The 1131931-nt window shown below is 42.0% G+C and overlaps 107 protein-coding genes, 6 long non-coding RNA genes and 4 other non-coding genes across 188 annotated transcripts; 57 read left to right on the plus strand and 60 right to left on the minus strand.

Moving 5' to 3' along the window:
* The first annotated feature begins 21872 nt into the window (after window positions 1-21872).
* Window positions 21873-70408, plus strand: LOC125764929 (calcium-activated chloride channel regulator 1-like). Its single transcript, XM_049429658.1, has 3 exons — window positions 21873-22162; window positions 64676-66710; window positions 66801-70408. The coding sequence occupies exons 1-3, from the start codon at window positions 21974-21976 to the stop codon at window positions 68534-68536; spliced, it is 3960 nt and encodes a 1319-aa protein (XP_049285615.1). The 5' UTR covers window positions 21873-21973; the 3' UTR covers window positions 68537-70408.
* A 126-nt stretch (window positions 70409-70534) lies between these two features.
* On the minus strand, window positions 70535-72954 carry LOC125765008 (zinc finger protein 557-like). 2 transcript variants are annotated; one of them, XM_049429840.1, is made up of 3 exons: window positions 72848-72951; window positions 72535-72713; window positions 70535-72471 (listed from the first exon to the last, which is right to left on the minus strand). In XM_049429840.1, exons 2-3 carry the CDS (start codon window positions 72550-72552, stop codon window positions 70648-70650), a joined length of 1842 nt encoding a protein of 613 aa, XP_049285797.1. In that variant the 5' UTR covers window positions 72553-72713; window positions 72848-72951; the 3' UTR covers window positions 70535-70647. The 2 variants fall into 2 exon arrangements, with proteins under 2 accessions (XP_049285797.1, XP_049285796.1); XM_049429839.1 differs by having other exon boundaries at window positions 72535-72954.
* A 47-nt stretch (window positions 72955-73001) lies between these two features.
* Window positions 73002-76661, plus strand: LOC125764942 (uncharacterized). The gene is made up of 2 exons (XM_049429692.1): window positions 73002-73149; window positions 73236-76661. The coding sequence occupies exons 1-2, from the start codon at window positions 73136-73138 to the stop codon at window positions 76267-76269; spliced, it is 3048 nt and encodes a 1015-aa protein (XP_049285649.1). The 5' UTR covers window positions 73002-73135; the 3' UTR covers window positions 76270-76661.
* Window positions 76662-76731: 70 nt separating this feature from the next.
* On the minus strand, window positions 76732-81648 carry LOC125764936 (uncharacterized). The gene is made up of 6 exons (XM_049429676.1): window positions 81425-81648; window positions 80868-81325; window positions 80666-80776; window positions 78449-80577; window positions 78137-78375; window positions 76732-78069 (listed from the first exon to the last, which is right to left on the minus strand). Exons 2-6 carry the CDS (start codon window positions 81125-81127, stop codon window positions 77485-77487), a joined length of 3324 nt encoding a protein of 1107 aa, XP_049285633.1. The 5' UTR covers window positions 81128-81325; window positions 81425-81648; the 3' UTR covers window positions 76732-77484.
* A 99-nt stretch (window positions 81649-81747) lies between these two features.
* Window positions 81748-83168, minus strand: LOC125765126 (mediator of RNA polymerase II transcription subunit 4). Its single transcript, XM_049430017.1, has 2 exons — window positions 82980-83168; window positions 81748-82892 (listed from the first exon to the last, which is right to left on the minus strand). Exons 1-2 carry the CDS (start codon window positions 83048-83050, stop codon window positions 82163-82165), a joined length of 801 nt encoding a protein of 266 aa, XP_049285974.1. The 5' UTR covers window positions 83051-83168; the 3' UTR covers window positions 81748-82162.
* A 433-nt stretch (window positions 83169-83601) lies between these two features.
* On the plus strand, window positions 83602-85323 carry LOC125765066 (RNA-binding protein NOB1). Its single transcript, XM_049429924.1, has 2 exons — window positions 83602-83760; window positions 83823-85323. The coding sequence occupies exons 1-2, from the start codon at window positions 83698-83700 to the stop codon at window positions 85086-85088; spliced, it is 1329 nt and encodes a 442-aa protein (XP_049285881.1). The 5' UTR covers window positions 83602-83697; the 3' UTR covers window positions 85089-85323.
* A 356-nt stretch (window positions 85324-85679) lies between these two features.
* Window positions 85680-88766, plus strand: LOC125765017 (adipocyte plasma membrane-associated protein Hemomucin-like). Its single transcript, XM_049429853.1, has 4 exons — window positions 85680-85810; window positions 85896-86081; window positions 86174-86379; window positions 86462-88766. The coding sequence occupies exons 2-4, from the start codon at window positions 85966-85968 to the stop codon at window positions 87910-87912; spliced, it is 1773 nt and encodes a 590-aa protein (XP_049285810.1). The 5' UTR covers window positions 85680-85810; window positions 85896-85965; the 3' UTR covers window positions 87913-88766.
* Window positions 88767-88881: 115 nt separating this feature from the next.
* Window positions 88882-89790, plus strand: LOC125765162 (zinc finger CCHC-type and RNA-binding motif-containing protein 1-like). The gene is made up of 2 exons (XM_049430068.1): window positions 88882-89170; window positions 89256-89790. The coding sequence occupies exons 1-2, from the start codon at window positions 89049-89051 to the stop codon at window positions 89728-89730; spliced, it is 597 nt and encodes a 198-aa protein (XP_049286025.1). The 5' UTR covers window positions 88882-89048; the 3' UTR covers window positions 89731-89790.
* A 2995-nt stretch (window positions 89791-92785) lies between these two features.
* LOC125765198 (neurexin-1) lies at window positions 92786-189062 on the minus strand. The gene is made up of 22 exons (XM_049430115.1): window positions 188535-189062; window positions 184964-186384; window positions 178777-178910; window positions 163185-163329; window positions 160588-160641; window positions 142580-142715; window positions 136089-136238; window positions 128969-129129; window positions 128692-128718; window positions 124653-124811; window positions 124395-124547; window positions 115891-115998; window positions 115430-115814; window positions 114974-115350; window positions 114716-114836; window positions 104672-104819; window positions 103836-104593; window positions 103590-103768; window positions 103348-103519; window positions 103034-103266; window positions 100653-100971; window positions 92786-99958 (listed from the first exon to the last, which is right to left on the minus strand). Exons 2-22 carry the CDS (start codon window positions 185903-185905, stop codon window positions 98721-98723), a joined length of 6099 nt encoding a protein of 2032 aa, XP_049286072.1. The 5' UTR covers window positions 185906-186384; window positions 188535-189062; the 3' UTR covers window positions 92786-98720.
* Window positions 174863-176458, plus strand: LOC125765133 (uncharacterized). The gene is made up of 2 exons (XM_049430026.1): window positions 174863-175609; window positions 175679-176458. The coding sequence occupies exons 1-2, from the start codon at window positions 175141-175143 to the stop codon at window positions 175951-175953; spliced, it is 744 nt and encodes a 247-aa protein (XP_049285983.1). The 5' UTR covers window positions 174863-175140; the 3' UTR covers window positions 175954-176458.
* Window positions 189063-194340: 5278 nt separating the features above from the next.
* LOC125765112 (uncharacterized) lies at window positions 194341-236862 on the plus strand. 2 transcript variants are annotated; one of them, XM_049429992.1, is made up of 10 exons: window positions 194341-195385; window positions 205632-205652; window positions 209439-209486; window positions 216288-216361; window positions 219489-219691; window positions 224758-224785; window positions 226887-226971; window positions 227080-227286; window positions 232319-232699; window positions 232877-236862. In XM_049429992.1, the coding sequence occupies exons 1-9, from the start codon at window positions 195322-195324 to the stop codon at window positions 232513-232515; spliced, it is 927 nt and encodes a 308-aa protein (XP_049285949.1). In that variant the 5' UTR covers window positions 194341-195321; the 3' UTR covers window positions 232516-232699; window positions 232877-236862. The 2 variants fall into 2 exon arrangements, with proteins under 2 accessions (XP_049285949.1, XP_049285950.1); XM_049429993.1 differs by having other exon boundaries at window positions 232319-232693.
* Window positions 219698-223843, plus strand: LOC125765074 (uncharacterized). Its single transcript, XM_049429933.1, has one exon. The coding sequence runs from the start codon at window positions 222532-222534 to the stop codon at window positions 223822-223824; it is 1293 nt and encodes a 430-aa protein (XP_049285890.1). The 5' UTR covers window positions 219698-222531; the 3' UTR covers window positions 223825-223843.
* A 1454-nt stretch (window positions 236863-238316) lies between the features above and the next one.
* LOC125765016 (zinc finger C2HC domain-containing protein 1C) lies at window positions 238317-250997 on the plus strand. 4 transcript variants are annotated; one of them, XM_049429852.1, is made up of 6 exons: window positions 238317-238328; window positions 240470-240627; window positions 247720-248274; window positions 248783-248882; window positions 249394-249602; window positions 249687-250997. In XM_049429852.1, the coding sequence occupies exons 2-6, from the start codon at window positions 240544-240546 to the stop codon at window positions 250362-250364; spliced, it is 1626 nt and encodes a 541-aa protein (XP_049285809.1). In that variant the 5' UTR covers window positions 238317-238328; window positions 240470-240543; the 3' UTR covers window positions 250365-250997. The 4 variants fall into 4 exon arrangements, with proteins under 4 accessions (XP_049285809.1, XP_049285808.1, XP_049285807.1 ...); XM_049429851.1 differs by lacking the exon at window positions 238317-238328 and having other exon boundaries at window positions 240127-240627; XM_049429850.1 differs by lacking the exons at window positions 238317-238328; window positions 240470-240627 and adding an exon at window positions 246182-246395.
* On the minus strand, window positions 250971-253546 carry LOC125765065 (dipeptidase 2). The gene is made up of 2 exons (XM_049429923.1): window positions 252325-253546; window positions 250971-252249 (listed from the first exon to the last, which is right to left on the minus strand). The coding sequence occupies exons 1-2, from the start codon at window positions 253132-253134 to the stop codon at window positions 251728-251730; spliced, it is 1332 nt and encodes a 443-aa protein (XP_049285880.1). The 5' UTR covers window positions 253135-253546; the 3' UTR covers window positions 250971-251727.
* Window positions 253547-253909: 363 nt separating this feature from the next.
* On the minus strand, window positions 253910-256260 carry LOC125764982 (THO complex subunit 1). The gene is made up of 2 exons (XM_049429783.1): window positions 256131-256260; window positions 253910-256037 (listed from the first exon to the last, which is right to left on the minus strand). Exons 1-2 carry the CDS (start codon window positions 256176-256178, stop codon window positions 253986-253988), a joined length of 2100 nt encoding a protein of 699 aa, XP_049285740.1. The 5' UTR covers window positions 256179-256260; the 3' UTR covers window positions 253910-253985.
* A 302-nt stretch (window positions 256261-256562) lies between these two features.
* Window positions 256563-282342, plus strand: LOC125764976 (plastin-1). Of its 8 annotated transcripts, none has more exons than XM_049429768.1 (6): window positions 256563-256662; window positions 257395-257737; window positions 278088-278987; window positions 279063-279273; window positions 279344-279622; window positions 279696-282342. In XM_049429768.1, the coding sequence occupies exons 2-6, from the start codon at window positions 257657-257659 to the stop codon at window positions 280394-280396; spliced, it is 2172 nt and encodes a 723-aa protein (XP_049285725.1). In that variant the 5' UTR covers window positions 256563-256662; window positions 257395-257656; the 3' UTR covers window positions 280397-282342. The 8 variants fall into 8 exon arrangements, with proteins under 8 accessions (XP_049285725.1, XP_049285720.1, XP_049285721.1 ...); XM_049429763.1 differs by having other exon boundaries at window positions 256570-256704; window positions 257392-257737; XM_049429764.1 differs by having other exon boundaries at window positions 256571-256704.
* Window positions 270347-270466, minus strand: Trnal-caa (transfer RNA leucine (anticodon CAA)). Its single transcript has 2 exons — window positions 270429-270466; window positions 270347-270391 (listed from the first exon to the last, which is right to left on the minus strand). It is a non-coding gene; the product is annotated as a tRNA-Leu (tRNA).
* On the plus strand, window positions 270872-270944 carry Trnak-uuu (transfer RNA lysine (anticodon UUU)). The gene has a single exon. It is a non-coding gene; the product is annotated as a tRNA-Lys (tRNA).
* Window positions 271596-271668, plus strand: Trnak-uuu (transfer RNA lysine (anticodon UUU)). Its single transcript has one exon. It is a non-coding gene; the product is annotated as a tRNA-Lys (tRNA).
* Window positions 272101-272218, minus strand: Trnal-caa (transfer RNA leucine (anticodon CAA)). The gene is made up of 2 exons: window positions 272181-272218; window positions 272101-272145 (listed from the first exon to the last, which is right to left on the minus strand). It is a non-coding gene; the product is annotated as a tRNA-Leu (tRNA).
* Window positions 281590-283697, minus strand: LOC125765188 (uncharacterized). The gene is made up of 2 exons (XM_049430103.1): window positions 283305-283697; window positions 281590-283241 (listed from the first exon to the last, which is right to left on the minus strand). The coding sequence occupies exons 1-2, from the start codon at window positions 283397-283399 to the stop codon at window positions 282980-282982; spliced, it is 357 nt and encodes a 118-aa protein (XP_049286060.1). The 5' UTR covers window positions 283400-283697; the 3' UTR covers window positions 281590-282979.
* A 758-nt stretch (window positions 283698-284455) lies between these two features.
* On the minus strand, window positions 284456-288113 carry LOC125765210 (uncharacterized). The gene is made up of 2 exons (XR_007418517.1): window positions 287833-288113; window positions 284456-285139 (listed from the first exon to the last, which is right to left on the minus strand). It is a non-coding gene; the product is annotated as an uncharacterized LOC125765210 (long non-coding RNA).
* Window positions 288114-289880: 1767 nt separating this feature from the next.
* On the plus strand, window positions 289881-292914 carry LOC125765027 (uncharacterized). Its single transcript, XM_049429870.1, has one exon. It carries the CDS (start codon window positions 290271-290273, stop codon window positions 291984-291986), a length of 1716 nt encoding a protein of 571 aa, XP_049285827.1. The 5' UTR covers window positions 289881-290270; the 3' UTR covers window positions 291987-292914.
* An 8-nt stretch (window positions 292915-292922) lies between these two features.
* LOC125764841 (uncharacterized) lies at window positions 292923-307815 on the minus strand. Its single transcript, XM_049429464.1, has 13 exons — window positions 305374-307815; window positions 305218-305315; window positions 304943-305143; window positions 304248-304297; window positions 303457-303894; window positions 302819-303000; window positions 299885-300150; window positions 298576-299788; window positions 298277-298377; window positions 296465-297594; window positions 296142-296392; window positions 295884-296065; window positions 292923-295806 (listed from the first exon to the last, which is right to left on the minus strand). Exons 1-13 carry the CDS (start codon window positions 307270-307272, stop codon window positions 295704-295706), a joined length of 6114 nt encoding a protein of 2037 aa, XP_049285421.1. The 5' UTR covers window positions 307273-307815; the 3' UTR covers window positions 292923-295703.
* LOC125765172 (low molecular weight phosphotyrosine protein phosphatase 1-like) lies at window positions 303318-304358 on the minus strand. Its single transcript, XM_049430085.1, has 2 exons — window positions 304248-304358; window positions 303318-303894 (listed from the first exon to the last, which is right to left on the minus strand). The coding sequence occupies exons 1-2, from the start codon at window positions 304282-304284 to the stop codon at window positions 303446-303448; spliced, it is 486 nt and encodes a 161-aa protein (XP_049286042.1). The 5' UTR covers window positions 304285-304358; the 3' UTR covers window positions 303318-303445.
* A 121-nt stretch (window positions 307816-307936) lies between the features above and the next one.
* LOC125764842 (zinc finger protein 729-like) lies at window positions 307937-315060 on the minus strand. Its single transcript, XM_049429465.1, has 5 exons — window positions 314901-315060; window positions 314658-314836; window positions 313168-314591; window positions 308402-309788; window positions 307937-308331 (listed from the first exon to the last, which is right to left on the minus strand). Exons 1-5 carry the CDS (start codon window positions 315021-315023, stop codon window positions 308208-308210), a joined length of 3237 nt encoding a protein of 1078 aa, XP_049285422.1. The 5' UTR covers window positions 315024-315060; the 3' UTR covers window positions 307937-308207.
* LOC125765185 (FAU ubiquitin-like and ribosomal protein S30) lies at window positions 310048-310911 on the plus strand. Its single transcript, XM_049430100.1, has 2 exons — window positions 310048-310173; window positions 310242-310911. The coding sequence occupies exon 2, from the start codon at window positions 310249-310251 to the stop codon at window positions 310642-310644; it is 396 nt and encodes a 131-aa protein (XP_049286057.1). The 5' UTR covers window positions 310048-310173; window positions 310242-310248; the 3' UTR covers window positions 310645-310911.
* Window positions 310983-313145, plus strand: LOC125764989 (DNA-dependent metalloprotease SPRTN-like). Its single transcript, XM_049429797.1, has 2 exons — window positions 310983-311384; window positions 311447-313145. Exons 1-2 carry the CDS (start codon window positions 310983-310985, stop codon window positions 313067-313069), a joined length of 2025 nt encoding a protein of 674 aa, XP_049285754.1. The 3' UTR covers window positions 313070-313145.
* Window positions 315061-315469: 409 nt separating the features above from the next.
* Window positions 315470-320069, minus strand: LOC125764937 (uncharacterized). 2 transcript variants are annotated; one of them, XR_007418497.1, is made up of 5 exons: window positions 316946-320069; window positions 316765-316867; window positions 316422-316702; window positions 316089-316331; window positions 315470-316040 (listed from the first exon to the last, which is right to left on the minus strand). XR_007418497.1 is itself a non-coding variant. In XM_049429677.1 (4 exons), exons 1-4 carry the CDS (start codon window positions 319675-319677, stop codon window positions 316229-316231), a joined length of 3219 nt encoding a protein of 1072 aa, XP_049285634.1. In that variant the 5' UTR covers window positions 319678-320069; the 3' UTR covers window positions 315470-316228. The 2 variants fall into 2 exon arrangements, 1 of the variants encoding a protein (XP_049285634.1); XM_049429677.1 differs by having other exon boundaries at window positions 315470-316331.
* A 37-nt stretch (window positions 320070-320106) lies between these two features.
* Window positions 320107-322602, plus strand: LOC125765069 (prostatic acid phosphatase). The gene is made up of 3 exons (XM_049429929.1): window positions 320107-321014; window positions 321144-321242; window positions 321334-322602. Exons 1-3 carry the CDS (start codon window positions 320868-320870, stop codon window positions 322402-322404), a joined length of 1317 nt encoding a protein of 438 aa, XP_049285886.1. The 5' UTR covers window positions 320107-320867; the 3' UTR covers window positions 322405-322602.
* Window positions 322586-325316, minus strand: LOC125765058 (endonuclease III-like protein 1). Its single transcript, XM_049429915.1, has 3 exons — window positions 324936-325316; window positions 323984-324871; window positions 322586-323172 (listed from the first exon to the last, which is right to left on the minus strand). The coding sequence occupies exons 1-3, from the start codon at window positions 324978-324980 to the stop codon at window positions 322729-322731; spliced, it is 1377 nt and encodes a 458-aa protein (XP_049285872.1). The 5' UTR covers window positions 324981-325316; the 3' UTR covers window positions 322586-322728.
* Window positions 323242-323967, plus strand: LOC125765184 (ubiquitin-like protein 4A-B). The gene is made up of 2 exons (XM_049430098.1): window positions 323242-323413; window positions 323487-323967. Exons 1-2 carry the CDS (start codon window positions 323366-323368, stop codon window positions 323856-323858), a joined length of 420 nt encoding a protein of 139 aa, XP_049286055.1. The 5' UTR covers window positions 323242-323365; the 3' UTR covers window positions 323859-323967.
* A 155-nt stretch (window positions 325317-325471) lies between the features above and the next one.
* Window positions 325472-328303, plus strand: LOC125765115 (RNA-binding protein 14). 2 transcript variants are annotated; one of them, XM_049429998.1, is made up of 5 exons: window positions 325472-325741; window positions 325952-326370; window positions 326492-326767; window positions 326869-326979; window positions 327048-328303. In XM_049429998.1, the coding sequence occupies exons 1-5, from the start codon at window positions 325733-325735 to the stop codon at window positions 327127-327129; spliced, it is 897 nt and encodes a 298-aa protein (XP_049285955.1). In that variant the 5' UTR covers window positions 325472-325732; the 3' UTR covers window positions 327130-328303. The 2 variants fall into 2 exon arrangements, with proteins under 2 accessions (XP_049285955.1, XP_049285954.1); XM_049429997.1 differs by having other exon boundaries at window positions 325474-325741; window positions 326486-326767.
* Window positions 328304-329021: 718 nt separating this feature from the next.
* LOC125764998 (juvenile hormone esterase) lies at window positions 329022-339809 on the plus strand. The gene is made up of 6 exons (XM_049429810.1): window positions 329022-329373; window positions 330280-330541; window positions 332993-334124; window positions 334192-334370; window positions 334457-334740; window positions 339136-339809. Exons 2-6 carry the CDS (start codon window positions 330416-330418, stop codon window positions 339323-339325), a joined length of 1911 nt encoding a protein of 636 aa, XP_049285767.1. The 5' UTR covers window positions 329022-329373; window positions 330280-330415; the 3' UTR covers window positions 339326-339809.
* A 393-nt stretch (window positions 339810-340202) lies between these two features.
* LOC125765116 (TBC1 domain family member 7) lies at window positions 340203-341624 on the plus strand. Its single transcript, XM_049429999.1, has 4 exons — window positions 340203-340541; window positions 340620-340804; window positions 340881-341285; window positions 341357-341624. The coding sequence occupies exons 1-4, from the start codon at window positions 340355-340357 to the stop codon at window positions 341468-341470; spliced, it is 891 nt and encodes a 296-aa protein (XP_049285956.1). The 5' UTR covers window positions 340203-340354; the 3' UTR covers window positions 341471-341624.
* Window positions 341513-342809, minus strand: LOC125765105 (GDP-fucose transporter 1). Its single transcript, XM_049429984.1, has 2 exons — window positions 342617-342809; window positions 341513-342549 (listed from the first exon to the last, which is right to left on the minus strand). Exons 1-2 carry the CDS (start codon window positions 342688-342690, stop codon window positions 341622-341624), a joined length of 1002 nt encoding a protein of 333 aa, XP_049285941.1. The 5' UTR covers window positions 342691-342809; the 3' UTR covers window positions 341513-341621.
* A 10-nt stretch (window positions 342810-342819) lies between these two features.
* Window positions 342820-344600, plus strand: LOC125765043 (DNA-directed RNA polymerase III subunit RPC3). Its single transcript, XM_049429900.1, has 2 exons — window positions 342820-343122; window positions 343189-344600. The coding sequence occupies exons 1-2, from the start codon at window positions 342976-342978 to the stop codon at window positions 344560-344562; spliced, it is 1521 nt and encodes a 506-aa protein (XP_049285857.1). The 5' UTR covers window positions 342820-342975; the 3' UTR covers window positions 344563-344600.
* LOC125765151 (60S ribosomal protein L10-like) lies at window positions 344572-345593 on the minus strand. Its single transcript, XM_049430052.1, has 2 exons — window positions 345215-345593; window positions 344572-344974 (listed from the first exon to the last, which is right to left on the minus strand). The coding sequence occupies exons 1-2, from the start codon at window positions 345541-345543 to the stop codon at window positions 344644-344646; spliced, it is 660 nt and encodes a 219-aa protein (XP_049286009.1). The 5' UTR covers window positions 345544-345593; the 3' UTR covers window positions 344572-344643.
* Window positions 345594-346472: 879 nt separating this feature from the next.
* LOC125764970 (dolichyl-diphosphooligosaccharide--protein glycosyltransferase subunit STT3B) lies at window positions 346473-350457 on the plus strand. Its single transcript, XM_049429754.1, has 4 exons — window positions 346473-346668; window positions 346906-348345; window positions 348416-348886; window positions 348981-350457. The coding sequence occupies exons 1-4, from the start codon at window positions 346511-346513 to the stop codon at window positions 349246-349248; spliced, it is 2337 nt and encodes a 778-aa protein (XP_049285711.1). The 5' UTR covers window positions 346473-346510; the 3' UTR covers window positions 349249-350457.
* Window positions 350458-350868: 411 nt separating this feature from the next.
* Window positions 350869-355512, plus strand: LOC125764984 (L-asparaginase). 4 transcript variants are annotated; one of them, XM_049429789.1, is made up of 5 exons: window positions 350869-351124; window positions 352739-353110; window positions 353187-354172; window positions 354254-354439; window positions 354526-355512. In XM_049429789.1, exons 2-5 carry the CDS (start codon window positions 352810-352812, stop codon window positions 355111-355113), a joined length of 2061 nt encoding a protein of 686 aa, XP_049285746.1. In that variant the 5' UTR covers window positions 350869-351124; window positions 352739-352809; the 3' UTR covers window positions 355114-355512. The 4 variants fall into 4 exon arrangements, with proteins under 4 accessions (XP_049285746.1, XP_049285745.1, XP_049285748.1 ...); XM_049429788.1 differs by having other exon boundaries at window positions 350870-351257; XM_049429791.1 differs by lacking the exon at window positions 350869-351124 and adding an exon at window positions 351310-351786.
* Window positions 355513-355903: 391 nt separating this feature from the next.
* Window positions 355904-359817, plus strand: LOC125764947 (uncharacterized). The gene is made up of 4 exons (XM_049429710.1): window positions 355904-356386; window positions 356465-357178; window positions 357261-358823; window positions 359338-359817. Exons 1-4 carry the CDS (start codon window positions 356151-356153, stop codon window positions 359639-359641), a joined length of 2817 nt encoding a protein of 938 aa, XP_049285667.1. The 5' UTR covers window positions 355904-356150; the 3' UTR covers window positions 359642-359817.
* Window positions 359818-363972: 4155 nt separating this feature from the next.
* Window positions 363973-482389, minus strand: LOC125765207 (uncharacterized). The gene is made up of 5 exons (XR_007418514.1): window positions 481270-482389; window positions 480369-480889; window positions 477535-478238; window positions 364406-365821; window positions 363973-364215 (listed from the first exon to the last, which is right to left on the minus strand). It is a non-coding gene; the product is annotated as an uncharacterized LOC125765207 (long non-coding RNA).
* LOC125765145 (uncharacterized) lies at window positions 367561-372208 on the plus strand. The gene is made up of 3 exons (XM_049430045.1): window positions 367561-369681; window positions 370043-370489; window positions 370568-372208. Exons 1-3 carry the CDS (start codon window positions 369602-369604, stop codon window positions 370731-370733), a joined length of 693 nt encoding a protein of 230 aa, XP_049286002.1. The 5' UTR covers window positions 367561-369601; the 3' UTR covers window positions 370734-372208.
* LOC125765013 (uncharacterized protein CG45076) lies at window positions 377007-396538 on the plus strand. The gene is made up of 8 exons (XM_049429845.1): window positions 377007-377319; window positions 383664-383693; window positions 384590-384961; window positions 385747-385862; window positions 385950-386101; window positions 394178-394376; window positions 394457-394673; window positions 394746-396538. The coding sequence occupies exons 1-8, from the start codon at window positions 377236-377238 to the stop codon at window positions 395379-395381; spliced, it is 1806 nt and encodes a 601-aa protein (XP_049285802.1). The 5' UTR covers window positions 377007-377235; the 3' UTR covers window positions 395382-396538.
* Window positions 396775-397306, plus strand: LOC125765174 (uncharacterized). The gene has a single exon (XM_049430089.1). The coding sequence runs from the start codon at window positions 396818-396820 to the stop codon at window positions 397286-397288; it is 471 nt and encodes a 156-aa protein (XP_049286046.1). The 5' UTR covers window positions 396775-396817; the 3' UTR covers window positions 397289-397306.
* Window positions 397313-399057, minus strand: LOC125765062 (uncharacterized). The gene is given in 5 exon segments (XM_049429920.1): window positions 397313-397885; window positions 397887-398236; window positions 398300-398454; window positions 398606-398770; window positions 398840-399057. Coding segments are annotated over 5 exon segments (1347 nt in total). The 5' UTR covers window positions 398944-399057.
* On the minus strand, window positions 399571-401111 carry LOC125765082 (39S ribosomal protein L37, mitochondrial). Its single transcript, XM_049429948.1, has 3 exons — window positions 400444-401111; window positions 400090-400382; window positions 399571-400027 (listed from the first exon to the last, which is right to left on the minus strand). Exons 1-3 carry the CDS (start codon window positions 400965-400967, stop codon window positions 399612-399614), a joined length of 1233 nt encoding a protein of 410 aa, XP_049285905.1. The 5' UTR covers window positions 400968-401111; the 3' UTR covers window positions 399571-399611.
* On the plus strand, window positions 401377-405754 carry LOC125765148 (V-type proton ATPase subunit E). Its single transcript, XM_049430049.1, has 5 exons — window positions 401377-401509; window positions 401661-401726; window positions 402523-402867; window positions 402941-403135; window positions 403198-405754. Exons 2-5 carry the CDS (start codon window positions 401694-401696, stop codon window positions 403303-403305), a joined length of 681 nt encoding a protein of 226 aa, XP_049286006.1. The 5' UTR covers window positions 401377-401509; window positions 401661-401693; the 3' UTR covers window positions 403306-405754.
* Window positions 405838-406853, minus strand: LOC125765127 (copper homeostasis protein cutC homolog). The gene is made up of 2 exons (XM_049430019.1): window positions 406161-406853; window positions 405838-406096 (listed from the first exon to the last, which is right to left on the minus strand). Exons 1-2 carry the CDS (start codon window positions 406716-406718, stop codon window positions 405854-405856), a joined length of 801 nt encoding a protein of 266 aa, XP_049285976.1. The 5' UTR covers window positions 406719-406853; the 3' UTR covers window positions 405838-405853.
* LOC125765103 (8-oxo-dGDP phosphatase NUDT18) lies at window positions 407077-413116 on the plus strand. The gene is made up of 2 exons (XM_049429982.1): window positions 407077-407459; window positions 410651-413116. Exon 2 carries the CDS (start codon window positions 411732-411734, stop codon window positions 412740-412742), a length of 1011 nt encoding a protein of 336 aa, XP_049285939.1. The 5' UTR covers window positions 407077-407459; window positions 410651-411731; the 3' UTR covers window positions 412743-413116.
* Window positions 413438-417531, plus strand: LOC125764959 (cullin-5). Its single transcript, XM_049429723.1, has 5 exons — window positions 413438-414233; window positions 414356-415839; window positions 415925-416045; window positions 416138-416821; window positions 416915-417531. The coding sequence occupies exons 1-5, from the start codon at window positions 414222-414224 to the stop codon at window positions 417050-417052; spliced, it is 2439 nt and encodes an 812-aa protein (XP_049285680.1). The 5' UTR covers window positions 413438-414221; the 3' UTR covers window positions 417053-417531.
* On the minus strand, window positions 417572-418501 carry LOC125765136 (proteasome assembly chaperone 1). Its single transcript, XM_049430029.1, has 2 exons — window positions 418346-418501; window positions 417572-418273 (listed from the first exon to the last, which is right to left on the minus strand). Exons 1-2 carry the CDS (start codon window positions 418441-418443, stop codon window positions 417637-417639), a joined length of 735 nt encoding a protein of 244 aa, XP_049285986.1. The 5' UTR covers window positions 418444-418501; the 3' UTR covers window positions 417572-417636.
* On the plus strand, window positions 418763-419704 carry LOC125765146 (COMM domain-containing protein 2). Its single transcript, XM_049430046.1, has 3 exons — window positions 418763-418889; window positions 418959-419036; window positions 419096-419704. The coding sequence occupies exons 1-3, from the start codon at window positions 418823-418825 to the stop codon at window positions 419635-419637; spliced, it is 687 nt and encodes a 228-aa protein (XP_049286003.1). The 5' UTR covers window positions 418763-418822; the 3' UTR covers window positions 419638-419704.
* LOC125765134 (28S ribosomal protein S18a, mitochondrial) lies at window positions 419661-420461 on the minus strand. The gene is made up of 2 exons (XM_049430027.1): window positions 420172-420461; window positions 419661-420103 (listed from the first exon to the last, which is right to left on the minus strand). The coding sequence occupies exons 1-2, from the start codon at window positions 420269-420271 to the stop codon at window positions 419718-419720; spliced, it is 486 nt and encodes a 161-aa protein (XP_049285984.1). The 5' UTR covers window positions 420272-420461; the 3' UTR covers window positions 419661-419717.
* LOC125765084 (MYG1 exonuclease) lies at window positions 420561-421866 on the plus strand. Its single transcript, XM_049429950.1, has one exon. It carries the CDS (start codon window positions 420593-420595, stop codon window positions 421811-421813), a length of 1221 nt encoding a protein of 406 aa, XP_049285907.1. The 5' UTR covers window positions 420561-420592; the 3' UTR covers window positions 421814-421866.
* On the minus strand, window positions 421872-423436 carry LOC125765061 (pseudouridylate synthase 1 homolog). The gene is made up of 2 exons (XM_049429919.1): window positions 422791-423436; window positions 421872-422716 (listed from the first exon to the last, which is right to left on the minus strand). Exons 1-2 carry the CDS (start codon window positions 423344-423346, stop codon window positions 421917-421919), a joined length of 1356 nt encoding a protein of 451 aa, XP_049285876.1. The 5' UTR covers window positions 423347-423436; the 3' UTR covers window positions 421872-421916.
* On the plus strand, window positions 423608-463639 carry LOC125764895 (regulator of G-protein signaling loco). 5 transcript variants are annotated; one of them, XR_007418493.1, is made up of 8 exons: window positions 423608-427588; window positions 443970-444035; window positions 458195-458569; window positions 458635-459320; window positions 459394-460571; window positions 460637-461131; window positions 461366-461531; window positions 462351-462486. XR_007418493.1 is itself a non-coding variant. In XM_049429557.1 (7 exons), exons 1-7 carry the CDS (start codon window positions 424532-424534, stop codon window positions 461401-461403), a joined length of 5895 nt encoding a protein of 1964 aa, XP_049285514.1. In that variant the 5' UTR covers window positions 423608-424531; the 3' UTR covers window positions 461404-462468. The 5 variants fall into 5 exon arrangements, 4 of the variants coding, with proteins under 4 accessions (XP_049285514.1, XP_049285512.1, XP_049285513.1 ...); XM_049429557.1 differs by having other exon boundaries at window positions 461366-462468; XM_049429555.1 differs by lacking the exon at window positions 461366-461531 and having other exon boundaries at window positions 423671-427588; window positions 462351-463639.
* Window positions 463813-465042, minus strand: LOC125765104 (probable 39S ribosomal protein L45, mitochondrial). Its single transcript, XM_049429983.1, has 2 exons — window positions 464922-465042; window positions 463813-464859 (listed from the first exon to the last, which is right to left on the minus strand). Exons 1-2 carry the CDS (start codon window positions 464967-464969, stop codon window positions 463900-463902), a joined length of 1008 nt encoding a protein of 335 aa, XP_049285940.1. The 5' UTR covers window positions 464970-465042; the 3' UTR covers window positions 463813-463899.
* Window positions 465498-473265, plus strand: LOC125765079 (protein krasavietz). 5 transcript variants are annotated; one of them, XM_049429942.1, is made up of 11 exons: window positions 465507-465624; window positions 467390-467432; window positions 468741-468812; window positions 469596-469769; window positions 469857-469957; window positions 470359-470497; window positions 470842-471146; window positions 471920-472027; window positions 472185-472404; window positions 472503-472625; window positions 472953-473265. In XM_049429942.1, the coding sequence occupies exons 3-11, from the start codon at window positions 468752-468754 to the stop codon at window positions 472973-472975; spliced, it is 1254 nt and encodes a 417-aa protein (XP_049285899.1). In that variant the 5' UTR covers window positions 465507-465624; window positions 467390-467432; window positions 468741-468751; the 3' UTR covers window positions 472976-473265. The 5 variants fall into 5 exon arrangements, with proteins under 5 accessions (XP_049285901.1, XP_049285899.1, XP_049285898.1 ...); XM_049429941.1 differs by having other exon boundaries at window positions 465509-465624; window positions 467080-467432; XM_049429943.1 differs by having other exon boundaries at window positions 465546-465624; window positions 467083-467432.
* A 3762-nt stretch (window positions 482390-486151) lies between the features above and the next one.
* On the minus strand, window positions 486152-497790 carry LOC125764912 (carboxypeptidase D). Its single transcript, XM_049429622.1, has 13 exons — window positions 496982-497790; window positions 493165-493400; window positions 492761-493088; window positions 492526-492674; window positions 492349-492440; window positions 490312-490417; window positions 489607-490237; window positions 488867-489550; window positions 488417-488793; window positions 487662-488344; window positions 487405-487591; window positions 486982-487265; window positions 486152-486907 (listed from the first exon to the last, which is right to left on the minus strand). Exons 1-13 carry the CDS (start codon window positions 497465-497467, stop codon window positions 486792-486794), a joined length of 4359 nt encoding a protein of 1452 aa, XP_049285579.1. The 5' UTR covers window positions 497468-497790; the 3' UTR covers window positions 486152-486791.
* Window positions 497791-499240: 1450 nt separating this feature from the next.
* Window positions 499241-503014, plus strand: LOC125765200 (cytochrome P450 4d2-like). The gene is made up of 11 exons (XM_049430117.1): window positions 499241-499526; window positions 499620-499656; window positions 499715-500012; window positions 500088-500411; window positions 500489-500582; window positions 500649-500766; window positions 501179-501356; window positions 501444-501550; window positions 501613-502287; window positions 502354-502484; window positions 502550-503014. The coding sequence occupies exons 1-11, from the start codon at window positions 499435-499437 to the stop codon at window positions 503001-503003; spliced, it is 2508 nt and encodes an 835-aa protein (XP_049286074.1). The 5' UTR covers window positions 499241-499434; the 3' UTR covers window positions 503004-503014.
* Window positions 503015-503016: 2 nt separating this feature from the next.
* Window positions 503017-505470, minus strand: LOC125765045 (cytochrome P450 4d2-like). Its single transcript, XM_049429902.1, has 6 exons — window positions 504971-505470; window positions 504779-504885; window positions 504354-504694; window positions 503987-504287; window positions 503508-503919; window positions 503017-503438 (listed from the first exon to the last, which is right to left on the minus strand). Exons 1-6 carry the CDS (start codon window positions 505125-505127, stop codon window positions 503266-503268), a joined length of 1491 nt encoding a protein of 496 aa, XP_049285859.1. The 5' UTR covers window positions 505128-505470; the 3' UTR covers window positions 503017-503265.
* A 1819-nt stretch (window positions 505471-507289) lies between these two features.
* On the plus strand, window positions 507290-513532 carry LOC125765199 (cytochrome P450 4d1-like). Its single transcript, XM_049430116.1, is given in 11 exon segments — window positions 507290-507599; window positions 507703-507809; window positions 508512-508791; window positions 508862-508931; window positions 509015-509571; window positions 509647-509958; window positions 511241-511407; window positions 511971-512250; window positions 512313-512382; window positions 512444-513000; window positions 513073-513532. Coding segments are annotated over 11 exon segments (2913 nt in total). The 5' UTR covers window positions 507290-507433; the 3' UTR covers window positions 513420-513532.
* A 97-nt stretch (window positions 513533-513629) lies between these two features.
* Window positions 513630-520097, plus strand: LOC125764849 (uncharacterized). Its single transcript, XM_049429472.1, has 11 exons — window positions 513630-514034; window positions 514199-514305; window positions 514372-514651; window positions 514729-514798; window positions 514874-515424; window positions 515490-515833; window positions 517877-517912; window positions 517957-518155; window positions 518416-519435; window positions 519498-519680; window positions 519760-520097. The coding sequence occupies exons 1-11, from the start codon at window positions 513869-513871 to the stop codon at window positions 519915-519917; spliced, it is 3114 nt and encodes a 1037-aa protein (XP_049285429.1). The 5' UTR covers window positions 513630-513868; the 3' UTR covers window positions 519918-520097.
* Window positions 520098-520314: 217 nt separating this feature from the next.
* Window positions 520315-522746, plus strand: LOC125765070 (putative Dol-P-Glc:Glc(2)Man(9)GlcNAc(2)-PP-Dol alpha-1,2-glucosyltransferase). The gene is made up of 3 exons (XM_049429930.1): window positions 520315-520774; window positions 520837-521433; window positions 521510-522746. Exons 1-3 carry the CDS (start codon window positions 520619-520621, stop codon window positions 522059-522061), a joined length of 1305 nt encoding a protein of 434 aa, XP_049285887.1. The 5' UTR covers window positions 520315-520618; the 3' UTR covers window positions 522062-522746.
* LOC125765088 (inactive ubiquitin carboxyl-terminal hydrolase MINDY-4B) lies at window positions 522568-526919 on the minus strand. Of its 7 annotated transcripts, none has more exons than XM_049429963.1 (7): window positions 526555-526919; window positions 525539-525578; window positions 525349-525439; window positions 524190-524279; window positions 523766-524125; window positions 523428-523649; window positions 522568-523361 (listed from the first exon to the last, which is right to left on the minus strand). In XM_049429963.1, the coding sequence occupies exons 3-7, from the start codon at window positions 525400-525402 to the stop codon at window positions 522933-522935; spliced, it is 1155 nt and encodes a 384-aa protein (XP_049285920.1). In that variant the 5' UTR covers window positions 525403-525439; window positions 525539-525578; window positions 526555-526919; the 3' UTR covers window positions 522568-522932. The 7 variants fall into 7 exon arrangements, with proteins under 7 accessions (XP_049285920.1, XP_049285916.1, XP_049285915.1 ...); XM_049429959.1 differs by having other exon boundaries at window positions 525349-525483; window positions 526555-526918; XM_049429958.1 differs by having other exon boundaries at window positions 525349-525483; window positions 526416-526918.
* Window positions 526920-530746: 3827 nt separating this feature from the next.
* On the minus strand, window positions 530747-532336 carry LOC125765071 (venom protease-like). Its single transcript, XM_049429931.1, has 2 exons — window positions 531979-532336; window positions 530747-531915 (listed from the first exon to the last, which is right to left on the minus strand). Exons 1-2 carry the CDS (start codon window positions 532252-532254, stop codon window positions 530890-530892), a joined length of 1302 nt encoding a protein of 433 aa, XP_049285888.1. The 5' UTR covers window positions 532255-532336; the 3' UTR covers window positions 530747-530889.
* Window positions 532337-533442: 1106 nt separating this feature from the next.
* Window positions 533443-535029, plus strand: LOC125765150 (uncharacterized). Its single transcript, XM_049430051.1, has 2 exons — window positions 533443-534748; window positions 534828-535029. The coding sequence occupies exons 1-2, from the start codon at window positions 534243-534245 to the stop codon at window positions 534982-534984; spliced, it is 663 nt and encodes a 220-aa protein (XP_049286008.1). The 5' UTR covers window positions 533443-534242; the 3' UTR covers window positions 534985-535029.
* A 103-nt stretch (window positions 535030-535132) lies between these two features.
* Window positions 535133-536420, plus strand: LOC125765204 (uncharacterized). The gene is made up of 2 exons (XM_049430122.1): window positions 535133-535924; window positions 535999-536420. The coding sequence occupies exons 1-2, from the start codon at window positions 535434-535436 to the stop codon at window positions 536138-536140; spliced, it is 633 nt and encodes a 210-aa protein (XP_049286079.1). The 5' UTR covers window positions 535133-535433; the 3' UTR covers window positions 536141-536420.
* Window positions 536421-537378: 958 nt separating this feature from the next.
* Window positions 537379-657440, plus strand: LOC125764930 (semaphorin-5A). 3 transcript variants are annotated; one of them, XM_049429661.1, is made up of 10 exons: window positions 537379-538176; window positions 543889-544716; window positions 570537-570631; window positions 582464-582563; window positions 652869-653585; window positions 653646-655276; window positions 655347-655514; window positions 655581-655748; window positions 655837-656045; window positions 656204-657440. In XM_049429661.1, exons 2-10 carry the CDS (start codon window positions 544643-544645, stop codon window positions 656465-656467), a joined length of 3426 nt encoding a protein of 1141 aa, XP_049285618.1. In that variant the 5' UTR covers window positions 537379-538176; window positions 543889-544642; the 3' UTR covers window positions 656468-657440. The 3 variants fall into 3 exon arrangements, with proteins under 3 accessions (XP_049285618.1, XP_049285617.1, XP_049285619.1); XM_049429660.1 differs by having other exon boundaries at window positions 537380-538176; window positions 655837-656063; XM_049429662.1 differs by lacking the exons at window positions 537379-538176; window positions 543889-544716 and adding an exon at window positions 569229-569808 and having other exon boundaries at window positions 655837-656063.
* LOC125765211 (uncharacterized) lies at window positions 643706-651468 on the plus strand. 7 transcript variants are annotated; one of them, XR_007418518.1, is made up of 5 exons: window positions 643856-643922; window positions 645602-645791; window positions 649096-649617; window positions 650330-650519; window positions 651231-651468. It is a non-coding gene; the product is annotated as an uncharacterized LOC125765211 (long non-coding RNA). The 7 variants fall into 7 exon arrangements; XR_007418519.1 differs by lacking the exons at window positions 643856-643922; window positions 645602-645791 and adding an exon at window positions 648777-648905; XR_007418522.1 differs by lacking the exons at window positions 645602-645791; window positions 649096-649617 and having other exon boundaries at window positions 643706-643922.
* Window positions 643893-649854, minus strand: LOC125765205 (uncharacterized). 4 transcript variants are annotated; one of them, XR_007418508.1, is made up of 4 exons: window positions 649527-649854; window positions 646869-649004; window positions 645701-645890; window positions 643893-644021 (listed from the first exon to the last, which is right to left on the minus strand). It is a non-coding gene; the product is annotated as an uncharacterized LOC125765205 (long non-coding RNA). The 4 variants fall into 4 exon arrangements; XR_007418509.1 differs by lacking the exon at window positions 643893-644021 and having other exon boundaries at window positions 645742-645890; window positions 646869-647469; window positions 647991-649004; window positions 649527-649847; XR_007418506.1 differs by lacking the exon at window positions 645701-645890 and having other exon boundaries at window positions 643915-644099; window positions 647991-649004; window positions 649527-649833.
* An 825-nt stretch (window positions 657441-658265) lies between the features above and the next one.
* Window positions 658266-660691, plus strand: LOC125765035 (cysteine sulfinic acid decarboxylase). Its single transcript, XM_049429886.1, has 4 exons — window positions 658266-658644; window positions 659109-659296; window positions 659376-659601; window positions 659672-660691. Exons 1-4 carry the CDS (start codon window positions 658432-658434, stop codon window positions 660638-660640), a joined length of 1596 nt encoding a protein of 531 aa, XP_049285843.1. The 5' UTR covers window positions 658266-658431; the 3' UTR covers window positions 660641-660691.
* LOC125765159 (protein OPI10 homolog) lies at window positions 660669-661892 on the minus strand. The gene is made up of 4 exons (XM_049430065.1): window positions 661696-661892; window positions 661491-661620; window positions 661165-661403; window positions 660669-661088 (listed from the first exon to the last, which is right to left on the minus strand). Exons 1-4 carry the CDS (start codon window positions 661732-661734, stop codon window positions 660891-660893), a joined length of 606 nt encoding a protein of 201 aa, XP_049286022.1. The 5' UTR covers window positions 661735-661892; the 3' UTR covers window positions 660669-660890.
* An 87-nt stretch (window positions 661893-661979) lies between these two features.
* On the plus strand, window positions 661980-679005 carry LOC125764986 (kinesin-like protein KIF3A). The gene is made up of 5 exons (XM_049429792.1): window positions 661980-662155; window positions 662255-662470; window positions 675667-676826; window positions 676895-677312; window positions 677400-679005. The coding sequence occupies exons 1-5, from the start codon at window positions 662150-662152 to the stop codon at window positions 677655-677657; spliced, it is 2058 nt and encodes a 685-aa protein (XP_049285749.1). The 5' UTR covers window positions 661980-662149; the 3' UTR covers window positions 677658-679005.
* On the minus strand, window positions 663375-674177 carry LOC125765152 (uncharacterized). 3 transcript variants are annotated; one of them, XM_049430056.1, is made up of 5 exons: window positions 673919-674177; window positions 665785-665915; window positions 664687-664847; window positions 664490-664618; window positions 663375-664422 (listed from the first exon to the last, which is right to left on the minus strand). In XM_049430056.1, the coding sequence occupies exons 2-5, from the start codon at window positions 665896-665898 to the stop codon at window positions 664314-664316; spliced, it is 513 nt and encodes a 170-aa protein (XP_049286013.1). In that variant the 5' UTR covers window positions 665899-665915; window positions 673919-674177; the 3' UTR covers window positions 663375-664313. The 3 variants fall into 3 exon arrangements, with proteins under 3 accessions (XP_049286013.1, XP_049286011.1, XP_049286010.1); XM_049430054.1 differs by lacking the exon at window positions 673919-674177 and adding an exon at window positions 666802-667216; XM_049430053.1 differs by lacking the exon at window positions 673919-674177 and adding an exon at window positions 666597-666779.
* Window positions 679006-679141: 136 nt separating the features above from the next.
* LOC125765021 (ecdysone 20-monooxygenase) lies at window positions 679142-706388 on the minus strand. 6 transcript variants are annotated; one of them, XM_049429861.1, is made up of 8 exons: window positions 705965-706388; window positions 681330-681873; window positions 681052-681242; window positions 680788-680986; window positions 680552-680714; window positions 680241-680477; window positions 679925-680152; window positions 679142-679862 (listed from the first exon to the last, which is right to left on the minus strand). In XM_049429861.1, exons 2-8 carry the CDS (start codon window positions 681845-681847, stop codon window positions 679755-679757), a joined length of 1644 nt encoding a protein of 547 aa, XP_049285818.1. In that variant the 5' UTR covers window positions 681848-681873; window positions 705965-706388; the 3' UTR covers window positions 679142-679754. The 6 variants fall into 6 exon arrangements, with proteins under 6 accessions (XP_049285818.1, XP_049285816.1, XP_049285815.1 ...); XM_049429859.1 differs by lacking the exon at window positions 705965-706388 and adding an exon at window positions 684176-684418; XM_049429858.1 differs by lacking the exon at window positions 705965-706388 and adding an exon at window positions 683380-683928.
* Window positions 693125-861357, minus strand: LOC125764971 (tyrosine-protein phosphatase corkscrew-like). Of its 3 annotated transcripts, XR_007418500.1 has the most exons (11): window positions 859810-861357; window positions 854174-854336; window positions 851713-852040; window positions 848639-848949; window positions 848089-848565; window positions 847918-848008; window positions 847654-847843; window positions 846081-846200; window positions 845669-845733; window positions 845496-845596; window positions 693125-693136 (listed from the first exon to the last, which is right to left on the minus strand). XR_007418500.1 is itself a non-coding variant. In XM_049429755.1 (10 exons), exons 1-10 carry the CDS (start codon window positions 860325-860327, stop codon window positions 845547-845549), a joined length of 2313 nt encoding a protein of 770 aa, XP_049285712.1. In that variant the 5' UTR covers window positions 860328-861357; the 3' UTR covers window positions 842895-845546. The 3 variants fall into 3 exon arrangements, 2 of the variants coding, with proteins under 2 accessions (XP_049285712.1, XP_049285713.1); XM_049429755.1 differs by lacking the exon at window positions 693125-693136 and having other exon boundaries at window positions 842895-845596; XM_049429756.1 differs by lacking the exons at window positions 693125-693136; window positions 846081-846200 and having other exon boundaries at window positions 842895-845596; window positions 859810-861354.
* On the plus strand, window positions 712753-714557 carry LOC125765190 (adipokinetic hormone/corazonin-related peptide-like). The gene is made up of 3 exons (XM_049430105.1): window positions 712753-713129; window positions 713213-713414; window positions 713998-714557. The coding sequence occupies exons 1-3, from the start codon at window positions 713116-713118 to the stop codon at window positions 714121-714123; spliced, it is 342 nt and encodes a 113-aa protein (XP_049286062.1). The 5' UTR covers window positions 712753-713115; the 3' UTR covers window positions 714124-714557.
* On the minus strand, window positions 736539-781896 carry LOC125764850 (uncharacterized). The gene is made up of 5 exons (XM_049429473.1): window positions 781809-781896; window positions 775630-776964; window positions 775320-775508; window positions 762822-763009; window positions 736539-738095 (listed from the first exon to the last, which is right to left on the minus strand). The coding sequence occupies exons 1-5, from the start codon at window positions 781894-781896 to the stop codon at window positions 737892-737894; spliced, it is 2004 nt and encodes a 667-aa protein (XP_049285430.1). The 3' UTR covers window positions 736539-737891.
* On the plus strand, window positions 801187-802313 carry LOC125765147 (general odorant-binding protein 69-like). The gene has a single exon (XM_049430048.1). It carries the CDS (start codon window positions 801577-801579, stop codon window positions 802258-802260), a length of 684 nt encoding a protein of 227 aa, XP_049286005.1. The 5' UTR covers window positions 801187-801576; the 3' UTR covers window positions 802261-802313.
* LOC125764991 (zinc finger protein 3 homolog) lies at window positions 806849-809467 on the minus strand. Its single transcript, XM_049429802.1, has 3 exons — window positions 809215-809467; window positions 809035-809153; window positions 806849-808965 (listed from the first exon to the last, which is right to left on the minus strand). Exons 1-3 carry the CDS (start codon window positions 809359-809361, stop codon window positions 807249-807251), a joined length of 1983 nt encoding a protein of 660 aa, XP_049285759.1. The 5' UTR covers window positions 809362-809467; the 3' UTR covers window positions 806849-807248.
* On the plus strand, window positions 810866-836039 carry LOC125764921 (centrosomin). 6 transcript variants are annotated; one of them, XM_049429644.1, is made up of 9 exons: window positions 813302-813378; window positions 825718-826341; window positions 828390-828430; window positions 829994-830262; window positions 830449-831036; window positions 831851-832042; window positions 832359-832394; window positions 832966-835150; window positions 835222-836039. In XM_049429644.1, the coding sequence occupies exons 2-9, from the start codon at window positions 826259-826261 to the stop codon at window positions 835509-835511; spliced, it is 3684 nt and encodes a 1227-aa protein (XP_049285601.1). In that variant the 5' UTR covers window positions 813302-813378; window positions 825718-826258; the 3' UTR covers window positions 835512-836039. The 6 variants fall into 6 exon arrangements, with proteins under 6 accessions (XP_049285599.1, XP_049285601.1, XP_049285600.1 ...); XM_049429643.1 differs by lacking the exon at window positions 813302-813378 and adding an exon at window positions 813402-813516; XM_049429642.1 differs by lacking the exons at window positions 813302-813378; window positions 825718-826341 and adding an exon at window positions 810866-811258.
* Window positions 836426-840004, minus strand: LOC125765024 (ubiquitin-associated domain-containing protein 1). 2 transcript variants are annotated; one of them, XM_049429866.1, is made up of 8 exons: window positions 839520-840004; window positions 838845-839137; window positions 838613-838773; window positions 838333-838538; window positions 837944-838259; window positions 837701-837865; window positions 837472-837610; window positions 836426-837376 (listed from the first exon to the last, which is right to left on the minus strand). In XM_049429866.1, the coding sequence occupies exons 1-8, from the start codon at window positions 839813-839815 to the stop codon at window positions 837210-837212; spliced, it is 1743 nt and encodes a 580-aa protein (XP_049285823.1). In that variant the 5' UTR covers window positions 839816-840004; the 3' UTR covers window positions 836426-837209. The 2 variants fall into 2 exon arrangements, with proteins under 2 accessions (XP_049285823.1, XP_049285824.1); XM_049429867.1 differs by having other exon boundaries at window positions 839432-839536.
* On the minus strand, window positions 840755-842421 carry LOC125765154 (40S ribosomal protein S8). The gene is made up of 4 exons (XM_049430058.1): window positions 842312-842421; window positions 841894-842000; window positions 841425-841824; window positions 840755-841116 (listed from the first exon to the last, which is right to left on the minus strand). Exons 1-4 carry the CDS (start codon window positions 842313-842315, stop codon window positions 841007-841009), a joined length of 621 nt encoding a protein of 206 aa, XP_049286015.1. The 5' UTR covers window positions 842316-842421; the 3' UTR covers window positions 840755-841006.
* A 4202-nt stretch (window positions 861358-865559) lies between the features above and the next one.
* On the plus strand, window positions 865560-866767 carry LOC125765189 (uncharacterized). The gene is made up of 2 exons (XM_049430104.1): window positions 865560-866221; window positions 866308-866767. Exons 1-2 carry the CDS (start codon window positions 866145-866147, stop codon window positions 866582-866584), a joined length of 354 nt encoding a protein of 117 aa, XP_049286061.1. The 5' UTR covers window positions 865560-866144; the 3' UTR covers window positions 866585-866767.
* A 62-nt stretch (window positions 866768-866829) lies between these two features.
* Window positions 866830-875492, minus strand: LOC125765187 (tyrosine-protein phosphatase corkscrew-like). Its single transcript, XM_049430102.1, has 4 exons — window positions 874955-875492; window positions 869172-869359; window positions 868953-869082; window positions 866830-868649 (listed from the first exon to the last, which is right to left on the minus strand). The coding sequence occupies exons 1-4, from the start codon at window positions 874975-874977 to the stop codon at window positions 868634-868636; spliced, it is 357 nt and encodes a 118-aa protein (XP_049286059.1). The 5' UTR covers window positions 874978-875492; the 3' UTR covers window positions 866830-868633.
* A 386-nt stretch (window positions 875493-875878) lies between these two features.
* LOC125765505 (uncharacterized) lies at window positions 875879-876388 on the plus strand. Its single transcript, XM_049430719.1, has 2 exons — window positions 875879-875964; window positions 876039-876388. Exon 2 carries the CDS (start codon window positions 876054-876056, stop codon window positions 876276-876278), a length of 225 nt encoding a protein of 74 aa, XP_049286676.1. The 5' UTR covers window positions 875879-875964; window positions 876039-876053; the 3' UTR covers window positions 876279-876388.
* A 2624-nt stretch (window positions 876389-879012) lies between these two features.
* Window positions 879013-883846, minus strand: LOC125765507 (cdc42 homolog). Of its 5 annotated transcripts, XM_049430723.1 has the most exons (6): window positions 883759-883791; window positions 883487-883562; window positions 880118-880419; window positions 879927-880036; window positions 879659-879856; window positions 879013-879568 (listed from the first exon to the last, which is right to left on the minus strand). In XM_049430723.1, the coding sequence occupies exons 3-6, from the start codon at window positions 880293-880295 to the stop codon at window positions 879479-879481; spliced, it is 576 nt and encodes a 191-aa protein (XP_049286680.1). In that variant the 5' UTR covers window positions 880296-880419; window positions 883487-883562; window positions 883759-883791; the 3' UTR covers window positions 879013-879478. The 5 variants fall into 5 exon arrangements, with proteins under 5 accessions (XP_049286680.1, XP_049286682.1, XP_049286679.1 ...); XM_049430725.1 differs by lacking the exon at window positions 883487-883562 and having other exon boundaries at window positions 883759-883846; XM_049430722.1 differs by lacking the exon at window positions 883759-883791 and having other exon boundaries at window positions 883487-883747.
* Window positions 883847-884101: 255 nt separating this feature from the next.
* LOC125765506 (endothelin-converting enzyme 2) lies at window positions 884102-892813 on the minus strand. 3 transcript variants are annotated; one of them, XR_007418562.1, is made up of 12 exons: window positions 890601-892813; window positions 888237-888321; window positions 888002-888096; window positions 887362-887926; window positions 887042-887303; window positions 886302-886982; window positions 886015-886174; window positions 885703-885751; window positions 885033-885100; window positions 884828-884958; window positions 884355-884754; window positions 884102-884280 (listed from the first exon to the last, which is right to left on the minus strand). XR_007418562.1 is itself a non-coding variant. In XM_049430721.1 (12 exons), the coding sequence occupies exons 2-12, from the start codon at window positions 890650-890652 to the stop codon at window positions 884413-884415; spliced, it is 2490 nt and encodes an 829-aa protein (XP_049286678.1). In that variant the 5' UTR covers window positions 890653-890760; window positions 892084-892813; the 3' UTR covers window positions 884102-884412. The 3 variants fall into 3 exon arrangements, 2 of the variants coding, with proteins under 2 accessions (XP_049286678.1, XP_049286677.1); XM_049430721.1 differs by having other exon boundaries at window positions 884102-884754; window positions 890601-890760; window positions 892084-892813; XM_049430720.1 differs by having other exon boundaries at window positions 884102-884754.
* A 3801-nt stretch (window positions 892814-896614) lies between these two features.
* Window positions 896615-897389, minus strand: LOC125765251 (cuticle protein 16.5-like). The gene is made up of 2 exons (XM_049430179.1): window positions 897272-897389; window positions 896615-897201 (listed from the first exon to the last, which is right to left on the minus strand). Exons 1-2 carry the CDS (start codon window positions 897281-897283, stop codon window positions 896830-896832), a joined length of 384 nt encoding a protein of 127 aa, XP_049286136.1. The 5' UTR covers window positions 897284-897389; the 3' UTR covers window positions 896615-896829.
* Window positions 897390-907444: 10055 nt separating this feature from the next.
* On the minus strand, window positions 907445-919114 carry LOC125774893 (vertebrate ancient opsin-like). Its single transcript, XM_049445260.1, has 6 exons — window positions 918795-919114; window positions 916940-917324; window positions 915715-915874; window positions 911465-911660; window positions 908982-909114; window positions 907445-908847 (listed from the first exon to the last, which is right to left on the minus strand). The coding sequence occupies exons 2-6, from the start codon at window positions 917096-917098 to the stop codon at window positions 908158-908160; spliced, it is 1338 nt and encodes a 445-aa protein (XP_049301217.1). The 5' UTR covers window positions 917099-917324; window positions 918795-919114; the 3' UTR covers window positions 907445-908157.
* A 5180-nt stretch (window positions 919115-924294) lies between these two features.
* On the plus strand, window positions 924295-932127 carry LOC125775044 (vertebrate ancient opsin-like). Its single transcript, XM_049445479.1, has 5 exons — window positions 924295-924940; window positions 925386-925545; window positions 928132-928327; window positions 930433-930565; window positions 930653-932127. Exons 1-5 carry the CDS (start codon window positions 924779-924781, stop codon window positions 931283-931285), a joined length of 1284 nt encoding a protein of 427 aa, XP_049301436.1. The 5' UTR covers window positions 924295-924778; the 3' UTR covers window positions 931286-932127.
* Window positions 932128-937207: 5080 nt separating this feature from the next.
* LOC125765738 (UDP-glucosyltransferase 2) lies at window positions 937208-967431 on the plus strand. Of its 5 annotated transcripts, none has more exons than XM_049431174.1 (8): window positions 937208-937780; window positions 938848-939217; window positions 958458-958631; window positions 960128-960311; window positions 963959-964255; window positions 965819-966483; window positions 966574-966696; window positions 966806-967431. In XM_049431174.1, exons 3-8 carry the CDS (start codon window positions 958492-958494, stop codon window positions 966930-966932), a joined length of 1536 nt encoding a protein of 511 aa, XP_049287131.1. In that variant the 5' UTR covers window positions 937208-937780; window positions 938848-939217; window positions 958458-958491; the 3' UTR covers window positions 966933-967431. The 5 variants fall into 5 exon arrangements, with proteins under 5 accessions (XP_049287131.1, XP_049287130.1, XP_049287132.1 ...); XM_049431173.1 differs by having other exon boundaries at window positions 938856-939217; XM_049431175.1 differs by having other exon boundaries at window positions 938969-939217.
* On the minus strand, window positions 948022-956214 carry LOC125764854 (zonadhesin-like). The gene is made up of 4 exons (XM_049429482.1): window positions 956077-956214; window positions 955784-955986; window positions 949177-949312; window positions 948022-949086 (listed from the first exon to the last, which is right to left on the minus strand). Exons 1-4 carry the CDS (start codon window positions 956144-956146, stop codon window positions 948893-948895), a joined length of 603 nt encoding a protein of 200 aa, XP_049285439.1. The 5' UTR covers window positions 956147-956214; the 3' UTR covers window positions 948022-948892.
* LOC125765744 (venom serine protease inhibitor-like) lies at window positions 951653-953554 on the minus strand. Its single transcript, XM_049431182.1, has 3 exons — window positions 953424-953554; window positions 953134-953333; window positions 951653-951734 (listed from the first exon to the last, which is right to left on the minus strand). Exons 1-3 carry the CDS (start codon window positions 953491-953493, stop codon window positions 951726-951728), a joined length of 279 nt encoding a protein of 92 aa, XP_049287139.1. The 5' UTR covers window positions 953494-953554; the 3' UTR covers window positions 951653-951725.
* Window positions 960931-961507, minus strand: LOC125765742 (chymotrypsin inhibitor Ani s 6-like). The gene is made up of 2 exons (XM_049431179.1): window positions 961290-961507; window positions 960931-961222 (listed from the first exon to the last, which is right to left on the minus strand). Exons 1-2 carry the CDS (start codon window positions 961402-961404, stop codon window positions 961014-961016), a joined length of 324 nt encoding a protein of 107 aa, XP_049287136.1. The 5' UTR covers window positions 961405-961507; the 3' UTR covers window positions 960931-961013.
* LOC125765739 (cysteine-rich venom protein 1-like) lies at window positions 961610-963887 on the minus strand. Its single transcript, XM_049431177.1, has 2 exons — window positions 962130-963887; window positions 961610-961979 (listed from the first exon to the last, which is right to left on the minus strand). Exons 1-2 carry the CDS (start codon window positions 962275-962277, stop codon window positions 961765-961767), a joined length of 363 nt encoding a protein of 120 aa, XP_049287134.1. The 5' UTR covers window positions 962278-963887; the 3' UTR covers window positions 961610-961764.
* Window positions 967432-968954: 1523 nt separating the features above from the next.
* On the minus strand, window positions 968955-979121 carry LOC125765737 (sensory neuron membrane protein 1). The gene is made up of 7 exons (XM_049431171.1): window positions 978305-979121; window positions 978037-978194; window positions 970451-970847; window positions 970085-970381; window positions 969809-970012; window positions 969558-969736; window positions 968955-969474 (listed from the first exon to the last, which is right to left on the minus strand). Exons 1-7 carry the CDS (start codon window positions 978440-978442, stop codon window positions 969207-969209), a joined length of 1641 nt encoding a protein of 546 aa, XP_049287128.1. The 5' UTR covers window positions 978443-979121; the 3' UTR covers window positions 968955-969206.
* LOC125765741 (cysteine-rich venom protein 6-like) lies at window positions 971987-973599 on the plus strand. The gene is made up of 2 exons (XM_049431178.1): window positions 971987-972666; window positions 972736-973599. The coding sequence occupies exons 1-2, from the start codon at window positions 972534-972536 to the stop codon at window positions 972936-972938; spliced, it is 336 nt and encodes a 111-aa protein (XP_049287135.1). The 5' UTR covers window positions 971987-972533; the 3' UTR covers window positions 972939-973599.
* A 1801-nt stretch (window positions 979122-980922) lies between the features above and the next one.
* LOC125765743 (venom peptide SjAPI-2-like) lies at window positions 980923-981680 on the minus strand. The gene is made up of 2 exons (XM_049431180.1): window positions 981352-981680; window positions 980923-981277 (listed from the first exon to the last, which is right to left on the minus strand). The coding sequence occupies exons 1-2, from the start codon at window positions 981455-981457 to the stop codon at window positions 981078-981080; spliced, it is 306 nt and encodes a 101-aa protein (XP_049287137.1). The 5' UTR covers window positions 981458-981680; the 3' UTR covers window positions 980923-981077.
* A 2600-nt stretch (window positions 981681-984280) lies between these two features.
* LOC125765745 (uncharacterized) lies at window positions 984281-986005 on the minus strand. The gene is made up of 3 exons (XR_007418621.1): window positions 985891-986005; window positions 984756-985819; window positions 984281-984684 (listed from the first exon to the last, which is right to left on the minus strand). It is a non-coding gene; the product is annotated as an uncharacterized LOC125765745 (long non-coding RNA).
* Window positions 986006-994159: 8154 nt separating this feature from the next.
* Window positions 994160-994849, plus strand: LOC125766050 (larval/pupal cuticle protein H1C). Its single transcript, XM_049431631.1, has 2 exons — window positions 994160-994271; window positions 994417-994849. The coding sequence occupies exons 1-2, from the start codon at window positions 994260-994262 to the stop codon at window positions 994744-994746; spliced, it is 342 nt and encodes a 113-aa protein (XP_049287588.1). The 5' UTR covers window positions 994160-994259; the 3' UTR covers window positions 994747-994849.
* Window positions 994850-996715: 1866 nt separating this feature from the next.
* LOC125764863 (tetra-peptide repeat homeobox protein 1-like) lies at window positions 996716-1003586 on the minus strand. The gene is made up of 6 exons (XM_049429491.1): window positions 1003565-1003586; window positions 1003409-1003498; window positions 1001504-1001598; window positions 998093-998323; window positions 997342-997997; window positions 996716-997251 (listed from the first exon to the last, which is right to left on the minus strand). Exons 1-6 carry the CDS (start codon window positions 1003584-1003586, stop codon window positions 996939-996941), a joined length of 1407 nt encoding a protein of 468 aa, XP_049285448.1. The 3' UTR covers window positions 996716-996938.
* A 318-nt stretch (window positions 1003587-1003904) lies between these two features.
* On the minus strand, window positions 1003905-1005231 carry LOC125762249 (Golgi SNAP receptor complex member 1). Its single transcript, XM_049424131.1, has 4 exons — window positions 1005003-1005231; window positions 1004661-1004932; window positions 1004276-1004568; window positions 1003905-1004194 (listed from the first exon to the last, which is right to left on the minus strand). Exons 1-4 carry the CDS (start codon window positions 1005019-1005021, stop codon window positions 1004092-1004094), a joined length of 687 nt encoding a protein of 228 aa, XP_049280088.1. The 5' UTR covers window positions 1005022-1005231; the 3' UTR covers window positions 1003905-1004091.
* Window positions 1005232-1005462: 231 nt separating this feature from the next.
* LOC125762254 (COX assembly mitochondrial protein 2 homolog) lies at window positions 1005463-1005900 on the plus strand. The gene is made up of 2 exons (XM_049424136.1): window positions 1005463-1005679; window positions 1005742-1005900. The coding sequence occupies exons 1-2, from the start codon at window positions 1005599-1005601 to the stop codon at window positions 1005898-1005900; spliced, it is 240 nt and encodes a 79-aa protein (XP_049280093.1). The 5' UTR covers window positions 1005463-1005598.
* On the plus strand, window positions 1005897-1006487 carry LOC125762253 (protein Abitram). Its single transcript, XM_049424135.1, has one exon. It carries the CDS (start codon window positions 1005897-1005899, stop codon window positions 1006458-1006460), a length of 564 nt encoding a protein of 187 aa, XP_049280092.1. The 3' UTR covers window positions 1006461-1006487.
* Window positions 1006488-1006691: 204 nt separating this feature from the next.
* Window positions 1006692-1014656, minus strand: LOC125762237 (sarcalumenin). 4 transcript variants are annotated; one of them, XM_049424103.1, is made up of 13 exons: window positions 1014511-1014641; window positions 1013860-1013966; window positions 1011877-1011963; window positions 1011176-1011816; window positions 1010670-1010894; window positions 1010451-1010582; window positions 1010167-1010391; window positions 1009610-1010035; window positions 1009142-1009463; window positions 1008873-1009045; window positions 1008310-1008501; window positions 1007972-1008235; window positions 1006692-1007901 (listed from the first exon to the last, which is right to left on the minus strand). In XM_049424103.1, the coding sequence occupies exons 2-13, from the start codon at window positions 1013918-1013920 to the stop codon at window positions 1007491-1007493; spliced, it is 3159 nt and encodes a 1052-aa protein (XP_049280060.1). In that variant the 5' UTR covers window positions 1013921-1013966; window positions 1014511-1014641; the 3' UTR covers window positions 1006692-1007490. The 4 variants fall into 4 exon arrangements, with proteins under 4 accessions (XP_049280060.1, XP_049280059.1, XP_049280058.1 ...); XM_049424102.1 differs by having other exon boundaries at window positions 1010451-1010894; window positions 1014530-1014656; XM_049424101.1 differs by having other exon boundaries at window positions 1010451-1010894.
* A 694-nt stretch (window positions 1014657-1015350) lies between these two features.
* On the minus strand, window positions 1015351-1019621 carry LOC125764866 (probable chitinase 10). Its single transcript, XM_049429500.1, has 5 exons — window positions 1019378-1019621; window positions 1018584-1019214; window positions 1017891-1018512; window positions 1016935-1016965; window positions 1015351-1016633 (listed from the first exon to the last, which is right to left on the minus strand). Exons 1-5 carry the CDS (start codon window positions 1019445-1019447, stop codon window positions 1015438-1015440), a joined length of 2550 nt encoding a protein of 849 aa, XP_049285457.1. The 5' UTR covers window positions 1019448-1019621; the 3' UTR covers window positions 1015351-1015437.
* A 164-nt stretch (window positions 1019622-1019785) lies between these two features.
* Window positions 1019786-1021371, minus strand: LOC125762241 (endochitinase-like). The gene is made up of 3 exons (XM_049424110.1): window positions 1021241-1021371; window positions 1020522-1021128; window positions 1019786-1020455 (listed from the first exon to the last, which is right to left on the minus strand). The coding sequence occupies exons 1-3, from the start codon at window positions 1021251-1021253 to the stop codon at window positions 1019858-1019860; spliced, it is 1218 nt and encodes a 405-aa protein (XP_049280067.1). The 5' UTR covers window positions 1021254-1021371; the 3' UTR covers window positions 1019786-1019857.
* A 441-nt stretch (window positions 1021372-1021812) lies between these two features.
* Window positions 1021813-1026858, minus strand: LOC125764871 (uncharacterized). The gene is made up of 10 exons (XM_049429504.1): window positions 1026709-1026858; window positions 1025731-1025802; window positions 1024929-1025608; window positions 1024664-1024861; window positions 1024308-1024601; window positions 1023784-1024241; window positions 1023534-1023639; window positions 1023360-1023474; window positions 1022643-1023243; window positions 1021813-1022574 (listed from the first exon to the last, which is right to left on the minus strand). The coding sequence occupies exons 1-10, from the start codon at window positions 1026782-1026784 to the stop codon at window positions 1021965-1021967; spliced, it is 3210 nt and encodes a 1069-aa protein (XP_049285461.1). The 5' UTR covers window positions 1026785-1026858; the 3' UTR covers window positions 1021813-1021964.
* Window positions 1026859-1029696: 2838 nt separating this feature from the next.
* Window positions 1029697-1030356, plus strand: LOC125762255 (uncharacterized). Its single transcript, XR_007418191.1, has 2 exons — window positions 1029697-1030121; window positions 1030195-1030356. It is a non-coding gene; the product is annotated as an uncharacterized LOC125762255 (long non-coding RNA).
* A 123-nt stretch (window positions 1030357-1030479) lies between these two features.
* On the minus strand, window positions 1030480-1034936 carry LOC125764878 (rho GTPase-activating protein gacK-like). Its single transcript, XM_049429522.1, has 2 exons — window positions 1034841-1034936; window positions 1030480-1034712 (listed from the first exon to the last, which is right to left on the minus strand). Exons 1-2 carry the CDS (start codon window positions 1034934-1034936, stop codon window positions 1032568-1032570), a joined length of 2241 nt encoding a protein of 746 aa, XP_049285479.1. The 3' UTR covers window positions 1030480-1032567.
* Window positions 1034701-1037783, minus strand: LOC125762245 (alpha/beta hydrolase domain-containing protein 17B). The gene is made up of 4 exons (XM_049424120.1): window positions 1036669-1037783; window positions 1035319-1035954; window positions 1035106-1035238; window positions 1034701-1035030 (listed from the first exon to the last, which is right to left on the minus strand). The coding sequence occupies exons 1-4, from the start codon at window positions 1036680-1036682 to the stop codon at window positions 1034947-1034949; spliced, it is 867 nt and encodes a 288-aa protein (XP_049280077.1). The 5' UTR covers window positions 1036683-1037783; the 3' UTR covers window positions 1034701-1034946.
* A 769-nt stretch (window positions 1037784-1038552) lies between these two features.
* LOC125762250 (uncharacterized) lies at window positions 1038553-1041477 on the minus strand. Of its 2 annotated transcripts, none has more exons than XM_049424133.1 (4): window positions 1040913-1041477; window positions 1039744-1039928; window positions 1039397-1039601; window positions 1038553-1039106 (listed from the first exon to the last, which is right to left on the minus strand). In XM_049424133.1, exons 1-3 carry the CDS (start codon window positions 1041190-1041192, stop codon window positions 1039437-1039439), a joined length of 630 nt encoding a protein of 209 aa, XP_049280090.1. In that variant the 5' UTR covers window positions 1041193-1041477; the 3' UTR covers window positions 1038553-1039106; window positions 1039397-1039436. The 2 variants fall into 2 exon arrangements, with proteins under 2 accessions (XP_049280090.1, XP_049280089.1); XM_049424132.1 differs by having other exon boundaries at window positions 1039500-1039601; window positions 1040913-1041476.
* A 24803-nt stretch (window positions 1041478-1066280) lies between these two features.
* Window positions 1066281-1069225, minus strand: LOC125762240 (fork head domain-containing protein FD4-like). Its single transcript, XM_049424109.1, has one exon. The coding sequence runs from the start codon at window positions 1068141-1068143 to the stop codon at window positions 1066869-1066871; it is 1275 nt and encodes a 424-aa protein (XP_049280066.1). The 5' UTR covers window positions 1068144-1069225; the 3' UTR covers window positions 1066281-1066868.
* A 35679-nt stretch (window positions 1069226-1104904) lies between these two features.
* On the plus strand, window positions 1104905-1107541 carry LOC125762242 (fork head domain-containing protein FD4-like). Its single transcript, XM_049424112.1, has one exon. The coding sequence runs from the start codon at window positions 1105983-1105985 to the stop codon at window positions 1107162-1107164; it is 1182 nt and encodes a 393-aa protein (XP_049280069.1). The 5' UTR covers window positions 1104905-1105982; the 3' UTR covers window positions 1107165-1107541.
* The last annotated feature ends 24390 nt before the right edge of the window (window positions 1107542-1131931 follow it).

Genomic DNA, 1131931 nt, shown 5'->3' on the forward strand with positions numbered 1-1131931 from the left:
TTCTTTTGTTTTTTGTACAATCAGTTTTTCAGCTGTTGGAAAAATTTATTTGTCGGAAAATGTTTCGACCTCGATTGACAGTAGAAAGAGAGGTGGCGGATTGGTGAGCGCACCGGGTTTGCCAGTATCATCACCCGAGCGGTATAAGTGCCGTCCGGCGCTGACTCGTAATCATTTGCATTGCCACCGTTTGCAGTTCGGGAAGAAAGGAAAAAACAGAGGAAATTGACAAACACTGCCAGCCGAAAGAGAGGTAGCGTTGTTTGCCGAGGGTTTTGCCGCTCTGCGCAGTGCAGGCTGAAATCAATACGCAATTATCACTTTATGTACATTAAATTAATTTATTGCGTGAACACTTCATCACCGATGGGGCCGGCAAGCTGGGCAACAAACATTAAAAAAAAAACCAAAGCACTTCAAAGCAATTCCGGCTTTTGGGCTGGTGGGCTGGGTAAAGTGAAGCAGAAATAGGCATTCAAATCAAAACATATGACGCGCATCTCCTGCCGAAGATTGGATTGGTGGAGTTGATAACTATAGGAAGAAAAAAACGGATACATTACGTAGCAGTGCGTTGGTATCGATGGCATTTCAACCCCATCAATCTGTGTCGGACAGGATGATAGTTCACGTTGATTATGAACTTTGTTTTAAGCATTGTTTTGAATAATATTATTCAAGTGGAACAAAAAGTATCAATTGAAATTCTACCGACACACAGTTTACATTCTTTAAAGTTCATTTTTTTACATATTATGCATACCGGTCAAGTGGTCAATTGAACAATACTGATCTAATACGACTTTTTTTCCCTACAACTCTTAACATTATGCAACGGCAGCCCAAATAGTTATGATCCGTGTAGCTCAACAGCATTAATGGCGCATTTGTGGTCGCGAATCGTAAAAAAAACCCGAAATAGGAAACCTTGCCGTACCAAACAACCGCATGGAAGGGAAGGGTTTTCTGGCCGGGAAGGGTTGTAAGGCAGGGGGTTGCCACACACTACCCCCGGGTCCTCGTAAATTTAGCTGATCACCACTGTTACGATTCTGTTCGCCATCGTTTTGTGTCTGGGGAACGATGGGAAATTAAGCGATGGATGTGCTAAATTGCAACGATTTTGTAAAACGAGCTGACCTTTTGGGTGGGAAATTGGGGAGACTCGCGCAAAAGAAAGGGAAGGTGATGTGAGGAAGAAGAGGTTTTTAGTGGTTTTTTTGCTTTTATTTTGTTTTTGGGTTACTTTTTTTCCTCTCTCTGTGGTCGTTTATGCACCAAGTATCATAATTCGCATCGGTTGTGTGAAATTGTTAGTTTTTGTCGAGCCTGCACCTTTGATGAGGTGTGTGCAAACGTTCGGTAAACGCTTAGGAATTTATAAATATGAGTACGTTTAGTTACATTTATAAATACTTCTAGTATTAAAATGGAGAATTTAGAATCGTTTTCTATCGTATTTTATATGAAATATTTATGAATGACCGAAAAATTTCATCATAAAACAATATTGATTAATTATCAAAAATCTCGCTAAAGTCTTCAAAGAGCATAAACCGAACAATTTCAGTACTATGTATGCGCATAATGTTTAATGCCACGAATGGCATCCTCCCTCTCTCCCTCGGCGGATATTCGCTTCTGGCAATGCAATGCAAATACATTAACGTTGTACATCGATCGGACTTAAGCACATTCAACAATTCTTAATTATGAATACATTCTTCGGTTCTACAAAAACAATCCCTAAACTGCGTTCCTGCACAAGTGACTTCTCCGAATGATGGCCTGTCAACCTGCCGGAAGCTATATACGCCGAACCGTTTCGCAATCAGCATCAAAAATTCCATTTGAATATGGATCGTAAAGGTGCATTCGTCATTCGGCTCTGCGGGCAGATACGGCGGGAAAATACTCCTGAACGCACCAGAGCAACATGCCACCGCGTGTTCTCCACTGGCGTGCGTGTGTGGCCGCACATGGTTCAATTATTCACGATTACCAATGCGCCGACGAAAGAGCATCGTGGTTTTATGTTGCACGCGTTTGTGCTGTCCACCAGATCTCCCGGAATGGTTTATTAATTTTCGCTTTTCCATTTCGCAAAAATTTCCCTCTCCGTATGTTGGAGGTTTTGATAGCTTTAGAATGTGGTATTACCATGAGGTAAGTGACTCAACATTGAGCAAGGCTCAAAATGCTTTTGCCGCGATTTTTATTACCGAAAGCGTATGTTTTGTACCATCGGGGATCATTGTAAGCATCATTGGAAAGAGGCTGTAAAATACGATACGATTGATTGAGCGGTAATCCTCCTAAAGTGAAAAGTAAATAAAAACAATATTTAGTCCGTACAAAATCTTTGATGCCGTTGATCGCAACTGGATGGCAAAAATATTTCCAATTACTAAAATCCAGTACAGATCGAATGCAAGAATCGTACACCGAATTGAACCCGTTTACATTGCAAACGATGACCCATTCACTGAATCATCACACCCCACCACTCCCAAGAACCATCAACAATTGCTGCAAAAACTTACCACCAGATAATCCCCACCCAAAAAAAAGTTGCTCAATTCGACATCGGTTTATCTATGCCCATCGCTATTCAGATTACATCATGAATAATAAGTGTTCGTGTGGCAGGGTTTATCAAAACGTTCGCAAAACACGGTTTGAGTTAAGTAAATAAATGTGTTGAAATAGTAAATAACAATTTTTCTATTTCTATTTTTTAGCAAGTTTTTCTTCTAATTATATTTTTCAGAAAAATGTTTCGAAACATTTACATTTTTTTACATTTTTTCCACTTTTTGTGTGTGTGTCTTTTTGTGCAACATTATTTACTAACCTTCGCTTGTTTAGTTACCACTTCTACGAAATCGGTTTTCATACAAAACGCTCCCATTTTGGCTTTTGAAGAACGTAAATGTTTGCCAACGTTCGTCGCACGTTGGCCCGTCCCTTCCAACCGGTGTGCGGGGCATGGTGAAGGTAATGTGCGTTTCCAGCAAAAACCATCGACCATCGAAGCGGAAGACAATTTTGCGTTGCTATGTTCCACACCCTTCCGAACTGGCAATCGAACGCAAGTCGTTCAGAGCACCGTACACAATCTGGCAATCGTTTGCATTTCCTTTGAACTGTTTCACACTTTTCTGCATGTAGCTGGCTGACCAGCAACAACCAAAAAAACTGGGCGGCCCAGTGAGGAGTCATTTGCGACAGAGTTTCTAACCACCGCTCCAACACGGGTCCTACAATCCGATGACCGTCTTCTGCTAAATTCACCCCGTAGCACGTAAAACCCGAAAGAATGTATTGAACTTACTTTGCACCAACGCAGCAGCACCATACGAGTGGCCCCTTTTTGGACTTGTGCATTACGATGCAGCACGGGGCATCAACTATTACAACAACAACAGCACCGAGATACGCACAAAATCGAGTCAAGTGCAAAATGGTTGCTTCATACGACGAATTCCGGGGCCACCAGCAATGACGAAATTGATTTTGCCCAGTAATGGCAAACATTTTGCCGTTGCAACTATTTGAGGTAAACATATTTTGTCAGAATGGAGGGTGTTTTTTTTCTGTCTGTTTGTTGCTTTTCTTTTTTTTTTTTTTGTTGTCGTTTACCTTCCTATCTCGTTCCCCAAAAAACATACCCCGGTTACCCACTGCGCCACGAGGTTTCCGGTCGTTTGACGAGCTTTGGCTTTGGTTCATCAATACAATCGCACAGGTGCAGCAAACGATAGCACATTGCCCCGGTGAACGAAGATCGAAGCTTTGCGTTTCCGGAACATGCGAACGGATGTGCGGGAAAGATAAGCAACCATTGGCAAAGCCCTCCGTCCCGGTTTTCGTCAACATGAGCGATGGTTTACTGGTGCGGGTACTACGTGTTTCCTTAGCAACACGATTCGTTTGGAATATGTAGGTATCTATCATTGGCGTTTTTAGAAGCGTTTGTCAAACATTCATAGAACCAGCGGAATTGACTAGCGGAAAGTGCTTGCTAATGAATTTTGAATGCTTTACAATCCATTTCGTGTATAACATTGGACAAAGGAAAACAGTGGATGCTAACATCCGAATTCGTCCAAGTTTTTTTTTGTTACCTTATTTTAACTCAGTTATCATTCATATTTCAAATATTTTTTATTGTAAACTTATTGGGATGAAAGGAAGAAATGAGCAATACGTTATAAATAAATTTAAAAATCAACAAAAACGGCAACGAATTTATATTGATTTATCAAATTCAATATGTAGCCTTATGTACACACGCAATTGGTTCAAGATACTGCAACCCATTTAGTATACTGTGAAATTCATTGTTTGCCTAATTTAAATTTAATTGATCACAATGGAGTATTCTCGAGCACTCGACAAGATTTTTGTTAAATAGAAATCTCACGCTACAAAAATACTGAAGAATTCATAAATGAATCAAAACGCCAGCTTTGATCTCGGAGTATCCAGTAGCGACCTCAACGTTTAGATTCAGTGCAGGTCTTGAAGAGGAATCTCTTTAAGCTTCCAATACATGTCAGGTGGAAGTGGCAAATGAGGTAGAGGGGTAGTCCTGATAGTCAACTCTTATGACTATATGACTATAAGATATCTTGAGCTTGTAGTGCCACACAAGAAGAAGAAATTCCGATACAGCTAATGTTTTGATTAAAGATGTGAGCTGTGGAGGATAGGCAGGTCAATTCTTTAGGCATTTTTCTATTGGAGACTCCAAGAATGCCTCAATGTCTGGAAATGTATTAAGGAGACATGGTGAAAAGAAAATGGGTGTGATGGAGAACATATCCAACTATTCTATTGCTAGTATTGAAAGGTTATTTAGGAATACATTTAGAAGTAACTTCCTCCAGTGTTATAGAATTTGTATTGATTATTTCTAAATCAAACTAGAATTGCCTCAGACTAGCTTTGAAGAAATAGTATTGAACGATTAGAAAATTACAAGCGATTTTATTTAGGAACCTTTGCACACAAACAACTGTTAAACTTATTTAACGAACTGCGAATAATTTCCTTATTCAAATGAGAACCACCAAAAACGCATTATAATCATTCGTTGATTTTGGATAACGATGTAATCTAAATTAGAGATAGCTAGTTAACGGTTCCGAACGTATGTTGATCCATCATCTTTTCCTCTCAGATCGATTCTCATAATCCCGCCAGGAGAAGCTGGATTAATCATCCACCTTCTACAGCACATGCACACCATTCTCGCGTACCATTTAAATTGCCTTCGAGAATCCCACGATTAACGCACAACTGTTGCCCGGGTGCGGTAGAACCATGCGCCGGCACTTCGCAAACGAACGTGGGTAAACAGTATGTTTTTGGCGCCTTTTGCTACTTTCCCGCAGAATCTACAATTACGAAACAAAGAAGCGGAGGAGAATGTTTGAACAAAACAAAAAAAAAATGAGGAACTGCGAAGGAGCGAACGAGCGAAAATGGCGAAAATATCGTTAAAAACCAATCATGAAATGCTAAGCGATTAGCAGCCACTATATTAAGCGCAACCTTCGCATATGGGGCGAAACCCCCGTACGATAAGCGAGGTAACGCATAACAGTAGCATTTACACAAATCGTAGTTCATCTTTGCCGAGCGGTCCATCATCAACGTCCGGCCCCCGATGGTGGACCTGTCGGGGTTGATACCAGCAGCTCCCGGAGCACTCGCGGAACAAAGGGAAGCGACAAACGGCGAACGGGACACTGGGGAGTTTCAGAACTGCGATTCCTCTCGGCAATCGAGTAATCAGCCGCCGGAGTTTCAGTAGCGGCACTACAAGGCTAAACGCCTGCTGTGACACCATCTGTGACTGTGGAGCCGAACACCGTGATCTTCGATATTTTTACTACCATCTTTTTCCACCGCGATTCCCGCGCATCCCGGGTATCGGATCGGGTACGCTTTGTTTGAGCCCACATTTAGCTGGGAATGAAAAATGACCACTTTTCTCCGATTTATACTATTGGTTTTGCGTGGTAACCTTCCAACGCGCTTCATATCTGAAAACGCGATCGTGAAGATCACAATTTCAACAGGGACATCTGGTTCGGATACAGATAGAGAGAGAGAAAGGAACGCACTTGGCCAAACCGTCATTTGTTTCATCAGTAAACCGCCACAAAGCAAAACTTGCACCGAGACCTGAACTCACTTCATCATTTTCTGAACGTACCGGTCTGTGTTTTCATCCCCGTTCACTGGCCGGGCGGTTCGACTGGGTAAAGAAAAAAGTTGCAAGAAATGTTGACTTCATTCGGAAGATATTTTGTTTTCATTTCATCTTTTCCATTTTTCCCATCCTCTTCTCGACCTACCCAACGATGGTTCCACATTCTACTTACTCCGGTGATGAATCGGCTATCGGTTATCGGTTATGTTATGTTTGCGGCAGTTGATTGAATTAACCGGTTGTGGTTGACCATTTGCTTTTGTTTTGTTTTTTTTCCCCACCATACATTTGGCCGCTTCGATCGGTTTTTGTTTTGGGGAGGTTTATTTGTCCTTTTTTTTGCCTTCCTTCCTTCCCTCGATGTGGATCAAGTTTGGCGATCGGATATCTTTGATGGCGATCGTTTGCCGCCGGTGTCGCAGAAAACCGGTAGCGACAGGCGAGAAAATTGCACTCTCTTCAAAGGGTAACGATCGGCATTTAATCGATCGAAGTGATTGTCAATAATTGCTGTCAGCCTGTTCCAGTCGCTAACAAATCCACCGGAGAGCGATTGTGATCTGTTTGTTTGTCTTAAATGATTTTTATTTTAAACAAATCCATTACAAATAAACAGAGCAATTTGCTTTTTTGTTTCTTTTCCCTTTTTAGGTGGATGGAAAATTATTTATTATTAAAAGACACAATTAATTTTCCCCAAAAAATCCTTTTGCTTTTCATTCCTCAAATCAATACGACAGAAGAAATCCTTTCAGTACCGTAAATGATATTTATTTTCATTTACCCCCTTTTTGAAGGTAAGCATCATTTCATTCGCACCGTTGGCGGCCTAGAATTATGTTTAAAAAATGCGACGCTTTCCGGCATCAACCGATTGATCGATTGTCGATCACTCGGCTGGAAAGTGGAAGTCAATAATGCAAGATATGCTACCGCGCAACTGGAACTCCACATGAAACCCCTACAGGCACGGCAATACACTAGGAAGATGGAAGACTCTGCGTGCTTTTTTCACTCCCCGTCACTTTTTTCTCCACTGTTCAATCCAATGATTGTTTTCCTAGAAAAGTTAATTAGCGAATGATTTATCGCTTCGCGGATGGGCCAACCGATTACGAAGCATATGTTTCCCGGCAACCATCGACGCCCAACCGATCCACCTCGGGGCCCCGGTTTTTGGGAATGCTACGAGAATCAGCATCATCCATAGCCATCCAAGCTTCCACACATTGCACCCGGTTTTCGTTGGTGACGTTGACTACGCTTCGAATCTTTACATTTTCGCTCCGTTCGTCCAAGAACGGTGAAACACACCGCTGACAACGGGAATGGAACAACTTCCGTACTTCAGGGTAACAAAAGTAAAGTAAAATAAAAAAAGAAAATCTTCTTCCCTAAAGCTTGTAGCAACGAAAAACCGATTTGGTAACCGAATGATAAATGATGGAAACTTTCAACCCGAGCAAGAGCGAAAGACCAAAACTCGAACCCAAAACGCTGGATAGCAAAATATGAACCAACGAGCGTTTTTCTTCGCACGTTTCACCGCTAAACGATCCATCGTTTGTTTAAAGTAGAAAAGTTTTCATTACCCAGCACGGATTTTCCCGCTAAGCAGAGGACACCATTACCAGCAGGAGCCACCCCTCCTCTCCTTTTCCCAAAACGACGGCACGTAAAGGGAAAATTTTGCGGTACGAAATCCGGTACTCCATCGGTAAAAATGTCAGTTGGTCGAACGATTTTGGTGCGACGTTAAGCAGAAACGCATTTTCCATCCAAAAAAAAAAAAAGAAAAGAAAACCCCCACCCAAAAGCACACCATACGGTGTTGCACCTGTCGTCGTATTTCAATTTCCTAGCTTGAAACTGGAATAGGAAATGGACAGGAAAAACACCCCGAAAAAAGAAATCAGTGAGAAAACTCTCCTTTGCTTAATCGTGAAAATCGAGAAGCAAAACGGGAAAGGAATTATCTTTCAGCGTTTGGGAAAACGATCACCGTTCAGTGCTCGGCGCGAAAAACGTTCACAAACCAATCGACATTCTTGCTATAGGGTAAGAACACGGGTGGGAAAAACACAGCGAATAAACATGAAATAAAACAAAAAAAAATCCCTATTCATCCGGAGAAAAATGAAGGAAAAAGGTATAGCACGCACCGAAATTCGTAGTTCACTCCACTGACTGGTATCGACAGAAGTTGCCCATCATTCCAGAGGAATGAGATGTGAACCGGCAAGAATCGATTTATGCAGACCGGGTCCCCCCCCGGATTCCGTGGGAGTGCCCCCCTTAACATGATCGAGCGGGCGTGCGCCACTCGTCGCAAGCATAATGGACTATCAGAGCCTTTGTGCAGCAGCAGTTTGTGCGTAAAGAATGTAATCCATGATGCGATTATCCATCGTTAGGACACCTACTACCGCGATGGTGTTCTCGTACGGCCACCACACTGTGATTCAGCCACCTTTTTCCCGGTAAGGCTGAATGATTGCGTTAATTAGATTTTAATCGGTTAATGTAAATTAATTCCCATCGCGTTTCCTTCTTTTTCCCCCTTTTTTGTCTATACAGCCTGTGTTCTGTTTTTGGACCGGGACTCAATCGGGGCCCAGTTTTTCCACTGCCCGCATCAACATTTTCATCGCCGCCAGGCGTCGATAATCTTCGCGTGTGGGAAAAGACAAGGTAAAACAGTAAAACTGCAACATCAACAGCATTTTCATCCTTTTCCCCATCCACCCACCCAGAACCCCAGGGTTGGCCATTAATTGGGCGCTTTGTTTCGCACATTTTGTGATCAATTTTCTGCCATTCGTTTGCTTTCGATTTCGTCAATCACTTTAGCAACAAATCTTTCCTACTTTCCTTGCGCTCATGTTTGTGGCATTTGTAAGCCGTTTAAGAAATTTGACACGCTTTTACCTCAGTTACAGACCAACGCCTACGACGACGCAAGTGAGTAGACCTTGAGAATACCCGTGAATACCCAGAGACATTAACAGCAGAGACATCGTACAAAACGCAACATGCTGGTGGCACTTTGCATGATGAAACGAATCGTAATCGTTACGGTTTGGTACTGATTTTGCTACGCTACAGTGTTGGATACAATTAATTGATTCTCGTTTTTTCTGTGTTTTCATTTTTGCTATGCCATTTGGTTTTTTTCTTCTGTTATTTTCCGATTCACTAATTAATTTACTGTTGTTTAGATACGGGTGCGCGCGCGCTCCAAACGAAAGCAAACCAAAAACGCATAATGCAAATGTTTCGTTTGAACGCATTCTAATTAATGTCTTTCATATGCATGAGTGTAATGATGATGATACGCCCATTATCCAATGGTATTTGATAAATGATGAGTCTTTTTTTTGTTTGCACTGGCAACACATGAACCCAATTACTGTAATCTCTATTATTACTATTGATTAATGGAACTATTTTTCAAACAATGAGATTTAAAAACAGGTAAAAAATCGTTAATTTAAACCAGCGAATGTCATGTGAAGTGGATGAAAACACTGCGTAACAGTTTCAATGTAACATTGAAATAAATTATTTGTTACATTGTGATGGATTGACATTGGTTGAAATCAATAACATATTTAAATGCACCACAAAAAAGATTCCATTTTTTTTTTTTTTTTTATATTTCGACATATTTCGATTTAAAACTGCTGCATGATGGCTGATTTATTTTCAGTCATCAAATGAAGGAGTTTTTGGTAATAAGTTTTGTTTTGTTTCAGAATTCTAGGATTTAATATTAATCCGAGCCTTGATAACTGATGACTAGTACGAGCCATAATAGCCTTTGGAAGTTTGCTTAAGAGTTCCAGATGAGATTTCAGTTCAATCGTTTTTTTAGCTCATTCAACTCATCTCCACCGTTTTACAAAATACATGGTTAAATTCTTTGGTGTGAAGAGCCATAGAACTATTTCACAAATATCTTTTGAGGCAAAGTTGTTCATAGATGTCTCGGGGGTTTTGTAGAAAGTATTGAGAAGTAGGTAGTGCTCTGGACTCAGTGTTTTTTGGAATATTTGTCACTTGAAGTAAGATGCATAAATGATGATCAAATAAAATCAAATTGTTATCGTTATACGTTTTCGGTAACAAGGAGAAACATTTGGAAAAAAGTTGGTATTTTTGGCGATTTTTAAAATTGTAAGATTCGAAATTTTGAAGACCTCAACTATTCCCATATACTGTGCAACTTGATCAATATTTCGCTGCTCTGTTAGGTATTCCATTTCATTTATGTACTGTTACTACAACTTTGAATCGTAGAAGTTTTCCAATCTGAAGATGTTGTGGAAATCTGGACCTAATCTGGATTTTACAAAATGACGCCATTTGTAATGAACAAAAAAATCATCCATCAGGAGTCCATAAATACTCCGAATGTAGTGGCCATAAAATAGATAGCTGCAATAAATACTCTCGATTTAGGTTTTCCCTCGTGTGGTTAATTTGGCTCATTTTCCACTCACAGTCCGCCCCCTCCAGATGCTGTTCAATACCGATTCTGCTTGATTTTGCTTCCATCACAGCAAAACATATATTCCACGTGAAACATTCATCTTTTGCTGGCACATCTCCGCCATAGTTCCAAAGGCAAAGCGCGATGCCACACGGATATTCTCTCGCTTCCTTTGCCACGAGTGAAACATGTCAGATTTACTCGTGATTTGTGCAAACAAAAACTGCCATCTGTCAAACAGCGGAACGGAAGCGAAACTCACTACATCCAACCGACGTTCGATGTCATGCCTTACCCGCACCCGGGGAAAAGGTCCGTTGACTTAGAATACGATTCGGCGATATATTAATTCAACTGAAAATATCTCATCCTTCGGATCGAGTTTTTTTTCTCCAGAGGGGTAATATCAGAACTCAGCAACAGGAGGAAGCAGATCAGGTCACACATATCTCCACAAAGAGACAGATAAATATATGTGTACATGCTTATTCCGTCATACTCATCGCGTACCAATAAGGATCCGCATTCGTTCTGCGTGGTTGAGCCAGGTTGACTTCCCTCTGTTTCATTGAATTCCTTCCACTGTTTCCACTGTAATCCGTCCGTGAACCAAACACGAAGACACGGGAAGACACATCACATACCCTAACAACTTGTGACTAGTTTCATTTAATCTTCTGCACTGTCATCGGTCCCTTGATGAACAGCATCACTGCATGTGTGCTTGTGTGTGAGTATGAGTGAAAAATTAGCCTCGATCTTTGCCTTCTCTTATTTTGTGATGTGACAGTTTTCAATATCACCTTCATCTTCCGGGGGGAGGACCTGTCACCAGCGATGCAGTCACCGTACAACCGGGCAAAGGTTTTTCGTCGGGAAAACCACGGGGCTTGAGAAAAACTATCCATCCGTAACCGTCACCGAACCGACTTTCCAAACGAGACCGGTTCGTCATCGTTCGTTCCTTTTTTTCCTCCCCCGTCCCCATTTCCTCCGGTTTTCGCTCCGGGGACAGATTTTTCCACAGTAACCGATACAACCGAATGCCGATGCTTGAACCAAAGGATCGGTCCTGCAGTGTTTCTCTGTTTCGTATGTGAGCATATATCAATGTGCTGTGCGGAAAGCGAAAAGGCAGTCTCGTGCTCTTCATGTACCGCTGGAAGGAATTTCAAATAGGGAAAGGAAAAACGCTCGGAAAAACGATACACCATTTCCTTGCAGCGGGCGGTAGAATGATGAAAAATAAATGATACAGTTTTCCTGCATGCAGGCACGGTCGATTCATACATTCTAGCGTAAAAGGAAGAACTAAGGTAACTCACCGGATTGCACCGTACAGCCCGATCGTTGATCCGTCCGCTTGAGGGTTAGTTAGGCGAAGCACACACATGTCTGCAAAAAAATGGGGACGAAGGAAACGTAGAATAGGCAAAAACGGTACGACCGATATGACGAGGGCGATATGTTAGTCATTAATATTAGCAAAAGCCGCGTTCGCGTTCATGCGCGACTGTCAATTGCTTTTCGTCGTTCAAATGGTGGGTTCACTGTGGCTGTACCGGAACTGTGGACCGAATTCGACGTGGTAAGGTTTTTTTTGGCTTTAGACAACACGTGTACATCGTACGATTGGAAGGCGATGAGCCGTGTTGTGTGCTGGCATCATTTTCTAAGGTAAGTTTGTACAATAATGACCGTGAAAGTGATGAGAGAATGTATTGTTGAATTTTATTCGTGAAAAATGTTTTTTCATTAAATATGAAAATTTTATGTTTTTTTTTATTATTTCATAAAGAAATTTTGACCTGAAAATGCGATATTGTGATTTTTTTATTATGATTGTCTGCCCTTACATTTTTTTTCCTAAAAAGACATCCTTCTGCCCTTAAAAGATATTTTGTTAACAATAAAAAACATCTAGTCACCCTTGCAAGAAAATTTTTCTATTGTAAAGTAAGCAAGACTTATTCTAGATCATTCTATTCTATTTAAAAGATGATTTAAAAAAAATTTAAATAAAAATTAAAAGTTTAGCTGATTTATTATCAATACTTTTTCTTAATTTCTTGCGTTTCAAAACTGTCCAATTCAAATATCAAAACTGTCACCTTTTTTAGTATTTTTAAAAATACTTTGAAATTTAACCATTTTCTTAGCTCTTTTCTGGAAACTTTGTTCTTTTTTTAACAATTTTATTTTAAATTGAAAAAGAAGCACTTCGATATACTTTTTTAACTTTTCAATATCTATTAGATAAATCTAATCAACGTTATCTCGAAAGGCGTACATTTGATTCCAGTGAGGCAAACATTCGAAAAACAATAATGTATGAACATAAATACACCGCCTAAAACTTGTCTCGTTAAGGCAAATTTAAATAAACTATACGATATACAACATATTAGCCAACTTTACAACCGTATAAGCCTTTTGAACCGAAGTAAACGTATCATATAAGCCTGCAAGCCACCCACCACCATGCAGCTCGACACTGACTGTTATTTCCGTTTTAGGCACAAAACAACAAATCCTACACTGTACAAACACTAAACCAGAACAAGCGAAACGGTGCGTTACCGATACGTATCATTCCTTCCTGTCCCGTGTTCCACGACTTTTCCTTTCGCCAGTGCTAAAAGGCCAGACCAGGCGCGCAAATCGATACTTTATTATAATTCCGCGGGCCATCGATAAAATATGTTTTCGATTATCATCCATCCCACGGTGGCGGGAATAGCGCGCCCTATTATTGTTGTTACAGCATGTTACAACAAATCCTCGTGTCCCCGTGGCGACGCGAGCTAGTGCGTCGATTGCATGGTGGTGTTGGGACGATGGTGGGTAGAATGGAGGATATTCTCCTGCCAGGCACCGGCAAATCGTCAGCTCATGATCGTCATCATTATCGTCGGCAGCAGGAAGGGGGAAACATTAACGAAAATCGGTTGCACCGTTGTTACGATGGCGTTGTCGCAATCCACACAAGCGGGAAGGGCGTTTTCGCGTAACCTAACAACAACCCCTCTTCGGACCGGTTTGCCCGATGATAGAGAGGGTGCACTTTCCGATTGTAATTTGTATCACACGCATACGTGAATTTACGGTCGATTTTTGGCCATCAACCCCTGTCGGTTTTGTGTAACCCTAAGTAGCTCAAATACACTATTCCCTACGCAAGCGGTGCTCCTGTTCTTTTGGTGATTTTTGTTTGTAACAAAAAAAGTGATCTATAGTAGCGAAGAGCGAAACAACAGCAAAATAAAAATTTCACCCAAGGGTTTTTTTTTGTCGATCAAAAGAAGGACAACGGCACAGGTTATGTCCGGAACCACATCACATAATGCCACATGTTCGCACCGCATATTTCGCCCGTGCTGTAATATCTTCGCATTCCAAATAACAGCTGGTCAAATGACGCTTGTAAAGTGCACCGGGGGCAGCCATTCGGTCACTTCAATCCCAGTGACCGAAAGCCAAAATTTATGCTTCTTTTGGTACCTTCAGCCAGGCCCCATTGCATCATCATCGTCAACTTTCCATTTTTTTCGTTTGTGTTTGTATTTGGGAATTGATCAAGTACTTCTGATGGTAATGCCGACAATCGGAGAAAAGGGTTGGGCCTGTTGGCCTGGAAGTTCCGATGTTGACTTTCCGAGTGAAAACGCTTAATGTTTCGAGCCTGCTACGGGGTGCTACTGATACTCGAGGACCTTCCGAGCATCATTATCCGACCCGGTGGTCACACAAGCTCAAGCCCTCTTCTTCCTACGCTAATGAGTCAGGGCCCGGAAAATTCGATTTTAATTTTTAATGCAAACGGATTTTCGATTCCCACATAACGCACACACACACACACCTACAGGGCCTCAGGGAGCATTTTTTTTTTTGGTTTTATTCCTGCTCTTCAAGCACCGGCCACTATCGGTGTGGTCTCTCAGTAGTGGGTGTCGTATTTTTTATTTGGTGTATCTTCTCTTGATTGGAAGCATTTTTTTTTGTTATACTGTTTCTGTTCGTTTGTTTTGCGATCGACCTTACAACGAGCCCGGAGGGAGTTAAAAATATGGTAAAATTGTGCAACATCCATTTGCAAAGCGTCTGGAAAATGTTGTCAACCGAAGCGATGGCCTTTGGGTGGGTTGGGAAATTATTCCAACTTTCCAAACCACCTCCCACTCCCGGCAGAGGAAGGGTTTCATGAAAAGTCATTTAATCTTTCGTGAGGGTTTTGCCAACAAATCATAGCGCTTAATGAGCAGTGAAGATACATTTTATGATGCGATCAAAGAGAATTCCAAACAGACGAAACTGTCTTCGTTTAACAATAAAGTGTACCGGTGGTTCGTTACGGTGAAACTGATTGAAGTAATTGCATAACATTTGAAATGTTTTATCCATTTCAAACAACTATCTGATGGATATTTAATTTTTTTTATTTTTCTTACAACTGTAGCAAAACTTTTTGATGTTCTATACAAATGGAGATGAAAAACTAAATTATACAAGAAGGATTAATCGTCAAACCGTAACCAGGTACGTACCGGAGGTCAAATTCTTAATTATCCGTATTTATTTTAAGGAATTTTTATTGAGTTCTTATCCTTGATAATTTTAACCGCTCAAATAATGGATTTTTTCAAATTATTTGCTTTGACATCAGTAGAAACCTTTGAAAATATTTATAGAACTCCATACAGAAAAATTAAACTTTTATGAGATATATTTTTTATTAAATTTTACATTAATTCATGTAACCAACAAACACATTATCATTCAAATACTTCTCTACCTTGAGCATTCTTGTATTCTAATTAATATTCTAATGTAACGGCCAATCTACACATGATCATCAATTTACCCTTACTGAGTGTTGATTTTATAAAGAGATTTATTCAACCACCTTAAGTGCATCGTAATCACGAGGCGATGCAATCTATTGATTGCACTTACGAACCCTCGTTTGCCATACCTTTTGCCATTCAGCAACATCGATCATCAACGACCAACATTCCGGTCAGCAGAACAGCTTTTTATTCATTTATATTCGCTCACTCTCAAACATTCCGCATCCACTCCAACAGCCTAACAATATGTGGTCATAATTGAAATGTGTATGCATGGCTAATGAAAGGCCAATTAGAGTTAAATATATCACGATCGCCAGTGCCCCCCCGGGTTGGTAGCCCCCGTCCAACACACCTTTTAGTTTCATGCTTTGGCTTCGAAGGAACCGGAGAGAAACGGCCCAGATACACAGCACACGTCTAGACGACCTTCAGCATCGTCGGTTGGTGTTGGAAAAGCGGTAAAATAATATCATAATCACTATCACACACCGGCCATCGTCCGGTCTGTTCGAACCGGATGGACTCGGTGCAGCTCAACACCAACAGGCACAGTTGGCGAGAAGAGTTCTCGCCAGCATCCTTTCGCTTTCGGTTCCATCTCTAGTCGGACGCTTAGACCGGTTGCATTTGCACTCCGGCCAGCTTCTAAGCCAACCGGGGAAACTAACGTTCTACACCAACAGTCCCAACAAAACATTGATGCACTAAGGCGTACAGTGTGACGGAGCGAGAAAGTCGACCTGAACGAAAGAACGAGAGAAACTGAACGAAAGAAAACATTAGACGACCGCATTACAATTAGCAAACATCAAGTGAATGGATGCAATTGAATGTGATATATGCCAGGGGCCGCCCAAATGGAACGACAACCAGCGGGTGTGCAGATACGGGAAAAGGCATCATCTCCCCCCGAAAAAGGTACAAAAGGCCCTTGCTGCCACCGTGTTCTTCAACAACTGTGGCAATATTCTATTTCATGTGCAGTTGAACGTTTGAATGTTTATGGTGCTGCTTTCCTCCTTTTCGGCTATCCGGGCACCACCGCACCGACAAGGGCTGGCGACCACATTTGCATCCAAAGCACCGGATTCCGCGACCGGCGAAGAATCGTTCGGTGGTTTCATGTTTCGCACAAAACGCCAAGATCTGGGTGGAAGAGAGCATTCCTTTCGCTCAGGAATGCAAACACACGGGCCGGTCTGGTATACGGTACACGGTGATGCGCCATTACGTGGCCGATGGTACAGGATGGACGTTGCCCATTCAAGCATCCGGTTGCATCCGGTCGCTTCTTCACCCTCTCTCGCTCTGAACCGGTGCCGAATACTGGAACGGCGCGAATGCAAACGGATGCCCTGTGCCACAATCGTCGACCGCAGTCCACCAACAGTAACAAAATGGCAATGGGTATGGATGAAGGGATGGATGAAGGGTGTAGCATTTTATTTTGCAAAACACCGCATCTTCATTCAAAAAAGGGTTCAAGAAAAAGGGCCCCCAATACACCCACCGAACGACGAGTACGAGTACGAGTTCAAGTGTAACCGTTTATGAAATGTGGGCTGCTTATGGTTCATCTTCTTCAGACACACAGACACAGGCCAGTTGCCAGGGATGGGATGCAAAAATGTTATCCGCTCTTCACTCGGTTACGTTGCGTTTCATAGCTCTTCGAAAGCGGTGTTGATGCTGGTTTTTGTTCCTTTTTCTATGTTTTGCTCCGAAAAGAGAATTTGTTTGCCTGGTACGGGGACTGAAATCGCATCTGCACCAAAATGAAACCGCGACGCCGGAACGGCAGAACAGAAGAGCAGAAGCCCCGAAGTTCGAGTTCGCTCCGACGGCTCACGTTGAATCGTAAAATGTGTAACTTACAGCACACTTTACCCGTACCCGGCACAAAGGCCGAAAAAGAAACGGGTTGGGTTGCGCGTTGATTGTTCTACTTTTCCGTACGTTACGTGCGTGCTCGGCTAGATGCGTTTTTGGGGTGGAATCACATTATCGGTGGGGTGGAGGGAGAGAAAAAGCGTTCTTGCGGTTACGTTCCATGGGTGGCGGGCGGGAGATAAGGGAGTCACGGGAGGGTGTTTTTATGTTTAACAAACATGTTCATAATCGAGTTAGATTATTTACCTTGTCACCAGTTCATTGCAGTGTTTTATTTCCGCTCTTTTTTTTTCTTTCTTTAAAACAACTTTCAACAATTGCCGTGTTATTATCGCACGTTCTTCGTTTCACTTTTTGGGGGCGAATATTTTCTTTTACAGAACTTTTGGAAAAAATGTTAAGTCTATAAAAAAGGTAAAAGAAAAGTTTTATTTGAAAAAAGGCATTCTTTTCTTGTTGCTTTGAAGAAAAAGACCAATAGCGAAATATATACATTGAAATGTTTGCATTTTGCAATGTTAGCAGCGTTGTTAACATTGTTTTATTCAAATAATTAACCCTTTTTCAAAATGTAGCAAATGAGCCCAAGCATTCTTGTCAACTCCACAAATTGGGGGTGCAGTTTTTCTCATTTTTGAAACAATTTTTAAAAACAACTTTTGTGCTAATAAACATTTACCCAAAGAAAAAAAGGAAACCAGCTCCAATTGCGACAACAGAAAACATGCCGTACCTTTATGTTTATAAGCTGCGAAATGTTACAAAATACACAAAATATGAGTTAAAAGGTGTGATAAAATTTAAAAAAGAAATCCATCTCCCAACCATTCTTAACGTCACATATACCAGCTGATGTAAAATTATTGAACATTTATTACATTGAGATTAGATTCTCATTACGATACATCATTAAATCGCATGTATAAAGTGCCGATTAAAGATGATAAAACAATCCCACACAGTTTGTTACATAGGATCGTCTCGGGAAAAACACCCCGAGCATCGTGGAAAGAAAGGGAAATTAACTGCTGCACCATTGCGCGCATTGATCGTTCGCGTGGGATGCCACCGTTTCTTAAAGCATCATTTATGTTTCACTGCATCCGCCCACAAGGAAGGCAGCTGGGGGACAGATGTTTGCTCCAGCACGGTGCATAACGATGAGGCCGTTCCGTTGCACACATATACGCAAACATCCCCTTCCCCTTTGCTGTTCTTTGTAATGGAGTAAGCTGCTTGCTTAAGAGGAAACAATCTTGCCAAGTGGTAACAAAATTTCCTAGAATTTCTATCATAAAATACTCATCGAAATCTGCCAAGTCTTCAGACGAACCAGCGGGCATGAAATATTTAAGCTTACCCAGGTCGTCTAACACACGGCCAGAACGATGTCTGGAACTGGAACTGAAGATTTCCGTTGACAGGTAGGAGGATGGCGTTGTTTTTTTTTTTATTATTGCAAATTCAAGCGGCTTGTGCGACTGACGGCTGCTTGAGACCTGCACCGGTGTAGAAGCAGTTCCACCGAACACCGATTGCCACCCTCACGCGATGGCAGATGGCTATCAGATAGGGAAATTTTATGGTACATCAGAGATTGAGTGTGCTGAAACGAACTGCTACCGGGACTAGGGAGAGTGTTTATTTTATGAACAATTTTTCCACACCCAGTTTCCATTCTCCCCACACGGGCCCCGGTGCATTATGAGCCCCTCCACACCGGGCCATAAACGCCAAGGGCTCAGCAAAAGCATATTAAACCTGTTCCCAACAAACAAATCCCGAAGCTGCCCTTCTAGTTCTAGTCAAGTATTTAAAATGCGTAAACCAGAGAGAGGAAAAAAAACGATTCCAATTTTAAATTTATTCACATTGTAGCATCCAAAACGTTTGCTTCCCTCGATTGAGCAAATGAGCAACAAAATGGGGAAACAATTCGATCCATTCATTACTATTCCACCCGTTACCTGTTTAGTCATTGTTGCCGACGCTGCTGCTGCTGACGGGGAACATCATAAAACATGGGTCGGCCCGAAAAATGGTGACAATGAGGGAGAATAATAATAACGCCGTGTTAACGGGCAGGCAGGCACGGTGGTGTCCGGGACCCGACACGGACAGAAGAACATGAAGGAAAGGGGCACAAGCGAACGCACGGTTCTGGTGCTGGAGTGTTGGTCACCGCCGTTGTTGGCGGTGCCTTCCATTCCACTGGTGTACCAGCAGCCCTTGAAATAATCATAAGCACCTGTGCGAGCATTATGCTGCCGACCGAGCGAGCATAAACACAACCGAACGCATCCGAAGACCGGCCGAACATTGGGCGATTGCACACTAACCGGTTCAATCGCAAGCAGCGTTCGTTCGCTCTCTTCATGTTTAACATGTTGGGAGTAATATACGAGAATTTTTACTCTTAAAAACGTTTTAAAAGTTTTTTTACTTCTAATTGATTTAAGAGCGATATGACGTTAGAAACCAAAGCTTAGGATATTATTCGAGGTTATAAAAAATTATATTATTAATAATAATTAATACAACTGAGTGTTCCCAAGAAAATTATATGAATTTATCTCCCATTCCAATATTTTAAATGCTCCCAATACGAATGAGACAGGTGCACATTAAGCACAAACGATCTCGTTCGCAAACACAAATTGCTTCCATCCCTCTGCAGACGACTTAAACGCCCGAACATAGCCGAACGCAGACACGACACGCTAGCCGAACCGAAGCATGTTTACTTCCCCTTCATGTTTGAGAGGAAAACGCAACGATGAGCCGCGAGACTTCTCAATGATTTTTTCGTCAGTTTGAAAACGAACGTTGTACGGAAAGGAGGGTGAACCGTGCGTGCGCAAAACACATCCACAAAACAACGTTCCACGAGATTTTCGTACGACGTGAAAACGTGTTGTCAACCTGTACGCAGCCTGACCGCATGCAGCAGAACGTGGAAAACTTGTGTGTAAAGTAAAATTGATCAAATTGAAACAAAAGTAGCAAAAGTGAGTGAGTGAGTGAGATATTTTGATTATAAACAACGAAAAAGAACCAGAAGTGATTGTTCTAAAGATTCACAAAAAATTCCCTCGAAACAGCTTGAAATCAGTGCTTCTTTTATCGGCACACCCTCACCAACCAGAACAGGCTTGTGCTTGCTTGCTTGCTTGCTGCCACCACCGAGCCATAGTGTTCTGAAGCGTTAAAGGCGGAAGTTTGATCGTTGAAGCGTTACCGGAACCCCACCACAGTGCGCCACAACGCACGGCAACAGTTTAAACAGCGAGCCAAAACATCAACCTAAAGGTTCGTCGCTAGGCCGTTGGTGTCTCGAATCGGTACGGTGTGTGTGTCGTTCTACTACTCCCGTAAAACCAAGGTTTCCCTACGTGCGGCACAAAGGTGTGCGGTGTTTGTGGTAAAAAATTTAATACTCATGCGACACAGAATCGAACACGTAGGCTTGTGTGTAAAATTGTGTTACTTTTTAGTGGCTTCCTCTTGTTTCAATGCGCGGCGCGGTCCCATAATATTGGTGCGTGAGTTCCTTCTACTGTAAAACAGGTGCGGTGAAACAATTACACCACTTGCGCGTAGTTTTCTGCGCTACACAAGCCGTTTGCTGTGGTGAAAGAAAGAGCAAAAAAGGAGGTGCAGCTCACCTGCCACAAAAGTGTGTAACTCGGTGTAAGCATTTGTTCGCGACGAATACGGCAAAATTCGCCAAGGGAAGGAAAATATGTGCCAAAAAGTGTTGCGGTGCCGGATTGGTCTTTGAGGTCGTTCGTCGTCCAGTCGACGGCAAACCAAAAAAATAAAATAAAAGTCGACCAAAGCGTCTGCGAACATCGATCAATGTGGTAAAAAGCTCGCGAGTGCTCGATAAAGTGTAGCCGATTGGTTTGTTTGGCTGGTACAAGTGTACCATTGTTTCCATGACTACCGGCGCCTCCTGGTACGCTGCAGGAGCAGGTTCGCCACTAGTTTGTATTGTCGTGTGCGTCGCCAACGACACCGACACTCGTTCGGTTCACGGTTCATTACAACGGTGATTATATAAGTGAAAGTGTAATGCTCCCTAGCATTCCTGGCTGAATTTCTTTAACTCATCTCTGCCCACCTTGACGGAGCCAACAAACCCGCTTGGCGAACGTTCTTATCGATCGGTGGTGGTGGTGGTGTAACTTCGACACAACCAAAAGCAACCGAAATTATGGCTAACCGCTGACTAGAAAACAGCCCTGTGTAGTAGGCCACTTTAGTGTACAAGTTTCCCAATTGCAAAAAGGGTGGGCAATTGGTTTGGAGTGTTGTCCGTTTCCGCAAGAGCCTCGCGTGCGTAGTGTGTGTGTGTGTGTTGGTACTCTCAGCGGCCAGAACCCAGCAGAACCCAGCAGTGAAACTTTCTGACCCACAAAACCATCACCGCAAAAGCCCCATTTCAGTGGAGTCGTATCTAACCCGGGTCATATCGATTTCCCTTTGTGGAAGAAATTCCTAGACATCGGCCATACGATGGCTAGAACATTAGCGCTTCCGTTGCTGGTAGCGGTAGCGTCGGTGGTGATTTTAGGCACCGGCGTACCGTACGCCAGTGGCGCATCATCGATCACGGTCGAGAAGTCCGCGTACAAAAACGTCGTCATCGAGATCCGGGATAACGTCCCGGTGGACAACTGCCAAACGATACTGCAGAATCTAGAGGTTAGTAAACACCGACCAAAATGTCCATCATCGTTTCATGCAGTAAACGGTGCTTCCGGAGACGCCGAAATACCGGTCCCGGCCGGAAGTGTCCTTCGGCGCACTCGTTTTTTTCTACTATTCTTCCTTGTTTTCAATGTCGTATTCTTCCGTCCCAATGCACACCAAAACAAAAAAAAAAACGAGCGGCGCATCGACGCTGCATTTCGTGAAAGGAGACACATTCCGAATGAGGGACGGAGTCCCGGGTCGGGAGTGCACTAAAAATGTAAACAGTCATTTATCTTACACTTTAGATTTATGTCCCAAAACGCCAAACGGCGAGGCCTTTCTTTCTCATACGCCACTGTGTGTGTGTGTGTCTGTGTTGTCGAGGGCTTCCCTTAGGGTCGTACAGACCCAGAACCTGTCAAACTACAAAAGGCCACTTCGTGCGAGCGCATTGTATGGGATGGGTGTGACTTTGCCCGTCATGTGCTGCTTGCCGCGGGAAAGGTGGGGCGCTCAGTCAAACGGAAATATGATACCGGTAAGCACCGGGACGCAGGTTGGCCATTAACAACGGACCAGCTACGCTCTTTTGGGGCGGAAGGTTTGAAACCAATCCGTGGAGCCATGCAGCCTCCAGCGATGCTTCTGATGCCGATCCGTGTGCCGATCGCAGCATCCTTCCTTCATCATTCTCACTGGGACAGCCCTGCTGCTGACCTTTTGTTTTACGACCCAGTTTAATATTTAACGACAGTTTCACTGTACCATTCCGAGATATCCGCACGCGGCACTGCTTGTGGGACAAAGCTTATTTTTATGACCATTTTGATTACATCGATGCAAATGTTTCATTTTGGAATTTAAAAAAAAAATGGTATCTTTACGAAATGTGGTACAGAAAAAGGCAAATAAATCATTTTTCCTCACATAGTATGGCGTTGATGGCGATAGGCTTCTGATATTGAAATTTTATTCAAATTAAACAAACCACACGATTAGTTACGAAGCGTGCAAATTACGAAACGCTCAAAACCGTGGTGCAACGAGAATTGTTGATGGCTTCTTCGTTTTTTTGCACATCTCGATCATCCAATCAACGTCACTGTCAAAGTGACCTCACACTAGTGCGTCCAGGGATTAGAACACGCGCTAGAAAACAAGCGCCAACAAAAAAATGGGGAGCGAAAATCCAATCTCACTACACGGTACGCACCAAAAACACTAATGGGTCGGTCGGCAATGCACAGGTGCCGAACGTTATAAAGCACCAGTAATGGACCGTGGAGGTGGAGGAAAATCCATTGCATCAACCCTGCATCAAGTGCACACACCACGGTTCAGTGCATCAGGCATTTGTAATTACTTGACCATGCGTATAGATGGACACAGACGACACTACAAAATACCAACCTTTTTTTTTTTTGGAGGGGTGTTGGCTTATGTTTCGTTGGTATGCTTTTTCCCGATCTGTAGGTGCAACTAAATAGTTGGGCCTCTGTTTTGTCTACCCATCCCCTGGTTTTTTCGATTTTATTCCATATTTTAAGGGTAGGTTGTGGCATGATTTATAGGACTTACAACAAAATTGAACATCAAACAGCCGCTAGAACGTACGGTCACTTTACGGCCGTGGGCTGATCAATATAGCATCAAAAAAACATGGGATCCCGGGGGGAAAAGCTCCTCCAAAAAAAGAGAACTCTGTTGTGCCTCCTATCCATTACAATCTGTGCTCATATCTCCAATCAGCGCGCGGTCCGATAGGTGATCACGCCGAACCGCACATCCATCACCTGGATGTGAGCTGTACAGGAAAAACCACGTTCCGATCAACAACAAAAAAAAGCTCTCTTTCACGCACAACAACACGGTTCGGTGGGTGTCAGAAGTTTTGGGCCATTCCATCATCATCGTTCGCGGTGGTTGATAAAGAATGGGATGGTAGAATGATGAACCAAAAAAAAAAGAACACAGACAAAATACTCCCAACATGACCTGATTGATTTCAGCTTTGAAGTATCACATGTGTAATTGATTTGTGTGTGTCTAGTGTAGGAATTTTTTTTATAGTTTGTCCGTACTTCTATTTAGCAGCCCTTTTTTTTTCGGCCGTTTCATTGATCCCGGGTTTTCGCCGCATCTGCTGCGAGAAATGGCTAAACCGGTGTAAGTAGTAGTAGAACGATCGGAAATAAATCACCAACGCCAATTTAAATGCCTTGCCCTTAAACGGTGGATACAAAAGCACCGAGCCATTTACCATTTACTTTCGCCGTTAGGTTTTGCGGGTTAGAGGGAAAATGCCACATTTAAGTCTTATATGTCTGTCTGGGAGACTGTATGGCGAACAGATTTTTTTTTCTTTTTTCGTGGTAGAGACTAGCTTAAGTTGGCCCATTTCCAGGCCCGATCGTTAGTGTAAGTATAGACGAATGGGTTTGCTTCGGGAGCAAAAAGAGAAAAAAACGACACCCGGTTCTCATGGATTTTTTGGCCAGATTTTTAAGTACCACGCTCCCGCCACGTACAAGATCCGCAATTATGGACCCATATGGTCCATACCCATCGCGAGGCTCATCCGGTGCCGGTGCCGTTGCTCATCAACCAAACGCGACTGGCGCGGGAGGGGAGCCCAGATGTGCATATGGCTAACATACGTACGGAACCGTATGTACGTATGTATATTAAATCGATTATGGGCAAGAAACGCGAAGAAACGGTGCAGCATCATCGCAACCGCCACAGAACATAATGAAAACACATTTTCGGGGTTAATGACGGAATCGGGCCTTGCTTGCTACTGCTCCTGCTGCTGCGAGCCAGCTATTCCAGCGCAACCATCGTTTTGCATTCGGCGCGTAACTAGCAGCAGGTAATTTTACACGCTTTAATCGTGGGGTATTCGATGAACCACCACGCTAACTATTGCTCGAATTTTGTACCCCACCATGCTGGGAAGATCCACCCATTATCCATCATCAGCCCAAGGTGCAAAGACAACTTTCGGGATTCCATAAAGCGGTGTCTTCGGTGATTGCCACAAGATCAACCACGAAAAGGAGGTTACCATACCGGGGTTTATCATGCCGCCCGTAAATGTGTCGAAAGCTACGGGAGCGGAAAAAGGAACAAATTATCACTCCCTTCCCGCCTGCAGACACGATAGTCACCGGTACCATCGGCAATCGATACCGGTGGACGACTTTTATGGACTGGTGCCCTTTTTTTTTTGGCAATTATCACCTCACCCCAAAAAAGACTTCATGCCACATACAGCACACAGCGCTCACCTCCTGATAGTGCTGTCGGCACACACTATTCCAACAGACCACAAAACCCCCGGGTGAGAGTGAACTGGTGCAGCACGAGTTCGTCCCCGGGGTTGTCCATTAGCAGGAGTGGCCCACTAGTAAAGGCACACCATTTGCCGGAACTGCTTGCCACTCTGGTGACTGGCACGATAAATCACGTGGCTGCTAGCTTGCCTGCCTTTGCCCCGGCACTTTCTTCGAACTGAGTCGAATTGCTGACTCGGCTGCTGCTTAAGATCCTCCAGTTTCTTGCCCGCCCCAAAAAAGCTCTACCAAACCGTCCCAAAAGAAAAGACGTTTACATGGAGCACCACCGTGTGCTAAGTGCACCCAGAGTGTCCCAACATCGCACAACCGAAACCGAATACCAACGAAACCCAGGAACCCAACAGTCGTACGCTGGCTGCAGTGATAATTGGTTGTACAATGTCGTCTTAAATTCAGCTTTTTCATTCGGTGCACCCGGGATACCCGGGTACGGTTGCTACAAAACCGGGTGACCTACTTAGACCTACGCCGGTCGTTACCATCTTCTCCATTGGTGAGAAGATTTGACTTCTTCTTTCTTAAGAATGGTGAAGCAATTTTTTGGCGGTCTAATTTATGAGTAAGCTTTAAGAATACCATTTTTGGGGCGGGTGTGGAAATATCCTACAGACATTCGGTGCGGTACGGTGAGCTGCTTACTAAAGGACCAAGCAAATACAGCAAAAGCTTTCCCAAGGACTTGTGCTTTTTGGAATTGTACGCCCTTTTTCGCTTACCGCTCCTAAGGAGTCCTACGCGTACTCATGCTGTCGGACACAAGCAGCAGGTTCTTATGTAGACAAACGGTACGCTTTGCCTTTACCCGCTAACCACGGTGTACACAGGCTCGGAATGGGTGTTAGGAAAATTAATCGACATTCGTGTGATGTTTGGCCACGTTTTCGTTGGAACTCCTTTCCTTTCCCGACCAGTCTCCGGAGACACGCAACCTCTTGCTCGACAAACTCTGCACAACTAACCGGGATCGGAAATGGACTGAGAACGGTCTAATAAATCAGACTTGCAAGAATCACTTTTGCGACGGATCTAGCCTTTCATCGGAACGCGTACCACAAACCGCTTGACTAATGGGCAACGGTGTAATTTAGCGTGAGAAATTATTACCGAACCCCATACCACGTTTCTCGGTTTTGCACGGAAAAAGGATTTCTTCCAAAAAGGAACCGAAAGCGTCTTGAACTCCCCAAGCACCAAGCATCTCAAGCTCTCCAAAATTGCGGTCGTATGAATAATGTTTTGCACTGTAAGCGACCATCTCTGCACGGAATCTTGCTCCATCGTCCCCCCCGGCGGGGGGTTTTGCCCTAATTAGTTGGGGGGAAGTAAACAAATTAACAAAGCAACGCTAACCTTATCAATGGTAAGGAATAGCCGACGTCATCACAGAATTAAGGATCAACTTCCAATGCAACAGTCTCATTCACCGAATGTATCGCCCCTCTTGGCAACTCATAAAACAGTAATAAAACTCTGCTCTGCCTATTCGCCATTCGGTGGACAAAGTACGCGTTTTATTGATATTGTGTCGTCTACCGTCTGGTCCCTTTGCAGGCATCTCCCATTCACTTATCGCTATCGAGAAATCGCATGGCAAATATAAAATAATAATTGCAACAAAGCTTTACGATTGCCTCACACTCGTGCTCGGAAGCACTTTCACCGTTTGGATGTGATTCCATTTTCAGTTCCGTTTTTTTTTTTCCTTTTGCTTCTCCTCCTGCTCCATCGTTGGAAAGATGGCCATGGATCAAATTGATCGCTGTACGATGCCTTTTTTTATTATTATCGTCTCAATGTCTCCGTCTCCATGTCACCATCCGCGGGGTGGATATTTTATTCGCCGCATTGGACATGATATTATGCCAGATTTGCAAAGCCTCCATAGCTCCCGGTAGCAATTTGGTCGCGAAACGCGGGGGGAAAATATATATATATATTGGCCAATCATACTGTAGGTTTGGGATTTGAGGAAAACACTACGCTGCCTACCGGATTACCGAAGCGTCGGAGAAACGAACTTGAGCCGGGCGGATGGAAATAACAAGAAAAAAAAAGCGCTTCAACAGCAACCATACCCAACTACGGCCCACAACTGTGTGGAGCATAAACATAGATTGAATTTCATTTATCCGATTTCATTGCCCTGCTCGAAGCTTAGGCCCCACCCTGGGCAACCTTCCTGCGGGCATCACTCCCTTAGGGATTCGAGTTGTCTCTGCTGATGCGGGCGCATCTTGAAAGCTTACGCCGATCGCCGGGAAGAAAGTATGCGAAATCAATCGTTCATGGTGGCAAAAGGGATGACGAAAACAGCGTACCACCCTGCCAACCGGTGCCAATGATGGCCCTCCTCTTCGGAGCGCATATTGTGATGTTTGATTAATTTTTTTTTTATCATTCGTCTCCACCTGGTGACCTGCTCGGAGCGTACTGGACGGGTTCAAAGAAACAGTTTCACCCAAGAACTGAAACATAGCCAGGGATTGTTGTCGAAAGCGAGACGGATTGGTTTTCCCTGCTGCTGCTGCTGTTGCTACTATCGCATTCCCTGCGTTATTTGAATCTTTGCATTCAGATTGCGGTAGCATTGCTCGCCAACGATTGCATTTGAATGAAGGATATCTTTCGCCAACCGAGATCTTATTGGCTATCTCGGGAACTTAATCTGCCCCCCGAAAAAAAAGGAAGGAACTCGGAGTGAGAACAAAAACGAACACTTGCATCCAAAAATATTCACCGTAATTTAATCAAACATGAACACACACACGCCGGTGCTGCTCGGAAAGGGTTTTCCTGAATAGGTGCTCCACCACCACAAAGGAAACTCCAACCCCAGGGGTAAAGATAGACGGGGTGCGGTATCCCTCTCTTAACCTTCAGTGGATTTGGTTTTTCCAATTTTCCTATCTTCTATCTTCCTGCAGGCGTTCGGAGGAGTTTTTTTTTATTCGGGTGTGCGTTTTTCCTAACTTTAGCCACAACAACAGAACTTGGGTTTTTGCAGGGGATGAAGTAAACAAAAATAGTCCACCAATAGTCCTACCCGTGCCGAACAATAGCCCCATTTCAACCCCTCAGGACATACGTTACGCCCTACCTAACGGGCAATCCGCATTTGTTGCGCTTCAGCGAGTGATAGCAGTGCAGGCAAGAGGAAAAAAGCTCTCCCTCACACACACACACAAAAGCAATGGAAAATCAATCCTTTCAACTTCAAATACCCAAAAGGGAATTGATGGTCTTATGTGTGTATGTGTAGTGATTGAGCATTCAGCGAAGTAGTACACTTCCATCAGAATCGAACCAACAACATCAAAAAAGGGCAAATGAAAAGGTAGATGTGAAAGCAAAAAAAAAACCCACCTTCCTCCCACTCGTTTTAAGATGGGAGAACAACAAACACGCACACACATACATCACAAAAAAAACTCCCAACATTCCACCAACCCTTTCACCTCTGTTCTGCCACGCTGCTGTTGAATCTGATCAAGCGATTAATTCCCATCTTCTCGACATCAAACTTTGATGATACAGCTCGAAAACGTACGCTGGCGCATGGGAGCATTGCAATTGCCGCTATCAGTCAGCTTGACTGCTCGATTGAGATCGGTAAGCCAAAACTCAAAGCAAATCGATCCCGATATGGATGCTAACACGATTATGGATAGCAAAGCGGGCAAAGGCAAAAAGCAAGCAAACCGGGAAGGGAATCCGATGCAACTCGGGAAGCGAAACACAAGAGCCGGCTGAAATAGCAGAAAATCGGTTCCATCCCATACACTTCTGTGACGGTTGGTGAAGCCTGAGCACCTTTTATGGTGGAGCGGTGATGCATGAACGATCTCGAGAACGAAGATCTATCTGATCGCCGGTTTTGTACAACATTTTGCATCGCTTTTACGAATCATAGGCGAATAAATCTGTCAAAATGGAAACTTGCTGACGCTCGTGCTGCCCATTTGTGGATGCGGTCCATACCAGCAGGTTCTTGCGTCTTAACGGTTCCGCGTACATACGTGTACCTACTTGGCACATGGTTGATGCGGAGTACGGCAGGAACTTCGAAACGTCACGCTGTCTAGCGTGGTTAGTATCCCGTTACGTCTTCGACGACTCTAACCAGTAATGTAACTAACTATTTGACATAGCGTGCGACTTCGACCCAAATGCCTGGTTGTGTCTCCAAATGGAAAAATATAATTATCAGATCTCGTATCCCATTTCTCTTATAGTTGGCAAATGGAACAGTTTGTTTGTGTTTTTTTCCGAAAACGCAACATCGACATTTCAATTGCGCTTTGTAGTGGCTTACTGAGTACTGACTAATCATTCTTAAACTTCACCACGGGAGTTCCCTCCCCCGAGCTACGTGGAAAAGATACTGATCAAGCTTAACTATCGCGTCGCAAGATCTTTATCAACCATCTTCAGCTACAGAATCATTCGCATTCTGGGCGATTTCTGGAGCACAACAATAAACGTAACCCGACACCGAAACGAGACACTCCTCGAGTTCCGCGCACCAGAGTAAATACCACGCGTTTGCTGAAACAATACGTCACATAGTTGAATTATTGCGTTTACATGCTCCAATTACTCGGTTCGGTTTCATCATCTGTGCCCCAGTGCAACGCTCGTCATCATAAACCTCGCCTCGCCAAAGTGGTGTGAGAAGTGCAACTTTTGAGATGCATCCAGTCGTGCACATTTGTGCCATATTCGCTTTCATCCGGGAGAAAGAAATCCGAAGCAAGCTTTCCAACGGGGAAAGCTCATAAATCCACCATCCTTGGTTCTGTTTTGCCTTGAAAGGTCCTCCACGAAAGATGGTCCCATGCACGGTCACTCGGTGAGTGTTCATCTTTCTTTTCAGCTCGCCTGTACACGGTTCCGTGCGAAACTTGCCGGACCGATGGGCGATGATTAACGATTGAGCTGGGACGCCCGTCAGCGAGAGTAAGAACGATTGCTCCATCGGGGTCCGCCGATTCAACACCAACCAGCCCGGGATCAGACGGCCAGTCCCGATTGGATTATGTGCGAAGGTGGACGTTATGAATGGTTGATGGATTTATAATCACACGAAGCTCACGTGTAAAGCTTTTGGGATAATAAATTTCCTATCGATTCCACGCTAGGGGTGTTGGGAAAGAAACACACATCGATCGTGCTGCCCAAAAACAGTAGGTCTCCCAGCATCACCACCAGTGTGGGCACATAATACGTGATGATATGGTTCATAATTGGCAACACTTCAAACCTTTCGTTGATCGATATAATCGCGTTCGTTGCCGCTCTTAAGCATCCGCTTTTGATTACATCTCGCACCGCACTAAGTTCGATATTTTATCAAATTTCGTCCAACGAACACTTCCTGGTTCCTAGTGTTAGCCCATTTAAAGTTCAGTCTTGTCCGTATGTCTCTCTTTCTTTCTCTCTCCCACGAGTGTGCATCCGTAATCACTAACATCTGCAACTTTGGCAAGTGCAATTCTTCGATTTTTAGGGGTGAAAATGAACCAATTTCTGGCGCGTCTAATTTTCCGAACACGCGGCTTATTCAACACCGCACGCTACGCTTTGCTTGCGAAACAGTGGAAATTCCTTTTTGGCATTTCGTTAAGTGGAAAATAATCATTGCACCGACGCTTCCCGCCAGTTATTCGGCTATGTCCGCATCATCATCATCATCATTTAACCAATCGTAGTTTAATTCGTATTAATTATGATTTTGAAATCGATTTTTTTTCTTTTTGCTTCGAACTATCTTCCTCTTGGCTGTTCGAGGAGTTTGGTTTGGGCATGATTAAGCGTCTCATGGCATAACGTACGCTGGGCGATATGCAATGTTTGCTGCTGCACGATGCACCACATCAGCTACTAACCGGTGGAAAATTAGATCACGTTCACACAACGTTATAGGCTAGGCCGCTAGAGGGAATGATGATGGAAACGGTATATACTCGGTCTCGGCCGGTATGCATTTTACCCTTCCGTGCACGAGATTCCACCTGTGGAGATTCCCTTCGCTTGCCGTACCGAGACTTGGTGCGGCTCTACGGTTTCTTCCCCGATGGCCTCGACGAGACAATCGATTTTTGATTGAATCGACTTACGGGGCACGCCAGATGCGATCGAGTCGGGAAATCACTCTCCCAAGCTTACGTGGGATGGACCTTATTTGGTGGAAAGTTGATCAACCATCAGTTTGGAAACGATCGATCAGGCTGGCTGTGTGGTACAGGCTTGGCCCGTTAGACGTTACACCGAAACCGACCGAAGAAGATGTTAATCGGATCGATGATACGCGCAAACGATGACGAAGCCAACGTAGTTACAGTGTAGTCCGTGGGTTGAAGAAGTAGGAAAAGAAGCAGGGCAACTGATGAGGGAGATTTTTTCAATTAACCGTAGGAGGAAGTCCCCGAAAGCTTGAGATCGAGCTCAGGAGGCCAACGCAGCTTCTTGATGGATCTAACGCCATACTTTTCTTCTACCCACATCTGGATGATGTTGAGAGATGTTTACGTTTTTTTTGTGTTACAGTAAAGTGTTGTATTTTTAACACTACAACAGTGTATAGGTACATTACACCAACGAAGAAGATATTCTTGTTCCAATTTTTTTTTCGGAATTCCATTTTGTTGTTCCGTAAAAGAGAAAATAATTATTTAAGATAATCCAACATTTGGAATTTATCATATTGCTCCAGCCAAAAAACACGAAAGACAAACAAACAAACACTGACCGTACCGTCTTGCTAGAAGCGAACGCAAATAGCGAATCCAGCAAGAAACGGCAATGCCCAAGCTTTTCAGCATTGCTTAACGATTATCTTCCGTCCGATTCCAGCTACACTAAAGGGAGCCCGTTAAGACCACGCTGCAATTGCGCTTCAATCAACCATTTCCCTTCCGTGGCTACGTTTGGATGATCGCAAAACTGAATGTTGAATGTAAAGTTTTTACGACTCTCTAAGTACACGAGTACCCCCGGCAAAGGCAAAACGCTCGTTCGTCCGCCCATCATTTGGATCCATTTAACTGCATTTAGTTAACAAACTTTTAACTCACATCGATACTCAACACCAGGGAGACAGTGTCGGGAAAAGTTTTCCGCTTCTTTTTCCCTGGTTCTTTATGGCCAGTGCGGCGTAAGCGGGAGGGTGATGTGCTCGTTAGCTATAAAATGTGAAAGAGAACAACGAAACATCTAAATCTTCCCATCAACGGCAAAAGCAGCAGCCACAACTACGGCACCCAAAGTACAATGCAATCGATTGTAGCAAGTGCTCCAGACTTTTTGAGGCGCAGAAAGAAAGATCCCCCGGGCCCTTTTGGCGTTCCAGCATTCATTCCAAATGCCAACGGCTTGCGGGAGATCGGTAAAGCAAATGAATGATGCTTCCTTTTGAACCTTTGACAGCGCCACAGCTTCACCGACGAGCTGTGAGCGGGCAGACGCAACACAATATCAAAGGTTGCGTTCACTAGAGGCAGCATTAGCCCCGAGGAGGGTCGGTGGAGTTACGCAGCAAAAATTGAAGACAAGCGGAAAAAAACCCACACTACGAACCCTTCAAATGTCAGCCACATTGCTACTATTGCACGCGAAAATACTACAAAACCGGACGAACCTCATCTTCGGTAGCAGATTGAAAGGTACCGTAATGAAATGTCAGAAGTCGTGACAATATTGTTTGCCGTGACATATATTTTTTTTCGGGCTATTCGGAGTTTCCTTTACCGGAGATGCTGTTTGTTTGACTCCCCCCCTACCTTGTGAAAGATGAAGACGAAAGGAATTTGTCACTTAAATAACAGTGAAGGAAAATAGTAAAACAAGCACCAAAAGTCACGATCCGATGGGACACAATCTTGTTTGTTGCGAAACGAACCTTCTTCCCCATTTCGCCATTTGTCTCTTTTGGCTACTGTAGATTGTCTAATCGTTTTTTTCTTCTTTGTGGTGGTCACACTACGGAAAAAGAGTTGCGTTGTCATTTGCAGAAGCTTAACGGAGCCTTCGTTTGAAGATGTTGGAATTGAAGAAGGGACGAACTGGGACGCCAAAGCGATCATGAGCTCCACCGAACGGTCACGGTAGTGTTGGTGTAGATTGATTGAGACTGATGAAGGAAGGATCTGCAAGTCACCACGTCAGTCGTTACCGGACGGTAGAACTACCCGGCTAGCACCATTCTTCTGGCCATTTAATTGATGATGAATTGATTGCGGATGAATATTTATGTGTGAAGATGACGTGCGAAACACAGTAGCGCAGTTTCCGCAAAGAAGTGAAGGACACACACATAAGATTGAGATACAGTTGTGTCAATGTTTTCTTTGCTTCCCCACCAACTTACCGGTATTCCGATGAGATTGGTTTAATTTGTACCACGCTGCAAAGTAGGTCAATAGATGAAAAATATAACCACCTGGCATCTGGGGAAAAGAAATCTCACCACTCAAGTGGATATGTCCTCTTGGCAAGATAAACATTGTACAATCATAACTTTCCGTACTCCGTATATCGTTCTGTGTCCGTAGTACGTAGTCCGTAGATTCTGGCCACATCGAGTGAATTATCGATAAACTCTTTCACTCGCCACACGGTGGTTCCAAATCCGTGGCATCATTTCCACACTTTATGACGGTACACCTGTCTAGCCGGTCGGTTTTATGATCGGTGGGTTAATCTTCTTAACCGGAAGCGAGAGAAACGCCAAACTCCACATCCGTATATAGCGCCCTATCCACTTGAAAAAAAAAAAAACATCCCCAGCCACTCAAGCAAAACGATAATCCCACCGTGTATGTTAACACCTGTTCATCCAATTCCTCAAATTGCATAAATCACAAACTGATGGTACACAAAACCCCGTCCAACAACAACACCTCTGGTAAGGGGTTCCGTGCGTAAGCTTTATAATATACCATTTGCACTGCACCAATAATTCAGTGGCCAAGGTGTGGCGTGATGTTATTCACTTCGCCCGCACCGTATCGTCAACGAGTTGATTATAATAATGATGATGCTCTACACCGCTGCTGCCATTCCTTGGCGATGCGCTTTTGATAGAGATGCGCAACCAACTCGTAAGATGGTTGGCGGAACGATGTAAGAAGAAAAAAAAACCCCATCCAACTCACGCAAACAAACGAACAAACTTCTTCGGCAAAAGTTCTACACGTACACACGCTCCAATGGTGGCGAAATTGGCTTTACAGTTTTCTGCACATCTTCTGCGAGCTGAAGCGCGCACCGAACTCACATCCAATCAACAAAACGCCCGGCCACGTTCAAACACGGCACGGGGTGCCATTTGTCGTGCTGCTGTCGTTAGCGTAATTAGATTTTCTAACCTTCCGAACCGTGCAACACATATACGCAGCCCATATCAGTATGCACCGTGTGCATTAAGCTTAATTCCAGTTGCACAAGCTTTATCCCTCTCAGCACGGGATCCGCACTATGTATGCATTTTTCAATAACTTTATAAGACTATCAAACATTCATCCGGCAACGCGCAACCTGTACTGTCTGTTGTAATAATGCGGGCGCGCGGTATGCAATGTAATTAAAGACCCGTAAGCGGGGAAGCGCTTTGCGAAAGCTCTGTGCTACAACTGTTCTTTTCTCTACATCGAACTCACCATAAAATCATCTTTCGCTTTTGGTCGCATCACAGTCGCATTGCATAATCTGTCTCACCAAGTACACTTGGCTATCTTGGGCCTTTACATTATGCACCAACCGGACTGGGTCTTGCTTGCATTCAATTAGGATTTTCCGTTCACTTTAATTCGAAACCTCTCCCGAGAGGCCATTCCGCAACTATTACAACACTAGATAGAGAGGGGGGTTTTGGAGGGATGGGAGAGAGGTCAAGCCAAAGGGCAGACTGAAGACAGCCAGCACCCAGTTGGACGCGGTTCCTCGTGATGGTCGAAAAAAAACCGCGAGGCAACCGGGGCTTTTGGGGTCGTTGACGTGGCGCTCCAAAAGAACGACCAACACGAACCCCAGTACTCTCACTCTACTCAGATGGGTGACCGAAAAACGTTGGGCACTTACCGGCAAGACTCATTAAATGTAAAGCAAAGTGTTTACGCTAGCGGAAAGCCGCCGAGGACGTACCCGGGCCGGCTCTGCCGATGCGGGTGTGTGATGGTAGCGAGCGAGTGCGCAAATAGTTGAACAAATTCTTTAATTGTATGCTAAGGAAGAAGTAACCGAAGCGGCAACTACGCGGTACCGGCCGACTACGCGAGTACAATGCCGCCCTACACACGAATGGGAAGCCCTTCCAAGCGGGATGGTGCAAATCCGAGAATGCATCGGTCGGTTCTGTCGGTGCAAAAACCGGCCGGTTTGGACGGACCGTATGCCGTGGGAGGTATAATTGAGTGAAAATTGAAGTATTCCTCTGTGAGAAAGCGAACCTAGGCAATGTGATAGGGACAGGTGAAGAAAGCTAGGAAGAGCAGCTTGAAACCATTTATGGTGGATCTGCAGCACTGACACAAGGAACTAGGCAGAGAGAGACGGTACAGCAACGCCTTTGCTGTACGGTTGGTGTAAAGTTGTTTGGTTTGTACACAGTTTCCACAGTGATTATGGCACCCGTTCCTATTAGTACCGGCATTGCTAGTGCGGAGGGAAAACCCGGACCTCGGCGCAACCGTGGCTTGTACCGGTCTGTGTCCGAAACCCCTTAACCACGAATCAAACGGTAAGCCGCTAGATGCAATGCGGAGCTCAGTCGACATGCAGTTTGCTGTAGTTCATCTTAATACTACCATTTGCAAGATCGTCCATACCCCCCCCAAGTGTCCCCGTACATTCCGCTCCATCAACACTTTCGGGTTCTGTTGCGAAAGTTGTTGAAGCGGTGCATCATTTTCGTTCTTAATGACATATCCGAAAAGATACCATTTACCAACCCGCCACAAAACACATCCTGCCGCAAGCACCCTTTGGCGTCGATTTACTAGCAAAGTTTCGGTACTTTTGCTGCTCCATCACGGCCGTAATCCATCCATCCAACGTCCGTATGAAGCCAGCGCTAGGACGCAAGCGAACTACGGAACTATGGAGCCTTAGGAAAGAACTCCGTTCGTAGCATTGCCCAAAAACTTGGACAAGTTTTATGGCAAAACGGTTGCGGGGAATGGATGGGCTGGAAAAGGGCCAAATCTACCTTTGCCTACCTTAGCTCAGTTGGGAACCAAACAACAGATACGACGAAAAGAAAACCGAACACTCACGGTGTGATGCGCAGATGGTCGGGAAAACGGCCGTCTATAGTCGGCATCCCGGGTACGGAAACTATTTCCCAAAAACCCAAACTTTGCCTCAACCGCGTCCGTAAGCGAATCGTTGCGAATCCGTGATCCGTTTTCGGGGTGGAAAAGTAAAATCCTTGTAACCGCACACGTACATCCCGTAAAAAGTTAGCTTATCGTTGAGCCTGCTGCTGCTCTGCTCGTTTCTAATGCCATACCGGTACTTTTCTACGATGGACGGATGGTGATGGCGTTTGATATTTGAAACCAATGTTCGGGAAGTCGTTTAAAGTGAAGTTTATCATAGCCATAGGTGAAAAACATGAGATTTTGGACAGAAAGAGATAGGCGCCACCAAAGGTTCATTTCATTTGTGATCTGTCACTGGGGTTTGCGGCCTCAAAACTCACCTTCCAACTGCAATAACTATGTGCAAGTTTGGTGCTATTTCAAATACAACACTTGCAATAAAAAGGTACCAAACTGTACTGCTGTACACAATAAAAGCTAAACATCCAATTTAAAATTGTATCCATTTCGAAGAATAAATCCCATGGTGCAGGCGTGTGCCATCCTAAAACCAAAATTCCAATATCCCTTCCAGCGATGAAGGTCTTTACTTGGTAAGCCGAGCATTTACCGGTTATTTCATGAATCGTAAAATAGATCATGCTCTGGAGGTATTTCACTGGCCCTTCCCCTTCGTAAGGGGTTTGAAAACTGGATGGGACGAAAGAAAACTTCAACATACACCTTTCTACTGATTAGCGAACCGTACGGAAAGTCTAGAAGGAAACGACTTCCCTTTGGACGGCATTTAGTAAGATATACGGCAATCGCTTTGCTCTCCCCGGACGGACATTATACGGAGCTATTTGCTGATCAATAGAAAATCTTTCAATTCCAGAACACGAAGTCAAAATCATGAATCAACCCGAGAATTCCAAAGCTTGAGCAAAATCGCAATCTTCCTCGAAAGCAGATGCCTTCCTCAAAATAAAATAAAAAACCGACTGTACCATTTCGGCTCCAAACAGTTTGGTACGGTTTGGTTTCCGTGTTTTGTAGTTCGGATTTGATTACAAGTCAATAAAAGATAATTAAAGATGCTAGCGATAGCATCCTTCGTTGCTTGCACTTTGTTGATCACTTACCGGGAGACGTACGGGACGGCACACAAATTGACACAAGCTTTTGGCGCTTTCACCTCCCGCCCGTCAGGGAAGTTAGCTTTTGGAGAAGAGATTGAAATTTAGTGCGCCATCTCAAGCGCTTGGTCCGGGTTGAAATTTAACCGTACCAGGGATGGAATCCAAAACCCTGACAACTTTACATCAGTGACGGAAAATGATGTTTTTACGGGGATGAGAATAAAACCACAAGCTACGAGTTTTACCATCGTCGGGTGGAAGGATGCACTTCTCCAATTTTCGCCGACAGGTGTTTGTCGTCCAGAGGTTTGGATCATCAACGGAGCACAAGGATATTGGATGTTTTTGGGGCAAGGCAAGGAACCCGGGTTTTATAAGCACTGCTCCCTGCAAATGCAGTAAAATTTTACAACAGACCCAAAATGCCGAATAGATTACCGAACGATGATTATCGCTGTTGTGAGCGGTGTGACCGGTCATCGTTGTTTCAAACTGTGCTTGGCATCGTACGGTGCTCGGTCGAAAGTTTGTCACTGCTGGATAAAGCTATTGTAAAACCTTGCTTGCTTGTGTTCGATCTGACCATCCTGCCAGCTGATCCGAGTTGGACAGTAGCCCGGGAGGGTTTCTTTTTTACAATTCTTGACCAAAATTCTTTTGTGGCTAGCAAAAGAGCATGGAAACGTTTGGTAGGTTGAATTGCAGGATATCATTCCACCATCATCTGTGTGATCTTCAAGCTCCCTAGAGTGAGGGTAACTGGTTAAGCTGTTTATATGTATGGCCAATAGGAGCCACCAGAGGACATCGTTATAAAACATGTGCGATGGTTATTACAAGGACTTAAGACTCTAGCACACCGTACGACAAGATTGTTCGGTTATGACATGTAGTACATCTTCCTCTTCGAATGGCAACAAATGTCCGGGGGCGTCTCTTGTACTTGTCTCTAATGGACATTGAAACGGGGTTTTTCTTTGATATCACTTCAAGTTTTACTTTTTCTTAGCAAACAAATATCTAATCTCAAGTTTTTTTTTTATTTCTCTTTACAGGTATGTTTCGTGTTTGAAGACTCATTAAATCAAGGCATAACGCTTAGACTAAGCTCAGCCCCGGTGACTGAATGCACTGTTTTCATGGACATGGCAAGACAACAAGTGTACAGATTGCAGCCTTCAACCACAACCGATTACCCATCTAGCAACCGTTTTGACTAATATTCGCTTTAACAAGCACGGATTGAGCAACTGACAACAGCAAAAAAAAAACGAAATCTTTTTTACTCGAAAATTCACTGCAGTCGGGCACACAAATCCAGTGCCAGCTGACGATGTCCAGTGAGACAGTAGTGTGGCCAGTGCAAAAGCCTCACTTCCGACCTGACAGGATGATGGTAATCTAATACTTCTTGATCCTTCCTTCTCCCGTCCCAGCAATGCGAGGGTTTCACACTTGCGCTTCCAGGGAAGGCACCTCGATTGCACCGGAAGATTGCTCGTGACATCCATCAGGTTTTTCTCCCTCCTTACTAGCCATCGTCGCAATGCAGGCATATGGTCAGAGATGCACCTACAAATCTTGTGCTCGTTTTTCTTTTTTTGGGATGTTCTCGCATTTCGTTCACTTAGTTTCGTAATGCTCTTGTATTTCCTTCTTGCCATTTCTGTGTGTATGTTGTGCTTTTTCGGTTAGATCCGTTGCTGTCGCAATGTACTCCGCAACACATTTGCCACCTTCTGCCTTCTTCCTGCGAGCGCCGCACAGTTTATGGCCACACTTAAAAAGCCATACGCAACACCGCAAAAGGGCCAACTTCTAAAACAACCATTCTTTGTACTTCTACGGTACTGGATGGTGCTGGTGAGGATGCTGCTGCTGCTACAAAACCATTTGCTCGTTCCAACTGCTCGGCGATTCTTGAGACAAACAGTTCCCTGTGTTCGTAGCGTACCCGAAACCATAGCGTACCCGAAACAGAAGTAGAAACGGTGCGGTGCCTGATCTTGCTCCTTGGTCCTCCTTGGTCGCCAGACCCAAAAGCTTGCCATTAGCCCACTCGACTGGTGCCTTTCGCTCAAGTGGAACCAGAAATAAAACAAAACAACAACCAAAAAAAAAACAACATCATCTTATGTTCACTATTTGAACAGCATACACACGACAGTAAACTCGCTCTTCTGCACCTACAAGCGAGTAAAATAAATCTACCATGACGAGAATAACCTACTCCCATGGCAACATGATCAAGAAAAGGAACAACACCATCTCCGCCTTTTTTTTTTGTTTTAGCTTTGTTTTTTTTTTTTATTTACCATGTGTGAGGGTGCCTTGCTACACGGGAACCTTAAATTTCCTGACTCCAGTACGTCCATCCAAGCTCCACACGATCCCATTTTCGCCGCGCGGGGAGAAAAGGACGCCGAGGTCGCAAGTGTTTGTTCATTTACATATTTTTCTGTCACCCATGGCACACTTGGCACAAAACATGCTCGACGTTACCCTCGGGGGTCATACCCGGGCTAAGCCGGTTGTTCTCTGGATTGCTGTGGATGGCTTGTTTAGGGGAATGGAACCGTGATTTCTAAATATGCTGCTCTTATTGCCCTGTATATGATGGCAGACCAAAAAACCAAAAAAAAAAAGGCACACACACACCCAGGAACAATACTGGATCAAACTTTTTTCCAACGGTGGCACATTGTTGCACAGTTTCGGTACAGTGTTGTGTACCATTCACATGGAGTTCACACCCATCTCAATGGTTTGCTGCGTCCAAAAAGGACGCTTCTTCCGGGTATTGGGAGGAAAAAGTTTCCAACTGCATCCTGTCTGCATCCTGAGTTCTTCCATGTGAAAAACCCAATTTCCCATGCACTTTAGCAGTGAAGAAACAAGCCAGCTCAAATGTTCAACTTTAAACCGAGGGTGCATAAAATTAACCATCGTGCTACGGGAGGTTGGGAGTCTCACCTTCACGGTACCGCTACTCCCACCGTTTGTGGGCTCGGTGGTGGAAATTGATAATTTTAATTGCTTCTGTGTCGATCGATACAGTTTTTCCCCCAAACCGCCTCTGTTGTTGTGGTTTGCGTTATGAGGGGTGAACTGAAACTTGCTCGACAAATGGATCAAATTATGATCAATCGCTTTTTAATTCGATCATTTCAACTCGGTTGGTGGGCAACTCTCGCGAAGGGTATGGCGAACCACTTGGGCGGAGGATGAGAGAAAATGCTGGCGTTTCAAATCATTCCGGATGGCTTCCCGTTTGGGGTATTTATCATTCGAAAAAAAACACACACCGCCGGGTAGTCACTCAATCCATTCCAGTATCGCATCTGTTGCTGATCGTGATGTGTTGCGTACGCGTGTGGGCTGTGTGCAGGGAAAATTGCAAGCAAAGCACCGATAATCGATATGTCGAGCCCATTTGCTGCGCATTGCTAGCAAAACAACGCAATCGAACAAAAAAAACCGTTTTATGTTGGTTATTTTTATTTGATTTTCTTTCACTTTTTATTTTCCGTACATCAGTACAGCTGCCCCTTGCTAACTATGCCCACGGGACGGACGCATTTGTTGGCGACCGGAGTCGTAACTCGTGCCCAGCTTTATCAGCTCTTCGCTCTGCTCGGTTAAGTAAACCAATCAAAAACCTTCAAACCATTACGGACTGGGGTGCCACAAGTAATGGGTCCCAAAACGGTTACCCGACTGTTCTTCTCCAAACCCATGTCCCGATAGTTGTGGCCGGGCATCAATGGGGAGAAAATGTATGATTTAAGAGCTTCCCAAGTTTTTTTTATTTTTCGCTGAATGTAATCGATTGACTTCGAGTTCTGAAATGGTGGAGGATTGAGAATGGGGGGAGTAAAGACTCCCTCACCCCCTCACACATATATCGTCGATATCGTTTCCGGTTTGGTGCGTTTTATATTATTCCATTGGATTGTATGTTTGTTGTATGCTCTTTTGCTCTGTTTTGTCACCGTGTACGGGACCCTCCACCGTTTCACGATTCTCACCAAACAGACACACTATTTTGCCTGCATATCTTCGCGTGCTTCTGTTCCCGGTGGCGCATTACACCCTGCTCCTTCCCCTAACGGCCCATCCATCGCACCCACGCCCACCCCGCCCCGTTACCGTTTTACGTGCCGATGGCAACAACATTGGTGGATGCGAGGGTGAATCGAATGGATGTAGTTTGTCGTTTTATTAGCATCACAATAAACACAAACGCTCACTCGTCATTCACCGTTGCCAACGAAGCGACCTGAAACCCGATGGGAACGAAGAAGAAAAAAAAAACAACAACCGCCGCCAGAATCGAAAGCGAATGGCTACCGAGTGGCATTGCGTTCTGTGAGGTGAAACCAAAAGCGTGAACGGAATATTAATGCTGACCGGTCAATTGTTACCTGCCGTGGGGGTGCTGATCCGACTACAACAGCCAAGTGCTAAATGGCGTACTCTCTTCTCTCTGTAAAAAGCTCGTTTTCAATATAACCACCATTTTTTTTTATTTTGATTTCGCTGTTATTCAGTTAAGAAGGGTCGTGATGTAGGCTTTCGCTTATTGAAATAAAAAATGTGAATATTACCCCGCCAAAGAACATTTGGTTCAACCCATTCCGCTTTGCAAACCGTTCAGCGAGACCTTCGCGAAACAATTGAATGACATTTGTTTTTTTTTTTTCACTGTAAAATACCGAGGCAATCATCATAAAAATTACTACACCACCAGCAGCGTGTCGGGAACTGGAACTGGATGCGTCGTGGATGGTCACCTAAATAGTAACAGCGCGTAAACCATCTTGCTATTTGTCAAACGGCTTTTAGTAAAACTACTGCAACCCGCATCGAACCCCGTCCGATGTACGATGTAAACGTTGGTATCATGTTGGCAACAAAGCAAGGAACGGGAAAAAGCTTCCCATTCGCCGCTTTTCACTGCGCGGATACAAGCTCGATACCATTTACAGCCAATTTTGCAGCTTTTACAACCACTCCGGTGGCTCGTTATCACGGTGTAATCACCCCCGTTACTTATCCCCTTGGTCCCCCTTGTATTTCACCATCAAACCATGGTGGTTTGCGTAAATTTCCAAGGCGATAATTTATGTATCATCAAACGATTCCAACCCAGCCTGCGCTTGTTTTTGACTTTCCCGTTGTTGTTTTTTTTTTGGTTACAATTTTAAAGTGCTACTAACACACTCATAACACTTCACAAGCCCACAGAGCCCACATGACGGAATGGCGAGCATCAGCCGCATGATGACATTGACCACACATTTCCGTACGATCTGAACCATTTGTGTGGAAATGTGTACGCGAATCGGGATTTGCATAGCAATAGACCATCGCAAAAACCCTTCCTCCTGCGCATCAAAACGATCGCCATTGGTATGGTTTGCACACCGTTTGCATTAGCAGCTAATCTTCTAGCTCGGTTCAACAATTAGCCAATCAATCAGTGCATCTGGTGGTGACCTAGTTAAACGTGACCGGGGCCACGAACAAACTCACCAATAAATCCAATGCAAATCAACCCGTTGCAGGTAGCACCAGCACCGATGGTAATGATGATGCACTTACGGTTACGGTGGTGAGATTGTATATATGATTGCGGATCCCCGCTTCTACCAGGTACGCCGCATACAAAGGGGCCGAGGCAAACAGCAAGATATGCGATACTCACGAAGCACATCAAATGATGTCGCGTCAAGGTGCACTCACTGTTTAGCTTGCATTATTGCTATTAGCTCGTTGGTTGCGATGATGACTTTGCGCTGTTAGAAGCATTCCTACTGGAGTTTAGTCATTGCAGAACTTCTAGAACTCCACCAGTAGAAGAACTCTCCAGAGCAGCAAATCAAATACATTAAAGCAAGCTTCTAGCCAACGTTTTTCGTGACGTTGCAAGAATTGTTGTGCATATTTAAACAATGCTTTAACATCTCTCGAAACGTGTGCGAGTTCTAAGTCGTCGACCCTGAACCACCTTATATCGTTCGGTACATTCAGAAATAAAATTCCACTCGAAAGGAACCACAACGAAAAGCATAAGAAAAAAACACATCTTCATAATTCATATTCCATAATACACCACTAATGTTTAGGCAGCTTCATTCAAATCGTTTCCTGTCCAACGATGATCGAAGATATATCGATCATTTCACTTGTACCATCTCACCTTTATATGGAGGAAGCTTTTGTAATAAGCTTCACCAGCTTCATTTTATATCTTCCTGCTCTCTTCTACCTCTTCTACAGACAGTGCAGTAAAATTGCTCCAATTTTAAGCATCCGCAAAACCAATTCAACGAAGTTGAAGATCTTTAACCGAAACCATGCCCTGGTAACTTATGAGGCGAAAAAGCGCCCACGATTACATCACTTTCATTCGAAACACATACATCATCGCCAGCACGCGAACGATCTGATCCGGTCGCGATGGAGACTGAGGTCGGGAAAGGAGGGAAGAAACCCTTCGGAATTGACGAGCCGAATGTTAGCCGGATTGAGCGTTACCTTCTTCCCTAAAGTGGCTCAACCAAAAGGGAAATACAACGAAAAAGCCCATCCAAACAACACGTTTTCGTCTGTCCAAAGAATGTGGCCAGGGCGGAAGATGCTGGTTGCTGCTGCTGGTGGTGGTTCATAAGAAGCGTAGAAACTAATTTATATTTTCGATTTAGTTTAACGTCCGAACGAAATTGGGCACTTGCACACATGCCACACCACGCCACCATCCATGCGGATCATGCTCCCGGTGGATTTTTGGGGTCGATATGCTAGCCCTCATACCTCAGGACCATCATCACTATCACGCATTCGGGGTTCCTCCTGCTCTTCCAATGTGCAAAGGTGAAGAGAGATCGTAGATTTTTGTTTCTGCGTTTCGGATGACCTCTACGTCACTAGGATGATCTCAGGCGCTAGAACGAGCGAACCACACGTAATGGCGATAATTTAACACGCGCTTTGCCCAACCAGCCATCGCAGAACATATGTTGCCGATAATTGCCAAACAGCCATCAAAAGCCTGGGGCCCATACAATAGATGGAATAGAAAATCCGGAACCAAACTGAAAACAAAACCGAAAAAAAACCATATTGCTTGTTGGAGCTTTCGAAGCCATATTTTTTTGCTTCCTTTATAAGTTCACGTTTGCAGCTTTCGTCTCACTGTTTCGGTTAGATACACGAAATCAAAGAACCTGTGCGAGCTAAATCTAGAATCATAAATCCCTCAGCGGCTCGATCCCAACCGTACCGGGGTTGCGGTACGGTTCATACTTTAGCCCTAGCAACCGGCTAGGCGCATGAAATAGTATCATCCACAGTATTTCTCCTTCACTGACTTCTGGCGAGTTTTTGGCACCGAACCGAAACGCACAGACGGTTCTGTTGCCATTCTTACGCCATCGCCATCCAAATGGTTGTGTGAAGTTGGACGATTTCATCATGGACCGGGGCCGGGAGGGGGGAGAAGAATAAAAAATCTTCCTCCTCAGTCAGAACTTGGACACAATTCTAGACCGGAATACAAAAGTAAATAATCGAGTAGAAGAAGCATTAATAGAGAAAGAGAAAAAAAACACGCACTAACAGCTTTGCTACTGACAGGCGAAAGTTACAGAGATACTACCATGGGGGGGGGGGGACTACTAAAGTGAGGTGAGTGGGAAGTCGGTGGTCTGTGAGCTCCTGTTTTCGACAAGGGAAAGAGTTATACCATTAATGGACCAATACCCGGTGCCCCGGTGCCAAATACCGGCTACCAGTCGGATGTCTGTGTGTTGGCAGGTCGACTGGTCTATCATAGACCATGGCTTTTCGTCGAAGAAATGGAAAACGGTTGTATATGAATATTTATACCGCTGGAGAGAAAATACACATTTGCCTGCACGTACGTGCAGTGCCTTCAACCCGCTACAGTAAAAACGGTGCGAAACGATTCTACCGAGTCGATGGCAACGGCAGAGTCCGGGGCAAACGTTTCGAGCCGAAACCTTAGTAGAGCACAGCCAGTTTCCTTTTTGCGGAAACACTATCTCTCCCGTTGCTTTCTTTCCTGCCCGTCTGAAGGTCCTGATACGTGTACGTTTGGAACTTTTAAGCCGACACAATGCCGAAGTCTTCGACGAGAATGAACCCACTCGAAACTCTTTTCCACTGATTCTCTTCGGCAGGCTTCTTCGCTGGTTCGATTTGGTGCTGTAATCGAAACATTCATATTGATTTTTTTTTCGGGCTTCTTCCACGTCAAGGAACCTTAAGAATGGACGTGTTTACCAGGCGTGCCATCAAACAAAAAAAATAGACGACGCAACCAGGAAGGAAACCAATAAACAATGCGAACGTTCATAAAAGACGTCTCCAGTAGACGACGGCTGGCGCAGGTGTAATAAATTACGCTTACGTGTGTGTGTGTGTGTGTACACATAACCTTCCCCCAGCCTCCTCCCTTCACTCCTTCCGGCTTTCTTCCCAAAAATAAAACATATCCACCTTCGTACGGAAGCACTTTTTCATCGAAAATTTGTAACGCGTCCTTGCGTTACCATTCTGGGAGTTTTTATTTTCTTCTTCAAGCTTTTTTAAAGACTCACGCCCTTCAGGTTTGATACAAAGGTGCTACACCCGTTCTCCAAAACGTGGGCACGTGACGAGCTGGGTGTCATTTTTTTTTCTTCTTGCTTTCACTCCTCCTTCAAGGTTCCGATTCTGGTACATCATAAATTTGCCAAACCGAGTACCGCCGAGATTGGATTCACTCTTGGGAAATTCTTTGTGCCCAAACTTTCACTTGTGCCCGGAATTGTTCGCATCCGGTAGCTCACCCACCAAGGAAGGAGAAAAAAAGACGCCACCCAACCTCACCCAGGGACTGCTTCAAAGTCAAACACAGCCCCAAAAACCCGGAACGCAACGTTTCACGGTGTGCAAGCGTATCTTCGGAAGGGAAATATAAATGAAGGGTTTTCGTGTTGTTTTTCTTTCACTTTCACGGGCACTTGTGTGATGAGCGCGTTGATGCGTTCTGGGTGGGTGGAAATTTCGCGTGAAAAGCGATGAAAATTACATTACCCAAGGCTTGGGTCATGCCGGGTGCGCCACTATAGCCCTATATGCCCCGCCTTCACAAATTGAGACAGCTTGAGGGTAAGAAATAATTAGGAAGCGAGCGAAAAACGAACCTTAAGCATCCTTAAGCCCAACATAGTAATAATGGTTCTTATACATTTTAGAATCGTTCCCACGGTTTTTCTTTTGGTTCGTAGACATTCAGCAAACAAATCCCAAACTAATGGCGCGAATGTTCAGTTCGGTTTTCAAATATAGGCTCAACCCAAAACAGCTTTGCACAAAAAAAGGAAAAGCATTGTGCAAAGTTTTTTTTTTATCTTCTAATCCTCTATAAAAAAAATCATAGCTTTTCCTTTTCTTTTTACCATCGATAGGATTCTATGCATTTGAGCCTGCCTATCTATGTTTTTCTGACTATACTCAAAGCATCCCAATTCTATGCATTGTTACGCCAAAATGAGCTAATCCGTACGGTGAGCTCTACCTGTTTGGCTCTTCGCACAACATGACAAGCGTTTCAAAACTGCATACACCTTACTGCCATCAATCATACCGTACAGGGCCGAAGGACATTGCCGGGGGTTTTGTCGATTTAAATCGGATCGAAAGCAGGGAGAGAGAAAAAAGGGAACGAAAAAACTAAACTAAAATCCCATCCTCTCGTCCATAACGGACGACTTAGTAACGATGCGTATCAGTTCCCAACAACGCCAAGCGAATCTTGTCCCGCCATGATGCAACATCAACAGAAAATCCTTTCTTATCACCGGCGCCCATTTAAAGGAAGCCCGCAAAACGAACTACTTTCTTGTGCTTCGTGATCATCCGGCCTCCCCCACCACAAGAAAGAAGGTGATGGTTTTCGGCTTCGATAAAAGGTGAACCTTTCACGTTCGACACAACATCCATTGGTGTCTACGGCGAGTGCACGCAAAGGAAGAATTGGGAAGCTGCCTTTACGATGGCTTCCATCGTCCATGGAACGATACCGGGGTACTGATGGATGGATAGATGGTTATAGAGAATGCTTATCGCAGCGCAACAACAGCGAAAGAAAAGCCGACCGAAAAGTAATACGCCGCTCTGCTCCAAAACCGGCAGAAGAAGCAAGTAAAAATCCCCCCGCAAACAAAAAAGCTTTTCAACCCCGCATGCACAAGGAAGGAAGTTCTTTACGACTGTGGGCTGAACCTTAATTTAACCTGCACCGTGTACCTGTTCGCGTTTGCTGCGTGGGGCGCACACGCACACACACACACACACCAAAAACATAAATATTAGATTAGCCGCGTGTAAATATGAGAAATTAAATTGAACTTCCTGTGTGAAGCGAACTCCCCCGAAACATCGAAACTAAGGCGTCCACATTTCACTGCTCCAGCCCCCCAAAAATGGAGGTGACCCTGCAACCCTGGACCCTGCCACTGGATGCTAAGGTGTCGTCAGCAAACTGTTGGACCGTGGTGGGGTGAATGAGGACGGATGGCTTCACGGTGGAATGCTTCGCTTCTACGAACAACTCAACGAACAAGCCAAAGATTAGCCGCCGGGCAGCTAGGCAAATAGCCTAGGCTTAGCCAACTTGCGTTTTTGGAAGACGAACACACCGAGTTAAGGTGAAGCCTTGCAGCACACTGTTTGCCACCAACGCGAAAAGTGCTGCTTTTGCAAAAAGGTCCAAAGCATGGTGGGCGGTAAGGCGCAAGCACAACGACAAGCCCATTAACCTTTGGCCGGGGTCTCGTTTTTGGCACGGGATTCTACCGATCCTTCGCCGCTACTCAGCAGCTGCAGCAAAAGGGATTCGGCTGCTCATCGAGTCGCGCAATTCACGATGGTGTAACATTTTAATTACGCAGTCATTTTACAAGGCACCAAAACTGACCCCGCATCTTGTGCTGTATGTGTTGACATAAATCAACGAGCGTCCGAGTCGAATGGGTTTTCGAGCCCAATTTGTCATAACACGAAAGGGTTACTAATGTTCGCCCCTTTTTGTCAGTGCCTTTATCCGGCACGGGGTCAAATTGGGGTGCCCGGGTTGTTCCGGAATCTTGCCAACAAAATTGTTTCTATTAATGGTGAAGAATTGAGCAGTTTTGTTGGGCCGGGTTGTAATCTCACTGCTGTGCACCAATTTGTTCGCTATTGTGGAGAGATCTAGCGCCCGAATACTCGCAATTTCGCAAAGCTCCAAGAGTAAACTCCTACGACGACCATGGCTTTGCTTACCCAGCTTTTGTTGGCCGGAATGGCTTGTTTTTTTTTCTCACGCCACCAACACCAAGACCAAGGCTTCCAGAAGCTGGCTTCCGTTACGGAGCATAATTCACAGGATCTTATTAGCCGGCATCGGTTTCCGTTCCAGGCCACGATGCCTGAGATTCTCACCGTCGAGAGTGGATTTTTTATTCTTCCTCTGGATGTTGTTTTATTAAAAACGATAATTCATTAAAAGTCCTCCGCTTCCTAGCGGGTAATATGAGATTTTTCTTTCCTTTGTGCTACGGTCGGCCCGATTCTGTTTGTTCGGGAATTTCATCACCGAGCGACCCTGGAGCGATGGTTTAGGCTGGCCTACCTTAACCTGCCCTTCGCGCTACTCATGTGCTGCATCATGTGTGTGCGTGTGTGTGAGATGAAAAGGTACACCAGCCAGTTGTGCTGCATCTCCTTACACGGTTGTTTAGTCTTGGGAAGAATAAAGTAAAGAACGCAACAACAAAACCCATCCAAAAGGTTGAAATCGACCGTTTACCGTTCGGAACTGGAACCTGATCGTTTCGTGTGCTTCAAATCGTACGGTGCAGGATAGGTTAGCTGCCGTTGGAAGGAATCAAACATGTCTTCCAACTGCTGTTGGGTTGGTCAAATTTCTTCAAGAAATGAAACGCTTTTTTTCTTAGTGTGGCTTCCCTCCGAGCTCACTGGCCACCAGCGGCATATGGTTCTCGCACTTGACATCGACCATACCTGCACTACCCTCGGTCGCAAGGTGTCGAGTTTATGAATATGAGAAACGAAGCATCAGTACGGCAATTCTGGACGATTTGATGAAATTGGGCTTCTATGTTTTCATCGACAGTTGGTCGCGTTCCGAGATCCGTTGAGTTAGTGTCCGTGCCTGCCGTGGTTAGAATTTCTTGAGGTTAAACCGTTTAACCATCGTCCACGATCTTACCAACCGTCACGTGGGATATCGGAGTAAGCGAGTACTGCAATCATGAAATCTGAGACTGGCAGTTTTTTTTTCGGTTTAGTTCTCTTACTGTACAAACTTAAGAAGAAGTTAAAAAAAAAAACGTTCCGTAGAAAGAGCTCCATCCGGGTCCAGACGGACACTCCACCATCTGCCAACTGTTACGTCCAAGAAATCATAGCACTTGGCAGCATAATCATGACACGCGATCTTCTTCCAAATGCAGGCTTACACACACGCACACACGAAAAAAAAGAAGAATCACGCGTGTGGACACTGCACAGTTGTGCCGTGAAACCACTAATTAGAATACATGTCCCATGGGTTGGCGATGAAGAGAATGTTTACTTTTATGATTAGACTTTACTTTTTATGATCTTTGCTGATGTGTTTTCACTCACTTGCCAACAGCCCAAAAACTACAATTCCCTACCCCGTACAGGACACCCTTGTGCAAACTACAATAAAATGAGAAAAAACGGGTTGAATACAAAACGAAACAAAAAAAAAATTGGAACTCGTCTCCCAAACAGTACGCTCGAACCCGATGGTGCTAATGGTCAAATAAAAAAGCTCACTTAACGATTCAACCCGCCGGGATTTCTGGCCCCCAAGAGTGGACCGTGATAACACATCTTTCCTACCTTCCCGGTTCCTTCCTCGGGAATCGGGCATGCATGTACCAATTCAGCTTCATAATAAAAACATATTCACTGCTCAACACGACAACAAACATTTCAGCTCCCAACACCCTCCAAGAACCTGGCCCCAAAAAAGAAACCGGGCGACAGACAAACGCAAAGACAAACATGGTCATAAAATGGGATTAAAAGAAGAGAATCATGATGTCCGTCCCAGCTGGAAGATGGAAGCTGTGGCAGTAGAACCAAATAGGAAAGCACCAAATGTTTCAGTGCAACAACCATCATAACGAATCGTGGCACCGGAGCAAATGTTCTTCTGCTTCGTTTCACAATTCTAGGCTTTTGGGAAGCCAAAAACTGGGGGGAAACGATGGTGTAGTACAGTACAAAGTCGCAAGTACCCGAGGACGAGGACTGACAAAGAATTCATAGCAATGCCTTTAATTGAATTAATTAACATTAAAATGTTATATTTACTCACACATAGACTCCGCACAAGGTGCTGAGCGCAGTACAGTGCGCTTGGAGTTCCCTAAGTTTGGACGAGTTGGGCGAAACGCTTTAACTTCTACGAACAGAGATCCGCACCGGATCGTGTGTCCTCCGGCGTTCGTATCCGTATCCACAAAAAAAGCCCCAACAGTTTAACGAAGCACAATGGAGTGGCCTTCCCCGATCCAAAGTTGGAGAACTGATGGAAAATGAAAACTTTTCCACACCGTCACCTTTAAATGACAGACCACCTTCCGGCCATCCTGCAGATATCCGGGATGCAACGGGTACAAACTGCACGATCGATTTGGTCATCGGTCGGCGAAGCTGTTTACCCACCCAGAATACCAATCAATTTCCCTGAACACTTCGGGGCTCCCCCACACTCAACGTCAGACATCGACACGGTGGTACGGTGGTGGAATTTTAAAACTGAAAGAACCCCCAAAAACCCTCCCTCTCGTGGGGGTTGTACCAAGTGAGACATTTCTAATGCATCTCTTGCAAACACGAATCCGGCACAGTGCCGGTGCATCGAAGGAAAGGAGTTTGGGAAGGTTGGCGTTTGCTCTTTTCTTCTCCAATGTCGTGCTACCACTGTCGTTAGAGGGAAGACGAGCTTTGGGCTTTCGTGAGGGAAATGGTCGAAAAACAGCACACTCGACGTGACCGGACTTGCTTACGATTTGCAATTGAAGGCTTCATGCTGTGTGGTTCTCACTAGCGGGCAGGAAGTTTATTGCGATTGTTCAGTGGGAGTTCTAGCGTTTCGGCGCTGTCGGCATCGAATCGGTTTGTGAATGCAAAAAGAATGGGAGTGAAAAAAGTTTGCGACTCCACTCAAACCATTCCCAGCCACTGCAGGCGAACCTGTGCTATCGATGAAAAACGCCGTTAACAGTCGGGCATTATCCATGCAGCGGGTGTAAAATATCCCAATAAACCCATAAACGAATATTGCAATCTGTTTTCTCACGATCATCTCGAGCAACTAAAGTTTGGTAAGTGGTAAGATCAAAGTCAGCATACATATCATAGCGAATGCGGATATGCGTTCCAATATTGATAGGACACACATCAATAATCCACCACTCATCTCTACCGAGGACACTTGGAATTGCATCGATCGAAACAGGCACCGAAAGCAAAAACAAATCCAATTTGAACCAATTTTGGGCTCAACTTGGGCTCACCCTGCAAATGAATTAAGCTAGTAGTGATTGAATGAAAATATTTCTACAATCTCCACGCCACCCCCCACAACAAATACATTATAACGCCATCATCGCCCGTGACAGACTTCAGCTCGGGGGGGAAAATATTTGCTCTCATTGATTCGATTGCGCTCGAGAGCATAAATCACCGACGGGCGCGCACTGATGGAGGACTCTTTTCTCCGCCACTATTTGCACCGTGGACTTCCATTGCCGCCCTGACCAAACCCTCAAGTTCGATGGTGTTGATCGCCGTGTGGCTGATTTATCGTGCCGTTATGCCAATCGGAACGACGAAACCAACCGTTGGGCATTTATTTTAGTGGATCAATTTCGATAAAAGCCGCAGAAATGGAAGCGATATAGCGTGTCCTGTTTCTTTACCGCACAACGGCGCTCACTGTCAATCACAGACCACAAACCATAGGACCGTCCCCGGTTGCATGCGAATGAGTTTGCGTTGCTGACGCGCTGATGTGGCTGTGAATGGAGGACGAAAGGAAGAAAAAAACAACACAAACCGAAACAATAAATAGGAAACAATCGCTCGCGCCCTGATGCTTGCCAAGACGGCATCCGATTTACAAGTGACACTAGACTAACTAGCTGCGGTAATTTACCGGCATCGATAATGGTATTGCATTGCACCGTACCAGCGAGAGCGGGCGTGTAAAATATGGGAAAAAGCACGCGGATGGCGCGCGAAAGTTGATGACAAGTTCTCCCGCTTTTCGCCCATTTCCCACCGAACCGACCATGTCCGATGCCGTGCGAAAACAGTGTAGTTGTGATTTGTTGTCGTTATTTTTTGCCTCGCATTTGCAGGCGCATCATCCGAGTGCAGCACCGTCATTGTGCAGTGTGCAGTGTGTCGACTGCACCAAAAACACACCGCTTTGCTTCGGAACTCTCCGGGACACACCGTGGTGAATTGGAAATGATGATGCAAATTTTCTTTGCTCTCGTTCGTACCTCACAGCGCTAACGTGCTGCAACACACCGCGTGCTGCAATCAGTGCCGTGGCGTCGTCCAACAAGGATGCCAATGTTCGTTTGCCTTGGTGAGCATCCACCAAGGGCGAGCGATAATGATTTTGGGTTTTGCTGCTTTCTTGGGAAATTGATTTTGCTGCACCAATGTTTCGTTTTCCCTCTCCCCGGTTTTGCTGCGTTTTTCTTCTCGTTCCGGAACAGTGAAAGATGGTACGATAGTGGGCAGAAACGTCCTACCGAACGGGTTTTGCCTCAGGTGACGACGATTATCGCTCGCCTGGTCTAGGATTAGTTCCTCTCGATGTCGTACCGTTCGCTAGTTTTAAGCATCGAGTCAACACGGTAAAGATCCCGGTACGAAATCTTGGCTAGTGTACGGTTTACTTCCCGCGGATTTGCTCAAGGTTTCCACTTACAAGCGGCAGCACTTGCAACCAGGCAAGAGTGACCTTTCGCAAACATTCGCTCGGCACATACACCGGATTGTAATAAGCATTCTTGCGACGAAACAAACGGCTTCCACACTGAAAGGCAATCAACCAATTCGTTGGGTCACCCATTACCGTTTGCACCGGCATCGGCTATGCAAACGGCTTGGTACCTCCTCCCGTCCAAGAATCCTCATCCCCCGCAGGCACTAATGTCTCTGGAACGAACCAGTAACTACAACAACAGCAGCAGCAAAAAAAGAAAGAAGAATCACATCTCAAGTGCAATCCAAGCTAAGGAATGGAGGATGATCCATCCAGCACGCTGGGGCCCAGTTCTCGGTGATTCCCCGATTGAAAGTTCGTGCCGCCCCAAAGGCACACGGTCACAGCCACGCACGGCCAATGGTGGAAAGCGTCTAAAATCACGGTGGGATATCTTTTAAAATTCAGAAAGCATGTTTAACCCGGGGCCAAATCGAGATTGCGATTTTACCCGTCGAGGCCTTCCGATTTCCCTAACCGGTTCACCCTCACCCCATCATCCTGAGGTGTATGCGAATGTGTGTGAGAGAGAGAGTGAGTGCAGCCAGTACACACTTGTTTCAATACTTGCAGCTTCATTTCAATATCATCCATACGCTCCATACGACAATTTCTTCCTTCTGCAGCACCGGAGGAAATGGAAGAAATGTACATTTTGCTGACATTGCTTCGCCAACGGATGATACTCTGCTGCGTGGAAAAGCGATGCTGGTGGAAAAATGTTTGCTCATCCTTCGGGACGTTCCCACCGAACGGTTGTTTCCCTGATTTTTGCCCGATTCCCCCGTTTTTTTTTGTTCTTCTACAAATCTCTAACGGAAACTTTGCCATTGCCGGTTTGCGGTTGCGGTATGGAAAATGCTATCGCTCCTAAAAAGAACGTCGATTGTGGTTTTTTGGAGGGCAGCATCGAAGCTTTGTGACGATGTGACCTATCCACATGATTCGTTTGGTGTTTTTTGTTTTGTTTTGTTGCCTATCTTCCTATTCACATACCTCGGTTTTCCACAAGCCCATGTGTTTACATGTGTGTGATTATTGGGTTTTGTTTTTCTTTGGTGCAAGCAATGCTAATAAAATTTGTCTTCTTTTGTTTTCTTTGCAGGTGAGAGCAAATCGAGCATCGAATCAAAATGTGGCAAAGTCGGAAAACAACAACTCCGGCAACAGGTTTGAGCATAACCCAAATCCCAAACGTCCTTATTGTGGCGTAGATGCAGATGGATAAGATGAGATTTGAATGGGAATTCATCCACTTATGGTATCCTTTTTTTTTGGGAGGGATGAAGGAGTATCATTTGGCTTGTCACCGACCTTGCAAACCAAATAACACCAATTTATTGACACTGTCGAGTGGTTCTCGCTGATCCGATCGCAACTCCACCATCGCAGGGGGGTGTGGTAAGCTTTTTTAATGGCGCGCACATTTACGCAGAGCGCACGAAACGAGATCAATTCCCGGCAAACGAAAAGCATATGGAGTTTATTATCTGCCCTGCCCTGAAGCTTATAACGCGAACGGTCGCAGTATATTATGGGCAACTGTCCACTTTCCGGGCGGCAATAACATAAAAGCTAACATACGACCTAATTTAACGAGCGTTTTTCTTTATTTTTCTTTTCCTTCACTTCACAAAACACACATCCACACACACGTGCTGTGGTGAGTGCAAGCGCGAAAAATGAACAAATTTATCTACCAAAAGCGCAATAACAAAAAAAATCGCCATCGAAAACATGCCCGCAAAACTTGCACTATAATGCCTGCGGAAAGATTATAACTCATAATCCACAGCCCCATTCGCGGGATGGCCAAACAGAACGAAACAGTGTCGCACCACATTCGCAGCATAAAAGGGGCAGCGACGGTAACGTACATCCGTGGGGCAGGCAATTGCTTATGGGTGCCGTTTGTGCCGCTTATGGCCAAACGCCAGAATAAATAAAACAAACCCCGAGCGCACACTGCAAATGCTCATCCGGGGCGACATTATTTGGCCAGCGAGCAGCAGCCAGGAATGAAGTTTTGTTTCGGGGGTTTTTTTTTTTGAGGGGAAACTTTATGGCCAATATATGTATGTAGAAGCGCATTCCGGATGGTGAAGCTATCGGTAAGAAGTCACCAGGAAGTATATGTGTAGGACGTCCTCTTCGGGCTGCAACAAAAAAAGCTCTCGACCGTTAGGATGTTTGTGGTTTACTTCACGACTTCGGGACTTTATTTCTTCCTGTGGATAAGACATCCTTTTTTATTTGTTCTTTCCATGTTCCAACCATACTTGCTTAAGCTGGTCACGCAGAAGACGTTCCCTCGGTTGCAAGATGAATAGTATCGCACTAATTGCATTGCCACGGTAAAAATGCTAAACTCAGCAACAGCAGCAGCAGCATCACCGTGCTTGGTCGAATGGTCGAAGCTGCCACACAAAGGTGAAATTCTTGTCGTCGTCGTTTGGACCCGTGCTACAGTTCCGCGACTTCTAGCCCGCGAACGTAAGTCCGCGACCGCGACAGCTAACGAAAATTGAGCGCTTCTGCTTCTGTCAGCCAACGTGCCCGGTCCCGGAGTGCTCACGTCGCCGGCTCGTGATGATGCTGATGGCCCCGGGAAGATGTCGAAGTACGCCAAGAAGCAAAACCACCGGCATCAACACACACTGAAGAAGCAGTCGGTGAAGACGATCTCTGCTCTGCGGGCGCAATAAACAACTGAAATAATAATAATTGTCGTGATTTGAAGTCACGTTCTGCAGTACATTAGCATGTTTCGTTTCGAGCGATCTCGTCTCGCGATTCCCCTTCGGACAGCTTCCTCTACTGCACCCACCTTTTGATGGGGAAGATGAATTCTCGTTTCCTCGTGACCTCGTGCGGGTCTTTCCAGGAGTTTTTTTTTTGCTTCTCAAACTGGACAGTCTATAAATGGCCTCTCCAGTGGGGAAAGAGAGAGAGAGCGAGGGTACAGTTTTAATTAAATTTAAAAGAAAACTAAACGAATCGACCCGACCCCGAGCACTTAACGCTTTCATGTACACTAGCCATTCGTCCAAAGTCCCCGGGTATCTCCGAAATATTCCCGCTGCTGAATCGTTTAGCTCAACGCCTCCCGGTAAGAACGCACGAAAACTGGCCGCCGTATAAGATAGAGGCGCGTTTTTTAGATTTATTTCTTTCGCACCCGGCCATTGGGGTCCAACCTTCCCGTCACGACATATCGGGAAAACTTCAAAAACTGACCGTTCGCCTGTCAAGTCAACGCTAATGGACGTCGTTCGTGGTGGGGCGCAACAGTGAAGCTGTGTTTTTAAAAACAGATATTGTGCGTGATCTGTTTCTTCCCCGAAGGGAAGAAAAACCGTCCAAACCTTTACCCATTGCGATAAGGTCCCCTTGCCGGGGGCGGGGGGAGAAGCTTGAGAAAAAACGAGAGAAACGAAGAAAGACAGGGGATGAAATCACAACCCTCAACTGAACCACCGCTAAAGCTCGGATGGGATCGGGCAAGAACCGCCAAGATTACCGACAATATTGCGCTTTAATGGTTCGTAATCTAACTTTAAATGCTGTCGGGGCGTACCGCGGTGTACGTTTCATGAGCGAGAAACATTCCAATTCTAGCTCGGGATTCCGCACGGGATCTTTCCACTTTTGTAGCTGTTTCATTTCCAAGGGTCAAAAGCTTTACTGACTGTACCCTCTGTCCCGTAGGCGGATTTGGAGCTTGATGGAATTTGTTTTTTCTTCTACTTGTGGGAGGCAAAACCCCCCCCCTCCAAAGCGATTGATTCGCTGAAATGCCGGATACGTAAACACAAATCTTACGTATCAATCCCAAGCACGTGCCAGGGCACGTCCCGCGAGGATACCCTGTCACCCCGAAAAACGTTGGAAGAAATTGGTCACAAAAGCGCGAACTTAATGTATCAATTCTGTCGTACCAGCACGGTCCACCGAAAAGCCCATCGTCAAACGTCACCGCGTCTTGGCGCCGATAAAAACTGTCAATTACACGTGATTTTATACCCTCCACCTGATTTGGGGCCCCAATGTCCCGGGCTGTCTCATCCGATCGAAGATGATGATTTTATGGGCTCGAACCGTGAATGCTCCCCAGAAGGGGAGAGCTAAGGGTGGATGGGTGGGGGAGAAACCATCCGAAGGAAAGTGGCAACAAGCGACGAATTGTGTTTTAACGATCGTTCGGCCGAAATTAGTGGTTGTTCGAAACGAAAATCACCCTCAAAAAGCTTGCCTTAAGGGATAGGAAACAACAGCTATCTTCATGCTAAGACAACACAAAATTAAAGTTTGTTAATGTGCGACCATGGGAGAAGCTTTGCGCTCCGCTCACGGCATTGACATTTCGATTCGATTTAGGGCGAAATTTCCACGCCGGTAGGTTAATGTGTTACCGAAACAAAACCATAAAAACGAGCAAGGAATGTTTCATCAAAAGCTAAAACACAACAACCATGCCGTTTTTACGCGAAGAGAACAATACTTCTTGAACTTTGTGCTAATCAGGTGCAAAAGTGCATAACCCTTGTGCGACTTGTGTGAAAACAAATACACAAACTTGTTCACGCTCCTGATGCCATCGGCACTGTTTGGCGTAGATTCTACAGTACCGGAATTTGCATGTTTTTTTGTTGGTTCTTACTCTTATGTGAAAGCTCACACGCACATGAAAACCCGGTCGAGGACGAATTTCTTTGCGAGAGCATTTTGCCGATCGGCGGTAGAAAGTTTGACGCTTCCTCGAACTCAAATCACTGACGCTGTTAAAACAAAGGCCACACCGAAGAAAAAAACCTCACATTCTGCCGCACCTTCGGTACACAACCATATAATTTAGCGTGTGAAGTTTTTAACGAGTTTTTAAGAGCCACTCAACGCTCAACGTGAGCACCGTCGTTCCACTCACCACTATCGGGAGGGGTTGGCTGACGGACGTGAACCGCAAAATCCCGTCGGGGGCCATGGGCATGGAATGTTTAAAAATTGGCAGCAAGCTAACTCAAACACACTTGCTTGCAAATCGGCTAGAATTGCCATTAGAGTGGGTTTAATGTTCACGAATTTTTGGTACAGAGAAATGCTTATTCCACTTCAGAGTTTGAAAATCTTGGGTTACCGAATGCAAAAATTCCAACAACTTTGGACAGTCCCGAAATGACCAAACTCTTCACCCCCCCAAAAAAAAGGAATAACCATGAATCAGACAAATGAATCGAACCATTAATCGTACGGAATTGAATGCAGCTCGGTGTTGGCACCCCACGTTCACGGTATTGGAATGTCCTTGAAATTCCGCCTAATTAGAATTGTTTCCAAAATCAATAACAAATAGTTTTCCGAAGAAATCCGTTTATCTTTGCCGATTGGTAGACGACTTTGTACCCAATTAGTGTTCGGTGATTGGTGACTGTGCTTACTGAATTTTTACAATTTTCAATCGGATCGATTCCGTTCGGGCCTGAAGCGGAGAATCCTCGTAGCGTAAGGATTCGCACCGAAATGGAAAGTTTTGCACACAAACCTCCCGAATGCTCACCGCACATATCGCAGGATCATTATGTTGTATCATCCGACAGGAATCCCCGAAAGGTTCCGCTGATTGTTGTTTTCAACAACAAAAAGGGCGGCAACAAACACACACACGAGGGATAGAAGGGGTAGGGGTTGGGGCGGAGGGTTTTTGCGCACGAAACGTGTTGCTAATTGACTGAGCTTTCGTTTTAGCACGGACTTTCGTCGACGCAGTTGCATTCCAATTTGCAGTGTGCTAACTGTGTGTGTGTGGGTATGTTCTTGGAAAACTTAAATCAGAAGTTGTGCGGTACCTAGATTGTGCTAACTGGGCTAATGCAGACCGCTGGGATGAGTTCATCCTTTTATTTTGCAAAGTGAGATTTCTGATACAAAACAAAAACTTTTCTCTAAAACATAAAAAATAGGAGAACTCTCGCTTTAGCCCACAAATCCATTTCCTTGTGAAAAATAAGCAAAAGATTATTAAATTTGTCTACCTTTTTTTGCATGAATAACATGAGCGATGGTTCGTTTCAATCAAAACCCCCTGAAAAAGGAGCTCCCTTCATTTCTTTTATGAAAAATTGTAATCCATAAAATCCGTCAACACAACGGCCGCTATTTGCCGATGGGAAAATCAACCAAAAAAAATAAATTTAAAAAAGATAAATATTTGTAAACAGCTGTTTCCTTTACGATTGCGTCAAACGAAAAGGTCAACAGTTCCTTTTGTCGGTGAAGCCGTACAGGAACCTTTCCCATCTCTATATACTGGTCGACCTTTCTTCGCTCATCCCGGCCGATGCATGTCGTCTACCTGTTCCCTTACGCTTTGCTGCAGGTTAACCAACAACAAACAACGAACCAAACGAACAAAAAAAACCATCCGTAAAATCGATCAACCGACCGAAGCAAAAGCATAAAACGATCGACTCCTAATCGTTGTGCCATTAGGCAAAGGGACAAACCCGTGGTCTAAAACATGGGAAAAAAGACTCAAAATAGAAAAAAACACACAAAAAACAAATCATCAAACAATCAATCGAAAGAAATTTTCCCTTTTCTTCACTTTTACCGAATACCGATTGACCATCGGTTGTGGGTGAGATTGTTTGTGAGACTATGGCATCATCCCTTTCATTCACACTCTTTACATAGCATCAGCTTACAGCACGAACAATTGGACGAAAATTTTAAAAGCATCAAATAAGAAAATCCGAACCGAAATCCGATAACACTTCGAAGGATCGAAGAAGCGTGTAACCGTAGCGAAACGAAAGAAATGTCACCGTAAAAGCACTTTTACAGTGCGCCAAACTTCCACAGCTTAGCACTGACGTCCCGAGCGGAATCGATTCGCGGCAACGAAAGCGTGAGAAAATTCAGTTCCTCCACCAGTGCGCAGCATCTTAAGTCGGGCGCGCAAAACAAACACGTTCTCGGTGGTTTTCGAGTGTAAAACCGTAGTAGCCAGTCAAGAGCATCGTGTAGAGCTTACACAGCGCAGTGTACAGTTCTTCTCGTTTGCACATTTAGCTTCGTTTTTTTTGTTCCGTTCAAAACTACGTTACCATCTCCAAGTGAATCGCGCAAGTTGCACAATCGTTGTACACGATCGGTCGATCGTCGATCGTTGCTGTGCGGGTATTGCTAGATGTTTTGTTTCATATTTTATTTCTCGCACGGTGGAATTATGTTTAAATAGTTTTGCTACCACACCGTGGTGGCACCATAGTGGCCGTGGTACCATTCTCCAATATATATCCACCGTCTCCACCAGCCGCGTGTAAAGTGGCTTCCCGGGTGCAAGTTTTTTTTCTGCCGTTTCATTCGCGTTCATCTTCGATTCTCCCATTCGATGACCATCTGGCGATGTTTGGAATTCCGCCCCACAATCATAACCGCTTGCCATACCATACCGTGGCTGTGGTTCCATCTTTCACGTACCCCCGTCTGCCTAATCATTCATTGATTGAATCTCGGTTCGTTCGCCTTCACTCCCATCTGTTCGTACGCCGCGTTCTTCGCCGCGGCGCATTTACATCGCATCGTATCCCATACCACGGGTTTTGTAATCATGCAACCAGCGACTAGTAGCGACGGTGGCAGCGCATTCACGGGTGAGCAGCGCTTGATTGAATTTTGCTCAATTTGCATCGTGTCCCTTTGGCCCAACCTGTTCGTCACCGTTGCCTAGAGCATGCCGTTGGCATTTGTTTTCGTGCACCGTCCGATGGTACACACTCCAAAACCCCATTACAATTCGAATTGGTTTTTGATCATTTTTTTGTTCTTCTCTAGTTCCCTTCCATTCTCTTTCCACGGGACAAAGTATACACAAATACAAGAAGGTTAAAACAAAACAAAAGCAAAAGAAAAAACCATCATAAACCACATAAACGCACTCGCTTTCCACGCCACCGCCATTCCACCATTGGACTGCTTCTGATTCCGTGTCCTAACAAACGCATTTCGTTTGTTTGCTACCTTTGCGGTGTGCTGCTGCGTTTATTAATTTTGTTTTTGTTTTTCCTGCGTGTGTTTGCCCTTTTTTTCGGTGGTGGACACTCGAAAGTTCAAGCAGTTCAGCGGCCGGGATCAGACGGGATTCTGTGCGTTAGAATACGTGCCCGTACGCAAACAGACCATTCATGTGCGCGCGCGCGCTCCCGCGCATCCACACAAAAAAACATCAACAGGTGGTCAAGAGACGAACCCACCATATATTTTTTTTTGGAAAAAAGGGAATTGAACGTTTGTTATTTTTTCCGTGTTTCTTCCCATGTATTTTTGGGTTTTGTTTTTGTCTTCTGTTGAATTTATCGCGATGGATTCAGATAAGGAGAAAACAAAAACATAGAAGCGTAAGTCAATCTGGATCCTAAACGCTTTACATTTTCAAGGGTCACATTTCGTCGGCACCGTTGTCATCTTCGATGAGGCATACACAGCGGGACACAAACGGGAGATTCACTTTCCCCACCGAGTGTCATTCTGCTCCTTCTCTCTGTCTCTCTCTTCCTTGCCCTTTCTCCACTTGAGCCTAAAAGGCTCAGCCACTGAAGGATTGTCTATTTTGTCTTCCCATTTGAAAAAAAAATCTCCAACTTGCTTCGAGCAAGTTAAACCACTAGCTGGCCCATTCCAAATCGGGTTAAATGTAATAAATTTTGCCCTTTTCTTCCATCGCGCCCGTACGGTTCGTTTTCCGTTTTCTCTCTCCCCTGTTTTGTGCGCAAAATGTTTAGCAGCAGAAGAAGTGACAGCGCTAGACGCTTTGCAGCCTCAACCGGGTCGACAGTGCTGGGAAACTGTCTCGTTTGCGACGTTTGCCAGCTTACAACTGCAATCTCACCCAGCCGCGTTCGTAGCGCGCGCTAGTTGAATTTATCTTCGCCTGACAGCGACTTCGTGAGTGCGGGCTTTAGTACGGCGGATCGAAAACAAGTTTTGCACCATTCAGCGCTTCTTCGCTGCCGTGCCAGCATCGAATGATGAATGCCCTTTTCAATTTAAAAGCCAATCCAACACGGAGCCGAACCTCGGAAGAAGATGATCGCTGGGCTGGGGGATACCGGTCGAGCGGTATGCGAGCGGCCCGAGGGTACGAAGATAGGAATACGATGGATATTGTCGATGGTAACGATCGCGGCACCAAAATCAGGACTTAGAAAGGTCGCATACCATTAGACAGAAGGATGCCTTTTACCCGGGCAGCGTTCAGCCTGCGCGGCAGATGCTGCTGCTGCTGCACGGCTGTCAATTTGTCTCTCCCGAGGCACAAAAGTCCCAAGCGATCGTTGGTGGAGAAAACTTGGTATTTGTTGCAATCGCTAGCCAGCAGCTGCATCCGTTTCGTTTGCAGATGCACAACTCGTTCACCGGGTGAATTGCAACCGTATCAGCGATCCCATAATCACGGACCCGTGGATCCAAAAATTGGAAACAAAACAAACGGAGCGAAAGAGAAACAAAAGTAAATTTAATGCACATTAAGGCCGCGTGCCACCTGGACGGGGCGTAACGAAAGATTCATGCAAACATGATCGTACTGCCAACCAACTTGCCCATCGAGCAATGTGAAGAAGTAAACCAAAAATTTAACCAAATAAAACACAGTGTTTCCCTAAAAGCGGCAGATGAGTCTAAGGCACATGTTGAGAAAGTGCGAAACTGCCAGCAACAAAAGAACGTACGCACGTAAGGCAAAAACCGTCGCGAAGGTAAAACGCTCAACAACAACAACAAAAAAACAGGCCACCTGTCGCTCTTAGGTTTTGTTTCTCCGTGTGTGGACCGCATGAATAATTAAGATTTAAGATACCCTTACGCAAGACGCAGCATCACGGCGTGGGTCGACCGAACGTATCCAATTCTGACCCCTTGCGTGCGTGATTTGCGTGGTTTAGACGAGGATGATCCTCGTTCGATCGAAAGGCGTAAGTCAAAAAGAAAGCCTAAACCCCATTGCATGTGTGCGACCTCACTTTCCATTCCGGCAACAGGCGGTGCGTCGGTAAAGATGTGTCATCGGCTAATGGAGCGACCATTAGCGTAGACCATTCCGTCCGCTCCCGGTATGCAGGGGTTTTGTGATGTTGCCATCCAATCGATCAGGGGTGTTGTTGGTGGATTTTGTTTTTTTTTTCATTCTCATAGAAACCTCCAAAAATGATGATGATGATCTGCACGAACGAAAGTGAAAAAGGCGATGAATTTGAATCCATTTTGGTGTGGGTAAGGTCATTATGAAATGTTCGCACAATTACCATTGCTCAACTCGTCTTGCTTATAGCGCGAGAATGCATGGGAGACCTAGTCGGGGCTGGTCAAATGTCGGTCATCGAACATGGTACGATCGTTTCACGTTTGGCCTCGAGCACTGAGGCTTAGGTAAAAAACGTTCAATAGGAAGGGATTGAAGATGGTCGCATGATTCGTCTACTCTGTAAAATGTACGGATGGCACTTCGCCATAAAAATGTTCGCTCGTTCACCATGTTGAATGTTTGAAACGAGTCACAGTTAGAAAAACATTTTTAAATAACCTTTTACCTTCGTTTGGTATCATTGCAGATTATGCTAACGTCCGCCTCGCAGTATCTCTTCAATGCACTCGACAGCCGCGTTTACTTCGGTGAAGTGTCGGTGATCCTGCCGAACCATTGGCCCCAGTCGTGCATACCCTACAACCAAACACGCACATCGGCGAGCGGTGAAACGGCGGACGTAACTATCCGGCCCCACACCAAGGCCGAACCATCGATCTGGACGCAACAGTACGCCGGATGCGGTGAGTCGGGCGAACAGATCTACGTCGATCCGGAGATACTGGGCCGTGAGACTATCTGGCGGGAGTTTATCCGCGAGTGGGCCAAGTACCGGTACGGTGTGTTCGATGAAATTGGGTACGATCGCGACCCGGTCTATCCGCGCTGCTACATCAACGACGAGCACAAGGTCAAGCTGACGGGGTGCTCGGACGCCCCTGTCAACGATGAGGGTCTGTGCGGCAGTCCGTCCTCTCCCGTTCCGGTCCCGTACAACATTAGCCGTGTGTTGGATCCGAACGCTCGCACCAGCATTATGTTTGCGGCAGAATCGAAGAGTGTCACCATGTTCTGCGACGAAGGCACACACAATCGATACGCACCGACGAAGCACAATCAGATGTGCGATCGCCGTAGTACGTACGACGTGATACTGAAGCACTCGGACTTTGCGCCGCAAAATCAGATGGAGTTTAACCCTTCGGTGATCATTAACACCGTGCCCAAGTTTAGCTACAAGTCGCGCAAACTTACGCGCTACGTCATCGTGATCGGACAGACATTCGTTATGCGGGAACGGGAAACTTGGAGCTTCCTGCGACGTGCCATACGAAAGTGGATTGTGTATGATCTTCCGGCAACCAAGACGGAGATCGGTATTGCACTGGCTAACGATACGGCAACGTACGATATGCTCCCGATCACGTCGCTGCAGATCGAGAAGAACAAGGACCGCATCGCATCATTCATCCCGTACACATCGAGCGATCTGAACAGACCGACCTGTCTGAGCTGCGGCATTTCCGACGCCATCCACATGCTGAACGAGCAGACGCGCCATCATGGTCCGGCAAATTCGATCATTTTGGTAATTGCTCCCGGCATGGACATCGAGCACGAATCGTTAGCACGTTCGGCTCGTGCCTCCAAAATTCGTATCGCTACAATCAACTACCCGATAGTGGAACCACGGCGACCATTGGACCCGCTGGCACACGAAACTGGCGGTAGCGCGTACTCCGTGTTCGAGTGTCGTGACAATTCAGAAAAATCGCTCGTCACCACGTACTTTGAGCTATCGAACGCACTGTACAATATTGGAAAGCTATACCACGAGGGCAATCGTAACGAATTCCCGGTAGAAATCTTCCGTCGTGTGCTGATCGATTCGGTGGGCGAAACAAATTCGCAGCGCAGTAGCCGCACTGTGACCGGAAACTTCATGCTCGATCCTTTCATGGGCCCACCGGCCGAGTTCTTCATTTATGTACACAACTCGGAAAATCCGCTCGTCTCGAACGTGCGTTTGACGAACCCCAACGGTATCGTGTACTCATCGATGAGTGACGCGCGCGCCTCGGTGCGACAACTGTCTCTCTTGTCCACGATCAACGAAACTGGCATTTGGAACTATTCGATCGAACGGTTCCAGGGCAATCCGCAGCCACATTACGTGCAGGTGATCGCCACACCTCGCTCCAAGTACGCACCAGTTATAACGGCACGGTCCTGGGTTCATCGCAGTAAGGCCGGTGGTCCGATCGTGCTGTTCGCTGAAGTTAAGAAGGGAGATCTGCCGGTAGTGTCAGCACAGGTTGAAGTTACCGTTACCAAGCTGGAACGCATCTGTGAACGCTTCCGTGAAACAACGGTACAGAGTGATGAGCGGTTCGTACTGCTGGACACTGGAGCTGGTGATCCGGACATTACCAAGGGTGACGGAGTTTACTCGCGCTACTTCAATGCGGATGAATTCGGTGGTCCGGGCACATACCAGCTAGAGGTCACGGTCAGCGATCGCGGCAACACGGCCTATACGTTAGCGGATGGTGCTAGTTACAGTAAGTGTCCTATATTACTAGGTTTTAGTAAATTATCTGATCTTTAGTTCCATTTCTAAACTATATCATTTGTCCTTATTCTCTCTACAGCCGCTACGTCCAGCTCGCAACCGGGACGTTGCTGCGGTAGTTCGGTGCCAATTCCCCAGAAACAATCGCTGGACTCGTTCGAACGTATTCTTCCGCCAATGACGGTGTTCGTTAGCCAGGCGGATCTGATCAACGCCGCTAAGGTGCCGGTCGGTCGCATCAGTGATCTTAGTGCTGACGTGGAAGGTATGAAGGTACGTCTCAGCTGGACCTCACCGGACATGGGTGGCAAGAATGTGGCCCGGTACGAGGTGAAGTATGCCACCACGATCAAGGACATTGTGGACAACTTTGATACGGCTGCCGTACTATGGCATCACGACACACCGTTTACGTTTTCCATCGGTGAAGGTAGCGAGTTCACGATGAATATTACGCACGAACCGCATCTGTTCGGGCAGATCCTCTACTTTGCCGTGCGTCCGTATGCAACCCTCACCAAGGACGCAGAACCCGGACCGATCTCGAACTATGTGCGAGCGTTTGTGACGAAGCCGAAGCCCACGACACTATTCCCACCATCCAGTACGGGCGGTACGGAAAGCTACGACTCCATCTGGTCGTCTTACGATGGCATTGCTAAGAATGGAGATGACAGAATGGACATTATTCCACGCATTGCCAAAAGCATGGACCTTGGTCCAGAGCTGCTACTGCCCATCATTGCCGGTATCATACTGCTGTTCGCGCTCATCTTCATCTACTGCTGGTTCTGTGTGATCAAGAAGCGACACGACACGCACGATGACGAGCAGAAGAAGCCGATCAAATCGTTCAAAAGTGACACGAAACTAACCACAAGCCATAGCGTGATCGTCACGGCAGCTGGGAATGGTTCGTCGCCTTCCTCCAACTCAACGACATCGTCATCATCTTCGCCGAACCATCAAGGTGCGAATCATGGTGGACAAACAACGCTTCCACAGTCTAATTCTTACGATATGGGGTTGGGTGATCATCAAACCGTCGGTATCCCGACCATCTACAACATCGACGACGATGTACTGTTGGCCAAGAAGCGTTACAGTGCCGTCATTAATATGGGGCCACCGACACACCCGATGGAGCAGCAGCTGATCGAGGAGCTAAAGCAGCAGCAGCACATCATCGACACGCAGTCCTTTATCATGCCCAACCACGGAGGTCCCACGGCCAATGGTACGATCGGGCCTAACAACAACAATAATAATTGCAGCGTGAGCATCATTTCGACAACCTCCAACAATACCACGCTGACGCGCACGTACAATCCGAATGCGGGGACGATCATGGTCGGAGGCCGTACCCTCAGTCCTTACGAATCCTGGTCGGCTTCGCAACTACTGCAGGAGCACGAACAGCAACACCAGCGACGCCATAGCCCAACACTTATTGACGATCTTATCGACAATAACGTTCAGCAGACGTTCTACAATCCGGGCCAACAGGTACAGCAGCTACATCCACAGCACGCCCACATGCTAGGTCAGCCGGGTACGGACCAAATGTCGTTGCTGAACAACAACCATTTGAATGAGAATGGTTCGCCACCGGTTCCACCTCTGCCGATCTACACCACCAGCCCGAGCGTTGGTGCTACGGCACCGGGTGTCGGTAATACGACCTCGTACGTTTACGGCCAGAGCCATGGTTCCTCGGTGAGTTCGGTAAACAGTGGACTGGGCCCAATACCAAATGGTGGTTCCACGATAAGCGGTACAGACACGAAGAAACGACGCAATGTCACCATGGTCTAAGGTCATGGACGCGAAAGACACGGCTGCCGCAGCAAACAGAGACTCTATTTTTCCAAAGAATACTAATATCCCAATGTGTCCTGCTGCGTGTCTCCCTTGAACAAACCCACCAATAGTTTGTGGCTGCGTCCCTAGCTGTGGCGGCGGCCCCGTTCTAGATCCGAACACCCGAAACCGATGATGAGCCCCGGATGCGATTCGTAGTACAGTGCGAACTAGTCAACCAGATCAAGGAGGATTTCGTTTTTTTGATTTTACACACTTCGTTTCAGTTTTAGCACTTTAGGTTTGTACACAAGTTAGATATTCAGCCAGTGCCGAAGCCGACACTGGTTGGTTTTTGGGATAAGTTTTAGCATGGATAGGGTATAGGCTTCGATGGTTGATGTTAGTATATTGGAGAAAGATTTACCACAACTTTCGACACTGATTGAAACGATCGATGATACTGGAAATAGTTTGGTGGTGTGCAACTCTATAATCTCGAATCTTGTGAGACAAATTGTAGATAATTCAATACAGTGGCATTAGCGAAACTTTACTAGCCATAGCGCGCATAAGTACATCAAAGATCAAAACCGAACAAAACGATCGCCAGTGGTAGTAGGCCAACCAAAAGAAGCAAATACTGCGATCGACGACTATTATATAGACTTCAAACAAAGGGCCAGAAACGACATTTACGGCGAGCGGTAGTAGGAGCCATTGTGAGGCCATCGCTTCTTCGTGTAGGAAGTACACTAGGAGCTTTCCTCCGGTGTACGCGTCCTTAGTGACCGTGTAAACTACAGTGTGGCATTAATGAGAACAGAAATCTTAAGTCTGATGTGATGTGTTGTACTGTGGGTGATATAGCCAGCAGTATTCAAAATGGCCAGTACGTTGTGCGCTTATACAGCGTGGAATGCATGTGAATGTATGCTTTCGATGCGATGTGGTACTTTCAATTGTTTGCATCTAAGATACGGAATAAGAGATAGATTTATAAAGTAGCAATGAAGAGGGGATGGCTGGGTGGTAATACCGGCTGCCAGATTCAACCTAGCGAGGCATTGTACATAGACGAATGAAAGGGATAAAACGTTCAGGAATAACGTTGTCATATGCTGTGTAAATGGATCGACTTTTGGGGACTAAGGAAAGCAACCGCTAGTAAAGGCGAAGGAGCGATTGATAGAGCTCGTGAAGGGATAAACTTAACCTAATCGCTAAGAAAGTAAAGGGCAAGAAAAAAACTAACCATAAGTACACGAAACTGTTCTCGGTGTGTATGTGTGTGCGTGTTGTTTGTTTCTGATAGGTATCAATGATAACAAGCAAAAAACAAAACCGAAAAGTAAAGCTTTTGAGCAGCGGGTCGCGCTGAAATTCGTCGACCAGCTGCCCTTAAATAACTCCTTAACAACAGAACAAAACTAATGAAAAACAACCAATGTTAAACTATAACAAAAAAGAATCTCTAGCAACAGAATCTATCGACGTATAATAAATGTTTAACTTTCAGTTACAAATCCAACAAAAAAAAACTCACATAAAACACGGTGCACTTGGCACAGATTTGTTCACCACACAACTAATTCACAGAGCTAACGTACATATTAGGGGACGAAGGGCAATCTTTGCCGAGGTTGCAGGGAAGGCAAAAAAAGAATGTAGGTAACGAACAATACACTTTGAAACAAACAAATCTCATTAGGCTTAAGTTCCTTGGAGTGTTTACTGAGTTTGTAACATTTGCGAAACGGAAGATCATTGGGTGTTTTGTTTCAATTTGTTTTACAATTGTATAAGTTAACTTTATTTTGTACATAAATTTTAGCAACTGTTTTAAAAGAAACTAATAAAAACTGAAGAAATGTATCATTTTAAAAAGTGCAATGTGTTATTCTCTTAGTTGTATAGAAGGAAAGATGCAGACTTACCTGAATTCTTCGGGGATGCTATTTGCATCGGTGTTACGGGGCTTTTCTCAACATTTATCGATGTATTCCACGCTGCTTCTTTTTTATCGTTTTATTCACAATACAATTTCGTTAAAAATGCTATCAAACGAGTCCGGGGTAGAAAATTATTTCTCCCGTTAAAAATCACGTAAAATCCGGCAAACACTGTCATCGATTAATTACCGCCACAGAAGTACCGAGAAATGTTGATTCGTAACAGTAATAAAACCCATCGTCATCACGGTCACTACCATCGGGAAAACCTTGTACGGCAAACTGTGGTGAACCTTGATCGAGTATCGGATCCGTACCGAAGCTATCAAATATCTCGGGCAAACCCGTATCGCAGACAGGATCGACCCGGTGCAACATTTCTTCCGACACGGTTTCATCTAACGTTTCGCACGGAACTACCTCCGGTTGGTACTCTATCAGATCGTCCCAGCTGTTAAGCGCGGTCTGTTCAATAACGTTCATATTGCTAGTCGGCAATGTGTGCCCTTTCTGTATGTGGCGCTTAAAGCGTCCCAACGTGCGGAACACTGCTTTGCAAATTTCACACACATAAGGGTACTCGTTCGTGTGGATTACCATGTGCTTCTGTAGCTGGTGCGCATGGACAAACTGCCGTGCGCATACGGTACACTCGTGCTTGAGGTAACTGTCACGATGCGTTTTAGCATGGTTACGTAGTGTCGCTTTGGTTAAAAACTTTTTACCACATGCATCACATTCGTGCTTCCGGCCGGAATGTACATCGAGGTGGTTGCGCAGATCCCGCCTACGCTTGAACCGTTTACCACAAATCGGGCACTCCACGTTCTTATCACTGCTATGAGTAATTAGATGCAATCGTAGTGCTCGCCGCGATTTGCTAGTGTGGCCACACACGTGACACACGGTTAGTTCCAGTTTTACAGCCGAAGCCGACTTTATCGTCGGTCCATTTGTTTTTGCCTCATGTTTACGCCTGTGCATGGTAAGAGCTGATTCGGTGGACATGGTTTCGCCACAAATATCACAGACTAATGTTGCGATTCGTTTTGATGTTTTGCTTCCCACCAACTCGCAGCTTCGTCGATGTTTCTTTAGCTGAAAACAGCTACCAAACACTTGCTCGCAGTCTAGACACACCCACTGCAACCGTCCGTCCACAACGCGTCTTCGGGCTTCCGGCTTTTTGGAGTCTTTCACTTCCGCTTCATCCACTTGAGATAAAGCTTTGTTCTCTGAAGGTGATTCTACAACATCATTGGCATGTTTCATATTTTCTATGAAGCTTTTAAAGCTTTGCTGTTCGTATTGTGGAATAAAATTACACTCTTCCAACGAGTGCGTCACATATTGGCAGGTGTCTGATTGGCTTGAATCAAATACAATCTTCTGTTCCATTAAATGCGTTTCCTCTGCCGGTTGAGAACTGTTTTGGGGTTGTACAGCAGGTGAAATTGGTGCTAGAATTAAAATATTTTCCGTATAATTGGGACATTCACGTTCCGCCAACTCCATCAACCCAGGCTCAACAGTTTGTATAGAGTTCAGCATCTTTGCAGTAGCCGGTTCATCCATCACAGTTGCTGGAAGTAAGTCTTTTCTCGCTACAGTGAAATCCAGCTTGACATCCACAAAACTCGCCATACCGTGCTGCCGTTCTGCCAGCAGAGTTGCAATGCGCTTTTGTCCTTCTTCACAAACGGAGCGAAACTTGCAAAATTCCTCCAGGAAACCATTGCAACTGCTACAAATGTTGGTGCATACGTTTGTACCGTGCGCTTCCGGTATTCGCAAATCATTTATTATCTGCAGGTGAACATCCGATATGTGTACCATTTGGGCATTTTCACGGGCACAGAAACGGCACAGTGGTAGGAGCAGGCTAGCAAGCGCATTGTAGTCGTACTGGTGTACATCGGTGTTATCTTTTAGCATCAAATCATCCACCGCCGATCCGATAATGTTATCGATGATGTTAAATTCGACTAAATTCAGCTCCTTCGAAAATTATAATGAAAGTCAGTCAATCGAAATGCGACGACTCTAGTACAGAACACTTACTTCAGGGGATCCATCCATTTTCGTTCATCAACAAAATGCACTATACAAAGCTTCACAACTTAAACATCACAAACTTAACGGAAACCTTACTTAACTTGCTTATTGTGGTATTTCACGCCCACTGCTCGCTGATTTAGAATTAGAATCGAAATTATTCTGACCCAGTGCATTTCTCACAACTGTAGAGCAAACATAAACAATGATGTTTTTTCTATGAACCGTCAATACTATAGTCTTTTAGCTTGTTTTCAATCATTCTTACAACACTTTTAAGTGTCATTGAAGTGAAAAAGTAAAGTTTAAACTCAAATACATTTCAAAACAACTAAAACTATCTAAATAAACTAAACAAACTGTTTTATAGGCACAAAACCGAAACACAAAAAAGGCAGTGTTGCCAGTACGTGTTCGATTTTACCCGCGTCAAACTAGCTGTCAACACATTTGTCAAACGTAACGACTGTTGTCAAAAGTTTGAGCTAAACAATTTTATCAATACAGCGAACGACGCTTCTGCGATCTGCAATTCCGCCCCAGGAAAACATACGTACGCTTCATTGTCTGATGCTCAACTGTACAAGTAGTGCAACGTTGCGGTACTATGGCCGAGTTGTGGTGGGTAAAACAAACGTTCGAAGTGGTTGGAAAAGTGCTAGCATAACATATACTTACGGTACGGTTTTGTTTCTATGTTTCCATAGTAATCTCTTGGCATGCCGGCTGTGCTTGCAGAAGCAGTTTCAGCTACTACCAATGTTCCCGGCCAACGAACCCGTGAATGATGAGCTGCTGCGGAAAATATACGAATGTGCTGCGGTGCGAATATCCTACGAGTACGATCAAAGTTCCGTCATCTGCATCAAGTGTATCGTGGACGTCGAACAGTTCTACGCCTTCAAGCAGCGGTGCGTGGAAAATGATTTGCTGTTTCAGAAAGTGCGCCTAGACTGTAGCGAGAAAGGTGTGGACGAGTGCGAATTTGACAATGTCGGCTTACCGGAGGCCGAATTTATGGAACCAATCACTAATCTGGAAAGTCCACATCAGTATGATGCCACCAAACCGATAGAAAGTTTCATTGGGCCATCGAAGATAGTGCAAGTCGGTTACAATTACCGTGTCGTACGTGTAAACGACGAGGCAGACGTGCTAGTTTATCACAAGCACAGGTATTATCAACCAACCAAAGCCACCGAATGGAACCGGTGGGTTTGTGTGGCAAATGGTTCCAACAGCTGCACGGCTAGACTGACCATCTCTTCTAACGAGGGCTTTCCAGTAGCTCTGTTCACTAAACCCATCAGACATAATCATCCCGATACGATCGTACAAGCGATAGGTTCGGCCGAATCTGCTCAAGAGGAAACAGTGCAAATATTACCCCAATGTACCCTTGCCCTGGACCGTAATCAACGACTGCAGCTGTTTGCCGAAGGGTACCGTTACCGATTGCGGCAAGCTATGTATGGCGTGGGGAAAAGTTTATGGACCTGCGTTCGATCCGATTGTTCAGCCTGCATTGAGCTGTCGTACGAAGATAGTCATACATGTGCGACAAGCGATCGAACACATTGCCATGAAGCGGAAGAAGAAAATGTTCCACCCGCTTCGAATCCAAACACGGAACTTATGGCTCAAAAGCAACCAAAGCATACGCGTGGGAATAACGGTCTTAACTATCATATAACCGATGGTGTACTAGTGTACAGTGGCAACTATTACAAGCCACATAAACATGCTTCAAAAAACAAAAAAGGAGATTCCGCGAACAAGGTGTGGAAATGTATCGTAACTAATTGTGCCGCCAAAGTAGAGTTGTGTGTAAAATATGTAGCAAAGATTACCAGCGATCATAATCACGAAAAGCAGATTACGAAAAACACTAATGCGATATCGAAACACACCATACAGCAGGGTGTTAACTATCGTCTAATTGTAGAGGAACATGGACATATTCGCTTGCAGCATCGTAAGGAAAAGTACACCTTCCAACAACTACTCCCAAATGGCATCTCGGAATGGGCTTGCATCTGGAAGAGTTTAGGTTGTGGGACGACGCTAAGAATGCTTGCCGACGAACAGATTGTCTATAGCACGAGTTCCGGGAGCAGCATCAAACACAATCATCGGGTAGGGAACGTAGTTGAACAATACTTCCCCACCCATGCTCAATCGCAACCGAATGACATTAATTTATGGAGCACACCGACGTATGAACTTCTGTGGAACTGCAACAGTAAACCGATCATCCACCGACAGCATGATCGATACTATGGACGAACAGCGTTCACAAATGGAACGATCGAATGGCACTGTGTTCGGGGTATCAGCACCCACTGTGAAGCGACCATCACGATCGATAAGTCTGGTAATATTATCGCTGACCACTCGACTCACGATCACGCGAAAAGCCGAAAAAATGGCCTAAAAGTACGATCGTTCGCACAAAATCATACTACGCGCGATATTTTTAATAGTCCCGGTCCGGTACGCTTATTGGCGGGAGGCTTCAACTACCGCCGTATGCACGACGATCAGCTCAACATCGATATCGTGGTGCACGTTGCCCATAAGTACTTATCCGATGGTACGGAAACGAAAGCCTACCATTGTATATTGCGGGATGAACCGCAAGCCTGTCCCGGTAAGATCGTGCTCACCAACAATGCGCTCTGTGCTGAGATATTGGCGGCACATAACCATCTGGCTCGCACAGTGCCAAAGACGGTAGAACCGGAACGGTCCGCTCAGGTAATCGTGGAAGGACCGAACTATGAACTGATGTATGCGATGATCGGACGCAACTGTTTGCTGCTACACGAAGGGCACGTGTTCAGGTTGTACAAGCTGCTGGAACCGTCACAAACATCCCGGTGGCGTTGCATACACGCCGAAGTCGGATGCAAAGCATTTTTGAGTGTGCCACTATCGCTGACCAAGCCGGCAACCATGGATTCGCAGTCGCACGATCATTCGAGGGTAAAGCATGACACTGCTGCCGGTTCGGTGGTAAAGGTGAAACAGGAAATCATCGAAGAGCCCGATGAGGTACCGCAGCGGAATAGCTACGAAGAATCGCCTCGATTACGGCCGCGTGTACGGGAAGCGATAGATGCGGAAGATGTGAAACGGTCCCTAGCGCTGATCAATCCAACCACATCAGACTCCAATCCGCTGGCTATTTTGCACGACATTCGCGGCACACTGATAAAGGAGGAGATGAAGCGCGAAATGTTGCAAATTAAGCCCGATCCCGATGCGATGATCAGTTTCCTGAATGGTCATCTTTACGTGCGCCAGTTTGAGGATCTGGAAACGCTCGATTCACCCGAATGGATGTGTGCATTCCGCTGGACGTTGAGCTGCAGCGCCCGGTTAAGTGATCTCTCTGTCCACACGCACGAGCGGTTTGCCTCGGTGCGTACGAACGATCGGTTCAACATGCTAAAAAAGCTGATCTCACAAGGGTTGATTGCTCAGCGAGGTGTAATCACACAGATGCCCGAACGTCAGAAGGTATCCGAGTACGAGCTGCTACCAAGCAACGGGAACCTTTCGTTAACAATCGACGAGAACCGGTATTACTTTTACAAGGCAAAGAACAACGGTGAATGGTTGTGGCGTTGCGTGCGGTATCGCTGGCAAGGGTGTAAGATCGGTGTGGCCGTTTCGCATTGCTTCGGGAAGTATTACTACCAACCGTACGGCAAAACCGAACACGTACATTCCTCCTAAAGCGCAACCGAACTCTTCGCCATCGGACCATTATCATTAGCTAAACGTTTTGCTAGTTTATGATGTCCTTTCCAAAACGTAAAACTTTGAATGATTTCTTAGACTTCTGTTGGTTTTTAAACATGATAGCTTGTTTCTTAGCTGCTATTACCGTTTCGTTTTAAGCTACGGCCAACTAATAGAGTAATGAGCTTATGCTGGTAAGAAGACGATAGTCCTGTGGCGCAGTGCGATCAGTCTGCAAATAGAGAGTCAGTCACGTGACATGTAACAAGTCTAGTAAGCCTAGTAAGTCGAGTCAGCCCGGGCATTAAGTGATTGTATGGATAAATTATACAACATTAGTGCAAATTGCGTTACAAAATAAATGTGCGATAAATTTAGTTTAAAAACGGTGTTTTCATTTCCTGTTAATCACTCCGAATTTTCTATTAGACGCAAAATATAAACACCAGTTCGATATAATTTTTGTAATTTTGGGTTTATTTAGATTCCTGTTTTAGATAAAAAGAGACAAATGAAAAGTAGCTCAATCACAACCTCCGGGAGCGCCGACGGTACACTAACAGTGTTACCCGTTCCATTTAGAGCTAGTGCGCTGACACTTCCAACACATTCCATGCTACCTGCTAGTATATATGTATAGTTATCATCATCCTCCGGTTTGTAATGCTTTGTCGTGTTTTCCGTTTTCTTAATCATTACGCGGTTGTTGTGTCAATAATGGCAAACAGTCAATGCTGCAGTTCCGTGGAAAGCATGATGCATTAAAGATAAGTTGAAAAGAAAAGACCGAAATCGAATTCGAATGTAGAGGAAACATTACGTGAATTATTTACAAAGAGCAACAAAAAAAATGAGGGAAAAATTGAATTCAAGGTCGGCTATTCATAAGAATATTTGATTCTTTTCATGAAAGATCAAACATATTAACCAGTCTGTGTTACTTAACCGAATCTAGCATGAAGTTGATACACTAAAAACACGTCACACGGTTCGCAATATACACACACGGTACGGATCGGTTAATTTCCAAAAACGAAACTAACCGAAAGAAAATGTACGAAGATCTACATTGCTCGTTGACTCGATGGTGGTCCGCTTGATACGACACGGAGAGGAGCGCAAAACAAGCGAAACAACTGCCGTGTTCGATCTGATCGATCGTGTGTGCCCACCTGCACCTATCAGAGTTCAAAGCATTCGACCTGTATCCTACCAGTCATCAGAGGAGCTGTCCATATTTTCATCCTCCTCGTCTTCTTCCTCTTCCTCCTCCTCTTCTTCTTCTTCCTCCTCCTCTTCTTCTTCGTCGTCTTCCTCACCATAGCTATCGGAGTCCGTTCCGCTGTAATCGTCGCCCCGGCGCGGGCGCCTCAAATACAGCTCAATCATATTATCGAGATCGGTTAGGCGGCGTTTTGCCTTCTTCGTATCAGAATCAAGCACCCGAAGATGATGCAGATACTCGTACGTTCGATTAGATTCGTTTTGACCTTCGCTGGTGAACAGCTTTGTCGTGAACGAACGCAGCTTTTTCAGCAAATAGTTATAGTTGGAGGCGAGCTTCTTCACCTCCAAGTACGGCCCGGACGTTAAATGCCCGTAGTCCAGTATCATCCATTCGCCCGTGGTAATGCACCAGGTAAACAGCGAACGGCACTGATAAATCTTCCGGTGTGTTTGGCAGTCGATGGTGGCGGAACAGTTCTGGCATGGTTTTGGTTTACTGTTGCCGATATCGTTGGCCGTAAACTGTAGCACCGTCGTGCAGGTTATCGTTTCCGTTAGCGGACATACCTAAAACGGGAAACGGGCAGTTCTTCCAATTGTCCTAATTCTGCCCTGATTGTGATTGTGTACTTACGTGCGTTAGTTCGTACGCTGAATCCAACAAAATTCCATACTTCTTGCTTTCCTGTGCGCAGATATAATTGGCCACGTGGAACGAAAACACTTCCATGTCGAACGAATTTTGCGTTACGACAACAGCCGGACAATTGAGCTTGTTGAATGATGCCTGCGAAATGATCTGCATCTTCGAGTAACAGGAGCCGTGCACTTCCATTGGCAGTGAGGCATGGTATCCGGGCGAAATGCAATCATCTGCAAACAAAGATAACGCAAAAGCCATGTGAGAGCATGTTTCAAGCGTAAAGTACAAGCGTGTGTTACTTACCATCCTCCATCGTTACTACGGAATTGGCATCGTCCTCTTCGACGAAGATTTTTACTATCCTTTTCGTGCAAGTCGGCATGTCGCTGGCCGTTTTCGACGATTCGGACGATGTATCGACGCTGCCTGACCGCTTGGTCGGAAGCTGATTATCACCATTGATGTTATTTTCGTTGTTTGAGTCGTCCAACAGCAGCAATTCGTTTGCCATCCTTTTGGCACTAACCTTCTGGACCGCATCCAGGAAAAACTTCGGAATGTCTGGAGTGCCTGTCTCGCTTGATCCACCTGCTGGAATGCCATTACCGGGCGAAAGTATCTGTATGTAGTCTCGCGGATCGACCGAGACGTTTCGTTTCATTTGTTTCATCGGAGCACCAGCTGGTGGGGCTGTCGAAGCGCCTGGTGCAATGCCACCACCCGTGCCACCAACCATCACTACCGAGCCACAACCGTGCTGACCTTGGGACGAAGGTGAGCGATGCCGATAGTACGATGGGGAACGAATACCGGGCGGCGAGCGTAGATATCTGTTACCAACCGGCGAACCGCACGGTGACCGGAATCCATGGTTTGGTGAGGCTCGATGCAGATGGTGGGTTGTTGAGATTAAATCTGCATAGCTGGCATGATGATGTGACGCACTGTAGCCGGGCGCTGTTACACGGGCCCGGATTTGGTTTCGCAACCGGTTGAACGGTTCGATGTTTTCCTCGCTGGTTGGCTCTTCGGAAAATTCATACTTCTTATCGGCCAGACGGCGCTTCCGAAAGGCGCTTATCTTCTCACAGCGCTCATTGTCCTCCGAAAACTCGTAGGCTTTCGCAGCCGAATCGGCGTCCGGCTCGAGGCCCGACGCTTCGGAAGCGACCTGGAAGTTTGCACCATTGGCACCGTTTACAACGCACTGCTGTAAGGGCAATTTTGACTGTTGGTGAGCAATTTGAGCGTTAGGAACATAGGACGAGTCGGACAGATCGAATCGTCTTCGCAGTGGCGACCGCGAGATTGACGGAGCCAGTGCAGTGGTTGAGGAACTAGCCGTAAATGACATATCACACATGGGTACGGAGGATGGGTTCATTGCGCGCACGCTACCAAACCCTTCCTGGCATGGCGAACTACCGCCACACTGCAGATCGACGCGTGTCACGAACGATTTTCGTGGCGGAACGATCGTTACCGCGGTTTTCACCGACGGGCCCGCCAGGGACGCAACGGACGATGACGAACTGGACGCACCACCGGATGCGCCATCAAGTCTTAGCTCTATGTTTGTGTTATTACGATGGTTCATCAGTCGCACTTGCGCCATGCCTGGTTCGGTGGTCGACTCCTGCGCCGCAGCAGAAGCAATCGGCGAGGTAATGATCAGCTCGTCAAAGTTATCCGGATAGCTTCGAATGGAACACTTCGTTTCATACATATCAGTCTCGTATTCTGCGAAATCCGCAATGATTTGTTCGGCAATGCTCAGTTCCGGATTGAGCAGCGTAGCAGCGCCCGGCCCGTCACCGATTTTCACCGCGTCGAGTTCACATTTCTTTGCAGCACCGTTGCTTTCGTGCTGCTTTGCGCTGACGGATGCATCCGCGCCTTTACATGGCGTCAGCTTTTTACACTCCTCCACCAGCACATCCTTCTGCGGGATGACGTTTCCCAAATACTTGGAGCTCAGTGTTGCCGAGTGCCCTACACACTCTTGGCTTCTTCTCGTGTCCAGCTTAACGTTGATGGTATGAATGATGCTATTCTCACTCATAATCACATACCCAGGACAGTTGAGATTGAAGTTCGGATTAAACCGTGGCCCAGAATCGGTACCTCGGTACTTCATGTGGATCGTCATGTTACAGCCAATGCACAGAATATCCTGCCGCTGTTCGTCGCCCTCGTGCGCATCGCGCACCTGCTTGCAGTCCAGACAGCCCAGCTTCGGTACGCGCACCATCGTCACGTACGATTCGGAATCTTCGTTCAAATTACCACCGTGCACGATCAGCAGCTGACTGTCCGTTTTCCACTGCGTGATCGAGACGGACTTGATTTCGCCCACCCCGTGGTCGTCGAAAAGGCAAACGTGAAAATATTTACTCAGCAACACATGCGGCCTGTAAATCCAAAAGTAAAGCCTGGTGGTGGGGAAAAAAGGAAAAGGCGTCTAGTAAGCTTGCATAGATTGCATCACGCCGGTTGTACGGTCAAATCGCTAGTACGTACTCATATTTGTGGATGGAGCAGAAATCATTCGCAAACGCTTCATCATAGTCGTACGATAGTTTGTAACTGAGCAGAAACTGTCCACAGCTAGTCAAGCCCATGAAGATGTGCCTGGAGGGAGTGTAGAAAAAGGGAAACAAATGCAATAAAGCTATCCACCATCCCGCAGCACCACCTTACAACACACCACAATTTGACTTACCCACTCAGAAAACAGTATGGTACGATACTTTTCAGGCAGAACTGCAGCTGTTCTGGCACCTCCTGGAATGGTTGCTGATGCGAACGTTTGTTCAATCCCGTGGACAGATAGCCCGAATGCTCCCGGTTCAGCACCTTCAGGAGAACATTCTGCGTACCGTTGCTGCTGTTCGACCGGGTAAAGAACCGATGGCCGTCCAACGGACGGATCTGGCTAATCCGATCCACTTCTTCGTCGAAGAGTGATCGGTTTGGATCCATGCTGCTACAATTTTCTACTTACTGTGCAACGCTCTATTTCATTCTATATTACTGTTTCATCTTTACACCGGAACTGTACCAACACCGTTGTATAAAAATTCGCCGAAGCCTGCTTTGATGTGTCCTTCGCGACACTGTGTTTCACACGGAAAATGCAATTCTGTCTCGATGAATGATGATGATGGTGATGATGATGATCTACCGAGCAGAACAGAAGGCGGTGTATGTGGGCAGTTTCGTGCGTACAGAAACGGACCTTCTTTGCGCCGTGGGAGTACCGTAACACCCACAACTCACCGTGCAATATGCATATCTTGCGCTGTTGCACTATCGGTGAAATTTTCCACACTTCTCACAGTGTTTTTCACGAACCTTCCTGCCCAGTCGATACAGCAGAGTGTTGTTCGTGTTGTTTTCTGCTTCGCTTACCTCCGACACCCGTCGTAACTTCTCTTCATCCATACACCACGCACACACACACACATTGACAATCGTTAACGTCAAGCAGTGTTCTTGTCAAAAACAACAACAAAATTGTCAAAACGCTTTTCGCACAATTCGGAAGCTGATCCTGATGGATGGCAAAGATGGAACAATTATTTAGAAGTAAATACGGCTAGTTTCCTTCATTATCGAGCTTTATTTCTTTTCTTTTTTGGCTCATTCAATACCGTGCGTAAATGTTGCTAATCGATTGATTCTGGATGCATTTAGAGGAAAGCTGATAACGCTTCCTTGAAAACTAAAGTCCATCAAACTTAGTCAAATCATATCGCGTTGTAAAAATCGTTTGAAAAGGGTAGCCACAACAGCTGACGATTGTTTACTCTTGTAGAATGTTGCTTGTTTACTATTAACTTTTAGATCATTTCGCTCATGTTTCACATTGCCTACTGAAGTCGGTTCATAAATAAATAGAAGCTTCATGGGTAGAAATCAGTAGAGGGTTTCGTTTCATTTTCCAGTCACGACATGCGACATGCTAATATTACACGGCAAATACTTAATCCTAAACAATCACCACTGTGCCAGCGCTCATTGGGAATCGCTAGAGCTAGAGCTGGAACTTTCCGTGGACATGACTTCCACATCATCCTGCGATGCATCCTTGTGCGCCCGTGTGTCCAGCGAAACCGATCCACCACCGGAACCCATCGACATATGAAGCTCCCCGGAAGGATGCCATGCAAACTGATTCTGTGCGGAGGCCGGAATTTCACCGCCAGCACCAGCACCACCCGCTGCCCCTGACACGGACGTGTTTCGGTGCATTTCGTTCAAACTGTTGGGATGCTGCAGATTGTGTCCATTGATATTAAGATCCGACTTTCCCAGAAAACCTAGCCGCATTTCAATGTCTGTTGGGTATGGCCGGCGCAAGTCTCCCTGCTGCCAGGTTAGCGGTGCACAAATCGCGTGTGACGCACTGATGCGATGGGCAAACTTGATAAGCTCCTCCGAAGAAACTGGCCTTTTGTTAGCCTTCGTAATACTGGCCAGCTTTTGTCGTGCTTGGAATATTGACGTAGCAAGAATTTGTTCCGCTTCCTTCAGCTGCTTCTGAAGCTGATTTATCTCTTCATCCTGTTTCCGCACCTGCTCCCGTAACGCATCCATGTTCTTCTCAATGCCAGCCTGTTCGGCCGCTAGCTGGAGGGTTGATTTCAATTCCTTATCTTTCAACACGAGCAGCTCCACCAGCTGAGCGTGATCGGTACTGGACATTTTCTGTGCCTTCGGAGCGATGGTGTTTTCAATCAGTTCCCTGCAGACATGAGGTAAGCATTGTATTTCAGGGCAAGCTGAGGAAAACCCCCGATTCGGATTATTGCCTCCCAAAGGCTGCACTTACTTGGCAACGATTTCTATATCGTTTATGATGGCCAGTAGCCGTTCTCGTGTGCTGAGATGATATGAGGACATGATGATATCGCACGGCACAGATTGTTTCCCGACGAAATTGCCGACCAAACAAAACAGGAGTTCGCAATCCGGGAACTATGTTTTGCTGTCAGCGCATAGCCATGTTTACCCGATGGCATTGAATACTTCCGTAGGAGCATCTGGAGAGAAAAGGGCAAGATAATTTTTAATAAAATATTGCTTATTATTTGACGCACGAAATAAAATTATAATAGAATAATGCAAAAGAAATTACAATGCAATTATCTGAAAACGTTCCAGTTCAACGGAATCCACAGAATCTTAAAAACAATCGTCCAACGACTGTTGTAAGGTTCTTCAATTTGAAAAACGCAAAATTATTTCTTTCATTTCATGTTTTATTTTATTAATTTAAACATTATACAGGTCCAAGATACCATTTACCAAGGTACCATTTTAAACTGTGATTTGTACAGTAGAAATTGTTGAAAAACACAAAATTATCATTTTATCAGCAGATTACATACATACAAGAGCTTGTTGAAAAGGAAATGTCAGAAAAATCGTATTGGAAATATGATCGTACCTCTCTCATATGTATTCCTGCCATTTGTCGCGTGCGTGCAATGTGTTTCTGAACCAAAACATTGAAACAAAAATCTATTTCTTCTGTTATCACCCACAAAATGCCGAAATTTCAACATTTAGTAGTAGATACCGCAGCATTTGTAAAAAATGTGCAGCTTCAGGTGAGTACCTGTTTGCATGTTGTGTAGCAGCGCCAGCTAACCGTATTTCCTTTCGCTACTAGTACTATGCCGAAGACTGCTATACCACACCGGGTGTTATGGCTGAAATCCGCAATAATCGACAGCTTAAGAGATTGGCAGTGCTTCCGTACAATCTGCAAGTAAAGAGCCCCGATCCAGATGTGCTGGCGAAAGTTGTAGCGATAGCAAAGAAAACAGGCGACTATGCTTCGCTCTCGCTCGTCGATCTGCAGGTCATCGCCTTGACGTACGAACTGGAAACAATACACGTAGGTCGTGACCATCTGCGTGATGAACCGAAACCGGCCATCATGGTGACTGCTGATAGGAAACCAGCTGCGCTTCGGGGCACTGAATTGTTGAAGGGATTTTATATTCCGTCGCGAAAGGCTAACAAAGACGACAAGGAGTTGCAACAGGACAGCAGTGTTTCTAAGACACCTGACCAGCCTGAACGTGAAGAACAGGAACAACCCGATCCAGTGTCCGATTCAGTTACAGATGAACAAAATGAACCTGAAGAACAAGAACAACCCGATCCAGTGTCCGATTTAGTTACAGATGAACAAAAGGAAACTGCAATTGATTCAGCAAACGAAGAGGAAGATCCTGATAACGAAATTTGCGAAGAGGAAGATGATTTGGAGGATGTGGATGAGGATGAGGATGATGATGGTGATGACGACGACGGCCAAGGTTGGATAACGCCGAGCAACATCAAGCAGGTTAAACGAGACATGGGTACGGATGTGCACGAAGAGGCAGCGACCACCGTAGCATGCATCACAACCGATTATGCGCTGCAGAACGTGTTGAAACAGATCGGCTTGAAGGTTGCAGCCCTAGATGGTCGTATTATCAAGCAGGTGCGCACGTACATTTTGCGCTGTTATTCCTGCTTTAAAACTACGCCTGATGCGACAAAAGTATTCTGTCCGAAGTGTGGCAATAATACGCTAAAGAAAGTAGCCGTTAGCTTAGACGCAGAGGGCAAGCAGATCATTCATATCAACACTCGGCGACCGCTGACGGCCAAGTACAAAAATCGACCAGTGGCTAAGTTCACCGGAGGCAAGTATGCTACCAATCCGCTGCTGTTCGAAGATCAACCGTTGCCACAGCAACGCATCTCGGTTAAGGCACGTTCGAAGACAAATGCGCTTGGCGATGATTATACCTCCGGTTATTCACCGTTCGTGATGCGGGACGTGGATTCGCGTTCAGCCGTACTGCGTGGATCTTCGAATTTGAAGCAGCGAATGACGAACTACACGTATGATAACAAACGGCGAGGTTATAATAAGTAGGGAGTCGGGAAGATGCTGCTGAGGATATCTGGATTAAGTAAAAACCACATTTTTGTTCTAGCTTCGTTTTGAGGCTTAAATATAATGTGCATCGGAAAAGAATACTATCAAGTTTAGGGAAACTGAGTTGGTTTGCCACCGGACGGTATCGTGTGGTACCGAACATTCTGCAAGCTTTTATATTCCCGCATAGATCCATATGTAATAAAGGCAAATGCATATTATGTTGCTTATATCCACTAGGCTTATTATTTTGGATAAAAAAATTGTATTTTGTTGTAGAAAAGATTGTTTTACCTCGGTGTAATCGAGACACGAACCTGGAGACAGTGTAGAACGGCACCAGATTGGAAGTTTTTAGTACAATAGCTCAATTGACAATTTTAAAACGGAATTCACTTATCAATAAGTTAATCTTTTTATCGACCACAAAACGACACAAGAACCAGTCAGCTGATTCTTTTTTTGCAAGTTTTTTTCATTTAAATTTTGTAGTAATATTTAAATAATTTGTAAAATTACTGACTAGTTCACCAAATTGAAATGTGCAATGCCAGTCTGCACTCCACCTAACCGGGTGCCGTGTCATCAAGTTGTGTCAAATCAGTGTCAAAAATAAAATAAAAAAAATTGCTGTTGCGGTGGAACTAGCAGAATTTCCGTAGGATCTAGTTTTTATTCGTTGCCCCTCTGTTCTCTCTTCTAGTTAATAGGTAAAACAGGTACGTGAAGCATTTCTTGTATGGTTTATGTATATGCGTCAATTATTGATCTCTTGCTTTTTGCTTTTGGTTAACTGTGCTGCAGTGATATCTGTGGGCGGTAGCAGAATTCTCTTCGTCAGCAGTGGAAGTGTACAACGTTTCAACACGGCAAAATGGGCCTGCTATACAGGGTTCGTGTCCGAGTCATCAACTGTTTGATCTTCTTCTTATTGGTGGTGTTGCTTCCCGGCTTACCACCGAAAACTACATTCCCATTCGAAGGATTTAGGTAAGTGCACTACCGGTTGGCTGGCCATGCGGCAGTAGTTGTATCCATTACATAATTTTGTCCTTTTGTCGCATTCGTCCATTGCCACTTAGGTTTGCCAAGCCTCGCGAGTTGAAAGGAGCACTAGAACCCACGAATCATCTAGACAACGCCGAGCGACTGTTCGAGGGAAAGATCTATGGTCCCGAAGCTTTGCTCGTGCACGGAAAGGATCTCTTCACCACGATCCATGGTGGTGAAGTAATTCGCATCAATGGTGAACACATTACACACATTGCCAAATTCGGAAAACCATGTGGTAAGCATAGGCTTAAACCCTACTGACGGACGGATCTCGTTCGGAATGGTCTTCATCACTGTGCCTTGTGGTTTGCTTTTAGAGTTATCATTCGAGGAGGAAACGTGCGGTCGTCCGTTGGGGCTAGCTTTCGATACGAAAGGATCCAACCTGATCGTTGGTGACGCCTACTACGGTATCTGGTCGGTTGATTTGACAACGGGTAACAAGGAGCAGCTTGTTTCGCCTGACACCGTGCTGGAGGGCAAGGGAGTAAATCGAAAAGGAAAACTGTTTAACAGCGTAGCCGTCGCTCGCAATGGGGATATCTTCTGGACGGATTCCTCTTCCGACTTCACGCTGCAGGATGGTGTGTTCAGCGTGTTTGCCAATCCTTCCGGTCGTTTATTCCAGTACGATCGCAGCACGGGTAAGAACAAAGTGTTGCTGGATCGTTTGTACTTTGCCAACGGTGTGGCACTGAGCCCCAATGAGGAATTTGTACTGGTGGCGGAAACAATGGCAGCGCAGATTCGTCGTTACTATTTGACGGGACCGAAGGCTGGTACTGATGATATCTTCATCGATGGTCTGCCTGGTTTGGTGGATAATCTCGTTGCGGACGCAGAAGGCATTTGGGCACCACTGGTCCAAGCCGCCGACGATGAGAATCCATCGATCACACAGATGGTGTCAAACGTGCCGCTTATCCGCAAGTTTGTGATTCGTATGCTAGCCTTAGCTGAGTTACCCATGCGGTTAATCCATCAGGTGATGCCTAATGTGCACACGCAGCGCATCATTCACGCGATTGGCCACTTTGAGTCGCTGATATTCTTTGCACCAAGTCGCCAAACCGTGGTGAAGATTAGCTGGAGTGGCCGTATCCTTGGATCGCTGCATGGTTTTGACGGTAGCGTTGGAAGTGTGTCGCATGTGGCCGAACTGGGAGACTATCTGTATTTGGGCTCGCCGTACAATAAGTTCTTGGCACGTGTTCCCCTACCAAAGATGCCAAAGATAGAAGTCCGTGATGTGAAGTACAAACCGGCAACGGAAACAACGGCTACACCGAAACCGACCACAACAACAACGACTACAACACCGAAACCGACCACAACAACGACTACTCCGAGACCGACGACTACCACAACTACGCCGAAACCGACGACCACGACGACTACTCCAAAACCAGCAACAACCACGACTACTCCAAAACCAACAACCACGACTACCACCACTCCAAAACCAACGACAACCACCCCCAAACCGGCAACTACTACCACCACCCAAAAGCCTAAAACCACGGCAACTCCAAAGACTACTACAACCGTCCCGAAACCAACAGAAGCTCCCAAAGCTTCCACCGAGGTACCAGTGACAGCGAAGAAAAGCGAAAAGAAACCAGCTGCATCGGAGCAACCGACAACAAGCACCAAGGAAACCAAAGCTGAACCGGCTCCAATACACGAGAAAGTTCCCAACGATACTCCCAAACCGAAGCAAGAGAAGTTGAAAGTAATCAAAAAGGGCGGTGAACAGGGAGAACTATAAGACTAGCGCGATCAGCGACGCACAAAAAAATCCTTCATGCTGATCGAATCATCAACATAGTCACGTATGCACAACACGTTCGTCATAGGATGCGTGACGGATGTAGTCAAATACCTCCAAGCAAAATGCGCAAACAATTATCGTACGCGTACGGTTTACTCTGCAGGAGTGACCGGCCAAACATGTCCGTGGGTAAAGCTTTAGATACTATCGTTACCGCAAAACACCGTCAACAGTCCCTGGCATTGCGAGAGGAGGAGGGAAGTTTTAAAGCAATAATCAAACATCCAAATCCGTGTGAAGGGTGTTATCCATCCACCAGTGTGCATCAGCCCCGGACATAAAAAGGGGTAATTTAACTGTAGCAGCTAAAAGTCAAACATTCTTGTTAATTTCATTCCATGAGTGAGGTGTGTATGTTTTTTTTTTAAAGTCTGTTAATTCCTACGGGAATTTGTATTCATCCAAGTATATACTCTGTTTGTGCGTAGGTAGACAAATTCGTTCCAAAAACATTCTTTCTTTTGCGGCAGGCGGGGCCAAAGTTGGGAAACAAATAGGATGAAGGTACGTGGAGAAGAATGTTCACTCCGTCATTTTTCTCCGGTAGAAAAATTTGGCAGCGATTAGTGAGGGGATTGGATGTAGATGTAGGTGTTTAGGAGGGTTGAAATTATTACTGAAAAAGGTAAAGGAAACTGTACTGTTTGACATTGTTTTCATACTCATCATGTATATTTATTAGTGGTTTATGTTTTGCTTCAAAAATTGAACTCTTTTGGCACTATTTATGGTTTAATGTTTCCGACTGTGGTTACGATGGCGACGGAGAATATATTTTTTTGCTTGGGTAATCAGCTGTAGTTTCATTTACAAGACCGGAAAATTCGACAGAATTGTCCTGTCCGGGAAAGAAACATTATTATACAGTTTTCGTTTTGAAACGGCCGTCTAATGTTCTAAAGCAGTTATTTTGATTTTTAGAACATTTGATTGACGACGTTTCCGAACTATTGGTCTTTTGGTATGTATTTTCGTTACGTACTGTACTGTCAAAATTGCGATGTGCAATATTTGTAAACAATAGTTCTGCTTCTTTTCCCGGGCGGCATGAAAAACCGCTGCTCACCGTAACCATGAGCAAACAGAAATCATTTGTGCCGGATATCCGAAGTACGGCATACATTTCAAACCTTCCTTACGATTTAACCAACATTGATGTGCATAAACTTTTCTCCAAACATGGAAAAATTGTGAAGTAAGTAACGAACATAGGAAATGCATTATTTGTTCACGAACATAAAAAGTTATTTTATGATTTTCCTTTCTATTCAATCTCACAGAGTGACGATACTACGTGATAAAGAGACCAGAAAGAGCAAAGGTGTTGCATTTGTACTTTTCGCCAATGCACAGGAAGCGATGGAATGTTGCAACGCGTGCAATAATGCGGAAATGTTTGGTCGTACGTTAAAGGCGAGTATCGCGAAGGACAACGGTAAATCGGGCGAACATGCTCAACGTAAACAGTATCCAGATAAAAGCCGCTGTTACGAGTGTGGAGAGGAGGGACACATGAGTTACAGCTGCCCCAGGAATGTGCTCGGAAGTAAAACACCACCACGAAAGGGTGGCCGTATGAAAGTGAAACGAAAGCATCAGAACGAAGAGGAATCTAAAAATTGGGGCAGTGAAACCGAATCGGATGCACCTGTGGTAAGGTCTGATGTAGATACGGCTGCTGTGTGCACCAAAAAGGTAAAGTACAGAAAAAGTGAATACTTTAGCGATGACGAAGAACTCGATACAGAAGATTGAAGATTCTATTTCTAAAACATTCTATAAATTTGTAAATAAATTGGTGTATTTTAATGTGAATTTATTTAAGTAAGCTCTTTTCATTCAAATATTGCTTTAAAAAAGAAAAAGAATAAAAAATAATAAAAAAATAATAAAGTTCAAAAAATTTGAAAATTTCCTAAGGCTTACCCCTTACCATTTTTTGAGAAATTTTGCAACAAAATTTAAATTGATTTATTGTAATGCCAAATGGTTCAAATAAGTTTATTTTCACTCGAATAATGTTTTAAATTAAAAAAAAATAAAAAATCAGAAAAAAATAAATAAAATATAAAAATTTGAAAATTTCAAAAGGTTCATTTTGCATCAAGTTTTGCCTCTAACTCTGTCGGTATCCAACGGATCATCAATCTTTAACCTGTGGTCGATAGATAGCACCAATGGCTACATTTTCTTCTTGGACAGCCATGCCCTCAGATGTCTGTGCCAGAAGTTATTCGAGGAACCAAGTTCCTTACCCTGTTTGAGAAAATGTAAAATTTTCCTCATTTTTGCACCAAGTTTTGGCTATAACTCGGTCGGTATCCAACGGATCGCCAATCTTTAACCTGTGGTCGATAGATGGCACCAATGGCTACATTTTCTTTTTGGACGGCCATGCCCTCCGATGTCTGTGCCAGAAGTTATTCGAGGAACCAAGTTCCTTACCCTGTTTGAGAAAATGTAAAATTTTCCTCATTTTTGAGCAATGTAGCAAAAATTTTAAATGTGATATATTTTGATGGGAATTTGTTGCAATAAGTTTCTTTTCACTTAAATAGTGCTTTAAATTAAAAAAAGAATAAAAAATCAGAAAAAAAATTTAAAAAAAAATTTCAACTCGAAAATTTTATAAGGCTAACCCCTTACGATTTTTTTGGGAAATTTTGCAAAAAAAATTAAATTGTTTTATTTGAATGCCAATGGGTTGCAATGAGTTTCTTTTCACTCAAATAATGCTTTAAGTACAAAAAAGAGTGAAAAATAATAAAAAAATAAAAAAATAAAAAAAAATGAAAATTTTCCTCATTTTTGCCCCAAGTTTTGCCTATAACTGGGTCGGTATCCAACGGATCGCCAATCTTTAACCTGTGGTCGATAGATGGCACCAATGGCTACATTTTCTTTTTGGACGGCCATGCCCTCCGATGTCTGTGCCAGAAGTTATTCGAGGAACCAAGTTCCTTACCTTGTTTGAGAAAATGTAAAATTTTCCTCAGTTTTGAGCAATGTAGCAAAAATTTTAAATGTGATATATTTTGATGGGAATTTGTTGCAATAAGTTTCTTTTCACTTAAATAGTGCTTTAAATTAAAAAAAGAATAAAAAATCAGAAAAAAAATTTTAAAAAAATTTCAACTCGAAAATTTCATAAGGCTTACGATTTTTTTGGGAAATTTTGCAAGAAAAAATTAAATTGTTTTATTTTAATGCCAATGGGTTGCAATGAGTTTCTTAATGCCTCAAATAATGCCTTAAATAAGAAAAAGAGTAAAACATAATAAAAAACTTCAAAAAATTTGAAAATTTCCCAAGGCTAAAGCCTTAGCTTTGTTTTGGGAAATTTAGCAAAATTTTATAAATTGATTTATTATCATGCGCATTGGTAGAAATAAGTTTCTTTTCATTCAAATAATGTTTTAAACAAAAAAATGAATAAATAATAATATAAAAAAATCCAAAAATTTGAAAATGTCCTAAGGCTATAGCCTTTTTTCCCGCCAGATGATCGTCAATTGAGGTGGTAGTGTTACAAAAAGAAAGGAGAATAATAGATCAAGCTGCACATGTATATAGGTCAAACGAAAGACTTCAATGCGAGGAATGTATGTAATTTACTTCACAGATACGACTATTTGCATGTGAGTTCCACATTTGATATCGTCGTCCGATGTCAAATTAGACCATTTTAAATGAGAACCATTACATTTAAAGTGAAGATTTTCCCAAAATACCTTCAGCTTAAGTAAATCGTAATTGTAAAATTATATTTGAGAAGATTATTTTATTCTTTTTTTAAATGTTTATAAGCTCCGCGTACCATAACCAATAATTTTGTAAATAAAATCATATGAATAGAAAAATTCTTGTGGAAATGTTTCAATTATACTATTAGAAAGAACAATCAATAATTTTACTCTAATAACATGCAACCGTATTAATCTGGCTCAGACGAAAGTATGTGGCTGCGGCATTGGATTCCACGATGTGGATCACCTTCTGTGGTCCTGTGTGGAATTCGAAGCTGCGAGACCCTGCTTGATAAGCGCAGTTGAGGCCATCGGCAGACAGCCGGATACACCGATCCGAGATGTTTTGGCTTGCGGGGACCTGAGGTACATGGGGCTTGTCTTCCGCTTCGCCAGGGACAACGGTCTTATTCTTTGAATCCTATCCCTACTTTCCCTCCTTCCCCTTCCTACACCTATTGTTAGCCGTTGTGTCTATACATGTTTTTGTTGTAGTGCCTTAGCCAAGCCGTTGAGGAAACAGGCGTCTTCGAGGACAACACCAGAGCCGCAAAAGGGAGGCAGACCGGGTGTTTTGTGCTGTCCACAAACTATAACTGTTTTTTGTTCTGTTACAGTCCCGTTCAGTACCGAACAGCGCACGACTAGATCACCATTGGTTCACTCCACCAGCCGCGCAGACCCGATCATCGAGCGACCAGAGCGCAGTTGCGAACATACCACCACCAAACCAAGCAACAGTACAGTCATTGACATTACATCACAATGAAACAATAGAACTGCATAAACCAAGCACACAACGAAATACGACACTAACACTCTACACTCAACAATAATTTCACCAACAACTACAACCACCTCAAAAGACATCCACAACCGAGTATGCCCGGGATAAGGCAAATTACAAGGAGGAAATGCCTTGCGAAAATTGTAATTACCTCAGCCGTCTGTGGCTGACAATACGGCAAAAGCCGTAATCATGTAATAAAAAAAAAAAAAAAAAAAACACAACCATTAGTGTGTCATCATCTCGTTTCTATAATGCAACCTTTTGCACAGTTAGCTCATGTTTCCGAATTATTTCTTTTATTGTTTAGCAACAAAAACCATTCTCGGCTCGTTTTTTTTGTTCTTTGTTTTGAATGTGTATGTGTGTGTTGTGTGTCTGTATGTGTTTTTATTTTCTTCTTGTGTTGTTCATTCGTCCTGTAATATCTCTTCTCTAGTTCACTGAGGAATGTACATACCCTTGTCTTATTTTATGCTTGGTTTTTCTTATGCTCAGCATCACCTACATTATGTGAGTATTGTATGTGGTAAAGATAGTTTGTAAAATGGGTGTTCTTTTAAATTTGTGTTTTTGTGTCCGTGTCTGTGTAAGTGTGCCTGTATGCAATTTTCATTTCATATGCCCATTTCCCTCATTCCCACCGTACTGTACGTTCTATTCCACCTTTCCGTAATAAGATGTTTAGATTTTCTTTTTTTTTGTATTGTTTTGTATTTTTGTTTTGTTTTGCTGTATTCTGTTGGCTATATAGTCCAGTATTCATTCAACAACGTAAAAACGGACGTTCGTTTACAACGTAAATATTAGAAGAAAACAAAAAAACAACTCAGAAACAATGACTTACTCTAATCTCAACTACTGCCGTCCGTCCCGTACCGTGTTTGTTGACCGGTCGAAACGGTTCGAATTTGTCGCAAATCTTTCGCCCGACGTACAACGTAAATCAACATCCAAACATAACCGACTACAGCAGTAGCAGCAGTAGTATGTATTTAGTAGTAGTAGTAGTAACATTAACTTATGTATGCACAGCTACATATTTATGCACTTCGAGCAGCAGAACAAACGGTGTTTCGATACTCGGTTAGTCTTTTCCCGGGCCTTTTACACCTGGGTTGTGCTGTGTGTGTTCGGGCATTTGCTTGTGGCCACTGTAGCAAAAATACACCCTACGAAAGGAAACAAAACAAACAAACAAAAAACAAGCAAGCGCACGCACAAACACACGTTCGCTCTTGCTGCTCCTCTGTGTATTTTTTGTTTGTTTGTTTTACTCTCTTGTTTGCTCTCTATATTTCCTGTCTTTATGTTGCAATCCTATTGTTAGCTTATTTATTCCCCCAATTGTTGCTCTACCCTTCTTTACAAATTCTACAACTTAACAAATTATATAACATACTTTTATATATTGTGTATTGTGAGTGTTTTGTTTGTGGCATTTTTGTTTGTCTTCTTCTTCATTATATTCAATCTTTAATTGCATTAGTTATACACTCGCATGGCTAGTTGTGATGGTTTTTTTTTGCTTTTTTGGTTTCTTTTTTCTTCCCGCTTTACCACTATCGTGTGCTTCCTTCTGTTGAAGCGTTTCATACATCTACACCGTAGTTCTGCAAACATTCAGCTACTTCTCGTTGGTTGATAAGCTCACCCCGGTATCGTACGATCAAACGGTAAGCGTTTTTCCATGTTTCCCTTGCTATTATCACCTTCGGTTTTTAGTCACTCCATGCAAAAAAAGTGATTGCAAGTTGTCATTTGGCTTACCCAGTTTAATGTGCCCTATTCGTTAGACAAACTCGAAGTTTATCCGCTCAAACTGTCGGCTGCATGTATTAGTGGCCATGCTAGCTAAAAACCCTTTCGTACACCTTGACATATCTTAACCCTGCATCAGTGGTGTGTGGCAGGAACAGAGTGCAAAACCAATACCAAGGTGGCATCAAGAAGCTGACGTGATTTTGCAAGTAATCACTAGTAATAGTGGTGGGAGAAAAATGTTTTGATAAACAAAACAAAAAGTTTGCTATCCTTTTCCATCACTCGTTCGTCTTATCCTTTTTTTCTATTCATTTTTTTAATCATTTTACGTTTTGATAACGCAAAAGGAACGTAGATTACGGTGCCCTTTATGATAGATAGAAACTATTTCAGTCAAATCCGTTTACAGAACGCACTTAATTACGTTTGTGTGGCTGCATGTTTCAGTAAAGCTAGGTAAAGTTGGGTGTAATTTTCCGGTGAAATTTTCACTTTCCTTTTAGTTTCTTTGTATGGCTTTTTTTTTGTTATATCTCGAGCTGGAGTCGTGTGCTGATAATGTGGTCCTAGTGACATCAGGGAAAAAAACAACAAAACGAAACACTAAATGGTCTAAAGGGATTTAATACTGCGCCTATCTAAGGATGAAGGTGATAACTATACTAGTGCTTCATGGTTTTTTTTGCGGTCGCGCATAGTAGACGAAAGCAGCCTTCGTAAATGCCGTGATAGATAGTGATTAGAGAAAGAGATAGGGTTCGCACGTGTGCCGTGTAGTATGTAGTGGTGCAGTAAACCGCGTGCCTATGTTCGCTTTGTTCGAGGCAAAAGAAGATGCTCTCGTTCCCATCTGCTGTTTCGCTTCACCTGCAGAGTTACCTACCATGGCGCAAGTGCTGTGTGGATAGAAAAAGATACCACACTCCAAAAACTGATATGTTTAACCATACATTTTCGACATACTTTTTCTTTTCTTTTGTTCACTCAAAACTGTTTTTTTTTCCCCCGATCGAGATTCCGTTGTATTTGCGCCACACAGATTCAGTATTGTAAGAAAGAGTTATTGTTCCCGTTTATCGACGAGTTTTGTTTTCCAGGGTAATATAGTGTGTATTCGATGACTTCTCTATCATAAGTATGGGTAGGGTTTGGGTGTCTCAATACATTCGCGGAAATGAAAGCGAAATTAACAACAAACACACAGTAGAAAAATCGCATGCGTAATGAGGCAGGATGAACAAAAATGTAATGTGTCCTGGGCTCATCGTACGCATTAGTAAGTGTGTTGTACTAAATAATACTTCACTTGTCACTTGTCAAACATTCGATCCTTTCAAGCACATTTGCACATTGTTTCATCCTCTCTATCAACCACTGCTTAACGCTTAACTCTTCATTTCGTGAGTTTCTTTTTTTCTTACTGTTTGCAGAGTTTGTGTACGTGTGTCTGTGGGTCTGCGTGTGTGTCTATTATCAAATATATATGTATATTTTTTATGTACGTTGTGTTTTTCTATCTTTGCTCTGTTCTGTTTAATCGTTTGAATCGATACAAGATGATTCAATTTTCCTTTCTATATTTTCTCTTTTTCATCTGTAGTATGGTGTGTTGCCATTTGTTAAATGATTTGGAGTTATTTCTCATTCTCTGCCAATTTCTTCATTTTGTTTCTCTTTGATGTTAAGTTTAAATTTTGCAATGAAACTTAGTTCAAAAAACGTGACGTTCGTGTGTAGGTGTGTATCAGTGTGTACGTGTAAAAGGAGCTTGACTGAGTGTCCTTAGAGATAATATTGTATAATGATTTCGTTTGTTTGTTTTTTTTTTGGTTTAGTATCAATTGAGTTTTTTTTTCTTTGCTGTGGTTGTTGCTTTTTTTTAGAGTACAAGAGACAGTGCGCGTACAATTGGAAATAGAATATTCGAGTGTAATTTTTTTTTGGTTGCATCTTTTTGCGGTTTGTTTCTCCCGCGATCGTACGAGAACGATAGAAAATTCGGTGCAAGATTTGACGGGTTTTGATGTACGTTTAAATTGGATTTCGACTTGTAATTTGATCGCATCCCGCATGACGGGATTTAAAACCATCCTGTATACACTGGGTTTTTTTGACAATATGGCCATTGCAAGCCTTGCAAGGAGTATTAGCCAAGGTGTGTACAGAAAAACAAAAAACAAAAAAATAAGAAGAGGAAGAAACAAAGAACTATAAAAGGCAGGTTTCCAAAATCTTCCTCACACAAGCACACACACATACGAGCACACACACACACAAGACAAGAGAAGTTTAAGTATCTTTCTGATGCTGCTTGGCGATAATGTACAGAACAAAAGCAAAACGAGATCATTTTTATTACTTCATTTAATCCACAAATTTGTGCCTTCGATGCAATTAATGTTTTTCTCTCTATTGATTGTTAAAGAGAGATATTACACTACACTTGTGTAGGCTCTGATACTATTTACGTTTACGCCTCTTTACTCTATCTTGAGTGTGTGTCGGTATGTGTGTGTTCTTGTTTTTTTTTAACTTTTTGCCTTTCTTTGTATCATTTCCTTTTTCGTTTGAGGAATTTATCAAAACAAGTTCCTTTTTGTATGCTTTGTTTTAAAGATTTTTTTTCTCATTGTTTTTGTGTTTCGTAATATGAGTTATGTAAGTGTGTATATATATATATCTCTTTTTTATTTCTTTTCCACCCTTACTTTCACCCTTTTATGTATTTCTATACTTGACTAAACCATGTCAGTGTGTGTGTGTGTGTTTTTTTTTTGCTTTGTTTTTTCCTTTGTTGTAACTACCTCCCATATGTACTCTGGTGTCCATTATTGGGGATGTACTCCTATATTAGTAAACACCCCGGGGGGAATGGAGTTTCGCGATGTTTCCTTACAATTAGAGTAAATTTGTGCAGAAAAAACAATTTGCTTGTACCGGAACACGGTGTAATGTCTTATCATTCTTATACTAGCTTAGTATGACCTCGGCCGGCCATTTGTATCGTATCCTACACGTGGTTTTTAGTTTTGACTGGTTTTTTCTTCTTCTTCTTGTTTTGTTACTCATTAAGATTGAATTTCCGTTTAAATTTTCTTTTTTTTTGTAGCTTGGCCGGGTATGGAAACCCCCATCCATATCCGAGAGCATATGACCCTTTGAGTGTGCATTTTTATATATATTTATATCTTAGCAGCAGGCAGGTTTTGTTCCAACATGCAATGTGTGTCCTGTAGGTTGTGTAGGTTGTGTATATTGTGCCATTCTGATAGATTCTAATTACTCACTATCAAAAAAGCTAGTAGTAACTAGAACTAAGAGTAGTTAGTGTTTGTCCGATAGAGAGATACGATATTGCGGCACTCTCCGTGTAACTTTTGGGGAGGGGTGTTGTGGGGAAAGGGTTTGTTTGGAGGGTAAAGGGAACGTTCAACGATTATTCAAAAGCAATAAACCGAGCCCGCTGTAGATCGAATGCGAGGGGATAGCGGATCCGCATCAAACAGGCTGGGGAGCTGTGAACTTGTGGTAACATGGAAATGCACAAACGAATCGCAATCCTATCCCTTAACTGCTAATAATCGTACTATAACCACAATGCCAACAATTTGTCAATCCCAGTGCTCGATTTCTTAGTGTTTTACTAAAGCTTTCAGGTTGGTTTTTTTCTCTCTTCTTCTCCTACTAATAAGCGCTTCGTTAGCGTATCGTAATTTTGGTTTTGGTTCTTTGCTGCGGTTTTTTGTTTTTTTGCCGATGAATTTTGAAAACAAAATGGTAGCATGCGCCTGGAACAAGGATCGTGGTTTGGTTGGTTATGTTTTCTTGGTATTTTTCTCTTGTTTTTTTTTTGTCTCCCTTTGTATCGCTTTAGCAACTATTATCGGATCGGTATTGAAGCCTCAAGGTCAGGTGTACTTAACAAACGTCTTTCTAGTACTGATTGATCTTGCCCGGGACGGGCGGGGATGAGGATACGCATCTAAAGGGTAGTAAAATGTAGTTGCTTTACGATTTTCCCATTTTCTTTTTTTTACTGTATTGCAGTGTCTTTTTTCCTTCTTTCGTAGGTCTTCTCGATCTATTGCAGTTTCAATATCAATCATTGCAAACGCTCACTTTTTTCTTCTATCTTACCTTCGCTATCGTTTTACATAATGATTCGATCACTTTCATAATTCCTAACTCGACTATTTACATTGCTCCAGGATGATTGTTCCTGTTTGGTTTGCACATGCGTGTATTGCGTATGCCTTCCATGTACGACTTACATTGTCCAGCCCCGATTGCAAACTCAACAGTTTGCACTTCGTTTTTACATGATCGGAACTTTACTCCGGAATCGCGGAATGACCGCATGTCGTCAGCACAAATTCTCGTGCCACACCGTGTACATGATGCTTTCCGCTGCGAGATGATATCTTATCACCTTCGAAACACTTTTTTCTTTAGACGTACCATTCCTTGATATCCTTCGAGTTGCGACTCTTACGCTGCTGCTGTCCCATACCGCCACCACCGGGGCCACCGGAAACTCCACCACCGCCACCGCTTGATTGCATGCTACCCTTATCGCTACCGCTACCATTCAACCCACCGTAACCCATGCTCATGTTTCCTCCACTACCCATGCCCATTCCTCCGCCCGCACCACTCACACCCATGGCGCCATTCCCTGGACCGTGGTGTCGGAGCGAACCATTCAACGGGAGCGTACTGCCGCCATTCGAATGATGGCCATTGTAGTGCGGTGGCGCCGACGGTTGATGATGATGCTGCGGTTGATGATGGCTGCCCTGCTGTGCCTGTTGGTTGTAGTGGTGCGCATTGTGCGTGCCCGAGTTTCCGTGTGATCCACCCAGCAAGGCCGCACTCGGTCCCTGCCCGTACAGTCCACTCTTGTCGTGCTCGGTCTTGTACGATCGATCACCGTTCGATTTGATCCACAGCACGAGCAGAATCACGAGAATGACAGCGATCAGAGCACCGGCGACAATGCCAATAATCATCGCGGTACGTTCCTCCGCTTCGGAGTTAATGCGGCCACCTTTGTGCTTGGGAAGGCGCGTCGGAGGATATGGTTGTGGGTGAGGCTGGTACGGTTGCTCCGGTTCAGGGTTTGGCGGTTCCGCCACCTTCACCGGCGGCGGTCGACGTCCGTTCGGTGTTTGATGTACGGTCGTTCGATGCTCTTCACCATCGTCCTCGTCATCGGTCGGTTGATGCACGTCCACAATCTCCTCCTCGGTTGTGGTCGGCGTTTGCGGGTAGGTCGTCTCACGAATATGATCACGATCCCGATCACGATAGCTGACGGTGGTTTCGGATGGTGTGTGCTGTTGCTGTTGCGTCGTGGAACCGTACGTACTCAGACCGACCGTCGTACCGGTTGAGGTCGTTATCACACGGCCACTGGTTGTGGTACCGGCCGTCGTACCGGAACCGGTCGTACCCATCGAAACCGTCGTACCGTAGCTGTCTACGGGACTGCCGTAACTACCACTGCTACTACCATAACTGCCCGTCGTACCACCGCTGCTCATGCCGCTGGTCGTATCCATCTCGCTGGTCGTGTGTGACGATGATGAGTACGTATCGGGTGTTCGACGCTGTGTCGTATACGACGGTGTACCATCCGTTTTCCTATCAAAATCGACCGTTGTGTAGGTCATTTCGGGGCTCGTTTCTGAAAGAAGAGATGGAATAAAATTATGAAACAATTGCATGTAAACTCTCTATAGGAATTTCTTGAAGAATTTCGAGGACAAACATTGAAAAATTATTATTTAATCCAAAAATGGCTCGCAGAAATCGAGAAATTGCAACTCTGGCATTAAATTGAAAGATATGCTTTGAAACTCTAAACGGTGATTAATCGTCAATACAGGATGAAGATTTTGATCGCGATAGAGACACAGAAGTTTAGTCCAACATCTCAAGTTTAGGCAACATCCACAGCACGTCCAAAGTCCTCAAAGTCATACTAAATTAAAAACAAATTTTGCTTCAAGTCCGTGGACGCATTCACAAACCATAGAGTAAAAGAAGAATTTAAAATTAATCGTGATTTTTTTTGCTTGTAACGAAGTTATCTTTAGACATGAGCAAGACGTGAATGTCCACTGTGTATGCTGCCTAAGACTTCCCAAAGCATACGAGCTCGATATCGACCAAGTCGCTTACAATTGGCTAATGGTCATCACAAAAAAGTTATCTGATGGGACCTGCTCGGAATTCTATACTATGAGCCGCTTATGACACGAGTAGTAGTAGTGTTTGTTTAAAAGAACCCACATAGGAAGAATGGACTGTTTTAATTGTAGACCTCCTATTACATATCTACTGCTAACTACTACCAAAGAATCTATTATTACCCTTACCAGAACTTCTTGCCGTAGATGTTGTAAACACCTCCGTCACCTCGCCACTGCCGGAACCGTGCAGACAGTCCTCATCATCGCACAGCTTCTCGCCTGCCTTACCACGTCCACGCCCACCCGAACCATCCTTGCCGCCACCGCCCGAAGATGTGGTGGCCGTCTGCTTGGTCGGTGGAACGTACACCGGCGTGATCAAATCATCGCCCGAACCATTCTCGAACGGTGGCGTACATTCGTCCTCGTCGTCACCGCGGCAACCGGAACCGGCACCACTAAAGATGAGATCGTCCATCACGCCTGGGTAACCGCTGGCCGGGGTCTTGAAATGATCGGAAGAGTTCTTCAGTTTAATTCTTACGGTCAGCTCACGCCCTCTGCAGAAGCGTGGTGCATGGATAGGCGATGGAGCAATGGAAATGGCGTGCGCATCAATTTGCATCGTTAACAAATGATTGCATCTGTGCATATGTACGTGTCGGTGTGTATGTGTTTGTGTTATTGTTTTAGTATTCATAGTATTAGTGTAAAGGTGCTAAAATGGAAAACGACTAGTGCTGGAGCGATTAATGTGCGTACTAGAGGAAGCCACTAATGAAAACTAACGACATAACTACGTGTGTTAGAGCGCATAAGGGATAGTATAACGTGTATGTAATCTGACGGACTAGAATGAACGGGATGAGGGAAAACTTGAAGGGAACTGCTGCTATGTGACGAACTGTTTTGTGTTCTCTGTATCTTTCCTTTATCATTTTTACTTTTTTGCTAATGTTTCGTTTTTATGATGTTGCGTGTGTTTCGTATAGAAGTTTAAATTACGGTCGTGAGCATTGTTAGCTAACGGAGAAAGAAAGGATCACGAATGGATAATGATCGAGATGGGACGGCATATTTCGACTGCAGCTGGTTGAATAAATTATAAAAAGAAAAACAATCGTGCAGCGATTTTCGCAACACTTCGGGGTGTTCTGCATTTGTTCGTTTCAGCTATTCTTTTTTTTTGCATTTTTGTTTTGTTTTCTATTTATTATCTCTTAGGAACGGTTACTAGCTTGGTGCTCCTGTTTTGAGTAGAAGGAAAGGTTAAAGTTTAAGTAAAAAGTTTACGACTGTTTTTTTTTGGTTTTGATTTTATATTGTATCGAAAAAAATCTGGTGGTTTAAGAACGAAATTAAACGTTAACGGGTAAATAGAGAGAGAGAGAGAGAAAGAGAGTGAGAATGGGCAAATAAAATCAAAAGCAATTGGATTAATAAAGGGCGGAACAAAACCATATCAACTGAATATCAACGAAACAGGTGTTGAAAAGAAAAACAAAGAAGCAACTAGGCTTTATAGCTGTACCTCGCAGTACATTTGCGGTAGTATTTTGAATGAAAAATACCGTGTGAAGCGGTGACACAATGGAATCGGTCAGAAATAAGTATAATGCGTAGCTAAAATGTTTCTTAAATTTAGTTACTAAAACAAAACTCAGCAGAGCTCAATCAATGACGCTAAAGTTGACATGTAGCAGTTCCAATGTCGAACCGAAATTTTTGGTAATGTTTTGTACGGTGGTGTGCTTATATGAAAGACGTACGGATATGGCTTAAAACAAAATTCAACAAACACTAATACTCAATCAGTTGTGCGGCATTAAGTCAAACTTAGAGGTGCGTTTTTGGTGCGTAAGATCGATGCAAGTGAACAACAAAAACAAAACACAAACAACGTACACTAATAGGCTGTTCATTTATACTGTCGAATGAATGATGCTTTACAATCCGTGCCAACACGGGAAAGAAAAGAATTTTCCATTTTCTTTATTTTTTTTTTACAAACTTTTCAACAGAGAACACAGCTCGTTACAGCCACGGTATGACAAAACAGACGAGTAAGCAAACGGCATTACGATGAAAGTATGTTACAGCAAACGAAAGCAAAGCAGCAAAATCTATGAAAATTGTTGATATTTTAACATGAAAATGTAACAAACAATTGGGTGGTCAGGCCCCGTAGCAAAAGGGCCACCGTTTTTGGAAACATTTCCAATCGCTAACACACTTCCATCGGCACGTAAATCGATAATGAACGATAGTAACGCGAAAGTATGCAATAAATTGTTAACGTTTTTTTTCTGTACACAGAAACAAAAAAACTCCAAAAAACCAACAAAACAGCGCATAAAACAGGCACCAACCAAACAAACTTTAACAAAGAAACATAAAACCAACAAACGAAGAGCAAAAAAAATGAACGCATTTGCAAAGAACCACAGGACAAACAAACGAGAAATCAGATTAAAGTAGAGAGACAGAGTAGTAGTAGTAGTAAGAGATAAATAGAGAGAGAGAGCGCTTTCGAGATAGAATATTGCTTTTCGTTTAAAAATTCTAACCTGCTGCATTCTTTGGTCATTTCTATCTAAAACGCCAGTTACCAATTGTACATCGCCCCGAACATTGATGTGCGGATCGCGTTCCGCGGCCAGATCGAGAACGCGCAGCCGATTGACGGATAGGCCGGCGATCACTCCACTGAAGGGTCGCTCGATACGCGAACGTCCATTGCGTGCGATCTTACCACCGACCTGTATGTTGGCCATCGATGTAAACACGGTCGATTGATGTCCTGTGGAATGGGATGGAACAGAGCGTTAGGTTAGGATGCAGTTGTTTCTTATCGGGTAGACTTCCACTCAGGATTCCCTACCGATCGATGACACCGTCTGGACATTGTAGTCGTCGATCTGCAGTGTTGCGTTCGCTCCGGTCCGGGTAAACCGTACAATGTGGTAGTTGTTGTCGTTTACCTTCACCGCCACCTCGCCCAATGGGAGATCTTGTGTGCCAACATTGTACACGGTAAATACATTTCCTTCCACCTGTAAAGGTGCAAAAGGCGTTAGAAGACTTTGCCGAATCTTGGTATGTTTTGAGGTTTGGTAAACTTACGATCTCCATCTCGATGTAGTCCTGCGTTGTTGAGCTTTCGATGCGCAACAGCACGGCATCCGATTTGGTCGTCACGAAGCCGAGTGCTATGCTATCCTCCTCAGTGTCGGGTTGACGACCCGGTGGAAAATTGTACTGTATGAGGCCTTTGTTGTTACCGAACTCGTAGGATATTGATTCTGAAAACGAAGAGTTGCGTTAGCAATTGAAACTCCCAACAGATCTCTCTCTTACACCCAATCTTACCATCATAACAAGTAGGACCGGTGAATGAAGTCATGTCACATTCACAGGCATAAGCATTCCATTGCTGCACACAGACGCCCCGATTAGCACACGCATTCTGACTACACTTGGTGGGTCCTTCACAACCCGATACCACCAGCGAACTCGGCACGACGGCATCCTCCGTCAGGCTGGGCGATGTATCAGCCAGATCCACCGACGCAATGCATCCTTCGAACCCGGAACGGGAAGCAATACTTGAAGGCAGCCGTGTGTACATATCCTTAAAGACACCGCCCACGTACAGAATGCCTTCCAACTCCAGATGCATATTATTACCACTGGCCGTGTATATCTCGATCGATTCGTCCACCGCAAGGGTGTGCGTTTTCGGCCCCGGTCGGCGTATACTGACCGAATGCCACCGGTTATCGTTCATGTGTATGCGGGCCTTATCGCGCAACGTAATCGGTCCATCACCGAGATCGAACACGTAGTGTATGTGGCCGTTAACGAGCTCCACCGCTACAAAGTCGGACCGTTTGCCACCGTTGTAGAAGAGGAGTCCGTTCGGTTCGAGTGTCTTGAAGCGAAAATCGATAAAGACCGACGAGTATGCCTTCAGGATCGGTAAACCGACGTACGAGTGTTTCGATCGGAAGGTAGCCGGCAGATACGGTGATCCTGGTGGTGAGTTTACGAACCGTGCCGTCAGCTTGAACGTTGTCGTCGGGAGTGAGGAAAGTTCTGGACCGAGCGATTTCACAAGATCAATATATCTGGGAAAGTTGTGCAAAAGAAAAAAGGATTTAATAAGTTCAGTGATGAAGACCAGACGTCGATTAAAGCTAACTAACCGATGACCGTTGTAGACAAAGCCTTGCAGCTGGCCGACAAAGTTAGGCATCGCAGCCGTCATTTGGATTTCTTCCTCCGCATGGAACAGTCCACCGAGATGTATGGATTTAACCTCCAGCGTACTGTGTCGGCCAAGGATCGCTTCAGCTAATGAACAAGATCAAAACACACACAAAAACCACACAGGGAATGGAAAAAAAAGAAAGAAAAAAATCGAATGGAATTGCTCCAGTAAATAGTGATCCGAGTAATCGCCAGCAAACTGCTCCAGGGAGTAACGAACATAGCTAATAATTAGTTCCCTGGAACTACGTATAACATATCCAAAAAAGTGATCAGGAAGGAAGCATGGATTAGGCCGGGAACTGCAGGGGGCAGGTGGGGTGTTACAAGGGTGTTTGGACGATTACTAGTGGTAACATACATGTATATATATATAAAGAGAGAAATGCATTCGAAAAAATCATAGTAACTGTTAACCTAAACATCGTAATCGCGCACAGGCAGGTGGTTTTAATGCAAAATGTTGGGAAGAGGTGAGTTAGGCGCGACAGGTTCCATACGTTGACCAGTTACTTGTGTCCCTAAGGGAAAGCGAACGGAGCGTTTCTGTTCCAGATTTGCAACTATTCTAGGCGTCTAAACAGGGGGAGGGGTGGTACGGTGAATGCTAAACTTATGAGGTACGAAAATGATAAAAAAAACAAACGAAGTAATTCAACCTACTCATGCATTGTTTCGGGGCGCCATGAATTACCATGCAACAGGATGTGTTTTTGAGGGAAGGGAAAACCAAAAACAAATCTATTTAGTGATAAGTGCGTAGTGATCCTTTGAATGTATATATTAACACTAGAACTCGACTAGATATCGAAGAGACGACTCCGGTTCCATTCCAATAAAATATATATTTGTTTTGAGTTAAACAATTTTACCGTAGTTAAAGACAAAATTTCAACAAACTTCAACAAAATTTAAAACTTTTGTTTATTAACCAATCTTCAATAAAAACGCGCCAAATTTCTAAGAGTTCTAGTGTTAAAGTGAATATCTTTCATGTGAGAACAAAGAGAGAATTGAAAACAGAACAACATCGAAAAGGGAAAACAGAAAGGGGAATTGAAGGGTGGAAAAACTAATTAATGAACCCAAGCACACACTCTAGCGAAGCATACATTCACATCGGATAAGCGTATAACAACAAAGCGTTCACTAAACAAAGCATGAATGAATTGGTGTCGACGGATCGAAAATACGTGAATAAAAGAACTTTCAATAACGAGTGCACGATCAATCGGATAATGTTTTCGGGCTATTATTGGAACGATCAATTCTTCTGGTGGTTCGGTTAAAGTTGTTCGAACGCTAACACGCAATACGCGTTTACGCGTGTTTGGGGCATTTGGAACCCTCTTTTTTTGCTAATCCGGATGCCGACAAACGAAAAACAAAATATCTTCGGCAGAAAAAAAACACGATGCCTTTTAGGGCATGAAACACCAGCGCGAATGGAGTGGAAAAATGGTGGAGTGCAGTAGATGGTGAGCAGGTGCAGTCTAGTTTGATGCGTGACGCACAGTAAGAGGTCGGGTGGGTGATAGGTGTGATACGGTGGTTGATGGCTGGTACCACACAATGAGCGACAATACAGAGATGAAATGGTGGAATGCATTCGATGCGATGTTTCGTAAGAGAGATAGAGGGAGGGAGAGAAAGAGAGACAGGAACCCAAACAGGGGACAACAGTAGTGTGATGATCTACACAACAAACCAAAACAAAAACAAAGAAAAAAAAGGAAAATGGGAGGCAAAAAATGAGGAAATGGGGTACGAATCGTTTGTGTACGTATCGTGATGGCGACTAATCGCGTGTCCTGGGGTTAGCCAGACTAAAGGTGCATTGTCGACAGACAGAGGCAAAACGTTCGGTAAGCACAACACACGCAACAACAAATAAAATATTTTTTTTTTTGGTGGGGGAAAAAACAGATAAAAAGTGGTTGCAAATTTTGCTCTGGCGGCGGTGGTGGTTGCAAGGCTAGTCAAAACCAAAAACAAAAAGACCCCGATAGACACGTACAAATCGCACACAGCAGCATACAGTGTTCGATAATCGTATATCGTTCCGTTTTGTTTTGTTGCATATTTGTTTTTTTTTTTATGGTTGCGTTGCATTGCACCTGTAGCACGATTTCGAACAAACAGCCATGAAACATGATACCGCTTTTCGATATTCTAACAAAAAAAACACACACACATACACACAGCGTGAGAGAGAGAGAGAGAGAGATAGAGCGAGAGAAATTAAAATAAAATGTAGAAAATAAAATGCATCGGTGCATAAAATCCTTTCTTCCGTTAGAGAGAGCGAGAGAAAGAGTTCAACCGTGTGAGGCTTCTGTTTACGTGCTTCATTTTACACACGAGTCAGGCAAAAGCTGGGTGCTTTTTGGGGGAGGGTTAAAGATGCGACAAATGCCCGCCATGGCAGTCTTGTGTGATCATCTGCGATCTACTCGTGTGTGTGTGTTTATGTGCGTGCACGCAGATTAAGTGCATCGGTACGGCTAGAGCACTGTTCTAGGTTAGATACAAAAACAGGACAAAAAACGATAAACGACTAATTGCACAAATGGTTCCCGGTAGTGGTGAAAGAACATAACACACGTAAACCTATAATGAAAACAAAAACAGCAACAAAACGGACGAGCTAAACGGTGAAACAAGGAAAAAAATGAATCAAGATAAAAACACGCAATAACAGAGATCAGGCGTTTCGGTTCTTTTGTCACCGGACTAACAGTGATGATTGCCAAGTTTGTTTTTGTTAGAAGTGCACTCTCTAGGTAGGGGAGGTTTCGTGACCATTTTATTTATTTTTTAAAGGTTATGATGTGACTGACTCGTGTGGTGTTGTGCATGGAGTAGTAGTTGTAGTAGTAGTAGTAGTGATAGTATCAGTAATAGGTGCAATTGAATGCTTCTCAAACATACTCTGAATGCTGAATCACTATTTCATCCAAAGGTGAATGTGCCTTTTTTGTGTGAGTGAAATCTAAACTTAGATAGTGATGACAAGAAATACATTAAATTGTTACAGAAAAAAATATATTAAAAAAATAGATTTTTAACTGCTGTAGGAACCCCTGGAGGAGAAACTTTAAACCATGCATTGCAAATAATTTCCATATTACGCGGCTGTGTGAGTGAGCAAGATTAAAGACATTTCGTTAAACTTTTATTAAGGACATAACCATCGCAAATTAAATCTACAACTGTGAAAAAAATCTTTAATTTTAAAAAGGGAATTCGCGTCGTTGACAAAAAACAAATAGTAATGAAGTATTTGTTTTTACATGGAAAAATCGAACGAGAGACAAAGAGAGTTTCTAAGCGATTGTGCAATACATATGCAAGGACACACACGTACACTCAAGTCGATCACCAATCGGATGAAATGCAGCGGGAAACCGAAACGAATTGAGCACAACCTTGCGTTTGTGTGGCTCATTATCGGTTGAAGGTTACATGGCTACTTGAAGGTTGTCTGTTCCGTGCCAATAATTGGTCATTTATAACGCAAAGATTGCCGACTAACGCTTAGGAAAATGACCAAAGTGTACACCAACACCATGGAGTACCGTTTGTATGGTGATTTATAAATTTGTTTTCAGGTATTTTTTTTGTTATGTTTTGCTCTACTTCTTCTCATGCAAACGACCTACACGGACATTACCAGACTGGTTTATTTTTCCTGGTGAGGGGAAAGGTTTTTTTTGTATAAAAATGCTCTTTGCAATAGGAAGGATTTACACGATAAGAATTCCAATACATTCACGAAGCCAATGCACCTTTAAATGTGTACTGTAAAGCAATCAATTCATAACGAAAAGGTTACACAAACACCGTGACAAGAGTTTGAGTGCCTTTTTTAAGCAGTGCTTTTACGCTACATCTAATGATGGGTTTTGTACGGTTTTACATATGGTAAAATAATTGAAATGCATTGTTTTTAGGGAGGAAAATGGACTATCTCTCTAATAATGGACGTTTTGCCCTGTCTGTGCAGTGTCGTGTGAAGTTTGTAAATATAAATTGTGTGCAGTATAGTAAAACGATCAAAAGCAAACAAAGTGCCCTTACACAAACGCTGTAATCTAAAGGGAATTTACTCTCGTTGTGGATATTGTGCGTGTGCTTTTTTGTGGTGGTGGTGGTGGTTGTGGGGGTAAAAACGTGAATTTGTGGCAATATTTGCTTAACGCGTGTTAAGAGATAATGCAATATATTGATTAGAAAGGATATAAGAGCTAATCACAATCATAAGTAATCGATTACTTTTGCTTGGAATAGCAACAAACGGTAGACAACGAATGGAACAGAAAAGTAAACACAAAGAAAACGGAAAAAGAGAAACTAGTAGGTAGTGAACATAAAAAGGTTAAAAAGTTTGGTGCACATAAATTAGCGCCCTGACGTCGTTCGATTAATTTTGAACGCGTTCGGTTACGTTCGCGTCGTTTGTCGAAAATTGACCATTGCTGTGTTGTAAAATTCCAAACCGGCACTAATCACCGTTCGGGAGGGGTTCTCTGTTTATTAGCTTTACAAAACTGTAACACGATGTCCAATGATGCAATCCGAGACGTTACAGCCAATCGGATCTCGATGCCAATTAGTTTTTGTTTTGGTTTTGCTTGCCTCCAAACCAATGCAATTGTCAACTGCTTTCGGCGTTGTTTTCTGATCGAAATTTATCACACAAGCCCGTCACGCGTTGATGGAAAATTGATAAGGTATTGTTGTTTTTTTTCTGTTTTACAAATCAAAACGAAAAGCCGACCCTAGATACAAGTTTTTTTTTCAATCAAAATGAATGCATGTTACGGCAAACGTGTAGTTTTTTTGTGGATAAAGTGTGGATAGTATGGTTAGAGGAAAAGGCAAAAAGAACAGGTGATGAAACGGTGAATGGTTTAAAACGATGGCAACAAACGAAACCTTGTGAAGTGTGGTTATAGTAAGTATGACAGTTTGTTAGTTCATCGTACTTGTTCGATTGTACAGTCCCAATATCAATCGATAAATAAGGTTTCAATCTACGTCATAAGGTAGATTGTCTAGATTGACCTTGAGTGGGGTTTTGTTATGGCCATCGGTCGCCAATGAGAAAAAAAACCCTTGGGCATTACAAATAAAAATGGTGAGCCACTGAGCGCAATTGGGGTTTCATGCGGAATGTTTCTTTATTTTTTTGAGCTCGCTTTACTCATTTGGGCACGCTATAAGCGAAACGGATGAAATTGAAAATATGCTCGAGTGTGCGTATAATCACATGTCATTACCTTGTCATGTGGGACGGCAGATTATTTATTGCATAATGTGGCTAGCAGTTGAAACAAAAAAAAAACGGACGCACACACACACACACACGCATAAAAATGTTGCTTTTAGGGTTTGAAGCGTACAGCGCGACTCCATTTGCAATGAATCAATTTTCTGTTTTAATGATGAACGATTGTTCATCCGCCAGGCCACTATAATAGCGAACACCGATGAATGGCTGATAGTATTCTGATAATGCCTATCTACAGTACCACGGCTATTCGATAAATCAAGCCAAAACGTCCCCGGAACGTAGTTTCCTCGTTTTGCGTCTCTCAACACCACCAAAGTGTCGTGTATATGTGTGTTAATTGCACAACAAATGTACCGACATAATGGGCAATTATTATCTGTGTTTTTTTGTTTTGTTTCATCGAATGTTGCGAAACAATTCCAAAAAAGCAATTGTATTTTGTCCCCCGGGGGCATTGGTACAGGGGGTAGCAGGTAAATGGTCATGTGTGCATCATAATTGCTGCTGCAGATTTGTGACGCAACCGAGGTATGAAGGAATTAATCACTTTTGAAAGATATGCATTGCGTCGCTGACTTAGCAGTAAATGACCATGCGTCTCCATTGAGAGAAAATATTTATATAGAAATTATTTTCATAATTTATTTACACAAAATAACATTTAAAAGATCTTATTGTAGTGATTTTTCCATTTTAGAACTACTAATATTATTTCTGTGTTTCTATTAAGTTTTTTGTTTCATCGGGTGTTGGGAAAATAAACCGAAAAAAATTATCTTTCTGCCCTGAATACGTGGGAAAGCAGCTACAGGGCCGAGTGTGCATAATACTTGCCGTTACAAATTTGTGAAGCAATCGGAATATAAAGGAATTATTCACTTTAGAAAGATACGCAATACGGTAGCTGACTTAGCAGACAGTAAAAGACCATGCGTCTCCATCGAGAGAAAACATTCAACTCTATTTTGTCTCGGGGGGCATTGGTACGAAGGCAAGTATTAGTATTGAAATTGTCGTCCATGCATCATAATTATTGATGCAGATTTGCAACGTAATCGGGTAATCGAACGTGAAGTAATTAATCACTTTTAAATAAAAGACCATGCGCCTCCATTGAGAGAAAATATTTCATCGAAATTGTTTTCCTTTAATCATTTTTATAAAATATAATAAAAAAATGAAATTAATGTTACATTTCCAAGTAAACGACTAATTCCATTGTACAAACCACACAAAATGATGCAGTTGGTGTGCGTTTGTGTGTGAATAATAATTGTATTATAGCGCGCGCCCAGTTGCTCGAAACGACCCCGATAACGGGAAGCGAACAACTTCAAACCGATTGCAAGCGCAAGAGTGCAACCATTGCGGTATGCATCAATGGAGTGCATCTGCGCACATGCGAATGGTCGCGTGGTGGTGGCAATTCGGTGACAACCACCAGACCAACGTTACACGATTATCACCGTTGGTGTAATGCGGGCAAAACCGGGGAGCCGTTAAGCATTACAATGCATTCAAGCGGAACGAAATGTGTAATGTGTCAGGAACTACCCCCACTGGTTTGGGGTGAACCCAGGAACGGTTATCTGCAATTCGAAATCGAACATAATAGATCACGATAAGCGAACGCAATGCACTTCAAATATCTCGTGTCACGTGCAGTACGGCTTCTGTGTGCCAAACGGTCTCTTTAGGCTGTTGATGTAGTGATTTGTTGGGTACATGGTGATTTTTTTTTGTTTACTTAAGTACCACAGCTAACCATTCTGCCATTCGGTTGTCATGCTAGGGACATTAGAGAGCGAATGCTACACGAATCACGTCATCACGAGGGCATGAAATCTGCCCAACCCACAAAACCCCGTACGGCAAATGAGCTACATTTAATTGAATCTGTCGTGGTGCGATTGGCGATGGATGGAAAACCGCCGACATGTTTTAATTAGTGACAATTGCCCATCGATGGCAAGCATTAAACTACCCGTACCATCGTTCGAGCTAATTGATGTACTTCGGTTCACTTCTGGGCCAGGGACCGTTGGTAAATTTCATCGAACCGCAAAACCATATCCATAAAGCTAAGATGTAATTTCTACCAATTTCTTTACCCATTTTTACTGAGCTAATATCAATAAGTTCAATGAGCTGTTATTTGTGGTTGGAGGGTCTTCACTTTTTGAAGTAAAATTAGCTCAAACAAATAAGATTTTAAATATTTTATTGTAAAATTGCTTCCATAAGCTAATATACCTAACCGTAAATCTGTGTGTTTGCCTTCACATCCTGCTGCTGCTAATTGCAAATGTTTGTGCACGGAAACTATTTTTATCGCTTCAATAAAATCAACCAAAGGCACAGCCCCAGGTACAGGTCCTATCCCTCCCACAACAGGTCAAACGATTTAATTAATTTTAACGTCACCCAGAGATCTGTGCGAATATTGAAGCTGAGCCGAGGGTTTGCTTCTAGGCTATCAAGTCTGGCGCGTCTTCAAAGCCTTCCGCTTTATCCGTTGCGAACGCAGCCAAAGCGACGTTGGGTCAACGGAAAAGGATTGCAAAACCGGTAAGCAAACAAGGTATTATGTAAGTTATGTGCTATGCTTGGTATTTTCGAAACGGTTGCTAAATCGGTTGATGCCACCGTTCACGGGCCACAGAGAAAACCGTCACCGTACTAGCCAACGGGGTTTATCTTGTGTTTTTGGGGGGAAAATGGGAAAGAAAAACAGGTCACGCTTCAGGTATGACCTCGGAGATGGTACCTAACATCAGGTATGTTTGTGTGGTTTATGTTGAAGGTAACAAAATACCGTGTGCGTTTGAAACGATGCCAAAAACACTCTTCAACCCCGTACCGGATGTTGATGTTTTGATTAAGAAAATTCCCAAGCTTCATTGCATTCTTCTGCAAAAGTGTAATCGATACTCAATGTTTTTTTTTTTTTTCGTTCACATTCCCTGTCTGGGAAAGCTGCTAAACGTTTGTGTCTGCCAGTGTGTCGTGCACCCAAAAGTAGGAAGAAGAGCAACCATTCTAAGCCACATAGCATCACACTCAAAGCAGCACAAAGTTGCCAACCAACCCCGGGTAGGCTGGCAGGCGACCGAATAGCGTTAGCATATTGTGTGTAGGATTAATCCCTTTTTTTCTGCGTCCCCACCATGCTTCGTGTAACGGGCTCGCTTAAAGGTCTCGCGAGACCTAGGAGTGATGGCTGTTTTTCCCCCCTTAAGCACATTTTAATGATGCCCAAAAACGGGGAGGCAGCGTTTGAATGGAGAGTTGAGGCAAAGGTGATTTTACAGTGTTGCTTCCATCCTACCGAAGGTCATGGGTAAATGGCTGGCAGCGCGATGGTAATATGGTGCTGCCCGATTTTTAAAACCCATGGAATGAGGGGCAAGATTTATAAAAGAAGCAGAGATGGGAAGGGAGTTAAAAAAACGCATCCTTCCTTGTGGCGCTGTGTATTATTGCTGTTGTTGTTGTTGTTGTTACTGTTGTTTTGGGGCGGAAAAATAAAACCATCAAAAAGCAATTTTCTCACTAATTTCGCTTTATAAGATTATGTTTGATTATTTTCTTTCCATTTCTTTTTATCCTACTACCAATGTTTGGGTGTGTGTGTGTGTTTGTTGCTAACATTTTTTTATGGAACTGTTTGGACACTGTCTGGCTGTGAAGTGGTTGGGAATGCTTATAATTGGCTATATTTAACTATTCTTACAGAATCGAATTACATCTGTGCGAATAGTTTTTGCAGTAAAGTTTAATAAATTGCATACACGTATTGCATCCTTTCGATGTGTGGCTTTAGAATATTTCTTCCCACGCTTAAAGCAGTGAGTAATTTAGCCAATATAATGAGTAAATGTGAGATGAGAAAAATAAACAGAATGTGATAAAAATAGACGAACGAAAACACGATTGCATGAAATTCCTCGAATATAATGCAATAATAGATCAATGGCGCAGACGATGTTGATTAGGATGTAAGGGTGAATGTCTATGAATTGGTTATGGTGATTGGTCGAAACCACTGCCAGTGGTTCACCTTCATTCACAGGAAAAACAAAGCTAAAGATGAAGAACCTCTCTACGAGACTCTCGTATCTTGTCTGGTCTGGTTTTTGGTTGGAGCTTGGAGCCGTTTTGTGTCAGACAAATAAAGGTGTCAGATTTCGTTTGCACAAAACCACCACCCTGCTGTATACCTTAGTCACTCGTAGGGTCGTGGTGAGAGTACGATAGTGAAACGTGAGTAGTGAGGGATGAGAATGTAAAAAAAAAACCCGAACGAATCTGGGTTGGAACCTTCTTGCGGGAGGGGGAGGAAAATTGGGGGTTTTTCTTTTCTTTAAGGATGGCAGTTGGAAAATTTGTCGGCAAATTGCGTAGGTTAACAGGTTTTCCATACGAATCCTGTTGCCTGGCAGGGCAGCTAGGTTGGTTGGATTGTTGCTTCGCTCGTTAAATGGTTCTTGGTACGAAGAGCGTTACTTAAAAAATAAACATTTCCTCGCTTGTTTTTCGCGCTTCTGTTCAGATCGGATTCGTAATATCAAAACATTTGAAACCTTTTGCACAACAGTTTTCGATTCGTCTCAATTCAAGAAAGAGAAACGACACGTCACGACACGTAATAGGGCAAAAAAGTAATGGTGCTGTTGATACATACATAACATACCCCTGACGGGCTGTGTCCCGTCAACTTGCAGCCGCAGATTTGACGCACGGCGAGAAAATCTCACCGTGTGCCAATTGTTGTCATTTAGGACGGTCAGACCGGCGAGCAAGTTCTGTGGAATCGGGTGAGAAAGAAGAGAGAGAGAGAAAGAGAGTAGCAGCCGAAGCCAAAGTGTTAGTAACGAAGGGAAATGTATATCCAAGGTGTGGGTGATTAGTAGATTGGAGAAGTTACAAAATGAAGAAGCACCTTTTCGCGATCTCCAAGTCGTACGTTGGCCCGTACACGCCCGGCCACCAGCCCAATCTCGAGCCGATCGGATGAGCTTGATTCGGCACTGGTCAGCAGCAACAGTCCGGCAGGCCTTGATGTTTTGAAGCGTATCACCAACTCTTCCGTTTGTGTACGGCTGCCCTGTGTACCGCCGATCCATACCGCCATGTGCTGCGATCCGTTGAAGGCAAGCGTTGCTGATTCACGGCCACAGGTCGGTCCAGTAAATAGAGTCGCGGAACAGTCACAGAGCGGTCGATTCCATCCCTCGGTACATTGACCACCGTTCTGGCACGGTGATACCTGTCCACCGCACTGATTAGCTATCACATGGCACGACGGTTTGATGGCACCTGGTCGACAAAATAATAGGACCATACATACAAAGCTATTTTTATTGCACATTTTTCACCCACAAAAGCTCATACTCACCTGAGTCCTGCTGCCGTGCGATATGAGCAATATCAACCGGTTTCCCAGACAGCGTAAGATCTCGCAAACAGCCCACGAATCCTTGTCGCAGCGTCGCAGTCCATATGGCCGGTGGAATGTAAATCTCCGCGTACGGTGGCCCAATGCCACCGATGTACATAGGGCTGTCCAGCTGCATCTGGGACGCTTCACCCGGTGTCCGGAACTCGTTCCACTGCCCATCCACACCGACCTTACCGTCGCGCCCATTCCGACGCAGTGACAGCTCGTGCCAAACACCATCATCGACACGGCGCCTTGATGCACGCACCTTAACCGCACCCGACCCAAGATCCATGTGGATATAGATGTGCCCGTTCAGCAACTCCACCGCGAAGAAATTACTCTGCAAAGTTAGCAAAACAGATCCCATCAACAATGTCACTGGAGATCCTTCACTCTTCTCATGCGAACCACCCTACCTTTGGTGCGCGAGTCATTGTGTTGAGGATGATTAGTCCATTTGGTTCGTTTGTGCGAAATTTAAACGACAGTATGCCCTGCTTCGAAGCGTCCCACGGTGGAAGTAGCTGGCGTGAATGGACAAAATTGAGCAAGATAAGAGGTGAGATACAAATTAGATTTGCACACCGTTTGCGCGCCAAACAGGACAGATCCGTTCACCCGGATTAGTGTGCTAAATAACAACCATTATACGCTCGGTAAGGTGATACGGTGCCCGGTGTGTGCGTGTGTAAGACGACCAAAAACCGCAAAGATCACTGCCAACCGAGGGCTGACAGAATCGACGGGACTAGCGCCGGAGTAATTAAATTTAAATATAATGAAGTGTATCGTCCCGTGGAATGGTGCGTATCCTCACCATCCGTCGCGGGGACTGGGGATGGGTATACGCGCGTGCTGAGTACCGTAATTAATAACAACTGTCCCCCCTCCCTTCCTATCGCTCCGTTCCACTCCGTTTCCCGCCACTCATACGTCGGACACGGAATGATGTCCTTCTACCGGGCGTTTGGGTTTTGTGAAAGCGCTTCCCTCAGGCATTTCGGGAGCAGATTAAATGAAACCCATCCATACGTCTCACGCTGGTGCCACGTGCCGAAACAAAGACGAAAGAGCAGGGAGCTTGAGCACGCGGGAAACTTTACAACCCACAATTGTTTTGCGTGTTTTGGCTATCGAGTGAGTTCGCAAAACTCCCCTAGGACATTTCTATTTTTTTTTAAACGGAAAAGAACACGAATGGCACGAATGGGAAAAAAACGAAACCGAATACTAACCGATTTAATGGATATTAAGAAGATGAAATGAATGGCCAAGAGACTGTAGATGAAGATACAGAAAAGGAGAATTTTGGAGAGAAAAAAAACCTTTTGAATAGAAACGTAAAGCAATATAATGACTTTACAATGTCTTCCTATCGACAGTGCAGGTCGGTAGAGCGTTAGAGCGAAACATGGGCTGTGGTCAACCTGCGAACCACAAAAGCTGAAGTTTGAGCGTATTTGAAATTTAAATTCCCTCGGGAAAACTTTGCTCTCCCATACCGTTGTGTGCGCTAGAATATTCCTTTCGGGTTGTTTGATTGTGTGGCAGAACGTCCGTCTCGTACCTTTTCGCGGGGCGCATTGTTAAAAAGTCCATCGTTTTTTTTTTCTTGTTTGGGAACCTAGTTCGAGGTCGGCTGAATTTTCGAGTTTGCTAAGCTCCGGCAAACCGTGCGATAGACGTTTAAAAAGGGGGGGGGGAGTTTTTTTCTTCACGATCGGTTAATTATTCATTTTTAATAAAAGTTACACCAAAAAGCGGACCACGAAAAACCACGCGCACGCATGGGAACTCGATAAAGCTTCCCAACCCCGCAACGGATCATGGTAAATACAACCGAAAAGGGTTTATTGAAATAGATGTTTGCAAAGAACAGAGAGAGGAAAAAAACACCCGTAAAAGAAACCATTTTATAAAATAAATAACTCTCCGTTTGCAAAACATAAACGTTCATTTACACTTCTTTTACATAGTTTGCACATTAGCGGTTTACAGCGAACATTTGTGCAGTGGCCACTCGCAGGTGGTCCCGAATACACCGACACAAACCGAACCGGAAATCAGCCGCAGTGAAGTAAAAATGGTGTCATCCGGTAAAGCAGCGGCAAAAGTGATTCAGTCTGGCAAAGGGCTTAAACACGCCGCATACCGATTGCAGGCGAATAAGACCCGGCACGCCCGAGATTGCTTCCGTCCCGTGGTCGACCGTGCATGGCCGGGGGATGAAAGTTCCCGTTTGCCGGTTCCGGTTGCGGTTGTCGCATGGTCTGCGCACGGAACCTACGCACACACTAACACACACACAAACGCTCGGAAAACCCTCGCCTCGTTCGAGGAGCGGCACAAGGGGCGAGGAAAGGAAGGATAATTTATTTATTTATTAAAATGTACAACCAGCAATTAGCATGAATTATGGGCCAGCTCCCTTTTTCTGTCATGGTCATGTACTTGTGTCACTCGCCTTTTACGTCTTGAGCGTCGCAAAGGCTTTTCCTTTTCCCGACGGTGGTGGTGGTGGTGTGCGTGTTGACGAAGGATGACAACGTTCCGAAACGCAAAGAATCTGATTCGAGTGTTGTGCTTCGCATGACAGAATACATGGCAGTCTGTATCAGCCGCAGAATAATGAAGAAAGTGAAGCCAAACAGTAGAATAGTTGCTCTACTAGATCGGTTTTATGAACCGTACCGTGCGCAAAATGATTCCGATGTAATCAAACTCATCCGAAGACAAATGACACAGACAAGTCCATCCGCTCGAAATCATCGTGATGGATTTAACATTCAAAATCAAAACTTACTCCACTGCTGCCGCAATAAGCTGTGACGCGTCAGCGTTACGATGGAAAACCGGAAATTAGTTGGCAGCAAACTTTTCCGCCCCTTTTCCCAGCCAGTCAGTCAGTCGATCATTCGGAACATCATTCGGTCTCGTCGCTTTGGAACATCTTTTTGAAGAAACACCAAAATCACCAGAAAGGAGGAGCTCAGCGATGGGCGATGCTTTAAAATGTGGTTTGCTTTTGATCTCCCGAGTGTGGTTACAGTCGGCAAATATTAGCACATGGGTTCTGCAGCTTTGTCACGGCGCTGTGCTCAGCGTCAGTGGACAAAACTGGTTCACCGCTGCAAACGGTGTCGTTCTGTTTCTCCCTCGCTGGAGTTTCTTTACTTTGTGCGGAAGTTGGTGGTTTTAATAGGATTCTTACTTTCTCTCTCCTTCTCTCTATCTCTCGCTCTCGCTTTCTCTTACTCTCGAAGCGGAAAGAGTTTGGCGTCGCTGGTTAGTGTCGGGGAACAGTACGGTTGTCCCCTTCGGAGCGGGAGTTATTTCATACTTTCAAGATCGGATTTGTGGTCAACGGGTGGGTTTTTAGTGCAAGTGGCCATGTTGTGAAACCCGGGGAGAGTTTAGTATTATTAAACCATGTCCTACTGTTACGTATCTGCTGTTCATCAAACGAGATTGCTTCCGTTTTTGCAAACGATTCCGGTTTTGCCTCATAAACTGTTTGCGTCTGACAGTCGCAAATGTATTTGTGTAACAATTTATGTTTCTCTTTGTAGCAGGTAGGTTTTATGATTATCATTGCTAGTTACATTTAATGGAGATAAATTTTTCTTTGCCATTATTCAGATAGGATAAGAGAAGACAACAGCAAAATCTTGATTCTAAGTGGTTGGTTTTTTCGTAGAAAAAGGGAAAATCTAATTCTTAGAAGCTTTTTAAAATAATCGTGTTTTAACCAACTTTCGTTCCTACAGGAAATACTAGGATTTTGTTGAGAATTCTGTATCAATATCTCCCAAAAATCCCAAAGACACGCACACATGATGCATTCCGTTGCTTTCCAATTTCCACTTCTGGTGATGATCGTGGCGAAGTTCTAAGCGTCTACTGTCCCCACGCATGAAACTTTATTTCACTTCTACTGTAGCGACTTGTATCAGCAAAGAAAGCAAACAAAGTTCTTCCCGGTTTGGTCAACAATATCAACGGTCACGATCAACGATTTACTGTTCCGTTTCAAGTTGAAAGTTTTCTATAGATTTTATGTGTTTTTTTTTTTTGGAAAGGGACATATTAGTGCTAAAGTTCTATAGTGCAGCTTTTAATCAGCTACATCGGGTGGGTAAAATAAGAGATGGAAAATTTGGGGTTAGAATTCACTTCAACTCCAAGGATGAAAAATTCGATTCTAGTTCAAAATTAATTCTTAGTAGAAGCAGAAGTCGATATAGTTTGTCTTGTACTAAAAGGAGTTTTCCGCAGTTTTTGAGAACAGTTGAGAAGTATTTGGAGGTTACCCGGAGTCAATTCCGAAAAAATAAAGATTTTCCGAAGAAGATATCCATGCTCCGTATTGAAGAAAGTTCAAATGAAGTGCAATTTCCCGATCGCTTTCTAAACGACAACAACACAATGCGGTACTTGAGATTGACATTTGCGCTAATAATGAATTTCTCTACCGTTTTACTCACAATGCAGCATAAAAATAATCAAAAACGAGTTCCTATGTGTAAAGGACACAGAAACACTAACCATCCTCCACCAAAGTCTACTGTTGATCATTTCGCAACAGCTGAGATAAAATGCTTCCGATGGTTGTTCATTTCACAGCACCAAAGTACAGCATCCTCAAAGATCTCGCTTTATCAGCAAACTGAAACTTTAAAGAACTGAACCGATTGAAATTAATGCGCACAACGTGCCGAAACTTTAAAAACCGCACCATGACTTTTTGCTATTTTGCTGGTAGAAATCGAAAGAGCAAACTTGTTCGGGAAAATTTTCCTACTTGCTTTCCGCATAAAATCTACATAGAAAGCATACCGAAACCCGGACATCCGCGTTTGAGGCTGGTTAACGTGCGAAATAGTGGGGTAACTCTCAAAAAGCGCATTGCAAAGAAAGCTAAAGTTTCAACTCCACCCTGGTGGATGGTGGTTGGTGTTGTTACCCATTTGTTTGGCACCTAAAGGGTTGATTTGAATTAGTACAGGAATTACACACACTTTAGGAGTTCAGGAATTACACACATTTAGGATTTCAGGAATTATACATAAAGCTAGGACGTAGTATTAGTAATATGACTGTCAGAAGATGACGATAAAATAAAAAAGGATTAGTAGCAATCTAAAGGTCGACTCAGCAACATCCCATTCCGTCACTTATCACAATCGCACATGAGCTATCGTTCATTGGTCCTTCGAACCGGATCTGTAAAATCAGATATTTCAACCGGATACAATCGGTGATAAGTGATTTAATCAATAGTTTGCTGAGCATCAAGTGGGAGTGAACGAAATAGTTAAATTTCGTACAGAACGGTGTGTTCTCCACTCCATTCCAGTGTGTGTGTGCTACTACTGCAAGGCAACCGTCGAACGATAAAGGTTCACAGGCTAAGTGAACAGAGAGTGCGTGTGGCTTACGATACAATTAGCGTTATTACAAAACGCTGAATTTGCACCGTTGTAAGCAGTCGAAGAAGATATCACCGCCGTGATCATTGAAATACGCACAGAGGTTATTGTCCAACGCAGTGTGTTAGTGAGTGTGAGTGCTAAAACCATCGCACATTAAGCGACGCCAAAAAGTGCGTGCATTCTAACGCGTACGTAAAAAGGTTGTCAAGGGTGTACAACTCAATTTGTATTTGAGCGTATTAATTGCTTAAAAAACAAACCAATCGGAATGCCGCCAACCAGTGACAAAAGAGTGAAGATTATTAACTTGAAGAAGGTGGAAATCATGAATACCCTTCAAGATTTCGAGGAGTTCGTGAAGGGGTTCGACGCCGATATTGATGCGTTACAGATACCTGGCCGTTCAGAACAGCTGGAGGAACTCGTGAGTGAGTTCAACGCACTGCGTAAAGAGTTCAACGAAACAGTGGACGATGCGGATGCATTCGATGCGATGCAAAGGGATCGACGAGAGTTCAACAAAAGGTATCACGAGATAAGAGCCTTTTTCTTAAAGGCTAATACGAAGTCAGGGCCTTCGTGTCTATTTAACAGCACACAGGCAAACACAACCTTCAGTGCAGGAACACAGCCGCATCTTCGCCTGCCAAAGGTTGATCTCCCGAGTTTCGACGGTGAGATAACAAAATGGTTGACCTTTAAGGATCGATTTTCATCGATGGTGCATGATTCGACAGACATGCCAGAAGTGTTAAAAATGCAATATCTGCTCTCTGCACTAAAAGGTGATGTGGCTCGTCAATTTGAGCATGTTCAAATAACATCGGACAATTACAGTGTGACATGGGAAGCATTGTTGAAACGATTTGACAATACGAAGGTGTTAAAAAGGGAATATTTCAAAGCGTTCTGTTCATTGGAGAAAATGAACAATGATTCCACGGAAGAATTAGCACGAGTCGTAAACGAAGCGTGTAGATTAGTCAGGGGATTAGAGCGGTTGAATGAACCTGTTCATACATGGGACACGCCATTATCAAACCTACTATTCTACAAATTGGACAAGAAAACTTTAATGGCGTGGGAACAGCATTCGGTGGATGATAAAACAGACGATTACAAGTGTTTAATATCGTTTCTTGAACAAAGAGTGAATATATTAAAGAGTTCGGCCCAGAATGTGACAAACAATATCCAAACCAATTCCGTCTCGGTGACCGGCAAACATGGAAAACGAGATGGCCGGTATGTTGCGTTACCTGTGCAACAAGCGAACATTATGAAACATGGCGTTGCGAAATGTCCAATGTGCAGTGAACAACATCATATACAAGTGTGTGAACTAAGACGAGCCGAAATTACTGCAATCCGTTTAGTGCAAAGGGAAGTCTACGCTAAAGAACTGGAATGCTTAAAACGGGGACAGCTTGTGATGCGAACGTCGTCACTAAAATTCATCAATCCAGTAGTGGGTGAAGATGAAGTGTTACGTGTGGGAGGCCGTTTGTCAAATGCTGACATAACGGACGAGCGAAGACATCCTGTGATCATCCCTGGAAGGCATAGGTTGGCAGAGTTGATTGCCGACAAGTATCACAAAATACTCCATCATGCCAGTTTGCAGCTGATGCTGAGCACAATTCAGCAACGGTATTGGATCATGGGTGCGCGGAACGCAGTCAAACGCACAGTACACTCGTGTGTAAGGTGTACCAAATGCAGACCTTCTTTGGTGCGGCAGCCAATGGCCGATCTTCCGCAGCAACGTGTACGACAAGCGAGACCATTTTCAATTAGCGGTGTGGATTATGCTGGACCGATTTACACAAAGGGATCACATCGCCGTGCAGTGCCTACTAAGTGTTACATTGCAATATTCATTTGTTTTGTAACAAAGCTGTACACATTGAACTAGTTTCTAATTTGTCTTCTTATGCATTTTTAGCCGCACTGTTCGATTTGTCGCCAGACGAGGAAAGGTTGCGGAGTTGCATTCGGATAATGGTACCAATTTCAGAGGAGCGAATAACAACCTGCGTGATCTGTACAAGCTACTAAACTCCAAAGAACACCAAGAAGCGATAATCGGATGGTGCTCTGAGCAAGAAATTCATTGGAAGTTTACACCACCGGCTGCGCCACACTTCGGAGGCCTTTGGGAGGCAGCGGTCAAATCAATGAAATTTCATTTGAAACGTGTGCTAGGTACAGGGCAACTAACATACGAAGATTTAACAACACTCTTAACCGAAATAGAAGCTTGCTTAAATTCGCGTCCAATAACAGCTATTACAGAAGATCCATACGATATGGAAGCGCTTACACCAGGGCATTTTCTTGTTGGAAATAGTTTACAAACGGTACCAGCAATAGATATATCAGAGATACCAACAAATAGGCTCAATCATTGGAGGATAGTTCAACGACATATGCAACATATTTGGCAACGGTGGCACCGTGAATACCTGCAAACTTTGCAAAAACGTGCAAAATGGAACAAGAACCCATGTACAATTGTCCCAGGAAAACTAGTAGTATTACAAGAAGACAATGTGGCAGTATGTAAATGGCCGTTAGCAAGAATTACAGAAATACATCCAGGAAAGGACGGCGTAACGAGAGTAGTCACGGTGAAATGTTCGAACGGAAAGGAGATTCGTAGGCCAGTGCATAGAATAGCTCCTTTACCAATTGAAGAGAATTAATGATTGAAAACGAAATGAATTATTAGTAAACTAAGGCAGTTAATTAAAAACATTCGTTTTTGGTGACCGGAATGTTTGGCACCTAAAGGGTTGATTTGAATTAGTACAGGAATTACACACACTTTAGGAGTTCAGGAATTACACACATTTAGGATTTCAGGAATTATACATAAAGCTAGGACGTAGTATTAGTAATATGACTGTCAGAAGATGACGATAAAATAAAAAAGGATTAGTAGCAATCTAAAGGTCGACTCAGCAACATCCCATTCCGTCACTTATCACAATCGCACATGAGCTATCGTTCACCATTGGAAAGGGTAAAGTTTTTCCCTCCCCAGCTTTAGCTTTCAACTCACCCCCAGGGGGGTGGCGCTAAAGGCACACATTGCGATGCGGTCTCGCAAGGATTCCATCCCACACAGGGTGTTCGAGAGAGTGTGTGTGTGTGCGTGTGAAATAAAACAAAATGGCGTAGTGTGAAAATGAAACCGGAAGTAGAAAAATGTAGAACCGAAAAAGAAGAGCAGCATAGAAAAGAAAGAGAAAGAAACGCTTCAAAGTTAATCAACCGGATGCAGCAAGAAGACATGACTTTGTTGGCCACTTTATCTCTTTCTCCGAGGTGTGCTTAAAGTGTGGCAGGTTTGTCTGTTCTTGTTAGTAAAACAATTCCTTTTGCTTTCCGACTTTTGCTTTACCATACTGTTGTTCTCACGTGGCTTTAGTTTTCGCCGTCTCTTTTTAGCCCGAAAAAACAAAAAGTGTGTGACAGATACTTACAAGATAGGATTCCCGCGTGGTGAAGGTAACCGGATCCTGCGGATCGCCGGATGGACACGTATAATCAACGCGCCCAGCCACCTGTATCAGCTTTGATCCGGTGCGCGCCAAATCGATCAGATTGAGTCGCAGTGTATCGGCAGAAAATTCGACCTACGCAAGATGAAATAGAAAGATGAAGAAACACCATTACACCATTATCGCCTAATGGCAGGTTAACTGCCGCGGGAAGGGGGTTACTTTTCGCCGCCAACTCACCTTACGCAAGCATCCGACGAAGTTGTTGTGCACACGTGCTCCCAGCAGTGCCCGGGGATTTACTGCACCGCCCACGTACACCCGGGACGACGAGAGCATCGTGAACTTGCCGGCAATGTGTGAATGGTCCGTGTACACATCGTCCACCACGGCGACCAGCTGTGACCAACGGGACACGATTAAGCACGGGTAATTGAAGGGTGGGAAGAAAAAAAAACAAAGAAGACAGATGGTCAGATTCGTGGTACTGGTCGGTCATGGTCAGTGTACTCGTCTTCCCGCTAAGGAGATTAAGGGCTATAATCTTCAGATGAATTATCGTTCCTATCGAGAAACCTTGCGAAACTTTTTTTTTCGTCTCTTATTGGTCAGGTTTTAGCGCCTCGCATCTTACCCGATATTACCGGATAAAATGTACTTTTGGAGTACGATTTTCCCTCCTGGCGTGCGCACACAATTCAATTTCTTATTGTTGCGCTGCCGTAACCGATATAGCTACATCTAAATGAATGGAACAAAACAACAAGCAGCAAGTTTTAAGCTTATTTCGGGTTGCATTTAACCCGCCTTTTTCGCCGAGCATTATTTGAAGTTTCGTGAGGGTTTTTTTGGTATAGTAGGGTTTCGTTTTGGTCTGCTGATAACAATATCCTTTCCATCGGCAAAAGAAACTTCCCCCCGTAAGGTGATGACGGGTGAAAATGACCTTTTTGTTTTGTGAGTGTCTGCGTGTGTGTGTGTGTGCTTATCTATCCTAGAACTTTAGTGCTTTTGTTAGTGTTCGTTTCCATTTCCGGTTGAACAAATAAAGCAGAAATCCATTGAAAAGGGAGGGGAAAAACCCACCGCTTTTCCGAAATGTAACGGGGTAGTATAACTATCCAACAAAAGGAACCTAACAATAACTTTTGAAGGCCGATTTCTGTTTGTACTTTTTTGGGGGAGAGATGAGTTTCGTCCGTGGTGCTCCATTTCCATATTTCCCGTTCAGGTTTCGATGGATCATATCCGTTGGAAACGTTTGACGGAAGTTACGTTTCGTACAAATGTTTCGTATAATTTCATTACCCTAACTTAAAAAAAACTTCCAACTTTGGTCGATTTTGGGATTGTTTAAGTTTTTTTAACTAAACAAACAGACATTTTCAACTGTTGAATCTAAAGCATAGACAAAAAAGAATGTTTTGTTCTCGCCTTAGTAGCATCCAAAGGGGTATCCTTTTAGCAATCAGGTACACAAATGAATTTTATGCAAAATTTTTCAACAAATATTTACTCCAGCATTTGCATTTTTAGCAATGTGTGCATATTATTCGTTCGTCCATTAATTACCTTTCCGCAACATTTGCACCATCCACAGCTGGGTGTTTTGTTTTCTTGCTGCTGTTCAGGACACCATTCTTAAGCGTTCCGATTATCCGATTAATGCAACCGCCAAGGTGTTTCTTTTGTTCATCCCACCAACGCAACGAATAGCGCAAACGTAAAGTATGGTAAAGAACTTAAAAAAAACCTCGCCCGGTTGTTCTCATTAATTTTCATCGAGAGCAGTGTGTACCTTTTGTTCACGGGCGCTCAACGAAGGATTGGACCGGTCGGCCGGTTTCCTCTGCCGGAAGGGACTTTAGAAAAGGTGCAGCAACAACAATACAAGAATGTTGCCGAGCAGCAATTTCCGGCAGCAAAAATGGGTAAAAATACACTGCCCGTCCACCTACCAACTCTGTTTGCTTATATCCACATGTCATGCTAGCATCTTCCACACGGAAACTCCAACACAAACAGACACAGCATCATCATCTTAACGATCATTATCCGAGAAATTAGGTAAGTGGTTGCATACGGGAAGAAACCTTTCCCTGTGTCCTATCGGATGGAGAGCATTTTCCTTTCTTTTTTTCTGTGGGGGTTGTTGTTTTTCGCCCCCACAGAAAAGGACTTGCTCAACAATTTCCCAGGCATCCGATTTCAAAGGCAACCGGCAAGGGAAGTGATTCTGGCATGTTCTAGGGATAGAAAGTTTCTACCGTATGGAGGTGTGTGAGTGTGTGTTTTTTTGTGTTATGTCCTCTCAAGCACAAAAGATACAGTTGTGATGTGCCCTTTGTTACTCGGCTGCCTTCGGTATACGGTGTTGCGGTTGCGGAGCACGGCGACGCTAAAGGGGACTTATCCGTCTTACCCATGCAAAAGCAAGGAAAGAATTCCCTCGTCTTTAGACGGCATGTGCGCAAAGTAAAAGAACCTTCGTGCCCAAGGCGTGCCCTGTCGCACCTCACAATTCTCACTTCGCACTATGAAGTGGCTAGATTGTGGAGTGTCTAGCCAAGATTGAAAAGAAGTACAACGAAACGCCAACACACACACACACTTTGGTGCAAAAAAAAACCGAATGCATCAAAAAATCTTTACATCATCGTTGTAAAAAGTATATCAAAGAAAACGTTCATTCCCCTGCTTCTTAAAAGATGTTAAGGAAATGGTTTTGTATAAAGTGTGCTCCCACAACTAGCAAGTACTGGAAGTAAAATGTAAAGCTGTTTCAGCTCACGCGGATAAGAAAAAAAAACACACACAGAAACAAGGAAATGTCTAAAACAACAAAAAGGTATGCTGTGGAAAAAATCCCAAACTCATGTTACTAGTGGCTTTGCTTCTAATTCATTTCCGCTGATTTCAGAGGCAGGACAGACACGGTGTTGCCACAAGTCACACCGTGAGGCTGAGTGTTATTCTCACCCACTCACTTGTGGGTCACAAAGTGTGCCCCGGGTCGATGGGGAGGGGCCGGGTAGGATGGGGAGCCCTATTGTTCCGAAAGGTTCAAGAGCTCAACCTTCTGATCGTGTCGAGAGTGTACGGGCTTTGGGGTTGTGTTGTGATTCCTTTGTTAACATTCTCTGCCCCCCCGTTTGGCAGAGAGATGAACCTAAAGCTTGACCAAAGTATGCTACAATGCTTGGATATTTTAATGTTAATGTTTCCTCCATTTTTTCTTATGGTAGTTTGTTGGGAAAAAATGCCTTTTTTACAGCCAAGCGGTAAAAGGGTTCCGATGGAGTGGAGTGAAGCATATTTTTGTGTGGTGCTGCTGAAAATCTTGTGCCGATAGTTGGAGCCTACGAAATGCGATCTTTGAACTTTCAATGAACTTTTCCGGGTATAAGTGGGTAGTATTTGAAGGATGCAGTTGAGTGAAAGCGATGTCGTTTTGTATAGACAAATTTGTTAGTCTTTCTTTTTGTATATTGTTCCATTTGCTGATGTTGGTAGGTATTTTATTTTAAATGTGTTTTTATTTTAGTTTTGCTTTGCTGTTTTTTATTTTCTTTTTCGATTTATTTCAGTGATTTTATTTCTCTTTGTTTTCAGTTTCAATTACTTATATTTTGATTTCTTTTAATCTTTCACCTGCATCACCTGTTTACTTTTAGTACTTTACTTTATATCTATATTACTATATTCTTTATCTATATTTATCAAATATGCTTGCTGCAGTTGTTTTGCGAGGAGTTTCATATTCTAGAATATTCTTCGTTTGATTGCTTGGTAAAAATTTCCCAAAAAAAATTGTCTGGTTCTATGACGCAAAATAAACCATTAAGAGAGGTAACCTAACTAGAACAAATGTACAATTCAACGAGAGAAGAACAAGAGAATAAGGCTTTCTAGAGATCGATCAATTGCTTCATTCCTGTTTCCCATCTGACACAAAAGGAAAATCCTCATACCGCCGTACGCAATTCGAAACCGGCAAAGACGGCAAAGCGTATATATGTTGTATCTCAGCTCATAACCTAAATCAGATCAACATCATTGAATCGTACGAATCGAAACGGTCGCGTAAGCGAAACATAGCCGCTTCAAAAGTGAGGGTTTTGGTAGTAAATGGGATTGGAATAGATTTGAAATTGATACTGAATTAGCTCGAACGGAAGGAGTGAAAGGGCAAGAGAAAAACGGCTGCAAAAAACAGACAACCCAGAGTGCCGACTGTGGGATGACGATTCCCCCTTCGACCTGGGTCAATTACACTTACCCGACAGAAGCTCGTTATCGATGAGATCTACACGGCGGGAAAGAAAAGAAGAAGAAAAAAAAACACACACATCCCAGTTACAGGGACAGTTAGAAGATACTCTTTCGAAAAAGGGGAAATAAAACACAAACGTTGCTGGTCAGGTATGTTCAAACCCACGGTAACCGTTTTTCACTGGAAGTTCGGGCGGGTATGTACCCGGTACGATTTACTTACTCCATTCTCAAGGGCCATGTTAGGCGGAGGGGTTTTGCCTATTGGGGTTGATCTAACTTACCTCCTGAATTCGCCGATGGACCGTAACTTTGTGCCATTGATGGTCGTCGAAGCGTACGCGGGATGGTTTGATGTGCATTTCTTGCTTCCCGTTCGATAGACCCATGGTCAGCGATACACCACCATCGCGAAGGGCCAAATTCAGATAATCAGTTCCGTGACCTTTTGGAAAACCGTGCGTTGACGAAGCGAACGGCAGATGGAAGAGAGATAGAGTGATAAAAATATATACGTTAATGTCACGAATAGGTTAAGGTTGGCTGGCAAATCCTGTAATAATGGTTTTTTTGTTTCGTTTAAAGCTAAATTTATTTAATAATAAAAATTGTAATCAGTGTGAGTAAAAGCCGGTTTCGATTAGCATATAAAATTCTTAAAAAATAATTTTGTTTTGTTCCTTTGTCTTGTTAAAAAAATGTTTCATACATATAAAACAACCAAAAACCATCCCACTAAAAATACGGCCGGGACCGGCAGCGTCCATTTTACCTTATTAAATTTTTACCAACTCTATTCGTATAGCCCACCTCTCCCTTATGGTCAGCTCCATTCTTCGTTCTTTCTCCTATAACGGGGCAAAGAAATGTGCTTTCGCTGCACCAACCATTATGGACCTTCCAACCGGCATAGCTCTGGACATAATTTGCGCTATAGCATTTCCACGGTTCTTTTTCCACCCGGAGGGTGGTTTGTTTCGCTCTCCCCCCCCTAAAAGTGATTATAGATGCAAAATGGTTTTTTATACCCTACACTGCTGCTGGTGCTGCTGCATCGTAGTACCAAATCATGCAAGGCCGAAGCTTCTAACGAGCGTAACATTCCTCCCCTTCGCCCAGTCATTCGAACCCCCAAAACACATCCGTGTTTTATGATGTAAAAATTTTCGCTGTTAAGCGCTTTCCACTGAATGGCATGCATAATAATCATATTGTTTGTACGCGTCGATAGCGTTCGTAGCAAGGTGCGACAGGTCTAAAGCACCTGTCCGAAGTTGGCGGTGACGCTAGCGGGCCGAACAACAATGATTGCAGGTTCGAAAAGAATGCATTTTCCGTGTAACGATTTGTGGCGCTGTGACATTTTTCCACTCGTTGCACTCGCATATCGATTTTCCGGATCACTCCCATCTAAGGTGATTCGTTCATAATGCTTTTTTGTTAAGAATTCATGAACGGTAAGCTTAAAGCTAGTAAACATCGTACAATAGAAAAAACTTCGTTCAACTTCGGTTTTTTTTTTTGAAGCGGTGAAAGATTAAAAAATATATTGGGTTTACAAGTAAGTTTCTAGCCTTTTTACAAAGGTTGACGCTAGCGGTACATTACGCTTAGGAACATGAGATAAATTGTATTTTTTTTTTATTGAAACCACGGCGAGTTGTCATTCATAGAAGCGTCATTAACGGAAAGCGTCCATTTTATTTTTGAATTAAAAGAAAAGTACGGCTATGGTCTATCACTTGCTTAAGGAAATTTATGGCACAGAATGACGAAAAAAAAACACATGTCCAGCCCGGTGAGCAAGCTTAACAGACAAAAAGGCGAAATAAGGCAGATGGTGGGACCAGAATGGTGTCATATATTACGAACCGCTTCCGATTGGTTAATTCTATCAATGATTCGGTAAACGGTCGGAATAATAGAATAGTTCCGAGTAAGTAATTTTTAATCAAGGCACTTTCCCAAATATTACTACTATTACAATAAAAAAAACGGCTTAACTTTGTACGGATCACTCTTCTTTTTGCTCTACTTTGCTCTTTGTGAGCTCAAAAGCACATCACAAGCATACATTTTCCTACGAGCTGTACGTGTACTAAAATAATGCACATCATTTATCTTTCTTCTCCGAATCGCGTACGGGGCTTTTTCTTAATTTTCTCATCGTTTTCACGGTAGTGTCAGACCATGTTAAGGTTGGTACAGCACCAGAGGGACTGATGAAAATATTTACCGATCCTTTCTAAAGTTCACCGAGAGTTCACTCACTCACGCTTACGTTATACGATGGACGAACACATTTTCAACATTGGACAGTTTGCCGGCAACAGTAATTAACGGTGAGGTCGGTTTTATTTATCACAGCGCGGTCGAGTACGGGTAATGAGTTCTAGCGGCACAGATTCGGAGATGAAGCTGTCACCTGCCGAGTGCAGTATCTCCCGTTCGCTAGTAGGACACATTGCATTCGCACACATTGCAGTGATGTGTGCATTATTGTGTGATGGCATCATAAAAAAATTCCACACTAGAGTGGTGAGATTCATTTCGTTCCAGCAGTAGACGAAACAACGGAGTGGCTGATCGATTGACTTAGCGAGCTTTTTAGCTTGCCTTTTGGCTCAGTCGATGGCACATAAATTCAGACACTTGTGTCTCGTTTTTTTCCTTCCCATTCCTCCCAACCAGCAGCGTAATATTTAGCCGGCCAGACCTTTTAACTCGTTATTCCATGGAATGGCATTAAATTGCTTGGGCCATTCGTACCCCTCCCTCGGGTCGCCTTATCACGATCACCATTGCTGCCAATAAGAACTGACAAAGAACTGGCGTTTTGGGTGGCAAGAGACTCACAGAAGAAGCTAGAGCGTGCCTTTACCGGCATGATGCGTGCTAGAGGCAAATTGCATGACGTTGGCACCGAGACCAACGAGGCCAATTTAAAAGCTCCTTTTTGATCGATTGGTTTTCATGTGCCAGCGAGTTGGGGGCAGGAAGACGCCCGTGCCTTCTGTCGGGTATAAGGGTAGGTGGCGAAAAACCCGTTCATTACACGAGGTCATGGATTGGTAGTGCATCGTAATGACCTAACCGAACAATGGGCGGCCAGGGCCTGCCAATGGCCGATGGCGCACGAACGAGCATGGAAATGGAACAAAATGAATGTTTATGATTGATAGAAGAATGTGCGCCCCAGCTTTAGGGCGCTTCGTTAGGGGTCATTGATTGGTCGTTTGTTTGGCTCGAGTGTGCTCGTTCCGTTTTGAAAACACCAATTATGCCATTGAACTGTACCGCGTCCAAGTGACAATCACAAACTCAGGCTAAACGACGGATGCGCCATTTTCGATTGTTTAGCATCGAACGTGCGATATAAAGCAACTTTATACTTTGTACGAGAGCTTCCAACGACTAACATAATTCCGTTCATTCCCGGCAATGAACATTAGCATACCGTTTTTTGGGTGATTGCTTCACAAAAGTGAACATTTTTCACACTTTCTTCAATTAACCAATGTCGGGAAAATGATGATGTTTGGCCTACGAGAAGGAGGAGGGTGGTACTTTCAACCAAAGTACTGCTGTAAGTACATCGTAAATGCTGCTTGATGAAAGCCCTCCGTGCGCTGTGCCGGCTTCAGTACCGGCCATCTACGGCAAACATTGTGGATAAATGATGAATAATGACCTCTGTTGGCAACGGAAGGTTGATGCGTCGAGAGTCCATCAATCAACCATTCCTTCAATATTCCCTACCGTCTACCACATCACGTACCTCGCATGCCCCTCTCTTACGCATTTGACTCTGCCACTCTCTATCTCGACACGATACTCTGCATCTAGTACATCAGTTAATTTCTGACAAAGTCTGGCCGGATTAATGGTGCCTTTCTATAGTACCAGCTCCATGAGCTCGCTCACTCTTGTCATTTCGATAATCGATGAACCGATGCTGATGGTCAAAGTTTGGTTGATGAAAAGTTGGCAATGGGAATCTGTGTCTGTTGCTTTTTCCACGCCCCCGGTGGACTACTCAGGAAGTGGTGCTACTTAGCAAGTAATCTTCGTTAAATACAAATTCACGCTGCTACTAAATCCAATTAATCATTTGTTGTCAGTACGCTTGAGTTACGCTGGAAAAGAATGCCAACTGTAACGGTGCATCGCATTAGGAAATAATTAATTCCAGTGAAGCAATGTTGGCGATGGCGATAGAAAATATGTACATTAAGCTCACCTGTAATATATTTTAAGGAATGGAAAATATTTCTATTAACTTTTGTAGGATTATTAACAGGTTTTTTTTCCTCCAAAAAAACCGCCTAAGCTCAAACCATTTAAATAATTTACTCTCGTCTCTTGCGTAACTCATTATGTTTTGCAAGGTTTGGTGCTCATCAAAAATACATTTCACAATTAATATTGGCCCCGCGGACAAAACTTGGTCACTAACACTAGTGGAATGCAATTTCTGCTCATTCTCTGCACAATGAAATCGCTTTTCCAGCCGAAGAGACACCACATCCGCTTCGCACATGCTGTTGATCGCTTTTCCACCACCTTCAACGCCACATCACCAACCACAACAGCCGGCTCGCTTTCCCACCCCCCTCTAGTTTCCGGTGGTTGGAACTCGAACCATTGATTTAAAGGACCAACGGATAATCTATTTTTCACGTAACCATCCATTTTCAGGTGTCTATTTTTAGCGCTCGGAACATTTCGGATCCTTTTCTCCGGATCGTTCCCAAACCGGCATTTCACGTACAATGAAAAATGGGTTTTTCTCCGATGGAGGTGAAACACCCAACATTCATCCCTTTCCTAAAGGGCGGGAAGAGGGAGGGGGTAGCACACTAGCATACCGACACTACAGCTACTCAAACACCTTCCCCCTCTACACCCCTTGGTTCTTGGCAAACAAATCAAATCAATTTTAATTTGATTCGATATAAATATTTCCTCCACTTTTTCATTTCTTTTTTCCTCCCAATTTCTTCCTTTTCTCTCTCTCGCTCGATGGTTCTGATGTAGGCAGGTGTGCCACCTTCTCTTACGCACCACCCGATTTCGAGCTCGTAGTTCTCGCTTTCTCGCACAAAATCGAACAAAATCGACCGTTTCTGTTTGCCATAATCGAGCATTTCGTGGAAAGTGCTCCAAACACACACACAGAGACACACATTTTCCACCACCAATTGGTGTTTCCTTTTTGCACGGGGTGGAAAAAAGCGAAGAAGAACATCACATCCTGGCTACGGGAATCGGGATGTTGGTCCAGTTCTGTATGCCGATGCGCAAATGAGGAAAATCGGGACTCAAGGCACCTCCACCTATCCCAACCAATTGCTGACTAACATGCCCGACGTACGTTAATGAAAATTTAATGAGGAAAATTGATTTTCTTCTGCAAAAAAAGGGGCTCCCACGTGCAGGTAATCCATTTCCGGATCGATCGGTTTGGTGTAGTGCGGCTTATTTCTTGTTTTGCTTATTACAATTCTTATACCATTTGCGCTAAACTATTGCACAATAAAATTTGATCATATTTATTAGCCAAAAAATATAAGGAAAACTCAAATGCAGATTGTTTTGTATAACTTTAACGATTACCTAAGTAAGAAGAACATAAATTGAGCAATAAAAAAAGCAAGATATATTCGAATTTTACTGAATGTCCGAAGTAAAGTCGAGTATTTATTTTTACTGCATTTCGGTCTTTAAAGCTCAACCATGAAACACTGGTGACCAGAAATGCACCATTCCGGCTGTATACTTTTCCGAGTCCGAATCCTTATCCTTTTTTTTCCTAGCTCCTGCTTGTATCCTTGTACGCGAGGGAACCATCCAACGGAAGGCCAAAGCAGCAATTATCTTAATTAGATTACATCCACCCATAAAAGATGCTCGCCGTTTATCGTTTCTCACACCCACGGCTTGATGGTATTGCGCGGTACGGTTCGTGGAAGTGGCAAAACAGAGTTGTGCGAGGCTCGGTGGATGGTGAGCAAAAAAAAAGCTCGAGATCAAACCCAGCAGTGGTCAGGTGGCATTCGGAGTTTTGCAGGGAAATGGAGCAAAGAAAACTGCCTTCGGGGGGAAGAGGCTCAATCTCACAACTCACAATTTACAGTAGCTTCGGTTAGGTCCGGGAATCCGAGTGGAGTCGCGGTTCCAACGTTTATTTTTGCTAGTCGGTGGCAACCGAAAAAGAGGTGTAGAGAGTAAGGAGTTCGCTCTGGAAGACGAAACATATACAGCTTGAAAAAGGTAACACCGGAGCGTCAATGGTGACCAAAGGTGACAAGCTGCCGTCGTCTTCAGGTGACTTCGTTCGCCGCTCGGTGTCTGGTAAATGAGCTGGCGACAAACGCAAGTAGTTGCAAGCAAAACATTCGACCATTCGGTAACATCTCTCTTGTTTCCCATGTTTTTTTGTGGCGGGAGATTGGGAGTTACGCAAAGGCGACAATCATAAAACGAACACGAGTGAGGGACGCGTTGAAATGTAAGCAAGTGCCCATTCCATCGAACCATTTCCTTTCCCCCGGGGAGGGATATTGTGATACCCTGTAAGGGTGAACCTGTCACTCTCTCATAGTGATTGTGTGTGTGTGCGTGTCATGCACATTAGGTAATATTTTTATGGGTATACATCCGTACCCTTATAAGCAAAAAGCAAAAAAAAACAAACGCGACAAACCCCAGCAGGATCTGTTTTACGTACGGCTAGGACGATCGTAAGGATTTTTATATCTTTCAGCACACTTTGTCACTCCGAGTGTGTTCTACCTGAGTTTCTTTGTTCGTTCACAGGTCAAAACCATCGATTTAACCTTACTTCGGGCAACCCGTATCAGGCGCTGCCTTTGCTCGCCTGACGCCATTTTTTTGCGAGGGGAAGATGATTGCAATGCGTTTCGAAAGCTGAACGAGCATTCTTTATTTTACGATTTCTTGCCAAGCAAAAAAAAAAAGGGTACGACTTACATTGCTGACCAAGTGAATTGGTGTACGTGGTGCGTTTTTATGTGTGTCACAAACAAAAAACGGAAAACGTCCCCCCAACAACAAACCCGGTCGAACAAAACATTCGCACGTTCGCGAGTTATGATGATGGCACCGGAGGTGGGGGGGGTGCAAAGCAAATCGCCCGCACAGATCATGTCTGGGACTAGTCGAGGACTAGTTGGAAAATTAAATTATCGTTTAATCCCTGCTACTTCTGCTAGTTGATTGTATACCGTGTGCGGTGATAAAGAAAACAACGGCCCCCACTTTATCATATCGTTCATCGTCACATTCCCATGTGAGCGATGAGAAATGGTAAAAGAAAGAAAAAAAACACTAAAATGGAAGGACAATTCCCTCTGTACTCTATCTGTTACGATAGACACTTACCGGTGTAGAAGAGGAGTCCGTTCGGTTGGCGAGTACGAAAGTATAGCGTGATGGCATCCTGGGCGCTAACGATCGGTTCTCCACCCGTCTGTCCTAAGTCGTACGAGAGAAACTCCGTTCCACGGAACGTTGCCTCCGACGGTGCTTTGTCTGTATGGGATGTGAAAGAAGAAGACAAAAAAATGGAAGCAAAAAATACGAAATAGTTAGTGTTTGGCTGTCACTGACTGCATTGTTGCTAGAAACTATATCTTAAACTGTCCAGGTAGTGACTCTAATGGTCTGACGCGCATTGTTATCAACGTGGAACCATGGTCGATTACTGTTTTTTTTCTTTTGGTGTTTCTTTCATGGTGTATTTTTGGGGTTTTGTCACTTCTGCTGCAAATCGTAGTTGCGGATAAGTGGTTGAAAAATTAACTTATTTTATGGTGATACATCTTCCAACGACATCATTATGGCGATAGAGTTGTTTACTCGGTTGAATTATAGTGACTGCATCGGTTACTTGAATTGGTTCGGTTTCGAAAAAGGCTGCAGAACCCTGCAGGAAAAGATGTCCATTCTATAAACTATCGGTTATCCTTTAATTTATTTGTCATCAATTTCCACACCCTTAAAAAAGGATCCAATATGGAGTTTGTTAGTGTTTTTTTTTGTCTAACCAATATCAACACCACTGCTTCGAACCTGTCTGCTCGATCAATAGCCTAACGGACATTAACCACAAATCGTCCTTTTTCTCGTTTGGGGGTTAGTTATTAGCATTTTACCGGTCTTGAAGACTTGGAAGCTTTCGATGGTGAAAAAGCTTCCGTTTTCCAACACGGCTTCCAGCAAAATGGCACCAGGTTTCAAGTGGTCGTTTATGTGATCGTAATTAAAATCAAGGAATACGAGTGCACTGAAGAAGACAAAGAAAAAAACGCCGAGATAAGCGAAAATCGTCGTCAAACATGCTGGAGCTGAAGTTGTTGGCCAACGGCAAAAGTCTTCCTAGGTCTATTCCGAGGTCCTTAAAATTTTTAATGATGCTCCAGTTTATATTTCAACCCATTTTATTTCAACCCTCGGCAGGGTGTGTGCTCTCCCGAAACCCGCTCGAAAACCAGCAATGGGATGACGCGTTTTATCTCGGGTCTACCGGATGGTTTTGGGACAATCGGGCCGGCTGGTCGAGAATGGTGTGCCAAACGCTGTGCAGCTGAGACACACAACCACGAACAAACGTCCGGGGAATTGTGTCGACGGTTGGCTGGGTGCCAAATTTTATTATTTTTATTATCCTTTTACGATTATTTATCATGTGAGCCGGATCGATGCGGTCCGGAAATGCTCCCGACAGTGCCTGCACCAGACCGGCGGAGGTTTTGGTCCGAGCTTTTGGGCGGTCAGGAAAGGGTGTGGTTCAAGTACAAGATTGAACCCGGGGGTTGTTTGCACGCGCAAAAGGGGTTAAAGTTGGTCCCGCCGGGATGAGGGTTGACAAAAAGGGGATGAGGATGAGCACTATCCTAAACGCAGCACGACTTGCAGCAGAACTGTTAGCAACCGAAGGACAATTAATCTTATTTGCTTGAGTTCATAGATGCTAGCAGAAGCACGTCAGGCACAGCCGGCTGTTGTTTCTTTCGTTTCTTTCCTCCACATCCTAACTAGATTCTAGCTTCGATCGAGATCGAGTCTAAGTATGAGACAGGTTTCCAAAGTACATTCGGACTTTTTCGGTTCGCATAACCAGTGGGTGAGCTTCAGCAAAAGTGCTACATTGTTTATTTGACGAAAGTCGATTTAATTCCACGTGTTTTGCACCGAATCAAAACAACCGCAAAAGGGTCGCGGTTTTTCTTTCAGGGCGTAAAGATTCGCGGAGAATAAAATGTCAGATAAATAGCTTGCGGTTCGCAAAACTGTGACCTTTACGAGCGTAAACTTAATTTAAACTCTACCAAAAACTGTTGTTTATTATTTGACATTCTATAAGCTGGAAGTGTTCCAATATTTGGTGGAACACAATTCGTTTTTTGTTGATTTAAGTTTAACATTTTGTTTGTCGTATCAAGTTATCCACACACTATTGTTTGTACATCATAGATTTAATATGTTTTTATAAAAGTTAACTACTTTATTTACTGTCAATTTACAAACATTTTCTCCAAACGTTAGACGACCGATACAGAAAGATCAATGGCACTAATAGTTTCATCACATTTGCCTTACGCACACAAATTGTAATGGACATCTTGCTTACGTCCATTCTGTTTCATTGATCGTGAAAACAGCACACAGTTTTCCAAACGAATCAGCACTCGCTTCATACACACGTGCGTTCGTTTAGTGTTTGCAACTGCATTGCACCAGCTGCAGCTGCACATTTTCCAAATTGATGTACACAGCGGCTCGGGGGGCTACATTTTACCACGCGGCCAAACGCTTTCGTAGGCTGCGTTCATAAATTTTACGAGCGAATTCGTCTCCACCCCATAATACCCCGAGAGTGTCTCTGGGTACACACACAGAAACACCACTTGCTTGTGGAATCAGTGTCGGTTCACACGATCGGACGGACCATATTGGTCTCTTTCATCATTATCGGATGCTTTCCGGATGGTGTTCGGGAACCATTCGCTGTAGTGCATTTGCGGTACGGCACACCAATGCCGAATATAAGAGGACAATGAAAATGTGCCATGGGACGGATGGGGAGGGTCAATGATTGGGTGCGTTATTTGGAGTGGTTTGATGTTTGAGTGCTAAAATTTCGTAAACCTCACCCTAGAACCATCCGTTGTGGGTGAGGTACCGTAGCGTTTTCTTTGCCTAATGGATGGCAACACGATGACAATAACACGAAACCGTTGCACCACAACGCGACATTATTTTTGGTGTGATGCTACACAATCATGTGCCAACATGGAGCCTGTGTACACGGTGAAGCTTTTACCGAATGTGAATAGTGTCGCACATGGGTGTGAATTAAAATCACATCCATTCGTTAAATAAATCAATCAATATGTCACTTTGGAAGATACAAAAGAAAATTGCAAAAAGGTAGAATGATCTGGATTTGTATTGTTTACAAACATTGATAAAATAAAATAAATTTACAAAAGACCAGGCGTCTCCATGGAGTAGTTGATTTGTCGCATTATATGATACTTGAACTTGATTAGTTTCTTTTATTATTTCTAATTTACGATGAGCAGTAAAACGAAAAAATATCGTCTTAACTTTTACCAATTTTGTTCTACAGCGAAAAATTTAATTAAAATCAAAAAATCTAGTTCTCAACAAAATACTACAAAGTACTAGGCGCCTCCATATTTTAATATTAATAATTTTCGTTTCTTCCAAATGAAACATAATTCCATTCTTCAGTCTTTCTTCTAAAAAAATTTTATACACAGTTTGTCCGTAGTATGCGTCCCTACCAGTTTTTATGTGTTTACGTGTGCGAGATTTTAATTGCCGCTTCACTCGATCCTTTTCCGATTACATCACACTCCTTCCAAAGGAAGCGTCCACAATTTTGGACGGTCGGTTCCGCAAAAAAAACTGATGGAAGCGTGAGAATATTGCATTTATTTTTAGTCCATCATCGTTTCGCACTTTCGCCAAACCGTCGAGTGGTTGCTATCTTTAGCAATAAAATGGCACGCGCCTCCATTTCTTGCCAGTTTCGCTGGCACAGTGCCCATCGTACTTATAACGGCAAATCAGCTAGTCAGTCGACAGTCGACGGGACAGTGCCCCGGAGTAGACTCGTACCCGAAACACTGTGTGCAAGAGCGATAAAATGTCCTCCAGCGTGTAAAGCTTGTTTGTTGCGCACTGCCACTGCTGGTAGGTAGGCTGTCGTACTAAATTTAGGATCTTTCTTCTACCACCACCACCAGTGCTTGTGACCGGTTGTGAAGGACTTTACAGCGCAAATGTCTGAAAGGTGTGTGACAGCAGGGCCGTGAAATAAAATTAAATCCTGACTGAAGTTTGCAAATTGTAAAAGACACGCTTCCTCTTCCGCCTTTCCTGTCTCTCTCTACCTTTTCGCGCTCCATCCTCAACGGAGGTGAATCTTTCCGTTGTAATGGGTCGGTTGGTGTTCCTAAATATTCTCCAAGGACGATCCAACGAGCACGAGGGAGCACATTGCCCGCTCCGCTATAATCTCATACCCGTTTTCATGCATTCAAAAATTCAATTTAAAGTCCTGCACCATATCACAAAGCGACCAGGCACGGTCCCAAAATGTTACACATGCAACCCTCGCTGAAGAACGGGGCTAAGGTGGAGCAAAATGCTTACATACAAGCCCAGCTATTTCGTGCTATCCTGGTACAAATGGTCAAAATCCCTTCTTATTCATAGCGCCATCATCAGCACCGACCTAGAATCTGGCCAGTCGCAACACACAAAACCCTCCAGTCCACATCTGCCTGGAACGGTGAGATATTTTAGCCTGATTTGAAATTCATATTTATTACGATGAGCGAAATATCCTTGAAAATGGAGGAAGGTTGTGTGTAAGTTGTCTACAGTTTCAATGGTACACCGAGCAGTTGGTAGTACGGAGACTATCTGCTTAATATCTGCTGGCGAACAATGCGCCGTTTCTAGTACCTTCCCTAACAAAGGCAATGTTTGAGGAGTCGGTTTTTGGAAGATGTATGGCGTTCATTATTATGCTGCAGATGAAAATGGATCCGGATTGGGACGCATCGAGTTACTTCGGTAAGGTAGACTAGACTTTCATCTAACTAGAGCATTGTTATGTGTGCATTATAACGCTCGATATTCCTTATTAAGCTAGGTTAAAACTCCATTCCTTACGTATGCTTATTGCTTCTTAGAGCTTATTCTTCTACAACGAATGTGTTGTGCTGAATGTTCCATGTCTATTCCCGTGTTCGTAACGATACAACCCTAAATAAGCACTTAAAGCACATGCAAACGGATTTCACAGCACCCCATGTTCCATCAGCTTTTTGGGGATCCATTCAATGGATGATCAATCAAATGTATTAAATTATCCTCACACTACAACCGCTTCTACTCCATCACTCTACGCTGACAGGATAGTAGCTCCGGTGCCCCCCCCCCCCCAAAAAACAAGTGTGCAAAACCGAACGAAAGTTAATCCTTCCGTACAGTACCGCACGGCGCCAAACAAGGAAAAAACGACTCAAATCGGTGCTACCGAATCGAAACAATTACGTAAAGGTTTTACGCTTCAGCAAGACTTTGTAACGCCGCTGTAACGAAATGTACAAGCGATTTATCAAAATTCTTCGCACCGCTTACCGTGTGCCAACCAATGTTTCGTTACCGGCGTCTACGTCTTTTCAAAAACACACCACCACACAGCAACAAGGAAAAATGTACAACCTTAACAACAACAGCCAAAAAAAAAGAAACAAAATCATATCGTAACGGAACCGGAAGAACGCAAACTGACAGCAATCTTGATTTACTGCAAATCTTCCCGGGCATTCATTAGCGCTCCAGTGAAACGGGGAAAATAATTGTTCAGTTTCAAATTGCCTTCCTTGTTTACGCTTCAGAAACATTTGTTTCTTCAAATGTTTCACACACAAAAAAAAATTCGACACCGCTGCTGTTGAAGTTGGGTTCAGAATCGATTGTCCAACTGTTCCCGACCGGTTTCAGATTACTGTGTCCGATAATCATAAATTGATTACATTGGTAAATATGCATAAATTCACCTATCATTCGCATTCGCGTTGCTGCAGGGTTGAGCACCAAAAATGGATTCGATTTTCGGGTCAAACTAAGGGTTCCGTGATTGTGGTGACATTTCTTGCCCCGAAAGAATATATGTACATTCTTTCTCCACTGTTTATCGTTATCGGTTTTATTCCTCCCTCTCTCTCACCAGAAGCAGAAAGAGAGATAGAGAGAGAAAATACACAAAACCCCACAAGTGTACCATAAACCGGAAATCCCTTATTCGTTTAGCGTTTTTTGGATGGGAAATATGGTTACTTTATTCGACAGCAACGCAAACGCTGTTTCCGTTATGAGCAGTCCACCGAGGTGGTGCGAGGAAAAATTGATGATAGGAAGTTCATGTGATAGTGTTTCGATTTCTGCACCCGTCTCGTTATCGACCCGAAAGAACACCCGAACATATAAAACCGGATAAAATAAGACACCACGGTGAAGCTTGTGGTACTGCTGTTGCAGATTGGATTTTACACTGCAAACAGAGTTACGCGACGAATTCCTACGCCACCAGGCAACTTACAGAGCCTTTCGGTCGTTCGAAGTAGCTCCAGCGGTATGGGGATGTTTTGGTAAACCCGGGCCGGACGCACCAGCTAGGCGAGAACTAACGTCTAACGTTTGGAAGGATAATTTATCGGTTTTCTTCGAAACTGCGTTCTAACCCCCCGGCGCCCCGTGCTTCAATGGATTAAGGATTTAAGTTTTATGTCAATTCGGACCCAATTTTGGGGTGTTGCAGTACGTACCTCGCTCGCAGTACGTTCCCTCGTATTCCACGTTACGGCACTCACAGATTGGACCGGAATCGGTTGATATGCAGATGCCACCGTGTTGGCATGGGTCGTGACGCTCGCAGGCATCCGTAACGTTGGTTCGCAGTTGCTGCAAGGAAAACATCGAATACGACGAGAAGAAAAGAAAACAACAAACATTGCTTTTGTTAGTATGTTACGCTTACGAATGACAAGGTTTTAGACTTTTTTATACGCTAGACGACAACACGACTATACACTCGATAGTACCGTGACATCGGGACGGACGAAAACATCTTCTTGGAGTGTTTGTATGAGGGGTTGTAAGGAGGGTGGCGAGAGAAGTACAGGGAGGTGGTGAGGGATAGATTCAACGGTTTTGCCGCGATCGAAACAAAACTAGCGGTAACACATGGAAATGATGTGTATGCACATTGACTACCGAGAAGGACAAACACGGCAACACGGGATGGCGTTTGCTAACGACTTTTGCAAAATGGACTTCTCTTCAACACGGGAATATTCCTTTCACTCGTGAATACTCTCCCGTGAACGGTATGATAATGTGTTTTGTAAATGTAAGTGCATATATGGACAAGGATTTTTACTTCGATAAACGTTTCTTGTTGATGTTTGATAGTGAAAAATGAAATCGCTCCAAAGGACAGATTTGTTAAGCAAATAAAAGTGACTAAATATTTTTGATAAGTTTAAAAATTTTCATAATACAAACATGTTTCAAAAAGAAAATATTATTTTGTGTTTAACTTTTCGTGAATTACTATATTTAATTGCAATTTTTTAACAAATCTCACAGAGTGATGCTCCATAAAACATTTTTATTTAATCGCCTATCTAGTTGAAACTCTCAACAGACTCTTCTCAAGGACACTTTATAATGAGTTAATGCTGCCAATAGTGATACTAAGCATGGTATCATCAAAATTTTTGTCACCGCCTCACCTTAAACCCCTTCGTCTTCGTTCGTGTGAGCAATTCTACGACGGTAGCATAACGACCACTTGCTCCCCAGACTCTCGTACATTAATTACGCAAACTACTTTAGCCTCATTAAAACGATGGCGGTGGTGGTGGTGGTGGTGGTGCAAACGTAACGAACCGTACAAAAACCCTTTCGCCCGTGTCGGGTACAGGTAGGACATTAAGTTTTAACCTTTGTCGCCAAATCTCGAAAACATGTTACTGTGTATGTGATACCGGTTACGGTGTACCGACACTGCACCGGTCCATCATACCTTCGCATACCGAGCGGCACAAACCCATCGCCCACCCATCAGGTCACCCTTGAGTGTCATTTTTGTGCGTCTCCAAGGGGTAACGCGTTTCCTAGCGTTACGATCAACCTTTACGTCTGTGATTGTATATGGTGATAAGCTTTTATGAAGGGAGGGTGTAATGTCTGAGAGAAAATGGAAAATTTGTGAATTGATTAAATTGGAAATATTAAACAAATCGATTTTTTAATCTTACAAATTAATTTTATATGGCAAAAATTCTTTTTATTTAAAATAACAAGTAAATAAATTTATATTATAATTTAATGTAATAAAAAAACATTCTCTTCAACCAAGGAAATACATATATTGCGAATCTTTAATGATGAAATATTGTGGGAAAAAGCCAAGAAAATGTGGCCTTTAAAACATGCAGCTTTTCTCAATAAAAGAAAAGCTTTGAGTCGAACATAAATTACATATATATGCCTAAACCAAGTCCAACAAGTTCCACCACATGTGTATGTGATCATTGATTTTTACGTCTTTGGTTTTATTATCCAACCTTAAATCTGGATAAACGACGCGATAGTTAAGGTGTGTTCCTTGGGAGACGATTTTTCTTTCCTTCTTACAATTCTACAAAATCTTTGACCGATCATTTGGAACAAAGCAGAATCGGGCGAGTTGCTAGGAGAATGTCGCACCAGACCTGCCACACGGCCACAAAACGGTGACGAAGGGCCGAAATAAATGGAAATAATGCACATGTGGGTGCGACTTGGTATTGCGGTAAAACCCGGAGGCACGTTACGAATCGTAATTGAGATTTGATTTATGATGATGTGCTAACTTGTGCTAGGGCTAGCAGGCGAGACAACGCAAGATGACGGATAAACGAGAGTCGGGTCGGAATCCCGAATGTCGCACGCGCTAGGCTGCTGCTGCTGTTGTTGCTGGTCTGCTATCCCAACGACCGAAACAAAGGAACATAAATCGATTATGATTCCCAGTATGATATGGTAGAATTTTTCGAGACCACCCCCAAACGCCACATTTGGGCAATGTTGGAACGCTCTGTTGGGAAACAGAGCCAAGCTATAGTAAATGTTATGTCCTCACATCTCACACCAGTATGAGGAAGTTAACCACCGGCTCGAACCGCGTAAAAGTTATCATTTTCAAAAGCTTTTAAAGCAAACATGCTCTACTGTAAAGCGAACGTTTGCGCCGGTTGTCTCCTAGCTCTGCTCTGTACGATAAGCTCCATGTATTTTACAAACAATAACAAACGCCTTTGCATTACACTGATTCAGACAGTGTACTTCACAATAACAGTAGATACAATACCAAAAATTCAACAAACGAATAAAGTTATACAAAAGTGCATTGGAAAAATGGCGTTCCATCTTTTCGGTCTTTAAGATGGTAACCATTAGAAACATATGTCTTGGATTAACTTTTTCTCATCAACTTACGGCCACAATCAGTATCAGTATGGTTTCAGGAAAAAAAATCGCACACACTCCTCGTCGTCCCAAAATCATTTCTTTTGGCCATCATCTTTCTAAAGGACGCAACGGAGTATTCCGGCTGTTAAGAGATTCGCAAGTAGAGCAAACTAACCTAACCAACAGAAGGTTTTCCGGAAGAAGAAAAGCGAAACGAATGCGAAGTAAACTTTTTTAATCTTTTCCTTCCCCATTTTTTTCGGGCTGTGTGACCGTGTTAAACGCGACCCAGTTTTGCGTTTCTTCTATCTGCCGGTGCTTCTCGGCGAACGATAACGTAAAAGAAAAGGATACTCTCGTCGATAGGAAATCGAACGACCGAATGGAGGTGATCGCAGTTGTTAGAGGGCTTTATGAAGAAAATTTTGTAGCTTTTACTAAGATAGAAAGATAGAGAGATAGAGAGAGAGAGAGAGAGAGAGAGAGAGAGAGAGAGAGAAGCAGCAGCTAAAGTAAAGTCCTGAACAAATTGCATAAACGATTCGATACGTGAAAGTGTTGATAGTGTACCTGTAAGTCTACAGGAAAAAAAACACCATCAAATCACCTAAACAGTTGTTTTCCCTGAGATCTTCCCCTCGAGATCTTCCTCTAGTATAAGCCGCTTACAATTACAAGCTAGAGTTTAAGTTTATAGCAATACACTTTCAAAGTTGTCTTAACGTAACTTTTATCTAACTTTCAAAAGCCTGTATCTGTTTAGTAGTTCGGGAGTACACAAAGAAAAATGAATACAAAAAGATGTCTTCCAATAACTTCCTCCTGCAGTGACTTTCTGCTATCGATTGTCAGTTTCAACAATAGTGTTCTTCCTTCTTTTTTTTTTTTGCTCGCTTCGATTAATCTACTGCTGGATTGGACAAGCAATTTTAATTGCTTCTTCCCATTTGCCGGGAAAAGGTGCACAAACTATCCAAAGCAATAGACGATTGGTACACCCGACTTGAGTTACGGAAGTGGTACATTCGCGAACGGCAAATTTTGCAAGTTGCACCAGCGTCCATTCCATGGGTCAGTACTGCATAGCAACCACTACAAAAGCAAAGGCACACAAATTGTACTTCCAGTGGGAGACAATGCCGATAGCAAATCTATTATTAAACAAGGGCCTCTTCGGATGTCCCCTGAACCCGGAATCGATCGACACTCCCGAAGAAAGTACAACGTCTCGCCTTACGGGGAAGGTTTGCGTTCGGGATTCAAACGGATGAAAGCACAGGTGCTGTCCACTGGACAAGATCTTCACAAAACAGACCCGCCCAACCCCCCGGGGGGGAACGGGTAGCGATGAGCAGTTATGTTTTTATTATTATTTGGCAGAAACTGCGCACCAGAGTGAAAGTAATTGAATTTCCAATTCAGTTTTGCTTCTCCCGCCTTTAGCGCCTTGGTGCTGAGCGTCCGGTTTGCTCCGGTCGTTCATTTCATTTGCGCCCAGAGCGTGGAGTTGCGATGGAGTTGGTGTCTTTCTTTGTTGAAAGTATCATGAGCGTCGTGTTTTTTTGTTCATCCAAGGTGTTGTTCTTTACCTGAGCTGGTTGACTAGACAAAATACGTTGGGTAGCAGTTTCCCGCAGTTACGGTTTGCTGTAGTAGAAGTTAGTCAAGACATTCCGGTTGCTTTTGCAGGAGAAAAAGGAGGCAAAAAGTGTCAAACTGTACGATGGTCACCACCGTGTCGAACGCTTAGTTTTTATGATGTCAAGCGGTAGCCCAGAACACACCGGTTTAGGTTCTATTTTTCTTGATGAACGTAGGAGCAATAAAGCTTTGTTTCTTCTCTTATTTTTTGGGGGGGGCGGTTTTTTATGCACCAAAGCATTTCGCGTCCAGCATCGTAAAGCTGCAAAACACCACTGTCCGGCTGTTTTGGAACAACCGGGAAGAGTGTTTTTTGGAAGTCACCCATAGTTCGTACCGTACCAGATGGCTACCATCGGCAAACTAGTTCCATATTACCGACCATTTGCTGCCTCACCAACCAACCAACAACGCGGTCTATTAAGGGTGGCTTTGCTACTGTCCGTGTGCCCAAAAGTGTCTGTATACATGTGATACCCGTCCAATCGCATGTGGGAGGAATAATTTTGGAATTGCAATTTTCCTAACAGCTTGTACTATTTTCATTCCGGCGCCTCAGGGTTATTTATAAATATGGGGTGAATTTTTTTTGTTTTGCTACTTTTTTTGTTATTACCTTCCACTTATTCTCTCCTTTAGCCAACCCAAAAAAACCGATGGTGGGCTTTTTGCTTTCGAACATTTTAATTACCCACGGCACATCCATTCCGACTTAACAAACCGAGCGTTCATTAGCTCGGGGAATGGACCCATGTACGGCGCAAACCAATCTGCTCGCCCAATAAGAACGACTTGCTCGTTCGGAGCCAAAACGGAGGCTGCAACATTTATTTCCATATAAAAGTCATCGTTCGCCACATCGTTTGATGCGTTTGCGGACACCATGTTGTGGGGATGTTGTAGCGAAAGGTTTTCCTACTGGACTGGTATGTTGGGTCGATGTTTATCTTTTCGGGCACACAGTTTTTCGGGAGGGGGACCAACATCGTCATTAAGCTGTGGGAGTATCCTCGAACGGTCCTACTACTAGGTGCTACTGAATTCCGGTGCTACTGAGGGTGATTTGTACGGTTACTATTGTTGCTGATGTTGACCGATTTTAAGAGCCACTGATGGCCAAAAGGGAAAACAATACAATGCGAGTAGGTTGTATGACTCCCGGACAGCGACATTATCCAGCAGCTTTACATATGCTGTCGGAAAATTGGAAACAGATGGCACTCCTGATGCACTGCCATTTCCCACACTTGCAGAAACCTTCCGCCGAATCACTGCCCGCTGGGTGCCGCGATGCGTTGACGTACGGATAATGCGCAAGTTCCAAATTTCAATTTCAACTGTGGTATTTTTACGACACTCGGGAGAAGTGAAAAGCAGCATGGGTATGCCACTGTTGGGTGGGAGTCCTGGGGGTGGTTTTCCCCCTGTGTCTTCCCAAGGCACCAAAATCTCGAGAGTAGAAATCTCGTAGTCAGAATAGAAGCTGCGTGAAGTTTGTCCGCCTGGTTCGTTTCACAAAATCTGCTGACGAATGGAGGTTTTGCCCACCAAAAAAAACTTGCCAGAGTTCGCCGTGGATGAAGCTATGGTTGTGATGGGAACGGTAGTAACGACTAACGGGCTTTGGTATGCCACACAGATACACAGGAACCGCACGGAATTGTACATGGATCCATCTTTTCCCATTGCTAAAGTGCTGCGGATGCGATTTCAGTAATTTCCGTACAAATTGGATATTGGTATTTGAGACGAGTCGTACCAGCGCACGCCAACTGAAGTTGGTAAAGTGGTGTGCTTGCATCAACAGTATCTTCACGCCATGGGAACTCTTGGGTGCCTGCTCAGGACACGCATTCATTGTACAAATGTCTTCATTTCTCGGTACAATTGAAGCATTTCCTCTAAAGAAAAATATCATCCTGACTCTTTCTTGCTGCATTTAAACCTTCTCTACCGTTACCATTTCAATCAACAAACCTACAACAATCAATTCACGATTGATTGCCTTCACACAAATAATGCTATTTAGCGTCCGCGCTAAATTCTCATCAATTTTCTTCCCCCGGCTAACGATGTTTGACGTATTCAATTTTAACCATCGAAATGCATTATTTTTACACACTATGCACGCGTGACGGCATGCTAAACGCAAAACACACAACTGCTACCATTTTGTGCAGTGCACTGGAATTGCATTAGCTTTTCAAAATTGGTTGCGGCCTACGGTACCGAACGGCATCCACCGACGGTTGGTATTTTCGTGGGGCGTGGGAGCGGGGGGAGTCGCGGGAAAAAACGGCATCTGGTGTGGTTTTCGATTTGCTGGCTGCTTTTTGCGGTTGAGACATGAGCCACACGTGCAACGTCCTACCACTATGGTACACACGCAGGCAACCGGATTGCAATGGAAATCGAACTGGCGTGTCAATCGATGGCAATGGGTGTGTGGGTAGTCATCGGTAGGCGAAGAACGTTGATGCTTCGACTGTGGTACAATTGATGACTGCAGATAATTGATTTTTGTAAAACAAAGTACGCTTAATGGATCGCTCCGTAGCGTACAGTGCATCTTGGCGTGTGCTGCAACTTGATCCAATTCGGGGCGGGAAAACCATAACCGCAGGCATCTACCGCACGAAACCACATTTGTTTTCAGTTGTCTTGTGTTGTTCACATAACAAGCAAGCAAAAAGGCAGGGAAGCGGATTCGGTGAAGGGTTATTCTATTTTATCGATTCATTAAAGTTTTGCAAATGGTGTTAGTCAAACATGAAGGCGCAAAAGTAGCTCCTGCATCTATTATTTTGAATTACTTGTGGTGAGAACAGGAAGAGACTCTTGTAAGTACTCAGTAAATAGTAGCTTGAAAAATTGAAGTACTTTCAAACTTGTACGTCTAATATGGGAAAAGTTTACCCAAAAGAAAAACAATATTTCATATACTAAAGCAGAACAGGATATAAAAGTCTTAAGTCTTACAAATTATTTATGCTAAATTAATGTTTTCAACTTTCTCAATCACTTCTAGCTTTCCCTAGTTTTTCTGAACTGCTTGCTATAATTAAATGCTTTGTTATAGAAATCATGTAAACTGGTCGCCTTTTGCAAAGGAAAAACAAATATCACACCCAACAGTATTCATTCATGATCCACCGATTTCTTGCCCAGCAGCATTTCTTGGAACGCAAATGAAAGGAACGCAATGTAAACACTTAAACCGCTTACAACACTCGTTCGGCACCGTTAGCTTCCGGGGCTCCTAGGATGACTCGTTGCGAAATAGAGCCTCCTGACCAGGGGGGAGAGCTCATCATACTGGGTTTTGCGGATAGGAAGAGAACCCCCTCCCCCCAGGGGTTGTGAGAGGCGGGAGTTTGTTTTCCATGCATTATGCTGCCTTACCATCTGCTCAAGATTTTCTCGTTACAGTCACCCTGGCCACACTGGCCCTGGACCGTTTCCGCCTAACAAGACTAATCGGTTCGAGGACTTTGGTCTACCTTTTGGGGACGGGTTTTGTTCTTGACCTTGGTAGCGAAATTGGACAACGTTGGCTTTTGCTGTGCAGCGTAGCGTGGAAATGTTTCTTGTTTTTTTCTTTCATTGCTCTATTTCGCTTCAGGTACATTTTCTCTTTTGGGTGGTGCTATGTGTGTGTTTTTTTTCCTCAAGATGACTTTTTTTGTTTTGTTTTAGTGTTGCTTTTCATTTTCAGATGGCCCTTTCTACCATTTGTTCGCACAAGCTTTTACAACTAGGTCGTCCGAAAATGGGTACATTTAAGCAATTATGCTTCCCGAGCGCTTCCACTTCAGGGTACAGGCACGGGCACAGGCGCGGGGCATCTTTGAAGGTTGTGCTAAGAAACTTTCTTATGCACGAATTGCATACCTTCCGTTCGGTTCTCTGGGCGAGGTGAAGTCATGCTTTGTTCGTTGCACGAACCTGCACACGCACGCGTTTTGTGTGTTGCTGAGAAAACGTGATTCAAATATGAAGAAAGGAAAAGCTACTTTGTACAACTGGTAATGTTCACTTTTTAACAGGTAATATACAAAGTGTTGAGGATTAATTTCCCAATTTCCTGACTTAATTTATGTACACTTTTCACTAAACTAAATGTATTTACAAATTAGCTTATTAAACAATTTTTTAAATATTGAACAGCATTGATGGAAGAATCAAGGCCAAAGTTGACACCTTTTTTATGATCGCTTTGGTGAAACAAATACACGTCCAAAAGCGGTTGAGAAGAGTGAAAAAACTAATAGAATCGTACAACGAATCAACGAAAAACGAACACCATTGTACAGCTAACAGATGCAGATGCGATATGAAGGATATCTACAAACGTTCAGCAGCGGCACGGAAGACGGAATCGAGCAATCGACACAGAAGTGCATCCGGACTCACACACACACAGAGCGAAAGTCTAAAGTAAATACAACATCTTGGACAGAGCAAGCGACAGAGATAGTGTGTTAGAGCGTCAAACGGGTACTAGCGGGTATGTATCCTACTGCTTAGTCACCTTGTCGGACGGCAGTGTGCGTAGGCAGTGATGCACGAGGTCGTAGTTCGGTGGATAGATACCGCCAAATTGTGCGTTCCGTTTCCACACCCGCACCGACTGCTGGCGGCCATAGTGGCGACGGTGACGGATGTATTGTGCTAAGCTCAACGTAGCGGATGTGGAGGTGGACCGTACCCACCGATCCGTGGCTATCCTGGCCAACGTTTCCGGTGGCCGTTTGCGTGCGTGCCGGGACTGGCGGTGCATGGTGGTGTGGTGGTGCGACTGCATGCGTTTGCTATAGTGCATAGTGCGTTGTGGTGTTGGTGGTGATTCCTGCCCTCTCACCCCACGACCCACCTACACGGTATGTGTGCGTTGCGGAAGTAGCGTGCATGTACCATATAGTTGCATGGTGGTGCATTAAGAAATGGTTGGCATTAAAAAGGTGAATGAACAAAAATGCAATGGAAATATAGAGAGAGAAAAAAAACAGAGAAAAAAAACAAACAAAAAAAACAAGAGAACGAGAGTGTTAAAAAGAGGGGGAGAAAAAATAGATAAAAGAAAAGAAAACAAGTTAGTGCGGCATTGCAAACATTACCATTCCGCTATCGAATTCTGTACCGATGATGGCTGTGGAAGAAATGGAAATGGAACTTTTGAAATGGTTCTTCCCTCCCGTGATAGACTCTACCTTGGGGCGTGTTTCTTTCCTTCTCTTTTTTTCTTTTTTTTCTTTTCTCCCGGAGGACGTAATAAAGGAATTATTGCGCAGCGAATAAATGCCGAACATTTTTTATCTTATCATTCATTTTTATGATAGTTCGACTTTTAGCTGCAGCATCATATCTTTAAAATGCGCAATGCAAGAAGTCCTTGTACAAATCATTGGCGGTATTAATGTTGTTTTCGTGTAGTCAAATTTGTGTAAATTAAAAATAAATCATTTAAACCTTTTGTAACAGAGAAGACAAGTAACTTGTTTTACCTCATATTAGCTAGTGAATTTATCTATGAAACGATGATGAAGTGTAAATAAATGAACCTTCCATCATTGTATTTAAAGCGTCCGACAAAGCATATTGAAACTAATATTTCATACTTTCATACTAAAATTTATCGAACGTCGAAATCCCACATAAATCGTGTCAAATTGGTCTTCCGTAGCGATCGGGAATTAGCAACGACCGAGCATGACGTATCATTCTTTTGTTCCGAACGCTTCCGTGGTTGGTGCTATATAAATCGTAAAACCGTGCTCCAACCACGCTCGGGGAACTGGTGGAAGCCACAACAAAAGACTATAAAAGGCCTATCGTACGCTGATGTGGCGGTGGATCGAAGATGTCTAACCGCGAATCGCGCGTGAACAGATAGACAGGATGCAAAGAGGACAACCAACAACCATCAGACCGCCACTCTGCGTCGACGCGCTTTTGACGCGTTGCAACTGAAGCGAAAGCGCTGGGAAAAGTCGTCAAGGCATATTCGCAAGGCAGCGGTTCACAATGCACATCATCGGGGCCAGACGTTATCTGTAAAGACCATTGTTATTCGCACACAGCGTACTGAATCGGAATGGGAAGAAGGTTCACGCGGAGATAAGACGCTCGAATGGTTGTAGTACAACCAAAAACCTTCACCTTACCTACCGCGATGGCAGGGAGCATATAAAATGACATAATTTCATAATTTGCCACCAGTGTATGCCACCCGGGACAATGGAGGTCCGTTGCCTTGGTTGGTCCGAAGATGACACGATCATCATCAGCAGCAGCAACAGCTCGTAGCACAAGAACGAAGGCAGAACGAGCGTCAACCAACCGACCGGAAGCGGAGAACAAATGAACTCCGGTGGTGATGATGGTGGGTGGAAACGTGGCGCAAACCAACGGAAGTTGTGTCGCACCAAATGCGATACGGAAATGTGCGTTTCGAAGGACAACACCCGTCGGCAGGACCGGAGAAGAATGGTGATGCCGGAGCGGATAATAAAAAGAACCGCACGGAAGCTCATTTTTATCGCTGTGAGTGATATATTCGTATCTTTTTTTCTTTTCTTTTTCTTTAGCTTGTGCCATCTTTCTTCAACCCACCATTTTTTGGGGCTTGTTATCATTAGGTCCGTTTGTGACTTCTTGGAATTCGTATCAGAACGTGAGTGTGTTCCGCCGGGCTTAAAGCTTCTCCCGTGCTTTCATGACGCTTCAGAAATGCTTCTTTCCACGTTCGACAAATGGTCGGAAGAATGGGTAGATATTCTTGGTACGACAATCATGTTCCTATACTCGCATGTCCCCCTACCCTACGGCTGCCCGTTTTCTCGGTGCAATGAGGGGGGTTTTTTTCGGGGTGCGCCCGACATCACCACGAGTTGGTAGATTGAGTTGTCGACAGGGGTGCCTACGTTCCCTGGTGGTGCCTGACAGCGAAAGACACCGCGGGAACACCGAACGCCGAGTAGCACGCGATGGAAAACATGGCCTGTTTTTTTCTTTTTCTTTTTTTCGTTCGTGAAAGTACATGGAATGAACTTTTAATGGAGTTTTGCTTCTATTTGAGCGGTTTGCGCGGATGCCGTGATGAGATTGCTAAAATTACCGAACCAGCTCCAGAGAGATTTCCAGAAACGCATCATCACCTCATCATGGGTTGATAATTTAATGGTACGAAGCAGCATCGCGCCCGGGAATGGAGCGGGAAAATGTGCTGAAGAAATGGGACGATCGGTGCTGCACGATCGTAATGAGTCGATGAGCCTGTCACGAACCCGCGGGTAAATGATGAAGTATCCAAGCGAGATTTTGCATCCGCGAATTAAACAATTACTCCCACACGGCGTACACGGGAATGCCAGAGCATTGCAGAACGGAACGAACTCTTTACGAGCCCTGAGCGTAACATTTCCAAACATGAAACGGCAACCCTATCCTTTAAGCAGCAGCAAAAAACAACCTTTACCCTACACGAAAGGATAATCATTTTGGGTCTTATTTTTGTAACGTTTGCCTAACGACATCCTAATGTTCGATCTCTCGGCGTACGATACTTAGCAGGTCGGTTGTACACCACACACATACACACCGGGACCGGGGAAGAATCTTCTGCCTAGATCTCTAGCACTAAGCTCCTGTACACAGCTCAGAAACTACAGGAAACTGTTCATCCTTCGGGCTACTGGTACCGGACCGTACCGATCGATAGTCTTACCGATGGCTGACGGAAAGGAGGGAAGAATCCCTCCCTTAACCATCCCAGCAGCGCGTTATCAACTCAACCAAACAACGTAACAGAAGCAGCAGCCTGACATCGATACTACACTACACTACCCACTCCACAATGGATGGAGAGCTTCCTTTTTTGGGCAAACAGGAACGGAACGTTGTAAACGATGGTAACGGAACGAAGCAAAAGTGGAAGCGAGCTGTAATTTGATCCAATTTCTCGATTTGCTTCCATTTCTCCGGAGTGCCACCGGAAGTGTCTGAGTAAACTGCGTTACAGTGCTGTTTGTTCATATGCGCGGTCCTGGATTCTTCCTGGGTGTTGCTCAAGGAGTGTATGTGGATCTAACCCGAGTGCCAACAAAACAACTCAACCCCATTACCTACACACACACACACCCGGCTTTCCTCCCCCTCACATAATATGTTTTCTTTTCATCTTTCTCCATCTCCGACCGATTGGAGGGTGGGTGCAAATGAATTACCACGGGGTGGTAAATGTTGGTGATGCCCTAGGGCGCTGTTCTTGAAGCGTGCTTTATTATGCTCTGACGTCTCGAAGCATCGATTATGGTGGTAACGTTTAGATGGAGAAGGAAGGTGAGGGAACTACGAGTGGATATCTGTAGCTGTATGGACCGGAACTGGACTTCAAATACGCAATCAGCACGTTAATAGGAGCGTAAATTATCGTCCCTATGAGTGTGGAAAGCCACAACAAACGTTTGACATTGGAACTCTATCCAAATGGAGGAAACATAATCTTAAAAAAAAAATGGAAAGAAAAAATGTAATCACTTTGTAACACTTAACTGATTTACTTTATCTAATTAATATTATTAACTTTATTATTATTATTTTAAAATAAAACTCATTCTTGTTCTATTACAGTTCTAACTTCTCTTCATACAAATTATGAAATATCTCTATTCACGGATTTTCCCACGCTGTGAAACTCAGCACAAAAAACACGAGTGTCCGAAAAAAAACATAGTGCATGACCTTGTTTCTACATTTTTCTCTATCCAGCCGCAAAAACCCAAAGCGCCAAAGTGCAATTTAGTGAGAAAATATTTCAAAAGCACAAACACAAACAAACAGCACGCCTGTAGCACCGTTTTGTGTGCGCACCCACAGTGGCAAATCCTTCTCAAAACCGGATTCCATCCGAGTACTGGTTCGGGCCGGGCAAGAGATGTGATAATTGATGGCTGCACCATAAATTAGTCGTGAGTTATTCATGAGTTCCCCCCCCTGTCCGCCGTGTGGGGCCGACAAAAACTAACTGCGAATGGAAATTGACTTGTTCGTGTTTAAATGATGTCCGCCAAGGGTGCCGGATGGGACTGTATATTTCACAGCCGGCACCGTGCATTCCATTGCCTACAGACAGACAGTCAGTCTGACTTTAGTTTCATGCATATAGACACACACATGTTCGTTTAGAAACACATACACCCCAAAGGGTGGGAAGGATACAATCTTCTTCACCAACGTAACGTGTGCTCAGGAAAAATATTTGGCACATATTCCTTCCGAATGTACAAGCGGACAGTATGTGGAGTGGGGTCACTACAAGGTCTCTCCGGAATATTCCGTTTCCAAGTGTAGTGGAGCATCTGCTTAAATGTCCGGTTCGATCACGTCAATGTTCAAGGGCTCTGCCACACAGCACACTTCCGACTGCAACTACCAACAATCGGACGATTGCAGCTGCAGGTGGCACATAAAGCGTCACTTGTGAAGATACTCCAAAAAATTCAAACACTTCATTTTCGATCACTCTCGTCCTACATCGACACTTCTTCGCTTCTGTGCTCGCACGTTTCGTCGTTCGTCAAAACCTCCACACCAAACTACGCAGACGCTCGGGACCCGGAAAAGGGATGTGCAAGGAAAAAGGGTGAAAAGCGCATTGGACATTGGTATGCAGGTTGAATTTTTTTTCTGCCGTTGCTATTCTCAAACCATGCTCCACCCCTTGAGGGGGAGGGATTGGACCAGAAGCGCAATCTCCAAAATCCGAACATTCGAATCGGTAATGGTGATGCACTCTTCCGGGATGACGTGCAAAACCGCATAAAACTTTGGGAAAAACTTGCATACGTGCCACTGTCAGATGTGAATGCTCTGTGCTTGAGGTTTTTGCTATCGTCCCTGTGCAAATGCAGTGCGGCATTCGCAAAAGCGTGCAGTTTATGCTGCTTTTTTGTTGTTTTGCTGCTGTTTTTCGGTTTAGCTTACATTCAGTACCTGGTGCAAAACTGGGGAGATGGGCAGAGAAATATTCAGATATTCCAGTTTTGGTCCCCGCAACCCCGACACGACAGGGAAGCGATGCAACTTTTGAAGTGCTTTTTTTTTGCTATCCATTTATGTGGAATACGAGATTAAACTCGGTTCTCGTGGTATTGTGGTTTCCGGAAAAAATGCATATAATACTTTGGCAATATATTCTGCCCAATTCGGAGATTTTATTTCCAAATAAAAACGTCTACGTGCCATCACCATTGTAGTATGTTAATGTGTGGCTTCATCGTTACTGAACCAGGTTTTTGTTGGTTTTCAGTTTTGAAAAAGAAACCACAAATGTTTCAGTTACACGAACTAAAAGTAACTTTTTGTTACTGTAGTAATAATATACTTTTTCCAATACATTTTAAAGTTACTTTAATATTGTGCACGTACGATAACTCAACAAAACATTAAGAACTTATTTTCGGGGCCCATCCATCAAGACTTCAAAATTGTCTGATACATCATTATCAACGGTTTTTGGGGGGGAACTATCATCGCTTCATCGTACACGACACGGCGGAGGGATAAAATTTCTTCAATGAACCCAATATTCACAACCCACTAACAAAAGAGTGCGCCTCATTCGTTCGCATTAAGAGTCATGTCGGTGCCGGAGGACAGGTAAACGACGTTATAAAAGCCGGTTATGTCATAAGCTAGCACAAATGTTAGGTTAGGAACCGGAACGATGAGAGGCATCTATCGAAGCACCTATTGAAGCATCATGGGGCGATGGTTTTTACCGTACACGAGCCAGCAAATGCGGCCGATAAGAAGATCAACGAGCTACGGCAAAACTGTACAACCTTGATGCTAAGGAGTCGAGCTTTAGACTTTCATAGGCCCAACTCACACGGGACGCCCACGCCCTGCCCACGTCCACAAGTAACTTCGTAGAAAGCCGAAACAAACCCTCTATGCTTACTGCACGCTTAAGCAAAACAACGCTTTACCGAGTGCTACCCCGAATGCAGCGTACGTGGTATTCTAATGCGGATCGCAGGTATAATTTCAGAATCCTTTTTCACTTCGAGAAGATCCCAGGTATAATTCCCGAACCCTCTTTCGCTTCGCGATTTGTGGACGCGTCCAGGACAGGACCCAATTTTTTTGAAATTTTGTATGACTTCGGCTTTTGTGGACGTCTCATGAGCCGTCATGTGTACGCAACCATAGGTTGCGAAGCGAAAGAGGGTTCGGGAATTATACCTGGGATCTTCGCGAAGTGAAAAAGGATTCTGAAATTATACCTGCGATCCGCATTAGAATACCACGTACGCTGCATTCGGGGTAGCACTCGGTAAAGCGTTGTTTTGCTTAAGCGTGCAGTAAGCATAGAGGGTTTGTTTCGGCTTTCTACGAAGTTGCTTGTGGACGTGGGCAGGGCGTGGGCGTCACGTGTGAGTTGGGCCATAGAGATGCTTCCGAATTTCCCCGAATCGATTCGGAGCGCTTGTTATGTAAGAGCTTATTGTTAACGATAGAAGTACAACGGTTTGTATGACTATAATATTGCTGAAGATTTTATGCCCTTAATAATACGTGCTTATAACAATCGAAATGATTACACCCATGGAAAGTGATAAACAAAAAAGACATTATTGAACAAATCTGTAAACTCCATTAGTTTAACAATGGTAAAACAGCAATTTCCAATAATAATATCCTTGACCGATATGTTCCGATTGGATTGAGATTAATTTTCCGTCACAAGCACACACACACAAACAGACGTACGCAACTCTGAAGTGAGAGTGCGAAGCCGATAAGAAGCAGTATAATTCTTGCGCACTGGGAGCGTCACCGTGTACGAATCTACTAGCGTAAAAGCAGGGCCGGTAAAGGCTACAAAAACCTTTTTTTTCCTTGGTGAGAAAGAAAGATAACCAGCTTCACCTGACCATCCAGCTGCCACCTGGCATGGGTTGTTTTCCGGTAAAGCCGTGCCCAAAATACCCGCACACTCATATTGTTCACCCCGTTCCAGAGGAGCTATCGTACGCTCTACGTCTGATGAATGAAGGCTTTATTTGCACCGCGTTGCCCAAGGCAGGGACCATTTCTAAACCGTCTCTTACCTTGGCCGCGTACACTTGGAAAGGCGAAGACGATGAATGGCAAAGCCGACGATGGTGGGTTTTTGGGGGTAAGATTTATTGGTTATCGATTTTCCCTTCAACTTTCTCACCCTTGCTCATCGACCATGAAATCTCTTTCCTTTTTCCTGCCAGTTTGTGTTGCGTTTTTTTTTTGCCCATGCTTTTGCACGTGAAACGGTGTCCGATCGTTTCAACTAAACCAAGGGAAAATGGATTTTTTTAAAGGATAGAGTGCAACATTGCGAAACTAATAGCAACAATAATAACTACGGCAGGGAGGAGGAAGACGAAATGTATAAACTTAAAGTTCTGATGCAGTGAACTGAAAGCACACAATGTTTGATGGTGAGGGAAGAAAACAAAAATCCTTTCTCAACCCATAACGGATATGTTGCCGTGCCAACGATGGTAACGAAAGCACATCCGAGCGCAAGGAGCATGGAGGCAAAAAAGCAACCACATGAGAAATGGGACTTCATCAGTGGTATTTTTCGGCTTTTCATGCTCTCGAATGTTCCTCCCATCCATCCCATGTCTGACAGAGTTTTCGTGCGCATCCACCCACCAACTAGATGGAGAGCTTCATCAGTGGCCCAGTTCGATCTTGCCCAATGTCTCTAAGTCCCGTTTTTCCTTTGCCACCGACCTGCGAACCGTTCGTTGATTTGGATACTGATGATGTAAGATCGATAGCGTGCACTGAGGCGAAGGAGAAAAATTGATTGCAGATATTATCAGGTGTTTGAGATGTGATGAAAGAAATCCACTTCAAATGGAACCGTTTCGCTGCAGGATTTATTGGCCATCGTTTACTGCTGGCCGCCACCGTCACGGCAACACTTTTGCTTCTTTTCTTTAATATTTGCTTTTTTTGCTGATACAGCCTAAACGCTTTTTAGATCACACTCAAACACTGGTTCGGGGTTACCACTGTTTCGAATCGATTGTGCAATTTGATTGCCTAATTTACTGTTCCAACAATCGCAAGTACTCAGCGGCGTGGAATGTGTTTCCAGATTATCGTAACGAATGGTTTCATACAGTGTCAGTCCCTTTTTTCTGGCAAACGTATTACCGACTTCATATTTCTTTTTCTTTTTTTTTAATAAAATATATTCTTTTTCCCCAACGTAGAAAACGGGTGGCTTCGACAGAATGTTTCTTAATTTGCATACAGCAAAGCAGAATTGAATCCCATTTGCTTTTCTGTCTGTGTCAAATGATAACATTGCCCATTTTGTCTGTACAATTGCATACATTTAGGCGGATATCAATGTAACGACACTAGCTGATTAATGTTTTTTAATGCCCTATAAACCGTTACAGCTTTCACAGTGGATCGCTCCATTTATTTAATCACAGCACAGAGACACTTTCATCATAGACAATCGTAACACGAATGGATTAAACCTGTTAAAATTAGAAAAAACCCGTTGATAATCACCATCACCGTGTGTATTTATCGAACAAGTTGAAAGCGGAGGAATAAAGTACATTTTAGCAAGCACGAAAAAAAATCCAACACCCAAAAAACTTACCCGTGTCACTTTTTCTCGTGGCATCGCCGTCAGATCGCAGGGTGAATCTCCGCACTGGAAAGCAAAAGAATACAAACAGTGAATCGGGGGTGAATCGTTCGAATAAAGAATGACTTCAATAGGCAGCCATTCGGTTAAGTGGTGAACGAGATGAAAAGCTAGAAGTGGATGGGACCGCGGTTGGTTATTTTAGCGGCAGAAATCAGCCAAAACCGGACAATCGCGAACGCTACTAGCTGTCAGCCAAGTCCAAGTGAGGAGAAGAAGAAAATAAAAATGACACCGAAAGGAAAAAAAAACACACACACACACACACACACAAAATGAAGCAGAAAAAAGCCGTTCTATCTCTTTTTGGGCAAAATTTATGCGCTGTGGAAAAATTGTTCACCATAAAAAGGAATTTTATTTGCCGTACCGCAACGGCGGTCCCTCCCCCCAAAACGCCACGCGGTCGTTTATTCGGAGATTTTCCGATTTGGATTTCTAACGCCATCCTCATCAGAGGTTTTCCCTTGTGTTTTTTTCTTATCCTTCTTAGTGTAGCAAGCACAGAATGAAATGAAAATCCTCCAAATATCTTCCAACCGATCGACCCACGCGTAGACGGTAAAAAAAACGTAGCAAAAGGGTAGATTATAAGAAGTCACCCGAAAGGGTACAAGGGTGCTATCGTGAGGCTCAACACAAAAAAACAACAAACGCGACGGATGAACGAGTGTAGACAACGACAAAAAAACGGTTCCTTCTACAAGGCGCCAACGGTTCACGTGGGACAGGCAATATATTTAGCTTCCAGCGCCGGTTCTTTTGCAGTTTAGTCTCAGCAAAAGCTGCACTAAGCGTATCATATCCGGGAAGATTGATCATAGCGTGATTATGCATTGAAGCATGGAATATCTTCAGTATTCTCGATTTCAAATCATTGCGCTTGTTCCATAAGCAGTAGAACAGTACAATATTAAACAGTAGAATATTGAACGTTAGTTTGCTAATTCCGCTAGATGACGCTAGTGGATGTTATATGTTTCTTGAGCCAATTTGGCCGAAAAAAGACTTGAATTCCTAGACTGAAATTCCTACTTTCTCCACAGCACTAGTAATTAACTAAATTAGGAGCTAAAAACCACAACTTCCTGTAACTTTTACATTTGTTTGTTAAAGTTGCCAGATATTCTCTTGGCATATGGATTGAATATCTTATAGCACGATACTTCAAAGCTCGATTATTTAAATAACCTTCATTCTGACTCTCGTTACATGCAGTTTGTGTCCAACTTGTTGTTTTAAACTACCTCCACGATTATCAAAGCACAAAGCACTTTGACTACTTTTCTAATGTTTTTTATCTGTTGAATGTGGGCACTAATGGGCAAAAAATCTCTTTCCCCAGTGTAAAAACCAACTTCAACAAGACACCCACGCCAACACCCAGGACAATGGTGGGAGAGTCATCTGAAGTTAAGTAATTCCTCCTACGCACAAAAACCCAAAATGCTATCCCATTGTGTGGGTGTCTGTCTGAACTTGGTCGCCCGATGAAACGATTGTTTCGATCGTGATGAAATAATATCATCGTCCTGAGAGGTTTTTGGGTGAATGTCAGATGATTAGTTTTTGTCCTTCTTCTTGTCTTTCTTAGCTACTCTATGTTCCATCTCTATCATTTTCAAATGTCCTCTGTGACTGTAGGACATACCAAACGCATTCTTGTTGGAATGTTTAATGGTGAAACATATCATCCACCAGCTCAATCGGATAAAATTGGAAATGTTGGGCAGCAAAGAACGAATGATTGGAAGTGTATGTGGGAGTTTTGAAAAGTTTTTTTAATCGATAGAAGTTACAGAACATCCAAACCGGACAAGAACATCACGGATCACATACGAATTACCGTGGGCAGGTTCAAGAAAATCGTTTAATTTGTTTTTTTTTTTGTCATATCACTGCTCATTGTAAATCTATTCGTCATTCGTTCACTTTCTTCATGAGCAATTCCGTCCAACTTCCAAACTCCAATATAATATTCAAGCACGGTAAATCGCTTCAATGCCACAAAAAAAACCTCTGAACGATTATTGAGCGATTAGTACTCCAATGCCTTCTTCACGCCAGCTGCTGACCTGCGCGCGAAAGTAAAACAATCGCATGTTAGCGAACGGGAAAGTTCTTCGCATGAAAGTGTCCATGCTCAGGTACGATTTGAGGAGGAAAAAAAAACAGACGAAACGAAAGTTCGAAAAACTCGCCAATGTGCGACATCCGTTGATTTATCGGTGATAAATTTACCAAACGAAAACAGAAACAACCAAGCACGACGAGTTGACAAATGCGCTCCACCGAACATGCTGTCTCGGGTTCTTGTGGACGCTGTCAAGAGCAGCACGAGTACCGCAGGTAGGTGTTCCATCGGTGATGCTCGTTAGTCTTGACGTCCCTCAAACGACCTTGGCACAAACGGCAGGTTAAGCGCACTTGAAAAGCGCAACGGTTCATATTAAATCAAAACGAATCCGAATGACATAACGCCCCACAGAACCAGAGGATTGGAGTGTTTCGATGAGCAGAGTTTGGAGTGTTGAGGTGTGACGACTTACCTTGATGTCTCGCGGTTGCCGCATCTCTTGCCTTCGTGGTGAAACGCCCGGCTGGTCCGAGTACACCAGATTTCGCACCGAGCCCCGGAACCTTGGCTCGAAGATGACACTGGGCAGCGCTAGCAGGGCTAGCTTGGTGTTGTACCTAGTGGGAAAAAACGCACGGAGAGAAAGCAGATGTCAGGATTAGAAATAATTTCGTAATTATCCTGGGATTAATCACACACCGCCTGCAAATGATGGAAACGAGAAAATGAAAAGTGATAAAACCGAGGGAAAGAATTTTCTTTCTTTACGACTCGCCGCCCCGAAAGCGACAAGGTTTTGCGGCCACGCTACAAAGTGTGTACGAGTTACCCGGATGTAACTCCACGATCCGGAAGATGCATCCTTAACCCTGCCGCCCGTTATCGTCACGGCCTGCAGTTTCTCTTCTGACTTTAGTTTATAATTTATTTTGCTGCTTTTCCTCGAACACCCCCAAACACACTTTAGCAAAACCGGGCTGTGTGGCTGGTTGTTTTTCATCGTTCCCAGGTGACCAATCTTTCGAGATTCGTTTTCCTTTGCTAGAGTGTTTCCAACCGTGTTTCCACCATGTTTGCCCCGTACGCCCAGCTACTTCTTTTTAGCTTTATGTTTTCCGATTTACGCGACAACTTTCATTCGGAAAAAGAAACATTTTCCGAGTGAAGAAAATAGAGCTGCAACAAAGTAAAACGCAACTACATCTTGGACGACACTTGGTTGTACACGTTTTTGGAGTAGATTGGAAAAAAGCTCATCTTTTTTTCGGGAGGTGATTTTTATCACTGTCACTATTCGGATGATGAAACATGGGACAAGGTTGTGTTAAGGTTCACCATTTTCAAAATGCTTACTACCATCAAGCCCTTACCCACATCGCTACCAAGGAAGAGGCAAGAATGTGCCCTAGCTTAAGCTCTACCGAGAACTACTTTGATAAGGTTTGTCTCAATGGTGATGTTGTTCCGTTTTTTGTTTGCCGGTCTTACATTAAGGTTTTCCAGTTTAGAGTAATTCGGGGTAAGCTCTTATTACATCGAAATGAAAAAAAGCAACCAAACCCCTGACGCATGTCGCGAACGGTGAGATACGGCCACTTTTCACCCACTTGAGATAGGAAGTTGTTGGCAGTTTTATGATCCCCAAAAACAGATACAGATACACTGTCCCTTTTTTTCCGGACATTAGCGAAGGGACGAAAGATTACACACGGGCCCCCAGTACAACAGTGTTGCTGCTGCTGAGTCCATCGTTGTTAAGGAGAAAGCTTTTTTTCTTTCTCTTGCTTTGTTTTCCCGGCTAAGCTCATACACATCCGTTCCGCTCAAGTCGGTTTAGGCCGGACCCGGTCGATTAGTGGGTTCTGTTACGCTCGCAATCCGGACCGGATAATGCTCAAGCTCGGTCGGTGGAGTTTCCCCGAGGAAATACCGATGCGAAGAAGTGGAGTGGAGGGGAAGGAGGTTTGAAACAAAAAAAGGCCCAGGCAGGGTGTCGGCGATGTACCATCACGCATCGAGATATGTAAAGTATTTGCCGGAAAGTGGCTACATCGTCGGCAAAACGCCGGCCATCTTCTCGTTATAAAACACTCAGTGCGGCCCCAAAAACCCAGCAAAACCGACCGGAGTTGGGGTGGGGGAAACATGCGAAGCAGAATCTTTATTGTGCCATGAATAATTTACATAAACTTCGCCTTTTCTTCCTCTTCATCGGGGACTTCTTTTTCTTTTAGCCCACTGTTTTGCAGGCCTGGGTGACATAACCAGCCTGCGTTCTTCGGTCCGGTTCCGTCATGAGACAATCGGATGTTCTACTAAGGGAAGTAAGGACCACTGGACAATTGCTACGGATGTGAGGTGGATGAAGGAGACAACATTTGCTGGAGATGGTTTACATGGCACCGTACCATCCCAACTTCCATCCCACGCCACGGAATTACTCACCAACGTTCGTTTACCCGGAATCCATGGTTGACAGTGCAAAACCGAATTTTGAATTACAGTTCAACATGGCGACTGTGCTTTCGCTCGTCCCTGCCAGACTAGCGCCTGTGTGCACGTGTGTGTGTATGAGCGTGTGTGTGCTGTGAATCGAAAATAATTCGAATTCCTTGTACTCGACCGGTGTCCTCCTGAACCCCCTCTCCTACCCTTGTTAGACACCGCAAGGTCACGTCAGGTTGTGTAAAGTTCGATTCAGCAAAAGCTCGGTCTTCGGTTTGCTCGGGTGAGTTTGTCGAGATACTTACGGGGCCAGTTCGGTTGCTGTCGGCTTTATTTTTTCCCAACACCCCTCCCACCCCCCACGTGGCTTGAATGCTGTCAGATATTGTTTTATTGGAATTCCTACACGTTTTCCTGTGGCACAGATGCGAATACCTTGTGCCCCGGAGCTCTCAGCTGGCAGAGCAGGTCAAGTGAACATTTCTGCGAAGTTTTTCATTTCAGTTTTTCTGCGGCCGTCAGACATTCAGTTAGTTCAGTGACTGTCGATGTGTTTTTTTGCTTCTTCTTTCATTTAAAAAATGAACGTTAAAATGTCATCTCGGTTGATATGAAACGCTCAGTCCATCAGTACGAGGTTGACGAGTGAAAGTATCTGAATGTTCATTGTCCAGCACTGGACAGATTGGAATTTCAATTATCAGCGACATGAAATCCTTCTGAGCGCGTCGAAGCACAAGACATGATTATATCTTATTCACTGTCAGCGAGGATTTTCTGCGTGGGCTACAAATAAATCGTTCGAAATCTATGCAATGTTTTTGGCTGATGAATGAGCCATCGTTAAGGATAATTAATTCGCGAAAAGCTATCCATTTAAAGAATACAACTTTGACCGGATAAACGTGTCGCATCTGAACTTTTGTTTAGTAATCAAAATCTGACTGTATAAATCGACATATTACACATTTCGTTCGCTTCTTTAATGCTCAATTCACCCATTTCCTTTCGGCCAAAAAACAAAACCAAAAAATGAGGACATCAAAAACCTTATCGCCGCAGCCTAAATTTGTCTGTCGGTGACAAGTTCCGGCTAGACCGAGCAAATCGTATAATTAGCGATTGGAAAATCATTCATCTCATTTTCCGCACGCTCAGCGAATCATAATTTTTCAGCTATCTCACGTCTTTTAATGGCTTTGCGAAAGGCTTTTCGGGCAATTTAATGGCGGTTTGTAGCTTATCGATCCAATTTCATCCACAATAATCACAAACTCCGCTATCGATTGTAACCCTAATCGTTTTGGGGAGGGAGTTAATTTTGTTGGTATTTTTATAAAAAAAAGGATTCTTATCACACGAATTATCATTAAAACTCATCTCGTCCCAAGCTATATATTTTGTCTCACTTTTTGCAGGCAAATAACAAGTTAATCGCTTTGTAAAGTAGTTTAAAGTGGTTCCAATTTAAATGGAAAAAAGCAAATCATCTTTCAGACCATTTCAATCGTACTAAAACTATTAATAATTACCAAAGAATCGGAAAAACTCTCCGATTGCTTTTAATGCGCTCTTAATCGTTCCATTCATTCTCACGTGCACGCCACCCGACATTTAACCGTGGACAAAAATAATATTCCCTCACAACGTTCTGGACATAAAAAAGAAGCACAAAATGGAGGACAAAAAAAAACGGAAAACTCTCCCCGAGTGCTGGTATTAAGGTAGCGCCCCCGCAAGGCAATGTTTCCATGGCTTTAACTCCCCGGCTCAGCTTGAAATAGCCGTCCGATACCTGGCCGGGGGGGCTAGCAACGATTACATCTATCATCGGTTTACCCTCGATCGAACGTGCGACGCGCAATGTCAACCGTCCGAACGTCCCACGTTACGTTACGGTGTTGAGTAAGTGTAAAGGTAAGGTTCGTTATCCATCCCTTCCCCATCCCATCCAGCCAGTAGAGGCATCGTTACATCATATACACGCGACGAAAGGAAAACCGGTCCATCGGTGATCCGCAAATACGCAACAACACACTACGACTTAAGGGTACATTTTTTCCCCCCACCATTCATCGTACGCAGTGAAGCGGGACGCGACGCGAATTTTTCCTGCACGTGTGGAAATTATGTGCTGCTCACACTGTTTCGCCGTATGTCGCCCGACTCGTGCAAAGTTTTGCATTCTGTCGCGAGAAAAGTAAACGAAACGGAGCTCCTGGTCACCATCCTTCAGCCATTATTCAACCGAAAGTATCCCTTAACGCATGGGTCACAACAAAAGCCCGTAGGTGATAAGACGAATCAAGTGAAAAGCTGAGAAAACTTCAACCTCGTCAACTTGCTTGTGACAGACGCATCCTTCTCGGCAGGGTAACAACAGCCTGTCACCTTTGGCTAGCTGAACCAAACAACTGGAAAGCCATGACTGGAGCTGTGTGTGTGTGGGTGGGTGCGGGTTTTAGTTATAAATCTTTTCCTTCTCGATCTCATTTTTCATCAGTCGCCATTTTTTGTGTGTTTTTTTACACTTTACTTGAAGTTCGCATCGTGGAGTTTTCGATCGCGAAAACACGCTGTTTGCTGTGCGGTTTTGTTGTTTCACTCCACACGCCAGGTGATTCGGGTTTTACCCTTTTCCTTCATGATTCGGCATTTTTTCGTCTGACAGTTTTGTTTTTCTCCTTCTTTCTTTTGCTCAAACGCAAAATGGTTGCTTGCGTTCGTTTGCGTCCCTTCGGCGACCCAACAAACCACGCACCACGCGTAACGAGCGTGCAACCCGCTGGGCAAAAAAGTTTGTATTAGATTTACTTTTCTCACCGAAAAGGAAACAGGTATTTTCCGTTTCGAGCTGTTATGCGAAGCTGTTTAAAACAGTGCCCCTATCCTGATCCGTGCGATGAAAGTGGGCAAAAGCAAAATTCACCAGCAAAGCAGCTCGTGGACCGAAAGGAACCAACGTAAGGAACAGCTTTTCCGCTTTGCCACCTGCTTTTACACGTCATTTGTGGCCAGGCTGAAGTTAGCTGCAAGTTAGCAAAGTTGAAGGCTTCAAACAGGGTCATGTGAAAGAAGGAAAAAAAAACACCCCAGACACACACACACACGGTTAGTTTCTCTCGTGAATGTCAAGTAAATGAAAGACACTTTAGTCGGTCGGATCTACAAACCGGGTGTGCGAATGTCTGAGCCCTTACGCAGCCTGCACACACTCACACAGGGTGATTCAATTTCGCTCTTACCTGATCCTGAGCTGGCAAGAGTTTAACTTTTCAGGCACGTGCCAAAGCACGTCGTAAAATTGTTGAATTATGAAAAGTACATAGCGAACGAACCGGACCTGTTTGTCTTCGTGACTAGACTCGCAAAGAAGACGAATGGATTCAATTATTTTTGACAAGGATTTTGCACTCTGCCAAAAAACAAGTTGTGCTAAAGCGCATTGCTACATTGTTTGTTTTTACTGCTTGCTTTCTTTTTACATTAAAACACGCTTTTTCCCTTTGGCGGTTTTTTGTATCCCAGAGTGCGACAAAAATGGTGTATAAATAAAAAAAGAGTTAACTCCAGTTTTCTTAACCCCTTTTTTGTCGAATTGCTACTTTAACCTCGATTGGTAAGAAATATTCATTGCCAAAAAAGTTCGTGTCACGTTGCGCCATGGATGAAAAATTCCACAAGCACGACAAGCGTGTCCCGACGTTTGGCCACTCAAACTCAAACACACATAAATGATAGCTTTCCACTCTGGGCCACACTTTTTTTCCGAAGGCAACATTTCGTTAATAGTTAATACTTGTTGTGTAGTGGAGAACGACACACTCCAAAAAGCGTCGGGGTGTCGGGAACGAATCTGTTGTCCTGCACGTTTCACCAAATGGCGTCTAGGTCGAGGTCGAGGCTGGAACATTTCGAATCGTGTTTCACACCGTGGAGTCTCAGGCGGAGCACTTCATTGAATATTCCACCGGTTGGAAGGTCATTACACTTCGTCCTTAGCCTGTCACGGCCGCAGCCCGTTTCCCTTCCCAACCCAGCCAACCGAGGGTGCGAATGTGAGGCCGATAATCAGCTTACCCGTTAGCTAATGGTTAGAAAGGTTGCCATTGCTTAAAGACGCAGCCACAAACAGCCGCAACAGCTCCGTTCGTTTCGGTGCTTCCGTTGCTTCAATCCATGGCCGAACATCGCAACCAAAAACCCGACGAAGGCTTATCGCCCACGCCCGGAGCTGCTATTAGTTCGGGGTGGAAAAAAAAGTACGATACGATTACTTTCACATCGTGCGTGGGACGGTTCGTACGTGAGAACGGGAAGAAACATATTGGTGGGAAGGAAAAAGACGATCAAACGATTGGTATTGCGTTATGTTCCGACTCTCGCACACGAAACACTAATTAAGCAGCATTCTTCACGCACTTTCGCTCGCTGGATTTTCGAAGTATTCGGTTAGTACTAGTACTACCGATTCCCTTTGCCCGTTATGGTGGTTTGGATTTAATTGAGTAAGTACGAAACTTATCGATGTGTAGCCTACACAGTCATCATTTACCATTTGCCGCTCTCATCAGTCAGACCGGCTGGACGAAAGGCTTCGACAGTCGATTTGTTCAGCTTCATTGATTACATCGTTCGCGTCGAAACGTGATTTGTAGGTGTTAAGCGCGAGTTAACGCTCGTCGCCACAACCCTTCCACCGGATGTACCCTTTCCTATGATATCTACCTGAAGAATAGGCTACAGATACATAAACATCCGTTCAGGTGCAAGACATGAACATCATCCAGACATCAACAGCCTAAAATGTCCTTCACATCCAGCCAGCATACTGTTGTAAAACAATTCACCAACTATCGCCATGCACCTTTACCTGGTCATCTGTATCCTGGCTATTCAGATACATGCATCCCTAGACCCGTATTGGAATTCCCTGATAAACCGTCTAACATCAGGTACTCCAAGCCACCATCAAGCAAGCAGCGAAACAACGAATCATTAACCCTTCCATCCTGCTTCCTCATATTGTGAAATAGAAATAGTTTATTATATTTAAGGACGAAATTTAGAAATACATTCACTCTCAGTTCAGCTCTTAAACAACAACGTTACTCTGTCCGAGGAATCCGAATCCAACCCCAACCCCCGTGTTTGTTAACTGGCGCCCGAATAGGGACCCGGATACTGCATTTCGTGGACATCTCTCCCGAAGGAAGCCTAGGACCCGTAGTAGGACAACACCAAAAAGGATCATCCGAAGCATCAAGCAGCCTCGCAGGACGGAGCATGAGCATCATCGTATTATTTTCGATGTTACTGTGAGTCATTATAATTTTAAGAAGTGATAATAGGGAATTACTGTCCATCTAGATCAAGGAAAGTGACGAAAGTGAAAATTCAATCAAGAAAACGTGTTAATTGAACGTTTTGAGTGTTTATGGTGGATTATAATTTTGATAGAAAACAGAAAAGACAAGAAGTGTACACAAGAAACAGAATGGTTACCGAAAGTACAAGTGCCACGATGACATACGAAGAGTATATCCAAGTGGGTAAAGTCCCAGATTACGTTAGGGAGTTACCTACATTTGAAGGGAAAGCTGGTGACTTAATGAAATGGATAATGGAAGTAGAGCATGTACTACAAATGTACGCTAGACTCCCAAGGGATTCTACAGCTTACCATGTAATAGAGGGAACCATACGAAGAAAGATTAAAGGTGAAGCATCAGATGTTTTAAATACTAATTGTGTTACCGGAGGTTGGTCACAAATAAAATCAATCCTACTTCTTTATTATAAGGATAAACGGGAATTGAAAACGCTTGATCATGAACTAAGTGGGATCAGCAAAAAACCAAGTGAAAGTTTGAGCAGTTACTTTAGTAGAGTGAACGATCTACAGAACTCGATTATCACTCAAGTGCAAACTGACCCGAAATATGCCGTAAATGGGGAAGCTCATACATCCTACTTCAGAGAAAAGGCTTTGGATTGTTTCATAAGAGGTCTGGATAATCCTCTTTGTTTTTTGCTTAAAAATAACAATCCCCCTAATTTGAATGCAGCATATAATTATTGCCTAGAATATTGTAACATGAATATGAGATCAACGCCATTTAAATCTGAACCTCGAACTTATTATGTTCCTAAACCACGAGATCTTTACGTAACACCTCCTAGAGGGACTAGTTATCATACCGCACACCATCAAGGACCACTTCCGCCCAGAAACTTTTCGTACCAATGGCCAAATCCCCCACAAAGAAATAATTACCGATCAGGTCAACATAGCCAAACAAGAAATTATTTTTCTGGAAGAAATCCAGCTGAGCAAGCTAAGATTAATCATCCAGTGCCTATGGAAGTTGATCATAAGAGAGCTAGACCTTCCTCGGCACAGTATAGGCAAACATATTCGGTAGATGCTCCACCGGATTATGTGGCAGGAGCACCGCCGTTAAACGAAACAGAAACTGGAAGGAACTTTAGCTCATATAACGAACCATCCAATCCAATATACGAAGGAGAAACTCATTTTAGATTGGGCCGCAAAATAGTGAAACCATTTCACCCATATATCTTTTTGCGGACAACACAGGGAGAATATCCATTTTTGATAGATAGTGGGTCAAACATTAACCTAATATCGCCGAAACTTGCTTATGCTTACAAGAATTCTAAGCCATATGAATATTCCACTCTTAGCATAAAAAGTGCTACAGGCAAATTCAACGCTACTTCGGCCATAGACATTGCATTTTTTTACCCTAAATCTAACATAAAGTTTCAATTCATTGTGCATGAATTTCATTCATTCTTCTTTGGTATCGTAGGTACATCTATTTTAAAAACACTTGAAGCTCAATTATGCTTCAAGAATAATGTTCTTACAATAATCTCAGACAATGGAATGCCGTTTACAATACCTTTACATGTATATCAGGCTGTTAAAGAAAATCATCTTATTGATTTTCGGGTAGATCATCTAGACCCGTCACAAAAGGGTATGTTAACGGAAGTATTGAACAAAAATAATAATGTTTTTCATAAACCAAACCTTGCCCTGACATGCACCACCAACGTAGAGTGTATAATAAATACCTCAGACGATATACCTGTGCATCAGAAAGTGTACCCTTACCCTGCAGCATATACAGCCGAGGTAAATGAACAAATCAAAACCCTCCTAGAGACAGGTATAATTAGACCATCAAGATCGGCTTGGACTTCTCCAGTCTGGATAGTACCAAAAAAAAACGATGCATCAGGTCAAAAAAAGTTTAGGATGGTAATCGATTATAGGAAATTGAACGAGAAAACAATTAGCGACAGGTACCCAATGCCCGAAATAACGTACGTATTAGATCAATTGAAGGGACAACAATATTTTTCATCTCTAGATCTTGCTTCTGGTTTTCATCAAATCAAAATGAAACCCGAAGATATTGAAAAAACTGCATTCTCTATAAATCACGGAAAATATGAATTCCTGAGAATGCCATTTGGATTAAAAAACGCTCCAGCTATTTTCCAACGAGCTATAGATGATGTCCTAAGAGATCATATAGGGAAAATATGTTACATATATATGGACGATGTAATTGTTTTTGGAAAAACAATGGAAGAACATCTTAAAAATCTTAACACAGTGCTCAGAACGTTAGACACGGCTAATCTGAAAGTGCAAATAGACAAATCTGAATTTCTGCATAGAGAAATAGAATTCCTGGGTCATGTAGTTTCATGCGATGGAATAAAACCTAACATGAAAAAAATAGAAGCCATAAAAATGTTTCCTGCCCCAAGAACCATAAAGGAATTGCGATCATTTTTAGGATTAATGGGTTACTACAGGAGATTTATTAAAGATTTTGCAAAAATAGCAAAGCCATTAACGACTGCATTACGAGGTGAAACAAATCCGGCCTCCAATAGAAAAATAATATTATCATCAGAACAAGTCAAATGCTTTGACAAAATGAAGAATCTTCTATCGTCTTCAGATATTTTAATATATCCCGATTACAGTCAACCGTTTATATTGACAACGGACGCGTCCGACTTTGCCATTGGAGCGGTACTCTCACAAGGAGAGCTGGGTAAAGATAAACCGATCCACTTTGGTTCCCGGTCATTATCAAAAACCGAGGAGTCATATTCTGTACCGGAAAAAGAAATGTTAGCGATAATTTGGGCATTAAAAACCTTCCGAAATTATCTGTATGGTGCCAAGTTTAAAATCTTAACTGATCACCAACCACTCACATTTACGCTTTCTCAAAAAAACACTAACGCTAAACTAAAGAGATGGAAATCATATTTAGAAGAACACGATTATGAAATTATTTATAAACCCGGAAAAACTAACGTAGTAGCAGATGCTCTGAGTCGAGTGGTATATTCCATGACTGCGACACGACATTCTGCAAACGAAAGCGATAATTTCTTTATTCCATCAACCGAAGCTCCTTTGAATGCTTTCAGGCATCAAATCATTTTAAAAGAAGGAGACGACACTGTTTGTTCTTCGCAACCTTTCGAAAACTTCGAACGAAAACAAGTAACGATCTCGGATACTAGTGATAGAAACTTGCTACATGTTTTAAAGACACATTTTAATTCTGCAAAACTAAATGGCTTATTCACAAGTGAATCACTAATGGGAAAAATACAGGAAGTATACAGGCAAAACTATGGAAGACAAAACATGCTGAAAATTCGTTTTACCCAAACGTTACTACAAGATGTAGAAAATGAAAACGACCAGCAGGATATAATAATTAGAGAACATGATAGAGCACATAGAGGATGCGAAGAAAACAAAGCACAAATTATTAAACAGTATTATTTCCCAAAAATGTCTGCCAAAATTAAATATTTCATACGGTCTTGTCGTACTTGTAATGAATGCAAGTATGATAGAAGCCCAATAGTACCGCCAATGCAAAAAACTCCTTTGCCAAACACACCATTTCAAATATTACACATCGACATACTTTTCTTGGAAAAACATTACTTTTTAACTTGTGTAGATAAATTTTCGAAATATGCACAAGTAGTAAAAATTGACTCCAGAGCCGTTGTTGATGTATTACCAGCGTTGAGAGAAGTAATACTAAAACATAAACCTCCCGAAAGCATTGTCTTAGATGGAGAAAAATCTTTTAATTCACGGGAAATTACAGAATTCTTTAAAATCTGTAAAATCAACCCTTACCTAACAGCTACTGGAAGAAGCGAAATGAATGGTGTAGTAGAAAGATTCCATTCAACTTTGCTTGAAATATATCGTATCACAAAATCTGAACATCCTTACAAATCCGTTTTAGATTTAGTTACGATGGCAGTTCACAAATACAATAATTCTATACATTCTTGTACTACATTCACTCCTATCGAAATTATAACACCCACCGACAACACACCTTCAATCTTAAAAAAAGTTCAAACCAATTTGAAGATAAAGCAAGATAAAGATACTAAGTACCATAACAAGAATCGAAAAACAGAAAACATAGCTAACACATCTCAAGCGTACATGAAAACAAAAAGAAGGCTCAAACAAGCAAAACCGTTTAAAAAGATAGAAATAGAGAAGGTTAATAGAACCACCGTTTTAACAAAAGAAGGAAAGAGGATCCATATGAGCGATATAAAACTTAAACCTTTATAAATATATTCTCACAGGTGCCTACGATACACTGAAACAAATCAAAGAAGCACTTAGACTTTCGCGAGATTCCTCAATAGATTTCTATTCTCTCAACATTCTCCTAAACCTCAAATACTTATCAGAAAAATTAAGTCTAGTTACAGACAGCATTGCTCTAGCAAAATTAGGTATAACGAATCCTCGCATATTGAATAGAAATGAAATAGACTTATTAATTAATGACATAAAAGAACAAAATATTCCGATTCAAACAATCTCTGAAGCCTTATCATATACGAGTACAAAAATAGCTACTAACAAGGATGAAATGTTATTCATAATAAGTTGTCCAAAACTAACAAACGATGTATACAAAAAAATTGAATTGTATGGTGTAACGAATAAGAATAAGAAAATCGATGTTCCCAAAAAGTTTTACCTTTCCCTACAATCCCAATTCTTCATTGTACCAAACGTCGACAAGAATATCTACGATTCAAAAGAGTTGCAAGAAGACAACGGTAAATGCGTCCCAGCTCTTTTACGAGGACAACCAGCAGTATGTGACTTCATAGCGAACCCAGCAATGATCGAAATCATTCATCTAGACATGGCTCACATTTTGATCAACTCAGCAGTGGAGTTCACAATTAAAACCACATGCGGTCTAAAAAGGAGAAACCTGACAGGCTCGTTTCTCCTATCATACGAATCATGCAACATATTCCTGAATGAGGAAGAGATTTCGAGCAACAAAACTGAACTACATGGATCACCGTTGAATCTTCCTATCTACGGTATAAACGTCACGTCGCAAAACAACGTTCTTAACCTCAGTCTTGAACATCTACACTCAATACATACAGAACTCAGAAACGAGATGCACCAAATTCGATTAGAATCCAAGAGCTTCACTTGGACCGGATGGTCTATTACCAGCTTAGTAAGTACACCAATAATGCTGATGATCGTTATCTGTATATACTTCACTACAAAGATGCGGAAAAGAACAATCATAAACATCCATGAAAAACCAACACCTAGAACTGCATCATCGAAATCCCAAGATAGTGAACCCAACGTTGAAAACTTTCACCCGCCAACTATTATGGAAGTTTTTCGGACGGAGCCTCAAATTTAAGGAGGGGCAAGTTAACGCTCGTCGCCACAACCCTTCCACCGGATGTACCCTTTCCTATGATATCTACCTGAAGAATAGGCTACAGATACATAAACATCCGTTCAGGTGCAAGACATGAACATCATCCAGACATCAACAGCCTAAAATGTCCTTCACATCCAGCCAGCATACTGTTGTAAAACAATTCACCAACTATCGCCATGCACCTTTACCTGGTCATCTGTATCCTGGCTATTCAGATACATGCATCCCTAGACCCGTATTGGAATTCCCTGATAAACCGTCTAACATCAGGTACTCCAAGCCACCATCAAGCAAGCAGCGAAACAACGAATCATTAACCCTTCCATCCTGCTTCCTCATATTGTGAAATAGAAATAGTTTATTATATTTAAGGACGAAATTTAGAAATACATTCACTCTCAGTTCAGCTCTTAAACAACAACGTTACTCTGTCCGAGGAATCCGAATCCAACCCCAACCCCCGTGTTTGTTAACTCGCGCAATCTTTCGTTACAAAAAGAAACAGGAACTAGGTTGCCTAATCACGTGGGGGATTTTTTAGATCGATTTGAAAGTTTTAATATATTTCATTTAATATTTAAATTAAAATAAATTTAAATTGTTAATTCGATTAAACAAAACTTTCCTTCACGAAAACATTAAATCATAATAAAGCAAACAACAAGTTTCATTTCGGCAAAGGTTTCACATTCCAAGCAACACATTAACCGATTCGATGCTAACAGAAAAAAAAGAAACAGAAACATTATTTACAACGAAGCATACAATTTTATGCAACCATAAACGTGCTGGAGAAAGAAAAATGCACATCAAATCGATAGAAATACAACACCCGCGCACCAAAAAAAAATGGGAACATTACCTCGTTTGAAGGACACGTTTAGTGCTTTCTTTGATTTATTGTGAATTATGTATCAAAATAAAAGAAAGAAAAAAAAGCACACAGCACCAGAAAGTTCATTTGGACGATTCGTGCCAAACCCATCGCGTGGAAACATAACATTCAATCCCATCAGTTCTGCCGCTCGGTGAAGCACCGTGAATGGTTGCTCTCTCTCTGTCCATTAGTACACGACCACGACGGGTGTCATCACGAAAAATATCCGCTTTCCACGTGGATCAACACGGGAGCAACAACTGAAAGTGGTGTTCGTTCGTGGTGGCTAACAAAAAAAAACCAAACCTTCACCGATAGCATACCACTTTCGCTGGCTTTCTGTCACCCCGGGCAGATGGTTTATGGCCGCTAATCGATCTGTGGCTTATGCTTCGCTCCGTACATTATTGTGTTGCTCATAAATAACTAATGGGTCTGTTCCAATTTTGTACAAGTGTTGGAGAGAGAGAGAGAGAACAGTGAAAATAACATCAAACGTCAATCCGTTACGAAGGCGCTACCAAACAGAGTGCATAAATTAGAGACTTCGAATATCATCCATTTTAAGAGTGTTTTTTAAAAATTAAAATTAACATACATATTCTAGCGCCATTTGTTCAATGTTCAATGTTAACGATAAATGTTTTCTATTTCTAGTCCATTTAACAAATCCATAGTATCGAAGTGAATTAACCGAAATGTTACATTCATTTAAGAAAATGTTACGAGCATGATGCCAATAGTTAATTTAATGTGGAACTTCTAATAAATATTTTTTTTTCTAGTTTCCAATATCAAAGTTAGTAAAAAATAATTTTAACTGTCGCTAGGATAAATTTAAAAATGTGTTTCCACTTTGCAACACACGAAACATCATTAATTAATAGACAAAGCATCGAATTTTTATTTCTCACTGTTTTGTGTTGACACCCGGCATTAGTGCGGATCACTAACAATACACTTAGGCTGGTGTACTATTCTTGCGCCACGTGTGCAACGACGATGTAAAGTGCACAGTGCGCCTGAAGGCATACACTCCGCATTCAACCGCCTGACCTAGTTTTCTAGCGCGAGAGTGAGAACACGACATATGAGCCTTTTCGAAATGCATTCGTACCACACGGGTAAGGCACCGCCGACACTAATTAAAAGTGAAATGTGAAAGGTGGAAAACATTCCGTACGGCAAAAGATGCCTATACACCGACTTACGGACTACCTTTCACTGCAGCGAGTTCATTCGCTTTCATCGTACCGATTGCTTTGCTATTTGTGGCATTTTTGCTGCTCAAGATAGTGGCCGTTTTAGTTTTGTTTTTTTTTTTATATCTACATTGCCATTTCCCAAGCATTCCATTCGCCGCTGGAAGCATTGCGGTCGGGTGGTGAAATGTTTTAATTTTTGCAAAAATCTAACACTCATCGACCGCTCGAAACGGCATCCAAAGTTAGTTCATTTCGTAAAGCAACCGCTGACCTCTCGCCAACCGGTGGTGCATCCGGTGGTGTGTGGAACGGTTTGAGGCAAGGAGGGGTAACATTTCTGCTACTAAATGGAAAAACTTTTCCCCTTTTACCACCGAGCGCGGTAAAAGAGGTGGAGGCACTTCATCAAACGAGCCAGGAATGTTACGGAACACGAGCACTAATCGAAACTTGTCCGGGACTCGCATCGAGAGAATTTTAGTTCGCTGTAAACGTGCCTGCACTCTGCATCGTGCGGGAAACACTTGTGCGTTTTTGTGTGAGGCAACTTTGAAGTAACCGAACGCGAAGTAGCTTAATTTTACTCGCCTTTATAAAACATTGAAAACCAACACACCGTCCATACAGCATGACGGCCTGGTCCATCCGGTTCGTTTGCTTTCAAGTAGGTACGCAAAATGTATCAAGAAATAGTAGCGAAACATTCGTATTACTTACCAGTTTGGCATACCACCGACAAAGACGTCCGAGTTGGTGGCAAACTTGCCGAACAGAAACTCCTTCCCTCGGGAGCTGCGACTCTGCGATACACCGTCGACGGTCAGGGTTGTATGTTCGTCGTTGCGCATTACCTTTAAATGGAACGGAAAAAAACGGGGAATAAGAAATTTGTTCATTGTGAATTTTTAATTAAAATAAATGAGATAAGATAAACTTTGATCGGCACTGTATTGGATGTATGCAATTCAAAGCTTGTTTCCAAAGCGTTCCTGTTAGAAATCCTTGAACCGGAGATAATCAAAAATCAAAGTAAAAATGTAAAATTAATTACTTTAGTTTTACTTATTGCAGAATGCGTTTAAGTTAGTAAACAGAATAGTTGAAAAATAATGGAAAAGCATTTGTTTAGTAGACGCTAGTGTAACTAGATACTATCAACTGCTTTCTAGACATTAGTCGACTTAGTCGACATATTGTAAACTTTGACATTTATCTTACAAAAATCGGAGTCTGGAGTGCATGTTCGATATGATTTTCTGATCAATTTTATTCATTTTTTAATTCAATTCCAGAAATCCCAAAACTGATTTCGTCTTTATCAATCCTGCGTTGAAGAATAAGGTGGAACTTATCAGCATCAACACATTTTCCAATAATCGAAAATAACTCCAATAAATCTAATACCTGTTACATGTTTAACAAAAACCTTAAACCGTTTGTTCAAAATACCAGTCATTCTCAATATACTTTTGTATTACAACCTTACTTTATCACACGAGGATCATCCCAGGAGCTTCATCGAAATAAAAACCATCCCGTAATATATCCGTTTTCGACTCGCGTTTCTGTAAAGACCATATTGTGCTTGGACCCGTCCCAAAACCCCTGACGCGAGCCCAATATACAATATAAGCCAAGGGCATTGTTTACGTCTTCTTGGCCGTAATAAACTCCAATGAGTACGAAAATCGGGATCCGCCTCCGACAGACTCTAGCGCGAACGTGCATGTGCGGTAGCTGTTAAACCGTCGTCAATCGTCGACAGTTACGGTCATTTTTCGGAACGACGATACGAATACTCCAGAATCGGACGAGCGTAGGAAATGATGCCGGAAGGTATAATTCCAACACCGAACGTATTTACTGCATTATTCAATTGCCGAATGCTGGAATGAATACAAAGCACCACGAAACTATAGATAGCACGCAATATGGCTACGAGGCCGATGTGGATTCGAATCATTACTCATAACACTGGAACAAGATTGTTCCATTGTGTTGTTGAAGTTGTCCTAAATACGCAACATTTTTCACTATCTGTTGATGATGTTTATTCGTTTTGGTTTATAAAAAGAAAGCTAGAAAGTAAAATAGTGTCATCTCATCTCGGAAAACATGGGAAAAGTGGGATAATGAACTGTGGTGTTAGTTGCACAACGTCCCCGAAAGGTGCCTTCATTACCATGCGTTAAAAGACAATCCCACCCTAAAATGGACGTACCCACACAAAAGAAACGGTCGCTCCTTCATTTCGTCTTTAGGCTATTGATCCAGGCCGGGGCATTACAACTAAATTGGCTCACGCCCCGTCATCGCTAGCAGCGCTTTCGTCCATTTTGCCATTCCGCAACAGAAACTATGTGAAGTGAAACGCGACCAAGCGCACCCTGCTCCACCACCATCGGTCAGGAACCGATGTGTGTGAACCAATTTTTCGCACCCTATTCCGTGCCGACCGAACAAGGTGTCACACTGATACCGGTCACGAAGCTGTTTTTGGACTCGCCGAAACAACCGAAATTGGAAGGAAACAGCAGCAAAACAACAAATCCTTGACGTCCAAGCGAACGGACTAGACGCTGTCTACGGAATACGACGGTACGGCCTGCGACATATGCCCAGATATGGCGTCCCCCTTTCCATCGGCTCACCCACACCCCCGCGCCATTGGCCGTAAATCCGAATGCTCGGTGAGTCTGTTTCCGGTCGAGTGGTGGCGTGCGTTGGCTTAACCTTTATTTCCCTTACTTCCGTTCACCGTGTGGCGCACACACAAAAACGGGCTAGATGTTGGGATGGGTTGGTTTTTTTGTTGGTCAATAGTGCCCATGTCTTGGGCGGATGTTTTCGATTTTGTTAGAGGAAACATTTTCGTTTTCCGTTCATGAGCTTTCTGCCACTCTGTGAAGCGGCTATTGCTGTGCGGGGCAGTAACTGACCAATTAATGGAAGATATCCTACATTCCCTTCCTGTGTAGCTACATTAATGCCCGAGCAACAGTATGGCTAACTTAATAGAATGCTTATAAAAATGAAGTATTTTTAGATATTTATTTTCGCTAGAAATTTTATTGAAAGGAAAATCTTAAATATTATCTACAAAATTCGAAAGACAAATATTTTTAATATTATTTTTAATTAGAAAAAATATAATCAAACCCTTCGCAAACACTGCAAAAATTTCAGAAAACAACGAAGATATTTTTTATCCTATCCACAACTCTACTCAACAAGAGGAAAAAAAACCAACAGAAGCAATGCCTTCTCCACAAGCTATAAATTGCATTCACCATCAATGGTTAACAAGATCTACCGAATCGTCCTTTTGCGCACAATCTCGTTAAAACATTGAATGGATCGACACACGAAAACGAATGGCGGCAAAGCTTTCCCCCCGAAACTTGTCGCATGATTGTCAAAAACAGGAAGCAAATGAAAATGCTTTGATCTTGCCTTGGTCGGATAGCTTTCCGTAAAAAAAGCCAGTTAACTTTCCTTTTTTTTCACCCATTTTTTCCCCCAATATTTAATCGTTTCCTTTCGCTTGTAAGGCCTACCCTAATACTGATTACTCGTTTACTGTAAGAATGACTATTTGCTTGCATTCGGTTTTTGTGTTTCCAAGCCCCAAAAACATAACGGGCGTTATTAAGATTACTGCTGCGTATTAGTACGCCCAAAAACACAATGTTTGTCATGTTTCTCAAGCACAGAAATCGTTTTTCACGTATCGACAGTTAAATGGTACCGACCGCTTTACGCTCTTTACCTTTCAACTTTCATCCCCAGCAGTGAAAATCTCCCGCAAACACAGTAATGTGATCGTTAAAGCACGCTGCTGGTAAAGATTGTCCATCGTGTTCCCAGCGAGTGGCCAGTCGTTTTCACGGTCCCAAGCAGTGACTTTCGTTCCAATGACTCGTTAGCAGAAACCCGAAATAGCCTTTAGCCGCTTGTTAGCTCAAAATAGACAAAAAAAAACAAAGCTTGGTAACCCAGGGAACGGGGGAACGGCTTCAAAGTCTCAGTTCACCAGTGTTTTTGCAGGCCATGTTAGCAAAACCCACCAAGTACTACGGCTCCGATCAAGCGTGTCGGGGATTTGCATCTTTGTTGATGGAATTCGCTCCGCCATTACCAGCACCATTTGGAGTGGCAAAGCGGGCGTAAACTTTCGAAAGATGCTTGCTGTTTGCCAATTGGATTAGGGATTAATTCTCCGAAACGAGTATTTGCGCGGCGCTCTTTTTGTGGCACCATTTTGCATATTCTAGTGCGCTGCGCGCTTCGCGATGGTATAAAAAGTGATTGGAAGTTATTGATGTTCATTCGCTCGAATTCATTATCATGGGTCGGATGGCAAAACTCGCGTATTGTCATCCGAACTTTAGATAGAATTTATCCACTGTATAAATTGGAGGTTTTTTCTTGTTGTTTTTCTGTGTTTCGACAAATTTGTACCAAATGTTTCGTGCTTGGTTTGAAGATTTATCGCTCTATCACAGATCACTGTACAGCTTTTTAACGATACGAGCAAAACGCTAGTTTTTAGATATTGATCTAATAGAATCGGATTTACTTTGATTTGAGGAATTGATGTACATTAATTACAGATCCTTGTACTTCGTGGAATTATATCGTCGGACGTCTTGGTTTGGCTATTTCAATGACTCTTGTCTATTCTTTATGCGCATCTCAAGTGTTAGTTCTGGCTTTTTCGCCGACTCTGTGTTCAAACTGTCAAAGGTTCTTTGTTATGGAAAAGAATGACTAATATAAAGAATAATGAAAGAGATATCACAGATTTGAGACAAGCTTGTACGCCTGAGGTTTACTTGAGATGTGCTTTCGGGATGTGGGATATCTTGAAGTATCTGGAATAAGATAGGTAATTTTTGGTAGTTGTCGACATTGATAGATATATTAGATACTCCTCTTTTGAAACACCGTACCCTCAGATCTCAGATATTGAGATCCAGTAGAACTGGCCAGATCTGAAACAGTGTTACACTCTGGGAAGTACCAAGTTATTAAGACTTCATCAGTTATTGAGACTTGGAGCTCTGGCTATACCCAATAAGAATTAGATAAAATATGATACTCAACAAGAGCTCGCATTTTCCACAGAAATACATTTCATTTATTCGTCCATCGTCCATCGCTTTTCGAATCAAATGATTTTATTTTAAATTACCTCATACGTAATTCAGTCCTCATCATCTGCATCATCAGAATACCAAAAATAACCCTGCTTCAATCAGAAATAACAGTTAATATGTAACGTCCACCATGTCATGATGAAGTACTTCACTCATATACCCATATTCATATCCAATTCAACGCTCGCTGATAACCATGAGTTTTGCTCACGTACAGCAGCAACGTACTTCTTTTATTAAATGGAGGGAAAAAAGAACATTTTCCCCCCCTTACACACATAAACACACACACACATCCATGTTAACGTTTGTTTGTAATAAAAAAACGTAGAGTGTGAAATTAAAAGCATGCACATGTAAAATGTAAATTGATTTCCCTGCGCTACGTTACTTTTTTTGGCATTTTCTTTCTGACCGAATGTTTGAGGAAAGAAAGCGCTCGACGAATACAAGCACGATGTATACACATTCTGTACAGGTTTTTTTTTGTTGGAAAAGCAAACCGTTCTACGCTCACTCATCGCTTGGCAGGATACGTGGGAAGCAACATAATGGTACTCTCGTTACAGTGACGTCTGTACAAAGCATGGTGTACCCACTCTTCTCCACAAAACCCATACTCCCTGCAGCCGTCGGTAGCATGCAGCATTGTGGGCCTTTCAACATCGCGTCCATCACTCAACGAACGCGCGCGCACGCTTCACTGCGTCGGTGTACGGCGTAAGCTCACTTTCGTCGACAATGATCACCCGAATTAACATAAAGCGTTTAAAAACGACTTCCGGCGGGAAAGGAGGCAACATTTGAGAAAACGGCTATGTTAAACCCAAACGTCTTGTACGGTGTCTTGTTGCGGATTAATAAGAAACGGAACCGTGTGTTTGGTTAATCGGAAATGGAGTCGGTGCCTGTATATCGCTAAATATGCATCACTGGAGCATAAACATTGTTGTCGAATTTCGCAATAAAAAAAAGTCCCAAATGGAAGCAAACGGGGACTGGGAAGCTGTTGCGTAAGTACCGTTTGACAATCGGATGGAGCTTGCGTTACCAATGGTGATGAAATTTCTTATCATGTTTGCTGGCTGCTGCTTGTTGATACGCAAGTTAGATTTACTCTAGAATCTCATCATCAATAATCAGTCTCGCTTTCATGTGAACGTTTCATATGCGATAACAAAGTTGCTTCAAGCGAATTCATTTTGGGGGAAAAACATGCATGAAAAAAAATTGCAAAGAAAATACAAATATGTGTGTTTTGTTGAAAGCATGTAGGTATGTAAATGCAATCATCTAATGGATCATTAATGAATTTCACCATTTCTTCAAACAAATTCTGGGGAAAAAACACATTTGTTCTGAATTCTTTTAAATTTCAAATTAATTTTACTTATTTCATATTCAACTTAATTAACACTAGAAGCCATTTTGATTGGTATGGTTCCTTCCCATCACATTAATTCTTCGGAATTATTTATTTGGTAATCACCAATGAAAAGGTTTAAAATATGGGTAATTCTAAAGCATGCTAGAATAATTAATGAGATACCGTTTTGATTTCAATAACTGGAAAACGTAATTTAAGAGTTACCATCTCAAGGTTTGATGGGACTTTTCACCAATGTTCTCTTTCCCGAACGAAACCTTTATCGACAACCAGAGTGAAATTAAGACGATTACTAATGAAGGAATTCTATACTAATGAAATAGGCATTTCCCTCCAAGATCAAATTTCCTTCACTTACCTGAACCTTATGCCAGTGGCCATCGTGTAGATCCCTACCGACGGTAATGATTTGTGCGCCGCCACCAAGATTGTAGCGCAATCGTAGGGCACCTTCGACCAGCTTCAGCTCGAAGAAATCGAACGTACCGCCATCGTCGGTGTACAGCACGAGTCCGTTCGGTTGCTCCGTCTTGAACTCGAGCTCCAGCGACCCATTGAGCCCGGTGTACCATTTGCGGAATTGTGCAAAACTATTCTGTGAACCGTCCAGTACGAAGCCGGAGCAACCATGCCCGAGCACGGACAGCAGTAGGCCTAGAAGTAACAATCTGGGCAGCCGAACCGTTACCATGGCATTGCTCAGAATCTTTGGCAGGCTGAACGGTAAAGATGGCGATGATGATGATGGCGGTGATAGTGTGGATGCTGAAGCGAGGCCAAACGATTGATGTGCATTGCTCGGCGAGACGAACGTTGGCGTCGTCCCCATAGTTGTTGTCCTCGTTCCCGCAGACTGCTGGCAATGGTAGTTGCTATTATTGTCCCCATTCGATAACGCACCGTTGCGGGGTTGCTTGAGAGAGCTGTTGCGCTGTGGCCGTACAACATTGGCGCCCTTCCCCGGCACGGTACATACATTGTTGTCCGCGTGATTAGGGCTTTTAATGGAATTACTGTGACTTTGACAGAGATACTGCCGGTGCGGAAGGGCTACTTCCGCTGGTACGCACCCGGCAGCACCATCCACTGCCATCGCACACGATGCTGGTTCGCGCAGTTTTCTCTTGCATTTTCTTCGCGCTGATAATCTAATCACATTCCGCTCGCCCGAATGTAGTGTCGCACTTTCCATAATGGATACACATTCTGCCTGCTCGCTAGTCTGGGGTCCACCTCCACCACGGTCCCGCTCCCGTGCCATCACCCGAATACTATGTTCCTCCTCACGCACCGACGCCATCTTGTCTTCACTCACGCACCGAACTGCTGCTTTTTCTTCGGATTACGCTCCGCGTCTCCCACGGCAATAATAATGGTGCTCTTTCTCTTACCAAAACACTCACACCACATTAACGTGTAAAACCAACAAAAAAAAAACAACACACGCTCCCGCACACTTTCGCTTCGGCTTTTTGTTGTGTTGAGGTTGCTTTTATTCTACACGGGATGGTTTTGTTGTACCGCTCATACTCACAAATTCTTGCTGCCTTTTACTCACTTTTTGCTCACTAAGAACGTACGCACACACACACACATTCAAACACAAAACACACACACGTACACAAACACACACTTGCACACTGTTTCTTTGCGTGGTTTCTATTTTTTTTGAGGGTGTCTTTTTTTCCGATTTCACAATTCTCCAGCACTTCGCAACATGGATATTTTTTTTGGTATGCAAGCGACGCTGCTTGCTTTGATCAATTTTTCATACATCTCCTGGAAAAGAAACGAGCGGACACCAACAACACACTTTTAGAAGGTTAGGAAAACACTTTCGTACAATTGGCTGAATGTTTGGTGTATTTTAATGTTATAATTTGCTAAAAAGTACAAAAATTTTCCCTTCTGTATATTTCAATTGTAAATTTTAGCACAAGCTTATAATCACGTTGCATTTTTCTTTGTACTTCTAGTCTTAGATGTCAAATGTTGTAATGTTTTATTATTAAACCTCTTATCAATAGTTCAATAATATATTCATTTTGATGATTTTCACTGTTTTATATTGAGATAAACCATTTTGTCGACACCTTCCAATAAATTAAAGCTGTATAACAAAATCATATCGCACGCCGTTTTAACACCAAATTGCCATTGCTACAAAGTACCATGCGCCTCCATTACAAATTACACCTTCCTAATTGAGAGTGATTTCTTTCAACTATACTGAATACCGCACAATAGAACAAATAACGAAGCGCACATTATATTCGTCACTCTATTCACCAATCGTAAGTGCTTCACATTTGCTAATAGCAGTAGCGAAAGCGAACACACACACAAAAAAAAGCGCAAACCAGGTGTAAACGGATGGCGACAAAATATTCTGATCCAATTCAAATACACCTACACGTACTGTTGCCCGATTCACGTCGTTTTGATTTCTTTCCCATGCTGCCTGATGTTGCCTGTTAACAAAAGAGTCCTTAACCGTGGCCTGGAATTGCATTGGGAAAATATTAACACACTTGTGTTAACAAGTATTAACACACTTCGTACCCGCGCACTACGTGCCGCACAGAACAACGAATTCACAATAGCATGGATATAAAAGGCATCCATACAAACACACACGAACACACCTGCACGATTGTAAATCAATCTAAAGCAACGTAAAGAAGCTTCCACACATTAAATAACCGTCCCCAATACACGAGAACGTACCGTTTTCTCTACGAGCAAAATGCAAGCAAAAGGTTTTCCCATGAGTTTTTCTCGTATCACAAAATTATATTCGTTTGCGTAGCTGCATGCATGTGTGAGTGTGGTTTTTCACACCAAAAAGGTTCTCCAAAATTTGTCCATCAAAACACACACACACACACACAGACGCGTGTGCGTTCATCGACAAAAGCTAGAAGTTTGAGGCTTCTACTTTCCAATGGGAAAAACGTTCGAAACATGTGTTTATTCTATACACACACACTAGCGCAATACGCTGTATACTGTGCTGTAACACTATACACACCGTGAGACGGAGCACCTGAGTTCTGTTCTGCTCACACACACATACACACACACACTCGTCAAAGTGGAGTCACAATTCTACGTCAACTGTGCGGTTGAAGCAGAATGCCTGTGGCTGCGGACAGGAGTTTTCCTAGTACAGAAATCGATACGAAAAATCCTTGACTAGGTTACAGGCGCCCCCATGTATGTGTGTGTATGTGTACACATCATAGTAGCACGAAGAAAAGAATCTCACCAACGTTTTTCCCTGTGAGCAATGTCCTATAGTCCTTGGGAATGTTCATTCTAGAGTCCACTCTCTTTTCTCGATTTCTTCCCATTTTTTTTCTCGTCCTCTTTCTCTCTCTCTCTCTCGCTCTTTTGTTCACTTTTTCGCATTACGTATTGTAGGGACTGTCTCCATCTCGCTTGGCAACCATTTGCTCATCCACTTTGTACCGTTCGTTCCCATTTCTTATTCCTTGTGGAATGAAAAGAAAATTTCACAGTTGAATTTTCTTTCCCAATCATCCCACCACTCCCCGGCACTCTTCACTCAACATGCACAATTGAATTCCTTCTCATTCTCACTCTCGTGCAATAATACGGCTCACTCCGTGGGAAAGGGTTTCTTCCGTCCCGTATCGGTTCAGCATTTCCCAGAAGAGTTTTCTTCATTCGCTGGTCAGTGCTGCTACATTCGGACACCAATCAGTAGAACAAACAATTTAACTTTTAACCATTACGTGTGTTTGTGGGGGAATCATTAATTAGAATATTTTTACATTACAACTCTTCCTTCTTACTGCTCTTTGAAGGGAGGATTGGAATATTCACAGCACAGTGGAAAAGGGCCCAAAGACACTTCGAATCACACTTCACAACCTGAGGCTTATTTTCCTTATTGGTTCACTTACAATCGATTACATATCAACAGCACACACCACGAACACACTTTGTTGAGATTTGTTGGGAAAATCCTACTTCACTGCCCATCCAATGGAGGGTTTAACACTGGCACGGAACGGCTCAGCCAGCAGCGTGCATGGTTGTTCGCGGTCGTCCTACGTCGGGTTACAAAGCTCAACTGCACTCGACTCATCATTGCGTACAACACAAAAGTGCTCCACCGTACGATCATATCGTCACTCATCTCATCACTAAACGAAGCACTCATCGCAACTTTATTCTCCTCCATGACAACATACCAATACCAACAAGCTCGTCTTGTAGTAAAGAGAGAGAGAGGCACAATATTTTCGCGTTTGTTTTTGTCCGTAAATTTTTCCTGCGAGAGCAACAAACCAACTTCCACGCAAAATGATTGGGGAATGTTTTCGTTCGCCATCATCAAACGGGGGACGAGTTTTTTTTTTGGCGAGTCACTCACTGGACTAGGAATTGGAATGCTTTTTCGCGTGCAAAGCTATTCCAGCGGATGAGGATGAGCTTTTTTCCCAAACCGCGCTAATGTGTAGCTCGACGGGTTGATTCACCGGCGTGGGAGTGGAACTGTATGCAACCCACACTTTGGTGTGAGAAGAAGCAAACAAAAAAAAAACGCTGACTTTGAATACGGTTATTGACAGCGAAATTAATTGAACCGACGAATAGGTTGATAGTCGCGCCAATGCCAATGCAAGTGAAGGTGGTTAACGTTGCTGTTTGTGACTTTGGCTGCTTTGGCTTGTTGAGTCAAGGCTGTGTTTCGACACAGAATTCAAAGGGAACGTGTTTTCGTTGGGGCAAAGGTTTTTTTAAATGAACCATGAACCTGTTATTGTGAAGTTTGTGGTCTTTTAGTTGCTTAGAAGTGCAAATTTACTTTCTCAATTAGCTTTTGATGTTTTTCCACCTGTTTTAGACACTGAATTCCGTATAAAAACCTTCTGAAAATCCACTGAATTTCGTAAAAAAGCTACCTCTTAAGTTATGGACGAACTTTGCACATTCAGAGAAGATTAATTTGAGAGTTTCGAGTTCCTGATAAATAATTATTATACAATTTTTCTTTTTAATTTTAAGATTTACATTATTATACTTATAACATTTGATTGACACTAAAATACGTTTGAATTTCAATTGATGATTAAGATTAATTTAATTTATTTTTTCTACTTGACTTAACGACCTTAAAGGTCGTCCTGGCCATTTCTGGCTTACTAGACTTCTTTTTACCACGTAGCCGGAGAGTCAATCCTAGCTACGGGGGACGTTCCGGATGGGATTTGATCGCCGGTCGTGTCGTGTGGAACCGGCGCCGCTTATCATATACACGTCCAGGCCGCCCCTGACGGCATAGGAAATTCATTGTATTTTAAATATTTGTGTAAAAAAATAAGAAATAAAGAAAGAACTTTTATCTTCTAAAATCGTATTTATTTCGCCAAAAAATTTACTATTGAAATGGAAATTTTGGCACTTGACATGCTTCATGGACTATGTGGCAATGAATTGGAATCGGGGCTGGTTGAGCTTACTGTGGGCTAGAAATAAATAAATAAATAATTTCATAATTGTATTGCTCAACTACCCCTAAGACATGCAATTTGTATTCAAAAAATTACTAATCACCTTGTGTTTGGCTTCATACCATGCAAGTGACATTTGTGAAACACTCAGAACCATCAGGCTCGTTTGGAGAGCGTCAAAACGAGAACTTTACTTTGCTTCACTCAAAACATAGTGGAAAGCTTTCCAAGACGCATGTGCAAAAGCCACCATCACAACCAACAGCACCAATGCTGTTATCAACGAACATTTCCCGAATGGCTTCAAGTGGACAGTTTTTCCCCTTTACGGAGCACGTAGCCACAGCACGTAGTAATAATCGTTTCGCAGCTGACAAAGAAGCATACAAATACACCCACGTGTCTGGGATGGCGTACGATTCCCATACGTGCGCTTGCTATCACGCTCTCTCGCTCTCTCTCTCCCTCCACTGGGTGACGCGGACACGGAGTACTGCAATTTCGGCCTACAACCCCCCCGATATCGATTCGGAACGGGGTTTTTGGCGTGTAAAGCTCAGTTAATGCATTTGTAAAAGCTCGTGCACTAGTGCACTTCGTCATTCGCAAGCGCACTTCACCCTTACTGCATTGTTACTGTTACTGTGGATTTTGATGAATCAAGCAACGCTCGTAAAAGCTCATCCATTCGTTTCGTACGCTGTTTTGTAGTATTGGGTTATTTATTTTTACTCTCAAACAAAACAAAAAAGCTTCCCTTTGAAACGCGCGTCATCCATTTGCTAGTGGATGGAATTGTACACTTTGAAATCATCTATTTAATCGTACGTAATTGCATTTGGATATTACTGCTTTCACAGCATATGCAATCAAATTTCTTCCTTCCTTCCTACAGCACATTGCAATCCTTCCAAACATTTGATAAGAATTGTCGGCAACGAGTGTCGTTAGAAAGCAAACAGAGGCAGACGCACACCCATAGAAAGTTTCATCAGTAATGTCGTAGACTTTTATGCTCCATGCTCCATGTTCGGCTTCTCAACCATGCCGGCGAAACTCAACAGCGCTAATAATCGTTGCGCCAGCCGGCAACCACAAAGCAATAACCGACGAAAAATGTTTAACGGTGGCAGGGAACAGTGCACGGGATGATGCTCTTATGACATCGTCTCGAAGCAACTACACTTTACCCTTTTTTTTTTCTTTGCTTGCTATCGCCACTAGAAGTATGGATTCACAAAACGATTCGCTTCGATCCGTCTCTGAAGGGTACTTTGGAAAAGTTTGCCGTGGCTGTACATTTCTTCCCCCGAAAAAAGCAAAAGCAGTGGTATGGGAATTATTTTTCAATGAGTAAAATAAATCACTTCAACCAAGATCACTTTAGAAACGTGAAAAAGCAAATCACGGTACGAAACCAACATGGGAGTAAAGCTTCTTTTTTGCTTGTAGAATGAAAAATCCTTCTAAGCTTCATCAACCTGAAAATCACAATCTGCGCTGTAAAAGGCTGCCTGAAGTGGAAATCTTCCCGTTTTTGCGTACTAATTAGGTTTATAAAAGTCGGAAAAAAAACACCACTAAGGCCAGTTCGAAACTGGCAGCTGAAAGTATCGCATGAAAACTTAGTACAACTGAAGAAGTCATGCCCCGTTTGGAATAGTTTTGCGAATAAAAAAAAAAGGAAAAACTTTTACATTCCATGTTGGGTTAGAATTTCGACACCCTATTGCATAAGTCTGCTGCAATAAAAGCAATAAAAGCAATTACAATTTCAATAAACAGCTGCATCAACGATGGAAAGTTTTGTTTGGGAATTTTAATAACTTGCTCAACAGTTCGTTAATGAGAATTGGTTTATAGAAAGAAATTGTTTCAATTTCGTAGCCAGTCGAAAGCTTTTTTGTTTCCAATGTTTTTCAAGAAATAATGAGGATTCATACGAAACATAAACTTTCGATCATTTTCATATTCAATTTTCGTCGTAAATACTCAACATAAAAACTGCGATCAAATCACAGTAATATAATATAAAACACACAACATGTGTCATACCAACCTGGCCAAAAAGCATCTTCCAAAAATAAAGTTTAAATATGTTGCTCACAAAAGTAGGTTACGACATTACGACATGATCACTCCCAGCACTACTTCAGCTTGGCATTCGATAAACGATTTCCATAAAACAACCGGAGCCATTGAACTGTCGAAACGGGGCACAGTTATCGCCAATGCACTCTACTTTACGGGAGGATGGGAATGTAAATCCTCACCCGGCTAGACACGAACAAGAATTCAAGAATTGTCAATCTTCCCCTAACCCAATTTGGCACAATCACAATAAGGTGAGAGATGGTAAGCGTACAAGGCATCGTGTTCGACAACGTTGTCACTGTGATGGGTTTGTATGTCAGTGTCTTAATGTAGTATATCTTTGTGTGTTTTGTGAGAATCAACAAGAAATGATTTATTTTTGGTTTATTAAAATTATCTCTGTAATATTATTAAATAAAGAACGTATTAAAACTATGGTATCTTAGGCATAAAAATTAATCATAATCTCTAGCAAAATACCCTCCTGGTAATAATTAACATTACGTTTCAATTTAACATGTATAATAAATATCTCATTTTGTTGTGCCTTTTACATTTCATTTAACATTGCATCTGTTGCACTAGATAAAGTCTTTTTTTCCTCAATTCTGTTATCCGTCACCCATGCACTATTTTTATTTATTTATTTTTCACTTCATCCTGTTGACCGTGAAATTATGATAACAAATCGATTCCCGTTGGAATTATTACGCTTAGACAAGTTCATTAATATGAACGACAACTTCCACCACAAAAAAAGGTAATTTACCTCCCTGATGCATTGCAGGCTGCATGAGTTTTACATCCAAAATGTGTCAACAAAACACAAATGAGCGTTCTAGCTCTAAGGTCAAACCATACCCAAGGACTAGTAAAGGTTTACTTTTATGTACCACGTACCCATAGCTAATGGGTCGCCAACCAAAAGTGTGTGTGGTCTGTGAGTGTGTCTTGTTAATGATGCTTGATTGTTTTCTGGGTCAAACGTGTTTCCTTCGCATGGCATGTAACCTCAACCATAGCACTAGCTTCATCGTTAAAATGTCCTTGCATAATGGTTAATGTTTTATGCGATATAGGAGCATACGAGAACTACCCCAACATACGAAAGATGTCGTTAGCGTATAGCTCGGGATGAGAACAAAAAGCTCTACGAACAAAAAGCTCTAGAATGCGCTCATAAAAGCTCGTGTGAATTTTAAATTACCTTTTATTCACGCTAACGACTTTAATTTGAATTCTTTTTTTTTTGCTTAAGATAAAAATAGAAAAGATGAAAATTAATTGCTTTTATTTTTTTTTAATATAAACTTAATTTTAGTAAAAACTCATTTATCTCCGGCAAAAAACCGGGTTCGGCAAAATGCAAAAAAAAACTGTTTTTACACATTCGTATCCTTACAAAAAGACTTCTCTCGGTAACCAGATTAGTTGGCCCGGAATCCTGTTACATAACCCAACTCATCTCGTGCGCTAATAATTCTTCCTGGACTCTGCCACAATTCCTGTACGGTTCCATTGACCTACAAAACTGGCTGCCATTGCGCGTTTGCAAACGGGCAAATGACCTCGTTTTCATTGATAAAAATCCACCTCCGAGCTCGGGGAACATCCGAAGCGCACGAACGGTTCTCCGAGTACCGATATAGGGACAGCTTTGGGCGGCAGCAACAGCAGCAGCCGCACACAAGATGAAGGGTTAGACGTATGTATGCAGTTCTCCGGTGCCTCTTCGGTCACTGATGCACGCCCTGCATTAAGCATTCCGATGTCGTCGGCACGATGAAATGGCGATGAACAAGGTGGAGCCGTTTCGCAAAATGAACAAACTTCTGAAATATTCATTCTTCAATGGAGGCGCACGCGTGTTTCGTACTCGAACGAAGAACACTCTCCATGCACGTTAGGTGGCAGTGTTGCCAAATCAAATGAAATCGGATAAAATCAATCTGTTTAAAACATAAATTAAAATAAGTTTCATTATTTTTCTTCCATAATATTTAACATAAAAATCGAATTCTTCCTAAACAAAACCAAAATTTTATATCTAACTGTTCAATACCTTAAAGTTACGAGATCACGATTAAGCTCGGTATGAATCAAGTGTCCCTTTTTGAAAACTTTTACTTCTACAAAAAAGTTTTGTGATCGACAAGATTCTTCACCTACCCCACCATCATGGCAAATCTTCACAAGCAAATACCTTCATTCATAAGAATTGCCGGACACTCCCTAAACATTCTTTTTTTCTTTCTCTCTTTTCCTTCATTTGCCTCGAGAGCATCTCGCAGCGTCTGCTCTCGGCAGACTCCGCTCCCGCGGATGTTTGGCATTCATTCGTACCACGGTATGGTATTCGTACACACCTTCCCATCGAACTACAACCGACTGATGGTTTGTCCATTCATCGGCAGTCTAGTTTCGGCCGGCAGCAACGAAACAGCGAATGGTGCACGGAACCGACAGACTGACCGTAACCTGCAAAGTAACGCTATCACGCAGTAACGCTTGTCTGTGTATCGAACAGTGTGTGCTAAAGCGTGTAAAGTGAAAGAAAAGCACAATAATTTACTAATCGGGTTTGTTTCTTTAGTATCATAACAATAAAATTAAAACCCAAATCACTTCACTTGTGGTGGATTGTCTTGTCCTAGTTTTTGTGTGATGCTGCCAGACAGACGACTGTTTGTGATTAGTTAACATGTTGTGTTAATCTTCTTCCAGTCCCTCAGTGTGTTCAGGTCCTTCTGTCTCCAAACAAGCATCGTTGACAATTTGTTGCGCTTCAGCCAAACAAGTAGTGTTAACTAGCGTTTAGCTCGATCGATCGAAAGCAAGTGTTCATCTACGGTGAAAGTCGATACTCAATGGCAGAGAAAATGGTTTGAAATGGTTGCTGGTTAAAAATACCCTTCAGCGTCATACTGCTCTTCTTACTACCAGTGTATTCCACTAACTTGACTGTGAACGATCCAATATTGGTAAAGTCAAATGCCAAACATAACCACCTAAGTGATCGTGCAAGATCGCTAACGCATTAGTTGCAAAAACAAATAAACATTTTATTTTCTGTTCTTCAACAACAAGAAAAAACAAACCTCACCAAAACAGGTGTGAAAACAAACACAGCCAAACCATCATGTTTTCCTTATGCGCAAAACCTGCCAACGAGTCCGCCAGGACGTCACAGCATCTGCAGAACGGTAAGACACCCCTAAACGTGTTACGCTGATAAACGATCTTGCGATTTAAATTAAACATCCCTTTTTTCCTACCCCTCTCCCTCTTTCATTTCCTTCCCTTCCTGTGTTCCACGATTTCCACCTGGTTCAATTTCATGGCACAAAATAAAGAGAGCACTTCAATCACACTTCCTCCCCCCCCCCCCCCCCCCCCCGCACACCAAAAAGTACAATTAATCCCATCCCTCTGTCGGTCTATCTGCCTGTCATTCCGGCTGGCTCATCCATCACCGGTTCTATGGCCGTGGCACAAATTGAGTGTTTCCGCGGTGCGTCAGGAAATGGTGGAAGAAAACAAAAGCAAAGGCCGCGGGAGGTAGGAACAAAACCACCTTCATGAGTCCCCCAACAAGGGTCTAGAAAATCTGCATACCGCTCCATCTAACCTATAAACCTTTCTCTCTATTTCACCTTTTACCATGGAAGGGGAAGGAGGAGTGTTTTTTTATGATGCTGTGATTTATAGATGTGATTATGAGTTCATTACGCTCGCGAATTGCCTTTTCGAAAGACACGCTCACCGGTGCTTCACCGAATGACGCGAATGGATCAGTTTTTAAACGCACACCATCCACACCGTAGATCAACGAAGAAATGATGCAAATAATGATGATTATTACCGTGCTGCTTTTCTTAGTGTTCGGCCGCTGTACACAGTACCACCGATTATCGGTTCAAATTTGATGTTTTGCTTCGCTGCTTCGTTTGCAGCGAAACAGCTAAAACCAACCTGAAATCAACCGGCAACGACGTGGCAAATTATGCGTGTGATCAATGGTTTGGCGCTTAAAGTTAATGGCATTTAATCGAAGTAAAGCGGGACACTTCTTTACACTGAACGGGAGAAAATTAACCACGAACGTGGTTCAATGGGAAGATTACACGAGAACAAAAAAAACATCTAATACAGTACATATATAATAAAACGCCTTCACGGCCTTTGTCTAACCGCCCGTAACGGCCCGGTAATGAGCATAAATCCTTCACCGTTCGAAAACCACTCTTTTCCCAAGTATTTCGACCGTTCCGGATCGACGATATACCGCTCCGAAATCGACACGGACCAAGCGTACCGTGATTTCGAATTCGGTTTTAATCCTTGCCACCGTGTATCGTGTTCGGGAAGCACACGCCAACGCCTACAACACCACCGCCACAATCCATCCGTTGTTCCGTGCTTCGAGTTTTGAGCGTTCATTAAAATTCATTTTAACGATCAAACGTTACCATAACTTAACCGTTTCGTACCGGTTCGTGTGACCGTACACTTGCCTTTCTTGTTAGCGGATCGTTACGATCGCTTCGTTTCTTTCCACGTGAACGTAATCGTTCGTTCACATGCGCACGATTCCCTAATCGTTTCCCCTCCGTGCCATCGAGCAGGGGCCATCGCATCTTCGAAGGATGCGCGTGCTAAAAAAGGGAAGCGTGTTCGGTTATAAAACACACGGTGGGTACGGTGGCAAACGAATACTGTACTGATATTCCGTTTCGCATTTGTGATTTCATCCATTATCGCTGTCGTTTATGGTGGAAAGAAAGATACAGTTTTCACAACTGTGAAACTGGCCTGAAAAAAAATCATCCCAACGATATGTTACCTAAAGCACCAAATAATTGTACTATAAAAGTTTAAAACAAGGTTTTTTTCTAAACCTAAGTCTAAAGAAGAAAAAAAAGCTTTCCGTTACCAAAACTTGTTGCACTTGTGTCACTCCATGGTTCCACTCCAATTCGCACACCATTGTGCGTTGTGCTTTTTCATTTCCGCATAGAGAAAAAAACATGGAAAGAAAGCGTTATTATTTTGTCATCCATTTTGCAAATGTTTTGCGTCCATTGCTTGTGCAACAAAAGCACAAACACACACACACGAGTTTCCGTTCGTCTTTCTACACATTTCACCCCCCCCCCCTCGATTGAATGGAAAACACCTGTTTTTTTTCGTTGAGCTTTTGAAAAAAAACAACAAAACAAAACGAAACAAAGTATTTGTGTAGAAATGGCAAAGCTGTCGCCTGAAACCGTTAATAGAAAGAAGCGTCAATGCTCAGTGCTTGTGCCAACTTTTCAATAAGTACCAGTTGTTGTTGTTTTTTTTTGTTTTCGCTGTTCCTTTTTTCTATTTTCTTCCAACGAAAGAACAAATCATAGACGAATGTTTTTTTTTCCTCTCGCCATCCCGAATACGCCAAAGCTTTTACCACTACCGCATCCACTTCCTTCAGATGCGCATTGAATTAAAAAGTTCATTTTCCAATAACTTCCACCTTGGCGGGAATGGGAAAACGAAAAAAAATACCAAAACACTTCCTCCCCGTCTTTGGGGAGATGTATTTTGAAGAAAGTAGCGGCAAAGTATTTTCGTATTTACCACCAAACTCACGGGGGACCAATGAAGGGCCCACCGAAAAAGTTTTGCCCACTTGTGCCCACGAGTGCCAAACACAGTTGTGGCGCAAACTATTTGGCGCTTTTCCTTTTATTTATTTTACACTTCTTGGTGCCGATGCCGCGAGTTTCGCTTCTTTTTTTTTTGTTGCGTATTTACTTATTTAACCGTTTGCCGCACTTTAAATAGCAACGACCGGAATTGGTTTGCTGTTTATTGCTTTGCTCATTAATTTTTCTACCGATTTTTGTACCATTTTCCGGTCGATGTCGAGCCTTCTGGGCCGGAAAGGGAGCAGGAGAGAACCTTTTTTATATCTTCCTCATCAAAGCTTCCTCCGCTGGTTGGCAAATATGAACTTCAAATGTGAGCAAAACGATCTTAAAAAAAGCACAATAAAGATGGTTTCCAAACTAAACCAAGCTTTGTGTGGTGCAAAAAAGGTGCAAAAATTACACTTTTATCTGTAGATAACATCAACACACCGGAGGTGGCTCGTGGACCATAAATGATGGTGCCTTGTTTTTATACGTCATCTCGTCCTTTCCTGTCCCAAAAAGGTGTGTCGCTACTACCTCATCAGCTTATTGTACAGATAACCAAAACTTTCATCTTTACGATGGTGTCGATTTTTACAACGGTATGCCTCCGATGAGCAAGATAATGAAAACAAAAAAAAATCCGCCAGTTTTCTTTCTCTTTTACTGCACCTTCATTCTAATACGCTCTGGTTCCAAGGCGCACATCAAGCGTTTTTGACCGCAACGGCAACAGTGCACAATGGTTATTGAGTTTTCCACGAGACCATTTGTTACCTTCCTCGGGGAAAGAGGAATTCCACGACCACGACGAACAAGCGGTAGAAGCGAAATCGTGTTTTAAAATGTCCGTACGTCCGGCGACAGTACCTTTTGTGCTGCTGTATGGGAAAAATAATTGTTATGAATCAGCCCAAGTCCTTCCACTTCCCCCCGGTCGGTTCTTGGGAGGTTATTAGCTTTTCGCCGAAAACCAAAATGGACAGCACTTTTGGAATACTTTTTTTTCGTTTTTTGCTACTTACTATTGTCATCAGACTTCGCGAAGGAAAAAACATTCCGCCCGCTTTTGCACTCATGCTGTGACTTTTCAATACGGGCTCAGATGGCCATAACAGGCCATGAATGCGAAACAAAAAAAACAACACGCATCGTTTCAACCGATAATGGAACTGGTCACATCCTATACTGTCAAAAACTAAACAAAAAAACACTTTTGCCATTTTAAACGGATCATTCATGGTCCTCGTCCGTTGCCTGTCTTGACAATTATTACAAGCAGCGTTTCCATAGCTTTTGGTCCTCACAATCATTTATCAGAAAACTTCTTTTTTTGTCCAACTTGCGCTCAATCATTAACGATTCTTGAGGAACAGACAAACAAAAGGCGACCACAATATATGATGCATGAGCTGCTCTTGAGTCACAAGAAAGCTTAATTTTCAATTCAACTTTAGCCTCTTGTCTTCGACACACCGTTATCGGCAGACACACACATTTATCAAAGTCGCCATTTTGTCTGACTTTATATCTCCCCCGCCTAGTTGGAAACTTAATTCATTCCCACAGTTCATTATAGGAGCAATTGTTTCAACTCAACCCTCATTGCCATCTGATCAGCTATCCGCCAAACCGATTCGGACGGATTGATTTCCAAGAATTGCGCCGTTCATTGCTGCTACCACCAACAAGCGCGACATCAAAACCCTTTTTGGGGCCGGTGTGTAGCACCGGTGGGTCGTGATGTTTCTGCTTCCCGTAGGCCCTATTCAACCGAAAACGATCTCCCATGGCCTGTGGCATACAAGCTGTTAGGGGGGAGAGCAAAACTTTATCCGGTGAAACGGCTAACGGAATAAGGCCGAATGCCTTCCCTACCTTTTGCAGTACACTGCTACGGATGGGTTTTCCACCCTGACCTACTTCCAGCTCGGTTAGCAGCCTGAATGGCGCTCCCATTTGTGAGCTTCATCCAAGGATTCTCTAATGCAGAAAGCGGCAAGCAGCAACCATTCCAAATGATGGTGGAACTGGTGGAACGAGGAGGAGGTAAACTTTCAGAATCGGAATGGCAACCAGGCAGTGCAGTTCGAATTGCGTTCAGTTTTGTGCGCCAAGAACGGAAGCGAAAGCAGTGCTAGACACAACGTACACTTCCGTCCGGGAATCATCCATGCGGGGGGTCATTTTATGGTTGGGTGGTTTGAAGTGTAGTAAAAATTGCATCCTTTCTGTGCTGCCATCGCTTTTTTTTGTCCACCGTCGATGCATTCGTCGTGCAGAAGGAAGCTCTACAAAAAAAGCACAGCAAAACACTCGTGACCGCAAGTTGCAAATCTAAATATTTTCTTCCTTTTTTCGTATTCTACTACATTTGCTAGCAACAAAAGCTTAATACTGCTCCCGGTCTGTTGTCTGTGGTCAATAGACATTGGTGCTGTGCAGGGTTTTTCAATTCCTTGATGCTTTTCAAGTTGAACTGGAATATATTGAAGTAGAACTCATAATTTACAAAGTATTTGGAACAGTTCTCTCTCTCTCTCTCTCTCTCTTTATCTCTCTCTCTTTCTGTCTCTCGTTTACTTTAACGACCTCTAAGGTTACGCCGGCCATTTCTGGCTTACTAGACTTATTTTTACCGCGGAGCCGGATACTCAGTTATTGCTAGGGGAACGGCCCGGATGGGATTTCATCCCCGGTCCTGCCGTGTGGACTGGCGCCGTTTATCACATACACCACCGGGCCGCCGTGGAACTGTTGGAACTGTTCACAGTTATTATAAAAGCTTTATTCACGCATAATTCATACATTTTCAAAGCTCTCAGTCGACTGTCAGTCGAGAAAGCTTCGTACAGAATCGACTTCAATTTACATAAGCTTCAGACAGTAGGAATTAATCCAGATCTACTTCAACATATTCCAGTTTAACTTGCAAAGCGTCCAAAAATCGATCCAATTAAACGATTTCATTAGCAAAAACTCGACATGTCTGCGCCCCTTACCCTGAAGCATTTTTTCACACATCCCTTGTGGGGAGAAAAGGTCAATTACAGCACGCGCGACTATACACAAACATGCGTCGACATTGATTATGCTATCGATAACCTGCCACGAGCATCCCTATCCTGGTAGAGATAATACGTTTTTGCCGGGAGTTGGACAAACGTTTTGCGCCCTCCACATCAACCCTCAATGAGGTGGTTAACCGCGCGATATGCTTTCAAATGAAATCGATCCTTTAATCGAACTCCGCTCCGGTTTCATCTTCTCCATTGCGTGTAGCTTTCCCAAGTATTGCATATGAACTATTAGCTAATTTTCTTCCCAAAAAGTCGCATCAACTTGTGCCTGTTTGTACGTAACAGCGTTCACATTTACTCCCCCCCAAAAAAAGGCTCATAACCTTTTCCGGAATTGTTACCCGTCTTGGCTCACCCATCCATGCCTATACCAGACTATCGGCTCGTTAGCTAAGCCGCGAAAAGCTTCCACCGTGATTGACTTCCCACGAAACGGATGCTCGGCCCGGTGGATGATATAATGGTGTGGAAATGATCGACATAAGCATGTTGGGGCATGATATCTTACCTTGGTCTTGGGGGCTAGAGGGAAGCATTTCCTAGGAAGCAAATACCTGACAGGTGTGTCGATTCGTAAGACAAATCCGTTTCCGTTACTGAACCATATCACAGGTTGAACGCTTCAATCGGTGGCCGCTGGCAAGATGGATGCTGTGATCCAATTCGAATCGACCACTTTTCGGATGAGCGAACACGAATGAAGTAATTACAGCCCACAGTCCCGTCAACCCGCTTGCCGGCACGGTCACGGCTGTGGAAGCGTTTATCCTTATCCGGTCGGTCGTGAAATCTGGTTCACCAGAGAAAGGTTGTGTGTGGCATACGATGCGATGCTGGCTCATGTTGCCAGCTTGGGGGCGATCGGGTGAAAAACTCCACTTCGGCGTGATTGGCTGCAACGGGAGATGCAGAAGATTGTTGTAGATGGTTGGTTGATTGGTTTTGCATAATCAAAACCAGCGCAAGAAAACCGAAGGCAGGTTTTCAAAAGGATCTCCGCCTCAAGCCGTGAGTAGATTGCCGGTGTGCCGGCGATTGATGTACTCAACCTATGAGAATAATAATGAACTGGTATTGGAAACCAACATTGGGGAAACATCTTTAAACAGTATGGCACCGGTGAACGGAGATCCCTAAAGTACAGTGAATTTTTGGGGGCAGCTAAAGAAGCGAATGAAGAATGTATCGGGCGTCCTTGAAGCGTTCCTTCTCTTTTCCGGAAAAAAACCCGCCCACCGGTGACTTGATTACGATCTGTCGATTGTTTTTCGAGTAGCTTCTTGAACAAACCACTCCACTCGATTTCGGTCCCGTACCCTGTACTTTTGGCACGGGATGGTTCCCCCAATAGTAGTTCGTCGTTGGAAAATGCGTTAAACTACACAATCACTTACAAAGCAATTTTTCCGAACAAAGTACCACTCGTGATGGGAAACCATCCCATCAAACCGATGTCGATGGCTTGCAATATGCTAATGAACGGACCACTTGCAAACAGGGCACTTGGTGCCTTGTGCTTTCACCATCCACCACGGAGCGATAGAGCACGTTTGTGGTCGGAAAAGTACATGAAGATATTATCCCGTGCTTGATCTTGCCTTGATCTTGTAGAAATGGAAAATGTTTGGCTAAGCGGTTCGGTAAGCTTCGGTAACGAATATCTGGGAGAAGTTCGAACAAACACTTGCATAAGTGTTACACTCACAAGTTTAGATCAGTTTGAAGATAAATTAAACGTAATAGGGTAAAGCTTTTTCTGACCATACGTTAAGCTCGTGTAGAAGAAATGATTAAAGATGCTTGACCAAGAAGATGCACTACATAGAGTTGATGATGTATTGTTTATCTGTATAACAGTTTGATGTCAGAATAGATTTTAGAAGACAAAAATAGCCATCAGCAGAGTCTAGTTTAATTACTTAAAGAAGCTTCTTCATTAAAAGATCTAAGAAGTGTTTAATAATAGAAACATCCTACAAACAACGTTTAATATCATTCCAGAAAAATTCTGGAATGGAATTACGACCAGGGGCGGCCCGGTGGTGCATGTGAAAAACGGCGCCCGTCCACACGGCAGGGACCGGGTTCAAATCCCATCCGGACCGTCTCCCCGTAGCATGGACTGACTATCCTGCTACGTGGTAAAATAAGTCTTGATACGGCCAGGCCGTTCTAACCGAGCAAAAAAAAAAAAAGAATTACGACCATTTTGAAACTAATACCGAATTGTAGGAAGACTAGCTGACGAAAAGGAATTTGTTAAATGTACTGTAATTCAATACTTTATCAAAAAATAGTCCCATATTTAGTAAAATAAATTATTCCTCCACTGGGCAGAAAATATTTATTTGAATTATGTGATGTGAATTTGAACAAAAGGGCATTTTTGGAAATTAAATCTAGACTTACAGTTTAGTTATACTTGAAATCAAAGTTAACATAAAATAATATTGAGTTTACCTAAATGACTTGACATCTGTCCCCTCAAACAATTGATAAAATTCGTTCAAAATGTACCAAAAATCTAGACAACGAAGTTGAAATTGTTGTCCATTATTACCTACAGTGATTCAGAACAGATAATGTCAACATACATGTTGGTCACTCTAAGAACATGGACACCTTTTTCTTGTTAAACGATTTATGACAACTTCAACAGGATGTTGTAATAATAAAATAATTTTAAAAAAAAATCTTTTAATTAGTACATAAAAAGGGTTAGTGATGATTGCTATCTCGTGGACGACAGGTTTATTCAACAGCCTTCGTCATTTTTATTAAAATAACCGCCTCCTAAAACAACCCATGACCATAACACATTGTACACAAGGGGCTTAACGTCTTTTTCCTTTTTTTTCTTTAGTTAACATGATACTTTTCCAACCACGGTCTCGGTGTGCTAAAGTAAGCAAAAACCTTTCCCTCCCAATTAATGAATTTGCAATAACGTAAAGCGCTTAACATGGCCATGCATTGCCAGAACACAATTCTTATCGATGAAACTTCAACCAGTTGGACGGGGTAATGCTTATTTTACTGTAAAATAAAGATTTCAATTTCTCGCTTGTTTGCTAACGTGTCGGTTCACAGCTGTACCGCTTTGACCTTGGTAAAATTTTCAAAAACGGAACGGTTTTCTTTTTCTCCGTTTGAACACATTTTCCCGTCCCTTTTCCGACACTCGTTCACAGCAGATCAAGCCGTTTTTTTGTTGCATTTTTTACAATTCGCCTTTATAACACCAGCTACAAGAGAGAGAGAGAGGGAGAGAGAGAAACAATGTACGTGAAGCATCAGAAAAAATATTTGCAAAGAACTAAACGAAAGCACCACCTAAAAGTGGGTACCTTTTCACAGGTACAGGCATTCTTCAACGTTCAGGGTTGAACCCCTGAAACCGAAAGTGGTGTCGAGATGGGAAAGTAACAAACAAAAAAGTAACATCAACATGGGACGGGTTTTCCAGCGACAGCCGAAAAACAAAAGCAAAAAAAAAGAAACCTCCCGAACGTTAGGAAAATTTCAAAATGATACCCATTTCCCAGCCTGCATACTAAAACAGTGCCAAATGTTTACCGAGTGTTTTGCCACTTCTAGCAACGGGTATCGTCAATGAACGTTGAATAACTTTACCGGCCAGTGTCAGAGCCTCTGGTCTGGCATGCCTGAGGTTAGGCACATTTTCGCTTCGTATTTCGTGTTGCCGGCTGGCTGGCTGGCTGGATTGAAAGAATGCGCGAACGCTTGAGGACCACTCAACCAACCCCATCTCGACCGCACACGACACCCACTCGATATACGCGCACGGTTCGAGTGTTTTTGGCAAGATGGAGCAACTTCCGGAGACAGTTTTGCTACACACGCACGCACGCACGCCTTTTGCCTGATTGGCTACACATGATATTCGCGATTTGTTTTTCGAGGCGTTTTTCCGTTTTTTCCGTAGAGTTTTGAGGAACGATTCGATTGCAAATATTTCACATTCCAAGCGCGCCTTATACTATATACATATTTATAGTATAACGCATACATTCCGTGGACGTTACGCGCACCAAACCAAGCATCAAATCGGCTATAATGTGTAATGGGTCTTTGCGTCAGAATAACATCCAGCGAATTTGGCTCCTACTTCTTCCAAACACCCTCAAAAAAAAACGAAAAGAAAGCGACACACAAACGTTTACAGCAAATGATGACACTTTCGCCCACTAGCGGCAATGGGCTTTTTTTGGTTCGGGCAAAAATGGTTGCCCGATTGCTCATTTGCATTTGGTTTGTTCCGTTTATGTTACGGACATTCCGGTGACACTGGACTGATACTGGAGTCGGCTTTTGCGAACCAGACCAGACATCATGTCGCCCCGCAGTCATGTTTTACTGTGCTGCAAAACTATTAAAAACCCCAAAACACAAGCGTACCAATGTGGAGTAAATAGTTGAGGCAAAAGTTTTCGTTCCACGATTTAATTACAGTCGTACAACATTCGGCAAACATAGTTTTAAAGCTTTTTTTTAGGGTAAATTAGCCACATTTATAGTTACCATAGATGGGAATTTATTTGCTTTCTGTTTTTCTCCCCTCGAGGTCCTAGACTTAATAGATTTGGTTTGCAAAACTTTTATCGACCAATGTAATCAATCTTCTGTGTAACCGATGCTAATGTCCATTTTTTTGCTTTTCTACCATTTCATTTCAGTCACCTGTAAAAGCTGCAACTGTAAGTATGGAAAACAATTTTTAAGCACGTTTATTCTTTGTCCTATGATACGGTCTCTGTTACATTTCATTCTGAAAAACAACGATTTTCAGATGATATTGAAGTGTCATTCATATTTTTTGATAAACGCTTCACATGAAAAGATAAACATAGCTCTAAAGATGGCAATCGTAAAGCTTTGTACATTATAGTAAAGTTCAAATAAAGTTCACAGGGTAATGACTCATTGACAGAGTATGAACGTACTTGATGAGGTTTGAACCCACGACCGTTTTTCCACACGGCTATCGGGCCACTGGAAACCAGCGACTATTATTGTGCTAAATAAATAACTAGGACTTAGACACATATGACCCATATGACCTAATCTCTATTTAAATAAATTCTAAATAAACTGAGAAGGTTTTTCACCACAAAACCAGTTAGATTTATGGTAGGAAAATTCCTATAAATTTCGTCTAGTTTGTGGCTCGGTAACCTTACAGAACCAGGATTACCTCGACTTTATTTAAACGTGAGCTGGATAATTAGTTCCGCAAACAAGGGAACAGTCCGGATACAGATAGGTGTCGGGTTTTGTATATCAGATCCACCGTGCTACTATCTTGACTTTATTTACTTGCCGTCAGATTACTGAGTTTCTGAGTACAAGGATAGGGAAAATATAAAATTCCCTGAAAATACCGGATATAATCGGGCCAATATAGTTAGTGGATTATTTAAAAGAAACGTTGTGGCACATTTCATACCTGTTCCCATGGAAACATCATCACAATCGAGCTGTTCCGTGAGATTGAAACAATGCAAAGTTGATTTAATGTGAAATGTAGAACTGTTTTAAAATGTTTTCTCAAAAAATTAGACCAAACAACAGTATCTTACAGACATTTACCAGTTTCCCCATGAGCAACGTAACTTGCTAAATTTAACAAACTCACGTTGATGAGTTTCCATTTCACACTGTACACAAATGGCTGATTCAACAGAACTTCCGTGCAAGTAGTTTTTTGCCAACCACTGGAAGGCGTCCACTTCCAACTAGATTACATTTCCATCGTGTTTTTTTTGTTATACTGCATGATCTACTTACAGCATTTTTTTCTGCCGTTTACCCATTACAACCATCATCGTTAGTCAGCGTAATAGATTTTGTGTTTTTCGCTTTTCGCTTTTCCATTCTCATCTCGTCAGACTCTGGTATCGGATTACGATGCATAAGGCTGATGATGATGATGATGATGATGGTTAGAGCCTGACGAGTTGCTCGGGTACGGAAGTGGATTGTAAAGCAGATAAATAGAACATGAAAATTGCATTTTTAACTGCACTTCCACTTCCGTACGTTTCGTCTAAATATTGCACATGTAAAGCATTTTCCAGTTCCAGGCCTAATAGTAAAACAAGATTAAACTATAAAAGGCTAAGGGGGCTTACAGGAGATTTCTTTTTTTTCCTCTGAATATTATCGTAACGTTACAAACGGGATCTGTTCTGCTGGAAACTGTGTCATGTTTAATATTACTCTTATCTGCAATTAAATTTCTAGTTGGGATATAATTCCATTCCATGAATTAACCCTCAATAAATTGGTTGTTGATCGGAAGCCAATCTTGAGTTTGCCAATGTTTAAAATAAAATTACAAACGAGAAAAAACTCATGTTTTTCCTCCTATTCTCAAAACAACCGACTGTAAAGTCTTTGTAGCAAAAAAAAGGCTAAATAGTATCACCAAAATTCAAGCTATACTGGGCATCATAATTCCCTTGCCAATCTTATGTTTTCCAATTAAAACGAACGAAACGATCCAAACAATTATTACTGAACGCCTATTATACTATGTTCATTTTGCTCATTTTTCGAATCATATCGGACTTAAAAATGTTTCTCTAAACAAATGAAACAAACAATACTGATTGCTAACAATTAAACCAATTTGGCTGGTAAACTTTATATGTGGCAACAGAAATTTGCCAAATGAAAAATCCTCCTACGCCATTTTATGGTGAAACTGTGTGCGTTTTTTAGGTTATTTCGTGTTACTTCTAGCTATCGCAACAAACGACCTTTATTCGTGGTTGCCTAGGTAGTTTGATCACGTTCCATATTGGGTTGTCAAACGTGGAAACGTGATTGGTAATGAAAGCCAAAGCAATCAAAGCAACTTGCTAAATCTTAACACATGCTGTGATGTATGATTAATGAAATGTTTTGTGTACTAGGTATGTTTGTTTTCGTTTGTTTTGTTCTATTAAATTTTCATTCTATCAAAAGCTTAATTAACTTTAAACTTTTTTTCAAAGAGTTTTCTGTTTTATTAAACATCACTACCAGTTGCACAATTTAATTAAACGTATTAAAGCGATTGATTGTGCAACAGCCCACAGTGTTGCGTTTGTGGTTTTCATTCAACACTCCAAATCATTTACCAAATATATGTACAACTTTGGTACCGCTGCCGTTGCCAGCCGTTGTTCACACTTTAAAAAATATGTGAAAAGTTCGTATCTAATTAATGTAAATTGAACCACCGCAACACCATTCGTTCAGTCCGTTTCATCAACAACGATGAAGGGCACGAAACACTGTTATGAAAATATTATAAGCGAACGTACATCAACTGGCAAACACGGACAACACAAACCTTCACAATATTGCCGGAATGAGTGAGCACCGACGCCATGGACCATTACGACTGCGTGACGGAACGATGTGTCCCGAAACCTGACGACTTTACCATTCTCTCCCTCTCTCTGGTTCTGGCAGGCTACTTTTCACCCGCGTGGGTGATGGTTTTTACGTTTTTTGGTTTAGTAAATTGTACGATTTCACCTTATTTCAGTAGTACTTTTTTTTGCGTTCGTTCGTTTGTTTGTTGGGTGATTCGGTAACACTGGCAATTTTACCGTCCACCATTTGCAACATTTTTATTTATTTGGTGGCAACCTTTGCGTCAGGTTGCTACCGTTTGCTGCCGTTGACATCCTAAGCCACGAGGCTTAAAGGAGAGCTACCAACTTTAATGAGATTGTTTGTGGCTTTGGTGATTTACTGACTCCCACAGGACGCTATGTATCTGCATTGCTGTCCAGTTCGGGAAGGTATTTTTCATTTCCGCCGACGCCTTTTGTTTCTGATTTTGTTTTCATTTTCTCATCAAAATTAATTATTACTTGGGGTTGGGGTGAAAGGTGAAAAAAAGTAACACCCACCACGGTGATCATTTTTTGGCATTGGGAAAAGGGAAAACAGTTTTTGTATCCTGAATGTAAAGTAAAAACAAAATCGAAAAAAACCACAAAGATTTACACAATACCAATTAAAAGCAGCTCTTCGATAAGGTTTTGTGGAAAGGATGCATATGTTGCGAGTTAGGATAGTAACACCTAACGCATTTTGCACGAAAGTAGTTACAGCCCGGTTACAGCAGGGATAAGGTGCCTTTCCACGGTTATGTCGAAGAAAAATCTTAAAATGAATTAACAAGTTGAAGGACAAGTTGACAGGACAAGTTGCGATATTTCCGAGGGATCAACCGAAATGGGATTTGATCTGTATTTTTGTCAATAGAATCATCAATCGTAGAAGTAAAAATTCCTATAAAATATAGCCAACTATACACTCTTAACTACTTTGATAGCTATAAAACCCTATTTCAGTAACGTTTAGAGGATTTCAAACGATCCATTCGCGTCGATTACTTCATCGATCGTCGTCGATTTAAAAAAAAACTAGATTTTATTAAATTTCTATTATTTTCTATTTTCTCTTCTCGGTTATTCTTTCAGCTACGGTCGGAAAACAGATCAAAGGAGGCTACCTGCTTCGATACAAAAGTAAGTATCAAACTTTACCAACAACAACCACTACTATTACTCTTCTGCCTCTAATAGCTATTGCTACACATTTTCTACTTTATTGAACTTTTATTAAACCATAAACGTGGCCACTTGAGAATTCATACCTAAAGCCCGCCCTTCGAATGAATTTTCATAACAAATATGTTCCGCTTACAAAGGAAAATATAATGCTCCACCTCGAACGTTGTCCTCAACATGTAGGCCGTTGGCGGAATGGGAGCTAAGCATCCAACAAAACGTGTCAGCTGGCATCTGTCGACGGCGCAAACGACGCGCTTGCTACGATCGATAGAACCTTTCAATCAACCCGCATACCTGCGCCATAGCTATGGTGTCCGAAGACACATTCCACAAAAGTTTCGAGTATCCTCTTCTCATACGTCTAGCAGGAAAGCAGTCATGTGGAGATGCAACGTTCGTACCCAGTACACATCACACACTCCGGGATCTTTTACGTTCCGGCTGCTGCTGTGTGAAAAGGATTCCATCAATCACCATTTTTATCCCGAAGAATGATGCGCTCTGTACCTTACATACCGAAACCGTCAGAAAAGTATTCCTTGGAATGCCAATGAGCTGGCGCGGGTCATCGGGAACTTTGACTGGAATGGATTCGGATGCCTGGCATGAAGCAGAAGGCTTGAAAGAATGATTTGTTTTGTTAAGGCGTTTTTTTCTTGGAATTCAAATCTTCCTCAGACGGATATAAAACAATATTTGAAACATTAACCATTCATAAGGATCGTCGTTGGACATGCATTAAAACACTATCATAAATCTATAGAGATTAGATTACACATAGGACTCCCGTGTTCGCCATTTATCTTCACTACAACTTCCTTCTATTGCAACGTTTCTAATATCAGCGCCAGTTTCTGCAGTCGTATGAATAATAGCTTATGGCCCTAGCCATTCCATTACATGACCTTGCAAAACCGTCATCCGTTCCATATCGCCGAACTCAGACGAAGCATTCGGGTTGGATTTATGTGAACGCCAAATTAAGATAAAACATCTCGGATGGCCCCGCGTTATTGTTTGCTGCAGTGAACTTGTATGCGTGTGCTGTATCTGACAGTCAGGAGCATTGGGACGCTGTCATCGACACGGTTCCTCTTCGCGCCTACGACACCTACATTGTACGGTTGCATCGCCGAGAGCCTGAGTTCCTCCGTTTCCTCCACTAACATGTCTACATGTCACACCGTACTATAAACTCCAGATAGAATGACAGTGATACCCGGACCGACGTGGGCGATTGTTCTCATTTTCATATCATCTCACTATACACCGCTGTGTCCTCACTTTCGAATCCCTTGCTCCTGGTGCTGCAGTCCTTGTTGTGCACACTGTCCCGGAACCGTCAAACACGTCCCGGGACGGAAGTAAGCGTGGCACCGGTCGGAAGTCGGTGCCGGAAGAAACAATGAACCATCCATTTTTGCGCCTGGCAGCGTACCACCACGCCCCAAAGCCAAAGGCAATGAATTCTTCGCGTCTTCGCGGTGCACATTTTCCCCGGGGGCGTTTATGATATAATTTGATTGTCGCAAAGTTTGTGTCAGAACCCGCAACGACCACACCGTGGCACCGTGTCACGCTTCACGAGAATGCGGCCCACAAGAGACACTGATGGATTGCAGTGCACTCGTGCGCTCGTCGGAAGTCGTCGGAAGTCTTTGGATGTGGGGTGTGAAAGTAATTGATTGCACTACGAATAGGCAAACGGGTCATAGTGACGCATTCTACCTTTAAGAAGGCAAGTCTTCGAATCGCATCCGGATACACCTGACCTTTCCAAGAACGTGAACTATATTCATATCTTTGAAACTTTATCTCGTGCTTGAAGCTTTATGCGTTGAGGATATCGATGGGAACGGCATCATAGCTTGTGCCTAACTAATTCCAGCTAATGAAGTTACGGTGCGTTCCTAGAAACTGAATAATCCCCAGCGACCGAATAACTTCCAAACAAGTCAAACAGGCAGCATTAGCACGTTACCAGGGTGAGAATCAGGTCAAGAAAACCTGAAATGCTTGAATAGTTTCGCGGTCAATGCTACTTAACGGGTTTGCTAAACTTTCCTAAAATTAATCTTCTCGTCTGCCCGGGGAAACAGAAATGTCTAACGCACTGCTACCTGTCAGCATACCTAGTATTGCTGCGAGCCGGCGAATGTAGACACTTTGCTAAGCCATCCAATAGCACATTCCATCACGATAGGTTAAGCACTGGAATTAACTCATCAGCACACCGGTACGTATAGACGATTCTGGCACCGAGAATGTAGTACACACATATACCCTATATGCTGACAAGACTTTGGTAAAGATAGACTCTAATCTAGCACATGCCGCTAGCAGCTTCAGTCGCGAAATGGCGCTTAACATTGGCACTTTACCATTGAGTGATTGAAAAGTTCCGAAGAAAAGGAACATAAATATTGATGTACAAGACTTTGCGACAATAACTTTTTACACATGAACTCTGTGCGGGAAAGTCAGTGAAGTAAGGTGGCTTAACAACGACGTGTCAAAGCTGTTGATTGTACAAACAAACAGTTATGAAGCACAGGAAAAATGTAATCCTAGCAAGCGCCGCCAAAATGGGTTCAATTTTTCTCACTAAACTATTATATTTTTGTAGGACAAACAACGTGATTCTGAAAGATTTGTTCACCAAAAAAAAATCACAAAATCCATGACAATTTCTCTGATAAAAAATCTGTGCTTCACCGCACTAATGCATGGCCCCACGAGTGTATTGGAGTGAAACCAATTTCACAGAACACACGCAATGAAAACGAGGGAATTCGTGTTTTTTTGTTCCTCTGGCGCATTCGTATTGTTGGTCCAATACCGGCAGAAAGCAAATACAAATAGAAATGGGAAATAAAATGCCGCCGAACTGTCCTTGATACGCACCCAGCAAACAACTGCTCATCTTCAACGGTGCGTGTGGCACCGTACACAACGCACGCAGTAACGCTAATTGACAACCGAAAGCGAATGCTTGTCAAAAACAATGTAAACATAAGACGATTCCTGTGAATGAAAAAAATACACACAGCACAACATAAAATGTATAATACCACCTCCGGTAGTACATTGTTTTTTGGTTTCTGACCTCCGGGTGATGTGTGCGTGTTTCTGTCTCTGTTTTTTGTCCTTTTTTTGGGGTTGTCACTTTTTTCACTGACAGCACCATCATCACCAACATGATCATTTATGCAGTCACGCAAATATAAGCTTTTTTTCGTGTGCTTTCGCCTCAAATCATCATATATTGACGATTTGTGCGAGAACTTAAGTGCTTCTTTTCTGTTCGGGGAACATGTTTCTTTCGGGAGAAACATGAAATAAATGAGTTTCTTTTTAAGGGAATAAATATCAAAAACAGATCCGATTTTCTGATATTCTCTTGTGATTTTGATAGTAATTTATTAAAGAAACTTTCTCCAGTGATCAGTAACTTCAACGACTGTGTGGTTTTGTTGAGAACTGGGAGTGTCTTAGGTAACTTAGCTTGGAATTCTTCATCAGGAAAATATTTTACACGTGGATATTCGACCCAATGCTTGTCGAAAAGGATGTTTGGCGTTATTCTCGTTACGTGACCAACAGGTAGTAGAATATTAGAGAGAATAAGAGATTCTATGGTAAACAATATGGTAATATCGTCGATGATACTTACAACAAGTAATGTTTATAAACTTAAAGCTGCTAGTTTTACCACTACATTGAGCTTATTCAAACCACCCTAAACCTCAAAGTCATTGTGAGATACTGTACAAGGTGAACTAGAATGTAGCAAAATAAAATCAAAACCCTTCACAGTTCTTTCATCTTGTCTAAAAGGGAGCAGAATCGGTATAAAGCTTTCTCTTTTGACACAATAAAAGCTTTGGAAAGAAAGGAATGTTTTATCTTTGCCATATAAACTGGTGAACCCTGTAAGAGTTCCACTAATAAAATTAACAACTGTAGTGTTATCATCATTTTCAATTCATAAATACGAGTCTTTCTTCTAAAGATTTTACTAACAAATTCAGCTCAGATTCTGTAAACCCCCAACTTCATTTGAAGAAGCACAACAACTTTCCTATATATCACCTCGAACGATTGAATTATGTTCACTCAATTTGTTGTAATTAATTATTTTTATTATCACATTTTTTAACTTCCTTCATCCTGTTTCACGTGCAATGCTTGCGTTTATGCTAGAACTGGAAGAAGAAAAAAAGCTCAACCATGGAATGAATCTTCAAAAGATACCAATTACACTCACTCCCGAATGATTGATGGTACTTTCCCCGGGTTCGTCCAGTGCTTCATGTCATGTGCAAAACCGTATGGATAACCCTTTTGTTTTCCGTTCGATACCGTTCATCAACTTCAGAATGCATCAACAAAGTCCCCTGTCCGGGACACTGTCCCGCACACAATAAGGACAACCGTTTCGTGCACTCTGATCTGTACCACGGATAACAATGGCCAATGGCTAGAAAAAAACAGCAGCGAAAAAAAAACTTATCCCAAGGTGCAGTTGACTGGTGCTGTCCAGTGGTCGTCATTAGCATCATCGATCCAGTGCTGATGATTAATGAGACAAGCTTGCCTTACACAAGCCGGGTGACCGGTCCGCCTGGCAGTCAGTAAGCTCCGACACGTACCAGACCACCTGGACCATAAGGCCATACGCCAGCAAAGAAGAAAATCCTTTTAGTTAGCTCAGTCCCACGCGGCTACCCAGATGTTTGGGGACGGAACATAGGAGGGGGCACAAAAACTCGATCCCAAAGATTTACCATAAAACCGGTGTCAATTTTCATTTCCCAAAAGGATATGGCATCCTAATGACATGCGGTGCCGGAAACCATCGTCTCCGTACGGCGCACGTCGTCGGGGACGGTTTTTGCACAAGACCCAAACCCAACGCTGCTACGAGAGAGAGTTTCCGTTCGGTGTGGCGTGTTTGTTCGCTTCCCATTCACGCTGATGATGGGAAGCCACCGGCTGATGAGAGAGAAGTGATAATAAATTTAATTAAACATCAGGTAAAGTGAACACACTCGGAACATGTTCGGCAACATTCCGTTGCCTACGCTGCAGAAGGCAAAGATTGACACGATCGACCGACATCTTTAACTTTCGTCTTTTATACACTTGAATGTGTGTGTGTGTATGTGTAGATGGGGAAATGATTTAAGAATTTTACCTTCACCTTCCATCTCATAAAAGGTGGTATGGGGGAGAGTGGAAAATTTTTGCTCCCAAAATTGACTTTCATCCGATGAAAAAAGCCCTTAGAGAAAATTGACACTGGCAAGATGGTTAGTTTCGCACACCAAAGAAAAAAAATCAGCCACCATGCCCGGCTACTCATTACAGCTCATTCTGTTCGCCATCGGATCCATTTGCTCCCTTGAGTTTGCCGGAAGTGCTTCAAACATGGCAGCAGGGAAGGAAATTAAACAGGATCCGACGGCCATTTGTACAGGGTACCGGCAGCGTCAAACCTAACTGTCTGGTGCCGGCACTTCGACACGTTGCAACGTTGGATAAAATCCATCCCCTGAGAAATCCCATGAGAAATGAAGCGCGGGGTCGGCCATAACGGGCCGGGAGTTATGATTTTAATCCGTCCATCTACACCGCCACACCACAGACGACCGAAATGGGGAAAGTAATTTTCGAAAAATTTCATTTCACCACAAACTTAATGGGCAACAGCACAGTGTTTGATGAGAAATTTGCGGCCATGCCACACGCCGCGTGGTAACAAGGTGAGAACAGTGCTCCCTGGAGGTGAATAGCATCGGCACGAGCAAGAAGCACGGAGAAGAAGTGGTGTATGGCCAGCAAAGAACCCAACCCATGACCTTGAAACAATGATAAACTTCGTTCCGGTTAGTTACGGGTGCAATATAGAAACGAGCGTCCCTACGTCCCTTTGCGGGATATACTGGACACTTTTCTTTTGTCATCTTGCCTTAGTAGCGAACCTTTCGAGGGGTTGAAGAAAATATACAGTTTTTTCTTCGCCCCATTTTAGTGTGTGTGTGGACATTGAAAGTATTTTCTCCATTGTGTTCCGTATCATGTGTCGAAGAAGGAACGATGAAAATCAATTGCACAACACAATTCCATGCGAATCTACACACACACACACACAAACCCATACATTGAAGCAAGCTTGATGATTTTCCGATAAAGATGATGAATGTATAGCCGTAGCACAAAGTGTCACCAACAATGGGCAGCCTCCAAAGCCACTGGAAAGCCTTGACCGTGGAGAGTGCGGAAGTGTGTTTTCCCTCTTTTTGTGCTTTTTTCTCCTTTTTTTGCTTCTGGATTCTTATTTAATTGAATATTTCAGCAGAACCGTAAACATGAGTCGGTAGAAAACTCGCTGGCCGGATCGACACTGGGCCATTGTTTCGTGTCCCGTGTATCTTTGATCCTTTTCATTTGCTACGCTCGAACGAAGGAAATCTCCTCTGGAATGTTTTTTTTTTTTTTGGGGACGCCCTTTCACTATATTTACAAGCCGTTCGGTATTGTTTTGCCCCTAAAATGGTTTTGAGCTTTTTTTCTCCTCTATTTTTACATCCATTAATGGTAACGATTTCTCGAGATTACAAATCTTAAAGCTTTTACAAAAACATGACGATGCCTTGGGAAAGATTACAATTAATTCTTATTCACATTTTCCTTTCTCTTTATCTCTCTCTCTCTCTCTCTCTCTCTCTCTCTCTTTCTCTCTTTCATTTACAGAACAAGTCCTGTGGAGTCGCTGGTCGGAAGAATGGGTTGTGCTGTATGATGATTCCACAATGGCGTGGTTCACGGTAAGTTCCCATCGTAATAATGTGTTTTTAGTTTAACCACACACACACACACCCACTTTTCTTATGCGCTAATCGTCTAGAAACGTGGTAGAGCACGAAATTAAATTTTGAAGGAAAATGATAACCATTTTACAATTCCTTTTTCCCCCGTCCAGTAGCTCGATAGCTTAGCAAAATGGTTAAGAAGAGTGCAAAACTGAACCTTTTCAAGCAATATACATTTTTGTAGTGACAAAAGTCCCCAAAGGAAAAGCTTTATCTTACCACCACAAACGCAACAAGCGGCCATTTCTTTCTCTAATATCTCCAAACCATTGGTAGATGTTTTCAGTCGACTAAACACTAAAGAAATGGGCTCGTGTTTTTTGCCCATTTGTATTAAACTTTATTCCCATTCAACTACCTGCTGCGGGTTGGGTTGGTGACCACAGTGACAGGAAGCACGTGCCACCGCATACGTTCGTGTGGCTGTGAATGGTTTGTTCACATCTTAAACCTTGGAGACCGCTTCTCGTGGAACCTTTCCATTAATGCCTCCTTTTACTCGTATTAAAGCTCAATCGATACGTTAACACTTTTTTCAGCAAAGCTTTAAGCTCTCTACCAAGCACGCTAACGGCAGGTATTAGGCATTGCTTCCACAAAGGATATTTAATTTTAACTTGCGAAACCAATGTCCTCAAAAAGCAACCGCCCTCGGGGAGAGTATCAACTGCATTCCGTTTGCTCAATATTTTATAAACATTCCAACGATTTGGGAAAAAAATATCATAAAACTTGAACACGAACTTCGTGTATCAGCCGGAGCCCGGCATTATAAGCAAATCCGACCACGATGATGTGCCGTGTTGTTGCTTGTATGCTTTCATGCTGGGCTCCCCACTCTCCCAAAACAGGTCAAACAATAAACCGTAACCTGCTGCATATTTATAGCATCGTGTACCGAAGTTCGACTGGTATGCGTCCAGCAAACTCCCTGCGCCAGACATGAAACATCAGGCCAACATCGTTAAGCTTGTGTAATGGGAAGGAATAGGAAATAAATTTCAATTCTTCATTTCCACGAAACACACTACTGTGCTACTGGGGGGGGCCGAGGTGGGCCACAATGGACGGCTTCCCAATGTTCGCTTCTCCGATCAGCAGATCCACGATAATGTTGTTGTTTTCTGTACCGGTCGGTCTCCGGACGAGCCTCAAATTCATTCCGACATAAACCTCACCATGGCATGAGGCATCGTGAAATGTGTAACTTTGTAACATCAAATCGCCATAAGCAAAACCGGGATCGGAAAGGGGAAGCTCCGTTGTGGGGAGGGTTTTGCCGTTTGCGAATCAGCAAAAGATACGATGCATCCGGTAAATGGAACAAGTGAAAAACTTTCTCTCCGATTAAATTACATGCATTAAACATGCACGTGTTTCTCTGCTTTTGTGTTTTACGAAACCATCGGTAGCGTGTGTGGGCCCCTTTTTTCCCCACATACCAGTGTCCGCGAGGTGATGAACGAGAGCGCGCTCGGAAAAGATTTGTTCGACACGAAAGAAGTAACCAGGAAATGGGTTGGGTTGAAATTAGATTAACAAATTAATGTTGGTGGTGCGGTCTGGATCTTTCTTTCTTGTATAAAAAAAGAAAGGATTCATAGTAACAGGTTTGATTTACTCTTAGTTTTAATGAATCTGATAAGAAAAAAAGCAACTAGAAGCTACTTCTTCTTTTACTAGAAATGCTTTAAATTGTTACAATCATAAGGTAGTACAAAGATTCGACTTTAAGAAGAGAAAAGCCAAAGTTGATAAAATCCTTAATATTATATCCTGAAAGACAATAAGTTGATTCCATTACATTAAATTGAAATTGAAATTGAAAATTACATTAAAAATTCACCTTTTCAGAATTAACATTTGTAAAAATCAACACGCAAAAAGAGATTTATATTAAGAGACTTAAATATATAAGATAGGTGAGACTTTTTGTCAATATACATCGTGCATTTCTGACGATTTTAGACAAGAAATGACTGCAAAAGAAGTGAAAAATGCATACAAGATTCCAAATATTCTGTTCCATAGTTGGGTTTGTTCGTAGAAATCAATCACCAATCGTACCTTTACCTAGCAATTTGTAGCATTTCACAGAATTGATACATCAGATCGAACTATGAAAGACTGTAAAGCAGTACAGGATTTCTAGGAAATTTAGTATGACTCTTCGTATTTGCAATGGAATGGATGCAGTGCATAGTGAGAGTATCAAACCGTTTGAATCTTCCAGAAAACTGAAGCTAAGAAAGAACTCTTCTGTTTCCCTTTTCAATTTAGTTCTGGTACATGTTATGTCCGGAAATGGCATCTCTGGTATGCTGTTTACCTTCTCGCTCTTGTATGCTTTGAAATGAGAAGTCACACAGAATAGATTGATGATTGTGATGCACATTCAATCAACAATCTAAATTCTTATTTTTTCTACATCAATGATTAATATTCGTTATTAATATTATCGTAAAATTTCTATTACTTGTGCATTAAAATTATATTTTCTTACATCTTATGAAACAACGCGAAAAGAATTTTTAAAAGTCTATGGAAAAGCAGAAAGTACCACTTTTCTACGTAAGATTTTTAATGAGCTGGTACAGAAATAAAAATGCTTCGTTTGCAAAACCCATTTTTCTTCCATGATCATGTTTCTCCAGGAAATAAAAAAACTGTAAAATCCACAAGCATTGTGCTACGGGTTGCATTTATACGCTAAGTGATTGCGACGAGCTTTGACGTGACTTCTTACACACGTGCTCAACAATGGATTTCCCCGTAGCTCCCTCATGCTAGAGCCACTTTAAAATCAATAAATCTTTCTACTGCTTGTCGGTGTTTTTTTTCTCACCATTCGCCCGTTTTTATGAGCTTTTGAAATGCATCGACAAATGATTCGATTCGTAGAAAAATAAAACCGGAAATCCTTTCAACCATCCACGACCGGTGGCCGATCCCCAGCATAGCACCCGCAACCACACGATTGCAAATGAACGGCCACCACCCGATGCCATTGCTAGCGAAAACCCAATTAATCATGATTTCATTTCACTTCCATCTCTCTCTCTCTCTCCCACCTTCTCTGCAGGAACCGGGTCGCTCGTCACCTGCCGGGAAAATTCTAGTCAAAGAGGCACCGGAAATGCTTGCGATTGCACACTGGACCGGTCAGATACCAAGGCGGCCCCCACTCCCGGATGGCGTCAGTGTGTCGCAGCTAATCGCGCTCGGGTCGCGCCGGAAGCGCTCCAAAGTGTACTGGATGATTGCGAAATCGGAAGAGGAAGTCAGGTAGGTGGCATGATGTCGGTTGGTGCGAGGGTGAACGGTTTTGGATCGTTAAGGTTAAGGGTTGTTGGCTGTCCCGCCGAAACCCCACCGATAAAGTTGGTTGAAGATGAAAACCAACAACAACAGCAACAAAAATGCACACATACAAAAAAATAAACATTTGTTCGACATTGGGTAAAGTGGCTGGGAAAAGTGTCATCAAACACACGTGCCACAGTTCCGGATTGGGTGCGTTGTAGCGAATGGAAATGTGGCATTGAAAGGAGTGGTCTGAAATTATGAGGATATTGTGTAATCATAAAGCAACTCTAACTAGGGAAACGGACCGAAGCGTTTGTTGTTAAAATTATTGTAGTGTTTATGAACACAATGCGAAAGGTGTTGGAACAAACTTTTGTGCAAACATTTTCAACTTCTGAATACGAATTTTCTCTCCCGGTAGAATAATCATCAAAGTTTCATACATTTCACAATTTCCTATTAAACTACTGTCTGGGAACAACTCCTCTTTATTGTTCATTCATGATCAACTTTTCTATATTTTGTAAAAAGCAAAAATAAAGCCCAATTCTTATTCAAATCTCGTTCTTGAAAGCTTCCACACAAAGCATTTTCCAATGTGAAACCGTTTTTCAAAAACCCAACTTATCTGACTTGCTGAACTGCTGACGACGATATTGCTGGCGGGTTATCACCACCCATCGGTCCCGCATCCGAACACCCGAAAGCGCGACTGAACGCACGGCTCATGATGTTCCTTCCCCAAGATAAATAGCTACTTGCCTAATCAGAACGCGTCCTACGCAAACAAAACTTGCAAACACTAGAAAACTCAGGATACAAAGCTAAATATTCATTCGCATCCTGTGTAAACCGAGCTGGATTTGCTCGAGAACCATTATGCCTTTAACGTAATTGAAATATTCGTTCCCTGCTACCTTGGTCGATGAATTTTCTGCAAAACACGACGTTTAAACTACGGTACGGGAGATCAACGTTTTTGGGGTGAAGATTAATTTTCATGTGCTTCACCTCACAGGAAGTCGAATGGGAATGTTTTCAAACCAAATCTTGCATTTGTGTGTGCAAAAAGGACTGAGGAGAAATAGCGAACAAATTTTTAGCTTAGTGTCGCTTAGGAAAATCTTCCTAAAGCTTCACGCTACAAAAGCATCCCCTCGATTATAATGAACGGCGTGTGTGAGCCGTCCGGAACCCGAAGGGATTTAGCTTCATGACGCAGCAAGAGGGTCGAGCGAATTTTGTTGACATAAATTAGCGATAACATGTTCGTCCGACAAAACGCTGTCATTTCGGCTCGACAAACAAGCCAAACAAACACAAGTTTGCTGTGCTGTGGATCGGGGTATTTGCTGCCTATCATCGTAACACCCAGGAAGGTGACAACCATCGATGGGATCGTCGACCGAACAGCCAGCACACGACACAAAAGCTTGTGCAAATACGACAAATGGGGTGAAACGGAGCAAGAATTCTACTGCCGTTTACCCGTTGTCCTGAACCGTTGCAGTCCGGTAATTGTGTCTTTTTCTCGTTTCATGCTTTCAAAGACATTTCGATGCACCTTCCGTGTAGGGACAGCATGATCAAAACAACCACACTCGATTGATAATTAATTGCGTGTAAAATAACTTCCGGTGTACAAAATCGATTTTAGTTATTTTAACAAAGCACTGGGCGCCTCCATCCTTATGTGTCATACTAAAACATTGGATAAAACCTCTAACACCTAAATATTTCGTACGTATTTTTCTAGAAATTAAAAAGTTGAAGAAAAGAGACAATTTTTTTGAACACCCAAATAAAAGTCAAATTTATCTCAAATTTAAATAAATTTAATATACTATATATGTACTTACATTCCAGAATGGAGCCGCCCGGTGGTTTATATGATAAACGGTGCGACAGAAACGGGTATCAAATCCCATCCTGATTCAAGGGCTGACTATCCAGTAAATATAAGTCTAATAAGCCAGAAATGGTCGACATGATCTTAGGGTCCCTTAAGCCAAGAAGAGAGAGTGCGAGAGAGAGAGAGAGAGAGAGAGAGAGAGAGATTCAAGAATTTTCCAATATTTTTCTCATCCTTTGCTGAACCGATCTGTAGTCTTTTAATAACTTTTTTTTAAAACTCTAACTAAAAGTTTTTGTTAAATTAACAGATGAAGAATAAATTTTCTATGATTTGATTCACACAAATCAATAAAATGATTCACCTTTACAAAATAATCAAAAGGAAGCATAGCATTTAAAGGTTTTCCGTTGAACCCAAAAACATTGACTGAATGCTCAAAACCGAAACGAAATCAAACATTATAACGCCCTTTACTGTTATGCTGTAATTGGCTTCGTCTGTAACATCATTCAACCATATGACGCACATCGAAGCGCAATCGTTACCAGCCGGGCAAGGCAATTAACTTTCCAACTGCTCAAACCCGGATGATTTTGTCGCTCAAACTCGCGACTGTCACTCTCTGGTGGGCAGAAGGTCAACGTGAACGGAAAAGTTTTAATTTCCTCTGCCTAATCATCTGCCACCGGTCTCAGATCCACCCGATGGACGGGGTTACAGTAATCCAATCGCAACTTTGCTCAAAGTCAAAAGTTACCCGGAATTACTGTAACTTTTCCCACCTCCACTATTACCGGTGACCTGGGTTCATGGGTTTTTTTTGGGGGTTGAATTGAAAATTAATTCTTCGTTCAAATATTGGCTGAAAACGTGCCAAGTTGGTCATTCCTTCTTTACCGTCAAGAGAGATCGGATCGCAAGATCTTTTCTGTCATCTCGTGATCATATCTTTCGATCGTTCACAATGTCTGCCTTAGTGAGTTTAGTCAAACAGCACATACAGCGCGTCACCGATGCTGGTCAGCTCGTAATCATTAACGGTATGGATCGTTTCATTGGCTTCTTCTCGTGGGACGTACAACAACGCATTACCTGGCTCAAGCTCGTACTGATAGTGTTTGCGGTCGCATACGAAATCACAGCCATCGTGGCGATGGCACTAGCCTCCATGAGAGGAATGTTTACGGAGCGTAGCTTTACGATGAGTTTCGTCACCATGACCGGAGCCATGTGTATCGTGATTTGGGTCTCGCTGGCAGTGTTTCGTCGAGATCTTACCGCCACGGTGGCATTTCTTCAGCAGCGTCAACGTACCATCCACAACGAGAAAGCACCGCGGAAAGCTCTGCTCGATCGAGTCACTCGCTATCTGTGGCTGTTCTATCTGCAGAACATTGCGCAGGTATTTTTCTGGATCAATCTACTGCGTGACTGTAGCCCACTGGCAGTGTTTGAGCTCCCCTTGCTAGACAGTGCGAATGTGTTGCTGTATCCCGTGGCCATGACACTCATGTCGCTTATGTTCATCCATACGATCATGATCGTATCTACGCTGCTGAGTGGTCTTACGCTCGAGTTCTACTGGCTCGGGCAAGAGTTTGAGAAGGTGTTTGGTGAATGTAGCACGATCGCTGCTATCTACCACCAGCGTTACTGGGACGCACTGGAACGAAAAATTCGAACATGCGTTACGGAGCACCAACTACTGCTGGCCCAAATAAGCACGCTGCGTAACAATTTAAAGCTATATTTGCTGCTAAATTTGGTTGCCGATTTTACACTCATTACCTTCGCCGGCTGCCAGATGGTGATGTCCAACGAAGGTGATCAACACTTGTATAGCATACTGGCCGCTCTTACTGCGTGTTTGAACATGTTGAACTTTGGAGGATTGTGCGATTTACTCAAGATACAGGTCAGTTCTCGGGATCGTGCAAAACAGACGAAGGATTTTAATCAACATCCCACAACACACAAACACACACGTATCTTACAGGTTCATGCCATCAAGTTTCATCTGTACAGCTCCCAGTGGACAGATTACTTGCGACCAGTTTCGGGACCACTTTATCAACGTTGCCGCCGGATCCGGTCCAGCATGCTGGTCGTGATGACGCGGGCCGAGCACGAACTGCGCATTAGTTGCGGAAGCGTCTACGATATGTCGCTTGCCACTTGCTGGGCTGTGTTGCAGTTCAGCTACTCCGTGTTTACACTGCTGCTGAGCTTCTTCGAAAACACACCGAGAAGCCAATGAAACACTGTTGCCCTTTTTTCCTGTCCGAAGATTCGAAACCCGTCCTAATGACCGCGTGCGTGTTCATGCATCTGCATTAATGAGCCCCGTTGTTCGCTATTTTTAGTAGAAAAGCTTTTAATGTATGTTGGGTTTGGGAGCCGGCAGCCCAAAAATAAACACACCACACAGGAAAGAAGGTACGAGCACGTGCGAAATCCCTCTATGGAGCATCGTGTCGGTAGCATCGTGTTGAATATAGATTGAAATTTTATCCACCTTGCTTCAATAAGCATTTGGCATAGTTTCCATTCCAGGTTCTCTCTTTCTCAAAATTAGTACAACGTGAGGTGTGGCAAGGTTAATCACCAACCAACATCAGTGCTCGAAAACGTGGCTCTTTTAGTAATAAAATTGCAACATTCGAAGATGCTTTTCCGCTTGGGCTGCGTATTTGTGTAAAACTGATTATTTTCATATTAAGATTTTGCACGATTTGTTGTTAAAGTTAGGTTTAAAATCTTGCAAATAAATCAAACTCTAAAGTGGAAGTTTTGAAATCCGAAAAAGGGAATGTTAGCTTAACCCACAACAAAGACCAGAACCGATCTTTTCACATACACAGTGTCCCGTATACCAAATTCATTGGACCGTTTATTTTACAATCTTATGCTGTCACAGTGTTCCATTCCATCCTCAGGACGTCTTCCATTTTTCAAGCTTTTGTGGGATGGGAAGGGAATCCATTTTACTTTGTTTTTGTTTTTTACATAAACAATTCTCGAGTCCCAACGTTGCCCACTGCGGGATTGGAAACTCGAGGCAATGAATCGGGCACACAAAAATCAAACCCACTTTTGTTGACTTTACCCACCATTACCTCGTTCCCTCGTACCGATCATAGACGACTTTGCTGATCACACGCTTTTATCTGCTACTTTCTTGTTTTCACAGCGATTGGATAGCTGCCATCACCAAGACGGTAAGTTTAAATTCTTGAATCTCATTGCTTATATATTACGTTCGGTTTTGCTTGGGTTGGCGCTTTTGGGTTTGCAAAAAACGTGTGGAAAAACAAAACGTTGAATTGCTAACTCACCGTTTGAAGTCGATAAGCCTTGGTGCTGTAACTAATACTGTTTAAATCGATCTGGAAATTTTCATACTAAATTATAACAAAAATAGAATATTATATAAAACATTTCATTTTGTTATCTTTTATTTCTCATCAGAAGAAAAAAGTTTCTTAGAAGAATGACAAACTTATTCATTTATTCTGCTGAGTGTATTAAGGCGTCACTAGTGCTAGTGCTTGTAGAGCAACACATTGCTGATAATATTCTGCTTTCTATGCCGATCTTTCTACAAAACTGATACACACATTGTACTAGACATGTTTTAGTTTCTCTATCCCTTGACCTCTCGTTAACCTTTACCAGGGGTTTGAATTCGGTCCGAAAAACCTCACTAATCCAGTTAACCGCCCATGTCAAACCAATGGACAAGAAGGAGGAAAAAAGACTGGAGCATAACCACCATCAAGCTTCATTTCGAATGAATCCATTTCGTTTCATTTCCGATCACTTCTCATTTCCTATTTCCCGTGTCCCAAGTTCGCACACACCCTTTCGGGGTTTATCCTTTCCTTGTGCCTCTTCGTTACGTTACGAGAGATTTTCATCCATACTCTCACCGCAATATTTTTCCACGGGAAGCATCACTGCTCAGTGGTATTCTATAGTAATGTTACTGTGTCCAAATCACTACAATTCTCTATGCAACGCGTCAGGAAATTTCTGGGATAGTTGAAAACTAGTTTTCCCCCGTTGCGAGGAAAAAAGAATGGTTTAGTAACATGAAAATAAAATGGTAGGAAATTGACTTATTTATCCCGAAGCACAAAATTTAATAATGCTTCTTTTTCCATGAACTTTCTAAACGTTATGGAAAATGCTACTCTATTTAAATTAATCATTCAAAATATGTTGCAAACCCCTACTCCTGGCTTTTTTCCCCAAATCACAAAATATGAAACTTTGCATCTGATTAAGATTTATTCGATAACTGTAACACCTTCCTGAAACAGCTTACCCGAATTACCTAACCAGAGCACCTACTAATACCCTTAAGGCGATGCTATTTTTTGTTGCCACCTTGGAAATAGGCAAAAAGGCAAGTAAAAAAACGCCCGTCCTTTACAAAAAAAAAACACTTTTGTAAAGGATTAAAGAATACAAAAAAAACACCATCCAACCACCACAAGCGTGGGTTTTGGCAGATTGCTGGCCGTTCCGATGGTGTGAGAAAAATGGTACCAAGCGAAACAACAAAAAAGTGGAAAATACGATTTGATGAAACAGATACCAGCTTTTGGCATTACTTGTATGCCTCCTTTCCCTCCCTTTCTTGTACGCATTCCCTCCCTCCCTCCATCGCCCCTGGGTTGAACAATGGTGAAAGGCAGGCAAGCAAGTACGCGCGTAATCAGGATTTACTTGCAGGTTGGACTGGCTTTTTGATAAAGCATTCACCCGCACGAAAGCCTCAAATGGAGGCGCCCAGTAGCTGACCCGGACTTGCCACAAAACTGGCATTCATTCTTCCAGTTCCTTGTTTTTTTTTTTGTTTGGTTGGTCCACAGCCCACGCTCTGTTACGCGCACTATACCGGGTTGCGCACCAATCTTCGTTAATTCCTAATTGAATTTTTCCTTTATCTTTCGTATCAACCCATTTTTCTGTTGTTTTCATCGTTTAGCCGTTTGGAAATTTATTCCAAACACCGGCATGGAGCTGGATTTTGTTTCCATTTTCAGGCCCCAGCACGCTACACCTTTTGCTCTTTGGATGAGTTTTAGTATTACCTTTTTTACCGACAGTAATATAAATTCTCCTCGCTGCGTTTACTTATTAATTTTAATTTACAAATCTACTTTAAGTCTCATATTTCTCAAGCTCATTGTTTATATTATCAAAAGCCTGGTTTACGCTTTAATTGTGGCATCATTTTATTTAATTAAATCTTCCTGTTGCACTATCAATCTCTTATCAATCTCGAACGCTTATTATCGGTATCTTTAACAGCTCCCACCGCCACCACAGATCGAGCTGGTCGTCGATAAACCACACCTGATGGGCGTACTGCGAAGACCGATTGTACGGATACGACGTGAGTTTGCCATCCACCTTTCCACCTTCAAAACAACAACCTGTGGTCCGATAGTGTCCACCGTACACTTTACCTTTCTTACATTAATTTCCCTTGTTTTGTCCACAGCTGCTACCAGCTCGGAGGTGTCGGCCAGGCGGAAAAATCGACACACCATCGAGCATAACACGACGAAGGTGAAGGGCGAGGCAGCCGTGGCAATCATCAAGAAAAACGCACAGGACACTACGGACCCGAAAGGATCACTGGCGTGTGCCCTACCCTGGGGCCATGGTTGGGGTTGGGCGACCCTACCCAATGGCATCTGGAGTGGTGGTAAGTAATGGGCTCGATTGCCTTTTTTATTTGCTTGTTTTGTTTTTTCTATCTTTTTTACGGCAAATTATGTGGAATAATGGATAGAAAGGAACACAAAGGGATGTCTTCCTTAGAGAAAAGTATTAGATTCTATTTTTACTTTTCAAACTAGTTTTTTGAAATCTGATTTCCTTCTAGTTATAACAAAAAATATGTAAAAAAAATATCCCAAATTTTCTTTTAAATCTGCTTCAATGTCTGCAGACACAATATGTGGAATGTTTCAAAAATCAATCACAATGCTTTTGCCGTCTAAGAATTTGCTGCCATCTTTACCTATTGTTCTCGTACAGTTTTCACTTAAGGCCCAGCGTAATTTGTTCATTCCATCGCATAAAATCAATTTGTCACTCAATTGAGCAACAAAAAGGTTAGTCTAGAATATGGGACAACACTAGAAAGCCAACGAAGTACGACTTCAAACGATGGTTTCCGCTAAAGCGAAAGCGCTCCGTTGCACCATAAGCACCATAACATTGGGCACCCTCACCCCGCCAACTCATCGATGTATGAAAATTGATTTCTAGCATCGAAAAGAGAATAAATTGAATTCGTGACGGTTGCGTTCCCCACCGATAAGACCATCTTGTGCTTGGGCCCGGTCCGTGTTGCCGATACCAATGCTCGCAGCAATCCTCACTACCAATCATCCCCAAAAATTGAAACATCGTTTGATCAAAAGCAAACCATATGGGTGATGCTGCTGCTGCTGCTGGGTGCTGATGATGATGATGATGAATGACGCTTCCATACCCATCGGGTACAGGATTACGTTTATCGTTCCCATATCTCGCTACAAATCGCTTCATTTTGTTTTATTGTACCAAACGAAAAAAAGAAAGGAAAGAAAAGGTACCAAAACGGTTGAGGAATTGAGGAAGTGATGGAGTGGTACGGGTGTAACTGAAATCACCGTTAAATGAAAGCAAATGAAAGCAGAAACATATTGAACTGCCATAAAGCACTCCAAAAAAGCTCGTTCAATCGATAGCTGTACGAGCGCCCCCTCCAAATCAACGCTTGTCCTGTATCACACGTACAAGAAGACAAAAAAAACATTACATCCATGATGCCATGATGAGAGGTTTCATTCGAGAGGATTTTTTTTTTGTTTCTTCTTTTTTTAAGGGGTGTGTGTGTTTTCATCCTGTCCATTGTAAAGCACTACTCTGTTCGAGGTCAGGGCTCAGGACAGGAATGGGGCATGAAAATTCCGTGACAAGTAGAAGCAATTGCGAATCATTGCCAGTGTTCGAAAATTAATGCTTGCATTCAATGTTTCAAACATTGCCCTGATGGCCCGGCTTTGCCATTGGATTGGAATCCGATTGTCAATCAGTGGAAATGGTTTCGCTTCGTATTGATTTTTGCATCGCAAATATAGGATCTATAAATAATCGCTTGCTCGTTCTGCAAATTTGCTTCTATTCAATAGGATGGACAAAAACTAATGATTATGCGCTAGAATTCAATTAGATATTAAAAAGAAGCAAAGAAAAAAACCCGTTGATTTATGTTTTACAAGTAGTATAACTACAGATGGAACCGATACCGATGTTAATAGCGGTCCTATTCATGGAATATTTACTTTAAGTAGGTACTTTTGTACAATTGGACTTTTGTCCGATGAGTGCTAGAAACGGAATCATTATATTTTACAAGAATCAGTATACTTAATGTGTATTTTTCATATTTGAAGACTAATTTTTCTACTAAAAAATCCTGTCTTATGCAAGGGTGCTCTTCCGCCGACTCCTGCATGAATAACTCAGTAAGAAAACTAGTTTTTACAATTTTCTCATAATATTCTACGCGATATTTAATTTGAATTCTTTTTCGATTTAAACATTTTTCAAAGAATTTTCCTTCTACGAAACAAATTCAAATCAATTAATGGAATTCATGCGCAAACAATTTTATTTGAATAAGGTTCGTCGCTTTACGTCCATATAGAGAATTGCTGTCTTTTTTCTGGGTTTTTTGAAAATAATTTTAATTAGAAAATTGATTATTAACTTTCTTAAAAACCACCATTGACCTTTACAACACCCACTAAAACAAGTAATATACGATAGATGTTTCAAAAAGAAGTTGAAAAATGAAACTAGAATATTTAAATACTATTGCAACAAAGTTATGAAGGATTTTTTTTGCAAAACTTTTAGACAGAAAACAGAACAAAACGAAACTCCTAGCATTGACAACAACAAAACACTTAACTAAATTAATACAAAGATGGTCGATAACTTACAGATCTGTAACCCATTACGCTTGCTAAATTATTACGCAACTTATATTTCCACAACTTCACCAAAGTAAACATACATTAGCTTACCCGGCGGCCACTAACGGCTTCACTTTGGCAGTCAGACCCGAATGGCTTGGCACGTAGTAATTATTTTTCCTCCGCACTAATAGCAAGTCAATCCGAATTAATGTTTGTTTTCTTGGCATCATTTCACGCACCGCCAATTTTGCTATCGATGAAAATGAAACAAATGCCAACCAGTGTCGGTTCGTTCGCCCATCTCTAACCCGTCCGGCCAGTGCGTCCCCCTAACTCCCCGTACTGAACCAAAATTGGCCGAAGGGAAAACTTTTCCCACCAATACCGGTCTGACCGGCAAGGCTTACCTCACCGTGTGCCAAACTGTCACCGGACAAAAATGAAACTTTGATTGAATTTTGGATATCCCGAAAGCGATATTGCGTAAACTTTTTGCCGACCTACCTCCCCCCCAGGGGGCATGATGAATCCTCTCTCAACATGCGAACGATGATCATTCTGCTCTGCCCGAACACTTTTCAAGTAATTAGCGACAGGAAGCAGCATATTAATCACCCAACAGAATGGAAGGCCACCTTCGCTATTTGGTGCTTTATGTTGTGTTTTCGTTTGTTTTTTTTGTGTGTTTCTAATCCGAGAATTTACTGCCAACCGAAAGTGAGACATCACTGACGGGATGCTGTTGTATGGTTTTGCCGACTATCGCCGCGAGTCGCTTTCTCGAGAAGAAGTCTGAAAGAAATGGACAAAGTACCGAACCAAACATGATAAAAACAGTCTGTTTCTCATCATTGTTTTTCCATGTTCTATCAAGCTTCAGCATCAGTGGATCTATTCTTTTGGCCCAAATGGTTCACCCCACTAACCTTCGTTTTCACTTCTGGTTGCTATTTCACTTATCGTACCCAGACTTTGATTCTGGAGGAAAAACAGGGAGAAAGAAGACTTGTGGAACACAGAGAAGAAAAAAACTTTTTTTTCCCCCACCAACAAAGTCTCCACAATGCCGAACAATTCTTTCACATCCAGCTGAGATAAAGAGCTCAAAACTTTACCCACATCTTTCGCCATTAGCTGGGAGTTGCGTGATGAAAACCGCGTAGCGATTATGATGATCCGCCACACGATGACAACGGGGCAAAAAACCGAGAACAGACTCTTTTTGTCTCCCCTCCCGCATTTCTAATGTGTTTGTATATCTTCTCTCACTGTCAGGTTTACATACACCCGCCAGTGCGCAAATGAGGCAAGACACGAAACCAAACAAGCATCTTCATGAGGAAGCAAAAGCAAACGAAAAAAAAAGTCATGAAAATGGTGATGATGAAGATGACGGTGATGATGGTGATGATTATCATGTTTCATGGCTTTGACTTTGATTACACTCGTTTGGAAATGTTTTATGCGAAACAATCTCGATGGTGCCACCGACACGGGCGGGGTCGGTCGGTTAAGCCGAGCCGAGCGAAACGGTACCTGAAGGTAGATTGAACCTGAGAAAGATTTGCTGGCCCATCAACAAGAGCATCCGCAAACTGGCGGACTCATTGCCAGGGCCCACAACGCGGTACAACAAAGTTTGATTACTTTTGCTCTTCAACAATGTTTTACTTCAAGGATTATGCTCCAGCAAGGGAAGAATCATGTCCGCTTCTTAAAGCGGATGACCGGCAAGTTAATCGAAGGCAAAACACACTGTGTGCTGTCGGAAGGAACCAAAAACCCGGCCAAGGTTAAGCGAATTTACAGTCACATTAAACAAATGGATCCAATTTCAACGATAACAATCCGATAAATGTTTAACCAGCTAATTGATATGCTCGGATAGATTGCCGACCCTCCCGGTGGACAAAAAACAACAATCCCTCTGGGGAGTGACATGATTCAAGTGGAGTGAACTTTTCCCTTTTCCCTCTCCGGCCAATGCAAGCATCAAAAAGAACAACTTCTACAAAGTTGTGCCCAATTCGGGCTACAAAGACGCATCCTCCAGAGAGCAGAAAATCAAGAACTAAGGAAGCGAAATATGCGTTCGGTCAAGGACGCCGGTTTGCCCCCGGAGACTTCCTACTCAATCACACACTCGGCCACACCAACAGTCGATGGGTGGAGTCGAATTTCTGAAAACTGAACTCTCCCAGGAGTGCCGCCTTGAGCTTGAGATTGACAAATTTATTGGAAAACTTTGGCGCGATTTTGCTTCTGCCGTTTCGATGCGTGGAAAACGGATTATGGGTGATGAAAACAAAGAAAAAAACAGCTCCCGTAGGATGTTTTTTTTTTATTTGCTAGCTTACCATTGATTACGTCGAAGGGAATATTTCATTTTGAAGTTTACTTGTCTACGAAACGAGCAACTTCATCAATCAAAAATGCAGACAACTCTCGATGATTTATATATGTATGGGCACATCATGCGGGTAAATTGTGTGTGTATAAATCACTGGGAGAAAAAATGTTGAATTATCGTTTGCTTTTACGCAATTACTCTGCAAGAGAGAAATAAAAATTAATAAAGAGGAAAAATCATACAGAGCGCCCTCTATTGGTGGGTGCAATTAGCAAAAAAAAACAATATGGAGGAAAAATGTTTCTCTCCAGATAGAAATTAATTAAAGTATTTTTATTTATATCTACGATTCTAATTATTTTCATTAATATCACATACAACTCCTTTTTCTTTTTTTCTTCCTATTTTTCCAGCACTCACTTGGTCGCAGTGCGAAGATTCGATAACGCTGCACGCTCTTCCGACGACTCACTGTACCAATATGATAGAAACACCGTGTGCCGGCGGTATCTACCACACCGACATCGGACCGTTCGATTTGCACGGCATCGAAGACGTTGGTGGTGAAGACTTTGACTACGCAATGGACTGTGGGGATTTCATCTTTTAAAGGCCATTTTGCGTGTGCGAGGGCATCGGTATCATCTTAAAACCGTTCGATGTGTCCAGACGCATCATCAACAATGTCACTAGCCTGTTGTTACACATGTTTTAGAATCGAATATTTTACAGTGCGCAAAGATAGATGCCATGGTGATACCGGAATACACTTAACAACCCTTGTGAACGTGAAGGTATGTGGTGAGATTTAAATTAATATAGGGAATCACTATAAAAATTACACTCTTCAATGGCACCTTGAGGGTTATACCTTGTTGAAACGTTTTGGAACACTTTAAAGCACAATGCACCTATAGATCCTTTTAACGTTTGATGCTCATTTCTCTTCTTCATCCTTTCTTCCCTTACAGCTTAACATACAACCCCAGTACAGTAAAATGATCTGGTGATCCAAAAATCCAAAAAAGTATCCACCGATAGTGTGCTAACAGCTAGCCGAACCGAGAACGTAAAACATAGAACCGCCTTCAGCAGCAATAGAATAATCGTTCGAAAAAACAACATGCAAACCTTATCCGTGTAGCCTTGCCGAACTTTGTGTGGGTTGCTGATCGCGTGCTGATCAGTAAACGTGAGCCCCCACGATGGACAGTTGTCCGATGTAGTTGTAATGCTTGTAAATGTCGTTTGTATAGATTGTTGCAGAATTTATAAAATCTGTAAACATCGATACCGATCGATGTCGGTATTCGTAAACCCATTAGTGTGTGTGTGTATGGATGTGTACGGAGTGATATTGATTGATGGATTGATGTACTGTCTGTTCTTCCCTACAGTCAGCACATGGACAGGAGAGGTGCATTAGAGGTGTAACGCTACCACACCGTTACAGCATGTAAACAGCAGGGCAACCACAAAAAAATAACTCCCAGTGGTTAGCGCACCTTGTGTCGAAAAGGGAGGGTTGAAACCGAAATTTGTAATAATTTTTTGTAACAAGTGTTTAGCAAAGCAGTGGCAAACTCTGCCAATCTCTCCCCCCCCACACACACACATACACGAAAACAAAAACAAAAAACAACTAAATTAGTAATGAATCAGTATTGCCTTCCTAAACATTTAGACAAATTATCGGGTAGAAAAGTTCGTAAAAACGATCAATCGTTTGATACTGTAGCATCCAGAAGCAGTTGCAACATACAAATGTATGCAAATTACCAAAAAAAAACAAAACAAAACGAATTTTCGGTAAAAAAAAACACGATCAAGCGTAATAAGGGTGGACGGAAACGAAGAATCAAAAGTAGATTTTAATGTACCCAAAAACCTGGTAAGAATTGATAAATTATTTACCTCTCTCTCTCTCTCTCTTTCCCTCTGTCTCTTGTGCTACCTTTCTCCCCGTTTCTGGAAACGATGTTTTATTGATGATAGAAATTTAATCATGTTGCAGGATGAGATTTTTACGATAGAATAACCAAAAAACAAAAGAGAAGAAGCGATTATTTATCTCCGTTTCAATTCCGCGCGTGTGCTCGATGCTAGCAGCAAATCGGAATGTAATAGGAATATTTTACCATTGATAAACCGAACTCAATGATCCATATAGTATAATGATTTTAGAAATATTATAACAATCGTACGGTGGATAAGAAATTTTTTACTGATGTAAACATAACATAACAAAGCGTACAACACAAATCCAAAGACCAATTATCAATTATTCGAGTGTATATTTTTTAAAAACTCTTTCTTTCGAACGATATCATTCTTACCTACAATTTGTAGCCCTGTGACTAGTTATCGGTGTGGCACACAGTGATTAGCCGATTATTAGCATTAGCGATCGGCGCCATTATTGTCAGAACGTTTGTGGTAAAGCTTAAATTCTACATTAAACGTAACAACGTGTGTGTGTCCATCAGTGCAGTGAATGGGCAGTGAAGAACTCCATTTGCTGGAAGATATATTTGGATGCCACATTTGAGCACCGGGAGCGTTTGGTTTTTTGGTAAACACAAATCGTTACTACCCCTGGTAGTAGTTGAAACTAAACCGCCACCAAACATCCATCGACCGAAGGGATGGTTTGTTGGGGGCATGCGTTTTTCAAAACAACTTAAGAGACTGGTAAACCGACGATGATAACACCTTCTCAACTAGTGGTAGATGAACAAATGTTGAAAAAAAAACAATACCGGTAACATTTCGAGATATATGTAAGTTTCAAACCGCGTTAAGCTTAGAGTGCACTTAGAAGACTGCTGTCCTCCAATTGGGATGAGGCCATCAGTCTTCTGTGCGGGTCGCTGGGAGGCATATTTTTTTAAGTCAAATAATATACCAATAACCAATGCTACAACACTTCCTACCTAGTCTCCCCCCCTGGATAGATGATAGATCTGTATGGGTAGTCAGTGTTCTATTTGTCGAACGCGGACGCAAACACAGAGCAGCGGTAGCTTAAGATAAATAATGAGAATACATACACAATACGGGTAGTATCTAGCAATCCACTAAACTCCGACGTACGTAGATCGGACATCACTTTTTGAGTATCAATTTTTTTGTGCAATCCAAACGGCGTGTAACTAAACCATAGTCGTGCGGAAGTATTTATTGCCCGGAACAGCGAATGTTCGGCAGTACGATTGCACTAGCAGCAGCCCGGGGATGAGAAAGCAGTAGCACAGCGAACTATTTCCACCATAATCAAGCTCCACAAGCTCAGACAATTCATAACGAATGACACCCGAATGACCCCGAACAATAATAATAGTTGTTAGACGAAGCTCAACATAAGATGGCAAAAATGGCGTATTAATCACTTTAGAAGAAAACATAATAGTGCGGTTAGTAGCATTACGATGTATCAGTGTCACCCAATTTACCGAATAACAAAACGTACAAGCGTTAGGGCGTACAATCCATTATAAGCTATCCATTAACAACAAAAAAAAAACATACAAAAGTCAACCAAATCGTGTTTAGCCTCTAATCACCTACAATAGCCGGTGATGTGATATATGATACATCACATCCAACATCAAACAAAACTGTGGAACTAGTTACGAAACAATCATGAATGTACTAGGTAACACACGAACACCTCCCGTAACGTGTGTAACGACAACAAGCGATCGGAAAGCAAAAGCAAAAAAAAACCAACGCATTATTAGTAACCAATCAGTAACTGTTTTTAGGTCATGTTTCAACTCGATGTTTAAAACTTATCGACAGTTTTAGAAACGGTGCGTCCGAGCATTGGAAGCACACAGTATAAACACGGTTGCGTTACCGTAAAACATAACGCTATACTTAACACACGGTGTTAGCCACTTACGCAACATACTCAAACAAACAAACAAAACCACATATTTGCCTAGAGGAAACGTCAAAAAAACGGGCGTTAAACTATGGACGTTTTCATTGTAAACCCGGGGATTGGGGAACTAATGGTACACCCGCTTTATTCCCGGCAGGTATAAGGATCAACTCCCATGCTACAACAAAAAAAAACAAAAACGAACGCTGGTCGATCGTTTCTTCGTGTGCGGAGTTGATAATTAAAATTTGTTGATTGTCGTTAAAACTGAATGTTTGTGATGTCTTGCGCATATAGAGCACTAATCGTCGATGTTCAACCAATGGTCACCAAAGAAAAAAAAACCATGGGTATTTGGAAATTTAACACATACACACACACACAAACACAAACTTTGTTAGCCTTTGGAACCATCGTGTAAAATGGCGGGCGTGTAAACGCAACCGCATAACGCATGGTGGAAGTTTTTTAAAACAAATACAGTAACGCCGTAACGCTTACAATGAATTTTACATCCTTCAAAGTAAAAACAAAAAACCACCCTTTTTCCTGGAAGATTCCAAGATTGCCCCATGCAAGGGTGCTGTTGAGCAGCGTCCCACCAACAAGGAGATAGTATTACCTACCGCCTCCCCAACCCTCGTAGTCCAATTTTTGCACCCGTCCATCCGAGTTTGTGACCTACCCAACGATGAATTAATTAATGTGTCCTGTTACCGACGACACGCGCTGTCAGTGACTCGGTTCTCGTCTACATATTGACCCCGATTGCCTGCATTGGAAACTTTCAAACTTACTATCAAGCACACACAGCTCGGCGCGCTAAATAACGTCCTTCATTTACTAACGAAGTGGATCGAAAGTGGTAAGCACTGACACAGAAAACTTACTATTGTTTATTAGACCACGGGTTTATTAGACGCCGGATTGTCACCGAACAACAAGAAAACTCCAATTGTTCTAACACCCCCCCGTACCCAGGCCCGGTAATTGATTACTTTGCCACCACACACAATCGTCATTTTGTTATCAAATAAAACCAAACCACTTATTAGAAGAAAACAACCAAAATGGCTATGAATTTTTATACAGTTTTTTGTAGAAACATTTTGTATAGAGAAAATTTGCAACAATGCTTGATTATGTTAATTTCATTGGTTAGATTAAAGTTTTACGGTAAGTTCAGCTAAAAAAGCTCGCGTTGAAGCATGCATTATATCTTCAATTTATTGTGAGTTTTCTGTGGTAGTATTATTTAAAATTTTTCTATTTCATTTGTTTCTTTCAAAATAGTATTTCAGCTTTCAACTACGATTGTTCCACCATCAGAGAGTCCTGACAATCGCTTTAATGAAATACTCCTAAACTTCTCCTGGATTGTGTCAAAAGTTATCAGAATGGAGTTCTATTATTTATGTCGATAAAGTCATTAAATGCTAATTTCCTCTGATTTGTTCCGAATTCTTCCTATTTTGTATAGTTTCATGATAATACGCCGCTTAAAATATATTATTTTGTATCATTTACTTTATTTTACAAAATGTGTAAAGAAATTCGGTTCGGAATCCCTGAATTCCGTCATTTAACACATTCCTCTTTTCGATCGTTCTCAAGTAAGCAACCATTCCACACCCGTTCCGTGCCTTCTATCGGATCGATCGATCGGAGCACATTCTTGATCTTAACCGGCGCATCAAGAGTATCGGAGAGCGAACCAACACAAACTGATCGCTCAGACGCATGCAAAACACACCCTCCCGCGAAACCCTACGGCATTTAAATTCCAACCCTCCGCGGAATCGTCACGATCGAGAGCGGAATGAACGGTTTTGACGGAGCGTGAGAGTGTACCACCCCAAAACCATCCCCCACACGTTCGAAAGAGACAGAACGAAGAAGGGGAAAAAAAGCAGAACAACCAAGTAGGCGCAGCGTGCAGAGTTGTTTTTGTGCGTGTCAGCCAGCCAACACAGCCCCATTGCTGTCGCTACGTTCGCCAACTTCGCAGCTTTCCGTGAACGCTCGCGCTAGTTGCACGGTGACAGTGAAGTAGTCAAGTTCTTGGTGCGCGCACAATATCGTCCGTCCGGGGGTGCGTTTCGTTATTGTTTTTTGTTTGTGTTATTATTTTTTTTATTCGACAGCCCCGCGCTACCACCGTAATACGCTCGGTGGATCGGTAATAGATCGTAATACCATCGCTATTGCCAACAAAGGAAAAGTCTGTTGCGCTTAATTGATTCCGGCCGAAGTTAAGCCAACCGCAGGGTGCTGGAAGTAGTTTCAGTGATAAACAGCGCGAATTCCGTGAATTCGAAGCAGATTTGTAGCCGTCGGGCTGTGCGTGCGTGTGTTATTTTGTGTGTGCGATATTGCGAAGCGAAGTGGAAGAAAGTGTGTGTTTACATTTGCGGCATCCGGTACTCTCATCTTCGCAAGAGCGGATCGTGAAATAGCGAAGAACGCGTCATCGTTGTGTCTTGCGGAACACAAATCAAACGCTGACGCATCACCGCATAACGCGTTTTCGTTTTGAGGTATGTTCAACAGATTTGGTTTCAACGTTTTTTTTATATTAGCAATTTTTCTGGTGGTTTATTATTGTGCCAAATGGGAATAAAATGTCTTCATGACAAGTAGCACCAACGCAGTAGGCTTTCTACTCCAAAGCTCAACATCCTTTGAAATGATCAGAGCAATGAACAAAAAATAATTAATTTTAAACAACTCTATTTGCAATAAAACAATTATTAAAATCAATTTCAACGTATAAACAGGATCGATTGCAATGTACAGTAAAGTATCCCTGAATCGCCATCAAAAACCTTCAACGTATAAATCCCCTTTTTCCCCTCCGGGTCAACGTCTCTTTCGACAGCAAAGCGACCATGACTCTGCTTTTGACAGTATCGTTATCGCTAGCAGATGACACCTCTCCCGAACGAAACACCTTCTGAAACTCAAAGACTTCCATCAGGAAGTCTACCGGCTTACCCCCTCTTTTAGCAAGAATTGCATTCTGACGGTGCCCTTTGGTTCAAAATTAGTTTACATACCGTTTGTCGCCTGTTTGCAGCGTTCAACACCCACGAGCCTCTTTTTTTGTTTCTGTTATTACGGTGGGTTGCTCGTCCTTGCACTGGCAGCCATCGCACTGGAGGTTCATCGGCACCGTCCGGGGACTGTTCCTTTCACACCGGAAGTCTTCGAGCGAGACAAGCGAACGTGCAAAAAAAAAGAAACAAAACACCTCCCAAACCCCTCACTTTAATGTCAGCTTCTCCCACGTCCAAACAAACAGCTGCCCCATAGTGAAGCTTGCTGTGTCGATAAGAGCCGGCCTATATTGGATGTTGTTGTTTATTTAAATGCTTTTTATTATCTTTATACCTTTTTTTTTGTTTTTTGGGATATAATCTCTCTCGTTTAATCGCTTTTGAAATTTTTGCTCACTAATCCGTGAGGCAGGATTTTAGTTTTTTAGATAAGAAAGAAGCTCCTTTTAATAACTTTTTTCACGCCTGTTACTGAATCTATAACGCTTTTGAAGTATTCTGATCACTTTGCCATGCAACAACTCGGACATTCAGCCCCAATGTAATATTGTTTCGTTTGCATATGATGTCAGACTTTCGTTTGTCCGGGTCCGATGGGGTGAGTTCCTTTTTTTGGCACGTTTCCCACTTACTGTCAGCCCATATAAGCGAGTCCGATTTATTGTAGAACACAAAACCCCATCCAACGGGATCCTTTGACTCCTCCGCATGATGTTGGGGAGGCGGTTGAGGGTTGGTAATTCAAGGAATAAATAATAAGAGAAGAAAAAAAACCATCCCAACCAAATTAAATATGAACAATCCATAAAATGCGATGAGATCTATCCGCATCAAAACAGCAAATGAAATAACCTTACTGTATTGTAAGTTTTTTTTTGCTCTCCTCTAAACCTCCCCGATCCCCTCCACCCCAAAAAAATATCTCGATGACACGATGCCCAGGTTCCAGTAACGCCCAAGCAAAATGGCGTTGGCGGTCGCCAGTTGCCTATTTCGGTATCGGCCGTCCGAATCCATAAACGGACTATAAAATCCCGCTGCCGTTGCTCGAAAACCTAATCGAACACCACCGACCACGATTTCGTCGTGCGCTCGAAAAAGTCACCATTTGGGAGCATTTGCCACCCTCGTCCCCCCACCCGTTGGGGCCGATGATTCACACACAATAATGTTTTTAACGTGACATCATTTGCATTCGAAGGTGTTGTAGATCTCCTCCTGTGTGTGTGTGTGTGTGCGATGGTGTATTTTTCGTTTTCTGTTTTTCATTTGCCGGCTTTCATCGAATTACGGACACTTAATTACAAACCCGAGGAGGTACCCGGCTACGTTTCTGTACCAAAAACGTCTCACGCAAACGCTTATGTAGGTTTGGATGTCAACTTCACCCTCCCTTGGAGGTTAGGAACCCCCGTTGTTCGAAATTTTCCGTGTCCTAATTATTTGACTCCCTTTTTCGGCCAAACGAGAATCTTCTAGCTTCCGAAATTTTCAAGGACAACCGCACCCTGCTGTGGTTGAAATCGGTGAAAGAGCACCGAGTTTCCGAGTTACGATTACCATTACCAAACGACGAACGTTCGACTAACACGCACCGTTTACCTCTTTTCAAACGCTTACAGCTTTGCGGCAAAGGTAAAGGACTGCGGAAAGGTAAGGAGGACTCGTCGCCTCCCCGGAAAACGCGAAACCCAACATGGACAGTCGCGGCCCAACGACAACGGTTCGAGCCGGTGCACCCACTGCCGTCGACGGTACGTCAAGGCTGGCACAGATGCAGGTAAGTGGTCCACGTGACCTCAAACGGGTTGGGTAGTTCTTCACAGCAGTAATAAATTCATAAACGTCAATAAACTGCCATTTGCTTATCGGTCCAAAACGTATCTATAGCTGGTGACAACGTGGAGAGAAAACACGGAAAAATGTGTTCCACTTTTGGGTGTTGTAGTAATGTTCCACATCCCCCATTTAATCTATTTAATGCACACTTTTAAAAATGAAAAATGAGGAAAAAGAATCAATTTCCATTTTTTGTTGGGAAATATTTCCATACTTTTACTACAAGAAATATTTTATAACAGAAAATGGTTTTAGTTTAGTATTATTAGGTAAATCTCTCTCTCTTTCTCTCGCTTCTTGGCTTAATGACCTCTAAGGTCATACCGGAAACTACTTATTATGGCTTATTATTAGACTTAAGTTTTACCACGTAGCTGGATAAATCAGTCCTTGCTACGAAGGAACCAGAGGTCCGAATGGGATTTGAAAGCCAGTCTTGTCGTGTGGAACTGGCGACGTTTATCACATACAGCACCTCCTCCTTCAAATTTTACTCAAATAATAAATCCTGCTTAGAGCATTCTCATTCCATTTTCCGCGTTGAAATTACGATAAGTAATTGAATAATTGAAGTTACGATAAATTACAACTACCTTAAAAGTTTCCTCCCAAAGAATTACACACTTAGCAACAGTTAAACGCAACCATCTTACCGTCCTTGGTTGGTCAGGTTAGATGGATCGACGATTCGGATCCTCCTACGTAACTACGCTCGTAGACCATTGCTCCCAGGCAAAGCATTCCGGTTCCGTTTGGAGAAAAAAAATAACGTTGCTTGGTCGCTCTCTCAGGCCGTAAGTGAAAACCGTCGCGCAAAAGAGCATGTAGCCCACCATAGTGCGCGCCCATGTTTTGCGGCGCCCGGGGGCTGACTCAACTTGTTGCCCGTTCACAAGTCCGACCTTCCATCCAAACGTCGGTTCGACACAATGCTTTGCAGCCGGTTGGTGCGGAGGTACCGGTCCGAACAAAATGCTACCGATGACTCACAGCTTCGGTGTTGATTCGAAGGTTTCGGGTGTTTCTTGTGTACAAAATCAACACAAAACTGAAGACAATATTAAATTTGATTCTGAAGAAAGTCTTTCGCTCCGGGAGGGGGAAAAAGTAATCAATTAAAATATTTGTTGATCAATCATATATAAGAACAGATCGATCAAATAGTCTTTAACGAAACGCTTGTTATGTCTACATGCTCTACTTAAAACAGAAACTCCCCAATAAGACTTAAAGTAAAAAAGTGCCAATAAAAAAAGGGAATGCAATCGCATCGCCTTCCAAGTAGAAGAGATTTTAAACACAAAATGCAACACTCTATTGCGAACGATCGACATCTCTACTCCGATGCTGGCCCGTGTAGGCGGAAGCGACAGATGCGGAAATGTGCGCTACACGCTTCTACGCCCTACAGCAGACACACTTCGCGCACGAATGCACATCAAAACTGGCTGTTTATTTCGTCTTTATTTCTGAATCGGAATTTTGTTTTTCGATGCATATTCTGTAATTGAAGTGGTTAGAATAAGGGGGGTTGTTGAGTTTCTGGTTGTTTCTTTCTAGCACGTATGTTTTTGTTTTTTTTTCATTTTATTTGTTTGAATGCTTTTAATGGTCAGGTTGAATAATAACAAACCGATGGATTGATTTTCGCTCGAACGAATCAATGTTCCGTGAAGATGATTGTTTGATGCGCCATTTTTCGGGTGACGTTTATTTTATCAATTTTTTTAACTTATCAAACCAAAATGTTTGTGATGTGATGTTAAGAGGCTCACTAAATTTCCCATGAAGAATGTTCTTCTTCTTTCAGACATCAACTACAAGCATAAAAAATTGATTGTTCTGCACTCGTGGAAAGCGTCTCCATCACACTGCGATGGAGAAAAGTTGAACAAATTCAAGTAACAGCTCGTAAACTGAAGCCAAAAGCTTATTAATGTCTGTGACATACTCCTAACGCAACATTGACCGTTGCTTTGAACGGTATTGCCACTCCAGTGATGCTACCAGCAAACACGCCCCACTCATCGGCATGGATTAATGTCTTGCAGTAAATCATATGCACTTTATCGCCCATATATTAAACCTCTGCCTTTCGATCGGTTTCCTTCCCCCCTTTTTTTTGCTCATTGGTACGCTTGCACTATTCCTTTTGTCGTCTGGACGTACAGTAATTTGCCCGTGAGGTGTGTGGACACTGTAGTCTGTAGAGACCATTTTATCCAACGCTTAATATAGCCTGAAAACGGTTTGCCACTTTCAACGATCCTTATTCCACTGACCTTGGTATCTGCTGCAGTGTAATTGTGTTTGTTACACACTTAAACATCGCGTACACGGCTCAGACTCATCATACCAGCAACCCCTTTTTCCCTGTTTCGTTCGATTACTTGATAAAATCAATTCCCTTACTATGTGTGATAAAACGCAAAGAAACAAAACCCTTCCCCCCACCAACACACACACACATCCATTTCTTCTTATAGATACGTTGAAAAGCACACATCACAAACGGCCAGATAGTCAACCATAACTGGCTAGCTAATGGAGCCACTTGGTGGCTAGTGAAGCATCTTCAACTTCCGGACGGGCAAGATTTTATCGCCCCATCAATTTGTCCAACCGATGGGAAAAAATGGAAGCAAACTATGGCGCTTCTTCTCCATGGCAATATTGCCATTTAATGGGGTAGTTCGATACACGCGAAGAGTTTATATGGTTTGATGCGGTGCCGTCCTCACGATTTTCTTAGTAACTGTCCTGGGGGGGTGGAGGGTTTTTATTGCGTTACTAAGATTACAAAACCATGCTACACTGGACGAGTGATTTCTTGCACGATATTATGAAAACATATTGATCAACGATATTTCATAAAGTTCTACTTCTGATGATGTACAAACTTGTCCATAAAACAATACAGGTAATATGATAACTCTATTCAACTATTTTCTAACTTCTTTATGTATGTATGATTATCATCGTTTGTGTAAATAATATGGATAATATTAATATTTCCTATTTAAGGTTGTTTTAAAATGTCATCTTAAGACGAACGAAACTATTTACACGCTGCCGGAACAGCCATTCAACTGAAGCAAGCTGTTTGTGGCCAAGGTTCATCGCGCAAGCAATATGACGCATCGTGCCATTCGTCAACAGTAACTTGATAATGACCGTCGGTAGCAAGAAAGGTTGAAGGGAATGGTGATACGCGGTTCGTCGCGCTATGCGCCGTAATCGACGCCATTCAACTCAATATGGTAAACGATGATCAATGGACGAAGTAAGGCATTTAAGCGCTGGTCACAAGGATGCCTTATATGAGAAATGCCATCGAATAGCTGAGCAATGTCATTGAAGCATTCATTTAGTTCGTAAAATTTTGCGGTTTTTTTATTCTGGACAAAGGCATCAAAAGAGCAACGAAAAAATTAAAAACTTTAACGTTGTATGCCATGCAGTTCAGGCGATGCCCACATTCGTTGCCTACTTGCTCACGAGTTTAATCCGGTTAAAAACAGATTGAAGTAAGTTTGGGCAGACATTCAGCCTGAAGCAACGTTACGAGTTGGACCCCTGTAGGAACACCTACACCTCTACGTTAGTCTAGTTTGTATCAAGTTTTGTAGCAAACTGGACCAGTCAAACGAGAAACAGTGGAGACATTACAAACTTTCCCGTAACGCTCCAGACGCTACATTTGAAGTTGTTTGCTTCGAATCGATTTCAAAATTACATCATTCTACATTGCAATAAGGTGTGCAGCGTAATGTTTATTACAGTAAAATATGAATCAACATTGATATCTATCTTGTTCAATGTTTTTCAATAAGTTTTTAATTAGACCTGAAAGCCCAACATAATTCAAAAGAGCAAAACTCAACATTCAATTCTGAGGTTACCTCTAAACCCTAAACTAATAGACTAAAACCCTCTTTACCCAAAAACAGTTCCTCATGAAATATCCTCTAAAACTCAATTTGATCCAGGGTAGCATATGGCGTGACAAGAGTTCCGGTACATCTGGTACATCTTCCCAAAACTAAATGCCTAATTAGTTCATATCACTCAAAAGCAGGCAAGATATCTGTCTTTTGTTAGAAAACTTCACTTTACCTCCTCAGCTTCAACTCCCATTCGTAATTCTCGATAGTCTTCATCTTGATTTTAGGCAGTTTTTGGTTATGATTAACTTTGCTCTATTCAACAGTTCGATAAGAACTCGTTCAAACCTTTTGGTTCAAACACACAACGGATCTTCGCATCCGGATCTTCGCGCCCGGAGATGTTACATTTGCAACATTCTGCCAGGAACAATCCCAACTGTGTGGAATTCATTAATATAATTATCACCTATGAAATATATCAACTAACAGAACATCTTCTCCATCAAGTTTACACAATACGTTCACGGACGCCCGTAGGAGGTCGTCATTAAAATAAATATGCTGCGTAAACTCTGAAGTGGATTCTATCCATATAGCATTTTCCCACCGACACCTTATCGTCATCAAACGAACGGAAAGTGTCGTCCCTTCAAGTAAATTGCATACTCTAAAGTGAGCAAAAGTGTCATTACTGTGACTTGTTAGCATCTCCGGGGGGAGCAAAATAATGAAGGTGCGAAAGCCATCACTGTGTTGTGTAGTAAATTGGAATTTGATACTCGGAGGACGCAACGACATCTGAAGAAAAGATCGTGTCAAAGACAACACCACTTATAAAAGCAATTGGATCATTCCAGTACAAAAATGGATGCGCTTACAATGCAAACTGATACGATGAATGATATCAATTACGTTTGTCCAATTAAAATAAAACAGGTGTGTAGACCATTTCGACGAAATCACGGAAATGGGTTGACCAATTAGTATGGGTTATGTTAACTATTTGCTATTCAAGAAGTTCTCCAATTAAATTAAAATAAATTTTTTAATGTTAATTCTTTTCGTATCTTGGAGTTTATTATTTTACAAACGCCTTTTGTTAGTACTAAATTCTACCTTCATTTTTTCCAATAAGTCAATCCATAACGATAGAATGTTTACTGTCCCAATCGTTACATGACACTGGAAGGTAATAATGGCTTGCCTGTCTGTCATACCAGTCAGTCTCAGATTAAAGATACCGTCGAACGAAGCAATCGATATTTAAATCGTACACAAAACCTCGTGTGTGAAGTTGCTTTCTTTTCACTCTGGCCACCTAACATGGATGCATTAATGATTCACGCATTGGTTTGCCGTTGGCCTTCAGTAGCATCGCACAGTTCAACGCTAGTCTCCTCCCGACCCTAGTCAACGGTCACAGTATGGAACTGTCCTTTGTCTATGCCAAATCGGCTGACATGTAGTTGTAATCGGTGGCGTTTACCAACTCCACAAGCTGCCCTCTAATCTCGCACCTTCGATAGGTGGGACATAACAAAAACTGGAGAGCGAAAAAAAGGTTACTCTTCCCAGCCATTCTGTGACCGTGAACAGGTGGCCCACGGCAGTATTGTACCGTGTGTCGTGAGTGCCACTATCGTACGCGTACGCGTCCCCTATGACGCGCCCATGCCCAAACGGTGGCACTGGGAATAAACCCGATCCATTGCTGACGCGCGGAACGATCGTTAGTGGTGCGGTAAGTGTCAGCTTGGATGATTCCTGGACGGGTCGTAGTTTGCTGGAAGCTCTGAGGCGTGTACCACTGCGGACGTTTGATGTAAGACTACTTTACTTACACATCAGTTTTATTTTCCCAAGTATATTTTGTGCAAAAATCCTTATCTATTAATTATAAACTAAAGATCGGATTGTTGGGGATGCTTTCCAAACAAAATCTCGTCCAAAATTGAACCACGAGCTTTTCGCGTAATAGTGTCAAAATTATGGTTTAACTGTGTCCTCTTTTCGTATTGGACATCTCACCTCATTAGAATAGACAAACGAAACTTAGACCGCACCTGTCGTAGTGGCATTCGTGCGCCTTTGACCACATTTTCCGAGCTAAAACCTGGTTTGTTCTTAACCAAAAAAAAAAATCTATTCTCGCCGAAGGCCATCTTCGGTTGTTGAACAGCGACGCTTAGACCCATTACTCATCCTACCTACCGGAGTGTCATCGTGAGTTCGTGTTTTGTTTTGTTCGTAAATAATGTCCTTTTTATGTTATTTGAAACACCAACAACCCTGGATCCCATCTCTTCCCACCAACTAATTGTGTCCCTCGCTCTACCGATGTCGCTTTCGATTTCTAGCTCCACGTGTACTCGTGTACATTTTATTTTATTAAACACGAAAAAAGCCACGCCTCGCACGCTTCCCTCAATGCTCGGCATACGCAGCCCCAAACGCCAAACAAAACCTGCGCCCGTTCTGCTGCTTCTTGTTGCATAAATTCCCCCAACACCGAATTCTCGGTTGCCTTGCCTTTACGGGAGGGAAGTTGCTATAAATAAATGTACCCCAGTTTTCGACAACCTGCGCCCGCGTACGGGAAAATGTGCAGCCTGAATGCCTTTCGGTTCGGCCGTGCCACGGGTGGCCCCTTCGCTCAACTCCGTATCGGCGTTGTAGTGTATGCAACCCGAAAAACCACCAGGGAAAAACGGAGCGTTTTGTTTTGATGCCGTTGCTCAGACGCGGATGTACCTTGCAGGAAAGCGTACGCGCCACACGTCGTGCGCCTGTTGGAGCACAGCACACAAAAGCCATCGAGTGATCCCGGCGCAGGTGAACATGAAGCTGAAATCGCTCGATTACGGTGATATTATCGAAAGTTTCACGAATCGATATGAAAATATAGTGAAAAAGGTATGAACCGTGGCCACTGTGCGTGTGTGTGAGGTGAAAAGTTGGTGAAACAAAATGGCGTTTGGCTTTAAGGATTTAGGGACAGCGGTGCAGACAGAGAGAAAGAGAGAGAGAGGGAGGGATTTCATTATGCTTGCTGCATAAACGTGTCCTAATTGTTTCGTGTCCAGAACCGTTCATTCACGAGCTGTGTCGTTCAAAACTGTTTTTCCTTTCCTTTTCTCTCGCCACAGATGCGCTTCCAGCAGCGCCAACAGCAGGAACGTGACCAGCGAAAGATAGAGCAGATTGCCACGAGAACGACCGCCACGACCGGTACGGTGGCCATTGCATCGTCGCACGGTGGCCGTACGGCGACGACGACAACATCGACCACGAGCAGCAGTGCCGTGAGTGCAACGGTAGAACTGTCCGAGCGTCTCAATGCCACCAGCCTGTCGTCCACGCTCGGTGCTGGCAAGGTTCGCCAAATGTTCGACGAACGTCGTCATCGGGTGGCCGGCATCGATAAAAGCTACCCACTGCAGCCGATCCAAACGACTTCCACGGTACCGGTAGCCCATGGTAACCACTCCGTCAACGGTAACGGTAACAGTAACGGCACCGGCAGCAACGGTAACGATGCTGGTGGCGGTGGCGCTTCCCTCGCTCGTGGTATGGCCAAGGCGGGTCTAAACAACAAACCACGTGTCCCACCAATATCGGCCAGTTCCCGGACCCGCTTGATGCAGCACCAATCTCAAGCGCGTGGGACGAACCTACGTCAGGACAGTCTCGTGGCCATGCAGGTGTGTACATGAGTGTGTGTTCGTGTGTGTGTGTGTGTGTAGAGTAAGAAGTGGATCAAAAGAAGAAAGTTTCTTCACAAACCAACTTTAACTGGGCTATGTGATGGGGGGTAACATCCCCCCAAAAGGCCACCCTTAACGATTTGGGCTTCTTGCGCCTTCCTTCCTTCTTTAAGGGAGTAGTACACTCTGAGCACCCAAAAAAAAAGGTGATTTTCGAGATAGTTTTCAATGGTAATTTTAAATTTTTATGTTATTTTGAAGTAAAAAATTGTTCGGCCAATTCCTTTTTGGAACGGAGTGTCTTAAGAACTTCGGGTAACGTTTACTATAAAGCTCTGAAAAGTGTACTACTCCCTTAAATCCCCTCCTATCCATGGACTGTCAATCAGCCAGAAACCCGAACTCTTGTCTAATGATCCACCATAGTAAATGCATCAAACAAGGGTACATTAGAGTCTGTAGACAAATTTGCCTAACCATCCATCCACGATCGCACGTTTCACAGGCCGCACGCAGTAACGGTGGAGACGCCGGGGCACTGATGATGGATCCAAACGGTGGCTATGATGACAACGATAATTTTCTGGAACTGGAAAAGTTTCCAGGTAAGTAACAATCGATATCCTGGCCAATTACACACCTATACCCTACCTTTTACCTTTTACCACGCAAACAAACCCGCGTCAGTTAGTACGGAAGAACCACACGTCATGTGCATGCCTTTCAAAAATCGATTATCGTATATCCTCCTTCTCGGTAGGGGCAGGAGATATAGTAAACCTTTTATACCTAGTTCGTTTGCCAGAAAGGGGTTACGGATTTTACATGCATTAGATCTTCAGAACGTAAAGGAACGTTTTTCAATCATTTACGACAGCCAGACGTTAGGACGTGTATCGTATTATTGAGTTATAAAAAAAGGAAATTTTGATTGATCGTTTATTTCACGAGAACGGGGTTTTGTTTGTCTTCCTTATTGCTAGCTTTGATTCTTTCCCTGTTAAATTGTATTCCTCATACCTTCACACAAATAAATCCTTTTGTTTTGTGTGCTTTTATTTCGTATCAAGTTTGTCTGGAAAACCAATTCCGATGTATTTTTTATTCCAACAATAGATGCAGCATCAATCGATGAAGATACGCTAGATTCTGCAGATCGTCTAAATGTCATCAACGGTAACGGAGCCACGTTAAAGATGGGAAAATCAAACGCATCCACGACGAAGAACTTACCCAGCAACAGTACCATTCAAAAGCCGATGAAAAAATCCCCGATTGCTGCGTCCAACAGTGTTGCAACGCGTTCACCAAACGGATCTGCCAAAGTAGGCGTTGTCTAGTATTTTAGTTAGACTTACCTAATAACGAATTATTTTTTAACACGCCTCTTTTTGTACTTCTTTTTCCAGTCCGGAGTGGTCACACCGCGGTCGGTGAAATCGAACGGACCATCGCGAACGGTCACCCAGCCAAGTCCCTCCGGTTCAGCAAGTTCGGTACGCCGCCCATCATCGGTAGCGAGCGGAAACAACATGCTTGCAGCCGCCAACGAACCCGTCCCGGACGGTTTGACCCGCTGTGACATCTGTAGCCGCAACTTTGCCACCGATCGTATCGACAAGCATCGACAAATCTGTCAGAAAACGAAGACGAAAAAGCGCAAAGTGTTCGACATCACCAAGCACCGTGTGCAGGGCACGGATGCGGAAAGTTTCGTGCTGAGAGGGAAAAAATCCACCTCGACCGGTGCTGCCACCGTGCATAGGAAACAATCTAGTCAGCTTTCAATGGGCAGCAGTAGTGTCGGTGGTGGCGCCGGTGGTAAACCGAGCAATTGGCGCAAAAAGCACGAAGAGTTTATCGCGACAATCCGTGCGGCTAAGGAGATGAAAGCGCATCTCGCCCGGGGTGGCAAATTGTCCGATCTGCCACCACCGCCACCGTCGGAAAATCCGGACTATGTACAGTGTCCGCACTGCAAGCGTCGCTTCAATCAGACGGCTGCCGAACGGCACATTCCGAAGTGTGCCACAATGTTGCACAACAAACCGAAACCGAAGGCATCGTCCACCATGCGGAAATACTGATCAGTTTGTGCGCAGCAGGTTGTCCCTGGAAACGAGTTTGCAATTGCTTATATTTTGCTAATGCATAATTTAATGCTTCATCTGTAAAATCTGGTTTGTTCCGAGGAAAAATTCGTTCTCTGGAACTGGATGCATTTTTTGGCAAACAAAATTAGAACAAACGTTGTCATTTAAATGAACGCAAGTAATGAACACGTGTACAAACTAACGAAAACCCCCGCTCTGAATAGCCTAACAGGAGAAGAAAATACATATATATCATAATACATATGAGACAATGCAAACGATAATCATTATCAGCCATATATATACACATATATTATTAGTAGCTCAACAAATATAACATCCAGCATTTAACAAGAAGAAAGAGGAGAACGAGATCACAAAACAGTTGTCACACACGGTGTATTAGACACGTGGCGATCCGAGAGACGAAACCTATATACTAAATATGGCTGTGTGAATGCGCTCTTCGTGTGTGTGAGTCTCTGCAAGTGTTTGTACGCGCGCGTGTATGTGTGCCTGTTGGAAAACTGGAAAATTCAAGTGACGAAAAATGGATGTATTTTTGAGCATTATGTGTATGAAATAAAAAACAAAAAAAAACACATCAACGATTAAACGAAACGTAAATTGTTTTTGGTAAAACATTTATTATTTTGTATTCTCTCTGTAGGAGGACAGTAACTTCGCCGGTTCTTCCTGGATAAGATCAACTCTCAAGTCGATCGTACTTAAATAGAAATGTAATGGGAGACAAGATGGACTAATAACGCTTAACATATACATCGTAGCTAATGAAATGGGGCTTGTCTAATAGATACTGCTCCCTGTTCTACTGCTGCTGCTGATTGCCGATGGTTTTTGTCTTTTCCATTCCTAGACCGTCTGAAGGTCTTTTTTGCGAAAAGGCGTCCGGTTCCAACGAATTTACGTATCCCCAACTTCATCTACAACACTGATTGCAACAGCTTGTTGAGGTTTTAATTATCCTTACAGTTTCCAACTACACTTGTTTCTAACTCCAATATTTGAAACAATAAATAGGAACGAGAAAGACAATGAATGTAGGGATAAATCAATGATTCACGTTGAAGAATTGATATGCGATAATATTTGTCTGTTCTGTTTCGCTTCTATAACATATTGACTATAACCCCGATAATGGGACCGAGGATCGCATCCTTTTCGCAACCTGGTTTTCTTTGCTATTTGCTAGTATGTATAAATATCATTATTTAATTTGTGTGTGTGTGTTTTACTCTCGCACCCTTTCGCAACACGCGGTGCATGTGCAAATGTGGAAGATAATACCTTGTGTTTGTCACCAGCAACCGGAACAGTAACCGTGATGTTGGCCATCTTACGTCTCCGGGTACCGACAGTAAGCATTCCCTTCGATCGATTCCAGCGGAATCCAATCCTCGGACAGTGGTAAACGATTCTTGTTCGTTTCGACTTCACGCAGCACACGCACAATGTTGCCGCCGACCAGCTTCTTGATGGCAACCGAACCCCACAACCGATCGCGTGCCAGTTCGGCCAACAGTAGGGGATAGTTTTTGGGCGATCCGCTCAGTCCTACATGATCGACACCGGCGATCGCTCGGATGTAGTTGATCGCCGTAATGGCATCCTTTAGTGACATCGGTTTATCGCCACATCGTTCCACGTTTAGCATTAGCACACCACCATTCTGGGACAGGGCGCTCAGGATGTGATCCGGCACGGCAGCTGTCGTTCCGTTGCAAGCCATCGATGAGGGCAGTGCGTTGGACAGTAGCAAGGGTGCTTTGGCGACATTCAGCGCAACCATCATGGCCGGTTCGGACAGTCGCGAGATTTCTACCAACATTCCCAAACGGTTCATTTCCTGAATTATAATCTGTAAGGCGAGAAAAGAACATTAAAGTGTTAAGTATACAAAAAGAAGGACACACTGTGCACCAGCAATACTTACCTCTCCAAAGTTCGTTAACGTCGATGGTAAGTTTTCGTCGAAGAAATCGTTCCGTATCGAGGCACTGGCCCACGGCGTTGTGCAACCCACGCCAGTCAGCGACACGAAACGCGCCCCAAGCGAATACATCGATCGCAGTACGGCCAAACTGGAGCCGAGCGTGTGACCACCCTCAAGCCCGAACAAAATCGCCAACTTACCCTCGGTGTGCGCCTGTTCCATTTCGTCCGCATTTTCGACTACCGCCATATCACGGTTCTTACCCACGAGCCTTCTCGCATCGTCCAGTCCTTCCAGCGTCAGCTGTACCGCGTCCAGATATTGAGCCGCACACGGTACGGCAATCGGCCACAGCAGAGCGCCCACCATGCCACTCTTTACTTCCGCGAAGCTTTTGCTAAAGTTTGCACCCATCGGTGGCGCCCAGTAACCTTCGACGAGCGGTGACTCCACCAGCAGCCGTCTGATAAACGCCAAACGCGCTTCCAGCAGTGAGGAAGACCGAAGCTGCAGTCCAAGCGGAATCCCCGCGGCTAACGCTACGCAAACGAGCAATCCCGACACGAGGGCAATTATTTTGCGACTCCTTCGATCCTTGGCCAGCTTCGGCGGTGGTGGCGAGATGCTTTCCTTCGTGTACGAATGGATGCTACCATTTTTTATCTTTTCCGGATATTTGGTAATCTCCGGCGGTAGCTCAATGTCCGCTATCTCGGTAAAGACGAAACAGTGCTGCTTACAGCCGGCCGGATGTTGATGCACCGGATGCAGCTCCATGAAGTCGTGATTTGGAATCGTTGTGGGATTCATGGTAGGATTTTTTTTTGGTACAGCAATTAAAAACACACTCACTCTTGGGTCAAAACTTTACCGACGGTATCCACGGTACATCAAGCAACGTTTCGATGGATCGTCACCGTAAGCCCAGAGCTCATCTTAATGTTTAAGCACTAAAGCACTTTTTGCACTAAGTGAGTAATCATTTACTTGTTACAATTTGGTGGTGAAAACGTAGAATAGAGTTCTTTTTCTGTTGGAGTTAGTTTCACGAACAAAACAGCCTTTGTGCTGATGTTGTGGGAATGTTGCAGGACATGCGCAGAATCGTGTGCCAATGTCCTGGCGGTTTTTGGGGAAGGAAATTGTTGGGGATTGTCAAACACACAGCAAAGGAAAGGATACCCATTTAAATGTACTGTTGGTATGATTTTGTATCGAATTCTAATTAGGCATTAGAATTAAAATCATTCCTCTTACAACAATGTTAATTAAGTTTCAGTGATTAAATCGTTATGCGGGAAGATCGAGAGAATTTATCGAGAGAAGTGCATATAATTTGTTTATCAACCTGATAAAATTTAAAAGATAAATGCGAAGAATCGACAACCCCAAACACCTTTAGAATGTCTTCGGTTCATTATGGAATTCTTGGCATCAGTAAGTTCATCAGTTCTTCGGAGGATCGGTCTTCCATGTGCATCGTTAAAAGCTCCTCAATGTCGTTATTTTCAATTCCTATGACTCCCAGCTGAGCCTAGTCTGGGCTTTATCTTTCAAACGAAAGCAACAAATGCATCCCTGGAAGCACTTTTCTTAAACCATTCTTTATTTTGTTGAACATTACGTTCGGAATTACATTACATTACTTACCTAACTGTTTCTCATTCTGATACCTCCTCAACCTTCTCACTGAGCAGAGCAATCATCTGTTTCACCGCATCGGCGGCCGGTATCATGTCCAAACCCTCCAGTATGTATGCCAAATTATCCAGACTAGCGTCCATATCATCGTCGAACCACAGCGTCAACAGATGGCAACATTGTTCCGCCACGGTGCCATGTTCCGACTCGAAGTACTGTATCTCGTCCGCACCGTAACCGAGTTTCGTTGCCAGCTTCTTCCAGTCTCGCCCAATGCTCGGTGCCAGCTCGGACAGCTGTTCCTTCGTCACCGCTAGCGTCTTGTGTGTATTTTTGTCCTCCGGTGTTAGCTGCTCCGTTTTCAACAGTTCCGTATCCATCTGTTCCTGCTCTTCCTCTCCCACCAGACCCTCGCCTTCCACTTCCGGCCCTTGTTCAGCGTTCGATGGAGCCGTCTCTTCCTGTATCGCATGCTCCAGCTTAATGTCCAGCTTGTCCTTTTGGATCTTCTTCCGTACGCTTTCCAAGTAGTCGGACACTTTGTACGACGGTGTGTTAAACAGCGTAAAGAAGTGAGGTGACTGACGGGCAAGCAGCCGCAATGCACGCCATTCGAACGATGGGTCTTGCTTTTCCTTCGGATTTTCCAGGTACGTTTCAAGCGACGGAAGGAAGTTCCGATCGGTACCTTTGCATGCCTGCAGATTATCTGGACAAAGGTTCCACAGGCGCGTAATCTCCGGATTGCCCATGTAAAACTTGCCCTGCCGGGTTGCATCACGGATTTGATCGCCTAACGGTTTGCGGGGTCGTTTTGCCGGTGGTCGACCACTGCCCGAGGTTGGAGTACTTCCTGCCGTTGCCGAACCACCACTACCGGCCGGTACCGTTGATGAACCCGTATCCTCTAGTACGGCTTCGGGACGTTTAAACTCTTTGCATCCTTCGTTCTTCCAGCTGTTCCAAAGTTCCTCACGCAAAAGCATGTGGCGCGCGGTGTTGGCAAACTTTTTACCATTCGGTGGCGATTCTTCGATCAACTGGTAGACCTGCGTTTCCGTTTCCTTCAACCAATCGGTCTGTGGCTGTGTGAGGACGTGTGTTTCGGCCTTAAATTTTACCGTCGAATTTAGGTACTGAAACAGGATGAGGAACTGCACCAGCACCGAGCGCCGAAAGTTGGAATCTGAAAGCTGTAGCGAAAGTAGCTTCGGGTTGGTGAGAAATTTGGCAAAAAAGTGTCCCGACTCTCGGATTTCATCCTCCTCCATCGGGCAGTGGGCGGCAGCGGTTGCATCGATCGCTTTCGAGGTTGTGCTGGAACCACGATGTTCCTCCAGCTTGAAGCTGCTAAACGCGGACAGTACACTTTTCGCATGCGTTTCAAACGTTTTCCACTGCACCTTGCTGTAGCATTGGTTGGGATTGCGGAAGAAGTCTTGCAATGCCCAAAACTTGCAGTACAAATTGTAGTCAATCTTCAGTTTGTTCTCTTCCGCTTCACCGTCCACTTCCGCTTCCGTACTACCGGACAGTTGCTCCACAATCATCTCATCCCCATCCATACCGTACTCGGTGATGTTCTCCAGATTGAATTCCGAAATTATGTTCAGACCGCTGCGCTCAGAGAATGGGAAAAATTTGGCAAGAAACAACAGTATCCGACCGCAGAAGACCGTGTTCTGGGAGCGGGAAAGCCTCCGCAGCAGATCGTTACACATCCGGAGCAGATTGTGCTTGCATGCGGTGAAGAAAAATTCCTCCTTCCAAATGGCCACATTGTTCTCGACGTACGTAAATATCTGTTCGGCCCGGTCCAGCGTGACTGCGTCAAAAATGTCACCAAGCAGTACGACCGGCATCGTAGCGACGGTCATATCCTTTCTGCACGAGTTTACCGCAAAGCTGATGAAACCCTCGATCGCCGGTATGTCCTCCGCCTTCGTAAGCAACATATCGCGAAACGCCTGATGAAGTGCCGTCTTTTTATCGTTATCACTGGCCCGCGCTGCATCGTAATCCGCTTTCAGCACTTCGATGTCGTTCACCGCGAAAGCACGCTCTAGCGATTCCTGCAAATGCGTACGGATAAAACGAGATTTGCTTTGAGAAACTAAACGTATGCGGAAAAGTGGCCGGTATAGAACTAGCACCCATTCACTTACAGTAAACGTTTTTAACAGCACGAGAAAATTAGAAGAACTTGAGCTCATTTTGTTTGCACCGCGCTTCGTTTCGCTATCGGAGGATGTTTGGCATGTAAACAACTTGAACCGAGAAACCAAGGTGCGTACAGTAAACACAAACCACACGTGTCAAAGCATCTTAAGCACCTTCTACACATGCGGCAAACACTAGGGGTAGAAAAGGCCTTTTTGTGCTTTTAAATTTTATTTGCATTTCTCAATTTACGCTCTAACGAACTATTTAGTTTTGATGCTGTCTCTTTGGTGTTTATTTTCTTTTATGTTTCATTTTCCGATTGTAAAGAAACGATGAAGAAAACAGCTCTTTATCTACAGCTAAACTATGGGATATCCGCTTGGTCATAACTCGATTGCCTACATAACACTGTACACAATATACGCAGCTACGTTACGTCAAACTGGCACATGAGACAGAGCACATACACCTTTCGTCCGAGCTATACACTTGGCTCTGAACCTTCGCATTATTTTTCGCGTCGTCGGCTTTGCGGTCGGTAGTCATTTAAATGTGCTCGAGCAAAATTCACTAATGGTAACAGAACGGTTTCACCGTGCAATATTGTGAACAAAGCATTAGTGCAAGGCGTCTTGCGCAAGCTGGATACATAGCGCACAGCATCACCAAGGGAACGCATCGGATTATTCTCCTATGGTAGAAGCGCAACCAAAAACACCGTTCAGTTTCTGAACCAATCTTCTTGGGGTTTTCAGCGGGAAGGAAGAACGGCGGACGTGTGTACAAGTGAAGAAAAGAGGAGGATGTGGTGTAGAATTTAAGTGGTATTTCGTGTGGATGAGTGTGTGTTTGTGTGTTTGTTAATGTTTGCGAGAGGGTGGAAAGGGTGTGATTGTTCTCTCGTTTTCTTTCCGTTGCTAAGAAGTGCCGTAGAATGAGAGAACGCAAGCATTCTTGACTCGTCGTGGGGTGGTGGTTGGTTGCTTTGATTCATTGATAAAAAAATAGTTCCCAAAAAGTTTTATGCTAAAATCTTCACCCCGAATGTGGCAAAGCGCACAAAGAAAGATACCAGTCAAGCCGGTGCTTAGTCAGTGTATGTGTGTGTATGTGTCTTTTTTGTGTTTGCTCTATCTTCTTTCTTTCGTGCTGTTAAAAGAAAAACCGCTTTGCCCTTAATTCGGCGGTGAACGAGTTATGCGTAGAACGAATGAACGGTCAAATGCATTATATAGCAATGGTTTTGTTTTATCTTTTAAAAAGCAGCAAAATTTGTAGTGAAACCCATCCAATGGAAAGTGACAAGTGATCAAGTATCAGTAGAATATAATCCAAACAAAAAAAAAGTAAATAAAGTTGTGTACGCTGTTATACGCCAGCAAAAAAAACGGTACGCAACACAAAACACACAGCATAAAGATCATCTCAGCGTGTGCATCATCAAGCCCCAGCAGCAAGTGGAAGCGAACCAGCCGACGGTATCGATCGTGCAGTGCAGTGGAGTGACAGAGTACGAGATACAACAAAAATGGCTACTTTTCGAAATGCGGCCCATCAGAAAAGTCTGTCCGTGGAGGAACGGGCGGAAATGCGCGAGAAGTTCGAGGAGGTAAGTGGGAAAACGTGTGCGAGACGGTTTTTCATGTTGGCATCCTCCGGGCCCAAAACGAATCTTTTTTCTTTCTTCTGGTCGTTGCGGGTGGTGGCAATGGCACTGCCCTTCGTATAGGGGCACTTTACGAGAACGCACCGCGAGATGTCTCCTGCCGGGTGGATACCATGGTTACGATGGGGTTGCAAAAGTAACAATTTTCTCTCCTTAAAAAACAATGCTCCCACATGGGGGACGAAGTTTATGCTTGTGGTGTTAAAACATATTACAAATCCTTTCTCACCCTCGATCATAATATTGCATAAAGAAATACACAAGACTCTCTTAATGATGATGAACTTATGCATAGCTTATGTCTTTTTTCATTCTTTCATACAAATGCACACCCTCCCCCGGGGGGTGATATGGCCTACTACATGGGACACGGTATTCATTTACATGATGCACTATAAGCCCACCATGTCCGCAAAACTGCCGAGGGTTGATGGGAAGCCAAATTCCTACCGTTTTGCATACAGTTATCGCAGTGGCCACCCCACCTTGGAACTCCTCGCTTTTATATTGTAAATCTTCGCCTGAACTCTTTACCCCCTGCTGAAGGGGTAATGGAAACTCTCCGGTTCTTCTGGTTTAATTAATTTCCAATTGATTTACGATGACTCATTGCCGCTTCAGGCTTGCCCAGGCATCGGAAGTCTGGTTGGAAATCCCTATTGATTGCATGAAGTACCCTCCCTTGGAAGGGTTCACCGGTTTTTGAGCTTTTCTTACACACACACCTCCGTTATCTTTGGCCTGGCGCCTCCTTTACCCGTGTATGTGTGTCTATATTCCGTTTGCTGTTAATCGTATACCGGTATCGCGTCTAATACGCTTCTCATTCAGATCCAACGGAGCAAACCAGACGTTTGACCTCATTTCGTTCGGGACGCAGTCGTCTCATCGAGCCGGTTGCTCGTTCCCATCAAGAGGCAGCGATTAGTCGACCGGCGATTTGCCGAAGCGACCACAAACAACGACGACAAACACTCGAAGGCGGCCAAGTTGCGTACGCGCATGCCACGACACTCCCAAACTCAACTTCCCGATGGGGCGCCGGGATACGTCCGGTTCTCTTTTTTTTTCTTTCTTTTTTCCCTTCGTTTGAGATTTTCCGGCACTCGATTTTGCCAGCTTGTGTTACATTCCAAACGGGTGCGGCATGTGGCCAACGGTGGCGCTGTACGAAACGGCTTGTTTTCCTTGGGGATGGCAATGCCGGCTGTTGATTTGTTTGCACCCGGAAGCCCTCTCGCTAGCTCTCTTTTTCTCTCTTGTACTTCTGTGTTGAATTGTTTTTTTCTTCTGACATTTTTCTCCTGCCGGTCGATGGCTTTTTGGTGTGCTTTTGCGCACGAGAGAAAGGCCTCGCAGTTACCGGGCGGCTGGCCGGAACACGTGTACATATCCGGTCAATTTAAATTATGGATTGTACCTATAATCATTGGACACGAGCTACAAATCGTTCAATTATTTACGTTTTTTCTGTGCTTGGCAATAGATTTTAGATGATAGTTTGCTTAATTTAACCTTAAAGATTGATTATTGTTTTAAGTGGAATAGAAAACTTGAATAATTTTCGCCAACGCCCTAAACTGAGGGGTACTAACCTCCATATATCTCCCCTCAGTCAGCTTATTCGAAAAGATCGATTTTTTTTCTTGCGTTCTCTATATATTCTTGAATTCATATACTTTCATATGGCAGACCTTCTTATGCAAATTATGTGTTAATTTTTCATTTAGAAACTCTCAAAAATTATCTTTGCCTAGAGTCTCTGAATTTATAGTTCGTCTTAACGACGGTCCATGTAGGTCTTTAGCGTTCAGGTCAGTGGCGTTTGCCCACCCTGAAGAGACATTTAATTTACACCAAAGCTTTATTGAAGATGTTTGACCAACGACTCCAATACACGGTGTATTGCATATATAGCCACGTTTAAACACGGTATAGCCCACAGAGCCTTCCCTTTCCAGGGAGTTGACCAACACCTACGCCTTTTGGGGCAGCTACGCTTTTTCAACAAACGGCCCACACACATTCACTGTGGGGGAGTTGTGACAATAAGCCAACATCTTACAATCATCCTCCGATATGGCACAGCACACTCTCAAGCACTTCAAGCTTGAAGCTGAAGGCAGGATTGGAATAATATGTGCACCAAAGTGTGAGTTTGGGAAATCGCTCAACATGCTTTGCATACATTTAATCTTGCTTAAACTTTCCCATTTTTGGGATATTTAATTTTTGTTGCTTTTTTCGGGAGGAAGTTTTGAAGTAGACTTTCTCTTCATCTATGCGAAGAAACGACGACGATGATTCCCATTCACGGCTTCGACACGGATTTGAACTTCGCGCTGGATGCCGCTCTTATCAGTGTGCGTTTTCTTACCCCATGTTGAAGGTCACGCGCATATTTTATGTTTCCCTTCCATCCCCTCCTCCCCCTTCCCCTCCCCTTCCTTAAAAGGGTTAATCGGCACCGTACCGTTTTGTTGAATTCTCCAACTGAGCTTATCGTGTCCACATTCCGCACAACTTCACACACACACACAGGGTGTCAGTCGGTCGGGAGTGTGCCCAACCGGATAAACACGTTCCACCGCTGGTCGTAGGCACGCGGGTGATACACCTCCCGCAGTCTTAACGGCTTAGAAAGATACAGCTGGTTGTACTGAAGGTCGTAAAACAATGTGCATTCCGCGATTCACGACTCCAGTCGACACGATCAATATTCTTCCTTGTTCGTCCACGACAGGGATGATACATTTATGATCTTAAAACAAAAGGCTAATATCAATAGCTTCAAGTTTTTCAATAAAAATATTGCACGACGATCAAGTGCCGATGCGTTCGTGTGTGAAGTGATCGCGTTCGGTGCGATCGGGAATATTTCTCAACTGACATCACCTGCCATCAGCTTCACGCGACGGGATCTCGCAGCAACGGTTGCGTCTTTCGTTGCACTACGACGCAATTTAAATATTTCCACTTTAGCACAACGGCACACACCATCACTTCCGTGTTTGGCCGCCTGTTTCTGGCCCGTTTAGTCTCAGGGCTAGGCGGTTCGAGCTGGAGAAGAAAACGAGTGACAAACAAAGGCGATCTCGCACACACACACCCTCCTATGAGTCAACGGTATGAATCAACGATCGTACAAAATTGCCGGGCAAAGCGCCTCCAATCAAGTCATTTATTGACTTTTCTATCACGTTCGCGTTTGTTGTGCGCAGCGTCGCTTTATGGTGCAAAGGTTATGCATACCATCGTTTATTCCACTGTGGACGGTGGACACAAAAAGGCCGGGAGTGGTGTGCTACACTTTGATTTGTGGCCTTCGAAGCGCCGTGGCAGCCATCGTTGAGTGCACGATCGCAATCGTCGGTGTATGTGGGCGAGAAAGATCAATGGACGGATCGGTGTGATTTGGGGATATACATGTATATATAGTTTAGTTTGGCACACACATATTGTCCTTAAAATGTGTACCAAAAAAAAACGCCGGACCGGTTACATCATAATGCGTGGTAGATGTGAATCTATACAAACATGACATCAGCGACACGCTGCAAATGGACTCGAGTGTTCCATGGAGGAGTATAAGAGTGAAAATTAAATCCCATACAGAATTGGCTTAAGGAACTGATTGAAACTGAAAGTACATTCGAGCGTACAAACGATCAAGTACACGATCGTTACGGATGGAAACGGAAACCAAAACTTATTGGACTTATGCCCACTACCATTGAATAATGCTAACACACAATGTAGTGTTTGTTATGCGTAGTTCCTTAAAACGTTACAGGCGTTATGACACTAGTGATTTAAACGCGACCACGCTAGACGAACCCGATCGCACACGCACATGTTGTGTTGTCGGAGGGGTAAAGGGGTAAAAACCAGACCTCACTAACCCGAAACTGCATTCCGGTGCTGTATAGTACCTCGAAACCCCCAAATACCGCCAACGAGTTAGACAATAACTTCTTCCACCGTGGCCACGTGAACGGGAAATGTGGTAATGATAATTGTAACGCTCAGCGTCGGTCCACAAATCCCCCCCTCGATCGCAACCTTTACCAAAAATTTGCAAACACTGCAGTGGAATGTTCATTCTACTTTTGGGTAGGAAAAAGTTTTCTTCACCCGTAAACACACCCGCAATACGTACCTTATTTTTATTTATTTTTCGGGGCCACCGCTTTACGCTAGCAACGAATGAAAGAAAAAATGAGGTAACGAATTAAAATGTCGGTTGAAGAGAAGAAAAAAAAAGTGTATCAACGTGTGCATACACAACCGGGGAAAAGAGAGAACGAGAGAGAGAGAGGGAGGGAGAAAGAGCATCAGCATAGCAAAAAAGCCACCCCAAGTCAGCCACCTCGCAATAAGTTCTGTTTTTTTTACTGTATTTTTTTCAACCTCACAACCACACAATACAAAGAAAATTATGTGTTGTTTTTGAAGATCTTGGCATGTTGTGCATGTGTGCGTTTGTATTTTTGCTCAGTCCGAGGCCAAACATATCATTATCTCGACTCATTATCTAATTTACATGGAATTGATGTTTACCCACTGGCTGACCGGCTTGGTGTGAGGCGCCACCTCCAAATGCCGGCCCGGCCCCGGTAGCTACGACAGAGGGAGGACAATGAGAGAGAGTGAGAGGTAGTTTGTTTGGTGAAAATGGGGTCAAATTTGTTCGATCGATTGCAGTTACTCCCAGCGGTGGTTGTACTGCATTTGGCCATGGAAAGATGCACCTTGAGAATGGGTTTCATCTCATTCAATAATAATTCTGTGCGTGCTTTATTAGGCAGATACAGTTTCACAAACTTTAAATAAAACAAATCGGTTGTTCTACAAATAATGCTTATAACTAACCAGAAACAAACAAAACACATCTAATGTTTATGTTTTGCTATTTATGCACTCTCTAGAACAAAATGAATAATATCGACTTAATTTGCAAACTTAACTAACACTACTTACTCTACATATAACGGATGGTTTGATGGTTTAATAATTGCAATGACTCCAGTCTTCCACAACATTAGGACGCGGCAATTATCATATCTCATCCAGACTCGTTGATTTTTTTTATTTTATTATTATTTTTTATTCTTTTTTTTATTTTAAGCATTATTTAAGTGAAAAGAAACTTATTTCAACCAATTTGCATTAAAATAAATCAATTTATAAAATTTTGCTAAATTTCCCAAAAAAAAAGCTAAGGCAAACAAAAAGCTATAGCCTTAGGAAATTTTCAAGTTTTTAGATTTTTTTAATTTTTTTATTTTTATCTCTCTCTCTCTCTTTCTCTCTCTCTCTCTCTCTTTCTCTCTCTCTCTGTCTCTCTCTCTCTTGGTTATCATTCATCTGATGGGGCATAAGTCTAGGCTCAAAGAGAGCCCAAATCAAAAGGCATACAAAAATAGATCTGTTTTGGGTTTTTGAGGTTGATGTTAGAGCTGCATACTTTGCTGCCATCAAAGAAGAATTTCATGTGAATAAATAAGCCCATGAATCTTAACTAATTTATCCCCCAAAGTCAACGAAAGGATCAGTCCAATGTTCAAAATTGATAATAAGCCCTTAAGTAGAGACGAAATTAAGTGAGAGACGAAATTTAACTTATCTAATATGTTATTGGTTAAACAGACAAAAACACATATTAATATTTTTTCATATTTTTCAAAGAACCATATCGTTCTAAGTGTCTACGCCATTTTAATTGACGTAACTGTCCAACCGCACTTTATTTTAACCCCACTCGCCGTGATAAAAACGACAGTTAGATCGACTGCTCACGGGTTTATTAATCACACAAAACGTGAAGGAATTGTCCTTACCCCAAACCTATATCCATCCCCCCTCCGTAGTGGGGGACCTTTGTTGTTATGTTTTGAAAATGTGTTCACCATATGTTGCTTCTTGGACCAACGGAGTTCCGGGCGAACGGAGATACATTGGTGTGCTGTTTTTGTGGTACTATTTGCATACGATCGTTGCCCGTGGCTTTATGTGTGCATGCCTATTTTGCACTGTACATCTTTTGGTCGGTTTCGCCCTCGTGGTCACACAATTCGACCGAGCGTGCGCCCGTTGCTTTTCGCCTGTTTTGTTTACGAACCGACGAACGTTTACGCCTTATGGAAATGGAGATGGATGGTAAAATAATTTCAGCAAACCAAGCTGATGATGGTGGCGAGACGGTCTGCAAGGTTTTGGCTTTTGGGGAAACGTCACCCGCGAAGTGAGAAAAAGGAGCAAATATTACCAATCCGCACCCCGCCGGTCGTGTTTGGTAATAAGCTGGCAGTAGTTGTGCATATGTTTCTGTCCGTGTGTGTATGTATGCTCGGGGTGCGTTTGAGTATAAGCCTGATGATCATGCTGATGATGATGACGATCGTGTGTGCTGATGCTGATTTGATGACGCTATCGAAGGAAACCATGCTGCGAGGTCAAGAAACTTCGATGCCACGTTAAGAACTCTGTGCTCTTCCCCCCATTCTCACCCCCAATGAAGATGGGTAGATCGAAGGGGGGATCGGAGACGACAGCTTTTGGGTGTTTTTCAATGTTGCTCCAACTGAGACGTGGCCACCCTACAATATTACCAATATTTTCGGGTGTTGTTTTTCTCTCTCTTCCTTCTATTACGTTAATTGGAATCTTTCGGCAGCCTACCGACGTGAAGCAAAATTGTGCGATCACGAAACATCTGAAACTTATGATGATAGATGATCAAACAGGTTATGTGACGTACGCATTTATTCTCGATCGCGGGTTTTTTGGGCAGTTTTGTTTTGAAACAGCAACACACAACACGAAGTAAACCCATATGGGAAGAAATCTTCTCCAAATCGGGGCTGCTCCCTCCCCAAAAATTTTACAGCTGTCTGGGGTGTGACAAATTGATTTTGGAAACGAATTTAACACATTACCATCGGGTACCGCCCGGGGGTGCTTTGAAAGGAAAAGTTTTTTTTTGGTGAAAGGAAACATTTAGAAAATGGCAATCAGAGGCACTTAAACGATCTCTTTTGGTTTCGCAAATCATTGCAACACCACCAAGCCGTGACTTTAATTGCCTTTTTAGCTGACGACAAAGCAATAAACAAATAAAGTTTGTGTACGATCATCACAAAACAAACACCGGTATTGTTCTGCTACAGATTCTGATAATGCCGCTTTTAATTAGCGAAAAAAAGGTCATCGCGTAGATAAGCAGCATCGTCGCCAAGATCGCTGAACAGTTCGCTTCTCACATTTGCTAAACATTGCAAGGTTGGCTTTGGTCGGTGGCCAGAGGCCTTTCCAGCGTTATTCATCGTGCAGCAAATGTTTCATTTGGATGCAAAATTTCTTCATCAACATTCATCATCTATCCGGCTCGGTTTGCAATGGCACCGTCTATTGCAATCTGCGACAAGGGCGACTCCACACAGCACAATTCTACGGGATCCGTGCACGACAATAGCCCGCATTATTCTCACACTGCCGCCGCAACGCGATGCTGCGATCGTTGATGTGTGCAGCGTCTCGTGTTGCTTCATCCGGAGCACGTTGCACGGCTTCCGAATTCGACCCTCGCATGCAAAGGGAAAAGAATCCAGCGGTTTCTCTGATTACACAGTTGATTAAGCATCTTTTTTCTCCCCGCCCGCCGTTTGGTGTGTCTCTCTTGCGATCATGATCAAGAGAACCGGTCCGGTGGGGATTGATTGGTGTTTTTTTTAAAAAAGCTTACAATAGTAACTAGAGACCGGACCAGGAACTACACACAACCTCAAAACTCCCGTTGGCCAACAGCGGGAATGTATGTTAGTAGCAGCAAATTCTACCACTTCGCTGAATTGCAATCCGGTTTAGCAAAAAGGAAAAGTCGAGATCTTCTTGCACTCCATCATCATTGTGTACTTTAGAGTTCTTTGTTTTGTACCCATACGTACACCATCGTTTTGTTGCCATCATCAGCCCTAACTTGTATCGGTTGTGTGCAGTTTGCCCTTCCACTTGATTAGTCACCGGCAAACGGGAGGAACTTTGGTACGACCCGATGCCACGAACGATCAAATCACCACCGACCAAACCAACCGTGACAATTGACACCTTACACGGAAGCAAAACCGCAACATTCCCGGTCCTGCGACAAAACCAACAAGTACCATCACCTTGCATAATGGATTGCTGCGCGATTGGGGGGGCCAACAGCAGATGAGGCCATTTGTCGTTGATCGTGGTGGTGGAATTTTACGAGCGTTTCTAATTAAAATGCACTTCATGCATTTGATCAGTGTGCTCAGGGGTTTGTCCTGTTTCTCTACTTTTTTTTTTGTTCGTCCCCCTTTATTCCATGCTAAGGGGGACAAACAAGTTGCAGTCCGCAACTGTGACATCCTTCCTCCATCTTGATAGCAATGCGTTGGCAGCAAACGGAAAGGTAGTTGTGTGGTATTGCGTAAGGAAGCCACATACTCGGTGTCGTATGGCTTTGGTTTACGATCGGCATGGGTTTTTTTTTTTGTTGCAGAAAGTGTATACGTCTAGCCACTTTCTACAATAAACAAAACACGATGTTACGTTTGGATAATGATTAGGAAGTTACATTTCTCGCCTACAGGTTTATTGCAGGTTTAATCGATTTTCAAAGTTGAGTATTATTGAGTATACGAGTAAGTTTCCTCAGTTTTTTCCTCAATAATAAGGCATTATGGTATAAAAAAGATTGAGATTGTTTTTACTCAAAGGATTTCTAATCAGATATTAGATTTTCTTTACAACTTTCTGACAACTCGTAAATTTCCGACCAAAACAAATAATCGTCTTTTGAGTTTAAAAATGAAATCAACCAATTTGGATGCTTTATTGTCAATCAAAACCATCTAAAAAGAAGCGTATTCAGATAGTTAAAATTTTGCAAAATTACCCAAAAAAACCAAGCCTATAGCCTTAGCAAATTTTCATATTTTAGGATTTTTTATGATTTTTTACTCTGTTTTCTATATAAAGCATTATTTTAGTGAAAAGAAACTTATTTCTACCAATTTGCATTTAAATAAATCAATTTATAAAATTTTGCTAAAATACTAAAAAAAACCTAAGGCTATAGGCTTAAAATCTTTTCAAATATTTTAATTTTTTTAATTTTTTTATAATTTTTTCTTCTTTTTTATTATTTTATTATTATCCGCCTCTGAACCATCCACGTTATTACAGAGCACTTACTTGTGTCTAGTTTTATATTCTGACCGTTTTTCTAGCAATCTTTCACTTTAAACGAATTACCCTGGTTGGACATCGCTCCCAACTCATGGTTTGACAACTCAGAGGTAACTCGTATTGGAAGGATGTTATATACTTCTGATCCCAGAACACTTGCCAACTTGCCGACTCAATAGTATTACTGTTGAGACAATCAAGAATTGTAATACTGAACGAAAGATTAATGGCAAAAACTACATATTTGTGATGTTTATTAATCATTCTCTCCTGATCAATGATCGCAACTTCTCGGAAGCGGATGTACACAAGATGATCAATTACGAGAATAGAACGAACGAGTGTTGTTACGATGTTACATGTAGTCGGTGTTATGCTTTCGTTTATTAACTACATTCATTCATCTCAGATGGCGTCAACAGATGCACACCATCAACAAAATAGAGCTAGTTACTGCGGATATTGTTATTATATCCGATCGATCATTCTTGGTGCTTTCTTCAATTGTTTAATGTAACCTTCTGCTTAGAATAAAAGCACAAGGGATAGAAAACTTTTGATCGAAAGCGAGTATCAACAGTGAAGAACTCTCGACCCCAAGGGCTCAGACACTCACGCGAAAACATCTCCCCAACATCGACGGTGGAATCCATTCAAAGATTTGGGTTTTGAAAGCGTGAGTAAAACGAAACAACCACTACAACAACAAAAAAATGAACCCTTTCCAGTGCAGCACGACGACGACGCCGCCGTAAGTAGTAGTAAATCGACCGTGGAAACGGCCAAACTTGAGATCGGTCGAGTTTTCCACCCATCCGGAGTTGTGTTGAGTTTCGCGCTCAAAGCGAACCGACCGTACGAGGCTGCTGTTCCAACCCGCGGCTAGTTACCGTCGTTTCCCGATGTGAACCACCACGTCGTTCCAATTTCCAATCCAGGGCACACAGTGAATGGTGCACGGAGGAGGTAGTAGCAATGCCCCTTCTCGTTCGATCCATCCGCTGTGGGAAATGATCGGCGAGCGATCTTCTCGCGCACACGAAACAACCTTGAGCGTGTGATGAAGTTTTGTCTTAGATTTTGTGGATGACTGAACAAGAGCATTGCCGCTTCCCGGTCGTTTCAGTTTCATTCAGCGCGTGCATTAGCGAACGAAACAGGGATGGGAAAATGATACCAGGAACATGCTACACGGCAAACAGGCAGTTGCAATTGCTTTGTCCGATACAAATCTTTGGTTCTCAATATACAACAGACACGTTCGTTCGATGACAGCGTTTTTTTGGGTAGAATTGGGATGGATTTTATCTCAACACTCGACACATGCGATGCTTAAGAATTGGTTTCAAAAATTACCAATTGAGATATTACATTGTGGAGAAAACTCCCAAATCGATGATTGGCCACTTGACGCTTGAGAGACGTGAATGGGATATGAGCTTCCAAGTCGTAAAGATAGCAACTTCGTTTGGATCCGCCGTTGCATGTCTTGGAATGCATTTTCCACTTAGCTTGCACTTGTAATACCTAATAAAAGCAACATTATGGTGTAAGGAAAATAAAACACTCGTAACATGATGTAATAATCGAAATTAAGTTGTTTCTTTCTCTCTTTGAACGCCATTTATTACACTTAAGTTACGAAATTTTAGGCGTCTATTGATTTAATCAAAAGAATCTTCTTTGGAGGGTTTTTTGTTAAAAAAGGTTATGCAAAGCTATTGAAGATACACAACTTTAATGAACAAATTTCCAAAACTGTTCTCATGTCTTTTTAAATGATCTAATCTATTTGAATTTCTCGTTTTCGTTTCGTACATTTGTTCCGAATCTTTCTTGATCTCACCCCGACTACGAAAATGGCATAATTGTTTCCCATGCTGGACCAATCCAATGCTTTGCTGCGATCCGTTCTCTTCTACCGTGTTAATCCCTTCTCTTCTGATAATGGCACTGGTTGCGGTGAAACACACCTAAATTTAACGGAACGCGTCAAGTTGGCGGCATCCAGAGATCGGTTAATAGCTTACAAATTGCAATCATTAACATTTCTCGACCGTTGCCAGTTACAAGCGGATGTGTATGTGTGTGTGTGTTGGAGTGTAGATGCAACAGGGAGTTGCTATATTGCAGTTAAAAACGGGTGCAAAGCGCACATTATGCGAGAGTGGCATCTTACGGTACAACACAAAACCGACAGCCGGGCGGGAAATGGTCAATTTACGCTTACTTAGGGACCCTCTAACGACCTTGTGCTGAAGGGAGAGGTACGTGTTGTACGGAATTCCCAAATAGTGAATGCATTGATTTACCGTAAGGAATTCGACCAACACCTTCAATCTTTTGCTTGCCTGCCAATCCAATAAAGATGGAATTCTTTTTGCTGTTGAGAAGCATTATCGGAATAGTTTCGTTAGATAATGTTCCCCACGTTTCGGACAATTTTATTGATAGGTGATATCTATTGGAAGAACCTGCCCCAACTATACTACAATCAGTAGCGCGGGTTGTAAATGTGTCAAATAAAACCGATCAACTAATAGCGGCAAGATTTTCAAACTTTTTGGGTAGCTGTCATAATTCTGACACTCTTCCGTTTCTCCATTCGCCGATGATCAATCACCGAGTGCGGAAGAAGAATGTGCCGTTGTGTATGTTACCAATCACAACGTTACCCGCGAGAGAAGACGTTGACGTCAGGTAGACAACGCACAGGCAACCGGTCCTTCAGCAAAAACCGCGAAAGAAGCTAGATATCCGCCTAGAAATAACAAGTCACATCGCAAACATCGCGACACTATCGCGACACCGAATCTCCATTTGTTGTATGTACCTATGCGAACGTGTGAAGTGTCTGCTGATGTGTCATATCGTGGGTATAGTCTCCACTTGCTTCTTGGTTGTTGGTAGTCCTTGTATGCCAAACGAAATCGATTTCCCGCATGAAATTTGTTTCGTACACTTCCTATGCTCGTGCCCCCTGGCGGTGTAGTGGAAGGTGATTGTTATTTTTACTACCCTCACTAACGGGAGGGCAGATTGTATCGATTTTTTTATGAATTATGAGTACCGATAAGCACTCTTGACTCCACGCAATAATTGTCTGTCTGTACTGTGCTTTGTGTTCAAGGTTATGGGGTTTTGCTTTAACAACCAAACACACGATAAAGCCCGGCGACGTTAAATTGCTTCATAGTATTAAAATGAAACAAACTTCTTTGACCTAGTTGAGTGTCCGTTGGATTAATATATAAAATTTCTGCTTTAACAATCGGCGCTAGGTGTGGTAAAAAGTTAGTGATGGAAATGTGTAGTAGTAGTAAAAAAGATTGCTTTTGTCAGAAGTGGGATTCGAACCCACGCCCTCAGAGAGGACCAGAACGCTCTCGACACCCGCTTGGTAGTGGGCAAGATTGCTCTTGAGTCTGGCGCCTTAGACCGCTCGGCCATCCTGACATGTTGAGAGGGGTGTGCTAGAACAGAACCAAAACGCATGCACCGTTAGACGACCTACAATAGATGAGATTATACGTAAGAGCGATTCACAACAGCGGTAATGGAACAAGTGTAAATATATTTTAATGTTTTTAAAAGAATGTTTTCTTTTTTTTAATTTTAAACAATTAGTTTTCTCATACTAACGGCTAAATTAGCGTATAAATAAAGCATTAGTTTTGAAACTAAATTTTTGTATGTGGAAGAAAATGCAAGAGAGCGATTGTCGTTCCATACGAAATTCCTCTCTCGACAGCAACGAATAGACCGAAAGAGAATGAGACTCTCAGCAACAATCGAAGTACAAGTTGTTCGACTGAACGTGTGCTCAATTAATATATGTGTGTAGCGCGTAGGTAAGGGAGAGCCCGGATAGCTCAGTCGGTAGAGCGTTGGACTTTTAATCCAACGGTCTAGGGTTCAAGTCCCTATTCGGGCGGGTTGAACTTTTTTTTGTAAAGATCCTATTTTGTTTTTTATGTACAATAACGATAGAAATATTGATTTGTTGATTGATTTCAGAATTTGTGATGCTATTTTTAAGTTATTTAAGTTGAAGCTTTTATTGTTTCTTTCCATACCTTGTTGGTTGGTTTACGCTGCTCAATTTTCGTTATGGTGAATGTTGAAAAGTTATCCGTTTCTTTATTAACAAATTTAAATAAATTAAAGATAATCGTTATTATATTCACTATTCGGACTCGCCATTAATCGTTAAAAGCAGGGTGGTTTGCATATGGCACATAAATCATATGCTAATCGCGTGGTTTTATGTTGTAGAAAACTCTACGGTGGTAGAAAAAGTAAAGATATGCATATTGGAACAAGCAGCAGGCTCGTTGTCTAGATATTTTTCATGAAGGAGTCAATCAAGATGTGCTCAACTCAGATCGTATTATAATAGAATGAAACAGGTTGAAATGGTTAAAAATTGTCCGCAAAAATAAGATTCATTTACGTTAACTAAGCATTTAGATAGGAAAACATAAATTTAATGTAGCATAGCATATTCAACAAGTGAATGCAGTGAAGTGCAGTTAGAAAATTCCCGCGGTATTGAAGAAACGTATTAGCAGTCGGGGAGATAGAAGCCCGGGTAGCTCAGTCGGTAGAGCGTTGGACTTTTAATCCAACGGTCTAGGGTTCAAGTCCCTATTCGGGCGTGTGACATGCTTTTTTTTTGCTGCAGGAAAGCACACAACTTTTTTATATTGCTATACCCATATATTTATTCTTTTCGTATTATGCTAATTAGCAATTAACGTACTTTTCATTATATTTAAATTAGAATCAATCTCGTCAGCAAATGTGCATGCGAAATAAAGTGATGTAATTCCAATGCGAATGTATTGTTATAACATTTTTAATGTGCAAAACAATAATTTAATATAAAGTTAAACGATATGCATTTCATACATTTTGCGAAAAAACAGGTGAAACAGGTGTGTCCACATTCCAAATTATATATACGACCTTATTATAAAATTCTATAAAATTCACTAATTATGTAAAATAACGCATTTGTTCTCCCCTTCCCTTCCTCTCTCCTATCCGCTTGTGCTTTTCTCTTGGAAAAGGAAGCAAAAAAGTATATTTGTCAGAAGTGGGATTCGAACCCACGCCCTCAGAGAGGACCAGAACGCTCGACACCCGCTTGGTAGCGGGCAAGATTGCTCTTGAGTCTGGCGCCTTAGACCGCTCGGCCATCCTGACTTGTTGCGGGAAGCGAGCTCAGAGCCGTACAAATGCGTTTGAACGTTTCGTTCTGCACAGTTACTGCAAACTCATGCTCACACGCATAACATCGAAAACATCGCATGACACGCACGCTCTTTCCATCTCGCAGCTCTCTCGCAGCCGGCACGTGCGAATAAACACGGCAGCAAAACATTGCGAGATGCGCAAGATTCCGAGTCCAAATTTCGTGAATGAATTAATCATGAACTGCGATTTAACTCTTTTTCTTTGCATCCCCTGTTTTCGACCCCGAAAAATATGGGCGCGCATTGAATGGTACAAGGGCCACAGCACCACCTGCAGTGGTAATTATAATACCTATATAGCGAAGCAATCGAAATCCGTACAGAAAACAATAACACGTATTGAAAAGTTAAAGACTGCTTTATAATCACCAAATCGCCTTCGGTTAGGAAAATTGTTTCACGCTGCAGCAGATTTTCGTCGCTACGTCACGCAGTCTGGCAGGGAAAGCTGCCGTAGCCGTAGGATGATGGGGTACTGTAGATAGGGAGTAGAAAAAAAGATAAATCCCAATCGAAAGTTTTATTTGTGCCAATTTTTATTGTAGGGCCCATGCTGAATTGCTTCGTCTATGGATATGCTGGCAGTTATTAGCAAAAAATAAAAAGACCCCATCATCGGTGCCATTTTCATCACGTCCCCTCAATAGGGCCGTAAAACTAATGTGTATTTATCTAACAATGCACAACACAAACCCACAGTGAGATATGCCACACACACGTACCAAAGAAAAAAAATGCGAATTGTAAATCTATTGGTAGTGTGAAAATTGAGCTCATCTCTGGCCAATAATTCCTTGCATTTGTTTGTGTGCATGTGCGGCAAGCGATATATAATGTCCCACGTAGGTGACATTGTACGACTCTCGTTATCGGTTCCACACACAGAAGGAATGCAGCGACCCCTGCAGGGAGGGTGGGGATAAGTTGGTCCCCGTGTGCGGCACGAGCGGGAACTTTATTTCCTTCGGTACGGGAGTCAACCTTACAACCGATTGGGGCGGCTCCCCCTCATTCGAACCGATAAGCCAAGGCGCGCACATACACGCAAAAGCAAAATAACCGAGCGATAGAGAGAAAGAGCAGACATAGTAACGAACAAAAAAATACATATACTGCCTGTAAAGGGAGCATACGTAACGTGGCGCAGTCGGACGCGAAGGAGGGAACGAAACAGCACGATGGCCGCGCATACCAAGTGTAACCGTTCGTGACCGTTCGCGGCTCGCAGGCCTCGCCTTGGGGCCAAAAGTGCAGCGGCCGGTCAGACAGTCTGATGTCAACATTTGGCCACAAGCGATCGGTGTTTCGTGCGTTCCGTTCCGTACTCGTCGTTGTCGTCGTCGTTCCCCCCAAAAGCACACCGTATAATCCACGGCCGTAAGGGAATATCAATTACCAGTTCGTTGTATGTGAAGTGCAGCGCATTAGTCATCGCAGGACGAACAGGATTGAAGCTGGCACTGGAACGTGATCGCCAAGTGTCACCAAGTGATCTGTGATCATCGTGTGTTGTGCGTGTGTGTGGCTGGGCTTAGGTTTTAGCTCGTAAGATATAGTGCACTTGGGACCGATACTCCCCAATATGGATATTCATCAAATTGGCAAGGAGGACGCACTGCAGGAGTTCCGTCGTGTCTTCACCCCTGAACTATACGATCAAGTAAGCAGAACATTTACACAGTGCAAGGGACGGAAACATAAACCAGACGATTCATCACACTTGCTGTTTATCTTATACATTTTCGATCGTCTTTCTTCCACTGGAGAAGGCGATGAGTTCATTAGGTAGAAATATGATTCATAGTTATTGAAATTTTAGGAAGAATGAAAACCTAAATGGTCGATACCATCACCCACCTACTATGTTTTTGGGAAGTGAAAGATTGACTCAACTCCTCGCTGCTTGAGTCATCGTTGGGAATGCCGCAATACCTCTCCCCCACTCTGACAAGCATACAGTCACCTCCTTTTCTTTCCACACCCCAAAACAGACGACCTGATTTGCAACTTATCAAAGGTGTCATTAGTCACGCCGGAAACCGGTAACCGGAATAACGTAGATACGATACATTTCCGATAGGTGGAACCAATTCAATTTACCATTATTGCCCAAGAATACGAGCAGGAACATTTCATTTTGTTTACGCAGTCTACGAAGAAGATATAACCCATTACAGTACTAATTCTTCTTTTTCCCCCGTTTTTGCACAAACATCAATTCCATTCGATCGTTTTGACTTTGCCAAAAATAATAACAGGATTAATTTGTCATTATGTCGTATTGTTTATCATTACTGTCTAAAGTCGTCAGTCTGACTACGTCAGTAACGTTGTACCGCGACCTTTGCACTGTTTTCCTTTTGTGAAAGTGAAAATGAAAGAATTTTATTGCTTTACGTCAACCTGTGCAGTGCATCACAAAGCTAATATAATATATGATGGGTCGGGTTGAAGAGTATATTGTACTGCAACTCATACTCATGGATTGTTCGAACAGTTTACACTGAGATCGTGCTTTATGTATCATTGAAATAGAAAGTTTTTCTGTTTTACCAGCTGTACGGAAGTACTCTAAACGATCTAATGAAAATCGTGATCGTTGATGGATTTCCAATGGCTTCAGCACGCATAACCTTCGGAGTTTTAATCCCACACCGAACCGGAAGTGATAATACTTCCCAAAAACGTCACACTACACTGAAGGTTTTGGCATTGATCTCAGAAAAAAAACACTGCAAGCATATCTTATCAATGTTTTTTTGGTGGGGGAGAAACAAAAATTCCACTAACGTAAAGATTATTGATTTTAGGTGATGTTGTTTTACTTCTCGCACATTAAACATTAAGCATATCCGGGGAAAAAGGTCATCGTACACACATCACACAACAGTGTTCGGAAGATCATCTGCCAGATAGACAATCTACGGACTCCGATGGCCGATGTGCTCGTGAAAGTGGTTCCATGAATTATTCAACCTTTTTTTTCTTTCAACTCATCACAATGTAGCCCAGATTGAGTTCAAAATAGTTGATCGAATGGTGATGTTGATTTATAAAGATTATTTCTTTTTGAAGATGTGTATATTTTCTGTTGCCAAATTAATTTTCGCTTCCCAAACTCCTATTTAGTTTGGTTTAAAGATAATTAGATAAACTTTTGTTACCATTATTGAGTGACTATCTCAAGCCTTACAAAACTATAGAAATTCGAGGTCATGTGTAATATAATGTTGGTCTTTATGTATTTATACATATATGTATCAAACCGTGTGTTATGTGTGAGTGTATGTAATTGGACATCGATGAAGTGCGCGAAGATAAGATTAAAATGTGTCAGCGTAACACCATGCGACGTGGCTAAGATTCACCTGTTTGCCATTATGGACGGCAAACATTTCTTAACCGTCGACTAAGATACTGATATTGACGACTCAATCATTCGCTTGGGCGATGTCGTTGGTTTTTTGGGGAACTTTTAAACTGCAGATAGAAGAAAGGGAGCGATAGAAACTCCCTAAATAGCCACACCAATATTTGCTCTAGTGTGTGTTTTTTTGGTACTGGCAAGTTATTCTACCTATCGCGTAATTGACCAACCGTAATCGTCATCTTCACGCCACAACACATGCACTTATCAGCTGAAGGTTCCAACTGCTCCAAGATAGGCTTGCAATGATACCTTTGCAAGAAAGAAGTGGTCCAGCTATTCGCACTCACAAGTATCTACTACCGGTGGGTTTACATGTGGAGATGGCACTTTGGATGGTTGCAGGATCTTCATCTCTCATCCACACCACACACACCGAATCGTCAACCGTGCTGCTCGTGATAACACATGAGCCTTGATGAGAGGAGGAGGAACTAAGTATAATTTTGCAATCTCCCGCAATACTAGCGGGACGTTTGAAGCAAAAAGAGTACGATTGTCCTCGACCCAAAGAATGCACCGCCATGAAGTGCCTACATTCGATCGATGATAAGAAGTGGTTTGGTTCTTTTGTTTTTCTGTGCGGTGGAGATTAGATTTATCGGACATACAAGAAACCAATTGCCGGTGATACGCTGATCACCTGTGAAAAGCGCACGTCCGCTTCTCGCATTACGATTCGTTGTCAGCGACGGAAAAAGAAAGACACTTTCGGTGTTGATTTCAATGTCCGTTTCACGCACCGTTTCATTTGGGAGATTTCTAGCCCTTTTTTTGGACAAAACTATACACTACTTTTTATGTTTTGAAGAGGAAAAGCAAGAGATAGAGAGAGAGAGAGAGCACTGCTAAAGAGAAAGGAAATTTCCACAGCGAATTTCAGCTTTTACACGTGGAAATTCACTGGACTGTTAAAAAAAGACCGTCCAAACCACTCACAGCACGATCTTCCTACCCTACGGTTGGTCCAAGTTCAAGGGATCCTCCTTTTCCACACTCACACACACGATCCACGGTGGATGAACGTGAAAATTGTGTCGCTTTTTAATTTATTTCACTCAATATTCATTGCATATGTCAAAGGCTGGTTTGGTGTTTGTTTGGTGGCACTTCCGCCGATCCGATGCCCGGATAGATGTCAAGGTCTGGTTGGCAAAATTGCAGAAGACAGGTGGCGTTCATTACAGCGTGTTGATAAATATTAAATGGACGAAAGTGCCGAGCGAGAAAAGCACTGCCTCTTTTTGTCTTTTATGTGAATTGGTAGATAGTTTTGTGTTGTTTTGAAGTTTTAATCATTGACTATATGTATTTGATGCTTCTACTACTCAGATAAAAGTAGGTTGATTGTGGAGGACGGACTTTCGAAGATCCCGAAAACTGAAAGTGCCTAACTTTAAGAGAGCTATTTACCTGGATATTCGTTTCACTACATTCGGTTCAAGGTTTGCCGATCGATTTTCCGAACCCCATTTATTGATAAAACATTCCCGAGGTTGTTTCGAGTTGAACAAACTACAGAAAAACCTTCCCCCAGTTTTGTTCTATGCTTTTTTCTATTCGATATGCTAATTCACCAACTAGTACACCCATTTCCGGAGCGCTATTCGCCATGACTTCATCCCATGATGAGTAAGCTAAAGCGCCATGTTGACGTGTTGGGCCCTTTTCGATTAATGCCAACGCTTTCGGTCCCGTGGTTGGTCATGCTTTCTACGGCCGGAAAGAAAGAAACGGAAAATAATACGTCTTGGAGCAAAAGTTAGCCTTCGGGCAAGGTCGTTGTACGTCCAATGCCATTATAATCATTTTACCACTTTACACACCCATTATCAATGTTTATTGTTTGGTTTTGTTTCACTTTCTATTGTCGGTTCTGTGCTGTGATTTCGTAGCACCCGGAAGTGTACCCGATAGTCGACTTGGTGATGGTTGGAAAGCATAAATTCCCAAGAAAAGTCACCAAGTGTCCCTTGCTGTACTGGTGATACCCCTGATACCCCGTCTCGTACTGAAGGTGGTGACTCATTACGAATTATTTCTAGAGAGTGCCCCTTTCGTGGGTGACTTCGCACGTACACTTGCTGTGGCTTGGTGTTGTGACTCCGCAGGGATGAAACCCTAACATTAGGTCTAATACCAATTATGGGAAAAATTTAAAATGATCACTTACAACACTGTACTGATCATACTTCATTCGTAGTAAAGCTGTGGGTGAATCAATTTGTTACCTTGACGAGTATTATCTGCAGCTTGACTAATCTGACTGACAGACAGTTAGCGTAATCCTTTTCTGAATGTCTCTTTAACACGTGTTTTTTGTGGCGTGATTCATTGGTATTACCGCTAAAAGAATTCATTTATTAATCAGACACATTTTCTCCTCTTTTAGATTGACACCAACAAAGATGGTTTTATCGAGCTGAAGGAACTGAAGGATGCACTTGATCAGGTGGGCTTCAAACTGCCCGGCTATCAGGTGCGCCTAATGATCGACGAGTACACGAACAAGCAGCGATCGCAACATGCCGGCAAATTGTCCTACGATGAGTTCGAGTCACTGTGCATGGATCTGAAGGCGAAGGATGTAGCGAGCACGTTTAAAAAAGTCGTCTCCAAGAAGGAAAACCTCGAGACGCTCGGTGGTATGTCGGATTCGTCGGCCGCCGGTACGACACATTCGGTGCGCGTAGAGGAACAATTGGCGTTTAGCGATTGGATCAATTCGAACCTCATGCCAGATCCCGACCTACGCCACCTGCTGCCGCTCGATTCCGAGGGCAAGCAGCTGTACGACAAGATGAAGGATGGTATTTTGCTGTGCAAGATCGTTAACCACTCCTGTCCGGATACGATCGATGAGCGTGCGATCAACAAGAAGAACCTAACCGTCTACACCAAGTTTGAGAACCTAACGCTGGCGTTAGTGTCGTCGCAAGCGATTGGATGCAACATCGTCAATATCGATGCGCACGATCTTGCCAAGGGCAAACCACATCTGGTGCTCGGTTTGCTATGGCAGATTATCCGCATCGGACTGTTCAGTCACATCACGCTGGACAGCTGTCCGGGACTCGCAACGCTACTGTCGGACGGTGAGCGGCTCGAGGATCTGATGAAACTGTCGCCGGAAGCGATCCTGTTACGCTGGGTCAATCACCATCTGGAGCGGGCCGGTATTGCACGGCGCTGTACCAACTTCCAGAGCGACATCTCCGACTCGGAGGTGTACTCGTACTTGCTGAATCAAATCGCTCCCAAGGATGCGGGAGTTAACTTGGAAGCGCTCCGGGTAAGGATGGGAAGGCAGGGAATGGGAACGCACCAGTGGGCTTTAACTAATTTGTATTCCACTTTGGATTTTTAGGAACAAAACGCCTTAAACCGTGCCGAAGTGATGCTGCAACAGGCAGCCAAGCTTAACTGCCGATCGTTTGTCACGCCGCAAGATGTCGTGAATGGAGTGTACAAGCTCAATTTGGCCTTTGTGGCCAATCTGTTCAACAATCACCCAGGTCTAGACCAACCGGAAGAGATAGAAGGACTAGAAGCGATCGAGGAGACGCGCGAGGAGAAAAGTAGGTTGCAACAACTAAAGCTAAAAGTGATGTCCGTACTAATTCGGCAAAATAAATTTCCGTCCCACAGCTTACCGCAACTGGATGAATTCGATGGGCGTTAAGCCGCACGTGAACTGGCTCTACTCGGATCTGGCCGATGGGTTGGTCATCTTCCAGCTGTTCGACATCATTCAACCAGGCAGCGTGCAGTGGAAACGTGTGCACCAGAAATTCACCCCGTTGCGCAAATTCATGGAAAAGCTCGAAAACTGCAACTACGCAGTTGAGCTGGGAAAGCAGCAAAAGTTTTCACTCGTCGGTATTGCCGGACAGGATCTTAGCGATGGCAATGCAACACTCACGTTGGGTAGGTGGAATATTGGATGTACCGTTTTGTCGTGCTTATAATGCTTAAACACGTTCTTTCACACCCACTGCAGCACTCATCTGGCAGCTGATGCGTGCGTACACGCTATCGATTTTGTCCCGTCTGGCCAACACTGGCAATCCCATCATCGAGAAGGAAATCGTCCAGTGGGTTAACTCGAAGCTGCAGAGCGGTGGCAAGCGGACGAGCCTTAAAAGCTTCCAGGATCCGGCGATCGCCGATGGAAAGATCATCATCGATCTGATCGATACGATCAAGCCAGGCAGTATCAATTACGATAACGTGCGCGAAGGTGGCAATCCGGAGGAGAACCTTGAGAATGCCAAGTACGCGGTCTCGATGGCACGCAAAATCGGTGCACGCGTGTATGCCCTGCCGGAAGACATTATGGAGGTAAAGGCAAAGATGATTATGACCGTGTTCGCCTGTCTGATGGCGATGGATTACGTGCCAAACATGGACAGTGCGAAATCTGCACCACCGGTCGCTGCGGTCGTACAGGCTCCGGCACCACAGCGGCAGGAACAGCAACAGCAGCAAGCACTTGAGAATGAAACTACGATCATTACCAACGGTACGAATGGGAATGGTGCATTAGGTGAGGATGAGGACCATCAGCATGAACCACAGGAAGCACAAGTAGAACCCGCCGAAGTGCCACCACCGTCTGCTGCTAGTGAAACGATATCAACCGTCTTACCAACGCCGGCACCGCAATCGAACGCTGCTGCCGTTGATGAGTTTGCCGAATGAGCAGCCTAGATGGATGGTGCTATATACGCCTAGCACGTCTGCAATGTAGTGTACAGTCGCTGTCATTCTGATTCCGGCAAAGTTGTAACGGATTAGGAAAGGAAGCAAAAGTGACCACATCAGTCAATATAAATGTCCGGGTTACGTTAGGAAGGGAAGCGTACCAGGCGTCGGGATGATGCGCGATCGCGTGTTTTACGTGTAGATGAGTGTACGTTCGTATGTGTGTGTGTGTGCGTGATTGTATGTATGTATGTATGCAACGGCAAGTGCCGTGGCTCGGCAGCCAGTTTGTACGTGTGATGATTGTAAACTAGAACGTTGTAATCGCTTTGTAATCGAACTGCTTACAACTGGTGCCACCGACACCACGGTTGCCGGTACGGCATAGACGTAACGAAAACAAAGCATATTAGCCGCAGAAAGAAGTGGAAGGAAGGAAGTGGGTTCACTGGGATGGGAGGGTTTCGGAAGTAATGCAATAATAATAATAATAACTATCATTATAATTACGTTCATAACTATAACATAATGTATGGCTAGGGATAAGACGACCACACGTGTAAGCAGTAGTAACACACAAAACACACAGTGGCAACAGCCGGCTAGATGGGCGACATATTTGAAGTACGGTGTGTGTTAAGCTACTAACAGCTACAAGCGTTAGGAACCGAACCGAATCGGTTAATCATTGTGGCCATGGTGGTGTGATGATGGTGACGACAACACAACATCGCACCGGTTTCACCGAAGCCAGTCAGCACTTCTTTGATAGGTCTTTTTAAAGGGCGGAACGAGACAAACCACGCGTTCCGATTAAAGCACGACGGAAGAAAGATCGACAAAAACTTATCAAGACCAATGTAAAATGGTGTCTGTGTAAATTACCAACTTATCAATTATAAGCAAACGCTCATTTACATGTAACACGGGCAAATGGTGGAATTTTTGTTTTGTTGTTTGCTGCTCTAAAATAAGCTTTGTCACAAGAAATAACCTTTTGCGCGGTATATGTTCGCGCGCATGGACGAGCAATTAAAACTGGTGGTATCAACATAAAGCATCACCATGCGTACCAAAACGAATCCATCTTGCATTGAATCCAAAACACTGACAATGCACACAACGAGAAGGAATTTAAGCTGGCACGGCAGGGAATTTAAACATTACTATTGAAACTACTATTGAATATGTTTTTTTTTTGTGTGGGAAATTATGTTTATTTCGTTCTTCTTCCAACACCGTTTTGAATCCGTTTTTCTGTTTTAAAGAGGAAGAGTTCCACTGTATTGTATCAAACCAAAACGAATGACAGCAGTTATGTGCCAAAACGAAAACATAAGAACACGGTTACACCACATACAAACATGTTGCAGGAAACATAGGTAAGCTTTTGCTAAACAAAAAATCCTTATATTTAGCGAAGTTTAAAATATCACCGAGCTGCGAGCAAAACGATCATGTGCATTGCAGCTTCCTACGCTATCACACGCAGATAGAAATCATTGCTTAGCATAACCATTCGATCCTTTAATCCTTTATTTTGCTTACGTAGTACGGTATAATTGAGGAGGATGGTTTTTTTTATATAACTAAATGTGTACAGTTGCGTTAATAAAAAAAAACAATTGCCCAGGAACCAACTTAATTGGTGAAAATCATGATGAAACTAATGGTAAAAGATATAGAACAGAAAAATGCTGTCTGTAATGCAGTATTAAGTTCATTGTGTATAGGAAAGTCATTTTCAAACAGCAAACAATGCGCGGAAAGGCCTCATGTGCAAACACGCAACAAACACCACACATACGCCGCAAGCGTACATATCGCACCTGGATTTGAATTGAAAGCTTTATAGCTGGAACGTTTTTTTGGTTTGGATTGTTTGTACGGTTTTACCAATAGAATAAGTAATCGGGATGATGCTTTGAGTAAGTCGTTTTTTTTATAATGAGCAACGGAAAAAAGCTGCTAACAAAACAAGCTACACAATTCAATCCTGTCCTGTTTTGGCTTCACTATTTCCAATGGCACCAAATTGTTGTTTTGTATGTTATTTTCAAACCAGGGAATGCATTATACTGTTTCGCTTCGCTTGCTACCAGACCAATGTGAGTGATCCTTTAAGTAACCGCTAACGCAGGTTCATATTATGCATGTGCCGCGTGTGTGTTGCTGTGCGTTTATACTGCTAATCTTACTTTTACTAAACCATGTAAAAGGACTTGTAACGAATGATAAAATGTCGAACGAACTTTCTTTTCTTTTTTTTTTCATTGTTCTAAGTGTAACCATTTTTGTTCTTCTATCCTGTTTTCCTTATGTAATCCCACAATCCCCTTTAATTAAGAAAAATGAAACAGCACCGTTGTACGGCGAAGCAAACTAGGGAAAAAACGGCTTGCATCATTATAAAGAGGAGAATTACAAACTTACAATGAAATAAAATCAAACATCTGACAAAATGTAAGCTGTGCGAAAATATTATATTCTGTAAGGTAGAATTTCTTTATCTGGAGATGTATTGCTATTAATTAGATAATTTTGGTGGCTAAAGTTTATATACCCAAAACGAGAACGAAATTATTTGTCCTTTTTGTTATCGGCTTCACACTCGACCGCATCATTTTCTCCTTTCTCTTCCATAATTGTATCTTTTTCTACACTTTCTTCCTGTAACTCCGACTCAGCACTTTCCGGCGTCTGCTCACAAAGGTTAAGTTTGTTGTCTACATTTTTCACTTTATCATCGGGCACAATTCCCGATCGCTGCTCAACTCGACGATACAACTGTTCCTGATTTTTCTCCAGATAGCCCGGAAGCCAGAAAACCGCTTGCACTAGCCTGTAATGTAATGTACAGATTAATATGGAACAATAAAGCGTTTCACAAAGTAGAAAAACTTGCTTAAATAACACCCAGCCGGAAAACACCAAACACAGGCACGTGCCGGACGTTTTCACCATAGCCGCATAGTCCGGAACCACTTGTTGATGCTTCATAGTTGCAATGCTTCACGATGCAATGTTGCGAACTCGTTCCGATATCTGCTGATAAGCTCGTCGATAATCCAACGAAGGACACTTGAAGAGCAAACGAGCAACTGGAAATATGCTTCAGCGCGCACGGCTGCGGGTATTGATTGATCCTTTGGTCTATTCAACAACTGTCGTTTGGAGTAGGACTGTTTGGATGATACGTCGCACACGCACGCGGAATGTTCGCATAATAAAAAAAACGATGTTTTGGTTTATTATTGTCATGGTGACAGGCTAGTTGATGCACGTGTCTCTCAGTATGAGCTGGTGATGAATGTGATACCTCCGCAGGAAAGCATTGATTTTCCTACACCTGTTCCCACATTCTAGTTCTCATTCATTTTTAACGGCATATAAGATACTAATGATAAATGAAGGTCACAAAACAAGGGTTACAATTTATCACGACAATCTATTGTGATCATTTCGTGAGATATGGTTAGTGGGAATTGGGTCGTATTATTTGAAATTATTAGAAAAATACAGTAGGTACTAAACAATAATATTACATATACTGAATTAGATCAACAGTTAAACAAAAATTGTCGTTTATTTCTAATTATACTAAAGATAGTTGAGATTTGAAGTTTGGAGGTCATTGTAGTAGGCTGGATTTTAAGCAGCGCATCAAGTACCAAGTTCTAAATAGAGATGTGCAAAGTGAGCAAAAGTGAGATAGTGAGTTGAAAGGTTGTATTGAAGGACATGAAACGGGATACTTTTAGGATATTTATTATCCTACTCAGAGACGGATCATCCACTACGCCAAACTAAGCTACCACGGAGGGCCACGAGGCTAAAGGAGCCCCGAAATTTTTGGCGCTTCCTCCGATCGGTCATAGTGGATCTATGCACTACAGATCCTTTAGTTTTGGGGCCCAATTACCATTCCGCTTAGGGCCTCCGAGAAGTTTGATCTACCACTGCTCCTAACGCTGATAAGTTGATGTATTTTACTGCGAATTGGTTGAACTAACCTTCTTTTCACTCAAATAATGCTTTAAATAATAAAACGAGTAAAAAATTTATAAAAAATAAAAAAAATATAAAAATTTCAAAATATCATAAGGCTCATTTTTGTAGCAAATTTTGCCTATAACTCGGTCGGTATCCTACGGATCACCAATCTTTATCCTGTGATCGATAGATGGCACCAATGGCTACATTTTCTTCTTGGACGGCCATGCCCTCCGATGTCTGTGCCAGAAGTTATTTGAGTAACCAAGTTCCTTACCCTGTTTGAGAAAATGTAAAATTTTCCTCATTTTTGCGCCAAGTTTTGGCTATAACTCGGTCGGTATCCAACGGATCGCCAATCTTTAACCTGTGGTCGATAGATGGCACCAATGGCTACATTTTCTTCTTGGACGGCCATGCCCTCCGATGTCTGTGCCAGAAGTTATTTGAGTAACCAAGTTCCTTACCCTGTTTGAGAAAATGTAAAATTTTCCTCATTTTTGCGCCAAGTTTTGGCTATAACTCGGTCGGTATCCAACGGATCGCCAATCTTTAACCTGTGGTCGATAGATGGCACCAATGGCTACATTTTCTTCTTGGACGGCCATGCCCTCCGATGTCTGTGCCAGAAGTTATTTGAGTAACCAAGTTCCTTACCCTGTTTGAGAAAATGTAAAATTTTCCTCATTTTTGCGCCAAGTTTTGGCTATAACTCGGTCGGTATCCAACGGATCGCCAATCTTTAACCTGTGGTCGATAGATGGCACCAATGGCTACATTTTCTTCTTGGACGGCCATGCCCTCCGATGTCTGTGCCAGAAGTTATTCGAGGAACCAAGTTCCATACCCTGTTTGAGAAAATGTAAAATTTTCCTCAGTTTTGAGCAATGTAGCAAAATTTTTAAATGTGATATATTTTAATGCGAATTTGTTGCAATAAGTTTCTTTTCACTCAAATAATGCTTTAAATTGAAAAAAGAATAAAAAATCAGAAAAAAAATTTCAAAAAATTTTCAACTCGAAAATTTCATAAGGTTTACCTTATGAAATTTTCAACTCGAAAATTTCATAAGGTTTACCCCTTACGATTTTTTTGGGAAATTTTGCAAAACAAATTAAATTGTTTTATTTTAATGCCAATGGGTTGCAATGAGTTTCTTTTCACTCAAATAATGCTTGAAATAAAAAAAAGAATGAAAAATAATAAAAAAAATCAGAAAAATTAAAAAAAATGAAAATTTTCCTCATTTTTGCACCAACTTTTGCCTATAACTCGGTCGGTATCCAACGGATCTCCAATCTTTAACCTGTGGTCGATAGATGGCACCAATGGCTACATTTTCTTCTTGGACAGCCATGCCCTCAGATGTCTGTGCCAGAAGTTATTCGAGGAACCAAGTTCCATACCCTGTTTGAGAAAATGTAAAATTTTCCTCATTTTTGCACCAAGTTTTGCCTATAACTCGGTCGGTATCCAACGGATCGCCAATCTTTAACCTGTGGTCGATAGATGGCACCAATGGCTACATTTTCTTTTTGGACGGCCATGCCCTCCGATGTCTGTGCCAGAAGTTATTCGAGGAACCAAGTTCCTTACCCTGTTTGAGAAAATGTAAAATTTTCCTCAGTTTTGAGCAATGTAGCAAAATTTTTAAATGTGATATATTTTAATGCGAATTTGTTGCAATAAGTTTCTTTTCACTCAAATAATGCTTTAAATTGAAAAAAGAATAAAAAATCAGAAAAAAAAATTCAAAAAATTTTCAATTCGAAAATTTCATAAGGCTTACCCCTTACGATTTTTTTGGGAAATTTTGCAAAAAAAATTAAATTGCTTTATTTTAATGCCAATGGGTTGCAATGAGTTTCTTTTCACTCAAATAATGCTTGAAATAAAAAAAAGAATGAAAAATAATAAAAAAAATCAAAAAATTAAAAAAAATGAAAATTTTCCTCATTTTTGCACCAACTTTTGCCTATAACTCGGTCGGTATCCAACGGATCGCCAATCTTTATCCTGTGGTCGATAGATGGCACCAATGGCTAGATTTTCTTCTTGGACGGCCATGCCCTCCGATGTCTGTGCCAGAAGTTATTCGAGGAACCAAGTTCCTTACCCTGTTTGAGAAAATGTAAAAATTTCCTCATTTTTGCACCAACTTTTGCCTATAACTCGGTCGGTATCCAACGGATCGCCAATCTTTATCCTGTGGTCAATAGATGACACCAATGGCTACATTTTCTTCTTGGACGGCCATGCTCTCAGATGTCTGTGCCAGAAGTTATTCGAGGAACCAAGTTCTATACCCTGTTTGAGAAAATGTAAAATTTTCCTCAGTTTTGAGCAATGTAGCAAAATTTTTAAATGTGATATATTTTAATGCGAATTTGTTGCAATAAGTTTCTTTTCACTCAAATAATGCTTTAAATTGAAAAAAGAATAAAAAATCAGAAAAAAAAATTCAAAAAATTTTCAATTCGAAAATTTCATAAGGCTTACCCCTTACGATTTTTTTGGGAAATTTTGCAAAAAAAATTAAATTGCTTTATTTTAATGCCAATGGGTTGCAATGAGTTTCTTTTCACTCAAATAATGCTTTAAATAAAAAAAAGAATGAAAAATAATTAGAAAAATCAGAAAAATTAAAAAAAAATGAAAATTTTCCTCATTTTTGCACCAAGTTTTGCCTATAACTCGGTCGGTATCCAACGGATCGCCAATCTTTATCCTGTGGTCGATAGATGGCACCAATGGCTACATTTTCTTCTTGGACGGCCATGCCCTCAGATGTCTGTGCCAGAAGTTATTCGAGGAACCAAGTTCCTTACCCTGTTTGAGAAAATGTAAAATTTTCCTCAGTTTTGAGCAATGTAGCAAAATTTTTAAATGTGATATATTTTAATGCGAATTTGTTGCAATAAGTTTCTTTTCACTCAAATAATGCTTTAAATTGAAAAAAGAATAAAAAATCAGAAAAAAAAATTCAAAAAATTTTCAACTCGAAAATTTCATAAGGCTTACCCCTTACGATTTTTTTGGGAAATTTTGCAAAAAAAATTAAATTGTTTTATTTTAATGCCAATGGGTTGCAATGAGTTTCTTTTCACTCAAATAATGCTTGAAATAAAAAAAAGAATGAAAAATAATAAATAAAATCAGAAAAATTAAAAAAAATGAAAATTTTCCTCATTTTTGCACCAACTTTTGCCTATAACTCGGTCGGTATCCTACGGATCACCAATCTTTATCCTGTGGTCGATAGATGGCACCAATGGCTACATTTTCTTCTTGGACGGCCATGCCCTCAGATGTCTGTGCCAGAAGTTATTCGAGGAACCAAGTTCCATACCCTGTTTGAGAAAATGTAAAATTTTCCTCATTTTTGCGCCAAGTTTTGGCTATAACTCGGTCGGTATCCAACGGATCGCTAAACTTTAACTTGTGGTCAATAGATGACACCAATGGCTACATTTTCTTCTTGGACGGCCATGCCCTCCGATGTCTGTGCCAGAAGTTATTCGAGGAACCAAGTTCCATACCCTGTTTGAGAAAATGTAAAATTTTCCTCAGTTTTGAGCAATGTAGCAAAATTTTTAAATGTGATATATTTTAATGCGAATTTGTTGCAATAAGTTTCTTTTCACTCAAATAATGCTTTAAATAAGAAAAAGAATAAAAAATCAGAAAAAAATTTTCAACTCGAAAATTTCATAAGGCTTACCCCTTACGTTTTTTTGAGTAATTTTGAAAAAAAAATAAACTTGATGAATTTTAATGCCAATTGATTGAACGAAGTTTCTTTTCACTCAAATAATGCTTTAAATAAAAAAAACGAGTAAAAAATTTATAAAAAAAATTAAAAAAATTGAAAAAAAATGAAAATTTGGTAAGGCTTTAGCCTTAGTTTTTTTTTGGGAAATTTAGCAAAATTTAATAAATTGGTTTATTTTAATGCGAATTGGTTGAAATACGTTTCTTTTCACTCAAATAATGCTTTGAATAGAAAAACGAAAAAAAAAAATAAAAAATGCTATATGTTTGCCAATCTCTTAAGCAGAGGCGGATCCCGTTTCATGTCTTTCAGACTAGCCGGCTTGTTCACTTATGCAGGTTTGATTTGAGGTAGAGCGAGCAGTATATTCATTTGGCTAGTTTGGGTATTTCGTTTCAACTCATTTTTGTTTCAACTCACTCGAACATTTTCGATTCAACTCACATATTTACTCTTTTTGCGACTCGACTCACCACGGCTACATGTTTAAACTCATGAGTGAGTAAAATGACCGAACCTTAACTTATTCGTTTATGCCGGGGTTTTTATGACTCCGAAATGAGTCGTTAAACGAGCTGACTCTTAATCACGAATCATTCACTCTGAGTTGATTCACAAAAAAGAGTTGTTATTCTCATCTCTAGTCATCTAAAGCCGTTCTGAAGGAGATAACGAGGCATCAACGGATCCAAACTCTGCAGAAAGGGGCAGCAACACTAATAGAGAAAGAAGAGTCCGGAAAACACTGGGAGGTATGTTTGTTGGGACCAAATAATACCTTCTAATGTAGTGAAAGTACTTCGTTCGGTGCTCATACTTTCCCCAAAAACTACAAATAAGGTCGTGCACGTGTTTGTGGGTACGTCTCAAGATTAAACCATAAATTCCAGCACCATACCATGTTGCATTTGATGTCAAGAATCATGTCAAGTCAAGTAACTTCATACACAAATAAAAAAAAAATCCCACTTCTCTTGCAAATAGACACGAAAGAAGGGAAAGATACAGCATAAAAACGTACACTTTCGATTTCGTTGCAATCAGTGCGTAAAATGGATGAAAAGAAAAGCATGCATTCGAGAAAAAAACAGATACGGTTCAACATATACTACTTCTGTTACTATTCCCGATTTTCCAGTGTACCCCAGTTGTGGTACGATTAGCACCATTTAGTTGCCACCAATTTGCATAGCCTACTGTGAATGACGACGATGATGATGGCGGTGATGCATCGGTGCAACGATTGAGCTGATGCGGAACGCCCCTCCCCCCTTGGCGTTTCTCCTCTTCGTCTCTATTTCTATTGTCTTCGACTGATTTGTGCGAACATGCTTGATCAATCAATTTGTCACCAAAAGCATTCGGGGCTGGTACGAATCGTAACGAGTAACAAGTAGGGAAAAAGTGGAATAACCAAATGTGTTCCAAACATTGCCACCGACGCATTACGCTGGAGTGTTGTAGCAGCTGTTGGTGTACTATGAAGCGAGGGTGGAAGGATATGCTTGATCAGTTCCGAATTTGAAGTGAAAAATGGCTAAGATACAGCAAGGGTATCGAACAACAAAAATTTGAGTAAACTTATTAAAGTTTAAACAATTTTGCAATACAATACTTTCGCGAAGAAGAATGTGTTTATATTTTTAGTGAACTTTTAGTACAATTAGGAAAGTTTTAATCGATAGTTGAACTATCATATAACCTCTATTAACACACCGATAAAATTCCATTTTCCATAGGTTTGACGCACTTGTGAAAAGCCTTAATTTGATTGTATCCGTCATCACCATTGCAACGTTTTGACGACAAATCATCGCCTGCTTTTGGTTCGGGGTTTTGTGATCATTCCCTGCCTTGTTTTCCTTTCTCCCTCGTTTCGTGCACATTTCTTCGCGCCCGTCGATTGATTATTTAACACCAAATGGACGGTGTGCGATTTGTTAAACCGCTAATGGTAGGACAATTTCGGAACACTTATAAAATTCACCTGCCCCAGCATGCTCTGAAGTCAGTTGGAAAATGGCCTTCGTGTGCTGAAGGCTACTAACTAGCTACCGTTTTAATAGCAAAGGTCTCTATTCAAAATTCAAACCCAGCTCTTGTCCATGTTTTTGGGGATGGCTTACCGGGCAAGTGCTTTACCCTTGGTGTTAAGCAAGTGGAGTACCATCGTGTGTCTGCTGCTTTCGGTTGTGTTCGGCAGTGTGCAGTGTTTCGAACATTTATCACCCGTTAACGATTTGCTGTTACCCGAGTTTGACTACGATCATGAGTATCGGCACGATATCGAACGTGATCTTCTACCGCTCGATGAAAGATCGTACTTTTATCATGGCGAACCGGACGAGCACGTGTTTCACACCGATTACAATCTAGCCAACCTGCGTCCAATTTCACCGACGCCCGCATTCACTCTGGATCCTTCATACATTTCCCCGGAAGAAGTTATACCGGCGCGAGCCAAACGTGCCAACCGCCTAAGAAGGAAGCCATCGAAACAACGCAAACGGGAACAGGAAAAGGAACTCCTATCCGAGGAACACGACGATGAAGATGATGAGGAGGAGAAGAATGAAAAGCCAAACTTGGGCGAAGGGTACGACGATACGGAAGATTATGCCGAACGGTACGAACAGTTTATCGCGAAACACTTTGACGATTTGGACAGCAAGCGCAAAAAGTCGGCCCCACAGCGTAAGGCACCGAGTGCAAGGAAACCCTCCAAAAAGCCTGCTGCCAGCGATGAGGAGGACGACGAGGACGGTGATTACAAGTTCGATCGGTTCGACTATTCCTCCTCGGAGGATTACGAGCGCATAAAGGCGGAATCCGAGGAGCAAAGTAGACGCTTGGCGAAGGATCCCAAAAACTGTCGAACGTACGAGAAGGACGGTATGGTGTGTAGCGTCTGTCACGATCCGGCCAGTGACAGTGCGTCGGAAAGTTGTGCCTACGCAACCGAACCACACCACCGGAAGTATGCGTACGTTAAGGAGCGTAACTACGACAGCAAAAAGGATGACCCGAAGAACCAGGCAAAGGCGACCGAGCCGGAAGGTGCGGACGACGACGAAGAGGATGAAGCAGAAGGGGGACACACGAGTGCCGAAACACGCCCGGAACGGCAAACGGATGTTCTTGCCACTTTACATCCCACACTAACGCCGAGACGAATTCCAACACGTCCACTGCGTAAACCAACGCTCCGCACGAAACCTCACCAATCGGCCACGAATGGTGGTGGGTATCGGTACCAACCGACGGATCTTCGTTCGAACCGTGCCAGCATGAAGCTGAAGGTAGCGGACAGCGAAACCCTCCCGGTGAAGGAGGATGACGGTAACATTTACGTGATGGATTACGCCGACCAGGACGAGGTGGCGAAAGTGCTGGCAGACTTCAAGGCACGCGATTGGTCCAACTGCCGCAAAGGTAAGCGGATGGAGGACGGCGAACTGACCTGCTACCAGTGCACGGATGCGGCCGGTGTTAATCACGAGGAGTGTATGTACGTTTCAGAGTCTCGCCTGGTCGCGTCCGAGCCCGTCCGGCCACCGCCCTCGATGGTGGGCAAGCTGCGCAAGCGGAAGAAGGTTGTCGCCCTGACACGGAAAGAACTGACGGCACTGGACCCACCGGCAGCAAGTGCCAGCGGTGCGCCACCGAAGGAAAAACAAACCGTTAAACGGACGGTTTCGTTCCGCAGCTTCGTTACCGGTTCCGGGCGTGGTCAAACAAAGTCAACGCCCGTATCCATTAGTTCGGATGGAGATGAAAGGGTGATTCACTACGAGCATCACATTTCCCACGAAGTCCCGTAAGGGGATCGAGGTACTGGTGGGGGCTAACAGGCAAATGTTCCAATCATGACAAATAAAGCTAGTAATGCAGTAGTCGATTTTCTTTCTAGTACCGTCATGTAACGTCATGTCAGGCCAGTGTTCAGAGTTCAGGAACTTCTTAATACCTTTGCACGCAGGGATATGAATCAGTCTGAAAAAAATGTGTAAAAGAAATTGGATTAATTATTAATAGTACGAAAAGTGCCTAAATACATAACCATTAAAAAGAGAGTTTAGTATGAGATTTCTCATTGCAAGAAGTGACTAATGTCTGGAGCTACACTCAATGCATCGGAAAAAATTGGAATTTACGTAACAATTATTGACAAAAAAATATGGTGTAGTAGGATTTCCTGAAAGATGTGTCGAAATGCTTATAGAATTCATTGGAAATCCGGAAGACGAGTATGAGGTACGAATAAAGCCTCTCCAGATATTCCACTTGTCTTATTCGTAAAGTATAGCATGGTTAGTAATGGCAATAGACATCAATTCGCGATCAGACGGGAATAGCCTGACGTGCTACTTCAGGCTTTTACTTACTTAGATGCCGATAATGTGGTCAAGTTGAGATTCTTGAGAACTACAACGTATGGTTGGCTGCAAGATTTATATTCTACACAGCAAAAGACATCAGTTGTTAGGAGTACACCGAGATCAGTCTGACCCAGGACATAGCTGAGGAGTAGTAGTAAAGTTCTTCGTCGTTCTGTCGGACATCTAGATCAGGTCTTGGACATGTTTAGTAGAAAAGTTAAATAGGTTTGGGTTATTGCGTTTCCTCGATCAACCGCAACTATACACATCAAATCTCATTATTATGTTTGTTGGTACACAAGAAATATAACGACTCTAGTGAAATAGCTTATGAAGTGTTCCTCTATTGTAATGTTTAGATGAAGTGTAAACATAGAGTTCATTTTCACTTAATTGTTATTTATTTAAATCATGTATTATCTGCTTCAAATTATCATTCATCAGCCCTTCGCGCTTCTCTCTCCTCAATATGTTTCTATGTATTTTTTTGTTTTTGTTTTGTTGTTATACATTTTCTTACCCATCTGTTACTGTTACAGTATCCCGTTGTCTTTGCACGTGCACGTAAGGTTCGCGCTTTGTGCCGCTCACTGATTTCCCACCATTCGTCGTAAATCCCGTCAAGAGTTGTATCCTTTCCATTCGTTTTCACTATAACACCTTGTTCATAACTATGTGCCATTTTTCCTCATCTTCCTTATTTCTCCTATTTCGGCGGTACTTTCGCCATAAAATGTATGGGGTGGTGGTAGATTTGTTTTGTTCCTCCTCTTCCAATGTACTTTACGGCAGCACATCATCATCATCACTCAGTTTCTCGCACGATTATGATCGTACCTGAATTGAAGTCTAGTAATTGCATATTATTTCTTCTACTCTATCTCTATAGCTGTATTCCGCTGATTCCATGCGTTCGATCCATGCATTCGATCGGTACGCATTCACAGTAAAGCATTTTAAAAATTAAAAAAAAAATATTGCAAACAAAACTGTTTTAAATGTTGGTGGATATGATGTGGGACTGTGAGGGGAATAATTCAAGAAGATCTAATCGGCAGCGCAGCCCCGACCGCCCTTTATCACTTGTTGTTGTTTTTCTTTTTTTGCAGCAAAACGTTCCGTCTCGCGCTTATTACAAGCTAACTCTCGTGTCACGCACTATTCCCTTATTCAGTAAGATGGTTATGTGTGGGTGTGGTTAGTTGAGGGGGGGTTGGAAAAATGGATGCATGAAGAGCATGGTTTATCGAAACAGTGACACTGAGAATGCATGCGACAAATGTTTGTTTCATAACTATGTAACACAAAAACATCGGCCTTTTTGCTGCAATACATTCCGATGATGCGTTCGCTCTGTAGTCTTCGACGTGTTAGGCAGTCGTGTTCAATGCTAAGATAATGCCTCCTCCTCCTCCTCCTCCTCCTCCTCCTCCTCCTCCTCCTCCTCCAACGTGTTCCTCCACTGTGGGCACTGTGTTTTACTTAAAAACTAGCATCTCCCTTCCATCCGATCGCGTTCGTTCGTTCTCGTCAAATCATATGCGGTCCATCAGTATGATGCGTGGTTGTGTTTGTGTTTTAATATATATTTTGAGTCATCTTTATCCTATCAAAGTATTTTACATTGAATTCTTTTGCTTTTTGAGTGCACTCCCTATTATCATCGTGTTACAAACCAAAACAGTATCTACGCCTAAAATACTACAGCTTAAAATAAAATGATTGTGCAGATTTTGCAAACGTATCAGAGTGTGGTGTACGTTTTGCAAGTGCACACACATGCACTGATGCGTTTATCTGCCGGAAGAGAATGCGTGCCACATACCGAACTTATTGCATTTCAAGTATTACTAGAGATAAGGTGATTTATCTCTCTTTTAAAAAAAACACAAACACACGGGCGTTTTGTTGAATTTCACCGAGAGAACATAAGGTGGTGCCCTCTTGTTTCCCACCAATACCAAATCCATGTACGGAAAGACATGAAACGCGCCTAAACAAACGTTTAACTCTAACTAAACATTCACTCATCTTTCGCAGCGGCATCTTTTACTGCACCGCGTATCGATTGTACCGTTTATGTTAATTTATCTAACTGCTTTATGTTTTACTAAAATCAAAACCAGTTCCGAAACATAAATGGCTACCTTAGGTCCGTATCCGCTATTGGTAGGAAAAGAATCGGAGAAAAAGCACGAAAACAAATTAAAATCCAACTATCAACACTCCGATGTTTGTCGAACCGAATGATTTGATGTTTACAATACTAACAAAAAAAAACTTTTCATATGCTTTTACAGAGAGATAGTCGAGCAGTTTGATTGATGGAATTTTACTAAAATAAATTAAACTTTTTCGCTCGTTCTTTCCCTAGTTCTCTCCATTATTCCTTCTTTCCTTATCTCTCTCATAATATTTCACTCTTATCAATGTAACTTTTTACACGGCATTCACTTTACGTTTACCAAGCACTGTCGCACTGAATTTCACAAAAATTTCAAATATACGACTAAGGCTAGGTTTGACCTCCCAAAGTTTGTTCTAGTTGCATGCATCGTTTGCCACGATGTATGCGCAAATTAGGAAACTAGTCCGTATCAGGTTACCACATTTGGGTACGTTTGTTTGTTTTCTTCATTTTTTGTTTAGTTACTCAAACATATGTTTATGTTTTACGCTAGCAAATTTGGATATAGTAATGGTCGTCACGCTCTTTTCCCCAGTGACAAGTTATATCTTAACATAAAAGATAATCCGCCCCACAATCCTCTGAACGATCTATAAACATGAAGAGAACTCTACGATACGGGCATGTAGAACAATCCCTCCCAACGGTTGTTACATTCAAATCTTAACAAATAAAAATATGAATAGTATTAAATTGCAACTGGATTTGCAATCATTTGCGATTCATGACGAGTGAGTGAACGTTTGCCACGAATCCGATGCGTCCCCAAATTTCTATGGAAGTAATATTCCGCCCATCCATCGATCCATTGTATCGGACCCGATTCTGTAGGTTGTGATACAACCTAATGCAGGGAAGGGTAGTACGAAAACAATGGCGTATGATCGATGTCTTTATCTCGACAGACAACATACGAGGCAACGGGGAGGGAAACATCCGCCACACGATGACATCGATTGCATTCGAGCTTTTTAAAACACGTAGTTCTCGTCAGCCATATCGATTGCCCATCGGAATTTGTCACGCTGTGTCTTATTGAAAATCTTCTCTATCGGGACGCCGAATTTTTTACACCTGATGGAAAACAGACAACAAAAAAGGATAATGATTAATTTTTTTGTTCATTTCTCATTGGCAAAATCAATACTTACCAAGCCACAGAGATGCGTGGATCCAAATAGTTTAACTTGGATGTGCCAAGAGCAATCGTCTTGTTTTCATCCCTATCCGTTTCTTGGAGCTCCAGCTTTTTCAGTTGCTCTTTAAGTCTTTCCAGTTGCTTATTTTTCTTTTCGAAAGCACTTGGATCACGTACGTTACTCTTTTTGAGATCCTAAAACGCATAAAGAAACAATCATGATAAATTCGCCCGCATTCACACCATCTGCCGTTCCATTTCCGTTCCATACCTTCAATTCCTTTTGACACTGGTCAACCTGTTCGCGCTTCAAGCGAATCTTTTCCTTCAGGTTGCCCATGCTTTTTTCGTGTGTTTTTGGGACAGCCCGTTGATGGTTACACAAAATAGCCACGGCACGATTAGCACGATTGTAAGCGAGCAGCTTCTCCGGAACCGAAGCATTAGGATCCGTTAGTTCTTCCAATTGTTTCTGCAGCGTGTAAGATGCGTTAAACGTACGGAACACCTTCGCAGTAAGCCCTGTAACGAAGAACGAATAGTGAAATTAGTAAACGAAGAAAATACACAGGTGTAGCTATCGTTTCTACATACCATCCATCAATCCCTTTAGATATTCGTTTACTACGGACGTGTTTAATCGGTCGAAAAGGTCGTCGCCAGGCTTTTTGTTCTCCTTGAACAGCTCCAAATTCTTGAATACACGCTTCTCTACCTCCACCTCGTTGTAGTACCGGATGGAATCTTTACCGAGAAAGTCGAACACAACCACATTCTCCTTGCCGTTAAGCTCCTTGTGTAGCTCAATATGTTCGTAACGTAGGGAACAGCAACCGACCGTATCCGCCTGATCGTCATCCTTCTCATTGCCCGCTCTCAGCGCAAGCTTATCGATGAAGTACATAGCTACGGCACGCTGTCTGATACGCATTTCCTTGCTCTTCCACTCTTCGCGGTATGTTTCCCGAATGCGATCGATGTGCTTCAGCAAACGACGAGCCGTTTCGTACTTTTGCCAATCCTTTTCGCCCTTCAGCTTCGAGCTTGGATTTAACATAATATACTTCACTTGTCCCTGTACGTTCTCGGTCCATGAGGCCAACCATGAGACGGCATTGTCATGGCGTACTTCCTTCCATCGGTGGCCTGGCGGTGGGGACGGTATTTTACTATCCTTTCCACAGTTGATGATGACATCCTCGGGCATGACACGTCTCTTCACCAACCCCATCTTCGGATGTTCTCCACGGCCACGGAACAGGCCTGGAGGTTCAATTTTAAAATTGCCTATCTTTTCCTTGTGCCCGTCAATCAGACAAATGCCATACTCTTTAGTCAGCTGCTCATTCGCTGCCTTCAACGCAGCCTTTTCTTCCTTCGTGCGATTTCGATTTTTCTCGGCTATTTCGGCAAAGTAGACAGCCATAGGACGGAAGTTGCACTTTCGCAAATCAGTGATCCGTTCTCGCTCATGATGTGTCATCGTTTTGCGCCAATCTTTGAAAAAGTTATCGTTGAATGCTGCCTTGGAAGTGTAGTCGTGATCCAGCATACGTGCGTAAAATCCTGCTACCTCTTCTGCATCCTGAGAAAGCCTCATTTCTTTACCATCGTACTCGAACTTCACGTTCGAGGGTAACGGTTCGTACGCTGGTGCAAATACGGGCCCTTTGTGTTCCAAATACTTCCATTTCACTCCATCGTCACGCTTTTCCTCTTCCCACCTACACAGAGCGTCGCATTTAGAGGAAAAGAAAACAAATTAACATTAACAATATTAACGAATATATTGCGTCACAAGTGGTATAGTATTCGCACACCGGTTGAATTTTCTCTGGTTATTCACTACATGCGAACGTTTTTTCACCCGCTGTAGAGATATTGCACTGTGATGAAAACTCCACCGACAATCGCGGTCAACGATTACACGTGAACGTAAATCATATACTCGCGATAGTGTTCTACGCGAATCAATGCATATTCGGTATCCATCACGATACACTGCATAGGAAGATAAAACTGAACGGAAAGCAGACAACATTCACTAGAATTACAGGGCAAATTTTCATCAACACACTTTTTCATTCGACGGGAACTGCATGTAAAATATCGACCTGTCAATGGGCATGCATGACAGCTAACTCTCAAAAGCGCCATTCTGTGCCATGGTGGAGGGTACAGGAACTACCGAACGAAAAGGCTTGCACACACGATACATTTCACTTTCCAAATTCACATTTCTTGCGCACTCGCTAACACCTTCTCCACAGCTATTGACAGACGCCGGTGCCGTATTTTGCCGGCCAATGCGTCTGAGCTGGTGTTTTCAAAACAAGCCATTTTCCACTATCCACAATCAATACACAGTGCAACACCTTCGGCGACTCAAATGCATACCAAACTTACCATTTCCACACTTCCTGCTCGTCCTCTTCCTTCTTTACCCTTCCACCCTTCGTCGGACTTGATTGGGCTGTTGCCCCAGTCCTGGCGGCTGGCTTGATGTTCTGTGTATCGTTTAGAACAGCAGAAAAATAGAATAGAAACACGAACGATGGCGTTAGTAATTTGGCACACTCCAGCGCTTAACTGCCGACCACAGACACACTGCAGCATCCCGAACAGCAAATGTTATCAACGAGAGCTGCAATGTGTTGGCGGCGAGATACATGTACGATAAACATTACACATGATAGGTCATTCACCTTTTTTGCACTCTGTGTCGTTGGTGGCTCCTTCTTGATCTTCGTCTTCTTAATTTTCTTCTTGCTATCGGTATCCTCATCATCGTCGTCATTCGCATCGCCATCGGAGTCATATGCGCGTTTTTTGTTTTTCTTTTTGTCCTTTTTCTCCGTCTTCAGTTTTTTCTTTTTTCCACCGTCCTCATACCCTTCGTCCACATCCTTTTTCTTTCGCTTGGACAGAGGAATATCATCTTCGGATTCCTCCTGTCGCTCTTGCTTGATATCGGGCTGTTCGTGTTTGATCGCGGCCACGTTCGCCTGATACTGTTCATGTTGCTGTTGCATTCCACCAAAATATCCTTGCTGCTGCTGCTGCTGCTGCTGTTGCTGCTGGTACAGATGCTGCTGATGCATTTGTTGCTGCTGCTGCTGCTGCGGTTGTTGGTGGTGACCGTTCTCGTTGTTAAAATCATTGTAACGACTTTCTTCATCTCCTTCATCTTCTTCATGCTCTTCATAATAGCCATCCTCATTGGAAGCATTGTTATATTCCGTAGTATCGGCTTTCAATGGAAAAGGAGTTTCATCAGCACGGAACTGTGACATCGAGTAATCGCACGAGCTGGCCTGCGAAACATCCATCGGATCCTTACCCGTCGCACCTCCACGATTGTTCAGCATTGTGTCATTTTGCTGCAGCATATGACCTTCGCCGTTTAAGAACGTCCTCGGACCCGAATCCGGTTCCTCCTTGACCTTCACCTCGGTCGAACCATCTTCGCGATCTTTCTCTTCCCGACGACGATCCTTGTGCTTGGAGGAGGACGACGACGAAGAGTGCTTGTCCTTATCCCTCTTCGAGCTGGAATGTTTGTTCTTTTCTTTATCTTTGTCCCGATTGGAGCTGCTGGAGCTGCTCTTATTTTTATCTCGCTCCTTGTCCTTGCTGTTCGACGTAGAAGAAGAAGATGATTTGTGCTTGTCCTTGTCCTTGTCCTTATCGCTGCGACTGCTTTTGTCGCGTTCCTTGTCCTTCCTCTCACGATCGCTCCGATCCTTGCCATCCTCTCGAGAGCGATGCTTGTCTTTGTCCCGTTCTTTATCCTTCGAACGGTCCTTATCACTTCTGGAGCTTTTGTGCGACGAAGAGCTGCTATGGTGGCTCTTTTCCTTATCTTTGCTGCTGCTACTGTGAGAGCTGCTTTTCTCTTTATCTGATCGCTCTTTATCCCTAAAATAGTTTAAACATATTTCAAATCGTTAATACCTGTTAAGATGGGAAAAATTCAAATACTTTGCACTTCGCATTACTGGATCTCAAACTCACTTTGATGAACTGGTTCCGCTCTTCGAGGATGACGAGTGGCTACTGCTCTTGTGCTTATCGCGGTTCCTGTCTTTATCTCGATCGCGATCCTTATCGCGATGCTTGTCCTTCTCGCGGTTCTTGTCTCGATCTTTATCTCGATGCTTATCCTTGCTCGAGCTTTTGTGACTTTTATGACGATCGCCGTTTTCACCTCCACTACCCGAATGACCGTTGCTCACTCCGTTTGGCCGGTCGATCATTCCATTCATCACCTTGGAGGAATCCTTTAAGAAAAAAAACGAAACAAAGAAAAACGTGTACATTGTATGTTCACCATTCACCACGAAAGTATGTTGCAAAAGGAAAATCTTATCTTTCGAAACAAATTGTGCCCCCGAAACAAATCGCGATATATACCAGAATAGACAAGTTTAAAAATAAAATCTTTTTCTAAAACGCGTCTGTATTCATACATTTCTCGCTGCTCACATATAGACAACAAGAAGTACTTACTTTTAAAGCGAATGAAGAAGTAATGGAAAAAGACAAATAATCCTCGTGCCACTCATCTGTAATCACAGGCGATATTGAGTACCATTGTACAACAAACAAAAGTAAAACGATCAAACTAGTTAAAACTAACCAAAACAGATGCACAACATTCTTGATACGGCCAGGCCGTTCTTAAGAAGTAAAAAAAAAAGATAACCAACATACCGTTCCGAAGTTTTCAACAGGAAATTCACAATTCATTTCATGTTTCCGTGCAACTACATATAAACTCTCTACAGGAAGTGGATTGTTTCTTCGATACATCAAACGCCACGAACACAAACGAATATCATGCTTGTAACATTATCATCGTCATCTTCACAAATTTCATGCTTCGACATTTGATTAACACGTGCTACCAAAATGCGGTCATTATCCATGTGTTCGCTATGCCACGCAGTCACGGATTTTACCTATGAGGTATTACTGCAAATAGAACTATACGGAGCATGCAATTGAACAAAAAAAAGCAGGGTGTTAAATTATCACACAAAAAATATTCTATTTTATCTCACGACAAATAAATGCGTGTGCGTATTTGTGCTTCGTACAATGCTTGCGGCGCACAAGTTCTATGCTGCATTCAATCAACAGCTGATTCCCCCAAAACTTCCCCTTTGGACGTACGACGAAAATTACCGGACGATGGTATGGTAGAGACCAGACCTCCACTATATCTAGCGCCGAAATAGACAGGCTAGCGCAGCAAGAAGCAGTTAGAAGAAGAAAAAAAGTGGAATTTTCTGCAAGCCCTACCGGAAAACTTCATCCGGTATCAAATTCAATACAAGTATTTCGCTTGAATCAGACAAACAGAGTTTCATCATATCGATGGTCACACACACCGTGTAGCTTCTTATCTTAAGCGTGAAATGTGCATCATGAAACGACAAGTACGTCCCAGAAAAAGAAACAATACAATAGAAATATTATTTCTAATTCCACTAATTCTAGCATGCTAAACTTATTAATGCACGGTTTGAGTTCCGGCCACGTTGTATCATTTTTTTTTCTACTTGCACCATGTAATACGTACAACCGAATTTCCTTTCGGAATATCGCACATTGCCCAATGCGTTGTGCATTTTATTCCATTCACCTTGATTGAACGTTTGCTTTATGTGCGGACTGAATTTCATGCCAGCACCGCCGCGCGACCGCGACCGTGTGTTAATTCGCTCTCATGTTGCAAATACTTCCTCTTCCATTCAAGCCACTTTCGAGAAAACATTCGGCTGATAGTAAAATGCACCGCGCCGCGGTCGGACTTCGTTCACGCAAACAAGTTTCGTGAAAAAGAAAAATAACCAGCCACCGCCGACTAGGTATACTGTCTTCTGTGTCGAAAGAAGAACGATGGTGGTGCATTGAGCGTTTTAAAATACATTTCACTGCTCTCTCTTGTGATAGCGAAAATATAGACAGTCGGTAGTAGTACTGCACGCCTGAGGGGCAATCGAATGCGTCACAAAACTTGAACACAAATGGATAAAAAAGTACTTTTCATCCTTAGCCGTTTTATGAAAAAAACTTATTCATCTTGTCGCGCTCATGACCTTTCGGTCGAACACACAGCGAACTGCCCCGGTATAGTTGCTTTATCGCTTTCCATGTAATGCCGTGTGTGTCTACGGCACATCATGCGAAGGTGCGCCGCAACACAAGGCAAAGTGGAAAATTTTCTAAGTCCCAAAAAAAGTTGGGACTTAGACGAAAAATGTCGAAAAAATCAACCCACGCTACAATTGTAGCATTTTTGCTGAAACGCGTTTTGCACCAACTCCCAGCTTGATGCGACCAACCAAATGGGAGATATTCGATTTTCAACTTTCCTTCACTGCAGACAGCGACGTGGGACTTAGTCTCCGGACGCCATTTTTCTCGTTCGTACGGTCGCTCGCATCGCTAACATTAGCGAATACAGCCACCGTACACTTGGTAGAAAAAACGGACGGCACCGAAACATTGCGTTCGCTCGGTCGCTCGCTCGATAGGTATGGCATGCAAAATATGGTCAGCAATGTGCTGTAAAATGTGATTTTTCACATGTTATAGCTATTTTATCGAATATAAGACCAATTACGATTGCTTTTGAAGGACTTTACAAACGGGGGCCACCGTTTCATGCTATCAGTGACAGTCGCGGAGGCCGTTCTTTGTTACATGATGAATGTTTTATCTGCACTAATCGAGATCCTTAAATCAAGGATTATTAATCTATTGCGACGGAACAGCAAGGTATCGGTACGATGTAAATTTCGAACGGGAACCGTGTGGCACACAATGAGAAAACTTCGAGAATGATTTCAACTTCTTTGCCGAACAGGTCCGGGTGTAAAAACGTGCAGTACAACTTGCGGAGGACATCGTCCCGCACAGTAAAAAACACCGATCACTTACCGCTGGTGGAGGGATGGCCGCATCCACACTCATGTTGGCACCTTTTCCACAGCTCTGGGATTCCGGAAAGCAATGATTTTTTGGCGACGGAAACCTACGACGACGACGACGACAACGGCGATCGTGATACGGAAGAAGAGCTTCACACCAGACTACGGATGTTCGAGCACCACGGAATATCCCTATTGCTCAACTGACAGCTTGCATTGTAAACAAAAGTGTGTTTACTTTACGTACTTCATTCCCTATACTATATGCGGTGATGAAGTTACCTGCATTTGTCATGCTTTCGAATCGTTATCCCACGGTTAGAAGCGAATGTAGCTGACCAACTCTAAACTTCTATAAAATATCTTCAACGATTGCTGTTTATTATTCCCATTGTCTTTTCTCAACATAAAATAACAAAAGGGTTATGTCTGGAACGGCCAACCTGCAGACACCTGCACAACGCGTAGTTAATTTTCCTCAGCTACGATAAGAACGCGATATCAACATCTTTATCTCATTTAGTTGCGTGTGTATTCAAAACTTCTTACATATAATTGGGTGAAAATCGGAAGGATTTATTTAAAGATCGACAAACCGCTTGAAGGGACATGGCAATTTGCATTAACAATCTATGCCTCAAATTTCACCTTTTTGAACCTTTGCCAGAAAGCCATCGCAACAACGTACACACTGCACGTAGCATTGCTCAAATCCTTCCGAGCCTTTATCATAGTAAGGATCGCGTATGATTGCGCCAGGCTGTTGCTTATCGAAGTCACCAAGCAGCAATATTTTCGCTTTACCACCTCCATTAGGTGCACGTTCGTTTAAGTCGGCGATGTTCTCTCCATCCATGCCGAAAATGTAGTCATAATGTTCAAAATCAGCTTTCTTAATTTGTCTCGCTGTATTGTTGTACGGCAAATCGTGCTTTTTCATTGTTGCCAGAGCCCGATGGTCAGGACTTCGACCTACGTGCCATGATCCTATAGCGGCACTATCGACTTCCCACTGATCTGCAACGCCAGCATCGTTTATCGTTTTGAGGAACACCGCTTCCGCGATTGGTGACCGGCAGATGTTGCCTGTAACATAAAACGGTACGTTAGTTTCTTCATGACTGATACTGATAGTGTTGTATGAACCTCTGTCCATTTGGCAAAGTTTTCTAAAGTTAACACATAGCCTGGAATGCGCTAATTCCTTTACAATTCAGGGAACTTATTCACTTCCGTCTGCTGCTATGTGTCCCGCAGGCAAGAAGCCACAATCACCAAGCCGGACAGTATTGATACATTAGCTCTATATACCATGGTAGCACTTATAGGTAGATGATTTTACGTGAAATCTTTTATGGCTACGGTTAACGTCAGGGCATTTACGTAGGACCAGTTATGAACCAATGAAAAAATAACAGACCAATTCCCGTAAAACTTACCGAGACAAATAAAAAGAGCCTTCTTCTTTTCACTCATGCTGCTTCCGATGCTGCAAATAAAATGTTTTGAAAATAAGTTCCATCCGCGGGAGAGATGTCAACCACAGGGTGTCTATTGTTAAAAAAATCCCCAAATACCACTTTGGTATAAAAAATTTTGCAGTAAAAATTGGAATTACTAATTTTTACACACAAATAGTGGCACATTTCGTTTTCCGATAGTAAACCATAAATTCAATGCATGATTCTACGCATAGGCCAAACCATTCGAATGTATATAACGTATGAGGACAACATGTGTTTGCATTGCGGATAAGGTCCATTTTAATGATATTTTCAAACAATTTTCCACTTCCTTAGCCATTGTTCTCTTTGTTTCTCTTACATCGTGCCATGTGATGGACCCCTTGCTATGGTTGGATAAGTATGTTACAATATTCTCCCACACAGAAGATATATTTCTTTGTTGATACATAACGAGTGTTTAACGAACTTGATAGTGCGAATGTTGTTATTGAAGTTTCTAGCAGAAGGAAGGAATCCCACTGCATGGTTTGAAATGTGTAGAACAATCTCCGCACAGGTACGAAGGATAATTCAGCAACCAAACAGTAACTGGATTTTGTATTGGGACGGCGTGGTAATAGATCCTGGAATGAGTCCGCACCACGTGGTCTGTTGCTAATAGTAACTACATAAAAACGTCTTTAATGTTTTTAAACTGACGAATCGATAAATCGACTGGAAGATCGAAACGATACTGCGTTAAGCGATCCAAAGTTTTGAGAGCATCACGAAAGCCTGTGTTGGCCACATAGCTCCAGCTGGAGTAATGCGAGCTGACCAGTTCCTTACACTGGAAAATAAGGTATAGCCATTGCGTTAACTTCTGGGCGCTACGAAAGATGGGAAGAAATTGTTCAATTAGTAAATGCCTCAACGCACTATCAATGTAGAATTTGATTCTTACTTCAGTCCAGCACATATGAATGCCTTAAACTGCGAATCGTAGCTCCTTTTGTAGGGACTATGCAATGCAACAATCGACCCAATAGCACTAAGCAGACTCTGCAACGAAAGAATAGATATTTTGAATTCCATCTAATGACTTCTGGCCATAACATACCTGTTTGTTCGACAGCGGTCTACCATCCACAATGTCCAAGTTGAAACTTTCGGACAGTTTTCTAGCCGGTGTCGAGTTGTAACGGTCACCATTTTTGATGTTATAGTACACCAGCAGTAACTCCCAAGCATGCATTTCGTCCACACTATTGCTATCGAACTGCGGCTCCATCTCATCATCTTCGTCGTCATCCAGCTGGGAAAACAGATTGTTTTCCACGTTCGCGTTCGACATCTCTTCCGCTTGCGTTGTCTGTTTCTTCGGTGCAGTAGTGGTCGCTCCGGTACTCTTTCGTCTTACGTCCGCTCGATAAAAACCATCGTTTGATCTTGCGCTCATGCTGGAATGATTGGTTCCACCGTTACTGCTTCCCGTGGATGAAAAGCATCCCGATATGAATGGAACCAGGCTGCGGCTTGCGCTTTCGGAGATGCTTCGCAAACCATGCTGCATCAAACGTTGAATAGTTTTTGCCAAACGTTTACGAACCAGCAGCGTTAACTCGTAGTTCTTCCTATTGCCCCGACGGGGACGACTAGGATCATCCTCGTCTTCCTCGTTATGGTCCGCTTCCTTCGGTGCTATTTCGCTTTGTAACGTTAGCACCAATGATGCTATCTCCTGCACGTCGTATTCCAGTCTTGCTCGAATATCACCCCAACAGTTTTGCCGTGTGCGAGCCATCATTTTTGACTGATAATTTGCTTCACTGCTCCGATGCTCACTTCCACAGTTAAACTGGGACAGGGCAAACATTTGCAGCAAAGTTCCGGCCTTATCCATCAGACCAAAAGCTTTGCTATTGAACGATTCCCGTTTGGTTGCTGCTTGGTTAGTATTGCTAGCATGGTTCGTCGAACAGTGACCGGATGTTACGGGCTTTGAAAGAGTTTGATGATCTGTCACGTGTTGCGATCGTCCGCCGTGTTCTTTAGAGAACTCTGTACACTGTTGCCTTTGCTGCTGCTGCTGCTGTTGCTCAAGGAAACGTTTTTTAATTTCCGCTTTTTCGTTCGTCTGCAGGAAACCGATAAATCGTTCCAGATCTTGTATTTGCGTCTTTAGCTGCGTCACCAGCTGTTCTTTCATTTTCAGCGGATTTACCAGCTCGTCCAGCGCACTGTCCACCTGCTGGCGAAGGTCCTCCGAGGTGAGCTGCGGCAGGTCAAGCTCGTTCAAGTTTAGGTTGATCTTTTTCTTTATCTCCTCAATGATGACTTTCTGCTTTTCTAGGAGGATCGATTGCGGAAGAATACCTGCCCCAGACTCGTACGCATACCGCTCAAGGTCCATTAGCTGCGATTTCAGCTGCTCAATCAGTTCCTGCTGCTTTTCACGAAGATTTTCCACCGACTCAGGACTACGGTCGAGATTGGCCACGATTTCTGGAATGTTTTGCTTAACCGGGTTTTGCTGTATTTCCGGTATGCCCAGAAACGCAAACTCTTCGAGATTTTTCAACAGCATGTCCCGTTCCTGGGGCGGCGCTTCTACGATCTGCCTTAGTCGCAGCTGTACCTGTGCGAAATGTGATGTCAGTGCAATCAGGTTCGAAGATAAGACCTCATGCTCGTCCTCTAGTGATCTAAGCCGTTCACGCTCTACTGCTCCATCCGGCATGGATCGTTCGTCGTGATGGTCGATAGTACTTTCATCCGTGAGTCCTTGGTTAGACTCAGAACTGAAGGCAGAATCGAAATCGAACTCATCTTCCGATACATTCCGCGGTACTGAGCGTTCATTTTCAACGAACAACCCAAATTTCATGTCTATTTCCACGTTGCCATCGTCACCACAATTGCCACACTCTTGCTCTTCCGCACCCTTTCCAACGCATGCCTGGTCAACCTGGTCCACCATTGAAAGAGGCTCGTCGATTCGTATGTCTATGGAGGACATGATTCAATGTTTCTTAAATGTTCTCCTCAAACCAGTAACAAATCGAACTCTCTAGCAAACGTTCGCTTAAAGCTTGTATGAAGTTATTCAATTTCCTGCAGTCATTTCATTCGGAATCCTGCGACGGCCACTGAAACTGTACCCTGCTGTGTGGGCGCTAGAATGACGTATTTTGTTGGCAAGCTTTCTTCATTGTTATCCCACCATATGTAATCAATGAAGGATTTGATTTTTTACGCGCAGATCACTCGTATGTTCCCTTAATGATATGGAGATACGTTCACTTCGTTTTACGTTTAAAACAATGCTGACAATTATTGGCAAATACTTTGAACAACTTGATAATGATTAACTTTTTCTCCTTCACTCTGCACTGCTGGAACTTGTATAATAATCGGACCTTTCTCACGTCCTGCTAGTTGTGCTATGCGTATTGACAACCTACTAAAGCTTTTTATGCTTCACAAGTGTTGGTAAAATACGTTTGCCATGTTTATACCTACTTTAATTCATCTTAGCCATGCACATGCGCAGAAAGGTGGCAACAACATGGAACTTCAAGAAGCACGTGTGTGCTAACATTATGAACGAAAGCTTTGTTTCGGAGCAGATTTGAAAGGATCCAGCAACGGATTTAACTGATTTGTGGCATTATCTTTACAAGTTACAATAGATAATTTAAATATTTATTTAACATTTACATTTTACGCAAACGATGTTTTTACAAGGACGACGTCAAAGAAGGAAATCTATATTAATACAATTTAAGATTGGCAAGCGCCACAGTTTACCTTTAAATAGTAGTAACTAATCGGTGTTGATTTGGCTAGCCTTATGTCTATCTGTGATTACAATTACGTTTTGTATAAGAAACAATGCTACGTATTCTTCGTGGCTTCGTGCAGTTGAGTTGTCAAAGAATTAAGAAGAACCGTTTATACTATTTCGTTTTTTTGAGATTCTACCATTTTTTTCGTTTTCGATGAAGAGTAAAGCTTAACTCCTTCAATAACAATATTGTGTACACGTATTTTATGTTGCATTAACATGTAGTTGAATCTGTAAGAAGCAATTTGAAAATTAGGTTTTGTTTCACAATGTTCCTAGAACAACGTAACGATTAACGTACCTGTAACCCTTGCCACAATATTCACAATGGATCCGATCGCCAGTATGCAGCATCATGTGCTGTTTTAGCTTGTGAGGAACTGGGAAACCTTTGCCACAAATTTTGCAGTTATATTTCGGTGCCTTGCCCTTGTGACTGATCATGTGCCGCTGCAACCCTTTTCTCCAACTGTACTGCATGCCACATATGCTGCAGGCAAACGATTTGCCCTCATGTTTCGATTCCACGTGTTCCGATAAGCCTCGGCGCGTCTTAAACTTATGGCCACATATGTTACACTGATGGTTGCGAGCGTTGCTATGCAGCTTGATGTGTGCCTTAAGCCGATTTAGCGTCTTGTATGAATTACCACAAATTTCGCAAATATGTGTCGTCTCCGATGCGTCAGTTTTGTCAGAAACATTATGCTCTTCCTTGTCCGAAGATGAGAAATTTGCAGGCAGCTCTTGGGACGAAAATTCATCCCCGTCTTCCAAGGAATAAGTTTCTGATATAAGTTGACTTTCATTTTCTCGCAGTTCCCTATCCTCATCACACCCGTCCGCATTATTGGCGGGCAATTCTTCACCGTACGATTCGAACTCGTATTGGTTTGCGAATTGCTCCTCTATTACCTCGGATGATGTCGCATCGATCACGATTTCTTCGCATTCGGCTGGAAATGATTCTTTTTTAACGAATATATTTTTATTCCCATTTGTGACGGAGCAGCTGGACCGAGCTAGGGATATAGCTTCTGGTGGTAAGTTAGTTTCGCCCGAAGGTTCCGACTCAAGTAGGGTAGTTTGATTGTTCAATATCGTTTTCAGCGTTTCTTGAGCCTCGGAACATTTCTTCCAAAACGTTTGTACCACAGTGGCCATTTCTTTACAATAGCGGCACACACCGGCTGGTAGCATTGTGAAGTCGGACAGTTGCAGATGATATTGAAAAATTGCATCTAGATTAGACAGCAGCTCAAGTTCGTCGTCCAGTTTGTTTGTTTGCTGTTGTCCACACAGTCGGCAATACGTTTGATGCATATCCTGTGCCTTTTGATTCGACGGTGCAGCTTTTCTTACCGGACATGCAACGTTACGCGTAGGTAGAGCACCCAGAGCAAGCCTCGGCACCTTGTAGTGTCTGTTGATGAGATCCTTTTCAAAGTGTTCCTCGCAGATCAAAATTTTGCTAGGCAAGCTGTCGAGAGGAATCACGTTCGACCAGCCTGACTTTATCCACCAATTCTCTAGTTCTCGTGTACGGGTGAAAGGAAACACTACAAAATCCCGAATCGTAGGTACACACTTGGGAAAAATACAAATTTTCCCCATATTTGCAAGTAGCAATTTGTGGTGAAAAGCGTCCTTATCCATCGCGGTGTTATTGTATTGTTTCTCTGACGTATCTTAGGCGCTGGTCTAGGAGGACGAAGATGTGTCATTTTGTCAACGTCAAAATACGTTGCAGCATAAAAAATATTTATTTCTGTTGAAAGTTTTTCTAGCATGTGGTGTTTGCAATAAATGTTTAATTGAATGGATCAAAATAGTTTAAAATGTAACAATCAACGTTTCAAAATTCCCCACAAAATACTAACAAAGTTTTTTTTTAATTTACAACATCACCCCGTCACTACATGCTTTATAGTGATTTTTAAAAGCTATAGACCAACGCCTTAGCATCTTTGACAATTGCTATTCATTTGCCACTGCAAGCAGGAATTCCAGCTCCAAGTTGCTCATTACGGTGAAATACAAATTCTGTTGCATTTTATAAATCGGATCTTTCCGGTAAGTATTTCGGTACACGCATAATACCGCATTGCAAACGAATAATTGGTTTTGTATCTATTATGTAGTGTAAAGATGCAGTTGCACGTAAGAGGATTAAACACGCACGTTTTGGACGTCCAGCAGGATGACAACATTGGCCATGTGAAGGCCTTGCTGGCCGAGCTGGAGTCCGTCGATGCACAGGAGCTTCATCTGTTCTGCGAAGGTAAACCGCTTGCCGAAGATGCCACTGTGGCTCAGCTGACCTCAGTCGAGCTCGATGTCACGGTCAGTCTGCTCGGTGGTAAGGTACACGGTTCACTCGCTCGTGCCGGCAAAGTAAAGGGCCAGACACCCAAGGTGGAAAAAAAGGAAAAGAGGAAGAAGAAGACTGGCCGTGCAAAGCGCCGCATCCAGTACAACAGACGCTTCTCCAGCGTAGTCCAGGCGTACGGACGTCGCCGAGGTCCGAATGCCAACTCGGCCTAAACACCGGGACAAACTGCGGCTCAAATCAGATCGTAGCCTATAGGGGGGGGGGGGGAGGGCTGCTACAGTAGAGACATTCTATGTTTTGTCCAAAGCTGGTAATGTCGATAAATATTTTTCAATGTATCATCAAGACAGAATAAAATAAGTCTCTACCAAAAAAAAAAAAACCGCGCCAGCAACCCCGATCAATTCCAAGATTTGAACCTATTCTGTAAAACACGACGGTGATTTGATGTAAATAAACTACGCAATTGTCATTCTGCAGTCAGTTGTACGCAGCAAAATGTTTTGAGAAAAGTATACAGTGCGATCTGCAAGTAGAAGCGAATTAGAAGATGGGAAAGGAATTGGACTTGAACAGCACTCAAAACCTGGTCCATCCGGACTGGGAAATAATAGATCCAACGCCTGACATATACGCGCTGTTCGCGTTATTCAATCAGAAATTCTTCCAAACTCGATTGTCCTGTGTTCAGCTGGAATGGAGCAAGAAGATGTACAACTGTGCCGGGATTTGTTACCAACGCTCGAACCGCTTGGGGAAAAGTTGTATCATACGGCTGAGTGAACCGTTGCTCAAATTACGACCGCGGAAAGACTTAATTCAAACCCTGCTACATGAGATGATTCATGCGTACTGTTTCGTGTTAGGAATCCGCGAAGGGAACGGTGGACATGGTCCAACGTTTAAAAAAATAATGAACGGTATCAATAAAATAGCCGGTACCAACATAACGGTATGTACGGGATATTGTTCAATTCTGAAGAGAGGCTGTAAAAACGTTTCATTTCCTTTTAGGTTTACCATACTTTTCACGACGAGGTGGACCTTTACAAAACGCACTGGTGGAAGTGTAATGGCCCTTGTCAGCACAAGCATCCATTCTATGGTTTGGTGAAGCGCACAACCAACCGCAAACCGGGAACATATGACTTTTGGTGGCAGGAGCATAAACTAACGTGCGGTGGTGAATTCATAAAGATACGCGAACCTTCCCCGAAGCGAAAACGTGCATTAACAAACAAGGAAAATATTATGGGATCACATACGCCCGGTCTTACCCGATCTCAAGAAACAAAGCCGAGATCTAGCCAAAGTAATCAAAAGAATGTAATATCGAACTACTTTAACAACTCTACCTCAACTCCAACTCCAACGCCGAAAAAACCAACTTACATACCCGGAGCGAAACCAAACTTCGGTGGTGGCACGTTGGTAATACGGAAACCACCTGTTGCCACTCAAACGCGACCGGTAACGCCGAAAGTAGAAAATCCATCCACATCACCGCGGAAGGGTGGCACCCACAAACCACCACCCCTGGAGGGCAATTTGCGCAACGTAAAACAATTTAAAGATTTGTCAACTGATGGGGAAGAACCACCGAAACGAACGTCGCTCCCAATTCCAGTGTTTTCCGGTACTGGATTTGTGCTTGGTTCGTCTGATAGTTCGGGCGGGCGAAGAAGTCGACTGTTGGACAAATTCCCGGCATCCACCAGTACCAGTAAGCCGACGGCGTCGAAAAAACCTCGAACAGAGCGGAAGCCCAAACCTAGTACAAGCAACACGATGGAATCCATCATGTTGTCTGACGATTCCGATAACATATTCGACGAGATAGATTTAACGGAGGCGGGAAACATAAAAAAGGAACGAACGGAATCAATCCGAAGGGAAATAGTAGATTCGCTCACCAACGATGAGATGGATGAGATTATTCTTATCGACGACGAGTACGACGATGAGCTGGCAGACGAAGAGTTGTCTTCGATTGATAGTTCATTGCTTGACCGATCGGTGATCGACGAGTTGTTTAACGAGAGCGACGAACTGATCGAAGATTTCAATCGCACCAATGCACAAATTAAGGTTGAAAAACCGGACGACGAAATCGTGACATGTCCGATGTGTTTGAAAAGAATGGCTCGTGCAAAGATTGGTGATCATTTTGAAAGTTGTTATTCGCACATTGCCGGAGAAACGAACACCCCGCCATCTAGAGTTCGGAGTACGGGGAATGATATTAGCCAACCGTCCACATCAAAGGTCACACCAGCGAGAACGACAGTATCAACGGCGGCCAAGAAAAAGGAAACGGTTGATTTGATTACGGCTCAGGAACAGCTGTTGCGTGACTGCGGTTACGCGGAAGGCGACATAGCGAATGTGCTACAGGATATGAACACGCAAGATATGCCGGCACCTAATGTGGCATCGCTACGGGAGCAGGTTCTGCGTGATTGTGGCTACACGGAAGCTGACATTAGGCGAGTACTTGATGATGCATCACCGGAAGAGGCGTTGAACAATGACGTGGAATTTATATCTGCGGTGGAAACCTGTGAATGTCCAATCTGTGGTACAACGGTGTCGCTGAGTTCGATCAATCAACATATCGACCAGTGTCTTGTAAAGTAGCCGTACGTGTTATATTAGTAAGTAAGTGTAAGAACAAGCCATTTTTTTTATTAAACAGGAGTCTGATCCCTCGTTAAAGGTGTAAAAGAGTTATTAGCTAATACTGGTACTGTTTGATACTGCTTCAACTTCTATACAAGGTTCGGGAGGATAGTCATGTACGGCAGGCAGTTTACCGTTGCGAACAACGCCGTTAGCCGCACCGCTTTCACGCTCGTGAGATTTTATATGGATACGCAAATTATTCTTGGTGGAAAAGCATTTGCCACAGTGTTGGCACATTTCCGATTTTTCACCGGTGTGCGTAGTGTAATGCGCCCGCAACTGTTTACCTGTTGCGAACAACCGTTTGCATTGATCGCATTCGTACTCCTTAAAGTGGGCCTGCAGGTGCGAGATCATGTTGTTTACCTTATCGGTGCTGTAACGCTCACAGTGATTGCACTTGTACTGCATCGGATCGCGGCTTAGTATCGTGTAGTGCTCTACCCAAGATTTGGCCGGTCGATAGTTGTAGTTTTTCGCATGCACCTTCAGATGTAGTATCAGATTGAACGATGTGTTAAACTTCTTCGGACAGAGCGTACACTGGTAGCTACGTTCCTGGGAATGTTTCTTCAGATGCACGTCGTACGATTCGATGGTTTGCAGCACCTTTTTGCAAACGACACATTCGTACCCTCTGTCCTCGTTGTGCGTAAGCTCGTGGTTCCGCCGCTTGTTTGGATGGTTGAATACCATCTCACACTTGCTGCATTTTAGCGTCGTGGTGTGATACTTCATGTGCTGCTTGAGTGCAGCTTGGGAACCATACTGTTTGCCACAAATCTTACAATTAACGGTACAAGGAGCACCACCGCCCAGGTGGTACGTATGCGTGTGATAGTATTTACCGGCCGCGTTACTATAGCGACGATCGCAGTAATCGCACTTGATCGGTTGTTCGTGCATCTTCATGTGCGTGTTTAACGTACGCACACGTGTTAGTACGATCGACTCCATGACGCACTGGTTGCAGGTGTAAGGTACCTTGTCCACGTGCGTAGCTAGATGTTCTATCAAAGCTTTTCGAGAACCTAACGGTTCACTGCTACAAATGTAGCACTTAAAATCGTGCAGCATTGGTGCGCGTGCGGATGTGTCCTTCGTAGCTTGGTTAGTTGGAGGTAGGTTTATAACTTTCTTTTGTCGTTTCATTTTGGTTTCACCGTTCACAACTAACTGAGCAGCGGGGATGGAACTGAGCTCGGCTTTCGTGTTGAAGGTACTGTCTCTACTTTCATTATCGCTATCCAGCCCTTCTCTCGATGGTTCATCGTCTGTTTCCTCTTCCGGGAAGTTTTTCGATTGTTCACACTGAGTGCGAATACGTACCGATCTACGAGTAGTTTTGGTTTCAACCTTGGCGGTTTCGTTTGTGGGATAATCGTCCTGTTTTGTGGATGTGGTTTTAATCTTCTCTATGACAAGAACGTCCTCGGACTCATCTACTACGTCTGCCGGAAGGTGCGTTTGACTAGAACTGTGTAATTATTTAAAACAAATCTTTGAGGCTGCTTTTGGTGTAACTTCTTCTGCATATACTTACACATGTTCTCCTTCCAAATCGTGTGCCAAATCTTTTCCGCGATCTTTTGAATGGGCAGAAATTCCACTCCGTAGCTTGCGATCGGATTCGTGAAACATCTTTATATGTTCATCGATTGTCTTCAGCCGCGCAATGCACTGTTTGCAAATCATTTTTGAAAATTCATCATCTTCACTAATCTGGAAGTACGTGCAAGCATTGCATTAAACCTCTCGGTCGAATTATAAGGGAGAACAATCTTACCTGTAATCTTACAATGTTTCGAACAATGGCTAACAACTCAGAATATGCGTTGGAGTCGAACAGTGGGGACATTTTTTTACCGGAAGCCAGACACATTCTACATATTCCGTTTCTTAATTCCATTTTATGTGTGGATTTTCCCGTGCAAGCCCCTTTCTCGTAAAAGGTAAACATAAACAAATGATTGACTTTTCTTCCGAGGCGAATGACAGTTTCACACATTCGCAACAAAAAGGGCAAAGGTATGGCGGGGAAATTGTTTCCATCGCCAGGTCCGGAACCCTTTCATGACAAATAGCATTTAGATGTGATTGGATTTCCTTTTTTAAAATTGTTCTCTCTACCTTCAAATGAACTCTTCATTCACATGCATCTCAGTCCAAAATGACAAATTCCGATACCAAAATGTGTGTTTAAAAACTAACCAAACAGCGCTACTTTTCTAAAATCTATTGGGAATACACTCGTTATAAAATCTACCCCATTAGTGAAAAACCCACGCTGGATCCTTTTTCTTGTCATCAGCACCATTCCATCGCAATAAAGCGGCCTTCCGACCAGACTATACGTTTGCGTTCCAGAACACATTTATTTATTCAATCTTATGCTGTTCAGCTGCTACTGTATCGGCATATTACGATTGGATTGGTAAATTTATTCAAGTGGTTACATATTGATACGCTTATATGCACAGCGTGGCATATAACAATCATTTATAATTTCAGTTTCCTACACTTTCGTGCCATGGATTAATATTTAGTTAATTTTGTTCATTCCGCTAGCGAACGGTAATCGAATCGGTTTGATAGACATCGATACTCATTTAATTTGCTCAAAAAACACACTATTTGAATTTAAGTTTAAGTTTCCACATTCTGCTCGATCACTACCGGCTCATCCATCGGAACATCAATCCACCATCAATCGCATGGACGTTAATGCCTTCGATCGGGCTTTGTACTGAAACACGGTGTATGTCCAAAATGATTTGCTCTCAAGTATATCTGCCAAAGCCTGTCTAATCCAGAATTGTTTTGCTAACGGCATAAAGGTATCCCCCTACGGATGATCATTTGAGACAAACGTTTGATTCGATCCCAGGGAGAGTGATTGTATGAAGAGATTGTTAGAGCACTTGTTCTGCTATTTAAATGTCCAATGCACACCACAGGATGTGTCATCGAAGACTGACTGTTGCCTTTCTGAAGGCAGTAAAACAGGAAGGAGAAATGATTCACTTTAGTGGAGATTGAGTATGTCGCGAGGAAAGAAAAGCAAACACAATTGCTAGTTCGCAATTGAAACTGTTCAGCATGTGGGATGTGGGTTTAGTTTCTACGATAGCGTCGCCTAGAGGAGCTGTTCTGTGACGAAGCTTGTTGGTTCTGCCCGGCATAGATGTTGTTTAGAAAATCGTCCAAATTTGGCTCACTGAAATGTGCAGAAGAAAAGGGAGAGAGAGAGAGAGAGAGAGAGAGAGAGATGAAATAACGCATCGTAATTCGTATCTCGCACACTTACTTTGCAGCCGGTTCCTTGCGTGAGCGTCCGAGCGGGTCCTTGTCTAGCGACTGGCCTTGCTGATGTTGCGGTTGCTGTTGTTGCTGCTGCTGTTGCTGCTGCTGCTGGGAGCTACTACCGAGCACGATGCGATATTGCACGATATGCGAATTGGGCTGCAGGTGCGACAGGGCACCCTTCTGGCAGTTGGCCCATTCCGTAATGTCGTACACGTTGCCCTCCATCATTGCAAGATATTTCCACCGCAGTCCGAAGAAACTTGTCTCAGCCCAAATATCGCCCTGAAATGAAACATTTGTACGAATGAACGTGGGTTCGATCATGTGAGCGCCATTCGCCGTACCTCGCGTGCCGGATGACGGATCTTGCATGAGCTGCACTCTCTCGCTGCGTAATGTGCCCGTCCGGTTGGTTTTCGAGGATGGCGCAGACAGCAGCTGCTACATCTGGTGAGCAGAAGTAACAAAAACCGTTTGAAAACATTCCGCGGGTTTAATCCCCTTTCGATCACCCCCGGCTCTTACCGTATTGTGTTGGCAGCTTCCGATATTTTCGTGTGCAGTTGCGTCAGTAGATCGTTAATCTCGGACCATGCCTTCTCGGCGTTCAGCGCCTCGGCCAAGCTCTGGTCGTATTCCTTGCGGCTTTCCGGTTCACCGATCAGTTCAAACGAGCGTTGCAGCACCTTGAACGCTTCCTCCGCGCCCGGTTGTTTGTTCTTGTCCGGGTGTACCAGCACGGCAATCTTTTTGTAGTGCTTCCGTATCTGCTCCTGGGAACAGTCCGGACTTACGCCCAAAATACTGTACGCGTCCTTACCCTTGCAGTTCAGCAGCGAGGACATCGCTTCGTCTGCGGTTGATGGAAGACGTCCATCGCGGTACGGTGTCGGTTTGGTGCCGGTCGGTTCAACGGGTTTCTGTCTGCGGCATCGTCGCCAAAACGCCCACCGTGAATCCTTCGCAAAGCGATCATCAAACGATTGACAAACGCGCCGGAACCAAGCCCCAGGTCGGCCGGAATTTTTACCAAAATCTTGCCGTATAGTGCGCACATGCTGCAAACAGTACTGATATCCGGACAGCATATAGTCCCAGGCAAGTCGTACGCTTAGGTACACAACATCGCTCACCAGCGACCACAGCCAGTGCAATGCCAGCACCATGTACTCCAGCCACTTGCGGAACAATTTCTCCAGAAACGCATACTTATGATTTTTGCGTGCCCGTACCGAACGCTTCCCGGCTGGTGGATTACTGACCATTTTGTCTAGCTGCTTGCCGGGCCCGCGTGTTCCAGCGTTGCGACCACCTCCTCCCTTGCGATACGTCGCCCCTGCTGCTCGTGGTGGGTTAATTTTTTCGATATGTGTATCATTCGTTCCGTTTGTGTTTTTCTTCACGTTATATACGAATGGAAGCTCCTCTTCTCGGTTTGCTCCAGCATCTTCCTGCCCGTCCTGGTGTCCAGTCGTTTCCGAAGAATCGAAACTGTCCTGATCGTACTCGTCGGAATCATACTCATCGTACTCTTCGCCTCGCTCTTCCTCGGTTTCATCGTTTACCATCGTTGCAGGTACATCGGTACGGTTGTTCTGCGTTCCGGCCATTTCCTCCGCCACATCATTCAGATGTGCCGTTCTGCCTTTCTTGCCGGACAGTGTGCTTGCGTCGACTAGTGTTTCACCACTAGTGCGGGAGTTTTTATCCTTTTTACCGTTGGTGGCTCTATCGTGCTTACGTCCCTTTTCCTGACCCGTCGATCTCAGCGTGGCGTCAGCGCTGATGTCCACTTTTGCACTTCCATCCGTCAGTGTCGGAGAGATCGTTCTAGTTCCAGCACCATTCGTCTTTCGCGCAGTTCCATCGATTCCTGCGCGTCCTTCCTTTTGATGACCCAGCGTTCCAGCGTTTGCCATCGATTTACGCTCTCCGTTCGCATTCGTCCGTTTAGATTCACGTTTCGATTTACCACCGTTGGTGCCATTGCTGCCGGTCGCTTTGGTGCCATTACCAAGTGCGGCCGGAAGAACGGTTATCATTTCTCCGTTCAGCATAGCGCTGGTGGCAATGTTGGAAGCGAAAGCATTACCTCCCGTAGTAACATTCTTGCTCAATACATCGGAGTACGACATACGCATCGGTTTCACTTCGGCCACAATGCGCTGCTTCTTGTTGACGTTCTGATCAAGCTTGGCCGAATTATCGTCGTTTTGCTGGTTATATACGGCTGTCGCTACATTTGCGTTTGTGCGGGCCACTGAAACGGTCGGCGAACTGCCCGACGATGAGCTGTGTGATTGCGATCCCGACCCAACCACGTTCGGTGGGACAGGATTAATGACGGGTTTCGTCAATCCTGTCTTGGCGGGTGACACAGTGACACCCTTGCTGCTGTCTTCGAGCGGTGTAGGAATTATGGATTGGGTTGGTAAATCGTTTGCCTGGGACGATGGTCCGTTACCGTAAGTGCCGGAAATGGTAGGAGCCCAGTTTCCCACGAGCTGGCTGATCAGTGTGCTTGTGTTGTTGCTTCCATTTTCTAACGAATGCGTCGATGCGGCCGGTACAGAAGCGGGATGGCTTCTGAGTGTTGGAGCTGTAGTCATTGGCGCTTGCCCAGTGGAGATAGAGAATTGCGGCAACTGTTGCGTTCGTTGCTGCTGCTGCTGCTGCTGCTGTTGTTGTTGCTGCTGCTCCTGTTGCTGCTGTTGTTGTGGGTTATGTAGAGTAAACCCGAACCCCGGAGCAGCCAGCACAAAGCTGCTATTGTTCGAAAATAGCTCATAACCTTGTTTGTCCTGCACGGTATGATTTTGATTCGTATCTTCCTGGGCACAGGGTATCATACCGGCGGCTGCAGCTGCGGCCTGGTGTTGATGCGGTTGGTATACCACCTTAATCGATTGGCCGTACGTATCCGTGTATTCGTCTTCCATCGGTTGGTGTGAACCATGATGCATTGAGTATCCGGCTGCACCATAGTTATCCACCATACCGGCCGCGTTATGATAGAATGCTGCGGGCGATGTAACGACCGGCACGGTCGGAACAGCGTACGAAAGATGCTGCGGATGAGGGAGTAGCTGCGGCACCACTGGTTGCTGCAACAATGTTTGATGCAGTTGCTGGTGATTCTGATGCAGCTGCTGCTGCTGCTGCTGCGGATGGTGCTGTGCGTGCGGGTAATGGTGCGGCGGCGGTTGCTGGTTCGGTGGCCAGAAATTTTCATTACCGTCGCGCGTATTATTAGACATTTTTGGTCCGTATTCTAGTCAGCGGCGCTCTGGAAATGACCTAAATTACACAGTCCGGCGTAAAATACAGCTCGGTCGCACAACTGCCCTGCCATTGACGGTCACAGGACGACGGCGATGGTTGATGTGGAACTTCTAGGGCATGCACATACATGCGGTACCTTCCAGTTCCCCCTCCTCCTAGCACAAATCCGCTTCAACCATACGCTATCTAAAACGCGCGATTTACTACCGACCGCTGGTGAACGATGAGTGGTCCGCAGCGTGGGACCCTTTTTTGCACCGTGAGTGTGCCGAACGTTTACCGTAGCTAGCTGAATTCGACCCGCGATGCAGAAAATTATCAAACGAAAGTCCTTTTGTGCCACCACGAAGACGAGAAGAACAATGTAAGAATAATGTGAACAAGAGGAGAAAGAAAAATATTCTTATTTCACGCATGCACTGTCAAATCTCACTGTTTTGACAGTTCCGCTCAGGGTGCACCAAACCCTGAAACGGTTCAGCGTAAAACCGTTTTGGGAATGGGAGACAAAACTTATATTGTAGTATTTTACAGAAAATGTACATCCACAAGTAAATTATACTGATTTTTACTTTCTTAAAACATCGGTCTATCCACCCTATACATTTGGATGTGTAACCACGTCGATATTATGCTCCGAAATGTCATTTCACTTCAACTTCATCGAACCGGTTCGCGCAACAGCCATTCGCCATATGGTACCGCTGGGTGAAACCGCATTTCAAGTGCTTCCAATGGTAACGGAAAAACAATTCGTTCTGGCTTTCAACAGATACATTTTACCATCGCTCTAGAAACAAGTTCCCGTCGGAGACAATGTAACAGACTTGTTTTTGTGTCCAGTGATAAAAGTCTGTTATCAGACGAGAGCATTATCTCACATTTCTTGTTGGCGCGACGCTTGTGTGTGCGTGTGTATCGGATGTCCGTGCCATCATAGAAACAAACAAAAGAAACAGCTGCCAAAGCTATGCAAATCCCGAAATAGCTAGCGAAAGCAACAAATAAAACACATATGGTGCGGAGTTCGTGGGTTCAAGCAACTGGTTGTGATTGAAGTCTTCTGCAGCATTTAATTCGTCGGTCAGTTGTGATTCCGATACATTCGTCAAAAATTGCCCTTCGGTGGGTTTTATAGGTGAGAATACCTTTTATATCGAAAGCGATGGCGGACAGATTCGATGGGACACGATTGCGGTCATTGACTGCGTTGCTGTTGGTGGGAATGGCGTTAATGGTGCAGGACGTGAGCGGAAAGCCCAACGAGACGATCAGCAATGAGGGTGAAGCGAAACTCATTTTTGCTCATGTTGTAAGTTGATGATAAGGCCAGTGTCCATTCCACTGCCAATCTTTCACATTATTTTGCGTCGTCTACTAATAACGACGTCACGGTGATGGTGCTTTAATATTGTCCGTTTTTTTTGGTGTCATTTTGTAGCTATTCCGCCATGGCGATCGTACCCCGATCGATCCATACCCATACGATCCTTGGAAGGATCCCAGCCACTGGACAGCAGATTGGGGACAGTTGGTGAACGTAAGCCAGGCTCAAATGCTTTAACCATCGTTCTCTCTTATGTAGAGCGATGAATTAATATTTCACCGTTTTTGTGTTCCATCTATTGTAGGCAGGAAAAATGCGCCATTTAATGCTAGGAAAATGGCTACGCCAACGCTACTCGAGTTTGCTGAACGACACATACAGCAACAACGAGATTTACGTTCGCTCTACCGACGTCGATCGGACGCTGATGAGTGCGGAGGCAAACCTAGCCGGACTATACCCACCGCAGGGAGCTGACGTTTGGGACACGGCAATAACTTGGCAACCGATTCCGGTGCACACGGTAACGGAGGAACTGGACAGTGTGCTGGCAGCTAAAAAACGATGCCCGGCTTTTGATCACGCACTGAAGATGTACCGTCAGTCGGAACCATATCATTCGTACAATGCATCGTTGGAGCAGCTTTACCGCTATGTGACGGAAAAAACGGGTCGCAAATATGATTCCATGTCGTCCGTACAGAACCTTTACAGCGCACTGCTTATAGAGGAGCTAAACAACTTTACACTGCCCGACTGGACCAAGGCGGTGTATCCTGAACCATTGCGATCGATTTCTGCCGTGACATTTGCCGTAAAAACGAACACCACACAACTGGCCCGACTAAAGATGGGTCCGCTAGTGAAGGAAATGCTGCATCGGTTTCGAACGAAAGCAAAGGGAAGTCTGAAGCCGAATCGGTCCGTCTGGATGTACAGTGCGCACGATGTCACCGTTGCCAGTTTGTTAAATGCGTTGCGAATTTTTGAATTGCACAATCCCCCCTTCGCAGCATGCATTATGCTTGAACTGCGACAACCGGCCAACGGTGAACAGGCGTACGTGGAAATATTCTACAAAAATACCACTGCCGAACCATTGCAGCTGACCGTACCCGGCTGTAGCGCTCAATGTCCGCTGGATAAGATGTTCGAAATTTACGACAGCATTATGCCGAAAGATTGGGAAGCTGAATGTCAGCTTTCCCTACTATCGATGAGCTACGTCGAGGCGGATTTGAATTCGGCAAGCAGTTTCATTGGGATTGTGCTGCTGACTACCATATCAATGCTCGCTCTGCTGATCGTTGTAGCCATTGCGAAACGCCGCAGTAGTTTGAACAGCGAACGATGGTATCTACGGATCGATGGGTGAGACAAAGGAAATGCATTTAAGACCCAATTTTATAATGACATATAAAATTTTTCATAAGGCTGATTAATACTGTCTGTTACTAGTTGAAGTGTGACCTGTGTGTTTTGTTTGTGATCGAAATGCACTGGTTAATATGAGATTCGTTAGTTATAAATATAAACTGTGTGACGGAAACAGAATATCTGTTCGAAACGTAAACCTCGGCGGTTCTTATTTTATTGAACACGAAAGAACTAGATTCTGTTTGTACTGGAGGGCGGTAATTTAAAAAAAAACACATACTTTAGAATGAAACAAAACAAACGATTATGAAAACGGTCAAACTTAAAATTCCAAATCTTCCATTTTCATTTCTTTCTTTACCGGCGTACTACGCATGGGTTGCTTGCCACGTGCTGGGCAGATAGGAGCGTTCAGACAATCGTTGCAACGTGGGAATCGCGAAGTGCAGATAGTTTGCCCGAATCCCACCAGCAAATGGTTTACCTCATCCCACAACTCGTATGGTAGCCACTTCTCCAAAGCTTGACGCGTTTCTTCCGGATTTTTTGTTTCCTTTGGGACCCAATTTAGCCAGTTGCTTATGCGGTGCACGTGCGTATCAACCCCAATACCGGTTACTATGTTCCAGGCTGAACGCATACAAAGATGGGCCATCTTTTTACCAACGCCCGGTAATTTCAGCAAACCTTCGATGTTGTTCGGAATATCTCCTCCGTACTGGTCAATTAAAATTTGGGACACTTCCTTGATGAAACGCGTTTTGTTCTGAAATAGCAAACAAAAATAATTAATGACTATGTTTGGCAACACTGTTATTTATGTGCTCCGCCGCCGAGGCTCTGAACCACCCTCTGCAGTTGTCAGTTTCGGAAAATGAAAACATAGCAGCAACGCACGTACAGCGAGCAGCAAAACATTTCGAGAAAGTTGCACTTGCGCCTACCTTGATTCACACAAAATGAGGCTAACGATAAAAATATTAAAAGGAGAAGAATACTCCGTTGAGGTGAGCAAAAAAGTTCCAGCGTTAGCTGCGTGCAAACATTTACAACGAATTGTATCACTCTCTTTCACCACAGACCACGGAAGAGTCCACAATCCAACAAATCAAGGAAGAAATTGAGAAGAAAAGTTCTATACCGGTTGAACATCAAAAGCTACTGCTTGTAGGGAAGGCGCTAGCAGACGAAAAGACAGTCGCTTCCTACAGCACAATTGCCGATGGAACGAAACTAACGTTGGTGGTTAAGAAACCGGATCCCCTGCGGGACGTCATTTATCGTCACTTCAAACGCTACCTGCAGGAAGAGCAATCGCAACGATTAACCACAAAGTTTATGGACGATTTCGAACAGAAGCTAAACCAACTCAGTTTGGATGATTTGGAAAAGATCGCTACAGAAATGCTAGCTAAAAAGGGACAAAATGTCACCAGCGCTGAAAATGCATAACCGTAGGAATTAGCGATACGTGGGCGACGAAAACAGTGATTTTCGATTTACCAATTAATATTGTTTAAATATTAAAATAAAGTATGTAACTGTGTTTGTGAAACATAAATGCACCTTCTACGTACCTTATAAAACCCGACCGGATAAATGAGCTTCTGCAATACCGCACTTTCGGTGGCTACAATCGATTCTGGCGTAAGACCGTGTTTCTTCAATCGCAGCATGCATTCGTGGTTTGCCTGATCCTTCGTTTGGCTTGACAGCATGAGCGACACAAGACAATGGTAGCGTTTGAGACGATCCGGAAGAACGGTCTCGGTGTTCTGAGTAAACTGATCGCATCCCATAGTATCGACTGGTGCCAGGTTTGCTCTGCGCATTTCGCGAATATTTTCCATCATCTGGTGCCAATTTTTCGGTTCCCACTTTGTCTCCTTTGCGATGGATGGGTCATCCTGATCGTCTGTGTTCTCTTGTTTGATAGGAGCTAAATAATCAAATTGTTCCTGTTTAACCGGTGTCTTCTCGCACGTGGATTGCGGCATAATTTCTGCTTCCTCTGATGGTTCGATTTTAATCTTTACGTCTGCCAATTTCACATTGTCCTCTATATTATTGGGAAAGCCAGGATCATTGACTGTCTTCGTTGGTTTTCCTTTTCCAATGTTCACTTCTGCATTGTGTTGTTTTTCGGGCGTTTTGAGAATGCCGCTTACATCAACTGCTTGAAGACATCCATCTGCTTCACAGGATTCCATTTTGATCGTATCATTCGCTGTAGAAGCAGCATTGACACGAATATTGTTCAGACGCCGTTTACCTGTTCTTTTGCTGGTCGAAGCAACTTGAGTGCTGCTTTCGGCCTTGACCTTGAGCACGGGTACACTTTTATCATCGTTAGATCGGTTTTCTACCGTTTTATTGTTTTGCGTAGCTTTCTGCAGAAGACTTAGGCCTGCTTTCTTAGTAAAATTTCTTGTCTTCTTTGGCGAAAAATATGGCGATTTCGTTTCCTGAAAAAGAGTTCCAAGTGTTTACATCCTTAAGAAAACTAGGTATAAAGCAATAGACGCTTACCATTATTCTAAATAGCGTATGGAAACTGGAATAGACAAATCGCATAAACAAAGGAATTTCAGGACAAAATACCACTCAAATGGTTACGGAGTGAAGTTGCGCTTTCGTTTGCTATCCGCGTGTGTTCGTAAAAAGTGCGTTCTGGAATTAAACCCGCTTTGATGCTGTACCGGGTCGAACGTCAAACGGATTTCTAGTACAAACAAAGACTTGAATTCTTGAAATGAAATACCTTTTTAAATGGAATACGTGTGGTTCATCTTCGTGCAAATAAAAAAGATTACCATTTTCCAGAGAACAATGAAAGGAGTACAATGCTTTCCAAGCTATTTAGATTTTGATGAAGAATAGTCAAAGCTAGCGGGAATTACTAATGATAAAAATGTAGCATCAAAAAAAATAACTACTAATCAATTTGCGCCTTTTCATTCAATTATTTTTCTGTGAAAGGCTTTTAAAACACAATAAAATCTTGTGCTTGATTCGTAAAATTATTATTATTTTCAACTGCTGCTTTTTTTCCGATCCAATCCAGCAACAAACTGGCAACCCTGCCATCCGTCATCCCAGGGTAGTTGTCATTAGCAAAGCTGTCATCAGCGAGAAAAGTGAAATCTATCCGCACCGCAGACGCCATTTAAACGTTGGCGCAAGCCTGGAGAGAGAGAAGACAAAATATTTTTGTTTTTTCCTATCATCCTGGTTCTGTTTGGTTCCACATTTCGTTTTAGTTTACCATCGTAAGCCTTAGCTTAACACGTAGCAGTAAGCCATAGACGCAGTAAAAGACGTATGCGATGATCCCGGTAAGTGTTTTGGTCTGTGCTGTATGCGGCTGCGGTGTGGTATCATTTCCGGTGCCCCTATCGAGTTCCCGGCGAAAACCCACACAGACCAATGATGCCTAACGCTGAATAATCGCTAATATCATGTTCTTTCCGTTCATTCGCTGTGTTGACACTATCGACCCGTTCTGCTGAATGCGCCACTTTGGATGTTTGCGGGATGATGCACAGAGAACTAAAGTGTTTGTAGGCAGCTTGCCTCCTGCGACGAAGCCGGAGGAAGTACGCCGGTTATTCGAAAACTATGGCGTGGTTACGGAATGCGACGTAATGAATCGGTGCGCGTTCGTCCACATGCAGAATCAAGATATGGCGGAAAGTGCGATCCAGGCGCTGCACAACACCACCTTCAAAGGTGTTACGATCGTGGTAGAGCGTGGCCGTGTCCGGGAACGGCCCCCGGGCGGTGTTGGTGGCGGCGGCATGGATAGTACGCGTGGTCGCCCCGGTGCCGGTCCAATGCGAGGATCGCGTGGAGGAATGCGAAGCCAACCGTACGGCGTTGGTGGTTACGGAGCTGCTCGCGCACCGGGCGGCTATGGGGCACGTGCAAACTATGGCACCGGTGGTCGCTACGATGGAGGTTATAGGTAAGTTACAGGTGGTTTTTTTTGCTTGTTTGCACGGCTTCCTCTGCTGAGGTACGAACAAGAACGAGAAGGAGCGCATTGAATGATTACCTGTATTTGTTCTTTGCCCTACGAGCTATAGGAATGATGTTGGATACAGTCCCTCCAGTAACGCGTATGGGTACGGGTACAGTAGCAACGGTGGCGGCTATGGTAGTACGCGTCACTCTAGCAGCGAGGATCGCCGCGGCTTCACGTTACCATCCTATCCCTCCGATCCGAGTAGGGGTACGTACGGTAGCAATTATGAAGGCTATTCCAACTATGATGGCTATAGCAGCTATGGTTACGATACCACACAAGGATCCTCCAGCTACCAGCGATGGCCATCTACAACTCCGGCAACAGCAGATAGCTAGTATGTATCGATTACCAAAACAAAACAGCAAAGACCGCTGACAGTCGGGCAACCCACGTTCCAAACGTGTAAACTTATTTCATTCGTTTTTTTATTATTAGCTCATATGCTGGCGGCTACTCACAAGGATCGGTGGACCCTGGAGCCGTTGGTCAAAGTACAGATTATAGTCAATCTTATCCTTCCATGAGTGGTAGCTCATCCGGATACCGGTGAGAATTTGAAATTTTCCTTCACCGAGACCAACACATCATCCTAACTGTCTCGCATTAATTTACAGTGCATCAACAACTGCTTCACCACAATCCTACCGCAATTCCGTTTCCGGTTACGGGCAACCCACGTCTGGCAGAAGGTTCTAACAAGGTGCCAATCGACCAGCATGAGAATGTGTGAGATGAGCAGCGGTAGATGTCTTATATGTTTTACATGCGGCATAACGTCCCACAACCTCATGATATAAAAAAAACAACCGCCAGGACCTTTACAAACAAACGTTCACAGTAGCATGCACTGTTGTTGCTGTCGATCATCATCCTTTAAAACCATCATCATTATTATTGCTCACGAACTTCCTTATTAAACACAAGCTAACAAAATTGTGTAGACTTTCGGTACTACACGGAAAGTTGATACTGTTACACTTACACCAATTTTTGAGTTTTGGGTAAGAAACGATAAAAGTCATAATTTACTTAATATACTACCATAATGGTTAAGACTGCATACCGCACAGTCTACCCCTGATTAAAGTGAGTTAATGATTTGATACTGTTTGTACTCAATTTTGCGTTGTTAATTTTCTCCTTTCAAATTTGCATCATACATCTTTTGCGGGTTAGCCAAAACCTCAACCTACGATTACCGTCGTCGAAAAGGCAAACTCATTTAAAACTGCTTAGGGTTTTGTTTTGTTATAATCATTTACCGTAGTTTCACCTTTTTCGTACAGAAATAGTAGAACATTGTGTAAAGAGCTCGGGCACTCAAGTGGAAGGTCACACACTGGCTGAATGAAAGAGTCTGCCAGAGAAAGATGAGACAGTGCGTATTGTGAAAAGAGATTAGAAAGACATAAGGAACGACATGGCGATGACAATGCACGGTGGTCTACGTTATACAGCGCGGTAGAATAATATAGACTGGGATTTCGCCCCCGGGGGAAGAATGTTTTGTTAGACATCAAGAAGTAGAGTGAGCATTTTGTGTTTTTTTTTATATCTAATTATTTCACTTGGCCAAGAACGTTCTGGAAAACAAAAACTATTCTCTAGTGTATTTATATATATACATTACAAACGATTATATTTACGAAATCAACGCGCAGAATGGCAATCCAGCGGGACAAGCAAACCGGAAACACATCCCCCGCAATGGTATCGCTCGATCTGTAATATACACATCCTCATTCAAACGTACACACTCTCACACATACAGTAAAAACACACACACACACACACGTACAATTGCATAACACGCGTACAGAACTTTTTTGTTTTGATATAGTATAATAAAATCGAAAATCAATTAAGATTACTCAACTTTTTAACCGGCAAAAGAGGCGTGCGTTAGTATGCTTTTCAATTGCTACCTTTTCAGTGTGTTCTTATGGGTGGTCAGTTGCACGCGAAACGGTAGCTCGTTTTCTCAGTTCCAAATCAAAACGACAAAAAAACCGGCTTGTCCAGAGAATTTGACATTTTAAAGGCCTCAGGCTAACTCCACCGAAAGTAGGTGTACTATCATGCGCAAGATCCAGCGTCGGAAAATGAACCTCAGTATCTGCTTACAATTTGTCGACGACAGGACTTGGATGGAAACTTTGTTTTTGAAATATGTGGGTCATAAAAGAAAAGGAGCACCTACATTTGTCCATGCGTTTCTGCCATAGGATGAACGTGACTCAGCCTCTTTCTTCCTTACCGTGTTTGAGTTGCTTGGCCTATTTTGGTGTCCAAAAATAAAACCAGTTCTCTGCCTCAATCTAGTCAAATATAAAATGAGCTGCATTGTATGGTAACGGTATCTTTGCATCCGACAGACAGGTATGAATCGTGTTTCAAATACATTGATTGAAGAGATTCCCTCCCCGGTATAATTTTAGGAAAAAAATGCGATCCTCTTCTTATGAAGCATATTTCTTCATGACTCTTTTCTTGTTCTCATTGGGCACATAGCAATTCTGCTGTGGCTGATTGGTGATCTTTAAACGAAACGGTGTCTACGACGGGATCGATCGGCAGTCGATCGTCAACTGCTCAGAGCGGTCCACGGTGAGAGCGCCAGCAGTTGCACTCCTTTGCCGACACCTGAAACACGGTCCGCGTGTGTTGTTCTCGCGTGCTTGCGTGTGAGACTCGCGATACAGCGCCACCGGCATTATGCAATGCGCGCGATGACCGAACGCAATGGGGAAGAGAAGCCACGCGTTGCTCGCAATATGAAAACCAGCACGGTGCTTTCGGTTTCAGTCGAGCTCCAGCATCAGCCCCGTACGGACGGCTGCAGATCGCGATCGTGTTGTGATTTTTCGAAGTTTATACTATCGCCGTCCAAGTGAAAAAGGTTTAACTGCTTGAAAGGAAGTAGTATACGAGAAATCAAAGGTTTGTGTATAAATCGTTATAATGTGTTCAAAAAGTGTTACAAATATGTTTGTGGGAAATCTCATGAAAAGCTTATTTTCTACGGAGAGAACGGTTTAAAAAAATCCTTTTAAATTCACACAAATACTCTTTTTAAATCAAAGACTCTGCAGTGCAAAAAAATATAACGAGATGATAATCCAATGAGTTACCCTATTAGTGTGGACCCCATTTTTGGCACAATTCGTACAAGATCCAATCGCGTTAAGTAACAAAGCGCATATTGACTGGACGGAGAAAGGCGACCAGTGTGGTGGCAACCAGCAGTATTACGATGAATGCAAACATGCAAATAATAAGTGATCGTTCGCATCGGGGTGATCATGTAGCGTGAAGCAATCGTAAGGATGAGTAGGCTCGATGCGTGTGCGGTGTTTAATGCATGAGAACGCTCGTCCACTTGCTACTCGGTAATATCCTATCGGTGCAATCACTATCGATTTTATCAACACTATCAGCTGTAGCAAGCGGCATATTTTCCGAATTTTGTGTAGCCAAAGAAAAAAAGGCACCCATTCATCCGTTACACGTGTGCACGATCAGACAGCGGTAGGGGAAAGCGGCTTGTTTAAACAACGCGTTTGAATCCTATCGAAATGTTGCGGATATTTTTCAGGGTTGTCTCTTTTCCCAAGACGTGTTGTGGTTGGTGTTCGGTGTACACACACTCGAACGGAGTGAAGATGCTGTGAGAGCTGTGCGTTAGCTCATGCCGATGACTTAGCCAGATACGCAATCGTTGTGGTAGCTGGCGAAACTGACTGACATTGATTCGCGGTGGACCAATTCCGTGCCCGAACGAGCTGGCGCGAACATTCATTGCTTTACCAACAAACATATATGTTTTATCTACACTTCCGTTCACAGTCTGGTGCAACAGATCGGTCGCGTGAAATCGGTCCCGTCCTGGTCGGGACGTTCCTTAACGGTTAAGGAAGAAGTGGAAAGTTCTTAAAACCAAAAAAAAAACGAGAGAAAATCAGCAAGACGAATTAGACGAACGATGTACGCCTTCCGTGTGCTGATCCTGTCCCTCGTTTCCATCGGTGTACATTCCAGCTATGCTCTTCCACCAGCAACGTTCGGTGAAGCCTTGGCCAGTGCTGGCCAATTATCAAACAAACTGAAGGTAAGCTAAAATAAATCGGGAATACGGGAGAGCGCGCGGGCCGGTATCGATATGAAAGGTTCGTCGCTTGCTGACGCGTTGCTGTCTTTCGCTTTGAACCGTTCTAATAGCAGTAAATCCATATCACGTTGGATCGGTGAAACGTTTTTCAGACTTCAGAATATCGAAATGAAAATATAAACAAAAGCGAGAAAATCCTTTCGATCGTCTATTTTTAAGCAGTGCATCAGCTGAAACTAGAAACAATAGCTAGAAACAATCGCCAGACGTAAAGGTGCGAAGGCTTTCACCGGTCGACCCCGGGCCGGTGCATAGATCAGTGTTAGTGTTTGTTTACCATGCTTTCAAGCACGAAAGCCCTCTCCAATTAGCAGTTGGACGGTAAAAAGTGGGGAAAAATTGGACAATCGCGCACATTCCACACGAGTGTGCCACGTTTGAAATGTGGCATATTAATCTATGCTTTATTAGTGCCGCATGTTCATGGCCTTGTCACGTAGGGCTTCTAATTAATCCTCAACTTTGTCAATACACGTCCTTGTCCTTATGCTTTATCGTAATCCTTTACCAGCGGGCAATCATAAAAGAAAAATCCCCAAGCGCCAATTAGTCGCTTTCAACTGTTAGTTAGTATGAGAAAAAACGCTTTTTGTGGTTAAGTAGTATTGCGCGGGCGGGCTTCACATTCCGCCATACGAGGGAAATGGAACCCTCTTTGAACTTAAGCCCCCCAAACCAACAACAGGTCAACAGGTGGGATTCGAACCCGAACTCGAAGTCAAAACGATCGCAAAAGGGAGGAAGTTGGTGTCGTCTACATTTTTCGAACCCGTCCCGTAGTGAATCGCAACATATACAAAGTTCTTAACTTACTTTTGATTAATTTATTTTGTGTGCGAACACTCCTTATATAGTTCCATAGCAACAATTTGCAACAGTTTCTTAAAATATTATTATTTTTAGTTACTTATTTTCTATTTATTTAACGTGACTTAAATAATATCAATAAACGAAACCTTGAAGAACTGACGACGCAGCATAACAAGAATGGACAGGTTGGCGTTATGTTAAGAAAGTTTATGAGAAATATTTATGGTAAAAGTTTTATTTCTGCGTGTTGTGAGATGTTAAAAATGCTACATACAGCTTGTTGTGGAAAGTACCGTTTATGTGCACTTCACCAAGGGACCAAACTGTAACTTAAGTTCCCTTCCTTTCCCTAACTTCCCACACAAAAGCTCCTTATCAGTGTTGAATTGAAGTTTTTTTTGTACACATTTGACACGCAAATGTACACTCATTGAGTCACTAAAACATGAAACGCGCATTAGCGGCAAACACATTAGCGGTGATTCCACTGGAAATGAAGCAAATACTGCTAAAGAGCAATGAAGGAAGGCATCATTAACCACCCGTATGTACCGTACGCCGGTACTGTACCTTTTGGCATGTGTGAGCATTAAAAATTGACACACAAAATGGCAAACGAAAATGACACTGCTAGGCTTAACGAGCGTGAAACGTGACCTCCCGGCAAGTATCTCATCTTCTCCACTTTGCCACGGATGCGGAAAGAAAAGAAGGTCTTGGCCTTTTGGGGGCAGGGAAAAAACACAATCACTCAGTGGAAGTTCCTCTCACTGTTGTGTGCGGAATGGTAGTTATTGCAATGCATGATCGAAAGCAATAGTGAAATTGTTTGCGCCCATGGTCGAGCCATCAATCGGAGACAAACGGAGGGAAAGACAGAGGCCGAGCAAACGGAAAGAAATGAAGCAAACAGTTCCACGACACATGTATGACCTTCACCAATGGCAAGGTTATGACCGTTTAAGACCTTCGGTGGAGGTGGTACGTATACTTTGACTGTTAATTAATGCCTGCCCAGTCAACTGCCACGAAACGGCAGGTGGTGCATCGAAGGCTGTTTGGCATTACGCTACGATGCACCCGACCGTTGCAGATTAACGATTCCCCCCGCAAAGAGTAGTGAAATTGAGCGGTACTTTGATTCGCTAGAAATTGTACTTCAACAAACAGAGGAAGAACTCAAACCTTGTGTCTTGCTTAAGTAAACTTTTCACTTTTGTACCCTTTTGGCTCATTAGCTCTTTTGTTGCCAGCTTGGTGATTTTCTTGAATATCTGCAATCTTCTTGAAGATCTGATCGTTAAGTGAAGAATCATTTTTTGTCTTATCATAAGGCTTTAGAAGCTCAAATCTTCATACTATTATTGGAACACAGCCTTTAGCTTTCATGCATGACCAACTTAAATTTCCTAGCAATCGGAGGAACTTGTGCTGATGCACCTTAATTGAGACATTTTCCGCCCATAAATGGGAAATTGATAGAACTAGACAAAGTCGTATGCCCTTTACCGCAATTGGTACAAAATTGCACAATTTGTCTAAAGATCATTTAACCACCTTCAACACATTTTACCTTCCCAGGAAACGGCAGCATGGAAAACATTCACCGGTATCGCACGTGACTCCGACTCGATCAACTCGCTCGTACGGATCATACCGCGCACGACGATGGGGTTCGTGCGTGATGTGGTGAGTTCGTTCAAGCGCGAGTCCCGTGCCATCATACTCACCAAAAACGGTGCACTGGAGGGCCGGCTGCAGCAGGTGAAGGGTGGTGGTTCCGGTTCGTTTTACGCGTTCAAAGGCATCCGGTACGGGCAACCGCCGATCGGTGAGCGCCGGTTCCGGGCTCCACTGCCGGAGGAACCGTGGAAAGGGATACGCAGTGCAACACGCGAAGGTTCCGTCTGTCCGCATCGCAACATGATACTGGACAACTTTAAGGGTAATGAGGATTGTCTGTTTCTGAACGTTTATTCGCCGGAGCTCCCGATCGGTGAGGATAATCCACAGCTGCCGGTAATGGTGTGGATCCATGGTGGCGCATTTTCGTTCGGTTCGGGCAATGCGTTCCTGTACGGACCGGACTATCTCGTACCGAACGGAGTGGTGCTGGTGACGTTCAACTATCGTCTCGGACCGCTCGGATTCCTGAGCGTGGGTCGGGATGCACCGGGCAATGCGGGCATTAAGGATCAGGTGCTGGCGCTTCGTTGGGTGCAGGAAAACATAGCCGCCTTCGGTGGCAATCCTGAGGATGTGACCATCTTCGGACAGTCGGCCGGTTCCGTATCGGTACAGCTGCTCACACTGTCCCCACTATCGAAGGGACTCTTTCACAAAGCGATCGCCCATAGCGGTTCGGTGCTGAACCCGTGGGCCATCGCGCGTGATACCAAAGATCGTGCATTTAAGCTTGCCCAACAGCTGGGTATTCGGACGAACGATACCGGCGAGCTGTTGGAGCAGTTGCGCCGTACCAGTCCGCAGAAGATTGTCGATGCCGCGCTTAAAACGCTCACCGCGGAAGATGTGCGTCGAAGCATTGGGTTACCGTTCGTGCCATCGCTGGAAGACTGGACCGGTGAGGATGCCTCGGACGAGGAACCGCTTATCGTGGAGGAACCGCTGGCACTGCTGAAGAGTGGCCGGTACCATCACGTGCCGGTGATCGTCGGGTTTAATTCGCACGAAGCGATGCTGTTTATGCGACGTAAGCTTGTAGCCGCGGCTAAGCGATGTTACACGTGTTTAACGAGTTTTTCTTCTTGGGAATGCAGGATTGCGCAAGGATCCAAATTTGCTGCAAACGCTCGACGGAGACTTTGAGCGACTGATACCATTGAATCTGCAGCTGGATCGTGAATCGGACGAGGGGAAGAAATTTGCGGCACGAATGAAGCGATTCTACATGGGCGAAAAGCGTGTCTCGAACGAAACTATTCAGGAGATGATGAATGTAAGTGTTTTATAGTGATCAAATCAAGTCAAGTGGATGCTTTTTTCTCAACATTTTTGTCTTTCTTTCTTTCGGTGTACAAATAGCTCATGTCGGATGTAATGTTCCTGCACGGTATTACCGATTATGCCCGATTGCATGCGTCCCATAATGGGCTCAACTCAACGTGGATCTATCGGTTCGCGTACGACGGTGCACTAGGGATCTACAAGCGGATATTGGGCATTGATTGGCCCGGTGCCTGTCACGGTGATGAGCTCGGATATCTGTTCCACTTCGGTGTGCTTAACCTGCGGCTAGATAACACCTCACCGGAGCTGCAGGTGATGCATAAGATGACCCGCATGTGGTCCAACTTTGCCAAGTACGGGTAAGTACTGCGAACGCGCTATGAAGACACACTAAGTGGTGTGATACAAAGGCAATTTTGTCGCCCAGTTGATGGAGAAAACAACAAACCTACAGACGCCCTGGGACAGTGCGATTTCGTACGGTGCACGGCTCTTATCGTTTGTGTCAAGCTGTGTGTGAAAGGAAGCTTTCGACAATCCTGTCCCAACGGTGCGCTCATCGTTGCCATCTTTCGCAGTCCCATCTTATTTTTTGGTTTTGTTTTTGTGGCCAAACTGCTTTTATTACAGTGTGGTAAAACGGTTTCGCTGGAATTTGATTATGCAACATTTCCACTGCTTTTATCTTTGCCTTTTTTGTTGCGTCTGAAGACACCTCTAACGATGGTGCCACGTTAGCGAACCGTTAGGACACTGTCGCATACTAATCAACGGTTTTGTATCGGGAGATCATGGGGTGATGGTGAGCCAACACATCTTGGAAGCAGGGTCAAGGTTGGAAGTCTGCCGACAGTAACCCAAAAAAAAAACAGAATACTGTTATGCTCAAGGTTATTGTACCTTCTTATGGTGTGCATTAGAGATGTGCAAAGTGAGTAAGAGTGAGATAGTGAGATTGGAACGTTGTATTGAACGAGTTTCTTTCACTCACCACGAGGAATTTTAGTGACTCTTTTTTCACTTACTCACTCATGAGTGTAAGCATGTAGCCGTCCGTGGTGAGTCGAGTCGCAAAAAGAGTAAATGCATGAGTTGAATCGAAAATATGGGAGTGAGTTGAAAAAAAACGAGGCGAAACGAAATGTTTGAAACACATGAGTTGAAACGGAATGCTTGTGTACAATACCCAAACTAGCAAAATGAATATACTGCTCGCTCTGTATAGAAAAAAATAGTATAAATATGAAAATTTCCAGAAGCTATAGCCTTACTTTTTTGCGTAATTTTGCAAAATTTTATAAGTTGATTTATTTTAATGCCAATTGGCTGAAATAAGTTTCTTTTCACTCAAATAGTGCTTTGAATAAAAAAAAAGAATAAAAAATTATACCAAAAATTAAAAATTTAAAAAAAATTGAAAATTTCCTAAGTCTATAGCCTTACCTTTTTTTTGAATAATTTTGCAAAAAAATTTAAATTGATTTATTTTAATGCCAATTGGCTGAAAAAAGTTTCTTTTCACTCAAATAATGCTTTGAATAAAAAAATATAAAAAATTATAAAAAAAAATCAAAAATTAAAAAAAATTGAAAATTTCCTAAGTCTATAGCCTTACCTTTTTTTTTGAGTAATTTTGCAAAATTTTATAAATTGATTTATTTTAATGCCAATTGGCTGAAATAAGTTTCTTTTCACTGAAATAATGCTTTGAATAAAAAAAGAATAAAAAACTATACAAAAAATTAAAAAATTAAAAAATTTGAAAATTTCCTAAGGTCCTAACCCTCCTAGTCCTCTTAGGCCTTATAAATGACTTATACATTTATGCGGGGTTTTTTTGTGACTCCGAAATGAGTCGTTAAACGAGCTGACTCCTAATAACGACTCATTCACTCTGAGTTGACTCACTAAAAAGAGTTGTTATTCTCATCTCTAGTGTGCTTTGATAAGCACCCGAACATCAGTGGTTGAAGTTTAGCAGAGTAATAAACTGAAACGGATACTGCCATTTTTGGCATTTTTGGTTGTAAAATTTGATAACTTGTGAATTTTGAAATCACATTAGATTTCTTTTATCATTGGTATGAAAACATCAATTTTTTTTTCACGTAATGCAATAAATCGCTAATAATATGGAGATGAAACGGTGGAGGGGAGCAAATCGCTGTTTAGCAGCCCTCGCTGTCAACGGTTTAATGAACCATGCACAGGTAACCTCATTCGTTGACCCTCTTCTGTCCCAATTGGCTATTATTTTCTGCTCTTCGCTACACACCGTACAACTTTTGTTTAATGCTCGTAAATTGTACCGGCCCTTTCGCGTAATCAAGCCCTTTTTACTGCTCTTTACCATCTCGTACCACGTGACCCAATTTTTTGGGGACAGCCGAAAAGCTGAACTCAAACCCGGTGTTGTCGGTAAACTATTCCGGTGCGTCTTCATTCACACGATTACCTTTTGGTTTTACTCAATGCAATGAAGCAGTTGGGCGCCGCAACATCACTCGTAGCGTTGGCCAATCGAAAGTAGATAAAAAATGTCCACATTTGTGATAACTTATTTGATATTTTTTCATTATTTTTGCTTATAAATAAGGTGGCGTTCGAAGAGGATGAGTCTAAAGGGTAAACTACCTTACATTTTTAGCTTACCAATATTAATGCAGTCAAGAGCATATTTTATTGCACATATTTTTGTCAACAGGATGCAACCAGCAATCACTTGACACAAATGCTTTTGAAAATGCAAATGTGAATATGTACAGAGTGCCGGGTTTTATTGAACCAATCCCGCCATTCCATTTTGGTGATCTTATATAATTTTTTTAATCACTTTTGCGGTCAACTCAAAACTTATAATTAAAAATTATAGTTTTCGTTGCATGTGGTACTAAAAAAAGCGACAGTTTTTGTTGTTTTTTGTATCTCTCACTTCCTTTAAATATATGGAACAATATATGGTCATCAGGAAAATTTAATTAAGGAATGCCTCTTTAACATTGGCGAATTTCTTTTCGTTTTCAAACCTAAACAATTCAAACCTAAGCGTCAAAATTAAGTAAAATAGCTCAAACGTTACCTAAAATTCAAATCTAAATTTACTAACGCGATCGTATACTTTAAAAATCCCACTCCACGTATGCCTGTCCTAACGCTTGTAAGTGCTGGACAGTGCGCTGTGCAATACCGGCTCTGGCACGCGATCAATAAGCTTACAACAATTTGAAAGCTTGACAAGAGGCTGCTTTTCATTGCACACGTGCCACTGTGTACTCGGACTTGGCACCTAGAGAAGGAAAATACCAAAACACCAACGGTCTTAAAAGGTGCGTGCGCGAAGAAGTTATGCAAAAACCGAACAACAATAACCATGAGAAACAAACACATTTATGCTTACGCTATTAGTGAAGCTGCTCAAGATAACTACCACCGGACAGATTGGCGTTGATGTAGTGTTTGTGGAGCCTGCTCCAAAATTGGGGAACATGCGCTGGGAATCATAAAAAAAAATCGAACTATTCGACTATGGCTTGCATGCACATCAGCCTCCTGAACGGTAACCCGTGGCCAAACCCGTGGCCATGCTATGTGCGGCATGCAGAAAATGGGCTGGTTTGTTTGGTTTTGTTTCGCATTTCCTTATGTAATGCTTTTTACAAACCGCACCGTTCGGCATCGATCGCGCGCTGCACGCGGTGGTTCGCGAAAAAGACGCTCATCGGTACGTTGGAAAAACTCGATTCCCTCTGCCGCGCGAATGAACCGGCTTTCCTTCGCCATTTTGCAGCACAACAGTCGCCCTCGAACCGTGCCACCTATGGGCGTTACAAGGCACACCGTCTGGGACTGAGTCGGCATGGCGCGATCCATACCCAGCATAAATCCATTTACCGTCCAATTGTAACCTCTGCAGGCGTCGCCTTTTTTTCTTCTTGAAACGATTCAAAGACAACGCGAGTGATAACTTGGTTCCGAAATGCGTTCCTCTCTTCTACACCCATCCAAACGACCCTTTCGGTGATCGAGCCTTTTGCAGTGATCTTGAACTGCTCCGTTGCGCCGGCAGCAAAAGCGGGTGCAGCAATAGTTTAAACGCTTTTCGGAGGGTGTTATTTCCAAACCTGGTGTACAATGGGAAAATTTGCACATCGCTGCAGCTGCTGGTGCTGCAGTTAGCACGTGCTTGGCGGTTAGTAATGTTTTACAGGTAGAAAGTTTAGCACGGCAACTAAATCGCAATCGCTAATAGAGCAATGCCGGCTAATTAACCATTCGCTGCACCTGCCTGCCGGGATGGATGCCGGTAGGTAATAATGTCAAAAAATCAACTAAAGCAATACAAAATCAATCAGCCACCAAAGGCGACGGTTCAGCGGCAGTGGAAGTTTGCAAAAAGATGACTGGTGTGTCCATATGTAGGGAGTAGCGCAAGATGACCGCGGTCGATGGCACGTCAAATGGACCAAGGCATCGTGACGTTCCCCAACAAGGGCTTGATTGATGACCGTTACGAATCAGCAGGTGTCCATTAGCAGGCACATAAGGCGGTTGGATGATTTACTAGCTTTAATTAGGAAGGTGTGCCCATTCTGTGTTTAGGCATTTGCAATGCTGTGAAGTTTTATTGAATAGCCGATGTCCTTAGAACACACAATGTAACAGATGACATTATGCATTATCAAGAAAACTAATTAAACTTTAACATTTATCCGTACAGCAGTTATTACATCTTCTTATTATCATCCAATTCACAGAAATCCCACACCCTTTGGAGAAGATGAACTGGTGCTAGGCATTAACTGGCCGTCGGTTATACCGAACACGATGACCGAGCTACCCTACCTGGACATTACCGGGACGCTCGAGAGCAAAACGAACCCCGAAGCGGTACGGCTACAGTTCTGGGATGAAGCTTTTACCAAGTACAATGGCAATTTGTTGTAATACAACGTGACAGTACAACAAACCGGAGTCGTAGATCGTAGATCAGTTTAGTGTACTGTGTGGGTGCTCCGACTCTGGAATGCAATCAGTTTTTTTTCCTGAGCCGGTATAGCTTTAGTGAATTGTTTAAGCCATAGGAACAGAAATGTTTTGGTATTAGGATCGTTTCATACCTAGCTGAAGGAGGGCAACTAGTAGACGTGTTTGCTACTGAAATGATACATTATGGGTACATTTCTTTTGAGCTGTAGTTTAGTAAGTGTTGCTATTTGCTTTTATCTTGAATGGATGTAGTTGATGTTATGTTTTGTTTCCCATTCTACAAAGTAAGTAAGCTAAACTAGGGTAAAAAATAGACAAATTTTTGGACTTTTCTATCGAGGACTGAATGCTTAAAAGTGAATTATTACAAACAAATAAACCGATATAAAAACACGAATCGATCTTATTGAATATTTCATTATCGACCCTTTTCCCGCTGATCGATCTCCGACACGTACCTCCTTCCCCTCTTCGCTCGTCTTTATTCTCGTACATAGGATCATCCTGCTCCGCTTACATAAAGTCAAAGAAACCCATAAAAACAACGTAAAACTTCTCGTGGTTGGAGTTCCACAAAAGAAAGTGAAATCTTGTTTGATTTAGCAGATGGACAATGATTTGAAAATATTTAACTACCTAGAGTGTCTTTATGATTTTATAAACAAATAAACAATATTAAAACACACGTTCACATTCTCGGCTAGCGAGCGCACGTGTGCCGTTCAAATATTTCCTTCTTTCATTAGCAGAGTTTTTTCACTGGGGTATATAAGCCGAAGTGCGATGAGTTCATCCGAAGTTTGACAATCAGATGATCCGATACGAAACTGTCAAAATACAGATTTGCCTGTGTGTTGGTAAGCAGGTCTCGCTCTTTGTACAATCTGCTTCAAAATAAGCAAATATTTGCACAAAGCGCAATAGGTAAACGAATGTGATCGCAAACGTTTAAAATCTGCTAATACATCGTACCGCCGATAGCAGAATATGGCAGACGAGCGTAATTTCCGTTCAACCTACTACGAAAAGGTTGGCTGCCGAGGAGTGGAAGAACGGAAATCATTAGAAATTCTACTGAAAGAGAAACCCCTTAACCTGACCAAGCTGACACAGTTCTGTATTCGGTTCACAGTGCCGAAAATACATCGTACCGTGCTATGGAATTCGTTGCTTGGTAAGTATCACAAATCTCAGCAGTTAATCAGATAATCTTCATGCGACGTATTTTGTTAAAACCGGTTACTTCCTTTAGGCGTTACACCGGTATATGATAAATCCCGGGACTACGTGATGGAGCAACGGGTAGCCGTGTATAACGATCTTCTGAAAGCACTCAAAACAATGCGAATAGTCGATGAGAACACTCCAACCTCTAGGGTACTGTATGCAATGTGGCTGCTGGAGAAAAAACAACTGTATCTGGGCCGTGACATTACTGTAAGTATGTCCCCATTATGCAACATAATCCGACCAATGGATAAATTAATTAGGATCAAACGCGTTCTATTCTCAGCAAGAAAGCCATTTCTGCAACATCACAAAGGTTCTGTTAGAAATTTTCGATAATGACATCGAAACGTACTGGATGGCGAAAAGTTTGTACGATTACTCCGAGGAGGTATCCTTGGAAATGGGCAAACTTTCCGATCTGACCTACACAATTCTGGAAAAGGAAGATAATGGGTTGTACATCCATTTAAAGTCCTGTGATATGTTAACCGCACTGCCACTGTCCGACTGGTACAGATCATTCTTTGCCGGTGTATTATCGGAGCCGGCATTGATCCGCATATGGGATAAGATATGTGGCGGAGCGATTAAAATTGTGGTTTTTGTGATGATCGAAATACTTCGCATGCTGCGCCGACGGGTACTCCGTTGTGTGGATCGAAAAAGTCTCTTCGAATGCATCGACAGTGTAAGTTACGTTTGTGTGTCATTGCGCCTTGAAACGGGCAGACTGATTAAATGTTCTTCTCTTACTCTCAGATAAAGAACGAACAGGAAACGGCCGACATGATCGTTAACGGGGCGATTGAGCTGTGGCAGCAAAATAAGGGCCACGAATATATCCCACAGTCAAAGGTAAAAACACTCAGTTAGTCAGCGAAGATGTGCAAACACTCTGAAAGAGAGTCTACTCGATTGAAAGCGCACTATGTTAATGTTTTATTTTTAAGATACCTTTTGTGTTGTTCAAAGTAAACCCTGTACTTTTGTATAAGGAGATAAGATATAAACTAATAACTGTTACTCATACCTTCTGACTATTCATTTGTTCACGATGCAACTGGTCCATTTCGATCTGTTTGACGCGTGTGTAGAATGCCGAACCAAGCAACACGACCACGTTCGATGTCCACCAAAGGAATGATTTTGTTTCCTGGTACCAGGACGTCGCTATGACTGTTTGAGCGCACGCTTTAGCCGTACCGGAGATGTTATGCGTAAGCGGCGAGGTAACCTTTATCTGCAGGGTCGTTACAAACCCAATGGCGAAACCGAAAATGCCTCCAATTGTCATGACACCCCAAAACCAAGCCTCAGCCAAGTGTTCATAGTTCAACACTTCCTGCACCTCCCCGTTGATGATCATCAATGGAATGAAAAGTACCGCAGAGTAGACATTGTTGTAGTAGCTTAGCAACCACACTTCTTGGTTTACGTGCTGCAGTGTGCGCTTTGTGTAGATCGAATACAGCGAAAGGCTCAACGAACCAAGCACACCGAATATTGTACCGACCAGCGAAAATGATTCTGTTAAACTTTCCTGATCGACACCGATCCAAAATCCGGCCACAATCAGCACACAACACAGAACCGCTTTGGTGCTCGTTTTCTGCCCCAACAAGCCGTACGTCAATAGCACGTTGAAGACGGTCGTCAACGAACGACCCACGTAGTAGAAGGCTACCCCGACGTACTTTAGGCATAGATTGTTCGTTGCTATCATTGCCGTGAATAGGATGGACAATGGGATCACCTTGCGGAAAGTTTCCCGATCGAAGGGATTACCGTCGGGAAAGCTGACGATGCGTGGATATCGCTTGCTGAGCATGCTCATTGTGAAACATATTGACGATGAAGTTAGCACTTGAAACCACGTCACAAATAGCGGCGCATCGAGCTTTAACCCACTCAAAAGTGCTTTGTTCACAAACACCGTCAGAATGGAAATGATCCTATAACAAGAAATCGCATTAATTCCGTACCACAATAGCGCAACGTTGTTGCGCTGCGTTGACTCACCAATAGGCCGCAACCACCACTCCTATCCGGATGTATTTTGTGAACAAATTTTCCTTTTCCAATGGTTGATACATTGCTAATTGCTGTTTTAGAACCACCTGAAGCTAACTATCATCGTTTTACGAAACTATCTCATTAACTCTTATCGATACAACGACCGTATCTGCCTAGTTCTATTGGTTGCTGGCTTGTAGGGGGGATTGTTTTTTTGCTGCCTGGTTTTGTTTACATATGCTAACGCTGACAGCTGTCAAATCGAACCGGTTATCGTAAAAAAAATGTAAACAATAGCAAGCAAGACCCCAAAAACGTGGAAGGCTTCATAAGTTTGTGCCGCGATTTTTAATGAAAACTTAAAAATGTCCATTCAATTGGGTAAACTATGCTCTCGCATCATAGAACAGCATTTCGGTGAAGTAGTGCGAACAGTGGTGGACGATCTGTTCGCTTCGATCGCGAAACCACTGTCGCAAATAATTCGCTCAACGGGATTGACCAAATCGGAGGTAAGTTAGCACGATACAGATATTCCTTCAATGTTCTCAAATAATGTAACGATCATATCGTTTTAGGTATGCAAATCGTTGGCCATATTGATCAAATTCAACATGGTTGCGTTTGAGTTGAACAAAGCTCGCACGCTGTACGAGTATCGCTTACACCAAGATCGTATAGTGATGATATTGCGCTACCCTCGCTACGTGCACCTAATACAGACAAAATTTGGCCACGAATCGGCCGTGTTGATGGAAGAACTGCTACGGTCAGGTACCCAGACAGCATCGTACATTATCGTCAAATCGATGTCGAACGTTGACATCAAGGATCACAATACGCTAGCGTTGCTGAGAGACAAATTCGTCGACTTAGCCAATGAACACTACATCATTCGGGCGCCCGTACCGATTGCCGGCGATGGTAGTGGTGAATTGATGGAACTTTGTCACGACATTACCAATCCATTCGTGATGCCGGAGCTGGATTTGCGAATTTTGAAGGATTTTCACGATGGCAAAGCTACCAAAGCGCCCGACGATAGCGTACATTGGCTTGTGAACGTGGAACAGTTTCATATCGATTTCCGTAACACGATCATGGTTACAGCTATCGAGCGGCTCATTGATAGCAATGCGGGCGAATGCATGAAGTTCTTGCTTCAGCTGATGCGGGAACGCACGAACCCTTGGGAAGCGGTTTCGAACCCGATCGCGCTCGTAGACCTAAGGCAGCGCTGCGAGAGAAAGTCTCAGAATGTTGAAATGCTACGCTACCTCGATCAGTACATCTCCGTGATGGAATCGAATGATTACTTATCCAAGTTCGACACCAAGGGTGGCGGTCAGTTTACGGTAAATGTGAAGAAAATCTTCGAACAGCTGACGTGGGCTTGCATTGAGAATATCATCGTTGAAAAGTATGGCTCGAAAGCGGCCCGAATCTTCCGCGTGATCCGCATGAAGAAATACGTCGAGCAGGAGGATATCCAAAAGGAAGCTATGGTGCCTGCGAAGGAAGCAAAACAGTTAACGTACAAATTGCTCGAAGAGAATTTTCTACAAATTCAAACGTTCCGCAAACCGGGCGGTGGAAACGCAGGTGCGCCAAAGTCTTTCTTTCTGTTTTACGTTAACCAGTCGCAGATAGTCTCGATGCTGTTAGAACTGAGCTACAAGGCGTTGTACAATTCGATCACCCGCTTAACGCACGATAAGACCGTAAACAAGCGATTGATTGAAAAGAGCCAACGATTGGAAAGCATCGTAGAGACGATGAAGGAACGCGGCGAATCGGATGCGTATATTAGCGAAATCCTGGAAACGCTCACACCTCCGGAGCAGGAAATACTGGCAAAGGTAAAGCTACGCGTTAAGAGCCTTTACAGTGCGGAAATCGGAATAGACGAGACCATCTTCATGCTGAAACTGTATCAACAATATCAGAAATAAAACAAAATCTGCATCAAAGGAAATTTTCTTTTATTTTTGTAAATGAAGTAGTACGTTTTTTCTTATAAACGCATGATCAACCTAAGCGGAAAGGCGATCACGTTCATGTTGCTCCCATTTGGTAAGTGGTCCATGATCATTGCGGAACTGGACACCACATCCGTCCTGTACCAGGCGGCCTGCATCGGTGTGTTGCTGATACACGTCGCGGTCGTACTTGGTGAAGCCCCACTTCTTGGAGACGAAGATCTTCTGGCGACCCGGGAACTTGAACTTGGCACGACGCAGCGCCTCGATAACCTGCGGCTTGAAGCGGTCACTCGAGCGTACCGACATGATCGGCTGCCCAATGTTTACGCGTGCAACCGTACCTTGCGGTTTGCCGAAAGCACCACGCATTCCTGTTTGAAGGCTATTGCAGGGCGCGTATGAAAAAGAAACAAAAACAAAAAAAAAGCGAGTTAATGCTAGTGGAGTACAAATTGTACATATGCGGGAAGGCGAATTGAAAAGTAAAATTCAGTAATTGTCAACGTGATAAAAAGGGTAATCATTGGGAATTTCATAACCCAATGCTCTGAAAATGGCAATATCATCATCGGAAGGTTGCAGGAGCAGGTGATTTTTGCACACCCAGCGAATCAGCACTTACCGATCGGCTCCGGCACAGGACAACATCTTGTTGATGCGAATAACGTGGAACGGGTGCAGACGCATACGGATGTGGAACTGATCCTTACCGCAGAACTTCACCAGATACTTGTTGCAGCAGATACGACCCGCTTCGAGCGCCTCCGAGCTGAGCTGTTCATACTCATCGGACACAAGATGCACGCAGAGTGGGAAATCTTCCACCGACGCCTTCTTGCGGCCCAAATCGAAGATACGGATTTTGGGATCCGGAACACCGCGACAGAAGCGGGATTTCGGGTACGGTTTGTTTTTACAATAACGATAACATCTTGCCGGTCGGCGACCCATTTTGCGATACACACGTGTGAATCGTCCGACGATCCAAGAAAAAGAGACAAGCACGTCAAATAGACTTCAAATTGTGTGTTGATGGATGAATAGGCAGGCTGGTTCAGCGGAAACTTCATTCTTCCCATTCATGCCATCTTGACAGTTGGGACCAACGCAAATTACGGAGGGCCAAAATAATGCGATATTTTAATTTGAATCTTGAAGAAAATTATCAATATATAATGGTTTTATGTACACAAAACATTTAAGTTAATTGTTGTTGCTGTTTCGGATAGGAGGAAGTTTTTGTTTGCCTTCACATCGGACTGGGAAGTTCACATTTTGAGAAATATTTCGTCTGAAATTTTAAAGGCTATAGATGTTGCAAATGGAAGCCATCCTGCTATCTCGACTGCATTTTTGCAGTGTTTAGTGGAAAAATTCCTGAAATAAAATGAGAAATACCAAGCAGCAAAAAAAAAAGTATCCAAACAAGTTCGATTTCGAAAATTATCCAAATCTGTGGTTCGAACATAAATTTGAAACTGTCGAACATTGCATGCGCTGTCAACGCAACGTCACCACTTTTTTATCAACTGTTGGTCAAGAGAAAAAAGAAGCAAAATTGCTGGAATTGGTGCTGGTGTTAATTGTTTCCCCGGTGTTTTCTTGGTTCGGCCCGTGGAGACTCCGCGGTTTGTCGCAAAATGTCTCTGTAACAACAGCTATTAGCAACCGATTCGGACTGCCACAGAGTCCTCCTTCATTAGCTTTCAGCTAAAGACAAGTTTTAGTCGTTTTGTGTGGGCTTTTTTTTCTCTGTTCGTTGTTCCTTCCCCGGTTTCCCTAGACCTAGGTAGCCGTGGTGGCGTGTGTGTGTGTAGGTGTGCGTGAATCCGCGCCGTGAAAAAGCAACAATCCTCTGGATTGCCTCTGGATTGTTCTGAAGGAACGTAAATTCTGTCCCCGAAAACGCTTGGCCACCATGAATCGTTCCAGCAAGAGCACCACACTCCGCAAGACGGCCGGCTATTCCAGTCTGATAACATTCGCCGTCCTGTTGCTGGCATGGCTGTGCGGTTTCTCCAGCCGGCTGTTTGCTGTGATTCGTTTCGAGAGCATTATTCACGAATTCGATCCATGGTGAGTGAGGAAAGATTTGTATATTAACATTTTGGTTCTTTATTCCGTCTGCGATAACCGAAAGTTACCGGGTGGGGGTGAGGTATGAGGAAGCAGCGTCACGCTAACGATTACGTGTCTCTTGCAATAGTGCGATTGTTTTGTTTTCGTACGTGGCCACCGCACGCACACATACGTACATAGAAGCGATGCATAAAACATTAACTTATTTGTCTAACTGGCAATTTTCTTTTGCAGGTTCAACTACCGTGCCACGGCGCACATGGTGGAGAATGGATTCTACAAGTTCCTTAACTGGTTCGATGAATCCGCCTGGTATCCGCTGGGTCGTATTGTCGGCGGTACCGTATACCCCGGTCTTATGATCACGTCGGGTGGGATCCATTGGCTGCTCCATACGCTTAACATTCCGGTGCATATTCGGGACATCTGCGTGTTTCTGGCACCGATCTTTAGCGGTCTTACCGCCATCTCGACGTACCTGCTGACGAAGGAGCTATGGTCGGCCGGTGCCGGGCTGTTCGCCGCCAGCTTCATTGCTATTGTGCCCGGTTACATTAGCCGTTCGGTGGCGGGATCGTACGATAACGAAGGTATCGCGATTTTTGCCCTACAGTTCACCTACTATCTGTGGGTGAAATCGGTAAAAACCGGTAGCGTATACTGGGCGGCATGCACCGCCCTGTCCTACTTCTACATGGTGTCCGCCTGGGGTGGCTACGTGTTTATCATCAACCTGATCCCGCTGCACGTGTTCGTACTGCTGATTATGGGCCGCTACTCGCCGCGTCTGTTCACCTCCTACACGACGTTCTACATTCTTGGACTGATCCTTTCGATGCAAATTCCATTCGTTGGTTTCCAACCGATTCGCACGAGCGAGCATATGGCTGCGTCCGGTGTGTTTCTGCTCCTATTCGCTGTTGGCGTGCTGAAGCATGTTCAAACAATGCTTTCGAAGCAAGAATTCAAGCGACTTTTCCTTGTCGGAGGTTTGCTGGCAGCCGGTGTCGTATTTGCCGGTGTAGTATTGCTTACGATGCTCGGCGTGATAGCACCATGGAGCGGACGGTTCTACTCGCTATGGGACACCGGGTACGCGAAAATTCACATTCCGATCATTGCGTCCGTATCGGAGCATCAACCGACGACGTGGTTTTCTTTCTTCTTCGATCTACACATCCTGGTGTGCACCTTCCCGGTAGGGTTGTGGTATTGCATCAAGAAGATCAACGATGAGCGCGTGTTCGTCGTGCTGTACGCGATCAGTGCCGTGTACTTTGCGGGTGTGATGGTGCGTCTGATGCTGACGCTGACGCCCGTCGTATGCATACTAGCTGGAGTGGCATTTTCTGGCTTGTTGGAAGTATTCCTGAAGGAAGATAGCGCAGCCGGTGCCAAAGAGAGCGGTGCAGAAGGTGAGGGAGAAGATGCCAGCGGAGAGAAGAAGCAAATGTACGATAAGGCAGGCAAACTTAAGCACCGTCCGAAGCATGACCTCTCATCGCATAGCGCGCATGGTGAGCAGAATACGGGCCTTGGTTCCAATGTAAAAAATATGGTGATTGTCGCCATTCTGATGTTGCTCATGATGTTCGCGGTTCACTGCACGTGGGTTACGTCTAACGCCTACAGCTCCCCCTCAATTGTGCTCGCTTTCTACAACAGCAACGATGGGTAAGAAATTGATGCAACCGTGAAAAAAATAATTCTCTTCTTAACGGTTTACCATGCTTGTATATTTTAGTACTCGCAACATTCTGGACGATTTCCGTGAAGCTTATTACTGGTTGTGGCAAAACACGGCACCGGATGCCCGCGTTATGTCCTGGTGGGACTATGGCTATCAGATAGCGGGTATGGCAAACAGAACAACGCTGGTAGATAATAATACTTGGAACAACAGTCACATCGCGCTCGTCGGCAAAGCCATGTCCTCGCCGGAGGATAAAGCGTACGAAATCATGACCTCACTCGATGTGGACTACGTGCTAGTGATCTTTGGCGGTGTGATCGGATACTCTGGTGACGACATCAATAAGTTCCTCTGGATGGTGCGTATTGCCGAGGGCGAACATCCGAAGGATATACGCGAAAGCGATTACTTTACCGATCGGGGCGAGTTCCGTATCGATTCCGAGGGTGCACCTGCACTGTTGAACTGTTTGATGTATAAACTTAGCTATTACAAGTTTGGAGAATTGAAGCTCGACTACAGGTAAGTGTATGAAACGCGAGATGCTTTGTTGTTGAATATTTTATGATTCTCTTTTCGTTCCGTTTTTTCCCCTTTTTCATCTTGTTCTGAACAGAGGTGCTGCTGGATACGATCGCACCCGTAATGCCGTCATCGGTAACAAGGACTTTGAGCTAACGTATCTCGAAGAGGCGTACACGAGCGAACATTGGCTGGTGCGCATTTACCGTGTGAAGAAACCACACGAGTTCAACCGGCCCGCCCTGAAACCGGATGAACGGGTACTTCCGGCCGGCGAGTTCGTGTCGCGCAAGACAACCAAACGAAGGAAAGGATTAATTAAAAACCGTCCCGTTGTGGTGAAGGGCAAGAGAAATAAGTAAGCAGGGGTAAAATGGATACAATAGCGACTCCAAAGGTTTTTCATTTCATTTGGGGAACGTTGAACTGTCTACTTGTCCTCCTCATCTCGCATACGTTGAAGCTCTTCTAATGGGAGACGTTAAAAGCAAAACGACAAAATTTGGGCAATTTGACTCGTTTTTTTTGTAATAACACGTCGGGTGCACTGTGACAAAATGCTGTGAAAAGTGGAAAATAATAGCCTACCCTCCCCAACGTTTCGATCGAACAGATTTGCGTCAAATAGGATGTATGTGTCGCCAAAACCTTTTATCTCATTGGTTCTTTATAGTAGTAAAATAGGATGCCCCGGATGTCAGATAATAGCGATGAGAAGAAGTAAAAAAAATACCTAAAATGCAATAAAGTAGGCAAATAGTTACATCATTCTTGCATTAGCGTTACAGCGCTGCAGAATACAAGTTCGGTTGTTTCATGTGTTTGATGCACCATCTGCTTTTAGTTTTTATTCCATGCATTATTTGTGTTATTTCTCCTCATGCACTTTCTCTTGAATAATTAATGTTACCTACGCTATGTCCTGAATCTGCGATCCCGTGGGTTTCTTTACGCACCTCAATATACAGAGGAACGGGAGAGTAAAAATAATAGAGAGCGAGAGAGATGTGAAACAATTAGGTACCGTAAGTGTTTGCGTTAACGTGGAAGATTTTTCTGTTTAACCTTCCACTCAAATACAGAAGAAAAGAAAAACAAACAAAAAGAAAAGAACAAATACAATTAGAACTAGAAAAAGATGAGGGAAAACAATAGAAAACTACAAAAGAAATGAAAGAGTGCATTAAAACCCTTAATGGCACACGCGCCCACAGTGATGTATCATGTCTCTACCTTTCATGCTGAAGAAGCGATCGTTTTGTTACCATGGAAACGTATATTTTATCGAACACATGTGCATGGCAATAGTAGTGGGATACAAGTTTCCGTTGTAACTGATCGCTTTCGATCGTTGCCTTTTTGAGGATCGATTCAATTAGGACATGTGTGTTTATTTGTGCATTTATTCCAAATGATCTGGTCCGGGATATCACGTACGACAGTAAACGTAGCAAAAGTTAAAGAAGAGAAACAACAAACGAAGCAAACGAACAACATGCAGACTTCTAGCCGAACACTGAATACAACTTAAGGCGAAAATAAACCACACACCGAAGAGTGACATCAAAACAGCTTTCTGGTGCTGGATAACAACTTTATTTATTGAGAAAATTACAATGCCAACAATAATAACTTCAATCTGTTTTCAGACGACTGTGGAATGACTGAAGAAGAGAGATGCTTCGGCTGGGAAAATACGGTAATTTATTTAAATTTTTAGGGTCCCTGGAATAACCCACCATGTTTGCCTTCTAGCAGCAATTGTCTGTCAAAAATCGTACCGAATCGTTCTTGTCTGAAATCGTCCTTTAAAAAAAAACGATGCGCCTAATTTGTGAACAATGTGAATCAGTTGCTAATGGTCAATATTTTGAAGCCATCGAATGATCGTTAAATAGCGTCGTTTATTCGCTTAACTATCAACAACGAGGATAATTTCTCAGCAGTTCGCTAAATGGGCTGTGGGCCCGTCCAAACCGTTTCGTTATCTCCGAGGCTGGAGTTATGGGGTACGCAAGGCAAAAGGAATCAGGCAGCGTTGGGAAAGGGTCACTTGTTTGCCGATCCTGTTGACAGAGTGTCGCGCGTAGTCGCGTGCGTGCGTGCTCGGGCGGTTGTCTGCCTTACTATTTGAGCGTTGAGCGCTGATACGTTTGCCTTCAAATTGACCGGTTCGTTGATTGGCGCGCTTCAGTCCGATAGTGGCCGTTAGTTAGTGAACACTGATATCCAAAAGGCGTGAGTGTGATTAATTGTAAAACGAACTTTTGTTTTGGTAGATATATATATATATTTTTTGAAACGATCGTTCTCAATTGCAATTCGCATTGGTTTTTAAATATCAACGACATCTTATGAACAAAATCGACCCGTAAGTGAACGATTAATGTATAGTGATAACGTACCACGCAAGAATGCTATAGTGGCGTATTAATTGTACTAGTACCACGTGTGCATTTAGGTTGTAAAAGATGTAAAGCAAATATCTGAGGTGGGAATCTTCCAGTGAAAAGCAAATAGCTAGTTTCTCTCTGATAACAACCAATCGAAATTGCTCGCTAGGGTGGATAAATCTTTGTGTCTGGAGAGGCCGACCAATATCATATGTTTTCTGGAAGTTGACCTACTTAACCGTCTTGCGTGTGTGTGTGTGTGTTTGTAGTTCCACATACAACATCAACCTAAATATACCGGTAAACCGTGCAAACCGAGAATTGCTGCCCCTGCTTGTTCGGGAGTAATTATGTTGCTGATGCGTGCGCATAAATTCTTCGAAGGTCTTACACGGCGGCAACATAAAAAGATGTGCTAAGAAGAAGCAAAGAAACGACACGAATCGTCGTGCCGAAGCAAAATGTTCGCGGTGATGTAAAACCGTCTTGAAAGTGAAGTTAATTCAGGTGGAGTAGTTCCGCGTACCTGTACCTTTTCCGTTCTGTAAAACCGGAGTGGCCTTGGCCGAAGTGTGGTGTATTGGTTTTTAATTTATCAGCTTGAAACTTTCACAAATAGTGTGCACTCGTGTGTTGCAGCCTGTACGTAAAGATTGAACCTAAGACCTGGAAAGTGGCAACCCTTCACAAGGTCAGCAAATGATTGCCCTTTGCGTGTCGAGCAATGCGTGAAAAGTGGATCATTGTTGAAACCTATTGCTGGCAAATCGTTAACAATTTACACAAACCATCTAATGAGGGAGTAGTGAAGGGTTGAAATGTTCTAATTAATCCATTGAGAAGAAGAGATAAGTTCGGATAAAACAAGATGTGGTCAGAGTGCATCAAAACCTATAAATAGCATAGTAGTGCATAACTCAACACACGAAAGTGTTACATTACGATGGTTCTGGTGCATCTGAAAGTGGGATTAACACTCCCAATCTCTGCTATAATTGTAAATTAAATCTTTCATATATTCGTACTGAAGAAAGTTTGTCATACAAAACGTGTTTGATGTTTGTCTTTGGCTTTCCCGGCTATTTTAAACAGGTTGAGCCCATTTAATGAGATTCAAAATTTCAAGTCTCACGCTTCTGACATAGAAAAACAACCGTAGAGGATATTATTCCTATAGGCGTATAATTTATGAATAAACATGATACGAGCAGCGATTAGTCATGATGCTGATTTCAGTTCAATTTCATCAGCGATGTCACGCACACGATAATTGTTTGATTTGAGTGAATATTTTGCGCAACAGATTGAAATTCATTTTTTTTTAATTGTCAATATTTTATTTTGTTTTTTTTTTTTATAAAGAAAAAGTAAATATAAATGAAACAATCATATGGTGATTAATGTTAGGATTGAATCAATATTTTTATTTTTAATTACATTTCCTTTGTACTCTTTTCAGACATTAAAACATCATCTTAAGGACTTTAATGCTTGTTTGATAAACTTTTAAGAAACCTTCCTATCCGCATAATGATGGACGTCGTAGATCAGAAACCACCTACTCTGTCACCTTCTCCAGAAAGTGACGACGAAACACCGCTCGCCATGAGGCTGACGGTCCAAAATGGCAACTCCACCAACAACGTGACCCATTCGCCCTGGAAGCGCAAACAGTTGGTTGACGTAAATCCGCACGGTAGTCTGGATTTGAGCAAGCTGTCTATGCGACGAAACTCGAGCTATGGCAAACTACCGTCGGAAGCACCCGAAGCGAAAGTGCTCGTCATATACACCGGTGGTACGATTGGCATGATGCGGAATGAGAAGAATGGTACGTTAAACAATTAGCACATCAATGAAGTATTTTATACTGATAACTTGTTTATTTGCATGTTGATCATGGGCAGCTCTGGAACCGCGACCGTACGAGTTTGTGCGCAAAATACGCCAATATCCAAATATGCACGATGACGGGTACGCTAGCAAGCGGTATGGACCGGCGAAAAATATGGCACCATTGGTATTGCCGTACGTGGAAGGACAACATCGCCGAATTCTGTATCAAATTTCGGAGTACGAACCACTGCTCGATTCGTCCAATATGAGCATAAGCGATTGGGTGCGCATTGCTACCGACATACGTCAGTCGTACGAGTTTTTCGACGGTTTTGTAATTCTGCATGGAACGGACACACTGTCCTATACCGCTTCGGCCCTATCGTTTATGTTTGAGAATCTTGGCAAAACCATCATTATCACCGGATCACAGATACCGATCTTTGAGACGCGCACCGACGGTAAGGATAACTTTACGTCCGCATTAATCCTGGCCGGAAACTACGTCCTGCCGGAGGTGTGCATTTTCTTCAACAGCCGCCTGTTTCGCGGTAATCGTACGATCAAGGTGAGCAGCGAATCGTTGGACGCGTTTAACTCACCCAATGCGGCTCCGCTCGCTAAGATGGGCATCAACGTGGAGGTCGATTATCGGGTAATTTTCCGACCGTGTACAGTGGACAAGTTCACCGTACATCTGCAGATGGACGAGAACGTGGGTTTGTTGCGATTGTTCCCAAGCATCTCGGTTGCGACGGTTAATGCTTTCCTTCGTGCACCGATGCGAGGTGTAGTGCTGCAGACATACGGCGCTGGCAATTTCCCGACTAACCGAGCGGATCTGATCGCGGCACTGAAGGAAGCGAACGAACGTCAGGTACTGATTGTAAATTGTACGCAGTGCAATGAAGGTGCCGTTTGTGATCTGTACGAAACGGGTCGGCAACTGCAGGAAGTCGGCATTATACCGGGGTACGATATGACACCGGAAGCAGCATTGGCTAAACTGTCGTACGTGCTGAGTAAGCAGGAGTGGGATTGGGAAACCAAGAAAAAGGTACGGTAACTGGATAAGGCAGGGTAGGTTAGTTTGAGTTCTGTTACTTTAAGGTGAATGTTTCGTTTGTCCTCTCAATAGATGATGAAAAGCAATCTGCGTGGAGAGCTAACATGTGAAAAGCCGCCAGAAATGCAGGAATACGATCTAATAGATGCTGTCGCACGAACCCTACATCTTACGTCCACGAAGGAATTGGGACAGTTAAAATCATCCCTGTTTCCAGCGATGGTCAACACGGCTGTGTTGGCCGGAGATGCGACGAAGGTATTTGTAATATTTGCCATGCACCTGGATGCGTTTGTAGCTGAGTTTCTAAGTATTTAATTTTATTCTTTACCTTTATTCTTTAGTTGGCGAATCTGAAAAACTACGGTGCGAACATGTCGGCGGAAAACTACGATCATCGGACGGCACTCCACGTGGCCTGTTGCGAAGGAAACACCGAGATGGTGCAGTATCTGTTGCAGAATGGTGCGGCCGTACATATACGTGACCGGTACGATCGTACACCGCTGATGGATGCCATCATGCACGATCACCATCAGGCGATACGATTGCTGATCAAGTGCGGTGCCCATCTGACCGGTTCAATACGAGCCATCGGCGATGGTTTGTGTGCTGCTGCGGCACGCAACCAACAGTTGCGGCTTGAATCGTACCGGATTGCGGGCGCCGATATGTCACAGGAAGACTCGTGCGGACGTACCGCACTGCATGTGGCCGCACTGTATGGACACACAGAGATCGTTCATTATTTGTTGAAGAACTACGCCGAACTGAATGCGATCGATTACCTTGGTCTGACACCATTGGACTACGCAATGAAAGCAAACTCCGAGACGGTGATACCCGTACTGGAGAGTCATGAGGCACGCCGAGGAGATGAACTATCCTTCGATACAGATAAACGATCCTCGATGAAGGATTCGTTCGACTAAAAGCGGGACACTTGGCACGGCAGTAGCAGTTCCAACAGTATTGTGATAATAAATGGTAAAATATGATGTGATTGTGAAAATGGTATCGAACTTTTGAGTTGTCCAGAAGCAGAGAGGACAAAAAAATGCAAAGTAAATATTTTAATGAAATTAGTTATGCATCGCACTGCAGGAGTTTTATAAAAAAAAATGGGTATGTCTATTTATTTGGGTCATGCTCAGACACCAAATAAATCGAATCTATTTTTGAGTTTGACATCCCTAACGGATCGTACCATTACAGCTGCGTACTTCATGAATCAGCTTTAGGCTGCGTTCGTTATGTTTCGTATTGAGCAAGCGTGATGCGATCGTTTTAATTTTCAATACAAATATATTTCCCACAATAATCCTAGCGTAGCGACTTGCGCATTTTACTACGACTTAACAATTACAATTTGAAGATTGGTTTTTATTCTGAATGAAGAACTAATCAGTTGTAAACCACTATTATATAAAATTACTTACCGAATTTACCTACTGTACACTTTACAACTTTCGTATTACCTCTTCCTAGCCAAGCGCATTATGTGTTTCACAAAGCTGGTGATTGCGCAGCTGGGGAATGATTTTTCACAGCTCGTTCGAACTTCTCGTGCCGCTCGAATTGCTTGTTCGATGGCGGTACCGCTGATAAATTGTGCTAACCAATCGGCCCTCGAAAGTCCTTCCACGATAGTATCCACGGAGGTAGCCTTACTTTCGGCGACGGCAATTGTAGCTTCCTTCACGTACCAGCACACTGTCCGTTGAAAGCATGCCACCGTATCGATATCGTAGCCTTCCATCGTTCGATCTAGTGACCCGAGCAGTGTCCACAGCAGATTGTCGTCTACTTCATTGCGTTGGTTGGCTGTGAAAAGAAACGTGCAGGAATGTTGTGTGTATAGGCTAGGTATCTCTTCACCGCAACACCATCAAAGCAACCATCGTCACATTTCGGGAGAAGTGTGTAGTGTTTGAAAGGTAGTTTTTATAGTTTGAGATCAGCTTTCGTGATGGCGTTGAGTGTTGAGCCTAGTGAAACATTATGGGAAACCCCCGGGAAACCTTTTCCAGAGCAATCGGCCTGTGCCGAATCGTATTCGCTTATGTTTTTTATAAAATTTTTGGAGTTAGATAATCGTGATGAAAACGACCAGTTCACTGTGTCCCTTCATTGTGTTGGTGACGGTGACAGTGTTACCGGGACATTGGCCGTTTTGAACGCTGAGAAACCAGGTGATGTTGTGAGGTAATCTACGCTTATTGGTTTTCCATTTTACAAGATAAATTTTGGTTATGTGCTCTGCGTACTTTATTGCTTATTTAGCCTGCAAGCAGACAAGGAAAAGTTTATTCGCTTCCTGAAAGAAAATTCCATAAACGTACGCATCAAGCCGAACGACTCCACCGTTTACAGAGGCGTGCTAAACCTAAAGAGCTCGAACGTAATAGATTTCGATTCCACTGCAGAAGGTGGTAAACCGGTGGAAGAGCAATTTCCCGTACATGATGGCAACAACGAAGTGGTGGGAATGATAACGATGGTACTGCAAGTCGTTCATAATGCTGCAGTTCAGGATCCCGATATTATCTATCGCATAAACGACAACAAGCTTAAACCGGCTGATAGACAGGAAGCGGAACTTCGTCAACTGCTCGTCTGTACCGAATGTAGCATGCCACGATCCTCCAATGGGTCGGGTTGTGAGTACGAGATCTTGGATGGAATTTTGCATCGAAAGACAGTATCCAGCACGGAGAAAATAATCGAACAAATCAAGGAGAAGATTAACCGAGTTAAGCTGGACGAAGCTATTGGTCAAAGGGACTCAATGCCGAATAATGGCTATGAAACAAACTGTAAATTCTGTGCTGAATGTGGTGGAATGAGCATTACTGGCGAAACATGCAAATCCGCTGCCGGTTTGCGATCCAGCCGAACGTTACATGAACTTCCAGAGTGTCGAAAAGGCGCTTGTACCGGTGTAGATGCTTCTACTGCACCAGCTCTCAACAAACGTACTTCAGAAATATCGATGCGGTATGTTACTATAGTAGGCCATTTTGTAGGAAGAATTCCATTTTTTATCCATCCATCCATGATTGGTAATTCAATCTTTCAGATGTTGTGAACGTTGCAAGGCCTGTTTAGATTGGTTACCCTTCGAGTGCTGTTGTCCAAAGTGTGGCTACAAACCGCAAAAAGCAGAACCATTGGCAAAGTCTGTTTTGCCACCCCTCTTCACTGTATCGTCCGAATTAGAACCGTCGCCCAATAGAAAGTCACCATCTCTGCACGATTCGGACACGATGGTAGCCTCTTCACAATCGTGTCGATTGTGTCACATTTGCCAAACTCGTTGTATCGATTGTGCTAATCAAATGTGCCAGAAGGGAGATTGTAAAAATTCCAGCTCGTACAGCAGTTTTCTTCATCGGCCTAAAAATGTTGTCGATCCAGCAAAGGTTAGTGCAAGACCTGTTACCCGGCGCCCGTGGCGTAAAGGTCGACCATCCTTCGGACCGAAACCAGCGCCGGTAAAACTTCAATCGACCAAAGGCAAACGTACGGAAGAGATGAAACAAGTGTACGGTGGAAAAGTAATGAAAGATTCAAAAAATCAGCCACAATCGACTGCCGATGGCAAAGAGTGTCTCACTGCGGGACAGATTCGCAAAAATTACAATGCAAACATACGGAAAATTAAGCGCCAGAATCGTAAACTGTACTCGTACCGATTCGGAAAGCGTCATCCCGGTATTGTGGTTGGTCACCGTACGTGCATGAAACAGGAACCTCTCGTGCCATCCCATATGGGTTGGCAGTGGGACATATGTCCGCCGGGAATAGACAAGCGACGACCTGGCTGGCGTCCGGGTGCGGTACGGCAACCCATAAAACAATTGATGCAACATTTTCTCAAATGCTACCCAATGGACAATGTACCAGTTTCGAAGAAAAAAACTGTCGGTTTCCGCACTGACGATCCTGAAGAAGGTGACCCAAAGCAAAAACCCACACTACACATCACAAAGCAGCAAGGTGTATATACGATAACGATGAATCCACTCAAGGACGCGGACACGCTCAAAACTACGGACAATCCCTACCTACCCTGTAAACCGATTAAGTTCAAGCTCGCCAAAGATCCACAGCGCACGAAGTTGTATCAGTTGCGGGATATACTGAAGCGCAAAGCTCTCCCAGTCTGCGGCTGCAAGGATCTAACGAACTGCGACCATTGTACAGAGAGGGAGAAACGTCTTCTAACCGAGGAGATACGGCGCTCGGCCAAGGTCCTGGGACTCCCGGCGAAAACGTCCATCGGGGATGTACCAAGCGATAGTGAAAGTGAGCTTGATGTAGAATTCACACCTCCATCGGCTATTATCCGACCGGACATTCGGAAGCCCGACGTTGTGGTGGCTGAAACGCAGTACAACGTTCAGGACTTTCAGCTCAAACCTGTATCCGACGGAAAGGACGTGAAATCTAAAGCTTCCGTACGTGGTGGAGTCTTCGGAGCGGGTTCGAAAAATGGGACCCAAAAAGGAGGACCGGGAAAAAAGGCGGCTGTAGGTGGACCGGCCGGGGCGAACAATAAAGTTCGTATATCGGTCGCAAAAGCGAAAGGAGCCGGAAGTGCAGCAAAGGGTAACGAACGCACCGGAAAGGGCAGCAAAAAGTAATAACAGTTTAAACACACCACCGCCGTATGGTAATTCGCTTGCCGTCCTTCTGTTTCGTTTTGCAGCCTCAGTGCCGTGCGATGGCGATACTGTTGAATTTGTTGTTTCGTTCTCCAACATGTCGGGCCTAGCTTATCTAACTTATCGCCCTAGTTCTTCTATAGCTCTGTATTTCTTTATCTTGTATCACACCTTTGGAACCAAAAATAGAAATTCGCGTACTCTCGGATGTCTACCGTACGGTGTCTTGTTCACGCCTGATTTGTCTTTCAATTGCTGTTGTACGTCATAGGTACAGATGACTTGTAAATACCTGCCGGGAGATCTTCGGTAGAGCATATTGCGTCACTAGTGTGTATCATGCGTCATTTCCGTTCACAACTTTTGCACCATTTAAACGGACCGCAGGGTTAAAAACGAGACAGAGGTAACGGTGTGCTTCGGATACAACGGGCACGAAACGGTTCTTACACTTACCACCTTCTTGCTTCTGTCCGGCTTTACTTTCAGTACGTCCGGGGCTTTGCCGCAATCCACCCAAGGACAGCAGGGACGACCACGGCAAAGCGGTGCTGCTGTTGGAAAAGGTGCGGGCAACCGCTCCAATCAACGCTCCACCAACGGTAAGAACACCGGCAACAGCAACAGCGCCCAGATTCACGTTCAGCAGAGGAGTACCCTATCAAAGCCGAAAGCAATCGATATGGACAGTGCGTTAGTTTGCCGACGAGAACCAACTGGACCGCAGAGTCTAGTGGTAGGTTGTTGCCCAACGGTCGCTGTCTGCTGCTATCCAACACAATGCTTACCTTAAGCACTGAACTCATCACACCGTCCATCGACTTTTGAATCGGGATCGATAGGAAGGGTATCGCAAAATTTATTTCGACCTGTGAAATAGGAGTGTAAAGGAAAGGGTTTCAAAATTTTATTTATGCAAAATTTAACTAGCTGATCGGGAAATGCAAAGAACTAAGGATCATCAACCTACCTCAATGCTGTTGTCTTTTGTTTCGAACGATATGAAACGAGGTTCCCGACGCCATCCAGACTTGGAAGCTCTTGGACGTGGATGTAAGGTCGTCTGGGTATAGTCCAGGGTGTAAAACCGTTCGTCCTCTGATAGTACAGCTGGACCGTAAATTCGGCTCCAGTGATTACCGGCACTAGTATCGTTCGCAGTCGACCCACAAAACACTTTTGAAGCTTGTTCGGACAGTAACACGGCTAGAGTGAGAATTGACACGGTGAGCAACATGGTCGTCGTCCTATCGGTTCCACTGCAATTGCCAAACTGGCACATTGCGCAAATTGTGGCCCTGAATTCTTCACTTCAAACCATTACGATGGCGCGTGTGTGGCATGGTTTTTCGATTCATCCACACATTCCGTTTTTTTTTTCGCTTAGCTTCTTCTCACAGTCGAATGCATAGGAAATGGTGCGGAATCATTCGGGCAGGCTGAACGATTTATCATCATCACCATCGTGCGTGTGCTTTGAGTCATGCAGTAGTGCAGTAGTCATGTTTCGGTGCAAGGTGGTAAACAATTCACCTTTTTGAAAAACTATGAAGTGAAGATCGTTTTCCGTACTTACGACACATGGCGTGGAACGGGTTGAGCTCGTACCGCTGCACCAATGATGCTCATGTTGATGACAAAACGGGATCTAGTAACTGCTGCCTACGTGTGAGTGTTTTTGAATATGCTGGCCACCAACGATATGCAGCATGGCTTTGAAAGGGACTGGCGGTTGGCAAATGTTTACTGATGTCACACTGCAATGGCATTGTAGGGCAGTCGACTGCATCGCTTATTACATACCTAGGTCTGTTGTGTAACTAAGAAAAATGGCAGATTTTTTCATTAAGTAGTTTTGGGGCCACTTTTACTCATTGCGATTGAGGAATTGGTAATGCAAGACATCAGCAAAGCACGAAGCTTTTGTGCCATTTTGGACTGAATTATATTTTGCACCCTACATTCTTTGAATTGTTGTTCGACTAACGGTCATTTAAGTCACCGATACACATTTGTTTAACGTTGAAGGTCAAAAAGGAAAGTAACATAAGAATTATAAAGCCATAAATGTAGCATAAATGAAGTCAATAATATATAGCAATAAATCAATAAGGGTTTTGTAGTTGTTAAGACGATATCTTTCACACCTAAAAACAAGTCAACCACCCCACCCCAAACACATGCCACATGTTATGAAAAGTAGTTAAAACAATATTTTATTAACTAAATATATAAGTGTACATATTTCCACTTTTTAGATACTTTTATAAGCACACAATGACCTACAGTTTAACAAACACTATTGTAGAATCGGCACAATTAGTTGCCAGCAGCAGGAAATGTGGAGGGGAAAGATAATTTCACGCATAATGCATCATTTCGCAGTGGAAATTAACGTGAATCTCGTGACAATTCAACAGTGTACGGTGACACACATGTTGTCATTATGTCACCGCCATGGGCTCAGCAGCAATTAAATGATGCAATAATGATGCGAAGTACACATTTTGTTTGTGGTGGTTTAACATTGGAGTTGTGATATAGTGAAGTCGGTAGAAATATGTTTTACAAGCTTGCTCGGTCTGGATGCTTCGATACTGATTCTACCATGATTTACGCAGTTCATTTAAACCACAACCTGCGCCATTTCTGACTTGAATTTTCTTCTTGGTTTCCTCTTCCTGGCTTAACAATCTCTAAGGTCGGGCATTTCTGGCTACCTAGACCTATTTTTTCACGAAACCAGATAGTTAGTCCTTGCTACGGAGCAGAGATGAAAATAACAACTCTTTTTAGTGAGTGCACTCAGAGCGAATGAGTCGTTATAAGGAATCAGCTTGTTTAACGACTCATTTCGGAATCACAAAAAACCCGGCATAAACGTATAAGTTAAGGTTCAGTCATTTTACTCACTCATGAGTGTAAGCATGTAGCCGTGGTGAGTCGAGTTGCAAAAAGAGTAAATACGTGAGTTGAATCGAAAATGTGCGAGTGAGTTGAAACAAAAATGAGTTGAAACGAAACAAACAACTCCCCCCAACCATTCCCCCCCCCCCCCCCCCACAAACTCCCTTTCTTTTCTTTTCACTCAAATAATGCTTAAAATACAAAAAAGAATAAAAAAATTAAAAAATAAAAAATTCTAAAAATTTGAAAATTTCCTAAGGCTTACCCCTTACTTTTTTTTTGGGAAATTTAGCAAAATTTTATAAACTGATTAATTTTAATGCGAATTGCTTGAAATGCGTTTCTTTTCACTCAAATAATGCTTTAAAAGAAGAAAAGAATAAAAAATAACAAAAAAATTTAAAAAAAAATTTCAACTCGAAAATTTCATAAGGCTTACCCCTTACTTTTTTTTTGAGTAATTGTGAAAAAAAAATAAACTTGATTTATTGGTTGAACTAAGTTTCATTTCACTCAAATAATGCTTTAAATAAGAAAACGAGTAAAAAATTTATAAAAAATAAAAAAAATTATAAAAATTTGAAAATTTCATAAGGCTCATTTTTGCAGCAAGTTTTGGCTATGACTCGGTCGGTATCCTACGGATCACCAATCTTTAGCCTGTGGTCGATAGATGGCACCAATGGCTAAATTTTCTTCTTGGACAGCCATGCCCTCAGATGTCTGTGCCAGAAGTTATTCAAGGAACCAAGTTCCTTACCCTGTTTGAGAAAATGTAAAATTTTCCTCATTTTTGCTCCAAATTTTGCCTATAACTCGGTCGGTATCCAACGGATCGCCAATCTTTAACCTGTGGTCGATTGATGGCACCAATGGCTATATTTTCTTCTTGGATAGCCATGCCCTCAGATGTCTGTGCCAGAAGTTATTCGAGGAACCAAGTTCCTTACCCTGTTTGAGAAAATGTAAAATTTTCCTCATTTTTGCACCAAGTTTTGCCTATAACTCGGTCGGTATTCAACGGATCGTCAATCTTTAACCTGTGGTCGATAGATGGCACCAATGGCTAGATTTTCTTCTTGGACAGCCATGCCCTCAGATGTCTGTGCCAGAAGTTATTCAAGGAACCAAGTTCCTTACCCTGTTTGAGAAAATGTAAAATTTTCCTCATTTTTGCTTCAAATTTTGCCTATAACTCGGTCGGTATCCAACGGATCGCCAAACTTTAACTTGTGGTCGATAGATGGCACCAATGGCTAGATTTTCTTCTTGGACGGACATGCCCTCAGATGTCTGTGCCAGAAGTTATTCGAGGAACCAAGTTCCTTACCCTGTTTGAGAAAATGTAATTTTTTTTTCATTTTTGAGCAATGTAGCAAAAATTTGAAATGTGATATATTTTGATGGGAATTTGTTGCAATAAATTTCTTTTCACTTAAATAGTGATTTAAATTAAAAAAAGAATAAAAAATCAGAAAAAAATTTATAAAAAGTTTCAACTCGAAAATTTTATAAGGCTAACCCCTTACGATTTTTTTGGGAAATTTTGCAAAAAAAATTTAATTGTTTTACTTTAATGCCAATGGGTTGCAATGAGTTTCTTTTCACTCAAATAATGCTTGAAATAAAAAAAGAGTGAAAAATAATAAAAAAATCAAAAAATTAAAAAAAAAATGAAAATTTTCCTCATTTTTGCTCCAAATTTTGCCTATAACTCGGTCGGTATCCAACGGATCGCCAATCTTTAACCTGTGGTCGATAGATGGCACCAATGGCTACATTTTCTTCTTGGACGGTCATGCCCTCAGATGTCTGTGCCAGAAGTTATTCGAGGAACCAAGTTCCTTACCCTGTTTGAGAAAATGTAAAATTTTCCTCATTTTTGCACCAAGTTTTGCCTATAACTCGGTCGGTATCCAACGGATCGCCAAACTTTAACTTGTGGTCGATAGATGGCACCAATGGCTATATTTTCTTCTTGGACAGCCATGCCCTCAGATGTCTGTGCCAGAAGTTATTCGAGGAACCAAGTTCCTTACCCTGTTTGAGAAAATGTAAATTTTTTTTCATTTTTGAGCAATGTAGCAAAAATTTTAAATGTGATATATTTTGATGGGAATTTGTTGCAATAAGTTTCTTTTCACTTAAATAGTGCTTTAAAGTAAAAAAAGAATAAAAAATCAGAAAAAAAACTTTAAAAAATTTTCAACTCGAAAATTTCATAAGGCTAACCCCTTACGATTTTTTTTGGGAAATTTTGCAAAAAAAAATTAATTGTTTTACTTTAATGCCAATGGGTTGCAATGAGTTTCTTTTCACTCAAATAATGCTTGAAATAAAAAAAGAGTGAAAAATAATAAAAAAATCAAAAAATTAAAAAAAAAATGAAAATTTTCCTCATTTTTGCACCAAATTTTGCCTATAACTCGGTCGGTATCCAACGGATCGCCAATCTTTAACCTGTGGTCGATAGATGGCACTAATGGCTACATTTTCTTCTTGGACGGTCATGCCCTCAGATGTCTGTGCCAGAAGTTATTCGAGGAACCAAGTTCCTTACCCTGTTTGAGAAAATGTAAAATTTTCCTCATTTTTGCTCCAAATTTTGCCTATAACTCGGTCGGTATCCAACGGATCGCTAATCTTTAACCTGTGGTCGATAGATGGCACCAATGGCTATATTTTCTTCTTGGACAGCCATGCCCTCGGATGTCTGTGCCAGAAGTTATTCGAGGAACCAAGTTCCTTATCCTGTTTGAGAAAATGTAAATTTTTTTCATTTTTGAGCAATGTAGCAAAAATTTTAAATGTGATATATTTTGATGGGAATTTGTTGCAATAAGTTTCTTTTCACTTAAATAGTGCTTTAAAGTAAAAAAAGAATAAAAATTCAGAAAAAAAATTTTAAAAAATTTTCAACTCGAAAATTTCATAAGGGGTACCCCTTGCCATTTTTTTGAGAAATTTTGCAAAAAAAATAAATTTGTTTTATTTTAATGCCAATGGGTTGCAATGAGTTTCTTTTCACTCAAATAATGCTTGAAATAAAAAAAAAGTGAAAAATAATAAAAAATCAAAAAATTAAAAAAAAAAAAAATTTTGCTCATTTTTGCACCAAATTTTGCCTATAACTCGGTCGGTATCCAACGGATCGCCAATCTTTAACCTGTGGTCGATAGATGGCACCAATGGCTACATTTTCTTCTTGGACGGTCATGCCCTCAGATGTCTGTGCCAGAAGTTATTCGAGGAACCAAGTTCCTTACCCTGTTTGAGAAAATGTAAAATTTTCCTCATTTTTGCACCAAGTTTTGCCTATAACTCGGTCGGTATCCAACGGATCGCCAAACTTTAACTTGTGGTCGATAGATGGCACCAATGGCTATATTTTCTTGTTGGACAGCCATGCCCTCAGATGTCTGTGCCAGAAGTTATTCGAGGAACCAAGTTCCTTACCCTGTTTGAGAAAATGTAAATTTTTTTTCATTTTTGAGCAATGTAGCAAAAATTTTAAATGTGATATATTTTGATGGGAATTTGTTGCAATAAGTTTCTTTTCACTTAAATAGTGCTTTAAAGTAAAAAAAGAATAAAAAATCAGAAAAAAAACTTTAAAAAATTTTCAACTCGAAAATTTCATAAGGCTAACCCCTTACGATTTTTTTGGGAAATTTTGCAAAAAAAAATTAATTGTTTTACTTTAATGCCAATGGGTTGCAATGAGTTTCTTTTCACTCAAATAATGCTTGAAATAAAAAAAGAGTGAAAAATAATAAAAAAATCAAAAAATTAAAAAAAAAATGAAAATTTTCCTCATTTTTGCACCAAATTTTGCCTATAACTCGGTCGGTATCCAACGGATCGCCAATCTTTAACCTGTGGTCGATAGATGGCACTAATGGCTACATTTTCTTCTTGGACGGTCATGCCCTCAGATGTCTGTGCCAGAAGTTATTCGAGGAACCAAGTTCCTTACCCTGTTTGAGAAAATGTAAAATTTTCCTCATTTTTGCACCAAGTTTTGCCTATAACTCGGTCGGTATCCAACGGATCGCCAATCTTTAACCTGTGGTCGAAAGATGGCACCAATGGCTACATTTTCTTCTTGGACAGCCATGCCCTCAGATGTCTGTGCCAGAAGTTATTCGAGGAACCAAGTTCCTTACCCTGTTTGAGAAAATGTAAAATTTTCCTCATTTTTGCACCAAGTTTTGCCTATAACTCGGTCGGTATCCAACGGATCGTCAATATTTAACCTGTGGTCGATAGATGACACCAATGGCTATATTTTCTTCTTGGACAGCCATGCCCTCAGATGTCTGTGCCAGAAGTTATTCGAGGAACCCTGTTTGAGAAAATGTAAATTTTTTTTCATTTTTGAGCAATGTAGCAAAAATTTTAAATGTGATATATTTTGATGGGAATTTGTTGCAATAAGTTTCTTTTCACTTAAATAGTGCTTTAAAGTAAAAAAAGAATAAAAATTCAAAAAAAAATTTTTTAAAAATTTTCAACTCGAAAATTTCATAAGGGGTACCCCTTGCCATTTTTTTGAGAAATTTTGCAAAAAAAATAAATTTGTTTTATTTTAATGCCAATGGGTTGCAATGAGTTTCTTTTCACTCAAATAATGCTTGAAATAAAAAAAAAGTGAAAAATAATAAAAAATCAAAAAATTAAAAAAAAAAAAAAATTTGCTCATTTTTGCACCAAATTTTGCCTATAACTCGGTCGGTATCCAACGGATCGCCAATCTTTAACCTGTGGTCGATAGATGGCACCAATGGCTACATTTTCTTCTTGGACGGTCATGCCCTCAGATGTCTGTGCCAGAAGTTATTCGAGGAACCAAGTTCCTTACCCTGTTTGAGAAAATGTAAAATTTTCCTCATTTTTGCTCCAAATTTTGCCTATAACTCGGTCGGTATCCAACGGATCGCCAAACTTTAGCACAAAGGTTAGTAAGGGGTCGAGGGTGGCTAGTAAGACAAGTGGACAAAAAGAGTGTTATAATATGGTGAAATCCTGGTGTTGTGTTATTAAAGTCCCTTTATGTTTACTTATTACTGGCCATATAATGGTTTCTCCGTAAACGGATCGTCACACTGTAATAGGGTTCAGATAAGATTCGAACCAGGGGCATCGGTGTATTGCACCAAATGTTGTTCCAGAGGACTATAACGATCATTTCTGGCTGCAGTGTTAAATTTCAACCATACTTTAAAATATCGTAGATGTGTGTTTCAAGTCGTCTTTCTTTAAAGAAGATAATAAAGAATACTCATTATTTATTCCTTCTTCCATTTACAGCAATACTTGGCGACGACAAAACGACAGCTTTGCGACTGAATCTGCCAGCGATCGTAGCCAACGGTTGGGATTAACAACGGGCTACGGTGGCGTTAATGGTTACGGTTACTCTAGCACTGGACTGGGTTCCTACACACCGCTCAAGATAACCTGTGGTCGATAGATGACACCAATGGCTATATTTTCTTCTTGGACAGCCATGCCCTCAGATGTCTGTGCCAGAAGTTATTCGAGGAACCCTGTTTGAGAAAATGTAAATTTTTTTTCATTTTTGAGCAATGTAGCAAAAATTTTAAATGTGATATATTTTGATGGGAATTTGTTGCAATAAGTTTCTTTTCACTTAAATAGTGCTTTAAAGTAAAAAAAGAATAAAAATTCAAAAAAAAATTTTTTAAAAATTTTCAACTCGAAAATTTCATAAGGGGTACCCCTTGCCATTTTTTTGAGAAATTTTGCAAAAAAAATAAATTTGTTTTATTTTAATGCCAATGGGTTGCAATGAGTTTCTTTTCACTCAAATAATGCTTGAAATAAAAAAAAAGTGAAAAATAATAAAAAATCAAAAAATTAAAAAAAAAAAAAAATTTGCTCATTTTTGCACCAAATTTTGCCTATAACTCGGTCGGTATCCAACGGATCGCCAATCTTTAACCTGTGGTCGATAGATGGCACCAATGGCTACATTTTCTTCTTGGACGGTCATGCCCTCAGATGTCTGTGCCAGAAGTTATTCGAGGAACCAAGTTCCTTACCCTGTTTGAGAAAATGTAAAATTTTCCTCATTTTTGCTCCAAATTTTGCCTATAACTCGGTCGGTATCCAACGGATCGCCAAACTTTAACTTGTGGTCAATAGATGACACCAATGGCTACATTTTCTTGTTGGACGGTCATGTCCTCAGATGTCTGTATGCCTGTATAGATGTCTCAGATGTTTCTATAAATATGCCAATCTCCAAAGGCTGTATAGTCTTAGGCTCTTTTTTGAAGTAATATTGCAAAATTTATAAATGTAATATATTTTAATGCTGCAATATGTTTCTTTTCACTCAAATAATGCTTTGAATAAAAAAAGAAAAATAATATAAAAAAATTAAAAAATTTAAAAAAATTGAAAATTTCTTAAGTCTATAGCCTTAGCTTTTTTTTGGGGAAATTTAGCAAAATTCATAAAATGATTTATTTTAATGTGAATTTGTTGAAATAAGTTTCTTTTCACTCAAATAATGCTTTAAATAAAAAAGAATAAAAAAATATTAGGAAAAACATAAATTTGCCAATCTCCTAAGCAGAGCCAGATCCCGTTGATAAGTTCTTTACATGAATTCTTTAATATTAGTATTTTTTCTTATCATTTATTTTTTTTGCTTAAATTAGGTTTTAATTCAATATTAAATGTTTTTTCTCTTTTTTAAGCTGTTGTTTTACAGTTTATATGCTATATTAAGTGAATGAAATTCTAAATTTTGTTATAATCTTTTTTGCTTACTTACGTCTTTCCGTGATATTAATCAACAAATAATAAAATCTTTGATGAAAAACGGAACGATTCACACTCTCGCTTGTACGCCTTTTCTTTGAAAGGGAACGGGGAATGTTTTGCACATGGAAAGTGAAAAATGTTTTCCCGATTGTCACAGCAACTACTTACGATGGTACAGTAAGTGCGTTCCCCCATTCTTCGATTACCACTGGCTTGCGCAACACCAAAAACCATCGTCACCCTTCCAGCGCCAACGGTGAGGGCCGTCGCGCCAGAATGCACAGAAAATCAGTAAAATTATCAACGCCTCTGTTGCAACCAGTAAAACCCTAGGATGAAAAATGTCAACCCAAGCGCGGGAGCCTTTCCTCGCCCGACGACTTTCCTACCGGATTAATCGCGGTAATGATGTTCATAATTCCGCATTAAACGTTCACGGCTTCCTACCCCTTCTGTTTCGTCCTATTAGCGAAACATCTTCTGTTTCCGTCTTCTGCTGCTTTTTTTTCGCGGCCCATTAAGTGGTCGAGTATGCACGGGCATGGGGTGCGTCCACGACCACGTGCGCATTATTGAAGACGAGCATAACAATCGTAGCGAATGAATGAAACAACATTTCACGCAACAGGGCACATCTTTTGAATGAATGTGGCCGAATGTACACGTACATGTGGTACAGGCAAGGAAGTGGCTCTGCCTCCGATACCTTTTGGGCCCGTTGGAGGAACTTTGTTTTGTGCTTTTGCGTGTTTTTTCTCTTCTCCTCTGTACTACCGATACAAAAAGGTCGTGAACCATACGGCTAGCGCTTCGCTTTGTGATGGATGATGGAGAATTGGAGGGATTGAAGGAAAAACACTTGTTAGTAATTCTATTATTCATTGTGTTTCGATGATTGCCGCCGCCGATGGGAGGACTTGTAGAGTTGGTTAGGGTATAAAATATAGTTTCTTCAAACAGAAGGATTCATTACAGCTTGTACCTTACCATCGTTGACAACGTCTACCAGTGAAAGTGTGTATCAAAGAATCCAACAAAACTCACAGACAACATGGCAGCTCGTGCAGCTTACTACTTCGTGTCCGTTTTAGTGCTAGCAATGATCGGTTGGCAAGGTGTGGAAGCACAAAGGTTAGTAAGGGGTCGAGGGTGGCTAGTAAGGCAAGTGTACAAAAAAGTGTTATAATATGGTGAATTACTGGTGTTGTGTTATAAAAGTCCTTTTATGTTTACTTATTACTGGCCATGTAATGGCTTCTCCGTAAGCGGATCGTCACACTGCAATAGGGTTTAGATAAGATTCGAACCGCGTGCATCGGTGTATTGAGCCAAATGTTGTTCCACAGGACTATAACGATCATTTCTGGTTGCAGTGTTAAATTTCAACCATACTTTAAAATATCGTGGATGTGTGTTTCATCAAGTTCAAGTCGTCTTTCTTTAAAGAAGATAATAAAGAATATTCATTATTTATTCCTTCTTCCATTTACAGCAATCCTTGGCGACGACAAAACGACAGCTTTGCGACTGAATCTGCCAGCGATCGTAGCCAACGGTTGGGATTAACAACGGGCTACGGTGGCGTTAATGGTTACGGTTACTCCAGCACCGGATTGGGTTCCTACACACCGCTCAAGATCGATCTGGGTGGTGTCGTTCTCGGCACACTCGTCGGTATCGGTGCTCTGCTGCTGCTTCCGAAGCTGGTCAATGTGATCGGTGGTGGGTACGGTGGATCCGGTCACTACCGTAGCGCGGACAGTGATCCAACCGGTATCTCCGATCTGATGAGCAAGGTTGACGATTATCTCGCGCAGAACAACATCGATTCTGGGGCGTGCATGCAGAAGGCCGTCTGTAGCTACCTTCGCTCGTCCGATTACCACGCGCAGGTGGGCACAGCCGATCAAGTGGAGCATATGATCTTGGCACTTTCCGAGTAAGTAGCATTTGTAATGACCATATCAAGAAGAATTGTGATGATATTGTTGTTTTCTTGTTTTACCTTTCGAACCAGAAACTCGATCATTGACTATATGCTGGATGGGACGGCGATCAAGGAAGCGATCAAGAATGGCAAAATGCAAACAGCACGATCATGCGATGAACTATACTCGACATGCCCGCTTGACCGCCAATCCACGCTGAAGCTGTTCAAGAAGATGTTCCCGATCGGCAACTAAACAGCGTCAGCGAAAGTTAAGCTGTTAATTGATCGTATTCTGTGCTGGTTGGTGGTTTGGTTTGTCTCTCATCGGAACAATGGCGCATTCTCAGAAAAGGGTACCAAGGCGAAGAAACTAATTTGTAACGAAGTTTAACGATGGTTGTTGCAAACAGGTTCGACCTAGTTCGTGGAAATTATTTTTAAAAACCACTGTGTGGCCCTATCCTAGAAGGCTAGAAGAGAGTGTGCTGGAAGCGATGCTTTCCTAAACGGTCCCATGTGAGACAAGCTAAACACACCGAGTGCAGTACGATCAGCAGCTCGCTAGAACAGCTACGAAACGGGGTGAGCATCTGTTGATACTCGTGACCCTGGGAGGAAAATCAATCTGTTTAGAATTAGAACCAACGGCAAAGGAGCAGGAGCAAAAATAAGGGCCACCACCTACAACAGCATACGCCTTGACTAAACACACATGGGGATCAATCTTGTATTTAAGCTAATATTATGTTCTCTCCTTCTTACTACGAGTTTGTTCTGCATTGCTTTTTCGGGGAGGTACTTTCGTCCACTGACCGTTCATTTTTATTTTATTTTTTTTCTCTGTGAATCTGTGAGCATGTTTCGCTACGTTGTAAATAATGTGTACGACATTGGACCGTGTGTGAACGTTTAAATAAAAAGAGCAAACCCGACACGGCACGTCCGATTTGAGGGTGCGGATCGTTGTCGTTGTTGATTTGTTTAGTTTCCACGTACCCACACTAACTAACGCCTACGTTTTTCTTTCTTCTGGACGTGGCTGGGCACGTGTCTTAAATAGTGTTTTTTTTTTCTTTCTTTTTGGAATGGTTGAAGGTCAACGTGTAACGTTTGAAGGTAGGTATCATAAATCAGTCCTAGGTCGTGCGACGTTGTTGATCTTCTGGACATCATATAACGAAGTCAATAACTCTAACTAGAGTCACCGTTTGTAAGAACACAAAGGTTTAGCAATAGTGACTATACCATCGGTATTGAGACAACCCTAAAAACAAAATACATTTATCGATTGCAGCATCGAGTATCGGCACTCAGGAAAAATAAAGGCACGTTCTCGTGCAATCACGTCTAAATGTAGCAACGAAATAAATCCCAGAACGGATTGGGCCACCAATCAAACATTCCTTAGTTCCTTCCCTGGTGGCGTGTATAAACACTGTAAACAGTTCTATCGAAATCGAATGCCAAGAGTGGCAACGAGTTTAAAAATAAATCAGCCAACTAACGCCGCATCATCATCCGTGCACCGTTCGATCACACGTTGTATCATCATTGTTTATCGAATCGCATAAAAGGCGGGGGGAGGAAATGAAAATGAAACACCCTTTCCACAAGCGGACACGAGACACGAAAGCACCGTGGTGTTTATTTCTCTCACTTTTTTCTTTTGCTTCGAAACCACCCGTTCCTTTTGTACAGATCATTGTCAGTGTAGCTCGTGCAATGAGCGATAGGGCCCTGACACTGACAGTGATGGGACGAGCGTGTGCGTTATTCTGCGTTAAGCACAGATCACTTTCAAGCTGTACCAAATTCGCACAAAATGCTTACGATCGGACGATTACACTAAGCTGTTAATCTGCATCTCGGAAGTAAAAGTACTTCGAACCATCTGTTCGTATGTACGAGGGTAACAGTAGGTTAAAAGTCACGTTTATAATCGACGATGCTTAGAAATGCGACACCTTAGTCATGTAGATTGCTACACTTCTTTGAATGAATGCTGTGACCGATCATGCTGAGGCTATTGCTCGCCTGTCCTCGTACATTGGGGCGTTGCGTTTGTCGGTGTTTACATCCTCACTGTCAAATCTTGGCATTGCAAGGTACGTCTGACTGTCGTGCCTAAATTTAAACCCAAGTGCCACGCACCTCCTTTTGACCGTCTTGTCACCATTTCCGCTATTTACCTGTGCTTGATGATTGGGTACTGGGGAACGTTACTCATTCGTGTTCCCCTTGCTTCGTACAACAAATCAACACTTATATTTTAGTAGGATCCAGCAAGATCGATACCATTCCTTAACGGTTATGACGCTGAAGGTCATACAAATGCTCCTTAAAATGATCAATGGATCTTCAGCTGGAGAGTTCTTTGTGGAAGCTTTGATGTGAAACTTGAGTGCGATAAAAGACTAGACAAAGAAGCGTAAAAGTCATATAATAATTTACGCATCACATAACTAAAGATGCCCCAGCCTTGGGGCAAATTACCAAGTGGAAAGGGATTGGTGACTTTGATATATCAACACGTAGTATGGACCATGCCAAGAGGAATTTTAAGATCAGAATTTAAGGTTGAATTTATTTAAAAGAAACATTTTAAACTAAAAGATGTGGAAAGAGGTATTAAGAAACCTTGAAAGTAACGCAGGAAAATGTGTCTTTATTTTGGAAAAAATCCCGGTTTCGTAAATATAAATATTTTATTTTTGAACTCATCAAATCTTTAGAAACATTGTACAATCTGCGCAGTTACTTACCTCATTTGGACATACACTGTTTGTCGGTCACGGCACACGCTACGTCAACGTGCATCGAGTGAACGACCATGCGTCTCCACGATTTCACGTACGCAGCCCATTACGGTGTGCACTCGTCCGAAATATAACCCAACTTCACCTTCACCACCACACACACCACCGTAGAAAGGGAAGATATTTTAGCGCGTGTGATTCACCCCCTCCCCCACCTACTCCCCCCTTCGTATGACGAGGAACCAATGCGCATTTTCATTATTCCGCCCGTAAATGGTAGGTGGTAAACGGTGAAAATCAGGTGGTGATTTCAGAAAACAAAAACAAACTCTCGAGAAGGTGCGAAGGTAGCGCACGAAGGCGAAAAAGGTGACGTGTTGCGATGAATCATATGTAAAGATTTGTGGAATCAAGCTACATTCCAACTGGTGCGGTAAGGTAGCGCACCATTCTGGTAGAACATTCGCGCTCTAGGGGAGATTTTTTGCGATACAGCTCCAATTGCTGTTGGGTTGGTGATTTTTGCTAAAATTAGAACTCACCTAAGATATGGCCGGCAACGTGTATGGAGTGGAGTGGATTTTTGTTTTGTTTTTTTTCGGACGCTGCAATAGAGGTCGTTTTGCGATAGAACGGAATTTGCTCGTGTCCTCCATTCCAGCATCGTCTGACGGGAGAAGAAAAGTTGAGCATTCGACGTTGGAAAACCATTATCAACAAATCATTTTAAAAATAAGAGTGTAGTGATGACAGGTTTGTTTTTGACATTAGATTTTATGAGAGTGGAAATTATTATTTCAATACCACAAAGCCAATTGTGGATTTTGCTGACGATGTGGCGTTCACCCTTATCGGGAGGGACCCGCAGGAAATCAGCAACCTTGCTACGAGGAACCTGGAGATGATCGAGCGTTGGATGGATGGAGTGGGATTGAAGCTGGCCCATCAAAAGACCGGCTACATGATCTTCTGCACTCATCACAACCCGCAGGTAGGTCAACTACGTGCGGGGGGACACACGATCGTATCCACGGAATCGCTCAAGTACCTGGGGGTCGAGCTCTGCCGCAAACAGCACCACGGTCGGCATTTGGAGAAGGTTTGCAGCAAGGCATCACGTATCACGAATGTCTTGACCGCTCTGATGCCGAATAAGTGTGGCCCAAAAAGCAGCAGAAGGAGACCCTTGGTTAACGTTGGGAATAGCATTGTCCGTTACGCGGCACCATCGTGGGGACGGACGCTTCTTCAGAAGGACGTTCACCGGACCACGGTTCAGAGGGCGCACCGCACAGGAGTTCTTCGAGTGGCCAGTGCCTTCCAAACGGTCTCCTACGATGCCGCTTGCGTGGTCGCAAGCACTATCCCGTTAGTCCTCCTCCTAGAGGAGGACATCCGCTGCCACGACGAAAAGGTAGCGAGGGGAAGTCCAGGACCAGACATACGAAAGCGGCAAAGGGAAGAGACCATGGGACGCTGGCAACAACAATGGACAGCCGGAGCGGGGCAGCCGAGATCGCCGGGGATGAGGACGAGGAGAATTATCCCGGACATTATGTCCTGGGTAAATCGCAAGCACGGAGAAATTGATTTTTATCTCTCTCAACTCTTTACAGGGCATGGGTTTCTCCGGAGCTACTTCGTCGACAAAGGCATCCTCGACGGCTCGCCAAACTGCCCGGTGTGTGAACACCAAGTGGAAGATGTCGACCACGTAATGTTCCACTGTCCACGGTTTGCTCGAACCCAACACGAGATGCAGCAGCAGAGCCACACCCGCTTGACGATAGAAAATCTTGCAGCGGAAATGTGTGCCAACAGCAACACATGGGAAGCAGTCCGGACCGCCGCAAGGACCATCTTCAGAAACCTCCAAGTGAGATGGAATGAGGAAAGTCCACCTACGGCCAGACGGAGACGACAACAACGACGGCGGAACACGGAACAAACGGGACAGCAACAGCTGCCGCCGTGACCGCACCAAAGGATGACGACAACGGAAGCAGCAGCAGCAGCAACGAGTAACCAGAGCAGCAGCAGGAGCTAGACCCCACCGGAAGTAGCGGCTACGGACGGGTGGAATTAAGCAGCAGCAGCGGAAGGAAGGCACGAAGCAGCAGCAGCAGCTGAGACAACTAGGACGAATGACGCAGTAGCAGCATTGGAAAGCAGCAGCGCGTCAACAGGATGGGTGCATCGCACAAACGTTCCTGCATGGAGTACTACGCACATCAAGCGCATCGGCAGGGTTCGGATCAGGTCGAGGAGTGGTTTAGTTAGGGTCCCATCGGCTGCCGGGTCCGCTTCACGGGCCCAGCGTCACGATGAATCCCACATAACCCATCTCGGAGGGATTGGCTTGTAGCCGCAAGCCGCCCTTCGAGGTGGGTACCTTTTGAAGGTTCCCTCCCCGTTAAAAAAAAAAAAAAAAAAAAAAAAAAAAAAAAAAAAAAAAGCCAATTGTGGATTGTGTACAATAATTGTTAAAGGAAACAAAATCTAGCACAATTGGCCTTCGCCATTTATTTCGATGCTGAAGTTCTATAATGGTTCTCAAAATGTCATCACATCCCTCTTCACAACCTGAACACTAATTCGGCACAATCAACATCCGTTGGTTTGTTTATAAATTCACAAACCATGCGCCTGTAAAGCCACCGAATAAAAACATCGCAACAGAAAAACAGGCCAGCATTTACACATCGATAATATTTTACCACCATTGCATGGCATCGATACCATGACCCGCTATGGGGAAAATGTGCTCTAAAGATAATATTTGCGAACGTTCGGATTGTTGCTTTCTTTGAGGTCATCCGTTTTGCGTATTCACTCACATTTCTCCCGGCGGGTTTGGATTGCATTTCTTACAATCGTGTGCAAAATTTTTTACTTCCATCCATTGCTTCTCCCACCATGCGTTGACGCAATAACACTAACACACTGCCAATATGCGGGTCGATTGAATGAAGGGGTGCCGTAACAGAATGTTTTCTATTTGAAATGCTCCTTTTTGGATAAAAGCAAAAGCTGGCAACACTGCGCCAACAACGGGCTGCGAGCTGGTTGCTACGTTCGCAAAAATGCGATAACGAACAGGTGACAGTTGAAGTTGAATGAAATGGTGAAAGAAAGAAAGAAGGAAAAAAATGCAACCTCCCACAAAGACACATAAATTTCTGCTAGTTCACCATTCATCGTCCTTGGCACAAAAGCCGCATCAGTGAAACGTGATTAGCATGATTTTGCTTCACATAACAAATAGGCACATTCGTTAGATGGCGTCTGGTTTCATTCAGTCGCGCACACCGTTGCACCAAATTCGCGTGATCTTTCGGTACGTCCATCATTCGTTTTTTTTTATTATTTTGCCATTACTTTTTGAGGCCACATCAGACAAGAGTGCGAGACAAATGCTGTTCTGTTGTGGGCCGGATTTTTTTAAAATTTTGTTCGACGGTAACTCCTCAACCAAAGGTTTTAATTTTGTGTTGTGCTTTGCTTGCTGAATGAATGCTGCGATATTACGATCGCAAAATACGGCATGAGAATATCACACAAACACGAGCAAATAAACAACACGGTGGAAATGATAATTTTCGCCCACACGAAATTTCTGTCCGATTCACACACCCTTACCATTTCCCGCTCGATCGACTTAACCGTAGTAAACCTTTCTGTTCGTTTCATTTTTTTGATTGCGCAGACGCATCCCGATCCAGCGCATTAGCCATAGTGTTGTCTCATTTTGCCGCACCATCGCCAGCGTATGACGACTGGCTCGATTCATCCGCTTGGCTGACGGCCAGCGCACGCTCAGCGCAAACGCCCGAACAACGCAAGGAACTACTTCATCCTTCAGCGACGGTTGACGGCTCAGAACCATTTCGACCAGCAGCGCAGCAAGTGCAAAGACCCGCAAAGGCAAAAACAAACAGCGGAACCTAGCGCGGGTATCTAGAACATCCGAACATCGTTCAGTGTCCACCACGAACCACCATGGTTTACGAAAGTGATTTCTATACCACCCGCCGGGTTGGCTCGAGCTATACCCGCCCCACGATTTCCTCGTACACCGTGACGGTAAGAACACCATTTCCTTTTCCAAAAAATCAACCACACGCACACACATTTCCTTAAACTTTCCCCCCTGAAAAAAAAACAATTTAAACCCATACACAAGAGTATGCGAAATCCTTAATCCTATCCCGTGTTAAACACAAAATCGACCCCATTTTGTCTATTTTCCTGGCGAGTGTAACGGTGTACCGCATCTTCGTATCTGCCAGAATGCAGCTAAAAGCGAACCAAATTCCTTCAAAAAAAATTCTCTACCTGGAATTTAAACTCCCAGCCAGGACTGGAACCGTGAGCTTTAGTGTCTTTCGGCTCCGGACGAGATCGGTACGTGATCGTTCACTCGCTCGGATAAACTCCTTTTCCCGTTTTTTGTTCCCAGTCGACATCAGTGCGCGCACGTTGTGAGTTGTGTAACGTTTAAGGAATTAGTGGACCAATTGCGATATAAAACATTAGTTGTGAAACCAATTCAAGTGTTGTGATAAATGATTATTTGGACACAAAACTGTACCATCCGGGGTGGTTTCGATAAGAACTGTGCTATTGTGTGTTCCAACCGCAAAACAAAAATCCGGCAAAGTGAAAGATCCAATCTGTAAAGTGCTTTCTAAAGTAGGCTTGAAAAAAAACACGGACTCTGGCGTTACCTGTATAAAATCCATTCTTTGCAAAATGTGTAACAAAATACGATTCATGATCGTTTCGATACGGTTCGGAAGAAAAAAAAGAGGCTAAACACGCAGCAAACGAAAAAGAGCACCACAGCGTATTGACGTGAATGGAACGGAGTACGAAAATAGAAACTTAGGAATGGTGAAATTTCCTGAACGTTACACCAACCCCAAAACGTTGCGCCACGATCGTCAAACGGTTGTTCCACTCTACAAACTGTGTGCCATTTTTTCCTTTTTCCCACAACTACTGTATCCCTACGCATAAACTTCCTTTAGATGTCTTGTGTGTGTGTGTGTACGTACGTGTGAATGTGTGAAGTTCCTTACTTCCTTCCTTACCTACCTTACCTACCATTTAATTCACATCATAACTCATCTGCTGTTTCAAAGTGCGTCAAGCCGTTAAAAAAACAAACAAACCAAAATCGAAAACATCTCAAATTAGGTGTCCAAAGCAAAAAGAAGAAAAAAATAAACAAAAGAAACAAGACAAAAAAATACGAAACAAACCAAAACTCATCTACAAATGTGAAACAAAACAAAAACTATCAAACTAGATATGCATGCAAATAAGAGAAAAAAATGAAACAATACCAGTACCCACACAAACACACTGGAACTGTACCAACGATACAGGCAACAGACACTATTTGTTGTTTATGGCTGTAAAACGGTATAAAAAACCGGGCCTTTCGATGTTTTTTTGAATTGTTGTACAATCGGTTTTTACAATTGGCTGTTTACATTGTTTTTTTTAATGTATGTATGTTTGTTTTTTGTCCTGATCTGTTTACATATAAAATTCTGGCGTACATTTCGTTTCTATGTAAAAAATGTATCATTTTTTGTAAAGTTACATATTTTTTCACTCAAAACTACACACAACAAAGAAAAAAAACGGCAAAACGTTTTTGTTTCACATTTATAAATATACAATTTCTGTCACTATTGTAGCTATTGAAGTAAACATGTACAAAGATGCCTTTGTTTTATAAAGAAATTGAGACACGTTTGAAAAATATTTCACTGATGATGCTTCATGAACAGGAAAACCAATAATGAACAATATCGCATTCTGATTGCATTGAGAATATCTTTCTGATGTTGGACGGAGTGTTGCGCGATTCTAGAAAAGCTAGAAAAACGAACAACAACAATACAATCTATCTTAGCTTGTTCCCATCCACAAAAACTGTCGTCTCGAATCATAAATTAGCTCCCCTTCGAATGATCGTACGGAATCGGTCTTGTTTCACCGCTTCAGTTACACCATCTGGCACATTTTGTTGTTACTGTTGCTTCTATCTAATCCGGATTTTATAATACTCCTCAAGCGTAAATGCCGGAACTCGGATAGTGTAGGTTCGTTTTCCCATAGTCCTTTTGCACGCACCTTACACATCAGTATAATGCAAACGTAAACCGTGGTACGATAGAATCTATATTTAATCCCGACCATCCGAGAACAGTCGTCAAACAGGGGAAAGAAAAAGCAAAAAGATCCTTGGTAGTGGAAAGCAAAAAAAAGACACTCACACGTACGCTTAGCAAAGGGAGATCAAATAATTAGCAAGAATGCGATAAAACCGGCGCGAAATGGGCTACGATCTATGGGTGGCGTTTTGGCTTAGCGCCGCTTTATCACATCAAAGCACACCGGTTCGGCTGCGGTTTGTGGCTGCGTATGAAAGAGGTTCGAGAGCAAGCGAAAAAAAATGGCTGCTCTAAACAGGGTCAGGTTCAATGGCTGCTAACAAGCCGCCTGTACGGTGTATGTAGCGCTACCATCACCAATACGTGGCTAATGGCAAATGTAGCTAAATATAACCTCAATGGTGTTCCAAATAGTTTGGCGCGTTCCAAATTATGACATAATTTCGCGCCAGTAGGGCGCCATAAAGCGGCCATGCAAATGGCTGCGTACGGCGATCACGTTCAAAACTTCCTTGGGATCGTTCGAATACTTTAGCTGCGTGAGAAACACTTTCAGTGATTTTTTTTTCCTTTCCAAAAAAAACAAATGTGACGTTTCAACACACCAGCTGCAGTACAAACATAAAACGCACGTTGTTGAACTAAAGAAAAATCGCACGTATTTGCCTTTGTCAAACTAAAAATATGTTGTCTAGCGCAAGGGCGTGCGCAAACGTAACGGTCGCTCCACGAAGCTTGCTTGAGGGTTGTCTTTTTCTGTGTTGTGGCAAAGAACAACGATAAGAAAGAAAAAAAAGCAACCACCAGACAGTTGGTTGTCGTTTCGGGGACGCATTACACGGGCAACATCATGCCTGTGCCCGGAGCGCTGTTCCATTCGCACGAGGACAGCTTGAACGTTGCTGTCGGCCTGTGGGTAGACTTTAGACTGAGCAATAGCTATTTTTAAACGCAAACGTGCTCGGTGCACGGAATGTATCGACGAGCGCAACCACCAAGCGGTCATCACGGTCGTAACGGGTGGGATGCTCAAAAATAAGCTACACCGACCGATGTAACCACTGCGGTACAGGTTGGCCCTGGGAAGATAGATGGACAGGACTTGGGGGTTTCTTTTTGTGTGCCTTTCCTTCTTGTTCGTCCATTGTGTGAGGAGTTGCTAAAGTCAACAAGTAGTTTGATGGTAGAGAGAGAGAGTGAGTGAATGATTTTCTTGTAGATGAATTCTCTATTATAACGGTGTAGTGGTGCCAAAATTACCTCCATCGTTTCATTGATTTTCTTTTGTTTGACCTGCTTGAGCAGCAGGAAACAGCAGTCATTTTCTTTTTAATACCTCTTCATGCTTTTCTTGTATTTGCTGATCAGCAAGATTTTGTAACTTTTCCTTACCACTGATCAGCGCGATCGAGAAAAGCATCTCTCACTGTCATTGCCGCTAACAGCATCCGGACAGCACTCCTGCACTAACTCCCGAAATGCGTAGAGTAAAAGGTCCTTTCTAGCAACAACCAAAAAAAACAACCCCCCCATACAAGGCCACTATCAATCCACCACATGCCAATCTCTTCTTCACAGAGACGTGGGGTCGACTGGGACAAAGTTCCGTTTGTGCCACGGCCCAGCCTGATACCGGATCCGGTCACGGCGTACGGTAAGCGACAGCCTCGTAAGGAGGCCCGCGTCTCCATACTGGATGCGATCAATCGCGAGGGAATCGAGCCCGATCCGCGCATTCTGGCCCGCCCGATCGAGGCGTACCAGTCGCCACGGGACCAGAACCGTCAGCGTATCGCAAACGAGCTACACCGCCGAGAGTATAATCGGGCTACCGGGCACACGACCGATGCGGACAATGTCGATACGCTGCTGCGCCGTGTACACGGTACGGCACCGGTTAAGGAAGGGCGTAGGCACGTAATGTTTTTCGAGCCCGGTTATGCCCGTACGTACTACCGCCATTAGGGCCTCTGTCTGGTGCAGCAATTAATGGGTCATTTAGTAGAACAGTATTAACGTACACAAGCATTACGATCGAGTTGATCAATTAACACGGACACAGAAAATACAATTAAAGACACCATCACGAACGAAAACGAACCGATGATCGGGATATTGTTCAAACCTGTTTCAATTTCTACTGATCTGATACTGAGCAAGAACTTGGAATGTCCAATATAAACCCAAGTAAAACAGTGCTGAGTTGCGGACAGATAGGGCTCACAAGCACACGAACAAATTAGAAGATAAAAAGAAAACGAACACTTTCTTCCTTCTCCTCTCTTTTCCACATTTCCATCCTCTTCCTTCCCTTTCCTCGTGCTGTCCCAATGAAGGCGTGTTGATGATGTAAAGCAAAGCATTTGAAAAAAAAACCGATACAGAATACAGAAAAAAAAACTAGAAAAAACTGAAACAAACGCATTTCGCAGACCCCACGCTATACGACCGTCGAGACGTCGACACCGCGTCGTGATGAGTCCTACACGTACTCAAAGACCTACAAGACCGTCACCGAGTCATCCAACTCATCCGATCCGTACACGCGCCCGTCCACCTCCTCGTCCTCGTACTCGTCGACCACGGAGCGCAACAGCCGCGGTGGACCGGGTGGCTACTCGTACAGTACGGAGCGCACCTCGACCGCCGGTAGCGGCCCGGGCGGTTACAGCTACAGCTCGACCACATCTGGACGCTTGCCGCACGGTACCACCTACCGACACTACTCGTACCGCGTCTAGAACGGGTCCCGACCCTATCCCAGGATCACTTGACGCGGTGATCATCATACACCGACGACCGAAGGCTTCTGTATTGTGTGCGTGTTCTCATTCTATATCTTTCTATCTATCCCTCTCTTTGTATCATGCCTTCGATCGTCACAATATACTAACACACTGTAAGAGTTTCTAAATCACCATCACCAACATTGGACACTCCTTGTGCATCTCGCCCTCAAAAGCATCTATGGATAAGATGGGTGAAGATAGCGAGGAATAGCAGAAGCGAAACTGTACTATAGTGTAGCAGCACTTGCACCGAATCTGTGTACTGCTTCCAACACAAAAAAGCTAGTACCTACAGCTGGTAGTATATGGCACCTGTAGCTCAGACCCTTAGCGAAAAAAAACGTTGGTGAACCGTACTAACCATAATTTGTGTTTCCTTTTTTGTATTCTCATATTGTACTCAAGCTATTATGGAAAAACATAAAATTTGAATTACATTTGTGAAGCAACCATTTTGAAAAGCGAGCCAAAGTTCGAATCAATAAAACTGAGACGATAAGGAATAAAAAACATTCTTATCCAATCGCAAACTGTATTGTGTTGTGTTGTTTTGGTCGTTTTCTTCCGCTTGATGGAGTGGACACATGGAACGCACACAGACAAAACACGCACAGAAACAAACAAACACCAACATCATGTGAAAAGCACGAACTAAATAATGTTAAGTGAAGTGGGAATGGGAAAGGCGTGATCATCTGTTAGTACAGTGGAATGCGATATTGTTCATATACGGTGGTAGTTATCGATTGCTAGTTTAGTACTAGACGACTTAGTAAGGAAAAAAAAACCTAAAAACATTTGTATTAAATTGCGCTCCAAAAGCAAGCTTTCTTCCCAAATGCTCGACTATAATCCTTTTTTCGAAAAAGCCATTTTAGTAACAACACCTTTTAGCTAATGCCATAAACGTACGCAGCCAAAACCATATTTACCGCTGTCACAGCTCCACTGTACTAACTGTCAAATCACGGACTTACACCTATCCACCTGTTTACTATCTGTTTTGTATTTTTCTTCCAACGAGAAATCCTTCGTAAAACGAACCGTGTTTGAAAACATTCCTTCCGAAGTGCTTCTCGTGTGATTTTTGTCTCTCTTTCTTTGTATGTGTTTGTTTGCTTCTGTATGTTGTCCAGTGATGTACGCATCTTCGTTGTTTGCATTTCGTTTATGTTTCTGTGTAATGTTCCTGTAGCTCTTCTGCATACACTTAATAAAATCACGTTCACTTTGTTGTTTCTTTCTCGTGTGTTGATAATGTGTTTTCAAAAGTCTTTTGTACATTCGTTTCCTTTTCACGTTCTCAAATCCTCTTTTGTTTGAGATTTTCCCTTCCCTTCGACCGTTCATAGTTCCTGATTCGATTCTTCCTCCATCTGACTCAGCCACTCTCAAAATTGCGAATAATTTGATGTTCTATTTTCTTTTGCCCTTCCTATTTTCCTCACAGACTCCACTGCGATACTCCGGAGTGCCACGAGTAAGTATTATTTTTGCATCGGGGTAATCTCTCCCGATCGGTCTTTTTCTCATCTCCGTGTTTCTTCCTGTTTTTGGTACGTTTGGGTGTATTTTGATATTAGTTTCTTCTGTACAAAACTGTACAAATTATGCCATTTGCACATTTAGTTCCACGAGGTTTTTTTATTTTGTAAATTTAAATTATCCCCGGTGAATAATATGCATGAATCGTTGATGATGAGTTTGGGGGTATCGTACAGCATGTCATAAGAAGAACACTATTTTTAGCTACGCCGATGTCATGGAAAATTGGAGAACACGGAGCAAAAAGTTATTACAGCCATAGATGACAGATGAAAATCATTGTTTTTTTTTTCAAATCTTTTTAATTGTTCTAAAATATGAATTGTTTTTATTTTTCTGTAACTTTGTGATAAATTTGGGGAAATTTCTATCTTTTTAATGGTACTGAAAGCATATTTTAAAAGAGGGATCATACAGCAGAACGAGATGAGAAACTCAAGCAAGCAAATGATGACATTTTTTAATTTAATGTGATATGTAAATAATAGATTCTCGTCCCTAATTCGTTCTTTGTTTTGTTTCGTTTTTTGCTCCGTTCTTCCTCTTTCTCTTTCTCTCTCTTTATTTCTCTCACTGTTTTCTTCCATTCATCCAACGTCCACTTACTCCTTTCGTATTTCTTTCGGTTACTTCGCACCAACCTCTCACCACCACCGTTGCTACCATCATCCGTATTTCGTACACTATTCTGTTTCTGTTTTTTGTGCGTGTGTAAAATATCGTGTGTACAAACCGTTTGCTGGTCACTTTGCAACACACCACGCCGACAACACTTCAACAAACACATCAACAAAACACGCACGCACCAATCGTGCGAATGTCCATCATCAGTTCAACACGATCACCACCACCACAACGACGTACCGCGCACCGATGCCGTACGTAGCGCACAAGCGGCTCGTTCCAGTGACGCGGGTCGTCACGTCACCGCCGCGGATCGTGGTATCCCCGATGCGGGTGCTGGGGTCGCCGGTACGCGTGATCAGCTCGCCGGTACGCGTGTTCGGTTCGCCGGTTCGCACCGTGCGTGCGATTCGTTCACCGGCCCGCGTCATCGTATCGCCGGCCCGGGTCGTCACGATCCGCTCGCCGTATCTGCGCCCGTCGATCATCAACAAAGAATTCGATCGCATTGAACGTAAATATCGCGCTAGTCCTGTAAGTAGTGCCCTAGAGCAGTATTACAACTCGCCCTCATACTTGGTAAGCAATGGACACGATACAGCAGCACCGACAGTACATCACCACCAAGCAAATGAAAAGCATTGTGTCAAACAGTAAATACTACCACCACACCGGTACTGCGCCAACTACTTGCAAATTGCCTAACGTGTGCGTTTTGTCTCCTTTTCTACCTTGCACTCACCTCTCTAAATTGCCCGCGAAAGTCTTTCGAGTAAAAAAAAAAGACGCACAAACGTTTAATGTAAAAATGTTTTCATACAACTAGACACAATAATCAAAACAGATTTGGTTCTTGCCGAGCAATAATGAAATGACCTTGACCCACATCCTTAAGTGGTTGATGATTTACAAACGTTTCCCCTCACTGTTACCAAGCGCATCGTAACGCTAAAGTTCATGAACGCAGCTCAATAACTCGCAGTACGCAGCCATACTTATTACAGACACAATACGCATTACTCAGCCAAAAAACCAAACACGTGCCACCAGGCGTCTCCATTGCATTGCCTGTTATGATCATATGTTTGGTACCTTGTTTTAGGTACCGCGCTTAACGTTCCCTGTCGTATATGTAGTCCCTCGCATTGGTCGCAAAGTTCGCTAAAGTAGCCTGTCCTCGCTTGTAGAAATTGTTGGGCCGTTTAAAATTGCATCCCTAATCAAACAGCTTTCCCAGGCGGTTGTACCGTAGCAGCTGGTAGTCTTACTGTACTGTCACATCGTATACTAATTTGCTGGTTTTTGCTTCTATTTACCGTGCGTTGGAATTGTTTCGTTCACGTGCGTCGTGCGTCGATGTGTAGGAATTTGAGGACGAGAAGCGTGATATCCGCAACTCGACCGCACTGCTGCTGCGTCAGCTGAACGATCCCGTTCCACGTCTGATGGCTCCAGTTGCACAGGCTGCACCAGAACCGAAGTATGTATTGTGCGATCGGAACGATTTGCAAAAGGGGAGGGTAGTTGGACCGTAACTAATCGATTGTTTCGCAACGCTTACCGGCAGCCCCAAGAAGTGGGTGTACGATCCGTTCTCCACGCACAACCGTCTGAACAGTGACACCTACGTCAAGAGCCACATTACCGATCCGATTCGCAGCGTCCGTAACGATATCGAGGCCATGGCCAGATATCATTCGCCAGCGTCGCGCTATGTCGGTAAGTGAAACCGTTTCCTCACCCCCTCTGTTTACCGCCCATCGCTCCTTTTCCTTGGCCGACACCTTTGTATTTTTCCAACTGTTGATGTAAAAAGTCAACGAAACAAAATTTTCACACACCTCGGAGGTGTGATCTCTATAAACCTTTATTTACCTTAGTAGATGCTCCCTGATAGAAAAAAGCTATCTTCAGTTGCATTTTCTTATTATTCAAGTATCATGATGCCTCATAGGTGCCTCATTTTTAAATCGTTTCACATCAAAATTAGCGTTCAAAATCGATAAAAGAAAAAAAAACATGGCATTTCGCTGCCACCTGCAATATCTCGTCCTCTCCCTCAGCAAACAAGTGCTTTAAAGCGCTTTTTCTTTACCTGTTTTTCCTGCTCTTTGCAACTCATTACATTCGTCATCAATGTGTTTTGAAATGGCATTTTATTTAGCACTATCTTTTTTACTTCCATTTGTGTTCGTTTGTATGGGTTTCGTTTTGTTTTGTTTCATTGATTTGCTTTCTTTCTTGCTTCTCTTTACAATCGATATGCATTTTTTTTGCTTTCGCATCACACTCGGTTTTGTGCGGTGTATGCCACTACTGGACGATTCGAATCTAACATCGCTTCATCGCTGCTCTACGGCTGGTATTTGCTGCAACTTTAACTTGGGTTCTTTTGGTGTGTGTGTTTGAGTGTAATTTTATTGATGTTGTGAATTTTATTGCCATGCTTTAATTTGGGATGTCTACAAAAAAAAACAATGGAATTATGTTGAAAAATTATCGTATATTATGAACCGAAGAGTATGTGCTGCTGGATGACATCTTGTGGCGTTACACGTACTATGTGGATGAGGAGGGTTAGTATTGTCAATCCCGTCAACCGTGTATGTGACTGATCGAGTTCCGTGAGGTGTTATTAATGTGTAAAATCGAAGAAAAAAGAATGTGTTTTAAAGAAAAGTTTCTAGCCAAAAGAACAAATGTGTGCTAACCGCATCGAATAACCGTTCACAGGCGAAAAGTTAGAACTGAAAAATTAGGAATGGAACTGAAAAGAGTTCACCCGCCTCGAAACCAAGGATCTCGACCGTTTCATCTTGAACGTTCCGGTATCTTTTGTTCCGAAATTCCAGATTCGGCGTACGGATTTTGTGTCTTTGTTGTGTTAATTATTGAATGCGCATACTGTTTTTTTTCTATGTTCTATTTGTTGCTCTGTTGAGGTTCTGTTTTGGTGCTTGTTCGATTTGTTACAGTTCTTTCTTACTCTTATTATAGCAATCTGTTCCTTGTTCTTGCTCACCATTTTCTGTCAGTTGTTTGTTGGTGCTGGTTTTGGCCATAAACAAAACAAAAATAAGTCTATTTATGACACTTATCTGTTGCTAAACAACGTTACTATGACACACGCATCACACGTGTGCTGCGTGCTAAAAGTGTTTGACATTTGTACTTGGAAACCCAACCAGTTTCCTATGTGTCTTTCTTGTTTCTCTCCTCCCCCCAAAACCAACTCCAAACCCCGTCCGTACGTTTGCCTGTTTCCCTGTCTTCGCTATCAGCTCTGTCTCTGTTTCTATCTATCTCTCTTTCTCTCTCTCTCTTTCTTTCTCTCAATCTCTTACTTGCAAAATGGCCGTTACGTCCCCCTCCGATGGTTGATGTGCACGTGCTGGCACATATCAAATTATCCGACCAAATTTGCCTGTTGCGCACTTACATACACACAGGCAAGAACCACTTGGCCAGTACGCGCATCATTGGGTCGCAGGCCTACCCGAAAAGCAAACCCCGTATCTATAACTACGATACCGCCCGGGTCGGCAAGGATGTGAACGTCATGTCGTACTATAAGTCCAACCGCACCCAGGCCAAGGCCGATGTGGAGGAAGGTAAGAGGGAACGGGTCCAGCGCAAGCAGGACAAAAAGTGTAAGGCCCGCACGGTGCGGGCAGAGGCTCCGAAGCAGCAAACACCACCAACTTCACCAACTTCACCACCACTACTACTACTACAACAATCGCCATTATCACCACTATCACACCCGGCACCTTGTTCACATAATGACTTTCACGACGATCCTTCCTCGCCACGATCCTACACGGATGATGGCGACGTGCCGGGTTGCAACACACCAGAGCGAATGTCACCCGTACGGCAAGCGTCAGTGTCACCACCGTTAGAGTAATCTGCAGGAGACAAGAGCACTACCACCAACAATCATTATCAACACCATCCCTTACCCCTTTTCCTTCGAGTTCCCAAGGAGAAACAGAGAAACGCCACGTAGGCACCCAAAAACTTCACTCCACTCCGTAGCAAAATGGATGATTTTCAAAACGCAACTTATTACTTCTAGTGAATTCGATTCCGATGCTCAACCGCGCTGGTGCATGGTTCAGTTGTGCTGCTTACATGACACGTGTTTCTAAAACTATTAAACATTACTACTAGTAATTCAGGCAAAGGCAGGTTGAAATAAACACAACGCTTCACAGGCTAAGAAGTCAACTAAATTGACGCACGATGCGCAATGATAACTTCTTTTCTTTTAATTTCCTATTTTTTCGTTTTTTAAAGCACGTTTTAGCAACGGTTTGTGGCTTTAGCTCAAAAGCTCCTCAATGTTTGGTTTTCTTTTCTTCAACCCATTGCAATTACAATCCCCGTTTCGTGATGATCTAATCGCACTCGTTTGCGAACCAGTAACCAGTGATTATAAAACAAAAAAAAACCCTGCTGCACTGCTTTCGCCAAAAAGTAGGGTTAGTTCCTTGTAATTGCAAGTCTTGCAAGAAGAGCTTTTTCTTCTTGATTTTGCGACATTTGTACGCTAAACGTGTGTGTTTTGTTTCTTCCCTGTAGCTATCATATGTTTATCTCTCTGTTTCTCTTTTTCTTTCTCCCTCTCTCTCTCTCTCTTTTTCTATCACTTCTTTGTTTCCATTTGTTGTGGACCGTCATACATCAGACCGCTACCGTTATAGTAATACTGTACCATCGATCGTAGTTAGGTTCTTCACCTATCCCATCAGCTCGTACTATTCGTACCGTATCTACTAAGCACATACGAACGAACCTTACGCGAGGGTTACTAAGCGACGAAATGCACGTGTCGAACGAACGAAGTAGTGCAGCGTGTTTGTTTGCTGACGAGTGTTTCGAATTTTCGAGGTCCCCTTTTACGGAATACGGATAAATGCACATTTGTTTGATTTGCTTTGTTTTTCTACTCCTTAGTAAACACGAAAATTAAGAAATATCTCCAAAAGTACTATCTGAACCATGCGTACAAGGTACCGGATGAGTTTAAGGAGTTCATTCATGAGTACCCTTAAGCTAGATCCTTTCACCAACTACCTTCCCATCTATACCAGTATCACTAGGCGTATCGGTAAAGAAGAAAATAGAAATTCTTCCCCTTTTTGTGTCTAAACTTGTACTGATTTTATCGGTTTTTGTTGTTAAATGTTTCAATGTACTCCCCATATTTGTTTCCTAAATCATCTCTGTAAGTTACTAAATGTGTGATCTATTTAATCACTAGAAGTTGTGATTTGGAAATCATCTTTTTGTATACACATGCTCGCCAACATGGCGCCCCAAATAAAACTGAACAATACAAAGCAATCACGTGACATGATGAATTAATTTACACAAACAACAGTACCACAAATGTGAAGCAAAACTTAAACCTCAACTCTATTTCTAATGCACACCACGCCCACGGGAAAATGTCCTGCAAACATCCTTCCAACGTACGACCTCCATCTGACCGTCTGACCACACCACACTAACAACACCACCAACAGTACTTGCGAGAGTCCAACGTAAGCTCCACAAACGGGTCCAGAGATCGATGATGAGAGCCGCCAAAGAGGCACTAGAGGATTACAAGTAAATGCAGGTTCCACGTTGTATAGCGAGAGTTTCCATTCACCGGGCATTATGGTTCATCGCGCGTTCATTCAAAAAAAACCTGAAGACCTCAAAACAGGCTGATGCTGATAAGTTTTTGTATTACTTTCTATTTCTTTACTAATTTAAACATGCACACACGCACACACACAATGTACTACAAATGGTGCTGGACGGGTGAATAGTTATAGCAAGCTACCGAAGAAAGCTTCTGATCTCGACGCTCATAAGAAACGCAAAGCGTACGCTGATGCTCTATCAGAACCGGAACAAACGACGACGGTGACAGAATCTAATGACACCTCCCCCCTGCGATCACTAATGATGGCATAAACACGGACACTATGTAGGAAGATGTTTTGATGTTTAGTACACCAGATCAGTAGTAGTAGTGTTGATGTGTTTCCTAGTCGAATTCATTATCCAAAGCTATAGTTAAAGCTCACATAAGTAACACAACCTCAAGTAACCAATTACCTCTTTAAAACACTCCCGTATGTCAGTCATGTTGTTCCGGGTTTCCTTTTGTTATGTCGTTTAAGTTCTTCGTTGTGTTCTATTTGTCATCGTATTTTACCGTTCTAATGTGATCCTATTATTTCTTTTTTTCTTTTTTTTCCCTAAAAACACATGCGTGTATTTGTGTGTTTGTTTTTATTTCTCTTTGAATTGCTGTTGTTCTTTTTTAGTAAAAATTAAGAACAATCTCTACCGTCAGCAGCTCTATCCTGCACACACCCGTACCTACCACAATATGCTCAATCCAAACCAGCGCAAAATGTATAATGGCAAATTCGTTTGGCTTAACTATCGCAGCATCTGACGCGTATTTCGTAAGTAGGTTCCAGCGCACCCGGCTGTACCGTGGCGCGGTTGTGATTAATTTAGAATGTTTGTGCACACTTCACCACCTTCACCAGTGTTTGGCTAAATGTTTCAAGTGGTTTTTTTTCTTCCTACAGTCGGAGTATTTCCGATGTGGTTGTATTTGTGGGAAAATGAAAATGCTGTTGAATTAAACCACGTCATGGACCATTTGGTGTACACCTGTCGCGTGATGCCACCATCTTAGCCGTGGGTGTTTTCTTCCCCACCCAAAAAAAAACTCACATTAGTGGTTGGTGTATATGAGTAATATTTTGCGCAAATAAAACCATTCTCGTTTCAACCTCTCGGCCACCATAACTCATCAGTCATCGGTCTTTTGGCTAGCGTTGTGATGATCGTCGTACTTTAACGGAATCCTTCGCCATTACATCAACAAACTATTTCTACCACAGCTCAGATACACACTGCGTCAACACTTCACGGTGTATTTACGTGTCACCCATTTATAAAAAAAATCCCCCGATACTAACAACACACCCGAAAATCGATCCAAACTCATTTCACTATTTCTGGTGTGTTTATCGCATCCACAAACTTCTTATGTGGGGAAAAGCTGTTTCAAAGAAGATCCTCGATCGTACGTGCTACTTAAGGATAATGAAACTTATTGTTGATCCTACTGATTGTGTTTTTTTTCCATTTATTTTTCCCTCAATTTCTTTTTCTCTTTTTTTTACCTTTCACCAATTACACTTCTCTCATCGCGCTCGAATGTGGGTGGCTGGGCCTTTTAATGCGCGCACAAACATTGCACTTGCAAATCCAGTTAAGGCAACGGAAACTAAAACCGAAACACACAAATCGAAGCTCGGTGACAAGAAGGGCATCTATAGCAGTGATGTTAATCTAGCCGCTTAAGTGTAACGCGTAGTAACGGCAAAACAAAATCCTTCCATGCTCCTTCCCCGACGAGGGTAGCCATGTTGGATGTAACTCTTCCGTTTGTTTTTTTTTGAGTTTGTTATCTTGCAATTATCGAAACATCTTCTTAATCAAAACGCCAATAGCGTACTCTTCTAATTGATCGTAGTTTTATCCAAAAGCATCTCAAAAGCTGAGTAGTTTCTTGCTTGCTCTTTTACCCGAAGTTTTGTTTTGTTTCAGTGCTAGGTTTTTTGTATGGCAAAATTTAACAAACTAATTTCGTTTAACTTTCGAACCGTAGCTTTTGTTGAGCATCCAACTATTTCGTACGAGCGGAAATGTGAGCGTCCTTATAATTAATATTGAAGAAAAGCAGGATAGAACTCAGAAAAGGACTCAGGTGATTCAAATCTGTATCCCTTCAGGGTGCTGTTTGAACCCACAGGAATCTCATCGTTGAATTCTTTAAGTTGTACTTTTAATTTCCTTACATCCATGTCCATTGCCGAGAGTGAAATAGGGAGAAAGAGAGAAAGTATATATTTACAGATGAATCATTATATTTACAGTTTACTACAGCAGAGAGCACATCAGAGATTTATTTACTGGATGTAATTCCACTTGTTTTCCTGCGTTAAAGCAAGAGAGGGAAACCAACAGATGAATTCACTTATTTACTTTCCGTTCGTTAGCATACAGCAATGCAATGGAGCATTAAGTTCTCGTACGTTAGCATTGTAAAACCAGATCGCCTCACTTTTTCAACTGTGAAGAAGAAGATACACGATATACTGTGAACAAACAACCTTTTGTAGCTATGCATTTTATTGATCCTGTCCCTTTTGGGTGGGCGTTGACCCGTCAGCGTGTATCGTGGCAACAGTATTCCGAAAATTCTGGACAATTTTTCTGCTCCCCGTAGGAAATCCGGTTCGATCGTTCTTCTTGCAGGCGTGAGTTTTGTCCTTCTGTTTTCTGCTATCTTTCTACAAAACAATCAAAACTTCTTCTTATATTTCTATTTCTTTCTATCTCTATCTTTTTATTGTAGTTGTGCGGTGTTGTAGTGTCTTCTAAAATCTTCTAAAATTCTGAGTGTAAATATGGTAGCCGTTGTTGTATCTACTATAGTATCTACTTCTACTTAGCTCTACACACTATCTCCACTCTGCAGCTCCATTCTTTTTTGCCATGTTTTTTTTTGTTTATTCAAACTTATCGGTTTCGGTGATGAGTAAAGCTCGAAGTGAGCGAAAGTAAAACGAAAAAAAACACTATGAACAATGTAAAACACGCACACGCACACCGTTCTGGAAACGAATTTCTTGCTATTTTTACACAACATTTACCACACTGTTCTGCTGTTGTCTGGCGGATGTTTTACCGTCTGAACGAAACCAAAACGGACCAAAAAAACACACCCATACACCTTTTCTTTCACATCTTTCACTCATACTCTCTATTAATAAAACATCAATCGACAATACATTACGGCTGCGAACCGTGCGTCTACGCGAGTGTATCTTCCCATATAAGAGCCACCCGCAGAATGTGATCTCCCCAAAAGTCCCCGAATTTGTTCTAACAGCTAATCAAAGTAAGTAGACCATGGCGTTCCTACACATTGGTTGGTTGAAAGAGTTCATATGATGCTGAATTGTACGACTAACATTCGCATGCTGCTTGTGGATGCATTGGAAATGGTTTGACATACCTAACGCATACCCATGTATACCCCCGGAACATGGCTGTATAGGGTGGGTTGGGTCCATAACGGCTGCCACGAGCTAACTTGCACATACCACAGATTACCTACTACCGGTGTAAAATGAACTACTTTGTATAAGGTTTTGCATGGTAGCTCCTCTTTTTATGCTTTGTACTGTATTTCATTGTGTCCTTTCGTCCTTCATCGCCTTACTTTTATCTGTTCCGCAAACATACACACACAAAACACACACACGCACGTGGGAGAAAACAATCGAACGAACAATTTGATCATCAATCGACGGTTGCGACCGTTCGTTTGATCTTCAAACTGTTTGCAATTGTTTTCACTGTTTGTGTCCCGGAATGATATCGTCTGATCGCTTCGCCGCTTTTGCTGAATAAAAAAAACTGAACGAAAGTAAACCAACTATCCACTATTACATATGGCGCTCATCGTAGTATCGCTTGTAGAACCGACTCCCTGATTGTAGATATCTCTTCTTCTCTCGTCCATCCGTTTCCCAAAAACACAACCAACCAACAAACCTGTCCTGCCCGCGAAACATGCAACCACCACCAATTTCCCGTAACCGCCTCGTACCAAAAACCATCTACTTGATGCCCGTTCCTGGAAACCTCGATCGCTATGCCTACGGCCTCCCATTTCCCGCACTGGGGACGTTTGAAACTCTACAGTAGGAAAATTAAATCCAGTTCGTCCGACGCGCAAGTTCAACAACCCGAAGCTGTACGACGATCCGACCGATTCGAAGCTGAAGGATAAGCAGGAGAAGATCGAACGCGTTGCTGAGCTGAACAAGGTACGCTACGAACCGGTCAACCTCGAGAAGGAGCGCCTGAAGCTGCTGGACGAGGCCAAGAAGAAGGAGGAAGCGTAAGTGTCTACTTTAAATCCGTTCTTCGTGTGTTTTGGCAGTAATACCATTGGTTTGTTCCCTTTACCCTTTACATTAGTGCTGCTGAACGCGAGAAGATTCGCCAGGAGGAGCAGGCACGCAAGGAGGAGGAAGCACGCCTGGCCGCCGAAGAAGCGGAACGCCGTCGCATCGAGGAGGAACGTCTGGCCGAGGAAGCTCGCCTCGCCGAGGAAGCCCGACTGGCTGAGGAAGCCCGACTGGCCGAGGAAGCACGTATTGCCGAGGAGGAGCGTCTGGTCGAGGAAGCCAAGAAGGTACGGGGATCGGAGTAAGGATGCGATCAGTTCGGTGCGTTTAACTTTGACCATCTTTTCATTTCCTCGCAGGCTGAAGAGAAGAAGAAGAAGGCTGCCGAGAAGAAGAAGAAGGAAGAGGAGGACAAGAAGAAGAAGGACGCCGAGGAGAAGAAACGAAAGGAGGAGGAAGAGAAGAAGCGCAAGGAGGAGGAAGAGAAGAAGCGTAAGGAGGAGGAGGAGCGCAAGCGCAAGGAAGCGGAAGAGGCGGCTCGTAAGGCGGCCGAGGAGGAAGCCGCCCGTAAGGCGGCCGAAGAGGAAGCCGCACGTAAGGCTGCTGAGGAGGAGGAGGCCCGTAAGGTGGCTGAGGAGGAGGCACGCAAGGCGGCGGAAGAGGAACAGAGCCGCATTACCGAGGCACAGAAGGTGCGCGAGGATGAGCTGGCGAGGCTGAACGAGCTGGAGAAGCAAGCGATCGAGGAGAACAACGAGGAGCTGGCCAAGGAGATTGCCGAGCTGAAGGCGATCGCACAGTCGGACGAGGAACTGCTGAAGCGCCAGGCGGCCAAGCTGGAGGAGACGGGTGCACCGGCCGAAGGTGAGGCGGCACCAGCCGAGGAAGGTGCACCGGCCGAAGCAGAAGCGGCACCAGCAGAAGAGGCACCAGCCGTCGAGGCTGCCACCACCGAGGAGAGCAAGACTGAGGAGAGTCCTGCTGCCGCCGAGTGAACGGACACACGCGCAAGTCCGATCGCTGTAACCACTAGAACTAAGGACTAGGGCTTACTCTCTTCCGATTTTATTCTTAGGGTACTTAGCTAGCACTTTAGCAGCACACCAAATTCGATCAACGATTTGAGGCCAAACGCGCTATTTTCCTAATGTTTCACAACCAATTCAAAAGCTGCCTGGTGTACAAAGCAAATCCAGACAATAGAACACACCGGCGCTGTAGGAAAACCTAGATTCGAACGAAACAAGCAAATTTTTACTTTTAGTCCACAACGAACTTCCCCCAAAAACTTGCCATTGCAACGTTGATCCTGCCCCATCCTAGATCGAGCTTTTGTAGTAATAGAGACCGAGCACGCTACTGGCTGCGTACTGCATTTTCGACAACTGTAACCTGTAAACCGCTTAGCAAAGAGCACGCTACTGCCATCCTAGTTGCCTATTAGGTAAGACACACCCGTTGCTTATCATGTAGCCGTGGTACGGTAGGGAAAAAAAACGGAGAACACACGATCCTTGCACCGAAATCAAAAAACAAGAAAAAAACGGCAAATGAAATAGGAGCAAAGCAACGACGATGTAAACCGATCCGATCCGATTCGATTGATATAGCGTACCGCATCAAGTCTATATTGGGTAGAATTCGGATGCAAATTCGGAACACGTGCTTCTACTACATCGCAACCGTTTGGACCGGTGGACCGTTCACCGTTTGCCGTTTCTCCGATACTCGTACGCATTGTTAAGCAAAAAAGGTTTTTTGCATTTTCTTATCCCCTTACTTCGACATCAGCCAACCGAACGCACACGACACGCGGTCTTTAATTGTGTAATGTTTTTGATTTTATTTGATCACTTACCTTTACTGCTCATGGAGAAGATAAGATGGCCACTCTCTCTCTCTCTCTGCGCAAAGTACTGCCCATTTCGTTTAGTTTCTATTCATTTATTGCATTTCTTGTTTGATGCTTAAGCTTACTCAAAGTAGTTTAATACCTAAGAGAGCGTGTTTCCGTTGCGTTAGATTCAGTTTAATTGTTTCGTCTTTTCTTTACGTTATTTCATACTTGTTTTTGTTGGTTGTTAAGTTTACCGTGTTCGATTACGATCGATAAGACAGTAAATAAAGGTGTAAATAAGATTAGAAAAAAAAACACAACAAATCGAACGAAAACGTCTTGCACTTCACTTATTTTACAATTGTTTCAGATAGTTTGCTACCTATCTACTCACCGGTAATGTTTGCCGGCCTTGTAGACTGATTGTGTGGGTTCATTTTACGGGGATTAATACAAGTACCAGCGCTATCACATTATCTAAGTTCAACCGCTGCGTCCGTACGTGCAATCGAATGCACATATAGCAAGAGTTTTCCGCTTCATGTCCCAACAATCAATCAGTATCAATCAAACTCGCCGTAAGCGAACATCAGAATGATCTTCACAAGAATGATCAGCACGTTGCTGTTTGCTAGTGGTCTGTTCCTGCCCCTCACATACGGGTTGGAGTGCTACAGTTGCAGTACCGACAACAGTGATCTTGACTGTGACAATCTCGCGACACTGGAGAAGGTTACCTGTAAACCGTTCAGCGCAACCAACCATCCAGTACAACCGGTGTGCGGCTACAAACGACTCATCCCAAGCTCGAACGGATCACCGGAACGAATCTGGAGAGGATGTGCCGTTAGTGGCGAATGTGCACTACTGTCGCGCCAGGGAAATGAAGCATTTAATTCCGTCTTCCGGATGTCCGCTTGCGAAGAATGCGAACAGGAGGATTGTAATGCACCAAAGAATCATGGAACGATCGTACGCCATGGATATCTCACTTGGTACACTGTGTCTACGCTTGTTGTTATTAACGTAGTCCTATTAAAAATGGGATTGACTTTGGATAAATAAAATGAAGTTTAAGGCGCATGTCTTTTAAATATCTTCCGGACCAACGTCCGATAGAATGGGCGAGATGTTGGATGGTACTTTCGGTTCCATCGGAAACCCTTGGCTTTCAAAATCGCTCAACGAAAGATGCCTTACTTGGGCGAGCTTTTCTTCTAGCAAATCGCACGATTTCGTCAACAGTGGTTCCCACTTCGCGGGCGGCAGATGAAACTCTTGCTGCGGTGGTAGCTTGTGTAGTGTAATATCCGGTCCGAGCAGTAGCGATACATGATCGAACATATCCACCAGTGCCGATGCTTCATTTATCAACTTCGATACTGCTCGGTGTTGTCTGTCGCTCCACGTAACTGTCTTTTGATTGGGTGCGCGAGGTCTTCGCGGTGGTACGGGTGAAAGACGCATGTTAGCCACCCTTGATCCAATCACTAGATCCTTAAACTCTGCCCACGGACGATCGCCTTCACCGATCGGTCGACGCGGTAGCTCACGGGGAACGTAGCTTTCCGACTCTTCGTCGGAAAAGTCCAGATTTTGCCAAGCAGCGAATGTGGGCGTTTCTAGCAAGGTTGCGGTACGGTGTGGAGATGGATCACCGTCAACAGTTATCACTTATCAGATCTGGCGTATTCGTTTCTTTCATACTATCACTACCACTCTGAGATGAGCATGGTTCGGTAGGATCGTGCCCAAAACTTTCCCCGTGTGGTTCTAACTCGGTGGAGAGCAATATGATTTGTTTTTGTCCCGATTCCTGCTTTCTTCCTTCTATTTCTAAATGATCTTCCTCTGAAGAGAGTTTAAACGAGTGAGCAATCGGATTAGTCTGATGATCGATCGGTTCTAGGAACTTTCGGAACGATATTCCACTCCGAGGAATGGCGGTCTGTGTACCGCTTTCGCACGTTTCCACACCATCCGTCATTTGCGCCACGGAATGCGTAAGTATCACTAAAAGAAAACCGAAACAAATTAAGATAAGCGTGCGTTTGCGGCGATATCCGAGCCACATACGGTTGCCAACTTCACGTATGACCAGATTGCCATCGGTCAATATTTCTTCATCCACCATCGGAATCAAATCGGTCTGCTCGTCGGTGGACACTTCCTTCATCAGTTTCGTATGGACCGGATCCGTCTGCACAACTGCATTGACGCGACGCATACGCCTGAAACGATGCAAACCTCGTATAGTAAACCACACACAACCACGCTCGCTACTCGGGGACGCAGCTTAGGAGCTATTTTTGGATTCCATCTCCATAAATAGAACTGCATTCCCTCGCATTCGAAAACTGAAGCAATATCTAGCACACTCACTTGGAAGCCTCAAGTAGCCGCGCTTTTATGTCTGGTTTGGGTGGTGGCGGTACAGCAGTGAGACTTGCGGGACGCCATGGTGGTCTTTCTCGGGCCATCGAGACTCCCGCCGCAGTCGGTTCGTCTTTCGGTGGTTTCTTTACCACTTTGGTTATTCCAATAGATCTGAACGAAAACAAATCATTGTTGAACAACTGAATTCCCGAAAAACGCGCCCTTACGTCCTGCACGTACCTGAGTGAGGTGTGTGAAGTAGCAGCTGAGATAACCAACGATTCATCACTGGCGGCACTCTGTGTTTCATCCGACGACACTACGCTACCGGGAGATTTACTCATTGTTGGACACGTGTATTTACACTATCACAGCAAAGTTGTAACTTGTCTGCACCAGCTGTACGAATGTTTAATCGATTTCTGTAATTTCTGTCACACCCGCGCTAGGCATACGCAACGATTCACTCAATGCGCCACATTTATGCGTGCTGCTACCAGCAAACAGCTTGCAGATATTGACGCCTACTTCGTCGTCCGTTGTGAACTGTTGCAGAATCAAACAACACTAGTTCGTATAACCTAGCAGGCGCTTCTGAATCCAAAAGCAATGCGTGCGTACGCGATGCTAGCTCTAGCATTGGCGTAGGGTTGCGCGGGAAAATCGTAGCAGCATTACACGCGGTCACGAGGCAAAGTTCGTGGGTGATATTGATTTTCTACTTTACACGTTCCACGCTACTACACGCGCGGGTACAGCGAGCATGTGCATGCACTGGGGTTAAAGTTGGGTTGCCTTGTAAATCCCTATGCATACACCAGTATAAAATGTAATGGACTGAAAGATAATCAACCGAGAACGAAAAATGATTGTTTAAATATCTATCTAATTAATCGGATATTTATCTGCACTATTGCATGAAAGCATTGAATAGAAACGAAGAGCAAATAACTTTTTCAGTACAGTATTGCTTATTTACTTTAATGCTATATATTTATTAGCCGCATCTCTACTAATTAGAGTAAAATAACGCGAAATGTCGCAACACATCCTTGTTGTAGTCATCCAGCGTTGGCTTACCGACGATATAATCGCACTGCGAGTACAGATCGAACGGCGCCTTGCGGAACCACATGTTACGATCCGTGGACGAGTTTAGATCCAGCGTGTTCAACTGGTACACGCTAAAGTGGAACGTCTTGCTGTCGGTTTGCACCGCCTGCACCGTGATTGGATTCGGTAGCGCTTTTACGTCCTCACCGTACAATTGGCGGGCCCGGGCAGCAGCAACAGCGAACGCTTTCATCATCGTTCGTCCTTCGACTTGATCACGCGACACTGGTAGTTCTGTGGCATTCTTTACATCGCCCGGTGAACAGTGTATGAGAATGGTGTGTGGATGGGAAAGCTTGTAATTACGACTGATAGCTGCAAAGGACAGCGAGAATGCATTACACGGTTTGTTGCGGTAGCGATTGGGGCAAACTTACGATAATCGTTCCTCCAGTCGTAGATGTTCTGCACCGGTATGGAAACCGTTTCCTTTAGAGGAAACAGATTGGGTAACTCAAGATCCATTGGCCGATAAATGGATGTATCCAGCGGTTTCAATGGTTCGTGCGATATTATCATCGATTCCGCTTTCGTGTCCAACAGTACTCGCTCATTTTCTTTTACCACGGGAACTAAAAATCGAGCATTGTAAACTACTTTGCGATTCGCATTTACAGATCGGCCAGTGAAACGTTCACAGTGTGTAACCAGCTTCGATAGTATCAGTTGGCTGAAAGAACAGAAGAGTCCGTAAGCAATTGTATACATGTCGAAAGCAGTGCTCTACTCACTTCCTCCGGCCCTCGGATATGCCATACATGCGCGGTAGCTTGTAGGCTGGACGATCCGGGACCTTTACGAGGGCAGTTTTCACCTGCTCCGTGTCGAAAACCAGTGCCGACAGTACGGCTTGCTGCATCGATCGATCGAGCTGGGTTGCTATTTTCGTTTGCTCTAGCTTTTCCTCCAATTTTAAAGGCAAATCATCAAACACAACCGTGTTCAGTAGACTCTGTGCCTGACGCACGCCTTCCAGCAGCACATTCGTGTCACCATACACATACGCTGGTTCCGACTGCCACAGGGGATGCGTTTCATTAAAGGGTACTGGTGGTGGTACCATGCCGGGGATATGGAACTCTTCTCGCGGACGTCGTTCTTTTAAAACTTCCGCAGGATCAACTACGACGACACCACGGGCTGCTAGTTCTTCCTCGGCGCCAGTGCTGTTCGGAACACGTTTGCCCTGCTGCAGCCAGTGCTTCTTGAAGTGAAACCCTATGTGCTGCCGCAAAAGAGTGTTCGTAAGCCGCATTTTGGGTAGTTATTCGTTCAAACTAGGGGCAAATGTATTTAGATCTCAAATAAACAATGATTAAATAACAACCGGCCAATCGGCACACCACGAGCACGGTTTTCCAACGTTTTTGACGTTCCGCTTTCGGTTGCGTTTCGTAAACACTGATGTCGTCCCGGGCTCGATCATCGCCAGCAGTTTATGGTAAATATGGTATTTTTTAATTGTTTTAGGACAAAATTGCATTCCAGTTTCGTGAGCCGTAGGCATAAAATGAAAGAACATTTAAATGATGAAAATACAGGCATATAGAGATAGAAGAACGTTCTGTATGATTTATTTAGTTCCTATTTCCCGTCTTCTGGTTTGACGTTTCGCGTTTCAAAGCAATAATTGCAGACACCACCGGCTAAGCAATTAGACGATGAGCGGACCTGGCTTTCACTGTGGTTCCAGGGAGAGCTGTCAATCGTATCGTACCGAATTGCTACCTCGGTCACAATCGCAGTTTTTTCGAGACGACGACGAAGCAATAACTGCGTGCTGGTCCTCACTTTTCGGTATGTTTCTTCCGTAGTACAAGTATAAATTTAGTGAAACTTTGCGCAACGGTTAAAGAACTTCTAATCCCCTCTGCTCTCAATCACTATTCACCGATAGTGCGCAAATTAAATAGCGAACTAATATCCTAATCTTCATTTGTGTGTGCAGGTTGCAGTTTGCTTTTACAACACCGCTGGCAAGATGGCTCTAAGCGATGCAGATGTTCAGAAACAGGTGAGTTAAAGCTTGCAAACTATTCAACGAGCTCGGTATCGGGTGCTTTCGTTTGGAAATGATGGCCATATGCTGGAAAAAGCATTGAACAGTTCGAAGATGGGAGGCGAAACTTTGCAGTCTGCTACTTCGTCGTCTTCGTTCAGGTCACGGGACCCGTCATGTGAAAAGTGTCAAACAGTGTGACCATGTGAAAGAGTTCGAACGATACCCCGGGATGGAACCGAGAGCGAGAAAGCGAATGTTTACTACCAGTCTTGCAAAGTCTTGCAATGAGTGAAAAATTATTTTAATATCCACAAATTGGCCCTCTACGGGGATTGTATTGCAAAAACTAGCTTGATGTTCAATCTTCGATTGTAGCAGCACATGAACGCATTCTTTTTCAATCCATCTCTCAGCTGTTGGTGAAGATGCAATATGTGTCACATGACCCTCACGGCGATAGTCAGTGGTTCTGCTCGCCATGTTTTATCATGCGTACAAAAATTTAGTTTATGTTTAGAAATAATTCTTCAATTCGAAATATCTTGTAATGGGCTGAGTGCTTTTTGTTTTTATAAAATAATCTTCGATTGGTGTTATTGGGCGGGTCGGCATTCCGTTTGATAGAGACAACGTAACCATTAGGAGGGGGCGGTCATATGACATGCTCACGATGAACTAAAGATATCAAAACACTAAAGCAAGAGTCTAAGTTCAAAGCATGATCTTACTGCTGAAAATGTTACAAACATCACATAACAATTGCTTGATACATCTTTTCATCGATTCTGCTGTGTGATGTTTCTTTCAGATCAAGCACATGATGGCCTTCATCGAGCAGGAGGCCAACGAGAAGGCGGAAGAAATTGATGCAAAAGCCGAGGAAGAGTTTAACATCGAGAAGGGCCGCCTAGTGCAGCAGCAGCGCCTGAAGATCATGGAATACTACGAAAAGAAGGAAAAGCAGGTCGAGCTGCAGAAAAAGATTCAATCATCAAACATGCTGAACCAGGCCCGTTTGAAGGTGCTGAAGGTGCGCGAAGACCATGTATCCAGCGTGCTCGAGGAGTGCCGTCGTCGTCTCGGCGAAGTTACGAAGGATCCTGCTCGCTACGGCGAAATCCTTACTGCCCTCATCACTCAGGGATTGCTCCAGGTTTGGATGCGCAGTACACATCGAACAATTGACCATATTTGCCTAACATTTGGTATTCCCTTTTCTCTGCCAGCTGATGGAAGCCAGTGTTCTTATTCGTGGCCGTCAAGCGGATGCCCAAACCATCCAGAACGTGCTACCGGCGGCCGTCGAAATGTACAAGTCCAAGTGCGGCCGTGACGTTGTAGTCACACTGGACACGGAGTCCTTCCTACCGGCTGATACGACTGGAGGAGTTGATCTGTTGGCACAGTCGGGACGTATTAAGGTAATAACGGTACTGGGGAATAAAATCCAACATGCTTACCAATTGTTGCACTCCTCCAACAGGTGTCCAACACGCTTGAGTCGCGACTGGAGCTGATTGCTCAGCAGTTGGTGCCGGAGATCCGTAATGCGCTGTTCGGTCGCAACATGAACCGCAAATTCAACGATTAAGCAGAGCAATCCTGGTTGATGTGCTGCTAGCGAGGAGCAGAAATAATGCCGCCATCACTTCAACAGCACCATCCATAGGTGATGGAACGGTATACATACATCCAGTACGCACGTAAAAACCACCATCCATTCTTACCTAGATATCCTTGTTTCCGCATGCAAATAGCAGGTTCTATAACAATTACTTATACTACCTATCGGTCAGCAATTGTAGAATGGTACTTTGAACACCGTAGTTGAGAGTAAAGACGCTCGTCTCTCAATACTTTGTCGACAAGAAGCGTTAGATCGAATGATCCTAGCGTTTTAACATCAATTGCGCGATGTACTCTGTCTTTCATTCACCCTAGCGGGGGAACGAAACTTTATTACTATTTGTTGAATCTTGTGCTTACATCTTTTGCTGATGCCTATAACATCTTGGCCTAGTCAGCTGTTCCGCGTCCATCTGGAACAATGGCAGAATCATCGGCGCGCGTTCTAGGATACATCAGTTGATCTTCAAGGGTACACTGCCGAACAAGATTCCCTTGCTTCTTAGTAGTCAGCTGTCGGCGGACGTGTACCGGCAAAATGCAAAACAATTTCAAAGTTTATCGCAACTTACACACATACTGATGCAGAAATATAGATTCTAAGTTTTATCGGAAACATCGTTCATGAGAAGAGAAAAAAATTGTTGCTACATATTATAATTGTTTTAATTGATGTTTTTTTTGTTTATTTCCGTTTCGATTACCCTTCATCGGAGTACACAATTGCTTTGTGCGTTGTTTTCACACACGACGTAGTGCTTTCCTATGTATAATTCCGCTCTTTCGCTGCGGTATGCATATGAATTCGTATGCAGACGGCATAGCTAGTGTCGGATGTTTTCTGTGAAAGTCACTCTTGGCAAGTCGTAGGTGTTGCGGTATTTGATCTATCTATGTATGTTGCAAATATTTTCCCTATTAAAATATACTATTTTTCCGTTATAAGATTTTAAGTAAACCAGGCGTATTTGCCCCATGCTGTTGTAGGTGCTGTGGGATGTACACTTTTGCTATCGTTTCCCTTGTCTTCAAATTTGGCAGGACGACTGCATAACTAATTGACAGAATATGCCACAAAACATCTGGCATTGTTTGGTAAAACTCGAACAATCGTTTATATACATTCCGTTAGAATCAATTAACTACTTATATTAGAACCACGATTGTAACACCACGGTAATAACATCTTCCGGTGGTCTCTTTCGCTTTCTTTCACTACATATCGAGTCAAGTTTTCGGTAGATGATCATACAATGCTCGATTGTGTTGAAATACGATCAAACAACTTAAATGCCTAATCTTCCCAACAGAATATGACCATCATAGTACTTCCTTTTTTGACTCCGATGTGCATTACTCATGTCTTCGTACCACAGCATCTTGCTTTGCGAACATCAAAATTAATGCTTAATCTTTTATTTTGCTGCTCGTTCGAAGCAATGGTATCTGGACGTGTGGTGCACGGTGTTCGAAATAAGAGTACTAATCTGAATGGGGAGAATAACATACAACTCGATCGATCGTTTTGATATAGGTGTGCGTGTGTATTTAAGATCATTGTACGGTTCGACAGAAGAAAAAAATATATATGCGAGTGTGTCTTCAGATAAAATGTTGTGCGTTGAATAGTTTTTTCATTGATAAAATCGAACGAGTTAGCAAACTGTTTCCCTGTCAAGCGGATGCAACGTTTACTTAACAAAACCGACCAGAACATCTCGGTTAAGCCAAGGATGGCGGGAACGAGCTGAAAGTGTACATCACCATTCTACTTATAAGCTAGGGTTGAACGTTATTAACAAATAAAAAATATATGTATATTGGAAGGAAGTAGACCTTAATATAATGGAACAAATAGGAGCAAAACAAAAGGAATACAAAAATGAAACAAAAAAAAAGTAACAGAAAGTATATATATATATACATAATTATAGGTATGAATAGATATTGTTGTAAACGGCGAGTAACGAAACTTAGTTAATGCAAAGCGTTTAATCACTAGGAGAAACTTGAACACACGAAGCGCGAGCCTCGTACTTTGCGTTACAACAAACAGCATAACACAGCGGCAGATGGCGATTATCAAATGGGGAGTGACGTAGAACTAAAGCAGCACAGTGTCGAATGCTACACGGTGTGTAACACGGTAGAAGATCAGCATATTATTCAAACAAGAACTTAAGATAATTTCGCACCGAATGTACCAACAAAATTGAACATCTTGTTATGCGGATGGGGAACACATTAAATTCCACAAGATCAGTAGGTGGTGTTGGGGAAGCATCCAATGCCATTAGCGTTCTGGTGGCATATGATGAGGTCTTACATTTCGCATCGTTTCCATTTGGAAGTGAATTAAGTGCATGTAAAACATTCGTGAATAAATACACCACGGTATGGGATGTACAATCCAATGTGCAAGGATGTTATTTGTGAGATTGTGCTTGACCAAGGGAAACTTAATCTCATAATTCTATGAAAGAAATTGAAATGTTTCTTTTATTTTCATTACATTAAGCTTCAATATTATCAATTAAACGGCGTAACTCTTGCACCTTTGCCGAACTGCACACCTTTAAGGGCAAAGCATCGACGTTCGTTGCTCCCATCGGTAATGCTCTGGTTGTATCATCGGATGGTTTCACAATGCTTGCGGATCCATGTATCGCATCGCATCCGGTTAGTTGTAAAACTTGCAATGCATTTCCCGCAGATATCCCGGAGCCAGGCATTAATTGGAGGGATTTACCAGTAACCTAAAACGATTTCAAAATTTTCACTGTCCTGTGTTTTTTTTATAAACCGGTTCTTATACGTTACCTTCGCTATGTTCATGGTCATAGCCTTCATGTTCGCGATCGTTTCCATCCCCTGTTCAGCCGTTGGTTTTAAGCCACTCGTAAGGACAGTCGAAAATCCTAGCTGCGCTACGAGATTAAGATTCTCTTCCAGTAGTCGTTCATCCGTGCAGTCAATAGCACGATGAAAAGTCATTGGCAGTTTCCCGGCCGCGGCAACAATTTGCTCGCAATGTTCCCGATGCACCCTACCGGATGAGGGTTCTAGTGCACCAAAAACGAACCCATCGGCACCGTATTGTTTCAACATTTCTAAATCCCAAAGCATCACGTTCATTTCCTGCTCGGAGTAACAAAAATCGCTGCCTCTTCTGCAGCGTATCATGCAGTACACGGGAATGATCTTTGTTGGGTCATTTTGCTCGGATAGGTATTGTTTAATTTGCCGCAATAATCCAACCGTTGGTGTTAATCCACCTTCACTGAGTGCCGAACACAGTTCTAGCCTATCCGCGCCACCTTGAATCGCTGCAACGGCAGATTCGTATGTATCGACACAAATCTCCACCAGAATGTGCATGTTTTTTTGCAAGTGATTCCTTTTTGTTTACTGTTTGTTTAGGGCAAACTGTTTGGAGAATCTTGATGGAATGTTGACAAATTTACTATTGTTTCGTTTCGTGAAAAGTTACACAGTTGCAGTTCAAAATCATAAGCCCAACTTGGAAGCTATCCACCTCAAACAGGAGCTAATGTAGACCACAAATATTTCATACTATCGCAAAGGAAATATTTTAAATTAACAAAAAGTAAATTTTAAAACAATTCCTTCTACTACACGTCACTACATATGATCGGCTAGTTGTTTCGACCAGTGTGCATCTGTCAGTGCACATCACAACACCAAACTATCAACAACAACATAATCCTCGCCCTCCCAGCTCAACCACCCACTCTTTAAAATATGCGCAATCGCCGTCTATCTAAACACCACAAAACCGGCTTCGGTTCTGTTGAATTTCATTTCCCACGATACTTCGTCCGCAGCTTGTCGAACGTCAGCGTAGCCAGCATAGGCCAGTGCTTGGGAGATTAGTTTGGTCAGAGTGTGAATGTTGCCGATCCGTAGCAACTCCCTCGTTTCGGCATTGTTTTTCGGTATTGTTTAAGTTATGTGACGAATACGCATTGGTAGCCGGAACACTGCTGGAATGTAGTATTAAAACATTGAAGTCGCAGTAATTATAGTGCGATTCAAGTGGACCAACCAAGTGATGCACCAAACTGTTGGAAGCTGTGCTCGGGAAAAGTTATCAATGGGGTACGTATCTATGTGGCAATGGGCTCGATTCGTTGTAGGTGAGTAGTGACGCATTTTCTAATGGCCATCGGACAATAAGACGAAAGGAGAAAGTGACCCAGCTGGTGGGCCTGTTGTGCGAATGCATGCCGTACAGCAACAGACAGGTAGCAGAACTGCAGTGCGCAATGCAGCAACTATTAATATTGCAATGCATCACGATGTGTCGAGTGGGTTGCAATGTTGCATTTACACGTTCTTACTAGCTTCATATTTCAATTCTGCTATAAAGTGATCACTTAATAAGACGAGTTTGTAAAACCATGCAGTTTGAATTTCCCGCACAAAGTGGGCAAGTTTTTTATTTTACCTAACATCCAGGACCGGATTAGTAGTTTACATAAGATTAGTTTTTTTTCCTCTGTCTCTACGCCCATCCGCGCTTACATCACTACCAAACAAGGCGCTATTTTGCTTTTTCGTTCGTTTCCAATTTCGAAGCCTTCGCTCGGAAAGATGATGCGCTTGTGATGCCATCGAAGGATTGGCTCATAAAATATGCGGAGACACTAAACGGGTCACCAATGTGTGATTTCTAGCAGATTTGATGAACCAATACTTAGTTAAATGTATGGGGATTGGGAACGAGTTTGGAAATTTTAGATAGACCTTTGTGTTTATCGGAAATTCTCGAGTCCATTAACTTAGAATAACTAGTTCATTTTTCTATTGTAATAATAAAAAAGTGGCAAAAACGGTAACTCCAAACACGTGACAAACAAACGCAAATATGACTTCGATCGGCGGAATTAAAGATTTCATGTTGAATATTTTGAACGTTTTTCTGTTTTATATTTGTTTTGTCTTCTTGATCAACACTGAACTATAGACAATGTGCTTGAAGAAACGGCGCTACCATCGGCGATCATCAACCAAATACCATTGCGATCACACAGCCGATCGATGCCGAGATAGTCACATTTCTTTTATTCAAATAAGCAAACATCAGCATGCTTATTTATGCGTAACGAGTCACCTTGACGTTCCTTTCGATTCTGGTTTCTTCCGTCTTCACCGCCTTGGGGGGGGGGAGTGTTGTACTTTGTGGGTCACATTCCTTTCGGTAGTTGCAGAGAGGGTGATTTTATGCCCTTTCCTTCATTGCCTGCTTTTATCACCCTTTTGGTGTGTATTGTTGCGAAAGTTAGCAATATTTTCTACCAAATCTGCAAAAGGTTGAAAAACACAAGTAGGCGTGTTGATCGTCAAGAAAGAAAAAAAAATAATTTACCCACTCACACCTGTGCTGAGGAAAGATTGCACGCACTGTAAGGAACTTCCAATCCACGGTGGCTGACTGGCGAATGATCAGCTTTGTCCGGAACAGTGGCAAATCTCCTTCTTGATGGTTTGTTTTCTCTTAGAGTGCCAAACGCTTTTGATAATCATTCCCCAAAAATTGAGCATAATCAGTCGAACGGAACACTAATTGCCGAAATGCCTGCTGTGTGATATCATCGCAGCTAAAGCGCTTCCTCGTGCAAAAGCGGTAGACGGCCGTCTACTGAGATTGAACGGCGCGCAAACAGCGCGTGCAGTTAAAATGGAATCATTCACCTTTACAAACTATAACGACCGCATCACCCAATCATAATATGCGCTGTGTGGTGTGGTGTAGCCACCTTCAGTTTCAGTGGCGCTTTTTATCGCTGTTTTGGTTTTAATGCGTATGCTCGAGCACGCCACTCGCTCGGGTGCCAAGATTGGGGAAAAGCCGTGGCCGTGGGGAAGCTTTCTCCGGGAGCCTATTCGGCGCACATTCGCTTGCACGGTATGGTAGAGAGTTGGAAGAAAATTAGCTTCGGTTAAGATGGACGAACGGATAAGCAAAATGCCGCGTTTGTTTGGGTTTTGGGTGGTGCTGGTCTGCATGCATGGTTTGTTGTTGTTAATGTTGGGCAAGGTGCGAAAAAGCCGGTGCAAAATATAGATACAAACCGGATGATGATCGGTCGAAGGAAAGGGTTTCATACCTACCGACTCAACCGTAACGGGGTTTCCGGAGTGATCGAGTACGATCGTGTACCAGATCGATCCGGATTTGGCGATAAAAGAAACGTGGAAAAGTCACGATCGATACAGGTGATCGTCGATGTAATGGAATGTTCGACAGGGAGCAGTACAAACCACTTTACAAGAAGCTGTCCTAGGATTGTAATTTATTACACTAAATTCCATTTTTTCCTATAAAATTATCATGGTGCCTAAAAAAAGAGGGAATTCAATCATTCAATTAAAATCCAGCTTCCTTGCTATCGATCGATCACGTATTAATTTTGGACTATATTCGAATGCGGAACGTTTTCCATAATGATTCGGAAAACCATCTTCTTTACCAACTCATCCTTGCTGTTGCAAAAATCATTACATTTTCATGCTATCGTGTAACAAACGTTGCTTAACATGCCTGTTTTACAAGTACATTACACGGCCCTGCCTTAGGTTTATGCGCGCTGTTTTACAGACAGTTATTGCTTCATGCAATTCTTTACCGGTACCGTTTTTTTTCGGGTTTCGAACGCTTTTAATTGCTTCTTCAATCGAAACGGAACCATTTCCTTCCGGCTGTTTTCCGTTTTATGGCGTGATCGCAGTCGCTAGATCGTTGTTGGTCCGATCTGCAACAGTTTGCTAAAAGCTTATTTTAGACCTTCATAAAATAGCATTCATTCACCCGAAATTCGGTGCGTGAGTGAGTGAAGTAGAATGGCGATCATAAAGCAGCTAGCTGATCAAAGGTTGTAAAGATGTGCTAATGTTATGATAGGTAACTTTACAATAAACCCGCTCATTAAACTTCAGCTGCTATTGAGTGGCATGCCGTCAAGAAACGGCCAATTCTGTATGAAAATTGCTTGATCAGGCAATAATTGCGGAGATCAGCTCATGGCCCTCTCTATTGCTGTATCAGTTTTAATTCCTTTTGTGGCTTTCCCTTTTCCTCCCAATGTACTTTTGCTGCGCTTCTCATCGAAACCTCTCGCAATTGTTGTTCTGTGAAATGTTCCAATTAATGTTTACATCATTTTCATCAAAGTTATCTATCTACAGTTTATCCGTCTGATGCTGCTAGTATATCGTTTGCGTTTTTTTCCCCGTCTTGCGTACACCTGAATGATCGTTTTTCTTGTTTTCTTTTCGCTTCTCGGCAGCTTTGTAATCATCTCTAAACCCTTCATTCCGTCGCTCTGCTGAGATCTGCTCTCGTTTCGTGACTATTCCTAGTGATCTTCTAGAAGAAAAGAAGAAAAAAATACGAACATTAACGCCCAAAAGAACCCGCCCGTGGAGCACGATATACATCCATTCATCGTGAAAAGAATCGCGTGGCTACGATTACACTCGAACCATTCTGGTGAGCGCGCCAATAGGCCACGTGTACCGGAGAGAATTGAAAGTAAAACTTGACCACCTGATGAGCTAGGCGCCTCGGGCGAAAACACATTGTGGCGTATTTCCCGAAGCAATCTGAAGAACAGTAACAACCCGCACGCCTTCCTATCTGCCCCCGTGCCTAATTCCTAATTCGATCTCGTCCACGACACAGTGACGACGAAAGAGCTGATAAATAGTAAAACGGCGAAAGGTGAATGAATCTGTGGCTGAGTTAGCGTGCACGCGGCCACATCGGACACAGCGGTGGACTCGGGTGTCGTGGGACGGTCCTCAGCATTTTCGTCGCCGTTTCAGAGAGGGTGTCCGAAAAGATTTCTCCTGCGTCGGTGGTGAAGTGGCTGTGGTTACGGTGCAGACGGTTCAGAGATTACGTATAGCTCCAGAAACACAAAGTCTCAGCCCTGTCCAGTGCTAACCTGTTTTCAATCGTATTCCACCATTTGCGGGTGAACGTGCGTATGCGCGCTAGCATTGCCGTTCGTCAGATCGTGCGAAGAAGGTCCACCAGTGGTTGCTACGGAGATAGAGCGTGATAATTGATGAGATAGTGTTTGGAGATTCGTAGAAACGATTTGAACCTTTTTTGTGATGCCACAATACGCCTTATACATCGTTTGTTGAATGCGATCGTCGATTGATTGTTGCCCCATTCGGGAGTCTGTGATTTTGAACATCCAAGCAAGCATTGTCAGTGTAACCATGGTGTCGAACGTGTGATCATCATTACAAGCGTGGTATCGTGATCCAGGGAAAACAATCACCTGTTTGCGAGTGAAAGAAAGTTCGAAATAATCCATTTGTTCCGAAGAAAACGATTGACTAAACCGAACCTTAAAAATGGAAACAAATTTAGTGCGCGTGCTGGAGGGACAGTATCTGGATGAGTTAACAAGCGAGTTGTGCGATTTTACGCTGGAAGAACAAAATGCGGCCACCGAAGCGCAAGGCGTGAAACCGCTGGCCTCGTCAGATTACATACCGATCGTCGGCAAAACGGTCACGTATGTCGTAGCCTGCGTGATCGTAAACGACAGCAACGAGGTGCTGATGATGCAGGAAGCAAAAGAATCGTGTGCTGGCAAGTGGTACTTACCGGCCGGCCGTATGGAACCGGGTGAAACGATCATCGAGGCGGGCGTAAGGGAAGTGCTGGAAGAAACGGGCCTAAAGGTGGAAATCACTACACTGCTAGCGGTGGAAACCGCCGGTGGATCGTGGTTTCGTTTTGTGCTCACCGGCAACGTGATCGGTGGTGAACTGAAAACACCTTCCCAAGCCGACCAGGAATCGATTCAGGCCAAATGGTGCCAAAATCTGAACGAATTGTCGCTGCGGGCGAACGATATTTTGCCGGTGGTGGAATTGGCCCGCAATTATCGCAAACGTGTACCAAAAGATCCCAACTGGCATCGGGAGATACTGCCCGCGCGAAAGGCACACTATAAGAACTATCTGCGGGTAGTGGTAGCGATCAAGAACAAAACCACAAACCAAGTGTACGTGTTACTGAGCGAGAAGACGGCTTACCACTTTCCGACGGTTGAAATTCATCCCGGTCGCAGTATTCATTCCACGCTGAAGAAGTTTATGATCGAGCTGTTCGGTGCGGATCTGCCCCAGCATCGACCACACGGTGTGCTTAGTGTGGAGCACCATACGAGCGATGGGCAGGCAAATCCAACCGATGGTCTTTGTCTTACGGTGCTGGTCATCTGTCGACCATCGATTGAATCGGTTTCACTGATTGGAAAATGCATCTGGCACGAGCTGAGCAAGGATCTTAGCGCGCGGCTTGCAATGGCGGTTGCCGGCAAAAATGCCACCTTTCAGCTGCACGTGGTTCGATAGTTGGGGATGGTTACGATTGAATGTACATTGCTTTTACTATGGGGAAATGGTCGACTAATTTCTTAAGCAACACTTTTCAACCGTCGTTCAAGCAAATCCACGCAAAATACTCTATAGGTTGGAGAGATATTCGTTAGATTTATGGAACAGTTCCTCAAACAATTGGTTTCTACGAGGAAAGTGTTATTTGAACATTGAACAAGTATTTTAACTTTATGTTTTACGATAAAAAGCCAAACACAATAAGAGCATACCTTTAACGAATTAACATGAAAATGGCAATTTCGCCGCTACCATATACAATTGGTACCATTTTTTAAAGATGAAATTGAAAATTGTTGAATAAAAGTATTTATTAAGTCATAAATGAAGAATATTGTCGTGTTTTATCTAGTGTTTGGAAGGAAAGAAATGTTTATGTAACGGTGGTTTGAAAATATTCAAAATTATCCTCGAATATCAAAAGACAAATCATGGCGACGGAAATCAAAGAATGAGATTGTTAAATTTTTCAATATTATGTAATTTAGAGGAATTCTGAATTTTTCTTTGGTAATAATTGATTTTCTTTGTATTAAAATATAAAATAAAAGAAAATTCGCTGTCCCAGACTGTCATTCATGCCGAACAAATAGTTTCCCATCGTGCGTTTGGCCGTTCACTTGTCATTTGGAAATTCCCACCCCGTGTGCGTTCCCCTCCGCGCCTAAAAACATGCAACCAGCTTTGACAGCTCACTGAAAATCGCTCCGGTCTGTATCGCGAAACGTTTGGGGTGGCAGTTTTTAACTGCAATTCAGTCGAAAATTCGTTTCATTAGCCTCTTTTAACTCAACCCGCTCAATTGCAATGTGCTAAGCAAATGTTTTGCACCGTTATTTATTGTTAATGCGACTCCGCACGCAATGCGAGCGATCGTTACAATCAGACCAGCCAGCAGCAAGAAGCAGCATTGATTAGCAACAACAGGGAATAAGAAAAAAAAACGCGACAACGTTCCACATTATCGGTTCGCAAAACTTTCTCTCAAGTCCGGTGCTAGGGTAGCGTAACGTAATTTCGGTAGATTCGAGGGAGCAGTCTTCATAATCATGCCATTTGTGCATTTGTGTACCACCGACGAATAGAAATACCACATATTTGGCGTTTTCGGAGACTATCCTTATCCTTTGACACGGAAACCCGGAAATCGACGCATGTAGATATAGGTGAAAGGTTCATCGAGTGACCTCAAAAGTGCATTAGTTAGTTGTGTAAGTAGTGCCGGAAGATTTGCTACTATCGTGGATAAAGAAACACTGCTCCGAGTTGCCACTATCCGACCTGTTTGGGATGGTTATGTGCGTGCGGCGAATCAAACATCGAAGGAAGATTGTGGCCCGGTTGTAAAAAAATCAAGATTTTTTTTTAATTATCGACCGTAGTCACAAAACAACCATAATAGCCTACTGACGGATTCATCCAAAACAACCAACCAAAATGATGCAAAAGGTAAATGCAATTCGATGTAACTGGCTCTCAGTAGCCAGGTGTACAAAAAAGCTCTATTTACCATTTTTTAATGCCATTTTTTTTTCATTTTTACTTGCCGGTACTTTCACTCCTGATCACAGAATTCAACCTTCGAAGACAAATGGCCAAGTATGCGGCCCGTTGTACTGAGTCTGTTGAAGCAGGAACGGGTCACACCATCAGAATGGCAGGAGCTGTTTTTTGCCGTGCATCTCGTGTGCCTTTGGGACGATAAGGGTCCGCTGAAGATACACGAGAGCCTGCAGCAGGATATTGTGGCATACATTAAACAGGCACAGTGTCGCGTTCTCGCACAGCGTGAGGAGCAAGCCCTGCTGAAAGCATACATCGTGGAGTGGCGTAAATTTTTCACGCAAAGCAATTACCTACCGTTGCCCTTCGCGAAGCTGGAAAGCTGCCTGCAAAGCAAAGGTAGCTCTTCCTCGGTTTCGTCTTCCGGGGCTGGTGCATCCTCTTCCTCGTCGTCGTCGGCGACCGCAACCGGAGCTGGTACGAGCCACAATTCGGCTGCCTGCGCATCGGCCAGTACAAGTAGCAGCAGTAGCAGCAGCTCCTCAAAGAAACCGACCCATGCGGAAGACTCCATCGTGCGCAAACTGATGCTGGACTCGTGGAATCAGAGCATTTTCATGAACATCAAGCACCGGTTACAGGAGTCCGCCATGAAGCTGGTACACGCGGAACGAAACGGCGAAGCGTTCGATTCGCAGCTGGTGATTGGAGTGCGCGAAAGCTACGTCAATCTGTGCTCCAACACGGAGGATAAGCTGGAGATTTACAGGGAGAACTTTGAGGCGGCCTATCTACACGCTACCTCTTCGTTCTACCGGCTAAAGGCAAGCGAACAGCTCCAAACGAACGGTGTGAAAAGCTTCATGGAGTATGCGGATGCAAAGCTGCGCGAGGAGGAAGCCCGGGGCGAGCGATACCTCGAACCGGGCAGCATAACGGCCCTCGGTCAGTGCTGCGTTACGGTGCTTATTGGTGACCATCTGCCCACGCTGTTGGCCGAGTGTGCACCACTGATTGAGGCTCGGGAAACGCAACGTTTGCAGCTGATGTTTCGTCTGCTGGATCGTGTGGCCGGCGGGGTAGATCCGATGTTATGCGATCTGGAAAATCACATCGTACAGGCCGGGCTGGCCGATATGGTGGCGGCAGCCGACATCATTACGCAGGATTCGGAAAAGTACGTCGAACGGCTGCTGAAGCTGTTCCGCCGATTCAGCGATCTGGTGAAGGAAGCGTTCAATGACGATCCACGGTTTCTGACGGCCCGCGACAAAGCGTTCAAAACGGTCGTGAATGACATTACACTGTTTAAGCTGGAGCTACCCACCTCGAACACGGCGATGGCCCGTGGAATTAAGATATCTACGCCCGAGTCCAAGTGTCCCGAGCTGCTGGCCAACTACTGTGATATGCTGCTGCGGCGAACACCGTTCAGTAAGCGGCTGACCACCGAAGAGATTGAATCTCGTCTCAAGGACGTACTGTTGGTGCTCAAGTATGTAAGCAATAAGGATGTCTTTATGCGGTACCATAAGGCTCACCTAACGCGCAGGTACGTAGAAGCATGCAAAGGAATGCCAAATAAGAGAAGAGTTTTCGGTGGGATTGATCAAGGTTTTGTTTTCCCTCCCCAATAGGCTCATCCTCGACTCTAGCGCCGATAGCGAAAAGGAGGAGGATATGGTGGAATGGTTAAGGGAAGTCGGTATGCCAGCGGATTACGTGAATAAATTGGCTCGAATGTTCCAAGATATTAAGGTAAACCGGCAAGCCATCTTCACACTGGCGATGTGTGGTGCTACATTGATAAGCCTGATAACTCCATTTTCAATTACTGTTATTTTGCACAGGTTAGTGAAGATTTGAATACTCAGTTCCGTTCGCAAACGACGCGCCATGATGCGATTAACATCAAGATCCTTAATGCCGGTGCCTGGGCTCGGGGTTCCGAGCGTGTTTCGGTCAGTTTGCCGCTCGAGCTCGAAGACTACATTCCGGAGGTGGAAGAATTCTACAAGAAGAAACATTCGGGCCGCAAACTCCAGTGGTATCATCACATGAGCAACGGTACGATCACGTTCGCCAACAACACGGGCCGGTTCGATCTGGACGTGACCACATTCCAGATGGCGGTACTGTTCGCGTGGAACCAGCGCCCGAACGAGAGGGTTTCGTACGAAAATCTTCGCCTTGCGACCGAACTGCCCGACCCCGAGCTGCGACGAACGCTCTGGTCGTTGGTAGCGTTTCCGAAGCTGAAGCGGCAGCTGCTGGTGTACGAACCGGCCATAAGCAATCCAAAGGATTTCAGCGAAAACACCCTGTTCTGGGTGAATCAGGAGTTTGCAATCATCAAGAACGGTAAGCCGCAGCGTCGCGGAAAGGTCAATCTAGTGGGCCGATTGCAGCTCAGCACGGAACGATCCCAACAGGAGGACAATCAATCTATAGTGCAGCTGCGAATATTGCGCACGCAGGAAGCAATTATCAAGATTATGAAGATGCGCAAACGGTTGAGTAATGCTGCGCTACAGGTGCGTACGTTGTACTTGTTGAATGTGAAGCATATGAACTCGTTTGCCCTACTAACGATGTTTGGTTTTTTGTATTTTTGTTTTCTTGTTCAGGCCGAACTGGTTGATATACTTAAAAACATGTTCCTGCCATCGAAGAAAATGATTAAGGAGCAGCTGGAATGGTTAATAGAGCATAAATACATGCGGAGAGATGACGATGATATAAATACCTTCATTTACATGGCGTAAGGCATCGCAAGGCTGGAGCTTCTAGGTGCAAACGATCGGGTGCCGTAAGTCCTTTCACAGGGACGTGACTTATGCGATCGTAGTCAACCGACAGCAACACGAATGATAGCGTGTGTAGATAATGCAAGAGAAGAATACAGTGGAAGATGGCAGCTTGCCGGTATAGCATTTGCAATTTCATTTAAAGACGGACCATAAACACATCCACACACACACACACACATGCAGAGAAACGAATATACAGAAGAAAAGCTTCTTCTCACACACATCCCTGGGACCTGGGACTCATCATTGCGTGGAACACTTTTACAAGCGGAAACAATTTGTTGTTGATTTATTTCTTACCGGATGTACTCACCCAAGTGTGCGGGGTTGAACAAAACGGGGCGAACGAATATCGTAATTGGCACCGACCTTCTACCTGATGTTCTGGGAAATTAGTAATAAAAAATAGCATCGGGTTGTAATCTTACGAAAAATGTTTGTTTCTTTCTCATTGTTGCCAATAGTTTAATGGTGTAATGTTTTATTCCATTTATTGTTAATATAAATTTTGTCCACCCAATCACCATACATCATAGATTTTATAGGTAAAGATTTGAACTCGTTTTGAATTTCAGCTCGTAACGATCTGCACATGGCACGCGAAGAGCCTTTAACAGCCGCAGTATCGGTTCCGATGACACCGAATCCAATATGACCGAGTCCAAATAGCAACCGTAAACGGCAACATCTTTGCCACCGAACTTACAGTAGCTAGCTACACCAGCCGCCACACCGGTGATTACGTTTGGCGCTTCAAGCAGACCGATGTCGCCTTGTATTCGGTTTCCGTTTAACGCTTTGATAAAGCAAACCTTATCCTGCTCGTGCTCGGTAAGTCCCTTGTACAAGACGGCAGGTTGTAGCGAAACAGTGGAAACGGTTTCGGCCGCATCCAACCAGCGAGATAACCGTTGTGTGATCTGTCCGAACAAATTCGGGTCCAACTCTTCCGATACGCACAGCAACAGTTTTTCTGTGCTCAGATGAAACACGCTAACCGTGCCGCATGATAGCTGACAAATGGGTTTGCACTGTCCATTTAGGAGAATCTTTCCGACGAAGCTACCGACTTTTTGGCCCTCGATGATTACGAACTGGAACGGTTCCTGGAGTGTTTTCTGCATCTCCTGCTCTTCGTTCGATTCATCCTGGTCGTTGTACCAGATCCATTCCAACCTAAAAGTTCACACGATCGACAGAATGTAATTGAAGTTGTTCCGTTAGCTTCATAAGTAGTGTAGTACTTACCTGGCGAGAGTTGTTTCCTCGTCGGCCACTTCCTCATCATAATCGTCCCAGAAGGCCCGGGTAGATGGTTCGACAATTTCTCCAAAATTTAAACTCATCTTTAGAAGTTACAAGAATCGCCTAGGTATTTTGCAAAACGACGAACGATGAACAACCGGCCGGAATGACAAACAAAAACCAACAGACTGTTGTTGTGACAGATGTCAGATTTGTTTGTGTGTAGTACGTTTAGTTGCTTCTTCATCAGGCAAACGCAGCTATGCATTTGTGCAAACTGCATCTTGGTACGGCGAGATAAGAAATAGGTTTTTGAAATCTTTTTGATTACCTCCTGTAAGATTTGTGGTACACTTTGTTTGCAAGGATCGTAACAAGTTTAACATTGTTTATCTATGTTTTGCTCGATTCGCAGAGTAGAGAGAAGTTTATTGCTTATCACATTTGCTCCTGGTTGAAAATCCATTCATAAATCTACACATGGCCCGAATAATTCGATCAGAGCAAGCGAATCAGCTGCGTTTTTTGCTGGAGCAACCGGAAGAAGGTAGTATAAAGCGAGACACGAAAACTTTGGGTGTTTTGTGACTCATTTCTATGATGTCGTTTTTTTTAGTGCTTATCGAGTTTTGCAAGTTAGCCATCGAGTACATAAACTCCGGGATAAATGAAAAGAAATGCACGGTGGCAGCAAGTAAGTCTTGGGACGTTCCACAACGGAAGCAACTGGAAAACTAACGAATATCTTTTTAGAGAAATTATCATCCACGTACGAAACCGTTCGTGGCGCATTGGAAGCCTTAGTTGCGCTACTAATCGATAGCACGAAAGTGGCAATTTCCGAGCGTGAATTTTATGCCGTGCTACAAACTTCGTTGGAAAGTATCAACGAAAAACAGAGCGAAATACTGTGGCAGTTCATAACGAGCAAGCGCAACCTGGTGGACAACGTGCTACGTGCATCCTGCCAGGATGAGCTGTATTTCCGTGATTTGGAGTGGCGCATCGAGGGTCGTATCGCTTCTCGCAGTTTACGAACGCAGGCAACACCAGTCATAAAGATGAAGTTTCACCTCGACACGGAGTGTGTGAGCGAGTATCGCGAAAAACTGCACTCAACGCCAATCGATGCAACGGAAGAGCAGGAGACGAAAAAGCAGGATCACACACGCAGAGAAGTGTTGGCGGAAACTGACCCTACCATGCTGCAACACATGATACAAGTGTTGGAGCAAGCGTTGCTGGAAGCGCGAACTCGCCGCGTGCGAAACTACGTGAAGCCAGTTCAAAGTTAAGTACGAATAAACATTTACACCGATTATACATTCAACTGTGAAAGTGTTTCACAAATGCACTACTTTATGCCGTAAGTGTATTAACATTTAATAGTTTCTTCATCGAAATATTTGTTGAACTTCTTCCACTGATACCGCAGTTTGGGATCCTTTTTGCTTGTCGCCGGATTAAGGTTTGGCATGAGGCCCGCCTTCTGCGCCATCGTTACCAGCGCACCCATACGTCGTTGTTGACGCTTACATAATCCTGTAACCCGGCGTGGCAACATGCATCCGTCGGTTCGCACGTACTGACTAAGGATGAGCACGTCGGTGTGCTTGATGTCCAGCCCAAGGGTGCATTGAGGACAAAACCGTTCACCTTTCTGGCGCGCCTCGATCAGCTGTGGGATCAGCGTATCTTGCCGGGGCGATGGGACGTATTCTCCTTTGATTACAAGCGTGTCGTTCGCTTTAACCTCTTTGACTGGGCGGGAAATTGGCAAGAATTAAGAAATGCTGCTCAGAACTGTGGGATACAAAACGGTAACTTACTCTCTTTGAGACGATTCACAGACGAAAGTGAAAAATGTCGTACAATGTTGGTGGAAATTTGGTTCAAAGCCGAGTATTTGTACCACATCGAAAGAGCCATCGTTGTTGACTGGACTGTTTGTTGTTTTTCTGAATCTCTCGCTATTGTCAAATTTGTTTGCGAAAAGGATTGTACATATTTGGATGTTATGAACAATAATTTTGTTCGAAAAATATCGGAAAACCAAATTAAACTTTTTATGTAGGTATTCGTTAAAATATTAATAATATCGTAGCACAGAAAACCCTTGTGAAATAAACAGGCAAAATGGGAAAAAAGATTACAAAAATAATTGCATCCCGTGTAATCGCGCATTAAGTATTTAAAATGTCAAATAGCACCCTTGGTTGGTAACCAAGGTGTATAGAGAAATGTGGGGAAATGTTGACTGTGCTAGGCCGGTTTTCCGCGCGTACAATTTCATCTGCAGCAAACATCTCCTTCAGCCGGTCTTCGCGTACTATCATCAATCGTGCAGGAACTTCACACATAAAACGTGCTACCGTGAATCCTTTTAAAACAATGACGACCAACGTGCCGGAACCAGCAAAACGATTCAAGGACGATCATCCGAGTGCGACATCAGACAGGGTGAAGATTGGTACCCACGATGGCATTTTCCATTGTGACGAAGTCTTGGCTTGTTTCATGCTGCAGCAGCTTCCGCGATACACATCGGCGGAAATTATTCGAACCCGAGACACGAGCAAGCTGGACGAGTGTGATATAGTTGTGGATGTTGGTGCTACATTTGACCGGGACCGGCATCGTTATGATCATCATCAGGGTACGTTCAACGAGACGCTACGGACGCTCCGGCCTGATATGGATGTCAAATGGGACGTACGGCTGAGTTCTGCGGGACTAATATTTACGTACTTTGGCGAGGAAGTGATCAAGCAGATACTGAAGGATAAGTTGGGACTGGAGCAACTAAGCGCCGAATGTTTGCGTTCGGTGTACAAAAAAGTGTACGAAGGATTCATCAGCGAGATCGACGCAATCGACAATGGTGTACCGATGTTTGAGGGCGGAGAGCCACGGTACAACATTTCCACCCATCTTAGCGCACGTGTTGCCTCATTTAATTCTCGCTGGGACGAACCAACCCCCGAGTCTGGTTCATTGGAACGCTTCGAAAAGGCCAAAGCGTACGTAGGGCAGGAATTTGTCGAAAAAGTTACATACTACGCCAGCAGTTGGTGGCCAGCGCGCGATATCGTGTCGAAAGCGTTGGCTAATCGTATCGCTTTGCACGAGTCGGGTGAAATTTTGGAGCTCGAGAAGCCATGCCCGTGGAAGGAACATCTTTACCAGCTGGAACAGGAACAGAACATTGTTGGGACACCGAAGTACGTTATCTACAGCAATAAGGAAAACGATTGGCGCGTCATATGTGTGCCGGTGCAACCGTCCAGCTTTGTGTGTCGAAAGTTTTTAGCCAAACCGTGGCGTGGAACTCGAGATAGTGAACTGGAGCAAATTTCGGGCATTGCGGGTATTAACTTTTGTCATCAGAACGGATTCATTGGCGGTAGCAAGACTCGCGAAGGGGCGCTGAAAATGGCAATAGCCAGCTTAGCGGCCACGGAGGAGGCTTGATGTGTCTGTGACTATTCGAAATTTTCGTCAGAATAAAAGATTTAGCAGAAAAATGACATTGTACGTTCGAACATGATTTGCTCTCTATACCAGACTTTTAGTTTTATTCGTCATCGTCGTTATCGTCCGACGCTTTTTGATTTCTAGATTTCCACTCGCTCGGCTCGTTCTCATCCCGTGGCTCGTAACTATGCAGCGGCAGCTTTTCTAGCCACTCAATCATCGAGTTAGTGCTCAGCTCCGTCTCGACAATGGTCGATGCAATGTGCCGCTTGAAGAACTCCTGTATCATGGGTTCCTCCTTCTCAAATTCTAACGTTTCATGGCATCCATCCTCACCGTACCGCTTGTTGTATTTATCGTAATGGATTCTGCTCAGCACTAATCCCAACCCGGGAGCTGTCGGAATACCGTACCGTTCCTGTCCGAACGCTTTCTCGATGATCCCACTATCGGTAAGGCCACGGACGACGGCTATAGCTAGCCCAACCATCTTCCGTATTTGATGCAACATGAAGCTTTGTCCTTTGATTTTTAACGTGGCGAACTCGGCCGTCGAACCCTCGGGAACAAATGGTGGTTCACATTCGAACGACATAATAAACCGTTTTACGGATGGATCGAGAAACTCTTTACGGCTGGTAAAGTTGTGAAAATTCTTCGTGCCAACGTACAGGGAAAGCACTTCGTTTACACGCTTCAGCTGATCGGCTGGAAGGCGGTACGTGTGAATGTCCATCTTTTCTTCGCCCAACGCAAACGCTATCGTGGGCAACGTGTACGTGTAGGTGCGGGCGTCACAGTTGGTCTTGGAGTTGAAACCTTTCGTTACGCGCTTCACAGCGTACACGCGTATGTCCTCCGGCAGTTCAGAATTCAATGCCTCAATGTCCAAACTGTCAGCTATAATGAAAAATGTACAATAATGCTGTAAAACTAATGGTTCGGAAGCTGCATACCGGACAGTTTTATCTTACGCAGTTTAATCGACACCACCTGTACGGCCGCCGATACACCTTTATCGGTACGAGCCGCACGTTGGAACTGAATTTGCTGCGGCTGACGGAAACTTTCGTCATTGATCCAGTTCTGTTTAAGCATAGCACGCAACAGGTCTTCTTCAATCGTTTTGGTCCCTGGATTGCGTTGCATTCCGAAGTAATTCACACCCGAGTAGCCGAGCAGGATGATGCTTTTGCGCCGTTTAACACGCGAGGCTGGGTCAAAATTTTTTACCGCTTCCGGATCCTCCGGTGGGTCTTCCCACTTACGCCGTTTGACCGCACCATTATACCGTTGCTGTACCTCCTGTTTGGTCTTGCGTGACTCCATTCGTTTTTGTGCTTCTACCTTTTTATCTGCTAATTTTGCTTCTACAGCAGCCGCGAGCTCGGTGGCAAATCGTTCCCTCACGGTATCGTCTATCAGCTGCGGTCTGATGGGCGTGCAAAACGTTCGTCCGTATTGTTGTGTGAATTGTGCGACTCGGGAGAATTCTAGTGAAACTACAGCACGACGATATAGTGAAAACATTTAGGAAAAACAATGCTGCAGGCGAATGAATTCGCGTGCCGGTGTTGTTGCTGTCAAACAAGGTGTATACATTGGTAAATAAAGTAGCGCATGTGAAATATGTTTGACAGCATGGCCAAAACAACTGGCATGTTCCACATTGAAATTGATCAATTTAGGTGATTTTTGTGGGAACAATTAATATTTGATCATCAATTGTGAGGTTTTTCGTGTATTATTGCATTTGCGGATTCAGCTTTGGTGTGAAAAAAAAAATCAAATTTTGTATGTGTCACATTGACATTTAATATGGCCGTTAGAAAATTGCTCATCAGCACAACAGAACTATAGCTATCTTGACCGACGCCGAAGAAGAAGAAACCGTTGTATCGTTTGCAGGGGGTTCGTTTTGTTTACGTTTGTAACGAAATCTTCCGTTTTTCGTGCAACAAACTCTATCGATTCGGAACGGTGCGTCGCAAAAGATAACTGTACAATAATATTTAACCGTGGAAAAGTTCTTCCTACGTGTAGAAAACGTTTCAAACGTGCAGGATATTTGCAAGGAAAAAAGAACAACTCTTGCAACCATGTAGATCCAATTTCGCATTTCACATCCGCTCGAACAAGAAATAGGTGGTATCGGAAAGTAGCGCAAAGAAGAAGAGTTGAAAGAAGATCGATCGCGGAGGCTGTGTTGGCTTCATAATTGACAGCTTTCTACACGATCAGCAAAAAGGAAGGAGAGAAAAAAATAATAAACCCATCGTCGCGCTGGCCAGTGAAAACTTTCTATGAAAATCGCCCTAATGCAAAGTGGATCCTAGGGTGTTGTGATTGCAAATGTTGCTCCCTGTTGCAGACGTTCGTCTGCAGCATCCGCGCAATGGAATTTGCGCTCGGGAAGCACACGGTGACGTTTGTTGTTGTTCTTGGTTAAATGGCACCATCGTCAGTGGTAATGGAATGCGGACAGCAACAAAGGTAGCAGTGTAATAAGGAATAATATGAATAATATTGAGAGGTACCAGCTATGTACCATCCTCCAAGCCAGCGTGTGGAAACAGTTTTGCTGTGTGTTTGTGTATCGTAGTTGCAATGTAGATTAATTCTGTGAGTGAATCTGGCTGAAACATTAATGTTATAAAACAAAACTCTCAAACATTGATAGTGGATTGTGCAAGCATTAACCTACCATTAGCCATCATGCATGCGGCTGGTGTGAGTGGTGTTGGTGGTAGCGGAGCCGCTCATCGGCGACGAAAGAAACGATCAAACTATGGCAACCGAACGGTCGAAGTTAACCGTGGAACGAATGGTTTTGGGTTCACCATATCCGGCCAGCAACCCTGCATCTTGTCCTGCATCGTAGCAGGATCTCCGGCCGATTTGGCCGGATTGCGTGCGGGCGACTTTCTCATCTCCGTGAATGGGCTTAACGTATCGAAATTGCCACACGAATCGGTAGTTCAGCTGATCGGCACGACCCACGGTACGATTCGTATGGCCATCGCTGAGAACTACTATTCGGACAGTTCGGACGAGGACATAATGTTTCACGGTGCGCAACAGCAGCGCACCCGCCCTAAATACCCGCATAAGACTAAATTCACGCGCGCATCCGCGCAAGGCACCATGGTAAACGGTGCCGGGATGGGCGGATGCAGTTCCAACGGTGCTTCGGAACGCGTCGTGGTGGCACCCGGTGCAAGCAGTCCGATAAAGCCGCTAATGCTGAATGGGGAAAATGGTCCGGACGAGTTGACGGTGAACGATTCATCGCCACCACCCGGCGGATCAACGGCGTACAACGTCATCCACAGTCCGAATGCCAGCAACAGCTGTGATATTTCTAACGTAAGTGCAATGGTGCGCTCGGTACAGCTTGGTACCGGTAGCGACGACCTGTCGCTGGTACGTCCGTCCGGTTCGGGACCGGGTCCGGGCCCGGAAGGTTTGCTGGAGTATCAAGCGATCGTCGGCTACCTCGGTACGATCGAGATGCCGAAACAGATTGCAACCAGCTCCAAGCTGCAGACGGTTCGCAGCTGTATCAGAAAAATGCGTCAGGAAAAGCGCAACCCAACGACGGTGCTGATGACGATACTGCCCTCGTGTCTGAATTTGACGAACACGAGCAACAATTTGATTGCAAAGTACGCATCGGCACGTCTCAGCTACGTTAGCAGCAGTAGCGAAAGTGACAATAAGTACTTCGGGCTGGTAACGTCGGCTATTTACGCGGACGGGCTAATGTGTGACAGTGCCGACGTGCTTAGCCATCCCCGCAAAGACGTGGTGATCTCCAACAGTTGCCACGTGTTTGTGATCGATGGGAAACTGGTGGATCATGAGATCCACTTGGAGAAGGCGGCCCTCTTTCGGGTGATCTGCACGAAAGATCCCATAACGAATCTGTGTCTTGAGTTTCCCTCCAACTCAGAGTATGTGGTCAATTTGATACGCAGCATGTACAGCTTAAAATCGCCCATGAAAACGGATGGCAGTACGGGAGGATATGGGAAGCCACCCGTAGCAAGAAGCTTAAACCTGGAGCAGGCAGCAGGAGCAGCACGTGGCTTTCCGCGCAATCGGTCCGATCCTCGACTGAACCCACGAGCTGGGATGGACATTGATGCGCACGACATGCTGGCAGCAAACTCTCCGCAACCGAGCAATCACAGTGAAATAACAACAACATCGAGCAATTCCGATTCTGGGATCGGATTTCACAACGACTGTCGTAACATTTCCGACCGGATACTGTTGGTAGATTTCCCCGGCATGCTCGGTCCACAGCAGCAACGGTTGCTTCAACAGCAGCAGATAGCGAACGTGAGGGCGCACTACAGAAAATCGCATCCATTTTTACGTCCTGCAGGGATAATAAACGAAATCCCGCCCAAAATGGACCCAATTAGGAACATTCGCAGTATGGGCGTTTCGGGCTGCTTGCCGGACGGTGCTATGGCAGGTCCTTCACGATCCGGGCTACAGATCGCGCACGGTAAATCAAAGTCAGCCGACTATAGCTTTCCCACTTCGTCCGTTGGCTCACCATTTGTCGATCGGTTAACGGTACGAGCGAGACCCGATCCGAAACCGTTCGCCTCGGATCGGTCACCTTCGAAGGAGAATGCTTTAAACTGTTTGCAGGATGGCACGACACTGGAATCGACGACCATGGTGCCGGAAGCGGACGTCGATTTGGTAGTTCAAGATCGCTGGACGTGCGGACGAACGTTAGACGAGCAGGGAAATGTGGTTGAAGAACGAGCTGTCGATGTACCTCCGACGGAGGAGTTGTTTCTCGATCTGGAACGCTACAATAATGACAATGTTAAGAATAGTCTTCTGGCCGCTCGTTCCTGTGACGATATGATTCTGTCGCTTGGCAAAAAACCGACCCGATCGCTTGCGGATGGCGATGAAGATATGAACGATCAGATGCTGCTCGACGCAGAAGCGTACGAACGGCTAAAAGTGAAGCTATCGATCGATGATTTAACACTGATTTCCTCTGAACCTTCGGGCCCGATGGGAGGAGTGCACGACGATCGGTCCACTGTCCCTGCTGGCGTCAATCAGCACGTATTCCTACAGCCACTAAAACCGGTCAAACGTTCCAAGAAAGCTTGTACAACACACACCACAAAATCTTCTTCAGGAAAACTGGCCGCAATACATGGTACGCCGATGGGTACGGAAGAAAGCATCGCTTCCACCAATGGGCGCCGGGGCGGTGATAAGATGACAGCCTACAAACTTAGCCCGAAAGTGTTTGGTTTGCCGCGCCCCATATCGGTTAGCTTCGAGAACATTTCCACGCTTTCCGGTACCGGGTGTACAGGCGGCGAGGGAGCACGCGATAGTACCGGTGGTGTCGATAAGCTGAGCGTAGGTGATATGTATTTCGATGCTGATGACAGCGTTCGGTGTGGTTCGAACAAAAACACGCACCAGCTGGGCAGTGGAACTCCCGGTTCCGGACGAAAGAGCCGGGCAACGAAGCGATTGAGTGGAGGCTTTTCAGCGATCTGGGGAAGCCTGCAGGAGCTTCGAAGTGGAAGCTTCGGAAGCCATGGTGCGAAAGGGGAAAGGGGGGAAGATCGTGCGCAGAAGCCAGAGCATGGCAAAGCGTCCACGTCGGAAGTGTGTGGTGGTAGTGGTTTAGTGGCGAAGCAAAAGGACCGTGAAAGGAGGCTAAGCGGTATGAAGATTCTGGAGGCGACCTACAGTGAACCTGATCTGCGATACGATGAGGTAAGTGATCGGTTAGATCTTACATTCGGCAAGGGATGTTTACTTTATAATTAAAAAGGTTTGTAGATTCTTTTTTTGAAAAACACACATTGCGGGCTTTTCTTGACTTGTTTGTCTATAGTTGGATAGTAAATCCGGCGCATGAGACACAACCCTCCGAAAAGAATTTCATATTGGTTATGTCGTGTAAAGATAGGACATTCAAAAAGCAATTCTGTAATTGTATTGCCGTACTTGTCGTAATGTATATTTCAGTCCCGTTCCGATTAGTTCCGTTCCTCTTTTTGATTAACAAACGTTCCCGGAAATAGAAAGAACGAAGAATTTGTCAAGAATCATATGACTTATGCTATGGGCCGATCCGTTTAGAAATTCGTTTAGTGAGCGAATTGCTTCTCTCCTAATGCCTCCCCCCGTATTGTTGTCGCGTGCAACTCACAATCTTCAATTGAGAACAGACTTGTCGTGAGTAATCGCTTCCAGCATCATGGTACGGAGCGACTGTATAAAGGAAAGCTAATGACTCCGTTGGACTGTATTGTTCTGTGACGAAATGGTAGTATCAGTATTAAAACTTCTCTGGTGGATATTGTACGTTTGTGATCTCTCCTAGTGACCGTGAACTTTTTTGGATAGATTGTTTTAGGCATGAAAAAAGAGTGTATTTTTGTCCCATGATGAAGTATACAGATTGACAATTGAAACACCTAGGGTCAAAGTTTGATTGAGCAAGTGTACCAAGATGCGGTTTCAATACTTACTTCCAATGTTTTACCTATCACCCAAAGGGGGAAACAAGGCAAACGGCCTATACCGTACCGTGGTGAGACCCAGAATCGGAAAGGAAATTGAAATTGATTGAGTTAAAAGTTTAATTGATGCCAATTGAGAGCTATTAACCGGAAAGGTCCCTCCGCAGCACGCCCAGATGGGCATCGAAGACAGATCCTCTCTTCCGTTTGGACTGTTTGTTGGGTCTGGATCTTATCAAGTGCCTTTATTTCCATGTTGTTTCAAAGGGACTGACTCGTGACTCGTTGCCGGATTGTGCTTCGAATACGCAACTCAATTGCATCTTGCGAGAATGGGACTAATTAGAGTTGTTTCACGATGTTTTTGTAGCATTAGCATATTCGCAAAACGGATTTCCAAAGGCAATAAAAATTATTCTTTACTCCATTCTTGTTGGAGTATCGTTTTAAACCTATGAAAGTTTTGATTATAAATCAAACAATAGATCACAACTAATAATGAAGATTTATCAATGTTGCGATCGACATTTATGTTAGGAGTCGTGTAGATCGTACCTTTCTTGTAATTAAACGTGTACACCAATCACCGGTATGACGGCTTTGCCTCTGCCAGTGGTTTCTTATATTTATCTGATAAGATGTGTCCGCTTCAACCATCAGACATATACAGTGAAGAAGTTCCACGACCACACTGCCCTTCGGTGTACTTACTACGCAAGCCGCCACCAATATCGCGTTAGTCGGGCAATGTTATCTGATGACTGATTGAAAAGTTTTGTCATCGTGTCTTGACGCGTCGGAAGGGAAGGTTCTCCCGTATCGTGTGCCTTATGGTACGGCTGGAAGTGCTCAATGTGCTGTGACAAATAATCACGACTTGGTTAAGTGAGCAAACACCCTAACTAGCTCCGTTGCGTTTGAAGTTGAATCATTTGTTCCGAATGTTTGCTGGTTGTCCTAGCCATGATTGACAACGATGTGGTGTAACTGGGCAATCACGTACAAGTGTTGTAGAAAGAAAGCAAAAACCCGATTCTACAAGTGTTTTGTGTAGTGGTGTTTGGTGTGTGTTTGTAGTTTAGATGTCCTGCACGCTGTTACCGCAATCAGTTACGAATGCATATGGAGTCGAGTTTAGAGTTGCATCAGAAGAAGCCGTCCGGTGTTATGCAAATGATGCTGAACGGGCTCGTCTGTGGGTACAATTCTGCTGAACAGATAAAAACGGTAAGCACTTGCGCTGAATGGACGATTCGCCAATGTCGATCCCCATGGTCTTGTACTGAGCAGGAATACTTGTTTTTGTAAGAATCGTGAGTAGCAAAATGATAGAATTGGCTGCTTATTAGTCACTCGTGTAGTGCACTGCGTTACGATGCATTGTATGATTCATACCGTCCCCAATCAATTTGTGTGAGGAGCAATTTAAACGTTGTTAGTATTAGTGAAGTTATGGTGCACTTTATTTTAGTTCTATTCAACACTTGCTAAGCATTCAGCTGTACACATGGTAGAATGCAGCATTGAATGAATTGTTATTCCTCACTCTGTAATGATTATAAAAATTACACTTTCTGCATGGAATTGTTTTTGCAAGATAATTCCAAGTTAAGGTAATACAATGTTTTATCAGAAACTCTCACTCACATTTATGAAGAACACAAAACCATTTATTGCTGAATCTTATCTTATCTGCGAAGGTTTTATATTGCTTTCACATGTAATTCTCCAAGACAAAGACGTTATAGTTGAATCGAATGGGAAAGGGACTATCATAGATGGGAACTAATTGCTGAATAACTTTAACTTTGTTTAGTAAACATTTTAAAACATTAATTTTTAAGATTTACAAAAAAACGGAAAACGATCAGTCCTCGCTACGGGAACTTAAAGAATATCTAGCGGCTCATATACGGCACGTGCTCATTCTATTGAACTTTGTGTTTTTCATGGTTCAAAACAAAGAAATGCACGAAATGGGATCTTTAACAGAAGGGAGCCTTTAAAACTGCTGCCTGTCGGTATGTCCTGCTGGGGGTATTCTACCAAACATTTCTATCACCTGTTCTTTGATTCACTTATATTTATACTGCCTGTTTTTAACGTCAGCCGGTCGATAGGGCAGAAGACCCTTCCCGCATTGGTCCTGGTCCTATTGTGTTGAATGCTCGCAAAGGCTCGAAGACTTCTTTGCATCAGGTGGACCGTTCGAGCACGCGTGTGTATGGTTGGATTTTAACCTAACATCGACGGAGGGTGAATGAAAGGACTAACGATACAAGAAAGTCAATTTTGTTGCTCTAGTGCAAGAAGAACGGTGTGTGACCCATTATCGTGCACTTTTATTTGTGCTTGAGTCTCATTTGCGCAATGTGTAGAGGACTATCAAATTGTTCCCTTCTTTGTGAGATTACAATCTTAACATTTTCTTTCATTTGGCACATTTAAATGCTAACGATCGAGGGTAGCGTGTGGATGGATTTTGGGGCATTTTAACATTTCCCGCGCATTTTTGTTTGTATAAATGTATCATCTTATCGAGACGATAATTGAAACATGGAAAGAAATATTAGGAGCATTTTTACTCATTTCTTGTTCATTTTAACTAGCCAATATACTTCATACTTACCTGGGTGTTGATCGATTTTTGTCTATTCGTACTTACTGATAAAGTTATGTTCGGAAGGAAAGCTCGTTTACCTGTCTTAAATCCTTCTCTAATGTCTTTAATCCTTTCGCTCAATGCTACCCTTTCGTTTAGGTAAATAGAACATAATATTCAAATTAAAGCTACAGGTCAATTTTGTATCCTTCTCTATTGCATTGGACGCTATTTCTACGAGGGATTCATTCGGTAGACGTGCTAAAAGTGCAAGTGCACATAATCGCATGCGAAAAAGGCAGGAGTTTCCTTTCGCTGTTCGGTGCAACGGTCAACGGAAACGATCACAACCGGCTGAAGAAGCAAACATTTGATCATACCAGTGCAAGAAGAAATCTAGGGCCACTCAACCGAAACACGCAGGGAACCAAACATGGCAGCAGCGCAGGCAAGAAGTAAAAAGAAATAAAACACACGACGACCATGGCAGTGAACACACTACTTGTGCGCCTGCGAAGCTCTTCCAGCGCCGACGCCTTCACCCCATACGAGGGAAGGTTTTTTTTTATGTCGATCGTGAGGGCATTTGTGCGTGTCCATCCCGTAAAAGGTAGCTCCTTTTCCACCGGCCAGTGGCGGATCATGGACGGAAACATAAGGGTTGATTTTAAATTCAATACTACGAAAGTGTTTCGCATCCACATGCGGAAGATTTTTGGCCAGGGTAGACAGCACATTTCTAAGGGGGGGACCATGTCTCTTTCTTCTCTGCGATTTTAAGACTAGCAGCGGTGTGGTTTCGTCCTTCGTCTCAGCTGTGCCGGCTTCGTGCTATTCGACCGATGCAGCTGGCTGGGGTCGGAACGAAAAGGTCGGATCGAGACGAGCAATCCAAACGTCGTCGATTTCGATTACTTTTCACTGCTTCTTCCGCACAGTGAGCACGTGAGGTTTCTCGTCATACGCCGGGAAACGCGTGAGTCAGTTCCTCTTCGGTGCTTCAGCGTGCATCAATCGATCGTGTGTTCCGGGCGGATCATATGATGATTGGCGGGTCTAATAATACGATCCTAGTGACATTACGCTCTTGTTTTCATATTTTGTGACGTGTCTTAAGGAATTTGTGCCGGTATATTAATCGATCGTTTTGAAGATTAATCTCCCGCATGATAAAAGGGTTTAAATGTGCTATAAAAGAGCTATAAATCTACAACAAGCGACAAACTTGTTGGCAATTATTAATAAGTTCACGTGTGATTTATGTGATATTGGTGTGATAAAATTAGTAACTTTCCCTTCTTAACAAAACACTTTTTAAATGCATTGAATTGTGTCATGAATATGAAACGTGTATTTGTACGTATATATTTACTCGATTTGGAAAAGGTGACGACAAATATGCAGTAATGTCCACGAAGTAATTGCTGATGTTTTGATTTAATCAAAATGAAGAACTACGTCTCTAGTCGGTGTGATTCATTGCCCCAAGGTGTGAACGACGATGACGTCGAACATGTTGCGTCCCGCTTGGGGAACTTCCGCTGAAATGTGATGATCGTTTGTGATGTTATTCTACAGCGTTCCAAGAATTCCAAGAACACATTGAAAATGATGCGCCAAATAATGTGAATTATGTCTTAGACGTATGGAATGATAAGAAACAATCAGTGACGTTGGTTGTTTTTTTTTGCACCAAACCAAGCCAGATGTTTATCAAAACATGAAAATTTATCAACCGTAAACACACACATTTATCTCCCATACCAATGACGTTGTTTTCCATGCTGGAGATGAACCTGTGGCAGCTTTTCGGATCTTTATTGTGATGTTGGTGGACGGTTACTATAAATACGACCAGAGTGGACCACCCGTAGACTATTTGCTTCACGTCTCGGTGGGTAATTGTTTGGCGAAAAACTGAACACCTGAGCACGTTGTTTTGATTCTGGTACATCGTTTACGGTTCGGAAAGGTGGTCAAGGATGATATCACCTGTGTTAGCCGATGTGTTAATATCACGTTGATGTTTACAGCGTGGTTTGAACATTTGTCTAAAGTAGCCAATTTTGCTGCATTTGTTTACGGTGATGTAAATTTCGTTAATGCATAAACCAAAGCAGGAAATCCGGTTTGCTTCGTATGGTTATTGCTGTGTTTGTTTTTCACCCGTTTGTGCGTGAATTTTTGTGAGTAGAATACAACATTTGGTTAGGAGTCTATCGATAGTGGGACATTTTTGTGTAATCGTATTTTTTGGGTACTGTTTGTACAAGTGTTAGTACTTTTTTCTCTCCTTCAGATATCGTGCAGACGTAAAAACACACGAATATCTCGAAGCCGTTCAATTGCACGAGGGGCGTACATATGTTTCGACGGTTACTCATGACAGATGATAAGTTTACGATGGTTTTTGGCTTTTGTAGTAAAGTGGCTTAATGCTATTCAACACTCGTATTCCGTCCGCCCTCCTCATCATTACCCTCACTACCCAGGAAGTAGTTTACCCGCAGAGACGAAAAAAGTGCGTGACGCCGAACGAAAATCGGTTCCATCCATTCCAGCCAGTTTCACCTTTCTTCCGTTTGTGTGGCACACAATCCATCACCGAATGTATAAGGGGAAGGTGGTGCACTCACGGTGTACGCGCAATCGATAATGATTGATAATTAAGCCGGGCGATGCGATCCGTCCGCGGTTGTGTTGATGTTGTTGCGCGTCGTATATCGCGCACGCGCGCATGCGCAACGCATTCGTACATTCGATTTCAAGTGTTCGAGGTTCTTCCCACTCCACGCGTCTCCGGAGCTGGCGGTGGTTGTGGCGGCCAAGAATTATGGGCGTGCGTGGGGAAGATTCATTTCGTCGATGCGCACGGCAATGCGGTTGCACATTTCCCATAGACATTGGCTGTAATGCGGGCACGTTTGGTACGTACGGTTCGCGGTAAAACCTGTCCCTGACGAGGGCGGCTCTGGTTAGAACGAAGCGTGAAGTTGACCGGGACGGATCGTATCGATGCGGTGGTTCGAATCGTACACAGGTGCGATTAATTCCGGATGTCAAGGTGACAATAGTGATTGCATTAGCAACAACAAAAAAAGGTTTCCTATTGATGAGCACATTAAGATGCACGTGTTATGGGATATTGTGTTTATGTGAAGTATTTTGCAGAAGGTGTACAAAAATAATATACAGCATGTGTTAAGCTGAGATCATTTGAATTGCTTGAAGACCTCCGTCTGAACTTGGTGTATCGATTGTGTTTTTGTAGTGTTAATGGCATAGACCATGATGGCCAATAACAGTGAGTCGGAAACGTTGGTGAAAGAATCTTCGGTAGCTAAAGTGCCAAACTGTGGAGCGCCGAGTTCTTCGGAAATAACGATTATCATGCGTACGGTCGTATCGTCTCCCGGTAGTAGTAGCGTTGCCACATTAAAAAAGAGTGAAATAGTACAGCCGAACTTACCAAAGCAACATGAAACGGCACCAAATCTCGACACTCTTCGTCTGCCGGGTAATCGGATCGAGGTGACAACAAGCGTTAGAACCGTGTTCGAGTGCCCTGCGGCGGTTGATGCACGACCGTCCGTTGCGTCCGAAGAAGCCATCAGCAGCATGCTGCAACCGGTTTTGAGCAAGAATTTTATCGCCCTTCTAAAGAGTGCGAACGATTCGTCGTTTGAGAACGTACTCGAATTCAAGTCCCTGTTGAGCTCCGGCGCTGCCGGTGCACCAGTTCCAATGACCAAGGACCGATGTACATCGTGTGAGCACGCGAAACACGCACTTAGTTCCGATTCCGACACAACTGCGAACGAGCTCGAGATATCAGTGCAGAAGAAGGTAAAAATGGAGGAGTTAAATCGTTCACAAAACGGACACGCGTGTGAAGTCGATCGCGATGATGGTTTTGCTCACAGGCCTACATCAACACCGATTAAGATACGTATCATGGGTAGTGATGGTAAGCCGCAGGATGGCAAGAATCGCTATGGTGATGTGGACGAGGAAACGGAAAACTATCGTCTAAATTTGCTCACACCTCCGGCCGACGCATCGTTTATTGATTCTGACTTTGAATCGATGGAACATGATCAGTACGATACGTGCAGTAGCAAGAGTTCACCCAGACCGGATCATAAGCAGCAGGAACTAACCTCGCAACTGTTAATGTTGGAGGAACTGGCACGTCCCGATGATGGTACTGCATCGACCAAGTCAGCTGCCAGAACTGGTAAACAAGCTGATCACAAATTGGAAGAAGAAAGCTGCCCATTGGCTAAAACCGGTGGACGAAAATCATCTTCCTCGACGAAGGCATTCTTTGAGGAGGCACTCCGTACTCCGCTCGCCATCCGGAAGCACTTCCAGCGACGGCGCAACTCGGAACTGCCCAAACAACCGTCCCACAGTAATCTGTTGAACTTTTTCTCGGTCAAAAAGAAGAGCAATAGCTTAGAGGGTGGCCTCAAGAGTCCGCGGGCGAAGCGATCCCTTACGACGACGACAACGACCACCACTACGACGAGTGAGAACAGTTCGGAGAATGGAAGTCGCTGCACTTCGCCGGCACTTACGGAGGACAATCTGCGCCGTCTGTCGGTATCATTCGTACGTCGCGAGTCAGATTCACTCAATAGGACACTAGTGTGGGGCGAAAACTATGACTATTCGTACGAATGTGAACCGTCCCATTCGGACGTGGAAGAAGGCGAGGAACCGGAAGAGACGAACGGTGATGCTGCTGCTGATGATGGCGATGATGATGCAAACCACTCGCCGCTGGTCAGTACCATCGGTAATGGCAGGACGACGGAACGTCGGGTTAGCACGAAGCTGGTGCACTTTGAAATATCGCCCGATTCCTCATACGAGCTGCAGCCACCGATTGTGCCGAGCTTCCGGATCGATCCACCGCACACTAGCAGCACCACTACCGGGCTGGCGGGATTGATTATTGGAGCGGCAGCTTATGCGACTGCAACCACTACCGCGAGCTTTCTGAGGCGTTCCGCCAGCGAACCGGCACACTGTAATAAGCTGCGCAGCCACAGTTGCACACCGCTAACATCAGACATTGGTGAATCGGATGAGGAGGACACGGTGGAGGGATTGGAGCGTCGAAATCGAACTTCAGATGAAACCGAAGATGTACCGATTATGTGTAAAGCTTTGGTACCGCAGCGTCCGTTCACCAGCGTACACCAAGCGTCGGTTCGCAGTTTGGACAAAATTGGAGTAAGTGTCATCAGAAGTAATGTCCATTGAGATGGTGTTTATTAGTAGTATGTAGTTATTTTTGATAAATTAAATTTTGTGTAAAAAATAATCCTCTCTTTACCACAAACTTACTTGTGGCAGATGTATAAGTTAACATATTCAGTTTGCAATGTCTTGGACATATTGAAGAACTGATAAGAAGCCATATTCACCAGCTCGAAACCAGCTTAGACGATGTTTGTTGATGATCGATAAACTTCCAAATTGTGTGGCTTCTAAACAAACGCGTTTCTTCATATCTATAACGATTGGTTTGATTTCAAAGAAAGAGAATCATTTCCATTCTGTCATTATCTTCTATTGCACTATTGTTGCATCGTGTAACTTTCCTATCGCAATGCAATTGGCCGTCGATTAAATGCATCCCATTCGATGCATGTCTCTCATCTCACACGAGTTCATACAGCGAACAAAACACCCACATCCGTGAAGGGTATAGACTGACGGTGTGTTCCATTATCACTTCGTTCGAACACGGTATGTCGGTGGATCGATAATGAGTGTGTTCGGTTTTGCGCATAGACGAATGCGTTCACGCACTCAATGCACACTTGTGCAGCTGGCGCACGTTTCTTCCCACGGAAATTAGAGTTGTATTGTGTGATCGTAACCCTGCATTGTGGGATCGCTACAAAGGTTAGCAGAGTGGTGAGGACAAAGTCGTTCGATGCACCTTTCTACAACATTAGAATGAAAGAATCATTTTCGTTTTTTTGGTTTACTTATAAGTTTGTTAATCAAATCACGTGTGATTCTCCGGGCACGGGTACATAGAACTTGTCAGAATTTGGTGCGATAAACCATTACACTTAGTATGGTTACACGAAATGATTGTTTCCTTAATAGCTTTAAAGTGCGATTGACGTCAATTTAAGTCATTGCATTGAATTCTTGTACCAAATTTAGTATCATTTTGTTGGTTTGAAATTGTAAATGCGGTATGGTTGCATTTATGTTCCACTGAGTTGTTAAAACTACAATAAATTTTCGAACAAAATTTCTTCTCTGAACGCATGATGATAAACGTAAACATAAATCTTCAGTCAACACATTTTCTCCATTATCAATCTCTATATTTACCCATCAAATAGCATAATGAATTGTAATAAGTTGTGTTATTTGATGATGGAAGAGTGAAGGAAGGCTTTTACATATACGTATTTCATGTTTATTTAGAATCATGCTTCCTTTTCCTCATTTCAGTAGCGTCTTGCACGCATAACGTAAGGTTGTAGTGAAAAAATATTCGATAACTTACGATGATTCGATGTTGTTTGCTTTGAGATAAGATGAAAAGTAGCAACATAGCCGAAAACCGAGTCATTGATGTTTATTCGGTAAATGTATGAGATCACCTATATCGTAAATTGATCACTGTTTCGATGTTTGCGCATACTCGAGACTTCTGCTCGTATGGGCAACATTTGGACAGGTCGTCTCATATCTAACAGGGAATCGAAACCGTGTCTGCTTCTTCCACCGAATGCGCATACGATAGAAGGTAGCGCTCGTCTATAAGGGCGACGATACCATTTTGGAAAAATTACTGTCACGAGTTCTGGTATGTTTAATGCAAAGCAATAAGGGATCTCGAACAGCGAGGGTCATCAAGAGCCTACCACTTGAGGCGTGCGATGAAAACCAGGAACGCATCAATTTGGATATGCGGCACGAACGGGCGAAGACCACTTGGGAAGTCAGAAGCCCTGCGGTACGAAAAAAACCCCGTTATCGACGAATACTTCTTCCCACGATTCCGAATGTGGCGGCCATTGGGAAGCTGTTTGCCCGAAAAGATATAACCACCCTGCCCTAGCGCTAGGATCCTCAGAATCATGAGAAATGATGGTGCTTTCCTGCTGCAACAATGTTGCAGTGATGTCTTCTGCGGCAAACATCTCAGGGGCATCTCGTACGGTGGATGCGAAAAGTTCTTAAATACAAACCGGGCCCGTTTCGTTGTACCTCAACTCCACTGTGACACTTGATATGCAAAAGGCGGCGGAAGTTATTTCATAGAAGCTGAACTTTCGTTCAACAGAAGGTTTCTTCTTTCTCAATGTTTGGTATTAACTATTCCTGAGGATCTTCAGGTTTGCAATGAGTTCGCGTGTCATGCAAATGGTGAGGCAAACGTGAAGTAACGTTATCAAATCCTCCCAACAGAACCAGCTACCGTTTGCGGAGCGTAAGCTGGCCTCGGGTGCTGCAAACCGTAGTTCAATATTTATTCTTCACAAACATAAACAGACACACATACAATACCCCTAGCTTTGGTGTCTAGCCGACAACGAGCATTAGTGCTGTGGAGGTTCATGTGTCCAGAGTTGAACGTGCCATTTGTGTACCATCCGTAGAAATAGGTTTGTTTTAGATCCACAAATGAGAAATAAGCTCCGTAAGCTTCATGTCAGCGGTTTGTATTTATTTCTTTTTGATTGGATCGCATAATGCATGAGTATGCATTTCATTGGTGTATGGTAAAGAAAAAAAAGCTGCATAATCTGTGCAGTAGTTGGTACGAGTCGTGCCAATCGCCGATGGTCAGTGTGCTTTTATAGAAGTTCAAAAAAATGTACAGAAACTTTACCTTATGCCTGATGTCCATCGATCGATACTTTGTTGCTAGAGTGGAGTTTTTCAGATGAACTGGGAAGATACCTTTTTAGTATCTTCCAAGCATAATTATGATAATCATTACGGAGATTGGTATACGATATAAGAGGCATTCATTTGCAGGATTGGATCAATAAGCGATCGATGTATAAATGGGTAGTTCATCAATTTTTTTGCATTATCCTCTCAAATACAATTTCTCGAATTCTAGACAATTTCTTGACTTGAAATTCCGAAATTCATTACCAGCCGCTTGTCAGATTGGAAGCTTGTCGAACGGAGTATGCGTTCCACAGTACCGTGAGCTATTTTTAGCACAACACTAAATACTACCAGCAACTCCATTGTATATCTTGCAAATTTCTCCGACAGCCCCCAAAGGTTTTCTTCCCAGCACAGTTCATGGGAATGCATGAATCGAAACCGTGTCCGATAAGATCGTAATTATACCTTACCAGACGTAAGATTCGCGCTACAATTAGTACATAGGTGGTACTTGTAGCAGTTTGCCCCTGTGTTCACCGTCTCGTTTGGTGGCACGTGACACAGATTCCATTTCGTGGTAGAATAAAGTGTGACGACCGGCGTTAACGCGCGTGGTTTCATGTTACGGATGTTGGATGTTATTCTCGCGATTGTTGATTTATCGCATGGCTCATTACACTACACGTCTAGAGACCTGTACCAGCTGACACACGTGTGTTTGCATTGTGGACCCTTAATCATTATCCTATTTTGCTGCTGTTTCGACAGATATATGCGTTGCATTGAAATGTCTTGGAGAAATTCTTCTACACAACTTTTGCACAGTTACTTGAACTTGACCAGCGAACGATACCCTTTTGTCGGTTAGTGTGTCGCGTCATGAAATTCTAACGATCTCCTTTTATTGCATTTCACTCTGATCATATGTTTTTTTTTTACCGTGAGCACTAAAGCTCCCATCTCGCCAAGGCTATTTAACAGGCACCACCCGTCGGCCAACCAGCCAGGTCGATTGTTTTCCATCCATTTCCTTTTCCAGTACGCAGAATTTATGCTTCATTTATAATACATTTATCATGAGAAATAATGTTGCTCCGGTTTAGTTACTGCTTTCGGGCGAATGTACGATGCTAAAAGGGAAATAAATTATTCCCCACTCTTGGTTCCTTATCGGCAACATCCCGGCTACTGATAGACGAGAAGTGGTCGGATGCGTCCACGCGCCCGTACCCGACTATTCTCTCGTTATGTTTGCCCAGTTAGTAGCGAAAGATGCCGTTGCATACCGACGTCGTATGGTAGCGAAATTCCAACCGCGCAGGTTTACTGTTTGTGATCGGTTGATGCATGCGTCAATGGGACGTTTTAAGTCATTTGTTGCTGCAGTGTTTACCCGAGTGCTTGAACAAAACCCAACTCCCCCCGGGACTCAAGAGGCTTTTGCTGAAAATCCGGTACGATACGCAATTATGTGAACATCAGATCGACATGGATAACGATGATGCAGACGCAGCAACACTGACAATGTTGAATGAAATGTTGGGAGATTGTTGCTGCAGTTACCAGATATCCGTTGCACCGGTTTTTTGTTTGTTTCGTATCGGTAGGAAGCAGAAGTACTTTAAACAGTACTAAGTTATTGCATCGTAAATGCTTCGTACTGATGTATATTTTTTTCTCTCTCTCTCCCTCTATTTGACGTTAAACCGGTAAGGTTCCGTAGCGGGAGTTAAAGGTCTTAAAGCCATTGAAGAGTTAACGGTGCACGACGGATATCCGTTAGTGGCATGATAGTGAAGACCGACTGGGAATGACCCAAACCGAGCCAATCACCATCATTGCCGCGAGTATGTTGAGATTTTCTATTCTCGTCGCAGCAGATGAAAATGCATACAAATGAAGGATGCACCAATTCAAATACAATTCGATCAGCCGTGTTGGAAAGGGTGTTAAAGTGAAAAGGGAACAGTAGGAGAGAGAGAAAGAGAGTAATAAAAATAAGATTTGGAATCTGTCCATCCGGTATCACCATTTCCTGTCGGGTGTGGTTCGGAAAGCAGACATGTGTAACGAAAACGCGTGTGATTTCGTGTGTTTTTGAGCACGGATTTAAAAGAGGCTGAACCCGGTACGCGACACATTCGCCGGGTCTCAATTTGATTCAATTATCTTAATTTATGAAAATTAAATTGTGCATATTTTATATTAATTCGGTATTCATTTTTGGCTCGGTTTTCGGGTCGGATTATGTGATGTCGATTGATACACAGACGGGGCAGAATTTTTGCTGCCTTCTTTTGCGTACGATGCGTTACAATCGCAGGCAAGGTTTATCAGTGTGGGAAATGGGTCGACGATAGCCGAGCGACTGGCGCTGTTACTGTGCGTTAAATAAGAAGTTTATAGCGTTGATTCGGTTTTTCGCAAAATAATCGTAAGCGAATGGTGAGAAGATAAATGAAAAATGGGTTCATTGGTTAAGTAGTAATATGTTAATTTGTTTGATAAAGAATAAAAGATTTGAATGAAGAAACATTTACAGTATATTGGTGCCAAATTTGTGCTTGCTACTCACCGGAACAATTGTCTGATTTGGTCTACGACATTCGCATTCTCTTGATTGTGGCTTTTCAAAATCTGCAGTGCAGGAGCCGAAAATTACACAAAACAAGGAGAAAGTCATCCTTCTTTAAAAATAATGTGTTTTTCCTTCATGTAAAAAAAACAATAATTGTTAATAATTATTGCATGCCGCATAACGTTGACGGGTAGCATTTTTTGGAAGACAAAATATTGGAGTAAAATAACACCCTTCGCTAAATTATGATTGCAGTCCACAGCAGCTTGGAAGCATCGGAATGTCGCATGACTTTCGTGTCACGTGTGTATAACACGCCGTATAACTTGATGCTAGCAATGTTTGCAATATTAATGTTATAATAATACGAGCAATCAATAACTAAAATACATCCAATTGTTGGGTGTCTCATCGTTTGTTGAATATTTTACGAAAAAGCGTTTCCTTCCTTTGCATAACCCTTCACTGCTCATAAATCATTGAAAATCCGATGTGCGGTGCGTATAATTACGGCGGTTGCGAATCGTTAGGGGTTTGTTCACTTTTACGCGTGTTTCGCGCACATGAAATGAAACCCGTATCTTCGCTTTACGGTGTAATGCGGGACAATAATGGTACGGTTTAAATTTCCACCCTTACACCGGTGGAATCCCTTTTTCGCATGTTGAACAACGAAACACAGCTGTACTCTAACACCTTGGTCCGGAAAGCGTAAGACGATATATTGGTCACATTGGGACGACGGTGCACGTGCATGTGCGAATGGCGCAGCGAGATTTTTACCTTTTACAAATAAAATTCAAATGTAGCTGAAGATCCGATCCGAAGATTGCTCATTTGACAACGATTTCCGCTTTAACAAGAATGCCTTTTTTGCGGTCGTTTCCTGACAAGAAAAGGAATAGTTCCTTCCCATGTATAGATGGATAAATGAATGACATGAAAGGAGCATGCGAAGATACTTGAGAATCTGTAATTGCTCAGCAGTACACTTCCGGTGTGGAGTGCATGAAAAAAGGGCAGTATGTCTCAAGCTCTAGTGTTCGGCATTCAGTTGGATCCATTCTAAACGGTATTCGTTAGCTCATTAACATATGTACGGCAAATGAAGAAAAGAGAACTTACATCTTCATTCCGGTTCCTCCCGGTATGGGCTTTTAGGACTCGTTTTGTAACTCAACCCAAAACAGGTCACCGTTAATGTGATTTGTTCTGTTTGAAGTTCGTATGCATTGTAGCACATCTTCCCATTTTTTTGTGGTCTGCATTCGTTTGCTAGAAGTAAAAATAAACTAAAACCGAAAGAATAAGACAAGTTCAGTTCCGTACCGAAGGGAAACCATCAAGGGATCATCTCCACCATGGTTATGTGCGTACTCTCGTCGGAACGTGGTTTTCTCCTGTCAAGACGATTTTCTTTGACGGTTCCGCTTTACTCGCGGGAAGTAAAACTTTGCTGGATGTGGATAATTGTTACACCCTGCTATTATTAGCTCATTTCAGTGTCGGATCACCTTCCGGCGGTCGTCGGCAACAGACAAAACCGACAGGAGATGAGAAAGGAACCGCTTGGTGGACGTATTTAGCAGGAGTGTCCACATAGGACAACTGATTGTTATGTTGTGTTTCATCACACGCACACACACAGTCGGTGCTAATTTTGGTTATTATCGGTCGTGTTTTTCTTTCTGTTAAGTTCGACGTACTAAAAGAAGCACGGTGGTGAAGGGGTGATATCTGCAATACGCAATTGTTCGTCTTCTTTCCTCAATTGATAGGTTTATTTTTTGCAAAACTTCGCACTAATCTTTGCCAGATCTGGAATGCAATTCAAGGTATGTTCTACGGAATTTGAGCTTTTTTATCGTGAAGCAGCTAGAGCTCATTAAAGCAAACCACGTCATAATGGGATGATAAATGAAACCCGGCCCAAACCACGCACTGGCACATCATTACTTTAGTGCGCAAGCCAACTTGAACAAAGCAACATTAGAAAGTTGGTGAGAACAATGGTCTTTGCTACTGGTTTACTTTGCCCCGACTAGAAATTTAAGCTACTGTCAGGAGCATTCCCGGACCTATCTTTTGGGAAGATAAAGTTTTTTTTTGTTGGGGGAACCTTATTAAATGTGTAAAAAAAGATAATAAAAATATTATATTTTGTTACATGAAATATTTATCCTGTCCAAAAAAAGTTGTCTACTCCAATCTCAGTCACAGTTCCTACACTCTAACGTGGGGGAAATTTGAATTTCTCCATTGCCTCAACAAACACATTGCGAATTCACGTGAGATCGGCAATTAGACCGACGACAAGTGGTATATCAATTTACACCGGTATCATGTGTTGCTAGCCACAAAACGTGCCAAACTGCACGCGTACCTCACGGAGAACCAAGCGTGTACGAGGTTTAGCAATAAGACATATTGTGTACAACCGAGGAAAAGTTGAGAATTATTTCAAGTCGAATAACTCTTCGTAATGTATGGATTTAGAAATAAATCAAATGCTGGTTTTGTAGCTGTACTAACGATTTATTCTTTTATTACTTTACTCCATTGTAGGTGAGTGCTCCAAATCTGCTGGAGGGTGTCCACGACGATGACGTCACGGAAGATAGTAATAGACAAGTAAGTAGCACCCGCTCAGGTGCGAACGAATGATTCCGTCTTGGTTCAGCTACCTTATAACTCGCATTCAACCGTTTTAACCGTTACTCCCCGTCGATCAAGTTGGGAGCTATTGGAATGTCGACGAATGGGTGTAGTTAATCGATGCTACACGCCAATGTGTCACGGTTCAGGTCGATGTATCGATTTAATTGAGATCTCCGAGCCGGTTGATGACCATCAGTGTAGGTGTTTATATTTTAGAAACCTAATGCCAAAAATAGAGTAGAATTTAACGAGTTCGATACCTAATTCCTGTCTTGAAGCTTGAAGACTTATGTGAGGTGTTATTTTGTGGTATTTTCGTTGCGAAAATGGGACGTCGTTAGCGTAGGTGAGGTCTACCTTACCTTATTCCTTGGGCTTCACTTCATTGTAGCCTGGATGTGTCGAGAATGTGTTTGGATCCCGTAGAAATCGTTGGGTTTTAGAACCGTGTGTATCAATCATCTCCATGCGCTTGTATTTCCCATGGTGGAAGAAGGAAAAGGTTGGGCTTGTTTTCGATCTATTCGAGGCCGATCCCACGGAACGCTATGCGTTAGCAGAAGAAGTCGAATCATTAAACTGCCAAATTGGCTTATTAACGTTAATATGGTTGGCCGTAGCCATACGGCTGTTGCCGTTGCCTGTAAGGTAACTCCCTTCATTTTGGCAGCGAGCAACCGTCCGTAGATCCGTGGTGTAGTTCAAAGTACCAGATCGTTGCTTGTAGAAGGAAAAGCTTGATTGCATTGGAATGACCATATTAGCTACGGTCAACATCGGTTCTACCATTTACAGGCTGTTTACAGGCCTGTCCTGTTCGGGCTGCGCTCGTTCCGTTTGTGAACGAGATCTAGCAGAGAAGGTCTTGTATAGCATGTTGTTGCTTTCGGGTGTACTGAGTGACTGTTCAATTTGGGGAGACTTTCCACCGGAAAATTAAGGCACACGGAATGGGTTAGTGTTTTTGTGCATGTTTTTTTTCGAACAGGCCTTTGTAGGTCGTTAGAAATAACGCCTCCCTAGCGTGTATGCGAAGTAAGTGTACGTTTGCAAATTTTTCTGTTTACCCAGCTGTGTAAGCAGAAATCGTATCGAAACTGCTGTCTCGGCGGTAAGCCTAGCCTACCAGAGGCGAGCCTCTGTATGCTAAAAATGGTTGAGTTATTTTAAGGCCATTTGTCCTGGTAACGCTGATTGATGTGAAGTTTTAGATTATGATTCACCGGATTTTCTAACAATCACATCAGAATAAAAACTCGTTTCTACCGCATATGTTTGTGATTGAAGTTATGGTGGTGATCAATGTTGGCGTGCCTTATGTGCACCGTGAGAAGATGCTCCGGAGTAAGAGAAACTCTGAGATCTCGCATAGCATCAACAAGATCAGCCCAAAATCAAAGCAGCGAGTAATCTCACGCATCTTCGCGACGGAGAGATATCTCGTCTTGGTGAAATAGCAGCGACGAACCCAGCTGGGACAGAGAGTAAATACAGAGAGCATCGAAATAGGGCCATCGTCAGTAAGCAGAGTTTACAGTACGAGTGCTCTCTAACGCCAACCACCACTGGACTGGGAATCACGTCGCAGCGCTGAGCGAGACGCAACCAAACCTGGAACTTGGAAACCTTAACCGAAGAGAGGATCACCCTCGACCGGTACCAAGAGATCGCCACACACCGGATGATGGTGGCATTATACGGTCTGGAGAATGTGCGGATTTAGTTTCCATTAGACGGCGAACGAGGCCGCAAGCAAACAGTGTGCTAACGTTCAGGCTACACATTGAAGCGCTCGCGTTTTCGGTGTAGCAGAGTTTGTGTTTGTGAACGCGAGAAATCGTGGTAAAAACCGAGAACAGTTTCTTCAGATATCTTCCAAACCCGCATACGGTTTTTGGTAGCGGGGGTTTCGGTCAGTTGTGATGGAAATTAAAAATTCACCCGCATTGTTACAGTTGTCGCGTAGCAAGTACAAGCGTAGATCGTGAAGTGTTTTTGAAGTGTTGAGGTTCATACACACGGTGTGCAGCGTGTGTGTCCGGCGGGGATTACGAAAAGCGGGACTCACCCTCATATTTCATGAGAAAGTGGAAACAAGTACACACTTTTAGAGTGGCCACTTTCCTGTTGAAGAAAGATATCCACTTCCGTGTGCTTTGGACCCTTCCATCAGGCAAATACACAAAACAGCTGTGTTAGCTTCATGCCGTCTAGCGGTTAGAAACCGTTGTGGAAGGTGTTGTGGTTGTTTTAATAAAAAAATATTTATACTACGTGCATTTCCTGAAATGCAAAACAATTCGTTCAAATCCGTACGCATATTTCGGCGCATAATGCTTGCGTGTTTCCGCAAGGTGTCCGTGCCTTTTCAGTGCAGTGTAGCAAAATAGGGGTTGGACGCGTACCGGTAAAGTACACGTCTACCCCTTAATAATTTCCAAACGTATCGCGTTCCACTGGGGAAGTTATTCGCTCTCACTCTCCCGCAAAAAAAAAACAAACGACGGCCCGTCGTCAATTCAATTTCCTTTAATTGACCATTCATGCAATCAAAATACTATTCCCACTGGTCATATGGTGGGTAGGACCGTTGCAACAGATATCGGCTCCACATTCGCTGGTGATCGGTACAAGCAAGCGCATCGTCCAGTGCATTTGTGGTTTTTGCGGTATGAAGAGGTATTGTGGCCACCGCGGGCAGAGAAGTGCAACTGTGGTGCTGTAGTTATAACGAAACTTTGCGTTGTCGGAAAATTTTCCTTCGTAGAGTTTCTGTGTGTGTGTTTTAGTTTGTGTGACGCACGGTGTACAATTTTTTTTTTCGGTTGGAGAAGCTGTACAATATAGCTGAATGATCCATTGTGCGTTCCCGGATTAACAAAAAAAGGGAAAAGTTCACAGCCAAGAAGAAAGTGTTTTTTTTTTCTTTCAATTGTTTGTGGTTGAGTTTGTGAGCAAAAGGAAAAATAGGCTGCTGAATGGAAACGCATTTTTTTGGAAGTGATCGTGGAAGTGATCGTGTGCATTCAGCTAGTGAATCCAATGTCCAGAGACATCTTGACAAATCGCAATCGTTATTCGTCTATTCGTGTCTATGTGTGGGTGATCTACTATGCTTCTACTACTAAACACGGTCACTCAACATCACCGAAGCATTAATGCGCGCAGTGCGTCGTACACTTTCGAAAGTGTTGCCAAATGTGTTATAGCGTGCGCGCAATACCGCACACCCAACTGGAGCTTATGCTCCACTAACGAGAAAGGATGATGAAAGTGATTTATGGAATTGTTTATCTTTACCTTTTGTGATGAGCTGAAGCATTTGTTTTTTTTTTGTTTTTGGGTGTGGTTTACACGCGAACCTTCATTCACGCGGTTGCGTGTCGGTGAATTAGCATTTTTCTAGCAGCTACTTCTGTGCGAATGTGCAAATTGAATTAATGTTGCCGTGCGTTTAAGCTCACTGAAGTTTGCTGCGTGTTTGTTCCCATGTTTGAGCTTAGCAAAAAAAAAGGTGAACGAAGATGGTTTAGTGCATCCGTCGTTAGAGCACATTTGGAGGCTGATGGATCATACGGTCCGACATCCCAAACGTTGCCAAGAAAGCTGAAAAATGAAATTGCATCTTCCCTTTGCACAGCCCTTACATCTCCACGGATATACACGGTTGAGGTGAAGGGAATGCCGACTGCCCATTCTCCATCCCGACAACCAACCGGAACACCCAGAACCGGAGAAAGGGAATATTGGGAAATTAAAAACATGGTGGAAAAATGGCTTCGGAGAAGCTTAGCGGTTACTTTTTTTGTTGCGGTTGCTTCTTGCTCCCCGGTGGGAGCGGACGGGCCTCAGTTTGTGGATGGCAGGGATGGTTTAATGGTTTACCGATGATCAAGCAGGTTCACGGTATCCAATGCTCGATCCGGTCGATTCCATCGTGAAAGAGGAAGAAAAACAAAACAAACCACAATGTGCGCTTGTCGTTTTTCTCTCCCACCATCGTTTTGTGTCCTCCCCCCACACGCCATTCTTCTCTTCTCGCCCTCGGGAGCACCTGAGCAAACGCCGCGCGTTTATCTTTGTACAAACGCAACGCCGCGAAAGGGTTGGCCGCGGTTGCGCATACGGCAAGGGTAAACAACTTTCTAGAGAGATGGAATAATTATGATTGAATGCATAAAACCCGAGGGAGCTGTTGGGACGGGGATGTTGTTGGCAGTGACTTTGGTCAAACGATCGGGTGCTTGTTTTGTGATCGTGGGATTATTTGCTTCATCGGGCCAAATCCTCCGACCCAGGGACCGGACGGGATGCCGCTAAGATAAAGCGCGCTACAAAAGAAAAGTTTACCCTGTTTGTTGGAGGTGGTGGTGATAGCTAAATAATCTTAATTTCCCATCATGAGTTAGCTTTCTTCAATGTCGTAAAATGGTTGAGCGAAGAACCGTTGACAACATTTAAACAGCGTTAGTTTATGTTTGGTCTTTATCTACAAAGAAATGCGCATTACCATTATCGTTTGCTACTGTAGAATATTGAATATTGCTGGGCTTCTGTCCTGTAGATCACACTTATCAAATAATGCTGGAAATTTAAGCATATTATCGAGTACAATAGTGTTTTCTAAATGGTAACAGTGTTTTATAATATTAGGAATGTGAAGATCACTTTGCGACTTTGAAAAACTTTTTGCAAGATTTGCAAGATAACGCACTCCAGCTATTTACTCCCTATCAAGAACATTATTAAGTTCGTACGATCATCCATATCTCTCCAATGTTGCAAAAAACCGTTGTAAAGATTCATTTTGTTACTACAGTAAATGTAACGATCACTTCGTAGCAACAGTGTATTCGCATGTCCCGCAAATTGTTGTACCGACGACCGAACGGAAGTTACATTGGTTGTGTGAAATTTCTCAACCGTGAAGTCAAACGAAAAAGAGATAAAAAAAACACTGACGACAGAACCTTCGTAGTAAATTTCTCCTGGGAACCATAACTGAAATGTGTGTGTTTTTTTTTTCATTACAAAAAGGTTTAAAACGAGAACCTCCGACACAACACAACTGAAAAGGGTAGATTGGAGTGCAGTTGCATCATTGCATAGCGATACCTCACACCACACAGTTAATGGTGGATATATTGTGGTGGTCTGCGGCTGTACGATGGTCACCGATGCGTTTAGGCATGGACTTGCATTATTATATTTCCGGCCCAAGGTTAAGATACGGTCGGTGGCGTCGGAAGTTTTGCACTGCACACTACTACACAATAGGTTATCCACAGAGCATCTCGGTGCGATTAGTTCACTGCTCTGAATATCTTAGATATTTGGTACGGCGATTTGCGCTTTAGAAGTGACCTGATAGCCAGAAGGTTAATGAAAATACTGATAAAAATGAAAATAATTCTACACCAATATTGATCAATAACGATCAGTTGAAACCCCCCTATTGAAATGGTCTGGCAGAAAGGAGTATTGCATAAAACATAAAAATAGTTACCATCATGCTTTCAGAACTGCATGCGCTACTCGTCTTTTTCCACAAGACTTCACAATGCATTCATCGTCTGCTAGCTGCAAAACTCTCGAAAGTCTTGAGCTGATCATGGGCAAATATTAATATTCAAACAGTCATTCTTAATCTCACGATGTACATAGGTCATTGTGACCTTTGAAGTTGTCTTACGCCGACCTGAAGGGATAACCTCTAGGCTGAAAAACCATCCCCAAAAGAGTTCACGTGCGACGGTAGCACTCGTTAAAAGCTCGCGTGTTTGTATCTAACCAAGATCAGCTTGCACGTAAGGCATATACGATAGAGATCGTATACGATGTCTTTCACGAGCGCGCACGCGCGTTAGTTTTCGTACCGACACCAGTAAAATGACACCTTTAGACGAAACCTATTGAAGATCTCCGAGATCAAGTGACCGAAAGTGTCCATCATCATCGGGTCCTGGTGGTGGTGGTGGTGGCTTAGTTGCGCATTATTCTCCGCACTGTCTAATCAGCACTATCAACGTCATCTATTGCGTTGTGCCGACCGGGACGACGAACAAAAAGCTAATGAAACACGCAAATTTATGTACTTCGGTGCCCAGCGGATGGGCTTAAGGTGTTGCTCACTTTCGCCCATTTGTGTGTGTGGCAATGTTCATGTTTGGGAACGAATTCTCAGGAGATAGGCAGATAGGAGATGTAGGTTTTCTTTCGATGTAGATTAGCCTGTGGTACCGTCACCAGCCCGGTCGGGTTCGTCGCCGGTTGGGTGATTTAATTATTTCGTATCCTTACCTAACCGGCCAGGTTGTACGCGTAACGAAAGTCCGCACCGCAAATGGTTAATGTTTAATTGCGTAATGAATGTTATTAGAATACATTACCGTCTGTTTTGGGAGCGATTCCGACACACGGCATGTCAGTGTGGATTAGCATTTGAACGCACTTGTCCAATCTGCGAAGTGTGTAGTGCGCTGGTGCTATGCAAAAGCGCATGTTCTTTTGCCCGACACTGACCACCACTGTCCGACACGTCAAACGAACACATGAGCATTGATCGGAGCATGCTGTCACAGCTCATTCAGTGCAGGGTTATGCGTTTGGGTGGACGTCCCATGCAGTTAATTAAGTTGATCGCTAGGGACAGCACGATCGTGTGAGTAAGCGTTGTGGAAGAATCGCAATTTCTGGTGGGAGTTTCTAGTGCACTCTTCCATTTCCGTAGGTCGTATTGAATGTCAGTCTGAGAAATTTGTCCTTCATTTGCTTGTACTGCTATGATTGTATATTGCTCGAGTAAGGCCTACGCAAGTCATCACCTTATTGTTTTAATCGATTATTTCTGATGCAATAGATCGGCAAAGCTGGAAATGACATACAAGTATGATTTTTTCAGAAATATGATGATGCTGCTTCAGTTGGTTTTTATTATTGAAAGATGTAACACATGTCAACGAAGTAATAAATATAAGTATATTAATATACTGTGGATTTGTGGGCAACCCTGGAAAAGAAGATGTATTGCCGGTAATCGCTTTGTAGCAGACAGTTTCTATGTTTTCAGTTCTAATCACACATCAAAAATGAATACAAACAAAACAACAATCTGATGAGTCTGTAGCGTAATAATTTACGCTTAGACTTGAATGTGTTTTTTTTTAAATTCCCTTGTCTATTCCAGTGCATAGTCATGAGTGAGGAGATAAGCCATTATCTGATTAGTCTACTCGGAAGAAGAGTGCGTGGTGTTCGGGATTTACGACTTTTGATTCCAACTCGTCTACCTCCAATAATGAGTAAAACCTTCTCAGCAATAATATGTACTTTTTTACTACTTTTTTGCTATTAAAACAAAAAAATCCTGCAAATCAGCTGTGTTACATTACATATCCGGAACAATTGTGTTGTCGCTCAAAGATGTTTCTGCCACTGTAACCTTCTCTAACTCTCCGTTGCGGGATGATTATGATCTGCCGGTAGTGGCGGCGCATTCACCAGTAATTGGTCCACTTTTCCAATTACCTTGCTGTGGCATGAAGGGTTTTCACATATTTTCGCTCTGTATGTCGTAAAAACAAAGTTCTTTCTTCTTGTCATTGGTGCCAGTTCGTCCGAGTATCGTTGGGGAGTTTTGTTTTCTGGTTAGTTGTTGCTCGTTTGTGTAAGTTGAGCTTAATTTTACTCCTGTGCAATGGAAACAATCCAAAACCAAGAGCGAAAAAAAAGAACTCGTCGGTGGTACCATCAAGTCCAATGGCAATTGTTTCGCATTGGAAAACTGATTTGTTACGTCGCTTCCCTTTTTGGGGAGAGAGACCACTTTCCATTCCTCGACGGCTGGCGGCTGGACAATGCTTTTTCGAGCAAACTGGAAGGCATCGGGAAAATTAGCTGGCCTCACCGCACTGTCTCGTGAAAGAAGTCATTTGCTTCGGTTGACCAATTGTCCGCCGGTGGTCCACTTGTTCAACAGTGCGCTCAAGACAGTTTAGGGCCATTGTTTGGGTTACAAGATCACTGTAAAAACTAACGTTTTCTAGAGTCTTACCAACGGATAGAAAAAAATAAAATGTTTACCAAAAAAAAAAACAGCCTAACGGCCTTCTTCCTTCCGGGGTTTTGTGTGGAGCTTGTTTTGTGAGTTGTGCTTTGTTGTTTTGCTTTGAAAACGCTGAAACTCCACCATCAGCAATAAAACCCGACTACCGTTTCCGATTTGTTTGAGTGACGTTTGATACTCATGCTGTTGGATTTTCTAGTTTTGCCTATTTCTTCACGTGGCATGTTTTATGGTTTTGCTAAGCTGTTGAGACGAGTTGAGCTACCAGTTAAACGTAATATGGTAAAAAAAAGGGTACGGAAACACTTTACTGTGCGGTATCCATATGGATTGTTTAATTTAGCCGAACCAATATCCGTTATTTATGCTTATTAATTCGTGCCTGTCTGTCAAACAATGTTGGAATTCAGTTTTAATTACCCGTCCACAATCGAGCGTAAAATGAAAAAAGTGATTTAAGTTATTGTCATTTTTTTTGGTTTAATAAGAGCCAATGAAAGTTGAAATCTCACAACGAATGATGCACTGTTGTGACAATTGCCAAGCGCACTTATTTTTTGCTGATAATGTTCAGTCCCCATTGAGCAGGCAATAAACTGCACGATCGTGACAATTTTGTTTGTACTTTACGGTAGCAAGACGTGGAAAAATCTGGATCGTACAGACAGCCGCAAATCGTTTGCATGTAGACTGGGTACAGAATGTACTGTTGTTTTGTCATCTTTTCGATGAGGTGATGCTGTGCGCTGATAGATGATCGTGTCCCGGACCTGCCGGAGCCGCAGATAAGCGGAACGTTCTTGAAGGTTCGTTTCGGGGGTGCGAAATTTGTAAAGTAATGCAACAATGACGTGATACATGGGATGTAGACTTCCTGTCTTTGTTTGCTTGAAAATAACTTTCGAATGCATCTCACGCGCATGTTGATGTGGTGGGAAGCAAACTGTCGACTGCGAGCAACCCGCATAGGGAGTCGATGCAAGCAAACTCAAATGCAACAATCACATGGTGGAGGAGTTGATGGAAACTAGGTTGATCCGTTGCACTCATTGGTGTTAGTTATCACTTTTTCTTTTCACCTAAATTTCGAAACAATGCAATAGGCGATTCTCATCATTGCACTCTGTATGCTCTTCTAGTGTTAAGATGGAAGACAGCTGTATGTTGAATTTCGTACACACGGAGTCGTTGGTGATACCTAATAAATAAATTAAAGAACATACAAGTTCCACTCTTTGAGAAAAGGGGTATGCTCTTGATCTTGTTCGCTCAACGACCTCCGTAGTGTGGTTCAGATTTGATACCAAAAAAAAACCGAGGGGAAAAGTTATGAAGGTCGGGAACATATCAAGAAAGATTGAGCCAACAACTGGTGCAAAGAAGTGAGGAGACTTAGTTATCTTACCCTTGCTGCATCCCACGTAATGCAGTCGAGGAAAGATATGTGCATGTGGTCAGGCACACAAGTGTTGAAGAAGATGCAGCAAAAAAAAAAGAGTTGAAGACTGACATGCCGCCAAACTTGCCCACGGCCTAGGGCATTGGTGCAAACGGCATTTACTGCATTCCACGAATTTATGAGCCTTCTGTTACGAGTTTTGTTTTACGTTGCATCTTCTTCAGAGCACTTTTGCGTAGCTAAATACTGGACGACACTCCGATGCCTCCGTCGCTGATGACAAGGCTGAGGACAAGAATGAATAAAGAGAACAGCAAAACGCGCATGGCATTGACATCATATCCAGTGGCGAAAACAAATGCAATCTAAGCATGGTAAACAATCGGCTTGATTCAGTGTGTGTTAAGCGAACAAATTGGTTTCATTAGCTTCGTGGTTGTATACGAAGTAGACGACCGAGTAAATATTGTACTCGATGCCCCAATGGGTGACGAAGTTTGGAGCTCTCGGTTTAGACATTCTCAATGAAACACTAGCAACCAAATGGTACTAACTCAATGCTCTTTATGATGTGCAGATGTTTTGAGTATTACTTTTTCGTACCAGTTGCATTGGAGTCAATCGGAAATGAAAGTTAGGAGCTAGGCGCTAAAAACCAAACGCACTTACTCTTGGTGCTTTTATGATGTGTGCAATACGAATGCTTATTGCAAACACGTGTTACACTCACAAGTAGCACGTATTTTGGTTTATTAGAACTGCATCGAAACTCTGCAATAGCTGGACCAATCTGTCTTGCTAGGCTTGTTACATATTTCCCAATGTTTAGACGAAGACGCATAGTTTAAGTGTTTGTCGACTGCAAGATCTCAGCTACTTGGCGTCTGTTTTTCTTTCCACTTCCGGTACTTGGCGAGTGTAGAAAAACAAATCGAAAATGCTAATGACAGTAAGAAACTATTAGAACATTATGCTCAGAGTAAGCTCATGTGGTGATGGTGAGTGTTTTGTGTTATTTATTTTGGTTTCACCACACGATATGATTACAGTCAGGGACTTTTGGCGTTTGATATCATTCGTAACGAGTACAAATATGATGTTGTAAAATTATAGCTTTTGTTTTATTATCTGAAACGAGTGATTGTTTCAGCAGCACCACATCACGTGAGACGGGCATCTTTCGAAGATATATTTTTACGTTACCCAATCTATGGTTTAGAAACTCAGTAAACAGTGTAAACAGTATTAGATAAGGGTAAACTAAATTTCTTTACAAATGAGTTAAATAGACATAGATCATCCAAATCAAGAGCAAATGATTGATTGTTCCTGGTCTTGTTGTCTACAGCTTAGTGTTTGGCTGTTTAAACAAAGTTTCTAAAAAACGTGTCCTATCAGTACTGTAGATGGCTATGTTGATGTATCACCTTCCTGTGTTCCAAATGGTTGTCATCAATGAGAGAGAAAGATGTATAAGATATAAAAAAACTGATCATCCCATGAGCACGCTTCCGGTTTATGTTAACGATGTTTGTGTTGGTGTAAACCTAAGATCTTTTATCTTTTAGCAACAAATGCGACAAAAGTAGCTCAATTTTCCAAAAAAAATTGCGATTGTTTACGTTTTTAATTGAGCCGCGAGAATTAATTTAGTGAAAAAATAATCTTGAATTAAATTAAATTAATTTAAACAAATAAAATTAAAATTTTACTGTTTTAGGAGATAGCCTTAGGAAACTTTAAAATTTTTTTATTTTTTATTTTTTTTATTATTTTTTATTCATTTTTCATTTAAAGCATTATTTGAATGAAAAGAAACTTATTTCAACCAATTCGCATTTAAATAAATCAATTTATAAAATTTTGCTAAATTTCCCAAAAAAAAATTTAAGGCTATAGCCCTAGGAAATTTTCAAATTTTTAAATTTTTTTAATTTTTTTATTAGTTTTTACTTTTTTTTTTTCTTCTTCTTCTTGGCTTAACGACCTTACAAGTCACGCCGGCCATTTCTGGCTTACTAGACTTATTTTACCACGTAGCCGGATAGTCAGTCCTTGCTACGGGGGGACGGTCCGGATGGATGGGGACTTTGTACTAATTATTCTGACTTTTTCTTTTATTTAAAGCATTATTTGAGTGAAAAGAAGCTTATTTCAACAAATTCGCATTAAAATACATCAACTGTACACGCTAGTGTCGTAAATGTTGGTTTTGGACTACAATTTGTTAATAAAAAATACATTGAAAAAATTAATAAATGAATCTTATGACGCAGATGTATGAGATACTTCAAACCCGATGAAAACTGATAATGAATTGAAACTTAGTTCATAGACGATAATGTTCAGGGAGACATCAAGGCTCTGATCGCATCAAATGCATTGATGATCGACATCTAAATATTATAAACTTTACCAACTGATTATGCAGTTGACGTCATGTGTGTAAATGCTTGTTGGGGGTTTAGATCATATAACATCAGTGTGATTAGTGCAATCGGAATCACAAAACCGAAACAAAATGCGATGCATTAAGTAGACGTGAAATAGTGCGATCGGGATTTATCTTGCGTAAATCAAACTATGTCTTTAAGATTTTGTATATGTTTTGATAAGATGTCTAACGCTGATAATGGCCATTACGAACCAAGCTACGTTAGTTGGAGTGTTTTAAAGCACATTTATTTTCAATTTTTACTGACAGACCTCCGCAGTAGACGAGGTCGCAACGTGTCATTAAATATAGGCATTACGTCTAACGACTGTCACTTCCCGTGGGGTTCATGGTTGATTTTTTCTTTTCATCATAACGGATCCACTGTTTTCGAAAAGCATCTTCTCTGGCAAAGTGGATGGCGCGGTGAGACGGTGCAAGGAGTCTGTTAGAGGTAAAGATAATTTGTGACCTCCCATGGCTTTTAGTGACTTTTGATGCGCTCCGGTTGGTCGAGATTCGATTGCCTTTTCGTCAAATATTTAAAACAACGATTATCAATAAGTTTCGATAGCTTACGACACATTTGCCACGCTGCGGGAAGGCCAACACAGCAGCGATATCCGTTGATGCGAGTCGATTTGATATTGGAAGATAAATTGAGCTTTTTTATTTTACGCGCCAATGACATGTTTTGCGTGCAATAGCGCGACTCCGCATGTAGATGGACGATCGTCTTTGATCGTGCGTTTAAAAAAAATGAATGCCCACACTTACCACACCACGGTATCGTATTATGCTGAATTTAATGCTACTTAAATGTGTTTAATAAAAATACAAAAAAAAGTTTCACACATCAGGAAGTGAAGGCACGGCAGCAAATCGTGCTTGAAAATAAAGTAAAATAAAATATATGTCATCGTTTGCGTTAAAACCGGGGTGCAAACCAATTTAACCTTACTTTCCAATCCGTCCCGACGATGATCCACAAGGTATGGTGAGGTACAATTGGAATCGGTTACTGCACCATAATTTAACCACGTGTGGTGTCGAAAATCTAGCCCCGGTAATGGGCCCGAACACTCGAAAACGTGTCAATCAATCTGCCAGAAATAATTTAATTTGATATAAAGCGTCAAATGTAATGTGGCTTTGGGTGGTAGTAGACGGCTCATGTTGCGCGTCCTTTCACCAAAAATGAAATGGTTGGAATTACGAGAAAAAAACAACAATTTATAGTAGAAACTTAAGCAGTTTCTTTTCCTTAACGGTGAAAATACATTGTTTGAAGTTAATATAACATTGAACGTTAACATTCGCAGTTTAGTGTCAGCTACAAAGTACGAACACAGAGCCATACCAAACATATTTAACATCAAAGCAATGCTGTCGGATTTGCTGGTGTTGCACGTGGTGTAATGTTAACGGAAGTTGAAGCTAAGCAAAATATTGCTCCATGAACTAGCGTACATTTTGCATTACTCGATCTCTCTCTCTCTTGTACCGGCGTGATAGTTCTGTGAGGTGAATGTACAAACATTACAGTGAGCAGGCGTCAGCAAATGCGCCACTGCAACTGGACCGTAATAACAACAGTAACATCAATAACAGTGCCAACGGCAAAGAGGCCCGGGACGGCCACCATCGTCCACTGGCAACCACGTTCCAGCGCAGCGGCAGTACGCTACGCCGGAACGTCGAGCGGAAACGATTTTTTGCCACACCCACGTGTATTACACCGGTCCCAACGGTGGTTCCGGTCGATACAGACGTTCCGCAAGACGTCGATAAAGGTAGTAGCCCTAGCGGCGAGAAGCAAAGCGACAGTGAGCAACGTGCAAACATGCTGCTCACATCACACGATCATGTCGGCTTCAAGATGATGGGATTCATCAAGGAGGATGAAATATATGGCAGCAGCATCGGTAACGGTGGTGGTACGGAGAGTGATCAACGTAGTACCACCATCATCGGTAGTGCTGGTCGTGGACGTACAGCGATCATACCGGAGATAAATGTGATCGCACCCCCAGCAGCTGAGTCGGAGCAAGATGTAAGATGGCAAGCGTGGAAAGATAATTTAATGCGGGATGGGAAAATGTATTTTGAGCAGAAGAAGGGGAAAGTTCCAAACAGGAAGAATAACCTTTCTAAAATATTATATAATGTTTCAATACTCACGCTCTTTGCTTTTCGTTAATTAATTTTCTCGTTAAATTCTGCTTCTTTCCCAGGGCAAACAGATAAATCACAACGCATCGCCGTTCCGCCGCTGGGGCCAATCCTCGTTGCGATCCCGCTCGACAGAACATCGCACCCCGACTAATGGATCTGCTCGGCGTCCATCATCGTTAGCCGCGTCCGAAAGCGACGTGTACACTAAATCCATCGACGATGACTACAGCTCGACCAAAAGTGGTTACAATCCGTACACCGGTGGCAGTGGTGGCGTTGATACACTATCGACAGAATGTGCCACTACCGCGACAGGCACGCTGGGAGCTGCGGGAAGTGGTAGTACGGTTACCACAGGTCCGACTGGTGTCGCATCATGGGGAACTTCCTTCGAGAAGCTGCTGGAAGATGCTGGTGGACTCCATACATTCTCAGTAAGGACGCTTTGAAAACCTTTTTAATCCGTATTTTAATGTTGATTACTCTCTTTTACTTGTAGGAATTTCTCAAGAAAGAGTTCTCTGCCGAAAATATCTACTTCTGGACGGCGTGCGAACGCTACCGTCAGCTAACCGAGCGTGAAGAGCGAGCACGCGAAGCGCAGGCAATATTTGCCCGGCACCTTGAATCGGGTTGCAGCGAACCGGTCAATGTGGATTCGATCGCACGTAACATTGCGCTGGAAAACCTTCCCCAGGCGGAGACGACACTGTTCGCGGCCGCCCAGAAGCAGATATTCAATCTGATGAAGTTTGACAGCTACCAACGCTTCATCAAGTCGGATATGTACCGGGTATGTCAGGAGGCGGAAGCGAAGGGTCAAGTTTTACCATACCCTGGTGAACAGTTGGATCCGATGTTGCGTACGAGTTCCACGATGGTGATCACCAACGGTGCGAATGCTGCCGGTGTAACCAAGTTAAAGAAGTCGCTCAGCAATGCCGAAGATCGTCGGCGAAAATCATTGTTGCCGTGGCATCGGAAGACTCGCTGCAAATCGAAGGATCGGGGTGATTCGGATGCATCCAAGAAGGATAATGGCAAGACCGGTTCGTCCGGTGCAGGCAGTGGCGAGAAAGGTTCCGGAATGGCAACAGCGGGCGGAGGTAGTAGTAGCAATACGTTGAAGCTGCTTTCAACGAATTCCACTAGTGATATACACAGTTCTCGAAGCTCATTAGCAAGGTGCGTGTTGTATGCTACCAATTTCACCAAATTATGGGCAGCATTTCATACAATCTTCTTTTTTCTGTTACAGTTTTGATGCAGCCATCGGTGGTAAATCTTACGATCCGGATGATTCACGCAACACGCTCTGTCGGGTGATCCTTTCCAACGGTGCAACGACCGTCGTGCAGACGCGATCGAACGAAACGATCAAGGAGCTGGTAGAACGGTTACTCGAAAAGCGTGGCATTGTGTACAATGCTTACGAGGCGTTTCTGGCCGGCGGTACGAAACCGCTTGATCTGGACGGTCCGTCGGTGAGTTTGTCCGGCAAGGAGGTGAACATAGATCAGCGCGTCGTGTTCAAGCTAAACCTTCCGAATCGCAAAATGATATCGGTCAAGAGCAAGGCAACGAAACCGCTTGCAGACGTGCTGCGACCTATCCTATACAAGTACAACTACGAGCTGGACCAGATGAAGGTGGAAGTACACTCAGCCGTGGACGTTTCTCTCGATATGACGCAACCGGTTACCACGGTGGATGGTTTGTATTTGTACATACGTAACGCGAACGAATCTACCGGTGGCCCGATACATCCCGAGCTTGGTCGTCCGTTGGCTGGAGCACGGCCGGTAATAAATACGGCCACCCATCAACAGATTGTGCACCACTTTCAGCAGCAACAGCAGCAACTTCTGAACAGTCAGCCACCCAGCGCCAGTCAGCACCAACAGCAGCACACCTTTGCTATCCCGTCCACCAATCCGCCCTCCTATGCGGTGGCAACGAACACTAAAAGTCAGCAATTATTCGGAAGCGGCACAGCAGCCTCCGCCACGTGCAATAACAAAGTGAACCAAAATCAAACGCGTGCCAAGGAACAGACGGAACCGGTGAAGGATGACCAGCAAGGTACGGCGAGTGGCCGTGGTCAGCAGGAGCTTAACACACTGGATGAGATTACGAACAAAGTGTTCAACGAGCTGATGAACGGTAAAACGGCCAGTAATGGAACAGTGGGAAAAGGTCCGCCGGATGTAGACTGTACGTCCGACACGTCCTCGACGCGACGGGATCGATTTCGTCGGCGCGGATCGAATGCAGCACCCTCGGAAAGTGGCCGAGGTGCAAAGAGTAAAAAATGTTCCACCGGTGGATCCGAAGACGGGGGCGAAAGTGTGAACAATCTGGGCATCAAAAAGCCAATCATTGCTAAATTGAAAGCGGGTGTTAAGCTGCAGATACCAACACGGTCACAGAACGATGGTACGAACGATGAAAGGGATGTGTACTGCAAGAAACATTACTAACTTACAGTTTCTTACCCACAGAGCTGCTGGAAGGACTTAAACGAGCCCAGCGGAGCCGTCTGGAGGATCAACGGGGCACGGAAATAAATTTTGAGTTGCCCGATTTTCTTAAAGATAAGGAAAACTTTTCTACCGCTACGGCGACCCCGCTAGTGAACGCAAGCTCTGGATCGGCATCGACGACGGCAGGTCCGTCTAAGCTGTCGCGCAGCAAACCGGCCCGTCGCTCAGAGGCCACCACACCGACCAGTGAGTTTGTGGGAGGATCGCTACAGCAGATTAACAAACCCCAACCGGCCCCACGGTTATCGATTACCGGTCAAGGTGGTCGACAAAATCTGTCCGGTCCAGGCTCACCCGTCCATACGGCGGTTAGCGATAGTCATCTGAATCTGTCCACACAATGCAACGCATCACCGCTTCCGCAGGACGATCCATTTCACGTTCACAGTGGTAATGGTGGCCTCCAGGGTGGCGCCGGCGGTGGAGGTTCGCAGTCCGAAACTAGCTATGCCGGTAAGTAAGGCGCCGTATAGCTGATGCGGTGTAGCTCTTTGGTTTACGGCAACCTTTAACAGATTACTGCGAAAACGAACGATTAAAAAGTGACACTTCACTTTGTACTAATCTACTATCAACGATCTACTAACATTTCCTCTATTTTTCCATTAATTTTCTTCTGTCTGTGAACGTGTGTGAACTCATCGCGTGAACTCTCCCCGTCACGAACATCATTGCCTCGATGTGCAGGGAGCATATCGAGCGTAGTTGAAGTTGCTCTCGGCTAGTGTTGTCCAGTTTGCCAGCGTAACATGCACTGGGACAAAAGTTAACAGTAGAACAACCAACGAACAAACTTTATCCTATTATCCTTCTGATCAAATCGTCCGTATCCGGCTTCTACCTTTTTATATATGTGCGTATGGGAGTTACATATTTATGTTTGTGTTGTGTGTTTCGTTTTCTACTTTTTATCCTTTGTTCCTTCCATTTCCATAAATTGTTCCTACTCTTAGTTAGGTAGTTCGCTACATTTTACACGAACATTAGACCATTTCAACTTAGTAGAGTTGATTTCGAACTAATTCAACAGTTTGAAAGTGTGTATTATTCGCAATATTCCGACAGTTTAAGTTCTTTAAAAGAAAAAAATCAGTAGAGAGTGTGATAAATTTCCTTGTGAATGGAAAAGTTTAATTCCCTGTCAAAAAGTCCTTTCTAAATTGTTTTCGATTAATGTGTTGCAATTTCATAGCAGTACCATTTCTTACACGGGTTTTTTATTTCGTATGAATTTAAATCGTTTGTGCACTGATGTAACTAATTCACTCATTTAACATGTGTAAATTATAGTTGTTTCCCAGTTTCTTCCTGTATTGTTTTATTCGCTTTTTTTATTATATTTTTATTTTTAATAATGCTGTGTTACATGTTACACAAACACGCAGCATATGAAGTTTTTATTTGTACGATAGGAAGTGTTTAAAATGTTGATTTGTTCATTTATATGACTTTTATTTCCATTTTGGGTTTTTATAAAACAAAGTTGTTTAATGTAATACATGATTTCTCTGTTATTTTTTGTAAAGATTTAAATGAAAATTATTATGAATTAAGCATGAACGTAATGTTTAAAAATATTCGTCACTACATCGTTACTAAAATTCTTTCCTTCGAACGATCGCGTTTCTGTGCATCAACACTAATCAACATACTACGCATATATCCTTTCCAGACACTACCCTAGTCTTCACCCATGCCAGACCCTTCAACGGTCAACCGTCAGTGGCTGCAACGCCACGCACCATCTCATCTAATTCCGTTTCGCACCACCTCAGTACCGGTGATCATTCCAGCGATTCTAGCACGGCAGCTGAAGGTGATCTAACCACCATCGGTTGCTGTGAGCATCATCCGCACGAGATATCGCCAGACAGTTCTCCACCGAGTCATGCCAATCATTTGCATCCGCTTCATTACCATTCGGCAGGAACGTCCACCACGAATGGTAATGGTGCGGCTACTTGCAACTCAGCTACAGCCAATCCATACCCATTGGTTCAATATCCGTCCCATCATCATCATCATCTGCATCCGCATCATCATCCACATGGGCAGCATTATCATCATTATCATCATCATGCTGGAACGCGCTATCAGACAGCGACACCGGTATCCAATGGATTGGATGGGCAAACGGGCGCAAGCACGGTTGATAATCAAAAGGGGCCTCCACCGTTGCCTCCGAAGCCGAAAATTCTCCCGATGAAACCGTCCAACTGGGGCCATCCTGTTGCTGCCTCGTATGCACCGGGGCCACTCGGGACTGGCGGTAATGATGTGCACGGCGGTCTCACACTAAGCACCAATGGAAATACGGGAAATAGTTTTAGTAGTAATAGTACCGCCACCGTTAGTGGTGGCCCTAATTCTTCCAGCACATTGAGCACCGGCAATAGTAATGGTGGCATTGGAGCAACTGTAGGAAGCAATGGTACTGTAAGCTTATTGGCGCACAACGAAGCGTCGGTCGGAAGTCGGGACGGTAATCGGCGCGTTAGTGGCAGTGCCACGGATAGTGGCAGTACGACGATTTCGTCCGCATCTGCCACGTCCGCGATCAGTGTCGCCGTGGCGCAAGCTCGCAATGTATATTTCGATCAAGGGAATAGTAGTTTTGTGTAGGTTAGTGTAGCGGATAAAAAAAAGAACCAAAATCAACCCACGGTTGATTGGATTGCTCTGTACCTATCATATTTTGGCAGCGGTAAAACTAAACTAGAGAAAAGATTTGTGAAGAAAATAATTTATTTCGAAATTTGAACAGTGTTAGCGCAATTGAAGGAACGATTATATAGAATCGGCGTGATATGTGGTGTGTGATGTTAATGGTTCGCCACGAAAAGGTATATGATTCCTTTGTAAATAGCCAAAACTAGACTTGGCCGTTAGAAGAATTATGACGGCTAAAAGGATGGATAACTGAAGGTGGGATACAAATAAATTATTTAATTTTGTAACAAAGTGTTTTCTTACGATGGATGCCTTATGTAATTATTGAAAACGAAAGAAACAATAGCTTACAAATATCATTTTTCATAAAGATGCTCTGTGTGTTTATCTTCGGGTCAAGGGTTGAGATCCTCCTATAATTTATTTTGTTCTCATGCGAAGTTGATTGATTGTTTCAACAAACGTGCCTCGTTAAACAAGCTGTGTTGTTACATATATTTATTATCATGACTAATAATGCATTTTTATTAACGCTAACAAATTAGCCCCTTTTATGCGGTTGCAACCGGTCCAGCTTTGGGGGTTTCATCTGCCGTTACGACATCCTTCGTTTCTGCTTCTGAAGCCTCGACCGGTGGCACATCGTCGACGCGGTACGTGATGAATGCGGGTGCTTTCGGTGGCATCCAATCGGGAATAATCTTTTCGTGCAATCGCCACACACCATACTCGTTCGCCAGATGCTTTTCAAACACGACGTATTCAAGACAATCCTTCGTTACCGTTTCGCTGCCGTGCATTAATCTTCCGAAGCGATCGTAAATGGCCAACGTTTGCTGGCTGTGGAATCGGACCGTAACCTGGGCGAAGACGTTCTCTTTCGTGATTACATCGGTGCATCGCGCATGGACGACCCGGGGAGGTTCAAGCGATTTCAAAAACTGCCAACGAATCGTTTTATCACTGATGTTGTGCATCAGCTCCGGGTACGCCCGCTCCGTAACGATCTCCCGCAGCTTGTACTTGTTCTTTTCACACAACGTTTTGTGAGCATCTATGTAGATATCCTGCGCCAATGTGGCAAACTCGGGCGGATCGAAATCTTCATCGTAATTCCTTATCTTACGGACCGCCATCATCGATTTCGTTTTCTTTTCTAGTTGTTCAATCTTTTGCTTAGCACCTTCGCGCGAAATTGCCGACATGCGACCGTCACCCTCTGGCGGTACGTACGGTTCGAAGACACCGCCCGTGCAGCTGATGTAAAACGGACGCTCCAGCCACGGACGAGGCGGTAAAATTCCTCGCTCCTTCATGCGAGTTTTTAGCTGCTCCTGCGTCAGTTCGTCCGCTTTTTCGTTCATGTTTGGTATGTCGATCTTGACGAACTTGGCTTTACGCAATCGCTTCCACTTTGGATCCCAATGCTTCGTACGCCGGTGTCGAACTTGCTGCTGATTGATGACCGTCGCATTCTGCAGGCATGGGGCAAGGAATCCAGCAGATGGGAGCTAAAACAGGTCATAATGTTGTTAGGGATTCGTGTAGCTTACAAGGTGTTTAGGGTATTTACCTGTAATAATTTAATCGCGGAGCGGCTAGCTGCGACGAACGATGCCATGTTTTTATTGTACAAATATCAACACAGCTGTCACGGCGAAAGTCCAGCAAAGATGACACAACGACTCAGCAATGCCCAAAGACGATTCAGATGTTGTGAGTCAAACGTCTTTGTTTTATTCTCGGCAGGACGTCTGAAACGTCTGAAGCACAGGAAAAGTAATTTTTATAAAATTTAAGGTACAAAATTGTTTTAAATTTTCACTACAGATTCTAAAGTGAATATTAAAAACAGTTTTTTTAATACCCAAACTCGCTTTGATGTAAGAACCTGTTTCTCTTCGAAAAATGTTTGATACATTTATCAACCATTTTGATGAGTTTGCAAGCAAATATGATACATTCCATTATTCTGCTTTCTATTAAAACCACACCTTAAAGCTTTCTTGTCAAGCTGAAAAAATGAAAAGGAATGTTTTGTATTTTTTGGTGTGTAAAATAAGATGTTTCAACCGTCTTTTTGATTGACAATTGTTCGAGTAGTTGTTTCGGGAGGACGAACCCTGTGTGCTCGATTGAATCGTCTGATGGTCCGAAAACTGCACGAGTGGTAATTTCCTGTGCACAGTGAACAATGCTTTTCTTTCTCCATCGTCAGCGCGTGTGGTGTGATCGTTGTGTTCAGTCAAGTGCTCCGCGAAATAACTAATAAATTTGTAAGTAAAGTTCCTTCATAGCGTTGCCCTCACGCTCAGGCAAGGGTACAGAATTGGTTAGGTAGATAATTAGATGGCTAGGTTACACCGTTGAATACTGAAATCTGGCAGTAAAAAGGTTTTTTTCTTCCGTCAATTTTACGCTGTCGTTGGATGGCTTCGGAAGGGTAGGATTCCATCTTGAATCAGCGCTTCAAGCGTGTGTGTGCCATTGAGAAGCGAAAAAATCCACGCCATAACTGCATTGGAATACGCGTTAATCATAGTTGCACGGGATAGGAAATTGTTAAAATGATTCCGTTTTCCTTCTCGAACGATCCCTTTCGTCGAGAAAGGTTTAAAGATGGCCACTGTGCGGAATGCGAGTAATGGCGTTTCACAGGCACAGGCACACATCGTCACTCACTTTTCGTTGCTTTGTGTTGTGAGGCAAAGAGGTTTAAAATGCTTCTTTCGTTCACTGCTGTACGTGGCTGATAGTTGCAGGCAGGCAAAGTAACCTTACTTTGGTGATTTTTTTTTTACATTTGCTTCCGGGCTCAGCATGAGGTCGACGGGAAATTGCCCGAAGCTCTGCTATCTTACGGTTGTCATTGGGATGGTGCGGCGAGCGGATGGGAAATCCTAACCTAGCTTTTTGTGACGATGTGTCATGTTGGATGTGTTGCTGAAGTATAAACTATCATAGGGAGGGGACATTTCTTCGACGTCGTCATCATCATCGTCATCGATCTATCTTTCGGAAGCGTGTGGGCATCCGCCTTGTGGCAACCTAGTTGCAATGGAAAGGAAAGGAAAGGTGAATTGCCTTGAACATAACCTTTAAAATATGGTTTTTAGCGTAATGGCATCTCGGAAGTGGATGGTTGATGTTGTGTTTAAAGCTAACACGCGGGTGTGTTTGGTTTTGGCAACGTTATAATACGTTCTTTTTTTTCTTTGTTGAAATCGATGTGCCACAGTCATGATGTGCACGTGTGCGGCCCTTATCATGCTGTGCGAGATACTCTTGGCTAGTGGTGAAGGGTGAGAAAAAGCGAGGAGCTTACATCCGACTAGATGTAGCGAGTAGCAGAAAAAAGCTGTTTGATACGGGAATTATTGTACGTAAACCGGTTACTGGCGGTTTCGGTGTACCATACGCTTCGAGATCGGGGAAACCTGCGTTTTGTACCAATAGCCACTAACTCTGTTGGCTGTTAGCCATGCACTTGGCTTTGTCTGCTATTGAGCATATGCGTCTCTATGCATGTTTAATTGTACATGAAAAGATATATTTTTACACGTATTGAAAATAGTAGGCTGCGACCAATTTTACTTGCACAATAGAATGATGCCACATCACAAAATTTATTCACGGATAAAAGAAACAAAATCTATCATTTCCCCACCAAGCACGGCGAAAGAACAATGTTTCATTGTGTTTTGTTTTATTTTTCTTTTTCTTTTTGGTAGAAGTAGTGTCTTCATTTTCATCACACCCGCTCACCAATTCACCATCGCACAGCACAACCACCTCGTCGAGAGAAGAAAAAAACAATCATAATACACCCCGTGCGCGTAATTGGGAGACAAAAGTAAATTCACATTGCAATAACCCACAAAAGACAAGCGAGCTTCAGAGATCTAGGAAAAGTTCAGTGAAGAACACAGGGCAACAGGAGGAATTTGTACTGGAATAGCAAGCCGAGCGCACGATACAGTTTTAATTTTGTTAATTTATCTTTCTAAACAATTTATACACATCCCATTTGTGATTGGATAGATCGGACCCGACGACTTCATTTTTGCGGAAACCCAGTAACTAAGTAAGCTTTATTTTATTTCTTTTGTTTTTCATTTATGTTTAGTTAGTTTTTAAAAGTTGTATCTATTTCCCGTACCTTGGATTGTGTTGAAGTAAACTTCGTGTTTTACGTAGTCATTGTGATCCTTTCGGTTGATTCGACGCTCCAACAGCTGTTGGTGGTGCTCAGTTCGATTTTGCTTCGATTGCAAGAAGTGTTGACAATTTTCGGTCATTTGCTAGGATTAGATGAGGAAGGAGGTAGCACATTATGGTTAAAATTATTTCAATCACTACCAAATGAGAGAGATCTTTAGGATCAGGAGGAACAGAAGTTCCTAAAACTGTTTGGTTTTTGGTTAGCGGTTGGCCCAGCGTTATCATTACGTGTGGACTGTTCCGCTGTTTATTTGACGTGTACCATCTCTCACCTTCGTATTGCCCTTTTTCAGATTCAGTGTACGAACGTACGCATACGACGACCCATTAAAAAGCAAGCCCACGTCGTCGTCGTCGTCAGGGGAACAGAGAAATTGAAAATTGTTTTTCGTGGTTGAAGAAAACACGGGTAAGATACTTTTTCGTCGAACAGCAGTTTTGTTACGACCGCGCTAGTTTTGACTTGAATAATTACCCTGTGCAAACTTTCCTCCCAAAGCGGTGCATCACATTTTTGCTGTCGTGCATTTTTCACAAGTACCTCAGCCTGCGTACGAGCATTTCAATCATCACTATAATTTGTTTGTAAACGTTTGAACTTTTTTTTTTACTATTTTGCACTGACATATGCACTTATTTCAGACACAACACAATGTTATGGTCGTTTATGTTTAGTTGACGAACAAGAGATGTATTAATAATTTTGATTTTTTAGATTGCAATTGTTTAAATTTTCACTAGAACAGTTTGTTGTTCTGACGACACAGACACGTTCGTTACAGCCTTGCGTTTTGAAACCACGAAGTGTGTATATTCTTGTCTCTGTTTGTTGTATTAAGGTAAACTTTGCAAGGACAACATGAACGACGTCCGTGGCCCCGCTGATAGTAGTCTGTTGGTTTATTTAGGTCATGGGAAACGGACGGGCCGGGCCCATTATGTTTTAATCCAATCCTTCCGTTGTTTTCGTGGGGCATACAGTTGAAATGACGTTGTAGTAACAAACAGATGTTTAAACTAGCAAAGTAATTTGAAATCATTTTTAAATTAGAGCATCGAGTAAGAGAAGAATATACAATGAATTGTTAGGGGTTATTTTAGTCACATACATATATACATGTTTTCATCTCTATAAAATGATTAAAATTTTATTTCTCTTGTTTGTTTGCAGTAATTTGTTGTATGAGTCAGAAAGCCGAAAGACCAGTACTATCAGGTCAACGCATTAAGACCAGGAAAAGGGGTAAGTTGAATGATCGTCTAGCCAATGTTCATCAATGCTACTTCTTAAGAAAATACCCATACTCGACTAATAGGTATAAGTAAAAATATATTTGCTATAGCTACTGTGCAGGTATGGAATAGTATAATCTATTGCTCATTTGTCAACGCATTTGTATTATTCTTTGAATGCGTTGTTAGGGACCTGTTCCCACAGATGAGCTTAATCGAACAGACTTCCAAAGATTCACACGAAAAAAGCTGGTAATATTTTGGAGAGTTTTCTCTCAAGAATATTTACATCGAAATAGATTGAACGTTTCTGTAAGAAAACAAACATCACAGTTCCCTGCCACTTGCATGATACGTATTTATCTGTATGTGGATAAACATACATATGTTAAAAACTGTGAAATCAATGTTGGCTTCGGCTTACGCTATGTTATGCATGTACAAACCTTCATATGTGTAACACGCAGCCTGGCTACAAAACTGTTTAGCGAAGAACAAAATTGAGCATGATTAGAGAGCTCAATAGACATGAAATAGTTGCAAAAGTACACAGTTCCCTGCCAGAAGCATGATGCCTACCGTCATTTGGTTTTGGTTAATACAGAACTGTAATATCAATATTGGCTTCGGCTTAGCTATGTTACGCATGTTCGATTTACTCAATATGTGACGTAACACGCAGCCTGGCTACAAAATTAGTGAAAAATAGCGTATCTTTAAAAAATAACTCTTTATGCTCAATTTAGATGAAATATACTAAGTTTTTTCCCCACCTATTTTTTTTTGTTTGCAGATGAAAGAGAGAAGAATGACCCCACGGGATTCCGTGACGCGGTCATTGCAGGTCTCGATTCAGCTGAAGATCTAGAGCAAATTTACAAGTACCTTGACAGCGCTGGTAATAAACTCGACTATCGTCGCTACGGTGAAGTATTATTCGATATCTTAATTGCTGGTGGATTACTCGGTAAGTGTGTAATGTGTGTTTTGCCAATAGTGGGCATATTTGATTTCATATAGTTTGATGTTAACGACGAATTAATTACTGTTACAGTTCCTGGAGGATCTATCTCGCAAGATGGCGAGAAACCACGTACCGATCGCTGTATATTCGCAGCATCGGAAGACATGGAATCGATGCGGAACCATGAGCAGGTATGAGTTACGGGACTCCCCTTCTTCCTTCCTTTTCTTTCGGTTGGGATTTTGCACCGTTCTAGAGCCTAATGTTGAAAGCGATTGTTATGATTTAGCCCAGCATTACGGTGTAAAAACGCGTGCCATATAAATAAGGAACGGTATTGCTTGAGATATATTTTCTTGCACCTCCCCTTTATTGGGGAGGTTGTTTTATGAATTTCTATATCTTTTCTTACGTTCCTACATCCTACCTAATTAACAGGCAGACTTCGAGATACATTGTTACAGCAGGACGGTGTCGAATGTGCCATGTATCTCGGGAGTACTATCTGTACTTTGCATCTGTATGAAATTGAGATAGCACATTAACCTACACGTTTTATTAATATCCAACATTTATTTCATTGTACTTACAGATCTTTATACGGCTTATGCGTCGATACAAGTATCTCGAGAAAATGTTTGAAGAGGAAATGAAGAAAATTCTGATCTTCATCAAGGGTTTTACTCCACTCGAAAGGATCAAACTCGCCCGCATGACGGCACTGTGGATGGGTAAGTTTTTGCTGTTATTTTCTGTTCTGTTTTTAACGGTATATTTTATACATCTGTCCAGTTCGGATTTTTTGGCACAAGGATCATTTACTGGAGGCAATGCTTTTAATCATGCCGAAGGTGTTTAAACAACGTTTAAATAATGTGCCTATAATAAACAAACGACGAATAGTTTATTTTGCTTGCGTCATTTTAGTCAGATCAAATTCTATGGCATTTGGCGTCAATGAGAACTAATACAGTTTATCTCTATTGTTGGAAAAAAAATTGTAGCGCGAACGTGTATGAATTGTTTGATACATTTCTCTCTCTCTCTCTCTTCCTCTGTCTCTCTTTCCTTCCAGCTAATGGTTCCATTCCACCACAAGTGCTGAACGTGCTGAACAATGAACACCTGACGAAGGATGGGCTAGCGCTGGAGTTTCTGCTAGAGGTGTTCATCACCTTCAAGCAGGAGAAGGGCGGCAATGCGCCCTTGGTGGCGGCTCTGCGCAAGGGTGGTCTCGACACCCGCCTAATGGACTTTCTGCCCATGAACAAGCGCACCGAGGACTACCTCAAGACGGTACTTGTTGAGAAGGATCTGGCCGAAATTTTCAAGCTCCATATGGCTCAGGCGAGCCAGGAAGCAAAACGAGAACTGACGCAGGTAGGTTGTAAATAGATATGTGTAAATCGCGTTTGATTTGTTTTTCTCACTAAAATGCGCACCTAAATTAGAACCTGCTTATGTTGAATTATTGATTTTGCAGATGTCGGAAAGGTGCTAAAGCATATTCCATGGTGTCAGCGAATAAGCAAGTTTCCCGGCAACAATCACTGTTGTGGGTCGGTTACAGGCGTTCGCTGACACGAACATTTCACATTGTCAACATTTTGTTGAAATAATCACGTGTTTAATTGAACAGCCGTTGTCCAGATACGCACATTAGATAGTAGAACTAAATCGTATCTAAATAGTATCTTTTTAGTGGGAAAATCGTGTGCAAGAGTGTGATCAGATGTTAGTGCTTCAGCAAATAGCTTTGTAATTTTTTAAGGTATTTGCTATGCCATCCCAATCTGAGACAAACAAATTAGATCTTTTTGTTAAAGTTATTAAATGGATTATAGTGGAAAAGGACAACGGTTGAATGTGTATTATGTGATTCCAGAGCAAATGTTGTGATCAATAGGGAAAATATACTTGTCCCGTTGGTTAACGATAGAAACCTTTACCTCTGATGGTAGGAGGATTAATGCTTAGCTGGTATATTATACAATTTTAAATCGTACTGCATTCGACGATAAAAACATGTTGTCGAACGCGTTAAGATCTTAAAACAATTACAAATTAAGCGCGGTTTGATTGCTCATGCGTGTTTTACAAATTTATGACAATCTTTACTTATACCACTTATCTTCGATTCTTATATTTTGCAGCTGCTAATTGATGATATTAACGATAATAAGACAATTAAGGATATTATCGCCGACGCGAAGGAAATGTCGACGAAATCAAACATTCCCGAGCATGAAGTAGTTGGTCTCGTAAGTATCATATTGAAAGCTTCTTCTAGTAACACTTTTGTGGAAAATATTTCAAAACACGCTTTTGTAGCATTAGTTTGTGATTCTTAAAGTAAAACATAAAGTTCGTATTTGTTTGTGGTTTAGTAAATGAATTTTGGTTTTGTCTTTGCTACAGATTTGGTCCACCATTATGTCATTAGCCGAATGGAACAAGAAGGAAGAACTGGTCGCGGAGCAAGCACTGAAACATCTGCGCACTTACACGCCGCTGTTCGAAGCGTTCACTAGCACTGACCGAGCGGAGATGGTTCTACTGCTGAAGGTGCAGGAGTTTTGCTATGAAAACATGAACTTTATGAAGGCTTTTTCGAAGATTGTTTTGCTTTTCTACAAAAGTAAGCATTATGTTCTGGTTGCGTTTAGAATCAGCAACGCGCTTTTCATTCAGTGTTGTTAATATGAATTCGATTATTTTTTCTCCTTCAACTTGTAGCCGAAGTTATCACGGAAGATTCGATCCTGAAGTGGTACAAGGAGGGCCACTCAAACAAGGGAAAAATGCACTTTTTGGAACAGATGAAAAAATTCATTGAATGGTTACAAAACGCCGAAGAAGGTATGTATTTTTTGCTTCGTTTTTTTTTTTACAAAAAATGCTAGTTCAGTACGAAAGGTGTTAGCATTCCCGTTAGCTATTAGCATATCAACACACAACGCAGTTTTATGCTGTGAGAGGCAATGCTTAAATCATATTTAAGTCAATTTAGTTTCACCGACGGAATACCCACGTGCTTTGGTATCTGTATGGTTCATGAAGTTGTTACATTTGTAAACGCCGCTTCTTATTGTTTAGATAGCTATTATGAACATTTACCTTAAATACGAATAGTTGAATTCGATTTGCTAATATTGTTTTTTTGTGTTTCCTTTTCTCTATTCGCAGAAAGTGAATCTGAGGAAGACTAAATCATATTCATCTCGTTTCTCTCGTATTGGATACTCTTTTCACAACCCAACCAACAAACAGCAACCCATCACGCCACTTGCGTTCTTCTATAGCTAAACCTCTGTGACGTGTGTTTGTAATATTTCCACTGCTAGCACAACATATTCTCATTTTACCCGTTACTTTTATTAGACCGATGAAATAATGCTGCTGCTGAACAGAACGAAGAAAGGGTGAAATCCCCTTTACCGCATTGTGTGTAGAGACACTAGAGAACGGATGATAAATATAGATATGGTTGAAAGGGAAATTTCCACTGAGTTATTGCAGTAGTGGTGAGCTGCTACTACTGCTGTTTTTATTTCTGTTATCCCTATCCCCTTGTTCCCTCCTCCTATTCGTAATACGGTCACTCTCAGGAGTGCAACAACTGCCAAAGTGGGTTGAGTTAGGTGGTTTGAAAGGAATTGTTTCGGTATGTTATGTGTGTTGTATTCCCGTTGGTATTGTTTATGTTGTGCTGTGTGCTTCAGTTGTGGCGTACGACCAATTCTGTGACCAATATCCAGAAAAGATATACGCACCATCTTCTTTACCTAGAACAATGGTGAAGGATTCGCCTCATTGTCTTACATTTCGAAAAGAAATCCTGACAAATACAGCAAAAGAAAGGAATCATACGATGTTAAATAACATTACACAATCATTAAGAGAGAAAGGTTTTTTTTATTTATAATTCTACTCTTCGTTTTGTTTATTTGGTTCATTCGATTTTGTTTTTGATAACAGCTGATTTCTTTATAAAGCCGGTTTTACATCCGATTTGGTTATAACTTCGTATCTATTTGCTTAGTTTTTTTTTGCCTAGCAGAAGGATATACAATTAAACGCCCCTAATGAAATATTGTATGTCAGCCTTGACAAAAAGAAAACCAAAATACAAAGAGAAAGAGCACTGGGAAACATGTTGAACAACTAAACAACGAATTAAAAAGAGCATTCGATTTTTTTTCCTAATTTCTACTTTTGACGATTTTATGAAAATGATGGAGTAGATGGAATTGACGTCACAAAAGTCGGCAAAAAATGCGGAATTCGTATCGAGGATCTACAATCCATTCGATCCGTGTAACTCTGTATGAAAGCTAGACCATCAGTTAAAATTAACTGCATTAGCACACATCGTATTGGGTTTCATTTAGCATATAAACGAACGTTGTAAAATCAATTACAAAACATCCAACAGCTCTTAGACGATCGACGAATGATTTGTCTTTGACACCATTCAAAATGTCTCGAAATTATGGGAACCGTTTCCTTCTGAAATGGGTTCATCGTGGGATGAGGAGGAATGCCTGCCATTGATGATATGCAACAAGTGACCATTGATTTTCCGGAGTCTTCCAAAAACCGCACTTAAACCGCACTCAGAGAAACGGACGGCGAGTAGTAATTTGCTCTTTGATAAAATGTAGCGAAATATGTTTCGAAGTGCAAGGAAGTCTAGAAGAAGAACAAGCGAAAGGAGCTTCAAATTTGTCATGACAAAAATGTAAAACTAAAACCAATAACATCAATGCACGAATAAAAAAACACAGTTTCAGAGTAAAACGGGAAGACACACTTTCAGTGCAAAGGTGTAGTACACGAAAAAAGGTGTTTTTATTTTAGCTTGCATGTGTCAGGTGATGGCGGGAAAAGTGAGTAAAAGTAGTGTGGACAAAACGTCTTGTTTGGGTCGGCCAAGCTCCTTGCTATCTATTGAAGTGGTTCTATTTAAACCAATTCTAATAATTGTTGATCATAATGTTAATTTGGTGTAAAAAGCTGAGGCTACTAGTTAAGACTATTTCTATAAACCCCAATTATTACGTAAAATATTGAGAAAATCATTAGTGTTAGGTCAAGAGCGAAAGAGGTACCTCAATCGCTCCGCTCATCTTATTGTGCGCGCTCCCGCACAGCCCATGCGACAAAGAGGTAGCTCCGTGCGGAGCGCTACACACAGGAGCGATTGTGCGATGCGCTCCCATTTGAAAATTTCCTAAGGCCTTACGTTTTCTTGGGAAATTTTGCAAAAATTTTTAAATTGATTTATTTTAATGCGAATCGGTTGAAATAAGTTTCTTTTCACTCAAATAATGCTTTAAAAGAAGAAAAGAAAAAAAAAATAACAAAAAAATTTAAAAAAAAATTTCAACTCGAAAATTTCATAAGGCTTACCCCTTACGATTTTTTTGGGAAATTTTGCAAAAAAAATTAAATTGTTTTATTTTAATGCCAATGGGTTGCAATGAGTTCCTTTTCACTCTAATAATGCTTGAAATAAAAAAAAGAGTGAAAAATAATAAAAAAATCAAAAAATTCAAAAAAATGAAAATTTTCCTCATTTTTGCACCAAATTTTGCCTATAATTCGGTCGGTATCCAACGGATCGCCAATCTTTAACCTGTGGTCGATAGATGGCACCAATGGCTACATTTTCTTCTTGGACAGCCATGCCCTCAGATGTCTGTACCAGAAGTTATTCGAGGAACCAAGTTCCACACTCTGTTTGAGAAAATGTAAAATTTTCCTCATTTTCGCACCAAGTTTTGCCTATAACTCGGTCGGTATTCAACGGATCTCCAATCTTTAACCTGTGGTCGATAGATGGCACCAATGGCTACATTTTCTTCTTGGACGGCCATGCCCTCCGATGTCTGTGCCAGAAGTTATTCGAGGAACCAAGTTCCATACCCTGTTTGAGAAAATGTAAAATTTTCCTCATTTTTGAGCAATGTAGCAAAAATTTTAAATGTGATATATTTTTATGGGAATTTGTTGCAATAAGTTTCTTTTCACTTAAATAGTGCTTTAAATTAAAAAAAAATAAAAAATCAGAAAAAAATTTCAAAAAAATTTTCCACTCGAAAATTTCATAAGGCTTACCCCTTACGATTTTTTTGGGAAATTTTGCAAAAAAAATTAAATTGTTTTATTTTAATGCCAATGGGTTGCAATGAGTTTCTTTTCACTCAAATAATGCTTGAAATACAAAAAAGAGTGAAAAATAATAAAAAAATCAAAAAATTAAAAAAAAAATGAAAATTTTCTTCATTTTTGCACCAAGTTTTGCCTATAACTCGGTCGGTATCCAACGGATCTCCAATCTTTAACCTGTGGTCGATAGATGGCACCAATGGCTACATTTTCTTCTTGGACAGCCATGCCCTCAGATGTCTGTGCCAGAAGTTATTCGAGGAACCAAGTTCCATACCCTGTTTGAGAAAATGTAAAATTTTCCTCAGTTTTGAGCAATGTAGCAAAAATTTTAAATGTGATATATTTTGATGGGAATTTGTTGCAATAAGTTTCTTTTCACTTAAATAGTGCTTTAAATTAAAAAAAAATAAAAAATCAGAAAAAAATTTCAAAAAAATTTTCCACTCGATAATTTCATAAGGCTTACCCCTTACGATTTTTTTGGGAAATTTTGCAAAAAAAATTAAATTGTTTTATTTTAATGCCAATGGGTTGCAATGAGTTTCTTTTCACTCTAATAATGTCTGAAATAAAAAAAAAGTGGAAAATAATAAAAAAATCAAAAAATTCAAAAAAAAAATGAAAATTTTCCTCATTTTTGCACCAAGTTTTGCCTATAACTCGGTCGGTATCCAACGGATCTCCAATCTTTAACCTGTGGTCGATAGATGACACCAATGGCTACATTTTCTTCTTGGACAGCCATGCCCTCAGACGTCTGTGCCAGAAGTTATTCGAGGAACCAAGTTCCATACCCTGTTTGAGAAAATGTAAAATTTTCCTCATTTTCGCACCAAGTTTTGCCTATAACACGGTCGGTATCCAACGGATCGCCAAACTTTAACCTGTGGTCGATAGATGGCACCAATGGCTACATTTTCTTCTTGGACGGCCATGCCCTCCGATGTCTGTGCCAGAAGTTATTCGAGGAACCAAGTTCCATACCCTGTTTGAGAAAATGTAAAATTTTCCTCATTTTTGAGCAATGTAGCAAAAATTTTAAATGTGATATATTTTGATGGGAATTTGTTGCAATAAGTTTCTTTTCACTTAAATAGTGCTTTAAATTAAAAAAAAATAAAAAATCAGAAAAAAATTTCAAAAAAATTTTCCTCTCGAAAATTTCATAAGGCTTACCCCTTACGATTTTTTTAGGAAATTTTGCAAAAAAAATTAAATTGTTTTATTTTAATGCCAATGGGTTGCAATGAGTTTCTTTGCACTCTAATAATGTCTGAAATAAAAAAAAGAGTGGAAAATAATAAAAAAATCAAAAAATTAAAAAAAAAATGAAAATTTTCTTCATTTTTGCACCAAGTTTTGCCTATAACTCGGTCGGTATCCAACGGATCTCCAATCTTTAACCTGTGGTCGGTAGATGGCACCAATGGCTACATTTTCTTTTTGGACGGCCATGCTCTCAGATGTCTGTGCCAGAAGTTATTCGAGGAACCAAATTCCATACCCAGTTTGAGAAAATGTAAAATTTTCTTCATTTTTGCACCAAGTTTTGCCTATAACTCGGTCGGTATCCAACGGATCGCCAAACTTTAACCTGTGGTCGATAGATGGCACCAATGGCTACATTTTCTTCTTGAACGGCCATGCCCTTAGATGTCTGTGCCAGAAGTTATTCGAGGAACCAAGTTCCATACCCTGTTTGAAAAAATGTAAAATTTTCCTCAGTTTTGAGCAATGTAGCAAAAATTTTAAATGTGATATATTTTGATGGGAATTTGTTGCAATAAGTTTCTTTTCACTTAAATAGTGCTTTAAATTAAAAAAAGAATAAAAAATCAGAAAAAAAATTCAAAAAAATTTTCCACTCGAAAATTTCATAAGGCTTACCCCTTACGATTTTTTTGGGAAATTTTGCAAAAAAAATTAAATTGTTTTATTTTAATGCCAATGGGTTGCAATGAGTTTCTTTTCACTCTAATAATGCTTGAAATAAAAAAAAGAATGAAAAATAATAAAAAAAATCAGAAAAATTAAAAAAAATGAAAATTTTCCTCATTTTTGCACCAAATTTTGCCTACAACTCGGTCGGTATCCAACGAATCGCCAATCTTTAACCTGTGGTCGATAGATGGCACCAATGGCTACAATTTCTTCTTGGACGGCCATGCCCTCAGATGTCTGTGCCAGAAGATATTCGAGGAACCAAGTTCCATACCCTGTTTGAGAAAATTTTCCTCATTTTCGCACCAAGTTTTGCCTATAACTCGGTCGGTATCCAACGGATCGCCAAACTTTAACCTGTGGTCGATAGATGGCACCAATGGCTACATTTTCTTCTTGGACGGCCATGCCCTCCGATGTCTGTGCGAGAAGTCATTCGAGGAACCAAGTTCCATACCCTGTTTGAGAAAATGTAAAATTTTCCTCATTTTTTCACCAAGTTTTGCCTATAACTCGGTCGGTATCCAACGGATCGCCAAACTTTAACCTGTGGTCGATAGATGGCACCAATGGCTACATTTTCTTCTTGGACGGCCATGCCCTCCGATGTCTGTGCGAGAAGTTATTCGAGGAACCAAGTTCCATACCCTGTTTGAGAAAATGTAAAATTTTCCTCATTTTTGAGCAATGTAGCAAAAATTTTAAATGTGATATATTTTGATGGGAATTTGTTGCAATAAGTTTCTTTTCACTTAAATAGTGCTTTAAATTAAAAAAAAATAAAAAATCAGAAAAAAATTTCAAAAAAATTTTCCTCTCGAAAATTTCATAAGGCTTACCCCTTACGATTTTTTTGGGAAATTTTGCAAAAAAAATTAAATTGTTTTATTTTAATGCCAATGGGTTGCAATGAGTTTCTTTTCACTCTAATAATGTCTGAAATAAAAAAAAGAGTGGAAAATAATAAAAAAATCAAAAAATTAAAAAAAAAAAGAAAATTTTCCTCATTTTTGCACCAAGTTTTGCCTATAACTCGGTCGGTATCCAACGGATCTCCAATCTTTAACCTGTGGTCGATAGATGGCACCAATGGCTACATTTTCTTCTTGGACGGCCATGCTCTCAGATGTATGTGCCAGAAGTTATTCGAGGAACCAAGTTCCACACCCTGTTTGAGAAAATGTAAAATTTTCCTCATTTTCGCACCAAGTTTTGCCTATAACTCGGTCGGTATCCAACGGATCGCCAAACTTTAACCTGTGGTCGATAGATGGCACCAATGGCTACATTTTCTTCTTGGACGGCCATGCCCTCCGATGTCTGTGCGAGAAGTTATTCGAGGAACCAAGTTCCATACCCTGTTTGAGAAAATGTAAAATTTTCCTCATTTTTGAGCAATGTAGCAAAAATTTTAAATGTGATATATTTTGATGGGAATTTGTTGCAATAAGTTTCTTTTCACTTAAATAGTGCTTTAAATTAAAAAAAAATAAAAAATCAGAAAAAAATTTCAAAAAAATTTTCCTCTCGATAATTTCATAAGGCTTACCCCTTACGATTTTTTTAGGAAATTTTGCAAAAAAAATTAAATTGTTTTATTTTAATGCCAATGGGTTGCAATGAGTTTCTTTGCACTCTAATAATGTCTGAAATAAAAAAAAGAGTGGAAAATAATAAAAAAATCAAAAAATTAAAAAAAAAATGAAAATTTTCCTCATTTTTGCACCAAGTTTTGCCTATAACTCGGTCGGTATCCAACGGATCTCCAATCTTTAACCTGTGGTCGGTAGATGGCACCAATGGCTACATTTTCTTTTTGGACGGCCATGCTCTCAGATGTCTGTGCCAGAAGTTATTCGAGGAACCAAGTTCCATACCCTGTTTGAGAAAATGTAAAATTTTCTTCATTTTTGCACCAAGTTTTGCCTATAACTCGGTCGGTATCCAACGGATCGCCAAACTTTAACCTGTGGTCGATAGATGGCACCAATGGCTACATTTTCTTCTTGAACGGCCATGCCCTTAGATGTCTGTGCCAGAAGTTATTCGAGGAACCAAGTTCCATACCCTGTTTGAGAAAATGTAAAATTTTCCTCATTTTTGAGCAATGTAGCAAAAATTTTAAATGTGATATATTTTGATGGGAATTTGTTGCAATAAGTTTCTTTTCACTTAAATAGTGCTTTAAATTAAAAAAAGAATAAACAATCAGAAAAAAATTTCAAAAAAATTTTCCACTCGATAATTTCATAAGGCTTACCCCTTACGATTTTTTTGGGAAATTTTGCAAAAAAAATTAAATTGTTTTATTTTAATGCCAATGGGTTGCAATGAGTTTCTTTTCACTCTAATAATGTCTGAAATAAAAAAAAGAGTGGAAAATAATAAAAAAATCAAAAAATTAAAAAAAAATGAAAATTTTCCTCATTTTTGCACCAAGTTTTGCCTATAACTCGGTCGGTATCCAACGGATCTCCAATCTTTAACCTGTGGTCGATAGATGGCACCAATGGCTACATTTTCTTCTTGGACGGCCATGCCCTCAGATGTCTGTGCCAGAAGTTATTCGAGGAACCAAGTTCCATACCCTGTTTGAGAAAATGTAAAATTTTCCTCATTTTTGAGCAATGTAGCAAAAATTTTAAATGTGATATATTTTGATGGGAATTTGTTGCAATAAGTTTCTTTTCACTTAAATAGTGCTTTAAATTAAAAAAAGAATAAAAAATCAGAAAAAAAATTCAAAAAAATTTTCCACTCGAAAATTTCATAAGGCTTACCCCTTACGATTTTTTGGGAAATTTTGCAAAAAAAATTAAATTGTTTTATTTTAATGCCAATGGGTTGCAATGAGTTTCTTTTCACTCTAATAATGTCTGAAATAAAAAAAAGAGTGGAAAATAATAAAAAAAATCAAAAAATTAAAAAAAAAATGAAAATTTTCCTCATTTTTGCACCAAGTTTTGCCTATAACTCGGTCGGTATCCAACGGATCTCCAATCTTTAACCTGTGGTCGATAGATGGCACCAATGGCTACATTTTCTTTTTGGACGGCCATGCTCTCAGATGTCTGTGCCAGAAGTTATTCGAGGAACCAAGTTCCACACCCTGTTTGAGAAAATGTAAAATTTTCCTCATTTTCGCACCAAGTTTTGCCTATAACTCGGTCGGTATCCAACGGATCGCCAAACTTTAACCTGTGGTCGATAGATGGCACCAATGGCTACATTTTCTTCTTGGACGGCCATGCCCTCCGATGTCTGTGCGAGAAGTTATTCGAGGAACCAAGTTCCATACCCTGTTTGAGAAAATGTAAAATTTTCCTCATTTTCTCACCAAGTTTTGCCTATAACTCGGTCGGTATCCAACGGATCGCCAAACTTTAACCTGTGGTCGATAGATGGCACCAATGGCTACATTTTCTTCTTGGACGGCCATGCTCTCAGATGTCTGTGCCAGAAGTTATTCGAGGAACCAAGTTCCATACCCTGTTTGAGAAAATGTAAAATTTTCCTCAGTTTTGAGCAATGTAGCAAAAATTTTAAATGTGATATATTTTGATGGAAATTTGTTGCAATAAGTTTCTTTTCACTTAAATAGTGCTTTAAATTAAAAAAAGAATAAAAAATCAGAAAAAAATTTCAAAAAAATTTTCCACTCGAAAATTTCATAAGGCTTACCCCTTACGATTTTTTGGGAAATTTTGCAAAAAAAATTAAATTGTTTTATTTTAATGCCAATGGGTTGCAATGAGTTTCTTTTCACTCTAATAATGTCTGAAATAAAAAAAAGAGTGGAAAATAATAAAAAAAATCAAAAAATTAAAAAAAAAATGAAAATTTTCCTCATTTTTGCACCAAGTTTTGCCTATAACTCGGTCGGTATCCAACGGATCTCCAATCTTTAACCTGTGGTCGATAGATGGCACCAATGGCTACATTTTCTTCTTGGACGGCCATGCTCTCAGATGTCTGTGCCAGAAGTTATTCGAGGAACCAAGTTCCACACCCTGTTTGAGAAAATGTAAAATTTTCCTCATTTTCGCACCAAGTTTTGCCTATAACTCGGTCGGTATCCAACGGATCTCCAATCTTTAACCTGTGGTCGATAGATGGCACCAATGGCTACATTTTCTTCTTGGACAGCCATGCCCTTAGATGTCTGTGCCAGAAGTTATTCGAGGAACCAAGTTCCATACCCTGTTTGAGAAAATGTAAAATTTTCCTCATTTTCTCACCAAGTTTTGCCTATAACTCGGTCGGTATTCAACGGATCTCCAATCTTTAACCTGTGGTCGATAGATGGCACCAATGGCTACATTTTCTTCTTGGACGGCCATGCCCTCCGATGTCTGTGCCAGAAGTTATTCGAGGAACCAAGTTCCATACCCTGTTTGAGAAAATGTAAAATTTTCCTCAGTTTTGAGCAATGTAGCAAAAATTTTAAATGTGATATATTTTGATGGAAATTTGTTGCAATAAGTTTCTTTTCACTTAAATAGTGCTTTAAATTAAAAAAAGAATAAAGAATCAGAAAAAAATTTCAAAAAAATTTTCCACTCGATAATTTCATAAGGCTTACCCCTTACGATTTTTTTAGGAAATTTTGCAAAAAAAATTAAATTGTTTTATTTTAATGCCAATGGGTTGCAATGAGTTTCTTTTCACTCTAATAATGTCTGAAATAAAAAAAAGAGTGGAAAATAATAAAAAAATAAAAAAAAATCAAAAAATTAAAAAAAAAATGAAAATTTTCCTCATTTTTGCACCAAGTTTTGCCTATAACTCGGTCGGTATTCAACGGATCTCCAATCTTTAACCTGTGGTCGATAGATGGCATCAATGGCTACATTTTCTTCTTGGACAGCCATGCCCTTAGATGTCTGTGCCAGAAGTTATTCGAGGAACCAAGTTTCTTACCCTGTTTGAGAAAATGTAAAATTTTCCTCATTTTTGAGCAATGTAGCAAAAATTTTAAATGTGATATATTTCGATGGAAATTTGTTGCAATAAGTTTCTTTTCACTTAAATAGTGCTTTAAATTAAAAAAAGAATAAAAAATCAGAAAAAAATTTCAAAAAAATTTTCCTCTCGATAATTTCATAAGGCTTACCCCTTACGATTTTTTTGGGAAATTTTGCAAAAAAAATTAAATTGTTTTATTTTAATGCCAATGGGTTGCAATGAGTTTCTTTTCACTCTAATAATGTCTGAAATAAAAAAAAGAGTGGAAAATAATAAAAAAATCAAAAAATTAAAAAAAAAAAATGAAAATTTTCCTCATTTTTGCACCAAGTTTTGCCTATAACTCGGTCGGTATCCAACGGATCTCCAATCTTTAACCTGTGGTCAATAGATGGCACCAATGGCTACATTTTCTTCTTGGACGGCCATGCTCTCAGATGTCTGTGCCAGAAGTTATTCGAGGAACCAAGTTCCACACCCTGTTTGAGAAAATGTAAAATTTTCCTCATTTTCGCACCAAGTTTTGCCTATAACTCGGTCGGTATCCAACGGATCGCCAAACTTTAACCTGTGGTCGATAGATGGCACCAATGGCTACATTTTCTTCTTGGACAGCCATGCCCTCAGATGTCTGTGCCAGAAGTTATTCGAGGAACCAAGTTCCACACCCTGTTTGAGAAAATGTAAAATTTTCCTCATTTTCTCACCAAGTTTTGCCTATAACTCGGTCGGTATTCAACGGATCTCCAATCTTTAACCTGTGGTCGATAGATGGCACCAATGGCTACATTTTCTTTTTGGACGGCCATGCTCTCAGATGTCTGTGCCAGAAGTTATTCGAGGAACCAAGTTCCATACCCTGTTTGAGAAAATGTAAAATTTTCTTCATTTTTGCACCAAGTTTTGCCTATAACTCGGTCGGTATCCAACGGATCGCCAAACTTTAACCTGTGGTCGATAGATGGCACCAATGGCTACATTTTCTTCTTGAACGGCCATGCCCTTAGATGTCTGTGCCAGAAGTTATTCGAGGAACCAAGTTCCATACCCTGTTTGAGAAAATGTAAAATTTTCCTCATTTTTGAGCAATGTAGCAAAAATTTTAAATGTGATATATTTTGATGGGAATTTGTTGCAATAAGTTTCTTTTCACTTAAATAGTGCTTTAAATTAAAAAAAAAATAAAAAATCAGAAAAAAATTTCAAAAAAATTTTCCTCTCGAAAATTTCATAAGGCTTACCCCTTACGATTTTTTTGGGAAATTTTGCAAAAAAAATTAAATTGTTTTATTTTAATGCCAATGGGTTGCAATGAGTTTCTTTGCACTCTAATAATGTCTGAAATAAAAAAAAGAGTGGAAAATAATAAAAAAATCAAAAAATTAAAAAAAAAAATGAAAATTTTCTTCATTTTTTCACCAAGTTTTGCCTATAACTCGGTCGGTATCCAACGGATCGCCAAACTTTAACCTGTGGTCGATAGATGGCACCAATGGCTACATTTTCTTCTTGGACGGCCATGCTCTCAGATGTATGTGCCAGAAGTTATTCGAGGAACCAAGTTCCACACCCTGTTTGAGAAAATGTAAAATTTTCCTCATTTTCGCACCAAGTTTTGCCTATAACTCGGTCGGTATCCAACGGATCTCCAATCTTTAACCTGTGGTCGATAGATGGCACCAATGGCTACATTTTCTTCTTGGACGGCCATGCTCTCAGATGTATGTGCCAGAAGTTATTCGAGGAACCAAGTTCCACACCCTGTTTGAGAAAATGTAAAATTTTCCTCATTTTCGCACCAAGTTTTGCCTATAACTCGGTCGGTATCCAACGGATCTCCAATCTTTAACCTGTGGTCGATAGATGGCACCAATGGCTACATTTTCTTCTTGGACGGCCATGCTCTCAGATGTATGTGCCAGAAGTTATTCGAGGAACCAAGTTCCACACCCTGTTTGAGAAAATGTAAAATTTTCCTCATTTTCGCACCAAGTTTTGCCTATAACTCGGTCGGTATCCAACGGATCGCCAAACTTTAACCTGTGGTCGATAGATGGCATCAATGGCTACATTTTCTTCTTGGACAGCCATGCCCTTAGATGTCTGTGCCAGAAGTTATTCGAGGAACCAAGTTTCTTACCCTGTTTGAGAAAATGTAAAATTTTCCTCATTTTTGAGCAATGTAGCAAAAATTTTAAATGTGATATATTTTGATGGGAATTTGTTGCAATAAGTTTCTTTTCACTTAAATAGTGCTTTAAATTAAAAAAAGAATAAAAAATCAGAAAAAAATTTCAAAAAATTTTTCCACTCGATAATTTCATAAGGCTTATCCCTTACGATTTTTTTAGGAAATTTTGCAAAAAAAATTAAATTGTTTTATTTTAATGCCAATGGGTTGCAATGAGTTTCTTTGCACTCTAATAATGTCTGAAATAAAAAAAAGAGTGGAAAATAATAAAAAAAATCAAAAAAAATCAAAAAATTAAAAAAAAAATGAAAATTTTCCTCATTTTTGCACCAAGTTTTGCCTATAACTCGGTCGGTATCCAACGGATCTCCAATCTTTAACCTGTGGTCGATAGATGGCATCAATGGCTACATTTTCTTCTTGGACGGCCATGCCCTCCGATGTCTGTATGCCTGTATAGATGTCTCAGATGTTTCTATAAATATGCCAATCTCCTAAGGCTGTATAGCCTTAGGCTCTTTTTTTGAAGTAATATTGCAAAATTTATAAATGTGATATATTTTAATGCTGCAATATGTTTCTTTTCACTCAAATAATGCTTTAAAAGAAGAAAGGAATAAAAAATAACAAAAAAAAATCAAAAAAAATTCAACTCGAAAATTTCATAAGGCTTACCCCTTGCCATTTTTTTGAGCAATTTGGCAAAATTTAAAAATTTGTTTTATTTTAATGCGAAATTGTTACAATAAGTTTATTTGTAAGCATTTTTTACTCAAATAATGCTTTAAAAGAAGAAAAGAATAAAAAACAAAAAAAAAATTAAAAAATTTGAAAATTTCCTAAGGCTATAGCTATCGCTCCGTTCATCTTATTGTGCGCGCTACCGCACAGCTCACCGGAAAAAGAGGTAGCTGTATCGCAGGAATCGCTCCTGCGTGCAGCGCTCCTTGTGCGAAACTTCGCTCCTGGGAACGCATCGCGCAATCGCTCCCGTATGCAGCGCTGCGTGTGGAACTACCTCAAGCGCACCGCACACTTCAGAAAGCGAGAGCGGTGCGCTCCGCTCTTGCAAAAGAGCTACTTGACCCAACACTAAAAATAATAATTCATACACTTCTCTGATTGTACAACACTAATGATGCGTTTATTTAGTACTTTTGCTTAAAAATAATAAATTAATCTAAACCAGAAATTGTTGTGTACCCTGCCGAAGGAATGTTTTTGTATGATTTGTATCTGCTTTCGTTTCTGTCGGCTTTTGCTACTCACAGCACGGGTACGCAAATGTCGTAAGTTCACGTTCATGCGCGTGTCACTTATGTTTCACCACAGCGTGTTTCCTTTGTTAATGTAGTTTGTGCCAGGAATGTAACTTCCCGAAGAAAAAAAAACAAATGCAGTACTGGGGATGATCCTTTCACACACACGATGAGGTTTATCCGTTTATCACAAATCAGAACTGATAAAGTTAACTGGCCGCGGCGGTACGCGGCGAGCTTCTGGTCCGTTCGTTGTCATAGTAATAGTTAGTGTTCCCTAGTCGTTAGAATTTAAACAGAAACAGTGCGACGTTATAAGGCAAGACTGTCACGCTGCGAATCGTTTAAGTAAACGAGCGAAGAGTGTTGCATCTATGCGATCCACATTCTACGATCGGTTCAGAACGAGGTTCTGTGCTAAGGTACGAGGATAATTGACCGTTGGTGTTTCACGCAACGAATGGTGGTCGAAATGGGAGAGAGAGAACCACTCGGTTACGACTGACTGATGGTATTGCGGAACGAAGGATTTAGCATGACTATTTCCTCCTCACTGTCGTCATCAGTATCGGTGATCGGATCGCGTTCATCGTCATAGTATGGCTGCAATTCTACAAGGAGAAAAAGCAAACAAACGTGATGTGAGTGTATCGCTCACCAAATACCTATATCGCATACGACATACTTTTCGTGGAAGCACGGAACAGTTCCGTTTCTTCGTCGTCATCGAACAGCTTCCGATTCGGTTCGCCCTTTTGTGGCAGAAGCGAGAAGTTGTAGTAGTAGCGCGAATCACGACGGCGCGCTTGAATGTACATGAAGCACATGATACCGGCAACGATGATGCCGACCGAAACACATCCGGCCAGTATGACGAAGACTAGCCGCGGCATCCCAAGCACACGTTCGTCGCGTGTTAGATGGAACACGATACCTGTGGCACCGCCTAGAGGTCCTTGCTTAATGTTCCTGGGCAGTAAAGAAAACGATTTATTTGAATGTAAAATATCGTATCCAACAGCCAAACTATCGTATTATATAGCGTAAAGTTCTAATCCCGAATGATAATGAGAAGAATATTGTTTTAACAAACATATACAAAACTTACTTTACGCCCGGCTCATAACCAGACGGTTCAGCGTGTACCGAAATATCTTTCGTGCCGGACAGAGATTCAAACTGGAACTTTCCTACCGGCCCGGTGCGACCGTTTGCTAGAACTTCTTGACTGTGTGCGTCCGTTACGTATACTTTTGCGTCCGGCAGTGGATGATTAGCGTCATCCATCACGATACCTGCAACAGAAGATGTACGATCACTTACTATGCGGCATTGTAAAACATTCCCAAGCGTCTCGTAACTTACCGCTCACAACAGCATTATACTCAACTCCACCATCCTGCGGGAATACTTTCATCGTTTTGCTTGGTTCCAGCACCCCAAAATCATGATGCTTCTCGGGCACTGCCTGCGGTATCACCGGTACAGGCGGCGCAACGATACTTTCCTTCGGTCGGGCAGCTTCCTGCATCACAATGTCACCGAGATCCAATATCTGATTGTCGCTCAAGGTGACCGGCATGATGCGGGACGTGTAGTTGTAACAGCTGATTTCGATCTCCATCGAACCGGACGGTAAAACGATGCGGAAGTGTGCCAGATTGGGCGTTACCTTGTAAATCAGATTATTACCATGAACGCGAAGGATTGCTTTCCGTAGCGGTGTCCCGTGAATATCCTTCACGTAACCTCGGATGCCAGTATCGATCAACCGTAGGAAGTTGATCATGCGTTCCAAATTCTGGCGCCATACGCTGGCAATCGACGATTCGGACGGCATCTTGCAGCAACCAAGCTGCAACGTAAACAACGGCACTTCGTACAATTTGTGGATAGCATTTGTGACACGTTGCGTCGCTTCGACTTGATGCAGCTGACCGGCATCGACCGTACATTTGTCGGAGCTGGCAGACTGTCTGTACTTGTGGCCTTTAATTTTTTCCGCAAACCGTGAGTAGATTGCAACCTTATCGTCTGTATTTGGGAAGCTGCAGCAAAGAAGAGAATAACATTAGCGATTAGCGTGCTCGTCGTTGTCCATTTCTTTGCATCACACTTACAAAACATCGTGTCCACCGGCAGCAAATGTTAGTGCCAGATCGTACTCCTCTTCCTTCAGCATGCGCAGGAACATATCCTTCTGATGATCAGTTTCCGCGTTCAGCAATTTATCGGCCAGCTCGTCCGAATGGAGTTTGGGATTGCAAACGGATGCATTCGCTCGGAACTGTTGCATGATCTCATCAAAGTCATTCTTTACCGGGACAAAGTGCAGAACAGCATTTTGGAGCAGTTGGATCAACAACGGTTCCTTGATTAAATACCCAGCAAGTACGTGACGTGCCAGATTCATGACCATCTCCCGCCCTATAGCGGCCGTTTGGAATAGTGACGATATGATCAGAATGTGTAGTTTCGTTTCTTCCGGTGTTCCTATCTGTGGGACGAACAGATGAACGGGAAGCATTAGTTAGTTTGTCGCTTTTACCCATTTATTTTCTTTGACTTACATTATCGGTCACCTTTACGGAAGGATACGCGATCGATACCTCATTACCACCGAACTCTAGCGAAACCGATGTGTAGTGTTTATTCTCAAACTCCGCCATTGTGGATTTCAGTTCCGCATCCGAATGGTACCGTGTATTGATGACGTTCTCCAGCGTCCGATAGTCGTACGCCGACGACCAGTGCTGTGGATCGTCACGCATTAGCTGAAAGTCGACGATCACTGCCCGGTCTGCTTCGGGCGGTATGCGTACTTCGAGCGATTGTGGCTCGTAACCCTCGGCTTCGGCAGTCACATTATACAGCCCCGGTAGCAACAATCGATAGTAATCACCATTCGCCGTTGTATAGCTTACATGCTCAATCTGGTTCACCTTTACACTGGCCCGCCCGATCGGATGTCCGATTGTGCTTCGCACGTAACCCGTTATGCCGTGCTGTGCTTGCTCCACGTACTGAAGTAATGCTTCGCGGTTTTGCTTCCAAAAGTCGGGGAGCTGTGAAGCGGGCGGGAATTTGTCACAACCAACTTCAAGCGTTAGCTCGTATGCTCCACCAACTACGTACGACCAGTCCTGCATGCCACCAGTGACACTGTACCAGGCAGCACCATTCGTGATGCCATCGGGGAAAGTTTCCCGCAGAAACGTGCGACACGGGCGGCCAAGATGCATGGTAGTATGTGACTGTGGAATAAAACAACGTTATCGGCCAATCAAATTATCTCCATTCCTTCACTTACATTCGCGTATACATGTGCCAGATACTGGAACAGCTCGTTCTCCTCCGTCGGATTCTTCACCGTGCGTGGATCACCGTACCCACTGGAGTACGCAAAATCCTTGGGCGAATCATCAAACGGATAGTTAGCTACCAATGCGCCACCGTGCAGATTAGCCGACAGTACGAACGGCGTCGACAGGGACCAGTTCATAACCGCCATCGTTTCCGGCTCCTGATGGGTGTTGTATTGATTGCGCCCGAACTGATCCGGAAAGTTGCGGTTCAGATCGACATTGTTCGCATTCGAACGGCCACGCAAACTATCCTTATCGGTACTATCGGACATTTCGTACCCATCCGGATTCATGCTGAACAGCAGATGCAATCGCGTCCGGTTCACCAGTTTCGTAATGCGCTGCGTACTGTTAAAGTTTTCGCACAAATACTTCGCAAACAGTAGCAACAGTTCCCGGCCGACCACTTCATTACCGTGCATGTTGGCAATGTACTTAACTTCCGGCTTGCCGGGTATGTGCTTCCCGGGAGATTCGGTGATTTCCATTACCCATAGATCACGGTTCTGCACCGATTTGCCGATCGAGTAGAGATGCGTAATCGAAGGATAGTTATTAGCGAGCTCTTGAATGTAGCTAAAAGTAGAGATCGAAAACAGCATTAAGTACAAACTGCCGAAGGTGATGTTGTGAAGGAGGAGTTCACTTACCGAACCATAGAGGTATAGTTGTGGTGAACGAACTCAGGCGTTTTGGCAAATCCATAATCGTCGAACGTTTCACGAACAACTCGCACTTGTTCCGACTTCGAAGGAGCTGTAAAAGGATAGGTGGAGATCGTATTAGAAAAGATCGATCTCTTTTAACATTGAAAAGCATATTTCTTATATGATTAACTTCCTGTTGCATTTGCACACTACCATTAGTATGATGCAGACATTTTTTTACAGAATGGCGGATTGTTAGTAATTAGTATTAGATTTTCTGTTATTGATTTATCAGTTGTTAATTTTAAGTTTGTGAAATATCACTTTGACGCTTTGATACACGTGGACGAACACAAGCAAACACACAAACACGGACATACCTTTCCATATTTTACATAGTACGAAATATTACAAATTTACCAGATACTGAATAATGTACACTCTAATAATATACTAAATATAGCAGAGCTCAATGTAATACTCTGTAGTAATTAGTATAAAATTGCAATTGCTATGGTACGTACGTTTTATCTTTATTCTTTTCTTTCTCTACATCTCTTTCACGACTATTCTTTTGTACACCAACAAGGAGATTTAGGGGCTAGAACCTGAAGTAGAATATTTTCATTTCATTTGACTATTGTGTATGTGGAAATTTGTGCAGTGTTTTTTGGATGAATTGTATAACACGTTTCGTCGTGTGTGTTTCGACTTACAATGTTACAGTTGAGAAACAGTGGTGTTCTAAACATTTATACATTATAACATTATGCTTCCGTTTGAAATGTACATTCATTTGAAGAAAGATAAGTTGGACTCTTTCAGTGTGTAACGTTAGTTTACTCAGGGATATTACATGTATTGACTTTACCACTGGTTGTTATCCAATCTCTAGATAATCCCGTATTATCTTTGAACACACAAATCAAATACGATTAACTCTACACAAACAGCCCTTTATAAAATGTATATTGATAATTTGCTGAATTGCTGAATAGTGATTTGAATAATTGAATTGTGTTAAAAATACATTCGTATGTATAGGAAGAAAAAAAGATGCAAATCAATTCCACAAGTTTTGCCAAAACATATGGGAAAGCATATAACAAATATGTATATAAAAAAGAGTTCTATTTAGGGTGATTAGAGATCACTAATAGGCCTAGAATGCTTCAGCAAACGGAAGGTTAACCCTTTGAAGAGGTACATGCATTGGAAGGGAAACATACTTAACCTAAGTGTTTTAACGAATAATTGTAGCTTTAATACCCATAACCAATCCACCCATTGTTTACAGAAGCCTCAATATATGTGTTAGTATTAGGGCAATTAGATTGCAGTTAGTAATAGCAGTTATTTCCCATTTTTTATGTGAAAGTAATGAACCACGTTTGGTAAGTATATTCGAGAAATTAGATTCAATTCTTCACATCCTTTCCTTTTAACTGGCATGAAGAGTGTTAGTTGTGTTATAGATGATTGATTTCTTTTTGGTATGAAAGTTTTTCCACTTTCGATTAATGTTGGCTTCGTATAGGTTCTCTAAAACTTTACTGTTATGTTATTTGCTTCTCTGTACCAGGCTCATGCATATTTATCTGCCTTTTACTTAAAAAAAACTATTGATAGGATACGTTAGATGAGCTATTTTGTTCAAATTGGTTGAAGTTGTGGAGATCTTTTTATCAATCTGTATATTAAATGTGAAATGTTTTATACATATTTTGGGTGTGGTAGTTTGTGTGTAAATCTCATGACAATTAGTATAATTTATTCTGCTCCTTTCAACCGATAAATAACGTAAAAAAGAAGATCATGCTCGAAGCGGCGGGCATAGGAATAGAAAGACGTTTCAAACGGCTCTTCCTGCGTGTGCTGTTAAGTTAAGGGTGCCTTTCTACGGAAGTGTGTACAAATCTCAAAAGCCTCAATCGACAATTCGATCGCACCCGTCAGCTTATGGCATACGAATGAAGCAAGCACTGGACACACCGCAACTGAGGGGGCGCGGCCGTAGCTGAAGATAGAAGCTTTAGATACCTTCTTGGGTGTCGTAGCTCTTCAGGCTGAAGTTCACCTGCAGCGGTTGATCAGCCTTAACCTGCACGGTAACTGGTTCGCTCGGATAATAGCTGGAAGATGGAAAATGCAATCGAATGTAAACAATGTTACCTGGCCAATTGTTTTGTGTGTGATTCTCAACCCGACTCAACTTACCCGACTGCTTCCACACGAACATCGTACTGACCCGGTACCAAAAGGCGCCAGTATTCGCCTCTCTCGCTGGTGCGTACATTCCGTTCGATTCCACTCACGATAACATCCGCATCCTTGATCGGATAACCGGCACTGTCCGTGACGAGACCCTAAAACGTAACCAACAAACCATTGATGGTAAGGCGCTTCATCCGTTTAAAGCGGCGGCAAATTACTTCCAAACGGGCGTCATTACCTTCACACCGACGTGAACCAGCTTCATGTACTCGATCAGACTGCGCTTATTTTTGTTCCACTCCTTGGGCAGTTCTCGCGCATACGGAAACTTGCAGCAGCTCAACTCTAGCGTCACCTCGAAGCAGTTGCTGTACACGTAGTTAAAATCCTGCATACCACCGCTCAGCTCATACCAATAGGCACCGTTAGTGATGCCGCTCTGGAATGTTTCATTACAATCACGTCCCTGGCGCATTACTGGATGATTTTCGGCATACGTCAGAGCAGCATACTTGAAGAACTTGTTGTCTGGGGTACGACTTTCCTCGCAGCAATCATGATGGTGGCTGGAAAGAAAAATTGAACGAAGTTTTAATTATTTTTTGGCTCAGAACACATCTCCTTGTGCTGTGTTACACTTACATCGAATTATCGTACGGATAACTGGCAACGACTGCACCACCGTGAAGATTCGCCGACAGAACAAAAGGATTGTTTAGTATCCAGCTCATGACGGCCACCGTTTCCGGCTGGCGGCGCTTCATGCGCTGATGGCGCGTACGGTCATCATCAAAGCGATCCGGAAAATCTCGATTCAGATCCACATTGGCTGCATTGTACCGTCCAACATAATCTGGCGGGGATTCGCAGACACCTTCCTGTTTAAAAAAAGACAACCAAAAACATCACCACAGATCAATAAAAACGTTTTTCTATAAACGCTCATTTCTTATTCATTATATCCCATTTGCGTCACAGCATGATGTCGAAGAGACTTGAACGATGATTTGCGTCGACACTTTTGGAAAATTTTCCAACCAGCACACCAAAGCTTCTGGCTGGAAAATGAATACAACCCACGCGAAATTTATGTCTTCCCATCCTACAGCAATGGTTGTTTGCAACAGTTTACAATCAGGAGGTAAAGCGTGTGCAAAAAACCATGGCTTCCGTCTGCCATTCATGAACAGCAAATGGAGGTGGAAAAGCTCGCTGTGACACGGAACAGAGAATTATCCCACGCAACAAACCATCCCGTCATTCATCCCACGTATGTTACGGCACTGCAAGCATCGTACGTCTAGCTTCTGCCATGAATGGCCAACTATCGTGACGAAGTTAGCAAACGAGGTAAGGCGCAAAGGATGGTGGGGTTGGCACATATCGACAAGATGTTCATTAATAAGACCGAAGGAAAAATTAATTTACCAACACAAAAGGATTGTTTTTCCTTTTTCATTGTGTAAAAAGTGTATTTTATTATGAATGATGATGCACATTGCTGCAAGTATTTTTCAGATTGCAGTAAAGAGAAAATATATTTCATGCGGCGAATATTTGCAATTGAATTATACTGTAATCGCTGGCTTGCATTAAGCTACAAAACCATCCAGCTAATATTGCTTGTGTAGAACATTTTCCGTAATAAAAACTGCTGCTGTCAGGGATTTCGAAGACCGCGAAGGTCTTCTTTTTCGTACGTTAAACCCAGCGGAAATAACAGCAAAAACAAAGTTCTGCCTGTGTTGTTGTCTATCACAGCATTAAATCGATTTTAGTGTTGGCTCGACGACACCTGCTCATTACCTACACACCGTAGGGCAGATTTGCGCAACACCTTATCGGTACAATTTATCAGTCAGAGTCAGTGTCCGAAACAGTTTGTGTAAATAGCTGTAACGCTCGACACTCTAACTTTTTAGATATACAATTAATCATCATCAGTGACAACAACAAAAATCTACAAAAACAGTAAAAAAAAGCGTACGAATTAATCGATTATTTCCTGGCACAGCTTTATTACTGGTTTTGTAGTTTATGTTGTACACTACTAAGTACAGTGTTCATCCTAAATGCAATGCCCTTTCAGAAGCGTTTATTATACAGATTGTGAAAGGTTCTTAAGCGAAGTAATGACCCCGATAGTGGCCCAATAGTAATACTCATGCTGTGGCTGTAGAAGGTGCTAATTAAATGTCCCGTTTGCTCTCGTTCCAATGGTTTTTTTTTCATCGAGCTCCACCGTCAACGGAGCTCTCCTTCAGTTGACGTGAAGATGCAATCATCAAGTGGCTGGACGACGCACCTAACTCAATAAGAACTAATCGAATCAGACAACCGATAAGACGTTTCGTTTTTCCGGATAATTTGCTGGTAAAACTATTTCCTCAGTCTTGCAGACAATTTCTGCAAGCGAACGTGTGCGGGTGAAGAAATTTGATGCCAAAGAAAACTAATAAACGCTACGATCGGACGTCATCGAAAGAGCACAAGGCGTAGGATTCATAAAATACCCTTATCGATCCCTTCACACCATGGCCGTATGCACTGTATGGCAGCGATGCCCCTTGCTGAAGATGGCACTGTGCGGTGTCCGTTCGGAAAAGCCCCACTACGGACATTAGCTGCATTACAATGAATGTTTGCGTAGTGAATAATGATAACAATCGTACAAAATCTCCCCCGAGGAGGGGGTAACAAGAGGACCCGAGCTGTTGAAGTGGATGGCAATGGCAATGGATGACCTTAAGATGACAGCCGCAGTGTGTGACTGGTTGTTAAAGGAAGCATCTTCATTCGAAATCGCAATTTATTATTCGCATAGTTCCATCGACCAAATGATATTCAGTGGAGATAAAATAAATGTAAATAAAATGTAATTAGTTGTTAGCTGATTAATTTCACTTAATAGTATTATAATGCAAAAAAGAAGGAACAAAATAATCAAAATAGAGAAATCACTCACTGTTAATTAAATAAAATGAAACAATTACTAAATCAGCACATCAACAATCGCCTTACAGAAAATTGCATACGTTCGCGGTTTATTATGCTACCAATTCTGTAATTACATGTACTTTCCCAAAAGGAAAGTTTTTTATTTACTTTTATTAATCTACAATGCCATTAAGTTCTACTTTACTAGACCGGAACAATTGGTCCCTCTGTTTAACAATTCCATCGTTCTAAACTGTTTAGAATATGGATGACGCTAAACTGTGTCATACGCTAACTACCTTCTCACGCTCTAATGCGTGTTCGTTGCTCGATAGAATAGATGTTAGTGATTTTATTATGGCTCCATTTTCACGGATGCTTGCGAAGTGAAAACTCCCGTTTCCCATTCTACGTATTTGGTGGGACCCGTATGTTAGCCGTGTGGAAACAAAAGGTCGTTGGGGAGAGAAAAATCAACAATTTCAACACACAGAATCCCACAAGGTGTGGATGGCAATGATAGTGTTTGGTGAGTGTGCTTGTTGCTGCATAGAAATCACTTCGTGAAAAAGAATTTTCCGCATTCCGACATTTAATTTAGCATAATATAGACATTTTCTGCCACCGGTCCGTTTGTTCCTTTTGGTGTGTGAGAGTGAAAGTTGTGACCCAGAACCACAAACGTCATCAGTCAACCGGAGCGGAAATCTGCGTATGATGGAATTCCGGAAATGGTTTGACTCCCGATCAAAGACGTGACGTTTAAACTTGTCTCGTTACAGAAGCGGTTTGCTGCGATCTTACGAAGGTAAGATGTATGTGTTGGTGTGGTTTCGTGATATAATTACAACGGGGCCTGGTTCGTAGTGACCGGTTTGTAGCATTGCCATGCTACTCTTAATAGCGGAATCAGCTCCACGAAGTATCGGGATGCTGGTGAAAGGCATTTATTTTGTGGGGTTCACTATGACTAGACACGATCCGATGAGGTGTGGCTAAGCTTCTCTCAACGAATCGTCTATGGTGGATTTTTGTGCTTAAAAGTTTGTAGTCCTCATCTTAGTGATCCGTGATTTCTCAATTCAAAGCGATTGCTAAAATTCGCTCAATTAGCAAAAAACGTTCTAATGTTGTTGCTCTTAAATTTCGCATTGGTTTGTTCAGCGACAAATATGGAATTTCCGACAGGATGTTTATAAGATCGTTATCTCCTTCATGACATGTCATTGGTCGCTTTGCACAATTCGCGAAACTTATTTCGGTTCCATCTGTTACAACTTTTGTTGTTGATTCATAATCGTCAACGCAGCAATACACTGTGCAAGGAAATGAAGAATTTGCATGCCACTCTGTACTCTTTCCGAATGACGTCACGAACCTTTCCAGCTGGAGCGCTACGCGCTAGGCAACTATGCGGGTGAATACAGGTTTCATTCACTCATTCCGTCCCCCTGCATCCCACGCCAAGCATACATGAAAGAAAAATGCAATATGTTTCACTGGAATGGCAAGTTCCGCTTACCTTGGATCGCGCATATCCATCGGGATTCATTGTTGGCATCAGATAGATGGCTGTTTCATTCACGAGCGTACTGACTTCCGGATCCCGACCGTAATTCGCCAACAGGTACTGTGCCAAGTACAGCAGCAGCTCGCGGCCAACCGTCTCATCGCCGTGCATATTACCTACGTACTTGAACATGGGCATCAGCAAAGGTCGCGGACGATTCACGTTCGGGCGTATCTCCAGCACGGTCAGCGGACGTCCTTCCAAGGACTGGCCAATCGTGTGCACCTTGGCCAGCTCCGGGTAATCCTTCTGCAGGTGCGCCAACACATCGAGCAGCTCGTCGTTGCCACGGTAATGGGGCTGCTGGAGAAAACTTTCATCCAGTTCGTGGGAAACACCACCGACTGGATTCACATTTTGCACCGTAAAACCGTACACCGAGAGCAGCGAGTTTATCGCAATTGCTGACACCAGCAGCGATAATTTCACGTCTGCCATTATTCTGCCCCTTGCTGCGTGAGCAATTGGCCTCAACCGCCGAGTTAGCTCTAGCAGCTGTTTTCCACTAACGCACTGTAATCCTCTGTTTTTCCAACCTAAATTCAGCACCCCTCACACGGCTGCACCCGAAGTCGGACGACAATTGTTCACCCGCGGCGAAGATAAGCGGTATTCTAACTGTCTCCACGGAGACGAAACACACGCAGATTGGCGTGGAATGCAAACATATGATACGGTTTTGCTAATTTATTTCACTTATCTTGATCGAACTGTTGATGAAAAACTGTACACTCTGGCACAGCACCAACCATTATGACAGAGGCAAAGAAATTAAATTTTATTGACAATCAGCTGTCATTGTTCTATCTATTTTGTGTTGAACTGCGTTCCCATAGTTCGTTATGGCCATATGTTCGCCCATAGTAACGTATGGTTGGGTAGCATTTGGACGGAGATTGTGACAGTTTTGGCCCATAGTGAAAATGGTTTGAAGGCGGTGATGCGGATTGCATACCTTGAGGAGCTTTTGCTGTAACACCCAGCGGTCAAATTCTTCGTTAAGCGGGCTTCTTAGTGGCTTCTTAAGGACATTAAGAAACCACTAAGAAGCCGCTTAACGAAGACCTTTTTTGCGCATGTGTTAGTGTGTAGTGCCGCGTAGGTATGGGTGCGTTATTGGCTTTGCATAGTGGAAAGTTGTCATCAATCAAAAAGGACATAAAATGAAATGTTTTTTTATTATTATAATTTTATTCACAAATTTGTTGCTTTCACTTCACTTGCTGGAAAATGCGGGCAAATGTGTTGGTCTGTAAACAGAAAATAGTTGAAATTATCAGTTATTTCAATAAGTTTTCTGTAATATTTCGAAGTACTTACTTATGTGGTGTAGAATTTTGTCCTCATGCATGGTACTTTGTACACTTTGTTTGCGTGGTTTTCTGCGGTCCGTGCCAATAAATTGTTTCGGATGTACCTGCAATTGTAAAAGCGTAATGTAAATAACATGTAATTCATATAATTCGTTGCATTAAACACCTTACCAGACTCTCAGCAGCCATGAAACAGGTTCAGCACCACCTTGTTCCGGAGGCACGCTGGTCAAGCATCTTCCCTATTTCCAAGTAGTTTTTCAACTTCACATCCCTAACTAAACTATCCAGTCACTTTAAAAAACGCGTGCTCTTTCGATTCGAAGCCATTCTTATCCTTTTATAACCATTTTATCTCCCTATTCTACGCAATAAACTAACCAAACCTTGCACTTCGAAAGCAACACAAAATATGACGACCGAAGAATGACGGTGCTGTCAAAATGGTTTTCTACACACACAAAGATATTCCATGAGCTCGGTGTGTAAATACACAACGCGGAGCACGTCGAAGTTCGGCAAAGTGTGAAAAGAGCGAGACAAGAACATGCTTGACGAACGAAAAAACAGAGATAGCTTGTGTTGACACGCAAAAGTATAGGCCAACGAGGGTTGGAAGGGGATGAAACGAGGTGAAACGCATGAAAGCTTGACCGCTGGGCATTAACGAATTTTTAAATGGAAAGAATTTTTTGTTGTGACTCATTTGGCTAATGATAAAATACTATTTTTAGAGGAAATGAATCTACAAATACAGCTATAATCTTGAAAGATCGAAAATACGTTTTTATGTTGAACAAAACTCAAACCGATGATAGTTTTTCCCACGTTGTGACGCGCAAAGTTTAAATGTGTTGACGTAGCACATGTTTATCAATCAATCGATAAGATAGCATGTCCGTTAGTATATGGAGAAGCTCGAGTGTGTAATGAGCTCGGAACGGTTCGTTGTCTTGGTGTAATGTTGTCGGCCCTACGGCGGCCCTATGTATGACTCGTTACATTTTATCAGTTGGGATGTACGTTGAGCCACGACGTGGTTGTAAGTGAAGCGGGTCGCTATTTTCGGGCAGAAAACAACTGGTCTTTACGATGGATAGCTACTTGGGCTTAGCACAGAGCAAGGTGAAGCCACGTAGCGTGGTGGACGCATTTTCGAACCGAACCGCAACGATAAAAAAGAGGTAATGTCCGGATGTGGGGCGGCTCTATCTATGACAACAAAGCTGAACGCGCACACAGACTCGGTATGACTCATTTTTGTTCTTTCTTTCCAGACCACCACGCCCGGCAGGATATCCGACAACCTCGAGAGTAAGCTTCACGCTACATATCACCTCTGCTCTAAATGTAACAAGTAACATTTTTACAGCCCATATCGACTTCCTCGGTTGTGATAGATACTGCCGCCCAGTTTCGTTATCTACAGGAAGAACATCGATTGGTGCTGGAAAGGTGCAAAAAGCTTGAAGATAGTTACTCGACGCTGCAGGTCGAGTACGCCAAAGTGAAATCCGATAACGAAAGGCTCCAGGGTGCGTACGAAGAGCTGCAGGAAAATTACAACAACGTAACGGCGAAAAATTTCAACGCTGGCAAATTTTTGGTATACTTAAAGCTGAAACGCCGCACCGACAAAGAAACGCTGGAGAAGCGCAACATAATCAAGAGTAAGTCCCAGCGTGAACAAGTGCGCATTAGTGGAATGGATGGTTGGTAGATACAATTGGCTTTTGCTTTATCAGATGAAGCTTGCTTCAACACCTACCTGCAGGATGTCGTTATGCTGGACCATCCACGAATACCGCGGGTCATTCACGAATGCATCGCGGTGCTGGAATCGAACGACAAGTTTATGAAAAGTCCCGGTCTCTACCGTGCGTCGGGCGATCATAATGCGATACAGAACCTGCGGTACGACATCAATGCGAACAACTACAAAAGGCTACGCAAGCAAAAATCTCCCCACGAGATATGTGGCATACTAAAGCTGTTTCTGCGCGAGCTTAAGGATCCTATAATATCGCTGGAAACATGTGCAGAGTATTTTCCGGATGAGCTACAAATGAGTGAGTGTTTCGGAACGATCGTTAACTTTTATAGTGTCCCACTTTACTATACGGATGCATTTTCTTTACAAAACTAGAAATCGACACACGGTCAAAAGTTGTACAGTTGATCAACAGTTTGGATGCAGTAAGACAAAATACGCTCAAAGTCCTCATGAAACACCTCCGGACGTAAGAACATGCGGTTAACTGTACGATCGCCATTTCCATTTCTAAAATGTACTTTCCTTTTCGCAGTGTCGCTGCCATAGAGGAAAACGAGGTGGACATTTTCAGCTTGAGTTTGCTGTTTAGCTCACTTATCTTTAACGAAACACTTGGGGATGTGTGTCCGGTAAAGTTTCAAAAATTGACCGCCGTACCGCGCGAATGTATAACCGTTATGATGGAGGATTACGATGCAATTTTTGAATAAAAACAAGCTGCAACTGATAAAATGGTTTTGCGCTGTAAGTTTTGTACTGTGTTGAGAGAAATGTAAAGAGTTTGGAAAACTAATTGCATTTTTAGGCACATTTTTAACAAGAAAAAGTAGGTCTGTCCTAATGAAGCATATTTCGAAGTGATGTAAATTTACAACAAAATAATATTTTAATAACGATATAGCACATATCGCATTCTTATCACGTAGCGATGAAATACAAAAAAACCGTATTTTTAATTTGAACATGTGTTCCATGGTGTATGTGTGAGTAACATCTGTCAATCTCACTACTACATCCAAGCTGTCAGATTTGTTTATCTTTGGTTGTTCCGGTGGGTGGCAGAGATTGTTTTGGTTTATAAACGGTTCCGTGATGTTCTACTGGTTGGCTGCGTTGGGTGTGATTGCCGCTGTACTCGCAGTGTTTGACTGGAAATTCAAAGCGTACGAACATTTGCCAGGCCCTAGACGATGGCCACTCATCGGTAACGTTGTATCATTTCTCGGTGCTGGTCCCGTAGGTAGGTAGGCAAAGGTCGTTTTGTGGAACCTATAGAATGGGACGACCAGAGCGATTACCTTATCAGCGCGTTGTTTTTATTTTGCAGAAATATTTGATCAACTTATCGCATTTGCTGCCACTTATGGCAAAGCGTACAAGCTGGACTTTTTCTACGACTATACCATTGTTTACTCCTCACCGGAAGCAGCCGAGGTATGGTATCATCTCGTTCGAGAATTATCTTTCGAGTTTATGAAGGTACGTTTAATTTTCAGGCAATTCTAACCTCTCCCGCGTTTGCTTCAAAATCGCAAGACTACGACAAGGTGTCGGAATGGATCGGCAATGGATTGTTGATATCGCGGGGACAGAAATGGTTCACCCATCGGAAAGTCATAACGCCGGGGTTTCATTTCAAAATACTAGAAAACTTTGTGCCCGTATTTAACCGGCAGGCCGAAGCGTTTTGTGCAAAGCTGGAAACCTTATCGCAGCGATCTACTGAAGCTGTAAACATCTTTCCCGAACTGAAATTGCTTACACTGGGGATCATCTGCGAGACAGCCATGGGTGTCGGTATGGATGGTGAGCAACACGACACCCAGCAAGCCTACTACACACAGATCGTGGAAGAGCTAAGTTCCATTCTGTACTGGCGGATGTTTAATGTGTTCGTTAACATTGATGCGCTGTTTCGATTGACGCGCACCAGTAAGCGTTTCGATGAGCTCGTGAAGAAATCATGGACCTTTACGCTGGATATGATCGACAAGAGGCGTAAGATAAATCAGCTTGAGGAACAGACCACTGGCAGGGAAGAGGAGAACGAGGATGACTCTTTTGGTAAGCGAAAACGTGCCCTACTGGACACGCTGCTGGACGCTCGTATCGATGGTAAACCGCTAACCGATGAGGAGATTCGCGAGGAGGTGGATACATTCACTTTCGCGGTAAGACAGCTTAACCAGGAGAATATGTACAATTGTGATAATTTTTATAATTAATCTTCCACCCAGGGACATGATACAACTGCCTCGGCCATGACGTTTATACTGTACAACGTAGCAAAACACCCAGCCGTTCAGGAGAGAATTTACCAGGAGATAGTGACCGAAATAGGTGTCGACTTTTGTGAGCTTTCCTTGAAGTAAGTTTACCAAATCAAATAAACCAAAAGAATAGTTGAATAATCGATTAATTTTTTCCCTAAAGCTCACTTAACAATCTTCACTACATGGAGCTGGTCATCAAGGAGTCGTTACGGCTTTTCCCACCAGTTCCAGTGATAGCGCGCATAGCAACCGAAGACACCCAACTGCTCTCGGACACGATAACACGCGGTACAAGTGTGGCGATTGACATCTTTACCATGCACCACAGTGAAGACTACTTCCCCGATGCGGAACGGTTTGATCCGGACAGGTTTGTGGGTGCGCGTTCTACGCAAACGTTTAATCCCTACACGTACATTCCGTTTAGTGCTGGCAGTCGGAATTGTATTGGGCAAAAGTTTGCTCAGTATGAGTTGAAAACAACGCTGGTAAAGCTCTTGCAGCGGTTCCAGATACGGCTGAACGATGCGCACTATGTACCGACGCTGAAGGCAGAGATTGTACTGAAACCGGCGGAAGGACTGCCGTTGAAGTTTATCAGAAGAAGTGTTTGAATTTTTAGAGTCGTTTGTGGTTGTTAAAGTTGCTTTATTTGCTTAATAGTGCAATGTGTATTTAAAATACTTTATGGTGATATATTAGAGAAGCATTTGAAGTGTATCATCACAGCATGAATTAATTATTATAGTTGATTTTGGAAAAAAACAGTAACAAAAATATTCCCACAACCTCATTATTTGATGATTCCCAAAGTATTGCTCTCACCCGTATACATTAATAATATTTTCTTTTTGATTTTTTAAATCTTACACTTAATTACGCTTTGATGGTTTTTCTGTCCAAAAATCGAAGATGCATACCGTTGACCGGTTTCAGAACTAGTTCCATCTTCATTTTGACCTCAAAGTTCGGATCCGGAAGAACAACCTTGCACCGGCGCAGTACTTTCACCAGTGCAGTTTTAAGCTCGTTTAAGGCAAATTTTTGTCCTAAGAAAGCACGAAAAAAAAGTTAAGGGCTGTGAGGATTTTTCCAAGATAAAACCTTATTCCACTTACCAATACAGTTCCGGCTACCAGCACTGAAAGGGATGTAGACGAATGGGTTCCGTTTGGTTTCACTTTCCTCAAACCGTTCCGGGCGAAATTGTTCCGGATCGGGGAAATATTCCGGGTTGTGATGCATCATGTACGCACCGAACACGATCGTTGATCCTTTGCGCAGACGGATGCCACCCACCGTAGTATCATTGTCAATGTGCCGCGAAAAGTACGGCACTGGTGGAAACATTCTCAGTGATTCTTTGATCACTTGCTCGAGATACTTCAGGTTGTTGATACGCTGCTGGTTGATCGGTTCTTCCGGCGGTATTTCAGCACAGATTTCATCGTACACGCGCTGCTGTACTTCGGGATGTTTAGCGCACGCGTACAGAATAAACGTAATCGCGCTGGAGGTTGTATCGTGACCCTTTGGAAAATGTGGAAAAACTTTTTAGATGTTGTGAGTTTTACATCTTTGCTAAAAAAACACATACCGCAAACATGAAATTGTTCACTTGACTGTAAACTTCTTCATCGCTAAACTGACGCCCGGTAATATCGGAACGCAACAGTATGTCCAGCAGGGAAAGACGTCCTTTCTCCGGTTTCACGTCCACTTCGGATGATGAAGTCGTTGCTAACAGTTCAGCACGCCTCTGTTTAATGACGGATGTTGTAAACTCTCGATTGATTCGAATCGATTCGCGGTATGTTTTGTAGTGCTTTGTCAATCGGAAGGTAAAATCGGAAAAACCCATCGCATTATACATCCGCCAGAAGGTTATGTGCGAAAGGCTGGAGAAATGTCACGCATTAATAGTGAATCAATTGCGAAGATTTTTTGAGAACGTTTGAGCTTACTTCGAAACGGCACGAACATAGTCCGAATCTTCTTGCTGAGCTCTGCATCGAACACCCATCGAGGTTTCCAGGATGACATCAAGCGTGTACAACTTCACCAGGGCAAAAATGTTCACGGTTGCACCTTCATGTTCCAGTATCTTACGCACCAGTACATCCGCCTGTTCTTCGAACACTGGCACATAGCTGTCGAGAATCTTGAAGTGGAACGCACCGGTCAGAGCACGGCGATTCGTGAACCAGCTGTTGCCATGATCGAGCAGTATGCCGTTGCCCAACCATTCATCCAGAATGGCGTAATCCGTCGATTTGCGATTGAACTCGTTGGATGATACGATGCGCTAAAATCAGAATCACAGTGAAAAATGGACGGCTCGAGTGATCAGGTTCAAGCGTTAGTGACAGGCTGTTTTTTTCTTACTAACTTCGATATCGTTTGGAGAGGAAAATATGATCCAGCACTTATTGAGCATATCCAGCCGTACGATCGTTCCATAGCGATGAAAATATTCGCTCAGTTTTTCGAAAAACTCTATCACAGGTGCAATTATAAATGTAGATAGCACGGTAATGAAAAATAAGCCACGGCGACACTTTGATAAACATGGTCAACTTACTATTTGTGTCGTACCGTATCAGCTCCAATGTGTTGCCGAAGAGAAAGTTTACCGGTGGTCCGGGTATGTGCCCTATGGTGCGGTACATTTTGTAGCGAAACGCTACAAAGCGTAGAACGAGAACGCACAGTGCAATTAACAACGCGTACACGATCATCGTGGATCACTCTCGCAAGTCCCAGGTTTATGTATGTTAGGGCTTCCGCGATAGAACAATGACTGAAACAAGTTTGAAGTAGACAGTGACGAACAGGTTCCCGAACGACATGTTAAATGCGCTGATGTATTAGAAAAAAAAGACAATCAATGCGTAGTGAATGCCGCAGTAATGAGCGAACAACGTCATCGTTTCTGTATTTTTCGGTTGTATTTTTTTATGCTGATTATTCGTTTTGCCACTGTATGTGTGGAATGTATTTTTGGCAAGCTATCTTCATTGTGTATGTGTATGTAGAAGTGGTGTTTTGCTAAAACTGTAATCATTTGTGAGATGCTTCACAGTAGACGATCGTACACCGTATGGTGTAATCTTGTACCTTTATTCAACGCATTAGAAAAGCTGGTCGATAAACATGTCTGAAATGCGAATGATAAGATAGTTGTGTTTGTTTATTTATAAACAGTCCTGGAAAGGGTAAAGCTTCAATTGCACAGTAACTCAGAGACGGTTCAACGAATACATCCCATCACACATATGATCGGCGGTCTAAGTAGAGGAGACTTAAATGCCATGTAGGCGGGCAATACTTTATCGTGCCGTATGCGTATTCGTCATAGAATCTAGTCTTTAGAGAACTTTTCATGCGGATCTATTTTAGTCTGTTAAGATATGTACATCAAAATAAAATTTGAAAAATCACATGAATTAGTTATTGCTTGTTTGTATAATTTGTGATGAAGCGTTGAAATAAAATCAACAATCCTATAAAATTGTTTTAAGTGCTTTTGGAAAAAGAATTAAATCTTTTTAGAAATAGTATACATCCTACCCACACTAAAACCATGTTCATAGCAAAGATTTGTTCGGATTTTTATGATCGCCAAAAGTGATCTTTATCATCATAGCATACACAAGATCAAGTTTGAACTACTGCGAAAGAATGAAATCTTCCAACACTAACCAAACACTCAATGATTCTGTGAATAACATCTTCAAATGCGATATTATCATAACTAGTTTGTTGTAGAATAAGATAGATAAAAAAGTATAGTCCTAAGGGCTAGAAGATTTCCAACTTCCAACTCTAATAAACATAAAATATCAGGTGTAAACCTGATGCTTCTGCTCACAATAGGCGTACCAGGGAGATGAAGAGTCAAAAATGGAAAATTTAAGATCTTCATCCGAAATTATGGTTCTGCTAATAATCTTCCATTGAGCATTTTTTTTTATTTCATTGCGTGATTTTGTTTGAATTTAAATATCTTTTGCGGGTTTGTGTACCTTCTACAACCATTTGGTGAGGTAACTCACTTTACATCGATGGTGATTGTACCGAGCTGCAAGTATCTTATGCATATTGTTGCGCTAGTTAATTGTATAACAGATTGATCGAAACCGTTTAATGTCTCAGTGCATGATTGTTCTAAAGGAGCATCAGACATATCGAACATCCCTGTCCCAATGAAGCCTGATAACTCAGCTTTGCCTGACGAGTTCTTGCGAAATTTTTCCACATATTCACACAAATTAAACTAATGATCAACCCGTTTTTGTTGAACCGTAAAGTAATTTGGTAATTATGTGTCTTTGAATCATCTTTTTTGTAGTCTTTTCATTTAGATACGTTCTAAACGAGATCCAACCAACGCAAAGTTCTGTATCGCGCAGAATATCAGCAAAGAAGAGATAATTTATGCGCCAAATTATGTATATCTAACTTTGATATCCGGTTTGGTGTGATGTAAAGACCACGAAACGGATGTGTCGATAAGAACGTTTCGACAGAGTTGGGAGATTTTTTCTTCATTATTTAAAATAGCCGGAGGAATCGTTTCAGAATTTCTACGTTTAAAAACACGTGGCTAGCTCTTTTTACTACCCCCCTAGAAACACTTAATGTCACGCGAGTGTGTGTGCGTTTTGTCGATTCTACTGCTCGAAAGATTACCTTCGCGATGGTATAAAAGTATACGCATAAAAAAAAAATTTAATGATCGTAAACCGGTCGCAGGTTTTTGTTGTGACTTTGCGTCGTTGTGTGTGCCTTTTGTTTGATTCTCGCGCGATTTTTATAAGGTGAACTTGCCCTTACATTACACGTACACAAGCGCGCGCAGAAATGACGCGACGCGGCGTTCTTGTCGCGTTTGGCACCCGATGGAGACGCATTCCGTCGGCATTCGTTGAATCGTGCCTGCGTGTAGTGGACGGGCCCGGACGGTGCGCAGTATCCAACCGGAACGGAAATCACATTTTGCTATTCACGATCGCAGTGTAACGCACTGCACGTTTTGGGCATCATGCTGGCGATAATCGTAAGCGGTGTAGCGTTGCTAGTGTCGATCGCTATTTGGTGGACGGTGGCAAATTTTGGCAGCGCGCTACGGTACGCCGGTAAACTTGGTGGACCCGTGGCATACCCACTGGTGGGTAATGGGTTACTGTTTATCAACAAAACTCCCGCCGGTTAGTGTGGTCGGTGCTTTTGTGCCGGACTGTACGATCTTGAAACGATCGCGTGTGTTGGTGCAGTGGATGGTTTTTTAAAAACAAAGCTCATACATTACAGAGTTCCTTCAACTGCTCGGGAAGCTGATCGGACAGTATGGCAAATGTTTGCGTGTTTGGCTCGGTACACAGCTGATCGTGCTCGTTACCGATCCGAAGGACATTGAGGTGAGTAAGTAACGGTTCGTAACGGGAAGGGTATCACCGTACCATCGTACAAACCGAAACGCAGATAAGCGGTGGATCGATTTCAGTGTACGGTTTGCTAATGTGCACGAGCGCCATACAATCGAAAGTGCATCGCTGCACTTGCAGCTTAATTTGTCATCCACGAACGATGCGTTTACTTTTCGCGTCACGTATCGGCCGGCGAAGCGAGATTTGCAAAGATATTTGCATTGCAAACATTAGACTAGATGCGTACGAAGGGATGACACAGATTCACTATCAAACAAACGGTGTGATGTAATAATGTGCGTATTGTATAGCTTTTTTTCTATCTACAATCGAAGCCATCAGCAAAGAAAAAAAAAGATGTGTAAAAACCACTTATTGCCAGTGTTGTAGAGTACTGATTGCGATTGATAAGAGCTGAAAGCCTGTACAACGTTATTCAAATTATCATAATTTTAACTGCACGCTTCGTAAGCGCCAGTGTAACGTGAGAATGTTTGAGGAAAAAACAATAAATTACGAATAGCAATTGTTCTATGATGGAGGATGTGAAATGTGCTAGCTTGAAGTGTAGAATAGCTTTCAGACTATAGAAAATAGATCAGTGCCAAAATGAGTAAAAAATAATTAAAGCTTCTCCATAAGCTATTTTAAATCTATCGCGCAATTAACGTACTATTTCAACATCCCTTTCAGGTACTGCTGAGCAGTCCAAAGTACATAGAAAAATCCAGCGAGTATGACTTCATCCGTCCATGGTTGGGTGAAGGGCTGCTAATAAGCCGCGGTCGGAAGTGGCAGACGCGTCGGAAAATCATTACCCCAACGTTTCATTTTAAAATTTTGGAACAGTTTTTGGAAATATTCGACCAGCAGGGTAATACGTTCGTCGACATACTGCGTCTGTTTGCCAAATCGGGCGAAACGTTCGATGTGTTCCCGCTGGTGACGCTGTGTGCACTGGACGTGATATGTGGTAAGGTGAATGGACGACTAAAGGAGCTATAAATATGATTTACACGTTTCTCTCACAAATTTCTCAACAGAATCGGCAATGGGAACTAAGGTGAATGCGCAAATCAACTCAGAATCTCAGTATGTGAAAGCAGTTAAGGAGTAAGTAATTTAATAATGACACCGAAAGGCCACTGTGAGTTGAATCTCTCTTTCTCTCTGTTTCTTTTTTTCCTGTTGCATAGAATCACCAACTTAATACAAGTTCGTATCTACGACTTTGTAATAAGGTACGAGTTCTTCTTCCGCCTTTCTGCCAACCGGCGAAGGCAACGGAAAGCGTTAGCCATCCTTCACGGCTACACGGATAGCGTGATCCGCGCAAGGCGTCAGGAACTGAATGAAACATTGACCGTGGATAAGGCAAACGATGAACACGACGATCCGATAGGGTTGAAGAAGAAGATGGCATTTTTGGATATGTTGCTGCAAGCGACGATCGATGGTCGTCCGCTGACGGATCTGGAGATACGTGAGGAGGTGGATACGTTCATGTTTGAGGGACATGATACGACGACATCGGCCATCAGCTTCATATTGCTATGTATGGCGAAAAATCCCGAAATTCAGGAGAAAGTGTTCAACGAGGTACGCAATGTTGTGGGTGATGATCGCAAACAACCTGTTACCATGGCGATGTTGAACGATATGCATTATCTGGATCTGGTGATCAAGGAGACGCTCCGGTTGTACCCATCGGTACCGATGTTTGGAAGGAAAATGTTACAAAATACCGAAATTAGTAAGAATTTACTTTAAACCTCAAATAATTCATTTTAGCAAAAATTGTTCTAACTCGTATTCTGTCCCCATACAGATGGTAAAATATTCCCCGCTGGTAGCAATGTGGTGATGTTTCCGTTCTTCCTGGGACGCGATCCCGATTACTTCCCGAACCCGGAAAAGTTCGATCCGGAGCGATTCAACGTAGAAACGTCGGCCGAAAAGACAAACCCCTACCAGTATGTACCGTTCAGTGCGGGACCACGGAATTGCATCGGGCAGAAGTTTGCGGTAGCGGAACTGAAAAGCCTTACCAGCAAAGTGTTGCGCAACTTTGAGATACTACCATCGGAAGAACCGCACGAAGAAACGTTTATTGCGGAGCTTATACTGCGCCCGGAACGTGGCGTCCCGATACGTGTTAAGCCACGGGTATACTAAACGGGCCGGACATTAGCTAGCGGGATGCGGTGGTTGGGAATAATCATGACGATATTGTACTTACTGGATGAATAATATTTTTACAGGTGTTAAGCTTTTTTTATCAATTGTGTAAACAAGTACCTCGAATGTTGTTATATGCGTGCATAGGGAAGGTTCGAAAAAAGATTGGGTTTTTTTTTTTGTTAAATGGAACATGAAATAAATAACACAAACCGTTACAACGAGAAGAACGGCAACAACAAGTGTCTGGATGTGTTTAAATCGATCTGTTTACTCAGCTGCTGGAGAAATCTGAGCTTGATCTTGGTTCATTCTTTCTAGATCATCCATTTGTAACTGTTTTACTTATAAGAAACGGCGTCAAAGGAGGAATCTTTTTAGGTTATCGCTTTATCAAAAGTAGGGTAAGGGCAGATGCAATTACTTCCATGCGCTTGAATATTCGCACGGTGATAAGACGTAAGTTAGTAGAATTCATGCAAAACAAAACGTAAATATTTTTATTATTCCAACTTTCTCATCTATCTACTCCAATCTTTCAAAAATCTTCGTTTACAACCCTATAAAGGGTTGAATAATTTTATTACAATCTTATATTTAATTATATACTACGCAATATACGGGAAGATTGGTGATTAAAACTCGCTCTCAGAGTAGCAACAAACACGTCAAAAACAAAGTTTACACCTTTTATATCGGAAGCGAGCAGTGATTAGATGGCCTCTAGCGTGTACGTGAACTTGTACGTTCCACACCGTCAGTACCTTAGCTTCCTACTACCGCCGCAAACTAGTAGACCTTCCTTTTGCGAAATACTACCGCTGCGAGCGAGGCAATGTGTGTAGGCAGGGTTTTTGAAACGGCGAGAGGCCGCGCCAAGATGTCAAGTTCAGCCAGTGCAGTGTGCAGCACGGTGGTTCTAATGTAGCAAAACGGTAAGCAAGAATAAATGGCAACGGATGACGCTTGTCCGGAGCTGCTCAGTGATTGATTAGAAGTCGAAGGCACAAGTAGTGGAACTGGTAAACTTGCGAACTTTAACAATGGTGTTCTCCCCGCTGGCAGCACTGCTGGGACTGGCCGTGCTGGGTGTGCTATATCTCTACCAGCGCTTTGGCGAGATGCTGAAGCACACCGGAAAATTGGGTGGCCCACCGGCCTACCCAATCATTGGCAATGGGTTAATATTTTTGAACAAATCACCCGCCGGTAAGGGAAAACTGTTTCGTGCGTACCGTGAAAAGTTTCGTCGCGATCGTGATCGAGATTTAAGCGTGTGAATTTGAATGTTTTTTCTTCCTCAGAATTTCTACGCATCATTGGTACGCTGTTGAAACAGTATGGTGATTGCTTTCGTGTCTGGCTCGGTACCCAGCTGGCGATCGTCGTACTCGATCCAAAGGATATTGAGGTAGGTGGTGGGTGAAAATTGTGCCCTGCTAAAGCGTGAACTAACGTCAATGCAGTGGATAGTATACTATTATCCACCAACGGAATCGTTTAACCCTGACGAGATGTGAGGAAAATGTGGAAGTAGAAAAAAAACCGAAAAACTGCAAGTGCAAGCTGAAACTCAATGCCACGGTCGAATGGAACGTTAAAGCGGATCGCAACCTCGCCTGCACTGGCTAGAGTTTCAGAGTGAACGAGTGAACTGGTGGAGGATAATTAATTTGCAACGAATGATGTGATGATGTTTTGTGTTGTTTTTTTTATTGCTTGGCGCCACTTTGTGTAGGAGATGTAATGTTTTATTGCACTTGAACGTTTCATCATCAGTTACACAAAGTGTCATTTTGAAGATCATCAGTTTGCTTCCGTATGTTCTTTGTTCGTACAGAAATAGAATTCGCAGGGAGTTTTTTTTTTTGGATAAGTTGTTTGTGTTGCATTTATGTTAATTGTTTTAATTAACAATCACATAACTGGTTTAGATGCTTGTTATGTAAATTGTTTTTCATTTTATATTACCAGGTATTGTTGAGCAGTCCAAAATATATCGATAAATCAACAGAGTACGACTTTATACGACCATGGCTGGGAGAAGGATTGCTCACGAGTCGTGGACGAAAATGGCACACACATCGGAAGGTGATTACGCCAACGTTTCACTTCAAGATTCTCGAACAGTTTGTGGAGATATTCGATCGTCAGAGTACAACCTTCATCAAGATGTTGCAACCGTTTGCCGAATCGGGCAAATCGTTCGACATCTTCCCACAGGTGACACTGTGCGCATTGGACGTAATATGTGGTAAGGTTTGATTTGTTTGGATTGCCATTTAAAAATCTTATCTATCGTTCTAATTACCCTAGAGTCAGCCATGGGAACGAAAGTGAATGCACAGATCAACTCCACCTCAAGCTATGTGCTAGCAGTGAAAGAGTATGGCATCGAATCCATGATCCATCAGAGTGTGTGACACTTAAAACATTTTTAATTACAGGATCACCAATCTCATTCAGCTGAGATTTTACGACTTTCTCATACGGTACGACATTTTCTTTCGCCTGTCCGCAAACAGTCGGAAGCAAAAGAAGGTGCTAAAGATTCTGCACGACTACACGGACAGTGTGGTTAAGGGACGGCGTCAGCAGTTGGAAGCTACCGCGCGCAGTGAAGAGATGGAAGAGACAAGCGATCAGGATCTTGGCATCAAGAAGCGTATGGCGTTTCTGGACATGTTGCTCCAATCGACGGTTGATGGTCGACCGCTGACGGATCTGGAGATACGTGAGGAGGTGGACACGTTCATGTTCGAGGGACATGATACGACGACCTCGGCCATTAGTTTTCTACTGCTTAGTTTGGCGAAAAATCCCGACATTCAGCAGAAAGTGTTTGATGAGGTGCGAAACATCGTTGGAGATGATCGTACGCGACCCGTCACCATGCCGATGCTGAACGATATGCACTATCTGGATTTGGTGATCAAGGAAACGCTTCGGTTGTACCCATCGGTTCCATTGATTGGAAGGAAAATGTTACAAACAACTGATATCAGTAAGATAATCATAAAGGGGGATCCAAATCGGAACGGTTAACGTACATGACATATTATCGTTTGTTTTGCAGATGGGAAGATCTTTCCAGCAGGAGCAAATCTGATCATTATGCCATTCTTTCTTGGACGTGATGAGCGCTATTTCCCCGATCCGGAACGGTTCGATCCGGAGCGCTTTAATGTGGAACGGTCGGCGGAAAAAACGAACCCATACCAGTACATCCCGTTCAGTGCGGGGCCACGGAATTGTATTGGACAGAAGTTTGCGATCGCAGAGCTGAAGAGTTTGGTCAGCAAAGTGCTTCGTCATTACGAGATTTTACCACCAGCCGACAAGCAGGACGAATCGTTCATTGCGGAACTAATTTTACGGCCCGAGCATGGTGTGTTTGTCCGCTTGAAACCACGAGTTTATTAAGAATTAAGAGGAATGTGTTTGTTATGGCCATATTTATTGAATTTAAACAAAAACGATCAAAAAATTGAAATACCATTTTTTTATATCGATCTAATAAGAATATATTGCTAATGATGAAAAAATGAAGAAAAGGGGTTTCTTGCTTGTGGTCACGTTGAAGTCTATCGTAAGTAATGAATCATTCTACTCAATGAAACAGCAAAGCTTTAGGTGTATGTGTGATTTTTGAGTAAGTTCATTATAACAAGCCACCTGGTACAATGAAACGACAAAATTTGCTTCGAAAACGCTTGTTCAGGGTTCGGGTGCACCTCGTGTATTTCTAATCTAGTAGCGTCCTCTGATAAGAAACCGACCTTCGAGGGTCGTTAGAACTCGTTGTTTGTAGAGCTGCGTCAGTCGATACTTTTGCATCGGTGAGTTTGGAACATCCCGAAACTGTTTTCATCATGTTCGTGGCAACGTTAACGTTTATAGCGTTGGTCATTTCCGCGGCAGTGTACTTGTACGTGGAAAAGTTCAGCAAAATTCTTAAGCACAGCGGAAAACTTGGTGGTCCATCTGCATATCCGCTGATCGGTAATGGGTTACTTTTTGCTGGCAAAACCCCCGCTGGTAAGTAGTAGCCTCGTGTCGCCTTTCGCTATCTTATCAAGTAGAGAGTGAACGGATTTACAGGTGAAAGGATTAACATTCTCCAAACATCGAATCGGTGCTTGTTTAAAAAAAATGTTTCGATGAATGATTGTTACAGAAGCAATAAAGCAAATGTTTTACAGAATTTTTGCAGGCCGTAGGACGTCTCATACAACAGTATGGCAAATGTTTCCGGTTATGGTTGGGAACGCAGATGCTCATCGTTATCACTGAACCAAAGGACATCGAGGTAGAGTTGGAAGAAGAAAATTTGTTTTGTTGAACAATCAAATTAGTTCCTGTTTGTTTCTTGTAGGTGATTTTGAGTAGCAACAAGTACATTGACAAATCGATTGAGTATGACTTCGTTCGTCCATGGTTGGGTGATGGACTGTTGACCAGCACCGGGCGCAAGTGGCACACACACCGGAAGGTGATCACACCAACGTTTCATTTTAAAATACTCGAACAGTTTGTGGAAATTTTCGACCAGCAAAGCAATACATTCGTCCAGGTGCTGGGAACACACGCCAAGACGGGGAATACTTTCGACATTTTTCGCCCGGTAACACTGTGTGCATTGGATGTTATCTGCGGTAGGTTTTGGATGGAAGATTAGCCGGTGGAATGATTTTAACATTTAGTGATTGTTTTGTTTTGTCTGTGTGTCTAGAAACGGCAATGGGTACAAAGGTTAATGCTCAACTGAACACCGAATCGGAGTACGTGCAGGCCGTTAAGGAGTATGTAGCGTCGTTATCTTGTGGTCGATCTTTTTTTATTTAATTTAATTCTGGTTTATACTTTCCCTTTTTCAGCATAACAAATCTGGTGCAGATACGATTGTTTAATTTCCTTATTCGATACGAATTTTTCTATCGCTTTTCCTCGAACCGTCGGAAGCAGTTGGAAGCGCTGAAGGTATTGCACGGATATACGGACAGCGTCATCAAGAATCGACGAAAGGAGTTGCAGACCGGGAACTCCAACGAACTCGATGTTAATGAGAACGATTTGGGCATTAAGAAGAAGATGGCTTTTCTGGATATGTTGCTGCAATCGAAAATCGATGGACAACCGCTGACGGATCTGGAGATACGTGAGGAGGTGGACACGTTCATGTTTGAGGGACACGATACGACGACCTCTGCCATCAGTTTTCTGCTGCAGAACCTTGCAAAGCATCCCGAAATACAGCAGAAAGTGTTTGATGAGGTACGAAACATTGTTGGGGACGATCGTACCCGACCCGTTACTCTAGCGATGCTGAACGATATGCACTATCTGGATCTGGTGATCAAGGAAACGCTTCGACTGTACCCATCGGTACCGATGTTTGGGAGGAAAATTATGGAAGATGCCGAAATAAGTGAGCAGACACATAGTTTAATACGTTTTCTCCCTTTCACTCATTGGCTGAATATTTTCTTTCAGATGGAAAAATATTTCCAGCAGGTTCGAATGCAATCATACTGCCATTCTTCCTTGGACGCAATCCCGAATTCTTCCCAAACCCGGAAAAGTTCGATCCGGAACGATTCAACGTGGAAACGTCGGCAGAAAAGACAAACCCCTACCAATATGTACCGTTCAGTGCGGGGCCACGGAATTGCATCGGGCAGAAGTTTGCCATAGCCGAAATCAAGAGCCTCACCAGCAAAGTGTTGAGACTTTATGAAATATTGCCACCGGCTGGACAGTACGATGAAGCATTTATCGCAGAACTTATTCTACGTCCCGAGAAGGGAATTTTCGTTCGATTGAAGCCAAGAGTTTATTAGATTGGTTAGATACCGCCGACGAGGATATTAGACGAGTATTGGGGAATGATAAACATTTATCATTGAATGGCTTGTACGTGTGAGCAAACTGTTGTTTCGAAAATAAAACATACAAAGAACAGTTTACATAACTTGTTATTACAAAAAATAATCAATTTACTTCCAGTATCCGAATGTTTATCGTTCAAACATAAGACATCAGATAATAAGATCTTCTGGTTCAAGTTTCTAACCCCGTCACTAAATGCTTAGCAAATGTCGCGTTTGCGAACGCAATTCAGAAATTTTTTGCGAAATTCCATATAAAAAAATTGCGAATTTTTTTTATAAATTTGAAAATTTCCTAAGGCTATAGTCTTAGTTTTTTTTGGGGAAATTTAACAAAATTTTATAAATTCATTTATTTAAATGCGAATTGGTAGAAATAAGTTACTTTTCACTCAAATAATGCTTTAAATAAAAAAAGAATAAAAAATAAAAAAAAACTATAAATTCGAAAATCTCCTAAGGCTCCTCGTGCGTTCGCAAACGCGACAATTGCCAAGCATGTAGTGACGGGGTAAGAAATGAATTTTGAGCTACAAGTTTAGTAAGATATTTTTTAAATCACCTTTCTTCTATCTAATTTTGTTAACTTTATCAAAACTCGTCCTGAATGTAACGGATCACGGATGCAGCCAATGTACGCAGCCATCCAATTATGAGCGATCGCCGAAGAAGCGTTTTGTTTTGTTCGTTTGAACGTCTGGGCGGCAATTGATAGGGTGATAAAACTAATATTGCATAGGAATCTTGGATTTAACAATTTACCGCAAAAACAGTGAAAAGTTTGTATTACCAGAGGATGCTGTAGTACCTTCATTCATTTTGAACTTCTTCTCTGAAGTATTTCTCTAGTTGAAGCGTTAGAAAATGTGAAAGTTCATTAAACGAAATAGAATTTAAAATAAAGCTTTAGCTCTAATCGTAGATTAGGATGATTTATAGCGTTCGATAATGAAAGCCTTCTTATCTGATACAATTCCCATATCAAAAATCATGTGGGGCAATAGTATATACTATCTAATCACTAGTACAAGAGTTGTTTGATAACAAGCACGATTGACACAGAATTGCTATAAGGTGTACGACACATTGGGATACCGGCTAGTAAGGGAATCTACTTTCGCTAGAAGAGTAAAGTGTTACACACATTGAGCAAACTTTCAATAGAGTTTGCCATACAGTTTATTTAGAAAGATGTTTGTGCAGTTTCTTTTAACGTTTATTGTGCTAGTTTTATTGCGCTATGTTTTCCACGATTTGTCGTTTAAAAAAACGGTTAAAATTGCAGGACCTAAGCCGGTTCTCATCCTGGGAAATGTGTTGATGTATGCGGGAAAGAATCCGTATGGTAAATAGTTTAACTTTTTGTGTTTTTTTGTACATTTATTAATTTATTTGAATTCCATTTGTGTTTTTTTATGGTACATCAATGTTTGTTTGTTGTGATACATTATTTTGTTACAGTATTCTAATACAGTTTACCTCACAAATGGTCCTAATTCAGTATATTACCCCGTATTGAATGACTGTGCGGATTTAACAGGCGTGCAATCGGTGCACTCTGACCGTAGGTCGCTGTAAGGCAGCAAAATAATCTACCCTTCGTACCGGGGGGGTAGGTACCCTTAATCACTAGTAAGCCTTTTGAACCACACAATTGACTTTACTTGTGTGCACTTTGACGGTGTTGATTTATTTCTTTTTGCACCAGTTTAATGTGTTGTTACAGTATCGCTAGGCCGATAAGTTTGTGTTGGTACAGCATGCCGAGCGATGAGATCAATGGCTATAGTCCACATCTTTGCTTCCCGAACTCATCTGGTACTTGCGAATCGGTAGTTGTACGCACGCACGCTACGATGCACATGGTCGAAGCGTTGTTATCTCGCAAACGCGGCGTACAAAACAAAACCTACCGCCTCACTCACACGTGCAAGCGAACAATCGTAGTAAATATTGTAGAATATGCTTTCATATTTGCTATTTTTTCAACAGTCATCGCCGGGAACGCAGCTACTGCGGACACGCTTTGTAAGATTGTTCGGCATAAATAAAAACGTGATCGTAAGCCCTAGAGTTGCTTCATTCATCTGCAGTTTTTGTTGTTGTTGTGTGTGATGGTGTTGCAGATTTTGCTAGCCCTGGTGCTGGTGATCCTCACGATCAACTATTTGTTGGTGCGGCAAAATTTAAAGTATGGCAAAAACATCCCGGGACCGCTGCCGCTGCCGATAGTGGGCTGTTTCTATCTCTACATTAATTTAAAGCCCGAAGGTACTTCAAGGTAGCAAGGTGTTGGTGTATTTGGAATCATTGGAGGTCGTTTTTAAACAGAGCGTAAGAAAAATACCTCGAGGAGAAAAGTTATAAACTTTTCAAGAGCATTATAATTAACACCTTCGCTCTGTAGACTGTACCGTGTAGTGTTTGTTGTACTTCTTTGTTGATTTATTTGCAATTGGGTGAAGTTTTCGGCAAACCAAAACTTTGCTATAGACATTTAACATTCAAGGTCATACTCTTTCTTTTCCCAGACATTATCGATTTCGTGTCCGAACTGCGAAATAAGTATGGCAACCTGTTTCGCGTCTGGATCGGGAACCGGTTGGCACTGTTTTGCACCAACGTGAAGTATAACGAAACAGTCCTGAGCAGCCAGAAGCAGATTCGTAAAAGCGAACTGTACAAATTCCTCATCCCATGGCTGGGGGATGGTTTGTTGCTGAGCACGGGCCAGAAATGGTTCAACAAGCGCAAGATCCTTACACCGGCATTTCACTTCAAGATTTTGGACCAGTTCATCGAGGTGTTTCACAAGCAGAGCTGCATTCTGGCTGATCGGTTGCGACCGGAAGCGAATGGATCGCTGGTCAACATCTATCCCTTTGTGACGTTGGCGGCGTTGGACATTATATGTGAAACGGCCATGGGTACCTCGATCAACGCACAGACCGATGCCGATTCGGCGTATGTTAAAGCCATTACGGAGCTGAGTCTGGTGCTGACGGGACGCTTCGTGAAGGTGTGGCAACGGGTTGACTTCCTGTTCAATCTTTCCCCCGACAAGGGCCGCCAGGATCGAATCATTAAGGTGTTGCACGATTTCACCACGAAGATCATACAATCCCGACGGCGTGAGCTGATGGAGCAGGGCGGCGGTGTGATTGGCGGTACGATGGAAGATGAGGATATGGCCGACATAGGTACGAAGCGCCGGATGGCATTCTTGGATGTGCTGCTGCAAGCGACGATTGATGGACGACCGCTAACGGATAAGGAAATTCAGGAGGAGGTGGATACGTTCATGTTTGAAGGTCACGATACGACCACAATTGCGATTTCGTTTACCCTACTGCTGCTTGCCCGGCATCCCGAGGCACAGGAGAAAGTGTACCAAGAAGTTGTAGATATTGTTGGTAACGATCCGTACACACCGCTAAGCCATCGCAATTTACAAGACATGAAGTATCTGGAGATGGTGATCAAGGAATCACTTCGGCTGTATCCACCGGTGCCGATCATCGCACGTCGTTTCACCGAGAATGTGGAGCTAGGTAGGTACAATAGTAAAATGTTGTTTTAGAACTATAAATATAAACTTTGGTTACTATTTTAGGTGAAAAAATTGTTCCGGAAGGATCGAACTTTAACATTGGCATCATGCACATGCACCGTGATCCTACCTTATTTCCCGACCCGGAGCGTTTCGATCCCGAGCGATTCGCACCAGATCGTACGATGGAACAGTCCAGCCCGTATGCTTACGTACCGTTCAGTGCGGGTCCTCGAAATTGCATCGGTGAGTATTTTTGGAATATTAAATTCATCGCTAGCAACAGATGGATGAAAGTTTGATTGATGAATTATCGATTTTTCAGGACAAAAGTTCGCGATGCTCGAACTGAAAAGTACTGTATCGAAGGTTATTCGTAACTTTAAGCTAACATCGGCCGGTCCGGAACCAAAGCTAACGATGCAGTTGACGCTGAAGCCAAGGGATGGCTTGTACATTGGATTCGTTCCACGTGCACAGTGAAGTGCTGCATTTCTACACATTCGCTGGTTGCAACCTTCTTTCGATGATCGGAAGATAATATAGACAGATTTGTTGATTGAATCCGTAAAAGAAGAATGAGGCTATGTGTTGTGGTGATGTTTCTACTAGCAGTGTATCAATAATGAAAATAAATGAAATTTTGACAAAAAAGAACACAAAAAATAATGCTCTGGATTAGTTTTTGTTGTTTTGCATTATGCTGGTGGGAAACATTCATTGTTGTTTGCAATGTATGTATGCGCAATAGAAACGGTTTTTTAATTGCGTTTAAATCTGTTGTAATGAATTATTTCGCGCAACTTTTCATCGTGAAAGATAAACAATAGTTTTGGGCTGTCAGCTGTCAAGTCATTGCAGGGTTTTTCATGTGGTGAGCTCAACTGACAGCATGTGCACAATCGTTTGTTGTGTACGCAATTGCAAATAGGTAAAATTGAATGAAAATGTACAAAAGAAAAGAAAACCTGTTATCTTAATGGCTAGGACATTTAAGTAGTATTATTCAAACTAAAAAAATATAATCAAAAACCCGTGAAGCTCTTTAAATATTTTGAGCGCTTTGAATGTCTTGTGTATACGCTGTCAGTTTGTTGCCGAGTTGTAAACAAACTCCACGTCTCAACAGCAACGCAAGTTCTATGTAGTTTTTAAATCGAAATGTACATTGATAAGGCCAAACGATGATTAAAAAGTTGATTCCATTAGTTTGCCTTTTTGGCTATTCATCAATTTCATTCGTGGTGTTTAACAAAGTGTACGAAACGACGCAGCTCGTTATCGATGAGGAGTTTCATTTACGGCAAGGAAATCATTACTGCCACGGCCGGTTTCAAGTTGTAAGTATGCACACATTGTTCCTTTACGATATCGTAATCACCATAAATCCGATTCTTTCTAGTGGGATCCAAAGATCACAACATTTCCTGGTCTATATCTGGCGTCCGCATTGGTACTGAGGCCCCTCGAAGCCTGTTCGGTATATAACCTGAGACTAACATCCTTTATCGCGGCAATTATCAACGTGGTGCTGATTTATAAACTGCGACAAAGCTTCCTAAACCAGAAAGGTTACACCACACTACTGCTAGAGACGGCTTCCCTTTCGTTGCTTCCGCCGCTGTATTTCTTTTCCCATCTTTACTACACGGATGTGCTTTCTGTGACGGCCGTACTACTGTTGCTGCTGGCCAGCGAAAGACGTCGGCACAATTGGGCCGCATTCTGGGGCTTCTGTGCGGTGCTGATGCGTCAAACAAACATCGTATGGGTTGGATTTGCGTGTGGCTCACGAGCTATTGATTTGCTAGTAGCTCGTGGAAGCTTAAAACAGACATTACTTTCTCCCAAACGATGGATCGAACTTGCTAGTGACATGATGGATCGTTTCTGGGCGTACGCTCTCGTGCTGGGTGGCTTTATTGCGTTTCTCATTTGGAATGGTTCAATAGTGATAGGCGATAAATCGGCACACGAAGCTGCCGTACATCTTCCCCAGGTAAGCAGGTCAATGGTGCACAATGCCAAAGGAAAAGATCTTAACGTTTTAATACCGTTTTTCTTTTCAATTTCAGTTGTTTTATTTTGTTTTGTTCTTCGCAACATTCAGCGCTTCTTTAGTACTGCCAGCAGGTAAAACAATCCTTCGAGCAGTATTGCGTAAATGGTATATCCTTCTGATGGTGTTCGTCATCTTCGGCGGTATCGTACATTATAATACGATCGTACATCCGTACTTATTGGCCGATAATAGACATTACACATTCTATCTATGGAACCGCTTTTTTGGACGCTGGTGGTACGCAAAGTACTTGCCAGTGCCGGTCTATACGATCGGTGGATTGCTGCTGTGGAGGGCAAGCATGCAGCATCAATCGTACGGGTACCAATTGCTCTGCACGCTGGCCATACTAGCATCAATAGCGCTACAACAGCTGATTGAAGTAAGGTACTTTATTTTACCGTTTCTTGTGTTGCGGTTGCTGCGAAAAGGAGGAACTTCTAGAGGCGCCCTATTGGTAGAATTGATTGCAAACGTTGCTATCAATGTAGTAACATTTGCGCTCTTCTTTCGAAAGGAAATAATGTGGGAAAACTATTTTCATCCACAGCGTATAATGTGGTAAATCTTTTCGATGATCGTTATGAAGGCTGTGTATTTAGCACTTAGCCATAAAAGTCTGAAGTCTGTAAATCTAAGCATAAAATTACAAATAAAACATAGACTTTCAAAGTCAGATGCAACAGGGTGTAACTATAAACTTCAGCTATCGTTTGGATGCAGAAAATAACATTTAAATACGTGGAGATAATACCACTAATAGGGACAATTTACTATGCAGAATTAGTTTTACCTTCAGTTGGTGTCTAGATTCACAGCAACTCTTGCGTTGTAGTTCCCTCATAAAGGACTCTCCCGAAATATAATGACAAACCTTCCCATGAAGCCATATGATAAGCGCGAGTATGTATCTTCATTTGCTGCAAGACTGTTGATGAAATTCGAAATGATAAATGATTTAAATGAAAGTTTGTTCTTTTTCATTAAAACATTTGAATAGCAGCACTATTCACGTACGTAATCCACGGAGTATGTGGACTAAAGATGATCAATAAAAAGAAACTAAGCGCAGAACAATTTATTCCCTATTTATTCGGAATAGCAAGCAGAACGTGCGTCTGTTTAAGGGCGAGTTCGGTAGTTATAATTGTAACTTTTGGTTTTGCAAGCGTTCAATTTCCTTCCAGCATAATCCAATCCAATAGAATCTAGCTCTCTGGAATGCGTTGTAGTCATTAGAGAGAGAGAGAGACAGAATGCGCGAAATTAAATACTGAAATAAAATAAAAAAAAGATCAATTATTTCCTCTACGGAGAAAGTACACCATAACCAGTATGCACGTAACAGGCCAAGGAAAGGCGTAAACTCTGCTCACAATCATCATTATTAGCGTTCTAATAGGTGAAACATCACACAAAACAAATCATGCTATCTTTTAGAAGTTCAACGAGGCTGGCAATGCGCCATGGTACGTGATCTTGGCGTCCATCCATTTCGTGTGTATAAGTCTTTCCAGTGGCGTAGAAACCATATCGTCCCGCTTCCGGTCACCTTCCTGGTCACCGGTATCACCACCACCCTCGTCCTGTCCGCGGTTATCAACGGTCATCGAAAGGTAACAACCGGCGCAAGTGTAGTAATGCAGCTCGAATCGCTTTTCGGCATGATAGTTACGGAGCAGTTCTCGATTGGAGTTGAACAGTACACCGTAATGGCCACAGCAGCAGCTAACCCAAACAGGTGTAGCCGGAGTTTTGAGCCGCGAACCGGGCATACGTGATGCGGAGCGCATCGCTTCATTTTCTCCTTCCCAAACCAGTAGACCGATCGCTCCACGGCTGAGAATTCCGAATTGTGGTACGGCCTGGAAGATCGAGTGCATTAGCATGGTAATGGTGGGCGAGTTTGCTACGCTGGTTCCTTCACTTACGTAATGATCCTCGTCACCAACGTACACGACACCATTGTGCAGGTACGGTGTGGCACGACCTGTTAGCAGCAGTGTGATGACGTTGAGTGACCCTTCCTCGTGGGGTCCCATTAGATGTGCGCCCTTCGGTGCATCCAAATCGTTACGCATGTTCTCCATGCCACGCGTTAATACAGCACTGTACAGATAGAGCAATGTTCCTGGGCCCGGATTTTCTGTAAACTACAAAACGGAAAGCAAGAAAGCTGGCATAAAAGTGATCTCTTGTCTAAACCTCAGTGCATCCCCAATTTATAAGTTACCATCGTCACTTTTGTAACGGAACACTTCACACTTACGTAGGGCAAATATCGCTTCATAAATATCTGCAGATCGTCCAGCTTGGTAAACTCGAAGAAGTACAGCTTCTCCGTTACATTGTCCTGAAAGTAAACGTGGCTGTGCGGTATGTGGGACGCCTCACCCGGCAACGCTACGATCGCTTTCGTCTTTTCCCCAATGTTCCACAGTATGTCCGACATGGCGGTATACAGGGACAGGGCCTGTTCTGCCTCGGTAGGTTTCAGCAGCTCCTCGAGCGGGACCGATTTCTCGCGCGGCTTGTTGTCGAAGATAAACTGCTTGATGATGTGTGCCTGCAACACGGACTGCATGCCTCGCGTTGCATTTCGAGGTGTACGCAGTCCGTACGGATATTCCTGTCGATGGAAAAATACAGGAGTGTTGAGTTGGATAGTTAAGATGAAACAGATGTTTATCAACCTGGTTTGCAGGACCGAAAGTGAATCCGGTACGTGTCCATTCACCACGTGGAGGACTGGCTGCCGATCCAAATACCGTTTGCCGTAGTTCCTATAGTAGAAAAAAATCAACAATCATTTTTAGTTATCATTGACGTTAAGTTGGTTAAAAAATATTCGCTTATTATTTTAACGGAAGGATATGTATTATGTAGGATATGTTATATACAAATCGAGAATTTCTTAGTAATGCTCATGATGCTAATTGGGTTTAGGTTCGAATTTGACATGCCGTTGAATTTAGTAGCTTCAATTATTTTATGAACTTGATATGGAACTCATTTATTAAAAGTATTTCCTTTTATTCAACCATGCACGAAGCGATTTCCTGCCATCAGGTTGTCGTTTGTTCTCGGATAGCTTAGAATAAATTGGCTGCGTACTTTCTTGGACTTGGACAAATCCATTCTATAGTAGAAACTTGAAAGAAAGTTGCTCATAAAGTAATCGCTAATAAGAACGCATGGTAGTTGTAGTGTTAAGGAGTTTTAAGGAACAATTAAGTTGAAGTAGCAGAGCCGGCCTTTACACGCCAGGACCAAATATGTCCAATATGTAAGTTATGGTAAAATCAGTTATAGTATAAGATAAGCATGACCTCGTTAAGGTCGTTAAACATCCATAAAAGTTTCAAGGAATCGCTCGATGAGTCTGTAACTGATTCTTCTTTTTCTCGGTTTAACGACCTCTAAGGTCATGCCGGCCACAAGATATATTTTCACCTCGTAGTCGAATAATCAGCCCTTGCTACGGGGCGTAACTGATTATAGTAAACAATTATTCACTTGGGAGTTTTTTGCATTTGCTCGTTTAAACTCGGTTATTATAATAACCATATAATAACCATGATATACACCGTACAGGTAGTAAAATATATCGGAAACTTGCTCAAGGGATTTAAAAGATATTTTTCCCGGTTATTGAAATTCGAATTAGTAGCTGAATGGCTAGTATACGTTTTTTTTCAGAGTATATAAATGAAATGGAATTACTTAATTAAAAATCACGGTTAATTAGGAACACAATGCATCAAAAAGCATATAGGCTATGACAAAAAAGAAAACATTAAAAAATGCAAAAAAAGTTGAATGATCAAACTATCAATCGAAATAAAAACTTACGATAGCTTCATCCATCGTTATGGGCCGTCCGCCGACTATTTTCAATTTTGCCATGATACAGCTGTTTCAAGCTCACGTTCACACCGGAGAACTGGTTTACGGATGTATCGGTTTAAATTGAATATAAAACTCTGACTGTAACAAACGAGATCATATAAGCTATTGTTGATTATCTATTTGTTCTACCAACCACTTCACACCGAAGCACTCATTTCGTTAACTTCACAAGGCTAAGAAATAAAAGTAACAGCGAGTATTAAGTTACACTGAACAATTGAAGGAATCCGACTATATCTAACAGTTCTTCCAAGGCAAGAAACTTTCAGAAGACAACTGTTTTCACACTCGTGCACAACATGCACGTCCGAACGACACACTCTGATGCCGGGCTCGTCGACCGACCTTGCAAACTATGGATATGCTTTTAGTGTTCCTTTCGTCACCAAAAACCGTCGCCTCATAAATCGTAACACCCAATCGTCTCTAGCCGGAATGGCAGCGTTTTTCCGAATCTCGAGTACCGCTTCGTGAACTTCCCAAACTTCCCGTGTTATGGAAATGTGCGATGGATAGACACTACGCGACTGAATGCGTGCTCGACATGCATCGATTTACACCTGTATACGCACCACGCACCATTTGTCTGGAAAGGTTCAAGGATAGGTGTTTTTATGTTTGTTTGATTCTCTTCTAGCGTCTGAAAGCTAAGACACGTGTCAGTGCTAGACGACTATAAAATATGTCACTCATCAACACCGGTTTCACTGAAATGCTTATCCTTCGTACCACAAATATCGCACGCTTCCTTTGGAACTAACATGAAAGTGCTAAAATGCTCCACATGTTGGAGATTTTGATCGATTCAGCTACTCGATCATATAGCTACTGTACGATGGCTTTAATGCTTGAAGACTTTTTCCTTCAAAAGATTAATGTTCACAGACGTGTCAAGTTGAATGTTTGGTGTGTTCACTAACAAGATCTTGTTGAAAAATAATTCAAATAAGAATTTATGGAAAGATTGACGAATCGCTGTTCCTAACACAATCACTCATCATTTAACGTACGCAACCAAATACTAACAGCACGCAGCCGTAACACAGAATTTTAGGCGGATTTTAGTATCGCAACGTGCGTATATTTAACACCCAAAAATAAAAAAAGGAAAATAATTTTTCCTGCCTTCTTCACCAACTGTACACATACACTTTGAACACTAAACAACACCTTCACACACACGTAAAGCAAACACCCCGAACGATTGAGGCTGCGTGTGAATAGATTCGCGTGTTAACTCAATATGGTATTTGCCGTCGGTGCGAGTTTCGTTCGCGAAAGGCATCCACTCGGCTTCACGGAGTTCCACACGTTCAGATTTCACGTTGCAGCTGCAACCTGCACAGAGCGGAAGAACGAGGATCGCGGGCAATCGACAATCGGCCCAGCACCTGTGCAACCCGAACAGAATTGAACGCCCGTGACGAACGACTTCCAGCTGGCGAATGAATTGAAGTGAGCATTGAACCAATAGTTTTATGCGGCTACTTGTTAGCTGGCCTGGCTGCCTGGATGGTAGGACCCAATGCGAGGATGCGCCCAAGCACCGAACCGGACCGGAAGGGAATGTGGAAAGTTGAGCGTTTGTTGCCAACAACCGGTTCGCTGTCCTTTCGTCCCTGCGGTACTACCTTCCGTTGTTGTGTGCTGTGTTGCTGAATTTGATGCGCCGCACCATCGAAGAAGTGGTGCAATAAACACGCCACGCCACACCATTCCGGCAGCGTGTTTGTTTGGGGTGTCTTATTTGGGACTCACTTCAGCTCGCTTCAGCTGGAGTAGTGGGTTTGGCGCAGAGTGGAGCCGAACGTTGCTTGATTGCAGTACCGCTGACGGGGTCCGGACGGTGTTCTCTTGCATGCGGCGTCAAGGATGTTAGTTCGTTGGATGGTTGAAACGAAATTTCATTATTTTGCGTTTTGTTTTTGCGCCATACGATCGAGCTGTTGACGATGAGGAAAAAGCGAAGCTTATGTGAGAGTACTCATTGGTGCAATAATTACTTGCAACGATTAAGGATGCATACATAAGAGATTGTTCGTAATTAGACCATTAAAAGTAGTACTCAATCTTTCTTGAAGATTTCAGACAAGTTTCAGGAATTCATTTACTTTATGTTAGAGTTCCCCAGGTATTCCTGAGTTTTGTTTTTCGATGATGATAGATGGAACTAATCAATAGTTCACCATTTTACAGCTGATTGCAAATGTATGAGGAATGTCCATCCCGGGAAGAAGCTAGGTGAGGTAGTTGGATTTTAATGAAGCCACCGATCCTTACCACCAGTTCCGAACATCCATTTAGCGCTATCTCTTCTTTGCGCCATCCACTTACTACGGGGCCAACGGGTGGCTGTGGCAGCTGTGGGCGGTGTTTTCACAAAGACCTCAATTCACCGGGTAACCGGATCGTGTTTGACAGGCGAACGAAGTCCAAAAAAAAAGGGCTAAAATAAAAATGGGGTTCTAAATTTATCGGAAGCGGGCCACCGCTCGAGTGGCTATGGCTACCGGTATGTCCATCAAGCAAACTTTTTTTTTTGATAGAGAGAGAGAGAGGTTTGTGCAGGACGATGGTGGACGACGGTTTTACCGCTCGTTCGGTGCTGTGATTTTGTTGTTGTTGTTGCTGTTGCACAGTAGTGTTTGTGACAAAACAAAGGCTTTGTTATCAGTTCGTAGTGTACGCAGGTACGTGTGTAAGGGTGTGTGAAGAAGTTTGAAAATTGGCAAGGGTGGTATACGTGATGCGAAAAACCATGCACACGTACTGTTTAAAGTGTGGCCATATAAGGGTATGTGTTGTTTGACAGTCACCGTAATGATGGCTGCCAATCAATCTGAAGTGATGTTTGATTGTTTGTGAGTGAAGTTTGGTGCAAAAAGGGGGAGAGGAGTGTAGATGCGAAAGAATGTTAATAATATTTAAAAGTAGTTTTTTAAAGTTTGCACTAATGTAGGTACAAAAGAAGAGAAAAATCGTTAAGATAGAAGGATTGGTATATTTTCTCAACCAACAATGTGAAATATTTCAATTTGAAAATTCGATGGAGACACCTGGTACTTTGTAGAATACGCAAAAATAAAGCCAATTAGAGCTTGGATTTACCTTTCTATAGATCGAAAAAACATTTAAATACTGTTTTACAAATATTTTTTCAACTTTTTCTTCTTTTATAATTTAGTTAATTCCACCAAGGGCGCTGTACCTTAAAGGCGATTAAGGTTGATCCTTAAAATTTACGATCAATTTAAATTTAGAACTCCTTGTTAGAAGTTAGATAACTACAGAAGAAGTTTTACATCTTCGATTTTAGAATCTTCACACAATGTAGGAAGTAAATGCCCTTGTAAATGCTACAATTGCCACTGTTGAAATTGAAAGCGTGAAAAGCGTTATTACTATTTTATAATAGTTCATTCCGTACGGAAACGCCACGTTACCTTTTCAATCAGTTTGTGGCTACAGCAGGTTAACATGATCCATCACCCCGTCCTCACCCGCGAGCGAAACGTCCTCGTCCTGGATGGCAATGAAAGTAAATTATTACATTGTTTGCCGTTTCGTAGCCCGCTGTGTCCGTTGGCTGTGAAGGTTTTGCACCTTTGATTGAAAAGGTGCCGGGTAAATGGGTAAAACTTTTCAAATCATAATTCGTACTGTACACGCAGCAGCGTGTATTCGCTGTGTATCTGTGTATTGCGATTCGCCAATATGGTACGGTATCAAATCACAGCAATTGCTTCATTTTTAACCTTGCGCATGTCTTGCGTACATGAATTTAAACATGACGGCATGGAATCATGGAATCATGGATAGGTTTTTTCCTGCGCTAAAATGTGCTAACTTGAGCTATATTTCCTTTGTTCATCGTATGTAAAAATGTAATTAGTACGATAGTTTATAATGTTTCGGAGCCACAATATTCTCTACCCTTGCGGCTTCTATCGGCCTTACGAATTTGCGGTCCGATTGGGAAGTATTTTAGATTTTCGGCACGATTGTATTAGTGTAAGCCCATTCCTAGCTGTCAATCAACGCAGCCCCGGTGATGGTTGTTTCGCGAAAAAACACTTTTGTACAGTGGATTGGCGTTTTTATTTTATCAAGCGTTTTGCTTTGCGTTTCGTTTTAGTGGGAAGGACATCGGGACAGTGCATAGCCTTGATCGAGTGGCTCGTGGAACAATTTACTCCGGCTCATCCTGCACAAACGGTACGCCCGGGGGTACGCTGTTGCCTGCCATGTCCAACCAATGGGTGAATGTTTTTCCCCCCGTCGCGAAAGATACTTACAGCGGAGATGGCAGTGTAATCACGCATCACCTTGAAGCAGCATGCACGAAGCAAACGAAGCAATTTAGATGTCCATTTATGATATTCCATTCGGTTACGGCCAATCTACAATAAGCACACCAACACACACGTGACGGCAAAAGGTGTAAATCGCATCAGCTTGCAACCGTTATGGGTACCAACGCTAAACAACGCCCCAAACCATCCGGCAAGGAATCACCCGTAATGAACCCGAAGCACGCTAGTACATTCGGTCGGTGCAAATGGTACCCCCCGGTGCACACTAAAACTGGGTGATAATAAAACCATTTTCTCCTCACGTGGCAGCAGTTTTCCATCTAGGATGGATAGAATTCAATTTCACACTTCCCTTCCTTACACTGTTGGGTTTCACCGCCAACTTCCCTTCTTTTCCGACGGAGGGAAGGTGGCGGTGTGCCACTTTTTAATACCGGCTTTGCTGCACAGTTTCACCGAACTGTACGGTGGCACATAAATCAAGCCGCTATATATTTCAATCGATTCGAGTTTCTGGAGATGTTGGACCAATTTCGGAACAAAACTTTATCCACCCGGGTGCACCCGGTGAAGGTGGAGTTTCGTTTCGTCACATCCTTATGCAAATTGTGAGCCGTGCTTCAATAAATGGCCCGATCTGGCCCGGGGGGGTTTTGTTTTTCGTTGGTACAAATCGCGTGCCGATGGTTCGCAATATATTTTCGGCAAGTGCCAACTGGAGGTTCGCTAAATGTTACGGCGAAAGCAACACCAAAGGTGAGAGGGAAGTGGGTTTTTTTTGTTGTTGCACTATCTGAACGATGAAAGGTTTTTGAGAAAGTGATAATAGGTTGAATGACTCTTTGATGTATTGGTCTGTGTTTGGGGTTTGTAGCCTTTTTTTAGCGTTATCGATTGATCGCCGAATAGGTAAATAGGCGCTTTGTTTCGTCGTGATAAGAAGCAAACATTTGTTGTTCAAAAAGCGATTCATTTCAATAGAAATATGGACCATGGAAAGTGAACTTTAAAAAGAAGTTCTTTATAGATTTGTAATCGAATTGCAATTGCTTTATTATTGAATGTCGTACAAGATACAGAAGAATGACATCGAAGATGCACTAAGAAATAGTTACTTGGACATTTTGCTTATGCTGTGCCACGAACGAACCTTCTCATGTGCTTCCGAACACTAGAACACAGCATTTTCGATGATCCACCGTACGTACGAACTGATCCGGGTGTAAATACCTGGATGATTAGGTTCTCCGCAACGAATTCCCCAGGAAACGACACCAACGACTGCCCACCGTTGGTTGGGCAGCTGTATCATCAGCGGTCCACCACTATCACCCTGACACGAGTCCTTTCCACCTTCGTACTCGCCGGCACACATGGTCGTATTGTAGATACGGTTAACATACACCTCCTGACACTCCTGATTCGACCAGATCGGTATTTTCACCTCCATCAGAATGGGTGAATGAGGACCACCGAAGAACTGTGTACCCCACCCGGTCACAATAGCCTGATATCCGGTCCAGGTATCATCGAGCGGTGGCATACAGATCGGCCAGATGTACGAGTTAAAGAACGATGGCTGGATCAGCTTCAGCATCGCTATATCATTCTCGTAACTGATCTGATCGAAGTCGGCATGAGCACGAATTTCCGCCACACGGAAGTCACGGTAACGCGTCTCATTGAACTGCTTGAAGTCGTACTCGCCGAGTCGTACGATGAACTGGTTCAGCTTCAGATTCATCACACAGTGGGCCGCCGTTAGTACGTGCCGATCGGTGATGAGTACGCCACCACAGAACGAAGTCTTTGACATGACGAGTGCCACCATCCAGGGCCATTCGTTAGATTCGGCCGGACGTCCACCGGAAATTTTGGACAGCTGCTTGGTGGACAGTCCACAACCACGCTCTTCCGGGCGTACGATCGCATCCCGTCCCGTTGGTCCATCTCCCAATCCATCGACGTCATCGTACGAATCGGCTCTGGCTGGCAGTCGGGCAGAGAACTCGGGGCCATTGCCATCCTGTACCACATCCGGGCAGCAGACACCGACACTCATGCCCTCGATAATGCAGAGATGCTGCAGGATGGACCATACGCTCTCCTTCAGCTCGGGACCCTTGCAGCTTTGATAGCTCGAGCAGTGTCCTTTCTCACCAGCCCGTGTACGACATTCCTTACCCTTAGTTTGGGCCTGAGAGTTATAAGATTATTATAAAACTATCTAACAACGAGTTAGTTTAACACATTTTCTTACTTGACCCTTCGCTTCCGTCGCACGTCGTTTCCGTGCAAGTTCGTTCAGATCCAACTGCTTGCTTTCACGTTGCTGCTTCCGATTGGCATAAGTAGCTCGATTTACTTTCGCAAAGCTAGCTCTATCAACGCCACGATCTTCCTCAGCTAACGTTTGATCAACGTCATTGAAATTCATCAGATTTTCCTTCACATGTTGATCACGGACAATACTAAGTCCGTACACCGTAGAAACAATTAGTAACAGCTTCAGCACCACCTGCACTGTTGGAATCATCTTAACGTTCTTAACACTTAGCTACACACAGACGTGTAGCGTCGATTGTTCACTGCACAAAACTGAAATCGAGTTTCAACTAGCTGATGGATGCTGCCTAGCCTTTTCCATTATCTGCAAGTGGTTTGACACTGGGGAATGCCTACCATTTATCGGCATTTTGCGTGGGTCGGGCTAGCAGCTTGCCGGTTCCCAGCTTTAGAGAACGACGGGCAAAAGAGACTCGTCTCATTTGCTCGATCGTATCCGAATGTTCGGTTCGGTAGTGCGACGAATCTGTTCCTCTTATCATGTACCATTTATTTCAAGAAATGAGGCCAAATCTGTTTGCAATTTTTCGCTACGCTTTTATGTTTCCCCCCCTCATTATGCTCACGCTTACATATGTACGAACGCAGTCGGTCGAGGGTCATGATATATTTTGATAATGAAATTTGAATTTCAGCATATTTACTGTGCTGCAAAGGTCGTAAAGAAAATGGTTCAAATGCTGAATGATAATGTTCATGATGGTTCGCTTTAAAACAATCGTCGTAGCTTGTCATTTTGTGGTGTTGGGTCATAAATTTTGCCATCATATGAAACGTACTAAATGTGGGCTAATGTCTAGGTTGTGACCCTCATGACTTTTATATTACTTAGAAGAATAATTTAGCATTGATCATCAAGGGTATGAAGCCGCTAAGCATGTGTGTTAAAGAGCCAACTCTCAAATAGTTTGACTGTAATAAAATCGCATTGTCAAATGATAATTGTAAAAACGTGTTCAACATAAGCAGAAAAACACAAATTAGAACTTCTGAAAAACGATTAGTAAGAATAGGATGTGCTGTGTTTCATGCTTTCAGCCAACAATTTCTTATGAAGGTGCAATGCAATTGAGTTGTGACATAAGAGTAATGTTAACATTCAAATTGTTTTTTTTTTATTTGTATGCTACGAAATGGTTTATCAGAACTAAAAATACAGTTTCGAAAAAAGGCTTCACAGCTCAACGACGGTTTGAGCCGTTACGAAGCGTTACACCCTATAGTGTGCAACATTGCGTGCAACATGCTTCATTTGATAGCATAAGCAGATGGTTTTTGTTATGCTGTGAATCGTAGAATAAAATTAATAATCATAAAAGCGATCATTAAACGATTATGTACATAAAAAACTATTTTTTTACCCCTTTCCCCCTATCACAACAAAAAGCAATGATGGAACCCCTCTATTTGCTGCTGAACTAGTTAATAGGCTGAAGCAAACTCCGGAGACGAAAGTGATATTCAAGGTACCCCTCGATGGTTAAGGTTTTTCTTGATAATGAATCGTGATACGACGGTGTCTATTCCTTAGCCTAATTGATCAACCACAGCCACCGAAGTCACCATTTTCGAAATTTTGTTTAAAGTAAGTAAGCTCATATGTTACACATGCATATGCACAAATCAGTTCTGTTGCAGCCGTTACCGTAAAGATCGTCTCGGTGTTGACATAATGTTCGCGCGACAAATTGCAAGAACGTGTACCTCAGTTGAGATGTTGTAGGTGCCGCCAGTTAAAGCGACTTGACGTTAACTGATCCCATCGCTAAAAGGAACGGACAACAAACTTTACCGCAACGAACGAAGGGCGATAGTGTGTAGATCTTTTCTTCCCTTTTTAATGGTACGCAAATTCTCTCATGCATGCGTAACAGGAGTAGGTCGTCGCTTAATTTGATCCAATTATGTACAGTGTCTAATTAACAAACACCACTAGTTAAACGCAAATTTGCTTTTTCTAGTGTCTCTCCCATCGGTGTGAACAGAGACCATGGTGCAAAATCCCTTCGACATGCGGCTAGAAGAGGAAGCAAGGTTAAAGGAACAGATCTTCCCGGATTGATGTCGTAAATAATTGCCAGTCACCAACCTGTCGTTAGATCACGCGAATCAGACCACTCGTCAGACTCATCATCCAATGGCAGTTTGTAGCGTTGGTGTTTAATAGTTACCGTGAAAATGTTTTATCCATTTAACCATTTTTGCAAGTGTGTCTTCATTACGTTGGCTCTGTCATGGCACCATGCAGCATCAGCACTCGATGGCCATAAACCGGTAGACATCGGCAACACAACTATACCGCTGGAACGTGTCAAACGATTGATAAGCTTCCCGATCAACGGTGGTGTGGCGAAGATAGTGCTAGGATTTCTGGCACCGGTTCGTTTCCATCATCCGCTTCCGCGTAGCCTTAACTGTGGCATTAATGTGCAGGCGAACTATGCCATCCGTCCGGACATTATCTTCCCCCGACCCGAGTCTATCTTCCGCAATCGCAACCTGAACCATTACGCTGATCCCGAGAGTCGGCAACGATTGTACGGCTTGGTTGAGAAGATCCTCAAGACGATGCTTGGTTCGAAAGGAAGGGCACGCGACTGTTTGCTACGCACGGTGTGTGAAGTGGCCGATACACCACTGCATCATAATGGACTAGTTGGGGAGTTGTTGGATGTGATATTTACGTGAGTTTTAAGTGAATCTGTTTTGTTGCCTGTTGTATCGCATTCGCTACATGAGCGTGTTTTTTTCTTTTATTTTTAGACCTCAAGAATCAGATGCACTGCCGTTGGAGTTCCTCATGGCACGCAGGTACGGCGCGAATGGAGTCAATTGTTTGAAGCTGTACCCTGCCTGTCCATGGGGTATGGGATTGCTTGATTACGTTTCGACGATTGGATTGGAGGATTTAATGTTGTGATCGTGTTTCGTTAAGATCGACTTTATAAACAGGCAGTGAGGCACATTAGACGTTCACATTTTTTCAGCAATAAAACAATTACAATTTTAGTTTTGTTTAAACATTGAGTTTTTCAAACTCAAATATTGATAACGTTGTCATAAAGACCTTTGATTATTGAGGGGTCACTCTTACATCTTCTCCATCAAGTGTCTCTTATGGTTCTTCACACTTGCTAGTGAGTATCCTACGTGAGTTCCCAAACACAGCGAAAGTTGGTCGAAATAACTTAGAATTGTGTCAGATATGCTCCAGATACGTTCACGAATCTTTTAGCCAATTAGCACCAGAAAGACAATTGAATGATGATCGATTTTGGAAACAGATTGCATAGCACTGATGCTGAATCGGAGTGACCATGCATCAGTCTAACATTTTCGGGTCTTTCAAGAGCATCGTAAAAAATAGTCATGAATAGCCGCTTGATACCATTGTACGCGATCGTTTTGTCGTTGCTTCTACTATCGTCCGTTTTTCACGTCGAAGCATCAACCGATGTGCAAGAGTGTCCTGCTAATCGTGTCCTGTCCCAACGCTCCAAACGCTGGATATTAAGCTATCCCATCAATGGTGGTTTTGCAAAGATGGTGTTTGGGTTTCTGTCCCCGATACGGTTCCACCATACATTGCCACGTAGTTGCAATTTGTCGCTCAACATTCAGGCCAACTATCGCATCCTGCCCAACATCATCTATCCGCGGCCAGAATCGATATTCAAAAATCGAGGCAATAGTGAGTACACTGACACAAGCCGAAAGCAGTTCTATGTGCTGGTGGAGAAAATGTTAACGAGCTGGAACCGTAATGGCCGTAGCTGTCTGTTGCGTACGATCTGTGAGGTTGCGGAAACGTCGTTGCGACACAACGGATTGGTTGGAGAACTGTTTGAAGTAGTTTTCACGTAAGTAGTTGATTTGTGTCCTATGGTGAACGATCCTAAAGCAGCTTCAATATTTTGTTTCCATACATTTGCAGACCGCATGAAACAGATCAACTGGACAGTGAATATACGATGGCACGTAAATATGGTGCGAATGGCGTGGATTGCATGAGGATGTACGCAGAATGTCCTCTTGGGCATGGTTTGCTCGATACCATCAGTGCTATTCAAATCTAATAAAAGGGGTGTTGTGAAGCAACATTTAAATATAATCATAAACAGGATTAAATAGTACCACATTGTACTTATATGTTTTTATGCATAATAGTTTAATAGTTTTTTAAGAATAACTGTGAATATGTAGAAAACGAAAGATTTGGAGAACATAACATTTCTTTTATTGTACTGTCGAAAGAGTTATTTAAAAGTTGGTTATAAATAAAACAAACCGAATTGAGTAAAAAGTGTATTGATAAAGATAGATCAACAGAGAGATCGAAAGCAATGATCTCAATGAGCAATGAGATGTTTATTATTTATTTTGATAGAATAAAAAATTTGTATTTCATTATGATAAATTTAATGAATTGTATAAAAGTGAGCTATAGGACCTACATTTTTGTGTTTCTTGATATTTTTTCCTTCTTAAAGATAATTTCCACCATACATATATAGATTTGTTTTGAACATTAGTTACTTTACTTAACATAACCTTACTTGGGGCGGCCCGATGGTGCATGTGATAAACGGCGCCAGTCCACAACACGGCCGGACCGGGTTCAAATCCCATCCGGACCGTCCCCCCGTAGCAAGGACTGACTATCCGGCTACGTGGTAAAAATAAGTCTGGTAAGCCAGAAATGGCCGGCGTGACCTGTAAGGTCGTTAAAAGCCAAGAAGAGAGAGAGAACCTTACTTAGCAATACAGCCAAGTCGAACTTTGAGATAAAAAAAAATTCTTTAAAGAAAAACATGACTGTATTGCTGTTATGTTTGCTTATCGGAGGAATACCATATGCGATTGTTTTTATTATGCTTGCTTTTGAAGACCACTGAAATGCTAGTTTCACATTTGCATGTGTGTGTGCGCGATTTATGCTTCTCGTCTTCGGCAAGGGTTAAAACAGGAGCGTAAAACATTATGCAATGATGATCACGAAATTACATTTGAAATTAGAAACAGAAATAAGTAAATATTATTATCTCTGCACTTAAATAGTTCAAACTTAAATTTAATGCTCACAAACTCAATTTTTAATGTACACTCCACACATTAGCGCGTGTTTGACATCTCTGGATTAAAGCTTCCATGGCAACATGCTCCATCGATCCCCCGCTGCCCCCCACGCTGCCCCCGGTGCCTTTAAACCCACGTACGCCAACATAACAAAAGGTAAACAAAACCGGTTCCCTCGCGTACGGGTGAAGTAGTGCGTTATTCGTGCTGCATGTGTTTGCCTGTGCCGGTCTCGCGCGGTCGTTGCCGCAGTGCTTCGTGGGCACACGCACACCACTTGCGTTTGCCACCACACGCGCTTCTGGTAAAGAAACGCGGCGTTTAATCTTCAACACTACACGACCACACAGTCTATGCTCTAACGTTGCCACGGTCGGTTGTAGCTGCAAATTGGCACGGTGTTTTCAGTCGCGGCGCTCGTAAGCGTTGGTTTGAAAAGTTTTGTTCTTCTGCGTGATGCAGTTTTACGCATCCCAAAACCCAATAAGTGACGAAACGCATCAACATTAGGTGTGATAAATTAAACAAAATGTGTATCGGGCAGGAATCGTGGATGGTTTAATGGTGCTGATGATGCTTGTGGCCTTTGTACGGTGTACGGTGAAGTGCTTAAGCTAGACGAATTGTGTGGTGCCCCATCGAGTGTTGATCGTGGTAAAACGTATTGAAGAAGGCTCGCTGGTGTGGTTGGATGAGATTTATTTTTAAAAAAGAACCTCCACCGGTGGAGATACCGTGTACCCAGCGCAGTGATCTTAGGTTGTTGCTCCAGCATCAACAAACACATGTAATGGAAGCTGATGCTAAAAGAAAAAGGTGAAGAAAAGGTGCTTCGCTTAAGCGAAATAGTTGAAACGTATTAAGAAGGTGAAACAAAAACGTGTTTTTATAATCCACTAAATTGTGCAAGTGTGTGAAGGTTGGGTAAAATTAAACACAAAAAGTGTTGCATTTATAGCGGAGAAACAAAAAAACCCCGAGGAGCAATAACATATTCCTTACGCGTGCAATATTTTGCAAAACCAATTCTACAAAGGTAAGCAAAATGGTGGATTTCGTCAACTTTAACCTGATCTAGAAATAAACAATTCTAACCACCGATAAAGCACACACAATCAAACGGAGGGGCACCCGTTTGCGTTGTGACACGGTTTGGCATCACGGCGCTTTTAATGGTGGCTGCTCTGGCTGCCCGGTCATGTAAAACTGGAACCCAAAGTTGTGATTTGTATGCAAATAATTTTGCGCGCGCCCCAAACCTGAAAGTTGATGTTTTTTTTTGCATCCACCCCGCGATCAAATGCGTACAGGCAGGCCTTTTATTTTCATTTTCTGGCGTTGTTTGCTGTGTGTTGCGTTTTAGCGCGCGGGTGCGATGGATTCGCGATCGATGCTTCACACGTATATTGCTTTACTTTTGTTCTTTCTACTCGCACCTTTCGTACCAGTTTGCTGTCATTTGAACTTGCCCTCGTCTCGTATCGGGAATCAGTTTTTACGACAACTATTTCCATATCGGTGCGTTCTTTTACGATTATTAACTTAACTTTTTTCTTTTCTTTTGGCAGGCAAAAGCAACCAAAAGTCGATGCACAAAAAATTAAATATTTAAAGAGGCAAATTAAATGTTTGAATAGGTTTTGATTGCGGGTGGAGGAGGGAGAGAGGGACAAACAAAACGAACATGGTTTTACGGGAAGGTGCAAATGCAAATCAGTTGCAGTGTTTGATATTTTGCATGGGTGGGAATGTGGAAAATTTCACAACAATTTTTTTCAAATCAGTTTGGCGTGGTTTTTATTTTGTGTTCAATTTTATTATTTTGGTATGATCAATTGTTGATGTAATTTTTAAAAATAGTAGAATGATCAAGAACCTTTTAGGAATTTAAAATTTAATTGTATTTAATTTAGCGTTTTTTTTGAATAATTAAATATCAACTTCTTTTCCAATTTTAGTCATGTATGCAATATTTTTTATGATGTTTACTTTTTGTTATTTTTGTTTTCCTTTTTTATGATTTTATGTCACGTATTCAATGTTTGATTTGAGTAATTTTTAATTTAGAAATTAATTAGTAAATGTTGATAACAAGACAAAAAAAATACATTTTTTAATATTTTATTTCGTTCTTCGCAAACACGGTCAAATTTTACATGATTATTCACTTATGTTACTTTATATTCCACATGTAATAAATGAACGATACCAGACGTGTAATGATTTATGGTAAAAGGAAAGGATGATATATCAACCAGTCCCGTTTCGAGTCCTCAAGTGTACAAATGCATTTCCTCGGTTATGGCTTTTAAGGGAATTACCATTAACGAAAACACTGCCATCCACCATCCAAACAGCTTCAAAAAAACGTTGCCTATCTTAGTTCTTGGGCAATTAATTAAATGCGACCATCGGCTTATGTATACCACTGGCGGAAAACAGGAACCCTAAAGTGGGCTGCAAAACGATCCCCAATCATCCGTTTGGTTCGTGCTCGTGTTTGATGTACGGACGTTAAACTATCCTTTTTGGATGGGTCCAATGGTCCGCTGAAATCAAATGCCACCGAACCAATGCCGTTGTTGCATCCTGTTTCCTCGAAAGGTTTTATTTTATCCCTTTTTTAAGAGCAATTTTTTTGTTTTGGTCGTGTTGCTGTTGCTGTTTGTCTGGAGGAAGACACACGTTCGAAGCGGTTCTGCCGTGGTTTCGTCGCGATCGTGTCTTTTCTTGCCTTCCAGCAACGTGACCAAACTTTAAACAAACACACAAACTCGTTTCTGGCGCTTTGGAGGTTTAATATTCACATAAGAAGGGAAGAATCTGCAGCACTAAGAAGGATCTCCAATGACGAAGGTACAGTTGTTGGAGCCTGGAACCCATTTTGTTGGAGCCTGGAGAAGTTTCTTTCAAACAAATGAAGAAAATGTACGACTTGAGGTAATGGAGTTTGTTGAACACATTCGATACGATCGGAAAAGGCATTTGAGGTTAGTGTGAAGTTTCTTATTGCAAAAGAAATACATTTGAAAGAGAGTTTAATCGTTAAAGTATGCTATTTGAGGCCTTTTCTGTCTGTACAATGTTACGCGCGAATGTGGTTCTTCACACATGACCGTTGACAAATTTGATGAGCTAAAGCGTTCAGAGAGTGGTGTGTGAAGTAGAATTGCCGGCAAGAATGTCAAACATGCACAACGAGAAGGATATGCCCGCGAATGGGGAGTAATGTGAAGAAAGGATGATTGCGTGAAATGTACACAGCGTCCAACGCAAACAAAAAGTCACAGAATCGTTGAGCGATCGATGGTTTGTTTATTTTTCACGCTATTTCGCGAGATTCATGTTGCGATCCTAACGAAGTTGGAGAAGATGGAATGAATACAATGAATAGATTTTGTTTTCGAACTCTCGATGATGTAGCAGTACTGTACAGGAAGTAGTTGGAAGTTGATGGTTATGCTCTCAAGAACTCTGGAAGAAGCATACATTATACAGATTATATCAGCTTTTGTTGAGACTAACTTTTCCGAAATATTTATCAGGGTTTTGAGAATTGAGAAAAAGTCGTCCAGAACTCGCTATGCAGAAGCATAGATCGATTATGCTTAAAATTTGAATTAAAAAAAAATAGCATCTTACCGGTTTTTACTCCGCCAGTGACCTTCACACCGGAGGGTTGCAGAAGTGACGAGTGGAACCCATTTGACGATTCAGTTTTTAGCGCTATAATCGAACCATTCCGTTCCCGAATGTCCTAAGGTTTTTTTTGTTTTTGGAAGGAACTGGGTACCGGTTTTTCCGTTACTGTGGCTGCGAAGTTCCGCGTTGCGTGAGTACATACACAGAATGCCCGCTGGCTGTTGTTCGCATGGGGAGAGCTATCCGCAACCAGCCGCGCACAAATGTTATTTCCTTCTGTGTGTTGAAGTTCTTTTTTTGTCGTCGGTACTCGGGAAGTTTGGCAATACGAAATAATTTTGAAAACATCTTCCCACCGGGCACAAGTGGTTACTTCTGGATGTGGCAGCTCGTGCCTAAAGCATTCCTCCCATCTACTACGGGTTTTTGGGGTTCCGTGTTTTTCGAGTCTTTTTTTTCGTCTTAAATTCTTTGTGGCCTCAGCAAGGCCACAACATAAACTGCAGACTCCGAAAACGTGATCGTACCCTGATCGATGGCGAGGGCTCAACGCGATTTCAATCGTTTTCGGTTGCGTGGCGACTTCTGTCCCTTGTCAGTTCTGCTGTCTCGTGTCTGTGTTTCGTTTTGATGAATGGCAGCATCTCTTTCGATTTCGGTGACCGGTTTTAAGGCTGTACTCGGGCTAAATTTTGCACCACGGAACGAATTTTGCCAATTCCTGGTCTTTTGTCTTTTACGCATGAACCTTTACGTCCTTGGTCAAGAACGTTTCAAGAACTGGTAGGGTATTGTACGTCGATTTGTTTTCCGCTATTTCTACATCCATGTTTAGGTATGGAATAAGTTTGTTTATAAATTTATAATATTTTGCTTGTAATTTGCAGTTCAGTACAATTACATTCAATGCGATAACGTACAAAGTTGCACCCGTGCTGACATTGCCCAGTTGTTGGTGCTCAGTTGAGTTCCTCGTTCGAGCTGAAGGAACTTTGCTCACTCGCATAATGTCAAGGCTTGTGTCGACTAAGTCGCTTTTAATGTTTGAACGTTTTGAAGTAAGCAATTTGAAATACTTTGTTGCATTTGTGCCCCGGAGTATTTGAAAAAATAACCTAAAAACTGAGGATATTGAAAAGTATATCATATTCGTTGAGAGTTTTCTCAAAACTCTGGTCATTGAAACAATTGTTTCATTCTCTCATGTTCAAAAGCGGTTCTTCGTTTGGGGATCTTTTTGAGTCTTTGCCTTATGGATCTTGCCGGGAGTTATGTTTTGTCCCATTGGCTTACTAAACCTCCCGAGAGGATTGAAATGTTTTCAGCTTACCATAATTCAATCATTATAAGCAGTTGAAGTGAAGCTTGTCGAATGGGCAAACACACACTAACCCGTGCACGTTATGTTAAAGTGGCTTAAACTTCATCCCATCAACAGAACGTTTTTTGTATGCCTCGTGGCTTAGAATTTCCAGTCCGAAAAGTGAAACCGTGCACGACTTTTAAATCACGCTCTCAGTTAACGACACACAGCATTAAAACAAGCCGTTCCATTGGCTGCAAGAATCCAAAAGTACATGCAGATGGTACTCGAGTTCGTCTTCTACCCTTCGAATCGGGTATTAATCAACACAATCCGAAGCACGTTCTGGGTGCCTGCTTGTTCGCTCATCATCGTTGTTCATTTATTATGATTGTAATTACTTACTTACAATATTTCCTACAAGCGATTACCGAACCGGCATCCGCAAACAGCGGCTGTGCAGCGAGATTGAGAAAGAAGCAAACATCCACCGGAGAACACAAACGCCTGTTGGGATGTGGTTTTGCTGCAGTACTTCCTCTCGCCTGCAGGTTGCAATATGCAATCGGTTTTCGCTATGGTTGGCAGTTAGTTCATAATTTTTTTTTTGTAAAAGAAAAAACTGTTCTTATACCGACGCACGGTGCCACCGACAAGTTGTGCAAGTGAACCTGAACCTGAAAGTGAAGAACCCGGGGAGTGATGATCGGGTGGGATCGCGACCAGCAGTATAGATGGATGCTGCGGCTGAGCTAGGTTTGCACTAGCTGGCAGATAAGAAAATGAGATTTTTAATAGCCCCAACCGTTGTCGTTCGGCAGGATGGCGTTGGGCAGCTTGAACTAACCGCGATCGTGGCGTTCACGATTGCTTTCGTCGCCTGCGGTAGTTGTAGCTTCTCGCAGCAGCGTGTATGTGTTTATGGTGGTTTCATTGCACTCCAGAGATGAAGGGAGTGATGAAGAAAAAAAAAATTCCAGCTGAATGATGGTGATGAGCAGCAATTGGTGGCCAACCGAGTGTATGTGGTGGGTTTTTCTTTCTCCTACTACCGCACAATTGTGGCGAAAGTTACGCTAATAGAATATCGATGCAGTTGATTGTTTTTTTTTTTCAGCGAGAACTACTACTGCCTGTGTCTGTGGGTTGATAGTTTTTTTTTGCTTTGCTTCATGCGCTAAAGTGAGTGAAATTTTATGACCAATCTGAGCTGTTAGCGGGTGGTACAATATTATACCCCATAATGCCATGCCATGCGTGATGAAGTGGACGTTAATTTCGAATAGCCAATAAAGCATTAGAAAATCATTCTACAAAATTGATGTACTAATAGCAATTTTTATGGGTATTTGAGGTAGCGAGTTCAATGCATTAAGAGAACCTCTAATACGAGTTATAAGAGAACTCAATTTGAGATTTTTTTTTATTTAAATAATGTTAAGTAATTTTTTAGAAGCGTTTGAAATAGAATAAAACACGCTTGTTAGTATCAGAGTCCAATACTTAATAATGTCGACATACGATCGACATTAAGTCGACATAAAAATTTTAAACGTAGCTAAGGTAAACAATTCGTAGCAAGCAATTTGTGAAGGTCGAATAATGAAACATAAATTATGTTTCATTCTTCTAAACGGATTAAAAATACATTTTCTTCTACAAAAAAAATTCACCTTTTTTGTAAACATCAAAACGATAAATTGTATAGCTTTTAGCAGCGAGCAAATTGCTTGACATTTTGTTTATTTATCCACTCACCATGTCATCCATCTAATTTTGTGTTTCTTTCTGTTTTATTTTCAGCACATCTCATAAAAGAAAAAGCCACAAAACTTTCTAGAGCAATAGATTGCCCCATCAGTCGCGCTCTTAATCAACAGCAACGGTGAGATTTAAATGATCGGAGAGGTGAACCATTATGTGGACGTTTTGTTTTACGTCATCTTACATTTACGCTCTTTAAGAAGTGAATCGTTTTATGCTGCAAATTTTCCTTTGCGGATGAAGTTACAGATGTCCAGGCTTCAAGTGATTCCGTAAAACCGTTCCATGCTAGGTTATTCGTGCTACGGTCCAAAGCTGATAGTGTGCCAGAGTGGTGTGGTCGGTAACTACGCTGTGCGGTTAGTGAAATATGGCAGTAAATTACAAATTATCCATAAATAGTGGTATAATGAAGCAATAATAAAGCGGAGCTGTTTAGCGGTAAGCCACCAAAAAACCCGGCGGTGAGCAGTGAGTGGGCAAGATTGTTGTAAAGATCTGGTACGTACGTGCTGCTGCGAGAGGTTTTACTTTCGACAGACAACGGCACAACGGTTCTGGCAAGAATAGAAAATAGTGGTGAAAAGCGCGGTTCGGTGTTGGGTGGTTTGGTTGGTAAAATTGGAAAATATTGCTTCGTGTTAGGAGTCGACTTCTTCACTGCCGCCACAACTTCTGGCGATCTTGTGGCGATCTACAGTTTAAACGTACCAAGACGAATCCCCCCCGTTCCCGGTAAAGGTATATCTTTCCGGTGGGATTAATTTTCTTCGTGCACCGGTGGGTTTTTGCGATGGGTGCCGGTACCCTGTGCCGGACGTCGTTCGGCCCAGCAGCAAAGACACCTCGGACCACCTTCGTCAGCAGGTAAGTGAGACCGAGATTGGACGATACGCTTGGTGTAAAAGGAAGGAACGCGACGAATCGAACCGCGCGATGTTGCGTTTTATCGAACGACGACCCTGCCGATGGCCGGCAATCGATAGGTACCGATTCGATAGTTAGCAAGATAGTTTATAGTTTATGCGCACAGATCTGGGGACCGAGATAGGTGGTGATGTCGGCCGAAAGCGTCGTAAAATTACGCGGATAAATTTGCTGCTGGCAGCAGGCATCTGAGGATGCTGAGGGGGCTGGGATGCTATTCGAGTGGAAGATTTTTGCCGGTACGATACAACCGTGTTGAAGCGATTCCAGGGCAAAGATATGCGTATTACCATCTGGTTTGTATTTTATCGCTGCTACGCTTTATCGTAACGACACAATCTCGGGTTTTCCGTAAGGGAAGGAAAAATATGTGCTTTACGCTTATGTTTTGTGGTGGTTTTTTACGGCTAATGTACCGAAATTGGTGCAGGAATCACATGTAACTTCAAACTCCTGGAGGTGATCGATTGCGTAGCTAAATTTAAAAAAAAGAGTTTCTTTTTCACAACTCAACCCTATACACTTTTAAGAATGTAGTAACTTATTACCCAACCAGGTCACCGATATGTTCCTAACATTCTTAATTGTAGGTTAGTTTTTGTTTGGTTTTGCTTCGGCTACACTGCTACACCCCTTAATTGATAAGGTACTGGCGTTAAGCTTAAACATTAAAAAGAACTTTCACGTGCTTATGCATGCAACAGCGGCAAGCCACCGTTAGCAATCCGTAACGAAGCGAGTCAAATGAAACATTTTATCAATTTTTGTCGTCGCTAATTCCTTTTTAAACAACTGCTAAGTAGCTTTTAATTATACACAAAGATCAAACATCTGAGTGAGACGGGATCGTAGTGACAAGTATGTTGCTTTTTTTTTGTTTCTCACTACTATTTTCACTCCCGCCCCCTCCTTTTGCTTACAAAAACTCCTGGAACCAAAAAAGTGTGTCATTTGTCGATCATTCGGCTAACCATAACCATTTTTCCGTGTTTCGAGCTGGGTCGGTTTGCCGACTGACGACTGACCGACTTTCCACTGAGTGTGTCGAAGGCAGTTGATCAAAAATTACCCATGCCCCATGTCCGGGCGTTTGGTGCCGGGCACACAGAGTGTGTGGGCACACTAATGCACACTCGATTAAAACTAATGGCTGATAATTCGAAAATAATGATAATCCCAGCGCTTGGCCACCGGTCTTTGATTGCCGGTCGATTCCAGAAGGGAAGTTTGGTAGGATTTTTGTCTTTTGGTAAACCACTTACCTTGTTAACTAAACGATGTCGAAGCAATTGGATGTCGTTGTTTGATTTTTCCATTTCTGTTTTTATATCCCAATGTCTTGCCGGTTTCTCCGTCTCCAACTCTCCAGGTTTGTTGATTGTTAGAGAGTGTTTTTTACTTCTTCTTTAATTTGGGTTGTAGGGCTCCATTCGTAGATCAATAATTAATCAAGATTCAAGCAATTGAATGACGTTCTTCGTCAGAAGCGTCTACACACGATCTTCGATCGGTTTCTTCGTCTGTCACACCGGTCCGGGTTCTTTGCTGCTTGGCCGGAGGTCTACCTTGATGCTACTACCGAACGATGCCTGTCACATTCGACTACACACGTCGGGTTGGTCCGCATCTTTATCGAGCGGCTTTTTTTTTTGCTGCTTCAAACGCTCGACGCGCGTCCTTCCATTCGGTTGGGCACGACCCCAACGGTTCCCCAATTCGCCGAGACCCTTCCCCGTGTACCATTCTACGCTGAGCGCTTCTTCGTGTCGGACCAAACGACTTCACTGTCGCCACACGGTTCAATCATCGGTGGATGGGGCTACGGGTGATTGTCGTCGTGGTTTGTGGCTGTCATAAAACAGCAGAAGACGTCACCCTGACTGGCTGGCTGGCTGGTTTGTTGACCTTTTATACGAGCCCTCCGGCACAGTCTCGCTGCACCGGTACACCTACGGAGCTGTGTTCTTATTTGCGTACGTGCCACCTCACCAACGTACAGGGTGGCCGTCGCCGATAAGCTGAAGTACCTACGCGCCGGGAGTGTCTGTGTGAGCTTTAACGCATAGATCGGTTCACCATTAGCTCTCAAAGTTCTTCATTTTTGCTGCGTTAACGAAGGTTGTGATGCAACCCTGGGATGTGTGGATATTGTTCTTCAAAGTGCATCCCTATCCCGCGAGACGATCTTTCTGCTCTGATCGGGACGCTGTCTTTGCCCTTGGAAGTGAGCGTAGGAGTTGCCAGTAAAGGTAGCAAGAATAGTGCCAAGATGGAGATGGACTACCGTGGGTGTTTTCTTCATCAACAGGAGCTTCTGTTCTGAGTCTGCGAACTCTGTCATGCGCTCTGTGGGGGATAGTTTGGCGTGAAATACGAGAGTATTAAGTAAAGGTGCAGTCTCTCGTTTGGTAGGTGGTGTGCTCGTGCTCCACTGATTAGATCCGTTCTGATAGATGATATTGGTCAGCTTATAGTAATATCTCCTCACTAGGAAGCATCCTAGATGCTGATGTAGTTGGAACTCGAGATGAATTTCCAGGGGAATTCTTGTGTAAAAGTGTAGGATGTATCTTGCAATGTCCAAGAATTGTTGCAACACTTGCTGTGGGTGGCTCGTTTGCGAGAGATTACTACTAGCTGTCAATAGAAATATGAATAGCCAAGTAATTCCCTTCACAAAGATTTATTGTGTTTCACGAAAATGTCCTCTCGAAACGGCTTAGCTCACATTCGGTAACGAGTACAGATTATCTGATAGATTTTAGGTAATCAATTACGGAGCAGATTGTCATGCTTTCAGGCAGTGAATCGATTGGATTGTTTCGATGTAAGCTTTCACCGAAATAATGCGCTCGATCGGTAATTGGTCTACATCCTCGAATGGTCGTTCTCCGCCAGTATGTTAGTGACCGGAACGCATCCGGGTATTGATCGGATGTCGTCGAGACATTAGAGACGCCTTTCGGATCTGGTCTTCAATCCCGCAAAGTTCAACTCCTGCAGCTAGACGACTTCTCGATACGATGCTTATGGGAATTCCGCCTTCAAAAAAAAAGGTACCACCGGAACGGAGTGTTACGAATTCGAACGCACGGTACGCTCGGCACGGATCTCCGGGATTGAGCGAGAGCCGTATTAATCAACTTTACACCCAGACGGGTCGACCGAACGCTTTTTACTGCAGTTTCGGTCGGTGTTGCTGGTGTCAAAATATTTTAATACTCACCCGGCACATTTCCATCGTGCAGCGAGCTGTGAATAGATCACACCGCGGGAGGTTGTTGCAGCACTGTACAAGAGCGCCGTACTTCCTTCGGGTGGATGCTTTCGTTCAGACCTTCAGTAGGGTGAATAGGAAATTTAATGCGTATGGATGAAAGGTGGATAGTGTAACAAATGCATGTAGCGTACGTTTTATAGCTTGCATTATTCTGTAACTTACAGTTCCGAACATAAGCTCCCGAATGCCAAACATTCTGAACGTCTTGTATTTCCTAATGTTCGGGGCCTAGATCATGATTGCAAGATAGCCAAGATTTAAACATCTTCCTTTAGCCACCAGATTGCCCTTCATAATCGCACCCAAGCATCTTTTTTGTCTGAATGCTTTAATTAGTGCTTTTTCAGACTGTTTTTTCGTGCGTATGTTTCTAGCTCATGTTTATGCTTTGTCTACATTGTGCAAGGTGACTTTCTCTCCTCGGGCACGTTTACCCCCCCCCCCCCCCTTTTGCTCCCCTGACTTTCATTGTGGTGTAAAGATTTTCTTACGAGTTTTTCATTTGCTTATCTTATCGCTTTCTTTGTCTACTGATGACGGGGATATGACTTCCCGCCCGATTCGTGGCCCTTCATGTAAGCAACGGCAGACACATCCACAACGATCATGGACGAGGGATTTCGTTCACCCGTCATCTGTATGAATGTTTTAAGTTTGATCTGCTTTTTTACATCTCGGTCGATCGAGAGATGAAGCAATATTTCATTATTCAGCCACTTTCCACCAATTCTGTTGTTTGTTTTTTTTCCCTTCTTCTTCTTCGGATGAGTGCGATTGTACCAGGCGATAGGTGAATACATTTTTTATTTTAAGTTGTTTTTTTTGTGGAAGCTGCTTTGGGATTGTGAGTTTTGTTAGTTTTTAGGCAATCATTATTACCTTTTTTCCCTATTCCCTACCCTTTCTAGTCTACCCTACCATACATGTGAATGGTATGGGTGTGTTGGAATTATAACAGAGCGATTACTTCAGAAAGATAAAGGGAAAACTAGAAAAAAATAATGTATGATCACTTATTGTTTATTGCTATTAAAATTACAACGCAACAAACGGTGAAAATAAATGTTCAAACAGCAAATCATTTAAGGGTACAAGTTAATTAAAAAAAATTGTCCCATTACAAGCATACAACACCTTCGTCTCGCCATATTGCGGTCACATTTCGCAATTGTTGTACTTAAAATAATTGATAAGTTAATTTTCCCTTTATCTTATCAAACCATTGCTACACGTTTCTTTACCTTTCGTATCGTAGACCTGCAGTATGTTGCAGCGGACACGTTACATCTGCATAGCCGCGATAGGCCTGCAATGTGAAGAATGTGTAAACATTTCATCAGATAATTGTTGATGAATTTGATTGATATTGGTCCCAGGTTGTGGGGAAGAAAAAACTGCAAAACCAACCATACCACTTTGTTTTTGGGGTATGACGATGCATTCGTCTTCATCTTCTCGCCTTCACACACGGACACGGACAAGCACAAACGATGCATAATTAAACCTGAACCATGTACATATCTTCATCGGAGTGGTAATTATAAGTTATGCAGATATGTTTAGCCAATGTTTGTTCGTTTTTTTTGTTGCTTTAATTCGTTGTGATGTGTTTCCGGCCCCGCTGAAGGTGTTCTACTCGGAACCGGACCGTCCGGGGAATAACTAATTTATTGGCCCTTAAAGGAACGTGAGCCAAGAATTGCTTATCGGTGGTACGCATCGAATCCGGCAGCACTAAACGCGACTTGCAATCAACCCGAACCAGTCCACCAGAATGTGGACCGAACGTGGACGTTTGACGTTCATTAACAGCGTGCCGCGTAACGCTTAGGCGAACTCATTAAGCAAAGGGTCGGATCGGACGATGGAATCGATTAATCATGCAACTAACTACCTGTAGCTGAGGTGAAGTAAAACTTGAAGATCTCTTTTTGCTGCTGGTAACTTAGAACAGGTGCAGTCTCATTTCGTTCCAGTGAGCGTTTCAGGTCGGGGTTTGAATTCTTGGACGAACCAATGACGGTCAAACGATTCCTAGTACGCGAGCACACACCGATGAGCATACCAGATGGGTTTTATGTTTGCCATTGCAGTTGTAGACATGGCAAGGTGGAACGTCTAGTGGCTAGGTCAGCATTATTATTAGCACCAGCACAATGCACACGAGCTGAGCTGCGTTTGTTTTACCACGTTCCATCGCATCGGATTAGTGTTGAAGGGAAATGGTTGACACTTTTCCAGCAAACGACAATGACGCTCGCGGTTCGTGCAGCGAGTGCATAATATGCAACTGCAACGAGTAACTAAGCAAATGTCCCGTTTTAATTCCAAGAACTTTCCGAATGCTTTATGTTTAGAAGTATGCGTGTTCCCTGGAACTGAAACTCGCTCCAATGTTTCATTAATAAAACTATTCAAGAATGAAGGTTCTTAGTTTTATTTTCCAACTTTCTTGTGTGTCTTACTCTCAGTACATTGTAGTTGAAGGCTGCAAGAAAATTGAGTACATTTGATGTTCTTAAATACCCACCACCGAGATCCTTGGTTAGTGGCGAAATGAAGCAACGCGAAAGCTTGGGCTTTGTTTGAAGAAATTCAACATTAAACGTTCGTTTTCTTCTGCGCTAAAGCTAATCTTTTGAAAGGTTTCACCGGTTCCACTGTACATACAGTGTATTGTTTATTTGCATCGCTTGTCCATTCGAGAGGTAACCCTTACGGCCTTGGTACACTCTCAACCCTTTTTCGAAGCGCGGGGTTAATCCAGCGTCTGCGTCGTTAACTTGGTAGCACCGATCGATGGGATTATGTTGGCGGCATAACCCCCATTTTTACTATCGACCATGTGTATGGGTCAAGTTAAATATTTAAACTGCCCCTGACGTGCGTGCGGAACGGGTTGAAAGTCTATCACCTGCCCAACTCGACCGGGGTTTGACGTTGAGATGCTAAGAAGGCGGCATGAAATATGAACTACCGTTTCGGTGACCGGGAGTGCTTAGACAGCTTCTGTCTGCACCGGGATTAACCCAATGGCCGGCATTGTCGAAGGGTCCCCGGACTGATGGAAAAGGTAATCAACATGCGTGCCTATGGACGTGGTTTGAATTTCTCCTGTCTATTTTGTTTGATGTGCGCTTAAGTTTCCGTGCGAGAGTATCTTCAAAACAATGGGTACGATATAATTAAAGTTTTGCAAATATTTTTTGTAGATTTGAAAATAAATGATTTGAGTTTGAAAGATTGGCGTACCCGCTTATCAATATCTCACGTAGCGTAGGGAAGTTGTTCGTCGATGTTATATTTGTAGAAAAGCAATTGGAACTGTTCGATGGAAGCGACTATTTACACAAATGTTTCCACTTGAAGCTTTGTGCTGGAACACCTACAAACAATCATAACTGATATGATATCAATTTTTGCCTTGCTGCGTTTAGTATCTGTCCTTCATTAATGATAAATACTCTTCTTAACGTTTAACAGTTAACAAACGGCGTAGACAAATTGGCGCTGGTAGCAAAAAAAAACCGCTTTAGATATGTGTAACCCTTACGCAAAAAGCCTCATTTGAAATCAGCTTCAAACACTCATCTGACCATACATTTGTGTGCGTCCGTACGCGATTGTCGCTCGCTTTCGAGAGTTTTTCCTTCACCAGTGATCGGTTTTTATCTTCCCAGCAAACTGATAAGCTCGTGTGTATCATGCCACAACGCAAGAAAAAAAAAATCCCCCGACCTCATGTTCGTGAAACGCACTTCAAGATAAGATCAACATTTACCTTTTTGGATGGAGCGACCGACAAAAACGAGCAACCTGTACGTTTCAGAGTTGGCATAGGGTTAGTTGTTTTAGTTTTCTTCGGGTTTCTTTTCAAACTGGGGTGTGTTCCAGAAAAAAAACTTCCCTGATTTGGGGTCGCATGACAGTTTTTTGGGGGGGTAACGTTTTGTGCGTGCACTGTTTGTCGGCAAGATCGTCTGTTTGTCTAATCTGGCGGCATGCATTTTTCTATCGAAGAGTCTGAATCTTTTTCTTGCTTTGTGGAGGTCGGTTGATGTGAAACAAAAATCAAAATAATATGTATCTTGTATTAATAGACTCGTTTGTTTTTTCCCTTTCGTAAATATAAACTGACGATTGAGAGAGAGAAAAATTTGGGTCAGAATAGCTGTAAGCCTCCGTTACAGAATCAGATCTAATACAGATGCTTCTATCTACGCGATAACACAAGATATATCTTATTTAGTTTCTAAAATTCCTTGTTTGATGTTATCCAATTTTATTTATCTTATTTCTACCCTACCAAACATTAGAAAGGATGTAAAAAAACTGTCAACTTCTCAACAACCGACATAGTTGCGGTGATAAGGCTTCATGCATACACAAGACATCCTCTATCGTAGTTCTCCAATTTCAAAGAGTGGCATTTCTGACTTAAAAGGCCGCTTCCTTTTGCAATGGAACGTCAATCGTAGCGGATGTAACGTAAAAAAATCATGAAGCGTATCAAGTTCAGCAAGTGCATTCTTTCGGTGACTTGTGGAACTTTAACATGAATGCCTAAACAAAGCCATTTTCAATGTGAAGATTTGTTTACAAAGAGCATTAGGTGAAAGATACTCAAAGGGTCGCTTGTGGTGTGATTTAAAATATCAACTTGCTACAAAAATATTATTTTTAATAAAGGAATAGTCACAATAGGAACCTTCAGACTAGCATAAAGCAATAGTTTACAAGTCCTCTATCACCTGGTAGCGTATAACCATTTCATTCATTCCACCAGCATAGTTTGGAGTGGCTTTAATCCGTTGCGATTTTTCCGTCAGTTTCAATTTTTGCTTCATCGCGATTATATGCAGCTATTAGTGTTGGTGACGGTGCTTACCGATCGTGCAAGGGATTGATCTACTGGACCCAGGTCGACGATCGGTCGGTGGTGACTTCATCCGATGGATGGCCGTTACACCATGTCGTGCACGATCATCCGGTACGGAATTTGTGTCAAGCCCTTCAAGCAGAAAAATCTCACCCATGGTTTTGCATGAATGAAGCCACATACACGTAGCCCTCCCTCACTCCGTCCAACCAACTACGAACCGTTGTGAGATGGTTTCATGATTGCCAGGCTTGGGACAAGCGTATCATTGGAGCAGTTGTTTGCCACAGTTTGCGGTGAAGCCTTCGAGTGCTTTTCAAACAAATCTGACTTGCTTGTGATGGAGCGGCTAGAGTTCTAGAGAACGCTGTGCTAGATCCGTGTGAAAATCCGTGATCGGTGGGGCAGTGATTGCATTTCGCACGTATGGGCAGATATGTGCTTGAAGCAATCGCGTTTAATGGCTTCAAATTAGCTAAGCGGTCACACATAATTGTCGCATTCGAATGCAATGATGCACCAAAATGGTGTTAAGTCATCGAAAGTGCTGGCGAAGGTTGTTTCGGTGGTATTTATTCAATGAGGCTTTTAGGTGATTGTATGTATTACGCAAATTGGAAATTAAAAAATTGCCGAAAGCTTTGACATATTTTATACTTTAAGCTTGAGATTTTGACATTAACTGATAGATGATTTTTGGAGAAACTTCAGAATTTGTTAGTATGAAGGACGAGATCAGATTAGACCAAAACTGCATATACTTTTCCTTGTGATACTTACTGATGAAAACAACAACTTCGGGAAGACACTTTATGATGTTCACCAGGATGTTCTTCGAGAATATGGTGTAGGAGCCGTCAATGCTTATCTTCATGGTAGAGTACGTGAAGTACTCGGCCTCCATGCTCGTCTGTTCCATTCAGGGTCAACTAGGTCTCGTCATCCATTACGGGACAGACGCTGACTTCGCGCTCAAAGACATTTTTCCACAACCTTTTCAACAGTTTCTTCTTGGTGTTTGCCTGCTGCTCGAATGCATATGGCCTCCACAAACGTTTTTGCATAACAATGTCTATACGATGTCCAAATATTTCTTCAGCTGCACCTTAGGCTCTCTTGCATTTTTTTTCAGACGAATGAAGATATTTTAAATACCAGAAAATTTAAGACTAACCGACATCAATTTCCTCACGATATCTTCATTTCGGTTTGGAGTTTATTAAAAATTAACTCATAACTCCATACGTTTTCTGTGAAGATCTTCGGTGAACATCCAGAAGTTTCTATTTATAAAATTGGTTGAATATGGGAAACCTTCAAATGAGCGTAATATAATTACCTTTGTGTATTAATATAGTTGCCTTGATTTCTCTCTACATTGTATGAAAATACAAATGCCCGTTGTAACTACATCCTGCATAATCAACTGGACTGTTGTTTTCTGTACCAAGCAGAAAGTGTCACTTTGCTGAGACTTACACAGCCTTTACCATGCGCAGCACTATCTATTATGACACCGGTAAAGGAAACGGCTCATTTGACAAATGAGTGGCCGTGCGGCGATTTGCTACAGTACGACCTCGTTCGTGTTGTACCCTGTACAAACGGCGGTTAAAAACAAAACCGGTGCACCCTGGTGCAACAGCTGTGGTGGTGAAAGTGCATCACCAGCAAATGCAGCGAACGACCCGCTGCAGCAACAGTGTAACATATGCGCCGAGACCAACGGACAGGCGTTCGCCTCTTGCTCTGTAGCCTATCGTTTGCTTAGGTCTGGCTGATGAAAACAAAATCAAATATTGACCGGAAGAAGATCCATGGAATGGAAGAAACCGGCCATGTCTAGCTGGTGTTACAGTGCAAATGGGAAGGAGAAACGAGATGACAAATTAGTTGAATAATATGCAAATGAGTGCGCCGTATGTTGATGACGCGTGGATTAAATACTCGTACGAGGTAGCGTTACGAGTTACGAGATGGTTACTTCATCCCGTTCATCACTCGTGGCGATGGTGACGGTTGTGGTGGCTCTGTATGGCGCCATCCTAGACGCCTCAGATAGCAGAGCAAAAAGAGTTGCGTGCTCTTACTTGGACAAATGTTTTCCGTGCAGATTGCGTATTGTCGCCCGATGCGACAAGGAAGTCTCAGGATTCTGTCGAATGACCTTCAACTTGTAATCCTACAATCAGTGGTCTTCTGTTGGAGAATGGGTTCCATCATTAACTTCATCCGTGTGGAGGAAAACTGCTCTGAAGTATTGCAATTTTTTGTTTTGTTCAAGAATGTGGTTGAGCAAGGTGCAGATATCAGAGGTGGATACAAGAAGTGGAACGTAAAATAGTTTTCATTCCTTCCGTTACAACTATCATAGAGCTGGGAACTGTAATGTAAGATCCTTAACTCGTTTTTATCATGTCCGTACGCTTGTTCTTAGGCGTATACTAGTGTCGTCGTTATGATCGGCCATACGCGATCATAGTTATCTCTTGTGGCCGTTTGTTCGGCAATGATGTTCGTGACGAGGCAGCTTCTTTTTACGCCGTTCCGATGCTCTTAAAGGAGACTGCGTGTAATTGCAGTTCAACTCGTTTAAACTGTAGCGCCTACAATTTATCACAGCGGTTGATGGTTTCTGGTTTGTTCCTGAGGGTTTTCAACCTCAAAAGCTGGCGTTTTGCTATGGTTGAGGAGAATACAATGTGAATATCAGAAAATCCTTGAAGTTGCAATATTTGTAACAAAGCGATCTTCAATAAACTTGTTGTCTAAAGTACATAATGATGACTTAACATTAAATATATTGCGATGTTATTTGTAGATGTTATTAATTCCTGCACTGTCATCAATTCTTTGCCATTTAAATTACTCAAAAATCAGATAAAGTCTCAAGAAGAATTGCATACAAAAAAAAAAACATATTCTCAAATTCTTTCTGTCTTGTTAAAATGAAAAGCGTTAATTTATAACACGAATCACTCAAACCTGCATCGACTTGCACACGATCGATCGATTGATTGACAAGAAGACATGTGCAGTAGTTTGGCAAATCTTGCATTCCTTCACGTGCAAGCAAACGGAACCGTATAAACACGTACCATCAACATGTGTTAAGCAGTGATTTCTATCTTGACATGCTAATGTTCTAATGTGCGGAATCTGTCGTTTTTTTTCTCTCCTTCCGCTGACCATTTTGTTTCTCAAACCGTTGGAGGAATGGAATTTGATCCTCTTATTTCTTGATTATTGGAGCTTATTTTGAATGTGCGTGACGTTTGCTGCTATTGCGCACTACCGTACAAAGATTGGGAAACATCATAAACCATTAAATGCAGTCCGGTGAAAGGCAAATGATCGTTATTTGTCGGACGTTTTGTACTGTTGTCGGTAAGGGGTCATTTTGTAGCCGTTCGGAGCCGTGCGATCTTTGAGTTTAAAAAAGAAAAGAATACTGCATGTCAAAAGAATGAGACTGAAGGTATAGAATTATCATACCAGCAGGAGATGGGTTTGATGACTTTGGAGCACGAGAGGCAGAGTTAGACATGATGCGATTGCGTGTTTTTTGGGAAGTGATTGCTAAAGTTTTGTTAATAAACTTTTTTTTGTATTTTTTATTAAAACAAATTTTATTTCAGTAATCGTTTCTCACTCGCTAACGACTCTACAACAGTTTTAAGTTAGGAACATTGGAGAAGTATATTGCTCAGTAAACTCCTTGCAGTGGTCCATCAGAAGACAGAAATCATAATTATTATTGCGTTTCTTCTGGTACGTTGCTTCGAGTTTTATAAACCCCCGGTGGAAGAATAAGAAACCGGCCCCAGGAAGAATCCACCGAAAAGTCTTCCGTATGCTACGATCTTTGTTAACGTCGTGGAGCGAATTGCTTGATGCGCAGGGTATTATTTTTCCTTCCCAACAGTTAGTTGTTCATCTTTCTTTTCCATGTGCCTTTTTCGCTTCGCCGTTTCACTTGCTAGCACCACTACGCGTAGAACTCCGTTCTACGCTTCTGTTGAGGTTTTTGGGACTTTATTTAAGTCAAACCAAGGGAACAAAAAATGGTTCCCCTGATTTTGGGCTTGCCTAGTGGGGCAGCTATGGCGTTTTTTTCTTTTTACTCGGAAGGTAACTAAAAGGCTTTAGTTGGAACCTTCCGCAGCGAATAGAAACGCGGAACATATCGAAAGTTTTTCTGCCGATCGCAAGGTCGCACGGTATGCGGGTTCAAGGCAATGCGTACCATCTTATCATGCACACATATGTTTGCGTGGCGTTTCGCGCCAGACGCGTTATGTTTGGTTAGATTGTTCGTTTGTGTGGTTGTTGTTTTTTTGTTGTGGTTTTTAGTGTGTGTTTCTTCGCTTTGCTGATTGTTTCCAGATGATAGTAAAATGAGTTGCAATGAGCCATAGAATATGGCGTTTTATTTTTCAAATAAACTTTTTTCTTCCTCTTATCTTAAACTGATAGTTTTAATTTCGTTTGCATTTTTAAATATTGTACGAATAAATAGAACAATTTTTTATTTTAAATACATATGTATGGTAGCAAATTTTATACTTAGATGTTTGACATATATACAAAATGAAAATGACGTAAATCATGCGTCAAACTTGCAAAATGACGTTCCAAAATATTCTATAATGCACAGTAAATAAACCCCGGACCAAAAATCGATTTTTCGCACACTCATCCGTGGTTGTTGCGGTTGCGGATTAAATAAAGACATCTCCATAAATGTACGCAGCATGTCCGTTCGACATGTCCGTTGAATTGATGTGAGCAAAAACCTTGTTTGATAGAGTTGTTAATGCCTGGTGCTGCCGAAAATCATGCACCCTTCATATGTTTGGCGTTGTGATTTGTATTGTTGGGCCCCGCATGTACGCTTTACGTTGGACGCAGTGAGCTGTTTCAAGGAGGCTGCGAAGCAGCGGTGGAGCAACAACGACCTCTTAACAAGCGCTTAAATAATAAAGCCGAATAAAACTCGACGAATGGAAAATGTACGGTAGTTATGGAAAGAGGCACCAGTTTGTGTTTGAGCTTTGGTAGCGTAAGAATGTTTTCAGAACAACGCAGATCAACTGATTCGAATATTGGAATACTCCATTCCTTTTACTGCACTTATTTATATGGCATGGTGAAATATCAGCCGTATTCATCCGTACCCATCGCTTCGGTCGCAGGTGATAAATTACGATGACTGCCGAAAATTTTTCGTTTCCCCGGCAGAGTGTTCCTGGGACGCGTACTCCCCAAAAATCGCCATGATCCGTGGGAGGATATTTGTGCGAATTTTATGCTATCGGCGTCGGTGTGAAGTCTTGTGACAATGTATAAAGCGAAGTGTGCAAGCCAAAAAAACCGGGAAGATTGAGTACTTTTTGGAAGAAAACTTCTTTGTTTATTTGTTTCTGCTGCAAGAGCAACTCCAGGGCGTGGGATGGAGTGGAAAGTTTGGGCAGCTTTGTGTGGGAATTATAATCAGCGCACACCAGCTTGGATTCATGGCAGGATGTTCACACACACAAAATGCATTCGGCTTTAAAGTAAGCAATTGTGCTGGGTGCATACGATCGGCGATGGCGACGAATATACAAACAACGCGCGATCGTTCTTATTCTTGATTGGCGCGAACATGACTTTTTGATTTTGGGAGTTTTTTTTGTGTAATGCATTTAATCCTCAATCTGGAAGTTTACCTCTTTTACACAGTTTTTTTTTCTCTTTCTCTTTCTCTCATGCTAGAGTCTTTTCCTCAAAAAAAAAAAAAAAACAAAACACGGACGGAAAGATTTATGCACTCCTTCCTGGCTCGTTATGTTCCTTTCGTTCATGGTTGTTACCTTGAACGTACGCCAGTGTGAAGTATCGTGTTCATTAATTAATTCGCGATTCAAGCATGATTTTAATTTTATTTGTGCTTGTTGTGCATTTTGGGGTTGAGGAGTTGGGGTGGTTTTACAGGAAGCCAACGATCATAGGGGTTAGCTTTTACTATAGAATTGGGTTTCTTTTTATTGTTTGAATATTGTTCAATAGGTGTTTGAAAAGAATGGTAAGTTTTACGATTTTGCTAGTTCTGTTTGTGTTCTGCTTCTTGAAAAGTCCACCCGTGTCAGGGAAGCCAAGCTTGCAAAGCTCATCATCGGTACCGGTAGCACTCATTTGGAGGTTGTTTTAGCTTTGCAATAAAGCTATAAAAAACAAATCTCCATCAAATCCCGGAACTGCTCGATCGGTACGCTGATGAGGTCATGCGGGAATAATAAATTGACGATCGAGAACGAGAGGTCGACCGTTCTCATGCTTCAAACTGTTAGAGAGAATACAAATAAGGGTAAACAGCGTGTAAAAATTGAAAGTTAATGCTTGCCCGCAGACCGAAGTGATGATTTTGTTGTTTAGGTTGTTGCGAGCAACCAAATGGTTGTTTATTTATGTACATTACACATTACTTTGTTATCAGAATGTGGTCTTTGTTTTGCTCGTCCGTACCCTTTTGTTGATAGTGGTCGTTCGATGAATTTGTGCGATAAACTGTTTGTGTATGATTTTTGTTTTGTTTTATTCATTTTGCTCATCGTGTCATGCGTCACCCTTGCAAATCACGGGTTGCGACTACGTGATTCGTGGCACGGAAACGTTGGATTCGCATTTAGTTGCATTTGTACTTCCCGCGCTCGAACAACGTACTGATTGCGCTTATCAGAATGTTCGCGGATGCTTTGCATGTTCACGGAATGTTGAGATGAAATCATCGGATGGATTCGGTCGCTGCTACGGACTATGGTACGGGTTTGACCCACGGTCAATAGAACAGCAACATTGGGTGTGAAAAATATTTTGATCTTCCGGCCAGCTGACCCTGTCAGCTGATCGATATTGTATTGTTGTTAAAAGAGTGCTTCTTTGTGAAGTTTTTTAAATGATCGATTTGCGCCTTTTTTGCGATCGTTTAATGTTATGACTGATCGATACTTTTTCATTTCTCTTGAACCATGACAGCTGAATTTATCAAGCTACAATAAATCAATGTGATTTCCTTGCCAATAAACAGAGTTTACGAGATGAAGAGATTTAAAGAGCTGAATTTATCAAGTTACAATAAATCATTGTTACTTCCATAGTAATAAACAAAGTCTACGAGATGAAGAGATTTAAAGAGTTCTAGAAAATGAGAAGACTTCCTGATCTTCCCGCTCCCCTAAAAATCCAGTTCAACTTGAAAAGTATCCAGAAATGGTTGAAACTTTTCTCAGCCCAACCCAGAGGGCAAGGAAAGCTCTTCTGGCCAATGCTGGTAGAATCGTGGTGGTGCACTGTTGTGACTTCCAGCCCTGCTTCATAACGAGTCAGCATTAATCAACCGGTCGTTGCCTTGCCATTAATCAGTGCTATCGCGAATCGTCGTGTATACGGCACGTCGATCACCTGATCCACCTGGGACATCGACCTTGAGGGTAATTTTCGGCGTCATCTTACTCTACGGAAAACCGGGGGATTGGGGAGGAAAGAAGGAAAAGGAAGGGGAAATATGTGGCGCGTACCAAACCACCCCAACCCACCCCAGCGTCATTGTTTCAGGTCATTTCGTTTTCCCGCGCATTCGCTCATACGCGCCATGAAGTTGACTGCTGACCGTTGGTTGACGTTCGTTTCGATTTTTTCCCTTTGTTTTTTTTTCTTCTTCACTTCCGTTGTCTGCTCTGGTTTTTCGCTTTTCTCGGTCGTTCGTTACGATTTGCTGATTTGTGCGTGATTGTTCGGTTTTTTTTTGTTTTTGTTATGCTGTTGTTGGACGATCTTCTCTCGTCCCTCAATCATTTATGTTTTTTTTTGTTTTATTTCACTTGTTGAGCTGTTCGCGGCAACTTCGGTCCGGTTTTCGCTTTTTTGCACTTTTGTTTTTTTTTGCTGTTGTTTGCACGTTTTTGGCCGAGAAAAATTAATATACTGGTATGGTTTTATCATTCGTGGTAATAAAAGCAGATAAAAGGTGAAAAAAAGAAAGGAAAACACTTTTTGGTTTGGCATGTCTTGCGTTGACGACGTCACCGAGTGGGTTTATAATTCGTTTTCTATATTTTTTTCTGACAGTTTTTTGTTATCCATATAAAACTCGTATCATACATTCAGCAAATCGTTCGTACGGTAATGGTTTTTACTTTCTTTTTGATGTGAAATTCAAGTGTTTCGGTCATATGTTTGAAAGCTTTCGATTTTTGTTCAGTACTGTTCTTCTTTCAGTACTGAATAATATACTTAATTAACTATTTATTCATTTAAAACAATAATATGTGTCATTAACATTAAGGAATGAATTTTGATATGAAATTTAAATTCTACGCTTTAGACATGCATCAAACTAAATCGCAAAAGCGAATGGTAAATCTTTATCTTTCCTTTATAAAAATGAAGTCATAACAATTCATCATTCCACTATCATCCAGGAGCAATCGTTAAAGTTTTGAAATGTTTCGATGACGGTTCGGTACCAAAACTAGATTTCAGCTTAGATGAAACTCGCCCGATACGAAGACCGACACGAGGTTGGATGTTTTGATTTGCATAATTGGGCCACTGGTGGCTACCAAGCGGTTATGCGTTTCCCGAGTGTTTGTGAAAAATGTATCCGCGATAAATAATATATCGGTAAATTCTTCCCAAAGAACAAATTCCCGCTAGCGCTGAAAATGTTGAAGATTGATCAATCAATCAACTGAACCGATTGAAGCGTTCGTTCATGACGGCGACTCAAATTGGCCTCACTCGGCCACTGGTTTTGCACTATTTTTAGAAATGAATAACAACAGCTCGGAACAAAAGAAAGTTTAATAAAACAGTGATGGCGGACGTATGCAATTTGGTGCTTTAATGGATTTATCATCACCCTTAGTCAAGACCGAATCAATTTCTTCGATTCTTTGAAGCGATTGATGCAAATTGATGAGTTGATATGATGGCTGGTTGGCATTTATAGCCGGTTTATAGTATTTGTTTTGGTTTGTTTTAGTAGCAAGACATTGGAAAAGTTATTTTCTGTTTTCTTTCGATGAAGTTTCCGGCTTTGTGATGAGTTGATGTTTTGAGTTGATGTTGAAGTCTTTACCAAAGCATTTTCATGTAGATGAAGCCACTTTCTTCCTATAACTTAGTTTTGTTTTAATCTAGATCTTCGTTAGAATTTCATTACATTATTGTAATCATGTTTCTTATTGTTCTATTTTTATTTTTATTTCTTTATTTATTCATTTCAAAAAACTAAAAATAAGGGATAACGGGTAGATTAATTTCCATGCTCAAGCAAATCTATTTGTATGAAAATAAACGTTTGCTTATCACACATGTGGGTCAGCATTTGTGCAGCCATCCATCTAAAAGCCCTGACCAAAACGATCAGTCACAGATCGTTGCGTAATAATGTACCGAAACATCGTTTGCGCCAATTCACCTCACCGCTTGACATCGCTTGCGTAAGAACTAGTTCGCTAGATAAGATTGTAAACGCTGCGGTCTGATAGTGTGGTACGTATATGGTGCGTCGTACTAATAACATTTTTTGTTGTTAAAATATTTGCCCTTCGATCCGAACGCGAGCTTATCAGCACTGACCGTACCGACCGGAGACAGTATGGCTAACGCGGTGCTCTGATGAGATTTGGTTGAATGGATGAAGCGCTGCTATCAACACCTAGCTTCACTTACTAAGCTCCATTGTGTTTTTTTTTGTTTGGCAGGAAGTTTAAATCCTCGCCCGATTTGTAGCACCATTGTGACGGAGGTTTGGTTAGAACTGGTGGTCCGCCATGTTGATGATTTATGTGAAACTGAGCTTATCGGTGTTATGGAAGTTGTTTTGCTCGAAAGAAATTTTTGACTTATTATTTAGGCTGTGGTTCCGTTTCGCAATGATGTGATGTGTCACTCGTTAAACTGGTCTAATCTGTTTTGGGGACTATAAGTGGATGTTTTTCGCAGATTTGTGTTCTTTACTGTATTTACACAAATCTCAGTTGTACTATCATGTGTCTACGTTATTGTAACGATTTGTTTGGAATTTGTTTCACCCTGTAAACATGGAAAAATGGATGAACTTTAAGTTCAAGACATTAATGGCTCCGCTACATTTATGTGGCTTCAATACTGTAGGAAGACTTGCTGTCTTTGTGTTATTTCTAATGATACTTGGAAAATTTTCAGGACTCCACAACAACTCATCACCTCTACCCCTGTGATTTCATTTAAAAAAATAATGAATATTAAGCCAAAGTTTAGGTTCGTTTAGTTCAATATACTACAATAATGTTTCTGGTAGGAAAATAAAATAAAATCTCATTAACAGCTTTCCAATTTAGGCGGAGACAATGTTGATATGTCCTCCTCCTGCTCTGTATGATGAGTTTGAGTAGCGTTGGTTGCCAATTTGTTAGGTTATGTTTATGCTACGTTTCTCCACACACACACACACGTACACTTCTGCTAACAACGGTTCGGTCTAAGTCTCCAGGCTTAGGTAGTTGTTTTACTTCTTGTCATACCATTTTACCTTTTAATCCGCTACTGCCAGCTCACTCGACACGCTGCCCGCAAGCGATGCAGTGACATCTAAGGATGGTGCTTTGTTGAGTTTTGCCTACGTAGGCAATTATTCATGCAACGGTTCCGATTTTTCGCCTTCCGCTGCAAGCAAACAACAACAGTCGTCGGCCTTTGTCGTCTGGCAGTGTAATGCTCCGGCTGGGCTATGCTGTGGCAAGGAATATGCAGTGATTGATGTGTGGTTGTGTGTATGTAGGCTGCCTTCGCGTATGCAGCAATTGTGGCAGCTTCCTTCTTCCAAGTGCATTACGGAAGGGTACTTGTGTGCCAGGGTGGCACAGTTGCCGGAGATGCATTTATGCTGTATGTTGCCCCGTTTCCTTCCTGCTCCACGCTCTGGTGCAGTGGAGTGGCTGATGCCGAGAAGCAGACAGCGATAGAGTTACTTACGGAAAAGGCTTTCCAAAACCGGCACACGTCGCTCTCTGGAGGCTGTTCCGTACCGGTGTAATCGTAACGATGGATTAGTGTTTATTGTTGTGCAAAAATATGGAACGAATAGGTAACGTCAGCGTTTTGCGTGGGTGAAAGCAAACGTACTGGAAAAGAGGATGAAGCAACTGCATCGTGTTGCAAGGTTGCATCGTGGCTCTTTAGGATTTTATTAACAATTACAAATTCGCATAAATTCTTGAACTTTTAAAACGTAATTGCTGTGAAAAAATAAATTTCAATTAGTTTAAAAGTTCCCTTATTTTGTTTAAGAAAAAAACCAATAATAACCGATTTTCATTTCATAAATTGTACATTTTTGAAAGCTATTACAGGGTTTTTAAGTTCAACTGGCAAAGTTGATTTATAAATAATTTTTTTAAAGTAGATCTACAATTCTTTGTACTTTCTGGAACTTTTTCAAGTTGAAATCGATTCTGTTGAAAGCTCTGGAAAATGTTATTCAGAGTCAAAGTCATCATGAACAAGGTTTAGAAAGTGTAATGGATATAATGGATCTACCTCCATATATTCTTCAAGGATTTCTGGAATCCTTCTCAATTTCCAGAAACTTTGTAAAATGCAATCGATTCTAACTTCTTCACTAAATCTTGGTGAGGTATTCAAGGTATTATGAAAAGTCTCATCAGAAATACCTTTACATATTCGGAGTCAATTTTAACAGAAATCCAGACAAAGCTCCAACTTTGCCACTTGATCTTGAAAACCTTGTAACCTTATACGTCTAATTGGTGATTATTTTGACGGTAGTTTATACCCCTCTGCGTGTATGGAAACTGTCCATGAGGTTTTACACATATTTTGATAGAAGTAATAATTTTCTAATGCAATTTAAACCATCGTCTTCGCGTTGCGTCGAATGAACACCGTAATTTTCCTCGAGCAAGTATCAAATCCCTCACCCTTAATCGGACGTAGCTGAAAAAGAATCCGACGTACGGTACTTTGGCCGTACTGATTGACGTGAATTATGGGAAAGTCAACCCACAACCCTACTAACCAATCACGATGATGATGCATTCAGAAACGACGGGCCGGCCATCCATCGGCATTCGGTCGTCCATCGACCACGATCGCAGAAGGTTTCGATAACATTGCCCTTTTCCCGGGCGCAGCACACCGCACACACACAGTCTCCGGTCGCTTGGTAATGTGGCTGCAGGCGCTTAGCTTAGATTTAACCCGCACTCGTTTGGTTGATATTGAAGGGTAGAAAAGAATTTATATATATAAAAGCCAGAAACTGCAATCGACGTCGACCGATGTCCAATTTTGAAGACCACATCGAAAGGTAAGCGCGAGCAGATTGAAGCACAGCACAGGCGAAAGGTTCGGTGTAGGAAGGATGTCAGATTATGCGGCGCTTAGCCCGGCTACATACACACACCCACCCACCCGCTTTTGGGCTCCAGTGCAACGGGGGTGGGATGCACTGTCAAGGCGCAAATGGTTCGATGCACTCGCCAGTGCGTTGAGCTTCCGTTGAGCAGAATCATGACACTGTTTCACGCCACATTATGTACCGTTGTGTGGATCTACCTTTTTACAACCCCCTTGTGTGGATGGGTAAAAAGGTGGTTTAGGGGTAAGAATATAATTCCGCAGTGTTTGAAATCTGCTTACCACCCTATCAACACCCGGTTGCATTGCACAAATTTCCCGTGGGATGGTTTGATCGTATTCTCGCATGTTGAATGCAGAATTGTTGTAAGTTCCTCACTATCAAGGCATTGTGGCAATGCAGAGTGTGTGCGCTTTTATCGTTGCTTCCCATTGCTCGATGCTAATTCGTACAAATGTGAATTCATTCGTGTGAACTTAACGCGCTGCCTGCGCATTCATATTATCTTTCCCCTGGAGAGATTGTAAAACATTGGATTGTGTTTAAAAGTTGTTTTTTCTCTCTCTCTCTCTGATTTGTTCAGCAACTATTTAAATGTATAGCATATAAATTGTGTCATTAAATTGAAAACTGATTTGCATCAAACACTTTCCGTGTATTCAAGCAAAAATACCCAAAAATGTACACTTTTCTTAGTTTATTTGTTAAACACAATCGTCCATATTTGCTGAACCAGACATGCTATTAGTCCATAATGCAATAATCGTTCTCGTTCCAAATTTGACCAAAGTGTGTTTTGCCGAAGGTTATGGTGTAATGCAAAAAAGTAAAACAAAATAAATAAACGACAACAAACAAACATCAAACATCGTAACTCGCTCAACAACACACAAAAAAACACAAAAAAGGAAGAAGAATATCAAAACACGAAACGAGCAGATAAAAGTAAAAACACAAAACTAAACCACGTTAACAAAGTTAAGTAATGTGTCATATTTGTCTGGTTTGATGTTGGTGTTTCACTGTGAGTGGATGTTTGTGTGTAACACAAACCAAAATTTGCATAAACCGTGGTTGCGTAAGTCGCGTGGAGGTTAGCGTGACCCACTGCTCTACACACTCGCACCTTCTTCACACACATACTCAAATCTACCTTCAGTTCTCGATTTTTGTTTTTGTTTCTCCCCAAGCCAGGAAAGGAAGGGTTTTGCCAATTTTTGGCGATTCCTGTCATCGCCAACATTTGCGTACGGTGTTAGTGTCGCTGTTTCGTTAGCATCAATATCGCGTCCTGACGATCTCGTTCGACCATATAAGCATTGGCACAGCACGCGCACCGCACATAAGTCAGTGGATGAAGTTTAGCGAAAGGAGTTGAATGAGCGGGGAATAAGCGAGGAACCCTCGGAGCATGCTTGAGGACATTGTCGTTTGAGCTGCATGTCCTCTATTTACCAACGGACATTGTAGACGAAACTTAGTAAACTGATCGCTCACTCGCCCTTTCTCTCTCTCTCGATCACCGAAAGGATCTCGTATCGATCGGACGCGATTGAGCGCAGGATTACACATTTATTTTGTATATTACGACAGAGTTTTTGTTTTTTAATGTTGTCCACAATCGACGAAAAGCGAGTAAGGTTGGAAGTTCATTTGAGTGTTACAAGCTTTTGTGGCGTCGTGTGTATTTAGAGCACTGATGTACGAGATGTTTTATGTGTGTAGATCGTTACCTCATCGGGACACGTTTTTTTCGGGGACGACGCTTGGTGTCGCACCAAAAAACCTCCAAACCAAACGTTTCATGCATCCGAGGCCGGTTCCATGTATCCATGTTGTTTCGTTGTAGCTTTTTCTTCCCCCTGTTACATTACGTTACGTTACGGCTTGCCCTCGGATTTGCTATATTTGGTGACACTTGTCAACAGACGCCTGGAACGGAGCTTGATTCTTTGTGTTTCCTTTTGTTTCCTTTTTTTCGACTGTCACCGTCACGTTGGCAGTTATTTCACCCTGCCTTACGGGGTGCTTATGTTGGTATGCATCCTGTTTTTTTTTGCTTTCAAAAATTTGCCATCGAACTGTTTTGGGGCGAGGTGTTTGTAGAGCACCGCGAATCATTTGTACGATTTGTATGGTTTCTTCGGTGACAAGCTTACACGTATGACTGGTCACTGTTACTTAAGATGGTTTCACGTCGCAAAACGGACATGGGGTTGGGTTGCGGATTTCTTAAACCTACGTCCAAAAGGAAATGTGTTGTTATTGTGTGCCCTTGGTTTGTTGGGTGTGTGTGTGTGTTGGCTCGTCCTTACGGTTGAGTTGTAATTAACAGCATTGATTTGTGACCGTGATACGTGTGATACGAACTCAGTGGAGTTCAGTGTGCGGAATTAAAACCCAGCAATAAACGGACCAAGCGGCTTTGGCTTCCGTTCTTCATTCGTGTTGAAGTCGCTAGCCATTTGTTTCTTACTCTTCGCTATAAATTACTTCATTGGAGGTATCAATTTTCGGGCTAGCTCGTATGCGAAACGTGTTAGCACCCGAAACCCAAAATGCGAAAAATTCTCGTGAATTCAAACCGATAAATCAAATAGCGAAACGTAGCGTTGGTCGAAGGATAAGCGAACATTTTTAGTAGCCGCCGGTTGTGTTCCTTAAATCTTCGGTAAATCCAATTTTGGGCTGCTTTTGTTTTATCGTTAGATTGTCCTGTGGTTTGTGGTTTTTACTAAAGCAAATTTTCAGCACAAGGTTAGTTTTGTTGAATTGGATTGTATTGGATTGGTGCTGGTTTCCTCCACGCCTAAATGGTTTAATCGCCTAAATGGTGCTGCAGAAAAAAGTTAGAAGTTATTTAGGGGTGAAGCTTTTTTGGGGATAAGGTTGTTTGTTTCCAAGGAATGTTAAAATAGAGTTTGAAAATCTTTTGTTTCGGTTCGAAGAGTTCGTTATTATAATTAATGTGAATATTGGAAAAAGGAAGAAAAAACGTTTGAAATGGTCTTGTACTCTTATGCTTTATCTACCAAATTTCACAATATTGAGATGTTACGTAGATTTATGAGATGCAACGCTGTCATATTGACTGATTGACTTGTTTGGAGTTAATCTTTGATCGCAACGGACACGCAACTGATAAATTAATACAATTTATTTGACAGAAAATTTGAAGGAGAACTCCATCATTTCATGTATTATTCTCAAAGAAATGTTCAGAGAAAATTTCAGTGTTTCTTATGCTGTTTTCATTCTTTGACAAAAAATGTTGTCAAATTTTAACATCTTCCTTTTCAATCGCTCGATAGTTGTTTCATGTTAGTTTTTTTTTAACAAATTATAAACCATTAGCTAAAATTAGCATTACTAATTCGAGCAGCTAAAGACTAGCAGTCTTTGAGCATAATAAGGAACACCCAAATTTGAAGGAGTTCGTGAAAAGGGTAACTTGAAATACAACACAAATTATGCTTTTTTTAACTTTTCATAACATCTGTTGCGCTGAATAGCACCAAGAGTGTAATTATCGTCATCATTAGCATAATAAAAAGTAGAATTTGCCAGCTGGTTGAGAAGTTCTTCCATTTTGCATTAAATTATACGTTAGTGAACTTGATAACGTTATTAACATTATCATAAGTGGAAGAAAAAAAAATATTGCCTTGGAATTAGAATGTAGAATCCTCCAATGATTACTGCTAGGAATATTCCGCTATGTTTAAATTGTTTACTTTTACTTTAGAGTTAAATTTCATGGTTTACGGACGCTCAAAGACGCTCAATTGATCGGAATAATTGTATAGAAAAAAACGGAACATTTTATAAATAACAATTTTTAACTTAAAAAAAATAGGAAGGAATAATAAAACCTCTATAAAAAAGTACTACAATCAGCTAAATTTAGATGACGCTTGTGAAACGTCAACTGGTGAAGAGATAAGCATATGCTGCTAACTCAACAACAATTGCGTTTTCACTTGTCGCTTCCTATCTCTTCAATCCCAACGGTAGAAACTCCTTGTCTGGGGCAATTGTACGAGGTCTACGTTGTGTAGTACGGAACATTTTTATAACCTCCTCCGAACACACATAGAAGACACTTTAGAGGTTTCTTTTTGTCAGATTAACCACGTGTTCGGTACGTTATAAAAGTAGGTTATTACTGCAGGTCATACATAAGATCCTAGCACCTTACAAGCGAGTTGTACCATCACCAGTTCCAAACGATTACTTTGCGGTAGATTAGAAAATAAGGAAGGCTGGTTCCATATTTATTGCCCACACTTACTGGACGCACCGATATGAGATGCGGTAAACTACTTACGCCACGCTGCCGATAAGAAACTAAACCATCGTCAGACCCATTTTTTTACGAGAGAGAGCAGAGAAGTGATAACTAGAGTGACGAACAGATAACACTCTACGGTTGGAAGTTGGAAGATTGCTACCATTCCGAAGAAAAAGGTATATCGCTTCAAAATGTTGGAAGACAAACGCAAACATACCTTCTCCTGGAACGGCCTTTATTTAACAAGCGCTTGATACGAAAAGCTTCAATATTTTTCGATGCTCTTGGTGAAAACCGTTCCCAGTCCATTTTTCCCGTGATGCTACGACAACATCATCCTTACACATTAGCTGTGTTAGGGTGAACAAATATTGACCACAATTTGAACGTCGGCGTACCGGTGCGACAAGAAGTTTCTGGGAAAGTTTCGTTTTTAAGAAGATGCGATTGCACTGTAGATCGAACGTGCTGAGTGAGTTTCTTGGATGTCGAAGATCAAGTTTACTGACCCGACATCTCGATGGGTTAATGTTTGATGTACACAAGTCGTTTGCCGTTTTGTCGATGTCCATATCGATGTCCGTGTGTCCACATATCGATGGCCTGACCGTGTGTGTCCCTATCCGATCAATCATTTTTCAGGCATTGCTTTCGGTGTGTTTGAGTTCTGTCGGTCGTAGTTTTGTGTCGCTGGTAGCCCGGATAAAGTAAACAGTGCCCCAACCGGGCAGTGATATTGATCGATCTCGTGAAAAGGTTGCATAAGACTAGCCTGTTAAGCTGTTTCCACTGTGTTGCATTCCATCGTTCGGACCTAGCTCAACAAAATCGTTTGCCATGTTGTTATGTTATCAAAGAACCTTAAAAAAGAGTACTAAATTATTAAATTTTATTTTATTTGCAGGATGGCTTCGGTGTTGTTGTTGGTGTTAATGTCAGCACTCATCTCCGCTACGATGGAAAACATTGAGGATGATCGTAGATATATATCAGCCAATGGTAAGTAAACTAAGCTGTTGTTCCTACAGGAATTCGTATGTCCTAGTTCTTACAATCAAACGAAAAGCCTTATGTTCATCTTGACTATCCTTTCTGTCTCCTGAATGTATGCTTGCGCTATGTTCTAATTTTGGTTTTGTGCAAAAGCTAATGTAAAATGAAAAGCGACTATTCAGTATTTGTGTTGCGTTTCGTTCATATGTGACGGGTTTTGTTGTGTAAAAATTCTATAGGCAGCTTGAAAAGCGAGCATGAAAGGTACGAAAAGTGAGAGCCACATGTTAACGAATATAGAACGGAGCAAAATTCTTGTTTTATTCACGTTTTATGCACTAGCGTGTGTTTTTAGTCTGCACTTTCGCTTGATGAAAGCTATTCAACGTGTGTTTTTCGCGACATGCGCCACACATATGAGCTGTTCGATGAATAGCACCATTCTGCAGGAGTGTAAAATGTTGTTTACAAATAGCTTCGAGCTACTTTCGCGACTTAAAACAAGTGCTACATGAAGAGAGCCTGTCTTGTCTAAGGATTTGTTTTAGAGCATGTGATTTAGCGAAGTAAAACTTGGTATATTATACTAGTTAGAAAATTATTGTTGAAATATATACCAAAAAGAGTCTCGACACGATACACAACGCCCCAACAGTTGTAGCTAAGCAATGTTAGAAGTTATCTAAGTGACACCGTATTGGATTTATTGCCATTCTGTCTGTTGCGAAACTGTTTGCACACTTGCCCTGAAGTGTTTACATTACACGTGGTGCAAGATGCTTTGTGGTGGGGTGTGGACACCAATGCAATGACGGACCCTTCCTGCAGTATGGCTTCAATAGTAGCTAGGAAGTGTGATAACGCTCGAGTATATGATAAGATTTTCTGCAATCATTCCTAGCCAAACGGTGACTTCCAACCATTGTCCGTAGCGAAACGTAAGTTCTCATGCAAAATGTCACGTACACCATCGGTTTAGGGAAACGAAACATACGGTTTTGCTTGGTAATATGTTTATTTTGTATGTCATTCGCATGTAGAAGGAGAAATGGGAACGTGTCAAGCTATCGGGAAAATAATGTTTGAACAGTGTAAGCCGCTATTCTTAACTTATCCGTGTTTAACGCACGAGCTATATTTGATATTTTGTTTGATAACATGATAACAAACTCGCGGAAAGATTAATGCAACGCTCAATGGTTTAAGGTAGCTTGTAGTATTGGGTGAATTTGATTCAGATTCATGAATCTGGAAGAATCTTTGTCATCTGCAAATGACTCTATTCTGAAGATTCTTGAATCCTTAAAGTTTCATGAATCCTCAAAGTTTCATAACTCTCTAAAGATTCATAAATCTCCAAAGATTCATGACTATGCAAAGATTCTTGAATCCTCAAAGTTTTATGAATCGCCAAAGATTCTTGAATCCTCAAAGTTTCATTAATCTTCAAAGATTCTTGAATCCTCATAGATTTGGATTTGGTAGCGACTGTGGCCCAACACAACAGAACGGGTGGGTTTGAAATCCCATCCGGACCGTACCAAACTACGTAGAAATGTCTAAATTGCTGGAGCTAAACATTGAGAATTCTTACACGTCCAATCGTGTAAAGCTTGGAGTCGCTACCATCTACATATATCTTTGATCAGTTCTGAATGAATCTTTGAGAATTCATGAATCTTTTTGGGAGTCGTCTCATAATTTGAATTATTCTTCACAGAAGATTTATAGGAATTACTTTTTTCATTAAATTCATGAAGCACAACATGAGGCAGCTTGAGAGCAGCAAAAACAATCATCATAAAATTATTAAACAAGAACGTTGTTCGCCGTTAATTTGGCATCCTTTCTACATGTCTCACTTTTTCATCGATTAACCAGTGACATCTTTATTTTCAACTTTCAAGGATGGTTCTTTCGCTTTTGGACCAAAACACCTCTTTCTTTCGGCTGCTCCCGATGGTTTCCTTCTGTTCCAGCCTCAAGCGGCAGTAAGCGTGTCAGCTAATATGCAGTTTTTAATATCCACGAATCAATTAATGCACACAGCATTTCGAACATTTCAGGTGTTCAGCCCATGGGGCGAACATAAAGGGGAGCTAGTGAGTAGGTGCGGTTGAGGAGGAACACAAAATCGTCATCCAACTGGTCAACCATAAAATTTAAAATGGATCGTAAAACCGTAAAGCGTCATAACCGTTTACATTGCCTGCTAACCGAAGGCCAATTAAGGCCATTTTGGAGATAAATGCGTTGTATAATATTTCCATAACCATCTCCCCTGGCACGGTCAAAAACCCGCCCGAGTCCGAGTGTCACGTTCGGTGCTGTTTTGGGTCGTGTGCCATCAGCCCCGCTTCGTGGCCGGTAGGAGAAGCAACATTTCGTTTCACTTTTAATCGGTGCACCAAGGGTTTGAGACACTTCCATTTCATTAGCCCGCTCGAAATTGGCAAGTTGGTTGGGTTTCTTAAACGCTTTTCTTCGCTCTCTCTCTCTTTCGGCTGTTGTTGATTCACGGCTTGATTGGTCTTGAAAATGGTGCACCCGCGATTGGGGTGCCTTAGTTCAAGCTGGCGTTGATCGATCGAACCTGCTTGCGCGGGAAAGGAATAAGGTGAAATACGGAAACCTGCAACAACCGTTTTGTGCCGGGACAAAAACGCCATTCCAATGTGTCTGGAGCGACGGATCAATGTGCACACAACGATTGCGGATCATGCCTCGCCCGTATCGTGTCTCGATCGACATGTTCGGCTTGGGTTTTGGGACGACCTGAAACTGAAACTGGACAGAAATCGGTATCTTGAAACCACCGTTTGACGGTACACTTGATGCGTGTCTTCGGGGAAGATTTCTGTTGCGGAATTTTCTCTACCGAGCAATCTGCAATCGCTTCCAATGCAAGTCAGTCAAGTATCCTTCTTAGTGATTGATCGAGCTCGAATAGCGAGAGAGACAGACAGAGAGAAAGAACAAGAGTTTATCAGAGGAATGTCTTTGCATACCATTCAAGGTAAAAGTGTGCAGTTTGTCGTTGTTTTGTTTTTGGTATAACCCCTTCAACTGGTCCAACTTGACACGAACTCGGTGTTGGTACGATCTCTTTTTTGCGCCATTTCGGAACTTCAATACCTCCCAATGGTTTGGTCCATGTAGGAAATGTCATTGACGTAAACGGTATTGACTTGACGGAAGGTTGGGTGCCGTGTTTTCCGAAGCAATCCCAAAAATCATGACACCGTACACACAATTCGGCCAAACTGAAACTCTGTTCATTGCTGACGTGGTCTGACATTGAAATGTGGCGCAAAAGAATTGAGAATTTTCGTTACGGTGTTAAATTTATAGTTTATTTCTCAACTTGCATTTGTCACCGAACGGGACACGTTGGTAGTTTGGATAATTCCTTGGGCTATTTATCCACTTAAAAGTTTTTGTTTTGGAAGAACAGATTGTACAATTGTTTCCATTCGAGTGATCTCGGTAGTGATGCTTATCGTGGGTGCATTTTTCCGGTACCGTAAGCGCCACCACCTTCCTGCTATCCGTCAATGTCATCTTGCGGCAGAGTGCACTTAGAGCGATACTAGTCTCACGTGTAATTTACGCTCCACGATATACGTTTCTCAGCCATCCAACGATGGTTGTACAATTTGCTGTGTGTTCGAGGATCATCATCATGCTTTGGTAGAAGACGAAGAATATGGGAGAAAGAGAGAGTGTGTAAGGAAGTAAAAAAAGACCCCCAAAACCTGACCCAACCGTCCGGATCAGATGATGACGATTATGATAACGATAATAGGGTAGTTGAATGGTCTGTTGGTTGCGCTTTTAAAAGAGAAGGAAGAAGGAAAAAAACATGTTCCACTGCTTACTTCCGGATCGTGCCCTCTTGCGCATCAACTCTCTCACAACGATACCGTCGGGAGTTCGTCGCTCGTCACACGGTGCAGTCTTTTGATTAATGACGCCTTTGAATTACGATAAATTTTCATTGCAAATTTGACAGAATGCAACAGTTGGGCCGGTTTTGGCGACCGGTCGGGATAGTTCATATGTGAAGTTGTATGTGTATGTGTATATGTAAGCTTAAGTCGGTACACATACAAAGAGTATGGTGCCCGTAGCTGCTGTTTTGATTTATGGCGAAAGATTACGGTTTCTTACGGCCACTCTCCGGTACCGGTGCCCGGATGGTTTTGTCAGCCTTTCTTCCGTCAGTACGTCCATCAGAAAGGTTTGCTTCACTTTGGCTGTGGCAGCAGGCGAGCAGAAACGGACGGTCGATCTATCGTACAATTGCGGGTTGAATCAGCGTACAAATCGATGTCTCGAACTGACCACAGCACAGCTACAACATACTTGCTGCTTCACACACATGCTTCGGTTGGTGCAACCGATTGCTGCCATGTCGGTATCGATTTTCCCGCAACAGAACGGCATAACTGCATACCGGTGCAGCTTCCTTTCAAGGGTTGCTCGTACTTCACCAATCCAGTACCGGTCAATCGGTATGGAAGCCATGTACGGGCTAGTGGTACGAAAACGTGGGGCGAAGCAACCGTGGAAACATGCACACACTTCGATCTCGATCTTGATTCTCCCGTCATCGTCATGTGCGCCGGTTTTTCACTGGCATTCCCTGGCGTACGCTCCCGCTAGCCGCGTATAACTGTCAATTTGTACGTCCCGTCATTGTGGCGAGGAAGCGCGATAACACCCTGCAGCTGGTATAAGGATCAAACAAAACAGAAGCGTTCCTTGTGAATGGTGTGATGTTGAGCAGAATCTCGGTATCCAATCATCCATTGAAAAACATCAGCAGTGGATTGAGTGTGGGATAACCTTATGTCAATAAGAAGGAACACTTGAAAGGGAACCATTTTTTGTTTTGTTTTGCCCATTTGCGTACGAAACAACAAATCTCAACAAGACTTTTATTATCCCGTGCCTAGCGTTCGATACTGGCGTGAAGATGGGAAATGATGGTGCAGATAACACTCGACCAAGAAGACGGCACCTTACCCTCCCCCCCCCCCCCTTTCTCATTCCAGCGGGTACGGAATTTTTAAATCAAACAAATGATTTAAACTACCCACTGACCAGAACCCTTAAGGGCGGAACGGTGTAAATGGTGGGAAATAATGCAGAAATATAATTTAAAACCCATCCCCATTTCCATTGTGCACTCTTCGAATGTAACGGGAACCAATTGCGGGATGGTACAGCCCATAATTTAGCTGCAACCATTGCAAAAGGGAAGTTTATTGCCATGGGACAAACAAAAGACTCAAACACAGAAGCGACGAACCCGAAGGACGCTGCGTGTATGCTTTAGTTGCGCAAGCAAAGATGATTGGCTACCGGGGAAGGGGGATGGGGGGAAGTAAAAATTAAATTATCAAAATTAAGGCCATAAATGTGTAATCAATTATTAAGGCGATGAAACAGCAGCAAAACCCCGTCACCAGCGTGTGTTTGTGTGTGAAAGTTTATTTTTCCCTTTTAGAACGAAGCAATGTTTTGTGGTTTTGCTTTCCTTTTTTTGGTCATGTTTGGTCGCCACTGACCCATTTTCTCATGAAGCTTCATCTCAGTTTGCATCTTGTTTCATTATTGACAGAAGCTCAAATCTTACCAAGAGAACTACACATTCTACAATGGCCTGGAGCTATTCACACAAAAACAGGTTGTCGGAAGAATGTTTGCCAGCATTTTTGGTTTCTTTTTTTTGCCAGAAGAAAGTCTTGTTGGTTCTGTTCCCTGTTTGCTGCTTTCTTTCGCACAATACCACCAAGTGACGAATTACACAAATTACATATTCTTTCACTTCGTACCTCGTGAGAAAGGACGCGCCGAAACCTTGAGAGTTTTGACGAGTTTCCGACTGTGGTTACGGCAAACACAGTGCAATTTCTTTCATTAACTCGTTTTTGGTCCGTTGGCGAAAGGATGGTCCAACAGTTGTAATAACAGATGTTTTCATGATAATTGAACACGATTTAATTACTATTCATTCGAATCAATCTTATTTAGCGCGGTTATGTTGAATGGAGTTGAAACTTAAAAACAAAAACCTCAACAAAAGATCGCGATCGCGATCGCGACTTTATCACCACAGCACAATGATTTCGTTTTTCGAAATCTTTTCGTGTACTTCCTTTTTAAGAGCGTATGTCACCGTTTTTAGTTTTATTCGCTGATGAAATAAAGCAATTCTTTGTGGATAATATTTCATACACGGCGTCGTATGGTACCGTACAGTAAGATTACTTTTGACAGCATAAATTATTATGTCAGCGGAGCTATTGTTTTGTGCTGATTGGTTCATCATGAGTTCGATTGCTAGTTACTGTGTGAAAGAATAATTCCGCCCCCCGCTCGCCTGCCTTTTCAGAGTTCGATCGTTTGTGGTTGAGGTTTATATCGGGCGTCTTCGGTTTCGTAACGTAAACCACAAGCCCTGCGGGTGTATAACCGCACGATGGCTTTATTAAATCGCAAGCTTAGTCTGCCAAGCACGCCGGCAAGCTTGAGTCCATTCACTTTCCACAGTTTTAATCTTGTGCAGCAGGACATTTTGGTTCAATTTCGAGCTAAAGGACAGCATGCAACGATAGCTGGATGGGATCAATAAAGGGAAGATTCAGCTTTAGCATAGGACTTCGCATGAATGTTTTGTGTCGGGACTGTGGAGACTTTTCGGTTCGGCTTCGATGTGCATTTACTGGTTCAGCGCGTGTTTTTTTTGTCACACTTTAAGCCAACACTTTAATTAACTTATTTCATTTTCCACGCGTCTCCTCTTTTTTTTTTTTGGTTCGGCCTGACGTTAACTTTTCGTACACGCCGCAAAAATCGACATCGCTTTTCTTATGCTTCGACAGTTTTCGTGGGTAGTGTGTGAAAGAGAAGGAAGGAAATAGTTTCTTTTTTTTTGGGCTTCTTAATCGTATTTACGTCCTTCTCTTGCGCTGGATGCAGTTAACATTTCTTCTTGATCCCGCTGTTGCTTTCGGTCTTACGGTGTCGATGCGTTGCGCGACAGGCTCACCGGGGCAGTGCAACGAAGCGTTCCTTTTACGGTCATCTTGGTCACGGACGGTGACAACCACTGCGTCTGGCTGTCTGTCTGGGTTTTGCGGGTTTGGTACGGCCGTCTTTCGCTTCTCGCACGCCGAAGGAGCTAGAGCAACTTGCCCGAATGTGTCGTGCCTGAAACCTAGAAGATGGCGGCAATTGTCGGTAGTTTGGAGGAGATTGGACGAGCTACTTCTAAGTTTCATCTTACAGGGTCGAAGAGACCCGTTTCCTGACAGATGCTTCTGAGCAGCGCCGCGGAGGGAGGGAGAGATGTAAGGCGGAAAAACACTCGGAGCGGTAGAACCTGTCCCGGGTTTTCCTTTCGGTATGGATGTCCATACCGCAGCGAGCTCCATCATCGGGAGGTGCTTATTTACGGCACAACGCTTAAGCAATGCCACTTCATCCCGTTTAGCAAAACAACACCGAACAGACTCTTCTTTCAAGTGGTTGTCTTCTGTTGCTAGTGGCCCACCACCACAAGCGTTCCATTTGGGAAGAGAAAAAGGGGGAAAAACGGTCTGCGAAAATTGATCATACTTTCTGCTGAGGGAGAAGGAACAATTCCACGCGGAAAGAAACGCATACCTTGTAAGGTCAACAACGGAGGTTGGACACTTGTCACCACGGCTCTGCATCAGGATGCTCGAAGTGCTTGGGTTTGTTCCTGGCACCTCCAAAAGACCTAATCGCGCGATAACAAACTCCTCCGAACGGGTGTTAATTGGAAGCGTTTTACCCCAAAACCCCATACGTCTATTCCTACTATTTCCTCAGGCTACTCTGTGGTTGGTCACCAAATGCATTTGATGTAAGTTTGCCAATCCGTACCGATAGTTGGATAGTGTGTGTGTGTGTGTGTGTGAAGGTTTGAAACTCGAAAATAGATAGTGTGTTGCGGTCAAACGGAACGGAACGACGAAGACATTTGAAAGCGACCTCCAATGCCCAAGACCGGTAGTTGTCATGTTGTTGGTGGTTTGGCCAGCCAACCAAATGGCAAGTGGCTCGAAGTGGATCACCTTCCTACATGCTTTAATGGTGGTTTTGATTAAAGTACTTGATAACTGCGGGGAATCGTGTTATCGTGCTTAATGCGTGATCTACAGATCATGTTTCGATGCTGTATCGCGTACCATTTACCTTTGGTAACTCTCAATAAATAAAAGTGGAAAGAAGAAACAAAGCCATTAAGGAAATCGTTATTGATCGTACAATAACGAAGGAGAAATGTAACAATATTTAATATTCTAAAGCGAATGCAATTAAAATCCTTCGCGTGGGTAATAATTCTGTTGCAACATTCAATTAGAAAACCATCCACGGCATAGATCCATACCGCACCATTTGCTTGCATCTCATCACAACATGCGGAACAGTATGCCACATTCACTTTTTCAATGTTTCTGTTAAGTGTTCATGCTTGCGTTTTTTATGCACCATCCTATGATCGAGGTTGTCGCGTGTCGTTTTGTGTGTGTGTGTTAATGTTCGTATCATCGCGTAAAGATCACAAGAAGTTGCTTACAATTGCGCGTGGTCGGGTTTGATGGCGTTGAGCAAGAGCGACGTTATGTCGCATTGCAATGAATGCGATATGTGGTACATTAAACGAGTGTATGAATTACAGGCGTAATTAAAATATCCTGCACAGGGTGTATCATAAATTACCGCTGCAATAGGATGCCCAGGGAAGCGTGAGTGCTGTTGGGGTGTTGAGCAATGCTTTGACTTTATTCGAAAGATAGAGTCGCTTACTTCTGGTTCATTAAATCTTGTCTTCCATATCCCTTTCTTCCTACTCCCCTAGCTTGTAAGAACCATTGTTAAACCCATGCGGCAGACAATTTGACGAATAAATAAATAAATAAATAAATAAATAAATTGTCGAAGAGTGTATGATATTTTTTTTCATTATCAAGATGAAATTTTATTTTCTAAAATATATTAATATAATTGATTTTTTTTCTAACAACTTGACTCAAAAAAAAGGATCTTATTGGTAAGAAACTTCACCCATGCGATCGAACCTCCTCGGTCATAATTCGTCGACGCACAAATACACTCTACTCCACGACACTTTCGTGCACCAAAAAGGGAGGAACGAAAAGTTTCGCAAGCATAATTCACAAACTGCTTAGAACCCGTATACCACAAGCAGCACGATCATGTCGTCAGTCCCGCTGGTTTCTGTTTTTTTTGTGTGCCGTAACTCACCCTCTTCACAGCATCCTACATGTGTGCTGCATTGTCATCCAACTGGTCCGTACTCCAGCCCCAGCAGTACATTATGCTAACGTGTGCTATTTTTTTCTGTGTGTGCTACCTTTCTCGTACAAAACCCCGGTTGAAAGAACCCTTTTTTTCTGCACAATAAAACGAAAAGGAAGTTTATGCCAGAGCCTGCACACGGTCACAATCGCGGCGACCCTTCGATTCCATTGTTCTCTCGGAGTGTCGCACGGAACAACTTTGGGGGGATTTTTTTTTGCATGTGAACGACTTTGCCAAGTCGGACGGATTGGTTGGAGCACAATTTAAATAAATTGATAAAATCTTATGCAACCCTCAGGTTTGCGCGAGACACAATGCACTGTACGAATCGATTTCTAAGAGACACTTCCCGCGAATGGATAGATGCTGGAATAGGAGAGTCTTACCGTTTGGTAGAGCGATTTCTTCATTTTTTCTCCACTGCATTTACAACTGTTCTGCTTGAGTTCCGCTTACCGGGTGGAACTTGTCGATTGGCTCTACTTTACACCGTTTTTCCCCCGACTGAACTTCCACACTCGAATTCGTTCGACATTCGACTTCGAGGAATGGGGTTTTTTGAAGCAGTTTTTGCTGCTACTGCAGAATTGAAAAACCTTTACCTCTCCCATCGTTCAAGGGTGAAGGGTTGTTGTCCGCCTCTCGTACTCTAATTCCTGCAACTCCCTCCTTCACAACATTGGTTCGTAAGGGCTGTCGTTTATTCCATGCACAAATAATTAGTCTTCAATGTACAAACAAATGATCTAATGGTCGAACGTTGTTTATGATTATGAGGCAATCTTGATGAAACGATTGGCTGCAATACGAACATTAAAGTGAAGCAGTAGAACGCGGTGGCGGTGTGTCATTCGTATCGGTAAAATGAAGGCAAAAGATATAGCAGCGACTTGAGAAGAATAGGCAGTAATACGGCAGCCAGTCGGGTGCGGGAAGTTATTGATGATTATTGGTTGCATATTTGTGGAATGGTTTGCCGAGTTCGAGCTGTTTTATCGCATTTAAATTAGCCCAAGATTCTTGCTTTGCACGATGTGGTTCTTTGGGTGTATTGTTTTATTGTGATATTTTAATTAAGCAGTTTTGAAAAAGGCGGTTATTATGAAAGAGTGTTTGCTTTTCTATTTATCAGAAGGAAAAACCCCTTTCCGCACATACATACGTTCTATTAAAGTTCTTTGCTTTTGATTTACTTAATAAACCTTTGTAGCAGCGTCGTCATTTATCGCTTTGAAGAAAAAGTTCTGATGGCGAATCCGTATTTGTAAAAACAAAAGGAAAGTAAGAAACAAAAAAAAAACAATGCATTGCATTATCTTTATGGTTATTGCAATAGCAATACAGTTCACGACGTTGTGCAAGGCATATTACGGCGATGCACGCTAAAAGGTCTTTGACAATATCTTCAGCAAACAATTCGTCGCTGCCGATGTTTCGGATTCGGCGGTTGGGCGGACAAACTGCACATTTACTGATGCCATTAGCAAATCGGCAAAACGATGTGTTTTTTGCTTGTATTATTTCGCTTAATGTGCAGTTGTGCAGGAGTGCTGAAAGGAATTATTTCTTTGTGTGGTTTTGTTTTCCTTCACGCCTCGGCTCGGCGTGACTTAAGTGAACACTAGCCCTAAAAGGCGATGACAGGTCCGGATATTGGATCGCAACCGGGCGTTGACGTACGATAGTCGTCCGACGCGTGATGAGTACAGTTTGTCATCATCTTTTAATGGAAGCTTGTTTTCATTGGTGAATGAATGTGTTAAAAGAGTATTATCCAAAATGAATTCATGTTTGCAAAAAAAAAAAACAAACAAAAAACAAAGTGTCATTAATCCACCCAAGTCAGTATTTTTAATAGTAATTTATCATTTAATATTACGGAGGTATCGTGGACTAGGAAAATTTTAAATCAAAGTTTTTTTTAAATAATATTTCCATGATGAAGCATGCATAGAACTATTAAATAATAGTTTAAGAACTCAATATAAAATAATAAATATGTTATCAAATTTTAGCGAAGTGGTTGATTTTTCAATTGTCTTATTAATGAAGTTGGCGAATTTATTCAGGAATTGTTGACAAACCTATTTATAAATGGCAATTTAAATTAAAGATAATAGTTAATAATTAGAGGCGGCTCTTTGATGGATCTGTTATGTTCTACACGACATGACCAGGTATCAAATCCCATCCGGAGCGTTCCCCTATACCAAGGACTGATTACCCGGCTACATGGTAAAACTTAAGTCTAATAAGCCAGAAATGGCCGACATGACCTTAAAGGTCATTAAGCCAAGAAGAAAAAGAGAGAGACAAAGGGTGTGTGAGAGAGAAAGAGTTATTAATTAAAGTTTTTCGTACAAAAATTGCTGAAATGCTTGCATTGCTGAATGTGTCTTATTGAATTCATTAACATAAATTTCCGTTTCTTTTTCAATCGATTATTTTTACTCAAATTTTGAATTTCTCCCTTTTCAGATCTGCTTTTGACTGCGAATCGGTTTATGGATCCTAATGTGACTTCATATTCCCGAATGTTGGTCGATGTAGCCGGTGATCAAATTATCGTTGGAGCAAGGTAAGTTGATATCCATGACACAAGCAGTAAAATGTACACGTAAATTAGCATCAATTAAAAGAACTAGAAATGACAGTTGTTGGTACAGGAAATGAAGATATAAACGGATCGGATCGGAAAGAAAAATGTCGAACGATCCATATCGATTGAGGCGAGGAACAGATTTCTTTGTTGTACTTTTTGCTCGCAGCTGCTGCGTCTTATAAAATCACTGCTTACGGTCTCTCGGACACTCATGGTAGACCAACCTCCTTCCCAATGATAGCCGTAACACGGTTTCGCGATCATGATCGTTTAATGAACGATGAAAATATCATAATGACCAGTCGGGAAGTAAGTCCTGGACAACAACAAAAAAACGACAACTAAAAATCGCTTTCCGTTTTGCAATGGCAGCAGCTGCTTTCTCCACCATCGAACCGTTGCAGGCCGTTGGCTACTGGCAGAGTTATGCCGTTTTCGTTTTTGTGTTAGCATCGTTCCATCTGCTGCAGTAAAGATCGTTATTTCTTCTCTCTCTCTTGTATGTGGATGTTGTTTTCCATCCATCCAACTGTTGCTGCATGTTACGAGATTCAAAGTCCCCATATCTCCCTGTTGCTATCCCGACCCGTCTAATGGTCATTGCAGGGATCGATTTCAACGAACGTCACTTCCTTGGGGCTAGGTATTGTAACGACTGCGACGGGTTTCCGCACAAACCATTGCAGCCACGCTTCGGCTGGAATATGGTGTGGAAAGTAAAAGGTCCATCGAACCGTCATCTGCGCGGTCACTTTTGGCGATGGTGTCGAGTGTCTGTTGTGGCCGAAAAAGGTCTCACCTGCGAACTCGGAACTGGAGGATGATCACATCAGGATCCCCGGCGGGACCCACGGGTTACGAAGGTGGATCGAAGGGTTCGGCACCGGACCGGTGAGCCGCGTATGATTACTTTCATTTCACCTTCCGGTCATAATTATCGATGCCGAACAATGATCTTTCCCAGCACTTCTTCGTTTTGTTCGGATGGCCTGGGGGCACTTATCGCCCCGGACACCGCCAACGTGGTCGTGGGAGGAGTAAAATGAAATGAACAAACGGATGAATGTTGCATCGCGATGGCGTCAATCCTTCGAGCGGTTTGGAGAAGGATGATCGCCCACCAGATGGGATGGTGGGTTTTTGGGTTGGTAGAAATTCTCGCTGATCGAACGTTCGACAGTGCGGAGTGCGACTTTTAATGATGCTTGAAACAAGCTTGATTAAAAGTGTGTGAGCGTGTCGCTTGTTTATGTGGTTTTTAGGTGATTTCTTTGCCGGGGGAATTCTTCCTTTAATGATGTTCAATAACTTGGTGATGTTGATTAAAGAAAAAAAATGTCTGAATTTTACAAGATGCATTTCTGAATAGTATAGTCACCAAAATTTTTGAAAATATTTTTCATTCTTTCATGAAAGTTTTATAATAAATTTAATCCAGAAACCCTGTATTACCATATCACAAAAAATGCCATTATCTTGGCTCGGCAATATTCAAGTCTCACATATTTTCCGGAATGTGTCCATGTGAGGGAGATGCACTTTCTTTCGGGATGCACTTGTACCTGCCGTTTGCCAAATTGGTATCGCATAATTGGCACCGTAACTCAATGCATCGTATGCAAGAGGACAGCAAAAAAGGCAAAAGGAAACAATTTCGGAAAAAGAACAATCTTGGGTATGATGTTTCACGAGATTGTTCCAGCCGGCGAGAGGTAGGTGATAATGAAGGAACTAATTTACAAAAATGGAAAGAAGGCACATTTGTTGCCACTTGCTGGATGCAGTTTTGCTGCTAAACCAGTTCTTGCTTGCTCCTGCTGCTGGTGGAAAATTTGGAGAGAGAGAGAAAAAGCATCCAAGCAATTGCACTTGGACGATTGTTAACGATTGGTTATGGTTTTGGTTTTCTCATTTGTGATTTAAATAGGTGTAAGAGATAGCTCAGTATACTGACAATTACATGTCATTAAGTGAACATTGTAAGAACAGCGTTTGGTTGAATGTAGTTGAAACATGCCGAAGTAGCTGAAATAAAGAGAAGTGTTGCTTTTACGACTTTGAAACTATATTACTAAACTGTTTGTTTTCTGGATATTGTTATCACAAATGAATCCTTTTGCAGCTTCAAGCAAACTGATTGCCTTCCTTTATTGAAGTTCGCCACTTCAAAGAAAAAATGGCTTAAAAGATGTGATAAACATATGAAGTTCACCCCTTGTGTCGGGGTACCTCATGCCATTCTTCTTTAAATTTGTTCAAGGACAAAAAAACAACATTAAAAACCTGTAACTTGCAAATAGTGAAAGAATCGACTCAGGTTGCGTCTGGTTTGGCGTGCGTTTTTACGGACATTGCGTGTTCGTATGCTCGGTACGGCTTTATATTTCCAGTGTATTTCCAATGTCTTTCTTTGAAACGAATGTTCATGGTCAACTTTCGCCTTTCGTGTGTCAGAACAGGCACGTGAAGGAAGTGGAAGTGGAATGATCCAACATGGAAAATCCAGACGATGGCTTAGTGAGAATTATTTACCGCTCCGAACAAGCACTTAACTCATTATTAAATGCTGAAATAATTGTCACAATAAACGAGTTGTATTTATGAGTTTGCAGCAGGTTGCACGCCATGACGGTGGTATTGGTATTTTCTCCTCTCTTTCCATAAAAAAGGGTAGCTGAGCGTATTTAAAATATAAGGTGAGGATTTTTTTTATTTCAAAGTACATTTATTTCCAAAAACATCCATGAAGCAGATGAAAGTGGTTAAGACTTTTTTCCACGATGTAAATAAGGGTAATTTAGATAAGTCTTGCTAAAGAGAGAAGAGAAAAAAAAACAGTTAATTTGCATGTAATTCGATACGTGCGCCGGTTTTCAATCACAATCTCCACTTTCCTAATTACCTCCAATGGGGGTTAAACACATTCCAAACGCAAGAAAGTTACCGATAACATAAACACGTCGAACGACCAAATTTGCATCAAGCGCTCCGGTTCTATTCAATGTCAGCTTAATGAGCGCAGCAAATCCGTCGCTCAATCATTTCGGTTTTGATGCCAAAGTTCTTTTCCACTGTCAAGGTTTAGTGACAAAACTGGTGACGGTTGATCATTCCGGATTGCTACGGGCACAACAACAAACGGAAGAGTAAGAGAGGAAACCCGCGAAAACGGTCCTTTCGATTTGTGCCGTGTATGCGCATTTGCTGATCGTATCGGTAACTTATCGCATTTGACAGGGCGCTAGGGAAAAACTTTCTCTCCGATTTTGATTTGTCCTCCGTCAAAACGGTCACAGGGCGGGGAGGTTGGAAAGATATTTTATATCAAACGTCGCTCGGCCGCTGAAACCATCCTCCCCCTCCGCCTAATGTGGGTGGTGTTGGGTAGATACCGCAAGGGAACAAGTGGTATCTCCTTAGATGGACACGCTTTTATCCGTATCCTGCATGCCGGATTATGGAGCTGTTTTTACTTCATTAAAAATAATACTGTCAATGCTATCGACCAATGATGTGGAAGGGTTTTTTTTGTATTGGACTCTCATTTTCGCGTCTATTGAATGGTGATGAGGGAGGTTTTTTTTAAAAGGAAGTATGGCGAAAAACTTTTCCCAGTTCCCAAGTCTCATCAAGAGATATGTTTAAAGTGACTGGTATCAGATATCAATAGGTTTGCTAATAAAATAGGACTTTTAGAAAGGACTGGGAATTGGAAAATTTCTTTCCAATTCAAGCACTAAAAGCTTATTGCAGGGATTGAGTTCCAACAAGAAAAAAGTTATTCTATGCTATCCATTAAATAAAACATCAAATATAGTACCAGGCTGTCAGTGAATGAATGCTTTCGCCTAATTCGTTTCATCGGCACGACGATTCCCAACTGACACACTTGTCATATCAACCGATCCCGTCCCAGACATCTTTGGATGAACCGTCGATCCGTCGCCGGAGAAATCCTCGCGATATTCGCGATGGTGATTGGCAACAAATGTTCGCGTTTGTTTCTGTGTACAAGAAGCGCTTGGGCTGGGCACAGATCCGGACGCGTTGGCGATTTGAATGCTCTCGATGTCGTTTGATCTGTTTCGGCACGGTATCGGCTTATTTTGTAGAAGTTGTTGATGGCAGCTGAGCAGTCCACCCAGACAGACAGGATTAGGTCAACCGGATTTGAAAACTCTGGACACACCGCACCGGTCGCAAAGATCGTCTCTGCGTCTGCGATGGCGGTTCGCACTTGTCATCTAGTAATTAGAAGAAGATGACCGCCAAAGTGAAGATTGTTCTGCTCGGCTTGTTGAGGAAACACTTGAAGGAAAGGATAGAAAAAAAACCTTGAAGCCGAAAAAGAAATCCAACTCCACTCGACGTCCGTAACGAACTTAAGATCTTTGGTTTTTTCCCCTTTCCAGAACCACAGAATGACAATGAATCGTTTGAATCTCATTAGTAATCGCTGATCGTAACCGTCGGTATTGACGTCCAGCCCAGGGATAGGGTAGGCGATGATTGCGATGAGTTTTTAATTGGATACAGCCCTGACCTCCGCACCAAATGGATCGAACGGGTGCTTTGGGATGTGGGAACACTTGGGAAGGAAGAAATCACGGGAAGAACATTCTTCGTTTGCATAGAATGTGTTGCTGTTTTTTTTCTCTCTTCCTTCCACTCATGAGGCGAAACCCTTTTCCAGCTTGTCTGCATGGCGAGTGTTATGATAGGGCGCGTTGAGTGGATGAGATTATCGCATCATTTATCAAAAGAGTGTAGGAATCGAAACCCCGAGACGGTTTTGATGAATGATCGTCGAATGTATCGCGCGAGTGTCGTCGAAGGATCATTGAGAAATGCCTGCCGTCATCGGGGGGAGGTTGTGAGTACTCGACACTATTACCGTTAGGCTGTCAAACATAGCGCTGAGTCGATCCGTTCTATCCGACGGTTGACGTTTGTTGGATGAATTGGTTATATTTTTTTAATATAATCCATTCAGCATGAATTGTATGAAATGTCATTTTGGTAACATGATTTTTATTTACTAATTTCGAGTTGAGTTATTCTTAACTTTTATTTTACATATATTTTTGTTTCTTAAATGTTCTCCCTATCCATCTCTTTCTCTCTTTCTTTTTTGATCGCATTGCCACATATGTTTCTACACTTGTAAAAAAAAAATACTGATCACACTATCACGCCTAACTAATTATGGAAGTAATTTGAATGAACACGCCACACGCATTATCGTGCTGCCCTATCAGCATCGAACGAGCAAATTACGACCATTTAAGCGACCTAAAACTTTAAGCTTACTTCTCAAAACACGACTACTGCTTTTGTTTTTGTTTTTGTTGTTGCTTTAGTTCCTTTTTGGGACAAATCGTAATGGTGGCAAGAATCACGGCTCGAGTGCAATCATGTTCACCAGAAAAAAAGATGGTTTTGCAGCACAACATCTCTCTGTTGGGGCTTACCCAATTAATTAGTTACACTTTTTTTTCCTTTAGCTCGCTGCTTTTTTGCGGTTTAACGAACGGGATATTCTCAAATTGCATGCTGCTCAGTTGTGGTTACTGGGGCTTTTTCCCCCGATTCTTTCGTGCTTCTGGTTCGTGCTAGTTGAGCGTGCGAAGACTCATTTTGCTGAAGGTAGGATCTCCAAAATGCATGTTACATGATTCCGGACTTACCGTGATCGTGTTGCTTTTGTGATGAGGAGGTGCGGAGGAGAGATTTCGTTCTTCGCTGAAAGGCCACAAACAACCGGGTAGACATTGTGGTGCGTGTTCTTCTTAGCTTACACGAAAGGGATTCCTTCTCGGAGAGGGGCACAAAAACCACCACAACCACAGATTAGTGTCGTGCTTGTTTATGGGTTTAAATACGTAATATCATCGCATTTCTATATGGATGAAATGGATAAAGGAGATCGTATGAGAAACAGATTGGAAAGTTATCAAATTTTCGCAATAACTGCGCTTGAGTGGAAGGATCGATGCATAAAATAGGAAGAGACAAAAATAATTGAATGAAATGCAATTTATTTTATAGTAAACTTCGTATTTTATGATTGCAAACACTATAACTAAGATTTTTTTAAATTTTTTTTATTTAGAAAAAAGATTCAAGTATTTTAAGATTCGATAAATTGAGAATGACTATTTTAATAAAAAAAAACTAAAAAAAGAAAAAAAAAATAATTTCCCTTGGAAAAAACCTGTTACTTTTGGTAGAAATAAATCATTCCCAATTGCATCCATTCCATGGGCAATAAATCGCTAACAAAAGCCGTATATCCCAAAAAACCAGAAACCTCCTTTCCCGATTACTTTCGCGTAAGTTAAAACGGATCGTTCCGGGGGATGTCCTGGGTGTGTTTCGATCTTTGCCCATCCGATAATGGGCACCCAACGGTTGATGGCATAACGGGCTTCCACGTTGCTTCCGTGTGCATCCTTGCCGTCTCATCGCTCTGTTCTCTCCATGCACCAAATTTTCCGTACATTTATCTTCTTTTTGTTTTTGGAGGAAGTATCCTTATCGTTATCAGTTATCCACCAACATGAACCCCCTGTACGGAAGGTTCGATTTCACTGACCGTTTAAAGTGGCTGAGCAATCGATCTGTTCGTACAGAGCTGTTGGCTCGTTAAAGCGTGGCTAAATCACTTGCAAATAATGAGTGTACGAGCAGGTTCACAGGGTTTTCGCTTGATTCAGTTGGTTTTTTCTCTCTCTTTATTTTTATTTTCCCCCAAACAAGGATGTAGTTAGCTGTGTGGCTTAACGACATGAATATGAGCAGCGGTTTAAGATGATTTGCAGTTCACAAAAACGCAACACTTCTCGACCTCGGATCCTCAATGAGAACGAGCAAAAGCATCATAACGATGGGTATGAACTGAAGCAGTATTCTTCCTTTGAGTACTTGCGAAGATTCCAGTTGTACGCTTATGCTGAATGAATCTGTACCATTGCGAAAGCTTTATGAGCTATGGATATGGTTTATTACTTTATTTTTTTGTTTTGTTTTTACTCTTTCACTTACCCATCGGGACGGCCTCCCATTTTGCTCGCGTTACAACTGTTATTGACTGCGGCTATATTTTACTGGCGCATAATTAACAGCTCCCGTGTCTGCGCCTGCTTACGTTTTGGGTTTCTGTTACGGTTAACAGGGCGGAAGGACAAGGGAATGTTTTTAAGGCCGGCGTACGAATCGCTACCATTAAGCAAAGTGTTCAATTTTTCTTCGTTAATATGATGAGACTTTATGTTACATCATCGACTGCGTTTTCTGCGTGCTTATGAGGTGACGAGGTCATTTTGTTGATAAAAATAAGCCTTATTTTAAATGGTATTTTGAGTCAAACCATTGTCAATTTTATGATTAAGAGCAATTTATTATGGGAAACATTTGAAGTGCAAAACCTTTCTTATTGATGAATGTTTTTAGTTGGTGCAAAAAATGTCATTTCAGCAATTTAATTGTCATGGAAAAATGATCTACTAGGAACAGTGCAATGAAAAAAAAAATGTTCGCAACCCATTTATCGTTCACGTAATCGTACCGCATTTGCAGTTGAGTGTGTTGTTGGAGATTTTGATGATATAATTCTCGTTAGCACCAGACTCCGGTGTCGAACACTGTGGCGCAGCGGTCGCAGAGAAGAAACCCTCCAGGGTGTTGTACTCCAATCGTTATACACCCATGAAATGTTGAAACGTTTGTTAGAAATCGAAACATCTCTTAGACCTACTTTCGGTTTCATTTTTGCCACCAATCGAATGTCGGTACAAACCCTTTGCGGTTTCTTTTTTTTGGCGGGAATGATGGTATAAAACCCCCCGGTAATAGGGTGAGTTGTGCTACATTTATACTCCTACGGGTATAGCACACGGAATTGACTAATATTTTGATATTTAGGAAGCCTATAATTTAGCGAACCATAAACAGCCAGTTGATAGGCAGTGTAAATAGGGCGAATAAAGGCGTCTCGTTTTGAAGAGTGGAAGATTAGAAGAAGCAGGATTAGATGAAGGAAGACAGCTTTGTGAATGAGCTTTGGGTTTACAGTATGCTGTTTTTTTTCAGATGCGATATCAACCTTTAAAAGGTGCAGTTAAAATGTTAATGATGTAATTGAAGTTTTTTTCTCTATTCAATATAAAAGATTTTTTTTCATTTAGGCTTTTTTGGCTGGAATATCTAAAGTTTTAGGTTAGAGTTTTGGATAGGATTTAAAGTATTTAAAATTAAAAATTATACTAAATTATACTAAATTAAAAAAGAACCAAATCGACCATCTGTTTCTGTTGCCCCTTGAATATCGTTGCTGAGATTCGCTTTTGATGGCATTCGAGTGCATCGCAAAATACTTCACTGATCCAGTTGGTGGTTGTTGATTGATTTTTTATTCCTTGTTTTGTAGCTTGTATAAATATTCCTCATCTCATTTTTTTCCTTTATTTTTGATTCATCGTTTTCGCTACTTAAGCAAGCGATTTTTATCCTCTTTAATCGACACCGCCAGCACAGACAGCAGGGAAGAGATCGCACTGTTGCAGTTACGGGTTAACTATTTTTTTTTTCTCGTGGCTTTACTTGTGCCTCCCCCGGCTTTAGTTGGCTCATTGCAGTGGTGGCAGTGCAGTATGAGTGTGTTGCATATATGTTGAAGGCACCAAACTCCACAGTGCTACCGTTGCCAGACTGGCTTTTGCTGATGCAGCACACACGTTCGATCGCTTATTTGCTTTACGTGTCAAGGAGTAAACGCCTGCAAACTGTGCGGCCACGGGACTGTTTGTGAGCCACTTTTGCTACCAGCCGATGGTGGTGGGAAACCGATTGAGACCGAAATCGAAACGAATCACTTTCGATGGTTGAATCGAAATCGAGATAACTGTACCGGGCTGTACGTGTAACTCCGGTTAGGGCATTGGTACTGCCATCTGGAAGGATTTGTGTTAATTTATCAGTCAATGATAGTGCCCAATCGGTCCATGTTTTGATTAATGTTTTCGATAGCCCAAAACTGATAGTGTTCGATCGGTCAACATTGATAACGCTTCGGGGAAATGTGCATGGAAAGGCGAGCATATCAGTCGATCGATTTGTCAATACAGCAAAAGAGAGAGAGAGAGAGAGAGAGAGATAGGAAGAAAAAAAGAATGCACATAAGTTGTAAGATTTTCGATATGAAACATGAAATATGTTTCTAAATTGAATTGAGCAATCTTTTATTTATTTATTTCGTCATATTAAAGCGAACATGTATTTTTAATTGATTTTATTGATTTGTCTTAATGAAAAAATACTATAACATATAAAAATTATTTAATGTGAATGATAAATTAGTTTGCTAGAATATTATATAATTTTGTTAAACAAACTTTTTCGCTAGAGAAAGTACAAACTCGAAAGAAACGTGTGAATCTTTTATAGCATCGCTTCAAGCGTACAAATACCTGTTGAACTAGGAACATATGTTTTTATGCGATAATTTACGACCTTACACGATCGCTAATAGTTGAGCAAGTGGTGAAATCTGCCACAAAACAGCCAACGTTCCGGGATTTGTTTGTCGAACAACGAAAGACATCAACGAAAGTAAAAGCGACGAAGCGACGGTTCCCGCCGCAGTCGCAAGTACATTTTTCGCAAAACACACACACCTCTGTCTTCCTCAATTTGGACATCGGAGAAATGATAGAAGAAAAGATTATGGGTGGAATGTTTCAGTTTTCTTTTTTCTCGTTTTTCAGCTCTTTCTCTTCTACGAAACAGTGTACGGTTGTTTGGTAATTTTAAACATAATACATCATACAGTGTGACAAGGTAAATTAATAGTTTGGCATAAGCTTACACTGCCCTGCGGTGCTGTAATGTTAATCACGATCAGCGCATCGATTTCCAAAGCAAGCGCCGCCATGGTTGCGCACGAAGAGCTGCGTGCGTGTGGATGATCTTTTGCTTTATTGCGATTAACATTTGCACCATCCGCCAGATGGGTTATGTATGAGTGGAAGCTGTTATAATTCAATACAGAAGTCCGATACCTTTGCTCACAATGCATCTGTATCCTCATGCGTCAAGGACTGTGCGGTTTTGTACCGAGGTGATCGTTAACCGCATTGCAATCTTCGTCCCACATCTGGAACAAGGTCGTACGGAAAATCACTGATATGAGTTGGGCCTGAAAGTTGATTTGGGATGGACGGGTACCGGTGGTAATGGGTGCATTTCGTGTAGGTGGATTCGCCAACTAGCAGAAGTTGAACGAACATGGTGGAATTTAAATTGACAGCTGTCTCTCTTTACAAAAAAAAATCTTTCCCAACAGCAACAAAGTTGTATAAAAAAAGGACGTGCTTTATATCGATCAAATATTAATTAAAGTCATAATTTAATTAAGGCTACCAATAATTTTCAGAACACAAAGATTGTAATCGATTTAGCTTTTATATAATTCTTGGAACAATCTTCCACTAGGTAGGATGTGTTTAGAACAAAATCGAATAATTAACTTATAATCAAAATTCGCATCTTTTAATCCAACCAAATGCATCGGCCTGTGTGTGTGTGTTTGGTGAACGATCAGATACGACACATCATACGGAGGATCCGGCCACCTCGATGCAGAAATCAGACAAAAACCATCGTGCCCTTTATCGTTCCGGCTTCTGCTGTAGCAGCAAACAGGCAAATAAATTTAACCCTTAATGGACGCTATTATCACATATTAAAGCCAATTTTCCAGCGTGTATAATTAGCAGTGTATCGCTCGATGGGATATCTTTGTTGACCGATCGGATTCCGGTACGGGGTTTGAAGCGTATTCAGTCGTATTACGAGTTTTTTCTGTGTGTGCGGCAATGTATCTGTGATGTTCGGATTCTTATGAGACTGTCAGTGTACACGGTCGTTTTGTTCCCAGTTTAAGCTACCAAATGCATCCACCCATCCACACCGAATGCAAGTGATCTAGGGCAACTATGTCAGCGTTGAGGTAAATACGATGCATATAAATCTTAACGCTGGAAATATCGATTTTAATAATAATAATCATCGTGTTTAGTGTGATATGCTGGGTAGGAGACCGTCCAGCGCCACAGGGAACGGTTACAGAAGGTTGAATGTTTTCGATAATAAAAACAACCCTCTTCAAAGGGGTAAACTATCAAAGTTAAAGGAAAAAAAAACGTTCTGATTCTCAAAAAAGTACTGAAAGAAGCGTTCAAAAAGCGGGAGACCTTTGATGGCAACTTGCGGTTGGGATCAGTTATGTTCGCTGTTGGATATTCTGACAGTTTTTTTTTCAACCGACAGAGACCCATTTTTAGCAACTGCGATGTGAGTCCCTTCTGTTAACCTCTCGACGCCCTGAGGGCACTATGATTAACCGTTGCAGTGGGGATTTTTGTTGGTGCTTGAACCGAGCCTGCTGTACACGGTGGGGATGAAAATAAAAAAGGCAAAAAAAGATACAATTTGACACAAGAAGTCACTGACTTTTTGATCTTCTAGATGGCAGGAGATACAACGTTTTGTTGCATTTTTTTCAGGGAAAACCTCAAACGAGTGAGAGACTACAGCGTATCTTTGAAGAAAAAGGTTTCGTTAGAAAAGCTTTTTTTAATTTTTGTTTTCATCACAGTTTGTTTGTCTTTTTTTCTAACCGATGATTAGAAACGCTCAATATAAATTTCTCTTTCAATCTGCCCAGCGTTGGTGTCGAACGCTTGTTCGTGTCGTCCCATAATCACGGGTCGTACAATTTCTTCCTCCCTTCAGGGTAAACATATTCATTTATGCAATATTCATTGAACTTGTGTTTGTTTTCTGACTCTCGGGAAGGATCTTGTGCTTGTTAGAAATCGCAGCTCGTTAGTTGATTATAGTGTTTTAGTTGATTTAATTTGAAAGATTGCTGGTGGAGAAAAGCAACGAACACACATGTACCAAAATAAAATATGGTCCAAAAATTATGAATAATTATTCTGACATTATGTTTCACCAAATGCGACCCAGGGTACAGGGATTCACTTTTTACGTACACCAGCATCAAACCAGACATTTCGAAAACCAATCAGCACCAGCCTTTTGCTAGACGACAAAACACGTATCGATGCAAAACCATCTGCAATGCAATCTTTTATGCGCTGTCGTTTATGCGTTGTATTTCGTGCTGAAATCGACATCCATAAATTAGTACCTTTTATTCCGTCCACCCCGTCCGATCAGCCCTGCAAGGATGGTTTTATGTTTTATTTATTTTACACTCGTCATATGAAGTTTCCCCCGCAGCGAGAGAAGAGGGAACAAAAAAAAACAACACAAAAAAGCGAAACAAAAATCAAAGATGTTTTGCGAGGAAAAGTGCATTTTACAGCACACAACCTTTTTTCCTGCCCCATTTCCACCCTCCTGTTTCTCACTTTCGTTTATATTACAACCAACGCAACGCAAAGATGCGAAGTGTCGCACGGCTTTAAACAGTACTTTCGCGAACTCGAAATACATTGAAGCAGTATCTCACTCCGGGACACGGTGCATTTTCGACCGAGCGATCGCGCGATTGCGGAAACCAAAGGGCTTTTGATGGTGCCCAACAGGATGAAGGGATGGTGAAATGTTTCACCCAGGCACAAAAGGCAGACGCGACGTTGCCGGGTATAAATTATGGAGCTCCAAGAGCAGGATTTTGTGCGTACGAAATGTTCAACAGATTTAATCCGGAGCTAAAACCTACGCCATAATTTTAGGGTTTGTACACCTTTCCTTCAACGGCAACATGCAGTGTGTGTTGTGTGTGTTTCTTCATACCTTTTTATACTAAAGTTTGCTTTTTTAAGTTAAAATAAAAAATATTAGAATTTTCTTTTCAAAGAAAAACAGTTTGTTTTGTCATCACAAAATTGAATTCCATTGTTTCAAAATGTTTGATTTTCTATAAAAAAAAGTTTAAGTGTTTTTAACAAAATTTTATGTTTATGTGCTATACCAGCTCGTGTGCAGAAAATCGTAGCCGGCCACTTTGATTCCGTTTTCGAAAGCTGAAAAACAACAACAAACACACTTTTGTCACCCAAAAAAATATGAGACAGCTTCACCGATAAGTACAAAAACCACCTTATTGGAAGCATTACTTTCATCACGGTAACGATCATAATTTGTCGTATTAAGATTAGCATTAAAAATTTTTCAAAGTGCTACATTTCAGCAGTTGCTCTGTGTGCGTCTGTGTGAATGAGTATGGGTGTGATAAGTTATCGGATTTTTTTTAATTCAACGCTACCGTAGGAAAGAAATGGCCATGGAAAAACCACTTTAAAAACTGTTAACGGAACAGCATAAGGTTAAATAGTTTATTGCTTAAAGTCAACATTAATTTAATGAATTTACATAATCCTTTTTCATTATGGGTAGAGCATGTGAACTTGTGCCTAATTGTTAATCGAATTTTGCTCCCTTTTCGCCTAACAAAATGTGTATTATTTACGCTACAGGTCAGTCAGAAGGAAAGGAACATGAGTTACAAATGATAGAGATATTAGTAACATTAACCTTTTCTTTTCCCTGGTAGCAAACAAAAGGAAGTCCCATTTTGTATCTGATTGTACCAACAGAAGAAGGGAAACCATGCTCCACCGGCGAGCACATCCGGTGTGTTGTGTTGTTGAAGGAACCTTTAAGGGTATAGCCATTCACCCGCACTAATCCTAATGTTAATAGGAAATAGCATACACGTACACAAAGCAACGACAACGCAAAACCCGGGGTGGGAAAGGCGTAAAAAAAACGGCAAAGCAAAACACACTCATCACAATGGGCGTGTTGCGAACGAAAATGCACTTTCTAACTTTCCTTCCATTTGCCTAAGTATAGAGTGTCTGTTCTGACGATCGGCAGGTTTCGGTGATTATTACTGACCAACGGATGGAGGCTGTGGCGCCCATTAGGCAGTCGGGGTGCAGTCGGGTTGTGCATGAAACCTCATGAAGCGGAATCCAAACGGCAGGCAATGCACATGCAATAACTAGAGCAAATTGATAGTTTCGTCATTGTGGTCACGATGCAATCTGGGCTACCCGCGATCGGATTGCATTTCCCAAGGTACTACTACACTTTGCCTTCCCTCCGTTACGAGAGCGTTCGTGCACTTGCTCGAAGACTTGTACACTGACCTACTGAGGAGAAGGAAGAAGGAAAAAAATTGCACCCGATCGCGATCTTTGCTTTGGTTGAAAGGAGGGAGAGAGATTTGCATGTCCTAATATTTGTACTTTTTTTAAGTGTATTGTGATCTTCATCGTTATTTAAGGGATGAAATATTCCATTTTCTCATCTCGCAACACTTAATGTACTCACATAATGCCATTGCACTTATGAGTGAATCTTCCGTTTGCAGATGGGAATGACGCAACATGACGCAACCCGTTGACGACGATTGATGCGAATTCAGTTCGTGTGTGGCGTGGTTAATACTCGTACAAAGAAGGAAGAAAGCAAAAAAGCGGGAGGGGTTGGTTTTATGTAGTGTCACCTTACGGAACAATTGGAACCTGCTGAAAACGGGCTATCATCATAATTTTTCTACCATCGCCAACGATCGCGAGTTGCGGCCGGCGAACCGGCATAAAGGTTTCGCTGCTGGCGCTTGCTGTTGACCTCAATATTGTGTTGCTTAAAGACATTAACCTACCGCCGATAAGCATCTCAATTTATTGCCCATCCGTCGAACGGGTACTTACAGGGCTATCTTACCCTGCCGGTCAGTTTCTTCCCATTTTTATGCGCTCCGTTCGTTCTGGTAGACTTTTGCCGCGATTTGCTTCCTGGCCCGAGTACCGTCTTTCCTTCCCCGTGCGCGTCGTCTCGCGGAGGGAAAATGGGAGCGCAAGTTGACAGTCCTTTGCTGAGACGTGTAATTAGCGTATTTGGGTGTCGTTCAATCATTGCCTCTCGCGGAGGGAAATTTTGTCTCGCGATAGGCTCACCGTGTTTGTGTGACAAGATGAGATTAAGGCGAAGGATATAAACAACTGGGGAAGAGACAGCGATCAGTCAACGAGCGAGTGTAGATCGATGCTGTCATCGGTTGGCGTGTGAGCACCCCAAACGATCTGCTGTCACAAGTGCAGAAGGATGTGTCCCACATGCAAGTGGAACTGTGATGTGTATCTTCCGTATGAAGCATTTTATAGTTGTTTCTTCACTCACATCAACACACTGGACGGTATACACTGGTTTTGTTGCTAAAGGTTTTTGCTAAATTGCTTCGATTATCCCGAAGGGAAGGGAGGGACCTAATGGGTTTGTAGGGTTGGGCGGCAGGAACGTTAATGAAGTGCGTGAAAAGTTGAAAAGGTCACGCCCGGGGGTATATTTTCGAACAAAGTTTTTGGGTGATGATCACGGTGACATTGACGGTTCGTACGCTGCATTTATCTTTGCCATGTTGCACTTTAGGGTCAGCTTCGCATTGGTTTGTTTTAATAAACCGAACAGTAATAGCTGCTTCGGTGTCCAAGAGATAGTTAATCATTTTCTTTTAATGTTCCAGTGTATTATGTACATCTTCTGACATTTTAAGGTGTCGTCAGATATTATCACATAATTTTTAAAGATAACTGAAAAAAATAATTTTCAAACTCGAGTTTTAGAAATCCAGTTCTTAACACATTTTTAAAAAATCATAACTTCAAGGTCATAATTCGAACCTCTAACCCAGCTCAGGAAGCTTTCTTAAGATTTATTTGGTTCGAATGTTGATCCTAAATTAAGAAAAAAAATGTAATTTTTTTAAACTTTGTCGTATTATTCAAAAACTACATCGAACTTCGAACTAACTATAGAAGAATTTTCGCTTAAAGAGAGATAAAAAAAGAAAACATATTTAAGATGTAATACCAGTTGGAAGCTAATCGTAAACCATTAATTTTATTTTCACATTGCATTCTTTTTTTTTAAATTCGTTTACCAAGTCCAATTCAAAGCACAAGCGCAAAGATCTCTTCGAATAAGTTGTTGAAGATAGAATGCGATAGCCTGGAACAAGTCTCTGTCCCGTTAGCCCTTCATCTCGTGCTACATTGTCGCGGCGCTCAATATCCCTAGCAACTTTCCGCACGCACTATCGGAAAGTGTAAAAATGGTTTCAAAACCGACCGAAGGCGCATAAGTCAAGACGCAACGGTTAATACAAAGACACCCCGGAGCCATTTCATTGGCGAAAAGAATAAAACAACACAACAAAATGAAACACAAAAAAATGAGAAAGTTGCAGCACACTGACGATGATGCTGTGTGCGAGATTTCGCACCACAGGATGTAAAATATGGGAAATGGTAAAGTTTTGGAAAAAGTGAAAAATTTTGATTTTTTGTTTTTTCAGCCCGACAAAAGACACAATAAATGTAAGGAAACCTACCAGCACAAATATTTATGTGACCCATCTGATCCTGACGCACATGAATTTATCGGTACGGACGATTCCGGAAGAGAATCACTTGTTGCGTGATTTACGTTGAAGTCTTTCGATTTTGCATAGCGCAATAATAAGCGACGAACCCTGGTGCAGTTCTGTTTCGCATTATTATCGCTGGCACACGTTTATGAGAAATCGTACCGGCGATACAAACAAGTATCAGTGAATTAAAAAAAAGTCCTAGATAATACAAACAAATTGTAGCACGATACAGACGGTCTCCAAATTACAGTGTCTAGTCGTGTAGTTGTGTGGCGCCACCGTCACACGCGCAAAAAGGTGTGCAATTTCCACCCCGCTCATTGTGAGAGTGTCCCCGTGTTCTTTTTGCTCTTAATCAAAGATTACCAACCGCAACCAAGCACTGTCGCCTTGCGCTGGAGTTTGTCGCAAGCGGCTTCCAGTTCACAAAATCACTCATTTATGAAAGAACGTAAATTAAGGATAATTACAACCTTCAGTCTTGTGGTACACGGCCCGGGTGCAACCGTTGGAGTTTGTCTTTCGCACGATCGTCTAGGCATTCGAGGCCATTGGCGCGGTGGCTCCAGGTGTGTGAGACCATTGATTTTTCATCCACTTTGACGGGATCGACAATGTAACGTGCGAGGAATATCGATACAGTGAGTTTTATGATTTCCGAAAATAATTTAAAACAATTTACACAGCGTTACGAATCACAAATAGTGGAGCACAGGAAGACGGCAAATTAATTATAGGCCATTGCATGCCATTGTAGGCTTGTTGAGGTTATTTTAGACCTTTTTTAAGCACCGAAATTGATGGTAAAACGCATTGTACGATTGGTAACAAAATATAGATCGTTGTATTAAGGACACTTCAGTCGAATTATTGCATCTATGCACGTTAGGTTCTTCCAACGATAATGGAATCATGTTGGGCTGTTAAAAAAAACACACAAACCAATCGGAGGTTGCTGCTCGTTAGATCGATCATGATTCTTTTGCATACTGTTTTCTCAGCTTATCATTACTGCAAGTAATTGAGAGAGCGACTTTGGCTTATAAGTCAATCGAAATGTAATTCCATTTGCCTTAATTACAATGCGACGTTCGTAACTGTACGTAGCCAGCTGTGAACGTGTGCACTAGTGCAACGAAACCAGCCACGCACACACACGGGCCGCTTCGAGTGCAGGTTGCATTTGCATCTGGAATATTAATTAGCAGCTCGTCCTATGGAAATTGTGGCCGGTGCTGGTGAGTGACATTCGTAACCGATCATCTGCAACGACGGAAGACTAATGTTACGAGTGCAATATTTATGCTAATGATCGATTGTACGGGTTGGTTGGTAAAGTGGTCGAATGATTGCGATCTGTGATGTAAATTGTAAATGGCTGCTCAACAAGTCTGTGAGGTATAAAAAAAGATTATTTTCACACGAAAATTTAAAAGCTTTTCTTGAGTATTTTAATGAGACTTTTCGTAAAAAAAAATCAAAATAAAAGCATCAGGATATTATTTTTGTTGTTGTTATTTTTTATTCTTTTTTTGATTAAAGAATTATTTGAGTGAAAAGAAACTTATTTCAACAAATTCGTATTTTTTTTTTTATGAAGAACGGCCTGGCCGTATTGCTAACAAATTCGTATTAAAATATATCAATTTATAAATTTTGATAAATTTCCCAAAAAAAAGCTAAGGTTATAGCCTAAGGAAATCGAGCTATCCTGACGGCCATTACAAAAATCTGTCGTGGCGTCAAGTCGCGCTTCGAATAGCAATTTTTCGCTGAAAATACACGTATAGCGACTTTTTTTTGCATTTTTTTTTATATGGAGTTTCGCAAAATTTTTATGAAACGCGTTTGCAAACGCGACAACTGCTAAGCGATTAGTGACGGGGTAAGAGCGAAATGAACTTTTGGTTGACTTTAAACGGAACGAAATTAGCCATTGCAAAGAAGTAAAAGTAACAAATATATCAATAAAATCATTAAAAACAACATACTGATGTACGTACTGGTGATTATGATCATGCAAACGAAGTAATTGAATCTCGATTTAGTTCCTCCTTTCTAAAGTTCACATATCTTCCACACTGCCACCTCTCCCAATAAACCACTCACCCACAGCACGCCGATCAATAAGCAAATCATTCCCACACTTAAGATTGGGGACATTTTTATTGGGAACGATAGTTGGACATGAAAAATGACTCGATATCTACCTTCATGGGAGTAAAGGATGGCGGTTCGTAAATTATCGGCACGTGCCTCACGGGCATATGCCGTGGTTTTTATACGAAGGAAAGAAGCAAACAACAACAACAACAAAAAAACCGATCCCGAATTGGTACAGTGTGTGTGTTTTGTGCAATCGATCGGAATGTGTCCAGAGCACATGGGATATGGGACTCGTTGAAGAGGAGGCCCGCCAAATGCGGCAGTTATTGACTGCGTAGGTCGATAGCGCAGGTGTTTGGCCATTAATTTGTGCACTAGCTAGGTACGCATTTGTGAGCACATTTTGTGGGAAGAAATTTTTTGAAGTGATTTAAGAATTTGCGGAATGTGTGTAAGCTGGCAGTGGGGGCCGAGGGGCGATGTAGGTTTGGGTTGTATAAATAATAACAGCATTCCGAACGATCGGTTATGGTTGACATTTGCAAAGAAGTAGAGAGGGGTTTAAGATTAGTTCTAAATATATCTTTATCTTCATGTAATTCTGAATAGTTCAAGTTTAAGTTCTGAAAAGCAAAACTATAGACGAAATCGAGGTCTTACGAGTTCCAGCTAATGTTGCAAGAGGGTCCTCAAAACCCACTGACGCCAACGTCAGTTGCATGATCACTAGTTAGTACCATCCCCAGGGCTTGTTAGGTACATCTTCCTCATTTCCTTTAAGAGATCCTCGCCCATGTTGCCTTCAAAATCGAGTTTTCGCCCTCAGGAATCCGTGGGCGCAATAACCGTACCATCGCCTGCACTTCCTAGACTATTGACTGTGTTTTTACTTAACCATCTCAACCACCAACTCGGATTCATTTTACCAATTGCTCGTTTGTTCTTCTGTCTACTTTCAGGTGAGTCATCCCAAAAAACCATTAGGGCAAAATTCAGCGCTCTTGGTACGTCCACGGACCCGCGGGACATCACCCCACTGGGTGGTTATATATGAGTTAACGATACGTCAACACTCCCCTGCTAGGTGACTGATACTCGTATCACACGATCCCAGCTGCAAACATCTCAGTTTCCGATCGGGAGCTTTCATAAATCAATGTTTCCCCTTTTTTGGGGGACTCCGGCACAGACTGTGCCATCCCGCTGTGCTATGGATTTCTAATCAGCTGAAGAAGATCGGTTTTATGTGCGAACGATTTTGGTGATCTTCGACGAGTTGCGTCTAGATGTTGGTGGTGTCATTTATCATGCTTTCTTTTTGGTAGGTTTTTTCCCTTCCAAACAGTAGATCATGTCACGTCTATCATGCTCTCGGTAACGAATTTATTCATTTACACTTCTCCCGCCTTCGGGAATATGTACTGGACTAGGCTAAGACGTTACAGTTGTCTGTTCAGACACGTTCATACAGTAGCGTAATTGAATCGCAATCAACCAAAACCACAGTGATCCCGTGACATCGTTACGTTCCCCTTTCTCGTAGACACCACACCGCAGAAGATTCTTGCAGCAGATGGAACACGCGCCATGATCCGACTCCCGGACAAGCAGCAATTGTGTCGGGAAGTTGTGTAACGATTCGAATTCGCAAATCGGACGGGTAATAGCGACACGATGGCGTCTTGTCGGTGGCTGTGACTGACGCCAACTGGAGTGGACTCGCTGCACAAAATAGTTCTCCTTTCAACGCAGCAGCACTCTTGTGCTCCTCCGGGCGTCCAATGGCATGATGTGCGAAAAAACTTGTTCCGCGCCACGGCGATCACCGCCGGTCGATGGCGACACGCCGTGTGGCTTCCATCATGCAACCATCCGTATGAATGTGGTGCTGGTCGCAAACCTACGCAAAGGTCGATCGATCGATCGCGCTCCAGTGCAGGCGCAAACCACGCGCAGCCCACAACAGCGACTGGCCGGGATATCGCGCCCGGATCGATCTCGGACAATCGCCGCAACGGTAACGTTTTGCGAACTGCATGCGAACATGTGTTGTACGGTCGACCTCGTCCGTGGGTTACGGGCAAAGCTTGTGCGCAAAAGAAATGTTTCACAGTCGCTTGCGGACAAATTGTGCCGTGGATGGTGCTGTTTTCGGGCAGCTGTTGCAAAGAGTGGAAAATTCTCGCCTAATCAGTGACCGAATCAGACCCGCTCCGCGGTGAAAATGCTATCCCGTCTGTCAATAGTGCATTCCGCGCAGGATTATGCAAATCGAAGGGCCCGTTTCATCGCTTTTTCGCCGCGATCGATAATGAAGTCTTCGAGTGGTGGATGGCAGAAATTAACCAGCTCGTTTCTTGCTTTTTTATTTTGTTTCGGAGCTCTTCATTTTAAAGAGAGAAAAAAGCACAATTTTATTACAGTAAAAATACGTTAACCAATCAGACATCTTAGCTGATAAACGGTTGGGTTTTTTTTTCTTCAAAGCCAAGAACCCGTTAATACATTCACTTTCGTTGGCGGCTCTTCATCAGTGCGGTACGTACAGAAAGACACAACAATAAGCTTCTTAAGCATGAGATTTTGGGCTGTGTAATACGCTTAAATGGTTTCGGGACGCATTCGCCTGGCGCTTCTGGTGGGTAAATTATTACCCATATTTCATAGATTTAAGACCAAAAATCCACACATACACACATATACCTCTTTCGTCGATCCGACGAAGCCCCAAGGTTTCTTACCCAGTGAAACGTGTTTTTTGTATCTAAATCGCTTCATTCCGAAACCGAATACAGCCTGATGAAGACGCCTACAAAACCAGCCCAGTATCGCGAAACGCTAGCCCACCGCAAACGCATATATGGTGTGTCCGCCCCCACTAGTGTTGGCTTACCCCACGCATCTCACGATCGCTGGATGTATTTTCTCCCCCTCTCATTAATCAATCCAACGTGAATATGTAAACGAACAGGCAAACCATCATTGCTGCTGGGTGGTTCGGAAGTTGCCGAAAATTGAGCGATCGCTGATCGTTGACTCCCCGCGCCTAGAATCGCCGGCCTAAGAACATCGACTGGTGGTCAATAGAGGCGATCAGCGATAATGATCATACCACCAAAGTCCACAGTCTTTCATCGCCCACCCCGTTGAGAGATGCGGTGCCCACACGTACTCCGTGTGGCTTCGACAATGTCGTTCCCGACCTTGTTGGTTTTTTGTTTTGTGATTTAACCCGATCAACCTGTTCCGGTGGGGGAGATTGGGTTTTGTGCGGTGGCTTTGCCTGCTTTCGATTCTTACGTCTTATGCAGCCGTGTGCCTTCTCCGTACGGTGAGTATACTAAGCGCCTACGTCGCAAGTGGCGTGAGGAGACTGCAGATGGAGCCGACAGTCGTTGCGATACGTCGCGTTGCGAGGGTCGTTACTTGGCGCCAGTTGCCAGTATTTCGCAGCACAGTAATGTTTTTTTTCCACCGTTTTGCACATTGGTGCTCTCACAAACAAACAGGAGGGAATGTCACCGAGTACGATGCTGGTGGCTGTCGAAGAGTTTGTTAGCACCGTTGTGCCATACGGCTAGCAGGATCCCTTCGGGGTCCGCTCAGTAAGGACGGTTGGGATTTCCGAATGGGTCACCGGTGCTGGTGCCGTTGATGGTTTGATCGCACGCGGTCAGGCGGTGCAATACGGCAGCATTTCAGCTGCAATCGATCGGCGGCATCTATATGAGCCGTACCGCTCAAGCCCTTGTCACTTGTCGCAATGTCTCCGTCGCAGTGCAAACGCTAATGCAAACGCTCGACAAACGACAGTTGACACAGTGGCTGGTGCTGGTTATGTTTTGGTTTCTTTCTTCCTTGCCTTGCAGAAACGACGGGCGTGTGGAGTGATCTCAAAGCGATGCCGCTTGTTTGCATACAGCTGCAACTGCACTGTGCAGTCGCTGTAACGTCTGTTACGGTGGGCTTGAAATTCATCGTCGTCAAAATGTCACGACGGTAGCTTCTTTTGCAAGGTGGGGAGCGATTTTTTTTCTGCGTCCATTTCCCGTCCGAAGATTATCTTGTATTAGGTAATAAGCGTAACAAAGATTACTACACCAAGTCAAAAGGCGTGGGCAGTAGGGATGCGCCTCAAGAAGCAAAAAAAAACTTTCCAAACCAATTGCTCCTTCGGGTCATTTGCTACAGGATTCAAATGAACCGTGCACGATCGACCAAAGAAGGAAACTAATGAGCATAAGGTGGAGAGAACTGTACAGTCACGCAGAGGTTTACAACCTCTGTCCCAACGCTGGTAGTACTAATTGCAAACACCGGTCAATAAATGTCGCCCATTAGTGTGAAGTGAAAGTGGTCGTTCGAGTGCTGGCGGCCTTTTTTCTACCACCGCCAGGTACCATAGAGCACCGATGTTTCTACTGCGTATCGAGTAAACATTTTAGATTCCCGGCAACAAACATTGCGCTGGAATCCGATATCAACGTCAGTTGTGTTTAATTCGTAAAATAAATACGATGCAACAGCACCATCGATTATGGCAGTCATGGTTTTCTCCTTTTTTTGCATTGCCGGATAGATTGTGAACCGTTTAATGTTTTGTCTTTGTGGTTAGAAAGTTGGTTTTAGTTCCTTTCTTTTTAAGCTAAAGTTTTGGTATTTTATTATATTTAAAAAGAACTTTTTTTTACTATATAACTGAAGAAATAGTGGTCACTATTTTACCACAAAACATATAAAATAAAATTGAATTGAATTATCATATTCATCTACGGAGTTTCCCCAAAACCTTCCAAACGCTTTCTCCTAGAAGTCTGGACCCTTATTGGAGAAAAATACTAGTGATTGATCTTCAATGGTCCTAATTTCTTGATACCAGGTTTGATATATATCGGGATGCATTAAATCTTCTCAACCAAGACCAAAAGTTACTGAGTTACTGCACCTATCGTTTTGGCGAATAAAACCAACTTTTGGTTAGTTATTAGCTTCAAAACGAGCTGCTATTAATCTTAAAGATCAGCATTCAGTGTTTTGTTAATTGGAAGCAACTCATAATATATGATTCCGTTCGGGTCCCATCAAATAAAGAATAGATCTTTCTTAGAAGTGAAGTCCACGCTTCGTTGGTCCAGGTTGATCATGATTAGTGTTGGGTCAAGAGCGAAAGAGGTACCTCAATCGCTCCACTCATCTTATTGTGCGCGCTCCCGCACAGCCCACGCGTAAAATAGGTAGCTCCGTACGGAGCGCTGTGTACAGGAGCGATTGTGCGATGTGCTCCCATTTGAAAATTTCCTAAGGCTATAGCCTTAGTTGTTTTTTGGGAAATTTAGCAAAATTTATAATTGTGATATATTTTAATGCGAATTGGTTGCAATAAGTTTCTTTTCACTCAAATAATGCTTTAAATTAAAAAAAGAATAAAAAATCAGAAAAAAATTTCAAAAAAATTTTCCTCTCGAAAATTTCATAAGGCTTACCCCTTACGATTTTTTTGAGAAATTTTGCAAAAAAATTTAAATTGTTTTATTTTAATGCCAATTGGTTGCAATGAGTTTCTTTTCAATCAAGTAATGTTTTAAATAAAAACAGAATAAAAAATAATGAAAAAATCAAAAAATTCTAAAAATTCAAAAATTTCATAAGGCTCATTTTTGCACAAAGTTTTGCCTATAACTCGGTCGGTATCTAACGGATCTCCAATCTTTAACCTGTGATCGATAGATGGCACCAATGGCTACATTTTCTTCTTGGACGGCCATGCCCTCAGATGTCTGTGCCAGAAGTTATTCGAGGAACCAAGTTCCATACCCTGTTTGAGAAAATGTAAAGTTTTCCTCATTTTTGCACCAACTTTTGCCTATAACTCGGTCGGTATCCAACGGATCGCCAATCTTTAACCTGTGATCGATAGATGGCTCCAATGGCTACATTTTCTTCTTGAACGGCCATACCCTCAGATGTCTGTGTCAGAAGTTATTCGAGAAATCAAGTTCCATACCCTGTTTGAGAAAATGTAAAATTTTCCTCAGTTTTGAGCAATTTAGCAAAATTTATAAATGTGATATATTTTAATGCTGCAATAAGTTTCTTTTCACTCAAATAATGCTTAAAAAGAAGAAGAGAATAAAAAATACCAAAAAAGAAATTTTAAAATTTTTCTACTCGAAAATTTCATAAAGTTGTCCCCTTCCCATTTTTTTGAGCAATTTAGCAAAATTTAAAAATTTGTTTTATTTTAAAGCGAAATGGTTACAATAAGTTATTTTTCACTCAAACAATGCTTTAAAAGAAGAAAAGAATAAAAAACAAAACATAAATTTAAAAAAAATCAAAAAATTTTGGTTCAAAATTTCAAAAAAAAAATCAAAAAAACCTTCATGCCCCACCAGAATCTAATACTGACTAAATGAAGTCACAAAACTACTACACAACCGGTAACAAACGCCAGACCAAAAAGGCCCAGCCCCTACGACAACGTCACCCATCGACGATTCCTCAAATCCCACATACAAACTGTCAAATGGCAAACCGAGGGCGAAACAGTGGAACCCCGTGCGCGTACTCATTAACCGGCCACCAATGTCTCCTGGGCCAGGCACTTGCTCAACACTTGTTCACCGCCTCCACGCTAGATCGACCGCAAGCATTCCGGTGCTCCTCCGCAAACACCAAACGGGCAGGCGACTACTGTGTTGTGGTGTGCGCATTTGTCATGCTTTTTAGAAAAAAAGTAGTTCGTCTCGGCGTGTGTTAAACAAATGGTGTCGTTTGCTATATTTAACCCATAATTTATGTCACGGGCCAAAGACAACGAGACATTTTGGGCTATACAGAAGGGTTTGTTGGAAGGTGATGCTGAAGGTAACATGCAGCACACGGAAGACTGCAGCATCTGCACGGACGGGTCACATTTTCAATCTGCCAACGATCCGGACAGGTTCCTCACTCGACTTCCAATTGTTCAGCTGGCAGTTGCTCTCCAGCTCGCTCCCTTAGATGCAATTGCTTCAGGTGCAGAGGTGTAAATATGTTCACAAATAGGGTCGCCTTCGGTCAAAACTAGATCCGCCTCTGGAACGGTCACAGCAGGTATTTGGCTCTGTCTGCGGGTCTGCAAAACCGAACTGCACTATTTTACACTCCACCTACCTTTTGTTGGTTGGCTGATCGCGATCAGCGATTTGGCATTGGCACATCGTAGGCAAGGTCCGGTTACTGTGGGGCTGAGATTTCAAATTTACTACGTTTGCCATATCAGACAGGCCGGTGGGAAGCTAGGAATGTGCTGGTTGGCTGGTCGGCCTAGCCGCATTTGGTGCATGTTTTAATTTATATGCTTTTAATTATCAATTTATTACAATATCGTTCTGCACACCGGCGCATTGCACCGAAGAGGTCGTTGGACACGTCGAACGGCCAAGAGTAGGAAGACGTTGTACACATCCCTTGACAGCTTGCGCAGGATATCTGATGGTGGCGTTAGTACGCGTGACGTCTCTTGATGCTCGACCGTGCTGCTGTCTGGATAATGTGGATTACAGCGGACATGCCATTGCTACCAGGGAAGTGTCGAACCAACCAATGGAAAGATCAACCCCATTTTCATCCCGGCGCAGTGTCATTAATCATTGAACCGGGAGTGACGGTTGCCAGCTAGTAGCCGATTTACGCCATATTTGTTTTGCTTCTTTTCACCCCGGGTGCATACTTCTAAGCCGCACTAGGCTGACAGGACCTCCGGTACGTGGTGGTTTTCTCCCGAGAGCTCCAGAACAGTGCCAATGGTTAATGCCCGCGATCGGGATTGCTGACCGCGTCAAAGTACGACCGAGCGACCAATGTCCATCGGGACGCTTGCTCGGAGAAGATTAATAGCCACTCTGCAAATTTGTTGCACAAATGCTCAACGAAAACGTTTAAGCTTTTAAGACCGAGGGCGGCCACGATGTAAAGTTGATGTGTGGCGCTCGAATGCGTTTCGGGCGGGGAATGGATCGAACGTCGACGAGAAACGCTAAGTAAATTGCTGTAACTTCCATTCCGCCATTCGTCTGACCCTGGCGAAAGGGTGTTTGTGTTGTTTTTTCTCATTTCCCCCCTTTTGCAGAATGAAGGGGGGTTCTTTTTCACGCGAACGGAGGCGGACCGATGGACAGCTTTTGCTTAAGGATTATCAACAAACATCGATTTTAGCGCTCCATTAATTTTACCCACGGCAAAGGCGCCCTTGCCTCCAATCCGGGGCAAGATGTGAAAAAGGGACTTAGATGGGTCTCGGCACGCAGCATAATTTATTGAGAGAAAATCATATTACCACTGCCATGTCGACGTTTGCCGTCAACGGATTCGATTGGCTCGAGCGGGGGACAGGGACTGGGACGAACGGTGCGGAAGGAACTGTTGGTCGTGACATTGTGGGAGATCTTTTGAAACTCCGCAAAACCGATCGGTTTATGATTTGGAAGGAATTTTGTCTTGCTGGCTTTAGTAGTAAAAAGTGGAGTTTTCCTGGGTTTTTTTTGTGGGTCGCTCTCTTTCTCCATTCCACACTGTCGTCAGTTCCATCTGCACTGGATCGCAAATAATGATGCTGTTTTTTTTGTACACCACAACACCACAACGTCTTCACCGTCATCATCACATTGCAGCTGCAGAAAAGCGGCACGGCACAGAAACTAAACAAATAGCCTAAAGCACACGAGCGCAGATTTGTTCCGTGAGTTGGGCCAAAGTTTTGCCACGGATGAATGCGTCAAGCCTATTAGTATATATCCCCGGTGCCTGGTAGGTTACTTTCTAGTGGCTGACTGTTTTTACTCTTCCGTCTTGCGTACAAATGCGACACGAAGCGAGAGTTCATGTAGTAATAAATTACCATCCACCCTTTGATGTGCATGTTGGCGAAACATAGGCCCCGCGGGTAAAAGCGTCCTCAGCCCGATCACGTTTTGGGACGGTTGGCGTGAAATTAATATTTCGAATAGTTTGGATCTTCTAGTTTTTTTTTGCCTTCCCGAGCGGTTAAATTATTAATAGACTTAATAGTGGAGTGATATTTTCCACTTTTTGCCCCCTTATTTGTTTGGCACCACCACCAGCGAGTATGATTGCGATCGAAGGTGTCCGTCTCTGTGTGGCTGAAGGAGATCCATTACTTACGCAAAAGCCTCTAGGCCGTAAAGATAAGGACGCCTCACTGACAGGGTCGTACGCCAACGGAAGCTTGCGAACTTTACGCCACAAATCAACCAACCCAGCTCGGAGCACTAAAAAAAACCCGCCATCCCGCCATGTCCACTGTCCACGACCTTCCGTTCCGGGTTAGCGCGATTTGCATGCTATCGGTCGGCGTCACTCGCTCTCACTCGTCTGCGTATCTCGGCGGTTGCATCGACAGAATGATCACGAAACGCTGCAGCAGCATGATTAAGCTAGTTTTCGAAGCGACTAAAGTAATTATAACATTATTAATAAATCTTAGACCACTCTTGCCATGGTGGGCCGTTTGGATGGTGCCTACTTCGGTGTACGAACCGTTGATGAAGGTACACAGCGTTGCATGCTGACCGTTGCGTTGGTTGTGTTGGGTTTTTTGCCCATCGTCTGCTCACTGGAACTCACTGGAACTGGTGTAGTGAATGTCGCTATCATAGCGCCAAGATTGACCGGAGAGTTCGTGGGCTGACGGGTTGCGTTTGTCGCCTGTCGCCATCGTTCTTCATGCTACCAACGCGACCGAGTTACCGATAAGGACACGCTCTGTAGACGAGGTTCTTGAGGTGCACAGCGCACTCTATGTCCAAGGCCGTTTTCTGCGTCTATTGCCATATTGGCAACCACATATGCGTGATAAGGAAGCTATTTTTAGCTACATCAGACCAACATGAAGTTGGAAAATTACTTTCCACGAAGATGTTGGTTGAAAGTTGAGACACCGACTGTAGTCGATCATGTATGTTGTTTTCATTTCCCACACCAGCCCATGCATACTGGAGTGTTACGAATGGCTTCAACCAGGAAGAGCGAACATGTGCCGCCTATAGCCAAAATGTCATTCCACGCTATCAATCGTGGTCGATCTGGTTGCTAAATTTGAATAATGCTAATTGTTGACAGAGGAGTAAAAGTTGAAAATGGACCATAAAATAGATCGGTTTGTGGGCGATAGCCAGCAAGACTTTTAACTTCAATGCGTGGGAATCAGTAGTTAACGGTGGATCGGCTGAAGATTATGCTGCCATTTGACCAATGACTTAAGGAGTTAGATCTACTCCTCGTTTTATGCTCTGTTGTTATGTCGAGATATATTTTATCCATTTGCCTTGCCATTTAAGTGACGAACTTCAAATCTAAACATCATTCGAGAATCGAAACAGATGTTTATTTAAAAAGATTTCTGTTGCTACATAGTTCGGCCAGCAACCGTAGTGGCGTTCAACTGGAGATTCCCATACTCCATGTCCTTCGGCAACCCGTGGGGCGGTGTGATGTCGAAAACTTGTAAATTAATATTAATAGCCGATCATTTCACCGCCAATGTTTGCCATTTGCTAAAGCCGTTATCGACGAAAAAAAAACCGGGTGGTGTCGGCCTAGCCACGCTGGCCACTGCGGTCTGGTTGAACATATTTTGCGAACGGAACATGTGCGGATATCAATAATCGTATGCACGGTAGGCATTAATGAACTTGCACTGCACGCTGCAGCACCCGTAAAACCAGTAACACTTTTCGCTTGTGTCACAAATCGTCGCTAGTTCCATCGGAAGCTAAGGGGCTTTCTAGGATTTTTCTTTCCCACTTCACATTCCACCCAAGGTTTTGCGTGAAAGAAGCAAGCGCCCAAGTGAGACTGCTGAAGAAAGCCGGCACATACGCAAAGTAGCGGGTTTGTAAAAACACCCGGAATCGAAACTACCGACTATAACGAAATAAGGCAAAAATTGCTTACGATCTTCTCATGCAAAGAAAAGCGTTTTTTCTGTTTTCCTTTTTTTTCTCGCAACCTTGGGCCTGTAAACGATCGTTGGGTAGTTATTAATTCTCAATTCTCGGGCAAGATCCTGATCAATAAATAATTGCTGCAATTTACGGCACAACTGTCGGTGGATCGTGCCACGAGTGTGAGCTAAATCGTTCGAACATGTAATTGGCAAATGCGATAGGATATTCTTATTGATTTCCTTGAGGTTGAGTTGGGATTTTGTGGCTGAAAAAAAAGAAAGCATGGCGTTGAGTATGTAAAGAAATGGACATTTACATTGCCGGTATCGCATTACGGGTATCATTCATTTGTTTTCGTATATGAGAAGGAGTCGCTATGTGGAAAAAATTTAAATAAATTTAGATAAACTTTTAAATATGAAAAAAGGAATTTCATTGATGTATAACAGCAGTGTTTACCTTGAATAATGTATATCTGTAACTCTATACTCCCTTGTTTGTCCGTTTGCAATTGCATTCCATTTGCACCCGTTTGCCGTTTTATCTGGATACGAACCAAGGTATATAGAAAACACAACAACAAAACTAGTCCATTAATGGTCCGGTTGGCCTGAACGTCTGCCATTGACGCCCGTTGCCTCAACATTAGCCCAAGCTGAACCCGTTCGGGATGCTTTTGCTACCGGTTTGCTATGCACTTATGATTTATAGAACAGTGTTTTCCTGTTGTTTTGCTACGGCAACCAACGGTGTGGAAGCCTTGATGCCCAGAAGTGTTCACTGCACTCCATCATTTGATGGTAGGAAATTGATTAGCAGCGTTTTCTTGTCGCACATTCGACGCACGATGGAAACGTGGCGCCAGCCGGCATATTAGTGTCGGTGAATGGAAAATTGTAGTAAATTGTTTAATGATGTTAGTGAAAGGATACTCCAGATTCTTTGTTTATTTAAGCATGTATCAATAACATGAAAAATAAACATTTCCTTTCTTCATAAAAATAAAACAAAAAGCCAAGAAATTCAATAGGAAAATCATTGTGAATGCAAATAAGTAAGCACACGGCACAGCTCTGTACTTGATCATGATTGATCACAATCCCACCAAAAGGTAAATCATTCATCGATGAAAGCGATTCGTCAACGATCGTGATGTGTAACATTAATAAACACAATTTATTGGCCAGGAAAATCCGTATCGTGTATCCACACCACGTAAATGGAGGATAAATTATAACAAGCGGCCCAGTAATAAACAAAGCACACTTGAACTTATCGTTGGCATTTGAATGGCAATGCATTATGCCACCGGAAACGATGGAACTCTTCAAAGCGTTTAGCTAAGAAATTTCACAAAATTTCATTACCTTAGTCACGCATGTAAGTAATTTATCATTATACACATTTACATCTACTCCGTCACCCGATGGCGGGAACACATTTCGAATACAAAACTATCATTAACCGTATAAGCAGTGGAAGTGTTTCCTCTTTCTCTCTCTCGCATTTCGCGATTTCTAACGATCCTAATTCAATTATAGTTCAATCGTACCGTTTCACACCTTGTCGTACCACAGCTCCTAAGGGGTGAAAACTAGTTCATGTCCCTAACCTGGCGGGCAATTCGTGATTTAGCACGTTTATTATGAGTTCAATTTTACTACAACCACTCGAAGCAACAAAATCCATTAGCCTGCGCAAGGTGTACAAGGTGCTTCACCACTCCTTTCGAACAGTTGCGTCAAACCTCAACGATTGCTCAGTTCACAATTAACGTGTGGTTGGGACTTTTTTTCCTCGTCTACTATTTATTTACTAACAGACAAATGTACATTACACATTCTTGCTACACGGTCATAACGACGGGCAGTGGATGCATCTTGCATAGATCAGAGCTTTTTTTTCTTCTTCTCAAAAATGTTTACCCATTTTTTCCGAATCCTATTGTGAACCGTGATTTACTGTGCGCTGTAGAGACAGCACGTGGTAAATCACACTTGATGCAAATGGTGGAAGGGCACACGGCAATTGGCGCTTCATTTTTGGGAGGGAGCGTTATGAAGGCAGGGCAGGCGAAAGGGTGTACAATGTTTGGCGTGATTCACGGACAAATCACAATTTCGTCAGTCTGCCCCCCCCCGTTTTTCGAGCGCCATCGGGAAAGATTTTGGGGCTCGTTACGGTAACGAGCTGCTCAAACAACGATGCTGAGGTCACACGTTACGGTTGGAGTGTTCGATTGGTGTTCGATTCGTTTGGCTAAATATTTGTGACTTGCGTTACGGACAGTTTGCGATGTTCGATGATACTTGAAGGTGGAGCTTTTGGGGTTTTTTTTTGGTGAGTAAGGAGGATTTTTTTTGTGTAACTTTTTTTCTTAATTAAAAATAAAACATCGTACATAAAGTGAGTACGAAAAATGCGATAATTATAGCAACGACTCATTTAAACACCCAACTTTTCAATGTTTAGCTGCGTTTGAAGTGAGTTTTCAGCTTCCTTTTCCACATATTGCTTCATGTGCAGCACCAGATAATGAAGCCATAAACGTATTTCTGTAAATTTCGCGCCCGAATATTTAAGACACTTTTCACAGTGTGATGCCCGGTTCCCAGGTTCGGTACGGGTTTTGAAACGTACCGCTTAATTAGGACCTTGTCGGAGAAGCTGGAAGCACCAACAACCAAGACAAAAAAGTGTTCCAAAATTCTTACAATGGCAAGAATCTTAATGCAACGGCGTTTCGCATTTGGCAAACGATCGAGCGGTTTGGAAGCAATGCAAAATCGCATCTTTAACGTTCTTCCCCTAATAAACTCCCGGCATTGGTAGTAATGGTTGACGCTGACACAGGCGGCTCCCAACACTTCCACTGCACACCGGGATAAATGGTACCGCAAAACGGGGTGGAATGCATGTCAGATCTTAACCCGACCCCAAAAAACGCCATCGGTGCGATGATGTGTGGAGAATTTTTTAGTTTTAATTTACGAATACTTTACTTTTTAATTGTGGCTCGTTAAAGCAAATGCGCTGCCGAAGCGCTTGTCCGATGATGGGCACGATGGGGCCCTTAACAACATGTACGCCTTGCGAAAGGAAAGATAAGTGAACAGAAGGAAGCAAGAAAACAGGCCAGCATTGGAATAAATTTTAAATCCTGCTAAAGAGTTGTTCTTACAATTTCCAGCCGGCAAAGACTGTAGATCGTTAGCAATGTTTGGGAGGTAAATTTTGGGAATAAGTTTTCTCAAGCAACAAACATACCTGACCGTTGTACGGCAGAGAGGTTGTAAAGAGAAAGAAAACAGCGAAAACCATTCTCTCGACATCTCAAACAACACCCACTGCTTTATTTTTTGGGGTGGAATTTTTTCGGTAACCGCATGTTGTTGGACGATCGGTTGGACGATTTGCTGCTTGCAAATCGGAAGGAAAGCGTATACTGACGCTAACCACAAGCATCAACCCGAAGCCAGCAGCACTCAAAATAAAAAAAAACCCCTCACAAGGCTTCGTGTGTCGGTGAACGGTTTTAACCTGTGGCGCTGTGGGCAATATTTTTCCATCCCAACTGCAGTGCGCAAACCGAGACAACGACAACGGCGTCGGCTTATAATGCATGCATAATCGTTAAAACAAGTATGATTACTTGGCTTACATCGTTTTCGCGGACTGCAGTCATGCTTTCATCGCACGCGTCTTTTATTCAATTTCCACTCACGTGTGGTTTGTGCCAGTGGACGACAGCATGGATAAGCCGAAAAAATTCCAAATCTCCTCCACCCAGCTCCACATGGAGCTGACGTTTGAAGCGAGCGAGCGATGGAGATGAAAGTTCGTGTCCGTTCCGTCGATTCAATTCAATTGCGATCGTTTTGACAACTAATTTGCATACAATTTTTCCATCCAAATGGACCACCTTTTTATCACGGGAGGTTTCTTGGAAATGGTAGCATGGGGTGAGCATTTTAGGGACGATCCGAACTTTCTAGGATCCATTGCGTTGAAGTGAAATTGAAAAAATGACCAAACAAAAGTTCCCCACAAAGTTAGGGAGTGGTCAAACTGTGACGAACTTGGTGTGAATTGAAACTTGGAATAAAAAATATCGTCTCTTAAATGCATTGCTTCTCGATCGTGTTTGACATCTCTGAACCAACACCGAATGAAGCAACGTTTGGCATGCAAAATTGAACTCATTGAACAACGGTAAGATGATGGGCAAAATTTCGCCAACGTTGCGCAGAAAATTGGACAATTGATAGAAATTGATTGAACTACGAAGACGACCCACGACAAAAGCTAGGAACTGCCCAACACACCTGACCGATAGAATAAGATGGAATCGCAAATAAGTCGAATTGAACCTGTCAATCTTATCCGCCGATAGTTTTCCTATGCGCATGGCAAGTGATTTTGTGTGGAATTCAAAATATTCATTAACGTCCTCGGCCATGGCAGTGTGACTTTCGCTCGTTAAAATTTGATTGTTTGATTTCAGCTATTTTTACGATCTGTTTTCGAATCGCTAGCCTTACTAATAACTTTATGGTTTATGGGTTTTCATACAGCCCCCCTGTCCCGTGCATATATTTTGTACACTGATTTATGCTGGAATATATTTAATTTAATGACGGCAATTCGGCTATACGTTCGGCGTGGTAAATCCGGTTTTGAAAGTGGTCAATCCGGTGTGGGGTGGAGTGCTGTGATAAGCGATTGAGTAACAGATGTTGCGCCGAGCAGAGCAAAAGCAGTTCATTTAGTTTAATTAAAGATCCGTCGCGATTTAAATAGACCTGTCAGATTAAGGTGATGATTACACTTCCTTCCGCATCAAACCGTTTATGCGCTTCATGTACAAATGTGCGTTGTATGCGAAGGTATTCAATCTGGATCGTTTCATGATGAAGTTCCGATTCCAGCGGACGCATCACGCACAGCGTTGCAATACCGTTACAGCGTCCCCAGCAATGCAGCGACCTCAATGATGTCCAGCTAAAGTCTATATTTGAGTAGACTTCTTTTCACCGACCACAAGAACGGCAGCCTCCGATGATGAAGAGCACGATCGTACGGAGGGTAAAAAAGAAGGGAAAATATACCGTACCGAGTGTCACAAATCCCTGCCAGCATACATCTCCAAAGGCTGGATAATAACAGGCTGGGGATGTAACCGCACAACCACACAAAAGTTGGGTCCTTTTCTCTCTGTCACTCGCTGCGATACCCTTCAGACTCTGCGATGCGTTTTCGAGTGGAGAGTTCCACTTCGCGAAAGGAAAGATTGCACTGCATACGATGCGTTGCGTATGAAGTCTTATTGTCTTCGTGGACAAACCCGCACTGGAGGTGGAGTAGCAGTGCCCCATTTCTCTTCTGGCCCTTCTCTGCAACGGTGCACTCGCCATCGCAATGGTAAGATTTGTAGAATTGGAACGAAACGAACGAAAATGGGCGGACGACTTCCATATATGTCGGGACTTGATCGGTGTCTCTTCTTGCGGCAAAGATCCACTAGGCAGCGGAATGTATCCCGGAGTTTCTCTGGGAATACTTGTTTTTATTTTCCTTTTCTTAAAAGTCGGATGTGGTAAGCTTTTGGTTTTCGTCTCCATTTTGCATCGATTTGCTTCAGTTAAAAGTAATGTACAAGTCATTTACTTGAACAAACTCTTGTGAATAAAATCAATTTTAAGCAAAGTTTAAGTTTGAAAAAAACTCTGAAAATGGACCTAAACAAAGTTATCATGTCCGATCATTTATCACACATTGTTGTGCTGGTATAATATTTTACATATGTTCGAATCCAGAATCACTTCTGGTTGAAGTCGTTTAGTCCACCAGCAGTCGCACCGTCCGTGCTTAAGTTGGTAATTGTTTCGAGTGAAACATTTAACTAATTGATGCTATCGGCGATGCTAACATTCCTAATTGAAAATTCATGCAATGCCTATGACATGTTCAGCATGTTGCTTCTGGAGGTGAGGAGACCAAGCCAAGGCAGAAACCTTCTCACTTAGTGTGCTTAGGCTGCATATTTCTGCAAGATGCAAAAACGGTTAACCTATTGCTCGAAGGCTACATCTTTCAACGATGCTTTTTTTTTTCTTCAATCTGGTAAACTGAATGGAACATCTTCGGATGCTACCCATTCAAACGGAAACCTACCCGTTACTTGCGTATTTAATGTAATGAGTGAAAACATGCCATTTGGAACACAATTAGAAACACTTGTTGCTGCTACATACGATGGGCGATACGCCTTGTTTTGCGGACAGTAATGTGCGAATTAAAGAAATGTCTCACTGATTCCATCTTTTGTCGCTAAAGTGAGTAATAAAGTTTGCAAAAAGGCATTGTTTTGTGCAGCAATGGATAGAATTGCTCCTTGTTTTGTTAATCTTACTTTGTGATTAAAACACACAAAGAACATAAACACTCTTTCATTGAATTCCCCAAAAGAGAAGGGAAGAATATGTTTGATAAAGCAGTTAGAAAGAGATTTGTTTGATATTTTTAAATTTAATACAAAAATTTTATCAAACTGTAAAAAAACGCACGAGAAGATATAATTTTTAATAAAAAGAATTTAATTTAAAAGTAAAAACACTTATAACAAATTAAGCTCTTGTTTTTTCGTCCCTTTACTGGGAAAAAAACCACCTGCTAATCGCTAACCCAACCTGACCCTTGAAAGTTAAACGAATCCTAGATTCAGTGAAAAGAAAACGAATAATGATTGCATTGATAATTAATTTTCCTTCGCTGCTTAAACCCCAGAATCATCCACTCCGTCGGGGTTTGGGAAACCGATCAGTCTCTATCTACCGTCCTCCAAGACAAGAGCATTGTCCAGCTGGTTCACCACGTCTCGGCTGATTTTGCAATTAACTCTCCTCGTGAACTCTCTCGAAATTGTTTTCCATCGCTTTTTTTTTTTGCTTTGTTGCAAGCTTTCCCACTTCCTGCGCAGTTTATCGCTAAGTGAAAATCTTTCCACCCGATACACCCCCAGGCAGTACAGGAAAGTTCACCCTCCGCCAATGGTGGTTAGAATTGGAGAGTGTTCACCTACTTAAGGAACTGGCCCAACCCTACCTGACTTCATCACCATCATCGGAAGCTTTAACCGGGCAGCAAACGTAGGACGTAGGACGTGATTAAGAGATCTTGCCACAATCATTATGTGTAATCATTTTGTGACCAGCTCGCGAATAAGAGGATGTGGTAAGTTCTCTTAGCGCTTTCTCAGAATCTGTAGACGATCGTCAAAGTACCAGATGGGAACACTGACACTGTAAGGTCGACATCAGCGTTCTGCTGTTGACCCGCGTACCATCTTCAGCCTTGAGAGTTACCGCTTGATAGGCTGGAAATTCTTTAGTTGACCGCCGCAACTTCAACACACTCACCGTGCGCACGCTTCACCCCGATCGAGCACGTCGCGATAACGAGTGTCCAAAGATCTTGAAACACAATGGCGCCATCTGGTGTGGTTCCGCCCGATACCACGCTGTCAGTGATTAATCCTTGCTACGTATCGATCGCGAAGGTTTTCGATTCGTCATTGCAATCGTTGCCAATAAGTTACCTTTTTTTACCCCCGGTTCCCGGTACGACACGCTCGATCCCGGAAAGTAATCGATACGGCGCACGCAAAAAGGGCAGTAGAATAATCCGCTCAACAACGGATGCACCACGGCAATCAGAGTTGTGCAACACGCAACGACTGATCGTTTGCAACGCCAGCTGTCACCTTCACAGTTGCGAATCGACTTTTCTCGGTACGTCCTCCCTCGGTTTGGTTCCCCTTTCGCTCCCCCTTGTATGGCACGAAATGGGACAACTTTCGTGGTTCAACGATGTCCATCGATCCATCTATCCGGTGATTAATCATTTATCTGACACCGGTAGGGAGGGGTTTAACCCGCAGGGCGATAAGACGAAAAATTGTGATATTTTCATCGTCCTGGGCCGTAATCGTGAAGGAAGCTGTACAACTTACGGTATGAAAAGAAACGTAAAAGAAAGATAAAAAAAGTACGTAAGCCTTTTTCTTTTCTCAACTGTACAGGAAGCTAAATTGACATGCAGCTAAAGCACCAAACACGTACGATTTATATCGAAACCTGAGTCGACTGACCAATGTGTCAACGTTTGGAGACGCATGTTTTGATTAAACATTTCCTTTTTACCATTTGAGTTAACTGATTATGTGGGCTTCTCAAGATAATGGTAAAGAAACATCAGCAATGTGATGTAATAAGTGAAAAGTTTCGAGAATGTATAATCAAGTATTTTTTCCTATTATAGTTAATTATTTAATTGAAACTAAACAATATTTATTTTTCGGTGTAAAGTTTGCATATTATCTAAATAGATTTAAAGGAACATCATTTATAACAAGTTGTTTGTGCAAGTAATGAAGAGATGGCAATAAAAATTAATTCAAAATTCGCGAGTTTTTGGACACAACACAAATACGAGTTGTTTAAGCGCTTTCGACAGGTACATATACGAAAAATCAAATACAAGTTGTACAATATTGGTTATTGTAAAATATAAATTGCTGGTTTGAAAGGAATGTTTATTGCTTTTTGAGAGAGTTCTTGGTCAAACATTGGGTAAGAATGTAATTACTTGTGATCAATGAATATTTTGTTTTGTATTAAAAATAAAAATAACAAAATCTTCAACAAATCATCACCGACATACACCTCTCCTGAACACCATAGAAGGACCCTCGACTGTGGCCCCTCAACGAGAAGTGGAAAATGAAAACTAAATTAGATTCGCGATAAATCTCTATGAAGCTCTCGGTTTGCTGTTTTTTCTTCCTTTTTATCTCATACCTTCAATTATCCTTCCATCAGGCCTTCCCCACCCGAAACGATGCCGAAACCATTCACACACTGACCCTGAATCGTATTTACCGCGTTTATATTGCACAAATGGCGCTAGTGGCGATTGGAGCTATTGGAACCAATTGATTGGATTTTGTGACCAGCTGCGAGGGAATGGCATATGGAATGGCAAGCAACGTTTTCGTTTGCCCACTCGTCGTGAAGAGTTCCATTGGTGCACTACTGGCGACGCGTTATCAAGATTTATGCGATTGTTGCCGGTTGCGCGGTAGTGTGATTAATGTAATTACGAGCGAAATCGCCGTTCCGCAGTGCTTTGGACCGGGGGTTTTTGTGCATTAATGAAAGGTCTTCACGTGAGGTGAATTATGAATTGCTGCATTTTCCGAGGAATAGGAAGATGTGTTACAGGGAGCAAAGTTTATGCGAATACAATTCTAACTAACTTCTCGGTCACTCTATAATCAATGACTTTTTATCTGCGCACAATTTGTCCCTATTCGCATCCGTTTGTCTGTTATTAAGTGTAAGATATTTTGCAATTGAAATTGAGATTTTGTTTGATCGTTGCTTGCAGTATCATTTAAATCCCCGTCTCCAGCGATTGTAACTTCTACACGATAAAATCAACATCAGCGTTCTGTACTACTCTCCGAAACATGATCGCGATACAACACGAACCCATCGTTCGGTATGAGTTTTCTTGTGTTTTTTACTATGTGTGAAGATAATGAGGGGGATCGTTTTCGCACGAACGGCAACAGCAATTTAGCATAAAGCTCCCATAGCGACGGAACATACTGTCTGCAAGGGGGAAAACGGAACCGAACCAGCCAACCGAGCGCGTTCGCCGGGTGTCGTTAATGCTGTGATAAAATTAAATGATTTGATGACAAAGGTGCTGTGCGCGCGCGGCTCAATGGATGTGATTTCGCTAATGATATGTCTGGCGGCATCTTCCAGTCATGATGCCGAACGGGAACGGGTTGTGAAGGAGGATGGCTCGGAGTGGTTCAAAGAGAGTAAACCGGGTGGTTGAGCCGAAATATGCCTAGGGGATGATGGATGAAGATGGGTTTGCTTAATGTCGGGTACGTGTGTTGGTATTTTATTAAGTGTCTCTTTTGTTGTATTTTTTTGCGTACCCTTGAAAAATTTTCTTTAAAAGTTTAAATTTATAAAAAGAAATTTTATTTTGATATCATAAATTAATAAATTTTCCTTAAAGTTTAGTGCTTTTTATAACCCCTTAAGGGTACAAATGAATAAAACGTTATGGAAATTAAATCGCCATAATTAGTATTCGGTTTCGGGGTGTGAAAGGGAATTTACAGTAACGAGTTAGTTTCACCAATTCACCGTCCTGAAAGTACATACATCATTGCAGGGTTACTAGTGCAGATTAAGCCACATTTTATTGCACCTCCACAATGGTATTGGTTTACGATCGTACGTCATTATGGGTACTCCAATCCACCATGTAATATAAGCCCTCTTTTATAGCAACCACCATTCACTCCCACTTTTATCCTTTTTCGTCAACGAATCCGTAAGCGACCGGTCCACATAGCTGCAGGATATTTTACGCAAAGGACCATACAAAAGTGGCCAGTTTTAGGTAATGGCCAGAACCTTTTGTACTATCCGAACAGCTACTATCAGCCACCCATAAATCATACCCATGCCCATTTTCGTTCGGAAACGTAAACTTTTACGATTGATTTTACCTTGCCCAGGCTGATCGGTTCGCGATTGGCACAGTTTTAACCCGGAGTGTGTTGTAGGATAATTTGAAGGAACCCATGTCGGATGTCCATTTGTGGCAGCGGTACTTTTGCAAAACCAAAAATCTGGTAGCGGAACTACTTAACCTCGGTTGATTAATTGAGTAATCGATGCTCGAAAGCAAACTGACGGGCACAGAATTGTTGCAGTTAGGATGACGTTCGAAGGACGCGCTCTGTCTCCTTTCAACGCGGTAATCAAACATTGGTGTTGTGGAGCAAAAAAATAAAAAAGATCGATTTTTAATCAGTAATCGGCATCGACAAAACAACCAACAAGGAAGGAACTCGTTTGCTGTCCGCGTGTTGTCCCTTTTGCGTAGGGACTATTCGGTCGAATCCGTTCGAGCAGGATCTTAATTGTGGCTTCTTTTGATCCGCACATGATTCGCCGATGTTGTTGAGAGCTTCCAGACTTCTTGACTGATGACTAAATGAAAACGCACCGTAATCGATCAATGTTCATCTCAATTCCTTTCCGCTACTGTATCGGTAACAAGGAGAGTTCCCTGTTTCAACGCTGAACAATAATTTGGTGCCGTTCGGGAGGGCGTCTTTTCCGCAGCTATAATTGCTTTGAACCGTGCACAGGTTAAGGACACGTTCACACCGCATGTACGGTGGTAGAAAGTAATGAGAAAAAACGCGATCGAACTGCGTGCAGAAGGCGATGAAATGGTAGCGCGATTGCAATTAAACCAGCACCAACAAGCACGGTTGGTTCGATGTTTGGTGTGAAATTATTGCCATTTTGTCACCTCCGGACCCGCGCACGTTAATGAGACATTTCGACGCGAACGTGAGAACCGTGAATTTGTCGTTTTTTTTGGGGGTTTTCAGTGCTACAAATGAGCGCTACTTTTTCTTTTCTTTTAATGTGTGTTCGGTGGAGTGAAGAAAATGGCGTCATTAATCACGGTGAATATTGATCGGTTGATATCCTTTGTCTCGTGAAACAGGTTACGAGTATCTTTTTGATGTAATTTGAGATGTTTTAGAAAAATTGTTAAGATTTCTTAGGGAATTTATTTTTAACAAGAATATTTTGAATTAAAAAAAAATCTTGGCGATCGGTATGAACAATTGCTCGTTTTTGATCCATCAAAATATTAGTTATGCGAATAAATTGCTACCACAACACTTTGGTTTGGAAATCAACCGCTTTTTTCAATCCGATCGCGTGACTTGGCCCAACCGAATTCAACGATCGTGTGGCACAAATCAGTAGCGATCAACGTTTTGTGTGCGCCACCGGGACTAACCGTTTTTTTTATTAGAAATACATAAAAGTTCACCGAACATTACATTAATTGTGTGCACTGTTTTGCCGCCGTACGGTTTGCTCCATCAGCAATCGTGTGCGGATGTCTAACGTGACAATTCATTAATTTCATTCGCCTTTAGCACTTACTCGCCCGGCCCCGGGTAGACAGCGCCATATGACACGATGTGGAAAACTAACGAACTGTGCTTGACCGCCGATACGGGGTGTATTTGCAAGGCGGGCAGTTGAACATGAACACCACCCGGCGGTGATCATGCACCCGTTTATTTGCTTGCATCGTGGGCCACCTCGGCAGAAACATGGTTTGGCATGCTGGACGAACTTTAATTTTATCTGCCACAGATTTCATCGAATTAACAAGAGAAGCGTGAGATATTTGATTCGCATATTAAATTAAAATAAGAAAAAAAAACGCTTCGTGTCACTGTAGAGAAAACGAAAGCATAATTGCAGCAGTTGATGATAGAACATAGAATGCTGGCTTTTTATACGAGTTGGTATGAAGTTGGCGAAGGAGTGCAAGCTCAGGGGCATTTAATAATTGAATCGGGACACGCTCGTACGATATAGAAGGACGATCAAGCGCCATTTTACTTAGCAAGAGATTCACACTCGCCCATTTTAAGGGGGCTAAACGTTTCTTGTATACACATGGTTTTTACGTTGTTCGTGTTAAAGCAAGTAGCAGCTTTACATGCAAAAACAAGGCACATGCATTAATTGCTAAACAATTTTTCAAGATCACTCTTGCTGATCGGAGGTGTTTGGTTTTTGCTTTTGCTCTGTCCACTGCACACAGTTGGTTGGATTGCATGTTTGATGGAAATCAACATTCATCAATCTATTTGCAGCAATCGTAAACGGTCCGGGTGGTCACAGTTACGGCACAGTCACACTATGAAACAGATGTTAGGCGCCTAACAGAGAGAGGGACTCTCTGTTTGCATTGCAATTAAAATCTGTGAGTCAATTAGTCATAATTTTGTGTACATTTTATGGAAAATGGCAGCAATTAATCAATTTTATTCATGATTATGTAAGAAAAGAAAAAAAAATCAATCATTGATGCAAGAATCAATTTTATAAATATTCTTTTAAATGTTATCTTTCTAAAATATTAATGTTTTAATCCCAATCCAAAAAAAACTAAAAAAAAACAGCATAAAAGCAATAAACATTGAGTGTGTAATATTTTGTTCCACCAGTATCAATTGTGTTAAAAAATGTACGCGGCATTTCCAATTCCATCGACCAAACGACCTCAAAGCATTCCGACAAGCGAAAAACACACCGAAGCTAATGTTGCAAATCGTGCGCGATGTCAACCAGTCGCACAACCGCATTTTGCATACGAAATCAATCCGATGCGCCGGTCCGATGCATCAATCCAAAAGCATCGATAAGCTCGCAAAAGGTTTAAGAAAACGTTCGAGTGTGTAAAAGGCAAAAGACAAAACGTCACACAATATACCTACTGGCGGCGTCACGGAACCCCATCTTCATTCGCAGTCTTTCGTTTGCATCATTATTTATTGTCAATTAAGGCCTGGCTGGGCCTGGCTGCCGATGGACACCGATCGTTGGATCATACGGATTGCCGATCATGTGATTAGCCTTCTTGTTGTTGTTTGCTTCCTCCCTTCTATCGCGTTGGCCAACTGCAATGGTACAATCCAGGCAGATAAAGTGTGCAGCATTCGATTCATCGCAACGGGTATCAGATAGCCACAATACAGTCATACATTAATACTGAGATTCACCATACACCGGGAAGAGGTATATAATGCGTCGTCGTGATTTAATGGTAATGCTTACGAATGGCGCGTGCGCACACCGGCATGCGAGTGATTGAATTCGGGATTCTTTGGTGGCGATATGTACACGATCATTTATGAGGAAGGAGAATGAATTCCAGCTGCGTGTAGAATGTTTGGTGGAGTGGTATTATGTTGCAAATATTTTTTGTACTGTGAAGTATTGAAAAAAATATGCAAAATTGATGAAAATATAATTTTAAAATATCTTATTATTTGTGTGTAAAATCCCAGTTCATTTTTATGATTTGGAACACAATTTTTTTTTCAATATTCATTATATCATTTTCAATATAATGCTTCTTAAACAGTGCTAAAAGCTTAATTTCTAAATTAAGTTGAAAAAGTTTAAACTTTAAATGATTTACATTTCAGAATTGTTTAAACTAAAATTGAAGTATTAAGTATCAAAGTATTGAAGTATTGAAGTATTAAGTATCAAAGTATTTGTTAAATATATTTGCTATTAAAAGTCACAGTTACACTAGCAATAAAATTTGATGCATTGCGTTAATTGGGGAGGGAAATGTCGATCATAAAAAATCCCCGTCTCCTTTCGATACGGTATCTTATTTCATGCAGCATTCTCCTATTAGTTCAGCATTCTCCTATTAGTAAACGGTTTTATTTGTGACAACTTATCGTAACCCTTTTAACGGGTTTTCTTATTTATGAAGCTAATGAAAATGATCATCACGTCACACATTTTCCGACACAGCATTTGGAACGCAAAGAACACCTTTATTAATTACTGTTTTTTTCTTTTCTTTATACCATTTCAGGTACGTTGAAATAATGTCCTGCTGAGTGTACATCCGTTAGCAAAGGTGATAATGGACGAATGTGAATAGTAAACAAATAATCGCTGCCACAATCAATGCGTGGATCAGTTTCAATCTATTCAACATGAAATGTGAGATAAGGAGGAAAAAGTATCTCCCACGGTTTGTTAGGCTAAGTGTGGATCTACTTTAGAAAATTTCTGGTGATGTTTTATTATACCAAATGAAATGTTAACTTAAATACATTATTTTAAATGCTTTACATACTAACGATAATTCATGTGAAGATCTATTAAAAATGCAAATTTTGCTCTCATTGCAAACTTTCGTTTCAACACGCAATTCGTTTTGCAAATTCCATACCTTGTTCCGCTTCCGGTGTTGAAAGCGATGAAATGAAGATCAAGCAAGATTAAAAAGCAAAAAAAGCTCATTTCTTTACTCCAAATCATTAACACGTTTCATTCATGCGGGTTGCGTGCACGCGTTTAGCGTTTGATCCGGTGCGTGAAGTGGTCGGAAAACATTTCAATTAACTCGCAAAAACATTCCATAATTTATACATCCTAAAAGGAGATCTCCCAAGGTGTCTTAGCAGTCAGGTAAACAACCAGCTACAGCTCACAACTCCAGCTACCAGTTGAGTTTTTACCCGGCTCGGTAAGTGATATCCATCCGAGATCTAGTTTTGCCTCACCTCAGGATCATATTTTATAATGCAAAAGCTCGCCACAAACAAATGCATGTTTCGTACGGAAGCACACACTCGATTCCTTCGGCCCAATGCCAAATCGAGGCCGGGAAAGTACGCCCGGAATGGGTGAATAAAATAATCCCTTCTTACTTACACCACACCACCTCTGCGGTATCTTATTCCTCCGCTGCAAAAGAATTCCTATCGCTGCAAAGCAATGAAAACCAAGCTCGTGAGAAATCTCGTGAGAGCCGCTTAAGAGGAGGAAATTTTACGGTTCGCCATACCGTGTGAGCTCACGGCGCGTTTGCGTGCGGGAAAAGATTGCTCGAAACTACAAATTAATCGCTAATTAGCTTGACGACAGGTTTGGACGCATATTGAACTATTTATTTCCGGAACGCGTATCGTTTCGATGCAGATGGTGAATATTTTATGCTTGTGGTGTAAAGTAATGGTAAAGATTTTATCGCGTAAAGGTGGTTAATGACTGTAGACAAGAATGGATCATGGGGGAGCTTTCTACAAAGTGTTAGCTACTAGGATATATTCAAGAACAAGCCGTGGAGCCTCATGTAGAGAAGTAATTAAAATTTATATCTACACCTATAAAGAACCTTCAACCTTTAGGACTCTTCTTGGTTCACTCACTATCAGCACGATATTATGTGTTGTGGTGAAATTGAGTAGACTTCCAACTAGTTCCAATTCCAAAGCATTGGGACCACCTTCCCGTAGAATCATCTCCTGCTGTGACGTTAAGTTCTAGTGTGTCCGAATCACGACAACAGCAAGGTGTATCGGATCTACCAAGAACCATCGTCCAGCCTGTTAGTAATCTTTCATTTGTCACCCTGTATCTCCCCCCCACCAGAGGTATGTTCAGGTCAGGTATTTACTGTTGCAAAATTAATATCCATTCCGCGATGTGTACCGTAAGTTTGTGTGAGAAAGTATGGTCGGACGGATGGAAGCAAACCAGAAAACCAACCTACCGCAGCGATTTAATTCACTCATTTCATTATTTTAATTGAAATTAATTTATTTCACCAACCAAATGTCACCGGGTGGTCGTCTTATGGGGCGGGAAAGCAGCAGAACAAATGCGTTCTTCTTTGGAGGAAGCTTTATCATGCTAATTTCCTTCCACATTAAATGATAAGATATACTAAGAGGAGATGCAGTATCGTTGAAGGCAGCCGAATGTGACTCAAAGTTTGAGAGAAATTCTCGTTTCGCTAATATCTGAAACTGTTCTTTCACAAATGCGAAACACTTCCTGTAGCTAATTTCAGATTTAAAATCTTCATGATTCATCTGTTATACGAAAAATTCGTCACTTATGGTTTTTCTATGAAAATGTGAAGCATATCGCAAACAGCTGCAAATCATATGACGAAGAACGTTCTAAACTAGCGATAAGACACGATCTTCTCGTCACACTGTAACAGCATGACTCGCCAGCGGAATGTTTTAAACATCGGGCATTCTTCCGACGCGTCTTGAACGGAATCGTATGTATTTTATGTGCCGCTAGTCTCTGGCGCGCCAAAACAACACTCCATAAATTATCCATCCCGTCCGCCCGAACCAGCAAAAGGAGGAAGGGGTAACTCCGGAAAAAGAAGAACAATGTCTCCAAGATGTGGTGGTGGAGTCGTGTGTTGCAGATGCTGCAAACTCTCCGACCGGCATCATCGACCATACGTGGGCTAGAAAAATAAGAGCGAAATTTATGTCGACCACCGTTGGGATTGTTGCGGTTCGATCCGTAACTCCGTAACCTCCTCAATGGATGGGGTGAGCGATCGCTTCAGCAATGCGCTTCTTCAGACCTCACGGTTTGTAGCGATTGCGGTTTTTTTTTTTCTCGTTTTGTTTGCTTTGTTTTGTGCGAATATATAGTGTTGAATATTCATAGACCTACAACGGAGCGTGTTTTGGGGAAGATTGTCACAGTGGGACTTCGTTGGTACCGTTCCTGCTTGAAGATAAAGTGCTTTCGCCCAATAGAAGCCAGTTAGAAGTAGCGTTCTGGGCCATTGTTGTTGCACCAACGAGAGATTCACTATGCGGACAGAAGGACTTTTCTACCCAAGTAAAAATGGATCAAAGGTAACCAGACGGAACTTTCGCATTTAGCCTTCACGGTTTCAGGGATATTAAAGAACGTTTATTTAAACGATCGACACCTTGGCTGTGGCGCTATTTCACCGCCACAAATCAACCGTCCCAGGATCTTTCGACCTTAGAACTACGAAGGCGGTTTTTGGAGTTTATGGTGCGGTGTTTTTACGAGCACTCAGAACGTTGGTTGTTGCATTTTTAACGACCGCACATTCGATTACTAGCGACGGCCAATCGTACCGGCAAGAGAGATTGGTTGTTTATGCACGCGCAAGCACGTAGAATGTGAAGTAATGGTTGGTGACGTGGTTTTTTTTAATGTCACTGAACCAATCTCGTTCAAGGAGACAATTTTAACGTGCTTCGTTTTGTGTTGAAATTAGTTTGGAAACTTCATCGGTGTCTTACAAACCATAACCGATACGTTTTATTTATCTTCGCGTCTGGATGGATATTTTGTAGTGGAAAAGCCTTTCCAAGCCGTACCGACTCGATCAGTTTCGTGCAGTAGGAGAAAGTGATCACTTCTGAATGACAAGAGTAAACATCCGCCAGAGGTCCAGAGCGTTACGTTCGGCGTACCGAAAATGTCGTAAGTACGTGACACGACTTTGACGAATAATGAGATGTTTTTTTTTCTCTCGTCTCTACCTCAAAAAGCACGACGGTAAAGAGAGAGAGAAAAAAAAACAACAAACGATCCGTTAAATTTGTATGTAAGCATATGGCCCGAATGCACTTTCTGTGCCGGACTGTGTCTTTAGTGTGCCCCCTTTTTTGTAGCCACATTCGGCCATAATTCATCGCCTAAGACCATAAGACGTGCCAAGCTGCTGACAGATTGTGGGGCTTCTAGCGTGAATGGTTATGTGCATTATAAACCATATTTTATATCTTCTTTGCAAGAGCAATTTCTTCCTTTTCGTGTGTGAGTTGAGGCTTAAAATGGAGACACATTTCATGCATAGTTTGAAGGAAGTTTGAGGAACAATATCAAGGTATATCAGAACACTTTCGCCTTCACAGCACAAAAGCAACAAGCCCCAAAAAAAAAACGCTCGTTTACATTTCGATTAGGACGAGTTCAAGGTTTATCGTTCATAAACAAATATATCTCCTCCCGAATTTGCCTCGCCCGCTAACGGGCACACCGAAAGTGAAATCGTTCGTTTGGGCGGCTCGATGGGACCGTACAGTTTGACAGCCACGTGTGACATTTGTGTGCCCGACCGCGTGTGGACATTGTGTCAGCCGAACAAGTTATGCCTTTTATTCTCTTTTCTTTCTGCTTCTACCCCTTGTGAGCTGCTTTACGACAGCATCCAATCACAATGGTTTCCGGTGAGCTTTCGCCACTTTCAAAACACTCCCGGGAGCATAATTTCATTGTTGTTTGACTAATTTATATTGCCTAGGTACGGGAGCGGGTAGCCTCCCGGAACCTTTCGCCAGCACCGAAACCGTGATTGACACTTTCCTTTCGATTAATTGCACAATCGTTTTCGTTCGTACGGCTCCGGAACGGGACCGCATAAATGCGTGGTCTTCGTTCTCTCCGGTTCCGAGTAGGTCGATCGATGCGCTCGCTCATTATGGAATGTTTATATTCGGGAACGGGAGGTTTTTTGCATGGGACCCTTTCTACCTTCATCGCACGAAACACACTGAGCGAATCATAGTGTTTTTGGAAGATAATTATGCCTTTATGGCAGTAGATCATCTGCATCCGGTACGGGCCTGACGATCCTGACACTGATGTTTGTACGAGTGTGGAGGGATGCCTCAGCATGCAGTTCCAACGCCGCTTCAAGGAAAAAGGTCCAAAAATTACGCTAATTTGCGATCGAATGCCAATGTGCCAAACCATCCCCCTTCTTCTTCCTCTCTGCTCCTCCTACCAGGGGGGGGACCGCTTTATTGGGGACTCTCGGTAGCAAAACTAATAAAGTCATTTGCTACGGAGCTAAAGCATCGCCACAGAAATGGCAACGTGCGATCGGACATCCTTCTCATCCCGCAAAAGATGCGCTGCTAATGAAGCGAGATTCCGGGATGCTTTCGGTGATTTTGTTTACCGATTAACCGCCATTCGGCGTGCGGTTGAATGAAGCGATTTTTGCACCCCCCCTATCCCCGGGGAGGGAACCGCAGCAAGCGGTCGTTCCGGTTGTTATCAATTAATGTTGGCAGTTCGTTGTTTAGAGAGGTTTTGTTTTTTCGGAGGGAAGTTTTGTCTCACTTTATTCGTTTTGCAGCGGGTAAAAGTGAGAGAAAAAGGTCTAGCTTTACGGCCAATTTCCGGCTCCGTTCGATGGACGCGTCAATTCGAAAAACCGTTTGCATATTTTGGTGATTAGGTTGATAATTTATATTCTTTCCCGTGGTCGTTTTTGGAAGCAGTTGATGCGGCGATCTGTATGAGTGGTTTCAGTCAATGAACGGTGGTTTGAGTGTGTTAAGGAGGAAAATATTCCATTTAAATTCATGGAAAAATCTTTTTTAAATCGTTGAAACTATTCACCATTAATGGATTGTTTTGGGTAGTTTTTAAATAATGGAAAAAATTCAATGCCATTTCAAGCTGTTTACATTAAAATTAAATCGTCCTAATATAAACTTGAATAGTAGATAAACATTCATAAAGCTCTCAACAACGCACAATCAACATTATCATTGTGTATTAATTTTGATTGCCCGTTAATACTTCAATCCGTACATTGCAATATGTTCAGTGAGCATCATTTCATCGATTCAAAATGGCAAAAAGGAGACATGACACGAAACAGCTTCTACCGTTTCGATATCACCAACCATTGTTGCCACCTTCCGGATCCGCAAGCACAATCGAACGCAATAGCCTGAAAGTATCATCGAAATAAAGAAGCACTCGAGAAAAGAAACGATACACACCCAGGACAGTAGAGAAGAGATGCAGAAGAGAAGAATTTAAAAAAAAAGTAAACTGGCACAATGCACACAAGATGCACCAAGATATTGCACAGCGGTGTCATTTTTTGTAATATTGCAAAACTTGCATTCGGTTTTGGTTCGGTTTCCGCTTTTCCATCATTCCGCTGTGTCGCTTTTGCTTCAATCGAACCGTGTATCGATCTTGCTGCTGGGTTTTTTCTCCCTCTCTCTCTTTCTCCCTCTATTCTTCTCCGTATCTCCTTTTTTACAAAACGGAAAACGGTTTTTCTTCAGCTTGTCTGCTTAGTTTCAAATTTCGGACAGGTTTCAGTGGTTCGTGTGAAATATTGATAAAAAAAAACCTCCTTCCACCCTTTTTTGCGAGAACATGATCATGTGTTGTGCCAATGGTTTTGCGTTCCCTTTCGCAAACACCTTCCACTTGCGTACGTGCACACCGCAAAAACGAGTCCCGTTTTCATTTGCGCGACTTCCCAGGACGTGACTTGCATGTGCAAGGCGCAGTTACCGCAAGTGCACCTCCACCGCAGCCCGCTGCACTTTTGCTGCTGCACTGACACAGACGCGTCGTACTTCAACGTCCATCGCACGGTTCCCATAGGGGCCGGTAAGCTTAACAAGGGTTGCGGTGAGGATGGTAAAATCATGTTCAAGTTGCAGTTGCATATTTACATCATTTTAATGCTAACGGCTTCATTGCAACGGCTTCAACGGGCGCAAACCGTCCGTCACCGCCAGCTCGCTCCGTTTCCCGTCCGTGCGCCGTTGGTGCAATCATCCCAGCCGGTGGTCATTTGCATCAGTTGCACTTTAACATTGCACCGGCAAAATGGATAACGATGGCTGAGAGTCTAGAAGAATAGTAGCGGCTACGGGTACTTACACGCGGCTCGTATGCTAATGATACGATGTTCCTACACGGCACCTTTTTGACCTTCTGGTTCGCGAGAACGGGAAAATCCACCACCTTGGCGGTGTTTGAACTGCATCCTGCATCGATAAGGCGCGTCAATCGCTTTCAAACGATTGCCGATCAATGACGGTACGGGTGATAATGGCGATACAATCGTCGTCGTTTCCACTTACGGGCGGAAATCCATGAATGAATTAGAAACAGAAAAGCAATCATTTGCTCGAGATGAATGCTACCTTCGAGTGAGATATTCTAGATGAACTAGATCGAACCGCCGTATCAATTAATAATCATTCTAACGAGCAACTTAAAGCTGGTCGTGTATCGGGGACATAGCAGTAGTACCTTCATACACGTTACGATCAAATCGCTTACATTGCGTGTGGCTTCATTCTAGCTGTGCTGGAGGTGGACCTATTTACACTTAATTGCAGTATCCTGGGGCGTTTCGTAAAGCTAATTGGAAAATTAAATACACAAGCACACACGCCGGCTAATGGTTGCACCGACTGTGATTTATTTACACACTAGACAAAAGCCGACAAATTGTTGTTTGATTTTCGAGCAGTGAAAATGCTCCCGTGTGTAAATTGGCACACAGCGAAATTGTTATTAATTTTTGTTTTTGAATGCAATTAATTATAATTGATGCAGTGTATGACAGGAATTCAACGTTTCCGGCGACGGACATGTTTTATTGGCTATAAAGTTAGCAATATAGTCGTTAAGACAAGAAAAAGATGTCAAAAATGATGTATGAATTACCAGAATAGAGAATGGCAAGTGGTGCTTTAACTGCAAACGATCGTAGGGATACCTCCATCGAACGAAAGACTTCAACGATGGTAAATGATGGATTTTTTTTTACAAAAATATTTTTTAAATACATGCTAGGCAGTAGTAGAGTCATGCATATTTACATTAAAAATATTATGTAAAATAAAATTTCAAACCCACTCCCAGACAAAATGCACACGCAACATCTTCTCCATTAAATAAATTCCTCCTCAAAAGTCACAACCTGTTTACTTTTACACTCTACCATCTCGATTACCTTTCCGCATTTGATTAGTATACGATTAATCTAACAAACTATCGTAAGGTCAACAGGCTAATAGGCTCGAGATCACCACAACTCTCATCAACCTCACTGGCCACAATGTATGGTACATCAGCGATAAGACAAACCAAACAGATCCTTTCACAGAAACGTTGAAATGAGTCGTCATCTCCGATTTCGCCGGGGGAAAGACTGGTCGAAGGATCACAAAAACCATTAAAACGTTTTGTCCTCGTTTTTTGCAACAAATACACAGAATGTGTTGACCACACAAGGCCCGTGTAGACGCTTTGCTATATCAGAGATGATTGATGTTTCGGAATCGTTTTGCATTCGCTGTGTTTGATTAACTCTGTGCTGTTCTTTGCTGACTTTAACTGCAGTCGTTGAATCGGCTGGTCATTTTTCAGTCGAACGTTACGTTGAACAATAGCATACGATTGGGTCAGGAGGCAATCGAAAGTATGAATGAATGTGGTACAGATTTGAAATTCGATTGACTTACATTTGGTGCCCAACCGTTCGAAAGGGAATTGTTTCTAACCAAATGCATGTGACCTACTGCCGCGGAGGTTTAGGTTTGCTGAATGCGTTTTCGAATGTGTTTTACAAACAACGATTCGATCGCTTTGCATATGTTGCACGTTTCGGTGGACAAACGCAAAACAATCGCTGCGATAAATATATGCTTTTGGGGTGCTGATCGGATGGCCTTGTTCTATGTAGGTGACCCTAAGACTGTTATCCATAAGAAGAACAAAACTATTAATCGAACATGAATGTGTTTTTGATATCCATATACAAATTTAAACAACTATTTAGATAGAAGTTTCCGACCCATTTTAGTACTGCGACAATGTAATGGAACTAGAAAAAAAGCACTCAGTAGTTTTGAATAATAAATGACATTTCCCAACAATTCTGCACAACTTTATACCTTCTTCAGGAAAGCAGGAGGAAAATAAGGACATAAAGAAAGAAGAGTCTGCCCGCCATTCTTCATCATTAACTCAACTGGCAAATCATCTTGAAAGTTCTTTACCACTCCTGTCCCAACTACCCCAAACCTCTTCGAACGGCCAGAAAAAGCCAATTAGAACACACGGCAACGGATCTCAATATGTCTTGTCGATTTTTCAATTAGCTCCCACACGGTGGGCTAACGTTAGCATAATAAGTCTACCCTGTCTGGCGGGATGAGGGAATCTTTTTGTATTATTATTATTTTGCTCACTCAGAAGCAAAGAGCCGGGATTCGTACAGGGTTCGATTGTTCGACCGGCGGTGCATTTCGTTGAAGGGGCCTTTTTAGTACGTGATTTATATCACCACTCGAATTGCTGGAGTAGGGCCATACTCCTGGAGATATTATAAATGCATTCTGGCTTTACTGATGTATTTTTTTCTTCTTCCTTCACACGCACCGGATCTATGTGTGATGCTCGCAAAGGAAGGTATCGATGCACACGCCCTTTCGTCGATGGGTGATGAGTCTACACGCTGACTCGCCGTGAAATGACTGCTGTGAGTGGCCAACATTTCCCTGTCATTGATGCATATTTATCGATCGCCGTCATCCGCACTTTGACTTTGAAAGATGCATCAACTTTGCGACGGCCATGCGTTTTTCATGAGTGCAAATATCGGTATCGGGCATATACATAAGCTTCAAACATCTTCAGTTACTTCAGCTTTAAACGATAAACCCCTGCAAGACGCGAAAGATGCGTTCTCCACATTACTTATTGCCACAACTTATCGCTGACTTGACACAAAGTTCCTGCCATTGTACGGTTTGATTGACTGTAACCCCGTCACCAAACGCTTAGCAATTGTCGCGTTTGCGAACGCGATTCAGCAAAATTTTGCGAAACTCCATGTAAAAAAAATTGCGAAAAGTCGCTATACGTGTATTTTTAGCGTTTTAGCGTGTAGCGTGTGTTTATTCTTTATTTTTTAAAGTACGCACGTGTTGTATATAATTATTGTGAATGTAAATACTATTTTTAAAAAAGAAGAATGCTTGTTCATTCGAAAAAAAATCTCAATTCGTGGACATTTTCCAGAAAAAAATCCATAAATTTGCCTATCTCCTAAGGCTATAGCCTTAGTTTTTTTGCGGGGAAATTTGGCAAAATTTTTAAATTGATGTATTGTAATGCGAATTTGTCGAAATACATTTCTTTTCACTCAAATAATGCTTTGAATAGAAAAACGAATAAAAAATAATAAAAAAATTAAAAAATTCTAAAAATTTGAAAATTTCCTAAGGCTATAGCCTTGGTTTTTTTTTGCTGGGAAATTTGGCAAAATTTATAAATTGATTTATTTTAATGCGAATTGATTGATATAAGTTTCTTTTCACTCAAATAATGCTTTAAATAAGAAAAAGAATAAAAAATAATAAAAAATAAAAAACTTCAAAAAATTTGAACATTTCCTAAGGCTAGCTTTTTTTGGGGAAATTTAGCAAAATTTTATAAATTGATTTATTTTAATGCGAATTGGTAGAAATAAGTTTCTTTTCACTCAAAAAATGCTTTAAATAAAAAAAAAAATAAAAAATCATAAAAAAATACGAAAAAATAAAAAAAAATTAAAATTTCCTAAGGCTATAGCCTTAGCTTTTTTTTGGGGAAATTTGGCAAAATTTAAAAATTGATTTATTTTAATGCGATTTGGTTGAAATACGTTTCTTTTCACGTTCTCGCGTTCGCAAACGCGACAATTGCTAAGCATCTAATGACTTGGTAAGAAGATGCTACGATTCTTTGCTTTTTGTGTGTGCGATTTTGAATTTGATTTTGAGCAACATTAAGAGATGGGCAAATTAAGACGAAGTTTTGAAGTGAGCACATTATGCAGATGTGATGATTGTGCATTATTTAAAGGATGTTTCCTGAAAATAAAAAAAGAAAAGCCTAACCATGAAGTGGATATAAATTTCAATTGTGAACAGTACTTAAAACTGTAAAATAAAACGATCTTCAATGTATATAACTTATACCTCATCAGACAGCCTATTGTATGTTTTAGCTATAATTTGATATTTATTTTTATTAGTCTACGCTGTCGAGACGAGTCGGACATAAAATCCACCAACAAAACTTACCATTACGTCGAAAATGCGTCTATTGAACTCATATAAACGCGTAGAAAAAGTCTTGGTCTTTGCAATTGCGCCCCCATCTTAGCTCATGTAATTATTGACCGCACAAACAAATGGACACCCACGCGCGTAGCTGGATCATACGATATTCCAACGGTCCCTCAGTGGAATGATTTTGTGATCTTTTTTTTATTGATCGCAATGGTAATGTAGTTGCTGCAAAAAAGGCACCCTCGTGGAACGCTAATAATCACCTTTTACTCCTCTAATCACTGCAAATAACACAAAAACGGGAGGTCTTAACGATATCTTCCGAAACGTCCATCCACGTCAGTTCAACATCACTGGCAACACTGGCTTTTATAGCAAGGCTTAATTGCTTCAACAACAAGCAATTACCAATTAAATCCGCTCGACACGGTAACGTTGATGACCCACCGGGTCTGGTCGCTGTCGCTGTGATGCGCGAAACACGTCAGGTGGCGCTCCGATGATGGCAGTGATCACATCCTTACCATCTGGTTACTCTACTACGGCGTGATATCCAAGACTTAGTGCCAGGAAACGTTTGCACCTTGTTTACGTCGGCCGGTTGAAGTTGGTGGAATTCGGAGATAAGCTCTTGCATTCACCAGGGTATCTCAATTTAACTCCGATCTCCAATTATTATCCATCGGAATGGGGTTGTTACGTTTACATGCAGGTCTCATGATCTAGGATGACACTCGGGAGAGCGTACTGTAACATGAAGTAAAGCCGGTAAAGCGTGCAACCGCTTCTTCAAATGAACCTGCGAGTGAGTAAATAGTGATAATTAAAATCACTCTAAAGTGTTTGCAGTGCCTTGGTTTTAGCTTTGCGGATGATCAGGTTTTACAGGACAGGATGAAGGTAGTTACCGGGCAATGCCGTTTGCTATCCGAAGGTACTATTATCGTAAATTTAATTCCAGTACTTCCTACTCGCTGATTGCATTCGATGGAAATGGATTCTCTTTCCTTAGGTTGATCTCTTCCCTATAGTTACTGTCACCTTTGACACTGGCATTCCCACTGCTATGGAAAAGTGGTTATATTATGGGGACAAAATTAAGGCACGAAGATGCTAAGTGTACTGTAGAGTTTCTTCATCGAGACGTCACCTTTTTTCCCTACGAGACCAAGAAGAAATAGTTTCTTGATGTTAAAAGTACAGTCAAGAGCAGTCAATCAACCAAACGTCTCCTAGAAAGCTGATCGGGTGTATACTTGTGTAAAATAGAGATTAGTTAATGAAGACTTTATATGAATTATGTTTTTAACACTAGAACCGCCGAACTTTTCAACCTTACTAGAACCGCCATATGGGACAATTTTGTCCCATACGTTATGTATACATATTTAGACATGTTTATTATTACCTAAGGGTTTTTGGTGGTTAAATAACTAATAGGCATCACAATTAGGAATAACAAAGCTTTATTAGCAACTTAATCAATAATAAAAAATATTCAAAACAAAGCGACCAAGCAAGCCGGCAAGTCGAAGTGCTTATATAGACTAGTCGATTGATGACAGCGAAAAATTAAGCCCGTAGTAAACAAAAGTAAAAGCACGTATGTAGTTGAATACTTTCGCGCACTTTTACTGTTTTATTCTTATTGACATCCCTTGACATCCTATTGACGACACATCCGGCACTCGTTGGCAGCAGAGATACCAGGCGTCACAACGTATTTTGCCTATGGGACAAAAATGTCCCATATGGCGGTTCTAGGTTGGAAATGATTTTTTTAAAGTACCATATGGAATAAAAAATTTTTTATAAGCGCATTCAAAAGATAGTTTAAAATAAATAAAAGTCAAAAAAATTCAAAGGGTTATCACGACGACAAGCGGAATAACACACCTTTTTCGAGTGCGATGGGACAAAAAAGTCCCATCGGCGGTTCTAGTGTTAAGGAAAACAGCAAAGTTTACCAGTGGTGGAATGATGCGCAGTTAAATTTAAGTTAATAATTAGTAAAAGGTAATAAACGGCGCCGATCCACATGGCAGGACGGGTATCAAATCCCATCCGGACTGTTTTCCCTCGTACCAAGGACTGACTATCCGGCTATGTGATAAAATAAGTCTAGTAAGCTAGAAATGACCGGCATGACCTCTAAGGTCGTTAAGTGAAGAAGAAGAAAAAGAAGAAGAAGAAGAAGGAAACCTGTCGTAAAGGAATTTGAATTACGATTTGATAGTTTTCTAATGATGTTGTTGTACAGATGAAGTGGTACATTAAGATGCAAATGTTATTGCTGCTTGCTCGGTCTGCTTGCGGTTGAAATCCAAGCAGTAGAATGCTCTAAGGAAATATCATCAGCTAATCTACAGTAAAAGATGGCATGATGGAAAATGTCTAAGCTATTTCCCCTTTGACAATCTAAACCACTGGATTCGGCTTAATCTGACCATTTTAAAAATGATCTTCTCAAGACATGATTACCTTGCTCAAGGTTATCGTGAAGGACGCCATCACACGTCGACGTCGAAACAATCACCAAACGGGCGTGAATTGTCATCTGCATAATAATGTACGGAGCTAGCACGCAGGAGAAGAAGCTCCCAACATTATCAACGATCACCACCTGCTATCGAAAAGTGTCAACCATTCAACATACACCGGCCGCGGATTCTGTTTGTGCTTTACAACGTCTGTCAACAATCATGCTGATACGGTCGCACGCGATCGTGACCGTGTGTTGCGTGTTCCTCTTCTAATACTTGCTCACCTTCACATAGTTTATTATCAGCGTTATAAATGCGTATTAGTTGCGATTGCAAGACAGACTCGCATCAGACAGGTTACAGCAGCGTTTTTACTCTTTCTCTCTTCTAACTGCAAAATTTGTTTCCCGAGGCTCAGCAAATCGGGCACTCCTCTATCACCCGGTCTGACGCGTTGGAACTAATTTGTTTGATTAATGGTGTTATTTGATGGAAGTTTGAACGAAAAGGAATGGATTTATGAGCCACAACAGTCACCTCATAACGGCATGTGTGTGTGTGTGTCTGAATTGGCTAATCCTTGCTTTCTCACTACAGCCCAGCTAAGCTCACCCGAATGGTAGGTTTGCGAGTAACAATACATTCGCCATATCATGTTATGTGATGAGGTGTTTCGTTTGCATAAGGACAGCCGAATAAAAAAAAACGACTTTGGAATTAGCATCAGCATTTCAAGTTCGCAAGTTGTTTTACTATTTTTGCAGCAAACCTTTTTAATGAATAATTTTAATGAATATAGTCGGAACATTTTCACATCACTGAATGTATAATAAATTGACTTTTAGCCTCCTGTTTTAGAGCTGTCTGTGCCACCCAATGCGACAAATCTCATACCAAACCGTCATAAACTGCTGCGTAACGATAAGCATTACTCTCATAACACGCATTCACTGCACCGTACTGCTTGCTAGGGGTGCAGGACAAAACAAATGTTACTGCAAAAAACTAGCCATAAAAATCACTGACATACTTAATGCATTGTCGCCGTCGGCAATACTAGGAATCGGCTCGGGAATAATGTACCCAGGATGGGTGGCGGACACCCAGCGTGAAGCACTTTGTAGACTCCTCCGCAAATTGCGTGTTCTGAGTACAGTACCTGTAAGTCTTCTGAGCGAGAGTACCTGTAATGCACAGTACGGCACCAAGCAACGCCGATCCTGCCCCAAACCCTTGCAACAGGACAGCCAAATAAATATGAATTCTTTATGGCAACCAATTAATAAAACTGTCATCTGATTGATTCAATCTCCGGTCTCGGCTATCTCTCACAGCTGCTCTCTTTCTACTTCATCCCTCAAACAATCTCCATCTGTGCCAATGCATCGCTTGAAGATATCTTGAAGTTAATATTTGCAAAAAACAAAATGAACAACAAACGCACTTCGTATCTTTGCAAGATCGGTGAGCGATGTGTGTTCAGTTCCAAAAGTTGTTTTCAAGTTGAGGGCAAACCCCAACAACCTGCCAAAGGACGCACATTGTGTTTTTGCTGCTTGGAATTGGCAAGGGGTGGTTCATTATGGTTGTGGTGTTGTTTTTTTTTTTTACAACGGAATCCGGAGGCGATAAACGATCGGCCGCCTGCAAACGCCATCAGTTCGATCGATCGCGATCTCGAGTGTCCGGTTTTTGCAAAACTGGATCTTTACATCTGGAGGTCCGTGGAAAGGCGCAAAGTGCAAAATCTCGTACACCGGGTACGTTTACACCTAATCCGATCGAAGAGTAATTTGAACCATTACGCCGGATCGGATCGATCGCAAGTGCCGCAACTAAGTACGCAAATGACGGTCGGTGCGCTGGTGTCTCCATTAAAGGGTGCGTTGCGTTGGGTGCGGTTTTCAAACAGTGGAGTTGGAGTGTCATTGCCATTTCTGTCGCGATTGAATGGTTGGCACACATTTGGCGATCGCGTGTGGGTCTCACCGGATTGGCGAATTTGTCGCTACGCTTGTCCTACGACTGGGTCCTACATACGCTGCGGAGGTCTATCGAATGAATGAAGTCTCATTAACCTGTAGGACGATCACCTGAGAAAAGGTGCGAGGGACGAGAGTGAAGCCTTGCCTGTGCCTGTGTATGCGCTTGGTTAAAGTTAATAGGACACTAAGGTCAACGACGGATGGACAATGGACAGACAATTATAGGTAAAGGTACGTGCAGTAGGATCATGGTACGATTTAGCACAACAGCAACCCGGATGATGACACCCCGAAACCCATGACTTCATCCGATGCAGACGGTTTACGACGGTTGGAAGGTGAATTAAGCCGACCTAAGAGCTGTCACGACAACCAAGCTTTCAGCCAACCAATTCGGCATCATTCCAGTCCTGTTGGCGGCTACAGAATCGGGGCGTAATATTGCACCAGATGAATGTAATGGACTTGAGACGATGTTTTGCTTGTTTATGGTAATCTTAATGCCGTAATGCTTTTGGTAGGAAGAAAGGAAGGTCTGGCATTAACGGACACTTTACACGTCCTTTCGGTTGACACAGTGAGTGAGGTTTTTGGGGGTGAAATCTTTCCTTAATTAAGCATTCGCGTAGGATGATGTTGCTTTGTCGTGCCTAACGAATGGCTCCAGAAGATACTTTTCGAGAAGACATAGTTCCGATTCATCAGACATCGAAATTAAATTTATTTTACTATCATGCATTGTCCAGAATGCATATTGAACAGGTACAAAAAGTATTTTAAGTCAATTTTTTATTCCCTCACCTTTCACAAACTCAACCCGTGGGATCATTTTTACAAAAGCTCAACCCCCATTACGTACACCACCTGTTCATCTGGAGATTATGGTGTAGATTTGCATTTTCAAAATAACAATCCAACGTGTCACGCCACCGGGGCAAACTAAGCTCACAGACACACTTTGTATTCGCCCCACTCGGTCCATAAATTGTGACCATCAAATTGGTTTGATTACTTACGGGATTTGTCTAAATGGATGCTCTTCGATTTGCATACGATATCGCACCCGTGTTCCTTGTTTGGAGTTGGGACAAAGATTACTGCTGCTATTTTAAATAGCACATTACGCCAAATAAGTGACCCGGTAGCGATAGTGACGAGGTTCAGCAGGATAAAAGTGAAGCAGTCGTTTGTTCAGAAGGAAAATTTTGATCGGTTGTGTCATTTAAAATGGATAACGTGCTGCTTTGTGACATTAATTGGTAATAAATCAAATTATTATATTTTCCCAGTAAAACTTCAGGAGTTTTTTTAGGTACAATGCAATCGTTCCTCATGCGTGTTTGTGATGAAATTAGACGACTTGTTTTAAGGCAATTTGAATGCCTTACAGTGATCTTGAAGTTACAACATAGAAAAAATCAAGAGAATCTAACCCTGTCACTACGTGCTTAGTAATTGTCGCGACAATAGCAGCTCAATTTTCCAAAACAATTTTGCGATTCTGGCGCGACTTCATGGTTGGTTGACCTTTTTCGTGCAACGTTTGTTTACTTTTTTAATCGAGCCGATAGCGAGAAAATAGCTTCCGAAACACATGGAACACCTGTATGTAGTGGGCTATATTTATCTAGCGAGATGGCCAAACGTGTTGTATATACCGACATTGTTGAAGCAAGTTCAAATGTATAGATTTTTTTTTATTATTTTTTGATTTTTTATTCTTTTTTTTTATAATATTGCTAAATATTAAAAATATATATTGCTAAATTTCCCTAAAAACAGCTAATTTCTTAGCTTACCGATACCGATACAAGATACCGACCGAGTTTTAGGGAAAACTTGGTGCGAAAATGAGGAAAATTTTACATTTTCTCAAACAGGGTATGGAACTTGGATCCTCGAATAACTTCTGGCACAGACATCTAAGGGCATGACCGTTCAAGAAGAAAATGTAGCCATTGGTGCCATCTATCGACCACAGGTTAAAGTTTGGCGATCCGTTGGATACCGACCGAGTTATAGGCAAAACTTGGTGCAAAAATGAAGAAAATTTTACATTTTCTCAAACAGGGTATGGAACCTGGTTCCTCGAATATCTTCTGGCACAGACATCTAAGGGCATGGCCGTCCAAGAAGAAATTGTAGCCATTGGTGCCATCTATCGACCACAGGTTAAAGATTGGCGATCCGTTGGATACCGACCGAGTTATAGGCAAAACTTGGTGCAAAAATGAGGAAAATTTTCATTTTTTTTTTAATTTTTTGATTTTTTTATTATTTTCCACTCTTTTTTTTATTTCAGGCATTATTAGAGTGCAAAGAAACTCATTGCAACCCATTGGCATTAAAATAAAACAATTTAATTTTTTTTTGCAAAATTTCCCAAAAAAATCGTAAGGGGTAAGCCTTATGAAATTTTCGAGTGGAAAAATTTTTTGAAATTTTTTTCTGATTTTTTATTCTTTTTTTAATTTAAAGCACTATTTAAGTGAAAAGAAACTTATTGCAACAAATTCCCATCAAAATATATCACAATTAAAATTTTTGCTACGTTGCTCAAAACTGAGGAAAATTTTACATTTTCTCAAACAGGGTAAGGAACTTGGTTCCTCGAATAACTTCTGCCACAGACATCTAAGGGCATTACCGTTCAAGAAGAAAATGTAGCCATTGGTGCCATCTATCGACCACAGGTTAAAGATTGGTGATCCGTTGGATACCGACCGAGTTCTAGGCAAAATATGGTGCGAAAATGAGGAAAATTTTACATTTTCACAAACAGGGTAAGGAACTTGGTTCCTCGAATAACTCCTGCCACAGACATCTAAGGGCATGGCTGTCCAAGAAGAAAATGTAGTCATTGGTGCCATCTATCGACCACAGGTTAAAGTTTGGCGATCCGTTGGATACCGACCGAGTTATAGGCAAAACATGGTGCAAAAATGAAGAAAATTTTACATTTTCTCAAACAGGGTATGGAACTTGGTTCCTCGAATAACTTAGGCAAACTTGGTGCAAAATTGAAGAAAATTTTACATTTTCTCAAACAGGGTATGGAACCTGGTTCCTCGAATATCTTCTGGCACATACATCTGAGGGCATGGCCGTCCAAGAAGAAATTGTAGCCATTGGTGCCATCTATCGACCACAGGTTAAAGATTGGCGATCCGTTGGATACCGACCGAGTTATAGGCAAAACTTGGTGCAAATATGAGGAAAATTTTCATTTTTTTTTTGAATTTTTTGATTTTTTTATTATTTTCCACTCTTTTTTTTATTTCAGGCATTATTAGAGTACAAAGAAACTCATTGCAACCCATTGGCATTAAAATAAAACAATTTAATTTTTTTTGCAAAATTTCCCAAAAAAATCGTAAGGGGTAAGCCTTATGAAATTTTCGAGAGGAAAATTTTTTTGAAATTTTTTTCTGATTTTTTATTCTTTTTTAAATTTAAAGCACTATTTAAGTGAAAAGAAACTTATTGCAACAAATTCCCATCAAAATATATCACAATTAAAATTTTTGCTACATTGCTCAAAACTGAGGAAAATTTTACATTTTCTCAAACAGGGTAAGGAATTTGGTTCCTCGAATAACTTCTGCCACAGACATCTAAGGGCATGACCGTTCAAGAAGAAAATGTAGCCATCGACCACAGGTTAAAGTTTGGCGATCCGTTGGATACCGACCGAGTTATAGGCAAAACATGGTGCAAAAATGAAGAAAATTTTACATTTTCTCAAACAGGGTATGGAACTTGGTTCCTCGAATAACTTCTGGCACAGACATCTAAGGGCATGGCTGTCCAAAAAGAAAATGTAGCCATTGGTGCCATCTATCGACCACAGGTTAAAGTTTGGCGATTCGTTGGATACCGACCGAGTTATAGGCAAAACTTGGTGCAAAAATGAAGAAAATTTTACATTTTCTCAAACAGGGTATGGAACCTGGTTCCTCGAATAACTTCTGGCACAGCCATCTGAGGGCATGGCCGTCCAAGAAGAAAATGTAGCCATTGGTGCCATCTATCGACCACAAGTTAAAGATTGGCGATCCGTTGGATACCGACCGAGTTATAAGCAAAACTTGGTGCAAAAATGAGGAAAATTTTCATTTTTTTTTGAATTTTTTTTATTTTTTTATTATTTTCCACTCTTTATTTATTTCAGGCATTATTAGAGTGCAATGAAACTCATTGCAACCCATTGGCATTAAAATAAAACAATTTAATTTTTTTTGCAAAATTTCCCAAAAAAATCGTAAGGGGTAAGCCTTATGAAATTTTCGAGTGGAAAATTTTTTTGAAATTTTTTTCTGATTTTTTATTCTTTTTTAATTTAAAGCACTATTTAAGTGAAAAGAAACTTATTGCAACAAATTCCCATCAAAATATATCACATTTAAAATTTTTGCTACATTGCTCAAAACTGAGGAAAATTTTACATTTTCTCAAACAGGGTAAGGAACTTGGTTCCTCGAATAACTTCTGGCACAGACATCTAAGGGCATTACCGTTCAAGAAGAAAATGTAGCCATTGGTGCCATCTATCGACCACAGGTTAAAGATTGGTGATCCGTTGGATACCGACCGAGTTCTAGGCAAAATATAGTGCGAAAATGAGGAAAATTTTACATTTTCACAAACAGGGTAAGGAACTTGGTTCCTCGAATAACTTCTGCCACAGACATCTAAGGGCATGGCTGTCCAAGAAGAAAATGTAGTCATTGGTGCCATCTATCGACCACAGGTTAAAGTTTGGCGATCCGTTGGATACCGACCGAGTTATAGGCAAAACATGGTGCAAAAATGAAGAAAATTTTACATTTTCTCAAACAGGGTATGGAACTTGGTTCCTCGAATAACTTAGACAAACTTGGTGCAAAATTGAAGAAAATTTTACATTTTCTCAAACAGGGCATGGAACCTGGTTCCTCGAATATCTTCTGGCACAGACATCTAAGGGCATGGCCGTCCAAGAAGAAATTGTAGCCATTGGTGCCATCTATCGACCACAGGTTAAAGATTGGCGATCCGTTGGATACCGACCGAGTTATAGGCAAAACTTGGTGCAAAAATGAGGAAAATTTTCATTTTTTTTTTTGAATTTTTTGATTTTTTTATTATTTTCCACTCTTTTTTTTATTTCAGGCATTATTAGAGTACAAAGAAACTCATTGCAACCCATTGGCATTAAAATAAAACAATTTAATTTTTTTTGCAAAATTTCCCAAAAAAATCGTAAGGGGTAAGCCTTATGAAATTTTCGAGAGGAAAATTTTTTTGAAATTTTTTTCTGATTTTTTATTCTTTTTTTAATTTAAAGCACTATTTAAGTGAAAAGAAACTTATTGCAACAAATTCCCATCAAAATATATCACAATTAAAATTTTTGCTACATTGCTCAAAACTGAGGAAAATTTTACATTTTCTCAAACAGGGTATGGAACCTGGTTCCTCGAATATCTTCTGGCACAGACATCTAAGGGCATGGCCGTCCAAGAAGAAATTGTAGCCATTGGTGCCATCTATCGACCACAGGTTAAAGATTGGCGATCCGTTGGATACCGACCGAGTTATAGGCAAAACTTGGTGCAAATATGAGGAAAATTTTCATTTTTTTTTTGAATTTTTTGATTTTTTTATTATTTTCCACTCTTTTTTTATTTCAGGCATTTTTAGAGTGCAAAGAAACTCATTGCAACCCATTGGCATTAAAATAAAACAATTTAATTTTTTTTGCAAAATTTCCCAAAAAAATCGTAAGGGGTAAGCCTTATGAAATTTTCGAGTGGAAAAATTTATTGAAATTTTTTTCTGATTTTTTATTCTTTTTTTAATTTAAAGCACTATTTAAGTGAAAAGAAACTTATTGCAACAAATTCCCATCAAAATATATCACAATTAAAATTTTTGCTACATTGCTCAAAACTGAGGAAAATTTTACATTTTCTCAAACAGGGTAAGGAATTTGGTTCCTCGAATAACTTCTGGCACAGACATCTAAGGGCATGACCGTTCAAGAAGAAAATGTAGCCATTGGTGCCACCTATCGACCACAGGTTAAAGTTTGGCGATCCGTTGGATACCGACCGAGTTATAGGCAAAACTTGGTGCAAAAATGAAGAAAATTTTACATTTTCTCAAACAGGGTATGGAACCTGGTTCCTCGAATATCTTCTGGCACAGACATCTAAGGGCATGGCCGTCCAAGAAGAAATTGTAGCCATTGGTGCCATCTATCGACCACAGCTTAAAGATTGGCGATCCGTTGGATACCGACCGAGTTATAGGCAAAACTTGGTGCAAAAATGAAGAAAATTTTCATTTTTTTTTTTGAATTTTTTGATTTTTTTATTATTTTCCACTCTTTTTTTATTTCAGGCATTTTTAGAGTGCAAAGAAACTCATTGCAACCCATTGGCATTAAAATAAAACAATTTAATTTTTTTTGCAAAATTTCCCAAAAAAATCGTAAGGGGTAAGCCTTATGAAATTTTCGAGTGGAAAAATTTATTGAAATTTTTTTCTGATTTTTTATTCTTTTTTTAATTTAAAGCACTATTTAAGTGAAAAGAAACTTATTGCAACAAATTCCCATCAAAATATATCACAATTAAAATTTTTGCTACGTTGCTCAAAACTGAGGAAAATTTTACATTTTCTCAAACAGGGTAAGGAACTTGGTTCCTCGAATAACTTCTGCCACAGACATCTAAGGGCATGGCTGTCCAAAAAGAAAATGTAGCCATTGGTGCCATCTATCGACCACAGGTTAAAGTTTGGCGATCCGTTGGATACCGACCGAGTTATAGGCAAAACATGGTGCAAAAATGAAGAAAATTTTACATTTTCTCAAACAGGGTATGGAACTTGGTTCCTCGAATAACTTCTGGCACAGACATCTAAGGGCATGGCTGTCCAAAAAGAAAATGTAGCCATTGGTGCCATCTATCGACCACAGGTTAAAGTTTGGCGATTCGTTGGATACCGACCGAGTTATAGGCAAAACTTGGTGCAAAAATGAAGAAAATTTTACATTTTCTCAAACAGGGTATGGAACCTGGTTCCTCAAATAACTTCTGGCACAGCCATCTGAGGGCATGGCCGTCCAAGAAGAAATTGTAGCCATTGGTGCCATCTATCGACCACAGGTTAAAGATTGGCGATCCGTTGGATACCGACCGAGTTATAGGCAAAACTTGGTGCAAATATGAGGAAAATTTTCATTTTTTTTTTTGAATTTTTTGATTTTTTTATTATTTTCCACTCTTTTTTTATTTCAGGCATTTTTAGAGTGCAAAGAAACTCATTGCAACCCATTGGCATTAAAATAAAACAATTTAATTTTTTTTGCAAAATTTCCCAAAAAAATCGTAAGGGGTAAGCCTTATGAAATTTTCGAGAGGAAATTTTTTTTGAAATTTTTTTCTGATTTTTTATTCTTTTTTTAATTTAAAGCACTATTTAAGTGAAAAGAAACTTATTGCAACAAATTCACATCAAAATATATCACATTTAAAATTTTTGCTACATTGCTCAAAACTAAGGAAAATTTTACATTTTCTCAAACAGGGTAAGGAACTTGGTTCCTCGAATAACTTCTGCCACAGACATCTGAGGGCATGGCTGTCCAAGAAGAAAATGTAGCCATTGGTGCCATCTATCGACCACAGGTTAAAGTTTGGCGATCCGTTGGATACCGACCGAGTTATAGGCAAAACTTGGTGCAAAAATGAAGAAAATTTTACATTTTCTCAAACAGGGTATGGAACCTGGTTCCTCGAATATCTTCTGGCACAGACATCTGAGGACATGGCCGTCCAAGAAGAAATTGTAGCCATTGGTGCCATCTATCGACCACAGCTTAAAGATTGGCGATCCGTTGGATACCGACCGAGTTATAGGCAAAACTTGGTGCTAAAATGAGGAAAATTTTTATTTTTTTTTTGAATTTTTTGATTTTTTTATTTTTTTCCACTCTTTTTTTTATTTCAGGCATTATTAGAGTGCAAAGAAACTCATTGCAACCCATTGGCATTAAAATAAAACAATTTAATTTTTTTTGCAAAATTTCCCAAAAAAATCGTAAGGGGTAAGCCTTATGAAATTTTCGAGAGGAAAATTTTTTTGAAATTTTTTTCTGATTTTTTATTCTTTTTTTAATTTAAAGCACTATTTAAGTGAAAAGAAACTTATTGCAACAAATTCCCATCAAAATATATCACATTTAAAATTTTTGCTACGTTGCTCAAAACTGAGGAAAATTTTACATTTTCTCAAACAGGGTAAGGAACTTGGTTCCTCGAATAACTTCTGCCACAGACATCTAAGGGCATGGCTGTCCAAGAAGAAAATGTAGTCATTGGTGCCATCTATCGACCACAGGTTAAAGTTTGGCGATCCGTTGGATACCGACCGAGTTATAGGCAAAACATGGTGCAAAAATGAAGAAAATTTTACATTTTCTCAAACAGGGTATGGAACTTGGTTCCTCGAATAACTTCTGGCACAGACATCTAAGGGCATGGCTGTCCAAAAAGAAAATGTAGCCATTGGTGCCATCTATCGACCACAGGTTAAAGTTTGGCGATTCGTTGGATACCGACCGAGTTGTAGGCAAAATTTGGTGCAAAAATGAGGAAAATTTTACATTTTCTCAAACAGGGTATGGAACCTGGTTCCTCGAATATCTTCTGGCACAGACATCTTAGGGCATGGCTGTCCAAGAAGAAATTGTAGCCATTGGTGCCATCTATCGACCACAGGTTAAAGATTGGCGATCCGTTGGATACCGACCGAGTTATAGGCAAAACTTGGTGCAAAAATGAGGAAAATTTTCATTTGTTTTTGAATTTTTTGATTTTTTTATTATTTTTTACTCTTTTTTTTATTTCAGGCATTATTAGAGTGCAAAGAAACTCATTGCAACCCATTGGCATTAAAATAAAACAATTTAATTTTTTTTGCAAAATTTCCCAAAAAAATCGTAAGGGGTAAGCCTTATGAAATTTTCGAGTGGAAAATTTTTTTGAAATTTTTTTCTGATTTTTTATTCTTTTTTTAATTTAAAGCACTATTTAAGTGAAAAGAAACTTATTGCAACAAATTCCCATCAAAATATATCACATTTAAAATTTTTGCTACATTGCTAAAAACTGAGGAAAATTTTACATTTTCTCAAACAGGGTAAGGAACTTGGTTCCTCGAATAACTTCTGCCACAGACATCTAAGGGCATGGCCGTTCAAGAAGAAAATGTAGTCATTGGTGCCATCTATCGACCACAGGTTAAAGTTTGGCGATCCGTTGGATACCGACCGAGTTATAGGCAAAACTTGGTGCAAAAATGAAGAAAATTTTACATTTTCTCAAACAGGGTATGGAACCTGGTTCCTCGAATATCTTCTGGCACAGACATCTGAGGGCATGGCCGTCCAAGAAGAAATTGTAGCCATTGGTGCCATCTATCGACCACAGGTTAAAGATTGGCGATCCGTTGGATACCGACCGAGTTATAGGCAAAACTTGGTGCAAAAATGAGCCTTAGGAGATTGACAAATTTATAGATATATATATTTTTTTTATTTTAAGCCTTATGCACTTTGCGAAAATCTCTTTTGTCTCTGTTAATTACTGTCGAGATTTGCACAAGATTTAATAGTCAAGTTTTACATGTCAATATTCTTATACCCAATGATATGTGATATGTTTAAAATATGTTTAAAATAAATATGTTTAAAAGAAACAGAAGCGATATTCGGTGAACCAGCTATAATAATATTAATGGTAATATTGCTTGCGCTTAATGTTTCATTAATAATCATCGTTTCCCCTCCAAGCAGAAGCCACATCGTCTCATTTCCATTTCAAATTTTGATAGGCAATCTTCTGCTTGAAGTGTGCTCCGTTTTGTTTAATGCCAAAGAAGCATGTTATCAAATGATTTTCGTTATCTTGCAGTTATCTTCTCGCACCAAAAAACCCGAACAACTCCACTTTGACCTTTCCCAGTATAGGGGCATTAAAATTAAACATGGGAAATCATTAATGTTTGGCGCCTCCAAAAATCACACCACACTAAAGGTGATCCCACACCTACGAGGCCAACAAAAAAAAATAAAGCTAACAACATAAACCATCTCTCTTCTCTTCTCGAGCACCCTTCCTCGTTTTGGCACTCGATCGATTTCCTTTTTGAGTCAAAACAACAGCTCCCCTAGTGTACGATTTACCCAAAAACGCACCTTCATGGCGACGTTCCGTGTGTGGGCGTTTGGTCGATTCGCAAAAATTCGGTGACGCTTTTTTGTGCGCTTTTCGTTTTGTTTGTCCCACCCCTATTACGTTCAATATTAAAGCCATTTTTTCCATCCACCGTGTGCTTCACGCATACATCGTTTTATAAACTTAACCAAACTTTATTTGCACACTTTATGGTGGCGATTTATGGTTTTGGACCAAAACGTCGCCATCAAGGTACGGTGCGGTCCGTTTCAATGATGGATCGTTATGGAAGCTGCTAAAATGCGTCACCTTTGGAGCGCGTGTTAGACGAAATAAAGTGAAGAAAATAACATTTTAATTGACTCGAGACGCGCTCATGGGTAGGCAGTTAGCAAAAGGAACCGAAATGGTACCAAACACACCATTATATGGAACGTGCCTGTGAGTGGACGTTTTGGTGATGATAGAGTTTGAAGTTGTGGAGGATATTTTGGATCCTCAATATCAGTAGTAATTATTACCTTGAAGTAGTATTATTTTTCCATGTGTTTATTAAAGATACTCCAATAATTTATGGTAATTAACCAAGTAATTAAGTCATTGATTAAATCTGCAGAAAAGCACGTAAAATTTAAACATTTCTAATATACTAAGCGCCACTTTTTAACGATTATCCTTTTGTCACTTCTTCCCTTCAACAGAGATAATCTGTTCCGGTTTTCAATGGGTCTGGAAGAGATCGAGCGAGCACCCTGGGAGGTGCCGGTCAGTATGCATGGTCTATGCGTACAGAAGGGTCAAACGGAGGAGGCCTGCCATAACTACGTGATGGTGTTACAAAACTTCGGTAGCCAGCTGTACGCCTGTGGTACTCACGCCTTCAATCCACGGTGCACCGTACGCCATATGGAGGACCTTTCGGTGACCAGAAACGATGACGGTGTGGCCAAATGTCCGTTCAATCCGAACGCTAACATGACCGCACTAATATCCGAAACGGGTCAACTGTTCGTCGGTTCGGCAACTGATTTCTCCGGGCTCGATTCCGCCATTATGCGATCGGATATTTTGGAGAATAATTCACGCATCTTGCGCACCGTCCAGTACAATTCTCTCTGGCTGAACGAACCACAGTTTGCCGGGAGTTTTGAGCATGGTGGATTTATTTATTTCGTGCTGCGGGAAGCTGCAGTAGAGTATATGAACTGCGGGAAGATCATCTACTCGCGGATAGCACGCGTTTGCAAGAATGATCCCGGTGGTACGTTAGGCATTCTGAAGGACAACTGGACGTCTTTTGTGAAGGCACGTCTAAACTGCTCGCTGCCCGGGAATTACCCATTCTACTACAACGAGGTGCAGGGTATGGTGTATTCGCAGGATGAAGGAGTTCTCTATGCGACCTTTACCACTCCAGAGTAAGTGTATTTGAGATGTTTTCCCATGTGCAATACTAATACTTCGTTTGTCTTTCACAGCAATAGCATCCACGGATCAGCCATCTGTGCGTACAACATGTCTGCCATACAAAGCGCATTTGACGGTGCCTTCAAGTATCAGGAATCGAAAGGAGCTGCCTGGCGCGGACAGGAAGTTAGCAATCGGGATCATTACGAGTGTCGCGGTGCAGGTGCCACTGGACGTCACATGTCGCTGATCGAATCCTCCAAATATCAGCTGATGGATCAAGCTATTCAACCGATCACGGGACGTCCACTGTACCACACAGCACTGGAACGGTTGAGCCACATTGCGATCGATATCATTCCCACCAAGCTGCATGAGCGTGTACACATCATCTACGTCGCGACAGACGCTGGTACGATCAAGAAGATCTCGGTATTGCCCCGCACCAAGGATACGTGTGTGATCGAAATCTGGCAACCGGAAGAACGTCCGGAAACGCGCATCAAGGTGATGCAGTACGTGAAGGATACGGAATCGCTTTATGTTGGTACGGAGCGAGCACTCATGCGCATTCCGGCGAATCATTGCGGCCGTCATCTGTCGCGGACGAGCTGCCTGAACTCGATGGATCCGTACTGTGGATGGAACGAGCTGCAGGAAGCGTGTACGATCGCTCCGAACGGTGATACACTCGCCCGGTACTGGGTACAGAATGCGACCGAATGTCCCGTGCTGACAGCACCGGTCGATGGTGGTTGGTCGGCATGGTCCGGTTGGTTCCGATGTGCCCAATCACCTGGGCAGGCATCGGCAGGAGGTGCTAGTGCGACAGGTGAAGACTTCGGTCCCAATGCCGACAGTTGCCTGTGCAGGACGCGTACCTGCAACAATCCACCACCAAAGAATGGTGGTCGTGGATGTACTGGTATGCACATTGCCGTTACCAACTGTACCGTGCACGGCGGATGGACGGAATGGTCAGCTTGGTCGGCTTGCTCACAAACCTGTGGTATGGCGGTGAAGACACGTCGGCGTACGTGTGGCAACCCAAAGCCAGCGCACGGTGGACGTGTATGTGTGGGACCGGATCGGGCTGAAATTTACTGCTCGCATCTTCCACCGTGTCCGGCACCGAAACAACCGCCCGTCGATGGAGGCTGGGGTCCGTACGGTGATTTCGGCGAATGTAGTGCCGTGTGTGGTGGCGGATTCCGGATTCGTCGGCGCAAGTGTGACAATCCGGTACCGCAAAACGGAGGAATGGATTGTTCGGGTTGTCACTTTGACTACGAGGTGTGCAATACACAACCGTGTCCAGATGTGCGTAAGGCGGGCACTTGGACACCGTGGTTAACGATGGCCAATGGAACAGTGCCGAATGGTGGGTACGTGGAGAAGCGATTCCGGTTTACTTGTAAAGCTCCGATAGCGGATTCAGCTCTGCTCAAGATTACACCGAAGGAAGAGGTACGCGTGTGCCAGGCGGATGGATCCTGTCAGCGATCGATTGATCCGAACGCGCTTGCGACGGGTTTGGCGGGTGGTGATGACGGTGACGATGGATGGAGCGAATGGAGCTCGTGGAGTCCGTGCAGTGCGTCGTGTGGTGGTGGCTATCAGCATCGCACACGAACCTGCGAAAAGCTGGAGTGCGTTGGTTTCAACAAGACACGACGAGCGTGCAACACGCAACCATGTAGAGGTAAATTAGTTTTCTACCGTACGGTGGCACGCACGAATACTGGATCAATATGTGTTGTTGTTTCTTACAGGCGAATGGGGATGCTGGACGGATTGGTCACCGTGTTCGGTTAGCTGCGGTACTGGCACGCGGTCCCGATCGCGCCAATGTCTGTCGATGTCGGGCAGCGTTACGCCGGAAAACGATTGCGAAGGTAAAAGCGTCCAGTACGAAAGCTGCGATATGCCGAGCTGTGACTGTAAGTAGAAAGGCACCAAAATCAGCGTTCCATAGTGTACAACTAATGCGTTTGCGCGTATTGCAGCATTCCTTGGATGGGGCGAGTGGAGCGAATGGTTACCGTGTAATTCGGACAATGAGAAGATCCGCACCCGTACCTGTCTGCAGCCACATTCCGTCTCGTCCACCGGGGAGCTTATGTGCCAGGGCAGTGATCGGGAACTGCGCAAGTGTAACATCGAGCAAGCAAATGGTAAGCACATATATTACCGGCTTATAACAAACAGCTTAGCAGACCGTCGTACTAATCTGTGTTCCCGCGGGTTTTCGTTCCACAACAGATGTTCCACTGCCACCGGCTGCCGTGTACGTGTCATCCATTTCGGCCATTTTGATCGCTATCCTGGTAACGATGCTAGTGTGCTGTGGTGTCAGTATAGCCGGTACTGTCGTTTTCATGAACAAGAAAAAGAAAGGCCTGAAAGCGATCCAGGGTTCGCCGTGCTACGGTTCTTACCCCAACCAATACTCGTCACTACCGACCAAGGATGTTAGTATGGATTTAATGGTAATTTGACCCCCCTTTTTTTAATTTTCCCTCTTTTGCTTATAATCGCTTACTAGACAGATCTAACACATTTAGAGCAGCTGAGTTTGATGAAACGAAAGCGAAAGATTTAATTCATACTCCCATTACTCCATTTCTAGTACACCGATAGCGGACACAAGCCGAAACGACAGTCATCCTTCAAGGGTTCACGGAACGATGCGAGTGGATCGAAGCTTTCCAACGGCACCGGTACGCTGGTGAAATCGATCAACGTGAACGGTGGCCCGCTGGGTAATAACACACCGAAGATACTGTCGAAATCGTTCAACGAAACCGATACGGCCACAATCAAGCGCAATTCTCACGGTCCCAACAATATCCGACATGCCCGCCAGCTGGAAATGGACGAAGACAAGTACTGACCGAACGCCGATCTGGTGGATGGAAATTAAACAGTCAAGCGATCTGGCTGAGCGATTCGTACCGAACTGCAAGGTGTAAGAATGTTGGCCATTTTTTGCATAACCGTAGCAGGATTGTTTTTAGAAAGCGTTTAAAGATTGACACTAGCTTTTAACAGAAAGTATTCGGATTTTACTTAGCGCAACACGACAACATGTGCGTGTGTAGATGTAATATTGCGGTAAGATAGAACTTTGCAATGCCGATGAGTGCCATTAGTATAATTGTCTTTATCTCGTACGATCGTCAAACAAATTAACAAACAATTTGCTGTAAGCTAACCAGTTAAATAGTGTAACGTTGTCGTTTATGTTTTTAAATTGTTACAGAAGAAAAGCAAGTAGCGAAACCTCTCTAAAGTAATTTTTTTTTAAAATTGTAAACAAGAAAAGACTTAGCTCGTAGATAATGTTGTTTTAAGTTTTTTTTTTTAAATGAGTCTATGCTGCCTTCTATACTGCTCGGTACAGGGAAATCTTATCCACGTGTCGGGTGCAGTGTTTAATGGTCGCACAGTACAACAGTAGCTCATATTGAGCAGTAGCAATAGTAGAACCCGTAGCATTTTTTGTCGACAATGATGTCCAGCGCTAGGGAAGTGGTTTAACATTACGGAAGGGCATAACATAACACTTCGGTTGGCATCGGTCGAAACGGATAATCATAGAGAAGAAGGGCCAAAACGAAACAATTCAAAAAGACTTAAGCGTTAAAAGACAGTTGTAAGCGCAGTGTGTAGATTTTAGAAGCAGAACGTGTAGACAGGTAAACCTAAAGCATTTCGGTTAAGCGTTGTTAAAAAGCTTCCACTAACGATGTGTTCGATATTTCGACGTTGACTTAAATATAGTGATAAACCAAGTAAAATGTGTAGTAAGCAATGTTACAGCAATCAAAACAGTTCTAAATAAAACGTAAAACCAGCAGTGAAAATGATTTGGTTTTCCTTTACGAAAGACCTCTACTAATAATTTTGTTTATGGAAAATAAAAGTATTTTGTTTGTGTTTTTTTTTGTTTACAAATGGAAATAATTGTTCCAAACCCGCATCCATAACGACGCGATCATCCATTGAGGGGAACAGGAAAACAAAAAATTAACGAGGATCATCCTCCCAATAGGTTGTTCATCTTTTATAAAGAACTAACCTCCAGATTTGTGACGCATCTATGATCAGAACAATGCATTTAAAACAAAAAACCACACAAAACAAAATATACAAACATATCAGTCGTTTCCTTGGTACGGGCTAGCCCGGGGAGCCTGTAAGATTCTTTGTCGGGTAAGTATCAAGTTTTACGGTGGTATTTCTGTTTAAATTTTTGCTAATCACAAAATCAATATTTATACATTCACTATCGCTGACTGATAGTAAATTTGCAATACTAAACTATGGCACGAGCTTAATTACGGTTCTGTTTAGTTCTCGCAATGCATTTTCACTGCATTTCTAATGCTCGAGGTTTCATTTCCGTTGTGAAACAAGTATTACCCACCAAACAACCCGGACCCGGTCAACCCGTTCCGTTATCGCCCGTTCACGGCGATGCGTTTGCGCAGCCATAACAAACCTGCTGCGGCATTACGGTTCGCCCGCGTAATAGTCCGCGAAAAAAAAGAGAAAACAACATACCTCGTACGCACTGAGAGAAGATCCATGGAGAGAACGTTCAGCTGATTAGCAGAGTATTGCGGTAGAGCGTCCCTAACCACGCGACAACACGCTGCACTGCGCGTCTCCACCACCACATTTTGTCTTCTTCGTTGAACAGCCGCTTTGTCGCACCGATAAGTAGCACGGTGAAAACGAGAAATCGTGATAGATCGAACACCAGACGTTGTCGAGCTACCGAACACAGTGCAGTGCGTGCAGTGCATCTGGAGTCCAATCTCCAAAGGAAAGGTGATTCTCTAAAGCAAAACGATGGCCTCAGACAACAGAAACTGTGAGTCGGAAAAGCAAGTTGAGGTACAGCTAAACGGCCATACTTCAACACCGAAAAATGGTCCACTTAGGGCCGAAGATGAGTGGACAATTCTGGAACATGTATTCCGAGTGCTGGCTGACGAGGGTTACCTTGGTCCCGAGACACACCAGAAGCCGGTGGTTACGTTTGAATATCCGGACGATTTACAGGTAAGGTATAAATATTGTCGATCGCCTGGAGATCGTTTGCGTGTCATTTTGTGCGCATGCGTTTGTCGAGAATTTGCACGCAGAAGAGAGCGTAAACGAGAGCTCTCAGCAAACATCTACGCGGTGGACGGTAAGACGTTCCCTTGATCTTGTAAATGAAGGTGACGGTCATTGTGTTCCCTCACTACCAACGAGATATCGTTCCAGTGCGCTAAGTGGGAATACAATTCATGTTTCCGCCGAATTGGGGATGTGTAGATAATAAGGCGCATTGACCGCGTTGATACAAAAATGACCGTCTATCTATCCCCCAAAGCGCACAGAGACATGAGAAGACACTAAGATGACAAGTGATTGATAATGATTACATTACATGTGGAGGTGATAAAGGCCCCAAAACCAGCTATCCGAAAGAAGTAATGCTCGTTCGTTGACGTTGTGACACTACTTTCCTCATTTTACAGAAGTTGATTCACTTCCCAATGGATGAAAAGACACCGAATAGTGCGGCAACGGTCGAACGAATTATCCGGCAAGTGTTGCAGTATTCTGTCCGCACCGGTCACAATCATTTCCACAATCAACTGTTTGCCGGTGTCGATCCGTACGGATTGACCGGAAGCTGGATTACGGAGGCGCTCAATACCAGCCAGTAAGACGAGATCGCATGGCCAGAACTCTACTTAAACTCACCTTATTTGTGATATTCCTCTTTCTCCCTTTGGAAACAGATATACATTCGAGGTTGGACCAACGTTTACGCTGATTGAGGATGCGGTCATCGACAAATGCTTGCGAATGTTCGATTTCGGTGATGGCGATGGAATCCTCTGTCCAGGTGGTTCCATGTCCAACATGTACGCTATGGTTGCGGCCCGATATCGCACGGTGCCGGACGTAAAGCGTATCGGTGTATCAAATCTTGCGGAACCTTTGGTTGTGTTCACATCCGAAGATGTACGTGGCGTAATTTCCAACCTGCGCTGAGCAAAACTTTACATTTTCAATTAATTGCATCTCTTTCCAGGCCCATTATAGCATTACCAAGGGTGTACACTGGCTTGGGATTGGATTGAACAATCTGGTCAAGGTAAAAAGTGACCGCCGAGGATGCATGATACCGGAAGAGCTCGAGCTAGCCATCCAGAGCGTGCTTGACTCTGGCCGGAAACCATTCTTCGTTAATGCAACGGCCGGTACAACCGTTCTCGGAGCGTTCGATGATTTTAATCTCATCGCCGATGTTTGCCAACGGTACGGCATTTGGCTACACATAGACGCTTGCCTTGGAGGTACCGCCATTCTGTCTCGCCGTCACAAATATCTACTAAATGGCGTTAATCGTGCGCAATCGCTTGCCTGGAACCCGCACAAAACACTCGGCGCTCCACTGCAGTGTTCGATTTTCCTTATCAAGGAACGTGGCCTGCTGCATGAATGCAACGCGGCCAAGGCGGACTATCTGTTCCAGCAGGATAAGTTCTACGACATTTCGTACGATACGGGCGACAAAAGTGTGCAGTGTGGCCGAAAGGTAGATGCGTTCAAGTTTTGGCTCATGTACAAGGCGCGCGGTTCGGACGGACTGGAAGCGCTCGTCGACAATGCCTTTGAGTGTGCCCGGTCATTACACGAACAGCTTCGAAACAGGACCGGTTTTCGCTTGGTGTTGGAAGAGTTTCAATATACCAACATAAGTTTCTGGTACGTGCCATCGTGGATGCGAGTAGCCGGACCAGAACACGAGACGAGCGATTGGTGGCAACGGTTGTACAGCATTACGGCAGATATAAAGGAACAGATGGTAAAGTGTGGAACCGTGCTGGTCGGTTACGTTCCGCTGCTGCATAAAGGGATAGGTAATTTCTTCCGCATGGTTGTTACTTGTCATCCGCGGCCAACGCCCGAAACGATGCAGTACATTATTGACGAAATCGAACGTGTTGGTGAGGACTTGATGCCACAAAAGGGAGCCTGCTTGTCAAGAAAATGCTAAAATTATAAATTATCATAAATACAACAAATGAGTACTGTAAACAACACAAAAGCCTTACAATTTTATGATGCAGTAATGAACGTTTACAAAAGTTTGCGATAATACCTAAGATGATTAAAACCAGTTCCGTTGGAAATCGGTACATGTGACTTCAGAAGAGCACGATGCGAATGATCTTCTTCTAGACCAACTTCCCCATAAGGCCATTTCGAACGCTGGAAATCAGTACACTCGTTCGCCTGAAATGGTTTTAATTTTTCCAAAAGTTTGGATTTTGCTGCAATCTACGCTCGAAGTTGGTGTACCACGTTTGTATCGTCGACAGGGGGACAAACGTTTCATTTGGTGCCGGTGTCATTTGGCTTTGCGTCACCGAGAAGCTGGTGACAAAGTTGAAAAAGTTCTCCAGTATCTTCTGACCGAACTGGTAGTAGGTGCTCGACGTGGTCTGTTGTCGAATTGTAAAAGGTATTGGACGCGATTAGAATGACTTACTGAAACAGATCGTTATCCGTGCTACTTACCGTCGAGGGGGTTTGCTGTACAAGCGAGCTTTCCGGCTCGATGGACACGCCGATTTGTGCAATGTGTGATATCGGAAGATTGCTACCAAACACATTGTTCATCATCGTAGTCTGGCCGGTAATTTCGTCTAGCTTCTTGAGCTGCGATATTTTAAAGATTGCCGATGGTTTCGTGTTGGAAATGTACCCAAGCAGCTGCCAGTTCGGTGGTGCATTTGGATCGGGCCAACTGAAATAAACTGATATCGACCGGTATTAAATTGTAATTCCTTCTTCGTGACGGTCTTAAAACAAAAAATAAAGCAGTGTAGAAGAAGAAAACATACCTCCGCCGGCCATACCTTCCGGGAATGGAATGGTACCCGTCAGGAACACCACCACATGGTTTACATTATCCGCATCCGGAATGGTAATAAGGAAATGGGACTCACTTATCTGCTGGAAATCTGTTTGAACCTAGAGGAATAACGGATACCGGTTAGATCTTCTACCACATGCCACTACAGGTACATCATATGTTCTCGAACATACTAGTCGACCGGATACAATCACCCCTAGTGCATTTAACATTTTCGTATCAGCACACGCTATTAATTATATTCACAAGATGTTCTTAATGTTCTATCTTCGGTATACTTTACAATCTATACGGTAATTGCTCCACAAAAACAGTCTAATATCGAATGATCGGTGTTATCATTGCTTGTGTGTTTTTTTAATGTTCCCGCCCGTCAAAGCACGAAGCGCATTTGTTGTGACAACACAGCGCCCTCTGCATCTCAGTGTGCGAGCTACAGTTGGCAAGGGGAAACTGTCAAACAATCGCTGCCAATGTTTTGTTGTCAAAATAGAAAAATCGAATTTTCAGGACCGCGGCCGAAATAGTGTTACCAATGAGTGATTTGTTCAGTTTCCTAGCGTGAAAACGGTGTGCTGTGCTTATTAGAAGAAGATCTTTACGACTAGGACGAAGGATAATAGCAAAATGCCGGTTTGTAGTTAATTTGGTGCCATGACATCACCACTCTGCTTCCGTTTTGTCTGGTGTGATATGCACTCACTGCTCCCTTTCTCTGCCTATCTTCCGTAGGAGGAAGCGATCAAAAATGAAGGTGAAATTGAAAACGTTCGAGTCGTCGTACGCGTGCGACCGATGGACAAAAATGAGCTCGATTCTAGCTGCCAGAACGTGATCAAGGTGGACAAATCGAACCGAAGCATCACGGTCGTAAAGCCAACTGCAAACTCCAGCGAGCCTCCCAAGGTGTACTACTTTGATAACGTTTTCGGCGAAGATTCGACACAGGTGCGTTATTCAACTGGTTTCAATGTTTCACCCCACCACACCGGGCGCAGTCAGTGATGCGGCTGCAATTATGATGGGTTGAGTGGTTCCGAAGTGGTCCACCTGCTTTGCTTCGTGCCTTACGTTTCCTTTCTCTTTCGCGTGTAATGACCATTTCGGACTGCAGGTTACATTTGGCAACCTGTTTATAGCATTGCTAATTGCTTTCACTATGCCTTACTATTGTTTTTATTGTGATATGCCGATTTTTGGCCCTTTTTGTTCTCCATATGGCATCTTCGATTGTAAAGACAGCTAGCGATAGTATGTGCCAAGGTCGAAAGCAAACCACTTAAGACTGTGCCACCTGCTACTATTTGTACAAAATTTTGGAATTATTACGCTGTAAATGGCCTTTGCAATAGGTCAAAAGACATGCACTGTTGGTAAAATATTCAATATCCAAGCGTTTGTAGAAATAAAAAACGCTGAACATAGTGAAGCTGAACACACAAGGAGTGGGACGTTTGGCCTTTGGCGTTTAGGATCGAGTTCAAATCTCAACCCAGGAAAAATTAAGTCTACCACAATGTACCGTCCTTGACGGACTGTTAAAAGGTGCGAAATTGAAAAAAACACCAGGCAGACAATTGACAAGAACCTTCTCGTTTCTTTCAGCAACAGGGTAACTGTAGTACAATTCACGATTACAAACATGAAAACAAATCAATCATCAAAACAGAATAGTACAGTCAATAATTTAAAACATACCAGACTCGAGTTAAAATCTGGACTGAATTATACCACTATTACACCGACTTGATTATCCGGTTGAGACCAATTTGAGATAAATCTTAAGCGGTAATGGTTGTTGATTCACATTATTTTTGGTTTCGGATGGCATCATTCACAGTTAGTACGTTAGTACTTGGGACACAAATATGTTTTTATTAGAAATTTCAATGTTGGGTCGAACAAGAATAGTTGTTTAGACGCACAGTAAAGTGCGCAAATAGTTTTAATAATATTATTTTGAAAACTTAATTTGTACAAGAGGACATTTACTTCCATCTTATTCCTTTATTAAAGTAATTTAAAGTATGGCTTTTGAAGAGAAAAAACACTCGCCGTCTATAATGCACATCATTTTTTCTATTCAATCACTTGAAGATACTGATTGAAAAGTAAAAAATCTGCAATTATTTGATGCTTATGAATAGAAATGAATCTTATTATTATTATGGTGATAGAATTTTAACATAAATAAAGACTCTCGAAAACGTAAACAGTATTCACGATTCTCGGCAATCCGTTACGATTTCTTACGCTCTAATATTTGGTAGATTAGTTCACACATCTCAAATACCATTCGATGATTGTAATGCAGATGGTGAGAGCGTTGGGAAAGATTCGTATGAGATTAAGACATGGTTGTAAACATTGATTCCTGGTTTCTCTGAATGGAAATGACGCAGGGAAGTGTTTGAGTAATAATTTCCAAAAAATGTACGATGGAGCTAAGAATCGATAATGAATTTTAATCCTGGCTTAGGTGATAAAGCTTTGTTGAGAGGCAATTGTTCTGGACGGAAACGGGTTGTAGTTGCTTTTGGACGGTCTCGTCACTGGATCGAGCTAATGGTGTCTGTGTAATTTTCCAGCACTAATCACAGCTGGAAAGTGTGGCTAAACGGTAGTTTGGCTTGCATAGCTCGTATCTCGATATGTACAGGTTGTTTCGAAAAAGAAAATAACATGTAACGTTTGTAAGCTTAACATCTAAGGGATGGAAGAATTGTACGACAAAATGTGTAGCCTATGATATGATATAATCTTTTTAAAAAAACCTCCTCTTGAGCGTCCTTTACTCAATTTCACCCTTCATGCCTAGGCGCACGGTGACAATTAGATCGATCAAGTAGAACAACGCACCAACCACTGCAACCGAACCAGCACCGCATAGGAAATCCATTCTAGAACGAAAACAAATTGTAAGATGAAGCATTAGTGTGAGTCATACGAGAATGAAGCATGACATACCTTTGCGTGTTCGGTGGCCAATAGTTTCGGTTCTTCGTCTCGGACCAATCGCTCAAAATGCATGCCGCTGTCGCCAAGTATAAGATGAAACCGGTCAAGTTCAGCAGTGAGCTCAGTTTCCACGGAAAGCTGTAAAATGAAATTGAAAGATCAATATTTGGTATTCCCACTCACCACGGATGCAGTGCCACACATACTTGTCCCGTATAACCTTTCCGAACAGATAGACCACGGAGAATACCAAAAACATGGCGAAGGTGGCGTAAGCCAGCGCCACGGTGCGCGATGAGATGAACACGCGAAGCCGCGAATTGTGGGCTGGATCATCGATCAGTCCGATGCAAACGATTGCGACAGCCTGCAATTACAGAGCAAATGACGCTGTAACGAGAGTTGCTAAGACGATCGGGGGCCTTCTGTGAAGAATGTTTTTGGCACGTATGGGATACATGTTGGGACAAGATATTGTGAGGGAAGCGTTAAGTCGAGGATGAGGTAAAAGCAAGCTGTAGGCAAGAATATCGTCACTAGAACCGACACTAATTATCGTCGTACAATCTCACACTGTATCTGGCCCACTAAAGCGCCGGAATGCGGGACAACGGATGCGGGTTGTTGTGGGTGCTTCCGCCAAACCAAGGGGCATATGCGAAACTATTTGTCGTCGTTGACTCATGCCAGCGGTGCATGAGTGATGACAATCACCAGCAGCGTGCAGCCGTTGCAACTCTAGCAGCAGCAAAGGGTCCGTGAGAAAAAAAGCAGTTGGAAGCTAAAAGTGGTGGAGTCGTTTTTGCCATCTCGGTCGCGTCATTGCGTCGATTGTGTTGTACTCTTTCAAGACAATCGATATCTTTCATCTGCACCTTTTGCCAGATGGAACCGGTGGTGAGGCTGGTCGGCTTGGAAGTGCGGGGGGTTAGTGTGATTTAATTGCGATGTGGTGCTGTTGCTGCTGTTATTACGATGTATTGCTTCTACGACGATGATTGTTGCTGGTGCTGGTGTAGTTGCATAACGTACGAAGGCGCTTGGAAGGTTCTCGCTTCCGCTTAAATACATCAGCACATTTTTTTTTGCATCTCCAACATGCTAGAAACACAGACCTGTTCTAGATTGTACGTCGTATTTGCGCGGCTGTGTCATATATGCGTCGTTTCAATTGGAACTGTCTTATGATTTTTTCGTGTCACATTATCACACAACATGACCTTTTTGACCATACTGTTTGAGGCTGCTATTTTAATCGCTTCAATTTAAACAAATAACCACGATCAGAACAATGTTATGCTTACCAGCTCTAGAAGTTTCAAAACGGGTGGCAAAAATTTGCCCGCTCCACTGCTGTTGAAGTACTCCTTGCGCATGCCACGATCAGCCTGATCCGTTCCATGTTCTGCGCTGGCCATCGTAAGACGTGAGATTTCTGTGATAAAGAGCACAAATAGAAACAAATTAATTTAATGTTGCTTAACGTGTTGATCAGTTCGTAACAACATATAAAACACATGTTTATGGTGTTGAACTCGTGAAACAATCATTAACACTTTTTAGAAAGAAAAAAAATCGTGCGATCGTGCCCTTACGTTTGGGATGCACTTTCGAAGCATAATTTTACGAGTTGAGTTGTTAAACATTGTAGCACACGTGTTGTGAGGATCTGTATTGTTTCACTACTTGACACTACGTGTTTAGTCTTTGTTCAATTTTGTTCCTCTTTTGTTTCTTTCAGTGATCAGACGTCAATTTAGCGTGACTGCGTTAAGACATTGTTGAGAGGAAACACTGCAGCGAAGGAGTTGTTGCGTAGGAGATTAATGATAATTGAATAATTGCCAGTCTTAAGCAGGAAGAGATTTTCAGCCTTTGGCCTTGTAGGAATGCTGCCCGAAAGGGATGACATTTTCTTACAGTCGTGGAATGCGCTGAACCGAAGGACAATACAAACAATGTGAAGAAATCTTTGCATTTGTTAGAGTGTTAAATTGGATTAATTATGTTTACGTTTGCTTTCAAAGATTATGTTTTTGGTGGATAAACAAAATTCAAAACTCTATTGGATTGGTGGGGGATTAAGTTTGAATAATCGTTCGTTCGTATACTCTACCTATGTTCATGGTAGCCAACAAATCTTCACACAGTCTCACAGTATTAATCAGCGATATAGCACTGCAAGAGCACCAGCAAATGTTAGATTCAATGTAGGAACACACATATGGATGACTCATGTTAGACCCAACTTTAATTAATGTAATGAATTTTAACCTCCTCAGACGCAATGCGTGATTCAATGCTAACCCGTTGCAGCCTACCGTTTTTTGAAGATTTTGGTGGCGAAGCTTCTGTTGCACCCTCTTCCACCTTTTGACTTTCGTCTTTCTTTTGATTGCGTGAAAATTTCGAATTGCCCATGGTAATTGTCGTTTTTGTTTTTGGGTTGTGGGGTGTGGTTGTTTCCAACGTAACCTTTGTGTAGTACGACGCAACTCTACGACAATTTAATTTAGATAACACTAGCACGAGTACTCCGTTGAAGAATTATTAATGCCTGCTGTCTACGACCACTTGCGAGTGACTGACTTCCGATGGGTTCGATCACTGGGCGTAGTTTGAACAGCGAATAGGAATCGATTGACGATACATATTCAGCGAAGGTGACGATCGTGTCATACAATGCCACGCGACTCTCGTCCAACAGATGCGCATAGTTGTGTACGTTGCATCCACTTAAGGTGGCGACATGCCTGAGTTTCTAATGCTTCAGCATATCGATAATTATGATTAGAAATTTGTGAATTGATAAATACACAAAATTGTATTATTTTCTTCTCAACACTTTTGCCTCGTTTATTCACGTGTGAAGTGGACCCAAACCACGATCTATATCTATACTTATAGTTTTTCACACACGTCCACGTTGGCGGAATGGTGTATAATTTGAATGTTTCCAACATTAGTCCACCTTTTGAATCATGGACTTTCTCTTCAACATCGGCGGTCGTGGATTCAGTATTGGTTAATTTGTATGCTCCATGTTTCCGCCACCGCAGAGATGTAATTTCTACATCTTATGACACAGGCAAACATTATGCTCTCCTGGTGGTTAGGAGGAAAGGGCTTGTCGAATGGTTATGAGTTGTTTTTTTCTTTCTTCCCTCCACTCATTGCAGCTGACTCCGTGCCTGGTCTATGGTTGGATGTCAAAACTGCACACTAGTTCCGCCGTACCCTGCCTAATAGCCCGCTATTGGATGTTTTGATTTCCGGATAGTGATCGATAGCAGTATGGAGACGCGTGATCAAAAGCAAAACAGAGAACTCATGTTACTCTCCGTGATGCGGTCCATGTTCCGGCTTTTTGTCCCGCGCTGGCAAAGAAGCGATCGTGAAACTGGTTTTGTTTGGCTTCACTTTTTAGCGTTGCATCGTGATGTTTTGATGCATCATCGCTCTATTACATCGCGCGCAAAGAGAACGCGTGTGACACCGTTGCACGCAGTACACGCAAGTGTTGTTGTTATTGTCACACCCGCAGAGGAAGTAAATGGAAGATATGCGAACAACTTCCATCGATGGCGTCTGACGCGGAAACCAAAAACGAAAACGTTCAATTTTGTTCCTGCTTTGTCACGCGGAATTCCATCAGTTTACCACCTCACAAACCCATAAGATGATGGTGTTTCTCTTTTTGTATCGTACTTATTTTTTTCCATTATTGATTGATCCCTTGATCGTGGTTGTAATGTAGGGTTCGAACCACCGGGAAACTGGTGAGAGAAAGTTTGAACGGTGAGCAAAAAAAGAAGTAATAAAAATAACCACATTGCGCATTACGGTAGTATAGATCGACCTAATGATCAACCGAACACGTTCGTCAACGTGTTGGAACTTTCGTCATCGACGGGTACAGATGCAAATGTTTTCCAAGTTTCTGGTAAAAGGGAGTGATCTAAGAAAAATATTTACACCAACCGCTTTATATTTCTTCGATGGAAACACGCAATCGGTTCACAGATCATCGTCTTACGCAACGACTGACACGCAAGATTTAAAGTTTTTTTTCCCCGCCGCTCTTGGTGATCAAACATTTTCTCGGCGATATATTGATGTTTACACCCTGCATATGTTTACGCATATTTCTACTGTAAAAAAGGGTCTACTAAAAAGGGAAGGTGACCCTAGGCGTATGCGTTCCTTTCTTTGCGGGAAGTGAAAGCTCCCGTAGCACAGAGTCGATGTTTTTGAAGTTGATAGATACGACAACACATTTCAAACTCCCAATGCTGATGCTGATGCTGGCATAATGTAGCGTTACTCCTCATGACAGCACAATCGAATGGATGTAATAGTTATGGGAACTTTCGTCCGGTGGAAAACAGGAACAATGTGGCACAACCTTTGCTCGATTGTTTATTTGTACTGTTTTGATAAAAGCACAGCAAGATGAGTGCATGTGAGAATGAATAAAAATATACAAAACAATGTTTCTTTTCTCGTGGTGAAAATAGCTCTGGAAGTAGGCATACACTATCGATGATTAAATTATTTATCTAATCCAACTGACCCAGTGCTGTGAATTTAATTTCGCTTCTTTTTTTTAGTTTTGTTGTAAAAAGAACAAAAGGTGCTCTTCCTGTATTACGTGCAATCACTCAATCTGGAGCTGGAGGTGTACTGAGTCATATTCTACCGACATGTGGTTGCGTGCCAACACGCTACCAAACCACACCATCGCTTCGAACGCGAAACGGTGAACCAAAACAAAATACGTATCAAAATAAATGCTGCTTTTTTCTGGTTTACCTACCGCGTGATGGGCCATCGAATACAAACACTACCGCAACAACACAGTTTTTACACGCGGTGTACAACTACTGCCATACCGTGGGGTTGGAATACTACCACTGGCCATCAACAAACCAGCTCACGCAAACTCTTCCGATGGTGGAGAAAAAAAAGTATCACGCCACTCCACGAAGCATAATGAAATGAAAGTTACACCGTGTAGCATAATTTTGCGCCATCACAAAAAAAAAACCCACCAAACCAGCTCTAGCCCAATGATCATGCTAAGAGACGACGGAAGAAAAACGAAAAAAAACGCTCTTGTGTGTGTCTGCATTCGTTATGGGAAAGAGAGTGAGAGAGTCGTGGATTTTGGTTATGCTACCGCAATCCACCCCAAATCTGGGCATCCCGTAAAAGGGTCATGAATTTAAAGAGCCACGTTTTTGGTTTTAAATTCGTGCTACAACCATTTCCCCCAAAGGGGAGATTGGTCATTCTTTCATGCGTTTGCTCGAAGACGACGAATGCGGAAACTTTGTGAAGTAATGGTTAGTGTTGCTTCAACTGATTCGCAGATACAGAAAGGGGAATATTTCAGTCTTTTATACGTACGGCGGTTATTTGTGAGCGAACCATGTGGATGCGATCATTATGGTGGGAAAACTTTCCCGCGCATTTGTACTGTACACAATATGTGCCCTCGATGTCGCGAATAGACGACAAAACTGTTGCAAATAGCCCTTATATATATGCTGGTATGTGTCTTTTTTATAATTAAATAAAATTAAATATATCAACAAGCCCAAGAAGATAGCGAATTCTCATATTCCCAAAGGTATTCGGGAGAATACACCTAAAGAATTTGTTAGTTTGGCGTGTGAATGAAGAAATGAAAAAGGAACAGAAGTCATGGGTTTGATAATTCATCCTATCCTGCTGAATTTTGATAGCTGCTTCTTTAGCAAACGAAATCCAACCGGTTTTTTTGTATATCCGAGAGAGAGCATTGCGACGATGTTGCTGTCTTTTGTGAACGTTATCGGTTTCTTCTTTGTGCCTCAAATTTGTATCTCTGATCAAATTTTGGCTTGTTTGTGATTCTACAGCGTTCGAAGCGGGTTGTCTGAGTGTTTTTGCGTATGAGTCACATTTGTGTAAAAACTAAATCGTCCAACACTAATTAAAGGAGAGGGTGTTTTCTTATCTCATTTTAATACCTAGCGTCAACAGTTTAATAGCTTGCGTCTACAGCATGATTTCATTCAAATATTCTGAAAATTATTTGAGTCACCATTCAGTGACAGCAATTTGAGTTGAATAGCAACCCACCTATGTCCAAGATGGTTGCATGCATCCCGGTTTTAAGATAGTATAGTCATAAAAACACTTTCACTTGCAGGAACTCACCACCTTCCAATAGGAAGAAAGCTCATACTACTGTCACTTTTTCCTGTCTTTCCATATCTGATGATTGATACCGAGTCACACCAGTACGTCGGTAGATCTTTTGCACGATCACCAGTTGCTACCAGTTGTGGAATATCCGGGAAATCAGGCACAATTATTTAACGAGATTTCTAACGTCTTTTACTTGGCGTAAAAGCTCAAAGACGCTCTTTAGATCTCTGCTTAACCCGTCTGCTCAGCGGTGAACCTGACCCAAGTGTAAAATTAATCATTGATTGCATTGATTCCGCCCGACAGACAACCATTTGTCGCCAGGAACCGGTTTTGTACCTGTTGCTTTCAAACACTCACTGCTAGAAGTGGTTGGCATTAGATTCCACGAGACTCTTCGCGGACATTCATGTAATCGACATAGCGTGGCGTCCGGAGGGACAACTTCTTCACGAGTTGCACCATCGAACGTTCACCTGCGTTTCGGGTCTGCACAGGTGTTTTGCTAGCGAACACCCTAGAACGTACGCTTGAGGGCACAGAATAAGACGATATCTAGAATGGTTCCTTCAGGTTGCGTGTCACTGAAGCGGCAACACAATTGGGTCACGGTGCACCCCGACCAGGGAACTAACGACGTCATACAGTCCCGCGCGTTTGGACACGTTCCGAGCGAGCGAAGCTAATCGTTCGTTATGTTTGTTTGTGGAACAAGTGCGATAGAAATTTCCTCCCTGCGAAATGCCTTTTTAAAATGTAACATGCAGGCGGCGTGCAGGAAATGGAATATTGCTTCGATAGAAGGTAAATGGGAAGGGCATAAATCTTTTTTTGTTTCTAGAACAGGACAAAGGTAGGTCGTGTACACCAATTTCATGAGGGGTTTTCACGATATACTCCAAGTTCTAAGTTCTACTTGAAGATTCTATCCAGAACTTGTATGTGCAGCAATTTTTTGTATATTCTTGTACATAATTTATAGATTAGTTTCTTATCTTCATGAATAACGGTCGTCCAATGCTTTGCCCACAAGAAAGGTGTGGTCGTCAACAATAAGTCTCCGAAGATGATAAACAAATATGCGTACACCATTAGAGTCTGTAAGTTATTCAACTCAAAAACATCTCCAGTAAACAAAAAGCAGTTAGCAGCAAACTGCTATGGCCATCCAGCAGCCAACACGCGTTCCAGGTTTTTGTACCATTGATTGTAAACAAACTCCAAATGTTTCGAAAATGGAAACGACAACATAAGAGTTCGTTGACGTACGTTTGTGTGCTTTAGTCAAACAGTGACCATACATAAAACTTCTCCTAAAACAGTGGAGATTCGTTTGATGTTGAAAATGGTCCAGTTTTATGGAACCGTATCACACCGCCACGAAGTTTGAAAGCAACGGTTCAGTAATCAACCAGTGAAGGAGGACAGTTTTTTATTTTCCCGCCCTTGATAAAACACGTCAATTATGGACACTTGCAATTTGTACAACCTGCAATTGCAGTTCGCCGCTCGATGGTGTGTTTGTTTTCTTCTGTCTTTTGCCTTGCCCAGAAACATGTTCCGACTGTTTGGTATTGATTTTCTTTCACGATTTCATGCGGAAAAGTGTATGTTTTGTGGCATTTGCTGCAAGTTGAGCGGTTGTTAGAATATCTACGACCACGTGGCGAGTTTATTTGCAGTTCACTTAGTACTTTTGTTGGTACTAAAGTAGCAACTGTATGTGAATTATCTTGTTGTAGGTGTACTTTCACTTTTAACATGTACTTCTTGAAAATCTCGACCAACTAATCTTGCGCCTCTTAAACAGTTTCGTTGCTTCATTTTCTCTTTATCACCTAAATAAGATTAACTTTTTATACATTATTTTATTAGCGTTAGGAGAGTCCTTTCTCACAAGGCTTTTAGCTGTCCAAAAGGAAAAGTCAAAAACACAATATATTCTGAGGCAAAGGACTTGGCTTACACTCTTTCGGCAAGACGTTCCTATTCCATTTATCCATGCAACATAAAGATCGCGACGATGGCCACAAAATTTGGCAAAAACCGGTTAAAACCTGTTGGATACCGGTTCGGGATCGCTTTCGACGTATCCAACATTTGGACTATTTATGTTTCTCAAACCTTATTTCTTTTCGTCGTTTTCCCTTTTTCGTGTCTTCCTAGTCCGCGGCGTCTGTACGACGAAATGGCGAAACATTTCATCATGCCCACCGATTGGAGGGTTTTTAAGGTCCGGGAGGTCCTTCCAAGAAACTGGAAACTCAACATTCCGCCAACAATCGATGTTTTTTGGCGGGTTTTTCTCGCGATCACCAACATAATCATTCCATCGCTTGATAGCGACCATCAAAGCTGGATTCATGCGTTGGTTGAAGACACACCCTTCAAATGGTGTGCCGTACAGAAATTAATACACGGATATCGCTATCATCTGAAGCAAGTCGCAAAAATCATGCCAAAGAACACAAATCCATGACGCCATGACAACGGTGTTGACACGCATCGCGTGTATATGCGTTATCGAACACACCCACGTTCTTCCGCCAAAATGCCAACAGGCAAATGCTTTGTTTCTAAAACTTCTCTGTTTTTGGTTTCATTACTCCGACATAATTTTGTTTTCCTTTCCTTTTCGGTTGTCGTGAATGTTCTCCATTTGGTTCCAAAATCACGTCAAACAATACGCACGCATTCTCACGCACACGCTATCTTTCGTCGATATAAAATACCTGCCTTACTTTTTTCTTATATATAAACACTACCGTGCTTCGATCAAGCCGTTCGATCCAGTGTTTTTGGGGAATTTTTATACCGTTATTGTACGACTTTAAAAGAATGTCTCCAGTGTTACGTTGGAGGTTGAAATCACCAAATCATTCACACTTGTTACAACAGGGTGGTCAACTCGCTAGGATAGAGTTCTGCACTATGTGTGTCTCTATACACCGTTTCCCTCACCAGTAGCCGAGCGAGAAATTATGTTTCGATGGCATGTCAGTTAAGGGCCGCGCCCAATTCAATTTCTAGCCAACCGAAGAACGGCACACGTCTAACGCACGATGCAACCCAACGATGAAGCTATTATTTTATGCCGATGGTTGTGTCGTGTGGAACAGCGAATGGAACTACTTTTTTTCACGGTAGAACCGGCCAGCGAAGCAAAAAAAAGAGTAAGATTATCGGACAAATCTCACTGTGGACGGATGTTTTTAAAACGAAATGGTACATTAGGCATCTAACCTGTTTAGTTTTTTTCTTCACCAAAATCACGATCAATTTGGACAACGATCACTACAAGCTCCTTCACGTTTTTGGATAATTCCAGTTCTCGAAACACGTGGACGCAGTTGCGTTACTCGTTAGTAACGTTTTGAGGGCAAAAAATTCAAATATTACTACCACACCAAGATGCACTTGCGTCGAGACGGCAGAGATGCCAACAGCATGAATCTACAAAAACGTCCGGTTTGGGGGAAAGCGCGCTCAAAACTAAAATCCTCACCACGGGCACAACGGGTCCGAAACGGGCATCTTTCAGTCGCCCGCGTTATGCTTGATGGTTTGCGTGTGTGCGTGTATGCTTTGTGCTTTGGTGTTGAACGCACACATTAAGCTCGGTCTCAACAACACAATTTATGCTTGCCGCATGCTAACGTAGTGTGCGTTTGTGTAGGTTACTTGAAGCATATCAATGCGTACGTGATACATCTATGCAGACTTGCCGGTGTGTTTAGACCGTGCTTAACTTTGTTCGAAAGCTTTGAAGTGAACAAGGGTGGTAACCCTTGAAGGCGCTAGGGTAGTTTTCTTTCGCCAAATAAGACAAAATTTTATAATATATTTACGAACATTGTTTTTTTATTTCCATTTGTCTCTTTTCGATATCGCACGTACTAAAATATATTTTTGTTTATATTTGAAAATAGACGAAATAGGCCCTTGAAGCAGTGAATTGAAAAAAAAAACGGTTAATTATGCAGATGAGGCTCTCAGACACTTGTCGATTTTCGATCTATTGTCTTTGTGTTAGCAGTCAAATAGGGTGTCCGCCTGTTTGTGCTAATTTGAATGTTGATGGCATTCAACAGACGTCGCCGCTGGAAGTGATGGAATGTAACAAAAGGGTCATTAATGTGGGCCCAACCCGCTGGGTAGAGTAAATGACATCCCAATAGCACCATTACCATTACTACAACGAGGTACTTTTAGTACTGCCAATCTTTTGCCATTTGTTTTTCTCGTGTGATTTAGAAGGTGTTAACGTACTTTTATTAAAACTTCTTATTAAAGATTCTGCAAACAGAATATTCTTCGGAGGAAAAAATCACTATTCACGGAAACGATCGATCTCCGTCACACACCGGTCAGCTACTAGTGGCATACTAACATACTGCATTCGATACGCTCTATTACTTCATATGGTGTGGTGTGGGTCATCGTCATCGATCACCGTGTTTCGTCTGCAACGGGTTAGCTTGTCATTCTGGCGGAAGAACATGCCCGTTAACCTAGAATTCATCGAGAAACAACCTCAAACGATGAGCTCAGATGAAAACTGTTTACGCAATTCTGCCAATGCGACGAAAGGAGTGGGATGCGATAATTGATTTAATTAGCGCACTTCATTGAAAGGAATCAGTACAGCTCTTGGAACGAACTCGCTGTATGTTTTAGGTCAGGATCGGAACGTTTGCGTTGGCCGTTACGATCACCGTGGGGCCTCTGTTAAAACGGTGTGGCGTGCGTTTTGGAGGAAAATTAATTGATTTAATTTGTAGTTCGCTTTATGAGTTTGTCCGAGTTTGTGTTACCCAAATCGAGAAAGCAAACTGTCGCTGTTAAGAGGTGTGTGAAGAAACTGTGTCCGTTTATTACTACATGTGTGACGAAATGTGTGCCTGTGAAATGGTTCTTATTTATTCTACAAAAACTTCACGCTTCTTTAAAATTATCAAATAACCAAAACACTGCGTCATCTTGTATTTCAGATCGATCTCTACGTTGACACCGCCCGTCCGATCGTAGATAAAGTGCTGGAAGGATACAATGGCACGATTCTGGCGTACGGACAGACCGGTACCGGCAAAACGTACACAATGTCGGGCAATGCAGAATCGCCCCAAACGAAGGGCATCATTCCGAACACGTTCGCGCACATCTTTGGACACATTGCGCGCGGCAAAGAAAACCAAAAGTTTCTCGTGCGTGTCAGCTACATGGAGATCTACAATGAGGAGGTGCGCGATCTGCTCGGAAAGGAGCTAAACAAAAGCCTGGAGGTGAAGGAGCGTGCTGACATTGGTGTGTTTGTGAAGGATCTCAGCGGGTACGTCGTACACAATGCGGACGATCTGGACAACATCATGAAGCTGGGCAACAAGAACCGTGTCGTCGGTGCAACGAAGATGAACTCGGAATCGTCACGCTCGCACGCAATCTTCTCGATAACGATCGAGTCCAGCGAAACAGATGAAGCCGGCCGGCAGTATGTGCGTATGGGCAAGCTACAGTTGGTCGATCTGGCCGGTTCGGAACGACAGAGTAAGACACAGTCGTCGGGTTTGCGGTTGAAGGAAGCGACCAAGATCAACCTTTCGCTGTCCGTGCTGGGCAATGTGATCAGTGCACTGGTGGATGGTAAAAGTACACACATTCCCTACCGTAACTCGAAGCTAACGCGACTGCTGCAGGATTCACTCGGTGGCAATAGCAAGACGGTAATGTGCGCCAGCATTAGTCCGGCCGATTCGAACTATGTTGAAACAATTTCGACGCTGCGATACGCATGCCGAGCAAAGAGCATTCAGAACTTGGCCCACATTAACGAGGAACCGAAGGATGCACTGCTGCGTCACTTCCAGGAGGAAATCGAAGAACTCAAGCGACAGCTTGAGGAAGGTATCTTTCAGCAGGGAATTGAGAGCGGTGAAGAGGAGGAGGAAGATGAAGCTGAAGGTGAGGAAGAGAATGATGAGGACGCGGTGGAGGAAGAGTGCGATCCGGACGAAGATCGCGAGCGCGAACGTTTGGAGCGCAAGGAAAAGCGTCGCAAGGAGAAGGCCCGGGAGCGTAAGGAAAAAAGTGACGCCGAGAAGGAACTGCTGGAAAAGAAGGCAATGGAGAATCAGCAGGAACTGAAGAAAGCAAAGTAAGTTCTTGGCCATCCCGGTCCAGATAGAAATGGCAAGCGTAAAATGCTTATTCTTTTTTTTGTAGATCGGAGCAAGACCAGCTGCGGGCGAAGTTGTCATCGTTGGAGAACAAAATTCTCGTTGGCGGAGAAAACTTGCTAGAAAAAGCGAAAGAACAGGAGTTCTTGTTGGAAAATTCGATCACCGAACTTGAACAGCGCACTAAAACGGAGCGCGAGTTGAAGGAAAACTTGCAAAAAATCGAAGCCGAACGTATCGACATCGAGGAGCGGTACAGCTCGTTACAAGAAGAGTGCGTGGGCAAAACGAAAAAGTTGCAGCGCGTGATGTCCATGCTGATGAGCATTAAATCGGAGCTGGCCGATCAGCAGCAGGAGCAGCAGCGGGAAAAGGAAGGCATTTACGAAAACATTCGTAGTTTATCGCGCGAACTGGCACTTTGCGAGTTGGTAATCAACTCGTACATTCCAAAGGAGTATCAGGTCTGTAAACAAATTCCATTCCATCCCTTTCTGACGATATACGAAGCTAACTAATAAGAATCGTTTCTTGTCTTTCTTTATTGTTAGAACATGATCGAGAAATTTACCCACTGGAATGAGGATATTGGCGAGTGGCAACTCAAGTGTGTTGCGTACACTGGCAATAACATGCGCAAAAACATCCCAGAACCAAAGGTCAACACCAAAGAGACGGATCTGGTAGATCTGTCGCATGTGTATCTTAGCTACAATACGGACTCGGTGGCTGAACCAATACGCGCAAAAACGGCAAGACCGCGCACATCCGGCATTGCACGACCGACGACGGCCAGGAAGTACTATTAGGAAGCAGAAAGTGACAGATGGTATTGTGGAAATGAGGCTTTTAGTCGTGAAACTCCTAGCAGAATAGATACGAGTATCAGTAACTTTAAAGGCAACAAGTCACATCACATCAAAGAACACAAATGATTTCATTAAATCGACCATTGCTGGTGTTGTCGCGTAAACATACTACAGTCGATGCAGATTTATCAAAGCTTGCACTAAGCGCACAACAGTACAGTCACTCGCTTTAAACGTGCAATACGATACTAGTCGCTTTATGGTCGAACAATTGACGATTGTCAGTGAATTGTTATTTTAAAATCAAAAGTAAACCTTAATATGATGGTGCCCACCTAACTTAACACAGGAGAGTTCAACGATCAATGTGCATCAACGTGCAAGTTATAATTTTCTGTATCTTTACGAAAAGGTATATTTTGTTGACAAGTGTATTATTGTTTTATAGCATACCGGTGTGAACCTTTCTACGTAGTGTTATGTTGTAGCAGTATGAAGAATTTACTTAGTTTAGACGTTACGTACACGTTACGTTACGTTACGTAGAATTTACGTACAGCCGTACGCATTCATACCAGTCACGATAATCTTTTCGCCATTATAACATGATTTCACCCCATCGCTACCATATAGGCATGTTAAACTGCGCACTGGAAAATGTGAACTAATGTATCTGTTTCTGGTTTAATCTTACTATGGACATACATTGCCTCCGCGAAAAATAGCCAATGATTTGAATGACAGATGTACCAAAACAGTAGGAAAACAAAAGCGTAGAAAGATTTTGCTGTGGTTGTGACAATATTCCAGTAATTTAGAGACAAAACCAGGATTTATTTATGTGTACAGATGTGTTTTTTGCTTCAGTTTAGGTGTAGTAGTGTACGCACTTTGAATTATAGTTTTCTTCAGCACCAGCGTTCGTTACAAAAACCATGTTTAAATTTAATTACTTGCTTACTATTAACACTTTATTGAGTGCAAACGTTTCTCGATAGGTTTGGTTTCAACGGGGTAGTCGAATACTACCAACCCCCCAGTCCAACCGTAGCGCACGAGTGAAATGTGAAGAATCAAATGTATTTTCTAGACTAGTCAATTGCTACATTCGGGGCAAATAATATGGCACTCATAAACGTAAATGATGATTTTCATGTCCGCTATAGGAAACGTTTGTCTACTACTCATGACTTTGTAACTGAGTAACGGTACACAGTGCAATGAGTATAGTTTGAAGCATTAGACTAAACATAAAATGAAATACTCAACATACACACAAACACACCCTGATTGCATATTTGTAATGGAATTTATTGAAATACACCAGAAAACGATAGACTTCAAGCTAGATATTATCGTTGCAATCTTCTCTGAGTGTAATATCAACATCACATAGTTTTGTTTAGCTGTTTTACGCCATCAATTAGTCTACATATCACTATTGTTCTTTTAGTCATCAAATCAATCAATCGACTCCGCCGTGCTTAGACAGTGTGCAATAAGGTATCAGTTTATATATTGTTTAAATAACTGGTAAATTTGTACATCTGGAGCTGTATATACGTAATAAATAATGCATCTACGGTCGCACAAAAAGAACGAACCGTTTCGGTACCAATTCTACTGCCGGTACACTAACGAACCTATCGTAAAGCAAGCTTTGCTGGTTCGCCAGGCGAAAAGGGAGCGCTTTGCTGCGCAAAATAATGGAGCTTCTGTGTTGCTCCTACTAAGCGATGAACAGTATAGTATAGCTACAGTCTCTATAGTTAGTCTTTCACAGTGTGTGTGTTCAGATATGCTGTTCACCTGTTGCTACTTTTCTCTAAACTAGGAAACGGAATTCATATGATATCAGTTCTATCCAAGGTAGTTCATATCGCACTGCGATCTAATCAATATGATTCTAATCGAACGTATGATAAAACCCTTCTACAGGGCCTTCCCGAGTTTTCCTTTTTCTTTTAGTGCAAGACATCACCATGTATCGTAATGTACCGAACTTGTGTACGAGGTAGTAGCGAATGTAATATGTCTGTTCCGGTTGGGCGTGTAAAGTTTCGTGGCTGTTACCTTACACGCGCCGCAATCGGCCATTTACGTCCGATCCCGGAACCTAATCTCTATCGGTGTGCGTGGTGCCAACAGGAACTGGAACTGTGTATCGAGCGGACTGCGATAATCGATCTCGAAGTTTTGGAATATCTACAAGAAATGTGTAAAGTCATTGGGTAGTGAACTACTTGGAGTGATGTCTGTAGGCTTACCTTTGCCACCAGTAGCGTTAGCTCAATGTCGATAACCTTCTGCCCGGGACACATTCGCCGACCGATGCCAAATGGAAGGACGACCGATGCTCCCGGTTCCTGCCGCTTGTACACGACGTTATGGTTTTCATCCCGCTGTTCGAGCCAACGATCCGGTAGGAAGCGTTCCGCATGATGAAAATTGTCCTCACTTTGACAGGCAACTCGCGTATGGCACAGTACGAGAGTCTTTGTTTGGTGATACAAAACAAAAAAGGGTAAGAAAATGTTATACATTAAACATTTCGTTATTTAAACGGCTATTTCTAACACTTACTCCCGCCTGCAGATGATAGCCGGACAGCTGGAAGTCTTCTTCGAGAATTCGCGCCAGACAGGGCGTCGTCGGTGATAGACGGTACGATTCTTGGATGCAGGCCTTGGTGAAGCGTGCGTTCACAAGATCTTCGTTGGTGATGTTCTGCACACAGTGGCTAAATTCTTGCGCAATCTCACGCTGATGCTGGAGCGACTGGCTGAGATTGTGCAGCAAAAACGAGAGTGTGTTGGAAAGCTGCAGAAAAGCAAAGAACAGTGTGAGAATTCGATCGGGAGATCTCTTTCTCCGAACCAATCCACAGTACAGACCGTTTCTATGGCACTGGTAATGAGGTCAATAATGCCGGATATCTTCTCCTTCGTATCCAGTCCTTCCGTTTGAAGAATGCTGATGAAGATATGCTTCACGTCGTTATCTGGACAGTTGAGCTGTTCTTCCTCCAGCGCCTCGTATACAATCTCTGCGATCGTACTGCAAAAAACAGGTAAGCATCGATCAGTGTTCATCAACATTTGTCACGCAAGTCTTTCTTTCTCAAACTTACTCGTAGATGATCTCTTCACACCGTACAAAGTTACGGTAGAGTCGGGTCGGAACGTACTTCCACAGCTTTAACCCGTAGTAACTCTCACCGATGTAAACGAACGACTCCTTGACGGCTTCGGCAAGTCGCATAAATTTTTCATTCTGTCGATTTGTCGTCAGGTAACCCATTCGCCGACCCAACACCAAACAACAAATAACTGCAATGATTGGGAAGGAAACGAACGTTACCATTGGTGATGGATGACAGCAACACAAAACTCACTCTCCAGTCCGACCGAGTTGGCTATATCCTGGAAGTTCCGGATCGTTCCATCTTCTGTCCGCTGATGACGCACCAACTCCACAAAATCGTCGCAAATCTCGTTGACAGACGGTATGAAGGATTGCAGGATACGTCTGGAGGTAATGCCCGTGGTCAGTTTCGTTCGCAGCTCGTGCCACTTTTCACCCTGCCTGCAAAAATCAAGATAAAGCGAATGAAACAATCGGCTAATCAAGGGAGAGAACAACAATTCGTTCAACCAGTAGACGCATCCTTACGCATTAATCAGATTGGTTACTCCGAACCGATCTGGCCGGCTGCTTCGATAGACCTCGACAATTTCCGTCGGCGGTCGAAAGGGAAAACGGCTCGGGTACTTCAGCACCTTCTCCATGTCGGCACGATCGAACAGATTCACGATCGGGACCGTGTCGACGTCGAGCATGATTGGGCCGTAGCGACGATGCATCTCCATGAACGTTTCGTGCACCTTGGCGTACCGTTGCCGACCGAGAAAGTATCGCCATTTGGTACCGATCAAGGGCAAACGGTGTGGTCCCGGTATGTCCCAGATCGATTTCACCTTCGGCAGACATTCGTCCGACTCCGCCTGGACGTTGCAAGACGACTTCGACGTGGGAAGCCCACCGCTGCCACCACCCTCGTCGCCATTGTGCTGGAGCAGATGCAGCAGGAAGCTTCGGATCGATTCAATGATTTTCTTCGGCTTGGGGTTGTAGGACAGAAACATAAACAGCGTGACGAACGTGTAGAACAGCACTATCGTGACCGACATGGTGCGATCGTACGAGTTGGTGATGTCTGCGAAAGGAAAAGCGAACAAACGGATGAGGAAAAATCGATGCAGGCTGACTGACGTAACAATAACGCCCGGGGGTTTTTGGGAGAGCATGTGCTGGCATGTGAATTGTTTCCAAGGTTAAGGTCACTTGCGAACGGGTGAACTCAATGACATGATTTTTTGATTGTTGATGTTGTGGCTATCTCTAGCAAGTGAATCATTTTTCAAAACCGGAACTAACTAGAACAGTGCCACACCCGATAATCCAAATTGTTGACAAACAGTTTGAATGACGCCGTACATAATGTTCCCAACCTAATCAGCAGTAACACCCAGATAAGCCTCTACGTTCAATGATAAACGAGGTTTTTAAGCCTTTTTTTAACATTAATGCACTTTCCATTTCACCACAATCGACACGTCAGTAAGCCGGAATGTGCGCAGTTAAAAATAATGTCGGACAATCCAAATCCCGATGCAACGGTGACAATAACCTCATAAATATTGGGGCAGATCGATCAGATAGCACTATCGGGTTGTGTGTGGCCCCGATGCACAACCTGTCCTTTACACGTCCTTCAATTAACAAACGTTATCGTCTAGCTGTTTTTGGACGCCCACACATCAAGCGATAATTCGCACACATTTGCTTCAAGTGTCCAATTTTTACCTCAGGTCCGCTTATCAGAGATAAAAGTTACGACCATTTCGATAGCGAATTATTTTTAGTGTACTTCTGTGTCAACTTCAACCATCAACTCCGGCTAGCACTGGGAATCATTGCGTATTCCTTAATCCGGCGAAAAAACAGCTGAAAAATGCTTGATTGTACTGGAGTTAACGAATTTGCCCCAGAACGATGATCCACTCTCTCACCGGTGAGATGTTGTGGCGTGTTCGCGCCTTCGCCCTCCTGCTCATTGCTCTTTCACTTTCAATATCGCTAGTGGAATGAAACAAGCACACTTTCGACGACAAGCGCGCGCTTGGTGAGTTCGACGACGGCGTATTGTCAATCAATGTCGCTTAATAAAAGCGACAACACGGTCGAACCGGCCGGCCCGGGCCATAATGCCGCGCTCACTATTAAGCTATGAAGCAAACAAAGAGCGACGGCCAAGTTGCTGATAGGGGCGGAATGGGGACGACGTGAGAAAAGAAAGGAAGTACAGATCCGACAACAACAAACCACCAGGCCTGCCCCGTTCAATATCACGATCACGGTCACGGCCACGGCCACAAAAGCCTGAGCTGGCTTGCGATCTCGCTCACTCATTACACTCGCCACTGGGGAAGTGAGAAGCTGGATTGTCTGTGCCGCAGTGAGTTATGAAACGAGATTGGGCGAGTGTTTGTGCGTGCGTTTTTTTTTTGTTGGTTTTTGTTTGCCGCCTCCAGTATCTAATAGGAGCAGCTACCGAATCAAGAAGTGATGCCAGAGAAAAAAAAGAGGTTGATCGAGCGTGACGTAAATGGTGGAACAATGTTAATCGCCTTATTTGCCTGCTCACACGATTCTTTCTTACCCATCATCTCGGTATCGGATCCTATGCAATCCATCCGTGCACTACATCGGGCATGTACTGTCCTGCCTGTGTATCCTGTTCAATCATGTATGATTTATGCACTAACACACCGCAACGCAAATCCGTCCGTAATCTTCGTTCACCTTTTCCCGAATCGATTTAGCTACAAAATACGGCAGATGCGTCTCTGGGGGGCTATCGTTTACCACTGGCACATACGAACGGTGCGGGATCTCTAGCGAGATCGCACTTACGTTCGCTTATCAGCGCGATGTTATTTAACGAACTAATTCGGCAGTCGCCGAAAAAAACGAAAAGTTCCCCCACGGGAACACTTGGCGCTCCCGCCAACGGAGCCGACGAACGCGTTGTGACGCGATATGCCGCCTAAAGTTCGAATGCCCGAGGATCTATCGCGCACCTGCCCTACGCGGTTTTGTGTGGTGGTGCGTTGGATCCAATCTGAAAGGGATACGACACCGCGTCGTCAGTCGCTCGGGTACGCTCGGGATAGGCAAACCGACCGGTTGGGCATGATAAAGCTTAAAGTGAGCATAATAATCGCGCATTGGTGGGTTGGGACAATTTTTTTTTTTGCTTAACTACCCCAAACAATGTCACTGTGTGCGGTAAGGCCTGTGTGCGGAAAGGTGAGAACGGTTTGAGATCACTCGGCAAAGCAAGATTTCGCATTTGATACTATGTTATGTGGCTTAAGCAAATGCACTATGGGATAAATTGAGAATGTTTTTAAACGATCTAGCTGGTTTGATAACTTAAGTGTCTATTTGCTTACCACACTTTTCGGCGTCACTCATAATGCACATTTTTCTTGCAAAGAAACCACTAAAACAAGTTTATAAAAATTCGCCTTCAAAATTTAACACATATAAGACACACAATAATTAGAACAAACTAATTAAATTTGAAACAATTTTAAGCGTTTCGCACCTGAATTTGTGCTAAAGTGATCGACGTTCACCGCTCGATGGTTATGTGCAAAATGTTGCTAAAGCAAAACTACCTCCACAAATAGATGTTTGGCCAATGGTTGTTTACGTAGTTTAAAAACACCCCTTGCCGCGTGCGGTGTAACTCGTTTTGTGTTGTTTTAAATAAACAATCTACAAACACGGCAAACACCCATGTTTTGTGATAATTTTCTTTTACGGTGTTACTGAATACTTCTTTACTTAAGCTTTTAAGCATAAAACCTATTCAATCCTATCATTTATTAAATTATTCTTTGTAAAGAAGGAGATTTTATAATAGTCTCCAACATAATCTCCAACATAGTCTCCGACAGCCATAATTGAACAATTAGATATTCCAAATAATATTTACCTAGCATGAAATTAATTATGCTTGATACAATTGGTTTCATTTTCAATCTGTTTCAATTAAAGTGAGTGAGTGGTAAAAAGGTGAAACAATTTCTTGGTTCAACATTAGTCATGAATTACATTACACCTACAATACTTCTGATAAGCACAACCTATTGTAGCGAAATATTGTTTACAAATTCAATTCAAGATCAATAACCTGTGCTTGTTAGATTTTTTTCTCCCACTTTAATAGTACTATTGTATTGTAATACAACATTTAAACATTTTTTTTAAAGTTAAACTAATAAAAATTTGTGCTTCGATCTGCTGATGGAACCGTCCTACAGTGCCCAGATGGATTTTGAATGATTTGGCGCATACAGCGCGCATCCAATAAAAGCAAAAGAATGATAGCGAGCGCCGAGCCAAAGTAAGAGAGCGAGAGAGCCCCAAGAGAAGGAGAGAAGCATGGCGCGAGAATCAAAACAATGATTAGATTGCGGTACTATCTATCAGCTGACCAGTTCAGATGCCCGTGTGACGTTTGGAGGCAGCTTATCATCGTTGAGGCCGCGGCAATTTTCATGCCATGCATTTGAAACGCTCAAAAGCGAGAGAAACGATCGTTTTTTTTTGCGACCGTTGCGACTATCTTACCATCGTCCGAGTGTGCTTGCGTTGTATTTGACACTGGGTGGTAGAAAATCCATTCATTCTACTAAACCTTTCAATGGTGATCTTTAAAAAAAACGAAAACTATCAGCAAAATACGAATCAAAACATAACATCAGACAGTGTGATGCTGTCTTAACAATTTAACCGCACGGTAAACAATAATAGTTTACATTCCAAAGCTCTCAGCTGACTATAAAAAGAAAGTTTGCTGTTGATGGCGAATGATTGCCGGTTAGATAAGCTTGGTACCAACCTTTAACACCTAACACGAAAACAAATCACCCTGTTGATCACCATCATCGGTGCAACAATGTAGCATGAGTTGTTGTGACTTGATCCCCGTTCCACACTCCTCTCCTCTACATCTCCCAGACATGGCTACGACCACAGTGTCACAGTGCTATTCCTCAATGAATTGTTAACTTGATGCATTCCGGAATATGTTTTGTTGAAGATGCTTTCTCCTTTTGCTTCGAGTTTTGAAGAGTAGTGCAAAGTAAGGAAAATTAAAGGTACAAAAGACAGAATTAAACCAAAACCACAGTACAATATGCGTGCGTTCCTGTGCGAGATACATAAAACGATTTGCCAAAAAAATCCCCCCTCGGGGGCCTCTCTTTGCAGTGTGTGCCTTCCCGCGCCAAAATATTGCGCCGTGCGTCGTTCTGCGGAGATTTCAATGTCAAAAGGGTAATGATCGAGATATGTGCGGGCTTTTTTTATTTTACTCTCTGAATTTTCGTTCCATAGGTGCTTCATTCAAAATGGGGAAGGTGCCACTCGTTGTACGCATCTCCCCCCGTTGCTTCCGTTCCTCTTGTCCCAAAAACCGTGCGCCAAACACTATAAAGCCGAACGGAGTAAGCCATAGAGTGAGAATGGTGGAGCTTTTGCCTTCCTGGTAGTAACAATCAGGGTGTTCGATCATTCGCGGATGATGGTTTTTTTTTCGTATTTGGTTATTGCCTGAATGGTTTTTGAATTTTCGAAACTCCTGAAACCTGTAGTAGCAGGTCGCCAGAACGCCTATTTTCAAACACCATTTGCGATTTAGTTGAAGAGTGTTCGACACCGGCAAACAGTGTATTAAAAACATATTGGCGTATTTATCGCTTGATCTTACCGTTTTCTTCATCACAACTTTCGTGCGTGTATTTAACACAAGAGTAGAGCACCAGTTCCTTCCCGCGAAGAGAAGGGTTTTTGAGCGTAATGTGAATGTATGAGTTTGGTACGATTAAACCTTTTTTTTCGTCGATTAAACGTCGCCGTACACGAAATTTAAAACTTTTACGCTTTACATGCCGAGCAAAAGAAAAGAGAACCTTCTTGGTTGATATATAGAGAGTGTGCTAAAAAAAAGCCCTCTGCGTTTCTTAAGCGTCCGTCGGGTTCGTCGCTTAAATGATCACACACCAAGTCTTTCGTTTCGCTCGAAGAGATTCTTGCGGCTAACCGTCTTTCGGGCGTAAATGATGAGAAATTGCTCAGCTTTGTGAGGATTGGGAGAAGGTGAGCTGAGAATGAAGGTTGCCGGACGGTTCTGTAGATTCAGGTAAATCAATAAAAGCTCACCAGTATGCGTGTGTGTGACAAGCAGGAAAAATTGCACGATGATGGTGTGCTCGCTAATTGATTGGTTTGAGGTTTATGGTGCTAAGATTCCTTTGTTAAAGGTTCAGAACACTTTAAAAGGCAACTCTTATAAAAGCATATTTATTCGTGTGCAGTATAATTCAACGTTTATAACAGTCTATACCTTCATTACCTTGCAATCAGTAATTAAGTTTCTTCTCCCATTTTACAGTGAATAAAAGCTTGTTTAACCAATATAAGGTGACATTTTTAAATTATTTTATTTCTCTTAACCACAAAAAACAAACCCTAAAACGAAGCATCTTTGTTTACGGCGGCTTACAGCCGCACGATCAGCTCGTACGTCAATTCAAAATTCTAATTAAAAGCAGAACCATCAAGCTGGAAACAGGTTTGCATCCTTCCCCCGGATCAATAATGATCCTGCCGATCCCCAACCAGTCCTAGCATCTAATTAAAAGGCTCCTGGTATTAGTTTTTCCCGACTGCCTTCCCTTTGTGATGGGCTGATCGGTCGGGCTCTTTAGCGTGTGTTTGCCGCACGATGCTTTTAACAGCATCAGATGAGTTAGGTTTTGTTCCTTTCGATCTTGACCTTCTACCGGTCCGGTGGTTGGGCCCCAGGAAGCTGGATAGAAGGCAACAAAAGCAGGTTGGCCCGAACGAGCGAACGCGGAAACAGGCGGCCGATATCATCCGGTAGCAGGGGGTTGATGCTGCTGCTGCTGCTGTACGATTTAAATCCAAATCGAAATCGAAAGGGAACGAACGAACGGCTGGAAAGTGTGTGAATGTGTCTGCTACGAAAGTACCCTAAACTGCCTAACGAAACGCGGAAGGTATCAACAAGAAAGGAAGGTGCCAAAAAGAACACGGTCGTGAATGTGTGTACGGCCCCAGACGGCTCAGTGATCGTGCGTATCGTCCTCCACCTTATGCATGGGCACCTCAACGTACGCCGGTGATCGGCGGCACTACAACTCACAACCGGTGCGGCAACTATAATTTGACTGTTCCGACCGCGGAAGCGTAACTCTCGTTTTCTAACGAACGCGGTCGCAATACAGGAAGAGTCGCGGCTGGCCGTCCTGTCTCTGGCTCGTTCGGTAGATTTCTCACTCACTCTTACGATCCGATGCCGGACGAGATCGAAAGTTTTGCAGACCGCGAGCCCAACCGCCCATGGAACTCTCACCCAAAACCGGTGCCCAAAGCCCCACCACCAAATGTTTCCCGTTGCCGCGAACCACCGATCGTGGCTTCATTTCCATTTCAAGCGCTAGATTGACCGATTTTTTCGGTGCGCCTTAAAGCCCGAGCCCAGGGTTGATGGGAGGAAGGAAGGTGTAAGCATAAAACTGTGTCAAAAACGAGACGCGCCTGGCCCCGGTAAGCGGCCGTGTTGGAGTGTGTTGGAGAGTGCGTAGGTTTTTGGGGGATAAAGCATATGCCCATGCCGGCAGGCTGTGAAGGTGGAAAGGGACAGAAGTGCGTTTTTTTTGTGCTGAAAATACTGGTTTTCGCTACTTAGCAATCGGGCCGCCAATGGCAACGGGGATGGTTTTGTGAGGGTGGAAAAAAGGTGGAATTTAAATCGCGATACATTGAATCAGGCTTAGTGGCATCTTTTTTTTTATCTATGCGCTAAGGTAAGTGTGGTTAGAGGTAAACTATGTATGACGCTTTTAATGTACCGTAAACATTGTTGTTAATATATTCCTTCTATCGCCTTGTTCCAATGCGGAGGACAACATATTTTATCTGATATTCTTCATGAATTTTTTTCATATTTGTAACACATTTTTGTGAGAATAAGAGAAGGAATTGAAAAATGATAAATATTCCCTTTTAGAAAATTACTTACTTAAAATACGTATTAAAATTATTAAACAAAATTCAAATATTTCTTACAGTTTGTTATCTCTAATGTTAACTTTAATAATTTTTAAATATATTTTTAAATGCTGTATAACATCGTAGAACAGAATTTTGTTCTATTTTGGTAATATGTTTATAACAGCATTTAATGGACAATAGCTCTACTATCATCTTCAACCAATTAATGTATTTTTCTATTCTACTGTCTTCTTATTTTCATCGGATATTTTAATGCTTAGAAAAATCATGGTTTATATTACAACAAAGTTAAACTAATTTCTTTTTTTTTTTTTTTTTTTTTTTTTTTGCTCGGTTAGAACGGCCTGGCCGTATCAAGACTTATTTTACCACGTAGCAGGATAGTCAGTCCATGCTACGGGGGGACGGTCCGGATGGGATTTGAACCCGGTCCCTGCCGTGTGGACGGGCGCCGTTTTTCACATGCACCACCGAGCCGCCCCATAAACTAATTTCTATAATGCTTTAAAATAACATTAAACATTAAACTAATTTCTATAATGCTTTAAAATAACAAGACACAATTCGTTTACATTTTTACTACCCTAAAAAAATGTCTTCGTTTCGATTTAAAATTATTTTACTTTGACTTATGCACCGTACTTTCAAAACACTTTTCACCGTGCAACCCGTCGGATGCATTCGCCGTGCAACCTTTGTCTCGTTAAATCGACCATACACACCAGCAAACCACAAAAACCTCACAACCCAACCGAAACCATCGTTCCGTATCTTTGGAATCCGGTTGTGGTTGCGATGCGTACACTTTTGAGAGAAAGGTTCACTGCATTAGCATTAGAAGTCCCGCACATGTGTACAGGTTGGTTAAAAAGCCTCCAGTAGGGACTGAAAAAAACCGTCCTGATCCCGCGCGCCGGTTTAACGTAACGGAAGCGTCCGCTGGCCAGCAACGCATCTGCATCAGTGGTCTTTCTATCGGCATCGTTGTATCGCTCGCCGGCGTGTACGAAGTAATCGCTTCGGCGTGTTAGAAATTTCCCTTTCACATAAATCTACATCCCGGGCGCGTTCGTAACGAGCGTACGCCATGTTGGGACCATGTTGCAAAGGTTGAATGTAGTTTTTCCTTTCATCGTATAAACCAAGGATGAGCGGGGCTACACAGTTTTCCGACCCGAACTGGTGTCCACACTGGTGCGTGAAACGGGTTTTTGTCTCCCCCGAGGGGAATTATTTCTCCCTGTTTTTCCACACATCATCCACATTATCAAATGGTGACCCTTCTCCACGTATCCGTCCGCACACTGTAGCCGATTAGGCCGATTGCTCCACCTGCAACATAATCGATTTGGAGAGCCCCGGGCACGCGACTGTTGCACCGTCGTATCGATCGATCGATCGAGTGAAAGCCCTGCTCCACTGTGTCTACCCATGTCGCCTTCAGCTGTAGCGAAGAAGGAAGGGGAGGGAAAGGGGAGAAAGGTGAAGAGGAACTTGGCGCACGCGTTTTCACTATCATTCATCCATAGTGAGCCACGTCAAATTACGGCCATTCATTGATGTACACGCTGGAATGGCATTTTGTGGTGCGTGTTGTCCCTTGTGGAATTGCCGGGAAAATCACATCCCGCTGTGATTGACGTGAAGGAAGGGAGGGAAGAGAGGGGGAAGGAAAAAGGAATAGAGAGGAGAGAGAAAAAAAAACCGCGTCAAGCTTTCTCAGCCATTTTCCTCCACGAGTCAAACGCGCGATCGATTGATTGGTGTGAGTCATTAAATTGTGTTGCCTGCGGAGGAAAACGCAGGAACGTTTAACTGTCGTGTCTTAAAGGCCGCTTGGGAAACAGGCACCGACACAGGTTTTCCGCATTTCTGCCCATAAACCGCTTTTTTTCGTTGTTAAGCTTTAACGTGAATAGTTTTGCAGTTACATCACGCATTGCGCCTTTTCATGTACATTTGCCACGAAATCGAAAGAAAACCAGACAGGTTGTGCCTGGAATAGGGAATTAAGTGTAAAACAAAAAGAAAAGAAAAAAGATAGTTGAGGATATAACGTTTATGGAGGAATTTAAAGTACTGCTTGTATGCACGCTTGTAAAACAAAATCTGAATCAAGATTTATTATCCCTTCCTTCGAAACGAATGCGTAAGAAAATTCTTTTTCCCGCCCCAACAAACAAAACAGAAAAACACACACGAGCAAGCATAGAACATTTGCAAAAACAAAAAAAAAAACAATGCTCTAATAGGCGTGGAACTGGCAACATAATGAAAGCAACGAGGAACCCCCGTTGCATACCACCGGACCAGTGTGAATTGTGCGACGTACGCTGCGCGACATTCGAGGCCAGAAGCAGAAGCAGAAAAATGATCGAATCGTAGTGGGATCCACCCAGAAGGCAAAAAGGGCATTCCTTGTTCGCGCCCTCGCGGGTTTGACTTGGCTTTGGCGGTTGGCAAAAGACAATTGTTCCTTATTACTATCATCATCGTCATCATTATGCTTCATTACGCGAGACCGTTGGTTGGTGCGTTTTTGTTTTCAGTACGGGCGAGTGTTTTCTGCCGGTCCTTCTCGGCAAGGCTTGATTCCCTTCCTTCGTGTCACTCTGGTTTCAAGCCCTTTTTCCCCTTTCTTTTTCGCTACCTTTCACACTGTGACCTTCGGCGGGGGAAAAAAGGAAGCAAAATTATGTTTTTTTTTATTTCTGTTTTTCTTCTGATCAATGTATAACAACAAACCTATTTATGCCAGTAGCACTTTGCTTGCGTAGAACACACATCTATCGGCAAGTCAAAACAAAAACAAAACACTTCCTAACCGATTTCGGACAAAACACAAAATGAGGGCACAAAGTTCAGACGGCCGATCGGTACGTTGCGCATTGATGAGTTATTTGTAATGAATTGACAAAACGAAAAGTTTTGCATCCGTAAGCAAAAAGAAAATCCCCCTAATTTGGACCGAGAGCGGAAGTAATTTTTTGTTGTTGTCACCTCTTTTTTAATTGTCACACATAGGAAGTGTACAACCGGTAGTAGACGCTTTATTTTGCAAACCGAAAGCTTTTTTTCTCCTTTTCTTTAACTGCGTGTGGGCAGTTTGTAGTTTGCGAAAAATGTGCGTACAATAAGTGGCAAACGTTTGCACTATGTGACGTAAATGTTCATTTGAGCCGGGTGTCGAAGTCCAACCAAAAATGGCATACACAGCAAATGGATCGATCGATCGATGGAATGGAACAAGTACTATTTACTACAATGACCATGCGGATCGTTTCGTTTCGAGTGATCAAATTACAATCGGAAGGAAAATGCGGGGACTTGTTGGTCTTATTTTTCACCAAAGTATCGTCACGGTTAAACTGCTGTCACGAGCAAAAAAAGCACGATTTGCACCATTTTTGCAAACGTCCTTCTAAATAGTAGGGGCAGGAATTTCCTCCGGACGCTTGGTGCGTCCTCATTCGAAAGCTGACGCCATGGGTTGGTTTTTTGAATGAAAATCCGGGACCTTGGTCACGAAACCAAAAGCAATGTGCAAGCTCATCACGCTTATCGTACACTGCTGACATACGTGATCGATTCCCTCTTGCTGCCCGAAGGAGAGGTTCAAACGGGAGGGGAAAAGTTGGAAAGGTAGGAAGTGCATTTAGGTAATGGAATTGATAATACACCTTTGAAGAAGAAAAAAACGAAACCTTCTCCTTACCAACAAGAACCAGTGTCCGGTATCATAACAAATCGATCACTATCGTTACTTTTCGTTGTCTTTCGTTGACGTAACGATGAAACAATTTCGCTTGCAAAAAACTTGGAAAAAGGTTAAGCTATGGTCCACCTAAATATGCATCAAATGAAAAAAGATCATGGAAAAATAATACTTTGTACCAAATGTAACTGCCTCAACTGACCGTGAGTTTGAAAACTTCCAATGCAGTTGTACTGGTTTTTTACTTCTATTTAATACTATTTCTCCATCCAATTAGAAGCTTCCATCGTTTACTAACAACCGGACCGTTTCGGACAACACTTCTTCGCATCGCCTTTAAACCACGGCAATGGGTTTGTTGACCAATTTTTGCATCAACCGTGTGTGAGATCATGTTGACCGTGAGTACCTGGCGCTGGTAATGGACGAGTGAGTCGTACACGCACACCACCCAACCATCGGGGCAGGGGTTTTTTTTAACAGAAGTTGTTGATATTGAATCTAAAATTCTAATTGCATCCAGTCTCGAACGGTAATCATAACTGCAGGTGAAACGGGATGATGATAATGATGGGGTGGGGGTGGTGGTGAAAAAAAGCAGGTGAAGGTTCGTGTCCAAAAACCGGTCCGAAGCGATGGAAGAGGTTTCGGTTTGAATGCGATATTTGCAAACAAAAATTAGAAGCGAAGGAAAATTGTTCAGAAACATTTCCTAACTTTGTATAAAATATAAAAAAAATAGTTTTTTAATATAAAATTTATGTTAATATAGAATTTCTTACATAAAGATGAAGAATTACAGCCAAATTTTTACTTTCTCTTTGACTATTTTCTAAATCATTGTCTATAATGCATTACTTTGATATTTTACAAAAAAAAAAACATATTCAGTACGTGGCACTTCCAGAAAAGAATTGAATAAATTTAACACATAAAAAAATCGTATAAAAAGTAACACATTTTATGAAATAGTAAAACATTAAAGTACAAAACAAAACCATTACAAAGAATTGGCTGAAGAACATCGCATCAGTTTACGCAGAATGGCAGAAATAGTTGATGATGTAACTGTGCAACCACTTATTGGTGTTAATGAAGGAACCAGATTTGTTTCCCGTACGCAACAAATCGAATCCCATCGTGAGAAGTGTTCTATTCTGAGGCAAGAAGTTAAAACCCTGAAGGAAGCAAAAGAACTACAAATCGAGGACTACACTGCTAGGGCTTGGGTGGCTTGCCGCAGTATGCGCCACCATCGTAAGAATTCTAAAGACCGCAACAAACCACTTCAAGAACGCTAGCTATACTTGGTGCAACTTGTCGATATGGCAGCAAAAATGACACTTTTTGCTTTCCTTTCTGCCCTCTAAAACAGCATAACGGTGGGGCGGGGGAAAAAGCCGATGGGACGGAAAACGGGAAATGGAAAGGACGTTCCCGCTTCGAACCACTTCCCAGGGCCAAGTGTTTAATTAACGGCGAGGGCAATTTAATCGGCCCATCAGCTAAGTGTTTCAGCACGAGAGCCATGGGCAGTCTCTCCCATCGGGATCCATTCTTCTGGTGCGCTCTGGTGCGTTTCTTATCCTGGCGGGTAAAGCTCACGAAATAAGAGGTAAAGGCTTTGTAATAAGTAGTGTGGAAGGAAAATGATGCGAAAGAAGTTGAAAAAAAAACATCGCAATAAACACCATCATTGAGAGGAATGTCGCAAGCAGCCAAACCGGGCACCAGGGAGTGAGCTAGAACTGTGCATTCCAATCATCCCGTCAGTGGTGGTCAATTGATGATAATAGTAGCTTTGATTAAGCAGACAGTAGCAGACCACGGTGCCACGGTGGACAAGAAATAAGATTCTAACGTGGCTTTGGTGGCAATCGTTCTGTTAATTATCGGGAAACTTAACCAGAATGTTGAGAGAAAATAGAAAACACTCCACTGTCTAGACGATCGGTCACTGCACCGAACGGTAGAAGAGACTTGTGGAGTCTATCACTAGTCTGGCACAAAACATGCTCATTGAAGAACAAATGTACCACCATTAAAGATAGTTGCTTGGGCAACTAATCAAACACTGTTCCACGAATATGAGCGATCATTTGCTGTACCGTTTATCAAGTTCAGCACGGACACTAAGCGTGCCAAGATCATAACTCCATAACCCAGTAATAAACCTACGCCCATACCATGACTCAGCGTACTAGTTCGATTAATTATTTAAAAAAAACCATGTCAACATGTTCACGCTTAACAGTGACACTGAAAGTTCAGCCATCCTTTATGATAGGGGCCGTCGAAGAAGCACGGCCCACGATCGGTAGCCGGCTGTCACCAAATGGTTTGACAGTGGCCATTGGGATCAATGAATCCGACATAAACCCACTTTTCAATTGGGGTCCACACCATCAGCTGCCCCAGTTGTCGTCAATTGATCGTCCGGACGGGCCGGCTGGACAATTTTCTTACATCTTCTTACCCATTCGATGCCGGGCGTATGGGTGTGGGTTTTGCGATTGTGTATAACCGATGTCACCGTGATTTATCTCAATCACACGAAATGCAACCATCAACAATGGCGCTGGTAACCGAAAACTATCTCCAACCGTGGAGGGGTGGGGGGACTGGTCAAGAAATGAGGATAGTTTGTATGCAATATAGCAACATGTCACACGACCGTCTCGGCTGACATACTTTCACTTTCCTTTGACCGGGTGGATCGTGCGCCCATGGGAAACGGTTGCAGCAGACAGCTTGCTGTTGTGGAAGATGAAATTGAATAGCGCACACACACCATACGGACCGGATAGCTTGGGAACTGGGCCGGGAGGATTTCTTCGGCAATTGGTGCGGTTCCTGCGAAAAAGAAACCATCGTTTCGGGACCGATTGACTTAATGCAATCGTTGTAAATTGATGTCAAGAACTCTAGTGAACAATTGTGGACTGGGACATCGACCTAGTCCAGTATTGCGAGGGGTTTTTTTTGTATTCTTATTTCGGGAAGCAAAACAACTTCTACCGGAGATGCTAGCGACACAGCATCAAAACACGGAAGTAACGTTCAATTGCTCTCCGTTGAGTCGTACATTTTGTCGTTGGTTCGATGACATCTCAAAGATCATATGATGGGGAAATCTTCCTATCTTCGTTAGCTGGCCTATGGCAGGGTGGAGCAGAAGTAGCAAAACAACCATATCTTAAGTATATGTTCTTGTTCTGGACACTCCTTAACAAAAGGGCTTCCGTGTTGGATTAATTGGGTAGATACCCGCCAGGCGTGACGAATGATTGGAATGGATCAATGGTGTTAATTGATGTCAATTTTTCCTACAGGACGTTGTGGTTCTTCATTGGTAGTTTGTGCTGCTTGCAGAACATACCCATCCCGAACGATTCCCGGTTATTAGATTTGATTGCCATCAATTAGCTTTCTGCTAAAGGGGTTGAAGATTTTTGCTGATTTCTTATCATATCGGAGGGTGTGCGTCAATTCCCCTGCTAGGTAGATAAGATGTTCTTCGATGGTAGTATGAATAAGGAAGTATCCAATGTAATTGGTCACATCTGAGCTACTATTGCAAACGCATGGAGAACTGTCTAGGTATTGTTGGGTGTAGTTGTCTACTTCTTGACATACACTGATACATACGACATCTTCAATCTCCAATACAATTAATTTTAATGAGGGCAAGTGGATCTCTTAGTTTTCAAATAAATTCTGACATAGTGTACTATCAAGAACAGCATGTACTTTGAGCTAAACTTTGTCTTAAACTTTGAAGTTGACATTAGCGTTTCCGAGAGTTTCCATACGTATCTGAGACATCTCATAAAATTGCGGATGTCCTCCTATTTGCACAGGAGAGGAAGATCTGTCGAATCCACTTCTCATCTTCAAATGACCAGCATTAGGTAGATTACAACAGCTCTATCAGTAGAAAACATAATAGGTAGGCTCTCTTTGGTTGATCATGTCATGCGAATAGCGCCTAACATGCGAAGAAAAGGTATGGTCTTCCAGGTTTACAAGTCTTGAAAGCTTAAAGAGCTAGAAGATGACTCACAACCGCATAAAGATTATTGAGATTCTTGACCAAAGGGTTTTAAAACTCAATAACTAAATAATGAACAAAAACATAACTGATGATAGTGTAACTTAGTTATACATAACTCTGACTAAGTAAACAGTATTTCCCTATCCTTCAGAGAGCGTTTTCGCCACAACGCAAAATACTCTTCGCCACAGAAGTTCATTCACCTTGTTTTGATGGCGAAATCCTCTCAACTGGCGTATATTCCCGAATCGTCCAGAACATTTCAGTTCGCTAGAATACAAACAACTTCACACACCCCACTTGGGATTCTTGTGGATTTCTTTGTGGACCATCGGAAGATGTTTGCTCTGGTCCAGCCCAATGCATCCGGGTGGTACGATTCTAGTGCTCCCGGCGCATCCACCCACTACAAAACCTTCCCAAAATTCTGGAACTCATCCTCCCTTGTCCAATTGGGCTGTTTCTGTGTGTGTGTGTGGGTTTTTTTTCTTCAAGTTTCGCCATCGAATGACGCAAAAGGGTCATTTGCCTTAGCGAGTTGGATGCGATCGCGAACGGTCGGTGAGTGTGTTTTTCGTTTGCTTTTTGGGAACACCGAAAACAACCGAGGCGTATCATCAAAACATCAAATCGCCTACCGGAGATGGGAGCATCATCACCCACCACCAAGGGAGTGATTGTTGGTCCTGGAGGAGAGTGAGTACGGAATAGGGGGGCCTCCCTTCACCTCAACCACAGGGCCAAACATACAAACAAAAATTCACCAAAACAACAACGTAACAACCACAAATTAGTACAGGAGATTGGTAAAGAGGAAACCCGAAAACAAAACAACAACAACATTCCGCAAGATCGATGACGGCGTGACGGCGGTCTCCAAGTGCCGTGCACGAGAACTTTTACGGATCCGCACAGTTGTGGTGTGGCTGTTGGCTTGTAAACGGGGCTCTGGCGTTTTGTTTTTGTTTTTTGTTTTTGCGTGGCTGTTTCGTTCGTTTCGTTTTCGGAACCGGGTGCCGTTTATTCACCTGCACTGACCTACGCCACACGCCAAGATTTGAAGCAAAGCCGCCATTAAGTTCGCCCGTCTGTTGGCCTGCCTAAGAAGCGGGAATGGGGGGGGGGGGGGGGGAAATTATTCCACACCGTGCCACGATATCTGCTGTGGCCGTTTTCAACAGTCCGCACCTACCAACCGTGCCGTCGAAAGGTGCGTGTGGTTGATTCTATTGCCTCTTCCCAAAACTTAAAAGGCGAGAGACAAGCGATAAAAATCCCAAATAAACCGCACGGAGGGAGAGAGAGAGAGAGGGCGAGAGAAAAGAGTGGGCCAATGAACTTTAAAGTTCTTTGACTTTGAGCGGTTGTGCCATTATGGTCAGCGAACCCATTCGATATCCAACTTCTTCTGCTCCGATCGTCACGGAACGTCTTCAAGATTGCGGCACCATGGACGGTCATCATCGGTCCACTGGTTATGCTGTCTAATTCACGGATCCGGTCGTGTGTCCGTTTTAAGTTTTCGGGTGCACTTGGATATAGGCTCCCCTGTTTTCCACCCGCACCCTCAACCACCTGTGGCACAGCAAGAAGAAGCAATCAGGTTCTTGGTTCAGCCATTGTGGATATGCCCAGCACCATAAACAAGACGACCATTCATAACGGGAGAACTGCAAAACAGTTTTTTTGTGTGTAGAACCATCAATCATAGATCGTTTCTCTAGGTGTGTGTGTGTGTCTGTGTGATGTTTTTTTTGCTATGTTTTTCTGCAACAGGAAATGTTTTCCTGTTGGCAAAATTCGAATTTCGCACAAAACCCGCCCCGTTTCCAATCGGTGCGGGAAATTGCGGTCCATTTCCGGTTGTCCATTTTTGGCGGTGGGTGTTTGAATTTTTAAATAAATCTCTTTTCAACTTATTCTTGTTGGTGACTTAACGCTGGTGTTGCGATTCCCTTTTGTCCCTTTTCTCGCACTGTTCGCGCTTAACAGTGGTGCAACGTGTTGCAACAAAAAATCTGGCAAATTTCCGTGTTGTGTAAACCGGTTTAAATTTTGTTACTTGTTTTTTTTTCCACAAAACAGCTGTTTACAATCGAAAGCAGAATTATTCGGTACCGGACATTGCGTACATCGTTCTTTTCCACCCAGGCGAAGATAATCGAAGGAAAAACAGAACAGCGTACATTGACCTCGCGATCCATTTGCGATCTTGTGCGCATGGATATGGGGGTTTCAAATTGCATAAAATGTAGCAATAAAGTTTGCTCGAAAACAAAAAATAAGGAATCATTCCCTTAACACACCAGATACACCGAGCATGCAAATAGGGTTCTATTTTTAGCTAGCGAAAGAGACAGAAATAAAAAAAAAGAACATGGGCGAATGATTGGCAGATTCAAGCCCTGGGAGATATCTTGCTGCTGCACCAAGGCCCAAGCAGAATCTGAGACTAGAAATGAGCGGGATGTATGGGAGCCCTTAAGCAGCGAGCGTCTAAATCACGCCGTCGACTAACCTCGAAGCCCAGTTTAACAGTGGCACACGGTCGAAGAATTCCTACGGTGGGTGGGATTTACTCCTGTGCTCCTTCCCTCCTACCTTCCCCCTCTCCCATTTCCTCCCATGGCCAACCGTACTGTGTGGACAAACTGTCTTTTAGGGAATGGATGAAGATGGTAGACACGCAGCAAAATATGTATGCAGCAGACGACGCGTACTTGATCGACGCGAGGATCGAGTTCTGTTAGCCAAGAATGACTGATAGAACGAAAAGCCTCCAGCCACAAAGCAAATGTATTAACAACAACAACAACAAAAAAACGTCGCCTGGAACCGTTGGCAAGAACAAGGGGGTGTCCATTGCATCACAATCACAGCACTGCTGCCAGTGACCATCGTTCTTTGGCTGGGAAGATTCTTGCGATCCTCTGGCAAGCTGTCCCGCTTTTTTATATATTTCGCTTCCCTCTTCGTGTAGTGTAGCACATGTTTTGTTGCCGTCCACCTTGAGATTCCGCACACCTAACCAGGCGGGGGGGATCATGCAAGGAAGGGATGATGCAGTCAGCGGAAGGTTTTATTTTAGTTATTTATTTTTATTTACTTTTTCGCCTGTTTCCGCCACGTCGCTCCGAGCGGGACGAGATCGTAAAGCAAAAGGGGTTGCATAACATTCGCGTTCCGTTTCTTTTCTTGCGGGATGCGCCAAGCGTTCTGGTGGCCCTCCTGCTGGAGTGTGGAGTGCAGGAATGTGCGGCATATCGTGTACGGGCCCGAGCATGGAAAGTTCATTCCTCCTAGTGCCGGTGGTGTTTGCTGCAAGGTTTGGTACACTGGAGGGAATGCTACGGGCAAGGGGGAAGCTTCTGTGCGATATATTTCATCATATGGTTTTTTGAGATTGGATTTATGACGTATGAAATACTTTAAATTTCTTACGCAAGTACTTTCGAATTTGCAAAATACAAGAATATAATAAGAAAATTGGAAATCCCAACAGTTGAGAATTTATAGTGAAAATAACGGATAAAATCGGAGGCGGCCCGGTGGTGCATGTGATAATCGGCGCCAGTCCACACGGCAGGATCGGGTTCAAATCCCATCCGGACCGTTCCCCCGTAGCAAGGACTGACTATCCGGCTACGTGGTAAAATAAGTCTAGTATGCCAGAAATGACCGGCGTGACCTGTTGTAAGGTCGTTAAAAGCCAAGAAGAGAGAGAGAATGGATAAAATATTTATTCAAATGTATGTAGAGCAGAAACTACAATTATTTCCCTTTTTTTAAATAACTATGAATTCCAACCCAAAACAAATTCTCATCTTTTCATCCCACGCCTAATGAGTGTCCTAATTTTTGAGTTCTTCTAGTACAAAGAAGCGTCTACTGACTCGTGTCTAATCCAATATTCAAGCATTTCTCATGTTAGTCACTTCTTCCTGGTCTGAATCGAAGGTTAAAACATTGAAGATAACAAACATAATTTCTAATCGGAAAAGACACCAGAAACCCACTAGTGCCAATGCCACGACCTCAACATCAGCCCGGAAAGTGATCTTTCGTGCGATCGTGCAGAACAAGCTCAGAAGAAGTAAGAATCACAACACACAACCCGATATGAGGATGCAGGCCAACAAAATTTGCCAAATCGCCCACACCTTGGGTACGATGCGCAATGCCCGGAAAGTCGATCACCGGTTCGAAGGTAGCGGCAAATCCTTCGCCACCGCCGGACCCCATTTCGGAAAAATTCGAAGGCGAACCTCGCACTTGATCTTGATGTTTGCATCCCACGGTTAGCGATGGGCTAAGGTGGCTCACCTTCACCGTTGGGCTACTCGAACGAGCGGATGGCAGAATTTGCATGACATGCCGCATGGGATGATGAGCCGCCATTCGCATCAGATAGTGTCGCCGGCACGATTTTGATCGGTCACAGCTCGCACCATAAATCACACCCCCTTTGGCGAGTTTGGGGACCGGGAAGGTGGGGAGGGTAAGTGGAAAAGAGGAAAACGACGGGCACAATCACACACAGGACGCATACACACACAGATGCGGTAGCGATCGATGGCTAAATCGATCGATTTCCGGATGCGACTTCCCTCACGGCAAACCAGTCGCACCAGTACGTACGACAGCGTCGTCATCAGTCAGTCTCAGGCATCGTGTGTTTATACGCTGCGTCCATGCCGAATGCGTAATCCTTTCGAGGCATCTTTCTCTCCGCTGTTCGAGCTGCATTATGTAATGGCTTACCAACGGATGGATGCAACATTGCAAATGCATTCTTTGCGCTCCTCTTGTGCGCTGTGTCGTATTTCTTCTTTTGCCTTTGGATGCCTTCGCTGCGCATCGTGTGTTTCGATCCCCCCACCCCTCACCCGTTTTGGGTTTTGTTTGGAAGGGAAAATAAACGATCGTCTACTCAAATCGAAGCTTATCGGTGTCTGTAAAGATGGCACTGTGGCGATGCACGGCTACGTTAGCTGCTCTTTGTAGCCACCGTTTACAATGCGTTCTTGAGCAATGCACTTGGAAGAAGCCGCAAGTCATGAAGGTCAATAGGAAGCGCGAACGAATCTCGTCCTCCATCGCCTCCGGAACTGTTCCGGTACCGGTTGTTCCCGGTCCCGGCGCACACCGTTCGACCTCTAAATGTTGGGCACTGGAAATCTCATCACTGTCCGTTTGGTACGAGCAAATATGTACTGCAGACAAGCTGCAGAAGATTTACAGTTTTCGAAGTGGACGATGATTATATTTACAATTTTGGGAGGTAAATTATGTACTACAAAAACAACGGTAAATTACCTTCCATTTCAGATTAACAAATCATTATCGATCTTGGTCTAGCATGTACAAATGTAGGAAGGTTATATTGCCTACAGAACGAGTATATTGATGAATCGGGCAACTCTCGGGCTACATTATATAATCGAAGATCTTGACATAAAAAAAAAATCGAAAAAGATCATTTCCAAGATGATAGCCCGAGGACTCCCAAGATTGAAGTCCTATAAAATGAGGGGGAAGGTCATTGATTCGAGAACAGATAATTATAGCTTATTGTGATATATCCATAATATGTATTTTGGATGAGAAATACAGGTGATCTTGTACTTGAAAAATACCCGCAAATAAAGATTTGGGAATCAATTTTCGATTAATTCTTTTTTGCATAACAATCGACTTAATGCACCTGGTCACAAGAACACTAAATTAGAAAATACCCACTAAATCTTTAATAAACTTTACAAAAGAAAGGAAAAACTATCCAACTTTAAGAATAGTTTAACGCATGAAATTAATTGGAAAATGGTTGTTTTTCCTCAGAATAAATTATAGAGCAAAAGCGAACGAAAATTACAAAGAACATTCTCCAGATTGAGCGGAAAAAGAACAGCATAAAATTTACCCAAATTTATTAACCTGCAGCAAACGGTCAAACCTAACGGTATAGCGGCCGTTTCGTATATTGAACTTCATTCAAAAAACGTTCTAGAGCAACACCACCAAAGTGGGGTTGGAAAACATAAAATCATGGTCAAGATTGCTGCGCTATCCAGCTTGCCGCCTCGACAATCAACGGATCGATTAATTGCGTCCACTTGTGTCTGTTCGTCTCGTGGTTTTCGGCAAAAGCGACCGCACGCTACTGTCGCCATTGATGAAGTGGAATTAAATCGATGGAAGCAGCCAACGATTTTTCGGCCCCATCGATGCACGGTCGAGATTCGATTCCAAAGTCAGCATCAGGTCATCGCACGTCCCGTTCCACGGTGGTAGTTAAGGAATTGGTACGGTGGTAAACAAAGCAACAAAAAAAACCATAACAAAAACCACTGTTAAGTAACGCAACCACTATTCCGTTCCGAGCATCGCGCTGCAACATACGACGCAATTTATGAGGCGTGATCATGAACTTCACCTCCACGGCTCGGACAGACAGGGCAAAAAAAAAAAGCGAGAACCATCTCGGTCAGAGCTATGGTGTGCCGATCGAATACCACAAATATGCTATCACCGCACCTTCATCGCGCACCAACCAACGTCGCTGGCAGCATAACCTAAACGATGGGTGGGTTCGCACGACCACTGCCGTCCGCTCGTGGTAGCATCGAGAGTAAAAGCACGTACACTCTGGCCCATCGCGAGCTGATTGGTGACAAAGCGTGAAAAACGGCGGCCAGCTGGGAAACACATAACAGTGAGATCGGTGGAGACTGTTCCACTAGGGGTGGTTTTTTGTTTTGTTTTTGGTAGAACAGAGTTCATTAACCCTTCGGCAAATGATTCGGCGATGGGAACAAGCGCCATCGCGAACGGGTTGTGTGTGTGTGTGTGTCTGTATGGGGCGCGTGGGTCTTATCTGGGATGTCGTGATGTTGCCGGTCCAGTGCAAGCTTTTAGTATGCCCCGACATGGCGATAGCACGGGCAGACATAACTGGCAATAAATAAGACATTTTGACGTGCTTCAAAAATGTTTTGTGTAGCTGATGCCATTCCCGACCGCTAAACATCCCCTAATTAGCGGTGAGGGGTTGTTTTTTTTTGTCGAGCAAGATAAAAATCTTTCTAATTGTGAACGGGTTTTCAGAATTAATGTTAAATAGAATATTTGGAGGAAATAGTGATAATATTTATTGTTTATGAGATTAGATTCTTAATTTTACGCACAGATGTCGCTATTCCAGACACTAAGAGTTTCCTTTATTCTTTAATAATATTGTTCTTCTCAAAAAAAATGCAGTCAATCTTGTTATTCTAATGTTCTTTGATAAAATGACAAACTGCATTTTCTACAACATTCCAAAAAGAAAACCACCTGAAAAACCCATCGCAGGAAGGATGATCCAGGGATGGCCCAATAACACGATCGATTAATGGATTGTTCGCATTAACGAAATCGCGAATGCTGGTGCCATTGACCTGCATTCAGTGCGGCAAAATTCTCAGAAGTTCAGATGAAATCATTTTCGCATGATTTTTTTTGTAATGTTATTGGCCGCTCGTCAGTAAAGCGATGGCACCCTTATCGGTGCCAAGTGACACAAGTTTGTTTGCCGACCCGGAGGTGGAAACAAAACAAACACGTACCGTTTGAGTAAAGAGTGCGTTTGTGTAAAAAAAAGAAGAAAATTGTAAGAAATATCAGGAACAACACAGAAACAGACCTCACCCGAAAAAAGCAAAACCGAACAATCTCAACCACGCATTCGATCGCAATGAAACAACATCGCACGAAGGCGGGCAAGTTTGTGTTTGCAATTTTTAGGCGATGAAATGTCTGTTTTTGGGAAGAGATTTCGCTACTCGAACTCGCGGCGTTGGTTGTGTCCTGTATTTGTTTTATCAATATAATCATGCTAACGAGGATGGGTAGGGTGTAACAGATGAGAAATGGGGGGGGGGGGGGGGGTAACCAATCTAAAGTTCCACCCGGAGGACGGGAAGGAGCGTATGTTGACACGCATTGTATGATTATTTTGAAGTTATTCCGCAAACATCATTTGTGTGCGAAGAAAGTGAACAACCAAATTTGTTATTTTGCCAAATTTCACCCAAAAATGTGTACGATGAGTCGTGTACACAATGTGACGAGTGGATGACTCGCAATAAGGAGCAACTTTGTTAGTCATTGATGTCTTAGGGTTTTTTTTCTGACGCGTCATTACTTTCCGAAGTTCAAACAACTAAAGTGGATTAATTATCGCTTCTTGGGCATCAAAGTGTAAATTAGATTAGTTTACTAGGTTTCTCTAGTCACCTTATCATATTGTCTATGATGTTCAGGGAGTTCCTTCTTATACTAAGGATGCTAGCTGGTGATATCAATGTATAGGTCCAATCGTTGATATCAATCTCCTTTTAAAGGTCTTGTGACTCAATTCAAGGATTATCTAATCTAGCGAATATCATTTTGTATCCACAACTTTTACACATGAAAGTTACACGGAGAAAATCCTCTGAACCATCTAGTGAATCACAAATTGGAGTATACGTTTATTTTCATATATTTCATATTACATTCAACAAGAAGGGTCCTGCTGCCTGGTACTCTAAGTAGAACTATAGAAGATACTCCATGTCGTGGAATCCAACTACGCAGACACAGACCTTAAAGTCAATTCTTATATCCTTGAGATGTTTGCCTAATCTGAAAAGATTAGAACTAAGTCTAGACATCATTGCATAATTTCCAGAGAATTAAGACTTCTTGAAGCAGGAACTGCAGGACTTCTTTTGCTCACCTCATCGGTGTCCCACGTAGTCTGAAAACGTGGCACAGACCAGATGTAAGCCAGAAGTCTAGAGGACAGACATTAAGAGGATCACTTCTTGATATTGGACTCCAAGTTTTAAATAGCTTAGGTTCTTGATAGCTTTTCCAGATTTTGGGACTTTGACACCGCACAAGTATTCTGACTAAAGAATATAAATTATTATCAGTAAACTTACCAGATATTATCGACCTAGTCAGATCAGATTAGTGATCAGTTTTAAATGTGCTTTCAATAGATTAATCTTTTGCAACATTCAGCCGCAGTATTTTAACTTGTAGAGTGCAAAACGCTTTGCCGGGCATTTTGTGCGTTTGTTGCAAGCTTCAAATTGGCCACCAGCTGTCAACCGAGCGCAACCTAGCACCTCGAAACAGCATCACTTCCCTCGGCCAGTCCCAAACGAGCATGCAGTCTTTCAACACCGTACGCAACCATGGCCCAAAATGGGTCTGCCCCTGCATGCACACGGTGCCCACCCTGGGAACGTACCGCCAGCACCGAACCTCACCACCGTGGACTTCGTGCGGCACGCGGAAGGTCCGGACACTACAGCAAAACCGAAACATACTTACCCAAGAACCAAACGGCAACTGCAGACCACTGAAAGGGCCGGCGTCGATACGGCTACGCCAAACCGATCCAAAATGCTCGACCGTCGTGTCAGTCTCAAACGTCACACGATCGGTGGGCCGCGGGGCCAGCACGCGACTATGATGCAACAGCCTGGCCCGTACCAGACTTCACTTCAGACCGAACAGCTGAACCAGCGTGCACACGTTAAGCTGTCATAAAACTGCATCACACACGCGTTACACTCGTGCAAACACCAACACGCACACCGAGGAGGCTGCACACCGCTGCTACTGCTATCAGTGCCAGTGAAGGCTACCTTCAAAACCGAACCGAGCCCACCTGGTTCCCACGATGCAATGGCCAGCAGCAGGACGGAATTGAAACAAGCAACGCAAGGGAACAGGAGAGAGAGAGGGGGGGGGGGGAGAGATGAGAGGGGGAAATTGTACTATAGCCCTCCGGGTGGTAACTTACGCCGCCCGACGTAAAGCAGCGGAAGCGAGTTTGATTGAGAATTAATTTGCTTCTAGCCTGCACTACCGATCACTGATAAACTGATCAATCCCCAAATGTGTTTGTCGGTGGTTTCGTAGATTCTTCCCAAAATAAACCGAAGGGACAGACACACAGGCACGCACTTCCTTCACCACCGTTTGGTATGAATGGTTGCAAATTTCAAGGGCACACGTCACGATGCCACGTTTCTTCTTTCGGCGAGTGCACCACGCAAAAAGGATCGCGGCGGTAAAATCCAACGGAAAGAAACGCGAATTGAGCCCGCTTATCAACGCGACATTGATCTTCGGCGCACAGTGGAAACACTGGGCATTGATTACTATTTGCACCCCATTTTGATTTCGTTCTACTACGGCGGCGTACACACAACACGAAAACGGTCGGAATCGATCAAACCCTGAACGCCACTCACGATCGTATGTGTGGTTGGTTGTGCGTGTTGTGAAACGTACCGCCACGTGCGTTTCAGGTACTCCTTTCCTAGAGTCTAGCTGTCCACCAGGACCAGAATCACACGGCTTTAATCACACTGCACGAGGCAACTACACACGACCCACGATGCACTTGGAAGTAGTTGCTTCCGCGATTTTTTTGTTTTGTGTTTGTATATTATTGCACGCACACAAAACTGCAACAAATTCAGCACTAGCGATCACCGATATTTCCGTTCCTACTACTTGGAAGGACACCTAGCGAGAAGATGGTTTTTGTGCGCGGGCTGACGCCTAAGCTCAGTTTATGCGTACGCCGTCTGGCGATCGACCAGCGTAGAGAGGGCACCGTCACCGTGTAGGAAACACTTCTGCACGGGGCCAACGTTGAGCGCTTTCTGATGCGAGTGCGGCCCAATTCAAGCCGCCCAATCCACGCCAATGGTTCGGGCGCGCGCACGCTTGCTTTCAGTTAGGTGCGAGAGCTCCTACAGTGGTGGTCGCGTATTTGCCGCGTAGGATTGCCGGGAGCGATCGCCACTCTTGGAGATGCTGCTTATCGCGATAATGGGAGAGAAGCATCCGGACCCCAGGGCAGGAGAATCGCTGATCTTTCCGGCCTGCACTTGGTGCGGATGATCCCGCTGCATTCAACGAAACCCCTGTGAGAGTAGCCCGAAATGCACGTGCTTTGGAGAGAGCGCGTTGCGTGTTGTTGCGTGGCCGGTTTTGTTTGTTTTCGGTTTTTTTACCTTTCGCCCCGGCGTTGGTGTTTCGATCGGGGTGGTTTAATTCGCTCTCGCGGTTTTGCTGTTCTCTTCATCCCTTCCTCCCTTCCGTGTTGGGGAGATGGGGTGAGGTTGAGTGATTATCAATTTTGTTGTTACTTCTCATAAATGTGTTTCGGACTTCCTTCGTAACTCCGTCACTACATGCTTAGCAATTGTCGCGTTTTCGAATGTGTAGTTCGTTTTTATAGATTTTTTTATTTTATTATTGTTTTTGATTAAGCAATAGGACTTCGGACAAATCAACCCACAACAACAATACCATCAACAACAGCAATATCCACAAAACGCTCTATCACAACCGAGTATGCCCGGGATAAGGTAAAATACAAGGAGGAAATGCCTTGTGAAAAATGTACTTCTTCAGCTTCAGAGGCTGACAATACGGCCGAAGCCGTAATAATTAATTATAAATAAAAAAAAATAATTTTTTTTTTGATTTTTTTTTTAATTTAAAGCATTGTTTGGGTGAAAAGAAACTTATTTCAAGAAATTCGCATTAAAATACATCAATTTATAAAATTTTGCTAAATTTCCCAAAAAAAAAAGCTAAAGCTATAGCCTTAGGAAATTTTCATATTTATCATTTTTTTATGATTTTTTATTCTTTTTTCTATTTACAGCATTATTTGAGTGAAAAAAACGTATTTCAACCAATTGGCATTAAAATACATCAATTTAAATTTTTTTGCAAAATTACCCAAAAAAAGCTAAGGCTATAGCCTTGAGAAATTTTAAAATTTTTAGATTTTTTTTATTTTTTTCTTATTTTTTTATCTTTTTTTTGTATTTAAAGCATTATTTGAGTGAAAAGAAACGTATTTCAACCAATTGGCATTAAAATAAATCAATTTAGTTTTTTTGCAAAATTACTCAAAAAAAACGTAAAATTACTCGCCTTATGAAATTTTCGAGTTGAAATTTTTTTTTAAATTTTTTTCGGATTTTTTATTATTTTTTGTATTTAAAGCATTATTTGAGTGAAAAGAAACGTATTTCAACCAATTGGCATTAAAAAAAATCAATTTAGTTTTTTTGAAAAATTATTCAAAAAAAACGTAAGGGGTAAGCCTTATGAAATTTTCGAGTTGAAAATTTTTTTAAATTTTTTTTTATTATTATATATTTTATTTTTTATTTAAAGCATTATTTGAGTGAAAAGAAACGTATTTCAACCAATTGACATTAAAATAAATCAATTTAGTTTTTTTGCAAAATTACTCAAAAAAACGTAAGGGGTAAGCCTTATGAAATTTTCGAGTTGAAAATGTTTTTAAAATTTTTTTCGGATTTTTAATTATTTTTTGTATTTAAAGCATTATTTGAGTGAAAAGAAACGTATTTCAACCAATTGGCATTAAAATAAATAAATTTAAATTTTTTTGCAAAATTACCCAAAAAAGCTAAGGCTATATCCTTGGGATATTTTCAAATTATTAGAATTTTTTTTTCTTATTTTTTGATCTTTTTTGTATTTAAAGCATTATTTGAGTGAAAAGAAACGTATTTCAACCAATTGGCATTAAAATAAATCAATTTAAATTTTTTTGCAAAATTACCCAAAAAAGCTAAGGCTATAGCCTTGGGAAATTTTTAAATTTTTAGATTTTTTTTTATTTTTTTTTATTTTATTTGTTATTTAAAGCATTATTTGAGTGAATAAAAAATTATTTCAACCAATTGGCATTCAAATTAATCGATTTATAAAATTTTGCAAAATTACTCAAAAAATAGGTAAGGCTAGCCTTAGCTATAGCAGATGAGAGAGAAAGAGAGAGAGAGAGAGAGAGAGAGAGAGCGAAGAGGATGAGAGAGTAAAAGAGGAGAACCAAATTGATAGCATACACCCTTTAAATGGCATTTTCACGAAGAATCAAGTGTCCTAACAATGGGGTAAAATCCTAAAACGATTATGACAACAAATGATGAAATTCATAATCTTCGTAATCTTCCCTTACAAGTAGTTACTAATGATCATTGACTCTGCTTACATCACTCTAAAAATATAACCTATCGTTTCTCTGTTTTATAATAGATTATAGTAACTACGAATATTACAGCAAATAAATAAATTTCGGTATTATGTTATTTAGTATTTTAAGTTGATTCTATATTACATATTACATATTTGAGTTTATTTCTCCTTTGCCTAAAGGATAGCTAATTGGGACTTTAACTGCCCTTTCGCTAAACCATTGACTGTTTCTAATGAGCAATAGAAATTTATTAAAAAAATTAATCCACATGATTCCTGTTTTTTAAGTCGGTTTCATTTTACTACGTCATTTTACAAGATCATTTTAATACGTCTTTAATTTCTACTTATTTGTAAAGAAGCTCCAGCAAAACAAACCTAAGAAAAGATGGCCAAGTGACAGATTATATCCTGCCACGTTTGTTGCAACAAAAATAGGAAGAACACTAAGCGACAAACCTTTAAATCCAAACCAAACAACGATCATGAATCCTATTTCACGATAATGTTTGTATGTTCAATGGCTCTAAAAATAAGTTCAAAAACTACCTACCTTTAGCACTAATTCAGATAGCAATACACCAGCAAAGTATGCTCTTCCTTCCAATTATTCGCATGCAACGCAGACGAAATAATACGTTAAGAGCAAAACATTTGAAATATTTTCTTGCTCCTTCGCTTCCCTTACGAAGATTCGCGCTGAATGAACGATTGTTTTGGGGCCTCCATTATCATTCACGGGCGATTTATTTTGCAACAATGTAAGCACTAACCATCGACGAAGAATGTTGCGGATGCCTTTTCGCTGCAGGTCGCCGATCGCTAAGGATCTGCACTAAGTCTTGCTAAAGCAGTCGAGGAATGGAGCGCGAGAGAAACAAAACAGAACATCGCAAAACTACTTGCCGCTGCACGTAAACAAACACGAGTGGGTTAAGCTTTAGGTACTGGATGGTACAAAAAAAGCCTCCAACTACACGCTTCCAGATGTTGGATGGTGGATGAGAAAGAACAAGAACAAAAGTACAACAACCTGACACCAATTACGATCACATTAGCAGTTGCCTTTGTCCACTGCTTCGGGCATGCGCTCCCATGTCTTGGTGGTGCATTTTCCGGGAAAAATGCTGGCCCAATCCGGTCGTGGAGGCACCTGCTGTGCGGGGTTTCGAAAATGATCCCACCATGGAGGTCGGACGGTAGCATAATTTATGCGAACGAATGACATGCTCGCAGCATAGAGGGAAGCGTAATCACGGCACGGATGCAGGGAATACTTTTGACACGCACTGGGGATATCGCTTATGCATCCCGATTCTTCAGATTCAGATGATGAGAGAGGCATGGGAGGACGGGAGGGACGGGAGGGAAGGGGGAAAGGCGGTAGTTCTGAATCACTCATTAATATTTATGAAACGGACCATTCCCGCTGTTTATGATGATCGTACCGATCACACCAATCGGTGCGGTTGGCGCATGGCGAATTGTTAATTAAAAGTTCGCCACCGTTCCGGATCGGGTCGGTTGCGGGGGTTGCGTACGGGTTGATGATGAGCGATCAAATTGGTTTCCACCCTCCACCCCCGGAGGGGAGGGGAGGGCGTTCTGTTTCCTTTGACACGGGAGACACTCCTTGCCAGCACAGTTTGCCCTGCAAGGACGGAAAGGATCTTGCGTTGCTGATAACAGAACGCGTATGATGCAGAACATCTCTTACGTATGACCTGCACGATACGAACGCACACGATGCCCAAGGTTCTATCCTGCGTTGGGTGGAAGGTGTGTTGGCCGCTTATGCTGCAGCAAACAGATTATAAGAACCTTCTTACTCGTAGAACAATCTTCTAGATAATTATATCACTTGCCCCTTTTGTCACGCTTTAGTGTTCCCTTTTCGGTGCGCCTTGCCCGCCATCGGTGAAAAGTGAAAAGAAACCCCGGGCAGCGCATTTTTCTGCACCATTTTCAACGTCCTCCATAGTCACCTTGCTGATGCAATTAGCGGATAAACGGTGACGACGCCGACGGATGTCACATTCGATGGTTTCGCGGGTGTTGACCATCGGAACCGGTTTGCCGGACATTGCAGGCGTTCCGATCCAGGTGCACTGGAATGGAGGTTTTGATTTAGAACGGGTAAGATTGGATTTCGTAGTCCGCAATATGCATCTAAGGGGAAGAATTTAGCTGACAGAATGTGTGAAATGTTTTATGGAGGATGAAGCACCGTACGATCAAACTTAATTAATTATGGCTGTAGACAACTTTAAAACCGATGCTCATATCATAGTCAACAGTATAATAAATATTCTAAATTTAAAGTTAGATTTCTAAGTAATTGAACTTTTTTCTAAAATCATTATATTATTGTTAATACACTTTAAGTTTGCTAATCCATGATTTTTTTTTATTGTTTTAGAAAATCTCTTTAACATCTAAAAATTAATAAAAGGTATTTCAATGAGTTCAATGATAATAATCAATTAAAAATTTCTGGGTTTTATTTTTTTAAATAATTCTAGAGATTTTAAAAATTATGTGAAAGTTTTTCTAACTTTAGTAAAATTTACTTGCTAACAGGCAAGACTACTAGAAAAAAATAAAACAAACAAAAAAAATGAAGTAATTCAGTGCATATTAAAAAAAATACAAACATAATGAGAAAATATTGCATGCAAAATTTATTCTACGTTAAGCTTCATCTCATCAGACATCTTCGTAAAACTTTCCCATGTTTGAAATATACACGCTAATTTTATGCATTGATTTTTGTCTCGTGCTTTCTTCGTTGACGTTTTCCAATGCGGGGGCTACTTAGGCACTTGTTTACTTGCCATATTTCCCAAACCCGAACCCTTTTTCATGGTACCGCACTAAGCAACCGTGTCCGAACGCGCTTGGAGGACTTGTTTTTGCAACGCTTTTCTCACCTTCCGAACGGTAACAATGGCATCAACAGGATTACCACCAAACCCGGCGAAGAAAAGTGTCACAATAAATCAAAAGCATTTCCACATCTGCTGACCGCTTTTTATTTTCGCAAGGATGCGGATGAGCTTAGGTTCGCGTTTGGAGCGTTTTTTTGCTGCTGTTTGCTTCGTATAACAATCTGTACCCTTTCAATTTCAATCGGTATGGTTTCCCTGGTGACGTACGATATGGATGCGAATGATCGATATTTGCATTTTGCAGCTAAGATAAACCATCTCCGCGTGTGATGGAGCGGAAGAGAAGGGAAATTTGGATTGAGGAACAAATAAATAATACCACTGAATGTGAATCAATCGAATCGCAAAAATGGGACTTGGTATAAAAGAGTAGAGCTCGCTGGTGACCAGGATGTATTCGTCTATCGGCAGCTAGTGTGATCGGTGTCATCCTAATTGTGTTAGCTCGTGTGAACGTGAACAACGTGACAAAACCTATTTACTGCATACAATATGAGATCCATCAGGTGAACCATTTGCCGAAACAGTGTCCTCAATTAATGTGTGATAATGTGTTTCATTATACGTTTTTCTATCAATCGCTTCAAAGCTCATCCGGATTCGGTGTGGCCAAACTGTTCCTGCTCGTCGCACTGTGTGCTGTGTTGCTTCCGGTGCCCGGTTCGTCCCAGGTGACATTTTCCCGCGATTGGAATGCGGGAAAGCGTGCGATGCCTGATTCGGGTATGAACGGAGTGACCGAATGTTCTGCCATCTGGCGTTCGGTGAACAACTTATGTGCCGCAGTAACGGTGAGTATGAAAATTGGTTTGGTGAACTCTTTATTATTTCAAGTGGAAAAGTATTAGTGAAAATTAAAGTGCTACAAAATACTGACGAATTTATGTTGGTTTGTGAAAGATATTTTTGTTTTAGTGGATAAATAAAATGTTTAATAATTTTTAATAATAACATTTTTATTAGTTTGTATTTTATAATTAAAATAAATGATTATTTTTTGTTAAACTATTTTATGTTAATTTTACAAAGGTATAATGTTAAAAATAATGTTTTGTTCTACATCGCACATGAAAACATTCCATTGTATTTTAACATACAAATGATTCGATAAGCTTCCGGTAGGTGGCGCAGCTAATAGTGGTGTTTGTCTTGGCTAAAAGCAAAATTTTTATGTTGGGGTATTTTATGCGAGGGATATTTTTGTTTGTTAAAAAAAGGTTTTAATTTTCATAAGTGGAAAAAACCTTTAGTGTTTATAAAATAATCACCCCTTTATTGCTATATTTTACTTGTTTATTTGAAAAGCTTAACCTGTACTGAATATTAAATAAGTTAACAAAGATACAAAGTTTTGAATGTAAAATTTCTTTCCAGAAAAATATTCAACACTTAACACTATGTGAAACCCGTTCCCTGCTCAAATCACTGCAAACGGATGAATCGTCAATGGAAAGCACCAGCGGGAATAACTTGCCCATGTTTTCCAACAGTCATATCTAACTTGTGCTAAACGTTCGATGGGCAAAGAAACCAAAACAAATAATGTCGTGCTGTATCTATGGTAGCATGTAAAATCATTTGCAATGGGACTTATTACACTTGATTTTGTTATCATTTCAACTGTGGAACGTGTTCGATCTTACTTATCCTCTCTTTCATCTCCCGTAACACCACTTACACTACCGACAAAAGGAATCGTTATCCCTACTTGTTTACATCAGAACAAAAAGCCAATAATTGCTCCTTATTAACCTTCCAATCAATAAGTGTCCCATTGCAAACAGTGTAGCGATAAAATATAGCACTTCTTCTAAGCAAAGATGAAACAGAACAAGAGAAGAAGCAACAAAAAAACAGTACATTAAAAAAATGAAATAAAAACAAAGTAAGAATAATAAACGTAAAAACTCCTCATTCCATTGTGCTCAAGCAAACCTGCGGGTTTTGATCTCAATCAACCTCCGAAAAGTTTCGTTTTCTCACGTATACTTTTGATTTTATTTTTGTAAAGCAAAAACCCAACCATCACGATACCTTTACACAAAAAGGAAATTCCTTCATGTTTTTTTTTTGTTTCCTTTCGTGTGGTCGGCACAAAAGAAAGCGGTGACGCATACGTACGCAACACGCTCCCACAACCTTGCGCTGTTCCGGGCCCCGAATGGGTGAATTGAAAATTAATTTCTGTCAGAATAATATTTACTTTTCTTTCCAGTTCGGTTCAGGTTGGAAGAATGGAGCGCTTCTACCATGCGTTCGGACGATTAACACGATGATGAGTTCATTTTGGTGTTATGCTTCGTTGCGGAAGGGATAAATATTGTCATCGAAGTGTAGGTTATTATGGAAAATGTTACTTTAAAAAAATATCAGCAATAATGCTAAATTTAGATGTTGTTCTTTAGAAACAAGAGAGATTTAGATTTAGAATAGATTAAGTTTAAAAAATGTTATTCAAAATTAACCCTCAAAACATGTTAAAATCAATCGAATGGGTGGATAGACAAGCTTGAACGTACACACAAGTAATAATTGTAAACCAGAACCAACGCATTCACCCAATCGGCAACATGGCCGGTGTTTGCGTGATGATTATTAATGAGGGTCATATTATCGTCTTCCAAATGCTACCGCACGATACGCAAAGAAGGATGGGCACGAACGAGAGCAGCCAAGGTGAGAAGCCTTTTTTTTCTTCGTCGGACAAACATCTAATGGACGCACAGCAAATGTCCCGGGACGTCGACTACTTGAACGATTAACTTCAACCGTTGCTTACCTCGGGAAGACGGACCACAAAAAAAGATGAAGGAACGTGTTATAATGTACAGGAATGAGTCGAGTTGGAGCTTTATTAGAAGAGCGTACTTCTCTCACCGCTTCTACTTATGTTTGCCTAATGATTTCCATTCCACTGCCGACGAACGACAATGTGAACAATGATTTCTTATGATTTGTGAGTTGTGAAGTGCGTAAAGCAGCGAAGTGCATCTTCACCCAAACCCGACAGTTGACGGAGTTGCCATCTGTGGAATCTTACTACTCAGGCCTAGAGAAATGTGCTTCGCACACCCACTGGAAGCTTCATTTGGGGAGGGAAAATGATCATTTAAATGTTATACTCCAGATGGGGTTTTTGAAAATACGAGGGAAAATAAAAGCCGCTCATTAATACCCGGTAGTCGATCGAAAGGGACCGACTCTTGAATCGCTCGATCGCAATGGCGGCCGATCGTTTGTCGGTGCAAAAGAGGTGCGGCTTTCAACAAAAAAAAAACAACTTCTGAAGATGAGACGGACACACTTGAAATTGTTTTGCAAAGAAGTCTTTACTTTGCTTGTGAACAAGGGTACCTACAACATTTGATGTTGAGGTTAAAGACAGACAATTGTTAATATTTAAACATTTCACTGCCTCAGAATTAATTAAATTACAGTTGATTACAAGTACTTTATGCTAAAGAGTATCCATTGAATTTCAAGTTATAGAATTCAATCATTTAATTTGCATTTACAAAAGTAATATTTGTTTGTCTATACTTCCTCACTGTTGGGTTCCATTCTTTGCCGAGGACGAGTGAGTGTGGAAGATTCGTTTATTTGATCAATTTCGTGTGACAAACAACATTTCAAATTACTCAACAATGAAAATTATTATAAAAAAATCAATCCCAATGTCAATGAACCACCGATTTTTAATTTAAAATATGAAACTTAGCTTAGTTTCTATCAATTTGTGGATGTTGTTTTAAAGCATCTAATGAATCAAAACTGTATCACATCGGATTTAAAAACATCAAACTTAATTTATTTTCTTCCCACCGTCAAAGCATATCCCTTAATTATATCAACTTATTTATGTTAATCCTTTATTAATAGTAAACCTAATATTTTCACCTTTCACCATCATCACGTTTGGGGTCAATTTTATGGATGTTTGTTTTTTCTCTCCAATTTTCATGTGACAGTTCGAAAAGCAGTAAAAGCCCCAGTTCCCGATTTACTGGTAAGCGCTTCCGAATTGATCGGAGACTGTTGCGCTACAAATAAGCTTGGTATACTGGTGCACGAATCAAAACCAATCTACTTTACTTCTGTCCCGAGGTCAACCCTCTTAACCGCACCGCATAGGAAAAAAGGGTTCCGAAACACGAAATCGAATTGGTAGCTCTTAACGATGTGGAAAGGAGAATCGATCGTTCCCAAAAAAACCCACGAAAAGATCACCCCCGGAACACAATGAACGCACATCCATTTTAAATGATTATTTACGACGTGTGATTTTCTACCGGTCACCGTTCGACTTTTCCGACAATCGGAACAAACTTATACCGGTCTCCATTTTTGGTGGTCGTGGCGTGTGTGTTTATGCAGGCCAGATTTAATTATGACCCATCGCTCCCCCAAACTTTAATCTGTTGTGCGCACGAGTACACCCTGAAGGAATATCTCGAAACAGAGGGAGAGAGAGAGAGAGAAACAACAATAACAAAACCCCGGTGGCAAACTTCATTATCCGAAATAATAATGATATTTATCATCATTAGAGCAGTTAAAATTATCATCAACACTTTCCACGTTCCAGCGCGGAAGTAATATGAGATTTAAATCGAGAATTTGAGGTTCGTTTTTTTCAGGTTCTTCGGTTCGATCTATGCAACCCCGTTCGGAAAGCCCAGGAGTGCAGACGTTTTTTTTTCTTTATCTGCTTGTTATGACGGACTTTTCCCACAACCCCCCAAAAACCAATAGTAATGTAAATAAATCGTAAATTTTGTCAACACCGGTTTTCGTGCCGGCGGGATATATTCCAAACCCAAAAGGCGAACGGGAATGGTTTGCCGGAAAGATGAAGGCTTGTTTTTATTTCTTCGCTTAACGGAACTGGACAGATTTAATGAGCCGCTATTCGGAAGCCGATGATTCAAAAGGAGATTGAGCAGCACGGTAGCTAGAAATAGGTTAGAACCGTGTCCGTTTCCCTATTGCAGCCACCTGAAAAGAAATGCTAACCGTACGTACACATCCTCGAGCTATTATTCGTATGTGAATTTGACTTCTTCAAAGGAAAGCAGGTCAACATCTGTTGAATCGATTTGTTATCTTATGCTAGGGAAAAGGAAGATAAGTTTGCTTATCCAGCTGGATATCCGATTTTCTTGTTTAATGTTTGAACAATTTAATTTTCCACCGAATGATTTCTTTGTCTTTACGGATCTTTGTATTGAGTTTTCTTTCGTTGTGTTTGGGGAAAACTTTGTGAGTTGTTGGATCGATTTTGCACTTCATGAAGAATTCTAATTGTATTACTTAGAGATGAATCAAATTTATAAGAATAATACGAATTCCCCCTCTATTATTTAAGTAATAGGTTGGCTAACTTTTTCTTCTTCAACAGTGTGTTTGAAGGCAATTTGATTAGTTAGTAATTAAACTAAATAATAATAATTTTGAAGCATATTTGTATGGTTTGTCCTACGTTTGAAATTTTGCTTCTTCAATGTTTTTGTTTTATCCAGAAAAGTATTCAAATATATGAAACTATATGATGATGCTTGATTCTATTTTTAACAAGATGTTCATATCCTAAAGTTTGATTAAAAATATCCAAACACTGCAAACATTCACGGCAAAGGATAATAAAAGCCTCCCATACATAAGCTATAAGGGTCGGCCTGATGGTGCATGTGATAAACGGCGCCAGTCCACACGGCCCCGGACCGGGTTCAAATCCCATCCGGACCGTCCCCCGTAGCAAGGACTGACTATCCCGCTACGTGGTAAAAATAAGTCTAGTAAGCCAGAAATGGCCGGCGTGACCTGTAAGGTCGTTAAAAGCCAAGAAGAGAGAGAGAGAGAGACAAATAAGCTTATTGAATGATTGAAATATCCTTTTTCTTTTACTTAATAATTCCTCTGCAAAAGCAATGTCGGAGCTATAGACAACAGTAAACGAATCTAACTCAATTCTTAACACAAACAACCATAAAATACGATAGCCTAAGTATGTCTGCAATAATTATCCGTATCACTAACCAAACGTTAATCTGCCCCGTTTGTGAATGATTTCTCGCGCGCTGGAAAAACACTTCTCCAGCATTATCCTCGAAGCTCGAAGCTCGAGCTCGAAGGAAACCTGACAAACAAGAACGAACTTATCCTAATATCATTCACCGACCGGAAAACGGAAGCGAAGTTATAATGGACAGACAGGGACACCAAAAAAAAGTATGTTTCGATATTTCCGAATTCAATTTCCGCAGCTGTTGGTGGAGATGAAAGGCGCAAGTTGGTTTAACGGAAGACCGGAACAGTTGCCGTAATCAACAAGAGAAGAACATTCATACTGATACGCACCGAAAACAATTCGATGGACATGGATCGTAGCTGTTTTGCCCAAAAAAAAGCAAGAAGTCAATAGCAGCCAAAAGCTCATTGCTTTTTCCATTCCTTTTTCTTCCATCTCGTATATTCCATTTACCACTCTTATGTCGGATATGGTCCGACACACCGGCATGAGTGTGCAGAATGAAAAGGTGACGAAGGTGTCGGATGCGCATATCCGCTGGTGAGACGGCGGAGAAGAGATTAAGGGTATGTTATTGTTGTGCTAATTTCCGCCGAGTTTCTTGTTCAATTAACAGAACCAACAGCGGAAATCGATAGCCAAACATGGGTCCAAAATGGACGGTGATAAAGGATACGAACGATGTGTAGCCAGAACAACCGGAACCAAAATCCAAATCCGGAGATCCTAAATCCGGATGATCAGGATTCTTTTTTTTTGCTGCTTCTTTCGTGCGTATGTTGAGTTTTATGCTGATGAAATGACTCTTTTTTTGTTGGGAAGGAAAGGAAGAGAGAAAACGTGGAAGTGACCTGAGCTCGTGGTGTATCCTTGCTTTGTGCTGGAATAAGTTAACTTCCACATAACCTCCGTCCGTCCGGAAGGTGGAAGTGTAAAAATCACAATAATCCGACGATGTTTGAACATTTGATTGACTTTTAGACCGCTCACTATTGTTGACACTGTTGCCTATTGCTCTTTTATTTGCTGTACCATTGCTGTACTTCCTGTACTGGTTTCTTTCTATTTACACCACCTGATCTTGCCTGATGCTAAAAGGTACAACTGTCTTTTTATTATGAGGATAATTTCCATCGTTAGATCGTTGGCGGTAAGTTTTTTTTCCTCTTTTAATTAATTATCCATCATATGTCACAATGAGCTTTTCAATCAATCATTTTAAGCTGGACAAAACCTGTCCGAACCACGTTTATAATTATTAGATGGATAGTAAATCGTTAAAACTCCCTTTGTAATAAATTTATTTTTATAATAGAATGATAAAGGTTGCTATTTTCATTTTGTTTATTCATTTATTCTATTACAGTGTGTATCATACAATGTGGGTCTTCATACATCACGTATTTTGATAGTTTATTTGCCCACCATAAATCATGTAGTACAGCATAATCATAAATTAATATAAAACATTATAATTTTTTATCTAAATCTGCGACTTTATCTTTTGTTGTTAAAAAGCTAAAAATAGCCGTAAGAAATCATGCAGCAATAACTGAACAAACCGTAAGATATTTACATTTAATTGCCTTTCATTGCAGCACATTCATGCACTACACACTGTAATTGCAGTTATATACAAATAAAACTTCACAAAAGCCTGTTCGGTGCTATACGGAACCGTTTTAATCGCTGCCATATAGAACATAGCGACATCACTTGAGACGAATTATTTTCTTGCTGGGGTGTAAAAACGATTGTCATTCCTTTCATCGTTTGTGGCCAGAGTCATTCCGCCAAGGCACATAAAAAACTCTCCCCTTGTGGAACTATGGTGGGCGTTAAACATTTTATGATCGACCGTACATGCTGTCGATCATGTCCCACAAAATGGATGTCCCGCGGGAAGGACAGGAAACGGTACCGTGCCATCGTGCTGGTACATATGTTAAGGCTCCTTCGTCCATCAACCTTCGTCCCCGAGAGAGACGATCAACTGAGTGACGCAACTTCCAAAGGCATATAGCAGGACCTTGTGCTTTGTAGTTAGATTAGGCCGTACATTGGGGAATAAGGCAATTGGAACTTACGCATGCACAGCGTCTTTAAGCGCATCGATTGCATCCATGCAGTAGAAATGATCGTTAGGGAAGGGCATATGAAAAGGTAAATATTTAAACAAAAATAAAAGCAACACGTATGGACGATGTTTTGTTTTATTCTCCTTTTGTTGTACTCCACACGCTCCAGCCATCGCTCCACCCATCATCAAGTGCTTTCGTTCTTTATGCTTTCGTCTCAGTTCGTATTTTAGCTTCATTTGGCTGTGTTTTCGCCGTGTAAGCCCTGAGAGATGGTGTTTCATTTCTTATTTCTCACCTTAGACGCTTTATGAGCTACGCTTTCTTCCGTTCCACAGTCTTTTCTGAACCTTTTTTTCTCTCACAAAAAACACATTTAACACAACCTGCCCGGGTGGTTTATGATGCTGCTGTAATGCTAAAGCTGAAGGAATCCATCCTTTCACATTAACTTCCAGCGTCGCAATGCTTCCCCATTTCGCATGCTTGTTAGGTGTGTTTGCTCTTTTATGTAACACACATTTTAATGAAAAATACATACCACTTGAATGACTAACGATGGGACAATAAATTATACCACCGAGAAATGATTACTGACAGGCAGCCCACCGTACACACGGTGGGGAAATTTTGGGGGGTGAATGAAAGAGGAAAGATGAAAAACAAACGAAAGAATTGACATGGCAAAGGAACTGAATGCCTGGGAAAGCAAATGTCCTTGGGCGAACGAAAACAGTTAGCTTTGGCAGGCTTGTTGCCCGCGAGCGATAAAGTTAAATAAAGAAAAGAAAAAGGGACAGAAAAACCACATAAAGATGAAAAATATTTCTAACAAAAGGAACAAAACAAAATTTTTGCTTTGTTTTTGTGATTTTATTGGAAATGTTGAATAATATGCGAAAAACAATAAAGCAAATAACTGTTTTTCTCTTATTGTACTTGTTTGTTTTGATGTAATGTTGTTTAAGTTATTACTATTTGCATGTTTGTCTCGATCTCTGCTTTCTTTTTTTAATTTCTTTTTTTTCTTAAACTTATTTCTTTTTTAATAAACTTCAATTCAAAACCAAAATTTTGTTTTTTGGCTTTTAAATTCTACGCCAAACACTCTACTTTTAGCTTCTCGCTGTAACTAATGGCGTTCGTCAGTCTGAAGCTGCAGACATCATCAATTCATCCCACACGCAGTTAAACGTTTTGCATTCTCTTTTGTTCAGCTTTCTTTGTGCGGGTTTGGACCATTCACCATACGATGGAAACCACTTACGGAAGCGGCACATGAAGCGGAACCAAGTGCGTCCATCGATAACTATTCGGTTGCATCATTAAATCGAATCGTTCGAACGTTCGTAGGCGGACGATCGACATTCGGAGGGCGGTTTAATTTGATTGAAAAAAAGAAGGAGGAGAATTGATGGAAATAGAAGAGGATTTAAAGGAAAATTACACAATAAATCTATAATGAAATATTGGGATTTTTTGTATAAGAAAACCATTCAAAATATTACACATTTTTACAAACATTGTTTTCGAAGTCAGTAAAGTCTTATTGAAACATACTTTCTCCTTCAAAGATAGAATAAGGCTTTCAACCTTTTAAACCAACAAAAACACATTACTGTCGAAACGCGATTTGACAACCAACGAAAAAAGTCTCAACAATTGAACCATTTTATTGGGCGCTTTAAGTCGGAAGTTTCATTGTACATGCGTCTTCCCCCAAATATTCATACGACAAATCCACGTTGCGTTTCGCATTTTACGAGACTTGATTTAATGTGATTTGTTTGACATTTTCTTCCAATTCCCCACCAAATCCGAACCGGGTTCGATGAGCGACCGACCGTCGGAGGGGAATCCATTCGTCTGGAATGCGCTGATGTTCGTCCGTCGGTCGTTCATCTACTTGGTGTGGCGATGAGTTATGAATATTGTTTGCCTTCCGTCCCATCCAGACCGATGAAACTGCTAAAGGGGCAGAACTTTAACTTTACGCCTCATTAACACCGTGTTTTGGGCTGCTTGCCAAAGCCAAACACGGGAAGTGTATTGGGGATGCGTTTTGAAGATGTTAAAGTAAGCGGAACAGGAAGAAGGATATCGCTTTTCTTCGGTAGAATTAAGGGATGAAGCATAGAAAAGAGTGGAAATGTATTTAAAGAAATTGTAATTGGTACTATGAAATATTCATAAATGGCAGAAACAATCAAATAAGTGATGAAGTTAAACTTCATTTTTTTTTACCTTTTGAAATTTTTATACCTATTGATAAGTGATTAAGACGGAAAACAATTTAAATAAATTAATAGTAATAATTGAATTATAGGAACTCCTTCAAAATTCTCATTGACTTTTATTGGAGGAAGCTCCGGAATCATCGAGTGTCGATCAGCGTTCGATTCATACACCAATGGATTTGGGATCGAACCTCATTCGAACCCCCAGATGTCTTCTGTATGAGCGTGAGAACATGTTGTGAGCCTTCAATTCTACCATTTTTATATTCCCGTGTTCTACCGTTGATAATTAGTCAGCAGATTTGTTTGACGGAAAATTCCGAGTTTTTTTTGCATAATTCTCCTTGATTCAAAATGCCATATTTCGACGTAAGCAATTCAACTCATCCAATCATCGCCATCGAGCGTCATCTTTTTAACCAACAAATCTAACGCAATCAACTTAAGGATGCATCTCATAAAATGGACTTTTTTGCCATCGGATAAACCCATTAAACATCCGGCCCCGTTCGGTACCGTCTAATGGTCCTTGGGTTTTTCGTTTCACGGAACATCCTCACGACATTGGCAGCATGAGATAGCACTTATTCCATGTACCAAAATTAGATTACAAGTTGCAAACCGACAAGCTCGGTGCCCCGTTCAAAACCCGTCCTGCAATCGAGCTGGATTGCTGCTACAAAAGTCACCCATAATCATTAACCTCCCCTTGTTGTCGATGCAAGCGATCGGTCCAAGGGTAACTCTGCAAGCCGTCCGTACGCTTCTTCACATATCGTTCCGGTGCAACGACACAAGGGTAAATAAAAGCGTCGAAAATTGTGATAAATAGTGAAAGCGTTTTAATAAAAATAAATCACATCCACAAATTAAGCCATCGGGTCACGGGCGCTGCTAGCTGCGTTCGCCTCGATGACAGTGCTGATATTCCATTAAAATAAAAGCCGCTCGGTTTGATGAATTTTCCGATGCGCACTGTGTGTGCAGCGTATCGGCACAATGGCCGCGACTATGGGTTCTAGCTCGAGTAAAAACACGTTCCTGTTGATTGAATTAGCAGCAGCGGCCTGAACGGCGCACCACTCAATAAATTGAATTTATAATCGAAAATTAATTGATCTCGATGAAGTGCGGTACGGTTTGTTTTTCAATTTTGCTAAACGATTCCGTTGCCTGCCAGCGAATCCGTTCGCGTCGAGTTAGAAGTGATGCTTGTAATTGTGCTTTTTTTTTGTTTCCTATCGAGATAGAAATATTTCAACATTGTTAACTATGCGTGATTGTGATTTGTAGCTAATCCGTGACTAGAGTCGATTGTAAAAAGAGGCAAGTTGAAAGTGTTCATTTAATTTCTACTGTCATTTTGTTTTTACAGATTAACATCATGTTCTACTTCTTTTGTGTTATTGAGTTGGGATATCCTCGTATGTTTAGTATCTATGACTCTCAATACATTTTCGTACTCTGTTTATCATGGCGTTTTTTCCTCTTTTCTTTGTTCTTTTCAATCAATCTGTTTTAACTTTATGTTCTGTTTGTACAAAGTTTTATGTAACTTTCCTTCTGTATATATTTTAAATTTCTCTTCCTGTTGTCCCTTTCCATCTTTCTTTTAACAGATCGATTGTTATATTGTCTATAAGATATTTGGAAATTTTTTGACTCTAGTGCTTTTTCGTTTCAAAATGTTGTGTATTGTATTTTACACATCTACTTGTAATAATTTTAACTTGTTTTATTTTTTGTCGCTTCTTGTATCTTAATATATTAGAAAACAGAGTGTTTTTTTTTCATTTTTATTTCTTTGTCATTTATTTTCAAATGGTTCAACGATCAAGTTAGTACCAAGAATTTTTCAAGACACCTTCAAACCACGAGCTCTTTATTCAATTTACTACTAATTAACGTGAGGTTTTTGTTAATATTTTGAAATAAATGTTAAGAAATGTTAAACTTAGCATTTTTCAATAATTCAAAAGCCTTCTTTGCATCACTTGCTCCAAAAATACGAAATGCCTCCACAGTACAATCAAGAAAAGTCCGTTCCATTTTGCTTTGATAAAAGCAAAAAAAACATCAAAACGGTTAAAAGATTATATTGTTTACGATTTTCGTTTCACCTTACGAATGGGATTGTTTAATTTTCCCTAACAAGCGGCAATATAATCTAACCTATAAAAGAGATGCTGTGTTCCACCACATTGATGGGTCCAGCGCGATCTATAAGCCGTAGATGATCGTTTTTCTTTCTCTCGCTCGAGACCACCAACGTACAAGTACAGTGGGTGGTTTGTGTATGGCGAACTTTATATTTTATAAAACATATAATTACTTTTTGTTTACTTATGTACAAAAACACAATTTTGCAAACATTTTTATCTTATAAAATTAAAAATTAAATATTTTGCTATAATTCATTAGTGACAAATTTTTCATCGCTTGTCCCAGCGATCGTTACGGCCGCCCAAAGTGCGCCGATTTTAACGCTTCAACCGGGAATATGGTTGGTACAATTGCCAGCAAAGCTGACCCTTTGCGGTCAAGGATCCATGCGCTATCACAAGAAGGTGCTATCCATCCAGTGGATAGTCATCGTGAAGGAACCATAAATCTATCGTCATAAAACTTTTAATCGCCTTCCATTGGCGACGGTGACGGCGCACCGCCCGCGAACAATTCTATTTCAATTAATATTTCCTATATCACATCAATAAATTAACATAAAACCCATTCGTCCCATTCGTCTCATTGCTTGGACGTTTCACCCGAGCAGCGAGCTGTTGCTGTAAGTTGGCCGAGTCAAGCTATTTATGGCCAGGACCCGAATGCACCATACTGGAATGCTAAAGAAAATCCTTTGCGTGTGTTTTTATTGCACCAGCTTTCCAGGGGCGTATCGGGGTGGCCACTATTGTACGCACCCAGTTGTGCGTGAGTGTGTGTGTATGAGAAACTGTTCCATAATGTAAATCGCACATTTTAATAGTTTATTATTGGGGAGCCGTATCACGCCTCATGCTATAGTTATACGTAGTCGATCCTTTACTCATCATATGCTGAGATATTTTCATTTTATGATCCATTCGCATTTGATCGATTCTGTTCATCATCAGTCAGTCAGCACAGTCGACAGGCTTAAGGAACGTAGAGTTCGGTAGAGTGGCCACAGTGAAGTCCTGGTGTCATCGTCTCATGGTGGATGGTGTAGAAGATGGAACAGATCGTAATGAGAAGTGACAGAATGAGGAGATGATTAAATTTATGGTACGTAGTTTACACGCTGTGGCGCAAAAAAAACCTTCCAGCATTTTACTCCGATCCGTCAGCGGGGCAATTTATCCTAACGAACGTACCTTTAAAACATCGAACATATCATGATCACCATCGACCGTATGATCACGTCATGGACCATTTGGGAAAAGCCATCCAACGTTTGGTGATGTTCTTTTCCTGGCTACATTTAAACAATGATCAGTTGCTCTCTCTCTCTCTCTCTCTCTCTCTTGCTCGAAATGGAGTTTGAAAATTGTTAATCGAATTCTATTGACTGACTGTCCAATTTTGGGGATGCTCTAGCCCGCCCAAGTGTTGGGTGGTTTATTTCTAATAGTAATAACTAGCCGAAGAAGAAGAGGGAAAAAACCCGAACTCAAACAAAATAAAATGTAAACTGAACTGAGAACGAGATACATAATCAAAATAACACCGCAATACCGCAGTTCAACCAATAAAGTGTCATAAATCTTTGCAGTGAAAAAAAAACGGATTAAGTTCGGCGGGTTACCGGTTTCTGGTAACAGGCTTACAGGTTTTGTTTTTCCGGTATTTTTGAGAGCGCGGAATGTGTTTTATGCGATTTAATCAACCTGGCGGTACGAACACACTGGCAAAACTAAATCCTGCCGTAAATGCCATTGTTATGACCGTTCGATTTTCGGTGATCGATTGGTAGATTTTGGGGAGTTTGTTTTATACGTTTTGTAATCACGAATGAGAACTATAAGAACCTGATTTTGGTAATACTAAAAACCGAAGAAAAATAAAATTTTATATTTCCTCCTTTTGTAGATGAGCCACACAAGAGTTCAAATAATACATCAACTGTTATTTTACTTTCGCATCGATTTTTCAAAACATCATACAACACGAAACAAACGCAACCAAAACAAATCATTTCAAACAAATAAACTCACACATAGATTTGAATTCTGCTATGATTTATCGAGCGCATCTTCATCCATTTCCTTCGGCGCTTGTTTCGTCCTGAAGACACCCGGGCACCGTTCAGGCAACCAGTGTACACACACACACACACACAAAACAATGTTCCATTTTGTAGCAAATTTGATTTGATTTCTTTCGGCATTTCAGCTGCCCATACTTTGGCTTCCGCACGTTTACTTTGCTCTCACCCGCCATCGGAGGCACCCGATAGCTTCCTATGTGACGCAGAAAACGAAACCAACCACCAAAACGGCATCTGGAAAACATTGGATAAATGTACACGAAGGGAAAAAAATGTTAAGAAAACCCCCCCCCCCCCCACACACACACACACAAACGAAACGATAAATCTTTTGGCGAAACAATTTTTCACCGCACCCATCGTTACCGTGTCATGACGTCGTGGGACGCGTGTATGATTTTTCGCAATAAATTTTGCATACCAGCAAACCGATTCGCACCACCACCCGTGGCCGGAACTGGTATTGCCACCGGGTTCCCAAATTCACCAAATACACCGTGCCGCTTTGTGTATAGTTGATCGAAGCGTGGAAGCGTGAAACAGACGCCAAAAGCTTTTTTTCCCGGTTTGGAGATGTACTATAGTACTGTAGGAAAATCATAATGCACGGCAGAGTTTTCCCCGTTTTTTTGTCTTGCCCGTCTTTCAAACAGGGCACTTCCCGATCAGTGGACATGGGCCATTTTTCATCGACGGTTCGATCGGCTGTCAAAAACTGTCAGAAATCGAAGCACGGGCGGCCCCCGAAAAGTTGCAATAGGCACGGGATCGATTTAAGGCGTACGATCTTAGCACGTACGCAAACGATTCGTTGAGAATGTTAAAAATGTGTTCCGAAGATGGTTGAATGCACATCGCATGTTATGAGACATGAGAGAAATTGTTTATTTATTTTACTTTTCATATTGCGATTGAACAAATCTTAATGCGATTTATGTAAGCATTATTATCTACTGAATTATTTGTTTTATTATTTATTATAAGAATCATTTCATTTATTATTTTATATTAGTTTATTATATTATTTTATTTTTTTATTTTTCTGTCAATCTTATATTAGTATGTTCTCGTAAAAATATTTGTATAAATCTATTATTTGCTTACGTTCAATTACACGTTTATTTACGATTAATATTGAACTCGAAATCGATTGATACGAAGGACTGATAGAACAATTTTAGGTCAAGTTTGTTCATTAAACAACTTTATAATAAAATCTGAAGAAAAATAAATCTATCCTGTCATTGGGAAATTCTTCAAGCATTTTCCCCTCGATCCTTTAGCATGCTGTAATTTGGATAAAATAAGGAAAAGCATTCGAGAAAAAGCATACTACAACATCATTACAAGTACCACACTCGTCCTGGATTATAAAAATAATATACATAATCTGCTTATCAAACTGGACCTCTTAATCTGAAAGCTTTCTTGAAAAGCCACAGGGCAGTGTATGACAACAAATTAGTTTATTTAAGTGATGATCGATGTATCTATTTTCTAATAAATTATCAAGTAAAATGCTTAAAAAATAATAGTCTACAAACTATCATAAAAATTAAACTGCAAACAATAATTGCACTCCTTTCATTTTCCTAAACGTGACATTGATTAAGGTAGTTATCTTGTTCTTATAAACGGTGCAACATTGCTGCAGATACGAACGCATTAGCAACTGATCCATCAATCGAAAGTAATAAAAAATCCTCTTAAGAAGAATATCTACTATCAGGCATAAACCTCCCGCTTTTATGCTCCCATTCACCATTCATTTTTCTTTCTGTGATTCTTGCCCAACTGATTTCACTGCCTGGTCAGCCTGCCGATGTGTGAGCCGTCAGATGAACGTGTCAGAAAACCGGTTACCCTTTTTTGCTGAACAACAGGAAGCGGTCACACTCGTAGTCCAGCACGAAATCAGACCAATTTTGAGGCGGGTGGATGGAAGGGAAAGATTAGCTCCCAAAACGGTAGCCAGCCGGCTGTCCAACACTACAGCGAATCAAACATCAAACAAATCGCCCAGCGCAGCATAAACGCAACGGTGTGCACGGCTCGACGAATCCGACGGGCTTGACGTTCTGGCCAGCCGTCAGCCGGCTATCAACTCGTTTACGCGCCTCTTCGGACATAATTAAAATTGATATTGCGTTGCGAGAAATTAAATAATTTCAGCTGATGAATTACAAAGTCCCCACCGGTTCTGGCGGGATAGAGGTAAAGTTGGGCTGCATTTTTTTTCCTCTGGCTCCAAGGCTGTCCCAAGCGGCAAGCGGCAATGAATGTGGCTGCTACTGCTGCCAAGTCGGCACAATGTGATACGCTTTCAGATTTCCGATCTTTTAATACGCTCGGTGAGTGACTTTGATTCTCACTTTGCCGGATTTGGAAGCGGTTTTCGGTTCGACCGCGTGTCGGTTAGCATCAAAGATCGAATGTCACGTTCTTCGGTTATGGTTTTCCTCTTATTTTCACGTTTCCATTCAGGTCTGAACCTACAAATTCCTGGCCCGGTTTATACAGAACGGAATTGTGTGGCTAGCGTATGATGGTACGGCAAACATAATAAAATATGATTCGCTCGTGCAATCGTACGCGAGTGGGTAGTGGAGCGGTACATTTTCTCACGTTTAATTGCATTAGCAGTTAATCTTGTTGGTCCGATTGATCGATTAGGCGGATTGGTTACAAAAGTGAGGTCGAGTTAAATTGTGACCAAAGAGTGGATGGTCCCGGTTAACGGTCACGCTGAGCAGAAGAAAATGTATCTCACCTTCTATGGTATGGTTGGATTTTTAATCCATTTATCCATTTATGCTGCAAGAAGGTTTGAAGGGTGTTGGACAGAGAGTTAAGAGTTTATTTTTAGGATTTTGTTATATTTGAATCTGAAATGAATGAAGTTATTCCTGATAGGAATAGGAGGACCTGAACATTGTGTTTTATTAAAGCTTTATCGTTTATAAAACTCACTAAAATTCCGCATAATCACTAAGGGAGGCCATATCACCTTGACGGTTGCGATCAATCAATTTAACCAACAAATCAGAAGCGTCTCAATTCATCCGATTAAAAGTCTTCCTATGAAGACACCGTATGTCTATTGTCAAGAGATTGTGAACAATAGATTAAGTGCACAATAATCATGTTCATCAATAACACTACGAGAAAAGAGACGAACCATGTTCTAACTTTGGCAAAATACCTGGATCTATCTGGAGGACTCTATCACACAGATCAGGCAAACTTCAATATGCGATCTTTGATACCTTAACATGCAACATTTGGCAATAGAGATAAAGAGGCTATTCAAACTACACCAATTTCTGAAGGAGCAAACTTTGGGGACCATCTCCAATAAGTCAATCCCGATCCTGACGACTTTTTAAGTCTTCCAAAACTTCACTTATCTTGGTTTAAAGTACAGCACCGACAACAACATAGATGTTGAGATACAAACTAGGGTATTGTCTTCACTCAAAATTCTTGTGGGGCGAAGCTCGGATCATCTAGAACCTCTACAGTTCCAGTACTACAGCCTCTACGACATGAACTTTGTTCAAAACTGACGAAACCTTTTTAGGCGCGTTCGAGAGGAAGATGTAGTTAAGGATTTTTGACCTCCTTATGTGTGGAATGAATGATCCGCTATAACGAAAGACTCTATAAGTTGTACGATGAGCTTAATATCGTTTAGTGAACAGAAAGTCCGTGATAATGGATTGATCGTGAGCGGTTTATAGGACTCCTGCATTAGCCCAAAACCGACAAGCAGTGGTAGCACCTGATACGCAAGTAAATAATTTTTTAAGTTGGTACTTTCATCAGTACAGTATCACCATCAATTTCAGCCTTGGTCTAATTGACGACATACAAGAAACTCAAAAATTCCATCCAAAATTCTTGTTTAGCGAAACGCCAGAAGTGCTCACTAACGGCGAGGAGCATTATTTCCAAATAATTTCTAAAGTGTTCTTATACTTTGTGCATATTTTACATCGTTCTTAGTTTAATTTAATTATCCCTAAAAAGGCATCACAACCACAATACACGAAAAGTTTTAACAAGACTCAACCATATTCGATGTAACTTTAATTGAGAGTAATAAATTGAACAAAATTAATTTACAATCAGTATCGGCCCAGCACATCGATACACCCAAACAACATCTACGCGTGTCGATCATACTAATGTTGTACATAAATCTGACGATTCCTCAGCAATTTGTTTGTTTACAATAAATCCCCCCTGTCCGTTTGCCACTCCGAGCAACACCCATTTACAAATGATGATAAAACAAGAACCACATACCACGCACATCCCTTTTAACCCAACGACACAGTCTAATTTGGCCGCATCTCTAGGCCTATCACACCCGAACGTCCCAAAAACGGAAGCACTGATCTGTCTGTCTCGAGATGAGTGATCGGTTCTCCGGGAAAGATAAATCGGTGATGAATTGGGGTGTAATTAGAGTGACAGCTTATTAAATTGCTCCTGCCAAAAGGAAACCCCGTTCTGACACGGTTCCCGTCACTGCAAAACAGCTAGCATGTCCCCTTACAATTTTGGACAAGATCACTTAATCGGCCTTGCTATCCCATACAAACCCAAATACCAGTGCGCTTGGAAAAAAATGGGGAAATCCGTTGGGAAATGTCCTTCTTACAACCACGACCATTCACTGCCATTACGGTTGGGAATCAAAGTTTTCCATAAATTAATTAAATACATTTAGGCAACGACAGCAAAAAAAACCACACTTCGCCACATTGGGAACATGGACCGGAACATCATCTACGTACCATGCGGGCGTTTCGTCATCCATTTTAAAAATATATAAGAGGCCAATTATTTTCTGTTTAAAAATCGATTATAATTTAAATGAAATGACGGATTTGCTCTTGTTTTGTGACTCATTGGGCCGGCCTTACCGACCGAGATTGGGGTGTAATTATTTTTATTTCATTTTTTTTGTTATTTTTTTGTCCTTCCTTTCTTCACATTGTCAACGTCTGTCGCTTCTTCAAGTGGAAATCATTTTTAAACGGTTGCTTGTTTGCAGCAACCGTCCTTCTGGTGATTTGGAGGTGGAATAATTTACTCGCACCGGTTTGTTCCCATAAGCGTGAAAGGAAGGAGACCAAAACCGACTTACGCGATGACGTGACACGAAACAAAAATGGCCGTTTTTTTTTTAAAGAGTAAACCCACTAAATGCCTTGCAGGCAAGATTAAGGGGCTTTTCCTGATGAACGGAGGAATCGGTTTTTATTTGACTGCCGAAAACTTTGAGTAATCCCATTCGCATCGTAATTATGCACGACGCACACACCAGAAAGAGAGAGAGAGGGAAAAAACTCGGCCTATAATGGTTCCACTGATGTCGTTGGTTGGTGATGGAGAAGGATCTTTTTTTGGTTTACACCTTCCAAAGCAATCAACCATGCACTGGATGTACTTAAACAATAGACGATCGTTTTCAGCACCATTAGAGCCACATTTAATAACTGAAATCAGGTCTTGGGGGCGTAATGTTTTTGGTGGTGGTGGTTTTGTATGATTGCCTATTTTTCCCCTGTACACGTGTGTGTGTGTCTCTTTTGTCGAAGATCCAGCAGCTCCATCAGCTAATCGATTTACGGCATTGTTGAAGGCTTAAAGGCTTTTCTTTTCTGGCTAACATTTAGTGATGAAGGCACTAAGGGAAGGTTGGGGTGTGGGGTGGGGGACGATGAAGGTGGCCACTAATCTGAACGGATGTTTTAAAATAAAGTATCATCCCATCAGGCAGTAATACCGTTCCGTAAGCGTTCAAATTAGATTGGATCGGTAGAAAACCTTCAACCCCGGGGTAAAAAGTTGTTTTTTTTTGTTTCACTTTGTTTTCTTTTACAATTGAAATAAAATTGCATTTTAATGGGTGACATACGCAATTACGCAACACAAGTTTGCGAGAAAATTGTTTATTCTTCTACCCCTCAATAAAGTTCTTAACACAGTGTAAGCGTCAGTTTAGGGTAATTTGGGTGAAGACAAAATGACAAAAATAAACAATCAACTTTTTTTTCTTCTAGACAAAGAAAAAACTAATCAAAATGTGAAAATTTTATACAATTTTTGCAGAAGCTTTGGAAAAAAAGGATCCATGTTGGGGAAACGGGAAAAAAGCATTTTGCGCCTAATCACATGCCCAATCTGGAGCTGAATAAACAACGAGTGTTAAAAAAATAACACCAATAGGCATTTCTACAACAGTGAGCATGAATTTCATCTCAAATACATCTGTTGACTAATAATCAAATTCACCCCCCAAAAAACACCCATCCCAACACCTTCTTCTTCTCCGGGGAGAGAAAACCCTGATTATGCTGTCCCAATATCAATCATGAAGAATCCAATCAAATCTCGTGTGAGATTGACGCACAGGTCAATAGATCTATCATTTTATATCCGTTTATCAAGTAAGGGCTGGAGGGTTTACAATATTGGAAAGAAAAAGAATAGATATTAAGCTACGACAGACAAAAAAAACGAAAAATAAACACACAATCACACACCACATTACCATACGAAGTTGTGTGATACAAAGCAGGAGAAAAACTTTGAAGAAAACTCCCGTCAAATTATGCACAAAACCAAACATACGAATGATAAGTCAACATTGTTGCCAACAGCAACACATTGCAAACACGAACGATCAGGATGATGATGATGATGATGGTGAACAAATTTCCATACGGGTGTACCAAACCGTTACCAACGCGCGTTCAATATTTATCAACCGTCTTCGGGGGTTGTCCAATTGTCCGGCATTCTCAACATCAAGATGACCGTCCACTGCTGCATTCCATCACGTTTCTCCACTCTCGCTGCTTCGGTAGCAGCAACTGTCACTTCAAAGCATCCTTAGCCTTTCTGAGAGCAGCATTTTCTCGCCCACCAGACACACAAGCACAGACACCACAGGCGCATCACTATGGAAATAAGGAAACAGTTCTTGACGAGACGTGTCTGCACCTTTAAAAGTGGATAATGTGAACGAACCAGTACAGGGAGCAACTTAACAAACAAAAACAAAAAATCCCAAACCAGATTAAAATGCTACTTCCCTGCGACAAGCGACAAACGGACCAAACCATTCGATTGTCCTTCCTTCGAATTGCGCTCGGGAAAATGCCACAATGCCGAAGCAGATGTGCAGATACCGGAGGTTGCGGGAAAGCTTTTTGGTGCAAAAAGTCAATCAGGATATAAATATTTGTTCCCTTGGCAGAAAATATAATAAAAACGAACACAAATCAAACGCTTGATATCGGATTTTGGGTACCTTTTTTTTCTTCGGGTTTGCAAAAACACAATAATACGATTTCGAAAATCCATCAATACCTTTCGGATGGTCCTTTGGTTTTTGTTGGGTGCTACGAAGGTGCTACGAATTATTTTTTTGGGGTGATATTTCCACTTTTCTTGCTTTGCTTCTATTCTAATGGGTCTGCGTGGATTGGTGACAAATTTTTGGCAAATGCAGCAAACAATACACACCAATCATTTGTAGCACTTAGCAGTGCAGTTTAGCAAGGGAAGATTAATTTATATTGTCTGCCCATACGATTTTTCCCTATTCCGTGCGGGTTACATGTCAACAGGCCGTTAGATAGATGTTGTTCTGCTTTTGGTTCGTACAATATTTTCTTCTCTTTCTTTCGTACATCTAAAATCCCATTGAACGACATTAATGATACGGCTATTGATAGCAATTAACTCGGAGTAAATTGATCTCATTTCACTCAAAAGGGACACACGAACCGACTTTGCTTTGTTGGGCTATCCAGAAACAATTAATTAATGGTTGTCATATTTTGCTGAAATGCATGTAACAACTGTTCATTATGCCAGAGATATGGTCATAAATTAGTGTTACAAATAAGTGTAATAAGACCATTCTAAAATAAAGAATAAGTGCAATAAAAATGTGAGAATGTTTGATCAGTTTAGTATCATAAAGATAATGGAAAACTGTAAAAACAATTTTGATTGCGATACTATAAATGATCAGCTCGGCGTACCAACAAGTTTCAGTTCACAACTATACAGGAGCAGATAAGAGGTTTACAGCAGAGATGAGAATAACAACTCTTTTTAGTTAGCCAACTCAGAGTGAATGAGTCGTTAATAAATATACTGCTCGCTCTGCCTGACTATCAAACCTGTATAAGCGAACAAGCGGGCTAGTCTGAAAAACATGTAAGTAAAAATTTGAAAATTTCCTAAGGCTATAGCCTTAGCTTTTTTTGGGAAATTTAGCAAAATTTTGTAAATTGATTTATTTTAATACGAATTGGTAGAAAAAAGTTTCTTTTCATTCACATAATGCTTTAAAAAAGAAAAAGAGTAAAAAATAATAAAAAAATAAAAAAATTCCAAAAATTTGAAAATTTCCTAAGGCCTTAGCCTTAGCTTTTTTGGGAAATTTAGCTAAATTTTATAAATTGATTTCTTTCCATGCGAATTGGTAGAAATAAGTTTCTTTTCACTCAAATAATGCCTTAAAAAAGAAAAAGAGTAAAAAATAATAAAAAAATAAAAAAATTCCAAAAATTTGAAAATTTCCTAAGGCTATAGCCATAGCTTTTTTTGGGAAATTTAGCTAAATTTTATAAATTGATTTCTTTTTATGCGAATTGGTAGAAATAAGTTTCTTTTCACTCAAATAATACCTTAAAAAAGAAAAAGAGTAAAATTAATAAAAAACTCCCAAAAATTTGAAAATTTCCTAAGGCTATAGCCTTAGCTTTTTTTGGGAAATTTAGCAAAATTTTGCAAATTGATTTATTTTCATGCGAATTGGTAGAAATAAGTTTCAAAAGTTTGTTTATAGCTTACAGAAGCTCATCCGAAGATCACGAAGTCCCCCGTTCAATTGCCTGAGATAGACGAACATACGTAAAATATGGAAATATGGTAAACTCCTTTCTCAAAGTGTACTTAGTATTATATCTAGCACTAGTCTACATGAAAGAGTGTCTAGCTAGCGAAGATGGCCATCAACTCCACAGTCCTCACAAGAGATCTAAAGAAGTCCTCGGAGAAGGTTATTTGAATACATTGGCGAGGCTTTCTGCTGCAAAACTACAAAGAGATCAGAGCCACAAAAGACATCCTGAAGTACATCAGGATATTCATATTCCAATGAATCAGATTCTTATCGTTTTAACCTTTTATAAATGCTCCAAATCAGAACCTGTAAGGGTGTTGAAACAATTTTCAAGGCAAACATTTATTTCCTTATGTTTTTCGGATGAGTTAAAATAAACCGTTCAACACAATTTACATTATTTTCCAGTGTCTTTATTAAACTTTTGCGGACTTTATTGTTCCCGTACTGTTGACGTGTACAGTTTGCTCATTATGTTCATGAGAACCGATCGTGCTGCTCGAAACATATTCCGGTACCATTCTGTTAACCTCTTTCATCAATACAAATTTTGGTGATTTTTAAATTTTCCTCTCATCTTTCTTGTATCGCATTTTATTTAGTGAACCTAAAATTTTTGCTTCTGTTACCACCTCTTTTCTATGCATTTTCCATCATTTTTCTCCCTGCTGAAATGTTTAGCTAAGAGGAGTTCGAATAGATTACATGAGTGTGTGGTTGTAAGGTGAGAAATTAAATGACTCACTGCTTTATACATCATTGCGCTTCGCTTGCCTTTGCTGTTCGTTTTGGAATGTATTGCGTAATTTACTTTGTTTTCAGTTTCTGTTCAATTTTTGTGTTATTATAGGAATGATTTTGTGAAAATTTTTACATTTGTTTATTGGTTAAAAACCAGCAGTAACACAATGGAACGAACCAGTTCACAGAAAAAAGGTGGAGTCTACACTTCCAGTATTTAAATGTTGGTAACGCTTTTGTCGTATTGCACCACAAACCATTTCTCTTCATTGATTGCAAACAAATAATCCTGAGCTTCTAAAAAAAACGAAGTTTGTACACATTTATTACTGCCAAAGTACACCAGAACTCGTTTATAACTTATGTGGAATGTCTCGTTGTGGGATTACAAGGAACCTAATCGTACGCAATACGCTCTATCCTACGCAAGCTGCTTCCGATTAATGCTTTATTCGTGCATAAAGTATCATCCCTACCGTACTGGTTTTGAATCAATTAATTGCTACTTTACTTTTTGTACACTAAAAACCTCCCTTCAGCTGGAGAAGCCGTTTGGGCCATCCTGGGAGAGGTGTTTATGAAATAAGTTTCCTACAGGTAATAGTTGATAGTGGTAAAGTACATACATACAGTCGTCCTTCGGTTTTAGACCGTCCCTTTTCTCATGCACACAAACAATCATACATATACATTTACATAGCGTCTCTAATTTAGAACAAAAAAAAACAAACAAACTGGTACGGCATATTATGCGAGTAAGCTTTATCTGCTTCTTACACGGTTGGCTTTCTAGTAAAAACCGACCTTCTTGCCCTGACTGGCTAAAACTAACTTGTAATAAATTCGATTTTTCTTTTCGCTGCTTCTTTGCGTGTCGGGTGTATTGTGATGCAGTATCTTTCCCTATATATAATTTGCATCCCCTTTGCAAAAGACCACACGCTGCTAGGCGTTATCACTGACAAGGTCGGTGATATAGTCTTACCCTGGACGTACGGTACTGCTAATGTCTCATATCGTCCTCCATTCGGCAACGTTTCCGTTGGTTACTTCCGGTGTCGACTAGATCCAGGCTTTCGGAATCGGAATCCATCGGTTCGCTACAGTCCCCATCACCATCGCCGAGCTCTTCCTGTTTCCGTTTGGCCGTCGCCATTTCGGCCGCATGCTTCTTGCGCCATTTTGTGCGTCGATTCTGGAACCATACCTGGGGTAAATTAAATAAAAGAATAGGAACAGATTTAATTAAAATGACTTTCAGAAAAGGCTCAAATATAAATGTCAAAATAATTTAGTTAATTATTCCAAAAACATTCCTCTTTAAAGCGATCAAAGTCGAATACACCGTTGGAAGAGTAAGTTCCCTTAAGACGTACAATGACGTACAATTTCTTTGCACAGTCTGCCTTATTCTTCCCAATGATCATTATTGGCCTCATCAGCAGTTATGTTTTAATAATCCGCTTAACGTACCGCGGCAGACGCGAAACATTTACGCGTCGGCATATCGATCGTGCAACAGCTCTTTATGTTAGCAAGCATATTCTTCAGTTTCTCGAAGCTTACCACAAAATCTTGGGAATAAACGTATGATAAATCTTTGTTCAACGCCGGTACTTTGGGTGTGATTTCGCCGGCACATTCGGGGATGATTGTAAGCCGCGTATTAATTGTGTCTACAGGTGCAGAATTAATGTGCACATTTAAACAATAGTTTAGAATTAAAATTAGAATAAAATTAGAAATAAATGAGGTGTTATGATAGGAAATTATCATAAAAACTCATACAAAATAAGCACAATTTAAGAAAAAATGCCGCCGTTATTCATCAATTGATCGCTAAGCCATCACTCTTTGTCGATTGTATAAAAATACTAGTTCATCCTTGGAGACCTCTAGTAAAAAACGCATCAACGACCTTTCAAAACATAACCTCAAACTGCATCCCAATGAATAGCCAGCCCGCGCAAACCAATGTAAATAAATACTCATTAATAATAAATTTCATCCCGCACAGCCGGTGAACCACTGGGAATGGAAACGGAAGCGAGATGCTGATCCTTTTTCATCCCTTCAACACAACTTCCCTGACAAATGACAATGATGGCAAGCGAGCACACACACACACACAGAACGCGTTCGTAATGACCGGTGACAATCGGTTTGATCTGTATGATCCGTGGAACTCGCGTCACTCCACCGGATGGTCTGGCAGGTGTAAGAGCCTGTGTCCCTACACATGTATCGGTTACGGGACGCAAAGTTCAGCCTACGCTTATGGTCGACAAAGTGTATGTGTGTTTCGTTTTTTTTTGTGTCGAGAAATGGAAAAAGAGCAGCATAATTAATCATCCTTCGGTGGACATGGTCGATGAAATGTGGCCACCACTGGTCAAACGAGGTGTTGGAAAAAGGGGTGAGTAGTAAGTAAGCCGCGACAGAGAGAGAGAAAGAGAGACCACAGCAGGAAATGAACATAGCTTCCAACACCCCTAACTCATCGATTGACATACCGAGGCATTAGCGATTCCTCGGTTAGTGAACGATGAAAAAAGGAATCACTTAACAAAAAGAACGCCAAACGATGAAGCTGATTTCAATGAACAAACCGACAAATGAGAGATGGTGGGCATGCCCCGTATTGGTGGTAACAGTTGTGAGTCGTCCTGTCCTGTCTACCGATGGGTTCGGATTTTGTACAATTTGAACACAGAGTAAACAATAATTAATTGATTGAATATTGTAGCGTTGTGTTGAAATGATACAAGCGAAAAAAAATCATCATTTGAACACAGTTTCGAACGATAGACGAAAGGAAGGTGAGAAATGAGAATGAACTCGTATGCAAATCATGGTTGATATGTATCTCTTCACCAGGTTTTAAAAATGGTTTAATAATATTGTTTAATTTGATGGTTTTAAATTTCTGATTAGTTTTTTCAATACTTTTTATACTAATTTTATTCAACACACTTTCTCATCTTTCATCTCTCCCAATTGTTAGAATGGAACTCTCATCTCCGAATTTTCAACCAAAAGCTCCCAAGGTCCAAAAGAAGAAAAGATCAATTTAATTAAATACAACAAGCTCCGAAAGGGTTCTTCTCCATCAATAATAGAAAACACTTCTCCAAGCTAAACTTGCACCAAGCAAGATGAGTTATTTGCAGCAGTACTAGGCCTCGGGAAAAGGTCACTTCATGTCATGCAGCCTCAAAAACCTTCAAATAGGGTTGGCGTTCTTCGTCGCTAGAACATTCTTCATAATCTTTTTACAAAGTACAGCCAAATAACCAAACACAACAACGCTTTTATGAGCGGAACCTTCACAATATAACGCCGGAACTCGTAACTTCTAAAAAGCCTAGCCGCAGTAACGGAACGCTTTTGCATGTCACACGCAAGCTGAATGATTGATTGCCCCGGAAATGAAGCGTCACAATGATGTCTTGGGCTCGCTTTTCAGAACTCCCTTTTTTTTGGTGATCTGTGCTCGTCCGTAGCTCATCTTTCCAAGTTTCCAAGAATGGAACGAAATCGTGGCAGTTTTATGATTTAATCAAGTGCGATTGCATTGCGCGTGTATGCGGTTGTTCGGTACTTGGATGTTATTTTCGGCTACATGATGAACCCTTTTTGCATATGAGACGTGATCAACTCTCTTTTAAGGGATGGGGAGAAAAAAGAAAATATTGTATTTAAACACACCAAAAAGACCGCTCCCTTAATAGTGGACATGTTTCTGGTTTCACCTAAATTATTCCGGACCTTCTCCAACGCTCTCCAGCGTGCTGGAATGTCTCCAACACGTGGACATTGCTGGCAAACCCACTGGTGCACTGCTAATTTTCTTCCATTAAATCTAGATTATATCTTTCACCTTGGGACTGTGTGTAAGCTCCCTAGGCCCACCACCGGGCCAGGGCCAACCGCTGTATATCCCCATTGCACACGGAAGCTGTGTAAATGGCCATTAGCAGAGAGTTTCGATGTGTTATGCTTGCGGTTGAATCGGTCAGGCTGGCGTACGGCGCACACAAAACCGTAGACCTCTTCGCCGACACACCTAATTAGTATGCAATACTCACAAATGACCAAACACCGGTGTGCACCTTACCACCAGGAATGCCTTGTACAGCCACATCTCTACCGTATGTTTTTTTTTGTGTTTTGCACGTGGTTGTTTTAATTTACTAGCTGTAACACGTGCAATTATGTGAGGGTGGCTAGCACATTTAATGTCTGCCGGCGAAGAGAATTACTAATCTCCACATTCGAAGAACGCTTGCCGCATTAAACCAACCGGGGGTGAATGGCGAAAGTGTAAAAGAGTCACAAACGTAAAAATGATGCAACTGATTGTCTGATAGAAACATAACACAAATGGCTACACGGCTGCCCGTATAGTTGTTTGGTCATTTTGTGCTTTCGGTTCCCTACACACATGCACGGATAGAGTTGTCTTACATATTTTTATTCGCCTCTTCGCTTTCTTTCAACCAGAGGACCCTTTTAATGTCCGTACCGGATATCCGAAACCGTACCCACTCCAGAATGCCAGATAGAATGGAGTTCTTGTCCGGAACGCGTCCTTTTTCCCTTCCCACTTTCACAACCTGCAAGTGCACTGATTTATATTAATATAATCTTCATTCTCATTCCGAATTGTTTCGTTGGCAAAAGTCCGGAGAAAGCAAACGAAAGCAGATGTGGCTTTTCCGGCCAACGGAACCCTATGTTACCGTTTCCAATTGAAACAGGCGGAAACACACACAATTTGTATGGTTTCTTGTACATGCTAGAAGCATGTGAGTAATGCAAAAAATATTATAATAAATACATACAAGCCGAGATTTCTGCTCGAGCAATCGATAGCAACATCGAGGGAGCACACACTTTTTGGGGGGTATTGTAATTGTGACAACGCGCGCTCCAGCCACAGTTGATCATCGCTTTTCCTTTTTGCGCTGCGTAATTAAAGCTAATATAATTAATTTTCCCACCCATTTTCCCTTGTGTGTTTCCTGCACAACCACCGGTTAAAAGGCACAAACAAATGAGTCTTCCTCCTTCCAACCATTTTTCCACGGCCGTAAGGTTTTGTTGGAGCAGAAAGAAATAAAAACAAAGGGAAGGAGCCTAGCCGCATTTGGACAGGAACAGACTCGATCGGTTGCCTGGTAGTACAGCATAATTATTACTTTTAAATGTGTGTTTATTAATGAAGATTCATTAATAATCGTCAAGTGGTATTAATTGCCCCTAGCAGCACAGGATTTTGAAAGCAGTTTGTCCTGGTTTGGAGGGGAAAACTGGAAACTGGGGAGTTGGAGTAGGAAAAGGGGTTTGTTGTGTTTGATGATAAAAGTTGGAAGATAAAACAGATGTAGGCTTAAAAGGATGTAGGCTTGCTGTAGAAGTGATGGAGCTCATTAATGATGAGATTTCTTCATTTCTCCTGTTGTTCCAGTATCGGGACATGGGGGTTAGAAGGTTTGAACCGGAGGATATTTTTCAAAGTTTAATAATTGATTTTCGATTGTTTTCTTTTTTCACTCAAGCGATGTAAGCTAAATGAAGTTACGAGAAGAAATATAAAAATAAGAAAATAAATCATTTTTCTTAATTTTATAAGATAGTTTTTGATTTTTTCTTGAATTCCAGAAGGTTAAAATTTGTTGGAACTTTAAAGAATAATTGATACAGCCAAAAGAGAAAGTAAATCAAAATAAAAACAACTTTAACAAAAAACTAAGAGTATTTTAATTAATAAGAAAATTATATTCTCACAAGTAATATTTTTATAATAATTGTTGCAACAATGAACTGAATTTGTAAACCCACTAGCACATTTGTACAAAGCGTAGAAAAGCAAGAGTCAGCAGAAAGAGAGACGAAACACCCAAACACAACGGTGCATAATCATGCAAAAGCATAAAACAACAGTCAGTAACACCACGACAGCATGGTGTCGAGTTGGAATGGGGTTTTGTTTTTTTTTACGATATGACATCACTTTTTGTGTGATGTTTTTTGTTTGTCTCTTTTAATTATGGAACAATTATTTTTGTCCTTTTTCATGCCGTAAGTCTTGCTGCTGTCCTCAAGAGTCCTGTGTCGATGTGTTGCAGCTCTGTAAATCCATTAAGCCGAGCAGTAGCATTTTGCTCATTAAGTTTTTTTTGTTCTTCTGCTGCCCAGCAAGTAAGGGATGGAAAATGAAAAGCCAGTCCAATCATTAACTCCGGCTTCACCTTTGGAGCGGCACATTTTTCGACAGCGAACTAACTACACCAGCTAATCCGGCCAGAGTGCGAGAAAACTCGTTTACTCATGGCTGTGCAGAATTTTGCACCTTTAAATCCATGTTTCATCGATGCATTTAAATCATTCAATTTCTTTCCTACAACAGTAGATGAAGCGATGCATAAAATGATCATAAAGGTAATTTAAATGGTGAATGAGCAACAGCAATTTACAGGAAATGGATGAAGCGCAACTACACGCGAATGGTCTATGGTTGAATATGTCTTTCCGGGTTTATCACTTTACGGTTGTACCAGTGACCGTTGTGTTGCATTCCAAGCGCTGCTCGTAAACGGAGTGCAATCTTTATGACCACCTTCTTTCGTGTTTTGGTGAGTTTCTTCCATTCAGCGGCGGCCGGCGGGTGGGGGGCGAGAAACAAAACGAACAAAAAAGCGAACAAACGTTTTGCGTTCGTAGGTCCGCTGGGTCCAATTTGCTTTTCCTCCACGTATCAGTCACCTCCAGGGAATGCTATCAATTTAATGCAAACATGCTAAAACCCGCTGTGCAGGTTTTTCCATTTATATGCGCCCTTATGCTGCTGCTCGGTAAAACGTTTAGCTCCATTTCGGGCCCCTTTTATAGATCGGTTATGTGGGAAAGAAAATATTAAACCAAAAAAAAAAGCAGAAATGTACAACATAGACTAGTACACAATAGAGGGAGGTGAGGAAAAAATGGGGGAAAACCGAATTGCTCCCATACGTTTTTTTCTTCTTCTTGGTTTTGTTTTGGGAAGCTATGATAAGGTCCAGTGCAACACGAGATCATGATTCAATGCATACGAAGCTGTCTCTCCGTTTTTTGCCTTCATCAAATGGATTGCATGGTGGTGGTGAGACAATCATACATACACGCTCTATCGCAGGCTATCGCCAAATACAAAAGAGAAACAGTTATTGCGATGACCAATGGCAAAATGGTTGTCATTCCGATGCGACGATAAAGTGACCATGCAAACAGCAAACCAGCAAAAAAGAGAAGAAAATATTGCTTCTATGTTTTTTTTTTGGTTTTGTTTTACTGACCAAAAATTCTTCCATTTTCATTGCAGTCCGATTTGGAGTGGTTTTATTTCTTCACCCTTAAATACACAGCACCACGAGCGCAAGCTGCCATTGAAATAGATGACTTCTGTGTGCTTGGCCCATCATGGCGAAAATGTATATATCCTTTCTCATTCACCCAGCAGACGACATTTCTCTCTGCACTTTCGTTCTCCTTCCCCGGTGGTCTGGAACCGTGCAGCTCCAGTTTCAATTTATTCTGCACAAAATTTCGATCAAGATATGCACCGAATTTTAATTGGTTTATTGCTCTTGCTTCTCTCCATTCCATTCATTTGTGGAGTCTCATTGCTTTTTTTCCTGTTCTTTTACAAAATATTCCATTTGTCTTTTCCACATTCCCCAAAACAATGTGGATTCGCTTGCTCGAAATGGGCTTATCCTGTGTTTGCTTTATGGAGAAATGACACCACGAATGATGTGTGTTGGTGTTGGTCGTGAATCTTGCAATATTATTGTTGCAACCTTTACTGATGCAAGTCTTCCCACATACACAGGTGGAACCGTTTCCATACGTTCGCTAATTGATGTCTCCACGCCAATTGTTTCTAAATCGTTATTCATTTTTATTAACGGTCGACTGATTCGATCGCGATAGGTGTATGTTATTATTTTGTGAATTAGTTTTCCGTTTAAGCTTTTGAAAAAAAAAATCCCATGTATGTTTATATTTTGCTTTTTTAAATTCATAATACTAGCCTAAGAATAACTCCTTTAATATTCCAACAAAACAAAATTCTCTCAAAATCACCTCCAACAATTTCCATTGCAAAAGTTATTATTAATTTACAAATATTATTTTTTCCTCTCGTTACATTAAGCTTCAAATTAAATTAAAAGTTATGAACCTCTATTTTCATTTTATTTCCTTTCCATTGTACTGGCCCACCCGGTTCTAGCTTAAGATGATGATCTGCATTTTAATTACGGGCGCAGCTTAAACTTTTTTCAAGATATCATAGAAACAACAAAACACAAACAACTTCTTCACCATCTAGGCCCTTCTAGCTGCATCTTCACTAACTCCACCACCGGAGGAGAGGACCTCTCCGTGCAGAAAAAAAGAATTGTAATTATGATTTCTGTTTTATGAATTGTACCGAATGAGATTAAAAGTTGAAGATAAAAAAGAAATAAAAAAAAACAAATGCTTCAAGGAGAGAAAAAAACACACTGTCGTGCTTGACCCTTTCGTAAGAGGGTAAAGGGGTTTCAATGATAAACCATCCCCATTCAAAACGGTAAGATAGCGAATTAAGAATGTATGTCTTATTCGCATGTACAAAAAGGGACACAATGCTTGAAGATGAAAATCCCTTATCTTCATAAACCCTTTTTTTTCTTACAAACTCGGTAATTTTTTTTATGAGTCTACTATCATTGCGCAGTCTGATGTTTTTTTTTCGTGTTTTCTCTCGTGGGTAGAACCTTCTTTTTTTCGTACTCAGCTTTAACTCGTTTAACTGCGTAGTATTTCATTAAGCAACCAGGGCTTGAGCTAGATGTCACTGCCACGCCATCGGGTGCCACATCGTGAAACAAATTATGACTACCGAAAAGGGACAATAAAACCGTACAACCAATCCAACGCAGCCGGGGTAACACCGAGGGTGACGACAGGACAGGAACGATTGAGGTGAGTATCTGAACAGTTGGACGAATTTTAATTAAAATACACTCCTTGCGGGTTTCCTGCGGTTTCTGCCACTGGTCAACACAGTCCCCAAACACATCTTCTCGAGTGACATCCATTGGGTGAGGAGGCGTTTGAAGCTTGTGGTTTTCTGAAAGGACATAGCTAAGAAGTTGGCCTCCCGTGAAAGTCTTTGTTTGACTTAAAGCTCAAGCGGTTTGATCGGTATTTGTACTGGCGAATAAGCTCTTCTCCATGTGATTTTGATTCAAGCGTTGCTTGAAGCTAATTAGAAACCAATAATCGTTTCGAAAGGCAAATAGATCTGTGGTCTAATTAGCGACAACTATGGTTCGTCATGTGCATTGTGACGCATTTCAAAACAGCCTTCAGGACATATTAAAATATCGTTTAAATTATTCCAAATCTGGATTCTGGTGTCTACTCCCATCTATATCCCAATTCCATAGGAATTCCAAGGAAATCCAGAAATTGTAAAAAATTGACAAGATTCGCGGTAACGTCTAAAGCCTCTTCAGGCTGTATTACGAATCAATCATTGGGCAAAATCACAAAATTTTCACTTTTAGCTCTTAAATGTCAAAATACAATCATGGAAATTGAAAAAAAAATGTTGGGCAATTAAGATCTAAAACATTTTAGGAGCTGCCTTGGTTTGGATCGAAAAATATTTTACATATTTTTAAATGCCCAAAGATTGCTGATAAAGTATATGAAATATTAAGTAGACAGATTGGTTTTCAATAATAAAATTATTTTTTTAAATTTATAAAGAAAATTGTTTGTTACTATTTAATTGACAATCCAAAATAGAAACACAAAACCTTCCAGTAAGATGATAATACCGTCGTGAAAGTACCGAAAGTATCTATCCCAAATCTTTCATCGACTTACAATCGCTACAGCACAAACGATAACCCCACTTCGGCGCTATTTATTGCCACCCAATAACACGCAAATAAAACAATCCCCTTCAACTGTAAACATGGCATTCGAACGATGTATACAAAGCGTGATTCTATTCCTGATCACGTTTCCCCACACACCGAAAAAAATGTCCTTACAACTACCATCGAAGAAAGTGGCCCATTACTACCACTACTACCAATACTACCAGCAGCAGCAACTCATCCCAAAACTAAGCATCCTCCTTCCTACGGTTGAGTGTGCGCGTGCTCACACTTGTAAAACATTGGCAATCTTACAAATTTGGCCCTTTTGTACAACATCCTGTCTACATCCGTCTCTGACACATGCCGGTGGGGATGAGAGTTTCTTCCCGGCATGACGCGCAGAATGGCGGTTTCGCACTTGACTCCCTCGGCAGGAGGGCGATTTTTTTCCCTCCGTTTCCTTTCTTATACAGCTCACTATCTCTCTGTCACTCTTTCAGGGTTTCGCCTCTCATTGCATCGCTCTGTCTGCTTGTTGGTTGTTGGGTTTCCCGGTCGAAAGAAAAACGCGCGGGCGCAAAAGGAAAACTGAAATCCGCTTTTCATGCCTTCGGCGGATGCCACCAGCTGGGAGGGCGTGCGCTGCATGGAATTGATGAACATTTTCCCGTATCTGGAAGGATGGGTTCGTTTCGACTATCAACTTTCGGTGTGGCCGTGTCGTGCCGTTGTCCTCGTAATGATGTGATAAGAATGAAGAGCCTCACACTGTCCAACGTGTCTCGCCTTTCCGGTGTATTATAGCTGATTTGCGAAAATTATGCGTTCATTTCGAATTGATTGTTACATACATTTGTTTAACAAATTTGGTTTTTAGTATTTTTTTTTGAGTGAATAACAATATTTTAGAATTTCTATTCAATCTTTAATTAAAAAAAATCATTATAATATTTTCAATGTTCATATTCATGATGCACAAATTTTCTTTTTTTTCCAAAATTTGAGGCTGCTAAAAGTTTCCACCATCTTCCGCAGAGCAACATTTTTCATCAAACTTTATCCAACACTTCACTCCCAAGGACACCCGTGGGTCATCGTCTGTTCGCCACCACGTCCCCTCCCCAGAGATGCATGCAACAAAATTAGTTCACCAAAACCGATGAAATGTAATTGAAAAGACACAAACTTTTCCCTCAATCATTACCAGGAACAAAGAAAATAGAGGACGACCGGCACTACCAAAACACAACAAAACCGCCACTAAAGATCATCATCAGCTTCATCGTTTCGTTCCGTTTTGTTGCTGAATGTTGATGGTGGAAAATTTTAAACGCAATATAATGTACCCATCCCAGTGTCTTATTTGGGCCGCCTTCAACCACCAAATTGTCCTTACTTGCTGTCGATAGTATGCCCACCGTTTTAGGCAAACGACGATATCACTCTGGGGAGACATGAAAGTGTAACAAACAAAAGCCAAAAAAAAAAAGATGAAACCCATAATGGCTCCACAATTCGATGCCCATTCGAAGTGCAAAGCCCACAAAACACAATGGGTAGCCGACCGACAATCCGGTGGTGGTTTTTGGGCTGCGGTTTTTCGCAACTTCGAAACCGGACGATAAAAAGCCAATTTTAAAACATTGACTTTTTATTGCTACCCAGAGAAGAGCGTCCGTATTGTTCTGCTTATCGTCCGATTTATTTCTCCTGTTGATAATAATCATACGCCAAATGGTTTAGGATATACGTTTCGGCTTTTAGAGATAAACGATTACTGTCACCGGTCACAACAAACTCGCTTGATATTATGTTGCGTGTGCGTTTTTTTGAGGGTTGCTTCCACTAGCAACCACGTGGGGCCACGTGTATGAAATTGAGCGAGGGACTATCAGCTCGATAATAAATCGTTTGTTGCCCTTCCGCTTTGTTGCAAAGCGTGTGATAGAAGATACTTTAAAAAAGGAAAAATAAAATAAAACCTCAGAAATTCGGAGCATATTTGTTGTTAAAAATAAATAGAGCGCTTTAAAGATCATTTCAATGTCTTTGTGTGTTATCTGTGGGTTAACTGATCAGGCTTAACGCTTTTTAAAATAACAACATTGACACGCGTCCACATTGTAACTATCAACTTCAAAATCAGTACCACCAAAAGTACCACGTGTTAACGACGATCGACACGTGTCCTCGAATGTACACCATAATGTTGACAAATGAGGAAGGATAAAGCGGGCACCACGCGTGTTCGTATGAAAGATGTTTTAGAGACCTAATCGAATTAAAACCCATGTATATTATTTTAAAAGATGCAAAACATAATAACGATAGTGATAGCATAAATTTTACATCATAAATTTCAGGTTAAAATATCATCTCTTGCATCCCGTCCGATATCCTGAAAATTGGACCAAGATTAAGGCTGTACACCACCATTATGTTGCCGTACAACTACAGTTGTCCCTAATGCACCATTGTCTCATCGAAAAACTCTACACCAGTGACCATTTCCCACCAAAAAGCGCACGCACATCAACGACCATTTTGGCTTGATTTTCATGAGCACACAAACGATGTCAACCGATGCGGATGGCCACCGTTTGGTTCACATGAAACAGCATGATGGTGATGATGACGATAAGGTTGATTATTATTTCCCCGCAGTTCGGCACGAAAGTCGAAAAACTGACCATCCGTAGCGAAATCAGTCACGTCAGTCTGGCCCGGATCGGATCGTAATGTCCGTAACGGCTTCTTTCGCTTGTGTCCCCTTGTGTGGAGTGCGCGGGAAAAACCCCCCATTACGTACACACCGGACCGGCGTGATTCACCTAATGATGACGACTAATGATCTCACCATTGCTATCTTTGACGACTTTTTGGCGACCCATCCGGTTCGGCGACAAAACGTACCAAACAGAACCCGATGTGCTGCAGGCAGCTTTTAGTCGGGCGAGCTAATGGGAGTTGATGGGCAGGATTCTTTTGGCTACGGTTCATCCTTAACCGGGAATGGAATGGTTTTGAATTTCATCGTAGTCCAGTGCAGGGATGGAATGGATTTGCATTTTCGGGAATTTTGTCGTGTACGCAGCATGCCTTAAGGGAAGCTAATTATTGCGTCAAATCGTTTTTTGTGGGGCACGGTGCTCAGCGACAACCACCAGAGTTCGGTCATACTAACATCGAACGGTACACTAAATGATTATCTTGCCCTGTTCCTTTCGCGCTCATCGAATTTCTCGCCAGATCAAACAGTTCCGGAGGATGATGTTGGAATTGGATTCGGATCAATCCGTAAAGAGACTAGTTCTTTATCAATGTTTCCGTGCGAAAGGATACTAGTTTGAATATTGATTGAATTTTATTGAGTAACACAAAACCCAGGCGCATAACGACAATCTTTCCCTCGAGCAACGCGAATCAAACGCGTGTGATGCGTGTCATACGGTTTGATGTGGAAAGTATGAATTGAAGTGATTTATGGTTTTGTATGGTGGCGATGAGTTTTCTGCCTCACACCGTGTGCTGGCACACCAAAGACGATGATCATTATCGACTTCATCGGCAGTCGATATAATCTGCTGTCGCTTTGAAAGCTGCTGAAAGCTGTCTTACCGCTTATTGAAGGTCCTGAGGACCAAACAGCATTTTTTTGCGCATCAATTTTCATTATGTGAAGTGATTTACGCGTTGCACTTCGGAACACAAATTTTGATTCGATTTAGTGTGCTGTTATGCAGCATTAAAAGTGTTGTTTTTCCCCCTTTTTACTAAAATGGGAAAAAAAGAAAACAATCTTTGTTGATCACTTCATTATTCTTAATTAAAATATTACATCGGAGTAGGAATTTATGGAATCAAATTCCTGAAATTCCATTTTTTTTGGCGATCATCATGACACATCGAAACAGGGGCGAAGACGACGTCCTTCTGCCACCTACTGGCGAGGTTCTTCTTCGAGGAGCTAATTCAATTGAGCTTCTCATCTAATTCGATAAAGAACCTTGAAAAATCACTTCCGTTACCCTTGTAATCGAGCCGAGCACTTTCCACATTCCACACCATTTAAGCAACCCCGACAGTTTGCCTTTTTCCCTTACCCATTCATCCCCCTTTTCGTCGAGCCCCGGGGACACAATTTAATAAAGGAAGCGTTTAGCTAAATTAAATGCCACCCTTCACTGCAATGCACGCTTGAAGCATTTTTCTTTTTTGTTGCATCCCTCTTCAATAGTGTTTTTGTCAGTGGACTGAGTAGTCGATATAGAGAACAGGTTTGCGCCTCCATAAAGATCCTTTTGGTGAGGCGAGGAAAAATCCCACACACACATACATTTACTCATGCAACAAACAGTAAGCTGTCAATTTTTCACATGCCTCTCATATGGCTGTCGGAATCGGAATCGGACATCGAAGGGCAATTTACACCATGGCCGGGGTTGTTTTGCATTTGCCTTTTCGTGCTTTTATTTGTTGCCGTTTTGTGTGTCGGAACCAACGGACAAACAAACGCACATCCCCTACAATTTTCCGCGTGCACATTTTTCACGGTACGACAACGCATTTCTCCCTCTACGACACAAGGGGACCCCCGGCACAGTCGGTCGGCAGATCGTTGTTTGTATGTCATAAATTAAAAACGATTTATCGGAAATTAGGGCGATAACAAGGGCAGCAAAGCAATTGGTTCGGTTAGGATGTGGTGAAAGTGCCAATCGCGGGGAGGAAGAAATTGGAACAAATAAAATCCTTTTCATCTACTTAATTAAACACAACCGTGCCGTACCGAAAGCAATCTGTATCTGTGGCACTCATACTCTGTCCTTTCGAGCTCACGAAGAGCATGCGAAGGACATGATCGTTTAGTACGGATTTGCTGTACGCTTGGCAGCAAGATCAACTCGGCACAACATTCGCAGCAAAACCGTGCATGTTGCTATATGGTGGACAAATAGTTTAATCATTATTTATGAGTGACTTGATTTCTTTATCCTTTCGCGTTTGCGTTTGTGTTTGTGAGCATCTGTACGGACTTGCTAGTGGGCAGCACGTGTAGGCGTTCGAATGCCGTCGGTGTTTTCTCCCTAGTTCGGTGTGTCTGCTGTGAAGCTATTAATTCTATGCTATTGTTTATACAAAGCTTCGCCATCTACGCAAACTATTCTATCGCACACAGTGAATAGAATTTATTAGTATTATCAGTCAGAGGCGTTCACTAGTTCATTCTCATAATGAAAAAAAGACTTACAAAGATATACATAAGATAGACTTACAAAGACTTACAAAGAAAGATATTCTATTTCATAAAATTGGGAAGCGCTAGGTTTAGTAAATATGATTTTTTAGTGTATTTTTGGAGTTCCCATTTTTTCGTCACACACTGTTTTAAACAAATCAAAACCCAACTGAAAGCACACATTCAGTGTCAAAAGCTTACAGTGTACCAATTTTCCTACCGACCAAAGACGGACTCATACATCATAACCGGGCATGTGTGACCGTTTCGGCATAACCCTATAACGCAGCCTGGGGACAAATTCATTCTCCATCCAAACTGGTGAACTCTGGTCGAAGCAAAACCGTTTTACCAGCGACAAATGTATTCCGGAATTCAACGAAATTTCCTTTCGCTACAAAGCGGTACCATTTCTAAAATGGTTCAAACCATTCACTTTTCTATCGCTTTCCGCCCGCTTTTCCCATTCTCATCCGAATCGGAAAGTATTTACATAAATGCTTACAAAGTACTTTGAATAAAACACATTTGGATCACAAAGTGCGCACAGATGCAACAGCGCAACGTCGGGGTTCGAGTATAATCCATGGCGGTTCCATGGCAAAAGTTGGGCTCTGGACGATTTTATTGAAACGATCGATCGACCATTTTACGACGGTTTGCTTGTACTGCAACTTGCCAACGGTAACAGTTGTGTAATAAGGTGACAGTTGAAAAATACGTCACTCTGCACACTGCAGCGTGTAATGGTAGTTCTATTTTTGCACCCGAAATGGAAATATTATTTATTGTGGTAAACATAGTTCGGAAGTAAGTGTGACTTTTTTTTTTCATTGTGACAATTTGATACACAATTTGATGTTCTAGAAACTATATTCTGTTTTATAAAAATATTAAGCAATTGTGAAAAAATACGAAAACACTAATCAATCAAAACATATCTTATCGACCCTATTATTATTTCCACATCGTATTTATTAATATCATTTCAAGAGAAGAAAAAAACAAATCTTAGAGGTTAATAAAAATGTCGAAATACATCCAAAACAATGTACAAAAAAATGAATTTATAAAAAAAAAACAGTTAGAATTCCCAATTGCGCCTTTGCTACTACTAACGAGGCTTAAATTGAATTCTGCATTCTAATATTCAAGATTTATGTGGAATTATTTCCGGATTATGAACGCATATGTTACAATAAACACCCTCTCCTGATGATGATGATGATGATGATTCACCCTTCCGACAAGTGAAACAGAGAGAGAGAGCGAGAGAAGCAGAGGGAACACAAAAGAAAAGGGAACACAAATCCCCGCCAAACGTCCTTAACACGCTGGCCGCGTTGAACTGAATCACAGACATTAGGTGAAAAATGTTACTTTATTATTTTTCTCCTTCTATCTCACTCACTCTGTTCGCCCTCTCTCTCTCTCTCCCTTACACCCCACAAAGGAATTAAGGGCTAAAAGCTATATATTTTTTTCCACCGGTGAAAAGTTGCCTGCGATCCAGCTAGAATTTAGAAACGCCATAACACAACGCACCAAAAACCCACTTTCATCAGCTGTTCTAATGGCCGTCGAGATGGTTCGGTTTGTTCTAAAGATTTTATGCCACGCTCTTACGTTCTGTGCACAAATTTTCAGCATCATCATTAATATCAGCCCTTCAGACTGGCAACATAATCGTCGGCTATAATATGCCAACCGAACAGCACATGGGTCAAGTTTTGGTTAATGGCCCAACCACCACCACCATCACCAGTGAGCTGTTTTGTCCTGAGGAACAGAAAGCATTTGAGTTTTGTTGGTAGAACGGGGGTGGGAGAATAATTATTGAAAGTTTTAATACACAATTTACAAATTTTAATTTTGAACTGATTGAGCCGAAGAAGGGCCTTAGTTCGTTCGCATCTTTAGCAACAAGATGGTTGCCATTATATCTTGACGGACGAGTGGACAAGTCGGATAGGTTGGTGGGAATGTGGTTCTGTTCGTTTGTCTTTTATTCGCCTTGAAGCATTCATTAGCAAGTAATGGTTTGGTTGCGTTTGTTTATGTGGACAATATTATTTTCTTACACACTAGGAATACTGGGGACACCGGAATGGAGTATCGTTTGCAATAAATTTTATATACCTAAAGCTTGTTACACATTGTCAACCCATAAACAGGTTGATTATGGTGCGCTGATGTTGATCGTTAAAATATGTCGCTTGTTTTGTGTGGAGCAAATTGAATTCTTCACACTCCCCCGCTCCAATAGCTTCGGGCACTTTATTAAGGTGGAAAGAATTTAATTATTTGTTTACAGCGTGACACAGTTTTAATTGTCCCCGGGGGTAATAAAGTTTGCACGTTCCTTTTCACCCATTCCTTACCGTGTTGTTGCATTTCCCTTGCAAAAGCAAAACACTGTAAATGTAAATTCCATTTTTCACTAACATCAGCAGCAAACTTTACAAAAACCCGTGAAATCGAAAGTGTGCCCAACATTCGTCTGCTCGTAAATTGGTCTGCCTCTTCATTGCAAATGGAGCACACAATATTTTCCAACGAGCTACAAATCGGACTCAATCAATGGATCACCCTTACCGGTTCGCTAGCCTTTTGGCTTACACCTTCATGACTTTTCATTTCAATTTCACCCCACATCAATCTGACCACTTGCGTCCGACTCATGAGGGCATGCTGAGTTCGGTAGCATATGGTACAATTAACAATTTGCTGCAACATATCGTCACATCATCAATTTTGTAGAGAAGCTAATGTTTAGTCTAAATATCTTTCAGGGTTTGTGGAATGTTGGGGAAGCAAGAATTCATGTAAAAACATTTTTAGTAAGATTTGTTTAATTTTTAAAGTAATTTTTTTTAATTCATTATGATATCATGTGCTTCCATTTTGTTATACCTGGTGCCATTTTCATGTCATCAAATGCGGTTTTTATATCTTGTGGTACAAGTATTATGGTACAAGGAATTTAATACATCAAAAATAATGAAATAGTTTGTGTTATAGCACAGCTATTCTAATGTTTAATCAATCCAATAGAACACACCAACCATGAAGCAATGGATGCATCGATAGACAGTGGAAGCACAACTTTCTTCTTCATGCCAACAGCTAAAAGAAACAGACAATCAAACAACCCGAACCGTATCGATCGATAAACGGCACAAGCACATCATCCAAGTACATATCCCACCCCGTCCCATTGCGGAACAATCGATAACAGCTATTTGGTAACGCTTCATTTCGACTTTATCAGCAGAAAAGTAATAGATTATCATGGGATATTGATTCAATTTTCTCCAGGATTTTATAGCACCGCTTCTGCCAATGTCGGGATGCTGCACGGGACGGCAACCATTGTCTTCCCGGTTTTTTTGGGATCCAGAGAATGCTACCGAAGCCATGTTTTAGCAAACAACAAAACCTTGCACTAAAAAGCACCAATACATCCACTATCAGAGATGAACATGAATACCGTCGTGAAGCTCTCGAACGACAATCAAATGGTGATGAAGGATGTAGTTCTTTTTTTGTATTCGTTTTTGTTTTTGGTTATGTTTTTTTTATATCTGTACAGAAGATGCCTTTTCTCGCTTATATTGCAATGTATTGGTAAGGATACTCTTGTAGGGGTTGCCCATTAAATAAAAAAACAACGGGCCTTCACCCTTATTGTGCAAACTCACACACTCTCAGACACCCCGAATAAGACAAGGAGACCAGCCGCATTTGTGGCAGCATCTTCATGTTGGATGGATTTCCCTTCTTTTTCACTTTAGCTTGATTTTATGAATTGCTATCAAAACGATATCTTTGATCATGAAATTTTACTGCCCCACGATTGTCATCGTTTCGTGCGTTTTACTGCATAAAAAACGCTCGTCTTCTGGTTAATGTCATCCCAAAACATCAATCTAATCGTGATCGTTTTTCCTTTTGTTAGCATTTATCCTCCAAATACATCGACGGTGGTTGTTCACGGAAAACAAAAGCTTTTTGGCACATTAAAAACTTCTTAAATCATACTAACCCGAAACGATGGTTCGACGAAAGGTTGAAGGTGTCCTCGAGAGCCAGCAGTGTCCGCAGGCGAGGAATTTTTACAACACAAGCCGTTCGTTCGAAGGCTTAAGCAATGAGGGCAGTGTGGTCAGGTTTATAGGGGGTATGTCGCGTCTACCCTTAAGAGAAGCTATTCACCGGGAAGAGCGACGGCGATCGACGGGCTGACCGTAATAATACTGCAGCCAGAGATACTGAACTGACTGGTTGGTATGAGAGATTTCGATGAGCGTGTCGATTTATGGCAGTTTCAAATTGATTTTTTCCACTATCTTTTCTGATGAGAGGGCGAGGAATGTACGGCATGATGCATGTGCGGTTCATATTGGTACAGTTTTTATAACCTTTTATTGCACCTTTTGGCTTGTGGTGAAAGATTCCACTGCTGGAAAGTGGCTGCTCCGAGTGCTACATGCCGATCATCGCAAACATCGCACTGCAGACTGATCGTTACGGAACGCGTTTGATTGATATATGATGAGAATCTTCGTTTGCTGAGGGGTTATAAAATCATCGCACCATTTGCCAAGAAGGTCGCTATCACGCGGGCCCAGAAGGGAGGGAGGGCAAAAGATCGGTCAGCATAACCTCACAAACACCAATACCGGACGTTTATGGCATCGTTTTAAGATAAACGCTGAGCGCAATAACGGTGGACCTGGACCAGGCCAAGAGACTAAGATGAGTACGGCTTAGTCCGTAAGTAATCTCTCCCCACAAGGTTCATCCTTTTCGTCCGCTAATGGTTTTTCCGATTTCTATCACAACTAATTTGCTTATTGATTTGTCGTGTTTCATCAGTGTTTGATTGCTTATCGCATAGTGGTTAAGATCACTCCTCGCTTCTCTTCTCCTCTTTCACCGTTGCAATGATCAATGTCTTTTTTTTTGTTCGATAACAGACTGCGAAACGATCAATTTCATCATTGGCGCCTACATTAATCGACGTGCCGGAACATCGATCGATTGTATCGTCCATCTTCGTCGCTCACCGATGACCATATACGTGACGTTACGTGTCGGTAACGAAACAGGTTAATTGACTAAATGCATCATGATTTTTTATGGCATGTTAATAAAATGTTCAACAGCATCATGATTGAAAGGCGATCTTCACCTTTTACACGCATTCCGCAAAAGAAGATTTTATTGCACTGAAATCCATTATTTTAATGTTTTACTTTCGATGAATGCATCACCAATGTTTTAAAGAAAGTTTCAACAAAAAAAAAAGGAAAAACGATTTATTTTATCAAATTATTTGATCGAACTGTTATTTTGTTCACTAATTGCACTCCTGCAGACATTTCCTTTCCTTCCACAACAAAAAATGGACAAACACACACATTGAGTCGAACAGGAAATCCTTCTTCCGGGTTGTGTAATTATCATTTTAATTGCTATTAAATCCTGCTCTACAGCATTTTATCTGATTGGTAATCCCCATTTAGTAAAGTCAACCACAGCTGAGCCACAGCTCACATCCCAAAAAAAACCGTAAAAAAAGGCTTATACTGGGAGAAAAAGGGGGAAAATGTCACATCAAAATGGATTTTGCCGTGCGTCTTTCCCGTGCGTCTAAGCCCTGAAGAAACGTCTTAGGAACTAGTTTTTTTAAACGCAAAATTATTTGCCACATTGCCTCCGTAAATGATGACGACAACTGCAACCCGAACCCGAATGAACCGAAATGCCAGTTCGCGCAAAGACGCGTACACGGCGTAACGAACGCGGTTTTAATGGGATTTTGATTGAATCTATTAAACTTTTGTCACCGCTGCCGAAATGAACCGACCAAAAACCATTCCCTTGCGCTTCCTTCGACGCTCGGGGGAATTAAGTGTGACTTTTCTCAGCCACGCTTTTTCGGGAAGTCACACAAAAGGGAAATGAAGGGGCATTTGGGAATGAAGGGGTCGCGTAATAGACCATGACGAATGGTTTTGTTGCGAAGGGTGAAACTCGTCGTAACCGATTACCGAGTACCGTTCGCAGGATGATGCGGTTACCGTAACCGGGGTTTGGCCGTGGATCAAGGATGAGGTGACATCGGAAAATTTGCATCACAAAGCATCGCTGAAAACTGTTGTCCCTGTTTTGGGATGGCCTCATTTTTTTTGTTGTTGCTCTGGTGTGCTCGATAACGGGAAGGAAATTACTAAGTGATTAGGTATGTTTTGAGTCACATCATGTACGCACGGAAAGAACGATCAATGACTAATTATGCTGCTACTGTGCAGTCAAAACGGGAGAGAAATTTTGATGGATCGTTTCGTAAGCGAATCGGACACAAATGAAGGGATCGCTAACAATAGCACAATAGTAACTGAATAATAATTGGCTCAAGAAAAAAGAAAACAGTTGAACTTGTTCATTGCAAATAAATTAAAAATTAATAACAAAATTGTTAAGAAAATTATTCAAAACAGTTTGACAGTTCATACAGGCAGCAATTAATTAATTTAACCGATTGTTAAGTCCACTAAAATTCAACCCAAATAATTGAACTGATACACATTTAATTTTCCTATCCTTTCATTAATTCCTTTCCACGTGTTTTTTTATTCCGTTTAATATCGCAATAAAAATATCCTTGCCATCCTTGCCAACCGGCTCGACACAACCATTGGCACAAAACATATGTACTTTAATTAATTTTGAACTGGGAAATTTCCAAGCTTCCTACGCCATCCCCATTTCACCCACACAAGAACCCTAAACACCCAAGGTGGGTAGTGTATGAGCGTTATGATACGGTTGGTAAAAGTATTTAACTAGCCGTTTTTCCTTGCGACCAGATGGAAAGGCCTTTCCTGAGGATTATTTACATATCACGTATGCTTTCGGTAATTAAATTTGCGTGCTATATCTTGGCTTAATTGGGTTACGAATAAGGACAGGTCTTCTAATTCAACTGGTTCCAGAATCAATAAAAAAACATCGCAAGCTCATTATTTAATTATTTTCAAAAGAGGGAAAACATTTATTTTTTTAAATCAAAAAGAGTTAAATATTTTGTAAAAATTAAAAGAAATAAGAAAGAAGTCATTTCTATGAATCTGTAGAAAATCGAATTCAAATCATAAACTTAAAAAAAAAATTAAATCTCTCTAAATTAATGTTGTCTCTGAAGAATCATTAGTCTTCAATGTTTCTACGCTTTTGCATTTCTTCAATAATTAAACATTTTTTGCACATGAATTATCTCCAATACTGCTACAAATGTAAAAAAAAAATCTGATACAGAAACTAACAAATAAAAATTACAAAAGGATATTAACCATTTGTAGTTTTATAAATATTTACAGTTACAAATTCAGAATCATACGATTAAAGATTCGTGAATCTGAATTTCTTTAAGTTATTTTAAATTGATCTCTTCTGACTAAAGTTGTAAGAAATTGTTTCAAAAGAAACATCTTGAATTGCGGATCGAAACCAACAAAAATTACTCACTGCATTTCACCTTGTTCTTATTTTTTTGCCACGAACGAAAACGATCTCTAAAGCGACACCAAACGGTAGAGAGAAAGAGAGGGGAAAAACACACAGGAAAAACGGAAAAGCGCAATGACGCAGAATCATTTTCCACCAGCGAGAAAGCAAATGACAACACGAACCCCTCCAACGCTAGCGTTCAAATATTTTCCCTTTGCTTTTTTGTACCGAACTTAGTCCCCTGCCCTATAAGTCCCCTGTTTTGGCGAATGTTTGCCTTTTCGGCGGAACACATGTAGTTAAATTAAGAGGGTATTTAGGGACGATGATACCGTTTAAACGCTTTCCACGCGTGTACCCACTCACACCGTGAAGGTTGGAAAGCGGGCGAGGAAACCATGCAGGGAACACAGAACCACTTCTCAAACGGTGGTAAACGGTGTTGCGGGAAAAAGGAACCGGTTGGTTCCTCCCATTACCCATCATCGACATGCTGCTTATGGGTGGTGCGGGTAGAGCGTCTAGAAGACTTCTTAAACCGACGCTAGTTCTTCGTCGGTTGTGGGGTTTATGCTTTTGCAGCGAAGGAACCACCACATACAGGGAAGAAACACCCGTCCGTCGGATGAGGTTTTCTCTTGTTTAGCCCCCCAATTAGGGAAATTGCATGATTATATAGCTGATACTAGTGACATCGCTTCGTCACGAGGCACATCGAAAAAGGGGAGGACGGGCCAAAAAGGACGTTATGTTTTCCAGCGCACAAAGAACAGATTTGCATTATATGTGTTGCCTAGTTTGCGGGTATGATAGGCGAAAGGATAACACGCTGCCTGTGGGTTGAACAAAGGATTTTCATTTGTTCATTTCTCTTTACCAGCACGTGTCGTTGGCTGGAAATGGATGAACAGGGATGATGATTCTCGTTATTTTCGCACCATGTTCTATACTGCACTCGGCGACGAGGGCAAAGTGTTTCGGGTTTTTCCTCGCTGGGGTTTGGAGAGAGTTCCTTGCGTGAAACTATTAATGCCTACGCTGGGTGTTGGGTATTCCTTTGGGAGAAATATTGGATTACGTACAGCAACACATAGAGATGCTGCATAAATTTGTTCCTTCAATCATTTACTAGCAATCCGTATTATTTTTCCACTTAATTTTGTGTTTTTGTTTCTGCCTATCCGTGTGTGAGAATGTACCTTTTAAAAACATATGAGATACGTTTCTAAACATCTTATTTGAAGTTTAATCTAAAGCTGTTTACGTTTCTGGCAATCCGAATCTGTTAAAAATGTAACATCCAAAATAGCAACGAATTTATTGTCACACTATTCCAACGCAGACAACATATCAGTAGAACATGACTTACGCATGCTGCGAAAAATCCCACCTAATGCCCACAAATCCCCTATTTGACAGAAATCCTTACAAATCGAACCATTTAAAAAATACCATCCCGATTCGGGAAAGGGATCACCTTCAGGATAACGAGTGAACCAGCCGCAAGGCAACGACCAACAAATCGCTAGCTTCGCCGGGTGTTACCCCTTGCACGCACAAACTCAAAGCTGTCAATCAAAGGTGCTAAAACCCTCAATTGAAAAACATCCTCACCCAATTACCCAATTTGTAAACAGTGAAACCCAGGGTCGTCCATACCGGCCAATCGGAAAACCCTCCATGCAAGCTATCGTGGTTTTCCATCCACCCAAAAAGACGTCCCTTTTCCTTATTTGTCGTGCAATCCCTTTTTCTAACCAATGCACACGCACTCGGGAGAGAGAGCGAGGGAAAAAAACTCCCTCCAAAGGGGTTGGCTATTCGAAGAAATGTGAAGGTTTTAATTCAATTGACCACCGTGCAGCCGCCAGACACTCTGGGACGTTGTGCTACAATCCTTCGGCAACATAAACATAAAAAGAAAAAATGACAAAAAAAAATTTCCACCACCACCACTGGGGGTGAATCTACCCGACCAGACGGAACGATCAAAATCCCATCGATTATCCTTTCAAGCCTTTTGCCATTCCGAGGTGATGTGGTTTAGAAGGTGGTGATGGTTGTGGTTCTGGTTGCGACCGTGTGGCGTCGTAACTGACTGACCCTTACTCCCTCACTACAGCTTATCTTGCACGTACCCGGTCGGTGGTTTATCTGTCTCTGGTTGTGCATTTTACAAGTGGTGTAAGGATATGTTTCTTATGTTTCTAGCTTTTCATGCGATGATGTGTAAAAGGTAGAGAAGAAGAAAAAATCGAATTTCGAAGAGATTTGTCTCAAAATGCCCAACAAATCGAAATCCGAAATTGGTTGGTTTTTTTCATGGAAATGATAGACAAGCGGTTTTCCAATTCACCATTGCGATTTAACTTATTCGAATTGATTGTTTACTCTTATCTTAAATTGCATCTAAACTACAAACAATGGATTTATTTCTGGACCAGATTTATTGGACCTTTTTTATGTCTGAATGTCATACATAAAAATTGATTTTGTTCCAATATTTGGTAATCGATCAATCGATACGTAAACAATGATTTGAAACATGCTCCACAGCTAACCAGAAATTGAATACAAATGTGCAGATTTGATTGTGTTCTAAAGGTACAGTTAAGAACATGGTCCTAAAAATAAAATTGGATCCAAAGTGATGCGGCTGGCAAATTCTTCAGTTATCTTCGGAGCGTTTCCAACAATCAACTCGCAATAAAAACTGGCACGTACACGCACTTCCACACACACACTCTGGTGGTTCATAACAACCGTAACCAACACGGTGATCTAATATCAATGATTTATCGCTCATACCGCACAGTTTATAGGCTGTAAAACTGGGTGATTGAAAATCCTGCTTCCTTGCAAATGTGGGTGAAGCACAAAACGAGTCAACATTACAAAACCCCGCAAGCGGGCGTATATTTCTATTGTCCAGACATTCCACTTTCAACTCGTAACTCCGCCGTGTGGCCTAGATGAAGGTTTAGTTTCAGGGGCTACGACAAGGGTTAAAATGTATCCCACGTTTGTAGACATTTTCCGATCGGATTGCGGTTGTAAACCGCCAATCAGAAAAATGTGTTACCCTCTCAAAATAAGGGGTTTTTACGTCCTCGATTCGGGCAGGACTTGTGGTAATGGGTTCGGTTGATTTTTGGAGAACGCTTCATTTCTCCCGGTGCACAAACCAGCCATCCAGTTATGATTTTTATGAGGTGCAATAGATGTCCGTAAAAAGGGTCCAACCGTGGTAACCTACCTTCACTTGTGACTCGGTCATACCGAGTGCGTACGCCAGCTTGGCCCGTTCCGGTCCGGCCAAGTATTTCGTCTGTTCGAACGTCTTCTCCAGGGCGAATATCTGCTGACCGCTGAACGTTGGGCGGGTGTGTTTCTTCTTACCATCCTTATCCTGGGCGTGATGGCTCTGCGACAAGCTGGCGGACACTGGACGGGAGAATTAAAGAGAGAGAGAGAGAGAGAAGAAAAAAAACATGTCAGCAAAATGGTGCGGTATTAGAATCCACTACCTTCAGAAGAAGGAACATAATTAGACGTATGTCTCGACCATACGGTTGTGACCGGTTACAAAACCCTCGCAAAAAGCACCTTCCTATTTCCTACGGTGATGCTTCCACAATCGTTTGACATGGAGCACATAAGAGCCACGACGCCACAGCAAGAGCAGCTGTCACCGACGTGTAGTAGTAGTAGCTCCAGACCACACCAGGGAGTTTACGTGCGCCGCATTCACAAACAGCTTGGCGTGCGCGTCTTGTTAGCAAGGTCGTTACAAGCTTCTCGGTATTTTAAGATTATTGCTTACCACTACTGGTGGCGTATTTTTGGAGCATTTTATAACTTCATCTCGTAGTCAAGCTGAACAAGAAGGGTGGTGCGTGCGAAATACGCTATTGTTTACCTTTTTTCCGTCCCTGGCTGTTGGGGATAGCTGTCAAATTACATACCACAATAACAACCTCTGTGGTACGTCAACGTGGGCATATCCTTTAGTAATTTTTTTCGGTATTTTAAATATTTTACTTTTAAAAGAAACTAATTTTCTTGTTGTGTAGTTTTAAGCTCAATCTTTACACAGCCTTCATGAAAATTGTTTTAACACATCATTACTTTACAATCCCTTTTCAAAAATAAGTAGCACACGATCGATGCTGCTAGTGGACGGTTTCAATGGACGCCTTAAATTAACTTCATTCGCTACAATACACAGGACCACAACACAGTTGCGAATGGTGAAAATCGTTACATTAAAGCTGGTACAAATCCTTTAAATCTCATTTTTCACCACACCGCTACAGGGTGAACAAATGTTCCAATTTTTTCCAAACCAACACGCTCTACGACAAAAAACAGTCTGTCAATGGACGCGGAAAGGAAAAGCCTCTTGTGAAGATAAACACGAAATGAAAAAAAAAACAAAAACCCTACATCCTATGGGCACACGGACACAGCAAAAAAAAATGGTGCCACGTGGGTGCAGAAACAAATTGGCTAACAACGAGAGAATACCCGACCGTTGATAGCCGCGTACAACAACATTCAACCCCTGGCGATGAGCTTTTAGGCCGTTGATCAGAAACGCAAAGACGATGACGACGATGGTGATGATGATGTTGTTGTATAGACCGTTCGGTGTATATAGAGCAATACATGAAACCGAACCACCGGAAGGAATCGCCCCACGGTTTTGAACCGCAAATATCGTGCGCGCCAAAAGTGGTCACAGCTGGCAAGGCAGAGTCAAATGAAGAAAAAAAACGCTGGGAAAAACACGTTTATGTTCTATTTGTGTTTCTTTCTTTGTGTATATAGATGAAAATAGAGCATAATTTTTCTTCTGCTACAGATAATATTGCGTGAGTGATGGAAATGTAAATGTAAACCTATTAATTCATAGATAAATTAGGCAAGTGAAAAAGAATATTAAAAATATTTGTAAAGCAAATTATTCAATTGTAGCTTATGAATAAATTAATCAAAATGAAATGTTTGTAGAAAAAAAGTATACAGCATGTTAACTCAAAAAAAGACAAACTATAGCTCAACTCGCCATAATTCTATTAAAAAGTAACTAACAATGCAACAAAGCTGCAGGAAGGTTTTGTATTGACACTAATTTGTTGCAACATTACCGGACCATTGATTGCCAAACACTGCTCAATTAATCATGAGCATCGCGCTAATGATAGTCGAAACCAATTTGAATACAGCGTAAATAATGTCGCTTCTGTTTTGCGTATCGTTTCTAAATGGAGTGATAGCTGCCACCGATTCGTAGCCCTTTGGAGTTTTTTTTTCTCTCCTCCCTGTGCTCCCTCAGCTGACAGTGATACATTGTAAATGACGTAGCTGTTGCTGCTGCTGCTGCTGCTGTCGCATCGACACAATACGGTTGGCAAAATAGAGAATTAATATCTAAAACTAATGAAACTCTAATTAATGCGCCCCAAAAGGCGCGCACGCACGACCCCCGCGTCCCGTTTGCTGATAGGCGAGAAGATGGTGTCACCAACTCTTGCGCAGCAGGCAGCAGTTCGGGAAAGTGTGGAAAATTATATCACAAAACGAGCGATTCGGAAATGACATCCACACACCTCCACACGGCCACGTTTTGCCTTGCTTTTTGGGCCAATAGATAGTCAGGGCTTTCAGGGCTTTTCCCACCATCATGCCTTCTCCCATTGCTGGATCACAACTTTGCTGGGTGGAATGGAATATAATTAAAGCGAAATAATTATGCCTATGACATATGAATGTTGGCCAAGATAATGAGAATCCAACCGGCATTGTATTGAGGGGGGATTGTTTGAGCATGGCCCATTATTGCACAGCCGAATGTGCATTCGATGGTGTACTACCCTTGTGTGTGGTCGCACACACCAGTATCTGATCAAACGCCGATCGAAACCCTTGGCTCGGATGGGGGGAATGTTGTTGAGGAGCAAGGTGGAAATGGGTCGTGTCGTATGTCGCAGAAGGCATAAAACATCGATTCGGTATAATTATAAAATAAACGTAACATTTATTACAATTAAAACTACATAGATGCGAGATGGGATGTGGATAGTAATTAATTGATCACCGTACCACGGGACACAGTAGATGTAAAGGATGAGCACCTTCGGCATGGCATTCGATGCCGTAATTGGTGATTGTTGATCGTGGGACAAGTCATGGCAATATGCGATACATGACGTCTGCGATAACGAAATATTGAGGATCTAAATGCGTTACAGAAGATTTATCATATGACAGTTACATGATTGTTGGTCTAATCTTCATGGCTGATTGGAAGGCTTATTGACTTTGGAATTAAATAGCATTTCTTTTCAGTAATATGCTTACAACATCCAAAATTTAATTATACTCACAAACTTAAGAAATATTTACACTTCGAATAAAAATTCAAAAACCAAAGCATTTTCAGATAATATTTTCAAGCTTAACTTACAACGAAATCACGCCTTGCTCTCATAAGCAAAAAGCTATTCCAAACATTATTTCAATCCCAAAATCCCATCTTAACGTTACAGTGCAACAGAACTCGAACCCCTTTTTCGCTTCAATCCCTAACAGACCCCGGGGCACTAGGGACTGAATTAATTATTCATATTTCCACCATTTTAACCAACCATTTGTATGTAAATTTTTACTCCTTCTTTTAAACATCCTTTTTTCCCGAAAAATTCCACCACCATACCATAAGCCGTAACGAACGCAAACCCCTTTTTCAACAATCAGGCAACGAAATTGATCAGGACCCTTGGACCCAATGTATCCGAACCTTCCGAGCAGGCAGAACACGTTCCGAGGACTCGCTAGTTTCTCCCAAAAACCAAAAAGGCACCATTTTGCCCAAAACGGAAGGAAACGCAAGCTAAAAGGATGCGTTGCGTGCGGAGCAATTAAAACGGCAATCATAATTAAAGTAATGAATGCGATAAATATTTTACCCTAGCGCATCACTCCACGGCGTCTTGCGTCTTGTGAACGTGTGTAGAAAGTTATAACCTGCCAAACGTTGGAGATTGGACAAGCGAAAGGCATGGAAATGGTTCTGAAGTGCGCTCTCTGGTCGTAAAATTAATTCTCGGCCACTGTCACTGTTTCGCAGTTCTGCAGGGAGCGTAACCCGAACAACAATTTTGGATCGTTTGGCTTTTCTTGTTGTTCGGGAAGCCCAATCGAATTTATCGATTTATGATCTGCTGCAACCACCTAATCACGTATATAAAAGGCCCGAAATGTAACGTCTTCCGAATGATGCAGTCCATCCCGGGCGAAGATATACGAAAGGCTAAATAACCGACCAACTCCATCAATCGTGGCTACGGTCAAGCCAATCAAAATGTTTTCGCCATTGCCGAGGTCGCGTCCAGCTAGCACGGTAAACGGTTCCACCAAACATTCGGTACAAACCATTACAAATGGGTGATAATTCTTTTACGACCATTACGGGGGCCCCATACTTAATACAGCAATTTTATGGGCTTTTGAACGGGGTTGAAGCGATATAATTAGCGAAGCGAATACGGAACGTCCATTGACCATTTCCAAGGACCACACCATAGCGAAACATTATCGATGAGTAGTTCGCTTCAGTTTCTTGGGTTATGATGATGATGATGATGATGATCATGAGTATAATGATGATGTTACCATTCTAAGCCCGAAACTGACCCATTGTTTCACCAGTTAGCGAACTATTCACCATGACCCAATGGTCAAGCCTTGGGAGGAAAAAAAAAACAAATCAATTTTATGACCCACCCTGTGTGCTGCTGGATTTTGGGAGTCGTGGAATTGTGAGACGTAAACGGGGAGCAATTTACTGAGGCCACAAAACAGGACACTAAAGAGCAAATATTTGCACAAAACCAAGAAGGACATCAATTAAAGGTTGTTTTATTTCAAGTAGAATGGTTATTATGGTACCATAATTTATGCTACTGAACTCTGCAATATATTCAGGATAGACACTATACTAGAAAAAAATTGTATATTCATTTCATTATTACAATTACATGACTATATAGAGATCTTATTTCCCAGGTTCTCCAATGCTCTTCATTATCCAACATTTTCCAACGTACACTTACTACTCTCTTGTAACCACAAACATTGGGCAAAGCTTTTACAAGCCACATCCCAAAACCTCAGTACATCGAGGTGACCGCGTAAAGAATCTGTTACACCTAAGCATCACCCCATGTCCAAACATCATTAAACAGTGTAAAGTAACTAGAACGATAATGATAACGATAATCACCGGGGGAGCCTTTTTCTCATGGCGGCCACCCTTCCACCGGGCGGCGGGAAAGCAAACATTGTCCGTTTCGTCCGAGGTTTAGCACCGAAGCGGGTACCGTCGACTGCCGTACGACAACACCCATTAAAGTTAGCGGAAGCAAGCGTTCACCGTTCAAGTAAGCCATAAACATAAAAATGCTATATTAAATCCCAGCCCAACACCTTGCAAGCGACTACTACGAAGATGGCGATGGGTGGTGTGCCCGATACGATGAAACGATAGAAGGTATAGAGGTATCAGCTGTGAAACAATGTCGTCTTTTTCCACCAAAGAAAGACAGCACAATATGTTAAGCATACCGACGGCCAAGCTCTGGAGGAAAAACTCCTCCACCGTGTAGTTGCGCGGATCTTCGGGAGTAAGAATTTGTCGGTAGCATCAGTCAACCGAGGCACCATTCTGCTGCATAATGGCCAGCAAATGATGCGAAATACTGCGGAATTATAACATTTAATGATCATTAGTCTGGAAGAGATCTAGAGCGAGGGAGTCGCTCCTGGTGTAATGGTTGGGAAAGCAGGAAGTGACACTCCCCCGGAATTCAAACCATCATTCTCGTTTAGCCTAATGCAGCCCTCACAACGAAAAGAAGCAAAAAACACACACAATTCCATGCTCCGGGTTGCTGTCAACGTGCTGGAAACTGTGTGGCACGTCAACTTCATCATAGCGTAGAACGATCGGCGCCGAATGGCACACCAAGGTTTTTTTTTGGCTTTGTTTTCTGTATGTCCCAGTCGCTCTGGAGTCCTCAGAAGGCATGCCGGTTCGGCTGCTAGCCACGTCATTATCGGCAGATGGTGCTTATTATATTAACGACACATCACGTGATGTACTCCCGACATTACATCTCCCCGTATCTGGACGTCCATGTTGAAGGTAGACACATTTGCTTCATCTTCACTGTTATCGAAAAACGTTAAAAGTTTAACACTCCTCGTTTTTTTGGTTTATATGATCATTCTTTGTGATGATATAGTAATGACGTGATACATTAAACTATGTATCTAATGTTAAAAAAGACATTATTTGAAACAAATCGACTTCTTTTGCACAAAAGAAAAAAGAGAGTTAATTAAAAGATATGTTAAAAAATTAAGTAAACTGTAACTTGTACGAAAACAGATCTTCTACGTCTGTCCATTTTCCCAACGGGAGCTTGTGTGCCAAATGGCAAATCCTTCCAAGAGAACATTCTTCCACATACATTCTTGCACATCCAATATAAAGGGGAAAACCCTCTCACACATACACAACTCTGTCGGGAAAATCTTTTCCACAGTACGAACACAGCCACATGGAACTGCAGTTATCTCGCTTGCACAAGAAAACCGTTCCACGCAGCATCATAATCATCATCCCCGAACAGTTCTCACACACTGAGCTTCAAACCCCAATTCTGGACGTAACACACTGGAGGGGCACACATACCATGGCTACCGTACTAAACATCACTGTGTGGGTGAGGTTTAAACCCCATTCTCCGGCAACCCAAGCTCCAACCAGTCCACCAAAAAATTTCCCTCCCGGCTATGGCATCCAGGATTTGTTGTGCACGGGCGTACAAACTTTTCCATTTTTCCCCGTCGGGTTGGCCCGACGTTTGGGGATGGTTTTTTGAAGACTCCGTGATTGGATGATTATGGAGCAACATCATTATGGCTACGAGAGGGAGGTGAGGTGGGGATGGGAGGAAGGAGGAGGTTTCCACCAGAGGGGTGAAAATTCGTCTCACACAGCTGTGTGGAAGAAGTGTGTCAGCATCGATCTCAAGACCGTACAGTAGTTCTCGGCAACCGGATGGGCTCCAGCGTTGTATCTCCACCGAGAGATACTGAATCTTCACCACTATTCACCGCCGTTTTATGTATATTTATGAGGGCAGCTCGTTGGAAAATGAGATTTCCTTCTCTTCGCTATCAGCAGAATTGTGTGTGCGTGTGTTCGCGTTTATATATCTGCTTGGAAGCGAACCTGTAGAAAATGGCAACGAAACGAACCTTTCCTTACCGAAGGATCGTTTTTTTTGTGTGCCATGTATAACTTCACGATACAGTGCGAGCGTCGGCTTGTGTTGCCTTTTCAACCATGTTTAGCGAATGGTGCAAATGTTTCATTTATTTATGAATGTATATTCCATTTTTCTTCGCTTTCCGTGTGTTGTGTTGCCCGCGCACAATCTATTTTCTAACACGTGTCTCTCGTACCATTTTCATCGCTTTATTGAAGCGAGGATCCCCTTTCAAAAACAAACCCCAAAACTGGCTGCCGAAACCATTCCGAAATACATATATTTCGGCCTTCATTTTCACCCATAGAACACACATTTCCGGGGCCGTACAGAACGGCGCCATATAATATGCGTTTATGGTCATCAAATTTAAATCGAATCTCATCAACAAGATCCCTAGGCCTGGATGGGGAGGAGTTTTTTTTTCTTCTTTTGTTTACTGCAAAACATAAAAACGACTAACCACCATGAAGAATAAATGATTTGATGGTGTTTGAAACACTAGACATAGTTGAGCGCATGTTGGAAAAACTCGCCCCATCCACCCCCTCCAAAACCAACCCCAATTGGGTGTCTAGGGTCTGCGCATAAATAAGGAAGAGACACACTTTGGTTCAAAAAATAATCAACAAGGTATTTATGAACAAGTCGGGTCCGAGAGGATACTGCTGACTCAGGGAAAATAATGATGCCATCCGGTTATAATGTGCTCTAGGTCAGGGATTGGACGTGTTTTGAAATGTTTGTTTTTGTGCGTAATGTGTTTATTCCAGAAGATTCATTTTTTAATTATTAAAAAACTAAGGGTTTATATAAAACAAAATAATTTAGTAGTAACTTAACTTTAATTTTCAAATTAAAAAAAATTATCTAAACATTCTTATTTTTTTAGTATTTGAAACTGTTATAGAAAATCACTTTGTTAAATCCTTTACGTAATTTTTTTTCTGCTTTGAAAATTAAAGCTTTCAAGTAAACGATTTTTTTTCATCAAAAAACCAGAGCTATAACACAAAAAAAAATTACTTCCGATAGAAACTCGACTAACGTTTCCATTCACCCTTGAAGAGAACATAGTACGTTAACAAAAAAAGTCGATGCTTACATTCTCCACCAAAGCGCATCATCGCAACGATTCACTTTCAAAGTGTGTGTAAGCACTACTGTATAAAAGGGAAAACTCTAAACCCCACCATAAAACATAACCATTTTCCTTTATACCCAAAGCCCAACACTACGTTGTGGTTGTGCACGCCATTTGCAGCCATTTTTATTTAAATCCACCCCAAGCACGGAGTGCATCGGGTTGAAAGCTCGAAGCGATGCAACGATGAGTCTGTTTGGTTTGAGCTTACCGATGAAATTAACTTAAGTTAAGAAGAAGTGGTTGAAACGAAAGGGGTTAACTTAATTGAACTGGCTGAAATTGCACAAATGCAATAAAGTTCGATGAACTTCGTACAAAACAAAGCATTTCTATCGCGAGCACAGAATGGGTGCTAGAAGCGAAACCGAATAAACAAACCATTTCGATTATCAACACCACATTACAATTACACTTGCTGTTGGATCGTTGTGTTCCATATGTTTTTTTTTGTTTTGTAAAAGCAAAAGTTGCTAACGTCATTGTAATTTTAATCTCCATTTTTTCTTGATGTGGTTTTTTAGCTGTTAAAAACATTAAAACTGTCACGTTATCGCCAGAAAACAATATGCTCGAGGAAAATGCTTACCAAAATGAAAAAAAAATTCAACATCGCCCCATAGCCACACACACGTAAATGCGCCGTGTTAGAAGCCACAGCACGTTCGACTGTTAATTGCATGTAATAGAAATGTTTGCTCGTCATAGAACATTCTTCCTACAGGTTCAGGGTGGAAAAGCTTGCACCGGAATGTGATGTTCGATGGCGGGGTAAAGAGAGTCACCACAAGAGCCCCTTGTACACAGAAATTACCGTATGCTGATCGTATGCCATCGTGTGTGTACAAGAATATGACGGTACAACACATGCTGTTTATCGAGCCCACGATTACTTCCTCCACGGATTGGCGGTAAGCCCGGCGGAAGCGAACCCGGAGAACATGGCACACCAGGGCACAGCGGGTTTAATTAAATGCAATAAAATTCCACCCATCGTGAAATCGTGAACGCACGCTGCATATCTAAACAAACTGTGATGGGTCACGTGCCATGTGTAGTCGGGGTTTAAGTGTTCCGGTTTGTCCTTCGATTAGCTCTGAGTGATGGTGACGATTGCTAATGTCTGATAAGAAAACTCGAACTGGCCGATAGCTTACCGACGCGTTCACGAATGAATAGCGTTATTTCAGCACGATATCTTTATGAGATTTTATTTATAACCCAAAAAATACCTTAAAAGACTTCAAAGAATTAGTTAAAACTGGAAAAGATATTACACACTCCAACATTAGGAAATTATTTCATCCTTCAAACCCCAAAACAAACGCTGTCTGATTTGATCGATTGGAACAATATTTATTTTTATGACCTACCGATACAATTGACGTGATAATGGGCACATATCGAACGCTGATAAAACTATTTATTTACCTTCCCATAGCTTTAGCGAATGAAATGGTCCTATTTCCATCTGCCAAGTGTGTGTGGGTGTTGTTGCGCATCGATTAGCTCACCCCACACATGGTAACGATTACGTTGCTTTACGACTTTTTTACGTACCTCAAATCGTGATTTTACATCGTTCACTTGTAATCAGATAATCAGGAAAAGCGTGTTTCTTTCAACACCCTTGGCAACATATTTTATCGGATGAAATTTCATCCGTACGGAGTACATTGTATTTACATGATGCTGATTGAATTAGTTACAATCTGTTCCTTTTGCCAAACGACAATATCTATCGGAAGCTTGGGCACGATACAAAAACATGCCTCCTCCCCGTCTCAAGTTTGGTTCCATTAAATGTTGCCTTCTTGTTCGTGCACTTTGAACAACACATAGAGATCGAGAGAAAATCAATAAAGAAACAATTTAACAGCTGTCTATCGGTCAATTATCTCTGTCAAAGCATCATCACCCGGACATGCCGGGGTCCTTATTTCTGCCTCCGGAACAAGAACGTTTCGCGACGATTAAAATCACTCTCACGCAGTAGAAGGACGTTTGGTAGGAGACACCAAAAACCATGAAGCATACCATGGAGAACTGTGCTCCAACATGTTTCGAATAATTGATGATACTTTTCCCCCCCGGGGGTTGCAAAAAACTGTCCGGACTGTCCTGGTTAGCCTGCAGTGTTCTACCGCCTGATGGTACCTTCCTTGTCGAACGGTTTTTGGGCCACCGGTTTGGTATTTTGCAATTTGCAGCAACTTCATTCAGAACCGAACATTCAGAGCACCTCGATGAAGAGCGCCTCGTAATTTCCACATCATTTCAAGAAGCACGTTTCACCGGCACTGGACCGATATACTGACCGCCTGCCGTTGAGTGCAATAAACGAGCCTTGTAGCCGTGCCTTTCACTGGTTAGTTCCTTTCTGTGTGCTGTTTTCAGAACACGAGCCTTTTGAAGGCCCGGTCCAATTTTCAAACCAATTCTACTACTCGACCCCATCATCATCATCAGCACCAAGCCCCGGGATCATCATTATCCGGCTATTGACATGCAATGGACGACTTATAATAGAGAGTCAAAAGTCTGTTAACGTGTGCCGATGACTTCAGGAGTTCCTCACTGTTCCGTCCGCATGCCTCGAAATGAATTCTTCCGGTTCAGCTGCACCGGACACATTAGTGCAAAATAGCACTGGCCCGATGCACCGGCCAATTCAACCCAGTATGCTGCATTTTGATAGCAACCTCTTAGTGCCTGGGTATCGTTCACCGGACATGTTGGGAACTGGATTGACCATTGTGCATTGTGGTACAGGTTTGACACCGGGTGTGTCACGCATCAGTAGATTCTAAATCGTGACCGCTCTCGGTGGAAAATCTGGATGCAAGCTCTACCTAGATGAAGATATGTCTGCTACTAATACCGCTACCCGATACTGGATGACTTCAGATGCTAATGTCCAGATATTGGTCTGACTCAAGGGATGCTGGTCAGAGTTGGCCAGATTTATACAACGATACAGAGGTATGAAACCACTGCTCCATACTTCAACTCCCGCTCGATAGATGCTTGCTGATGCCATGCTCTCGACAAAGTGTGTACAATGTTTCCGGTAATTCTTCGCACACTAGTGGCCACAATGAACGGAATCCCAGCTAATAAGTCGATCCATCGGTTCGGTGGAGTCTCCATGGAAGTTTTGGTAGTTCCGTGTGTGCTACTAAGTGAACTAAGTGACAAAGAACCATGGGACAGTTATCTGTCCGGCTAATGTCTAATGGATCGTTGGAATAGTGCCCAGCGCGAAATGGAAGCTATCGACGTTCAACGTCGATTCTGTGAGGAGCTAATTAATATGTGATTCTAATTTTTTCTTTTATCAAAAATTCAGTGGCTTACAGTGGAGCAACCAAAATTAAATTACATAAAAAGTTTAAATTTAGTTTTTTGTTTGTAATTTATTCATTTTTTTTTGTTAATTTAAATTGCTCGAGGTTGTGTCTCCCAAATATTTTTATATAACCTAATTTTAATTACCTATTTAATCCACAATATTTCCTATTAGCAATTGAAATACACACCATTTTTAATGTCCTGAAATTCCGAAATATTACAAATACCTTTGCATGATAAGGGGTGCATAGATAACATAAAATTATTCATCCAAAATTCACCAGTAAAGATAAGATATGAATACATCCAGATAGTAAGTACCCATTCCATCATCGCCTTGTACTAAATAATTAATTACGACCGAACCGAACAAAAACCGACTCAAAACATATCGTCCAACTGCTTTCGAACGTTTCAAAGGCATCATCATCGCAACACTTTCCCTCACCCCAAAAGATAAAGGGATCATCCCCCGCCAGAAACACAATCTAAATATACATTCGCCTGCATAAGTGTTATTGAAATTAATGCGACGATATTAGAGCCCAATTACACGCACTGCACTGCACAAGTCCTTTCCACTTTGCGTACAACTCCCCCCATCATCAGGTAGGTGATGGGGCGTGTGACGGACAGCTTGTAATCGACACCGTATGGTAACCCCTTGGGACACGATCTACATCGGCAACGTTTTTGGACCGTCGGCTTTTACGACATTCAATCATCGTTTTTACGGCGATCCATCAAATTTTCGATGATTAATTGGACGCACGGACGGATAGCATTTTATGGCACCAGGTCCGAAATTGGGTACGATCTGCGTGTGTCATCTACCGTGTCATTTGTGAGGAGAAAAGGGTTTTCGCGTACCCCCCTTGGCACGGTTACGGAAACGGTGTATTTAGTGTAGGATACTTACTGGAACCGAGTCGATCACGCCATGCCATCGGATTAGCCACCAAACCCTGCAAACCGGGCCAGTACAGATGCGTCCGGTCGACTAGCGGGCCGGCATGGGCCTTCATCGGACCGTTGGCATGGTTTTGCGACAGATACTGCGCCATGTTGGCTGCCGCAGCGACGGCCGCCGTAAAACGGGGCATTCCGCCTGCAACGAAAAGTTCAGCACGTGCGAATGGAGATTATTTTCGGGTCCTTTATTTGAGCGCGTGGAACGCAATGTCTTTCCATATTCGCCGGCAACTTCTTCCAAAACCCATCAAACTTACCTCCTAAGGCATTCAGTTGAGCGGTGGTGACGGGTGGTGGCCTCGACAGTATCGTATCGATACCGTGCGGATTGCTGGCCGAGCTGGAGTGTGTTTGCGTCTGGGACACTGCCGTCTGATGACCGCCGGGACTCCCCGGACCGGAATGGGGTCCTTGGGCCGGACCGTGTTGCTGTGTGTGCGAATGTTGCTGATGCTGGGCTGCCTTCATCTCCGTCATTGAGTGCAGAGCCGCTAGCGGTGGCCCAAGAAAGCTGAGCTGCAACTTGTGATCGAGCATGTCCGAGATCGTGTGTGGAGTTTTACCCTTCGAACCCGCCACCAGATGGTTGTGGTTTATCGCTCCGGTACTGTTGTTATTATTGCTATGCAAATGATGAGAATGATGATGGTGATGGTGGTGATTTAGCTGCTGATGTTGCTGATGTGCCAGCTGATGTCCAACAGCGGAGAGCGCGAAGGAAGCCACCGAAGATCCGGCAGCGTTCGACGATTGATGGCACGCAAGTGTTCCCGGTTGCGTACCACAGGTGCCACCAACGTGGGAAAGATTTTCCGGACTTCGGGACGAACCGACACTATCCTCTCCACCGTGCGGACTACCGGACAGAGGGTAACTGCCGAGTCCCACCAGCTCACCGTCCTTCGTTTGACTAGAGTACGACCGGGCACTTCCCAGCGGACTGCCGCACGATTCTTCCGGCCGATGTTTCGCACCGGACTCACGACCTTCCGGCTCCGGACTACCTTCCGAACCGTAATTACTACTGTTGAGCCTCCCGTTCACGGGACTGTTGCCACGCGATCCGTCCGGCAGGATATTTATTTCGTCGTCCTGGTCCGGTTTCTCCTGCTCAATGCCGTACGACCCACCAAGCCCACCACCGCTAAGATGCTCCGTAATGGCCGTAAGCCCCGTACCGTCCACGGAGCTGTGATACGATCGACCGTAAGGACTTTCCGCTCCGTGATGTTGATCGTCACGCGCTACCACACCAGAGCCACCGAGATACAAATTGACCGGACTGCCCGTATCGCCGTGATGTGTCGGAACGCCGGACCGGAAGTGGTTGCTGGTGGCGTGCTGCGTAAGGTTCAGCAGTGAACCGGCGGCACCGGTGAGTGTGGCGGGCGGGAGAGCAGGATGGCCGGACGTGTCGTACGTGGAGGACGGCGACGTCGTCGATGGATCGCGGAAGCCAAAGTTGCTGCCGAAGCTAAATCCATGCGTTCCGAGCAGTCCGGGTGATCTGAAGGCCGCCAGCGTCAACGCTTGGTACCCGGTGCGTACCGGGTCGTCCGGACCGTACGACTCCGTTCCCACGAATGCAGGCGCTGGTAATATTCAGCGCCCTCGACCGGTTACTCTTCACGTCCGACGCAATCACGCTTTTAATGCCACACGAAACGGTTCCAAATTATGGTTTTAAATTCTTCGAAAGTTGTTGATCTTTTGCTCAAAATTGCATTACATGAGCCTTATCATCGATTACAGGGAATCACATTGAATTATTTGAATTTGAAAACCACTCGGAAGTGAACTTGTTTATCACTTTCACACGTTTTTTTAAATCACTTTTTAAATAGCTTTTCTCTCATGCAAGATAGGTCAAATTATCAACTTTCACTTATTTCCATTCACAACGATCTCTTTGAAAATGAACAAATATTTTTTTCTTACCACAAACCACTTCGTTTTTGACTTTTTTTTATTTGTTTTTCCTTAAGTTTTTGTTGTTCACGGTGTTTATTTTTTATTACACTATTTTTTTTCTCACACTTGTTAGTTTAATCTGTCTTCAAACACTTAATATTTGTTTGGTACAATTTATCACTTTTTCGCGATATTTTTCTTTCCGATAACCATTTTTGTTAATTAAAATCTTTTGCACATCTTTTTGGTTTTACACTTTAATAAACACAATTATAATTAGAAAATAAATTCCATCACGACACACACGCGCACACCCCGGTTGTCTCAGTGGAAATTTCGCACGCACACAATACACATCCGGATGTGACGAGGCAACGTGCTAGAATGATGTCGAGCCGCTATAATTCGAACCGGATCAGGTAGGTCTCGATATTCTGTTTATCAACTCGCAAAACGAATCACTATCAAACACACAGACACACACATACTAACGCACAGACACAATTACGCAAACAAAAGCGTGTGGAAAAGCGATCATCAAAATAGACTTCCCTTGCAGGTCGTTTCGGATAAAAGTTGTGCTCCGTTTCCGGTGAACCGCAGCAGCAGCAGCAACAGCAAAAACCGTCCCGTCTGGTCAGTTGTTCAACATCTTCTCAGTCACAGCATCAGCAAACTTGAAATCAAAAACCCCCGCCGAGGGTATAAGATCGCTATGCTCCGCCCATCGTTTAAAAAGGGATAAAAAGGTGGAGCACCGAAGTGTGCGCTCGCATCGCACACGGTTTTATGCTGAAGCGAGAACGAGCATAAATGAGCATGGTAGAAAAGGGAAGGCAAATAGATGGAACGGACGCGTTACAGAGCGAGAGAGAAATCATAATCCGTCCGTCCAATGTTTACGTTTGCGCACTAACAGCACACGCACACGGGCACAGAATAAAGGGGCAACATAAAAGCAGCATAAAATGCACAACCTATCCCGCTTATGCTCGAACAAAATGCCCGGCCATGATGTGATGGCGCTTGGTGTGTGTGTGTTTTTTTTTTCTTTTTCTAGTAGCGAAGGAAAGTTCGGTGAAGGGAGCAAAAGAAGGGTTTCCATCGCAGTCAATGCACCAGTTCATTAATTCTTTGCTCCTTCTCGCTCGCACTATTTGTCCTGTTCGGGTGTTCCATCTTACAGCTGCTCCTCATCTTAAACTTGGTCACCCCCCCCCCCTTTCCACCCACCGGATTGCACCGGAAAAAAGGTTCTATTTCACATTAGTACCACCTTTCCTGGCGGATGTCCCCTCACACACAAGCGAGGAATTTTCAGGGGAAGGCCACACTTACACACGTGCCACACGTTTGGTGGCCAACATAAACAACCGAGCCTTCGTGAGCGCGAGTTCATATATGTGAAGCTAATCCTTTTTTTTGTTGCTTCTTTCCCATTTGTTTTGTTTCGTCCACCCGCTATCAATGGAGCACGGTTTTTTTGTTTTACTTGCATTCCGTGTGGGGCAGCTCAGCGCCACCAGTGGAGGAGAGTTAATGGGCCACCTCCTTTCTAGCTCGCAGTTGCCATATCTTCGATACGTTTTTACTCATTTTCTATACAACACAATAATGATGTTCAGATTACAGATGTCTTCTTGGCTTTTGGCGTTCGGTCGGTTCCGTCGAGAAGAGGGGTGGAACGGGGTTTGTTATAATTTCGTAATTTTTAGCGTGCACTTTGTCTTTGTGTGAGGGTGAAAGTGACTGTCGCAAATGGAGTGGCTGTAAGGGTTTTGCGGGAAACAAGAAACATTATCGTCAAAAGGTGACATCCGACGCCGGCGATTGCGCATAGGGTGCAGCCGCAGATCAACGACACGAGGGTCGTGTACGGGCTGTTGTAATCCTTTTCTCACACCATTTGCATAGGTCACACACATACACATACTAACTCTGCACTTTTTCCTTACCTTTTATTAAGGAAGTGCATTCGATTTTTCTTTGTTTTCGCGTTCAAACTATTTTCCTATCCGAAAGACTTTCTAACAGAGTAAATGTTAAAAAATTTGTTCATAAAAATTCATAATTAACAGTGTGTTAAAATTACGAAACAAATTTCATTGAATGTTGCACACCATTTGCCACACACGTTTGTACAGCAATATTCTTTCAATTAGCACCGCCAAACAAATAAATAAATTCCTAAAGCTAACGACAGTTAATATTGCACCAGCACAACAACAAAAAACACGATGTCGGTAGTATTTGGGGCAAGCAAACTAGAAAATTTCGAAAACTGAAACACCTTCCGAATAAGTGCAACATGCGGCCAACATACGAACATACATACACGGAAGCACAAACACACAACGGAAAATAAACTTTATGCTACCCAAGCTCCATTCATTCCTCCCTTTTTTTTGTTGTCCTTTTTGGGAGTCCAGGAGCAAAAAAAGAGGGAAAATAGAAAATTGGTGCAAAAATGTTGTTTGCACTACGAGAAAGAATGAAAGTTTTGCTGACGGGCAGTTTGCAGCTGCCGTTCTGCAATCGGGAATTATTATGAGAGTTTGTATCGCATATCCGTGTGCCGAAACTTGCATTATTACCAAATGTTTCACCTGGCCTGGGGTAATGTTTGGTGTTTTGTTGTTTATTTTTTCGGGTAATGTTGCGTGGCGTTAGTTGCTCCTTTTTAATGCTGTTTATTTTTTTGATTACAACTATATTTATTTTATATAAAACATTAGACAAATAATTTTCAGAAACTAGTTGTATCAAAAGTAAATCAAATCAATCAGTAAATCGATTAGCCCGAAATGCTACAAAGTCATTACAAAGCTAATCATTTTGAAGCGGTTATTATGAAGAGCAAGAAGCATCGACAACACGTCCACCCAGCGTTCACTTCATCACCATCCGAGCTAAACCGCATCACAAATTAAACTGCCGTAAAATTATCACACCTTACCGATTGCATTTACGGGACCAAATTGGGTTTTCGGGGTATTGCTGTCCCATAGATCTAATGGGTAACAGAAGGAGAAAACCCATTGAAAAAAAGGGAACGGAAAATTAAACGGATCCCTTCCATAACAATGGCTAACGGATAGGTGACAGTCAGTCGCATTGAGAGCGCATTGTGCGTTGATCGTTTGACTTTTTCTGTGCTTTGTAACTTCACAACCCCTAAATAGATTGCTTTTCGAGCTCGGAAACGGATATCCGGTATTGCTTCGGCCTTTACTGTGATTCAGTTAGTCGAGTTTTTTTTGACAGATTTTCTTAATTTTATGCTTTATGATTAGGAGCTATTTTTACTTTATTATGTTACTAAAGCTTGCTAATGTTTTTATCCCTTAAAATAATTAATAATTTATTTAATTTGTTCCCTTTTCACAAATATGTCCCTTTTGTCATGTTTCACATCGGCTATTGTTTGCTTTACGTGGGATCATTCATTTCATTAAGCAAAACCCGAAAAACGATGTTGACTTTTACAACATTCATCCTAAACCCATCGCATTGTATCAATCCATCTCGTACCTGACTTTGGATAACATTTTCAGCTTTTCAAACAACACAGGGAAAGATTTGTTTCATTTCCGTTTCGATTTCCCACACAATAAGGGACCATTTTCAACGACTGTAGGGAGTCCATAATATTCAGCTAAAATTTTCTACGCCTCATCGTACAATGTTCTGGCGGCATGCTTTGGCTCTCTGCATTGCTGCATTTTTCATTGATCAGGCACGTTATTGGTGACGTGATGGAAGCAGACAAATAGGTAAAAGAGAAAAACGAAAGAGGAAAGGTACATTAGCGTTGATGATCGTTTTGATATTGACGGAATAATAAGATGTGATTATAAATTTATAACTAATAAAGGAATGCTGCAATTTGTATAAAGGACAAAAGCAATTGAACAAAAATTAAATATTTTATTATTATTATCTGTAAAATACAAATAGTTCAAAACAAAAGTAATTTAAAATTGTAGTTAATGATTATCCAGCAACTAACCGTTTTCAACACGTTTTACCGAGTGAAGCAAAAAACTATCATCAACAATTAAAATGAACTCGCTGAAAATGATTCGTGGCATAATTTATGAGCTTCCAACTAGCTAGCATCCTCCTAAATGGCTTTCCAGTTTCCATTCCCCTTTCGTACCAATCCATTGCCACGAAAGTTCATCAAAAAAAGGATAATTTTTCCTAGTTGACGAGGTTTGCAGTTTATGCAACTGTCTGTTGTGATCACTTTTAATGATTCACCATTCTCTCAGCCATTTTTTTTTTAGCTAACGAGTTCTATGTCTGTTTTTTGTGTCTTGATTCCTTCATAATAGTTCTTATTTTATTTTGTTTTTATGCGCACACATTTTCAAACACGCAACTGAATCTTAGCGAACGCAGCATTAGCAACAGGACGGCAATCCTCGACAGTTTCAATTCCCTCGGGAGCAATCTTCCATTATTTGGCGTACATGATGGGCCATTGGCATTCGGTTTCCGGTTATGCATCTTTGTCGCTTACCTTTCCATTTCATCGACTCATTCAGACCAAATATTCCTTTACCGTCTCGTCTATTCGTACCCCCCCGGTGAGCAGTTCCGGGTTTCATGGTTGACTAGACCCTTTCCAAACCCAACCAGAGAGGTCTTTTCTATTCTCACAGGGCGCAATGACAAACATTCATACAAATACGCACATAGAGATATGTCTGCCTGTTCTCATGCATATGGACCTTTGGTTCGGTATAATAGATTAATTGACGTTATTTATGGCCATTTAATTGCTACAAATAAGTGACACTAGAGTGAAAAATTATTATTGCTCCCATTAGAAAAGCGAAGTGCGTACCGTTTTAGGGAACCCCTCCTTTGCGGGAATGCCGGGAAAATAAAGCCTCAAATCGGTTGCTCAATTGACACAGATGAAAAGCTCAAGAATCAACGAAACACCCCGGGGATACGGATGCTTTACCTGCGAAAAAAAGGTGCACTGCAACTGCTACCGATAGATGATGCTGATTTCGGAACAGGAAGATGTAACTACTCTGGCCTTGGTTATCCATTTTTAAATCTGTTGCAATACACTGCTAACCTTCCCCCGTTTGGATGATACCATTGCACAGCCTTTGTATTTGGTATGGTTTGAGGAACATTTTTCAATGGTCAATTATGTTGTTCCCGGTTAAACGTTACCCGGTTGGAACTGGAACTTCTTTTTTAAAGTGCGTCCATAAATCACATCCACTGAGTGGCCGAATGGATGGACTTCGCATTCTAGCGCCATCACTGCGTACAACTAAAGGGTCGTTATTGTCCACTGGTGATATAATTATTATGCTACCGAGAGTAGAACATTTGCAGTGAGCATTAGCACAATACCATTCTAAGGAATGTGTGACCGATTTTCAATATTTTTTTGAAAAATTCTTCTCATACTAACGCATCACTCAATCAGTCTATAGCTATACATCTCTTGCATGAGATGAATTTTTAAAAAGAGCTTTTGATTCCACTGTCATTTCTTTATATCAACTATATTTGATTTCCTAGAGAAACTCAATCTGAAAAATACCTGAAGTTGATAGACACCAAATCTTTAAACAGTTCTTACAGTTTAGTCTTTTTTTAGTGAGTCAGAGTGAATGAGTCGTTATTAGGAGTCAGCTCGTTTAACGACTCATTTTGGAATTATAAAAAACCCAGCATAAACGTATAAGTTAAGGTTCGGAAATTGATTTATTTTAATGCCAATTGGTTGCAATAAGTTTCTTTTCACTCAAATAATGCTTTAAATAAAAAAAAGAATAAAAAAAATTCTAAAAAATTGAAAATTTCTCAAGGCTACTTCCCTAAGGCCTCACCTTTCTTTGAGTAATTTTGCAAAATTTTAGAAATTGATTTATTTTAATGCCAATTGGCTGAAATAAGTTTCTTTTCATTCAAATAATGCTTTGAATAAAAAAAGAATAAAAAATTATAAAAAAATTAAAAAATTAAAAAAATTGAAAATTTCTCAAGGCCTTACTTCTTTTTGAGTAATTTTGCAAATTTTATTTATTTATTTATTTTAATGCCAATTTGTTGAAATAAGTTTCTTTTCACTCAAATAAAAAAAGAATAAAAAATAATTAAAAACTAAAAAATTCTAAAAATGTGAAAATCTCCTAAGGTCCTAACCCTCCTAGTCCTCCTAAGCTTTATAAATGACTTATACGTTTATGGGGGGGTTTTGTGACTCCGAAATGAGTCGTTAAACGAGCTGACTCCTAATAACGACTCAGTTACTCTGAGTTGACTCACTAAAAAGAGTTGTTATTCTCATCTCATAGACCGAATGAGGTGATCGGCTATCTGATTACATAAAGTGTATCGTTAATAGTGCCTCCGAGATACTTTAAGGTCCGCTATTAGTTGATGGATATGAATGTTACTTATGTTGTTTTCGTACCTCTCTCTCTCTCTCCCTCTCTTGTTGGCTTTAACGACCTCTAAGGTCACGCCGGCCATTTCTGGCTTATTAGACTTATTTTTACCGCATAGCTTGATAGTCAGTCCTTGCTATAGAAGACGATCCGGGTGGGATTTGATTCCCGGTCCTGCCGGAGATAATGCTCCCGTATCATTTATTTATTTTCTCAATTACGTTATTTTTGTTTTTATAAATTATTTTCATTTGTCCAACCACACGTACCAATATAGAACTTTCTTATCTTTCTCAGCATAAAAAATGCAATCATTACCCCGAGGTCACTTTATTTCCACACAGCCTCGAGGATGAAATTATGGAAATGTCTCCGACATTTGCCAACACGCGTCCGTATTCATTCGCTTTATCAAACGTAACCACTTACAATGTACGTTATTGCGCATATGAACTACGTCTTTCATTCGATCAATGGGCGCATTTTTGCAATCATCCATTTGATCACCGATTCAAAGTCCCTTTTTCTTCCCTTTCCTGCCCTAAATTGTGTACCGTGATTTGGTTGTGGGCTTTCGTTCGATTAAACTCTCCCATTGCCATCCTTCCGTTTGTCGCTTTTCTTTATTTTCCGATCGGACAACAAGCGCCACCAATAATTGAATCTGGAAAATATGGTAATAAAGGTGTATCCTCGTTTTTACTGTCCCAGCACGTGTGGTGTGCTGCATCGCCACCACACTGGACTGTGTGCTGGCGATGCCATAAACCGGCCCCCACCCGTACGCCTTTTTCGGGGGTATCAATTTGCCACGACTTTTAGATTTCCTTCCGATCGTGGCGGATGGTGAGTATGTTTTTCCGACTTATGCTATTTTTTTTTTTTTGGTTCTATCGTTTTCGTGGTGTCTACCTTTCACTGGGCGGGTGTTGGTATTTTACTTTACCAATGTCCACAGTTCGATTGTTTTTTCGGTACCTCGAACCGGAGCGAATGGAAACTGTGCAGCATCGTTATGCTTATTGTGCATGCTACCAAGCAGTTAAAGCATTCGTTATCTATTCGAAGCACGGACTTCGTAAAGCTATCAATAGCTATACAAAATCAAAGCTTGGAAGCCATTAAACATGTGAAAGTGTTCGTTCGTTAGTCAAAATAGAGATAAAAAATTAGTAGATCACTAAGATACTCTTTATCTTAAGTGAATAAAGATCACCAAAGTGCAAGATTTTGTGCTAAATATTCAAATTTGTAAAAATAACTATAGGTGGATTAAACGTTAACCAATATTTCCACCAATTCGATGCACACCACCACGGATAAAACAATGAAGAAAATGGGAAAATTATTTAACAAACCACAACCAAAAACACTTCTTTTTATATCTTCATCACATCTCACCCTTTCTAGCGCTTGTTTAATCGCTTATTCTATTTCTCTTGTTCCTTTAAAAAAAGAAACCGCCGTTTTATGACAATAAAACTATTCCCATATCGATGGAAGGTACCGTTCACAACAATCGGAAAATCGGGTGCGGTTTGCAAGTGTCGTAAAAAATTCACATCCAAAACATCAAAAAACCGCATCCAGTTTTATGTGAATGTTGAACGTGGGGAGGTAGGAGAAAAAAAAGCAAACGAAAAAATGCTAGCTGGTGCTGATGCCCAGTATGGCTAAGGAAGCAATAAAAAATGGTATTTGAAATCCTTTTTTGTCCGAGTCACAAAATGACAACAAAACCCAAACCACGCTACGCTGCCATCCATTGCTTTCCGCAAAAAGAACATATCTATTTTAAGGATCTTCATCTTCGATCGTTTCGCACCGATCCCGGGATGTTACTTTCTGCGAAACGCATACAATTTTTGTCCTTGCGATTCACTGTGTTTTACGTGATTTTGTTTGTTTGTTTGTTTTAAGCATTGCCTTCAACCCTTCTTCTGAAGCAATCTAAACCGGGAAGGAGCATAAAACGGGGGGGGGGGGGGGGGAAAGAAAAAAAAAGCGTTCGACCACTGCGGTTTCTACCGCTGCAAACCGAAAGCAATCAAGGGAACGTGGCTGTTATTGTTATTATGATTGCTTCACATCGCAATATTAAGGCATCGAAGCGAGCAGGCCGAAAGAGGCCGCGACCACACCTGATCCTGGGAGGCTGTCGAAAACAATCCTCCCAAAAAAAAAAATAATTCTCAACCGCATTGGCCAGCAAACCCTACAAAACGGCGTGTTCTAGCCTTTTTTTTCTTTTTTTGGGGGGAAATACGCATGTGAACCTGTCGCAATAAGCGAGCTTTTAGGGGGGGTTCGTCGGCAGTCGGCAACTGTGTCGGGCATCAAAAAGAATACACCTTTATATGAACACCCTTTGCTGAAGGCGAAGGCGCATCGAAATTGCCATATTGGTAGCGGTTAAAGGTGATTGTATACGACGATTTTATGACCGATGAAGCTGTTGTCATGATTGTGTCGGTTTCGATTGCAAACTCTGGCCGCTGGGAAAGGGAGGTTTTAAATGGATTCGCGATTTTTGAATCGTGCTATCGATTTGTTTTTTTTTCTCTCGGAGATGGAGGAAAACACATATTAGGTGATTGGTTTCGTGCAGCAAGGCGTACACAATAGTCCCGGTTTTCTTTATCTTATCTTTGGTATTTTGATTGTTTGTTATTAATATCTTAAGTGCAATTGTACTAGTTTATTTGTATATTGATAGTGGAAGATATTTATTTGCTTGAAGGTAATATTCTGTGGAGCAATAAAAGCATGTAAATTGTTATGAATTTGTCCAAACTTTATAGCAGAGATATTAAAATTCTCTGGATGTAGTGATTTTTGACTTCGATACCAATAACTTATTACAATTTTAGTGAATATTTTCCAGATCTTCTAGGTTTATGTTGGGCGAATTATACTCTTCAGGCTCCAGTGGGCTAGTCATGTCATTTGAAAGACACCGAACGATCCAGCCTCTAAAGTCCTTTTAGATAGGCAACGTGGATAGAGCAGGACTCGTGGTGGGTTCAAACTGAGATGGAGTGAAGGCGTTGATGCGTCCACCAGAAGGTCCGAGATACTGGAAAGAAGGACGCTCGAACGTGCGCGGTTTAGAAACAAGAAAGTAAGTAGGTGATCAAGTGAGGATCACCTGAATTTTCTATCAGTGAATAACTTGGTAAAGGTTAACTCGACTTCGGGACAAACATTTGGTCTGATTAAACAACCAGAAAAAAGACAGACGAATGAGCTAGAAGTAGAAGTAGAAACGAAAGAAGAAGAAACGAGAGAAGTAGAAATTACTTCTACGAAGTAGAAGCACGAAAAACAGAACCTCTATAACCAGATCTCTATTGTAGCAAAAATGGCGAATAATTATTCAACATGGTCCGCCCCTCCAATATCCTATAGAACTCCATTATTCCTAATCAAATTTATGTCTTCCAACCAGATACAAAATTAATATTAAGTACAAAATATTCTCCATAACCTAATTCTTTGTGTATTATTGATGATCGTGATGGGAATTCTTTTGTCGAGTAGATACGTGAAATTATAGGACAAACAAAGTTTATGGTTTTGGCCTGGTCTACATGGGCGACCAGGTTACAAATATTTCTTCAACATGAAACCAAATCCGTCTCTGTTAGTTCATTATGAGTTGTTCAAGCTTTTTTTCTGATCTGAGTTTTAATTCAGGTTGAATACTAAAAGAGACTTGCTTTTGTACCAATAGAGTTAAAATTATTTAGAAAACAAGAACTCATGTTGAATTCAAGTTCCCTGCCGTATTCTCAAACCGATCAAATCACTTAACCTGATCTATCCTTTTCCACCCGTAACCAATAGACTAAACTGCCATTAAAATCGTTCCAACCAATAACAACAATAACAGCATACATAAAGTGCCCTCGCCGATTTTCATACACGGCACCTTCGAGAAAGATAATCTAGTGAATTATTATAAATTTTGCAACATCTGCATGGAATAGGTTTCCGCTAGTCGTGCGCACACGCCCCGCACACCGTACAACGCAATCGTCAATGATCTGATTTATTTATCACCAACATACAACATTTGTTTCCATCCCCCCCCCCCCCATTCCGTGTATGCAACCGTAAGCGGGAACGATGCAAGGAATGAATGGCATTTGGGAAGTGCAATTTTATTTTTTTGGGACAAATTTATTGATTTCCCCTTTCCACCGAACGGGTGCGGCCAAAGCACCCTATCGGGAAAGTCGCGTGATAGTGTGCCATAAATTCCTAATGCGCGTGACCTTGCTCAATCAATTTTTACCGCCCATTCGATTAACTTCGAGCTCGCAGCCACCACACCGGTCTCTGTTGGTCGTAAAATTTATTTAAATTTTGCACAAAACTTACAACAAACGTTTTTGCCAAATAGTGAGCAAAATGTAGCCTTGCAGTTTGCCCGGTAGTGGCCAATTTTTCATGCAACACATGCCAAACCTATAACAAAGTATTATTCACATTCAACTTCGATCGGATCGGTATTAACGGTACGGTAGTATTGCGAAGGAATTGAATTATTCGCAAAAATAAACCTTCACAGCGTAACATTAATGGTGCGTGTTGTATATTTGGGACATGCAAAAAGTAAGTTATAGTTGCGACCATTCGGGTAAAACACATCTTTGCCACGGTAGCCATTTGGCGTTAACATACGGATTAGCATATTTTTTTAATTAATCAAAGTACAATCGTTAATTAAAATGTCCATTCCGGTTTTGCAGGGTGAAACTCCTACAATTGGTGGTGATTCGAAAGAAGAAAAAAAGCGGAAACAAATAATCCTCATTACATCGCGCCACCGTCTTAGCTGACCGTTTGTTGAGATGAAGACGACGAACCAAGAAAAAAAAATCCGCTCCCTCCTGCGTGCAGCAGTCTATGGGTGAAACTTTTCCTGTCCACCCCAAACCACTCGAAACGGGTAAGAAAATGTCACCCAGTGGCGAAGGAGGTGGAAAAACCTGTCACCAGCCTATGGTGAGATTGGACACAAAGTCGGTGGGAGTCAGGTCGCGAAAATTAAAAGCACAGTGCAGCAGCAGCAGCAGCAAAAAAAACGTTATTAAAAAAGAAATCACATCCTCAGCCTCAGTTTTTCGTGTGATACCAGAACACAGCCAGAAGTAGAGAAGAGAAGCGAGAAGCGAGAAAAAACAAATCTCCGAACCTGCCAACGCCATTTGTCAATGTTCTCGGTTTGACAAGGAAATGAAAATTAAAACACTCAGCAGACGAAGCTGGTGGGTTCAAGCTGCGTGATAAAATTCACTAAAAATCAAACAAAAAAATATCCACGCCAAAAAGTGCTAAACACTAAAAACAAAGCGCCAAGGGTACTATTTTTGAGATTTTTTTCTAGAAAGAAAAAAAATCAGTTCCCCGTCCCGGCACAGTAAGAAAATGCTCAGTGATGAAAATAACAATCGGCAGGCAAAAGAACGACGAACGACGCAACAACAATTTCCACCACCGAAAGCTGGACGAAAACGGAACCCGGATAAGAAACATAATATCTGAGGAAAATCTGTTTTTCAACGCTAATGTATTTGCCTGTATTCATAATTTATCATCCAATAATGACCCATCGTTTTCCTTCGCAATGGTCACACAGCCCTTCCCCGTTGGCCCCTGGCTGCCTCTGGAGTTCTGATGTCGTTTGGGCACATTTTTGCTTTCGATTTGCCAAACCATCTTGGAATACGTCGAACTCAGTCGAAGCGACCGTTCGGTGTAGTTGGTGCCTTCGATTTGCGCTCCCAATCAAAAGGCCACTTTCGTCCATTATTCAAATTCGATTTTCGATTTCAACTCCATTTCCCGGTGGTTCCAACGACGCACAATTGCTGCAAGAAAAATGACCTCCCTTTGTATTCCGCCGGCCCCAAATTCCTGCCTCGAGGGCGGGTTTTCCATTTTGAATTGACTTTTCCGGCGGAGAGAAGGAAAGGGGGAAGGCGTTTTCCACGTAGGGGAGCGACAAAACGGCCGCTGCCAAACTGTCAATTGATGGAATTGATTTCGCCTAGTGCAATTTTCATTTCCTCTTACGCGTTTCTTCCATCACCCTCCCGTGAACTGATGGCGTAAGTTTCTGCAAATCTTATTTCCCTTCGCTTGCATCGTGTCCACCACCAGTCTGTGAACCTGCTGAAGCACGGGAAACAGTAAGGAAGCTTGATCAACGATAATTCTTCATTACAATCACCGTCGTTTTCGCTCGTTTCGCCCTCTCACGCTTGTAGGGACGGTTTAATGCAGACCATCTCCATTTGCCATTCGTTTTGAGTAGCAGTTTCTGCCTTTCGATAAGTATACCCCGATTTAGCGAGCAAAATCGGGATAAAAGTTTTTCTTTCGTCTTTCGAAGCAACAAAAAAACCGATACGAACGATTTGGTGACTTTCGTTATCGAAATATGAGTTGAGCCAATTATGAAATTAAAACACATTTATCAATTTTCCCAGTTTTTGCTTCCACCAAGCAGTGTGGCTGGAGGTGTTTGTTTTCATTTGTCGAGGATCATTAATAACGTGAGTGAGCCATAATTATTATACTTCTTATGCTTTTATTACTTTGCTTTCCTGAAGTTTTCACAGAAAATGTAGTTAAAATTGGTTTTAAATTACAAGAATACAACGATGTGAAAATGTAAAAATAGATAAAGTTCTTGGTGATTAGTTCATATCTTGAGCAGCTTTCCAACAGTGCGAAGCATAATGGATTCAAGCAACAATATTGCTTAACTACTGATAATAAAGTTAAATTATCTTTTTTGTTTCTTCATCAGATCTACCTAAACGTCGTAGCTAGTGTTGGGTCAAGTAACTCTTTTGCAAGAGCGGAGCGCACCGCTCTCGCTCTCTAAAGAGTGTGGTGCGCTTGACGTAGCTCCACACGGAGCGCTGCACACAGGAGCGATTGTGCGACGCGCTCCCAGGAGCGAAGTTTCGCACCACAAGGAGCGCTGCACGCAGGAGCGATTCCTGCGATACAGCTACCTCTATTTCCCGTGAGCTGTGCGGGAGCGCGCACAATAAGATGAGCGGAGCGATTCAAATACCTCTTTCGCTCTTGACCAACTAGCTGTAGCCTTATGAAATTTTCGAGTAGACATTTTTTTTAATATTTTTTCGTTATTTTTTATTCTTTTCTTCTTTTAAAGCATTATTTGAGTGAAAAGAAACTAGTTGCCGCATTAAAATATATCACATTTATCAATTTTGCGATATTACTATACAAAAAGCCTAAGTCTATATAGCCTTAGGAGATTGGCATATTTATAGAAACATCTGAGCCATCTATACAGACATACAGAACTCTGGGGGCATGGCCGTCGAAGAAGAAAATGTAGCCCTTGGTGTCATCTATCGACCACAGGTTATAGATTGGCGATCTGTTGGATACCGATCGAGTTATAGGCAAAAATTGGTGCAAAAATGAGCCTTATGAACTGTTAAAATTTTTATATTTTTTTTATTTTTTCTGATTTTTTTTTAATTTAAAACATTATTCTAGTGAAAATAAACTTATTTGCACCAATTGGCATTAAAATAAATCAATTTAATTTTTTTTGCAAAATTTCTCAAAAAAATCGCAAGGGGTACCCCTTATGACATTTTCGAGTTGAAAATTTTTTAAAATTTTTTTCTGATTTTTTATTCTTTTTTTAATTTAAAGCACTATTTAAGTCAAAAGAAACTTATTGCAACAAATTCCCATTAAAATATACCACATTTTTCAATTTTGCTAAATTACTCAAAAATGAGGAAATTTTACATTTTCTCAAACAAGGTAAGGAACTTGGTTCCTCGAATAACTTCTGGCACAGACATCTGAGGGCATGGCCGGCCAAGAAGAAAATGTAGCCATTGTTGCCATCTATCGACCACAGGTTAAAGATTGGCGATCCGTTGGATACCGACCGAGTTATAGGCAAAATTTGGTGCAAAAATGAGGAAAATTTTACATTTTCTCAAACAGGGTAAGGAACTTGGTTCCTCGAATAACTTCTGGCACAGACATCGGAGGGCAAGGCCGTCCAAGAAGAAAATGTACCCATTATTGCCATCTATCGACCACAGGTTAAAGATTGGCGATCCGTTGGATACCGACCGAGTTATAGGCAAAATTTGGTGCAAAAATGAGTCTTATGAAATTTTCAAATTTTTACATTTTTTTCAATTTTTTCAGATTTTTTACTCTTTTTTTAATTTTAAGCATTATTTGAGTGAAAAGAAACTCATTGCAACCAATTGGCATTAAAATAAATCAATTTAAATTTTTTTGCAAAAATTCTCAAAAAAATGGCAAGGGGTACCCCTTATGAAATTTTCGAGTTGAAAATTTTTTAAAATTTTTTTTCTGATTTTTTATTCTTTTTTAAATTTAAAGCACTATTTAAGTGAAAAGAAACTTATTGCAACAAAATTCGCATTAAAATATACCACATTTTTCAATTTTGCTAAATTACTCAAAAATGAGGAAAATTTTACATTTTCTCAAACAGGGTAAGGAACTTGGTTCCTCGAATAACTTCTGGCACAGACATCTGAGGGCAAAGCCGTCCAAGAAGAAAATGTACCCATTATTGCCATCTATCGACCACAGGTTAAAGATTGGCGATCCGTTGGATACCGACCGAGTTATAGGCAAAATTTGGTGCAAAAATGAGTCTTATGAAATTTTCAAATTTTTACATTTTTTTCAATTTTTTCAGATTTTTTACTCTTTTTTTAATTTTAAGCATTATTTGAGTGAAAAGAAACTCATTGCAACCAATTGGCATTAAAATAAATCAATTTAAATTTTTTTGCAAAAATTCTCAAAAAAATGGCAAGGGGTACCCCTTATGAAATTTTCGAGTTAAAAATTTTTTAAAATTTTTTTTCTGATTTTTTATTCTTTTTTAAATTTAAAGCAATATTTAAGTCAAAAGAAACTTATTGCAACAAAATTCGCATTAAAATATACCACATTTTTCAATTTTGCTAAATTAATCCAAAATGAAGAAAATTTTACATTTTCTCAAACAGGGTAAGGAACTTGGTTCCTCGAATAACTTCTGGCACAGACATCTGAGGGCATGGCCGGCCAAGAAGAAAATGTAGCCATTGTTGCCATCTATCGACCACAGGTTAAAGATTGGTGATCCGTTGGATACCGACCGAGTTATAGGCAAAATTTGGTGCAAAAATGAGGAAAATTTTACATTTTCTCAAACAGGGTAAGGAACTTGGTTCCTCGAATAACTTCTGGCACAGACATCGGAGGGCATGGCCGTCCAAGAAGAAAATGTACCCATTATTGCCATCTATCGACCACAGGTTAAAGATTGGCGATCCGTTGGATACCGACCGAGTTATAGGCAAAATTTGGTGCAAAAATGAGTCTTATGAAATTTTCAAATTTTTACATTTTTTTCCATTTTTTCAGATTTTTTACTCTTTTTTTTAATTTTAAGCATTATTTGAGTGAAAAGAAACTCATTGCAACCAATTGGCATTAAAATAAATCAATTTAAATTTTTTTGCAAAAATTCTCAAAAAAATGGCAAGCGGTACCCCTTATGACATTTTCGAGTTGAAAATTTTTTAAAATTTTTTTTCTGATTTTTTATTCTTTTTTAAATTTAAAGCACTATTTAAGTGAAAAGAAACTTATTGCAACAAAATTCGCATTAAAATATACCACATTTTTCAATTTTGCTAAATTACTCAAAAATGAGGAAATTTTACATTTTCTCAAACAAGGTAAGGAACTTGGTTCCTCGAATAACTTCTGGCACAGATATCTGAGGGCAAGGCCGTCCAAGAAGAAAATGTAGCCATTGTTGCCATCTATCGACCACAGGTTAAAGATTGGCGATCCGTTGGATACCGACCGAGTTATAGGCAAAAGTTGGTGCAAAAATGAGGAAAATTTTACATTTTCTCAAACAGGGTAAGGAACTTGGTTCCTCGCATAACTTCTGGCACAGACATCTGAGGGCATGGCCGGCCAAGAAGAAAATGTAGCCATTGTTGCCATCTATCGACCACAGGTTAAAGATTGGCGATCCGTTGGATACCGACCGAGTTGTAGGCAAAATTTGGTGCAAAAATGAGTCTTATGAAATTTTCAAATTTTTATATTTTTTTCCATTTTTTCAGATTTTTTACTCTTTTTTTAATTTTAAGCATTATTTCAGTGAAAAGAAACTCATTGCAACCAATTGGCATTAAAATAAATCAATTTAATTTTTTTTGCAAAAATTCTCAAAAAAATGGCAAGGGGTACCCCTTATGAAATTTTCGAGCTGAAAATTTTTTAAAATTTTTTTTCTGATTTTTTATTCTTTTTTAAATTTAAAGCAATATTTAAGTCAAAAGAAACTTATTACAACAAAATTCGCATTAAAATATACCGTATTTTTCAATTTTGCTAAATTAATCCAAAATGAAGAAAATTTTACATTTTCTCAAACAGGGTAAGGAACTTGGTTCCTCGAATAACTTCTGGCACAGACATCTGAGGGCAAAGCCGGCCAAGAAGAAAATGTAGCCATTGTTGCCATCTATCGACCACAGGTTAAAGATTGGTGATCCGTTGGATACCGACCGAGTTATAGGCAAAATTTGGTGCAAAAATGAGGAAAATTTTACATTTTCTCAAACAGGGTAAGGAACTTGGTTCCTCGAATAACTTCTGGCACAGACATCGGAGGGCATGGCCGTCCAAGAAGAAAATGTACCCATTATTGCCATCTATCGACCACAGGTTAAAGATTGGCGATCCGTTGGATACCGACCGAGTTATAGGCAAAATTTGGTGCAAAAATGAGTCTTATGAAATTTTCAAATTTTTACATTTTTTTCAATTTTTTCAGATTTTTTACTCTTTTTTTAATTTTAAGCATTATTTGAGTGAAAAGAAACTCATTGCAACCAATTGGCATTAAAATAAATCAATTTAATTTTTTTTGCAAAAATTCCCAAAAAAATGGCAAGGGGTACCCCTTATGAAATTTCCGAGTTAAAAATTTTTTAAATTTTTTTTTCTGATTTTTTATTCTTTTTTAAATTTAAAGCAATATTTAAGTCAAAAGAAACTTATTACAACAAAATTCGCATTAAAATATACCACATTTTTCAATTTTGCTAAATTACTCAAAAATGAGGAAATTTTACATTTTCTCAAACAAGGTAAGGAACTTGGTTCCTCGAATAACTTCTGGCACAGATATCTGAGGGCAAGGCCGTCCAAGAAGAAAATGTAGCCATTGTTGCCATCTATCGACCACAGGTTAAAGATTGGCGATCCATTGGATACCGACCGAGTTATAGGCAAAAGTTGGTGCAAAAATGAGGAAAATTTTACATTTTCTCAAACAAGGTAAGGAACTTGGTTCCTCGCATAACTTCTGGCACAGACATCTGAGGGCAAGGTCGTCCAAGAAGAAAATGTACCCATTATTGCCATCTATCGACCACAGGTTAAAGATTGGCGATCCGTTGGATACCGACCGAGTTGTAGGCAAAATTTGGTGCAAAAATGAGTCTTATGAAATTTTCAAATTTTTATATTTTTTCCATTTTTTCAGATTTTTTACTCTTTTTTTAATTTTAAGCATTATTTGAGTGAAAAGAAACTCATTGCAACCAATTGGCATTAAAATAAATCAATTTAAATTTTTTTGCAAAATTTCTCGAAAAAATGGCAAGGGGTACCCCTTATGAAATTTCCGAGTTAAAAATTTTTTAAAATTTTTTTTCTGATTTTTTATTCTTTTTTAAATTTAAAGCAATATTTAAGTCAAAAGAAACTTATTACAACAAAATTCGCATTAAAATATACCACATTTTTCAATTTTGCTAAATTATTAAAAAATGAGGAAATTTTACATTTTCTCAAACAAGGTAAGGAACTTGGTACCTCGAATAACTTCTGGCACAGATATCTGAGGGCAAGGCCGTCCAAGAAGAAAATGTAGCCATTGTTGCCATCTATCGACCACAGGTTAAAGATTGGCGATCCATTGGATACCGACCGAGTAATAGGCAAAAGTTGGCGCAAAAATGAGGAAAATTTTACATTTTCTCAAACAGGGTAAGGAACTTGGTTCCTCGCATAACTTCTGGCACAGACATCTGAGGGCATGGCCGGCCAAGAAGAAAATGTAGCCATTGTTGCCATCTATCGACCACAGGTTAAAGATTGGCGATCCGTTGGATACCGACCGAGTTGTAGGCAAAATTTGGTGCAAAAATGAGTCTTATGAAATTTTCAAATTTTTATATTTTTTTCCATTTTTTCAGATTTTTTACTCTTTTTTTAATTTTAAGCATTATTTCAGTGAAAAGAAACTCATTGCAACCAATTGGCATTAAAATAAATCAATTTAATTTTTTTTGCAAAAATTCTCAAAAAAATGGCAAGGGGTACCCCTTATGAAATTTTCGAGCTGAAAATTTTTTAAAATTTTTTTTCTGATTTTTTATTCTTTTTTAAATTTAAAGCAATATTTAAGTCAAAAGAAACTTATTACAACAAAATTCGCATTAAAATATACCGTATTTTTCAATTTTGCTAAATTAATCCAAAATGAAGAAAATTTTACATTTTCTCAAACAGGGTAAGGAACTTGGTTCCTCGAATAACTTCTGGCACAGACATCTGAGGGCAAAGCCGGCCAAGAAGAAAATGTAGCCATTGTTGCCATCTATCGACCACAGGTTAAAGATTGGTGATCCGTTGGATACCGACCGAGTTATAGGCAAAATTTGGTGCAAAAATGAGGAAAATTTTACATTTTCTCAAACAGGGTAAGGAACTTGGTTCCTCGAATAACTTCTGGCACAGACATCGGAGGGCATGGCCGTCCAAGAAGAAAATGTACCCATTATTGCCATCTATCGACCACAGGTTAAAGATTGGCGATCCGTTGGATACCGACCGAGTTATAGGCAAAATTTGGTGCAAAAATGAGTCTTATGAAATTTTCAAATTTTTACATTTTTTTCAATTTTTTCAGATTTTTTACTCTTTTTTTAATTTTAAGCATTATTTGAGTGAAAAGAAACTCATTGCAACCAATTGGCATTAAAATAAATCAATTTAATTTTTTTTGCAAAAATTCCCAAAAAAATGGCAAGGGGTACCCCTTATGAAATTTCCGAGTTAAAAATTTTTTAAATTTTTTTTTCTGATTTTTTATTCTTTTTTAAATTTAAAGCAATATTTAAGTCAAAAGAAACTTATTACAACAAAATTCGCATTAAAATATACCACATTTTTCAATTTTGCTAAATTACTCAAAAATGAGGAAATTTTACATTTTCTCAAACAAGGTAAGGAACTTGGTTCCTCGAATAACTTCTGGCACAGATATCTGAGGGCAAGGCCGTCCAAGAAGAAAATGTAGCCATTGTTGCCATCTATCGACCACAGGTTAAAGATTGGCGATTCATTGGATACCGACCGAGTTATAGGCAAAAGTTGGTGCAAAAATGAGGAAAATTTTACATTTTCTCAAACAAGGTAAGGAACTTGGTTCCTCGCATAACTTCTGGCACAGACATCTGAGGGCAAGGTCGTCCAAGAAGAAAATGTACCCATTATTGCCATCTATCGACCACAGGTTAAAGATTGGCGATCCGTTGGATACCGACCGAGTTGTAGGCAAAATTTGGTGCAAAAATGAGTCTTATGAAATTTTCAAATTTTTATATTTTTTTCCATTTTTTCAGATTTTTTACTCTTTTTTTAATTTTAAGCATTATTTGAGTGAAAAGAAACTCATTGCAACCAATTGGCATTAAAATAAATCAATTTAAATTTTTTTGCAAAATTTCTCGAAAAAATGGCAAGGGGTACCCCTTATGAAATTTCCGAGTTAAAAATTTTTTAAAATTTTTTTTCTGATTTTTTATTCTTTTTTAAATTTAAAGCAATATTTAAGTCAAAAGAAACTTATTACAACAAAATTCGCATTAAAATATACCACATTTTTCAATTTTGCTAAATTATTAAAAAATGAGGAAATTTTACATTTTCTCAAACAAGGTAAGGAACTTGGTACCTCGAATAACTTCTGGCACAGATATCTGAGGGCAAGGCCGTCCAAGAAGAAAATGTAGCCATTGTTGCCATCTATCGACCACAGGTTAAAGATTGGCGATCCATTGGATACCGACCGAGTAATAGGCAAAAGTTGGCGCAAAAATGAGGAAAATTTTACATTTTCTCAAACAGGGTAAGGAACTTGGTTCCTCGAATAACTTCTGGCACAGACATCTGAGGGCAAGGCCGTCCAAGAAGAAAATGTAGCCATTATTGCCATCTATCGACCATAGGTTAAAGATTGGCGATCCGTTGGATACCGACCGAGTTGTAGGCAAAATTTGGTGCAAAAATGAGTCTTATGAAATTTTCAAATTTTTATATTTTTTTCCATTTTTTCAGATTTTTTACTCTTTTTTTAATTTTAAGCATTATTTGAGTGAAAAGAAACTCATTGCAACCAATTGGCATTAAAATAAATCAATTTAATTTTTTTTTGCAAAATTTCTCGAAAAAATGGCAAGGGGTACCCCTTATGAAATTTTCGAGTGGAAAATTTTTTTGAATTTTTTTTCTTATTTTTTATTCTTTTTTAAATTTAAAGCACTATTTAAGTGAAAAGAAACTTATTGCAACAAATTCGCAATAAAATATATCACATTTAAAAATTTTGCTGAATTGCAGAAAAATGAGGAAAATTTTACATTTTCTCAAACAGGGTAAGGAACTTGGTTCCTCAAATAACTTCTGGCACAGACATCTGAGGGCAAGGCCGTCCAAGAAGAAAATGTACCCATTATTGCCATCTATCGACCACAGGTTAAAGATTGGCGATCCGTTGGATACCGACCGAGTTATAGGCAAAATTTGGTGCAAAAATGAGTCTTATGAAATTTTCAAATTTTTACATATTTTTCAATTTTTCAGATTTTTTACTCTTTTTTTAATTTTAAGCATTATTTGAGTGAAAAGAAACTCATTGCAACCAATTGGCATTAAAATAAATCAATTTAAATTTTTTTACAAAATTTCTCAAAAAAATTGCAAGGGGTACCCCTTATGAAATTTTCGAGTGGAAAATTTTTTTGAATTTTTTTTCTTATTTTTTATTCTTTTTTTAATTTAAAGCACTATTTAAGTGAAAAGAAACTTATTGCAACAAATTCGCAATAAAATATATCACATTTAAAAATTTTGCTGAATTGCAGAAAAATGAGGAAAATTTTACATTTTCTCAAACAGGGTAAGGAACTTGGTTCCTCAAATAACTTCTGGCACAGACATCTGAGGGCAAGGCCGTCCAAGAAGAAAATGTACCCATTATTGCCATCTATCGACCACAGGTTAAAGATTGGCGATCCGTTGGATACCGACCGAGTTATAGGCAAAATTTGGTGCAAAAATGAGTCTTATGAAATTTTCAAATTTTTACATATTTTTCAATTTTTCAGATTTTTTACTCTTTTTTTAATTTTAAGCATTATTTGAGTGAAAAGAAACTCATTGCAACCAATTGGCATTAAAATAAATCAATTTAAATTTTATTACAAAATTTCTCAAAAAAATTGCAAGGGGTACCTCTTATGAAATTTTCGAGTGGAAAATTTTTTTGAATTTTTTTTCTTATTTTTTATTCTTTTTTTAATTTAAAGCACTATTTAAGTGAAAAGAAACTTATTGCAACAAATTCGCATTAAAATATATCACATTTAAAAATTTTGCTGAATTGCAGAAAAATGAGGAAAATTTTACATTTTCTCAAACAGGGTAAGGAACTTGGTTCGTCGAATATCTTCTGGCACAGACATCTAAGGGCATAGCTGTCCAAGAAGAAAATGTAACCATTGGTGCCATCCATCGACCACAGGTTAAAGTTTGGCGATCCGTTGGATACCGACCGAGTTATAGGCAAAACTTGGTGCAAAAATGAAGAAAATTTTACATTTTCTCAAACAGGGTATGGAACTTGGTTCCTCGAATAACTTCTGGCACAGACATCTGAGGGCATTGCTGTCCAAGAAGAAAATGTAGCCATTGGTGCCATCTATCGACCACAGGTTAAAGATTGGAGATCCGTTAGATACCAACCGAGTTATAGGCAAAACTTGGTGCGAAAATGAACCTTAGTAGATTGACAAATTTATAGATTTTTTCAATTTTTTTATTGTTTTTTTATCTTTTTTTTAATTTAAAGCATTATTTGAGTGAAATGAAACTTATTACAACAATTTCGCATTAAAATAAAACAAACTTTTAAATTTTGTTAAATTGCTCAAAAAAAAATGGCAAAGGGTAGTAAGCCTTATGAAATTTTCGAGCTGAAAATTTTTTTATTTTTTTTTTGTTATTTTTAATCCTTTTTTTATTTAAAGCATTATTTGAGTGAAAAAAAACTTATTTCAATCTATTCGCATAAAATTAAATCAATTTAAAATTTTTTGCAAAATTTCCCAAAAAAAAAGAGCGAGGAAACTTCGCTCCTGGGAGCGCATCGCGCAATCGCTCCTGTGTGTAGCGCTCCGTACGGAGCTACCACTTTTTCGCGTGGGCTGTGCGGGAGCGCGCACAATAAGATGAGCGGAGCAATTGAGGTACCTCTTTCGCTCTTGACCCAACACTAGTCGTAGCCAAACAAATTTCTGAGCTTTTTTGGAGCTCACGGTTCCACAGATGAGGTTAATGTCTTTTGACGTCAGAGGAAGTAGCAACCGCAAATCTAAAACTCCTCGAAACTGTAGAACGTGAGACAACTACTGTAGCAGAAACAGATCTTTATTATTTTACGTGTGGTTATTAATCCAGTTGAACCCCCTATTGCGATTATTGAGTAGCCTATATCTTCTTATAGCTTTGTAGCTGGCTTTCAAGAATCGAAATTAAAACTTATTGATCTTCTCCTGATTTTTATCCTTTCAATGAAATAGCTTGTTTGCCGAGTTGTGCAGAGGAACATGTTGTGTTGTGGTTCTTGGACACCAAAACGTTCATAGGTACTCTTAGGTCTTTTAAGGACTCATTGAGTGTACTATAAAAATATTGCATTCCCGAAAGGGTTTGTTGAGAAGGAGAATGAGTCACGAAGTAAGCTAAGCTTTTTAACAGACAAAGGTTTGTGGTAAAGGTCAGAGTGAATGGCGTGAATGTCTCACCACAGAAGACTCCAGTTTCTCTAACTTTCTATAAGCTCAACATTCGACTAATCATCACTCCTCACTAGAAAAGTGTTAATCAACGATCTATTCGTTACTAGGTGAAGAGGATCACGATTAGACTGGACTATGACTGGAAGATCCTGTTAAAGAACTCATTAAATGGACGACTAACAAACCTTGACATGTTGAAACAACGGACGACATTGAAATTTGTTTAGCTACGAACATTTACATTTACCTCTAACGAACGTTTTATATCTAATTAGTAACTAAATCAACTTTGTTGCTATGAAAACGAACAATTCATCAAAAAAACAGAAAATGATTTTCACACAAACAGGTAAGCTTTTTTATAAGCAAAACTGTACAATGAGATGTAATTAAAGACCTCATGTTCATAGAAATTTAGAAATAAAAATTATTTACTTTCCCGTTTGTTATCAAACGATGCACGACTGCGATCGTTGCATTGTAACATTGCATGCCGAAAGAAACAGCTCCCAACTTTCGTAGAAAACCTTCATAAACCTTTCACTGTGCCACAGCCCGTTTATAAGAGTGCGTGGTCAAGCAACAGACACGATCACACTGCATTTACTCTCAGTCTGATAAACCAACGCGAACGTGCGTACGACTAAACAATACGATGCACCGTCTACTAGCAATACTGTGTGGTGTTTGTGTCCTTCTACCCGCTAGTGCACTGAAACATCACATTCTGACCAAAAGCTGGGATGAAGCACAGTCCGATTGTCTTGAGTATTTACGCATCGAATCATCTCGCGCCGTCCCCTTTCTCGCACACCGGTACGAAGATGATCAGACGACGAAGGAACTGATCTTCTGCATTGCGCTCAACCTGCGCATATACGATGCAACGCAAAATGTGCTGCGTGTTGAATTGCTGCGCCAATTCTTCACCCCCGACGTGAATGATACGCTGTACGTGAATCGTACGAACGATTGTCTGTTGCGTGTTCAAACTCCTCCAAAAGAGAACAGTTACTACGGTAGGAACCCGTACGTCGGTGCGATCGAATCGGTGCATGGGATGTTCCGATGTTTCTATTATTATTATGGTAATTTCAATCGAAATGAACCGGCACTACCACCGACTCCACTGGAACTGAAGCAGATTCAGCAAGAGTGTGCGAAAATCATCGGAATTCCTGTGGGGCTGCTTAGATGTGGATCACACCTGAAGGCTCATCCTGCGTATAGTAAATTTTCCCGCTGTGTTGTACTGAGGAGTGGCAAATATGCGTCAGAATTAGGCGATAATTCTATGAAAAGATTTCTAGCCATGATGGGTTTAGAAGGATATGTGTAGATCACAATTGCCTAGCAAAGACAATAGTCGAATAAAATACTGGATCTTCTTAGTACGCTAAAACAATAGTAATAACTTTGTAAATATTTAATATGTATTTCATTGAGCATTCTTAAGATCTTTAATGATTTCTTCGTTTAGGAAGTTCGATCTAGCCGATGTTCCAACAAAAAAGAAGGATATTATTATTCATTATTCTCCATCGTACGACTCTAATAGTCGAAAGCCTCCAAAGATTTGATGTACCACTTAAATGTGACTGAGGTGTTCTGAGCAGCTCAGAGATAAAGTAGTGCTCTACTCAACAAAACGAGCTTGTCTTCGTTGTTAAAACCAATTCTTTAGGTAATGCAACCATAATTGATCGCCTAACCAGTGTCGGGTGAAACGGACTGTCTAGGAATCCCAATAAGTGAGGGAAGTGTCTAAAATATCTATATCAGACTATTGTCCTTAGCAATATGAGATAGACAAGGGACTTCTTTAAGCATTCCTTAATCCCACTTCAAGTATTCCTAGGTGGCCCTAAAAGCTGTCAGTGTGGTCACTCAAAAATGCTCGATCTATCCTAGGTTGTTTCAATCCCTAGGTCGACACCATCTATAGTTCAGTCCCTAGGCTGTTCTACATTTATAGGCTTTCGCGGAAATTGATCCGCCATTGTGTCTAACACATTACTCATTATTTTATCATTACTCGTGCAGTAGATCCAGCAACTAGATTACAATTTTGAGCTAAAGGACCTTTTGTAGTTGATAAGTCTCCAGGTATTGAGGTAATTTTTGAGTCAATTGCCGAAAATTCGCGAAGGATTCTGATCATGTTTTCATCATGCCTAACTCTGTTGATCAGTAACAATATCATTCATGGATATGTATTTTTAGACTCCAAATGTTACTCTTAGGTAGATGTTTTAGTCCAAAACTTCGAAGGTTTCCCTTTGCTTAAAACGCTCTGTTGCAGCATTGAAATCCCATTACTACATTGAAACAATATTTTCCTATTCATTTACTAGGTTTTAAATTAACTTAAGTAAGTATGATTAAACACTAAATAAATTATTTCATTCATTCTTCTTCTACTTTCATTTTAATTTAAAATTTAGTTTTATTCCCATTATGATTCTTTTATAGAATCAATTGTACATCATTTTCTTCACGATTTCAATACCCTTTAGTGTGGACTTTTATTCAAATGTTTTTTTTACCAATTTTCCTACATCTTCGATGTATCATTGCAATAATCTTCGTATAAATTTTTGGCCAATAATAAAACGATAAGTTATTCCATTTACCTAAGCATCAAAGAATGCTTACCATTCGAATTCAAATGCTATAATTTGTCGTGATGTTTTTCGATCGAAGAAATATAAAACTCATTATACATACGTGCAGCAGACGAAACGACGAACTGGTAACACCGGTCCAGTTGAACACCTAATCTCACCTTTCGCCAACCAAACGGGCCCCGGTATGTTAACACCCTGGAAAACAAAAATGCATTCAGCAAAAATGTTTGCCCTTTTTTCAGTTGTCCCTTTCGTTTTTTTTTTTTTTTTTTTGTTAGCTCGATGTGTCCATTTGTTTTTGTCCTAATAGTGCAATCATCCCCTCGTGGTAGACGGGAGGAAAGATTAGGATGCTACCACCCTTGTTCCCTGTCGACTAATTTGGTGGCCACTTGACGCTAAACACCGGCAACCGAGTCGGCAACACAAATGGTTTGATCATTTAAATTTATCAAAAATAGTTTTGCACCAGTGTGCACAAACTACAATCTAATGCCGGCGTTTGTGTTTGCGTTTGTCGCCGTGTTGCTGGGGAGCACAAAATGGGGGGGTCCCTCCGCATGGGGACATTTTTCTGCCTGCTCACAAATTTCTATCACATTTATTTGTTCGACAAAATGTTGTTCGATGAGTGAGTGTAGTTTAGGAAATAAGGTACCGGGAGCGAGACCCTTTGCTTCACATCAATCTAATTGCAGTCTGTCGCAATTTCGATTGATATGCATCCTGAAACTACGACGCATTATGATTGATGCAATGGGCTAATTGAAGCAAAACGAAGAGAAAAAAAATCGGGAATTTTATACAATATTTTGCACTTTTATATCACTGTATAAACATTTCTGGATGATGTCAAAGAGACACAAAAATTAGAATAGAATTATTTAATTATATCTTTTTTAACTCTAAATTTCGAATTCAAACAGAAGAAAAACACATTAAGAAATCACTTATCGCTGCAAATGTATCACGAATAATTTATTTCCCATCACTTGACTGTATAGCATTTTAATTGGATAATTAAATGGTGTAAACACTACTTGTAAACAACGGGCTGTTACCGAACAGGCAGCGCATCGCAGTAAAATCCGCCTGGCGCCAAAACCACCAAACGTAACGCCTCCACGCCACGTGCCGGCCACGTGTCCCGGGATGCTGCGGTACACAACACAAAAAAGGGGGAAAACAACACCGCCCAAAACTGTGTGTCTTTGGAAAAGAGTTAACCCTATGCCCTAAGCCCTCGTGCTGTGTGTGTGTTTGTCGCCGGAAACTAAATTAACCGAAACCTTGGCCACGAGAAACAAGTGTCACCGGGGTAAGCCCCTCTTTGCCTGTTCCGGTCGCATCGATGGCGCGTGTTGTCGTTACGCGTTTCGATGTCATAAATCTGCATCAACAACACATTAGAAGAAGTTACATATTTTCACACCCATCCCCTTACACGCAAGTGCTTGCGTTTTGAGCCAATGTTTTGTAAAACAAACCGCCGCCGGTAAACAAATTCGATGCGCCGAAAGAAACACACACAGAACCGCAAAATGCAAACGAACTAAAACATAACACAAAAGCAAACAAAAAAGTAATTGCACATAAGGAGGATGGTTCGGTGCAGTGGAAGAAGCTCGATTTACACATTTACACCAGCATCGTGGTCAGTCGTTTCACAACTTTCCGAAAGACATTTTCCGCATGAAACGGTAACGTACCTAATTAAATTATAAACACATTTGCCCTCTATGTAAACTACTTTAGTGTCTCAGCCATTGCTTCTTGACCACAGTTTGGTCCCGTTCGGAACGGGTATCAGGATGTTTTCGAACTCTAGAAACCCATTCCAAGCTATTTTCAACGCACCAAAGAGGACATACGTACGAAACGAATACTCTCTACAAGCTCAAGCTTAAATGGAAGTGTTGGAAAAATTACAGCTTCACTTGGCTCGTGTGTTAATGCATTCGCAAATTGGAATTTATTTTGCGTCTCACACGCGTGAACCTAAATCACAAAAACGGCTTGACAGTATTTGAATTTCTCTGCGGTTTTCTTTTCGATTTCCGCCAAAGTTCAAGTTAGAGACCGGGAACGCTTCTGGAGTTAAATTTATGATTCGGTTACGGATTTTACAGAACGAAAAAATTCGTTCACTTTTCGTACACTCGCGTAAGAAATCGACAGGCAAGAATGTGGCTAAAATCTATATATATGTATGTCTGGTTAGTAAATTAGTGTCCATTATCGAAATGGAGAAAGGCGTCTTGCACAACCTTTAGCTGCGATGATGTGTTTGTCCAAGCTCCAGGAAACAGTTGGTTGAAAACGGTTGGTTTGAGAGAATGGTTTGTGGTTAAAGGGCTTACATTAGAAGAAATTAATAAAATCTTTCCAACCTTTGTGCATTTGAAATATACCCTCGTGGAAGCAAATATTTCATCCGGCAAACGATAATATGTACCCGAGAAACGGGAACATTTTATGTCACACTTAGCAAATGGGTAAAAAAATGTGTTAACAATCTGCCGTAATTGTAAGATAAAATGTTCGCCGTTTACTCTGGAAGGCAGAAAAGAAAGAAAAGAAACAAAGCATTCTATCTAAAACCAGCCACAACGTTACCGACCACCGGAAGGCAAATCTTCATTCCATACAACCTCATCAAAATGTACATACATGATCAAATGTTGTTCAATATATTCAGCAACAATATTTATTATGTCGTACAGAGCTATGATGGTATATCGCCGGAAGGGTATTACACGTGGGTTCCGTGGCGCATAAATATGCCTGCACGTGTAGAGTGTATCGGTTGGTATGGCACCGGTTACCGTTTCAATACAATCGTGTGCTCGTTTTCGATCCGCCGGAAAAATTCCACCTCGGGGATTGTAGCACAGTGGATGTGGGTATAAATTATGTTGCTTCTGTGTTGGCCGGAAGTCGGAAGGCGAATGCGAAATTCAGTAGCAGAAAAGCTCATGAGAGGGAGTTAAGGTTTCCTAGTTGATCGCTTATAGACGTTTCCATTTATTGGAACAACACCTGTCGGTGAATGGGGCGACGTGTGAATGTGTATGTACCATTCTTGGTCATATTTAGTAGTTGTGAAACTTTTAACATGTTTTGTTACAAGAAAAAAAAATTTGAGGAATTTAAAATGTCAACCAGAATGCCTAACAGGAAAAAAGCAACCGTTATGGGAGGAACTAAAGAAAAATGTATGCATTACTTTGACTAAATTAAATATAAATTAAATTAAAACTAACTAATACTAAAAAAGGAGAGGATGAATCCTTAAACAAGGCTGAGGACTTGTGACGACCTTAATTTCATAGACCCCCAAACAGTCGTTCATATTTAACCATAGGCCGTTTTATTTAACTAAAATACTCCATACATGTTATCTTAAAATTAATGAGCAACTTTACCCATAATTTGATGAAAAGCCAAAGAGAAGGAATCAAATAAATCGAAATCAAAAGAGACAAACTTACATTGAAAATCTCAATATATTTACATTTATAACACTATTACACGATGAAGTGTACAAACTTCGTAAAGTTTGTAACTCATAAAATTGTTTCCAGGGCATATTAGATAGCTTGAATAGAACACTATAAATTCATACATCTCTCGAAAGCAAAGAAAAAGATACGGAACTCTTCGCTGACCAATCTATGACAACCAAGCCATCGTTAGTTTGTCATTCCGTTTTCATGTGTGCCCGTTGCCGGTGCTTAATCAGTGTGCTGGAATCGATGAACCGCATACCGCACGGTTCACACAGATACGGCTTTTCACCGGTGTGTATTCGCCGATGGATCACCAACGTCGTGTTGCGTTTGAACGTCTTGGAGCAGAAATCACATGCAAACTGTTTCTCGTCACTATGAACCAGCGCATGACGATCGAGACTGTGCTTGTGTATGAACGTCTTATCGCACAGGTCACATTTGTACGCCGGTGTCCCCAGGTGCTTCGTTTCATGGTCCTTTAGCGTAAGCTTCTTCTCAAACTTTTGCCCACAGTGTGAACACACGAACAGCGGTTTATTCTCCCGATGGCTATTGTACTGATGCTTGCGTAACTTGAATTCGGTCGAAAATTTACGCGGACATTGATCGCACTCGAACAGTTCGAGCGTGAGCGAATGATCCTCGGTGAGATGGCGTAGCAGCTGATGATCGACACGGAACACTTTGTTGCAAATTTTGCACACAGTGTCCGATTCTTTCGACTTTTTCGCTTCCGTCGGTTTTACCGTCGAACGGCGATGGTACGCCTGATGGCGTATGCTTTTTTCGAACGACGTAAACTTTTTCGGACAAACGTTGCATGGAAAGAGGGGAAGCCTAAACTCTGAATGGTCACGCTCGAAGTGACGCGCCAGATGAGAGTTATTATCAAACTTCCTATTGCACACCTGACATACGAGCAGATTTTTAGTTATATTGCTCTTTGTTGCGCCAGTAGATGACTTTCCTTCCAGTGTCCGTTTGTGTGTATTGGTCCGTATTTGTACATCCTTAGAACCGGTACAGATACCCGCTTGCAAGTGGCGTCTTAATTTGCTCGCATGTGCAAACGTACGTCCACAATGTTTGCATTTATTCATTTTCCGCAGCTCTGCCGTATGTTGCTTCTTGTGTTCGTTCAGATGTGCCTTAATGGCGAACTCGGCCGGACACATCACGCAGCGGTACGAATTGCAAACCTTATTGTGATTGCGCAATAGCCCCTCGTTGCAGTACTTCTGTGGGCAGTACAGACACACGAATGGATAGACGTGTGTGATGAGATGCTGATTCACCTCGTTCAAGCAGTAAAAATGCAGCAGACATTTGTCGCAATGGAATGGTAACAATTCTTGGTGTATCATAGTCAAATGTTCTTCCAGTGTGTTTTCCGATTCTAGCGATTCCATGCAAATGTAGCAGCGAATGATCGTAGCATCGAAATAGCCTTCACCGTCCGGTGAAGCGTCTTCTTCGTCAACAACCTCGTACAAATCGTCGCCATGATGTTCCGAGTCGGCGTCTGCTACATCTTGCACATTATCATCCTGTTCCTCCATGAGTTCTTCAATCATGTTGCCCTCATTCGTATCGTTCATTTCATCCTTCTCTTCTTCGATAATCGCATCCATATCGAGATCACTTTCGCTCAGCGTCATCTCTTCACATACCAACTCCTCCTGTACGGGATCATCCTCATCCTGATTTTCCAGCTTAACAATTATGTCCTGTTGATTGTTTTCCTCTTTCAATAACATATCCGGCTGCAGCATATCCATCTCCGTCTTCTCCACCACCAATTCTTCAATGACATATTCGGCGGGCATACTATTATCGTTTTCCTTCGATGCATAGCCTTTGCCATTGTTAGTCGAGTCATCTTGTAAATGGATACGCTTGTATTGTCTGCCAAAAAAGAGAGAACAATGTTAGATACAAAACAACCGTTCCCGGTATCCGTCCTTTTTGACGTACGTCCAAAGCACATCGAATATTCGATTTTTTCCATAGATCTCTGCTCGAATACTTTCAATCACGCGAACATCCTTAATGCATTTGATGCATGCGTTGTGGAACGGCCAATTTTCTTCCAGCTGAAAAACACAAACCGTTCAGTGTTGCGCAAATTTCCACTCCAAAAGCAATCGTACTCACATCTATCTTGAACAAGCCACCGATGACGTTGACCAGCTCGTTTTGCGTCAAAGCAGCATCGAGCGGCTCTAATTCTTCCTTGTTTCCCAAGCACAATCGACACGTTAGGTTCGATAATTCGTATGTTTGACCAACTTCTGGATGCATTTTCTTTCCCAGGTTGCGTTTGCAATCAACAAACGGCTTTGAGGAAGGAAAAAAAACAATAGCACTTCTCGCGCTTGGGAAACAAACATGAAATGTCACAACAACGGGCAGACCCATCTGGCAGAAAGACACTCACGGAGCTCATAAAATGATCGACTAATCGTTCGACCAGCTGAACGACTAGCGAAGTTATTCGATCTATATTTCCGAAGCGACCCGACCGCGCGTCGTTGAATCCGAAGCAACCCGATCGCATGCGCCGATGAATTCGAAGCGAACCAATCGCGTGCGCCGATTATCCTGAGCGAACCGATCGTGCGCCATTTCTTTCTCTCATCGTTTCTTTCAACAGTCACGTACACAAAAATTTACACTTAAAATATTTTTTTTTATTTCACAATATTTTTTCACAATATTAACAAGTGTTGTTAATTCACCTTTTATATTATTTTTAACTACTATAAATTAGTAAATTAATCACATTAGCACTTTAAAAGAACAAAAAAACTTCAAAACACGTATACGATGAAATCTTGGCTGTAGATGAACATCCTTCCTGCACTGTTCACTGTTGCATGATGTTGCGGCTGTCGATGCTGTTTGATTCCACCCTTGAATGGTCTTCTGAAACACTTGAAATGGAAACACAAGAACATAATTAGCATCGAATAAAAGTGCTGTATATTTTTCAACACTTTTACATACCTTTGAGGACACAGTTCGTTGATAATTCACTATATTAAACCTCCTCAAATCAACGCGTCCATATTGCACTCTCTCGGATCACGAAGTCCGGCAACGCGGACTGTGTGCATGTGCGTGTTCCGCGTTTGCTTCTTCCTTTTTTCTTTGTAAATTGTTTGAAAATCACACTCGGGTCGCTCGGTCAGCACGATCAACACCAACACATTGACAAAACCGCTCACCACAGGGCACGAACGGCAAAAACCACTCAAAAATAGCGAGATGGAATGATGAAAAAGCGAGAGGTCAATATAAAATCTTCGGAAATTGTCAGATGGGGATGACACTTCCAACCAAGATCTATACAACAGAGGTGGAGGAAAACTGATCTAGATGAGATGAGAAATTATACAATCAATGTTGAAGATTCGGTTACACATCGCCTTTATATTTCATCAAAATGTAAAATATATGGACTTTTATGTTGATTTGTTGATACACTTCAATGCTACGGATAATTGCTCAAATTTGATCATTGAATGATGGGACGAATTCAACAGAATATTTTCAAAAATCATAACTACACTTTCGGAATGTGTATACATCACGTGTCCTGCATTCACATTTGATAAATATCTGCATCTGAATTAAAACTGAGGCTTTAATTGTGGTAAAACAATAGGCAGATAATTTTCTATTTTCTATAATTGTGCTAAATTTGGTTTAAAAAATGACCTATGATAAATGTCGCACTCACCCGCTGTGCCGTACACAACACAACAAAGCGCGAATGTCAAAAAGACGCCGCGTTTTTGAAAAACAACGGCAAAACCCGCCATTATGCCAGCCTGCGTATTGTTGCTGTAATTTGTGTACGGTGTAAAGTAAAATTTCATTTTTGTGCCAAGTTTTGTAGAACGTAACGAAAACCAAATCTAGTGCAGTACGCTTGTGAATAGTGTTCGGTTTAAAGGGTAGTGTTATTTTCGTACCGTAACACCGAGTGTTTAGGTGAGCCGCCTTGCGCACAGAATTCGATTGCATCTTTGATCCGGTGGTAACGTCCGCACGTTTCGCGGCAGAGTTTTCTCATTGATCGTGGTTAATCCCTGGCACAGAGAATGAGCTCCGGTGTACCTAAGCTCAGCACCTCGCTGGATGAAAGTCAGCTCAGCCAAGTTCGGGAATGTTTAACCAGCTTCGCCGACCATACGTAAGTAAACATATTGCAATGGCCACTTTATTTCAATACCATATATGTGTGCTCCCTCCTCAGAAGGCAATATGCCAACGATCATTGGTAGACCATTGGTTTTTTGCGGTTACAATTGTTCTTCGACGCGGTCAAGTATTTCATAGTTTGGAGAGATGCGTTCGGATTTGATGTCGTGATTAGCCAACAGCTGATCGCATCTTGCACAATGAAGATACTCGCTGGTGGGTTCCGACAAAAACCAAGACAAACAACAAAGTGGCCAACAAAATAGGAAACAGGAAGCCACCGTTGACGACCATGTTACACCATTTGTGTGCGATCTCACGATCGGAATCTGGTGGGCACCACAATCCGGACAGCAGACGGGTTGTCCTCCAGGCCGCCAACAACTCAGTGACGTTTGATAAAGAACCGATCGTTGTGATTCGATTGAAACTCGTGGACGAAGTTGCTTTCGGTTCGATGGAATGTGTTCAGCATCTTCCGTACTGCTGCTACTGGTGTTACTCGTACTATCGTGAGGATCACTTGCTCGAGATCCGATCCGTATCCTTTTGAGTAATACTTCTGTCTCGGAAACATCTTCACTGGATGATGAAGGGCTCATATTCGCTTCCTGCTGCTTGCCACCAGCTTGCGTGTCGTTTGTCGTCGTGGTTGTTTGATGATCAACCATCTCAGAATGTTCGTTCTGCAGGTGCGCCAGTAATTTCGTTGTGTCCCCACGCTGGCAATCAAATATCAATCCACAATAGACACACTTCACTTTCAGACAACTCATCTCTCTTCGTGTTTCAAATGCAAAGTAATTGCTCAGCACATTCTACATAGCAGGCTACGTTTTTGTGTAGGAAAGGCCAGTATGTACATCTCAGCAGGCCGCGCTTACTGTGAAATTGATTTAGAATAAAAGAACGTCAGCTTTTAATTGGTTCATTTTTTCTTATTTTGTTACACCTCTTGAATTCTGTAAAACACATCTCAAAGTAAATGTGTTTCTTGGGCTCGTAATGAATTAACAAAAATTTATACTTTTGTTTAGCTAAACACATGCCAACCACATGCTTTAAAAGCAGAGAGAAAACCCGTAAAACAGTACGAGAAAAGAAAAACTTAGAACTAAAAACATCTGTTGTGCAAAGGAAACACATTTCGAAGGAGGAGAATTTCCTGTTTCCTGCGAACTACCTGGAAATGGGCTGTCGAGCACCACAATGCTTAGGATGATCCTTTTGTGGCAGCTCAACGATTTTCCTTTCCATCTTCAGCCGTTTGAGTGTATTGCTGCTATCATGAACCTCACCTATAATGCAGCCGGCATAAGGAGCTTCCGATTACCACGTGCTTTAGGTATGCTACCGGGTCACACAAAATCCATCCCAGCGCACATGCTCGACGGTTTCTTTTCTGCTCTCGCATCTCGCAGTGCAACATAGCGTACACGATAGGAACAGATTTCAATTTCTCCATCGCAGTAGTCCATCTCCCGGCGGTATGTTTTGAACTGCACGTTTCATGGTATGTGTGCGTGTGTGTGCCCTCGTCCCTTTTTCTCGCGCTCTTTCCCTTCGCGCTACGCTCGATCACATCTGTTGCATTTGAACCGCGTCATTGCACGCACAGTGTGTTCAATGTGCCATGGTCCAAAAAAGAAAAACAACCCTACGACACTACTCTCCCTTGCACACCAGCGAGCACCCTTTACGGGTTCGGCCTCACAGAGCACATCTTCGCATTGCATTAAACGAATGAGTCGTTTTCCATCGGCTCGAATGCGTGCACCGTAGAACGGAGCAGGTCATACATAGAGTCCGTTACACACAGGAACGGTTTGCCACGTGTAGTGGTACGGTTTCGCGTTATTTTAGGGAGCGTCGTCGTCTTCTTGTACGCGCGCACGCTTTTATCTATCCCGGTCATTCCAACACAAGCGCAAAGACGCGGCTCTCTGTCACGACGACGACGATGCTGCTGTGGGACCGGACTGCCTCGTGCGTCGGTTGCCGTTTACTAGTATTCACGTGAAATCATTGCAGTACGGATCGCGGAACGGAATACGCGCGCGGTCCCGTGAAGATATTACGCTTTTGCCCACGCGCACCGCTTTCGCATAATCGGTTCAATAGATTGTGGATTGCTAGCAGTTTAAAGTGTATTTCGGTTGCATTTATGATACGGTGTACATTGAGTGCAAGATCATTTTGTTTGTTTGTGCTGTGTTTTTTTTTTCAAGTGGTGGCGCTCTGAAATAAATGGTATTTTGTCGGTTGATTTGTTTAGCAGTAAACGACGAAAATGACAAAACGTTTGATTGTTGTGACCAATCAGGCGGAAACGTTGGCTTGCGGTTTGGTGCACGTACCATTCTGGTGGTGATGATGTGGTTTATGATTGTGAAATTAGATAACTTCCTCTGTTTGTGTGGTCCGTTTTTTTTTGCACCCTGTAGTGTATGCTGCTACCCCTTCTGTGAGAAAAATATGCTCCATGTGTCAAATATGTTTTGAACGTATTTGTGTGTGCGTGTTTGAAAATATTCTTAAATCATGGCATGCTTGGTTTAATTTAAATTCATCTCTTTAATGTTTTGACACTTCTGTCGAATCAACATCAGGTTTTTTTTATTATCAGCAGTGAAGTTTTCAAAACAAAAAGAACTCTCGTGCAGAGTGCGAAACAATTGTAATCTCGTATAAAATATGTTTTAGAAAGAGAAGCATAAATTTCCCTAAAACCCCAACACAAACGAATGCTAGTCCTAAAAGCATATACGTACAGCATGCCCACATGCTTATCCAATTGTGCAAATGTGTATGTGTTAGTGATGGAATTAGTAGCTGCCGTCCGCTAGCGTAAGAGCATCATGATGGTAATGGTGAAGGAAGGATGCTGGGCCGCCCTTTCGGATGTTATTTTGCTCTCAGCACACAGCATGCACCGACCATGCGCAAATGATGGAATTGCTTTCTCGTGCCACCACAACACACGGGTTCACGGTTTTTTCCCAACTACACCGATGACGGTACACACGAGAAACTAATTAAAAAAGTGCCATATTATTTACGACACAAGAACCCAAACGTGCTTCGAGCATAATAATGTTTCTATGCAAAGCCATTAAAAGGGCTACAGTTTGTGTTTTGCCGAAAAAATTGAACAATTGTTGAAGAAGTTAAATGTTTATCTCAAGAAAAAAAAAACCCGCCAAGATGGCAATGTGACGTAAAGACTTGGTGAAAATGATTTTGTAAACAAAAACAGTCACTGCGGTTGTTTCAATAGAGAGAAAACAAAGGATGTTAGTGCAAATATCATTCTTGCTGACGGACACGACGGGAATCATGCAAACAGCATATTGGACAGTTTTGTGTACTTGAACAAACAAATAGATAAATAATCGGAATCTTTCAATTGTGCGATCGTGAACGTTTTGGTCCGTCTGTAAAGATAAGTCCACTTATCATAAGCTGCAAATTCATCAGATATCGCCAACACGACAGCGAGTGTATTGTCCCGTGCTTTATTCTCTCAAGTGCATCGTAATTAGCATTTTGCCCGAGATAAAGATCAAGAAGGCAACTGTGCCAGTGTTACTCTTGTGTTTTCGCTTTGTTACGTTCTTCTTATCTTTGGTGACGAAAGTGCTTGTTTGTAATGCATCGATAAAGTGCAACCCGCGTGCACAAATCGTAGTGCTGAATGCTATTCCACGATCAGTGCAGATCATCAGTTCAGTAAAGGCAAGGATTTCTAAAACGGGGTCTACCCAACAAAATCACATTGATGGTTGGTGTTGGTGTGTTGATGAGTCATCAGTGGTGCCGCTGGTGGAAACGTTTGTAAGCTTGCCACACACAACCCTGTTTCTTCTACCCCCGAACTACCCCGACCCTTTAGCTGATGTGATGAAAATGGTTTCTAATCCCAAATCGGTCGTACGTGCCCGAAACGGTATGGGAAATGCACACCAGAGTGAACGGATTTCGTGCACAAGAATAGAAGGAATACGAAAGGCGCTCGTTCGAGTGGCATTGGGATATGCTGGAAGTTGGAAGCGATGATGGCACGCTTTGCATCGCTTTGTATCCGTTTCTAGTGGTCAAGGTTTTCCTTCCTTTTGTTGGAAAATCTGTGGAACGGCTTTGGATTGTATGAATTTACCAGGGAATGTGTGGACAAACAACGGACGGGGACCATAAAACGATGACCCTCATCGTGGTGGGGAAGCTGTGGTCGTTTTGGAAAATTTCTATTTTCGGCTTTGATGAGCAGATATTTGCAGATCTGTGTCGTAAAACGACCTTTTTTGCGAACGATTTCAAGGAGAATTGGAAATCCCAACCTAAAATTTACATTTGTCGAGATTTTTGCTTAATGAAAATATTTGTTCAGTAATTAACTACCGTAAAAGTAGTAAAAAACTATTTTTTTGTATTAATTTAAAGCTACACGTCAAATATTAAATATACAAGATTTGTCCACACAGATATGCTAAGGTAAATTAAGAAGATCGAAAAAAAATCGTTTTGGAATTTTTTTTTAAAGAAAATCCATCTTACATATAGAATGGGAAATGTTTCCATTGAAAAATACACATACGAAAGAGTACATTTAAAAAATTTCAAGTCTTGTTTCGGAGTACTGTAAATACATATGCGTATATTGGGATAAGTTTGAATAAAAATATGAGAGTGTATATCATGATACAAATCCCCAATATGTTTGTTTAATATCGTCTGTACGACGTCTTCCAACTAACTCGTCCATCTACGACATCCCAAGGCTTTCTCTGGACTCTTTGTACGGTACAGTGCACGGTCCCGCGTTACGGCACGCGAAGCACTGAATCGTGGCAATTAATTTACCGTGTTTTAATTAGAACTTTTAAGACGAGAGCAAGAATAACCTCCACAACACACAACACCATTCATTCGGCGATGATGGGGATGTATTGCTGCGCCATATACCGCTTTAAGATCATCTAACGATCCTCTTGCTGCAATGCACTGGTGGTGGCGTATTTCGTGTGCGGTCCATTTTCTTCCCGTTTCACTTTCACTTACTGGTGACAGGAAAATGCAGATCGAATGACAGACTAGAGTGGGACACTTTGAAACCATCGAGTGTGCTACAGTTTCCAGAAGAAAAAAAACCCAAAAAGATGTCGATACATTGAGAGTGAATCTCCAAATTTTCCTCATCAAAAATACACGCACATACAGGCACACGGGATTTTACGTTGGATGGCCTCAACGAGTTCAAAACCCGCATATTTAGAATAAAAGCGTACACCAACTCGTCGACGGAAAAGGATGTTTGATCGACAGTGTGGGGAAGTTTTTTTTGAAAAATTTTTAAAAATAACAACACCCTTGCCGCCACCTCCTCCGCGTTGTGTGTCGGCGGTTGGCCCGTCATATTGTCAGTGTTCGTCCACATGGCAAGTTCGGTTTCCTCTGCCGGATGTTGCCTTTTCGTGCATCATAACGCCATCCACAAGGGCGGTGATCTATTGTAACAGGCGTGCGCGTGTTTCAGTTGTTCTGTACGATCAAAGACGATGGAGTGGGAGCCCATCGAAACCATCGGTAACGGATATATATATAAGCTTCATTTCTTGCTGCACTTTGCCCGTTTCGTTGCCAATCAAAACAAACTATAAATTATACGCAAATACGTTGGATAGATGGAGACGGTTGAGACACTATGGAGCTGTAGTAAAGATCACTTTCGGTTAGAGTGTGAATTCTAGACGAGTCTTTCGGCATTTCGATCAAATTTGTCTCAAGTCAAATTCCCTAAGGACAAGAATGGCTTTTCGTAATAAGAGGACGCGTGGGTTTGCTTCACGATCGTTAGCGATCGCACAGCTGCCTCAATATTACCACCGACGAAAACGTTCCATAAAATTTACTGTAAGCATTAACGTGGCGGATGGTGATCATTCCTCATTGGTGATATTTATAGTATGAAGCGTTTCAAAACAAAAGCCCTGAAATGTTATCAAGACTTCAAGAACAATATATTAGACCAAATCTTCCAAACCGTCTGTGAGTAAAGTTATTCCCCTAACGGAGAACATGCAATTGTTTTGAACGCTATGTTTAGAATCCGGATCTCCAAGCTACAACTGGGCGTTTAAATCAAATTTGAACGAATACCCCTAAAGTGCATCCGTCGTGGGTAAAGATACCATAAATTGGAACGATGCACTTAAGATTTCTGTGCCGTTTTGTTCCATCGTCGATCGGTTGGTCTAAGTCTCTCAAAGTTTCGTCCCCCCAGTTCCACATATTCAGACATCTATTTCACATCCGACTAAGACTTATTTCATCGAAACGATACGATCCTCTCCTTCAATGCTCATCACTGGAATTTAGTGGGGATTTGCACCCAACCGATAATAGCGTATTAGTGTACCAATCTTAATCTCATCTGATATCCCGATGACGTTGAAAGAATCTAAAAAATCCCTTCCCAAAAGAAAGAAGAAAAAAATCCATCCACTGAATGAGCTGTTTATTGCATTTTTCCAAAACCGAATTTTTACGGCTTTATATACGAAACGATCCACCCATATACCTCGGGCCCTAGTGTTCTATGGCCCACGGACGAGATGTGCTGTGCTGTGAGATGTCTAAATTTAAATCACAACTTCTCCTGTGCACAGTAGTATTTCGTGTCCATCCATCCATATTATCCGTACCGTGCGTGTTCGAAGTAACCGTCGGTGGTGTGCGACTTGCGTCCACGACCTCACCTAGCATTGCGACGTAGCTTAGGTGCTGGTGATGTTTCTTCTTCCTGTGCGTTAGTCTACCGATCAGTACCCGTTGGTCTCGTTGGTCAGAATTTACCTTCCGTACGTGTGTACCTCTTCTTGTAGCTGCCAAAAGATCGTCCGCTTGCAGGCGACGGTGTCTCGTGTAACACACGTTTTTCGTTTGAAGTACCTAACCGTCCACGGAATGCCTTGACGTCCCAAATTGGGAAAAGACATCTTCAAAGAGAGCACTCCGACACGGGACAAAACGGTCGCTGCTTTTGGGAAAGATCGCGAAAACGATCGCGTGGAACGTTTTTTTTTCGTTAAACACGTGTTGCGTAATCTATCATCTCGATTGGAACGTTGCGCACGTGGCACGCTACTACTAGTAGCGGACGCGACGGAATTGAATTGAAATTACTGGAACAACGTTAGCGTTGTTTTGTTGAGTACGCGTTGGCAAGAAGGTGGTAGTTCGGGACAGTTGGTAGTGCAACACCGATTGAATGCTAATTGTGTTCGTCTAACAGTGCCCATAGCGTACGATCGATGATGTTTGCATGGTGTTTAATACACACCCATCCTACGCATTATCCACGCCCACGTGGCCGGTTTATTTCCTCTTCGAAATACGCGCGCATGTGGTTGTCCGTTTGTCCACTTCTGCACAGAATTGTCTATTCTATAGAGACGTTATTTTTTGTGTAATTTGGATTTGACCTGTATCGTCGATCGCCATCATCTCCAAAAAGGGGGAAGCAACAAGTATGCAAATTGTGTTTGGGAGAGCTTGAGAGGAAATTAACGGAAATCGTTATTCTTCCCCACGTGTTAACACCCTTCTAGTCAATTTGAATTATACATTTTATGCTAATCAGCACACAATAGTGCGCACTCGATCACCTTCAGGTTGATCTCAATTAAGTGTCTTATGTCTTTGGGTGATCTATATTTTTTGTTATTGTGTCCAATATTTATATTCCTCACGAAACATGTTCGTTTTTCTACAATGAAAAGGAACCCTGCCCCAGGGCAAAAGAAAAGAAATCATGAAAGATAAATGGTGCCAAAAATCACTTGCAGCTATTAAAACCCGGCTGTGCCAACGAAGAAATAGTTCAACTAACCGTTTCAAAGTTCTCACGACACCGTGTCGCCGGCCGCCGTTTAAGCAATAGCCGTTGTCTCGTTTACAACACTTCACAGACGCTTAAATGTGTGCGGTTTTGGGTTTTGTGGTGTCCCGTTCGTGTTTGGTAGACAGGTTAGAGCTACTAAAAGTCAAGTATCTTTTAGCACACAAGTGTTTTGTGTGTGTGCTGAGTTTATCCCTTCAAACATTCCTCTGCCATGCTCTGCCCAGCCAATCGATCTTGCTCGGATACAGAAGATTGTAAACACACCGTGTTGTTGTTTGTTGTGCATGTCTGGGATGGTCAAAGCGAATGTACGATTTTCAATAAATTGCATTTTGTTTACTACCGAATTGAGTTTAAACTGACGAGACAAAGGAACTTAGTGTCTAGACGTATGGTTCGATCTCTTGTACACACGATGGCGACTGTTGAATTCTTGCGGCTAGCGATTCTTCCATAATTAGTGTTGTTTTTTGAATCTTGAAATACCAATGAAAAAGACTGAGCAAATCTGATTACATTTTCTCTCCTCACGTTCTTATTTGGCCGGAAAATAATAACATTGATGTATAAATGCGCTAAAATGAATTGCAATCAAAAGAGGAAAATTAATTGGAGTGGTAATTCATTCAATTCCCAACCATTGGACGTATTTTGGCAGCCATTGGGAACTGCATGCGATTCGGTTGTCTCATTCAAAACTGCTCTATTTTTAGGACCATTGAAATGCCGCCCATAACCTTCAATGGCACTACTGATCGATCGTCCAAAGGCCACATAACAACACGCGCTTGTCCGGCCAGCTGCATAACTCAATCGAAGCGATCAATAGTCCCACATCCCATCATGCTAAGGTCACAAACCTTGGCGGTGGAAGAGTACGTGATTTAATGCTGTATTAAAATGGACATTGGTTTGGATTATTTGCAAATCAATTTCCTAATGCTCTCGTCTCGTCTGTGCTGTTTGAGACAGATACAAATCTACAGAATTTTAAATACTTTTACCAAAACCTAAACCCAACTTTACTACGAGACGACACACTCCCAACACTCCCAGTCTGATGAGCTTGTTCGAAGGGACGAAAGCCATTTGGAGTCAACCAACAGCACACGAAACATGTAGTCGGGTTACCATGGCTTTGGCGCATAGTGTAAACAAATTCCACCGCACCAAAACCTGCTGCGAAACCAGCAAGTCCTGCTATGCCGGACTTTCAAGGAGAAACCTTTCTCGGGTCTGTTGGATCGCTCCTTTCGCTGGCTTGGAGATGTGTTCGGGGAGTTCTGTCTAGCACAGGTAACTCACACAGTTCAGGGCAAGTTAGAGAGACCTCCTACAGGTTTGGGGAGCATACAGTGTGACCCAGTTCAAACACGCACCAGGACATTAAGTAACGAGTAAAGGGCAAAACCGCCGCTGGTTAGCTTCTTGTTTAGTACACTACAACACTCACGGTTGTTTGTGTCTAGCTTCCTTGGTGGCAGTAGTAGTGCTACGTCCCGTTCCGATTGTCGTCGTACAAGTTGAAACAGTGGTTGTACTGTCAGCAGTACCCCATCACCTTCATTGCATTTAGTGCTGTGCTCGGTTGGGGTCGGTCCAATGTTCAATCAACAGAGAAGTGCAATCGCAAGGGAAACGTGCGTACACATTGGATTGAAAGAAACATTGAACCGAAAATAAACGGCAAACTGTGCCGTACGACGGACGGGATTGTAGATACCAACCCCAAACAACACAAGTTCCGACATCATAACAAAGCAAAGGTATGTGGGAGTGTACAAAAAGGAGAAATATGATTTGTCTACGTGTGTTTAAAGGTTTTTTTTTAGTAAAATAAGCATTAAAAGTATGTTACGTAAAAAAGGATATTTTTTTTGTATTAATAATGTTAATGATTATGAATAGATTATTAGGCAAGTCTTAGTGTACCCCTTTGAACGTAAGGTTAACACATTATGTTGGAGAACAAGAAACAACAACACGGAGAGTGTGTTTACATAAGGAAACTCCCATTCGTCATCATCATCCATTTCCCCCGAAAAGGGGAGAAACTACGTCCAACTTCACCCAACCAAACCGGAAGAAGCATTAGATGGTCGAAAAGTAAAGGATTGATTGCCCAACGGAGTGTGTTGAAAGATGCAACTGTTAAAGACATCATTATTCGCCGTTCTTGTTGTTGTTTTATAAAGTTTCATAATGAAGCAAGTTGAAAGCAGCAGTGTGTCGGGATTATGTTTCGTGGCTAATTGATCGTTTTAAAGCGACTGCCCCCCGTGTGTGTGTAAACAAAATGTTCTCCTGTTCGGCAGCATATCAGTAGGGATTTCCCTTTGGCCTCATTTTACAACTATTTTTGAGCGTAATCAACCGGACACTACGCCGTGATGTACACGTCACAATATGTACTTTTTTTGGACAATGCTTCAAACAATGAGTTTCTCGAGCAGATGAACTAATCGTTCATAAACTAATCGTTCATGAACTGGCAGGCCTGGATTCTGGATTGGAAGCTCTGTTTCCGTGTGCATTTCAGAGATGTGCAAAGCGAGTAAGAGTGAGATAGTGAGTTGAATCGTTGTATTGAACGAATTTCCTTCACTCACCACGAGGAGTTTTAGCGACTCTTTTTTGACTTACTCACTCATGTGTGTAAGTCGAGTTGCAAAAAGAGAAAATACATGAGTTGAATCGAAAATGTGCGAATGAGTTCAAACAAAAATGAGTTGAAACGAAACGTTTGATACACAAGAGTTGAAATGGAATACATGTGTACAATACCCAAACTAGCCAAATGAATATACTCCTCGTTCTGCCTAAAGGTCCATTTAGTGATCGAGTGAAAGTGAACGTGAAATCGCTCTGTGATATTCTGGCAGATGGAGATTGACATTTCAAATCAAGCGAAATCATTCAGTTAACACAAACAACGTAAACATAGCAAAAGTGTATTTCAATCGTTGGTGATACAATTGATGGATAATGGAAATTACACACTTTTTAATACTGTGTTGGGACATTTGTCACACAACGAATACAGAATGTTAAACAAATGGAATGAAAAAATTCTTATAATATTTTCATTATGGGACAGTAAAATAAAAACAAAATAACATTTATCAATTAATGTTGAATTAATTATTCATTTTAAAAATAACAAACCCCATCAATTTATTTAAATACTCGCCTGTGAGAATTTTTAATAATATTTTTCACGGTGAAATCCATTTCAGAATTCCCTGACTATTCTGAAAGTGAACGGTTCTATTCAAATTATTCGCCGCAGCAAACCGGTAATTGTGAACCGCATCAATCATTTGACAGCTATTCGCTCCATGGAGATTTCCACGGTGATTTCACGGTAAAATTTAATGGTGAGCGGGGAATAACAAGGAAACATATTAAATTCAATATTTGAGTCACTTTAAAAATGCCAACATTTGGGGAATTTAATTTCCTATCTTTTGGTGTATAACACATAATATTTGGACAATTATTTTGTGAAATATGTTCAAAAAACAAAATTTCACGTTCACTTTCACTCGATCACTAAATGGACCTTAACTATCAAACCTGAATAAGCGAACCAGCGGACTAGTCTGATCGGCAAGGACATGAAACGGGATTCGCCTCTGATTTATGATTTTTTTTTTATTTTTTAATCTTTTTTTATTTAAAGCATTATTTAAGTGAAAAGAAACTTATTTCAAGCAATTCGCATTAAAATAAATCAATTTATAAAATTTTGCTAAATTTCCCAAAGAAAAGCTAAGCTTATAGCCTTAGGAAATTTTCAAACTTTAAGGTTTTTTTTTAATTTTTTTTTATCTTTTTTTTTTAATTTAAAACATTGTTTTAGTGAAAAGGAACTTATTGCAACAATTTCGCATTAAAATAAAACAAATTTTTAAATGTTGCTAAATTGCTCAAAAAAATGGCAAGGGGTACCCCTTATGAAATTTTCGAGTTGAAAATTTTTTAAATTTTTTTTTGTTATTTTTTATTCTTTTTTTCTTTTAAAACATTAGTTGAGTTAAAAGAAACTTATTGCAACAAATTCGCAATAAAATATATCACATTTCAAATTTTTGCTGAATTGCAGAAAAATGAGGAACATTTTACATTTTCTCAAACAGGGTATGGAACTTGGTTCCTCGAATAACTTCTGGCACAGACATCTGAGAGCATGGCCGTCCAGGAAGAAAATGTAGCCATTGGTGCCATCTATCGACCACAGGTTAAAGATTGGAGGTCCGTTAGATACCGACCGAGTTATAGGCAAAACTTGGTGCGAAAATGAACCTTAGTAGATTGACAAATTTATAGATTTTTTTAAATTTTTTTATTATTTTTTATCTTTTTTTAATTTAAAGCATTGTTTGAGTGAAAAGGAACTTATTGCAGCAATTTCGCATTAAAATAAAACAAATTTTTAAATTTTGCTAAATTGCTCAAAAAAATGGCAAGGGGTACCCCTTATGAAATTTTCGAGTTGAAAATTTTTTAAATTTTTTTTTGTTTTTTTTATTCTTTTTTTCTTTTAAAACATTATTTGAGTTAAAAGAAACTTATTGCATCATTAAAATATATCACATTTATAAATTTTGCAATATTACTTCAAAAAAAGAGCCTAAGGCTATACAGCCTTAGGAGATTGGCATATTTATAGAAACATCTGAGACATCTATACCGGCATACAGACATCTGTAGGCATGACCGTCCATGAAGAAAATGTAGCCATTGGTGCCACCTATTGACCACAAGTTAAAGTTTGGCGATCCGTTGGATACCGACCGAGTTATAGACAAAACTTGGTGCGAAAATGAGGAAAATTTTACATTTTCTCAAACAGGGTATGCAACTTGGTTCCTCGCATAACTTCTGGCACAGAAATCTCAGAGCATGGCCGTCCAAGAAGAAAATGTAGCCATAGATGTCATCTATCGACCACAGGTTAAAGATTGGAGATCCGTTGGATACCGACCGGATATAGGTAAAATTTGGTGCAAAAATGAGGAAAATTTTCATTTTTTTTGAATTTTTTTATTATTTTTCACTCTTTTTTTATTTCAAGCATTATTAGAGTGAAAAAAAACTCATTGCAACCCATTGGCATTAAAATAAAACAATTTAAATTTTTTTGCAAAATTTCCCAAAAAAATCGTAAGGGGTAAGCCTTATGAAATTTTCGAGTTGAAATTTTTTTTAATTTTTTTTGTTACTTTTTATTCTTTTCTTCTTTTAAAGCATTATTTGAGTGAAAAGAAACTTATTTCAACCAATTCGCATTTCAATAAATTAATTTATAAAATTTTTAAATAAATAAATTATAAAAAAGCTAAGGCCTTAGGAGATTTATGCCGGATTTTTTATGACTCCGAAATGAGTCGTTAAACGAGCTGACTCTTAATAACGACTCATTCACATCTGAGTTGATTCACTAAAAAGAATTGTAATTCTCATCTCTAGTGCATTGATATATTGAATTTTGTTCTGGCACAACTTGGAATAGAATAGAGAATTCATTCCAATGCTTCGAGAAATGTGGTTTTGCTTGTTGCTACAGCTCCGAGGGAAATGTGTTGTCCGATGAAATCATCGTCTTGTGCTCTCGTACGATCGACGTTGACTAACCCCGAGGCAGCTGATTTGTTGATTTGCTTCTGATTCTGTTTTGATTTGCTGCTGCTGTTGTATTTCTTACTTGCAATGCAAAACATGACCATGGAGAGATGATGTTGGAAAAGTAAAGGCAACAAAGCGACGTTTACCGAAGCGATCGCGGAGTTTTGCAATGTGAAGAACAAGGCACCTCTTTAACATGTTTTACATGGATTCGTTCTGGTGTGTTGTCACATTTCTGTACCATCTTCAATGTGTTGAATCGTATTTATTGTGGTTTATATTTACTGACTTTCTTGAGTTTTGTTTGGTTCTGTTGTGGGGTATCGTTTCCGGCGCTAATGACAATTGATCCGCAGGAAATGTATCGCTCGATCATTCCATTGGAATAGTTTACATGGGAAGGAAATGCGGCGGAAAGGAAGTGTACTAATCCATTTCAACCTGTCATCATTGTAATGTAAACTATTCCAATCAAAAAATCTTGATGAATGCCTTATGTCGTTGATGGGGAAAGATTTTTCATCCATAGATTGATGTGTACATTAATTTATCGTATTTTTTCATAATGGAAAGTTTATATTTGTTGTTGGTTTTAGAAACAGTATTAATTAAGGAATTTTTTGGCCAAAAAAAATTATTTCTGAATGTTTTACAAATAGTGAATATTTGTAGAAGTTTCCCTTCTGTTAGCCTCTATCCGGGTTATGCATTTATCATGATGAAAAATAAACATTACCACGTCCGCTGATCTCATTATTGTATCCACGTGTTTCGTTAAGCAAATAATCATCATCACCACCAGGCGCCTCCACCACACACGTGTAGCAACGGACGTTCGCGTCAGCGATCGCGATATGTTACTGATTAGTTTTCAAAACCGACCTATTCGCGTATTAAATTTTAACGATATATTCTATTTTTAGTTTTTTTACAAACATGCCATTTGTATGAATGAAAAGTGCGTGTGTGTGAAAAGATACATAAATTTGTGTTAAGTTAAAAAAAGGAAGAAAAATGAACGATGAGTTCGAACGGCAACATCCCGCAGTTATTCCGTCCAGTTACATCCGCCCAGGATGGTGTCCAAAATGATCGTTAAAACCCCAGTGGGATACCTTATTCTGGGGGGTTTGGTGTTTGTGTGTGTTTAGGTGAAAAGCTCCACAGGCAAATCAGCAGAAACGTTGCGTAGTGAGTAGCAGTAGTAGCAGTACCGACCGCGGTTTTAGGTTCTTCCGCCAAATGCTTACACTTACCGGAACGGCAAACAGATCTAGCACATAACTTTAAGTGTGTTGCTTGCGGGGGAGAAGGGAGAACCACATCCGAAAAGGAACCAATTTTTATGTGCCAAAGAAAAGTGACCAGAAACCAAACAGAGCGCGAGAAAACTCGCTAGGAACCAAAAAAAAAAACGAAACGTAAACGGTGAAAGAGAAGTCTCGGGAGTAGCAAAAAACAATCATGTCTGGAATCTTCAAATATACACCCAACCGGACGGCAGCGTCTACGCCGAATCGGCGATCAGCATTCGGGACTGGATTCGGGTAAGAGCAAAAGTGAACCAAACCAACGAAAACTGAGCGATGTGTTATGAATGCGCAACTTAAAATTAAAAATGCTTCCCGTAGCTGTTGCAACCGAAGTGATCCTCTCAACTTTTGAGACCGCAATTCATTCGAGTGTGTAGATCGAAACTAATGGCTAATGGTGGAGCATATGGTGCTTTACCCTTGTAATGGTTTATGCAATATACTTAAGTGGTAAAAGGAGAAGAGTCCCCTGAAAATGTTACTCAAGCTATAATCTAAAACTGATAAACGTTAAGTAAAATGCAAGATTTTGTTTAGAATTTTGAGCGGTCCTTGGACGACTTTTTGGCCTTAACTTCTAGGCCCAGCACTATTATCGTTAATGGGAGAAGCGTGTTTAGGCAAAATAAAATCCATTAGTTGACCAGAACGTCACGGAAGGGAACTAAATTTCATACTAACGCAATGCTAATGTGAAGAGTCACTAAAATCGAAGTGATTCACGTTCTGAATGTTCTTTTGGGTGTTCAAGGTTTCACAAGTTTGTTTATAGTTGTATATTTGTTAGGCAATATTACAATGTCCAACAACATCTATTTAGTTAGAGATTGTGGATTTCAAGAAATCCGATAAAGAACCTCAACGTATAAAGAGGTTCATATTTAACTCCTTATCTTGCTAAAAGCCAGAACTCTCGGGGATTATTTGAGTGAACTCAAAAATTATAACATCTTTATCTTTCCAAATCGACTGTTTGCGTACGGCAGAAAAGACTCAACATTTTTTGGTCTACGATCGTAACACTGCCTGACTTCTCTGAACCTTCTGGACTGGTTTCGTTCAAACCACTCAAAAAGAGGTTAATAATTGAATCAATTGAATGTGCTTTGTGTGTGCCAACGGTTGATGAAATCATATTCTCAAAGTGATGAATGTACAATACCACCATCAACACAGGTCCGATACTGCAATGCATCAAAATAGCAAGGCCACAGAACGCCATTTTGTTCGCTTCCGTTTCAATGCTGCGCTGGTGTACCTAGTGAGCGAATGATTAGATGGCAAAAATCTCACTTCGAAACTGCTCCCGTATATGTTGCGAATCGACATTGAAAAGATCAACGCCCTGAGCTAATCAACCTGCTTGTTAATGCGCTCTCTGTGTGTGTGTGTGTGGACGATGCATCCTAATGAATATGGCCCTGCCAAACAGACACGGAAGAGAAGCTCCACAATTAGAACATATCTTTTTTTGTTGCCTCTGTCTGACCCATGTCCGAGTTATGTTACGCCAAGCGATTAAAATGTACTTTTCCGTCTAATGAGCTTAATAAGGTTCAAGAGTATAACGCACACATGCATCCACACAAACGCACATGGGATCATATTTCAATTCCGGTCGACATCAGCATTTATCTTATCCACCAGACACAGACGGAAAGGCCAGTAGAATGATTACACGGATGATAAGTGTTATAAAGTGATGCAATTTCGTACTTAAAACACCCACCAAGTCATCCAGTCGGTCTGGGATGGGACTCCCGTGTAGGTGTTGCCCAATCTAATGTGGGACACGATTTCTCGAATTCTTTTTAAGAACGAACATATCGTTTGATCAACAACTACCCATCCCGAGAAATCGTAGTTTTGCTTCGACTAGATCCAAATAATCATTTATAGCGCCCCGGCATGATGATGATGATGCTGTGGCAGCACATTCACCCACGGTTACAATCAAGATGAATGCTCCACATCAATCAGACCATAAAAGAGGCAATATTTACTGCGCCCTGTGGGCAGAAACAATCGATTTGATTTAAATTGTGATCTTTAGCGTATAAATCTCGTCTTGAGCATACATATCGGTGAGTTATGTTGTGTTGGGAGGATGTTTCAACAACATAGACAGAAAAGAATTGTTGTGACCAGCTTTAACGAAGAGATTTTCTTCATCCAAGAAATGGTTTTTAAGCGTATTTGTGTAACAAAAAGGGAAACATTTGCAGTGAAATTGATATTCTTCCCATTTTCTAATCTTGTCTCTTTCATACTTTTCTTTACAGAAGTCCCGGCGTTCACCAGGATGCCACCATGGATAACTCATGTAAGTATAAGAAAAAGTGAGATTTACATTTTTAGCATGTTAGTTCAATGAAAAGTTGGACACAAAGAAATCAATACCTTATGATATAATCGTAAAAGGCAAAAACTTATGGCTGATATGGATGAAGATAGAAAAACAAGCAAAGATACGTATTATAGGTGCAAAATGGAAAACATTAGCAAACGATGTAAGGAAATTGAAAAGAAATTCAAATTTGCAATTCGTCCCGTGAGATCGTCCAGAGTAGAAGCGTCCTCTGTTGGAGAATTTTTTTCCTAATTGTTGTCAGGTTTGGCCTGCTTTGTTGTGATTGAATTAGAGATGTGCAAAGTGAGTAAGAGTGAGATAGTGAGTTGAAACGTTGTAGTGAACGAGTTTCGTTCACTCATCACGATGAGTTTTAGCGACTCTTTTTTCACTTACTCACTCATGAGTGTAAACATGTAGCCGTGGTGAGTCGAGTTGCTAAAAGAGTAAATACGTGAGTTGAAACAAAAATGAGTTGAAACGAAACGTTTGATACACATGAGTTGAAACGCAATACATGTGTACAATACCCAAACTAGCCAAATAAATATACTTCTCGTTCTGCCTAACTATCAAACATGCATAAGCGAACAAGCGGGCTAGACTGATCAGCATTGACATGAAACGGGATACTTATTCGGATATTTATTATCCTACTCACTCATGAGTACATTCATTTGGCTAGTTTGGGTATGGTACACATATTTTCCGTTTCAACTCATGTATATCAAACGGTTAGTTTCAATTCATTTTCGTTTCAACTCATTTTTGTTTCAACTCATTTTTGTTTCAACTCATTTTCGTTTCAACTCATTTTTGTTTCAACTCATTTTCGTTTCAACTCACGTATTTACTCTTTTAGCAACTCGACTCACCACGGCTACATGCTTACACTCATGAGTGAGTAAATTGACCGAACCGGGTTTTTTATGACTCCGAAATGAGTCGATAAACGAGCTGACTCCTTATACCGACTCATTCACTCTGAGTTGACTCACTGAAAAGAGTCGTTATTCTCATCTCTAGATTGAATAGCTTGTGCGTTACCCCTGCACTCAGATTAATATTGAATTTTCCTATCAAAAGGTGTTAATTTAAAGTAGTAAGCTATGACACCCAACATAGTTATCTCCACTACACTGAAGTAACTGACAGAATGCTCCACGAAGGTTTATTCTTGTATCGATAGTTAACCAAACACGTGAATTCGAGAAACTCTCCTTCGATTACTAGTAATATTTGGAAAAGAATCCATACTGGACATTAGAAGAATTGATTGAGTGTGTTGGAAAATGGAAGGAGCAAAACGAAAATTGTGTTGGAGTGACTCTGTTACGCCGCCCGTTGTGCACCAGGAAGAAAATGCAACCCACTCCAGTGGCCAGTCGCATAAATCGTCATCAACTATACATATAATCCGTCCATTCGAATCTTCCTACGGTATTTTAGCAAGTTTAGCGGCTATTTTCATACTCCGAGTAGCGGAATTCCTGCCGGGTACGGTTGTATAATTTGGTTAAAATTTTCATTTCACAGATGCGATGGGATTTCGTTCTCCGTCGATAAATGCCCTCGCCGGTCACGGTTCACCCGTTCAGGTGCGATCGTTACGCGACAACGAGGAGGAAATCTCGACGCTGCGCAAGGAAAACTTCAACCTGAAGTTACGCATTTACTTCCTCGAGCAGAAGGCGGGCATCTGCACGGACAGTGACACTCCCATACTGGGTGTGACCAGCTCATCATCCACGACGACGAACACGTCATGCGATGGCAATTATCTGAAGCAAAACATCGATCTTAAGGTACGTTTTCCGAAGCAATCTACTTCACCCGGTTCTATGTGTGTCATGCCACACCAAAAATGCATTTCGGGGGGCAATTTTCCACGGCTCAGTAAGCACCGTGCGTAAAGCGAACCATAATGGAGTTTGGAGGTTTTTGGACGACCGTAGTGAATAATTTTGTTTACGCACGATTAAACGTTGCAGGTCGAGGTAGAATCATTACGACAGGATCTCCAGAACAAGCATGACCTTCTCTGCCAGGCGGCTAAGGCGATGGAAGTGCTGGAGGAAAGCCACAAAAAGGCGGAAGAGAAACACCGGGAGATGGTAAACGATTTGAACAATCGCATCGAGATGCACCAGCTGGAAATTAAGTCGCTGGAAAAGATGGCAAGTGAGCTGCAGCACCAGCATCGCGAACTACAACTCTCGACCAGTCGGGCGGCAGCCTTCGAAGAGGTGACGAATGGTGATCAACTGAACGCCGACACCACGACCGGCAAAGGCACGATACGCGATAATGTTGGTGAGAGTTTGCTAGACTTTCTCGATACGGTGCAGCAACACAGTGAGCTGAGTGTACAGGAGAAGCTGAAGCTGCTCGAAATGGAGAACGCCGTCCGGCAGTGTCAGGAACGGAATGAGGGACTGAGCCGCCAGTTGGAACAGCTGCAAACCGTGATCGATGAAAAGACGGGTAAAATAAGCCAGCTAGAGGTGGAGCTGGGCGAGCTGCGGTTTGAAAATGCGGAACTGCGCGAAGAAAGTGAGAAACCGCAATCTAATGTTGAGGTACGTTTAAACTGTCCATAGCGTCTAATATTATAATTGTATATATTTGTTTATTGACTTCAAGTTATTTACTTTTATTTCGTGATTTGGCTGATGGGTTTAATGATCAATGGATCAACTTTTTTCTATCAATTGCGCGCTTTAAGGAATCGTTTGATACAACAACCGGTAGCGAATGTTTAGTAACGAATCGAAACGATCGTTCACAAGCCACACTAAAATATTTCCACCAAGAGCAACCGCAATGTGTTCAATATTTTACGCTCGAAAAATCCGTTGATGTAGCAAACTCTATCACTGACGACAATAGTACAACCACGCAGCAAACCAATCAGCCTAACGTTTGCTTCCCTTGTGAGGAACTACAGACCTACAATCCTCGGAGGAGGGTCACTGCCAGAAGGGGCAAAAGATATAGCAGCAATTCCCCGACAGCCCATCTCCTGTGCCGTCGCATTATCAACGAGTGGGTGAATCAGTATTTTATGATTGAATCACGGCCTACAAATGATGAGTACGGTGCAAACTGCTGGAATGAAATTAATCATAAGCAAAAGCAAGATTGGTCCACCATCGTCCGATGGTGTTTGCAAAAGCTGAAACTATCGAGCAACGTTGTCGTCAGGTCCGATTTATGATTTGAAATAATGTTTCGTATCAAAATGAATTACTATTCTTTTGAAATTGAAATTGCTGTTGAGTTCATTAAATTTTTGTTACAATAAAGAAGATATTCTGAACGCTTGGGTATGATTATTGGAAAGTTGAACAAAATGTGCTAATTGTTTGTTTGTTTTATTTGCATTGTTTCCAGATCGAACGGCTTAAGCAGCAAAACTTCGACGTTCGTTCCGAGCTTGCGGAGAAACTGTGCGTTCTCGATGATACGGAAGCAAAACTGAGGGAGAAAACGATGGAATGTACCAAGTCGTGCAAAATGGTTGAGAAGCTGATCAAAACCATAACGGAGCAGGATAAGGAGCTGGAAAAGTTGAAGCGAAACTCGGTAAGATAATCGCACGTCTAATCCTTTGAGCGGCTCCATATGCTCGTAGAAATAGTTATTTGTTTGACATTTTTTAAAAGAAGAGCAGCTACATATATTGGAGGCGTAGTGCTTCTATTTGATTGTATACACAGTCAAGACTTCGCAAATTTTTCAGGGCGCAAAAAACCGTTCTACAGTTCTATTATTGTAGTGCTGTTTGTGGCGCTTCGTCCAAAATGTATTGAAAAAAGATATAGAAATCCAGCACTTTATTTAACGTTATTATTTCATTTTAATATTTTCCCGTTACTACGATAAAACGATGTGTTTGAAGCCGGTTGAGTTGAATGGTCGTGAACCGAATCGGAAGGTATATTATCATTTTTTTATTGATTTCACACATATTTACACTGCACCATTATTATTACGTTGCACACATATTCTAATGTGCGTTTCTTTTCTGTACATACATTTGCATTCAACCAACAATCGACAGTCAAGCGTTCGTGGTGGAAAACCTAGTCCAAACATAATTAGTACAAGTCGCCGTTAAATCATCTTGTCATAAAACTCCCCCCCTTCGGATGTCCTCGCCTATTTATTCTTCGTAAATCTCGCTCCTAGTGGAGAGTTTAAATTTGTTTTAAACGTGTTTTATTTAAATCATTGACTGTGAGTAATATTTCTTTATAAGAAAATGATCATATTACATTATCTTGGTGATGGAACGAGGGGCTTTTAATGGTCTGTAAAATATCGACCCAACAAACGGTGCTTTAACAACACTTCCGCATACGTTACACGGTCGCCCATCATCCCCTTTTGCTGCACCGTCAAACAATTCACGGTTTTGTGTGAAATAATATAATTTATGTGACTATTTTTGTTTTTACTATTATTACAATTCAAATGAAAAATGTTTGTCCTTTGTGTTTTTGCAGAACATATCACTTGCGTCCGAGCACGGCACTGTGGGTAGTAGCTTGCCCTCGGTTCCCGAAATCGTAGACCAGGACCGTAAACCGGTCAGCCAGACGGAGTACGATGCGTTGGTGCAGCGGGCCAAGCTACTTCAGCAAAAGAACGATACGCTCATTCACAAGCTGTGCGGCAACGGTGGTGGCAATGGTGATCATCGTAACGATCGCAACATCATCATCAAGCAGCTAAACGATGAGCTCATCAAAGCGCGGGAAGAGGCGGAAAAGGCACAAAAGTGGCGCAAGGAGTATGCGGAAATGTGTGCCATTTCGACGCATCGTTTGGAAGAGTTGGCCGGTTTTCTCGACTCGTTGCTCCGGAACAAGGAACTGATCGGTTCACTGTCGACGGATAGCCGCAAAGCGATTCGCAATGCGGTCGATCGAAGTTTGGACCTGTCGCGCAGCCTAAACATGTCCATCTCGGTGACCGGTTTGTCGCTGATCGGTAACAACAGTCTGGCACAGCTCAGCTGTCTGTCCGGATATTTGGATCATTCGATCGGTGTTGTTGGTGGAGAACCTGGCCAGAGTGGTAGCGACGATGTTGACGAGTACGACAAAGAAAACCGTATGACAAACATTAAGGGACAAACAATTGCTAGCCAGCACAACAGCAGCGGCACGTTCGTTGGTGGAATTAATCAAACAAAGCAAATGATTGAAACGCTTCGTGCAGAAAATAAGGCTCTTCGAGGTGAATTGATGGAACATCAGCAGCAGCAACAGCAACGACCACGGCGACGTGAAAGTAAAGAGCGCAAATCCTTACCGATTGGGGAAATTTATTCCGACTCGGAAACGTGGTCCGAGCCTGATCGAGGTGTATCAAAGGCACGCATCGGTCTAGAGGACAGCAACGCACTGAAACAGAAGAATTCCTCCACCGGTGGTCCAGTAGCCACCATCAACACATCCGCTTCCGGTGCGCTAGAACTAAGTTCCACCTCGGACAATGAACCGTTTGCGTTGACCGGTGTTACAGGTACTGGTAGTTTCAGTGCGCAACAACGTAAATCATTTTCAGCGGTCGAAATTAAGCAACTGCAAGATACGGTCGCATCGCTTAACAGAGATCTTCAGGATAAAAACGGCACCATACTCAACATCCAGAGCCAGCTGGTAGATCTGGACAGTGCACTGCAGCGGGAACGGATCCGTTTGGCGAACGCACAATCCGAAGCGAACGGAAGCCGGCAACAGTCCGAACAGTGGGAGCGGGAAGCGAAAGAGTCGAGAGAAAAGGCTGAACGAGCGGCGGAACGATTGGTCGTGCTGGAGAGTGACATCCGGCAGCGCGATGCACTGATCGAGAAGCTGCGAAAGGAGCGTGAACAGGCGGCCGTCGATTTGCGCGTTGCGGTCATGAAGCTAGAAACCATGCACACCGAGTACGGCGAGCTTCAGCAACGGCACCGGCGCGAACTTGACGCAATCCTGGCAAAGGAACAGCAGCAGCTGGACGAGCTACGCCAAAGCTTAACCGAATCATTCCGCAACGAGTTGCAGCTGAAGCAGCAGTCGTTCGACACCGCTCTGGCACAGAACTACATCTCCAAAAACATCCACCAGGAGAAGGTGCGCGAACTGAACGAGCTGCACTATCGGCTGGAGGATGCGCACAATGACCTTTCCACCATGGCGCAGGCGGAAGAAACGCTCCGCAAGCAGGTGGCCGACTGCGAGCGCAATGTGCTGGCGATGAAGAAAAGCCTCGACGAGGCTACGCTTCAAGCGTCCAAAGCTGCGGTCGAACGTACCAAAGCGCTCAACGAGAAGCGTCAGCTCGAGAGTGAACTGGGACTCGTGCGGGACGAGCTGACGCAGCTCAAGGTGGAAAAGAACGAACTAAACGAGCAGCTGCAGGCGATCGTGCGGGCCAAGCAGAGCACGCGTAGCCCACGGACGCAGGACGGTGGACACCTGTCGACATCGGGCACCGATGAGGAACCGATTGTCCGTAGGCAACTGGAGAACTCTTCGCCCGATCTGGGCATTGAGAGTGATCCGGGCCGTCTGTCGAACGTGGAGCTAGTGCACGGTGGAGAGTTGAAGTTTGCCACCTCTCCACAACAGCGCCCATTATTCAAAACCCTGGAACTGACGAAATCGATGTCAAATCTGCTATTGAATCCGGCACTGGAAGGTGCGTTGAAACGATCATTCGATGTTGTTGGGGATCGATTAATACATTCTTGTTTTCTTTTCTTTTTTCAGTCAAATTAGAGGACGGAGAATCGTCGAAGGGTGGCGAACAGGAACAGGATGAAGCTACAACGATTGTAAAGCACGACTGTGCCAAAATCGAAGTCGATTATCGGGATTTGGTGCATCGTTACAACAAAACGCGCCAATGTTTGGCGGTGGCCTACGATAAGATTAAATCGTCGAACAAGGTGAAGAAGCAGCTCGAGGTAGACTTAAAGCAACAGATTCACAAGACGCACGCCGTGCTAAAGACGGTGCACCGTAACATGGATCCAAACGACGGTAACAGCTGTAACTGAAACCGAAGATTTGCTGCGCCTGTGTCGCCGTGAAGCACCACAACACCAATACTTACAACATTTTGAAGAGTTTTAACCAATTTTGTATATAATAAGCAAGGGAACGATTGCAGTGAAAAACAAAAACCATGTGACAAGGAAACTGTTCCATATTCCATTTCGGCGTCAGATCGTATGATGCTGTGTACATTTTTACTTGAGCCTGGGAAGGAACACATACATGCTGTGTAAATATGATGGTAACTGATGAGATGAATGAGATTTAGTTTGTGGGGACAGAAGAAACAGAAGAGTTTTACAAAAGAAAGCGTTGAAGTAATTACCCATGAGATTAGAGAGAGAACGAGTGAAGAATTAATGGTAGAGTAGAATGGTAGCGTGAGTGCGAGCAAGAAGAATGTGAGACTAATTTATTGTGAACTGTTATTATGATAATGCGTGTGTTGGCGTGCTGATTTGAAACGGTGAATGGGGACTAGACAGCAGAAAACAAATGTGAAAATAAATCCAATATTGTTTGATAAGAGACACATGTGTAGCTCCTTTTACCATTTCTATTGCAGGATCAAATGGAGCCATTTGGAGCCATTTCTGGACTCTATCAGGTTGAACTGGGGTGTGTTAAGGTAGATGTGAAATCCTTCCACCTTTCCCGACCTTTTGCTTGGCGAAAGAGATTCTTTCTCAAATTTTCCCTAAAAAAACCCATTTCGAACAAGATCCACAAATCGCGACCTTTCCGGTAGACTTATCAATGTTTTCAAGTGTCTCAATTTGCGTCTTTCGCGCACCTTCGCGAATTAGCGTTGTTATCCTTAATGAATTTGTTGTATCCATCTTCCTGGATGCCTTACAGAGAAGACAAGGAAAGGATGTGATAGCAGAGGAGACAAAAAACACCAAACACAAAGTAATTTGATTGACATTTGTTTCACTATAGCCTAGGATCAAATAATTTATGTATCATTTATGTGTGTGTTTCTCTCCATCTTTCTTTCCTCATTTTAAAGTTGACGCTATACTATGTACGTTCGTTTCGCATTTGTTCGTTTCGTTTTTGCGTAAATGTGTCCCATGCAAGATCATACCATTTAAATCACAATTCTTCGTTGACCGCTATAAAATATTTCGTTCTTGCTTCAATTATATAGGTGCATCTTTGGCGTTTTCTTCACCTCTATCTTTTGCTTATAACCTATGCACGTACAATCAGAATGGGTGCCTTATAATCTGCTTACCACCAGTGCTACAAAGTTACAACTAGTTTTAAAGCCCGTGCTTTGCTACGTAACTGATAACTTGACTTAGAAAAGCGTGTAACGCATATGACGTATGGTAGGATGGTTGTTTTTTTTCTGCTCTCCATTTTACTACTCCATCGCTATTCGAAACATGAGGCCAACAACGGTAAACTACTTGCTGTGAATGCTACACGTACTATTGCACAAAAGAAGCACAAACGCACAAATTGTTCAAGGCTAGCATTGGCTGTCTTTTTACACATATTCCACCGAAAAAATAAACGCTTTTAGTGTTCGATTTTCTTCTCGACTTCCAACGTTTGCCTGCAAAGGGGGAAGGCTAGAAAATACCACCATACTATCGTGTATCGTGTGTTTGTTTCTCGTTGCATATTTGTACGAAAGACTAGCGGTATATATTGACCATTTTTGCAGCTTTTCTTTCCCTGTCCACACACTATTGCTGGCTGCCAGAACTTCCTTGCGCATTGTTGAACTGATTGATAGCGACAATGTGTTTCTCCTCATGGTACGTGCGCAGAATGTGTCCCAGCACGGACGAAGTGTCGTTATCGCTAAGCCACATGGTCATCGTGGAAGAGTTGTCCAACATTGAGATCAGTGCTGTTAGGTGTGCAAAGAAGGTGGTAAAACAAAATTAATGCTATTAACGATTATCCAAGCCGGGGAATAAAGAAGGATCGACCCTCTGTGCTTACCGATAAACATCTTCGGGTTTCCTAGACTAATTTGTACTTGTGGTGAACCCATCAGAACACGCAGAATCGGTGATTCTGGCGGTAAGCCATCATTTAACCCCTGCACACTTTTAGCCCGATTTCCCAGCAACCATTCACACTGTTATGAGAGCCGCAGCAAGCGCAGGAAGGAAAGCGAAAAAGGGGATAAACGAAAGGATCGATTTACATCACCAAATCATCTACTTACTGCCGCCGCTTGATTGTTGTGCGTTGCTATCAAAGCTTCCCGGACGTTTTCCTCCTCGAAGCCCATTTCTGCAATGGAGGATACTAACTCCGGCATCGGGACGACCGTTTTCTCCGAGTACAGATGTACAATTTCCAGCAAGGCAGCAATGTTTTCACGCTTTATCTACAAAAGAAAATGCAAATGCTTTAAATTAACCACAAGGAACCACAGAAAAACACACACTAAAGGACGAAACGCAACTGTAAAAGGATCCGCATGTTCACCGTCATCGCAGTCTTCCTCGTCCATCGAGTGCCCGGCAGACGATGGTGTGGAAGCCGATCGACTATCACTACTCTCGACGTTTGATTTCTTCCGTCCACGGTGCAGTATTCCGGCGATTGGTGCTGCGGTGATACTGCAATCGTTCGGCGATTCGTTACCCGCAGCAATTGCATCCTGAATTTGATTCGTCACGGCGGAAGTGGATGCATTCGAAGCGGTCTTATCACAGTTAAAAAACCTCGACGTACTGTCGTTCTGTATTAGCCAGTCTAGTGCTGCCGGGAACACATTCCTGTAAATGCAGTTTGTAAAAAGGGAATGGTTTAGTTTCGATTTGCTAAGGATAGGGTCAACCGGATGCATACTTTGTAATTTGTAAGGCTTGATTAATTTTGTCCAACGAAAATCCCATTTCGAGCAGCGTTTCGACTGAGCTAATTTGATGCCGCTTTCGGTTGATGAGCCGTTGCTGAAACAGTGCAATCAGTTTGTCCGCACATGGTCCCGTCCCGTGCACGTAAGCGGACGCCCGCGATAGCGATATCATAATGCGCCGAAGATCCTGTTGCAGCTGTAGAAGGAATGCGAAACAATAAATAAGCGTATCTATGGTAACGAACGCAGTGAAAGGATAAATTCACTCACGTCTGATTGCAGCATGCCTAGATTAAAGTTAACTGATGCCTGATTTATGCGGGACAGTGGAATGTGACGCGTGGCGGCCAGTATCTCCGCCGGCGATGGTCCTTTAAGGCTTTCTTCGGCTGGCGTACTATCGATACGCTTGGCCACAAGTAGAAACTCCTCTGCAAACAAAAACATAATCTTTACATTATCATTTCTCTTTGCTCACTGACCATTCCCACAACGCGCTTACCTTCATCGTTTACGTCACGAAGCAAATCGTCATCGCGGAAGATGTGGCTGTTGTGCGACCTTATCATACGGTACCGATCCGCCAGCTCGTCCAAATCGGACGAAAAATGTGGCATCGTGAAGGCATTGCTGGCAAATTTCTCCAAGGCGTACATTTTAAGCTGCCGGCCCGTTAATGTGCGAAGCACCTCCACATCAACCATGCCACCTCGTGGACTTATAATTCGCAGCAAAACGGACTGTGTGGAGCAGTGTGCAGTCGGCCCATCATCTTGAGTTTCTCTTTTGGTTGATCTAAAAGTGAAATGGACGAACCAATACAAAAAACGTTTAAATGATTGGTAGATGAAGAGGCATCCGAAGCACTATTTCAATCGATTGAAAAAAAACGTAGCTGCTTTTGGACGGCGCTGCTCCCTCAGCATGAATATCCCAATTTATCGTTCTATCCCTAGCACATTACGACATTCGGGGCCTGATGAATATTTAAACATCTACACTGACCTATCGTTTACGTACGAGCAGCGAATCTATATGGGCTGCTGTCTTCTTGTGTCGAGCGGCCAACCGAACAAACAACACACTTACCTGGTGCTTTTATTATTTTTACGAGAACCGAACCACCATCTGAATATCTTATCCATTGGCACGATTATACACCTGTTTCTGCACTTACCTCGAGCGCCATGATCCGCTGGTAGACGGTAACGGTTGCTGCGATGTGTTCGATTGATGTTGCCCTTTCGCTGCACGTTGCCCATGGCGATGCTTGTGCTGACGTGATGCTGGCTGATGTACGGGCGATACATTCGTCCCGGGTGTCGTCGTACCGGACGATGGTTCCGGCCCCGTGCTGGAAGAGGCCGAACTGCAGCTAGACGTTCCGTCGCCTAGACCGCGTGGTTGCTTGTTGCGAGACTGCTGCCAGCGGGCACGTCGTTCGGCAAACTTTTCACGCATCCATGGTATCATTTTCCACCGTTTAAGCCAACGGCCAACGTTGCACGGTACAATCAATAATAGCAATCCATCCGTAGAGCTGGTGTCGCTGGTGGAAGATTTAGGTCAGGCGCCATCCTGCCGCAATTGCCTAATTACTCTGCACTATGATTTAGCACCGTTTCGTCTACACATGTCCGCTGGATGCTGTGGTGGCTGAACTGAGGTTCAGTGATGTGATAGTGATGTGATAGTGATGTAGATAGTGTTATTCACAGGAAACTTTTTCTAACTAGCAGGAAATGCTGCCTTTTTGCGGCTCGCAGCGTTTTCTATTGATCTAATGTGTGAGCCTTTTTTTTCTTCCGCACCGTTGACAACTTCCAGCATGCAGGCAGATAATTTTGGTTTATGTTTTGGTTCTTGCGCGATAGCCACAAAGATACACGCGCAAACAATCATGACAGTGGGACAGCCACGGTCATGCTGGTGGACATTACAGAGAATTTTTTTTATATTTGCAATTCGAAACAAATTATGTTAACAGCAAAAGAAATAAAGTATTTACCTGAAATCATATTTAACAACAATATAGACAGACCATCCTATATTAGGCGTCACAATTTGAATTCGTAAACATAAAATCATACATCGGGATTTTAGTCTTCATGCAAATGCCAGCAAACGAACAACAGACATGATGAAATGCCGACAGAATGAATGATTCCTTACGAAGTCCTAAATTATTCAGAAAACTACCCATACAGGAGTATCGACCGATTTCACTTAAGCAGCTGATAGGCGCATCGTTGCAAGTTTCATTCAAAACGAATTGTTGCCAACATTGGAACCTACCGAGGAGATTGAAGAGTTTGCTCATCGTTGTATTCTAATTGAGTCTCCCGCGCTGAAATGTGTTTCGGGATTGGTGTCCAACTCGCCTACAAACAATACAAACAATACATTGTGCAATTGTGGTTTTATGTTGTTTTATTCCTCCTTTCGGTGCACACTTCACATAGTCCTTTGTCTTGCTGCTCTTCTGCAGTTGGCATTTTTGATGCTAACAACTACGACGAGGAACGGATCGCAGCAGCACTTGCCGATCGATTTTCCTTTCTGCAATCCGGAAAACCTTCACGGCAACACACCAACGTTTCCCGCCCGTTTTCCTCCAACACAACACTCACACTGACACACCACCACAATAGCCACCGTCGCTGCTTACTTGGATTTCTTGTTCTTGATCTTCTTAAGGTAGAATTCAAGCTCCTTGCCTTCCAGGATGTAACCATCGGCACGGCCAACTTGTCCGGGGCGGGAAGCGATACACGCTGTAACAGAGAAAACACGCATGATAAATAAACATGAATTTCTTTGTAAAATTGTTTAAGAGAGCTACAAAATACATTCACATGTGCCATTCGATGCAGGTGCGTAAAAGTTCTGAATCAGTGTAACTATGACGATGGAGGATCATTTCCCACTGTTACCAGCACAGGCAGCTCAAAACGAGCACACCAACTGGCGAAATCTACACCGAAGTGAAGACGTGAGTCTCATCTTTGCTATCATCATGCAAGAACTTCCTTCACCACACACCGAATTACACACTGTACGGGGTTTGTCATGGTTTACATACCGAGCAGACGACCAGCGTTGAACTGTTCCTCCACCGCAGGATCGATCTTGGCGGTCTTCTGGCGCTTAATGAACTTCCGCATGTTGCTCTTGCTGCGCTTCTTGTTCAACACATCTTCTTCGCCGGCCTTCAGCTCGCGCTTCTTGCCCAACGGCAGCAGGTAATGGCTTTCGTACCACTGACGGAACGGTGCGGCATCGATGACGATGATCGCGTTCTTTACCAGCGTCTTGGTACGGATCAGCTCGTTGTTGGATGCGTTGTACACGACATCGACGATACGCGCCTTGCGAGCCATACCTTCCGAGCCCCAGGCAAAGTTGCCTGAATCCAGACGGAGCGCACGGAATTTCCTGTTTCCACCGCGGGTTCGCACGAAGTGGACACGGGTTGAGCCAATCTGGAAGAATAGTCAAAGCATCGTTAAATCGATTCAATGTGGCGCGCGCGATGTTAATGTGCATCTTACCTTGGTGTTGGCGGCCGGGCGTCCTAACTCATACTTCCTCTTCTTGCGGATGGCGGCCTTCTTGCCACCGGTGGCTCGCCTCTTATGATAGCTATCGCGGCTAATACCTGCAAACAACAGGAATCGAACGCGGGCAAAAACGTTAATTCACAATTCCAACCGGCAGCACGATGCACCCATCCGCACTGGTGCTCCAGACGGATGCGGCGATGTCAGCCATAACACAAATACATCGGAAAACGTGGACTTTTGAAACGGAGAAAAACACTGCACAAACCGTCTCGTTCTTCAATTTTTCACTCACTTCATGTGGTAAGCTCTGCTCGGAGCCGTTACACAGTTAGTCACACACTTTTCCGATGCATTTTCGTTTATTTTTGAGCACTAATTCCATGCACACGGGCAGGCGGCGACTTACCCATCTTGATGTGTTGATCGGGAAAGAAAGAGCCAAACCGGAAGAGCTATAGTGGCAAGCTTGGCATTTGACGTTTCGAATAACATCGCACAATGTTGCCAACGTGACGCGATTCCACAACTGTCAGTACCGCAGCACGGCTGGTATAATGTAAATAATTAAATTTGTTTCTACCGTTAAAAATCGTTTGTTTAATCGTTTTCGCATAAGATAATTGTGAAAAAAACTTATATTCACTATAAAATTGAAATACTAGTTCATAAAAAGAGAGTCAAAATAATACAAGTGAAGAAGCGACCATGTATTTAATCGATTTAAATCAATTTAAACAGATATCAACCACGCTACGGAACAAGAACAAAGATTGGAAACTCGGAACATGGAACTACAGATCCCTCGCATCGCCTGGAAGTATCCGGCCACATTCTTTCGGACGACGATCTCGAGGTGGTAGAGAAATTCTGCTACTTTGCCACAATCGTAATTTCTGACAACAATATGAAGAAGAACAGGAATATTGCCGTGTTTGGCCATATGATTAGCATTTCGGATAATACAGAAGGAAATATCTACACGTGGAATGTATATTCCATACAATAACGTTTATTATTGTTTATTGTGTAACTGTGTGCCTATTTGTATGTCTAGTTCTCAGCTTGGTTTCATTCAATTAATTGGCCTGCGCTGAGTGAACATATTTTACCACGCACGAATCAATTTATTTCTGACTACGGTTTGTCAATTTGTTTATCGTATTTGGATGCAGAGTTTTACTTGGAAGTGTTTTTTTTTTAATCTGTCTCTTTATATATGTTTTGTTCACTCTCGTTTGCCATTTTTATCTTTCTCTATCGTTTCATGAGTACAGAGAGACGGTTCTGTTTGAATGTTTGAACCGTGTTGTGCAACTGTTCCTTATATAGTGATGGAGGGATAGAAAAAGAAACAGTGCGAAAGCGAAACAGAATTCCATTCGCTTCCCTTTAATAAGACTTTCGGTAAATGTCTCTGTCGTCGTTATTTAACGCTACATCACATTCAGCTTTAGTTTTCCGCCCGTCCTATACCTTTTTTTTCGAGGATAATGATAACGTCTAACTTTTATAAAGTTTCAAATCCGATAAAATGATTTACGACTGATTGTTGTAAAACTGACTATTTAACAAGTATGTATAACAAAAGTAAGTTAAGCATAAAGAACAAAGTAGAAAGAGGTTACGCCGTGTAACAGATCGGCCATATTCCTAACAATGCATACTGTATAAGCAAAAAAAACATAATGTTAAAGGTTGCAAAGAAACCATTACAGGCTACAATTAAAAGTAGTACGATTACAACAGATTAGTACAGAAAGATCGTATAGGTAATCTGTACAACACATGTTAAAGCAATGTTATCCAGCTTGCGTTAGCCTTCTACACAATTTGCGTCCCTGTTGACGATGTTTCATTGTGTAACGCTTTACGTAAAGTGGTTGCGTATAGCCAACGAAGAGGTTACTTTCCTCTAACATGGAAGCCATCGTGGGAACTTACACAGAAAGATAGCCAGATCATATATAGAGCAAATGTTCGACAAGTTAGGAAGCAACAATATCGCTACCCTATCGTTCCCTTGTAGTATAATGCTAACAGCAATGAATGTACAGATGCGTAATAGCTGTACTGATGTTTAAAAATAATAAAACAAAACTATCTGCTTTTGTTGTGTGCTAGGACATGCTTTCTTGCTTCGATTGTGTCTTTTGTAATTTCTGGTCCAGAATTTCCTTCACTTAGGCAACTCGCAAACTACAAGTCTATAACGAATCCATATTGTACCTTCTCCTTTGGCGATGATTTTATATATGTTTTACGTTCCATTCCTGTTCCAACCCCATTCTGTTCTCCCACCATTCGGATTTCCTGTATTCCGGTTTCTATCATAATCTCTTTTGAATAGTGTTCACGCAACAATAGTGTTCTCTGGTTTGTTTTCTATAAGAGTTTGTCAATTTATAAAAATAGAAGTCTATTTTGTCTGTTACTGATGATTTGATTTGCATATTTCCATAGTCAAAAATTCGAAAGGTACACACACCACCGTCATTCGACCATCGGCATTTGAAGTGTAATTTGTTCTGTTCTATTCTATTCCTTACCCTTCTACATATATAGTACGTCTTACCAACGCTACACGGTTTATCTGTGTTTCTGTTTAAGTTTCAGTATTTAGTTTGCTGCTGCCATGCTTTTGGCAACGTGCTGCTGAAGAACAGGGTTTTGTTTTTGGGATCAAAAAGCGCTACACATTTACGCACGTACGAAAGTGTGGTCGAATATCATAACGTGGATTGCACCTTTTCCATTTACACAGAGCGTATGGAAAACTTTTCCGAAAAAAAACTAACCAATTTAATGTAAAACGAAAAACGAATATTTCCATTCGTTCTTGGTGCTATGATTCACAATCAAAGCGGAAGCACACTTACACTAAACAACCGTGTATCGGTACACCTTTAGCATGGTCAGTTAGTGTGCCCTTTATCCTTCACAGATACTTTATAGCGTCACGCTTCTAGTTCCAACGATACACAACGGTACAGAAATGCAACAATATATCTAAAAACCGAAGCAAAAACGTACTTCCCAACGCCTATCTATTATTTTCGATTTGAGTGTTATTAGTAGTAATAGGTTCCGATTAGTGTTACTGCATGTTGCATCCATTAGGCGCATTTTAATAGTTATTACGACTGTGCTACCGGAATTGAATGTGTACGTACGTTTTTTTCTTTTTCGCTTTCTCTCTCTCTACAAAACCATCGCCTTGCCTAACGCCATGATATATATATAGTCAGATAACAGAATAAACACATCACATTGTACCTTGCAGTAGCATATACATATACATAATCATATACAGCACACTTCTAGAAACTATACACTGCGCAAAAAGTGCGTGGGAAACGCTTGAAACTGTGCAACTGGGCAACGCACCTTCGCATCGCAAAAAAAAACACACACTGCGAACGTGTCTTTAAGATTCACGTCAACAAAGAACGTCGTAATGGTTCCGGCTACAGGCTGCTTCACTTTTGTCGCAGTTTTAATGCAAACACGCACACACAGAGGGATAGAGGGAGATTAGAATAGATTTATGGAAAACTTGTCCATGATGTATAAAGGGGAAAGGAAGGATCAGGGGTGGTGGTGGTTTTCACAGCATTTGCCTTAAAGGTTTAAAAATCCATTTGTCATGATTTTCTCGGTGGTGTTGGCGGTGGTACACGAATGTTCTCATATACTGAAAGCACGAAAATATTGTTAGCAAACGTCTAATTATGCGAGACGACCGGAAACCGATTTTGTTACATACCTGATAATGAGTTATTTAAATCGTTCACAGTTCTTGGCAATGGTAACTGTGAGTCAGACGTAGATCTGGAAGAAAATGAAAACACATTAGTCAATAGATATTTCACGGCGATGTGCTCAGCTTAAGAAGTAATTCTAGAAAAACATTCATTAATGCACAGAAAAGCTAAAAGCCAGGATGCACAACAAAATGAATACAGCATATAAGACTTAAAGTAGCTTAAAGTAAAGCTTAATAAATATAAAGAAATGAGATAATCTACACACATCTTAATCGTGCATAAACAATATACGCTTATTGCTGAACGAAAGAATCTAATTAATTATACTTTGAATATTGCAATAAAATGAAAAAAAACGTAGCACTTAATAAAACCACAATAACATGAAACGGATTTGTAACGCAATGGTACCTAATAGTGTGGTTGTGCTGCATACGATTGTTCTGCAAGTCTTGTCTTGTGTTTAAGCTTAGTGTTGACAGCGATGGGGGTAGTTGGGTACGCTGCAGATCATTCGAGTCGCATGCATATCTGCTCGTACACGGTAGATCAGAGTGTGAGATACAATGCATAGAATACAGTTAAAATGTTGCTCATAAACTTCATTCGTTTGTATAAAACAGTCAACGAGTCTAGCTAACGGAACAGATCGGATCGAATGTACGGATAACAGGTAGAATATATGGAAGAACATATTTTTTTCAAAGTGAAAACCAACAGTAAAGATGGAACAAGCACGAAACGGTATACCAGAGAGAAAGAGAGAGATACCTAATGTGTAAAGATACGAAATACTATCTTAACGTGTCATAAGCTCATTTTCTTTTCATTTTGCTGTGTCGCTTTGTTCAATGTATCTTTCTTTCGTGGCATATGCTGCGAATAAATATTAAGCCTATCTTATGCTTCAAATATGAGATCTTCTGCCCATTAATATGCAATCTGCCAGTTTAATCGGATATGTAATCCCCGTTCATCATTATTCGTTATTTGATATTTCGAAAGTACGCTTTCTTTCGGATGCAACTGCTTAAGCTGCACGAGATTAGACCCTAAGTTTAACGATGAAAATCATGTACATCATCATGAAAAAAAAAAACAAATACGCTACCAAAATCATAAGCTATGAAACATAGTTTATCTTAAAAAAAACAGGCGTACTGAAAACTCCTCACAAACGTGAAACGCTTAGGGCAACATCACAACAGGATGACATTTATTGCACATGTACCACTATTGCACAATCCGGCACATTCATTACTCGCTCGTGAACCTTTATTCGCCATTTTGCCTTAAAGTTCATCGCGGGGGTTGTGTTAAACGCAGCGCGCGTACCGTGTCTCTATCTTTCCCACATAGGGAAAGTTTTTCTCAAGCTCATGTTACACACCTTACATCTGACTAACTGTTTGGCGGACCCAATTGGCCAATCCGCAAAACAACACTAATTGTACAGCGAAAGAAAAGCGTTAAATTATTATAAGTAGAAGTAATATCACAACGATGTACAAAGCCAATACCGCACGCAAACACACAATGACGTTGCGCAGCGAAACATTGTACGATGTTTACAAATAATGCCGCGTTCAGAGATGTGATCCGTACCCTGCCGGGTTTTTTTTTGTTACTCGTACCGTCCCCTATTTCTGCCCCTCTACACTGTCACCTACTATTGAACTATTCTTTAACGTTTATGAGAATGCATCAACAAATTCAGCACGGTAGAAGATATCATAAAACCGTTAGGGCGATCGTGCTACAGGCCGTCGTGCAGACCGTTTCGGGAAACAAAAACGGAAACGTGTGTATAGTTTAAGTGAACAACCGATCTTGCAACTGTTGCCAATGGCAAACGCTAGTAGTAGTAGTAGTAGTAGTACTGGTAGTATACACACGATACCGAACGTGATACGGGAAATGGTGTAACCTACATTAGTTTGGAAGGCGCTTAAAAGTTACTTAAACGTAGATTTCGTCGACGTACTTTATGTTGGTATACTCGCGACCCACTTGCAGGCTCTGCTTCTCAGCCTGTTTCCGTTGCAGCAGCGTCTGTATGTAGTGCTGGACCGCAAAGTAGACGAACTTATATTGAGCTTCCGTCTGCACCATACCGGACCGTTGCGAACGCACCATCTGGATTGTGCGCTGAATGTCAATTTCACACTCGTGTCCTAAAACAGGGAATGGTGTTAGAACAATCGTTAAGAGCACAACGGTGCTTAGGGCACCGACCATCAATATTTACCTTGACGCAGAATTTGATCCAAAATCATATCGATCACGATAAACGTTCCAGTTCGCCCGATGCCAGCCGAGCAATGTACACAAATTGGGCCCTACAAAACGAGTACAAGGAAAGAAGGTTAGTTTTCATTCGACACAAACAAACCCGATCGAACAATGCACGATATCGTACAGGTGTTACTCCTTCCAGCTGCAGCTGCGCCTGGCGCGTGTTCACATCCTGCAGGAAGTTCAAAACACAACCCGGATCACCCGGTACGCCATGGTCGGGCCAAACCTGGAAGTGGTACTGGTAGATTTTGCGATCCTCCTGTCCACGCCACGACAGCAGAAACTCGCGAAGCGTATAGTCGGCGGTACTCGTCTCGCTCAGGCACCGCACCCGTGCGTGTCCCCATTCTTTGCTTTGTTGCGGATCGGGCCAGTACTTTTCGCACTTCTTCTTGCCCCGTTCCATCTCTTTGGTTGTCATGACGATGACGCGCGTATTCTCCTGCCAGATCATGTTCCAGAAGTCCTGTATCGTGTTGGTGAGGCATCCTTGCGTCGCGATGTACGTCTTGAACATGTCCTTCTCGTCCCGCTTGTGGGGTGATTGTTGCTGCAACTGCATCCGGGATGTGATCGATTCGTTGCGTTTGTGTTTCATCTACGGTTGTGTGAAGCAAAATGAGAAGCAACATTAGTAATGTCACGACACCGGGACACTCGATTACCAATACCTCGCTGTTGGCCTTTAGGGAGCACTGGGAGCAGGGTTTGTTGAGCAGCTGACAGCTGGAACAATTTTTCGTCGGTTGTCCCGACCCAGCACTGTAGGCCGTAGAGATGTTGCTACCATTCGTACCGTTGTTGTTGGTTGCATTTGGCTGAGAGCTCCCGGTGCAACCGTTCGGCTGCGCCAGATTCTCCGACGACGAGCTCATATCATACTGTTCCGCCTCGGTTGGTTGACGGATGTAGTTGGCATTAATATAGTCCGCACCCGGTACCGAACTGTCCACGTCTTTCAGTTTCACGCGAGTATGATCAACTGTTGTTGCGAAAGGGAAGACATAAACAAATAATTTTACTACCTTGCTGCATGTGTTGGCTTGAAGAAAGAAGTACTCTTCCTCGCTTCAAAAGCTGATGTGTCTTCATGGAAGTTAAAAGCTTCCTCTTTAGTGCTTTGGGGTAGAATCACCTCCACCTACGATACTATTCACCGAACAACACAAGGATGAATAATACACCAATGCAAGAATGGCGATGGAGGCAAACAAAATGCACCATGCATCATTAATCGACCGGGACTCGACTCGATTCGTGTACGCCGGAAATTGTCAGCGTAGCTGCAAGATATATGCGCAATGTCGCTAAAGAAACAGGTTTATCTATCAGCTCAAGGTACGACGATTCTACGCGAGCTGTATGCGCACCCAGAACGTGTGTCTGCTAATCATTATTCGTACGTCCGCGGTAGTGCCAATCAGTCGTAAAGGCAAATAGAAAGATTACACGCGTCATGTTTTTTTTTTGCTGCTAGATGAAAAAAATATGAGAAACTATTTTTTTTTTCAAATCATGTACAAACATTAAGTGCATTTGCTTATCACGCCTAATACCGATAACATCACGATCGTTTAAAGTGTAATCGATCGTTTGCCTCCCATTACTCGGTCTCGTGCAAAAGACTTGTTAAAAAGCTAGGAAGTTTGATGTAAATAGTGCATTGATTGGTCTCTCTACTGACGCACAGCTGTTTTTTAATAATTGCTACATGTTTGGAAGCTTTCAGCAGCATCTAAATTGCAACCAATCAAATAGTGTTGCACTCTTATGTTACGAACAGAGCATGTAGTTCCATCCAAACTCTCAAATATTTTAGTCAGATATCTTGTTCGAAAAAAAACCATCCAATCTGTCTGTTGAAATCGTCTAATTTACACAACAATTTCGCTTTTGTGTATAATTTTAAATGCTGCATTTGCATCTCGGCTGCTCTCGGCCGGTACCGAACGGATCATATCTACATATTCTTTAACCATTCTCATTCCATTGTGATGATGATGAAGCTTGATTGGCAATCTAATTATCGCACCTGAAGGCGAAGGGAAGAAACAACGTTTCGCCGTGGCAGCTTAACAGTTCCGGGCCCGGCCAATTGACCGACATTTACGTAACGTTGTCACCCGCGTGGCCCTTTTGCGTTAATGTGTGTGAGTGTATGTGCCTATTTTGTTGTTCTGCCGTCATTTGCCTGTCATTTGCACAAATGTGCGACACACGACACTCCGTTAAGGGGTAGTGTGATGCTACGACCAAATCGTCCACTTTTACCACTCGTCCCTTCCCGACCCTTTTCGTTTCGCAAGCGGAAAAGCATCTGTCCCATTCATGTATGCCACGGTTGATGGTACGACATATTTCCAGGGGGCAACAAAAGGGCTTTCAAACCAATTTACCTAATCATCAGCCTCTTGATGCACAATAATCGATCGTGCATGCAATCGGGACGTGCTGTGGTCGTCGTGGAAACAAAACCAAGAGCAAAAAGCGCTACCTTATTTTATCTGTTTGGATGTGCCAACCCATAACCTTGACCATACCCGTGACCTTCCTTGAGGTTAATGCGACAATCGATTCTACCCGGTGGAGAAATGAAAAATAAAGCTACAATATCACGATGCCGACGATGGATCTAGAGGCAAAGGGGGAGAGTGAAATATTGAAATGCGAGAGCTGTCGGTGACATGATTGCATATTTCATAGCTCACACATTCCATTATTCGCCTGGCAAAATGTTGCTGTTTGTTACATTAAGCACAACAACAACAGAATAAAAAAACTCATCCATAAGCTATAAAACCAATGATTATCGATTGCTTCCTGGATTCACGAAACAAGCTCACATTATGTTTGCGTACACACGTCGGTAAGTTTGTTCACACGATACATACCGTACGAAAGAAAAAAAAACGGTTCCAACTCTCACAAGTTCCTTTAATTCGTGACGGTGTTGATTCAATTGCGATCATTAGCATTCTCGCACACTAAGTATGGGACCCAACACGGTGCTGTGTGACCGGGATGGATGATGGTGGAATAGAGGTGGTGTTCCGCGGTACCGTTTCCCGATGCAAAAATGTGATGCTATTTGCCCGATTGTGGCAGGCGATAGATTGAAATATTGGCATTTTATCTGTATGTAAATAACATAAAGAAAACCGCATCCGCGCGCGTTCGATCCTTCTCCACTAGCCGTACGGTCGTCGTATATGGGCATGTTCGCTTGTACAGCTTTACTATGTGTACGTGTGTGTGTGTGTGTGTGTGTGACGAGGGCGGCCAGCGTATCTGGCGTCAACTTTTCAAAGATGCCTTTTTTTAAAGTGATCTCCCGCGTGCCTAGCACGCATGGCCAAACGTCACGAGGCAGCAGAGACGGATTCTGCGGAGGTTGCTGCGTGGGTTTCATTCTGAGTGTGTGTGTTTTACCACATCAAGAACTGAGGGGCAAGAAAGTGTGCTCTGGAAACTTGTTTGATTTTAATTACCGCTGCCACACAGCTGAAATGCGCAAAACACCACATTGACCGTGAGAAGTGTACTCGCTGCTGCTGATGCTTATGATATATTGACGATAAAAGGGATCCTAATAATCCTTCCTACTCTTTTTTTTGGCGATGTTATGCTCAACATCTGCTTCCTTCGAAACTGAGGTGTTGTTCGATTTGCTATTCAAACCAACCGTACAATAGAGTAATTCTCCAATTATGTGACACCGCATCATTGCGCGCGTAACTATACTTACATGGTAAAATGTTCTTATATCTATTCTTGGCGCGGTTCTCGTTCCGTTGGCCTTCGCGGCGCGAAAACGTGTGCCGGCACTCCTGCTGCTGCAGAGATTCAAACTCCTCCCAGAACCCGCCCTTGCCGTACGATTGGCCACCGTTTTCGCGCTGCAACTGCTCGACCCGATCGTTGATGCCGGCCGCCGTGATGCGCGTCGCGTTGAACGGTTGCCGCAGATGGACGACGGTACCGCACGTTTCCACCATCGGGTTGCGCTTGTAGTGTTCGATCAGGTCGCACAAGGTTGCAAACTTTTGCCCACCGCCAACGTCGTACATTTTTTCCTGCAAAAAAAAAACGGTAAAACGGTAGAAGAATATCACATAAATGCGGGAGCGACTTAATATGGCGGGCTGGATAGAGGGAAGAGAGCGAAGGAATGGTTGATATGCGGAATGGCGATGGGATAGTGTACCAAGTTGGAGCTGGAAAAAAAATTATTCAATGAAATTCCAGTATCGTCTTAACGAAACGATCATATCACAAGCGAGCGGTGGGACGAAGTGAATACAAGAGGGTCATCTCCACCAGTGGTAACCATTCGCCTTATTTGTCATTCTCCAATACGTTACATCCGACAACTGGCGTCATCAACCGTGCGAAGCCTTTACCGACTGTGCCATAAGCGGAAGAGTTTCTGTCTAATGTCTACCCAACAAACGATTCGTATAATGCGAGGTTCCGGTCAAATGGGAAAGTACGCCTCCAGCCCTGACGGTGTCTTCCACTAGCAAGTGCAGCTACACGGACACTTGCCGATAAACGATTTAATTATGACTAATTCGAAGGTTGTCGTCGATCGGCTACCAAAGGGTTGATATACCCGTGATGGGTCTTTGCGCAAACGATTGTCACGTTCGCCGTATGTTGCTGGCCGTCGTATAATTTTACGATCACTTTCTGTGCCAAATCAGGTGTCTCTTTCTCTCTCTCTGTTCAATATTGATCTTTTAGAATATTGCACACACTATTGACTTCAAGAAAAATCCCCTGTTTTCTTGAGTATCTGTATGAGTTATTCTGATTAATGATTCTTTTGAGAAGAGTCATACGAATCTTGAGTCACCCGATGAGAAATTCAAAAATACTGTGAAGTTCATGAACTTCTAAAGATTCTCCCTGTGAAATCTTCTTGAATTATGAATCTCTAGAAATACTGTCAAATTCATGAACTTCTAAAGAATCTCCCTTTGAAATCTTCTTGAATTATGAATCTCTAGAGAAACAAAAATCTTCAAGGATTCAACAAATACTAAAAATATTGTACTATAGATGCAAGTTAATGAACTCTTAATAACCAGACACACAGACATTAAATAATCCTCCCCAAAAAAGGAGGAAACCTTACAAAAGAACAGAATCCAATTATACCTTGTTTAACATTTCTTTGCTATTATTGCATTAGTATTAGGTTACAAATGGTTGCCAAATAGGCATTAGATTACGCAAAAACCAAAAACTTAAAAAAATACAAAGAAAGCGCTCCTATATGTCGCCCAAATCGTTTATGCCAGTGTGTTCTGTTTGTTCTATCCATTATTCTAGACCTAATTGCTCTTCATTCTACCATTGTCACCTTGATCTAGTTTGGGCGAAGGTTGGCGGAATTACGGTTAGCATAATTTTCCCATTTGGCCCCCATCAATGACGTCGTGTGGTCTACATTTTTTCATTGCGAAATGCGTGTGAATTGTTGCTTTGCATCTTTTAAACAATTAATTTAATCTTCCTCAGCCGTTGTATCGATTTTCTAAAACTTTTTTCTTTTCCTAATTTTTTTTCTATGTCTTTTTTTATAAATCTAATAATTATCAACCACACAGCAGTTCAATAACCACAGCGCAAAAAAAATCAACAACTTCCCTTGAAATTATTATTGTGAGCCTAAAGCCAGAGAGCAAAAAAAAACAACTAGCGGACAACTTAAAGCGACAACAGCCGATCAGTTTTGTTGCCGGTTTAAATCGCTACAAACACGGCACAAGACCTTCGTCGCCGTGCCATGTTCGGCAGATGGCAGAAGGGCTACTACAGCCATCCGTCGTCTGGGCGACGTTTCCCTGCCCCTCTTCTGGCCTGCTCCTCAGCCACCTTAAAACCGCAACGGTTTATGCGTCACTTGTCGACGTACTGTGGAAGTGTCAAGGTCATTCCGCTGTCGCGACACGTTGAGAAGGAAGCGAGCATTAACATAAGAGCCGTCATGCTTCTGCTCTACACACAAACATATCTATTCCTGTGCTTTAAATGACCAACCACTTACTGTTAGAACGTTTTATTTAAACTGAAGGTTTTTAAGGTGTTTCAGCACTCAAGCAAGCTTACTCTTATCACATTTAAGACAGGTGGAGTGGAAAATAAGCACACAACAAACAGGGAAAATCAGCCTTATCTAATGCACACGGCGTATTACTTACATGCCATCGAATCATGACGTGCGTCACCTTGTCGTCCGCCCGGACCGAAAGCACGAAATCACTGAGCTTGCTTTGAGATTCACGCACTAGAAACGAACCATTCTTGCCGCGTTCGAGGATAAGCTTTTCCGCCTCCTTAGCGGACAGATTGCCGTGGAACCATCTGAAATTGTTGAAACGAAAAAAAAATGGAAAAGAGATGATTTCGTTAGCGATTGTTTCACACTTTTTGGATAAGATTATAAACAAATATTAACGTAATTCTAATAAAAGTTGTTACAGAGCTCGTCAATACTAATAGCAACGATCGTCACAATGCGGCTGATATAAATTTACAACTTTTTTATTGCTTCTACGTTCTTGTTCTGTGTTCGTGCTGGTCCCAAAACTTGAACCACCAACACACGAAGTCTTACCCGGTAGAGCTGCTAATCGATAAATCCGTAAACAAATTCACTGCCCACGTAACTGCACGGGACCGACACGGGACACGCTAACGATCTAACTTTTTTTGCGAAGGGTTTCCGATGAAGTTCAAGTTCAAGTGTGTTCCCGTTTTTTTTCTTCAACCGATTTAGCACGTTCTTCCCACGTCCGGGAGTAAACGATTATGACTAGACACTTTGGTACAAAAATTTTCACCAGGCACAATAACACAAAAAGTTGCACTTCGCGATGTTCACAGCGTGTGAATAAACTAAAGTTTTTCTCCAGAGCAATCTTTATACTCCATCGAGCTGTAAACAGCTAAAGATCCAAAAGCTTTCTGACGTCCGTTCAACGAGAACGCACGATTGGCGTGTTCGTTTTGTTTTGTCACACGGACAAGTTGTTGCGTGCGGGTGTGTTGCACGACCAGCACACGATGTAGCGTCGCGAGGCGTTGAAAAGCGCACGCACCGAAGAACGGAAAATCATGGTGTTGGATGACATGGGGACGGGTAGGGGTACATTTTACGCAAACAAAGCAAGCACGTGTTCCGTGTGGGGTTGGAATGGTACACTCATCGCCAACCTTCATCCCCCGCGCTCACAGATCGATTTATCATCACGCGATTTGATGCTGTGTTGCGCGATGAAAGCTCCAGGGGAAGCTTTCAAATGTGGTGCTTTGCTCATCGGACATTTATAGTGCTTTGTCGAACAAAACGTGTTTCGTACCGGAAATGCTATCACACGGATCGAGCGTAGTGATTCCCCGGCACAAAACACGTAACACGTAATGAGACAGGGAATCTGATCTGGACGGAAATAATCAGCGTCACAGAATTGTGTAGTTTAAATCGTTTTCACACCCTCTGGATGATGAACAGTTCTATGGAGAGAGGGAAGATACGTCATACATTTGCATTTCTTGAAGTAACACAAAATGTGTGTAAAAGTTACAGTAAAGCACCATCATAAACACCAGCAGGTGACTCATTAGGAACTTGTTCGGTAGGTTGCGCCCGCCAAAGAGGATGAATCAGCTAAGCTTTCGCGGCAAAGAAATGTTGTCCATGATTCTTAGAAAAATGTCCATACATGGGCAATGTGATTCCAATGCAGTAAAGCTGACGTATGCGTTGTGGTGTTCAGACATCACGAGGAAATGCTGCCGTCAGTGGGTTTTGCATGAGACATCGATTAGTCCAAAGAGCTTTACCCATCCTTAATACAACTCAGTAATGTTTCCCATTAACTATTTGAACGGAAAATACGAGCTTTTTTTTTAAATATTTGTACACACTCTGATGAATATTTATCTTTCATAATGTGACATAGTTTCATGCACGAGATGCACGAGACGAACACAACCAGCATATGTTTCAGCAATTGCTAAACGCACTAGTGTCGGTGGGTTTTGTATGCAATCAACCCCTAGTACCCGTTCGAAACGAAAAACCCCCCAAAAAGCTGTGTTTTGTGCATTTTATTATAGACAGAATCATCCGGCCTCAAGCTACGATGAAATGAGGGAGGCAGCAATGCAAGCGTGGAGGCTCGCATGTAATGAAGAGACACGTGGTAGAAAGGGACGCTATCAAAAGGGTTCGATGGTTTGCGTAATTTACCGGTTTGTATACTTCTTGGGTTTCTCGCTCAATGGGCACAGAGGGTCAAAGAGACACATGCACATACACACGCACCAGTATATCCGCCGTAGATGACACACGGTGGTGGTTTGGTTATGCATTGCTCAATCCATCAACCAAGCTTGTCAGTGGATACGTTACATTTCCAGTTTCAGCTGTGTGAAACTTCCAGTTTTGGGAAAACATGTCCCCAACTCCTGCGTATGTTATTGTACATCACTTTATTGAACCAACAACCCATTTGCTTAGAACAGCCTTGAAATGTGGAACGACTTCTTTAAATTGGCCCGATTTCCACGTTGAGATGTCTGGATGCTAATAAGCTGTTGGTGATTTTGACAAACTCGTGTTACATTTAAACGAAACGAATCCGACACACAAACACGCATCAAACAGGGCGATGGGAAGCTTTCGCGATTTAGTAATTAAAAATAAACGCCAATGTTTTACGAAGTCCATAAAGCAAAAGAGGAGATGTAAAGCTGTTTGCGGTAGCCGCTATTTGCGTGCGTGTGTGTGTGTTTGAGTAAGTAAACAATACAAACAGCACGGTGACATTCTGTTGACACATCCAATAGCAAAGTCGATATAGAGACGTTCCGCTTCCAAATGCATGTGAGAAGATCATGAGATCATCACGATCATTCATCGTTGTGTGTCTTCCCGGTCCCCGGCGATATGGGAATATCGTCCCGGACAAAGGAAGCGAATTGTGTATTTAAAAAAAGGAATAAATACTTTAATTAACATTATTAAACTTGATCAAACTAACAAGTAACGCAAAGAATGTAAGCCATGCTTGTGCAACTTAAATGGATTTCTTAACTTCATTTAACCAGCAAAACTAGTCAAATCTTATGTACTCGGGTGGGATTTGATACCGAGGCTGTTGTGTGGAAAACCGCCATCACTACCATTGCACCACCAATACCTCTGCACCATCGTTCCGAATTTAAAGCAATACGTTCTTGTTCATGCTGTTCTACATACGTCTGGGATTCTTCCACTGTTATTGCAATGGAAGTAAGAAAATATTTTCCTCTATCAAACAAACTAGCATTCAATTCAAATAGCGCACGGTTGAATATTCATTATTTAAGCAGCCGTAGTAATAGAGGATCGGGCAAGCTTCTGCTAGACACTAATATTTGTTCAAAAATGTAAGAAACGTGCGCCATTGTTGTTCCTTCTTTTCTACTAAAGTAATAATCCATTTTTACACACCGGTGATCTTGGAAAGCTTGGAGCAGATTCTTAAAAATTGAATAAAATTAAAGAAAATTATATTAACAAAACGAGTTTAGGCACTAAAATGCTCGCTATGATCAATGGCACCTTTATGCAAAAGCCAATATTGAACGTTAGCGATTCGTTTGCTCGTATAGAACAACTTCTCACATAAACAGGTTCTATTAGTTTACGAAAGCAGCACTATAGACAAACCCTTTCGCATGTGCTTGCCTCGCTGCTCCTGTTCCATCCTTTTGCTCTGGACGATCTATTCAGTTGAAGATATGCAAACCATTTGTTCATCAGCCCATTGCCTCCTCTTGTACGATCCGCAGTTGATCATATTCCAACAAACAAAGCTTCACCTTGTCTTTGTTGTTGTAATTTTGCTTAATACAAAATTTCAAATACTTAAATTGTTTTATAATCCCTAACAACCGGATCAATCGTATAAGCTTCAGCAATTATATCGAAAGCGTTAATGAGTTTCGGGAAGTTTCGAGAACAGATAATGATAAAAATAAGTTAGAATCATCTTGACATTAGTGGCATTTAATGAAGCATCTAGTGCAAACGAATGCAATATGCAAAATAGTAAAATAACCGCACCGTCACGATATACGGACATCCTATTTCTCCAGGTATTAATTCCCCGTACCTATTCCCTCACAGTCGATTGACAAGCGTCCACCTTTCCTCGGGGGCAGTCGTAATAGTGAGGATATGATAGACACAGATTGGTGCATCAACGTCACGTTTATGGAAATATTGTTCATCTTGGGCAATTCTCCACGAGGAAACATACCAAGGTGGAACGTTGCGTAAGGGGGGTTTAAGGATTTGCTAGAATAAGTTGACAGATACCCCGAGGGATAACTAATGCTCGCGTGATATTTTGAACTCTCTGGTTGTGGGGGGCAAACGCTCGTTGGCTCCCCGTTCGTGCGTTGAAGGTCACGAAAGGAAATGTCATACCTGTGACACATACGATCAACCGGCTGTCCGACGAATGTTAATAGACGTTCACGTATATGTTCAAGGTTTCATACCGTTAAAAACACGCCAAATACTTATCATATTACTTATCATAGTATGTTCAAAATTAAAATTTACTGGAAGCAATATTGATAACCTTTTAAACTTGCCGATTTGTAGTACAGCATTGTTTAAAACACCACATTTTTGTGTAGTATTGCAGTTGATCGTCAAAAAATCGAGAAGGTCAAGATCCCTTTACGACATACATTAGCATTTAGTGGGAAAAGTACACGTAAAAAAGAAACCGCTTTACGATGCTGCACAACAACCTTTGGCAATGTTAGTTAAAAGTCGTAACAATAAAATGCTATTTGTACGTGATCGTTTTACATAAGCTTACAAATTGATGTTCACCTCCTATCACATATTACCGTACGATAATATGTACTGTTGATTCCAGTGAGTTAAAAATCACCGCATGGTCCGTATCTCCTAGAGCGCCATCATTGCTTTTTACGCCGCAATGTGATCTATTCAACCGAAATTGAAAGTAGTTGTTGTAGGTGGATGTTGAGAGAATATTTTAAGCTCGTCAGCTGCCTTACAATAAATGAACCATTTTAGCTTAAGACGTCCTCGCAAAATTGGACATTGCGTCCCTTTTGCCCTCCCGGCCCCAGCCGGGCTACTTTTTTCGTGCACATTAAATGCGGATTGATCCCATTCAACAACACCTAAGACGATTCCTTCCTCCTTACACCCGGTTCCAATGGATTGGGAAAAAAAGTTAAATAATACTTTTACAACGGACCACAACAACACTAAAAAACAACAACGCGAACTCTTCCATGTCCACCAATTGACACCTACAGCTTTTACGCAGCAAATGTGACACGAGGGGGCAATACTATAAAAGTGTAATATTTATCCAACAATAACATTACCCCACACCTGCGCGTCGATGGCCACCTCCATTGTGTCACCGTTCCACCGACAAACCTCCCCCTGACAACGGTAACAACGGGGTCGAGGATAGCAAATGATCCGTCGATCCAGCACTACTCCAAGACAACGAACGCAAAACAAGGAGACTAAGAAATAACAACAGAAAACCTGTCCAATTTAACTATTGTGGCCGGTTGTTACTTTCGCGGCTAGGCTTATAAGATCTAAGACCATTTGGACACAACCACCACAGAGAGTAGACGGAGTCCTCGGACTACTTTCAACTGCTCCGGTGTGGTGTATTGATTTAGCATGCGGTGAAGAACTTATTCACCCAAGTTGTTGAATTATTTCCGGCAACTAGCACGTGGCCTGTGGGTTTGATCTACAAGAATAAATCATACTAACGGATAGAACAGCAGTGCGGTCCGCAACTCCGCTATCGCGGTAGAGATAATGATCTGTGCCACCGGTACAGCCAGCAGTGCCGTATCGAGCGTGGTCGGCAGACGGCTAGCAAGATCGTGATCGGTTTCCTCCGAAGTGGGTGTCGTGATTGCGGAGTCGTGCTCCTCTTGCTGCTCTTCCAGCAGTTGCGTCTCCTTCAGCTGTAACAGGTGCTGCTCCTGACGGTGCTGAAGCTGTGCTTGCAGCTCGTCCTCCTGATCGATCTCCTCCAGGATGCCACTGTCGGCGGACGATATGCTCGAGAAGCGTCGGCGCAAACATTTTCGTCCATTGCGCGTAAACTTCCCCAAGCCTTTCTGCGACGTAGAAAGGTTTTCTTGCTGTTGCTGGTTTGGTTGCTGTTGCTGCTGCTGGTGCTGCTGCTGACGGATCACTTCCGTCGGTGTGGATGACCGGCGCTTCAGATAGTCGACCGTACCGATCGTGTTGGTCAGTTTGAGCACGTACTTTTTCAACATTTTTAGCTCCTGTTTGTTACACCGAAAAGGGACACGTCGTCACACCCAAGTGTGTGCACACTGTTTACTATTAGTTTTCGCTTGTACGGCGGATGTAAAATACGATTTCGTCTTCTGAACTGCACCAAACTGTTACGTTTCCGGGCGTTAAACTAAAACAGTATATATAAACCAAACTTCCAACTATTTCTTCATCACTGACTGGGTTGCGAGCTTCGCCACATCGGCTTCCTTACGGGTTGGCTGCTGCGGAAGCAGGAACTCAACGATGTGCTCAAAGAAGAATCCGCCACTCATTTTTACACGGCACGGCACTACCACTTTCGACACTCCGTTTTTTATCTGTTTTGCGTTTCGTCCAAACGATCGTCGTTTCACGATTAGTTAACTAATGTTTGTTTCTCCAGGCGATACAAATCACTTTGCACGGCAAGTTAGATTTCAAACGCACCGGTTGTGGCTGTCGAAAGAATGTTTAGCTGTAGTTAGCGAACGCTAGATCGTGCCCAAAATAGTTTGCCGTTCTTTGCCGTCTACGAATTCCAGTCAAGCTGTGAAACCTCTTTTCAAAGTACACACAACTCTGGTTCAATGATTTGCTGCTGCTATGGAGCTTCGAATTGACTGCGAACTGTCGCCTCGTCTTCGAGATGCGCTACTGCTTGCTGAACTTGATCCGCCGCACTAAACCGATCGTGGTCGATCGCATGTCATTTAATACGTCTTTACAAACCGGGTGTCACAGCCCTGTGTTTGTGTTTGTGTGATCCGTCCGATACACAGCAGCCCGCAGCAGCAGATTATTACGGTGGTAGCGAACCGCGGAATTTGAAGTGAGTTGTAGTCGTTAAGTTCGTTACGTCGTGCTCCAGCCAAGCATCCCTTCTTCTTCTCTAAACTGTGGCGTAGACAAACGTGGTGACTGTCTGTCGTATATTGCAGGTGTACGGTTTACATACACCTGTATCTTAAACGCGCAAACAACCACCACCACCATACTACACACGATCAAGCGAGATGTCGATCAAACAATCGGAACTGAACGCATGCGGATACCGGAGGCCCGTGTTTCGTGGCGTAGTAAAATTTGGGGGGAATACACAACGGATCCGCAACAAAGCATTCCAGCAGTCCCGAAATGGATTTTGTAGAGAACTAGTGCACGGTCAAAAGCTAGTGTCTTCTTGCATGTTTCTGCTTGTGAAAGATACACAGTTTACCCTGGAGATTTACTATTTGCAGATATAATTCGAACATTCCTGATGATGGCACGAACTCGCCGCTCGAGAAGAAAGAAAAGCATCCCCATAAGAGAGGGAAATGTATGTTACTTTGGGCATATGCAATACAAAAGTGGTTGAACAATTCAACAAGTTTGTAAAAATAACCTTGCAGACATTGCAGAGGACAGCTTTGTGCCGCAAGACAACTGAACTGTCGCGCATCTGTCGCTAAGGGGCCCGTCTCACTCATCGTCAATTCACACCTGCCAAAGTCACCTCTTTCGACGAAATAGTAAATGACAAATTTTGAACAAATATAGTCTTAAACTTTACACGCGTTAGACATTGTCCACGCTGTCGAACTTCAGAAGTAGAAGACCTCGTTATAATAAGGTTTGTTTAGGCACCAATCACCGACAAGACCTTGAACTTGACCAATTGGAATAGAAATGATTATGATTGAAACACGTTAGCTTGGGATGTTTTCCTTGCTTCTTCTGGCATCACACACAATACACACGTGTTTTATAATAAAATTGCCCTACCGTTCACTATTCATGAAATTGTAATTTTTGCTCCGCAAATATCGTCTCGTGGGAGTTTTCAGAACAAACGTTACGCTTTCAAGCGAAAATTTACACGTGTTTTTTTGTACTTGCGAACGCCACTTAAATGTTCTACTGTTTGCTCAACAATTTACCATCGGCGGGTAATTTTTGTCAGTTTTTCTATTTATGTTATGTGTTTTTTTTTATCAGAGCAACTCTTTGTATTGGAATTCGTCCAAAACAGTCGACCATGAGGTGATAATGAAATTGTTTGTCAATTTGGTACGACCATTTGTTTCTGGACGTCATCATTCCTCAAAACGGTAGAGTCCGATTAGACGAATAGTTGGTTTGTTCGTTGTTGGCTTTTTCATGGTAACAGACTGAAATGATTAATATGCAAAATTTATTGGAGAACGATCACGTTATTGTTACGATTAATTATTCTTTCTATTGAGCATTAGAATGATGCTATAGTGGAGTCTGTAATTCTTGGACAATCCTTGATGTCCAAAAAGGACCTGTGAGATACATCAATGATACGAGATGGAATGTGCTACTAATCCTGTTGTGTGAAGACCTGACTAGACCACTCGTCCAGCTCACATCGAAGATGCTAACAATCGTAATTAACATGTTTAAATCATTATGAATTTTGTCCAAGAAATAAAGAAACAAAACTCACATCCGGCGTTATGTGCCAGAGGTCAAAAACATTTCTCAATGTAGATAGTCATTTGCAGCGTTTATTTCTATCCAACATCCGGGCTCTGTACCGCACAGCAGGACATATTTCTCACGTGTCTATGTAACGTGCAGTCTGCTCTATGCAAAAATCGGACCACGTCAACCAATCGATCTGATATTCTCTTTCTAATCTTTATGTTTGATGGCAAAAATTTATCTTCAATAGCTCCCCGAAGTGCGAAACTCATTAACGGACACTCAAAACTCACTACCAATCATATCACACAGGTATGGGACCCTGTTGTTTTTTTTTTGTTTGTTTGTCCAGTGCTCCCTCACGCCATCTCATTAACGATGACATATTCCCGGGTAGCCTGTTGGCATGCGGCTCCTTTTCATTTCGCTCATTACGTTAGATTACGCCTTTTAAGCTGCGGTCCATTAAACGGCAATATAATTCTAACACACCCTCACCGTTCACTACCGATCGTACACCAAACACTTTGTAGACGATGTGCCCCCATGTGCATTCAACCTATTTATAGGGGGTGCCTTAAATGTGTGTTTGGCCGCGCTTGGATAAACCACAATTCAGCTCTCATCGTTGCAAGTCATTTCCTTGCCGTTTTCACAATTGGCAAGTGATTTACGGCCGAAGCTTTCAATGCTTTCCAAACTAATTCTTTTCGAAGCTCTGAATGCGGTATACGGACAAGACGGTTAAAACGTGTTGGAAAACAATAAACAAATACGTTGGCAAATAAAACTCGTGCCATATTTATTGGCACATGTTTCAGCGCGACATAGCACCGTCGACCTTTTCCGCACAAACACAGAAGGTGATAGAAACGGTAACGATAACGATTTATCCATTAGAGAAACGGAGACAATAATTTATCAACCGAATTATACAAACGAACAGTTCAGTTAGAGAGTTGATTAAAAAATTTAAAGATTAAAACCATTCCGTTACCTCGGAACCAAAAATTATTTAATTGCACAAACATCGTATCTCTTTTTTGTTATTTCCAAACAAGTTCCAGGTTCCGAGACACCGGTATGTCGAGCATTTAATCTGTTCGCCCTTTTATTTTCTGGCATGAAACTAAAAATAGTTTGTTTGTTTCATTTACTGTGCAGAAATATGTGAAACCGGTCTACCAAAAACTTTGATCATCAATTGTAGTAGCTACGGAGAACAAAAAAAATGAAACACCGTTCGCCCACGGTAACGGATATGGGTTCGTCTGGAACACCGGGAAGTAGAATCAAAAACAACAGCAGCGAACAAACAATGGCTGACAGAACACGGTCGAACATTGGTCGACCCGATCCGGATCCCGAAGGTGCGATCGATCCACCACCATTCGTTCCGTCCAACCAACGCATTTTGGGCGGTGTCACATCCATCTGCCTTTTCACAGCGTTATGACTAATGGGGTATGGAAGAACTGCGCAAAAACTTACTGTGCTTAACTTAAGGAACAATTTATTTGCCATTCTTTATCGCCACATCGTTCGGTTTAGTCTAATGTATTTGTATATTGATCTAAAGCACTTGACATTGATTAAATTGATGTAAGTTTCTTATCTGCATCTTTAGACATCGTCTAATGGCAAAATTTGGGAAATTCCCTTTTTTTTTGCACATGCAAAACCGCGTATGGTTCCATTATTTTTTACATCCTGGTTCTAGTGGCCAGTACGCAAGATCACGTACGACAATTCTCAGGACGATAGGTTTTTGTTCTACCCTACCCCCGACAAGGTCAACTAAACCTATAAAGACGTGATCTGCGATACTTGTTACCTAGCGGTAAACACGCTTCGATGACAATGATAAGACCAACGGTGTGAAGATACTTAGGATTGTGTAGCGCAGAGAATCGTGCACGAACTATACCAGCAACTTCAAGGCTTCTGGTGTTGTCAAGACTTTCGCGCATTTCCTGTATACGTTCGATCACGTTCACTTCCTGTGATGGATGTGGCGCGACCAGGAGTGCCTGCGGAGCTCGCTCCAGAAGTTTGCGGGATGATCGTGTAGAGTTTTTAGTATGCAGGACACGATGCCGCATTGGTTGGAGTTTTAATTCTTTACATAAATTGACCTCTTGCATTGGTCACATTTGAACGGGAAGCTATACCTGGTACGTTCGTATTGGCGATCGTTGAATACTGCACGTACGCCAACAGATATTGGATGTTCTAATCACATTAATTCAGCGAAACTACACGATAACTAGGGACGTGCGAATTTATATCTGCCTCGGAACTGTTACATGCATACAACAGTGGTTTTTTCTGTCCTTGAAAAATCTTCTCTTAAAACTACAAATTAAAAATATCCAATAAGTTTTCAACTAACTACCTTTTTTAAATCATACTTTTAACTACAATAAAATAAGAGTAAAATTGTAAATATAGTCGCCATTTAATGGCAGTCTCTATTGGCGCCACTTTTCAGTCGCTTCCCTATGGTGGAATTAACATTAACTATGGACAACTGACTGAGCAATGCAGTTGATATTTATGTGTTTATTTAAATTGCAAACAATAAATCTATGCAAATCAACTTCGTTACTATGGCGCAAAACTTGTCAATTCGCAGTGATAAGCGCAATTATTCTTGAACGACAAAACAACGTAAAAATAAATGGTTAAATGTTTTCCTTTTGATGTGTAAGATGTATACAGAATATTGTGTTATTACAGTTTTAACACCAAGAAAACATTTCAAACAAATATTTCCAGCAATTGCCTTCACTGACAGGCGCTTCCATTGATTTAGATGGCCATTAATTGCTTGCAACGTCTGCTTTGGAGATAAACTTCCTGTAAAAAGTTCTTTTAAATTAGAAAGTTTAATCCAAGACAGAGGAATCATTTACCTTCCTCGTTGGTCGAAAGGTTCTTCGTTTTTGTCGAGTGATTGTGGTTTGCTTCACTGTCTAATCAGCTGTACCTAACTTCTATGTAGCCTTGAAAAAAATCTTTCCTTTATAGAGAATGTAAGAGATCTCCTTTCACTACAGTAAAGCGTAGACTTACTGGGTGCGATATGTCGTTAAAAAAAGAGATTCATCCATAGGTACCCTTCCAACAACAGAAAGTAAACCACGTCATTGTGGCGCCCTTTCATAAGGAAGGAAGTGACTACTTTGCGATAATGATCCCCACCGACACCGTTGAATGTGACCGCAGTACCGTCGCTTACCTTACTTCCGTACTATTGATCATTGTGCGCACATCTCTTACGGCTTCCGTTTTGTGCTGGTGCCACACTTAGGATGCAGTGAGTCGTGCTCAATCTATCTGGTACGGAAAGGCAAGGCGTGTATATTAGACACTGCCGTTAAATGTCACTTTCGTTGGGCGCGCAGCTACACTGCGACGCGGATTGCACGCTGGCAATTGTGAAGTCCATCGGGCACAGGTAAGCGAATCCGCAGGATGCATGCAAAGTGTCCAATTTTATTGTTCTTTTTACTGTGTTTTTTTATCTTCTTCCATGTTATCCAGTCATCGTCGCATCAACAGCGTTGGTGGAGTATGCAAATGCACAACTACACGTTTGAAATTCAACATTCAGCGAAATAGCGTTGAGTTCTTTAAAAAAAAAACAATATTCTGCTTAATACTATTGGATGCTCATTCTGTTTCCATGTGGTTAAAAGTGATGAAGCGACATGGGTGCAAAAGTATATGGGTTTTGCGCATCTCCATGAATCGTATAGGTATACCTGCACGTACAGCTAATGAAAACCTGGCGCAGGTTAACCAAGATTCCTCAAAATGAGGTAATTTGTATGCCCAAATGACAACAAACGACTAATATACTATGACGTCATTCGAATAGAGGTTTCAATCCAATTGAAAACATAAGACTATAGCTGAATTCATTCACTACCGTCGCCAGACTGTCACTAACATTCTATGCAAGAATAAAATAGACGCGTCATTCGATACAATATACCAGAAAGACACACTCTTATGTTTAATACAATTGAGTAATTTTATAAAATTGAGAAAGTAACACTGGGCTAACTTGCACTTTAATCGCAACGATCATATTAATAAGAATACATCTGATAAACAGTTGCAAGGAAAACTTGCAAAATCGATACCCTAAATGAACCACAAACCAATGATTACACAACTGCTGAATCATCGAAGCTTTGCGCATTTGTCTAGTATTGAGTTCACCTCTTACCCGAAATAAAACTCATCCCAAGCATAAACTGGTTCTGTCAGGGTTGCATCAAAATATATGTAAATCATGATCATCCGAAACAAACCGGTCTAAACCAATTCAGCTGCAATATTTTCAGCATCACGTAAAGTTCAATGTCGATGCTTTAAAGCGAATCTTACCGAAAACTGTTTGGCGACAGGCGGTCTAGTATCGTAATAGACACAATGGTACCATAATCATGCGAGCCTGGCATGACGGTGAGTAATCCAACCTTGCCGGTGGCAATGGTTGGCCATTTCCTTGATTTGACACAATCTCCTACTGACCTTCTAAATACACAAACAAATAAAATATATATTTTTTTATCAGCGACATAAGGTACACCCCCTAGGTCCATCGGTTGTCTTTCGCATTTACATACGCATACGGCATGATATTTCATTGACCTCAATCCGTATTTTTAAAAGGGTATGTTCGTTTAACTTTAATGTTACAATGCACGGGATCAAATTACAAGCATATTATGTGAAATTGTTCAAAATAAACTCGTATGTATTTGTTATGAATTTATGAAAAACCAAATACGGTCTTTAACACAATCTGAACCACTAAACGACTTCAAATATTACATTCTCCATAAATGTTTTTCGTATTGTAAGTACCAACATGCGAATTATTTAAGCATTTCCAGATATTGACATTCGAAACATTTCAATTCCATAGTTCCAATCTTTTTTGTGATGTAAGACCAATTGAGAATGTATTGACACAAAGCAGAATTTATGGTTTCGTTTAAGAATCAGTAATATTTGTAGCTCTGTTCTAGGAATATATCAAAACCTAAATCTCATCTGTTGCCTACAATTCAAAAATCCATCTTAAGATTGTACTTCGATTGTAGGGACCCCATGTCAGTTCAAATCAATTTACAAACGACTTGGAACCCTAAGATGTAACAGCAAAAAAATTATAATAAATTGGTAATCATTTTAATAAAATTCACTTGTTGTTATTGACATTTCACAAATGGCAGTACAGGGAGATTTACATCCTAGATAGTTGAATACTAATTCTATATCCTTGAAATTTAACTTCACAAAGATTTTCGTTAAAGCGTCTAATTTGATCAAATGCTTCTAAGTTGATCTGTTGCTGTTGCTCTTATTTTTTATAGTTCATTCTATCATTCTTACAATGCGTGTTCGTATGGAGGGACCAAATTTATCTGTGTGTATCGAATTCTATCTGTGTGTAACGAATATCCGAACAATTGCTAGATTTTAATAAATACTACGGGCGATTGTAACTGTTGGGAAGTATAAGGCTTTAAATTGCATTTTTAATCTGTCTAAATTATTGTTATCGTATCACTAAACAATCCAAATGGATTATTATAAAATCTGCGAGAAATATTAGATAGCAACTCGTCGAAGGACATAACATCGTCCAGGCTTTTACGCTTAGTCTCCCATGCCTATGATTTGTGTTTTTAGTATGATCTACAGTCTAAAGCTGCAGTGTAGTCACGCGAATACCATAAAGAACTATCTATTTCTATAGCTTAGAGATCGTCTTTCCATCCGGTCACATTAGTCGAGAACTACAACGCATTAGCAGCCAGAGAATTCATCCTAAGCAGTGACGAATAAGCTCCTACGGCGTAAAGTATCTATAAACCAATAACACAACTAAGTAAATATTCTAAGTATCATTAATAACTTATCGCTGATACCACTATTTACGACTATGGTCAGTATGAAGGCTCTTTGTAGATGTATTTATTTTTTATTTTAGAATTACGGCTTTTCGTCGAATTGTCAGTCTCTCATTAGGGCTGAAGTTTAAGCTTTATCTTCTATACGTGTCAGATCTTATTATAAAACATTTCATCTTATTTTACTGTAAAATTTTACTATCAAACATTGTCAACTTTGTCTAGAACTAGAAACTAACGCAAAACGCAATTTCTTACCGTTCGGTAGTAGGTTCGGCACAGATCAATGGTTGTTTCAGTTCGATGATTTGTCCATTTTTCTCCTTTAACTGATCACCATTTTCCATGTAATACTGCACAAGCTCGGATAGGGTGGCAAATTTTTCACCTAAAATAAATAAAAGCAACAGTTTAGCAGTGATGTCCTTTTCTATATCTCACCACCAGCGTTACCGGGTGGACATGAGCGTTACTTACCACCGTAGAGATCGAAAAAATCACCATTGTTCTGGATTTTGATGTGGGTCACCTCTTGACCACGCCGAACGGACAGTGTGAATGCACCCGGGCTGGAGGAGGAATGTCGGGCGAGAAATGAACCATCGAAGCCACGCTCCAAAAGCATTGTTTCTGCCTCCACACCGGACACGGATCGATGAAACCATCTGGAAGTAGAGTGTGAGCATAGAGTAAAGCGTAAGTCAATCGATAAATGAATTATTTGCACACAACAATTTTGTTTGTTTAATCATTTCTAGAATTTTGCGGTATCGAGTGCTGCAAAAGATTACAACATTTTACACTTTATTTCTAATCCCCAGCACAGCGGAAAGAAACGGTTCAGCGAATCGGCAAAACATGCGATAGAAAAGACATCTGTCATCATCACATCAGGTGAATCGGCCACGTGCCAACAATTTGAACCGATTCCCAGCACCCCGCCGTCCGGTCACATCGATAATTACCCGCACAGCGAGAGAGCTTGCATCTGATCAACCCATCTGCAAACATGCAATAGAATGCACTTTTGATCGTTAGCCAAACAATGTGACCTTTCGGTTCGATAGACGAAACGATAAAACTTGCTCCATCTTCCTACGTCGACCGCATCCGTGCCCGTGGCAGAGTTCAATCATCGGATGTGGCGGTTTTTATCTAACTCTCGATGATTCATTTGCATCGGCACGGCCGCCTGTTGCATGTTTAGGCCGCGTTCATCGCAACTTATTTTTAGGGCTACACCCGATAATGCGTTCTTCTTCGTGGGTTCGATTTGGTTGACCTAGCAACCTGTTTCTACCCTGCCTTCACTCAAGACTTCCACCGTCTGATCCTGCGATAAACAAAGTCAAGAACCATTCACGTATGAAAAGGGAAGCGGAATAATGACTCATTTCGGCCGGTTGACGACGTGTTAACTCCGTGTCCGCGCGAAGGTTTATGAGCTTCACGTGCAATTATTGCTGGTGAGCCAATGTCCTATCTGGCGAGCCCTTTCTTTTACACTGCCCTTTGCCATAAACACATCAAACACAGGGCGTTCGTGTGTGTGTACTGCACTCTGGGCAATAGTCTTGTTGATGACATAATTGAATAGGGGCCGACGACGCTGTCTTCCTTCGGCTTATGATGGGTTCCGTGGTTGTAAGTGTGCGAGACCGTGACCGATGTGTCCGACCATCACCCACCGGCAACAACACAACGCGGCACGCATATCATCGCCCTGTCCATGCGCTAAACGCCGAAGTAGTGTGAGCTTACAGACGTACTGTCGCCGTGCGGATGGATGTGCGTCAAAGCTAAAGGGCCGCCGTACACCAATATGCGTGTGGATGCGAGCAGCGTTGAGGCTGTAACTGATATGTTTGAATAAATGAGTTTTTTATAAGGAGTTTAATTGTTGGACATTTCACGATCATGACTCCGGCTCGTAGTATCGTATCACGATCACAAAACATATTTCATCTTGTTCCATTTTTTCCTTAAAACTTCAAGAGGATCTTCTTTGAAGATTGAGATTCCAACATTTCCAATTTTTTTATTCTAAAATATTAAATATTTGATTACTTTTAAAACATAAATAGAAGAAAATATAATGTAATTAAGGTAGAGATATCATTAAACTAGCCCTCCGGTTTAATTAACGCCTCCGTTTGAAACCTCCACGACTTCCGCGTCGTGTGCTTTACCCCCAAAAATTGAACCAATCACCGAACCGAAGAAGGAAAAAAAATCTTCTCCTATTAAAAGATCACGCTATTTATGAGCATTACGCACATTAAGCGCGATTAAGTCATTAAATTTTATTCCACCCCAATCCGAGGAGTGTCTCCTCCTCGGTGAAGCTTTGTTGGCCGGGCAATAACCGACATAGTACATGGAACGGGCGGGGCGCACAGGGTGGTTTTTTGTGTGTGTTTTTGTTGAATTTTCTTCTGCAGCTTCCAAACACCGGTCCTTCTTTGCTGGTTGTGCACTATGGCAACAATGTCACAGTAGGTTGAACCATTTAATTATTCATCTCGCTCGCTTGGTGTTGCTGCTGCTGCTGCTGCTAGTTGTATCGTTGTTAAGGTTGCCGTTGCCAACCCGCTCCGTTACAGGGAAGATGGAACGTTTTTACTGACTTTGGTTGCTTTGATATCTTGTGACGAAGGTGTGCGCGTGGATTGAAAAACAATATATGGGAAAATTATACACATTACCATCATACAGGGTTTTCCAGCCCAGTTCAAATATATAATGGGAGGTTTCAAATTCGTAAAACGCAAAGTGAAAGAAGCACGACAGTATTCAAGTCTGGAAAGCCAATTCAAAGTAGGAAGTTAGCACCTCAAAATCGTAACACCAAATCTCAAATTCAGCAGTTGTTTACCCCTACTGACGTTTTGGCGGTTCTTCGAAACTATGGGATAGAGGTAGCGATAATAAGTCAACATATTTTTTTAAAATAAAATTCTAAAAATATTTATTAATTTCCATTCAGTTTTGCCCTTTTATGTACTGTTGTAACTGTCATTGTTATTTTAATATTTTTTGGAAAATACTGATGTACTATAGGCATACAAAAATGCATATTTTGTTGTTAGAGTTATCATAATTAATATTCAACAAATATTTTGACTTAATTATCGCTACCTCTATCCCATAGTTTCCAAGAACCGCCAAAACGTCAGTAGAGGTACACAACTGCTGAATTTGAGATTTGGTGTTACGATTTTGAGGTGCTATCTTACTACTTTGAATTGGCTTTCCAGACTTGAATACTGTCGTGCTTCTTTCACTTTGCGTTTTACGAATTTGAAACCTCCCATTATATATTTGAACTGGGCTGGAAAACCCTGTAAATTGTACCATTGTGTGCGAGAGCATCTATACCACAGGGGCTTGGATGGCAACGAATTTTCTCTCACGGCGATGAGCACTCGTAGACGATGATGCCATTTAAAGGGGTCATTTTAACAGGGAATAAAACATACAATCCAAGAAGCATGGAATGAAACACAAAGGGTAACAAAACTAAGGCCGAAAGGTGAAAAGATGAAACTTTTATACTGTAGTTTTGAACAAAGTACACAAATTCTTTAAAATTTAAATCGAATCGAAACATATCGATAAAGTTAATGTTACATCACACATCTATTGCTGGTGGATCCAGGCGCATTTTGCGCGGTTTGCCCATCCAAGGGTTAACCATCCAAAAGCAGACGCACACGCACACAGACACAATAGAACAACAGGCGGTGTTTGCCACACCCCCTCCTCATCCAGCCACCCACTCAGTAACGTAGGGGTGGGGGGTGGGGGTATAGTGAACTTACAGCCTGCTTGGACGCTAGAAACAGCTGGGGCTAGTGTATGTGAAACTGACCATTTAACCGTAGTGTCTACGACCAAAAAAATACACGTTGTTCTACGACCGCCTACCCGGGTAGGCCATACGATTTGTATGGGAGTTTTCGTTTTTTCGAATTCTGAAGCGTATATCTTTTGATCTGCTCGTCGTATTTGCATGAAACTTTCAAGAAAGATGGGTTTTTTAGTTTTCCAACTAATATCATTTAGCTGAGAATTTTAAAAATTCTGGTTTTGTGTATTTTACATTTTTTACCAAAATTTTCTCCGTATATCTACGACCGCCTACCCAGGTAGACCATACGATTTGTATGGGATTTTTCAGTTTTCGGATTCTAAATCATGTATAAAGCATATATATTTAATTTTTCGGGGTTAATTGTAGCCAATTAATCATCTTTAATCATATTTAATTGTTGTGTATTATTTTCGCAACTCTGCGTTATTAAAAAGAAAATAAATCCTTTTTTTTATAATTAAAAGCTTTCCACGTAGCTATTATAAACCTCAAATGTTATCATATTACTAACACTAAGTGCAAATATTTCAAATTATTAACATTTGGAGAAATATGTGTTAAATTCAGAAGGCGAAGATCAAACAGGCTTTTTGACATAAATACCAATTTCCTTTATGTTTGGTTCTTCGTGAGGTATCTCGGCTGAAGGTTGTCCCAGAAAACTTCCGAAAAAATAAAAACTCCCATATAAATCCCATGGCCTACCCGGTCAGGCGGTCATAGATATACGGAGAAAAATTTGTAAAAATGCAAAAAAAACTAGAAACCAAAAATTTTTTAATTATCAGCTAAATGATATTAGTTGGACAACTAAAAATCCCATCTATATTGAAAGTTTCATGCAAATACGACGAGCAGATCAAAAGATATACGCTTTAGAATCCGAAAAAAATGCAAACCCCATATAAATCGTATGGCCTACCCGGGTAGGCGGTCGTAGATATAAGGGGTATCAATCGAAAAAAATATTTAAAAAATGGTAAAAATAATTTTAAAATTTTTCTTTTTGTACGAAATGGAGAGAAACATGTTTTTCTAGGCATTTTAAAAGTTTCAAGTCTGTACGACTTTCCTATCAAAAGATATTAAAAAATAAAAGTGCAAAACTTACCCAGGTAGGCGGTCATTGACAATAGGGTTAATGCACTTTGTGACCCGTTTTCATTCAATTGACCCCTGTGTGTGTGTGTGCGCCAAACACAGCTATCCCACTGTCGTTGACGACTTCCATCTAATTTTGCTAACCAATTTCCCCATTGTTCCTTCAGGGTGGGGGGTGTTGTGATGAAGGGTTTTTTTTTATTTTTTCCCCCAAATGAAAACATACACAAACCACATGGTTACTTTGTTAGCAACAAGCGTGTTGGTGGGGTTGAGGATGTGCGTTAATTTCTTCCAAGTTTCTAACTCTCCCAAAACAAAAAAAAAACCTTTCGTAGGTTCGTGGCTCAAGGACAAGCGTTTTCCTTTGTCCAGCAGCTGCACTTGCGAACCCGAAATCGCAGCACACACACACACAAAGTGTTGCGCTCCCGAGAGGCTGATGCTTGTAATAAGTTGTGTGTAATGTAACGCGATGCAAATGGAAAATGGGGAAATTTCTTTTTCCCGTTCATCAAGAAAGGCATTTTAAAGTCCAGAATTTGGACGAAGCATTACATGAATGTTGGTGCCAGTGTAAACATCCCAAAGGGGGTTGGATGGGGCGATCAGCCCCGTGGATCAAATCCAAACCCCAAAAACGCATACAGAAATTATGCTCACATACTTTCTCTTCCCTGTTTGGTGTACAAATATCACGCCGCTGCTTTTGCCCACTGTGTTGTCCGCGGTCTTCATCTCGCTCTAACTCTCCCTTCTCAGCTGTTTATTTCGGGGTGTAGTAAGAACAATTCGTCCTTCCTGCTGGCTGCTGCACCGGGGATGGTTTTTGCAATCGGGTGACAAGGTGTGAACAAAAGAGACATATGCACCAGGGCGCAACCAGGGCTGCGAAGGTGAACGACATAACCTGCACGGCAGTGGAACCGTAGCCTTTGCAGAAAAAAAACAAACCCCGTCGATTTGATACAAATCCATCCGAAAACGGAAAATGTTTCGCACAGTGGAATGGGTGAGATGCACACAACACACACAAAAACACATGCGCGACTTGCACCCACCCGAAGAAGTTCGAGAGGGTTCACATTATCAAGAATACGCTCATTATGACCCGTCGAACTCAATGATAAGGCATAGCATTTTAAAATCGTTTCGATTTCCTTTTTTTTTGCTGTTGTATGTGCTACCAACCGTTGATGCTACTGCCACAAAACCCCGTTTGCCGAAAAGAAACAATCCTCCGTGGTGGATTAGCTTTAATTAATGATAAACGCAATGGATATACCTTCGTGAAGATAATGCCGCCATCGATGCTGGGGAGGATCGTAGATACCACTTATTTACAACGCGGGTTTAGCGCAGAAAGCTATGCAAAACCGACGGAATCACGCACCAGAACATAGAACTTGCGATTACAACACCACCAAACCCCACAGAAACTATTGGCCACACACTGCACTCCGACCTTCCCCCTCCCCCTTTCCACACCCTTTCTTCACACCCCCGCCACACACACACACACGCACACACGGTGCACACACACACACGCACGAACGGGAGACCGTACACACGCACTCGCAGCCGCACGACGATTCACGCTGGAAAGCACAATGCTCGACGATATCGCGACACTACACTAAGCGAATTCCAACGCCCTTCCTTTGTGGGGGTTGTGAAGAAGGCCAACCAGAATCCCGAAATTTTTCGGACGGACGGACGCACGCACGCACCCACACGGGAAAAAGGCTTGTTTCGCGATCTTTCTCACTATATTTGATATTTTGTTGAGGAGCAGGTTTCGTAGGGCGACCGTTTTGACAGATCGTGAGAACAACAGTGAACAATAAGATTGGCAGTTGGTTGTCCGCTACGTTTACGGTCAACGTGTGTAGAATGAAGGTGTCTGCTACGTATTTCGAAGGATACTATTTCGACGTGTAGTATAGGGGATTTTAGTAATAAAACCTTGTAAACCACTACCAATATTGTAGACATTGTGCGTTTGATAAAATATTTATCAACCAAATTTGGTGTGATATCCTCTAGTGTGGAATATCAACTGTATCAATTAAGGATGAGGATATACCTCATCTTTCAATGATCAAAAAATATGTGGTTTTTGCTTAAATTAGCCATAAACTAATTTTGTAAATCATGAGAGAAAATGTTGGTACTAGCCATGTGAAGACACCTCGCTTATATACACTTTGCTTCATCTTCGAAAACAACACCCGTCAACTTGTCAGTGTACTGTTGTCATTGCAAAATAAATATCAAAACATTGATTTTTCGCAGGTAATTCACATTCTGTGCAAATTGGGCAACAACTTTATTATTATAACGCAACTTTACGTACTATATTTCTGTAGACTTATTTGGCCAATATGAAGCGACAGTCAAGGAATGTTCTGTTCGATCGATTGCACCGTGGCGTCGTGTATACCTGCATGGGACTCACGTTGTACGGCTCTTACTTGCTCGGAGTACGTGTTTACCGGTATTTCACCGTGATAAAACCAGTACGGCAAGCGGAAGAGCTTAAAATGCTGGAAGCTGGAGCAGCTAAACAAGCACCATCCTTGGACACAGCACCTACACTCTCTTCGTAGTTCTATTGCCGCAAGGAAGAAGATATAATGAAAGTCGTCGCTTCACTATGTTTGATAGATGTATAGCCATAGCATTTGTTTTCCTTCAATAAATTATATAATTAATCAAAGCGTTGCATAGTTTACGAGTCGTAATGTAGAATTGATTAAATCCCAATCCCAACACTTCAGCAATCGGAAAGTTCGGAAGGCTTGCAAGTATAACACAGCGCTGCCGATTTTCGGACACAATGGTGGAATAAAATACATCCAAAACAACGTTAGCTTAGCTGTATAAAAATGTGTTTTTCTTTATTTTAATATTTATTTTCCGTTAAATATAATTATTCCTCCATTCTCGAAACATGCAGTGTTATCAACATAGGTTTTTTTTTTGTTTGTTTGTTTTGTTTTAAATAATAGAAAGAATTGGATAGAAAGGTAAGCCCTGATACAGTACCAGCAGCATGTGGATGGTAGTCGCATGTGAAATCATGTTTGCAGTCAATGGTATGTATGCAACAGTTAATACCAAAACCCAAATACTACACTATAAAGGAACGAAAGCTCAAAATCCCTTTGCACAAGATATTCCACTGTTGGGACACAAAAAGCCATCGTGGAGAACACATCAAATCTGCCTAACATTCCTAGCAAGAGTGCCGTCGTGTTTGACTTTCGTACACCATTAGCAAATCCAACAGCCAATTTGTTGTTAAAGCCGGAAATGCGCTGCGGTTGTGGTACCGTGTGAAGACAAGAATATTCGTTACGCTAACGCTTGTCCTAGCCGCGCGTTTATCGTGTGTGTGTACAATATAATATTTTTATTACAATTTTATTTCCTCGGGATAATACAAACGTTCTATACCCTAGAGACGGTTCTCTTTCCACCAACAAAAGAAACGTATTTCTTCTTCCGTCAGAGCCTTTCTGCCTCATTCTGCAAGATCAAAATAATTAATTTGTTATTTGTGTGCCTGATCTTGGCAATAATATTTTTTTATGAAATTCGCCTACACATACGCCTTGACTTCTTTGCCTAAATTAACATGCATTCATTCTGTCCGCAATGACCCGAAAAGGACTCGTAACGAACACAAAAACCTTCATACAAATTGCCTCTTAGTATTGAGCAACAAACTGGCAACAACAAAAAAAAACGAATGCCTAAATGAGTCAGTACAGAAGAAAATATTCCATGCGTTACAGTATTTTAATATCGGTACCGTAGTACCTAATGTGCGAACTGCTCTCAACTTTAATTATTCGTCTTTTAAGGCATTAAAATGTTGATACGACGGTTCAGTGTAGTTCAAAACGACAAAACAAATCATTTGTTTCTGTTGCAATTGAAATTAAACAGCTAAAAGTATCGAATGTAATATGCGATCAATTCACAAAAAGTTCAAACAAATTAAATTCCATTCAATCACGCACGCAGCATGCATTCTGCACCTCTAAACCATCGTGTTTCGTCGTCGACGAGATTGGATTGCAAACGGATGTGTTGTTCTTTAGCAGCTAGGATCCTTAATATCCTTAATACAAAACTGGGTTCTAGTGAAACAGACGTGGCGAAAACATCCTGAGGCGCATACATATATATGCGGTTACTTACGCAGCAGTGCAACATCATCAAACGCGGTTAAATATGGAAGGGGAAAAGCACTCGGCACTGTCTCTCTATGCTGGGTTTTCGCACGCAGTAGAGGTTTTTAGTTTACGCACAATCAACACACCTTTGTGTTGTTATCAACTCGCCTTTTATATACACAGCTGACACTACAAAAGGACCACCGTCTCTAACTACCTCTCCCTCTCACTCTAGCCCTTCGACTAGTGTCCTTTAAATCAGTGCTGCCCCTTTTGTATACCAATAACTACCGTCACGTCCTGTAGTGTAAAAAAGCTGTATAAGGTTTAGGAAATCGTTTAGCATCCCGTACTTTTCGACTGCTTTAGTAATTATTGCGCACTCTCCTGGAGAATGTGCGCCCCTGTGCGATATACACGGTTGGAAGTTCCTCCGCGAAAAAACCTACAAGCGAATATGCGATCCAGTCTTGAACAAAATGACCGAAACGCAAGCACTACCCGCGCATCGGGTAGTGGGAGGTGGTGGTGGTGCTTCCTGATGCCTCTTGTTCCTGTCTTGCGGTTACGAGTGTTTTTCTTTTTTGTTAGTTTAACTTGTTTCTTTGCACCGTCAGTGTTTGCGTTCATGTATGTAACTTAATATTTATGCGCTTTATAATTCGCTTTCTATGTATATATATATATTTGTTTTTGTTGTCTCCTCTTTGTCTTTCCCTCCTATCGTATAGGTAATGTTGGCCTTTTTTCATCAATCTCTCAAACTTAGCTAAAGCTTACCCGCGACACGTACCACAATAAACCATCGTGCTTTAGTTTCGCGTTAGTTTTTGTTTGTTTGTGTTTGTTGATTGAACAAAACAAAACGAAATGAAAGAAACCCAGCTCAATCTGCGCCCATGTAATTTTGCAGCACTACATTCACTCATTTAATTTGCAAAACTGTATCATTAGTTTGTTGCTTTGCTGGTGTGCAAATCACGCATTAGGGATTTGCCATTTACACTGCATCTCAAAGGACTTGCTGCGTTTTTGTCCATATACCACAATCACCGTATTCGCCAATCTGAGGTTGTGTTTCTTTGTGTTCCACATATGCTAAGCTTACAAATGTTTTTTTTTTTTCTGTTCTACGATTAGGAGGCGCAAGTAACAACACTTTTGTGGGATTTATAGGGAACTTTACCATCCTTTATGAACCACGACCAGAGGTTCATTGGCCCATTTATCTTCATGCTCGTAACAAACAACCTTAGGTTTAATGCGGGAAGGTGAACAAATAGAAAGCCATTGCTGCGGGTAAACGCACGCACTGTGGATGCGCATTTCCATACTTTTTCCGTCACCAAAACATCCTGACTGCAAACCTTACGAAAGGCAACGGGACAAATGTGTTTAAAAAAAACCGAAATGTATGAAGAAGAACAAAGTATACGAAAAAGATCTAATGATTTTGATCCTGATCATGACGATCGACGTGTATGTCGGTGTATGTGTCTCTGTGTGCGAAGGACACAATCTTCCTAAAATCCTCATGTGCTAAAGAATGTTTTCACGAAAACGGATAGTATAGTAGGTGTGTTGGTTTTTGTTTGTGTGGATGTATATGGGAGTTGTTTTTTTTTTTACAAAAATCGGCACTTCCTCTTTTTCGTCGGCTCTGGAGGTTCCAGCGCTGCCAGGATTGCCTCGTCGAAAACGTTCTTCAGCCCTTTCTGCAGACAACGAAGGTTTAAAAAAAAAATCATTTAAAATGTATTTTGAAACGCGTTTTTGTCTCTTAGTATAAGAGCGGGTCAACATACCTGGGTCAACGCAGAACACTCGACATATTTTACCGCCTTCAGTTCCTTGGCCAGCTTCTCACCCTGCTCGAGGGTGATGGGTTTTTGTTTGTTTTTAGCCAACTTTTCCAGCGTGCTGTTTTCGTCGCGCAAATCAATTTGTGTGCCCACCAACAGGAACGGCGTTTTCTGGCAATGGTGCGTTATCTCAGGCACCCACTGTAAGTCAATTAATGGGAAACGTAAACGTTAATAGAGAGGAAAACATGATCGATGCTATACGCCGTACCTTTTCTTTAACGTTCTCAAATGAACTGGGACTAACGACGGAGAAACACACCAAAAACACGTCTGTTTGTGGATACGATAATGGTCGCAGACGATCGTAATCTTCCTGGCCTGTAAAATAAGGGATAAACAAAAGACGATGAATATCGGATCAGGTTGTCGGCCAATATGCCGCGGGTGGACTTCACTTACCAGCTGTATCAAACAAACCGAGCGTGTAGGGTTCACCACCGATCATGACCGTCACGGCGTAATTGTCAAACACGGTCGGTACGTACTCGGATGGAAATTTGTTGGTCGTGTAGGAAATGAGCAGGCAAGTCTTACCGACCGCACCGTCTCCAACGACCACGCACTTTATTGTTTGCATTTTGCTGCTGTCTCAATCTACCCCGCCTCGGTTCCACTTGTGCCTTCCTTTTTTTGTCTTTTAGCCTTTGTTAAAAGCGACGCGCTTTGGATCTTTGGCAGCTTCACGACGTTGTCCACGAACGCTGTGGGCGAAAATATGCAAAATAAAGATTCAGATATGGTTAGAGACAGATCGAACACATCAATCCTGCATGGTATACGCTCTTGTAGATCAAGTGACGAACTGAAGTGTTGTCCAAAAAGTGATCGTGGAAAGGTAAACACAAAACAATATTTTTAAATCGTTTCTTTTTATAATGTGGTAGAAAACAGAAGTCTTGCATGACGCAATTCCGAAACGATGTGGCGTTGGGAAAGGAACATTAGAAAGATTTAACACTACAGAAGATTCTCTGTTTTGCCTGTTGCAGGAACGTTCCCTTATGGTCGCAAATATTTAACATACATTTTTTCATTGAATCATTGATGAATGTACCCAACGGGAAGAACATTTACCGTTGATCCCTTGGACTTTATTGATTCGTTTGAAACTCAATTCGTTTGAATGAAATGATCGACATCACAATACCAAATGTATACCGGAGGTTGGTAGAATATTTGCTGCTCATTACTAGCGGAATTTTACAGCAAATGATAATTAATAAGCAAATGGATGGATGACAGTAGGCTATGAATACCCACAATGAATACCAAATTCGTGTTGTCTACAAACGATCTGATCGGAAGTGTTAATCGATCGCCTATTTGAGCTACCATTGCATCGATATAGCTGCAAGAGAGGAGTATGTTTTTTCTTTACATAAACTTCAACACGCTGCGTGACTCATAGCCAAGCGATACGATAAAATTGTGCCTTATCTGTAGATTGATAGTCATTATCAATGTATGTACTACAATTCGCTTCATTGTCGCACTCAAGTAGTCTCGCTATATACGTCCACTGCTAAAATGGGGAAATTGTGGAAAGTTGTGTGACGTTCTCGCAAAACGTACCAAACCCACATACGCACAATTCTCCTTGTTCTGGAGGTTCTGGGGGGGCTATATTAAATACAATCAACAATGTTCCGTCTCGTGTACATTTCGATGCATCATACACATCGGGGCCAGCATCGGATGGGGCGGCCCCCAATTTTGTGATGCGTACACCAGTATTCGAACAAAATGTTATCCCCGATAGCGTACGCTGAATGAGAACGCAACCGGTTATCGGTATGATAAGCGTACGCGTTGCCCACGAAACCGTGAATGCGAAGGTGGTACGCAAAATGAGGGTATAGGCATAACGGTGAACGTGTTGCTGAAGAGTGTAGCTACTATATTTGCCGTTTCGGTGGGACGATGGTGAAAATAGAAGATGTTTTTGCATTGATTCCTCCTCTTATTTTCCAGCTGGCATACGCTGGTTTTTGCGTACGAAGATTTTGCTTGCCGTACTCTGTTCTGCCGCTGATGGAAATATGCACCATTTTTATCGATCGTAACAAACTTCCAAACCCAATGCTGACTTGTTGTGCTAGACTTGTTCTAGGCTTGTCTCCGAGGAATGGATGTTTGCATTGGCGCCATGAGGCTAGGCTAGAATCCCAGGTCATTCTAGTGGCGACTAGTGGATACAGACTTTTTTCTTCTTTTGATGCTCTTTGGCCCAACATGGTCAATTGATCATGCATCCTGTGCTGTGCAATCTTCGATCTCTTTCATTAAGCTAATAAAAATACGCCGATGTCAATTATTCGTTCGGAAGTATACGGTAGTATCGCAGGGGAACCTATCCTTCTGTTTGACGGGGATGTTTATCTGTGGTATTATCGCCGCGTTTGTCAGCTGAGTTGATAATAGAATCGATTTTTTTTTTGTTGCGTTATATAAGCAACGGTGCAGCTGCGGGATTTTTATACTGTGATAACAGAGAATAATAAAGTTGTTTAAAATGCGGACAAATTATTGGAACCGTTGCTTAGTCCATTCGTTGCATAGGTTGCTTGGATTCAATGATGATTTGCGCCGTCTCATGCAGCGAAAACAATTTCTATGCAATTCCGATGACAGATGGTATGCAGTCGAAGCAGGTTCCGCTTCATCGGGCAAAAGAAAGCATTCAATCTACACCAATGTCCTATGCAGCTCTCGATGCAAACGATACGTAAAAGATGGAAACGCACAACGGACAACAACAGATCACCCGTACGACAGGCTGGCACTATTTCGTCGGATTTTGGAGAACAGTCCCATTAGCTTTCGCCCACGGACGTTAGTGATGCACGAACAAGGGAACACAACGGGTATGGCTGGAGGGCGTGAGAACAACGGACAACGAATAATAAATTCATCACATTCCAGAAACGCCATTTTAACTCGTCCCATCTCACTCCGGCAAGTGTAGCTGCGGCATAGCCGTTTCCCTTTCTAGCCAACTGTTCACACTTTCCGATCGTTCGCTTTCTCGCTCAAGCACCCGCGCGCTTTCAACCAACGTATACGCACGCACGCACACAACCACACATACGCTGCAGCACAGTTATCCGCACCAACACACTGTCGGGCGGTCACGAACAAAAAATGAGCACTCTCTTCGATGCGACTAAAATTTTTCGTCCCGACGGATGGACACATGCATGTCGCCGCCCGCCAATGTTATATCCGCCCCGGGGCATCACAATCGTCCAACGGCGGGGACGGGAGATGAATATTTTTCACCTAATTAGCGTGCCGATTGCGGTTTTTGAATAAACAGTTCCAGACACTTGAGTCCATTTCACACACATACGCACATACGCGGGCGCCCGCTTGACGTCAAGGGGGTGTAGTGAAGCGAAATGGTTCGGTCGACGACGAACGACTGGTGTGTGCATTCGATTTATTTGACCGGAACTTACTCGTTTACTGCAAATTGGCAACACTAAACTATCCGATTTTCCCAATAAGCCACCAATGTCCGCTCCGATAGGGGCGCACGCACTTACGGGCAATCTCACCGTACCAGCCGCTTTTTCCACTACTCAACAGCACGAAAGTTGATGATGAGTCAATCGGCTGCGTTCCACTCTGGCTAAGCACACGGGCGAGATAGCAATTTGAAAACCCCGTTCCCAGCGCGAATACTTTCGGAATAACGCAAGGAACTGTTTGTCAATCACGTACAACACTTTGGCTAGCCGATTTTGCACTAATTCACGACCAATTTACCTTGTTCTTTTCTGCTGCTACTGCTTTTAGACCCACCACCCTTCTAGCTTACTTTATGACAACGGCACAAATACGGCTGAGTGCAGCGAAGAGGTAGAGGAAGAAGCAAAGGAAAAAAAAGGTAAGTTTTCTTCTGCGCTCGTACACGAACCCACACTTGCAATTGCTATTGAGGTATTTAAAACGCGCGCTATTGTGCACTGTTTTCGATTAAAACAACAAATATAATCTGTATTTTCGCTAGATATTCATTACTAAATCATTTCATTTACCTGAAACGACTGTGGTGGAAAAAAATGTTTAGCGTGCGCTGTCAAACGTCGGCCAGCTTTCGGAGGGGGCGAAACGTCAACTTAGAAACGTCGCGCAGCAAACTTCGTGCTGGTATAAAACTGAAATGTCATTAGACGAGTTTGAAATTCGAACTAAAGCCGTTAGAAAAGAGAAAACCCAAAAAACAATCTACTTTATTTTTATTCAGAGTGTTAATTGTGAATTTAAAGTACTTATTAATATATTCTTTCTTTATTTCTAAACACGAAAATATGTTCTACACCAATACAATTTCTAACATATTTGTTGTCATCACTTGCTAGTACATTCTCCAAACTGAGATTAATTTTTGTCATTTCAACACGTTTAATTAAACACTTAGAAAACAATTTCTTCAAAATATTGCAATATAAGAAGCTCTTGCATTTCGCAAGAGTAATTTTTCATACTAGCTAAATGTTCACATCAGTTTTCTGTATCACTTTTCTGGGTACATTGCTGTGCTGTATCACACATTACATCTACAATGAGATTTTTGATGCATTTACTCAACGATAGTATCCCATTACGATCCTCCACTTCACAAAATACTCACTGAAACCTGGCACGCGAAATACCGGCCACATGATACCACACGATGCCACACATTTCGTTTACCATATGCGACATTTGTCCTTGCTTGGGTTCATCACTGTTCCCGGCTTGCAGCTAAACGTTTGACTAAACTCGGGTGAGTTGGTTAGCACACCCTTTAGGCGAAACTTTCCCGGACAGTGCGAATCGTCTAGATATGCTTTCGCAGCAGCTTGCGTGTTGGCCTCACACCATATATTGCCGTACGAGATGAAAAACAGCTGCTCGTGCGTGTAATTCTCGAAACCGGGTAGCAACGGTTCCTTGCCGGCATTCTTCATGTAAAGTTGATACGCCCGGAATGCCTCCCGGACACCCCCGTTATCGGCAATGTTTTCACCGAGCGTTAGCAAACCGTCGATCTGCAAACGATAGCAGTAATTACGTTACGAAAGCTTGACAAATCACTTAATTAAAAAGGTAACTCCAGCGCACATAATCGTCCGCCTCCGGTATGTAATATTGGCCGTACTGCTTCACAAAACACATGGTACGGTTAACGTATTCTTCCACCGTTTTGTTCGTCCACCATTGTTTCAGATTGCCGTTCTTATCAAATTGACGTCCTGGAAATGAGCCAGAAAATGTAAAGTATTACCAAACAACAACATTTTTTCACTCACAACACTTCTCCACTTACCACTATCATCGAAACCATGGGTAAGCTCGTGACCGAGTATAGTTCCCAGTGCACCGTAGTTTAGTGCCCTACAAAAAGGAAAAGGGGAAAACTTAATTAGCCTAGCGACCGTTTCACAACCTATGGGACAGTCGTTTTCCGAGATCAAAACAGTCGATCTAACGTACAAACAGGGTTTAAGCGTTTTTCTAAGATACATTGCATACCTTCAGGCGTAATATGATTCAAGCGCACAAAAGTATGCAATCAGCATTACAAAGCGCTTAACGTTATGCACTCGGGATTGCAAAATGTGTGTTTTAGTAGATTAAAATGGATTTTTTTTAATAAAAAAAAAATGCCCACAGCTTTATCGTGTTTTGTTTTTACCTTCGAATGTTAATTGAGTTTTGCAAGTGAAAGAAATCGTGAGACTTGCGTGCCTTAAAAAAAAGGATATGCGTGTAACGTGCAATAATTTCGTTTCTTGTGTATTAAAAGGCAACCTGAAGCGTTATACCTTTCAAAGCTGGTGTGGTGCACAAACACGATGCTTTGGTGCGTAGTAAGTGTGGTCCTTTCCATTTTTTTGCTGTTGCTTGAACATAGCTCTGTGCTGTTCTGTGCCAGTGTGTCTGTCTGTGCTCTCAGTGCTCTCAGTGGGTAGCATTATCATGGAAGACGTGCTTACTCCAGCCCAAGATGGTAGAACGGGTACTGCAGGATTGCAATCGGTATGGCTGCAAGCATCGTCGGACACCGAAATTTGTCGATATTGAAAACAAAACAACCACAACCATACGGAGAAAATAAAAATATCAAAGTTAGTACGCTTCGTACGCCGACAAACCGGCGTATACAAAAGGTGGCCAAAACATGCGCCCTTTTCCGGTCCTCCCAGGGTGCAAGAAAAAGGATGTGTAATTGGAATTGTGTGTACTAGGGGAACCTTCGGGAGGGGGGAATGACCTACCCCATGCAGCCGAAGATTAAACATACGTACTTATAGCATTTTCTTGGAATGTATGAAACGCGTTCACGTTGGTGGGCAAAGTTTCCCAGCTGAGTTCGTGTTTTTGTCGCCAGCGGCGAAGTTTGATGATGTTTTTACGCTGTATTTCCTCCATCATATTTTCCAAGTGGGTGCTCTCGTTAACTTTCAACTGATGATGTTGCCACCAACGGGTTTTGGGTGGGATGCCAAACATGAAACAAACAATGAACCAAATAAACATTGCACGATTATTTGTTGTGGTTGGTTAGGGCACTAGCTAAACCGGCCATCTGTACCCCATTGTAATGCTGTTCTAGCTCCCGATGATCCAGAATCCACTCGGGAAATCCAATCAGACTTCGCATCGCCTCCGATTTGCGCAGCGTCGACTGTTTGGTGGGCCAATCCATCCAGGTGGTGTCGCGTACGAGACCCTCGAACGCAGTACGTATGTAGCGGAGCATATCCTGCACCCGTGGTTTAGTGCGCTGCGTAAAGCTATCACTGGAGATCGCATAACTGACGGCCATTCCAAGCAGACGGTTCACGGTACCGGTACAGTACAGTGTCCGCGAATTGAACCCATCCGTCGGTGTGATTGATTTGTAGTAGTCGTAGTACAGCTTGCGTACCTCCATCGTCGTGTGTAGTATCAGTTCCTCTACCACCGTCCACCAGATGTACAGTTCGATGTGGGCTAGCGGTGTTACGGCGAGATACTCGACGAGCAGCTTCAGATAAAGTATGTCCGCATTGCTCGTGAGGATCATCTCGTCCTGCAGGTTTAGCTGTGCTTCCGGTATGCCTTCAAACACATTGGCAACCAGTTTCTCCCAGATTGGTAGTGGATCTTTCGGAGCTAGGTACGTGTCAGTGATGTTCTGCAAATCCGTTACCGTGTAGTACACGATATCCTGCAAGTTGAGTCGATCCTCCAAGTTTGTACTCTTCGACGCATTTTCCGCCTCTCGATTGAACTAAGAAAATGGTGAGGGAGTTATTTGCGTCACTGTTGTATCTCACGTCCAGTACCAACCTTAGTGATTGAATCCGAAAACTGTACCACTATTGTGGCAGCTTTCTCGAAATGCGCATTAAACGATTGTAGCTTGATTGTCGGATCGGTATGATTTACCAATAATTTCATTACACCGATCATAAACTTTTTGTACGCACTTACAGACACTGGATCTTCATCCACATCGCTGTCCTCTTCGTCTTCTTTTACATCATCCGCACTGACCATTAGCTTCCGACGAGTTCTACCACGACGGATGTGTTTCAGAATGTCGGTGTTGCTGTGAATTTATTATTATATGTAATTTTGAAGCCTAACTTCCCAGCTTCGGTACTTACAATGGCAAATCTGATCCAGTCTCCGGTGTTCCCAGCACCAGCCGGTTGTAATCTCGATGGCGTGGATCCGGATACACATCGAACCCAATGAAAACGTCCATCCCAAGCAATTGCTTGATCTTGGCTAATGATCGTACCCAGTCGAAGTTATATCCCTTGAAGACGGGTGATTCGGCTGCATCGGTCACGTTCAGAAAGGATGGGTACGGGGGCAAATGGAATTGTTTGAGGTATTTCAAAACCGGCTCATAACCAAGCCGATCCATGGCAGTGAGGTTCATGCAGGCCGTATACATGGCACGCGCCTGTACTACAGGTTTCGGATCAAACTCGCTGTTGTTCGCCTGCAGATAATGGCGGATGTTTCGCAAAATCTTCGCCTGTCGTTCACTGAACCAATCGAAGCTGGCATAAGAGTCAGGCCGTGGGTGTTCATCCTCCCAATTACCGCAGGCGTACTGGTAGAAATCTTCGCAAGGATCCACCGACAGGTCCATGCTGTGCTTGAGGGCCGCTGCCGAACGAAGACAGTCCGCGGTGTGACAGATCTCGGGCGGGAAATGTACTGAAAGTGGCGATAGTGACGTAGTGCGGTATTATCGGCATGATCGATGATGGGAAAATGGTTGGTGATACTCACGCAAACATGCTATTACTATGATAGCGATCGTCAGGATGAAGATTATGAGCAGCAGAAATAGCAGTATCGATTTGTGATAATATCGCCGCCGGAATCTGTACGGGGTCCCAAACACGGGACGGCAAGATGTTGGGAAGGATATTGTGGAGATAGGCAAACATAACCAGGGAAAAAATGGCGTTAATGGTGATACAATGTTTGGAGCTAACTGGGATCGGGGTGCGTCCCACATTACCTTGATTGGATACCGATAAGGTACGGATTACCGGCAGGTGGCACGCTGTTGGGATGTGTGATGGAGCTCTTCTCCGAATCTTGTCCTAAAATTAGGGAAAGAAGAAGAAAAATGGGGACCTTATTTTTCACCACCAGCCAAAACGAGGTGACGCATTACACATTTGATGAAGGTTGACAAACTTTTAAAGTTAATTACTCATGCAGTGCTTTAATCGATAGCGATACCGTTTCTGTTTTTTTGGTAACAGTTGTACCATTTAACGATGCCCACAGTGAGCCAAACGACTTCTACTTCGAATCTGTTGTGAGAGAAAATCAATTAATGGTAAGGGATCGTAATCAAATCTCTACTATTTAGGTACTGGTTGGCACATAAGGTTGGCACATGTTACGAGTAATCTTAAGCTAATTATGGGTAACTTTTGGGACACTTATTGTCATGTAGCAGAAACACTGAAGCAGGCAGTGTGTGAATGCAGAAACCCTGCTGACACAACGCAGATTGAGTTCAATTACCAAGGAACTGTAGAAACTGGGTCATCTTTGTTAGATTATGTTATAAGGACATTGTTACATTTAATCAGATAGATAAGTGTTTCGAAGATTATTGCACTGTTTGTCCGCAAATTATTCAACTATTCTTCCAAATAACTGTGATGCATATATCTCACACTGAGACATTATGTTGCTTTGCGAAAGATTGTACTAACAATCTTCGCCATGTGTAGTGTTCAATTAGGGCCCCCTATTGTTATTGTTATTGTGACACTTAACGCTGCTCTTTATTTTTCTAGTTCCCGCCAAACTTCACGTGCTTCCCGTGAATGAATTATCGCTAAACGCAACGTGATGATAGACACAGTGTGCACTAGTATTCGTGGTGGGTTGCCAGATACAATTATGTTCGTCCATCTTCCACCGGGACGACAAAGCAACGGGTGTAACGGGCATAAAAAAATGGGGGAATGATCCACTGGCAAACATATCCTGGCGGTGGTTTTTCATGTCCCTATTATTGTACATGTGCGGTTGAACGGCAGCATGGCGGTTGGTAAGTTTATTGACCCGGCCAAATGCATGCATAATTTGTACACCTTGGTGCTATGCAGGTCATCAGGTGAACATGATTTTGCTATTGAAAACTCACCAAGTTATTAGTTTGCCGGCGTACGGTAAGCAAACCATAAAGCAACTGTTCAATTTCCCATGGCGTTGAACAGTTTTTCTATGTCCCCACAATGAGTTGCTAATAACAGAAGACTAGTAAGGTAAAACTGTCAATATTTAGATTAAACCTAAAGGAGGTAAATTTTTGTTTTTTTATTATCCAGTATGTGTTACGTCCGAAATTATTTGTATTTGTAAAACAAACGTTAACTAACGTTTTTATACAAATTGTTAAAGAAGCGCCTAACGTGAAACCCAAACTTAACTTGTTACACGAACATATGTGGGTTTCGGTTAAAATGTACCCTTTTTGTCATACATAATAAATGTGGTTCAGCTGCTTACTACACTTGCGGCGGCAAAAATCTGACAAACAGCTTCAATCTCCTGTTTATCAGTATTTCATCTCATTGATCTTGCCCATCTTGAAGTGTGATTTTTGCTGAGTTGTAGACATAAGATGTTTTCAAGTACACCAACGTGTATAAACACTTTGCGTTTATTAGTTTTTCCCTGAAGCAAAAGACAAATACCATTGAGGAAATTATTTCGAGGAGCTTGTGTTCCAAGAAATTGGTCAATGTAGACAGTTGTTTTTTTTTTGTTGTATTTTGCGCTAGATCAAACAGACAACAACAGCAGGATTGAAGATGTAGGCACTTTGCTATCGAACGAAGTTGGTATAAAAACATGTGTGTTTTTCAAGAACAATGCACCTTTCACAAGGGACCACTCGAAGGAAATTCTTAGAAATTGTTATCAGGTGTACTGTAATACACTCTCTATGGGGTAGGAGCAACTTCCCTTAGTCAAATCTACGGGGGGGCTCGCTTTGCCTTAATTAAATAATCAAATCTGCAAAAGCAAGAAAAAGCATGTTGATTTGGATATTGATTTTTGGGTGTTCCTCGCATTCCAATTCCTCTCTTACCAGTAGTTTGCTCAATTTACTAAGAAGAGAAACGTTCAACCGAACATCAGACGAGATTTGATCTCTAGACGATCCGGGTCGTGTTGTTTGCTAGCTAGTACCATAGCGCTTACTGATTGTTCCATTTAGACACTAACATTGAGAGCAGAAAATAAGCGATAAAAAGCACAATACACACACAGTTTTTGACAATCGTATCACTAAACTATATGCCTACGGGTAATGGATTTATAAAAAAGTTGGAAATAAGAAAATACAACCTACCGTAATCTGGTCTGTGGTTATTATCAGTCGTCCAAATACGTTGCGTCGACATGTTCGGCTTAAGGCGTGGCGTTCTCTTATAAGGCACAAGGATGCTGTAAGGCGTTAATTTCCTGCCCTTTTTATTGACCGCTTTTTTGTTTGCTACTGCTGTTTCATGCTGGAAGGATTAACAGACCCAAAAAAAAATGGAAAACCCGGGCGATAAAAAGCAATCATAAAAGAATGCTTCCAGCTAGAAGTTCCAGCTTGATGGAAAAGCCACACGCGCGATTTGTTTCCATTTTGTAAAGCGGAAAACTAACCAAAAACACAACAAACAAACTGGGGCTTTTATTTGTGTCCTATTCAACGTACACAAACACACAAACCGGATGTAGTTGTATTGTGGATCGATAGCCGTAGATGGATTGCATGATGATGTTAGGAAGCGATAGATTCCGCCGAGTATTTGTGTGTTTTGATCACGTGAAGCATGCGAATACATCATTTACCAGTAAAACCATATGGTGTGTCCGTTTCCATATTTTATTGTTTATATGATGCACACGATGGATGGCATCTCTTTTTGTTGCTCGATACAACACGTTGAAGCACACAATGGCATGTGTCTATTGACATAATGCATCAGCATGGATTAATGTTATGGGATGCATTTAAGAAAGGAAAAAAATGTGAAAGGAACAAAAAAAGAGGCCCCACAAAATCATTATTTTGCTGTCGTTGGTCGTTAGATTTGTTTACCCAAGCTATTACCGTGGAAAGGAAATAAACAAACAAAACCACTACTAATACCACGTGTCCTGAGAAGGTTAGAGAAAGTGTGTCTATAGAAAACTGTAAAACGAGACAACAATGATGGTAGCCATGTCGAGTAGAGGAAGCAGCATGAAACAAGCATTTAATATTCTCTTCCCTATGAAATGAACGCGCGTAGGACGTACACGTGGAATGGGTAGGAACCGGATACTTATTTATTTCGAACCACTCGAACCATTTTGGTTGACGACTGAAGGGACGGATTTAGTGAGGATAGGGGACGATACATTCGTTCGCGATTTTTCCGTTGTTCTTTATTCCTTTTTCTGTTGTTTGCATTTAACAACCAAAAAAAAAGAAGCTTTGTTTGCAAAATCACTAAATCACCCGATTGTTTGCACACTCGGTAATATTATCGGCATACAAAATCTGGCTGTCTGTAGGCTGCCACGTTGAAACTTTCCGGTCGAAATTTTTATAAGACGCTTAACGTTTCCACGATACGGGGGGTTTTCCGCGGGTTTTGTGTGCCGTACGCTTCGCACACTGTGCCGTACTGTGTCAAGGTCGACGATTAGATGACGAACCTTGGTACAACCCGAAACGGTTAGTTTCGATTTTGTACAGCTCTTTTAGCACAGCATTTTAACACTGTTCGATGACGATTGGTAAAGTGTAATAGTTTGCAAACATGATGTAAGTGGAACACAAATCTTTCTACTACCTATACGGCCAATAATCATAACACTTGAATTGAACTACTAAAGCAAACAGTTCCTGCTGTCTAGTGTCTGGCAGGAACGAACCCGTCGTGCCTGTTCGTACGATGCACCGAGACTGCCCGTGCGGTCACTGGTCGAATGTGCACGATCCGGTACCGTCGATGGTTTACTGGTACGCTCCATTATGCCATTGAATGACGATGACTGTCATAGACTATCCGAAGGACGAACACAATGCCGGGCGACCGGGCGTTTTACTTCCCGTATCCTTGCCCTCCTATGTTTGGGCACCGCGTACCGGCATCGTATCCTGGCCCACCCAGTATCGAATACCGCAGTCCAATCCAATACTACTGGTGTACATGCAGTCTTACCTCTAAACTCAAACTACTACCACAACCAGGGTGTATATACACGATTGGGTGGAAGCTTTAGGCTTAACGCTATTATTAGCCTGGTGTATCTGTTTTGTTGTTTGGGGCATGGGCGTTTTGCTGTAGCGTGACGACGATGCCACAAACAACAACCTTCCGCACCAGGAGAACAAACATTCCCGGGGATTGTAGCCAATCAACGGATTTAGGTATGATTCGTAATTGTTGCTTCGTACTCTCCGCAGTGCTACCTCACCAGCTTTTTTGGGACGAGTTTATCTAGCACGATTAATGTCCCGATCGTTCACGTTCATCGCACGAGAAAGTTCGGTAATTAATTAGTGTTGTTTTTCACTTTGCATTGTAACGAAAGTTTAATTTTATTTTACTTTTACCATATACAGTATCATTTTATCTTAAATCGAACACCAGAAAGAAAAAGTTTCACCTGTTTACGAACTATGAGATTGATTATTATGTTACATTTTTTTTGGTTGGTTTATTATTTCAGAAAATATTATTTTTCAACTCCATTTTGTTGTTGGCATCTTGTCAAATTTGCAAAAAAAAAGAATCCGCGTAAGGAGTATCAGTGTAACAAGCTTTTAATGAGTTCACTTTAATTAACTGCAGTATAGTTGGACTGGAGCATAGTTAGGTGCCATTTTGTGCAGAAGAAAAGATAAAAAAATCCCTTTGATAGTGCATAATATTGATTACTTTTGCAAGAGAGTATCATGTTGGAAAAATGAAACAGAAAAGAAAAAGCAAAGCTTTGTTCCCAATCACCGATCAAGATGCGTTAATGGGGTGTGTTCGTAGTAGCTCAGATTGCACGCAAGTTTCTCCAGTTTTGTAAGCTGTAGAAATTAGTAAATTGTGCAGTTTTATCAGCAGGTTGATATTTAATCAGTACATTAACTCGTTTGACCTGTGACCTATCGTGTGCTGATGTGTCTGCTTTATGAAATTAATACAATCTCATATGTAGGTACGAGCAATTTCCGATTGGAATGCGGTGCGAAGGTAAGGGTCCAACCATTATCTAACATTCGATATCAGCTACAATCTTCTCCAGCTCCAACCGCATGTATTTGGCCAAAGAGTTCGTCAACCTGCAAGCGCCTGCATATGTTATGGGTCGTAGGTTCCATTGCTTCGCTCCCTTGGCCAGGGATGTCCGGCAGTACGTTTGATCGCTAATGGGCAACACTATTAGATTGATTGGCTGTCGAATATTAGAACAAACATGATTCATTCAACCTGGCTGCGTGTTCCGTTCTGTAGGTGGCCAAATGGATACGTTCCAGGGCATCCCATTGATAACCTTTCTAGTTGTTATCCGTTTGCAGTGCTAATGAAAGGTTTGTGAGTTATTTACCGTAATGGTTTTAGTGTTCCATGGTTAATTATGCTACATTATTGAGGTAAATGATGCCCGATCGTTCAGTTGGATTTAGGCTTAAATAAATTACTACGAAGATCAATGACGATTGCAGAATTTGTTGCAATTTTTCTTTTACAATGGGGACATTTGTAATACAAATCTCTTAAAAAAATGGTTAAAAAAGACAAAAGTCTTCAACTATCGTTTACTTATTTTCAGACGTCAATAACGCAAGACACACTTCATCGAAATTATGTCCAGGGGAGTAATATATCTTTCACTCCCTGATAATAGTTTATCCATACATTGCTTTAACCTTTCGGTGCTTTTGTTTCAACGAAAGACATAAAGTAAAGCTTACAGCTCAATAAGACGTACTCTCTATTATTCTGGCGTGAAAATCGCTACGGGAGCTTAACCTACTTGGAAGAATACGGCGAATTCACCATCCACGGTTAAGGACCATCGTTTGCCAATCGATAATCCTAGCCGGTTTTTGGGGAAACCCATCAACAGCCGGGGAAAAAAAGGAATCCTTCAGAAACAGAGCCAAGAAAAAGACTATCCGAACTTGGTCGTGCTTGTGCCGTTCTAATTCGTAATGTGGTTTTGGACAAGTAGCAACACAATTAAAGATGTTTCGAGCAGATTCAACAGGCTTTGATGCGTACATAGCTGCCAGCAAACTTACTCGTATTTCAATATAGATGATGCAATCTGCGGGGAGTTTCACAGACATAACTGATCCAAGATAGACCAGTATCATTTTAGCTTTTTTGTCGTTCATCTTTATCAGCTCTCTAGAAGATGTCTGATCCAAAAAAATGTCATAATCTGAGCTGAGCCTCCTCGAAGATTCCATTTACTAACATATTGAAGATCTGTTAAGGATCAATTTTTTACGTTCGAGAAATTCTTTGATAGCTTGCAATGAAGCCACCAAAAAGGGCTCTTAATAGGGTGAAAATCTTGTGGGCGACAATGAACTACGTAATGTCCAAGAAGTAGTTTCAGTCTAGCCTTGCTCGCTTCTAGTATATAAATATTTCCAAGCTCCCCCAATCACAAGTCAACGATTCGCTTTATCAAACGTCAGTAATAATTTGAAGGATTTCTTGTTCTAGTACTTCATTTCCATATTAATGCCGCATCCTCTTGAACAGTTCGTTGAACTGATTGCTTACAGAACACTTCTACGTATCAAATTGTGTTTCTGTGTTCTGTTTTTCGCGGTACGACTCTCTTCCGGGTCAGCAAGGCACGCTGGAATATGGTAACTTCCCGATGCTTTTCTACAGCCTCACTGCTGATTATTAAATGGCAGAAAAATCACTGTTTGATTACTACATGGCAGAAAATGTCACGTTTAACGCTATTCGAGAATTTTCAGCTTTTAAATTAAACACGTTTTTATGATTGATTTTTTTCTCTTCAAAAAAATTGCTTGTGGTTACTATTTATAAGGAAGTAATTTTCATTTCCTTCCTCCCATTTGCCTCTATATGCCTTTTTCAAATTTTCCCCTACCTGTGTTTGCACGTTTCAACATTTCATTGTAGGGGCAAAAGGTACGGCCAAAAGGTTATAATTTGTTACCAATTTTTGATTGCTGCTACCGACATGGCCGGGTCAGGCTCATCTTTTGTTATTCGAAATCCCACACTAAGCTTCAATCGAACCATGAACATCGGTTTTCATGCCTTACCTAGCAAATATTGTCATTTCATTGATTAAATCCAAATCGGGTATGGTTTGGGGCATGTCAGCTCGTCAGATCGTCCCCCGGCTTGCGTTGCTATGGTTGATCAATTTTCATCCCGCTTTGCAAAGAAGAAACAAATCTAAGCAGAGTGATTTCGCAAGCTGTAAGAAATAAGAAAGCAATCACCGGGTACAATTTTCACCTACAGCCGTAAAAGCAGCATCGGAAAGCACATGAGACAATAGAGACGAACCGATGCGACACCGATTGCGAAAATGCTTCAGTTTTTGAAAGCAATGTAACACGATGACTCAGTTCCGCAGTTTGATGAGTTTTCTTTCTGTCTTTTTTTTCTTACAACTTTTCACTATGCTTAAGAGATATTTCCTCTTAAGAAAAATACTAAACACAACCCACCCTGAGCGCTTCTTTCAGTTGTCAAAACAGTGAACCTTACGCAAGGGCTACGACCAAAAAAACACTCCACCAAATGGCAGTAAATGGGACGCAAGATTTAGCCGGTAGCCGGTGTAACAAACAGAATGTGTTTGGTAATTAAATGTTGCACCAACATGGCAGGAGATCGGGAACGTGCGAGTTGATGGAATGGGTATTGGGTATTCATCTCGCTCGACGTTCGACGTTGTGTGTCATAAAGTTAGATTAAATCTGAGCAAAACTGGCGAACGCCAAATGGGAATAAGGGAAACGCTTGGAAACCGAACCAGTGATGGAATGTTTTTGAATGTTGGAAGAATGGGGGCCGGAAGGAAACATTTTTGGTGAACATTGTTGTAAACGACAAGCCAACGTTTCACAAACAAGCGTTTAGTCAACAAGCGGTTTGTTACGTTCATTATTATACTTAATTGTTGGCGCTCTCCAGTGTGCGGTCCAAAATGGGCGAGGTAGCGAAGAGCAAGAAACCCACTCATTTGAAGTAACGTTCCCTAAGGATATTTGTTAAGTGGTTTTCAAAACAAATTATCAATCACGTTTTTTTTTGGTTTGTATGGTTTTGATTTTTCTATTTAACAAAGAGAGAGAGAAAGAGAGAAAAAACAGCCGAATAGCGTATGCTTTGGTTGTTTATTTTAAACAAAAAACACAAAAAAAAACAGAAATACACGATGGCCTTTAAATGCTAGATTTCGAGCAGTGTAACGTGACGTGGAAAACAGGATCGAAGTGAAAGTGCCAAGAGGTTCTGGATGTTCCTGTGCCGGCCGAAGAGCAGATGTAGCGGACACGTATGGCAGTGTTCTTTGGTCCGGGACATATCCATTTACCAACCGTGGTAGTCTGGTGCGTACTTGAGCAGTGGAGCCGGAGCATGGGCAACGACTGGTGCCGAATGGACGTACGACACAACCGGTGCTGGTGCGGCTGCGTACTTCACTACCGGTGCGGCATGTACAACCGGGGCATGAACCTGATGAATGGTGGCATAACTAGTGGCTGCCGGTGCTACTGCTTTCACGATCGGTGCCGGTGCAACGGCATACTTAAGCACCGGTGCAGGAGCAGCATGTACGACCGATACGGCCGGTGCTGCGTACTTGACGATTGGTGCCGGAGCGGCAGCTACATACGAGAGACCATGGTCACCGTAGTATCCCGGAGCGGCCCGAACGATGGCAATAAGTCCGAGGAAGATCTGCAACAGATTGCCCAAGGTATTCGCATTCGAGCAAGCTTGGATGGAGAACGACGAAGGATAGACTTACCAAAGATTTCATGGTGGCTAGAGGGAAGTATGGCTATTGCTAAGATTCAGAAGAAATTCACCAAGATGGTTGGTAGTGAGTAGCTAGAACGACACGGACTGACTCAATCGAACACTTCCAGCACGGTGGGCTTTTATAGATCGAACCTGAACGGTGTCATCGGTGCTGCCGAACCGGCTCGTCTCGTTAAGGGAAGCCTAACTAGCTACGAGGAACGGATGATCAGGCTGCAAACGACACCACACGCTGCTCACCCGTTCGCACACGGCGGAATGTCCAAATGTGGAATGTTACGCTACTTTTTTTGTTGTTGTCCACGGCCTTTCAGCCATCGCGCACTAGGTTAGCGGGCCTGTTCTCATGCAACGTATAACCACAAACACACAGCATGTCAACCGTGGTCCACTCCTCCCACCTGGGTACCTGGGGCACGAACGCAAGCACATCGCATCGCATCAACGAAAGGGAAATTGGCCTGCCGCAAGAGCATGATCTTTGATGACAGTTAATCGAACAGGGACTCGATGGCCGTTGTAGCTTTAATGTGGCATGTAGCAAATAAATCATGCCTACACCGTCCACACGGCGAAGAACTTGGCACGGGGAGGGGAATGCAACTGCTAAAGTGCAACGGAGTGTGCATTGCGATGCACCAGTTTTTTTTCACAAAGTCACAAAGCAAAAGACCGTTTGGTCCCGCATCTGACCGGTAGCAGTGGAGTTCGCAGTGAAACATCTTGCAACACACGACCGCGACCTCCGTGCGAGTGCTTTGTCGTTGGTAATGCTTCACCAGCACCGATGGTAAAGGCCAATCGAGGATGGTCGAACGAATGTGTCGAACGCACACGGTACATTCGAAACACAGGCATCGTGCTGGAATGCGATCCGGCAGCACCTCAAAGGCAATCAATCGGAATCGCACCAAAGCTAAGGTACTTGGTACGGACGTTTTGCGAATGCGATAAACTGCTGATCCTAGGTGCAAGGTTAGCTATTGGAAAGATATGTACGAGCGCCGTTTATCGGCAAACCGTACGAGCTAAATCCTTTCTCACATCCTAACGTTTCGTTCGGTTTGTGGTAGCCTTCAAGCCGGACAAACACAACGGGAATTCTATGGCTTGCGGTATTGCAACATCGTCGATTTAGGACGTAACTCCTATTTGCTAATTGTACTGTAAGCAATGCTTTACAATGTTGATACCAGCCTAGCACATTTAGACAAACTTTCGAATCAAAAGTTTGAAGATATTTGTGTCTCTCATTTCATTCCCATCTTCCGGCATAGCGATTTATGAAGCAGTTTACAAACAACATCGAAATAAAACTTAATTTTAACACCAAGTTCACGGTCAATGTTACACTGCCATGCGCTAGGGTGTGTCCCTATGAACAAAGAAATGTCAGAAAGTTTAAACGTCTTTCACCTTCTTGGCCCGGTTTTTTGCTCTTGGTGCACTCCCTCAGGCACAAAGTTATCCAACTCCAACTCCATACGTTGGCTGGACAGACGTTCAATGTTGTACGTGTTTCCTATCATGAAACAGCTGGCCTGGGGATGACTTCCTGGCTATTTGATATCGATGTAGCTACTGCTATGTTCACAAGCCAGAAACTTAAATCCGTTTTGCTTTTTTCTTTTTACAGCACTCACACGGTTATTTACTTCAAACACGTTTTCTACACGTGGGAATTTTATTTGAATTCTTAGAATTTTAATAAACTGCATCCTGGGACGCACGGTTTTCACACTAACATTTTCGTTTTACGTAACAAATATGAAACTGAAGAGAAGAATACGGCTTGAGAAGAAACCATTTCGAATGTCCGAACAATATTAATAAAGTTCATTGAATTACTTGTGATGTCGCTCAATCCAATTCACACTTTAAAGGATATTGCTGTAGTATGACAAAAGTTTGATCAAGTATCTAGAATGTTTTAGAGCTCGTGATGATCGTACCCTTTTACATAGTATAAATAACACTTTGGGTAAATGAAACTTTTTTCTTACAGTGGGGACATATCTTATCCAAAAGTTTCTCCACTAACAGTGCAATAGTAACAGCGGTCGGATTTAGTTTACGTGTTGGTACGAATTCGAAACTGTCAATTTCAGCACACCGACAAATGATCGATGGCCAGTTGATAGGTATTAGGTAAGTTTTCCTTACCATCCTGTTGGGTTTTATCAGGATTGATGACGTAGGTATGGAGCCTACATCTTAAGAACGCACCTTCATTCATTTTCATCACCGGCAACATTTGCTTGCAGCACATATATGTGTCAGGCAGGTGTCATAGTGCTGTATGTAGAAGTTTTTTTTCTATTACACATATATTATCGTCCCATCGTTCTCGGGCGTATGATAAGCGTGCTTAGGAAATAATGCAATAACTCGGAAGAAAAAGGGTTTGCGTATGAAATGAAGCATGCAATTAAACGTACCAACCGTAATATGTTTTGTGACGTGATGAGATATTTGTGGGATTGATATCTTTGTGGGATGGCAGTAATATTTGCAAACGGCTCGAAGACATATTAGTGTCGCATTTTTTTTCTTTAACAGATACTTAAGTTTGGGAAAAGAAGAATTCCGGATTACTCAATAGTATTGAGAAAATGGAGAGTATTTAGATATGGGAAAGAATACAAAAACTTTTATGAGAATAAATTCAATAGTGTGCTGGTGTAGAAACATCTTGCTACTCCAGCTGTTTTGTTCTGACCGGCTTATGTTAAACAGTGCTTTTGGAACAATATTTAAACAATTAATGTCGCAAAGCTCTTGAGTAACTTTAGCGGTAGCCTAATTGGGTCAGTAATTATTTAAATAGCAGTACTCAGAGGAAATTATTCGGAAAGATGCTTTCCGTCGCAAGCTGACGGAAAGTCTTTTCCGAGTACTATCGTCCTAGATTTAAAGGGCTTCTCTCTGCCGTCCACTAGGGGTAAACAACATGGAAGTGATTTGCACATTGTAAGAAGTGTGTAACTTTAAAAATTACTTACATCACCAAACACCGGTTTGATGGTGTCAGGATACTGACCGAAGATGTCAGTAGACGGAGAATTTTATTACACACCTTGCCATTAAGGTTGGATTTCTTTGAAGAAATATTTAAGGTATTTAATTATACAGACGATTACGACTTTTTTTGTTCTAAAAACATGCGTGCTGTTAATTCAAATCCAATCGTATTGGTTGTTTTACGTGAGAGGGATGTCATTTATGTTCGAGTGTCCTGTGTCCCCAAGGAATGCATCGTTTCTCAGCTATCTAAAAAAGCCATTCATTCTTGAGTGTTGCTGTGTTTTAGTATTTCTGCATGGTTAAACCCAGACACTGAAAGGTACATTTGTGTGCGCAGAGTTGGATGAACAATCACGTCGAGATTTATAGAATTTTTCATGAGCTTAATTTATATTTTGTAGTTGCTAAGAGTCGTGGTAGGAGTTTCAGTTTTATTCAGTTGTATTTCGTATTTCATTATAAAAAAGCCCAAGGAAAAGGGATGAGTATCCCGAAGAACTGTTTAACAATTTTCCTGGATAATATTTAGGCAAACTTCGAACGCCGAACTAGTTCTAGCTACGAGAAATTTGAGGCATTATGTAAATAACACGCGAAAAAGGAGCTCACAGTTCTCCTGCTAACTGAACCAATTTGAATTAGGAAACACAATGTTTGCAATCTTCCCAGAAGGGAAATTCGGATGAACCATGGTTTGTATTGCTAATGCTTGCTGATGATATTTATATAATCATAGCTGGTTTTGGTATTATACTAATTCGTGTTGCAGGAACGCAAAAATAAATACAAGCGTGAGTGAGTTGACTTAACTGTACGGTCGTTAAATAGAGAAATGCAATCATAACTTTTACGCAACTTATTCTACTACCTACTTATCTTACTAACTTATCTTAGTTAGCTACAAAAGAGAACAAAAGCAAAAGAATCGCAGTTGGAAATACAAACACTGTGGCATTGGCATTGTGAAACGATATATTCATTGACGCGAAGTACGAAACATGGAAAAACTTTTCCGCTCCTTCAACCTACGGAAGAAAATGAATTTGCCATGTTTTTCTTTAAAGCTTTATCTATTTGAATAAGTGATGAAGTTTCCCTGTGAAGTTTGCTTTTTAAAACAGTACAGGTTGCGAATGTTCGAATTCTTTAACTTTCGAAGCCAACTTTCTGGAATTTATACGCCTAGATGTAAATGTAGCGTAATTTATCATATTCATTGGAATTTCGATTAACTTTCCCGCTTTAGTGGTATGATGAATAATTTGCAAAAATTAAACTTTGCTCAGCTTCACCTTTGGTGTGGCCGGTTAGGTTACAGCGAAACACAAATACTGGTCGTATTACCCCTATATTAAAGCCGATATACACTTAAAGGGCAACAATGTTGTCTTCGTTCGCTAGGCATCGTTCCATCGCTTTTGTGACAGCGTCAGTTAGCGATTGCTTCACGAAATGCACCGAATAGTGGGGCACATTTAGCCTGTTCCACTGTACGAATAAGTAGCTGAGTTTTCTTTCGCGAACCACTTTACAGTGCGGCAATTAATCTACCACTACACAGCGTACAGATTAGGTTTGAAGCTCATTAAAATTAATTACAACCATCCTCTCTGAAGGCTTTTCGGGTGGAGCGCGCGCGCCAGCGGTGACGAACAGGTCGCCGGGTCGGGTTTTTTGGGCAGATCATTATGGGACACATCTTCTGACTTTGCTGCCATTCTGATTAACCTTGGCCAGTGTGGAAATAGAAGTAGTAGTAGTAGTAGTCCTGTTTTGCAAACTGGTCCAACCTTGCGCTACTCTCGCGGGAGTTTGGCTTAGTGCCAGAACTAAGCCAGAACCGGGTTTAAAAATTTAGCTGAATTCAGCAAAAGGGTGGCCACTCTTTGTTGCGAACTTTTCTTGCCAAAAACCATAATTGTAAAGCCGGAAGATGAACGGTCGGCTACATTAACGTCCGTTTCATCCCTTACGTTGCACGGTGTGCTTGATGCTTTGGGCGTTTTGGTATACGACGTTTTACATATTTTAATTAGGCGTGAAGTTGTGCCAAACTTCACCGTGTACGGCTGAATACAGCACTAATCATGACGGCGGCACGGTGATGCACTGTATTAAGCGTGTATTTTGATTGTTCTGCCATTTTTGGGCCATAGCATCCGGCTCAGCGTGATTTGCCTTTTGGGAAATTCGGTCTCTTTGAAGTGTACGGGCTTGTGGTTACCGGTGGATGGTGGGTGGCTTCGCGGTTCGGTTGACCATTTCGCACAATTGTTCTGTATCACCGGAATTACCCAAAAGTAGCATTAAAGAGAGGATGATAATTAATTTTCCGTGCCGGTCAAACGAGCCTTGTGGGTATGCTGGAAGCGTTCAACATGTTGTCGTACTAAGCGGTGAGGAGATAGAATCAGTAAAGCTAACGTTTGTAAGAACTGGCAGCATTTAGTCGTAGCGGATGGAAGACACATCCGCAAAATTGAAAAAGAAAAAAGAAGCAATATATTATGACTCATGTCACAGGGCGTGTAGTTTTGTGAAATCAATTCTGTGTGGGGAATGGCGATAATAAGAATGTCCTTTAGTGTAGCATTTAATCTAGGATTTCTTCATATTTTATTTCTTCATATATGACAAACTCATTAATGTATACCTGTATTGTATATACATGATCAATTCGCATGTTTTGTAGCGTCGAAAAATGACATTCCCATCCTCTGTTTATTTGCGAAGTCCGATGTTTGAAGACCCAAGTTATTATCAGACATTTGGACAAAAGGAAGAACTATTGCTGCACCATTACGAGATATTCTGGTACTTAAATCTCATAGCAGCGATCGTATTCTGTAGCAACTAACAAGGTTCCTTAAGTCTTCTATTCGTGTGTGGAGTTCGATGTGAAGTTGGACATCAGGAAGTTTGGACATCAGGAAGCCTTCGTTAATTGAGTCCTGTTTTGCAGATTAGTAGCGTCATCACCATGACAGACTTCGCTTTGTGATGCTAACAAAAACGCCTTTTGGACATCTAACGAGTGTGTTAAACCCAAGCCAGAGTTTGAAATTTGTTACGATCGCAGGCCACAAAACAAAGCTCGTCGAAGTGAAATGCGCGTAGATTTTGCATGATTTCCACGAATTTGTTCAAGCGGCCACAGCAGCATAAAACAGATGCAGAAGTTGTTTGCGTATCCGTCGAGACAAAAGTCTAAATAACTTCCACACCACATTGCCAACGGAGCACAGATTAAAGGTTTTAACTAGCATTAAAAACTTTATTTTCAACCCTGTGGAAAAGTGTATTTGGGTGTGGAAGAAGGAAATTTTTCCCTCCTTCGTTGTTGGTAGAATTTAAAGTTAACAGTTTGATATCTTAATGCCCACAAAAAGGAATAGCTTAGAACATTGATTCGTGAGGGTTTATATTGTTTTCGCTGAGAGTGTGGTACACGACGTGTTTTTGAAGTGTTCGTAAGAAATGCCACGGCCGTCAAGGAGCTTTACATAGCTCGGCAATACCCCGTGAAGGAATCAATTCGTTGGAAAAATGCCTCTCCACAAGGTCAACCTATGCTGCTTTACGATAACACCACACCTCATATTGAATAAGGTTGTTAAAGCCGCATTCCAAGAGATTTTTACAGAGTTTGGCGTATTGTCGGTAACTTGTACAAACGGATTTTCGTTTATCTCCGAAATCTTCGACCATAAAGATGAGCTTTTTAGTCTTACTTTAAGAGCAATAAGGATGCTCGTCTGTTATATTAGTTTTCTATATTTCTTTTTTTCAATTTTTGAAGCCAATATTAATTCACCACATGGAGAAACTGATCCAATGGCTTTCCCATCACTGAGAACTCTCTGTCTTGTGATGACGTTAGCAATGCTTTAATCATCTTTCAATAGTTCGCGTTAAATTAAATTTAGCTTCGTATGACATTCTACATTTGGCCCACACAAAAGTTCGATGATTACCGCGAATTGAGGTAGAAACATTGAGGTTTCCCATCACCGCAGCCAGAACATGGCTTCGTAACAGCCAATTGAATATCAACAATGCATAAATCGTACCGTATTGAGACATAAGTTGCCCAAAATGCAAGTATAATGTACAACAATGTATTGCCGTTTTTTTCTTGCTTTAGCTATGACCTTTTTAATTCATCTAAAAGCACCAAAATCATCCCACATGCCATCTGGCTTCTGGGATTTTTCGTCTACAGTTCATGTTGCCCTTCGCAAAAGTACTAACGAAGGGTGCATCAGAGGGATGAATTGGATGTATCAATCAGATATGAGAGCAAAAGGTGAAACAGTTTGTAATGTGCACAGTGTTTGTTTTAAAATCATATTACCCTCAGAATGGCATATGGTACATCCCGTGACGGCAGAGACCGATAGCACAGATTCAACAGGATGTTGTTTTTTTAAATATCGTCTACGTTAGGACTGCTGCGTGTGTTTCAGCGTAAACAAATGAATATTAATGAGCTTATCGCAGTGGTGGCGGCTTGAGCCCGAATCGAACGACGCAGTGATTTGTCGGTAGCAATGTGGGAATTCATAAATGATTTATCCATCTCTTTGAGCTTTTTCACAAAGTCTATAGACTCGGCTCGAGATAGCACGTGGCCATCATGGGTAGAATGGGAAGGTTAAGATAAAATTAAGCGGCAAACAAACGGACGCCCATCTTGTGCCACACGTCGGTGGCATGAGAGAAACATTTTTTTTTTGCTTTTACTTTTGTTAAGCTACTCTTGTGCTGCATCCGCTTGATACGGTTTGCTGTGGCCATTTTGTGGTAGCTTTGGTTTCGCTTTCTCTATATCAACCAAACATTCGGTGGAAAGTATACAACAACCGCGCAACAAAGCACAACTGGCTGCCATGTTTGCGGCGTGCGAAAGCAAACGCAAGAAACTAAAACCCAATTTGGGAAGGATTGTTTGAATTTCATTTCGCTCGGTTGCTTTTTTATCCTTCGGGGCACGGTTTACGGTGGGGTGTGTCAGCTTTTGTGTCGCTTTTCTTTTCCGCTCTGCGTTCACTTTGTTCGCTGGTATGCGCGCGTATGTACTATATGTTTGTCTACTAAAGCGGAAGGGTTTGTGCTTTTTCCAGTGATCGACGCACGAATTTCGCACGACACTGGGGTCACGCTTTTCCCAGCGAGAGTGAAATGGAAAATGGCTGACGGGGTTGATCAATGTTACCATTCATAGAAACACCACCAGCGCAACGTGCCATTGTCAACATATTACGTTGACATGTCTCTAAAGGTCTTGATAGAGATGTGTACCGTGCTCTTCCATCTGCTCCTTTCTTGTTGTTTTTGAATCGCCCCAAAATCCTAGCCCCACCAAGCAAGAAACTCTTTTCGAGGTGGCTTTTCTTGTCATCAGCGGTACAAGACTAAAACATTGCCAGCATCTTGAGACCAAAGTAAAATTGGGCCGAAGTAGGAACAAATTAAACTTCAAACAAAACCGGGAATACACTCCATCAGCTTAATGGACGATTAGTAAGGACCCGATTCCAGGTCATACCAGTGCTACTTGAAGGGGTGAATTTTCATTTTCCCTTTGAGTAAAATTTTCACAATCCCTTTTCGGGCGTGCCGTCTGCGTGTGTGAATTGATTCATCTCGTAAGTAATCAGGGTCACTACTAAGGCTTTCCCGAGTTTTGACAACACGTGTCAGGTTCTGTCACATTTTCGGCACCATCAACTTCAATGTTATGAAGTATCTGTTCGTTTCAAGCCTGTCATGGCGTAACGCAGACGTAACAACTTTCGGTATGAAACAAATGTACCGAAGAAGGAAGCAATTTTTCGTCCTTTTTTTTCACTCTTGCTTTCAACCCACTGAACGCTTTCCGAGTGGTTATTTGTGAAATTCCATTCCTGTTGAATGATGTACATCAAGATCGCTTTGGATATCAAGGAGTAAGGGATGGAAAGACAAATAAACTGATAAAACTTTTACGGCACGATAGAATCATGTGCGTTAAGCTTTATTTATTGGAAATGCCGAAGTTGCTCTCGGTAAGTGCGATTAGCGAATAAGAATTTCATCATCTTCGCTGTAAGTACAATCCAAAAACCCCGAGCAAACGGGAAAAAAGTGTAAGCAGTTTTGGAAAACTTTTTAACCTCCACGGAGATTTTTTTCCCCCAATGTTCTAGGTGGATGGTTTGAGCTGAACCGAGACAAAACGGTGTTCCGAAATAGTACTGCCAATGGAAGGGAAAAACTTTTCACAGTGTTACGTTAACTACATCCTGTTATTTTTTTTTCTTCTTCTACTGTTCTACAACTTACCACACCATTGGTCAATCGTTTCGCATGAACATTCCATTTGTGCAACATTCAGTTAAGACGGTCCTTATCATAATCTCATCTAGATCGTTCGTGCTGTTAATTGTGGCTTCGTTCAGCCATATCACAATAAGTCTTTGGCGAAAGAGAGTAAAAAAAACATGCGAAAAAAAGGATACATTAATCAATGTTGGTTGTGAAGCAGCGTGCAAGAGAAATGGCGTGCCGGTTAGAACGGTTAAAACGTAATATCACGATCCCGATACGGACACGCTTAATGGTATACCGCTCGGTGATGTTTTTAGCTATCGGCACCGGTGAGCAGAAGCATTAATCTTTGATGTTTTAGCTGCTGTGTAAACGTTCGCGATGGAAATAATAAAACAAAAAAATGGAAATCTTCCAACGAGTATAAATACACCATCCGGACGGATTTTTAAGAGCGCTTTTGATGATGATATGTATCCTCAGCCTTGGTGTTTTTCTTTGAATTCGATTTTTTTTCGTTTTTTTTTGTGTTGACAGCAGCAGTTTTAAAGAATGTATGGAAAAAAATAAAACTACATGTAGATTAAAGAAAAATAAAACAGCACAAAGCTAGCATAAACATGTAGTGTGTGAGGAGCGAACGTGTTAATGTGGCGTTAGTAATATATTTGCAATGAAGAATGGATAACTTTGCTTACATGGTTTCGAATGCTGAAAATAAATGTACGATAATATGAAATAAAATATTTAATTTTTTTTTCAAGATGGCTTTAAGTGGACTTAATAATTTTTTTTATAAAAAAAAATTCACCATTTTGTAGACATATACGAATAAATAGAGTAGACAAGATCCATACACGATTTGATCAATACTTTGTACTCATTTGTTGTTTTTTTTTTCTTTATTTTAAAACATTTAGACCTTAAAATTGACAACATGCTTAGCATATACAGCAACATAAAGTTTAAGCTATTAAAATAATCATGGACACACCTAGAGCACTTACACGTTTACGTATATACGATTGGGCAGCAACATTTTGTTTTTTTTTTTTTTTTGTACAGAAGGTAATGCGATTTTTAAGCTTTTAGCAAAACATTTTTAAACAGTTTTTGGTATCCTTATTCTATATTTTCAAATTACACAGTCTTAGTTTGGGATCTTTCTTTATATGAACAAGCTCATGTAAGCAGTGCTGCTGGAAGAGAATTAAAAGTAATCATACCAATGCTCGCTAATCCTAATGACAAATTTGACTCATCGCTCATTGAAAGGGGGCTCATGCTTTCAGTGAAGGAAGATCAATTTTAAAACAGTTATTGCCTTACCTGAGGTGATATTAGGATAGGGAAAGAAATTATTTCATCTGTTCCTATTGAGTTTACTTGAAACCTTGATGCACATCTTTCCGGAGATGTGTTTTATTTAACGTTAGCGTTTGATTTTATATATTTCTAGCCTAGGAATTTACTTCAAAATTTTACACGTTTTGTTTGTCCTTCGTAGTTTTGTCGAGATATAAAAAATAACCTTAACCGTTACAACATATCTGAAGGTGGTATTGGTGATTTGATAACGAGTACCTTACCATCATGGATCACAGATAATTCCGAGTCCTGCCGTACGATTCTGACACTACCATCTCTGCTGGTATGCACGTCCGACGTAATAGACTCCGCCACCAGCACAGGACTGGTGGGCAATTGTGGATTGTTGTGCAACGTTCTCAGTGCCACCTGTCGGTCACCCTCTCTCGTACCGTTTCCGCCCGATCTTTCCCTCGACCGGTCATAAGCTGACCGGCCGGGTACGTTTCGATCGACGGACGAGATGCTTACCCGTGGGCCGCGTACCGTCCAATGGCAAAAGTCTAAACTGCACTCCAGCACATCCTTCCCGGTGCTGCGCGAATCCTTTTCCCTGCTGTTCGTGTTGTTGCTGTCCAGCTGACCGGCAATACCGTTCGAGTGCCGTACACGCCAGAAAGCGGCCCGGAACTGTGTGTTCATGCCGACGTAGATGATCGGGTTGTAGCAGATGCTCGATTTGGCGATGAGCGCTGGCAACACTGCCAACCCGGGTCCGATCAGTTCCTGCGGTCCAAACTGTTCGATCAGCGCAAAGATGGCGTACGGTGTCCACGCGATCATGAATGCGACGATCATCAACGCTACCATGGAGGTGACGCGCCGTTCGGCACGATTTACACGACCCACACGTGCCGAGTTCTACTCCATTGTGGAGAAAACGAGAACATTAAAAAAAAACAAAAACTGTTTAGTATTTACATTCGTTCTATTTACATGTGGCTCGGAGCATAATAATAAACCGTAAGGCGGTATGAGGCTGTCAGATGCTTTACCTTGCGCATTTCGAGTACGATGTTGATGTAGCTATAAATAATGACTGCCAGTGGGAGTATCAGGCCAAATATGAAGAGAAATATAATGTAGCTGGTTGCATTCATCGTCTGTGACTCCCAGTTTACCGAGCAGCTTATCGCGTTGGGGAGTATAAGATTACAAACAGTTATTCATCAAAACAGGGCCGTCAGTTTGGCATGTTTCATTCATGCGGGAAAGAATGGTAAATCGAGTAGATCGATGTAGAACCCACTCAGTACAGCCAATTGCTAACCCACACGGTGATAGTAAAAGGTTTTGGTAAAATGTTGTATTTTTTCTTCTATCAGGAAACTTTTTAAAAGCTTTCTCTATCTTTAAACATGAATTATGTACATGGAAAATCTTTTTCCGTTTGTTTATCGCTTAATGATGCTACTCAAAAGGAAGGAATGTAATTCATAATGTTTCGTTATGCAATGGTAAAAAGGATCTTGAAAGGGTATTCGTGTGTGCTACCTTTTTGCGAAGGCTGAAAAAACGTAACATTCATTCATCTTTGATGCTTGGATAATAGGTAGAAGCATCGATTAATGAAGAGCAATTGATTGGAAGCGAAAGTATGCGATGCATGACACATAATGAAGTAACCTGTACCTGTACATAATTGACTCATTAGAGTGATAAAATTAAACTAAAAGGAACATAATTGGTTGATGGAATAGAAGTTGTGTTCTACCATAAATTTTTCGATGCTACTGATGATCTAAAACAAATTCTCTTCGCTTGGTTAAGAGTTTGTAATTTGTGATTAGAAGCTAATTTCTAAAATTTGTGATAAAAAATAAATTAAACGAAACATAATTAATTCCATACTGATCCTTTTCAATAATAATCCAAATTCCTCATATGCAAATTTCAGAATAATATTTCTCATGAAAAATCACAAATATCATAGCATTAGCATTAGACATTTGTAAGCCAAGATCACTGATGCAGACGGCTGAAGATCTTAAATCTGTCTTTAAAAAAACTCCTAAACCTCAATATTCTTTCATGAACTTTGAAGATAAACTTTGACAGGAGAGACCAGGCGTCCACTAAACCAGTAATTAACTTATGAAAAAATAAACAGTGTTCCGTCCTCCTTCTTGGCTACAGCGCTTTCCATCCGATTATTAAGTGTCTCCTGCAATATGAAGGACAGTCGATACGATTAGACTAGGGAAACCGAAAGTACATTATTTTCGTAATTTTCTTTTGGATAGCCATTAATAGTCGCCTAATTGTTTTTGTCACATCAACCTTCATCCATTCAATAGCACATGCTCATGTTAGTGAACGGATGTTTTACATTACGTTGAGGAATCTACTTTTGTGGCACTTCTAGCTCATTCAAGATATAAACCCATTGAAAAAAGGAAAAATTATACAAATTGAAAAAACGTTTGAGAGGAAGATTGATTTCGCAAATCATTCAACTATAGACTACGAACTCAATTACAGTGAACAAAAAAAACATAAAAAAGAATGTGACTCTACCTGGAAAATTTATGTTTACAAATAAATTCGCATTACATTCTATGACGTTACGAACAACCAATGAGCCCCACAGAAATGTTGGCACAACATCAAGTCACATTACTTTATCCTACGCTCGATAGGATTAGTCCCGCGTTCCTCCTAGTACCTTCAACATGGCCGTAATCATTTCACCAGCTGAGATGTGGTGGAAAATTTCCTCTACTCCAAAATGGAACTTTACTCGGAAATGTTATTACGGGTACTATTGTGTCCATACATAGCCCCGGTGAGATTAGTCTCGACAAAAGCGACCATAGTTTGGGCGGGTTTTTTTGGGGCAAATCGGTTGAAAATGGTAAAGGTCTCCTAAACAGCCTAATAATGCGCTGTGTTTGACGTTATTCACGCAATGGTTTGAAATGCTATTCACTTTTCCATCCAGGCTCCGGCGTAGTTCGCTTCCGGCGGATAGTACCATCGTACCAACGAGATGGCGAGTTGTTCGTATGAAGTGTACGGGATACTAACATGACATCAAGCATCCGGCCACACGGTGGGCAAATTTTGGGCAAGTGGATGAAATTATTATCTCTCGCTAAATGATTATGTTTGGGGCATTCGGGATGAATGGTGTGGAAATTGGTAGCTGACGGCACTGAACAGGTAAGGAGGCAACGCTCTACGATAGAAAACATCCCTTGGGTGAGTCACAACGGAGACTAGTTTCGTTGAATGTTCCAACATTCAATGGCCTGGTTGCCCCGTGCCTTATGAAGAGTTTCTATGATAATAGGTAGAAATGGACTGTCGGTTGCCGTGGGAAGGATGCAAAGAGGGATGCTATGAAAAAGCGAATTAAAGTGAAAGTTACTTATGTACGCATTTTCGCCAGGATCGAAGGTATGGTGTTGTATTTTTTTGTGTTGCTACTGCATTCTCTTTCACTATGTCAATTTGTCAATAGTCAATATGTATGTACCTTATGTTTGCTGCCTCGTTGACGTAGGCGCCCCAGCCAAACAGTGGCGGTGAGGTAAGGGCAAATGAATAGCTCCATATGAACAGAATGGCCCGGCCGGCTCCTTGTTTCGAGCGGTTCTGCGCGGTGAATGGACGGCTGATCAAACAGAACCTCTCGTACGAAAGCACGGTAAGGGTTGTGATTGAAGCGATTCCTGTGAAAGGATTTCATGCAATGAACAGAATGTACGGTTACCCTTTGTTTGTTACTCAGTATCTTTACAAATAGTACAATATTTCCATTGGTGTTTAGTTCCACTCTAGAGCGAAACATGGCGCTTGGATGAGGTGAACGAAAATAAAAGGCGAAGTTAACAAATATTCATTAATTATTAAAGACGATGTGAGATTCGCGTGGTAACTTTAACAGTACTTACGAAATAACGAAATAATGATAAAATTGTGTGTATTTTTTGTTTTGGTACAGATGAATTGTTATGATTAATTCCAGTACAGTGATAAACTGCAACCTTGAACCGCCCTTAGTTAAATTTGAAGCAATGCGAATTGAACTACGTTAAGTTAAAATACTCTGATCCAATAGAAGTTAACTTTCAGACATCGATGGAATAGTAGCCGAACTGATCAAACTGATCTTGTAATACTACAAGATCGACTTGTCCTATTTCGTAGAAGAGATAGTTGGAAACTATCCGAGGGAATTCCGAAGCGAAAAATGATCCTGTGATCAAATTTTCACTATGCGGAAGACTTTGGAGAAGATGGCGGAGTAACAGCTCTATCTCTTCATTGATTTCAAGGCTGCATATGATTTCACAGCAATGTTAAAAACAGACGACGGAATGAACTGTTTTGGAATTCAGACCAACAAGACTTCAACGAATGACAAGGAGCAACGTCTCATGTCAGGTGATGGAGGATGGGATATTCTCAGGATTTCCCATAGTGACATTAGACAGTATCCTCATTAGACAAGCTAATCGTCTACTTTCTATCCTCAAGCTAGAGAGCGCCATCTTCAACTAAGATGTGGAAAATTCGGGGAGTATCGTCTATAACTCAGATCCTCAGAACGTACGATGTTTGTCCCCGACAATGGAGGAGTCACTATATTGAGGAGCTTTATAAGTTGTGCGAAGAGGTCACTATTGTACAACGAACTGGATACTGCAGGCTCAAGTGGGCTAGTGATGTCATTCGAATGACACCGGAAGACCCAGTCCGTAAAGTCCTTTTAGGATGCGTCCTCCAGATAGTTTAGAAGCGGTTCAGAGCGGCTTAGAAGACTCCTACAGCAGGATCGAAGACCGCGAAGTGGTTCTAGCGTCTGATTAGTTAGTAAGTGAAAAGTAAACTTTATTTTCACTCATTTTTTCGTTTTTGAGATAAATCATTTTTAGCTGCAAAATAAATAAAAGCATAATTGATGTTATTGTTTATAAGAACCCACTCCTTTTAAAACTTAAAAAGAATACATAATTTGCTTGGAAAAGATGCATCTTTTTTAAAGGTTTACTAAAAAAATCCCTCTACGAGGGAAGCCCAAAAGTAAGCGAATGATGGATTTTTCATGTAAATTTTCATCTTGTTGCCAACAGTTGGTTATTACTGATGTCGATGTAAAAAGACTACCGGCTGCATGCCGCATGTGTAGTTGAATGATCGATCGTTTCCGTACACAAAATCTCTGCGGCCCATTTGTCTCGCGGGCATGACTTTCGATCGTGGCAAGTAGCGAACGACAACCCAAAAGGGAATATAACCATCGCACGGTATGATGTACGAACGTTTGGGAGTAACTTTTTTTTTCTCTTCTCGTTGTTGCCGCAAATGTAAATTTTCCGATACGCAAGTGGAATAGATGACACCCTAACCAAACATTCGCTTTCGTTCACAACCGTACCGTGTTCCTGTTTCCAATTGATGGAATAATTTACCATGCAAAGGGATTTTTCTCACGGTACCTCAGACCAAAGAAGGGAAGGACTGGGTAGGAGAAGGAGAATTGATACGTACAAGAGGAAAAACTGTTAGCAATGCTATCATCGGGTGTAGTTTATATGAAACAAAATTTGTAAACCATTTCGAAGGCACAATGAACAGCTCGTCGGAGGGTAACCGAATGGTGAATCGGAGGGTGGTTTGCGCGTCAGAAAGCTAACGTCAAAAGAAGTGGGATTAATCGTGCAAAAGTTAGAAACCACTTCCATCCAACCGGGGACGACGGTTGGTGTTCGTTATCATATGCGTAGGCATCTCGCACCAGCCGGCAAGCCGCCCTGCCACGGAATGAAGTCGCAACGGTTCGTTTCCGCCATTACCGTTTGTTTGCTTGAAAGTACCAATAAAAGCAGACGATAAAAAGCTCCGATATAATCCCTAATCGGATTGAACTTCTAATGAGCACGGTCGGGTTTTGGTGCGGTGTTCTACGTTCTACGATCGGTAAGGAAGTGGAACACACTCGGTACCAGAATCGAATCACGCTAAACTGAACAATTTCTTTACGCTCGTTGATAAAATTTACAACTTTTTTTTTTCCTCAAGAACCTAAAATGCTAAAATTGATGAAATGTTAAAATTGTTATGACACAAATCCTTACCGTTCGGTACAATTTTATTCCAATCGAAGCGGTTGGATATTTGAAATGCTTCACGCGTTTACATGATACGTAACGCACGTGGTAAAAAAGAAAAAAATCTAAAAATACGACAAACAAAATCGATTGACATTATTTGTACGATGAAATTGGTGATTTTGTCAATAAAAAAAAACGGAAAGGAAAATCATTTGGCGTGCTGCAACAGTTCGACTGTCGGTACCGCTAAAATCGCTGACAGATGTCAGTCAGCAACATTTGAAGTGCCCAAAAGTTTGGCAAAATGGTGTTGAGAAAAAAAAATCTCCCCAAATCGTCGCGTGTATGTTTTGAGCTGAAGCAGCTTAATCGTATTAGGAAATGGAAATCACTTCGCGTCGGATTACGGTGCAGATTAATTTGCTTGGGACCGCGTTCTTTCCCTTGGCTGGCAAACTGGTGAAGATGGCTACACTAACCAGAAGCTGGTTTTCTTTTCTAATCACGTACATCAATATCAATTTCGATAACGCTCCGAATGGAGGGAGCTTTCTGTTTGCCGTGCGCTGATTGTGGCTGTGTTTTTTACGTAGCGAAACTCAACGCTATCAATTAACTGCCCGGTTCTGCTTATCTGGATGACGAACAGGCCCACCTAACGAATCATCCGCCTGGAAACCTTGGTGTGTATTGTGTCCCATTTGCTTCGGAATCTGGCTTGACTGCCGAATGATGAAGTGTGTAATATGAAGATGGATGAAAATTTACTCCCCATTTTGGTGTGCTTAATAGCTGGAAGTAAGTGAAATGCTCTTCAATTTCCGTATTCAATTTTCCAATTTTTTGCCAGCATTGTTTTCCCTGTCCATTTAAATATGATTTAATTGAAGCGTAATGTGCTTATAAAAATAATAATGATTTTATGTGTCTTTTTTGTACTTAACCTAAAATGATTGACAGTACGTGCTGGGGAAGAATTTGACCGCACAGATTTGAAAGTAATTGCTTTCTTCGCTACTGTTTGTGATATTTAATATTTTCGGTTTTATACGGGCTTTAAGAGAATTTGTATTTTGGCGCTACAATTGTACCATGAGTGGGTGTGATGTGACTGACATTCGTCGATATTAGGATTTCTTTTCCATTCCCATTTAAACGTCCTACCCTGCGGGTGTAATAAATGGAGACGCAATTATGCGCCACATTAATGGACGAGTTTGCATATTTTTCATATTATTCGTGCGCTTGGCTTACAAACGGTTGTTTCCGATCGTGCCAAGCAATACGCGGCGCGCGGACAAAGAACTTTTGCGCCACGGTCTTTGATGGTGATTACTGAATAAATTTGCGAAAGAGTTCGCTCTTTCAGCAATGGATAGCCGCGTTTACTGCCCCTTTTATATAATCTACTGAAGGGTGCCGATGGTGTACAAAAGCGTACCAATTTGCATGTTTTTACGTAAAATAGTCTCCAAAAACCGAAACAAAAAACCAAATGATATTGTACATAAATCACCTGTCTAGCGAAGGATTAAACACAACGTCAACTACACAAGGTTTCGAATGTATTTGTAAAAATTAAATAAAAATGTGCTTTAATTTTTTTTGTTGCGCTATAAATAAACACCCACTGTCGCTTGATAAGGTATTAAATTTTTTCTTACTTTACCTAACAGTGACATGAAAAATCCATACGCCACGCAGACACTTTTCCCGAACAGCCAACGGTGCGAAATGGCGGACGTTAGGGTGAGCGGATTTCCAATGATCGATACGGAAAAGTCGGAACAAACTAGATTGAACAGAATGATGTTCATCGGCGTCCATAGCTAGAAAATCGAAGTAGAAAAGTGCTGAAATGTTAATCATGTTTTATTGTTCGCAGAAAAAAAAACAAGAAAGAAGAAAACAAAACAAAAAATACAGTCCAAAACCAGAGTCTGAGCAAAATGGACGATAAAGTTATTTCGCAACGGTCGTTTAAATGATTTAACTTTGTCGATCGTGACAAATGAAAAGCGACTGTTTAAATGTGTAGCATATTTTCCCGACAAGATAAAGCACAAACAATTGTAAAATACCCAGTGAAGCTTAACAATAATACCTAGTTCTTCTTTGTATTTAGCTTTAACTTTGTGTATATTGTTCTGTAATCGGAAAGTGGGAAATTCATAATTTATTTTTCTTAGTAACAATTGATTGAGCAATTATTTTAGCACAGTTTTATATGGTTGCTTGTATGTGAGTTCCAATAAATCCAATAAAGTTTTTAGTAGAAATCTTCAATGTTCTTTCATTTAAATTCTAAAAATATTCTAGTGGTTTTGGGAATTACTATCATTAGTATCTTCAAACAGTTTCTAGTTGCTTTTTGCGGTGAGTGGCCACTTCTGAGCATGCATGTATGATATGGTCAGCAAATCTACAATTTGTTGTGAATTTTTGAGCATCACTTAAGCAAGAAACCATACTTGAGTGAACTCTTGAGGGATGCTTTTGTGAACCCCGAGATTTCTCTTTTACATCCTCGATCGGCCAAAGTTCGCCCAAAAAGTGTGGGCAAAATTTGGTAACAGCATTCGACCACAGTAATATAGTAAAGATATACGGCACTTAAGCGTTTCGTCTCGTTAGGACGACACGATGTAATTGGACATGTGTTCGGACAAAGTTTGCGTAAAGCGTAACGAATAAACATGGCTACCGTCCGTCGGAAAGTCTTCAAATGAATCGTTACGATTTTCCCAACGGATGGCATATGCTCGGTGGTCTCATGGCGTTAAGAGAGCGTCAACAATTGTGGAATAAAAGCCCCGGTATGTTGCCCGTGTGTTCCTCACTTCCAGCGCAAATAGGTAAGCATCCGCCGAGACCCAGTTGGCCCAGTGTCTTACCTGTACATCCTTGTACATGAGGGCAATAACGAAGATGTTGAGAAAAAATCCGAAGAACCCTATGAAGAAGAGTGTCACGGCGGCACCATTGTAGGCCCACGGTGCCATCAGCTCCTGGTAGTCGGAATTGATGGAGGCAGCATCGGTGACGTCGTACATCTTCGATGCTACATCCTGCTAGCGATGGTCCGTCCCCGGATACCCCCGGCATATGGTTGACAAGTTGAAGTGGAACCGTTCACACTTACGCGGACTAGCGTGGAGCGGTACACTTGGATGATGCTCTAGACAATTCCATGCCCCCGGTTCGAGAAGGTCACACGATGTCAATATGTATGACAAATTCACTACGTGAGGCCGCTGGTTTAGCGGCAATATAAACAATCTGTACATGAGAAGAATATCAATATCGTTAAGATTTTGTTGGTTGGAAAAGTTTTTTAAAAGTCATACAACGAGAAAAGCTAAACTAATCATAAGTCGGAACAGTTGATATGCCGCAAATTGTATAACTTCTACAACGGTTTGTTTCATATTTTGAAACGGACCTTTGAAACAAAGCATTCTAATTTCCTTTAGCAGTACTTCTGTTCTTTTCATTCGATTTAATTCGCCCAAAAACGTTACCCAAACGGGGAAAATAATCCGATTAAATTAGTTTTTTCCTTCTCGCTTTCCTTGCTGTCTTCCTTATCGGTGCACAAAAACATTTTAATCATTATTTTATATTTCGCTTCCTTTCTCGTGGGAACCGGAGAAGTTTTTGGTTGATTATTCTGAAAAAAAAACAGAAACCACCAACCAAACGACTAGAAGCTTTGAAGAAAGGTAAACGAAAAAAACTGGTTTAAACAGTATAAGTTTGTAACTAACGCTTTGTGACGTATATTTGGCTTTAAAGCAGCTAACTAAACAATCATAAAATACAATACAAAACACGCGGTTTGTTGGAAATAATGCGTGATGAAACAAATTTGAAGAAAAAGGATTATACAAATCATATTTTCATTTGCTGCTGGTTTTATTTTTGCACTTTGGTTAAAGAGGGTATTATTAAACATGTATCGTAATTTAAATTTCTTGACATGCATAATGTAGGTGCGTCAGTTGAGTCGTTCTATTTACTGCCTAATATTCTTAGTATTGTACACCCTCGTTTTGGTTATGGATGTTCAACTTCGGTTGAAAATAATTTCCATCGTATGATAAGGAATAAAAAAAATCTTTTCTTCGTAAGACACTAACGAAAGGCTTTGGACATTAACAATGAGAAAAAAAGGTATGGTCTACCCTTTTCCATCGAAGCCAGACATATTCATCATCATGATGTAAAATTAGTCGTTCGTAAGATAATTCGTTGGACAATACGTTCATAATTTAACCACTTGGGATGCATCATTTTGGACAAAAAAAAATTCGGATATTCTAAACAGAACCGGCTTTAACGCTTTATGTCACCATCCATTTCATGTAAATTGCGTTGCATCTTAAGTTGCTGAATATTTCATACGCCGTTAAACGAAACGATGTACCGACGCTGCCTATCCTTTCGGTAATGTTAATTTTTAATGTATCACTCATCCACCTTTTAGCCACGGTGGTATTTACTATCACTTTACACTAACATCCTTACCACATCAATGAAGGATCGCAGTGGGTAGTTGGTTTTATTACGAGGAAGCCATATTTTCTCGCACAGGTTTCGAGTCACGTGACTTTACCAAACCAATCTTCCGATTCAATTACAGTCTTTATCACCGTTTTTTCCCCGTGTTAGTATGGTTTCTCCTTGAATACACGTCCCCGTACCAAAAATCCGTAAAATAGATAAAACGCAAGAAAAGGTTCAACTTACCTTGGCCAACGCACAATATGGTGAAGAATGTACGGTGAAAAGTGAACGCTAACCAGCACGCTACTTTTATCCTTCGGTGCGTTTGCAAAATCATTTTTGGCACATTTTTTTGTTGTTGCGGTTGTCTGACTGAATTTCGACTGGTTTGGCACTGGTTTTGTGGGGTACACCGCAAACAGTTGGCGGAAAATTTAAATCAAATTCTTTCGCAAACGATTAACTGTACTGTAAAGGTTTAGGTTTTTACAGCCGTCTGGAGACGAACGCTAGTGGAAAATTTTTTTTGTTATTGTTGGCAGTTTAGACAATCGGTATTTGGTTGTAATTTTTGCCTCGTGATATAAATAATCATTATATATAAAGTATTTAAAAACACACACACATCCTTTCTATTTTATGAAGACTTTTCCATAAGGCACTATTGAAAGTGATTAATATACACCTTCATGCACTCACTATACACTTCATACACTGCTCTCACTATGTTTTTTTCAAACGCCAGGATATTTTTTTACTCCGTAAATTTAATCACTTTCACTCGTTTCACAACCAGCACACTTAAAGATGTAGCAAATCTTCACAATGGTACCGTTTTGGTATGGATTGAGCATCCGGAAGCAGCCAGCAGCGGCAACATCACGATCTGTTACAGCATCCGGCACTAGACTGAAACCATCCATGGCAGCGTGAGCTCTAATAAAATACGTATTTCGTACCCACGCGTTTCGTCTACCGAAATTCATCAGATCCTTGTGAGCGTCCTACTACGCTACTACGGAACGGCATTGGTTCGTCTCGTTCGTTCGTACGAAAAGCACGAGTAATGGCAGCAGAAAATATGGAGCAATGTTGTATGAAATTTGGCTCCAAAAACAATTTAACAGCATGTTGCTCCCGATGAAATTATCAGAAGGGCTGAACTTGACCTTCGCTAACAAGTTTTTAGTGACGCTTTGGGGTTTTTAGTTAGGCAAGGGCGTGCTTCTTTGCATCTGATTGATTGCCCTCGTAATCTCATACTGATAGTTTTGTTGTTGTGTACCGAGACTTACTGGGGTTATAAAGGCTTCTTAAGGATTAAAAACTAATCATCATTCTCATTACTCATTAAATACTATTCTCACAGCATTCTCTTTCACTTTCAAATAGACAGGACAAGCTTAAAAGCTCACATTAATATAATGCCATTCGAAATAGAAGCAGCGTTTTGTCTGCTGCAGAGCATTCTGCAGCTGCCTTGCTTGCTGTAACTTTCTCATCGGCATGTCAATGTAACGCACGACAGAAAACCAGCCGCGTCACTGAGATACTGAGATTCTCCTAGTGTCGTTGAGCTTCGCCCGATACTGCAATCGTGACGATGTTCATCGAATGGCACTCGCTGCCGAACCAAGATGAGCTACACAATAAACTGGAAGCTCTTGTCTTGTCTGTCCCACAGCTGAGCAGTGTTGTACGGGAAGTAAGGATGCAACTTCTTGATAAATCGAGCATATTTAGTAAAGAGCATACTTACTTTAGAGATATTTGTTGTACCGGGAATAATTAAAGAAATCTTATGGTAGGAGTCAGGAGTTACTTCCTAATTAAATGGTTTTTTTCGTTTTCTAACTTCACCATTTTGTATCGTTGGGAACTTTGAAAGTCTGCTTATGGAGGTAGATCCAGTAATGGGGAGAAGAATCTTAGTGTGATTATATGTTGATCTTCGTTAAACTATCACCTACAAAAAACTTTGGTAAGTTAATTTCGTTAACTTCATGTACTCTCGAATGAAGTTGTGGGGAAATAGGAGAATTAGCTATGTAAAAGAGCTCTTATAGTTTTACGGAACTCGGGATGTGGAAAGGAGTGTAACGCAATGCATTCACTTACAGCCGAGAGCAAAACTGAGTTTCAATTAATGCAAGAATAACAGTTAGCTTCAGATTGTACCCCGAGGAAATTATCATTGTTCAGCGATAGCTGTAAGCTGTTAACTCAGTTAATGGGAAAGGATGTAGGTCAATGGAGATAAATGTACATATACCATCAAGTATATTCCTCTATGCGCTTTCGACAATACATTGTAATAGTAAGCAAAATTATTACTGCAATTGAAACGTTATAGTAAATACTATATGTTATTATATTTCATTCTTTCTGATTCTTTTTTCTCGATCTCAAACACCGTACTTCACTGAAAATGTTATTCCTCTTTAAGGACGAAAATAACAACATTTCCTATAGTGATGGGAAAAGTAACGCAAATTTAGCAAGTGGTTGTTTGGAAGATGTACCGGAACCGAGGACCTGGTTACTCTGTACCTGTTTTTCGATAGTGTTGTTGATTGGTGGGAGGTTGGGGGGTGGAAGGGCGTCAAACAAACTGCCACTCCATATATTGCCTAGTTTTTTCTCATTCTTACCCCTTGAAACAGTTTTTGTCTCTAACGTACCGTAGCTCTCGTTCTTTCTGTTGCAAACAAACAGGTACGTAGGACTTCTCTGTTACTTGCAATTTACCAGGTATCGGTACTTGATAGGACGTCTTTGTAGCTCTCATGCATTTTACCAGGTACAAGTACCTGGTTACTTTGGACCTGGTCGTCGCCTTAAGTATCTGGTAACTTTTGGACCTGGTTACTTTACGTGTTATTTTACCACTTTTGAAATTTTGCATTTGAAATTGTGGAGCTAATACCATTATACATATAACCAGGTTTTTAAAAGTTCTGGACCTGGTCAGGTTCGGTACTTTAATGTAACGGTTCCGATTCACCAGGTCCGGCGGTACTTTCCCATCACTAATTTCCTATCAACTCATGATCACACTATGAGGAGCAAACAGATATTAAAGGTTATAGCCGTTGTAGACAATACAAGACATGTACGATAATAATATGTGTGATATATTATCTTCAAGAAGTCTTGTTCTGCCGTTCCTAGCATTCTTTGGTTTTATTTGCCCGTAGCAAGACGGTTAGTTCTGCTCATTCAAAAGGTGGGGGAAAATTTATGTAAACATATTGAAGTCGGTTACATATCGGCTATCCTGTCAACATGTCTATTGCACTCAATTAGTTAATCCGTTGCAGATCCCATCATATCGGCAGCGTCGAGATAAAGCATTAATTTATACATCGAGAATTCATCACGTACATACGTGCTACTTTTGCTGGAAGCTTAGACGACCTGCCAGACACACATGTAAAGGCGTTACCGTGAATGTTTCAACCTGCTTTAGTGGCCAAATCATCGAAAGACGTGCAGAGCCACAAGTTACGATATTCCATTGTACCCGGTGTACAATCTGTAACCAACAAATTCTTCATTCCGGTAGATTGTTCATATACTCCGTTCATAGCGCATTTTGAAGATGATAAAAATAAGCATTCAACCACGGTATCTCCCAGAATCCGCTAACCAAATGTTATGAGCAAAGCCACATCTTCGACACACGGTTGAAACGTGCACCATTCGCGAGTGGTACACAGATCTTTGATTTGATGCTATTGTCAAGTACTGGTTAATGGTTTTTGGCACGAGAACGATGGCACTTTTACATTCCGGGTGGTTGTGATTTTCACCACTGTATAGCGGTGAGTTTATGGGATGTTAAATGAAACCTTTATTATTGTAGGATGGTGAGGCTGTGTGTTGGAAACAATAAATTGGACGTGCTCGTAGTCACGTCCTAGCTATATAAACTCTAATTGCTGTTGTAAGATATTTTTGGTAGATGTTTTACACGGTTTTTTTTTACTCCTTGAATTATCCGCTTTTGTACGTAATTTTTTAAAATGAAATTTGTACTACTATGTAATTCCTTCGACGTACGACATGTCTCGTTAACAAGTTTAAACACCATCGTATCATGTTTTTTTTAATGTGGGAAAGTTTGAACACCATCCAGGAAACGGCATCGCACGCATTACGCCAGGAAGCACCAGAGTGAGTTCCCTGTTGCCATGGTAATCACCTCCACCACGGTGCCCGGTTCACAACCACTTTCGGTTTGTCAACAGCCGCTTATAATGGTGCTAAGTAACCGGAATACCGATTGCCGCTGAGTGTCCGCTTAATAACTAGCGAAAGGATCTCAAATGTTTGTTTTGGCCATTTCCTGCACGCACCCGCTGAGGGGTATGACCGTGACCTCCTTGCGTGCGCCTGCGATGAACTTCCGATAAAATGTCAGAACCGGCATTAGTGTGCTGGATGCTGCGAGAAGAGCGTATCTTCGGGAAATTGTCGGCAAAGTTCATCCGATGATGAAAACTGCCGGTAAACAGTGAGTGTTGTGTTCGGGGTGTGTTCTACTCGGGATGCTGCCAGCATCCGGATTGTGTCTGGATGGTGTGTAGGTGTTGCGGGAATGGTATTTTATCAGCAGTCGGCAATCTGATCCATCCAGTTGTCGGCCGGAGATTGTACCGAACGAACATACGGGCATCCCGAGACATTCACCACACATCGGATGTTTCGGAAAGCGAAAGTGGCCTTTCGATGAAATGGCAGAAAAACGTGCCAGCCTGCATCGAATCGTAGCTTAAAGACGATATGCCAATAACAACCATAACGAGTGTCATCTTCGTCGGTGATAAAATGTCCCTGTGTTTGATATAGTGGTTTAAGGGAGGAACGCCAAATGCGAGTGCTTTTAACTTGTGCCGTAATGGGAAACAATGGATGCAAAAGTGTGTGAAACAAATCGTTGAATGTGTGTAAAAAGAATTAAATTCTAATAAGTAATTCTAATGATATAAGTGAAAATGGTGCAACGATTGGTTAACTACTGAATGTTTGGAAAAAGCCTTTAAGGTCTTGGAAAAAAAACCTAATAAAAACAATTATATTTTAAACCAAGTTTTTAAAAAACCAAGTAAAATTTAGTTTTAAAATTTCATAAGGCTTATCAAATCGAAGCGAGAAATTTTTAAAAGAATTGTTTTATTTTATCTATTTTGCTTTTTAGATATTTTTATTCCATTTTCCTCACTATTTTATTATTGTTTTAATATATCTTTTTGTATATTTTTTATAATTGGGTTAGGTTTACATGGTACAGTAGAGTAATATTAATGTTCACTTTATAGACAAATTAATGCTGAACGTTTGTACAAAGCCCAATTCAAATATCAAGTAGTTTAACAATTTTTCTCCATTTTTAGGCAACCTCGTGTTGACTGTAGACAATATCTTTTTACTTTTCTTTTGTGCAAAATGCAAAATAATATTTCACATCCCATTATGTGTTTTACAATAAATAACGTAATAATGAAAATAACTAAATCTATTAAGTTACAATACAGGAAACTGTTTACCTAAAAATATATTTTGTTTATTTATAGTCAAACTATTCTCAGTTTATTATACAAATCTTCTTCAACTTGGTGTAATGGCATCTCTGTAAGGGTCCATTTCTGGCTTATCTAGACTTATTTTTACTACGTAGTCGTATAGTTAGTCCTTACTTACTTTAATTATTTACTTAACGTTAGCATTTCAAAGAGTGAAAATAGGTTTGTTGTAGCTTAAAAAAAATGGATTAACCTTTAACATCTGGCTACATATCCGCCTGGTGAATACCAACGCACCTATCCAATACAGGACAGGAGCTCGAGTGTAGCAGACCGTGGTGAGATTATCGACAATACCGACAAGTGGTGAGAAGTGATGTAGAATGTGCTATAAAACCAGAGCGTAGTGCTTCACTAGTTATCGTGCGTCCGTCGTACTATCTTTCTCGCCTGTCCTGAGCCGGGCCAGACACCGTCAGTTAGATTGCATTCTTGGAATTTGAACACACAGAATGTTGCTGCTAAAATAATAGACCACCCGAAAATTCTCGGATGCCTTCAGCATCGTGTGCTGGAATCTTTCGATTAGTTGTCCAGTCGGTTCGGGTAAGTTCTGTGCCCTGATCCTGGCTTGTCGCCTTCGAACCAAACCGAACCAAACCTGCCCGAACGAACCGTCCGAAACATGATGCAGCAGCGAAGATGAACGAGGCTCCTAACGATGTGGCATCCAGTGCGGTAGACTACGAAGATCTGATGGCACCATGGGCCTACAATGCGGCCGCCATCACCCTGTTCTGTATCGGTTTTTTTGGATTTTTTCTCAACCTTTTCGTAATTGCCCTAATGTCCAAGGATATGCAGGTGAGTGTGGAGTTTGTTGCGTATCGGTAGAAAACGTTGCTGAATGTTTATCGAGGAAATTGTGAAGTTGTTTAACACCACCACAGCATACAGATAAGAGCATTACCATGAAAGAACCATCCAAAGGAGAATGTGACACAGCAGGGTGAATCCATTTCCTGGTTGAAATGAATTCTGTCAACACATTTGACGAGACACTGCTGAAATGACATGTAGGAGGATATGTGTTTTACGGTCCCGTTTGCTTCGGTTACCCGCAGAAACTTTCCTCCCCCAATTGGCATGGAAATCTTTCATCGGTTGATAGCGAACGCATTTGATACGAAGATACGGACAGGCGGAATGATTTTGTGTGATTCGTTTTCTGCTTTTTTTGATGAAATGATTGCCCTATTTGTGCTAACGTGCGGTACACATCGCGGTCCTGTTTTTCTTCCCATTTCAGCTATGGACACCGATGAACATCATATTATTCAATTTGGTTTGCTCCGACTTTTCCGTGTCGATCATCGGCAACCCACTGACGCTTACGTCGGCCATCTCGCATCGCTGGATCTTCGGACGGACGCTGTGTGTGGCGTACGGGTTTTTCATGTCCCTGCTGGGTAATTCATTGTTTGCCATTTTAAATTGTTGAGTGAAATTAATAGCTTGATGCGTGACCTTCAACAAATATTATTTTAATCGTTGGAACATTCAAAGGTTTCTCAAACTTTCAACCGTTGACAAGCTATTTGACTATACAATTCTCTTGTCTTTGGTTTGATTGGTCTTGGTTTGATTCTTTTATCTTTGCCGTTAGTAGCACCCCAGCGCTATTCTTCTAAAATTGATTTTTTTTTTCGTTCTTTTTTTGTTTCATTTTTAGCAGACTTTTGTTCGGTTGTTTCCTGTTTAAGGAAACGTAAAACGAGCCGCTTCAACCAATCAAAAGCGAATGATTACTTTGAAAGAATGAACAGTTCCGTTTCATCTGCGTTGGTTGTCATACGATTTTTTTATGTTAAAATGAAATACACACTTTTCGTTCCGTTTCATGTTGGGATTATTGCTCTTTGCAGCATCTTGTTTTAAAGGCCACCTTTAACCTTTCCGTTGCACATCAATAATCAATAATCAAATCAGAAACCCTTGGAAAGAAGAGTGTAAGGTTCGCTACCCGTGAAAAGATCTCTTTTTTTGTCTCTTAATTTATTCCAAGCACCGCATGGAAGAAGCCAGAAATAAGGATCAGGAGAAGTTACACTTGAATCGTACGGCGATAATCACTTCGCCACGTTTTTTTATCCCATTTTTTATAACCGTGTCGACTGACAAGAACCTTTCGTTTTGTTGATCTTTCATAATTAATATAGATAGCATCTAAGATTTACTGGTAAATTTTATTCCACAATAAACCACACTAAAACATTCCCGTGACGGATGGTTCCAGCTTTCAGTTTGATCTGCAGATTAATAGCAAAGTGTTTCAAGTTTGTTTTGAAGTCTTCGACTCTGGTGAGGCTTTAAGGTGCGAGTGAGCATCCAAACGACGTCCACACGTTAAGAGGACAAGATACAAACACAGATTCAACCGAAAGTATTTACCCTAAAACGTGGGTTTACCAACGATGGTTTATGTGGAACTCGTTATGGTTTGCCTTTTCTCCGGCCGCCTAATATTACTAGCTGTCTTTACATGCTCATGTGATGGGCAGCAAAGTTCTACGAAACTTTCCCATTCTCGCCTAAAAACTGTGTGCTGACGAAGGATGAAAACGAGCTTTGTTCACCAAAAACAGCCTTTGGCACACTTATTCGATTTCGTAATGGAGAAATTGTGTTACGTTGTGACATTGGGACTCGCGTCCCTTTATTCAGTAAAGAAACAATGGCACATACTTAGTTTTGCTGAAGTTAGCTTCACGTTGGCAATGATAGGCGATAGTAAACTAGGAACATAAATCCATCAATACACAATACACGAATCTATTTAATCTGTTTGGTTCCGAATTGGATATAGAATGTTGGTAACGAGACGGAGAGGGGTTTTTGTTGGTGGTTTTGGAATTTGAATAGAACTTCTTCAACTGTGGTAAAGTTGTGGTAAATTTTATCAACATCTAAACCTTGTTTTCTTCTCAGAAAAAAATTATTTTAAGATACAAAGTAAGCCTTTTGTTTTGATTGGAAAATAACGAAAATAATGAAATTATCATAAAAGTTTGTAGTTGTAGACATTTACAGTTAATATTAGTAGAAATTGTAGAGAAAAAGATAATAAAAGTAAAAAAAAAGTTCAGGACTTTACAAATCTTTCAAAAGTGTTCTGCTGTTAAAGTAAAACATTGTAACATTGATAAAAAACAGAAATAAATTGCATAACGAAAAAGAGAAGGAAAAAACCATATCAAAATGATGCATTATCGATTTGCAAAGATAAATATCATCTATATAAATGGGAAAACATTTAATTTTGTTTTATGATTGTATAACTTTTCCCGTTCGCCCACAGTTTATGTTCATGAGCCATGAAACCATTACCCATTATTAATAATTATTATTAAAAGAAACCTCTCATAAACCTCAATGATTTTGATTATTGTTAGAATTCAAGCCAAGCTATAGGCGGAAAATAACAAAAACTGTCACAAGAAGAAAAATGTTGCAAATTATGTCACGTGGCACAGAAATTGAACGATGAGCATATTCCATTTCCCATTTACTTACTTCCGGTAGAGAAGATTCCTCGCGGAAGAAAGATTATTTTCTGAGCAGTATGCAAATCATTCTTTCATTGATGTATTTTCATTTCGTCTAGCCAGAACAATAATTCACAATTTGAAGCACGAGGCTGTAAGGGAATTTAAGGTCATAAATATTGCCAACAGCGAGATCTTCGTGAATCTGAAGGTGTTTACGTTTTAGCCCCAAAGGCCCCCATTCACCTGATCCTAGGGACATTCGTTGTGTAGAAAGTGTACTGTTTTGCCCGTTTTATGTTATTTCCATACCATTCTCACACTCCATTCGTACTTCAAAGTCAATTGTTTCTGGGGTCCGTCGTGGAAGAATATTGTAATTGCAGGTGACTCGGAAAGTTGTAAGCGTATCATGTTCGCCTGTTTTGCTTTTATGAGCCGTACCGGGTTTTTTTTATTCATTGCTTGGGGAATCATTTTCTTTGATATTTTTATCACTTGCCATTCCAGGAATAACCTCCATCACGACGCTTACCGTACTGTCGTACGAACGGTACTGTCTCATCAGTCGCCCATTTTCATCACGGAATTTGTCACGCAAAGGAGCGTTCCTGGCAATATTCTTCATCTGGGGCTACTCGTTTGCCTTAACCTCGCCGCCACTGTTCGGCTGGGGAGCGTACGTAGAGGAGGCAGCTAACATTAGGTGGGTACCAAACGGCATACCCGGGGCAGGACCGGTGTAAGTCAACCGTTGTGTCGGTCAGTGATGCGTAGTTGCTTGCATGCTTAGTTTCGTTTTGTGACTTAAGCTGTGCTTTAATAGCAGCAAGGGTGCAATTAATGGAGTGGAGGCTACTTGGAGTAGATGAGGTTGAAGATCAGAACATTTCACAGGGAAATAACATAAATTAGCTCGTCTGTCCAGGCAATGCGTAGGTATTTTTGAGTTTAATTATTCGTGGGACTTTAAGGACACTAGAATTAAGTAGTAAAGGAATACTGATGCCGTGAAGTAACATTCCCAACATGACGTGATACCGGATGGCATAATGAAATGTTTTAATGGATGGCATTTTACAGCAATGACAGTACGTCTGGACAATGCTTTTCCAACTAAAGGACGATGTTTATTTGTACTTGCTACAACACAACTTGTGTAATGGAGGCGCAAAGTCTCCGAAATACAAGAATCTACAACTTGTTCTACTACAATTATATTTAAATTCATCTAATAATGTTAGGATTTTTAGTTCATTGAACGAAAGATAATTTTGTGGAAAATCTAATCAATCTTATCGTAAGATTCTATTGAAAATCTAACTAATCGAATCTTTTCAATATAGAAGTGACTCGAAACGAATGCTACGTGCAGTTGGATATTCTCCAGGGAAATAATGTTTCTTGAAAGGACTGCAAGATTGATTGAAACGTACATGTCCTAGGAATGGGTTAGCTTGTCGAATGCAGTTTGTATACTATCTATCGAAAATTCCATCATACACGCACATATCGAACGATGCATTCACATTCTAGGTAATGGTGAAATTTTGATACTGACGTTGCTACAAAGCATTTGGGCTTTGGCATTAGAGTATCGTTCCATCTAGAAACAGGGCTTACGAGGGACCCAACAGCGTACCCGTTTCGGGGGAAATTGAGTACCTTTTGTCAAGGATATGCAGTGAGATTGGATTTATTTTATCTTCCACATTCGGCGGATCGTAATTACAAATGACGATGGGATCCTTTTGTTGTCGGTCATGATGATCGAAGCAGATTACTGGGTTTGGTTGCGGAACTATGTACATCCGTCGTCTGTCGAATATGTATAGTTAGTGTGTTTGTATTCGTACAACCGTTTTGAAAATCATCAGTATCAGTAAATCATCAGAAGACGTGCACGATGGTAATGTTAGTTGATGTTTCGCTGTGTATAGCGATTGGGCGATTTTTTTAAACATCTCTAAATAAGTAACGAGTATGCTGTTTGTTGTTGATATTTTATCCAGTTTGTATAACGTTCCTTACCCCGTCACTACATCCTTAGTAATTGTCGCGTTTGCGACAATTTTGCTAAATTTCCCAAAAAAAAGCTAACGCTGTAGCCTTATGAAATTTTCATATTTTTAGATTTTTTTTTATTTTTTATTAATTTTTTGTTCTTTTTTTAATTTAAAGCATTATTTGAGTGAAAAGAAACTAATTTCAACAAATTTGCATTATAATACATCAATTTATAAATTTTGCTAAATTTCCCAAAAAAAACTAAGGCTATATAGCCTTAGGAAATTTTTAAATTTCTAGATTTTTTTTATTTTTTAATTATGTTTTATTCTTTCTGAAAATACACGTATAGGGACTTTTCGAATTTTTTTATATAGTTTCGCAAAAAAAAAAATGTATTGGGTTCGCAAACGCTACAATTGCTAAGCGTTTAGTGACGAGGTTAGAAAATATTACCTAATTCAATAAAGTACTGGGCGCCTCCAGCCATATTTGTTCCAAAAAAATGGAAAATCTTCTACGGTTGTAAATCATTGGAGAAAAATTCTAATTATATTTTTGCATCATAACATGCATATATAATTTCTTTGTGAACAATATTTATACAAAAAAAATCTAAACATATCATTGTTTGTATAAATAATAAAATATTGCTGCATGTTGATGGACAGGAACAATACGTCAATATTATTCTATTCCAGCATCGGCAATGGGCGTTGGGCAACACAAATCTTCCATCTTATTTTTCCTATGAAATACACATGTTTTGTTTTGCTTTGTTTTTCATGCACGCCAAACGTTCAGCTGTTCGGTAAACTGGGAATCACAAACGAAAAACGCCACGACGTACATAATTTTTCTGTTCGTTTTTGGACTTGTCGTCCCGCTGATCGTAATTGTGTACAGTTACACCAACATCATCGTAAATATGCGAAAGGTAAGTTACGTGTACGCAAAAAGTCATGTGTTAAAATTGCATTCTAACCACAGCTCGAATGTAACCCATTTCATTTCCATGCTACAGAATTCGGCACGTGTGGGACGAATAAATCGTGCCGAGCAGCGCGTCACCTCCATGGTGGCGGTGATGATCGTTGCGTTTATGGTCGCGTGGACACCGTACGCCATCTTTGCGCTGATCGAACAGTTCGGGCCGCCGGAGCTGATTGGTCCCGGGTTGGCAGTGTTGCCAGCGCTCATCGCCAAATCGAGCATCTGCTACAACCCGATCATTTACGTCGGCATGAACACACAGTTCCGGGCAGCGTTTACCCGGGTGCGGAACAAGGGAGGTATGCAAATGGCGGACCAAAATACCACCACCATGCAGCGGGAGCTCACCAAGAGCAGCCGTGATATGGTGGAGTGTAGTTTCGATTTCTGTCGTAAGAAAAATCGCTTCAAAATTAGCCTAGTGAAGCCGACCGCACCGTTGTCGGTGGTGGACGTGTCGAGCACCTCGCATCCAGACAAGGGAACGAGCCGTTCACCGCTGGACCAAACGGTGCTGAACGAGATGAACGATGATGGTGCACGCGAACGTAGCGGTGGCTATGCCGGCACCCGGTTCGTGCGTCCAGACTTTGAACTATCTGTGATTAATAGTGGAAAATCGATACTGATAAAATCGAAGAATTTTCGGTCCAATTTACTATAGAAAGCGTGCACGTGATAAGAGTAAATCAGTGAAGTAAGTAAGTATAATGGTTTTGTTTTGTTTTGATTTTATTAGTGAGTTAGTTTAGGGTGAGTAGATTCAATGAATATCCGTCTGCACAATGGACCAATTCGAATCGGAACGTCATGCAGGAGATGTACTCGACAGTTGATTGTTGATTTTTCCATCGCTCGCTAAAAGCATGAGCCCACTTTTAGTGAGCGATGGAGGTGTTTAATTTATTATATCCTCTTATATCAGTTCGATTAATACGAAACGTAAATGTGTGAAAATCAATGCAATTGTAACAGCAACGAGCTTTTGGAATAGACACTCAAAAACACGAGATGGCACTATACTTCAACCCACCAAACATGACCGTAAACAGAGAGAATGTTGAATGTTATAGTTGAGGTAATTAGAAGAAGCGGTATTTCTTACAAATACTGTTGAGATTTAAGCAAATGTTCATATTTTAATCAAAGATGAGGAGGGAGAAAGAAAACAAAAACAAGTGCGATCCCTTCCTGTGGCAAAGATTCCATTCAAATTGGCCTATGAATGTGACGATAATTTCGTTGTCACACATCTTGAATGTGATCCAAACGAGTCGATTGCATTGAAAATTGTTAGCTGCAGGAACGAATAAATATATATTTATTTTGCATGTAAGAAGAGAAGAATTACACGTTAAACATGGAATAAAAAATGTCATGAACAAGTTCGGAATAAATGTAATTGATTGAATTTTAAATGAATTGTAATGATTCAATCGTTAGTAAGTAATATTTTTCGAATCGGACAAATAAATAATGTAGTTGAATCAACAAATCATATTTGGTCGATGTTTGTGTTCGAAATTTTAAGAATTAAATTGAAACATTATCATAAGTTTATTATTACTAAAGTAACGAAGTTTTAACCAATTTGGCCATCATTTGTTATAATTGTCTTGAGTGTCTTTGTGCAGTAAATCTTACAACATTTACTATTGATCGTTTGAGAAACGTTTCCTTTCATTGTAGTTCTTAGAATCGTTTCAAAAGGTGCTAAATCGTGTTTGGCAATGATGAAACAATAACGTGAGCTGTGGTTATGAACCTGGTAAAATAATCCTTTCACTCTTCTGAACGGATCGAAGCAAAACGGAACGACACAAAGGTAAGTAGACCGGAGAATAAATTCCATGGAATACGTCTGAAATGGTGTAGGAGAAATGAAGGTGGTAAAGAGTACACTAATGCCGGTAGTGTGGCTTCCAATTCGTTTCATGGTTTGTGGCAGTTATTTTTGTAAGCATCTCACACAATTGAGCTAACCTTTTGACGTGGTGGGATGGAAGAAGGTGCCCCAGATACACCACCGTTGCATAAAATAGCGGGTCGGTGTACTTTTATTACTGGAAATGTATTACGCCTAACCGATAAAAGCCACGTGCATTTCGCTCACGTGCCGATATGAGATTGAATGTTGAAGTTAAATATTTTACGACCTTTTTGCGATGTACACAGAGAACTTGAAAATGATTGAAACTTTTACTTCCTCCACAACAGGTTAGTGGCGAGAAGCGACGAGGAAGCCATCTTGCCACGATACAAAGCATTGCATAACGTTAGGCGCTTATTGATGTTTGCCTACAGTTGTTGACACATTATTGTAATATACATTACGGTTTGATAGTTTTTTTTCGTAGAATAAACTAATTTTATTGTATTGTGCTTTGTATCATTGATCTCTTTAATTAATAATTTTTATAGTTTTCCATCTTTCTTTTTTTACAATCATTAAATGAATCTAAATAAATGTAGATATTCACTCCTACATACTCCTATATGTGGAGTTCATAATTTAAACAAAATTTAGACTGCAGTTTTCCGGTTTTTTCCACAAGGGCTCTAACTTACCAGATAATCTGTGCGCAAAAGGAAATTTAACATATCTTCATGCAAGCAATATAAAAATAATTAGAAGAAAATTTTTGTGGTAATATGTAATCTAGATAGTAATCCTCTCCCTACCAGCGTTACGTAATTTTCGACTGATCCCTTATTATATTTCCTTTTCTTCTTTCTAATTTTAACAGGATATAAATTTTAAACTTACATTTGGTCATTCAGAGAACACACTTTCTAGTAAAAATTGTGAAAAATTTAGAAAAAACTGAATCAATTTTTTTTGGTTTATGGACAAGTTTCCGTGTATTATTACTATCGAAATGTTCTATCAAACATATGAAATATTACATACTTTAGCTTATAAATTCCGCACCATTCCATACTTGTCTTGTGCAAGTTCTTTAGCAACTTGCATCCACCTGAATTAAACTCTCGAATGATCCAATGCATGCGGCTTGTTCGGTCAAAAAACCAGTTCGTATCGCGTTTGCATCGCACATGGTGCGAGCTCAATGCTCATACTACGCCACCAACCAACACCGGCATACACACGTTCTCGGCGATTCCGCTTGGTAAGACGCTCGACCCGTTCCGATCAAAGATTGTCGTCCACTGTGAAGGATCTGGCATCGGGTGTGCTGGTAGGTCAGGATCATCGACGTTTTGCAGCCCTGTCCATCGCAACATAAACCGGCACAGCACCCCATTAGCGCAATGGAGTGAGTCAACCGGTATCGGGTGGATTGGCTTAATGTCGGTTCACCGTAGCCTTTTCGTACGTGATTATGCGTTCCCCCGCTGGTTTGCTGTCGGATATCTGTTGCATTCGATGCACACCGTAATCATGGTCGAAGTGACGCTGGTCGGTGGTTAGATTTCGATAGATAGCAACGTTGGTGGGTTTGAAAATTATGAATGCGGTAATGCGTAACCCGCCAAGTGATGCATTAGCAGTATCAACATTGCACACGTGATGCTGTACGGTTCGTTCTTATGCTTCTGGTGCCCGCAAAACACTCTTCAGATATGACTCTCATTACGGACCATACTGATACAGTACGACAGCAGGATTGAGTCTTGAGCAATGTGCAACATAAATGTTAGTCATCTCCGGTGCGTTATCCTACTGTGAGATCTGGTGGAAGCAAATAAAAAAACAAATCTCCCAAAACCCCACGCAGTGGTGCAAAAAAAACACCCTAAACACAGCACGACTTTAGCAAGCTGGTCTGCAAAACATTTCGGAAAACAGTTTTTACTCGTTTTACTCTTTACATTGTGGATGATACCGGCGTAAGGTGGACGAGCGGGCCATGTTTATAGTCCATATGTACCGCAAGCTAAATGGGCAACATGTCCAAACAGTTGGTTAATAGCAGGGAGGGAACTAAAGAAAAAAAAACCGAAAAACCAAATCTACACTCACAGATTATCCCACCCCCAAAACTGGCGGGTGTTTTTTCCCTGTCCACCGTATGTATGTATTTACTCGCTTGTCAAACACACCGTGCAGGAAACACTTGCTTTGCGCTAATGATTAGAACATACGTCTGGTGCTTATTACACCACACAGGTATCGTTAAACTTTATTATAATCTTTCAATTAAACTTTACTAAAGAAACATTGCGATAGAATAGAAGCAAATATTACACTTGTTTTCCTAAACCAATCAGGAAGGAATGTAAGGTTTCGAGTACGTTCTGTATTTACCGCATAATTTCTATTGCTGGTAGAAATGTGAAAGTAAACAATTTGTGGCCAGCTGGCTGGGTGTTGCTTGATTCTGATGGATGAGAAACGAGATGGTGTCATGGGTGTCAGATGTTGATCATGTGTATGTACACACCACAAAAATACAGCTTGCATCGGCTTTACTTTTCACCGTCTGCTTTTTTGTGCATGTTGTTCTATGCCTTCTTTTGTGAGTTTTATTTTTTTAGTAAAAGACATGTGTCGGAGGCAGATTTGTTGTCATTTTGATGATTGATTGAAAATGGAATGTTTGAGAATTTTTTAAAATTTCCTCTATCAGAACCTGGAACGTTGTGTTGCGATGAAGGTGTAACAAATTGTATTGTAATCTTCAAAGCTTTTTTTTAAATCAAGGATTTATCTAAACATTTACCTTATTAAAATCATTTAATCACGTAATTAAATTTGCCATAAAGCCGAATCCCTTAACATGATTTATCAAACGTCACATTACAAAAAATCATCACCCATACGAAAATTGACCTCACCAGACAAAAGCTTAGGAAACGTTGAACATTATTATGACCGGCTTAGTTAGTTTTATCATGCACGCTAATGAGTACTGTCAAGTGCAACAGCACACCATGAGCATCTAGATTGTGTAACCTGGACAAACATGCGCCCATGTTTCGGTGTTTGTTTCTCGGGAAAGGATTTTACGACTTAACAGGAGCATACTTTTAATAAAGACAGTATGTGTTAGCGACACCACCACCACCACCCCCTCGGTAGGTAGGTGTAACGATCTCATAAAAGTAATGAAGACAAATAAAAGCACCGAGCTGCAAAAATTTTCCCGCCCGTCCATTTGGTGCACGTGTTTTGCCGCTGTACGGTAGTGTGTATGCGGTGTGGCCGGGTTTATGTGGTAACCGACCGCATTAGATTGCAGGCAAATTAAGTGTGTTGTCGTGCCCTTTCGAAAAGGAGGTTTTTTTTGCTTTGTACGATACTGTTACTGTTTAAAATGATGGTACAAGAATATGAATCTTGTTTAGTGGTTGTTGAAACATTTACAAACCGCTAGATGTTGAAATTCATTGCGAGAATAGACGGAACGGGCGGAAAAATCCAAGCAAACGATAAATGGAAAATAAGATTTGCGTTTGCAGAGCACAGAATTGTGGTTTTCTTTGTATGCTGTACCATATAAAAAAATGCATCAGCCCTACAACGACTATCGATTATATTGCAGTTGTTGCATCCAAAGCGAATCATAAGAATTTACACGATTTTCATGTTGCATTGGCTCGACGATTTACTGGGGTCATCATAATAAAACTAATCTAGAAGGAAATTGAACTACGATTGTTGGTGCTTGACAGCTAAGGAACGTGTTAAAAAAAGAAAAAAAACATAAAATTTTCTGATAACTGATAATTGATTTGATAATTGTTGTAAACTCAAAACCTTTAGGAAAAAAAAGAAAACAGTAAAGAGAAAAAGGAATAAAAAAGGAAAAAAAATTAAGAAGAGAAGAAAGAAAAAATAAAAAAGGTATTCGATTGTACTAAAAAGACAAAAGAAACTTCAAACACACGTAAGTGTTATCAAGACTCGTCAGAAAATTGTAAAACAAATAAAGAAAACAACAAAAAAACATGATCAAGCTTGATCGTACCATACAATTGAAAGAATTAATATTTAACAACGCAATGTCAACGAAGTTCGCAAAAGCACGCACCGAAGCAACAAAACAACAAGTAATTAAGTAAGCCTCCAAATGGGCTGGGGGGTGAAATGATGTCATTTCCTCCTCCCGAAATCTATTTACCCTTGCCCCCGTTTGCTCACCGCCTGTAAGCCCCCCAATATTCAGCAGCTTTATTCACGGTCGATTGAACCCAGCCAAACCGGCCCGGCTATCATTCACCAAGCCCAAGACGAATTTATGTATTTTTCTTCCCATCTAATCGCTTAAGATGCAGCCGGAAAAAGCTTTTGCTCGTGCCCTTCTCCGTTCAAGCTCTTTCTCTTAATCCCACTCGTTCGGCACACACATACTTTCCCCTTTATCCGATATTCCCTTGCTCGAGTTCTGCTGACAGGCTTGTGCCCGTGATTAAGCGTTAATATAAAAAAACACACACAGCTACACCTCCAGCAGGCAGGTTTTTGGTGCGTTTCTATGCGCTTTTGTTTTGCTGTTTTGGACCACTTTCGACCCCGTAGGGTACGCGCACGTGTCTTCCGCGACAACGATCAACCCCATTCGATCGGTACCGCTTCCTGTAGCGCGGTAAAAGGTTGATTAAGGGGGGAGGGGGGGGGGGGGAGAGGGATGAAAAGGGCGTGTGTGTGTGTGTGACGCTGAGCATGCAAAGCGCATACGGCGTACGCATAGTCTATGCGTGCTCATACGCACCTTCCCCAACGGTCAGTGATCGGCAGCATGCTCAGACACTATCATCATCATCATCATCATCATCATCAACACCAACATCATCGTGATCATCATTTGCATTCGGACGGCCTTCCCTTCTCCGATCCGGTCACCTGTGCCGTGGCCTGTTCCTCCCTCCTCCTCTTTCCTCCCCTCCTTTCCTCCCTCCAATTCCATCGTGCTACCGTGAACCTCAGACGCAACAAACCCGTCGTGCGCTTTCAGTTTCGATCGTACCGCGGCCGATTGCGGACGTTGCTGCTTTCTGTTTCACCTTTGCACAGTACCACTTTCGAATCCACTCACTAGCCTTTATCCTGTGCTATTATTTTCGAGTTTATCCATCGAATCGTCTACCAAACCTCCAGTGAAGTACGTGGCGCCAAACAGCAACCAAAAATTGGTTCAAAAATTATATTTAAATCCTTCCCCGTGACAGCCATTTGTCGTTTAAATTTGGCACCGTAAGTGATGGAAAATGTTTTTTTTAATGTGTTTTTTTTCTGTGTTTGTGTTTTTCGCTTTTGCACCCTGTAGAGTTGTGATCATTAACGGATTTATTTATTTAAATAGAATTTATTTAAACCACATTTAAGATAAACAATTCTCTGCTCACAACCCACCCTCGTTCGCATCGTAACCGTTCACACTCCTTAATCTGTGCAAAAGCTCGCCAGCTCTTAAGCAACCGGGGTAAATCCAACCTAACCGATCGATACGTTCCAAATGTTCGCAAATTCGCTTTAGTGACCGAAACGTTTGCCATGCTTCTTGCTAGTGTTGGAGTCAACGCCAACGTAAGTTGTTCGAGCCCTTGCAAGCAGCAGGCGAACAGTGATAGAGCCGAAGACAAAACACGGGGTACCCCGCCGGAAGTGTGATCGTTTGGGGAAAGTGACCGATAGCCAAGAGTCAAAGTTGGCGCACACCAATAGCTGATCGTGCACGTGCCTTTTTGTGTTCGTATAGGTGTTTCTTTGTGTGTAAGTGAATGTGCACATGCACGATCACACGATCCGGTGTGTAAGGGTTGAATCGTGAAACAAAAACGGGATGAAGTGGAAATGATAGTAATAATATGATTTGTAACAAAAGAAAACCGGAACCCAACCACCAACCCCAACCGGAACATCTGACAGGGTGTCACCATTAACTGTCCCGAAGCTGTTTGTACAACATGGTTTACATTTTTGGGTTTTCGTTTTTTCCATTTTTTGAATGCATGTGTGTCTGTGTGTGTGTGTGCGAATGTAAAACATATTTGGTAACTGTTTTTCCACTGCTTGATCTCCCGGTTTCTTGCGTGCGTTACCCCCTTTTTCGTCCGGTTGCTACAAGCGTCCCCCAGCAATGCTCAGGTTGTGTGGTGTGAATTGATTGTGTCGTGTGAGAAGCTTGCTGCAGAAGCAAAAGAAAAGCAAGGAGAAAAAAAATTAGATATATTGGCCTGCGGGTTTGCGGATTTTGCATTAGGAGTTCCCCCCCCTTACAAAGATCTTCCGATCACGCAGAAAACTCTCACTTTCGTTAGCTTTTCAGCACAACGGTTCCGCGCATTGGTTCGGTTTGGTGGTTTGTTTGTTTTGTGATTTGCTTGCCGGTTACTACCACTACTACTGCTGCTACTACTGCTGCTGCTGCCGTTGCTGTAGTGGTAAACCGGAACGTGGTGTACGCGGATTTCTGCCCGGGTGGCATAAGAAATTGAAGGAATCGAACAAACGACACCAACGAACGCGTCACAAAGTTGCGGTTTCCGCCGTGGATAACGGGGCAAGGAGATTTAACGCCTTCCGTCCCGTAGTCGGACCACCGCTTCTGGTGCAAACCGTACTGAGCGCAAGTCGGCGCGTCGGCATCGTCACGCGTCGAGCGCTTTGTTGACCACAATCAATTGACATGTAAGTACGTTTAATGGTAGTTGTTTCTTTCTTTTTTTTTTGCTGTTCACAAGTGACCTGATCGAGGTGGTCAAGCTTTTAGGCGCCAGGCCGTGTACTATTGTAAAGGAACCATTCTGTCCATTATGTTTTCCGAGATGGGTATGGTTGGGATGGAAGGTGGTTTATTTTTGGGGTGTATGATGAGTATGTTGGGATGCGCGTTCGCCGGTAGCCTAGGGGTGAGAGTTACACACATTATGGGATGGCGTTATTTAATCTTTCATCATCATCATCATCATCGTCCGACACAACCCTGTAACCGTGTCACGTCTCTCCTCTCATTCTTCTCCCCGGTGGGGGGAGGGGGGGGGGTGTTCATCGCGATTGGTGCGGTGAGGCCATTGAGCTTTTGGCTTCGTTGAGCTGAGGGTGGACCACACAATGCCACCATGCGCTCTTGCGTCTTGCTTGTTGCGGATGAGCTTTTCTGTGCATGGGTTTTGTCCCACTGCCTGAGTGTTGTGTAATTGCATGCATGCACACTTTTCACGGCGTACATATGCCAGTACCCGCACACCTTTCTCCCTGCTTCATGTCCCATCCCACCCGCTGAACCATAAACCATCTCTTGCATCTTTTCGTATCGAATCTTTGCAACGGTAGCTCGGCAACCGTTCGTGGGGCCAACGAATGGCACAGTTTGTGTACCATGACGGTGGCCACAGCAAAAAAAAAATGGCGTGGAAATCCCCAATCCCTCCCCACCCAAGCAAATAAAGAAAATCAACCCAAAGCGTCAATGCGCTTACGGGTTTTGCTCCAACATTTTTAAGGTGGTTTTTGATTGATTTCGGCACATTTGGCACTAGTTCGATCGGGTGTGTATCTGTGCGTATTTTCTTTCTTTTCTTTTACTGTCCCGGAATTGTTGCTGTTTGAATTGGGATCACTTTGTTGTGGTTGTTTTCGCTTTTGTACCCATCTTATGAAGTAGTCGAAAATGTGATCAATCGTAAAACCGAAAGAAAACAACATTGTGAGTAAATACACCTGATGGAATACCTACGATGGAACCGTACCGATTTTAAAGCGATTCCATTCGGTCAGAGGGAATGGTATTACGCAATGAAATGTATTAATGGCGTTTTTCTTCTTTGGTCTTCACTGTGTAAATGACGTGCGAAAGTTGACGATGGGTGGGTTGGGGTTTTTTGTGCAAAAAAACAAAAAAAAAAAATTAAATCAAACAGAACATTTTGCTACTTCTGTACTGGGTGTACGACAAGAAAAGATTCCTTTTTTTTGCTTTCCCGTAAAGTGGGAAATTGCGTAGGAAATCATATTTTCACCTTCACGAAAGGGTTACTATTTGTTTTGGGTTGTGGGTGCATTACAACTTGTTGGAGCTTTTTTTCTGTAGAAGAAGAACTTCTCGAACATAAGTTGTAGGTTTGTCGGTTAATGTGCAGTTAACTTGTATGGATTTCGATTTTTGTAAAAAAAAATAAAACAAAAAAAAAATTTTCAAACATGTTCTTGTGTCTTCAACCTTCAGACACTTTCGATGCATATTTAAGTTTTGTCTTTATACTTCAAACTTTTCTTAAGATTATATGCTTTGAGAAACTTTTTTAATTAAAATTTTAAGGAACTTCCCACTTCGTTACCTTTCAGATGTTTTTTTTCAAGTTGAGTTAAATTCGATTCACAATTTTAGATAACAAAATTGTTTTTTGAAGATGAAGCTCCGAATATTTAAAAATAGAATTAAATTAATCATCGAAAACATCTATTTGTAAAAGAATTTCATTTTCCAACAGACAGATCAAGTGGTTTATTGATTCTTTAGAAATTGAGTTCGGGATATGTTCAAGCAGTTGCGAATTCCATTCCGAAGCTCAAGAAATATGGAAAGATGCTCTAGGACGTCTACCTTATCGCATTCCAGTTCATCTTGAAAAGAACCCAGTTCATCTTGAAAAGAACTCAAACTTTACCACTTGAACCTAACAACAAAAAAACAGCACAAATGTTTAAAATGACACAACACAGAAGAAATGTCCCAATGCTAGGAAACACAAATTCTGTGTTCGGAAATTGTGTGGTCGGTTCCATCCAATTACCCAATTGCTGTAGGTGGATGAGTTTGCATCCTTCACACACTATACTGCAATTGTTTAAAATGCGACCAGCGTATCAAAACGTCACCCATCCGTCAACACCTAAAATGGGACAGCCATCTTTGTCCCCGTTGGGACGAGGTGAAACGTGCAAAAATCTAATTTGGATTTAATTGCACATTTCCCACCGGGGGGTTGGGGAGGGTAAGGTTTCGGAAACACTTTGAAAAGGTTTTATAAATTGTGGTTGTGTGCTTTTTTTAAGCTATTGTTGCCCTGTAAACACACTCTGACCGGCGACGAGTGTTATGTTGTATTTTCTGTTTTTTCATTGTCTCCGCAACGGTTTAGGGAGTGTTTGGTGCAATTAATAAACTTCCAACACCAAATAGAGATTTATCGTTACCGGGGATTGAAGGTTACTTCCTTCACAATTGTCAGAGATAATCGATGCGGTGCTTTATCCTTAAACGCATAACCATTCCGTGTCGGCCCATCAGCGCATAACCGATTTTAACGCATCCGACCAGAAGGATAAACAAATCATTTAATTTTAAAACCAAACCCCCGTTTCGCATACCAACCACGGTGCATTTTACTACGCAAGGGTGAGAAATGGTTTGGTGGTAAAAGTAGGAAGATAGAGAAAGAAGCAAAAACTAGACAAAACCACCCGTCGGGGTCGTAACTTGAAACTGGAAATGGTTCGTACGTTGCTGCCCGCTTAGTTTAACATATTTCGATTCATATCCAACAACCAATCGTTACGGATGGGTCGGAAGAAACGTTGGCATGCGTGATTCGATTAGAAATTGAATGTCATCCTGTAGGCGTCGGCCTTTGGTCAGTTTGGTGGTTGAATTCATGTTTGATGGAAGAGGAGAAAAAAAAATGCAGATAATGGCGCAGCTTTCTCTATTCAAAACAGACGATCTTGTAACGCGTGTTGTCGAAGGGATTTTTATACAAAAAAAGGTTTTTCTTAAAACAAAATAGCTCTTTCCATAAATGCAGTTCCTGAATTTATGGCTGGCTTGATTGATCGTCCAAAAATGTAATTTGGTCAGCATTCAAGACTGTCCGGTCTTTTTTGTCTCAATACTCTACAAGCCATTAATTACGAAACATTTTTAAATTATTAATTACCGATTCGTTTCAATAACAATTTCCAGTTTGAAAGACCACCTTATCAACTTGGTAGCTTATATAATATATAGCAGTAAGTTAACCGGTGAGTCACATCACCGAAGGATACGCATATCCAAACTAAAACCCTCCAAAAAAAACAGCAAAAGCCGATAGAACGCTGGTAGCTTTTTTGAGGGTGAAAATGCAAAATAATTGCGTGGGAACAAAATGTCGTACGCACCGTGTCGCATAAAAGGTGTGTCGCGAAACAAGAAGAAGAAGGACGAAAACATAATAAAAAAAAACCCGCTCAAAGAAGTGATCTTCGCAACCCTCAAGGTCGTTCCACCGGTGGCGGCTGTACAGAAACAAAACAAAGAAGCTTGCAAATAAAATAAAATACAAACAAACAAAACCCAAACAAAAAAAAAACACAAGCAAATCGACACACACCGAAATACCCGAACGAGGAAAAGCACACCGGCCGCTGCTCACATTCAGGTCAAGGATAAACACAAGCACCACATGATCTGGTGCTCCACTCGTTTGCTCACACTCGGAGCTTTTACTTCCTCCCCCTTCTCCGGGGTAACTTCTGCCACCCTCTTCCCCTTCGCTTCTCCCTTTCTACCTGCCCTCCCCCTCCCCTTCATACGCCACTTAACTTCGTTCCCGTTTAACCACTTATCTCCGCATCTTATGCTCCTTTCTTTCATCCGGGCGTATGAAATTAAGCGCACTACAGCAAAATGGCTCGCAGCGACGACGAAATTGTTTCATCGCTGTCTCGTCATCCCGGCCGAGTCAGTCATACGCGTTGCGTAATGTTTCATAGTCTCATTCGCAAGTACATTACCTGCGTATGGATGTCTGTTTTTTTTGTTGTTGGCTGTATGAATTTCAATGCAAAAAGTAACCTTTTTTTTGTCTTCTAAAAACCGTGCCATCTCGTCTTCGGGATGGGATGAGCTTGGTAGGGCACAGTGTCACGGTGTCTCGGTGTCACAATGTAACACGGTTGTGATGTGATGTTTGTGTAGAGGGTTTTTTTTTTAATTTGCAAATGAAGCATTTTTAGATTATTATGTGTGGGTCATGGTGAGGTTTTTTATATGTGTTACATAAATTTTCCCTCACAAACCAATTGCAGACAATGGCGCATCGTGTCTACGTCCATTGACTGTTCTTGGCGACGTACAGCATCCATCTGGAGGTGTTATTTACGGTGGTAGCATATTTCAAGGTGATACTCAAATACCTTTTTGGGCAGGATAAAACCATGACTCATTCCAGGGTTTCAGCAGAGCAGCATATTTAAAGTGGGAATTTAATTAAAAATTAAATTATATCCTTTTGGTTCCTAGACTGTCTGCTGTTGAAATTAAATTTATGTCATTTTATTATTTTTTGACAGATTTTTTATGTTTTAAATTTTCTTTACAAGGGTTCTTTGCTGCTGAGTTGAGAGTCAATTCTGCTAAATTGATAATTTGCCGATAGAACAAAACAACCTTTCGTTGAACCTGACAGTTCATACCTTCGAAAACCTTGTAAATGTACATTTTAAAACATTTACATCTGTGCCGAATAGAGTAATTTTAAAACTTTAATTCGTTCAGTTTGTATTGCCATTACACAAAGAATCAAAATGGAGTAGAATGGAGTAAAAGCTTTCAGCAGTACAGTAACAAAACGCAACTTGTTTTATTTACAATCTCATTTAAAAAAAAACCAACAATTCTTACCTAACCTTCACGCGTGACATGGTGAATGGGAAAAATCTGCAACGTTCTAGGAACCAACAATTCTCCCGTCTCCAGCTACATTATTGCCATTGCCAAACTCGTATTTCTGCTTTAAGATGTACCACCCAATTCTTGCAGTTGCTGGTAAAGTGCAACCATGTACCTTCACTTAAACTTCTTCGGTTTTGTTCGAAACCGAATACGTGGGGGGTGAGGGCTACATGATGCACTACGCGTAATCAATCGATACGAGTACATTAACCTGTTCCGGATAGCCTTGAGACAAGGTCAAACGGGTCTGATACTCGTGGACATTTTAAAAACCAGATGCGCATCACACACGACCATTAAACGTTCATTTTCCTTGTTGTACCAAATGGTGCCCGAAACAATTTTCAGGAAATAAGGAAGTAGGAAATAATTCATTAAAAATAGTTTCTTTTAAAATCAAGCGAACGTGTTGGTATTTGCTGATAGAAGTAAAGTTTGTGATAAAAATTATTCAAAGAGAAAAAAAAAACATTTTTGCAAACATTCTGTGTTTTGATAATAATAAAAAACTGATAAAATGACATGCGATGGGAGAATCCTTTTTTTCTCACTTCATATTTGTTTTATGCGCCCTTGTACAAACATTTGTACAGGCTTTATCCACAGGCATTTATTTTTACTTTTCATTTCCGTGTACTGCGAAAAAAAACACATACAAAAAAACTATGACAAGGCAACGGGGATTTTCAACCATCCAGCATCCTTTCGCGTCCCTACGCCAAAAAGTGCATAGTTGGTGCTTTTATCATACGAAATCCTGCAGCATCAACTTTACGCTCGGTTTACGCCTCTCTTTTTGTACATACGTGAAGAGGCGCCTTTAAACGTCACCATTTTGTTAGCTTCCCCTGCTAACTAACGGGCCAAAAGTGTCCGGCAACTCAAAGGATCCATCAGACCACAAGCTCACTCGGTGGTATGCTACAATGTGCACGAAATTAGAATTTCACGGTCAGATGTGGCTTTGGCTTTCCACTTAGTAAACGTTTATGCATTTGTTTTCCTGGTTCGTACGAAATCACGATGCTAAAATGTTTAAACTGAGCAGTTTTATTGTTTCAAAGTACTCACTGTGTATTGTGCAGCATTTTATAGCATTTTATAGCACGAACCATTCTTTCAAAGGACATGCGGCCAACACAGGTACACCGTTGGTATGTTCCTGGAAATTCTTTACTTCCAATGGTGTGCATGCGTGTCTAGAAGGTAAAAGTTGTTACAGCTTCCTTGTAACGAATTTCCACACACGTTTTTCAATTTTACACCAGTAATTCCCCAAGCAACCGATATGAGTGATTTGCAGCAATTGTGCCATGATTTGCATGAATCAAGGTTATCCCTACACGCTGGGTGCACCTGGCGCCGCTTTTTATTTTCCCCTGGTGTAAAGAAAGGTAGAAATATTCAATTTTATTTTGATACATTTGCGTCACGAAATATATTTTATTCAGCTCTGGTAGAATATTGTACTTTTCGGTGATGTGAAGCGTTTAATTTCGTGACTGTTTCTTGATTACATTTGGCATTATACGTGCCGTGTTCAGAAGAGATTTTCAACAGGGAAACAGTGCAACTTTCCAACAAGTACTTGAGGAATACATCATAAAGATTTTTCGTAATCGTGACAAATGCGGAATGATGTTCAGGGTATACGACTCGAGTAACATTTTCACATAATCGGTACTTAAAGTATCAATAGTTAATGCCGCCGAACTACTTTCCAAGATGCATCGGAACTTGCAGATGGGAGATTTGTTTAAATTATTGATGCTTTAAATCAGAGTTTCAACTGCTGCAACAGGAGAGTTCATATCTCAGTTTGTTCTAGTGCCACATCTCAAAACAAACAACAATGTAAAAACTCGCATGCAGTAGGGTCTATTTTTTGTATGATTTATTTTAATTTAGTACTTTAAATTCTAAATCCTTATAATCATTCTTCCATTCTGTTTCAACGCTCTGAAAAGAAAGGTTTTTCTCATCTCTTATCTACATTTCTGGGCTGGTCAAGCAACACAAATTTCCCCAGAGGAAATAGACAATACGAAATAAAATGAGGAAAATAAGATCCGTGCTGAAGAGAACCTCATATATTTTCATTAGATTTACTCCCATCTCAAGATCCTCTGTATTCCTAATTAGTTCCTAATGATGCATATATCTCCCCTCTAGTGTCTGGTAAACATGATGATTGAAAAACAGTTAGTTTGAAAACTTAATGGCACAATTCAAATAAACCAATTTACTAACATTCAAAAGAAAGGAAATGAAAGCATTTCTGAAGCTGAAGCTGACAGCAAAAAGTCTGCTGATCATTTTTTTCTTTCCCAAAGGAAATTAGTCAGTTAGCCCTTTTTAAGTATAATGTATCCATTGTGTATGTTGGAAGCAATATTTATTGGATCATTGATCGTGGTTTCTCCCGCGGCAAAGCAGTCATTATGAAGGTGCAGTTGAACTCTGTTTGAACTCGTCAACAAATCAACTAACCGTGAATTCGATGGCAATACCAGTGTAACCAGTTGTGACGGTACGATCAAACAGAGCGGACATTGTGTTTACGATAAAGGTTTTTGTTTATGTTAGCCAGTGTGATGGTTTTGCGCGATGGTTTCCTGACTTTTTTTTTGTTTAGGTTGGTTTGTTTGTTTTTTATTTATTTTCATGTAAAAAGAGTAAAGTTTTGATCGTTTTGCTCATATAATTTGTAGGTTTTTCTGTAATGTATTAATGTTCTACATTTAACTAGAGTTTGACGAAATGTTTGAGAATTGTTTTATCTTTAAAAATAGCAAAGCTTTATTATACACTTATAAGTGAATTGATAACTGGTTTGAAATCATACAACTTTAAAAACAAGTTTGATATTTACTCAATGTTTGTAAGTACAAAGAAATCTCTTACAAAACCTCCTTAAACAAGTACTCAGAAGAGCAGAAAACGAAAAAAATATTAGATTCATTACACCAAAAACGCACTGCCTAGCTCGAGGACCCCCTTCTGGTTTCGTGATAGTTTTTTTTTCTTTTCTTCTTACCGCATGGTTTGCATAAAACGAGATCAAGATAAGCGTTCTCGATCGACCGGTGTGCCAATAGCTGACCTGAAAAATCATTGTAAAAAAAAATAAAACCATCACAACCTGCTAATTGCATGCGTCAAGCAGGTCAGCCCAGCCAAACCGTTCATGAAAAACCGTTTCTTGGTCAAGAGGAAAGCAGCAGCGTCGAAACGCCTAGATTGGGCCCCATTCGTCCGAGGATCATGAATTACAGCGTATGACCGTATGGCGTTATGCAATCCATGCGGCATATGTACCGGTCGGCACTATAAACTTTCCGCCTGCTTCGGACTGTATCTACAGGCAGCCAATATTGGTGCTACATGGCGCAACAATAACACCGTGTTTGCTTCTTCCTTTCTTGTGTGTTTCGGTGTGCGACAGTGAAAGTTTGTTTACTGCTGAACCCGGTTGCGCAGTGTTGCTGCCATTTCGCTTCCCGCTATGTAATGTGTGAAAAGTGTTACAATGAACTGCAATAATTCATTTGTGCAGATTGTAGAATTAAATATTTCAAACGAGTTAAAAAATGAAAAAGAATAAAATGACATTAATTAATTATTTTTTTTTCTCAATAGTTAAGGGTGGAATCGTTTTAATACAATTCCAACTCAAGAAAACTATTATTCTAACAAGCAAACCAGTGGATGAGAAATGTTACACGAAATACACAGCAAAAAATGTTGTTTAAACTTTCTAATATCGTCTCAAGCCAATTAAATTGTCCGTTCTGAGTATGTGACATGAACCGTACTGATAGATGTTCTGTCCCATAACAAGTTTTCGTACAAAAAAAAAAGTTCCATTGGCAGACCAATGCAATTTTCAACATCTGACCGTGATGACTTCTCGTCGAAGGTAAAGCAAACAGCAGTTTTCCATTCCATCCGTTACTGGACGGGACATTATGAAATGTTTCCAAGTATCGATGTTTACCATATTTGTGTTTGACATCAGAGGGTACCGTGTACTAGTTTGGTGTTTTCTTCATGGTCGACATGATCGATCATACTTTATCGCATTATAGTATCGATCGATTGATGCTAATAAGAGTCTGTAAATAAGCAACCAGCGTATTAACCGTGAGATGTATCGTTCTGTGTAATTTGTTGCATAAAATCAGGCGTAAATAACATTGTAGTGACTGTTACAGCTAAACTAACAGCAAACAGAACATCAAATATCCATTTGCATTCATTTTAAACGACTTCAAGTTCAAGTTCGAATAACAATGAAAGATTTAACCGAACAAAACAGAGAGTCTCCATTATCCATGTTGTCCGTTTATCCCGTTAAGCTTGTGTTCCGATAAGCACGGATAAATGGCGTATCATTGTAATTATACTGCTTCGTACCATTGCCCGTTAAGCTCACGAAACGAATCTTTTAAATAGCAGTAATTTTTGCAAAAAAACGATCAAAAACCAATTTACCCTTTTGCCGAAAGCTCAATAGCCCAATCAGACACACGTTTGCACGACTATTACCGACACGCGTCACCGATTTGCGTGAACTTTATCGAAGTAAAACTCCATTAGTAAATAAAGTTCAAAAGCGAAACACATTGATGCACAAAAGCGTTTATATTTTACACCGTTGCAGGAGATGCTGGGCACTGCTTCGGTAGAACACATGGGCCATTGATAGTCGTTCGTACGTAACCCGCCTTACAATAACAGCCGCAGTAGCAAATTTTCTTGCACACTTCAATGCCCTGACCGGAACACGTACTGTCGTAACATAATCCGCATACTTTCAGCACCTCGTTGCGTCGACATTCGCCTGGAAGAGATGGACAGAGGATATGCAACAGATTGGGTTTTGAGAAATTCACCGTACCTTGATTCCCTTCCTCTTTTGGTTTTCACTTACTGATGGGACATTTAGCTCCAGCAGTCATCGGAATGAGTCCTTTCCAGGCTCCAGAAGACTGGGCGGCACAAATACCGCACCCGGCAGCAAATAACAAAACGATCGTCCAATTCATTCCGATAGCGTTGCGTTGTTGCTAGTGTCCGTATGTAGTCACACAAGACACAGTGAGATGTGGATCAGTTTTTCACTCCAAACTGTGCAATACTGTTTGTAAAAACCCGAAGGCGAGTAGAACCCCACGAAGAAGCTTCACACTTCAGCTGTACAAATCGGTAATCGATGTCTGTTTGCTTTCGTGGCAAAATATGTCCGGAGCATTCGGGACAAAAGCAGGGCTGTCATTTGCAAAACTAGCTTCTAACATTTGTCCCTTGTCGATTGATCGATCGATAAACGTACGCTTTAATGGAGCTAGGAGCTAGCAAAGAGGAGCTCTGTCCTTTGAGCTGGTGTGCATTTTGCAGCCAACTTATACCGGTGGAAAAGAGGACTGTGTTAAAATACTATTATTTATGCTGACAAACATTGGCTGTATCGATCTGATGATGTGGATATTCAAGATAAAAGTCTGTTCCCGATATGCATTATTCTGATCGAAACAACGTGTTTTTTTTCTTTCTCTTTCGTTTTCGCATTTCTTCAACTTTTATCATTACACACGTGTCGCAACCTGCTGCGCCCTATTGTGCACTTGTGTAAATGTGTACTCTTTTTCTACTTGATTTGAATGTTTTTTTTCTTTTACGTTGGGTTAGTCTGCAATATTTTTATACCATTTTTCGTGTGCCGAAATAAGGTTTGATATCTGCTGGAATTGATATTGTTTTTACGAGTTTGCAAGGAACATTTAAAACAGAACCATTTATACAAAAACGGAATTGACAATTTTACGCTCGATTGTCGAATATAGTTTGGCTGCTTTATTAGCAGTTCAGTGCTACAATCAGTATGGATTATTTGGACAAGGATTAAGCAGCAAAAGGAATCGATTGGGAATCAATTTATTGGACCATGTGTCTTTCAGTTCATATGCTTCAAGTGCAGTTTGAAAGTGACTATAAGTCATGCATTTTATTTACTATATGAATTCTCTCGCAGGGCGTTAAACGTTTCGTTTTATCGAATGTTTTCCGTTTACATCCCACACATGTTTTCCAGAACACAGTTGCCATATTCATATTCCCTAACATAACCCGCACGACAGACGCACTCTGGGCTACAAACAGCGGGACATACGATATCCTGTGGGGTGCAGAACTTCTGTGGACAGGTTGGACAACAGTTCCAAACTTCATTTCGGGGACATCGTTCTTTAAGAAACAAAAAAAAAAGAAAGAATCATAATTAGCACATTAGAACTGCCAAAAGCTTTCACCTAACCGGTGGCATATACTATTCTTACGAAAAATGCAGCGGCCGGCTTCGAGACAACCAGCAAGAAGCAGCACCGAAAACACGAGTAAAAGCTTCATTTTAATCGTCAAATGATACGCGCATCTCATCTCTAAACGAGTTTTATAGCATTGCTTTGGAGATAATCAGAGCTACCGGTACTGTTGTTCGCAACTGAGCAATGAAAACAAGGAAACGATGCAAACATGTGTTTACGTGGAAGGTTTTCATTTCTTCCCTGTTATCACTACGTGTACAGGTAGTGTCTGAGATAGACTATTATAGCGGACCGTGGAGATCCTCAAAATTCTGCTTATCTCGAATCGCGGTACAATTTCGTTTCAAATTGACAGTTATAGAGTTAAGTTCTCTCTTTGCTCGTAATGTGTTCCGTTTTGTAGGAGATTTTTTTTAATAAGCAAACATTATTTAACGCAATTTGCTTAGAATTTGTGCTACAAAATACTAAGCTATCAAGGTTTTGCAATTCGCGAATCCTCGGTATAGAAGGTCAATCTCGAGGACAAACCGTTTGCAATTATTGCGAATTAGTACTGTTTCTGCAGACTGAGTAAATATTTACTCATATATCTGTATTCGCCATTGAAACAGATAGAAGTTTCTCGAAAATATGATCGAATGATGTGGATGTGTGTATTTTCGTTGACTTGTCTGTTTTTTTTAAATAATGTTTCATTTTGATCGACTGTTCAAACAACGATCGTCTAGCTTTAGAAAATCTGCAACTGCTTCTACATGAAGCCAATTGCCTTACCGTTTGTCTGTAAAACTCTCATATTGGAGAAGTTGCGACCAGAACGAACATACACTTCATTCTGTGCAACATCGTTCTAACAGATAGACAGTTCCTTCCTTATGTTCTGATAAATATTTTATACTTTTCTTCCTCGTAATGTGCGTTGTAATCCTGTATTAAATTTCTTTCAATTACATACCTTCCGATGTTTTTTTTGTATCTACTGGCGCTGTTTTTCCCATCCACTCAGCAAAAAAAAATTATCAACCAATGTATGTTTTAAACGAGATGTAAGAAAGCAAAAATGACATACATACAGATGACATCATGCAATTTTGAAGCCGATTTTATTCATGCGTTATATTTTAGATTATAATTCCACATTTCATTTCATCCATCAAGCCATCGGAGGCGGAACTCTTGTTACAGTGCCACACGATTTTTCTGGAATACACTTGCCAGTATTATTGTCCCTTACATAACCGGCAATACAGACGCACCCTGGTCGGCAAACAGTAGGACATACTGGTTTAATTGGATAGCAATACTTTTGGGGACAAGGTGGACAACAGTTCCAAACTTCATTGGTAGGACATTTTTCTGAAACAATAAAAATCGTTAGAACCCTTAAATGTTGCACAAGGAGAACTGCAAAGAGATTTTATTCCAATAATATTCTTACGCGGAGCGCAGCTCTGGGCCTCGAGACAACCAGCAAGAAGTAGCACGGAGAACACTACCAAAAGCTTCATTTTCACTAGCAAATGATAAATTTATTTCGTCCACTGTTGGGTTTTTATATACCCGGCGCAAACCAAAGTACCGGCACAGGTATTAACAACTGGTTAATAAAAAAACAAAGAAACGAAATAGAAATAAATGTTTACGTGTATCTTTTTTGTGTTCTATCCTTTCGGTGTTGAGGAATTCATGTTTTGAATCACTTCTATACAGGAACTATGTGACGCGAAACGAATGCTGTTTTTCCAGAATGAATCAATATTTGCTTGTACGTCTTCTGTATCAAAACAAAAATACTTTGTTCGCGAATATTCGAACAGATAGCGTTGATGCACTACCGTACATATACCAATCTGTTTCTTACAAATATTGTTTCATTTTGTTCCATTGGTGGAAATGGTTCATCTATGATAGAACAGTTTTGCAGCTGATTCTACATGAACCAATCCGTTGTCATTTTTCTGTTATACACTCTATATGGAGAATTATAGCGCAATAGAACGAAAGGGACGTGTTTTGAAACGTACTTAGAAAAACATCTTTTTTAAAAATCAGTAAATGTGTTATATTTTAACATTAGGTATACAAAAAAAAACGCAACACATAAGTTGATATCGTTTTGTATAATTTTTTATCCTAAAAAAGTATTTACAAATGGCGTTACCACACTGGATCGTAATGTTATTATGATTTCTCAGTAGTTATTCTTAGATTAGGACAACTGGTAGCCAAAACACACGCCCCTCCGATCGCTCGGCGTACGTAGTTCAGTTTGCAAAAGCATCCTGCAATGCACAAATCGGTACACTTGTCCTTGGGGTCGGGTTTGGAACAGGTCGGTTCTACACACGGTCCGCAGCAGATAAATCTTTCATTCATTGGGCATTCTTGATGGTATGGCATGATGTACCAATGTATGTTTTAAAAGAGATATAAGCAAGAAAAGATTACTAACTTTATGCCATTTTAAAGCCGATTTTATTCATGCGTTATATTTTAGATTATAATTTCACATTTCAATTCATCCATCAAACATCACTATTATATGCAAAGTTTTCCGCTCACGGTTGCGGAGCTCTTGTTACAGTGCCACACGATTTTGCTGGAATACACTTGTCGGTATTATTGTCCCTTACATAACCGGCAATACAGACGCACCCTGGTCGGCAAACAGCAGGACATTGTGGCTTAATTTGCGGTTGGAAGCAGTACTTTTGGGGACAAGGTGGACAACAGTTCCAAACTTCGTTGGCAGGACATTTTTCTGAAAGAATAAAAATCGTTAGAACCCTTAAAGGTTGCACAAGGAGAACTGCAAAGAGATTTTATTCCAACGGCAGCATAACATTCTTACGTTGAACACAGCGCTGGGCCTCGAGACAACCAGCAAGAAGCAGCACGGAGAACACTACCAAAAGCTTCATTTTCACTAGCAAATGATAAATGTATTTCGTCCACAGTTGGGTTTTTATATACACGGCGCTAACCAAAGAAGCGGCGCAGGTATTGACAACTGGTTAATAAAAAACGAAGTAGAAAAAAATGTTTACGTGGATTTTTCTAGTACTCTATTCTTTCGGTGTTGAGGAATTCATTTTTTGAATCACTTCTATGCAAGAACTATGTGACCTGGAACGAATACAGTTTCATTCCAGAATGAATCAATATTTGCTTGTACGTCTTCTGTATCAAAACAAAAATACTTTGTTCGCGAATATTTGATCAGATAACCTTGATGCACTACCGTACATATACCAGTCTGTTTCTTACAAATATTGTTTCATTTTGTTCCATTGGTGGAAATGGTTCATCTAGGGTAGAACAGTTTTGCAGCTGATTCTACATGAACCAATCCGTTGACATTTTTCTGTTATACACTTTGTTGGGAGAATTATAGCGAGACAGAACGAAACGGACGTGTTTTGAAACGTACTTAGAAAAACATCTTTTTTAAAAATCAGTAAATGTGTTATATTTTAACACTAGAACAACCGGACCATTTTGAAATGAGTGTTGCTATCATTGTGATAATAGCATAGTAAGTGGTTAACAAAAAAAATCTAAAACACAAGTTGATATCGTTTGTATAATTTTTTAACCATTTTTTAACCAATACTACATTTTAAGTATTTGCAAATGGCGTTATCACACTGGATCGTAATGTTATTATGATTTCATAATAGTTTTTCTTAGATTAGGTCAACTGGTAGCCAAAACACACGCCCCTCCGATCGCGCTTCGTACGTAGTTCGGTTTACAAAAGCATCCTGCAATGCACAAATCGGTACACTTGTTCTTGGACTCCGGTTTGGAACACGTCGGTTCAACACACGATCCGCAGCAGATAACACTTTCATTCATTGGGCATTCTTGATGGTATGGCATGATGTACCAATGTATGTTTTAAAAGAGATATACGAAAAAAAAAGAAAATATACCTTATGCAATTTAAAGCGGATTTTATTCATGAGTTATATTTTAGATTATAATTCCACATTTCATTTCATCAATCAAACATCACAATTACATGCAGAGTTGTCCGTTTACTGCGGGGCTTTTGTTACAGGGGGACACGATCTTTCCGGAATACACCTGCCATTGGAATTATTGTCCCTTACATAACCGGCAATACAGACGCACCCTGGTCGACAAACACCAGGACATTGTGGCTTAATTTGTTGGAAGCAGGACTTCTGGGGGCAAGGTGGACAACAGCTCCAAACTTCATTGGCAGGACATTTTTCTGAAAGAATAAAAATCGTTAGAGCCATAATTATTGCACAAGGAGAAATGCAAAAAAAAATTAGGGGTAGCATTCTTACGTTGAACGCAGCTCTGGGCTTTGAGACAACCAGCAAGAAGCAGCACGGAGAACACTACCAAAAGCTTCATTTTCACTAGCAAATGAAAATATATTTCGTCCACTGTTGGGTTTTTATATACCCGGCGCAAACCAAAGTACCGGCACAGGTATTGACAACTGGTTAATAAAAAACGAAGTAGAAATAAATGTTTACGTGTATCTTTTTTGTGTTCTATCCTTTCGGTGTTGAGGAATTCATTTTTTGAATCACTTCTATGCAAGAACTATGTGACCCGAAACGAATACAGTTTCATTCCAGAATGAATTAATATTTACTTGTACGTCTTCTGTATCAAAACAAAAATACTTTGTTCGCGAATATTCGAACAGATAACGTTGATCCATTACCGTACATATACCAGTCTGTTTCTTACAAATATTGTTTCATTTTGTTCTATTGGTGGAAATGGTTCATCTATGATAGAACAGTTTTGCAGCTGATTCTACATGAACCAATCCGTTGACATTTTTCTGTTATACACTCTGTATGGAGAATTATAGCGCGATAGAACGAAAGGGACGTGTTTTGAAACGTACTTAGAAAAACATTTTTCTCGCCAAAACACACGCCCCTCCGATCGCTCGGCGTACGTAGTTCGGTTTGCAAAGGTTTGCATTGGTACACTTGTCCTTGGGCTCCGGTTTGGAACACGTCGGTTCAACACGCGATCCGCAGCAGATAAATCTTTCATTCATTAGGCATGCTTGATGCCACGGCATGATGTACCAATGTATGTTTCAAAAGAGATATAAGCAAGAAAAAATTACTAACTTTATGCCATTTTAAAGCCGATTTTATTCATGCGTTATATTTTAGATTATAATTCCACATTTCATTTCATCCATCAAGCCATCGGTGGCGGAGCTCTTGTTACAGTGCCACACGATCTTTCTGGAATACACTTGTCGGTATTATTGTCCCTTACATAACCGGCAATACAGACGCACCCTGGTCGGCAAACAGCAGGACATTGTGGCTTAATTTGCGGTTGGAAGCAGTACTTTTGGGGACAAGGTGGACAACAGTTCCAAACTTCGTTGGCAGGACATTTTTCTGAAAGAATAAAAATCGTTAGAACCCTTAAAGGTTGCACAAGGAGAACTGCAAAGAGATTTTATTCCAACGGCAGCATAACATTCTTACGTTGAACACAGCGCTGGGCCTCGAGACAACCAGCAAGAAGCAGCACGGAAAACACTACCAAAAGCTTCATTTTCACTAGCAAATGATAAATTTATTTCGTCCACAGTTGGGTTTTTATATACACGGCGCTAGCCAAAGAAGCGGCGCATGTATTAACAACTGGTTAAAAAAACGATGTAGAAAAAAATGTTTACGTGGATCTTTTTTGTGTTCTATCCTTTCGGTATTGAGGAATTCATTTTTTGAATCACTTCTATGCAGGAACTATGTGACCTGGAACGAATGCTGTTTCATTCCAGAATGAATCAATATTTGCTTGAACGTCTTCTGTATCAAAACAAAAATACTTTGTTCGCGAATATTAGCCCGGAAAACCTTGATGCACTACCGTACATATACCAGTCTGTTTCTTACAAATATTGTTTCATTTTGTTCCATTGGTGGAAATGGTTCATCTAGGATAGAACAGTTTTGCAGCTGATTCTACATGAACCAATCCGTTGACATTTTTCTGTTATACACTTTGTTGGGAGAATTATAGCGAGACAGAACGAAACGGACGTGTTTTGAAACGTACTTAGAAAAACATCTTTTTTAAAAATCAGTAAATGTGATATATTTTAACACTAGAACTACCGGACCAGTTATTTTGAAATGAGTGTTGCTTTCATTGTTATAATAGCGTAGTAAGAGATTTAAAAAAAAATACCCCACACATAAAACGATATCGTTTGTATAATTTTTTATCTTAAAAAAGTATTTACAAATGGCGTTACCACACTGGATCGTAATGTTATTATGATTTCATAATAGTTATTCTTAGATTAGGACAACTGGTAGCCAAAACACACGCCCCTCCGATCGCTCGGCGTACGTAGTTCAGTTTACAAAAGCATCCTGCAATGCACAAATCGGTACACTTGTCCTTAGGCTCCGGTTTGGAACAGGTCGGTTCTACACACGGTCCGCAGCAGATAAATCGTTCATTCTTTGGGCAAGCTTTGGAAGGAATGAAAATATGAAAATGCATTACAGCAAGTATCGAAGAACGAAGAAGTTTCACTCTAACATCCTAATGAATTCCAATGAATCTATTCAAGCTTTGTTGGACAAGATGCTTAGTACTTACTGTGTTCTTCCAAACAAGGATCGGAAAATGTGAGACCTGGCCACTCTTTCGCATCAGCAGGTGTTAAAACGCTCAGCATCAGAGCACATGTGAGAAGGGCTTGGAATCTCATCGTGTTGAATTACGGCCGCCAGTAGACAGTAGATCACTGTGAGTAGCAAAGTCCCTTTTCTACAACTGTAGACTGCAGTCTCGTGTAAACAGTAAACCCCGTGCAACAGTTGTACAAATAGAACCTTCAACGAAAATGGATCATCTGAGCATAAATTTTGATCAAAACAGCTTCCAACACATCAAAATCTGACCTTGTCTTTGGGGGATATTTTTCGCATTGAAGTAGAAACTAGCAAGGTTATGCGAATATTTACTCATTTGTGTACGTATGAAAAATAGGTTAGGTTTTATGTGTCAAGATGATCATCATGTTTGTACAACCTCCTAAAACTAGTACATCCACTGCAACCACTGACGTCACACTAACGAGTTTTAGTTTAATCTTGAAAATTTGTTGAACTTCATCAGTTTGAAAACAAATACCCGAATTAAGGCAATAGAAGTAAATTGCAACACACTCAAACCTATTAAAAAGTAGTTTTATTCGATTCTAATCGCAAATCTTCTATAATCAGAGAGACCGATTTGGATGACAATTATCGACACGCGTCAGAACACTAGGAAATCGTATGATATACAATCTCTGTTTTACATAAATACATGAGCTATACACACCGGACATCACTGATCGAGTAATATAAAGAATGTGTTCTGTGAGAGGAATTAAATTTTAAATCGTGCCTTTAACTTTCTAAATTACTTCTATGCCAGCTACACTTAACTAAACTGTTATTCTACCAACTTCGTTTTATACGAAAATATGACCCACTTTACTGTAAACGTGGTCAATTACACACCATAAATGATTTAGAAAATGATTTAGTTTTAATTGCAGCATGTGTGTAGTAGTGCAGTGTGTGGAACAAAATAATTGAAATATTACATTTAAATGTTCGTTTGACTATTTCGGGTTGAGAGACGTTTTCTGAAGGACAATTGTGACAGTTTATATAAAGTTCCACCTAAATTCAGTTCGTTACGGGTAACAGTTTGATGATCCATTGTATTCACTGTCAAATCAAACAATATTTTATTATGTTAAACCTCAAACTCTCGTCTAATACACTGTATACATCTTTACCATTCAACTAACGTGTGACTTTTTCAATTAACTTTCTTTTCCACATTTCCACAAAAGCCACCATCAGCACATCAGCACAAAAAAAAACACCATGACACTGCGGATCCTGCTGCTGGCGGGACTGCTGGCCGCATCATGCTGTTCCGGGTCCGATATACTGATGATCACGATGGGTGGCACCAAATCCCACAAGATCCCGTTCTTGGAGCTGGCAAAGGGGCTCATTCCACGGTAGGTACTAACAACCCTTAGCATAGGTTTAGATTGTTAACGGTGTTAAAGGAAGCTTTCAGCCGACTACCAGTGCGTCCACTACAACGATACTGCACCGAAGCTCACCTGTCGGGTCTCAGATTTAGATTCACAAACTATGACCGTACCGGGAAACCGGGAATTGGATTATTGGATCAAGTATACACAGTAGCTTTATTCCGCTGCCCACACGTGCAGTCTGTCGGGAATTAATTTTGATCGCCGTATGGTGCTTTTTTTGCGTGATTTCTTTTTTCTCTTTTTTTTCAAACTCACTCTCAAAGATTCATGGCTAATTGAAAAGCTACCAGTTAACATCAAGGCTCACCCTAACGATCAGCATTACAAAACAAAACAAAAAGTCACAATCCAAAACCCTTCTACTCACAGCTTTGCTTCGTTATCATACAACGTTTAATCCTCACCACTCACTGACTTTACTGATGCTGGAAACAGAGAGATAGTGCGAGAGAAAAAAAATCGAATAATTGCATAACCTACTCTCGAAACGCTAAACGAAAAGTCGTGTGCTGTGACGAGTTCTTTCGATTTCCATCAAACGCGAATGGTGCGACGTTAGGGCGCGTTGTTTTCAATTAGCAAAGGCTTTTACCCGTTTCGATAGTGAACCTGTTTGAAGTGCGTTCAGATTATGGCGCAGAACATCATTGATCGTAGTTGAAATATTCTAGAATGTTTATAGTGTGGGCAATTTGTTATATTTTGTAACATTTTATTCGAATTTTCTCACATAATACATAATGGTGTAAGTTGAAATTTTTTCTTTCGAATACATTGTAGGACTTTCCCGTTGAGCATATTATAATTACAAGTTGTGAGTTCCTATTAATTTTTCCCAAAAAATTCAAAAAAAAAGAGGAATAAAGATCTACTAATATGTGCTGATTTGCTGATGAATATATCTAATTAAATCATATCCTGAATGAATAACATGTATCGTTAAGAAACTATTACAAAACGAGGCTGCTTATTTTAAACTTCAAGCTAAACCCCACTTTAGATTAACTTCTCTGATTGATTCGATTTGTTGTTTTCATCAAAAACTAAAATTATCATTCAATATACGTCATTGGATGGTAACTGAAAATAGCGTTTGCCCTCTTTACGGATATCCAATAGGGTTTATTATTTTAACCACAATTAATAATCAATATTTGGCAACTGCGTAGCAAATGTTTATCCGAAAGTGAATATACAAAACACACCAAGGTAATTTACGCAGTAGATACATAAATTTAAAGTTACGAGTTTATCACCGATGACTATTTGCATTAAAAATAGTAACTTCCTACCTAGCCTGAAAAGCGTCGACACAAAAGTGGAAAGTGCACAGTATGTAGAATCATTTGCGTTGCCTTTTCGCTAATGTACGGCAATTGTTTCATGTTACGAACCGGTAGCTCATTCTGCATCACAAATTTTCAAACCATACCATTTGCTCGTTTCTTTACCAGCGGCCATAATATAACGTTTCTGAACGGTTTTCCGGCTGACTTTACGCTGCACGGTTTGCAGGAGGTAACGCCATCCGGGCTGGTAGAGTACATACGGAACTACACGAATTGGGACCTGCTCGGTGCACGGATGCGCGGTGATATGCCACTGTCCCTGTGGGATGCGTTCCGATATTCATGGCAGGTAAGTGGTTTTGTGTATCATGAAAGTAGTATACGTACATATAAGAAATTATTAACCCGTAAAATGAAGCCACGTTTCGTTTATCGTTTTGCCACAGTGTGTGTGTGTGTGTGTTTTGAGCATCGACCGATAGAATACGACCTCATTTGTGTTCTTCAGTCGTTTTCATGAATGTTTGCACAGATTGTCGATGTTGTATCAGCTAATCAAACGACTTGAAATCCAATGAGGTGGCGTGAAATGTGTTTGGAATTTTTTGAAGTTGAGATGAAACTGTGGCTGGTATACAAGCCGTACCCTTTCTTTCGGATAGCAGTACGTGGAGGCAGATAGAATCTTTCCCAAACCCTTTTCATTTGCTTTTTTTTGCTTCAAGTTTCAACTGTTCAAATTAGAACATGTTTGGAACTGTTTTTTGCTCGATTTATTTTTCATTAAAGTGAAGTCTCTTTTCACGCTAATTTTTCTGTAAGTTCTCGATCAAGAATTTTTCAATTCTTCAATCAATAGTTTCTGTTTTATGTTTTCTCTTTGAAAAATACTTATCTTTGCTTGTCTTATGTCAGTAAATCGTGATGAAAAAAAAAAAATGAATCAATAAAAACTAGACCCATTTGTTTCGAAATATATGATTTCATGTTATATTTCGCAACGGTTTTTTTTTTCACATGCTCCGTATCATTTGCAAGCTTCGTTCAACGTTTAGCCGCTGCCGAAGCCCTTGCGCAGGTAAGCTTGGCAGAAACGTTCCGGCATGCATTTGCCTCCTTCGTACTCGCGTACGAATCCCTCCATGCAGTAGCAGCCTTTGGTGCACTCCTCTTCACACTTCACATTTTTGCTGATGCACGTTTTCTGGAAACACTTTCCGCAACAGTCGTACTCCTCGTACTCACCGGGACATTCCTCAACTAAATGCGAACGAAAGGCGTTAATTTTCGAACGATTAACATTACGCATAACCGCGTATTGTCTTACCTTCTGCGCATGGTACTTCTTCGCTCTCTGGTTCCAGAGGTTCGTCAACATGGTCAGCGAATGCAACACCGGCCAACAGCACAAATCCCAGCAGAGCAACTACAAGCACCTTCATGGTTGAAACTGGCTAACAACTGAAATGAAGGATAATTTCTTCCCAAAAAAAAGCACTAGCGTCTGAACAGAGAACTTGCTCACAGAGCTCCTGTGTCGAGGTACAAGATTTTTATAGTCACCGCGCTATAGACCGCCCCGTCGTTTCAGCTGTTTCAACAAACAAGGAAAAATAAAAAAAGGCTTTTCTCCAGAACGTGCTACTCGTCATACTGTTAGCCAGAAATGGCGACCCTCAACCCTGTCGATACGTGTGAAGATGTGTGGTAGAATGTTTGTACATCAGGGATGTGTTACTTAAATACGGGTTTTTTGGAAACGGTTGCAATGATTGTTGAGCAAAAAAAGAACTCATTATTTATTACAAGCTTTCATCATTATCGGACAAGATTGGTAATGTGGGTTTTTGGCAAAACAGCTTCGGTATGCACCGTCCGCCGGGGTACTCTCGCACGAAACCCTCAACACAGTAACACTCAGCGAAGCACTGATCACCACAATCGATCGCGGTATCGTAACAGGACAGCTGATAACATGGTCCACAACAGTTGAACTCCTCATCGACGTCACACTGCTCTGCAATAAAGCAAAAGTAAAACGGTATCAGTATATCTTATGAAGAAGTCTTTCTTTGAAGAGCGTATATGAATTATCTACAATTAAGGTAAAGTTTTCAATCAAGATTTTGAAAATCTTGTTTTAATTACAGTTTGATACAATACTTACTTGTTGGGGTACAGCGCAGCTGTTGCTGACTTTCGTTATTGCCTTCTGTAGTGAAGTTATGCTCTAGAGCGTAATTCGTCTCCTGAGCATCTGAACAACCAATTATTGCAGCAAACAATGCAATACAGCAGAACACAACTGTTTTCATTTTTATAGTTCTTTCTGTTCTCTGTTCCACTAACGTAACTGGTGTCAGAATAAGTTCTTCTGACAGGGAGAACAACCGCTTTCACACTATCAGCTGCACTATGCTTCACTGTGACTCGATCGCAACGGGTCGTCTATTTATTGAATGCATCCCAGCCAGTCGGGTGGAAATATTGCACAATCAAAACTGTCGACGAGCTGCTGTAGTTCAATGAAGTGATTTCTCAACTGGAGTGTGAGTACATAACGAAGCAATGGATGGATGGATGGATGGTCTAAGCTACTGTTAGAACGACTAGACATTAGTTACTTTGAGCTGTTCATGTTGAAACAGAACAAAAGTGAAATAACTCTCAAACTCGTTCTTTCGATGGTGTCTAAAGGTTTCTCTGCTTCCAGATGTAAATTACTATAAAAAATGTTAATGATGTAGCAGAAATTTTGAAAAAATCAACTCAATTATGGATTAAGGGAGTTTCACTTTTCATATCATAATTAAAAGGCTACTATCTTCGATCATGCAGCTCAAAAAACTAGTATTTAGCGGTTCCTTGAATATTCTGCCTTAATTCACGAGTGCTGAATTCTTTCTGAGCAATTGAGATTTTAAATTTTACTATCTATTTCTGATTATGTATTATTCATTTCTTAACAGGCTCTTCAACAAATACGTTACTGCTTTTCTCCACGATCCCGCTAACTTGAAGAATATTCTTTCACGTCTTTTTTCACTTGGTCTACTATACCTAATGGTTGGCTATAAGTGGCTGAAATTAACATCGAATGACACAGTTTGGGAGAGTCCTAGTCACTGGTGATTGGAGCTCTGCTTCACATTTCTGTAAATTGATAATACTGTTATTCCACAAACAGTTCAATAATTATATGTAATAGAAAAGTGAATGATGAATATATTCCGTCTATTACATTGCCATCTACCAGCAACTAATTGATGGATCTTTTCTCATTGACTTGTCCTAACTCAATTCCCAACGTCAACCAAATAAACGGTGAAGTTAACGAAGCTCACTAGTGGGGAAGAGTCGTACGATGTGATCCCTTCAACGCACTAGCCATCATCGCACAAGCATCCAACCGTCAAGTGGATGCCAAAGGATAACCCAACAGAAATCCTTCCGAATCCACACTGCGAAAAGTTGGATGTAGGGAACTGGCAAATACTCGTGGTCGTGCCATACTTGCGCTAAGCGATGAGATTGAAGGAAAGAATACGACTGGAGGTTCCGTTTCGAATGACTAGCGGCGAAGTGGCGAATGTCCAGCGTGAGCGAATTCGTACAAAGTTGATCCAGAACACGCTTTTTACTTGAGAAACAATGTTTCATAATCCTCGTTAGTGACAATGCGATGATACTTCTTCGTTAGGTAGAGGTTCATGTTGCTGTTTTTTTTTCGTTACTTTGAAGTAAGCTTGTTTCGTAAAAGAGTTTACATTAGTCTTTTTTTTTCTTCATATCAGTAACAGTTGCATTCATTATTCCGTTTCAGCAATCCAACAACTCGAATGTTGTAAATGTTCAATCGAACATTTATATAGTTCACCAGTAAAGACTTGGGCTTTCGTTTGTCCTTACATTCAGAAAACATTCAGTCACTAACACAACACGAGTTGGAGATGGTACATATCTTTATCGTTTGATTTTATTTCGCTCTCTTCGTAGGCCTGTGATGCAACGCTGGAGGACAAGGAAACGATGGATCTGCTGGGGCGAAAGTTTGACCTAATGATCTTGGATGGAGCATTCCCAGAGTGTGCGTTGGGATTAGTCTATCGGCTGGGCGTACCATTTATGTACATCAACACGGTTGGCTTCTACACCGGGACGATGGCATGGGCAGGAAATCCGGTACCATACTCTACGACACCAGTCTTCTACCGGCCGGCCACGGATGACATGAGCTTCTTTGAGCGCCTATCGAACACATTTCACACGCTGATTGCTGATGCCGTATACACAGTAAGTATGGACTGTAGCAACAGCAACAAAAACAAAAAGTTAGTCTATTTAGTCACAGGCAGTATAGTTAATGGTTTTCCTAATACTTATCACATGTATTTAACTCTCGGACACGAACTCGTTGGGCCCATCCTTCCAATTTCGTTATGCAATTAGTCATAGCATAAAGTAATTTGGTAAGCGTGTTTAATTTAAACATCGCTGAAACCGTTCTAGAGAACTCCTTTCACCTTTATGTTGCCTATTTTTCTACAAACCCTTCCCCCTTAATGGCTAAAAGCGTGGACCTCGTTGCGACGCGAGCCGGTAGTTGGACAGGTTCGGTCCGCGAAATACGCTTCAGGTTTCACAGGTCAGTCACAGATAATTACATCACTAATTATTCCAGATCGACATGATCGGTACGTCAATGGATCACCTTTCTATCCCGCGCTAATGCTAACCAATTATGTGCGGGTTAGGAAAATATTGACCCGCAAAACCTGGTAGAACCGTGTGCTGGCTGTTTGAGCACGAAACGAAACTTTATACCAGCGCTAGGGTTGGTTGATTAAATCATAATGTTCTATTAATAAGCATCCCTCAAACCCTGGTGGTTAGCAAAAATGTATCACCATGCGCTTGAATTTATCGCCATCCCTGTATTCAGCCCTCGGGATTAGAGCTCACTAATGAGTGAAGCGGTATGTGGTTCGAGTTTATTAGATTAATACTTTTTACCACATTGATAGCATTATTGATTTCGGGACGTTTGATGTCACCGTGCGTGTGCGATTTACACGACCTGGCGGTGTTAATTCAAAAACGTTACGCAAAATGGTGGAAATTTCTGGAATCGAGCATACAGCAAATTAGAATTTGCTGGTCGGTCGGTTCCATCGAAGGCACACGGTACGACGTACATTTTTTAACCCTGCTATTTATCTATTTATCGGCTCATTAGAAACGGCTGTGGGGAAAACACGCGTAAGGCTGACGCCCTTGAATGATGTGTCGTGTGTTCGTGTTTGAAAAGATGGAAAGGCTAGATGGTAGCGAAGCTGTTCACGCGCAAAATGTTGTGGAACCTACACGGTCACCAGTTTAGCATCCGAATGCGTACGAACCACCATCACGGTGCCACATTTCAGTGACACCACCGTAAGCATCTTGCTAGTCTTGGTCTAGTTTTGGAGCTCGCTGGTAAAACATAGTATAATTACCATGTTCGTCCTCCTTGGAGCTAAATCCGTGCGCAGCATGTAACGTACCCGGCAACCCTGACACCTTGCAGTAAACGTTGCCACCGGTGTCGTCCCGGCGGCACCGAACTTCCCTTGACCGGGGTTTCGGGTTCGGGTCAAGGGTAAGAAAATCGCTTGTTTTTCATTATCTTCTTGTGCAATTATTATCGTGTTTGATCGAACCTTTCAAGTCCCGAATAATACGAAGAATTAATTTTCGCATCCTCCGTTTCGGGCCCAAAATATTGAACTGTACGGATGGGAACAAACCGGACCCATTTCCTGGAAGTAACGCAATATTAAACAATTATCGTTTGCTTTCTTTCGTCCCGTTTTGCAGCCCTCGATGATGTACCTTCAGCACATGGTTCGCCGCCATCTCGGTTCCGATGTACCGAACATTTGGGGCTTGGGCCGCAATGTGAGCTTTATTCTGCAGAATGGACAGGCGAGCGTTACCTATCCCCGGCCGCTGCTACCGAACGTTGCCGAAATCGCGTGCATACACTGTAAACCGGCCTCCGCACTGCCGAAGGATCTGGAAGACTTTATTGCCGGTGCCGGCGAGTCCGGTTTCATTTACGTTTCGATGGGTTCCTCCGTGAAGGCGGCCAACATGCCGGACCATCTGCGCAAACTGCTCGTGCAGACGTTCGCACGCCTACCGTACCGGGTCCTGTGGAAGTACGAAGCGAGTCCCGCACTGCTGACTGATTTGCCCGCGAATGTACGCATTGCCCGGTGGTTGCCACAGCAGGACATCCTGGGCCATCGGAAGTTGCGTGCATTCGTTACGCACGGTGGATTGCTGAGCATGTTCGAAACCGTGTACCACGGTGTACCGATTGTGACGATGCCGGTGTTCTGTGACCATGACGCGAATGCAGCGAAAGCCGTCACCGACGGTTATGCGCTCCGGCTGGAGCTGGAAACGATAACGAGCGAAAAGTTGATACGCGCCATCCACAAGGTTATCCACGATCCGAGGTACCGTAGGGAAGCGAAGTAAGTAATAAAAACTCAACGTAACGTTGATATTGGTTGATTATATTTTATCCTTTTCTTGTTGTATTTCCCCTTTTTAAACCCTTTCAGGCGACGACAGATTCTACTCAAAGACCAAAGATCTACGCCACTCGAGACCGCCATTTACTGGACGGAGTACGTGATTCGTCACAACGGTGCTTACCATTTGCAGTCGCCAGCACGCAATCTAAAGTATGTAATGGTCATGAACAAAAGAAGAAAAAAAATGCCACAGTCTAATGAACGTTTAAGTATGTTTACTGTGTAGAAAAGAGATTAACTACCCCGTCTTCTTCTTTAGCTTCCTGCAGTACTATTGTCTGGACCAGATCCTATTCTTCCTCGCAGTCATTTACCTACTGCGTACAGTGACCCGGCTGTATTTGAATCCTCGAATAGTTCAACTCGGCAAGGAAAAACTTCACTAATGATGACGGACGGACAAGAAGGTGTACGACTAACTTCATGCTAGCGCTGTCCATCTACACAAAAGCAGCATAAAGTGAGCAGTGAGTGCTTAATGTGTGTGTGTTTTTTTCCTGCAAATGGTGCATTTATGCAAAGTATTGATATCCATAAAATTGTGTCCACCAAATGAAACCCAATCATTAGTCGTGTGTGCAATATTTTTGATTTAGTATGGTTTCCTTAAGTGCTTACCTGGAAGCGTAAAAACAAACTAAAACTAGAAAAAGCTTTTGCTCTCGAATTAATAAATGTGATATGTTTATTTATGTTTTGCTAGAGCAACACACAAAACCCACACCCAATGTATGGGGAATGGTTAAACCATAGGCACGGCACAGATACACCCTTTTACCCCGGACGAAGAAAACGGTTAAGAAATCAAACAAAACAATACAATTGTGAATAATTCTTAGTTGTGATAGATTCGTTGAAAGGAGTTTGATCGGCACATTATAAAAGTTTTTTACAAAACAAAAAAAAACAAATTCGGCACAGTGAGGATAATAGTATTTAAATGCAAATTATCTAAAAAAATGGAAAAAATGTTTCTTAAACGCCGGATCAAAATCTGTATTTATTGGTATGGGAACAGTTTTGCTCATAAGGGAAAGATCGTATGGTAATACAAAGCAATGTTTTGTTGTGCAGTTGAGTTCAACTTTGTATTATGACACGAAACGAATCATAAGAGTAAGCCTGTAAAGTTAGTTTAACGGGGGGTTAATGTTTTTTTTTATATAGCTTTTACAAACGGTAAATCAGAACCTTGTAAATTGAAACAACACTATCATGTAAATACATAACACGTACAACAGAGACTACATTGCTTTAATAAATTATTGTGACAAAAAAGAAAGACAAGAAAAGTGGTGTAGTTGTTTTTATTGATCAATTACTCTTAATACACTATAAATGTATGAAATATTGTAACTATGAGCTATCATACTAAAATAACAAGTGCTTATTGATGCATTTATCTTATAAAGAGGTTTGTTACGATCCCCATTTTCGCTGCTCGGGCGAAAATGTGACGCCGAAATGTCACCGTGTACTTTTCAACAAACTATTGCATACGCGGCAGGCGCAAACCATACAACAGCTGCTATAAAACTTATCATCATCATTTATACGTCGCTTGGCGCATGTAAAGAAACCCCGAAACATTTCCTTGTCGTCGGTCCGTACATTTTGCCATTTAATAACAATAAAACAACAACAGAACAACAGACTACGGACAACATTCCGGCTGTTTGTATTTGCACAGATGAAATTTCGTCAGTTCATCACCAGTCCGCTACGCGAGCGAATCTACAGAACATAAACGCTGAAGTGGAAACATTACCACTGCGAGGCCATTCAGTGCTAAAACAATACCGCGATCAAGTTACAACGATGAAGCTGACGTTTATCGTTTGTTTTATAGCGATCACAGGATTCGCCACGATCCATGCACAAGAATTGGCATGCGTTCAAGGTAAGGATGATATTTTGTAGGTAAGTCAATAGTATTGATTTATTTCCTATTTTTCATGTGCTTTATAGAAATCTGTCCAGCCAACGAAAAGTACCAATGATGTGGATCATGCATTCAGCGTACTTGTGCCCTCGAGGATGAAACAACATGTCCGGACATGTGCTATAAAGGTTGCTACTGCCGGAAGGGTTTTGTGAGAAAGTTTGCTCCGAACGGGCCATGCATACAGATGAAAAACTGTCCCCGAACTATACCAACACTAGCGCCGAGTGAATAATGGTGTATCGAAAACCCTTTTTCCGGTTTGCAAACAATAGCCTTTTTTGTGGAATTTTTCATTACAGAACATTTCTCAAAAAGGCAATATAAATATGTGAAATTGGGTTTGAAAATTATATTACATTTTCGATATAATTAAATGTTTGACCGTTCGTGGTTTGATTGCACATTCCTTACATAAATGCTACCTTCCATCCAGGAGTGGAGCAAAAGCCGGCTAATAAATCAAGATACAAAACAATGCGTTTGGGTGTCATGCCTAAATATCACATATTGATATGCGAGAAAATATTCCATTTTTTCTACGTTGATGTTATTGTAGTACGTATACTGAAAACGTTATTCCTCTCGATGCATTGTGAATAAGAATTGATTTAAATTTCTTTTTCAACATTCTTGTCAATAATGCGTGCCAACTACTAACATCTAACTACCGCAAACAAGTGAACAGTAATACACTAGTGCTGCAATGCGCCATACTTTAGTATCGCTCCTGTCGCAGCTCTGATGCCAACATTTTCGGCGGTTTATCCAACCCATCGATTACCGGTGGCAGGTTTTTCCCAAGCGATACATTCACAACGCTCTCCTTACCAGACGGCGTATTAGTTTCGGGCGTGGATGCATCAACCGGTGCCACATCAGTCGTTTTGTTATCCTTACGAAAATGCATGTACGCCGAACCGATGGCACCGGCCGTACCGATGATGATAGTTAACCATTTAACGGTTGCATTAAATTTGAGACCACTGCACCACAGTCGTTAAAGTAAACAAACACGAGAGAACATTAATTGGCAGAATTCTGGCAGGATGCTGTATGTATTACTTACAGAAACAGTTGATACTTAAGCTGATTGGTCCATGTTTTGTTGAGTGAAGCTCCTTCTTCCGCCCAAAACATTGGTAAAATTACCTGCGGCAGCTGACCAAATACCTCGTGGTCGTTAATCGGTCCTAGCTCCATGCTAAACTGTAGACGTTTAGCGGCCGAAACCGGGCTTCCGGTAAACTGCATATCGAACACAACGTCTTTAGATGTGGGTTCTTCGTACACTGGAGTTTCCTTTTTCGTTCAACTTACCAGCTCAAAGTGAATGTAAACATCGTGAGCTTCCTTATTCGGTTCCAGTCCATCCACCGCTTCAATGAGCTTCGGATCGGCATCGTAGAAGTGAGGCTTCGAGCCTATAATAGGACCACCCAGACACGGAGCTAGATCCATCGTGCCCTTCGGCGGACAATCATCCGGCGGATCCCGACAGAAGCAATGATTGTGAGGTTCGTTCTAGAAATGTGTATTGCAGTTGAACAAAACGTTCGTTCCGCTTGCTAGACCGATGGCTACCCAACTACTTACCTTTAGATCGCCAAAGTCCAACTCGAAATAGCTCATCGGTAAACCGGCGTATTTCGATTTGTGCACGTAGTGTGCACCAAGGGAGCGACAAATTTCCGGCGACCATGCCCACAACCGATCCTGCTTGGTTAGAAATGGGGGGAAAATGGTCGAATCGGTACCCTCGTACTGGTTACATTCGTCACCATCCCAGATATCCATCTCCGTTTCGTCGTTGTACGAAACCACTCGTCCAAGGTCGCGTATATTCTTCACACCCCGGTACACAACCCACCGGCCAGCCTCGGTATGATTGCGCTAGCGAAACGGTACAACAATACAAGATGAAAGCTTCGTTTGTACTGCATTAGAGACTCGCTTACTTACCATTCCAAAGAACGAAAACTTGTAGTGCGTTTCATTATACGGGCTTACAGCACCTTCGGAATCCATACCGGAGCAGAGCGCTTTGGCGGCAAAGTCTTGACTACTGCAATCGATATAAATGCCATCGAACAGCAGATCCATGATGCGTACCTTCAGGAAAGCGGACTCTAGCGGGTTGAATAAAATGTTGATGCCTTTCTTTACCAGCGGCATCATTGCTTCACGATCACGCTGCACTGTTAGCAAAACGCCCATAATTAACGGATGTGGTACGGTGACGATTTCCTCCCCGGTCAGTGCGGATAGATCGGGCCGGAAAATCCATGTGTTGCGTAGCGTAAACGTTAGTGTATCCTCCTCAACGTTATCTACGGTGTCGTACTTTTCTTTCCATTCCCTTGAAATTAAATTTAAAGTGTACAAGTTACACCAGTAGGAGCAGTAGTGCATATTTGTTAATGGCATCTGTTTGACAATTTTATTTTCTTATTTGTCGGTTGTCCGGTGGTTTATGTGTTAAACGGCGCCAGTTCCACAAGACAGAATCGGGTGGTAAATTCCATCCGGACGATGTCTTCCGTAGCAATTACTTACTAGGACTTGATTATCCGGCTAAGTAGTAAAACAAGTCTAGTAAGCCAGAAATGCCCGGCTTGACCTTAGAGGTCGTTAAGGCAAGATGGAGGAATTTATTATTTGTACCGCCCTTTAGACCTTAACTGAGTATTCTAGAATTCAGATGTTTGTACAGAAATATACTTGTTTGAATAGAGAAAAATTTAAAAAAAATCCTTACAATTTTCACTAAAATATGTCATACACATAGCAACACTGAAAACTGTCATAAAGCTCAATTTTTGTTTTTCAATTCGACTAGGGCTGAGAAAAAAAACAAAAATGCTCACATTTGTATGACGTGAATGTATGTGCACAGATGCGCAAAAATACGTATGTGCAGCAGAAACGGTTGGCTACATGTGTTCCTTTTTGCAAAACATTGAAAACAGAGCAATAAACTTCAAGGTTATCCTACTTTTTCAATCTGAAATATAGGCTGCTTGAGGGATTCGTTCTATACACGACCATTACCAGTACTACGATACTTTGCAATACTTGTTAAACCTTAATATGACATTGAGGTCGAACAGGTTGTTGGAAACACAAGAACTCACTAAGAAGAGGGATTTATTTGCACAGTTGCGATTGGAAAGTACTTAAATTATAATGATTCAATCAGGATTGACATCTTTTGGCTGCTTCATTGCGCACAACCGCACCAACCATGGCGGTGACTGTAACAATTTTCGTTTTGTTAAATATTGTATCCATTGGTTTATCCTACACCGGTTACCATAATACCAATAATACTGAAACGGAGCCTCCACCAGTAGACTTCACCGAGCCTGACACGGAGCCTACACCCGTAGACTTCACCGATCCTGACACGGAGCCTACACCCGTAGACTTCACAGAGCCTGATACGGAGCCTACACCAGTTGACTTCACAGATCCTGACACGTATCCTACACCTGACTTCACAGAGACTGAAACGGAGCCTACACCAGTTGACTTCACAGAGCCTGAAACGGAGCCTACACCAGTTGACTTCACAGATCCTGACACGTATCCTACACCCGACTTCACAGAGCCTGAAACGGAGCCTACACCAGTTGACTTCACAGAGCCTGACACGGAGCCTACACCAGTTGACTTCACAGAGCCTGAAACGGAGCCTACACCAGTTGACTTCACAGAGCCTGAAACGGAGCCTACACCAGTTGACTTCACAGAGCCTGAAACGGAGCCTACACCAGTTGACTCCACAAGTCCTGAAACGGAGCCTACACCAGTTGACTTCACCGAGCCTGAAACGGAGCCTACACCAGTTGACTCCACAAGTCCTGAAACGGAGCCTACACCAGTTGACTTCACCGAGCCTGAAACGGAGCCTACACCAGTTGACTCCACAAGTCCTGAAACGGAGCCTACACCAGTTGTATGCACACATTCTGAAACAAAGCCTACACCAGTTAACTCCACAAGTCCTGTAACGACTCATCCAACACCTGTACCCGGGGCAAACATGACTACATCCGCTTCTACTGCTGCGACTGCTGCAAATACCACGAGCATTCGTGTTACATCAGCCACAGTAACCAAGTATCAGTCTAGTTCAACCAGAATGCCAACTACGACCGCACCAAGATGCATTCCAAGTAATTATCTCTTTTGACTTCATTTGTTCATGCAGATCATTGTCTAATGTTATACTGCTTATCTTTCAGCAACGTGTGGTAAAAACGAGGTGTTCCTTTGCTGCGGACTGTGCAGCTTTAATACGTGTCGAGGATGGGTACCATGTCTCGACACACGCTGTGTGCAGGGGTGCTTCTGCATGGTAGGCTTCGTGCGAGCCCATCCGAAGGGACCTTGCATTCCACACCAAAACTGTCCAAAGGTGCCGTTCCCATTGATTATCCGTCAGTAATGCACCGGCAGCAATACAATCCGACGAAATGATGAATAAACTATGTTTGAATTCCAATGGATTTAAAACTGATCGTAGAATTTTTGAAGTAATTTTCTATTCGTGTGGTTACGAAATATGAAGACAAATATTACACCGAACCATACTGCACTGTTATAAAATATGTAGATAGTAAAAAATGCCTTAACCAACTATACTTAAATGACTCTAAATTACTTTCCAAATATAGTTTCTAATTAAGATCACCAGTCATACACCCGATCTCAAATGCAGACTAAACACTATCTTGCACGTAACATGTACTATTCTACAAGACACCTAAGAAAAAGCGAGCCTAACACAGCGAGCCTTCGACAAAAGTTATGTTCGACACCTTTGATGGAGAGATTGCTCTACCCAAGGCCGGTACGTTTCATATTCTGTTTGCTAGTCGATTCGAGTGCTGTTGAACAACTTCAGTCATATACTGTTCTTCATCTGTTTTCTTACCGGTCATATACCTTTACAAAATTTTCAGTATTTTTTTTTAGAATAGCAGATATTACGTGGGATTGTGCAAAGAAATCGATATTCATCAATATACGCAAATAAGCATCTCCGAAGCGTTATTAGAGCGATGTTTGATCAAATTGATCTAAAGCTTTCTAGCAGAGAGAGAGAGAGAGAGTATATTATTGAATTGTGTTATAGTATCTGTTCTTATCTAGTCAGCATCAGCTGGTCATTATCATCAGCCTTCGTACATAATCTTGGAAATGGAACGGCGCCGTTACATGTCGCCCAACATTCAAACCGTTTGTTAAAGGGAACAGTTCTAGAAAACTGTTTTCGACTATTTCGCTTAACGATTTTTTTTTCTTAACAAAATCTTCAATGGCTGCAAATCCCTGAATATGCAGATCATGGTGAGAGGCCTGTGTTTAAACAGTTGGACGCTAGATCTAGAACATTACCTGCTGGTACCATATAACGACCGTGCGAAAGATGTTCACATTTGCAATACGTGTTTCGGCGTTCTGCTAACCATTTGAGCCGTGTTTGCAACAGTTTAACCATGAAGTGCCTGCTGGTGTTATTGTTTGCCTGTGTCGCTGTGTGTTGTGCCCAGAATTTTGTGGAAAATCGAGAGCATTTTAAATGCTTCCAACATAGTAAGAACGATACATATTATGCGTTTGAAAATATGATTTAATTTAATAAAATTCTTCTTTTTATCCTTACAGTGGAATGTGGTAAAAATGAAGTCTATCAATGTTGTGGCATGTGCTTTGAGCTGACGTGCGCGGACTCATCAAGAAACCGGCCATGCCAGGCACGGTGTTACAAGGGATGTTACTGCGCAAATGGTTACACTCGTAAACGAGAGGGTGGATTCTGTGTTCCGGATAAGGAATGTCGGTCTGTGGTAGGATAATTTCAGAACATTTTATCGTACCAGACCGATAGAAAAGGGGCGACTGTTAATGAATTGCGATTGGAAATAAAAGTCACAACAATAAGCAATATACTTAAAGTAAAACTCACAGCAATATGTGGAGTACACATTGAATTGATAATAGTGAAAATTTTGGTGGTTGGGAACATCATTTCAAATCTTCTGGTGTACTAGAATTAAGTTAACAATTATCATCATTTTATCGCTCTATCATCAATTTCCAAGACTTGACTTCCACCGACACAAATTGAAGTCTTTTGTTTTTCATTTCTGGCTTACTAGACTTATTTCTACCGCGTAGCCGGAAAGTCAGTCCTCTTGCTACGGGGGGTCGGTCCGGATGGGATTTGATCCCCGGTCCTGTCGTGTGGACCGGTGACGTTTATGACATACTCCACTGGGTCGCCCTCCAAACGTAGTTGTTTAATTAATATTTAAAACATCTGCAACCAGATTATGAATTTTGATTAGCACTAGCGTAATATAAGTACTTGTCGATAATCTGGAGGTGATAGAGGAATTCTTTTTCTCGTATTTTTACATAACGATTTTAGTATCGATCAGTGATGAATCAGCCAATATCCATATGGGATTAAAAAAAATGTGTTTTTGTTTTAACAATTTGTAAACGTCACCACATTACTGCACAAGGCATATCTCCGATTCACACTTGGTGGTTGTTGAGCAGAAGACAGACGAAGGTAAATTTCTTCCTTATCAGTATGAGAAACAGTTGTTCAAATTGTAACAACGGAACGAACGTTTTGAATTGCACTTTCCTGAAAATCCTGAAAACAATCGCATAAAGCAAAGTGTAATCAGTTTACAACACTGGCAACTACAATTAAGCCACAAAGTAACAACATGGTAACAATCGGGAACATTTTTTTAGTCTGCAGCCTCATGTTATGCACCGTGACTGCTTTAAGCGTCAGGCCTTATTGCTCTCAACAGCAATTAATTTTAGGTAAAAAAATTTTACATATAAATTAATGTTTATGTAACCTTAGCCTAACGTCGCTTTCTTGAAAATTTTAGGTGGAACTCGTTGCAGGGCTAATGAAATTTATTCGTGCTGTGGCACATGCTTAGAAAATACTTGCGCAACCCTGAACCAAATTGTTAACTGTTTTGTCTGTGCAGAGGGATGCTTCTGTAAGCCTGGTTTTGTGCGAAAGGTTGCCGGAGGAATCTGTGTTCCGTTGAAACAATGTTTCATTCAAGGATAGAGAAACCCCAATATTCCTTTGCGTATAGCCGAATATTCATCCTCCAACTATTTCAGTGAATAAATAAAAAGCAGATTAAAACCAAAGACAGAATACCAAACTAAACTTCTCATACTAGATATCTAGATTAATGTTCTATACATACTCAAAATATAGTGGTCCAATATCCTTGACAAGTGGTTTCTCACCGTGCATTATGTCGTCCGGATTCGCAACACCACAAAGTATTTCTGGTGGGTTCAACGTTATGGTTCGGCTGACACTTATCCACCACTTCTATCCACGGATTCTGCCCGTTTCAGTGATATCAAATCTAACATAAGAACATTTTAACAAAAGAACAAGATCTAACATTTTAAGAAAAGAACTTACGCTCGTTATGAAGAACTCAGTGTCTATATGAGATTCAACAAAAATCCGTTTTCGTTTTAACAATTTGTAAACGACGTGCCTCAGACGGCGAGCAAGACAGACGAAGGTAAATTTCTTACTTAGCATGAGAAACACTTGTTTAAACTGTATCAGCGGAAACGAACGTTTTGTTTTGCACTTTTGCTTAAACAATCGCATAAAACATCTCTCACGCATTAGAGTGTAATCAGTTTGCAACACTGGTAACTTCAATTGAGCCACAAAATAGCGACATGGTATCGATCGGTAACATTATTTTTGTCTGCAGCCTCATGTTCTGCACCGTGGCCGCTTTAACTGCAAGACCTTCACCTTATTGCGCTCAACAGCAAGGGATTTCAGGTAAAAGTTTTTACGTATAATTTAAGGTTTATATAACCCTAGCCTAACGTCGCTTTCTTGAAAATTTCAGCTGGAACTGTGGTCCAAATACCTCGTTGCAGGGTTAATGAAGTTTATTTGTGCTGTGGCCCATGCGCAGACAAGACTTGCGCAACCCTGAAACAAACTATTAACTGCTTAGTCTGTCCAGAGGGATGCTTCTGTAAGGCTGGTTATGTGCGAAAGGATGCCGGCGGACTCTGTATTCCGTTAAGTCAATGCTCCACTCAAGGATAAAGAAACCCCAATTTACCGTTGCGCGTAGCCGAATAAATATCCTCCAACAATTGCAGTGAATAAAACAAAAGCAGGTTAAAACCAGAGACCGAATACCAAACTAAACTTCTCATACTAGATAATTCAAGTAATGTTCTATACATACTCAAAATACAGGGTTTTTCTATTCAGTTTAGGCTAGCCGCACACTTCTTCCTGCTCTGTTCACTTGATTCTTAGTAAGCAACATGTCTTTTTGCCTACCCACGTCAAAAATCAATTGCGCAGAGCAGGAAAAAGTGTGCGGCTAGCCTAAACTAAATAGAATAACCCTGTAAAGTGGTCCCATATCCTTGACAAGTGGTTTGCCGCCCCGCATTATATCGTACGGAAACGTCACGTTGAAGCTGTGCAACAGTACAAACCATTTCTGGTGGTTTCAACATTATGGTTCGTCTGAAACTTATCCACCGCTTCAACAGAACCGACTTCTTCGAAACAGGGATATCAAATCTAACATAAATGATAATCTAATGAATAGACCAAGTATTATTGGATAGATGATCAAAGTATTACACCAACAATCACGATAAACTGAGACCAGTGAAAGATCTTATGGATAACTTTTAAGAAATGAACTCACGCTCGTTATGAGGAACTTAATGTCGATTTAAGATTCAACAAAAATCCGTTTTCGTTATAACAATTTGTAAATGTCGCCACGCGGCGTGCCTCAGACGGCGAGTAAGACAGACGAAGGTAAATTTCTTCCTTCTGAGCATGAGAAACACTTGTTCAAACTGTAACAGCGGGAAGAACGTTTTGTTTTGCACTTTTGCTGAAACAATCGCATAAAACATCGCTCACGCATTAGAGTGTAATCAGTTTGCAACACTGGTAACTTCAATTGAGCCACAAAATAGCGACATGGTATCGATCGGTAACTTTTTTTTTGTCTGCAGCCTCATGTTCTGCACCGTGGCCGCTTTAACTACAAGACCTTCACCTTATTGCGCTCAACAGCAATTAAATCCACGTAAAACTTTTACCCATAAATTATTATTTATATCCCCTAGCCTAACGTCGCTTTCTTGAAAATTTCAGCTGGAACTGTAATCCAAATACCACGTTGCAGGGTTAATGAAGTTTATTCGTGCTGTGGCCTATGCGTAGAAAAGACTTGCGCAACCCTGAAACAAACTGTTTATTGTTTTGCCTGTGCAGAGGGATGCTTCTGTAAGGCTGGTTATGTGCGAAAGATTGCCGGAGGAATCTGTGTTCCGTTAAATCAATGCTTCATTCAAGGATAGAGAAAACCCGATTTAAGTGAATAAATCAAAAGGGAATTAATTATTGCAGTTGACAATCTCTTTACATTAATACGTTATGACGTGATTAGATAATTAAACTGATGTTTTATACATACTCAAAATAAAGTGGTCCAATATCCTTGACGCGCGGTTTACCTCCGCGCATTATATCATCCGGATTCGTCACGTTGAAGATGTGCAGCTTAAAATCCAGCGGGAATGGAATCTTTTCAAACATGTCCCGTATCTGTGTGCCCGGTTTCAGCAAGACGTTCTGCAAATTTGTTCGTATAATAAAATTTCCATCTCGCTATTGCGTTTATTTGTTACGCGACGGATCTGTTAAAGCGATTGCAATTGTCCCGCGTACCTAACCAAGCGTACCTGTTTGATCATGAAGCGCAAAATTGCTGGAAATATTCCGTAGCTAAACACCATACCGCACACGAGGACGAATACACAAATCAGTCCAATCTTCTTAAAGTTCCTGTCTTTAAGATCCATTTTTTCGACAGCTTTCATGGTTTTTGACAATTAATTTTGTTTTCGAGTGACGTTAAAATGTTGCAACCGAAAACCTGCGCAACTATGCATACGACATCGCCTAAAACGCTTTTAGTACCATTCAGCTCACACAGAATGGACGGAAAGTAGTATAAAAATAATATTTTCCAATGCCACTCATAAAGTGATATGATCACGTATGTTTTAGTATGACGATTATAGTTTCCTTTTTTAAAATTTCTCACTCAACAGTTTGCGTTTCAATCCACCAAACACCAAACGTTGACTGAGCGATGAGCCAAATAGTAAGCTCGTTGATAGCTTCCAGCAAATGTTGGAGGTCACTTCAAAGATTCAAGTTCGCTTGATGTGCAAAATCCGACTTTTTTTTCCATTGTCATCATCGACCGTATCATTGTTGCAAAAAGGCCATAATTGCGATTTACGCGTGTATTGTGGAAAAAGAAGAAGAACGATGTAAAATTAAAAAAAAAAAGCTCACAAGACGTCATTTTCAAGTTGTGGTAGTAATGCTATTGACGGGAAATCCAATGCCACGGTGCACCGGTATTATTGTCCCGCATCAACCGCCTGTTTCTGCGCGTTATCCTTAATGCGCGTCAAACACTTGCTATCCTATTTTGAGAAAATGCAAATGTGCTATTGATCGACGTGGGAAGGACTTGTCTCTGTTTTCAATTGCCCAGCTTGAGGCTGGCGGCCAGCCTTAGTGTAAATGATGTAATAAATAATGTTAATTGTAGGTAATTAGATGGAAAAAATTCCTGCTGGTGCCAATGGTGTACTGGGCCTTTCCGTTGCGAACGCACAACAAGTTAGCGTCGGTGGTAAAATGCCACAAACTGACTGTTTGATAATTTCATAGCATTGATTGTGAGAACAAAAAATTTTTTTTGAAAGCAAAATAATAATGTATCATTATAAAGTTATTTTAAGATTTATGTTTCCTCAAATTTAGTATATAAATTAATTACAAAACATAAAATTATATTCGGAAAAATACTTTCTTAAATTAATCGATAATCAATCAGTATTTCGTGCCATGCTGGGGACCAGGTTTGAGCGATACACAGAACAATAAATTATCATGTCCGAAAGAGTACATAAAAACAAAACCACGGACTCACACAGAACTACATAAATGTGCAATTCATCAATCACGAGGAATTTAGACATTGTCGAAGTTTTTCTAGATTTTCTCCAGCAACTCTCCAGCAAAGCTTCATCACGGCCATTCTATCGCGGTATCGGCTGCGATCCGATACATATTGAACAGTGAAAACAAAATTACATGCCAGTTGGTTCGTTTACGCCCCCTTTTCCCCTTTGTCTTACCCATTCGATTTCGTTTTGCTGTAGGTCATCAATGCATGATGAGCACTTCACCGTGACAATGGATGACTTCAGGCAAACGGATGGATTTAGATGTTAAGGTGAAAAATAATTGTACCACTTGCAATGCGAACTTGGGCATCCGTTGGAGCCGGCGTTGGGGGAGTTTCCGATGGGTCATACAAACGCAATTGCTTTACTGTTGGTATTTATGTTACAGTTTTTGTTTATTTCTAAAAAGAAAAACTAAATTATTTTCCAGAATTTTCCATTAGTATGGAAGTACGCAAGGAAACGTATTTTCCCTGGTTATAGGCACGGACCCAGACCCGATAATCCCAGACCGACGAGTCTCCCAAAAGCGTTGAGGCTCATGGCAGATCAATTTATGATAATGTGTTTAGAATTCTAGGTTGATAAAACCGTCAACATGGTATCCATCTAGACACTTCCTTCACTTCTTCAGGCCGTAACAACCAGCAATGAGAAAGAAATCGTTATCTTCATATTGAAGTGTCCATCTCAGTACAGCAAAATCAAGTCCTCCTACTGTAGTAACAAGGAGATGCTTTATATATGCCACCTTATTCGTATTAATGTCTAGAAATTCCCGACATTTCAAATACGCAATTTCAAAACCTTGTCAAACAACGCCATTATTGGTGTCGAAAAATTTGCACATATTCGACAAATAGTAACTTCATATAAAACACACCGTTATGGCTGCAAAAGTGAAGCACGCCCATATTTCCCTCTTGCAGCCATGAAGGTGTGTTTTATACGCAGTATCCCATTCGCTCTAGGGGCGGCCCGGTGGGGTATGTGATAAACGGCTCCGGCCCACACGGCAGGACTGGGGATCAAATCCCATTCCGATCGTGTCTCCCCGTAGCATGAACTGACTATCGTGCTACGTGGTAAAATATGTCTCGATACGGCCAGGCCGTGTTCTTACCGAGCAAAAGAAAACAAACAAAACAAACACATTCGCTCTAGTTTCATTTCAACAAACAATCTGTCTAAAATGTTGTCAATGCTGTTGAATTTCATAGACAGAAAATGTTATATTCCGTAAGAAAATTTAAAATTTGCAATAGTCAAAAGAAACCAAAATCCAGGAATCCAAAATCACTCTCCAGTAGCGCCTTCTCAAGACACTTCTTACGTAACAAAAAAAGAATTGTAGTACGATTAAATTAATTCGCTGGATTGTATTTTATTTGTGTAAAGCAACCTCTCTTTGTTGACAACGAAACGAGCAACAATCATTCCATAATCAACCACATAGTTTCATAGCGATTTAGACAATTGGAAATATGAGTGGACAAGATTTGATTGGAATACATTTTCCATTAGTAACGGCGCGGATGTAACCATCTCTACAAATGCAACCACCATAGCACGGTGGGGCACATTTCACAGCAATATTTCTGGTGCGGCACGTTAGCTCGAAGCATGTTTTGCAGCATGTATAACGTTCATTAACTGGACACGTTGGCTCTAAAAATGAAAATAAAGATGTTCAAATTGAACTCTACAAAAAGAGCGGAACATTAAAATAAACGATAACTTACGTGGTTTCATCCAGGCCAAACAAGGTTCAATAACTAAACCCTGCCCCTGTACTTCGCTAAGTACGACAACAACGACCAGCAACAGGAAAGCAATACGTGTCTTCATCTTGAAGTATCGAAACGAGCTTAGTAAAATCGCTATAGTACGAATGGCAACTTTTATATAACGAATGTTCACCTTATAAGGCCAACTGTGCAAACAGTCGGGTACAAAGTTTGGCTAATGTTGTTGCTCGTCTGCGATAGAGAACGTCGTATAAGACAATTGGAAAGGTTGAAAAACAAAGCAATAGGAAGTAGATGATCCAGATATGTTAACAGAAATATTCTGAACCGTGGCACAATGAGTCGCTGACGTCGTCCTTGCGACGGCGAGATGAATCAGAATTAAAAGTGTTACTTTAAATAACATTTACGCGCAGAATTTTCGTTGACTCGTTAGTGGATTTTAGAGAAGTTAAGCTAATCAACAACAAAATTGTAGGTAAATAGTGGGACAATAGATTAATTTCTGCAATAGGACTTTTCGCATGGTGATCCCGTGATTTCGTGGTTCCACGATCACTTGATCATGTACCAATATTTAGTTAAGTAAAGGAACCTCAGCTTTTATGACCAATCTTGGTTGGTCGTTCGGATGCTGATACCGATCTGATCCATGCTCGATCTCGATCAGATAGGCTGTCGCATCTAACGTTATCACACGCACACTAGTACACGATCGCACGCATAATTGTACTGTATAGCGTCTGCTAGACATAACTATTTATTAATTGAATTCCACTTGCATTGGTTCTTCGTAGCAAACATGGGTTAAGCAGTATTGTATGACATGTCAATAAACGGACTGAAATAGAGCAGGTATAAACATTAAACTTCTAGCAACGCCTGTTATTATGCAATTAACAATTTCAAATATACTTATATACTTTGCTTATACTTCTACCCAGTTTATACTGCTTAAAGATCGCTCAATGTCCTCAGCAATCCACATTTCGTGTGGCAGAATGGAATTGTTAAGTTGTATTTAATTTCTAACTAGAACGAAAAGCTAAAAACTGAACTTTTTATTGAATTCGAATCGAGCGTCATCCTATTCGCAATCAGCGAAAGGTTCGTTGTTGCTTCGTACGTTGCACGACGACTTCAGCCCAAGTCTGGGGCAACGACATTTTTTTTCTCAGGCTTTCCACAATCTTCGATTATAATACATTTCCCTGTAGGGGTAGCGCGTATGTAACCATTTTTACAAATGCAACCACCGTCGCATGGTGCAGTACATTTCACAGCTGTCTTTCTGGTGCTGCATGTTTTCTCGACGCATGTTTTGCAGCATGTGTAACGTTCATTTACTGGACACGTTGGCTCTACAAAAAGATATGAAGTTCGTTCACAATGATATCAACAAATGAGGAACGTATGAAATGCATTATAACTTACTCGGTTTCATCGTGGCTAGACACGGCTCATATGGAATCACTTTCTTCTTGGTCTGGCCATGCACTTTGTCAAGTACGACCGTAACAAGCAGCAACAGGAAAACAATACGTATCTTCATGTTGAAGTATCGACAACAGTTCAGTAAAACCACATCCGCTCACTGTAGTACCAATGAGATGCTTTATATAAAGTATGCGCACCTTACGAACCCACCTGTACCAACACTTGAGCACAAGGTTTGGCGAATTTTTTTTAGATCCTCATCGACCGACAAGTTTATGCATCAAAGATAATATAACATAAGGAATGGCGAGAAATGAAAAATTCTGATATTCTACAAGCAATATAAAAAAAAAACGTAAATTCAAAAATAACTTTTTCGTTTTCTTGGCACCAAATGGTTCAACAATGTTTGTTTCTTTCGACTTGCTGATTCTTCTCGCTATGCATGATTTCCGCTAATCGATATGTATAGCGATTGTAACTCAAAAAGTTTTCTCTTGATATGTGTGTAATGTTATTAGTTCAATCGACAATTCCCTATTCCCGCAAACTCTTACAATCCATCGCACTGACACTAACAACATGTATACCAATACCATATACAAATGATAATACAACTGTTTCAACGCATTTGATAATGAATTTAAATTACGTGGAAAACGCCTGTTTGTATGCAATCACTGATTTTACATAAATGAGAACAAGTCACACTGTCCGAGGTTTTATAAATTAAAGTTGACACTTTTAAGCACTTTTGTTTCATTTACAAATAACAGGAAAACTTCTTCAGTGTATTGATAACAATTCGGGCATCGTACTGTTCACATTCAACGTTATCGTTTCACAAAGGAAAATTACTTTAGAAAAAGATTTCAATTTTTCTGCATTCTGCAAGTGGAATACATCTTCCGCCAGGCGTAGAGCGTATGTAGCCATCTATACAAATGCAACCAGCAGTACACGGGCGACATTTCACACATACGATTTGCGGACGACACGCCGGCTCGATACATGGTTTGCAGCATGTGTAGCGTTCATTAGCAGGACACCTCGGAACTAAACAGAGAAAAACCATATTGACAATCGAAACAGTAGCAAAGCTGAATATAGATTAATTTATAACTTACTTTCTTTCATGAAGTCAAAACACGGTTCGCAAATAAAAATGTTTTCCTCCGTGAATTGCCCATGTACTTGGTTAAGTACAATCGCAACGATCAACAGAAAGAATGCAACAGAATACTTCATAGTGAGGTAATGAAATCAGCTCAGTAAAACCAAAGTCAGTAAAACCAAAGACTGTTTGCCATCGCGTATATATCACAAGCGCACCCTAGAAACTCCGTTTGTACAAACAATATGGCCAGAATGGTTGCTAATGTAGTTAGTCTTTGTAAGACAATAATATTTACATAGTCTTTTTAAACAGCAATAGACGTTTTTTTTAAATGAAACGACCTCTAAGGTTACGCTGGTCATTTCTGGCTTACAGGATATCCGGTCCTGTAGTATAGAACCGGCGCCGTTTACCTCCGATATTGGTAGACATAAACGAATACAATAATTTTGCGCACTTCTCAAAATTTTTATTTCAACTTGAAAATACAACGAACACAACATTAGGGCATTGATAATAAAACGGGCATCATACCATTCGCAATCAACCGAACCGTTTCACATTTAAGCCTGTCTATGCGAGAAGAATGTCGATCTTTTGACAAGCGGCAACTTTTATACATTTTCCACCAGAAGTGATGCGGATGTAACCTTTCAAACAAACACAACCACGAATGCATGGCACGGGACATAAAGGTTTTTTTGTAAAACGACAGGCTGGCTCGGGGCATGGTTTGCAGCATGTGTAACGTTCATTAGCGGGACAGCTGGGAACTAAAAAGAGATAAACCATATTGACAGTCGAAACAGTAGCAAAGCTGCATATAGGTTAACTTATAACTTACTTATTTTTATCAAGTCAAAACACGGTTCGTTAACAAGATCGTTTCCTCCCAAGATCTGCCCATGTACTTGGTTAAGTACAATCATCACGATCAACAGAAAGAATGCTACAGAATGCTTCATACTGAGGTAATGAAATCAGCTCAGTAAAACCAAAGTCAGTAAGACCAAAGACTGTGTGCCATCGCTTATATATCACAAGCGCACCCTAGAAACCCCGTATGTACAAACAATATGGCGAAAATGGTTGCTTATGTTGTTAGTCTTTCTAAGACAATAATATTTATATAGTCTTTTTAAAAAGAAATAGAAACCCCAGATATTCTACATTTCCTGTTGGACAAACAATTCCAACGTGGAATAATGAAGTGAGGTGTTTGATCAGTGGCGGATCAAGCTTCACGGAGTCTAGAAGTAGAATGGTAGTTGGGGCCCCAAACTAAAGATGGTCGCACTGACGACCATTTAAAATCAGAGATGTATTTTAATGGACTTCACCAGGACTGACCGGGGAGTCATATGATTTCAGAACGCGGGAGTTGTCGTAGAACATTTCTGGAATAACCTTGAATTTTCTGTACTGTTCTTGCAGCGAAATCCTTAGGAGGCGGAGACTGAGTAGGAAGCTTATTTTTACTGGTTATAGGCATGGAATCTCCGACCGACGAAGCCCCACAAAACCGGCAAGTCCCCTGGTGGGAAAATTTTATGATAGTGTGTTTGGAATTCTAGATTTTTCGAACTTCTTGACACTTCTTTACATGTTTCATAAAATAATGTTGACACTTTTAAACATTTTTGTTTCATTTGCAATTAGAAGGAAAACTTCTTCAGTTTATTGATAACAATTCGGGCCAAGGAAAATTCCTTTAGAAAAAGATTTCAATTCTTCTGCATTGAGCAATTGGAATACATCTTCCGCCAGTCGTAGAGCGTATGTAGCCATCTATACAAACGCAACCAGCAGTACACGGGCGACATTTCACACATACGATTCTCGTACGACACGCCGGCTCGATACATGGTCTGCAGCATGTGTAACGTTCATAAGCAGGACACCTCGGAACTGAAAAGAGATAAAACTCATCGACGATCAATACAGAAGCAAAGCAGCAAGTAGCATGGATTATAACTTACTAGGTTTGACCCAGGCAAAACACGGCTCAAAAGGAAACACCGGAAGCGGTCTTCCCTCCAAGTCAACTATTTCCAAGTCAACTATCGGAACTATTTCCTCCTCGGCCTGTCCATGTACTTCGTCAAGTACGACCGTAACAACCAGCAAGAGGAAAGCAATCGTTATCTTCATATTGAAGTGTTGATCTCAGTACAGCAAAATCAAATCCTCCTGTAGTACAATTCCTGTAGTGACAATGTGATGCTTTATATACAGTATGGGCAGCTTATGCGAACTAATCTGTACAAATAATCAGATCCAAATATAGCTAATGTTGTTGATCCTCATCGACCGACAAGGTCATGAAGGATAAATTGTAATACAAAAGAAAAAATATCAGAACTGGAAATTCCAGACATTTCAAATACGAAACCTATTTGGCAAACATTGCCATCGTGGAGTTTAGATGTGTGGTGTCGAAAAATTTGCATGGGTTTTGGTGTATGCGTTGCATGGGTTTTGATGTATGGGTTGCATGTGTTTTAAGTAGAAAACATTTCCTATTTTGAAGTTTCATCGTTTGATAATGATGGCATTTTAGTAACACTTGAGGAAAAAAACACATCCAACACAATCAACAGTAGATGTACGCTCAACAACACAAAACTCCTGCAGTATGTGAAACACTTGTCTAAAGAGAAATATTCAAACGAATTTTGTGTTATATCTCCTGTTTCCAATCGCTCACAAATAGCAGTACAAACAGTATAAAAAACCATTGCAACTTGGACTTATGTACGCAAGTGTCCCGGAGAAATCTGTAATCTGATCTCCAATTGCTAAAAAAAGAATTAAACAGTAACATGGACAGTAACAGTCCTGAACAGTTACTAGTTAAGGTGAGTTATAGATACGGCATTTCCGTTCCTAACCAAAACAAATAAAAAACATGTTGATAAGGTGTCTAATAAGGGTCATGTCCTGAATATAACAACGAGGTAAGATCGTTTGATTTCTTTAGTTTGGAAAGAAATTACAAAATACAACGGATTTATGTTGTGGTGTGCTTATGAGTCTTCTATAGATTTTTTAAAAGAACAATTCAATTTTTAAATCGGACATTTCCAGTACTAACTGTAATTATTATTCTCTCTTCATGGCTGAACGATCTCTAACGTTACGCCTGTCATTTATGGCTTACCAGACTTATTTTTACCGCGTAGGCGGATAGTCAGTATGGCGGACGGTCTGGATGGGATTTGATATCCGGTCCTGTAGTATAGAACCGGCACCGTTTACCTCCGTCTACCTATATTGGTAGACAAAAGCGAATACAATAATTTTGCGCACTTCTCAAAACTTTTATTTCAATTTGAAAATACAACGGACACAACATTAAGGCATTGATAATAAAACGGGCATCATACCATTCGCAATCAACCGAACCGTTTCACATTTAAGCTAATCTATGCGAGAAGAATGTCGATCTTTAGGCAAGCGGAAAGTTTCATACATCTTCCACCAGGAGTAGAACGTATGTAACCATTCAAACAAACACAACCAGGAATGCATGGCAGGGGACATAAAGGTTTTTTTGTAAAACGACAGGCTGGCTCGGGGCATGGTTTGCAGCATGTGTAACGTTCATTAACAGGACAGCTCGGAACTAAAAAGAGATAAAACTCATCAACGATCAATACAGCAGCAAAACAGCAAGTAGTATGGATTACAACTTACTTGGTTTAACCCAGGCAAAACACGGCTCAAAAGCAATCGTGGGTCTTTCCTCCACGGCCTGCCCATGTACTTGGTCAAGTACGACCGTAACAGCGAGCAAGACGAAAGCAATCGGAATCTTCATATTGAAGTGTTGATCTCAGTACAGCAAAATCAAATCCTCTTACTGTAGTGACAATGTGATGCTTTATATAAAGTATGAGCAGCTTATGCGAACTAATCTGTACAAATAATCGGATCCAAATATAGCTAATGTTGTTGATCCTTATCGACCGACAAGGTCATGAAGGATAAATTGTAATACAAATGAAAAAAATATCAGAACTGGAAATTCCAGACATTTCAAATACGAAACCTATTTGGCAAACATTGCCATCGTGGAGTTTAGATGTGTGGTGTCGAAAAATTTGCATGGGTTTTGGTGTATGCGTTGCATGGGTTTTGATGTATGGGTTGCATGTGTTTTAAGTAGAAAACATTTCCTATTTTGAAGTTTCATCGTTTGATAATGATGGCATTTTAGTAACACTTGAGGAAAAAAACACATCCAACACAATCAACAGTAGATGTACGCTCAACAACACAACACTCCTGCAGTATGTGAAACACTTGTCTAAAGAGAAATATTCAAACGAATTTTGTGTTATGTCTCCTGTTTCCAAACGCTCACAAATAGCAGTCACAAACAGTATAAAAAACCATTGCAATTTGGTCTTATGTACGCAAGTGTCCCGGAGAAATCTGTATTCCGATCTACAGTGGCTTTTTAAATTTTCTGTTGCTTGATGTTAAATTGTTATGCATGAAGGTAAGGAATAAGAAAATAGACATAATTTGATTTATGGAGCTGTTCGTTAGGAGTTCGAAGTAAAGACAATCTAAACAAACATAACATTGATCCTCCAAAGAGGAGTCATTCTATCGTAATAAGCTGTTGGAAGAATATTTCGTTCCTCTACGTTGGGAATAATTGAACTTCTAATGGTTGATTTGTATTGATTGAAAATAAAATGATTATTGTTTGAGAAGCAATTTTACTCTGAACCTCCAAGGCTGTTGTGCCATAAAGAGAAAGTAGCTCCACAGTCATGTTATTAGGCTACTAGTTCAGTAATTTTGAAAATTTCTAGCAAAATACCTTGTCGTTCGTTAGTAAACGTCTACATTGCGTGATCAGGAAAACATATTTGCGCACATGTGTTTATGAAGATAAAAAACATCTGACTCAAACAACAAGATGCGCGAGAAAAACAATGCTAAACCATTTCCTCTTCAGTAGTACAAAACACTTGCGTAAATTGAAACAGCAGAACGAACCTTCTTGGTGTCTGAAGAAAACCGCGAATAAAACATCATTCCCAAATTGTGAAGTGTTCAGTTTATAAAACTTTAGTTTAGAATTCACCTGCAAGCGAATAACATGGCATCGGTGGTGCATATTATATTCACATGCAGTTTAATCTTTTGTTCTGCGTCAGCTTTACGTATCATACCAATTCCTTTGCCAACAGTGCCACCATCATCTTGGTGCATGACTGAAATGACATGTAATTATTATTCCTGCTGAATATCTCTATTGCATTAACCAACAACCGTTACCGTTTTATTTCCCAGCCATTGCAGTTATACGTCCACTGTGCAGAGTTAACGAAGTTTACACATGCTGTGGTCCTTGCGTACAGGAGAGTTGCAGACCGGAGCCACAAGACGTGAACTGTCTACTTGCCTGCACGGAGGGATGTGTTTGTAGGCCTGGTTTTGTGCGAAAGATTCCAGGAGGAATTTGTGTTCCGAGACAAAAATGCTTCAAGAAGTGATTTGACAGCCTTATTGGATATTTTTCTGAATTAATTGCAAATAAAATGGTGTGTGAATAAAACAAGCGTGTATTTTTAGAAGAACATTTTGTTTTTGCAAATGAAGAAGCACTTTACGTTACGGGACTAGTACTAAATCCAGTCCAGATCGTTCCCACGTATGTGGAACTTCCTATCCAACTACTGCTTTGGTTGTACAGGTGGTCGCCGAAGCAGACACGTTGATACGTGAATTTACAATATGGGCAGCTCTGTGTGTTCACCAAAAGTGTCAAAAAAAGTGTAAAATTTTCTTGGATTATGGAATTAAACATCCTTCTGCGCATCTTCCTCTAAAACGCGACTAAAAGCGTTTCGTCAGTTTTGGACAAAGTTTATGTCTCAGAGGCATATGTGTGTATTGGAACAGTATAAGCTCTATATATTCCCAGCTTCGATCGTAGCGACAAGTGTTTTGAGTGCAGACTTTGGAGACTTCTCAGACTGTAGAACAACCAGTTGGCAGCAAGCACCGTAGCATCTGCACATCTCAACCCAAGATAGATGAAGCTTTGGACGACTTCCAAAGAGCGATCACCTATCTGTACGTCTCCCCTCCTTAAGCCAAGATTTGTTATCGGAGTTATCAGTTTGATTTTTGCCTTGTTAATCTCCAACTGGATTCTTTGATATGCGTCCGCCTCATAGAACAACCGTAAAACCAATGATGTCTATGTCATCAGTGCATCCCAGGATCTGGGTTGACTTATAGAAAATATTCCCCAAACATTCCGTTTCTGAGTTGAAGATGACCCTCTCTAGCTGAAGGTTGAACAGTAGACATGCTAACCAATTCTTGAGAATTTCCCATCCTCCATCACCGTCATTCGTGTGGTCCGGTATGGTTGGTCGGAATTCCAAAAGAACTCATTGCGTCATCTGTTTTTTTCCATGCATGTGCTATCATATGCAGCCTTGAAATTAATGAAGAGGTGGAAAGAGAATTCCTGTCCAAAATCTGCCGCATGATGCAGGGAATTGTAACTAATTGTTGTTAATTTATTGCAAAAGGAAATGTTAAGATCTAAATCATAAGGCGTTTAAAATTTTAGTATATTTAGACTTACGATGTAAAGCATAAGTAGGAATGATGGTTCGATCAGCAACTCAGCTTTCAATCATCAAAAATCAAACAAGAACAAGTGCACGAGTGATGACTACATCCTTCTCGAGGGTACCACCCTAAGGTAAGTCAATGGAGGTTAATTGTTTGTCATTTTCTACGCACAACAGCAACTCATGCTCCGTTTCAACACGTGGCACAGCACACCCGGCCGCATTTGGACCGTCATACACGCAAGGTGACACTGTTGCGCTTGCTCCATTACCCGAGGCCGGTTCTGTGCGTGCTTTCTAACGTGCGCATGGTGTATGGTGGACTCCCGCAGTCATTCTTAAACAGCAAGGTTCAAAATTGTCGCTGAAAAGGTCACAGACTCGCTCGAGGCACATGCATCGCTATGCTTCTCCCGTTCGCGATTGATTCGGTGGATGGGGCAGACTCCTGTGCATGGTACCGATGGCCTCATCGTGCCATTGGCCAACCGGTGTCCTTACGAAAGGCTTCATACCGCTTTTGGGCGGGCGCCATTTCACGCCGCAAATAGTACCATATACGGCTGATTGAATTACACTTGACAAATCGTTTTATAATTGTTCTAGCACTTCATTAACTGCTTCTTCTATTGCGCACCCAGATTTCCAGATGTTCTGTTTCGGGCAAAATTCTAAAAAGCAACAAATCCACATGCATCGAGGTACATCCGACCGGATGGAATGATCGGTGTGAGGCACTTGTACGGATGATTTTTTCCCAGACAAACCGCCCCATTCCCACGTGGCCACAGCCAATCTCTCTTTAGCGTCTGATTTTATGCTTGGCTGTCAATGGGTTTGCTACATTGCGCAAGATCAAAACACTTGCCCCGTCAAGCTGGCCCAGATGTTCGGTCGGGGCTTATGTGCGTGTTGACACGCGCGTATCAGAACCTGTTTGCGTTCGATTTACGTCTCGTTACTCCAAGTACAGTTAGATGGGCTGGTACACAACACTTGTCTGGCGTTTAAATCATACTCCGTGCCCTTATACCTTCCGCCCACACGAAACCGTGTGACTGTGGAAGTGCCCAACCCGTAATCGGCATTAGAAGAGATTTGAATGCGCAATATAAGGGAACCTTTTTTTTTTAATTTTTATAAATAAACGTTTATTGGGTTATTACTATCGCTCTTGCTTTGCGATGCAACGACAATAGATAGAACATAATTATCAGTTTTGTTACTTGAAAATTTTTCGTTGGTAATTTCTTTCATCACCACCATTCAGTGGTTGCTTATGTTATGAAGCCTGCGGCGATAATGTTGCGAAACGATCGACTTCCTATCCCATAAGGGCAATCGTTGATTAGTAGTGAGCATCAGCGAATCGATCACATGATCACTTATCGAATGTCAATCAATGAGAGAAGTGGACAAACACAGCATCCATGTTTAAAGGGAGGGGGGAGAAAAAAGCACTCCCTTTTCAAGTAAATTCAGAGACGCCGGTTGCATCGAAAACAGAATGAAATCGCGCATCTTAGCGATGCCGTGCCGTGGTAGGGTGTGCGCCACACAAAACAGACACCGACGGCCGAGACGGTTTAGTGCGTTTTGTAGAGCATGTAAATGTCACTGTTGTGGTGGTGGACCCCCGGCCCGGGCGGCACTGGAAAAGGAGTTCCTCCTTGTGCCTTGTACAACAAAACGTGTTTTCTTCTTTGTAATGCGTTCGACACGAACCGAATTGCTTTGACGGGGTAGTTTGCTGATTGATGTGGCTCAACTCAACCAAACAACAGCCGGTTTAAGGTCAATGTCAGCCAGCCTGCCTATCCTGGCGTTTATAACCCTGCTACCGGTAGCCTACGCTTTTATCATAAACGCAAAATCTTTCGTTTTTTTTTGTTTGGGCAACCAGACTTTTGTTTGGAGACAGACCTTTTTTTCCAACGTTTATTTATTATGCGATCGCGAAGATCATGCATGGAAGTAGTAAGACACTTTTGTCCACTAACCAATAGTAGTGGAATCGAAATTTTCGCACGATCGCTCAAGCAATGCAGCTCACGTGCGATCACAACCTTCCATAAGGGTGCATTAAGCGGAAAGTATCATAAAAGAAGAAACAAAAAAAAAACTCGCCCTTACCATTAACGGGGAAGCGTGCGGGAAACTGAGCCAATAGCAAACAATAAAAAAAAATATACACCCTTGCCATCTTCAAAGGCAACGAAGTTCTTAAAGGCGGCAATGAGAAAAATGGTTACACCAGGCACTAGGTATGCTTCCTATAAACGGTGGCGATCACCATCGGGCTTGGTACGTGTTGTTATGCCAAAGCTGTCTACTTTAGAGCAATTTGAACAGAACTTTTTCCATACCATAATGCGTAGATTGATCTATATATTTAACAAACAACTAACCTATACTGTTATCACTACGCACAGATAGTAAATTTCTTAAAGGTTTCATAATTTTTTTTAAGGGTTTAAACATTCAAATATAATTATAAAAATAGTTTTAAGAAAACTGAGTTTAAGAGTTCTTTAAAACTTTACCGATATTGAATATCATGTTCTTTGAAGGACTTAGTGAACAGTTAGTAAAATTAGAAGAAATATAATTAGTTGTACTCTACGGTATACATATCCAGAATCTTGTTTGTTACACTCACCCCGATACATATTTATTTCTACAACATTTGTTGCAGTTTCCATGTCCATGTTGTTTAAGTTTTCCATGTCTTAAGGTAAGCTATATGTGACTTAATTACAATCGTTATAGAGTTTCCAAGTCTAATATTTGATCGGCAAATTAGCTTTAAACGCTTATAACAACATGAATAAATTTTTTAAAAGTGTTTTTAAATTAATTTATTGTACCGAGTTACCTACAATGCAAGGATTGATTTAATATAATCTTTCAAACTTTTCAAGGTTCGTTTTCACCCGGCTTCCAATCACTCAGAAACCCTCATCATAATACAATAAACGGTTTTAACTTTACTGCTTTACCTAACACCATAATCACCGCACCATGTCCAACCATCTTGTCAAGAACTTGGGCTTGGGGCGATAAGAACTTAATTCTATAATACGACAAAACTTTCTCTCATTACCGTCATCAGGTTGGGGACTTTGGGTAACGGTTGGCAAAGCGACAAATCGATAAAGGATACATTCGAACCACCCGGTCTGCCGGACGGACCTGTTACTTCTTGCGCTCTGGCTTGGGCAAACGGTGCATGCTCGTGGGACGTAAACCTAATTAAGCTGCGGGGTGCAAATCAGGGATTGCATTTACCAGTGGCAACGCCTGCATCCGTTACACACTAAACAGTTCCCTTCGGTAATGTGCATTGCGGTTTTGAGTCACCGGGGGCTGTTGTTTTTTTTCCTTCGCCACCGCACACAGACAGACAGACTTCAGATCGTACTGACGCTCGGTGGTGGTGGCGAATGATCTGAGCAATGCGTGCGACCTGCCTGCCTGCTCATGACCTGTCCCTTTCATTGCGCGGTGCGTATACGCGGAATGTCAGGGCGGACGGTAACACGCCGGTCACCGTACCGATCCGGGCACCTTCCGATGGTGCAACTGTTTTGGGGCGTGTTTGGGGGTCTCATGCGTGCGTATATAAGGCGCGATCGGCAGCCGTAGTCTGCATCATAAATCTCGCAAAGTTCACCTGGAAACTTCACACAGCTTCAAACCAGCTCCGTACACCGTCGTGTCAAACGCACAATCCTTTCAACATGAAATTCTTGGTGAGTTTTGGTGTGAGCAAACATTGCTCCACAGTGACAGTGTTTTGTGTACTGCGTGGCGTGTGATTCCTGCAGGATTGTGAATGCCTGTATGTTAAATAGATTAAGTGATGTGAACACCTTTTTTGGTTGAAATTCGTTTTAGGCTATCGCTGTTCTCGTACTCGTCGCTTCGGTGTACGCCGAAGACCAGCCAATGGAATCGATGAAGGCTAAGCGTGGCGTACACTTCAGCCTGGGATACCACCATGCTCCGGCCGTGGTGTCACACTCGTACGTTGCTCCCGCACCAGTGATTGCCCATTCGGCACCGCTCGTAGCTGCACCCGTTGCATATCATGCGCCGATCGCCAAGACCTACGTTGCCCACGCTCCGATCGTACATCATGCTCCGCTCGTGCATCATGCTCCACTTGCTGCTTATCATGCTCCGCTCTATCACAGTGCCGTCTACTCGACTCTGCACCGTCGTTAAAAATGGGAATGCCGAACCCGTTGCCACTAGCGACCAACTCTAGCATTATGCGTGTGTGCTTCATTTAGTTGAATAAAACGAAAAACAAACGATAAACATTATACGCATTTGTTTACAATTATTTATGGAATTTGAAAAACAAAAACATGTTTTAGTGCGTCTAGAACGGGTCAGAATGTATGGATAATTGTTAGCAACAATTGTTTAAAATGCCTTGCCGCGATTATGCATCGGATGAAGCTGGGTGGCATACACCCAGTGTACAAAAATGGCAACAGACTGGACTGTGCTAACTTCCGAACCATCACAATTCTGAATGCTGCCTACAAGATCCTGTCTCGAATACTCTTCTGCAGACTTGCGCCCCTTGCCACAGATTTCGTCGGAAGCTACCAAGCTGGATTTGTTGGAGGCAAATCGACCACCGACCAAATCTTTACTCTACGACAGATCCTCCAGAAGTGCCGAGAGCATCAGATCCCTACGCACCACCTGTTCATTGACTTTAAGGCGGCCTACGATACCATAGATCGAACCGAACTATGGAACACCATGCAGCAGTACGGATTCGCAGGGAAGCTGGTACGACTGTTGCAGGCCACGATGGATGGGGTGCAGTGCAAGAGTATCGAACATGCTGTCGGAATCGTTCGAATCTCACCTGGGTCTGAGGCGAGGGGACGGAATCTCCTGTTTGCTGTTTAACATCGCTCTGGAAGAAGTCATGCGAAGCGCGGGCTTCGACATCCGGGACATGATTTTCACCCGGATGACATCGACATCATCGGAAGGACATCTGCGGCGGTGTGCGACGCGTACACCCGACAGAATTGGATTGATGGATCAATGCGACGAAGACAAAATACCTGCTTGCCGGAGGCTCTGACCGTGATAGAGCCCGACTCGGGAGCAGAGTATCAGTTGACGGCGACGATCTCGTGGTGGTAGAGGAGTTCTGCTACCTTGGTACGATCGTAACTTCGGACAAAAATATGAGCAGCGAAATCCGAAGGCGCATTGTTCAGGGAAATCGTGCCTATTACGGTCTCTACAAACTCCTGCGATCCAGAAGGCTCCAGCTACACACGAAATGCACAATATATCGCAGACTGATACGTCCGGTAATTCTCTACGGGTACGAGTCCTGGACTCTGCTAACGGAGGACGGTGGTCAAAGCCGGAAGGATACGATGGCTGGAACACGTGATGAGGATGTCGGACTCATGCCCCACCAGGAACGTGCTCGTCAGCGATCCGTTCGGCACGAGGCGGAGAGGAGCACAGCGAGCTCGTTGGCCGGATCAGGTGGAGTTAAACCTGTTGGAGATCGGATGTAGCCGTGGATGGAGGACTGGACTGAGTTTTCTGGAAACGGATTGGCGACCAGGCCATGTCTACGCGACCGTGAGCAGGCCATAAAAGATTTTTTGTTTAAAATTCTTCTTCTTCCTCCTCTACTTCTTCTTCTTGGTTTAACGCGTTCTTTCTGACTTACTAGAATTATTTTTACCTTGTACCCGATGGTCCGAATTGGATTTGATACCTTGTCCTGTCTTGTGTAACCGGCGCCACTTATCACATGCACCACGTTGACGCTCCGATGTTTGTGATAACGTGAATTCTGGTCGAGATGTCGAGATTAATCATTAAAACCATCAATGATCTGAGATCGAAGGAAATTTAGGAAATATTGAACCTAGACCCATGGGCGCAACAGATTTGGCCCGACCCGTAAACACAAGTAGGGTACATTTAACTATTACGTAACGAAAAAATGAGATTTTTGGACCTAATCCCCCTACCTTGACGATGGTTGTTCTACGCTGTTTTTTTTTGCAATGATTTACAAATTATGTGACTAACTTTGGGCAACGCGAAAAATAGATTCATTTTATACTTTTCTTTTAAATCCATAGATCTATATCAGTAGGCAAAAATAGTGAATTCAACCAAATAATTTTTTACATTATATTTTATTAATATGGTAAATATATGAACACTCACTTTGTTGTGATACTACTTTATCAACAATGCATCACCCTTGGTAGAATGTTTTTCCCCCCTTCTCACAACTCACCCCCGTAAAATCAGTAACAATCATCTTACAAACAGTCCTAGAACCATTTCCGCAAAACACATTATGACACCGCGAAATGACTACCGATCATCCGTCTCCTTTCCGGCACCGAGCCTTAACCGAGATACTTTTTCAACCCCAACAAACCAAGCCCGTGACTGTGACCGGTGTACACCTTTTGCAGCGTTATGCCACCACCGTACACCTTGCCATAGGAAGGCAGAAATCCACCGTAACCGTAGGCCGGTAACGGTGCGATGGGAAGCGTCGGTACTGGTGCCGGTACCACCACCGGATGTGGCACAGCAACCGGATGCGGTACGGGAACGGGCTGCGGCACCGGTACGGGCTGTGGTACGGGGATGGGTTGGGGCACCGGTACGGCATGATGCACTGGGTATGGTTGTGGCACTGGTACACCCACGGTTCTGAGAATGGGAAAATGTTTTGAAGTTGATTTTTTTTTCTGTTGAAGAAATCATTTAAAGCGAGTCCGCCTTGATGGATGCGTTACTTACCGCGTAACGGTTACTGGGTATGGTTGAGGCACCGGAACCGGATAGGGACGTGGCACGTGTACGGGAACGGGTACTGGGTGTGGTACGGGTACGGGACGATCGACGGGAACGGTCACGTGCACCGGCACGGGTACGGGTCGATCGACGGGGACGGGTTGTGGGTACGGTACCGGGACGGGTTGTTGTACGGTGGTCAAAATGTTACGCGTTACCGTCGGTGCAACGGCCACTGTTGGTGGTGCCGGTGCAAACACTGGACCGGGTGCTGGAATGACTGCCGGTGCAAATCCTCCACCAATGAACGGTCCGGCCGGTAGTCCGATTGGGCCGGCTGGTAGTCCGATTGGACCGGCCGGTAGTCCGATTGGACCGGCCGGTAGTCCGATTGGTCCGGCGAATGTCGGTGCAATCGATGCACCAATCGATGATCCGATGATTGGTCCGCCGATGGGTGCCGCCAACGGTGCTCCATATGCAGCTAGTGCCGGTGCAGCTAGTGCCGGTGCTGCCAGTGCCGTTGTTCCATAGGCCGTTGCTCCCAGCCCTAATCCCAACCCGTAACCATGCCCAATAGCACGCTTCTGATGTTCGGCACCTTCTTGCTGAGCTGCACCGTGCACCCTTGCGATCGCAAGGACGAAAAGAACGCAAAACAGCTGCAAAACAGGCGGAAGCAAATAATTCGTATTAGAAAAACCAAACGTTACACACGGAAGGTTCGATCGCTTGATCGCATCGATGAAATATTTACTTTGGCCGATTTCATGTCGTCTAATGCACACTGCAAAGAAGTGAACCTTCCAAACACCGCGAACTGTGCCACTGATCTACTGTCGAAACTGTACCGGCTTAGTATTTTTATATGAAACTGCCAACCAACCTTACGGTACGCGATCAACGCGGAAGCTGCGCGTTCCATCTCCAGTGCCGTACAGGTAGCCCGTCCTGGACCAGGCTGGAAGTCACAAGGTGCGCAAGTCTCCTGTCACTAAATGGGAGCGAACACCGTGTCATAACCGCTCCAATTAGGTGAATTTCACCATCCGTGTGGCTAGCCCTTTTTTGCAGAACCACCAACGTTATCGGCCACCAAAACTGCTGCATCTGTTGGACGTACCGAACCGCATTCAATCTTGCCAGCCAGCCCGCGATTAGGGGCCCATCCATCCGTCAGCCATGTTCGTTGTCGTTGTCTCGCTCGAACACAACCATATTCCGTGATGCATCACGGGCGCCTGTTAAGGGACTGTTTGGCTGGGTTTGGTTGGGCTTATGCCCACTGTTGTGTCATATGACCACGCACAGTGACGATCAACCCCAGGTCTAGATCCCGTATAGGGATGAATGAGTTAGAGATCTGAACATTTTTCTTCGCATTTTTTTTGAAGTGGTTTTTTGTTTGCCCGGTGCACTATATTCCAGATGCATCTGATCAGTCATAGTTGTGAATGAGCAACTATGGGGCGGAAATTTCACCCCTCACTATCGGCACAAAGTATGTGCCGGACGGTATTGCAATGACATAAAACCTGTTGCCTTACTGCCCGACTTTAGTGTCCAATACGGTGGTGACCATTTACTGGCTTTTTTTTTCTTTCTTCCAAACAACATTGTACGAGATGAAGAGAAGAAATTTGCTGAATGATAGTAAAAAAAATAGATAAAAAAATATATTTTAGTTTAAACTTTTTTTTATAACAAAAAATAAATAAAATATTAGTTACAAAACACTTGATCATTATCAATGAAGAAATCAAAATCATACAAATGGACATTGTCATTTTTTTGTGTATCATATGTACGAAAGTTTCTCTTCCCACAGCCATCCATAACTAATCGAAACAAATATTGATCCAAACAAACACACACAAAGTGTACCATCAATAATTGTTTCGCAATTAATCACCTCACAAATTAAATCGCGTTTGTTCGCTTTCAACTCCACCGGCCCACTCCTCCCCCTCCCCCTCAAACCCCGGCTCCAAAAAGGGGAACGTGTCCCCACGTGTGGTACACGGTGAAAGTGGGAACTTCATAATGTGGCTTAACCGTCTGGAACCTGGACACACATTGACCCATGCGTGTGCTTTTTATGCATTCCGCACAGACGATGCAATGATATCGCACCTGGTCGTCCGTATGCGTATCATAATCGTACCGGGCGGGTACACAGCACAAAAAAGGGACACTGTCACCGACATCGATTACAACATCAATGGCCAACACATTGGCATGCCCAATACACGATACAACGAAACGCGGTTTCCTGTTTCCATTTCATCTGTCTTTCCCAGGGTGAACAAATCGTTCAATGAATGTGGTTTGTTGCGTTGATTTTTTTTGTTGTTGTTCGCGCGTACAATAAGAATGTTTTAATGGTTTAATTATAGAGCAGAAAAAGAAGTTTTTCTTTTTTCTTGTTTAATTTTATTTGTTGCTATGGAGGAATGCAAAAAGTAGGTGAAAATGATTAACTGAAATATTTATTTTCAATTTTAAAAATTAATTATATTTGCGCTACGAAACGAATTCAAGTGCAATTAAAGGTAAATATTCTGTGTTAATATAATTACAAGCGGTCTGATGCATTTCTTAATAATTAAGCATTCCATCAAGGTGCATGTGTTATAATATAATTAACCACACACTTCCATCTGTATTGAAGTATGCATTTGATTTAATTGAGTACAACTCCCACAACGTATCCGTTACACCGTACAATACATGATAAATAATTGGAAAATGGAACTCATTTTTTTTTGTTGTACCTCCACTGAACCATTCTTTGATCAATAAAATATATGAGCCGTCGGTTGAATGTCACACGCTGTTTTCAAGGTTTTTGTTCCATAACAACAAAAAAGAAAGAATGGAGAAGAAAAAGCGCTACCGGCTGATGCATATTGCACGCCGAGATGAAGGAAAGTTCCATATCGTCTTCTAGTGAATGCAAGACGAACTCTCGTAGCATGTGTCAGTTGCAAATGTCTGACTTTCCACATGTGGACTGATTTAGCTGTTACTCGTGAAGACATGTAACGAAGCCGTTTGCTGCTTTTTGATGGAAGCGTTTCGTGTGTAAAAATAAAAAAAAATACGAATCATCAAACAGAAGAATCGCATGAAAGGATTGGAAGTGCTACACATGACTTTCTTGCCTTTGGAAAGGGATCCGAAATAGGGGTGTATACATTGACGGGGGAGCATTTGAGGAAGGGTCTTTAATGTAACTGTATGTGATGATGATAAAAATTTTAAAAATATAAAATTATATACCTTAAAGATGTTGAAAGTAAAAACAAACTTAAGCTACAAATAAATTAAGGCAAATATAGTTTATATAGTCAAGATAGTCTAACAAAGGCAATAGATAAGATCTCTCCAAGATCACTATCCTTAAAGAAATGAGAAAAGAATAGCAAACAATATGCAACATCGTTATAAAACAAAGATATAAAAAAGGGGTTTTATAAACTGGAAAGGAATGAAATAAAGCAATAAATTGATAAAATTCCACAGCAAATTCCACTTTGCTGACATTGAATATCGCAACAAACAATACGGTTTAGCGTACAAAAAGTATTGCAACAAAAGCGAGAGAAAACACACTTTAGAAACAAGAGAAGACAACCAATTGGGTCAAGTGCACCGAGGGCCAACAGCAAAACAATTGAGCTACAAATGTAATCGATTATCCACCAATTAGCCATTACACCATCTGCCCCATTGGATTGCCGTAAATGTAAAGAAAAGCTGCAACAGCCCTCTCGCAACGTATCCGGTCGTGTACCAACCGGAGGTCCGGATGGTCCATTACAAAACTAAGCGCCCAGAACGATTAACACCCAATTTAAACTAAGACCCGACAAGTTGCGGACCATTGTCACGCCGCGTTGATATCGCATTGGATGGACAGGTGTTGCAAGTGCGTCGTTAACACTATCACGGTGGGTGTCTAGTGAATTTGGGGGGAGGGTGATATCCACCCACACACATTCCTGGCTTGCTGGACCAAATTATGTGTCCCCACCACCATGGGGAGCCTCCTTCCCAATTTCATATGCATGCCTAGATGGACGCACTGATGCGTACCGATGCTCAGTTCGGGCCCCGGGGACAATTAATTTGGACATTCCCCTTGGTCGGATCTGGAGGGAGTTACCTTTGTGGTTTGTATAAGATTTCGGACCATCGGATCGTTAGCGATCAATTCGCGATTGAACGTTCCGATTAAAAGGTGTGCCGCCTCGTTGGTAACTGTGAGACGGACAAGATTTTTATTTCATTGTTAGCTGTTAGTGTAAACCATCTTCCTGGTGCATAACTGTGATATCGACATCCTTTCAATCCGTGTACGACAGTGTAACGAAGTGTTGTGCAATAATAAAAAAAACCCTAGTTATCAAGTACACGTGTGAGAAGGAACACGTGTGAAAAGGAAACACGTGTGTGATCTGCATAGGGTTACTTCCGTTACCGAGATAGCGAAGTTATTAGCCTCACTAGCGAGAATCAGTGAAGGACAGCTTAGTGAAAGCAGAAAGTGCTGTTTTACGAGCTTTGTACAGTTCCTCGGTTATTATTCGACTCCAGTGACCAAGACGAGAGCACAAAAAAATGAAACTTTTGGTACGTGACAAACGAGTCAGCATTACTATCGTTTTTTTTTATAGCAAATAAGCGTAGGGAAAGAACATTTTGGATTTAAATCAAATGCGTTTTTAGAGTTATTATACATGGAAGTAAATTTTACATCTTCCTCTTGGCTTTCTAGCACTAAATTAATGAATTGTTTCAAAGTACGGGCAGCTTAAGTAGTTCATAAATTCTTAACCATTATTTAAACGATTATGTACCACTGCATTTCGAAAGTGTTTCACGTGTAAAAAAGCTGCATAAATCTTTCATCACAAAGATTAACAAACGTTAGCAGAAAAAACAGCTTGTTCTAGATTGGACTAGCTAATAAATATTCATTTAGAAGTTGTCAAATAAGCATCCTTCTGTGGCGATCCCTTAATGGAAAATTCCCTCTAAAGAAAATGAGTTCTATCAATCATTTGCTTTTTTTGTAGCTGTACGACTACTAAGGAGAACATCATTTGACAAGGATAATATTTTGATGCAAATTAAAGCACTTTTTTTGTTGTTAAGAAATCAATATTTTTATTAGGCGATTGTGGAAGAACTCAGCAGCGACGTAGCGTAAAATGTTGAGCAACTTCACGGATGGTTGATAACGATTTATTACTAGCAGCTTTTGAATGTCCGACAGTATTAAAGAAGTGCTTTATAAGTGTTTATTAAGGAAATTAACATTTTGGTAATAAATTATGCTTTCATGAGGACCGTTGGTTACGTGGTGGTGGTGCTGATCTTCACACATCACAAGACCTGACCCAAATCTCGTCCGTAAAATCAAGATCCATCAGAAATAATGGACATAACTCTCCTTCTGATTTGTAGTGTACTAACAAAAAAGAAAGCTTTATCATGTTTTTTTTAATAAATACTTACACAAAAATTAGAGTTTTTGTCACCAAATTGAAGATTAATGAACAAAAATGTTGCTTTTTTTAAACTTGTCTCTTCACTCTAGGTATTGTTCGTGCTGCCTTTGGCGTTAGTTTGCGCTGGAACGGAAAAGGATATTAGTGGATTGGCAAATACCAATCAAAACCAACCAGCCGAACAGCCGTTCAAACAGCTGGCCTCGAAGAAAGAGAAACGAGGTATCTTTGGGCTCGGTGCGTATGCTCCAGCGGCACCAGTGTACGGTCACGCTTTTGCCCATCCGGTCCATCAGCATTTGCTACCAGCGGCCGATCCATTGGCACCCGTCCCACTAGGCGGTCCCGCTTTTCCCGCCCTTGCAGGCCCGTATCTAGGATCCCATGCTCATACGCACACTGTGGTTACGAAGAAAGTTGGAATCCCTATCCCGGCACCGTACGCAGTACCAGTCGAGCGACCGTATCCGGTTCCAGTGAAAGTGAGTAACAGAACCAGTCTGCTTATGATATAACTATTCTCAAAAATGACCATTCTTACACACAGGTCCACGTACCAGTTCCGGTAGATCGTCCGTATCCGGTGGCTATTCCGAGACCGTATGCTGTCCCGGTTGAAAAGCCATATCCAGTGCCGATTGATCGTCCTTATCCGGTTGCCGTACCTCATCCCGTACCGGTGCCGGTAATTAAGCACGTCGGCTATCCTGTACCGGCACCCGTTCCGGTAGCCATTCCAAAGCCCGTTCCAGTCCCGGTGCATACACCTTACGTCGTAGAAAAACCTGTCGTGGCGGCCGTTGCTCCCGACCCATGGGCTACTGCTAAGCTTTGGTAATTTGTGTACCGAATTAGCTATATGTAGGTATAAAACTACTGGTATTCATTCAACCAAATTGTATTTTAGTAAAAGTTGCTGTTTGAAAACGATCAAACATTGGCAACGTTAGGCGTAAGTAGGATAATATATTATAAATAAATTATTTTATCGTTAAAACTTCTTTATATCAAACATTTCTCCTGCAATGAGATCGTTTTCAAGGCGTTGATCGATTAGTTAAGAATATCACATTATTTATTTGCGGTTTTTTTTACAAATCGTTACAAATCATCAACAGACACCGTGGTTTAATTAACTTTTTTGACTGGAATCTTCCGTTCCGAAAGATAAGGTAAAAGAAACATATAAAATGCGCTGGTAGCGATATCTTTAGTTTAATAGCGACGAACAACGGGGAAATTAGTGGAACGCGTACAACAGTAGCAAGATTGTACAGACCGCTATCACACCGCCGATTATAAGTGACTCCCTTCGCTTACGTATATTGATTCGTTGGATTAAGCTACATGAAATGGAATCGAATGGAGTAAAACATTAAAGGAAGGGCAGAACATTTTCCGTGCGGCATTAAAAGACATCTTACCTGGATATAAGCGGAAAGCGGTTCGATATGTCGTGCATACGCGTTTGGAACCGCTTCAAGTGTTGCCGCTGTGAAGTAAGATGTTCTTTCGTTTCCATCGCGATACTGATTTGGTCATTCACTAGCGAGCTGGAACTGTGCAGATGGGTGTTTTCCTTAAGGTACATATCTCTACGGCTCAACCCAGACGTTGAGGGAGACGACGTTCCCAATCCAGACCCGCGCAGCAACTCTTCGCGTTCCATGCGCGTCGTGTGGTTTGCCTGTATCTTCAAATATTCCTGCCGGTATCCCTACAACAAGCGAAAACAAATATCATCCGGTGAGTTCGGTCCGTTGCAAAGCAAAAGGGCAATGCAAAAGGATTCGTTTTACGGTCTCTTACGTGCAGTATTTCGCGATGTCTTTGTAATACATGCATTACGGCAGCACCGCTGTTTGGAATCTCGGACATCTTTTCGTTGATATTGGACAGTTTGTCCAGCATTTGTTCTATCTCCAGCGATAGCGATTCAAAAACATGGTCCCCTAGCAGGGGTGACGTGTCCGTGTTGCTGGCCGTCCCAGTAGAGCTAGCGGCACCAACGCCAACTTTGTTAAAAGCGATCAATTTCATATCGATGTCGTTCTCCAAATGGCGAGCCTGCTTCCGAAGCGCTGGAAGCAAAGAGTTCAATGAGGAGAAAGTTTGTTTACCGTTCCGGATGCTTGCAGCACTAACACTTACTATCCCACTCGGTTCCCATTTTGGTGTGGTTAAGGCTGCAGTAAAATCTTTAAAACACAATGAAACATGAAATAACTTAAAGGACTATTATTTCAGTCAGTTGCTCTGGAAGCTGCGTATCTTATTTATTAATTAATTTCGGCACGTAAACACCGAATGACACACGTAGAGAAACTGAAGGAATGTCAAACACCAATCGGACGACAAGGCTGGTTCATTTCATCATAGAAGTGGAAGCTGTTTTTTGAATTAGCAATTATACTTCACAATGCATTATTCGATTTATTTATGTTGAACTAAGTTATGTATCAGATAAGTAATAAAACTACATATTTTAAAAGTAATTCACAGCTAGAATAAATTGTTAACAGCACAACAATATAACATGCTCAGAAACTGTCAAATAGATTTCCAACATGGCCGACAAAGAAATGTTCGATAAAACCTGGTGCTAGATCGATTTTGTACTGCCGGCTATTTTGTCATAACAAACCGTTCAAGAAATGCTGCTCTGTTCCATGTTGTGTAATTATTAGGTGCAAAAAACCACCTAAATCCTCTGGAAATCACACTTTTGCAGGATTTAAACGAAAGGAATGCATACAGACCTATCGCCGCATTTACATTCAACTGAATGCAATTTAATAATCGAAGAGTTGAAAAAGTGTCATTCCGAGGTAAGCAACTCGTACAATTCATTCACCCCACGTCGATAAATAACACAAATTTTGTATTGCAGAATAAATTCGGCAAGTTTCTTGGCATCTGCAATGATCTAGACCGCCAAATGATAGTGTGCTTGCGTAATGAAAGAAAAACGCGACAGAAACTAAACCGAGACAAAGCACTGGAAAAGCAGAAGCGTGTTCAGCAGCTGATGAAAGAAAAGCAAGGATGATGAAGGCTTTGGACGATTACTGGTACGAAGAGGAAACGCAGGAAATCTGTGGCATTAAAGTACCCTCAATAGTGAACGATTTCGTAGAGAATCAACCATCGATTGTAGACCGCTTCTATACGAAGCTATATAACGTACCGCCCAACAAGCCAGATGAGCCACAGCAGATATTGTTCCACTCCAACCGAATATGTCTGGTGGGTCTCGCCAAAGAACATGTCGCATTCGAAAAGGGCATCCGGAGCGTAAGCTTCGAGGTAGGCAAATTTGACCGAAGCGAGAACAAGGTGTCGGGTCGTAAAAAGAGCGGAGGAATGATCCTGCAGGCTGATTCTACGCTGGCATTAGTGACGTGTGTGGACGACAGTGTGTATAAGGTAAGATCTTGTGTGCAGGGTAAGTTGGTGGAGGTAAATGATCGTATCGTTGATGCACCAGACATGATGCGCCTCAGCGGAGAAGGATACGTTGCAATCGTAATGCCCAAGCTAGAGCATTGTGATGCGCTAAAAGAAAGATTGTTGGGCGAGGAAGCGTATCACAAAATGAGGGAAAAGTAATAAATTTTGTCGTTAATCATAGTTAAATGTTTGCATAACATCTTTTTACAAAAAAAATCTTTGCACTAGATATCACTGCTATCTCTTCTTTCTGTTACCGCGCTGCTGTTTATTTCGCAAATCTTGTGATATGGTGTAAAGAAGGTTACCATCGATCATGTCGCTTAGTCAAGAGCATTGTGGTGCTTTACTTAATACAAAGGACGAAATTGAAGCAACGCTAATAGTATCTTGTTTTTGTATTGGTTTTACAATTTTTATTCAACTTTCTCTTGGTTTGTTTTTCGAATGTTGGCGATAGTATTGCCCTGTTTTCCGAGTTGTAGCATTGCGTTCGCCTGTATCAATCAGTCTGGTCTAGAGTCACAAATTGCACCAAACATAACTCTGGTTTCGATAGTTCATCTTCCTTGCTGTTGCAGCCGCATTAGCGTGCATCGATATAAACTATACATTGCAATGTCTTCTTATGCTCTGAGCCATCATTTATCACATAGGCAAACTACATGTTTTCGTTTTCGATCCACACTTCTTTTTCGCTATCGTTGTAGAGGATAGCCTCTGGTATAAGATATTGTTCAGCTGCGTGTGCGACTTGATGTTTTGTTGTCTGAGAAATTCAGACAACTTGTATGTTCTTTTCTAATATTTTTTTTAAGAAAACGGCAAACACTCCTTTTTTCATCGACAATTTCCTTATCGTTCAATATCCCGTAACACGAGCTATTCACTTTGTGAGCAGCAGAAGCAGTTTCAATTAATTATGGTTTGTTAGGTTCGTTCCGATACAACCTTCAAACGTCTAAGAATTAGAAGGAAAGAGGGAAAATAATAAAAGCATAGATTTGTGTTTTAATGTCTCCAAGCTGGGATATTTCAGAGACATTAAACCTACGACGATAGGAAGTAGTAGAAGGTTCGTTAGGGAAAATGAAAAAAATAAATAAATAAATATATACCATACTACACTACTTTAACATTACGCACTGAATGCAAGTTTATCGATCGTACAAAATAGCGTGCCCTTCGCTCAACTATTCGATTTCCCCTTGCCGAAATCGGATGTGGGCGTGAGTACATCCAGCTTAGCAAGAGCAGCCTCCGACATTTTCTTGTACTTGCCGACCAGTTCGGGCAGCTCGTACGCAATCGCAACGTCGAGTTTGTTGATCGGACAGCCGCGGAAGTAAGTGCACGTTTCGGAGAGCTTCTTGAACTCGTACAGTGGGTTCAGATGGAAGAAATCCCGATAAACTTCTGGATCGGGTAGATCGTATCGAGAAATGTTGGTCAACGTCGAAAGGCCCTCGTAGATGTGATAGTCCTGCGGGTTGGCAATGATTTTCTCGGATACCTGCTTCTTGTTACCGAACAGCGTCTTGTGGTTGTAGTACGTCGTGAGGTAGCAGTCGACCATCTTAGCGTGATTGCGAACACGAACCTACAACATTTTGCAGAAACAAAATTTGCTTAACACTGACACAAAAGCTAGAAAAGTGGTGCTGACTTACCGCAAACCTACGCGCACTGGCAATTTTGTTCTCAATTCGTCGATCAATAGCCTGACCAAGATCGAGCAGCAAAGTTCGCTCCTGTGCTTGCAGCAGACGGACGGGTGCTCCTACTTCGAATGGATTGGACCATAGAGACACCGTGTACATGACCGGTGGTTGCGCCGACGACATCAGCGGAGAAATGTTCCAGATCAGGGCACTCTGGACTCGCAGCAGCTCCTCAGGTTTCACTTGATCAGCTTTGTTTAGCAGGATTCGTGTCTACGTTGGTGGGGTAGAATAAGGAATCGTTATAATGCTGTAAGTTTTCCTACAGAATACTACCGCAACTTTACCTGATATTCTCGTCCCTTGAGCTGGTCCAGGATGGCTTCAGTTTCTGGTCCAACATCCAGCTTGGATGGGTCGTACACCAGGAAGATGATGTCAGCGCGATCAATAAACCACTGGCAGGCATCGTTGAATGGGAAGTACTTGGACACCTGTTTCCGGACTTCCAAAATGCCTGGAATTTCCACAATGTTAACCTGCAACGGCGCATCATGGACGGAATCGGCAATGAGTGCACGTTAGCTAGGGTCAAGAGCTCTAATCGGCAAAGAAAAGGGACGCTTGCAAACTGCCTGTTGGCAGTGAAAGTTAAGCTCGTTACTCGCGAGAAGCGTAACGTAAAAATAGAACGAAGAGACAGACAATCTATTTTGAGCAGTTCTTTCGCAATCCGGCGAGAGTGCGTGATGCACGAAATGTCAACCTAGATCGACACCGCAACAGCTGCTAGCTACCCGCAGAGTGGTAATAAATGCCGCAAGGACTATTCAAACGCCTATGTTGCTCTTCGGCACCGTTGTGAACGTAGTGAAATAGTATCACAAACTTACAAACATTACTTACTTACCCTTTCTAGCAGCTGGTTGGGCAGTTTCTGACCACGCAGACGGTCAAGCAGACCCTGTCCAAACTTTTGCAATCCCGAAAAAGTCCAATCGGCGGCCAGCTGGGTACCATCCAAAACCTCCGGCTCGTCACCGTGCATTAAAATGTTAAAGTATGCGGGCGACGGTTCAGCACCTACAGGGTGGAGACATTCTCGTTAAATAGCATCCACAACGGAGCCATTGCTTTGCTCTAATTTGTGATCGTACCGCACGATCCGCTCATACATACCTGTCCGCACAGAGTTAGGCGTGTACTCATTGTGTGTAAGGTAGTTCAGAATGGTTGATTTGCCACCGCTCCACGGACCCATGAACAGTACGAGCGGTTTCGAAAATATTTCCGGATCGCCAAAGTGACGATTGCTGAGATCGCGATACTTGTACAAGGTTTCGAGGGGTTTGATCGAATTGTCGTAGATACGCTTAAGATCACGCAAGATCACGTCGGCCGTATCTTGCAGGGCCTTCTCCCGGGCGGATGCGTCGTCGTTGATATTCAGCAGTTCGTAGATGTGCGTAGTATCTCTAAGATTCGATGGAATTTCGTACTCCTGGTGAGACACGTAGATAGACAGATAAGATGTATGAAATTATAGCGCATACAAGTTGGCTAGCCTAGAGATCTGCAAATGGATCACTACGCGCCATCGTTGAACAGCTCGTGCTTATAAAATAGATAAAGCAATATTTTCATTACCAATAGCAGATCTTCCTCCGGGAACGACTCCTCCTTTGAGTCAGTTTCGGTTTCTTCGGATGCTTTCTCAACACTTTCTTCCCCATCCTGGGCCAAAGATTCCTCCGAGTCCTGCTTCACCGCGACCTCCTCTTCGCTTTCATCTTCCGCATCGGTTGCTGGTGCTTCTTGTTCAGCAGATTCTGCCTCAGCTTCCTCAGCACTCTCTTCAGCAGCTTCCTGGCCATCGGATGGCTCTTCAGCACTTTGTTCTTCCTGCTCCTGAGAGGTTGCTTCTACATCCTCTACGGTGGTTGCATCTTCGCTGCTCTCGTCAGCAGTCTCTTCAGTAGATGCTTCATCCTGAGCAGTAGATTCATCTTCCTGACTGTCAACCATTTGCTCTTCGGATTGCTCATCAACCGCAGGTTCAGGCTCATCATTCTCCTGCAAGTGAATGAAACGATCAATCGATGCCACCCTGCCACTGCCACTCTAGAACACTTTTTCACTGAGCATCAGTTATCAGAGATTTTAGACATTTTCTGCGCCTAGTGAACCATTGCCATTACTCATACCTCCTCGCTTGCTGTAGTACTGCCTTCCACTGTATCACGTTCCGTTTCTTCACTTAAATTCTCATCGTCATCGTCATCATCTTCAACTTCCTTACTGGTTGGTTCATCTTCTTCTGTTTTAGGTTCCTCACCACTAGCGACAGAATCTTCGGTCAAAGTTTCTTCATCTTCATCGTCGTTATCTGTGTCTTTGTCAGTTTCCTCTTCCTCCGAGTTTGTTCCTTCCTGACGAAAATGCACTAGTTTAGCAAAGCGAAACCACAATTCTATTCTCAACGTCTTACCAAATCTTCATTCTCATTCTGATTGGTGTCCTCAGAACTATCGACTACTTCATCATTTTCACTATCCTCCTCTGAGACGGTATCTGCAACTTCTGCAGAAACATCATCATCATCTTCCTGATCATCATCAACCTGTTCACGATCGTCATACGATCCTTTAACGGCATTTTCCTCTTCACGATCATCATCATCGTCATCATCTTCCTGATCATCATCGACCTGATCACGATCGTCATATGATCCTTTAACGGCATTTTCCTCTTCAAGATCATCATCCTCATCATCTTCACTATTGTTTTGTTCTTTTTTTTCTTCCTCATCATCATCATCATCATCATCATCATCGTCTTCTTCTTCATCATCATCTTCGTCATCATTATTTTCCTCTGATTTGGTCTCATCATCTACATTTTCTGCCGTCTCGTCTTCATCATCATCATCATCCTAACATTATTAAATTGAAAGTACTATAAAGTTTGTTGTATACGAACGAATAAAAAGCAATGACTAATGCTGAAAAAGCCGACAAGGAGAAACAAGCACGGAATGGTCACAGTGTGGCAATTAACGGTACAACAAGCGAGAATGGTATGGGTTCGCGTCGAAAAATCTGGGTACAGTAAGCTTTCACGAGTCCGATGGAAATGTGATCATGGTACGCTCTTATAAGGGCGCCATGGCATTAGGGCAAGAGACAAATATATCAAGCAAAAATGTATGTTTACCTCCTCATCATCCTTTTCGTCGTCATCATCATCATCATCAGCGTCAGTTTCCTTTTCCTGACTCTCGGTAGCTTCCTCCGCGGATTGAGTAACTTCCTCCGTAGCTACATCTTCATTCGCTTCCTCGTCGTCATTCTCATCATCATCATCATCATCATCATCTGCATTGTCGTCCAGCACCTGGTTAGCCGATTCCTCGGAGGTCAACTCTTCCGATTCCGTTTGGACATCATCAGACTGTTCCGTCTCCTCGGACACTGTCTGTTCAGTTTCCTCAGATTGAACATTCTCTTCGGTAGCGTCTTCCTCGTCTTCCTGCTCATCCTGGTTGTTATCTTCAGCTTCATCTCCGTCCTCATCCTCTTGCTCCTGCTCGTCCTCCTGTTCGGTTTCTTCCGTTTCTTCTACATTTTCCGACTCTCCGTCAACCGCCTGGTCCGATTCGGCAGCTTCATCCTCCGCTTTGTCAGCGAACAACTGCTCCTGTACCTCTTCCGAGGGAGTTATCTCTTCCGAAACATCGTCCGTAGCTGTGTCCGTTTCCTCGGTACTCACTTCCTCCGCTGCCGTATTGTCCTCCTCTTCCTGGCTTGTCACATCGATCGTATTTTCTATACTGGCATTTTCGTCAGCACCTTCCGCTAAAAGAGACGATCGTTAGACGGTGTTATCGGTGTTACGATAGCCATCACGCCTATTACCTGATTCGGACTTGAGATCCTGAATTGCTTTCTCAATGTATGGTCTGCATTCGTACTCGGTTGGCGTTTCAGCTTGTACCTGTAATCCTGTGCGAAAGAGAAACGATATCAACAAAGCGCGCTTTATTACGATCTAATCCTGTAAAATGATGCATCGTTTCTAGAATGTGCAAAAATACATCGATGACATCGTTCGCACGCGTGTCGCATTGCATCACGATTTGGAGTGATAGGCGCAAAACGACGTTATCTACATTGAGCGCGAAACGTACGCTTACAGATGTCGTTTGAGACCGTTTTGATTTCACGCAGATGGCGCATCTACGCTCCTATTTCCATCGATGCTATATTAATCTCTATTTAAAAATAGTGACCCTGATGGAAGTCTTGCGCGTGTCGAATACGGTACAGCACTGGACCATGAAAATGTGTGTCAAGATCATACAAGGGACACTAATGACGCCAAACGGTACAATCACCGAATGCAGTTTGGTCGAGGGCGTTCGTAATGTACAATGGAGACGCATGGTACTTTCTACAAATTTTACAATTTTCTTTTCACGACATTTTTCGGTAACGCTGTAGTATTTTCTATATGATTCAGTGCGTTGCTTGCGATAGTCTGCTGAAAATTCTAACGAAGATGACATTTCTTATAGCATCATTCCATCGTAGTTATTATCAAACAGAGATCTGAGTCTACCCATTTTTTACGCTCCTCGACGTTTAATTATAGAAAAGAGCAATTAAAGAATGATTTTGTGCGCCTGGTGCGCTTTTCGGTTGAATTTCTTTCCACATGTAAATCGTAACTGTTATCAAGTTTGATACTGATTATTCCCTAGTAGTAATTGAATTTATATCTGTAATTCTAAACAAATTAGTCTAACTCAAAAAAATATCGTATAAGGTAAAGAAAACATTTTCATTAGATATGAAAACTGCAGCTATATTATTCTGATCCTCATGGCGGCAAATGTTATTTCACAAAAGGGAAGCAGCAAACCGTCCATTCGACTATGACAACAGTCTCCTAAAAATATCCTTTTAAGCAGCTCATCTCCAAATGGTTGTGAAGATGTGCTGTGTATTAACCGACCGTTTGTGAGTAAGCCGATAATTGAAGTTCCCTTCCACCGGCTAAGCGTCCCCGGTGGTCGTGGCATCATCAAGGCCGCCAACAGTGAATTTATTGCCGATTCAGCAATATAGCATTGTTTGAGAAATATTACACATTTCTTTAGACGGACGGATTGACTCGATCATACGCTGCCACTGTCATATTATGGTTCACTCATGTCAAACACTTATTCACCGCCACCGCCGAAAAGCACCACCGGCCATGTAAAGGCGTCACAGAGAATGACAATTTTTTTCTTCCTGGCACATCAAGGCAAAATCATGGCACGGATCTAGCGCCATCGGATCGGAATGAGATTAAAAAGGGGTGTTTTATTTTGTGAAATATAAAAATCAAATCTGCAGCTAGCTTTTTTGGCCAAGGCAGCAACCGACAAGTACGGAAAACCCCGCCACATTTTCTAGTATAAGTATATATATCCATGTCTAGAAGCTCACAAAAACCCCCGTTAGGAAGGAGTTCGAAATAGGTTAAAAATAAATCCCTAACCTCTTGCCTGTTGGACGACCCTGTAGCGCCCCACAGCGATGGCAATGTGGTTGGCCCAACCACCCGCCGCAAACAACCGTCATCGGCCGCCACGCATCGTCACCCCGTGCTTGGTGCTGTTCGTACACACCAAAATTGCTCGGTTTCGCGATCGCGCATATTCTCACCGGGCCCACCACATTCATCAGAGGCAGTGGCAGAAGTTGCATAATAAAATTATATAACCTGCAATTTTCACTACATTCTCGCGACTGCTGTAGCATCGTACGGCGCGGTCTTATTTTTTTTTTTTTGCACTTGACTCGCATTCTTGCCAGCTGATCCTTTGCAGTAGTTTGTCTAGACATACTTACCCGCTGTGCTAAGGGTAAACAGCGCTAGGCCCAACAGGACCCACACTGAAATTCGTCGCATCGTTGCTCACTTCGTTAGGTTCCGCCTTTATTCCACTTACATATGACTGTAAAACGACAGGAAGAAAATATTTCAATTCATCATATTAATGCACTCGGCAACAGTGTTCCATAACGCGCTGTAACACATGAATTGCTTTTAGTTGGAGTTTTTTTTCGTTTCCTCCATTTTAATAAATCATCAAATTCAACCACTTGCAGGCACAACATTTGCACAAATTTTACACTTTTTTTATTTAATTTTGCAAGCATAGAAGCTTCCTATTTTGTAGCAGTGGATTCACGGAAGCAAATTTCACTTCATTTGAAACACATTACACAACAGCACGAAAAACACGGCAGCTAGCATAGCTATTGATTTTGATGATTTTGAAGGCGTATATCTTATAAAATGATGGTTAAAAACCCAGCACCAAGATCACTTTTGATTGTGCTCAAAATTTATGTGCACCACTGTTCATTATCGATCGTACTCGATCGTACGCACAGAACGGTTTTGCGTTGTTGTGCAATTATCCAGCTCACTGTTCACTACAGTGCAAATTTCCCGAAACGGTTGACGGTACTTGGAGAAGAAACACAAAAAATTACCGCAAAGTAGATCACGTACAACGTGCGTCTCGGACGATGCTCGAAGATTCACTCACTGGCCAACCCGGTCTGTTGCTGCTGCGGCTAAGGTGGTTGCCGAATTTCCCAAACCGATCTCACACGTCCCGTGACGGACGAGTTTCCCTAGCAGGCTGGCATAAGCCGCGGAATGGTTAGCGGGTTGCAGGCGGACGGGCGGGTACCCGCTGACGTACGACGCACGGAGCATTCGGAGAAGAGCAAGAAGCAAAACCGACAGAGAGTTAAAGTATGCGCAAAAGTGCGAGAGCATCCTACCTCCATGGTTAATTTTAGAGATAGACACAAAAAATAGCACAATTAGCAAAATACAGGGACAGACGCCATCGGTGTGTCCGGTAGAGATATGAGTTTTCGTCTAACAATTGCGTGCCATATCATGCCCTAAGGTAACTTAGTGATGACGTGGCGTAGAATGTAGTAGGTTTTTTTTGTACCTACCTCTGTATTATCATCGTTTTGCGACTGTGATATACTCCAAGTAAAGCTCCAATATTGATCATACAACTTTGTTCGTAAAGGGTTTTCCCGAACGCACTGCAGCTTGACTTGGGTTGACAAGTTGTCGGAAGTGCTCCGCCTTCGTTGCTTCCCACATATTGTTGTGCTTTAACGCAGATTGTTAGCTCTCTGTTGAAAGATGGAATTCCAACCTAACGAGCAGGGGTTACCCTGCTTAAGTCTTGTTCATTAGTTTACACCGCTGCTTGGCACCAGCCCAGAATAATTATAACCGGTTTTGTACAAATAATAGCTCACCAGATAATTGTTGTTAAAACATCCAACACTGACGAAAACATATAAAGTGTCAGGTATATTATTTTATTTGTAAAATCTCATCCTAAGTACATTTGCTATGTGCAGCGTATTCTACCGTACCGTCTCACCTTATTTCGAGCCAGTTGTTTTTATTTCCTTTTTCTCAGTGGTTGAAACAAAAATGTGCCAATCTTTTATCTTCGTCTCGTCGTGATACTTGGAGAGAAATCTGGTGAGCGCAAACGGTTCACCGCAGGATCCTCTGTAATCGTCCAAATCGAGCGAGAATGCAAACAACCCACCGAGACCCTTTCGCTTCACGTAGTTGATCTTTTCCTGCAGTGATCGTTCATCCTCGTAACCGATCCATGTCGTTTCGGTGTAGGCGTATGGGCAGAGTCCCACATCGTCCCACTTTTTTGTCCATTCGTTGCTGGTTAGGTTTTGACAAAACTCACAATATCCCAGATATCCTGGTTCGTTGCTGTATGGGCCAGGATCACCCGCTCCGATCGTAACTGCACCGATAGTATTATCCAGAGGATCATCCAGCATATACGTTCGTCCAAAGAGGGCAACTCCAAGCGTAACCTTTTGCGGGGGACAACCCTTCGAAAGCCAATCGTCCACACCGTCGCCTACGTTCACATGCTCGAAGCTTTCCATCACTAGATCGTTCGGTCTCGGTGCTAGCGGACTGTGTACATCGGCAAAGTTGTTCCACCAGCCGCGCAGATCATACCCGACCATGTGTACGAAATCGGCCGCCGCACACAACTCCTCCTGATGATAACCGACAGCCATACGGGATATGTCAACGGGAACCTGTATCACCACTTCCCACTGCTTCGATTCATCCCGTATAACCTTGGACAGTTCCGTAACCAAGTACAGAAAGGTGTCCTTGTCTTCTACCGCACCGCCACGATCGAAGTTACCCGGATACAACCATACCAGCTCAATGCCATCGAGCCGGTACTGATGCAGGAACTTCATCACACTTCCGATGAATTGGTTACGCCGAGTGCGAAACTTTGCCATCTCACTAAACTTCGCACCACCGTGCGCCCATCCACCGACCGCAATCAGTAGCTTCAGGTGCGGAAACTGATCTTTCAATGCGGCGAAACGTTCCAAACCACGCTCGCCGATATCGTACTCTGGTTGCAGCAGTTCCAGCTCGTACGAGGTTTCATTAACACCCAGGAAGTTGTACACGACGTGCGAACAGAGATTGCCCGGGATGTCATTGATCTGGAACGAACCGTCGTCCGGGCGATCGCGCGACCATGTCGTATAGTGACAAACGAAACGTGTTTCGACAACTGAAAATCAAACACATGGACAAAGTGACGCTCGTTTTAGAATAAGATTTGCGCAATCGAGCTATAAAATAAAACTAATTCATCTTACCCAACGCTACGCAGCACACAAGAAAAGCTTTAATCAAACGCGCCATTTTGGACAGCTAATTGTTGGTAGTAGTTTGTTATGGTATCACAAGATTTTAAAACATTCTCACCATCCGTACGATTTGAGACCGGAGATGAGACAGAAGCGGGCCCAATACGTGTTACCTCGTGGACGGCTCACTATAGTATGCAACGCGATCGTGAAGCTATTTACCGTCCACGTAAAGCCGGGTGAATTGGAAAACCTGTTTGTTTGGTAAACCAGTGGGAAATTCTGGGTAATAAAACCGATCAGATTGTATCAGTACGTGTATGCAACTGAAACACAAACAAAACGATAGTTTCACTATATGTGCTTTATGAACAACGGTACTGTTTTAGCTACTGGAATGCAATATGCATTATGCATGAATGTGGAGATGGTTCAGGCGCCGTTTTTTTTTATTATTTCAGGCGGTAAACGTTTGTTGTTTTTTATGTTATTTTCAAAATATAACAAGTTTGTTTAACAAGCGGTCAATCGAATGTGGCATCTGTTCTACGATCTACTCTTAATCAAGAGTTTATTATCTCAAAAAAAAAACAGTGAGGTCACACTTGCTAATGATAGAAGCGAAAGATGTCGTCAAACTTCTTGAAAATGGAAGTAAGCGACAACATAATGTTTGTGTTTAAAAAGTAAAATTTCGTTGAGGTTGAAATTGATGGAGTCTTATTTAAAAGATCTATAAAAAATTGAATACGGAAATTTGCATTAACTCGAACAATTGTCTGTGTTTGACACCTCTGAAAGCGGTGATATCAAATTTCAAAATCTTAATTAACAATCTCATATTGGTTCGGATTAAAAGATGAAGCAGCCGTAGCCTGTTGATTGTGTTGTTGCAATGGAGTTGCTGGCAATGTTTGTGGCACTTTAATTTACACCAGAAATGGGCAATTTACATAATCATCTTGAACATCTTTTCCTTACACATTTAAGAGAGTTTTTTAACACATGAAAGAGGATCATATTAAATGATCTGATTTAGATTGACCAAAATTTCGGTCATTATACGCAATCACTTTTAGGAAGATAGTAAACGTTCGGCTCTGGTACTGCACTGTCTTAATGGTTCGTCACATGCATTACGACAAAACCTAACTTACAATCAATGATTTTCATTAGGCTAAGTCACACGGTTCACGGAAAATGGCAAAATCATCTCCTTCATCCTTTGCGCATAATTTTTTCGGCTTGTACGCATCGCGCAGCGCCGTTAACAACGGATACCGAGCACCGCATTTGCCCTTGTAATCGTCCAGATCTAGAGAGAATGCATACACACCGGCCAATTTCTGGAACTTGGCATAGTTGGCTTTCTCTGCGAGGGAAATTTCATTCTCATAACCGACCCACTGATTGTCCCGATACGCGAACGGGCATTGGCCCCGTTCGTCCCAGTCGGACGTCCATTCGGATTGTTTCATTTCCTCACAAATTTCAAAGTAACCCCGGTAGCCACCTTCCGCCGTGTATGGTCCAGGCGTTCCAGGTCCAGTGATCGGTGCCATCAGTCCATGCGCTGCACTACTTTCCAGCGTGTACGTCCGTCCAAACAGTGGCACACCTAGTACGATCTTTTTCGCCGGGCAACCACTCTTCATCCATTGCTGTACGCCTCCCTTAACGTTTAAATTCATCAGGGCGCCAGTATCGAACAGACGATTGTTCATGGGGCTGTGCACATCGGTGTATCCATTCCACGAACCACGAAGATCGTACCCGGTCACGTACAAATAGTCGGCCACTCTACGTAACGCATAGAAACGGGTTGTTTGTGAGATTGGAACGATCGCCACACACCACCGTACACAACTTACCTGCACAGCTGACTCTGATGATAGCCAAGATCGATCCGGTACCGATCGATCGGGACTTGCACGACCACATCCCAATGATCATTTCCCACCTCCCGGAACGCACTCTTTAGCTCTGATATTAGCAAATACAGATTGTCCTTATCACTGGTTGTTCCACCACGTTCCGGACTACCCGGCCATAGCCACACAATTTCGATACCATCGAAGTCGTAGCGCTTCAAAAATTCAATCACACTCGTAATAAATATTTCACGCCCATTCAGTGTGGCAGCCATCTTTTGGAACGGTTCCGCACCGTGCGCCCATCCACCGACCGCTAGCGAAAGCCTCAACTCCGGGTGCTCTTTCTTCAGGTTGGCAAACTTCTCGTACCCTTGCTCAAGAATGTCGAACTTCCGGTTGGTGGGCTTCAGCTCGAACGTATGCTCGTCCACACCGGCAAACGTGTACGTGAGATGGGTGCAGAGGTCGACCGGTATGTCATTGACATTGAACGCGTATTCACCGGCCCTGTCCGGGGACCAGTTCGTAAAGTAGCAAACCAGTCGACTTTCTTCATGCTGACCGTGCGTCGTATGTAGCAGCAGCAACAGATGCATCAACACCACCTTCACCGTAAGTGGTCCCATATCTTAAGCACATTAAAATAAAAGACACAAATAAAGTACAAACGCTATCATGCGCCTTTACTGCGCGCACGGTGTGTGCTTTTCGTCTTAGCAATCGTCTCGACGAACTGACCAAACTGGTTTTTGGCCCATCAAACTGTTGTGGTGCGGTCCGATGATACTTACAATGTTTTAGCGCCTTCATCGCGAACCACCTCTTAAGCCCAGAGAAGGTCGTCTTTATGCTCAGAACCATTCACTCCCGCAGACGTCTGGATCGGTACTGGGAGCGTTTTATTTTTGCTCATTCATGGCGCAGTTCGAATTTGAAGTCACCTCGTCACGCATCTCGTCAGTAGGATGCGAAGAAGAGCAATAATAACGGAACACCCCTGATACCAGTTTGAACGCGAGTCAGAATTCGTTTCACAAGTCGTGCTAGAGGTTATCAACGCTGTTGTTGTTCTTGATGTTCGGCGGTAGGAAATTCCAAACATTAAAATTCGGGTGTTTCCAAACACATTCGGATTTTTTGGCTCATATTTCGTAGAACCGTAGAACCGTTTCAAAGAAATATTCTTTCATAAGCGAGAATTAAGATCACCATGTGATTGCGGTCTTTATTTTTGCTGCACTATTTTTGAATTCAATCCAAAGTAAACGACTCTACTCCCTGAATATGGCAAAATCAATGTCTTCTTCTTTGATTCTTAAATTACCATACAAACTACGCAGAAGTGGATAAGGTTCACCACAATTGCCTCGATAGTCATCCAAATCCAGCGTGTACGCATAAACGCCACCCAATCCCTTCGCTTCTAGCAATCTGGATTTCACGGTCAGTGATTCCTCGTTCTCGTAACCAATCCACTGATCACCACGATAGACATACGGTGCATCTGCCTTAGTGTCATACCGAGCTGTCCAGTTACCGTCCTTCAACATCGCACACAACTCAAAATAGCTCAAAAGTCCCGGTTCCTTCGTAATCGGGCCCATTTCTCCTGGACCACTCGTTTCCGCACCCGGTTTGGTGATGGTTGAGTTTTTCAGGGTGTAGGTCCGACCGTACATCGGAAGACCCAAAATTATTTGTTCGGGGCGACAGCCGCTACGCTGCCAGGAAGCGATACCATCCTGTATAGTGAAGGTGTAGAAATAATCGCGATCGTGTGATCTTCGCATCTGGATACTATGGACGTCTGCATGTCCCGTCCAGTGGCCACGCAAATCATACCCCGCTAGATGTATGAAGTCAACAGCACTGGAAAGGGGGCCAACATTGAGATTAAAGCGTTCTTTTGTTTAAGGTTAAATAGTCGAACCTTACCCGCACAACCATGTTTGCTGATAGCCAACGGTTATACGCGCCCAATCCACCGGTACCTGAATGGCCACTTCCCAACCTTTGCCGACGCGCTGAAATTCGTGCCTCAGCTCGTTAACAAGATGGTAAAAATTGTCTTTATCTTCTGGCTTTCCTCCCCGTTCGGGAGCACCGGGCCAAAGCCAAACAATTTCAAATCCATCCAATTCGTATCGCTCCATAAACGCTACGGCGCTAGCAACAAATTTCAGCCGAGTTTGTCTCGAAGTAGCCATCTTACTGAAGGATTCTCCACCGTGTGTCCAACCGCCTACAGAAACGATCAGCTTCAGATGGGGAAAAAGTGTCTTCAGATCGCGAAAGCGCTCGAACCCATTGTGTGCTTCGTCGTACTCCGGTTTGAGCGATACGACTGCCGAAGTAGGTTCATCCAAACCAACGAACGTGTACGCCACGTGCGTGCACAATTGGCCCGGAATATCCTCTATGTCGTAGGAATATTCATTCGGGCGTGCATGGCTCCAGTTTGTGTAGTAGCAGATTAGCCTTTGAGGTTTTCCAAAACAATCTAAAGGAATTGCCAGTAGTACAGCGACCGTTACAAAAATGTCTGTTGTTTTTTAAAGAGAAAATGCGTTAATAAGAATACTTTTTTTTATTCAGGTAGAACGGCCTGGCCGTATTGATAAGAATACTTATTTGTAAAACTATAAAATACGTACTTTGCACTCCCATGTTGGAAGAATGTTCTATTAATAAACGGCACGAAAAGCTTAGCAGGTTGAATGATCAAATTATACTGATTGAATGTGAACGAATGCTGCAAGTTGTAGCCGACCACTACATCATTCTACATATAAAGACTGTGGGATCTTACAAACACAAAACGAAAATCTAGAAACTTGTACCATATTTATGTATGCAGCTCATCATAACATTGGCTGTGTTTATTCTTTCCAGTTCGCTTCGATTTCATCCGGACAGGCGCAATGTTGTGACGCGTGAACGTGTTCGAAATATTCGCGCACCTAGAGATACTCACAATATGATGACGCATACACTCCCGGTGGAAGAAAACTCAGAAACAAGGCGGGAAATCCCCGTGCATTTCTGCGCTTCGCAACCAATAATTGTTATTGTTTGGATTGGTTTACGCTGTTGAGGTGCGCTCTATGAACTATGAATGAGCCACACACACACACTAATGACTTTCCGATCATGATACTCTTTTTGATTTCTTTCCCTATCCCGTGCAAAACAGTATTCTTTGTTCAATTCAATTCCACCAATACAAAAAAAAAGAACCGTTTATTTCATTTTCTTTTAATCTTTTTTATGATAAATAAAATTATGAATATTACACTAGTGGTCTTAATAGGAACACAATAGTAGAATTTGTATTAAAAAACCCTTTCCTATTTAATTTAAAACACATACTTACACTAATCACTTCCTGTCACCACGCTCGAAGGCAAAAACTATTTCAGTGTCTTCCGGTTTCTTAAGTAATCTAGCCAACGTCCTCATGAGTGGGTACGGTTCACCACACTTACCACGGTAATCGTCCAGATCCAGCGAAAAGGCATAAACACCGGCCAACCCTTTGCTAGTGACAAATTTGGCCTTTTCCTCCAACGATTGTTCATTCTCGTACCCGATCCACTGGTTACCACGGTAGGCATATGGACATTGACCAATCGAATCCCAGAACGTTCGCCAGTTAAGTTGCTTTAGCTTTTGACAGATCTCAAAGTATCCCAAATAACCCTCGCTATACGTATGCTGACCCTTCGGTCCCGGTCCGGTAGTAACCGATCCTAAACCGTTCTGTTGGCTGTTTCGTAACACATACGTCCGACCGAGAAAGGGTACCCCAAGAACTACCCTGTTCGGAGGGCAACCACTCCTCAGCCACGAATCAACACCGTCCTCCACGTTGAGTCCTTTGTAAATGCCCTGGTCGTGTGGTCGATTCTTCATTGGACTGTGTACATCGGCGAATCCGGTCCAGGAACCACGCAGATCATATCCTGCTATATGCACATAATCAGCACTCCTAAGGAAGGGCAAAGACGAACCATTGTTAGACACATCAATCACAAAAGGACAACGTGTTTTACTCACTCGCACAGAAGTCCCTGATCGTAACCGACTTCAAATCGCGTATGATCAGCTGGCACCTGTATGGCAACTTCCCACGATTGTCTAGCTTTCAGAAATGCCGTCTTCAAATCATCCACCAGATACACGAAATTGTCCTTATCATTGTTCGTACCGCCACGTTCCACACTACCGGGATATAGCCACACCAGCTCAATCCCATCGAACCCATACTTGGCCATAAACTTCACCACACTGTCCACAAACTTCTTGCGCCGATTACGGTAGGCGGCCATTTTACTGAAAGCTTCACCGCCATGATCCCAACCACCGACCGCAACGTACATCTTCAGGTCGGGAAACCGTTGCTTTAGGTCAACAAACCGGCCAAATCCATTCTGTACCACATCAATCTCGCGCTGCAACAATGCCAGCTCGTACTCTTCACTGTCAACGCCGACAAAGTTGTACACCACGTGCGTACACAAATCGCCCGGGATGTCCTCGATGCGGTAGGAATACGGAACGGCCCTACCTTGTGACCAGGTCGCATAGTGACAAATCAGTCGGCATTGTCGCTGCTCCACCAGCAGGAACGCCACGATCAGCGATATCAGTAAAGTGCCTTTTTTTGGGAACGAAAGCAAAACGTTCAAGTTAGTTCCATCTGCTCCAGGGCTGCTGCAGATATCAACCGAAACGGGTTTTTCTTCAACTACCGGTAGTAGTGTGTAAACTTACCTCGGGAAGCCATCCGTATGAGTAATCCGTTTGCACGAGCGATCACCTGAAGCACTGTCCAACGACTGACCTCGTGCGCGGCTAGTGAACGTGTCGTTCCGTGTGGCTCAGTAAACTAGACTAATAAAATCACGCTTAACCGGTAAGGTTTTGTCGCATCTCTCGGGTGCATACAAAACAGGTTCCGGAAAATCCGTAGGCGACATTTAACACTCGCCGTGTTTCGACGTAGTGTGAGTGTTTCGGTAGAATGGTTACAAAGAAAGAGCATCGTGTGTTGCTTATTGTTTACACAAATTCCTTTCTCCCCTTTTATTACTCCCACCCCCCAAGGAGGGGTGGCAGATCAGTTGGAGATATTTATTTTGCGACCTATTTCATAATACAGTAATGTTTTGATTGATAGTGAAAAACCGTTGATTACAAACCATACTCATCGGCGAGCGGTTCGATCAGTTTCGCCTTGGTGCGACATTCCGGTCGGTCAGCATTTTCAGGCCAGTCGCATACGTTCAGGGCGGTATGAAATACGGTACCAGGCTTACAGACGAACTCTACCGGCTGTCCATGTACACAGCGATAGTACTTGGTGCAGTCAGCCGAGGGAACAAAATCTTTATAACCGGAGCAATCGATCTCCGACTCATCCTCGTGCTCAGGTTCCACGGGCATTGGTTCTCTGTCTTCTTCCGAGCCTGTTGGTGCTGGGGGAAGAATTGTGGTGGGTTTCCTCGTTGCTGTGGTAGTTGTCGTTCGTCGCGTAGTTGTGGTAGTTGGTGCAGCCGCTGTTGTTGGTTTTCGTGTGTTTGTGGCAGTTGTCGGACGTTGTGATGTTTGCTCTCCTTCCGATGACATCGTCGAGGGTGGTCGATTCCATTCCGGCTAAAAGAAGAAAGTTGTGTCAAAGCGCACCAGGCAACTCTTGTATCGGTGAGATTATGTACTTACCCTCGGTGTGGTAGTTACTGTCGGTTCGGGCACTACGTAATCCTTCATGTTGTCGTACAGCACCTTCATCAGTGCATTCTCCGGACCGCACAGTCCATGGAAATCGTCCATATCGATTGCCCATGTCATTGCACCAGCATAGCCCTTCTGCTTAATCCAGTCCATCTTGTACTGGAGTGACTTTTCATCTTCGTATCCCACAAACTGTGTTCCCTTGTACGTGTACGGACATAGGCCAACGTCATCCCATTTCTTAGTCCACCCTTTCTCACCATCCTGGACCTCCGTACAGATCTACAAGTGATCCAGAGTTACATTCAAGACTTGCGCAGGAAGACTTGTATCCGCATGCTCACCTCATAGTACGCCAGAAAACCTGTTGCGTTCGTGTACGGTCCTGGATCTCCACCTCCCGCTTCCTTGTTGATGTACGATCCCAGCATCGGATTTGTGGTGCTGGCACTCAACGTAAAGGTGCGTCCATAAAACGGAACACCAATAACCAATTTGTTGGGCGGACAGCCATAATTGACCCACAGTTGAACACCGTCATTCTAAGGATATTAATAACGGTTACAAGTTTTAGATCTCCCCACAGACCCGTTCATCATCGCTACCTACCACATTGAGCTTTTCATATGCCCACTGATCGTGCGGCCGTTTGTACAGTGGACTGTGTACGTCGGCAAACCCTGCCCAATTGCCTCTCAAATCGTATGTCATGCAGTGGATTGCATCGAGGTTCTCGCACAGCTCCGGCACATGATATCCTTCCTGCAGACGGAAGTTCGCCACCGGTACTGCCATCGTTATCTCCCATCCACGTCCCTCCCGATCGAATGCACGGCGAAGCTCCTCGACGAAGTAGAAGAACGTATCCTTATCTCCAAAGCTACCGCCACGGTCTGCCGCACCCGGGTACTCCCAGTCCAGGTCGAAACCATCGAAATTGTACACCTTCATGAACTGCACCACACTCGCGATGAAGGACTGTCGTCGTTCCTTTACCGCCACCATTTGCGAGTACTTCTTACCACCTTCTGCCCATCCACCGACCGCTATCTGGTATTTGGCGTTGGGATACTTTTGTCGTAGGTCGGTAAAGTTGCGGAACCCATTCTGCTCGAGATCAATTTCCGGATCAATCACCAGCACTTGATAGTTGCTGTCATCTACGCCGATGAACGAGTAGACGATGTGGGTACACATTTCCGCCGGGATGTCATCGATCGTGTAGCGTCCGACATCGGGCCGATAGATTGCCCAATTGCTAAAGTAGCAAACGATACGTGCCTGCTGACCTAAGCGTGGCGCGTGCCATCGGTAAAGAAACGGTTCGTTTTTATCAGTACGATTAATGTCTTTGGTTGATTGAATGGATCGGCCCGAGGCTGACACGCCACCGAACTGCTGCAATGCCTACCTTGCGCTGCTAAAAGCGGAAGAACCGCCAGCAGACAAAGAACCACTATCCGTGACTGGTTTAACATTACACCTGATCAGCATAATCAATGAGAATGAGGATTAATGGGAGGGGTTTTGTTATATTAATCATTCGTAAACAATGCAATGCTTTCTAAATGTGGCAACGAATGCAAACGATAGAGCTGCTAAGGAATATCTTATATGTGGACATCCCTTTGTGTAATGTTTGTGTTGTAATGACACTTTTTTGTATAATCTTCGCGCTTCTTTGGATTTCTTTATAACGTTTGAATAATGTTTAATATGGCAGTGATTAAATAAGAGTTTTGATTGGATTACCACTCGTCTGGTAGTTTTTGGAGACTTGAAGACAAATTGAAATCATAATTGAAAAAGATCTTTGAAAATAGTATGCTAGGTATCTGATCATAAAACTCTTTTAATTTTTTAACTTGTTATTCTTCACTTATTTAGTTAATTTTCTTGTATATTTCTCCAATGTGATGCACTTGAGATTCATAGAATTATCGTCAACTCAACCGTCGTACTGTTCTGGCCATTCACAAGCGAAGTGTCTGTATAATAACCACCTAATAGCATAATGCTTCTCACGAACGTTCTGGCTTGCAGTGCAATCCCACAGCTTTTGGCACGACACATCACTCACGGTGAACGATAAACGTTGCATAAGTACTTAACGATCGGCCATTAATCACCACACCAAGCTACACCACACATTGGGTTGTTTTTCTGCATTTGCTTCTTCGATCGCTTCTTATCGTTTCAATATTGTCCGTATCTCGATCTTCTGCCGAGCCACCAGAATACCACCCACATGAAAAAAATCACCAAATAGTTTTTTTCCTCCCTTCCCTGTCTTATGTTTTGCTTCTTTTGCGATTGTCCAACCGATCGTTTATGTTTATTTTATGCAAATGATGATGATCATACGCATATATTCCGATGCGCAACACACCCCGGACATTCCGCACAACACAGGACGAGTCCGTTGAGCAAATACCGTTAATCCGCCAGTCCACTACTTCTGCCATTGAACTTGATCTTGGTATGGTCGGTCCAACTGTTGCTGCGGGTGGTACGGGCGGTGTGATCGCACTGGACAAATTCACCGAAGCGAACACGGCACCACACTACTTACCGATCCAGCTTGGACGACGCAAAATTCACTAATAAGCTGTCCAGGGCAAACAGACGGTCGTATTTATACTGGCCAGCACCTGCCGGCCAATGTGTCTTTCGTCGTTGGGGGCATGGCTTCTGCTGTTGTTGGTGAGATTTTAAGCCTCACACAACTTCGGGATCCAGCGCGAAATCTGGATTGGTTCATGTTCCCTTTTTTCTCTCTTTCTTACCCTGTCATCCCCCTTACCCGGTTTTTTCCCTTCCCTGCTGTGCTCTGTTTGTGTCTGCACGATCTGCACACGGGAAGATCATTTCTGCCGTGCTAATATCAACATACCCGGCAAGGGCAAAGCCAAACCCGTCAAGCCAAGAATTGCCGACAAACTGGGCAAATGGTGTATGGCAACCAAACCGGCAACCGGTCCTATCGGACGCACCCGGTTCCTTGCTGCCCGATCGATTTTGGGGACCTTTTGCAAACCTGCTCAGATTAGCTGTTTGTTGCGAGTTCTTTGCGTTTTGACATTTTTAGAACGATGTTTATTTCGTTTTGCAATCATCATTTCAATCATGCACGCTTCGTTTCGGGGTGGAATGTGTTTATCTGCCTCGTTTTATCGCTGGAAGCAATACAACAAGAATGGAGGGTGTGCATACTTCGGTTTGCATTGCGCTTTATCGAAGGAAAGTAAAAGAAGGTACAGACAGCAAGTGAGTGAGATTGAAAATGCTCAGAAAACGTTTAATTTCAATGCCGGTACAAACAGGGAACTGATTGTTATTCTTATGAGCTTGTTTTCATTCTTTTCAACTTTAATTATAGAACAATTACAAATCAAATAAATTAATCTAACAACTTCGTAAAAAAAAACGAAAACGAATTGCCTTCTTTTCAGGTGATTAAATATTTATTGATCAAACACAAATGATCGTATCAAATTAAATAAGTTATGCGTGCTAATTAATATTATGATGGAAAATTTGGCGAATTTCTTTGAAGTAAACGATTATGAAATGGGGTGACGATCCAATTAAACTCCTTAAATAGTAAACATAGGAAATAATGAGAACGATATTTAGGATTATATTCACGAAATTATGTTGGGAATTGATTCTAACTATTTTTATGGCGAATAGATCGGACATGGGGCGGTCCGGTGGTGCATGTGATAAACGGCGCCAGTCCACACGGCCGGACCGGGTTCAAATCCCATCCGGACCGTCCCCCGTAGCAAGGACTGACTATCCGGCTACGTGGTAAAATAAGTCTAGTAAGCCAGAAATGGCCGGCGTGACCTGTAAGGTTGTTAAGCCAAGAAGAAGAAGAGAAGATCGGACATTGAAGATCGGAGATGTTAATGAGAGAAAATGTGTTTTTTTACTATCTATTATCCTTTGGTATCACTCAGTTTTACATATTTTAATCACTTCGGTTGGTAATTAATAAAAAGCTTAGCATCAGCTGCGGATCTATTAGTACTCGAAGAACGGGAATGAATGTTGGTAGCAGAAGAAAACCTTTCTTCTAGCCACGGCACACTCGCCAACACGGTAGTATGGGAAATGGACCCCTTTAAAATGGCCCCAATCAAAGTAATGTAAGAACGAATTGGACCGAGAGGAGCGAAGATTTGTTGGTGTTGAATTGATTTTTTACGATGTTTTTTTTTCATTCGTCTCTCAAGCGAGGAGCGAAGTGCGTACGAAAGATAAGATCGGGCGTCCGCTTCGTCAATTGCAGTTGTGTAGGTGTGTCGTGATAACGAAGCGGTGGATACCATGATAATGAGCAAAGGAGAAATTGTGATCAGTAGCGATCGGACAGCAATACAGCAGTGTGGCAAGCGGCGCCCTTCTTTTGTACATAACAAATTTGGCAAAAAGTTGTTTTTTTTTCGATGTCAAAAAGTGATATCCTTTCTCCGATGATCGTATTGACATTGAAAGAATGGTTAATACATCAATTAGTGTGATAATTTGATGTAAAACAGTGAAGATTTGATAAGCACGTGTTCAAATTGTTGCTAGCGTCGGCTTGGCTTGTGGCTCTCGTTCCATCTCGCTCTTACCTGCACAGGCAATGGACGTTCTTGCGTTCTAACGTTGAAGTGAGCATTGTGGCCAGCGCAGTTCACTGTACGCAAACACCCGAGGGTATGTGTGTGGGAGTAGAGAAATTTATAATCCGTGCGTGAACTATGCTTGTACGAAGCTTGCAAATGGATTCCTTTTGTGTTGTGCGGTGTATTTTAGCAACGAGTTTTGTGATAGAACTATGCCATAAACGTTAGCTTCTTCGGCTGGTTAGTGGAAATTGGATTTCATAAAAAGAAAACTTTCCGTACATGGTGTGTGGCTTCCATCTTTTGTGTACCGAAAAAAAAGGAAGTGTTGGTTTGAAAAGGACATTTTTTTCTATTTATCAATGAGCTTATTGCTTATTGTGTGAATTCGTGTATTAAAAAATGTGGCCATTATAGCTGAGTGTGGTGTTATAAATGTGCCAAAGCGCATTGAAGTGTGGGTGTTCCTTAGTGCATAGAAAAAAGTAAGTGTTTGTGTTTTTTTTTAAAGTTATGTCTACATATCATTGAGCTTACTGCTCATTGCGTGAAATAGTGCATTAAAATATAAATTGGCTATTGGAAGCCGAGTGCAATGTTTTAAATGTGCCAAAGCGCATGAAAGTGTGTAGTGCACAAAATAAAGGAAGTGTTAGTTGTTTATTGGTGAAAAAATTAGCCTATTGTGTAAAATCGTGCATTGAAAAATGTGTTAATTTTAGGCGAGTGTTTGATTTTTTAAATCAGCCTAAGCGCATTGAAGTGTGTGTGTGCCTTTGTGCGTAGAAAAAAAGTGTTGGTTTTTTTGCTGGTGCCAAAAAGCTATCATACTATGGATTATACGGGTAAGTAATTCACAAAAATGTTATTTAAAACGGCACATCAAATACCCGAACAGATAAAAAATAAACCGCCAAAAACCACAAATTTAAAAACTTCGTCAAGTTTCAACGCACGAACGCGTTCGTTCAGTTGTAGTTTTCATTCGTGCGTCATAAACGCATGCTCGCAACGAAACATTTGACAGCTAAGCACTGAACTGACATTGCAGAAAACAATCATTCCCCAAATAGAAGCGGAAAAGCGCACATCGCGCGTTTGCTGAACGCGTGTTGTAAAAGTGAAAATCTACTGGCTAATTTTCAGCAGTTCTGTTTAACGTTGCAATATGAAGAAATACAAGGTAATGTTAACATTAAAAACAACGTTTGCGTTCGTTAGATTGGGTTAATAAATAACTGCTTTTGCAATTACAGCTGTCGAGCCGGCAGACGCAACCGAGCATTATGGCGCCTATATACCGACGCTCTATTATCGTGGGAACATTTGATGACTTACATAAAAATAATACTTAAGTTAAGACACTGCGCAACACTTCCTTCTTACCGGAAGGATTGAAATATATATGTGAATTGAAACTGAATGTTTAAAAGCGTATTGTTTAAGATGACGAAAGGTTGTTTCCTTCTTGGTACTGTTTACCAATGACTAACAAAACAGAGATTCATTCGGATAGGAGTAGAAGTCACTTCGCATTAGTCTTTCGTTTCGAGATTTATTGGTTAATCATGAAATAGAGTACGTTTCCCGGGTGTCCTCCCGTGTCGAGGTTGTAAGATTTGGTACAATAATTCGGGAGAGGTTTTGTCAGGGGTAAGAAATCGTAACGGTCAGATCCGTACCTTCACGCTTGCTGTTATCGATTCCTTCGCTCTAATTGCTATTCACTATTTAACCTTTGCAGCAATAGTCCATCTACCGCGCTCCCTTCGTTCGAAAGAACCGTCAACGTGTGTGTGTGTGTGTGTGTTGTGTGATAGAATTTATCGAAAGGACATCCGCTGATACAGCAGACCACCGCATTTTGGGATAGGAAGTGTAGTACACACTGTGGTGGATGTAAGTAGACTTATTTACAATTACCATACTCATTTTCGAATCGATAAAAGAGTGCTTCTTAGAGAGAAATTAAGTGTATGCATGACACGAGAACTAGAGATAACCTGATATTTATATGCGTAACGGAACGTGAGTGTTTCTGTGTTTATATGTTGGCAGTGGGAGTGTCATTTATTGTTAAATCATGCACGTCCCTTGCTGACGCCATTCGTTCTTTTCCTGCATTGGGTTTTTCCGGTGTTGCTTCCTATCACAATAGGAATATATTTTATCGCAATGGATGGGGGGATCTACATTCGTTCGCACCAACTACTAGCATAAACGCAAAACACAAGATCAACAAGATCCACAAGATCAACGCAACGAAACACCACTAAACCACGATTAGTTGTTTCTGCTTGTTAGCTGTTCCTAAAGTGTCTGAATCTAATCAAGAAATCGGAATCAAAACTAATAAAAGCTTCTACACGTGCTAAACGAAAAACATCTAACGCACTTGTAACAAATCGCGAACTAAACAGTTGGCTCAGATACGGTTTGAAGTAAAATCGCTTTCATGGTGCGTATTTAAGTAAACTGCAAAAATATCAAAGTCTGCCAACGGAAGCAACGAGTTTTGTCCGAAAATTTAATACTGTATGTATCCGGTTTGCTTCCCCAACCGTGTACCGTTTCCCCGCCCCTCTCAGGTGGGGACAAAGGGTTTTAGAATAGAAGCTAAATCGTTCAAAACCAACGCATCATTGTCCAATGTTTCCGTGTCTCTTCATCGCTACTCTTAATACGATATTTTGTTATTGCACATCCGAACTGTTGGGATACCTGTCTGGTTTGTGCCGCATGTACAATTACTACCTTCTTGCATCGTACTATTTATCAATCGTTTTGCGACATTGTCGCACTTTCACCAGCTTTGTCGCATTGCGCCGGGTACTTGTTGGCACTCTTAGTTGTACAGCAGCCATTCTTACGCTAATCGCAAAACAGTTCCGCATTAGACGAATGTCTGCCATTTCCTATGATTACAGTCAATCCGTTTTTTGTGTTGTTTTGCGATCCAATTCACACGTTCAACATTTATAGCCTATCGATCGAACTTGTGATCGTTTGTTAAATTTTGCTAAATTGTCTCCGTTTTGGTTCATGTTCATGTTCTCGTCTTATTCCTTTTTTGTTCTGCACTTAAAGTCTAAAATTCTTACTAATGATATTCCCTTGTTCATCGTCTATGAATAGTAAACATGTGTTGCCTTTTTTTTGGGGGGAAGGAAACAGTATGCACATTCCGTTTCGTTTCATGTTATTCCATGATTGCTGCTGCTGCTGCTGCTGCTATTCCCCCAATTTCGAATATGATGAATGAATGATATAATGACTTGTTTTTACTCGCTAGTTTGTTCTCAATCAGACTACCCGGTGTACCTCCTTCTGCTTGTGCTTATCAACATTCAAAACTTTAAATCATTTGTGTGCGCACGCGTTTGGTTCGCGTTAATCCACCACACACGCGCGCCGTTAATCCCATACAAGTTGCAATTGCTAAAACTTAAGTCGCGTGCATCAATTCGTTAGAAATTCCATGCAGTTCCGTTCTTCCGTTCTAATGCAACAGGAAAGACGACAGAGGTCGGTACAACAACCACGATGCTGCCAAAAATTCCAGTCGGCAGTTGCCTAAGTGTAATGAATTAATTTATGCTAACTACAAACGGCAGCGCACGCCCGACCATTTAGCAACGTGTTTCAAGTATTGGTTCATTTATCTTCGAGTGGGAAGCCGTTTTGCGCTGGGACGATTCGTTCAGTCCACCAATACTACCGGCGCTCGTGCCCACCGTCAAACTGCTGCCACTTCCCCCTACCTTTTTGCTCGTGCCGCCCTGCTGCTGAAGGATCGTATCGTTCAGAAATGCCGGCGGTGATGGGAATGCCGACGAATGGCTGTACTTGTTCATCTGTTCGCTTAACCGCCGGATGTTAAGCTGCAGCTCGTCATCCTTTTGCGATGGTGTCGAAAAGCTGTGGCGCGGCTGAAACATGTTCGGGTTCAGCAAGTTCTGTGACGCTTTCGTTGATTCCTGCTGGTTTGCGGAAGGATAATGCTTTGCCGGCGATGAAGCATGTTGCTGTAGGGTAGCTGCTGATGTCGCCGGCAAAATGCTAAGCTTCGGCGACGGTTGCTTTCTGGTAGTGGGTGACCCATTACCATTGTAGCTGCTGAAGCTGCCACTGTTGCTTGTGTTGTTGCTATTGTTAGTGTTGTTCGACCCGCTGATAAGACCACTGCTGGTACCGCTGTGTCCGTTTAGATTCGAGTTGGAAGCATTCTTTTCCATCTTCAGCGAGGAAACGGACTTATTTTTGCCGAGCGACAGTGAACCTGTTTGGGGCGATTTGCTTACGTCCGGTGTACCGCCCGCCGGCGGTGGTTGAAAAAAGTCCTCATAAAACGATGGCGATTTGGAGCGTTGCAGCTTCGGTCGGGTGATCTTTTTGCGCGCATCGAAACTACCATCCACGCCCGGTATGGTGAGCGTCTTTTCGAAGCGCCCGAGCGATTGCTGCTGGCACAGGCGCGACTGATGCTTGGCAACGTCCGAATCATCCCTGCTAATGGTGCTGGTGAGTGATTTGGTTTGGTGCGGCAAACCGGCCACCCGCTTCTTACCGCCACCCTTTGCCAAGCGTTCCGGCAGGTTGACGTTCGATCGCCACACCCAGGGGTCCGAGTGTTTCATATAATCTAGGCAAGGTTTGCCGTACGATTTGCCACTATTATCAAGCGTCTTGGATTTCTGCTGCTTGGCTGATGGTAGCGGCGAATTGGTGGCCGACATTCGCGTCCACGGATCGGACGGAACGTACACCAAGCAGCTGGTGCTTCGGTTGCCGTTTGCACTTTTCAAACAATCGCCCAACTTTTTGGCCCGTTCCGTACCACCATTCGCCGGTGCGGTCACGTTCTCCACCTCCAGCTTAACCGCCGAAGCTTCTCTCTTTGCCAACTCATCATCGTACTCTTCGTTCGGGGACAGCTTTACCGAGATGATATCATTTTCATCGGAAACCATTATTGAATGCTGATGGCGCACCGGTGGCCGTGGTGATAAGCTGCGCGTATTGCGCAACAGCCGGGGTGGTTTACTATCGCCGAGCGAGTTTGATTTTTCCAACGTGCGCTGATCGGACGTCCGGAGCGGTGTTAGCTTCTGGGGGCTAACCTTTGGGCTGGCCGTGGTCGATGATGCTGCGGCGTGCTTCATAGGACTCGTAGCAGCAACCGCATGCTTGCCGGATGAATTAATGCTCAGCGAGGATAGTCGCCGGTAGTGGCTTTCCGTTTTTGGGGAAAGATTAAAATCAAACTTCGTATCGGTGGAGGCCTCAATTTTCGGGCTGCGGCATTCCTGTGCGATCGTTTTCATGGGACTGCACGATTTCGGGCTGGTCGAGGCATCCTTAAATTTGGAAGAGTTGTGCTTCTTCTGGTGCGTCGATGCTGCCGTACCAGCCTTCCCAGATCCTGCCGTATCACAGGCGCTACACTTGCGGCAACTTTTGCCACCGTTAATCGAGCTGGGCGAATAAAGCCCACAGCTACACTCGTCCGGTGGCCCATTGTCAAACAGATCGAGACTTTCCGTGCTGGCATTGCGTTTGGTTGGTTTCTTGCGCACCTGTGCCTGATAGGGATTCTCGTACGATGCCAGCTCCTTCCGTATGCTACTGCTGATCGTCGAATGGGGCTGATGGTTGTGCTGATGATGATGATGGGAGTGGGTGTGCGATGCGCTTTTCGATTTGTCCGCTCGGTTCGCTGTCTTGCCGCAGCTGCAACTGTACGAGCTGCTGCCGCTTGACCCAGGCAACGAGTGCTATAAAAGTTTTTCGCTGCCACTGCGCGACGACGAACCGGCTGCTGCTGCTGCTGCGGTGGTGCCGCTGCCGCTCGCGCTTGATGCGTTGGTGGTGGCCGGCACTTCTTCCGTTGTGGTTCGTTTACCCGTCGCTTTTGCCGGACGTTGCGGACTTTTCGGTGGTGGTACTGTTGCCGCTCCGGCCGACGATGAAGAAGAGAGCTGCTGACCGGATGAGGCATTCTTTAATTGTCAGTTGCCAAGCTCTACCGCGATGAACTTCTTGAGCCGGTCCAGATACTGATTGTACAGCTCCACATCATTGTGTCCAGCACCCTACGGTTGTGGTGGGGGAAATAATAAATGTACCTTGTGTGTGGTGAATTGTTTGGCCTCGCACCCTCTACTCACCTCAACCCACAATGGTTCTACAGCTTTTGGGCACTTTTCGTAGATGCTTAAACCATGGGAAAAATCTATTACCTCATCTTCCGTGCCATGTATCACCAGCACCGGTGATGATATCTTCGACACCTTATCGATACTGTTGTGGGTGGTAAAAAGAAAAGCGGAAAAAATTAACATCCATTTTGGTGGTGCTCCTCCGCACAAGTGCGAACTCACCTTGGAAAAACGTCGAAAAACCACGTTCGCTTCGTGTTTGGAAAGGCTACCCTCATCCCCGACATTAGGGGTGAGTGCAGAATCACAGCCCCAACTTCGTACCGCGCTGCCAGATCAACCGTCGGCACGGTACCGATGCTCTGACCGTACAGTATAATATTTTCCGGGCTCACACCGAACCGGGTGCGCAGCGAGTGCCACGCAGCATCGATATCGGCGTACAGGTTCTTTTCCGACGGTTTGCCACCGCTCATCCCGTAGCCGGAGTAATCGTAGCTAAAGATGTTACAGTTGATGCGCAAACCCAGCCCAAGGTAAAAGCTACTCATCTGTCCGAGATCGACCGCATTCCCGTGGGAGAACAGCAGCGTGTACTTCGCGGTCGGTGTACACTTGACGTAGATGCAGGACAGCTTGTTGCCGCGGGATGTGCGCGTGAAGAACCCTTCGACGTTTTCCTTCTCGCGCTCCGAGTACGGCCACTCGGCACGCTCGTTGAAGCTGAGCAAATATTTCGCTTTCGACTCATCGATCGGCGTCAGGTTGTATGTCGGTTCCGGTGGTAAGAAGGCAAGTTTGGCAGCAATACGTCCCGGTAAGGGGGGGCAACAAAACAGGCAGCACAGTTCTCCAAAGCTAGAAACAGTTTTACAGCAATTAAAAGAACATTTGCATTAGTTTACATGCCCAGTTCCGCTGCAGCTTGACGTGTTTTACGTGTAAGCAATTGCAATATGTTGCAGCCAATAACAGGAAGAAGGTTTTGCGAGTGGGTGACTATTGCCACAATATTTACACAAATAATCCCAAATTGTTTACTTGTAAGCTTGGCGAAGGAAAAAAACACACCCCTTTGGGAGGACCCGAAGCCTGCACCCCGAGTATGGCGCACCAACCATGTTAACAGCTAATGTTTATGATCGTATTAGAACCGTCTTATGGCGGACTGATAGGGGTAATTAGCGCACCGTTGTGAAACAGCGCACACGAGGGGCATCGTCATAATCTTGAGAATGGACCACCAACACACATTATCAAAGCAATATGCGTGACTGGGATTAATATACGTCGAGTGCTAACGGGGGGGGGGAGTGTAAAAAGCGAGTTTCAAACTAATCGATTCGATACATGGTTAGACGCGCTTACCAGGGGCGCAAGGCAAAAAGGACATATATTATAACGATAAGATGCATCGCCGGAAGTGTGGATAATCGATAAAACGATACAGGGAAATATATTGCTTTTTTTTACCTACTCTAGTTTCCCCCCCCCAAAGCGTCTGGGAAATGCGTTTCATGATTGTGTGACGCGTGAGCCCGTTTTTCACATCTTTTCCCACAACTTGCTTACCTTAGCCCATTCATTCTTATTGTTTGTTCCGCTACACTAGTGTCGGTGCAGGTGTTGATTGCATCCACACGAAGTTGCAACACAGATCCTGGAATGCCGAAATGTATCCTCGTCCAATTCGTTCTTCTCCACTCACTCTCTCTCTCTTTCTTTCTCTTTTTCTCTTTGTCTACCAAGCTAAACTATTCACAGCAGGCGAGAAATCCCCCTTCTTTTGCCACACTTGCACTTGCGTTTCGTTGCTATATCGATTCCGACCCCAACTATCTGCTCTCTTTCGTTCCTACGCGCAGCATGCGTTGTCTACGTGTCGGTCGTATCACAGCCTGCTACTACCCATCTGCGCCACGGAACAGGGGGGAAATAAAAGGACACAGAAGAAATCGAACTACAAGGCGTAGAATTCTACCGGTTGCTTCCTATTAGTTGTTGTTGACTAGACGATGAAACAGATCTGGTCTCTCTGGTCTACGAGGGCGCAATCAGTGCAAAGCGCGCAGGGTTCTGAGATTGCATTCAAAACACTATGCTACTCTTGGATGTGGATTTTTTTTTTGTTTCCACACACGCAATGTATTGGTTTGACAGGAAAAAGAAACGCTGATAGTACGCTTGCGGGGCAACGAAAACGAAACACAAAAAAAAACCACCACTGTACGTAAACCACATCCAGCGAGCGCCTTATCTATTGATTTCGGGACATTTTTCTGTATGACTAATGCTTTCCACTGCTGCGTCAATGCCTCGCAGCACGAATTGTAGCAACAAATCCTTGGCTTCGAGTGTTGCGCTTTGTTTCGCACCCAGCAGAATGATGCGTTTGTGCGTTGTTTCCTTTTTCGGGCTCTTCTCTACACTACAGACATCACACTCACACCCTCGGGGGTGGGGGCACTGATGTACGCAACGATTTCAGGTGCACTCCAAAGCGTAGGCTTTGCGTTTCAGCTGGTTGTTGCGTTGCGCGTTTTCACTACCTGCACAGCTTTTTACATTTGTTGCGTTTACATTAAAATTAGCTCTACTTTTCAACTACAAAACAGCACTACTGTTCCTTTTTGTTAGCTTACATACAATTAATCACTACGCGTTCAGGTCGCGGCCACACGTATCGCATACGGAAAGCAACAACACGTTTGACAGGTGGACTATGTGCTTGGTGGACTCGTGTGATGGTCAAAATGCATCGTTCGCGTACGACTTGAACTACGCTTGATTATTGGCGATGCAATAAGGATGTGAAAAATGTAGCAAAAGTACAGAAAACTAATACAAAAATAATGTAATTAGTATAAGGTAAAGGTATTATATTTTGTGTTATAAAAATTAGTTCATTCCCCTATGGCTATAACTTCTGAAAACGCTTCAAACATAAAAGAATGCAAACGCTTGACAAACGCTTCAGTTTTCAAATGGTCTGTTGAAGGTAAAAGACAGTTTCGGAAAAGTGATAGAATTCTTCAAGAATTTATTCATTTTTGAGGTTTTATGAAAGATGATGCATTAAACTAGCGAATTGCAGATAGTGGATCTTGGCTTTAACGACCTCTTAGGTCACGTCGGCCATATGTGACTTACTAGACGTATTTTTACTGTCCAGCCAGATAGGCAGTCCTTGCTACGGAGGGACGGTACGGTTGGGATTTGATCGCCGGCCCTGTCGTGTGGGACGGCACCTTTTATCACATACACCACCGTGCTGCCCCAAGTTTGGCTCGTTAAATAAGACTATCTCTAGATATTCACCGTGCACCACCAGTTTAATTTTGAAACCAGCAATCAGAACCACAACACAAAAAAGTCATAAAATTAAACTCACTTTTGCTATGCTCGTGAAAATCGAAAGATTACATCCGAAAGTTTCTGTATCTTTTAGCTTCAGCATTTAATCGCAATAAATTTGTAGATTTTATTATATAGTTTCATGTACATACATTTCTTTACGTAAGTATAAATTGTTCAGCTTATGTACCTACTACTGTTGGGCTTTGGTAATGATACAAAAACGATTCAACGAAACAACAATACCCTTTTACAATCAACATGGTGATCAGTTTCAGTGCTGCTTCTCTTACGTCTAAACCTATCGAATATAAGCTACTCACTAAGTGTAAGATGCGTAATACCACATTCCGTACCGCAAAGATCAAAACAAAACACGTCGATAAACTGTTCCTATAAACGTAGCAAGTGACAGAAATCACAATTAATGTTCCATACGGTCTACTGCCGCTGAAATGCTTAACCACTAAAGACCAGTTCTAGTGCTCCACGAGCAAAATGTTGGTTTGTTGGGATACCGATAAGTCGATACACAAGGACAACTCCGAGAGTGCACTCACTCCTTAGTGCGATAGTGACTTTTGCTTCTTCTGCATTTCCATGAAAATAAGCGTTGCCCCCATATTGATACCACCCCATTTGGCGCAGTCCGAAATCTGTTTGAAACATATAAAAAAAACAAACATTAACATTGTAGCTGCGTGTCTTGAACGTGTCAATCGAAGAAACGTTAATGATAAGCGATGGAATGAAAGGAGCTTAAGAAGCTCCGGTTTCAAGTGTTTTATGTGGGCAAATGTAATGTACGAGTGTGTTATCTGCAAAGTGTAATCGTGTACTGAACTATACGATAAGTATCATATTCCACCACCAGAGGCTTAAGGTAAAAACACAACTTCCCCAACGCAGGCCCAACAAGAGTAAAGAATGTGCATGTGGTTTTAACCTTTCGCGAGCTCCCCCGGGCGGGCGCAGAGTCGTATAGCTCAGAAGTAGCTGTTGTGCGCTCCTTGCAATGCGTCCTCGAACCGTTTCAGTAACGCACTTACTTGTCGCTTCCGGCTGTCCTGTGGTCGGTCACCGTATCGACAAAATTCGGCAAAATGTTGACTGTTGTGGAACGACATTTGGCATTTCGAGGCGTACTTTATCTATCGGTGGGAAGATAACAACGAGAGGAATAGAAAAACAAATTCAATCAGAATCCTCTTAGCTATTGTTGATGCACATTTCTGACATCACTGTCTAGCGATGTACCGATAGTGAAGAAAATCTGATAAAACAATCTCTTACCTGCGCTAAAATGTCTTTCTCCGGGTGTGCTTTCTTTGTCCGATCGGCCACATTGTTGATCCGCAGCTGATGTCCTTGCTGCCACAGATTAGCCAATGTAACGCAATACACCTTCATTGGTTTTTTCTCATTTTCCTTCATGCGCACGGAATATATTTTCACACTTTCGGCGGTTGGTTTGGGGGCTGTAAATATATATATTGAAAGTTAACACATGAAGATCATTAGATCATGTAAGGCGCCAGGCTCGTAATAAAATCGTAACGAATGTGTAAAAAAAAAAATTGATCACGTCACAGCATTCATTTTACATAACCCGTTTTAGAACCGACCGTGCCTCCTAGCGTAATCAGACAAAAAAAAAGTTCCACTATCGTGAGAATGGAACCGATCCGACACCGTTAATTAGCATACTAACAGTCGCCACAAAACCCAGACAGATAAAAATCAACCTATCCTGAATTGTTCTACTAGAAACCAGCCAACAAAACAATTACTTTTGCGTGGCAGAAACTGGTGCACTGGATGCACTTTCAACTATAGACAAACTCGTAAATAATCCCTCTCTCCCTTTCCCCAGGGTTGAGTGACGTTGGGTTGGCAAGACTGGTAACATTGACCACCGATTGCGATGCAACGCAATGCAAATGGCCTTTTGATGTGGTTATGGCAAAACACATTCCTACCCATTTGGGTGCATTCCCTTTCCACGAGACAGTCACACTATTTTCCTATGTCGTGTGTAAACAACTGTGTGGCCCCACACCGGGTGCAGTTACAGCGTCCTTCAAAGTCCACACCTTCCACGGCGTCTGTTGCACGTTATTCGATCCCGCCCCATCGAGCTTCCCTTCTGCTATTACGATGCATACTAAAAATAGCCAAACGAGTTGCTTCCACCACCTGCACATTTCTGTACATCTTGGCCTCCCTCTCCTTCTTGGGCCGGGAGTGTTTCCCCCTTTTTGTCCCAACCTCCTAACGTACAAGCGGGTACGAGATTTCACGAGCACCACCACACCATTAACGGCCACGGTCACGAGAATGTTCTCACCGCACATCCGATCACAAAGGGCGATATATTTATTTCTTTTACAATTAAACGAAAATTCAACCCGTTTTAGTTGCATCCCCCTCCGCTAGGGGGTTGGGAGGGCTGGTGGACTTACACTTCTTCTGCTCGATGGACACCACACCGAACCAGCTGTCACCGGGTGCCGTCTGGCGGCGTACCTCCACAATGAAACCGTTCTCGATCACGGCGCAAAAGATGCGCTCCTCGCCGGCATCGAACCATTTGCTTTCGCGCAGCTTCTGTATAGCGACCGAGCTGCCGAAACTGCCCCGTGTTGGACCGGTTCCGGTTGTCGGTGCGACCGGGGCCGTCTGCTGCGTACCGGCCGGAAACCATTTGCCAATGTTTAAACTATTCCGTCGAAGCAATCCCATCGTTCAGGCTCTCTGTACGGAAACGTTACACACACTGCACTCTGCACAATAACTTTGGAATAAGGGTTTGGAAAGTGTTCTTTTTGTACCGCTGTAAAGTTCCTTGCCTGGGACACGCACAGTTGCACTTTTAACCTTTCTCAATTGTATCCGTTTTCCAGCTCCACAAGCAACTGATGGATGCGCGCGCGCGACAAAAACGGTCAAACGGTTTTCTCTTTTCGCGTTCCTTGGCGTATGTCTGCCTCGTTCGAGCGCTGTTCAATTTCTGCGCGTAGTAGCGAACGACCATCGAGTAGGTCAGGCCGCGCGCGCGTTTCGAGAGAGTTGACGCCACCCTGCTTATATTGTTTGATGGTATGCGATCTTCGTTGTTCGAACGCGCGAAACCGAACGAGTTGTACTGTCCGCTACTACTAACACTACCGTCCGGCGTGGCTATCGCGTATCTTCTTGCCTTCCTGCGCCCACACGTGCCACTCTCGTGTCACTGTTATATCCCCACGCCCGGCAGCTTCCATCAACTTCAGGGACTTTTTGTGCAGTTTGCTTGCTTTTTCCTTTCCCAAGTCTCCCAAGTCCAAGTCTCTCCTACATGTTAGTTCACACCGTATGTAATTCCCTTGTCGCCATGTATGCCTTTTATTTTACGATTTGTTGATTATGTTCTTCATACTAACAACTCGCTGCGTGAGGAGTGAGATAACCGGGTTTGGATAGGGTTGAGTGGCCAGAGTTGGGCATGGGCAAGATGCATTGCATTTACCAAAGCAGAATGGTGTGCGGGAGGAGAGTTTTGTTTGTTCAGATGCAACGTTGCATCTTAGTTTGCCAATGAAGTAATAACGTAACGTCGTAAATTTTCTACTGCTTATCAACGCGTACCCCTGTCCTCTAGCCCACGGTCCTGGGAAAGTGGGTGTGTATTGTTGGGCCCTACTAACGCTAGTGTGCACCGGATGGAAGCAGTACTACTAACTATTTAGATCGTTGGTTGAATATTTATTCCGAGGAGGTAGATATGGTTTGGGGGGTGTCGATCGTGTCAGCTTATATTACGTTAGATCGACAGAGAATGAGGTTAATTTTGTTTACTACACAAATTCGCTGGAATCCTAACACCCCAATCGGTTAGAACCGGTTCCGTCTAAGTGGAGGATTAGGTAACACAAAGATGTCTTGTTTGACTCCGAAACGTCCCTTCACTCTGCGGTTTTGTGCAAATATAAAAGAGGAGATGATTCATCGAAATTTTTAATGATGAATTTTTATGCCAACAGAAAATCCTTGGATAATTCGATACTAACAAGTGTGGCCAAGTGTCGCAATTCAATCTCAAATTACAATCTAATCAACAACAATCTTTTGATGCGAAGTTACGGCGCATCTCAACAAGAAAACAAGTGTGTATTTACCTGCTTCCCCGAAAGGATATAAACAACAAATTTAGAACTCTTCATTAAAACCCCCTTGTCAACAAGATTGAGCTATTTCCATTTCCGGTGATCATGCGGATCATCCCCAACAACATACTGCGACATATCGACGCTACTAAGCTGTAATGGCGAACTCGCGTACAATATGAAATGCTGGTGTGATTTATTGCAGCGTTTTGCTCATATAAATATATCTCTTCCCTTGCTTGCTCTGCGACCTTCGAAAGCTCGTCTGATAACGATTTTGCTTCCTTCGAAAACTAACCCCAAAAACCGGTTTCAGTTCGTACGCTAACTAGCGAGGGTAACTAAAAATAAGTGCGTTGGGGTTTAATAATCTGATCTGGGCAGGTTTGTGGCGGGTGGGCCCATTATGACGATAGAGAGAGATGTCGACTAAAATGTACGTCAGCAGTGTACACATTCTTCGGGTTGACAAGCGTCTTGCAGGAAGCCGGTTTTATGAGGTGGTTTGTTCTCGTGATTGTTTGCTGACGTTAGCGAGAAATATGTGAGATACTACTTTCTTCTGGTCGTTTACTGTCTTTTCTGTTAGATTTTGTTTTTTGCGCCTGTTCAAGCGTATATAGGCGAGGTGGTGTTTTATTTCACACACCACCTTCTCCCAACCTCAACCGGTTGGAATTTTTACGACACCGACGCAATGGGGATGGTGCACTTATTCTAGGCCGTCATTTTGTTTTATACAATTGCATCGATTTGAATGTGCGTGGTGTTGTGTTGCGGGTTACGCGAGAAGTCACTCGAAGCATCCACACAGAAGGTGTTGTGTGTGTTGTGGCAGTTAAATAGTAAATAGTTTAATCGACCGTTAAACCGGAACTTTGCGCCGGGGTTGTTTGTATGTTTACCCCATGTGTTTACAACCCAAATTGCGTGTTGTGCTCGAAAGACTGGAGTCAGCACCGGTTTGTGTGGGTTTACGGTATTTGTTTATGTTGCTTTTCAGCCGACAGTCAACCATTCCCTCTGGCCCTCCCCGATAGATCATGCAACTCGGACCAGATGTGCTTACAGTCGGTGTGTAGCTATTTATAAATCGCTCTGCTAAATCCATCTCCGACTAATGAGCTCAGGCTAGTCATTTCAATTATTTAATCAACTCGAAACAAACGCTAGCGAAGCGAACCTCTGACCCCCGCATGCTCACAGGGTGCATCATCATGCAGTTGTTGGCCACAGTAAGAAGACACCCGGGCCACGGCATCAAAACAAAACCCTCCCCCATTCTGCATTCTGATCGTGCTCTACCATTTCCCGGGGGCTACCCGCATAGAGATTGCAGCTTAAAGTGTTGACGTGCCGTTCGTCGCGAGTACCACCGTCTCGCATCGACTCACAAGCGCGGCAGATTATACGACGACGCCGTCCGTACGACCCTTATGTTGCGTTGTTTTGGCATTTGGTCGGCTACGCCACTGACCTTGCGCTTATGATTTTGTTTATCCGGAGTTACCGTTTGTGGGGAAACGTGCGTTTATCTGATGGCCGCGCTTACCAAGACAACAAGTGGTCTATGCTACACGCACCAGCAATCCCCTACCGTCAGCTTACGGTAGGATGAATGAAATATAAAACACGCGTGAAAAGAGCACCAAGTAACGATGAAGAACGTAAACAAAACGTTGCGTTCGGTATGCCCTTACTCACGCACTAGATTACTTTTGAAGGACGGACGAAAAAGGGTGACGATGACTTAAAATCGATCGACCAGAACAGGCACCCCATCGTATTTTTTTTTTGTGTGTATGAAAACAATTCGCCTTACGGATGACATTATTTTTCACGCTTTATCATCACACCTTCTCACCGGCTGCTGATAAAGCGATTGTTAAGTAGAGCTTGATTGCTCGCCGGGGAACGTGTATTGTGAGAAATGATAAGATGAGCACGGCGCGAGGAGGTCCAGTAACGCCGCGCGGTATTGGAATGGGTTTTGATGTCGATCTAAATAATTATCGTGTGCTCATTTTTATTGCCGTATTGTGTTTGATTTTCTGTTGTTTTTTTTCTAAAGGCTAGAACTACGTTTGAAACGAGATGATGGTATTTTCATTATAAATTACGTAGTTCTATGATAGATAGACGGGAATTTAGGGATCGGGAGCAAATGGAAGTATTGCGCCATTATTAGCGTTATCTATGTCTGTGAAAAAGTGCAATGGTCTAACGAAAGTTATTTTTTTTTCTTTGATGACTTCACAATCGGTCCGGGGCTTTTCGAAAGTGATCCATGTGATAAGGGATAAGGAACAGAGGATTCTTCGACACCAAGAGAACATCCGCCGAGGAGGTCCCATTCACTTCTATCTTCTATTTCGATAGCTATTAGTTATCGCTAATATAACTATATCGAAGGCGAAATATTCCTTCATCTTTTTCAATCCATTCGACCAATCCATACGTGAGATCTAGTGGTGGGAACTCCGGAGTGGATTCATGAATCCACTCCGACCCCGACGTATGAAACCCGGAGTATACTCCGAACCAATTACTCCGGATTTAACTCCGGAGCAACTTCGGTTTAATCCGGAGTAACTCCGGAGTAATTACTCCGGAGTTGATACCGGAATACTCCAGAATTAACTCCGGTGCTGCATCCAATGTTAACTGCGGGGTAATCCCCGAATTAATCCCCGCGGATTATTCCGACTCCGGGAAAATTGAAGATTAACCCATCACCAGTGAGATCCTCTCTTGTTATTTCGAATGAAGAAGCTGGCCGCCTGCAGTAAAGTATTTTTCTAGCAGATCTGACCACGCAACGGCCAGAGTTCCTAGAATATAAACAAGCTGTTTATAAGTTTTCATTTCAAAATTATTGAACAGACATACCAATGAAGCAAAAATTTCGGTGTAATGTTAAAAAAATCACTGTGATGCGATCGTTTAGCATAACGGTAGATCAAAAAGTCTCGAACTGGTCAATTAGCATGATAAAACCTGTTAAAAGTCCTTTTTTTATTTTTTGTTTATTATGTAAATATTAGAGGGGGAATGTTACCAACGTTATGTTTTGGAAAAAAGGGAAAAGGAAGGAGGGGGTTAAAAAATAACAATTTTTGCATTACGTAATAGTTGAATTCCATCCAAATGTGACGCTGAAAGGCCGATCATCAAAGTCTCTTAAGGCAATATGGAGATGTTAATTGGTAATGAATATTTGAGTACTGAATTCTTGTACTGAATAATGTAGATTTATTAAATTCGGCTCAGAATATAAAACTAATTTCCACGCAAAATAACTGATTTCGGTTACGTTTTTTCATATTTAAATTGGAAAATGTGAAAACCGCGGTTTCGTTTCATGCGCTAACTGGTCGAAAGTTTAGAACATGTACTAAAAGCTCGCCCGTTTTTTTTAGAACATCTCGAAGCAACTTACCGACGAAGCTTCCAAAGTCTACCACCGAGGGCAGCACAAACGACAGCGTCGTTGGAAATGCATTACGGTAGCCAGATCTGTTGTGCAGAGCAACTGTATCCGGTACTATGCAGTTAGTAATTTGTCCTGCATTTATCTTGCAGTTGGTTGGCCCCCCTTCGTTCAGCACATTCGCTGCACGTTAATCCGTACGATGGGGCAAAACCTCATCCGGACAGCGGAATGAATAATGCTGCCGTTTTCTTTTGTTGCGCTGCTTTTATTTATTTTCATGTCCATTTGGAAGCCATGATCTCGGTTTTGCTTGTTGCTCGTCCATAACCGGGTCCGGCTGGTCATCTGGTGAAGTGATACCTTTTGCATGTTGCACTTGCCATGTACGTAGGTACGATTATCCCCGTTTCGCAATGGCAGTCGTTTTCAGCGCTAACGACGCTCCGGTCGCAGTATCCTTGCGGGCTCGAACCGTCGCATCGTTCTCACCCGGCTGGGTTTGGTAATTTATTGCGCCAGGGCGGAGTTTGTTTCAATAACAAGATCGTACAAACAGCATTGGGTTTGGTTGCATTTCGTTGCATTTTTTTTTCACACCCTACCGCCCATATTGTCGAGAGTGATGGTTTATGATATGTTGTGAAAAAACTCTTAAAATGTTTGAAACTGACAATGAATGTAATGTTTTCCTTGCAATAAAATAGCAAAATAACGGTTTAAAAGATATAAATTGGAGTAGTAAGTGTATACAACACAGTAATGGTAGAACAATAAAGGAACACCTGTTTAATACATCTTCAAACTCTGTCCGAAACAATCCTTCAATCATTTTCGTCCAACAATATCCGAACCACAACTAAAAAATGAAAGAATTGTCGATAGTGTGTGTGTGTGGTATTTTAAGGATGCATAATACACCTTCTCGTAGCTTCGGTGAACAACCACAATCCTAACATTCGTTCGTTCAGGTGTGAAACGGTACTAAACAACTTGAGGTTTCCCTAATTTCAAGGATTAAAGCGAACAAGTTTTGCAATTCGTTCCGTTTCGTCGGTGGTCCGGCTTCTCGAATGCCGAATGCAGTCATTCTTCGTCCTTTCGTGTGGGTTTTATCGTGTGGCAAAAAGGGAAAAAAACAAGAATACGCAAGATGTTTGGTGCTACGATCAACAGCAGGTCAATGGAATCGGAAGGATGGTTTGAAGTGGATTTTGATAATTCGAGCTTCATTATTCTGTAGTTTGAGTGAAATTGGTGAAAACAGATAGTGAAATTTGTAATTTTCTTAAATTAGGCAACTTAACGCAAGTGATCTTAAGGAGTTCACTAAATTGAGCTTAATTACCATCAGGATTTTAAGGTTTTAAAGTCATCAAATCATTTAAAAAATAATATATCCTCAAGATCACATTTCGTATCCTTTTTGGTCTGGTGGTACAAAAGATTTAAGTTTTATATATTCGGGTTGCAATAGTTGACTGATAACTTTAAAAAAATAAATTAATTAATATAAATAAATTAAATGACAGAAATTCATCAATACGGCCAGGCCGTTCTACCTGAATAAAAAAAAATGGCAGAAATTTATTGTACTCAGAAGGATTCAATAGTAAAAGAGACACAGCATAATGTCAAAAAATTCCCAAAAATAAAACATCAATATTTATTGATACGAATTTTACAACAAAATAAATCTATTTTCTTTACGTTTACCTCGCGTTTACCTTTATCACACAAATAAAGTAGTAATTCCTTTCACGCAACCGAATGTGATGGTTAAATATTTAGCTACGAAACTAACACAATTATTCACACGCCCGACTGCTGGATCGCTGGTGCTATTACCCGACCAAGATAAACACTTGGAAAACCGATTTCTTGCATGATTGATCAGCCCTCCCAATGGGGCAGAAGTGGTGTTCGTAATTAGCGCAAAAATCCATGAAATCCCATCCGAATGCCACCCCACGGGCTTCTTCGCCATTGTGTGCGATGATCGAATCAGCTACAAATTATTGACATCCCCGTCGCGAGACACCTCGCGTGGAAGTATTTGCTCTGCTGAATGATGATTTTCCATTTCCTCGGACAATTGCTCGACCAATCACTGTAGCTTTTTTTGACTGGGTGCAAGAACGGGGGATTGCAAGGGGGAGTGATGACGTTTCAGGATGATGCTTGGAACTCATCCGAACGAGGAGGCAAGTAGCACGACGGGGTACCAATTGTCGTTCACACCAAACAGCGCGTCGATGGAATGGATCGACGGAAAGGAAAATGATCATTTCCCGCCGTTCAATTGCTACGCATCGTCGACGTGATCCGATGCAAATCACAGTTCGGTTGTCCATTCGATATCAATCGGGTTGAATCTTTCTCTCACGGTCATGGGCTTGCGGTAATTGTCATGTCATACAGCCGGACCGGCCCAGTGTAAGGCCGGATTCGTTCGCGTACGACGGTGGTATTATTCCCGCCTGGGTCACTGCTGTTGATCGCCTAATAAGAGATTCGTTTCCTAGCAGGCTACTACTGTTTGGTACGCGTACGCTCACACCACCACCAGAGCCATAATGGAACCATAATTTAAATTTTCAAAAATCATCATCCAGGCAAGGGATTATGGGTTGTGAAATAAATAGTGAAACAATTGAAGATAATTTTGTCTTGTTTGGAAACATGCTTCGTTTTGATGAAACATTATACAAAAAAAAAATTATTTAGGTATGTCCAGATTTAAACACCCCCGTATAGAACTCTTCCAATGCTTTCTAGTGCTAATAAATTAAATGATAAATTTTCCCAAAACACGCAAACAGAACATAACCTTAGGGAGGATAACTTAAACCGGACACCTTTGCCACCCTTCCTTCGACTATCGCCTGAATTTCCATTCATTTCGCAAAAAAGGCGTTCGCTTCCTCAAATGTTGCCCATTTTATTGCTCTTTTCCTGCAGGATAGATGTATTATTTTCTTTGCCCCTTTGGCCAAAGGCTTTCCCTTAGCTATAGTGATATGCAAAACATCCATCCCTTGTTCATGCTGACGCTTCATGTTTTACTACAACGTGAATAAATGTTTGCTCAGTATGCATGTGTTTTCCTTTCCATGCGAGAACGATCTTTTATCGCTTTTTTTTCGAGGGGGCAGGATTTTCAAGGTGGGAAAGTAACTTGTGGTACGTTTTGTAGAAGTTTATAATATGGTCTTTTGAGGAAAAAAACTCGTTCTATGGCAATGATGGTGGGAAAGTGTTTAACAATTAGCTTACGTATGCAAAACAACCTGAAAGGATCATATGCAGTTTTAGAGAAACTTATAAGTTATTGAACAAAGTTAAGGAAATGGGAGCGTGAGCGGTTTAGAGGACTACTGCAGTAATTCAGGATCATAAAGGGAAATCGGTAGAGCATGATAACTGATTAATTAAGTACAAAAAGATATTATGTTATTAGATAGTTCACAAAAAATATTCAAGGATGTTATGTTTCCAACAATTTAGATAATGTAATTCGTATAGAAATACAGACTGCGAGTTCTCTTTCTTGGACTAATTTTATTTAAATCAGATAAGCGAAAATAGTGGAAAGTTAGGTACCAGGAACGAAGAATTCTATTTCTTACTGCAGTCATACTACATTCATAATTGTTCTTCAAGGATCCTTACCTGGGAACATACTGAGCAGATTGAGGACATTCGATATATTCTCTGCAATTGCAGTCCATGTCCTTATTGCTCACTTGCAAGCACAAAAGTGGATCTCTAATTTGAAGAAAGTTGGTAATTTCTGATGTCCTTCCAGACCCAACACCAGCTTACAAAAGGTGACTACACGGCCTCTTCTAGTAGTACCTCTTCTTGTAGGACCTCTTATGTTGGGATCTCTCTCTATCTCTCAAAACTATTTACACAAGTTTTGATGGTGATCCTGATTTGAGTTACAATATACAGCTATTGCTGGATCTCCATTTCAAGGCTTTTGTACTTTGTGCCATAACCATCTGTGAAAAAGTCGAGGATCAGTCGCACAGGGCCTTTGGGGGAGCTTCAACTTGTCAAACTTGTACGGAATCGATGTTCATAATTGTGTTTGTAAGGTTAAGTACTAAAAGTAAATAAATTTCGTTTGCCTTTTTGCAATGTGTTATTAAAATCATGTGTGGAACATTTATTGACAGTTTAAAATAATTATTAGCCCTTCAGATTTGCAATCATTGCACCGTTCATTAAACTAACGAATAGTGTCATAAATATTGGTGGGTATAACAATCCCAAAACATCAAAAACGACCAACGTATTATCCCGCAACGGAAATACCACAAATTTCATAATTAGTCAACATAATTGTGCGACCGCGCTAACTTTAACAGCTTCGACCCAGCAAAACCCAACACAACTGGCAGATGGAAATGGGTCTTAAAATGTAGCGTTGTGTAGGTATTTAGCAAGCAAGAAATTAGTGCCACAGCAGTGTTGGCGCATTTTGGTTTTTGGTCGACCCGTTAATGTTGCTTTCACGGTCATCCGCAGAATGTGATTTGGGGAATGTGGTGAAGAGCCAAGAATTTGCACTGCCTGAAGCAGACAAAATCTTGCCTACGCAAGACGTCTTGCAATGTGTACAATAAAATACAATAAAAAAAACCTTCAGTCCACTAATTGAAAGAGTAAAGAAATCTAATTAGCCATCATTATGAGTCTATCCACACGATGGATTTTGTTGTTGCGCCGGAAGCGTCAAAGGCATGGTAGGTGTGTTTGCCAGTGTTGTCATTAAATCAAACACACTGAACGGAAAGGTCCCATCGATTTGCGTAAAAGAGATTTTCCTTTTTGTGGTGTTGTGGTTGCGGATGTAGCTCATCAAATCATGACGCATTGCGCGAACTAGGGTGGTGTGCAGTTTTTATGCGACCATTATTATTGCAAATGCAGCGAGAAAAACGCGCTGTTTACAACGTTTTCACGTATGGTTTGTCATCCTTGCGAAAGTTTTTTAGTTTTGGTGTCGTTCCATCAGCCACGACTCCGAAAAGGTTTGCCGAAGGGTCATTTCATACGCGCCCTCGGTGCTACTCATTAATCTTCAGTGTCAACTGTGTAGATTCGTGTCGTAGCGAATCGTATTTTGACAACTAAAAAACCGTGTAACCGAGTTTCAATTTATCGTGCGCACGGTGTACCACAATTGAAACGACATTTTGCTTGCGTTGTGTGTATTTTCTTTTTTCTTTTTTTTTTTTGGGTAAATATTTCTTTGCTTCTTTCTTCTTGGGCATCGTGTAACCGAAACCACCACTCATGACTGCTGCACTCATTTTCACGCATCCTGGATCATCCGATCGTGGACGGGGGAAATGCGCCACCACAGCACGACACGTACGTTTAGTTGATTTTGTGTAGCAAAAAACGGTAAATGAACCATTCCCATTCAGTCAGCTATACAACGGTAGCAGCAGTAGCAGCAGCAAGCGAATCGAATTGGGACATGATTTTAAATTTATCAACCATTACCGGAAGTCACCGTAAGCGGTGAGTCGACAAAATGGGAAACGAACGAGGTCTTGAACGTATTCTTCGATGCTTTTTTGTGGTGTAGTTGTTGTTGATGCATTGTTAGTTCTAAGTTCCTCACTTGGAAGAAGTCATTGCGCCAGCCGGCTGTTCAGGATGTTCCTTCCCATTCTTCTCTCGAACAGCTCATTTCGGTGTGCTTACAAGAAACGGAGGAAGGAAGAAAAAACGCGACAAAAAGGGCACAAAACTCTACTCCTTGACGATGATGTGTCCTACAGGCGGGATCCGATATTTACACCGTTGGTTAAATATTTACCCCTGTACCAAGGGCACGGTTCATTATGGGTGACGAATGGAAAATGCATACCATCCACACACACACGCCACGTTGATCTGCATTTGTGGTTGCGTGTGTCCAATTTTTGAGAGCAGATGCAGTACACGGGGGTAGCTTCCGAGCATTGTGGAACAACTAGAAACGGCACACGGGCGGAAAAGGAACTCCTGGGCAGAAACCCACAGACCGCTATGGGTGGCCAAGGTGCATCTCGGCACTAAGGTGGACCACCAACTGGAGCTGACGGAAGACGGAAATGGGCAAGTCACTGAAGTTGAAGTTTGGCCCCGGCAATGTAACGACCCATAAAATGAGACCCAATTGGCATCCTATTGAGCCGCTGGCAAATGACGATGATGAGCACCGGTGGAGGTCTTGGGTTTTGGGTTTAATTTAATGGCTTTTTTTTGTGTGTAATGTTCCACACATTGATGAGAACTTTCTGGTGAAAAGCGGTAACCATATTGAGGAATGTTTGAAATGCTTTCCGGTAAATGAGGTTAATAGAAAGCATTTCAAACGTAAGTTGACATTAAAAACGAAGTTGTGTTCAGTTGAGGTGTTTTACCGTGGTAGTTCCCAACGAATTTGAATCCTCAATTTTTCACCAATGTGTTGGTTATTATTGCTAACATTGTTTTAAAATAACTAGAACTACTGATGATCCATATCATTTGTTGAATTATCTATTGAAGATACATACAATTCCATTCGAGGAGCATGATTTCAGCTTGTGTAAGGTAGGAGTTAAGGACTGGATTTGAGTTGAACAAATATACACACATTGGGTAATAATGAAGCATTCGGTAATGTTAGCCAAACCCTTTGTTCGACGCTGTTCAATTACTCATCCATATTTGTTTCCAAATTAAATTTATGCTTCTTGCATCTCTTCTTAGTCTCCTAGCAAAAGTCTTTACAAAGGTTTTGAAACTAAACACCCTTTGGTAGAGTTTTCTAGTCAGATAAGAAGTCTTAGTATAGTCGAGATTTTTATCAATATTGGGTCAACATTACATGTAGCTAGAGTAGTTATTATTCGTAGTCCTCGAGTTCCACTATTACAGCGAACGCCGGAGATTCGTAAAGTTTCGTAATTTGTTTGGTAGTTCTGACGTTGTTGGAAAGAAAACATTAACAATATGATTTATTTGATGGAATGCCTTGGAAGTAGAAATTAAAATGCATGAATTGTTTAACTTATCTTTTACGATATATTTCTTATCTTTCCAGAGTGTCCGAGTGAGGATCTGAACGGGTGTTCACATTTTCAGGTATGTCTAAGTTCTAATTATCAATCAATCAATGATCTATTCTCTTGAGTTATATTCCTTTGATCGAACTGGCGAATTGTGAGGTGTTCGACGCTATGATTATCACGAGACTATGAAACCTCTGTACATCACTGGGTCACTACAGTAATGTATTAGTAATACAACAGCAGAATTTGTAGCACGTTCTTCTTCATCTACATGAATCGTGTCTTTAATCTCTCTCTTTATCTTGCCGCGTAAAATAAAACAAAACTCAGAAGAGTTCTGGACATTTGCAGATCTTTGACCACTAAAGACTTTGAGATACAGACATCATGTAATCTTAAGTCCTAGACAACTATCACTGTCTATCTAGGATATTACTATCATTAGGCATTTAGTAAATTTAATAACATAATCCACAAGCTTCAAAAAATGTTTCATCAAAAAAAAAGAAAGTCAAGATATTTATACGTTCCTAAATTGATCTGCTCTTTTCGATTTTCTGTCATTTTCTTCTCCTTTCGTGGCCAACCAATCAACCATTAAACACATTCAATTGCCGTACACACGTGCTGGAAAGCCTGAAACCTGTAATCATTTCATTTAAGCTACTAGCAACGGGGTTGGTTATAAACTTTTGGTTTGGAAAATACAAGCGGAACATGGTCGATGCATAAAACATATTTACGCTCGTCGTAATCCATTTTCATGAAGCATGCGCCGACAGATCAAAAACCATAGCAACCACTGTTTGGACAAACGGTTCCGCACATGCCGCTCGTACACAAATATTTTGATTTTTAATCGTTATTTTCGTACCAGTTACGTTGTAAAGTTGATGGAAAATTAATTCTAACCGGTTGCTGATGCTTGTGCTGCTATCGTACCGTGCAGATATATTTTATTCATTTTGTGCTTTGATTTTTTTCTGTTTTGCTTGATGGTTTAGACGGTGAACTGTACAAGTTTGGACTCATAAAAAAAATCTAACCTTTAATCGATTTTATTTTCTAATTGGTGTATGTTTTGTAAAATTTTTATTAGAGATCCTTCCACCGAATTAGTGCTTTAAATTCAACAAAAGTGATAGTAGAGTATTGGAAACATAAAGATCTTCATCTTTAAAACAAAAAAAAATACTCTAAGAAAAAATTTAAAACAGATTAGTAAGAAAAAAACACTTTTTTACACAGTACAATAAAAAAACTGAATGCTTCTTTTTATATCTACATAATCAATTGGATTAAAAAATGAAGCCCTCAATGGCCTCAATAAGTTCTAAAGCTCTGTGAAGCGTTACCAGATAGCATCAGGTAATTACGATAATCAATTTTAATTACACTCTTGTACCACAAGAACCGTCCTAGACACGATGGTTCACAATGGTTTTGCAGTGGCGTTAAATGTTATTTTAATTAAGTTAAGTGAAAATGTTATGCATCGACATCATTACTTACGCACCATGGTTAGCTACTCTTATATTTTCACGCACCACAGCAACATAGTTGGGCTTCGGGGATGCAAATTCGGCTGCTCAAGGATATGTAATTAACCGTAATCAGTTGGGTCTCTCACCTCGATCATAGAAATTAGAGATGACTCTAATAAAACTTATGCATCGCCCAAAAGCATTCGGAGTAGCGTTTTGCATCAATTGGGCAATTAATGTACCAAAAGCCCACCATCATCTCGTTACCAAGAGCAAATGGTTGAAGACGCACCGACCGGGTGGTTTGCCCCGGGTGGCGACGTTACCTTTCTGACACCGATTCAACCGATGGATAGGCAGTTGAAAGACTCTCTCTACAATGCATTTCGCAGCGTTTCCGATTACAATTTAATAACTGCATATGCAAGTGCAAGTGCATAATGTGCAGTGCGTAACCACCAACCAACACGTTCCAGGGGTTTTTGAGCTTACACACGTGGAGGGTGTTTTTTTTTACCATATTGGGGATATATTTTAAATATAATAGGTACCATTAGGAAGCATTAGCTAGTGATGGGAAGTGGGCAGCTTGTTATTATGCGTTTCACGCCGAATTTCTTCGCACATGATTTTAACATGTGTTTCGATATGTTTCACTAGTGAAACATTATCTGCAGAAGCTGAAGTGCTATAATAATATAGCAACCGTCTTCACATTGTTCGTTACATTTGCATACCAACCAGAACGTGTGTGTGTGTCTTATCAAAAGCAGAGCTAGCAAAGTAGCAATCTGCTTGTTCCGCTTCCGATTGGCAAAATGCACAGTGGGAAGGTACCATTTATTTTCCGTAATGAGAGTCTTTTTATTGTCCACTAATATACTTACGAGCTCTTAAATGCCCCAGATCGTAGCCACGATAAGAAGCTAATTGATTGATTCAACGTAGTAACGCTGTTTGGCGTGACGTTAATAGGAGACTTAAATATGCTTGAGGAAATATGAATTTCAGGAGGTCCAGGAGGTGTCCACCAAAGGATAACATTAAAAGCTAATAATTCTGAAAACATTTTTATTACACGCTTCAGGCAAACGGGACAATATCTAACGTCACACATTTCAGCAGCATTTGCCGCTTTGTGATCGTGTAATCACAACTGATGGTGTCGGCGATGCAACAAATAATAACATTTTTGCGTTCGATACAAATGATCTTATAATTGGAAGCCGTAAGCAATTGATAGACGTCCATTCGATGGACTTCTGCGCGAACGCCTTTGCCTCCTGAAATGGAAACGTCCTTCCCTGTAAAACACCTGTGGACAGTGTATACAGCGAGTTGTGTACAAAACAGTTGCAACAAATGTCTGTACGGGCACAGGCGTATTATTTTTCCTTTTTGTATGGATTCCATCCATCATAAATAAGGCTAGTTCTTCATATGGCATGTACACATGCTTGCGCATTAATATCCTAAATATGTAGCAATAGCAACGCATTTTATTGACGGTATTAAATACGTAGTCCAAGCCTCTATGTTAACTTTTCTTTATGCCTCTTACGCCCCAGCCGAGCAAATGATCAAGAACGTAAAACAACACCTCGGTACATCGGACCGACCCTTTGAGCTTCGAGATGGCCAATAAAACTAACAACGGGCTTTTGAACTAGCCAATGTTCCGGCTAGTGTGCTAGCCACAGCAGCAGCAACCAGCAAACAATGGCACATTGGAGTGCAGGGAGTGCTAGATCGTAGAAGAGTGAGAAATGGAGTTAACAGATCATAAATCATTCGTGTCAGGCTTTGTAGTTTCAGGTGGACGATCGTCTCCTGGGCAACCGGATCGGGACGGCACCGGATCGGGGTGCGATCGAAGGCATAATATAGCTAATGCCTGCTGGTACGCACCTTTGCTACAGATCAAAGAGTCGTACCACCCTTTCCCAATCCATCTGCGTGCTCCGTGTAATGACAAGCTATAAGCCATTGTTTATCTTACCAATAGTCCATTGAGCAAACATCGTTGAGCGCGAGCGTACCGAGTTCGGTGGGCATTCCCCACGCGTTACGAGCCCCCCCATCCCCAAAAAAAAAACATCACCGATTTCCCTTTCCGTCGATAACCCTGTTCCATTACCCACGCTTGTTCCCAATGTCCTGAAGAGCTGTGTGGGTTGAAGAGGTGAGACCATCGCTAAAGAGAGTTAGTAAGATGAAGGACAGAAGGGATGATGAAGGAAGGGTGTTGGGCGAAACGGCAGACAGGGAGACATTAATGCTGCAGTAGAAAATACATAAACCTTCGTCGGTCAGGCCGCACCGAAACCACAGTACACCCAATTATCGATCATTATTCTTAATTATTGTGAACTGGTTTCCTTTTTTTTCTCCCAACCACCGTGCGATCAGGGTGCGAAGAAAACCTGATCAATCTTTGTTCGTCATTCGAGTTTGAGTAAATCGGTTTTTGGTGTTGCGTTGAGACGTTTCTGTGTGGCTGCTGTGTTTGCTGAGCTACCTTAGGCTAGGTTGATATTGGCGATTTCCAACCAAACGAGTTGGCAAAGACCGGCGAAGTGTTTGGCAAGGACAGGCTACCGATGATGGGACGGGAATTGACTTGTTGAGCGGTTGCGTTGGTTCGGCAATTCATATTAATCAGTGTTTTAACGGTTACATCTTGTGAAGGTAACACTTGTTTATCGCATCAGAATGGCATCGTTTATCGATAATTTTTTTGCTTTTAATTGTTTGCTAGTTTGCTGACTTCAGGAGTACTTCTCAAGCTAAATTAGTAGCAGCGACAGTAATTCAAATTCTTAATTCTTAATCCCTGGCGTGCCAGACGGTACAACCGCTTAGTTCTTTTGGGCTGATGTTGGAGTCCTTTTGCTTAGTCTAGACACCATAGTCGTTTTTGAAGAATGAATCAACGACATCACTTCAGCTCAATTTCTACTTCGTCTCATATATTAACTTGCACGTCTCATATATCCACTTGGACCCTCTCAAACCCCTTAAATACTCCATCTAATTCTAATTCTTGAGCTCTTAGAGCTCGTCGTTATAGGGTCCTTTATCTTTCCAAACATAGGAGTTCTTTTCTCTCAAAAGCATATGTTCTCAGAAGCATATGTGGGTACTGATACACCCATCAGTATTGGGCTCAACGCTATTCAAGTACCGTAGCTTAACTTGAGTCTTAGTTCACACAAGTTATTGAAGAGGTTACCAATGTCCTCTGGTCTAAAGGTCTATTGTTGAGTTATGGCCTTAAACATAATTAAGGAGCTCCAAGTAGATGCTATTAGTATCAGACTACTTTTAAAATAAAGATAAGGATTGAATTGTAGATATGTGGGATAACTCGAAATTAATCTTTCGTCTCTTCCTATTCGATTCAGGAGAATTTTTTACCGGTCATCAGGACATAATATGTCCTGACATTTAGTTTAGTTTAGTTGTTGACATAGTTTAAACAAATATAGTCCAGATCATAATTATAGATCTTATACTATTCACTATCCTTCTTACACTATTGAGTATGGGGTAAAAAGACATAAAACGTATACAGAACCAATTAAAATAATAAATCTCCATAAACAACTCATCCCCCTTACAATGAATTCTAAGAAGAAGCGCCCATCATTTTATTTATTCTACCTTGTAGTTTTCATCAATACGTTATCGATTTTTTGCAAGTACCTTCAATTTACAATCTGCTCGAATTCGATTCCGATGAAATCCAGTACCTTTGTACCAGATGTTTACTTTGCATACGCGTATGAGGTTCATTGCAAATGAACCTCAATTGCTTAGCGTTTCTGCACAAACAACCCCGGAGACCCTTTGTAAAATACTTATTGCGGTTGGCAAATTCGATCGAAATCCTTTTCGTTTAAACATTTGCTTTACATCAACATCAGGATTCTAGAAGGAAAGGAGCAAAAAGAGCATACAACTCCATGCGAACTGTATCCGACTTACAACATTGTACCGACCGCGGGTCAAATATTGTTCATGCTGGAGAATAATGGGTAAAGAATGGGGGAACACCGTTTGCATTTGGTTTCGTAACACCATCGACGTGTGGCTCACCGTGTGGCAACCCCGCCGAAGGGTCGGGCCTAGCGTCGTGGTAATTTCACCAAAGTTCTTTTGCGAAATACGTTTCGGCATGAGGCTTTAAAGAAGCCGCACTGTTAGGCGTTTATGTAAATAACTTCTCCCCTCCCCACCGCGTCATACAATTTGTACTCATCCCTTTAGTGAATTTAAAAACAATTGGAAAGGGTTGGCGAAAGTTGAAAAAGAAGAAGCATATTTACACACACTCCCACAATGGAGAGTTGGGCGAGTTTGGAGGGACTGTATACAGTACTGTGTACTTTTCTGTACACTGGCAAGTACGAACAACGCCGGAGGAGCCTGCAAACTGAAGAAACACGGCAGTTAGTTCCGGTGCTGGATAGTTGATATAGCGGACAGCTGAGAACCGTGAGCACTTTTGAAGGACTACACCGGTGGAGGACGCACGGATACGGTAGCGCAGACAAACAAATTGAACGATTCCACAAACAAATTGTAGGTTTTTAATGCAATTACGAAGCGAATCTGATGCAGCTGCATTTGCCCACTGGTTCTGGAGGGTTGCCATCTAGACACTTGGCCATCTTGTACCTCTTGCCGGCCAGTAAAGGAAATGCCTCTGGCAGGCATCATCTTTTGCACCAAACAGTCATTATTTCTTAGAATCGGTGTATTGATGAGGTCTGGACACCAACAACTCCTTGGGGGGTAATGGTGTCATCCCGCACATCCGTCATGTGTGCATGACCAAATTCAAATTCAGACTTTAAAGTTAGCTCTTTTGAAGGAAGTCTACCGGAAGCACTTGTGCAAACTGGTATACCTTCACCAGTTTTTTGGGGTGGTGCAGCACCGTTGGGGTGATGATGCACCCCGACGCTTTGTTATGCAATTGCCGCGGGGGTGCGTGCGTATGAAACTGTACGTCCGTTTGCTTTGTTTTCCTTGCGCCGTGTGTTCCATTTTTGTTCCGAGAATGGTCCTCCGGAACACCTTCATGGGTGCGGGTAAATCTATTTGGTAAATAAATAAATGAAACGAAACACAGACAGCAAGTCTCAGCCAGGGTAAATGGGGAAGAACTGAACGAAGCAAAAAAAAAAGAAAAGAAAAAGAAACTAAAAACCAGAAGCCATATTTAATTGGAATGTTTCTCGCGTTTGGAATCGGATTCGTGTTTCGTGTTGTTTAGCGCAAGGTGAAGCGAATAATGAAAATGGAAGGTATACGAGGGAAGTGATTTTGACGTTTTGTTCCCCGACATCCGTTCCATCCGCACAGTTTTGGCAGGGTGTTATAGGAAGAAACCGGTGAACCGGAAGACGGCCAAATCTTCTTTTTCTATTATCCAATCGATATCCTTTCCCTGTTCTTGGCGCTCTGGCTGCAAACACTGCTATTGCTTCCAAATGACATTTATTTGTATAGCTATTTGATGAGACAAAACAAATAGCAAATCGCGGCCGAACAGTTTTTGGGATTTCGGATAGCGTGTTAGTTTTGACATTTGAAGAGCTCTTGAGGGTGCTATTGAACGCTTCGGGCAGCGAATTGGTTTGGAACAAAATGAACATAATTGGGATTCTATATTCCACTTTACTATGAGTGTGTTTTGAGGTGCTTTCACGCTAACAAGATGGTGCGCTGCATTCATCACGCGATGTTAACGCTATAAACAAACATAGGCTTTTTTGGTTTTATTTTGGAAATATAAGCTGTTCGAATTTTTTTCAACACACACACAAATATGCTCAGAATTCGATTTGTATTTTAAAATAAATTCTCCTGGGCCAGGAAATGTCTTGGACTTGTGTAAATCTGGACCTAAGCGAACTATTTCATTATTTTATAATATTTACAATGATCAACGACAGATATATTAGGAGTTCGTTAATTGCATATCAAATATTAATTATATTTTGCATTTATTTTTAATTTCACTTTTAACTACTTCAGAATTAAAAGGAATGCCTTCGCCTCCAGAACTGTCCATAGAAAGCAATAAAAACGAACAGAAGAAAAAAAGTACTTTCGTTGCCATTTCAATTCACATCACACAACGACATGCATCCCATTAACAGTTTGTGTTGTTAACCACACAAAACATAGCATATAAATGTTTTCCATTTTTGGTGCTGTTTTTCACCGCCTACCCACAAGTGGCCGAAGAAAGTCCAGCTGTGGTCTATTAAAAAATAAATTCAAATTAATTTCCCGCACATAGCGTTTTAGGGGCAGTAAATATGCTTTCCATGTTTAGGCAATTGGCTATTTTGCTTGGCTTTACACTTTTACGCGTCCATCCCAAAATGGAGGGTGCAGGATTAGATTAGACGCTTGTAGGGTATGCGCGGGAGACGTTCGGTGGTGGTCTGTTGTTAGGATAGAATAATAAACATAAACATGGACGGCAGTTACGCCGCTATGCTTTAGCGTCGCAACGCATTCACAAAAAGCAGATTTTCAGCTGCTCTCGTTAGCCACCAACTGACCTGTGCCGCAGTTTTTTTTCCCCCGTCAGTTCCTTCTGCTGCTGCTGCTGCTTACAGCAATGGCGAAGGCATCAAGCGTTAGAATGTGTACTTTCATTTTGCTGCCGCACAGCATGTTGGGCTAAGAAGTGCCGAAGAGATGGCTGTTTTACATTTTGTGGCAAAGGGCAGAGGGCTACCCATTATGCTGGCGGTTTATTTTCACCACACTCAGCACAACGGAACTAATTAATAATTCATTATTTATTGCGGTGGAAAGAACTTTTCCTCCGCCCGTTGTCGGCGGTAATCTAGCATTCTTCGCTAGACCGTACTATGCAAGGTTTAATCAAGCTGACGGTACGTTTTATATGTGGCCCTTGCATTGGCTAGTTACGCGCAAAAGCACAAATAAATCGATCCACTCAGCTCGTTAATACAAAGGCAAATATTTTACTTTGGCTTCCGGCGATTCGATCTTAAAGGCTTGCTCTACGGCATAAAGTCTACAGAACGATCGCACGAGAGTTGCGCTTATCAATCGTACGTATCGAACCGCTAGGCCATTCGTATCCACGGTACGGTCTTTGCTTTTTTTTTGTTGAATAATATGACTGTTAAACATACGAATTTATTACTGACGTAACACAACCAATGGTTAATTTGTGGCGTTAATTGACCCGCACAGAAATAAATAAGGAAGAATTTTAACGGCGAAATTTTGATTGAAGTGAACAAAAGCTTAACTAACTCGTGGTATGTAGCTTTTCGGGGTATCAGCAATTATAAGATTATATTTTTTAACATGTTTATTTATCGTCGTAGTGTGTTGAAATAGTTGTTTTATTTCTTAACAATGCTACGATAGTTTCTTTAAAATAATTATATATATTTTAAATATTAATTTAATACTTACGCTGTGAAAAATTAAATGAATCGTCTATGCTAATCGTTCGTATCAGGACGCATTTTTTTCTAGGCGCATTCTTAATAACAATCACATAAAGGATCGCTTCAAGGATCAGTTTTAATTATACAATTAGATTAAAGTTATGAATGGAAAATTAGTTAGAGTGGAAACAACCTTTTTCTTTGGTTTTATTAGTTAAAGTACTCCTTATAATCCATCCTGGTGGTTATGATTTTAACGACGCCAGTCTTTACACGACACGTCGTGGTATCAAATCACATCCGGACTGAACTCCCTGTACTGCAGTCCCACAAAATAAAAGGATGAAGTATTCAACCATTAAATTCATAAATTCGAATGACTCTTTATAGCGAATGACTCAGAATCTCTGCTATAAGGATTCATAACTCTTTAAACTCTCTGAAGATTCTGGGATTCCATGTATTTCTCAAACAAACAAAAAATTGGTTCTAAAAAATGAAGATATTTACGAATCGTTTCCTTTAGATAGAGATTCGACTCATAATTTGAATGTATCTTCACTAAATCAAGTTTACTTTCACACTACAACTACCAAGCGTTTTAAGCGTTTTTGTTCTTGGTTAATTTTTAAACATTTTCGAAGAGTTGGAGTGTATTTTATTGTATATTGGACATCTTACCATACAATATATATGTAAAAATCATGGTTCTTAAGATTTTTAACCCAAAAAAAAATGTGATGACAATGAAGCGTTCCAATCAAAATTACTGGTCCGGTGGTTCTAGTGTTCAACCGAATGACTCTGAATCTCTTCTATTAGGCTTCATAACTCTTTAAACTCTCTAAAGATTCTGCAATTTCCATGTATTTGCCAAATAAACAAAACAAAAAAATAAAAACTCTGGATCTCAAAGGAGAAGAGATTCACGAATCGTTTCCTTTAGAGAATTTAAATGTATCTTCACTAAAGCAAGTTTACTTTCATTAATCGTAATTAGTTGGTGCGTTTAATAAAAATTCCAGTTGAAAAGTTCCAGAAAACCAAATGTGAATGAAACAGAAATTATTATTAAATTGAATAATAAAACTTTCTTTAAATAATCGATAAATAGCAGATAATAAAGTTATTAGGAAAAATCCTTCACGCAACAAACAGTTTCAGCAGAATTACTCTCTCCGGAATGTTAATTCACCATAACTGTGGCAATAACAAGAACTTTTCACACAATTGATTAAACCAATTGGCATTAAAAATTACGTGTGCCAGAATATAACCGTTTCCACACATCATGCAACCGTGTAAACTGACCAACCATTGTGGCGAGTAATAATCAAAACGGGTCGGAAATAAAACCCGAACCAGCACTAGCAGCATTCCAATAAGCCCCTCTTTATTCAGAGTACTCCCGCAACAGCAATCCAACCCGGTTGTGTGGCATCATCGATAATGGACAAATGATTTGGTAAACTTTTACACCTTTTAATCATATTCTCTATGCTTCGTCGGGCAGACCGCGATCGCGCACCCCTCCATTTCCCATTCCATCCGTAAGTGGTTGTGGAATTTTAAGTAGCGCAAAATTGGATCATGGACGGTTAGTTTACTGACCATTTTCTGATTTATAACGTTACTCCGCTTGCTGCACTTCTTTCTCTCTTCCGTGCACGCTGAGTTGTGAGTGATTTGAACCCTTCGCCGGTTTCGGGATGTGTTCCAGCAATCTTGCCACCTTCTTTCATACGCTGATTAACATAGCGTAACATGACCATGCGCTTGGGCTTTAACGCTATCGCCAACTCATCTGCAATCCGACGGTTCAATCGATTGGTGTCTATCGAATCCTGCGCCCGTATCGTGGCCAGCATCGTCAATCTGTCTAGCAGTGTGCCGGTGGAATGTTGGCAGGCACAGAGCGGGCGCATCCACAATCCTTCTGCATTCAAAGCGGTTGAAACCTTTTAACGTATCCTAATATCCTCAAAATTGAATTACACTCCAAAATAGAGCCGAATCACTTAATGGATCCCGAAATGAAAAAAGAAAAATTTAAACTCACACACACAGTCACTCTTAAGGATAGGAAAATAGCACATAAAGTCGTCTAAAACGGTCTCAAAGTTGGCGGCATGTGGTCAATCCTTTTTGGTTGGTAGAGTTGTGGAGATGCGGCACACGGCCGCTTTTTGGGGTGGAAGATCTGGACCGTTTGTGTCTATTAACGATCTTCATCTTGATCTACTCGCGCTCTAGTTCAATAGGCATTTAGGGAGCTGGAGGATCGCGGCCCCGGTCCACAGCATCCCAAGTGTCATGGTGCGGAACAGTGCCAGACAGCCCGTCTACCGACGATCGACGATCAACGATCGACGAATGACAGCGCACTATTTCGCTTGAAAGCTACCGCGAGCCGTGTAAGTTCACAAGACCATAAGCCTCCCCAAACACTCGACACTCGAATTCCACTGGGAGCGAAACAAATGAAGCAGCTCATTTCACGCCCCTCCGGCAGTATCTCTCGTGCGATCGTTTACAGTCGATCCGATCCGACCTCCGATCCGGCCCGGGTGAGATGTGGACCCTTTTGCTGCGTTTTCGTTTCGTTCTTGCCTGTACCCAGTGATGATACTATTAGCTTACGTTCCTTCCGTGGAAATGCTTAATTAGCTGGCCGGGTCCTTTGGAGAAGTTTTTCGCTTTCGTTCCTTCTTATCGAAATTGATGTTCGTTGGGTCCGACATTCTGGCTTTATAAGCGGGTCTTCTTGTTTGGTGGAGCTGCTTCTCATGGCTTTGGCTCGTGTTCGCTGTTCTCAATTATCGATCGCTACACCTAATTATCGATCACTCGAGGGCTTTGATGTTCTATGTAGGGGGGCTTACAGGCAACTTTTGAAGCGTGTTTAGAAAAATGGGTTTTGGGTAATTTAGAACGTTAGCAATTCACCTCTGGAGACATTTTATTTTCTTGTTTGCTGTTGGAAACATTTTTTTTAAACGATTATGCGTTGTGAGTGACATAAAAAGAACTCACAAATGACACAAAATAGAATAAAATTCTTTTCATCAAAGTTTTGCCGTTTGTAAGGGGAAAAAAGATAAAAGAAACATTTTTCCCAAACAAAAAAAAGGAAATATGCCTTAACGATTAAGAATACACCGTTTGTGTTTGTCCGTGTTTTTGGCATAATACAAACTAATCCCTTCACGTCTAGGGGCGTAACCACTTCCGAAAACAACAATCTTACCCCTTCTGAGATGGCCATTCACAAACACAATGGTGGTAGTACCGTACAAAACTAAGTTGGGTCGTCGTCAATTGAGCAACAATGGTTTGTCCATTAGGGAATAAAAATAAAATCATTGTTAAAAAATTGTGTTTCCTTGTTTTGTTACTCTGGTTTTTTTCTTCTACTTTTGATTTTTGGTACACTAATAATTGTTGTGTTTAATCCATTCTTATGAAATGTCACACAACAGTGCCTTTTGTCCTTGATCAATAATTAAGAAGTTCCTAATTATAACCGTTTGCATTTGCTTGAATTGAAATTACCAAAAAAAAGATTACATTGAGAAGAAGATAGCAGCATTGTAAGACATTTTCTTTAACTGATTTATTTAATAAAATTAATTTAAAAATGTGTTTACCTTATGCACCGAAAAATGAAAATTTGTGAAGTGTAAAGAAATGAAGTTATAATTTTTACAGATTATAAAATGTTTTTTAAATGAAATTGATTGATTCATACAGCTTTAATGCATTGCGGATTATGAAATGCAAAACTTTAAGGCTTTAAGTTTCATGCTTTAGATTCGCAATTGGAGTCAAATAAAAACAAATTATCAAAAAACAAAGATGTAAAGCAAATTATGTTAGTGGGAAATTAAATAATTAAATCAGTTTGTTTTTTCCGTTCACATTCATTAGTTTTAGTTACTGTAAAACCATTCCAATTTGTGATTATTTTGATTAGTTTGATTTTAGAGTAAAATATTTAGAAAAAAAAACATTTATCGCTAGAACTACCAAGCGTTTTAAGCGTTTTTATACTGATAGTTAGTATAAAAACAGCTTCCAAGGTTGGAACATATTTGAATGTTTTTTGGAGTTAGTTCTGTAGAATGGTAATGTAAAAGTCATGCATTAACTAATTTAAAATTGTTAGTCCTAAAATATAATATAAAGAAAATGAAGCGTTTCACTGAAAATGACTGATTCGGTAGTTCTAGTGTTAAAGGAAAGATTATACTAATCTTCGTATGAAAAAACATATTTCGATCCCTTGTGGTATTGTACGGTTCCCAGCTGCGTTTAACAAAACACATCAACATGCTTAATATTTCCATTTGTTATACACATTTGTTTATTTCAGTTCTATAGAGTAAAAACAGATCTTAAATAATTAATCACGTACATTTGAATTTCGCTAAATCTTACACATAAATCTTTGTATTTCATACCGAACACGCTTGATACATTCTGTCTCTTACTCAAGCAGTGCTGTTTTGCACGACCATCCTTAGTTACGATGAACAATTGGCCAACATACAAAAGAGGAATTGTTCTAAAACACGAAATTATCATCGAATCGATAATGGAGCCTTTAATAAGACGCGAGGTTTTCCACGTAGTTTCTGGTCACATTCGATTAATTACTGCTAAGTACAATCGTTCGAGTATAACCGGGAATGGGGGATGGGAACTAAAGAGTGTACATAAAATACTATCCAAAAAGTTATACAAACTCAACAAAACAGCCTTCAGGTGTGTATGTGTGTGGCCACTAGAGCACTAACAGGAACAGGGAAGAGGAAAGTGCGAGTTCGTCGTCGTCGTCGTCACTCGCTTTAGACACTCCGCAGGGCAGGTCCGAGCGGTCGACTAAGATCGGTCGGAGCTCCACCCGAACGGGGACTGTCCGGTTCGGTGGTGGAACCGCTCGGTGATCGACTGCCGGAACCGGACCCAATCGCGGACCCATTACTCCCGTGATGATGCTGCTGCTGCTGATGATGATGATGGTTCTGATGATGCACATGGTGCTGATGTTGATGATGGGCAGCGGCCAAACTGTGGTACGAGCTGTGATGGAAGTAATGGGGCGGAATTGCACCCAACGGTCCCATCATGAGCAGCGGATGAAGGGGCAGATCGTACCCGGCCAGTGCCGGATGGGCGTACTGCAGAAAGGGAGGAATGTTCGCCCCCGGCAGGCTGGTGGCGGGTGGTAATGTGGCCGCATGCTGATGATGCAGTGCGGGATGATGATGAAGGGCGGCAACATGATGATGCATCGGATGGCCAGCAATCGACAGTAAGGATGGCAACCGGTCGGGTGATTCTAACAAATTTAACCTATCGTCGGAACTCTTTTTCGAGCGTTTGATTTGTTCCCGCGCATTGTGGATGGATCGTGCCGGGCTGGCACCGGGTGAACGGCTACGGTCCCGCTCTATCCGCACCCCTTTGCGACGTTCCACTAGCTCCTCTTCCGGGGTGATCAAACTTTCGATCGTAAACGATCGTTTCGGTCGGAGCGGTGTTGTACCGACCGGCAGCGTAGTTTCGCCGGTCGAAACCGGTGACAGTGGGGCCACTGCCGGCAGTGGTGAATGAGGTTCGAGCGGTGGCGAATGCATCATGCTCGATGGATGCAGTACGGCCGGATCCGGTAGCATTGTGGTCGCACCGGGACAGTACGCGTCCGCTGAATTTTGTGCGAGAAATATCCGATTGATGTTGGCCAGTGCTGCCAGCTCCTCGTTCAGAATGTCTTTGTCGGTTTTGTGCAGCTTGAAGCGTTTCCGGCGCCTTAGCAGGCTACCGTTTTCGAACATATCGAATGCCTGGGGATGCAGGGCCCAGTAGGCACCCTTGCCCGGCCGATCCGGACGGCGTGGAACTTTGATGAAGCAATCGTTGAAGCTAAGATTGTGCCGGAGCGAGTTTTGCCACCGTTGCGTGTTCTTGCGATAGTACGGAAACCGATCGGTGATGAACTTGTAGATATCACTCAAGGGTAACATTTTGTCCGGCGAGGACCAGATGGCCATCGCTGTCAGGGAGATGTACGAGTACGGTGGCTTCTGATCGCCGTACGTGTCACGGGATGGACGTGGCATTTTGAATCACTTTTTCAATGTTACGCAACTTAATTGTTTGCCTTTTTCACTGTTCTGTTGTAGCGTTTTAATGGACATGTGGGTAGATTTTTATTCTTCCTTTTTCCGATTCACTTGTATCTCCCGTTTATCACAGTACGTTCGCGTGTGAACATCTTCACATGTTTAGTATTGTGTTTTTTTTTTCTTAAATGACGTATACTTTCCTAGTCAAACTACGAGACACCCAAAACTACATTGTGCAGAGCATTCACTCCGAAAAACTTCAAAAGCACCATTGAACACCGGACTCTTCACCAGCACCGTAAAGCATCAATATGTTGCAAGCACATTTTTCTTCCACTCGGCAATGATCTTCAAGCTTCCGTTGGGTGAAAATTCTAGCTGAACCACACACCGAACACGGTTACACGCCACACGAAGGAAAGACTTTTTCGCAACAGTTTCGACACTTCAAACACCGGCAGCGTGTACGCGAACGCGGACGCTTGTTTGTATGGACTGTTTGGACTGTTTTATCAAATCAACAACCGAAGGTGTTGAAATGCGGAATGATATGTTAAGCGCAGTGAGGTGGCTTCCTCTCTCACTCGGGTGGAGATGCAGTTGCGCGCAACGATACGGCACGCACACAGGCGCACGATCCCAAAATAGGGGATGAGATTTGCTGTAGGCATGCGAAAAATGCACGTGTGCGTGACAGCGCCGTTACCGTAAAGCGTACGCGCGAGGAAGCGAAAGAGAGAGAGCGAGAGAGAGAGCAGGATGTTTGAAAGAGATGGTAAGAGAGGTGTGTAGAGGGGTTGAAAAGATGGCGGGAATGAAGAGGGGTTGCGCCGTTAGTATATAATGTGTTAGTGTGCAAGCGCACGACGCGCGAGCGCCGAACACTGTTTACATTTGCTTCCCCTTTTTTGAGTTTGAAAAGCAACGTTTTAGCATCTTTTTTTTCACAATGTTACTAAGCTTCTTCGGACCGGGACGAGCAAGCTAAACATTTGTACAATCGAGCATCAATAGACGACAGTGAGGCACAAAACTGTTGTCATTACTTTAAATAAATGTTGTTTCCTTTCTTCAAAGCTAGTAAAAAGCTAATATTTACTTCTGTACCGGAGTTGAAGATATTTTTTTAATTCCATCTTTGTCCAATGAGAAGATAATAATGAACATACGAGTATTTATTTTCATCTGCCATTTTCATTATTAATTCGTGACGCACATTCTAATTCAAGTGGTAAAGTTAGAACCAATTCTGAATGCTGTTCAAGTTAAACTAGATTGCGTTTAGGTAGATCTGGAATCTATGTCGAATATGTCGATTTCAACTTGAACAGAGTTTAAAACTATCAGAGTTTAAGTGTTAGAAAACTGCCATTTGAATTGAACTAGTTAATAGGCCCGGTTACAGGGCTATACAACAAATCTACGTAATGCCGAGGTATGTTCTACGAAGTTTTCGTCACATCTAGTAGAAGTTTTTTTTATCATGCTGAAAATGTTTTGATATAATTACGGCTTACGTTGGCGATACTACGTTACTTACAGTGAAATCCAGCCTTACAGACTGAATATGCCAATTTGATTCGCACATCAGGTGAATTTCATCTGCTACAACCAAAAGGAAAAATAACCTGTAAAACAATTTTTCATCAAATCGAATGATTCGTTACCCTTCACCGCGAGCTCCTAATAAGCGATTTGAGAATTATTCGTTCGTTTTGAGGATTTCAAAGTTGGTCAAGGCCAATGTCAGCCCGGCCATCGTGGGTTTTAATTGCTTCTTTTCAACCATCTAGAATGTTCAATTTACTATCTTGGCTTCTTCAGAATTTCTTTACAATAGTTCTGCTACAATCGCCGAAACAGGGAAAATCCAAACATTGAAGACGTTCATGCAAGGCTTAGAAAATTCCGTTTAAGATGCACATCGGGTCTCTCCAGTTTTGGTTTCATGATGTGCCATTGTAGGATCGACCACGGAAAAGAAATATTTTCGGAGCGTATAACATGTTTTCCTTTTTCTACAATCATTAAAAATAGAAAATTGTTGAATAAAATGTCTAATCAAATTCAAAAATTCCTTACCCCTTACCGACTGCAAATCAGATCTGTTTAACGCAGTATATTAATGGATGTTTTCACTGTTTTTCAAAATTTGCTGTGGTCAATGGTGGCCCGGTGGCCCGGTTGCCCGGTCATGGTAATATTATCACCATCTTCACCAGCTATTCCTTTTCTCCTGTATGGGCATCACCACTTTACTCTCCTTCTTTTTTTAAATTCACTACAACTTGAAGAGGTTTTGGCCAGCCATTGCTAACTTTCCTAGGCTTTATTAACCCGTAGCGAGACAGGGATTTGATCGCCCGTTCTGTGGTGTACAAACCCGCGCCGCTACCATTCAGCAATTCCCGCTCAGCAATTAAAAAATGACAAATCTTCGTTGAATTGCTTCAAACTAATATTCTGCTGTTAAAATGTAGTTAATTTTGCTTTCTTGAACTTTTGCTTATTTTCACTTGGCCAACACACTCTGAAAATCGTACCACTTATACCATTTGTTGAGCCAGCCTACTATGAAATATTTAGCATCGTCCTAACGTAAAACATCGTTTTGTATAATCCATTCACATTTCGATAAGTCGAAGTAGGTTAAGATTTGTACAACAATCAAAAAACGAAACCAATCCTAGTGAACATGCAGGGTTTGTTGAATGAGCCTTCATATTGGGCAAATTAAAGTTTTACAACAATGCCTTAGAAAAACCGATATGCCAACACTGCAGTAACGCTGCGTTACTGCACGAGTAGAATTTGTATATAGAAAAGGTAGCTTCTGCTATCGATCGATAAAAAACATCAATTTTAAATGACTTTTGCGTCAATTCCTTACACAACATTAGCTATAAAAATGTGTATTTGGGTTTACAAACATTCAAAATATTTACAAAATGCATTCAATGTGAACAAATATTTTGTTATTCCAATGTATAATTAATTTGTTCATTGTTCAGTTTTGTGCATCACTGTGTATATATATTTATATACGTACGTATGGCGCCTCGAGTCGAGTTTTGACTGTGTTGGGGTCGCCGAAACGTAAATAAAACCCGCACGCACACCATATTGAAAAATCGGAAACAAGCAAAATAGGCGGAGTTACGCACGCCAATGGTAAAAGAAAAATGGTGGTGAACATTGGACCGTGTGTTTTTCCTATTCATTTTCTTGCAAAACACGCCAAGACAATGGGCAGGGAATGGAAAAATGATGCGTTTTTGTTGCGGTTATTGCTGTTGCTTCTTTAGAACTCGCTGCTAGAATAATCATTTATTTAGCGATGGAGTGCGATAAATAAATCAAATAGTTTATAAAGCGCAGAAACGCAGAGAACGGTCGTGTGAGAGAGTGTGAGATTTCACGTACGCCAAGAAACGTTGGATCATTTTCCGCGAAATCGATCCACAAAGGAAACCAACGAAAAAAAAAAATGAGAAAATCCCTGAACGAACGGGGATGATGGGTGGGCCCGGGAATGGGTTGATCTCATCCCGATGGTTCGGTATAATACAAACGGACGTCCGGATGTACTTGGGGCAGGGCGTTGAATACACAGGGGTCGGACACAAGGATGGTGGTGGCAGTCGTTGCTTTTGCCGGTCGTTTGTTTCGTGGTAAATTGACAGAAAATTTAATTGAATTATTTTCTTCCCGTTTCGCCACGAAAACGAAACGAAACCGCCGAATCGGCGAAGCGTGTAATTCTGACTCCTCTTTTCTATCGAATGGTTTTCTTTATTTTGGTTTTCTCTTTTTTCCACCCATTTCCCTGGCTGGGCGGTTGCAATGGCGGACCCTGGGGGGGCAAATGGGACGATGGGCTGATGGCGGTGATTTAGAGGCAATGTTTGTACATTCCGACATTCCGACTTCGCGGTTTTCCATTCCTCCCCGTGTGGGGGGGTGTATGTGAAGCGTTTCGGGATGCATCGCTAGGATAGTTCCGCAATTGAATCGAAAAGGGCGTGCGAGTGAAATTGTTTCCGCTGAGTTTTGTTTTTTTTTGTGCTTCAAAAGCAGCAAGGGTTTTAAGATATTCAATAAAATATGTTTGCTTCCCTTCGCTGCACCGCCATAAATCATGGCCGCGTATAGTGTAACGTGAGGAAATATGAGTGTTATCACGCGACGAAATGGAATGGCTGTAGGTTTCTTATCAATTTCGTTGATTGGCCAACCGTAGGAATTTGTTCGCCATTTTTTCTCAGTCCTTTCTTTGCTTACAAAATTTTTTAAATTTATGTGTGTTACTGCACGAACATTCTCACGAAACATTTTGTCACGATTTACATGCGAAGGAAAAAAAACAATAAATATTGAGCGGAGCTTCCATCAATTTCATTCTGAGGAGGAAGATCAGCTTGAAGAAATATTTTCTCAATGAAGCAACACAACAATATAGCAATGTGCTTTGTTAATCAAATCCAAACTTCACTACCATATTTCTCCGGCCGTTCTTGAGCCCTTACTCAACCCTTCAAGTCAATGCTTCGTAAAGAAACCGCGAATAAAACGACTGATGAGCGATAGAACCTAGATTGTGATTTTGATATGGAACATTATTCATCATCAAATGTGTGATTACTGACCCCAGGTGCAGGTAGAAGACGGATACTGCCGACTCGCACCAGACGCAATCAAAAACAAGATGAATGAGCAATCATGATTATGGTTGCGGTTTTTTCTCACTTTCTCTCTCTCTCTCTCTCCCTTTTCTCTCTGACTCTGTTGCATCAACCTGACGATATAACACGCTCGGTTAAGTAGCTAGGTCGATAAAGAACTTCTGGACATCCGCTCAACCCCTCAGGTCCTTACCAGAAAAAAACGCCATTGATTTCATTCTTTTCGGCCACACAATACAGAATCAGGTGCGGTTCGTAAACAGTGACACAAAGTAGCACCATCATCTCACCTGTTTAAATCTCTTCCATCGGAACTGTGGAGCTTTTTCATCTCTTTGTCGCGACCACGCCGTAAATGCACGTGGGAATGGAATTTATGTTTGATTTGGCTAAGGTGCCATCGGTGTTGAATGATGGCAGGTGTTGATTAAATTGAAGTCTGTTCCTCACTTCGCAATCCCCTTTTTAAAGATAGTTTGGGAAAGTTTATCGTGTTCTGATGTGCAGAAGATTGACTCCTTTTTTTGCTATTGTACGATTGCACAAGCAGAAGCAGCTTATAAAATGGGAAGCTATGATTCAACATTGATACAAGGGTGAGCGGAAAAAGGGAAATTGATTGGGAAAACACATTTTGTAAAATAAGTATTTAGTTGATGGATAGTTTACACATCACTGGTTTGATGGAAAACAATGCTTTAGGATAACAATTCATTGAAAATCTTCTTTGAGCAACGTTGTAAATAGGTTCTTTTCTATAATTCACCTAACAAATAGTTCTGTTAATGTAATTTAGATAAGGTAACTAGCCTGCGAAAAATGGATATTATACTTGTGTTGGGCTTAATTATGCTATTTTGAAATAAAACGTCTTTATAAATCTTGAGTGACTCAACTCTCAAAAGATTCATAATTGTCTTAAGCTTCATGGATCTCCAAAGAATAATAATTTTAATTTTTATTATCTTTAAACTTCAGCAACAAAATTTCCCATTTTTCAAAACTATTTTAGTATATAATTCTTGAAAATACTAAAACGAGATAATTTAACACTAGAACTACCAAGCGTTTTTCGTTCTTGGCTAATTTTTAAACAATTTCGAAGAGTAGGTATTATATTTTATTGTTTATTATAGACCTTATTATAGAATATATATGTAAAATTCATGTTTCAACTACCTTAGGTTTGTTTAACCCCAAAAACTAATGTCATGAAAATGAAGCGCTCTAGTCGAAATGACTGGTACGGTAGTTCTAGTGTTGAACTGAATAGAATTTTTGCAATTAAAGAATTTTTTAAAGATTCATTTTAACACTAGAAGCACAAAGTGGTGGGAGTGGAGGTTTTCGTTCGTAGATACTTTTTAAACAATTTCAAAGAGGTGGAGTATATTTTATTGTTTATTGGAGATCGTAAAAATCATGCATGAGCTTCTTTAAGATCGTTTAAGCCCAAAAATTAGTGTGATGTTCCGGTCAAAATGACTAATCCAATAGTTCTAGTGTTAAATCTTATAAGACTAATGAATGTTATACTCAAAGATTCATTCAGACTCATGAATCTGAATCAGATTCATCCAACTCACATTATCTTTAAGCGACTTCAAAAACACACATTTTGAGTAAAGAGAACACACGATTCATCAACAATTTTTGCTTTTAAATGGAAACCCAAAACGTTTTCAAAACAAATAAGGGGCAAATGTCACAAAATATTGTGAAGAAACAGCAGACACAGAATGTTGCCGTCCAGCCATCAGCCATCAATCAATAGTGATCGAACAACATAAAACGATAAACCTGTGTCGTACGACAGCAAACGGTGTGTCAAAGCGACACACATAAACAGCGCATTAGCACAATCCTAACAAAGGCTTCCGGTCGGTTGTGCAAACTCCCTTTTACCAGAACGGGAAACGGCAAAGTTCAATAATGAATTTATAATAACTTAATTTTTCTCCCTCATGGTCGCTCGTTATCAAAGCGAGCTTTCTAGCCATACCGGGCGTGCGGTTGTTTCCAACGCCGGCATAGTCACCCGCTCTATCGGTGTGTTGATATCGGCAATTTGCCGGAGACCTGGACCAACAACGACCTGTCATTTTGTCTCTCGGCCGCGTTCTATTGATTTAGATTGCATGGGAAAATGTATTGTTTGGTTCCCCCGCCATCGTCTGTAATTGTCATCGAATTGGAGCTAATAATTGGATTATTAAGCTATCATCATCATCATCGCTGTGGAAATTATTCTTTTCTTAAAACCCTTCGTGCCCTTCTATTTGCGACTAGGGTGTCAGATATCTGTTTTGTTTTTGTAGGGAAGTTGTGGATATCCATCTGAAATAATAAATTTTGAAATGTTCCTTATCTTCTTATCAATGTTGGCTCGTTATTGGCGAAGGGTTACCATCGTACCATCGCTCACTCGGAAGGGAACACAACTCAATTCCGTTTTTGCTTTTTGACACTGCCTTAGCATTGAATATTACGCAGTGTTTCTGAACATGTTTTCTTCCCACCTAATCTAAGAACATCCATTCAGTGGAAAACGGAAAACTTGTTCCAAGAAGAACCAGAACCATTCAAACATATTTTGGAAACCTGCTGCAGATGTTGTTGTAAGTGTTTGTAACGCTCCGACACGCAACGCCGATGAGACACGTGATTGTTGTGGCGGTTTTTGTGGGGGTCAGCTATTATGCTCTGCGTTTATGCGAATATACATTATGCATACTGACAGAATGGACAAGACATTCACCAAGAAATGGTAAATCAACCCTGAAGCTTTTACCGACGATAAACCATAAAACAAAGTGAGGAAAACAGCGTTCACGTGCAAACGCTGAACGCTCGTCTAAAGGTCCAGGAAAGGATACGTCCAACTGCCTAGAACCCGATGACAGGGTTATAGCAAACTTTGTTCCTGTACAGGTAATGTTTCTAGCGCTTCTGCAACCAAGACAAAAAAAATCCCCGTACACAAACAGCGCTTAACTTCATCGATCATGCCACCATTTGATATGGTTGCGGGGTTTTCGGCGATTCTCTGCTAACCTTATCGTACACATAATATCGTGTTCAACACAATGTACAACAAATTTATTATTTACCGAAATCGGTCCAAATTTCGCTTCCCATTCAACTCCTGCCCCGTACAGCTCCCTGCTCTTGTTGGGGGCCGTATATTACTGGTAATAAATGACACAATTTCAACCGTACGCAAGGAAGAAACTTTTAGATATTCAAACGAACAGATGCAACGCACGCACAAAGGAAAACAACAAACACTGCCCAACCGGGAAACGTGGAACGGTGGAAAGTAAAACAGGAACAAAAAAGGAGGGAAAAAGGGTTACCGGCTGAAGATGATTTATGGTATCCAACGGGTTCCGGATTTCGAAACGGTGTCCTTCCAATGTGCGCGTGGAAAAATCCGATGGGGAGGGAAACACACAGAAAAGGGAAATTAATAATTGTACCAAATAGTGCCAATACGCAAAGTCAATGATGACGACCAGAAACCGGGCAAGGAAAAGTATATAAAATACCGTGAATTCATACACACAAACGGGAAGGGAGAGAGCAAAACAAGAATTCATCCATTTCGACAGGCGTATAAAAGAAACGGGGTAAATATTTATCTCCCCAACAACTTGCCCGTTCCGGATTAGTGTGTATACGAAATGTGATAAAAATTGAACTTCATCGGTTTTTCGTTGTTTTTCCTGTTGTTTTTTTTTCGTTTGCTTCCTTTCTTTCGAGCCGGAGTTTCTGGGGCAGGGGGAATGGGAAAACACTAAACAATAGCCGTTTTTTTCTACACAGGACACAAACATACATGATCGGAAGTTAAATGTGTTTTCCGTTTTTTTTTTGGCTTAGCTGGAAATGGCCCGTGTAAATGATTCCTTCCATTATCTCTCAGCACAAAACCTGGAACTCCTTGGAAAAGGATAGCGTAACGAGTGTAAAGGAAAACCTTCGCTCCCCGGGCGGAAAATTCCACACCGCAAAAACCATTTCTGTCACTTGTCACACCCCTGGAGGGAGAGTGGTTTATTTTGTCGCTACACGGTGTTTTGGCGCTGTGGTAAATTAAGAGTCATAATTGAAAATTTACACTGATTTATCATGGAGTTTCGTTGCGCTCGATCCTGCCGCGTGTAACCATCAATCGGTGTGCGACGGTAATTTTCCAACGGGACTAATTTTGTACGGCTCCCGCAAATCTCGGCAAAAAGGGGTGAACAGTACGAACACACACACACACACACACGCTGGCCTGAAAAGTTTGTCCTTCCGATGCGGATAATTTGATTATCGATGTTTAACAAGCAGGATTATTAGCTGTGTGTTGTGTTGGGAGGGAGTTGTGATGTATTTTTTTTGTGTTCGTTTTGGACTTGGTGTCTGGAGTCGTGGATTGAAATCGGTTAAAGGAATAGGTTAAAGGAAGGGAGTACGGTTTTACACACTGTGGCCGTTCCGGGTGTGATGCTGTTACGGCAATAATTCATCGTAAATGATGCAATATTTTGACAGGGAAGCGTTTCCGAGAACTTATTGCCGTGGCAAGTGCTTTTTGAGGGTTGATGAATTAGGTTAGTTAGTGGATATGCGATGTATCCAATGTAGGAAGAATTTATGATGATGTTAAAATGGAGGATGCTTTCTTGGATCGGGTGACTAAGTACGAATGATTGTTCAAAAAATTATTTGGAATCTTATGGCATAATTTTGCTTCTAAATAGTTATTTTACAACAACTTCAAAGTGAACAGAAATGATCTTTTTGGGCTAGGATCTTTGTGCAGTTCGCTGTCATCAAAATATTGGATATTCTCGCTTTATTTCATGTATTTTTGGATAAGTAGCTTTAATTCTTTGTTGGACAACAGAGAACAGGATGATGTTATGCATACATATTTCTCCAGACACTTTTGAATCTCTTAACAAGTTGACCTCCATGATGTCAAGTTATGGCGCTAGTACAATGGTTCTCCAATTATTTAAGTGACATCTTAACATATCGTTAACCTTTTTTGTACTCTTCACGAATTCCTCTGGGAGTATTGCAAGGCAACTTCCTATTTGCTATATTGCTCTTCATCTTCAACAAGTTGCTGTGTGTCGATGACCTGAAGATATTTCCATCAGTTAAGGTTTAGAAGACAAAAATAAGAACAAAATCTTACTCACTCTTGTTATATCTTGGTCTAAAACCATTCCTCGCCATCTAACTACAAGTATGCTAATAATTTTTAGGACTCTAAGTTGGTGGTTGCTATCATATTTTCAAATTAAAGGGGGTATTCTCTAGGGTCTCAATATCAGACTAACAATCAAACTTATCTTTGTTTATTACGTTTAAGTATAGCACTATTCATCAATTCCTGAAGTAGCTCATCAAGTTTGTAAAGTGAACAGAGGAAACATTTAAGATGATTTGTTTGGTGAAACTGATAAAATTAATTTAATTCTTGATTAAATTTTTGACTGTACTGAGACATTTTGATGCAATAAAGTACTTTTCTTTTCACGACCCATAACGAATTTCAATCAAACCATCGTAAAACGTACCCAACCTGAACCCAACCGTCGATCACATAGCATTCTCTCCTCCATCTCAATATCGAAAATCGATCGACTAAAATCGGCTGCCAGTGCGATGTGTCGAAACTGCCGAAAGCTGTCTAAGCGCGGCGAATCATCGAACGAAACGAAAGCGCTCGATCTATCATTAGATAATTAATGATAAACTATTTAGACCTCGCTTCAGCAGTCCCCAAGCCTTTAGGTTTTCTGCCCGTAGAGACCGTCTGCCCTTCGACTGCACGAGTCAATCTCATTAAAGGCCAACGCTAAAGGCTAGCTTGGGGCCCTATTGACACTACGAACTCTGGCGTTCACCAGATCGTCCACCATATTGGACCAGCACATCGAAACCAGAACGCCAAAATGGGCAGAGGGCGTTCTGGCGGCCTTTTGCACCAAACCGCCGGGTTCACAATCTAATCGTTAATTTATGATGATTGTTGTCTAATTGTAACAATGTGCTGAAGTGAAATGCACAAACTACCTCGTGCACGACGACGGACCGGTTGGAGCCCCGGCGCGGGGCTACTTTTTACGTCTCGCAAAGATGCGAGAAATCTTTTGTCTTTCCCGGCTACCTTCTGGTTCCCGGACGGCCACGGTTGGAATCTAGCAAGCAAAAAAAAACGCTTCTTTTCAAGAAGCCGCCGATCGTGCCGATCGTTTGCAATCAACACGCTTACCCTGCCGACACGTTTGCTCGGTTCGGTTTAAGGGTGGACGAATGATTTTTCGTGGCCACAAGTACCGTCGATGGCAGGTTTCTGACCGTGTATCCTGGGAAAACGTGTGAAAGCTCGCCCGTGTACCACTCGGGCCGGCACTCTGTCATTACGCGAGCATCAAACACCACCGTACCTGCACGGGTCGCACTTTTCGCACCAATAGTGTGCATATCGCGCACTTGGACAAAGTGTTAGCACATCCGCGATCGATGCGCATCGATCGCGAGTGTGCGCGTGGTTCCAAACACCACCGACCAGTATGAGACGAATGAGGATCCTCAAACAGAAGGGACGGGGAAAGAGGAGCGAGGGAGGGGAGAAGAAGGAAAGGTAGCAATAGCCCTCACCAAACGCAAGCAGCATCCCGAGAGCACTTTAAACTGTGCTAATCACGAGCGAACCTTTTCGAATGGGCAGTTTTTCTTGAAGCCTTTTCTGGCTGATTTTCACACCACACGATTGGGCCTTTCGGTGTACCGAAAGGCGTCATTTATCCGAAGCGTCCGGGGCGACGAAAGTGGCAAAAGGGAGCAGTAAAGGATTTTGCCTGTGCGAATGCGCGAGCAAAACCGCGAGTAATCCGAAAAATGACCCCTTGAAGGCAGGCGATCGATCATCTTTCATCGAGTTCGTTTATGAGCCGCCGAACGCATTAATCCCACCGAAAGATCTTTTTCGCATCGCGTCCATCCCGCCCGGTTGCTCCGTGCTGCGCACCTTTTGGGAAGGCTGTTTGTTGCACGCCTGCACTGTGCACACGTGAGCGTAGAAGTTAAATTGAGAAAATGGGTTTTCCAGTGGCATCTCGATGCACTTGGATGGTCAGTTCTGGTTGGTTAGAGTGAACACGCGAAAGCGCAGCCTGAGAGCGGCGTGTTAGGAATCAGTCCGCGGACGATCGCTGGTACTTGGGTCGATAATCATGCCCAACCCGGCTGCTGATTAGCTCGACTCAACTGCTGATCATCTGGCGGGTTTTATCGCGATCTGCGCGAGGTGTTCCATATGCTGGCGGGGGGACTATCGTTAACCGTCTTGGTGGAACATTGTATCGCGTGACGGCCATCACGCCATTTGCTTTTAAGATTGTATTTACCTTGTGCAGCAAACTTTCAAATTCGTGATACTGATAGGAATATTGACAACAAGCTTTAATTCTGACACAATGTTATTAAGTTATCAAAACACATTGTTGGTTGGTATTATTCAGCATAAAAATTAACTTTTAATAGGAACAAAGTTTTTTTTAGTTTATTAGGTTATTACAAGGTATATATAGAATGGCAAATCGGACCAGAACGGCCAGTCCGTAAAAAATATTTTAATTTCAAATATTTCTTAGATTAAATTGGCTTACGATGAAACTAAAATACATGCCCATTTCCCAAAGTAATAATTTATCAAACCAGTATTATACCAGCATCTGCGGCTGAATGGAATCGAAACAAATAAACCTTTTCATTATAATTTCATCTCCTAAAAACATAGTTCGTGATCATTTTTCTTCTGTTTGTACCTTTCATTCACTTCCACCTGTTGGTGCAGAAATAAGCAAAGCTTCCCCATTTTACGAAAACGTGTCTCTAAACAAGATTCTAGTTAACAAATTGCTCCCTCGAATTAACACTTAACAAAGGGTTTAAGAGTGAAGCATATCAACTGGAGAGAAAAAACACCATCTTTCCCGCCATTTAACCAACCGCACCACCACCAACCAATATGGTCTGCACAAACTTCCAGCACAAATCACGAATAATTAGCTGCATTAATATTTTCCCCACTTTCCGTGTTCTGGCCGGGCTGGTGAAGAAACACTTTTCGGCTTGCTTCAATCGCCAAAAACCGCCTTTGTAAAGTGTAAATGCAGCCAGTGATGTTTTTTGGCTTTTTATTCCCTTTCCCAAAGATCGACCTAATGATGGACCGGGGCCACGTATGTTGCTCACGCACGTTTTGTGGCTTTAAGCAATGAATGTTTGCCGGGAATCGTGGTGCTACACAAACGATGAATGGCTAACTCCGTACTAAGCGTTTTTGGGTTGGAAATGGACACGAGTCTGTCCTGTTACATTGGCAGCTCGGGGTTCGGTTTGAAGGATCGGTAGTGAACTGTCTGCGCTGCCGGTTAATAAATGATTTGTGGTTTCAATGTAAATATGATAATAAATTATTGGTATTGGGTTTCGAAAGCAACTGACGACGGTTTCTAGTAGTTGGTTTGGTTTGACAGATGCTTTTGACAAGTCAAAATGTTTTTTAGAGTTTAATTTATGGATGAATATTAAACTTAGGTTAGGTCAACTGTAAGGATTGTATCACGGTAGAGATAGTTGAGCTTGAGTATATAGAGTAATTCGATTGTAACAACCAGCCTTAAATTAACTCAAATTCTGGATTAGAATGCTGAAATTCTTTGCGTTGTTCGGAAATAGAAAATATTATTTTAATTCTGTCAATTCTGTCAACATGTTTTGCCGGTTCTGTACTATTTTTCTGTGGAATAGGGTTATCGATGGAGAATCTGTCAAACTTTGACAGAAAAAAATCAAACTTCAAACTTCAAACTTGTCAAATTTCAACTTTGACAGCGATTTGACAGATTATTGCCAAAATCAGTATACCGAACATTCTCTCGTAGAGTATTACTGGAAATTAAACATTCCATGATATCATACTACTCATTCCATTCAAACAATTGGTCATATTTGTTTTCGATACGATTAAAATGATCCTCTCTACGCTGTTGCCTAGCAAAGTAAAACATGCCACTTGACGGGTGTCAAACGCCGGTACACGTATTTCAATACCCAACATCACCCAGTCGGGCATCAAAGCCATTCTGGAATGTAGATGCCGCAGCAGCCAATTCACCGAACGGCCACGGCAAACATACGATCGGAGGGTTTTTTGTTCAAAGACACCGCACCGCAACTGCCTCCTGCTGTGAAAATTTGTACTTTAAAGTCATCACACCTTTTATTGCGAATGAAATATATGTATTTTCGGGTCGTTGGGTGCTGTGCCTTGCTGGTGTATGTCTGTGTGTGTGCATGTGTCTTTCTCGTTCAACCCATCTTTTCCGATCGGCTTTCCGCTTTTTTTGTGATCACCAATCCGTTTTACTAAGAACGGGAGTGAAATGACTTGCGCGCGAGAAAAGGCACAAACCGAGGGGGGAAAGAGAGAAGAAAAAAACAAAACAAAACACACCAACCTATATGGATGGGGAAAAGTAAACCAAACGATCGTCAAACCAATGCCAGACAATGGGTAAGGATCGCGCGAGCAAGCGATCGTGAATATATATGAAAATAAAAGAGTGGGTTTATGATAATCGAATCACATATAACGCGAAACGCGCGCAGCTATGTTTAACTGCATACAACGGTTCAGAACCGGGCGACCGGGATTCGGGAAGATGGTTTTTTGGGGGAACCGTAGGGGAAACGGGAATCTCAAAAACCAATAATAAAACGACGTGGTCATTCCTCATAACCCCCGTAACCATTTCGGTCGGCACAATTTGAGCCGCAGCGAAAGCAATAACTGATGCCACTTATGAGTGCCCGGGACCGGTGTTCCGAGTGGCGGCAGCCATAAACGTGTTGTGCTGTGTATGTTTTTACGATCGAGCCCCCTCGAGCTCGGTCGAGGCTGAGGTTGAGTGCGGGGCACGGTTGAAGCTGGTCCACTACGTCGCCTCTTCCTCGCGCCCGATTGCATCCTCTCGGAGGCATCCAACACCATCGTTTCGATCTTCTCGGTGATCGGTTATTTGATTAATCTATTGTAGGATCCGAACTGATCCTGGTGAGATGAAAGCAATATGCCGTAAACGATGTGTCAGGAGAAAAAAGAAGCAAATCCCGATGCCGATATCATAGATTTGTGTTGTTTCCTACCAATGTCCTCCTTCCCACCACCGCTGCCGACACCGAAGTGAGTGATCTTTTCGCACTTTTCCATAAATCAATGCTACACGGGCAAAAAAAGGGTAATGGGAAGAGAAAAGAAGGCAATAGAATATTAATTTTCAAACCTATAGCAAACAACCGATCAGTTGGTAGTGTGGAAGGATCCGTACGTATCGTACGCACCTCAGGTGCAGGAGTGAGTGTGGAATCGATTTGTAATATTCCTCAATGCACGTGTGATGGTTTTTTTTAAAACATCATCTGACCTCCTGCTGCGTGGCTAAAGTGGCTGAAAGTGCTAAAAGATTGCCAGATCACCTTTCTGGAATGCCGCTCGGAGAGTGTTTTTGCCCGAATGGTGCAAGAAATGGAGCGGCATCGATATGTGGTGCATTTCGTAATGCGTTTTGAATTCACATGTTTGGTGGAAAGCATGAGAAAAAAGGTCTATTATTGATCCCATACATTCGTCATCAGAGAATGATATTGGTTTCGGGTATAAAACAACCACAGAAGTTGTCCACAAACTAACCGAGGCAACCGTGCACTATTTTTTTATATATACAGAAAGTCTAAGTGATGTCCAAGCACTGAAAATAGGGAAGTCTTTTAAGAACTTAGGCGTTTTTGTCCTCAAAATCCTTGAGGCTCTAAGCTTCTATATTGATAATGTATATCGCATTTTGTTTTGATGAATTCCATCTCATTCTGATGTAACAGACTACGAGATATTACCAAAAGGGAAACGTCTGAAGGGCTCTTTAAAAAGGATTCATCCTCTCTCAGGAGTTTGTCCTCTCATCAGGAATTCTTCACTTTTAGAATCTATGAAAAGCGAATAGTTCTTCTTGCGGTGACTTCAAAATTATCCTTGTGACGAGTTCCCTAAAGGCAAATACATGATGTCAAGGCTTAATTCTAATCATTTTAACCGAGACGCTCTTCTGCGACATAGAAAATAGAATAAAGGATCATTTTTCAAGAACTTAAGGTAGATATCTTACTCGGAGGAGCTCTTTAAACACAGATATAGGTAAGTGAAAATCACATTGATCTAGGATGACATTTAGGTTATGTACCAGAAATCAGTTGTAGTAAATTGCTTTGTCCGTATCTGATCCTTCTACAGATCAGCTTGAAAATAAAAAGTAGATCTGATACTCATTTTCCAATATATCAACAATTCGTCTGGATATATGTAGTTTAGTCATCTAAATGTCTACTCTGTCTTTCAGAAGTTCAACTAATTTTTTGTTCGATAAATAATATAAGTTCTATTATATGTTAAGAATTGTATCACGAAAATCTTGGAACGAGTAGGACAACTCACCAACCAATATCTGAAGGAAACGGAGGTGACGGATATTGGACAGATTAGAAATAAACAAACTGCTCCATAACATTATGGAGCTGCAGAACAAAATCCTTGTTAACAATATGTCCGTGAATAGCACTAGTCGACAATAAGGCATGAGCGTTTTAATTAAAATAAATAAAATATTGATTACACAATCAATGATTGAAATAAATGAAGTGGTGTGCTGAGTGATTGCAAAATCTGTACCAAATTACACCCTTTTCAATCTCGCACTCGACATCGTACGGCATCCTTCCCGAAGCCATTTGCATTTCGCATCATACGCTCTATTCCACTCCGTTTTTAAAACATCTACCATTTAGCTAAAGACAAAAATATATTACCCAAACACGCACATAATGTTGCATACATTAATCCCCATGAAGAAGCCGCTCTTCGCCGACTCACATGCAGCAAAACAAGAATGGCGTGCCGTGGTCAATGCAACTGAAAAATAATAACCAACAACAGAAAAAAAAACACAGGATCAACCTTTCAAAAGCGTATACAAACACCGTACAAGCGAAAACATGCACCTTTGCCAAAAAGCCGCGCAAGGCGGCAAGTTGGCTGTAACTATCAAATGTGGCTTTTTAACATACAGACTGGCCCGCCAAAAAAAAACTCTCGCCGAAGCACAAGATACAGTAAAAAAGGGAGAAAAAAAATGGCCAGAAGCATCCTTTCTTTTCAACCTAATTTTCCCTTTCCCTGATTGAAGATTTCCCCCCCTAACAAACTTCATTTGGGTATCCGCTTGGACATTGGAAGGAGACATGGGCTTTGATACGCGCCTGCGAAACTGGAAGTGGGAAATGCGAAATTTTCGTTAAAGTGTTGTGGTGTTTATTTTACCAAACTCGTTAGCCCCGGATCGCGTCCCCATCCCCATGGTTCCGTTTTCGGTGCCAAGCCAATTTAGCACTGCCGCTGCTGCTGCTTGTGCCGTTGTCTCATTTTCTTACCTTCACCCCATTTCGCTGATGTGCGTAGTTTGCTTACTTGCGTGCAAAACAGCACAGTGAAGTGGTAAGAACCAAACGGGTGGAATGAAAATCGAAGCGACCCTCTAGTGTTGCGGGTTATTTTTTTTTTTTTTTGCGTTTCGTTTTTCTTCTTTAACTGCACGATCTCGCGCAAACGAGCCGCTGCAGCATCCCGTGCATAAGTGGCCACCGAAAAGTGAAGCGGCACAAGCATGATTTCGAGGTAAGAAATATGTTTATTATTATCATTATATTGCATCTCGTCCCGATCTCAGTGCCCCGTGTGTATGTGCAGTCGCTCGTTTGCTCTTTTGCCGCTTTGGTGGCGCGATCCCTTTTCGGTGGCTTCTCGCAGGAGGCTTGTTTGCTGGTGCTCGAATCCGTTTGTACCGGTTGATGGAGTAGCATTTCGACACGCGGAACCCATCATCGGATGCGAGCAGGAACGAACAAGCACGGACACTACGGACACCGCACTCGTTTTGCTGCCTTGCTGTCTGGTGCGATTCCAACGCCGGACGATGAGCGCTTAACAACTTCACGCGCACAGCCACAAACGCTCGCAGACGCGGGGCAATTGTTGTTGGGCTTTCTGTTTGCCGGTGTGTTTTGTTTTATTTTCCTGGTGGTTTCAGCTTTTTTCCCAGCCACAAACCCACGGGGTTCAGATCGAAATTGAAAAGTGTGAAGATTCGTTTAAAATCTTAAAAGTGCAATCCCGCGGCACCGGTTTCGTGGTGTGGCCAGCAGAAACGGGGAAAGAAAACCCCTGCAGCTGGCCCCGGTTCAGAACGGGGTGTACGACTGGTACACAACGCACGGGGCGTAAAAAGGCTCATCCAGAAAACTGATCAAAAATTGACCCAACAGCAAACACGGCGTTCAAGTGCTGCCGCGCGCCGCCACACAAACGCGCTTCGTGGACGAAAGCCGCCCCGAAGTGCCTGGCCAAATGCCATAAAATATGCTCCATAAAAGCTGAAACCCATTGTGGAATGTTAATTTTCGCGCGACGCCCAGTCTGTGGCGGTGGGTTTTTCACCCGAACGGTGCAAGTTTTTTGCATTTGAAATATGAGTTTGGGGCGTTTTTGGGGGGGCGAAAAGGAAACAACTCTCGGGTTTTTGGGCTGGGTGGTGCTTACTTTTGGGCAATTACTGCCGTTGTAACTAACGAGTTCAATTCTTTTCTGGCGATTCGGCAATGGAAGGAAAGGAATAATTACAAGCATTCGTAACGAGGTGGCTTAAATACGGTTTGTACGCGATAGGGCCATCCGTCGACGGACGGATCATCTTTATGCTGCCGTTTAAGATGCGTAGATATATTTGAAAGAAAAAAAAGATCAAATTTACATTTTACATTTGTGCGATTAAGTTTGGTAATCGCTCATAGAATTTGTTTTAAATGATCGATATTATTCTCCAAAAAGAAAAATCGATCAAAAGGCTTTATAAAGGATCGTTTTAATGTTCTAAAACATTTAAGCTTTAATTCACAGACTTAAAACTTATGCTCAACAATACAAAAAATTTGTTGGAAAACTTTCAATAGACACCTGATCGTACAATTCTAATGCTTTGATGGAGCATTTTGAGTGCTAATACGAGTCTAACGCTATTCATGTTTCCAATTATTTGTTCCTGGACCTAATTCGAATCGAAAACTAGAATATAACCCTGGTTTAACTCCTCTTTTATAACAGCTTGTTGTCGAATTATAACCGTGTTTGTGTAATGCCATAATAGCACGCGTTTTCAATTGTGCTCTATTGATACCGACACAAACAGCATCTTCACTGATGAATGTAACCGTCGTATTGTAACATCAAGAGCGGAAAGTCGGTTTAGGCGTTGCCAGAAGGGCCGTGCCCGCTTTGCCTCGCTTGAACACCGTTAACATTAATCTTCCATTGGCGGCAAACGTTCTTCCCTGCTGTGACGTCAAACCCTTACATCATCCACCTTCGCTCTGCTCTGCATCAGTTTGCTTTTCAAATCTCAACACCATCATCATCCACGGGAAGGCGAGAGCAGGCGAAAAGAAAGAAAGAAAAAAACGCCACAATCAAACGATCGCAGCAAAGATCCATATCCAACTCTACCCCCTGACGAGCGTAACGATCGTTCGCTCGCATCGAAATTTAACATACGTTCGATATCGAATTTATTTCAAATACATTATGTTGTTTTGTTTGTTAATAACGGTCTATTAGGTGTTCGTCTGTATGCACGCTGTGTGTTGCCGGGGCGTTTGTTTGATAGCGAGAATGTGGTGCTTTATGACACTGACACCGATCTGCCACCCACATATATGGTGCAATGGTGAATTATAAGGAAGAGAAGGTGTTTTTTTTTTTGGAAAAGTGGAACGATTACGGTTTGGATGGTTTAAGTTTTTAAAAACGAGAAAGTAGGGCAAAATTTGTCTGTGACGGGGTTCGTCGCTTTACTCAGCGTTGTATTCTTTTGTGTTTTTAAATTATTTTTGTTAGAATATCATGTTCTTTGAACGTTTATTACACTTATTTATTGGATTTCAATTGTAATGTTCGTTTTCCCTATCTTGTAACCTACTTTCATCGAATTCGAGATCAATAAATCAAAAGAAAATACGGAATTTGAGTACCAATGATTATTCGTTCGAAGGCATTTATATATAGACTGACACACTAAAATATCTTCAGGAGAATCTTTTATAAACCCAATATCCTTTAGCTTTTTTGAAGTTTTTTTCTGCATGTTTTTTTTCTATATTCTGTAAGAAAAAATGCTACTGTATTTTCCTCCCCCGAGAAACGCTAGGAGCATTAGGAAAGGATTATTATTACACCCAAGGGGAAGGTTAGGTTTCGCGGAACCCACTCGATCGTACAACACAGGTAGCTCGTTCCGAGTCCTTAAAACTTGTTTTGTTTACGATTTTTGTTTTCTAACGCGTCTCGAAAACGTTCGAAACGCTGCCAAAATAAATATTGTCCCATTTTGCTACCTAAGTAAACTGTTACGCTGTTGTAACAGTCTCAAGTATGTTTGGATAGGCTGCTGGTAGGATGAATCTTTTGTTAGTTTGTGTACTTCGAAAGTGAGTTCTGCGTAGGGTTCGAAGGAAGGTGCAAAGAAGAAACACAACCCAAAAAAAATGGTAAAACAATCTAAAGAAACTTTGAACTGCTATAACACATTTTTTTTTGTTATCACACCTGCTCTATTTTTAACATATTCTACAACAATTTAGCTCTATCAGTAAACAGCAAACAAAAAAAAACCTTATTCAAAACAAATAATGCCACCATTGCTGTAGTTAGCTAGTAATTACCCATGGCCGTGCTATTTATGGTACCAAACCTAATTAAATATGCATTTTACACACCCAACACGCACTGGTGCTGGTTGTGGTGTGTTGCAAAAAACGTACCAACTTTCGTACGCTTCCTCTCGTGCCACTAGCGTATAATTACTAGCGAAAACATAAATTACGCACTTTTTACTAAAACAAACGCCATGCGCTCCAGCTAGCCAGTAAATCTATTTGCTTTGCCGTATCTTAATCGTAATTATGCAAAACGTTTTGTATAGTACGGACAACAACCTAAAACACACACACACTCTAGTTGCTTCAGCTGCCCTTCCCTCCCCTCGCTCCCTCTCTCCTTCATAGTATGTATGGGAAATCGCTTGATTCCATGTTTTTTTTTGGTTTGTTTGCTTTCTTCAATACTCGATATTGCGTGGCCCGGTCCATTTCCAACCGGGTCTGCAGCGAACGATGATGGGCGAGGTAAAAATTGTAAGCTCACCGTTCGTGACATGCATACATGCATGTCGTACATGCATTATTTATTTAGCTACCAAACAGTGCAATTTTTCTATACACAACCGTCCATCGGAACCATCGGGCTACGATAAGGAGAAAGAAATGCTCATCACGCTCGAGAAAGCCCCATCAGTCAACCAGTGTGTGATACCATTATCGCATGGCTTGGTTAAACAAACAAGAAACCGCTCGACATTGCCGCCACCGTCGCCATACGTGCGTGTGCGTGTGTGTTTGCGTAGTCTTTTCCACCCTTTTGTGGTACAACCATTTGCGCAACATAAGCGATTCCGCATTAATAATGGTTACATTATGGCCGGTGGTAAGAAGCTTGAAGAGCAACGTGTGATGGATGTTGTTCAATGTGCAGGTTGTAGTAATTATTCACGCAACTCGATCGCATCACCCATGCCCCCATGGGAGGGACGAACCGTCTCGAGCATCTTGAGGGAAAAACTTGTTCTTATCGGGCAACTGGACATGGAACGTACGTGAGCTGTACGAGCATTTTCACTCACCATCCGTCTATCGCGCTGGCTTCTCGCTTGATGCGTCGTTATTTAGCAGCGATCGTCGTTCAACACTACGCGTAATTTGTATGATTAATCGGTTAACGTTTGCAGGTATCGGCTTGTTTTGATCATGCGTTTGATGTTAACTTTTAGCTCCGTGTACAGCAAAACCAGCACGAAATTGCTACATTGTTGTCGTGTTTGTTGCTTTTTTAATATATACCTCTTTCCATCCTCTATTTATCCTCCACCCTCTCGCTGAATAGTTACAATAAATAAAAACAAGGATTTAGTTGATTAAATTGGCTGAAATAGTTGTGGGAAAGTTGTAACAAAAAAAAGTTGCTTACGATCGTAGCTGGTTACGTGCAAATATGCCGAAGCAGAAGTGATGACTGTCAACGAGCGTCACGCGCCTGCGAGGACAATCATATCGCATCGGCAGGATCTTGATTCGGGGTCATCAGCAAGCTGACATAATGTGCAGAAAAACACATATTGCAGTAGAAATAAGAGCACGTTGACCGTGAAGAATTCAAACAAATTTGAAATCCAAATTACCTTACCCTAGGACCGATGATTGGTCGTGTTGGCGATGCTTCCAGCATCTCTTAACAAGAACAACGTTCCCGTGATTACGAACGGTACAAGGGGACTATGGGATCATGCGAGGTGGTCAAAATTGGTGTAATTTTTTTTAATATTTAGTTAGATTTTTATAAAAAACCGAGAAAAGTGTTAAATATTCATTTGAATAATTTATGTAGTTAAACATAAATTATGACCACCACACCGTGTCGGCTCGCGCTCAGTGTGCTGTCTCGATTCAATCGATCAGCACCTTTATTATTCCAGTCACCAATAAGGGCAGAAGTGTTCGATCAGCCCGTATTTACCGATTGGTTCCACACGAATTGCTTCGATATTGATAAAATATAGAAATTGGATGATGCGGTGCCTTAAGGTGTGCTCGGTCGACTAACCGCCTGTTGCTGTCTTTCGGCCGCGTACGAAAGGATCAGCCGGAAAGTGTGCACATTACTTTAAACTAGATAATTTTTCGCTTGTTTTCCCCGCTTGTCGGCGTCAATTAAAGCGAACGGAGTGGGATATGGGATATTCGTGTGAGAAACCCTCGTAGCCGGTCGTGATTTGCCATCGTGTGTTCTGGAACGTAAAAGCTGTGTGCATATAAGCGGGTTTTTGGATAAGAAAGAGAGAAAAGGATCTAGGTTTGATTGTTGTGGAGGAGGAGGAGGTGTTACGTTTGGTTGAGTTCGATTTTTTTTCGTGCTTTCCTAGCTCCATCTGTTTATGCGGTCCCTTTTCATACGTTTCTGACATTAAATTGCAGAACAATAATTGTGTGACTTCTAATGACACTAATCCGATCACCGATCGTTCGGTGCAAATGTTGTCGGCTTAGGTGCTGTGATAAATACCACCAACGTTGCGCCGGGTCGAAGGATCATTCGTTGTACGGGTTTTTGTTCTCACCTCGACTGAAGCGCAACACACATGACATCCAACATAAGCCGTACGTTTCACACCGCGCGGATGTTTGATCAAGGATGTAAACCCTCCACAAGGAGACCGATCTGTCAATGTTTTAACTACTCTCGACACCATCATCACAGGGTTCTCGACCTGAACATATGCCGCTCGGTATACGTTTCGATGATCTCCGAACGAATAGGTGTGCCGGTTGAAACCCACCTTACGGAACTGTGCGGAACGGTGGTCATTATTTTATTTTACACACATCCAACCATCTTCAGCCTGCTGCTACACGCTGTCCCGAGTGTCCTGGCGAACCTCATCCTCACGATAATGAGGGTGCACACCTAAGGGCGTCAAATCAACAGGCTGCGGAACAAATTAAAAAGCCATAAGGATTTTTTTGTTGTCTCTCATTTTCTTTACACCCCCCGGGAAGTGATCCTTGCCGCCGTTCACTCTTAGCACGATAGCACATAAAACTATTCCGCCGTGACGAGTCTTACGGGAAATAAAGTAGTAAAGAGAAAATTATGCGCGATAGATAAATTTATGAAACATTCTTGTTACGGTTCTCATCCGTGGACCAATAAAATTGGAGAAAGATGTTTGATAAAAAATCACCGGAAAGCAGCACGATCAGGTCCTTTCGGAAGATGGTCGAAATGGTCCCGAACGCTTTGACTGTTGGAAATTGAAAAAACAAAGAAAACATTTTTCCATTGAAGCTTTTCTCCATGCATTGAAACGAATGCCATTTGCTGGTCAGAATTAATTTTTCTTAATCCTTTCGCTGTACAGTGCTGCCTTCCAGTAAGACAGCTGTGCTTCCTGTAGATGTGGCCAAACCGATAAGCCCCAGATTGAGCAGGATGTGAGTGTGGTTTTTTGGGCAAAGTGTGGAATAAACACGAACACGTACAAAGACCTTTCTTCACGCCCATTCTACTGCCCCATTCTACTGCCACCTAAGCTGCACCATTTGTGGTCCGGTTGTTGTGTAGTAGGTTTTGACTACAATTACTTTATCCAAACAAACAATGTAGTAATCCTGTTTACCTTTCCAAAGCTCCTCTTGAGCCATTTCGCAGAAGCTCTCGACGGGTAAACGCATTCTGCCAGCCTTAATCCAACCACAACTGGGAACGGTGTGCTTTTCGCCAGGCTGGCAGAAAGAGTGCAAAACCATTTTCTTTTCTTTTTTTTGTTGAGAGATTAGTGTGCAGTAAAAAGGGGCTCCTCAGCAACGCTTACAAAGTTGGTGATTTGACGCTTTAAAGCGCTTATCAGATATTCTCATCTGTATTGATCTTGGTTGCCTTGTTTTGCTCGGCATTGCAGCCTCATCGTTTGCAGAACTTCTTCATTAGGAGTTGAAAAAGCAATAGAGAAAAAAACGCAGGAAAGTGTGTTGTTTGGATAAGATCTTGGGATCTTGGGTTTTGGGTTGCGAACTCACGACGAAAATCTCATTGAAATGACAAATTTCTTCAATGGGTTAAATCAGATGAAGGCAAAGCACCATTAAATGACATTATTGTACGATTTTGAACCAAAAAAGAAAGGGTTTTCTTCAATTCTACGAAATGTGCAGAACTCTTTTTCATTGTTTGGTGTAAAATGTGTTTTTTTTTTTCAATATTGCCAACCAGAATACTCATTCATAAACATCTCAAATCCTTTTTAAAGTAAAGGAATATCCAATAAACATATCTTCATTTTTTTTGTTAATGTTTTATCTAACCAACATATCGTAAGATTAAGGCTACCGTACAAACATCGCGTCTTCCTGCCATCAAACAACCTTAGGCAGAAATTCCATCCTTAAACGATTTACTTCATTATGCACCATAATACAGGGAAAGATGCACCGTACGGTACTCGTTGACAAGGGCCTGACATAGCCCGCGGTTAAACGGGCATTAACAGCGGCAATAAGCTGTCAACCGAACCAACCGGCAGTAAACGTTCCAATCCATCCACCACTCGCGCCCCGAAATCGCAACCCGGTACGAGCTATAATGGTGCACACAAAAATATTAATACCAACCGATCAGACCAACTTAAAACGTTCATCAACGTTAAAGTCTCCCGCTCTGTTCATTGGGACACAGACCCTTTTGCGCACCGTACAACTTAAAAACTGCACAAGCTTTAAGCGGTTTTATTTATACAGCCACAGAACATATTTACCGAAGCGCAAACGAGCAACAACGGCCAAATGCGCGAGCGCTGATGCGGCTTTAGACTTTATTAGTCAATAAAACATCAATCGCTAACGCAAGTAGAGGCAATCAATGATTAAAGGGACGCAGGGAAACCGCACCGAGAAGCGTTTTCTGTGCTGGGGATGATGGGTGATGGGGCAAGTGGTTTTATTGTGCCGAACAAGCAACAAGTTCCATCACCAGCAACGTTCGATGCTTCGGCCAAACGTGATCGTAAAATATTGCAACTCGATCGCAAAACCTTTTTGTTGTACGCTGATCGAATTCCCCATCGTCTATAAGGTGCAGGTCGAGCAGCATAACCCGGCTGCAGCAGCACAATTGCTTGGTGACCGTATTACTTCGTGCAGTTCTTCGCTTGGTCACTTGTACACGTGTATACCGGGGTGGGTTCGTTTTGCATAATGACAGATGCTGTTGCGATCGGCACACTGGCACACAATGGCGAAACCGAAAGGTGCCAAAACTGCTGTTCAATTAAAACTATTATTACCGGCTAATTTCGCACATTCCTCAAACCTCGACAGCTCGTTGCGTGTGCGATGAAAAGAAAACATCCTATTTGCGGCAAACCGGCCAATTATGCGATGTAAATCAAATATCATGGATCGGACGATTCGGGGCAAAAATGAGTACGGTTTTTTTTTTGGTTCGGTTTTTGGTCCATCTTCCAGGTATATCCTTGAAGGCATACAATTTCTCAGTACATGCAGTTTGCCGAACAAATGTTACCGGGATCCGAGTTCGGTCATAAGTTTACATTAAACAAGGATCTTATTACCAAAAAACCACACCAATTTTGTGTGAAAGAGAGAGAGAGAGAGAGAGAGAGAGAGAGAGAGAGAGAGAGAGAGAGGGAGAAAAGCAAAAGCATTATCGCAAAAGAATCGGTAATCAGTATTCTCGCGGTCCCGGATCCTTTGACGTTCGAACTCGTTTTTTTCCTTTCCCCCTGTATCTCCGGGTGGGACCATAATGGAAGATAATTCTAAGAAATTCGCTATCCTTTTGAACTCTCATGCGAAAGGTGTTGAAGAAAATGATCTCCTTTTTTTTGTTGGTTGCGTGTTTCCGCCGTCTCTTTGCGCAACTAAGCTGAAGGCGCATCAGCGCGTCAGATCTGTTGTTAATTTCACACTGAAACAAAACTAAGCGAAAAAAAAACAAAACATGCATCTTCAGTCATGTGAGTTGCACATTTGCAGACGGGACAAGGTCTTTTATTTGCTCTTGCCTTCAAGCAGGCCGCTATCAAACGGGCAGGCAAATGGCAATCTGGATGGCAAAGGATGGCAAAGGATTCGACTTTTAAGATATATCTTGTGGAAGAGGAAAGGAATGCAGCAAAAGGGAAAGAGGTAAAAAGTAAGGTGAGAAGCTGCCAGAATGATTTAACACCTGCATGTGGTAAACAAGCCGCCAAGTTGCTGATTTGTCTATCATAAGAGCTAGAAACGCAACGCTTCACGATCTATAGCCAGAGTCCGTTGAATTGGAGTGCAAAACAAAAACCCAACACTGCAATCCAAGTTTATGGACATAATCGGAACCATTCGGTCGTAATTTGATACCGGCTGTTTGGAAACGGTACGCCTCCACCGCCTTCTGCCGCACAAAGGCGAAGGTGGTACTCGAGCTGGCCCAGGGGTCAGGTGTTAATGTGTCAGAATGTGGCACCAAGCGCCTTCCATGAAAGCGAAGACGGTCCGCGTGGCTCTAATTACAATAATTTGCCCTCTGTGCCCACGGTTCCTGTGTATGCCAGCCGACTAAAAGGTGTTAGAATTTTCTGATGAAATCGATTGTTTTATTTTTCTGCTGAAAAACACCTTTTTTTCTCCACGTGTCCTGATCACAACTTACGCTTTAACGCCGTATCGTTCGATCAGTCGGTCACGGGATGAAACAGGAAGGAGGCAGTGCTGACCAATTAGCAGGATGTGTGGTTTGTTATTTACAAGCTTTTATGAGTCCTACCGCTCTGTCGAACTTATTTCAAGATTTGCTAGAAAGCGGTCGCGTCAGTTTTCTGTTGAAGTTCCGCAGATAAAATGATAATGGTTCTATAAATGTGTTTTTTTTTGTGGAGAATTGATCGATTGAGCTTCATCTCAGCTTGAACTGGTTGAGGCATAGAGAAGTTTGATTTTTTTATAATGAAATATTGTTAACGGTTAACATGCCAGTTCACTGGTTTATCTGTACGAGATTTAGCTCGCTGTCAATTTAAACCATGATCAAAGTCAGGCAATAAATGTAGCCATCCACCACACCGGTTGTAAAACATTAATTTGAGGCTACACACCGTACAGAACTAGACTGCAGAAGGGCAACAAAAAAATGGAACACGATCCCGAAGATTCGGGTCAAATTCAGTGCCACTCGTCAAAACTGAGAACACACTAAAACCAGACAGCAAAATTAGCTTCACCTGCTCGGACCCTAGTCTATGTCGGCCCGACAGAGTTAAGGTGACGATGGTGTTAACCTTCGATCGGATGCACCGATACGCTGGTCGATTGAAACGCCCCAGATAGGCCCACCATTTGCCACCTTTTCCACCGTTCCACGGAAGTGCCAATCATTTTCTACAAATATTTTGGATCATTAAACTTGAACGCTTGGTGCGCGGCGAACCTGTTGAAATCGTTGACTACCTGCGCGACTACCACGGGCAAAAAGTGCATAAACCTCGTTGAGGATCAAACCGTACCATCAATAAATCATGAGCTGAAAAATTCTTACCCCCACCCGCATACAAATTGCCCGCCCAAGCGACATTTAGTGCTGTTGGATTTTTCACAGTTCATCGGCGTTTTTGCAAACGGCCACAGCCCCAGCGGTGCAACCGGATAACTTCTAACGCGCGAACCTGATGCTAATTTACGCGAGACGCTGCTCGATCGCTTCATTTTCGCGGACGCGATCGGTTGGATTGTGTGTCCAGCTTTTTTTTCGACCGTTACCGACTTGCAGCTGGTCCACTTCCTTGTGCACCCGATTTCCTTCCTTATGGCAGGCATAAAGTGCATTCTCGCAGTACGATCGCTTCACTGCTCACGACGTGTGTGGTTTACGAGCGAAACTATTTTAATGGCTTCGTCAACCTTGCGCTTCTGGGATGCATCTGCTGCCCGACGTAACAACTGCCGATGTGCTACGATTTGTGTAGCTTGTGCTTGAGTACGAGCCAAGACCGGGTTGTTAAGGGAAATGATTGGAACATGCTTCAACGGATCTGTGTAACCCGTGATCGAAATGCAGATAGAGGTATTAGCCCTGGCATTGACCCATGTCGAATGAGTTTATTAAACTGTGAGTACTTATTTTATGATCCCTTCGGTCAGCGACGAACCCGAACGGGTTACAACTAGAACGGATTCCTTGTGGTATGATATGAGATGAGGAATGATCCCATGTCATGCTCGATATTGCATTTGTGGTGGGAACATTTATAAAACATTTAAATTCCATATCATAAAAGAAATGACATGGGAACACTCTCTAACCTTAGCAGTAGTTACAACAGCACGAGCTTAGAAAAATAAATAAAAACAAAATACCATTTTCATGTGAAACGTACTTTGCTATTTAGTGAGGTTTAAGTTTCTTTCTTCAAATATTTTTAATCATAAATAGTATCACTTTCATCAATATTCAATATTTATCCGTAGATGTTAATTAAAAAAGATGTTTCAATCCTGTGTTTATAGATTAAACTAGAAAACTAAAACAATGGAGCAGGGACCCAGATATTCTAACTATTTCGAATAACAATGTCAATTCTCTCCAGATACTTCTCCAACGATTGTCCGCGATTTCCTGCCTTCGGAAGATGAGGACTCATTGCTCAGGATCTTCAAGATTAGCTAATGCTCCACTTCAAAGTTTCATCCGTAAATGTTAAATAAAAAAATTATTCCAATCCTGTGTTTATAGATCAAACTAGAAAACTGAAACAATGGGGCAGGGGCCCAGATATTCTGACCATTTCATATAACAATGTCAATTCTCTCCAGATACTTCTCCAACGATTGTCTGCCGTTTCCTGCCTTCTTAAGATGAGGACACATTGCTCAGGATCTTCACGATTAGCTACTGCTCCACTTCAATGTTTCATCCGTCGATGTTAATTAAAAAAGCTATTCCAATCCTGTGTTTATAGATCAAACTAGAAAACTAAAACAATGGGGCAGGGGCCCAAATATTCTGACCATTTCATATAACAACTTCAAATCTCTCCAGATACTTCTCTAACGATTGTCCGCGATTTCCTACCTTCGGAAAATGAGGACACATTGCTCAGGATCTTCGCGATTAGCTATTGCTCCACTTCAAACTTGCGTCAGCAATACGATCTGATCTTGATCTTCAGATCTGGAAAGTACTAGGATATTATTAATGACAGATCTCTTATTTCCGAAGGACAATGTTGATCTTTGGACGATATGGGTCTTCATTGAGAACGAAAAAAATATTCTAAAAGGATTATTAGGTAATTCTCAACTGTGAGAACACGAGTAATACATTATGCAAGCAAACAATTCTATTTCTTCACCTTGAGTCACAAGCACAGTTAGTACAAGATCCCTACAGCAGCGAACGATTTGTATCTTTTTTCCCCTCAAAAACTGATTCCATCCTTGTAGTCTTTCCTTACATAAAGAATGATTACAACCTTATTAATAGCCCGCTAGGTTCTCAAGAGCTCATCCTTTTTTGTTCCTCTATTCAATCAACGTACACATTGGGTTCCGGACCCGTCAACACATTGATGCTTGGCCGTTGCATACCTCTGACAAATGCCGCACCCCGGTGCATAAAGCCCTTAAAGATAACAAATGATTATTATGATCTCGATTATTGACTGTATCGGTGGGCAAGCGGACGCCGTCTCCCATCCCTTTGCCCTCACTACACTGCTACACTGTGGTTGACCACAAAACAGACCTACTGGACACTTTTTTTTTGGAAGCCGCGAGCAAGGAATAAGCCGCCCTCCATCCAACAAAAAAAGCCATCCGTCCAGTATCAGCAGTACCAAACGAGACAAAAGCAAAACGCAAGATTTAACATCGCTCACGCCGTGAGCACATCAGGACTATATAAACGATTTTAGTGAGCGGTCGGTTTGCACCGCAGGAGATATTTGCCGAGCGCGTTTCAACGCTCCGAAACTCCTTTCGGAGCGGATACAAAACTTCGGGCAAAAACCTATGAGAAAACGCAGGTCGTTTAACCAACTTTTAGGCGTCGCTATCCCCACTCGCACCGTTGCCTACAAGCACCTAACTTGGCGGGCTCTTCTTGATGATGTTGCTTGGATCGATCGGCCCTTTTTTGCCGGCTTTTCTTCACGCAGCGAACACCGATGCCACCAATTTAATGCCTTCCCCTTGTTGCTCTGGTTGATTTTTTCTTTCTTCTTCTGAATGTTTCTACATACTTTACGGCACCTTGTGTGCGAGTGGAGCGACGAAAAAAAAAGTGAGGAATGGTTTCGAAACACCCAGCCCGAATAAATATGAAAGCTAAGCGCGTAGACACAAAGCGAGCAAGCAGAGGTTGGATGATACGGCAGGGAGGGACGAGAGAAGCCTGACGGAGGGAAGATGAAAGCAACGAACAAAACAGCCTCGAAACGAGTGGACGATCGTCATCAAACATCTATAAACATGATATTAATTACCTGAATAACACCTTCATATATTTGTTCAAAGGACACCGACACCATCGCATAAGCCGCTTCGGGGCCCTACCGTTGTAACTGTGTGGTTTTGTGCCGTTTGCCGATGGTTTGGCGAGATCGGCCCGAAGCAGAAACGTTCGTAATGGAGTGCGTGTGTGTGTGTGGGATGGTCCTTTATTAAATTTTCCAGCTCAACACCAGCTAGCAATATGTTATTTCTGTATTCATTTGCCGTTTTGCAACCAAAGTGTGCAAAATGTGGCTGTGGATCTTCGGTATAATGGTGTCGAGGATTTTTTGGTCCTTTTTTTGTTGAACAGGAGTTTTCGGCTCGTCAACGATTATTAGCACAGGTGGTAGAAGTTAATGAGAAGATAAAAATGATCTCGAACCGTTAATGGTGTAATGGACTGACCCCGTCTGTGCCGTTGATAAGCTATGGTTATGGCAACATGTTTGCAATGTGGGATAAATTAAAGCGATTGTTGCAAATGGTGCACACACTGGGTCCTTTTGTAAATGGGGGTTTTATTTGTTGTGTGTCTTTTTTCACAACTATACACTCAAGTAAAAGGATGAAATATTTTATGGCGTTGTTAAATGAACTGCACTTTTTTAATTCCAACAAAACACCATACTTGTTTATCACGGAAAGCAAATATTTGTTTAATAAAACATACATTAATGGCTGGAATGAACATTTATCTTAGCTAACAATTTGTATTTTTATGATATTAAAATGATTATTGGTTAATGTCATATTGCATTCTTCATTTCGGATCTTAAATCAATTAAATTAAAATCGATGTCTTCTTCTTCTTCTTATTCTTCTTGGCGTAACGATCTCTGAGGTCATACCTGCCATTTCTGGCTTACGAGACTTATATTACCACATAGCTGGATAACCAGCCCTTTGCTAAGGCGGGAAACGGTCCGGATGGGATTTGATCCCCGGCCTGCCGTGTGCACTTGCGCCGTTAATCACAAACACCACCGGGCCGCCCCATTTGAATTTAAATAAGTAAAAATTATTATACATTCGATGGCTTATGTTCAATGGGACGGAATTTCAACAAGACAGGACCGGGAATCAAATCTCATCCGGATCGGATTCCCTCTAACAACGACACAGGATGTAAGGGATGAAATTAAACACAAATTTTTTGTACTTAACAATTTAAAAAAAATTGAGAATTTCATGCTCAAAATTTGCAACATAACATGTATTAATTCCACTACTCTATTTACTGATTCTTCAACGTTTCTATACGCCATCTTGAACCTATTTTTTCAACACCGAGGTCAATCCAAACTGATCCACTTATTTAACGCTTGATCTAACATTCTCACGATCTGTTTTGATTGATTTTTTCCCATGTTTGCACCTTACGTGTATTTAGTGCTCCGAATCTTGTTTCTTACCCCCCAAAAACTTCAACAAACGCACGAGAGAAAAAACAATTCCAACAAATTTCCCCCCCTTTGGATGACACATTTTCCCATGTCAATCGTCGTCGAAACCGACCGATGGAACCGTAAATTCCGTGAAAAGCGATACTAATATCGCCCTTGCAGCTATTTTCGCTCCTTTCTAATGTGATGATGGCCCCGATTTTTCCATTCCCAGACCAATATTCTAAGCCCCGTCAGTCGGCTCGTCTCGCTTGTCGTCACCTGAACATCTCCTCCCATCCCTCGCCTCCTCCCCGCGAAATCGTCATGGCAATGATGACTTTTCCACCGTCACGCAAATGCTGCTGCATCGCGGCCATATTGTGAGTGCGCTTCTGCTGCTCAACACCAAACAAGTGCCTCCATCCATGTTTCCCTTTTTGTTTTTTGTTGTTGTTGTTTAGTTCGCCTTCAAAACAACAATAAGAATTCAATCGGCCAAGAACAAAGCATTGCCAATCGGGTGGCCATCGAGTGTTGGATGGTGGTAAAAAATCCACAAACAACTTACAATGGAAAACACTCGGCACAACAATCGATAGAAATACTAGGAGCACCACCACCACCACCACCAACACCAAAAACCCATCTTCTTTCTAGCCCGTGGGAAAACCCCTTTTTGGGTGAGGGGAGGATGGGGTCCCAGGGGTGGTAGGAAATAAAAAGAAAAGCTTAACAGTCAGAGCCACAAATAAAAATGCCATTAAAAAATCACGATGCTATTAAAATTTGTACCTAAACCTTCTCATCTTCGTCTCATCGCGCCGTTTTCCCAAAAGGTTCCAAACGTCCTGCGCTGTGTGGTCGCTCACTAACCGTTCCGGTTCCTTGCGTTCCCTCGACGCTTTTTTTTCGTAATGGATACGCGATGAAACCGATTTGCCTTTGCCACTGTGTGCGGTTAGGGAAGGCGCGAAAAATTTCAAAGAACTTTCACACCCGATCAGACCAGCTAATTGAATCAATTTCCATCGATCGGCCGTCGACGATCTCGGTAGCCGCAAACCTGAACACTCTACCTTATCCCTTATTTCAAGTGGGCTGGAATTCCTGTTTACATGCTTCGTTTGGAGTGATTAGAAGGGAAGAATCCGATAGAATCGATTGCGTGAATCGATCTCACGAGGCCAAACCACAATCGAAGCGTTTGTTGAGAAGCAGGTTCTCGGGATCATTTTGCTGGTTCGTTAGACGATTTGACGACTGTAGAAAATTGGAATTGGTGCATTGATTTCGATTTCTCACCGGTAAGAGGTTTGTTACGACGGTAAGCATTCCGAAAACGAAAGGAGCTGCTTTTGTATAGCTCTAGTTAATGGATGGATATAGTGAACCCGAAGTCACCCAAAAGCGGAAGAAGGACAAATCAGTTTAGCAGTTGGGAAGAGAGAGAGTTGCAACAGCTGCAGCAGCTTCCGATTCTATTCACATTAGCCATGGATGTTGTGGATGGCGTGTAATTACTACAACTCTGGCCATAGGGAGTTCCTACCTGCGTGTCCTGACAGGGCAGATGAAATCAATTCGAATGCAGTTTCACCGCTACATCACATCAGTTATGGGCTTTGCAGCGATTGTTACGGCATTCAGTGGAATATGGGGCCAGAAGTTAACAAAGAACCTACTCCGCAACCAATGTACGGTACAAATCAAAATATTTGTCAAATTACCACAAACACAAAAAGGGCGCGAGTTTCGGTACCGTTTCTGGTAGGATGAAACCGTCTGGCATATGTATGAATCATAAAATTTACGATTTGAATAAAAACCCTGAATTCCGACGTGTGAGCCCTCAATGATTCCTTCGGGGCAATTTGATTGTCTTTGGAAACTATATTTCCGCCCTTAACTACACACATAAACAACATTACAATGGTGGCACACCCAACAAGAACGAGAGCCGTTTGGCCACAGAATGTGTCGTACACTAATGTGCTCCGAATACCCGCAGGCTACTTTCACATTCATCAGTCGGCTGGCCCGCTGCCAGCATTTCCAGATTTGGCAGTTCCAAGTCCAAAGTTCCTGGAAATAAAACATATGCACATTTGCACACCGTGCAGATGCTATACTGGCTCAAAGTTGCTTCAACCTAGCAAATCTTAAAGGTGTGTTCCAGAGACGTGGCACGCAACAAAGGTATTGTTAAGTTTTGTTAATTTTTGTTTCCACTATCAACTTATTCTTGATTGTGTGAGCCAACTGAAGTAACGAAAACAAAAAACACCCGCCCAAAACCACGCTGAATAGATTTTTGGTTGCTGACCGTCGTCCACGTGTGCAACGGTCCGTGTTAGACCGATGGACGAAAAACCCACCATCCAAAGCATCGGAAACGCAACCAACCGCACCGAATCCCAATGTGTTTGGTGGGTGTCGCGTTGGCGGAAGAATTATTTTTTTCCATTAATGTTTTTCGGGCGTTTTTTTCTGTTTCCGACACTCTCCCAACTTCCTGGATGGCAAAGGACCGATTTGAAGAATTTTGAAACGCATAAGTTTTCTAATTTATTGAATATCTTCTGCTCTGCGGTTATTGTGGCTTAAAGGACAAAGGAAACAAAAGCACATGCGAAACAGAAATTCCATTTCTGGAGGTGTGACACAACAGCGCCCAGATGCAGTAAAATGGGACAAAGCAGCTTTTTGCGCAGGTACGGTTCGATTTGTTTCATCGTGTCGATTTGTGAATGAAAATTGTTTGAGGGTTTGGAGAGCAAAATTATTGCAGGATCCGTAATAAGCATCCGGATTGCAAGCGCCGCGGTAGCACGAGACACGTTCAAGATCGAAACGGTCATTAACGAATGTTCAATAAAAACGTTTACCAGGCAGTGTGAATGAGATACCCCCGGGGAGTGGTGGTTAGGTAATTATTACACTGTAACCTTTTTTTTGCGCCCTTCACAGGCGAGGATAAAAACAAAAGTGGGAGAAAAAAAACAAAAGACACCTGAGAACAGTCCTTTTTGGGCGGGGGTACAAGCCAGACATAGGATTTATCAACGAATACGAAACGGGGTTCACTTTTTCGGTTTGTTTTCTTTTGCACGGGGAAAAAAAGGAAATTCCCGATGTTCGGTTGTCGCCACACCTGCGAACGGAAAATGGGTAATAAATGCACTGCAGAACCTATACACACTGGTACTGGAGTGTGATTGAGATTGTTCCTAATTCTACCCGACTTTATGTTTATCTAGCGACATTCGCGTACCTTCCGGGACTGGTCAAATGGAAAATAAATTTCTCTTCGTACATACTTGTACTACGGCCGGGAAAAACCCCACATTGTAAATATTTACGATCGATCGTTAGCATGCGGTATTTGAATGGTTCAACAGACACAAACATAAAAAAGTGATCGTTAAATATCAGGGCTTGTAGAACGATAAAATTCCTTCTTTCATTCCAGTCATGCATTTTTAAAAAGTTCACCTCATTTAAAGAATGAAACGGACGATTTTCCAACATGAAGCATGCAAAGGAGTATTTTCTTCTCAAAAAAAAGAACAAGCACCTGTTATGTTTCTACCAAAAATGGATGAATGAATGCAGTTCATTGTTCGCCTTACTAAAAAACCCCCCTTGAAAAACGGATCGCCACGTCTTTGTGGTGGAATGGAGCCAGAGAGAGAGCTTTTGTTTTAGTTTCGCCATTTTCTTCCGCCCTGTAACCAATCGACTAATGGAAAACAAATGAGCATCCTTTTTTTTTTTGGTTTTGGTTTTTGTTCCACTGCTTGTCGGCTCATGCTCAAAGCGCCAATTTAAATATTTGTAAAAAAAAAAAACAAGCACAAACACCAACCGTTTTGGGTATAGAATTTTCCACACTAAATATGTTTTCTTTTTTTTATTTCGCTTTTCTTTAACGGTTGAATAAATCGCGTACCGTTTGCACCATTTGTTGGAAAACGAAGACCAAATTACCATACGAACCGGCCAAGCTACAAGAAGCCCTGGTTGGAGCCCTTAATTGATTTTAAATTTACAGCTAATTACCACGTAATTCAAATAGAAGCAGCTCAAGTGTACCGATAGGGTGGTTGCTCCCCCTTTGTACGGTGGAAGAACGGGGGAAATTCAATTGCACCAAACGTTAAGCTGTACCAAAGCAGCAAAAAAGGCACACCAAAACGATCAGTTAAAGATCTTTTAGTTTTTTTATGTTAGAAACTATTTTTTTCTCGTTTAGCTACTGATTCCGTTTAGCATGGATGTAGCTCATCAGCAAAAATTTGTTGTTCTTCTCCTTTCTGCGACCTCGTTCGACGTTCGACCTAATCGGTGCCCGAACTCCGAGACCAAATCCCCATGATGAGGTTGTACAGAACAGAGAGAAAAAAATGCAACCCCATACGACCTTCGCCTCAACGGCAGCAGTAACGGGGAAGCCAAGGAAAGGAGAATCATTAAATTTTCTACAAATCATTATCCACGATAAAACGTAAATTCATAATTAATCATGTAATTTACTTAAGCAACTTCTTTTTCTCTCTCTTTCGCTCTCCTGCTTGCGTTCAACAACATCGAAAAAACGGTCGTCAGAGATGGTTTTTGTGTTTAGTTTTTTTTGTTAAATAAAACTTCACCACACAACTACCAGCAAAGCAAGTTTGCAAAAAAAGGCAAATATTTGATGGAATAAAGCGTGTATTTGCGCTGTGGACTACTGCTACGGACGGTCGGTTGCACTTGCGCTGTTTACCATGGTTTTTCTGGTTTTCTGTTTTGGTCTGTTCCCATTTTTTTTCTTTCTGCCTTCCAACAACAGGGTAGAACAAAAAGTAGGGGAAGCTTCCCCCGTTTGAAAGTGGGCGTAACTTTTCAACCCAGGTACGTGAATGGCCACATGAATGGATGTGGGTAGGGGTTGACGGATACGGCAAAACGAATACACACGGGCTCAGCTTCCAATTCGTGAATGGTTGCTTTAGTGCTGTTTCGTTTTTTTTTCTTTCTTTCATCCCCATTCATTTACCTTCACACCTTCCAACCACCCCCCGGTGGTTCCTATATATGTTACGTTATGTTTTTATGCTGCACCGAAACAGTCAGTATTGCTCGAGAAACTGAAGTGAACGGATCGTCGAAACGTCGCTGCGCACACGGGCCTCTTTCGGTTGTTTTACACAGTATAGTCATTTTCCACGTGTCGAACATTAACATGCGATGATCGATCGTTGTTAAAAGTTCGCTTACAAACTTCGATCGTGTGCGATTTCTTCAGTGCAAAAAAGTGTACAAACCGCTCTGTGCGTGAATATTTTTTAGTTAACAGTGTGCAATTTATTTGTGTTTTTGTGTGCCAAATACACGATACCACTAGTCTTGTTGTGCGGTGAATATTGTCCATTGTTGTGAGCGAACACAGCAAAATAATGCCACGACCATCGCGTGATTCGTACGGCGATCAGAAGCCACCGTACTCGTACATCTCCCTCACAGCGATGGCTATTTGGTCGTCGCCGGAAAAGATGCTTTCGCTAAATGACATCTACCAGTTCATCACCGATCGGTTCCCGTACTATCGCACCAATACGCAACGGTGGCAGAATTCGCTACGGCACAACCTTAGCTTCAACGATTGCTTCATCAAGGTGCCAAGGCGCCCGGATCGGCCGGGCAAGGGCGCTTACTGGACGCTACACCCGAAAGCGTTCGATATGTTCCAGAACGGCAGTTTGCTCCGTCGGCGAAAGCGCTTCAAGCTGCACCAGACGGACAAGGAATGTTTGAACGAAGAATTCATCGCGCTCGCCAATATGAATCGGTTCTTTATGGCACAGAATGGTGCACCGACGTATCATCACGATTCGGCCGCATACTATCCCCCGCTGGCGGAACCGATCGGGACGAGCCTTTCACCCAGCATGGTGTATGCGCCTATCTCACCACCACTCTCACCACCGGAAGACATTGCCGGCGTTGGTCAATCGGTCGGTAATGGAGAGTCCGGATCCGAATCACCTGCCAGTGTTGTTTCCCTACCGCCAGCAACGACCACGACGACAGTAAGCAGCAACCCAAAACCAAAGCGATCCTTCACGATCGAAAGTCTCATCGAACCGGACAGTTCATCCGACTCCGAGGAAGGTACGGACCGTCCACAACCGTACCAATTCCAGCAGCACCAGCAACAGCAATTGGAACATCTTCGCCATCTAAGTCAGCAGCAGCTGATGAGCAATCTAACCGCGTTCAACGAGTATGCGGCAGCGATGCAACATCACCAGCAGCAGCAGCACCAGCACCAACAGCATCAAGCAGCGGTAGCCGCAGCTGCAGCAGCCGCCGCCCTTGGTAGCTCCTACACGGGAAGTGTCCCACTACATCCGCTACTGTTACCGCTAGGGAAAATGCAATCTCCTGCCACCTACTTCTTGCATGCGGGCGCCTCCTACCATCACCATACGCACCATCTGCATCATCTCTATCCGCCCCATCTGCCGGTATCTGCCGCAGCAGCAGCAGCAGCCAGCGGACCAGCGCATCATCTTCATCCGCATGAGCTAGCACATCAAGGTTTGCGACCGGAACCACCGTCGCTAGCGATCGCTTAAGATTTTGTTCTGTTTTCATACGTTTGGAAGGGGAGCGATCTCGTTACTAGAACCTGGTAGTGACATGAACCGTGAATCAGCTTTAAACCACATCTCCACATCCTCGACATATTGGCAATAGAAGACATGGTGCTTACCCCCCGGGAACGGACTAATCGGGCCGTTGGACTGAATTGTGATGTTTTTTTTTGCGTCCGCGTAATATTATTAGATTTTATTTTGACACTCGATTGTAAGTGCTTTGTATTAAGGAGAAACGGAAATGTTGTATTTGTAGTTTTGCGTTGTAATAGCCTGACCAGAACTGTATACCGTAAATAAAAGATTATTTTATTCCTCGCGATGGAGGTAAGAGACGAACCCCGTCGGTAGTTTAATTTTTTTCGTTTGGTTTTTATTTTTGCTTTCCACTTGGGTTTTTTCGCTTTTCACATGATTGTTTAAAAAAAATTTGAAGTAAATTTATATTTTTATTAAGTTTGGTTTTTTAATTATAAAATTTTTAACCTTAAATTTCAAAATAAAAAAATCGAGAAAAATGTGATTGTGTTACAAAGGTGAAAAATTGATCCCTTTTTAAATATTTTGTATTCGTTTATCTGATTAAAATTTTTATTTTTCTCACAAGAAAATTGACTAAACTTTTCTAATTAAAAAAGCCTAAAATATATGATAAACAAAATTGAAGCTTAAGGTACGCAAATAACAGTCACGATTTATCTTGTGAAATTTCAAAAACTAAATAATAATATTAAAATCATTAAAACTTCTTCATTAAAACAGTTTATCATGTTTGTATTTGTTTTAAATAATTGAAATCCCAAAACAGACACTTTTGTATTACAATCAATGAGTGAGGAATGAGCTCTTATCACTTCAAAAGACTACCATTTGTAAAGCTTTGTGTCGTGCAATTGATCCGCTGTCCGATTATAGTGAATGAAGCCATTGTTCTATAACTCGCCACAGTACAATATGGTTCCTGTCTCATCATTACCTTGTTCCTGTCATATTGTTGTGTACCCATTTAGCCTAATCTTTACCCGGTTATATTATTACACCCCAAAAATGATGTTTTACCCAGGTCAATTGCACCCGGTGTACGATCATCATTCAATTAAACCTTCCTAAAATTGGAACTTCCTCGCTTCTACGACGGAGATGTAATAAACTTCTCTCACAACACAATTGTCACCAACCGCTTGGTGAAGTGGAAATGTTATGAATGGAATGTTTCACCCGATTCATTCAACTTTGCACCCTGCCACGATGGAAAGATAAACAGATACACATAAGACACAGAACATTTACAAAAGATTACCAAAATGGTAACTGTTTGAAGGAAAAGAAAAAAAACAGATAAATCCTTACCCAGCGTTGGAAATGTTTTTAAAATAAACACTAACCTCGTTTGACGCCCTCATCACAACTGACAAACCCTTTTTTTGTGTTGTTATGGCTGTTATTACTAGCAGCTGATCCTTGTCCTTGGTACTCCAAAGCGGGGGTAACGAAATGTTCATTATTTTAGACGTTCTTGAAATGGTTTTACCCGTCCATACTACGCTAGAATGGCAAAGAACGGGTCTAGCAGGACTTACAGTCGTTTAAAAAAAAGTTGTTGCCACGAGTTTTTAAAGGGCGGTAACGCTTTACGTGCGTGAAAAGAGCATAAACGTTTACGAAGGGATCAATCAATGAAGGCACACGTTCCTGACGGATTGTATTTTTTTTTCAATGCTCCATTGAAGAGTAATAGAAGTGAGTGTAGAGAAATGTATGTTGCGACTAAGGAAAAACCAACGATTCTATAAAACAGTATGTAAAACATATTACAAGCGAATTGAATTGTTTGAATTTTCGGTCTATTCCGACAAGTATGATTTGTTCTTCATTATGAACAAAAGATTAGACTAACGGAAAGAAAAACTTAGAAAACCCTTCTTTTAAACTCTTAAACTTGACACCAGCAAAATATAATCGTGCTTTGCCACGTCATTGTGTCCTTTAAGAAGGCACTCATAAAGCGGGGCGACCGAAAAGGGGTGTCTTGTGCTTCGTGCAGAAACTGGAGCACAAGAAAACGGCGCACCGTGGGCAGCACAGTTTTGGCAAAGGGTGTGTGCGTGATTTGCGAATTGATTTTATGCAACTGCCTGCTGCCTGTCTAAAAGGTAAACAATGTTTCGTTAAGGGCAAATGGCAGCCCCAAAAGCATTGGAGTGTGGGAATGGCCAAATGGAAAAGAACGCACGGAGGGGACCCACCGAAAGGCGAGAGTTTAATGTTTGACTAGTGATTTTGTTTATTTTGCAACACTATTCACTTCCGGCAGCGTTGATATTTACTGTTTCCCAACCGCAGCGAAACTTTTATTGGTGAATTGTAATTAAATTGTTGTGTTTTTTTTTCGATTTCCCTATTGAAGGTTGGCATGCATCAGAGAAATGCAAAGACGTGTTTCGGTTGTTCGTATAATTGCAGTTAAATATTATTCAAACATTATTATAGAAGCAATAGACATTTGCAGAAATTTTCGTATAACGAATTATTCTTTTTATTTATTTTAAAGTCATAAAATCTGGTACAAGAATATTTAAAAGGTAATTTGGGGTATAAAAAACAAAAATTTAGCTGAGGACAATCACTGTGTTAAACACTTTTTCAAGGCTTTCTTGGAGGAAAGTCTCAAGATTTGTAAATTGTAAATCGGTACCCAAAATTTGTTGGAGCCTTTGGTCGATGGACTTGAAACTTAGGTCAGGTCTTCGGTACACAATTGAAAAGTATTAGGGAGTACAAAAGATTTTTGTTTTTATTTTATAACTCCCCCTACTATGACCACCGTCATAGGGCAACTATGACCTCGTCCAAAGCTGGGCTAATGAATTCTAATGTGAAGTCTCTCTGAGCTACAACTTCCCTAAGAAGGAAAGTTTCTCTAAGATGAATATTTTTGAAAGTCCCTTCAGTTTCAATGTTTTTCATGCTGCTTTAAGATGAAAAGTCTCGCTAAGCAGACACGACCAAAAACTTTTAAAAATTGGTTAGAAATTTTGAATTAGTTAGAATTGGATTTTTTTTTAGAAAATAGAAGAAGAGTATAATATAATGAAATATTAAATATTTAATAAAAAATGCAGATGACACGCAGACAAATGTTTTTCAGTAGTTATAAGCCTTAGCTCAATATTGCTAATTTTGAAAAAGAAATTATAATCATTTTACCACTCTTATTTGCTTGGCTGAAATTAGAACATATTGTTAATGTTAAATTGTGAAAACATCATTTTTGTATTCCATTTTTCTTAAATAATCTCAAACCACCTCAGCAACAATGGAAAAACAAATCCACAACGCTGCGTAGCATTCGTAGAATCCGATCAAAAACCTGTCACTCGATCGACAATTACAAATAGGTATCGTTAAATTTACCTTCCGATTGGCCCAGCATCAACCACCCCCCTCTCACCCCCCATCATCCCTTCTGAGAAAAAAAGGCTAATCATTAGCTGTGTGGCGCATCGACTTCTAATTGCTGACTCCCCGTTTTGCCGAGCAGTTAGCAAGGTTCAATGTTTACACAGAGCAATTACCTTACACCCAGACCCACACCGGTAACCGGCGGTGTTTGTTTCCATCGCAAAAAAAAAAAATTAACTACCCCAGCGTAAGCTTCGTAAGTCACCAATTTGATCGTACCCACGATTTACTTCCAGCACCGTAATGATATCGATATGCTGTGCTGCTGGTAATTTGCATTCCCGACCGTACAGTTGGCAGTGAAATTGTACGCGAGAGGACGACCATGATGTACATGACAATCTACTTTTACTTCCTACACGCCCAGGCACAAGGATAAGAATGATAACGCGCGCTCGTAATGAGACGGTTTCCATTAATTAACCATACGGCCGTGTGTGTTGGGGGCACAAAAGCTCGCACAAAACATACAGAACTTCGTCGCTTATTATGTAGTGTGCGGCTGGTAAATGAACGATCCATACATTTACCAAACGATACAACTTCACACTTGGTAACGAATTACAAACACAAAAAACTGGATTTTCAACTGGAGCAAAGCAACAATCTTCATCACCTGATGCCGATGCGGGTCGATGTGAAACGTCTTATTATTTTGCTGCATTCTATACGCTTTCCTGCTCGATTTTTATCCATCCTTCATCTCGTGGATCATTTGCACAGTTCTCTACTACTATTTACATTCCACCAGCAGCTGCATCAACATCAGCAACACCCAAGGTGCAACAAACAAATGGTAGTAGCGCTCACACCTCGGCGCTGTGCTTGCGATAATGCAATTGCGAAAACAAATTTAAATGCGATTTATTTAAATAGCGCCCGAACACCGAAAGTGGGTCCTACGGCGGGGAACGGTGTAGAACCACAAAACGGGCCGCGGAGGGGAATTAATTATCCAGATTGAACCCTAGCATTATCGGACATAAATCTTCACCGTGTGCATTGCACTTTTACAACCATGAACGATGGTGGACGACGGGTTTAGCTTTGACTTGATCGTGCGTGATCCGTTGCGATCTGAAACGATCGCACCAAAAACGGATCGAAATGGTTGCTAGAAGTTTGTTTTACAATCGAACCCATTACCGGGGGGGGTACCGATACAAAGTGAGCGACACCGGTAACACCTTGCCGTATCGATGTTTGCAACGGAAGCCTCACCAGATCGCACTCGATCTGACTGACAGGACCGCCCATCGTTTTAAGTGACGCAGTCTCCCGCCGGCCTGACACACTCACTTCAATCGGCCGCTAATACGAGCTTTCAATCATCGTGTGCTCCGGGAATCAAATGATCGTCCGAAACGCAGAAATCAATTAGACGCGGAACCCTGTGTGTATTACCCGTCGAGCACACCATCAAAGCATTCCGCGCTCTCGCGCGCACAGCGGCCGATCGATTTAATTCAACAAATTTATGAAAATTGGTCCCCCCCCCCCCCCCGCTCATCCAGCAGCCCAAGATGATGCGAAGAACCCGAACTGATTGCTTGCCACTTTTTCAAGAACCGATCGATCGACGAAATTCGATCGACTCGCGGACGCCATCGGATACCGGCTTTCGCCATCCGAATGCTGCGGGATTGTGTGTTTATAGATCGAATAGATGAGATTAATAAATATGCAAATAAACAAGTCATTAAATCAAATCGGTCTCTCACTCACAGGTTTGGAAAGGGGGTTCTCGCACCCTCCTGATTCCACCCGCCCCGATCAATCTCTTGCGTTGCATTGCGTCAGACGCAACACGGGCCGCGCACGGGCGCAATAAAATCGTTGAACAAACGCGACCACTCATAAATGAGATTGGAACGGTTCGATAAGTCGCCGGTACACTCTTTATATCGTTCAGCGGCATACCATACGGCGTGGTAGTAATAGTGCCGTGCCCGGGCGAGCGAACGAGAGGGAAAGAATAAATCAAATAAAAAATGTTAATTAATAGCACTTTCGTGTGCGCGTAGCCGCACGAGGGTGGGGATCCATCAATGGCAAAGGGGTTTTGCGAGCAGGACATGGGTTTTGTATGTAAAAATCCTAGGCCTAAAGAGACCGAAACGCACCACATTCTTTTCAACACACAGCGAACCGCGGATTGAGAGTGAAGCTAGTCGGATCGAAAACGGGACAGTGTTCGGCAAGGTGAAATTGTTTACATTTATGATTTTTATGGGAGTTTAATTACAATCTCTAGCATGGTTTCTAACTGCCGTTAGACGGACTGATAAGTGATTTGAAATATTTTTTTTCCTTGGTTGTTTGGTAACCATAATTAAAGATTATTTACTATCAATAATGATTTGCAGCTTAATATATAAATATCCAGGTAGACATATTTTTTTCACAAACGTCACTATTATTTTCAATGTTTTTAATCTAAATTTTATTACAAATTAAAGATTTGTCATCTTCAATCAAGAAGATTGTCATCTTTTTCTAATACAACTATTAAATTCTAACCTTTTTGAAAAAACGATCCGTGTCTTGCCGCGTACTGGTGTCTCTTTTTTTGAATCGGTTGATTTAGTGTGATCCTCAGCTCATAATGAATAATCTCCAATTCTCTTCTTGGCTTAACGACCTGTAAGATCATGACGGCTATTTCTGGCCTATCTCTCTCTTTTCTTCTTTTTCTTTCTTTCGCTCTCTCTTTCTTCTTCTTCTCTCCCTGTCTCTTTCCCTCTCACTCTCTCCCCCCCCCCCCTCTCTCTCTCTCTCTCTCTCTCTTTCTCTCTCTCTCTTGTTGGCTTAACGCCACTTAATCATGCCGGTCATTTCTGGATTATTAGACTTATTTTTAACATTTTGTTGGATAGTTGCTACGGGGGAACGGTCCGGATGGGATTTGATACCACTCCTGTCGTGTGGAATCGGCACCGTTTATCACACACACCACAAGGCCAATATGGTGTATTAATCCCACCACAATCTGTAACATTACTTTGCCGACATTGACATTGGGTTAAATCTCTTTAATGATCATATTAGCTTCAGATTTTTGTCTGTGTTTATCATACTCAACAAATACTTCCATTTCCATTTCGGTTAGTTGAGAACCACTGAACGATAGAGAAGGTCGGTCTACCTGTGCCGAATACGCTGCTCGCAACGGATTGAACGGAAACCTTCATCCCGGCGTTACGCACCCGTAGCGTTATGCAGCGACTAGGTGTCACTTGGCAGGTGATAAATGGTTGTCACTTGATAACGCGCTTAAGCGCGTTTAATTACCCCGCTCAATTGCCCATATGTCAGTGTCACACCTCCCTTCGGCAGGCTGCAAGCGAGCCAAACAGATGATTTATAGAAAGGGCTCCATGGGCATGTACAGTAAACGGACCAAACAAAAAAACGCGGGGGTAACCACGAAGTAACATCTCATGAACGGGTGTCGGGGGGCGGGTTGGTTGGTACGCAACACACCCGTTCACCCAGGTTAAGTGTCGTTCGCTCGCACCTCGAAGGTTAATAAAGCAATCTAATTGGCTAGAGGGCGTCTGGGGGTATTTTGTCCGGCCGTAACTTGAATTTCATGGTTTTATTTTTTTTTTTTTGCAGCAGTAGTAGTGCTGCAGTTCGACCGCATTACCACATTTGCGGTGCGCTTCAAAGTGGTTCTCAATATCCTTAATGTACCGAACCGACCTGGTGGAAATGATCGAACCTAATGTGAAATATAAAAAGAAACCGCTTCACTACGGGGAGAAACAGTTTCCTTTCCTGCCGATTGAATTGTTTAGCAGCTTTTTTTTCGCTCGCTAATCCGAATCCGAATGCTGGAAGATTCCGATTACCATTTCAATCAACTTCTCGGTGCGCGCCACAGCGCAGGAACTCAATTCACCCCGTGCATAATGCATACGGTCAACGAAAGGCCGCAGAACAAATAATTTCAGAAAATGTAGAAATGCAAGGAAATAGAATAAATCTTCCAAAGGGCTTCCAAACGTGTTTTCTTGCAGAACAACCGGGCACTAAAAATTAGACCCGATAAAGTAACTTTCGTTCCGGATAGTTCTGGGCTCACCGGTTCTCGCACGGGGTCTCACAAGAAGAGCAAGAAGGCAACAACAAAAATTACAATTCCGCTCCAAGCGTCCGATTGGAAATGGCTACTTTATGGCACCCGGGTTCGCCAACGGCTGCGGGATCGTAAACTTTTGTCCATTTGTACCGTACACACCACCCAGCTTGAACGAAAGCAAACACTGTGCCTTCAATGCCCCCGCGGGGGGCTGGGTGAAAGGGCTTTTTTCGACTCGAAACTCAAGTGACGAGCGCGATAGATCGCGATAGTTTCGCTCGGCAAAAGAAAGGGGGGGTTAAAAGATTGATGTTTTTGGCGAGGGGGCCGCAGATCAAGCGCACACCCAAGGTCAACAACAGTTCAAACGCTGTCTGAATCTGCATCCGTACGGAACCGTGTTCCATGCGCGAACAGCGCCTGTGACGAATTTAATCCCTTTTTGGTGGAGTTCCCGACTCGCGGGCGGAAAACACGGTTGTGGGTAGCACGAACAAACAGTTTTACATCTTTCATCGCGCTGTTCGGAAAATCATTTTACCAAAGGTTCCCCCCCTCCTCCCCAATCCCACTCAACGGAAGCAACCAAACGGCTGCTGGGGCTGGGGCCGTCTTTTACCGTACCGCGAGATCATAATTTCACTAATTTATTCCTCAATTTGGTGTCAAAATTTTAATTAAATTATCGATATTTACAGCACAATAATGTAGCCAACTTTATCTGCCCAGGTTTGTGGTGCGAAAATTACAACCCAGAAGAAAAAAACAAGCATCAACCGGCTCGCGAAAAGAGCTTTCCAGCTTATGCAGTTTGTGTTTGTAAATGTTTCTTGTGTTTTTTTTTTTTTGAGGCAACAAATCCCCCGTCTCCATCTATCGGGCCGATGTTTATGAAGTGCTGATGACGATGGTTCGGGATTGAAAAAGGAAAAAGCAAAAACTTGCACCCCCAAAAACATGATCCTCGCCGACTCCATCATCTTCGCTCCGGATCGCATTCCGGTTACTACTAAGCGTAGCGTAGGTACAATGTTTGAGTTATATTTCTGCACGGCCAATCCTGTGTCCGTGTGCAATGCTTGTTTTGCTGACAATTTGTTTACTTTAATGGTTAAGCGTTGTTGGGGATTTTTTTATAATTTTTTTTTTTGACCACAAATGTTGCTTCTCCAACCCATCTCCTGCGGTGGGTGGGTGAATGATGGCCATGTTGGCGCACGATAAAAACTGCTGCGGACGTACGTTCGCTGAAAGGTTAATAGAGTTAGTCCGTCAAAAGCCGTCCAATCTTCGGGCGCATCTTTTTCGTAACGGAAAACTTGCGCTGCCAACGCGAACGCGAACTATAATCCTACTGTTTATGGCTCACCCGGGACCGATCGGACTGTAGCGGTGGGATAATCTAAATGTATCCCAAACTACTGTACGACCGTATTGGCAGCCGGTTAAATGAAATAACCGCAAACAGAAAACAACAGGCTTAGGATGGGTTTTACGCGCCATTTTCATTAGCGACGTTCGTTTTCTGCCGCTCGTAACTCGATACAATGAATCGGTTGAAGGAAAATCAATATTGATGTGATTTTGTTTCTTGCTGCATTTTAATGTATTACCGTTTAACTAGTGCAATTAGGTGAGGTGGTAATAGGGGGTAAATATTCATGTATAATTAAAAGTTGTTAATTTATAGCATAAAGCACTTCTTTGCAAAACTACGATATAAGGCCTCATAAACGGACAACACGGAAAATGGTCAAATATGTATTTGTTGAAAAGTAAAGAACTTTTATGTTGAATCGTACAGAAGTTTTTTTTATTTCAGAAACTTTTCTCTTCGGAATATGTAGAACAACCATTTGAGGTGGAAACTCCTTTTTTATAACGATCGATTTCAGTTTTTGCTGTACAGGGAAATGCAATTGATGCGGATGGGGAGAACCCACTTTAGTGAATCACGCAAGTGAATATGAAATACGCGAATAATACGTTATCGAATCGTCCAACATGGAATCGCGCGCCATTGATATGGAATGTCAAATGAGCAATCTGTTTACATATGCGAGGATTAAAGAGTTCAGTTATAAAATAATTTTTTTACCGAAATTTTTAACAAATGGTTTTTTGGAATTTCGGAATTACAAATTATTGTTAACAGTAATAAATCACAAATAGCTTAGTTTTCATCAAATTGGAGCAGAAAATTAAAAAAAAAATCTAACAGTCTAACGAACAAAGTATCACACGAACACAACAACAATCGTATAAAACTGACATTCCATATCAATGACACGCGATTCCGTAACAATTTTTGGATGATTCACTGACGTATTGGGTGTTTCCATATCAACTGTCCCGATTCCCATATTCCCGATCTGCATCCTATCATTTGCAGTTCCATGTAAGATCTTCCAATCTACCATTCTTCAAAATCTTCTCACTGAACAGTTTAATTCCAAAATTCGTATTTCTGTGAATCTGCTACACTAGCCACCGCCTAACTCAGGGATCACATGTATTAATTTCATTTTTTTAAGTTTAGAGAAAACCCAAAGTTAAAGTACTACATCGTTGAATATGTAATGAGTAACACATGGCTACTTTGTAGCGTTCTTTTCCATATAGGTTCCAATTCAATTTCACTACATCGTTTAAACCGACCTGCAGGACGGACTCACACCATTTTCCACCACCGATTCTATTCTATCCCACCCGGGTGTAACCGCAACAGCATAATGTTTTTTAAAAACGTGTTTACAAAATCGTCAAAACGGCACGATGACACGCAACGTTGAACATGAGCGGTCGGGCACGTTGCAGCCACGGAATGAAGTAATAACAATTGACGATGATGATAGTCTATTAAATTGTAATCGATTATAGATATCATCCTCTACCGTCCGCCCTACAGTTGCATCGCATTGCAGGAGGGTGCAAGATGCAGCTCCACTTCTTAAATAGTGGAAGATTAGTAGTTTTGTGCACCCTACTTGAAGCACAAAAAAGCTTCCCGAAACGGAAGGTAATTTCTACACCGCAAGACGTTTACCGTTCCTAAGCAGCGTCCGAAAGGAATGGAAAAATACTTCACCCCACAAAGTACTTCATTTCCTATTTCACCTTCTAGCTTCCTGACTCAAAAACTAACCCATGGTAGCCGTCCCTAAGTATCGATATTTATCCCAAAAATACGCAAGCGAGGGATCCCTTCCAAATGGACAAAGGATGCTCAGTTGACAGTGAGGCGCAAGACCTACCCAAGTAGCCACAAAGTGACGGAAAAATGGAATATAATAGCCAATTAATGTTGCTACATAATTACTAAATTATGTTTCTGACAGGCCGGACATTTCGATTGTTCTCTCATAAGCTGTCAACAATACCCGCATCATTCACTTTTGATCTGCAATTGCTGAAGAACGACACAGTAGAAGACAGTGAAACATATCGGACGTTCTTATTTGAGTTACTCACTAAAGGACACATGTAACGCGAATAATAAACCCTTAACACTTTAGTCAAGAATTTAAACAATTTCCTTTCTTAATTCAGCCTCTGAAAATGCTCCTTTAAAATTGTTTACACATCTTCTAAACGCTTTCCAAACAAAAACACACAAAAACACGTACAACCACACACACAACTATGGCTATAGCACACACGGGACCACGTAAGCCTCTTGTCCCCGGATCGATTGAAGATGACAAGAACAAAAACGCCGAAAATCGCCGTTCAAATCGGAATAAAAATGTAATAAAATTATTAAAATAAATTATAAGATTATAATAATTTGCTGATGCGGCACATCGGCGGCAAAAAGGCGGCACAATCAGCATAACAGGTTTTGTCGCTGTTCTGTGTTCATCCCAAAGAAAGAACCGAAACACCCCGAAAGAAGAACATCAAAACACACACACCGAGCGTCGATGCTCTGGAACCGTTTCTCCACACGCACCGAGAGCCGTTTTTGGCGGATCCGGTTTGATTGGGAATCGCTTACGAATCCATAGCATACTTTTATACTTTTGTTATTATTTATGCTTTGTTTGTTCATGCCGGTTGTCAACTCATCCTTTTTTTGTTGTTGGTCTTCGTATTTCGGCTTTTTATGTTCGCCCGGCGAAGCTTCTCTTCGTTCGATCGTCCATACGATCGGTATGTTTATTTTTATATCCCTTCATCCTTCTGTTTTGTATCGTTTTTTTCTCTTTTCTTCTTCTTTGGTTTGTTGGAATGTTTCCACGGACACCATTCATCGCTCATTCTTTCCTTTCGGATGTCATCGTGTTCGGAAGAATGCATGAAATCAATATTGGTTTTCGCCAATCCCATTGATCCGGCACCGATGTCTTTTGATGTCTAGCGTACGGGGAGATCATTATACAGTGGGAAGGTAAGAGGTGGATATGCTTTATCGAAAATGGCGTCAAGCTTGTTTACGACAAACTAAAAAAAAACAACAAATCCGAGCGCCACCCCATTGCAGACATTTTCGATCTTATCATCAGATCGGAAGTCAAACTAAGGGTTGCAGCAGAAGTTTGTGTGCTCGGTGCACGGTGTGTGTGTGCACACAACAACGTCTCGTACAGAGAGTGTACCTGATGGGATGCAAATTAGATACCTGTCATAGTAGAAGGTGGTTCGTGTAGATTGAAACGTCAACATTTGCGGCGGCCCACAAAGCAAACGCGACTGATGGCGACTCTATTTGGGGCCGGTCCCAATTTATCATGCTTCAAGTTACAAGGTTGGCACACACACACGTTGGGCAAGTAGTAATTTGCTGTGCTTCATTTGCTCGTGCAAGTAGTGTTCATGGTACACGGGCCCAGATGGCGGAACATGGAAGCCGGACCGGATTTGCATGTCGATTAAAGTGTGGCCGGCGGTTTTGGACCACGGAACCACTGCACGGCTAGATACGATCGGGAGCTACTGATTTAACGCACTGTTGCGCGAAAGAATAGCAGAGCTGAAGAAGCTTCGATCGCGACTGAATGTTGGTAGGAGATAGAAGGACTAAACGTACATTAACTCTGTACCACTAGTAAGCGATCGATAGCATGGTAGCATGCACTTTAATTCAATTAAAATACATCAAAATGGTTTGTTAATTTTTCTTCTTATTGCATTAAATTTAAATATTTGGGTATATTAATAATTTTTGCTTAAAGTTCTCCATTTTTGTTGACATTTTAATTAGATCCAGTTAAAAGATTTTGGTGTATAAATTCTTCAAACTTTGACCACAATGACCGCAATGAAAATATCATTTATTAATCCGAAACCTGTAATTCTGTAGCCATGCTGGTGATGCTTGTAATTGCATTTCACTGTTGCTTAAAAAGGTAATGATAAGGTTATAAAGATACTGCAATCATACAAACATTCCTTATTATTAACTGAACGATATATTAAAGCGGACAAGAAAGCTTCCTTTCTTGAGTCTGCAACACTGTATAACAAAATATGTACAATATCTATTTTACTTTATTCAAATTCAATAGGGTAATTAGCAATAAAACTATGGTTTCGAACATATTTGCTTAAGTTGTTTTTGTTCAATATAATAAATTAAACGAAATATTTTTTAAACCATTTTTCCATTTTTCCAAACTTTAATTGGATTTTCTAATGGTTTGAGGAAAAATTAATTGGTATATTCTCGAATAATTTTGCAACATAATAAACTGTCTTTTTGGCTTAACGACCTCTAAACTCATGCCGACCATTTTTGTATCAACATTTTCCTGTATTAAAGAAGATTGTGTCTATATAAACCCTGCAACCTCCTTATGGTGGAAAGCTTCTCTAAGCTGCTTGTTTAGACACTAATCTTCACTAAGTCCGAATTGTTGGTTTTCATTGACAGATAATCCGATTGTCTGCGTTTACAGAGTATGCTTGAAGAGTTGAAGTCAACAAATGTTATTTTGCTACGGAAAAAAATAATAGTAGACACCTTCTCTAAGCAGGAATTTTCTCTAAGATGGCTGAAACTTCATTGTACTTTTGTAAGGCTAAACTAGGATGAAGAATTGCACCATAAACAGCTTTAAGACTAAATAGAGCTTAAAAGTCATTAGCAACACGCAGTACCAAGCCTAGAAGCACTACTTACAGCATTAGTATACAGGCTATACTCTTTAATTTTAAGTCCTTCATATAAAATTTAATCAAATTGTCACAAATTGTATGCAACCAGACATTAAAATAATTCCTTTCCAGCTGTTTGTTGAACTATTTCCAAGCGATACTGTTCGTTCCATCAAATGTTTGCTTAAGCGACTCTATTGCGGTACTGCTGCAGTGCTATGTACACATGTTCCAACCAACAACTAAACCACAACCACTGCAAACCGACGAGTCAAACAGAACGAGTCAACAGCACAATAATACTGCCTTGTGCCAACAGTTTCAAGAAACAAAACATCAATTAAATCAATTATCCACCTTAAACATCCCACCCCCTTCGATGGTTTCGGTCGGTTATCGAACTGCAGAAGAAGAAAAAACAGAAGTCAATTATCTTTTCGTTTTAAATAATTCTGATCATAAATTTATTTACTTCTCTGCTGGATGCCGTACGGCAAAAAAAAGGACACATATACACACGCATGGTAAATATGTATCGAAAGTTGGTTGGGTCGCACGAGGAGCATTCCAACGACATAAACCCTTCTCCCCTGTACGCAATCGTCAACCTCCCACGATAGGGAAAAGGAAGGAAAAAGGATTTCCCTCATTCTAATTTCCCCCCTTGTTGGGTTTGTATTGCCAACCTCACTAACACACCGATACACGATATCTAAACGTCCTTTCTAATACACGATTTCATCAACCCCTCCGTAGGCAGCGTCGCTTAAGCTCCACCTGATTTTACACCCTCACGCAAATGGTAGAAGCCAGTTGGGAAACTCGATTCCTAACCACGAATTGAAGGTGGAGCTTCAGGTGTATTTGCGTTTCGATGTAGCCCCTGGCGGCGTTGGCGTTTTGTTTTATTTATCTTTTTTTTTTTGTATACGCTATTGCCGTTTTCTGTTTGTACGCCCTATACGCCGTTTGCTGTCTTGCGTTGATTCCCACTTCTAAACGGTGGCTATGAAATAAAAATGAATGCTCGGCATTTGTTGATAAGATGCCTAACGAAATGGTACCATTTTTATTGCTTGCGCGTTTTTTCTTTCTTTTGTTTACGATTCAATTACACACCATTAGCGGCACAAATGTGTTTCTCTTTGTTTGTTGATTTGCAGTATTGGAATGGAAAATTATTTGTCCTATACAGAAAAAAAACATTATTAATCGAAAGTTAATTTTGAATGATGATTTATTGATGTTAAAATAGTATTATAAACATATAGTTATAATAGCATTGTTTCAAAAATCATCCTTCAGGATGTGAAGAAATACGGAAAGAAAAATGAAGTAACGTTGACAACATCATTTATTGCCATCAAACAAACAGAACTGACGGCCGGTAAGCCGATTATACCACAAACACACGCCACCCTTCACATTCTACTCACCTCGAAGGGAGAAAATACGATCACTACGTCGCATCTGTTCCTTCACAGCGATCACGTTTCTTTCCGACACCGATCTGCTAACCGAACACGAAGAAACACACAAAATCAACCATAAAACTGCCATCGGCTTGTTGATGATCAGCCGGTCAATGCATTGAACCCATTCGAAATAATGCGTTCCTGGTCGTCGATCTCGATCGATTCGCTCATTTGCGTTATTAATTTGCGGTAGCCTTGCCTCGCCGAACCCTGTCACCCTGTACACTGTCTTCGTAAATCGTAAATTGAGCCTCGAGGTGTCAAAGAGATCGTTAAATTTCAAGCATTTTAAGGTAGGAACAAAAAACTCCAACTGTCAAACAGTCCCACCACAACGGAAGCCATCCGGGCAACCAATATGCCAATTATGTTGACCGAAAGTAATTGCTCTGCTTCGGTGGATCTCCAACCCGAATGCTTCCCCGCACGTTGCGGTTTTTTGGCTGCCAAAGCGATAGCACCATCCGGTCCACGGTTTCTTATTTGTTAGACCTTGCGACGAATCGGACCGATTTGCAACCAAACGTTTCGATCGTTCCAAACTGGCAAGCAATGCACCACAATCAACTACTTAAGCTTGTGTTTGTGCAGCGGGTACATCAGTAGTGACGGTGATTAAAATGTGCCAAGAAAAACCATACGCAAGGGATAGTGGAAACGTGGAAAAGCGAGTTCGAAGTGTGGCCGATAAATATTTATTTCATTTTTTACACATACTTTACCCCGCACAACACCGTACGATGACCGCGTCGAATGACCAGTTGAAGTGTAAAATTTATTTATAAACGCATTTAAATATAATAATTTAATTTGGGCCGACGGCAAAAGAGTGACCCGACGGTGCTGCGGTTTACTCTTGCTTCCATTCTTCCTTGCCGTGCTTTGTGCTGCTTTTATAAAATGGACTGGAAGAAGCAGAAGGTCACACGGTTTTTTTGGGACTAACTGAAGACATGCACACGAGAGTGACCGTGAACCGATGGCATCGCACAACATGTGACAAACGAGAAAATTATGCTCGATTCACCATGCTATCTTGGGCGCTTATCGGCCGTTTACATGAAAGCCGTTTGTGCGGGTAGTACAAATGATTGTATGCTAGGGGTAATTGAATTTTGGTCAAAGTTTTTCAAACTTTTAATAAGTAAAAGGATGTGTATTTTATGATAATTTTCACTATTTTGAGGATTAAAAACGATTTGATATTCGGGCTTGGAAGGTTTTGAAGGTTTCTGGTATATTAATGCACAACTTTGAAAGGGAAAACTTTTTAGTCTAATATTACAGACTCTTTTAATCAGCTCTAAGCTATGTTAGAGAGAACAGGAATTGTTAGAACGAAATTAAGAACTATAAAAGAGAAAAAGCAAATAAACGAAACTGAATCTTCTGAAACTGAACAGCAGTAGATCACTAAAGTAACAAAGAATTACACCTGAAAGATGTCCTCAAAGGGGTAGACATAGTCATCCGAAGACATAAGAAATGTCTTTCGGGGTGTCAGTAGATTTGATTAATAATTCAACTTCCTCAACAAATAAAACATCCTCAAACCTTTTTAGGTTTTTAGGTTAGGTCTAATAAAATATGATGCGTTTCTTGGTAGTTTAACACAGAACATAATTTAAACAATATCAGAAATATTTAAGCTTAATTGTGGAATAGAATTGATAAAACCCATGTGATAGAAATAGAGGGCTCATGGTGTCGTAGACCAGGGGTCTCCAAACTAAGGCCCGCGGGCCGCATGCTGCCCGCTAGGCCCTCTCGGGAGATCCCGGGATTGGCCCTCAGCTGTGTGACTATTCCACTCAAAGCGACCCGCCAGCTAAAAAGTTTGGAGGACCCAGTCGTAGACGATGAAAATTAATCCACTCGTTTTAAGTCATTTTATGGCAGCCATAACGACCTATAAGGTCGTTAAGTTCTGTGGACAGTGATAGAGAAAACTACCTTATTTCTTTATCAGACTTTAAACCCGGTTCGTGGTCTTGCCCTGAAGCAGGGCAAAGTCCTCTGGAGTCCTTGAAAAAGTCCTCTAAACTGCCCATGATCGCCTCTCCCTGACAGTCCGTTATTACCAGCTCCTTGGCAGATTCATCAACATCATCAATCGATCTCAATTTCTTAAACTAATAGATTGTGGATATAGACATAGGATCGACTCGGATTCTAAACTCCAAAGAATTAAATCACGAGCAAATATCTTTCAAACTTCAACAATATTTAAGTATTAATTTTAGTCAGTTACTTGCATACCAAATCCCATAGTTTGAATGACTTGGCAGTTTTAAAAGTGACATGATTGTTCACCATCTTTTCGTCACATTATCGTCAACTAATTTGCTAACCAGTGTTCTAGATTTAAACCGATCACTTTCCAGTTCCATGATATTCCTTCGGTTCAAGCGGATGTGCCATTCCCGTGCAGAAATATTGTGTTGTCCATTACCCGAGCCTCGGGTTTTGCTGAGAAGCAGTTCATGACGACACATTCGGGTCATAAAATCGCGACCTGTCCACCGTACGGTGATGACTGGCTGGCAAACTTTGTGGAGAAAATTTCTTACCGAGCGAAAGCTTCCGGCTCAGCAGCTATAAACTCCGACGGAGTGACGGATTAACAATCCGCATCCAATCCCCCCCCTAAGCTGAAGCACCGTGTGCTCCGTTGGTGGCCTTTGCGATGAGTCAACGAGTAAACAATGGTTCCTCGGTCCGTGCTCAACCATGGTCCATGAAGAAGCGGACGTAATAGAGACTAATTCATTAATCGAAACTAACCATTTCTTGACTTCGTAGCATGGAACCACAGTGAGCGTGGACCCAATCTCGCCCAAGCACAGTTTGTTTTATTAGCTGAGGGATGCCTGTTTGTTATACAACTTGAACCGAACGACGGGCGAATTGCTCGTCCGCAAGAGAAAAGTAAAGCACCTCCGGGGGGGGAACCCTTGGTAGTGCGACCAACGATCGTGATCATCGTACGAAGTGACCGCACAACCAAAAACATTCTCCCCGCGGGCTTCTGGCCAACCTCTTCGCGAACGTCCTATCTTCGTTCGCAATAAGCAATATCGTGTGATTTTATGAGCTTCTGTTAGAGTTGTAGTTTTGTTTTCACACCTCCAACATCACTCGACCTGTGTACACACTCCTTGCGATGCTTTCCATCGTTAAGTACACCACCACCAGCCATCACATTGGGTTTAGAGGGAACACAAAAAAAGCCATACCATAAAACTGAACAACATTCAACCGAATGCAGCAGTGCCGGGAGAGCAGAACCATTACGGCAATGTATGGCAGCACAGCAAAACAAAAGCACATTGCTAGCGTCCGTATCGTAAACACACAGCGAAAAATCAAGGTGTGTGGTTTGCCAATTTATTACCGCTTTACTGTAGATTTTTTTAAAAACACAACCATAATCCAACATTTATTGTTGTTGCTTGTTTCTACCAAAACGCTCACCATTCGCTGGCCAAGATTCGGTCGGCGGGTGTGTAACTGCCAGTGGTGGCTGGTGCAGAAAACTTCACAGTTCGTAGCATTTTTCACTCGTAGGTGGTTTTGTGGAAAAGAAAAAGCTCACCGTAATAATACTGCTAAACAAAGCATACCAATTGTTTTTGCGCGAGTGTATCCTTCCATGGTAGCACAACAATGATAAAGACACGCACTTAACGCTTTACCATTAAATGATATTTAAGCAAATTAAATTGCAACAACACCGCCAAACATATGTGCTGCTAATAGATAAAGGTAATGGTTTTCTATCTTACCGCACGTGAATGTATTAATCAACAGCAGTTTAAGTGTGTCCGAAACAAAACACTAATTTGCTGTTGCAGGTTCGTGTTCTGTTGGTTGTTGAAGTCTTTCTAAAGAACCAAAAAAAATAATTAGCTTTAATGAGGAAATGAATAAAGAGTGTGAAAAAAATCGGAAAATCAAACGAAGGGTGGTACTTATGTAAATAGGAAAATGTTTCCCCATTTAGGGAGTAAAAAAGCAACATGCGTAAACATAAAATTGATAATAATAATGATTGCCATAAACAAGCTGCGCCCCGTTTAGATGATTACCATCCCCCTCACCACCTTTCCACCCTTTTGCTCTTTTTCGTGTTCTTCTCCCAGCGTTTAAAACGCTTGACATGCTTCGGAAAATGTCGGTTTGAAACTCACAATTCAACGTAACATACGATGAAACCCTTTGCACCTATCAGGCTCATCATCAAACACACAGATCATCATCATAGAAATGAACGTTTCTGATTGTTCCATCTGTGATCCACCGGTTCGTTGTGGTTCGCTGGTTTAGATCTTTTCTCTCTTGGTACAATTGAGCGTCCCCGTGGGAGGTCGTCATTGCTTACACATACCTACAACAGCACTAACAAAAAGAAGGAAAATATTTGCATTATTGTGTTTTAATCACTTAATCACAATTTAATGGCGTCTCCCCGTACCTCGGCCTGTGTGTGTGTGAGAAAGTGAAACCGTCCCTTTACAAAATTGGAACCAAATTAAAAAGCAATCTATTTGTCGGACTTTATCCGATGGTGGTTGTGGTTTTGTCTCCTGACATTAGATGCCATAGTTCAAATAAAAATGGTTTTTAGTAAAGTCGTTTTCCTACGCAGCCACACGCACGCACGCACCGGGTGTGTGTGTTGCATTTGACTCAATCGAAGTTTACCCTCCAGCGGGACACTTATCCATAGATCGGTGACAAATTGACGCAATCATCATCGCCCTCAACCCCCATCCTTGACGCAATGCGGTGTTTTATTGGGATGGGAGTGTAATGGTACTTACGTACGTGCTTACCAGTGTTGGATTTTTTTTCCTTTCGACACCCATCAGTATTTATGAGCTTCTAGATGTTCTCTCTTTCTCTCACTATCAATTTCTGAAAGGCAGCACGTGCTCAACGGTGAGGAAATAAATGCTCTACCGGGTGTAGGGTTTTGTAGGTTGACATTATAGCCTAATCATACTTCCCCGTCCCTAATCGGTAACGTCTTACTTCCATTGCGGCAGTTCGGGCAGATGATGGGCTACTGTTACGCTCGCAACCTCTAGGGCCACGTTTCGGAACGGCTTTTTTTTTGGTGATGGCTCATTACATTTCCATTTCGTTTTTGGGTGCTGCGGTATATGGTCCACTTTGCCCAAGCTAATATTTGCCACCTTACACCATCTGCAGCGTGTGGTCGTTTTATTTCACATTCTAAATCATTGCCGCCGTGGATGGAGTGTTCCGTTGTGGAATTGTTTTGAACAAGGCTGGAAATGTTCAGTTTATTAAATATTTATTTCCTGTACAGTTCTTATAATTTTTATTTCACTGCTTTTTAATCTATTTTTCTTTAAATAATTTTTTTATTTAACATCATATTTAAATTTTTTTTTGCAAGAAGATCGAAAATAATGTTGAAAAAATATTTGTATTTGAAATTTTCTTTAGAACATTTAATTAATTGTTATTATTTTTTCTTGTTATATTCTTCCTGTTTGAACTAGTGGATAGAGCATGGAAAACATTGTGAAAAATGAAATTTCTTACGTTTAGTTTATTTTTCATATGGCAATTTATTATATTATTTGATTATAAAACCATGTTACTTTTTCCATTACACAAATATTTCATTTTTCCTGTTTTTTTTTTCAACTTTACCCAACACATCTCGCATTTATTGTTCCATTAAAATTTTTGTAATCAATTTTGACATATATTAATTTTTTACGCAACTGCTTTGAGGACGAAAACTCGGAATTAATTGATTGGAAAAAAAAATCTAAAAATATCGAATTCTTTACCCATTCGGTGAGTTTCCTCTATTTTTGGTTCTTTATTTTATAAGTTTCCTATTTTCATACTCTGCCTCACACACGTGGATAATCCTCGTTAAGATTTCAACAAATATTCTTTATGATAGGAAGAATGTTTACCGTGCCACTACTGTTACATTAATTCTAATATTTTCTTTTAAAAAAAATACAAACCAAAACCTTTGTTTCCATTGCCAAACCGTCCAGCTGCCAGTTACGTTGAGTGCCAGTGCTTTCCGGGTGCGATTTATTGCATTTTGTTTCGGTCAATAAAACTGTGCAATGTGCTGTTTTAAGAGGAAATTTATTTGACTTTCCTCTCCCGCAGCTCACCCCTGTCCATCTACCCCTTCTCCACTCCACCCCATTGCGTGTCCCGTCTATTAATGCGCGATGTAACACCCTCTGTGCGGTCGCCCACATACCGACCTGGCATCGAGATTGATTGAGGCGTTGTGAGGCGTACAGAGTGTGCCAGCAGCAATTGTTATTATTTTTATATTTTCCCAAAAACAACCATTCTGGCAAACCATTTGGTGAGTTTGGTTTCATGCATCCGAAATACATACAATGTGTGCAATTTATTTACCAAAATACATCACAACCTTTTTGGCTCACTTTTCACTGCGGAAAGGGAGTTGATGAAAAATTGCATCGCAACGTGCAAAAGAAAATCGGCCCCAGGTTTCGCTTTGGTTCGTTCGATCTTTGACTAGTTAGCGTGGTAAAATCATTTGGCAATTGGGCGAAAATGTCTGCTCCTTGGAAGTTGTTCCGTTCCCTTAGTCCTTGCTCCATTCTTGGCGCACAGCGTCAGTCAATCCATCTTTTCAGCACTTTTCGCTCAACTCGCTTGATCAGGCAGCAACTTTCCGATGGCCCCGTAGGGCGGTAACAACACCCCTTGATCGTATCACCTCCTTCCTTACATGAAGTGGTGCCCCAGTTTCGGTGCGCTAAACATACACTCTTCACACTTTACAAAAAGGAACCGCGCGGCCGCCGTCATACAAACACACACACACACGCACAAATAGCCACCTCCTTCATCCCCCTAAGGGGGGAAACTGTAAAAGAAATGCCAAAGCGAACGGTGTCGGTCGCCGACACTTCACCGCCCGTTCGAACATCAACAAAAAAAGCCCCGAAAATTAAAGCTTTTAAAAACTCTCGGTCAGTTTGTTTTACGACGTTACCGCCGACTCGCCTGAATACGTTTCGTCCTGAATTGGCTCAAAAACGCGGAGAGCAGAAGCAGAGAATGGACGACATGCACGAAACGCAGCGCACACCTTTAAACACGCAACCGTAATCATCATCCCTTTTCGGAAACCCGAAACACTAACTAAATGGTTCAGCATCTTTGTCACCTCCTTCCTCCTCCTCGTTGATCTCTTCAACCCTTTCCCCATTAACCCACCCCCCCTCACTTCCTCTTAACCGCTCGTTTCTGTTCGTTTGTACATTCTTTGGCGTTCTGCTTTTCCACCAGTTCTACCCTGCGGTGATCATAGGCTTTGGTTCTAATTTAAATTTTCGATTTTCCTCCCATTTTGCGCTTGCTGCGGCAAAGGCACGTGAACACGGTGCGAAAGGACGTACCAAGGACCAAGTCGGTTGTTTAGGAAATCGACGCTCGGTCCGAAATGAATAATTGCCCCGCGGATATGTGCTGGAGCAAACGCTGAAATAGAGCATACCGGCAAACACAAAAGGCTTACGTGTCGACTCCTGTCCTTCCAACACCCGCACTCACGTCCTAGGGTTCCCCTCCAGCTTTAGAGCGGAGTGTGAATGCGCAATCGAGAGTCCGGTGATCGCTCGAAGGCACAGGATGGACATGATGGGCAATCGAATGCCGCACAAGGTCCGATTTCACTATTCAAACAAAATCAAATTATGACCGATATGTGTATCTGTTCGCTTATGTGTGCGTGTGTGTGTGTATGTGCGCTAGCTTCATTTTTTTTCTGTGGCGGGCATCATTTTCGTAACCGCGGCTCAAATCCAATTTATCAAACGAACGAGAAAACGATTCCTAATTAAAGGGTCGGCATGGTATAATTTGGCTTTTTAATATTTTATTTGTTTGTTTCTAGTGTTATAATTTGTTTTCCGACCGGGGTTTTCGGTATAACGCGTCGTCGAAGATCAATCGGGTGAGGGTATTTGGTCCGATTTGTGGTGCAAGCTTAGCATTCGTGCTGGAAATTTACCAATGATGTTTCTCTACACGATGGTATGTGGTGCGAGCGCATACCAAAGAAAGAATGATTGGTCGGGTTGGTTTTTTCGAGAAAAACAAATGTTATGTTTAGTTTTAAGTGCTCTTGGAAGATTAGTCTTTAGTTAGACATATTAGAAAAGGGAGTTGCAACATTAAGAGAGTCTAGAAATGTGTAAGTGTCTTTTCGATTTTGGATTTAGAAACTTCAAAAAGACTGGATAAATTGGATAAAAACAAAAAAAAGGTTAGTTGAATTAAATTCAAACTAAATTCAAAAAATGAAATACCAAGACATAAGTTTGTATTGTATTTTAGAAATCTTGGAACGACGAAAAGTCTTCGTGACGACGAAACGTTTATCTTAAACCAGCTCATTTTGATTGCTATATGACCTTCATGAAGCTTAGCTATATTCTTCATCTTCATCGTGGATCTTCAAGAAGATATTATGAATCAATCTCCACTACCAAGTATTGAATTGAAGAAATGATCTTCAATTTTCGATAGACAATCAGGTCACCACTTCCGAACAGTGCCCGCTTTGAAGTAGAGATGGGAACTCCGGAGTGAATTCATGAATCTACTCCGACTCTGACGCATAAAAACCAGAGTATACTCCGAAGCAATTACTCTGGATTACTCCGGTTTACTCCGGAGTAAATAGTCCGGAGTTGACTCCTAATTCCTCTGCAGTCGGTACCGGAAAACTCGATTTTTACTCCAGATTCAAGTTCGGCTAGTGGCGCAGTTAGTTGAAGGGGTACTAAGACTCTAATACCTGCGGACTAAGAAACCTTCGATGCTTCATCCAGTTCTACAGGATTACCGGAGTAATATTGAATATTGTATGACGTCCGCTAGGGCGACCCGGTGGTGCATGTGATAAACGGCGCCAGTCCACACGGCCGGACCGGGTTCAAATCCCATCCGGACCGTCCCCCGTAGTAAGGACTGACTATCCGGCTACGAGGTAAAATAAGTCTAGTAAGCCAGAAATGGCCGGCTTGACCTGTAAGCTCGTTAAGCCAAGAAGAAGAAGAAGATGACGTCCGCTCCCTCGTAGATCCTCTTGGAGCCACACACTCGAGGTCCTGGTCTAGGTTCTCCAGTATTAGATCTTTTGGTTCCTACCCTCTACGTAACAAAAAGTAACGTTGATAGTAACCTCCTTGCTCTCCCAGCGTTACTCAATATTGGAATAATCTCTTACAGCCTCATCTCAAATGTCTTAAACAGCATACGCATCTCAAACAGGATATCTGCTCAAAGTTAACCCAAGTTTCTAAATCGCGCTCCAGAGGATGATATTTTAATACTTTTTGATACTTTTTATACTTTTCGACAATAAAGTTACTGATTCTTTAACAAGCTCTTTAAACTGTAACTTGTCAGGTCTGGTTGAAATGTCCATGTCCATGTCCATCACATTACAAGGGAAACAGGCAACTACAGTCCAACAAGTTCACTACTAAGTCGTAGTTCCTGATAAGAAAGCCTGACAGACCTTGTCACGAACTCGTTGCATGCATCGGAAAAAATAAATCCCATCACCACACAATCAC

Source organism: Anopheles funestus, chromosome 2RL, assembly GCF_943734845.2.
Source record: "Anopheles funestus chromosome 2RL, idAnoFuneDA-416_04, whole genome shotgun sequence".
NCBI lineage: Eukaryota > Metazoa > Arthropoda > Insecta > Diptera > Culicidae > Anopheles > Anopheles funestus.

Bases quoted from the DNA above. Each gene is read 5' to 3' on its own strand.
- LOC125764929 (XM_049429658.1), top strand. From the start codon at position 21,974: ATGGCTAGAACATTAGCGCTTCCGTTGCTGGTAGCGGTAGCGTCGGTG. The intron at 22,163-64,675 runs GTTAGTAAACAC...GTATCATTGCAG, and splicing joins CGATACTGCAGAATCTAGAG to ATTATGCTAACGTCCGCCTC. The intron at 66,711-66,800 runs GTAAGTGTCCTA...TTCTCTCTACAG, and splicing joins AGCGGATGGTGCTAGTTACA to CCGCTACGTCCAGCTCGCAA.
- LOC125764936 (XM_049429676.1), bottom strand. From the start codon at position 81,127: ATGGATCCAAACCGATCACTCTTCGACGAAGAAGTGGATCGGATTAGC. The intron at 80,777-80,867 runs GTAAGTCAAATT...CACTCCCTCCAG, and splicing joins CCATACTGTTTTCTGAGTGG to GCACATCTTCATGGGCTTGA. The intron at 78,070-78,136 runs GTAAGTACACAA...TTCCCGTTTTAG, and splicing joins CAGCGTACGAACTAACGCAC to GTATGTCCGCTAACGGAAAC.
- LOC125765126 (XM_049430017.1), bottom strand. From the start codon at position 83,050: ATGTCCTCATATCATCTCAGCACACGAGAACGGCTACTGGCCATCATA. The intron at 82,893-82,979 runs GTAAGTGCAGCC...TCATGTCTGCAG, and splicing joins GATATAGAAATCGTTGCCAA to GGAACTGATTGAAAACACCA.
- LOC125765066 (XM_049429924.1), top strand. From the start codon at position 83,698: ATGCCGAAATTTCAACATTTAGTAGTAGATACCGCAGCATTTGTAAAA. The intron at 83,761-83,822 runs GTGAGTACCTGT...TTTCGCTACTAG, and splicing joins TAAAAAATGTGCAGCTTCAG to TACTATGCCGAAGACTGCTA.
- LOC125765017 (XM_049429853.1), top strand. From the start codon at position 85,966: ATGGGCCTGCTATACAGGGTTCGTGTCCGAGTCATCAACTGTTTGATC. The intron at 86,082-86,173 runs GTAAGTGCACTA...ATTGCCACTTAG, and splicing joins TTCCCATTCGAAGGATTTAG to GTTTGCCAAGCCTCGCGAGT. The intron at 86,380-86,461 runs GTAAGCATAGGC...GTTTGCTTTTAG, and splicing joins CAAATTCGGAAAACCATGTG to AGTTATCATTCGAGGAGGAA.
- LOC125765162 (XM_049430068.1), top strand. From the start codon at position 89,049: ATGAGCAAACAGAAATCATTTGTGCCGGATATCCGAAGTACGGCATAC. The intron at 89,171-89,255 runs GTAAGTAACGAA...TCAATCTCACAG, and splicing joins AAACATGGAAAAATTGTGAA to AGTGACGATACTACGTGATA.
- LOC125765133 (XM_049430026.1), top strand. From the start codon at position 175,141: ATGTTATTCATAATAAGTTGTCCAAAACTAACAAACGATGTATACAAA. The intron at 175,610-175,678 runs GTATAAACGTCA...CAATACATACAG, and splicing joins GTTGAATCTTCCTATCTACG to AACTCAGAAACGAGATGCAC.
- LOC125765198 (XM_049430115.1), bottom strand. From the start codon at position 185,905: ATGGCGTCGGTGCGTGAGGAGGAACATAGTATTCGGGTGATGGCACGG. The intron at 163,330-178,776 runs GTAAGTAATACG...TTTTCCCACTAG, and splicing joins GTCGGTGGTATGCCAAACTG to GTACAACACCAAGCTAGCCC. The intron at 115,999-124,394 runs GTAAGTATCTGT...CATTCACGCCAG, and splicing joins CCACGCGGGAATCCTATCTT to CTACTTCCACCGTGGGACGC.
- LOC125765112 (XM_049429992.1), top strand. From the start codon at position 195,322: ATGTTTTCCTTATGCGCAAAACCTGCCAACGAGTCCGCCAGGACGTCA. The intron at 224,786-226,886 runs GTAAGTTTAAAT...TATCTTTAACAG, and splicing joins TAGCTGCCATCACCAAGACG to CTCCCACCGCCACCACAGAT. The intron at 227,287-232,318 runs GTAAGTAATGGG...CTATTTTTCCAG, and splicing joins CAATGGCATCTGGAGTGGTG to CACTCACTTGGTCGCAGTGC.
- LOC125765074 (XM_049429933.1), top strand. From the start codon at position 222,532: ATGTCTGCCTTAGTGAGTTTAGTCAAACAGCACATACAGCGCGTCACC.
- LOC125765016 (XM_049429849.1), top strand. From the start codon at position 247,319: ATGTACCTTGCAGGAAAGCGTACGCGCCACACGTCGTGCGCCTGTTGG. The intron at 248,883-249,393 runs GTAAGTAACAAT...TTCCAACAATAG, and splicing joins GGAACTGGAAAAGTTTCCAG to ATGCAGCATCAATCGATGAA. The intron at 249,603-249,686 runs GTAGGCGTTGTC...TTCTTTTTCCAG, and splicing joins CACCAAACGGATCTGCCAAA to TCCGGAGTGGTCACACCGCG.
- LOC125765065 (XM_049429923.1), bottom strand. From the start codon at position 253,134: ATGAATCCCACAACGATTCCAAATCACGACTTCATGGAGCTGCATCCG. The intron at 252,250-252,324 runs GTAAGTATTGCT...CTCGCCTTACAG, and splicing joins CGTTAACGAACTTTGGAGAG to ATTATAATTCAGGAAATGAA.
- LOC125764982 (XM_049429783.1), bottom strand. From the start codon at position 256,178: ATGAGCTCAAGTTCTTCTAATTTTCTCGTGCTGTTAAAAACGTTTACT. The intron at 256,038-256,130 runs GTAAGTGAATGG...ACGCATTTGCAG, and splicing joins TGCTGTTAAAAACGTTTACT to GAATCGCTAGAGCGTGCTTT.
- LOC125764976 (XM_049429768.1), top strand. From the start codon at position 257,657: ATGGCTACTTTTCGAAATGCGGCCCATCAGAAAAGTCTGTCCGTGGAG. The intron at 257,738-278,087 runs GTAAGTGGGAAA...CTCCTCTTTTAG, and splicing joins TGCGCGAGAAGTTCGAGGAG to ATTGACACCAACAAAGATGG. The intron at 279,623-279,695 runs GTAGGTGGAATA...CACCCACTGCAG, and splicing joins CAATGCAACACTCACGTTGG to CACTCATCTGGCAGCTGATG.
- LOC125765188 (XM_049430103.1), bottom strand. From the start codon at position 283,399: ATGAAGCATCAACAAGTGGTTCCGGACTATGCGGCTATGGTGAAAACG. The intron at 283,242-283,304 runs GCAAGTTTTTCT...ATTACATTACAG, and splicing joins TCCGGCTGGGTGTTATTTAA to GCTAGTGCAAGCGGTTTTCT.
- LOC125765027 (XM_049429870.1), top strand. From the start codon at position 290,271: ATGTTTTTGGGGATGGCTTACCGGGCAAGTGCTTTACCCTTGGTGTTA.
- LOC125765172 (XM_049430085.1), bottom strand. From the start codon at position 304,284: ATGAGTGAAAAGAAGAAGGCTCTTTTTATTTGTCTCG. The intron at 303,895-304,247 runs GTAAGTTTTACG...TTTATGTTACAG, and splicing joins GGCTCTTTTTATTTGTCTCG to GCAACATCTGCCGGTCACCA.
- LOC125764841 (XM_049429464.1), bottom strand. From the start codon at position 307,272: ATGTCCTCCATAGACATACGAATCGACGAGCCTCTTTCAATGGTGGAC. The intron at 305,144-305,217 runs GTAAGAATCAAA...CATCTTTCGTAG, and splicing joins TTCATATGTGCTGGACTGAA to CGCCCAGAAGTTAACGCAAT. The intron at 303,895-304,247 runs GTAAGTTTTACG...TTTATGTTACAG, and splicing joins GGCTCTTTTTATTTGTCTCG to GCAACATCTGCCGGTCACCA.
- LOC125765185 (XM_049430100.1), top strand. From the start codon at position 310,249: ATGCAGTTGCACGTAAGAGGATTAAACACGCACGTTTTGGACGTCCAG.
- LOC125764989 (XM_049429797.1), top strand. From the start codon at position 310,983: ATGGGAAAGGAATTGGACTTGAACAGCACTCAAAACCTGGTCCATCCG. The intron at 311,385-311,446 runs GTATGTACGGGA...ATTTCCTTTTAG, and splicing joins TAGCCGGTACCAACATAACG to GTTTACCATACTTTTCACGA.
- LOC125764842 (XM_049429465.1), bottom strand. From the start codon at position 315,023: ATGGAATTAAGAAACGGAATATGTAGAATGTGTCTGGCTTCCGGTAAA. The intron at 314,592-314,657 runs GTAAGTATATGC...ATAATTACACAG, and splicing joins GATTTGGAAGGAGAACATGT to TTCTAGTCAAACGCACCTTC. The intron at 309,789-313,167 runs GCTAATAACTCT...CCAGCGCCTAAG, and splicing joins ATCAAACAGTACCAGTATTA to ATACGTCAGAGAAACAATAC.
- LOC125764937 (XM_049429677.1), bottom strand. From the start codon at position 319,677: ATGTCTAATAATACGCGCGACGGTAATGAAAATTTCTGGCCACCGAAC. The intron at 316,868-316,945 runs GTAAGAGCCGGG...TCTGCTCACCAG, and splicing joins GAAGCTGCCAACACAATACG to ATGTAGCAGCTGCTGTCTGC. The intron at 316,332-316,421 runs GTAAGTGTGCGA...TGCACATTTCAG, and splicing joins CGCAAGGAACCGGCTGCAAA to TGAGCCAAATTTGGACGATT.
- LOC125765069 (XM_049429929.1), top strand. From the start codon at position 320,868: ATGGCGGACAGATTCGATGGGACACGATTGCGGTCATTGACTGCGTTG. The intron at 321,015-321,143 runs GTAAGTTGATGA...GTCATTTTGTAG, and splicing joins AACTCATTTTTGCTCATGTT to CTATTCCGCCATGGCGATCG. The intron at 321,243-321,333 runs GTAAGCCAGGCT...CATCTATTGTAG, and splicing joins ATTGGGGACAGTTGGTGAAC to GCAGGAAAAATGCGCCATTT.
- LOC125765184 (XM_049430098.1), top strand. From the start codon at position 323,366: ATGAGGCTAACGATAAAAATATTAAAAGGAGAAGAATACTCCGTTGAG. The intron at 323,414-323,486 runs GTGAGCAAAAAA...CTTTCACCACAG, and splicing joins GAGAAGAATACTCCGTTGAG to ACCACGGAAGAGTCCACAAT.
- LOC125765058 (XM_049429915.1), bottom strand. From the start codon at position 324,980: ATGCGATTTGTCTATTCCAGTTTCCATACGCTATTTAGAATAATG. The intron at 324,872-324,935 runs GTAAGCGTCTAT...ACTCTTTTTCAG, and splicing joins ATACGCTATTTAGAATAATG to GAAACGAAATCGCCATATTT. The intron at 323,173-323,983 runs GTACGTAGAAGG...TTGCTATTTCAG, and splicing joins ATCCGGTCGGGTTTTATAAG to AACAAAACGCGTTTCATCAA.
- LOC125765115 (XM_049429997.1), top strand. The intron at 326,371-326,485 runs GTAAGTTACAGG...TTGCCCTACGAG, and splicing joins CGCTACGATGGAGGTTATAG to CTATAGGAATGATGTTGGAT. The intron at 326,980-327,047 runs GTGAGAATTTGA...ATTAATTTACAG, and splicing joins GGTAGCTCATCCGGATACCG to TGCATCAACAACTGCTTCAC.
- LOC125764998 (XM_049429810.1), top strand. From the start codon at position 330,416: ATGTACGCCTTCCGTGTGCTGATCCTGTCCCTCGTTTCCATCGGTGTA. The intron at 334,125-334,191 runs GTAAGCTTGTAG...TTGGGAATGCAG, and splicing joins AGCGATGCTGTTTATGCGAC to GATTGCGCAAGGATCCAAAT. The intron at 334,741-339,135 runs GTAAGTACTGCG...TCCAATTCACAG, and splicing joins TCCAACTTTGCCAAGTACGG to AAATCCCACACCCTTTGGAG.
- LOC125765116 (XM_049429999.1), top strand. From the start codon at position 340,355: ATGGCAGACGAGCGTAATTTCCGTTCAACCTACTACGAAAAGGTTGGC. The intron at 340,805-340,880 runs GTAAGTATGTCC...TTCTATTCTCAG, and splicing joins ATCTGGGCCGTGACATTACT to CAAGAAAGCCATTTCTGCAA. The intron at 341,286-341,356 runs GTAAGTTACGTT...TCTTACTCTCAG, and splicing joins TCTTCGAATGCATCGACAGT to ATAAAGAACGAACAGGAAAC.
- LOC125765105 (XM_049429984.1), bottom strand. From the start codon at position 342,690: ATGTATCAACCATTGGAAAAGGAAAATTTGTTCACAAAATACATCCGG. The intron at 342,550-342,616 runs GTGAGTCAACGC...TTCTTGTTATAG, and splicing joins GTGGTGGTTGCGGCCTATTG to GATCATTTCCATTCTGACGG.
- LOC125765043 (XM_049429900.1), top strand. From the start codon at position 342,976: ATGTCCATTCAATTGGGTAAACTATGCTCTCGCATCATAGAACAGCAT. The intron at 343,123-343,188 runs GTAAGTTAGCAC...ATATCGTTTTAG, and splicing joins CGGGATTGACCAAATCGGAG to GTATGCAAATCGTTGGCCAT.
- LOC125765151 (XM_049430052.1), bottom strand. From the start codon at position 345,543: ATGGGTCGCCGACCGGCAAGATGTTATCGTTATTGTAAAAACAAACCG. The intron at 344,975-345,214 runs GTAAGTGCTGAT...GCCCTGCAATAG, and splicing joins TCCTGTGCCGGAGCCGATCG to CCTTCAAACAGGAATGCGTG.
- LOC125764970 (XM_049429754.1), top strand. From the start codon at position 346,511: ATGAATCGTTCCAGCAAGAGCACCACACTCCGCAAGACGGCCGGCTAT. The intron at 346,669-346,905 runs GTGAGTGAGGAA...TTTCTTTTGCAG, and splicing joins ATTCACGAATTCGATCCATG to GTTCAACTACCGTGCCACGG. The intron at 348,346-348,415 runs GTAAGAAATTGA...TGTATATTTTAG, and splicing joins TTCTACAACAGCAACGATGG to TACTCGCAACATTCTGGACG.
- LOC125764984 (XM_049429789.1), top strand. From the start codon at position 352,810: ATGATGGACGTCGTAGATCAGAAACCACCTACTCTGTCACCTTCTCCA. The intron at 354,173-354,253 runs GTACGGTAACTG...TCCTCTCAATAG, and splicing joins ATTGGGAAACCAAGAAAAAG to ATGATGAAAAGCAATCTGCG. The intron at 354,440-354,525 runs GTATTTGTAATA...TTTATTCTTTAG, and splicing joins TGGCCGGAGATGCGACGAAG to TTGGCGAATCTGAAAAACTA.
- LOC125764947 (XM_049429710.1), top strand. From the start codon at position 356,151: ATGGCGTTGAGTGTTGAGCCTAGTGAAACATTATGGGAAACCCCCGGG. The intron at 356,387-356,464 runs GTAATCTACGCT...TTGCTTATTTAG, and splicing joins AAACCAGGTGATGTTGTGAG to CCTGCAAGCAGACAAGGAAA. The intron at 358,824-359,337 runs GTAATAACAGTT...CTTTACTTTCAG, and splicing joins ACCGGAAAGGGCAGCAAAAA to TACGTCCGGGGCTTTGCCGC.
- LOC125765145 (XM_049430045.1), top strand. From the start codon at position 369,602: ATGGCAGCTCGTGCAGCTTACTACTTCGTGTCCGTTTTAGTGCTAGCA. The intron at 369,682-370,042 runs GTTAGTAAGGGG...TTCCATTTACAG, and splicing joins CAAGGTGTGGAAGCACAAAG to CAATCCTTGGCGACGACAAA. The intron at 370,490-370,567 runs GTAAGTAGCATT...CTTTCGAACCAG, and splicing joins ATGATCTTGGCACTTTCCGA to AAACTCGATCATTGACTATA.
- LOC125765013 (XM_049429845.1), top strand. From the start codon at position 377,236: ATGGTTTACGAAAGTGATTTCTATACCACCCGCCGGGTTGGCTCGAGC. The intron at 377,320-383,663 runs GTAAGAACACCA...TTTTCCTCACAG, and splicing joins TTTCCTCGTACACCGTGACG to ACTCCACTGCGATACTCCGG. The intron at 394,674-394,745 runs GTACGGGGATCG...ATTTCCTCGCAG, and splicing joins TGGTCGAGGAAGCCAAGAAG to GCTGAAGAGAAGAAGAAGAA.
- LOC125765174 (XM_049430089.1), top strand. From the start codon at position 396,818: ATGATCTTCACAAGAATGATCAGCACGTTGCTGTTTGCTAGTGGTCTG.
- LOC125765082 (XM_049429948.1), bottom strand. From the start codon at position 400,967: ATGCGGCTTACGAACACTCTTTTGCGGCAGCACATAGGGTTTCACTTC. The intron at 400,383-400,443 runs GTGAGTAGAGCA...CTGTTCTTTCAG, and splicing joins ATATCCGAGGGCCGGAGGAA to CCAACTGATACTATCGAAGC. The intron at 400,028-400,089 runs GTAAGTTTGCCC...TGTCCTTTGCAG, and splicing joins CGACTGGAGGAACGATTATC to CTATCAGTCGTAATTACAAG.
- LOC125765148 (XM_049430049.1), top strand. From the start codon at position 401,694: ATGGCTCTAAGCGATGCAGATGTTCAGAAACAG. The intron at 401,727-402,522 runs GTGAGTTAAAGC...TGTTTCTTTCAG, and splicing joins ATGCAGATGTTCAGAAACAG to ATCAAGCACATGATGGCCTT. The intron at 403,136-403,197 runs GTAATAACGGTA...CTCCTCCAACAG, and splicing joins CACAGTCGGGACGTATTAAG to GTGTCCAACACGCTTGAGTC.
- LOC125765127 (XM_049430019.1), bottom strand. From the start codon at position 406,718: ATGCACATTCTGGTGGAGATTTGTGTCGATACATACGAATCTGCCGTT. The intron at 406,097-406,160 runs GTAACGTATAAG...AAATCGTTTTAG, and splicing joins TGACCATGAACATAGCGAAG to GTTACTGGTAAATCCCTCCA.
- LOC125765103 (XM_049429982.1), top strand. From the start codon at position 411,732: ATGGAAACAAATTTAGTGCGCGTGCTGGAGGGACAGTATCTGGATGAG.
- LOC125764959 (XM_049429723.1), top strand. The intron at 416,046-416,137 runs GTAAACCGGCAA...TATTTTGCACAG, and splicing joins GAATGTTCCAAGATATTAAG to GTTAGTGAAGATTTGAATAC. The intron at 416,822-416,914 runs GTGCGTACGTTG...TTTCTTGTTCAG, and splicing joins TGAGTAATGCTGCGCTACAG to GCCGAACTGGTTGATATACT.
- LOC125765136 (XM_049430029.1), bottom strand. From the start codon at position 418,443: ATGAGTTTAAATTTTGGAGAAATTGTCGAACCATCTACCCGGGCCTTC. The intron at 418,274-418,345 runs GTAAGTACTACA...GTGAACTTTTAG, and splicing joins GAGGAAACAACTCTCGCCAG to GTTGGAATGGATCTGGTACA.
- LOC125765146 (XM_049430046.1), top strand. From the start codon at position 418,823: ATGGCCCGAATAATTCGATCAGAGCAAGCGAATCAGCTGCGTTTTTTG. The intron at 418,890-418,958 runs GTAGTATAAAGC...CGTTTTTTTTAG, and splicing joins GCTGGAGCAACCGGAAGAAG to TGCTTATCGAGTTTTGCAAG. The intron at 419,037-419,095 runs GTAAGTCTTGGG...ATATCTTTTTAG, and splicing joins GAAATGCACGGTGGCAGCAA to AGAAATTATCATCCACGTAC.
- LOC125765134 (XM_049430027.1), bottom strand. From the start codon at position 420,271: ATGGCTCTTTCGATGTGGTACAAATACTCGGCTTTGAACCAAATTTCC. The intron at 420,104-420,171 runs GTAAGTTACCGT...TTTCCCGCCCAG, and splicing joins TGTGAATCGTCTCAAAGAGA to TCAAAGAGGTTAAAGCGAAC.
- LOC125765084 (XM_049429950.1), top strand. From the start codon at position 420,593: ATGTTGACTGTGCTAGGCCGGTTTTCCGCGCGTACAATTTCATCTGCA.
- LOC125765061 (XM_049429919.1), bottom strand. From the start codon at position 423,346: ATGTTTTCACTATATCGTCGTGCTGTAGTTTCACTAGAATTCTCCCGA. The intron at 422,717-422,790 runs GTAAGATAAAAC...TTTTCATTATAG, and splicing joins GGTGGTGTCGATTAAACTGC to CTGACAGTTTGGACATTGAG.
- LOC125764895 (XM_049429555.1), top strand. From the start codon at position 424,532: ATGCATGCGGCTGGTGTGAGTGGTGTTGGTGGTAGCGGAGCCGCTCAT. The intron at 444,036-458,194 runs GTAAGTAGCACC...CTTCTTTCCCAG, and splicing joins CGGAAGATAGTAATAGACAA to GGCAAACAGATAAATCACAA. The intron at 461,132-462,350 runs GTAAGTAAGGCG...TATCCTTTCCAG, and splicing joins GTCCGAAACTAGCTATGCCG to ACACTACCCTAGTCTTCACC.
- LOC125765104 (XM_049429983.1), bottom strand. From the start codon at position 464,969: ATGGCATCGTTCGTCGCAGCTAGCCGCTCCGCGATTAAATTATTACAG. The intron at 464,860-464,921 runs GTAAATACCCTA...GACCTGTTTTAG, and splicing joins CCGCGATTAAATTATTACAG to CTCCCATCTGCTGGATTCCT.
- LOC125765079 (XM_049429944.1), top strand. From the start codon at position 468,752: ATGAGTCAGAAAGCCGAAAGACCAGTACTATCAGGTCAACGCATTAAG. The intron at 470,498-470,841 runs GTAAGTTTTTGC...CTTTCCTTCCAG, and splicing joins CATGACGGCACTGTGGATGG to CTAATGGTTCCATTCCACCA. The intron at 472,405-472,502 runs GTAAGCATTATG...TTCAACTTGTAG, and splicing joins TGTTTTGCTTTTCTACAAAA to CCGAAGTTATCACGGAAGAT.
- LOC125764912 (XM_049429622.1), bottom strand. From the start codon at position 497,467: ATGGCAGACGTGAAATTATCGCTGCTGGTGTCAGCAATTGCGATAAAC. The intron at 493,401-496,981 runs GTAAGCGGAACT...TTTTTTAAACAG, and splicing joins ATGGATATGCGCGATCCAAG to GAAGGTGTCTGCGAATCCCC. The intron at 492,441-492,525 runs GTAAGTTGAGTC...TCCATCTTCCAG, and splicing joins GTTCGTGTGGAAGCAGTCGG to CTATTATCCGAGCGAACCAG.
- LOC125765200 (XM_049430117.1), top strand. From the start codon at position 499,435: ATGGATAGCTACTTGGGCTTAGCACAGAGCAAGGTGAAGCCACGTAGC. The intron at 499,527-499,619 runs GTAATGTCCGGA...CTTTCTTTCCAG, and splicing joins ACCGCAACGATAAAAAAGAG to ACCACCACGCCCGGCAGGAT. The intron at 502,288-502,353 runs GTAAGACAGCTT...TCTTCCACCCAG, and splicing joins TGGATACATTCACTTTCGCG to GGACATGATACAACTGCCTC.
- LOC125765045 (XM_049429902.1), bottom strand. From the start codon at position 505,127: ATGATCGTGTACGCGTTGTTAATTGCACTGTGCGTTCTCGTTCTACGC. The intron at 504,886-504,970 runs GTAAGTTGACCA...CACCTGTGATAG, and splicing joins GATACGGTACGACACAAATA to AGTTTTTCGAAAAACTGAGC. The intron at 504,695-504,778 runs GTTAGTAAGAAA...TTCTGATTTTAG, and splicing joins CCTCTCCAAACGATATCGAA to CGCATCGTATCATCCAACGA.
- LOC125764849 (XM_049429472.1), top strand. From the start codon at position 513,869: ATGTTCGTGGCAACGTTAACGTTTATAGCGTTGGTCATTTCCGCGGCA. The intron at 517,913-517,956 runs GTAAGATTGTTC...CGTAAGCCCTAG, and splicing joins AGCTACTGCGGACACGCTTT to AGTTGCTTCATTCATCTGCA. The intron at 519,436-519,497 runs GTAGGTACAATA...TTACTATTTTAG, and splicing joins CACCGAGAATGTGGAGCTAG to GTGAAAAAATTGTTCCGGAA.
- LOC125765070 (XM_049429930.1), top strand. From the start codon at position 520,619: ATGATTAAAAAGTTGATTCCATTAGTTTGCCTTTTTGGCTATTCATCA. The intron at 520,775-520,836 runs GTAAGTATGCAC...GATTCTTTCTAG, and splicing joins GCCACGGCCGGTTTCAAGTT to TGGGATCCAAAGATCACAAC. The intron at 521,434-521,509 runs GTAAGCAGGTCA...TTTCAATTTCAG, and splicing joins CTGCCGTACATCTTCCCCAG to TTGTTTTATTTTGTTTTGTT.
- LOC125765088 (XM_049429963.1), bottom strand. From the start codon at position 525,402: ATGGCAAAATTGAAAATAGTCGGCGGACGGCCCATAACGATGGATGAA. The intron at 524,280-525,348 runs GTAAGTTTTTAT...TTTCTACTATAG, and splicing joins TAACGATGGATGAAGCTATC to GAACTACGGCAAACGGTATT. The intron at 523,362-523,427 runs GTAAGTGAAGGA...TCGATCTTCCAG, and splicing joins TTGGTGACGAGGATCATTAC to GCCGTACCACAATTCGGAAT.
- LOC125765071 (XM_049429931.1), bottom strand. From the start codon at position 532,254: ATGATTCCAACAGTGCAGGTGGTGCTGAAGCTGTTACTAATTGTTTCT. The intron at 531,916-531,978 runs GTAAGAAAATGT...TATAACTCTCAG, and splicing joins CGACGGAAGCGAAGGGTCAA to GCCCAAACTAAGGGTAAGGA.
- LOC125765150 (XM_049430051.1), top strand. From the start codon at position 534,243: ATGTTTTATCCATTTAACCATTTTTGCAAGTGTGTCTTCATTACGTTG. The intron at 534,749-534,827 runs GTGAGTTTTAAG...TTTTATTTTTAG, and splicing joins TTGTTGGATGTGATATTTAC to ACCTCAAGAATCAGATGCAC.
- LOC125765204 (XM_049430122.1), top strand. From the start codon at position 535,434: ATGAATAGCCGCTTGATACCATTGTACGCGATCGTTTTGTCGTTGCTT. The intron at 535,925-535,998 runs GTAAGTAGTTGA...ATACATTTGCAG, and splicing joins CTGTTTGAAGTAGTTTTCAC to ACCGCATGAAACAGATCAAC.
- LOC125764930 (XM_049429660.1), top strand. From the start codon at position 544,643: ATGGGTGCCGGTACCCTGTGCCGGACGTCGTTCGGCCCAGCAGCAAAG. The intron at 570,632-582,463 runs GTAAGTAAACTA...CTCCCTTTTCAG, and splicing joins TAGATATATATCAGCCAATG to ATCTGCTTTTGACTGCGAAT. The intron at 655,749-655,836 runs GTAAGCACATAT...GTTCCACAACAG, and splicing joins TAACATCGAGCAAGCAAATG to ATGTTCCACTGCCACCGGCT.
- LOC125765035 (XM_049429886.1), top strand. From the start codon at position 658,432: ATGGCCTCAGACAACAGAAACTGTGAGTCGGAAAAGCAAGTTGAGGTA. The intron at 658,645-659,108 runs GTAAGGTATAAA...CTCATTTTACAG, and splicing joins AATATCCGGACGATTTACAG to AAGTTGATTCACTTCCCAAT. The intron at 659,602-659,671 runs GTACGTGGCGTA...ATCTCTTTCCAG, and splicing joins TTGTGTTCACATCCGAAGAT to GCCCATTATAGCATTACCAA.
- LOC125765159 (XM_049430065.1), bottom strand. From the start codon at position 661,734: ATGTTAAATGCACTAGGGGTGATTGTATCCGGTCGACTA. The intron at 661,621-661,695 runs GTATGTTCGAGA...TTATTCCTCTAG, and splicing joins TGATTGTATCCGGTCGACTA to GTTCAAACAGATTTCCAGCA. The intron at 661,404-661,490 runs GTATGTTTTCTT...GGTCGATATCAG, and splicing joins GGAAGGTATGGCCGGCGGAG to TTTATTTCAGTTGGCCCGAT.
- LOC125764986 (XM_049429792.1), top strand. The intron at 662,471-675,666 runs GTGCGTTATTCA...CTTGTATTTCAG, and splicing joins TCGGCGAAGATTCGACACAG to ATCGATCTCTACGTTGACAC. The intron at 677,313-677,399 runs GTCTGTAAACAA...CTTTATTGTTAG, and splicing joins ACATTCCAAAGGAGTATCAG to AACATGATCGAGAAATTTAC.
- LOC125765152 (XM_049430053.1), bottom strand. From the start codon at position 666,717: ATGAGTCATCCATATGTGTGTTCCTACATTGAATCTAACATTTGCTGG. The intron at 665,916-666,596 runs GTAGAGTATACG...TCTTTATCACAG, and splicing joins GTTGGCTACCATGAACATAG to AAATCTCACGTCTTACGATG. The intron at 664,619-664,686 runs GTATGTGTGGCA...TTCATTTTACAG, and splicing joins GGAAAGGTTATACGGGACAA to CTTTCCGTGGAAACTGAGCT.
- LOC125765021 (XM_049429857.1), bottom strand. From the start codon at position 681,964: ATGCTCTCCCAAAAACCCCCGGGCGTTATTGTTACGTCAGTCAGCCTG. The intron at 680,987-681,051 runs GTGAGTTTTGTG...CAATCATTGCAG, and splicing joins CAACTCGGTCGGACTGGAGA to TTATTTGTTGTTTGGTGTTG. The intron at 679,863-679,924 runs GTAAGCCTACAG...CATTTCTTGTAG, and splicing joins TAACGCTACTGGTGGCAAAG to ATATTCCAAAACTTCGAGAT.
- LOC125765190 (XM_049430105.1), top strand. The intron at 713,415-713,997 runs GTGAGTATGAAA...ATTTCTTTCCAG, and splicing joins ACTTATGTGCCGCAGTAACG to AAAAATATTCAACACTTAAC.
- LOC125764850 (XM_049429473.1), bottom strand. From the start codon at position 781,896: ATGAAACCCGGAACTGCTCACCGGGGGGGTACGAATAGACGAGACGGT. The intron at 775,509-775,629 runs GTAAGTTTGATG...TTTTCGTTGCAG, and splicing joins TCAACTGAATGCCTTAGGAG to GCGGAATGCCCCGTTTTACG. The intron at 738,096-762,821 runs GTAGGTTACCAC...AATTTACCCCAG, and splicing joins TGACCGAGTCACAAGTGAAG to GTATGGTTCCAGAATCGACG.
- LOC125765147 (XM_049430048.1), top strand. From the start codon at position 801,577: ATGCACCGTCTACTAGCAATACTGTGTGGTGTTTGTGTCCTTCTACCC.
- LOC125764991 (XM_049429802.1), bottom strand. From the start codon at position 809,361: ATGCATCCAGAAGTTGGTCAAACATACGAATTATCGAACCTAACGTGT. The intron at 809,154-809,214 runs GTGAGTACGATT...TGTGTTTTTCAG, and splicing joins GTGGCTTGTTCAAGATAGAT to CTGGAAGAAAATTGGCCGTT. The intron at 808,966-809,034 runs GTACGTCAAAAA...CTTTTTTGGCAG, and splicing joins ATATTCGATGTGCTTTGGAC to ACAATACAAGCGTATCCATT.
- LOC125764921 (XM_049429641.1), top strand. From the start codon at position 829,750: ATGGAAGGAGCAAAACGAAAATTGTGTTGGAGTGACTCTGTTACGCCG. The intron at 830,263-830,448 runs GTACGTTTTCCG...TAAACGTTGCAG, and splicing joins AGCAAAACATCGATCTTAAG to GTCGAGGTAGAATCATTACG. The intron at 832,043-832,358 runs GTAAGATAATCG...ATGTGTTTGAAG, and splicing joins AAAAGTTGAAGCGAAACTCG to CCGGTTGAGTTGAATGGTCG.
- LOC125765024 (XM_049429866.1), bottom strand. From the start codon at position 839,815: ATGATACCATGGATGCGTGAAAAGTTTGCCGAACGACGTGCCCGCTGG. The intron at 839,138-839,519 runs GTAAGTGCAGAA...TTTCACTTTTAG, and splicing joins AGCGGATCATGGCGCTCGAG to ATCAACCAAAAGAGAAACTC. The intron at 838,260-838,332 runs GTATGCATCCGG...CTGCATTTACAG, and splicing joins CAAGCCTTACAAATTACAAA to GAATGTGTTCCCGGCAGCAC.
- LOC125765154 (XM_049430058.1), bottom strand. The intron at 841,825-841,893 runs GTAAGATGCACA...CTATTCTTCCAG, and splicing joins GCCCGGCCGCCAACACCAAG to ATTGGCTCAACCCGTGTCCA. The intron at 841,117-841,424 runs GTATGTAAACCA...TCTCTGTTACAG, and splicing joins CAACGCTGGTCGTCTGCTCG to CGTGTATCGCTTCCCGCCCC.
- LOC125764971 (XM_049429755.1), bottom strand. From the start codon at position 860,327: ATGTTGAAAAAGTACGTGCTCAAACTGACCAACACGATCGGTACGGTC. The intron at 854,337-859,809 runs GTTAGTATGATT...CAACAATTTCAG, and splicing joins ACCGCACTGCTGTTCTATCC to ATGGTTCCACGGCAATCTGT. The intron at 848,950-851,712 runs GTAAGTATAGTT...TCGCAACAACAG, and splicing joins ATATAAGAACATTTTACCAT to TTGATCATACTCGCGTGAAA.
- LOC125765189 (XM_049430104.1), top strand. From the start codon at position 866,145: ATGTCACTTTCGTTGGGCGCGCAGCTACACTGCGACGCGGATTGCACG. The intron at 866,222-866,307 runs GTAAGCGAATCC...CATGTTATCCAG, and splicing joins GTGAAGTCCATCGGGCACAG to TCATCGTCGCATCAACAGCG.
- LOC125765187 (XM_049430102.1), bottom strand. From the start codon at position 874,977: ATGGCGGCATTATCTTCACGAAG. The intron at 869,360-874,954 runs GTATATCCATTG...CTCTACTTCCAG, and splicing joins GCGGCATTATCTTCACGAAG to ATGGTTTCATCGATCCGTGT. The intron at 869,083-869,171 runs GTAAGTAACGCT...TATTTATTTTAG, and splicing joins TTTTTTCGATCTCTACGGTG to GTGAAAAATTTGCCACCCTA.
- LOC125765505 (XM_049430719.1), top strand. From the start codon at position 876,054: ATGAAGCGACAGTCAAGGAATGTTCTGTTCGATCGATTGCACCGTGGC.
- LOC125765507 (XM_049430725.1), bottom strand. From the start codon at position 880,295: ATGCAAACAATAAAGTGCGTGGTCGTTGGAGACGGTGCGGTCGGTAAG. The intron at 879,857-879,926 runs GTACGGCGTATA...ATTGACTTACAG, and splicing joins TTGAGAACGTTAAAGAAAAG to TGGGTGCCTGAGATAACGCA. The intron at 879,569-879,658 runs GTATGTTGACCC...CGTTGTCTGCAG, and splicing joins AGTGTTCTGCGTTGACCCAG to AAAGGGCTGAAGAACGTTTT.
- LOC125765506 (XM_049430721.1), bottom strand. From the start codon at position 890,652: ATGTCGACGCAACGTATTTGGACGACTGATAATAACCACAGACCAGAT. The intron at 887,927-888,001 runs GTGAGTATCACC...CGCCACTTTCAG, and splicing joins CATAGTAATAGCATGTTTGC to TACATTTCCCGCCCGAGATC. The intron at 885,752-886,014 runs GTACGTATGTTT...CGATGCTTGCAG, and splicing joins ATTCCAAGAAAATGCTATAA to CCATACCGATTGCAATCCTG.
- LOC125774893 (XM_049445260.1), bottom strand. From the start codon at position 917,098: ATGTACGACGTCACCGATGCTGCCTCCATCAATTCCGACTACCAGGAG. The intron at 915,875-916,939 runs GTAAGACACTGG...TCGATTTTCTAG, and splicing joins TCATGTACAAGGATGTACAG to CTATGGACGCCGATGAACAT. The intron at 911,661-915,714 runs GTAAAGTAAGAA...ATCCTTTCACAG, and splicing joins ATTTTTCATGTCACTGTTAG to GAATCGCTTCAATCACAACC.
- LOC125775044 (XM_049445479.1), top strand. From the start codon at position 924,779: ATGAACGAGGCTCCTAACGATGTGGCATCCAGTGCGGTAGACTACGAA. The intron at 924,941-925,385 runs GTGAGTGTGGAG...TTCCCATTTCAG, and splicing joins TAATGTCCAAGGATATGCAG to CTATGGACACCGATGAACAT. The intron at 925,546-928,131 runs GTAATTCATTGT...TTGCCATTCCAG, and splicing joins GTTTTTCATGTCCCTGCTGG to GAATAACCTCCATCACGACG.
- LOC125765744 (XM_049431182.1), bottom strand. From the start codon at position 953,493: ATGAAGCTTTTGGTAGTGTTCTCCGTGCTGCTTCTTGCTGGTTGTCTC. The intron at 953,334-953,423 runs GTAAGAATGTTA...TTATTCTTTCAG, and splicing joins GGCCCAGCGCTGTGTTCAAC to AAAAATGTCCTGCCAACGAA.
- LOC125764854 (XM_049429482.1), bottom strand. From the start codon at position 956,146: ATGAAGCTTTTGGTAGTGTTTTCCGTGCTGCTTCTTGCTGGTTGTCTC. The intron at 955,987-956,076 runs GTAAGAATGTTA...TTATTCTTTCAG, and splicing joins GGCCCAGCGCTGTGTTCAAC to AAAAATGTCCTGCCAACGAA. The intron at 949,087-949,176 runs GTAAGTGAAAAC...CATCTCTTCCAG, and splicing joins TGGAGCTAAATGTCCCATCA to GCGAATGTCGACGCAACGAG.
- LOC125765738 (XM_049431174.1), top strand. From the start codon at position 958,492: ATGACACTGCGGATCCTGCTGCTGGCGGGACTGCTGGCCGCATCATGC. The intron at 960,312-963,958 runs GTAAGTGGTTTT...CTCTCTTCGTAG, and splicing joins CGTTCCGATATTCATGGCAG to GCCTGTGATGCAACGCTGGA. The intron at 966,484-966,573 runs GTAAGTAATAAA...AAACCCTTTCAG, and splicing joins AGGTACCGTAGGGAAGCGAA to GCGACGACAGATTCTACTCA.
- LOC125765742 (XM_049431179.1), bottom strand. From the start codon at position 961,404: ATGAAGGTGCTTGTAGTTGCTCTGCTGGGATTTGTGCTGTTGGCCGGT. The intron at 961,223-961,289 runs GTAAGACAATAC...GTTCGCATTTAG, and splicing joins AGAAGTACCATGCGCAGAAG to TTGAGGAATGTCCCGGTGAG.
- LOC125765739 (XM_049431177.1), bottom strand. From the start codon at position 962,277: ATGAAAACAGTTGTGTTCTGCTGTATTGCATTGTTTGCTGCAATAATT. The intron at 961,980-962,129 runs GTAAGTATTGTA...GCTTTATTGCAG, and splicing joins GCTGCGCTGTACCCCAACAA to AGCAGTGTGACGTCGATGAG.
- LOC125765741 (XM_049431178.1), top strand. From the start codon at position 972,534: ATGACTACATCCGCTTCTACTGCTGCGACTGCTGCAAATACCACGAGC. The intron at 972,667-972,735 runs GTAATTATCTCT...CTTATCTTTCAG, and splicing joins CGCACCAAGATGCATTCCAA to CAACGTGTGGTAAAAACGAG.
- LOC125765737 (XM_049431171.1), bottom strand. From the start codon at position 978,442: ATGAAAGCTGTCGAAAAAATGGATCTTAAAGACAGGAACTTTAAGAAG. The intron at 970,013-970,084 runs GTAAGTAGTTGG...ACACATTTCTAG, and splicing joins TGGACTTTGGCGATCTAAAG to AACGAACCTCACAATCATTG. The intron at 969,475-969,557 runs GTAAGTAATACA...ACTGTGGTGCAG, and splicing joins CTTAAGTATCAACTGTTTCT to TGGTCTCAAATTTAATGCAA.
- LOC125765743 (XM_049431180.1), bottom strand. From the start codon at position 981,457: ATGAAGACACGTATTGCTTTCCTGTTGCTGGTCGTTGTTGTCGTACTT. The intron at 981,278-981,351 runs GTAAGTTATCGT...TTTCATTTTTAG, and splicing joins TTTGGCCTGGATGAAACCAC to AGCCAACGTGTCCAGTTAAT.
- LOC125764863 (XM_049429491.1), bottom strand. From the start codon at position 1,003,586: ATGGCTACCGGAACGGGTGCCG. The intron at 1,001,599-1,003,408 runs GTACGTGGACCT...TCCGTCTCACAG, and splicing joins CGGACGATCTACCGGAACTG to TTACCAACGAGGCGGCACAC. The intron at 997,252-997,341 runs GTAAGTAACGCA...TCCCATTCTCAG, and splicing joins TACCCAGTAACCGTTACGCG to AACCGTGGGTGTACCAGTGC.
- LOC125762249 (XM_049424131.1), bottom strand. The intron at 1,004,569-1,004,660 runs GTAAGAGACCGT...CGCTTGTTGTAG, and splicing joins GACATCGCGAAATACTGCAC to GGATACCGGCAGGAATATTT. The intron at 1,004,195-1,004,275 runs GTAAGATGTCTT...CATTTCATGTAG, and splicing joins CGCTTTCCGCTTATATCCAG to CTTAATCCAACGAATCAATA.
- LOC125762254 (XM_049424136.1), top strand. From the start codon at position 1,005,599: ATGCATACAGACCTATCGCCGCATTTACATTCAACTGAATGCAATTTA. The intron at 1,005,680-1,005,741 runs GTAAGCAACTCG...TTTGTATTGCAG, and splicing joins TGAAAAAGTGTCATTCCGAG to AATAAATTCGGCAAGTTTCT.
- LOC125762253 (XM_049424135.1), top strand. From the start codon at position 1,005,897: ATGATGAAGGCTTTGGACGATTACTGGTACGAAGAGGAAACGCAGGAA.
- LOC125762237 (XM_049424102.1), bottom strand. From the start codon at position 1,013,920: ATGCGACGAATTTCAGTGTGGGTCCTGTTGGGCCTAGCGCTGTTTACC. The intron at 1,010,036-1,010,166 runs GTATGAGTAATG...ATTCACTTGCAG, and splicing joins GTACTACAGCAAGCGAGGAG to GAGAATGATGAGCCTGAACC. The intron at 1,008,236-1,008,309 runs GTAAAGTTGCGG...CCACCAACGTAG, and splicing joins TCAAGGGACGAGAATATCAG to ACACGAATCCTGCTAAACAA.
- LOC125764866 (XM_049429500.1), bottom strand. From the start codon at position 1,019,447: ATGGTTCTGAGCATAAAGACGACCTTCTCTGGGCTTAAGAGGTGGTTC. The intron at 1,018,513-1,018,583 runs GTAAGTTGTGTA...TGCGTTACGTAG, and splicing joins CATCAGAGTCAGCTGTGCAG to AGTGGCCGACTATTTGTACG. The intron at 1,016,966-1,017,890 runs GCCTAATGAAAA...CCAAACAAACAG, and splicing joins TCCGTGAACCGTGTGACTTA to GTTTTCCAATTCACCCGGCT.
- LOC125762241 (XM_049424110.1), bottom strand. The intron at 1,020,456-1,020,521 runs GTAAGGTTCGAC...CCCCCTTTCCAG, and splicing joins CAGCAAACATGGTTGTGCGG to TGCTGTTGACTTCATACATC.
- LOC125764871 (XM_049429504.1), bottom strand. From the start codon at position 1,026,784: ATGGCAGAAGTAGTGGACTGGCGGATTAACGGTATTTGCTCAACGGAC. The intron at 1,023,640-1,023,783 runs GTAATCAACGGT...GTAAACAATAAG, and splicing joins CTCGCCGATGAGTATGGTTT to CAACACACGATGCTCTTTCT. The intron at 1,023,244-1,023,359 runs GTAAGTTTACAC...TCCCAAAAAAAG, and splicing joins CATACGGATGGCTTCCCGAG to GCACTTTACTGATATCGCTG.
- LOC125764878 (XM_049429522.1), bottom strand. From the start codon at position 1,034,936: ATGCCTCATCCGGTCAGCAGCTCTCTTCTTCATCGTCGGCCGGAGCGG. The intron at 1,034,713-1,034,840 runs GTAAACGAACCA...AAACTTTTATAG, and splicing joins ACGTCCGGCAAAAGCGACGG to CACTCGTTGCCTGGGTCAAG.
- LOC125762245 (XM_049424120.1), bottom strand. The intron at 1,035,239-1,035,318 runs GTGAGTTCGCAC...CACCCACAACAG, and splicing joins TTTTTCGACGTTTTTCCAAG to TATCGATAAGGTGTCGAAGA. The intron at 1,035,031-1,035,105 runs GTGAGTAGAGGG...CCACAACCGTAG, and splicing joins TAGAACCATTGTGGGTTGAG to GGTGCTGGACACAATGATGT.
- LOC125762250 (XM_049424132.1), bottom strand. From the start codon at position 1,041,192: ATGGGATTGCTTCGACGGAATAGTTTAAACATTGGCAAATGGTTTCCG. The intron at 1,039,602-1,039,743 runs GTAAGAGATTGT...TCCCACCGATAG, and splicing joins AGAAAGACATTTTAGCGCAG to ATAAAGTACGCCTCGAAATG. The intron at 1,039,107-1,039,499 runs GTAAGTGCGTTA...TGTTTCAAACAG, and splicing joins AGGACAGCCGGAAGCGACAA to ATTTCGGACTGCGCCAAATG.
- LOC125762240 (XM_049424109.1), bottom strand. From the start codon at position 1,068,143: ATGCCACGTCCATCCCGTGACACGTACGGCGATCAGAAGCCACCGTAC.
- LOC125762242 (XM_049424112.1), top strand. From the start codon at position 1,105,983: ATGCCACGACCATCGCGTGATTCGTACGGCGATCAGAAGCCACCGTAC.